Source organism: Pinus tabuliformis, chromosome 1_2 (genome assembly GCF_031772625.1).
Source record: "Pinus tabuliformis cultivar Carrire ecotype Pingquan chromosome 1_2, CPIR1, whole genome shotgun sequence".
Taxonomy (NCBI): Eukaryota; Viridiplantae; Streptophyta; class Pinopsida; order Pinales; family Pinaceae; genus Pinus; species Pinus tabuliformis.
In genome coordinates this window covers 238723092-239876524 of record NC_142298.1, presented here as the reverse complement: position 1 = coordinate 239876524, position 1153433 = coordinate 238723092, and the positions used below count along the sequence as shown (strand labels likewise).

The 1153433-nt window shown below is 39.2% G+C and overlaps 5 protein-coding genes, 1 long non-coding RNA gene and 3 pseudogenes across 17 annotated transcripts; 5 read left to right on the top strand and 4 right to left on the bottom strand.

The window, feature by feature from the left end:
- Positions 1–247102: 247102 nt before the first annotated feature.
- LOC149205269 (uncharacterized) lies at positions 247103–772479 on the bottom strand. 9 transcript variants are annotated; one of them, XM_089393433.1, is made up of 8 exons: positions 772162–772472; positions 716914–716973; positions 610262–610397; positions 573944–573982; positions 467509–467702; positions 248582–248659; positions 247833–247989; positions 247103–247363 (listed from the first exon to the last, which is right to left on the bottom strand). In XM_089393433.1, the coding sequence occupies exons 1-7, from the start codon at positions 772353–772355 to the stop codon at positions 247854–247856; spliced, it is 837 nt and encodes a 278-aa protein (XP_089249559.1). In that variant the 5' UTR covers positions 772356–772472; the 3' UTR covers positions 247103–247363; positions 247833–247853. The 9 variants fall into 9 exon arrangements, 8 of the variants coding, with proteins under 8 accessions (XP_089249559.1, XP_089249560.1, XP_089249564.1 ...); XM_089393434.1 differs by having other exon boundaries at positions 247888–247989; XR_016251865.1 differs by lacking the exon at positions 248582–248659 and adding an exon at positions 392883–392919 and having other exon boundaries at positions 247106–247363; positions 772162–772471.
- On the bottom strand, positions 578127–581946 carry LOC149205270 (uncharacterized). The gene is made up of 3 exons (XM_089395982.1): positions 581850–581946; positions 578672–578813; positions 578127–578567 (listed from the first exon to the last, which is right to left on the bottom strand). The coding sequence occupies exons 1-3, from the start codon at positions 581944–581946 to the stop codon at positions 578189–578191; spliced, it is 618 nt and encodes a 205-aa protein (XP_089252108.1). The 3' UTR covers positions 578127–578188.
- A 5419-nt stretch (positions 772480–777898) lies between the features above and the next one.
- LOC149205268 (heat shock factor protein HSF24 pseudogene) lies at positions 777899–782004 on the bottom strand (annotated as a pseudogene). The gene is made up of 2 exons (XR_016253026.1): positions 781795–782004; positions 777899–779040 (listed from the first exon to the last, which is right to left on the bottom strand). The product of XR_016253026.1 is annotated as a heat shock factor protein HSF24 pseudogene (transcript).
- A 524-nt stretch (positions 782005–782528) lies between these two features.
- LOC149205267 (uncharacterized) lies at positions 782529–784217 on the top strand. 2 transcript variants are annotated; one of them, XR_016251864.1, is made up of 3 exons: positions 782529–782878; positions 783749–783776; positions 783962–784217. It is a non-coding gene; the product is annotated as an uncharacterized LOC149205267 (long non-coding RNA). The 2 variants fall into 2 exon arrangements; XR_016251863.1 differs by having other exon boundaries at positions 783959–784217.
- Positions 784218–800184: 15967 nt separating this feature from the next.
- LOC149205266 (7-deoxyloganetin glucosyltransferase-like) lies at positions 800185–868798 on the top strand (annotated as a pseudogene). The gene is made up of 8 exons (XR_016253025.1): positions 800185–800365; positions 800780–800848; positions 801031–801189; positions 802869–803395; positions 803486–804220; positions 834852–834988; positions 867467–867590; positions 868210–868798. The product of XR_016253025.1 is annotated as a 7-deoxyloganetin glucosyltransferase-like (transcript).
- Positions 868799–873211: 4413 nt separating this feature from the next.
- On the top strand, positions 873212–876140 carry LOC149205265 (pentatricopeptide repeat-containing protein At2g13600 pseudogene; annotated as a pseudogene).
- A 1000-nt stretch (positions 876141–877140) lies between these two features.
- On the top strand, positions 877141–878579 carry LOC149205264 (TMV resistance protein N-like). The gene is made up of 3 exons (XM_089393431.1): positions 877141–877244; positions 877318–877511; positions 877606–878579. Exons 2-3 carry the CDS (start codon positions 877381–877383, stop codon positions 878123–878125), a joined length of 651 nt encoding a protein of 216 aa, XP_089249557.1. The 5' UTR covers positions 877141–877244; positions 877318–877380; the 3' UTR covers positions 878126–878579.
- Positions 878580–905902: 27323 nt separating this feature from the next.
- LOC149205263 (phloretin 2'-O-glucosyltransferase-like) lies at positions 905903–906265 on the bottom strand. Its single transcript, XM_089397359.1, has one exon. It carries the CDS (start codon positions 906263–906265, stop codon positions 905903–905905), a length of 363 nt encoding a protein of 120 aa, XP_089253485.1.
- Positions 906266–911981: 5716 nt separating this feature from the next.
- Positions 911982–912692, top strand: LOC149205262 (uncharacterized). The gene has a single exon (XM_089397358.1). It carries the CDS (start codon positions 911982–911984, stop codon positions 912690–912692), a length of 711 nt encoding a protein of 236 aa, XP_089253484.1.
- The last annotated feature ends 240741 nt before the right edge of the window (positions 912693–1153433 follow it).

Below are 1153433 nucleotides of genomic sequence, written 5' to 3'. Positions count from 1 at the left end.
TTCCTAAATCAACATGCAAACTGTCATAATGCACATGCACAATGCAAGTATTTCTTTTCTCTTTCTTAATGTTGGTGCGATACAAAAAGAAAGCTGTTGTATAACTTTGAATTCAATTTCAAGTGAAAGCAAACAAGCTTGTCCAAAATCAAAAGACACCTTAAGATTTACTTGTTTTGACACTAGAAATATATAAATTCAAACCATATGACGAAAGCAAAAGCTCAATCAGCTATGAACAGTAAACAAACTAACTCTTAAGATCAAAACGACACTTTATCACAGGTCTAGATCTAAGAGGCCACAGCAAGACTAGTTCACTTTCGTTATGGGAAACTGCAAATGATACAAGAAATACACAAAGAACAAACACAGTTTCTTTATACAACCGAGGCGGAATAGTGGCAAGGAAAGTTGGTTTCAGATAGGTACATTGACTGGTAACAGGCAGCAAAAACAAGAGTGAAAACAGGGCAATAAACAGGAGGGAAACCCAGTAGCACTAGGCAAAACTGGTTCAGCGCAGGTAGAACACTGACAGTTTGACCTTCAGTGCAGGTAGCCCCTTCGGGAACTGCGCTGAAATGTAGACTGCCTTCACAGTGTCTGCACTGAAGATTCAAACTTTCGTTTTTCTCAGTTTCCGGGTCACAGATTGCTAAAAAATTCACAGTTTTTGGCCAAATCAGAAGCTATCAGTCAAGTACACACTAAGGGATGAAAAGGAGGATGAAAAGCTATCACTAAGAGCTATTAAGAGTCCTTGTGAATCAGCTCTTCAAATCATAAACATGCCCAGAAACTGAGCTAGAGTAGCTGCCCTCTACTTTGCATTTGAAAGACCCAAATGCAGTTCGATTCGGTACTCCCTGTGTTTATGAAATGAATAGCAAAAAACGCAAACAACCAACAAGATACGATCCCCAGCGGAGTCGCCAATTTGTTGTTGGGAAAAGTATCCAATACGGAATGACCCTATCCCACTCTAAGGGTGATAGTACCTCAGCAACAATCAAAGCAAAGCTATTCGAGATTACTTCTTTATGAGATGTAAGAGAGAGGAGAAAGAGATCCACTAACCGTTGTCTTCCGCTAATGATTGATCCAATCTTCTCTCTTTGCTGCTTGCTCCCAGCTCCTTGCTCTTTCACTGGCCCAGCTACACCAAGATCCTGCAAAATGGCAAGAGAGGGAAACTACAAGAAGCATACATTCATAATTGATTCAAGGATTAGAATAAATCAAGTATACAAGCATAACAATACACCATTGAGATACATGCATATAGAAGAACCTCAAATGCTTTATTAATGGAAGAAGTAAAGTTCTGAGAGTGTTACAACCATAAGAGGCCCAATCCAACAACACCTCCCAGCAGAAAGAAATCTCCTCTTCACCTCCTTCAAGCAAATCACCCAATAGTTCTATACTCAAACCAACAGCACTTCCTTACAGTCACAAGATTCCAGCCCCCCTAGACCTCATGAGAGAGCTCTATATATAGGAGTTTTGGAGAAAGGATGAGTGAGCTTGAGACTGGCATGAAGCTGACTAGTGTCCTCTCCCACTTCAGTTATTCTTCAGTTCTTGAGTCCACTTGGAGGTTCTTGCTTCCACTTGGAGATCTAGACCCTCTTACTCATCAATAGGCGAATTCCCTGATCCAAGTGTCATTTTGGAAGCTTCCTGGGCATTGACACCTTGAAGAATGACTGTGCCACTTGGCCAATCTTGCCCAGCGCAGGTAGCCTTCATTGGAGTTGACATTCAGCGCAGGTACTGAGTGGAGCAGTTGACATTCAGCGCAGATGCTCAGTGGAGCAGCTGACATGATCCAGAATTAGCTTGTTTTTGAGTGTTTTCAGGTGGAGAACTGATTTTCAGTGATGTGGTTTGCTGACCTTGTTCCTCTAGGGGTAGGAACAACATGTTTAGGGACTTTGGATCCCTTAGATTATTGGCATTTCATGCTTCATGCTGTAAGGCACAAAAATGTCTATAACACTCTAGTATGCTTCTCTCCATGTTCCTTCTCAATTGTATTGAAATTCTTGTAAGGGACTACATTTCCTTTCTCACCTGCATCTTGAGGTCTTCCTTGCTTTGGTGGGCATTTTCTTTTAACTTTCTCATTTCCTTTCAAGTCAAGCTTAGGCTCAACTTTGCACTTCGAATTCTCATAACAATATTTCATAATTCAAATGGCCTCCTTCAACGATATGGGCTCATCAAAATCAATCCAATCTCTATATGCTATTGGTAGTCCACTGATGAATCTCCGAACCTTGGCCTTCTCCTCCTTGAGGTAAGGCACATATCTCAACAACTCCAAGAACCTTCTAGTATACTCAGCATTTATCATGGAACCCATTTTAAACTCATAAAACTCCTTAGCTTTTTCATCATAATATATTTCCGACAAATAATTCTTCTTGAAGAGCCTCTAAAACTCATTGCAACTCAAATCATCCTCCTGAATGCCTTTAAAATTCTTCACATCTTCCCACCAAATATATGCTTTACCTTTGAGACTAAAAGTGGTTATATTTTCTTTCATGTTCTCTGAATAATCACGCAATTTGAAGAACTTCCTCATATCAAGCAACCATGCCTCTGCATCCTGTGATCGCTTCATCTTTCCATCGAATGTAGGTGTCTTTTCTTTCTTAAACTCATTCGGAAAATATCCCTTGTCACTCCTTTGATAAGGATGATAATGATGACGATCATAATGCCTATTAGAACGAGAACTAGGATGGTTCCTGTGTCTATCACCCCACTTATCTTGAGTATCCAAGGACTTGCCATCTCTGATTGTGTCCTCTCCATCCAACCTGTACTCACCATGAGACCTATTGCTATATACCTCGTTAGTTTTTTCCTCTTGCTCATCGCTGATCCAAAGTGGTCCCTGTCGCTGCAATTCTGACAACTCTAGAGTATCACTGCATTTACCATTGCTTGTTTTTCCCATTCTTGCATGATTTTGTCATTGTATACCTTGCAACTGCTTATTTTTTCCTTTAAGCTTCTCAGTGTCTCTGCCAAATCAGAAGAGTTCCCAACACCATGCTACTCATCTGATCCATAGGCAGATTCTACGGAACTATAGTCTATCATCTTGCTAGTCATCCTTGATATTCTTCCTGCAAGGTATATCATGTAAGCTAAAACAAATCATAATGAACCAATGTACTTTAGCATAATTTGGGGAGGATACCTCATCTGCAAGATCAACCGATCATCGTAGTACATGTATAACATAATCATAACACCATATATACATATAATACATAAGCATATAAGAATATAACCATCATTCTAGCTAGATTCTAGCCATCAATGCATGACCATATCAACTACACATACCATGACCTCATGCATGACAAAAACAACCATATAAATGCACACTTGACCACATGTGAATAATAACATGCATAACAATGCATAATCAACCATACACTCATGACGACACACTCAACAAAAACACCATCAACTTCCCATGGCGATCTCACTGCAACCATAACCCATACCATACAAATACAACAAGCACATGGTATTACAACATAAGAAACACATATGCAACTGACATGAATGCATGTCCAATACACAACTGATCCAGTCTGAGGGGTGAACCATGCTTTGATACAAATCTATAACGCCCTCCTCCCACATATACCCAAGTTACCGATCAACTGGGTAAACATGTGACTAGAAGTTACTATGATATGATTCGATCTCTTAGGTCACCTTAAGGAAGTGGAATCGACAAAAATACCCATAAAAACCTTCCACATCAGCAACAAGACTCCCAGGAATCATCTCAACCACTTAGGTAACCATCCCTTGGGTCCTATTGAATTTTTTGACCAATAAACCCCTGGACGCTCCCTTGATATGGGCACGCATGCCTCTAGAAGGCTCTAGATGTTCCCACAACATGGGTATTGATCAGGTGCTACAAAAATAACTCAAATTTCAAAGTTTTTGGATTGGTGCAAAACCTGGATGATCGTGTAGTGCTCATCATCCTGAATTCGTCTCAACTTGAGTCGAGTGAAACAGAATCCATATGACTCCAAAAACGAGTTCTGTTCACTTTCCCAAACAAGTGAATTTAAAACAAAAGGACAGCCCATTCAACAGTCAGTACTCTTGATGTGGCGTTGACTGGGCAGGTGAGGTGGACATTGAATTTGTTAATGCGCTTCTTGGCTAATGAAATCATGACAAGTGTCACTTTGTTATTGGTCGGATTTTCATGGTTCTATTGGTTGGAATGATAGCAAACCATGGGCTGGCACGTGGCCCAGTCGGAGGCCGCCACGTGGCAGCTTGGGAGGCCACCAAAATTGTTGCTATAGTCTGGGCGGAGGCAGTGGGGGTCGAACCCGTGACCTCCCAACACACAACTGAGCCCATTTCCAACACACCACACGGATATGACTTAACCATATATATTGTGTAGTTGTTATAAAGTTCAATGCCATATAGTTTAGAGGTTGGGCGGACTTAACCGCCCCATGTGAACACCATTATCAAGCTGCCAACTTTTATTCCTAATCGCAAAGGGTTATCCAACAGCCTAAGGAAAAGGGGTCAGCATCTGGGGCTATCCCTTGGGAGGATGGCCCCCAATATGACCCTGTTTACCGCATTTTTAGGCCTTGGTGGCCAAATTAACTGTCTGACAAATCCGCTTGGATTTTGGTGGATTTGGTGGCCTGTTAGTGGAAAACAAGGCGAAAATGAGGGTTCGGTGCTAGAATTTGGGCAATTTGTGGAGCAAATAGTGGAGAAACTAGGAGAGATCATAGCTTCTCCAGTTTTCGACCAAATTGGGTGAAGAAAGAGGCTAGGTAGACATTTTTGGACATTCTGGACTCATTGGAGAAGGTTACAGAAGTATTTGAGCATTATAAACACATATTTTTACAAATTTGAGCATAATAGAGAGGCCCAAGCCATTGGAAGTTGGACTAAGGAGACGTAGCCTAGGAGAGGTGAAATCCTTCATCATGTTCCTATTGTGATGTGTTTTTGGTGATGTTCTATCCATTTATATGTTGTTGTTTAGTTTCTTATTCATGTTAAAATTTCTCATAAAATTAACATAAAAACCCATTTTCACTTGCAATAAACTTATGAATCCTTAAGCACATGAATAGCATTTTGTTTACAATCTGAGGAGGATCTTAGCACAACAAAACTAATATTCTTAATAATATCATTTTGGTATCAGAGCACTAGGTTTGATTTGTGCAAGAAGGATTTAACTATTTACAAGTTTATGTCATGCTTACAAGGTTAAAAATCCAAAGTGAAGAAGGGAAGCTGGTTGAAAGCCTTGAAGTTGGGTCAAGGGGAAGGAGGGTAAGGTTGCCACAATCTCCAACACCATTTCTTCCTCAAGTTGAAGATGAGGCTCCAATGAGTATGGCTCATGAAGGAGAACCCACAAACATGACAAAAGACGAAAAGGTATTTAAGAAGGCTTTCTTTGATATGACAAAGATGGTGAAGGTCCTCTATGAAGAGAGGAATACCAAGCTGCAGGGTGAAAGCCCCAAACCCCCCCAAAGGAGAAGTTTCTTCAATTGGAGGTAATGGAAATAGAGGTAAACCTCCACCCTCTCCACCATATTCTTCATCTTCTTCTTCACATGCATCTTCACCCTCTTCCACTAACACAACCCTTACTCATACTCATTAACATACCTCAAAAGGAACTGTTAAATCACCCTTACTAAAAATTTATTTTAAATTTGAATTGCTCATGTATAATGGTGAAGTGAAGGCAAAGAAGCTTGATAATTGGATTCGTCAGTTGGAGGTCTATTGCAGAATTCAAAACCTTCAAGAGGATGACATAAATATTTGGTTAGCTTCCTTGAGAATGGATGGTGCAACGCTAGTATGGTGGGAATCAAAGACACAAGAGGAGATAAAATAACATGGTAAGATCTCAATTTCTTGGTTTGATTTCATTTCTGCAATTAAAAGGAAATTCTACCCTCTAGCTTATATGTAGAAAACTATCATGAATTGGCAAAACTTTAGACAACTTAAAGGTCAAAATGTGCAAGATTACACCCGAGAATTCATAAAAAGGTCTCTAATGTTAGGTGTAGATTTGTAATCACAAAACACGTTGCTGAAGTACATAAGGGGTTTACACAGTTACCTAAGGCATACTATCTTAATGTTTAATCCCAATAATCTAGATGATGTGTGTGTGCAAGCTAGTCATCTTGAGGCAAGAGGGAAAAACACTGCAGAAGAGTGTAGTAAAAAGCCATTTAAGGTTAAAGGAAAAGAAAAGTGTTTCAAAGGCAAGGGAAAGAAAACTGATGTTATAGACATTTTTGTGCCTTACAGCATGAAGCATGAAATTTCCATAATCTAAGGGATCCAAAGTCCCTAAACATGTTGTTCCTACCCCTAGAGGAACAAGGCCGGCAAACCACAACACTTAATAAAAGTTCTCCACCTGAAAACACTCAAAAACAAGGCAATTCTGGATCATGTCAACTGCTCCACTGAGCATCTGCGCTGAATGTCAACTGCTCCACTGTCTACCTACATTGAATGTCAACTGCAAAGAAGGCTACCTGCGCTGGGCGAGTTTGGACATGTGGCACAGTCATTCCTCAAGGTGTCAATGCTCAGGAAGCTTCCAAAATGACACTTGGATCAGGGAATTCGATTGGTGATGAGTAAGAGGTTCTAGATCTCCAAGTGGAAGCAAGAACCTCCAAGTGGACTCAAGAACTGAAGAAGAACTGGAGTGGGAGAGGACACTAGTCACATCTCAGGCTGACTCATCCTCCCTCCAAACTCCTATATATGGATCTCTCTCCCATGAGATCCAGGGGCTGGAATCTTGTGAACGTAAAGAATTGTTGTTGGTTTGAGTTTAGAACTATTGGGTGATTTGCTTTGAAGGAGGTGAAGAGGAGATTTCTTTCTGCTGGGAAGGTGATGCTGGATTGGGCCTCTTATGGTTGTATCACTTCCTAAACCTTACTTCTTCCATTAATAAAGCATTTGAGGTTCTTCTATATGCATGTGTCTCAATGGTGTATTGTTATACTTGTGTATTTGATTTATCCTAATCCTTGAATCAATTATGAATGTATGCTTCTTGTAGTTTCCCTCTCTTGCCATTTTGCAGGATCTTGGTGTAGCTGGGCCAGTGAAAGAGCAAGGAGATGGGGGCAAACAGCAAGGAGAGAAGATTGGATCAACCATTAGCGAAAGACATCGGTTAGTGGATCTCTTTCTCCCCTCTTTTATATCTCATAAAGAAGTAATCTCAGATAGCTTTGCTTTGATTGTTGCTAAGGAACTATCACCCTTAGAGTGGGATAGGGTCATTCCGTATTGGATACTTTTCCCAACAACAAATTGGCGACTCCGCTGGAGATCGTATCTTGTTGGTTGTTTGTGTTTTTGCTATTCATTTCCTAAACACAGGGAGTACCGAATCGAACTGCATTTGGATCTTTCAAATGCAAAGTAGAGGGAAGCTACTCTAGCTCAGTTTCTGGGCATGTTTATGATTTGAAGCGTTGATACACAAGGACTCTGAATAGCTCTTAGTGATAGCTTTTCATCCTCCTTTGAATCATCCTTTAGTGTGTACTTGATTGGTAGCTTTGATTTGGCCAAAAACTGTTGATTTTTTAGCAATCTGTGACCCAAAACCCAAGAGAAACGAGAGTTTCTCTCTTCATTGCAGGGACTGTGAAGGCAGTCTGCATTTCAACGCAGGTCCCGAAGGGGCTACCTGCGCTGAATGTCAAACTGACAGTGTTCTACCTGCGCTGAACCAGTTAGGCCTTGTGCAACTGGGGTTCTCTGCTTTCTGTTGCCCTGTTTTCATCCATGTTTTTGCAGCCTGTTATCAGTCAATGTACCTATCTGAAACCACCTTTCTTTGCCACTATTCTACCTCGGTTGTATAAAGAAACTGTATTTTTTCTTTGTGTATTTCTTACATCATTTGCAGTTTCCCATAATGAAAGTGAACTAGTCTTGCTGTGGCCTCTTAGATCTAGACCTGTGATAAGTGTCGTTCTGATCTTAAGAGTTAGTTTGTTTGCTGTTCATAGCTGGTTGAGCTTTTGCTTTCATCATATGGTTTGAATTTATGTATTTCTAGTGTTGAAACAAGTAAATCTTAAGGTGTCTTTTGATTTTGGACAAAAGCTTGTTTGCTTTCACTTGAAATTGAATTCAAAGTTATACAACAACTTTCTTTTTGTAGTACACCAACATTAAGAAAGAGAAAAGAAATACCTGCATTGTGCATGTGCATTTTGACATCTTGCATGTTGATTTAGGAAAAAGTGCATTAGTGTGTGCTCTATGATCTGTGTGAAAAGATGATGTCTTTCTTTTCCCTCAATAGTTAAGATTTTCATAAGTTGAAAAGATTGAAAAAGCTTGCTTCTCATCTTTAGACTGCATTTAGGAGTTGTACCATACATCTCGTGGTGATCCATAAAGGCAAACTGCTAAACAAGATCAACCTAAAATAAATTGAATTTACATAACAACGCTTTGAAACATAACGCAAACACATAGAGGTCTAAGCTAGAGACGTGTTCCGGCGTCGTTAAACGTGATATCTTAGCGTTGAGTGGTTGGGTGATTCCTCCACGGTGAAGCGATAAGTATCAATACAGACTTGTGCTCCCACGTACCGTCGCGTATATATTGGGAGACCCCTATAGGAACAAAGCCTTTATCCATAGGAAGCCGTGTCGGCCGCCCTACTGATCGCAATGCAGTGAACACAGCATTCACGAAGATCGACCACCCGTACCGTAAAACGTATTCTGTGGTTTTGCGAAAAGTTTGGCACACCCTCTGCCTAGAACTCCAGAGTAGTTTCTTTTGGCCTTTTTCAAACTCTATAACTGAAAAAGTCCATCCGAGCATTTGTCACTTCGGGCTCATTAAAACATCGAAGGAGACTAGAGTCATCTTTAGCTTTTTCTCGACTCTTAAAAAGTGAAAAAGAAAGTTGTGTCTAAAGCGTCGTTATAAAATTTATTTTAAAACGGAACATAATCACCTCCTATTCCTGTGTTGATCTGTAGGTTGAGAACATGGAACGCACCAACCAAGGAATTCCCCATGATGGAAATCCTAGTCCTTTCTCCTCTTGGGCAGAAGTTGGTGCGCCCCACATGGCCACATTGTCGCTTCCAGGACTGACAATTGGCCTGCCAATATGGCTATTCTCAACCAATGTAGTTCAGAACACCATGGTTCCTGAACAGTCGAGTCAATAGTTAGATCAGTCTAGAGCTGCCCACCAGCCTTCTACTTCCTATAACTCTTCCTCCAATCCTTCATCTTCGCAAGGTAGAGCCGGCAAAAGCCAAGCTCCCATGGAGAAGAAGGAGAAGAAGAAGAGAGAGAAGAAGAAGAAGGAGCCTAAGGCGACTGGGGGCAAGCAAAAGACATCTGACAAAAATCCACACACAGCACAGACCGGGCCTAAATCGCCATGTGTCATATGTAGAGGAGACCACTTCCATAGAGATTGTCCCTGTATTCCCCGGATACTAAGGGACTGGTCCCCTCGTTTGCACAGTTCGGGAGCATCAACCTCTGATAGCCATGTTGAATGCTTACCGTCAACCAGCAAAAGTGAAGGTTCAAGACAAAGAGGGGGAGCAAGATCCCCTTGCAGACTATGTGAAGGCGATCACGCCATCCACCGTTGTCCCTTCTTAGACGAAGCAAAGAGAGTTTTGGAAGATCGTCCGGTTTCACCGTTGAGACTTCCTCCTGGATACAAAAAACTCGTGCCAAGTCCTTCGTTGGTTGAGAATACAGCTGGCCCGCTCAAGTGGTCAGCTGAAACGTCAGTCATTGAAAATGAACCTACTGAATCCAGACCGGACGAAAGTCCAAAGGTCGAAACGACAGTTGACCCAGTTCTCCCTTCAGAAGTTTCATCTTCAATTGACACCGTCACTGAAGATTCATCTTCAAATGACACCCTCACTGAAGAGAATAAGGATGACACCATCCAGATTCTTTTCATCAACACAGACTCTGACGAGCGTCAGGGCAATGCGCCCATTCCTTTATCGCAGGAAGGAACATCGTCAGGGTCATATCCGGCCGTGTATTCGGTCCCACCACCAAGCAACCTGGTTGTGTCCTTTGATTGGAACCAACTAGGCAGACCCCGGTTGCCAGCCAGTATACCATTCAGAATCATAGTCCAAATATACAGAATGGTAATGGCTGGCACTATCATTGATGAAGGGGCATCTGTGAGTATCCTTTCCTCTGTTGCATGGAAAGCACTGGGTTCCCTGGCGCTTTTGCCTGAGATAAGAAATCTCTCGGGTTTCGATAAAGGAACCAGTTGACCATTAGGGATCCTCCCCAATGTGCCCATTACAATTAAAGGGAAGGCCGTTCAAATGAACGTGATGGTCGTTCAAGGACCCTTGGATTATAACCTACTCCTTGGACGAGACTATATATATTGCATGGGAGCAATAGTCTCCTCACTCTTTAGAGTAATGTGTTTTCCACACGAAGGAAGAGTGGTCAAGCTCGTAGACCAACTTTCATTTCCGGGATCACGCATCGCAAATAGTCACATACCAACCCTAAATGGTCTATTCAATCAAGAAATGTCTCCACCCCCAGTCCTTCTTCCCGATGAATGCGAGTGATTCGGAAAGATGGGACTGGAACCCAGGGGGCATGCATCCTGGTCTGCTTTGGGCAAAGAAAACCTTGGGTATAAGGTAGGTTTCCGCGGGAGAATATGACTAGTCCGTACCCCGTCCGAAAGAAGGAAGAGGGGTTGTTCTGGAACAAGATTCTTTTGTCAAAGTTATGTGTTTGACAGAACAAGGTCATTCACCCTTGTCTATTTCGGTAGACATTGCCGAGGAAGTGTTTTGTTGAAAAAATAACAGGACAATCTTTGGGTAACCAGAAAGAGGTAAGCCTCCCTCAGTAACACAAATGTTTTGTCTTTGAGTAGTGTTCTTCTCTTGTCGCAAGTAGCTGCTCTCTTGTCGCAAGTAGCTGTTCTCTTGCGATCTTGCGAAAGATCTGTTGAAAGTGAGGCTGACGAGAAGACAAGTATCGTATAGACCCGTTAAAATTAACAAGAAGACAAGTATCGTTAAAATTGGACTAGCAAGACGACAAGTAGCTGTGAACACCCAAAGAAAAGCAGAGGTGAGAAGGAGGAGGGGCAACCTTGAAATTTTATTTTATACCTGGGGGCATGAAACCCTTTTGGAGTGCAAGCAAAGAGCGGTTATTTATCTGTTTTTTGGATTAGCCGTTTCCGAACTTGCATAAAGAAAGGAGCGGAGCAAAGCTTAGTGAGATGAAGCTCCATAAAAAATAGAATCTTGAGGGGACATTTCTTATCTTATGACTGGTATAACGAGCAGTTTTAGCTAGGTTCATGCTCTTTAAAAAATAAACGCACAATTGAGCAGTTTTAGCAAGAGTTCATGCTCGTTAAAAAATAAATGCACCTGCGAGCAAGCTTCCCCCCAGAGTTCAAGCTCATCCAGAAAAAATGAACCGGTAAATAACCATTTGAGACCGTAAATTCATCAGCCATAAAAGCCTTGGTCGTGTTTGCACCGTCACCTCCACTTTTCATTTGGCCGATCATTCACCTCCACTTGATTGTTTACCTATTTTGAGGAACAACTGCGAAGAGTGATTTCACCTAGCCATCCTTGTGACACTGCCGTGATTGGAAAATTCCAACCTGTACCTGGAATCTGCTGCTATCCCTGTTTATCACTCGTTCCTCAAAATATGAGTCTTCTTTGAGCTCTTTTCTTCTGACTCGTAAAATATGAAAAGTTTGCCGAGTTTTGGCCTTCCAGCTCGTTAAAATGACCGGAAGAGCTATCCCTCCTCTAGATTTTAATCTTTTTGGACCTGAGGGATTATTGCACAAAAAGATCGAGCGCTTGTCTAGTTCGGCTCGATAAAACTATCGAACATTCATCCCTTCTGTATTGTTTTATACTTTTTTGGACTTAAGGGATTAGATGACGAAAAAGGACCGTTGGAGTTAACTTTACGTACCTTTTCAGACTCTCTAAAAATGAAAAGGACCGAGTTGTCTTTGTCGCTAGACTCGTTAAAATGCATTAAATAGCGACAAACTTGTCTTTAGACGAGAACGAGTTTCCCTATCGCTAGGCTCGTTAAAATATAGCGATGGGCTTGCCCGAAGGGTAGGTTATAGAACAAGCATATGTTATCCTCCTCAAGCTTGACAAAAATAAAGAGGTACTGGTCAGAAATGACTGGGGAAAAATTGGGAGAACCTCAAAGCTTTAATGGTAGCAAGTCGCTCTTGAACATGAAACTTTTCCTCCGTACCACATCGGGTTGGGTTGTTTCATTCACCGGTCTCATCACCATGGTCTCGCCAAACCATACACATTTGGGTAATGCTACCGATCCATCGCATCAGTGTCGTTATATGTTCAAGAGATGTTGTTCAGAAAGAGTCAACCGTGTCCCATCCACTACCATACATCATCTTTCATCCTTTCATGACCGCCACCCTGAATCATATTTCACAGATCGTTTTCACCTTCATCACAATCATTAGCTCCGTTCCGTGTCACTGATGTGGGATTCATTAAGGCCCTCCTTTGACGGATCGCTTCTTGTCGACTTCAGCTCATTATCCAAGAAGTTGATCTAGGAACAACCCCCTCAGTACTTTGAAGCTTGCATGCCTCAATGGCAAGTTTCTCACTTCCGGTGACAGGTATACATCAATGACCTTCGACCGAAAGATTTTGCGTGGTGTTCGACGCCAAGTCCTTTATTCACACCACGTGGATTGTACTGTCGTACCTTGAAGGTCATCATCATTATCGGTGATTCCTCTCGCGCTTGTTAACAGTTTACATCACTGACTGGTAATCAAGCGATGTCTTTCCATGTTCGACTCCAAGAAATTCTCACATGGATCGACTTGTACTTAGAGTGAAGATCGGACGAGTTTGAAGACCCCGGATCTAGTTTCATCCATCCGGGCTGTGATATATATTCAAGAAATAAAGACATTGACATGTGCAACAGATGATCATCCTACTCAAAGGATGATAATTTCAACAGAGAATTATCAGTCTACCATCAGACGATTGTCTGTTCTATGTAAAGAAAAATGTATTTATAAAGCTGAGCATGGGAATGCCCGCCTCAGCTAGATCATGAAAGCAGTATGAAAAATAATGTATTGTATTGTATCTTATTACAGGTCACCTCTCAGCGATTGAATGAACTTCGGATCCTCCTGATAAAGCATTTCACCCGATAAACGACCTCATACTTTAGGGGGCAACTGTTATAGACATTTTTGTGCCTTACAGCATGAAGCATGAAATGTCCATAATCTAAGGGATCCAAAGTCCCTAAACATGTTGTTCCTACCCCTAGAGGAACAAGGCCAGCAAACCACAGCACTTAATAAAAGTTCTCCACCTGAAAACACTCAAAAACAAGGCAATTCTGGATCATGTCAACTGCTCCACTGAGCATATGCGCTGAATGTCAACTGCTCCACTGTCTACCTGCGTTGAATGTCAACTGCAAAGAAGGCTACCTACGCTGGGCGAGTTTGGACATGTGGCACAGTCATTCCTCAAGGTGTCAATGCCCAGGAAGCTTCCAAAATGACACTTGGATCAGGGAATTCGACTGGTGATGAGTAAGAGGTTCTAGATCTCCAAGTGGAAGCAAGAACCTCCAAGTGGACTCAAGAACTGAAGAAGAACTGGAGTGGGAGAGGACACTAGTCACATCTCAGGCTGACTCATCCTCCCTCCAAACTCCTATATATGGATCTCTCTCCCATGAGATCCAGGGGCTGGAATCTTGTGAATGTAAAGAATTGCTGTTGGTTTGAGTTTAGAACTATTGGGTGATTTGCTTTGAAGGAGGTGAAGAGGAGATTTCTTTCTGCTGGGAAGGTGATGCTGGATTGGGCCTCTTATGGTTGTATCACTTCCTGAACCTTACTTCTTCCATTAATAAAGCATTTGAGGTTCTTCTATATGCATGTGTCTCAATGGTGTATTGTTATACTTGTGTATTTGATTTATTCTAATCCTTGAATCAATTATGAATGTATGCTTCTTGTAGTTTCCCTCTCTTTCCATTTTGCAGGATCTTGGTGTAGCCGGGACAGTGAAAGAGCAAGGAGCTGGGGGCAAGCAGCAAGGAGAGAAGATTGGATCAACCATTAGCGAAAGACATCGGTTAGTGGATCTCTTTCTCCCCTCTTTTACATCTCATAAAGAAGTAATCTCAGATAGCTTTGCTTTGATTGTTGCTAAGGAACTATCACCCTTAGAGTGGGATAGGGTCATTCCGTATTGGATACTTTTCCCAACAACAACTGCATCTATCAAGAAGGAAGGAGAGAAATTAACATGCAAACATTGTTCCAAAGCGGGTCAGATGAAGCTCATTGTTGGGAGCTTCATTCCGAAATGAAACCAAAGAAATTCAACAACAAGGGAAAACAAAAGACAGCTAAAACCACTGAACAGGATTTGGGATTCGATTCGGGTGATGAAACTAAAATTACAGCCATGGGTATGAAAGGAAAATAATCCATTTCTAGCACTAGTACTTCAATTTCACACAATGAAACTCCAAATGAAAAGAAGAGGATATAACTTTATCACATAAGGGTGATCTCAAAACATAGCAAAATTGATACACTTTTCAACAGTGGCTCTCAAGCTAATCATATCTCTGAAAAAATTGTCAAAAGTTTAAACTTGGAAACCATTCCACATCATAAACCATATCCACTTGGATGGGTGTGTGACAATGCACAATTACAGGTTACTAGATAGTGTAAACTGAAATTCGCCATTACTACAAATTTCATAGATGAAGTGGAGCTTGATGTTGTTCCATTAAACATATGTGGTATAATTTTGGGTAGCCCATACCTCTACGACAGAAAATCTATCTTCCATCGACATGAAAACAAATACCATTTGTTCAAAGATGGAGTAGAATATATTGTGAGAGCTCATAGCAAGAAACTAAATCTTTCACTTGTTAATGCGGGGTAGATGAAAAGACTAGTGAATTCAAGCAAGAATTTTGTGCTTCTAATGACCAAACCCAATAATGATGTTGATAATGAAGCCTTTAAAGGTTGTGATTCAAAATTGAAATCTGAATTGGTTGATGTAGTTAACCAATATGATGAGATGTTTCAGGAACCAAAAGGATTTCCTCCCAAGAGAGGAATCCGACATGAGATACAATTGCAACAAGATTGTCCTCTTCCTAACATTGGCATGTACATGATGTGAGTGATGGAATGTACAGAAATTAAAAAGAAAATTAAAGAGTTGTTGGATAAAGGGATCATCAGGCCATCTTCTTTGTCATTTGGTTCACCTATTGTCTTGGTGCCAAAAAGGGATGGAACATGGTGCATGTGTGTGTCCTTCCGTGCATTGAATAAAATTACGGCAGATAACCATTACCCACTGCCTAGAATAGATGATTTACTTGATCAATTGACATATGCAAATTATTTTACTAAGTTTGACTTAAGGAGTGGCTACCATCAAATTAGAATTGTTGAAGGCAACATTTGGAAGACATCATTCAAAACAAAACAAGGTTTGTTTGAATGACTAGTTATGCCTTTTGGTTTATGTAATGCTCTTGCTACATTCACACGTGTGATGAATGATGTGTTAAGGCCATTTCTTGATGAGTTTGTTATGGTCTACTTAGATGACATCTTAATTTTCATTAAATCTCGTGATGAACATGTCATGCATGTGAGAAAATTACTTGATGTCTTAAAGAAAGAACAATTGTATGTTAAGATGTCAAAGTGTGAGTTTAGAAAATCTTCTTTAGTTTACTTGGATCATATTGTTGGAGGAGGTGAGTTGAAAATATATCCCTCCAAGGTTGATGTCATTTTGAATTGGCCAAGGCCCAAGACAGTTACTGAGGTAAGAAGTTTTTTGGGAGCAACCCAATATTGGAGGAAATTCATTGCTAAATTTTCTTCTATAATATCTCCTTTGCATGTATTGAAAAGTGTGAAAAAGGTTTTTCAGTGGGGAGGAAAACAACAAAAGGCCTTTGATGCATTGAAAGAAAATATCAGTTCAGCTACAGTACTTTCACTTCCATACTAGAGAAAAACATTTGATATTTAGACTGACGCTAGTGACTATGCCATGGGTGCAATCCTCATGCAACATGGTAAGCCTATATGTTTTCATTTAGAAACTTTCAATGGTGCAATGATTAAATATCCTACATATGACAAGGAATTGTATGCATTGGTGCAAAGTGTGGAAACGTGGAAACACTACTTGATGGGTAAGGAAACAATTATTCACACTGATCATCATCCATTGCAATACTTGCAATCTTAATCAAAGTTGCAGCAATCAAAGCACTTCCAAAGGATGGGTTTTCTTCAAAAATTCCACTTGGTAATTAGGTATAAGAAAGGTATCTACAATAAAGTCGTTGATATCCTTTCTAGGCCTATTTTTAGTGAAACTACTTTACTCACGGATAATTTTGTTTTGCATGAAAGTTATATTGGGCAGTATGCATTAGACAATGACTTTCAGGATGTTTATGCAAGCTTGAGTCAAGGTAACCAAGTAGAGGAATTGGATTATCATTTGCATGATAACTTGTTGTACCATTTTGGCAAGCTTTGCATTCCATAGGGAGAAAGAGTCAACATCATAAGAGAGGCACATACTTCTCTTATTGCTGGTCATTTCGGTGTAAGTAAGATGGCGGCACATCTACAAAGGTATTGTTATTGGCCTCGTATGCTTGAAATTGTGTCATGTTTTATAAAAGGATGTTAATTATGTGCAATCAGTAAGCCTAGCAATAGGAAGTTAGGATTGTATACACCACTTCTGGTTCCTTCATGACCATGGGAGACTGTTTCTATGGATTTTTTAGGAGGTCTTCCATTGTCAAAAAAGAGGTCATGATTATTTGTATGTAGTTATGGATAGGGCCAGAAAAATGTGTATTTTGATGCCATGTAAAAAAAAATATACAACTGAACGGACTGCTCAATTATTCTTCCAAAATGTATGGGTGCATTTTGGATTTCCCACATCCATTGTTAGTGATTGAGATTCTCACTTTGTTGGGAATTTTCGGTCAAGCTTATGGGGATTCATGGACACGAAATTGAAAAAGAGTGAAACTTTTCATCTGCAAACATATGGTCAAACAGAGGTGGTGAACATGACGGTGATACATCTTCTTCATGGGTATTGTAGCAAGCATCCTAAGTTATGGGATGAACATTTGCACTATTATTCAACATGCTTACAACTAGGCCAAGAACTCTTCAACTCAAACATCACCATTTGAGGCATGTTTGGGATACTTGCCGAAGTCTCCTTTGGATTTCATTTTTGGCAAAGATATTGTTATTGATGGTCATAGTGACATAGAAAAAGAAGGAAGGTTCATTGAACAAATCCAATTAGTACTCCAAAGAGTTCAAGAACAACTTGAAAAGAGCCAAGGCAAGTACAAAGCGAGACACGACAAGCATCGTGTAGATCACAAGTTCCAAATTGGCGATGAAGTTTGGCTTCACATTAGCAAAGAGAGTCTCCAAGGAGAAGGTAAAAGATAAAACCAATTAGATATGGTCCATTCGGAAAACATTGGTAACAATGCCTTCAGGTTGGATTTACCTTCATATATGAAAAGTTATGTTGTTGTTAATGTTGAGAACTTAACGTTGTATGAGCCTCCATTGATTGAATATCAAGGAGAAAATGTCCAAATTCCTTCCATAGAGGATTTTTCTCCTGAATACCTTGATGAACTACAACAAGACATTCTTGACATTAGAACAAGGTCTTCAAAATGAGGGAATGTGGATTACCTTCAAGTGGGGCTCAAGGGAACAAATCCTTCAAAGACCAAATGGATCGATATTGGAAAGGTGAGGGAATTGTACCCTCACCCGCTGAACAAATGAAAGTGATATTTTGGGGTCCAAAAGGCTTCCAGTGGGGAGGAATGATCAGGTGCTAAAAAAATAGCTCAAATTTCAAAGTTGTCAAATTGGTGTGGAACCTAGATGACCACGTACTCTTCGTCATCCTAAATTCATCACAAGTCATTTCACACGAAACGGACTCCGTATGACTCTAGAAACGAGTTCTTTTCACTTTCCCACCCAAGTGAATTTAGAAAAAAAGGACAGCCTAGTTAGCAGTCCGTACTGCTGACTTGGTAGTGAGGTGGACGTTCACTTGGTCAAAGCGCTTCTCGACTAATGAAATCATGACAATTGTCTCTTAGTTATTGGTCATATTTTCATGGTTCTTATTGGTTGGAATGATGGCCAACCACGGGCTAACACGTGGCCTAGATGGAGGCCACCACATGGTAGCCCGAGAGGCCACCAAAATTTTTGCTATAGTCTAGGCAGAGGCAACCGGGGTCGAACCTGTGACCTCCTAATACACAACAGATCCCATTTCCAATACACTACGCGGATATGACTTAACCATATATATTGCACGGTTGTTATAAAGTTCAACGCCGTATGGTTTGGAGGTTGGGCGGCCTTAACCACCCCATGTGAACACCATTCTCAAGCCGCCAACATTTATTCCTAACCACAAGGGGTTATCCAACCACTGGAGGAAAAGGAGCCAGCACAGGGGCTATCCCCTGGGCGCATGGACCCCCATATGGCCCTGTTTACTGCATTTTTAGGCCTCAGCGGCCAAATTAACTATCCAACAAATCAACCAAAATTTTGGTAGATTTGGTGGCCCATTAGCGAAAAATAGGGTGAAAATGAGGGTTCGATGTCGGATTTTGGGCAATTTGTGGAGCGAATAGTGTAGAAACTAGGAGAGGTCATAACTTCTCCAATTTTCGACCAAGTTGGGTGTAGAAAGAGGCTAGGTAGCCGTTTTTGGATGTTATAGACTCATTGGAGCATGTTACATAATAATTTGAGCATTGTAAACACATCTATTTATAAATTTGATCATAATAAAGAGGCTCAAGACATTGGAAGCTAGACCAAGGAGACATAGCCTAGGAGGGGTGAAATCCTTCATCATGAACCTATTGTGATGTGGTGTTGGTGATGTTTTGTATATTTATATGTTGTTGTTCAATTTCTTATTTATGTTAAAATTGCTCATAAAATTAACATAAAAACTCATTTTCACTTGCAATAAACTCATGAATCCTTAAGCACGTGAATATAATTTTGTTTATAATCCGAGGAGTGTTATAGACATTTTTGGGCACTGCAACCCCAAGCATAAAATGTCCATAAACCAAGGGCTCCTAAGTCCCTAAAATTTTGTTCCAACCCCTAAAGGAACGAGGTCAACTGATTACAACTTCTCCCAGAAGTTCTCCATGAAAAAACACTCAGAACTGGTCAAAACAGGATCATTTCACCAGCTCCATAGGCAAAGTGCGTTGCATCTCACCTAAGTACACTCAGTGGGTGCGTTGCATTTCAAAAATCCCTTCTATGGGGTGCGATGGGCGAGAAGAGACAAATGGCAGTGTCAATCCGCGAGGTGGAGAAGCATGGAATCTTCCAGAAACTTCTCCTGTGACACTTGCCATTCTAAATTCGACCAAGAATGAGTAAGAGATCATCAATCTCCAAGTGGAAGCAAGAACTATCAGAGGAAAGACACTAATCAAATCACAAGCTGACTCATCTCCCTTACAGATATCTATATATGGATCCCTCATCCCAAAGATCCAGAGGCTGGAATTTTGCATCTTGTAAGGAATTGTTGTTGGTTTCTTGAGGCAACATCATAGTTTTAGGTGATCTAAGCTTTGCATGAGGTGAAGAAGGGCTTACTTGCTGAGAGGATGATGCTGGGTCAGAACAACTGGTTGTAACTCTCTTGGCTCTTTCTTGATTATCAATAAAGCTATTCAAGTTTTCCTCCATACTCTTGTGTCATTTATGTTTCATGCATTTGTATGGTCAATTTACATCTGATCCTAGATTGTTTATGATAATAGATCCATGTTCTTGTATAGTGTTATGCTACTTTGATTCTACAGGTACTCTGTGAAGCTGGGTGTACAAGGAAGCAAGTAGCAAAGGACTATCAGAAGAGAGAGGAATCGAACTAGGAACCAAGCGCAAGACAGAGGTTGGTCTCCTTTATTCTTCTCTCATCTATATTTCATAAAGGAAAACGAAAGTAGCTTTACTTTGTTTGTTTCTAAGGTAGCTACCACACCTTAGTGGGATTAGCAGTTCTGCATAGACACTTTTCCCTGTAACAAAATGGCGACTCCGCTGGGGAGCGACTAGGTTGTTTGTCTATATACATTTGTTTACTTTATAAACTTACAGACGGAGCATGAGGTCGAGCCAGGTAGCCTTCGAACTGCATTTGCTCTGCAAATGCAAAGTAGATAAATGCCGCTTCATTCAATCTCCGGGTTTTGTTTATGAATTAAACAACTGATTTACAAACTCTCTAATGGCCCTTGTGGTGGCTCTAGTAACCTCCTTAGATCTACCCCTGTGATTGATTTGCTGATTACCACTTGCTCGGGCAAAATCCCTGAACTGAACTGCAAACTGTGACCCGGAACCCAAGCAAAGTCTCGTTTCTGGTCTAGCGCACTGTCTATTCTGTGAGTCTCAAATTCAGCGCACTTCCCGAGTGTAGTAGGTGCACTGCATTTCAAATTCACTGTGTTACTGGTGCGCTGATCAGACTAGGCATTGTTCCTAAATTTTGGTTTCTGTGTTCACTCTTTTCAGATCTATTCAAGAGTTTTGTTGCCTGTAGTCAGTACACCTCTGTTTGAAACCCCTTTCCTTGCTGTTATTCCGCCTCCATTGTGCAAAGAACTGTAAATGTTTTTGTGTATTTGTTGAGTCATTTTCAGTTCTCCTTTGCAAAAAAGTAACGTAATTGTACTGTCATTTCTTGATTTGAAAGTGTCGTTTTCAATGATAGAAGAGAGTCTGATTTCTCTTGATAGTTGATTACCCTGTTACTATTGTATTTGATCTGAATTAGTAGTTTTTCTAGTGTCGAAAGCAAGTTTTCATTTCCAAATCGCAAAGTGTCATCATTGTCTTCATTTTGATTTTGAAAAGAAACTTGTTAGTAATTGTCACTTTGAAAAGTAATTCAGATTTGCGCATTAGCTTTCTTTTTATCATCCACATATTAAGAAGGCTGAAAACAAATACATGCATGTGCATTTTCATTTAGACTGTTTGATTGGTTTGATTTAGGACAGTGCATATAGTGTGTGCTCTATGCTCTTTGCTGAAAGAATACTGTCTCTCTTTCCTTAGTAGCTAGGATTTTCATTGCACAAAGAAGATAAAACGACTGTTTATCATCTTAGATTGCATTTGAGGAATTGTATATCTACATCACGCGGTGAACCTGAAAGGAAAATTTCTTAAGCAAGATCAACTATAAAATAAATTTAATGAATCTAACAACACTTTGGAACCTAAGGCACAACATCTAGAAGTCTAGGCTAGAGACGTATTCTGGCATCGTAAAGCCTGGTAACTGTTGTTCTCACTGTTGGTTGGGTGATTCCTCCACTTTGAGACGATAAGTGCCAGTACATACTTGTGCTCCCACGTACCGTCGAGTATATTTTTGGAGACCACAATAGGCTTAATCCTTTATCCATAGGAAGCCGTGTCTACTGCCCTATCAATCGCAATGCACTGAACACAACATTCGGGAAGATTGACTGCCGTACCGTAAAAAGTATTCTGCAGTTTTGCTATTGGTTTGGTAATCCCTCTGCCTAGATCTCCAAAGTAGTCCCTTTCGTTCCTTTTCAGACTCCTTAACGGAAAAGGTCCATCTGAGCACTTGTCACTTCAGGCTCATTAAAAATCGAAGGCGACTAGAGTCATCTTTTGTTTTTTCTCGACTCTTAAAAATTAAAAAAACAAGTTTTGTCAAAGCGTCTAAGATTTATTTTAATCGGAATAACGTCACTGTTCCCTCGGTCTTGGAATTTAGTCTCCCTTCATCGCAAGTTCTTGTAGAATCGCTAGGAAATCTTTTGGATAGACCAGATATGTCTGAACAACCATCAACATCCAGGACTGTGTCATCCGATGCAGTAGTGGTAGAGACTCCTACTGCTACTCCAACAATGTTCGCCGGTATACCATCTGTCCCGGCAAGTTATCAACAACAAGTCGGAGTCCAATCAGGGACTGTTTCGACGACATGGTCAGTTCCTATTTCTTCATCCAGATTGTCATCTGGTATTTCTTATGTTGAAACTCAACTAATTGATCCAATGTGTCTTCAAAGGCCAATCTACCCTTTAAGTACTGGATTGCCACCATATGGAGGGCAGTATGCCTTTTCATTATTCCCTTCAGGAGGACAGCCATACGGGAGTTCACAACAAAATTCAGGTTATGCTGGAATTACGTCTAGCGGTTGGGTACCGATACTACCTCAACAACCAAGAGTTGTATATTCGATGCAACAATGTTTACCTATGTTGAATATACCAACTACGCCAGCTATTGTGACGGTGTCGCAAGTACAAGCGCTGCCTGTTGTATGCCAACCTCAGGTTTCTCAGGTTGTAATGCAACAGCCTCTTAATCCTGCGACTCAACCACAATCGCCGACTGGTGGAATGACACAGGTCCAAATGGGTACAATTACCCCACATCTTGGTCAAACAGTTAGTATCGGGCAACAACACATGGCTTCACAACCATGGCTGGTGCAATATCAACAACCGCAATTCCAACAAGTATACCAAGGATCTGAGCAACAAATCTTTGCAAATAGTGGGCAGCCGTATATTCAAAACAATCAAAATCAACCATTCTACAATGGTCATGCCCACCAACCTTACCAAAGTTACCAGCATCAAATGCATTATGCTAGCATGCAAAGACCAACTGCTCAGGCAATTCCATCTTATCCTGGGTATGCTTCACCTAACCTGAATCAACAGTTACCCTTTGTGGCAACTTTAGAGTTACCTGATTTAAATTGGTTAACAAACGATCCAATCGCTTACGCCCCTTGGTGGCCAGTGATTCCGCATAAACTTCCATCAAATATTCCTAAATTTAATGGAATCCGGGTGAAGATCCGTCGAATCATGTGATGACCTTTCATCTGTGGTGTTTATCAAACACCCTAAACGATGATTCGATTAGGCTTCGCCTTTTTCAGAGGACGTTAACTGGTCCGGTAGCAAAATGGTATATCGAATTGCCCAAAGCTTCGTTTGACAACTTCAGTACCATAGCCACAACCTTTCTAACCCATTTTTAGTTACCGATAAGGTACGAAATGGGAACGGAACTTCTTACCAATTTCAAACAAACAACGGACACTCACATATCTGATCATATACATGAGTGGCGACGTCATCGTAGAATGGTAAAAACGTATGTTCCTGATCAACTTTTAGCTGAATGGTTTATTAAGTCATTATCACCTTCCATTACGGAAGATGTAGCAAAAGGGGGAGTCGTCACCGAAGAGCAAGTCATTGCTCGTGCGCAATATTTAGACTTGATTTATACTTAGTCTGGCATGCTCTACGATAAAATACCTGACGCTCCCAGACCGGAATTTTTGGTCCCCCCTCCTCCTAAATCAAACAATGACTCTCATGCCGGCGATGGCGTGATAGGCGCAACAGACACGAAATTGACAAAGGCTACATCTAAAAAAGCCCGTAATATTTCCAGTCAAAATGCAAAAGAGGAACTTCTTGCCTCGGAAGTAAATGTCGTCTCGACAGATAAAGGCAAAGAAACCAAGCAACCAGGAGGCAAGAAGAAAAGCAAAGGGAAGAAGAAGAAACAGGAGGAATCATCACCTGAAAAATCTTCTACAAACCCTTCTGGAAATAGGAAACCAAATCGTCCATGCTTTATATGCGATGAGGATCATTGGACAGCAGATTGTCCACATAGAGCTGAGCTTAAAAAATTCTTCAAGAATTCAAAAACCTCGACAGTATTAACTGATCCGTTTCCAAATCCGGGAACAAATCTGGTTGACAGTGGAAATGCTTCCCCGTCTCAAGTGCTGATGTTGTCAGTTTCCAAACAGCAAAATGATGCTTTGATATCGACAAGGAACAAAGATTACAAGAATCCACCGTTGTCGAACAACAAGGATAAAGATCAACCTAGTAGTTCGACAACAACTTCGACAGAAGTTGCACTGCCCATCATTCCTGAGTTGACAATAAAACCGTCAAAGGGAGTAGTACACAAGTTGACATTTAATCCTCATGCTAGAGCGGCACAACATTATAATATAGTGGAAGATATGGACCAATCGCCATCCGCTATGTCGACACTTGAGGTACTGCAAAATTGCCCATCCCAAAAGCAGGCTTTATTATCGGCCATCGGTGGGATAGACCCAAAGGATTCCAATCTTGTATCCTTTAATCACAAAGGATATGACCCTAAGTTACCAGCTCAACTAGCTTTCCTTATTCAAGTGAAAGCCCTCAACAAAACTGTTCATCGAACAATTATTGATGAGGGGGCATCTACATGTATTATGTCGATGAGTTGCTGGAAAAATTTAGGCTCACCACCCTTGTCACGATCGTAAGCAATGTTAAAAGAATTTGATGGACGATCATACACTCCATATGGGATTTTAAGTAACTTGCAAGTTGAACTAGGGGGAAAAACAATATAAATTGATGTTGAAGTAATCGACAGAAACCTCGATTACAACATCCTACTGGGAAGGCCCTGGATATATGCCATGGCCGAAGTTGTGTCGACCTACTTCAGGAATATTGCATTTCCCTTTCAAGGAAGAATTACAATCGTTGACCAACAAACATTTCTCCCCAACAGTTCACAAGTTACGGGAAGCATTCCAATGATCCATGGAAGCAATCATTCGCTTCAAAATATCGGAGTAGGTCTCCTAAAAGACCCTGCCTTAATGGGTACTTTTTCCCTACCGCCTCCGAGTAATCTGGCGGAAGTGGCCATAGTGGAAACCTGCAATATGAAATATTCTATATCTAATGGATTCGGAAGATTCCTAAACATTTTATCAGCATGGATCATTTCCATTTTAGAAATATTGTAGCAATCAATTTTCTTGGCCTGGGGGGCAAACCCAAATCAATGCTCATCGAGTTTTTCGATAGATAGGTCTAAGGAATATGGTACCTCTTCAGATCCTTGGTCGCATGTACATTCTACAGACAAAGGAATCATTCAGTCAATGATATTAGGAGAGGCACCATGGGAAGATCACCACCATCGTTCCCATCTCCCGGATTACAACGAAGATTATTCCAATAACCTTAATCATCCTTCAGTTTTTGATTTTCTATCAAATACTGTAAATATAGTGGGTTATGAGGATAGTTCTTTTACTGTGTCAAACTCATTAAAAAATGAAACGACTCCCTTTCCAAATCGAGTCTTTGATTACGATCTCGTAAAATCAAAGTCGAGTCTTTCGAAGATCTCGAAGGTAAACCTTCATTCCAACCACCGAGATGAATGCAATGAAGCTTGGGGGGCATGCAAACTTATCACGAGCAGTGTTACCGCAAAGTTCAAGCTCATTAAAAAATAAACCTAGCCACGAGCAATGTTACGACAGGATTCAAGCTCGTTAAAAAATAAACATAAGCAATGAGAAAATGTTTCCCCCAGCGTTTAAGCTCAATAAAAAATGAACCAATTCCCGGTAAATAACCATCGTGAATGTAGTACTTCAGCCTTTAAAGCCTTGGTCGTGTTCCCATCATCACCTCCACTCTGTATCGGCTGATCATTCACCTCCATTTGATTGTTTACCCCTTTTGAGGAACAACTGCAAAGAGTGATCCCGCTAGCCATCCTTGTAACACTGCCGTGATTGGGAAATTCCAAGCCTTAGCTGGAATTAGCTGCTACCCAAATTTATCACTCGTTCCTCAAAGACGAGTCTCCTTTAAGCTCTTTTCAACTGACTCGTAAAATATGAAAAGATTGCTAAGCCATTGGCCTCTCCAGATCGTTAAAGGGACTAGAAGTGCCATCCCTCCTTTAGATTTTAATCTTTTTGGACTTGAGGGATTATTACACAAAAATATCGAGCGCTTGTTTTGTTCGGCTCGTTAAAAGTATTGAAAATTCATCCCTTCTGTATTGTTTTATACTTTTTCGGACTTAAGGGATTAGATGATGAAAAAGGATTTTTGGAGTTTCCTTTACGTCCCTTTTCAAACTCTGTAAAATTGAAAAGGATCGAGTTATCTTTATTGTTAAACGCGTTAAAACCTGATAGCGACAAACTTGTCCATAGCAGACAAGAACGAGTTTCACTATCGCTAGGCTCGTTAAAACATAGCGATGGGTTTGCCCGAAGGGAAAATTATAGAACAAGCATATGTTATCCTCCTCAAGCTTGACAAAAATAAAGAGGTATTGGTCAACAATGACTGGGGAAAAATTGGTAAGAAAACTTGAAGAAACTTTGTTGGTAGCAAGTCGCTCTTGAACATGACACTTTCACTCCGCATCCAAGTCGGGTTGGGTTGTTTCATTCAACGGTCACATCACACCATCCACATTTGGGGTTAATGCTACCAATCCATCATGTCAGTGTCGCCGATATGTTCAAGAGAAGTCACTCAGAGAATTCACCTATGTCTCGCCCGCTACAATACATTTATGCTCCATTCTTTCATGACCGCCACCCTGAACCTTATATCACCAGATCATTTTCACCTCCATTAAAATCATTTGCTCCATTCCATGTCATTGATGTGGGATTCATTAAGGCCCTCCTATGACGGATCACTTCTTGTCGACATTAGCTCATTATCCAAGAAGTCGATCTAGGAACACCCCTTTCAGTACTTTGAAGCTTGCATGCCTCAATAGCAAGTTTCTCACTTCCGGCGACAGGTTTACATCAATGACCTTCAACCGAAAGATTTTGCGTGGTGTTCGACGCCAAGTCCTTTATTCACACCACGTGAATTGTACTGTAGTACCTTGAGGATCATTATCATTATCGGTGATTCCTCTCGCACCTGTTAACAGCTTACATCATTGGCTGGTAATCAGGCGATGTCTTTCCATGTTCGACTCCAGAACATCTCTCACATGGATCGACTTGTACTTTGAGTGAAGATCGAATGAGATTGAAGACCCCGGATCTAGTTTCATCCATTCGGGCTGCGATATATATTCAGGAAAATAAACATCAAATGTACATCATTACTGCACAGATAATCATCCAGTCTATGGGATGATGGCTCTACCAGAATCATCAGTCTACACTTAGACGATTGTCTGTCTCATGTACATGAAAATGAATTTATAAAGCTGAGCATGGGAATGCCCGACTCAGCTAGATCATGAAAATATTATGAAGATAATTTATTGTATTGTATCTTATTACAGGTCTCCTTCCAGCTCAAAAGAACTTCAGATCCTCATGATAAAGCATTTCACCCGACATCAAAAAAGATTAATGACCTCATGCTTTAGGGGGCAACTGTTATAGGCATTTTTGGGCACTACAACCCCAAGCATAAAATGTCCATAAACCAAGGGCTCCTAAGTCCCTAAAAGTGTTTTTCTAACCCCTAAAGGAACAAGGTCAACTGATTACAGCTTCTCCCAGAAGTTCTCCATGAAAAAACACTCAGAACTGGTCAAAACAGGATCATTTCACCTACTCCATAGGCAAAGTGCGTTGCATCTCACCTAAGTACACTCAGTGGGTGCATTGCATTTCAAAAAGCCCTTCTATGGGGTGCGATGGGTGAGAAGAGACAAATGGCAGTGTCAATCCGTGAGGTGGAGAAGCATGGAATCTTCCAGAAACTTCTCCTGTGAGACTTGCCATTCTAAATTCGACCAAGAATGAGTAAGAGATCATCAATCTCCAAGTGGAAGCAAGAACTATCAGAGGGAAGACACTAATCAAATCACAAGCTAACTCATCCCCTTTACAGATATCTATATATGGATCCCTCATCCCAAAGATCCAGAGGCTGGAATTTTGCATCTTGTAAGGAATTGTTGTTGGTTTCTTGAGGCAACATCATAGTGTTGGGTGATCTAAGCTTTGCATGAGGTGAAGAAGGGCTTACTTGCTGAGAGGATGATGCTGGGTCAGAAAAACTAGTTGTAACTCTCTTGGCTCTTTCTTGATTATCAATAAAGCTATTCAAGTTTTCCTCCATACTCTTGTGTCATTTATGTTTCATGCATTTGTATGGTCAATTTACATCTGATCCTAGATTGTTTATGATAATAGATCCATGTTCTTGTATAGTGTTATGCTACTTTGATTCTACAGGTACTCTGTGAAGTTGGGTGTACAAGGAAGCAAGTAGCAAAGGACTATCAGAAGAGAGAGGAATCGAAGTAGGAACCAAGTGCAAGACAGAGGTTGGTCTCCTTTATTCTTCTCTCATCTATATTTCATAAAGGAAAATGAAAGTAGCTTTACTTTGTTTGTTTCTAAGGTAGCTACCACACCTTAGTGGGATTAGCAGTTCTGCATAGACACTTTTCCCTGTAACAAGGAGTACCTTAGCACAACAAAACGAATATTCTTAATCAAATTAGGTATGCATGCATTTAGGGAATTTTCTGCCAAGTTTTGTGCCTACGTCTCTGATATTTGAGCAGCTTTTTTTAGGTCCAGATCTTGGGTCACTACCCAGAACTCAATGACACTTTCAGAACTCATAAATTAGATGATCACAAGAATTACAAATAAAAAATGACTCCAAGACTAGGCCTAACTATCCCCAACCAAGACTAACATTTTGTCAAACACATGGAATCAATGAAATCTATATGAAATGAATACAAGGCAAAGCATAAATTACTCATAACTCATATGAGACTTGACAATAAGGATCACCACCCTCTTCCCTTAACTACTTTGACATCAAGTAGGTCTTGCATCCATTATCCTTTCATTTACAAGTAAATACATGAAATAACCATGAGAATAACCAGTCATATAACCATGCTTATAACCATTATTAAACCATGAAAATAACAATGAGATGACAGCGGTTAAAACCCCATATTAAAAAAGTACAAAAGCAACAGAACTTCACTTTCATTAAACATAGGTAAAGCTGACCAGGTTCCGAACTTCCATGTATCACACGACCGTATACATGGCTAAAATAAATCTTTCTTTTAGCTAGTCGCCCTCGTGCCATATTCCAAGCATAAATGTGGGATCTCATGGATAAACCAATCCAAAAACAACCAAGGGAACCCAAAGGTTAAACCACCTGCACCCTCACCAAACCGTGATCTCACCAAACCAACACCAAGATCAAAAAACCAAACTGAGCTTGGAATGCCTCCGGACTCCATCACCATCCTTGATGAATTTTTTGTCTCCTTGTATCTCACAATTTAATGCAATCCACACTGTATTACTACGCCCTAAATTGTGACATCATTATCTCAGGATTTATCGCAATCCACATCGTATCACTAGGCCCTAAACCGAGACTCCACCCTCAGGATTTACTATATATTCCACCAAAACCAATTAAGGGATTCCTAGGCCTTTGGGAATTTTCTTGAGACCACCTCCACCCCAGATTCTGAATCCATCCACCAATTCCAAAGCTCAAAATTGAGACAAAATGCTCATGACACCATGGCTATCCGTAAAAAGGCAAGGGAAGGCTTAAAACCACTATCATAACCCAACAAAACCATTCCACCAACAACAAGAGAACCATATACCAACATTCAAAGCCATTCGTGTCAAAAAAAGCTAGGAAATCACACATGTAATACGTTACTTGCAAGTAATCCTGCTAAAGCTGCTTGATCATGTTCTTCCTTGCTTGATCTTTGCTTTCCTTTTCCTTCCTTTGCTTGATTTTCCTTTCCTTGCTCCAAAGCTAGAGTGCTCCAAGAAAACCCTAAGTGTCTAAGAGTGAGAGAGAGAGAGAGAGATAATAATGAGAGAGCTCTAAAACTTAACTAACCAAAAGCCCGTGAACTAATCCTCACAAGCCTTTTTATCAATTAGGCCTATATTTTCTTCATTTTTCAATTATTTTCCTCCAATTTCCTCCTCACATGCAACTTGTGACCTTTCACCTCCCGTTTCTCATAGTTTCCTTTAGTTTCATAAATAAATGTGCCAAAAATACCTTTTTTCCTTTTTAATGCCTTAGCCATTGCCTTTTCCAATTTACCTTAACCATAAACACATCCAATGATTCCCATTAGGATATCTTTGCCCAACATTTAGCTTGGAATAAGTGTCCCTTAACCGTGGTCTTATTTTCCCTTTATTAACATTTATTACATGAACTTTTAACCAGGGTTTGTTACATTCACCCACCCATGTGTCACCCTCTCACCAAGGCTTTCATAAATTATTTACTTAAATTCTTAGTCAAAAAATAATTCTCACCCCAACATAACTCCCTATTTCCTCTCATGGATATATCTTTCCCCTTTTCTACTCCTTAATTTGTGTTCATTACTGAAGAAAACTGTTATGTATCATATTTGGTCCCCCAACTATAATCTAGTTTAACTCAAACTGACTCTTAGATGGAGATGCTTGTGTTGGCTCTTGCCACATGGTGGTTCTCTCATGAAACTGATTTATATAATTTAATCTATTATTTTTTAACTACATCCATCACCCCCTTTTTTTAGTGAGGTTAAACTATTCTAGGCTTAATGATTCTAATTAACTCTATGCCTTTTCCCCCCTTTTCTTATTAAAACCTTGCATATTTTGGAATCACTTCATATACACATTATCTACCTATGATTTTCCATAAAGGGGAAGGGTAGAGTTCTTAATTGGTCCAATATTTTATTTCTTCCTATTCTCCCTTTACCCAAAGGTTTACTCTTGATTTAGTTAACTAGGTTCTAAAATCTCACTCACTTCATTATGTGAATTTGTACTCATTACCTTATCTTAATTATATTTTAGTGGTTTCTTTTTATGATGTCAAGGGTGCCAATTTGGTTGTATGCTTCAAGAATTTCTCTTTGAAGTTCTAAAAGTTCCCCACAAATCAATTTCTTCTTGATGCCAAGTCAGTCATGCCCTTCAAGAACTTCCCTTGAAGTTCCAAGCGTGCCACGTCACTTGCCCTTTAGCCATCCAAGGGTGCCACGTCATTTTCCACATTAAGTGTCTACGAGGGGAAAAACCATGTGTGATGACAGATACCACTCTCCTCTCCTATTTTTCCCTCTATAGTGATATTAATGGTGTTGGGGATCAAGGAATCTTCCTTGATGTGCGCCCCCTAGTAAATTCCTCGTGAGCAACCCAATTTGGGGTCCGCCCTCATGACATCGTGATATTTAAAGCGAATGTATCTCAACACCTTTCATCTCAAGTCATGGCGGGAGTGTCCCACCCCTACCATGAAGTTTCATTTATCTGTACAACCCCATCACCCATGTGTGAGTCTTTTAGACAAGAAACTAACCTGTGCCTATAACGACTAACATGTCATTAGAATTGACAACAAAATTGTAAATTGAATTTCTATTTTTTTTTGAGATAATAGTATGCAATTCAAATCAAACCAGAGGTCATCAACTCATGACATGCAAGTGCATTTTGGTGGTCTCCTATCACTCTCAATAATCATCAGTAATATTTGTTCATAATATTAGTCATTGATATAATTGTGTATGCTAAATCATCACCATGACATAATCATCAACATCTACGTTAACTGTAAGCAATAACTAATGTAAACAATCAACATAATGAATCCATCACATGACTATACATAGTCATAAAACACATCCATCGCAACTATTATCGGCATAACATTAAACTAGAAAATAATTATTATCCATTCACTGATAGTAAAATTCAAATATATGGATCCTAGACCTAAGGTCCTCAAGGAATAATGTATGATCCCTAAGTATATATCAATTCTAATTTCATATGAGGGTTAGTAAGCTAGCATGAGGCACTACATACACCCCCTCTTAACAATGGACTTTGTCCCAAAGTCCTCAAAAAAGGAAAGGAAAATGGTGGTGTATCTCCTCAACATCTTTCCAAGTGGTCAAACTAGGGTTACAAATATCCCACTAGACCTTCACTTGGTCCACAAATTATAGTACAATTTGTAGAGTTCATTTTCCCAGTATGCCAACTGGCTCGACCATCACCATGCCATCATCTGAGACCTCTGAATGAATCAAGTCAGCAACATGTGAAGAATTTGAAATATAATGATGTAATACAGACATGAGGAACACATCATACATATGTGCTAATGATGTAGGTAAAGCAAGCCCACCAACACTTTCTTCTTTATAATCTCAAATGGTACCACAAATTGTGGATACAAATTTTCTCCGTTTATGGAGCTCTTTTGGGCCCTCACTCTCAAGAATACCTTATCTCCCATTTCATAACGTTGATCAACCCGATGAGCATTGACATAGATATCTTGTTGATCATGTGCTTCCTTTAAACTACTTCTTAATTATCCTCATTGGTTCTTCCATCTTGTTTTTCATTACCCCCTCCTCCATTGTATTTTTCCACACCTCCAACATTTGTAAAATAATGAACATCATCATGTTTATATTTGTAGTGAATGAAGACATGTTAAGGATTTCTTCATAATCATGGTAAAGACTATTTTAATTCATATTCATCATGGCTTCCATTAACCACTCATGTAGGGTCACTTGTATTGGAGATGCAACTTGCTCATTGATGCTTCCCATCACTCAACCACCTTCAATCATGTTCATTTCAACAATTTCATTTTGATTGGAATTTGTAAAATATAATGTGATTTGTGTGATGCAAGAAATTCCATATTTTCTTGAATTGCTCCATCATATTCTTAAGTAGCATTGCCATGTTCATAATGATCACCTGACAACTGATAGCATCCTTAATGTAGACTCAACATGTTTATCACTACTTTTGCATCTTTAACACTATGTATTTCCAAAACTCAACTACAAGCCATGATCATTGGTAAGAGCATCATAATTTACTAGCCAAATTCATTTATACCTTAATTCCACATTAATGTTTGAGGGTGTTAAATTCCTTTCAATAGATGTACTAGAAATTTCAACTATTACAAACCTTATTACCCCTCACCATTGGTTATTTGCCATCCAACTTATTTTCCCAAACCTACAATAATTTTTCAAGGCTCAAATGCACTCACTTCTAGGGGTTTCAACTTATGAGTAGTGTCTAAGAAATGGCATCAATATGCATGCCTATCACATTTTCCTCCATGGGTTTTAAACCTGTGTTGTTGTGATTGCCATAAAAATTAAGAAGTATATGTTTGTAGGATATACACATCCACGTAAGAGTGAAAAAAATAAAAATAAAAATGGTATGTCCAATTCATAAAAAAATATTTAGTTATCAATGCATTTGGATGTGCAGCCATGCACACTCCTTGTTCACAATTCTTGACATGGTTCTTCATATTTTTCTTTCCCTTAGCCTAGGCATTAATAAACTAATTTAGTTTGCTCAAAAAAATATAGCTATCCATTTTATGCTCTTAGGAAAGACTTTGGCACATTTTTTCTCATTCTCTTGGCATTTATGCATGTGCCATAATTCCTTGGAACAATTAAATAAAACTCGTCACAATTTCATATTGTTGGAATAATGTAGAAATGATATGTCCAGATAGAGTTGATGAGTTGTATTCTCGTAGTTAGTGTTGAGTATATCTGTCATGAGTTGTGTCTTTGTAGTTTGTGTTGTGAGTTGGTGATATGAATTATTTGGATCTAGATTGTCCTAGAAGTTGTCTATGTGTGCCTATATAATGTACTAGTTGTCCAAGCAGTTTGATCAATGAGATTTGATTTCATTCTTGTGCATCTCTCTAATTTTCTAATATGGTATCGGAGCCATAATAGTGAGGCTTTAGATATGAGAGCAAGAGGCGCAGGTTGTGAGATCGAGGGCAGTGAGATATTATTGTTAAGTCGTTGCTCTCTAATGTTTTTTGGCTGAGATTGTATACAGATTCTACGGGTTCAGTCCATTGTGGAAAGTTTGATCCGTTTGCTAAACCAGGGGCCACGTTAAGCATGTGAAGTTATTGGTAAACCTCTGCGTATGTAGCAGAAGGTGTGAGAAGAAGTTGGATCATTTATTCAACTCATATTCTCTCCACGATGGTAAGTGGTTGGTTTGATTATTATGTTTCCAAAACAATTTTCCAATCCATAAAGTGAATTTGTTTTTTTATGAAGAGTATAGTGTAGTAGATTAAAGGAGCTGTATGGGATTCGGTTTTTCATGGTGAAAACGAATTTACTAGATATAAGGAGTTAATTATTTTCTTTTGGGTGAAAGTTAAAAATTGGGTGTATTTGATTAAAAAAAGGGAAAATAAAGTTTTGGAAACGAGGTTTGGTACAAAAAGCAGAAATAAGAAGTAATTTTGGCTTTGTTTTTTTATTTGAAGCCAGATTAAGTCTTGTTTTATTTTAGATCATGTGCATTTGGATGTAGATCTGGATAATTTTGGGTTTGGAGCTAGTGGTTTGGGTGCATTTTGTTGATTTGGGACAAATTTTTTGTCATTGTGTCAATTTTTTTGGCTTAAACTTATTTGAATGAGTCCACAAGGCTTGATGGAGGAAATTATGCAAATTGGAAATTCAAGGTATTAACAGTTTTAGAGGGAAATAATTTGTGGCCCATAGTGAGGGGCGGATCCCAAACCCATTACTATTGCAACTATTCCAGATTGGGAAAAAAGGGAAACAAAAGCAAAGGTGTTGCTACAAATTCCAGTTAAGGACAACATAATTCCTCATATTAGGGATTGTAAAACATCCAAAGAAACATGGGATGTTCGCAAAAGCTTGTATGAAACATCTAATACTAACCGGATTTTGTTCTTGAAGACTGAACTTTGGTCAATTAAAATGGAGGCCAATGAAAGTATAAGAAATTTCATTTCCCGTGTCAAAGAGCTAAGTGATAATTTAGGAGACACTGGTGAAGAGGTGCCCAATACTGACTTGGTCGCTATCACATTGAATGGCTTAGTGCAAGATTATCAATTTTTTGTTTCAAGTCTTTTAGCTAGAGAGAAGCCTCCTACTTTTGATGAATTGACAGGTATTCTTCTACAAGAGGAAGAGAGGATGAAGAACTTCAATTTGGGATCAAACAATTTAGATTTGGCATTCGTATCCAAGGATAAGAAGCCATACAAAGGCAAGTCATGGGACAAAAGCAAAGTAGGAAATTTTCAAGCAAGGCAAAAAGGTATGGCACAATCTAGATTTCCAATTCATGATAAGAGAAATGATGATTGTTATTATTGTGGCAAACCTGGACATCATGCTAAAGATTGCTATAAAAGAAATTTGATTTCATTCTTGTGCATCTCTCTGATTTTATAATATGGTATAAAAGGTAATATAATGAGTCTAAACAAATAAACACAAGGCATAATGGGAATTTTGTGGACAAAGACACCTCAATCAATGATGGATTTAAAAATATCAAATTGTTTGTTTTTGATGCTGCATTGTTTATTGAGACTGATGATGTGAATGCTTGGTTCATTTATTCTGGTGCATGACTCCATATGTCTTGTAATAACAATTGGTTTGATGAATATCATGAGAACATTGATGGAACATGTGTTTATCTAGGAGATAACATATCCCTTCAAGTTCAAGGATATGGAATAACAGGTGTGATGTTACATAATGGAAAAGAGAGACAAATCCATGATGTGATGTATGTTCCTAGTATAAAAAAGAATTTAATTTCTATTTCTACTATTGTTGATCAAGATCTAAAGGTGGAATTTTTCAAATCACAGTGTGTTGTTAAAGATATCCATGATCACTACAAGGTTATCACCATAGGTACGAGAGTTGGAGGCTTGTATAAGCTAGATGTCACCAGGACAGGGCATCAAGCATTGGCATCTACAACAATGTCAATCGAAAATTTATGGCATCAAACTTATGGTCATTTAAATCACAATGATTTAATGTTACTTCAAAGAAAAACAATGGTTGAAGGTCTTCTTGTTATGAAGAATAATCACGTTGAATGTGAAGCATGTGCACTTGGCAAGCAACATAGAGAGGAATTTTTTGTACACGAAGTAAAAAGGAAAAGAGAAACACTTGAATTAATTCATACTGGTGTATTTGGACCTATGAAAACTAGATCTCTTGGAGGAGCATTTTACTTCCTTATTTTTGTTGAGGATAGATCTAGATACACTTGGGTATATTTCATAAGAAAGAAAAGTGATGTTTTTGAGTACTTTAAGGAATTCAAAAACATGGTGGAAAAACAAACTGGGAAATACATAAAAATTCTTAGATTTGATCAGGGGGGAGAATACAAATCAAGAGCTTTTAATCAATATTGAAAAATTCATGGGATTCTACAAAAATTTATAGTGCCTCATACACCTCAGCAAAATGGAGTTGCTGAGAGGAAAAAAGAACACTAGTGGAATGTGAACGAAGCATGCTTCAAGGTAAAAATATCTCTAATGGTTTTTGGTCTGAAGCCATTAATGCTACTGTTTATTTGAAAAATAGGAGTCCAACCAAAATTTTAGATCTGAAAACACCTTTTGAAGCATTTTATGGATATAAACCAAAAGTGAATCATTTAAAAGTTTTTGGATGCAAGGCATTTGCACATATTCCAAAAGATAAAAGAAGAAACTTGATGCAAACTCAATTAAGTGCACATTCATTGGTTGATGATCAAAGGCATACAAGTTGTTTGATCCTATTTCACATAGATTGCTTGCAAGTAGGGATGTGGTGTTTCATGAAAATGTAGATGAAGGTGATAAAATGAATAACACAGGTGTATGGCATGATATTGATGATTATGTCAAAATTGAAGCAAGTTTTGAACAAGAACAAGAACATATACAACAACATGTATAGGAACATGTACATGTTCAAGAGCAGGAAGAATCTAGTAGCCATGACACTCCAATAAGAGAACAAGAGACTCCATAAAGCAGAAAGAAGGATGAAAGTAGTAAAACTATAAGGAGATCATCATGTCAAATTCAACCACCTATAAGGTATAAATATTATGCATTAATGTCTCATGTAATGAATGTTGTAGAACCCTCAAGTTATGAAGAAGCTAAAGAATATAAAGAATGGAGAGATGCAATGAATGAAGAATATAGCTCCATAATGAAGAATAACACATGGGAATTAACAAAATTGCCTAAAGGTAAAGTTCCCATAGGATGTAAATGGTTTTTCAAACCAAATTTTAATGTTGATGGTGGTATTGATAAGTATAAAGCTAGATTGGTTGCAAAAGGCTATTCACAAGAAGAAGGCATTGGTTATGAAGATACTTTTTCACCTGTAGCTAAACTGAATACAATTAGAATCATGATTGCATTAGCTACAAAAAAAAATTGGAAAATGCATTAGTTAGAGGTCAAATATTCTTTCTTGAATGGTGAACTAAAATAAGAATTTTATTTGGTTCATCTTGAAGGGTTTGTAAAGTAGGGACATGAGCATCTTGTTTGCAGGTAAAGAAAGATTTGTATCGTTTAAAACAAGCACCAATATCTTGGTATGAAAATTGATTCATTCTTTTATGAAAAAGGTTTTGTGAGAAGAAAAAGTGATCCTAACTTGTACATCAAGAGAGATGAAGATGGGGACATTGCCTTGAAATCTTGGTATGTTGATGATATTATCATAACAAGTAGTGCACTCAGGTTGATTGAAGAAATTAAAATTCAATTGTCACATGTATTTGAAATGAAGGATCTTGGTGAATTGCATTATTGTTTGGGTCTTGAAATTTGGAGGGAATCTGGTAAGACAATCATCACACAAAGCAAATATGCAAAGAAAATCCTTGAAAGATTTTATATGTTTGAATGCAAACCAGTGTCTACTCCTTTGGAACAGAGTGCCAAGTTGTATAGTGATGATGGATCTAAAGAAGTGAATGGAAATTTGTATCGTCAATTGGTGGGAAGTTTGAACTACCTCACCACTACCAGGCCAGATATAACATATTTTGTGAGAATCCTTAGTCAATTTATGGCTAATCCTTGTGAAAGCCATTGGAAAGCAGCAAAGAAAGTCCTTTGATATTTGAAGGGAACACTTTATTTTGGTATTTTGTATACTAATGAATCTGATGTTGAGTTGGTAGGTTTTTCTGATTCATATTGGGCTAGAAATCCTGATGATATAAGATCAACCTATAGATATGCATTCAATTTAGGATCGAGGGTCGTATCATGGAGTAGCAAGAAACAACCAACTATTTCTTTGTCATCCACAGAAGTTGAATACAAAGACTTGACCAATGCAACTTGTGAAGCTATTTGGTTAAGGAGGATTCTTGAAGATGTTGGAGAAAAACAAAGAGGACCAACAAGCATCAAATGTGACAACCAGAGTTCTGTGAAGATGGCAATTAATCCAATTTATCATGCCAAAACAAAACATATTGAAGTCCAACATAATTTTGTAAGAGAAAAGATACAATTAAATGAGATTCATTTATTGTATTGTAATATAAGTGAGAATGTAGCTGACATTTTTACCAAGCCTCTTGGAAAGATGAACTTTAAAATATGTAGACAACAATTAGGCATTATTGAAAATCCATTTCTTCATTAAGGCGGGATGTTGGAATAATGTAGTAATGATATGCCGAGATAGAGTTGATGAGTTGTATTCTCGTAGTTAGTGTTGAGTCTATCTGTCATGAGTTGTGTCTTCGTAGTTTGTGTTGTGAGTTGGTGATCCAAATTATTTGGATCTAGATTGTCCTAGAAGTTGTCTATGTGTGCCTATATAATGTACTGGTTGTCCAAGCAGTTTGATCAATGAGATTTGATTTCATTCTTGTGCATCTCTCTAATTTTCTAATACATATATATCATATTAACCATATAATAATCTTTGTATTCCTTGGATAGAGTATAATAGAACTTGGTTAGAATTTATAGGGTATAAATCCATAGCTTGTCTCTATTTAGGATTTCCATTGCTCATAATGAAGCTCTTGGTATTTTTTCTTGAATCCTATTGATACCACATTATTTGTTTTGACCATAGGTGTCACTGGAGGTGGAGAGTCAACTTATGGGAATACATTCCTTGAAGACTTGACAAGGCCCATGTCATAATGCTAATGACTCAAACCCAATTCCATGTTTTGTTCAAAGCATACCACTTTATGAGTAGCTCGTGTATAAGCGGGAAAGTGATTATTGGCTTTATCATGAAAGGGATTTAACCTTTGGTTATTGATTCAAATGGCTACGTCAGGCATGGACACCTCTAAAGGGGACATTACTTTCCAAAGACCTTAACATCAACCACCTCTAATTCATTTTAGACAATGATGTCATGATTGGTATCATAAACAATAAATTCAAAGTTAAATTAGACACAGATAGTTGGGTATTCTCCCTTTTGACCATTTCAAGGAGGACCTCAGAATTCTCAAATTTGTACGTACATTAGATGTACTGTTAGTCCCCTTTGACCTACTTTTGTGGTCATTAATAAAATCCATATTATCTTATATTATCATGTAACATGCAACCTAAATGAAAATTCAAAAGATGCAACAATGAGACAAACAAACTTAAACATTGTGCATTGAATCATTCATTGATATAAAAGGAAGCTGAAGATATTTTATCCTCATGCATGCCACTTCTTTCTTAACCTCCAATTTTCTTTCGAGGAATTTCTTGGACCTAATTGAAGTATAGATAATTCAGGACCTCACAATCTAGTTTATGCACAATGCATATGCAGAGGACCTTGACAACCTCACAACTCAAATGTAGGTCTTAAGACTTAATAGTTAGCAATTATATAGCCAGTAGGAGGTCAACAAGAAAGAAAATGTCATCTTTAGGAATGAAGTTGATCAATGTTGTCTATAAATGGGGTAGAAAAGGTGATAAAGCACCTACATTAGCATGAATTGATTGATGAACCTAAAAGATGGACCTTCAAGATATTGACCCAAACTCTAACATGCAATATTTCTAGAATAATCCCAATTAAACAGGTTCTGAGAAACTGAGCAATAGCCAACCATGAAATATTCCATTGCTACGATGACTATGTTATGTAATAAGCTAGTCAAAAATAAAAAATCTCATGAAGGAATCTTGTTACACTACCACAAGCCCAACAAATGGACAAAGTTGGTGCCTTTTTGTCTCTAATATTTTCCTTATTTTTTTTAATTGATGTGGAGCTAATATGTGCTTCTTGGGTGGGAGGATTAGGAATACGCAGGCAATTAAGCGGATAGAGAAATTCACCAACTCTGCTTTTATTATTATTATAATGGCCAGTAGGTAAAGGTAAGACGCTATAATTTTCAAATTCAATATGAATTTGTTTCTGTTAAAAAAAAACTAATTCTGATTTTGAGGTTACAAATAGGTCCTTTCCTTTCCTTAAAAAAAACACTAGAAGTGTATTTCTTCACTCTTCAAAGTTTGCTTTCAATTAAGCGGTAACTCTAACAAAAGACTTAAAAAATGATCTGGACACCATACGAAAAAGCATCTAACATGAAAACTATCATGTTGTGACCATACTCAAAGGCTCAAAAAAAACCAACCATGAGATGACCATACTCAAAACAATCAACCATAAGATAACCCTACTTGAAACATTCTTAAGACAAACACATGCACGATATTCATTTCTCATAGCTTCTAATAATTCCTTATTGTAGTTGAACTAATAGTAGAAACTTGACAAAATCATGAAAGGAGAATCTAACTGTTAACCAAGGATGAGTCATGGTATTCAATGATCAATGGATATGACTCCTACCATTTTACTTGATTGGTAATTAGAATCAATACATCTAATATTTCCACAAGATTTCTCACCTATGACTACAAAATATTATCAATCTCCATGTTCTAAATAATTAAACTTTTCCCAAATTATTCTGGAACAAAATAAAGACACTGAAACAACTCTTGCACATTTCAACTTTTGCTCATATACATGCAAATTTCTCTTGCACATTTCAACTTTTAATCATATACATGCAAATTTCTCTATGTTTTGTATCCAGCAAAACAATATTTTGATTATATCAACCCTACATAATATACGACAAATCATGTTTGTTATTTTCTAAACTTCAATGCCTAAAAACATGAAACTGCAATGATATAACAGCCATGTGATCGTTACATATGTATACCAAACTTGAATCAATCAAAGCATTTAGAAATAAAACCATTTTTCAGATATATAGCAACCACTCAGGCTTCTCGAAGATGTATAATTTTATGAAGCTACCACCTTAATATTAAAATATTGTCATGGATAAGCAATTTGATGTGGAGGACTTCCTTGGCAATATTTTTTTACCTGCAACAAAGTTACACATGATGTAGAAAGAAGCTTCCCGTAAAACCCAAAAATGTGAAATTTTGACAGAATTAACCATAAAAATTTGAACAGTTAATTCCAATTCAAAAAGCTCTGTTCAACAGTTTATGGACTGATTTTGCAGTGTGAATATATTGGTACAGAGATAATAACAATGAAACCAATATATAAAAGAAAAATAATATGTATTTAGTAACATTATATTCAATATTATATATACACGACCATTAATGCAATGTCGTGTTTACCACAAACAAAGACCATATAGTTAATGAATCCCCTGATCCAGATAAATACAAGACCAACACAAATGTGACTAATATTTTCTTCATGCCACGTAGAAACAATATAATAATAACAACAGGCAGGTCGCCTATCAGGAGGGAAATTCATAACTCCGGTGGTAAGAAGACAAATTATAAGAGTTGAATTCGTAAACAATAAATTGATCAGAGTTGAATTTTAAAGAAGTTACGTATTTTACGAGATAATAGAAAACATATGCAGAGTAGGTATATTGAAATCCTATAATATGAATATGTACGTTAGCCCTCCATTCTCAGATTCATGAGAGATTTAAAGCATAGTTCGAATCCACAAAGCCTCTGCCTTTAACAACATGGCTAGGCCATAGGTAACTTTTCATCCTTTGCCTTGCAAATTATATTTGGTTGTACCCTTTTTTTTTTTTTTTACAACTCTTGAGGTAAAATTCAACAGTGATGTATATACATTCTCCGAAGTTTCCTCCGCAAAATCTTAGAGTTCATGGACTGAAAGCAAATAGTGAGTGCAAAATAAAGAGGATGTGGTTATACTGCTCTAATATAATTACTTTTCAAATGACCACAAGGTGTTGAGATAGAGGAACTAGAGATCTGAACATTCTCAGCTCCTACGAAGATGTTCTCCAAATATCTTTGCGAGTGGAAAACATTGGCATAGGAATAGGAGCTCAAACTAGATACGAAGGGAAGCTTCTTAGTTCTATGGATCATACCAATGGGATGATCACACTAAAAATGACCTGTATGTAGGATCGAACACATTCTCGATGAACATAGAACTTGAACAAACAATATAATTATCCTTTTTAATTTCTTATTGTACATATAATATCTGTCAATGTCTTTTGTTGTATATAAAAAATTGAATTTTGACCAGATCGTCAAAGGAAAGGCTAAAATGACTTTGTCCTTAACAAAATTTCAAAACCACTGGGTACTCTTTGAAAACATAAAACTAACGTGTCACCATTGACAATTAATTAAAAAGAATAGTTGAATAGTGAAGACATTCACTAGAAAACAAGAATCATCTATCTTGAAAGCTTCTACTATCCATGTTTTGATTAGCCATGCATTGGATGATGATCTAGTAGAGCAGCAACGAAAGGTTATTTGAGAATATTTTGTACTTTTGTGATTTGAAAGATATTGGTCTAGTCATTTTGATAAAGGGAGATTGGTTGGCAGATATTAATGAAGCTCAGAGGCAAGGTTACAAGCTGTTTGTGCTCACTTTGTCAAAGATAAGTTTGATCATACAAGGACTCATGCTACAACTAATCACTACTGGTAAACCCGTTGTCACACACTTATGGTTGGAGAACTTTGGCCAAGCAATATTTCTCCTCGGGGTTTTACATTCCCATGCACATGCATATGCCCCTTTCAAGCCTCAAAGATCTTACAGTTGTGCACCAACTGATCTTGCTGCTTGGTAAAGGCCAAGGTGTTGAAGATAATGGAGAATATCTTAGAATAGGTAGAGTTGGTTCACGTAACCTCATGATAGGAATTAGTTTCTATTTCTTAAGATGTTGTTCTAACTTCCCTAAAACCATGTTTTTTATTTAATGTGTAATGTGCATGAACAATGTAGAGAATTCTGCAGAGCCAGACTCTCCTAGTTCAGACTCTCTTTCGTAGAGCTGACCAGTGGGTTTTATTCTTTTAATACAAACATTACCATTTTTATCATGGTATCATAGCGTGAGGGTTGAGGAACTTGTACGCTGGCTGCTGGGTGGTTCTTTGAACCGAGATGATTGCAGTTGTAAGGCGGACAACTGCGACGATTCTGAAATCATCGTTGGTTTTGAGTGTACCTTTGCGATGACTGCAATGTAGCTGCTTCACACATATTTTCTAACTTTTTCATCACAACAAAGATGTGTACAGTTGCGACGACGTTGCAGAAACGACAGGAACTTCTGTGACGGTCGTGGAAGCCAATAACAAGGCTATGGCTGTGAGGGGAAGCCAATAACAAGGCTATGGCTGTGAGGGGAAGCCAAGAACAAGGCTGTAACTATCAGAGAAGCTGTGTGGGGAAGAAAGGAACAAGGCTGTAGCTGACAACAGAAGGTTGTTTGGAGGCTGAGAAGGAAGCCACAATGATCTGCGCGTGTGCTGTGAGATCAAACAACATTGAACAACAATGATCTGTCTCTGTCACAAATCTGGGGTAAATTTGACATCTTTTACCTGTTGAATTTTTTTTTTCTAAATCGCCAAGATGAATAACAATATATTTGAAGCATGCATGAACGAGCATAACAAGCTCGATGGTTCCAATTATGCAAATTGGAAGTTCAAGATGTAGACTCCGTTAGAAGCACAGAGTGCTTGGACAATTGTGAATGGGGATGAGCCGAGGCCCGCGACTGGATCAACATCGGTCCCAGATTGGGAGAAACAAGAAAGTAGAGCAAGGACAATGTTAAAGATGTCAGTAAAAGACTGAATTATATTGCACATCAGAGAAGGTAAGTTAGCTAATGAGATCTGGGGAATTCTGAAGGAATTGTACAAGATCAGGAATTCAAATTGTCTTTTGTTCCTCAAGAGTAAGATCCTATCCATGAATATGGAGGAGAATGAAACAATTGCTTCATTCGTAGCAAGGATCAAGGATCTGAAAACCAAATTATCAGACATTGGTCATACAGTTGACGATACAGATCTTGTAACCATTACAATGAATGGTGTCACTGATGATTACCAAATGTTCATCACTGGGATAAATGCCAGAGAGAAGATCCCGTATTTTGAAGAGTTGACAAGTATACTGATGCAAGAATAAGAAAGAAGATCGTCCTGGAAGCCCCAGAGTGTCGATCTTGCATTGATGGTGAAGAAGAACTTCTGTTATGAAACCAGCTCACAAAAAGATAGAAAAGAGAGATCCACGCCTTAGAATTCAGCCTCTTCGAGGGGGCAACCTCCTTTACATTACATAAATAAACAATTCTTGGATGATACAAATGAAAATACCTCCTTTCTATATATAGGAGTCTAAGTGGTCCCAATACAATCAAAGCCTACATAACAATAATATTGTAGGGCACAACAATAACAATAGTGGGCTTCTATGTGGCACAATAGTAACAATATGGGCACTACATGGGTACATCAATATAAATAAGGGGTATAACTACAATAGCAATGGGGTAATCACTAGTATTATAGGGACCCAACATGCCCCTCTCCTTCAAAAAAGTGTTGTCCTCAACGCTTGAGTAGTTCAGGATACTTCTGCATAAAATTCTCGTCCTCCCATGTGGAATCTTTAGCGGATAAGTTCTTCCACTTGATAAGGTACTCTGAAATTGATCGATTTCGTAGCTGTCGAGTTCTTGTTTCTATAACTGCTTCCGGTTCCAATATAATTTTTCCTTCTTCGTCAAGTTCTGGCAATATTGTTTGAACTGGGAGCTTGTCGCCTATAACCTTCTTTAAGCATGAAACATGGAAAACTGGGTGCAATCGAGAAGCTGCAGGAAGCTCCAATTTGTATGCCATAGTACCAATCTTTTGCAACACCTTGTACGGACCATAATACTTTGGTGATAATTTATTATCCTTCTTAGCTTGCTTGAGGGACATTTGCTTATATGGTTGTAGCCGTAGGAATACCCAATCACCTACATCAAAACTTCTTTCACTGCGATGCTGATCTGCCTATTGTTTCATTCTATTCTGTGCCAACACCAGGTTATCCTTTAAGAGTTGGAGGACTTGTTGTTGATGTTCGATGTGATGTTCCACTGCCTGAACCTTAGAATTTTCTCTTAAATATGATGTGATGGATGGTGGTTGATACCCATAAAGTGCCATAAATGGGGTCATTTTTGTTGCTGTATGAAAGGAAGTGTTATACCACCATTCAGCCAGAGGCAACCATTTGACCCATTGTGTCTGTTTATCAGATACAAAGCAACGAAGGTATCCTTCCAAACATTTGTTTACTATCTCAGTTTGCCCATCAGATTGAGGATGATAAGATGAGCTATGAGCTAACTGAGTACCAAGACAAGAAAATAATTCTGTCCAAAAATTTCCAGTGAAAATGGGATCTCTGTCACTTACAATAATCTTTGGGTTTCCATGTAGCTTTTGAATTGTTTCCATAAATGCAGTAGAAACTGTACTGGCTTTAAATGGATGTGATAATGCACAAAAGTGTGCATACTTGGTAAGTCTGTCAACTACCACCATGATGACACTCTTTCCCTCAGACTTGGGTAAACCTGTGATAAAATCCATTGATACCTCCTCCCAACGTTGGCTTGGAATGGGTAAAGGTTGTAATAGACCCGGTGTCTTAATTGTTTCAACTTTATTTTGCTGGCAAACCAAACATTCTGCCACAAACTTATGAATATCTGATTTAAGGCCATCCCAAAAAAATTCCTTCTTAACCCTGTGGTAAGTTTTTAAAAATCCTAAGTGCCCTCCTAAGGGAGAAGTGTGCAATTCCATAAGAATCTTTTGTTTTAGCTGGGAATTCTTACAGAGGTATAAGTGATCTTTGTACCATAACGAATCATTTTTCCAGCTAAATGTATCAGACGTACTGGAATCTTGTTGTAGCTTTCGAATAAGTGCCCACACTTCTTCGTCATTCTTCCATTCCTCCCTTGCTTCATTTATCCAATCTGGTTGGATGATAGAAATAGCGCACAACAATGCTTCCACATCCTCATCCTTCCTTGAGAGTGCATCTGCCACCACATTTTGCTTCCCCTTTTTGTAGATGATTTCAAAGTCATAACCCAACATCTTTGTGACCCACTTTTGTTGCTCTTCAGAGGATAATCTTTGTTCTAAAAAGTATTTAAGGCTATCATGATCTGTTTTTACCTTGAAGTGTCTTCCCATTAGGTAGGGTCGCCATTTCTTAAGTGCATGGAGTATTGCCAACATTTCCTTCTCATAAATAGCTTTTCTTAGAAACTTTCCCTTGATTGGACGACTTTCAAAGGCAATGGGTCTTTCATCTTGCATTAGAACAACACCAATTCCATTTCCTTAAGCATCACATTCCACAGTAAAGGTTTTTGTGAAGTCCGGTGTAGCTAAGACCGGTGCTTGGCACATTGCCTCTTTAAGATGTTCAAAGGCCTTTGTTGCTTCCGGAGTCCATGAAAATGCATCTTTCTTCAATAATGTCGTTAGAGGTGCTGCTATTCTCCCATAATTCTTAACAAACTTGCGATATTACCCTGTCAACCCAAGAAATCCGCACAAATGCTTTATGGATGTGGGGATTTTCCATTCCTTAATGGCTTTAATTTTTTTAGGGTCTACCTTAACTCCTTCATGAGATACAATATGACCCAAATATTCCACCTCCTGGACTCCAAAGAAACATTTGGATCTTTTGGCATATAATTGTTTCTCTTCCAATAGTTGTAGCACCCTGTAGACATGTTCAACATGATCCTTCCAAGACTTGCTGTAGATAAGTATATCATCAAAAAATACTAACACAAATTTTCTAAGGAATGGTTTGAAAATTGAATTCATCAAACCTTGAAATGTTGAAGGTGCATTGGTAAGGCCAAAAGTCATGACCAAAAATTCATAATGACCCTCATGAGTTCTAAATGCCGTTTTCGGAATGTCTTCAATCTTCATTCTAATTTGATGATATCCTGAACGAAGATCCAACTTGGTGAAGTAAATTGATCCATGCAATTCATCCAGTAATTCATCAATGACATGAATGGGGAACTTATCTTTAATAGTGAGCTTGTTGATCTCCCTATAATCTGGACACATGCGCCATGATCCATCCTTCTTGTGCACCAATACTACTGGAGCAGAGAAAGAACTTTTACTCGGTTGAATTATACCAGCCTCTAGCATTTCTGCAACCATACGTTCAATTTCACTTTTTTGGACATAGGGATATCTGTACAGCCTGATGTTTGGAGGAACACTTCCTGGAATCAGATGAATAGCATGATCATGATCACGCATAGGTGGGAGACCTTTGGGAGTCTCAAATACCTTGGAATGATTGTCCAGGACTTTTTGGAGATCTGGAGAAATAGATGATTCTAATGTGGAAACATCTAGCGAACATAATTGTGCAATTACACCCCTCTGCTCCTTTTTTAGAAGCTTTGTCATACCATTAGAGCTGATTATCTTTCCTGGTTTCCCTGCAATACCCCTTAATTCAACTTCCTTTCCTTCCACAGAAAATTTCATGAAAAGTTCTTGAAAATTAAAAGCTATTGTACCCAAGGATTGTAGCCATTGGACTCCTAGTACAACATCAGCACCTCCCATTGGAATGGAAAGCATTGGGCTAGTCAATACATATTCTCCCATGGATAGCTTGATATTATGGCACTTTCCAGAGCAATTTATTGTTCCTCCATTTGCAATCATCACTTGACACTCTGGTGCTGGATATAGGAAGCAATTCAATTCTTTTGCTACCCTACAATGAATAAAATTGTGGGTGCTTCCTGAATCAATCAACACTATCACCTTTTTCTTCTTGATTTGTCCTTCTATCTTGATGGTTTGAGGAGTGGTAATTCCCGCCAATGCATTACAAGATATGGTCGGATTTATTTGTTCTTCATATAGGCTTTGTTCCTGGAATATATCCTCTTCTTTTGACCTTTCTTGCTCCTTTTCTTCTTCCTCTTCACAATCTATGTAGAATAATTTCTTCTCAGCACACTTATGACCTTTTGTGTATTTGCTATCACAATTGTAACAAAGCCCTTTTGCTCTTTTTTCTTCCAATTGTTGCGGTGTCAACCTTGTAGGTTGTGGAAGACTATGGGCAACAACACTTCCATCTTTATAGTTGTGAATGGTATGCTTCCTATTTGCCATAATTTTGCTTTCCATTTTTCTTGCTAACCTGAATGCCTTCTCTAATGAATCAGGTTCCCAAAGGCGCACATCATGTTGGATATTATCCTTTAAAGACCCTATGAACACATCAATCCTATGCTCCTTTGGAATATCTTTTATCCTTATGTTCAATTTTTGGAACTCCTCAATGTGCTCCATTATTGAACCCTTTTGTTTGAGACTCATCAATTGGCTAAAAAAAGTGTTGCTTTTTGTATCCTCATAATGTGCTATCAATTCTTCCGTAAAAATTGCCCAAGTGATAAATTGTTTACGAGAACAAAGCCATTGATACCATACAAACTGATTTGGTTCCAAATATAAAGTTGCCATACGTACCTTTTGTGTGTTTTGCACATTATTGAGATCGAAGAATTGCTCCATCTGTAATATCCATGTGGCGGGATCCTTGCCATCAAACTTCCTCATATCGATTTTTGGAACATGATGAGTCTTCGATCCAACATTAGCATCTATGGTATCATGATTAACATTTCTTTTGTTCTCATCATGAGTTTCCTTTACTACCTTTTCACCATTAGTGACACTTTCTTGTAGCAACTTCTTCAATTCTTCCATATCTGTCTTCAAATCTATCTTCAAATCTGCCATGTCTCTCTTCAAATCTGTCTTCAAATCTATCTTCAAATCTGCCATGTCTCTCTTCAAATCTGTCTTTGAATCATCTATCTTAGCTTACATGCCCTTTATCTTAGATTCCACGCCACTTATCTTAGATTCTGTTAGCTTTTGTGAGCATGACATTTGTTGCACTTGTTCTTGTAATTTTGATATATCACGTAGCATTTCTTCTTCTTCTTCATGAGTCATGCTAGAGCTTTCAGGTTCCTTACTAGGTGTTTGCATTTTCTTTCCTCGGGGCATCAGTTACCGATAATAATTCTTTACTATGCCCTTTGAATTCCGTTAAACCAAGCTTACACAAAAAATTAAAAAAAAACTACACACCTTTTTTTTCACTTTATAGAAGCCTGATATTGAATCTGATGTGTCTCTGTAATTTCGAATCATCCAGTTCTGAAATTGCTACCTGCATTAGCCTTCTGCGTCCTCTTTCCAATGCCACAAGTCTGAGCCAAATTGGATTCTCCAAGGAAGAGTTATGTGAAATCTCCCACAGTGACTTGCTTTTAGACTGGTTCAGTAGAGCGAACTTGTACGACGTGCCACGAGCCACTGTTTCAACCTTTGAATCTAAAACACACATACAAGAAACTACAGTCTGTCCTCTTTCTGTACCTTTTTACGAAATTTCAATCCGATCCTCAGAGAGAGAGTTATGACGATTTTCCCCAGGTCACCTGTTTTGAATGTAATTCAGGAGTCTGCAAAAAGGCCAACTTCCTTAGATCATATCTCCGAAAATATCACGCGAAAAGCTCTGAAATTCGGACCCAAGGTTCAGCGCCAATTCTTCTCAAATGCGTTTTTTTTTTTACTTCTGAAACGTCACAGAAAAAAAGTTATAGCGAAAATGCCACGATGACCTGTTTGGAGCAGCGAAACCCTAGAATCCAAAGCTCTGATACCAAATGTTATGAAACCAGCTCACAAAAAGATAGAAAAGAGAGATCCACGCCTTATAATTCAGCCTCTTCGAGGGGGCAACCTCCTTTACATTACATAAATGAACAATTCTTGGATGATACAAATGAAAATACCTCCTTTCTATATATAGGAGTCTAAGTGGTCCCAATACAATCAAAGCCTACATAACAATAATATTGTAGGGCACAACAATAACAATAGTGGGCTTCTATGTGGCACAATAGTAACAATATGGGCACTACATGGGTACATCAATATAAATAAGGGGTATAACTACAATAGTAATGGGGTAATCACTAGTATTATAGGGACCCAACAACTTCTACAAAGGGAAAGGGAGTCCACAACAACAAAACAGATCAAGTTCACAGAAACGGTCAAATTAGACCCAAGGTATGCATCCGAATAAAAACTACTCTGAAACTAAATGCTTTTATTGCGGAAAATTGGGTCATATTGCCAGGGAATGTAGGAAAAAGAAATATCATGAAGAACAGCGGAATCCAAAAAGACATGCAAGTCATCTCGTGAATGGTGATCAGATGCAGAATTTCAGATTGTTTATGGCAGATCCTGATGAAAACGTTGATGTAGACATCTGGTATGTAGATTCAGGAGCGTCAACACACATGACATGGAATAAGCACTAGATTGAAGATTTTAAAGAAATCAACGAAGGCACACAGATTTACCTAGGTGATGACAGAAGTCATCAAATCAAAGGGTGTGGGAAAGTTTATGTCATTCTACCTGATGGTAATATCAAACAAATTTATAATGTGATGTATGTGCCTGACATAACAAAGAAATTGATTTCTCTATCTATGATTACAAATCAAGATTTGAAAGTTGAATTTTTAAAATCTAACTATTGCATTAAATATCTACTAGATGGCATGAAGACAATTGCTACAGGAATCCAAAAAAGAGGATTGTACAAGTTGGATGTGAGACCTGCACTGGTTCGAGCATTGATAACAGCAAGCCTGACTACAGAAGAGCTTTGGCATCAGAGATTCAGCCACATCAACTACAATGATTTGCTGTTATTACAAAATCTTCTTATGCTAAAGCAAGTTCATAATGATTGTGATGCCTGCACATTATGAAAAATGCATAGAGAAGAATTCTCTGTTCGAGTAGAAAAGAAACAAAGGGATATACTGGAATTAGTGCACACAGACCTTTGTGGACCAATGCAGACAAAATCATTAGGAGGTGAACCGTATTTTCTATTGTTCATTGATGACTGTACGAAGTTTTCTTGGGTGTATTTCTTAAGCAAGAAGAGTCATACATTCGAATACTTTAAGCAATTTAAAAATATGATTTAAATACAAACAGGGAAATAGATAAAAATTCTCCATTCTGTTCAAGGGGGAGAATAAAGGAAGGATGAGCTTGTCAGATATTGTAAAGATCATGGAATTTTGCAGCAGTTCACAGTACCCCATACTTCATAGCAGAATGGAGTAACAAAAACAAAGAACAAAACTATGGTGGAATGTGTTAGAAGTAAGCTGAAAGGTAAGAATCTTTCGAATTGTTTTTGGGCTGAAGCAGTGAACACTACAGTTTATTTGAAAAATAGGAGTCTTACAAAAAGTCTTGAGTCTAAAACTCCTTTTGAAGCATTATATGGATATAAGCCTGCAGTAAAACACTTAAGAATATTTGGATGTAAAGCATTTGCCCACATACCAAAGGAAGATAGAAGAAAATTAGATTCAAAAGCCATCAAATGTACTTTTATAGGGTATTGTTCGTCATATAAAGCATACAAATTATTTAATCCCTCTACTCACAAGATCTTTGTTAGTAGAGATGTTAAATTCCATGAGCAGGATAAGGAAGAACCTGATGAACACTATGATGGATGGGAAATTTCGTACTTTGAGGAAAAAGAAGTAGAGATCAATCATGGTCAACAGCAAACAAAGGCAGAGGATGAACAACAATAGCAACAACAGCAGCAACAACAACAGTAGCAGCAGAAGCAGGAAGAAAAAGTAAATGATGATCAAATAAGGTTTGAAACCACCACCCCACCACTCAGGAGATCAGGTAGGAAAGCTCAAATTCATGCAAGATATAGGGAAAATGATTTTATAACTATTATGATGAATGTGGTTGAACCGTCTAGCTATAAAGAAGCAAATGAAAGTGGTTGTCAGGCCAGGTAGTAACTCCATTAGGAAGAAATAATTTGACTGACTTATTCCATCAGGTAGGTCCTCATTATATACACGAGGGAGAGACTGTTTAGTTCGTCTCCTAATGACTGTTCATATTTCTTATTTATCTATTTACAATAATTCACCCAATCACAAGGATTAGGTGTCAACATTCCCCCCCTTAATCTGAAGGGATGTTGGTGAGTCCAAGCATCATTCTGAATCGTTCAAGCTTTTCCCTTCCAAGCGCTTTGGTGAAGATGTCTGCAATTTGCTCATTTGTGGAACAATGACGGAGATGGATTGTTTTGGCCTCAACATGATGTCGAATCAGATGATATTTAGTATTGATGTGCTTCGTTCGATCATGAAACTTTGGGTTCTTGGCGAAATTTATTACAGAGGTATTGTCAATCATGAGTGGAGTCGATTGTACTTGTTTTACCTGCAAATCCTCAAGAATTTTCCTGAGCCACACAATTTCTTTTGTTGCTTCAGCTGCTGCCACGTATTCTGCTTCTGTTGTGGAATCTGCTGGAACTGATTGTTTGCATGATCTCCAGGAGACAACTCCTGATCCAAGACTCATAGCATATCCTGAAGTAGATACCCCAGTTTCTTTGTCTCCATCGAAGTCTGAATCAGAGTATCCAATCAAGCTGAAGTCGTCCACCTGTGTATACTTAATTCCAAGGTCTCGAGTTCCCTTCAAGTACCTTAGAACCTTTTTTGCAGCAGACCAATGTCCCTCACAAGGCTTTTGCATAAACCTGGAGAGGATTCCAACAACAAACGAAATGTCTGGTCTGGTAGTAGTTAGGTAGTTGAGACTTCCTACAAGCTGTCTATACTTTGTTGCATCCTCAAATTCTTTTCCTTCAATAGATGTGAGCTTTAAGTTTTGTTCCATTGGAGTAGTAAGAGGATTGCACTCTGTCATGGCAAACCTGTTCAACAGATCTCCAATGTATTTCTTTTGAGAAAGAAATATGGACTTTGGATGTTGGGTTACTTCAATGCCAAGATAGTAATGAACATAGCCCAAATCAGTCATTTCAAAACTTTTCCCCAATTCCTTCTTTATGGATGCAATGTAGCTTTCATTGTTCCCTGTCATCAAAAGATCATCTACATATACCACAAGGTATACAACTGTTTTTCCAACTTTCTTGACAAATAAAGTTGCATCATCAAGATCAAAATGTTTGAAATTGAGTTTCAGAAGATGCTCAATTAGTTTTCATACCAGGCTCGCAGTGCTTGTTTGAGGCCATACAAGGACTTCACAAGTTTGCATACTTTATGTTCATGTCCTTTTACAACAAATCCTTCAAGTTGGGGCATAAAAACATTCTCTTTTAGATCTCCATTCAAGAAGGCAGGTTTTACATCCATTTGATGGACTTTCCAACCATTCTGAGCTGCTTGTGCAAAGAGTGTCCAGATGGTAGCCCATTTTGTTGTGGGGGCAAAAGTCTCCTCATAATTGACCCCTTCCTTCTGTGCAAAACCTTTTGCCACAAGCCTAGCTTTGTGCTTGTCAAGTGAGCCATCAGCTTTATACTTGTTCTTGTAGACCCACTTGCAGCCAATTGGTTTGGTTGCTAATGGAGGATCAAATAGCTTCCAAGTGCCGTTCTTTATGAGGGCATCATACTCCTTTTGCATTGCTTCTTTCCATTCATCATGAGAAGCAGCTTCTTTGAAGGAAGTTGGTTCAAAATCTGTAGACAAGTTCAATTCACAATCATAAGAAACATCCATATCAACAGGTGAATTAGAGTCATCTACATCACCTCCATTCTGCCGGTTTGAATTTCTGGTTCTTGCCTTTCCAACTTCATCAGGATGAAAACTTTCAAGTGTCTTTGTCAGCCACTTTGGGGGACCTTTCTGAGATGGTCCAGGCTGCCCCATTGATTGAGTTGGGACTGAATCAAGATTGAGTCTCCCAATTCTATCAATTACATCACTTAAAGCATCATCCGTTGTTGGAGTTTCATGCGGGGGAGAGTGTTCTTCAGAAGAAGATTCCACATGTTGATCTAGTATAGGAATCCCCCCTTCTGATGTGGAATCTGATTATCAAATTCTTGAAATGATTTTGCATTTGCGAATCTATCCAATTGATCAAGTTGCCGCTCAACAACATTGTCAGTTTTGGATGATTCAAGAAAAAATACATCTCTAGATACAAAAAACTTCTTATTTACTTCATCATAGAGGCGGTATGCTTTGGAGGTGTTTGAGTACCCCAGGAAGATACACTTACGACTTATATCACCAAGTTTGTTTCTATGTACCTTTGGTATCAAGGCATAACAGGTGGAACCAAAGACCCTGAGATGCTCTACCGAAGGAACATGTCCATACCACTTTTCATAAGGATTCTTGTTTCTTATAGCATTAGATGGACATCTATTCTTTATATATGCAACACATAGAACATCATCAGCCCAAAAAATTATCTTTACATTTTTGAAGAAAAGCATGGATCGTACCATATTTAAGATTGTTCTATTCATTCTTTCAGCTACACCATTCTATTGGGGATTATAAGGCACAGTTGTTCGATGTTTGATCCCATGTTGGCGAAGATAGTTTTAAAATTCATTTGATGTGTATTCTTTTCCATTATCAGTGCGAATAGACCCAATATGAGATTGTGCATCATTTTCAATCCATTTATGAAAATTCTTGAATGTTTGAAAAGCATCAGATTTGTTCTTCAATAAATAAACCCAACACATTCTGGTGTAGTCATCAATAAATGTCATGATATATTTATTTCCATTTGCACAAGGAACATGCATTGGACCACATAAATATGAATGAATGAGTTCAAGCTTCCTATGTTCTCTTGAATGTGAATCATGAAAAGACTGTTTGCTATGCTTTCCTAGAATGCAAGCATCACATTGCTTAAGTTTCCTAGGAATTGTAGGAAAACCAGCAACGCCATTTTTCTTCAATAAGCGGAGACTGTCATAGTTCAAATGTCCAAATCTAGCATGCCATAATAAACTTGATGGAAGTGTACCTTCTTCATGATGAGAATTGTATGAGAAATGTTGTGCATGAGTAGAGGTTCCTTGCAGTTTGAGAAGTCTTTCTTCTTCTATTCCCCTCATGACAAGTGAGTGGTTAGATGCTTTTCTTACCTCAAGCTTGCCATCAAACATATGAATGGAGTGACCTTGCTGGCGGATGTGGACCAAGGACAACAAGTTTCTTTTGAGCTGTGGGAGATATAGAACATGATCAAGTCGAAATTCTGGAAGACCAGGCATTTTAAGCCTGATTGTGCCAAGCCCTGATGGCTTGATTTTTGATTGATCTGCAAAGTATACTGCTCCATCAACATTGTCAGTGAAATCTTCAAAAAAATATTTTCTATGAGTCATGTGGCAGGTTTCTCCTGAATCAAGCAACCAATCATTTTTCCAAGAAGCAAGTGAAACATTAAATAAATCTTCAGTTACTTCAATGTTACATTGTGCCTCAACATAGTGAGCGGATTCAGGTGCTTTACCTTTTTTTGTATCATCAGTTTTACCTTTCTGTTGGTTTCTTTTCTACTCAATTTTGTCCCATGGTAGCTTGCATGTAGAGGCATCATGTGATCCATTTCTTTTGCTGCGTATGCAGTGCAAATCTGCCTTCTCTCCTTGAGAATGTCTTCCCCCCCTACCTCTGAAATATCTTCTTCTTCCTCTTCATCCACATCTTCCTCTTCATCCACATCTTCCTCTTGTAGAATCTTGAGCAGGATGCTTTTCTTTATGGGCAAGGCACGCAGTCTCTTCAGAAGATTCAGGGGTTGTCTTCTTTCCAAAAGCTTTCTCTCTTTCAGCAAACTTTTTCACAAGAGAGTCAAAGGTTATATCTTTGAGATTTCCATTTGCTTGCAATGACTCAAGATAATTGGAGTAAGTAGGATAAAGTGCCTTGAGAAAAGCAATAAGAGGAATATCCAATTCAACCTTAGTCGATTTGATATCATGCATTATAGACTTTACTTCAGATGCAAGAGCAAGAGGATCATTATTTTGCAGTTCAAGAGTGAAGAGTTTAATCATGAGTTGAACGACTTCAAGTGCAGAATGTGAGTCATAGAGTTCTTTCAACTTTTGTAAAGCTTCAAAGGCAGTTGAATATGACGAAATATGGCGACTCACCTCTTCATTTACAGATGCTGTGACTAAATCATAAGCTTTGTTGTTCTTGTTTTCCCAAATGATGAGCTCTTTGTCTGAGGTAGGTTGTACTGGGTCATTGTCTCCGTCTCCGACACACACTCCTTTCCACAACTCATTGAAAATGAGGGTGTGTTTTATCATCCGGGACCATTCAGGATAGTTCTCCTTTCTAGTGAGAACTATTCCCACCATGGATATGATTGAATGCATTTTGTAGCAAAAAAAGCTTCTGCTGCAAAACTTATACTCTTAATGGAAAAAAAAAATATAGTTCTGATGTGACAGGACATCAAACTCAAATTTCAATCCACATTCATCTGCATAATGTTAAAGTATAGAATATGGCAGTATACTAAGTCCAAAAAATATTCTCAACAGCATAAAGCACTACGTCCACCAAAAGGCTTTTGCATTATATACCATTTATACTGGTATAAATTTATCCTTGAGCATAACTGAAGTAGGTGTAGGTCGGAATCATACAACTTTGGAAAAAAATCCAACTGATCACAAAGAAAAAAAAGGTGTTCAAACGCCAACACCGAGGAGTCCACGATCCCTTCCAAAACACATCTCCACGCATGAAAAGAAGGTCACAACACATCTCCACGCATGAAAATAAGGTCACAGCACATCTCCACGCATGAAAAGAAGGTCACCACATCTCCATGCATATAAAGAAGGTCACAACACATCTCCATGCATCAACAGCACATCTCCACGCATGAAAAGAAGGTCACCACATCTCCACGCATCAACAGCACATCTCCACGCATGAAAAGAAGGTCACCACATCTCCGCGCATGAAAAGAAGGTCATAGCACATCTATCGATCAAAGTAGACAGAAATTGCCTTAAATGTAAGCCAGAGTATAGAGCAGGCGTGAAACTAAATATGATGAGGAGTTTCAAAGAAAACTCCACAGGGTTATCTCCTACGACAAGGAAGAAAAAAAGTGAAACAGACTTTGGGCAGCGCTGCTTTCAACGTATCAAGAGTTCAACAATGATGTCAGTGTTAATACACAGTCTTAATATGAAACCAACATTTAAAATGCTTACAACTTTGATACACAGCTTTTTTTCATTCAAATATTCTTTAAAACCGCGCAAATCTCATTCCAACACGACTCTCTGTAATGGAATCTTTAACAAAATAGAGTATGAGGCCAAAAACTGATAAATGGCCATCCACTAATACATAGTGTTCACAGGATTTTCTCCGATAGACCATGAGATCATGGCTGTGCAGAGACTTGACGTTCAGGTGAATGCATAGAACAGCTTGGACAGTGCTGGCAGTGTTAGGCAGAGAAACGTTTCATCGTTCAATTGAATATGGAAGACAGGGCGCAGGTGTGTATAAAAGGAATATGGCAGACAAGGCATAGATAAATGTAAGAAGGAGCAGCGCAGGTGTAAGAAAGCAGACAAGGGAGTTACAAGGGACAAGAGCTAAAAAGGAGCTAGCTCTGATACCATGTCAGGCCAGGCAGTAACTCCATTAGGCAGAAATAATTTGACTGACTTATTCCATCAGGTAGGTCCTCATTATATACATGAGGGAGAGACTATTCAGTTCGTCTCCCGATGACTGTTCATATTTCCTATTTATCTATTTACAATAATTCACCCAATCACAAGAATTAGGTGTCAACAATGGTGAATGGAAAATAGCCTTGGAACAGGAATATGATTCAATAATCAGAAATAACACTTGGGAATTGGTTGAACTCCCTAGAGGAAAACAGACCATAGGTTGCAAATGGTTATATAAACTGAAAATTAATGCAGATGGAACTATAGAAAAGCTGAAAGCTAGGTTGGTTGCAAAGGGGTACACACAAAAAGAAGGAATAGACTACGAGGAAACCTTCGCCCTTGTAGCTAAATTGAACACTATCATAATGTTAATTGCTTTAGCTACTAAGAAACATTGGATGATGCACCAACTAGATGTAAAGTCTACATTTTTGAATGGAGAACTAAAAGAAGAGGTTTATCTAGAGAAACCAGAAGGGTTTGTCCTGGTTTAGACTCTCGTAGAGTTGACCAGTGGGTTGTATTCTTTTAATACAAACATTGCCATTTTTATCACAAGGCACACCCCATTCACAACTCCCTTTGGAGTTGTGATGTGATTGTTGCCCTCTAAAATAATGCACTGATATCTAACACCATTCTTAAAAATGTTATTTTGAAGAGAAAATAATGCATTAGGATTCCACTTATAGTTATATATCAAATATTTTTTGCACTAGCGTTTAATAGGAAGAGAAAAACAAAATATCTATTTGAAAAAAATAAGTCCACCACTATTTAATTTATGTAATTCAGTTTGGCCATGTGAAGTTTCTGTGATAGGTTTCTAGAGGAAAACATACATACACCTTGTTGCATCAAACTATACAATATTCCTCTTTCTTCGTGTGTTGCACCCAACCACTATCACCAAAAAGAAGTTCTGAAGTGTTATCCCTTGTGCACGTTTAGCATTTCAATTTTGATGAGCTAGATGTTGCACACCAAGTAGTCTTGCAACAGTGACCCAAAGCTCATCACCAAGGGAATGCCAACTATCATCCTCAAGATTTGGTCGTTGAACTGAGTGTCCTTATTTAGTTAATGTTGAGTTCATTTATTAAGATAATGTACAACAAGAGATAGTTGATCCTTGTGCCTGAGAATTCACGGAGAAGTGTCCACTATAATTATCAATGATAATAATTATGGATTTGGTGGTGAAGTGTTTGGTGCTAGCTCAACTCACGACACCATGAGATGGTTGGAGATCATCCCTTAGCTGGAAAGATCCTTCAGGATTTTGTTTGCCATTACTTTGTGGGCACCAAAGATTGCGATGGATTCTAGGCCCAACTAATCAAATAATGAATTGAATTAAAAAATAATTTAGCATGGTTATTAACTAAAAAATATCATAGGATATTCCTTCTCATGGTAATCGAACCATCACACTTGTTGATGGAGTATATTGGATACTCATCCATAATGCGAGGAATCACAATGTCTATTAATGAGTAGATATACGGTTAGATGTTACTCTATATCATAGAATGATAATTAAGTTAGAAAAATTTAACTAGTGAAAATAATTAGGTTAAGAAAAATTTGTAAGTAGTAGCATAGATTCATGTTAAGTAAGGATCTAGCGAGGGATTAAATTTCTTCACATGCAGATTTTTTTAGAGTGTAAAATACAATGTCTTATTTTTCATTGTTAAATTATATTTTTGAATGCTAAATAGGGTTTTCATTGTTTAAATTGTATTTTTGAATGCTAAATAGAGTATATATAGAACCAATTAAACTTTTTAACTATAAAAACTTAATTTTTCATGATATAAACATTAATTTTTTTAAAATGATATATAATGTATACCCAATTGACATTAAATTGAATTTACATAACATATACATAGAGACATTTTATGAAATTAAAATGATTTTTTATTATTAACATATTTTTAAGTATGTGTCAATATAAATTTGTATTAAAATATTTTATCATTAACCAAATTATAAGATTAAACATCTTATTCACACATTTTTTGTTGTAGCTCTGATACCAATTGTTGTAGATCTGACCCAGAAATACTATAGATCTGATATGAAAATATAAGAGAATACAAATATACCCAGAAATAATATGAAATGATTCACTTTATTGATCAAAACCCTTATGGTAGGGCAACACCATACATTCACTCCTTAAGGAAGGAGAACACTCCACAAGCCATATGCCTGTTCATACAATAACACTTCTCTTCATATCCTCCATGTGGAGTCTCTAGCCTTTATATAGGCCTCATACATACAATACCATGCATCATTACCATGGTTCCCTCATACCATCAAACTAATATCATGGGCCCATTACATTATTATTAACTACTCGTGGTCCCTTACATGACATGGGTTAACCACCTTATTTATTACTATGGCCCATCCCATTATTACATTATTACCTTGGGTACCTCCCTTGGTACCCCATATTATCCCCCCTAGGTATATAACATTCCACCCCCCTAAGCATGTTTCGTCCCCGAAACATGGGAAGAACACAAATAATAAGATCTACTCAAAAGAGTAGTCCACTGGTACCATGCACATGCATCTAGCCATCCAAGAGAAAGGTGAACCCTCGATCTCGCTGGTGCCTCGCTCGCTTGAGATGGAAGTTGACTGTGGTAGTTCTTCTGTGTGGATGTGTAGTAGGTGGATCTTCGCTCCTCTCGATCTGTTATGCGGGAGTTGTTGTCCATGTGGCTAATTGGTTGCCATCTTGATGGTTGTCTTGCATGGTGATGTGGGTGATGATATGTTGAAGTTTTAACCCACGATGGATTTTTCTTTACTTCACCCTGTTGTGGTGCCCGTTGTGGTGTCTTCTTTTTCAATATGACTTCAACCATTGAGCCCTCCTCTGATGTATCATCACCTGTAACCTTTTCTTCTTCAACCTCTGTTTGTGTTTGATTGTTGATCATCAAAGGCTCATCATCTGATATGTCAGTCCCTGGAACATCTTCTGCTTCAGCCTCCATGTGCTCTACCTGTTTATAGATGGAAATATCCTGTAATGTAATTTTCTTCTTTTTATACCATAGCTTCAGGAATTTCTTCTGCACATTAATATTGATAGTACCCACTAATTCCATCCAATGGTATCCCAAAACAACATCCATGTTATCCATATCTGAAGCATAAAAATCACCATGAAACACATACTTATCCATAGAAAGCTTCAAATCCTTATAAATTTGAACATCCTTATCATCAACCTGTGTATTTTCAATTTGTTTTGCTGGGACTTGCAATTTTTTTGCCAAGTTGACATTTATGAGATTTTGCTTGCAACTCGGATTTATAGACACAATGATTTTCTCCTTCTGAATCAATCCATGAACCTATAATAAGGATATACCAGTAGGAAATAGACCCACATGTTTCGCCTTATCTTGTTTTCTAGCATGAGACCATCTGTCTAAAAGTAATTTTTCAAATTCTTCATCTGAGAGTTTGGTCAACTGTTTGTTATCAAGTGAGAAATCCCATTTTTGAGCCTCGCCTCTCATATTAGACAGCATTCGAAACTTCCAAAATATCCCATATGTGGACTTGTATCTTTGTATGCATTCTTCAATAGTAGGACCATCATCTTTTCCTGTAAAATATAGAGTTGCCATGAAGAAAAAATTCACTTACTTGGAGAAAATTTGCAATTGTCACAGTTTCGTCAATATTGCTCAGAATCTCTATTATAACCTATTTTTGGAAATGGAGCCACCATTCTGCATCTGCCCATGTGATAGAAATCCTGATTCATAAACTGGAATTACAGATCTGCGCTGCTACTTTCCCGTCGTCACCAAAAATTCTGCAAAAAAGAGCTGATTTTAAATCAGCGATATCTCCCTCATCCGGACTCTGATTCAACTGATTGTTTTTTTGAAATTGGGTATTTTTTCCCAAAGAATCTAGATCTGCAATTAGATTTTGTAGATCTTGTACCAGGACGTCTAGATCTGCGCCGCAAAATTGCTGCCCTGAAAATTGTCTGCAACCCCACTGATTTTTAGATCAGTGATATCTCCTTCATCCGGACTCCGATTCAACTGATTTTCTTTTTGAATTCGACTATTTTTGCACAAAGAATCCAGATATGTAATTATATTTTACAGATCTTGCACCAAAATGTACAGATATGACCTGCAAAGTCGCCGCCCCTGAAACCCTGCAAAAAAATAAAAAAAATCTCCACTTTTGTGCCCAAGAAAGTGCTCTGATACCAATTGTTGTAGCTCTGATACCAATTGTTGTAGATCTGACCCAAAAATACTATAGATCTGATATGAAAATATAAGAGAATACAAATATACCCTGAAATGATTCACTTTATTGATCAAAACCCTTATGGTAGGGCAACACCATACATTCACTCCTTAAGGAAGGAGAACACTCCACAAGCCATATGTCTGTTCATACAATAACACTTCTCTTCATATCCTCCATGTGGAGTCTCTAGTGTTTATATAGGCCTTATACATACAATACCATGCATCATCACCATGGTTCCCTCATACCATCAAACTAATACCATGGGCCCATTACATTATTATTAACTACTCGTGATCCCTTACATGACATGGGTTAACCACCTTATTTATTACTATGGCCCATCCCATTATTACATTATTACCTTGGGTACCTCCCTTGGTACCCCATGTAGATCTGATCCGGAAATACTATAGATCTGATATGAAAATCAAAGATAATGCAAATAAACCCAAGAATAAGATGAAATGATTCTTTATTGATCAAAACCCTTAAGGTAGGGCAACACCATACATTCACTCCTTAAGGAATGAGAGCACTCCACAAGCCATATGCCTATTCATACAATAATCCTTCTCTTCATATCCTCCATGTGGAGTCTCTAGCCTTTAAATAGGCCTCATACATACAATACCATGCATCATTACCATGGTTCCCTCATACCATCAAACTAATACCATGGGCCCATTACATTATTATTAACTACTCGTGGTCCCTTACATGACATGGGTTAACCACCTTATTTATTACTATTATTACATTATTACCTTGGGTACCTCCCTTGGTACCCCATATTATCCCCCCTAGGTATATAACATTTTTTTACTTCTACTTACTTTACAACATATTCATTTTTTTTCTTATAGTGAACATTCTTTTTCTATTTAGAACATAATTTTTAATTTTTATTTTAATCTTAAAAGAGAATGGAATTACGAACAAACTCGCCAAATAATTCTATTCATTTTGAGTGGACTCATATGACTGTTGAACTTAGTGATTGAATATAGTCAAGTTTATAGGTGTATCCATACTAATGCCCCATAATAATGTGTGATATCAATAAAATGGATGATTTGTAAAACTGAGAAAGTGACAGGTGCACTCATACTTCTCCACCACATGCCATTTCCAAAAAGCACATCTCTTTCGACCTCTCATTCATCTATGGGATGGAGAGATCCATTAGTCAATTGCAATGTATAATTCTCTATGCAGGGTTATCTTACATAATTTGCATTTGTTATAAAGATGGATTTGTCTCGAACATATGATTAAAGGTCCTTACTTTTTGAACCTATGATTTCTAAATGTAGGTTTTATCCTTCAAGATGATTATCTTGTTTGTGTAACCAGTGATTCATTTTTATCACAATGCATAGATTTTGTTGTGAAGGTGTTTGTTGTAATGATTGTTCCTTTCATTTTATACTTTTTGCCGATTACAAAGTAGAATGAGATCCCATAAATATAAATGAGTTTGGATTTGATGTTAACATCTTCAATCTATATTTAATGATTTATTCCTAAGGAAATCTAACCAGTTTCTCTGAAATCCAAAAGTAAGGATATGTGTTTAGATAGCTTCAATGAATTCATTTTTCTTAGAGGTTCTAGATTGGTAGTTCTATTGAATTGAAGTGTCATGATCAACATTTTGAATAATGTTATTTTACTAAACCCTTGTTAATTGAAAATTTTAGAAATTTTCTATTATAGATATATTTTATTGAGCGCAAAGACTGAAATAAGAAAATTAGATGTGATCTAATTGACAACTCATACCACAATCTCTTTTAAAATTAATTCTCCAGAGATTGCATATTTATGTTGCCTTTATGATATTTGGTCATTTCTTTTTAGACTAGTCCTTGCCAAGAATGGCTGGTCATGGATGTCCATGATTGGAGTATGTCCTTGGTATGATATAGATTTGGAGGACCTTGGCTAGGTTTTTATTAGTTTTTTTTAGTAATGATTTGAGCATCGAATTTTACTGTATGAATTTGGATGAGAAATTAGTAATGTAAATCTCATTGTTATTCATTGAAAAACTTGTATTGAGACTTGACTTCAATGTTTTAGAGTTGGATCTATTCAATGAGGCATAGAACAAAGTTTTATCATTTATAAAATGAGTGTCGTGGGATTTTCTAAAAAGGAACTCATTCAAGAGCTGCTCTACTTATGGTCAAAGGTTGGATGATGGTTGCACCCCTAATATTTGGACATAGAATATTGCAAGAATGAAGCTAAGAGGGTCCAAGGTTCCAATTTGTTGAAACTTGGCTCAGATACCAAGAGTGGGGACACTCCCTATGACGCTAATTTCCAATATCTTTATTAATAACTTTTTTTTTAAACAAACAAACATAGATAATTCCATCTAGTTATTAGATGTAGGAAATCATACTCACATTTTATTAATGAAATAAGACCAAGAAGTAAGTTTTTATAATACAAGTAAAGATACAATATAAATAAATTTTTCGAATCATTCATGAATAGTTCAAAATTACAACTCAACATCATATCTTTTACTTTTACATTATGATAACTATATAGAACAATAAACAAGTGATAAAGCTTTATGGAAACATGTGGTGTCATTCACCAAGGGTGGAGATTCAATCTCGAATATATTTCTTCTTGTGCTCCCTTGTTTTTGTCTGCATACACATGTGGAGGATGTTGTGTCCCGACCAAACATTGTTGACTCACTGGTTGACCTCCCAGCCTACTCCTTGGGTACTCTTCTTTCCCACGGAGCCCCAAGCTTCAATGGGGCTATAAGTAGAGGAATAACACTATCCAATGGAGGTGAGCTCTCCTAGCTCAAGATATCCCTCTCTAATGACCTCCACCTCCCCATACTCACTATAGGCTTCATAGTCACACAATTCAATTTTCTAATCTATCCAACAATAGGGAAAAAGGTACCTTCTCCCATAGCTTTCTCCTTCTTTTATAGGAGGCTTCATAAGTGACACTTGAAACTTCAAGAAAAAATAACTATTTTTATTAATTTAAAAGTTTTATTATTCACCCACCCATGTGTCACCCTCTCACCAAGGCTCTCCTGAATTATTTACTTAAATTCTTATTCGAAAATAATATTTTTCCTCACATGAACATGACTCCCTATTTCCTCTCATAGATGTCTCTTGATCCCCATTTTATACTCCTTAATTTGTGTCCATTACTGAAGTAAATTGCTAGGTCTTAGATTTGGTCCCCCAACTACAATCTAGTTGAACTCAAATCGACTCTTAGATGGAGATCCTTGTGTTGGCTCTTGCCACATGCATGTTTTCTTATGAAACAAATTTCTCTAATTTAATTTTTTCTTCTTTAATTACATTCACCACCCTCTTTTCATAATGAGGTTTAACTATTCTAAGCTTAATGTTTCTAATTAACTTTATGGAATTTTCCCCTATTTGCTTTAAAACCTTACATAATTTGGAGTTATTTTACATGCACATTGTCTACGTAATATTTTCTAGATGTGGGAAGGGTATTGTTCTTAATTGGTCCAACATTTTATTTCTTCCTATTCTCCTTTTACCCCAAGGTTTACTTTTTATTTAGATAGCTAGGTTCTAAAATATCACACACTTAATTATGTGAATTGATATGATTACCTTTTCTTAATTATATTTCAGTGGTTTCTTTTTTTTAATATCAAGGGTGCCAAGTCAGTTGTGCCCTTCAAGAACTTTCCTTTAAATTTCCAAGGGTGTCATGCAAATTAGTTTCTTCTTGATACCAAGTTGGTCGGTCCCTTCAAGAACTTCCCTTGAAGTTCCAAGTGTGTCACACCAATCGATTTCTTCTTGATGCCAAGGGTGCCAAGTCAGTCATGCTCTTCAAGAACTTCCCTTGAAGTTACAAGGTACCACATTGATTTTCCATCAGGCATCTAGTAATTGTTATGGCAAAAACTAGGTGCGACAACGAAGATCGCTATCCTCTCCTATGACACTGTCTATACTAAGACTAATGGTGTTGGGGATCAAGGAATATTCCTTGGTGCGTGCCCCTAGTAAAATCCTCGTGAGTGATAGAATCTAGGGTCCAACCCCATGAAATCATGATATTAAAATAAAATGTATCCCAACACCTTTCATCCCAAGTCATGGCAGAAGTGTTGGTGCGTGAAATTAGGGACATTGTCCACCCCTCCCATGAAGATCCATCTATATGTATAGCCCCATCAGCCATGTGTGAGTCGCTCGCCCAACCAAATAGCCTTTGCCTGAAACCACTCACATGTCATATGAATTGACAACAAAATTTTAAATTGAAATTTAATCTTTTTGAGACAATAGTATGCGATTCAAATTAAACCAGAGGTCGTCAACTCATCACATGCAAGTGCATATGAGTGGTCTCCTTGGCACACTCAATAATCGCTAGTAATAGTTGTTCATAATATTAGCCATTGAATAAATTGTGTATGCTAAATCATCACCATGACATAATCAAGAACATATTTGTTAAAGATGAGAAAGAACTAATGTAAATAGACAACATAATCAATCTATCACATGACTAGACATAGTCATAAAACAAGTCCATCACAACTATTATTATCATAACATCAAAATAGAAAAGAATTATTATCCATCCACTAATAGTAAAAGTCAAATTTTTGGATCCTCGACCTAAGGTCCCCAAGGAATAATCTATGATCCCTAGGGATATATCTAGGCTAATGCCATATCTAGGTCAATCAACTAGAGCAATGCACTACAAACTACATCTAGTTCTACTTCATCAATAAAATTAGCAGTGATGGAAAATCTAATTTTGCACAATTTTGTTACCTTTATATCTACATCCTTATTTATATATCCCAATGGATGTTGTCTTGGATGATCACGAACTTCCAATCTTAATTTGATGAGTGGCCCTGTTGCCATGATATTTTCCTATGATCTGAAGTCAAACAAAGCATTAATCTTTGTCTTCTTGACCTGTATCTTTACATGGAAGAATTTGTTCTTTTCATTATCTTCTTGTTGCTAAAGGTAACTCAGATTCAACTCCTTCTAAATTTATGCACTATTGAAAAACTAGACAAAATAACACTTTCTTTTAGCACTTTTTTCAAACACTTAGTAACCTCAGGTTTCTAATTTCAATAAAATCTCAACAGTGAAAATATTTAAATCAATATTTCAACAATACTTTTATAAGCATAAACATATGTAATTAAGGTCTTTTCAACAGAAAGAATACTAAATGTAGGAAACCATTAAAAATGCACAGTGATTTTAGGGACAAGCCTAGGGAAAAACCCTAATAGGGGAAAACACAGAGAAGATATTTCTTTTATTATGCTTCAAAAATATATAGAGAAAAAAAAATTCCATCGACAGATAATCATTGTTGAATTGAGGCTTCTATGATCCATATCAAGTTTATATGAGATTTTTCGGCATAAATCACATACTATTTCATTTGTTGACGCATTTCGAACCAACCAGTGTGGTTCATCGTTAGGACAAGTTATGAACCACACTGGTTGGTTCGAAACACATCGACAAATGAAATAGCATGTACGCCGAAAAATATCTCATAAACTAGATAATCATTGTGTTTATCGTCCACGGGGTCTTGGATAGATGGTGATCAGGTGCTCTGTTAAGACACTCCTTGATGTAAAGTCATTAGTTCAATTCCCTGCCCCGATCGGGATGATATATTCAACATGATGAAGATGTAGTCCTTCCAAGCTTAAAAAAAAAACCATTGTACTTATCTCTTGAAAGTTGTGCCACTTTTCCACCTTGACACTCATGCCTTGATGATATGAAATGGAGCAGATTAGTAATGATTTTCTAATTTCCCATTCAAAATATTAAAATGTACTTGAGGATTATACTCCAAAATAGCAAGTAAAAACATGAATTTTATGTGTGTTTACTTAAGTTAGTTTCATGAAGAAAACTTAAATCATGAAACCAAAATACTAAATGGAAGCATGCATCAAACAACAATACACCAACCATTGTTAAAGGAGTTCACCTCTCTTGGGCTACATCTCCTTGGATCAGCTCTAAAGGCATGAACCCTTCTCATTATGCTCAATATCTAGAAAAGAAGATTACATAAATTGCTCAAATGGAATGGCTAGTTTCTCCTTCAAAGAAACCACTTCTACAAAATTTCTCACTCCATACACATGTTAACCTACAGTCAAACATGTAAACCTTCAACAAGCACAGGCATCTTACACCAAGACCCCATACTCCAACTTCCAAGAGCATAAATAGTACTACAATCCACTTGAAGTAATTAAACAAGTCTCTTTATCCAAACACCTATAAAAAATAAGAAATAAAACTACAACACTGCTGTAATGGTTGCTGCAGAAAGCACATGGAGGCTAGAAGACCCCTGCAAGGTAATCTCCATCTTCATACTCCTCCATAAATTGAATCAATACTCTGGTTGACCATTGCACCCATAGGCTTAAATTTGCAAAAAGCCTATCCAGAAGTGCTTCTCTGATCCTGAAGCCTATTCCAATGAGTCCAGACTATCCAAAACTATCCATCTAGCCTCTTTTTGCATCCCATTTGGTCGAAAATTTCCTTAGTTATGACTTCTGTCAGTCTTTCCACAAATTTCTCCTCCAAATCTGGCTTACTTCCAGTTAAATTCATTATCTGGAGTTAAATCTGCCAGTTCCACCAAAATCGACATTCCCGCCAACTTTCAAGCCTATCTTGCAGTTAAGGTGGAGTGGTCACATACAAATTGGTCAGTCTGGCAGAAAAGGTGACGGTTCCGTAGCTCTATCGCAACTCGCAATCGGTGGGAAAACCCGTGGTCTTAAGGTATGTGAACAAAATGGGTGGTTTGTGAAATTGTGATATCATGGACCCGACGAGATATTAAATCGCAACCTATAGCGGCATCGCATCTGGGATATCCCATCGCATTTCGCATTGGTGGAGAACTTGTTGGGTGTGTAGCCTGATTATCTTCTTTATTCAAAGGTATCATCGCATTGGACCCCATTTCATAATGTGGCGGCAACACCGCCCATCTATGTGCGCCGTCGAGGGGTTCTAGGGGGGGGGGGGCGATGGCAGGGGATTGAGGGCAGCGCCCCCGAAGCTAAAAATATATGTAAAATTTACTTGTAAAATGTTGTAATTTTGTAGTCAATCTGGGCTGTTCATTAGGCAGAAATATGACGGTAGAAGTTATGTTTAATTTAGGGTTTTTTTCCCTAGAAGACAAACCCTCGCTATATACGAGAAAAATGTATTGCAGCTACGTAGATCTGTATTCTGAGCGAGAAAGAGAGAGGATATTGTGTGAGAGCAAAGATGGAATTACAATGGATCTGTTGTAGGTTGTATCTCTTCATTTTGATGGATAATGTAAAAGGAAGGACTAGTTGTTTCTCCGTGGACATAGCCCAAATTGGGTGAACTAAGTATATCTATGACTCTCTTGTTTTATGCATTTTCTATGTTTATATTTATGCAATGAATTATGTGTTCCATTCGTCTGTAATATATAATTTTCTAACAACTAGTATCAGAGCCGAAGGTCTATTTGGCTGATAAACTCGCAGGAGAGAAGGGTCCCTGGTTCAAGTGGGAGAAATGGCAGAAGATGGTAGGTTTAAGGTCAAAATATTTAATGGCCAAAACTACCAACTGTGGAAGATGTTGATGGAAGATTACTTGTATTAGAAAGATCTGTACCTACCACTGAGCGGAAAGACAAAGAAGCCGACGATTATGACAGACACAGAATGGGATATTCTCGACAGAAAGGCACTTGGAACAATACAATTGTTCTTAGCTACGTTGGTAGCCTTTAATATTTCAAAGGAAACAATAACAGAGGGGTTAATGTCAACATTGACCAAACTATATGAAAAACCCTCACCCTCAAATAAGGTATTTCTTATAAAGCGTTTATTTAATATGAAGATGTCAGAAGGTGGATATGTTGCTGACCATTTAAATGAATTTAATACAGTTACTAGTCAGTTAAGTTATGTATGGGTAACTTTTGATGATGAAGTTAGGGGTCTGTTATTTCTATGCTCATTGCCAGAAAGTTGGAATGGTTTAGTTATGGCCATTATTTACTCTATCTCTAGATCTAGTACTTTAAAGTTTGATGATGTTGTCAGTGCAGTCCTTAGTGAGGAAATGCGATGGAAAAGCTTTGGTGAGACATCAGGTAATGCTTTGACTGTAGAGACTAGGGGAAGAAAGATGGAAAGAGGAAAGAGCCCATGATATTGCAGTAAGTCAAGGAAAGGAAAATCCAAGTCCAAATCATGGATAGTGTGCTGGAAATGCGGGAAGAAAGGACACCTGAAGAAAGACTGCAAGTCTTGGAAGGGAAAAGAAGGAGACGCGCAACAAGAAAACAACCATGAAGGAAATGTGACAGGTGATGTGTTGCAAGATGCGTTGATTATTTCATTAGAAAATATTATTGATCCCTGGGTGGTAGATTCAGGGGCCTCATTCCATGCCACACCTAATAGGCAACATTTTCATGATTATGTTCAAGGAGATTTTGGACAAGTTCGATTGGGTGATGATAAATCTTGTAAAATCATTGGAATGGGTACATTTTCCATAAAACAGAAGAATGGAAATATATGGCTGTTGAAGGAGGTAAGGCATGTTCTAGATTTGAAGAAAATCTAGTTTCAACAGGGCAGTTGGGAGGTGAAGGTTGTGTAACTAGTTTTATAGATAAAATCTGGGAGGTCACTAAAGGATCCTTAGTAATACAAGAAAGAGAAAAGGTTGGTACATTGTATTTATTCAATGGTATCTCTAATTTTGTTAATGCTTTAACCTCTATAGGAGCATATACGACATTGTGGTATCATAAGCTCGGGTACATGAGGGAGAAGGGGATGCAAATTCTTCACTCAAGAAATTTGTTTCCAGGTTTGAGGCATGTTGATTTAGAATTCTGTGAGAATTGTGTTTATGGAAAACATAAGAGAGTCAGATTCCTTAGAGTTGGGAAAGAAAAGAAGAGCGAAAAATTAGAGCTTGTGCATACAAATGTATGGGGACCTTCTCAGGTATCATCTCTTGGTGGCTCTTGTTATTATGTTAATTTTATTGATGACGCAACCAAAAAAAACTGGATTTATTGTATCTGAGATAAATCTGATGTATTTGATACTTTCAAGAAATGGAAAGTTTTGGTTGAAAATGAGACAGGAAAAAGGTTGAAGTGTCTCAGATCAAACAATGGAGGTGAATATTGTAGCAAAGAGTTTGATAGGCACTGTTAAAAGAATGGAATTCACAGAGAGAAGATAGTTCTAGGAACACCACAAGAAAATGGTGTGTTAGAAAGGATGAAAAAGACAATCATGGAGCCTGCAAGGTGCATGAGATTGCATGCAGGATTGCCTTTACAATTTTGGGCAGATGTTGTAGATACTGTTGTTTATCTAATAAACAGAGGGCCTTCAAGTTCCTTGGATGGTGGTATTCCAGAGGAGGCATTGATAGGTAAAAAGGTAAACTACTCATTTTTAAATACTTTTGGTTGTGAAGCCTTTGTCCACATTAATAAAGAAAATATAACAAAGCTTGAGGAAAAATGAAAGAAATGTACCTTATTGGATATGGTGTTAATGATTTTGGTTATCACTTTTATGATTATGAAAAACACAAAATAATTAGGAGAAGAAATTACATATTCAATGAAAAGGTTTTGTACAGGGATCAAATGCAGGAAAAGAAACAGGAAAAATAAAACAAAGAATACACAATGCTTGATGATATCATAGAAAAAGCGAAGGTGCGTGAAAATGATAATGATCAACAACCAGAACAACAATAGCAACCACAACAGAAACAAGCACCTCAAACACCTAAAAGTGGTGTTAGAAGATCTACCAGGATAAGTAGACCCCCTGAACGATACTCTCCTTCATTATATTATGTATTGTTGACTGATTCTAGTGAACCAGAATGTTATGAAGAAGTAGTGTAGGTAGAAACCAGGAAGAAGTGGGAGCAAGCCATGAAAGAAGAGATGGAATCCTTAGTACATAACTGGACTTCGGACTTAGTCAGGTTGCCTGCAGGTAAAACAACATTGCAGAATAAATGGGTTTACAGGTTGAAGGAAGAAGATGGAGGTACAATAAGGTATAAATCTATACTTGTGGTGAATGGGTTTGCACAGAAAAATGGTATAGACTTTGATGAGATATTTTCTCCTTTTGTTAAAATGACTTCAATCAAAACTATTTTAATTCTAGTAGCAGCTGAAGATTTGCATCTTGAGCTTTTACATCTTTTCTCCATGGGGATTTGGAGGAGGAGATATATATGCAACAACCAAAAGGATATGAGGTAAAAGGAACGAAGAAACTAGTGTGTAGGTTGAAGAAGAGCTTGTATGGCTTAAAATAGGCTCCAAGGTAGTGGTATCTAAAATTTGATAGGTTTATGTCTGAACAAGGTTATACTAGATGTCACTCTGATCATTGTTTTTATCTCAAAAGGAAAAATGATGGCAGTTATATTATATTGTTATTATATGTAGATGACATGCTTGTTGCAAGTTCTAACATGCAGGAAATACATTGTTCTCAAAAGAAAATTGGCAAACTCATTTGCAATGAATAATTTGGGTGCTACAAAACAATCTTTGGTATGAGAATAACTAGAGACAAGAATAATCGCAAATTAGCATTGTCTCAGAGTGAGTACATACAAAAGGTCTTGAAAAGATTTAACATGCAGAATGAAAAACCAGTTAATATACCTTTGGCTATCCATTTCAAACCTAAGTAAGGAGATGTGTCCCAAGACTCAGAAAGATATGGCTTATATGTCTAAAGTTTCATATGCATCAGTAGTTGGAAGCTTAATTTATGCAATGGTTTGCCAAAGGCCTGATATTTCACATGCAATGGGAGTTGTAAGAAGGTACGTGAAAAATCCAGGAAAAGAACATTGGATGGAAGTGAAGTGGATTCTCAGGTATTTGAAAGGTACCACAAATCAAGCATTACGCTTTGGTGGTTCAAACATTGCTCTACAGGGATATGTTGATGCAGATATGGTGGGCGATAGAGATAATAGGAGGAGCACCACAAGGTATGTGTTTACTGTAGGTAGAACAATTGTCAGTTGGGTTTCAAAAGTGCAAAGTGTTGTTTCACTCTCAACAACGGAAGAAAAGTATGTTACTGGTATAGAGGCTAGTAAAGAAATGATTTGGTTACAAAGGTTTCTGGATGAATTGGGTAAGAAGCAGGAGTTGGGCAGGTTATACAGTGACACCCAGAGTGCCATACAACTTGCAAAGAAATATGCATTTCATTCCAAGACTAAACATATATAGCTCAAGTACCATTTCATACGGTCAGTATTGTAAGATGGACAGTTGAAGCTGGAAACGATACACACTAGCCAGAATCCTGCGGATATGTTAACAAAATTTGTAACTAGGGAGAAACTAACATTCTGCTCGGTTTCAATTGGTCTTCAAGTATGATGATGAAGATGAGAAACAGACAGGTCCAAAGTGGAGTCATTGTCCAGCAAATGAAGCAGCGGTGGAGTTGTTATAATAAGTCTCCAAGTGGGAGATCATTGGGTGTGGAGTGTGATTATCTTCTTTATTCAAAGGTATCGCTACATTGGACTCCATTTTGTAATGTGGCGGCAACTCTACCTATCTATGTGTGCCGCAAGGGGGGTCTAGGGTGGGGGGGGCGACGAGAGGAATCAGGGGCAGTGCCTTAGAAGCTACAAATAGATGTAAAATTGCCTTGTAAATGTTGTAATTTCGTAGGCAATCTGGGCTGTTCATTAGGCGGAAATCTAACGATAGAAGTTATGTTGAATTTAGGATTTTTTTTTTCCCTAGAAGGAAACCCTTCACTATATGATGGAATTGTATTTTGGCTATGTAGATTTGTATTCTGAGTGATAAAGAGAGAGGAGATTGTGTGAGAGCGAAGAGGGAATTACAACGGATCTATTGTAGGTTGTTTCTCTTCATTTTGTTATATAATATAAAAGGAAGGACTGGTTGTTTCTCCGTGGACGTAACCTAAATTGGGTAAACCACATATATTTGTGTTTCTCTTGTTTTATGTGTTTATATTTCTGCAATGAAATATGTGTTCCATTGCTCTGAAATATATAATTTTCTAACTGAACCAAGAGTAATATAATGCGGGACTTTTCTGTGATTGCGATATGGGATAAATCACATCGCAACTGTGCTTTTACCAGGGCCGATTCTTATCCACTTGCGATATGCGATTGTGATATTGCATCACAACCTCTCTGCACTGAGGCCGATTTGTAATGTTGGCCCTTTGCAGATCTGCGATTGCGATATATCGCATGGCAACTATTCTACTTTGGGGGCCAATTACCTTAAATCCTATGACATACGATTTGCGCGACCCAATGGAAACCTGCCACTTGGCGCTTCCCCATTTGTTGGGACCTTTTCCATGTCATCCAATCCTACCATGTGTCCAAGTCAAACCTAAACTTTGAATTGCTCTAATTTCTGCATGTGAGCTCAGATTTGAGTGTCATTTGCACCGTTGGATTTAGAAGGATGAGCTCTTTGATCTGAAGCTAATGTTATCAAGATTCTGACACTTTGATTTTTTTTGGGAAAATATTGAGTTCTTGATCACTCTTCCCCACTGAAGAAACTTTTAGTCTCCAAAAGTTTACTTTCAATTGTTCAGCATTTGAAGGTACAGTTCCTTCATTTTTCCAAACTCGATCCAATCGATGTTTGAAGTGCCCTGACATGTACTTGTCTTGGTTTTTTCTCAATATGAACTTAAAATCTAACTTGACCAAAGAATTCAGGTTTGATATTCTTCTCAGCTTGTCCATGTCACTACGGCCATCCATAACAACATCCTTCCCAAGAAGAATTCCAAGGTTCTCATCTACAAAATCCTTATCAAGGATAAGATCCTAAAAATACTTTGCCAAACTAAAACAAGCCTCACATAGTTAATACCTGTATAACTTGTGTGCTAAACACATTTGGAACATACTAAATGTGTTGCAACTACTCATACAACAGTTTTAAAATGCTTTCTCAAACTACAAATAGAAATGCATTTTACAAAATGGAATAAACTTGACTCCCAAATTTTCCATTCAAATTAACTATCAACAAGCCAAACTAGCATTGTAATGCTTAAATAAAACATTGTTGCATATATCTAATTTATTTATGAACATCACTTTTACAAGTTACCCAACTATGGGGATATGAAACTAGTGCAAAACAGAAATTAAAAAACTTCAACTGGACAAATAGTCTGCCCATTTCTTACCCAACCAGGTAAATGAACCCTCTATTTGAACCTTCTCTTCTTTTGAAGTTGCTTCAGGGATGGTCGCATCATGTGCCACTTTTTCTTTTGTCACTTCCTCTTCTGGTGCTTGCATTATTTGCTTGCCCTTACCAGTTTGAAGTTGTGGAAACATTTTCCAACACTTCTCGATCGAATGCCCATTGGTATTTCAACGAGTGTGAAATTTCTTTTGAGCTCCTCTCAGCTCATTTGCCTTTAACCTTGGATGAGATTTTCTTTTTTCGGTCTGAATTCCATTAGACATAAACATCTTCTTGATGGTTTATTTCATTTTATCGCACTTATCTACACAATGGTTAGATGAAATGAAAAAGGTGCATGGAAACATTTTCCTCAACATGTTATTCAAATCTTCACGTTGTTTTCCATTATGAACAACATTCAAATTAACATAACTATTATACCTTGCTTTGATGTCCTTTGGCTTACACTTCTTACGCGAGGAACTTGCGTGGAAAGAAGAACTTAGCTTCCCCTTTTCTTCAACATTTTCACCTTTCTTTGGAGACGTTTTACACTTCAAGTCCTCCTTACACTTGAGGAACCAAGTGGGAACCAATTCTGGATACAAATCCCAACATCTTACCTCCTCATGTCCTCTCTTACGGCAAAAGGAACACAATACCTATGAGCTGTCACTAGAAGACAATTCTTATTTTGCTACATAGCCTAAGCCTTCATATTTAGGCCTCTCCTTGGCTTCAATTGGATTTTTAATGCCTTGCTGGTTTAATCCAAGGTCTCCTCCCTTAAAACCCATCTTGGTCAAGATCTTGGATCCAATGCCTTTACTATGTTTTTCAAAGGCCACAAATGAATTTACGTCAACACTTTCGCATAACAAAGAACCATGTAAATTCTTACCATTTGCCACATCTTTTGATTGACATACGAAGATGTTTTCTAATTCCCTTTTAATTCTGGATGTGTCTTCTTAGACTCTTTGGCTCTCTTCTTGCAGCTCCTCAAAATTGGCTGTTGATAAAACCTCATCTTCCACATCATGTGGACAAAAGGTACAAACTTATCCATCTACCTTCACTGAGGAACTTTATACACTAGCATCTTGCATAAGAGTTGTATAAAAACATGAATATTATGGAGAAGGTGGTGGTTTATCACCATTATTGTTACCTTTTTACCTTGGAGAACATTCTCCTCTTGGAGGTTTAGAGATTTCACCTTGCAATTTGGTATTTCTCTCTTCATAGAGGACTTTCACCATTCCTGCCATGTCTAAGAAAGCCTTTCTAAAATCCTTCACATCCTCTGACATTCTTGTAGGCTCCTCCTTGGCACATGCTTTGCTTGAAGTTTCTACTGTAACTTGAGGTAAAACTTGGTGGTAGAAATTGTAACAATCTTGCTCTCCTTTCCAAAACATTCTCCTCAATGAGCTTCAAAACACACTCACTGGCAAACAATATTCAATTCCTCCTTGCACAAAGAAAACTTAAGCTCTGATACCAACCTGATCTGAAATGGAGGAGATTAGTAATTCTTTGCTAATTCCCATTCAGAATATAAAAATCTACCTGATGATTGTAATCCAAAATAGCAAGTAAAACCATGAATTTTATGTGTGTTTACTTAAGTTAATTTCATGAAGAAAACTTAAAACATGAAACCAAAACACTGAATGGAAGCATGCATCAAATAATAATACACCAATCATTGTTAATGGAGTTCAACCCTCCTGGGTTACATCTCCTTGGATCATCTCTAAAGGAATGACCCCTTCTCATTATGCTCAATATCTAGAAATGAAGAGTACATAAACTGCTCAAATGGAATGACTGTTGGAAATAATACTGAGAGGGGGGGGGGTTGAATCAGTATTATCAAATCAATAAAAAAATTTCATTTCCATACTTAGATACATATATGGTACTTCAATTAAGGGAACCCGCGTGTATACGCAACTGTGTCTAATGCAACTAGCGTATATCCAGAATACTTATGATTTAGTTAAATGTTGATCTTTAGTTAGTGCATCAGAACTTCATTAACCATATGTACAATAAGCAGGTGCAGTAAAACAGAACAGATCATCACACACAAGAAGAACACATGAACAACATGATATAAGGTGGAAACCTAATGTGGGTGAAAACCACCTGCTGCAAGTTGTCTCTTTCTTCTTTTAATAGGAAAATTCATTTTACAATAGTTCTATACTGGTGTAGTCTTATGCCAGTACGCAGGCTTCTACCTGCAGAGGGCTACAACCCTCTCTTGTTTTCCAGACTCTCCTGGATGGGAGCTACAACCCCCTTAGCTCTTGTACTAGCTGATCCATTTACTAGTACGTAGGTGCCTACCTACTGAATGCTCCAATCTTCACTCATTCTCTAGCTGCTACTGGAAGGGAGCTACCACCCCCTTTGCTCTTGTACTAGCTGATGTACTAGTACATAGGCACCGGCCTACAATCTCATTTCATCCTCCAGGGACCACATTTCATACATTTTCAGACTGGATACTCCTAAAGCATAACACTATAATCTGAAGGCCACGTTTCATCCAATTTTCATACTGGACCCATCAATATCATTGAAGCACAAAACAATCAATACTAGCATAATCAATTTCTGAATCACTGAAACACTGAAACCCTGTCAACAACATAGTCACCAGAACACAGAGCAGACAATAGTACTCTGCAATAACAATCAGACCCAACTGCAACTTCAAACATCATACTTCATAATGTATACGCTACTACGATGAAACAAACCTGTGTACATACGCGCTTTCGCCAAAGCTAACCCGCATACAGATCTACAAATATTTTCTCATAGCTGTGCAATTGTACCAGAAATCAGTCATACCCATAACATTTATAGAACATTACATGCGTCAGTATACAGATCTAGAATAAACAAGATCAAACTATATAGAGATGATTCATTCCAAGCCATTAGATCCTGATCTATCCTTGGATCTTGTTCTCCATCAACCGTTGAGATTCCTCCTTAGCTTAAATCAAGAAATGCATCATAAACCCATAACCTGCATACTGAATCTCATGCTTCATCAGATATTCAAGACTTTTTCCATGCCCTTGCCTAATCATCTTCTTATCCTTTTATAGTCTTAGGCCTTTCACAATACCATGGTCCAAAACCATAACAAATCAATACTAGGGACCCAATACCTGGGTTCAACACTTCGGACACAATACTAAGGACCAAAACCATAGGTCTAAATACCACGGACCCAAAAATAAGCTTTCCCACATGTACGCGCTTTTCCATGCATGAAAGTGCGTGCATACGCATACGCGACTTTTGATCGGCAATCTCGCGTGTATACGCGCCTTTGTATTAGTGAAGCTGCGTGTATAACCTGTGTGTATACCCTACTTGGTATATAGCGAACCTGCGTATATACGTGACTTGGTACATAGTGAACCTGCGTATAACCTGCTGTATACCCTACTTGGTATATAGTGAACCTGCGTATGTACTTTGAACTTGCATATATACTCTTCTTTCATCATTCTTTGTGGTCTGATCATCAAATCTTTGCTACTGATCTGTTGCAATATGATCTGTCATCTATGTGAGTTGCCATCAAGGACAACACTTGTATCATAATGCCAACAATCTCCCCCTTTGGACTTGATGGCAAAGCTAATTTTTCATTATGAGAACTGTCATCTGATTCCTTTGAGCTGTCTTGCTTCCCATGTATTCTGTCACATCTGATATCTCTTCTGTAGATTCATCTGGTTATATATATAAGTGAGTTGTTCTTCTATGAGTGGGTTTCCATCAAGTAAAACACATGCATCATAATGCCAACAATCTCCCCCTTTGGAATTGATGGCAACAACACCAAATCACTCTCCCCCTTTGACATCAAGGGCAAAGGGCGGACCAAGATATTATCTTTCCTTGATAAACATTCCGCTGTCCATACTCCCCCTGAGTACCTGCTGAAATCTCTGAATGAGCTCCCCCTTTGTATATACCAAGGTGTACCAATCTGACCATGCTCCCTCTAAGTACATGCTGAAGTCTCTGATCTGCTGAAGTGTGTCGTTCATGCTCCCCCTGACTGTAAGCAAGGTCTGCAAAAAGATGTTCTACAAGAAGAATATGACTCTATACATCATAAATGACCTTCCTATCACCAAGGACTCATGCATACATCCATCTCCCATCAAAGTGGGGATATACCAAAAGTTTACACATGATAATACAAGAGTATAACATCATTCATCCCAGGCATAGTGGGGAAATCAACACAGGCCGTTACATGACCTTGATAATAAAAGAAATACATGACATAGAGACCAAATATCAAGAGTATGATAGTCATTAACAACTATCATCAGCAGTATCCAGACCAGCAATCATGTTCTCCTTCTTCACCTGTTCCATCTGTGACAGATGGTCTCTGTTAGGCCCATATCAGACTCTTCTCCCACTGATTTCCTCCTAATCAACATATACGCGACTGTATCCACAGAAACAGGCATATATATGTGGATCCTCCTCATGAAACTCTCGTACAACCACTTCCAGATCAACAATCTGTAAATGTCCTATAACCAGGTATGTCTGCATATAGATATCAACTCATCCTTTTAAACATCATCATATTATATCATATGTGAAAAACACCATAGTCATCTCATCATCATCAAGATCTTCATGTATCATTACTTGGGAACATCTGCATCACTCAACATATGTAAGTCTCAACCTATCATCATATAGGTAAGAACTCATCATCATCATGTCTCCAATAATGCAACTCTGAGTAGCCATCCATGTATCAACACTATGTATCTCGAGCTCAAGATCATTTGTCAAGACTTCTTGATATCATCAACAACAACAATCCTTATCCACATGAGTGCCAAGAACTATAGGAATCCTGCATCATAACTGTATTATATGATCTTTATGCATATGACAACAGTAGCATATGAGTGGCCCATCACCAAGTACTTTGTACTTCTCCTTATCCTTATGAAGATCACCATGTAAGCACCATATATGCATCATCAAAGAATCAACCGAAAATTTATCTGAACATCAACTATGTAACCCCAAGAATCATATGAGACCATATCATAGCAAGATATATCATTTAGCCATATAAGCATCATCATCAAGGACATAATGCCAATAATGCATTATTCAAAACATAAACTCCCCCTGAACCTGTGCCATCTGTTTACTGTCAGATCCTTTTTCTGAGCCTGTCCCTTCTGCTTTTCTTCAAACTGACATATACACGATTGTGCAGTGTCTAACTCGCGTATATACGCGACTTCCCTTTATGAAACTTGTGTATGAGATTCAGGACACTGAAGTTTTACACTTTCAGCTCCCCCTGAGTCTGTTATGTCTGTGTTGTGCTGTGTCTGAGTACATTGTGCTGTGCCACATCTTTCTGACTGTACTTCCTTCTTCTTCCATATCTTTAAGCGTGATGATGTTTTCTCCTTTTGGTATGGTGCCCGTACTTTGTTCCTGCATTCCTTTGCTATATGTCCAAGCTTGTTACATGCATAACATCTTACCTGTTTCATATTCCTCCTGTAGCAATCAGCAGCTTTGTGACCAAACATATTGCAAGAAAAGCAATATCCATTAAAGTACCTAGAATGTGATGATCTTTCTGCATGACGGTCTTGAACTACCCTTCTTCTGCATCTGGTTGCAACATGTCCAAGATTATGACATACATAACATTCAACATTATTCATTAGAGGAGTAAAAGATTTTCTTTGAAGAATTTCTTTCCTTGGATGTTGATGGGGTTGACCTCTCATCTCCTTGTTGAGCATTTCAGATTTTGCATTAGATTCCATTGTCTTACTTTGTGAACTAGATTCTTCTTCAACAGATTCATGAAAACCAAGACCAGCTTTGATAGCAGGAGATCTTTGACTACTAAGAATACCATCCAAGATCTTAGTACTATCTTGAAATCGTAAGAGCTTATCTTTTTCTTCTAATTTTTATTTTACAATATTTACCTCAACCTGATGTTGCTCTTCCTTTTCAAGGTACTGCTTCTTCATGTTTTCTTCAACATTTCTTCCTTCTTCCAATTGATGTCTTAGATCAAGAACTTCATTTTCTTGTTTTTCATGAGCTTGGAGTAGTTCTTTATTCTGCTTCTTTGATTCTTCAAGATCTTCCTTTAGCGAGAGGATCGTAGCTTCAAGCCGTTCATAGTAACTGGATCTATCTCTGAGTTTCTTGATTGTTGTGCTTCTTTCATTTACTTCATTTCTTAATGATGTCACTTCATCCTGCAACTTTTGATATTTTTCCTTGAATAGCCTCCTTACCTTGTTACCTTCCTCTAGTTGAGCTTTTAGTTTGGTAGCTACTTCCTTGAAGGCACATTCCCTTTTGTTCAATAGATCTTGTTGATCTCTAATTTTGTCTGTTAGCCTTTTAAATTCTGCCTCTATTTGATATCTTTCTTGCTCGCCCATAAGAGCAAGTTCAGTTGTTTCGATATCGCTTTCATCATCTTCAAATGGATAAATAGATGTATCACCAGAGGATAACAAATTCATACCTGATAGATCTTCATCTTGAAGTGATTATGAATCTGAAGTGCTTCTTCCACATATTCCCCAATCGATGCTCCCACTATCATAGTCTTTCTGAGATGTCTTCTTCTTCTTAGATGCTTTCTTCTTAAGCTTCTTTCCCATTGTTCCATGGATCTCCTTCAAGCAATCAAGCTTCTACCAAAGGACCTGCTCTGATACCAATTGTTGGAAATAATACTGAGAGGGGGGGTGAATCAATATTATCAAATCAATAAAACTTTCTCATTTCCATACTTAGATACATATACGCTACTTCAATTAAGGGAACCCGTGTGTATACGCAACTGTGTCTAATGCAACTAGCGTATATCCAGAATACTTATGATTCAGTTAATCCATTAAATGTTGATCTTTAGTTAGTGCATCAGAGCTTCATTAACCATATGTATAGTAAGCAGGTGGAGTAAAACAGAACAGATCATCACACACAAGAAGCACACATGAACAACATGATATAAGGTGGAAACCCAATGTGGGTGAAAACCACCTGCTCCAAGTCGTCTCTATCTTCTTTTAATAAGAAACTTCATTTTACAATAGTTCTGTACTGGGGCAGTCTTATACCAGTACGCAGGCTTCTACCTGCAGAGGGCTACAACCCTCTCTCGTTTTCCAGACTCTCCTGGATGGGAGCTACAACCCCCTTAGCTCTTGTACTAGCTGATCCATTTACTAGTATGTAGGTGCCTGCCTACTGAATGCTCCAATATTCACTCGTTCTCTAGCTGCTACTAGAAGGGAGCTACCACCCCCTTTACTCTTGTACTAGTTGATGTACTAGTACATAGGCGCTGGCCTACAATCTCCTTTCATCCTCCAGGGACCACATTTCATACATTTTCAGACCGGATACTCCTAAAGCACAACACTATAATATGAAGGCCACGTTTCATCCAATTTTCATACTCGACCCATCAATATCATTGAAGCACAAAACAATCAATACTAGCATCATCAATTTCTGAATCACTGAAACACTGAAACCCTGTCAACAACATAGTCACCAGAACATAAAGCAGACAACAGAACTCTGCAATAACAATCAGACCCAACTGCAACTTCAAACATCATACTTCATAATGTATACGCTACTACGATGAAACAAACCCGCGTACATACACGCTTTCGCCAAAGCCAACCCACGTACAGATCTACAAATATTTTCTCATAGCTTTGCAGCTGTACCAGACATTAGTCATACCCATAACATTTATAGAACATTACATGCGTCAGTATACAGATCTAGAATAAACAAGATCAAACCATATAGAGATGATTCATTCCAAGCCATTAGATCCCGATCTATCCTTGGATCTTGTTCTCCATCAACCGTTGAGATTCCTCCTTAGCTTAGATCAAGCAATGCATCATAAACCCATAACCTGCATACTGAATCTCATGCTTCATCAGATATTCAAGACTTTTTCCATGCCCTTGCCTAATGATCTTCTTCTCCTTTTATAGTCTTAGGCCTTTCACAATACCACAATCCAAAACCATAACAAATGAATACTAGGGACCCAATACCTGTGTTCAACACTTCGGACGCAATACTAAGGACCAAAACCATAGGTATAACTACCACGGACCCAAAAATAAGCTTTCCCACATGTACGTGCTTTTCCATGCATGAAAGTGCGTGCATACACATACGCGACTTTTGATCGGCAATCCCGCGTGTATACGTGCCTTTGTATTAGTGAAGCTGGGTGTATAACCTACGTGTATACCCTACTTGGTATATAGCGAACCTACGTATATACGTGACTTGGTACATAGTGAACCTGCGTATAACCTGCTTGTATACCCTACTTGGTATATAGTGAACCTGCGTATGTACTCTGAACCTGCATATATACTCTTCTGTCATCATTCTTTGTGGTCTAATCATCAAATCTTTGCTACTGATCTGCTGCAATATGATCTGTCATCTGTGTGAGTTGCCATCAAGGACAACACGTGTATCATAATGCCAACAATCTCCCCTTTTGGACTTGATGGCAAAGCTAATTTATCATTCTGAGAACTGTCATTTGATTCCTTTGAGTTGTCCTGCTTCCCATGTATTCTGTCACATCTGATATCTCTTCTATAGATTCATCTGGTTATATATATAAGTGAGTTGTTCTTCTATGAGTGCGTTGCCATCAAGTACAACACATGCATCATAATGCCAACAATGACTAGTTTCTCCTTCAAAGAAAAAACTTCTATAAAAGTTCTCACTCCATACACATGTTAACCTACAGTCAAATATGTAAACCTTCAACAAACACATGCATATTACACCAAGACCCCATACTCCAACTTCCAAGAGCATAAACAGTACTACAATCCACTTGAAGTACTTAAACAAGTCTCTTTCTCCAAACACCTATAGAGAAAAGAAGAAATAAAACTACAACACTATTGTAATGGCTACTACAGAAAGCACATGGAGGTTGGAATACCCCTACAACGTCATCTCTATCTTCATACTCCTCCATAAATTGAATCAACACTCTGGTTGACCATGGCGCCCATAGGCTTCAATTTGCAAAAAGCCTATCCAGAATTGCTTCTTTGATCCCGAAACCTGCTCCAATGAGTCCATAATATCCAAAATGGTCATCTAGCCTCTTTTTTCATTCCATTTTCTCGAAAATTTCCTTATTTATGACTTTTGTCACTCTTTCCACAAATTTCTTCTCCAAATTTGGCTTATTTCCAGTTAAATTCATTATATGGAATTAAATCTGGAAGTTCCATCAAAATCGCCGGTCCCGCCAACTTTCAAGCCTATCTCACAGTTAAGGCCGAGTGGTCACATACAAAGTGGTCAGTCCAGTGGAAAAGGCAACAGTTCCACAATTCTGTCGCAACTTGCAATCGACGAAAAAACCCATGGTCTTAAGGTCTGTGAACAAAATAGGTGATTTGTGTGATTGTGATATTGCAGACCCAACAAGATATTAAATCGCAACCTATAGTGGCATCGCATCTGGGATATCCTATCGCATTTCGTGTCAACGGAAAACCGACAGTAATATAATGCATGACTTTTCTGCGATTATGATATGCGATAAATCATATCGCAACTGTGCTTTTACCGGGGCCGATTCTTATCCACTTGTGATATGTGATTGCGATATCACGTCGCAACCTCTTTGCACCGAGGTCGATTCTGTAACGCTGACCTTTCATTGATCTATGATTGTGATATATCGCATTGCAACTCTGACTGCTTCGGGAGCTGATTACCTTAACTCATCCAATATGCGATATGCAGGACCCATTGGAAACCTGCCATTTGGCACTTCCCCATTTTCTAGGACCTTTTCCATCTCATCCAATCATCCCACATGTCCAAGTCAAACCTGAACTTTGAATTTCTCTAACTTTTGCATGCGAGCTCGGATTTGAGTTTCGTTCACACCATTGGATTAAGAATGATAAGCTTAAAGTTAACCTTATCAAGATTCTGACACTTTGATTTTTTTTGGCAAATTTTGAGCTCCTAATCACTAGACAACTTGAATTCACTACTTATAATTTTGCAAACTATACAATCGAACAACAACAAATTTCATTAGTAAATGTGCCTAGAATTTTCAACATAGTACAACACGTCACCATAAAATTTTTCTCTAAAATAAATACATCTCAATCCTTCTTAATTTCTACGTGCACTTCTATTGTACAATTCTTTCAATCATCTCACTGTACAACTGCCTAGATACTCATGTTGTGTGGATGCATTTAATGCATTGTACGAACTATAACAAATGTTAGTTACTCTTCTTTGGGAGTTGCACACTCCTCTCACGATTTATTCAACACAATATCTCTCTTGTCTCACCTTATTTAAATACTCATTATTGAGTTTCACATTTAAATCTCTCACATGAATGATCTCTCTTCTTCTCTAAATGTCGTTTAATACTTTATTTCTCATTGACCTGACCCTAACCAATCTAACCAATTTTTTTTACTGTTGTGATTTGATTAGATCAAGGGCCCACATCTAAACTCTCATATTAAATACACTTTAATATTTACTAAATGCACTTTAAGGCACCCACTTAAATATACTTTATATTTATAAAGTACAAAATTCACTTTAAGAAAATAAAATCACTTTATATCAAAACGTACATCTAGAGAGATGACTTAATGTCCCACTCCCCCCATTATAAACATAAAATCATGGAGAAGGACCTATTGAGCTATCACTTTTAAACACTCCCTCTTAGAGAGGGAGGTCCTTCTAACATGTCCCCCACCAGGATCACTCTGAAAACCCACATACTATTTGTTGTAGAAGCTCCCTCTGACTTTGGAGATGGTCTTGCTACTTTTCCTCATCCTCGTCCTCAAATTGGATACCTCTGCTAGTCTCCTATTCTCCTAGGATATTCCTCTCTCCCACCTTGAGCATCCTCCTCTATCATCTCAAACCATGATGGTCTCCTGACTAAACTAAAAGTATACTCTCCTCTAGCTACCTCTGGCACTACCACTGATTATGAAATTCATTCATACTCACCATCCATAAGATGACCTTCCAAATTGTACATCCTACCCACATGGATGTCAATAATTTGTGTTGCATCCCTATTCTCTCACATTCGATAAATCACCACCTATTCATTACCAAATAGGGAAACATATCAATCATCCTCTAAAGTTTCCATGGAGAGAATATTTTCACATAACTGGTGCCCACAACACATGACCACCCTCTAGATATCCTCTAAACTCCAACTAGAAACTCACTTATACAATTCCCCTCACTGCATGTGTGGTTCTATCTCCATGTACAAAATGCATGTTTGAGTTGATACATGTTATATTCATGCACATAGCTCTAGTTCCTATCATGTGGTGCGATGCCCCACTATCCACAAACCAAACTATAGTGTTCTTGCACTCAGTGATACTACTACTCAAAATATGAGATACCAAGTGAAACTCCTCCTTGAACTTCTCCGCAAAGTCATTCACTACAACTGAAGTTGCCACCGTACTAGCTTGCCCCTTCTTCCCCTTGTTATTATTAGGGCGCTGACTAGCATAATTACTATACTGGTTATAAGCAAAGCACCAGACCTTGCTCTTGTCTCCTTAGAAGTGGATTCCCCACTCCCCTTCATCTTTCCTTTGGCTTTACCCTTCTCTATAAGGGATACATTCTCTCCATCTCCCTCATTCTGATGTCTACTATGTTGATTTTTCAAGTGCAATAGATATAAACACTAATTTATGAAATATCGATAATTACTTCTAATGATGTATATATTATTTTAGCTCTTCAAGTTTATCATTAAACAAGTATACTACATAAATTGAACCACAAATGCATAAGGATAGTAGAGATCAAATGCACAAAGAGAAAACAAGATTTACCCAGGAAAACCCACTTGGGGAAAAAGCCCAACCACCTTTTCGTTAGAGAAATTAATAAGTTCAACAAGAGATACACCTAATATTTCTATTCAATTATGAGGTCAAGATGACTAACAATGCTATGGTCAAATCTGGTTAAGCAACTCGCTTGTCAATTCAATATTCTACCCTTAAATTTTGACCCTCTCTTACTGCGTAATCTAAATTTCAGCCTCCTATAATATGCCAAGAAACTTGGCCCTGCTACCTAGAATTTTTGCCCTACTGCCCAAAAAACTACCCGAAAAGTGACATATGCGAAGTTAAGGAGAGAGAGAAATGCTAGAGATGAATCTATCATTTTTTTCCTACTTCGTCCTTGTTCTTATTCACTTGGATTCCCATAATATCTCTTGTCTTGTGGGAGGTCGAACGGTGCCTTGTAGAGGAGGTGGATTGTTCTATATATAGTGTTCTACCTATTTGAATGGTTATCTCTTCAATGTGGCCTACTTGACTTGACGGAGGGTTGACATGACAAGTTTGGAACCAAAAAATCAAAATTTAAAATTCGAAATTTTCTCTTTTGATACCGACATGAAGAACATGTCTTATATTAATTCATTTCAAGGGATCATCAATGACATGAAGAACACATCTTATAATTTCATTAAAATTTTCAAGGGTTGAATTATTAATTATCAAGACCAATCATAGCTACAAAAATTCAACACTCCCCCTTAGCTAGGGAGGTATTCATAATGGCTAGAGAGATGTTATTTTGTTGATGAATTTCTCTAAGAAAATGTTATAAGAAATCATCATCATTAGCCAATTACCATAATATGGTCAACAATTGTGACACATGGTAAACCAATAGCATCAACCAATTGCCATAATCTGGCCAAACAACTTTGACACATGGTAATTCAACAAGTTACCATATTTATGGTTGGTACATTTGACCTATGGTATATTCTCACCATAATCCTGGTAGGTATTCTTGACACATGGTACATCATTTAGCATACACTAGTCACCATAATTCCGGTCTATTTGACACATGGTATATAGAATAATATTGGTTCACCATCATTCCGGTCAATATATTTGACACATTATGAATCTCCAAAGGCCACACCCTATCTAAGTAATCCCGGGCATGATGCTAAATGAGCCTGACACTCCAAGACCATTCTTCCTAATTTGGGTCAGCATACTTGAAACAAGAAGAATGATTGTCCTCTATTGGACCATTATCCATAATTCATGTCAATATACTTGACACAAGGAGACTTTTCCATCAATGAAATCACTCCAAAATCTTGTCTAATTGGTAAGATTCTATTTCCACTATTCCATCAATGAAGGAATCCCACTCCTTAGTGAAGTATTTTAAGGCTATCTGCACCAACTCTGAGTCTGAGATCACTTCCCCTATAGTTTCCAACTCATCCTTTACTTGAGTCATTTTGGTAAGGTAGGAGGCTACACTCTCTCCTTTGGTCATCTTCACATTGTGTGGCTTGTCTTTGAGGTCCATCTTTCTATTTTCATTATTTGCTTCATATAAATTCTTTAGAGGATCCGACATCTCTTTAGTTGTTTCCTTCTCAACCAAATGAGGAATAAGGTGGTCTCTAACTACATCTAGAATGATCATTTGTGCTTTATCCTCATTCAATTCATGAATGTCAAATGGAATAAGATCATATGCAAGAAGAATAACAAAAATGTTGAAAATCCTCCATATTTTGTTTTCCCTAAGAATAACACCTATTATGACCTTCCATTGGAAATAGTTGGACACCCCATCTAACTAGTCCTCATATATGATGTTTGAATCCATTCTCTCTCAACCTTCCAACATACAACAAATTAAAATCTCCCCCCTCTACTATTGGAAATACTAAGAGGGTAGTGAACCAATTTTTCTTATCAATTAGTATTTTATCTTTCAGGGCATTAATTATCTTTAAAATTTCATCAACATAAACAGTAAACAACACCATTCAAAAATGCACAATAATTAGGATAGTAGACACAAATATTTTTAGGTGGAAAACCCCATCCAGGTCAAAATCCACTGAATGCTTCCTAATATTTGTCTTCAAAATAATTATATCAAGTTTTCAAATCCAACTGAAGGAGGCTCCAACCCCCTTATTTACATGATCCAACCTGTAGGAGGTTCCAACCCCCTGATTTACATGATCCAACCTGTAGGATTCTCCAACACCCTATTTACCAACTGCAACTGGGAGGACACTCCAATTCCCTATATCTTAGGCTCCAACTTGATGGATTCTCCAACACCCTTTGTACCAGTTGCAACTGGACAAACACTCCAATGCCTTATGAAGGTTACATATTCTAGCACCACATTACCACCCTGAACTTTTCTTAGGCTCGAAACTGAAGGTGACTCCAATCACCTTCCTTGCACCACCCTTCCAGCATGATCAGCTAGCAGACCATGTTTCACAATTTTGAAACTGGATCCCCCTACCCTCAATGTTAATATAAATAAATATTAATGAAATCTATACTGCTATGATCGTTATGTCTATCACCGTCAAGTCTTGGAAGCCTCACTGCTCTACTCTTCTCAAACCGACTACTACAGAATTGTACCTCAAACAATATTCACTTTCAAACCTACCTCTTCTTCCTCATTAGCTATACTACCAAACCCTAGCTTCCACATCAACGAACTACTATACAATATTGTTGTATTCACACTATCACTATTATTTCTATATAAAACCAAACTCTACCAATTGTCATTGTCAATAATCATCCACTTCCATGTAGGTATAATCCTATCACTATGCTACATTAGTCAAATACTATAATATTTATCAAGAAACTATCATGTATAAGGAACATTGTCAAATACCAAAAGACAATGTCAAACAAAAAGTGCACTCTAATGTAGATCAATGTCATGTCGCAATTATGTCAAGATTAGATCTTGAAGTGTATTTTCATGTCATAGAGTCACACTATCATAATGGTTCTATCAACAAGGTTACTTGTATTCCGTTAATAAGATCACTCTAGTCAAGTATCGCACTATGAGAGCTTAGTCACTATCTCACTATCTAGTTATAGATAAGGTTACTGAGATTGTCTTCAAATTGTTGTTATTGTCAACACAGTACAACAAATGTCATTGTCATCATCATCACCACATGTGTCACTATCAAGGATTAATGCTAAATGCCACTGTAATTTTTACTCTGGAAACCTTTTTATCTCGAGTTAAATGTTAATATCTTTGTCAATTTTCTAAAATGTGAATTACTATCAGACTTATTCATACAGTCCTAGGGTATCAACAAAGGATCACAAAAGGGTATTTTATGTTTAAATAAATATGGTCAAAGTTTTGGTCCTTCAATCTTTGAGTTTTATAGGTTTGTTTCTTAATTGTACCCAACAAAGAATGACCCTTATAACAAAGATGTCATAATGTTGAGATGGTGGTCATTCACAAGTTTCAGATCATCTCTTTGTAAATATATGTCAAAGGAGTGCATTAGATAGGTCTATAACTTTAGTCCAACAAGGGTTTTAATACATAAATTTAGAAGATTTTACCAGTTGTTGTCATTAAATTAACCCAACAACTTGTAATATCTTAGTTAATAAAATAGACTTCAACACTTGATTTATCCTTTAAAACCTTATCAAAGAGACCTCAGATGGATATGTCTTAAAAATGATAAAAAATATCACAGAATCCCTGATGGACCAACAAAATTAAGCTTTAAATCTAGGTGAAAATTTGCATGCCATATTTCCTTTTATGGCCAAAATATTGTTTAGAAATTCTGCGTGAAAGTTGTGTGAGTGAGATCTTCAGAGAGGCTCAAAACAGATATTCAAAATATGATCGATTGCTTCAGATGTGAGTTATTCAAGGGGTTGATTTACTTCATATTAGATCAAAAAATCTTGTGCTAAGAGTTAAGTACCAAAGGTTGTAATCCCATTCAATGCTCCATAAGATATAAAAAGCATACCAAAAAAAATGAATAAGCATGCTACAGGTCTGTCATTGGAAGTGGGTTGTGTTCTAAATTCCAGACGGGAATTTCTACTAGGTAAGCAAGCAAGTTAAAAATTTATAAAGTGTGTATCAAGGGAAATAATGGAGGGAGAATTTTTATAATCATATTTTTATGGAATGAGTTCATAGGTGAAATATTGAGGTAAGAAGAGCCTATGTCAACTATTGAAAAATATTTTTATGCATGTAAAATGAAGATACCTGTTCCAAAATTACATTTCAATACAAATCATGGAGTTTCCAATGTTATAAAGAAATATTTCCTCCTTGTGGATTAATTTTACAGAGGTGAAAATGAAATTTTACAGAGCATAAAAATCAATTTGTTTAGCTATGGATATAAGAAGGAAAATAATTATAAAGAGGAAAAATGTACGTGAAGAGAAAATTTGAGAAAATATTTTCATAATTTACCAAACATGGTTGGAGACATCGCTTTCAAAACCATGTGATCCAGGTGGATGTTGGTGGCCACCCACCTATCCCACTTGGACCCCCACAGCTGTCTCTTTCAATTTTTCAATTTTCGTAATTGTAGCACAATTTATTATTTTTAGGAGTTTTTTCGGGTCCTGAACTTCCGGAGCTGTTTTGAGGCCCTAAATGACATTTTTTTTGGGAAATCTAGGAGCAACATTGGTCCATGGACCAGATCAAAGTTGCCTTTTACAAAGTTGTAGTGCTCGGATAGATCTTCTAACGAGCTGTTGTACGCATCAAACGAAGATCAGGAGCCAAAGTTACGACCCTGGGAGGTTGATGTACCAACTTACCCAAAACGGGGCCCACAATTTGGCGTTTCATCTTCTAGGGTTAGGTTTTGGGATGTTAAGGGTTTTCTATTGTTTCTCAACAATAAATTGGCCTTCGAGCCTCATTATAAGATATTTTAGAGTCATGTAGCCGCCACATCTCTTCTCAGAGATAAGCTACCATCGCCCTAGCTGATTTATTTCCATTTCTATTTGTAAGCATATTTTAGTATTTTACATTAATGAAATGAAGCATTATTTCCACTGCATCTCTTTGTTTATGGTTATCTCTGTAATTTGTTGCGTTGCTGTTTAAATCCAGATTAGTGGTATAAGAGCGGTCTGCTTTTTCTCTGTTTTTCTTTGCATGTCCCCAACGAGGTCGGGATATAAGGAGTTAGGGCTTGAACTGGTCAAACCTTTACAAGACCAGCCTCGCAAATCCTGATGGCCTCCCATGGCAAATGAAAAGAAAGATGAGGGGGCAGGAGATCCTATCAAAATCTTGCTTGAAGAAGCCCTCAAGCGGCAAAGGAACGTGATGATGGACAACTTTGCACAAATCCTTCAGCGACTACCCAAAGGCGACGCACCGTCTTACAATAGCTACTCTGGAAATGCCACACCCTTTAAAGTACAAGTTAATTTTGAAATCCCCATCTTCGAGGGTCAAATAGATGCAGATGTTGTAGATAAATGGTTAAATCTTCTAGATGGGTATTTTTCTGTTCATGAGTTTTCCAGTCGAGAAAAGATTATTTTCGCTCTTCTCAAAGCATCCCCCATGTCAAGGACTGGTGGGAAACCTACTACGAGTAGAAGGATGAAAATACAGGCTCACTATTCTCAGCCGCACCCACTTGGGATTCATTCCGAGATTCCATCAAGGAGCAGTACTACCCTGTCAAAAGATATGAGGACAAATACATAAAGTGGACCACGCTACGACAGGGAAGGGACCAAGATGTGCTGGAGTTCACCAACATTTTTCATACCCTTCACACACAGCTGGGTATCAAAGATTCTGAGCTGCATCTGGTACTCAAATATTGCGACTGCCTACATAGATACATCCAGGAAGAGATGGAGTTCTTGAACGTCTCCTCGCTTGGCATGGCATACTGATACGCTGTCAAAATCGAGAAAAATTTTAAACAGAAGAAGCGAGACTTTGGATCTGCAAATCCGAAGACCAAAGGATAAAGCCAAGGTGGGGTGACCCAAGACAACCTATCGAAGCAGCAAGAAAAGAACAACATCACGAATTCAAAGAAGGACACAGGAAAGTTGTGTGAGTTCCACAAGAGCCCCACTCACAACACAAGTGAGTGTCGGACCAAGCAGTCACTGGTGGCTGAGTTGAAGGCTTCAGAATCAGATGCATGCTCCGACCCTCAGTCAGAACCCAACAAGGGGAATGGCAAAGGGAAGCAAAACACTGATGCAGAGCCCAACGTCATTTTTGCCACCGCCAAGATCCAAAAGAATGAGCACGAAGATCCAGAGGAGGGAGAACGTCTTTTCCACTTACAGATGTGGGGGAAGGGTTCGCCGCTGCAATTCATTGTCGATAGTGGCAGCCAAAAGAACCTCATTTTAGTAGAGGTCGTAAAGCGGTTGGGCCTACCGACTACACCACACTCGCATCCGTATAGTATCGGGTGGCTTCACGAAGGACGAGATCTCATAGTTCGCCAGCATTTTGGCCTTCCCTACAACATCAAGCCCTTCACAAACGAGGTATTGTGTGATCTTGCACCTTTGGATGTTTGTGATGTATTATTAAGACAACCATAATTGTGGAGGCGACATGTTGTGTATAAGTCAAGGCATTTCATTGTCATTATTAGTTAAGGTAATTCATTATACAGGATACCAAGGTAGCCCCACCTACCGCCACCTCTTTGATCTCTGCTAAGAAATGCAGCAAGATCGTCTCCCAGACTAGGAAATTCATTTTCTTTCTGGTTTTCTCCCAAAGTAAGGAGAAGATCATCGCCACATCATGACCCCCACGAAGGGTTCCTCCACGCAGCAGCAACAGTAGAGGGATACGGTCATGAAAGAACACAATAACAACTTCTCCTCACCCATAGAGGTACCACACAAGTTTCATATGGGCAACAGAGTTGGTTACATCTGCAGAAAGAATTCCTTACAGGAGCCCATCAGAAGCTCATACCACTCCAACATGTTCCTTATAACATTACAAAGGTTGTGGTAAACAATGCTTTGGAGCACAACATTCCTCCATTTCTTTGCTTGCACCAAGTGTTCAATGTGGAACGCCCTCAACCATGCTTCCCACCATTACTGGACACATAAGAGATTGTAGAACAACTCACCAGGGACCAAGTTCAGCAGATGGAGGAGCTCAATGCAATGGGGACCATTGCTTCCTAAGGGGGGAGGAATGATCCAGGTGGATGTTGGTGGCCACCCACCTATCCCACTTGGACCCCCATAATTGTCTCTTTCAGTTTTTCAGTTTCTGTAATTGTAGCACAATTTACTATTTTTAGCAATTTTTCGGGTCCTGAACTTCCTGAGCCGTTTTGAGGCACTAAACGACATTTTTTGGGAAATCTGGGAGCAACATGGGTTCGTGGACCGATGTTGCTCTTCCCAAAGTTGTAGTGCTCAGATAGCATAGAAAATTTTAAGGGCGAATGTTCGCCCTTTGGCAAAATTAAGGGGTTTTAAATTTTTAGTGGGAGAATATTTTGTATCATAGCACATTTTTACAAATCACCTCAAATAACCCACCTTATTTTAAGGGAGAGGGTAAAAAAGGTAAATTTAGCCCTTGAAACTAGGAGTTACAACCTTCCATTCGCCCATTTTCAAGAATAGGTTTTATTTAAGTGAATCCTATGGGCCAAATACCATATTTATAAAAGAGGTATGGTAAATTAATAAAAATATAAATAATTCAGAGGTATCGTAAATAAATAAAACATTTTTTATATTTACTCCGTAAGTCACCTTACATACATGCAAGGGTGTAAACAAATAAAAATATAAGTAAAGTGGAGGTATGGTAAATAAATAAAACATCTTTTTATACTTACTCAAAAGGTATGGTAAATAAATAAAAATATAAATAAACTAGACGTATGGTAAATAAATAAAACCTCTTTTTATATTTAGTCCATAACCCTCGTTCTATTTATGAAGGCTCAAGAAAGAGTTTTTATTTAAGTGAATCCTATGGGCCAAATACCATATTGTAAAAGAGGTATGGTAAATTAATAAAAATATAAATAAACGAGAGGTATGGTAAACAAATAAAACATTTTTTTATATGTACTCCATAAGTCACCTTATATTTACGAACACTCAAAAAATGTGTTATATTTAGGTGAAACCTATGGGCAAAATACTATGGGACAAATACCATGGACTAGATTGTTATTAATACCATGCAAAAAAACATTATTAACCCTAATATTAGTATTAATAAAAATAAAAATGGCACATGGTATTGACCCATGGTATTCACCAAAATGGCACATGGTATTGACCCATGGTAATACCATGGTATTCATGTGAGCATAGACTATTTAAAGGGGAAATTCTATCATCTTAGATCCATCTTAATTCTGGGTCTACCAAGTGCTCAGAGGGATAAATAGATTTCATCCCCATAAGAGTGGTAGATGTGGAGTTAAGATGGATATAGGTTGGTTTTTATGATAATGAAGATATTAAATAGACTTAGGAAATTATATTGTAAAAACATCTTAAGGTGAATGGTTAAAGCATAGACATTGGACAAGTATCTTTGTATACTTCTACTTTAAACTGAAACAAATCCAGGGCTAAAAGGAATGGATTGATTGCACTAGTCATCTTTCCAACATATGCTGGAGTAAACAAATTGTAATTTGGGTAATTTTTCTAACTGCAAACAGGAACATACTTGTGTATTGGCAAGGTGGTTACGAGGTCCCTAGAAGTGATGAATTTGAATTTTTCTTGGTTTTATATATAGTATTAGGTTTTTTCTCATGCTTTCTGTGAATGACACGGGTGAATTTTATCCTACACCCACTAGGTTATCGATATGTAATTTCCGTAATTTTGATTTCAAAAGATATTTTAAAGAAATGCAATGATTTCATTTGTGTATTCAATAAACACAATATTCTAATGGAATTCTGCATTTGTGGTTTACCTATATAGATTCCATGGAGAAGTGTTAGTGGTGTGACATCAATTGTCCTCAAGCAGAGGCTTTAGTTTTACTCTTTTTGGAAGAAAATACTTTCTTCCAACATTTTTGAGTTCTATGAAAAATTTGAAAGTCCTAATAGTATTCAATTATGGGTTCAAGAGAGACATAGTATTCAAATATGGGTTAAAGAGATCCACACTGAATGATCTATCGGCCTTATCTTCACTTAGTTTAAGACTATTCACTTGGAGAGCTTGCATGTGTCCCCACTTCAAGAGCATAGTAAAGTCATGTAGAACTTAGAGAAGTTATCTTTAAGCTTTTAGTGAAGAATGGAAAAATGTCTGGGTTCAATAACAACCAGTCGAGCATTAAGCTTCCAATAATGCTAGATTTTAACCTGGATCACTTTTGTGATTAGGAGGAGATGCCCCCTCGTATTTGTGACACATATTCAGTTGTGAATTGGACTATTACTAACTGTCATTTCCTTCGAAAGTTACCTGATGACTTGGGGAACCTCAACTCTTTAAGAATGTTAAGGAAGGAAAGAAAGTACATTATGCTAAGTTCTCTTATGCTTTTCAAGTTTTTCTTGGATATCTACAATGTTTTAGGTAGGAAAGTACATTCTGTTAATGAAAATTTGTCTTGATAGAAAGGCCCAATTTCAAATTCTAATGCTGTGAAAAAACATTGTATAACTATAATGTTTCTAAAAGGAAAGCATATTTTTTCAATTTAAGTATCATGATCCCAGATTGCAACTTGTTTTTCAGTAACCCATTAGGCTTTGTAGCTTTGAATAAATCCATGTCTTTTGATAAGATCCTCTTCCAAATTAGAACGCAGTTTCCTTTTGGCAATAACCACATACAATGTCTTGATTTTGTTATTGAGAAAATAGAGGTTGTGAAACAAGTCTGTGCCATACAAGGACTTGATTCATTGATTATGTATCAATTATGTCTCTTGATGTAACAATGTCTTGATTTTGTTGCTTGAAAATAGAGGTTACGCTTTACTATTTCACAGAATTTCTTACAATCTTTCCATAAGTATTGATTTGTAATCTCAATCACTAAGGGATGACAGTAATGACAAAGGTAATATTCCATGGTTTGAAGTTACCCTCTTACTAAATATTTAAATATATCACCACAATTTAACTGTTAGTTAAAGGAATTGTATTTGATTTGTAAACAATTCATTGCTTGATTTATAGATTTTGATTTTTTCCCTTTTTTATTTTTTTCTTAGATTTGGTATGAGATATCTTCCAATATTTGGGTTCCCTAGTTTCCCCACCATAGCTATGAGGTTCAAATGCTATCGTTAAATATTCTCAAAACGTTACAACTTTTCTAGTAAGTGTGCTTTGAAACATTGTTGTTGCTTTTCCATGGTGTTAATGCAAATGTAATGATGGAGTGATTGTTTTCTAGCTACTAAGGCCATATGCATTTTTATCTCTTATGTTGTCTTGAGATATTCAAATTCAGAATAAGAATTGAGGTCTCGTTTCCACTGTAGATTGCAGTCAGTTTCTTGAACATAATATATAGTAGATTATATTTTACTAATCAACTGTGGATGTGATACCTCGCAGGAAAGGAAATTCAAAGTGACTTTGATTTCACATTGATTTGTCAAAACATCCACACAGGAAAGGAGATTCAAAGTGACACTGATTTCACACTGATTTGTCAAAATGGAGGCAAGAGAAAAGGAAGCTTTGTATTCAACAATGCTCTTAATTTCATATGTACATGCACAGAAATATTAGTAGAAAATTTTGAAGGGTTGCCTAAGTAATATTTTCCATTCCACTACATTCTTTACAGCTTGTAAATAAATAACTCGGAACAATTCATTACACTACTTGTTATTCTTTATTAATTAGTGGTTAAGATTTTGATATTGAACTGGCTAAGATATTTCTTCCTTCTGTAAAATTGTGTGTTCTATAATGCTTCTTTTCCATTCACTATGTATAGCATATAAAGTGTGTCTAATGGAGTAGGAAGATTGGAAAGTCTTGTGATCCTTGAACTATGTTACAAGGTAGAAACCCAACGGGGCAGGATAGGTGCATCCCCATAAAGGGTCACAAATACCAAAGTTGGTATTGGCTAGTGCTGTGAGCTAGAAAGTTTCCTTTACCCTTGTATTAATAGTGAATCCGGAGATGATTCTAATATTATCTTTATAAGATTTATATTAGTTAAGATTGATGAATAAAATTCATGAGACATGAGCTAGGATGTCCTTGCAAGGTGGTTGTTGATTATTGGAAGCTATGATGGCCATTATGTCAGGCTAGGTGGTCGCACTCCCTTGATCGTGAGCATGATTGTGATCAAGATGGAAGAATTCATAGTCTAGATTGATTATTTAGCAGTGATAATTAGTGGGCTCATTCACAAAATCTTCTATTTCACTAATCCTTTTTATAGAGTTGTCAGATTCAATTTCCAAAGGTTTTAATTACACTATAGAGTTGAGTTTTGAGAGATTTGTAATTCACAGTGTTAAGTATAGCAACTATGACACTAGAATGAAGACAAGCATAGTAGATGTATCAGACTCTGTTATAAGCTTACCTGCATATTATAAGGGACTTGGTTGGCTTTTTTGTAATTTTATAAACAAGTTCCATTTCATGGAAATGTGAAAAAAAACAGTGATATTGCCACCATGTGGCTCTTGTCATATATGGTTTTATACTTTTTCAAAAAATTCTCTAAGAGTTCACAATGCTAAGATTTACTAGGACCTTACAAATTTTTATTATTTAGTGAAAGACTCACCAAGATCTTACAAGATTTTATAATTGAGTAAAATATTCGCCATGCCTGGTGAGAGATTCGCCAAAAAATTATATATACATATTATATTATTGATAAAATTGCCTTCCATTTTTCCTATATACCATGGAGATTCGCCCATTTATTATACATATAAATTTAGGGGGGGTTTTTAAAATTTTCCCTGTCGGATAGATCTTTCAAATGAGCTATTGTACGCGTCAAATGGAGATCTGGCGCCAAAGTTGTGACCACGGGAAGTTGATGTACCAACTTACCCAAAATGGGGCCCACAATTTGGCGTTTCATCTTCTAGGGTTAGGTTTTGGGATGTCAAGGGTTTTCCATTGTTTCTCAACAATAAATAGGCCTTCGAGCCTCATTGTAAGACAGTTCAGAGGCATGTAACCGCTACATCTCTTCTCAAAGATAAGCTACCATAGCCCTAGCTGGTTTATTTCCATTTCTGTTTGTAAGCATATTTCAATATTTTACATTAATGAAATGAAGCATTATTTCCACTGCATCTCTTTGTTTATGGTTATCTCTGTACTTTTTTGCTTTCCTGTTTAAATATGATCACCATGTGAAGCAAAAAAGAAGATGATTTCCAAAGAAAAATGAGAATTATTTATGAAGTTTCATTCATTCATAAGTGTACCAAAAGTGGCCAAAACTAAATATGAAATTAATGGATGGTTTTGGGTAAATGTTTGTAAATTTCATTTATGATATTCATAAACAAATAAATTCTACAATAGAGAAGTATTACATGACATGGTTTTCAAAACCATGGATGGGTTTACAGAGCAATATTTTAGGATTTGATTTATCAAATTCATGAGGAAAGGAACAATTTTACAGTTCAAAACAAGACGTGAATTTCAAATAATGAATGGTTGTAAGGGATAAAATCATTTGAGGAAATATTTTGAGTTTTCATTTATTAAATTCATGGAAAAATGGAAATATGATTTTATAGATTTTTGGGAAATATTTTTATCAAAATATATTATTCCCAAAAATTTAAGATTTATATTTTTGAAAACTAAAAAGTGACAAAAAAATCAATGATTTCCAAATAATTTTCAAAATTCTCAAAAATGATTAAGCACCTAAAGGATAATTAAGATAATTTAATTATCAAAGAATTTTATCAAAGGGCAGGGAATTAATCAATTCTATAGAAAGGGATCATTCAACAAGATTATGGGCATGTTAACTAAGTTTTAGGAAGCAGCGTCAACAACCTCTAGATTTTGAGGTAAAAGATCAACATGCAAAATATTAAGGTAGATTTGTGACAAAAAGTTAGCAACCAATTTCAAGAATAAAGGACATCAATCAACAATCAGTGAGATAATTTCCAGATTTGAGGGAACAAAATCAGCAGTCAAGCAATCATTTCCAAATTTACAAGGTAGAATCTTAAACAACTTCAGATTTCTTAGCAAAAGAATCATAAACGCAAGGATCAATCCCATATTTAAAGGCAAAAGACTTTCTGCCATTTCCAAATTTTCTCCAGAATATTGTATATTTAGTTTAATTGATAGGATTTGTTTACTATGGACTAGTGACAGTTTGAGGAAGATGTTTTTCTATGTATTGTTTCATTTTCATTGTAAAAAGGTTGTCATTTGATGTCAAAACCTTGTTATTTTCGTAAAGAAATTTATTACAGGAATTTTAATTGAAGTATTCTGGCTTTAGTTTCATGACATAAATTGTTTCTCATGTATGTCTTTCCCTGTTATTTCATAATATGTTTCTGCGTATGTTCAAGGTAACATAGGAGTTAGGGCAAGGCTAGGTTTGAGTATCACCCTCCCTGATAAAGCGCTGCAAAATTATTATCTACACTGAGATTAGCTAATTGAACAATATGTTTAAATTAGCTCCTATGCATCATTTAATTGTTGCCTTTTGTTATCTCTTGAATGTATATTTGTTTGGCTATAAAATTCTTCTAAATGCATCTACTATATTTGGTTGATTAAGAATTCAGTATGAATACTTAATTGTCTTATTTCTCTTATATTCCTCCACCAAAATCTTTAAGCTATGTTTTTTCTATCAGAACTAGACGTTGGCACTTTGATCAAGTTTCAGTGAGGGCTTTATTTCTAAGTAGATATTGGATACTCATCAACAACCACCTACAAAAAATAATAGATTTGGCCATTGTGCTTCAAATTTTGTTTTCCAGTGATACTGAACATTAAAAAAACTCGTAAAACTTGAGGGAGCCCCCTCTAGTTCGAGGGCCAACTTGAACCTAAAGTTTGGTTGAGTTTCTTTCTCGACATAGTTTTGTATCCAAGAACTTCCTTCGAGAAACAAGTACAACATTTGGTGATGTTTTCAAGGAGCGAAGTAATGAAGAGATCTATCCCCAGAGAATGATAATTGACTAGATCTATTCTTTCTCATGTAGCAAGGAGTAGACATTTTATATTGGTTGTAATTTATTCACCTTACGGATCCAGTTTGTTAATATGACGATTCAACTAGGTTACTGATTCCCCTGGTTTGAAATGTGAGTTGCATTCAACAACACATCTTTCATCCTCTTGATGGTGACCAAAAATTTCAAACATAAACAAAGGATGCAATCTTCATAATTCAGTTGTATGTATCAGTTTTCTATGGAATTTGAGTTTCACATTGTAAATATTTTTCAAGTTTTCATTAGCATACAAGGTAGTGTGCTAGTCAATCCAATCCTCACATGGTTTCATTGGAAGCATGACTACACATAATGGTGCAAATTTCCAGTTCAGTTAGGTAGAGGCCGTGTGGGATTGGATTAGTTATTTTCAGATTCGGTGTGTAGTAGGTCATTCAATTACAATGTGCATTTATTTTCAGTAGTTTATGTATTGATTTTATTTAGATCAGGAGTTGTTTCAATTTGGATTCCAGTTGTAGTATGTATTTTGGCTTGCTTGAAGTGAAATATGTTGCAAGAGATGGGAAGAAGAAAATGTGTTGACTATTTACTCCACTAACCCAATGGATTAAGCACAGATGTACTTACATTTACTTGTAGCAGATGATAATTTGATTTTAGTTGGTATTTTATAGGTTTCAGATTGTTGGTTACAGGTTTTTGTCGTAGGTTGCGGACAATTAATTTTGATAATGACTCCATGCCCAACGGATACAAAGCACAAGCCTACAAGTTCTTTGCATCCCACAGAACGAGGTAGTCCTTAGTTAGAACCTATGTTGTAACTTTTTCTGACACCTTTAAAAGTTACAATATTTTGTGAAATATTAAATCAATGGATTGTGAGGCCTTAGCCTATCTATCTTTTAACTTACCCCCCTCTGCAAATTTGTTTCACTCTTTCCACTTTTTATTGTTGTCTTCATCTCATGCATTACGGGACCCCCCTACCTAAACCATTTACCATCTACTACCCCCGTGCAAGACTATTTTAAAACCATTTTTTTACATTGATTCAAAACTATAAATGTCAAGTGGGAATTTCTACTCAGTATGAAAGCAAGTTTAAATGTTATAAAGTGTGTATGGAGGGAAATAATGGAGGGAGCATTTTTATAATCGTAATTTTTCTAGAATAAGCTCATAGGTGAAAGCTTGAGGTAAGAATAGGCTAGGTCAACTATTGAAAAATATTTTCGTGTAGGTAAAATGAAAATACACGTTTCGGAAGTACATTTCAATTCAAAGCATGGAGTTTCCAATGTTATATTGAAATATTTCGTCCCTATAGAATAGTTTTATAGAGGTGAAAATGGAATTTTACAGAGTAGACAACTCAACATTTTTAGCTATGGATATAAGGAAGAAAATAAGTATAAAGAGGAAAAATGTACGTGAAGAGAATATTCGGATAATTTTGTATCCATAATTTTTATAGAAGTAAAAAGCGGTAGATGTGAAGATATTTTCATAATTTACCAAACATGGTTGGAGACATGGTTTTCAAAACCATGGGAAACAAAACAAAATATGGTTGCCAGAGAAAAATGAGAATTATTTATGAAGTTTCATTCATTCATAAGTGTACCAAAAGTGTCCAAAACTAGATGTGAAAACAATGTATGGTTTTGGGTAAATGTTTGTAAATTTCATTTATGAAATTCATAAACAAATAAATGCTACAATGGAGAAGTATTACAGTATATGTTTTTTAAAACCATGAATGGGTTTACAAAGAAATATTTTAGGATTTACTTTATGAAATTCATGAGGAAAGGAACAATTTTTCAGTTCAAACCAAAACATGGATTTCAAACAATGAATGGTTTTATGGGATAAAATCATTTGAGGAAATATTTTGAGTTTTCATTTATGAAATTCATGGAAATATGATTTTATAGATTTTTTGGAAATAGTTTTATCAGAATATCTTATTCCCAAAAATTTAAGAATTATATTTTTGAAAATTAAAGAGTGACAAAAAAATCAATGATTTTCAAATCATTTTCAAATTTCTCGACAATGATTAAGCACCTAAAGGATACTTAAGATAATTTAATTATCAAAGTAATTTTATCAAAGGATGGGGGATTAATCAACTCTATAAAAAGGGATCAGTCAACCAGATTATGGGCATATTAACTGAGTTTTAGGGAGAAACTTCAACAACCTCCATATTATGAGATAAAATATCAACAAGTAGAAGATTAAGGCGGATTTGTGACAAAAAATGGGCAACCAGATTCAAGAATAAAGACAATCAATCAACAATCAGTGAGCCAATTTCCAAATTTGAGGGAACAAAATCAGTGGTCAGGAAATCATTTCCAAATTTACATGGTAGAATCTTAAACAACTCCAAATTTCTTAGTAGAAGAATAAAAAACAAAAGGATCAATCCCATATTTAAAGGAAAATTATTTTTTTCCATTTTCAGATTTTCTGTTGAATATTGTAATTTTAGTTTATTTGATAGGATTTGTTTCCTATAGACTAGTGACAAATTGAGGAAGATATTTTTCTATATATTGTTTCATTTTCATTGTAAAAAGGTTGGCTTTTGATGTCAAAACATTGTCATTTTTGTAAAGACTTTTATTATAGGAATTTTAATTGAACTATTGTGGCTTGAGTTTCATGATATAAATTGTTTCTCATGTATGTCTTTCCCTGTTATTTCATAATATTTTTCTGAATATGTTCAAGTTAAGATAGGAGTTTGGAAAATGCTAGGTTTGAGTATCAACCTCCCTGATAACTTGCTACAAAGTTATCATCTACACTAAGATTAGCTAATTGAATAGTCTGTTTAAATTAACTCCTCTGCATCATTTAATTGTTGTCTTTGTCATCTCTTGAATATATATTTGTTTGTCTGTAGAATTATTCTACACACATATATTATATTTGTTTGGCTGTAGAATTATTCTACACACATATATTATATTTGGTTGATTAAGAATTCAATATGAATACTTAATTGTCTGATTTACCTTCTATTCCTCCAGCAAACTCTTTAAGATACGTTTTTTCTGTCGGAACTAGATGTTAGCACTTTGATCAAGTTTTTGCAAGAGAGAGATTTATTTCTGAGTAGAGATTGGATACTCATCAGTAACCACCTACACCAAATAATATATTTGGCCATTGTGCTTCAAAGGCTTTGTCGAGTGATAATGAACAACATTAAAAAAAGCTTCGTAACACTTGAGGGAGCCCACTCTAGTTCGAGGGCCAACTTGAACCTAAAGTTTGGTCAAGTTGGTTTCTCGGTGCAATTTCATAGCCAAGAACTACCTTCAAGAAACAAGTACAACATTTGGTGTTGTTTCTGGGGAGTGAAGTAATGAAAATATCTATCCCCAGAGAATGATAATTGACTCGATTTATTCCTTACTCATGAACAAGGAGTAGGCATTTTATATTGGTTGCAATTTCTTCACCTGACGGCTTCACTTTGTTTATATGACAATTCCACTGGGTTACCGATTCCCCTGGTTCGAAATGTCAATTTCATTTCGCAGCATATCTTTCTTCTTCTTAATGATGACCATAAATTTCAAACATCAACAAAGGATGTAATATTCAGAATTCAGTTGTAAGTATCAGTTTCCTATGGAATTTGAGTTTCACATTGTAAATATTTTTCAAGTTTTCATTAGCATACAAGGTGGTCTGCTAGTCAATCCAATCCTCACATGGGTGCATTGGAAGCATGACTACACCTAACAGTGAAGATTTCCAGTTCAGTTAGGTAGAGGTTTTGTGGGATTGAATTAGTTATTTTCAAATTCGATGTGCAGTAGATCATTATGTTATGGTGTGCAATTTATAAATGAGTTTTTTTTTTTTTTTTTTTTTCAGTAGTTTATGGATTGATTCAATTTTGATCAAGAGTTGTTTCAGTTTGGATTCAAGTTGCAGTATGTAGTTTGGTTTATTTGAAGTGTAATGAGTTGGAGGAGATGGGAAGAAGAACATTTTTTGACTATCTTCTCCACTAGCCCAATGGATTAAGCACCGATGTACTTATTTTTACTTGCAGTAGTTGATAATTTGACTTTAGTTGGCAGTTTACAGGTTTCAGGCCACAGGTTGCAGATTTCAAATTGTTGGTTACAGGATTTTATAGCAGGTTGTAGACAATTAATTTTCATAATGACTCCATGCCCAAAGGATATAAGGTACAAGTCTACAGGTTCTATGCATCCCACAGGGAAAAGCAATCCCCAGTTTGAGCCTATGTTGTAACTTTTTCTGACACCTTTAAAATTTATAATTTTTTTTTAAAATTTGCCAAAATTTTCCACCTTCCTTCAATCTTTTCCTTGCCTTGGCAAATTCCTTCCTCTACATACAATTCCATCTAACCTTTTCCATTGCTAAGGATGAATTTTCTATGTGGTGTTTGTAAATGTTTCTGAATTTTTTTAATAGTTTTGATTTTAAATAAAATGTAATTATATATATATATATATATATATATATATATATATATATATATATATATATATTCTATAAAATTATTTATTTAAAATATTGAACTTATGTTAAAAATAATGAGTCAGCCCCAATATTTAAATACGAGAACCACATTTGTTACCGTGTATTACGGGGAGTCTAAAGTCAAAATACATAAGTAAAATTAATAAAAATGTTATTTTTGTTCATTCAAACCTTGTCCGCACCTCGCATTTCATACATTAAAGTGCCATTATATACATTACCTTGAGATGTGTGAAATATTAAATCAATGGATTGTGGGGCCCTAGCTTATTTGACTTTTAACTTACCCTCCACAAAGTTGTTTCACTCTTACCTTTTTTTACACTTGTCTCCATCTCATGCATTACGAAAACCTCCTACCTAAACCATTTACCATCTACTACTCTCCCCCCTCATGCAAGACCGTTATAAAAACCATTTTTTGCATTCATTCGAATTTATAAATGCCATATGGGAATTTATAATAAGCAAGCAAGCAAGTTTAAAAGTTATAAAGTGTGTATCAAGGGAAATAATGGAGGGAGCATTTTTATAATCATATTTTTCTGGAATGAGCTCATAGGTGAAAGCTTGAGGTAAGAAGAGGCTAGAGCAACTATTGAAAAAAAAATTGTGCATGTAAAATGAAGACACATGTTCCAAGTGTACATTTCAATACAAATCATGGAGTTTCCAATGTAATAAAGAAATATTTCCTCCCTATATAATTTTAAAGAGGTGAAAATGAAATTTTCCAGAGCACACAAATCAATTTTTTTAGCTATGGCTATAAGGAGGGAAATAATTATAAAGAGGAAAAATGTACGTGAATAGATAATTTGGATAATTTTTTATCCAAATTTTTATAGAAGTAAAAAAGGGGGAGATGAGAAGATATTTTTATAATTCACCGAACTTGGTTGGAGACATGGTTTTCAAAACCATGGGAAGCAAAACAGAAAATGGTTTCCAAAGAAAAATGAGAATTATTTATGAAGTTTCATTCATTCATAAGTGTACCAAAAGTGGCCAAAACTAAATATGAAAACAATGGATGGTTTTGGGTAAATGTTTGTAAATTTCATTTAAGAAATTCATAAACAAATAAATGCTACAATAGAGAAGTATTACATGATATGGTTTTCAAAACCATGGATGGGTTTACAGAGCAATATTTTAGGATTTGATTTATGAAATCGATGAGGAAAGGAATAATTTTACAGTTCAAAACAAGACATGGATTTCAGTCAATAAATAGTTTTACATGATAAAATCATTTGAGGAAATATTTTGAGTTTTCATTTATGAAATTCATGGAAATATGGAAATATGATTTTATAAATTTTTGACATATTTTTATCAAAATATCCTATTCCCAAAAATTTAAGATTTATATTTTTGAAAATTAAAGAGTGACAAAAAAATCAGTAATTTTCCAAATCATTTCCAAATTTCTCGATAATAATTAAGCACTTGAAATAATTAAGATATTTGAATTATCAAAGAATTATATCAAAGGATGAGGGATTAATCAATTCTATAAAAAGGGATCATTCAGCTAGATTATGGGCATATTGACTGAGTTTTAGGGAGCTGCTTCAACAACCTCCAGATTTTGAGGTAAAAGATCAACAGGCAGAAGATTAAGGAAAATTTTTGACAAAAAATGGGCAACCAGTTTCAAAAATAAAGGCAATCAATCAACAATCAGTGAGCCAATTTCCAAATTTGAGGGAATAAAATCAACAGTTAGGCAATAATTTCCAAATTTACAGGGAAAAATATTAGACAACTTCGTATTCCTTAGCACAAGAATCAGAAACAAAAGAATCAATGCCTGAATTAAGAGCAAAAGACTTTCTGCCATTTCGGTATTTTCTGCAGAATAATGTATTTTTAGTTTATTTTATAGGATTTGTTTTCTACAAACTAGTGACAGTTTACAAAAGATGATTTCCTATATCTTGTTTCATTTTCATTGTAAAAGGGTTGGCTTTTGATTCCAAAACCCTGCCATTTTTGTAAAGACTTTTATTGAAGGAATTTTAATTGAAGTATTTTGGCTTTAGTTTAATGACAAAAATTGTTTCTCATGTATGTCTTTCCTTGTTATTACATAATATGTTTCTGCATATGTTCAAGGCAACATAGGAGTTAGGGAAAGGCTAGGTTTGAGTATCAACCTCCCTGATAACCCACTGCAAACTTATCATCTACACTGAGAGTAGCTAATTGAATAGTTTGTTTAAATTAGCTCCTTTGCATCATTTAATTGTTTCCTTCTATCATTTCTTAAATATATATTTGTTTGGCTGTAGAATTCTTCCACACGCATCTACTATATTTAGTTGATTAAGAATTCAGTATGAATATTTAATTGTCTGATTTATCTTCTATTCCTCCACTAAACTCTTTAAGTTATGTTTTTCTTTCAAAACAAGACATAGGCACTTTAATCAATTTTCAACAAGAGATTGTTTTATTTTTTAGCAGAGATTGGATACTCATTAGCAATCACCTACAACAAATAATAGATTTTCCCATTGTGCTTAAAAGGTTGTTGTTTAGTGACAGTGAACAATGTTAAAAAAATCCTTGTAACACTTGAGGGAGCTCCCTCTTTTTTGAGGACTAGCTTCAACACAAAATTTGGTCGACTTGGTTTCTCAGCGCAGTTTCATAGCCAAGAACTGCCTTCAAGAAATAAGCACAAAATTTGGTGTTGTTTCTGGGGAGTGAAGTAACGAAGAGATATATCCCCAAAGAATGATAGTTGACTAGATCTATTCCTTTTTGGTGAAAAAGGAGTAGGCATTTTATATTTGTTACAAGTTCTTCACCTGTAGGCTCCACTTTGCTTATATGATGATTCCACTGGGTTACTGATTCCCCTGGTTCGTAATGTTAGTTGCATTCAACAAAATATCTTTCTTCTTCTTGATGATGACCAAAAATCAAACATCAACAAAGGATGCAATATTCAAAATTCAGTTGTAAGTATCAGTTTCCTATGGAATTTGAGTTCAACATTGTAAATATTTTTCAAGTTTTCATCAACATACAAGGTGGTTTGCTAGTCAATCCAATCCTCATATGGTTGAACTGGAAGCATGACTACAAGTAACAGTGCATATTTACTGTTCAGTTAGGTAGATGTTGTGTGGGATTGAATTAGTTATTTTAAGATTCAGTGTGCAGTTTATAAATTATTTTTATTTGCAGTGGTTTATGGATTGATTCAATTTAGATTAGGAGTTCTTACAATTTGGATTCCAGTTGTAGTATGTAGTTTGGTTTTCTTGAAGTGCAATAAGTTGTAGGAGATGGGAAGAAGAACATTTGTTGACTATTTACTCCACTATCCCATGGATTAAGCATAGATGTAATTACCTTTACATGCAACAATTGATAATTTAATTTTAGTTGGCATTTTACAGGTTTCAAATCACATATTGCAGATTTCAGATTGTTGGTTACAGGTTTTTATCACAGGTTGCTGACAATTAATTTTCATAATGACTCCATTCCCAACGGATACAAGGCACATGTATACAGGTTCTCTGCATCTCACAGGGGGAAGTAGTCCCCAGTTGGAGCCTTTGTTGTAACTTTTTCTAACACCTTTAAAATTTACATTTTTTTTTTTGAAAATTTGCCAAAATTTTCCAAATTCCTTCAATGTTATCCTTGCTTTGGAGAATGATTTCCTTTAAATACATTTCCATCTAACCTTTTCCATTGCTAAAGGATGAACTATCTTTATGGTTTTTATAAAAAAAAATCTGAGTTATTTTTAATAGTTTTGATTTTAAATAAAATAATTTTTTATAAATATATAATTATATTTTTTATAAAATTATTTATTTAAAATATTAAAATTAGGTTAAAAATAATGAGTCAGCCTCAATCTCTAAATATGAGAGCCACATTTATTACCATGTACTATGGGGGGCGAAAGTCAAAATCCATAAGTCAAATTAATAAAAATATTATTTTTGTCCATTCAAACCTTGTCCCCACCCCACATTTTACACATTGAAACACCATTATATACATTACCTCGAGATGTGTGAAATATTAAATCAATGGATTGTGCGGCCCTAGCCTATCTACCTTATAACCTAACCTGACCTCTACAAAGTTGTTTCACTGTTACAGCTTTTTACAATTGTCTACTCGAGATGTGTGAAATATTAAATTGATGGATTGCAGGGCCCTAGTCTATCTAACTTTTAACCTACCCCTGCTCCGAAAAGTTGTTTCACCATTACCTCTTTCTATAGCTGTCTCCATCTCATGCATTACGGGACCCCGTACCTAAACCATTTACCATCTACTACCCCACCTAAAGGCCGTTGTAAAACTATTTTTTACATTGATTCGAATTTATAAATGTCAAGATGGAATTTCTACTAGATATGCAAGCAAGTTTAAAAGTCATAAAATGTATATGGAGGACAATAATTGAGGGAGAATTTTTATAATCATATTTTTCTGGAATGAGCTCATAGGTGAAAGCTTGATGTAAGAATAGGTTAGGTCAACTATTGAAAAATATTTTCATGAGGTAAAATGAAGATAGACGTTCCAAAGGTATATTTCAATACAAATCATGGAGTTTCCAATGTTATAAAGAACTATTTCCTCCCCGTGGAATGATTTTATAGAGGTAAAAATGAAATTTTACAGAACAGGAAAATCAATGTTTTTAGCTATGGATATAAAGAGGAAAATGAAGTATATTTCAATACAAATCATGGAGTTTCCAATGTTATAAAAAATATTTCCTCTCCATGGAATAATTTTACAGAGGTGAAAATGAAATTTTACAAAGCAGACAAATCAATGTTTTTAGCTATGGATATAAGGAGGAAAATAATTATAAAGAGGAGAAATGTACGTGAAGATAAAATTTGGATAATTTCTTATCCAAAAATTTTATAGAAGTAAAAAAGTAGGAGATGAGAAGAATGAGAATTATTTATGAAGTTTTATTCATTCATTAGTGTACCAAAAGTGACCAAAACTAAATGTGAAAACAATGGATAGTTTTGAGTAAATATATGTAAATTTCATTTATGAAATTCATAAACAAATAAATGCTACAATGGATAAGTATTATAGGACATGGTTTTCAAAACCAAGGATGGGTTTATACAGAAATATTTTAGGATTTGATTTATGAAATTCATGAGGAAATGAACAATTTTACAATTCAAAACAAGACATGAATTTCAAACAATGAATGGTCTTATGGGATAAAATCATTTGAGGAAATATTTTGAGTTTTATTTTATGGAATTCATGGAAATATGGAAACATGATTTTATATATTTTTGGGAAATATTTTTATCAAAATATCTTATTTCCAAAAATCGAAGATTTATATATTTGAAAATTAAAGAGTGAAAAAAAATCAAAGGTTTCCAAATCATTTTCAAATTTCCCGACAATGATTAAGCACTTGAAGGATAATTAAGATAATTGAATTATCAAATAATTTTATCAAAGGACGAAGGATTAATAAATTCTATAAAAAGGGATCATTCAACCATATTATGGACATATTAACTGAGTTTTAAGGAGCAACTTCAACAACGTCCAGATTCAGAGGTAAAAGATCAACACGCAAAAGATTAAGGAAAATTTGTGACAAAAAATGGGCAACCAGTTTCAAGAATAAAGGCAATCAATCAGTAATCAGTGAACCAATTTCCAGATTTGAGGGAACAAAATCAACAGTTAGGAAATCATTTCCAAATTTGTACGACAGAATCTTAAACAACTTCAGGGTTCGTAGATGAAGAATCAGAAACAAAAGGTTCAATCCTATATTTAAAGGCAGAAGACTTTCTTCCATTTCCAAGTTTTCTGCAAAATATTGTATTTTTAATTTATTTGATAGGATTTGTTTCCTATAGACTAGTGATTGTTTGAGGAAGATATTTTACTGTATATTGTTTCATTTTCATTGTAAAAGGGTTGGAATTTGATGTCAAAACCCTCCCATTTTTGTAGACTTTTATTACATGAATTTTAATTAAAGTATTTTAGCTTTAGTTTCATGACGTAAATTGTTTCTCATGTATTCCTTTCCTATTATTTAATAATTTATTTCTGCATATGTTCAAGGTAACATAGGAGTTAGGGAAATGCTAGGTTTGAGTATCAACCTCGCTTCCATCCCGCTACAAAGTTATCATCTACAATGAGATAAGCTAATTATATAGTTTGTTTAAATTATCTCATTTGCATCATTTAGTTGTTTCCTTATGTCATCTCTTAAATGTATATTTGTTTGGTTGTAGAATTCTTCTACATGCTTTTACTATATTTGTTTGATTAAGTATTCAGTATAAATACTTAATTGTTTGATTTGTTTTCTGTTCCTCCACCAAACTTTTTAAGGTATGTTTTTCTATCGGAACTAGACGTTGTCACTTTGATCAAGTTTTAGCAAGAGATGGATTTATTTCTCAGCATAATATATCTGACCATTGTGCTTCAAAGTCTATTGTCCAATAATAGTGAATAGCATTAAAAAAATCCTCATAACACCTTAGGGATCCCCCTCTAGTTTGAGGGCCATCTTGAACCTAAAGTTTGGTCGAGTTGGTTTCTCGGCGCAGTTTCACAGCTAAGAAATGCCTTCAAGAAACAAGTAAAAAAGGATTTATGGCCCTCAAAATCCATAACTCATATTTGAACCTAATGAGACTTCGAAAATCATTTCCACAACAATGGGGATAAACACCCAGTTCGGATCTTAAAACAACTCCTTTTCCATTTGGGATAGTGGCTCTAACTGGTTCAATTAGGTCTAGTTACCTTCTCCCAATCATTATCAGCTTTAAATATATCTCTAATTGCTAATAGCTAGGGCCGTCAGATCAATTCTTCAAGCTGATCAGGCAAGAAGAATCATCCTTAATTTCTCTAGTGGAACAACCAAACCAATCTAAAGTTTTGCCTCAAAAGAGGACTTCTAGGATCATTCTTCTTGCCCGATCAGCTCGAAGAATTGATATGATGGCCCTAGCTATTATAAATTAGAGATATATTTAAAGCTGATGGCAGTTGGGAGAAGGTAATTGGACCTAATTGAACTAGTTGGAGCCACTATCCCAAACGTAAAAGGAGTTGTTTTAAGGTCCGGACCGGGTGGTTATCCCCAATGTTGTGGCAGTGATTTTCGAAGCCTCAACATTTTTGGCACTAGAAGGAGGGCATGCAAACTATGAATGGAAATTAAACCCAATCCAAAAACAAAAGGCCATTCCAAGAGTCATTCCCTTCCAAATATCCTTCAACTGCCAAATCCCCTCCAGAATCTCCTACTTTTAGATCAGGAGTTGTACAATCATCTCCCAAGTATCTGAGAATAATTCCTGAGGTAACCCTGCGTATTATACTCTAGAATCACCAAAAATTATAGCTTTGATAAAGAAATTGGAATACGTCTCCATTTTAGCATAAAATCCTTAATCATCCGAAGTTTCTAAAGGAAGTATAACCTCTATTTTTCACGGAACTAGTGTTTTGACTTAGTCCCAAAGTGGAAAACTTGGCATCTCACCATTTGAATTTCCACTTGAATCTCGCCGAACGAAAAATTCTACATCAGATTCCCAAACATCTACTAATGAGATTCCCTCATTCTCTCCTTCATCAACATCTCCATTTTTACCTTTTTCGTTTGCTTTCTCTCTACCGGTCACTTCATATATTTCCATTTCCTCTACACAAATGACTAATGATTCTTCAAGCAGTACTATCACAGCTACCAGTTCTTCTTTCATCACATCCACCTCCCCGATTGTTACAATGGTAGCTAGACCATTTTCCAATCCGAGAGTTGTTCGAATTCCAATACCACTTCATCCTCTACCAAAACATCTTGAAAGATGGCTTCCCAAATTCAATCCTGATGACGGGTTACCTGCTGAAGAGAACCTTCATAATTATATATTAGCCATCAATCTTAATGAGGTATATGAAGAAGGCATTGTTGTTAGATTATTTGCATACAGTCTTACAAGATCAGCAGGGTCTTGGTAATTTTCATTACTAGCCAATTCTATTACTAGTTGGGCTATTTTTGAAGAACAATTTTTTACTAAATTTGGCGATGATCGCTCAACCACATCTTTTATCAATGACCTTTCTATTTTAAAAACAAATTCAGGGGAAAATATAAAATATTTTAATTCCAGAATTAACAAATTGTTAAATAAAATCCCAACTACTTCTAGACCTGGCGTCGATGTACAAATTGAATAGTATATTTCGTCTCTTCCTTATAACATAGTAAATTTTGTAGATAGAGCTAATAAAAATACCTTGGTAGAAAACATGAAAGAAGTTGTGTATGTAGAGAAGGGGATAAATGCATTAGAAAAGAAAAAGGACCAGGAAGATAGAAAATAAAAAAGAATTACATTTAAGGATGAAGCTAAAAAGAAAGAACCTAAAGATCCCGTTGATCTTGAAGGCTTGCAACAAGTCCTTAAAACTTTGTCTAACGAGATGGTAGGGATCAAAAAACAAGTACTTGAATCTTCTTCCAAAAAAACCTTTTAGAACATTCAAAAGAAATCAGCCACCTAATCCACAACCTCCAAACACGATATCTAATGTAAAAATTAATGATGAAGATGAGGAGGAACCAAGATTTTCTCCTGATGAATCCCAAGATGAACAAATACTTGAGTTAAATGGAATGTTGGATTTTATTCTTCCTATTTCTTATAGTGAAAATGAATATGAAGCATTCCCTGTTAGCACAAGAAGTAAAGGTCCAGTGGATCCTACACAGCCAATTCAAGAAAAGAAACCTTCAACTTCCACTGTTAAAGATAAAGATGTTAAAAAATCCACTTCCACTATTAAAGATAAAGATGTTAAAAAATCCACTTCCACTTCCCCCTAAGTAATTTTTTCTTCATCCAATTCTTCATCTTCACCCAAAACCTTAGTAGTTTCAGATACTATTGAGTACAATATAGTTGAGGATATGAAGAAAATAAAATAAAACATTTCCCTTCATGAACTCACTAAACTCAAACTACAACATAAATTTTTACTAAAATAATTGAACGCAGTACCTGCTTCTCCTCTTCATGTTGTTGTGGTATCCAAAGATTCTAACGTAATGGGTAAACTTCCTGATCATTCATTATTTGATTCCTCTGATTCTATTCAGATAGGTGACAAGTCTAACTCACGTACCCCTCCTTTTCTTTTTACTTCTGAAATATTTAATAAAAATGTACATAATTGCTTAGTAGATTTAGGGGCTTCTTCGAATATCATGTCGTAATCAATTTGTTTAAAATTGAACATGTCACCCCAGAAAAATGTAGTTCACATTGTGCTACTCGATAGGAAAAAATTCAAAGTCATAGGAGACATGAATTCAGGTCTTATTAGATTATCTTTGAATCCTGAAGTTTGTCAAATAATTGATACTTTGTCACCGATATCCCATATTTCTATGGTTTAATTCTTAGTAGAGATTGGTCAGAAAAACTACATGGTTACCACTGGTTGGTCTCACTTATGGCTCCCATTTAATGGAAATCCGAATCAAATTATATTCAACCGAGAAAAAAACATGAAACATTCAATAACAGATTTCTAAGGTGAAAATGAGGCAGTAGCATTTAATAACAACATTCTTGGAAACTACTCTACTGAATCATTTTTTGAGAATTTTAAAGCACAAACGTCACCATTTTTTAGTAATTTTGTAACTTCTCAAATTGAAAACTTTTCATAGACAGAACTTTCCAAATGTGTAAATATGTTAGAAAAAAATTAGTTAGTTCTTTATTCTAGACATTGTATTTTGATGGGTCAAAATCAAGTGATAGTGTAGGAGCAAGTTGCACATTAATTAATCATGAAGGTATGAAGACAATGTTGACTTGTAGATTGGAATTTGAATGCACAAATAATATTGTAGAATATGAAGCATTAGTCCAAGGTATGTATAAAGCAATTAGCCTTGACGTTAAATACCTTGAAGTTTATGGAGATTCATAAATTGTAGTTAGACAAGTAAGAAACATGATGCATTGTATCTCTACACATTTTAAGCATTATCAGTCTTTGGTTCAGTTTCTCACTTCACATTTTTTAGCGTTTAACATTTTTTCTATTTCTAAGATTCAGAATGCCAGCGCTGACCTTCTTGCTAACGTTGCATAAAAATTGATCCCATCCAATGATTACATTCCTGATAGATTTTATGTAGAGTTAATCTTTAGGCCATCCATTCCCGATAATATCATTAATTCGTGTGTATTTAATGATGATGAAGAAATTTTAAGCTTCTTAACTTCTGAAAAATTATATGATGACCAAATAATTGATGAGGATGAACACGATGATAAATTAAAACAGAAAATTGATGATAATTCTATACCCAAATCGGTAGTTAAACTTGAGGATCTCTATGATTTAAAAGACATATTTAAAAGAGTTACTAACTCAAAACTATAGATTTAAAGTTTGAAATTTGAATTAATAAATCTTGCAATAGATCTTAAACCTTAGAACGTCAATTTAGGACTTGGTCTCTCGTCTGAAGAAATATTATCCTTCCTTCATTTGCTTAAAAAATATAAGGATGTATTTTCTTAGAGTTATCAAGATCTCAAAACATTTGACACTTCCATCATCAAACATACAATCCTGATGATATCAAACGATAAACCTGTCCAACAGAAATTAAGGAAAATTCAGCCGAACTTAGAAAATCAAATCAAAATGGAATTTAATAAACTCCTTAAGGCTAAAATCATTTTTCCTGTTAGGTGTTCAAGATGGGTTTCCAACTTGGTACATGTTAGGAAGAAAAACAATGATATTCGCATTTGTATAGATTTCAGGAATCTTAATAAACCCAGTCAAAAGGATAATTTCCCGCTACCCACTATGGAACAGATTTTACGATCAGTTGTTGGTTTCAAACTTGTGTCTTTCCTTGATGGTTTCTCAGGATACAATAAATCATGTTCCACCTAGATGATAGGTTAAAGACTACTTTCAAAACCAAATGGGTAACATATGCTTACCAAAAAATGCCATTCTGTTTAATAAACGTAGGGGCCACTTTCCAACGAGCCATGGATATAACATTCAAAGGTCTGTTAAATAAAATAGTTGTTTTTTATTTGGATGACATTAGTGTTTATTCAAACAACATAAATAGCCATTTACAAGACTTAAAACAAATTTTTGAACGTTGTAGAAAATATGGCATTTCATTAAATCCAAAAAAGTCTTCTTCTTCTTCTTCTTCTTTTTTTTTTTTTTTTTTTTTTCGCTCTTTGTGAAGGGAAACTTTTAGGATTCATTGTGTCAAAAAATAAAATTTACATTGACCTTGATAGGATGAAAGAAATTTCAGAAATTTCTCCACCATATAACAAAAAATGCATGCAATCATTTTTTGGACGGACCAATTTTGTCAAAAAGTTTGTCCCTGATTTCTTACAAATTATTTTGTCGTTACAACAAATGATTAAGAAAGACGCAGTTTTTAAATGGGGTCATCATAAAAAGAAAGCATTCGATTTAATAAAATAGGTAATTATTGATGCTCCTTTAAATACTTTGAATTTCTATGATCATTTCATCTTATATACCTTTGTTTCTTCAACATCTTATGTCGTTGTTTTGACACAAATTAATAATCAGAAAATTGAAGCACCCATATCTTTTTTCAGTTCAAATTTTCAGGGTGTTGAATTGAATTATTCAGAAGTAGAAAAACAAGCATTTGTTGTATATAAATTTGTAAAGCATTTTAGACCTTTTCTTTTAAAAACACACACAAAAGTAATAGTCCCATTTCCAGCAACGAGGTAATTACTAATGCAGAAAGAATTAGGAAAAAAGAGAGCAAATTGGGTAACAGCTCTGCAGGAGTACAAAATTGAAATAAAACTAGCCAAAATTGTCAGAGGGTAAGGTTTCTGCGAACTTCTTACAGGAATCCAACATACCATCTGAAGGGAACACAAGTAACAATGAACACATGTATGAGATAAGTGTAATTGATGTTGATTCCCAATACATTGATTTAATTTTTTATTTGAAAAATGGATATGCTCCTCCCGAACTCAATTATAAAAGAAAAATAGCTTTACGATTAAAAGCAAGTCATTATGGGATTGTTGATAACATGTTATTTAGGAAAAAATATGATTCCATACTCTTAAGATGCCTTGAAAAATCTGAAGCACAAACAGTTTTGCAGGAACTTCACAATGGACCAACATGTGGACACTTTGGAGGAGATACTATTGCACACAAAATCTTACATGTTGTATAATACTAGCCCACTCTCTTCAAAGATACCCACACATATGTGAGGAAATGAAAAACATACCAAACTACTTATGGAAAACAAAGGAAACCATCCTTGCCTCTATAGCCCGTCAACATTGAACAACCTTTCGACCAATGGGGACTAGATATCATAGGTGAGACCGTTCCTCATTATTCTAAACATCATAGATATATTCTGACTGCTACATATTACTTCACTAAGTGGGTGGAAGCAATTCCGCTAAATGTATCCAATTTTGAATATGTTATTGAATTTATTGATCAATTTATCATTGCAAGATTTGGTTTACCTTCTGCAATTATATTTGATAATGCATATTATTTTTTGGGTACCAGTATTATTGAATTTTCACTTAGGAGAGGTTTTAAACTCAAATATTCTGCTAATTACTATCCCGAGGGAAACAGTTTGGCAGAATCCACTAATAAAAATCTCCTTAGAATAATCAAAATAACTGTAGATCAAAATCAAAAAAATTGGCACAAAGCTTTAATATTTTCTCTATGGGCTAATAGGATAACTCGAAAGGCCTATATAGGCACTTTTCCATTTAACTTAGTCTATGAGAAGGAATCCATTATTCCATCATATTTAACTCTTCCTTCATTATCTCTAGTTCAATTTATTGAAGAAACACCTTCTTCTTCCTAGCAATTAAGAAATTCACAAATCCTAAAACTAGAAGAAGAAAGGGAAAATGCCAAATTCACACACACCAAACCAGGACAATGACTTTTTAGCATCAAAAAATAAAAGAAAAGAAAAATAAAATTTACCTATAAATTGTGCACTATTAAATGGATGGAACACTGGATTGTTGTTGGTTAAAAGGTAACCCTACTGAGGCTATGAACGCCTGCTTGAAATAGTGGCTCTACCTATGACAAACGAGTACAGTACAAACTAAGTCGTAAAATCCCCCTACTTTATTTTATAAATTGATTAATGATTGATACAATAAATATGAGTTTTTCATTCACAAAGGGTTTTTAAAAGAAATTGCAATTTAAAGAGTTTTATAGCCAGAGTAATTTTATTTATCTAAATGTTGCGAAAAGTAGTTTCCACTTCTTCGACTATTTTTATTGAATTTTTGGAAAATTTCATTTATTAGAGATAACTGATTCTTCTAGTGAATCACCAATTGTTGTACCATTCAACAACCTCCATTTTAATATATTATAAATTTCCTATAAAATTTATTATATTAAAATAGGAACCCTTTAGTTTTAGAAAATCAACATAAAAAAAATAAAAATGACAAATAAAAAAATATAAATATAAATATAAAATTGTTAATAAGAAACTGTAACCAAAGTTTAATACTTAGGATTTTTAATTAAAACACAAGTATTAAACCTTGATTATCCAAAAAACCAAATTTTAAATAGCCCCCGAGAAGAAAACTATACATAGGCTTCAAAAAGCCTTAAGTATTAAAAAATATGAATTATTTAATAAAAAACAAAAAACAAAATAATCGAAGTTTTAATTCCCAAAGGTTTATCTTCATAAACTCTGACTCATAAAAAAATTTGCATCACAAAAATTCTAAAGGAAAATACCCCTCCACTCATTCCCTTTACGATTGTGATATGATAATGGACCTGACGGCAAAGTTAATGCAATTCATAAAAAAACCCGCGTTTGTAACTATCGCAAGATCCAAAGGCTTAAAGCCAAACCCCGCTACACATTACTGATTGCGATTGCGATATAAGCACCAGACCCGAAAACATTATCCATTGCAATTCATAAATTCCCCGCGCCTGCGATTAGCATAAAAGTTTCAAATATTAAAGACTTGCCTCTTGGCGATAAAACCTAGACCCACTGGGAAAATACATGCCAATCCATAAAATCCTGTATCCGCAGGCTGTCACAAAAGTTCCAAAGTCCATACTCTGCTCGCTTTCCTGATTGCAATAAGGCCTAGACCCGACATGATTATACACTGTAATTCATGAAAATATTGTATCCGCGGCTATCACAATTTCCAAAAGCCCTGCCTCCTACCTCCTGCCTTAACTGAATTTCGATTGCGATTAAGCTCGAACCTGCAAAGATTATTCACTGCAATTCATTAAAATATCGCGCTCGCGTAATTGCAAAGTTCCAAAGAGTCAATACTTATGCCAAGCGCGATTTTGATATGATATTTCATGCCGATTGTGATATGAAGTCATCAATGATGTCATATCCAAGTCATCCTCCATGTCTGTTACCACTTCATCGCCACATCACCTACCATGTCATTTTCCATATCAATCACCATATCACATCATGAAATCATTCGTGATGTCATAGGGACGTCACCCCACCCATCGCAAATCGCAAGTCTTTCAGGACTTAAAACACATGTCATGTGTACCTCCACTCCGAGTGCCAATTGCAATATAACCAAATTTAAAGCTATCTACTAAAATGAACAACCCATATCTATTCGCTAAGATCAATGACAAATAATGGTTTCGGACCCCCTTGCGCTCAATTTTAAGTTTCTCACAAGGGGGGTCCAAACGGTGGTTTTCTCGCATAAGCCCTAACTCTACGTGTCACTCCTCCGTTCTTTAGGACTCCCTCTTTCACAAACCACTTAGCACTTCTGACCCCTCTGAAAAACCATTAGCCATCCACCTTTCCATGATTGCAATTGTGATTGCATTTGAAGTACTTTAGGTCTTAAAACGATTGCGATTGCGATTGTATTTGAAGTACTCTAGGTCTTAAAACGATTGCGATTATTCAAAGTTCTACCCATGGTCTATCTAAAAGTGATTGCAATTTTGCGATAAGACCGTAAAAATCTAACTTGTCTTACCACAAACCTCACTCCGCATTACTTTTAATGATGGTTGTGTTCGGAATTTATTACGACTCTACGCTTTTCTTAATTTCCTACAAAAGTGATTTGTTTCAAATAAAACTCACTTATCAGTCTCATTAATTTTTACTTATCAGTTCTTGTTTTCGTGTTCAGGTACATGATAGAAGAAGACAGTTGTGCTGCTAAGCGGCAGTTCATTTCAAACAGCCAAACAAACATCTAGGGAAACCAATGGAACAAACAATGCTGATGAAGACATAAAATCACATTTAGAACATTTCTACCAAAAACTGTTTTTCTTTAAGTGTATTGAAGGGATCTGTTTAAATTCCCTCAATGCTCTGCACAATAGATTCAGTTTCTTTCTAGTATTTAAGCTTACTTGTTGTATGAAATAAAGGTCCAGAATTTTATGAAGAAAGGTTTACGAAAGCTCGCACTATTATACTTTCACACTTTTCTCAATAGAACCACTGAAACATTATTTTAGGAATTTCATAAAGAATTTTGAAAAGTTACACTATTGTACTCCTGGAATCATCTTTGTGAGAAAGACTAAATTGATGCTATTTCTTTTATGAGTTTAGCAATGTGCATTTGGTATTTCTACTCTTCTCTACAATTCACGAATTCTTGAAGGCACTATTGTATAAAGGACTTAGAGTTTTAGGTTAGAGGAGAAAACTCAAATTTGAAGGATTATTGAAGATTTTTCTTTTGCACTCTGAATTATGTTTTGATAGGCAGAGTTCATACTATTACAACTCTAGTTTTGAAAGCAGAATTTCAAGCATTGTAAATGATCGTTGGAGACCAAAGCTAGAAAAATTCATTTAATAAAATGGAATTTTTAGTACTATTTTTCTAAATACTAGTTTCATTTTATAATAGTAGGAATGTGTCATTTTATTCATATTTTTGCACTATTGTTGGTATGAGTAATTTGTCTCAATCATATGTTATTATTTATCTCTGCTCTTATGTGTTGAATTTTGATTTCCGAGTACCTATTTACTTAGAAACTTGTTCCTTAAAATCGATTTAACAAATAATGGTATGTTGTGAACTATTTCCTCATATTCTTGTTTAATTATTCGAATTATTGATTTAACAATCAATATCATTTTGTGAACTACTTCCTAAATGTTATCGATTGATCATTTCAATTAAGAGGTCTCTGAATAGAATATGTTTTGGTATCCAGTTAATTGAACTATTTCGTTAGCTTGATAGTCATTATAAACCAAACATATTTAAATCCAAAATCATTTAAATATTTTGCTCTCGGTTGGGTTAGATCTATATCTTCCTAATTGAGATAGAACTAGGATTTAGTTCTTTTTTCTTGCATATTAGAATTAGTTTGCATTTAGATTAATTCTACATTTCTAAAGTCCTCTTTTGAAGAAAAGCTTTAGATTGGTTTGGTTGTTTTATAAAAAACAACTTAAGGATGATTTTTTTCACCTGATCAGCAAGGAGAATTGATCTGATAGCCCTAGCTATTAGAAATTAGAGATATATTTAAAGGCAGTTGGGAGAAGATAAGTGGACCTAATTAAACCAGGACCAGATGGTTATCCCCAATGTTGCGGTAGCGATTTTCGAAGCCTCAATAAATCCCCAATTAAATATTTGCAATGATTTGGTCTGTAATACTTGAGATTCAATAGAGCTTGCCCTCGTATGAGTACATAGGGTCTATGGTTAATGCTTCATTGATAAAATATTGAAGCAAAGGCTATATGGAAGAAACACTGAGACAATTAAGAGTTGGAACAGACCTGCACTAAGAGCACAAAATGAAGGAACAATGAAGCCCTTTCCCAAACAAAAGAAGCAAGCGATGAAGCCATAATCTCAAGGAAAAACAAATTCTCCTTCAATCTTGTGCCGCCAACGAGTTAGCCTTAGTCATCATAGATAATTTTCTTCAGATGTGAGTGTGAAATTTCTTGAGAAACTATAGAGAATAAAAATTTTGTTCCACGGTGCCAAGAAGTAGAGAACCAATATGATAATTCTGAAATATTTCAGAAATTAGTTCACATTATTTCTACATTTTAACGCTATTTGTGGCCTCTATATTTATAGACAGAATTTTCCATTTAACTTTTGAAACTAACTTATGTTGAGGGAAAATCAAATTAAATTTTAATATTGGCCTTTTCAAGCTGTTGGCACCCTATAATTTCATGCTAAATCATGATCTTGTTTGCACATTTCGTAGCACTCGTGGATTTAATTATTTGGTAGCGTTGGGCAGCTACTTGTCAATGCCAGTTTAATTAGTGAAAAAAGTGAAAATGATGGGGAAAATATATAAAATTGACGAATAAAATTGGTTTTATAAGCCAATTTTACATTCTCGAGCCTCCTATGACAAAGTTTTACAAGTTTTTATTAAAAGAAAATATTGACCTTGGGCCAATATCCACACCAAGGCCACAAACGCACGTGACGGAGATCCAACAAAGTCTGAAATCGAGCAATACCAAGGCACCACACGAGACCAAACATCGAGGATCCCATGCCAAGCAGATAACATAGAAGGGAGCTTCCATCAATGACGAATATGGCGACCCTATCATGAGTTCATTTTCATTTGCAGCTCTTAATTACTTGTCAAGTCTAGTTTTCCAGGCATTCAATCAATCGACAAAATTTCATCTCCAGAATATATTGCAGGAAATAAAATTTCCAGTTTCAAATACATTGAACTTAGCTTTTGAAGGAAAAAAAAAAAAAAAACATTGGAAAAAAATGAGGTGGCCGTCCAAAAACTTCATCGAAGAAACAATTCCGAATTTGCTTCAACAACTTCAAAACTCTTCTGATTCAAGACTGTTACCTTAAGTTTCTTATTTAATTTTGTTTCCCTAAAATTAATAACGGTTTGGAGATCATTTATGTTAATATTCAGAGGGTGATTGTGGAGATCAAGAAGGCTATCGGTGGTCCATGTGGATAATAACATCAGGTTTGTGTTCTTAGATTTGTTGTTGGCACAACTTCCACCATCTCTGACATCTTGGCCTCCACTCAAAAAAGTTATGAAGGAAAGTGCTACTATCTAAAACCATTATCTGTTAAAGATAGGTGAAGTTCTTGCCAGGGATTCTTAAAAAATAAGAGGTTCATTAACAAGTTGGATTGCAGCCTTTCACTCATCAAAGTCTCTAATAAATCAATTCTAATTTTTCAAGGATTACTATTTGGCAAATAGAGTGCAACAGATACTGAGGTCAACAGTTGATCTCCATCTATTATTTGAGATACTAATAAAACGAAAAAGCCATGCATTGAAGATGCTACAAGGGGATGGCGGTGATATAAGGTAAATTGTCCTTCATCTTGTGTGGATGTCATAAATGGCACTAGTGGGCATCTTGACATTGATCATTCCAGAACCAGAAAACTGATGTCAAAATTGGCCGTTATTGTTGAGTACGTTACTGTGGTGTGATCTGTGTCAAACTGCAGCTTCCTTTATTAGAAAAAAGAAATGATTTTCACATGGTTTTCTATGGTGTATGCTCAAGAAGATAAAGATCTATGGTTGCAGGATTTAGTAGACGAATTCTGTGATGGATTGAGGTTACTTAAAGTCAGCAAGGTTAACATTTCCTTTTTGGGTTCATATGAGATGGAGATTGAGAAAGTCTGTAGCAAATAAAGTTATAGCGCCTCTTTGTAGAAACATTGAAATCAACCTTTGTTTGTATATGTACTTTCTTCATCCGAAATTCAATCCTACAAAGATAGACTTGCGTTATTTATCCTCGCATTTACAGTTGAAACCGTGGAGAATCTCATCCAAGTATACCTATATAAAATATCTTGTTGAGATCTATTTGAATGCCTTCTAAAATCATGCAAACCATGGCTCTTCATTAATAGAGGACATATTTCGAATGAGACACCTACCCTCTTATGTGTCAGCCTCTCTCAAGCAGGTTATCTTCGTGCTATTCTAGGAGATTGAATTCGTAAATAAAGGCAGAAATTTGATATTCGAAGGAGGTAGAGAATCAACAATTCAAAACAATCAATTCCAAATTTGGTGCATAAGGTCAACAGGGTAGCAAATGATAGGTGGCAAAAAATCAATTTTCCATATTTTGAGGCAGCATTAGAACCCAAGTGGCAGATAGCAACCATAAGATCCTATTCCAAGGAGATTTCACTAGCAACCTCCAAGCAATTCGAAATATTGTGCAACCAGTGTCAATAATTGATTGTTATTGTTATGATTTTTATTGGATTCTATTGCCGGCAAATTAAAATACAGTTTAAAAATTTTGTATTTGTATATATTCAAGTTTGAAGGTGTAAGTGGGGGGTTGTTAGTGGATAAAAGGAAGATTTTTTCTTTCTTTCTTTGATTGTAAGTTGTGGAGTTCAAATAGAAGTAATCAATTCAGCAATACAGAGGCAGTTTGTTTTCAGGATTCTTGTGTCAAACAAATGGTGATGTTTCCCTTTTTGTAAATATGTTTTTATTTCAAGTTTCACATGGATGTTCCTTCTTGAATTGTTTACAAGAATATGATGAGTAGAATTTACTTGCAGTACTCTGTTATGGCTTGTGTTGTAGCAGCTACAACCATCCTCCAAAAGTTTTTCTTGGCTTCATTTTGGAGCCTCCTTACCAACCATCCTTAGCAACATGTCTTGCACTGCCCAGTTACATATGATTTCAGTTGAGTTTCTTTGGCTTATCATCTTGTTTTCGCTAACTTGTTTGCCTTTCACCCGCAAGCTGACATCCCATGAATTGGTCTTCAACTGGCTCTTGTGTTCACTTGGAAAATTGCATAGAATTGGAGAGAAACCATCCTTGCTCTCCAGAATTGCGCAGAAAATCAAGGCAACCAGCTGCTCTCCAAAATTGTGCAGAGCATGCAGGCTGCCTTCCCCTTTAAAATTGCGTAGAGCAACCCATCACTGGGCTTGATTTCAGAATTGCACAGTTTTGGATGGCAGCCTTGGCTTCAATCCAAAAATTGTGCAGAGTTTGACGAGCAGCCAAAGCCACTTAGCCCAGAAACTGCGCAGAAGTCACTGCAAGGCTTGTAGTTTGTTGCATGTGCTCACAAGCTGACTAGTTCACTCTAGGATAGAGCAATATTTCTTTGCATGCATGGGAAGCTTTTCCCGAAAAATCAAAAAAAGAAAAAAGAAAAAAACATCCATAGATTTTAGGTTTAGAAACCTCCCACCAAGTGTTACTTTTTCCTAGAATTGTGGCATGCACATCATAAGCATTGATCTTGTGAAAACTATTTATTCGACGCTCTAGAGACCATTCTTCACTTCGATCTTGGAGCTTTGGCATCCCCAGCACATCTAGGAACATTCAACACACTTATTGCATCTTTTTCCGGGTAAGACTATTTTTCATGTCTTTTGCTGCTTTTCTGTCGCTTTTTTTATTTCGTTTTGTGTGAGTCTTGTTTGTTTGGTTTCATTGAATGCTTGTTGTCGTTTTAATGCATCTTAACTTGTAGAAGCATTGTTTCAAGTTTTCCATTGCATCTCCTTGTTATCATATGCATGACACTCTTTCTACAATAACAGTCGTCATTGTGGCAACTCATTTCACACACTTAGTTGTTTTTCCTGTTTTATTGAATCTTTCACTCACTAATTTCATGCATGTTCATTCACTCTGTCTGGACTTAGCTTCGCACATGCATTCAATCCTCACTGTTTTCAGTCGCTCATTGGCACTTCTGAGCTACCTTGGCCCGGACCTTGCCTTACCCGGATTGCACTACGTATTTCTGGGATGGAAGGCCTTGCCTTGCTCCCAGAAATTGCATAGAGCTTGCCTCAAACTGACCTCCCAAGGTGTGCTCTGCGCAATTGTGAGAAGCAGTGCCTAAGTTAGCCCCCAAAATTGTGCAATGCAATTTTCCCAGGTTGCAGTCATGCTAACTAAAATTGCGCATCATGCAATTCTAGTCCTCAACAGGCCAAGCTGGATTGTGCTCCGTGTAGTTTTAGCAGTCAATCAACTCATCGATAGTCTGGACTATGCTCTGCACAGTTATCGAAGTCAGTGTCCTAGCCTCCCATTGAAAATTGCGCAAATCTTCCAGTCAGTCACCTAGGTGTGTTGCATGTTAGTCCTCAAGTTGCTTTTGGTTTTCAACTGACATTGTTCTTGCCATGAGTGTTTCTCTATCTCTAGGTATCACAGGTGTTCGACAATCTCCCAGAAATATAGGTACAATGGCTTCCAAGAGAGAAGGGTCAAAGGAAACCATTGAAAGCACAACTAAAGATGTGGTTGAGCAAGTTTCTATGAGCTTCCCCGTCTATGAAGACACTAAGTTATCATAGACAAGGAGATCAAGATCAAATGGAAGGATATCAATGACATATTTTCAGGCACCTTTGAGGAGAATCTGGAGGACCGCAGAGTCTATGCCAACATACATAAGTCTAGCTTGTACCAGGTTGCATGCAAGTATCCCGTGTTTCCATGCGCGGACATGATCCACTGGATTGTCTTTCATACTAATCTAGAGACAATGGTGTTGAGTAGTGCCAGTCGAACAGAACTTGCTACCTTTAGGGTAAATAACTTCCGGGAGGTGTATCACTTGCCATGGCCGGTGGTCACAATGGATACACCCTTCACTAGGCCAAGAAGTAATGCAAACTCAAGAGACATCTTGAAGAGCTGGGTGAAAGAGCCATCTAAGTTCAAGACAACACCCAACCAAGTTTACAAGACAAGGATATTGCGGAAGGCTTATCATCTCTTGGTCATCTTCGCATGTCGCTTATACAGCCAAGAGAGTATAGAAACATTCCCGTAGAGTTGGGTGATTGTATTGGATCAGCTGGCAAATGAAGGAAGACCTTTCAATTGGTCCGATAGGTTGGCTCTCCAACTAAAGGGACGAGTAACAAATGCTTGACATCTGCCCAAGGGTCAACAAGCAAAGCTCTTCATGTCCGCTTACATACTTGATGCAATCTATGCCTGTCAGCAGTTCCCTGGCTTAGGTTGGGCATAGACACCTTCATAAGCCTTTGTGCACACCTATTGTAGGTTGTTCTCCGAGTGCATCTTCTGTGGAGTTATAATACAACTATTAGGCCACTTTGTCACCGTGGTTTACATTATGATCTTTGAGCTGGATCCACCTTGTATGTCAAAGGTAGTGGTGGAGGAATTAGTTAACATAGAAGATTGGTATGCCTCACCCCTTGGAACCTTCATCTAGTTGTACAGTGCAGAGAAGGCTCTACATGTGTTACCCAAGTCTGCCATGGACAAGTTGTTCATGTAAGAGGTTTCATACCACATCTTGATAGGGTTATCAGCAAGATTGAATAGGAAGAAGAAGGCACATTGGCCTGCTCTTCCCTTGCGGATTGGGTTGTATGAGATCCAAAATCTCAAGCATGTTGAGGCTGAGACAGAGGAATTCAAGATATTCACCTTCGGCACCAGAAGTTTCAACCCATATGACCTGCATCACTTAATGGAAGACCACTATACAAGAGTGTATTATCCTTGGATCCACGGGGCATGTCATTGGCCTGAAAAAGACCCATGGAGATATTGCTATAACTTCTCAAGGCTCAATGAACTGGTAAGAATGGTTGTGGAGTGGTTAGCACCACAGAAGGCAATAGCATCTCAGAGAGTAGCAACATTAGCAACAACAAAGGGTAGCAGACCTACACTTGAAAAAGGAAAGAGGAAGGTTTCTGACAACGCAGAGTCGAAGAAAAGTTGCAACTTCAAAGAAGATCCACTAGTATTAAGAGTAGGTTTGGAAATTGAGGCAAAGAGGTGATAATGCAACAGAAGCATTGCACAAAGGCAGAGGGAGAAGCAGAAGTTGGAGGAGGCAGAAAAGGAGTTGTAGGAATTAAAGCAAAAAATAAGGTAAGAACAAGAGCTACACAGAAGAGAGAAGGAAACGTAGCAAGAATAGGAACAACAGGAGGTGAAACATGCACACATTGATGAAACTATGCCCATATAGGTTATTGATTCATCTGAACAGCTGGCAAATAACAAGCAGGGTGAGAAGTCGCAGGAGCAGGACTTTTGTCAAGAGATTGAACAAATGTTGGAACAGATGGACATGGATGTGGCTTAGCCAAATAAAGATCAGGACATTGACCTCATGCCTAAGAACCAAGAGGTCACTCCATCGTTTTCGCTAGATCTGGGAGCAGAGAAAGTCCCAAGCGATCATGGAGACACTGAAATGGTTGAGGACAATCTGGAAGCAAATGTGCACAACATATCTTTTGACGGGTCACAACACAGAGTTCTGTAGTCGCGTAGAGTGCCCACTCTGATTGTTCATGTATCTCCTGCGCAGTTTGAAGAATGAGTGATCATGTACGATGTGCGCAGACATCGAGATGCATTGGCCGATGCTACAAAGGCATATGCCAAAGCCACCAACTCAAGTGTTAGATTCTTGATAGTTGAGAATGAGCGCATGGTTAAGGAGCTACAAGCGGCCAAGCAGGGAGAAGAGCAAGCTACAACATCCGCCAGAGAAGAGTTGAAGAAAGCGATACTTGATGAAGTATCGTCTCTTGAGACAATCATGCGGAAGTTGTACTTCAAGTTCGTCACTGTGCATAAGTCAGTTGTCCATCTTAGTAGCAACATTGTGCTAGGAGAGCACGCATCTTGTCAAACATACACACTATTGTTAATCACATGCAGATATGGAAAATGAGGTACAAGGGAGCCCCATTTCACTTGCCAAAGATGATAAATCCAAAAGCATTGGAGTTGAAGGCACGCATCCAGAGTCAGATCTAGAATTATGAGGAACTCCCACAAATCATCACCAACTTACAGGTTTCACATGCACAAGTGTTTAAGATCATGGATGTCATTGTGCGCACACATGCGATCCCATCCATTGGCACACTCATTGAGGCAAAATAAGAGAACCAAGTCTGACTGGAGCTAGACATGTACTTTGATCAGTTGATATGCATAGCCACCAGTGCAGACTTGCAGATGAGCGTAGACGCTATAAACCAGTATGTCGCAGGTCTGACTGCACTCAAAACCATGATGTGCATGCTATCTAACAAGTTGGATAGAGGTGCCAAATTAGTGTACCCAGATGCAACGGAGGCAAGAGTTCGCTTTCAGAAGGTTTTCACCACAGAGTACGCAGACACCATAACAGAGTACCAAGCTTGGCATCAGTTCGCGACCATCGATTACCAAAAGGGTGTCGATGAATTAGTCTCAGGGAAAATTTTAGTGGCTAATATTCACAGGTGGGCTAATTTTCCATGCTTTTTCCAAAAAAAAGATTCGTCAATTTCCATTTTTTTTTAATTGATTCACCCAAATTTTATAATATAAAATTATTTTACTGTGAAAATCGCAAAATTTTTATATATGCTAATATAAAATCATTAGAAACCTAAATATTTTTACAAAAATATCATAAATTTTTTTTACAATTTACTTATTTGGGACTAATAATATTCGCCAAGGTTTCTAAACTTTAAGATAAAATTCCATCCTTAAAATTTTCCCTGATTAGTCTTCCCATAGTTGTCCAAGTCTCAGTGATGTCTTGTATGGCTTACTCAAGCCCATTATTGTCTCACATGGGTACATGTGCAGATTGTATTGTAAACATGTTTTAAAGTGAAAGACCAATAGTAGAATGTAAATAGTCATGTGTAAGTTGAAGAGTCATGAGGGTAGGCTAAGAGTCACAAAGGGGAATGACAAGGGTCACCCCACCCTTTGCTATATATAGAACCTCATAACTCATTTTACAAGCTTTTGGGATCCAATCTTCTGATAGGTATAACTTAGAGAAAGCTTGGAGTGTATTGTAATGAGCCTTGGATTCTCCATAGTGCAGAGCGAATACATCTCTTTGGAGGAGCAGGCGGCAGTGACTGTAACATTCCACTATCAGGGCTAGTGGTTGTCATGGTTGTATGTATGATTGGATCTTTCACTCTTTTAATATAACAGAGCCAACACATTTCATGCATATATTATTATTGTAGTACGACTATCCTGGTTACTCTAATGATGTATGTAATTGTAATTTATGCATGTGTGTATGGACTATTTCGTATGTGTTTGTATGAATCTTAGCAAAAAAAGCATGTTGTTGGTATAATCCATATCTTTGCATCATCTGCTATCCTGATTTCCATCTCATGATGTCTTTCATCCCGTGTGTCCCCTTTCAAGTTACATGTTATCACAAGCTTCGAAGGGGCGCACTCTTCTCCCCTTTTGTGTGTTAGAACCCTTCATGCACCTTCTTTGACTTGCTACAAGGTCACACCCTTGCTTCCAACAAGGAAATCTTACTTACCTCTACGTGCAACCGCAGTCAAGGCGATACCGTACTACCCACTTCTGGGGCTCCTACTTCAAGCGGTCTGAGGTCTAACCGAGACTTCTTACCGGGGAGATCCCCTGACATGTTGATGAGTCTAGCACTGTTAACAACTTGTTAAGCAATCTTAATGTTTTCTTTCTGAGATTTTAAGTATAAAATTCATCTGTGTATGCTCTATATTTAAATTGATCCTAAATCTAATTCATCTCATCCACATCATAATAGCTCTATGAGATCGTATAGTCTTCCTACCTCGCCCTGTTTCAAGCTTCTCTCTGTCTACTATGATTGATTATTGAACATCCTTATGACTCCATGCCCAATGGACTCTTCCTTCATTCTACAACCACAATTTTAAAAACAATTTCTTGACCTTCATACCTAGCCTAAAACCTTAGACTGTGATAGATTGAAATCCACATAGAGAGAGCCCTCTATGGGATTGGAAAGGCTAGTTTCTAATCCTGCAAGTTGTTTGTGGTTACCTCTACAATTTTCCTCCTCGGCCTAGGAAAAATACAAAGTGCTAACACAAGTCACAACATCTAACATGTCCTCTATATATCCATTCAACTTTTTGAAGCTGACATGGGTTTTAGATTATATTTAATAACTTTAATTTAATATATAAAATTTTTATTTAAATAATTGTTTCTATAATGTTTAATTTCATATATATAAACTTTGTGTTTTTAGTAAATGGCTTCAGATATTGTTGTAGCAGCTACAACCACCCTCCAAAATTTTTCCTTAGCTTCATTTTGGAGCCTGCCTACCAACCGTCCTCAACAGCATGTCTTGCATTGTCAAGCACACGAGCTTCAGTGGTCTTCTAGCAGCTTGCCAGCCTGTGCATGATAGCTTGCTTCACTCCCCTCATAAGCTTCTACTTCACACTTGGTCCAATTGCTAACTGAGAAGCTCCCTCAAGAAATTCTGAAATTTTGGAGGGGTACGAATCTTCCCTCCAAAAATTGCGCAAATCTGACTAGGAGCTTGTTGGGCTCAGAAACTGCACAATCCCGTCAGAAAACCTTCCCAGTGAAAACTACACAATCTAGCCTAGCAATGTTGCTTAGCCCAGAAATTGTGCAATTTTGGGTAGTAGTCAGCTGCTCCTCCCAGAAATTATGCAATCCCTCTGGACAGCCAACCTAGCTTCCTCCTAGAAACTACGTAAAATTCCTCCTCTGTCAAGCAGGTTGTTGCATGTGCCTTCAAGTTGACCAGTTCCACCTGGGACCGAGAAAACTTGACTTGCATGCATGAGTTACTTTTTCCCGAAATAGAAAAAAGTAACATGCAAAAGGCATCCCTGGGCCTGCAGCACTTGCCAGTTAAAATTGCGCATTACGCAATCCCAACACCCAGCAAACCAGTCTAGATTGCATATTTCGCAATTCCAGTAGCCAACCAACCTCCTAACAGCTCGAACTTCCTTTTGTGCACTTCCAACATTCAGTCTCCCGGCATCCCAGTGAAAATTACACAATCCTTTCTAGTGAGTCCCCAGGTATGTAGCATGTCATCCCTCAATTTTGCTTTGGTTTTAACTGACAAATTTCTTGCCATGCATATTGCCATGTCTCCAAATATAGCAGATGATCTTTTGTCTCTCAGCATTTTATGATGAATGGCCTCCAAGAGAGCAGGGTCAAAGGACACTGACATAAGCGCAATTGGAGAAAAAGTTGAGCGAGTGTCTACAAGTTTGCTGATTTATGAAGACACCAAGCTGATTGTAGACAAAGATATCAAACTGAAATGGCAAGAGGTCAATGATGCATTGTCAGGCACATTTGGGGAAGATCTCAAAGACCGCCAAGTCTATGCGAACATTCATAACTCTGTCTTGTACTGGATTGCATGTAGGTATCCTACATTCCCATGCGCGGACATGATACATTGGATCATCTCTCACACTAATCCTGGGGCGATGAAATTGAGTAGTGTTAGCAGGACAGAGATTGTTATCTTCAGAGCGCAGGATTATCAGCAGATGTACCATTTTTTGAAGCTAGAGATCACCATGGAGACACCTTTTAGCCTACCCAGCAGCAATGCCAACTCCAAGGATATCTTGAAGAACTTGGTAAAGGAGCCAGCCAAATTCAGGATGACACCCAACCAAATTTACAAGACGAAGATACTGTGGGAGGTGTATCAATACTTGGTCATCTTTGCATGTCGCTTGTATGGCTAATAAAGTATGGAGACCTTCCCATAGTGTTGGGTGATTACGTTGGACGAACTGTCTAGTGAAGGAAAAGCATGCAACTGGTCCGACATGTTGGGTCACAAGCTGAAGGAACAGGTTACAGGAGCTCGGCAGCCACCCAAAGGTCAGCAAGCAGAAATCTACATGTCCGCTTACATCTTGGATGCAATATATGCCCGTCTGCAATTCCCAGGCATGAAGTGGGCATGGACATCGGTGGAAACCTCTGTTAATACTTATTGTAAATCATTTTCTAAATGTAGCTTCAAAGGAGTTATCACACAGTTGTCAAATCATTTTGTCACCCCAATGTACAAGATGATATTTGAGAAGGATCCACCTTGCATGTCGAAGGCAACAATGGAGGCACTGATCAATATAGCGGATTGGTATGCCTCACTGTCCAGCACCTTCATACAAATGTACAACATAGAGAAGCTTCTGCATGTTTTGCCTAAGTTTTCCATGGACAAGCTCGTCATGCAATAAGTATCATACAACATCCTAGCAAGGATATCAGCTAGGCTGCACCTGAAGAAGAAGGCACCTTGGCCCACTCTTCTGTTTTGGATCAAGTTGTACGAGACATGAAACCTAAAGCATGTGAATGTCGAAACAGAGGATATCATGCAATATCCTTTCGACATCTGAAGCTTCAATCTGTATAAACCGTATTGTATTGTGAAATATCACTATGCGAGAGTACAATTTCAGTGGATCCACAAGGCATGTCATTGGGCAAAGGAAGACCCATGGAGATATTGTTACATATTCTCCAGGCCCAATGAACTGGTCGGCATCACTGTGGAATGGTTAGCGAGGCAACGTGAAGCAACATCTAGGAGAGCACCAGCGGCAATAGCAGCAGAGGTAAACAAATTGGTGCACAACAAAGGCAAGAGAAATATTTTCGATAACGCAGAGACAGAACAAAGCTACAAGTTCAGAGCGCACCCACTTGTATAGAAAGTAGTTTTAGAAATAGAGGCAAAGAGGAAACAACGTGACATGAGGAATGCGCAAAGGCAGAAAGAAAAACAGAGGATGAAGGAAATAGTGAAGGAGTTGCATGAGTTGAAGGAGAAACTCTGGAAGGAATAAGAATTGCACAAACAAAAGAAGGAAGTGCAACAAGAATAGGTACAACAGGGGGCGCAACACGTACAGACAGATGAAACTGTGACATACAGGTAGTAGACTCATCTGAACATGGCACCAAGCAAAAAAGGGTGAGCAGTCGGAGGAGAAGGAATTCGCTCAAGAGATTGAACAAGCACTTGAGTAGATGGATACGGATATGGAGCAACAAGATCTAGAGAAAGACATCGACCTCATACCTTACCACCAAGAGGTTGACCTACCAGCTTCACCAGATCTGGAAGTAGAGAAAGTCCCAAACAACCAAGGAGACACTGAGATCCTTGGAGACAATCCAGAAGAAGAGATGCACAACATATCATTCGACGAGGCACAACATAGAGTTGTGCAATCACATAGAATGTCTACTCCGGACAATCACACATCTCATGCACAGTTTGAGGAATGAGTGATCATGTTTGACATGCGTAATCATCCAGCAACATTTCCCGATGCTACTAGAGCATATGTCGGCCACTAGCTGGAGCGTTCGCTTCTTGATAGCTAAGAATGAGTGAATGGCTAAGGAGTTACAGATGACCAAGCAAGGAGGAGAATTGGTTACAACATCCGCACGAGCAGAGTTGGAGAAGGCGATACTAGATGAAATATTATCCCTTGAGATAGTCATGCGAGCATTGTATTCCAAGTTTGGACCATGCATAAGGTAGTTGTCCATCTCAACGGTTGGCAACAGCGATGTGCCAGGAGAGCACATATCTTTTCAAACTTGCATACTATTGTTGATTACATGCAAACATGGATAATGAGATACAAGGGAGCCCCGTTACACTTGCCCAAGATGTTGAAGCCTGGAGTAGTCAAGTTGAAGGCACGCATCCGGAGTCATATCCGAAACTATGGAGAACTCCCACAACTCATCACTAGTTTGTAGGCTTCCCATGCATGGGTATTCAGGAGTATGGATGTTGTTGTGCACACACATGTGATCCCATCTATCGAGACACTCATCTCTACAAAGACGAAGGCACAAATCCGACTAGATCTTGACTCGTACTTTGACGAGTTGATGCGCATAAGCACCAGCGTAGACTTGGTGATCAGTGCAGACACCATGCATCAGTATGTCGTTGGTCCAACGGTGCTTAAGACAATGATCCACATGTTATCAGAAGAGTTGGATAGAGGATCTAGAGTAGTGTACCCAAATGCTATAGAGGCAAGAGTTCGTTTCTAGAAAGATGTCACCATAGAGTACACAGACACCATCGCGAACTACTGAGCATGGCATCAGTTCTTTACTGTCGACCACCATGAGGATTTTGAAGAGCTGGTCTTCCCATAGTTGTCCAAGTCATAGTTATGTCTTACATGGATTTCCCAAGCCTATTTTGTCTCACATGGGTACATGTGCAGATTGTATGTAACGTCTTGTCAAGTTGAAATTCAAGTGTCGATAGTTGGATGTAACAGTCATAGATCAGTAGGTGAAGGGTCATGAGGGTAGATGAACAGTCACAAAGGGGAATGTCAAGGGCCACCCACCCTTTTCTATATATAGTCCCTCATAACTCATTGTAGAGGATTTTGGTCATCCAAGCTTCCGATAGGAGTATCTTAGAGAAAGCTTGGAGAGTATTGTAACGAGCCTTGACTTCTCCACTGTGCAGAACTAGTATATGTCTTTGGAGGAGAAGGCGACAGTGACTGTAACCTTCCACTTTCGGATCTATTGGTTGATCATGGTTGTATTGTATGATTGGAACTTTCACTTCTAAATATAACAGAGCCAGCACGTTTCATCTATATGTCCTATTGTATTTCGGTTATCTTGTTTACTCTAAATGATATATATATATATATATATATATATATATATATATATATATATATATATATTTGTTTGCTTACGCATGTGTGTACAGACTCTTTTTGTATATGTATGTATGAATATTAATGACATGTGTTGTTGGTTTAACCATCACTTTGGATCACTAGCTTACTTGCCTTCCAGTGTATGATGCATCTTTGTTCATGTGTTCCCTTCTTAACTTCGTGCTTTCATAGGTTTCCATGGGGCGCACTCACCTTACCCTCCATGTGTTATAACTGCTCATACACCTTCCTTAACTTGTTGCATATGTCACACCCTTGCTACCAACAGGGACATCTTACTTGCCTCTATGCGCAACCGCGGTCAAGGCGATACCGTACGACCCACTGTTGGGACTCCTACACCAAATGGTCTGAGGTCTAGTAATTGAGACTTCTTATCGGGGAGATCCCCTGACATGTTGGTGGGTCCAAAACCGTCAACAATTTTGGTGCTAGAAGGAGGGCCAGATGACAAGTTGTGTCCTCTCATCCTATTTTGAACCTTTGCACATATGTCATGGATTCTATTACACTCATCCCTCCACGGTGTCTTTCGCATGTTAAACCTCTCAACATGAGGAGGGAGTTTTTTAATTTCTTGTTTGAATTCACGTATGATGATGAAGGAAAAGTAGCCTAGCCTGAGTACTTAGAAGACTTCTATGCATTCCTTGATAATGCAAACGATTTCTATGCAGAAGAGGTGAGTCTGCTCTGCTATCATACACACTTCGTGAATCCCCACAACGGTGGTGCTGCAGTCTGCCTCTCGACAACATGCACTCACTTAAGCAGTTTTGTGATCTCATTGAATCTACTTTCCATCATTTTGATCCAGAACCTCTTGACAAAAAACTGTTACAACAACAGAAGGCCCCGCATGAATCACCTATGGAATTTTGGGAACGCTTTCATGTGTTTCAGTTTCAAGCTCCAAAAAGTCAAATTAGATTTCCATATCTTTGTGATAGATTTGAATATTGTCTTAACAAATCAGTCAATCCCATGAAGAAGTTCGAGCCCAAGCCTCGCTCAACATACTTCGGTGATGGAGCTACGCAATCACAGATGGACACAGTCACTATCACAAGCGACTATCTGCCGTCCCCTCATAAAACAACTCGACCACTGCAGAGTGATGTGGGAGAATAGGCACACACATCCATTCAACTGTCACATCCTCCCTACATCACTTCTCTCAATTTTTGCATAGGTGTGGTTGCAAAGCCCATGGATTGTCACATGACTTTTTTACCTCAACATCTGTCTTCGTGTTCTGTTGATCCTACAGATTGCACTGTCTTGTGTTCTTCTTTTTTGGACTCTACACTTGTTGTGAACGAGGATCAAGCTATCGAAGGAGTTGGTGTTGCACAACCAACCTGCGTTGTCATTCATGAAGAGTATGACTGGGAGCTTGAGCATCAATCCTCGACAAAGGATGACTCGCTTCCGTTTGAGCCTCCTCCATTCTTTCTTGACATCTTTGGTGATTCTACCATCCATGATTTCGCATGTGTATCTCCATCTACGGATGCACCCATTGTTGATAATTCGAAGAACACACTGGATGCCAGTCCATCATCTAACAACGGAGAGGATAAACTATTCATTGAAAATACGCTTGATTTTTCATTTGCTTTTTCTGGAAACAGAGAGGGTGAAATTTTCCGCTTCTCATCTACCCCTCTGTTTGATTCATCAGATCATGAGGATGCTAATGAAATCACTGATTTTCCTGGTCATAGCTATCATGATTTATTTACTCTCGTATTCGATCATGATGATGATTCTATCACAGATAATTTTTCCAAACCACCTGTTTATGATGATCTATCTATCGACAAAGTCGAAACCCCCTAGACTATCGAGGCACTTCATCCCGATCTGATGGCTATGTCAGGCCCTCACTGTCCTGAGGTTGGTTTCGCTTCTGATCAGGAAAGTGTTGAAACACCCAAGGCTCCTCATCACTCATATGTATGCATTGAAGATTAATCTCACACACAAATCGTGCTTCCTCCACTCGAACTACACGATCCCATCGATCATGCATTGGAGGAATCTTACATAGTAAGCACACATGCACGATGCAAGTTGTATTTGTTTCTCTCATTTGTTTGCATGTCACAGTCAAGAGAATGTGTATGCTGAACAACTGCACACAGTGTCGCACAACACCATGATAAGTCCACGGATTGCATGTCATGGACTTTCACTCACATATGTTCTATGGAAACATTTAAACGTGGAGCGTGTTTGTATTCATTGTTATATCTTTCATGTTTGTTGGTTCACATAGTTATGTTGTTCGCGAACCATGCCTTCACCAACATGGGTCGACCAATGCATCAATGGCTGCATTGGAAGTATCACTTCGCGTGATCAGGCCCATGCACCGTTAGCTTAGGAGTAGGAGCAGTGTTTGCTTTTGGTTTGTTTTCTTGCATGAATGTTTGCTTCTTATCTTGCATGTGTGTTTGCTTCTTACCTTGCATGTTTTTTTTCTTGCATGCCTGTTTTCTTACTCGCTTTGCTTTCGCATTTGCTTCTGCTTCCGTTGTTTTGTTGTTTGTTTGATTGTTTATGTTCATAGGTTAGTTTCGCGTGGGACCGTGCACAACTCTCGAAACAAGTTGGGTAAAGTACAAGAGGACTTGTGAAATTATCAATACCTGGTTATCTATTGTCTTGCCTCTGTATGAAGAACTTGTTATATTTAGTCCATGATATGCCAATGGAAAATACATATTGTTTGTGAACCTTGGTGAAAACACAATGCTTGCACGCTAACTAGTGTCACCTACTCTAGTCGGTTGTTTTGAGTTAATCCTTGTTAGCTCTGTCAAGTAGAGTAAGGTGAGGGGGAAAACCTTAACAAGCATGTCAGAGGTATATATAAACTACTTCTCTGAAGGAACAACCTCTTATGATCTCAATAAGTCGAGATCCCTCTTCCGCCTCTAAAATGAATAAGTGTTATGCACAGTTATGAAAATTAAAAATGAAAAAATTAAAAAGTGAAAATTTTCAAAAAAAATGAAAAATGAATAAGGCGAAAGAAGAGAAAAGATTCCTATGCAAAGATGTGATGCAAGTGACTCTTTCGGGGTATTTACCAGGCTCACTGGTAGCGAAGCGATGCTTGTGTTCTTGCGTGACTCCGTCAAGGTATTGTCCAGGCATGCTCGCAGTGGAGCAACACTAGAGATGAAACTACAACTCTGACGACTATACTACTTGTGCACCAATATACCCCTCATCCCCAATCAAAACAACTCTATTGACTTGGCTTGGAATGTGTGTCGATTGACCAAGAGCTTGGTAGATGCTACATCTTACAATCAAGCAAGTTCGGAAACCAAGATGAACAGAGAACTGGAGAATACTTCCAGAGGTGTTAGACTTGCTTTTCATGAACAAGGTCCATTCAGAGAGCTGGAGTTCTACCAGTGTGTTGCCAAGTGTTGTAGCAGCTACAACCACCCTCCAAAATTTTTCCTTAGCTTTGTTTTGGAGCCTCCCTACCAACCATCCTTAGCAGCATGTCTTGCATTGTCAAGTACATGAGCTTCAGTGGCTTTCTATTAGCTTGCTAGCCTGTGCATGATATCTTGCTTCACTCCCCTCACAGGCTGCTACTCCGGACTTGGTCTAGCTACTCACTGAGTAGCTCCCTCAAGAAATTGCGCAATTATGGAGGGGAACCAGCCTTCCATCCAGAAATTGCGCAAATCTGACTAGCAACTTGCTAGGCTTAGAAACTGCGCAATCCTGTCAGACAACCTTCCCAATGAAAACTGCACAATCTGGCCTGGCAGTGTTGCTCAGCCTAGAAATTGCGCAATTCTAGGCAGTAGTCAGCTGCTCCTCCCAAAAATTGTGCAATCCCTCTGGAAAACCAACCTAGCTTCCTTCCAGAAACTACACAAAATTTCCCCTCAGTCAAGTAGGCTCTTGCATGTGCCCTCAGGTTAACTGGTTCCACCTGGGACTGAGAAAACTAGACTTTCATGCATGGGCTGCTTTTTCCTGAAATATCAAAAGAAACATGCAAAAGGAATCCCTAGATTTTAGGGAGCTATTTTTAGCAGTTGGAGGTTACATGCAAAGATCATTTTAGAAACTTTCCTCCAAGTGTGGCTTTTTCCTAGATTTGTGGCATGCACGTCATGAGCCTCAAAATTATTTATTCAATGCTTCAGAGCTCATTCTTCACATCGATCTTGGATCTCTAACATCCCACAACACATCCAGGAGTCTTTAACACATCCAGCTTAGTTATTTCCGGGTAAGTTCTCTTAACTTGTCTTTTGCAGCATTTCCATCACTTTTTGTGGTTTGGCTTGTGTGAGTGTTGTCTTCATGATAATATTGTGCAATTCTGAGAGGGAAGGATTTGCTTTCCTCCCAGAAAATGCACAATTCTGGCCAATGATTGCCCTCTTGTCTTTCCTTGTGAAATTCTAAGAGGTAGTGGCTGCTGGCCTAGAAAATTGCGTAGTGCAGTCCCTGGGCCTGTAGCACTTGCCAGCTAAAATTACGCATTGTGCAATCCCGACACCCAAAAAGCTAGTCTGGATTGTGCATTATGCAATTCCAGCATCCAACCAGCCTCTCGATAGTCTGTACTTCCTTTTTCCTAGTTCCGGAAATCAGTCTCCTAGCCTCCACGTGAAAATTGCACAATCCTTGCCAGTCAGTCCCCAGGTATGTAGCATGTCATCCCTCAAGTTTTCTTTGGTTTTAACTAACAGATTTCTTGCCATGCATGTTGCCATGTCTCCAGATATAGCAGGTGCTTTTCCTTCTTTTATCAATTCAGGATCAATGGCCTCTAAGAGAGCAGGGTTAAAGGATACTGACGGAAGCGCAATTGGAGCAACAATTGAGCGAGTGTCTATAAGTTTGCCAATTAATGAAGACACCAAGTTGATTGTAGACAAAGACATAAAACTAAAATGGAAAGATTTCAATGATGTATTCTTAGGCACATTTGGGGAAGATCTTGAAGACCGCCAAGTCTATGCAAACATTCATAATTCCAGCTTGTACCAGATTGCATGTAGGTATCTCGCATTCCCATGTGCAGACATGATACATTGGATCATCTCTCACACTGATCTCGAGACGATGACATTGAGCAGTGCCAGTGGGACAGAGATTGATACCTTCAGGGCACAAAATTATCAACAGATGCACCATTTTTCGAAGCCAGTGATCACCATGGAGACACCTATCAGCCTACCCAACAGCAATGCCAAATCCAGGGATATCTTGAAGAACTGGGTAAATGAGCCAGCCAAATTTAGGATGACACCCAACTAGATTTACAAGATGAAGATACTATGGAAGGCATATCAATACTTGGTCATCTTTGCATGTCACTTGTATGGCCAAGAGAGCACGGAGACCTTCCCACAGAGTTGGGTGATCATGTTGGACCAACTGGCTAGTGAAGGCAAAGCATGCAACTGGTCCAACATGTTGGCTCACAGGATGAAGGAAGATGTCACACGAGCTGGGCAGCTGCCCAAAGGTCAGTAAGTAGAAATCTACATGTTCACTTACATCTTGGATGTAATTTGTGCCCATCAGCAGTTCCTTGGCATGAAGTGGGCATGGACATCGGTGGAAACCTCTGTCAATACTTATTGTAAACTATTTTGCGAATGCAGCTTCAGAGGAGTTATCACATAGCTATCAGATCATTTTGTCACCCTGGTGTATAAGATGATATTTGAGCAGGATCCACCTTGCATTTCGAAGGCAACAATGGAGGCACTGATCAATATAGTGGAATGATATGCCTCACTGTCTGGCACCTTCATAAAGATGTACAACACAGAGAAGCTTCTGCATGTTTTGCCAAAGTTTTCCATGGACAAGTCGTCATGCAAGAAGTATCATACCACATCTCGATAGGACTGTCATCTAGTCTGCAACGGAAGAAGAAGGCACCTTGGACCACTCTTCTATTACGGATCAGGTTGTACGAGATAAGAAACCTCAAGCATGCGGATGTTGAAACAGAGGAGATCAAAAAATATCCTTTCGATGTTTGAAGCTTCAATCCATATTACCCGCATTGTATGGGAAAGATCACTGTGCAAGAGTACAGTTTTAGTGGATCCATGGGGCATGTCATTGGGTGGAGGAAGACCCATGGAAATTGTTATAGCTTCTCTAGGCCCAATGAACCAGTTGGCATCGATGTGGAATGGTTAGCGAGGTAGCATGAAGTAGCATCCAGGAGAGAAGCAACAGAAGCAGCAGCAAAGGTAAAGATATCGGTGCGCGACAAAGTAAAGAGAAAGATTGTTGACAGTGCAGAGGCGGAATAAAGTTGTAAGTTCAGAGAAAAACCACTTGTATAGAAATCAGTTTTAGCAATAGAGGAAAAAATGCAATAACGCGACAGGAGGAACGCGCAAAGGCAGAGATAAAAATAGAGGATGGAGGAAATAGTGAAGGAGTTGCATGAGTTAAAGGAGAAAATCCAGAAGGAACAAGAGTTGCGCAGACAAGAGAAGGAAGCGTAGCAAGAACAAGTACAGCAGGAGGCGCAACATATACATATAGATGAAACTATGCCCGTACAGGTAGTAGACTCATCCGAACAGCTATCACTAAGCATACAGGGTGAGCAGTCGTAGGATCAAGACTTCACTCAAGATATTGAACAAGAACTTGAGCAGATGGATAAGGATATGGAGCAACAAGAGCTAGAGCAAGACATTGACCTCATGCCTTATCACCAAGAGGTCGACCTACCAAATTCACTGGATGTGGAAGTGCAGCAAGTCCCAAGCGACTAAGGAGACACTGAGATCCTTGGAGGCAATCTAGAAGAAGAGATTCACAACATATCATTCAACGAGTCGCAATATATATTTTTGTAATCGCGCAGAGTGTCTAATCCAGATGATCACACATATCCTACGCATTTTTAGGAACGAGTGATCATGTCTGACGTGCGCAAGCATCGAGCAGAATTGACCGATGCTACGAGAGCATATGCCAAAGCCACTAGCTCGAGTGTTCACTTCTTAGTAGCTGAAAATGTGTGAATGGCTAAGGAGTTATAGATGGCCAAGCAAGGAGGAGAACTAGTTACAGCATCCGCCCATGTAGAGTTGAAGAAGGTGGTGGGCTCCAGTATTGTAGCAATAATGCTACAACTCCTGGAGCTCTCTATCTCTAATTTTATCAACCTGGTAGTTCGTACAAACTTGGAAGCGACGGTGTTGTATGCACAAGTACTAGCTCTTGTCGCAGCTGTCACTTGGTCAGCTGGCACAAGTTCGCTAGGGCTCAAGCCAACTTCTATAGGCTCACAGAAGAAGCTTTATGAATGATGGACGAAAGCTAACTCAAAGGAGACTAGTCTATTTGCAAAAAGAAACTGAAAGCCAACAAAGCATGAAAACCCTAGTAAACCCTAATTTGACTAGCTAGACCCTAACTATGCAAAACTGTGAATGAAACTACTACCACTAATGCCATTACTTGTAGTGAGCTGAAATACATGCATCTAAGCTACTTGCATCTGGAAAGACATGTTTTTGTATTTTTTCATTAAGTGGTTGGATTTGTTGTGATGATGCTTTTGATTAGGGTTTGGTTGTGCAGGAGTGGTTGGAATGGAAGGAAAGCATGGGCAAGGTCAGGATGGCTAGGGGAGGTCCCAGAGGGTCTCCAGCATCAGTCCACAGAAGTCTACCACATTCGGATGCTCAGCAACCGAGTTTGCAGGCTTCTACAGGAAGTCTGCAGGGGATCCTACAGGAAACTCAGGGGTTTCTACAGGAAGTCTGTGCAATTCGACACGATGTTTGGCCGTGGAGGTTTTGGGAGATGGTAAAGTGTCGGAGTGGTGCGGGAGGATAGGTGAGATGGAGATGGAGCTGGTGATGGCTTAGGAGCAGAAAAATCAGATGGAGGAAGAGTGCATGCAGTGGTTTGATGGTTGGAAGGATGGGATCAACGAAAGTGTAAGTAAATGGAGCTAAGTGATTAATGGATGAGTTGGACAGAGGTTGAGTAGGTGGATTGAGGAGAGATCAAGAAGAAGAAGAAGGAAGTGGAATGATATGGAGCAGCGTAAATGAAACAAATGACTTATGCACCAAAACGAGAATTCACTAACCTATGATAACTGTGCCATGGAACCTATGAACAGCAATGGAAAACCAAGAAATGAAACTCGTGCATGGAAGTGAAATGTAGAAGTGTGGTTCAATATCAAGAGTGCATGGATGGATCTTCAACGAAAATGTCTATGTTGCAGCTTGCATGGAAGTGAGAAGAACTGCGTTTCTTTTTGGTGGTTGGTTATGGACTGCACCCCAATCCCTAACAGAGATGGAAGTGAGCCTTAACAACCTTTTTCTGGAGCTCCAATAGATTATATCTATCCTCTTCTAACCTAAGCAACTGGAAACAAATTCACCATAAACTAATCCTATCTAAGCTCATGAAAAAGACTAAATTAACAAACTGTAAATTCGAATTGCATGGTAAAGTAAAAAAACTCAAAGTGCTGGAACGAAATGCAACAACATTACAACACCGAGGAGATCTATTGATCTCAGGTTGGGCCCTAACCTGAGAGCTATAGCTCCCTTAGAAACTCAGAATGAGATCAAAATCTGCCTGCCTTTATTCATAAACGAAAGTCTGATGTCATGCCAAAACTGGCTTACAAAAGAAACAAACATCGAGCTGTAGCTCGTACTTCCAAATTACAAGAGCAATACAAAAGTTCAAAAAGCTCCTATCCAAGGCTACGGCCTCAGTATTTATGCAAAATGATCATCCAACAGGTGTCCTTGATTCGAGGAGCTCGACTGTCCAACTGAAGTTTAAACTGCTGATCCTGTAGGACAGTCATAACTGTTGTTCCTGTAGAACAGTTATAACTGTTGTTCCTGTAGAACAGTTGGCTGCCTCTAAGCTCGGTGGGGAGATGGATTGGAGCTCGGAGCTATGGTGGGAATCACGAGGAAGGTCCCCAAGACTGTGGACATCCTCTCCTAAAAACCAGCAGTGCCACCTCATTGTCTCCTTGTCTCCTTTTTCGTGATCTTTGCTCCCTTTTAATGCCAAAAACCTGAAATTATCATGTATTAGTCACGTAGATAGAATGCCTACCCTTCTTCCTACAAACAACATGAATAAACCAAGAAATGAATGCATAAGCAATAAAAAATGAATGGTTTGAGCAGAGCAAGTAGGCCAAATGAGCCCAAATTGTACCAAAAATTGGGGCTCATCATCACCCCCCAGCTAAACTATTTGCTCATCCTTGAGCAACTTAGTCCAAATCTTCATCCTTCATTGCTTTCACTGCTTCCCTTGTATCCCAAGGCTCTGTGGTGGTGTCTTCTCTGTGGATATGAAACCCTGCTTTCCTGTTCACCTCTTCCCATTGTTGACTGTCATCTTCCTCTGTATTGCCTTCAGTCAGTCCTAGCAGTAGTGGTGGGCTGAGTTTAAGGCCAATCCAGCTGGCCTGGAGGCTTTGCATGGATTTCTTGTAAAGTTCAACCCTTGCCAAAGCTTCCCTCATCCGAATGGGGGTATGGTACTCTCTGATTTTCAAGCTGTGTGCCAGGGTATTCCATCTGCGTGCACATGCTTGGGCAGCACTTTCTCCCAACAACCTTTCCATGTCTTCAAAGTGGGCTATGGCTTGGGCCTGTTGGTCCATAAATCTCAAGGAAGCTGTGGGATCTGTAGCCAACTGTTGGTGGGCTGAGATGAGTGCCACCGGGTCCTCTAGTTCTGGTCGAATGAACAGTGGTTCACTCACTTCTCGGTTCATGACCGATTTTGCTTCAGCTGCTCTCTGATCCTCATGGTTTAACCATGAGGCGAACGCCATCAATTGCATATCACCCAAGGCAACATTGGGATCCCAGGAGACTTCATTAGGCAAAGCCAAATTGTGGAGGTAAAACTCTGCTAATTTGGCTTTGTCCTCAGACGAACTAGTATTGCACAATTCAGAAAATTGTTGTGGGTTTTGGATATGTGAAATACCTCTTTGTGCCAAGGTGTTTATTTGGAACTGCAGCCATTGATCTTTTAAGAACAATCCATAGGATTTTGCAGGTGTTCTGCACTGAATTGCCTCCATGGCCCAACTGGCCATGCAGGCCAATTGTGCTTCCTTTTGTTGCAGCTGTTCTCTTAGGGCTTGCACTTCAATTTTTGTTTGTTGTTCTGCTTCCTGTAGAAGTGTCATTGGCCCTTCAAGGCTGGTGGTCAGCTCCTTTTTGCCTTGTTGTTCATTTGTGATGTCCTTGGAGGATGTTCCTGCCCCTGCCTTTAGTTCCTGTAGCTACAATCTCAGTTTCTGATTTTCTTCCTGTAGAAGCACACGTTGGCAATTAGCCACATGTTTAGCCATGGTGAATTCACTCCTGACCTCCCTGAGTTGCTCTTGTAAAGGGCCTATGTCCGCCACACCCTTTGATTTGGCGATCTGCATCCATGTGTGGAAACAGACTCTTTCTTTCTCTAGTTCAAAAAATAGAGGCACAGTAAATTTCTGCGATATGATTTTGCCCGCTTCTAAAAAGGCGTAGTATGAATTCAGATTAGGTGAAGGGCTAGGTTCTGGTATATGTTCTCTTTCTATCTCTTCAGGCGGTTCTACCTCACCCTCCCTTGGTGGTGATGAGGGTCCTTCCCCTTCCTTCTTTTCCGTTTCCTGTAGCCGGGCCAGAGTATCCTGTAGAACATTTTCAACTTCCTGTAGCCGCGTTTGTTCAGTCAACAAGTCTAACCTTTCTTGCCACATATTTTTCTTTGGACTCCCCTTCTCGTAGGTGACTGTGATCCTGGAGGGTGACTTTTCTTTGGGAGAAGCAAGTGTATCTTCGATGACGATCGGGCTGCTGGATTGGGCCTGTGGCTTGCCCGTCTTTATCCTAACACTTCTTCGAGCCTTAAAGTATAGAGGGGTCTCCCTCTTCCTCTTTCCTTTTGGCTTAGGTGGCGTGCTGAGGCCAGCTAATACAGCTGCTGCCTCCCATGCCAGAATATCCACCTTTCTCTCCTTGGGTTTCACCTTTTCGGGGCTTCCTGTAGAAGCCTGTTTCTGCAATTTCGGGCTTCCTGTAGAAGCCTTTGTCTCTGTTTTTGGGCTTCCTGTAGAAGCCTGTTTCCCAACGATTTTCGGGCTTCCTGTAGAAGCCTTGGTCTTTGCTTTTGGGCTTCCTGTAGAAGCCTGCTTCTCAATGATCTTCGGGCTTCCTGTAGAAGCCTTTGTTTTTGTTTTTGGGCTTCCTGTAGAAGCCTGTTTTTGCTTTCCTGTAGACACAGGTGTCTCCACCTCTGCTTGCTTGCCTGCCTGAGTTTTGCTTTTTGCTTTGGTTGCAGGTGTTGTTGAGGTACTTGGGCTGACGTGGACCACCTCAGCTTTGTCCATTCTGCTCTTCATCCTCTTTTCCCTTGCTGACAGGATAGGTGTGCCACCTTTTTCTTTGTCCTCCTTTTCCTCATGCTTCTTCCTTTGTTCTTTCTTCTGTACTGTTGTCGGGGTCTCTTGGCCTTCTTCCCTCTGTTCCTCGGCCACTGCTTCGTGTTCCTCACTGCTGGAGGAACCCGTTTCTTCGATCAACATTTTAATGTCCCCATCTTTTGTCAAATTCCGGAAGGATTCCCATGAGAGGGGAACCTTATATGAATGCAATGCATCCTCCACAAGAAGCTTGATCAACCCATGGTGGGCTATCTGATTTGGTATGCCCTCTTTCAGCTTTGTGGCACACTCCATTAGAGACTGCAGTAGGTAATAAGGGATGCTCAGTTTTTGTTCTACAGGAAGGTCAATTCGGTGCCTCAATTCAGTGAGTAGCCGAAAGTGATATGCATACACGATGCTGAAACGGCCTTCACAAGTAATATATTTCATGATTTGCAAACTGACTTCATTCCAAGGTGGCAACAGGCTCATTCTTCGCACCCCGTTTTTGTCCTCCGAGAATTCTTCCTCAGGTGGAAAGAATTCTTTCTTTGCCTGCTGGATCAGCTTTCTTTCTTCCTTATCCCACGGCAAACCCATAGGAAGTTCTGTGATCCGACTGATATGTTCTGGGGTGAGCTTGAGGCTTAGACCTCTGAAGTTCACTGTGGCCATTGTCTGGGATTTAGGCTTCAGAGCCTGCAAGAATTCTTCGGCCACTTCATCATCGTAGCCCTGCAGCTTATCACAAAAAGGCATCCATTGTGCTCTGGTGAAGAGCTCTACCACTGCCGGGTTTTCCCTTAGTTTAGTTGAATCAATGGGTTCCCGTCTTATAAACCCACCCGGCATGATGAACACGGTCGTTTTAATTAAAGGTGGCAAATGCAAAAGAGATTTGGTCTATTAAGATAAAGCATGCACATAATCCACAAAATTCAACACAGTCTACTTATACCGACATCCTGTAGAACGACAGCATAGGCACAGCAAACAACAATTCCACCAATATCTTTATGACCCGACTGTGGACGATGGTCTTGCCACTTTTACTAACCAGTTGCATGAAGAGTTCAGGGTTACCTCTTTAATTGGCCACCTTTTTTCGTGAGGCACCCACTTCCCTGTAGAAGACTGCGTTCCTGTAGACTGCGTTCCTGTAGAACTGCGCTCCTGTAGAACTGCGTTCCTGTAGAAGCAGTGCGCAATTCTCGGGGAGGACTGTAGTTGGCCCGCGCTCGAGGTGTGCTTTACCGGCGTTCTGGTAGCCAACAGCTCAGCGTATCAAAGTGCAGAGGAGATCAGAATAGCCACCCGAGTTTGAAGTGTTGGATGATAAATGCATGCGCATGATCTAGCCGATTAGATTTTGAATCGGCGCAATCCGTGGCGCGGGGGATGAGTTGTCCTCGCCGGACCGTTGGGCGACGTCATCCATCATCCGCCTGCGTATTCACTTGCTGCCGCATCTATTCCCACAGATTTGCCGCCGCCGTTTCCTGTTAAACTCATGCTCTGATGAGAGTGTTCTCACGTGCGTGCCGTTCATTCTCTTTGTCGTGGCCGCCACCCAAACATCCAATTACACTTTAACTAGCCGACGTGGCCAGTCGACTGGCCATACGGCCGCTCAACCATTCAATTTTACGCTTTGCAAACAATTTCAAAGTAAGATTCATGCGATTTGATGGAAGGAAGGGTTGAGACACTTACCTACGTGGCTGCACACGATTTTTCCAGTTCTTGGACGATGGTGAGTGGATCTACCTGCTGCATGCGACTTACACAGACCTGGAGGCTCGTGGTTACAGGCTGCCAATGATGGAGTGGATGCTTTGCTTGCATGCGCCCGTGTTGCATTTCAGATGGCGGTGCTGTGAATGGTATCCACTCGAGCAGGTTGAACTGTTACAGGGTTCCCGCGAGGTGTCTCGTAACAGTCCTTTCTCCTTGGGTGCATGCTGCACGACGGAGGTTCTGGCCGTTCAATCACGTTCCCGGAGCTCTTGATGCCTGCGGTATCAGATCCCAGCATTTGTTTAACTTTGAAAATGGCTTTTCCCGCGAGAACTCATCGATCTTCTTTGTTGGTGCAGGGAACTTGGTCGCATGTCGACAAGGATGGTGGAGCAAGGTGACAGCAAGGTGCAAGGGTGCCAACAGAGGCTTGCATGCATCCAACCCAATCCATAGTCGCTAAATATCCTTTTAAGATGAATTCTGGGCCGTCCAAAACTCCTACAGAAAGTTTCCTGTAGAACACAGAGCTTCCTGTAGAAAGTTCGGCCTTCCTGTAGAAAGTCTGTACTTTCCTGTAGAAAATCCGCGCCTTCCTGTAGAAAGACTGCATCTTCCTGTAGAAGATTCAAACCTTGATAAAATTGCACATACCTTGAAAAAACATGGGTACCCTTGGAGGAGGTGCTAGTGAGGTTCCTTGACAGCATGATAAGGACCCTTGGCTCTGAGTTGAAGGGCTTCCTCTCCTCCATAGAACATCTGCAACCTGCATGCAATTTTACCATATTTTGCTTATTGTTTTTTTTTCTTTTTTTTTTGAAAGATAACAGGGGCGCCTCAAAGAGGTTTTCACCCGTGCCATCTGCCCTGAGCGCCTCAGAGAGGTTTTCACTCAAGGATCTTTTTCAAACCTTTTCTCCTTTTTTTTTTTTTTTGAAAGACAATAGGGGCGCCTCAATGAGGTTTTCACCCCTACTACCTGCCTTGGGCGCCTCAGAGAGGTTTTAACCCAAGGATCTTTATTTTTTTTTCTTTTTTTTCTCTTTTTTCTCCTTTTTTTTTTTTTTTTTTTTTTTTTTTATTCTTCAGGGTATGCCAGAGGCAGAGGCAGAACCCTTCTCTATGACCAATACAGATTTCTCTATAGTTTTGATGAACTCTTGTCTTGAGAGAGGTCTCCTGTAGATCTTCAAACGATGCCCATTGACAAGCATGGGAATGGCTTCCTCATCAATGGTTCGAATGAGGACAGATCCATTGTCATGGCATTTCTCCACTGCATATGGTCCTAGCCATCTGGTTCTCAGCTTCCCCTTGAAATCTTTGTATCTGGAGTCACACAACAAAGCCCAATCTCCCGGCTGAAATTGCTTGTCATGGAGATGTTGGTCATGCCACACCTTTCTCTGAAGTTGAACCACTTCTGAGTGAATGAGGGCCTGCATTCGGTGCTCATCTAGGCCATTCAGCTGCAGTAGTCTTTCTTGTTGTGCATGGCTGAGATCTAGGTCCAGCTGAGCTGCCATCCTCAAAGTGTTGTATTCAAACTCAATGGACAGTAAAGCTCTCTTCCCATAGACCAGCTCATACGGTGTGAAGCCGGTGGTGGTCTTCCAAGTGGTGTTGTAAGCCCATGTGGCTTCAACCAAGCGATCTGCCTAGTCCTTTCTGCTGCTGCTCACCACTTTAGTCAAGATCCCTTCTAATGCTCTATTGGTGACTTCCACCTGCCCATTTGCTTGAGGGTGATAAGGGGTGGAAGTCCTATGCTTGATCTTGTGATGAGCTAGGAGATCTTCAACCAGGTTGGAGGTGAACTGGCTCCCTTGATCGGTGACCAGCTCTCTTGGATAGCCAAACTTATAGAAGATGTTCTCTCTTAGGAACTCGGCCACCTTTTCTTCTGTTGCTGCTTTGATTGCTTTAGTCTCTGCCCACTTTGTCAAATAGTCAGTACACACAATGATGTAAGTCCTTTGCCTCGAAGAGGGGTTGATTGGGCCCACAAAGTCCATGCCCCACTTCTCAAATGGCTCAAGAGTCACTTGAGGTTGGAGAGGCATCTCATCCCTTTGGGTCGGTTTCCCCATTCTTTGGCATTGGTCACACTGACTGACATATCTTCTGACATCTTGATGAAGTGTGGGCCAATAGTAGCCCGCCTGCAGGATCTTGAAGGCAGTTCTCTTTGCTGCAAAATGCCCTCCACAAGGCCCATCATGACAAGTGAGGAGGATATCAAAGACTTCCTCCTCCCTTACACAATGCCTTAAGATCTGATCGGGGCCAAGCTTGAACAGATTGCCCCCGATCCAAGTGAATGAGGCACTTTTTATGATGATTCTGCTCTTCTCTCTGGAAGATAGGTGTGGAGGGAACTGTGCTGAAACAAGATAGTTTGCTATATCAGCAAACCATGGAGAGAGTACTGAAATAGCAAACAGATGTTCATCAGGCATCTGGTCGTCCACTGTTCCATCCTCATCTGCAGACAAATCCAATCTAGATAAAAAGTCAGCAACTACATTTTCTCTACTTGGTTTGTCAACAATGGTCAAATCAAACTGCTGCAATAAAAGTAACCATCTAATAATACGAGCATTCACATCTGGTTTATTCATTAAATATCTAATATCAGCATGGTCAGTATGTACAAAGGTCTGGTAACCAGTAATATAATGTCGGAACTTGTTCAGTGCATGGACCACAGCCAAGAATTCTTTCTCGGTTACAGCGTAATTCAGCTCAGCTTTGGACAAGTTTTTGCTAACAAAGTAAATGGCATATGGAATTTTCTGCTCAACTTGTCCTAAAGCTGCACCTATGGCTTTGTTCGAGGCATCAGTGTGGATGTGGAAAGGTAGGGCCCAGTTTGGACCTCTCAGAATTGGGGCTGACACCAACTTGTCCTTTAATTCATTTAAAGCCCTCTGACAATCGTCAGTCCAATTAAACTCCACATCTTTTGCCAATAGGCCAAACAATGGCGAGGCTAGTTTGCTGAAATCTTTAATGAATCTCCGGTAGTATCCTGCTAATCCCAAGAAACTCCGGACATCCCTGACCTTTTGAGGAGGTGGAACCCTCTTGATGAGAGCAATTTTGTTAGGATCCACCTGCAATCCTTGGCAAGAAATGGTATGGCCTAGCACGGTCCCTTCAGTCATTAGGAATTCACATTTTTCAGGACTAAGGGACAAGTTCATCTCGGTGCATTTGGTTAGGACTTTTCCCAGGTTGGACAATGCTTCCTGGAAGTTGGCCCCATAAGGAGTAAAGTCATCCATATAGATTTCTACTGCATCATGGACCAGCTCCAAGAAGATGCTCAAGACAGCTCTCTGAAAGGTAGCAGGAGCATTGCACAACCCAAAGGGAAGGACTCGATAGGCAAAGGTAGCCCAAGGACAAGTGAAGGTGGTCTTATCTTGGTCTTCTGGGCTGATTTGGATTTGGTTGTACCCGCTAAACCCATCCAGGAAAGAGAAGAACTTCTTTCCTGCCAGTCCATCCAACACTTGATCTATGAAAGGTAGAGGGAAATGGTCCTTCTTGGTAGCTTTGTTCAGTTCTCGGTAGTCCAAACAGATTCTCCATTTCCCATTTTTCTTGGGAACCAACACTAGAGGGGACACCCATTCACTATCTGAGATGGGGTAAATGAATCCGGCATCCAACAGTTTTTGCAATTCTTCCTTGACAATGTCCTTAAGGGCTGGATTCATTCTCCTCTGAGGTTGCCTAACCGGTTTACAATCCTCTTTGATGTATATATGATGGGTACAGACCGAAGGATGGACTCCTTTCATTTCCTTATAGCTCCAAGCAAAAGCATCTAGGTGATTGGCCAACAGACTACACAGCTCCTTTTCATGGGAAGGAGATAGGGAGGAGCTGATCTTCAATGATTTCTCAGGGCCGAACTCCACATTCTTGACTCTGGGAGTAACAGGGTTGGTTGTACAAAGATCCACTAGGGTGCTAGCTTGGGCATCCTCCACCAATTTCTCCAAGGGTAGTGCACTAGAAGGTGGATTCTGGATCAAGGTCTCGATCAAGTCATCCTCGGTTGGGGGGTCTCTTCTAGTGGTATCTAAGGTGCACAGAGGTGCTGAGTACACCTCGTCTTCCTCTCCTTCTTCCAACCAGAGTGGTAAGTCATGCTCCAAGGAGGGTTGGGCAGGAGGGTATAGGACTAGCTGCTTGGACGTGAGACCATTTTTGATGGTCATGTTTCCTGCACGACAACTTATGTAAGCATCTGCAGTAGCTAACCAAGGCCTTCCCAAAATGAGAGGATATCCAGTAAGCTTGGCCTTTGGTTGCAGAACCAGGAAGTCTGCAGGGTATTCCCAAGAGTCAATAGAGACCAAGACATCCTCCACAATCCCTTCGGGAGTCACGGTGGAGCGATCTGCTAATTGCAGTACTGTCGAGGTCTTCCTCAAGGAACCCTGAAGATTAAGCTTAAGCATGGTATCCCTGGTCATCACATTAATGGCGGCCCCCAGATCAATCAAGGTGTGAGGTATAATGGTGCCATTGATGTGAACATCTACTACAGGACTTCCAGGATCTAGGTACTTTGGGCAGATGACTTGTCCTAACATAAGGTCAGACAGTTGTCCTATGACATTGATAGTTGAGGCATCTTTCTTCCGTCTTCCTGGGTGTTTGAAACACTTCTCCTTAACCAGCTTGTTGTATATTGGCACATCCTTGATGGCTTGGAGAAGTGGTATTTTTACACACAACTGCTTGATCTCACCCAGAAGCTCTTCCTCCTCTGGGTTGGGTTGTGTGGTGGCTGTTAGTCTCTCAGGAAAGGGTGGAATAGCCTTTGGTTCACTTTCCTGTTTATCTTCCTCATCCTCTGGGGGAGGAGGTTGGCGATCTGGTAGAGTCTTTCCAGATCGAAGATTGATCTCCTGGATCTCCACAGCATAGGTAGGGCATGAGGTTTCCCCAGTGTATACCTGCTGGGCCTGTCTATTGTTGGGGTTCGGGTTCGGTTGAGCAGGCATTTGAGGCTGCCTTGGAGGAGCAGGAGGTAATGGCTGAGGTTGAACTGGCGGTGGAGGCAAAATGGCAGGAGGAGTGTTGTATTGGGGCCTCCACCCCGGCTGAGGTGCATTCCATTGAGGCTGTGGCTGGGCATGTGAGTGATATGAATGAGAAGTAGGTTGAGTGGGGTACTGAGGTGGATAAGACCATGGAGGAGGCATGGACCATGAAGGATGAGCAGGGGGACCCCAGGAAGGCATAAGAGTCGATTGGTTGGGGCTGTAATAAGCTTGAGATGCCCCTTGCATCCCCTGCTGATAAGGTCTAGATCCCTGTGGCCTCCTTTGGTTGAGGTAATAGAGAGGCTCTGTGGGAGCTTCTGTCCCTTGGTACATGGCTTTAAACCCAGGTAAGGTTGGACACTGATTTGTGGGATGGTCCTCCTCACAAATGAAACACACTTCAACCGAATGCAATGGACATTCGTTAGGGTGCCTCCTTGTGCACCTAGGGCAGAAGACAGCCAAGGCTCTCTCAGCCTCTTCTTTCTTTTGCTGAATCCTGAATGTGTCAAGCTGCATGGCAATGGTTTGTCTCACCTCACTCTTAAGATCTTCTAATTGATTTGCAAGCTCATGTTTGGAGAAAGGGACACTAGTTGAGAGGTGGTTTCCTCTACCTCGTTTCCGAGCTGCCCTGGAGTGGTTTCTAAACACAGTCTTGATGTCCTCATAAGGCAGTTGGTAAATGTCCCCCCCAGCTAACATGTGAAGGGTATCTAAGAGGTCTTCAGGGACTCCTCGGAGCAGGATCAACTTGAGGGATTCAGGGTCAAGTGTGCACCTGGCCCGCTTATAGCTTAGTTGGAACCTCTCCTCATAATCCTCTAAGGACTCATCATTTCCCATGGACATCCGAAAGATTTCCCCCTTTGTTTCCATGGACCTACAGTAATCCCGGTACTTGGTGTTGAAAGCTTGCTGCATCTGAGCCCAAGTGGTGATACTATTCCCAGGTAAGCCCATGAACCAGCGTAGTGCTGCATCCTTAAGAGTGGAAGGGAAAAGTTTCAGCTTTTGCTCATCTTCAATATAGTCATAGGTTCTACAAAGGACAGCAAACTCAAACAGGAAGGTATCCGGATCTTCAGTGGTCAGCCCATGGAAGTGAGGTAAGGCGGAGGGGCTAATGTTCTTCATTTTCATCTCTCCATTGGTCTCTCGGATGGGGAAGGCACCTTCTATTCTCTCATCTTCTCTTCTATTGTCAGCCATAGCTTCAGATGGAGTGGTCTCTAACTCTTCTTCTACTATAGGGTCTTTGGATATCTCAGGATGTTCACCTATAGGTTCTTCTGGGTCACTGTCACCAAAGAAGAGAGAAGGGTGACTTAGTGATGTGGTGGGGGTGTTTGGTAGGAATTTGCCTGATCTATCTCGGTTCCTACGAGGCATGAAATGGAAAAGACTTTCTTTTTCTTTTGATTACTTTTGCTTGCTTTTCTTTTGGTACCTGCAAAACTGAGACAAATTGATCTACAACTAACTATGAAAGATGCAGAACTAAACTGAAAGCAGGAAAGAACTAATCTACTTTGCTCAAATGAAATTGCAAAAATGGAAATGCTAGTCTACGCTTGCAGAAAGGAAATGTTAATCTATGAAAGCAGGAAATGCTAATCTAGGAAAGCAGGAAATGCTAATCTATGAAAGCAGGAAATGTCTATGCTACTTTTGCAGAATGGAAATGAAGTAAACTACTTAGCAAAAGGCAAGAGTAAGGAAGTAGAAGAAAAGCAACAATTACTAATACTCTTACGCTTCCCCGGCAACGGCGCCAAAAAGATGGTGGGCTCCAGTATTGTAGCAATAATGCTACAACTCCTGGAGCTCCCTATCTCTAATCTTATCAACCCGGTAGTTCGTACAAACTTGGAAGCGACGGTGCTGTATGCACAAGTACTAGCTCTTGTCGCAGCTGTCACTTGGTCAGCTGGCACAAGTCCGCTAGGGCTCAAGCCAACTTCTATAGGCTCACAGAAGAAGCTTTATGAATGATGGACGAAAGCTAACTCAAAGGAGACTAGTCTATTTGCAAAAAGAAACTGAAAGCCAACAAAGCATGAAAACCCTAGTAAACCCTAATTTGACTAGCTAGACCCTAACTATGCAAAACTGTGAATGAAACTACTACCACTAATGCCATTACTTGTAGTGAGCTGAAATACATGCATCTAAGCTACTTGCATCTGGAAAGACATGTTTTTGTATTTTTTCATTAAGTGGTTGGATTTGTTGTGATGATGCTTTTGATTAGGGTTTGGTTGTGCAGGAGTGGTTGGAATGGAAGGAAAGCATGGGCAAGGTCAGGATGGCTAGGGGAGGTCCCAGAGGGTCTCCAACATCAGTCCACAGAAGTCTACCACGTTCGGATGCTCAGCAACCGAGTTTGCAGGCTTCTACAGGAAGTCTGCAGAGGATCCTACAAGAAACTCAGGGGTTTCTACAGGAAGTCTGTGCAATTCTACATGATGTTTGGCCGTGGAGGTTTTGGGAGATGGTGAAGTGTCGGAGTGGTGCGGGAGGATAGGTGAGATGGAGATGGAGCTGGTGATGGCTTAGGAGCAGAAAAATCAGATGGAGGAAGAGTGCATGCAGTGGTTTGATGGTTGGAAGGATGGGATCAACGAAAGTGTAAGTAAATGGAGCTAAGTGATTAATGGATGAGTTGGAGGGTAAATGAGTTGGACAGAGGCTGAGTAGGTGGATTGAGGAGAGATCAAGAAGAAGAAGAAGGAAGTGGAATGATATGGAGCAGCGTAAATGAAACAAATGACTTATGCACCAAAACGAGAATTCACTAACCTATGATAACTGTGCCATGGAACCTATGAACAGCAATGGAAAACCAAGAAATGAAACTCGTGCATGGAAGTGAAATGTAGAAGTGTGGTTCAATATCAAGAGTGCATGGATGGATCTTCAACGAAAATGTCTATGTTGCAGCTTGCATGGAAGTGAGAAGAACTGCGTTTCTTTTTGGTGGTTGGTTATGGACTGCACCCCAATCCCTAACAGAGATGGCAGTGAGCCTTAACAACCTTTTTCTGGAGCTCCAATAGATTATATCTATCCTCTTCTAACCTAAGCAACTGGAAACAAATTCACCATAAACTAATCCTATCTAAGATCATGAAAAAGACTAAATTAACAAACTGTAAATTCGAATTGCATGGTAAAGTAAAAAACTCAAAGTGCTGGAACGAAATGCAACAACATTACAACACCGAGGAGATCTATTACTCTCAGGTTGGGCCCTAACCTGAGAGCTATAGCTCCCTTAGAAACTCAGAATGAGATCAAAATCTGCCTGCCTTTATTCATAAACGAAAGTCTGATGTCATGCCAAAACTGGCTTACAAAAGGAACAAACACCGAGCTGTAGCTCGTACTTCCAAATTACAAGAGCAATACAAAAGTTCAAAAAGCTCCTATCCAAGGCTACGACCTTAGTATTTATGCAAAATGATCATCCAACAGGTGTCCTTGATTCGAGGAGCTCGGCTGTCCAACTGAAGTTTAAACCGCTGATCCTGTAGGACAGTCATAACTTTTGTTCCTGTAGAACAGTTATAACTGTTGTTCCTGTAGAACAGTTGGCTGCCTCTAAGCTCGGTGGGGAGATGGATTGGAGCTCGGAGCTATGGTGGGAATCATGAGGAAGGTCCCCAAGACTGTGGACATCCTCTCCTAAAAACCAGCAGTGCCACCTCATTGTCTCCTTGTCTCCTTTTTCGTGATCTTTGCTCCCTTTTAATGCCAAAAACCTGAAATTATCATGTATTAGTCACGTAGATAGAATGCCTACCCTTCTTCCTACAAACAACATGAATAAACCAAGAAATGAATGCATAAGCAATAAAAAATGAATGGTTTGAGCAGAGCAAGTAGGCCAAATGAGCCCAAATTGTACCAAAAATTGGGGCTCATCAGAAGGCGATACTAGATGAAGTATTGTCCCTTGAGACAGTCATGCGGGTGTTATATGCCAAGTTTGGTACCGTACATAAGGCATTTGTCCATCTCAACGGTTGGCAGCTGCGATGTGCTAGGAGAGCACGTAACTTATCAAACTTGCATACTATTGTTGATTACATTCAAACATGGACAATGAGATAAAAGGGAGCCCCATTACACTTTCCCAAGATGATGAAGCCCAGAGCGGTTGAGCTGAAGGCACGCATCTGGAGTCAGATCTGGAACTATGAAGAACTCCCACATCTCATCACTAGTTTGCAGGATTTCCATGTATGGGTATTCAGGAGTATGGATGTTGTTGTGTGTGCACATGTGATCCCATCTATCAGGACACTCACTAAGGCAAAGATAAAGGCATAAGTCCGACTGGAGCTTGACTCGTACTTTGACGAGTTCATGCGCATAGCCACCAGCACATACTTGGTGATCAGTTCAGACACCATGCATCAATATGTCGTTGGTCCAGCCATGCTTAAGACAATGATGCACATGTTATCAAATGAGTTGGATAGAGGAGACAGAGAAGTGTACCCATATGCTACAGAGGTAAGAGTTCGTTTCCATAAATATGTCATCATAGAGTACACTGACACCATCGTTGACTACCAATCTTGCCATTAGTTCGCTACTGTCAACCACCTTGGGGATGTCAAATAGCTAGTCTTCCCATAGTTGTCCGAGTCATAGTGATGTCTTGCATGACTTTCCCAAGCCTATTTTGTCTCACATGGGTACATGTGCGGATTGCATGTAACGTCTTGTCAAGTGGAAGTTCAAGTGTCAATAGTTGGATGTAACAGTCATAGAGTAGATGAATAGTCATGAGGGTAGATGAACAATCACAAAGGGGAATGTCAAGGGCCATCCCACCCTTTGCTATATATAGTCCCTCATAACTCATTATAGAGGCTTTTGGTTAGCCAAGCTTCCAATAGGATTATCTTAGAGAAAGCTTGGAGAGTATTGTAACAAGCCTTGGCTTCTCCACTGTGCAGAGCTAGTATATGTCTTTGGAGGAGCAGGCAACAGTGATTGTAACGTTTCACTGTTAGAACTAGTGGTTCATCATGGTTGTATTGTATGACTGGAGCTTTCACTTCTTAATATAACAGAGCCAACATGTTTCATGCATATATCATATTGTATTTCAGCTATCTTGTTTACTCTAAATGATATATGTATATGTTTGCTTATGCATGTTCGTATAGAATCTTTCTATATATGTATGTATGAATCTTACTGAAATGTGTTGCTGGTTTAACCGTCACTTTGGATTGCTAGCTTACTTACCTTCCAGTGTGTGATGCATCTTTTCTCGTGTGTTACCTTCTTAACTACGTGCTTTCACAGGTTTCCAAGGGGAGCACTCACCTCACCCTCCTTGTGTTAGAACTGCTCATGCACCTTCCTTTACTTACTGCACATGTCACACCTGTGTTACCAATAGGGACATCTTACTTGCCTCCGCATGCAATAGCAGTCAAGGCGATACTATACGACCCACTGTTGGGACTCCTACACCAAACGGTTTGATGTCTAGTTGGGACTTATTACTGCGAAGATCACGTGACATGTTGGTGGGTCCATCACCGTCAATATATATATATATAATTTTTTTAATTTTAATTATCCCTTCACCATTATAATAAAGTATTCAATTTTCCCTTTGACCTTTGACTTGACCAACCTTATCACCACCTCATGGGGTTTTGACCCATTGAATGAGGTCCTCAACTTCACACATGAATATCTCTCAAATTGGGAGATCTCTCAAGGCATGCCACATACCCCCAGAATTGGATTGACAAGGAGAATCCATTAATGATAATTTCCCAAGAAAACTCAGTGTTTTTATACTTCAAAAAACCCTAAACAAGTTCAACATGCGTCCTTAGTCCAAGGAATCCAAACCCTAAAAATAGAGTTTTCAACCATCCAACTGTGGAGCTTCCAACTTGATGTAATACATAAAAATTTAAGAGCATTCATTAATATTTTGACATTAATGAAAAGTGTTTAGTCAAAGTCAAACACCATGGTTTACATCAATGGAAACATCATTCAACAATCACCCCCTTGGTCATTGATGGAAACAAATGTACTCCTTCTACAAGTACAACTCTCCCTGACTTCATTTCTCAATCTTATTATCCTAATTTATCTCCCCCTTTGACATTAATGGCAAAGGGTGACTACCCCTGACAATCTACTTACTTCCTGTGGACCTGTAATCTACTTGTGCTCCCCCTGACGAGAAGCCTTCTTTTGTCTTCCTTCAAGATACCGCATCTGCTTCGAAATGCATTGATCAAATCTTATTAAAATAGCCTATATCCCCTCATCATGCCATGGTTCATACTGAATATTATTTTTGATATTCCATATCAATAAGTTTGTCATTACCTTCTGCACTCTGCACTACTCACCTCCTATTCATCAGATTCTCAATGTTGTTGACTCCTAGACCTTTTTAAAGAGATTATGATCATTGTGGACCTGTATTCCTTTAATTTTTCTTCTCCCCCTAAACCTACTATAATTTCTTTAACTTGACACATTTGATTTGAATCCTAAAGATTTTATTTCATCCATAATGTTGCATATCCATCAACTGTTAATGTGTCAATATATAGGTATTCAAAACGTGCAATTGTTGCTGCATAAAATCCCCCTCTTTAAAATTCATGGAGTCAACAAGTTGGATCTTTCAAAATAATGTATCTCCTAGCTCTTCGTCCAGATCATCCTGAACCATGTCATCATCTAATGTACTTGTCGATTTATCATGACTTTTTCCCCTTACGAATCCTGAAAGCATGACTATTGAAACTTTCCTACCTGCTTGATCTTGTACTTTTTTTCTTCTCCATACCTTCTTGTCCTTTGTGTTAAGTTTTTCATTCATGGTTGATTCCATCTTGTACCTACAATCTCGAGCTACATGCCCATAATTATGACATTTATAGAATTCAATGTTATGGTTGTCATTCATGGAACAATCCATCTTGTATATGCAATCCTGAGCTATGTGCCCATAATTATGACCTTTAGAACATTCAAAGTTGGGGTTGTTATTCATGGAAGAATCCATCTTGTATATACAATATCAAGCTATGTGCCCATAGTTATGGAATTTGTAGCACTCAATATTGGGCCTGAGTAATGGAGAAAATGACACATACTTCCTATTGTCAAAGTCATCATGAAACATGTCTCGTGACTCAACAAACCTACTTCTAGGGTTTTGATAATTCCCTTGATGATTGTATATGTCATTAGATTTAAAATTCGTAGCCATATGTCCAAAGTTAGTACATGAAAACAATAACCATTAAATAAATTAGTGTACCTAGATGAGTTATCTTGTCTGGATGATATTTTGTATTCATTATTATTCAGAGGTGGTACATTCCTTTGTTGATCCTTATTATTTATTGCTTCAACATTATTTCTTGGCGGCACAACATTTTTAATCTTCTTCGGTCTTTCATCTTGTTGAGTCTTTTCATCAATCTAACCTTGTAAATTCTTGGAGCTTATGCCTTTGTGACATGGAGATTTACCTGCTTCTTCTACCTTCATCTTTAATTGAGCCAATTATTTATATTTCCTCTCAATAACCTACAGGTGTTCTTTATTCCAATCCTTGAAGTTGTTGATTTCATTAAGAGTTGTGTCAAGTTCTTCTTTCTTTTGAGCAAGGTCTTTTTCAAACCATTAGGGGATTTTTGAGGTCTAAAATGGAACTCCTAAGAAAAATGTACAACCAAAATAAACTTAATAAGAACCAATATGATTCAAGATGATGATGTCAACCATGGGGGATGATTCACCATTTTTGGAGTAAAAAAGTAAAAAGATTAAAAAATAATAAAATAATAGAACTACTTTTTGAACTCATATTTTCAACTTATATCCCTAAGGTTTTACTCAAAATTCGAGCGAGAGTATTCGTTGGATGAATCATCAAATTTTGCATCCAATGAGTGTTTTCGCTCGAAATTTGAGTGAACCCATAGGGAGATAAGATGAAAATACGAGTTGAAAAAATAGTTTTTTTTTCTTTTTTCCTTCTAAGATTTGATGATGTAATCTAATCTTATTTTATTATTTCCACTATTATTTCGTAAATTCCTTAGGAGGTCCATTTTAGACCTCAAAATTCCCCTAATGCAACTTTTCAAGATTTGTCTTCTTCTTTTTGCTTCTTCTATTGTTGCTTTGGAAGAGTGATATTTTTTGCTTCATTGTTGAGGATGAGTATCAATTCCTTTTGCTTTTTATTTTCTTTCCTGAGCTTGTATATTTCTGCTGAATATGTATCTAATTCATTTTGATTATGATCAACTTCATATACGTAGCTTTGACCAAATTCCTTTAGTTGTCTTGTCATATCTTCCACTTTTCTTTCTACTTCCCGCACTTGGAGTTTGAAAAGAGAAACTTCTTCCTTGAGTGTGTGATTTTCCCTTTTTGTGTTCTTCCATTCTTTGTTACTTTAGTCAAGTTCTTTTCTAAGAGATTCTTCAACTTTTCTGGCTTCTTCCAACTTCTCTTTAAATATGATGATGTTTGATTCTTCATTCTTCTTATTGAGGCTTATGGTGTGATCTTTTTCTATTTTTAGTTCGGTTCCACAAGTTTGTGTTTTTCTCTTTCAAACTTGTGTTCCTTTATAACTCTAACAATTTCGTTTTGAAATTCAATATTGTTCATCTCTTCATCTTCTTCTTCAGAAGCTTCCTTCCTGTTATCATTTTATTTTTCAATGGTACTAGGATCTAAAATTATTTCAATACTTGGAACATCCTTTGAATATTTTGCGGCTTTCTTCTTTGATTTTCCCATCTTTGCACTTTGAGATTTTCTTTCCAGATGTTAAGTTGCTTCTGAAAGAACATGCTCTGAAACTATTTTTTGGAATACTAATAGGGGGGTTAATCATTATTTCTTATAAATTATTATTTTTAATCTTCTGAATCATTAACTATCTTTAACATTTCATCAACATAAACAATAAACAACACCATTCAACAATGCACAATAATCAAGACAGTATAAAAATACTTTTAGGTGGAAAACCCCTTCAGTTCAAAAACCACCGAGAGCTTATTAATATTTGTTTTTAAAATAATTACATCATATGTTTAGCTCCAACTGGAGAAGGCTGCAACACCTTGTTTATCAACTACAACTAGGAAGATGCTCCAATGCCCTAGATCTTAAGCTCTAACTTGATGGATGCTCCAACACCCTTTGTACCAGATGAAATACCCTACACAGGCTACAATTTTCCCTAGCACCACCTTGCCACCTTGAAGTGTCCTCAAGCTCCAACCTGAAGGTGACTCTAATCACCTATCTTGCACCACCCTACCACCTTGATCAGCCAACAAACCACATTTCACAATTTTCAAACTAGATACCCCTGCGCTCAAAATCAATATAAAGAAACTGTAATGAAAGTTATGCTACTCTATTTGGTATGTATATCAATGCCAAGTCTTGGCATCCTAACTACTCTATTGTGCTTAAACTGAAGACTACACAATTTTACCTCAAACGGTATTCATTTTCAAACCTTCCTCTGCTTAATTACAATTCCAAATCAAACCACTACACAATATGCACATAAAATTGAGAATCTACTTCTACATTAGTAGTACTACCAAATCCTAGCCATCACATCAACAAATTACTACACAATATTGTTGTATTCACACTGTCACTGTTTCTCACGTCTGTCACTCTATCAATTCTCATAGTTAAATAATCATCCACTTCCATGTAATTATATTACTATCACTGTGCTACATCAGTCAAGTGCTATAATATTTATCAAGAAACTATCATGTACAAGGAACACTATCAAGTACCAAAAGACACCGTCAAACACAAAGTGCACTCTCATGTAGATCACTTTCATGCAACAATTATGTCAAGATCAGAGCATGAAGTGTACTGTCATGATATAGTCACACTATCATAATGGTTCTACCAACAAGGTTACTTTTATTCTATTAATAAGGTAACTCTAGTCAAGTATCACACTGTGGGAGTTGAGTCACTATCTCACTGTCTAGTCATAGATAAGGTTACTAAAATTGTCTTCAAATTTTGATACTGTCAACATAGTACAACAAATGTCACTATGATTGTCATCACAACAAGTGTCACTATCAAGGATCAATGATAAATGGCATTGTAACTGTTAGTATGGAAACCTTTTTATCTCGAGTTAAATGTCAATGTCTTTGTCAAATTTATGAGTTGTGAATTATTGTTAGACTAATGCATGCAATCCCGGGGTATCAAAAAACATATTTTATGTTTAAATAAATATGGTCAAAGTTTTGGTCCTTCAATCTTTGAGTGTTATAGGTTTGTTGCTTAATTGTACCCAATAGAGAATGACCCTTACAACATAGATGTCATAATGCTGAGATGGTGGTCGTTCACAAGTTTTCGATAAGATCTTTGTAAATATACCTCAAAGGAGAGGCATGATATAGGTCTGAAACTTTAGTCCATCAAGGGTTTTAATACATAAATTTAGAATATTATATTGGTTGTTGTCATAAAATTAACCCAACAACTTGTAACATCTAAGTTGAATACAAATAGACTTCAACATTTGATTTATCTTTTAAAACCTTATTAAAGAGACCTCCGATGGATATGTCTTAAAAAATTATCAAAACTGATATCAAAGAATGCCTTATGGATAAACAAAATTAAGCTTTAGATCTAGGTGAAATTTTGCATGCCATATTCCCTTTTAGGGTCGAAATCTTGTTCAGAAATTCTCACTGAAAGTTGTGTGAGTAAGACCTTCAAAGAGGCTCAAAACATATCTTCAAAATATGATCGATTGATTCATATGTGAGTTACTCAAGGGATTGATTTACTTCAAATTAGATCGAAAAATCATGTGCCAAGAGTCAAGTATCAGAGGTTGTAATCACATTCAATGCTTTGCAAGATATGAAAAGGAGAGAAAAAGAAAATGAACAAGATGTTATGTGTATGTCATTGGAAGTGGGATGTATGGCCCTCAAAAGCCATAACTCATATTTAAACCCCAATTAATTCTTTTCAATGATTTGTTCTGTAATACTTGTGATTGAATAGAATTTTCCCTTGGATGAGTACATACGGCCTATGGTTAGGGCTTCATTGGAACACAAGGGTTGTTGTGGGAGCAAGGATGAGGTAATTGTGAGTTGGAGCGAACCTTCACAAGAGCACAAAATGAAGGAATAATGAATCCCTTTCACAAAAAAAAGAAATAAGAGATGAAGCCATAATCCCAAGGAAAAAAAAATTGTCCTTCAATCTCGGGCCACCAAAAAGTTAGCCTTAGTCATCGCAAATAATTTTCTTCATATGTGAGTGCAAAAACCCTTGAGAAACCAGAGCGAATAAAAATGTTGTTCCACGATGCTGAGAAATAGAGAACCAATATGATAATCCATGTTTGAAATATTTCAGCAAGTAATTCACATTATTTCTACAATTTAATCTTAATCACAGCCTCTATATATCCATTCAATTTTTTGAAGCCGACTTGGGTTTTAGATTATATTTAATAACTTTATTTGATATATAAACTTTATATTTAAATAATGTTTTCTTTAATGTTTAATCTATATATATATATATAATGTTTTAATTTTAATTTTAATTATCTTTTGATCATTATATTAGACTTATTCATTTTTCCCTTTGAAATTTGACTTGACCAAGGTGACAAAACCATATCACCACCTCATGGGGGTTTACCCATTGACTAGGGTATTCAACTTCAAACATGAATCTCTCTCAAAATAGGAGTCCTCTCAAGGCGTGCCACATACCACCAGAATTGGCTTGACAAGGAGAATCCATTAATGATAATTTCAAAGGCAAACTCGGTGGTTTGCTACTTCACAAAACCCTGAACACGTTTGGGGTATGTCCTTAGTCCAATGAACCCAAACCCTAGAACTAGGGTTTTCAACCATCCAACAATGGAGCTTCCAACTTGATGTAATCCAAACAAAGATAAGAGTGATAATTAATAGTTTGACACCAATGACAGGTGTTTAGTCAAAGTCAAAGCCCAGTGTTAACATCAATGACAACACGATTCAACATCTACACCCTTACTATCTCAATAAGAAATAATGTGTCCAGTGTCCTTTCAGAGAAACGACTTTGATACCATATTGAAAAATTGGAAAAAACTACTAACAATTTCTTTTACCACTTTTGTACATGTCATTAAGCACTTTGCAGTAGAAAGAATACTAACATTAGTCAACCATTAAAAATACACTGATTTTAGGGCAAGGCGCAGGGAAAAAACCCAACAAGGGAAAACCCAGAGAAGAGATTGTCTTTTATTATGCTTCAAAGATATATAGAGAACAACAAAATTATTCCAACAGATATTCATTATACTTATCTTTTGAAAGTTGTGCTACTTTCCCACCTTGAAACTTGTGCCCTGAAAACTTGAATTCTCTACTCAAAATTTTGCAAATTGTACAATCAAACAACAACAAATTTAATTGGTAAATGTGCCCATAGTTTTCAACACAATACAACACTTCACCATACAATTTTTCTTTGCAAAAAATACACCTCAATCCTCCTCTATTTCTATATCCACTTCTATTGTAGGATTCCTACAATCACTAGATTGTACAACTGCCTAGATACTCATGTTGTATGGATGCATTTAATTCTTTGTACAAAATATAATAAATGTTGTTTGTTTTCCTTTGGGATTTTCACCCTCCTCCCATGATTTCTTCAACGCAATCTCTCTCTACTCACATGTCATTAAAATACTCATTAATGAGTTTCACATGTGAATCTCTCACATGAATAATGTATCTTCTTATCTAAATGTCTTTTAATACTATATTTCTCATTAACCTAACCCTAACCAAACTAACCAACTTTTTCAACTACTATGTTTTGATTAGATCAAGGGCTCACATTTAAACTCTCATATTAAATACACTTTAATATTTATTAAATGCACTTTAAGTCACCCACTTAAATTCACTTTGAGTTTATAAAGTAAAAAAGTCACTTTAAGAATATAAACTCACTCTATATCAAAAACAACATCTAGAGAGACAACTTAATGCCCCCCCCCCGCCCATGATAGACACCAATTCATAAAAGACCTACTGAGCTACCACTTTTCAACAAGGACACATTATATTTTCATCCACACCCGAGATACTTTCAACCTCGTTTCTCAAATCAATGTCCATGAGACTCTACCTCTTTGATTTTTTTTAATTTTCTTTTCATGTTCATTGGGTTAAGCTCTGAATGCAACTTCCAATACTTCGCCTCTATATGACCATCAATGTTACAATAGTTGCAGTGGTTGTTAGGATATTTCCACTAGTGTGTTATGGCTATGTATTTTTACCTTTCCCTTTTTCCACTTATTCTTCCTCCTTAGAAGTGTCAGGGTGATCCTTTAGCTTCAACCCACTTGATTTCTCTTTCTTCTAGCATATGTTCTCCAAGTATGATGCCTGTATATAAGCCCCATCCACAAATGTAGGTTTAAATAGCATCACTTGCTTCCACAGATGATTGTGTAGATCCCCCAAATTCTTGAGGAGTACATTTGGGCTATTTGGGTAGATATCCAACATTATGGCCATCTTTCTAAATTATGTGGTGTACTTCTATACACTCTTCTCCTGCTTCTTCTTGAAGTAATGCTACTGAATCCACTAGTCCTCTACATACTCGATATGGTAAAATTGTGACTTTGTGAGGGTTTTGAAATTATCCCACGTAGTCATTGGAGTACCTCCCTCCAACCTCAAGTTCTCTGTGTGGATTTCCCATTAGGTTAGGGCATGGTAATCTAAATTCAGCTAAGAAAATGAATTCTTTTGTTCTTCCTCTATATGATGAACTCTAAAATAAAATTCTAATTGTTGCAACCAATTATTTAACTCCAAGGCATCAATATCTCCTTGATACATCTTGATGTCAACCTTCACTTCCATTTTGAATAGGCCCTGTGAATGGTTCAAAACACTCAAATTAAGTTGATCTTTTTCGGGTTGTTTTGTAGACTCCCACTTTGGTTCTTCTTGTTAAAATTGGAAACTATGGCCAAATTCCACCTTGGGATAGCTCATATGATGGAAATTATTATTGCATTTGATTTCTCTTTTCGAGAGGTCCAAGTTTGATATAAATATCATCTCATTCGAATAAGAAGAAGTGTGATTTTGAATTTATTCTCTCACATGTACAAATTGTTCAGGTCAGCCTGAGCTTAATGTAGGCTCAAGAATCCCAATATATGTGTCTCTTCATCCACAATAAAGTGTATAAATAGAAGAGACCTCACACCTCATTTGGACATCATTCACTCACACATTCTTCTCTCTCGTCATCAGATTGGTTCATACGACTTGGGCATCTTCTCTCTCTCTCACACGTGTGACTAGGAGGACATAATTTCTGGGCTAAAACATAATTGAATTTCAGACTATTTAACCAACATTGAATGAGGTTGTTTTGACCAAATTTGACTGCAGTTTTGGAGGCAGAATTTTGATTTCTCTAGGCCGCATTCTCTGGCACATAAATCGAGGTGTTTGTGACTTGTTGAGGTGAAAACTCGACAACCCCATTTTTGTGTTATTTATTTCAAATAATGGGGACCCTTTCTGTAAATTTTGGCTAAATCTCCTTTTAATGTTTTCTTTTGGTTAAGTGTCCTACCATTTTGCCAATTTTTTAGTTTCTTCAGATTCTTCTTTTGATTGCTATATTGTGTTCGTATTTTTACAAGATTTCCATCGGTTCTTGTTTCATCTCATTTGGATGCACGGTTTGCAAATGGTGCTCATCCAAAGTTTGATAATTTTTACCATGAAAAATTAGAAAATGTACAAAATGTAAATTATTATTATTCTAATATAAATGTTATTAATTTTAATTATGTTTATATAATTACAGAACCACCATGGCCAAGCCTCTTATTTATAATCAAAAACCAAAAATGTATATTAAAACATTTTTTATTTTCATCAAGACCCCGACCCCATACAATATCGGAATTCATTAAAATACTTCCCCAATTTTCCTTTTAAAAACTTTTGATACTCTGATATATAAAAGCCTCAATATAACATACCCCGTATAGTTCAAACTCCATATTAGAACCTCGGGGCCTTTGGATATCGAAAGCATTCGACAAAAACTTAAGATATAACATATTCCCTGATATCAAAATTCTTCGATATACATCATAACCCCAATAACATAATTCCCCAGCACATAAGGTTCATCGAAACCTCGCATATCGTAAATTCTTATGACAAAGATTATGATATTTAATCTTTGAATTGAGGCTTCTGTGATCCATAATATTTGAAAGAATAACTTCAACGTAAATCACATGTAGACATACATTTGTCGACGCGTTTCGAACCAACTAGTGTGGTTTATCGTCAGGACAAATTGAAGAAACAGATCCAGCTTAGCATGATAAATAGTCTGAGCAGAGTCTCCAACGGCTAAATTGACTAACGGCTAATTTTGACCTTAGACCCAAGTCAAATTCTTATTTATTAATTTAATGTTATTATTATAATTATTATTATAATTAATTTTCTTATGGAAATAAGTTAAATTAGGTAAAATGGTTGGTTTTAAAAAGGGAATCTATTTATTTATTTAAATTAAAATATATATATATATATATTAAAATCATAAGTTGACTAGCATTTTTATTCAATAATAATTCAATGGTTAGTTTATTTTTATGGAAGTTAGTTAAAATATAAAAATAAAATAAGGTTAAAGATGTAATTATTTATTTATTTAACTTATTTATTAACATATATATATATATATATATATATATATATTCTGTAATTAAAGTTATAATATTCGGTTATTAAGGTAAAAGTTAGGATTAATGGTTAGATTAAAAAGATAATTTATTTATTTATTTAAATTATTTAATAATTATTATTAAAATTATATATATATATATATATATATATATATAAAAGTTAATCATAGGTTGAGAAAGTAATTAAATAATTTATTTATTAATAATCAAATATATATATATATATAATTTAAAAAATAATTTAATAATATATTTATTAATAATAATAATAATAAATTAATTAATTAATTAAGTTAGAATAAATAATGTAAAGTTAGTTTAAAAATGTAATTCATTTAATTAATTATTGCTAATATTATATATATATATTATAATCTTAGGATGATTAAAAAATAAAAAAATTAAAAATTAAAAAAAAAAAAAAAAAACACCAAGGGGAAGAAAAAACGACTAAGAAGAGAGTGCCGGAATCCAGCACCTACTGATTTTCCAAACATCGTCTCTATTGAGATTGCTCGGCCTCTTCTCAAATAGCTTCCCTCAATTTACGATGGTGACACTGAGCGGCTTTGGAAATAACTTTGGCCTCCTCAATACACACCTGATGCTTGGTCTTTTCCACATGCTCTGCTAATGCAGAAGACTTGGATCTCCCATGTCTTAGGTCGGCTGCATGTTCGCAAATCCTTTGATGGATGGAGCGTCCTGTTTCCCCAATATAGGGGGTCCCACAAGAACAAGGGATCAAGTAGACACCCTTCATGTCCTTAGGGTTAACGGGATCTTTCACCGATCGGAGGGAATTGCGAATGGTGTTGAGGGGCCTAAAGGTTGAGGGAATATCATACCTTTTAAGGATCCGAGCAATCCTGTCCGTGGTTCCTTGAACATAGGGAAGGTGGACACCTGGACGACGCTCTTTTGGCTCTTTCTTAATTAATGCGTTTTTTGAGGCTCTCTGGAAAGCCTTCTGACCCAGGCGCCTGCTATATCCATTCTCCACAAAGACATTAAGGAGATGGGATCTCTCCTTATCAAAGCTCTCACAATCGGAGATCCTAATGACACAAGTAGCGAGGGTGTTAAGAACACCCAACTGTTGAGCAGGGAAATGATGGGAATCGGCATGAAGATACTGCTCAGTATGCGTTTTCTTACGGAACACAGAATGGGAGAGAAAGCCATCCTTATCCCGAGATAAAAGAATATCCAGGAAAGGGAGGCAACCATTGACCTCTTTTTTTCCATGGTGAACTTGATGGTCGAGGATCGGCTGTTGAGGTGATTAAAGAAACGATCCAGCTCCTCAGGGCCATGGGGCCAAATGACATTAGTGTCATCCACATACCTTTTCCAAAGCTTAGGAAGAAGACGAGCTGTGGACAAAGCTTTGGCTTCGAAATCTTCCATAAAAATATTTGCCACAATAGGGGAAATAGGGGAACCCATGGAAACACCACAAGTCTGCTCAAAGAATTCACCCTCGAAACAGAAGAACGTGGAAGTGAGACAGATCTCCACCAAATGCGTGGTGTCGAGATCTGTTAGGCGATAGATCACTTCCAAGGCCTCCTTTATAGGGATGCAAGCATAAAGGGAGACCACATCAAAGCTGACGAGAATGTCCTCAGGGCTAAGCTTAATATCCTTCAGCTCATTAATGAAGGAAGCAGAGTCTTTCACGAAGGACTCAGTGTGGCCAACCAAGGGCTTAAGCTTAAGGGCAAGGAACTTAGCTAGAAGATAGGTCGGACCGCCAATGGTGTTGACGATAGGCCTCAGAGGGACCCCTTCCTGGTGAATCTTCGGTAACCCATAGATCCTAGGAGTAATGGGATTACTTTCAATGAGCTTGTGGCATAGGGAACTCACTGAACTATTAGATTTAATGGCGAGAGCCACAGTCCTAGAAATCTTCTTCAGAGGGTTCTTGGGCAGTTTTTTATAATTGCCACTATTGCGGAGATGATCTAGCATCTTCCTCCGGTAATCATCCTTGTTAAGGATGACCGTAGCTCCTCCTTTGTCCGCCTTCAGAACCACAATATCTTCATTCCGATTCAAGGATTTTAGGGCGGAGGCTTCCTCGCTGCTGAGGTTCCTCCGAGGGGGCTTAGCCTTCCTAAGGACGACAACACAATCCTGTCTAATGGTGTCCTTGATATTATCCGGAAGATCTCTAATCCCGAATTCCACATCGCAAATAATGTCCTCCACCGGGATTTTTCTAGGGGCCAGGGCAAAGTTTAGACCTTTGCCTAAAACACTGAAAACCGAAGGGGAAAAGGAGAAGCTAGAAAGATTAACCACCTTAGAATTATGGGACATAACCTGGTCCAAATTCAAAACCTTATTATTCAGGTTACCACCAACGCAATTGCTAGAAGAATCTGTTCCAATGCGATATAAATTACATGAATTATCATTACCATTATTAGAAAAATTATTTACCGAAATAGAATTATTACCCTCGTTATTATCGATATTAATATTACTAAGGCCATTATTAGAATAAAAATTCTTATTATTAATAATAACATTATTTTTATTAATATTATTCTTATTATTAAGAAAATTACTTGAATTATATATATTATTTTCATTATTAATGTTAGAGTTATTAGTGTTAAAAATATTATTATTAATATTCTTACTACCATAATATAAATCCATATTATTATTACTCTTAGAACCGTTATTATACTTATTCGTATGCTCATTAAAGCTACCATAATATAAATCCTTATTATTATTAATCTTAGAACCGTTATTATACTTATTCGTATTCTCATTAAAGGCGTTATAATATAAATTCCTATTCTTATTAATACCACGCTTATATTTATTATTAAAGCTCGGAACGTTAACAACCATGATCGAATTATCATCCAAATTGTAAAATGGCGTACCTAAACCGTCGACCGCATAAGGTGCAGCCAATACACACCCCGCGGAAGCCTAAGGCGGACAATGCTCCAACTCCTGGGGGGAAGTCCTACCTCCTCCCTGGTCAGCGACTTCATCGACCTTCGAACAATTACGAAGCTGCTGAAACGGAGACACCTGGGCCGGTTTCTGCAGCGCAAGCGGGTAAGCAACATTGTTGTGTTCATGCTGCAACGGGGAACCAGAGGGAACCGAAAACCGCGGAGAAGATTTCCAGCCTGCCGTCAATGAAATCATACTTGCCGCAGGAAGAAGTTCCACCGAGCCCGATCGCAGGTTATGAGAACCGTCCGAATGATTAGCAGCCTCCAATGATGCTGGGACAGGCCCCCCCGTGCAAACTGAAGGAGAACAACCCGAGCTGAATGGAGCAGGTTGCCTCCAAGAAGGAGCAGGTCCAGTGGAGCGCTCCTCCGAGATCCCCTGCATAGGAACACCGGAAAACCCATCAGAAGACTCATGACTTGCCAGCGCCAAGGAGAAAGATCCATTCGAAGGAATGGAAGACACCCACGACCGGAGGGCCGAAATTTGAGAAGCAGAAATGCGTCTGAGGGACACATCATTCGACGATCCACATCCCGCAGATTTTTGAGCTAGAATCTGAAACTTTGCAGCTTGTTTTTGTCCCCTGATCTCCTCTAAACACAGCGATTTTAATGCAGAGCATGCATCTATCCTGGCCCACAGAGAGGGGGAGATCAAGTTCGAAAGTTCCAAGTGCAAACCCAGAAGACCCTGAGAGAAACGACAAAGTTCTCTTCTGACCCTATTGATTTCAGATCTCAAAAGCGCAAGACTGGCTTTTACGAACACCCCATGGTGGTAACCTGAATAATAAGGTTTTGAATTTGGACCAGGTTATGTCCCGCAATTCTAAGGTGGTTAATCTTTCTAGTTTCTCCTTTTCCCCTTCGGTTTTCAGTGTTTTAGGCAAAGGTCTAAACTTTGCCCTAGCCCCTAGAAAAATCCCGGTGGAGGACATTATTTGCGATGTGGAATTCGAGATTAGAGATCTTCTGGATAATATCAAGGACACCATTAGACAGGATTGTGCTGTCGTCCTTAGGAAGGCTAAGCCCCCTCGAAGGAACCTCAGCAGCGAGGAAGCCTCTGCCCTAAAATCCTTGAATCGGAATGAAGATATTGTGGTTCTGAAGGCAGACAAAGGAGGAGCTACAATCATCCTTAACAAGGATGATTACCGGAGGAAGATGCTAGATCATCTCCACAATAGTGGCAGTTATAAAAAACTGCCCAAGAACCCTCTGAAGAAGATTTCTAGGACTGTGGCTCTCGCCATTAAATCTAATAATTCAGTGAGTTCCCTGTGCCACAAACTCATTGAAAGTAATCCCATTACTCCTAGGATCTATGGGTTACCGAAGATTCACAAGGAAGGGGTCCCTCTGAGGCCTATCGTCAACACCATTGGCGGTCCGACCTATCTTCTAGCTAAGTTCCTTGCCCTTAAGCTTAAGCCCTTGGTTGGCTGCACTGAGTCCTTCGTGAAAGACTCTGCTTCCTTCATTAATGAGCTGAAGGATATTAAGCTTAGCCCTGAGGACATTCTCGCCAGCTTTGATGTGGTCTCCCTTTATACTTGCATCCCTATAACGGAGGCCTTGGAAGTGATCTATCGCCTAACAGATCCCGACACCGCGCATTTGGTGGAGATCTGTCTCACTTCCACGTTCTTCTGTTTCGAGGGTGAATTCTTTGAGCAGACTTGTGGTGTTGCCATGGGTTCCCCTCTTTCCCCTATTGTGGCAAATCTTTTTATGGAAGATTTCGAAGCCAAAGCTTTGTCCTCAGCTCGTCTTCTTCCTAAGCTTTGGAAAAGGTATGTGGATGACACTAATGTCATCTGGCCCCATTGCCCTGAGGAGCTGGATCGTTTCTTTAATCACCTCAACAGCCGATCCTCGACCATCAAGTTCAGCATGGAAAAAGAGGTCAATGGTTGCCTCCCTTTCCTAGATATTCTTTTATCTCGGGATAAGGATGGCTTTCTCTCCCATTCTGTGTTCTGTAAGAAAACGCATACTGAGCAGTATCTTCATGCCGATTCCCATCATTTCCCTGCTCAAAAGTTGGGTGTTCTTAACACCCTCACTACTCGTGCCCTTAGGATCTCTGATTGTGAGAGCTTTGATAAGGAGAGATCCCATCTCCTTAATGTCTTTGTGGAGAATGGATATAGCAGGCGCCTGGGTCAGAAGGCTTTCTAGAGAGCCTCAAAAAACGCATTAATTAAGAAAGAGCCAAAAGAGCGTTGTCCAGGTGTCCACCTTCCCTATGTTCAAGGAACCACGGACAGGATTGCTCGGATCCTTAAAAGGTATGATATTCCCTCAACCTTTAGGCCCCTCAACACCATTCACAATTCCCTCCGATCGGTGAAAGATCCCGTTAACCCTAAGGACATGAAGGGTGTCTACTTGATCCCTTGTTCTTGTGGGACCCCCTATATTGGGGAAACATGACGCTCCATCCATCAAAGGATCTGCGAGCATGCAGCGGACCTAAGACATGGGAGATCCAAGTCTTCTGCATTAGCAGAGCATGTGGAAAAGGCCAAGCATAAGGTGTGTATTGAGGAGGCCAAGGTTATTGCCAAAGTCGCTCAGTTTCACCATCGTAAATTGAGGGAAGCTATTGAGATTGAGAAGAGGCCGAGCAATCTCAATAGAGACGATGGTTGGAAAATCAGTAGGTGCTGGATTCCGGCACTCTCTTCTTAGTCGTTTTTTCTGCCCCCTCGTTTTTTTTTTTTTTTTTTAAGCATCCTAAGATTATAATATATATAATATTAGCAATAAATAATTAAATGAATTACCTTTTTAAACTAACCTTACATTATTTATTCTAACTTAATTTATTTATTAGTTAATTAATTAATTAATTTTATTTATTTATTTATTTATTATTATTATTAATAAATATATTATTAAATTATTTTTTAAATTATATATATTTGATTATTAATAAATAAATTATTTAATTACTTTCTCACCCTATGATTAACTCTTATATATATATATATATATATATAATTTTAATAATAATTATTAAATAATTTAAATAAATAAATAAATTATCTTTTTAATCTAACCATTAATCCTAACTTTTACCTTAATAACCGAATATTATAACTTTGATTACAGAATATATATATAATTGTTAATAAATAAGTTAAATAAATAAATAATTACATCCTTAACCTTATTTTATTTTTATATTTTAGCTAACTTCCATAAAAATAAACTAACCATTGAATTATTATTGAATAAAAATGCTAGTCAACTTATGATTTTAATTAATATATATATATATGCATGTATGTAGAATACCAATAATAATTATTTAATAATTTGAATAAATAAATAAATTATCAAACCAACCATTAAAATTATTAATCCAAACTTTTACCTTAGTAACCTAATATATATATATATTAATTTTAATTTAAATAAATAAATAAATTCCCTTTTTAAAACCAATCATTTTACCTAATTTAACTTATTTCCATAAGAAAAATAATAATAATTATAATTATAATAATAACATTAAATTAATAAATAAGAATTTGACCTGGGTCTAAGGTCAAAATTAGCCGTTAGTCAATTTAGCCGTTGGAGACTCTGCTCAGACTATTTATCATGCTAAGCTGGATTTGTTTCTTCAACTTGTCCTGACGATGAACCACACTAGTTGGTTCAAAACACGTCGACAAATGTATGTCGACATGTGATTTACGCCGAAGTTATTCTTTCAAATATTTAATTTTCCCGATACCCCATATATAACTTCTCTTGATGATCTACACGAAGCCTCCAATGTCCCCATGCCCCATTCATGTGGAATGCAATAGGTTTGAAACAAATCAAAGGGTTTTACAATAATAATAATAATAATAATAATAATATCCATTTTTACGGTCACAGCCATGCTAGACACCAAATTGGTGTATGAGACCCCTTGTTTGTGGGACAAGGGACCCACCTTCGCGCAGCGATTTGACTATTAAGTCTACGAAGGCATACATACTCTACCCTACTCTGCTTTTGAACCTGTGACCTCTTAAGAGGAAACACATGCTATTAACCATTAGGCCCACTCAAGCTGTAAAAATAGAAAACTTTTGTATATGATTTTATTATATTAGATAATTTATTTTTTATATTATAATATTTGTATATAATTTAATTAACTAATTTGTAATTAATAATTTCTAATTATAATTTAATATTTTAATTATTTTGCATATATTTTAATTGGATTAATGGTTGTAATTAATTAACAACTAATTAAAATTTATTAATTTAATTAGATATTTTGGTTTAGGAATGCATTTTTCTAGAAATTTTGGCAGTTTTGGTGATCCAACTTTGGAGAGGTATATATGGAGATTTACTCAACCAATTGAAACCCACAATATCTCGTTGGAAAGCTAAGATAGAGGAGAATAATATGGGATGGTAAATTTTAGAAATTTTCATTATTTAATGACCCAAAAATCCATCAGAAAACAAAGTGACAAATTTGCAACAAAAATTAGTTTTTTTTTTGTTTTTTGGGCAAATTTCAGTGGCTTTGGAAAACTGTTGTCACAAATTCATTTCCAACATTATTCAAAATCTAATCAGACCCAACAGAAGCAATCACGTCCTGAAATCTATTTGGATTTTAGTTTATTGTTTTATTTAACAATTTGTTGAGAATGAGTTTTGGTTTGCTATTTTGTTCATTTAATTAGTTTTAATTTCTGAATTTCAATTGGTTTTTCATAGTTTTTCATAGGAGAACAGTTGAAAAGATGAGGAAGATAAGATTTGGATCGAGGGAATTGCTCTAACAAGAGAGGAAAAAGAAATTGTCAATCAAATTTGTTGGAGCAAAATTTATTTCCAACATCTCTCTCATTTTAATTCTCTTTTGTAATTATAAATATGGCTTTTGTAGAATTGAGAAAGGGGGTTCCAAATCTGAAACTTGGGGAGGAAATTCTCTGCAAAGAGAAGGATTTTTGCACTACTTTGGAGAGAAATATTTTTGTAGAGAATTATCTAATTTGGATCAGTCTTATGGAGATTAAAAGAGATGACTTTCATGAAATTTTATGAGAATTTCATGCACTCAAAGGTTGTGATCAGATCTTTAATTCTTGTACACTATTATCAGAGATAGAGGTTGATTGGTGACCTACAATTAATAAAATTTGAGGCAATTCTTGATCCAGATAAGTATGTGTTTTTAAAGATTTGCATTATTTTAATATCATTTAATACATACTTGTTTTAATCATTTGAAAGCTATCTTTTAATAATGGAACTAATTGTTATCAAGTTTAATTATGAATTCGAATAGATAAACAGAACATACTTAACTATTTAGCAAATTCATGTAAAGTTTATCTTTGTTCTAGTAATGATTGTTCTATGAGAACTATTTCCTTAATGCAATCATATATTTTTAGTTCGAATTCATTTTATTTGAATTTGGATGTATGTGCACCATAGATCTAATGATTATTCATCAAATAGCTGAACGCGTATACTTGAGTGAACTAATAATAAATCTTGAAACTATTTCCTTGGCTTATTGACTTCAACTTTAATCCAAATTTAAAGTTGGTTCAAATCCCATTTTACCTTGCTCTTGGTTGAGAGGGGGACTAATGTTTCTTTCAATCAAGATAGATTTTGGATTCACTTTCATTTAATTAGAGTATATATGCCTTTATCTTTAATTATTGCATTCTAAAGTCCTCTTACATAGGGGCATATTTTAGAGTAGCTTAGTTGGGTCATTAATGCAGCTTAAAGATCACTTTCTTGCACGATCTCTGCAAGAGGGGAGATTTGATGTCTCTTCTCTTTTGGAAAGTAATAGATATACTGTAAGTCAGTAGAGAAAGAGAGAGGGTAAATGGGCCCAATTGAACCAGTCAAAATCTCCATTGCAAACAGAAAATGAGCTACTTTAAGTTCTCAATCGGTTGGTCTCCCTTAAAATGATGACATGGCCATTTTAGGTCATCAATTTTTTTTGTGTTAGAAGGAGCGCATGATGGCTTGTTGTCTTTTGGAGTCTTTGTATTTTAATATTTTATTTAATCATAATGGATCCTCCCAAAATTCTAATTTGGAGTTGGATTGTTGGACGTGCATCCTCCAATAATCCACTAGAAATAGTAAGACACTTGTCAAAGGTAAAATTTAATGGCAAGAATAATTCTTCTGCATTTGATGATGCCTTATAGTTTATTCAAAAAAATTCTAATTCTACGTTTCATGATATTGATGAAGGTATTTTATGCAAGATTTTTACTCTTACATTCTTAGGAAAAGCCAAAATATGGTGTCAATCTCTTCTAGTTGCCTCTATTCACAGTTGGGATTAATTTATCACAACGTTCCTTTATGAATTTGATGGTTATGATTATGAACAAGTATGTGATGAATTTGAATATTTACGAAGGTTTGAAAATGATTTTTTCATAGATTTTACTACTAGATTTTGATTAAATTGTTTAAGATTCAAAGTTGAAGATAAACCTTCAAATATTGAACTGATGGAATGGTTTGAATATGTTTTTTCCCTTCCTTGCATTCCTAATCCATATGAAATTATTACAAGCTTTGATGAATCTTCTTCAACCTTTATTAACATAATTGAGAATTCCAATATGGAGGTGCATACTAATCATGATGAAATTTCCTCTACCATGTATGATCAATTCCTTCACTTAGTACACACCTCTTATAGCATTAATAATGATTGCGATTTTCTCTCTCATGTTAATGAAACACAGTCAAGAAGCTTGGAAAAATTTGGTAATCAACCGCAAGAAGAAACTAGTAACAAAATTGAAGAACTAGCTACCACAAAATCAGAAAATTAGCCTGAAATTAATTCATAAAATCAGTCAATAAATCAACAAGCATAAGTATAAATCAAGGATTACAATAGTATGTAATATGTTGTATAAATTTCTGAATTTTATCATGATGATCAAATTCCAAATTCAAGGCAGTCAGGCAACATTATTCAAGAAAGCGTAAATAGGCAAATCAATGGTCATAAATCTAAAATTTTCAATGGAGAAATGTACAAGAGCCTGCAAACAGAGATATTTTTAGATTCATAATTTTTAACTTGCATTTCTCTCTTTATACTGAGATTTTTCTTGATAGTAATGTGTCTCCTCTTTGCATTAATATTGTTCCAGAAAATAGAGAGGTTGGTATTAATGAATTTTCAATTATTTTTTATCAGGATAGAGAATCATTCATTGATCATTCTTCCAACATTACTTAGCATGTGCTCAATATTCCTTTTTGTCTTGATATATCATATGGGAATGAAAAAAATCCTAGTGAATGCCATAAAGTTATTTATGATGATTACTCTGACATTGAGAATGTTGATCAATCTTCTTCGCAACAAATCCTCATGATGAAAGTCTAATCACATTCGAAATGAAGAACACTCTAACTCAGAAATTGTTCCAAACAGTTCTTATTTTCAAACAATGAATCATCTTCCTAATTTCAGCATTCAAGAATCCATTCCAATTTATGATTCTTATGACGATCAAGTTCTCAATCTTGTTCATAATCCAGAATGGTTCTCTCTCCCACAAGTTGTTGCCAATGATCTTTCCATTTCTACTATTTTGACAAGTGCTTGTGAGAATGCAATTACTTCAAATCAGTCCCAATTGTGTTGTAACATTAGTTGTAACAATAGTGTAATCTGCGATTTGATTTTATTGTTTTTCCTTCAATTATTTTGTTTGTTTTCAGATTTGTTTTCTATTAGCATTTTTCACTTTTTAGGTGTCATTTGCTAACATATTAAGAAATTAAGTTTTGAAAATTAGCAATCTGCATTGCTAGAATGTGAAGATGAATAAACAAATTCAAATCATGATCATCAAGAGTTGTTGATTTTCCAATTACATTTGATGATCATAGCTTATTAGCTTACTTTTCCTTCTAGTGTGCATCTTCAACATGAATCAAAACTTGTGAATGCATTGATTCAATATGATCAGCTATTTGACCTAATTGAAGATCTTCTAACATATGCACTAAGCCTCTATCCACACTTCACTCATCCATTTCAAAGTTGTTTGGAAGCTTCATTTTCACAAAACATTGTTGATAGTCTGTCAAATGACTTGTTTAATAGTTCTTCAATCTCTCTTTCATATAACCTCTTCCATTCTTTATCAAATGTTCATCCATATTTTATGATCCCATAGAGAATTGGTTAGAGGGAACTTTCCAAGAGAGAAATAAGTAAATCATTTGTAAATAAATTGTTTTATATAAATATGTTAGCAATAAATGTACATTCTACATTCAAATTTAGTTCTGTTAGTTTAATTATATTTGTATTTTTGTTACTGATCTTTGATCTGTACATACATGCAGGAAATGAAATGCTTGCATGGGTACATTAGAAGTATGACTATAGTTAGTCATGTTTCCTTTCCATTCAATTAGGATTAGGAATGGACTAGTTTAGATTCTTTTTCTGTTTGTGTTTATTTCATTATTGAATATTTTTAATAAACATATAATGAGCCCATGATGCTCCATTGCATATTCTCCATTCTCTGCAAAGAGTGTTCAAAAAGTAGTATTGCTCAAATTATGTTTATGCTACGCTTGCTTATTCTTCTTGGTGAATCTTCATCATATTGTTGAAATTTGTAAAGAAAATCTGGAATGGTGAAGTGCTAAAAGAATGTTTACAGTCAAACACTCTTAAGAAATTCAATTTTAAATTCACGAGCGATTCCTATATGATCACTTTTCACCACTCTTGTCCCTCAATATAAATATGAAGTGGATGCAAATTGAAAACTCATTACTTAGAATTTTAATAAGTAGGTGATTTTGAACATATGCAAATTTTGAGAAATGCATGGGAGAACTTGAAGATTCATGAGATAAACTTGTAGACAAAATTCTTCCAGGTATGCATTCATATGTTCATCTTCATTTGTTTCCAATTTCTCTTTTCATTAGTTTATCTCTTATTAATGTTTTACTTCTTTTTGTAGGTCTTCTTTAGCTTGATTTGGAGACTGGATTTTTTCAAGCAAATATAGCTAGCTTTAGAATAAAGCAACAAACCAAGTTTTTCTAAGTCATAAACATGTTCAGGGAAGTATTTTTCTTTTTATCAGAAATACTTTTGCTTTGTGCTCTAAAGGCTTCTCTACATATTTCTCTTTCTTTGTAAATTTAGCCATATGAGTCAAAAAACATATTATGCTTCTTGTTGATGCAGTTGAAATGAAATGTTTGGCTCCTTATTATTCAAATTTGTTATAAGCAAAGGAAAATTGTATAAAATCTTGGAACCAGTTGTAAAAAGTGGTCCTATCCAACTTTTCCCATTCCAAATGTTATATTTTCCAAGTTGAATTAAACCTTTGCATTGAACTCATCTTGTTTCCACTTTAGTCATATTTTCTTCTTCCGAGGTAATTCAAAGCCTCTATCAGGTAAATCTTAGAATATCGTTCCTCTTCTATTCATTCTTCCGATATTTTCATTTCTCTCTATTTTGAGCCTCTTAATTTATCAGATTAGTGAGATATCAAATTATATAATGTAAGAGCCCTATCCTAGGGTCTTCTAACAGATCTATTTCTGATGAATTTAAATGCAATAAGAGCCAATAGTTTACTTTCTTACAAGACTTTTAAACAAATAAAATTTTACCATTTACATTCTAATCCTTATAACTTATGGAGAACATTTCATTTTAATAAATTTACGTGAGTAATCTATAGAAGAATACATGTACTTGTGGCTAGTGGAGATGCCTTTGAGCTGTTGCTCCTGCTGAACACTCCTCTTGACTGACCCAACTGGATTTACCTCCCAGCCAACTAGGAAATAATTCCTAGCCCAAGAAACCTCCACAAGTTCTCTAGCCCTTCGAGCCCAAGTCCAACCAGGTGTAGTGTGTGTGTCCAAGATACATTGAGCCCATAACTCATCAAAATGAGTAGTATCCTTCTTTGAGTAGATACTAGTTTCAAAAATACTCCAATCATATGGTAGAGCATTTACTACAGAAATAGTCATTTCAGAATCGAAAACAACTTCCCCAAGCCCTTACAACTGGTCTCTTATTTGTGATATCTTCATAAGATAAGTCCCCATGTCTTCATCCTTTGAATTCCTTATTCTATATTTTTGATTCCTCAAGGAAATATTTTGACCTGATGCACTTATAGAGTATAGTTTTACCAACTTATCACACATAACCTTGGATGTCTTCAAATCAACAACAAAGGGAACAAGATGATCCCTAACGCATTCAACAATGATCATTTGTTCCCTCACTTATCCCTTCTTGTATTTTTCTAATTCTTGAGTCTTCTCTTTGTCTGGTACAATAACTTCACCAAGAACATATTCCATGACTTCATTTTCTGTGAGTGCTAAGTCAATCCTCTTCTTCCATGCTAGGAAGTTTTCTGATCCAATGAGCTTGTTTCTTTTGCTACAAAATGTAGCCATATGATCTATATATTGAGACATAGAAGACAATATGATACTTAATTTTAAACCAAGATTCCTCCCTCTTGATGATATCTCCAACTATCTTGATTCTTTCAAGACCTTCAAAGAGACTTCAAAGATGCCCTAGAATGATGACTTCTAGGATTCCTTCAACAATAGTGTCTTAAAACAACTTTAATGATAGGATGATGATCCAAAAATTATTTGATGCCTCCTTTTCTTTAAGATGATCAAATAGAGAATCTTCAACAAGAGATTTTCTTTCCTTCCTTCAATGAGACTTTGATCTTTCTTGAGATGATGAGATATTTGATGAAAATTTGATGTAGTGACCTTCCGTCTAGGTCAATAGGTCTTCTTCTTCTTTCCTTGTGTCCTTTTGCAAATGATTCCATTTAACAATAAATCCCTTTGTATGTCAACAAGATGATCTTCCAGTTACCTTCTCTTTGTTCACCTTAGCTCCGAAAACATGTTGGAGAATCTAGTAGGGAAACTATTAAAACAAATTCTCCTTTACCTTAATAATTGTTTGTGAACTTTAGTTATCTTATTGTGTTTCTTTAATAGATATTTTAATCAAACAATTATTAAGAACAAATACAATAAAGACAATGAACACAAGAAGTAGGCTCCAAGCCATGGTAAAACCCCTCCAAACCTAGAAATAGTCTCTTCTCTTCTTATAGAATCTACTTCAAATGAGAAAACCAAGAACCAAAACCTGAGACCAAGTCTTCCTTCAAGCACCAAGTCAACCCTTCAGGAATCTCTTCCAAGTAGGTCAAATATCAACTAAGTCAACAAGGGTCAATCCTTCTTCAACCTTCTTCCAATCTCAAATTCAGGCCCCAACTTCAAATATGCAATTTCAACTTGAAATCTTCAGCCCTGTAATATATGTAGAAACCCTAGCTTATTCTCATGTATGAGAGAATATAGTCCAAAAAAAATTTTTACTTTCTCTTCTTGACTTCATCTTGTGTCCTTGATCTTCGCTCTATCTTTCTTCTTTTCCTTGCTTTAGTTCAAACTTCTCACTTGAGAGATCGAATTGGTGAAAAAATAGGTTGAAGTTGCTTCTATATCTACACATTTGTGGAGGTCGAATAGCTACTTCTAGGCTCACTTGTCACTGGTAGGGTCGACTTGTGCTAGGAGGCTTATTTTGACTTTATAGACACAAATAAATTCTTTTACAAGGTACAACTTGCCCAATACTGTCTTATACAAATTATATTGACTCTTTTGACTCATGACAACAATTCTTATGACATGACAAACCCTAGACGCATGAAGAACATGCTTAACCTAGATGACCAATCAAAAGAAGCATGAAACCCATGCTTGAAAATAATAATTTTTCTTTCTTCTTTTTCTTGTTACATAAGGTATACATGATGACATGAGTACAATAACAATTATGAACACTGAAACTAGCTACATTTTCCAACATGACCAACGTTGATTTCTGAGCATTTTGGATAGTTTGACCATTGTTAACTTGCTACTATTTTGATAAGGTTTTTACTGGTATTTGGATTTGTACTTGGAATAAATTTCTAGACAAATTGTTGATTTGTAAACCTTGCTGAAAAATAATTTCTCCTAAGAAAATTTGTTTGCTTTTCTCCCAAGGTTGGGTTTCCCAGGGTAAAAATATTGTCTCTAGTATGCAAGGTTGTCTTTCTATGAACTTTATTGTTTATGTTGCATTTATTGTTGATATTTTCTAAAGTGTAATTGCTCAATGACATCAATGGCATAATAATATTGTGTGAGAATGATTAGGAAGTAATTATTAGATCAGAAAATTATTTTCTACTTTCCAAATAATATGGTATCAGAGAAGTGTTGAAAGAGCAGACATTGAAGTCAGCCTAAGAGACAAGTGTCCAACATAATGGTTTGTATATATCTCTTACCTAATGGTGCCAAGTATCAGAATGAAAGACAGATTGGATTGTGTTACAAATCTTCAGAAGGAAGTCATTCTAGAACTAGAGGGAATTGAGGAGAAAGCCTAAGTGTAAGAAAAACAAAGCCAAGGCTAAGAGAATCTTGGTAGATTCCATAAAGGACCTCTTGATTTCATATGTTGCTGCGTTGGAGAGGAAGTGTATGATGCTCAGGTTGAATGAGAACAAGTAGGAAGCTAACCTTGAGAAATCGTCTTTGTAGAGTCATAACGATTAGATCAAATTTCGTTCTCGTATCTTATGAGAGTCTCCCAAATCAGAGATGAGCTTGTTACAATGACTCTCAATGGATTCCTTTCCTCACAGGAGCCATTTATTTAAGGAATTTGTGCACGAGATAAATTTCCCAAGTTTGATAAGCTATGGAATTATTGTGCGTAAGAGGAGGCCAAATCGTTGTCCAAGAATAGCTTGCAGAGTCTGCATGATGAAGAAACTCAAGTCCTTGCAGCTCATGCAAGGAAAAGGAAGGGAAAGTCACATGCATTAACAACCAATGTTGACGATGATGATGATGAGCATCCACCATAGAATAAGTCAAAGGAATTTTTCCTTTAGGAACTACTACCAATAGTAGCAATGCTTCTAGAGAATTGTGACTCTTAGCACATGGTAGGTTTCCAAGTTTCTCTTACAGATATGTTAGAGAGGGAATTGACAATTACCTACAACCCTTATCAATTTCTTCCTTAATCAAGAGATAAGTACGTTTTATTTTTTTCCTCTTTATTATTATTATAATTTGTATTTTATTGGTCAACCTTAATCCAAATTTATGAAGGAACAAATTGAAATACAGATATAAATAGAAACATAGATACAACGAAAAAAAATATTCAATTCATTAATAACAAAGTACTGAAAATTAGTTACATGAAGAATGGAAATAAACTAGCTTAGGCGATGGTAGCTTATCTCTGAGAAGAGATGTGGTGGCTACATGCCTTATGAAATGCGTTACAATGAGGCTCGAAGACCTATTCATTATTGAAAAATAGTGAAAAACCCGAAACATCCAAAAACCTAACCCTAGGAGATGAAGCGCCAAAAGTCTGTAGGCCCCGTTGGGGTAAATTGGTACATCAATTTCCCGGGGCCGTAACTTTGCCATACAATCTTTGTTTGACACGTATGATACCTCATTAAAAGGATTTATCCAAGGACTATAACTTTTGGATATAAAACCCTATGATAACTACGAGTTTGGCCATGTTCCAAAGTAATGTCGTTTAGGGCCTCAAAATGGCTTTGAAAGTTCAAGACCTGAAAAGTGCCAAAAACAGTAAATTGTGCTACAATTAAGGAAACTAAAAGAAACAATGGTTGGGGTCCAAGTGGAATAGGCAGGTGACCACCAATATCCACTTGGATCAGTCCTCACCTCTTAGGAAGCAATGGTCCCCATTGCATTGAGTGCCTCCATGAGATGGGGAAACTTTTTTTAAACTTGGTACCTGGTGAGCCACTTGCCTTGGTGCAAGAGTTGGCCAACTTTGACAACTCGATACAGTTGGATATTCTACTGGAAAGTGATCTTGATATGCATATCCATGATCCGATCAGTTATGGCCTATTCCATGTAGTATGGGTTTAGCTATGTTGGTGTGAGTTGTTCTGCAATGTTTGATGTGTCCAGTAATGGTGGAAAGTATGGCCGAAGGTAGTCCACATTCAACACTAGTTGTAGGCCAAGGAATGGGGGAATGTTGAGCTCAAAATAATTGTCTCCCACAACCTTGGTAATGGTGTGAGGCCCATATCGGAGTGGTCTGAGCTTCCGATGGGCTCCGGTAAGGTGTTATTTTTGCAAATGCAACCAAACTTTGTCACCCACTTGAAACTTGTGTGACACACGATGTTGATCATGCCACTACTTGTACTTGGCAATGGACTTATCCAAGATGTCATGCACCTGCTGGCAAATGTGTTGAATGCCTTCAATAAATTGGCTTGCTTTATCATCCTCAAACTGTACATGTGTGGATTATGTCTATGTAGTCGCATGAGGCATGAAAACATTAATCAAACACAATGGTTGAAAACCCATACCCACTTGAAAAGGACTGTGGCGAGTCAAGCTATGGAGAGATATGTTATAACTGTGATGCACATAAATAAGGTTTTGACCCCAAGTTTGTGGATGCATGGGGTTTTACATAAGTAGTATGTGCACTATCATCATGTTGATTATCTCTGTCTGGCCATCGGTCTGGGGATGGAATGAAGTTGACTTGGTGAGCTTAGTGACCAATAATGTCCAGAGGCTCGAGCAGAATGTGCTCAATAATTTTCTATTCTGATTTGATATAATGGTATTTGGGATTCCAAAATGTACCCATACTCGTTCAAAAAAGAGTTTGGAAGTTTCCTATGCTATGAAACTCTTCTTGCAAGCCACCAATATCGCCATCTTAAAATGTTTTTCCATGACCACAAATACACAGTCATTGCCATGCTTGATAGAAGGGAGGCCTGACAGATAGTCCATGGAGATGGATTCCCAGGGCTAGTTGGGAGTAGGAAGAGGAGTGTACAGACCTTGCTTCTTGATGGTTGGCTTGGAGATGGCACAAGCAGTGTAGGATCTGATATATTTTCCAATGTCCTATCAGAGTTTTGGCCAATAAAAATACTTTTGTAGTACAACCATAGTTTTCTCCACACCAAAGTGTCATGTGACCCAACTGTAGTGTGCGTCCCAAATTAGATTGGCACGCTCACTTGAAGGAACAAAAAGGTGTCCCAAGTAACATAATAATGCATTTTGGAGGTGGAAATATAAAACTTGCTTGCCATCCACTAAAATTTGGTATGTGGTGGTGAACTTTGGATAATTTTGTGCAATTGTGGCCATCTAGAGGTCTTGTGGCCACAAGATTTGAGAACAATAGTTAGTGTTGCAACTAGGGGACGTCTGAGTCAATTTGCAATTTTATTGGTGTTTCCCTTATTGTATTTAATTTTCAAGTGGAATTGTTGTAGATATGTAGACCACTTATGATGTCGATCATTCTGCAACTTCCCTTGCATTTAGATAAACTTAAGAGGTCAGTAATATGTGTGGATGATTGTCTCCTTTCCCAGAATGTAATGTTTCCACTATCGACATGCTTGCACAATGGAATACATCTCTTTATCATAGATGAACAATTAGATAATGTGTTGATCTCTCCATGAGAATTTTGAATATTTGACAAGCATGCTTGGATTGATGGATCTCTCTGATTTGGTTAATAGGGAAAGATGAATACCTTAGGTTGTGTGCCCGTATGATGGTACTTGGGATGACATCTTAGCCTAATTGGGATTGATATCTCAGTTATAGTTTGGCCTTGATGATGTCTAGATTCCTTTATGGGAGGGTATCTTAGTTTTGATGATATGGAGCTTTGTTTTAGTATATCGACCTTGATGATACCTAGATCCCTGTAAGGATTGGTGTCTTGGCATGGAGGCCTAGATGGTATCTATATCCAATTGGATTGTTACTAGGGTTGTAGCTTGATGGTACCTATAGTGGCAAGTTGCCTTGATGACACCTTAGTCCCTCTTGGGTTGATACTTTGGCAATTAGCCTAAATGGTATCTAGATCCCTAGCATTGTGTATGCTAATACTCTTCTAAGAACATGTCAATTTGAGTTCATCATTGTACATGTTTGTATAATTATGAATACCTCCCTAATTAGGAGAGTATATTGAAATTGTAACTATGGTTGGTCTTCATAATATGTATTTATGGTAAAATTGAAAAAGAAGAAAAATAAAGTTATTTTTAAGCATGGGTTTCATGTTCCTTTTATTTGTTCTTTAGGTCAAAGCTTCTATTGAAGGCTTCTATGGATTTCTTGAGTCATAAGAGTCATTGCCATATGTATTTGACCCTTCTTGGGCTTTTATATCATGTAAAGAAAAATTATTTTGAATTAAAATAGTCATTTTACACCCCCTCACCAAGTCGACCCTGTCTTGATGAAGTCAACTCTGTTTGGGGCTATTCGACCCTATGGAAGCAATGTATATAGAAGGATAATTCGACCTATTTGGCATCAATTCATCCACAAGTTCGATTTGTAGTGAAGGAAGAAGAAAAAGGAGTGTGAAGTCAAGGACAAGAAGGAAAAATTAAAGGAAGAATAAAAATCGAAGTTTTTGGCATCTCTCTCTCACATGTGCGAGTTTTTTTAGGATTTTTGGGCAAGTTGCAGGGGTTGGAATTTCTGCATTTACTGCACGTCAAAATTTCTTATTTGCAGAGGTCAAAATTCCAGTTGGAGAAGATTTGAAGGTAAATGACCCTTGTTGACTTTAGCAAAATTTGTTTACTTGGAATAAGGGTTGACTTGGTGATTGGAGAAGGTCTTTGTATTGGTCATAAGGTCTTGGATTATATCACTTTGACTTGGTTCTATTAGAAGACGATTTTGATTGGGTTTTCCCCTAGGAGAGGGGATTTTCCTTGGATGAGTGCCTACATCTTTTGTCTCTTGTTCTTGTGATCTTTATGTATTTTTGATTTCGTAATTTCTTGATGAAAGATAACATAATAAATAAGTAAATAAGCCAACACATATCACAAGTAATTATCAAGAAAAGAGAAATCAATTTAATAAGAAACCCTAACAAAGTTGCCCTAAGGATTTCTCAACATAGGAATCATCCAAATTCCTCACAAATGCTCAAGTGAAGAATTTAATTTGTAGGAGATAGTGGGAGCTAAAGGAGAAGTGCTTCATCATTGCAACAACTAATTTTATTTGCAGGGAGGCCAACTTATTGCAATAATTTAATTTATTTATGGAGAGGTCAAGATATAGCAACAATGAAATTTATTTGTGGAGAGACCAAGTTATTGCAACAACTGAATTTATTTGTGGAGAGGGAAATTTATTGCAACAACAGAATTTGTTTATGGAGAAGCCAACTTTGCGACTTGTAACTGAATTTATTTTCGAAGAGGCCAAGTTATTGCAGCAACTGAATCTATTTGTGGAGAGGTCGAGTTATTGCAACAATTGAATTTATTTGTGGAGAGGCCGATTTATTGCAACAACTGAGTTTATTTGTGTAGAGACTTTGTTATTGCAGGAGTTTATTAAATTTGTGAAGGTCCATTTTCTTAGCCAGTGACCAAACTTTATATGGAGAGCCAAATTAGTTTTGCTAGCATTTCTAGTCTTTTCTTGAGGGCTGAATTATTCCAAGGTGGCCAAGTTCATCCAAAATAAGATGTATTGTTTCTTTGGAGGGTCAAATTTCTTAAGATGTAGAGTTCCTTTTGGGCCAAATTTAGGAGGAAACCAAATTAATTCTCATGGGGGCGCATTTTCTCTTGGGCAACATTAATTCCTTTTTATGAGCTATTTACTTCAGAAAAATTCTTCAAGCTCCATTTGCAAAAGTAATTCACAAGTTCCAAATTTTGTATCTGTTGACCACACTTTGTCAATAATCCAAGAAGCAAGGTGCAAGGTAGAAGAACAATTTTTTCAGAGATCATTATCATCATTCAACATTAGTTGTATCATTGTAAACCCAAATTTTGCTTTTATTATTGTAAATGATTCTAGTATGACTATGAAACCATGTAACAACACCTAGTAAGCATGTGTTTTTTGTCAAAGGATTTCATCTCAAGGAGATTTTTAACATCCCTGAATTAGGTGTGTTTGTAAACACAAATAATCGGTATAGTATTTCTCCTATATGAACCCCAAACATAGGGTGGAATTCGTTGACAAGGTCTTAGGTGAGTCCTAGTGTTTATCGAGTCTATGTATTTTTCATACTAGATCATATTGTGTCGTAGAATTAGGTATTGTCTTGAGGGTCTTTATCTAAATGTGTATTTCCCCTTCTAAGTATTTAATTAAATTGTAATATATTGATGTAAAAACATTTTAGTGCATGGTTACTCATAGTTAGACACCATGGCTAAGGTATTTGAAGGTGGAAAAACTAATTAATCCCCTCTTGAGTCTTTTAATTAATTTTTCTCGCAAAAATAAAAAGAAAATAATTAGTCAAAAACATAATTAAATTTGTGTCAAAAATAAAATTTGAGAGCAATTAAAATATTTCCAAGTGGAAAATCATCAAAACATCATGGGTCAAAATATAATTAATTTTTGGAGGTCCTCCAGCAAGGGAAAAATGGATGTTTTAATAAAAATTGCCCCCTTGGACCTTGGTGATTAAGGCAGTGTATTTTTTTATGACATTTGTCCAAAATGTTATTTTTTGGATTAATAAAAAAAGGGTTTAAGAGAAATTCAAATTTTCCCTCAAAAATAAAAATATTAATGGTGGAGATCAATTTATTTTCCAAGGAAGATCAATGGACAAGATTATTTTGATGAGGATCAAACTAACTAGCTGTTATTTCCACTTGGAGGGATTTTCTTCTCTCATTTTATAAATAAGGCAACTATCAAGCTCCTCATTTCATCTTTGGATGGTGTAAAAAATCATTTGATGTACTGAGCAAGACTCTGCTGGAAATTCTTTAGCACTTAATAAAAAATCTTTGGGGTTCAATTCAAGGTGTCTCTCATTTGTTGATTTGTAGTATGTGTTGGTTTTTTGTTTGATATGCTTTGAAGTATTATATTGCTCAAATCTTCCGGAGAAATCACATAGATAACAAAGGGTCAACTATTATTATTTCAAGTCCTGGTAGTAAGAACGTCTATTGGTAGATGTATCTTGCCTTAGGTGTTGGGCTAGATGAAACACAATGAACTTAGAAATATCTAACATGTATCTTTATATCTATAGGGGATTTGTGTGAATCGAGCCCCTCTCGATCTAATAATCTATCATTTGAAGTGAATTGAGCTATAGGTTTCACTAGCCCTTGGCTTCCAATTTCACACACTGTCAAGGGATAACACCCTTGTTTGGCTCCAAGTCCTTAATCTAACAAAAATTTTATACAAGAGGGCCTTGCAAAAATTTCAATATTCTCTCACTATTTTTAAATTATTTATTTGTGCTACAAAGTCTAATATACTAATAAAAACAAATTTCGTTTTGTAAATATTGTATATAATTGTAACTTAATTTTCCACTAACCCTTGTTTATTTTTGTAGTTTTGTAAATATTTTTTTTGGGTTTTGGGGTTTTATTTCAATTTTTGTATATATTGGGTTCTTGGATCTTCTCCATTTCATTTGTTCATGTGATAGCTAAAGGGTTTGAAGCAACAGTTAATTTATGGGTTATTCATTCAAGAGAAGGAGGTTGATCTAGGCCTTAAAGGGTAAGATCCAAGCTTCCCAACTCCCAATAAATTAATGCTCAACCAATAGAACGAAGGTGCTAACCTTTTGGAGTGATTTTCGAGTAAACTTTTGTGTTTCTAGGGGGCCAAGTTCATTTGCATGGGTGTCGTGGACATTTTAGGGCCATTTAGGACTAGCCAGAACCCCTAAGAATTTTTTCAACTGTCTGAAGCCCTTGTGAGGACTTAGAACCCTAGCAACAACCCTTTAGGACCTAGCCACAAACTTTGTAGCGTCTTCTAGGCAAGTTGCAGGCCTTAGTGGCCTTGTATTAGGCAGGCGCAGGCCTATTCCTCTTAGCTGCGACACCTAGAGGTGCTTTCCTCCTATTCACAATCCCTTTTGGGATTTTTTTAAGGTAGTCATAGGCCTTAGAGGGCTTCTAGCTCTAGGCCACAACCCTTTTTGGGCATTTTCTTAGTGTTTTAGTATTGCCTTAAGCCTTTGTGGGGTTTTGCAGTCTATTTTAGCACTAATATTTGTTTTGCAGGCATATGGTAATTGGTAATGGTTTCAAAAGTGGTTTATAGATTATATTGTCACTGATCCATTGAATTTTTGAGCTAACAAGTGGTTTTGTAGGCCTCATCCCTCATTGAAGGAGTTGAAGGGACTCTAGTGCACTTTGGGAAGTCAACTAGCCATCTAGTAAGGCCTTGGGGCTAAGGGTTTGTTCTCTAACCTCATATTTCCCTCATTGTTTGCATAATCAGATCTAAATCACTCTTATAACAGTGGAATTTGTTTCATATAATCATATCTAAATTGATTTAAAAGGACTTCACATAAGCCTAAGAATATTTCACATTTAACATATAATGCTAATTAACTCATGTGCTTGTCTTGTGCCTCTTCTACGTGATTTTGGAAATCTGATATCTCTGATTTAAGGTCTGATATAATTATAACAACAGTGAAATTTTTGAGTGTTGGTGCTAAATTTTTGGTCTAAACAGTCCTAATACACCTAAGAAGTCATCATTATAACTTAAAAACTCAATAAGCTTTGTTTGGCAAGGTAATTTAAGTGGTTTTGCTCTAAGTGGTTGGATTAATCATTGTAGGATTATAATTGTTATCTTGCTGGTCACTCTTTTACATCATTGGCATACATTTGCATATCAGTATGCTATAATAAAAATCAACCTCATCATGAAGAGAATCCAATTGCATATCTTGTTGTGAAGCTTGAATAATTTTTAGTACTCTAAAGTGCTCTTGATAAGTACTTTCTCAAAGTAGCACATGGTGTTTAATTTCTAATGTGATATAATTTTGTTCTGGCTTCTTATTGTGATCTTTTAAAGAACATTGTGATTGCTAATTGATAAAATAACTATATACATCTTTCAAGTATTTCTCATTGTCTCACTTGGTTTCTAATTTAAATCGAATTGGTTCTTCTTATTGTCATTATTTTAGAGCACTTGTATCATTAAAAATTGTGATTGGATAATAAATTGGGGTTTGCTTGTCTCATTGAATCATTGGATAAATTGGTTTTGAGGCACTTTAATTAGCAAATCAAGTGGTTCATTGACACTTTTTCTTTAGTGAGATTTTCTCTTGTAATTTCACTCTATGTACTTCGTTCATGCTTTTGTGTTAAACATTATAAGTACTTAAAGGTCATCTAACAATCTCACTTAAAGCTATCACTCATATATTGCATTTCATCATAAGATTAGTTTTAATAAATTTACCTCCAAACATAAGCTTGGTTGATAGAAATATAGGAACCCCCATCTCTTAGCTAGCAACGCTTGATCCTTGTACTAAGCAGTTCTCCTGTGGATATCACTTGAAGCAACAGAGGCATGTGGGTCTTCAGAACCTCACAGAAGGTATAGTTAATGAGGCCATAGCCTCCTTGTGGGCTTCTTTCTACAAACTTCTTGTGAGACTTACCTCAAGACGACTGGATTGAGGGTTATCACGTAGAATAAACATTTAATCGAAAATCAAGCAAGAGCTTGCATCTCACTTAGATTTAGGTGTTTCATCTCATATAGGATAGTTTCTCATCCTAATAACAATTGTTCATCTGATAACTTGGATTTTAATGCATATTGCACAAGTAATTTGACTCCTAAGGCATTGGTCTTTTATTAATAAATTCAATAAATTTAGTTAAGTGGTGCTAAAATATCTTAACTTGCCAATTATCATTAACCAAGTTGCTAGGCCATTCAGTTGTGTCTCCGATCATTTCATCCATAGGGACTACCCCCCTTAGCCTACCATAGGGAGACAACTTAAACTGAGAGGGCCGAGATCAGAGTGACAACACCTGCCCTAAGCATTGTCGCAAATCTGGGGTACAATTTGGGTGACAACATTTTCTAGTGCCATTGTCGGGGATAAGTTTATCTTGTTCCTGGTTCTTCGACATTTTCTCCAGGACCATCTTTGGTTCTTGTTTTTCATGTAACGTTTCAGTTTTTCATCTTTGACCCGACATCGCCACAACATTTTCTGGCATCGTAGCCAAGAATAGAGTTTTTTTTCCCTGGTTCTCGACATTCTCTTCACTTCATCATTATCATCTTCATCTTCTCCTTATCATCTTCTTCACCCGTTAATCAACAAATTTTCTGGTGCTTTGATATCATCTCTTCTTTTATCATCATCCGTTGATTTGACATCGTCACACCATTTTCTAGCACCAAGTTATAATATTTTTCATCTTTAGTCTCACTCATCTACACATTCCTAGCACCTAGACATTGGGTTCGTTTCTTGTTTGGGTGGCGACTCCGCTTATTAATCCTTTCAAAAGAGCGTATACTAGAAGGAATCCTAGTAGCTTGGTTAACCCCACTACTGATCTTGAAAAGGCTCTAATAGATCGGTTAAACAAATTACATACTAGTAAGCATTTAATCTTTCTCGAACATGAAGCCCTCCTTGGTATCCACTTGCCTTTCCTTGAATCTATCAAGCAAAACATCATGGATATGTTTTCTCCTTGCAACTTTTCCAACATTCAGGCCAACCTCATGAAATTCCAGAATTTGGTTTGGAAAAGATACCTATGTTTCAAGGGAATAATGCAATTAGAGTTGAAACCCATCTTAGGATATTCTCGACCTACCTGGAAAAATATACTAATAAAGTTGCATATAATCTAGAAGAAGACACAATGCAGTGGTTCTTGGACAAGCCTGATAATTCCTTTGACTCCCTTCAAGCCATCATAAATGAATTCAAAGATAAATATGGGGATAAGAAGGAAGGAAGACATTTTCTTAAGGCTATCAACAACATTAAGAAGAATGAAAATGAGAAAGTTGAGGAATTCAATAAAAGATTCAATAGCATTGTCAAGGAATGCATCAAGACTATAAGCCAACTGATAAATCTTTGTTAGAGTAGTATCTTGATGCATTTTTTGTTGATACTTCTTATGAATTAAGATGTTCTAAGCCAAAAAATTTAGTTGTTGCTCAAGCCTTAGCTGAGGAACTTGAAAATGATAAGAAAACATCTGAAAAATCCCAAATTCCTTGTTTCAAAAGAGGTCCGGTTAAAGCTAAGGGAAAAGAGGTCAAAGAAGTAGAGCATGACCCAGTGAAAGAATTAACTCAACTGATTAAGGAATGAAGATTGAGCATGCTAAATAAATTAATGCCATGCAACCTAGGCTAATTTAAATTGAAAGAAATCAAGCTAAAAATATGTAACCTAGAGATAATAATAACATTGGTAATAATAATGCATGGCCGAAAAGGAATCCTCCAAATGAGCAAAGACAACCAAATCCGTTGGAATCCACCAATGTTGTTGATCAACTCGTGCCCTTTTGTAGACCTTGTGAAGGTTTCCACGATGAAAGTTCATGTTCCATCGCTAGAAGGATCTTACGTGAAGGAACAAGTGAGCAAATAAACATAATTAGTTAGAATTCTCAAGAAGAAGATTGTTGTATGGAAATGATCCCTTCATCTTTCACCATTAACAATTTCAGTGATGAAAAAGATCCTATTACACAATTGTATGGTGAAATACCATCTCAAGAACAAATCTTAGAGATTTCCAAGAATAAAGGATATACTTATCAAAAGAAAGGTAAAGATAAAAATCAAAACAAATAATAGGTTGCAAATAAGACATATCAGTTAGGATTGAATATTGATTCGGTCACTTGGGTAAACAATGATAAAATTTCTATTCCAGTGTTAGAACTCCTAAAGATTCCGTCTCAAAGAGATGCATTTTCGAAGGCCTTAAACATGTCTCAACAGGACAAGATTGATGTGCATCATAAAGATGAACATATTAAGTTAAAAGATTTAAATTGCTATATGAAAAATGAGGATCATCAACCTTTCTTCTTTACCTTAGAAGTTAATGATCGCTTGCTTCATAGCTGTATGCTAGATTCTAGAGCCTTAACTAATGTCATGACTAAGAAGGTCATGGATCTATTGAATTTAAGGATCTCAAGGCCTTATTATAATATTTGTTCCATGGATTCAAAGAATATTGAAGTCCTGAGTGTAATTAAGGATTTGCAAGTAGCTTTGGCTAATTTCCCATACCACATAATCACAATGGATATTCTTATCATAAATGTGTCCGATGTATGGGGAATGCTTTTGTCAAGGAAGTTTGTAGCTAATCTTGGAGTATGTATTCTGTTAGATTTATCATATGCTACTATTCCTGTAGAAATAGGTGGTATGATTAGAGTATACAAGGAATTCGAAAGGAGGTATCATGTTGAAGACCTAAGGAGGCTAGACAATGAAGAGATTGAAGCACAAGGACATCCTACAGATTACAATGTAGTGGTAACTAAATTATTTTAGCTTGCCCAAGATCCTTCACCCCATCTTGCAAGTAAAGAAGGAAAAGGAACATATTTGATGAAAACATGTAGTATGACATTGAGAGCCTTCATCAACCAAAAAGAGTCAGGATTCAACTGGGAACATCAGACAAGTAGCCTATGGATCCGTTCGTGAGAAGATAGGTTCTCCAAAGTAGACTTCAAATATGGCTTATGATGCCATAAGACATCCTTTGTATTGTATCTCTAACCCTACTCTCTTAGATAGGATTTTATTTCTATCATTAGTTAGTTCCCATTTCATGCATTTATATTTTATGTCTTTATATTTCATATTTTAGAACACGATTTCTTTTCAACGGATGATCTATATATTTGATGATGTGCACATGATGATTTTGATTTTGAACGAATATCTATTTGATGTTACTTTTTTTTCTTAGATATAGGATTATGGATTCTCACATTCCTTTAGTGAAGCAACGTGTCCCCAAGTAGAGCCATATGTTGACCACACTTTGCCAACAATCCAAGAAGTAAAGTGTAAGGCAACAAAACAATTTTTTTCATAGATAATTATCATCATTCAACATCAGTGGTATCAATGTAAATCCAAATTCTTCTTTTATTATTGTAAATGATTCTAGTATGACTATGAAGCCATGTAACAACACCCAGGTAAGCCTATGATTTTTTTCAAAGGATTTCATCCTAGGGAGGATTTTAACCTCCCCAAATTACGTGCATTTGTAAAAACGGATAATTGACAGAGTTTTTCTCCTACATCAACCCCAATTCTAACATGGAATTCGTTGACAAGGTCGTAGGTGAGTCTTAGTGTTTATTGAGTCTATGTATTTTTCATATTAGATCATATTATGTTGCAGAATTGAGTATTGTCTTGAGGGTCTATGTTTAAATGTGTATTTCCCCTTATCAAGGTTGAATTAAATTGTAATATTTTGATATCAAAATATTTTAGTGCATGGTTACTCATAGTCAGACACCATGGATAAAGTATTTGAGGGTGGAAAAAATAATTAATCCCCTCTTGAGTCTTTTAATTATTTTTTCTAGCAAAAATAAAAAGAAAATAATTAGCCAGAAAATTGAATAAATTTGAGTAAAAAAAAGAATTTGAGAAAAATTAAATTCTCTCCAAGTGGAAAATCATCAAAAATTCGTGGGTCAAAAAAGAATTAATTTTTGGAGGCTCTCCACCAAAGAAAAAATATATTTTTTAAGAAAAAGTGACCCCTTGGACTTTGGTGGTTAAGTCAAAGTGAATTTTGTGAGGATATTAGTATAAAATATTAATTTTTGGAATAATAAAAAAGGGGTTTTAAGAGAAATTCGATTTTTTCCTCAAAAATAAAAAAATAACAATGGAGATCAAGTTATTTTCAAAGGAAGATCAATGGATGAGATTTTTTTGACGAGGATCAAGCCAACTAGCCATTATTTCCACTTGGAGGAGTTTTCTTCTCTCATTTTCTATATAAGGCAGCTATCAAGCTCCTTGTTTAACCTTTGGATGTTGTAAAAAATTATCTGATGTACTGAGCAGAGCTCTGCTAGAAATTCTTTTGCACTTAATAAAAAGTCTTTGGGGTTCAATTTAAGGTGTCTCTCATTTGTTGATCTACGATATGTGCTGGTTATTTATTTGATATGATTTGAAGTATTATATTATCGATTATTATTTCAATTGCTAGTAGTATGAACATCTATTGGTATAAGTATCTTACTTTAGGTGTTTGGCTAGAGGAAACACACTGAACCTAGCAAGATCTAATAGGTATCTCTAGATTTATATGGGATTTGTATGAATCGAACCCATCTTGATCTAATAATTTATCATTTGAAGTGCATTGAGCTATAGGTTGCATTAGCCCTCAAACTCCAAGTTCACAGATTATGAAGGGATCACACCCTTGTTTGGCTCCAAGTCTTAATCTAACGAAAATTTAATGCAGGAGGGCCTTATTTCAAAAAATTATTCTCTCACTATTTTTAAATTATTTACTTTTGCTACAAAGTTTAATACTCTAATTATTAAATTATTGTAAATAAATTATTGGCGTTTTATTTGAATTTTTGTATATATTGGGTTCTTAAGTCTTCTCCATTTCATTTGTGCAGGTAATAGTTCAAGTGTTTGAACCAACAATTAATTTATGCGTTATTTATTCAAGAGAAGGAGGCTGATTTAGGCCCTAGAGGGTAAGATCCAACCTTCCTAACACCCAGTGACTCAACCCTCAGCCAAAATAAGGAAGCTGCTAGCCTTTTGAAGCATTTTGGAGTGATTTTGCAGTAAAATTTTATGTTTTCACGTGGAGGGAGGGGTGGGGAGGGGGGAGGGGAGTTCATTTATAGAGGTGTCGTGGAAATTTTAGAGCCATTTAGGCCTAGCACAACCCCTAAGGGCTTTTTCCAGCTAGCTCCAACCCTTGTGAGGGCTCAGAACCCTAGCGACATGCCTTTAGGACCTAGGGCGGGGGAGGGGGAGTTCATTATAGGGGTGTCATGGACATTTTAGAGCCATTTAGGCCTAGCAAAACTAATAAGGGCTTTCTCCAGCTGGCCCCAGCCCTTATGAGGGCTTAGAACCCTAGCGACATGCATGTAGGACCTAGCCACATGCCTTAGGTCTACTACTGGGCAAGCAACATGCCTATTCCTACTAGAGACAACTCTTTTGGGATTTTTTTAAAGTAGCCACAAGCTTTACGGGGCTGCTTCTAGCCCTAGCCCGCAACCCTATTTGGGAATTTTTCTCAGTGTTTTAGTCTTATCTTCAGTCTTTGTGGGGTTTTATAGTCTATTTTGGCATTAATCTTTGTTTTGCATGCATATGGTAAGCTATTAAGGGTTTCAAAAGTGATTTGTAGATTATATTTCCACTGATCCATTGAATTTTTGAGCTAACATGTGGTTTTGTAGGCCTCATGTCTCATTGAAGGAGTTTTCAAGGGATCAAGTCTTCTCTAGCTTCATGAAACAACCTTAGAAACCCTAGCTTCGATCACAAAAGTGTCGATCCATCATTTGTTAAGGCTAATATTTGTGTTGCATGAGTTTAAAGGGACTCTAGTGCACTTTAGGAAGTCAACTAGCCATCTAGTAAGGCCTTAGGGCCAAGGGTTTGTTGTCTAACTTCATATTTCCCTCACTATTTGCATAATATAATCTAAATCACTCTTATAATAGTGGCATTTGTTTCATATAATCATATCTGAAGTGCTCTAAAAAGACTTCAGATAAGCCTAATAATATTGCACATTTAACATATAAGGCTAATCAACTTAGGTGCTTGTCTCGTGCCTCTTTTAAGTGATTTTGGAAATCTGATATCTCTAATGTAAGGTTTCATATAATTATATCAAAAATGAAATTTCTGAGTCTTTGTGCTAAAGTTTTGGTCTAAACAATCCTAATACACCTTAAAAGGCATCACTATAACTTAAAAACTCAATAAGCTTTGTTTGGTAAAGTGATTTAAGTGTTTTTGATCTAACTGGTTGGACTAATCATTGTGGAATTATAATTGTTGTCTAGTTGGCCACTCTTTCCATTTTTCATAATTGGAATAATTTTGCATCTCAAGATTTACATATAAGTATGCTCTACTAAAGTTCAACCTCATTGTGAAGAGAATCCAATTGCATATCTTGTTGTGAAGCTTGAATAATTGTTAATACTATAAAGTGCTCTTGATATTAGTACTTTGTCTACTTGCTTTAGTGATATAATTTTGTTCTTGCTTCTTATTGTGATCTTTTAAAGAACATTGTGATTGCTAATTGATAAAATCATTGTATACAACTTTCGAGAATTCCTCATTTTCTCACTTGGTTTATAATTTGCACATCAAATTGGTGCTTCTTATTGTCATTATTTTAGAGCACTTTTATTGTTAAAATTTGTGATTGGATAATCAATTGGGAGTTGCTTGTCTCATTGATTCATTGGATAAATTGGCTTTGAAGCACTTTAATTAGCAAGTCAAGTGGTTCATTGGCACTTTTGTTTTGGTGATATTTTCTCTTGTAATTTCACTCTAAGTACTTCATTCATGCTCTTTTGTTGAACATTATAAGCATTTAATCTCAGGTAATTAAATTTGAAGTACTTAAAGGTCATCTAACAATGCCACTTAAAGCTATCACTCATATCTTGCATTTCATCCTAGGACTAGTTTTAATAAATTTACCTCCATGCATAAGCTTATTTAATATAAATATATGACCCCCATTCTCTCTTGGCTTGCGACACTTAATCCTTGCACTAAAGTTAAAGCAGGTGACCTTGCAATTCTTTTGTGGATATTCCTTGTAGGAACAAAAGCACCTAGGTCATCAGAGCCTCAAGGGAGGTATCGTTAATGAGGCCACATCCTACTTCTTGTGGGCTTCTTTCTACAACCTTCTTGTGAGACTTGCTTCAAGATGGCTAGATTGAAGTTTATCACCTAGAATAGGCATTTACTATAAAATCAACCAAGAACTTGCATCTCACTTAGTTTTAGATGTTGCATCTCATATAGGATAAATTCTCATCCTAGCAACGATTGTTGTGATATTCATACTTAACAATTTTGCTAAGTAAATTACCATTCTTGCCAATTTTGAAGTTTTGCCATCTTAGACTTAGGAAAAGTGGGTTAGGAGGAACTTACTTGGAATTTTGGCTTAAGGAGACTCCAACATAGGAAAATGAGACAAATCAAATTCCTAGTGGAAGGTGGGGACCACCCCAAGAGGAATACACACCCCTTGGAGAAAAGCACACTTATGGAGAGAGAGGGAGAAGAAGGGGTCGATGGATGAGGCTCACATGGAGAGAGAGAGAGCTCAATGATAAATAGAAGGAGAAGGCATCATTTGTGGGCTTTTGATCATTTGAAAAACAAACTCTCTTGTACGCTTGAGTTGTTGAGTCAAGCCTATGAAGTGTTGTTTAGCATACGATTTTTCCAAGGGGAGATCTCAACTCCTTCTTCGGTGGACCTCAAGTGCCACCCTAGGGGAGCCTTTGCTACATTTGTAGAGATGTTGTAGAGGAATTCCACAGGGAGATTCAAGCTTCTTTGGAGCATGATGGGCACGAAAAGGGACCACGCACTCTTATGGCGAGAAAGCTTCAGGGCAGAGCTGGTTCTGGGAATTTAGGGGTAGATTGGGTGGCCATTCTTCAGGCTGAATTTCTTCTTCCTAGGCATGTGCAAAGGTGGCTTGACTGGGCCTACGTAATCACTTGTGAAGTGCATTGGTTGTGGAGGCTTGACCAGGAGTTTGAGGTTGAGTTTTTCTAGGGGACATAAGGAGAATTATTGTAGGGTATTCTCAGCTATTTTGGATTGTTTTGGCAGCAGATTCTTAGGTAGTGCAAATTACCTAGCTCAAGGAGGAACTCACGCTAATTGGGGTACTTTTGGAAGGTTGGAACTAGGCCCAACCCTTTTTGGGTCTTTGTGGGTTTCGTGAGGATAGTCCACGATTAATTTTACAGAATTTTCTGAGGGGTCAAACAATAGCCCCATTTCCATCCAGCGATAATAGATTACCTGGGCCAGCGTAGAGTTTGAAGAGGAAGTACTTTCCAGCATTCAGGAAACACATTTTCTCAGCTGGGGTTTGTCGAGCTTGCTTTAGCAAGCCCAGGTGCACATTATTCCATACATATATTGTACACTTCCCTTTGATAATAAAATGACTCGGCTTGGCGCAATTTTTAGCTAAATTTATGGGTGTCTAATGGCATGTGGTGTTTTTTGTTTTGATTATCACATTTAATTCCTAGTAGGAATATTATAGTGTTATTAGAGCATCAGTCTTGACTTAATCGTGGGGGGAATGTGAAAATTCCTTAAACCCGCGAATTCCTACTGCAACATCGATGGTATTTCTTCTACTTGTTAGATTTACATGAACAAGTTATTTGCAGTTTCCTATGGCAAACATCAAAATACATACACTACAGCCTACACCATTTAAATAATATGTCGAAACAAGAAACTTAACAATAGAGAAGGATACACACAAATGACATAATTGTTTTTGGAAAAACCTCCCCAGAAAAACCCAACGTGGGAAATTGGTGCAACAGATCTAAGGGTTTTTATTATTAAGCAGAAGTATTTCTGAATACAATCTCTAGATGCCCTTTCCAAAATCCAGTTATAGAGAAAATCACTTGGTAGAAGAAAATGGTGATATTAACTCACTCTACACTGCAAGTCCTGGCTGATCCGCCAGTTGAACCAACGAGTCCCTGACTACTTCTGCGCTGCCCCTGTTGGGCCTGCGTCAGCCTCTAAGGCCTTGTGTTAGCTCAATTGGGAAATGATTTTCTATGAGAAGCCTTTTCCAGCCCTCCTGGCTCAGAAATATTAGCCTCCTCAGCAAACTCGGAATTCTGCGCTGGAGGCCTCCGCGTTGCTCTGCATGGGGCCTGCGTGAGCCCTTCCTAGCTCTGCATCACCCTCTTTGATCTCTACGCTGCCTCCTCTATGTGTCTCTCTACCTCTCTGATGAGTATGCTTGGCTCCAGAGAAGATCCTTCATCCAAAACTCCTTTTGCCCCTGACTACGTGATCACTACAAATCACTGCGCTGCCTCTAGCTTCAACAATTTGATCTGATTGATCAACTCTCTGTGTGTCTTCCAAATGACCCTCAACCTTCCTTAAATAGACTTCTCGTTAACATTCAACGACCTAGATTAGAAGTTAATCAATGGCTAAGATAATTTCTGCTTGATCCTCATCTTCTTCTAGAAGTTACACCCACAATTAGATTAATGCCCATTAATTATTTTAATTTCCTAAGCTTAGACTTAGGGTCCCATTAAAAATAATTAGTTATTTTAATAAAAATGTCTCTGGGTGGAATTTCCCAAAACGCTTTCTGGGTTCTTTGGAATACATGTGCCCAAGCCTCCTTGCAAAATTTGAGACTTAGAGCACATCCAATGCTATTCGAAATCAACACTCTCTCTTAGCGAGGAATGTGCTCTAGTAATGCCTCCCACTGAAGCATCATGTTGACTTCATAACATCATCCTCTGTGCTATTGATGTTGTCCATCAACCATTATGTAAATGCTGCATCTATACTATTGCTGACCCTGCTATTGTCAACACTGCATCTGTACTACAACTCCCTCTGAATTTCTGCATCCGTGCTACTGCTGGCATTGCCACTGCCAACTGCCCTTGCATTGCAAACTGCTACCAATAATGGAAAAACAACCCAAATTATTGAACAAGTGGTCAACATAGATGCATCTCGATGCTGAATATTTGACTGCTTCTAGTCCCACGTTGTCCCTCTGAAGCCACTGCATTGTTGTTGTTGCTACTACACTCTGCCTCCCTGCACTGTTGCAACTCTGCTCTATGCTGCTCAGACTTAGTGTTCTAGGTTCTAGCCACTCCATCTATCGCTCCAACACTCCTCTGCACCATCTGACACTTCTTCCATCCCGTGACTACTAATCTAGGCTCCTGTAACAAGGTATTTATCCGAGAGGTGGACTCCTCACGGATCTTGCCCATCTGTTGCTCTTTCGAACTACAACTCTAAATCATCACACCTCCCTCCTGGAGGTATCTCGGTTGTCATGGTGAACTCCTCCTCTTCGATCTTCACAGGTGAAGCCTTCAGATCGTGCTTCTCATCTTTGTTCTTCTTTTTGAGAGGGCACTGTGTAGCATAGTGACCCATTTCACCACACCTGAAGCACTTCATATTCCAGACGTCCTTCTTTCGCCTCCGCTGCTCCTACTTCCCCTTCTATGCAAGGGCTTCATTCTCATCCTCCTCCTTGGGCTTTGATTGACTGTCGCTGCTTCCGTCAAGCTTGCACTTGACTAGATCTCTCCTCAGCTCTTCGTGCTTGAGAGTTTCCCACATACTATCCCAAGCCGACAAAGCTGCCCTGCCCAGGATCCTCTAGACAAACACTTTCCACTCTTCTGAGACTGAATTTAGGGCTAGTCTCACCATCTTGGAATCTTGACGTGTAGACCCCACAACTGATAACTCATCTTGGTTCTCCTGAAGCCTCCAGAGGAATGGATATAAATGCTCCCCCTTCTTCATCTGTGCAGATCTTAGTTTCTGCTCTAAGTACATCTTCCGCTACTCGAAAGACCCCTGATATAGCGTTGCCAACGCATCCCACATATCCTTAACAGTCCCTTTGCTAGTAACGTGACACACCACGTGATCCTTCACTCCATCGAGGATTATCCTCTTGGCCTTTGCCATTTCTGCCTTGTACTTCTTCAGCAGATCTAGATCTGTAAGCTCAGCCACCACGCTGTCGACATATGTCTTGAGGGAGTGCTCATCTAGAAGCAATGACAACCTTACCTTCTAGATGACATAGTTAGATGCTTCATCCAATCTATCTTGATCCCTCAAACCACTGGTTGCCATATCTGCCACAAAATCTGTCATACAACTCCTCTCTGCTCTTAATGTTGTTGCTCATCCAATAAATAAACAAAATTCTTAGCGGGAAGTCTACTAAGGACAAATTCTGTCACTATGCTTCTCTTCTCTCTTGTGACGTCTTTCTGCCCAGCAAAATGGTCTGTAAAAAAACTGCGTTACACCAGCTCTCCCTCACACTAAGGCTTCAAAGCTGCTCTCTCTGCCATGAAAAGATTTCGATTTGGAAGCCCTTCTCTCTATCGATTCACTTAGAGAGAGACTGCCTTGAAATTCAGCCCTCCGACTAGGACTGTGCAAACCCCTCTGGGGATTCGAACTGCTGCCTCCTATAGCTGTTTCAACCTCCTTTTCTGCTCAATGTTGGGTTATCTGGCACTATTATTCTTTCTTCACTCATGACTACTCTGATACCATGTGAAAATTCCTTAAACCTGGGAATTCCTACTACAACATTGATGATATTTCTTCTACTTGTTAGATTTACATGAACAAGTTATTTGTCATTTCCTACAGAAAACATCGAAATACATACACCGCAACCTACATCATTTAAATAATATGTCGAAACAAGAAACTGAACAATAGAGAATATACACATAAATGACACAGTAGTTTTTGGACAAAAGTCCCCGGAAAAACCCAATGTGGGAAAACCAGTGCAACAGATCTGAGGGTTTTTATTATTAAGCAGAAATATTTATGAACAGAATCTCTGGATGCCCTTCTGACAATCCAATTACAGAGAAAATCACTTGGCAAAAGAAACTGGCGAGATTAACTTAGTCTACACTGCAAGTCCCAACTACTTTTGCTTTGCCCCTGTTGGGCATGCATAAGCCTCTAAAGCCCTGCGTAAGCTCAACGTGGAATTGATTTGCCCTCAGAAGTTGTTTCCATCCCTCCCGACTTAGAAACGTAAGCCTCCTCATCAAACTCAGAGTTTTGCATTGGAGGCCTCTGCACTGCTGTGTGGGGGGCTTGCGTGAGTCATTCCTGGATTTGTGTCACCCTCTCTTCTCTCTGCACTACCTCCTCTGTGTGTCTCTCTGCCTCTGTTCTGAGTATTCTTTGCATAGGAGAAGATCCTCTAGCCAAAACTCCCTGTTACACAATATTTTATCACACCTCTCGCACTTCTGCGTAACATACTCCGAAGTGCCCAAAACATGACCATCATGCAGTGTACTGATTTAGATATGCAGCTCAGATCCTCCCTAAAACACTGATTGGAAAATGCCTTGAACTTCCCCTAAAGGAAATGGCTCTAAAACCCTAATTTTAGATTCATCGCTCTTATGATATTGAAAACCACGATGGTCACTAGTTGCACTATACTAGCCCCGCGATGCCATCACTATGTTTGCTTGTATACCCGCGATGCCATCACTATGTTTGCTTGTATACCCGCGATGATCCCTAAAAGGAAAATTTTCAAAAGAGGATGAGAAGCTTCGTGATCTAGAAGCTTCCAGAGAGACGAGCAAGAGGTTGTTCAGCGTGGATGAGGTTGAATTCTCTCAACTTGGCCTTTTGGTCTTATTTGTATGAGCTACCTCCTTGAGACGAGGGCCTACTCCTATCTTTGGAGAGATATTAACTCCCTTTCCCTGCCTATATATTCATCTTTTTCCATTCCCAAATGGTTGGTCTTTGGCTATTTGCACCCTTATGCTAAGATTGTGCCTATATGCTACTCATTTGGCTTGGAGAAGGAGTGCTTGGAGAGCCTAGCTTGGACTTGGACATTCATTCAAGGAGAGACTATTGACATCAAGGCTTGGTTGTATGATTCCTTCTTTATTCTATTAATATACAATTGCTGGTTCATTTTCCATAAATGTGTATACTTATGTATCATTTATCTTAACGCTCCTTGATTTGTTAAGTAGGTTACTTTTTATTATTCTATTTGTATTTGCATGCCTTGTTGTGTCTTGATCTCTTGCGCAGGTGTTTAAACACTTTGAGCAGCAGGATCGAGCCTGTGACACAAGTGATACAATCTCTTCAAAAAAGGAAGATGTGATAGCATCAGATTGAGGTAGGTCATCTTCTTCATCTCTCATTTCAATTGTAACTTAGGAAAGTGTCCAATAGATTGTCACATAGGCTGCTATTCCCACTCATTGGGCTAGAGGGATCATCCCTGTCCGCATAGAGGATTGCCTAGACAACAAAATGGCAACTCTGTTGGGGATGCTATAACCCTTTCCATCCAATCCTTCACCCTGGTTTTGTGATGAGTTTGACCAACCGTTAGTTTTCTCATTTGTTTGCTTCTATGTAACTATTTTCACTTTCTAGTGATTTCTTGAGGACACTCAGTTTTGTCTGGTCTTGAAGATTTTTTTTCCCTCATTTTTCTCACCCATCGCGAGTTTGGCCTTCACAATTGCGATGTCATTGATGGTTTTTAAATTACAGTTGCGATTATTACTCTTTCATCGCCATTTTGCCTATAACATGCATGATGATCCCGACACATAAGAGAACTGAAGGGTTTTCTTCTTGTTCTCAGTCTTTTTGCCCTCTGTTAGTGATTTTCCAGTGTCTATGGTGTGTTTGTCCTGATTATCATGCTTGATTGATTGCAATTGTCTCTTGATTTGGTTTATGTGTGTTTGAAGCTTCTTTTCTTTCTAGGGTTTTTAGGTCACCCTCCACTCATTGATTGGTCTGCTTCTCAGAGATCGATTACTCATGTTCAAGAGTCTTTTGCATCAGGACATCTTTTACAAAGTTGCTCTTGGTTCTTTGGAGTGAAATTGTTTTCATTAGTGTCCAATCATATTAATGCTTTGAAGATTGCTTTACTTCCATTGTCAAGCATAGATCACAAATTGTTTGCTTTGGTTGAACTAAAAGAACATGCTTGTTATCATTCTTATGTTTCGGAAAGTGAAAGTGTTTGTCATTTAAGTATTTTCGAGACATTTCTTGCATTCAAAATCATAAAGTGAAAGAGATTTTCATGTTCAGTGAGTTGTTTGCATTTCCCTTTACTTTTTTCATTCGTTTTCATTGATTGAATCAAAGAGAAAGGAAAATCATTATTGCATCTTAGTGAAAGGAAAGAGATTTTCATTTCTATAGGATTGCATGTTGGCATTACATTTGTTGGTAGAATAAACGATTAAATTTCATTTTTACTTTTTTCATTGGAAAGAATTGTGTTGATGCATTGCTTGGTTGTTTCTCTTCCTTTGTTAGCTTAGCCTTCATCGAATGAAAATGTTTCATTTTCATCATTTAGTTGCATTCTAGGAACAAGTGACATCGTTGAGCCATCAAAATTAAAACTTAATTCAAGATTAACTTAAAATTTACCTCAATTAACCTAAGGAGCATTTTTCACTTAACGAAAATATCTATAGGTCTAGGCTAGAGACGTGTTCTGGCGTCTTAAAACATAGCAGCTGTCGTTAACCTCCTACAGTGTATCCCGATGGTGAAATCCCATCCCAGTATGGAAGTATATAGAAGGTTCTCTAGTAATTTCGGGTATATCGGAGGCACTTCAGTATGAAAAGTATATAGGGATGCTCTCATCGAATGGTTCTACATTAGACAACGCTAACATAGACTTGTGCTCCCCGTACCATTGCGTATATATTCAGAGACCCCATTAGGTTGCTATCCTTTAGCCACAGGTAACCGAGTCATTCGCCTTGTAAATGTGATACACCAAACATAGCATTCTGGGATATTGGCCGCCGTACATTAAATCCTTGGCTTCAGCTAGGGTGTACATTGCGGTTCACAGATACTTGGTAAACTCTCTTGCCTAGTTTTTACCCATTTTGATTTATTTCTTGTCTTGTGTAAATAAAATTAACTACCAATGATAACATGTCGAACCCATGCAGTTGCTTCTTGGCCCAATATAGAGTAAATACTTGTAAATTTTAATTTTAGCCCTCAACGAATCATCTCTCCTTTTTCTTCTCTTGAGAGAAAGTCATCGTGGTTGAACCATTGAGTTCACCCCAAATTTCCCCTTTGTTGTCTGATACTGAAGGGTCTTCACAAGGAGTTCATCCAGAACTTCCTCAATCACTTGAAGCTCAAGGTTTTGAACTTGGGATTGTCCCAAGCATCGAACCCCTTGCTTCTTGTCCACCACCTTCGGATTCCTTGTCACCTCAAAAATCTAATCCAGAAACCCCTGAGAGTCCGTAGAGGTTTGTCTTATATCCACCGAATCTGTTATTTGATCTTGTTGTGATATCTCCTTAGTGGCCTTATAGTCCTTACGATCAACCTAGTGTTCCTTTGGAGTTATCTCCTCGTACATCTCGGTTTCCTCCTCACCAGTTGTTTCCACCCATGGATTCAGAAGGTGAAATCTGAACCTCTCCTCAAGGTCATCCAAAAGTTCTCGCTACTCACACTACTCATGTTGATGAAGAGCAAGGATATGACTTTCCTCCAAAAGGATTTCCTTTTACGGGAAGAGTCCCATCTCACACACTTCTTGAAACCAGTGGGCCTATGCTTCCACATGGTTATACAACCTTAGCTCAATTAGTTTCAAGAACTCCTAGATCTCCATATTTGTATCAAAATCCTAGTTGGTCATCAAATGCCATACCCACTATTAGTTCGTTCATCCCAAACGCGAACTCTCAAATTTATGTAAAAACTGTTGTTACATTAGTTGTGGTTTAGCCGACGATTCCATCGCAACTTGTACCGTTGTTTCAACCTTCCATTCCGGTACAGCTGACTGTTTCAGGTCATGCTTCCATAAGTTCCTCAGTCCCTCCGTCAAGTGGATATAATGTACCACTGCCTGGGGGGGAATCCAAATATTCTTCTTGTGTCAAGTGGAACCCATCACATGGTTGGAGTCAATCGACCTTATTCTAGTGGTATTTCTAACCTCGTTGGTCCATCCAGGGTGGGTAATATCCAATATCAATAACCTTACACAGTTCAGATTCCACTCCAACATGCTTATGTCCGATATGGTTTAGAAGCCTTGAAAAATCCATCTTATTTTCCACAAGAAGGACCCTATGTGCATCTTGGTCCATCTGCTATTCCTAGTGGATTTGGTCAAATCCCATTCAGAACTTACCAATACCCATAGGGTATGCTCCAAGGAACTGTCCAACAATCACTACAGCAGCTAGGGCAACCTTTGCAACAACAAGGGCAACCTTTGTAAGAGTATCAACAACCTTTGCAACAACAAACACAATTTGTTCAACATCCCACTCAACCCTTGTATCCATAAGGCCAACCTTTGCAACAACAAGGCCAACCTCTGCAGTAACAAGCTCAACTTGTATATCAACAAGATCAAACCTTGTAGACACAAGGTCAACCCTTGCAACAGTAGGGCCAATCTTTTCATATCCAAGGTCAACAGGTACAACAACCTTACAATCCATATGCCACATATAATGCTTATCAACGGCTTATGGTAGGTCAATATCAAACCTACCCTGAACAAAATCCACCTTATTGTCAAGGTACCCCTCAGTGGGGGTAAAATCAAGTCCCCTATGGTCAAAATCCTCTACCGTGGGGCATAATCCTTACCAGCAAGGTTGGAATTCGCAGTTGGGCTACCTCAAAGGCCTTACATGCCTTTTAATCCGCAATTTCCATTTTTAGCTACATTGGAACTGCCTGATGTCTCGAGGCTTACTAATGATCCCATTTTTCATTCGCCTTACTGGCCTCTAGTTCCTACTAAAATTCTGAGCGATTGCCCTAAGTTTGAAGGAAAATCTAAAGAGGACCCTCAAGCCCATGTGATGACATATCACTTATGGTGTTCTTCTAATTCTTATGTTGATGATTCTATTCATCTCCACCTCTTTCAAAGAACCTTAACAGGTGTTGTCGCAAAATGGTATATCGAGTTGCCTCGAGCTACCTATGCCGACTTTAACTCTTTGGCTATGGCCTTCCTCACCCACTTCCAATTGTCAGTTCAATATGACACTGACACTCGTTTTCTCACATCTCTTAAGCAAGACACTGCGACCCATATTTCTGATCATATCCATGAATGGAGACGTCGGTGTCGCCTCATCAAATTCGAAATTCCTGATGAGTTATTAACTTAATGGTTCATCAAATCATTCGTAAACAAAATTGCCGCAAATATAGCAATGGGTGGATGTGTCATCGAGGACCAAGCTATTGCCCGTGCTCAGTATTTAGACTTAGTCTATTCCCAATCTGGCACGTTATATGAGATGTTGCTTGATGCTCCAAGACCATCTTCGGATCCAGAATCTTCCAAGTCTCCTGATGCACCACTTGTTGATGGTATAATTGGATCAGTGTCTTAGACTTCCACCAAAGCTTCTGCAAAGCAGAAATCTGTTTCAGATATTGGTTCCAATCATCCTTAAAAAAATCCGTCCAATCCTGGTAAAACCTCCGAGGTCCATGCTGTCCAGTCTACTGCAACATATAAAGCCTTGAAAGGTAAGAAAAAGGGTAAAGGTAAAGCCAAATCTGATACCCTGAAATAGGATCCTCCCAAGTGATATGCTGATGATGCTTCCAAACGAAAGCCGAAATATCCTTGCTTCATTTGCGAGGAAGACCATTATACCAAGGATTGTCCCCGACGTCTTGAAGTTAGTCATTTATGGAAAGTGACTTAAGATGTTTTGAAAGAACCATTTCCATCTCAGTAGACTCAGTTGGTAGACCAACCACAATCCTTTGCCTCTTTTGGTTCTCAAGTTTTCATGATGCAAGGTGCCTATTTCTGTCGCTACTCGATCAAAAGACTATCAAACCCTTCAAAAGCAGACGGTGGAGAAAGAAGTCACTGATATACCTTCCACTTCCACTCCCCCCCAGTTCTAGTCCATTCCACATTGAGCGACCTAACAATGAATCCATGATTCGACCACCTCCCAAGGGTGTGCTCCAGAAATCATCCTATAATTCGAATGCTAGAGTTGCACAAAATTATAATATAATCGAAGACCTAGCTCAAGCGCCTCTAGTGATGTCTACTTTGGAAGTTCTCCAAACATGTCCAACGTTGTGGAAATCATTGTTTTCTGCTATAGGAGCCATTGATCTTGCTGATTCGAGTTTAATTACTTTCGATCTTGAAAACCATGTTCCTCATCTTCCTCATCAGATTGCTTTTCTGATTCAAGTTATTATAAAGGGAAAGACGATCCATCAGACTGTCATTGATGAAGGTGCTTCTACTTACATCATGTCTGTTTCGTGTTGGAAGGCCATTGGCTGTCCTCCCCTTAACCAATCCCCGAACACTTTGGAGGCCTTTGATGGCAGAGGCTCCCATCTGTATGGTATTCTCACAAATTTGCCTATCATGTTGGAAGGAAACACTGTTGAGCTAGAAGTGGAAGTTGTAGATGCAAGTCTCAATTACAACCTTCTTCTCGGGCGAAGTTGGACCCATGCTATGTTTTGTGTGGTTTCTTCTTTGTTCTAGGTGCTTTGTTTTCCTCATGAAGGAAAAATTGTCACCGTTGACCAATTGTCTTTTTTCTCTTCTGGTACATCGAACGACAATGTCCCATATGTGGGAAATATCGAAGTTCCATATGAGAGTGTGGGGGAAGGTCTTTTTAAAGATTCTGCTTTAATGGGTACTTTTTCTCTCCCACCTCCAAATATCACTTCGATCAATATGATCTCTGTTTCTATAGATCCTTGGATTATTCCTTCTCCAGATCAGATTGATTCGTTTGGTGATTCTATGCTGTTAATTACATTGGAACAAGCTTATTAAGAAATTGTCTTAGCTTCAATGGCTGCTTTAGAAACTCATGTTGTTTTCAGTATGAACCTGGATACTTATGCGCAATCTCCTTGGCTTGGTTCTTGGGATTCCCCGGATCCTTTGAACGAGACTTTCCCCACTGACGAAAGTATTGTTGAGGTTATGTCTCTTGAAGAAACTCCTTGGAACGATATTCATCATCGTTCTTCATTTCTTCCAAGCCTAATTGAGATTCCTTCATGTCTTGAAGCTTTCATTTCGCATAACCTAACGCATCCACTTCAAACAGCTGTTTTGGTGCATAAAGTCTTGTGTGAAGGTAATATGGGGAATACTACTGCCACCATGCCTCTCGACATTTCCATTAAACCTCGAATTGTCGAGAACATTCATATTGGGGTTTCTTGTTCTCCTGATGAGATCAAGTTTTACATCGAAATTTTCAAATAATTTCGCGATGTCTTCACTTGGTCATATGAGGAAATACCTGGTATTGATACAACTATTGTGGTGCATGAAATACCCACATACCTTGGTGTGAAGCCTATTCGTAAATGGTTTTGTCCCATGCATCCTCGGAAGGCTGTTGTTATTAAGGCAAAAGTTGAAAAGCTTTTAAAAGCTGGTTTCATCTATCTGATCCCATTGATAGATTGGGTGTCTAACCAAAAAGCAGGGTGCGATCCGAGTTTGTGTTGATTAACACGACATTAATCACGCATGCTTGAAAGACAACTATCCTACTCCGTTTATCGATCAAATCATCGACGAGTGTGCTGGGAGTGAGATTTTCTCTTTTATGGATGGCTTTTCTGGTTACAACTAGATCAACATCTCACGTGCTCATCAACACAAGATGACCTTTATCTGTCCAGGGGGGCCTTTTCCTATAAGAATCTTCCTTTTAGCTTGAAAAATGTCGGCGCTACCTTTTAGAGAGCAATGTCCTATGCATTTCATGATATTCGACACATTGTTCAACCTTATCTCGATGACTTATCGGCCCATTATGCTAAGCTTCATGACCATCTCGACCGCCTTCGATCCATCTTTTTACGATGTCGACACTATAACATCCGTCTTAATTCGCATAAGTGCGTTTTTTGCATAGAATATGGTCGGCTCTTGGGTTTTGTTGTGTCCCGCGAAGGTATCCAAATCGATAAAGTTGAGGCTATTGTAAAGTTACCCGCTCGTCCCTCACTGCTTCAATTGCAAAGTTTGTAAGGAAAGGCTAATTTTCTTCGTCGTTTCGTTCCTAACTACACTGAACTTGCCAAGGGTTTTACTCGCTTGCTTAAAAAGGGGATCCCATTCATTTGGGATGAAATTTCCCAACAATCCTTCAATGCCTTAAAGAACACGCTCATCAGTGCTCCTTTATTGCATCCCCCTGATTATCGACATGATTATTTCCTCTACTTGGCCGCAACTGACAATACCATTGCTATGGTATTGGTTCAGGATGATGACGATGGTAACGAACATGTGGTTTATTATTTAAGCTGAAATCTCGTTGACACTGAAACTTGATATGCTCATGTCGAGAAACTTGCCTTGGCAACAGTCCATGTTGTTCAAAGATTTTGTCATTATATTCTTCTACGGAAGACCACGGTGATTTCTGATTGCAACCCCATGACTTATATTTTGACTCGTCAATTACTTAGGGGAAAATAATCTAAATGGATTATTATCTTGCAAGAGTTTGTTTTGGAGTTTACTGTAGCCAAATCGAAGAAATCACTTGTTTTTCTGAATTGATTTCTGCCCTTCCTTCCGCAAACACTTCCACCGATTTTACTGAGCAGATTCCTGATGAAACTTTGTTTCTTATAAACACTCTTGACCCATTGTATAGAGATATTATTGTTTATCTTCAGAACCAAACCTTCTGATCCGAGTTGTCTCGATGTGACTGACACCGCATCTGGCATTAGTCTCAACCCTATCAGATTCTCGGTAATACATTATACCGAGTAGGTGTTGATTCTGTTCTTTACAAATGTCTAATGCTTGAAGAGGCTGAACGAGTCTTGAATGACTACCACTCTGGGGCATGTGGTGGTCACATGTCAGGCTACGCCACTGCTTAGAAAATCCTCCGCACTGGTTATTTCTGGCCTTCCATTTTTAAGGATTGTATTCTGGCCATTCAGAAGTGCCATGAATGTCAGATTTATAACCGCAAGCAGTGTGCCCTGCCAGCACCCTTACACCCAGTCGTTACCGTTGGCCCATTTGCTAAATGGGGCATAGATTTCATGACATGTAACCCTCGCTCGGCCGGGGGGCATGGCTATATCATTGTCGTCGTCGACTACTTCACTAAATGGGCCGAGGCGATGCCCACATATAATGCTAATGGTATTACCGCTGTTTAGTACCTCTTCAACCATGTCATAGCCCGTTTTGGCGTCCCTCAAACCATTGTAATTGACCATGGATCACATTTCGTCAGTACATGATGGCAGAGCTGACTGCTTAGTTGGGTTTTCGTCATGATAGCTCAACTCCTTACTATCCATAGGCCAATGGCCAAGTCGAAGCAATTAATAAAGTTCTAATTACTATGCTTCAATGAACCATTGGGAAGCACAAAAAGGATTGGGATCTAATGAGATTCTCAACTCTATGGGCTTATCGGACTTCGGCTAAGACAACCACTGGATTTACTCCATTCCAGCTGGTTTACAGTTTAGAGGCAACACTCCCGATTGAGTGTGAAATCCCTTCATTGAAATTCGCTGTTGAACTTCTTCCTAATACCTAGCTTGAAGAGGAGTGGTTACTCTACCTTGAGAGGCTTGATGAGACCCGTCGCATTGCAGCAATGGTCATCGAAGCCCTAAAGAAACGAGTAAAAGCTCATTTTGATCAAACCGTTTCTCCACACACTTTTTCGGAGGGCGACTTGGTCCTCCTTTATGATCAGGCCAACAATAAGTTGGGAGCTGGAAAGTACGAACCTATGTGGCATGGACCATATATTGTAAAACGTGTCTTGCAAAAAAGCACCTATGAGCTAGTTGATTACGAAGGAAATGCATTGTCACAGCCCCGCAACATGTTGTATTTGAAAAAGTATTATGTGTGAAATCCGTGTAATTACTTTTTGTACATTAGTGTGTGAATTCATTAGTGTGCAACTTTTGATTTTTGGTGTGATTGTTTATTTTACAGACATGTGTTTTCTGCTTACCTTGTGTTCCAGTCGATTTGCAGATGTCATCAAATCATTATTTGTAGGTTTGAACCCCGTACAGAAATTACCTACATACGAATTCTAAAACACAGAAAATAAACAATGCGAGAGCATAACACATAAAACACATATACACAGAGATTTCTCCCTAGATCCCAAAACCGGGACTACCAGCTTGATTTTTCATTATGTTCCTTTCAATGTTATAATACATATTTATACATGCCGAAGCATCCAATACCATGGACCGAAAACCATCGTGTCCAAAAAACATGTGCAAAAATCATGTACAAAACCATAGGTGGGTTCGCCCAACCACATAGGGTCCAAAACCAAAATTTTCCGGGGCACTGCCTCGGACCCTATAAAGTCGGGTTACGGGTACACCTCAAACCCCCTATGACGCCCCCCTATCCCCACCTGCTACACAATCGGTGCAACGAAGGGGGGTTTCGCCCCCCCTCTAACCCTCCGATTAACTACGTGGGCTAGTTGTGGAAAGAATATAACACAACCCAACATTCTCCCACTTGTTGTTTTCTTTCCACAGGGGGCCACAAGAGAGCTTAGTCATTTTTCCAGCCCTAAAACGCCCATTGTCTCTCTACACCAAGAGAAATTCTCAGAGCTCACAGATTTTGTCAATGCATCTGCAGTATTCTTCAAAGTGTCCACCTTTACCAGCAACACCTTTTTCTCTTCTATCATATCCCTCACAAAGTGACACTGAACATCAATGTGCTTTGTCTTTGAATGATATGTGGGGTTCTTTGCTAAGAAAATTGCACTTCGGCTGTCACAGTCTATCTTTATAGCTCCTTGTACTAACCCCATACTTGAACACAATCTCTGCAACCAAACTGCTTCCTTGCTTGCATGAGTGGCTGCCATGTATTCTGCCTCTGTAGTTGATAGTGGCACTACAGATTGTTTCTTACTCATCCAACTGACTACACCTCCAAATAGGTTAAGCACATACCCACTTGTAGATCTTCTTTGATCCAGATCTCCAACCCAGTTTGCATCGGCAATGCCACGAATATCCAACATTCTGTCCAATCCTGATCTTCTTTTGTTAAAATTGGCAACCAGGGCAAAACTTCATGTGGGTCATCTTATTCATGGCTGATAATATTTTTATTAGATTCCTCTCCTCGAGAGGTGTAGGATTGATATAAAGATCATCGATTCCGATAAGTATTCATGGAGATATGAATTTATTTTGATTATGGAATTATTATCAAGCCGACCTACAACTCATGTAGGCTCAGAAGCCCAACAGTCGCATCTATTCACCCACCAACGTTGTGTATAAATATAAGAGGACTTTTCCTCATTTGGACTCACTCATCTCAACACATCTCTCTCTCTCTACTGCGCAGAAATGAGTCTCTTCTCTACTACGCTGAAATGGGTCTCTCTCTCACACATGTGAAGCCAGAAGCTGTTGAATTTGAAGCTGCAACTGCAGAAGTAAAGATTGACTTGCGTGGCCTAGAAGATCTCCTCTTTGGAACTGCGCTGTAGGTTCATCTGAACCTCCTCTAAAAGCCACAACTTTTGGTGGTGGAATGAAGTCAATCCGATGAATGGTTTGCAAGATATCGACTGCCCTAGTTTGAAGCCAGAAACTACTAAAACTGAAGCTGCAACTGCAGAAGTAAAGATTGACTTGCGTGGCCTAGAAGATCTCCTCATCTGAACTGCGCTATAGGTTCATTTGAACCTCCTATGGAAGCCGAAACTTTTGGTGGTGGAATGAAGTCAATCCGACGGTCGGTTTGTGAGATATGGTCTGCCCTAGTTTGATAATGAAGCCGCTAATGCTGATGCTGCTGATCTAGGGTTTGCTACTGCTGATATGAATCAGATTTATTGTACTATTTCTCTCTGCTGAATTATTGAAGATAAAAGAAGATTTGATCAAAGGGTTTCCCCACACATTGTGGGGTTTGTCCCTGGCTAGCCGCCACATCTTGTGTCTCTTGTCTTGGCTTGTTTTCTGTCGATTGTTTAATGTTCTATCTGCACTTTACTTTATGTACATGTGATTGCTAATCGGTGGTATATAATAAGAAAAAGAAGTAAACTGTTATAAGCATAGAACATACCATAACTTAACATGGTATCAGAGCTGAGGTGAAGACAAAGCCTGAGCAAGAGCAAGAGCAATCATCGAAGAGAATATTGGCAAGGCTATCCTAAAAGAACTATGGGGTCCTCAACACTCTTTCCTGCTGAAGACAAGCTCCGTGAGAAAGCTGACTATCACGGATGGAAGATGTCTATCGATCTAACCCTTGAGAATCAAGGAGTGTTGGATCATGTGAGAGGCAATATTATTGAGCCTCCATCAAATGCATCCACTGCTGCCTGGAACAAATGAAAAAATGGAGAAGTCAAAACAATAGAAGATCATCCGGGACTCTATCGACAAGCACTTGGTGGCCTACATCTCTGAACTGGACACCTCCAAGGAAATCTACGATAGACTGGTGAGTTTATTTAAAGTTAATGATGCAAATCAAGTTTTGTTTCTTAGAAATAAGCTGAGGGAAATCAAGAAGGGTAAAGATGAAAGTATGCAAGCATACTTCTTAAGAATCACCGAGATCAAGAACGATTTCCTATCTATTGGGGAAACTATTACTGACAGAGAAATGGCACTCACAACTCTTGGAGGATTGCCATTTGAATGGTATGTGTTCAGGACTACTCTTTTAAACTATAATGTAATTCCTGGTTTCGAGGAATTAATGGCTAGATGCATTCAAGAAGAAACAAGGGAAGAAGTGCAAGAAATGCCCATGCCTAAAGGTCCTCCTGCTGCCTTTTCTTCTCATGCAAAGAAAAGAAATAATTCTGGGACTAAATCAAAAGGAAAGGCTGGACCTAAGGCTAGAAGAAAATGACGATGTTACATTTGCGATAAAGCAAGTCACTATGTATAAGATCATGAGCATCATGATGAATGAGATCATGGACATAAAGGGCAACATGAGATCATGGACATATAGGATAGCATGATGATGATGCACACTAGTTTGAGCAACATTATGATGGATAAAATCATGGACATGGACAGCATGATGATAATCATGATTAGAGAAGCATGGTACAATATGTAGTGGTGCAACTCGAAATCCCTTTGATGGCAATCAAAGGAATGACAAATTCAACAGCAAAGGTAAGAGGAGAGCTGGGAATCAAGGAAGAGGACAAGCATTCAAGAAGGCTAGAAATTCTAGGATGTATTAAATGCACCTGACCTCAAAAGGAACCTAGTGTCCATCTTGGGAATGGAAGACAGAGGCTACAAGGTAACCTTCAGCAATGGCAAGGTATGTATTTGGAAAAATAATGTTAAAGATGCCTTTACTCTTGGGTTTAGTGTTGATTCATTATATCAGATCGATGGAAGTCTGCTAGGTGTCATGTCTTGTGACACAACTCTTCAGTCCGAACTTTGGCATCGAAGGTTTGCCCACCTTCATTATAAAGCTCTACTCGATGTAAGACAAATGGTAACAGGGATGCCCGAATTCTGAGTAGAGAAAGAAGGTGTATGTCCAATATGTGCCGAAGGAAAGCTCAAAAGGGGACCATTCCCCTCAAGCCAAAGCAAGACCTCCGATATATTACAGTTGGTTCACTTAGGCATATCTGAGGCTGGCATTAAGAGGGAGACTACTACACCACGTACCACTGAGTAGGATGGTGTGGCGGGAAGGAGGAACCGCACGATTGTGGAAGCTGTCCGGGCCATGCCACATGATCAAAGACTTCTGAAGTTTCTATGGGCTGAAACTACAAGCACCACCGTATATGTATAAAATCGATGCCCTCATCAAGCATTGGGTTCCAAGACTCCTGAAGAAATGTTCACCGCCAGTCAAAGCGAAGTCGTGATTAGTCATGATGTCACCTTTGACGAAGATATGGCTCTCAGCAAGGTGAACAATTTTCTGACTTTGAGGAGCTCTCAAGAAGCCGACACCAAGGAACCGAAAGAAAAGGATGATGAATCAATGCCTGATGTAGAAGAACCCATGGATCCGATTGATCCTCATCCACATGAGCCTTCCTCTTCTAGGAAGAGGCCTTCATGGCTTAGGGGGATACTTGATGATGCTGAAGGACATGCTGCACCCTGAGGAACCTTCCATCAAAGTAAGAAACTTAACAGGTATCAGGGATACCTGACCATCATGAGCACGATCATACAAAATGAACCTTCATCATTCTCAGATGTCATCAAGCATTAACTATGGAAGGATGCTATGACCATAGAATATGAGTCTATTATGGAGAATGATGTCTCGGAAGTAGTTCCCAGACCCTGGACAAGACAATTGTTACTTCAAAATGGCTTTACAAGATAAAGCATGCAGCAAATGGAAGTATGGAAAAGTATAAGGTTCATTTTGTTGCTCGTGCTTTATCCCAGAAGGGAGGTATAGACTATGATATTTGCACCTGTTGCCAGATATACGACCATCTGCTTGATCATATCCCTTGTGGCTTCACAAGGGTGGAACCTACATCAGATGGATGTTAAGACCGCGTTCTTGCATGGTTCTATCAAAGAAGAGGTCTATGTGGAGCAACCTGAAGGATTTGAGATTTATGATTGAAAATCTCATGTATGCAGGTTGAAGAAGGCTCTCTATGGGCTGAAGCAAGCACCCCGAGCATGGTATGAGAGGATCGATAGCTACTTGATGAAGCTGGGATTCACTAGGAGTGAAGCTGCTCCTAACCTTTACTTTAATGTTGAAGATGACAAGCCTCTCATACTGGTGTTGTATGTGGATGACCTCCTTCTAACAAGTGCAAACCCTCTCATTCACAAATGTAAGAGGGAGATGGCTTCTGAATTTGAAATGAAGGACCAAGGACTTGAAGTGTGGCAGAAGCCAAGGGAAATTTTCCTATCTCAAGGAAAATATGTGGTAAATATATTGGAAAGATTCGGTATGATGGACTGCAAGCCTGTGACTACCTCGAGGATCTTAAATTTTAGAAGTTATATGGTAGTGATGTCGGACCAGACTTGGGAAATGCCTCTGAGTTTCAAAAACTCATTCGCATTGATGTTCTTGGTGAACCTCCGTCCGAACATATGTTTTGCAGTTAGCATTGTGAGCTCATATTTGGTTGAGCCTCACTGGATTGATGCCAAGAATCTTCTGAGATGTCTTCAGGACACAATCTCTTATGGATTAAGATACACTGCTGGAGATGTGAGACTACTTGGATATACTGATGTTGATTGGGCAGGCAGTGTGGTGGACCGTAAGAGCACTTCCGGGTACTGTTTCACCTTGGGATCTGCTTCGATATCCTGGATGAGCAGGAAGCAGAAGTCGGTGGCTTTGAGCACCGCCGAAGCAGGATATATTGTTGCTAGCATTACCTTGTGTGAGGCAGTCTGGTTGCGAAAGCTCTTCAGTGAGCTGTTTGGATTTACATTGGATACCACTGTGATTCTCTGTAACAACCAGAGGTGGGATTCGATTATTGAGGAATCCCGTATTCGTCAATTGCTCCAGCAGATAGACATCATCTGGGATATGGTAAGTCGATGAGCAAGGAAGCTCCATCACATTAAGATGATGTACAGGTTGATACACCTTGTCAAAGCCCCGAGGAAAGATCTAATCTGTGATTTTCCCAAACGACTTGGAGTCGGCAAGAAACCCTTGTACAAGGGTCCTGCATGTTGCATACATTGAGCTCTAGGAGCTCTGAGGGCTTGCGATTCCTACTGGAGCAACATATGACCACAGGGTGACTCACCCTCCCCTGGTGGTGCACACTGGAACAAGATGATTCGCTCTCTTGTGGGACAAGATGATTCGCTCTCTTGTGGAACAGGATGATTCGCTCTCCTGTGTAGCAGGATGATTAGTTCTCCTGTGAGGCCTGGATTGATGTGTTCTCCATGGCAGCCTGGATTGATGTGTTCTCCACGGCGATTGTAGCAAGATTGATGTGTTCTCCTATGAGGACAGGATTGATTAGTTCTCCTGTCGAGGCATCCTACCCATGCAGTCTGGGACTCATGGGAAGTACCTCTCATCTGATCAATGAGCAGGGAAATGAAGTTAGGGACCATAGTAGTATCGATGGACGCATCGTTGTATCTACCGTACTCCCTACGCTAGGATGACCTCCATTGATCTGGGATCAATGATACTGGTCTGGGACCAGTGGTAGGAGTTGTACCATACTATGACGCTGACTTCGGGTCGGTTGAGACTGGTCTGGGACCAGTGGTACACTCTCTGAGACTGCGATACTGGTCTGGGACTAGTGGTAGGAGTGGTACTTACTATGAAGCTGACTTCGGGTCGGCTGAGACTGGTCTGGGACCAGTGGTACGCACTCTGAGACTGACTTTGAGTCAATGGAGGATGATACTGGTCTAGGACCAGTGGAGTTGTACTCATTATGACGTTGACTTCGGGTTGGTTGAGACTGGTCTGGGACCAGTGGTACATACTCTGAGATTGACTTTGAGTCAGTATGATACATCCTCGATCATTTCTTCTTCTTCATAATCGGACAAAAGCAGAGCAAAACAGAACAATGCAAGAGCAGAGCAGAACAGAGCAAAATAGTACAGATCAGTGCAGGGTAGAAGAAGACAAAGCAGAATAGGCAGAATAGAGCAGAGCAGGGCAAGGGTCAGGCTATACAGGGCAGTGCATTTGATGGATGAATAGTAACGACCGATAGACATATTGCAGATGGAGTTCTCCATCGTTGAGAGGGAGTGTTAAAATTGGAAACCAGGGCAAAACTTCATGTGGGTCATCTTATTCATGGCTGATAATATTTTTATTAGATTCCTCTCGTTGAGAGGTGTATGATTGATATAAAGATCATCCAATTCCGATAAGTATTCATGGAGATATGAATTTATTTTGATTATGGAATTATTATCAAGCCGACCTACAACTCATGTAGGCTCAGAAGCCCAACAGTCGCATCTATTCACCCACCAATGTTGTGTATAAATATAAGAGGACTTTTCCTCATTTGAACTCACTCATCTCAACACATCTCTCTCTCTCTACTGCGCAGAAATGGGTCTCTTCTCTACTATGCTGAAATGGGTCTCTCTCTCACACATGTGAAGCCGGAAGCTTTTGAATTTGAAGCTGCAACTGCAGAAGTAAAGATTGACTTGCGTGGCCTAGAAGATCTCCTCTTTAGAACTGCGCTGTAGGTTCATCTGAACCTCCTCTGAAAGCCGCAAATTTTTGTGGTGGAATGAAGTCAATCCGATGAACGGTTTGCAAGATATCGACTGCCCTAGTTTGAAGCCGGAAACTGCTAAAACTGAAGCTGCAACTGCAGAAGTAAAGATTGACTTGTGTGGCCTAGAAGATCTCCTCATCTGAACTGCGTTGTAGGTTCATCTGAACCTCCTCTGGAAGCCGAAACTTTTGGTGGTGGAATGAAGTCAATCCGACGGTCGGTTTGTGAGATATGGTCTGCCCTAGTTTGATAATGAAGCCGCTAATGCTGATGCTGCTGATCTAGGGTTTGCTACTGCTAATATGAATCAGATTTATTGTACTATTTCTCTCTGCTGAATTATTGAAGATAAAAGAAGATTTGATCAAAGGGTTTCCCCACACATTGTGGGGTTTGTCCCTGGCTAACCACCACATCTTGTGTCTCTTGTCTTGGCTTGTTTTCTATCGATCGTTTAATGTTCTATCTGCACTTTACTTTATGTACATGTGATTGCTAATTGGTGGTATATAATAAGAAAAAGAAGTAAACTGTTATAAGCATAGAACATACCATAACTTAACATCCTTGGTAGCACAAACCATAATCACTAGTGCCACACAAATACCTGAAGACCCGCTTCACTGCTGTCTAGTGCTCCTTCCCTGGTTTTGACATAAACCTACTCAATACTCCTACTGCATGTGCAATGTCTAGTCTAGTACAGACCATTGCATACATCAAGCTACCGACTGCACTTGCATATGGAACATAGGACATGTCCTCTTCTTCTTCTTGTGTCTTGGGACATTGTTCAACAGATAACCTCGCACCTACAGGAATAAGAACCTTCACCGGTTTACTATCCTGCATGTTAAACCTTTGTAGTATTGTCTCGACATGCTTCCTCTGATTTAACCAGAGCTTCCTCTTTGCCCGATCTCTTTTAATTTCCATGCCCAAAATATAGTTTGCAGCACCAAGATTTTTCATGTCGAATTTGGAGGACAATTGGGTCTTCAAATTCTGGATAATTTCTTTGTCATTTCCAACCAACAACATATCATCCACATACAAGACTTGATAAATAACACGGTGACCAATTAATTTACAATACACACAGTGATTTGCTTTTCTTCTGGTGAAGCCAAGTCCCCGTATAAATGTATCAAATTTCTGATACCATATCCTTGGTGACTGTTTTAACCCATACAAACACTTCTTTAACTTGCATACCAATTCTTTCTTACCCTTCACCGCAAATCCTTCAGGTTGTTTCATGTATATTTTCTCTTCCAGATTCCCATGAAGAAATGTTGTTTTCACATCTATCTGTTCTACCTCAAAATCAAAAGCAACAACAATAGATAAAAGTAATCTAATAGAAGTTACCTTGGCAACAGGAGAAAAAATATCACCAAAATCAATTCCCGGCACCTGGGAATAACCTTTTGCTACCAACTGAGCTTTGTATTTCTCCACATTTCCTTCTGCATTTGTCTTCTTCTTGAACACCCATTTGCTGCCAATGGGTTTCCTTCCAGCTAGCAACTCCACCAGATCCCAAGCCTCATTTTTGTGCGAAGATGCCATTTCATCAACCATGGCCTCTTTCCAGACTTTTCCATCCTCTGAATCCACTGCTTCCGTCACAATTCTGGGATGATCATCAGTAACAGACAAAGCAAAATTTGAATAGAAAGCAGATGGACTATATATTTCTGGCTACCTTCTTTCTCGAACTGATCTTCTCATAGCCGGAGTTTGTGGCTCTTCATCTTTTGATTCCTCCTCTGATGTGGATTCTTATTCTTCCTCCTTCAGCTCAAACTATACCTTCTCAAGTTCCTTTGGTTGGAATTCATGTTTAATAACATCTTTCACCTCTCTGAACACCACATCTCCGCTGTACACAACCTTTCTTGTTACTAGGTTCCAAAGCTTATAGCCCTTTAAACCATCCTTATACCCAATAAAGATGCACTTTTCAGATTTACTATCCAACTTGGTTCTTTTCTCCTTTGGAACATATACATATGCATCACATCCAAATACCCTTAGATGTGAAAGAGAGGGTTTCTTACCAGTCCATACCTCTTGTGGAGTCTTATCCTCCAACGCTGATGAAGGTGACCTGTTGACCAGGTAACATGTAGTATCCACCACCTTTTCCTAGAATTCCTGTCCTAACCTGGCACCACTGAGCATGCTTCTTGCCCTTTCCATCAACGTCTTGTTCATTCTTTCTACAACTCCAATTCGCTGAGGTGTATATGGAGTAGTCTTCTGCCGTGATATACCACACTTCTTATAGAATTCTTCAAATTCCTTGTTGCAAAACTCTCCACCATTATCTGTCCTCAACACCTTTATCTTCTTCTCTGTCTGGTTTTCGACCAGAGCCTTAAATTCTTTAAACCTGTCAAAGACTTCAGATTTCTTCTTAAGGAAATATATCCATGTATTCCTTGAGAAGTTATCTATAAATGATACATAGTACATAGATTTACCCAGTGATGGAACCTTCATAGGTCCAAACACATCACTATACATAAGCTCTAATATTTGTTTCGCCCTCTTACCACCAGAGGGGAAACTCACCCGATTCTGCTTCCCATATACACAATTTTTACAGAAATCAAAATCCAGAGAGCTATTACTCATACCTTCTACCATAACTTTACCATGAAGTATTCGAAGGGCCTTCTCTCTAATATGTCAAAGCCTTTGATTCCACAACATGGTCTTCTCTCCAGAGACCACTAGATTTTCTGCTCCACTTTCAGGAACCATAGAACTATTGCACCCATCAATAACAATGCTACCTTGCAGCTTGTACAGAGTTCCAATCCGAACTCCCTGCATCAATACTAGTACTCCCCGAACCATTTTGCAGGTATCCTTCTCGAACACTGTTTTTACGCCTGCATCATCTAGCTTGCTTACAGAAATCAGATTTCTGGCTAATGCAGGAATATGTAGAACACCTGGAAGCATTCTAACCCTTCCACCTTGCAACTTCAACTTTACTTTTCCGCGACCAGTGATTCTAGCCTTCCTGTCATCCCCCAAGAAGACATCACAACCATCATATTTCTCATACTCGCAGAACCACTCTCTATGGGGAGTGAAGTGAAAGGATGCACCTAAGTCAATCAACCATGCCTCATGATCTACATGTGTACTTGAAGAAGCCAAGTACACATCCCCACCTTCATCTTAGGTGGTTTTTGCCTCTGTAGAAGGAGCCTCATTAGATTCCTTTCCTTTGTCAGGAGCTTTAGATTTACAGTCCCATTTAAAGTGGCATTCCTTTCCGCATTTCCAGCACACGACATTTACAGGTTTTCCTGGAGATTTAGATCTCTCTCTAGATTTAGATCTCCCACTCGATGACTTATTTTTGTTTCTGTTCTGGGACCGTCCTCGTACAGACAAGGCATCACCATTTGGGCTCTCCATATTTTTTCGTCTCATCTCCTCCGTCAGCAAGGCTGAAACTATTTCATCAAACTGCAAGGTAGTTGTGTTGCTACTTATTGCAATAACCAGACTATCCCACGAATTTGGTAGAGAATACAACAAATTGATGCACTTATCTTCATCTGAAATTTTAATATCAACAGAAGCCAATTGACTTACCACAACATTAAATGCATTCAGATGCTCTATCACCGAGTCTCCATCTTTCATCCTCAGGTTATACAGCTTTTTCCGCAGGATTAGTTTATTCACCAGAGACTTAGATTGGTACAAAGTCCCTAACTTGTCCCACAAAGCCTTCGCTGTAGCTTCCCCTGATACATTCAGTGATACTGAATCTGAGACACATAATCATATTGTGCTCTTTGCCTTCCAAGCCAACTTCTTCCATTCTTCATCGGACACTCCCGTTGGTTTAGTACTTGGATTTACCGCGATCCACTGATCTTTATCCACCAACAGATCCTCCATCTTGAGTTTTCACAACTCAAAACTTTGACCATTAAATTTCTCAATCTCTATCTTTCCACTGCTCGCCATCTTCTTTCACCACCAGAATCGATTTTGCAGATCTCCCATTGAAAAAGGTCTACCACCAGCCCGAGCAAAACCCCTCAGCAACAATGGCGTCCTCTTGAAGCCAAAACAGCTCTGATACCAAATGTAGGTTTGAACTCCATACAGAAATTACCTGCATACGAATTCTAAAACGCAGAAAATAAACAATGCGAGAGCATAACACATAAAAAACATATACACAAAGATTTTTCCCTGGATCCCAAAACCGGGATTACCAGCTTGATTTTTCATTATGTTCCTTTCAATGTTATAATACATATTTATACATGCTGAAACATCCAATACCATGGACCGAAAACCATCGCATCCAATACCATGGACCGAAAACCATCGCATCCAAAAAACATGTGTGAAAATCATGCACAAAACCATAGGTGGGTCCGCCCAACCTAACATAGGGTCCAAAACGAAAATAAAGTGGGTTACGGGTACACCTCAAATCCCCTGTGAGCCCCCCGCTACACAATCGACGCAACAAAGGGGGGCTCCGCCCCTCCTCTAACTCCTTGGTTAACTACGTGGGCTAGTCGTGGAAAGAATATAGCACAACCCAACATTATGTTGGTTTTGCTGATGGTGCTTGTTGTAGCACACATAATTTGTCTTCCGCAGCTTGGGCACTCTTTTCCCCTGATGGTGAGTTGGTTGATTTACAAGGTATTTTCCTGGGACGAACAACTAACAATATTGCTGAATACAGTGCAGTTATTGAACTATTGTCAGAAGCAGTTGCTCTTGGCATTAGAGATTTAGTTGTTAAGTTAGATTCACAACTCATTGTGTTACAATTGAATAATCATTACTCAGTAAGAAATCCACAAATTTTGTGTATGTATCTACGTGTTCGATTACTAGAAAGAAATTTTGATTTTATCACATATCAACCCATTCCACACAATTTGAATACATTAACAGATGCATTAGCATATTATGTTTTTGATAGACATTTGTGTAATTTAGAAAACTAATCATATCATCATGATACACGGACACATAAGTAGAAAATAAGACATATATATATATATATATATATATATATCGCATCTATCAGAGTGTTTAACATCAAAATCTCAAAAAATAAAGTGTTCCGAGACACATGGCTTTCAAAGCCTACAACATGTGCAAAAACAACTAGAAAAGCTAAGCGCCTGCATGATGCTCACGATAACACGAGACTGCCCTAATCACTCAGCCTAATAGCCGACGTAGTCTCGTAGATACCCCTATTATGTGCCTTTGATATCGCAATGGCACATCGTCTATAGTTGCGTATTCTAGAATCCCTCGAGTGATCACATCCAGATTACGTTCCATCTCTTCCATGGGGTCTACTCCTTCCTCATAGGGAGCATCTGCTACCTGCTGGGCTACTCGCCGTGCTATTGGCGAAATGCCAGGTGGCCTTTCCAGTCCAACATTTGTACATTTATCACAAGTTAAATCTCAGTTACATTTTCACAAAAAATTCATAAAAACTTGAAAAATCCAAAAACAATTTTTACCTGCATCAATCCACTGTTCACCCAGTGGCAGCAGTAGATCCGGGTCCCATCTGAAATTTGTGCCTGCATAGGCATAGTCGTCCACAACAATCAATTGGGGACATAGCCAAATGAAAAATTGCAGAGGGAAATGCATTTGTTGGCCCCCTCCTCCTCGAGGCATAAGTTCAATCCATCTGACTAGCCTCAGATCTTGTGGAGTAGGATCCGATACCTCTGTCCACTGATAACAAAACAGGGGCACGTGCTCCAGAAATAAAGTAACCAGAATCGAACCGAAGCCAAACTGTTTCAGGTTTCCCCACTTACCCTTAGTCAACTACCTCTTCATATTGGCCAATAACCCCGAACACCAATTGAATACTGTTGGAGTGAGGCTTTCTACTTCATACTGGAATTGGGATTTCAAATTCTCGTGTAAAGATTACGTCCCAGCCACGCGGGCTATGGTGAATAAGATCATTCTCAAGAGAAGATTGGTGACTATCACTATCTTCACCTTCCCACCCATTGTCATCTCGACACTCGGGCAATGTCTCACGACTAGAGTACTGGTGCTCTCACCTCCAGGACGAGACCCGAAGAGTTGAACCCTTTCTCCTCTTCTCAACAATCCAGTGATGAAGTAAATATCTGTCTCCTCCAATTCCAACTCCTGGTCCCTAATAATGAATATTTCCTGGAAAAATCCCATAGATTAATCAAGTAGTGCAGTAGCTCGTTTTGAGCTCTAAGTCTTGTAGTTCTAAAGAACTTCAACAACCCACAGTTCCTCAAAGTATTTACACATTCTGGATCTTGGGCTGCCTGATGGTATTCTGCCTCATGGCCTCTTTCCTTCCATTCAAGGACCATGTTGGCAACAAATCTCCTGCAAAACATCATCAAACATCAGTTAAATGCTTTTCCACGTATTAAAATTCAAAGATTTTTCCCAAAAAATTTTGCCCCGCGGTCATCGCGTCTGCTCTTATTAAACATGTGATGCCATTGCGAGGGCCTTTCGGCTCAGGGGAGACCATCGCGGATACGATGAGCAAACCCGCGATGATCACCCACACGATTTAAAATTAAAATCCCTTCTTGTGGCAAGGAAAAAATTGATGAAAATGCATTAAAATGTGACGAAATGCAAGAGAAAAGGCAGAGCTCTTACCTGTTGCTGATGGCTCGAGAAATGACGCCCTAGATCTCCCACACAATTCACCTGAAAATCGAGAAAAATGGGGTAAAAATGCACTCTCAAACTTACTCTAGTGAAATGGTAAAAGTATTTTGACTTGTAGTCTATTTATAAGTTTTAATTTCATTTTTGCCATTATTTTATTATTTTTTCTCAATATTAGTAATCAGTGGTTATCTTTGTGCACTTACAAGTAATTTTTGGTGGACACAGTGATTATTCTTGACTGATTCAACGAGTTTTTATTTTATCTATTTTTCGGACTCGTTAAAAACAAACAAAAAAGGAACCCCTCATGGAGTCATCTTTAAGCTCTTTTCTGACTCTCGAAACATGAAAAGATCACTGAGTACTTGTCTTTTCGAACTCATTAAATTAAATGAATTGACGTTATCTCAATATATGTTTACCCCTTTTTCGGGCTGAGATTGACTATTTACGAAAAAGGTACACTTTGGTCGACATGGTCAAGAGGTTCTCTTCAATATTGTTTTCTACCTTTTCGGGTTCGAGGGACAAAATACGAAAATGGACGTGATGGAGTTTTCTTTTTCGTCTCTTTTTCAAACTCTCTAAATATGAAAAAGATACCGAGTTCTTCTTTTGTCAAACTCATTAAAAATTTTACGACGAAAGACTCGTCACCATGATGAGATCAAGTTTCTCCTTCCTAGGGCTCGTAAAACTTACTAGGATGGATTCATTCGAAGAATGAAATTATATAACAAGCTTATGCTATCCCCTTCAAGCTTGTCATAAAAATAATTGGGGTACTCGCTAGAAATAGTGGGGAAAAATGAAAATGAAACCTCCTTTTATAGGCAGCAAGCCGCTCTTGAACATGACACTCTTTTGCTTCTCGTGTCGGGTTTGGGATATCCTCACTCAGTCACTTGTCCTCCTAGGTTTGGGATGTCCCCACTCAATCACTTGTCCTCCCGAGTTTGGGTAATCCATTTTTTCCTCTCATCTGACTATTCCACATTGTCATCATGATCTTTAGTCCTATGTTGAGTCAAATGCTGCCACACTCCGGAGTCGTGTCACCAATGTTCAAGAGAAGTCCTATCTACAGTCTATTACCTATACATTGTCTGACCCTTTGCTACAGTCTTGGATCCTATTCATTTCATTACGCTTTATTCCTCATTTTGTGTCGATGATGGGGGACTCGTCATGGCCCTCCTTCAACGGGTCACTTCCTGTCGACTTCAGCTCATTATCCAGGAAGATGACTTAGAGACTCCCTTTCAGTACCTTAGAGCTTGCATGCCTTAATGGCAAGTTGTTCGCATACGACAACAGGTTTTCATCTTTGGCCTTCAATTGGATGATTCCATGAGTGTTCGACTTCAACTTTTTTTCACATTCACAGATTATACTGTCGTACCTTGAGAGTCATTGTCATTACTGGTGGTTTCTCTCGTTCTTGTTAATGGTCCACATCATTGGCCAATACTCATGTGGTTTTCTAACATATTCGACTTCGACACATTCATTCGCATGTTAGAATTCATACTTCGATCGGTTTGGGATAGAGCGCAAGACCCTGAATCTTGTGTGATATGACTCACGTTGCATGGAGTTATGTATTATTCATGATTGTACACATGTTTATGCTATACATATTATTGTGACCATACCGTGGGACTTTACATTTATGATGATCCTTCTATATCGGGTGGTTGCATTCATACCTTGGATTTTAGATTTACAGATGATCCTTTTCATTTGGATGGTTGCGCCCATACCATGGATCCTTTCATATAGTCCTTATTATCCAGATCGCTGCGCCCATATCGTGGGTTCATGTTCGATATCAGATATGTATATGTATATGCATCCTTGATTTGTAGGGCTCCTGACAGTGTTTGTTCTCGTCCTTGCAAAATCTCGTAAATCATCTCAACCATCACTCCCTGTTTTGCCTTCATGCTTTAGGGGGCATCTGTTACACAATATTTTTTCACACCTCCCACACTTCCCTGTGACATACCCCGAAGTGCTGGAAACATGACCATCATGCAGTGTACTCATTCAGGTATGCAACTCAGATCCTCCCTAAGACATTGATTGGAAAATGGCTTGAGCTTCCCTTGAAGGAAATGGCTCCAAAACCCTAATTTTAAAATCATCGCTCTCATGATATTGAAAACTACAATGGTGGCTAGTTGCACTATACTAGCCCCACGATGCCATTGCTTTGTTTTCTTGTATACCCGCAATGATCCCTAAAAGGAAATTTTCCAAAAGAGGATGAAAAGCTTCATGATCTAGAAGCTTCCTGAGCGACGAGCTAGAGGTTGTTCGACGTGGATGAGGTTGAATTCTCTCAACTTGGCCTTCTGGTCTTATCCCTATGAGCTACCTCCTTGAGATGAGGGCCTAATCCTATCTTTGGATAGATCCTAACTTCCTTTCCCTGCCTATATATTCATGTTTTCCCATTCCCAAATGATTGGTCTTTGTCTATTTGCACTCTTATTCTAAGATTGTGCCTATATGCTACTCATTTGGCTTGGAGAAGGAGTGCGTGGAGAGCCTAGCTTGGACTAGGACATTCATTCAAGAAGAGCCTATTGACATTAAGGCTTGGTTGTATGCTTCCTCCTTTATTCTATTAATATACAACCTCTGGCTCATTTTCCATAAATGTGTATGCTTATGTATAATTTATCTTAACGCTCCTTGATCTATTAAGTAGGTTACTTTTTATTGTGTTATTTGTATTTTCATGCCTTGTTGTGTCTTGATCTCTGATGGAGGTGTTTAAATGTTGTGAGCAGCAGGACTGAGTCGTGACACAAGTGATCCATTCTCTTCAACAATGGAAGAAGTGATAGCATCAAAACGAGGTAGGCCATCTTCTTCATTTTTCATTTCAATTGCAACTTACGAAAGTGTCTAGTAGATTGTCATGTAGGTTGCTAGTCCCACTCATTGGGCTAGAGGGAACGTTTCTGTCCGCAGAGAGGATTGCCTATACAAAAAAATTCACATTCACGGATTGCACTATCGTACCTTGAGAGGCATTTTCATTACTGGTGGTTTCTCTCGTGCCTGTTAATTGTCCACATCATTGGCTGGTACTTAGGTGGTTTTCTAGCATGTCAATGTCGACACATTCATTCACATGTTAGAATTCATACTTCAATCGATTTGGGATGGAGCGCAAGACCTTGAGCCTTGTTTGATATGAATCAGGGTGCGTGGAGTTATGTATTATTCATGATTGTACACATATTTCTGCGATACGGATGGTTGTGACCATACTATGGGACTTTACATTTATGATGATCCTTCTATATCGAGTGGTTGCATCCATACCATGGATTTTAGATTTACAGATGATCCTTTTCATTTGGATGGCTGTGCTCATACCATGGATCCTTTCATATAGTCCTTATTATCCAGATGGTTGCGTCCATACTGTGGATTCATGTTCGATATCAGATATGTATATGTATATGCGTCCTTGATTTGTAGGTCTCCTAAGAGTGTTTGTTCTCGTCCTTGCAAAAGATCGTAAAATATCTCAACCATCACTCCTTGTTCTGCCTTCATGCTTTAGGGGGCATTTGTTACACAATATTTTGTCACAACTCTCGCACTTCCCGTGACATACCTCGAAGTGCCCAAAACATGACCATCATGTAGTGTACTCATTCAAATATGCAGCTCAGATCTTCCCTAAAACACTGATTGGAAAATTCCTTGAGCTTCCCCTTAAGGAAATGGCTCTAAAACCCTAATATTAGAATCATTGCTCTTATGATATTGAAAACTGTGATGGTCGCTAATTGCATTATATTAACCCCGCGATGCCATCGCTCTGTTTGCTTGTATACCCGGGATGATCCCTAAAAGGCAATTTTCCAAAAAAGGATGAGAAGCTTCGTGATCTAGAAGCTTCCAAAGCGACGAGATGGAGGTTGTTTAGCATGGATGAGGTTAAATTCTCTCAACTTGGCCTTTTGGTCTTATCCCTATGAGCTACCTCCTTGAGATAAGGGCCTACTCCTATCTTTGGAGAGATCCTAACTCCCTTTCCCTGCCTATATATTCATCTTTTCCCATTCCCAAATGGTCGGTCTTTGGCTATTTGCACCATTATGCTAAGATTGTGCCTATATGATACTCATTTGGCTTGGAGAAGGATTATTTGGAGAGCCTAGCTTGGACTTGGACATTCTTTCAAGGAGAGCCTATTGACATCAAGGCTTGGTTGTATGCTTCCTCCTTTATTCTATTAATATACAACTGCTAGTTCATTTTCCATAAATGTGTATACTTATGTATCATTTATCTTAACGCTCCTTGATCTATTAAGTAGGTTACTTTTGATTATGCTATTTGTATTTGCATGCCTTGTTGTGTATTGATCTCTTGTGCAGGTGTTTATACGCTGTGAGCAGCAAGATCGAGCTTGTGACACAAGTGATCCAAACTCTTCAACAAAGGAAGACGTGATAGCATTAGAACGAGGTAGTCCATCTTCTTTGTCTCTCATTTCAATTGCAACATAGAAAAGTGTGCAGAATATTGTCACGTAGGTTGCTAGTCCCACTCATTGGGCTAGAGGGATCGTCTCTGTCCGCAGAGAGGATTGCCTAGACAACACTCCCTCTGTCTCTCATTGCGTGAATCACTACAAATCACTGCGCTGCCTCTAGCTTTAACAATTTGATCCGGCTGATCAACTCTTTGCGTGTCTTCCAAATGACCCTCAAGCTTCCTTAAATAATCTTCTCGTTGACATTCAACGACCTAGATTAGAAAGTAATCAATGGCTAAGATCATTTTTGCTTGATCCTCGTCTTCTTCTAGAAGTTATACCTACAGTTAGATTAATACCCATTAATTAGTTTAATTTCCTAAGTTTAGACTCAGGGTCCAATTAAAAATAATTAATTATTTTAATAAAACCGTCTCCGAGTGGAATTTCCCAAAATGCTTTCTGGATTCCTTGGAATACATGTGTCCAAGCCTCTCTGCAAAATTTGAGACTTAGAGCACATCTGATGCTATAAGAAATCAACAATCTTCTATGACCATAGACGAGAAGTAGAACAATACCTACAAGAGGCATAGATATAAGAGTCAGGAGAGGGAATTGGAGATTACATTTGATACTGAGACCCTAGAACAGGAGGTAGTGGAAGCAAACATAAGGGAACCGACAAGCAAAGAGGAGGCAACGTTCAATAGTCTCTTGAAGGCTTTGAATGACTTGGAAAAGGGGTAGAAAGAAATGTTGGAGGAGCTTAAGCAACAAAACCGTGACAAGAGTGTCCAAAGGGATTTCGTGTTTGGGGAGACTTCAGGGGCTTCCCAACAGTATGATCACCATTCCCCTTTGACTCACCCACACTCTATCAGTGGGCCAACCAAAACCACATTGCCCATGTTTTTACCTTCAAGATTTGGTGAGCAGGCTGGGTAGGATGAGATGCCCATACGAGAATACTTCTGGGACTGGCAGTTGATGGCGGAGGAATTTCGTGCTGCACTCAGTTTGAGGGACTATTTCCAGGTCAAGCAGAATGATAAGGGCAAGGGCGCAGGAGGTTCAGGCACGCAAAACTCTGAGTTGCAGTGCACCATTAGGAGGATGTACCTCCCCACATTCATTGGTTCATCCAAGTGCACGACTAGGGCATGGGTGGAGAAGTTAGATATGTATTTTCAGCTTAACCAGATGAATGAGGTGGAGGCCATCAAAATGGCTACCTTGCACTTGGAGGGGGAGGCACACAATTAGTGGTTCCATGGGTTGACCACGCTAGGGCATGCTAGTGTGAGTTCCTATGAGGACTTCACATAGAGGGTTGTGGAGCGTTTTGATAGGAGGGATCCAAAGGCACATTTCCAATAGCTGATTCAACACAAGTAGACAGGAAACCCTGAGCATTACATCACAAAGCTCTTCAGGGTGTCAGTGATGGTGCCAAATTTGTTAGATGCCAGGAGGGTCTACACCTTTGTGGAGGGTTTGTTTGAGCGCTTGTGTGGGCTAGTGAGGGCAAGGAGGCCTGCTACTTTGCAGGAGGCCATGAACCACACAAGGGATTTACAGGACACAATTCCCAAGTCTAGGGCACCAGTTCCACCATGAGCGCCTTTCCCACAAAGGGGTTAGAGACTAGACCCCCCACCACAAAGAGACGTTTAGGGGCGTGGGTAGCTGGATGATGAGACCAGGAGAGACCTCCGTAGGAGGAAGTTGTCCTTCACTTGCCAAGAGCCATGGGAACTTGTGCATAGGTGTACCAAGGGCAAGGCCCAATATATAGAGGTTTTATGAACGTGAGCCAGAGGATGGTGTAGAGCAGGTGGATGATCTAGGAGGTGGTGAGTTGCAGACCATTGCAGGTAGTGGAGGAGGAGGAACACCACCCCCACTTAATGGAGACCTCCTCAAATCCATTGGAGGGGTCATCGGTTCACTGAGGGGAGTCCCTAAGTATCTCACATTGAGGATTAGGGGCATGGTGCAAGGACAACGTGTGGCAGTCTTGGTGGACAGTGGGACAACCCACAACTTTATTGATGCACAAATGGTGGAGTGGAGAGGCATACGAACTAAGAGCTTTGAGGGATTTTCAGTCCTGCTGCTAGCAAACAGGACTATGCAGTGCACCAGATATGTCCCTAGTTTGACATCGACTATGGGAATTACTCTATGACTGATCACTTCTTTGTGGTCGATGTTCCAGACACCAACATGGTCATGGGTGTCCTGTTACCCACTACCCATGGGTAGTATGCATAAGATAATTTTTTTCTCCTAGATGGTCCTCAGCCGATAACCAACAACGCCTTGCAACCACCAGATAGCTCAATGTGTCGTTGTCTCTGTCACCTGCGCTAGCCATGTGGTCCGTCGCCCATCTGTTACGATAGTATGTTTGAAGGTGGGCCTCTCAACCCCGAAGGTGTGGCTTTTCATTGGTGTAGTTGAATAATTTTCCTTACTTATCATAAACACTTTTGGGCATGGATTGGTGGGGGTATTTAGCGAAAAGAATGGATTAGGTCTGTACCCTTGTCTCCTTCGCCTGATTTGGTGGTTAGCCTTGTATCCTAGTTCTATGGATTTCCTTTACTTCCCATTAGCTTTAGGGTTGACCCTACATGGGAAATATCGATTTTGGTGGCTTGGTCACGCTTCCCGACACCATATACATCACTCCCTTCCACTCATTCTAGGCCCATTCATCATTTTTCCATTCGAGTCCACATGTGTCGACTGGGTCCACATAGGCTTAGCCTTCTCCTCCCCTTGTCCACACCTTGGGTCGGGCCTGGAATGATGCCCCAGAGGTTGATGCAGCTAAAAAGAAACGAAAAAGCATAATTTGGCCACTCTTAATAGGAAATGTGCCATAAAATGCAAAATATGGTTGGGACAAACAAATTTAGCACATGCGAAAAAGCTAAACATGAGCTCTACCCCTTAGCTATGGCCATCACTCTAGTTCCTATGGGCCCTAGATGAGCCCCCTCCACATTAAGTAACCCATGATTGTCCCAATCCCTGGTGGGCAATGAAATGCCCCACCTTAAAAGGGGGTACCTACTGCTATATCCTGCACATCATGCTCTCATCCCCTGAACCCTCGAGCAATTATGAAGAAAAACCAATCAAAGACAAAAGGCATATGAAGAAGGGTGGAAAAAAAAAGGCCAGGGTAACTCATGAACCACGATTTTCTCCCTCCTACACTCGTATACCTAGGTGTGGGTTTTCCTTATTATAACTACCCATGTACCATGACATGTGGCTTGGAGCATTCCCCTGACCCTGACTTCATTCCATCGCTATATCATTTACCACCTACCACCTAATGGATGTACCATGGACATGTCATCCCCTTTAAAGGTTGAAACCACCTAATAGGGTCCTTGATTAACCCCCTTATTGAGCTTGGAGACACTTGTACATGCCAAAGCCCACTATGGAAGCACATGCCACCATGAAGTGCCCCATTGATTCTATGACTTGTAAGCTCTTTTACTTTGTTATTCTAATGATTTGTTGTATTGGAGGGAAAGGGGACGCACTTTATCTTATGTAGGATTACAGATGAGTCTCCCTTTGGGGCTTGGTCTCCCTATACAGGGTCCTAACGCTTCAGAGGCACATTGGCACTTGTAAGGTGAGCGTTAAGAGCCATGGGCCTCCACCATAGCAGAGATTACTTTTTGGATCCCCATCACTACTCGTTGATTGCTCGTGTTCCACCTTTTAGATGAGGATGATGCACCTGGTTCACCATGCCCAACTAACCAACCAACTCCACACATGCACCATACACTTGGTAGATGTTCCACGGTCCAGATGAGGATGTGTCTCACTGTGTCATGTTCCCTTTTTCTGGTTTCCCTTATGGCATGGTCAGATGGATTTCCATGGTTGGAGGCAGCTAGGTCACAGGAGTAGATTTCCTCCATCAGCAGGCCCAGGAGCTTTTGGAGGGGCATTATGGGTTTTTGAGGAGTTTCTTTGGGATCTGATGGCATTTGCTTGGCATATTCCATCATCCGCACAATTTTCCTTTCGTTCCATTGCATTCTGACAACTTTAAAAAATTAGCATTATTATGGAGCCTAACTTAATTAATTATGCTCGAGGTGGCATTTCAGGAAGATTAATTGATGGAACACCTCAATGTAATAGCTTGTTGGAACCAGAATGAGAAAATTTGCAAGATGGGATGTTGAGAAGTGGTTTCCGGTGGTTAGAGAGAGTATGGTGGCCAATTTAACATTTTCCCACATTAAAACGATATTTTAATTGAGGGAAATGTGCTCAATGATTAAAATAATAATAAAATAGGAGCTTCTAGAGGGGTCCATTAGATCTATAAAAAGAGGAAGGGGAGGCCATTAGAGGACATCTTGGATTGTTGTTATTTTCTATTGATGAGGTTTGGAGAACTTAGTTCCCAACTTTTAAGTCCCAAGATGGAAACCCTCGGGTGTGCTAGTGGGTGTTGGACGACAGCCCAATACTCTTGAGGAGATTTCACTTAGAATTCTCACAGTGCTTCAGTGGAGTTTGGAGAGAGAAATTTAGCCATAGTCAGTTTGCAACAGTCTTCTCACCAAGCCATCTACATCATTGCCAAAGCCATTCATCAATTGGGCCAGAGATCTTTTTCTGGGTTTTGTTGCGCTTGCTTAGCAAGCTCGGGTTCCACTATTCCTTCATGTTATGTACTCTTTTAAGTGGATTAATAAAATGGCTCAGTGATTTTATCAACATCTATTAGTGTATTATTTGTTGTTTGTGTGTCTATTTACGTTTAATTTGTTGTTCAAGTTTATTTATGGTATCTACTGTTCAAATTCCCATTTGGGACATTACACATTGCAAAAGACAAAGGGATGACTTACGTCATCATCTTAGCCCTAACAGATGGTTTACAACCATTTTAGATCCACTTGGAGACCCATGAACATGTCCTTGTGCCCCTACACCAACTTGGGAGCACCATAGTGACTTGCTCGGAAAACAAGGGGCCAACCTCTTGTCCACTATGTTTGGAGTCCATTTTCTTACCATGGCACACTTTAGACTTCATTAGGCCTCCTCAAAGGCCCAATGACTCATTTTATTCATCATTCTTCCCTCTTGAGAGGCTTATTTTTTTATGTTATTGAGCTATCTTAGTGGGCTTGTCACCAAGGGATGTTATTATTGCACATTATTTTATTATTTGGAGCTTAATTAAGCCAATTAGGAAAATCGAATTCATTAGAGATGGTATAAATAGATGACATGTGATTCATTTCTCTCATCATCACTTGGATTTGGGTTTGATAACTACTTGGAGAATTTCACACTCCCTTTTGGGGATGTGTTTGGTTTCATGGATGAATTTTGATGTTTGGATATTATTCTCTTGATCTTGGAGCTTCATTCTTGTCATGATTTGGTGATTGGGTATACTCTTTGAACATGTAAGTGATCTCTTTTTCATGCTTATTCTTGTATTTATCAAATCAAATGAATGTTGTTGGGATTTCACTATCTAGGTATGAAATTTACTATTATTCTATGTGAAGTTGTGGAAATTTTGATCCTTTGAAGTGTCACATGTGTCATGTATGAATGAGTGAATGTTCCTGGAGGTTATTTTTGTTAAATATACCTTGATAAGTCATCAAACAGTGTATATTGAAGTATAAAGTCATTGGGTAGTTGCTCTCATGCCCTAATTGCCATGCGAAGTTGCCTAAAGGCCTCCTTGATTGGGTTAATTCTCTCCATATCACAAATTCACCTTGACTCCATCTCTCCCAAAGGCAAGGCACTAATCCATCCACTGGTGGTCACCTAAACGCTTATCTTTCTCGCCTCCTCTTTCTCTTTCTAGGCCTAACCTTAATAAGTCACCTAGGGCATCACATAAATTCCATTGTAGCCATCAAAACACCTCGATTTTTTATCCATAACTGTGTCAGGGTTTCCTCTAGAGGCCCTCCAAATTTGAAGCAATTTTGGTGGTGGGATCTCAAGATATAGCAAGCCTTAGCTCTAGGATTGTTTCTTGCCCTAGGTTTCCCTTGGCTAGTGTCCTCATTTGGATCATTGTATTCAATCCTCGAAAGAAAATTTGTCCTTTGATCCTATTTTCTTCCATAATTAGGTCAAGCCCCTCCTTGGTTGATCAACTCTATACCCTTGACCTAATTCGAGGTCGACTCAGTCTTGTGTGGTCCTGCAACTTTACAACTACAATTTCAAAAATATCACATAAAGGCCAATTCTCCATAAGGATTTTCCATCTAGGAACCCTCTCGACAATATATATTCTCAAACCCTAGTCTCAAGAGTCCTCTTAGCCCTTCCTAAAGAGCCCATCACCTTGCTTTTAAAGCAAGCAAGCTACCTAATTGAGGCTCTCTTGTGAATAAGCCTAAGGAATCACTCCTTATCTTCTTATTGATCCATTCATCTAGTGATTCTCCTTATATCAAGCCTCCTCCCATCGGTGAAAGTCCGTAAACAATAGGGAGCCTTAGTTGAGGTGACAGTGGGCTATCGCTCCATTGTTTCCCTCGCTCTATAGGATCCCCTCGTAGGACCCCTGCTTGTTTGAGTGCTTGTTTGAGCAGTAACATGTCCAATGGCTCTATTCCTTGGGATGAGTCACCACAAACTAGAAGAAATTGGAGATGGAGTTCATGCGGCTAGATGGGACGTTGCTGTTGTTGAGAGGGACGAATTTGTACCCACCACAGACGGTATCATCGCATTGGATGGAGGTTGATTTATGACATGGCGATATAGAGTGGGCAATGGAGCTAAGGATTACAGAGGCAGGGTCTCAGCCACGACTAGTACACCCAAACATCTAGGAGATTTTGGATAGGTACCCAACTAGTTTTGGAGACATTCCTCTCGGCAATCCACCTTATAAGGGATTTGAGCACATGATTGAGTTAAAGGCATGCATGCAGTGATCACCACTCCATATCGACATCCCAAGGCTTACTAGGATGACATTGGGCATGCCATACAATGGTTGTTGGCCTTGGGGCACATTAGACCTAGTTCGAGTCCCTTCGCTTCTTTAGTTGTGTTGATGAAGAAGAAGGATGGGACCCTCTGCATGTGTTTCAACTATCAATCCTTACACAAGAAGACGCTAGAGAAACGATACCTGATTCCGCAAATAGATGAGATGAACCAAAGAATCGAAGATTGATGTGGTTAGTATTCACCCTAAACCTATTGCCCACGAGATACTGTCAGAATTCGACCAATGCATGCATGATAAGGAGGCTGTCCACTCTGAAGCAGAAGGGAGTTGCGAAGCTCAAACCAAGTTTATATGGGCCTTACAAGGTGACTAGGCGAGTTAGAGAGGTGGCCTATGAGTTGGAGCTCCCACCTGGGAGCAAGGTGCACAATGTATTTCATGTCTCATGCCTAGAAAAGGCTTTGGGACAACATATGACAACAGTTACTGATTTACCCACTTTGGATGATGATGGGCATTTGGTGTTGGTATCAGAGGCTATTTTGGAGGTGAGAGAGGAGGTTAAAGAATAGAACAACTCGAGAGTTTCTGGTTAAGTGGAAGGACTTCCTAGAGGAGGATACCACTTAGGAAGGGGAACAAGTACTCTAGTACCCATCACTGCAGTTGGTTAAGGACAAGCAACATTTGGGCGGGGAGGACTGTGATATTCCTACGTAGCAATTTTGTTAAGTAAATTACCATTTTTGCCAATTTTGAAGTTTTTCCATCATAGACTTAGGAAAAGTGGGTTAGGAGGACCCCACTTGGCATTTTTGGCTTAAGGAGGCTCCAACATAGGAAAAGGAGGCAAATTGAATTCCTAGTGGAAGGTGGGGGCCACCCCACGAGGAATACACACCCCTTGGATAAAAGCGCACTTGTGGAGAGAGAGGGAGAAGAAGGGGTCAATGTATGGGGCCCACTTGGAGAGAGAGAGAGAGCTCAATGATAAACAAGACGAGAAAGCATCATTAGGGGGATTTTCATCATTTGACAAACAAAATCTGTTGTACACTTGAGCTGTTGATCCAAGTCTACAAAATGTTGTTCAACCCACGAGATTTCCGAGGGGAGATCTCAACTCCTTCAATGGACCTCGAGTGCCACCCCAAGGAAGCCTTTGTTAATTTGTAGAGTTGTTTCAGAGGAATTCCACAGGGAGATTCAAGCTACTTTGGAGCAGATTGAGTGCAGAAAGGGACCACATACTCTTGTGGTGAGAGCTTCAAGGAAAAGCTGGTTTCGGGAATTTAGGGGCACATTTCCTTGGTATTTAGTAACATTTTTGCAGTAGTTTGGTGGGCAGATTGGGTGGCCATTCCTCAAGTCGGATTTCTTCTTCCTAGGCATGCGCAGAGGTGGCTTGATTGGGCCTACCAAGTCACTTGACGAGTGCATTGGTTGTGGATGCTTGACTGAGAGTTTGAGGCTGAGTTTTGCTAGGGGACATGAGGAGAATTATTAGAGGGTAGTCTCAGCTATTTTGGAGGTCTTTGGTAGGAGATTCTCAAGTAGTGTGAATTCCCAGCTAGAGGAGGAACTCACACTAATTGGGGGTAATTTCAGAAGGTTGGAACTAGGCTCAACCCATTCTGGGTCTTTGTGGGTTTGGTGAGGAGAGCACATAGTTAACTTTTCATAATTTTCTAGGCACTCTAGAGGGGTTAAACAATAGTCCCTTCCCAGCCAACAATAACAGATTCCTTGTGTCAGCGCAGAGTTTGAAGAGGAAGTATTTTCCAGCATCTGGGCAACACATTTTCTCACCTGGGGTTCGTTGAGCTTGCTTTAGCAAGGCTAGGTGCACATATTCCATACATATATTGTACACTCCTCTTTGATAATAAACTGGCTCAACTTGGCCCAGTTTTTGGCTAAATTTATGGATGTCTAATTGCATGTGGACTTTTTGTGTTGCATGCGGTGTTTTTGTTTTGATTATCACTGTTAATTCCTAGCATGAATATTACAACTGCTCATCCAGTAATTTGGATTTTAATTCATATTGCACAAGTAATTTGACCCCTAAGGCACCAGTCTTTAGTTAATAAATCCAATACATTTAATCAAGTGGTGCTTAAATATCTTAACTTGCCAATTATTGTCAACCAAGTTGCTAGGCCATTTAGTTGTGTCCCCTGAACTCATCATCTCATCCATAGAGACTACCCCCCTTAACCTATTGTAGGGAGACAACTTAAACGGAGAGGGTCAGGATTAGAGTGACAACCCCTGCCTTGAGCGTTGTCACAAATCTGGGGTATAATTTGGATGACAATAGTATCAATGAAGCAATTGGAATGTACATTCATGCTCCAAACTTAAAAAATAAATTGGTTGAGTTATTGTTGGTAATATGTTGAGCAAGAGTTTTTTATTTGAATGCATGGAAAATGTTTGAATAAATGTCTTCTATCATAAAGGTTCTCGTCTTTGCATATAAAGTGTTTGTGAAAATCTATGAAAGAGAATTTGAAAATCATTACAAGATTATTGGTATATTTTGGTTAAGGGCATTACATAATTTAACAAGGTGTCCTAGTAGCAATAAAAAACACTTACTAACTTCATATATCCTTCCTCAATAACAAAACTAGAGGCATCTAAGTTTTACCAATAGAGGGAACTCAATTGCAATTTGATTGACCAATGCTTCTACACTCTTTTGCCTCATCAAAGTATTTGGTGCCATATCCAATAAATCATCTCTCAATAATTGGTAGCTCCTTGACCAATTGGAAAAAAACAACCATAGAGGGAAACCCTTTCACAATACCAAGAACTTTGTTGATCTTTACCCCACTACATTAATCTTCGTACTTAATCTTCCTTCACTGGTGCATGCAAGTGATTACTCTCTACCCTATCGAATAAGAGATAAACACACTTGCATTTTTCTTTTACTTATGTTATTATCTTATTAATTGTATGCTATTTTCGTTTGCATATAGTTGTGTGATATGATGACTCTTTCAATTATGAATCAGTGTTTTGATTTGTTAAGGTATAATTAATTGGGTGCAATCAATATTCGTTCAATTATAGTGGTATATGGAACAAGTTATAATTTTACCATTTTCATATTCTAGGTATAAGCATGTTCTAGTTTCCTTATTAAAAGATTAATTTCATACACTACAAATCTAAGACAATTGGTCTACAATCCTAAATCTGAAAGTGAAACGGGTAAAACAGTGACTCCACATCCTGGTGAAACTTAATAATAAAAGTTCTCTTCCACTCTATATGCTAAAGTACAACCTATTGTTTTCGTTAGCTCCATATACACAATGAAGCTTTAGAGCACCTTATATAATCTTGGAACTCACTGGTATACCCCCTTGAACTCTCCTTTTTAAGATGTCAAATATAGCATTTTGTTGTTACCTGTTGTAAACAAACCACGAAGGAATTAAATTTTACTTAACTGTGAGTATATCTCTAAATGAGCAGTGGCAGCGAACAATAGTTACCAATTCTTTTACATGTCTAGCATAACAAAATTCATTCATTGAGAAGAAGTGCAAATATAAAGAGCTCCTATGAAACAATAAAATAAGTCGTCAAGGCTGTATGGAAGCCTTCCATGTCACATTTATCATTATGACAAATTACTATATATAAGTTACTACCAGAACTTACTGGGCAAGTAAAAAATGATGCAAGTTCACTCTTATTTCAAGTATGAACATCTACATAACATATAACGATGAGAACATTGAGGATTAATAATCTAAGGAATGAAGTTAACAAATGCCATGATTCACATATACACAATGCAAAATGAGGTAGCAGAAAATTGTGTGAAAGAATTAACTTAATTAAAAAAATTAATAGAAATGGACAAAAAAATCACATTTGTGTCTTTCAGAAATTGTTATTGTGTTGGCCTGATGTTAGGTGCAAGGTACCAGTCATAAGGAAGACCCGAAGGATCTCCAAGAAGATCATTCCTATCATCTATTAGTTGTGTCTTCCTTACATATTTGCTCCAAGAATAATGTATTAAACACCTGCCAGAACCAACACACATGAATGCCAATTAGTTCATAGTATTACAGGTAAATAAGTTCTCTTTGGGCGCAAAATCTAACTTAAATTCCAAGTTTAAGTATACATGTCAACTTATCTAAAAAAACTGCTAGATGTTCACTTCTAAAATTTTGAGCAGGTATCACATTTCAATTCAGTGTGAATCTCTCTCTCTGCTTCTATATTATTTTAGCATGGATTCCACACTGCCTGGTTTAAGCAAAAAGGTTTTCCATTTGGTCACAAGGTTCAATGAAACTGCCAATGAGGGTAATCATTTGTTTGTTCTCAGAAGCACATTAAATGTGGTTAAAAAGCTTGTTAGAGCTTCTTTCTGCAGGCCCATTCACCCCTTTCACCGTCACTTGTGCATATAGTAAAATATAGTGTGAAAAATATATGTGTGCAACCAATGGAATCCACCAAAAAGGTTTTACAATTATTTTAGTAATTATTTTCTGCTCAAATATCCTCCTAATCTATTTTCTAAGCATTCAGTATTTCCATCTGAACACAGAAAAGCCTAAAGAAGGTACAAGAGTCAAGACAAAGGAAGACAGAAATTTGACTAACCATACAAAAACTGCAACCCCACAAAGGGAGACAAATAATGAAGCTGTTACTTTGGAATCACCTGAATACTTGATCCATCTGCAGAAAATAGAATTAGTAAGATTTATTTACTAACTATTGCCTCTGCATACACTTCAAAATCTAAAATAACAAATAAAAAAAAGCTGAATCGGGTTTGATTTTTCATAGAAGTATTTAGTTGAAAATAGTTTTCTCTGTCCTGTCACAAGCATGGTGATGACTTAAAATAAGCAGCACCAATCAACCACAAAATGAGATCTTGAATGTGCAGTGAAAACTGAATAATGCTGTACCTTTCCTCCAAATAATCCATTTAATGGTGTCAAGATAGCAATAGTTCATAGAGCTTCAAATCAAAATCTTAGTCCCAAGAGAAATAACTTTAGGAATGACAAAGGAAAAATTTGATCAGATTCCAGAAGCACAGGATTAAGAAAAATCAGTTTATATAAGATTTGTTTTCAAACCCCATAAAAACTGTACTTAGGTACCATGATCTTGAAACTAACCAAAAACTCCAGTAGACTAAGACAAGGTTTTTGAGAATCCCTTAGCAGTTATGAGGATTCATGATTGCACATAAATAGATGGTTTGGGATCATTATCAAAATATAGTATTCCTGCTGTAGCTTTTGCATTTTATCCCCTAGGTGACATTACCCTTTTTCCTGTATTGCCTCGAGGATGCTTTCTCTCTGGAAATATTCAAGAACACCAAGAGATTATAATGTCCTTGTAAAGTTTTCCATGCTGTATTTGTGCTACAGTGTAGATTTCAAGTCCATAGTTCTTAATTCTAACTATATACGTTAGAACTTTAGGGTTTGAACCTTCAAGCATTTTGGCCTCCATCCATCTATCTATATATACACACTTTACTAATTCAGAAGGCCAAATCAAGGCTTATGATGGTGCATTTAGAAAAACAACCATTTCCTCTTATAGAGGTGAGTAATAGTTGGACATGCATAACTCTTCTATTCCAAAAATAAAAATAAAAAGATAAGTACTTGAATAAAAATTTAATGTTGTATCGTTTCATTGTGAACCGTGAAGTGGGAATTGTGACTATGCCTAAGGTGTTGTGATATTGCCTAGGGCATTATGACATGCATTGGGAACCATGAATTTTCCTAGAGAGTTGTAATATACCAAGGAAAAAATTCAAGGAAAAATTTCCACAAATTTTGAACCATTTCTCTGACATTTTTCTACAAACGCTTGGCATGCAACATCTGGAAAATTCTTTTAACAAATAGTTCATAACTTCTGTCAAACATTTCATGAGCAAAATCAGATAAATGACTTCATCCAAAATTCTGAGGCAAAATCTGAACTTTATTGTGTGGGATTTCCAATGATTTCAAAGCTAGCTCAAGCAAAAACTTGGGACTTGCTCCAGCATATGTCAAACTTTCATGTCCCTTCTCAAATACATTTGTAATAGGGTGTTTCTACACACTTTTTGCACAATTTTGGCTAAGGAAGAGAACCCATCATTTTCGACTTAGGGACTTAGGAGGCAATTCGACTTTATTTAGTTGCTAGTGGAATGTGGGGGCCGCCCACATGGGAGTTCGAATTGGCCCATTCGAATAGCTTGGAGGGAAAGTCAAATAGGTGGATGGAGGGGCTCATATGAGTCTAGGGAGGCCCAAGGAGTTATAAGGAGGGGGCAAACTCCCATTTTGGATTCATTCTTACACCTTGCAATCAAAATTACTTGATTGTTCGCTCTGCTGTTTAGCTAAGTCAACCGACTGTTTAGCCACGAATCCCTCAAGCGGGAGATTCAGCCTCTACTTCATGGGACCATCCGTGCCCGCCCTAGAGAGGCAATTCCATAAGTATTTCAGGAGTTCCGGGAGTGTGTTACAACACTACCATTCAACCACAATAGGGAATGTGTATTTATGGCTAGCTAGAGAAATTGGAGGGGGAGTTTGGAGCTATCAGTGATCAAGCATTTGCCGGGAGAGTTAGAGGATTGGGAGAGCAGCAAAGGGCCAGAATTTCTTGTGAGTTTCAGAGTCAGCAGAGCCAACATCTTAGCAGTTCGAATTACTGGGCTTGGGAACAACGTAGAGGGCTAGTCCAACAATTTTGTGGAGCTAAGGAGCAGGTGCCATAGGCCGAAAGCCCATCCAGGAAGTTAGGGGATTGATAGCAGAGGTGAGCCTAGCACTTTGGGTCCATTTCTGGGAGGATTTATAGGCAGATTCCAGTAGACCGAGTTTTGCAGTTGCAGCTGAAGCTGGGCTCCAAGGGGGTTAAATTTCATAAATCTAAACCAGCTAAAATCCTTTCTGGGTTTTTTCTGGGTTTCAGGCAAGGATCACACTCCTAATTTTATAGAATTTTATGGGAAGATCTAAGGGGTCAAACAAGGGTCCCAACCGAGTCAGCAACTAGGGGAGCTAAGGGGAATTTGGGCCAAAATTCCGAGGTCAATATTTGGCCAATTCCTTCTTGGGGTTTTCTAAGTTTAGGCCAAGGAGCAAGGAGTTGAAATCTCATAATCGTCTGAGCACGAGAAGCAGTGATTCCAGTGCTTCGAAGTCAATAGAGAATACAGTTTTCTGGAGTAGCACAAGTCAGTTTGGTGTAGCAGTCGTAGCATCCTTCAGTTCAGCATTTTCTCACCTGGGTTTTGTCATGCTTGTCCATTGAGACTGTTGACCTCTACTGGTCAACTACCCATGCAGTACATCCCCCTTTTTTTGGCAAAAAGGGGCAGCACCTGATCAGCATGTCCGTGCCATCCTGCCATCATCAGCAACTTGATCTTTTTGATTGTAAACCCAGTCTGCATGTATTGATTGTAAATAATCTTAGCAGACATGAGTCATGTATGTAATTTGCCTAGGTGGACCTAACTTTTTGATGATAATCTACGTCCCGGAAGGTTTTTCGTCTCACCGATCCACGGATCGGCAGAGTTTTCCTTCAAACCTGACCCCAAAGCCGGGATTGATTTTGTCATTGGAATTTTAGGAGAATCCTAGTGTGTTGATCTGCTAGATTATAGTTGTGTCGCAGAACTGGGTGATTTGTGAGGGTCTATGTTAAAGGGGTTTTCTCCCTTAAGATGTAAATTGTAAAAGTCATGATGTAATGTGTCCTGAGGGTTGAAAATTGTTTTAAATCCCCTCATGAGTCCTAAGTCCTAGGTCCTAGGTGATGTTTCTGAAGGCTTAGTTCGATGATCCATTTTAAAATGAATTAAAAAATTAAAAAATGAATAAAAATAATAAAATAAGTAAAAATTAAAAAATGAAATAAATAAAAAATAATAAAAAAATTAAAAAAGTAAAGCAAAAACCCTAACTAATAAAATAATAATATTTTAAGTGAATAAATCGACGGATGAGATCAAGAGATGTCTTGATCCTCATCAACGGTCGAGATCATTTCTACATGGATCACTCGAACTAGCCGTTGGAGGCATTTCCTTTAAGTAGGGTGCTAGGGGTCATTTCAGCGGGATCTGACCGGTGAGTCTATATTGAAAAAGCTCTCTTGTAATCTGATTTTCTGGTTAATAAAGAAGACTTTGGGGTCCAAATCTGGCCGGTGTTACTCTCTGGAATTGCTGTGAGATGTTTATTTTTTTGCATATTTCAGTTTTCAGCTGTTAATAATAGCTTGTTTTCAGAGTATTGTGAGTACAGGTATCTTGCTCACTTGCTAGGGTTTGAATGTTGTAGGGTTTCTGGAATAATGGCAGGTATCTCCATTATAACCTGAGATCTAGCAGCATTCTCTCTCTCTTGCTGATGGTTGCTTGAGATGTGCAGGAAAACCTTTCTGAAGGAAATTGTGGGCGTTTGGGGAAGTTCTAGGCTGAACCAGCCGACTCCCACAGGCTTTTCTTTGCAGAGCCCAGCTGATTTTGCCCTGGGTCAATCATTTAAAGTTTATTTCATATTTTGCATGAGAGATTTTCTTGCTGTTCACAGCAGAATTCAAGTTTTTCTGATATTTCGAAAATATTACTGCTGTTATTGCTAAATCTGGCATTTCAGGGGCCACAATCTGTAAATTACTAGGCTGATCTAGGGTTTTAATTTTTGCTTTATGCAGTTTTTATTAGGGTTTAGGGTTTTTAGGTTTCATTTTATCACATGAAAATTTTCGAAATTATTTTTGGCAGATCTGTTTGATTACGATACTCAGTGCGGTCTCCAAAAGTGTTTGTCTCAGCCGGAACTCCTGTTGCAGATACCTGCTTAATTCTGGGGCAGTTTCACATTTTTGACTGCGTGTTTCCTTAAATCACTGATGCCGGAAGCCGTGTACTTGCAGATTTGTTTCAAGTTTCATTGAGTAAACCATCGTTTCTGTGTGATTAAAGGTAGCGAAGCTGTAAGTTAAGGAAGTGTGCAGCGGCCTTGGCTGACGGGAGCATATTCAAATCGAGGAAAGATAGCAAATACGCGTGGGGAAAAAAAGGCACAACTGGTAAGATCGCCCTTCAAAACGCATCGAGACTGCCACCATCACGTGAGCATTTGCGAGCCGGACCTGCGTGAGTACCTGCGAAGTGTTGACGGCAGTATCTTCAGTAGATGAATCCGCATACGAACCTGCAAAAAACACGCAAACCCTCAGATTGCAAGACCAAGCATCGAGTTCTCCTTGTCCACCATCGAAGATCTGCAAACAAATTTCTATCACGCACCTCAGGCCTTTCATATCCCTCTGCGTGATGTTAAAGTCTGGAAACGGCGTGTTTCAAAGCAGCGTCTGACATAACTGAGCAGCCGAAAAACCAGGTATCCGCCATCGTTCTATGCACAGATTTCGCTGAGGGATGTCGCGTGGTTCATCAAGATTTTAATGCTCAGCGTGAGTTTATTTCTTCAAGCACCTGCCCATCACGCGCCTCAGGTAATAAATATGTATCGTTTTTGACTTCTGCTCAGAGGTATCGTAATGCCCAGGTAAATCGATTTTATCTTATGGTCATGTATATCACTGCGTATTTGTTTTGTTTGATTTACGTTCATGTTAGCGTAGGGTTTTCAGGCATAGCTCATCGTTGGTCTCATTTATTTACTTTAGATATAATGTGTTAGTCGTAGATCTCTAGGGTTTAGTTGTAGATTTTTTTTTTATTAGATCTAAATTCATTTTTTTAGTTTAGTCTAGCGTATTACTTAGTCTTTTACATTTGGTATTTAAAAAAAAAATAAAAAATAATAATAAAATTTTCTTTTTTTAGTTGTTTTAGACTTTAGTTTAATTTTCATAATTGTTAGATTTTAGTTTAATTTAGATTAATTTTAATTCAATTTTTCTTTAGATTTATTTGGTAATTTTTTTTTTTAGATTTTATTTATAAAAAATAAAAAAATAAAAAAAAACATAAAAAATAAAAAATATAAAAAAGGATTTATAAATTTTTTTTTAGGCTTAGTTTAGTTTTTATGCAGTTAAGTTTTAGATTAATTTAGGATTTTTTGTTTAAAATTTTTGCCTGAAAATCATAAAAAATTTTGTGGGAAATTATTTTTGCCAGTCTCAGGAACTTTCACGTTATATGTTTTATGCTGAGATGCTAAATTTTCAAGTTTGAGACACGAAATATGATATCTGGTTAATAATTTACGATTCTCGTGGTGGTTTTAAGCATTCATCTTTTCGAAGTTTTCAATTGCTGGATATCGTTTTGGTCATGTGATTTAGCTGATGATAGATGGTTGCTGTTCATGGTCCATGTTTTTATATCATTTAACAAGTAATCGTCTTATCCGCAATCTCTTAAGGCACTGGTCTGCTCAATTAATTAAATCTTTTTAGTGCTTATCCTAATCGTGTCTCGTGTCTCCCAACCAACTGGTCGACAGTTGGCCTCATCATCTCACAGGGACTACCCCCCTTAGCCGCGGGAGACAGGCTTAAACGGAGGGATCGGGGATCAGAGTGACAGCCCCCGGTCCGAGCGTTGTCGTGTCAATCCGCGCGACAACATTTTTTGGCGCCGTTGCCGGGGACACTTTGTTCTCGGTGTTTCAAACGACAATCATTCATCTTCTCATCTTTCTCATCTCTCAGTTGAGCTGGCAGATTCAATATTTTGGCATCTTTTCATCACATATCAGCAGCGCCTCTTGGGTTTGTTTCCTGTTTGGGTGGCGACTCCACTTTCTCATTTTTTCCCAGACAAGAAGCTTTCCTCATATCTGCTTGTGGTTACCTTTTGGATCCTAGAATCAGATTCATTGTTCAAGTGGCGACTCCACTTCTCTCATCTCTTAATTCTCTTGAGCAGAAATCTCTTTCTATCATCCATTTGATCCCTTGTTGTTCATCATGGATTATTCATGTAAACCATGTCATTTTACTAATAGTCTCCATGATCTTCCGAAAGAGGCCATTTCTAAATTATTTAAGTTCTCGGGTGATGATCCGGTTGCTGTTAGACATCATTTAAACATGTTTACTTGTGTAATGACCATATATTGTAGACTTCCTCAATATAATCATGAAGATTTCAAGATGCGTCTATTTGTCCATTCTTTAGAGGGTGATGCCTTGAATTGGTTTAATAATTTTCCTAATGATTTTTTCACTTCTTTACAAGACATTCTCAATGCTTTTAAAGATAGATATGATAGTCCAAACAGCTTGCCTTCTGCCCCTAAAATTGTGCAACAGAAAGAAAGAGTTCAAGATCAGAATGTGTCATCAACCGGAACTATTGCAGATCAAGTTCATGATAGTGAAAAATTAGGGATAAATGACAATGAAAAGGAAGAGCAAAAGCAAATAATACAAGATTTAATGATGCTGGTGAAAAATATGGAGAGCAACCAAACTAATCTTATCAATGATGTTAAAACTTTACGCACCCATCTGGAAAAACGTAATAAGGAGATTGAGGACACGCAAAATCAGCATGTTAAGGAAATTGAGGCCATGAAAACTAAACATGAAACAGAAATTGGAAACATGCAAGCGAATCATGAAGAAGAAATAAATTCCATGCAGCATTGCTTGATGAACATAAAGGAAGAAAATGTTAAAGTAATAAAAGACATGGAAGAACATCATGCCAGACAAATTAGTGCTATAAAGGTTGAACACTCTAGACAGATAGATGCCATTAGAATACAGGTTCAAAAGTTTCAGCAATTGGAAAATGAAAGAAACCAGATAACATCAATAGATCAGGAGCCTTCTCATTTGTTGCAACAAGCTCCATCTTATTATGAGGAGGTTATTAGTTCAGTTGAAAGATGGTTGATTGAAGATGGACTTAAGAATGATAAAGATCAGATGCGGGCTAAAGAGAGACATATCACACATACTTCATCTGATAGTTTCGAGACAGAAAGTTCCAGCTCATCAGTAATTCATCCTGCCAGAAAGAAAAAGCGCAAGAGGAAGAAAATGAGAAGAAGATTTGACGCATCAGACGGCCGCGAGCTGCTTGATTTTCGGATAGGAAAAAGTCCTACCATATGCAAAATTGGACATGGCACATCCGACAAGCAGCCGACAGATTTGCCTGAAAGCAGGCAAATGCTCAGTATGCACTATATTGAACACATCTGATGCCGTGGGGCATTTTTTGTATTGTATTTCTAACTCTACTCCTCGTCTTTTCAGCGTTTCATTTCTGTTTTAGGATTAGATTTACTTTTCATGTTATTAGATAGTTAATAAATGAAGAGCTTTTATGTGCTTAATGTATATGCTGATTTTTTGGATGGACGCTACTTATTTTTGTGTTGTATGGATGCAGATTCTGGATTCTCACATTCCTGCAAGCAGCAACGTGTCCCCAAGTAGAGCCAGATGTTGACCTCTACTGGTCAACTACCCATGCAGTACATCCCCCCTTTTTTGGCAAAAAGGGGCAGCACCTGATCAGCATGTCCGTGCCATCCTGCCATCATCAGCAACTTGATCTTTTTGATTGTAAACCCAGTCTGCATGTATTGATTGTAAATAATCTTAGCAGACATGAGTCATGTATGTAATTTGCCTAGGTGGACCTAACTTTCTGATGATAATCTACGTCCCGGAAGGTTTTTCGTCTCACCGATCCACGGATCGACAAAGTTTTCCTTCAAACCTGACCCCAAAGCCGAGATTGATTTTGTCATTGGAATTTTAGGAGAATCCTAGTGTGTTGATCTGCTAGATTATAGTTGTGTCGCAGAACTGGGTGATTTGTGAGGGTCTATGTTAAAGGGGTTTTCTCCCTTAAGATGTAAATTGTAAAAGTCATGATGTAATGTGTCCTGAGGGTTGAAAAATGTTTTAAATCCCCTCATGAGTCCTAAGTCCTAGGTCCTAGGTGATGTTTCTGAAGGCTTAGTTCGATGATCCATTTTAAAATGAATTAAAAAATTAAAAAATGAATAAAAATAATAAAATAATAAAATAAGTAAAAATTAAAAAATGAAATAAATAAAAAATAATAAAAAAATTAAAAAAGTAAAGCAAAAACCCTAACTAATAAAATAATAATATTTTAAGTGAATAAATCGACGGATGAGATCAAGAGATGTCTTGATCCTCATCAACGGTCGAGATCATTTCTACATGGATCACTCGAACTAGCCGTTGGAGGCATTTCCTTTAAGTAGGGTGCTAGGGGTCATTTCAGCGGGATCTGACCGGTGAGTCTGTATTGAAAAAGCTCTCTTGTAATCTGATTTTCTGGTTAATAAAGAAGACTTTGGGGTCCAAATCTGGCCGGTGTTACTCTCTGGAATTGCTGTGAGACGTTTATTTTTCTGCATATTTCAGTTTTCAGCTGTTAATAATAGCTTGTTTTCAGAGTATTGTGAGTACAGGTATCTTGCTCACTTGCTAGGGTTTGAATGTTGTAGGGTTTCTGGAATAATGGCAGGTATCTCCATTATTACCTGAGATCTAGCAGCATTCTCTCTCTCTTGCTGATGGTTGCTTGAGATGTGCAGGAAAACCTTTCTGAAGGAAATTGTGGGCGTTTGGGGAAGTTCTAGGCTGAACCAGTCGACTCCCACAGGCTTTTCTTTGCAGAGCCCAGCTGATTTTGCCCTGGGTCAATCATTTAAAGTTTATTTCATATTTTGCATGAGAGATTTTCTTGCTGTTCACAGCAGAATTCAAGTTTTTTTTCTGATATTTCGAAAATATTACTGCTGTTATTGCTAAATCTGGCATTTCAGGGGCCACAATCTGTAAATTACTAGGCTGATCTGGGGTTTTAATTTTTGCTTTATGCAGTTTTTATTAGGGTTTAGGGTTTTTAGGTTTCATTTTATCACATGAAAATTTTCGAAATTATTTTTTGGCAGATCTGTTTGATTATGATACTCAGTGCGGTCTCCAAAAGTGTTTGTCTCAGCCAGAGCTCCTGTTGCAGATACCTGCTTAATTCTGGGGCAGTTTCACATTTTTGACTGCGTGTTTCCTTAAATCACTGATGCTCGAAGCCGTGTACTTGCAGATTTGTTTCAAGTTTCATTGAGTAAACCATCGTTTCTGTGTGATTAAAGGTAGCGAAGCTGTAAGTTAAGGAAGTGTGCAACGGCCTTGGCTGACGGGAGCATATTCAGATCGAGGAAAGATAGCAAATACGCGTGGAAAAAAAAAAAAAAGGCACAACTGGTAAGATCGCCCTTCAAAACGCATCGAGAATGCCACCATCACGTGAGCATTTGCGAGCCGGACCTGCGTGAGTACCTGCGAAGTGTTGACGGCAGTATCTTCAGTAGATGAATCCGCATACGAACCTACAAAAACACGCAAACCCTCAGATTGCAAGACCAAGCATCGAGTTCTCCTTGTCCACCATCGAAGATCTGCAAACAAATTTCTATCACGCACCTCAGGCCTTTCATATCCCTCTGCGTGATGTTAAAGTTTGGAAACGGCGTATTTCAAAGCAGCGTCTGACATAACTGAGCAGCGGAAAAACCAGGTATCCGCCATCGTTTTATGCACAGATTTCGTTGAGGGATGTCGCGTGGTTCATCAAGATTTTAATGCTCAGCGTGAGTTTATTTCTTCAAGCACCTGCCCATCACGCGCCTCAGGTAACAAATGTGTATCGTTTTTGACTTCTGCTCAGAGGTATCGTAGTGCCCAGGTAAATCGATTTTATCTTATGGTCATGTATATCACTGCGTATTTGTTTTGTTTGATTTACGTTCATGTTAGCGTAGGGTTTTCAGGCATAGCTCATCGTTGGTCTCATTTATTTACTTTAGATATAATGTGTTAGTCGTAGATCTCTAGGGTTTAGTTGTAGATTTTTTTTTATTAGATCTAAATTCATTTTTTTTTAGTTTAGTCTAGCGTATTACTTAGTCTTTTACATTTGGTATTTTGAAAAATATAAAAAATAATAATAAAATTTTCTTTTTTTAGTTTTTTTTAGACTTTAGTTTAATTTTCATAATTGTTAGATTTTAGTTTAATTTAGATTAATTTTAATTAAATTTTTCTTTAGATTTATTTGGTAATTTTTTTTTTAGATTTTATTTATAAAAAATTAAAAAAAAAACATAAAAAAATAAAAAATATAAAAAAGGATTTATAAATTTTTTTTTAGGCTTAGTTTAGTTTTTATGTAGTTAAGTTTTAGATTAATTTAGGATTTTTTGTTTAAAATTTTTGCCTGAAAATCATAAAAATTTTTGTGGGAAATTATTTTTACGAGTCTCAGGAACTTTCACGTTATATGTTTTATGCTGAGATGCTAAATTTTCAAGTTTGAACACGAAATATGATATCTGGTTAATAATTTACGATTCTCATGGTGGTTTTAAGCATTCATCTTTTCGAAGTTTTCAAATTGCTGGATATCGTTTTGGTCATGTGATTTAGCTGATGATAGATGGTTGCTGTTCATGGTCCATGTTTTTATATCATTTAACAAGTAATCGTCTTATCCGCAATCTCTTAAGGCACTGGTCTGCTCAATTAATTAAATCTTTTTAGTGCTTATCCTAATCGTGTCTCGTGTCTCCCAACCAACTAGTCGACAGTTGGCCTCATCATCTCACAGGGACTACCCCCCTTAGTCGCGGGAGACAGGCTTAAACGGAGGGATCGGGGATCAGAGTGACAGCCCCCGGTCCGAGCGTTGTCGTGTCAATCCGCGCGACAACAAAGACAAGCCCAAGTGCACCATTCTATTTTACTATTGTATTTTCTCCTGAAGAAGTAATAAAATGGCTCAACAGTTCTCTATTTCAATGTTTCCATGGGTGCTTAATGTTGAAGTTTCTAAGTCTAACAGTTAGAAACCCTCCATGTACTTTCTGATTTATTCCTTCCTACTTGTTCTGATTAATTAACAAGTTATTTACCATGTAAATACTGAAAATAAGCACAAGTACATGCTCAACACATTACAAATCATCAACTGAAGGAAACATAAATAGGCACACAAATGACACTATTATTTTTGGACTAATGTCCCTGGAAAAACCCAATGCGGGAAAACCGGTGCAACTATCTGAGGGTTTGATTTATTAAGTAGTTTTAGAATACAATCTGGGTGCCAAATACGGCTCACCCAATAGAGAAAAATCTCGGCAGTAGTAACTCTCCTTCGGAGACAGATGCTCCGGCTGAAACCCCAGATAAACACTCCGACAACTCCTCAGCTCCAATCTGCCCCACGAAAAACCCTAGTGTCAGCCTCTAGGAATTGTGTTAGCCTCTTCTGCCCTCTACATCAGATTTCCCGACAGTTCCTGGCAGTTCCAACTTCTGCCCTCTGCGTCAACTTTCCTGGTAGTTCCGGCAGTTACCGACAGTTCCGACAGTTCCCGACAGTCCCGGCTTCTTCTCTCTACGTCAGCTTTCCCAGCAATTCCCGGTAGTTCTGGTTTCTGGACTTTGCGTCATCTTTCCCGGCTATTCTGGCAGTTCCTAGCAATTTCGGCTTCTGCCCTCTACGTCAGCTTTCCAGGTAGTTCCGACTTCTGCCCTGTGTGTCAACTTTCCCGGCTACTGCGATGATCCTCCCAGCACTATCTCTGCCTCTCTACTTCTGTATTTAGTGTTCACTGCCCCTCAGCTGCAACTCCAGATCAATCTCTCAACTTTCTCAGCAAACCCAGCCCCAGAAAGTCGAAATCTTGATCTCTTGGTGTGTTCTCCAAGTGACCCTCAAGCCTCCTCTAATACTTTTCTCGTTGACAAATCAATGGCCGAAATTAATTCCCTAATCAACGTCTAAGATTAGATATGGCTTGATCCATGACTTTTGGACCATTCTAACACAATTTTATATTAATTCACATTAATATTTTAATTTCCCTAAGTTTAGACTTAGGGACTCAATTGAAAATATTAATTATTTTAATATCTCCCAAACTATTTAGAATCTACCCAAACCCTTTCTGGGTATTGGAGATCTCATGTGCCTTAGCCTCTCCACCAATTTTCGTGGCTAGAGCACATTCGATGCTACCCCAAATCAACACTCCCTCTTAGCGAAGACTATGCTCTAGCAATACTCCTCACCGAGTATCACCCTGATCATTCGGCATCTTTCCCTGATGTAAGGCATGTTGCCCATCATCTGTACTGCTGCATCTTGTACTGCCACCCATGGCTCTACCATTGCCACTGCCACTGCTGCATCTGTACGATAGCTTCCTCTGCATCTGTGCTGTTGCCCATGGCTCTCACACTGCCACTGCTGCGTTTGCGCTACATCCCCTCTCATCATGTTGCATCGTGCTACCCATAGCACCGCCACTGCTAATTGTTGCAATGCAACTTAGTTATTGAGAAGTAAGTAACTGATATCCCAACTCTGACATCTCTATCAGGCTAGAGACACTCCTGATGCTGAAGCTCCCTCTGTCGCTGACAAGTGCTCCCTCTCTGACCTCTACGCTGCTGCAACAACTCCCTGCATCTATCACTGTTGCACACCTCTTTGTGCCATCCTGCATCGGTGCAACAACTCCCTGCATCTATCACCGTTGCACACCTCTTTGTGCCATCCTGCATTGTTGCAACACTCCTGTGCCTCTCGCACTGTTGCAGCCTGCTAGCCTCGTGCTGTCCTAGGAATCCTGCATTGTAGCTCTCTCTGTCGCTTCATCCTCATTCGTCTCTACCGACATCCGCTAGTCCTGCTACTCCTCTTCGAGGCTCCCGTGGCCAGGTATAATCCAAGAGGTTGGGCACCTCGAGGATCCTGCGCCTCATCTTCTGTAGTCCTTTTGACTACAACTCGATGTCTCCCCACTTTCACTCACATGGTGTGTGTCCACTCATGGCACAGTCATCGTCTGTCTCCACTTCCTTCTCTGCCCTTGTTGGCACTGCCTTGGTCTCGGAAGCCTCTCCCTTGCTCTTCTTCCTCGGATACTGGGTCGCATAATGACCCAGTTCCCCACAGTGGAAGCATTAGACCTTGGAGAGGTCCTTCTTCTTCCGCTTTTCTTGCTTACCCTCAGATGCTAGGGTAGCATCCACCACCTCCTCCTTCTTGATTCTGATCCCCTTGCTGCTACTTCCCATCTTGGTCACCCTCCTGATCTCTTCTTGGCGAAGAGCCGCCCACATTTCCTCCCAATCTGGAAGGGTCGCCCTGCCCAGTATGCTTTGGACAAACACCTCCCAGTCTTTTGAGACTGCATTCAGGGCTGTTCTCACCATCAACTCTGGATCTAGTGTGGCCCCTATGGAAGTCAGCTGATCTCGGATCTCCTTCAATCGACTGAGGAAGGTGTCAATCTGTTCTCCCTTCTACATCTGGTATGACCACAACTGATTTTCTAGGAGCATCTTCCTCTACACAGAAGTATGCTGATACAACTTGGTCAGGGCCTCCCACATCTCCCGTGCCCTATTCTTCTCGACAATATGTGGTACTATATGATCATTGACCCCATCAAGAATGATACTCTTGGCCCTCACCATTGCTTCCTCATACCTGTCATTGTCCGCTGGGTCAACTGGGATCACTATCGTCTTCAAGGCGAAGTGCTTGACAGGATTTTTGTCAAGTATGGATAATATTCTGGCCTTCCAGACTACAAAGTTTGAGGCTTCGTCCAGGTTATCCTGGTCTTTTACTTCGTGTAGTGCCATTCCGCTGCTCTTCTACTTCCCTCCTAGAAGTTCTCAATGTGACTCCCTTTGAGCCTCGATTTCCCTCCTCCTTCTGTCGATGTCGAGATGCCCCCTACTCTAATCGTCTGTGTAATCGCACCACTGATCCAAATTTCTTGGCTAGAAACCCTCAGTAGCAACTCCCTCCTCCTTGGCCTTGCCCTGTTAGGTACTGTTCTGACAACAGTACCCCACCAGCTCCACTCTGCAACCTATCCACAGCCTCCTAAACCCCAACAACCTGAACGTGAGAGCTCCTACGCTCTGTGCAGTCCCAGCACCAGCAAACTAGCTCCCTAAGCTAACTGCATCAACCCTCATAGCCTTTGCGTGAGCCTTTCTTTGCCTCCCTCAACCTTTGCGCAGCCTCTTCTTGGCCCAAACTTGATGACGCAGGCATTGCGTCACCCCTTCCTTGCTGTTTCGCTGTTAGGAATAACTTCTGTCACTCGGGACAACTGCTTTCTGCTACTGATGCACCGCTCAGCTGATGTCCTCAGTTCTTCTGTGATCTATAACCACGCTCTAATACCATGATGAAGTTTCTAAGTCTAACAGTTAGAAACCCTCCATGTACTTTCTGATTTATTCCTTCCTACTTGTTCTGATTAATTAACAACTTATTTACCATGTAAATACTGAAAATAAACACAAGTACATGCTCAACACATTACAGATCATCAACTGAAGGAAACAGAAACAAGCACACAAATGACACCATTATTTTTGGACTAATGTCCCCGGAAAAACCCAGTGCGAGAAAACTGGTGCAACTATCTGAGGGTTTGATTTACTAAGCAGTTTCAGAATACAATCTAGGTGCCAAATCCAGCTCACGCAACAGAGAAAAATCTCGGCAGTAGTACCTCTCCTTCGGAGACACCCTGGATAAACACTCCTGCAACTCCTCAGCTCCAATTTTGCCCCACGAAAAACCCCAACATCAGCGTCTAGGGATTGCGTCAGCCTCTTCTGCCCTCTGCGTCAGCTTTCTCGGCAGTTCCCGGCAGTTCCGGCTTCTACCCTCTGCGTTATCTTTCCCGACAGTTCCGACTTCTGCCCTCTGCGTCAGCTTTCCCGGCAGTTCCAGCTTCTGCCCTTTGCATCAGCTTTCTCGGCAGTTCCAGCTGTTCTTGGCACTATCTCTGCCTCTCTTCTTCTGTATTCATTGCTCCTCAGCTGCAACTCCAAATCACTCTCTCAACTTTCTTAGCAAACCCAACCCTAGAAAGTCAAAATCTTGATCTCTTGGTGTGTTCTCCAAGTGACCCTCAAGCCTCCTCTTATACTTTTCTCGTTGACAAATCAACGGCTGAGATTAAGTCCCTAATCAACGGTTAAGATTAGATCTGGCTTGATCCGTGACTTTTGGACCATTCTAACACAATTTTATATTAATTCACATTAATATTTTAATTTCCCTAAGTTTAGACTCTATTAAAAATATTAATTATTTTAATATCTCCTGATCTTTTTAGAATCTGCCCAAACTCTTTCTGGGTATTGGAGATCTCATGTGCCTTAGCCTCTCCACCAATGTTCATGGCTAGAGCACATCCGATGCTACCCCAAATCAACACTTAATGTATATTTCATTTTTTTGATCGCTGGATTGTTTGCATGCTTTGTATATCACTTATATTCCTGTTTAGGAACATTACACAAACTTCTGAATTTTTTAATAAGTTCAGGGCAACTCGGCCTCATGGACATAAGTCTTCTATAGCACTGGGAAAGAGAATCTCTGCCTCCTCTAATCTGCTCCAATTCTGAAAGCCTGAAAGATGCCAACCAAAGGAGAATCGAAGCACCAGTAGAGTGTATTTGGCCTGCTCTCTTCTGCTAGTACATCAGCCTTCAAGACTGTAATTCGACCCTTGCTTGGGATCAAACAAATTCTGGAAAATTCGTGGCACTGGAAGTAACTTCAACTCTGAGATTAGATGTGGAAATATCAGCCCTCAAAACAGTGAATTTCAGCCCACTGATTATAATTAATTCGGCCTCAAGTTCAGCCCAAATACTGAAGGTAATCTTTGGCACAAAATTCTGGAAATGCATCAAATAAATCAGTCTTCACTTCTCTGGTAGAAACCCTGCTTCAGAGACAAATAATTGCTGGAGTTCGATCAGCTTGGGTGCAAATAGTATGAAATAAACCCTGATATGCTTGGCTGAGCGAGAAGTATTGGGGGTCCGATTTGGCCTCCATATTTTCTGAATGAATTCGGCCCTCTTGACATGGTAACAACCACTGGAAAATGCTCAATGAATAAGGCTGTGTGAACACCCCTGGAAAAAAAACTTGACCCCAACACAAATCGTTTTCTTGGGCACTGAAATAACATGGTCTTGTCAATAGATTGTCCAGAATTCAGCTCTCCTGGCAATAGATATTCAGTCTCTTCGGAGAAGAATAGATCATCCCTTGAAGGATAATGTAGCACTAAAACACTTCGACCTCTTGCAATGAGAAACCTTGCCTTCCTGCAATAACAAATTTACTCCACAATTCTGAAGTTTGCAACAAACTTAGATCTTTAGGAATAATTAATCCAACTAGGGTGGCAATAACGTCCACCGAAAAAGGAGAGACTAGCTAGGGTGGCAAGAGATCCACCGAAACTAGTGTGAGGATTTCACTTGAGCCCCTCAAGTCTGAAACTAGCTTGAGCTTCTCTACAATAGCAATGAGAAATGATGGGATAGAATTATTAGTAGATCAACCCACCCTCCTTTTATAACTTTTCATTGAATCTTCTCCAAGCTTCTAGATTCCCTTTTTAATATTATTTTATTGGTGAGGGGCACTTTCACTAAGTGGCCTTTTGCCGCCTTCTAATAAAATAATATTTGCCCCTTTTTATTAATTATAATTAGCCTTTTATATAATGTTAGCAAAAGTGGCAAAAGTACTTGGTAATTTCCCCTCTTGCTAGTCTAAGGAAGATAGTTAGGAAAGCAGGAAGGAAATTTCCGCACTCAAAATCGGGGACATTACAGTTCTCCCCACCAAAAATTGCTTGTCCTTAAGCAATTTCACTATATGCTGCTACTCCATAAGCTAGTTCAGCTAATGCTAGGGTCTCAAATGTGACAGTGAGTCACGCCAGACCTATGCACTTTCCTGTCATGAAGGAGACCCTTGATACTAGGATCCCAAGTTATCCAGCTCAATGTGAAACACCCCTCGCTCCCCACGCAATCCAAAAATGTATGGGTGCAAGAGACCTCCTAGATACTGTTGACAAACAGAGTAACTCAATATTTCCAAACTCCTGTCAACTCCTCAGAAAGTTGTCCCACCGAGAAATCGATCCTGGATACCTTAAGAGTGAACTCCTGAAGGTACAACTCAAGTCTCATAGAATAGGTCCCTTGTCCTTGCGAGTCAATCACGACATTCCCTTGCTGGTCTAAAGCCACCCATGTGAAGCACTATCCCATCTCAACATGTCCCTGGAAAGTGAAACGTCTACTGCCCAACGGAGGCCCAATCTAAGACCGAGATGTCCTTCCCTTATGGGAATCCACTTTCCCCAATCTGTGATGCAATTGTTCTGCCCTATAGCTCTAGGGTCCCATACTAATCTCAAAGTGATACCACCATGTGGATGTTGCATTAGTCTGGTCATAATTGCGACACTCTCGTGCTCCTATAGAGTCATCCATTCCGGTAATCCTCCGTCACAACACCAATAAGGGACAACTCTACAACGTTGAAGTCTATCCTGTCAGGGTTGACACAGGTATTTTCGGTCATAACGAAAGGCACGTAGGCTCATCCGTACGGTTGAAGCATCTCAACTGCACACAACTCTTCCTCCATGCGGTTGGGATCTAGGGTTTCAGTTTGATAGTTGACCGCAAATTAGGAAAGCTAACTCTTATCAATATTGTTGTTGGGATCATATTTTTGATATTGTTTGGTCGATATTGCTGGATATTTTTGTAAGGGCTCATTGCACTCTTTGCTGAACATTTTATGACAATTTAATAGAAGAAGAATTAGAAAAGGTTTTCTCCCTTGTGGGCTTTTTCCCTGGTATTTGACCAAATCTGGTGTCTCTTCTTGATGTGTTGATTGTCTCCTATTTGTCATTGCATTACTATTCTATCTTCAATTACTATTGGTTGATGAAAAGTATTTATTGCTATTGAAAGATTGCTAATTGAACAATTGAATTGGGTTAAAGTAAATGAAACAACATAAAGCAATGTAAAATTAACATGGTATCAAAGCTAAGGTGAAGGACAAACCTAAAGGAGACAAATAGTTGAAGCAATCATCTTTGAAAAGTTGAAGGAGGCTATCTAATCAAGTCAAGATGTCTTCCTCTTTCTTCAAGGAAAAGGAGAAGCTGCAGGACTCATCTAACTTTGCTACTTGGAGGATCAGATTGGAAATCGTAGCTGATGTAATGTCCCTAATTAAATTAATTATGCTAAGATGAATTTCTATTTTTGCAATGAGGTGTTGGGAAATATTTTGGAATGTAAACTTAGGAAAAGTGGGTGGAGGGAGTCCCCACTTAATTTTTGGAGAGATGGAGGCCACCAACATTAGAGAAAAGGAAATATTAAATTGGTAGTGGGATGTGGGGCCACCCAAAAAGGAGAATTCAAACTCTTTAGGAAAATCAAATTGCTAAGGGAAAGAAGTCGAAATATTGGATGGAGGGACCCACATGAGGAGGCAAGAAGAAATTATAAATAGGAGCATAGAAGCTATTGGGGTCTTTAGTTCATTCATCTATTTCCTTTGTTGCTCAAGCTGTTTGTTAGGTCACTAGTGCTTCTTAGCACAAAGTTCTCTAACGGGAGAATTCACCCTTCCTTCGGTGGACTTCGAGTGCCACCCTAGGAAGGCAAGCTATTGCTACTTTGGTGAGAGGGTAGTGGAGTATTGCAACACATTTCAGAATATCCCTTTAGCCAATTCGTACTCCAGGGAGGACGCAATAGAGAAATCATACTACTCATTTTAGTTAACTTCCGAGGGTATTTTGCCGGGAGAAAATCAGTGGAGTTGCTTGAGGGAGAGATCAGCCTTAGTGGAAAGTTTTGGAGCTGGAGGTTACTGCTATTGAGGGGAACAGATTTATCTTACTAGGGCCTGTGCAGGGGGTCGCTGGACAACGTTTTTGTGGAGCTAGGTTCAACCATCTTGTGCCGGGATTTGATATAAAACCTCTCCCCTACATCTGGAAAAATTTCATAGACCATTCCTGTTGCAGATTGAGGAGAAATAAGGAGATTCTACAACAGATAGAGCCACTGGGGACATAGTCTCTACTGAGGAGGGCGTAGCACCAATTTTGGGTAATTCATGGAGGTCAGAATTAGCCCAAAACATTTCTAGGTTTGACAGTCAGGGGTCAAGGAGTTAACTCCTAATTTTGCAGAATTTTTGGGGAAGTTTTGGTGCTCCAAACAAAAGAATTATCTGGCATCTAGTGGGAGGAGAGAGCTGAAATTTTGGGTCCAGGATGGTCGATAAAATTGGCCAAAACCCTTTCTAAGTTTTTGACAAGGATTTCAGAAATAAATTGGCAGCATTTTCTAGGCAGATTTGAGGGGTCAAATAGGGGTACCAACTTTGCCTCTCTGCTATGTATTCAACGCCCCTCACTATCGATCACTAATTCTATCTCTCTTAGTAAACCCCGCTCTAGAGAATAGAATGACTGATCACTCTAGTGTGTTCTCCAACTGACCCTCAAGCCTCCTCTTATACTTTTCTCATTGGTCCATCAACAACCGAGATTAAATCTCTAATCAATGGCTAAGATTAGATTTGGCTTGATCCATGACTTTTGGGACCTTCTAACCCAATTTTATATTAATACCCATTAATATTTTATTTTTCCTAAGTTTAGACTTAGGAACTCCATTAAAAATATTAATTATTTTAATATCTCCCAAACCGGTTAGAATCTACTCAAACCATTTCTGCGTCTTGGAGATCTCATGTGTTTTAGCCTCTCCACCAATTTTCATGGCTAGAGCACATCCGATGCTACCCCAATCAACAGGTGGTCGCCTCTTTGCCAGAGTCTCACCATCTCCCACACCACACTCCAACTCCACCTCATGCTCCTGATCACTATTTGAGTAGACCTCAATGTAGTGGGCTTTGCTAGCTGTGCACTAATGGCCTGGTGCCCAGGGCTCCCAACAAGTAAAGCACAACTTCCTCCTCCCGAGATCCCTTCGTGTCTCATCATCTAACTGCCCTCGCCCCTGGGTTGCTCGTGGTGGTGGTCTAGTATCAGTCCCGTTCTAAGGGTAGGGGGTACGTGCAGGAAAGGGTGCTCGTGACTTGGGGATGGCCCCCTGTAAATCTTTGGCACATGTAATTGCTTCCTGCAGCGTGGAGGGTCTGCGTAACTTCACTAGTCCACGCAGGGGCTTGAGTAGGCCCTTTATGAAGGTGTACACCCATCCGAGCATATGATAGGTCTGGCACCATCACTGAGACTCTCAAGGACTCCGATATATACTGCTCTGGGTTACCTGTTTGTCGAAGTTGGGTTAGCTCCCTGAAGTGAGCCTTTGGATCCCTCTGGTCAAAACACTCAACCACCCTCCTGGTGAAATCCTCATATAAAGTCACATTGGCATGCCCCAAGGTAGCCAAGCCATGAAACCACCAGTCGTGGGCTTCCCCTTCCAAGTGCAGCATGGCCATCTTGATGGCCTCCAACTTCAATCCAGTTGAGCTAGAAATAAGTGTCCATCTTCTCAACCCAGGCCCGAGCGGTGCACTTGGTAGTGCCATCATATGTGGGGAAGTACATCCTCCCTATAGTCCGCTGCAACTCATAGCTCTGCATGCCATGTCCTCCATAGCCCTTTCTCTTCTCATTCTGCTTGAGCTTGCAGAAATTTCTGAAAGAGAGTACTTCCTTGAAGTCCACTCCCATGGTCTACCATTCCTTGAAGTGCTCTCCCATCTGTGAAGGATCTTCGACCCCTATTGGTTCATTCTGTGCCAAAGGCACGAAAGAGGGCAGTGTAGCTCGAGTTGGCCCACTTGCTGATGGAGGTTGTGCCGCGGGTGAAGGATGATCGAATTGTTGAGAGGCCCCCTAAATCTCTGCAAATAGAAACCCCCTAGGAGTGCTTCTCTCCCGGTTCTACGATTTGATCTCCTCTAGCATTTCCTTTTGACCCTTTGCTAAATCATTCAAACCCTTCAAGAGGCTATCAAAGGCCATCTCTTCCTTGCTCTTGGGCTCTCCCATGTGTTCCACTACCCTCTCCTCCGTGTTTGGCGTGATTTCAAGCTCTCTTTCTCTGCTTCGGTACCTCTGTCTCCTGTACGTAATATTCTACCGGTCCTCTTCACTCATTGGAGAAACTCCCCATAGCGGAGCCAAGACCTGGGATCTGATACCATTGTAATGTTCCTAACTAGGAAATTTAGTGATACACAAAACAAATAGACAAACCAACATCCTGAAATGAAATACAATCAATAAACACCCATGAAAGCATTGGAAATAGAGAACATGTAAGCCATTTTATTAAATCTTTTTGGCACAAATACAATAGTGATGGAATGGTGCACCTGGGCTTGTCTCCAAGGACAAGCGTGACAAAACCCAGGTGAGCAAATGCTGATCCTAGAGTTGCCTAACTGCTGCTCCAGAGGTGATCTACGCTGCCCAGAAAACTACGCTGCCTGCTGGAAAAAATGTGCTGGAAACCCTGCTTCCTATGGTCAACGAATTTTGTAACTTCAGCTCTTGACTGTTCAACAAAAAACCACCAAAACCCAGGAAGGGTTTGGCCTAGTTCAGACCCCTGAAAATCGATCTCCAAGGGCCACGTTCTCCTCACGCTAGCAATCTCAGCGTGCCTGAATTTGGCTGGGAAAGCCCTCCTAATCTGCCCCAAATGTGAAAATTCTATCACTGCAACAACTGATTTATTTTTCCTACTTAACAACACAAGCATTAACACATTGACACAAATATTTTGGACAACAGTCCCCGAAAAAACCCAATGTGGGAAAACTGGTGCAACAAAGGAGGATTTTATTATTCAGCAATTCTTTAGTACAACAGGGTGCCAAACTGGCTTACCCACAGAGAGAAATAATTCTCCAACACTTCTCCCAATCCTAGCATCAGCCCCGCTGACCTCTGCATGGCTCTCAAACCCTTTGGTCAGCCCCTGCTTGACTGCGTCAACCCTGGGACTCTCTGCGTCACCCACACAGGCCTAGCTACTGACTGCGCAGTCTTCTACTGCCTCTCATGCCTCAGTGCTGATCTTTAGTGGCTGATCCCGCCTCTTTGCTCCGTACTTTCTGCCTCTTGAATACTCACCAGACCACTGGTTCAATTTCTCAGCTAACCCCGCTCCAGAAATTGAACTGACTGGTCTCCCTCAATGTGTTCTCCAAGTGACCCTCAAGCCTCCTCTTATACTTTTCTCGTTGACAAATCAACATTGAGAATAAGTCCCTAATCAACGGCTAAGATAAGATCTGACTTGATCCATGAATTTTGGACCATTCTAACACAGTTTTATATTAATTCACATTAATATTTTATTTTCCCTAAGTTTAGACTTAGGGACTTCATTAAAAATATTAATTATTTTAATATCTCCCAAACTATTTAGAATCACCCAAACCATTTCTGGGTATTGGAGATCTCATGTGCCTTAGCCTCTCCACCAATTTTCGTGGCTAGAGCATATCCGATGCTACCCCAAGTCAACACTCTCTCTTAGTAAGGACTGTGCTCTAGTAATACTCCTCATTGAGTATCACCCTGATAATCTAGCATCCGTCCCTGTGCTGATGCTAAGCCTCCCTACCCAACATCCTTTGCACTGCTGCATCCTGCACTGCTGCCCATGGCTCTGCTATTGCCGCTGCTGCATCTGTAAAACAACTCTCTCTGCATCTGTGTTGTTGCTCATCCTTTCTCCCAACACTGCATCCGCACTACAACTCCCTCTGCATCCTTGCTGTTATCACTCCCATTTTTGCTACTGAAACGGGTTCTTTACCATCCCCATCTTTTCCCTGAAGTAGTCAAACTTTGTCCTTCCAAGGGCCTTGGTGAGGATGTCCGCCACTTGTTTTCCTGTAGGAATGTAGTTCAACTGTACAGCTCCTCGTTGGACACAATCTCTGACAAAGTGACACCGGATATCAATATGCTTCAACCTATCATGAAACACTGGATTCTCAGAGAGCTTGATGCAACTCTGATTATCGCACATGATCCTGGTCGCCTCCATATTCCTTCTGAATAGGCTCACAAGCAGTTTTCTAAGCCATATGGCCTCACACGATGCTGTGCTTGCTGCCATATATTCTGCCTCAGATGAGCTTAGAGCCACAAAATTTTGTTTCCTACTATACCAGGAGGTCATTCTTGATCCAATGTTGAAACAGTACCTAGAGGTACATTTTCGATCCACTGAACTTCTTGCCCAATCTGCATCAGTAAATCCACTCAATCTGATATCCTTACTCTTGGTGTACAAGAGTCCATAATCGATTGTTCCCTGTAAATACCAGAGAACATGTTTGGCTACTGCCCAATGCGCCCTCTTTGGTTCTTGTTGAAGTTTCTAAGTTTACTCAGTTAGAAACCCTCCATGCACTTTATCTAATTTATTCCTACCTACTTGTTATTTTTCCTTAACAAGTTATTTGCAATGTAAATACTGAAAATAAACACTAATGCATTCTCAACACATTATAGATCAGCAACTAAAAGAAACAAGAACAAACACACCATATGACGCCATTATTTTTGGACTACTGTCCCCGGAAAAACCCAATGCGGGAAGACTGGTGCAGCTATCTGAGGGTTTTCTTATTAAGCAATATCAGAGTACAATCTGGGTGCCAAAACTGGCCTACCCAATAGAGAATTTTTTTAGCAGTATTGCCTCTCGGTTTCTGACAAATCTACTAGCTGAAACCTTGGATAATCCTTCCAGCAGCTACTCAGCACCAATTTGCCCCAAAAACCCCAGCATCTGCCCAATTTGGATTGCGTAAACCTCTCCTAGCCCAGCGCTGGCTTTCCGTTAGCCTATCTTGGCCTGCGTCAACTCTCTGAGCCTCTGCGTGAGCTACATTGGTCCCTCTGGTGCTCTGCGCAACACTTAGTTGCCTCTGCATGAACACTAGCTACTCCTACGTCTCTCTCTCTGGCTACTCTGCTGCTATCCCGACACTATCTCTACCTCTCTGTCTCTCTATACTCAATGCCCCTCGGTTGCTCTCCTGAACACTGATTCTATCTCTCTTAGCAAACCCCGCTCTAGAGAATAAAATGATTGATCACTCTGGTGTGTTCTCCAAGTGACCCTCAAGCCTCCTCTTATACTTCTCCTGTTGACATCTCAGTAGTCGAGATTAAGTCCCTAATCAACGGCTAAGATTAGATCTGGCTTGATCATTGTCTTTTGGACCACTCTAACACAGATTCATATTAATACACATTAATATTTTATTTTCCCTAAGTTTAGACTTAGGGACTCCATTAAAAATATTAATTATTTTAATATCTCCTGATTTGTTTAGAATCTGCCCAAACCCTTTCTGGGTATTGGAGATCTCATGTGCCCCAACCTCTCCACCAAATTTCGTGGCTAGAGCACATCCGATGCTACCCCAAATCAACACTTTCTCTTAGCGAGGACTGTGCTCTAGCAATACTCCTCACTGAGTATTACTTTGATCACCCGGCATCGGTACCTGTGCTGATGCTAGGCCTTCCTGCCCAACATCCTCTGCACTGCAGCATCCTGTACTAATTCAAAACAAACATCCCAAATACCAAATTAGTTGTAGAAGACATGAAAACATGCATATTTTTGCATAAATCAAGATACATATGGCATCCATGATTCCATTGTAATCACTAGCATGTACGTCAATGATTAATTATTCGAGCATCAATTATCTATACTCTAGCAATTACAAACATACATCAAATTTTTAAGCATATTATAAAACATAAAACATAGAGCATATTATGATTTGTCTAGCAAATAAGCAACTGTCAACATTTGTCATGTCCAAAATTCAAATAATAATGTTTACAAAATAGGTCACTTGGTCACCGCCAAGACAAAAAGGTTCAAATTCACAAGCCTACAAGTCTAATGATTAATCTATGACAAAAGTAGTAAATTGTGAATATATCTACTAATCTCTCCTCCTTCCACAACGAAGAGAATGTGGCGGCGACCCTCGACGTGGTGGCAATGAAGAAGATGGTGCCTGTGGAAGTTGTGGCACTGAAACTAATGAAGACGAATCCCCTACTGTTGGTGTTGAAACATGGAAACAAGGGACCAAATGAGGGTGGCATCTCAACTTGATCATCATCATCCTGGAATTGCTCAAAAAATTCATACAAAAAAGCCACTAGTTAACAAAAAAAATTAAAAACATGAATTAGAGAAATGCTTTATAAGCAAAATTCATACCACAATGGACATACCTGCATAAGAGCATCCTCTAATTGCTCTAATCGCAACACTCCATCCTCCAAATTGGGCTCCTCTAGATTCTTGTCCCAAATCTTAAGGTCTTTATTAGTCTTTGCATTATCACAATAATGGGACAACAATCTCAAGCTGTAACGAACATAAACCAAGCTCTCTGCCCGGTCTAAACTCAACTTGTTCCTTTTAACATTGTGGATGAAAGAATAAGAGCTCCAACACCTCTTTGCAAAAGAAGTGTTTACCACCTGTGATAGCACCCGCAATGCCAAAGTTTGTAGAAGTGGAGTAGCCCCTCCATGCATGTTCCACCACTCAAGAGAAGAAAAAGTCTCTCGATCTCTAATTGCATGCATGCTCCCAAATGGACCAGTGTTAAGTGTATAGTTGCTCAGCTGTCTCCGTACCATGGCAGCCTCCTCCTCATCAAGGAATAATTTACTTAATGCAATCATATATTTTTTGTGAACCTCTTGATCTTGGTGTGGTTTTCTCCTGCTTCCCCCCCAGGTGCTGGTGTTGAAAGCCATGATGGATGATAGTATTTAGGTGTCAAAACATGTGCTAATGCATGCAATGGAACATTTCGAATTTCCCATCGGTTTTCCACCTCTGCACGAATATAATTGTACAAGGTGATATCTCTAGGGTCAACAATGTCTTTAATCTTCCCCAACATGCTATCCATTTTCTCATACACCTCCCCAATTATTGGTTGATCTGAATCTCCAAACTTGATCATGTAATAAATTGATTTGGTGAATTGCAAAACAAGTTTAACCTGTGACCAAAAGTACATGTCAGGAATAGTGTCCTTGGCTGCATTAGCACCATCCCTATCAGTGTTAATTTCATCCCATGTTTCATCACACACCACATTAGTTAAAGCTTGTCTCACCTTCACTAGTCGCCTAAAGGTGAGGTAATAACTAGCAAATCTTGTCTTTGCAAGTTTAATCAACTACAACTTGGAGTAAGTGCCATAGAAGTAGTTTACCCTTGTATGCCCTGTGATGAATTTAGTGAGTTGCTTCCCTATCCTGCAAAGCTCATTAATCCACCCACATTCTTTATGCTTCACAATATCTTGCATCAAAAGGTTCAATGTGTGAACCCGGCACCCAAACCAAAAGATGTGTGGATGAGTACGCTCAATAAATTTTCCTACTGCCTTACAATTTGCTGCATTATCTGTGATCACTTGAACCACATTATTCGGACCAACATCTTTGATTGATTGCAATAGGAGATCTGCAATGTTTTGGGAAGATGCACTGATGGAGGAGGAGTCATGACATGTAATAAATACTGCACCACTAGCAGAAACACCAAGAACATTTATCAAATGTTGGTTTCTAATATTTGTCCACCCATCTGATACAATGGATACCCCACAATCTACCCACTCATTTGTAAAATGTGTCAAAGCTCTTTGAACCTTTGCTTTTTCTCTTTCTAATAACATTGTTCTAGCTTTCTCATAGTTGGGGGACTTGTATCCTTTTGGGGCTTCATTGATGGCCTTTACCATTTCATGCCAATAGGGAGAGCGAAGCACATTGAATGGTACACCGCAAGCACAAAGAAATCAGACTATCTTTCCATCCACATCATCCCTCCCAGCAACATTAAGGAAATCCCCTATTGTTCTTTTACCTCCAGAGCTTCCAGAAGTACCATGAGAAGATGAGCTACCAAATCTAGAGGTTGCACTTGATTCAGAATGAGTTTTTTGTTTGTTTCTTTTTTGTTGTGCAACCTCCTCTATTTGGATGTATTTTCTTCTTTGTTCAGTTGAAATGTTTGGGCAAATTTGTATCCCCACAACACCCTTTTTTTCATCACTGTCCATCACCCCACAAAGATGCCTCCTCACATGGGTATATGAACCACTAAATGGTTTTCCTCCATTACAACCATGAGGGTACAATAATTTGTAGCTTCCACCACCCTTTCCCCCTTCAAGTTTGGTCACATAGTTCCACAACGATGTTAATGCAGCTTTCCCCTCTAGTGTTTCAGTGTCCCCTTCAGGTTCAACTTCATCCCCTTCCTCCTCATCATACATTGGGTCACTCATATTGGGACCACTATCCTCTTGTGCTTCTTCCCTTCTATTCTTACTCCCCCTTGCCATCATTAAAACCAAAAGTGTAATGATACATAGAAGCTAAAAGAATGCCATCTTGGAATATGGATATAGGTGGTAGACAACCTGCAATTAAATGAGCAAGTAGAAAGAATGGGAAAGAGTAGGAGACGGATGAGAAAAATAAAAAAAAATGTAAAAAAAAATAAGGGAGTTTGGGGTTTGCACTTACCTCTTTAGCTCTTGTAGATGGAAGTCCTCCAAGCTCCTCCTCCTTCACTCCTCCAAGCTCTCCTCTCTTCTCCTCTCCTTTCCTCTCTTCTCTTCTCCAAGCTCTCATAAACTCAATCTGAGAAAATGAGAGATGAATGGGGGGTTAAATCCCTTCATTCCTCACCCTATCCCAAGGTGGACCCACCCTAACCTTTAAAAAATAACAAAAATAAAAATAAAATAAAAAATAGTGATTTCTTTATGCGCTCGGCGGAAACGGCAAAAGTTGTACGGAATCGTTCGCGATCCGTACGCTTCATACTCCGAAGCAGCACGCTTTGTACAGTCGAAGCACTGTACAAAGCGCGTTTCGGAAAAACCGAAACGCGTTTCAGTCACATGCTTCCAAAAATTCTAGGAAGCATGTTTATCAGCGTGAAACGAATTTCGTTTTTTCCAAAACGTGCTTCGGACGACACTTCCCCCACGCATTCGTACGAATCGCGTATCGGGGTTTTGATCTTGGGGGGGGGCGACGTTTTCTGCAACATTGGTTTTGACATCCATCTGATGGATCTCCCATCCCTTCTGGGTTGCAAGAGATATCACGGTGCTAATAGATGTATACCTGGCTACCGGGGCGAAGGTCTCCCCATAGTCAATCCCTTCCTTTTGAGCATACCCCTTAACCACAAACCTGGCCTTGTGTTTCTCAACACTTCCGTCTGCAGCGCATTTGATCTTGTAGATCCATCTTGAACCTACCACTGATATGTCTTGAGGTCTCGGCACCACCTCCCAGACATGGTTTACCATTATGGAATTGTATTCCTCTACCATCGCATCTAGCCAAACCTGATGTTGAGCTGCCTCCTTGAAATTGGCAAGCTCTCCACCCTGAGCTATTAATGCCTGATATCTATCTGGTTGTTCTTGTTCCCTCTTAATGTTTCTTGGCGCACCGATGAAGTCCTCTGCATCTCGCAGAATCTGACGAAGTTCCCTGCTAGTTCCTCCTCTTCCAGTAGGTGCTTCTGTTCGCTCCTCCTCATCCTGAGAATCTTCATGTCTTGAGGAATAATTCTTTACTTCTATTGGTTGAAGAGGATTAACCAACAGCGCCTCTTTCGACTGCTCCTCAAAAGGCATCTCGCGAGATCTACTGAAAGCCCTATCCTCCATGAACTTTACATTTTGTCGTACTACTACCTTGATGCTCCCTGGAAGATAGATTTTGTATGCCTTAGCGTTCTCGCTATATCCTACTAGATATCCCTTTTCCACAATCTGATCCAGCTTCTTCCTCTTTTTTTCAGGTATGAGGCAATATGCTAGACTCCCAAATATCTTGAAATGACTGGCTTCAAGTGTCTTCCCTATGAAGACTTTCTCTGGAGTAATCTTGTCCACTGCCCGATGGGGAGTCTTGTTCTGAACATAGACTGCTATGTTGCATGCTTCTGCCCACAGGAATTTTGGCATATCTTGAATCATGGCCCTAGCTTCTTCTATAATAGTTATGTTCTTTCTTTCTGCTACCCCATTCTGCTCTGGACTATATGGAGCTGTCCATTTTCTTTTGATGCCCTCCTTAGCACAAAAATCAGAGAAGTCCTTATCAACATATTCTCCACCATTATCTGAGCGCAAAACTTTTATTTTCTTCCCAGTCAGATTCTACACCAGAGCCTTGAACTCCTTGAATCGACAGGACAACCTCGTCCTTGGTTTTTAGAAAATAAATCCAAGTTTTGCTTGAGTGGTCATCAATGAAGGTTAGGAAATACTCAGCACCACTGAGAGCTTTGACGGACATAGGTCTGCAGATATTAGAGTGTATCAATCCTAGTACACTCTTGGCCCTGTGTTTTCTCCTAAGAAATGTTTCCTTGGCATACTTTCCTAGAGCACATTCCCTGCATACATCATCTCATTCCGTACTCAGATCACGAACTCATGTTACAGTGCTCCTGAGAATTCTCAGAGCTCCATGGTGCAAGTGACCCATTCTTCTGTGCCATAGTTCATTCAAGTCCTTGTCTCCATGACTGCTTATTAGTGCCATTGGTGATTCTAGTTGCAATCTATACAACTGATTACTTTGGATCCCGATATGCACTTTCTTTTTCCAGCTCAGGTGTTTGACGTATACCTTCTCCTTGATGAAGTAGACGACATAGCCCTTGCCTTGTAGTCGTGACACGGAAAGTAAGTTCATCCCAAATCTTGGTACATGCGTCACATTTGTAGCACGGAACCATTCTCCCGAGTCGGTTTGAAAAACTATGGTACCCTTCCCTACTGGAGTACACTTTGCCTTGTTCCCCATGGTGATCTGAATGTTCATTTTCTCTTCTCGATATTCTGAGAAACACTCCCTGATTCCTGTCATATGCGACGAAACTCCACTGTCTATATACCATACTTCTGATGATGCAACACTAGTCATACACGCCACTTCTTCTTCCATCCTGGAAGCCAACATAGAGAAATCGAAATCTCTTTCTTTGTGCAATCTTCTAAAAATCTGTGTGAGCCTAACGTGGATGCCTCTGCATCATGGTCTCGACCCATAACTGATTTTCCCTTTCTGTCTTTGATTACTCGCTCTGATACCATGTGAAAATTCTATTGCTGCAGCAACTGATTTATTTTTCCTACTTATTCCATAATAAGTTATTTATGAAATTACTTCAATAAACATTAAAATAAATACTACTGCAGATATCACACCGTAATACAGAAACAACACAAGCACTAACACATTGACACAGATATTTTAGACAATAGTCCTCGGAAAAACCCAATGTGGGAAAACTAGTGCAACAATGGAGGATTTTATTATTCAGCGATTCTTCAGTACAATAGGGTGCTAAACTGGCTTACCCATAGAGAGAAATAATTCTCCAACACTTCTCCCAATCCCGGCGTCATTCCGGCTAACCTCTGCGTGGCTCTCAAACCCTCTGCATCAGCCCTGGGCCTCTCTGCATCATCCACGCAGGCCCAACTAGTGACTGCGCAGTCTTCTGTTGCCTCTGCGTCTGCCTCTCCTGCCTCAGCGCTGATCTCCAGTGGCTGACCCTGCCTCTCTGCTCCGTACTTGCTGCCTCCTGACTGCTCACCAGACCACTAGTTCAATTTCTTAGCTAACCCCGCTCTAGAAATTGAACTGACTAATCTCCCTGTAATATCCCGTTTTAGGGATATCCCTTAAACCCAATCAATCTCTAACCAGATAACACATGTGATACAGTAGCCGAAAAGCTCAAGAGATAAAAATAACAGTGATGCAACATACAATAAGGAACATAAGCAGTACTCAAGAAATGCAGAGAGAGATGCTAAGCCATTTTATTATACTGAGTAATGGAAAGAGTACAGGAGGTGATCAGAAAGATAACACCTCGACTTGCACAAGGCAAGTGAAGAAATACATTCAGAATAGTAAGGAAATGGCCCCTCTCTGAACTGCGTCCAAGTTGTCGGAGAACTGTTGTGCTGCTGCTACTGCTGGAATCAAGTGAGGATTTGGGGCTATTCCCCTCCTCAAAAAATGTTGAAACTCTGGAATCAACCTCTGCTCAGTAAACCTAGAAAAGCCCAGAAAGCTTTTCTAAAATAGCTAACCCCCGAAAATCACCCCATTGAGGATCTGCGCAATCCCTCAAGGCTCTGCGCTGCCACTGAATAGAATCCTCCAAAACTCTGCGCTGCCACTGAATAGAATCCTCCAAAACTCTGCCTGAAACTCTGCCAAAATCCTCCAATATGCAAGGGCTAATCCCTTGCTCAATCTCCAAGCTCAAATCCTCCACACAAACCCAAGCCGGAACTCCTACCAGAAGAGACTGTGTCCTCTCTCAAGACTACGCAGTCATCAAAAGGCTCAGCTCCTCCTCAACTCCAAAGATCGATCCTCCTGCAAAAGACTGCTGAAAACTACCTTGCCCGAGCAGGAACTCGAAGTCCCCCGGGGCTAAGGATGAGATCTACGAACGTAGACACTCGATGCACTAAACAGTGCTGCAGACAAGCTAAATAGCCAGCGTGCTCTAAGTCGAAGTGACTAGCTCAAATGCTCATAATCGAATGCCAAAATGAGGAGGCGCCTCTCTCCTTTATAGCATTGGCCTCTCTCAAACCCTAAGGTCCACCTCCTCTAATGTAGCCTCTCTCTCTTGCCACGTGCTCCTCTGCATCTGCACAGTCCCTCCAAGTGTCTACGTGGGCCCCCTTCTCTACGTGGTCTTTTGGCCCCCTTGGCTCCCCTTTAAGTTACAACGTTGTGCTACTAGGGGGTGACTTTATTCTAAAAGTGAGTTATGTCCCCCTTTCCTCATCTTTTTATTTATAAGTAACTATAGAAGGCAAATTGAGCAAAATCGAATATTCCAATTAGCCATGGCTAATTAGGAATATTATACTCTCCCCCGGCAAAATGTTGCTTGTCTTCAAGCAACTGAAGTGATGGATGCTGCAAGATTTTCTCACTCTCCCAAGTGGCATCCTCATCCAGTAAATTCTTCCACCTCACCAAGAATTCCCGGACCGTCCTGCTCCACAGCTGCCTCTCCCTGGTATCAATAATAGCCTTTGGCTACAACACCAAATGCCTCTCATCATCCGTGGGTGGTAGCTCATCTGTCACTGTCACATACAGCCTCGATGCCTTCTTCAGGCATGATACATGAAAAATGTTATGAATCTTGTTGCCTTGGGGCAGCTCCAACTCATACGCAACCTGTCCAATCCTGCGCATCACCCTGTATGGCCCATAAAAGTGGGGCTTGAGCTTCTCAGCCCCCTTCTGCTTCAGTGACGATTGTCGGTATGGCTGTAATCGTAGGTAGACCAAGTCCCCTACCTCAAACTATCTCTCCAGCCGACCCCTGTCAGCATATAGCTTCTGTTGGTTCTGCGTTGTAGCCATATTATCCTTGAGAGCTCGGAGAATATCCTGACTCTCTTGGATCCAAATCTTGGCTCTCGGAGCCTTGCTAGCACCAAACATCACGTCAGCAAAAGATAAAGGATGATATCCATACAAAGCATAGAATGGTGACATACCAATGGACATGTGATGTGTAGTGTTGTAGCAGTACTCCCCCAGATGAGCCACTTCAGCCATGCTCGCTGTTGCCCACTGACATAGTTATGTAAGTAGCCCTCCAGCCATTTTTTAACTATCTCTGTCTGCCCGTCCGTCTGTTAGGATATTCCGACACATAGGATATAGTTAAGTTCAACTTGGTCTAGTGTAGAGTTAGGTATAGAGTTAGGTAAAGTGTGTTTCTTTACCGTTGTACATTTTGTAACTTACAATCCGACGGTCACGATATGTAGTGATCCGACGGTTCACTCTCTCCTCGGTATTACCGACACTTGATCCGTGGCTTGACACCCGATTGGTCCATGAGTTCTATTTAAAGCGCATGGAGGGTCATTGTTCGGGTAATCCGTGCATGAGAGAAGCTTATGTAAATTTTCATTCTTTGATTAATAAATTGCCTGTAGTAGCCACGTTGGCGCAGGCCGTGGACTGTTTCCCTCTTTGAGGGTTTTAACCACGTCAAAAATACTGGTGTATTGATCTGTGTTCTAGTTGTGAGCGGTGTCCTTTTGGTGTTCTTTCTGAGGAACTTACCCTGTAAATTCCTACATGGTATCAGAGCTATTTGAGGGTCGCGTCCGTTGGTGATCCAAATCTGAAGCCGGTAGAACTACATGCGGCTGTCGTTTCCTAGATCTGCTGTTTTTGACTGCTTTCGGGCCGAGAGGACAGCTCTGGTGCGTTCGGAGCATCTGTTCCAGTGAGGAACCCCTTTCGTTTCACGCGAAAAGGTTTCCGGTAGCCCTAGCTGCGTCATTTTTCAGATCGGGAGGTATACAGTGTTTTTGCAGTTTACTGTTACTTTCTCTCTGCTTATTTCGGTTTCAGTTTATTTAGCCCTTTTTTTTAACCGGATCTATACCTTTCATCTCTGCGTATGCTCTTTGCCCTGCGACTCTGTGCGATCTGGGCAAATCAGAAACAGAAAGGAAGGATTTTTCTCATGCGTATGCTCTTTTCCCTGCACCTTAGTGTGATCTCGGAAAATCAGAAACATTGAGAAAAATATATAGTTTTTCGGCTAAAGCTAACTTTGAGATTTTTTTTAAATATCTAGTTTTTTGGCTAAAGCTAACTTCGAGCCGCAAGGTTCGTTTTTCTTTGCATATTCGTGTTGGGTTTTGTGTTTTGTGTTTTGTAGGGAAAAAGAGCTTTCTCAAGGCAAGCACGCAAACCAAGGCCCCCCCCCTCTCTCTCTCTCTCTCTCTCTCTCTCAAATTTTTTGTATAGATCAATTGGTTCAAAGCTATTTTAAGAGAGTAGAGGTCTTGGGTTCAAGTCTCCATTTTGTGGGGGCGGATTTTTTCATTCCCGCACATTCGCGCACTTTGCCGGCAACTTCAACAATATTTTTTCAAAAAGCCATAACTTCTTCATCCGGAAGCCTTTTTCAGAGCCGTTTTTTTTAAAACAGCCTAATTTTTCGAGATCTATCCATTGGAACACTTACTTTCAGCATCTTCAACTTCAGTTTTTAAAAAAAATGGAAAGTCCATGCCAAGTCATTCTTGACAGCACTAACTACTTCCAATGGATAGCCTACATGGAAGATTTACTTAGAAGTAAAGGTCTCTACAGAATAGCCACAGACCAAGAGAAGAAACCAAAAGATGAAGACAAGGCTGCAAAATGGGAAAATAGACAAGATCAAGCACGTGGTTTGATAGGGATGTCTATTTCTCCTGATCTTAGATTCCATATTGCAGAACTTGAGACTCCTCATGAAGCATTGGAAAAACTCACTAAAGTTTTTGGGATTAAAAATGAAATTAGAGCCCATCAACTTGAAAATGAGTTGTTTACATTGGATCCTAATAATTTTTCTTGCATTGAAGATTTCTTGTCCAAATTCAAGACCCTTAGATATCTTTTGGAAGGTGTTAAGGTTAAAAAAGAAGATAGTAACCTTATTTATTCCATCCTTACTAAGTTGGGACCAGCCTACTCTGTATTTGTTTTCACCTTCCATTCTACAAGGGAAGCTTTCATTTGTCAAAGAAAAGATTACAAGGCCCCTTCCTTTGACTCTTTTTGTGATTCTTTAATAAGAGAACAAGAAAAACTCTTGCACCTTGGTCTTCTTAATCTTGGAAACTCTTCCACAAAAGCGTTAGCCGCCCAACAGCAACCAAATTCAAAGAATCCTAAGAAGTCATATCCTCAAAAGAATGGTCCTAAACCAACTCAGCCTCAAAATGAAAGATCATTTCAGCAAAATGATAGGACCAATAAAAACAAATGGAAGAAGACTGATAGACATTGTAACTTTTGTAATCGAGATGGCCACTTAGAATCTAAATGCTTTAAGAAGATGGAAGCCTTGGAAGCCGCAATGAAGAAACATAACATCCATGTGGAGCATTCTTCAACTTCAACTTCATCTTCAGGAATGGCACTTTCTGCATGTCGTTGTCAATCATCTTAGTCTGGTTATGCATTAAATGTATCTTCTTCTTCTCATTCTCATGAGTGGCTCATTGATTCTGGAGCCTCTTATCACATGGCCAAAAACCAAGCCATGTTTTCTTCTTTAAATGATTGTAACACCAAAAATATATATATTGGTGATGATAGATCTCTTAATGTTGTAGGGACTGGAACTGTTCATCTAGACAATGGTCAGTTTAATGATGTATTATGTGTTCCAACCTTATCCTGCAACCTTCTATCTGTATATCAGATAACTCATTCAGGTGAAGGTAAAATTGTTGAATTTTCACCTCATGATGTTGTAATCAAGGATCTAAAAGATCCTAAACAGATTCTAGCTACTGGTCTTGCTGATGATTCCACAAGGTTGTATAAGTTTCACAACTTTGGGTCATCAAATCTTCCCTTAATATTTGTTGCTCATAATGATGAAGTGAGCAAACTTTGGCATGAGCGATTTGGTCACTTAAACTATCGCTCCCTTCAGCATCTATGTAAAGAAAATATGGTGACAGGTCTTCCTATGGTATCTTGCAGAGATGGTGTTTGTTCCGGATGTGTACTCGGAAAACGTCATCGGGACAGTTTTGACAAATGTGCCTCTTGGCACGCCTCAGCGCCTTTACAGCTTGTGCACAGTGATTTATGTGGTCCACTTCCTGTTGCTTCATTCTCTGGCTGCAAGTATTTCTTAACTTTCATTGATGATTTCTCCAGACGCACTTAGGTATACTTCTTAAAACTCAAGAGCGAAGTATTTAACACTTTTTTGGCCTTCAAAGCCTTTGTTGAAAAACAATCTGGACATCAAATTCTTAAGCTAAGAACTGATAATGGTGGAGAATATGTTAAAAACACATTCATCAACTTTTGCACCGAAAATGGAATTCAAATGCAACATACTGTTCCATACACTCCACAACAAAATGGTGTAGCTGAAAGAAAAAATCGCACCTTAAAGGAAATGGCTAATTGTATGCTGCAATCTAAAGGACTCAGTCTTAGTTTTTGGGCCGAAGCAATTAATTGTGCAAATTATATAATCAATCGCACTCCTACTAAGGTTCTAGAGAATATCACTCCAGAAGAAGCTTGGAGTTCCATTAAACCAGATGTAAGTCACTTTCGTGTTTTTGGAAGTGAAGCATGGGCCCATATTCCAGATGAAAAGCATAAAGCTTTAGAACCTAAGAGTGAGAAATGTACTTTTGTTGGATATTCTGAAGATGTAAAAGGTTATAGACTTATTCCATTTAAGTCCAAAAATGTTATCATTAGAAGAGATGTAAAATTTGATGAAAATAGATCGGCCTGCGAGCCTAGTCCGGCGGATGTGCCACCTCTTCCTATCTCTTCTACTTTTGAAAACATTTCTTCTTCAGATGATGAAAGTGAGGATGATAATCCTCCCCCACCTTCTCAGGATCCTCAACTTCCAAGATGGGTCCGTGCTACTCGGGATGCAGCAGGTGATCTTGCCGGTGATCCTACAGATCAACGACGTACACGTTCTCAGTTTGAAAGAGCCTCTTCTTTACTGGCTCAAGCTCCAGTAAATCATGATCCTGACACTTTTGCAGAAGCTTCAGGCCATCCACATTGGGAAGCAGCTATGAATGAAGAATATCATTCATTGTTGGCAAATGATACATGTGATCTTGTTCCTCTACCAAAGGGACGCAAACTTGTTAGATGTAAATGGGTTTACAGAACCAAGTATGGACCAGATGGGAAAGTTGATAAACATAAAGCTCGTCTTGTTGCTAAGGGCTTTTCACAGGTTGAAGGCATTGACTACACTGAAACCTTCTCCCTTGTTGCCAAAATGAACTCTATCCGCCTTGTTCTTTCCCTTGCTGCCTCTTTAAAATGGGAAGTCCATCAGATGGATGTTAAATCTGCCTTCTTGCATGGGGACTTGCAGGAAGAAATCTATATGGAACAACCCATTGGCTTCATACAAACAGACTCCAGCCTTGTTTGTCGACTTAAGAAATCCCTTTATGGTCTCAAGCAAGCTCCTCGGGCTTGGTATGCCAAAATGGATAGCTTTCTTTTAGAATCTGGCTTTTCTAGGTGTTATTCTGACAATACTGTCTACACCAAGAAAGTGGGCAACTCTCTTATCATCCTTGTTCTTTATGTTGATGATCTTATTCTCATTGGTAGTGATCCCAACCTTATAAACCATGTGAAGTCCAGCCTTAAAAAGAAATTTGAAATGACAGACTTAGGACACTTACACTATTTTCTCGGTCTTCAAGTCTTGCAATCCAAGGAGGGTATTTTCCTTTCCCAGTCCAAGTATGCTTGTGATATTCTTCGTCATTTTCACATGGAAGACTGTAAGCCAGCCCCTTCTCCCTTTCAGTCTGGAGTCAAACTTTCAGTCTCTTGTACTTCTCCTGAAGTTGATGCTACCTTATACCGTCAACTTGTAGGAAAACTCTTGTATTTAACCCATACTCGTCCTGACCTTTCCTTTGCTGTTGGCCTTGTTGCTCGTTTTATGCAAAACCCCCGTGAAAGTCATTGGAAAGCAGCTAAAAGAATACTTCGTTATGTTCGAGGTACAGTACAGTTTGGGATTCATTACAGTGCCAAAGCAGCTCCTCTATTAGTTGGTTTCACTGATTCTGATTGGGCTGGTGACCCTGATGATCGGAAGTCTACTGCCGGTTATGTCTTCACTCTTGGTTCAGGACCTATTACATGGGCTTGTAAGAAACAGGTTGCCATTTCTCTTTCGTCAGCAAAAGCAGAGTATCGTGGTGCCGTGGAAGCTAGTAAGGAAGCCTTGTGGCTTCGTCAGATCCTATCAAAGTTTGGCTTTGAGCAGCAGCATCCAACCACACTTTGGTGTGATAATCAAAGTGCCATTCAGCTATGCAAAGATCCAGTCCAGCATCAGCGCAGCAAACACATTGAACTACACATGCACTTCATCAGAAAGCTCATTCATGACCATGTTCTTGAAGTGCAATATTGTTCAACAGATGATCAGGTTGCAGACATCTTCACAAAGGCTCTCACAGAGGCGAAGTTCACTAAACTTCGATATATGCTTGGAGTTCAGGAAGTTGTCACTAAGGGGGGATAGGCTCTAGTGCCTCCTTCCTTCTCCTATTGTGTCATATTTGTAAATCCTTCAATCCTATCCCAAGTTGTTCTTAAGGGGGGATGTTAGGATATTCCGACACATAGGATATAGTTAAGTTCAACTTGGTCTAGTGTAGAGTTAGGTATAGAGTTAGGTAAAGTGTGTTTCTTTACCGTTGTACATTTTGTAACTTACAATCCGACGGTCACGATATGTAGTGATCCGACGGTTCACTCTCTCCTCGGTATTACCGACACTTGATCCGTGGCTTGACACCCGATTGGTCCATGAGTTCTATTTAAAGCGCATGGAGGGTCATTGTTCGGGTAATCCGTGCATGAGAGAAGCTTATGTAAATTTTCATTCTTTGATTAATAAATTGCCTGTAGTAGCCACGTTGGCGCAGGCCGTGGACTGTTTCCCTCTTTGAGGGTTTTAACCACGTCAAAAATACTGGTGTATTGATCCGTGATCTGGTTGTGAGCGGTGTCCTTTTGGTGTTCTTTCTGAGGAACTTACCCTGTAAATTCCTACACCGTCTGTGGGTGATAACTGGTACTCGGTGTCAACTCCATCCCCACCAATCGGAAAAGCTCCTGCCAAAACCCTCCCATGAAACCGCTGTCCCTATCACTTGTGATGGTCTTAGGAAGACCATGTAGCCTGAAGACCTCTCTGAAGAATAGCTCGGCCACCTGCGTTGTTGTGTAGTGTGCGGATATGGCGAAAAAATGTGCGTACTTTGTCAGTCGATCAACGACGACAAAGATGCAATCCTTGCCCTATACCATGGGCAACCCTGTGATGAAGTCCATCGAAATACACTCCCATTTCCCCTCTGAATGGGAAGAGGCTACAATAATCCTGCGGGATGGCTCATCTCCCCGTTATTCCTCTGGCAAATATCGCACTCCTGGATATGCTGGAGTACGTCCTCCTTGAGGCCCTTCCATGAGAACCTCTCTCTAATGGCCCTGTAGGTTTTGGTAAACCCCTGATGGCCGACCAATGGTGAATCATGTGATGCCTGGAGTATCTTCTTCTTGAGCTGAGATCCCTCAGTTAAGAAGATCCGGTCCCTGTAGTAGATGATCTCATCGATCACCCTGTACCTGTCATCCGCTACCTGCCCATCCAGAACCTCACATGCAAATCTGTACTTGGAGTACTCTACTAAGAGTCGAGCCCTCCAGTCTGCGTCCAAGCTCATAAGAGACAACGTAGCTGGTCTACGTGAAAGGGCATCTACTACCACGTTGTTCTTACCCTTGACATACTCAATGTCAAAGTCATATGCTTGGATCTTACTGATCCACTTCTGCTGCCTCTCCTGTAGCTGTTTTCGCTCCAAAAAGAACCGGAGGCTATTGTGATATGTCCTCACCCTGAACTTGTTACCCACTAAATACTGCCGGAACTTGGCCAATGCATGCATAATGGCCAGCATCTCCTTGTCGTATATAGAATACAACCTCTCGTGCGGAAGGAGCTTCCAGCTCTCAAAGGCTATAGGGTGACCTCCCTGCATCAACACTGCGCCGATCCCCTCTCCCGATGCATCACACTCCAAAACAAAGAGCTGCGAAAAATCCGACAATGCAAGGACTGGGCAACTGCTCATAACCTCCTTAAGCCTGTCAAAGGTTCACTGCGCTGTATCTGACCAACTGAATGCCCCCTTCATTGTCAGATCTGTCAGGGTGCAGCAAGCTGTGAGAAACTCTTGACGAACTTCTGGTAGTAAGAACAAATGCCAATGAATCCTCGAAGTTCTGTCACGTTCCTTGGCTCCGGCCAATCTCTGATGGCCCTGATCTTCTCCTCGTGGACTCTCACTTTGTCCACCCCTATGATGTGTCCCAAGTACAATATCTCCATCAACCCAAACTCACACTTGGAGAGCTTGGCATAGAACTGCTGCTCCTCCAAGATGCACAACACTGTCTCAATGTGTTGGAGATGATCCTCCCAAGTCCTACTGTAAATGAGGATATCATCAAAGAACACCAACACAAACTTCCTTAAGTGACTACGGCAGATGTGATTCATGCAGGACTGGAATGTAGTTGGGGTGTTGGTTAGCCCGAAGGGCATCACCAAAAGCTCAAAGTGCCCATAGTGACACCTGAAGGCGGTCTTGGGAATGTCCTGCTCCCTCACGCGTATCTGATGGTACCCAGATCTCAAATCAATCTTTGAGAAGAACCATGCTCCTCTCAACTCATCCATCAACTCATCTATCCTGGGTATGGGGTACCTGTTCTTCAAGGTCTTCTTGTTCAGGGCCCTGTAGTCAATGCACATCCTCAATGTGCCGTCCTTCTTCTTCACCAGCACCACGGAAGAAGCAAAAGGACTCGTGCTCGGCCGAATGTGCCCAAGAGCCAGCAACTCCTGAATGGCCAACTCAATCTCATCCCGATAGGCCTTGGGATGCCTATAGGGTGTAGTGATCACTGCCAGTATGCCCTGCTCAAGCTCAATGGTATGCTCAAACCCCCGGTCCGGTGGCTGTCCCAGCAGAATCTCCCCAAACATTGTAGCATACTGGTCAAGGATGGACTGTATCTCTGGGTGCACTGCCTGCCCTGTAGTCCCTGCCTCTGATGCACGTAGCTCCACTACCCACTCTATGTCTCCCTTCCGGAAGACTGCCTCCATCCGATGAGTCGAAACAGTCTGAGGCGGATATGTGTGCTGTCCCTGTATCTTCTCATGCCTCCCTGTCTTCTCATCATCCCACTCCATCTCTAGGGTCTTCCAATCTGTTGTGACCTTCCCTAGAGTGATGAGCCACTGAAAACCAAGTATCATGTTGGTGTCCAGAATATCAACCACGAAAAAGTGGTCAGTCAGTTTGTAGGTGCCCATCGTCACTGATAACTCTAGTACATAATGAGCACACACCATGGTCTGATCTCCCGGAACCAAAACTAAAAATCCATCGAAGCTCTCTATTTGTATACCTCTTCGCTCAACCATTTGTGCATCAATGAAGTTGTGGGTTGCCCCACTGTCAACCAAAACTAATACTCGCTGGCCACGTACTGTCCCCCGTACGCGTAGTGTCAAATACTTGGGAACTCCTTGCAATGCTGCAAGGGCCCCTCTGGTAGGTGCAAACGCTGCACCACCTGTTGCTGCTGGTGGAGGTGGCAAAGAATCCTACGCGGCATGTCTATCTCCTGCCTCCACATCATACTCCTCATCCTCTTCCCCGCTGCCCTCGGAGAAGACCTCAATAAAATGTGCTTTGCCAGCAGCACATCTATGTCTCAGTGCCCACGACTCCTAACAAGTAAAGCACAACTGCTTCTTCTTTAGCTCCCTCCTGGCATCATCATCAATCTATGCTCGTCCTGGATTCCCCTTTGGAGGCGAAATCCTCACATCCTTCCCCTTAGGCTGGAAAGTCTGCCTCTGGGGGTAAGGTGTCCGGGTCCTAGGTAAGGCATCTTGTAAGTCTCGGGTCCTGCTAATAGCATCCTTAAGTGTGGCTGGTCTAGTGGATCTGACTAGACCCCGAAGTGGCTCTGCTAACCCCTCAACAAATATGTAGATCCTCTGTGCCGTGGATAGATCTGGCACCATCATTGAAACCCTCAAGAAGTCTGCAATGTAGGTCTCTGGGTTCTTGGTCTGTTTGAGCCTCGTCAGCTCAACAAAGTGTTGTTCTAGATCCCTCCGGTCAAACCTCTCCATCAATCTCCTGGTAAACTCGGCATATGTTGTCACTGTGGAGTGTCCGAGTGTAACCAACCCATGGAACCACCAGTCCTGGGCCTCACCATCCAAATGTAATATTGCCACCTTGATGGCCTCTATCTCCGACATCTAGTTAAGCTAGAAATAGATGTCCAGCTTTTCCACCCAAGACCTTGCCGAACTATTTGATGAGCCATCAAACATAGGCAAGTGGAATCTACTAGCTGTGCGGTGGGTGTCTCCATCATGATAATGCCGGTATCCTCTGTGATGGTCGCGGAGTCTACTATCTCGCTAGAGCTGAACAAAGTCTCTGAATGAGAGGGCATCCCTGAATTCCTACCCATAGTGCTGGTACTCTGCAAAATAATCGCCCATATGACCAGGCTTTGCCTCCTGCTGGGCTCTGGCCCCCATGTTTGCTCCTAAGAAAGTGGGCATGGTAGAACGTGTAGGGGCATGTGAGGCCATCTGTTGAGTAGTATCACGCTGAGTGGCACCTTGTTCTGGAAAATGGTGGGATGTAGCCGACCCCTCACCAACCTGGAAAACCCGTGGGTTCTCACGCTGTCTAGCCTCTACAGCCGTGAATCTCTGCCCCATCACCTCGATCTGCCTTGACAAATCCTGCACTGATTTGAAGAGCATGTCCGCAAATCTCTTCCCGTCCTCATTTTCCATCGGATCCTCCTGCTCTGCGTCCACCACAGGCTCCTCCTGTTCTGCGTTCACCACAGGCTCCTCCTGTTTTGTGTCCACCACTTGAACACAGTCTCCCTCTCCGTAGGTGTTCTCCAACCTATGCCCAATATCTCTGTATTTCCTACCTCTATAATAGATGTAGGGCTTCTCCCTCGGTGTCATAGACTGCTGGCTCCACAGGCTGAGCCAGATCTATGCTCTGATACCACTGTAATATCCCGTTTCAGGGATATCCCTCAAACCCAATCAATCTCTAACCAGATAATCAAACTCTAACCAGATAACACACATGTGATACAGTAGCCGGAAAGCTCAAGAAATAAAAATAACAGTGATGCAACATACAATACGGAACATAAGCAAATACTCAAGAAATGCAGAGAGAAATGCTAAGCCATTTTATTATATTGAGTAATGGAAAGAGTACAAGAGGTGATCAGAAAGATAGCACCTCGACTTGCACAAGGCAAGTGAAGAAATACACTCTGAATAGTAAGGAAATGGCCCCTCTCTAAACTGCGTCCAAGCTGCTGGAGAACCGTTGTGTTGCTGCTACTGCTGGAATCAAGTGAGGATTTGGGGTTGTTCCCCTCCTCAGAAAATGCTGAAACTCTGGAATCAACCTCTGCTCAATATATCTAGAAAAGCCCAGAAAGCTTTTCTAAAATAGATGACCCCCGAAAATCACCCCCTTGAGGATCTACACAATCCCTCAAGGCTCTGCACTGCCATTGAATAGCCTGAAACTCTGCCAAAATCCTCCAATATGCAAGGGCTGATCCCTTGCTCAATCTCCCAGCTCAAATCCTCCACACAAACCCAATCCGGAACTCCTACCAGAAGAGACTGTGTCCTCCTCTCTCAAGACTGCGCAGTCATCAAAAGGCTCAGCGCCTCCTCAACTCCAAAGATTGATCATCCTGCAAAAGACTGTTGAAAACTATCTTGCCCGAGCAGGCACTCGAAGTCCCCTGGGGCTAAGGGTGAGATCTCCGAACGGAGACACTTGATGCACTAAACAGTGCTGCAGACAGGCTAAACAGCCAGCGTGCTCTAAGTCGAAGTGACTAGCTCAAATGCTCATAATCGAATGCCAAAATGAGGAGGCTCCTCTCTCCTTTATAGCGTTGGCCTCTCTCAAACCCTAAGGCCCACCTCCTCCAACGTAGCCTCTCTCTCTTGCCACGTGCTCCTCTCCATCTGCGCAGTCCCTACAAGTGTCTACATGGGCCCCCTTCTCTACGTGGTCTTTTGGCCCACTTGGCTCCCCTTTAAGTTACAATGTTGTGCTACTAGGGGGTGACTTTATTCTAAAAGTGAGTTATGTCCTCCTTTCCTCACCATTTTATTTATAAGTAACTATAGAAGGCAAAATTGAGCAAAATCAAATATTCCAACTAGCCATGGCTAATTAGGAATATTACACTCCCTTAGTGTGTTCTCCAAGTGACCCTCAGGGCTCCTCTTATACTTTTCTCGTTGACAAATCAACGTTCGAGATTAAGTCCCTAATCAATGGCTAAGATAAGATCTGGCTTGTCCATAACTTTTGGACCATTCTAACACAGCTTTATATTAATTCACATTAATATTTTATTTTCCCTAAGCTTAGACTTAGAGACTTCATTAAAAATATTAATTATTTTAATATCTCCCAAACTATTTAGAATCTGCCCAAACCCTTTCTGGGTATTGGAGGTCTCATGTGCCTTAGCCTCTCCACCAATTTTCGTGGCTAGAGCACATTCGATGCTATCCTCTGTGGCTTTCCTCCCTTCTCTCATCTGATCCCAACTCTGTAGCTCTCTCCACCAACTCCCACGTGAGCCCTGGAATGGCCCTCTATGCAATCCACAAAAGTTGTAAGTCGAGCTACCCAAATGCAACAACCTCTTGCTCCAAAACTCCTCCCAAAGGCTGATCCTCTGCTGTACTCCAACTCTCCAAACTTCCCCGACAAGTGCTGCCCGGATGAACTCCCAATCCCCTCTGCATGTTTCCCTTTCTACGTGTTCCAGAAATACGCTCTGTTGGTTCGAAGGCTGAGTGGTATGGCCACAAATCTCCTCCGGTTCTCCTCAAGGTAGTGTGAAATGCCTTCCTAGGGTGGCACTCAAAGTCCCCGGAAGGAAAGGTTGAGTCTCTCGCCTAAGAAACTTGATGCTAAACAACCAGGTAACTCGGCTACGCAGCTTGAGCAACACAAGTAAATTCGATGTGCAAATGAATGCCTCAATTGGAAAGCTCTTCCTCCTTATATCTTCGTGGGCCTTCCTTTCCTCATGTGGGCCCCTCTCCAAGCCATTCGATTTCCCTCCAAGGCAATTCGAATTGCCCAAGTGCCCAAGTGCGTTTTCCCACGTGGGTGGTCCCCACCTTCCACTAGCAATCTAATTTAGCCTTCCCTTCTCCTAAGTTCCTAAGTAAAAAATGATTGGGTTCTTTTACTTATCAAAATTTATTCAAAATTGTGGAGAGACCAAAACCTGTTACAAATTTATTTGGGAAGGGACATGATAGCTTCCAGACACTAGGAATGCTGGAAGCCTAGACAGGCATTGGGATTCGGGAGGGACCACCTATCATTTCCCACATATACTGGTTGACTACAACCTGGATGATATAGTTGACCTAACACCTGAGCACGCACATTCGCTAGGGGAGTTTTGGTCATTACTAGTGGCCCACTAGTTTGTGGGCAGACTCCTTCGGTTGTCGTGGTATGACGGTTAAGCATGGGATCACAGGATGATCAACATACTATGGCAGGAGTTTTTTGGAGGAGGTGGCATTGGTAGGCCACCAGAAAGTGCCTTGTATGGAGTTGGGGATTCCTCACATTTGTGTGGGGCACGGAGGACACAAAGGAGCAGAGCAAGGGTGGCATCACTACTAGTACCTAGGGAGATTCACTTCTTGGGTCCCTTAGGGAGGATTTGGAGGGGAGATCCACTCATCGGAGAGTATGGTGATGCAATGATGGAGGTGATGATACCAGTCGGGTGCAAGCTGACGCGTATGGACACGACTTTAGGCTATCACATCCAGGGATGGGTAGGAGCATCTAGCGTGGAGATTTGGTTTGTAGATGGGCATGGAGATGCATGGGAGTGTGCCATAGTATGTTGGACTGCGTTGTGGAGTGGGAGTGTGTCACATCACATTGAGTACATGCGAGGAGTGACAGGTGCAGTGACACAGGATGGTATAGCTGGGGGTATCCAATGGTGTACAAGGATAGGTTGTGGTGTACAGTGGCATGTTGAGGAGTGCGGTGATACTAGGTGGTATGCAGTGGCAGATGATGCGACCCAGCGGGCGCTTGGAGCATTAACTCCAAGGAGACTTATGGACAGGGGTAGTAGGTGTACCATTGGATCCAACTCATTTAGGATCGATGAGGATATGGTTGAGGATCAGGTGATACCATGTTTAGCGGAGATAAGGCTTCAAGGGGGTTGTCAGGAGATCTGAGGTGGCTAGAGGGTCATCCATAGGGTTACTCTCACGGTTCCTTGCGGACACTCGATCATACCCTTGGGGGCCTACCCAACCATCATCCTCTAATGTTGCTTACATTTGCAAAGCGTTTTCGTTGTTCTTCCACAATGCTCTTTGTTCAGGCAGCAGGACATGGGAGGCCCACCCTAGGTAGTTGGGTGAGACCCTGCAGGTCATGGGCAGAGAGGAGACTCTCCAGTTGAGACATTTGATGGATGCACGAGTTGATGGATACAGGCTTAGGGATCAAGTGGCTAAACGTCGAGGTAGCATATGTTCCACCCTTAGGCTCACACGTGGGGAGGTGATTGCGAGGGAGCTGCATGATGCACTTTTGGTGAGACAGTATGAGGCGCTAAGGGAGCCTGAGGGACAACAGATGGTAGACTTCATCTACAGGAGGGTGCCCCGACTCTGGAGTCTGTGCTATGTCTAAGTGTATCCTCAGGAGTTGGGATAACGTATCTCACTGTATGGGCTGGCAGGAGCATGGTAGATTGGCATGCTTGGAACAGGTTCTTAGCACTTGGGGTCCACCTATGGGATACATACAAGGATCACTGGATGGGTTCTAGCAGGTAACAGTGCTAGGTAGCGGCAACCCATTGGGAGTGGGAGTATCAATATTGGAATATTTGGTGTCGTCATGAAATGTCTTCATTCTGTCTTGGTCCAGGATCTGCTTCATGTCTTTGTGATGGTTCTTCTATGTGCTTCTTCTCTATAAGTGCTGCTTTGTTTCTTCTCCTCAGTATCTTGTTTGAGCATCACTTTGTCATGCTGAGATGGTACACCTGCCAAAAAAGATCACTCATGACAAGGCAAAATCAGTGTTGAAATCATCTATTCTATCCCTACTTTGCTCATGAAAGAAGTTGCTTGTGATAGGCCTGTGAAAGGGCTGAGAAGGAATGGATTGATGAGGAGGGTGAAGTTGAGCTCAATAGTGGCTTAAGAAAGCACCATTGTTCACTAAAACTACGCCATGCGCTATGAAGAGGGGCTCTTCAAGGTCCAGCACAGTGGGCTAGTTCAAGGGACAGAGGTGAGGGCTTGATGATTAAGGCTACGACATGCACTAGGCCCAAGGGAGGATAGGAGGCCTCACTGAGCTCTAGGACTATGCCATGCACTGAGGAAGCAAGGCAGGACAACTCTTAGGTGTAGAGAGGGACCAGAGTCAACAGTGGGAGCAAGACTAAGCACTGTTACTATACCATGCGCTGGGCTTAAGGGAAGGCCTCTATGTCAACGTAGTTTAGCTCAACAATGATTGACTGTTCATTAGGAATGTGCTTTGCACCCTGTGATAGGGCAATTTGACTTGACAGTGACTCAGAGGAGGCCTCATTGTGCACTAAGACTACGCTATGTGCTGGGAAGGAGAAAGAGGCTTAAGGGAGGGCGTAGTTTTCTTTTGCAAGGCACTAGATGAGATCCTTGCTGTTAGAAGTGCCCCATGCACTATGCGAGACAAAGGTGATCAAACTCAATGCAGTGATCCAATATGAGCAACAAGGGTTATGTTACCATACTTGAAAGACTCTCAATGTGCAGTGATAGAAGATGGTCTTAAGAAGGACCTAGTGCACATGTGTGGGAGGAAGAGATCTAATCAATGAAGCTCATGAATAAGTTGTGCTCATCATTTGGTGAAGGATTAAAGATTCCATAACTTGCACTGGGCAGTAGGACCAAGAAGAGCTCCAAAATGGCTAAGTGTGGGACCAAAAGAGTAATAGAGGGAAATGCATCTAAACGAGACTCAAATATGGATCATCCACATGAATTCCCTTGACACAAGCCAGAAAAATGCACAAGACTCATGAACAACAATCACACCTTGAAACCACAACAAAACAACACATTTTTCTAAGTGCAACAGTTAGGACGACACATTGCGACACTTAGAAAGCAATTTGCGACAGAAGTGTCGACCATGACCAAAACGTGTGCTAAGTTGTAGGAATGTGTCTAGTGCATATTCTCATATTATATAGGACCATCTAATGCAGAAGAGTGCACTAGAACTACCTCTAGTGATGTGCAAAGGTGTGACACATACAGGAGTGAAAATAACTAAAAGCAATACCTGCGACAGTAAGGAAACATGAAAACGACACTTGCAAAAGCTAAAGAAATTGAAGGCGACACGTTCCAGAGCGAAGATAACATGAAAACATCACTTGTTAAAGTGAAATCAAGCGAAAATGATAGTCACGAACGTGAAACTGACACTTTTGAAAACAAAGGTGCGCAAAAGCGACAATTAAGAAAACTCACTGAAATATGAGTACAATTGCAACCGGAGTGAGGGAGACTATCAATGGAGAGTGTGCACTGACTATCGACATAAATTGTGCAATGTATTGTGCTTAAGCCTTAAATTCAAGAGTTGCGCAATACCTAGCTAAGCTTGCAAAAGAAAGATGTACTCATGCATTTATCAAGGACTAAGCATGTGTGAGAAAGTGACTTTGACAATTAGAATCTGAGAAGAAGACTTAAACATTTAGCAAAACATCAATCGATCATGAAGTGACCATAGTGTGATAGATCATAAATTCCTTAGTGGGCTCCAAAATTCAAGTGTAGGAAAAATTATGGAGGGTGTTGATCACAATGTCAACACTTGGCGACACATTGGTAGAACTGCAACTTCTCTCTTTAGGTCTTATCTTTTAGTGCAAGGTCTCAGTTTATCAGGAAGTATTGATTTGCCATATACATTGCCCCGACTTTGCCGCTTACCCCAGCTTAAGATATAGTTACCTCTTTTCCTTTCTCAGCTTCAAACACATTTACAAGGCTAGTCATACCTCAACTATTTTGACAGGGGAGAAGGCTAATAAATATACCGAGCTTTTGATAATCAGAGTTAAGCGCATTCCTTGGTGTTGCTCCGCTATGAGTGGGTCTGTTCAGTACCCCGACGGAGTCACCTCATGTAATCACAAGCATCGCTTTGCTACCAGCAAGCCTATTCAGTACACTGGTGAAGTTGCTTGCTTCACCTCTTTGAACAAGAAGCCTTTCTCTTCTTCACCCTTTATTCTGTTACTAATAGAATGTGCAAAGGCACTTATTTATTTTGAAGGTGGAAGGGGGAATCCTGTCTTATTTACTTTGAAAGAGAGGATGTTCCTAGTCTTAAGGGATTTGAATGATGACTGAAGTTAATATGCTCATTTTAATTTTTTCTCCACTCCCTTTTCTACTCGGTTGAGATGATAGGTCGAAACACCATTTAATACAAGGCTGAGTTAGAATAAAAATCCTAATAAGATACGAGCTTCATAGTTCAACCAAAGGCTTTCCGTCTAAAACAGTGCGAAACACGCATGTAAAAGAATATCGAATCAAATTGATTAGGAATGAGCAAACTGCTCAATGATAATACAGAGATATTTACAATAATAGAAACATCAGGTTTCTATGAAGAATATGGAAACAAACAGTTTCATCTAAGAAACTGCTAAAAGAATAAAAATAGCAACAGCTAAAAAGAATGAGCATTAAATACTAAATAGAAATATTCTAATACCCTCCCTTAATGCTCAATCTATTTACAACACCAATAGACCCTCGGAATTTTACAAATTTATCAGGACCAAGAGGCTTGGTGAAAATGTCGGCGGGCTGCTCCGTTGTGGGAACATATTGCAACTGAACTGAGCCGTCTTCAACCAGCTGGCGAATGTAGTGGCAATGAGTTTCCACATGCTTTGTTCGTTCATGAAAGACTGGATTCTTGGCAAGTTTGAGCACTCCCTGATTATCACAAAACAAAGAAGTAGGCCCTGTCTGGAAAACATGCATATCTGCAAGCATACGTCGAAGCCAAACTGCCTCACAGGATGCCTTAACTGCTCCCCGATACTCGGCTTCTGTTGAGGAGAGAGCCACTGCCTGTTGCTTCTTACTAGTCCAAGTAACAGCACCAGAGCCTAGACTAAACACATACCCAGCGGTAGATTTACGGTCATCAACCGAACCTGCCCAGTTAGAGTCAGTGTAGCCACTGAGAATAGGATTGGAACTGCGAGTATATAAGAGGCCATAATCAGAAGTACCACGTACATATCGTAGCACCCGCTTTGCTGCTATCCAATGATCAGCTTTAGGAGCTGACATGAAGCGGGAAATGTAGCTTACTGCAAAACTGATGTCAGGTCTGGTAGCAGTAAGATAGATGAGACTGCCCACTAATTGCCTGAATAAAGTTTCATCCACAAGGGGAGAGGGTGACTGTGCGGAAAGTTTGAGCCCTGGTTCCATAGGAGTCGTGGCCGGTTTGCAATCCTGCATTCTGAACCTTTCCACAAGATTTTTGGCATACTTGGACTGAGATAGAAAGATCTGATTTTCAGTCTGCCAAACTTCAACCCCCAGACAGTAATGAAGAAGCCCCAAGTCTGTCATCTCAAAAGTGCTGCATAGATCTTGTTTGATCCCATGGATCAAATGTGCAGAGCTGCCAGTAATGATAAGGTCATCGACATAGACAACCACAAACAAGATATCATCACCAGTATGCTTGATATACAGGTTTGCATCAGATGGGCTCCGCTGAAAACCCTGATCTGTCAGGTACTAATCAATTTTCATGTACCAAGCCCGAGGAGCTTGTTTCAATCCATAGATTGCTTTAGCTAACCGACACACTTTCTGTTCTTGACCAGCAACCTTGAATCCTGGAGGCTGCGTCATGTAGACTTCTTCTTGGAGATCACCATTTAGGAAAGCACTCTTTACATCCATCTGATGAACTTTCCAATTGAACTGAGCTGCTAGGGCAAGGACAAGCCTTATGGTACTCATCTTGGCTGTAGGAGCAAAAGTCTCCTCATAGTCGATGCCTTCCTTCTGTGAGAACCCTCGAGCCACAAGACGAGCTTTATACTTGTCTATGGTTCCATCAGCTTTGTATTTCACTTTATACACCCATTTGCAGCCTATGGGCTTTTTTTCGGCAGGAAGATCAGAAAGTGTCCAGGTGTGATTCTTCTGAAGACTCTGGAATTCGGCTTGCATAGCCTGTTCCCACTCAGATGTACCCTTAGCCTCTGAATAAGTTTGAGGCTCAAAAATACTGTGTAGGTTAGCCATAAGAGCAAAATTGACTGTAGACTGTTGTCTGTTCTTATGTCTAGAAGTTCTACCTTCAAGGAGCTCATCATCCCGGAGATCACCAATGGTTTTAGCCCACCATTTAGGTCGAAGAGTAGAAGAACCAATATCAGGAGGAGGTGGAGAAGACTCAAGAGCAATAGGGACAGCAAGGGGAGGGTTAGTTGTTGGAGGTAGCTCAGATAGAGTATTATCAAATACTGATGCTACATCATCCCTCCCATCAAGTGGACCGACCGGAAGAAGAACACTGTGAGGCTGATCCTCAGAATGCTGCTCAGCAGAAGAAGACTGAAAGAATCCTCTGTCTTCATCAAATACTACATCTCGACTGAAGCTAAGACGACCAGTGGCTATATCTATCAGCCTATAGGCCTTGTGATGATCACTGTAACCTGTCATCATGAGTTTCTGGCTTTTGGAATCCAACTTAGAGCGCTTAGCAGGTGGAATCCAAACATATGCAACTGAGCCAAATACTTTGAGGTGACTGATCTTAGGCTTACGACCAGACCAAACTTCTTCAGGAGTCTTCCCTTTAACAACCTGAGTAGGTGATCGGTTAAGAAGGTAAACAGCAGTAAATACTGCTTCAGCCCAGAATTTTTTTGGAACACTCCTGTGTTGTAACATGGAACGAGCCATTTCAACAACCGTACGGTTGCGACGCTCGACAACACTGTTCTGCTGGGGAGTGTAAGGTGTGGTTGATTGACATTTGATGCCATGAATATCACAGAAGTTGGCAAAAGCTGAGGAACAAAATTCCCCCCCATTGTCGGTCCTAAGGGTCATGATATTATAACCAGATTCTTTTTCAACTAAGGTTTTAAACTTCTGAAAGGTACTAAGAGCATCAGATTTATTTTTTAAAAAATACACCCACATCTTTCTACTGAAGTCATCTACAATAAGTAAAAAATATTTGCAAGCAGTGATAGAAGTTGTATTCATAGGACCACAAATATCAGCATGAAGTAACTGAAGTACCTTAGATGCGCGCCAAGATTCTCCATTTTTGAATGAAGACCGATGTTGCTTTCCTGCTTGACAGGCGCTGCATACCCCCAACTGTTGAGTCTGAATATCAGGTAATCCTGACACAAGTCCCTCCCGAGAGAGCTGAGAGAGATACTGCATATTTAGATGCCCATATCGCTGATGCCATAGAGTGCTGATGGGAGAGACACATGTTGCTAGAGCCACTTCTGGAGAGTCACCGGTGTCAAGTAGCCTGTATAGACCATGGTCCTCTAGGCCAACAGCAACTGTTAGACTGGTCTCCCTGTCAATGATGGAGCACTTGTGTGCACTGAACACAACATCAAGCTGAGGAGAATTCCTCATAATCTGGCTGACAGATAGCAGATTAATCTCCATACCAGGAACATAGTATACATTCAGAAATATGAGTGTGCGTCCACCAGACTGAATTTGAACTGTACCCCTGCCAGCTACAGTGTACTTTTCACCTCCGCCAAATACCACGGAATCACTGAAAGGTGAGAAGTCAATAAACCAGTCACGCCTGTGAGAGAAGTGACGTGATGCACCAGAATCAATGTACCATGCAGAGGAAGGAACATGTTCTGAAGACCTTTTAGCCATAAAGGCGTAAAAGGCAGAATCTGTCTGCTCAGAATGTTCTGCAACATTTGCTGTCTGATGTGGCCCTCCCTGTTTCTTCTGTTCAGAAGCAATCCTCTGTCGGCAATCTTTCTTCATGTGACCGAACCTGTGACAGTAATTACACTGCACACTTTTCTTCCTAGCAGGATCAAAACGCTGAAAAGAGCCTTTCTGCTGAAAAGACTGAGAGGACTGATATTTCGCAGCAAATGCATTTTCCGAGGGCACTGATGAAGCACCACTACCAACTGCTGTTTCCACCGATCCTGCTGTAGAAGTTTGGTACATAAATCGGGAAACTTCAGATCAACATTTGTGGTCGTAATGTTGAGTGTTTCTATGAAGTGTTCATAAGATTTCGGTAGACTTTTCAGAGTAATGACTACCATATCTTCTTCCTCCATGGTCCGACCAATGGCTTCGAGCTGATCTCGAATGTCTTTAATTTTGTTGAGATGTTCCTGTAAAGACATATGTTCATCCATCATGATGGAGAACAACTAATTTTTGAGAAAACATGCTCTGCTTTTGTCAGATGTCTCGTGCAGTTCTTTCAACTGTTGCCAGATTTCGGCAGCGGTCTTGCCAGAAGGAATCTGAGGTAACTGATCATCAGCGACAGAGAGCTTGAGAAGCATAACTGCTTCTCGATTTCGATCATCAAATTTATCTTGATCAGTACCAGCTGTACCGGGACGAGACTCTTTGCCCAAAATGAGTTGATCAAGACGCCTGTATTAAAAAATGGTCAGCATTCTTTGTTTCCAAATGTTATAGTTGCTGCCATTAAAGCGTTGATTTCCTTCTAACATTAGATTGGTGAGCGTGGCCATTTTCCCAAAGACAATACAGAAGTCTGACACACAAAAATGTAGCTGCCTGCTTAAAATTCCTCTTTCAGGATGACTGTACCAAACCTTAACAAATTCTGCTTTGAAAGAAATAGGCTTGCACAAAAAAAATAACTCAGATCTGTACCAGATCAAAACACCGGACCAAAACACCAAATCAAAACACCAGACAAGAGGTCATATGTATCTTTATAAGATTAAAGCTGATGTGAAGAGAGAAAAAAAAATACGTAGACTGAAGCTGTCCACGCTGTTCTGGTCCCACCGCTTTAATGAAAAATGCCGTCACTTAAAACTGATTTGAAAAAAAATACATAGACTGAATGCGTGATATATATATATGCTGTTATATATCCGTGATATATGTATCGATTATATATACGCTGTTATATATGCGTGATATAATCTGGACTGAACTGAAGAAAAAAAAAAAAAAAAAAAAAAAAAAAAAAAAAAAACGTCACTATAATCTGGAAAATGGCGTCTGTGGGAAGTAATACACGGGAGGTAATCCCTCCATCACCTGTCCGCTGCGGAGGGCGTCGAGAAACGAAGCTTCGAGATCGGAGAAAGCGTTGACGAGAATACCCGACGCCTTGGGGAGATTGGTGCCGCTGGAAAGTGCCTTCACGTGGTTCTATCGAATACGTGAGCGAAAATACGTGAGCAAACAAAAACGATTTAACTTTGATTTCCGCTACCGCTTCTGGTTTTGATTCAGGCTCTCGATCTGGTAGAGGAGACGGATGCCAAGTCAATAGATTGATATGCGTGCGATTCCAAGTATCGTGACAAAAGAAGATTGTGATGCCACGTTCCCGTGGTTAACGTCTCAGCTGAGGATTCACCGTGAAAACGAGGGTTGAACACTGATATGCTCAGTGGCTGAGGATTCACGGGCCACGAAATAAACAAGACTTCAAAACAGATAAACTGTTCAACCGACAAATCGACTGCTGCCCCCGGATTCGAAATGCCGGATTTTAATTTCAAGACAATTTCACGATTCCGAGCACCGCCACAAAGTTAATTCCTCATAAAATGATAATGCAGGAGAAGAATCCCTTTCTGTATCGAGATTGACGACTGTAAGCTTTTATCACAGTGAGCAAAGCCGAGGCTAAGACTCAGTGAAGGCTACCTGGCTTACAGAGGGCTCGACCTTAGAAAGGAATGAAGAGGATAGCTGATCAAGAAATCTACAGACCCTGAGAGCAGTTTCGAAATGAACTACTGAATTTTTCAAACTATGAAAAATTATTTCGAAAAAAAAAATCCCTGTGCTCTGATACCATAAAACAGTGCGAAACACGCATGTAAAAGAATATCGAATCAAATTGATTAGGAATGAGCAAACTGCTCAATGATAATACAGAGATATTTACAATAATAGAAACATCAGGTTTCTATATGGAAACAAACAGTTTCATCTAAGAAACTGCTAAAAGAATAAAAATAGCAACAGCTAAAAAGAATGAGCATTAAATACTAAATAGAAATATTCTAATACCGTCTGGAACGAATAGTATTTTCCACTCAGACATCATTGACTTTAAAGATAGATAAACACGAGATAGATGTAATGTCCCCAATTAATTAATATGGTTAAGAAGAAATTCCATTTTTACAATTTTGACCATCGAGAGATATTTTGGCATTAGAACTTAGGAAAGGTGGATTAGGAGGTCCCCACTTGGCCTTTTAGGAGAAGAAGGCTTCCAAACATTATAAAAGACAATAAATCAAAGTGCAAGTGGAATGTGGGGGCCACTCCAAAGGGAATTTGTACCCCTTAGGAGAGTTCGAACTTGTGGGGAGAAAGAGGAGAGGGAACTCGAATTGTGGGGGCCACATGAAAGAATAGAAGGGGCAACAAGAGAAATAGAGGTGGAGGGCCTCATTTTGCGGATCTTTTTGTTAATTTGATATCTAAACCATAGTTTTCTCAAGTTGTTTAACTAGGTCAACAGAGTGTTGTTTTAGCACACGAGATTTCCGGGGGAAAATCTCAACTCCTTCGGTGGACTTCGAGTGCCACCCTAGGGGAGCTTTACCACATTCGTGGAGTTTTTTCGAAGGGATTTCACAAAGAGATTCGAGATATTGAGGAGCAGGCTAGGCGTAGTAAGGGATCACGCTCTCGTGTGGGGAGTGAGCTTCATGACAATGTGGGTGTTGGGAATTTAGAGGCATATTCTCTTGGCACTTTGTAGTGATTTTGCAGTGGCTTGAAGGGTTGGTTGAGTGGATTACATACAGGTAAAAATTCGTCTTCCAAGGCCAGCGTTGAAGGGGTTTGGCTGGTCCTGCGTAGTCATCATTAGAGGAGTACGTTGATTGTGGAGGCTTGAACCAGAGTTGGGGCTGAAGATTTACCAGGGGCATAAGGATAATTCTTGGAGGTATTCTCAGCTAATTTTGGAGGCTTTGGCAGCGATTATTTAGGCAGAAAAAATTACCCAGCTGTAGAGGGTGCTCCTATTATTTGGGGTCAATTTTGGAAGGGTGGAATTAGGCCCAACCCTTTCTGGGTTTTTCTGGGTTTCTTGAGGAGAGCCCAAGGTTAGTTTCACTGAATTTTCTAAGCACTCTAGAGGGCTTAAACAGGTGTTTCTTCCCAGCTAGCAATTGTTGGTAATTTGCTCCATTTTGTGGGTTTTCTGGTTTAGACGATTGAGACCAATTCCTTTCTGGGTCCAGTGGGGAAAATTAAGAGGAGGCTACAACAACAATTTCAGGCCAATCCGGGCATTCCAACAAGGGACTCGAACGACTTTCAGATAGCAGCAGTGGCACAATTTTTGGGCCAGCGCAGAAGCTAAATTCTGGGCATAAGTGGAAGGTTGAGGAAAGGAGTCTGGGTGCTAGGTTGTGCTAGGAGTTTGAGGAGATCATCCAGGGAGTGGATTTCAACATTTTTGGGGGAATTAGAAGGCTGCTCCAACACATTTCCAAACAGGCTGTTTCTTCTAACCAATTTGAGGACATGGTATTTGGGGTCGATTTTTAGAGGTAAGAACTAGGCCAAACCCTTTCTATGTTTTGGTCGGTTTATTGAGAGGAGCTCGAGGCTAATTTTGTAGAATTTTCTGAACACCGGAGGTGGGACTTTCAGTAGCAACTTTGCAACAAACAACACAGTTCCACAAGGGTAGCACAGGGCATCATTGCAGCAACTATTTCTGCCATCTGGGCTTGACATATTATCACCTGGGATTGATCACACTTGCCATTAAGGCAAGCCCAGGTACAACTCTTTCACATTATTGTACTTTCCTCCCAAATTATAATAAAATGGCTTAGTTGATGGTTATTTCTATACTTTCTATGGGTGTGCACTAAATGTTTCAATTTCTTGGTGTTGTTTCTATTATTTGCTTTGTTTATCATTGTTTTTCCTAGTTTGGAACATTACAATAGAGTAGAGGATAACAAATAAGCCAAGCATTGTTTATCGTCACAGTTCCCCTTTCAAGTTTTGCCACATTGTCTTTTGAGCCAAAAGAAACATTTTTCATGCAAAGTCTTATTAAGGAAACATGCAAGAAAAGACATCAGAAACCATGAAATCAAGACCAAAAGAACAAAGCAAATATAGAATTGAACTAAAAGGAAAAATATAGAACGTAAACAAATGCAAAGTCTAGATGGAGAGCAAGTGCAGGATAAGTGAAAAAGAAACTAGAATGCAACTAGACCTATTCCTAACCTAACTGGCTAGAAGGTCAGGGCTAAGTGTAATGGAATATCCAATGTAGCCACCGTAGTTTTCGACCTGCAAACACAAAGATATGAGTAATTAAAAGCAATATAAAGCATTGTGCAAAAGAAAAGATAACTTGAAAAGCTTGCACAATGAACTGAAGGTATTGCTTATTAACAAAAAGATGTGCCATACCGACTCGTTTGAGTCAGTCTCGAACTTTACCTTGTTGATTGAAATGTCGATCATACAAACCTTGAAGCTTGCTTGTGAATGTACATTCATCTATGTTTTCAGTTTTTGCAAACATTAAGAATGACCGAAACTTATTATTAGCATAGGAACTTTCCAAGCAAGATTTCTCTAACCATTCGACAATTGGATCTTAATATTCAAAACACCCAAATTGAAGACCTTGAGATACATGAGAAAATAAATTTCCATTTAACACATTCCAATCACAAAGAGAATCTCTACTATTATGATCAGATTGGTCGATAAATAAATAATGTTCTCGATTCTTTATTGGTTCTTTTTGTATTGAATTATATGTAAGACCAACAATGTGAAATCTTAGGGAATTAAAAAAAATTGCTGACATTGTAAATCCAGGAAACAAATTAGACTACTGAGTTGACAAAAGATTGGAAATGTGTGCCAAATCAAACCCAATATTTGTATCAGCATGAGGGTTTTGGTCCACTGAATGATTCACGCATTAGCTAGCATTCAAGAAGAGAAATTGTGCCAGGAAGATGATCAACTTGTTAAGTTTAGGTATGTTCTATGCTAGAGCAATTTATTTAAATTTTCACAGTTAGCAATCACATCAGCATTACGATAAACTGCAGATAGAACATAAATATAGAACGCAGAAGACAAGCCAAGACAAGAGAACACAAGATGTGGCGCAAGCCAGGGACAAACCCCACAATGTGTGGGGAAACCCTTTGATCAAAGCTTATTTTATCTTCAAAGTTCAGCAGAGAAAGAGAGAGAGAGAGAGAGAGAGATATTACATTTACAACAGAAGTCAAGACTTTGACTTATCTGGATCTTAGCATAAATCATTTCCTATAATGATGAGATCAGTTGAAGACATTCTGCTTCAACTGAATCTCCTAGGTGACGACTTCACCTATCCATTTCATTCCTCAGCTGCACCTTACCGTGTAGCACCATCATGCTACATCATGTTCATGATCGTATCCATCCTCATGCTTGATGCTGCCCATGCTGCCCATGATCTCATCATGCTGCTCCTTGCTCATGCTGCCCTTTACATCATTATGCAGTCTTATTACATCATGCTCCTATACATATATATGATGATGATCTATAATTAATGTGATCCCTGTCACTGAGATCATTGATGTCACATCTCTTCTGCACCTTGTTGCACGAAGATCATTACCCTGAGATCACAGGAATACGAGATCATGATTCATGTCTAGTTTTATCAGGACCTCGACTATGATATTTGTTACTGCTCTTCATAACACATCAGGACTGCATTATGCTATATTTGAATACTGTGACAGCGAGTAAGACTCCCATCACAAGTATGCTGAGAATCAACGAAATCTTCTTTTATCTTCAGATTGTGTCTATTATGCCAAGATAGTCATTTATACATGCAAGACTGAGATAATCATTTTAACGTGATCTCTATTTGGCTGAGACAGTGTTAGTGGCTGTCGAGATAGCACGCTGTTCAAAGTGACGTTTATGTAGTGCAAGCTGCAAGGGTTTCCTCTTCACCAAAACCCTTATCATATATGTTTCATACGGAACCTGCACCTTGACATATGAGATCAGCATCATTCTTCCTGCAGTGTGGATCTGCTCCCATACATGCGAGGTCATGACTGCGGCTACCTCGGCCTCATATACCTTGGCTCTCTGCGTCTAGGTGTCTTCCTCACTGCGGCTCTTCTTCATGCTTGACTATGGCTGTCTCCATATCACAGCAGCTGCGGCTACTTAGGTTATAAGTGAGTTGCTTAGCGTATACTCAAACGTGGAATGGCAGAGAGGAGTGCGAGGTTCAGATGCATGAACAGGTCCTGATGACTTGACCCATTGACTGCGTTTACCTCTTTATAAGCATGCGGCTCCTCTTCCATACTGGATTGCGGTTATGATAGCAGCTTCTTCATTGACTGCGTGGGTATATTGTATGACTTCCCAACATATATATTTCTATGAATGTCCAACGTCAGCATATATATATAATGCCCAGCGTATCCACCTGCGTTGTGCATAAATATATTACTGTAGCGTATATACTCCAACGTTTATATTATAGCAGTGTATATTATATGACTACGTGACATTCATTCCCGTATGTGTATTATAACTGCATGGTATGATTGCGTTCCCATATGTGTGGTATTATATGACTGCGAGGTATGCCTTCTTTGACTGCAGCTAGGGTAAGGCTAGATCAGCCTTTAGAGAAACGTATTCTCCTTTAGATCTCTCTGTCCACAAAACCCAAACACGTGGAGAGAGATCACAAGAGATGTGTGCAAATGATATCAAATCCTCATCTATTTATACTAAAACGAGGATGATGAATAGACACGTCGGTTGGGCTTCTAGAGCCTACATAAGAGCTGGTCGGCTTGATAATAATTACATAAACAAAATAAATTCATATCTCCATAAATACTTATCAAAATCGGATGATCTTTGGATCAATCCTACACCTCTCGACGAGAGGGATCCAATAAAATTATCAGCTTCCATAAATAAGCCGACCCACATGGAGTTTGGCCCTAGTTTCCAATTTAACACTCCCTCTCAACTAGGGAGAACTCCATCCATTGATCCATAAGTCCGACTGTACTATCTCTGCCATCAGTGCCCTGCACTATTTTTCCCAACTCTACTCAGCTCTGCTGGCTCTGCTCTACCCTGCTCAGCTCTGTTGGCTTTGCTCTGCTCTGCTCAGCTCTACAGGCTCTGCTAGCTCTGCTCTGCTCAGTGCTGCTGGCTCTGCTAGCTCTGCTCTGCTGGCTCTGCTAGCTCTGCTCTGCTCAGCTCTGCTCAGCGCTGCTGGCTCTGCTCTGTTGGCTCTGCTCTGCTCAGCGCTACTGGCTCTGCTAGCTCTGCTGAACTATGAAGAAGAAGAGTTGATCGAGAATGTCTCATACCATTCTCCACTGACCCGAAGTCAGACTCAGAGTGTGTACCACTGGTCCCAGACCAGTCTTAACCGACCCAAAGTCAACGTCATAGTAGGTACCACTCCTACTACTGGTCCAAAACCAGTATTGCAGTCTCAAAGAGTGTACCACTGGTCCCAGACTAGTCTCAGCAGACCCGAAGTCAGCGTCATAGTATGTACCACTCTCGCTGGTCCTAGACCAGTACTGCACTGACACGAAGTCAGTCTCGGAGTATGTACCACTGGTCCCAGACCAGTCTCAGCCGACCCGAAGTCAGCGTCATAGTATGTACAACTCCTACCACTGGTCCCAGACCGATATCGCAGGCTCAGAGAGTGTACTACTGGTCCCAGACCAGTCTCAACCGACCCGTAGTCAGTGTCATAGTATGTACGACTCTCACTGGTCCCAGACCAGTCCTGCACTGACACGAAGTCAGTCTCGGAGTATGTACCACTGGTCCCAGACCAGTCTCAGCCGACCCGAAGTCAGCGTCATAGTATGTACAACTCCTACCACTGGTCCCAGACCAGTATCATTGATCCCAGATCAATGGAGGACATCCTAGCGTAGGGAGTACGGTAGATACAACGATGCGTCCATCAGTACTACTATGGTCCCTAACTTCATTTCCCTGCTCATTGATCAGATGAGAGGTACTTCCCATGAGTCCCAGACTGCATGGGTAGGATGCCTCGAGAGGAGAACTTAATCAATCCTGTCCTCACAAGAGAACACATCAATCCTGCTACAATCGCCATGGAGAACACATCAATCCAGGCCTCATAGGAGAACTAATCATCCTGCTACACAAGAGAGCGAATCATCTTGTCCCACAAGAGAGCGAATCATCTTGTTCCAGTGCGCACCACCAGGGGAGGGTGAGTCACCCTGTGGTCGTATGTTGCTCCAGTAGAACTGCAAGCCCCCCAGAGCTCCCAGAGCTCAATGTATGCAACATGTAGGACCCTTTTACAAAGGTCTCTTGATGACTCCAAGTCGTTCGGGAAAATCACAAATTTGATCTTTCCTTGGGGCTCTGTCCTATACATCATCTCAGTGCGATGGAGCCTCCTTGATCATCGACTTACCATATCCCAGATAAGGCAGTATTTGATGTTTATCTGCTGGAGCAATTGTCAAATATAGGATTCCTCAATAATCGAATCCCACCTCTGGTTGTCACAGAGAATCACAGTGGTATTCATCATGTGTACAAACAGCTCACTGAAGAGCTTCAGCAACCAGACTGCCTCATAGAAGGCCATACTATCAGCAATGTATTCTGCCTTGGTGGTGCTCAGAGTCACCTACTTCTGCTTCCTGCTCATCCAGGATATCGAGGCAGAGAAACAACATTGAGAAGTGCTCTAGTGATCCTCCACACTACTTGCCCACTCATCATTCGAATAATCATATGGTTTCATATTTTCGGCAGTGTATCTCAATCCATGACAGATTGTGCCCTGAAGATATCTCAGAAGATTCTTGGCACCAATCCAGTGAGGCTCAACCAAATATGAGCTCACCATGCTAACTGCAACACATATGTCCGGACGAAGGTTCTCCAAGAACATCAACACGAATGAGTTTATGAAACTCAGAGGCGTTTCCCAAATCTGGTCTGACATCATTACCACATAACTTCTGAAAGTTAAGATCCTCGAGGCAGTCACAAGCTTGCAACTTATCTTCCCACATTCAGAATCCAACTCCCTCTGTCTCCTATAAATGAGAGGGTCTGCACCTGTCAGACATAGGTGCCGGTACGAGAGGTTTATCATCCACAACCTTCGAGTAATGGTTTGGATCGGTTTCACTCCTAGTGAATCTCAGCTGCATTAGACAGCTATCAATCCTCTCATACTATGCCCGAGGTGTTTTTCTTCAAGCCATAGAGGGCTTTCTTCCACCTATATACATGAGATTCCTTGATCATGATTCTCAAACTCCTTGGGTTGTTCCAAACCTGTGAACCTGCTGCATGAGGGGAATGGTCCCCTTATAATATTTTCCTTCGGTACGTTTCAGACATGTACCTTCATGCTTCTTTTTGAATTCAGGCATCCTAGTCACCATCTGACTCACAGACCTCCGAAGCTGAGTCAATGGACGTGGTCCTCAGTGGACTTCCTGCAACTTGATACAACCCTGAACTCAAAAACATCTTTAAAAGATCTATTTTCAAGCACGTACCTTTCCATCGATAAGTGCCACCCTGTAACCTTTGACTTCCATTTGCGAGATGGACATCACGTTCGATTAGGTACATAAAAGAGATTTTGGGGTTCCTTGCTTTCGTGGAAGAGTTGACTATTTCCTTGATGACCTGCATTACCAGTCATTCTTTTGATCATTGAAGATGTCCCAGGAATAATTGTTATCTTCATCAAGAGATGTGTCTCTGCCATTCGGACACTCCTTCGCATAACGTCCGAACTTATTTCAAAAAGGCATCCGCCTTTCCTTCCACCCTTAGATCCGAACTTCCCAATGAAGTGATCTTAAGATGGACCATCAGAATCTTCCGCTATGCCATTCTGATAACATTCTCTGCTTTGACTTCACCCTAGGTGAATTATGAGGAATCCATTGATCCTTCTATCTTGTCCCAACTGTCTTCAGTGATTGCTCTTTCACTCTTGCTTGGGCATTGTCTTCACCTCAGCTCCGATACCATGTTAAGTTTAGGTATGTTCTATGCTAGAGCAATTTATTTAAATTTTCACAGTTAGCAATCACATCAACATTACGATAAACTGCAGATAGAACATAAATATAGAACGCAGAAGACAAGCCAAGACAAGAGAACACAAGATGTGGCGCAAGCCAGGGACAAACCCCACAATGTGTGGGGAAACCCTTTGATCAAATCTTCTTTTATCTTCAAAGTTCAGCAGAGAAAGAGAGAGAGAGAGAGAGAGAGAGAGAGAGAGATAATACATTTACAATAGAAGTCAACACTTTGACTTATCTGGATCTGAGCATAAATCATTTCCTATAATGATGAGATCAGTTGAAGACATTCTGCTTCAACTGAATCTCCTAGGTGACGACTTCACCTATCCATTTCGTTCCTCAACTGCACCTTACTGTGTAGCACCATCATGCTACATCATGTTCATGATCGTATCCATCCTCATGCTTCATGCTGCCCATGTTGCCCATGATCTCATCATGCTGCTCCTTGCTCATGCTGCCCTTTACATCATCATGATCATGCTGCCCTTTACATCATTATGCAGTCTTATTACATCATGCTCCTATACATATATATGATGATGATTAATGTGATCCCTGTCACTGAGATCATTGATGTCACATCTCTTCTGCACCTTGCTGCACGAAGATCATTACCCGAAGATCACAGGAATACGAGATCATGATTCATGTCTAGTTTTATCAGGACCTCGACTATGATATTTGTTACTGCTCTTCATAACACATCAGGACTGCATTATGCTATATTTGAATACTGTTACAACGAGAAAGACTCCCATCACAAGTATGCTGAGAATCAAAGAAATCTTCTTTTATCTTCAGATTGTGACTATTATGCCAAGATAGTCATTTATACATGCAAGACTGAGATAATCATTTTAACGTGATCTCTATTTGGCTGAGACAGTGTTAGTGGCTGTTGAGATAGCACGCTGTTCAAAGTGACATTTATGTAGTGCAAGCTGCAAGGGTTTCCTCTTCACCAAAACCCTTATCATATATGCTTCATACGGAACCTGCACCTTGACATATGAGATCAGCATCATTCTTCCTGCAGTGTGGATCTGCTCCCATATATGCGAGGTCATGACTGCGGCTACCTCGGCCTCATATACCTTGGCTCTCTGCGTCTAGGTGTCTTCCTCACTGCGGCTCTTCTTCATGCTTGACTATGGCTGTCTCCATATCATAGCAGCTGCGGCTACTTAGGTTATAAGTGAGTTGCTTAGTGTATACTCAAACGTGGAATGGCAGAGAGGAGTGCGAGGTTCAGATCCATGAATAGGTCCTGATGACTTGACCCATTGACTGCGTTTACCTCTTTATAAGCATGCCGCTCCTCTTCCATATTGGATTGCGGTTATGATAGCAGCTTCTTCATTGACTGCATGGGTATATTGTATGACTTCCCAGCATATATATTTCTATGAATGTCCAACGTCAACGTATATATATAATGCCTAGCGTATCCACCTGTGTTGTGCATAAATATATTACTGTAGCGTATATACTCCAACGTTTATATTATAGCAGTGTATATTATATGACTACGTGACATTCATTCCCGTATGTGAATTATAACTGCATGGTATGATTGTGTTCCCATATGTGTGGTATTATAGGACTGCGAGGTATGCCGTCTTTGACTGCAGCTAGGGTAAGGCTAGATCAGCCTTTAGAGAAACGTATTCTCCTTTAGATCTCCCTGTCCAAAAAACCCAAACACGTGGAGAGAGATCACAAGAGATGTGTTCAAATGATATCAAATCCTCATCTATTTATACTAAAACGAGGATGATGAATAGACACGTCGGTTGGGCTTCTAGAGCCTACATAAGAGCTGGTCGGCTTGATAATAATTACATAAACAAATAAATTCATATCTCCATAAATATTTATCAGAATCGGATGATCTTTGGATCAATCCTACACCTCTTGACGAGAGGGATCCAATAAAATTATCAGCTGCCATAAATAAGCCGACCCACATGGAGTTTGGCCCTAGTTGCCAATTTAACACAACTTCATGATATACACAAAAGGGATAAGAATATGATTGATCTCGGAAGCGTTTAACAAAGAGAAATCATCCAACCCAAAATGTCCTTTATCTTGATAATCAAAATGACGGGCTTTAAGGCTGTAAGAATCCGCGAAAGATGTGATCTCCAACCCTTGGTTTAATACAAGGGATTCACATGAAAAAAGACTATCCAAACAAGAATTATTTATCTTATCAGAAAGTCTATCTTGAGGATTAGGGACATTAACTTGGAAACATTGAAAATCCTTCAAGAATGAACTCACAACCAATGGATAGATGTTAAGAAAAGAACTCTAAGTGAAAATCTGGATCCAGCTTAGTTCGAAGATCTCAACAGGATTGCGAGAACTTGACATTACCATCAGCAGGGGCTGAAGTGCCTCGACCTCTTGACAGGGCCCTGAAATTTTTGACAGTGGATGGTCAAATTTGGATGGCTTGGAAAAATCAATAGGTAGACAAGCACTACTATAGTCAGATGTATCAATGAAAACATTGTTAGAACCACTGTTTTGATCAGATTTGAGATTAGGCATACCAGAGTCTTGATGGATAGAGCATTTAAATCCATTAATAAAAAAACTCCCTTGATTAGATAGAGTTGGAATATCTTCCTTCTGACTTATGAAAGATTTACAGTTGAACAGATCATGAATAATAAATTCAAACTTTTCATCCTCTCATTGTAGGATCAAACTATCCTATCCCTGATTGCAACCACGATCAACTAGATAAAGATCAGAAGTATTCAAAGGGGTTACTAGTATAATAGACTTACCAAGCATATCTGGATACAATGCATAGTGTGTTAATTTTTGCAACTAGGGTCAAATTCCACATTGGACAACTCAGATGATCAAGATAATATGTGCATTAAATTCCTCTTTTCGAGAAGACCAAAAAAGACCTAAAGATCACCTAATTCCACTAAACAGAAATTATGTTTTGAATTATTTTATTCATGCATGCATTATGCAATGGGTCGGCCCTAACCACATGAGTAATTGCTTGGGTCAATCTTAACCCCAAGTTAACCCTTAGGAAAACCTATAAAAGGAAGCGACCTCAAGTTCATTTGATCATATTATCATCATCTTTCTATTCTTCTATTTTGTTTTGCTCTCACAGGTTCATCGACAGAAGTACGCATTGGGTCTGAAATTACAGGCGAAAGTTTCGCTTTAGGTTAGGGTTTTCTGGATCTCGGTTGCTGGCACAAAACTGAAGTTTTTCGTCCTCAGGCACAGGCATAGAGTAGGACAGGGAGCGACTTTGGCTCTCTGGTCACTCAAAGATAGTTCAGTGAGAGAAACTCTAGGTTTAGAGGCAGATCAGAAGGATCCAGTCCCCAATCGCTCGCACTAGGTAGACCTGAGAGCGACCCTGTCGTCACAGTCGCTCACACAGCTCAGCCAGGGTGTGACTTTGGCTCTCTGGTCGCTCGCACAACTCGATAAGGGTGCGACTTTGGGTCTTTGTGGTTTGGTGCCAGAGTCACATGCATAAAGACCTCTTGAGTGCGACTTTGTAGTTACAATCGCTCACACACTGTATTCATGAGAACGACCAAGAAGTTTCAGTCGCTCGTAGACAGTGTAGATGAGAGCGACCTAGTTTAGATCTAAGGTTTTGACATCTTGACATCAGTTGGCTTCAGTGATATGGTAGATCTAGGTTTCTTCGCTGTTATATCAGATCTGTAGATTTGGTTCATTGTTATCCATTGCGAATCATATGAATTGAGCTCATTGTACTCTTTGCTGAAATCTTTTTATGACGATCCACTAAAGAAGACGATTTGAAAGGGTTTCCCCTAGTGGAGTTTTTTTCCCTAGTCTTGGAACAATCTGTTGTCTCTTATGGTTGTGTTGTTGTCTTCTCTATCATTGCATATATTGTTCTTTCTTCAGCTATGTTTATTATTGATTATACTGCTAACAAATTGGATGCATTGTTAATGAAAAGATAAATTGGGCTAAAGTAACTGATACAACATTGAACAATCAAAAATTTTAACATAGTGTGCTAGAGGCGAGGAAGGATGAAAAGACTCGGGAAGAGGAGCAGCAATCGTAGCTAAATCAGAATGAAGTTGTAAGAACAACGGATCAATATCATTGTCATCAGTATAATGGTGAAAGACAGGCATATCAATGTGACATTAAGATTGACTAGGATATACCAAAGATTCAAAAACTTGACCGCTTACTTCTTCAGACTTGGGATCTGAAGATGTATGGATTAGAGGAATTTCAAGATCATTTTGGATTGAACGAGTATCCCAACCCATAAATGGAGATTCTACACTATGAGAAATAGGTTCTGAATCGATACTTTGCAAATCCAAGTCTTCATAAGAAGGAAATATATCATTTGATGTACTTGGGCACTCATCACCATATGTATCAATGGGAACATGGACATCAAGGTGATGGTTGTCCAAGCTCTCAACTTGAATGCAGGATTCAAAATCTGTAATATCCTTAAAGGGAAAATTAACAGTAATTCTCAAATCAAAATAGACAACACATCACAAAAATCAAACAAACAATCAGACCATGAAAAATGCTCCATAACAACACTGCCTACTCATTTTATTATATGGGAAAGGAGTACAATCAAGGCGTTGGAATGTGTGCACCTGGGCTTGCTTTAAGCAAGCTAGCAAAGCCCACAATGATCCTTGAATCACCCTCCTCCTAGCCCTGTCAATTCGGCCCAACTACTGCACTGTAAAACCCAAAAAATGGTGTTGCCCAATCTATAGCTCAAAAAATTCTGTGAATTTAATCCTGGCCTCTACTCATAAAACCCATAATAACACACAAAGGGTTTGGCCCACGCTTGATCCAATAATTTCGGCCCCCTGAGCTTGACTAGCTCTCTAGCTGGGAAATTTGACCCTCTGAATGATCCACTACTAAAATGCCTCCAAAATACCTGCAATCCCTGTTAGAAGGCTTCCCAAGCCTTCCCACCAATTCTCCACCTCAAACTCCCTTATCTCCCCTCACTCCCGGAGTGCCTCTATTAATGACTGCACAGTCCCTGTGTTGTTGTGGCTCCCTCTGCTGCTACAATTCAAACTCCTGTTGCTGGTGTGTATAATGTTGAAGAGAACTCCTTCCTTGGGTTGGCACTCGAAGTCCACCGAAGCAAGGGCTCAGATTTCTGCTCGAAAACACCCAGTGTGCTGAACATCACATGCAGACTTGGCTCACTGCTCAAGCGTGCTCTTTGTCAAAGACAAATTCGAAAATGATGAATGAATGATCCAAAATGAGAGATCCTCCTTTTAGCAAATTTCCCCCAAGGCCGCCCATGTGGGTCCACATCGACTTCCACCCACCTTATTTGAGCCAATGAAGCGTATTCCCTTTATGGACCGAAAATGCCTTTGTGGTGGCCCCCATGTTCCACCAAACCCACAATTTTTCACTGAGTCTATAGTTGGAGTGCCTCTTAGGCCAAAATTCACACATGGGTCGCTTAGGCCCCCTTTTCCCTAAGCGAGATAGTGTGAGTGCCAAAATTGATCAAAATTTCGATATTCCTATAGTGAAACACTAAGCAGAAATATCACAGTCCTCCCTGCCAAAACATTGCTTGTGCTCAAGAAACTGCAAAGAAGGATGTTGTAGTATCTGTTCCCCCTCCCAGGTGGCATCCTCATTCGGTAGATTCCTCCATCGGATCAGAAATTCCCTAATGACCCTGTTACGCAGATGCCTCTCTCTGGAATCCAAAATGGCCTCTAGTTCTAGCACCGAATGGCCTTCATCGTCCATAGGGCGTAACTTTGTAGTAGTGGTGACCTGCTGACCTAGTACCTTCTTGAGGCAAGACACATGAAAAGCGTTGTGCACTCGGCTCCCTGGAGGTAGCTCCAACTCATATGCTACCTCCCTCACCTTCCAAGTAACACGATAAGGCCCATAGAAGCGGGGTTTGAGTTTTTTAGCCCCCTTCTACTTGAGCGTAGACCAGTGTTACTTGGGAGCGAGAGTGAAAGCGAGGAGCAGGAGCGAAAAAGGGAGCGGGAGCGACATTTTCAGAATCTCCCAGTTTGGGAGCGAATCCCGAAGCGTATATATATATATATATATATATATATATATATATATATATATATATATATATATATTATATTTTTTATATTTTGATACATATATGTCAACAAAAACATGTAGAATAATGAATTAGATATAAAAAACATAAAAAAACATAGATTGAACCATATAACAACAATCATCTAGAAGTTATAATCTTCATCAACCATGTCCACAAGTTAGTAACATAGTAACATACAACATATTGAGTCTCATGATTCATCAATCTTAAAGTTTCAAGCTTTCAAAATTCAATATATAACATTTATCATCATTGATCACCAAAGTTGTACTTGTAAGCTAAGTGTAACCATTACAACAAATAATATCTAACATGAAATGAAATGTAATAAAATGAAATGAAATGAAATGAAATGAAACAACTTTCAACTTTCATGAAGCATCATATTCATAATTCATTACTAATGAGTTATAATTGCCAACTTCAAACTTAAATTGTCATGTATTGTTTAAAAAAATATCATAATAAATATGAAAGAGTCAATAGTTATAAAAACTACTAGAAACTAGAAAAGAGAAGTAAATCTATTATCTATTTCTTATGCTTGGGCCTCTTGCCACCACGAGAAATGTCTAATTTTTTAGTCTTGTTGGAAAATCAAGGTCTTTGTCATTAATATCACCCTCTAAGCATTAATATCCAAAGGTATCTTTGTCATTACCTCTGTATCTGTATAGGGATCTTTGTCATTAATATCACCCTCTAAGCATTAACATAAGATAGAAAAAGCATAGCATGTCAAGTCAAGATTTTTTTTGAGTGATGCGTACATTTTTAGGAGGTCATGATAGAGGAGTTCGACAACCAATGTCACTAACATCAAGGTACATAGAGGGATTGGTGCTCTTGATTAAATATGAGTTCCATACCCTAATACATGACAAAATTCAATGGAAACATTGCAATCCCCCAATCCTGAAATCCTGAAAAACTGATAAGTCTGGTGGATTTTGAATGAAATCTAAAATTCTACTTTCTCCATATGAAATCCAATGAGGCCGGAACCACTCTCAAACATCCTGAGTCATTTCATGGTAATGTTAAAAATTTAAGTAAAAGGATGAAAATGAAGATTAAGGAGAATGTCACTTTTACTTTTACTTAATCTTCTCCTTAATCTTCATTTTCATCCTTTTACTTTAAGAATTTAACATTACCATGAATAGCATATCAATACTAGGGCCATAGACTTGATCATTACGCCGCCCCACTCAAAAATTATTTGTTTCTTTAAAAAAAAATTGCATTTCGAACATTACTACGAAAAAAAATTTGCAAAAAAGGCAAAACGCTCCCAAAAAGGCAGGGAGCTAAAATTTTTTTAGGGAGCGCGCTCCCGAAATCACTCCCTTTTTAGAAGCGATTTCGGGAGCGCGCTCCCGACCTGCTCCCGAGTCGCTCCCGCCCGGAGCGTAGATTAGGAGTGGGATTGAGAGGGGGGGGCGCTCTCCCGCAACACTAGCGTAGACTATCGGTACGGCTGGAGCCTCAAAAAGACCAAGTCCCCAACTTCGAATTGCCTCTCAACTCTGCCTTTGTCTGCATAAAGCTTCTGCTAATTCTGGGCCATTTGCAGATTGTCTTTTAAAGCCCTCAAGATGTCTTAGCTCTCCTATATCCAGTCCTTGGCCCTTGGGGCCCTGCTGTCCCCAAACATAACATCAACAAAAAACAATGCATCATAACCATATAGGGCTCGAAATGGTGACAAACTAATAGACATGTGATGGGTAGTGCTGTTGCAATATTCCCCCAAATGCAGCCATCATATCCATGCCTTCGTTGCCTTGTCACGTAGTTACGCAAGTAGCCCTCCAACCACTTGTTAACTATATCTGTTTGGTCATCCGTCTGTGGATGATAACTGGTGCTCGGGGTAAGTTCCATACCCACCAATCTGAATAACTCCTGCCAAAACCAAGAAATGAACCTATTGTCCCAGTCACTGACAATGGTCTTGGGGAGACCATGTAGCCGAAATACCTCCCTAAAAAATAATTCGGCCACCTATGAGGCCGAGTGCCGGGCTGGTGCTTGGGGTAAGTTCCATACCCACCAATCTGAATAACTCCTGCCAAAACCAAGAAATGAACCTATTGTCCCAGTCACTGACAATGGTCTTGGGGAGACCATGTAGCCGAAATACCTCCCTAAAAAATAATTCGGCCACCTATGAGGCCGAGTGCCGGGTTGGTGCTCGGGGTAAGTTCCATACCCACCAATCTGAATAACTCCTGCCAAAACCAAGAAATGAACCTATTGTCCCAGTCATTAACAATGGTCTTGGGGAGACCATGTAGCCGAAATACCTCCCTAAAAAATAATTCGGCCACCTATGAGGCTGAGTGCCGGGCTGGAATGGCAAAGAAATGGGCGTACTTTATCAAGCAATCCACTACCATGTGAAAATTTCAGAATCTCACCCGAAACAACTATTGCAACAACTGATTAAACTTCTCCTATCTGTTAATTGCTGAAACAAATTATTTACTGCTTCCTACAACAAATATCGAAGCTAATACAACTGTAGCCTTCACTTAATTAATTTTCCCAAAACAAGAACAAAACAATAGAGAAAGATACAAATAAGTGACACAATATTTTTTGGACAAATGTCCCTAGAAAAACCCAATGTGGGAAAATCGATGTAGCAACTTTGAGGGTTTTTATTTATTAAGCAATAGTTTCTGAATACAACTTTGGATGCCCTTCTGGCAATCCAGTTACAGGGAAATAAACTGGCAGAAAAAATTAGTGAGACCTCACTCTACTGGGCAAGTCTCGGCTGATCCAGCAGCTGAACCAACTATCCCCGGCTATCTCTACGTTGGCCCTGTGTCAGCCTCAGGGCTCTGCGTTAGCTCTGTGCTGGATCGATTTTCCCTCTCGTAGCTCTAACCTCAACCCTACCAGCTCAGAACGTCAAACCCCGGCAAATTTTCAGACTTCTGCTTGGGAAGACTGCGCTGCCTCTGTGTGAGCCCTTCTGGATCAATGTCAACCCCTCTTGGGTCCTGCGCTACCTCCTTCTGGTGTCTCTCTGCCTCTTCTTTTGCGTATCTTGGGTCCTAAGAAGATACTCCAACCCAACTATCCCTGCCCCTCACTGCAATAGCCCACTATCGAAAATTTCTCGGCAACTGCTATGCTTTAGAAAATAAAACTTTTGAACTCTTTGTGTCTTTACAAAGTGACCCTCAAGCCTCCTTAAATAATCTCCTCGTTGACATTCAATGGCCCAGATTAGAAGCTAATTAATGGCTAAGATCATTTCTCCTTGATTGTCGTCTTCTTCTAGATGTTACACCCACAATTTATATTAATATCCTTTAATTATTTTATTTTCCTAAGTTTAGACTTAGGGTCCCTTTAAAAATAATTAATTATTTTAATAAAGTTGTTTCTAAGTGGAATTCCCCAAAACACTTTCTAGGTTTGGAATACATTTTCCTAAGCCTCCCTGCAAAATTTGAGACTTAGAGTGTAGGGACCAGTAAATAGATGTACAGAAAACAATAATGAATTTTAAAGCATAAACCTGTAACATTTTCATTGGACCTGACAAAATCAATTAACGGGACTGTTGAGGTACCTACCTGAACTGCTGCATTTGAATATGCCTCCGGCTATGCTGCTACAGTTACCGAGAGACTGATTCCACCCAGCCACACTGAGCAGAGCTTGGCTGCTCAATCCAGTAAGCTTCTCAACAAAAGCTAACTATCCCCCGTGCCTAGAACCTCAAAACACTCAAGCTCTTCCAATGGCTGATTCCCTTGCCTTCCGAATTATTCCTCCTAGTTTTTCTCGTCCTCTGCTCAACCCATGACCTGCGGTTTATATCCTTTGGTTTGGCGGTGGCTGCCCTCCCACCTGCAGCCACTGCTCACCTTGCTAATGCCACGCCTTCGCCTACGTATCCCCTCTTGGTCTCGATTTAGGTCGTGAATGAAATACGTCTTTTTGAAACCATAAGATATTTATTAGTCTTTTAAGATGACCATTACATTGTATATTCACATATCATTAAACACTATAACGTTTATATATATTTTATCATATTACATTGTTTTATTTATATTTGTTCTAATATATAGTTTTAGTTATATTTGTTTTAATATAAAGTTTAGAACTTTATACTTGGATATTTTTTAATTAATTATTTATATTAATACTTAACCTTTATTTTATTAATTTATTAATATGATTTTTATCAATATTCTGGAGCATATAATATATATATATATATAGTCCTCTTTGATCTAACCATACATCACACAATATTGATGAATGAGTAGAACTTCTTTTCCCAGAAGGGTCATGGTATTTAGCACTTATAATCAATTTAATATAAAATACTAGTGCGGTGTATGCGACACATACATATGTAGCTATCATATGCATGTATGTATACCTGGTATTATGCTTGCGTTCTTTGTATTTTAACTTTCTGGAAGCATATGCTATCACTCCTCTATCCTACATCAACACTGCACCCAGCCCTTGCTTGGATGCATCAGTACATACCGTAAAATCTTTGTCCATATCTGGGACTCTTAGGATTGGTGCACTGGTGAGTAGTCTTTTGAGTTCAGAGAATGCTTTATTACATTCCTCGGTCCATTCATACTTAACACCTTTATGTTGAAGGGTTGTAATCGGCTTTGCGATTTTGGAGAATCTCTCCACAAATCTTTGGTAATAACCGGCTAAACCCATAAGCTTCGTATCTCATGTGCATTTTTCGGTATTGGCCATTCCATGATCGCTTTTACCTTCTCAGGATCTACTGAAATCCCTTCACCTGATATGATATGACCTAAATAATGAATCCTTTCCTGAAAGAATGAACACTTGGATAGTTTTCCATCCACTGACGTTCTCTAAGGCAGGACAGTACTATCCGTAAATGATCTTCATGCTCTTTCTTATTCTTGGAGTAGATGAGAATATCATCTAAAAAGACTTGCACAAATTGATCAAGATATTCACGGAAAACACTGTTCATAAGATTCATGAATACTGCTGGTGCATTTGTCAATCCAAATGGTACCACAGTAAATTCATAATGTCCAAAACGTGTCCGGAATGCAGTTTTAGAAATATCTTTTTCAGATATCCTTAGCTGATGATAGCCTGATTGAAGATCAATTTTTGAAAAGACGGCAACTCCTTTCATTTGATCGAAAAGATCATCGATTCGAGGCATAGGGTATTGATTCTTTACTGTAGCTCGATTCAAGTCTCGATAATCTATGCATAATCTTAAAGATCCATCTTTCTTCACAAAAATTACAGGAGCGCCCCAAGGTGATATACTGGGCCGAATATGCCCTATATCCAGTAGTTCCTTCAATTGAAATTGCAATTCTTGAAGTTCTAGAGCTGTCATTCTATAAGGCGTTTTAGAGATTGGTTGGGTACCTGGTTTTAATTCAATAGTGAGATCCAGCTCTCTTACTGGAGGTAATCCTGGTAGTTCTTTTGGAAATACATCCGGGAATTTAGTTAACACCGGATATTGTCCTAAGGATGGTCCTTTTTCTTCGCTTACTTCTTGAATTACATAAGCTTGACAACCTTTCCTTAAACAACGCTTCATTTTCATTGCTGATATGTAGCGTAAAGATACTTCCTCTTGATTCCTTGAATTTGGATTACTTCTCCTTCATCATTTATACCTAGAATTCTTTTCCCATAACAGTCTACCCAAGCTTGATGAGCTTCTAGCCAATCCATACCTATCATAAGATCATAAGTTCCCAAGGCTGTGACATAAGCTTTCAGTTTAGTTGTACAGACCCCTAGATCAATTTTGCATTGATCCACACTTAAGCCTACGGATTGGAGTTCTCTTGAGGCCATTTCCACCTGCTTGAAATCATTTTGTCTGCGTACTGCCAACCCACATTTGTTTAATGCATATGACGAAATGAAACTATCTGTGGCACCAGTGTCAAATAAGATTTTGAGTTTTATACCATTGATAATACTTGAAGATTCCACTACAGTGGATTGATGCGCTACTTGGTCGTTGTTGAATACTACATGAATTCTATGATTACCTCGATTGTTTGATATCGGTTCCTTTCCAGTCCTATGCAATATATTCGACGAAGCTTCTGGACAATCACGTTGGAAATGAGGTCCCCCACATCCCCAACAATTAAGCTGCGTTGATCCTCTTGAATCAGGACGTGAATTTCTAGAGAACGAGCTTCGTCCTCTCATGTTGATTCCTCTCGAATTTCTTCCTCTACTGGCAGTCCCTCGAGGTGTCCATGGACTGGTGTTTGATGATTCCGCGGCTATAGTGCTTATTGCCATGGGAGCTCTTGTTCCTATATTTCTTGGGGTAAACCTGTTACCGTAAGGTGGCCTCGAGCTACCTCCTCTAAAGAAGTTTCGGGGAGTCTTTCCTGGAAATCTTGATTGTAAAGGTCCTGCTGGCCCTATATCTTTTTTTGATTCCAAGGTGCTCTTTTGCATAACGACCACATTCAACCGCCTTAGTTACTGATGATGGTTTCCACATGCTTACCAAGGCTCTGATGCGAGGATTTAACCCAAATATGAAGCGTTCAGCTTGACGTTCATCAGAATCTAAGTAGTGAACGTATTTTACAAGCTCCATAAACCTTATCTCGTACTCTTCCACTATTTTATTTCTTTGAATTAATGTATGAAAGGCTTTGGCTTGCTGTTGTTGAAAGTATGGAGGTAAATACTTTGCGCGGAACCTTTCGTCAAATAGTTCCCAAGGGACATTATCCGATGTAAGGTGCAGCTGCTTTTCCAGATTTCCCCACCAAATCAAGGCACTTTCCTTTAATTGAAATACAACAATTTTTGTTTTTGCCAAAGAAGAATATTCTTTTAATCTAAAGCATCTGTTCATTCCTTCTAACCATGCTTCAGCGCGTTCACCTGCTCGACCTCCTGAGAATTCTGGGAGTCTAATTTTTTGAAGCTCCCTAGAAATGTCATCTTTTGATCTTTTGGACTCAAAATTCTTTGGTTCTGCTGAACTGGTAGCTAAAGGTTGAAATTCCTCTTTGGTTTTAGCCTTAGTTGATTCTTTTAATGTCTCTAATAAGGCTTCCAATGAGTTCATTATCACGGTCAACTCTGGCGTTGGGGCGATTGATGTTGATAATGGTCTTGGTGGTGACGATGGTGACAGTGGTGGCGATGGGGATGATGATGGCGACAGTGGCAGCATTAACGACGGTGATGCTGCCTGATCACGTCATCGTCGTTCATATGGCTTTACCATTGTAATGGTTCCTGTATACATAATAAAATTCTATAAAAATTTTGAGGTAGACAATCGAATTTAACATATAATTTTCTTTTGCAACTTCACATTCATAAACGGGTATAGTTTTGCTATTTATCTTGCTAGTACCGAGGTCAAGGAGGGTGGTCTCGCGATCTCCTTGTCCTAATCCAGGGTATTCTATCCTAATATGAATAATGCAGAAGTGTATGGTCCTTAGCTCCTAAGGTAGATCACCTAAAATTTATTACTAAATAACATTCACAAAATGAAAATGTTAAATGCCCCGTTACAATGAACATCGGCAACATACCCATCACACCTCAAACTAGCTATTATCTTTAAAGAAGGACATACATCAACCCATCCCCAGGTAAAGCATTCAGTAGGTAAGTTATCCCTCTCCTACTCTATTGTTATTGGTCAGTACCTTTTTATTTATATCATAAATAGAATTATTAACATTAAAATACTATAATATATTAATTTCTATATAGCTATCAATTAATATATTAATTATTATATTAATTAATTATAAATATTAATTATTTATAATTGTTAATATGATTTGGTTTAAATATATTAATTTAATTTATATAGAAATTGATATATTGCCCTAGTATTTCTTTAAGAATTAATTTATTATCCATATATTTTATAGAAATAGCCTTTTGAACATAATAATTAACATTTTAATACTATAATATAATAATTTCTATATAACTATTAATTAATATATTAATTATTATATTAATCAATTATAAATATGTATTATTTATAATTGTTAATATGAATTAGTTTAATATATTAAATTAATTTGTATAGAAATTAATATATTTTAGTTCAATCAATTAACTAATTTTAGTATGAGTTCTATTTCCTTTTAATCAATAGGTTATAAACCAAGATATTAACTCTTCAAAAATTTTAATAAAAATAAAAGTAATTTATTAAAATAAAAATAAAAATAAAATTAAATTATATTAAGATTCTAGCCGACAGTGTGTTGTTCCTTAAAATTTATCCTCATGAGTATTTATTCTGTCTAATTTGCTCTTCTTTTATCATCATTCTTAAATCCTGATGATGGATCCCATTTGGGATTTGAAACGTTGGTATAAAAATGTTCATACTGTGGATTCTCCGGTCACTGATTCAAAAGATACAAACCACAGATCTCTTAAATCCAAAAGGACATACATATTTATATTTTTGAATATATTACTTAGATATGGATTAAACCTATAATATCTATATAAATGAAGGATTGTTCTGGTTCCATATCAGTTTGACCTTTAGCAGGGAAATGTACCATAGACATGTCATGATTAAAACCTAGAAGAGATACAATTCAGCAGTCTACCATACCATAAATGTAGGTTGGGGTTCAAACTGAAGGGTAAATTCAGATCAATAGTCAAATTGTACATAAAATGTAGGTCAGTGGCCTACATATTGCAATTGATCAGGCAAGGTAGAAAAATGGTTCTTTTAATATTTCTACAGCCTGCAAGCCTTTGCCTTTTCATATGCTTTTGGAAATTTACAAAATAAGAAAAATAAACAACAATAAAAATTTGGTATATAAATTCAAAACTTTAGGTTGTGCATGGTTTGTCGATCAATTTGCTCATATTTTAGCATAAATTGAATACTATATTCCTTGCTGCGAGCAAGGAATAATAAAGATGTAATAAAGTTCAGTTAATGAATTGATATTAATTACGTCATAGGTTAGTGATTAGGTGTTGGAGAGGTTGCATAACTTAAACTCTCCCTCACTGAGAATTGACTATGTAAAGTATTCTCATACTTTATGTTTAATGAATTCTACTGAAACTTTCACTCTCCTGTGTGCACATTGTGAGTCTTGAATTGCGTATGGATGAATCTGAGACTCTGGAACCTGATAACAGTCCTATTTGCATAAGGTAATTTCAGATAACCACCAATCCCAATACCAAAGCAGAGCAAGGTCATATGACCAATGTACTTGAAGCAACCAGGTTACTGTAACAGAAAGGGATTTCATTATTTCCTTGGCTAATTCTGCTTCCTTACAGCAGAAGTGCAAATTTCAGCCATATTACATTCTACCAACATGTTTAAAGATTTTATGGACATGCCAATATCTCTTACTTTGTTAAATCGTAAGGTCATGTCACACTAAAGTAACTAAACGTCGGCATTAAAGGTTAAATTAGAGTGAAATGTACCAAATGAATAATTCTCAAGCTCAGACTTAATTACATTTTGTATTCAATTTGTGTCACTGATGAAACATCTCTCATAAATTCGGAATTATGCTATTAAACCAATATTTTACCTGCTCTGATTCATATATCTTTAGTACATATAAATATATACAAAAAAACATGCATTCCTGAAATTTTCTGGTTCTTATTTTCTAATAAATCAATTTTTACTCAGTTTGTGACGTCTTTTTATTTTTTTTTATTTTGCACAAGATATGAGAAGTATGATTTCAGTCTTCAACTAACGAAAAAAAAAAGAATTAAAAAAAATGATTCGTCGAGAGATGGATGTGCAAATGGGAAGAATCGTTGATCAATTTGATATAAATCGTTCCAAACTTTCTACACGCAAAAATTAAAACTTGAACAGATTTCTATCCTCCAGCAAGAATTGAAACTTACCAAGCAAAAACGCACTTGCAATTTATTCTCCGACAAGATTTCAAAATTAATAATATGAAAAGCATGCATAAATACATACCCACGGCGAATTCATGCGAAAATCTATAGACAGGACGCAGCTCTTCTGAGCGATACCGAACTTACGATCGATTCTCTTAAGCTGCTCCCTAAGTGACTCCGTCGCTTCATCAACCTTCTCTGAAACCCTAAACTGGCGATTCCACCTCTCGGCCGTCTTTCTTGTCTTGTAAGCCAGACTCCCCAAATACGAAAATGGGTTGAAATTTTAGACAAAGAGAAACCATGGGTTTTTCTGATGGTGGTATGCTCGGTGGCAACGGCATTGAATAATTCAAAATTTCAAACCAATCTCCGAGCTTGCCGACTAGTTTTGGGAGTCGAAGCATTTTCGTTGCAACTGGTATTTAAATTTATTAAGAACCATGCAAATCCCGCACTGGTGGTCTGCAAAACCCTCAGTACAAGATATTGTTCTGTACCAACAGTGATGCGGAAGCTTTTAAAAATGCCAAAGCGAAATGGATAAGGCAGCAACACAGTCATAAGGTACCTTGATATTGGCATTGACTCGTTTCTGTAAATGTGTGCTTTGGATTTTCTTTAAACCCTAGCAATTATTTAAACCCTAAATTGTAGCATGCTTGGCAACCCTCGAGAACCCACGATGGGGTTTTCTTTACTGTTATGATGAAGTGAAGCTTACACAGATCACAACGCAGGGCCTATGAGGTTGAAAGGGTTTGAACAACGCCTCTGATACCATATGTAGGGACCGATAAACAGATGTACAGAAAACAGTAATGAATTTTAAAGCATGAGCCTGTAACATTTTCATTGGACCTGGCAAAATCAATTAACGGGCCTGTTGAGGTACCTACCTGAACTACTGCAGTTGAAGATGCCTCCGGCTATGTTGCTACAGTTACCGAGAGACCGATTCCACCCAGCCAGACTGAGAAGAGCCTCGTTGCTCAATCCAGTAAGCTTCTCAACAGAAGCTAACTGTCCCCCATGCCGAGAACCTCAGAACGCTCAAGCTCTTCCAATGGCTGATTCCCTTGCCTTCCGAATTCTTCCTCCTGGTTTTTCTCGTCCCCTGCTCAACCCATGACCTGCGGTTTATATCCTCTGGTTTGGCGGTGGCCGCCCTCCCACCTGCAGCCACCGCTCACCCTGCTAATGCCACGCCTCCACCTACATATCCCCTCCGAGTCTCGATTCAGGTCATGAATGAAATACGCCTTTTTGAAACCATAAGATATTTATTAGTCTTTTAAGATGACCATTACATTGTATATTCACGTATCATTAAACATTATAACGTTTATATATATTTTATCATATTACATTGTTTTATTTATATTTGTTTTAATATAAAGTTTAGAACTTTATACTTGGATCTTTTTTAATTAATTATTTATATTAATACTTAACCTTTATTTTATTAATTTTTAATATGATTTTTATCAATATTCTGGAGCATATAATATATATATAGTCCTCTTTGATCTAACCATACATTACGCAATATTGATGAATGATTAGAACTTCTTTTCCCAGAAGGGTCATGGTATTTAGCACTTATAATCAATTTAGTATATAATACTAGTGCGGTGTATGCGACACATGCATATGTAGCTATCATATGCATGTACCGTATACCTGCTATTATGCTTGCATTCTTTGTATTTATAGATGGGTCGTTACATAGAGCACATTTGATGCTACCAGAAATCAATATAGCATATATACGCAGTCCTTGCCTGTACTGTGGGAAGCTCGGTGATGAAATCCATCGATATGCTTTCCCATTTTCTCTCAGGAATGGGAAGCAGCTATAGTAGACCAGCGAGGTGTGTTTGTTCTCCCTTGTTCTGCTGGCATGTGTCACACTCACGTATATGCCTCAAAACATCCTCCTTGAGGCCCTTCCATGCAAAGCGCTCCCTAATGGTTTGGTATGTCCTCGTAAACCCCTGGTGCCCTACTAGTGGTGAATCATGGGCAGCCTGCAGAATCTTCTCCCTCAATAGGGATTTGGGCACCAAGTAAATCCGGTCTCGATAGTAGATCACCTCGTTCATCACCTGATACTGGTCATCCATCACCAACCCATCAAGGATCTCGCATGCAAACTTGTCCTTGGAGTACTCAACGAGTAATTGCGCCCTCTAGTCTGGGGCAATGTTCATCAAGGACAAGGTGGCTGGTGTCCTAGACAACGCATTAGCAACTCCTGTAGCTGTTTCTGCTCCAAAAAGACCTTGAGGTTGTTGTGGTCGGTTTTGACCTTGAACCTGTTCCCCACCAAATACTGCCTGAACTTGGCCAACGCATGCATGATGGCCAGCATCTCTTTGTCCTAGATGTGTGAAAATTCCTAAATCTAATACATCAGAAACCCCTACTACAATTACTGGTTTACAATCTCTTGCTAGTTCTTTGCATTAACAAGTTATTTAATTGCATTAACATCGAAGTAAACACTATTGCAGCCTTCATAGATATACAGATCATGCACTGAAATAAACAGAAACAATAACACAAGGGAGATTGTTATTTTTGGACAATCGTCCCAGGAAAAACCCAATTCAAGAAAACTGTGCAGCATATAGAGGGTTTGTATTATTAAGAAGATTTCGTGAATACAACTACGGTGCCAGAAATGGCTTACCTAATAGAGAATATCCTCGCCAGTAGTATCTCTATCAGAGAACAGATATTCCGACAAATTAGCAACTGTATGATCAAACCCCACAACGACTCTGACTGTTCCCTATGCTGGACAACAAAAGTTGCACCAAACATTGCTCAGGAATTGCGTCACTCCTTCGGGAGTTGCGTCACCCTATCCTGGCTCAGAATTTGTTGATTTCCTCCCAGTCTGCCCCGCAAAATCTCCCCAGTGCTGCCTCTGAAGCCCTCTACGACTTCTACGTCAGCCTCTACGACTTTTGCGGCAGCTTCTACGACCCTCTGTGTCCTCTGCGTCAGCCCTTCTAGGGCCTGCTCTGTCTCTCCCGACACTTCACTACCTCTCTGCTATGTATTCTTCGCCCTCCTGCCAAACTGCCCCTCACTGCAACTAATCACTTGCTTGATTTCTTCAGCAAAACTTGCCCCAGAAAATCGAACTGATTGATCTCACTTGGTTTATCTCCAACTGACCCTCAAGCCTCCTCTTATACTTTTCCTATTGACAAATCAACGGCCGGGATTAAGTCCCTAATCAATGACTAAGATTAGAACTAGGTTGATCCTCGTCACTTAGAACTTTTTGACCCATAGTTTATTAACACACATTAATATTTTTATTTTCTTAAGTTTAGACTTAGGAGCCCATTAAAAATATTAATTATTTTAATAACTCCTCATCCGGGTGGAATTTTTCCAAACAATTTCTGGGTTTTGGAGATCTCATGTGCCTTAGCCTCTCCACCAATTTTCAAGGCTACAACACATCCGATGCTACCCAAAATCAACACTCCCTCTTAGCGAGGAATGTGCTCTAGCAATGCTTCACCATAGAAGCATCACATTGATCCTCTGCATCGGTCCTCTGTCCTGATGCTTGGCTTGCTGCCCCACATCCACTACATTGTTGCTTCTTGTACTGCTGCCCATGACACTACCATTGCCACTACTACATCTGTACTACAACTCCCTCTCAAAATGTTGCATTATGCTACCCATAGCACTGCCACTGCTACATCTGTACTACAACTCCCTCTCAAAATGATGCATCATGCTGCCCATAGCACTGCCACTGCTAAATGTTGCACTGCAACTCAGTTACCAAGAAGTAAGTAACTGACTTCACCCAAACACTAACATCCAGGTCAGTCTAGAAGCCTCGTGATGCTGAAGCTACCTCTGCTGCTATCTTGTGCTCCCTCTGTTGCCATTGCGTTGCTGCAACCTCTTCTGTGCCTCTTGCACTAGTGCAACCTACACTGCGCTGCTACAAACTTCTGCACTCTAGCATTGCCTTGCCGCTCCGTCACACCTTGCTCCACATGACACTTGTCATCGTGCTACTATCGTTAAGGGCTCCCGTAGCTGTATGCGACCCAAGAGTTTCGACACCTCAAGGATCCTGCCCCGTTTTGTAGTCCTCTAGACTACAGCGCCATGTCTCCTTACCTCTTCTCTAGAGGCGCATGAGCACTCATGACACAATCGTCATCAGTCTCAACATCCATCTCCGCCTTTGCTAGAGCAGCCTTTGAGTCAGAAGCTTCTCCCTTGCCTTTCTTCCTGGGGCACTTAGAGGTATAATGTCCCAGCTCTCCACAGTTGAAGCACCTGACCTTGGAGATATCTTTCTTCTTCCTCTTATGTAGCCCCTGTTGTCCTGCTAATGCGAGAGATGTATCCTCCTCCTCCTCCTTCTTGATTCAAACTCCCTTACCGCTACTCCCCACCTTGGTTAATATCCTGAGCTCTTCCTATCGAAGAGCTACACACATCTCCTCCCAACTGGGGAGAGTCGCTCTGCCCAAAATACTTTGGACAAATGTCTCCCACTCCTTGGAGACTGCATTCAGGGCAGGTCCTAACCATGAATTCTAGATCCGGTGTAGACCCCACAGAAGTAAGTTGGTCGTGAATTCCTTGCAACCTAAGAAGGAATGGATCTATCTCCTCTCCTTTCTGCATCTGATATGACCTCAACTGATTCTCCAATTACATATTTCGCTGCACGGAAGAGCCCTGGTATAAGGTGGTCAGCCTTTGCCACATTTCCCTTGTTGTGTTCTTCTCAGCAATATGTGGTTTTACATGATCCTTGACCCCCTCTAGAATCATGCATTTCGCCTTCGCCTTCTTTTGGGTCTCCTCATACTTCTCATTTACATTAGGGTCAACTGGGACAACTACTATTTTCAAGGCATAGTCGTTGATGCAATGTTTATCTAGGATTGCTAGGATCCTGGCCTTCCAGATGACAAAATTGGAAGCCCTGCCCAATCTGTCCTGATCCCTCAATCCGTTCACTTCCATCTCTGCTCCTCTTCTCTAGACTCCCTTTGAGTCCTGACTCCTAATTTCCCTCTCAGAAATCCTCCAGCCAACTGTCGAATCACTCCTCTCCAATCCTCCTTTGCCGCTGCAACCTGGATCTAAATTTCTTGGCTGAAATCTATCGAGGTAGTGCTTCCCTCTACCTTGGTTCAATCTCCTAAGACATTGTTCTGCACCGACATAAACATTGTCCCGCCAGCTCCACAAATCAAAATCTGCACATCTTCCTTAGCCCTGACAACTCGAAGAATTTGAGCTCTTCAGCCTCTGTGCAATCTCTGCGTGGGCTGAATCTGCTCCTCCCAGCCAACTGCATCAATCCTTCCTGGCTTAGAAGGATGACGTGGCTTTGTGTGAGCCTGTTTTGCCCTCCCTTGCCTCTACACTGGCCTTAATCGGTGACGCAGCTATTGCATCGGTTCCTCCCAGCTACTGAGTCTTCCTCTTCTGGCTTAGAATGTTGACGTAGGCACTGCGTGAGCCTCTGCGTCACACTCTCTGCACTGCGTCACTCCTCCTATTGCCTCTTCAACTCTGGAACAATGTTGTCTCTTGGGACACCTGCTTCCTTGCTACAAATTCTCAGATTTCTCAGTTGGTGTCTTCAATCGCCTATGATTTGCAATCCCTCTAATACCATGTGAAAATTCCTGAATCTAATACATCAAAAACCCCTACTGCAACTATTGGTTTACAATCTCCTACTTGTTCTTTACATTAACAAATTATTTAATTGCATAAACATCGAAGTAAACACTATTGTAGCCTTCACAAATATACAGATCATGCACTGAAATAAACAGAAACAATAACACAAGGGACACCGTTATTTTTGGACAATCGTCCCAAGAAAAACCCAATTCTGGAAAACTGGTGCAACATATAGAGGGTTTGCATTATTAAGCAGATTTCGTGAATACAACTAGGGTGCCAGAAATGGCTCACCCAACAGAGAATATCCTTGGCAATAGTACCTCTATTCGAAGGAAGATATTCCGACAAATCAGCAACCGGATGATCAAACCCCACAGCGACTCCGGTTGTTCCCTATGCTGGACAGCGAAAGTTGCACAAAACACTGCTCAGGAATTGCGTCACTCCTCCAGGAGCTGCATCACCCTATCCCGGCTCAGAATCTGCTGATCTGCAACCAATCTGCTCCACAGAATCTCCCCAGCATTGCCCCTAAAGCCCTCTACAACTTCTGTGTCAGCCTCTACAGCCCTCTGCGTCAGCCCTTCTAGGGCCTGCGCTGTTTCTCCCAGCACTTCACTACCTCTTTGCTATGTATTCTTCAGCCTCCTGCCGAACTGCCCCTCACTGCAACTGATCACTTGCTTGATTTCCTCAGCAAACCCCGCCCCAGAAAATTGAACTGATTGATCTAACTTGGTGTATCTCCAACTGATCCTCAAGCCTCCTCTTATGCTTTTCCTGTTGATGAATCAACGACCGAGATTAAGTCCCTAACCAACAGCTAAGATTAGAACTACCTTGATCCTCATCACATAGAACTTTCTCAACCATATTTTATTAACACATTAATATTTTTATTTTCCTAAGTTTAGACTTAGGAGCCCATTAAAAATATTAATTATTTAATAACTCCTCATCCGGGTGGAATTTCTTCAAATGATTTCTGGGTCTTGAAGAGCTCATGTGCCTTAGCCTCTCCACCAATTTTCAAGGCTATAACACATCCGATGCTACCCAAAATCAACAAGATGGTGTAGAGCAGCTCATGGGGCAGTAGCTTCCTGCTCTCAAACACTATGGGGTGCCCTCCCTGCATCAATACGGCCCCCACGCCCACTCCTGATGCATCACACTCCAACACGAAAGGCTGAGTGAAATCAGGGAGTGCCAACACTGGACAACTACTCATGACCTCCTTGAGGCAATCAAATTCCTCTTGCATTGTAGTGGTCCACTCGAAAGCCCCCTTCTTCATCAAATCTGTGAGGGGTGCAACCAACTATGAGAAACCCTTCACAAATTTCCTGTAATAGGTGCAAATGCCCACGAACCCCCTCAACTTGGTCACATTCCGGGGCTTTGGCCAATCCCAGATAGCTCTGATCTTCTCCTCATGCACTCTGACACCATCCTCCCCAATGATATGCCCAAGGTAGAGCATCTCAGTCAGCCCAAACTCGCACTTGGATAATTTGGCATAGAACTGTTGCTCCTCCAGGATGCGTAGTACTGTCTCAAGGTGTTGTAAATGCTCCTCCCATGTCCGACTATAGATTAGTATGTTGTCAAAGAACACCAGCATGAACTTCCTCAACTGCCCACGAAATACGTGGTTCATGCATGACTGGAATGTGGCAGGTGCATTGGTTAGCCCAAAGGGCATAACCAAGAACTCAAAGTGCCCATAGTGGCACCAGAATGTTGTCTTTGGGACATCTTGGTCCCTCACCCGGATTTGATGGTACCCCGACCTCAAATCAATCTTCGAGAAGAACTTCGCTCCCCTCAACTCGTCCATCAGCTCATCTATACGGGGAATAGGGTAGCGGTTCTTCAACGTTTTCTTGTTGAGAGCCCTGTAATCAATGCACATCCGTAAGGACCCGTCCTTCTTTTTCACCAGCACAACTAATGAAGCAAAAGGGCTAGAGCTGGGTCTAATGTGCCCTAGTGCCAATAGCTCATGGATGGCCCTCTCAATCTCATCCCGGTAAGCCTTGGGATGTCGATAAGGGGTGGTGATGACGACCTACACCCCTGGCTCCAACTCGATAGTGTGCTCAAATCCCCTGTTAGGAGGTTGTCCCAGTGGTATGTCCCCAAACACCACTGGATACCTGTCAAGAATATCCTGTATCTCCAGATGTGGTGGCTTGGGCTTCCCCCCAGCCTCTGAGATCCTCAACTCCACAGCCCACTCGATGTCTCCATGTCTCAAGTAAGCCTTCATGTTGTGGGCCAAGACAGTGTGGGGGGGTATAAGTGCATCCCCCGAAGCAACACGGTTTGCCATCTGGCCCTACGAACTCCATCTCAAGCTTCTGCCAATTTGTTGTGACTCTGCCTAGTGTATAGGGCCATTGGACTCCTAACACAACGTTGGTGTTCGACCGCAAAGAAATGATCTGTAATGGAGTAATTCCCCATGGTCACTGTCAAAACTGGCACATAGCGTGTGCACTGCATGGTCCTGTCCCCAAGCACAAGAACTGAGAATGATAATCCCTCAAACTCCTCAGTTGTGATGCCTCTCCTCTAAACTAGCTACGCATCAATGAAGTTGTGGGTAGCCCCATTGTCCACCAATACTGAGACACGCTGCCCCTGAGCAGTGCCTCGGATCCTCGTAGTAAGAAATTTGGGTACCCCTCGCAGTATTGCAAGTACCTCTCTAGTAGTGTGAAAGAAACTCCCCCTGCTAGTGGTGGTCCTCCTCCTCCTGGTGGTGCTGCATTGTCCTCTCCCCACATCTCAAAATAAGTCTCCGCCTTTGCATCACTATCAAAGAAGACCTCTATATAGTGAGCCTTGCCTGTTGCACACATGTGGCCTAGTGCCCATGGTTCCTGACAAGTGAAACACAACTTCTTTCGCCTAAGGTCTCTTCTGGTCTCATCATCAGGCTGTGCATGCCCCTGATTGGCCCTCGGTGTGGGGCCTTGTTGTCCTTCCCCTTCTGCTGGAATCACTGTCTAGGGGGAAATGGTGCCCTTGTCCTGGGTAGGGCATCTTGTAGGTCTTGGGCTCTCCCTACGACATCCTACAATGTCATGGGCCTGTTAGACCTCACCAACCCACGCAATGGCTCTGCTAGCCCATCGATAAACACCAAAAGCCCCCCCAAACCATGATAAGTCTGGGACCATCACTGACAAACGTAGAAACTCTGATATGTAGGTTTCTGCACTCCCAGTCTGCCTGAGCTTAGTCAGCTCCCCAAAATACTCCTTTGGATCCTTCTTCTGAAGCTGCTCCAACACCCTTTTGGTGAACTCATCATAGGCAGTCACTCTAGCATGGCCCAACGTGGTTAGTTCGTGGAACCACCAGTGGTGGGCTTCCCCTTCCAAGTGCAATGTGGCAATCTTGATTGCCTCATCCTTTGTCATTTGGGTCAGCTAGAAATAAACATCTACAGTCTCGACCGAGGCCTTAGCCAAGCTCTTGGAGGACCCATCGAAAGTTGGGAGAAATAGCCTCCTCGCCGTGCGTTGCAAGTATATCCCCTGCACATAACTTCATTCTGTCCCTTGCACTTGTTGTTTCCTTTCAGATGACATAAATCTTTGAAAGTAACGGCCCTCCCAAATTCAGACCCATAAGACTGATACTCTAGGAAGTAGTCTCCATAGGGTGCTTCCTCCTGCTTTGGTTGCTCTCCTGCTCCAAATCGTAGGAATGTGGGAATGGTGGATCTAGGGGGCGTGTTTTGGACCAATGGCATATTGGCATGGACAGATGCATGGTGGTGTGATGTGCCAGACCCTTCTCCATAGTGGAAATCCCCTTGGACTCTGTTGTCACACAGAGTGTCTAGGCACCGTGACAATGCTCAGAGTAAGGGCTGTCACTCTTAAATCCTTACTCCGTTTAGACTCTCTCCTAGACAAGTCAAGGGGGTAGTCCCTAAGTAAATGAATGAGAAAGCTTGTGGATCATTGTTAAAATTGGCAAATAGGGCCAAACTCCATGTGGGTCATATTATTTATGGCAGCTGATATTTTTATTGGATCCCTCTCATTGAGAGGTGTAGGATTGATCTAAAGATCATCCGATTTCGATAAGTATTTATGAAGTTATGAATTTATTTATGTTATGGACAAATTGTTAAGTCGGCCAGCAACTTATGTAGGCTCAGAAGCCCAATAGTCATGTCTATTCAACCTCTACGTTTTAGTATAAATAGAAGAGGACTTCAAGTCATTTCTACACACACTTGGATATCTTCCTCTCTCTACTTGTCTTTGGGTTTTAGTAGAAGGAGAGATCCTAAGGAAAAGCCAAAAAAGTCGGAACTGCCGGAAAAGCAGGAAAATCTGAAACTGCCGGAAAAGCCGGAATAGCAAAAAAAGCCATAAAAGTGGAACTGTCGGAAAAGCCGGAAACACCGGAAAAGCCAGAATAGCCAAAAAAGCCATAAAAGCTGGAACTGCCGGAAAAGCTGAAAACGCCGGAAAAGCCAAGAAAGCCAGAAAAGCCGGAACTGTCGAAACTGCCGAAAATGCTGGAAAAGTCAAAACTGCCGGAATTGTCGGAAAAGCCGGAAAAGCCGGCACTGTCGAAACTGCCGAAAAATCCGGAACTACTGGAAAAGCTGGAACTACCGAGAACTGCCGAAACAGCCAGAGCATCTGTCTCTGAAGGAAGGCAGCATGATGTACGAGATCATGGGTAGCATAATAAGTAGCATGATGATATGAGCATGGGTAGCATAATGATGCATGATGATATGAGTATGGGCAACATGATGTATGAGATCGTGGGCAGCATAATAAGCAGCATAATGATATGAGCATGGGCAACATAATGATGCATGATGATATGAGTATGGGCAGCATGATGTATGAGATCATGGGCAACATAATAAGCAGCATGATGATATGAGCATGGGAAGCATAATGATGCATGATGATATGAGCATGGGCAGCATAATGATGAATGAGATCATGAGCATGGGCAGCATAATGCTGAATGAGATCATGAGCATGGGCAACTTGATGATGAATAAGACCATGGAAGATGCAGCATGATGAGCAGCATGAAGATGAGAGCATCTCAGTCATCAAGGTTCAAAACATGTGACAATACAGCAAGGTGTCACACGGTAATGTGCAGCAAATAGACGAGATGCAGCACTATGATAGGTGAACGAGTCACCTTAGAGAATCAGTGGAAGCAATATGTTTTCAATTGATCTCATGTCCATATCAAAAGCCAAAGTGATTGACTTCCATTGTAAATGTAGTATCTCTCTCACTTTCTCTGCTGAACTTTGAAGAACATAAAAGAAGAATTGATCAAGCATTTCCCCACATTGTGGGGTTTGTCCCTGGCTAGTGCCACATCTTGTGTCCTCTTGTCTTGGCTTGTCTTCTGCGATTTATATTTATGTTCTATCTGCAGTTTACTTTATGTTGATGTGATTGCTAATGTGGAAAAGAAATTGAAATAAATTGCTCTAGCATAGAACATACCTAAAATTAACATGCTATCACAGCTGAGGTGAAGACAATGCCCAAGCAAGAGTGAAAGAGCAATCACCAAAGACAATAGGGACAAGACAAAAGGATCAATGAGCTCCACATCTCTCTTCTAAGTTCGCTAAGGGTGAAGTGGATGCAGAGAATATTATCAAAATGGCACAGCGGAAGATCACTTCATTGGGAAGTTCAGATCTAAAGGTGGAAGGAAAGGTAGATGCCTTGGTTGCAATAAGTTCGGCCATCATGCAAAGGAGTGTCTGAATAGCAGAGACACATCTCTTGATGAAGATAAAAATCATTCCAGGGACATCTTCAATGATCAGAGGAATGATAAGTAATGCAGGTCATCAAGGAAATGGTCGACTCTTCAAAGAAAGCAAGGAACCCCAGAATCTCTTTTATGTTCCTGATCGCAAGAAGAACCTGGTGTCCATCTCGGAAATGGAAGTTTAAGGTTTCAGGGTGGCACTCATCGATGGAAAGGTACATGTTTGAAAATAGATTTTTCAAAGATGTTTTATAGTTCAGGGTTGTATCAAGTCCACTGGGGACCATATCCATTGACTCAGCACCGGAGATCTGTGAGTCAAATGGTGACCAAGATGCCTGAATTCAAAAAGAGCATGATTGGTACATGTTTGAGATGTACCGAAGGAAAATCTTACAAGGGGACCATTCCCCTCATGTAGTAGGTCCACAGGTTTGGAACAACCCGTGGAGTTTGAGATTCATGAACGGGAATCTCATGTATACAGGTGGAAGAAAGCCCTTTATGGCTTGAAGCAAAAGACCCCGGGCGTAGTATGAGAGGATTGATAGCTGTTTGATGAAGTTGAGATTCACTAGGAGTGAAACCGATCCAAACCATTACCCGAAGGTTGCGGATGATAGACCTCTCATACTGGCACCTCATAAGGACGACCTATTTCTGACAGGTGCAGACCCTCTCATTTGCAGAAGTAAGAGGGAGTTGGATTCCGAATGTGGAATGATAAACTACGAGCCTGTGACTACCTCGAGGATATTAACTTTCAGAAGTTAAATGGTAGTGATGTCAGACCAGATTTGGGAAATGCCTCTGAGTTTCATAAATTCAATCACGTTGATGTTCTTGGTGAACTTCCGTCTAGACATATGTTTTGCAGTTAGCATGGTGAGCTCATATTTGGTTGAGCATCACTAGATTGGTGCCAAGAATCCTCTGAGATATCTTCGGGCCACAATCTCTCATGGATTGAGATACACTGCCAGAAATATGATAACTGCATGATTATTCAAATGCTGACTAGGCAGGTAGTGTAGAGGATCACTAGAGCACTTCTCAGTGCTGGTTCTCTTTGGATTTTGCTTCGATATCATGGATGAGCAGGGAGCAGAAATCGGTTGTTATAAGTACCGCAGACACCGGATACATAACTACGAGTATGACCTCGTATGAAGTTGCCTGGTTGTGGAAACTCTTTAGTGAGTACACATGACGAATACCACTGTGATTCTCTGTGACAACCAGAGGTGGGATTCAATTATTGAGGAATCCCGTATTCAATGATTGCTCCAACAGATAGACATCATATACTGTCTTATCTGGGATATGGTAAGTCGATGAGTAAGGAGGTCCATCGCATTGAGATGATGTACTGGTCGCTACACTTTGTCAGAACCCCGGGGAAAGATCAAATTTGTGATTTTCCCGAACGACTTGGAGTCGTCGCGAAACCCTTGTAAAAGGGTCCTGCATGTTGCATACATTGAGCTCTGGGAGCTCTGGGGGCTTGCGGTTCTTACTGGAGCAACATACGATCACAGGGTGATTCATCCTCCCCTGGTGGTGCTCACTGGGAGTCGGGACAGGATGATTCGCTTTCCTGTGGACAGGATGATTTGCTCTCCTGTGGACAAGATGATTCGCTCTCTTGTGGGACAAGATGATTCGCACTCTTGTGGGACAGGATGATTCGCTCTCCTGTGGACAAGATGATTCGCTCTCTTGTGGGACAAGATGATTCGCTCTCCTGTGCAGCAGGATGATTAATTCTCTTGTGAGGTCTGGATGATGTGTTCTCCATGACGATTGTGTAGCAGGATGATTAATTCTCTTGTGAGGTCTGGATGATGTGTTCTCCACGATGATTGTGTAGCAGGATGATTAATTCTCCTGTGAGGTCTGGATGATGTGTTCTCCATGACGATTGTGTAGCAGGATGATTAGTTCTCCTGTGAGGTCTAGATGATGTGTGCTCCATGACGATTGTGTAGCAGGATGATTAGTTCTCCTGTGAGACCTGGATGATGTGTTCTCTCCATGGCGATTGTGTAGCAGGATGATTAGTTCTCTTGTGAGGATAGGATTGATTAAGTTCTCCTGTCGAGGCATCCTACCCATGCAGTCTGGGACTCGTGGGAAGTATCTCTCATCTGATCAATGAGTAGGGAAATGAGGATAGGGACCATAGTAGTATCTACCGTACTCCCTATGCTAGGATAACCTTCATTGATCTGGGATCAATGATATTAGTTTGGGAACAGTGGTAGGAGTTGTACCCACTATGACACTGACTTCGGGTCGGTTGAGGAATGGTCTGGGACCAGTGGTACATACTCTGAGACTGACTTCGAGTCAGTAGGTTACTGGTCTGGGACCAATGGTAGGAGTTGTACCTACTATGACACTGACTTCGGGTTGGTTGAAGACTGGTCTGGGACCAGTGGTACACACTCTGAGACTGACTTTAGGTCAATGGAGAATGGTATGACACATTCTCGATCAATTCTTCTTCTTCTTTATGGTTCAACAGAACTATGTTGAGCAGAGCAGAGCCAGCAGAGTTGAGCAGAGTTGAGCAGAGAAAAGCAGAGCCAACGGAGTTGAGAAGAGTTGAGCAGAGCAGTGCAGGGCACTGATGGCAGAGATAGTACAGTTGGACATATGGATCAGTGGATGGAGTTCTCCCTAGTTGAGAGGGAGTGTTAAAATTGGCAACTAGGGCCAAACTCCATGTGGGTCATATTATTTATGGCAGCTGATATTTTTATTGGATCTCTCTCATTGAGAGGTGTAGGATTGATCTAAAGATCATCCAATTCAGATAAGTATTTATGAAGTTATGAATTTATTTATGTTATGGACAAATTGTTAAGTCGGCCAGCAACTTATGTAGGCTCAGAAGCCCAACAGTGATGTCTATTCAACCTTTATGTTTTAGTATAAATAAAAAAGGACTTCAAGTCATTTCTACACACACTTGGATCTCTTCCTCTCTCTACTTGTCTTTGGGTTTTAGTAGGAGGAGAGATCCTAAGGAAAAGCCGGAAAATCCGGAAAATCCGGAACTGCTGGAAAAGCCGGAAAAATCGGAACTGCTGGAAAAGTCGGAACTGCTTGAAAAGCCGGAAAAGCCGAAACTGCCGGAACTACCAGAAACACCGGAAAAACCGGAAATACCGAAAAAGTCGAAAACGCTAGAAAAGTCGAAAATGCCAAAACTGTCGAAACTGCCAGAAAAGCCAGAACTACCGGGAACTGTCGAAACAGCTGGAAGGTAGCATGATGTATGAGATCATGGGCAGCATAATAAGCAGCATGATGATATGAGCATGGGCAACATAATGATGCATGATGTATGAGATCATGGGCAACATAATAAGCAACATGATGATATGAGCATGGGCAGCATGATGTATGAGATCATGGGCAACATAATAAGCAGCATGATGATATGAGCATGGGTAGCATAATGATTCATGATGATATGAGCATGGGCAGCATAATGATGAATAAGATCATGAGCATGGGCAGCTTGATGATGAATAATACCATGGAAAATGCAGCATGATGAGCAACATGAAGATGAGAGCAGCTCAGTCACCAAGGTTCAACACATGTGACAATACAGCAAGGTGTCATATGATAATGTGTAGCAAATAGATGAGATGCAGCACTATGATAGGTGAACGAGTCACCTTAGAGAGTTAGTTGAAGCAATATGTCTTCAATTGATCTCATGCCGATATCAAAAGTCAAAGTGATTGACTTTTATATGTACTTTCTCTCTCACTTTCTCCGCTGAACTTTGAAGAACATAAAAGAAGAATTGATCAAGCGTTTCCCCACATTGTGGGGTTTGTCCCTGGCTAGCGCCACATCTTGTGTTCTCTTGTCTTGGCTTGTCTTCTGCGATTTATATTTATGTTCTATCTGCAGTTTACTTTATGCTGATGTGATTGCTAATGTGGAAAAGAAATTGAAATAAATTGCTCTAGCATAGAACATACCTAAAATTAACAATCACGGACTCTAGGAGATTTTAATGATGGACAACTTGATGAATCTAAACGATTAAATCAGATTGATAGATTAAACGTCAACGTAAACAAGACACGACCACAAGATAAAAAAATAATTATAGACCAGTGCCTTCGATATTTGTATTAAGCATCAATAAAACAAGTTACCCAGAATGATTTTCAATATGTGATGAAAAGTGACAATCATAAATAATCCATATAAATGTCGAACACTTTATCACGCAAGATATTCTAGATTTTAAATGATTTTCATTAACTGCCCAAGATCTAGAATTAATTAATTTTCTCTTATCGCCAATATAACTTAAAACATTTATCGCACTAGACTATAGAAGAATCATGAGAATTTAAGATTTAGCGTTTGACATCAGAAACATCGAGGAATTTAAAACTAGCATTTCAATTATTCATTGAAGAACGCTTTAATGTGAAAGATGAAAAATAAATCAAAGGGTTAATGAATCAAATTTTTAATGGGCCATAGGCCACATTAAAAATTCTAAAGGTTAAGCAAAAAAACCCCTTAATTTTGTTTATTCTCGATCACAAAATATTTTCAAAAATTTTTAATGTTTTAAAATTTTTCTAATTTTATATTTTTAAATGTTTTTGGATTTTTTAAACTTTTTAAATGTTTTTTAAGACTTTTATAATGAAAAAAAATGAAAAAAAATGAAATCAAAGAAAACAAAATCGATTTTTTAATTTTTATTTTAATTTTTAAAGGGTTTTTAAATGTTTTAAATTTTTTAGGATATTTAGATGGTTTTTAAATGAAAATCAAAAAGTTAAAAATAAAAGTCAGAACAACAAATAAAAAAAAAAATTGAATCTAACTAAAACCTAAACCATTAATAAACAAAAAAGAACCTAAGATTATCTAACCTAACCCAATGTACATGAAAGAAAATTGAATGTATATAAAACCCAATCTAACCCTAGCCCGCATACATACAATGAAATAAAAGAAAACGCATAATGAAAAGTCGATGCTTGGATTTGCTTGTTGTTTGTAGGTCCGAACGGCGGAAGGAGATGGAGCGAGCAGCTCATGTGCAGAGGCCGGATGGAGGCTACGCGCAGGCAAAGAGGAGAGGGCTGCGTGAAGGAGGCAATACGCAAGTTATAGCAATGGAATGGGCTCACGTGGACAAGGGCACACGCTGACAGGGATGCACAACAGCGAGGATAGGCAGCGGATGAATGGATGGGGCTGGAGAGGAAGGCATGGTTAAGCGATGCGATGGCAGGTTGACCGCTGAAGGGAGAGCTGCGTGAAGGAGGGTTTGAGGCAGATCACGCAGAGGGAGGAGGATGCAAGGGAAAGCCGGACCAAGGAAAAGAAATATGGATAGGAGAGGGCAGCTTGGATACGCAGCAAGGAGAATAGAGTTGACAGGGATAGAGCTCGAATGAGCTAGCTGTAAGGAGAGGATAAGGTTGCGGGATATATATGCGATGGGGCTCAAGCTTGCAGGTCCGCAGATTTATGCAGGGACGGTTGGTTTTAGAGCAGCGAATGGATATGGCAAAGGAATGGAGAAGTGATGAAGGGGCAGAGCTGCGACAGAGTGGGAGTGATAGCAGAATAAGGCAGCATATGGAGCAGCGTGGGGAGTTTGAAGATGAAGAAAGAAGAGCTGAGGTGAGGGTGCGGCAAAAGGACAAAGGCATCAAGGGTTTGGAGAAATGCACGCAGGAGGAAAGATTTGCAGGCACCCTCAGAGAGCTGGCGAAGTATGCTAGCAGTGATAATGTGTTGACAGGCAGCAGACAAAAAGGCTGTGACCCTAAAAAAGAATCGAAATTTCTTCTGCAAGATTGCGAAATAGAAACCCCAGGCAAAAGACAAAAAATGGTGCCCAATAAAACCCAGAAATTTCCAAATTTAAGATGTTATATCTCTGTTTAAAATTTCCCAGTGAAACCCCAGAGAAATCATCTAGATCTAATTTTTTTTTTTAATGGAATCCACTTGCTTCAGATTTGTTAATGAAACCTTCACGAAAATTTCCAGATTTGAATTTAAATCTAAACCCTTGGACTGCAAACTGTCTGAATAATATCCCTGAAAAATGATTTTAATGAACCCCAGAGATCCAGATCTTACCCTCCAGGGCCTAGATCTGGACTCTGCACAACTTTCAGCTTCAGATCTGCAACTAAATGACGACAAGAAACACCCAAACGAATATATGAGAAAAACCCTGAAAACCCAAGTTAGAAAACTGAAAATAATTATAGATCTATGTACATTAATGGCAGATCTATCAGATCTAGGGAGTGTGAGTCTGACTCCGCTCCCAGATTTGATGATCTGTGGCTCTCAACAGCCAAATCTAAAGATTTAGCACATAATTTTTTTTTTGTGAATTTTAGAGGAGGTACTAAGCTCAAAACCCTTCATGCATCACCCATAAAAAGAATATCTTATGATAAGTCCGAGATCAAATTTAAATTGGGCTCTTCAGAAAACACAGATCGGGAGTTGGCTGGTTTAGCCGAAAACTTCCCCAAACGCCCGATGATCTAATAATCAAGGATTTTCCTGCAAAACTCAATTCAGCCGTCAACATAGAGCGAGAAAACGATAATAAAATTCAAATTTAATAGACATAACTGCTATTATATTCAAAAGTTAAAGTATCATTCAAACCCCAGTGACTGAGCAAGATACCTATAGTCAAATCGCTCTTCAGAAGCTATTATTAATGGCAAAAAAGAAATTACACATGAAAATAATACATCTTTCAACATTTCCATGAAGAGTAACACCAACGAAATTTAACCCCAAAGTTTTTTTTTATTGCTCAATAAAAGATTACAAGAGAGCTTTTCGCTTAGTACACGATCAAAAGATTGGATGAATCTCACTGACAAAGTGACCTATTTAAAGATAAATCCTCCAACGGCTAGTTCGAGTGATCCTTGTCAAAGCAATCTCGACCGTTGATGAGGATCAAAATTTCTTTTAATCTCATCCGTCAAAATTTTAAATATGGAGGAAATTTCGAATTTTTCAATTAAATGCATTTTAATAAATTCAAAAATTAAAATTTTGCATTAATTTCCTCAAAATTTTGACTTCGACTTAACCCCAAGGACCCAAGCCATAAAATTTAGCAAAATAATCAATTAGCCTTAGTCCCTAGACCTGTTAAGATTTAATTTTTTAAAGGACCCATGAATTTTGCCTCTAGAAAATTTAAATTTATCTAGGACCTCTGAGGGGATAAATTATTTTTCTAACCCTCAAGACACTTTACATCATGCTTTTTTACATTTTTTACATCTCAAGGGGGAAAACCCATTTGAAAAAGACCCTCACAGACTACCCATTTCTGTGACACAAATATAATCCAGCAGACTAAGAACCTTGTGATAAAATAACCTAACCAAATAGTTAGGATTATTCCCGAATCACTTTTACACAGACTCGATCTATAATACTAGGACTTGCCTAAGATCCTGGTGACAAAATTTGTTCTGGCTTTGGGGTAAGACTGAAGGAAAATTCTGCCGACCATCCGAGAATGGATTGGTGAGACAAAAAACCTCTCGGAATGTAGATCGTTACCAGAAAAATAGGTTTACCTAAGCAATTACATACATGACATAGATCTGCTGAGATTATTTACATCACATATATGCAGAATGGGTTTACATTATAACATGATAATTATGCCGATGATGATAGCTGGACGACACGGACACATCCATCAAGCGCTATCTCTTTTGTGAAAAAGGGGGTGTACTGTTATGGGTCGTTGACATGTAGTGGTCAACAGACTCCTTTGCCCTTGTTGCCATTGCTATTTCACTGCCCCATCCCTTCAATGTTTCGAGACAAATCCCGCACTGCCTTCAGTAGGAGTTGGGAAAACCCCTTCTCCTCATCCCTATTGTCTCCCTTGTTATCCCCTATGTTGGGTTCCTCTACCTTTGGTTCTATCACCACGGGATCAGGGGTGATCTCTAGCTGTCATTCTTTTCTCCTGTATCTCTGTCTTCAGTATGTCACGTTCTGCCTGTCCTTCGATGTCATAAACTGCGCTGCTCCCACAGGCTGTGCCAAGTCTATAGCTTTGATACCATTATAATATCCCTAAAGGGAAAATTAATAGTAATTCTCAAAGAAAAATAGAGAACACATCACAAAAATCAAACAGACAATACACCATGAAAAATACTCCACAACAACGTTGTCTACCCATTTTATTAAATGGGAAAGGAGTACAATCAAGGTGCTAGAATGTGTGCACCTAGGCTTGCTTTAAGCAAGCTAGCAAAGCCCACAATGTGTTTATTTGGGGTAGCATCGGATGTGTTCTAGCCATGAAAATTGGTGGAAAGGCTAAAGCACATGAGATCTCAAAGTCCTAGAAATAGTTTGGGTAAATCTTGCCCAGTGAAGGAGATATTAGAATAATTAATATTTTTAATGGGTTCCTAAGTCTAAACTTAGGAAAATAAAAATATTAATGGGTATTAATATAAAACTGGGTCAGAAGGTTCTAAATGACATGGATCAAGCCAAATCTAACCTTAGTCGTTGATTAGAGATTTAATCTCCGTCGTTGAAGACTCAACAGAAAAAGTATAAGAGGAGGCTTGAGGATTAGTTGGAGATACACCAGAGTGATCAGACAGTTCGATTTTCTAGAGCGGGGTTTGCTAAGAGAAATCGAACCAGTGATCAAAGCTGCAGCGAGGGGCAGTGAGTGCAAGGCAGAGAGGCAGAGATAGTGTCGGAAGACCAGCGCAGAGGCATAGAGGCAGACGTAGAGCCAGCAGGTACCACGCAGAGGCTAGCAGTGATTGCGCAGAGGCAAGAAGGGCCTGCGTGAGTGACACAGAGGCTGCAGAAGTGACGCAGAGGGCCAGAGAGGCTTCTAGGTAGGAATAAATCAGTAAAGTACATGAAGGGTTTCTAACATGTCAGAGTTAGAAATTCAACCAACAGGAAGCAGCAGTGCAGTGGATGTGGGGTAGCAGACTAAGCATCAACACAGAGGACCGATGTGGAGGATCAGTGTGATGCTTCTATGGTGAATCATTGCTAGGGCACATTCCTCGCTAAGGGGGAGTGTTGATTTTGGGTAGCATTAGATGTTCTCTAGCCATGAAATTGGTGGAGAGGCTAAGGCACATGAGATCTCCAAGACCTAGAAATCGTTTGGAGAAATTCCATGTTAAAATTGGCAACTAGGGCAAAACTTCATGTGGGTCATCTTATTCATGGCTAATAATATTTTTATTAGATTCCTCTCGTCGAGAGGTGTAGGATTGATATAAAGATCATCCAATTCCGATAAGTATTCATGGAGATATGAATTTATTTTGATTATGGAATTATTATCAAGCCGACCTACAACTCATGTAGGCTCAGAAGCCCAACAGTCGCATCTATTCACGCACCAACGTTGTGTATAAATATAAGAGGACTTTTCCTCATTTGGACTCACTCATCTCATCACATCTCTCTCTCTCTATTGCGCAGATATGAGTCTCTTCTCTACTGCGCTGAAATGGGTCTCTCTCTCTCACACATGTGAAGCCGGAAACTGCTGAAACTGAAGCTGCAACTGCAGAAGTAAAGATTGACTTGCGTGGCCTAGAAGATCTCCTCTTTGGAACTGCGTTGTAGGTTCATCTGAACCTCCTTTGAAAGCCGCAACTTTTGGTGGTGGAATGAAGTCAATCCAACGAACGGTTTGCAAGATATCGACTGCCCTAGTTTGAAGCCGGAAACTGCTGAAACTGAAGCTGCAACTGCAGAAGTAAAGATTGACTTGCGTGGCCTAGAAGATCTCCTCATCTGAACTGCGTTGTAGGTTCATCTAAACCTCCTCTCGAAACCGAAACTTTTGGTGGTGGAATGAAGTCAATCCGACTGTCGGTTTGTGAGATATGGTCTGCCCTAGTTTGATAATGAAGCCGCTAATGCTGATGCTACTGATCTAGGGTTTGCTACTGCTGACATGAATCAGATTTATTGTACTATTTCTCTCTGCTGAATTATTGAAGATAAAAGAAGATTTGATCAAAGGGTTTCCCTACACATTGTGGGGTTTGTCCCTGGCTAGCCGCCACATCTTGTGTCTCTTGTCTTGGCTTGTTTTCTGTCGATCGTTTAATGTTCTATCTACACTTTATGTACATGTGATTGCTAATCGGTGGAATATAATAAGAAAAAGAAGTAAACTGTTATAAGCATAGAACATACCATAATTTAACATGGTATCGGAGCTGAGGTGAAGACAAAGCCCGAGCAAGAGCAAAAGCAATGATTGAAGAGAAGATTGGCAAGGCTATCCTAAAAGAACTATGGGGTCCTCAACACTCTTTCTTGCCGAAGACAAGCTCCGTGGGAAAGCTGACTATCACGGATGGAAGATGTCTATCGATCTAACACTTGAAGATCAAGAAGTGCTGGACCATGTAAGAGGCAATATTGTTGAGCCTTCATCAAATGCATCTGCTGCTACCTGGAACAAATGGAAAAATGGAGAAGTCAAAACAAAGAAGATCATCCGGGACTCTATCGACAAGCGCTTGGTGGCCTACATCTCTGATCTAGACACCTCCAAGGAAATCTACGACAGACTGGTGAATTTATTTAAAGTGAATGATGCAAATCAAGTTTTGTTTCTTAGAAATAAGTTGAGGGAAATCAAGAAGGGTAAAGATGAAAGTATGCAAGCATACTTCTTAAGAATCACCGAGATCAAGAACGATCTCCTATCTATTGGGGAAACCATTACTGACAGAGAAATGGCACTCACAACTCTTGGAGGATTACCATCTGAATGGTATGTGTTCAGGACTACTCTTCTGAACAATAATGTAATTCCTAGTTTCGAGGAATTAATGGCTAGATGCATTCAAGAAGAATCAAGGGTAGAAGAGCAGGAAATTCCCTTGCCTAAAGGTCCTCCTGCTGCTCTTTCTTCTCATGATAAGAAAAGAAATAATTCTGGGTCTAAATCAAAAAGAAAGGCTGGATTTAAGGGTGGAAGAAAAGGACGATGTTTCATTTGCAATAAAGCAGGTCACTATGCAAGGGAATGCCCTGATAGGAAGGACTCTCACCGTGACGATGATCAAAATCCCTCTCATGGTAATGGAAGGAATGGAAAATTCAACAGCAAAGGCAAAAGGAATGCGGGAAATCAAGGAAGAGGGCAAGCATTCAAGAAGGCTAGAAATTCTAGGATGTATTAAATGCACCTGACCTCAAAAGGAACCTAGTGTCCATCTTGACAATGGAAGCCAGAGGCTACAAGGTAACCTTCAGCAATGGCAAGGTATGTAGATGGAAAAATAATGTTAAAGATGCCTTTACTCTTGGGTTTAGTGTTGATTCATTATATCAGGTCGATGGAAGTCCGCTAGGTGTCATGTCTTGTGACACAACTCTTTAGTCCGAACTTTGGCATCGGAGGTTTGCCCACCTTCATTACAAAGCTCTACCCGATGTAAGACAGATGGTAACAGGTATGCCTGAATTCCAAGTAGAGAAAGAAGGTGTATGTTCGGGATGTGCCAAAGGAAAGCTCAAAAGGGGACCATTCCCCTCAAGCCAAAGCAAGACCTCCGATATATTACAATTGGTTTACTCACGCATACCTGAGGTTGGCATTAAGAGGGAGACTACTACACCACATACTCCTGAGCAGAATGGTGTGGTGGGAAGGAAGAACCACACAATTATGGAAGCTGTCCGGGCCATGCTACATGATTAAAGACTTCCGAAGTTCTATGGGCTGAAGCTGCAAACACTGCCGTATGTGTACAAAATCGATGCCCTCATTAAGCATTGGGTTCCAAGACTCCTGAAGAAAAATTCACCGGTAAAAAACCTGATGTTTCTCATTTTAAAATTTTTGGAAGCCCTGTATACTTTCATGTGCCGAAAGAGAAAAGAAATAAATTGGGTGCATCTGAAAAGAATGGAATTTTCGTGGGCTATGGTGAAAATACTAAAGGCTATAGAATCTATGTAGCCGGTCAAAGGGAAGTCGTAATTAGTCATGATGTCACCTTTGACGAAGATATGGCTCTCAGCAAGGTGAACAATCTTCCGACTTTGAGGAGCTCTCAAGAAGCCGACACCAGGGAACCGAAAGAAAAGGATGATGAATCAATGCCTGATGTAGAAGAACCCATGGATCCAATTGATCCTCATCCACATGAGCCTTCCTCTTCTAGGAAGAGGCCTTCATGGCTTAGGGGGATACTTGATGATGCTGAAGGACATGCTACACCCTGAGGAACCTTCCATCAAAGTAAGAAACTTAACAGGTATCAGGGATACCTGACCATCATGAGCACGATCATACAAAATGAACCTTCATCATTCTCAGATGTCATCAAGCATTAACTATGGAAGGATGCTATGACCATAGAATATGAGTCTTTTATGGAGAATGATGTCTGGTAAGTAGTTCCCGGACCCTGGACAAGACAATTGTTACTTCAAAATGGCTTTACAAGATAAAGCATGCAGCAAATGGAAGTATGGAAAAGTATAAGGTTCATTTTGTTGCTCGTGGTTTATCCCAGAAGGGAGGTATAGACTATGATATTTGCACCTGTTGCCAGATATACGACCATCCACTTGATCATAGCCCTTGTGGCTTCACAAGGATGGAACCTACATCAGATGGATGTTAAGACCACGTTCTTGCATGGTTTTATCAAAGAAGAGGTCTATGTGGAGCAACTTGAAGGATTTGAGATTTATGATTGAAAATCTCATGTATGCAGGTCGAAGAAGGCTCTCTATGGGCTGAAGCAAGCACCCCGAGCATGGTATGAGAGGACCGATAGCTACTTGATGACACTGGGATTCACTAGGAGTGAAGTTGATCCTAACCTTTACTTTAAGGTTGAAGATGACAAGCCTCTAATACTGGTGTTGTATGTGGATGACCTCTTTCTAACAGGTGCAAACCCTCTCATTCACAAATGTAAAAGGGAGATGGCTTCTGAATTTGAAATGAAGGACCAAGGACTTGAAGTGTGGCAGAAGCCAAGGGAAATTTTCCTATCTCAAGGAAAATATGTGGTAAATATATTGGAAAGATTCGGTATGATGGACTGCAAGCCTGTGACTACCTCGAGGATCTTAACTTTTAGAAGTTATATGGTAGTGATGTCGGACCAAACTTGGGAAATGCTTATGGGTTTCAAAATCTCATTCGCATTGATGTTCTTGGTGAACCTCCGTCCGAACATATGTTTTGCAGTTAGCATTGTGAGCTCATATTTGGTTGAGCCTCACTGGATTGATGCCAGGAATCTTCTGAGATGTCTTCAGGACACAATCTCTCATGGATTAAGATACACTGCCAGAGATGTGAGACTACTTGGATATATTGATGTTGATTGGGCAGGCAGTGTGGTGGACCGTAAGAGCACTTCCGGGTACTGTTTCACCTTGGGATCTGCTTCGATATCCTGGATGAGCACGAAGCAGGATATATTGTTGCTAGCATAACCTCGTGTGAGGCAGTCTGGTTGCGAAAGCTCTTCAGTGAGCTGTTTGGATTTACATTGGATACCACTGTGATTCTCTGTAACAACCAAAGGTGGGATTCGATTATTGAGGAATCCCATATTCATCAATTGCTCCAGCAGATAGACATCATCTGGTATATGGTAAGTTGATGAGCAAGGAAACTCGATCACATTAAGATGATGTACAGGTTGATACACCTTGTCAAAGCCCCGAGGAAAGATTTAATCTATGATTTTCCCAAACGACTTGGAGTCGGCAAGAAACCCTTGTACAAGGGTCCTGCATGTTGCATACATTGAGCTCTGGGAGCTCTGAGGGCTTGCGGTTCCTACTGGAGCAACATATGACCATAGGGTGACTCACCCTCCCCTGGTGGTGCACACTGGAACAAGATGATTCGCTCTCTTGTGGGACAAGATGATTCGCTCTCGTGGAATAGGATGATTCGCTCTCCTGTGTAGCAGGATGATTAGTTCTCCTGTGAGGCCTGGATTGATGTGTTCTCCATGGCAGCGTGGATTGATGTGTTCTCCACGGCGATTGTAGCAGGATTGATGTGTTCTCCTGTGAGGCCTGGATTGATGTGTTCTCCATGGCAATTGTAGCAGGATTGATGTGTTCTCCTGTGAGGATAGGATTGATTAGTTCTCCTGTCGCGGCATCCTACCCATGCAGTCTGGGACTCATGGGAAGTACCTCTCATCTGATCAATGAGCAGGGAAATGAAGTTAGGGACCATAGTAGTACCGATGGACGCATCGTTGTAACTACCGTACTCCCTACGCTAGGATGACCTCCACTGATCTGGGATCAATGATACTGGTCTGGGACCAGTGGTAGGAGTTGTACCATACTATGACGCTGACTTCGGGTCGGTTGAGACTGGTCTGGGATCAGTGGTACATACTCTGAGACTGACTTTGAGTCAGTGGAGGATGATATTGGTCTGGGACCATTGGAGTTGTACTCATTATGACGCTGACTTTGGGTTGGCTGAGACTGGTCTGGGACCAGTGGTACATACTCTGAGACTGACTTTGAGTCAATATGATACATCCTTGATCATTTATTATTCTTCATAATTCGGACAAAAGCAGAGTAGAACAGAACAATGTAAGAGCAGAGCAGAACAGAACAAAACAGTTCAGATCAGTGCAGGGCAGAACAAGTCAAAGCAGAACAGGCAAAATAGAGCAGAGCAGGGCAAGGGTCAGGCTGTACAAGGCAGTGCATTTGATGGATGAATAGTAACGACCGATAGACAGATTGCAGATGAAGTTCTCCATGGTTGAGAGGGAGTGTTAAAATTGGCAACCAGGGCAAAACTTCATGTGGGTCATCTTATTCATGGCTAATAATATTTTTATTAGATTCCTCTCGTCGAGAGGTGTAGGATTGATATAAAGATCATCCAATTCCGATAAGTATTCATGGAGATATGAATTTATTTTGATTATGGAATTATTATCAAGCCGACCTACAACTCATGTAGGCTTAGAAGCCCAACAGTCGCATCTATTCACCCACCAACGTTTTGTATAAATATAAGACGACTTTTCCTCATTTGGACTCACTCATCTCATCACATCTCTCTCTCTACTGCACAGATATGAGTCTCTTCTCTACTGCGCTGAAATGGGTCTCTCTCTCTCACACATGTGAAGCCGGAAACTGCTGAAACTGAAGCTGCAACTGCAGAAGTAAAGATGGACTTGCGTGGCCTAGAAGATCTCCTCTTTGGAACTGCGCTGTAGGTTCATCTGAACCTCCTTTGAAAGCCGCAACTTTTGGTGGTGGAATGAAGTCAATCTGACGAACGGTTTGCAAGATATCGACTGCCCTAGTTTGAAGCCGGAAACTGCTGAAACTGAAGCTGCAAGTGCAGAAGTAAAGATTGACTTGCGTGGCCTAGAAGATCTCATCTGAACTGCGCTGTAGGTTCATCTGAACCTCCTCTTGAAGCCGAAACTTTTGGTGGTGGAATGAAGTCAATCCGACTGTCGGTTTGTGAGATATGGTCTGCCCTAGTTTGATAATGAAGCCGCTAATGCTGATGCTACTGATCTAGGGTTTGCTACTGCTGATATGAATCAGATTTATTGTACTATTTCTCTCTGCTGAATTATTGAAGATAAAAGAAGATTTGATCAAAGGGTTTCCCCACACATTGTGGGGTTTGTCCCTGGCTAGCCGCCACATCTTGTGTCTCTTGTCTTGGCTTGTTTTCTGTCGATCGTTTAATGTTCTATCTGCACTTTACTTTATGTACATGTGATTGCTAATCGGTGGAATATAATAAGAAAAAGAAGTAAACTGTTATAAGCATAGAACATACCATAATTTAACATTCCACCCAGATGAAGAGTTATTAAAATAATTAATATTTTTAATGGATTCCTACGTCTAAACTTGGGAAAATAAAAATATTATTGTGTAATAATAAAATATGGGTGAGAAAGTTCTAAGTGACAAGGATCAAGCCAATTCTAATCTTAGTCATTGATTAGGGACTTAATCTCGGCTGTTGAAGACTCAACAGGAAAAGTATAAGAGGAGGCTTGAGGGTCAGTTGGAGATACACCAAGTGATCAAAGAATTCGATTTTCTGGGGCAAGGTTTGCTGAGGAAATCGAGTTAGTGATCATAATTGCAGTGAGGGGCAGTTCAGCAAGGCATTTACATCTGAGGCTAAAGAATACATAGCAGAGAGGCATCACAGTGCTGGGAGAGACAGTGCAGGCCCTAGAAGGGCTGACATAAAGGTCGTAACGCTGACATAGAGGATGCAGATGACACAAAGGGCTGACGCAGTGAGACGCAAAAGCCATAGAGGTTGACGTTGGGCCTCAAAGGCAGCGCTGGGAGATTTTGTGGGGTAGATTGGGAGTCGATCAATAGATTCTGAGCCGGGGGAGGGTGACGCGGCTCCTGGAGGAGTGACGCAATTCCAGAGCAGTGCTTAGAGCAACTTTCGTTGTCCAGCACAAGGAACAGCCGGAGTCACTGTGGGCTTTGATCATCCGATTGCTAATTTGCCGGAATATCTGTCTCCGGATAGAGGTACTACTACCAAGGATATTCTCTATTGGGTGAGCCATTTCTAGCACCCTAGTTGTATTCACGAAATCTACTTAACAATACAAACCCTCTATATGCTACACTAGTTTTCCCGAATTGGGTTTTTACGGGGACGAATGTCAAAAAATAACGGTGTCCCTTGTGTTATTGTCTCAGTTTATTTTAGTGCATGATTTGTATATTTGTGAAGGCTGCAATAGTGTTTAGTTCGATGTTTATGCAATTAAATAACTTGTTAATGTAAAGAACAAATAGGAGATTGTAAGCCAGTAATTGCAGTAGGGGTTTCTGATGTGTTAGATTCAAAAATTGTCACAACAAGACACATGGACACACATGACATTGTGATGACACTAGTACAAGTCACAACTTGACAATGATGACATGGAGTTTCATGATGATGTGGTAATGCCAAGTTGGTCTCTTTGTTGCTATGTCTTTGACTTCTTCATGATAAATCTAATTTGTTCTTCATTTTCAACCTCCAAAGGGTCATGGATCAATGTTGGAATCTTCTTAATCATCATGAAATGTCTTTATTCTATCTTGATCCAGGATCTACTTCATGTCTTCATGATGGTTCTTCAATGTGCTTCTTTGTTTCTTCTCCTCTGTATCTTCTTTGAGCATCACCTTGTCATGCTGAGATGGTACACTTGCTAATGAAGATCACACATGACAAGGCAAAATCAGTGTTGACATCACCTATTCTATCCCTACTTTTCTCATGAAAGAAGCTGCTTCTGATAGGCCTGTGAAAGGACTGAGAAGGAAGGGCTTGATGAGGAGGGCACAATTGAGCTCAACAATGGCTTAGGAAAGCCCCACTGTTCACTAAAACTGCGCCATGTGCTATGAAGAGTGGCTCTTTAGGGTCCAGTGTAGTGGGAAAGTTCAAGGAACAAAGGTGATGGGATTGATGACTAAGACCGTGCCATGCAGTATGCTCAAGGGAGGAGAGGATAGTGACAACGCAATTTGACTTGATAATGACCGAGAGGAGGCCTCACTGAGCTCTAGAACTGCACCATGCGCTGAGGGAGCAAGGAAGGACAAGTCTTGGGCACAGAGAGGGACCACTGTCAACAGTGGGAGCAAGACTAAGCATTGCTATTGCGCCATGCATTGGGCTTAAGGGCAGGCCTCTATGTCAGCGTAGTTTAACTCAACAATGGTTGACTAACTGTTCATTAGGAATGCGCTCTGCGTCCTATTCTAGCACAGTTTGACTTGACAGTCACTGAGAGGAGGCCTCATTGTGCACTAAGACTACACTATGCACTAGGAAGGAGAAAGAGGCTTAAGGGAGGGCGCAATTTTTTTAACAGTGACTGATTGTTTACTAAAAGTGCACTCTGCGCCCTAGGCTAGTGCAATTTTCTTCATCAGTGAATAATTGTTCACTAAAAGTGTGCCCTGCGCTTAGGAAGGCTCACGAGAAGAGGGAATTGCACATTTAGCTACGGCAAGCAGCAGAAGATAAGCCACCTTGCCCAGGAAGAGTTCTAACTGCATTGTGGAGGGAGGAGGGCCTTTAAATGGTGCAATTTTCTTTTGCAAGGGGTTGGATGAGATCCTTGTTGTTAGTTAGAAGTGCCCCATGCGCTATCCAAGGCAAAGATGATCAAAACTCAGTGCAATGAACTAGTGTGAGCAACAAGGGTTACGTGACCATACTTGAAAGAATCTCAATGTGCAATGATAGAAGATGGTCTTAAGAAGGACCTAGTGCACAGGTGTGGGAGGAAGATATTTGATCAACAAGGCTCATGAATAAGTTGTGCTCATCACCTTGTGAACGATTAAAGCTTTCATAACTTGCAATGGGCAGTGGGACCAATAAGAGCTCCAAAATGGCTAAGTGTGGGAATAGTAGAGTAAGAGAGGGAAATGCATCTGAACGAGACTCAAACATGGATCACACACATGAATGCCACTAACATAAGCCAGAAAAATGCATAGGACTTATGAACAACAATCACAACTTGAAACGACAGCAAACCAACACTTCTAAGTGCGATAGTTAAGACGACAAATTGCGACAGAAGTGTCAATCGTGATCAAAAAGTGTGCTAAGTTGTAGAATGTTTCTAGCACATATTCTCATGTTATAGAGGACCATCTAATGTAGAAGAGTGCGCTAGAAATACCTCTAGTGATGTGCAAAGGTGCGAAACATGTAAAAGTGAAAATAATTAAAGGAGACACCTGCCACAGTAAGAAAACGTGAAAATGACACTTGCAGAATCTAAAGAAACTGAAAGTGACACACGCCAAAGCGAAGATAACATGAAAAGGTCACTTGTTAAAGTGAAAGCAAGCGAAAATGATAGTCGCAAATGTAAATGTGACACTTTTGAAAACAAAGGTAAGCAAAAGCGACAATTGGGAAAACTCACTAAAATAGGAGAACAATTGCAACCAGAGGGAGGGAGACTGTCAATGGAGAGTGCGCACTGACTGTCGACATAAGTTGCGCAATGTATTGTTCTTGAGCCTTAATTTCAAGAGTTGCGCAATACCTATCTAAGCTTGCAGAAGAAAGATACGCTCATGCATTTATCAAGGACAAAGCATGTGTAGGCAAGTGACTTTAACAATTAGAACCTGAGAAGAAGACTTAAACATTTAGCAAAACATCAATCAACCATGAAGTGACCAAAGCACGATAGATCATAAAATCCTCAGTAGGCTCTAAAATTCAAGTGTAGGCAAAATTTTGGAGGGTGTTGATCACAGCACCAACACTCCCCTTCTCATTTGTCATGTGATGTATTGTGTCTTCAAGAAACATCAAATCACTCAACCCACTAGCTGGAAGAATTACCAACTGTGATACAACTGTAATGCTCTTCGGCAATTGTTAACATAAATGTGTATCGTTTTCTTGCTTTCCTCCATATTGGGGATTTTTGGTGATTTGTTTTGTTTGTGATTCTATTGGAATTTTTGTGTGCATGCAAATTCTACTTCCAAATGCAACAAAACAAATTAAAGAACATATAAACAAGACCCAATTGAAATTTTAATTCAAAGAATAGAATGACTGTACATGCTTAGCATAATCCTTAGCCGATTGAATATTGTAACTTGAAGCTGCCAACCAAATCTATAATCTACATGACTTCTTAGGCAATACTCAACCCTTATTAATTTATTAAGATACCCAACTGCTTGCACAGGCTCAATAATTGTCTATTGTTCCTTGTTGGCCACACTCAGCTACTTGGAATGACGGACCCTGACTGCCCAATGGCACTACACAGTGGCCGTTGTATCCCATTTAATGACCAAAGGCAACATTTACGAGTTGTTCCGACCCATCCCCCCTTGAATCTAGCCCCCAAGCACCCGATACTCCTTCGTTATGACTGTCACGACCCTTCCAAGGCCCAAATGACCCACGATATGCATGTATTATCTCCTTGTGCTCAACGCAAGTGCTACCAGCTCCGAGTTGTGGCTGTTATTTGCTGATCCAAGCCATGATCTGCTCACAACAACCCATCTATCTTCTTTCTCAGTAGATGTAGCCTTCTCTTGCACTTTGGCAACCACGAACCAACCAATATAACCCTACTACCTTCTCCTCAACAAACATGGCCTCCCTCTACACGCTTACAGCCCTAACAACTCGATCCCCCCTTATGAACTCATACGGCCACACGCAACAAGTTAGCCCTCCTCTGGTGCACTCAAGCAACCACAAGCAATAGCCTGATTTCTCCCAGCCATGTAGTAAACTCATAGGGGGTAGAAGAGGCCTCTCCACGAGCAATTAACCACTGTCAAAAGTTAAAACGTATAACGATCTACCAAATTTCAATCTAGACCTGTGTGATGGAAAAGGGGCATCCCTGGCAAGAAAAATCGATCCCACTGAACTCTGACAATGTGGATCTCCTTCACAGTTAAAACTGATATGAGATCCGAGTGATCTCGTCTCTCACCGACTAGGGTGAGTGATCATCCACCGAAACCATTGTTCTTCCAAGGGATTTCATCCAAGGGAGAGAGGGAGTGCTAGGCTCAACTATTCGATCTCGTAAGAGGATAGTTCACAATGATGAGAAGGAAATCTATTTCCTCCCTTTTAATTTCCTTTTCTTCGATTTCCCCCCTTTTTCTCCAATTTGAATTTCTTTCCCTCTTTTTAATTCTTAATTGCTTTCTAAGCATTTCCACCACTTTTATTATTGTCACTTTATAATGCCATTTTATAAAGTTATCTTGACCCCATTTATTAATTTCTCCATTGCAACTTTCACCCACGGGAGTCGAAAATGGGCTAGAGAGTCATCCCTCTATCGATCATTTCAAAAGGGTCATTACATATGATTAACACTGGATGGTTCAAACTTCAAAATGCGTTGATTAATTATCTCTAATGTGATTTCTCCGAAAAGATTTTGTAATATCCCTAAGGAAAATTTACAGTAATAAACAAAGCGTGCATAGACAAAAACACACATAAAGTTTACTCAAACATCAGAACACCAAATAGAGCCAAAAACTACGTTGTTGAACCATTATATTAATAAAGAATGAAGTTACAATGGGTGCTTGGAAAGTATGCACCTGGGCTTGCCCAAGGCAAGCTACAGCTAAGCCCAAGTGATGAATATGAAGTCCCCCAAGTGTATTAGTTGATCTTCCTTTCGCTTTGTGCTGAAATGCTTAGCAAATAAGTTGTTGGTTGTGTAGAATAGTTTCTAGGGCCTCCTCTGGTGCTCAATAAATTCCGAGAAATTAACCCCGGGCTCTCCACCAAATACCCAGAATAGCCCACGAAGGAATTTTTCGATTATTGACTTTGAAAATTTCAGCCCAATTTCCCTCACTAGCAATGCTGTTGGGAAATACGACCCAACTAACAATCCTACTGCTAAAAGCCCCCAAAATGGTTGCAATCACCAACAAAACTCCTCACCAGACTCCTCCTCAAGTTTTAGCCCCAAACTCCCTTCTCTCCTCAACCCCCAGGTGTGACTCCTCCAAGGACTATGCAGTGCCTACGCTGTTGTTGCTGCAACCTCCCTCAAAATTGCACTTCGATGCTCTTGGATCGAATTGGAATGGATGAGACTCCCTCCTTGGGTTGGCACTTCAAGTCCACTGAAGCAAGGATTGAGATTTCTGCTCGGAAACACTCTTGTGCTAAACAACACTTGTAGACTTGGCTTCAGCTCAAGCGTGCTAGTCTAAGACAATTCTCAAATAATCATGAATGACCAAAATGAGTTCCTCTTCTTCTTTTTGTCAAAGGGCCTCCAAAATGCCCATGTGGACCCAACTCGACTTTTCCCAACCATACTCGCTCCAATGAGCGTGTGTTTCCCTTGTGGGCCGCATTTCTCTATGGGTGCCCCCCACGTACCACTAGTGGCTCGATTTTTCCTCCTCTATCCTCTACTGTTTGGGCTTCACTTTACTCCAAAATACATGTGGGGCCTCTAAACCCACATTCCCTAAGTGCAAGTGCGAATTTATCCAAAATTGGGCAAAATTGATATTTCCACTTAGCAATAAGTGGGAATATCATAGATTTCCTAACAGATTGCCCATACTATCAAGCAAAGTAAGGAATTTCACTAAGTTGGTTGTCAAAAAATCCATACAAATCAAATTATAGGGGGAAAACATCCTTAGCATTGTCTATGTGGCCTATACTTCAATCTCTTCCCTGATGGCACCATACAGTTCTTGGCAGCTTATATTTATGATCAATTCCATGCCCATATGGCCAATTTCTCCTTAGCAACTTGTATGGCTCAATTTCCAACACCTTACAATCACATGTATGGCTGAAAATTTTCTTTGGCAACCCTATGATGTGATATTCCCACATAGCAATATTGCTAAGGGAAATATTGATCTTACCCAATTTTGTCTTATTTCATGTTTGCACTTAGGAGATGTGGGTTCAGAGGTCCCACATGAATTTTGGGATTAAGTGGGGGCCCAAACATTAGGAAGGAAGGGAAATATTTTGGCTCTAGTGGAGCGTGGGGGCCACCACAAGGAGAATTATGGCCCACATGTGGAAGACACTCTCATTGGAGAGAAGTTGGTGTGGAAAGTCGAGCTGGGCCCACATGGGCATCTTGTAGGCTCTTTGATAAATAGAGCAAGAGGCATTCATTTTGATCATTCATTCATCTATTCAGAAATTGTGTCTTTGACATAGCATGCTTGAGCTGAAGCCAAGTTTGCAGGGTTGTTTAGCACACGAGTGTCTTTGAGCGGAGATCTCAACCCTTGCTTTGGTGGACTTCGAGTGCTACCCAAAGGAGGGAGTCCTACCTATACCAGTTCGTACTAGCAGCAGGAAGTGCGATTTTGTGGAGAGAATTGGCAGCAACAATACAATTAAAACTAGCAACTAGGGCCAAACTCCATGTGGGTCATCTTATTTATGGCAGCTGATATTTTTCTTGGATTCCTCTCATCGAGAGGTGTAGGATTGATCTAAAGATCATCCGATTCCGACATGTATTCATGAAGATATGAATTTATTTGAGTTATAGGACAATTCGTCAAGGTCGGCCAGCAACCAAATTGCCCCCACTTGTGCTCCGCGTTTTAGTATAAATAGAGGTGCCTTGAAGGTCATTAAGCACTCACCTCTTGTGATATCTTCTCTCCACTATTTTGGGTTTGAGTGGAAGGGAAGAGATCCTAAGAGACTACACAGCTATGGAGAGGATGCCCTAGCCTAAACACAGTCATGGAGATGATGCCCCTAAACGTAGTCATGGAGATGATGCTCTAAACGCAGACATGGAGATGATGCCTTAAACGCAGTCATGGAAATGAAGGTAGAATGCCCTAGCCGCAACAAGAAGAGGAATTGAAGATAGCGTGGTAAGGTCACTTCAGGACAACGTGGAGAGCCTAGATTAGAGGTCGAGTTGCTGTGGGAGTGCAGATTAGTTTGAGGGCTGTTTGAGGGTGCAAACAGGCCCGAGAACAGGGCTGTCTCAAGGATCAAAGAGCTAGAGGTTAGGCCGAGTTGAGGAGGCTCCTCGCAGGCCTATCTTGAAGGCATTTCAAGAGCACCGAGATGCTGGAGTAAAGGCAGCTAGGGCACTTCTGTTGAGCCGCAGAAGAGAGGCTACTACTGCATGGGAAAAGAGGCTGCGTGGAGCCTTTTAGGAGCTGTGTGTAGGGTTGTTGCTTCAGCTAGGAGGCCGAGTATCTTCAGGAGCCTAATCAAGTTTGTTTGGACAACAATCGAGGTAAGGAGAACTGGTTTTGGGGTGAGTTGTAGATGACAGCTGAACTGTGATAGGCCACAGGCCTAATCACCTCAGAACAAGGGCAACGTGGATAGGTTTGGGGCAGATTTGTGCCTAGAACAACAGCACGGTTGAAGAGAAGTCTCCCTTGCCTAGGCCGCAGATTATAAGGGTTGTTTGATGAATCTGTTAGGGTTGTTGCAGCAAACGTAATGCCCTAATCAGTCACTATAATCTAATACGTTGTTCGAAGACATTGGCATTGCTATGTGCTAGGCCTCAGGCCATAGCACCATAGCTAGCCACCTTAGTGTCTTATGATGAATGTTCTAAGTAGACAACATTGTATATGACAGCAGTATGCATAGTGCAACACACTGCACAAAGCAGCATGATGTAAAGGTGCAGCATGATGATAAGGTGACACAGTATGATGTGACAACATGGTAATGAGGTCCAGCATGATGATTGGGTGCAACACAGTGAGGAGTAGCATGGTGATGGAGTCACCTTGGATCAGTGGAAGTAGTATGCCTTCTACTAAGCGCAGATCAACTACCTCATATGCTATATTCTTAGGGAAGATCTCTGCTCTTATTTAGATAAGTCAAAAGGTTGACTTCTGATGTACATGTACTATCTCTCTCTCTATTGAACTATTGAAGAACATATAAGAAGAATTGATCAAGGGTTTCCCCACATTGGGGTTTGTTCCTGACTAGCGCCACATCTTGTGTCCTCTTGTCTTGGCTTGTCTTCTATGATTTATGTTTATGTTCTATCTACATTTTACTATCATGCTAAATGTGATTGCTAATCTGGAATTGATATTGAGCTAATATGGAAAATTGAAGTAAACTTGCTATCAACATAGAACATACCTAAAATTAACATGGTATTGGAGCTAAGGTGAAGACAAAGCCAAAGCAAGAGTGAAAGAGCAATCATTGGAGACAGTTGGAAAGGACAAAAGACTCAATGGATTCCTCATCCCTCTTCATATTCACCAAGGGTGAAGTCGAAGCAGAGAATTTTATTCGAGTGTCATAGCGGAAGCTTCTAGTGGCCTACCTAAAGATCACTTCAATGGGAAGTCCGGATCTGAGGGTGGAAGGAAAGGTAGATGCCTTGCTTGCAATAAGTTCGGCCATTATGCGAAGGAGTGTCCGAATGGTAAGGACATATCACTTGATGATGATAACCATCATTCCAGGGAAATCTTCAATGATCGGAGGAATGACAAGTAATGCAAGTCATCAAGGAAATGGCTGACTCTTCAAAGAAAGCAAGGAACTCCAGGTATGAAGAATCAAATTTTGTTTCTGATAAGCTAAAAGAGTGTTACCCTATATTGGCCCTCTCCACTACTTCTCCTCTAGACTCTTTGGGAATCTAGCCTATTGATAGTAGTGCTTCAAGGCACTTCATCAGATAGAAGGAAGCTCTCTCTAATTTGGTAGAGATGGAAACAATCGTGGGGATTACACTTGGAGTCTATGCCAACTATCCCGGAAAGGGTGTAGGGAATGTTACCCCTCAATTGAATGAGGGTAACACGATTCATTTACAGAAAGTTCTTTATGTACCTAATCTCAAGAAGAACCTGGTGTTCATTCCGGCAATGGAAGTCAAAGGTTTCAAGGTAGCATTCATCAATGGAAAGCACCGAAGGTCTGCTTATTATGGGGCTCTACTAGATGTGATTCAAACGGTGATAGGGATGCCTGAATTCAATAAGAGCATAAAGGTACACGTCCGAGATGTACCGAAAGAAAATCTTACAAGGAGACCATTCCCGTCATGTAGCAAGTCCACAGGTTCAAAACAACCCAAGGGGTTTGAGATTCATGATCAGGAATCTCATGTACGCAGATTGAAGAAAGCTCTCTATGATTTAGAGCTAACATCCCAGACTTCATATGAGAGGATTGATAGCTGTCTAATGAAGCTGAGATTCACTAGGAGTGAAGTCGATCCAAACCATTGCGAAGGTTGTGGATGACAAACCTCTCATACTGGCACCTTATGAGGACGACCTCTTTCTGATAGGTGCAGACCCTCTCATTTGCAAAAGTAAGAGGGAGTTGGATTCCCGATTTGGAATGGCGAACTGCAAGCTCATGACTACCTCGATGAAGCCTAACTTTAAGAAGTTATGCGGTAGTGATGCCAGACCTGATTTGGGGAATGCCTCTAAGATTCATAAACTCATACTAGCATTGATGTTCTTGGTGAACTCCCATCTGGATATATGTTTTGCAGTTAGCATGTTGAGCTCATATATGTTTGAGCCTCATTGATTGGTACCAAGAATAATTTGAGATATCTTCATGGCACAATCTCTCATGGATTGAGATATACTGCCGAAAATGTGAAGCTGCATGATTATTCTGATGCTGATTAGGCAAGCAGTGTGGAGGATCGCAAGAGCACTTATGGGTGCGTGTTCTCTTTGGGTTCTGCTCCGATATCCTGGATGAGCAGGAAGCAGAAGTCGGTTTCTTTGAGCATCGCTGAGACAGAATACATAGCTATGAGTATGAGCTCGTGTAAAGTTGCCTGGTTGAGGATGCTCTTCAGTGTGCTGTATGGACACATGCTAGATACCACCGTGATCTTCTGTGACAACCAGAGGGGGATTCGTCGTTGAGGAATCCCATATTCTATGATCGCTCCAAGCATATAGACATCAGGAACCACTTTACTTGGGATATGGTACATCGATGAGCAAGAAGGCTCCATTGCATTGGGACAGATGTGCAGGTCGCCGACATTCTGTCGAAGCCCTTGGGAAAGGTCAAATTTGTGACTTTTCGAGAATGACTAAGAGTTGTGGAGAGACTCTCTCCTAAGGGTCCTATATGATATGGACATTGAGCTGTAGGAGCTCCACAGGCTTGGGGGTACTTCTTGGAGCGATGAGTAACCATAGGGTGAGTGGTTCAAGCCTTCCCCTAGTGGTTTGCTTTGTAAGCAGGATGAGTGGTTCAACCTTCCCCTAGTGATTTGTTGTGTACAGGGTGAGTGGTTCAACCTTCCCCTAGGATACTCCTTGCGACATGTAGGTAGGATGAGTGGTTCATCCTTCTCCTGTTGAGACATCCAACCCATGCAATCTGGGACTCATGGGAAGTACCTCTCATATGGCCAATTGAGCAGGGAAATGAGGATAGGGACCATAGTAGTACTGATGGACACATCGTGTTACTACCACACTCCCTATGCTAGGATGATATTGATCTGGGATCAATGAAACTGACTTCGGGTCAGTATGAGTGGTTTGAGACACTCTCTTTTGGAACTGACTTCAATTCAGTAAGAGTGATATAACTCACTCTCTTTTGGAACCGACTTCGGGTCAGTAAGAGTGATATAACTCACTCTCTTTGGAGCTGATTTTGGATTAGTAAGAGTGGTATGAGACACTCTCTTCATATGGGACTGACTTTGGGTCAGTAGAGAATGGTATGAGACATTCTCGATCAATTCTTCTTCTTCATGGTTCAGCAGAGCAGAGAAAAGTAGTGCAGGGCACTGATGGCAGAGATAGTACAATCTGGCAGATGGATCAGCAGATGGAGTTCTCCCTAGTTGAGAGAGAGTGTTAAAATTGGAAACTAAAGCCAAACTCCATGTGGGTCATCTTATTTATGGTAGATGATATTTTTCTTGGATTCCTCTCATCGAGAGGTGTAGGATTGATCTAAATATCATCTGATTCCGACATTTATTCATGAAGATATGAATTTATTTTTGTTATAGGACAATTCGTCAAGGTCGACTAGCAACCAAATTGCCCCCACTTGTGCTCCACGTTTTGGTATAAATAGAGATGCCTTGAAATTCATTTAGCACTCACCCCTTGTGATATCTTCTCTCCATTGTTTTTGGTTTTAGTGGAAGGGAAGAGATCCTAAGAGACTACGCAGCTATGGAGAGGATGCCCTAGCCAAAATGCAGTCATGGAGATGATGCCCCTAAACGCAATCATGGAGATGATGGAAAAATACCCTAGTCATAGCAAGAAGAGGAATTGAAGACAACATGGTAAGGTCACTTCAGGACAGCGTGGAGAGCCTAGATTAGAGGTCGAGTTGTTGTGGGAGTGTGGATTAGTTTGAGGGTTGTTTGAGGGTGCAAACAGGCCTGAGAACAGGGTTGTCTCAAGGATCAAAGAGCTGGAGGTTAGGCCGAGTTGAGGAGGCTCCTCGCAGGCCTATCTTGAAGGCATTTCAAGAGCACCGAGGCGCTGGAGTAAAGGCAACTAGGGCACTTCTGTTGAGCCGCAGAAGAGAGGCTACTACTGCATGGGGAAAGAGGCTGCGTGGAGCCTTTTAGGAGCTTTGTGTAGGGTTGTTGCTTCATCTAGGAGGCCAAGTATCTTCAGGAGCCTAATCAAGTTTGTTTGGACAGTAATCGAGGTAAGGAGAACTAGTTTTGGAGTGAGCTGTAGATGAAAACTGAACTGTGATAGGCCGCAGGCCTAATCACCTCAAAACAATGGAAGTGTGGATAGGTTTGGAGCAGATTTGTGCCCAGAACAACAACACGGTTCAAGAGAAGTCTCCCTTGCCTAGGCCGCATATTGTAAGGGTTGTTTGATGAATCTATTAGGGTTTTTGCAGCGAACGTAATGCCCTAATCAGTCACTGTAATCAAATACGTTGTTCGCCTCAGGCCATAGCACCATAGCTAGCCACCTTGGTGTCTTATGATGAATGTTGTAAGTAGACAGCATTGTATATGACATCAGTATGCATAGTGCAGCACACAACATAGAGCAGCATGACGTAAAGGTGCAACGTGATGATAAGGTGCAGCTTGATGATGCAGCACAGGGAGGTGCCGCATGATGATAAGGTGCAGCAGTATGATGTGTGCAGCATAGTAATGAGGTTCAGCATGATGATTGGGTGCAACACAGTGAGGAGCAGAATGGTGATGGAGTCACCTTGGATCAGTGGAAGCAGTATGCCTTCTACTCAACTCAAATCAGCTACCTCATATGTTATCTTCTTAGAGAAGATCTCTGCTCTTATTTAGATAAGTCAAAAGGTTGACTTCTGATGTACATGTACTATCTCTCTCTCTCTCTGTTGAACTATTGAAGAACATATAAGAAGAATTGATCAAGAGTTTCCCTACATTGGGGTTTGTCCCTAGCTAGCCCCACATCTTGTGTCCTCTTCTCTTGGCTTGTCTTCTACGATTTATGTTTATGTTCTATCTGCATTTTACTATCATGTTAAATGTGATTGCTAACCTGGAACTAATATAGAGCTAATATGGAAAATTGAAGTAAATTTGCTATCATCATAAAACATACCTAAAATTAACAAATACAGGGACTGCGCAGCTCTTGGAGGTTGTGGAGTGAAGGGAGTTAGGGGCTGAAACTTGAGGTGGAGTCTAGGGAAGTGTTGTGGGGGCTTTTCCAGCATTTTGGCGGAGCAGCAAATGCAACATTTGCTACAGGCTACATCGTCTACTTGTGGAGGAGGGCCAAGCATTTTGGGGTCAATTTTGGAGCGTCACAACTAGGACAAACCCTTTTTGGGATTTTCTGAGTTTATTGAGGAGAGGCCAAGATTAATTTGGCGGAATTTTCCAGGCAGATTTGAGGGGTCAAATAGGGGCCCCAACAAAGCTAGCATCTAGAGGAGCTAGGGGAAAATTGGGCCAAACTTCCAAGGTCAACATTTGGCCAATTCCTTCGTGGGTTTTTGTGGGTTATTGGTGGATAGCCCATGGTTAATTTCCCGGAATTTTCTGAGCACCCAAGGAGGCCCTAGCAGCAGTTCTTTACAATCAACAACATATTTTATAGGTAGTTTCAACATAGAGCTAGGAGAGAGTAGCAACAGATTTGAGATGGATTTCTTATTGTTCATTTGGGCTTAGCTAGCTTGCCTTGAGCAAGCCCAAGTGCACTCTTTCCAGCACCTCATTGTACCCTCTTATCTATTAATGAAATGGCTCAGATCAGTGTAGTTCATGGAGATTTCTGGTTGTTAAATATGCTGTAAATTTTTGTATGTGTTTCCGCTACATTTCCATTGTTTAACATTGTATATTTGCATTAGGAATGTTATAGTGGTATCAAAGCATGATTTTGGCCAAGTGTGGGTCTAAATCACACAAATGCTCAAGTGTTATTGTGGACTAGAATTCCAGAGGCTAAAGCACTAGTCCCATATTATTCTCCAGATTGAACTTATGCCCAAAAATGTCTCAGTAGGAGAAATTCAAAAATGTTACTAGGAGCATCGAGAGACTAGCGGTGCTTCTCGAAGAGTGGTTGTCAGCAAGGGAAGCAAGAAGAAACAGTTGTTGCTGACCCACAGATGAAGGAAATAAGATGAGCATGATTGTTGAACGAAATGCTAGTAGCAATACTAGAGACAAAGATGGGAGGCGGAGGTAGTGATGTGATGAGAGAGAACACACCCCTGGAGGGGGGAGTTCATCTAGATATGTTCCAGCTAGTTGAACATGAGGCTAATGGAACCCAGGAGGAGCACAAGGATACACCTACTGTGACGTAGGAGTCACCCCTGTTGGAGTTTCCTTTGGTAGCCCCAGTAGACAGATTGGAGGAGGCAGTTGAGCACACATCCATTGATGAGGAATCCCAGTCTATGACAGATCCTCAGAACAACAACCACCTACAGCTAACTGATGAGCATGCCTTGCATGTTGGGTTGTCCATGGAGGAGTAGTTGAAGGCTCGTGTCGTGCCCATGATGGAGGAGGATGTGCAGCCATCCTTTGGGCTAGCCATTGATGAGGGGCAACATAGAGACCACACGTTGGGATTCCAGCACAGTTCACTTCAGTGGCGTACTGACAGGATCTACAACGTTATCAACCCACCCCTACGCATTGGATTAAAAGAGGTAGAGTTGTCTAGACATACCAAAGGGGATGACTAGGTTAGCAACACTATTGGGTCACCTTTGTCCTTTGGAGAGAGGGAGATGAAGCTACCTAGTCAGATCCCATGTGTTGACCTGGATAGTGGGATGATACGACCGGAGTTGCACAAGATGCAACATACGCATGTCGGGGTTGTTCTATGTGCAGGAGTTCATGCATTCAATCCCTCTCTTGGGACTGGATGGTGAGAGATCCTGAGTTGGTACTCGGTGGAGTGGACTAGACTCATGGAGATGGTCATAGTCTGGAGTAAAGCTCAGTGGGAGCTCTTAGACACCGAGGGAACTGGAGGCCCAGGATGGCATTGGGATCTAGCTGGAGCCCCTATTCGATATTAGACATGCAGGATGGCTATGGCATTAATGAGGTAGTCGACCCAGTAGCTGAGCACATACACTCCCTAAGGGAATTCCAATTGGCATTAATGGGCAGGCATTTGTGAGCAGGCTCCATGGATTGTATTGGCATGTTGTTTGCGCATGGGGTCGCAAGATGATTAGCATTCTCTGGCAGGAGCTAGTGGGAGGAGGTGACATGGGTAGGCCACAGGACCAGGCATTGTATGGAGACCATGTTCTCCCATTGGGGTATTGGGAACAAGAGTCATCGAGGATCAGCAGAAAAGAGATATCCCCTCTAGCAGGTGTGGAGTTAGGTCGCACAGGATTACCAAGGCAAATGAGGAGGTGTAGATCACTTCATGGCAGGTGTACTAGCACCATGGTGGTTGCATGGGCACATATGGGATTCCCTATGGTACATGGGGGCATGACATTGAGCATTGGTATCTAGGGGTGCATGGAGTTGTGCCACGAAGTTCAGTGCTATTCAAAGGAGTGTAGGTGTACGTACTTGTGTGCAACTAAGCAAGATGATGCACAACAGGTTGTCAAAGTGTTGCCACCAGAGAGATATCCTGATGAGGGCATCAGGCACACCATTGGGTTTGGCACACTCAGATTTGGAGAGCGAGTTGATCACAGGGCCGACCGTGAACTTCCATTTATCACTCTCCAGCATTGCACACTAACACAAGGGACTTGGATATCATCTCTTGATGCTCTCATCACAAGCAACAGGACCCATGAGGTTCATCTGAGACAGTTGGATGGGACACAATGCATTGGGAGAGAGGCTTTCCAGTTGTGGCATATGGTCAGGACGTGAGTTGGTGGATGCAGGCTCGGGGGTAGTCCGATCTCCTGTAGAGGTAGCACTTGCACCACCCTTGAGCCCACACTCAAGGTGATACATGATCCCCTTTTGGTGAGACATTCTGAGGTGTCTTTGGAGCATCTACAGCGGTTGGTGGACATTGTTTATAGGCGGATGTTTAGACTTCAAGCAGCATCAGGGAGCACTTTTAGGAGGTAGGACGACAAATCCCGCAGTGAAAACTTCTGAATCTAACACATCAAAACTCCCTACTGCATTATCTGGTTTATTATCTCCTACTTGTTCTTTCAATTAACAAGCTATTTATCTATATAAATATTGAAATAAACACAAACACAACCTTCACACATATACAGATCAACAATTGAAATAACTGAGACAACACAAGTGACATCGTTATTTTTGGACAATCGTCCCCGGAAAAATTGGTGCAACAGATATGAGGGTTTTATTATTATGCAGTTTTCTGAATACAACTAGGGTGCTAGACATGGCTCACTTTTCAAAGATTTTCCTTGGCAAAAGTACCTTGCTCCGAAGACAAATATTTTGGCTGATCAATAACCGGATGGAGGGTGCTTGGTCGAGATGCGTTGGGACTCCGCAAATGTTTTGCCATCAGGTCCCAGGAGAGGTGGATACAACTTGACCATGAGCCTTGAGGGGCAAACTTTCATGATCAGAGTTGTGCAACGCCAACATAGTGGCACCCTTTTTAGACTAGCGTGGGATCTGGGCATCATAGGACTTGGCAGTATAGCTACCCTTGGGGATGAGCTGATTTCTACAGGGGAATATCATTCAAATCTTCCATTGGGCTTTGGTGACTCGCAGATGGCATAGGGGACTTCATTAGCATGGCAGGGGGGCCAGTAGGATGATATCAAAAGCTCACGTGTGCGAGACGCTACCTCTGCAGGGATTGGGTGGTATCTTCGAGAGTATACTCCTAGAGTGCATGGGATGGCCTATGTTGTAGGACAGTTTCACGAAGAGTTGGGCATAGTGCCACATAATCATGATCCCCTACTCCTTGATGGTATACAAGGGACTTCTAATACTGACATTGGGCAGGATAGTGAGCAGAGCGAGGGGAGCTTCAGGTGGGACATTATGGCTTGGGATCCTGGTATTGAGGGATTCTTTCATGTCAGGATAGTCCAGAGGCCAGGGACGAGTCAGTGGCGCCTCTGGGACCTTGGCACATTCTTGCAGTGACAATGGGGGGAAACAACTAGGGAGAGCATTGTTCGGCAGTTGCTTGAGGACAAGGAACATTTTGGCAGGGAGGACTGTGATATTCCCACTTAGCAATATTGCTGAGTGAAATATTGATCTTACCCAATTTTGTCTTATTTCATGTTTGCATTTAGTGTTGAAATTTCTGAATCTAATACATCAGAAATCCCTACTGCATTATTTGGTTTATTTCACCTACTTGTTTATTCCTTAACAAGTTATTTATTCATATAAATACTGAAAATAAACACAAATGCAGCCTTAACTCATATAGAGACCAGCAACTGAAATACTAGACAACACACAAGGGACACAATTATTTTTGGACAATCGTCCCCGGAAAAACCCAATGCGAGAAAACTGGTGCAACAGTTCTGAGGGTTTTATTATTATGTAGATTTCTCGAGTACAACTAGGGTGCCAAATTGGCTCGCCCAACAGAGATTTTTACACAACAGTAATACCTCTTCTCGGAGACAGATTTTTAGCAAGTCTGCCCCACGAAAATCCTTCTGGCGCTTCTCCAAGGCTCTGCGTCAGCCCTGCTAGCCTCAGCATAGCTCTAGAACCCTCTGTGTCAACCTTCTGTCTCTCTGCGACAGCTCTCTGGCCTTCTGCGTCACACACGCAGGCCCTTCAGCCTCTGCGCAGTCTCTAGCTGCCTCTGCATGGCTCTTGTTGCCTCTGCGTAGCCTCCTCAATCACTGCTCTAACCCTCTGGCACTCTACCTCTCTGTTATGTACTCACTGCCCCTCGCTGCAACTCAGATCACTTGTTCGAATTTTCTCAACAAACCCCGCTCCAGAAAATCAAACTGACTGATCAATCTTGGTGTATCTCCAACTGATCCTCAAGCCTCCTCTTATACTTTGTCTGTTGAGTTTTCAACGGCCGAGATTAAGTCCCTAATTAACGGCTAAGATTAGATTTGGCTTGATTGATCCAGATTTAAACAGGAACGCAACAAATTACAGAGATAACCATATACACAAAGATGCAGCGGAAATAATACTTCATTTCATTAATGGAAAATACTGACATATGCTTACAAACAGAAATGGCAATAAACTAGCTAGGGCGATGGTAGCTTATCTCTGAGAAGAGATGTGATGGCTACATGCCTCTGAACTGTTCTGAACTGTATTACAATGAGGCTCGAAGGCCTATTTATTGTTGAGAAACAATGGAAAACCCTTCACATACCGAAACCTAACCCTAGAAGATGAAACGCCAAATTGTGGGCCCCGTTTGGGTAAATTGGTACATCAATTTCCCGGGGTCGTAACTTTGGCATACGATCTCCGTTTGACGCGTACGATAGCTCGTTAGAAAGATCTATCCGAGTACTACCACTTTGGGAGGCAACATAGGGCTCGATCGCCCCAGAATTCCAAAAAAACGTCGTTTAGGGCCTCAAAACGGCTCCGGAAGTTCAGGACCCGAAAAACTGCTAAAAATAGTAAACTGTGCTACAATTAAGGAAACTGAAAATGCTGAGAAAGACCATGGTGGGGGTCCAGGTGGACCTGCCAGGTGGCCACCAATATCCACCTGGATCATTCCTCCCCCCTTAGGAAGCAATGGTCCCCATTGCGTTGAGCTCCTCCATGAGATGAGGAAACCTCTGCTGAACTTGTTCCCTGGTGAGCCACTTGCCCTGCTGAAGGAGTTGGCCTGCTTTGACAACTCGATACAGTTGGATATGCTGTTGGCGAGTGTTCTTGATCTGTGTGTCCATGATCCGATCAGTTGCAGCTTGTTCCATGCAATCTGGATTTAATTCTGTGGGTTTGAGCTGTTCTGCAATGTCGGATGTGTCTAGCAATGGTGGAAAGTATGGCCGAAGGCGGTCCACATTGAACACTGGGTGCAGGCCAAGGAATGGGGGAATGCTGAGCTCAAATGCATTGTCTCCCATAGCCTTAGTAATGGTGTAAGGACCATATCGAAGTGGTCTCAATTTCTGATAGGCTCCAGTAAGGCGTTCCTTTTGCAAATGCAACCAGACTTTGTCGCCCACCTGAAACTTGTGTGGCACCCGGTGTTGATCATGTCGCTGCTTGTACTTGGCATTTGATTTCTCAAGAATGTCATGGACCTGCTGGCGAATATGTTGGATGCGCTCAATGAAGCTGGTGGCCTTATCTGTTTCGGACTGGACATGAGTTGAATTCATGTGAGTAGCTGCAAGTGGCATGGCCACATCAATGGGGCATAGTGGCTGGAATCCTAAACCCACCTGAAAAGGGCTATGGCCAGTGGAGCTGTGAAGAGCTCGGTTGTAGCTGTGCTGAACATAGGGGAGGCTCTCGTCCCATGTGCGTGGATGCTTTGAGTTATACATGCGCAGAATGTGCACAATCATCCTGTTGACAACCTCTGTCTGGCCATCAGTTTGAGGATGGAAGGCTGTGGACTTCGTGAGTTTGGTGTCCAGCATTGACCAGAGACTGGACCAAAATGTGCTGAGAAACCGACTGTCCCGATCTGAGATGATAGACTGTGGGATCCCAAAGTGCACCCACACTCGTTCAAAGAAGAGTTTAGCAGTGGCTTCTGCTGTGATATTCTTCTTGCAGGCCATCATAATGGCCATCTTTGAGAACCTGTCGACGACCACAAAAACACAGTCATTTCCATGCTTAGTGGAAGGAAGGCCTGACATGTAATCCATGGAGATGGATTCCCAAGGTCGACTAGGGGTAGGCAACGGGGTATAGAGGCCTTGCTTCTTAATGGTCGGTTTGGCAATGGCACAGGCAGTACATGATCGGATGTACTTCCCAACATCCTGTCGAAGATTCGGCCAATAGAAATAGTTTTGCAGTACTGCCACTGTTTTCTCGACCCCGAAATGCCCAGCAGCCCGACTGTAGTGTGCTTCCCAAATCATCTTGGCACGCTCGCTTGAAGGAACACAAAGGTGACCGAGGTGGCATAATAGGGCATCCTGGAGGTGAAAATCTGCAACCTGCCGACCCTCCAAGAGTGTCTGGTATGTGTGGCCGAATTCTGGGTCGCTTTTGTAGAGAAGTGGCCAATCAGAAGTCTCGTGCCCGCAAGAGTTGAGCACGGTGGTTAGCGCCATGATCGGTGGTCGACTGAGGCAATCTGCAACATTATTGGTGCTGCCCTTTTTATACTTGATATTCAAGTGAAACTGTTGCAGGTATGTAGACCACTTCTGATGGCGATCATTCTGCAATTTCCCTTGGGTCTGTATGAATTGCAGAGGTCGGTGGTCTGTGTGGATGACCGTTTCCTTCCCCAAAATGTAATGCTTCCATTGTCGGCAGGCCTGTACAATGGAATACATCTCTTTATCATAAGTGGGGTACTTCCGGACTGTGTCTGAAAGTGTTTCACTGTGATATGCCACTGGATGTCCATGTTGAGTAAGGACTGCCCCAATAGCATAGTCAGAGGCATCTGTCTCGACCTCAAATGGTTGTTGTAAATCTGGTAACGCGAGCACTGGTGCCGTGCAGAGGCGATCCTTCAACTCCCTGAATGCCTTCTGTTGAGATTCAGACCAAAAGAATTTTGCTTTCGCCCCGCCCTTGGTGACTTGACTCAAGGGCCAAGAAATATGAGAAAATCCCAACACAAACCTGCGGTAGAAGTTGGCAAGACCTAGAAAGCTGCGGAGCTCTGTTAGAGTGGTTGGAGAGGGCCAATCCCGAATGACTTGGACCTTGGCTGGATCGACATGCACCCCCTGTTCATCAATGATGTATCCCAGATACTGGACCTCGGTCATGCCAAAAGTGCATTTCTCCAAATTGGCACATAGCTTGTGTTGCCGCAGTGTTTGGAGAACCTGTCGGATGTGGTGGAGGTGCTCTTCCCAACTCTGGCTGAAGATCAGAATGTCATCCAAGTATACTACTACAAAGGAGTTGGTGAATGGCCGCAAGATGTCATCCATTAGCCTCATAAAGGTTGCAGGAGCATTCGTCAATCCGAAAGGCATGACCAACCATTCGAAGAGGCCCTCCTTGGATTTGAAGGCAGTCTTCCACACATCTGAGGGTTCAATTGGTACCTGGTGATATCCTGACTTCAGATCGATCTTGCTGAAATATTTCGCCCCCTTTAGTTGGTCTAGGAGGTCATCAATCCGCGGGATCGGGTACCTATTACGGACAGTGATCTTGTTTAGCGCCCGATAGTCAATACAGAGTCTCCACGTCCCATCCTTCTTCTGTACCAACACTATCGGGCTCCCACAGGGCGAAGAACTCGGACGGATGTGACCTTTCTGTAGGAGCTCCTGAATCTGCCTCTTGATTTCATTGTTCTCCAGAACGGAGCGCCGATAAATTGGTCCATTGGGTAGCGGCGCACCTGGGGTCAGATCAATGGAGTGCTTGACTTGACAGTGCAGAGGAACCCCTGCCGGGGAGGTGAAGATGTCTTTGTACTCCTCCACAATCTTGTCCATTTGTAGCTGCCGTGCAGAGGGACCTCGTTTGGAGGCCGCGGCCACTGTCTTCTTCTTCCCTTGAGGGCGTATCATCAGGAAAACAAATTTCCTGGTTTTGGAAATGATCTTACTGCATTGTTTTGCAGTAATCAAAGAGATGGCGGCAGGTGGTGGTACCTCTGGTATCCTGAACAACTTATTTCCCAATGTAATAATAACAGCACGGGGCCTTGATTCATACACAGCATGTCGCTTCCACAAGTATGGTTGTCCTAGTAATACATCACAAACTTCAAGGGGAGCAATGTCACACAATACCTCATCCGTGAAGGGCTTGATGTTGTATGGAAGGCGACACTGCTGGCTCACGCGAAGATCTCGCCCTTGGTAAAGCCACCCAATGGTGTATGGTTGTGGATGTGCTGTGGTCGGTAAGCCCAACCGCTTCACGACCTCTGCCGAAATGAGGTTCTTTTGACTCCCGCTATCAACAATGAACTGTATCGGGGAGCCCTTGACCCACATCTGGGAGTGGAAGAGACGCTCCTCCTCCTCTGGATCTTCGGGTTCATTTTTCTGGATCTTTGCGGTAGCAACAGTGGCGCTGGGATCCGCATCAATGATCTGCTTCCCTTTTTCATACCCCTTATCGGGTTCTGACTCAGAGTCGGAACATGCATCTGATTCTGAAACCTTTAGCTCAGCCACCAGTGACTGTTTGGCCCGACACTCACTTGTGTTGTGAGTGGAGCTCTTATGGAACTCGCACCATTTTCCAGTGTCCTTTCTCGGCTTCGCGGCGTTGCTCTTTGCTTGCAGCTTCAGCTGGTTGTCTTGGGCTGTCCCGCCTTGGCTTTGTCCTTTGTTCTGTGGTTTAGGGGCACCTTTCCCCTGCTTTGGATTCGCAGATCCAAAGTCTCGCTTCTTTTGTTTAAACTTCTGCTCGACTTTGACGGCATACCGGTATGCTGCGCCGAGCGAGGGGATGTTTAGGAACTGTATTTCTTCCTGGATGTACTTGTGCAGGCAGCCACGGTATTTGAGTATCAAATGTTGCTCCGAATCCTTGATACCCAACTTTGTGCGAAGGGTATGGAAAAGATTGGTGAACTCCGGCACATCTTGGTCCCTTCCCTGCCGCAGCGTGGTCCACTTGATGTATTCATCCTCATAGCTTCCGACAGGGTAGTACTGCTCCTTGATGGCATCCCGGAACGAATCCCAGGTGGGTGCGGCTGAAAATAGTGAGCCAGTACTTTCATCCTTCTGCTCGCAGTAGGTTTCCCACCAGTCCTTGACGTGGGGGGCTGCTTTGAGAAGAGCAAAAACAATCTTTTCCCGACTCGAAAATTCATGAACAGAAAAATAACCCTCTAGCAGATTTAACCATTTATCTACGGCATCGGCGTCTATCTGACCCTCGAATATGGGGATTTCAAAATTAACTTGTACCTTAAAGGGTGTGGCGTTTCCAGAGGAGCTGCTGGAAGCCGATGCGCCGCTTCTGGGTAGTCGCTGAAGGATCTGCGCAAAGCTGTCCATCATCGCGTTCCGTTGTCGCTCGAGCGCTTCTTCGAGCAAGATTTTGATGGGATCTCCTGCCCCCTCGTCTTTCTTCTCGTCCGCCATGGGAGGCCGTCGGGATTTGCGAGGCTGGTCTTGCAAAGGTTCAACCAGTTCAAGCCCTAACTCCTTATATCCCGACCTTGTTGGGGACATGCAAAGAAAAACAGAGAAAAAGCAGACCGCTCTGATACCACTGATCCAGATTTAAACAGGAACGCAACAAATTACAGAGATAACCATATACACAAAGATGCAGCGGAAATAATACTTCATTTCATTAATGGAAAATACTGACATATGCTTACAAACAGAAATGGCAATAAACTAGCTAGGGCGATGGTAGCTTATCTCTGAGAAGAGATGTGATGGCTACATGCCTCTGAACTGTTCTGAACTGTATTACAATGAGGCTCGAAGGCCTATTTATTGTTGAGAAACAATGGAAAACCCTTCACATACCGAAACCTAACCCTAGAAGATGAAACGCCAAATTGTGGGCCCCGTTTGGGTAAATTGGTACATCAATTTCCCGGGGTCGTAACTTTGGCATACGATCTCCGTTTGACGCGTACGATAGCTCGTTAGAAAGATCTATCCGAGTACTACCACTTTGGGAGGCAACATTAGGGCTCGGTCGCCCCAGAATTCCAAAAAAACGTCGTTTAGGGCCTCAAAACGGCTCCGGAAGTTCAGGACCCGAAAAACTGCTAAAAATAGTAAACTGTGCTACAATTAAGGAAACTGAAAATGCTGAGAAAGACAATGGTGGGGGTCCAGGTGGACCTGGCAGGTGGCCACCAATATCCACCTGGATCATTCCTCCCCCCTTAGGAAGCAATGGTCCCCATTGCGTTGAGCTCCTCCATGAGATGAGGAAACCTCTGCTGAACTTGTTCCCTGGTGAGCCACTTGCCCTGCTGAAGGAGTTGGCCTGCTTTGACAACTCGATACAGTTGGATATGCTGTTGGCGAGTGTTCTTGATCTGTGTGTCCATGATCCGATCAGTTGCAGCTTGTTCCATGCAATCTGGATTTAATTCTGTGGGTTTGAGCTGTTCTGCAATGTCGGATGTGTCTAGCAATGGTGGAAAGTATGGCCGAAGGCGGTCCACATTGAACACTGGGTGCAGGCCAAGGAATGGGGGAATGCTGAGCTCAAATGCATTGTCTCCCATAGCCTTAGTAATGGTGTAAGGACCATATCGAAGTGGTCTCAATTTCCGATAGGCTCCAGTAAGGCGTTCCTTTTGCAAATGCAACCAGACTTTGTCGCCCACCTGAAACTTGTGTGGCACCCGGTGTTGATCATGTCGCTGCTTGTACTTGGCATTTGATTTCTCAAGAATGTCATGGACCTGCTGGCGAATATGTTGGATGCGCTCAATGAAGCTGGTGGCCTTATCTGTTTCGGACTGGACATGAGCTGAATTCATGTGAGTAGCTGCAAGTGGCATGGCCACATCAATGGGGCATAGTGGCTGGAATCCTAAACCCACCTGAAAAGGGCTATGGCCAGTGGAGCTGTGAAGAGCTCGGTTGTAGCTGTGCTGAACATAGGGGAGGCTCTCGTCCCATGTGCGTGGATGCTTTGAGTTATACATGCGCAGAATGTGCACAATCATCCTGTTGACAACCTCTGTCTGGCCATCAGTTTGAGGATGGAAGGCTGTGGACTTCGTGAGTTTGGTGTCCAGCATTGACCAGAGACTGGACCAAAATGTGCTGAGAAACCGACTGTCCCGATCTGAGATGATAGACTGTGGGATCCCAAAGTGCACCCACACTCGTTCAAAGAAGAGTTTAGCAGTGGCTTCTGCTGTGATATTCTTCTTGCAGGCCATCATAATGGCCATCTTTGAGAACCTGTCGACGACCACAAAAACACAGTCATTTCCATGCTTAGTGGAAGGAAGGCCTGACATGTAATCCATGGAGATGGATTCCCAAGGTCGACTAGGGGTAGGCAACGGGGTATAGAGGCCTTGCTTCTTAATGGTCGGTTTGGCAATGGCACAGGCAGTACATGATCGGATGTACTTCCCAACATCCTGTCGAAGATTCGGCCAATAGAAATAGTTTTGCAGTACTGCCACTGTTTTCTCGACCCCGAAATGCCCAGCAGCCCGACTGTAGTGTGCTTCCCAAATCATCTTGGCACGCTCGCTTGAAGGAACACAAAGGTGACCGAGGTGGCATAATAGGGCATCCTGGAGGTGAAAATCTGCAACCTGCCGACCCTCCAAGAGTGTCTGGTATGTGTGGCCGAATTCTGGGTCGCTTTTGTAGAGAAGTGGCCAATCAGAAGTCTCGTGCCCGCAAGAGTTGAGCACGGTGGTTAGCGCCATGATCGGTGGTCGACTGAGGCAATCTGCAACATTATTGGTGCTGCCCTTTTTATACTTGATATTCAAGTGAAACTGTTGCAGGTATGTAGACCACTTCTGATGGCGATCATTCTGCAATTTCCCTTGGGTCTGTATGAATTGCAGAGGTCGGTGGTCTGTGTGGATGACCGTTTCCTTCCCCAAAATGTAATGCTTCCATTGTCGGCAGGCCTGTACAATGGAATACATCTCTTTATCATAAGTGGGGTACTTCCGGACTGTGTCTGAAAGTGTTTCACTGTGATATGCCACTGGATGTCCATGTTGAGTAAGGACTGCCCCAATAGCATAGTCAGAGGCATCTGTCTCGACCTCAAATGGTTGTTGTAAATCTGGTAACGCGAGCACTGGTGCCGTGCAGAGGCGATCCTTCAACTCCCTGAATGCCTTCTGTTGAGATTCAGACCAAAAGAATTTTGCTTTCGCCCCGCCCTTGGTGACTTGACTCAAGGGCCAAGAAATATGAGAAAATCCCAACACAAACCTGCGGTAGAAGTTGGCAAGACCTAGAAAGCTGCGGAGCTCTGTTAGAGTGGTTGGAGAGGGCCAATCCCGAATGACTTGGACCTTGGCTGGATCGACATGCACCCCCTGTTCATCAATGATGTATCCCAGATACTGGACCTCGGTCATGCCAAAAGTGCATTTCTCCAAATTGGCACATAGCTTGTGTTGCCGCAGTGTTTGGAGAACCTGTCGGATGTGGTGGAGGTGCTCTTCCCAACTCTGGCTGAAGATCAGAATGTCATCCAAGTATACTACTACAAAGGAGTTGGTGAATGGCCGCAAGATGTCATCCATTAGCCTCATAAAGGTTGCAGGAGCATTCGTCAATCCGAAAGGCATGACCAACCATTCGAAGAGGCCCTCCTTGGATTTGAAGGCAGTCTTCCACACATCTGAGGGTTCAATTGGTACCTGGTGATATCCTGACTTCAGATCGATCTTGCTGAAATATTTCGCCCCCTTTAGTTGGTCTAGGAGGTCATCAATCCGCGGGATCGGGTACCTATTACGGACAGTGATCTTGTTCAGCGCCCGATAGTCAATACAGAGTCTCCACGTCCCATCCTTCTTCTGTACCAACACTATCGGGCTCCCACAGGGCGAAGAACTCGGACGGATGTGACCTTTCTGTAGGAGCTCCTGAATCTGCCTCTTGATTTCATTGTTCTCCAGAACGGAGCGCCGATAAATTGGTCCATTGGGTAGCGGCGCACCTGGGGTCAGATCAATGGAGTGCTTGACTTGACAGTGCAGAGGAACCCCTGCCGGGGAGGTGAAGATGTCTTTGTACTCCTCCACAATCTTGTCCATTTGTAGCTGCCGTGCAGAGGGACCTCGTTTGGAGGCCGCGGCCACTGTCTTCTTCTTCCCTTGAGGGCGTATCATCAGGAAAACAAATTTCCTGGTTTTGGAAATGATCTTACTGCATTGTTTTGCAGTAATCAAAGAGATGGCGGCAGGTGGTGGTACCTCTGGTATCCTGAACAACTTATTTCCCAATGTAATAATAACAGCACGGGGCCTTGATTCATACACAGCATGTCGCTTCCACAAGTATGGTTGTCCTAGTAATACATCACAAACTTCAAGGGGAGCAATGTCACACAATACCTCATCCGTGAAGGGCTTGATGTTGTATGGAAGGCGACACTGCTGGCTCACGCGAAGATCTCGCCCTTGGTAAAGCCACCCAATGGTGTATGGTTGTGGATGTGCTGTGGTCGGTAAGCCCAACCGCTTCACGACCTCTGCCGAAATGAGGTTCTTTTGACTCCCGCTATCAACAATGAACTGTATCGGGGAGCCCTTGACCCACATCTGGGAGTGGAAGAGACGCTCCTCCTCCTCTGGATCTTCGGGTTCATTTTTCTGGATCTTTGCGGTAGCAACAGTGGCGCTGGGATCCGCATCAATGATCTGCTTCCCTTTTTCATACCCCTTATCGGGTTCTGACTCAGAGTCGGAACATGCATCTGATTCTGAAACCTTTAGCTCAGCCACCAGTGACTGTTTGGCCCGACACTCACTTGTGTTGTGAGTGGAGCTCTTATGGAACTCGCACCATTTTCCAGTGTCCTTTCTCGGCTTCGCGGCGTTGCTCTTTGCTTGCAGCTTCAGCTGGTTGTCTTGGGCTGTCCCGCCTTGGCTTTGTCCTTTGTTCTGTGGTTTAGGGGCACCTTTCCCCTGCTTTGGATTCGCAGATCCAAAGTCTCGCTTCTTTTGTTTAAACTTCTGCTCGACTTTGACGGCATACCGGTATGCTGCGCCGAGCGAGGGGATGTTTAGGAACTGTATTTCTTCCTGGATGTACTTGTGCAGGCAGCCACGGTATTTGAGTATCAAATGTTGCTCCGAATCCTTGATACCCAACTTTGTGCGAAGGGTATGGAAAAGATTGGTGAACTCCGGCACATCTTGGTCCCTTCCCTGCCGCAGCGTGGTCCACTTTATGTATTCATCCTCATAGCTTCCGACAGGGTAGTACTGCTCCTTGATGGCATCCCGGAACGAATCCCAGGTGGGTGCGGCTGAAAATAGTGAGCCAGTACTTTCATCCTTCTGCTCGCAGTAGGTTTCCCACCAGTCCTTGACGTGGGGGGCTGCTTTGAGAAGAGCAAAAACAATCTTTTCCCGACTCGAAAATTCATGAACAGAAAAATAACCCTCTAGCAGATTTAACCATTTATCTACGGCATCGGCGTCTATCTGACCCTCGAATATGGGGATTTCAAAATTAACTTGTACCTTAAAGGGTGTGGCGTTTCCAGAGGAGCTGCTGGAAGCCGATGCGCCGCTTCTGGGTAGCCGCTGAAGGATCTGCGCAAAGCTGTCCATCATCGCGTTCCGTTGTCGCTCGAGCGCTTCTTCGAGCAAGATTTTGATGGGATCTCCTGCCCCCTCGTCTTTCTTCTCGTCCGCCATGGGAGGCCGTCGGGATTTGCGAGGCTGGTCTTGCAAAGGTTCAACCAGTTCAAGCCCTAACTCCTTATATCCCGACCTTGTTGGGGACATGCAAAGAAAAACAGAGAAAAAGCAGACCGCTCTGATACCACTGATCCAGATTTAAACAGGAACGCAACAAATTACAGAGATAACCATATACACAAAGATGCAGCGGAAATAATACTTCATTTCATTAATGGAAAATACTGACATATGCTTACAAACAGAAATGGCAATAAACTAGCTAGGGCGATGGTAGCTTATCTCTGAGAAGAGATGTGATGGCTACATGCCTCTGAACTGTTCTGAACTGTATTACAATGAGGCTCGAAGGCCTATTTATTGTTGAGAAACAATGGAAAACCCTTCACATACCGAAACCTAACCCTAGAAGATGAAACGCCAAATTGTGGGCCCCGTTTGGGTAAATTGGTACATCAATTTCCCGGGGTCGTAACTTTGGCATACGATCTCCGTTTGACGCGTACGATAGCTCGTTAGAAAGATCTATCCGAGTACTACCACTTTGGGAGGCAACATTAGGGCTCGGTCGCCCCAGAATTCCAAAAAAACGTCGTTTAGGGCCTCAAAACGGCTCCGGAAGTTCAGGACCCGAAAAACTGCTAAAAATAGTAAACTGTGCTACAATTAAGGAAACTGAAAATGCTGAGAAAGACCATGGTGGGGGTCCAGGTGGACCTGGCAGGTGGCCACCAATATCCACCTGGATCATTCCTCCCCCCTTAGGAAGCAATGGTCCCCATTGCGTTGAGCTCCTCCATGAGATGAGGAAACCTCTGCTGAACTTGTTCCCTGGTGAGCCACTTGCCCTGCTGAAGGAGTTGGCCTGCTTTGACAACTCGATACAGTTGGATATGCTGTTGGCGAGTGTTCTTGATCTGTGTGTCCATGATCCGATCAGTTGCAGCTTGTTCCATGCAATCTGGATTTAATTCTGTGGGTTTGAGCTGTTCTGCAATGTCGGATGTGTCTAGCAATGGTGGAAAGTATGGCCGAAGGCGGTCCACATTGAACACTGGGTGCAGGCCAAGGAATGGGGGAATGCTGAGCTCAAATGCATTGTCTCCCATAGCCTTAGTAATGGTGTAAGGACCATATCGAAGTGGTCTCAATTTCTGATAGGCTCCAGTAAGGCGTTCCTTTTGCAAATGCAACCAGACTTTGTCGCCCACCTGAAACTTGTGTGGCACCCGGTGTTGATCATGTCGCTGCTTGTACTTGGCATTTGATTTCTCAAGAATGTCATGGACCTGCTGGCGAATATGTTGGATGCGCTCAATGAAGCTGGTGGCCTTATCTGTTTCGGACTGGACATGAGTTGAATTCATGTGAGTAGCTGCAAGTGGCATGGCCACATCAATGGGGCATAGTGGCTGGAATCCTAAACCCACCTGAAAAGGGCTATGGCCAGTGGAGCTGTGAAGAGCTCGGTTGTAGCTGTGCTGAACATAGGGGAGGCTCTCGTCCCATGTGCGTGGATGCTTTGAGTTATACATGCGCAGAATGTGCACAATCATCTTGTTGACAACCTCTGTCTGGCCATCAGTTTGAGGATGGAAGGCTGTGGACTTCGTGAGTTTGGTGTCCAGCATTGACCAGAGACTGGACCAAAATGTGCTGAGAAACCGACTGTCCCGATCTGAGATGATAGACTGTGGGATCCCAAAGTGCACCCACACTCGTTCAAAGAAGAGTTTAGCAGTGGCTTCTGCTGTGATATTCTTCTTGCAGGCCATCATAATGGCCATCTTTGAGAACCTGTCGACGACCACAAAAACACAGTCATTTCCATGCTTAGTGGAAGGAAGGCCTGACATGTAATCCATGGAGATGGATTCCCAAGGTCGACTAGGGGTAGGCAACGGGGTATAGAGGCCTTGCTTCTTAATGGTCGGTTTGGCAATGGCACAGGCAGTACATGATCGGATGTACTTCCCAACATCCTGTCGAAGATTCGGCCAATAGAAATAGTTTTGCAGTACTGCCACTGTTTTCTCGACCCCGAAATGCCCAGCAGCCCGACTGTAGTGTGCTTCCCAAATCATCTTGGCACGCTCGCTTGAAGGAACACAAAGGTGACCGAGGTGGCATAATAGGGCATCCTGGAGGTGAAAATCTGCAACCTGCCGACCCTCCAAGAGTGTCTGGTATGTGTGGCCGAATTCTGGGTCGCTTTTGTAGAGAAGTGGCCAATCAGAAGTCTCGTGCCCGCAAGAGTTGAGCACGGTGGTTAGCGCCATGATCGGTGGTCGACTGAGGCAATCTGCAACATTATTGGTGCTGCCCTTTTTATACTTGATATTCAAGTGAAACTGTTGCAGGTATGTAGACCACTTCTGATGGCGATCATTCTGCAATTTCCCTTGGGTCTGTATGAATTGCAGAGGTCGGTGGTCTGTGTGGATGACCGTTTCCTTCCCCAAAATGTAATGCTTCCATTGTCGGCAGGCCTGTACAATGGAATACATCTCTTTATCATAAGTGGGGTACTTCCGGACTGTGTCTGAAAGTGTTTCACTGTGATATGCCACTGGATGTCCATGTTGAGTAAGGACTGCCCCAATAGCATAGTCAGAGGCATCTGTCTCGACCTCAAATGGTTGTTGTAAATCTGGTAACGCGAGCACTGGTGCCGTGCAGAGGCGATCCTTCAACTCCCTGAATGCCTTCTGTTGAGATTCAGACCAAAAGAATTTTGCTTTCGCCCCGCCCTTGGTGACTTGACTCAAGGGCCAAGAAATATGAGAAAATCCCAACACAAACCTGCGGTAGAAGTTGGCAAGACCTAGAAAGCTGCGGAGCTCTGTTAGAGTGGTTGGAGAGGGCCAATCCCGAATGACTTGGACCTTGGCTGGATCGACATGCACCCCCTGTTCATCAATGATGTATCCCAGATACTGGACCTCGGTCATGCCAAAAGTGCATTTCTCCAAATTGGCACATAGCTTGTGTTGCCGCAGTGTTTGGAGAACCTGTCGGATGTGGTGGAGGTGCTCTTCCCAACTCTGGCTGAAGATCAGAATGTCATCCAAGTATACTACTACAAAGGAGTTGGTGAATGGCCGCAAGATGTCATCCATTAGCCTCATAAAGGTTGCAGGAGCATTCGTCAATCCGAAAGGCATGACCAACCATTCGAAGAGGCCCTCCTTGGATTTGAAGGCAGTCTTCCACACATCTGAGGGTTCAATTGGTACCTGGTGATATCCTGACTTCAGATCGATCTTGCTGAAATATTTCGCCCCCTTTAGTTGGTCTAGGAGGTCATCAATCCGCGGGATCGGGTACCTATTACTGACAGTGATCTTGTTTAGCGCCCGATAGTCAATACAGAGTCTCCACGTCCCATCCTTCTTCTGTACCAACACTATCGGGCTCCCACAGGGCGAAGAACTCGGACGGATGTGACCTTTCTGTAGGAGCTCCTGAATCTGCCTCTTGATTTCATTGTTCTCCAGAACGGAGCGCCGATAAATTGGTCCATTGGGTAGCGGCGCACCTGGGGTCAGATCAATGGAGTGCTTGACTTGACAGTGCAGAGGAACCCCTGCCGGGGAGGTGAAGATGTCTTTGTACTCCTCCACAATCTTGTCCATTTGTAGCTGCCGTGCAGAGGGACCTCATTTGGAGGCCGCGGCCACTGTCTTCTTCTTCCCTTGAGGGCGTATCATCAGGAAAACAAATTTCCTGGTTTTGGAAATGATCTTACTGCATTGTTTTGCAGTAATCAAAGAAATGGCGGCAGGTGGTGGTACCTCTGGTATCCTGAACAACTTATTTCCCAATGTAATAATAACAGCACGGGGCCTTGATTCATACACAGCATGTCGCTTCCACAAGTATGGTTGTCCTAGTAATACATCACAAACTTCAAGGGGAGCAATGTCACACAATACCTCATCCGTGAAGGGCTTGATGTTGTATGGAAGGCGACACTGCTGGCTCACGCGAAGATCTCGCCCTTGGTAAAGCCACCCAATGGTGTATGGTTGTGGATGTGCTGTGGTCGGTAAGCCCAACCGCTTCACGACCTCTGCCGAAATGAGGTTCTTTTGACTCCCGCTATCAACAATGAACTGTATCGGGGAGCCCTTGACCCACATCTGGGAGTGGAAGAGACGCTCCTCCTCTGGATCTTCGGGTTCATTTTTCTGGATCTTTGCGGTAGCAACAGTGGCGCTGGGATCCGCATCAATGATCTGCTTCCCTTTTTCATACCCCTTATCGGGTTCTGACTCAGAGTCGGAACATGCATCTGATTCTGAAACCTTTAGCTCAGCCACCAGTGACTGTTTGGCCCGACACTCACTTGTGTTGTGAGTGGAGCTCTTATGGAACTCGCACCATTTTCCAGTGTCCTTTCTCGGCTTCGCGGCGTTGCTCTTTGCTTGCAGCTTCAGCTAGTTGTCTTGGGCTGTCCCGCCTTGGCTTTGTCCTTTGTTCTGTGGTTTAGGGGCACCTTTCCCCTGCTTTGGATTCGCAGATCCAAAGTCTCGCTTCTTTTGTTTAAACTTCTGCTCGACTTTGACGGCATACCGGTATGCTGCGCCAAGCGAGGGGATGTTTAGGAACTGTATTTCTTCCTGGATGTACTTGTGCAGGCAGCCACGGTATTTGAGTATCAAATGTTGCTCCGAATCCTTGATACCCAACTTTGTGCGAAGGGTATGGAAAAGATTGGTGAACTCCGGCACATCTTGGTCCCTTCCCTACCGCAGCGTGGTCCACTTGATGTATTCATCCTCATAGCTTCCGACAGGGTAGTACTGCTCCTTGATGGCATCCCGGAACGAATCCCAGGTGGGTGCGGCTGAAAATAGTGAGCCAGTACTTTCATCCTTCTGCTCGCAGTAGGTTTCCCACCAGTCCTTGACGTGGGGGGCTGCTTTGAGAAGAGCAAAAACAATCTTTTCCCGACTCGAAAATTCATGAACAGAAAAATAACCCTCTAGCAGATTTAACCATTTATCTACGGCATCGGCGTCTATCTGACCCTCGAATATGGGGATTTCAAAATTAACTTGTACCTTAAAGGGTGTGGCGTTTCCAGAGGAGCTGCTGGAAGCCGATGCGCCGCTTCTGGGTAGTCGCTGAAGGATCTGCGCAAAGCTGTCCATCATCGCGTTCCGTTGTCGCTCGAGCGCTTCTTCGAGCAAGATTTTGATGGGATCTCCTGCCCCCTCGTCTTTCTTCTCGTCCGCCATGGGAGGCCGTCGGGATTTGCGAGGCTGGTCTTGCAAAGGTTCAACCAGTTCAAGCCCTAACTCCTTATATCCCGACCTTGTTGGGGACATGCAAAGAAAAACAGAGAAAAAGCAGACCGCTCTGATACCACTGATCCAGATTTAAACAGGAACGCAACAAATTACAGAGATAACCATATACACAAAGATGCAGCGGAAATAATACTTCATTTCATTAATGGAAAATACTGACATATGCTTACAAACAGAAATGGCAATAAACTAGCTAGGGCGATGGTAGCTTATCTCTGAGAAGAGATGTGATGGCTACATGCCTCTGAACTGTTCTGAACTGTATTACAATGAGGCTCGAAGGCCTATTTATTGTTGAGAAACAATGGAAAACCCTTCACATACCGAAACCTAACCCTAGAAGATGAAACGCCAAATTGTGGGCCCCGTTTGGGTAAATTGGTACATCAATTTCCCGGGGTCGTAACTTTGGCATACGATCTCCGTTTGACGCGTACGATAGCTCGTTAGAAAGATCTATCCGAGTACTACCACTTTGGGAGGCAACATTAGGGCTCGGTCGCCCCAGAATTCCAAAAAAACGTCGTTTAGGGCCTCAAAACGGCTCCGGAAGTTCAGGACCCGAAAAACTGCTAAAAATAGTAAACTGTGCTACAATTAAGGAAACTGAAAATGCTGAGAAAGACCATGGTGGGGGTCCAGGTGGACCTGCCAGGTGGCCACCAATATCCACCTGGATCATTGATCCATGTCATTTAGAACATTCTCACCCAGTTTTATATTAATACCCATTAATATTTTAATTTTCCTAAGTTTAGACTTAGGAACTCCATTAAAAATATTAATGATTTTAATATCTCTCTAATCGGGTGGAATTTCCCCAAACCATTTCTGGGTCTTGGAGATCTCATGTGCTTTAGCCTCTCCACCAATTTTCATGGTTAGATCACATCTGATGCTACCACAGATCAACATTTAGGAGATGTGGGTTCAAAGGTCCCACATGAATTTTGGGATTAAGTGGGGGCCCAAATATTAGGAAGGAAGGGAAATATTGCAGCTGTAGTGGAGCGTGTGGACCACTCCATGGAGAATTACAACCCACATGGAGAATTATGGCCCACATGTGGAAGACACTCTCATTGGAGCGAAGTTGATGCGGAAAGTTGAGCTGGACCCACATGGGCATCTTGGAGGCTCTTTGATAAATAGAGCAAGAGGCAATCATTTTGGTCATTCATTCATCTATTCAGAAATTGTGTCTTTGACATAGCATGCTTGAGCTAAAGCCAAGTCTGCAGTGTTGTTTAGCACATGAGTGTCTCTGAGCGGAAATTTCAACCCTTGCTTCGATGGACTTCGCATGCCAACCCAAGGAGGGATTCCTACCTATACCAATTCATACCAGCAGCAGGGAGCGTGAGTTTGTGGAGAGAATTGGCATCAACAATATAGGGATTGTGCAGCTCTTGGAGGAGGCACGCTTGGAGGTTTTATGGAGTGAAGGGAGTTAGGGGTTGAAACTTGAGTTGGAGTCCGAAAAAGTATTATGGGGTCTTTTCCAACATTTTGGCAGAGCAGCAAACGCAACATTTGCTACAGGTTACATCTTCTGCTTGTGGAGGAGGGCCAAGCATTTGGGGGTCAATTTTGGAGCATCAAAACTAGGACAAACCCTTTCTGGGTTTTTCTGGGTTTATTGAGGAGAGGCCAAGATTAATTTGGCAGAATTTTCTGGGCAGATTTGAGGGGTCAAACAAGGGCCCCAACTCAGCCAACAGTTAGAGGAGCTAGGGGAAAATTGGGTCGAAATTCCAAGGTCAACATTTGGCCAATTCCTTCGTGGGTTTTTGTGGGTTATTGGTGGAGAGCCCGGGGTTAATTTCCTGGAATTTTTTGAGCACCCGAGGAGGCCCTAGCAGCAGTTCTTTGCAGCCAACAACATATTTTCTAAGTACTTTCAGCGTAGAGATAGGAGAGAGCAAAAACAAATTTGAGAGGGATTTCCTATTGTTCATTTGGGCTTAGTTAGCCTGCCTTGAGCAAGCCCAGGTGCACTCTTTTCAACACCTCATTGTACCCTCTTATTTATTAATAAAATGGCTCAGATCAACACAGTTCATGGAGATTTCTGGTTGTTAAATGTGCTATAAATTTTTGTATGTGTTTCTACTACATTTGCTTTGTTTAACATTGTATATTTCCATTAAGAATATTACATATGACCAAATCCATATAGCTTTTCATGAAGAAAAACTCCCTTTTCTTTCTTTCTAGAACCACAATATGTAAGGTTCCTATTAAACTATATTTGATTTTGCTTCAATCATAAATTAAATTGATACCTATTTTTGATGAAACCCTTTTGGCTCTTCAAAGTGCTACATTAGTGATCCCCTGATTTAGCACTATTGATAGTAGTTCCTAGGTCTTCATGCTCTCATAGATTATGACTCTAACAAAGCTCTAATACCATATCATAATAAAGAGAAATTGAACACAAAAACTACCAAGATAAACATGAGAAAGTTCTCCATATTGCTTTGCATAAATTGAAAAGGGAAAACCTTCTTATAAAGAGTCACATACTAGTTGAGTAAATACATTTTATGAATGAGGGATAAACCAAAAGACACAATAACGTGAAATAAAGGATTGAATTGTAATATAAGCTAAAGTCGACATGACTTTATTAATGCCCATGTCTAATGTCCAATTAACCATAATTATAAGCTAACATTTACTTTTAACACCCATGTGGCATGCACCAACATCTTTATTTATGAAGACTTTCTTCCACATGTAGCTATAAACTTCTACATGTAATGATGAGGCAAAAATTGCAATTTCTTTAGATATAATATAACATGTGGATAAATAATCACAAATACATCATATTGCAAACTGGCCTGTATCCCTTTTTAAATGCTCACAAGGAATCTTGTGAGGACCTTGAAAAATCATAATGTATCTATCACCGACTTCTCTTTTAATTCCTAGGCAATATTTACTAACATAATTTGTATAAAGTAATAAAAAACATCATGAAATTGTGCTTTCCAATGCTTTTAAGTATTGAAACATTGGTCCATAAGATATTCTGAATGTAAGAATATTGACTACAGGTACAGCAATCTAACCAACTGAATCTATCTCTCAACATGGTATGATGAAAGTTGGTATAAATTTAAATGCATGAAAATATAGAGTGTAAGAAAAGAGGTTACAGTGCCACGAGTATAAAGTCTTACCCTATCACAGTCAAACTTAAAAGGAAGAGAGAAACCCCTGTTGAAGATCATAACAATTCCCTTTATCAATACTAATCATCTTGAAAAAGAAAATTATATCACTGAGATATACTAATCATATTAGTTAAAGAAAATTATATACTACACATGAACATGTAAGGATTTTATAGAAAAAGTAAACTGCTTGTAAGAAGCAAATTTGTATATAATTGGAAGCAATCACAAGTAGTATTTAAGAAAAAACCATATTATATATATATATATATATATATATATATATATATATATATCGCCAAGTTCAACTAATATGATCTCTTCAAATGTCCTAGTAAAATCATGTCATTAAAACTTTTCATCATTTATTTAAAAAAAGGGTTCAAAATTCTCTCTTTATATAGAAAAACGAAAAGTTTGAATCACAAATGAAATTTAAAAGAAAGTATAAATAGGGTTTTTAGGAAACACAAACAAAATCAGAACCTTCAAGGCTGAAAAATCTGGTCCTAACAAAAGTTGAACAAATTCTAAAACCACTTTTGGTCAATTTAGAGGAACTGAGGACTAAATCAGGCATGTTTTATGATAGAAAATCAAAATCAGGAAAAGTTTAACCTTGTCAGCCAATTTTAATATTCATCAATATATGCTGGACATCCAACTAACAAGGGGATCTGGCTGCTGTTGAAAGACAGGCTAGTTGGTTTTTGCTGTGTACATCAATTGATCGATGTGTGCTTTGGGATTGACTTGCTTCATCATTAGCAGACATTGGTTGAATTATAATACAAGGGGACCAAGGACATTATTGGGGATTGAAGGTCAATTACTCATTTGAATGTTTCCTACAAAATTCTTGCCATGGCTATAGCTCTCAGTGTTGGAAGAATTTGTCATTGATGCCAAAGGGTAAATGGGCCAGCATTTGTTCAGTGATTTGCATGCACAAATTAGTTAATTTGGATGCAAGGACCCTCCAGATTGGTAGCCTTTGTCATGCCATTTTGTTTGATAGGTGGCATGCTCTGTGGGTCCTCTGCCTTGGAGAGATATTGATTTTTGAAGTTTGATGCCCAAAGAATGGGTTTAGCACCAGCCCCTTTGCCCCTAAAAAGAAGGTCAAAATTATAATTTAAATAGGCCTAAATTGATGGGTTCAAATCTGCCTTGAAAGAAAGCATTTTGAAGAACAAAGAATTCATTTTTAAAGTAATCTAAGCCCCCTTCTTAATAGGTCGGCCTGATATGGGCAGGTTGGCTCCAGTATAGATGTGACCTTTCAAAAGAAATTTTTATTTGGTTCAGGTTGGACCCAAAAATAGGCATCCCTCCAACACTATTTACAGCCCAACCGTGAAGCACAAAAGCCATCAATAACTCAGATCATTATTCTATCACAGAATTCATGGAGTTGTCTGAGGCCTTGTGCTTATTGAAGATTTGAAGAAGGAAGGTTGAAGTTTCTAAAAGACTGTGAAGTTTGTTCTGAGTTTTATTGGGATTACTGCTTTATTGTTTTATCAAGGCTTTTCACTGGGGCAGAGGCACATTTTGAAGCCTGTCTGTGGCATTTTTGGCACAATACTTGAGGCCTAATTTGGCCCTGATTTAAGGCTCTTCTGTGGACAGTTGCAGGCCTGAATTTTGGCCTCCCTGTGACTGTGACAGGCCCGAATTTCCGCCTATTCTGTGACAGGTCCAAATCTCTGTGACAGTAGACTCTGAATAATCCGAACCTCTGTTTAGGGCAAGTTTTTGAGGCCCAGTTCAGGCTTCCTGAGGCCCATTTTCGGACCTGTAGCTGAGGCAGATTCAGACCTAGTCTCTGAGGTGAATTCAACCTTGGTTAGGCTAGGACCTAAAGCTGTTTTTCAAATGTCATTCTGAGACCATTTTTGAGTTTATTCAAGCAGCCTTGAAAGGAATTTCAAGGGAGGACAAACCGATTCTGGAGTAGAGCCTCAGCACTATTGTAGATTGTTACTTGGACCCTTTCTGTGACAACTCAATGTCAAATTTGTAACTATGGTCGGTCTTCATAATGCACTTGTGGTCACTTGATGTAATTATATTTATCATTGTAAAGTATATTTATAAATAGTTGAGTCAAAGTAAAATTTATTTTGAGTCAAAGTCCCATTGCAAATTTTAAAAGATTTAAATTTGAATTTTTGAAATGTAATTTTTGGCTCCAAAAGTGACAAGTTGGCTTCCCTCCAAGTCAAGTCAGCCTTGGCCAAGAGACACATCCATTCACCGTAGACAGACTACTATATAAAGGCACCTCGAGCTCCTCATTGGGAAAATTCGCATTCCTCACTCAAGAGTCAAGACAGCTTTTGGGCAAGCAAAGGAGGTCAAGATGGATGAAGAAGGACAAAGAAAGAAGTTTGTGCTTCTCTCTCCTCTCCCATAAACTTGCACATGTGGATAGAAGTCTCTCTCTGTGATTCACATATTTCTGGGGCAGCAACTTCAAGAGAGCCAAAATTTTCTGGGTTACTGGGCAACTTCAGGGAGCCGAAATTCTGGGCTACTGTACAGTTGTTGGGAGGCCGAAATTTCTGAATCATTTACGTAAAACAAAGTGGAGGATCAATTTGGGTGACTTGACTTGGAAGAGAAGACCAGGTTTAACCATAGATGTAGGTGTGTATCTTATTGAACAAAAATAATTTCTCTATTGAAAAGATTGTTGGGTTTTTCCTTGTAGCGAGTTTTCCCAAGGTAAATCTTGTCTCTCTTTGTGCATTGTGATCTCTACTGTTCTATTGTTGAATTTTTTAAGTATAATTATTGAATGATATATTGAAATAAGATAAAAGAAGATCTTATTGCTAACCCTAATTGCACTAGAAAAATCAACATGGTATCAGAGCTTTGGGGACCAAAGAAAGGAATATTGAGATCACTTTTGCAGAAACCATAGAAAGAGCATTCTACTGAATTCCTTGCATATTGGCATCTATGGCTTCCAAAATGAAATTCGAAAACAAGTTAGAGGGAGCATCAAACTTCAGGGCTTGGAAAGTCGGGTTAAGAAGTCATAAGAAGTCAAGAAAGGGATCTTCTTCCTCTAAGAAGACGAAAGACTTATCACAGATACTATGATATGGTTTTCAAGAATATGGAGTCTGGACATTTCAAGAGAGATTGTCCTAATATGACTAAAAAGAAAAGAAAAGGGAAACAACATGCTTCCGCAACAAAAGTTGAAGAAGAGGAAAAGCCAAAGAAGCCCAAAGGTGAAAAGATCTCTTCTACTACTCTGCTTTGATAGGTTCCTTCGCAGATGATGATGATATGTGGCTGGTAGATAATGGAGCATCAAGACACATGACTATAGAACGTAGGAATCTTTCAAGCATGATAGAAAGGAAGCTATCTCAACAGTTGAACTGGGAGACAACAACAACTATGCAATCAGAGGAATTGGGAAGGCATCCATAGAGCTGGAATCTGGTAACAACGTTCATCTCTACAATGTCCTTTATGTAGTAGGTTTGAAAATGAATCTTGTCTATGTTTACCGTTTAGAAGATAAAGGAGATATGATTTCTTTTATGGATGGGAAAGTAATTGTTTGGTCAAAGGGCTCTAGTATAGATGATCCTAGAGTTATTGGGATTCGTGATGGTAGACTATATATACTTGTAAGTCAACCAGATCAAGCATTAGTACATGAAGAAAAATATCCAAGTGAGCTATGGCACCGAAGGTATGGACATCTTCATTTTAGAGCATTGCCTAAATTAAGTGAAATAGTGTAAGGAGTTCCTGAACTATAGGTAAAGAATGATGGTGTATGCAAAGGTTGTGCTCTTGGGAAGAACATTAAGAAACCATTTCCAACCAGTGATAACAAATCTAAGGAAGCATTGAACCTGATTCATTTTGACGTATGTGGTTTGATCCCTATTGAAGATTCCAGGTCAACTACCCCATAGTAGTAAACCCCTTTTTTCGCAAAAGGGATCTATCATGTTCAATTGTTCTCATCATCCAGATTCATCATTATCAGCTATATGTACACTGGAGTTTTGTAAACCCAATCTACATTTTGTAATGTAAATGATCCTAGTAAGACAAATGTATCTAACAACCTAGGTAAAATTATTTTTCTGATGATGATTTCTATCCTAGGAGGTTTTTAGTCTCACTAATTCATGTGTGTTTCTAAACACGGATGATCGACAGAGTTTTTCCCTTGAGCCTCACCCGAAATCTAGGGTGGATTTTGTCATCAGGATCTTAAATGAGTGTTAGTGTTATTTATTGAGTCTCTATAAAAGTGATTTGGGAATAATTCTAACTATTTGGTTAGATTATTTTATTACAAGTAACTTAGTCTACTAGATCATATTTTGTGTCGCAAAAATGGGTAAATGTTGAGGGTTGATAACAAACGAATGTTCCCCCTTCATGGGTTAGAAATGTAATATTTCATGTAAATAATATTTTAGCTATAGTGCTAAAGTATTAGAGGGTTGACAAAATTAATAATCCCCTCATGAGTCAATTAATTAAATTTCCTGGCTAAAATAAATTAAAATGCTAAAGCCAGAAATTTAATCAATTTAGGTCCTAGGAAAAATTAAATTCTCTAACATTTAAAATTCGTGGGTTTAAAAGTTTTAAATTTTTGGAGTTCCCTGACCAAGGGAATATTGAAAATTTCAGGATATTTTGGACCCTTGGGCCATAGTAGTTAATTCAAAGTCAATTTTTTGAGGCAATTAACTCAAAATAATCATTTTTGAGTTAATTAAAAGGAAATTAAAAGTGAAATTCGAATTTTCTCAAAAAGTAACTTTATTTTGACAATGATGATTAAAAGATCATTGATTTTCATCAACAATTGAGATCAGTGTTGATAATATCGGCGATATATCGCCGATATTCGAAAATATCGCGATATTTTCACCTACCACTCTCTAAAGTAATCCCCCATCTAGGGAGTGTCTTCCTCCCTCACTGGTTCGATTTGTGCCATTGGCACAAAAGAGGGTAGTGTAGCCCTAGTTGGCAAGGGCGTTGTGCTGCTGGTGAGGGGTGATAGAAAGGCTAAGAAGCCCCGAAAGTTTCTCCACACAAAAACCCTCTAGGTGTGGCCCTGTCTCTGTTCTTTGATTTGATTTCCTCTAGCATGTCTTTTTGCCCCTTGGCCAAGTCACTCAAGGCCCTCAAGAGGCTATCGAAATCCATCTCCTCCCTGCTCTTGGGCTCTACCATTTCCTCCTCTCCGGCCACTGCTTTCCCTCTTTCCTCCGTATCTGGCGTAATTTCTAACTCCCTTTCTCTGCTCCTGTACCTCTGCCTCTGGTAAGTGATGTTCTCCCGATCTTCTCCTCTCATAGGAAACAAACCCCACAACTGAGCCAAAAACTAGGCTGTGATACCACTGTAATGTTCCTAAGAAGGAATATGGGTGATATTTTAAACAAATAAACAATGCAACAGCATAAAATAAAAAACATGCATTATACATCCATAAAACACTGTAAATCTAGAATTGTTGAGCCATATATTATAAAATCAGAGAGCATAGGTACAATATAAATGAGATGGTGCACCTGGGCTTGTCTCAAGGACAAGATGGACCTAACCCAGGTGATGGAATAGTTGAGCTGAAGGCTGCCCAGTTGCTGCACCACTCTACACTACGCTGTCCCAGTAAAACTATTGTCTCGCTAAACTTCGACCTGCTGATTTGTGCCCAAAAACTGCCTAGAAAATTATATATTTTCAACCTTAAACTCCTTGGACAAAACCCAGAAAAACCCATAAGGGAATTTCTCTAGTTTTGACTTTGGATTTTTCAACCTCCTTGGAGCCTCTCCCCAGCCGCTCCACGATTTTTCTGGGCACTGATATTACCCTGCAGCGTTTTATTAAACTTCTGCGATTTATAGCTGAAGTTCTCTGTCATTTTCGTCCCCTGGCCAGCATAAGTCTCCACGTTACTGTATCTATGCGTCCTCTGTCTGCCATCAAGCATCTGGGAGTCAAATCGTATAGCTGGTTTCATCGTGGGCTCCAATCCAAAACACTCCAGATTCTCTGGTAAAGACGCGGGAGGTTTCACGTTTCATCAATCTGCAGGTGATCTCAAATTGATTGTATATCTGGGCATCAAATTGTATGCAAAGCCTGCGGATCTGGTTTCAGATGAATCCCAAACGATTGCAATCAGTCCGCCGTCAAAATTTCTGGCATCAATTCAACGTGGGCTTCATCAATATGCATTTCTGACTCACGCCAAGGAGGTTTCACGTTTCATCATCACAGCTAGCCATTGATGGTTTGCAGACTCTGTATTCACCCTCGGCCCAAGTAAGAGTCTCTCATAAAATTGATTGCCGTCTGTTATCGTAGAAGTTTCATCGTGCTCCAATCCTCGCTGGCAGCAGGGTTCCTCGTCTGCGTTTGCCCAGGTAAACGTATGTATCCGCAGGCAAATCGTTTTCATTAGTCATACAGCATTTTTATAGTTTGCCTAGGATTTTTTAATTTTCATGAGGTTACGTTAGATTAGGGTTCCGATTTATATCATTTTAGTTTCGTTTCATTAGTTTTAGATCTAATAATTTTTTATCATTTGAAAATAAAATAAAAATGCGATTGGACTTTTAATGTAGATTTTTTAATATTCGTATGGTGTGTTTTATATAGATTTTAATTAACGTTCAAACTTAGCTTTTGTTAGACTTTACCCTTATTAGATTTTATTTCTTTTTAATATAGTTACGTATTTCATTTCCTTTTTTTAGATTTTAATTCTTTTCTTTTAGGTTTAGTTTCGTTTTTGTTAAATTTAAATTTATAAAAAATCAAAAGTAAAAAAATAAAAATAAAAAGAGATTTTATTTAGTTTTTTTTAGATTTATGTTTTTGTATAATATTTTAGGGTTTTAGTTTAGATTTAGTTTTAAAATTTCGTTTTTTTTTAAATCTTGAAAAATATAAAAAAAAAATTTCGAAAATCAATTTTGCCAGATCCAGTCATTTTCGGGATTTATCATCTTGCATGCTGAGATCTAAAATTTTCAAGTCGAGATGCGAATATGATATCTAGTTAACAATTCATGATTCTCGTGGTAGTTTAAGGCTTTCATCTTTTCAAAATTTTCAGTTGCTGGATATCGTTTTGGTCATTTTAAGAGCATTGTGATTTAGCTGATGACAAATGATTGCTGTTGACGATTTACGTTTCTATATCATCTAACAAGTAATCATCTTAACTATAATCTCTTAAGGCACTGGTCTGCTAAAATTAAATCTTTTTAGTGCTTATCTTAAATCGTATCTCGTGTCTCCCAACCAACTGGTTGACAGTTGGTCTCATCATCTCGCAGGGACTTCCCCCCTTAGCCGCGGGAGACAGGCTTAAACGGAGGGATCGGGGATCAGAGTGACAGCCCCCGGTCTGAGCGTTGTCGTGCCAATCTGCGCGACAACATTTTTTGGCGCCGTTGCCGGGGAACTTTGTTTTCTCGGCGTTTCAAACGACAATCATTCATCTTCTCATCTTTCTCATCTCTTAGTTGAGCTGGCAGATTCAATATTTTGGCATCTTTTCATCACATATCAGCAGCGCCTCTTGGGTTTGTTTCCTGTTTGGGTGGCGACTCCACTTTCTCATTTTTCCCAGACAAGAAGCTTTCCTCATATCTGCTTGTGGTTACTTTTTGGATCCTAGAATCAGATTCATTGTTCAAGTGGCAACTCCACTTCTCTCATCTCTTAATTCTCTTGAGCAGAAATCTCTTTCTATCATCCATTTGATCCCTTGTTGTTCATCATGGATTATTCATGTAAACCATGTCATTTTACTAATAATCTCCATGATCTTCCGAAAGAGGCCATTTCTAAATTATTTAAGTTCTCGGGTGATGATCCAGTCGCTGTTAGACATCATTTAAACATGTTTACTTGTGTAATGACCATATATTGTAGACTTCCTCAATATAATCATGAAGATTTCAAGATGCGTCTATTTGTCCATTCTTTAGAGGGTGATGCCTTGAATTGGTTTAATAACTTTCCTAATGATTTTTTCACTTCTTTACAAGACATTCTCAATGCTTTTAAAGATAGATATGATAGTCCAAACAGCTTGCCTTCTGCCCCTAAAATTGTGCAACAGAAAGAAAGAGTTCAAGATCAGAATGTGTCATCAACCGGAACTATTGCAGATCAAGTTCATAATAGTAAAAAATCAGGGATAGGTGACAATGAAAAGGAAGAGCAAAAGCAAATAATACAGGATTTAATGATGCTGGTGAAAAATATGGAAAGCAACCAAACTAATCTTATCAATGATGTTAAAACTTTACGCACCCATCTTGAAAAACGTAATAAGGAGATTGAGGACACGCAAAATCAGCATGCTAAGGAAATTGAGGCCATGAAAACTAAACATGAAACAGAAATTGAAAACATGTAAGCGAATCATGAAGAAGAAATAAATTCCATGCAGCATTGCTTGATGAACATAAAGGAAGAAAATGTTAAAGTAATAAAAGACATGGAAGAACATCATGCCAGACAAATTAGTGCTATAAGGGTTGAACACTTTAGACAGATGGATGCCATTAGAATACAGGTTCAAAAGTTTCAGCAATTGGAAAATGAAAGAAACCAGATAACATCAATAGATCAGGAGCCTTCTCATTTGTTGCAACAAGCTCCATCTTATTATGAGGAGGTTATTAGTTCAGTTGAAAGATGGTTGATTGAAGATGGACTTAAGAATGCTAAAGATCAGATGCGGGCTAAAGAGAGACATATCACGCATACTTCATCTGATAGTTTCGAGACAGAAAGTTCCAGCTCATCAGTAATTCATCCTGCCAGAAAGAAAAAGCGCAAGAGGAAGAAAATGAGAAGAAGATTTGACGCATCAGACGGCCGCGAGCTGCTTGATTTTCGGATAGGAAAAAGTCCTACCATATGCAAAATTGGACATGGCACATCCGACAAGCAGCCGACAGATTTGCCTGAAAGCAGGCAAATGCTCAGTGTACACTATATTGAACACATCTGATGCCGTGGGGCATTTTTTGTATTGTATTTCTAACTCTACTCCTCGTCTTTTCAGCGTTTCATTTCTGTTTTAGCATTAGATTTACTTTTCATGTTATTAGATAGTTAATAAATGAAGAGCTTTTATGTGCTTAATGTATATGCTGATTTTTTGGATGGACGCTACTTATTTTTTGTGTTGTATGGATGCAGATTCTGGATTCTCACATTCCTGCAAGCAGCAACGTGTCCCCAAGTAGAGCCAGATGTTGACCTCTACTGGTCAACTACCCATGCAGTACATCCCCCTTCTCTTGGCAAAAAGGGGCAGCACCTGATCAGCATGTCCGTGCCATCCTGCCATCATCAGCAGCTTGATCTTTTTGATTGTAAACCTAGTATGCATGTATTGATTGTAAATAATCTTAGCAGACATGAGTCATGTATGTAATTTGCCTAGGTGGACCTAACTTTCTGATGATAATCTACGTCCCGGAAGGTTTTTCGTCTCACCGATCCACGGATCGGCAGAGTTTTCCTTCAAACCTGACCCCAAAGCCGGGATTGATTTTGTCATTAGAACTTTAGGAGAATCCTAGTGTGTTGATCTGCTAGATTATAGTTGTGTCGCAGAACTGGGTGATTTGTGAGGGTCTGTATTAAGTGAGTTTGTCCCCTTAAGATGTAAATTTGTAAAAGTCATCATGAAATGTGTCTTGAGGGTTGAAAATGTTTTAAATCCCCTCATGAGTCCTAAGTCCTAGGTCCTAGGTGATGTTTCCGAAGGCTTAGTTCGGTGATCCATAATAAAATGAATTAAAAAATTAAAAAAATGAATAAAAATAATAAAATAATAATAAAAAATTAAAAATTGAGCAAAAAACCCTAACTAATAAAATAATAATTTTTTAAGTGAATGCATTTTTTAATAATAAATCGACGGATGAGATCAAGAGATGTCTTGATCCTCATCAACGGTCGAGATCATTTCAGCATGGATCACTCGAACTAGCCGTTGGAGACATTTCCTTTAAGTAGGGTGCTAGGGGTCATTTTCAGATCATCTGATCTGTGAGTCTGTACTGAAAAAGCTCTCTTGTAATCTGATTTTCTGGTTAATAAAAAGACTTTGGGGTTCAAAACTCGCTGGTGTTACTCTCTGGAATTGCTGTGAGATGTTTATTTTTCTGCATATTTCAGTTTTCAGCCGTTAATAATAGCTTGTTTTCAGAGTATTGTGAGTACAGGTATCTTGCTTACTTGCTAGGGTTTGAATGTTGTAGGGTTTCTGGAAATAATGGCAGGTATCTCCATTATTTCCTGAGATCTAGCAGCATTCTCTCTCTCTTTGTTGATGGTTGCTTGAGATGTGCAGGAAAACCTTTCTGAAGGAAATTGTGGGCGTTTGGGGAAGTTCTAGGCTGAACCAGCCGACTCCCACAGGCTTTTCTTTGCAGAGCCCAGCTGATTTTGGCCCTGGGTTAATCATTTAAAATTTATTTCCTGTTTTGCATGAGAGATTTTCTTTCTGTTCACAGCAGAATTCAAATTTTCTAATATTTCGAAAGTATTACTGCTGTTATTGCTAAATCTGGCATTTCAGGGGCCACAAATCTGTAAATTTATTAGCTGTCTTAGGGTTTCAATTTTTATGATCTGGGGTTAAAAATTTCTGCTTTTCACAAGTTTTTCATTAGGGTTTTTTTTTTGTTGTTTTCTTGTATTTACAGGTATAGGGTTTTGATAATTTTCTCAGGGTTTCTAGGGCGAGAGAAACTGAGAATTTTTTTTTTTTTGAGCTCCTCATTTGTCGAAAACTGATATATCTGAAAGCTTCGTGCAGGACCACGATTTTTCTGGGCACTGATATTACCCTGCAGCGTTTTATTAAACTTCTGCGATTTACAGCTGAAGTTCTCTGTCATTTTCGTCCCCTGGCCAGCATAAGTCTCCACGTTACTGTATCTATGCGTCCTCTGTCTGCCATCAAGCATCTGGGAGTCAAATCGTATAGCTGGTTTCATCGTGGGCTCCAATCCAAAACACTCCAGATTCTCTGGTAAAGACGCAGGAGGTTTCACGTTTCATCAATCTGCAGGTGATCTCAAATCGATTGTATATATGGGCATCAAATTGTATGCAAAGCCTACGGATCTGGTTTCAGATGAATCCCAAACGATTGCAATCAGTCCGCCGTCAAAATTTCTGGCATCAATTCAACGTGGGCTTCATCAATATGCATTTCTGACTCACGCCAAGGAGGTTTCACGTTTCATCATCACAGCTAGCCATTGATGGTTTGCAGACTCGGTATTCACCCTCGGCCCAGGTAAGAGTCTCTCATAAAATTGATTGCCGTCTGTTATCGTAGAAGTTTCATCGTGCTCCAATCCTCGCCGGCAGCAGGGTTCCTCGTCTGCGTTTGCCCAGGTAAACGTATGTATCCGCAGGCAAATCGTTTTCATTAGTCATACAGCATTTTTATAGTTTGCCTAGGATTTTTTAATTTTCATGAGGTTACGTTAGATTAGGGTTCCGATTTATATCATTTTAGTTTCGTTTCATTAGTTTTAGATCTAATAATTTTCGATCATTTGAAAATAAAATAAAAATGCGATTGGACTTTTAATGTAGATTTTTTAATATTCGTATGGTGTGTTTTATATAGATTTTAATTAACGTTCAAACTTAGCTTTTGTTAGACTTTACCCTTATTAGATTTTATTTCTTTTTAATATAGTTACGTATTTCATTTCCTTTTTTTAGATTTTAATTCTTTTCTTTTAGGTTTAGTTTCGTTTTTGTTAAATTTAAATTTATAAAAAATCAAAAGTAAAAAAATAAAAATAAAAAGAGATTTTATTTAGTTTTTTTTAGATTTATGTTTTTGTATAATATTTTAGGGTTTTAGTTTAGATTTAGTTTTAAAATTTCGTTTTTTTTTTTAAATCTTGAAAAATATAAAAAAAAAAATTTCGAAAATCAGTTTTGCCAGATCCAGTCATTTTCGGGATTTATCATCTTGCATGCTGAGATCTAAAATTTTCAAGTCGAGATGCGAATATGATATCTAGTTAACAATTCATGATTCTCGTGGTAGTTTAAGGCTTTCATCTTTTCAAAATTTTCAGTTGCTGGATATCGTTTTGGTCATTTTAAGAGCATTGTGATTTAGCTGATGACAAATGATTGCTGTTGACGATTTACGTTTCTATATCATCTAACAAGTAATCATCTTAACTATAATCTCTTAAGGCACTGGTCTGCTAAAATTAAATCTTTTTAGTGCTTATCTTAAATCGTATCTCGTGTCTCCCAACCAACTGGTTGACAGTTGGTCTCATCATCTCGCAGGGACTTCCCCCCTTAGCCGCGGGAGACAGGCTTAAACGGAGGGATCGGGGATCAGAGTGACAGCCCCCGGTCTGAGCGTTGTCGTGCCAATCTGCGCGACAACATTTTTTGGCGCCGTTGCCGGGGAACTTTGTTTTCTCGGCGTTTCAAACGACAATCATTCATCTTCTCATCTTTCTCATCTCTTAGTTGAGCTGGCAGATTCAATATTTTGGCATCTTTTCATCACATATCAGCAGCGCCTCTTGGGTTTGTTTCCTGTTTGGGTGGCGACTCCACTTTCTCATTTTTCCCAGACAAGAAGCTTTCCTCATATCTGCTTGTGGTTACTTTTTGGATCCTAGAATCAGATTCATTGTTCAAGTGGCAACTCCACTTCTCTCATCTCTTAATTCTCTTGAGCAGAAATCTCTTTCTATCATCCATTTGATCCCTTGTTGTTCATCATGGATTATTCATGTAAACCATGTCATTTTACTAATAATCTCCATGATCTTCCGAAAGAGGCCATTTCTAAATTATTTAAGTTCTCGGGTGATGATCCAGTCGCTGTTAGACATCATTTAAACATGTTTACTTGTGTAATGACCATATATTGTAGACTTCCTCAATATAATCATGAAGATTTCAAGATGCGTCTATTTGTCCATTCTTTAGAGGGTGATGCCTTGAATTGGTTTAATAACTTTCCTAATGATTTTTTCACTTCTTTACAAGACATTCTCAATGCTTTTAAAGATAGATATGATAGTCCAAACAGCTTGCCTTCTGCCCCTAAAATTGTGCAACAGAAAGAAAGAGTTCAAGATCAGAATGTGTCATCAACCGGAACTATTGCAGATCAAGTTCATAATAGTAAAAAATCAGGGATAGGTGACAATGAAAAGGAAGAGCAAAAGCAAATAATACAGGATTTAATGATGCTGGTGAAAAATATGGAAAGCAACCAAACTAATCTTATCAATGATGTTAAAACTTTACGCACCCATCTTGAAAAACGTAATAAGGAGATTGAGGACACGCAAAATCAGCATGCTAAGGAAATTGAGGCCATGAAAACTAAACATGAAACAGAAATTGAAAATATGTAAGCGAATCATGAAGAAGAAATAAATTCCATGCAGCATTGCTTGATGAACATAAAGGAAGAAAATGTTAAAGTAATAAAAGACATGGAAGAACATCATGCCAGACAAATTAGTGCTATAAGGGTTGAACACTTTAGACAGATGGATGCCATTAGAATACAGGTTCAAAAGTTTCAGCAATTGGAAAATGAAAGAAACCAGATAACATCAATAGATCAGGAGCCTTCTCATTTGTTGCAACAAGCTCCATCTTATTATGAGGAGGTTATTAGTTCAGTTGAAAGATGGTTGATTGAAGATGGACTTAAGAATGCTAAAGATCAGATGCGGGCTAAAGAGAGACATATCACGCATACTTCATCTGATAGTTTCGAGACAGAAAGTTCCAGCTCATCAGTAATTCATCCTGCCAGAAAGAAAAAGCGCAAGAGGAAGAAAATGAGAAGAAGATTTGACGCATCAGACGGCCGCGAGCTGCTTGATTTTCGGATAGGAAAAAGTCCTACCATATGCAAAATTGGACATGGCACATCCGACAAGCAGCCGACAGATTTGCCTAAAAGCAGGCAAATGCTCAGTGTACACTATATTGAACACATCTGATGCCGTGGGGCATTTTTTGTATTGTATTTCTAACTCTACTCCTCGTCTTTTCAGCGTTTCATTTCTGTTTTAGCATTAGATTTACTTTTCATGTTATTAGATAGTTAATAAATGAAGAGCTTTTATGTGCTTAATGTATATGCTGATTTTTTGGATGGACGCTACTTATTTTTTGTGTTGTATGGATGCAGATTCTGGATTCTCACATTCCTGCAAGCAGCAACGTGTCCCCAAGTAGAGCCAGATGTTGACCTCTACTGGTCAACTACCCATGCAGTACATCCCCCTTCTCTTGGCAAAAAGGGGCAGCACCTGATCAGCATGTCCGTGCCATCCTGCCATCATCAGCAGCTTGATCTTTTTGATTGTAAACCTAGTCTGCATGTATTGATTGTAAATAATCTTAGCAGACATGAGTCATGTATGTAATTTGCCTAGGTGGACCTAACTTTCTGATGATAATCTACGTCCCGGAAGGTTTTTCGTCTCACCGATCCACGGATCGGCAGAGTTTTCCTTCAAACCTGACCCCAAAGCCGGGATTGATTTTGTCATTAGAACTTTAGGAGAATCCTAGTGTGTTGATCTGCTAGATTATAGTTGTGTCGCAGAACTGGGTGATTTGTGAGGGTCTGTATTAAGTGAGTTTGTCCCCTTAAGATGTAAATTTGTAAAAGTCATCATGAAATGTGTCTTGAGGGTTGAAAATGTTTTAAATCCCCTCATGAGTCCTAAGTCCTAGGTCCTAGGTGATGTTTCCGAAGGCTTAGTTCGGTGATCCATAATAAAATGAATTAAAAAATTAAAAAAATGAATAAAAATAATAAAATAATAATAAAAAATTAAAAATTGAGCAAAAAACCCTAACTAATAAAATAATAATTTTTTAAGTGAATGCATTTTTTAATAATAAATCGACGGATGAGATCAAGAGATGTCTTGATCCTCATCAACGGTCGAGATCATTTCAGCATGGATCACTCGAACTAGCCGTTGGAGACATTTCCTTTAAGTAGGGTGCTAGGGGTCATTTTCAGATCATCTGATCTGTGAGTCTGTACTGAAAAAGCTCTCTTGTAATCTGATTTTCTGGTTAATAAAAAGACTTTGGGGTTCAAAACTCGCTGGTGTTACTCTCTGGAATTGCTGTGAGATGTTTATTTTTCTGCATATTTCAGTTTTCAGCCGTTAATAATAGCTTGTTTTCAGAGTATTGTGAGTACAGGTATCTTGCTCACTTGCTAGGGTTTGAATGTTGTAGGGTTTCTGGAAATAATGGCAGGTATCTCCATTATTTCCTGAGATCTAGCAGCATTCTCTCTCTCTTTGCTGATGGTTGCTTGAGATGTGCAGGAAAACCTTTCTGAAGGAAATTGTGGGCGTTTGGGGAAGTTCTAGGCTGAACCAGCCGACTCCCACAGGCTTTTCTTTGCAGAGCCCAGCTGATTTTGGCCCTGGGTTAATCATTTAAAATTTATTTCCTGTTTTGCATGAGAGATTTTCTTTCTGTTCACAGCAGAATTCAAGTTTTCTAATATTTCGAAAGTATTACTGCTGTTATTGCTAAATCTGGCATTTCAGGGGCCACAAATCTGTAAATTTATTAGCTGTCTTAGAGTTTCAATTTTTTGATCTAGGGTTTTAAATTTCTGCTTTTCACAAGTTTTTCATTAGGGTTTTTTTTTTGTTGTTTTCTTGTATTTACAGGTATAGGGTTTTGATAATTTTCTCAGGGTTTCTAGGGCGAGAGAAACTGAGAATTTTTTTTTTTTTGAGCTCCTCATTTGTCGAAAACTGATATATCTGAAAGCTTCGTGCAGGACCACGATTTTTCTGGGCACTGATATTACCCTGCAGCGTTTTATTAAACTTCTGCGATTTACAGCTGAAGTTCTCTGTCATTTTCGTCCCCTGGCCAGCATAAGTCTCCACGTTACTGTATCTATGCGTCCTCTGTCTGCCATCAAGCATCTGGGAGTCAAATCGTATAGCTGGTTTCATCGTGGGCTCCAATCCAAAACACTCCAGATTCTCTGGTAAAGACGCAGGAGGTTTCACGTTTCATCAATCTGCAGGTGATCTCAAATCGATTGTATATATGGGCATCAAATTGTATGCAAAGCCTGCGGATCTGGTTTCAGATGAATCCCAAACGATTGCAATCAGTCCGCCGTCAAAATTTCTGGCATCAATTCAACGTGGGCTTCATCAATATGCATTTCTGACTCACGCCAAGGAGGTTTCACGTTTCATCATCACAGCTAGCCATTGATGGTTTGCAGACTCGGTATTCACCCTCGGCCCAGGTAAGAGTCTCTCATAAAATTGATTGCCGTCTGTTATCGTAGAAGTTTCATCGTGCTCCAATCCTCGCCGGCAGCAGGGTTCCTCGTCTGCGTTTGCCCAGGTAAACGTATGTATCCGCAGGCAAATCGTTTTCATTAGTCATACAGCATTTTTATAGTTTGCCTAGGATTTTTTAATTTTCATGAGGTTACGTTAGATTAGGGTTCCGATTTATATCATTTTAGTTTCGTTTCATTAGTTTTAGATCTAATAATTTTCGATCATTTGAAAATAAAATAAAAATGCGATTGGACTTTTAATGTAGATTTTTTAATATTCGTATGGTGTGTTTTATATAGATTTTAATTAACGTTCAAACTTAGCTTTTGTTAGACTTTACCCTTATTAGATTTTATTTCTTTTTAATATAGTTACGTATTTCATTTCCTTTTTTTAGATTTTAATTCTTTTCTTTTAGGTTTAGTTTCGTTTTTGTTAAATTTAAATTTATAAAAAATCAAAAGTAAAAAAATAAAAATAAAAAGAGATTTTATTTAGTTTTTTTTAGATTTATGTTTTTGTATAATATTTTAGGGTTTTAGTTTAGATTTAGTTTTAAAATTTCGTTTTTTTTTTTAAATCTTGAAAAATATAAAAAAAAAAATTTCGAAAATCAGTTTTGCCAGATCCAGTCATTTTCGGGATTTATCATCTTGCATGCTGAGATCTAAAATTTTCAAGTCGAGATGCGAATATGATATCTAGTTAACAATTCATGATTCTCGTGGTAGTTTAAGGCTTTCATCTTTTCAAAATTTTCAGTTGCTGGATATCGTTTTGGTCATTTTAAGAGCCTTGTGATTTAGCTGATGACAAATGATTGCTGTTGACGATTTACGTTTCTATATCATCTAACAAGTAATCATCTTAACTATAATCTCTTAAGGCACTGGTCTGCTAAAATTAAATCTTTTTAGTGCTTATCTTAAATCGTATCTCGTGTCTCCCAACCAACTGGTTGACAGTTGGTCTCATCATCTCGCAGGGACTTCCCCCCTTAGCCGCGGGAGACAGGCTTAAACGGAGGGATCGGGGATCAGAGTGACAGCCCCCGATCTGAGCGTTGTCGTGCCAATCTGCGCGACAACATTTTTTGGCGCCGTTGCCGGGGAACTTTGTTTTCTCGGCGTTTCAAACGACAATCATTCATCTTCTCATCTTTCTCATCTCTTAGTTGAGCTGGCAGATTCAATATTTTGGCATCTTTTCATCACATATCAGCAGCGCCTCTTGGGTTTGTTTCCTGTTTGGGTGGCGACTCCACTTTCTCATTTTTCCCAGACAAGAAGCTTTCCTCATATCTGCTTGTGGTTACTTTTTGGATCCTAGAATCAGATTCATTGTTCAAGTGGCAACTCCACTTCTCTCATCTCTTAATTCTCTTGAGCAGAAATCTCTTTCTATCATCCATTTGATCCCTTGTTGTTCATCATGGATTATTCATGTAAACCATGTCATTTTACTAATAATCTCCATGATCTTCCGAAAGAGGCCATTTCTAAATTATTTAAGTTCTCGGGTGATGATCCAGTCGCTGTTAGACATCATTTAAACATGTTTACTTGTGTAATGACCATATATTGTAGACTTCCTCAATATAATCATGAAGATTTCAAGATGCGTCTATTTGTCCATTCTTTAGAGGGTGATGCCTTGAATTGGTTTAATAACTTTCCTAATGATTTTTTCACTTCTTTACAAGACATTCTCAATGCTTTTAAAGATAGATATGATAGTCCAAACAGCTTGCCTTCTGCCCCTAAAATTGTGCAACAGAAAGAAAGAGTTCAAGATCAGAATGTGTCATCAACCGGAACTATTGCAGATCAAGTTCATAATAGTAAAAAATCAGGGATAGGTGACAATGAAAAGGAAGAGCAAAAGCAAATAATACAGGATTTAATGATGCTGGTGAAAAATATGGAAAGCAACCAAACTAATCTTATCAATGATGTTAAAACTTTACGCACCCATCTTGAAAAACGTAATAAGGAGATTGAGGACACGCAAAATCAGCATGCTAAGGAAATTGAGGCCATGAAAACTAAACATGAAACAGAAATTGAAAATATGTAAGCGAATCATGAAGAAGAAATAAATTCCATGCAGCATTGCTTGATGAACATAAAGGAAGAAAATGTTAAAGTAATAAAAGACATGGAAGAACATCATGCCAGACAAATTAGTGCTATAAGGGTTGAACACTTTAGACAGATGGATGCCATTAGAATACAGGTTCAAAAGTTTCAGCAATTGGAAAATGAAAGAAACCAGATAACATCAATAGATCAGGAGCCTTCTCATTTGTTGCAACAAGCTCCATCTTATTATGAGGAGGTTATTAGTTCAGTTGAAAGATGGTTGATTGAAGATGGACTTAAGAATGCTAAAGATCAGATGCGGGCTAAAGAGAGACATATCACGCATACTTCATCTGATAGTTTCGAGACAGAAAGTTCCAGCTCATCAGTAATTCATCCTGCCAGAAAGAAAAAGCGCAAGAGGAAGAAAATGAGAAGAAGATTTGACGCATCAGACGGCCGCGAGCTGCTTGATTTTCGGATAGGAAAAAGTCCTACCATATGCAAAATTGGACATGGCACATCCGACAAGCAGCCGACAGATTTGCCTGAAAGCAGGCAAATGCTCAGTGTACACTATATTGAACACATCTGATGCCGTGGGGCATTTTTTGTATTGTATTTCTAACTCTACTCCTCGTCTTTTCAGCGTTTCATTTCTGTTTTAGCATTAGATTTACTTTTCATGTTATTAGATAGTTAATAAATGAAGAGCTTTTATGTGCTTAATGTATATGCTGATTTTTTGGATGGACGCTACTTATTTTTTGTGTTGTATGGATGCAGATTCTGGATTCTCACATTCCTGCAAGCAGCAACGTGTCCCCAAGTAGAGCCAGATGTTGACCTCTACTGGTCAACTACCCATGCAGTACATCCCCCTTCTCTTGGCAAAAAGGGGCAGCACCTGATCAGCATGTCCGTGCCATCCTGCCATCATCAGCAGCTTGATCTTTTTGATTGTAAACCTAGTCTGCATGTATTGATTGTAAATAATCTTAGCAGACATGAGTCATGTATGTAATTTGCCTAGGTGGACCTAACTTTCTGATGATAATCTACGTCCCGGAAGGTTTTTCGTCTCACCGATCCACGGATCGGCAGAGTTTTCCTTCAAACCTGACCCCAAAGCCGGGATTGATTTTGTCATTAGAACTTTAGGAGAATCCTAGTGTGTTGATCTGCTAGATTATAGTTGTGTCGCAGAACTGGGTGATTTGTGAGGGTCTGTATTAAGTGAGTTTGTCCCCTTAAGATGTAAATTTGTAAAAGTCATCATGAAATGTGTCTTGAGGGTTGAAAATGTTTTAAATCCCCTCATGAGTCCTAAGTCCTAGGTCCTAGGTGATGTTTCCGAAGGCTTAGTTCGGTGATCCATAATAAAATGAATTAAAAAATTAAAAAAATGAATAAAAATAATAAAATAATAATAAAAAATTAAAAATTGAGCAAAAAACCCTAACTAATAAAATAATAATTTTTTAAGTGAATGCATTTTTTAATAATAAATCGACGGATGAGATCAAGAGATGTCTTGATCCTCATCAACGGTCGAGATCATTTCAGCATGGATCACTCGAACTAGCCGTTGGAGACATTTCCTTTAAGTAGGGTGCTAGGGGTCATTTTCAGATCATCTGATCTGTGAGTCTGTACTGAAAAAGCTCTCTTGTAATCTGATTTTCTGGTTAATAAAAAGACTTTGGGGTTCAAAACTCGCTGGTGTTACTCTCTGGAATTGCTGTGAGATGTTTATTTTTCTGCATATTTCAGTTTTCAGCCGTTAATAATAGCTTGTTTTCAGAGTATTGTGAGTACAGGTATCTTGCTTACTTGTTAGGGTTTGAATGTTGTAGGGTTTCTGGAAATAATGGCAGGTATCTCCATTATTTCCTGAGATCTAGCAGCAGTCTCTCTCTCTTTGCTGATGGTTGCTTGAGATGTGCAGGAAAACCTTTCTGAAGGAAATTGTGGGCGTTTGGGGAAGTTCTAGGCTGAACCAGCCGACTCCCACAGGCTTTTCTTTGCAGAGCCCAGCTGATTTTGGCCCTGGGTTAATCATTTAAAATTTATTTCCTGTTTTGCATGAGAGATTTTCTTTCTGTTCACAGCAGAATTCAAATTTTCTAATATTTCGAAAGTATTACTGCTGTTATTGCTAAATCTGGCATTTCAGGGGCCACAAATCTGTAAATTTATTAGCTGTCTTAGGGTTTCAATTTTTATGATCTGGGGTTAAAAATTTCTGCTTTTCACAAGTTTTTCATTAGGGTTTTTTTTTTGTTGTTTTCTTGTATTTACAGGTATAGGGTTTTGATAATTTTCTCAGGGTTTCTAGGGCGAGAGAAACTGAGAATTTTTTTTTTTTTGAGCTCCTCATTTGTCGAAAACTGATATATCTGAAAGCTTCGTGCAGGACCACGATTTTTCTAGGCACTGATATTACCCTGCAGCGTTTTATTAAACTTCTGCGATTTACAGCTGAAGTTCTCTGTCATTTTCGTCCCCTGGCCAGCATAAGTCTCCACGTTACTGTATCTATGCGTCCTCTGTCTGCCATCAAGCATCTGGGAGTCAAATCGTATAGCTGGTTTCATCGTGGGCTCCAATCCAAAACACTCCAGATTCTCTGGTAAAGACGCAGGAGGTTTCACGTTTCATCAATCTGCAGGTGATCTCAAATCGATTGTATATATGGGCATCAAATTGTATGCAAAGCCTGCGGATCTGGTTTCAGATGAATCCCAAACGATTGCAATCAGTCCGCCGTCAAAATTTCTGGCATCAATTCAACGTGGGCTTCATCAATATGCATTTCTGACTCACGCCAAGGAGGTTTCACGTTTCATCATCACAGCTAGCCATTGATGGTTTGCAGACTCGGTATTCACCCTCGGCCCAGGTAAGAGTCTCTCATAAAATTGATTGCCGTCTGTTATCGTAGAAGTTTCATCGTGCTCCAATCCTCGCCGGCAGCAGGGTTCCTCGTCTGCGTTTGCCCAGGTAAACGTATGTATCCGCAGGCAAATCGTTTTCATTAGTCATACAGCATTTTTATAGTTTGCCTAGGATTTTTTAATTTTCATGAGGTTACGTTAGATTAGGGTTCCGATTTATATCATTTTAGTTTCGTTTCATTAGTTTTAGATCTAATAATTTTCGATCATTTGAAAATAAAATAAAAATGCGATTGGACTTTTAATGTAGATTTTTTAATATTCGTATGGTGTGTTTTATATAGATTTTAATTAACGTTCAAACTTAGCTTTTGTTAGACTTTACCCTTATTAGATTTTATTTCTTTTTAATATAGTTACGTATTTCATTTCCTTTTTTTAGATTTTAATTCTTTTCTTTTAGGTTTAGTTTCGTTTTTGTTAAATTTAAATTTATAAAAAATCAAAAGTAAAAAAATAAAAATAAAAAGAGATTTTATTTAGTTTTTTTTAGATTTATGTTTTTGTATAATATTTTAGGGTTTTAGTTTAGATTTAGTTTTAAAATTTCGTTTTTTTTTTTAAATCTTGAAAAATATAAAAAAAAAAATTTCGAAAATCAGTTTTGCCAGATCCAGTCATTTTCGGGATTTATCATCTTGCATGCTGAGATCTAAAATTTTCAAGTCGAGATGCGAATATGATATCTAGTTAACAATTCATGATTCTCGTGGTAGTTTAAGGCTTTCATCTTTTCAAAATTTTCAGTTGCTGGATATCGTTTTGGTCATTTTAAGAGCCTTGTGATTTAGCTGATGACAAATGATTGCTGTTGACGATTTACGTTTCTATATCATCTAACAAGTAATCATCTTAACTATAATCTCTTAAGGCACTGGTCTGCTAAAATTAAATCTTTTTAGTGCTTATCTTAAATCGTATCTCGTGTCTCCCAACCAACTGGTTGACAGTTGGTCTCATCATCTCGCAGGGACTTCCCCCTTAGCCGCGGGAGACAGGCTTAAACGGAGGGATCGGGGATCAGAGTGACAGCCCCCGGTCTGAGCGTTGTCGTGCCAATCTGCGCGACAACATTTTTTGGCGCCGTTGCCGGGGAACTTTGTTTTCTCGGCGTTTCAAACGACAATCATTCATCTTCTCATCTTTCTCATCTCTTAGTTGAGCTGGCAGATTCAATATTTTGGCATCTTTTCATCACATATCAGCAGCGCCTCTTGGGTTTGTTTCCTGTTTGGGTGGCGACTCCACTTTCTCATTTTTCCCAGACAAGAAGCTTTCCTCATATCTGCTTGTGGTTACTTTTTGGATCCTAGAATCAGATTCATTGTTCAAGTGGCAACTCCACTTCTCTCATCTCTTAATTCTCTTGAGCAGAAATCTCTTTCTATCATCCATTTGATCCCTTGTTGTTCATCATGGATTATTCATGTAAACCATGTCATTTTACTAATAATCTCCATGATCTTCCGAAAGAGGCCATTTCTAAATTATTTAAGTTCTCGGGTGATGATCCAGTCGCTGTTAGACATCATTTAAACATGTTTACTTGTGTAATGACCATATATTGTAGACTTCCTCAATATAATCATGAAGATTTCAAGATGCGTCTATTTGTCCATTCTTTAGAGGGTGATGCCTTGAATTGGTTTAATAACTTTCCTAATGATTTTTTCACTTCTTTACAAGACATTCTCAATGCTTTTAAAGATAGATATGATAGTCCAAATAGCTTGCCTTCTGCCCCTAAAATTGTGCAACAGAAAGAAAGAGTTCAAGATCAGAATGTGTCATCAACCGGAACTATTGCAGATCAAGTTCATAATAGTAAAAAATCAGGGATAGGTGACAATGAAAAGGAAGAGCAAAAGCAAATAATACAGGATTTAATGATGCTGGTGAAAAATATGGAAAGCAACCAAACTAATCTTATCAATGATGTTAAAACTTTACGCACCCATCTTGAAAAACGTAATAAGGAGATTGAGGACACGCAAAATCAGCATGCTAAGGAAATTGAGGCCATGAAAACTAAACATGAAACAGAAATTGAAAATATGTAAGCGAATCATGAAGAAGAAATAAATTCCATGCAGCATTGCTTGATGAACATAAAGGAAGAAAATGTTAAAGTAATAAAAGACATGGAAGAACATCATGCCAGACAAATTAGTGCTATAAGGGTTGAACACTTTAGACAGATGGATGCCATTAGAATACAGGTTCAAAAGTTTCAGCAATTGGAAAATGAAAGAAACCAGATAACATCAATAGATCAGGAGCCTTCTCATTTGTTGCAACAAGCTCCATCTTATTATGAGGAGGTTATTAGTTCAGTTGAAAGATGGTTGATTGAAGATGGACTTAAGAATGCTAAAGATCAGATGCGGGCTAAAGAGAGACATATCACGCATACTTCATCTGATAGTTTCGAGACAGAAAGTTCCAGCTCATCAGTAATTCATCCTGCCAGAAAGAAAAAGCGCAAGAGGAAGAAAATGAGAAGAAGATTTGACGCATCAGACGGCCGCGAGCTGCTTGATTTTCGGATAGGAAAAAGTCCTACCATATGCAAAATTGGACATGGCACATCCGACAAGCAGCCGACAGATTTGCCTGAAAGCAGGCAAATGCTCAGTGTACACTATATTGAACACATCTGATGCCGTGGGGCATTTTTTGTATTGTATTTCTAACTCTACTCCTCGTCTTTTCAGCGTTTCATTTCTGTTTTAGCATTAGATTTACTTTTCATGTTATTAGATAGTTAATAAATGAAGAGCTTTTATGTGCTTAATGTATATGCTGATTTTTTGGATGGACGCTACTTATTTTTTGTGTTGTATGGATGCAGATTCTGGATTCTCACATTCCTGCAAGCAGCAACGTGTCCCCAAGTAGAGCCAGATGTTGACCTCTACTGGTCAACTACCCATGCAGTACATCCCCCTTCTCTTGGCAAAAAGGGGCAGCACCTGATCAGCATGTCCGTGCCATCCTGCCATCATCAGCAGCTTGATCTTTTTGATTGTAAACCTAGTCTGCATGTATTGATTGTAAATAATCTTAGCAGACATGAGTCATGTATGTAATTTGCCTAGGTGGACCTAACTTTCTGATGATAATCTACGTCCCGGAAGGTTTTTCGTCTCACCGATCCACGGATCGGCAGAGTTTTCCTTCAAACCTGACCCCAAAGCCGGGATTGATTTTGTCATTAGAACTTTAGGAGAATCCTAGTGTGTTGATCTGCTAGATTATAGTTGTGTCGCAGAACTGGGTGATTTGTGAGGGTCTGTATTAAGTGAGTTTGTCCCCTTAAGATGTAAATTTGTAAAAGTCATCATGAAATGTGTCTTGAGGGTTGAAAATGTTTTAAATCCCCTCATGAGTCCTAAGTCCTAGGTCCTAGGTGATGTTTCCGAAGGCTTAGTTCGGTGATCCATAATAAAATGAATTAAAAAATTAAAAAAATGAATAAAAATAATAAAATAATAATAAAAATTAAAAATTGAGCAAAAAACCCTAACTAATAAAATAATAATTTTTTAAGTGAATGCATTTTTTAATAATAAATCGACGGATGAGATCAAGAGATGTCTTGATCCTCATCAACGGTCGAGATCATTTCAGCATGGATCACTCAAACTAGTCGTTGGAGACATTTCCTTTAAGTAGGGTGCTAGGGGTCATTTTCAGATCATCTGATCTGTGAGTCTGTACTGAAAAAGCTCTCTTGTAATCTGATTTTCTGGTTAATAAAAAGACTTTGGGGTTCAAAACTCGCTGGTGTTACTCTCTGGAATTGCTGTGAGATGTTTATTTTTCTGCATATTTCAGTTTTCAGCCGTTAATAATAGCTTGTTTTCAGAGTATTGTGAGTACAGGTATCTTGCTTACTTGTTAGGGTTTGAATGTTGTAGGGTTTCTGGAAATAATGGCAGGTATCTCCATTATTTCCTGAGATCTAGCAGCAGTCTCTCTCTCTTTGCTGATGGTTGCTGACTCCACTTTCTCATTTTTCCCAGACAAGAAGCTTTCCTCATATCTGCTTGTGGTTACTTTTTGGATCCTAGAATCAGATTCATTGTTCAAGTGGCAACTCCACTTCTCTCATCTCTTAATTCTCTTGAGCAGAAATCTCTTTCTATCATCCATTTGATCCCTTGTTGTTCATCATGGATTATTCATGTAAACCATGTCATTTTACTAATAATCTCCATGATCTTCCGAAAGAGGCCATTTCTAAATTATTTAAGTTCTCGGGTGATGATCCAGTCGCTGTTAGACATCATTTAAACATGTTTACTTGTGTAATGACCATATATTGTAGACTTCCTCAATATAATCATGAAGATTTCAAGATGCGTCTATTTGTCCATTCTTTAGAGGGTGATGCCTTGAATTGGTTTAATAACTTTCCTAATGATTTTTTCACTTCTTTACAAGACATTCTCAATGCTTTTAAAGATAGATATGATAGTCCAAATAGCTTGCCTTCTGCCCCTAAAATTGTGCAACAGAAAGAAAGAGTTCAAGATCAGAATGTGTCATCAACCGGAACTATTGCAGATCAAGTTCATAATAGTAAAAAATCAGGGATAGGTGACAATGAAAAGGAAGAGCAAAAGCAAATAATACAGGATTTAATGATGCTGGTGAAAAATATGGAAAGCAACCAAACTAATCTTATCAATGATGTTAAAACTTTACGCACCCATCTTGAAAAACGTAATAAGGAGATTGAGGACACGCAAAATCAGCATGCTAAGGAAATTGAGGCCATGAAAACTAAACATGAAACAGAAATTGAAAATATGTAAGCGAATCATGAAGAAGAAATAAATTCCATGCAGCATTGCTTGATGAACATAAAGGAAGAAAATGTTAAAGTAATAAAAGACATGGAAGAACATCATGCCAGACAAATTAGTGCTATAAGGGTTGAACACTTTAGACAGATGGATGCCATTAGAATACAGGTTCAAAAGTTTCAGCAATTGGAAAATGAAAGAAACCAGATAACATCAATAGATCAGGAGCCTTCTCATTTGTTGCAACAAGCTCCATCTTATTATGAGGAGGTTATTAGTTCAGTTGAAAGATGGTTGATTGAAGATGGACTTAAGAATGCTAAAGATCAGATGCGGGCTAAAGAGAGACATATCACGCATACTTCATCTGATAGTTTCGAGACAGAAAGTTCCAGCTCATCAGTAATTCATCCTGCCAGAAAGAAAAAGCGCAAGAGGAAGAAAATGAGAAGAAGATTTGACGCATCAGACGGCCGCGAGCTGCTTGATTTTCGGATAGGAAAAAGTCCTACCATATGCAAAATTGGACATGGCACATCCGACAAGCAGCCGACAGATTTGCCTGAAAGCAGGCAAATGCTCAGTGTACACTATATTGAACACATCTGATGCCGTGGGGCATTTTTTGTATTGTATTTCTAACTCTACTCCTCGTCTTTTCAGCGTTTCATTTCTGTTTTAGCATTAGATTTACTTTTCATGTTATTAGATAGTTAATAAATGAAGAGCTTTTATGTGCTTAATGTATATGCTGATTTTTTGGATGGACGCTACTTATTTTTTGTGTTGTATGGATGCAGATTCTGGATTCTCACATTCCTGCAAGCAGCAACGTGTCCCCAAGTAGAGCCAGATGTTGACCTCTACTGGTCAACTACCCATGCAGTACATCCCCCTTCTCTTGGCAAAAAGGGGCAGCACCTGATCAGCATGTCCGTGCCATCCTGCCATCATCAGCAGCTTGATCTTTTTGATTGTAAACCTAGTCTGCATGTATTGATTGTAAATAATCTTAGCAGACATGAGTCATGTATGTAATTTGCCTAGGTGGACCTAACTTTCTGATGATAATCTACGTCCCGGAAGGTTTTTCGTCTCACCGATCCACGGATCGGCAGAGTTTTCCTTCAAACCTGACCCCAAAGCCGGGATTGATTTTGTCATTAGAACTTTAGGAGAATCCTAGTGTGTTGATCTGCTAGATTATAGTTGTGTCGCAGAACTGGGTGATTTGTGAGGGTCTGTATTAAGTGAGTTTGTCCCCTTAAGATGTAAATTTGTAAAAGTCATCATGAAATGTGTCTTGAGGGTTGAAAATGTTTTAAATCCCCTCATGAGTCCTAAGTCCTAGGTCCTAGGTGATGTTTCCGAAGGCTTAGTTCGGTGATCCATAATAAAATGAATTAAAAAATTAAAAAAATGAATAAAAATAATAAAATAATAATAAAAAATTAAAAATTGAGCAAAAAACCCTAACTAATAAAATAATAATTTTTTTTAGTGAATGCATTTTTTAATAATAAATCGACGGATGAGATCAAGAGATGTCTTGATCCTCATCAACGGTCGAGATCATTTCAGCATGGATCACTCAAACTAGTCGTTGGAGACATTTCCTTTAAGTAGGGTGCTAGGGGTCATTTTCAGATCATCTGATCTGTGAGTCTGTACTGAAAAAGCTCTCTTGTAATCTGATTTTCTGGTTAATAAAAAGACTTTGGGGTTCAAAACTCGCTGGTGTTACTCTCTGGAATTGCTGTGAGATGTTTATTTTTCTGCATATTTCAGTTTTCAGCCGTTAATAATAGCTTGTTTTCAGAGTATTGTGAGTACAGGTATCTTGCTTACTTGTTAGGGTTTGAATGTTGTAGGGTTTCTGGAAATAATGGCAGGTATCTCCATTATTTCCTGAGATCTAGCAGCAGTCTCTCTCTCTTTGCTGATGGTTGCTTGAGATGTGCAGGAAAACCTTTCTGAAGGAAATTGTGGGCGTTTGGGGAAGTTCTAGGCTGAACCAGCCGACTCCCACAGGCTTTTCTTTGCAGAGCCCAGCTGATTTTGGCCCTGGGTTAATCATTTAAAATTTATTTCCTATTTTGCATGAGAGATTTTCTTTCTGTTCACAGCAGAATTCAAATTTTCTAATATTTCGAAAGTATTACTGCTGTTATTGCTAAATCTGGCATTTCAGGGGCCACAAATCTGTAAATTTATTAGCTGTCTTAGGGTTTCAATTTTTATGATCTGGGGTTAAAAATTTCTGCTTTTCACAAGTTTTTCATTAGGGTTTTTTTTTTGTTGTTTTCTTGTATTTACAGGTATAGGGTTTTGATAATTTTCTCAGGGTTTCTAGGGCGAGAGAAACTGAGAATTTATTTTTTTTTGAGCTCCTCATTTGTCGAAAACTGATATATCTGAAAGCTTCGTGCAGGACCACGATTTTTCTGGGCACTGATATTACCCTGCAGCGTTTTATTAAACTTCTACGATTTACAGCTGAAGTTCTCTGTCATTTTTCGTCCCCTGGCCAGCATAAGTCTCCACGTTACTGTATCTATGCGTCCTCTGTCTGCCATCAAGCATCTGGGAGTCAAATCGTATAGCTGGTTTCATCGTGGGCTCCAATCCAAAACACTCCAGATTCTCTGGTAAAGACGCAGGAGGTTTCACGTTTCATCAATCTGCAGGTGATCTCAAATCGATTGTATATATGGGCATCAAATTGTATGCAAAGCCTGCGGATCTGGTTTCAGATGAATCCCAAACGATTGCAATCAGTCCGCCGTCAAAATTTCCGGCATCAATTCAACGTGGGCTTCATCAATATGCATTTCTGACTCACACCAAGGAGGTTTCACGTTTCATCATCACAGCTAGCCATTGATGGTTTGCAGACTCGGTATTCACCCTCGGCCCAGGTAAGAGTCTCTCATAAAATTGATTGCCGTCTGTTATCGTAGAAGTTATAATTTTCATCGTGCTCCAATCCTCGCCGGCAGCAGGGTTCCTCGTCTGCGTTTGCCCAGGTAAACGTATGTATCCGCAGGCAAATCGTTTTCATTAGTCATACAGCATTTTTTATAGTTTGCGTAGGATTTTTTAATGTTCATGAGGTTACGTTAGATTAGGGTTCCGATTTATATCATTTTAGTTTCGTTTCATTAGTTTTAGATTTAATAATTTTTGATCATATGAAAATAAAAAATGCGATTGGCCTTTTAATGTAGATTTTTAATATTCGTATGGTGTGTTTTATATAGATTTTAATTAATGTTCAAACTTAGCTTTTGTTAGACTTTACCCTTATTAGATTTTATTTCTTTTTAATATAGTTACGTATTTCATTTCCTTTTTTTAGATTTTAATTCTTTTCTTTTAGGTTTAGTTTCGTTTTTGTTAAATTTAAATTTATAAAAAATCAAAAGTAAAAAAATAAAAATAAAAAGAGATTTTATTTAGTTTTTTTTAGATTTATGTTTTTGTATAATATTTTAGGGTTTTAGTTTAGATTTAGTTTTAAAATTTCGTTTTTTTTTAAATCTTGAAAAATATAAAAAAAAAAATTTCGAAAATCAGTTTTGCCAGATCCAGTCATTTTCGGGATTTATCATCTTGCATGTTGAGATCTAAAATTTTCAAGTCGAGATGCGAATACGATATCTAGTTAACAATTCATGATTCTCGTGGTGGTTTAAGGCTTTCATCTTTTCAAAATTTTCAGTTGCTGGATATCGTTTTGGTCATTTTAAGAGCATTGTGATTTAGCTGATGACAAATGATTGCTGTTGACGATTTACGTTTCTATATCATCTAACAAGTAATCATCTTAACTATAATCTCTTAAGGCACTGGTCTGCTAAAATTAAATCTTTTTAGTGCTTATCTTAAATCGTATCTCGTGTCTCCCAACCAACTGGTTGACAGTTGGTCTCATCATCTCGCAGGGACTTCCCCTCTTAGCCGCGGGAGACAGGCTTAAACGGAGGGATCGGGGATCAGAGTGACAGCCCCCGGTCTGAGCGTTGTCGTGCCAATCTGCGCGACAACACTGCCCAAACAGAAGTATCCTCTCCTTATCGAACTCCTTATCATAGCTACTTGCTCATGTGTTGCTCTCTTGGATGAACAAATGATCAAACATCACCTCTTATTTATACTAAACAAGAGGGCTCCAACGAATTTTTCTAAGGTGGTTTGAAAACTCATCATGTGGCTTGTCCAACTTAAGCCTACGCGAAACTCAACTCACAAGCCCACCTTCTAACTTCAAAAATTAATATCTCTTCAACAACAACTAGGAATTGGATGATTCTCGATGTGTTGGATTCATCTTGTCATCTACTAGCATCCTCATCCATCACATGTCACAATCTCATCATAGTTTTGGCCCAAACATGGATGGGTGCAAAACCCCAGGCTTGGGTTTCAAGCCCACAAGGCCACTTGTGGAGCTCCTTTCTCCAAAACCTCGATCCTCAAGGCTTGGAGTACCTCCCAAGCTACCAAAATCAACAATATTACCCAAGTATCAAGTCAACCCTCATATTTGTCTTCAAGGCTGTCCTTAAATCTGTCCATGAAATACCACATGCTACTGCAATGAAGTGCCACAGGAAATCACAAAACTGCAGGAGAATATAGCCTCAAGAGATTGCATACACAGAGAAATGTAGCTTCAGGAACTCGCATTTCCACATAAGTATAACGCCTCAGAAAGTACCAAATTTCCTCGGGAACAACATATGAATTGCCCCATAAATGGTGCACGATCTGCGTCGGAAATGATGAACGAACTACCTAAGATATGGTGTGCAATCTGCCTCATAAATGATGAATGAATTACCTCAAAACTTGACCCTTTACAAAGATATCATTCTACAGATAGCTTGCAATTTTTCCTCCAAAGAAGTGCTATGAGTGAGTGCCAAATGGTGGAGCAATAATGCCAATATATAGTGGTTTCCATGTCCAAAAAGATGCCTCTAAAGGCTAAGCCAACCTGTAATCTGGAGGGGCAACATGGGAGTTGGGATTTGACCAAAAGACATAAAATTTAATTTTTCTTTTCTTATAAATGTCCAAATAGGACATGACAAAAATAATTTTCCTTAACTCAAATAAAATTCTTTATTTGACTCTAGCATGAAGAACATGCTTAAATGAATACATCAATGACAAATTATACATTATGAAGACCAACCATAGTTACAATTTCAACACTCCCTCTTAACTAGGGAGGTATTCATAATGACTCTCATGTAGAAATTGCAAGAAATTTGCTACTGCTAATGAAATTGAACTAAAATCAAGTGGCAAAAATTTCTTCTACTATTTTGCAGAAAGGAAAACACACGATAGAAACACATGCCATAACATGCAACCATCAAAACACAAGGAACACGATGATTTATAGGGGAACCCAACTGGGAAAAACCCCTTCCCTGCTTTGCATTAATCGAGGTGAGATTATGGATCGATAACAATGTCTTGCTTCAATCTCGAAGCACCCCCTGCACTGCAATTCTGATCTCTTGCTCGCTGACTTGCTCTAACCAACACTCAGCCAATTCATGCCTCAACCTTCCTCCCATTTCCTTGTGCAATCCTCAAGGAATTAAGCTCCTAAAAAATAGGGAAATTCTCTATTTCCTTGCGCAAATCCAAGGGGAATTGATCACCTGCTCAATGCAAAAGCATTGTACACTTAATAGTATACAATTATAAATCCATTGATGCCTTTTTCTTCCACTCAAATAGGCAATTCGAATTCCATGCATGACTAGGTCTATTTTTAGTAAATTGATTAGTTAACTGAGAGATCAGTGAGTTAACAACTATTATAACTACTCGACTGAACTCCTACTAACTCCACTAATGACTAGAGCTCAATTAATTGAGTTTAACTAACAATAACTCGACTAGATTACTAGAACTTAGCAATCAACCAATGCACAACTCTACTTTTAACCTACAAACTCAAATTTACTAACTTAACGAGTAGACAAGACCATGTCACTCTAGCTAACTGCAATCCAAGTCATCATGTTGATGTGGAAAATCAAATTTTCTCCAGTTGACTAATGCACAAGTCAAATGAAGCCTTTTCTTGCTACAATTCCAAAACTCTCTCTTAGCAAGAAAAGGGTTTTGCACAACCCCAATCCTACTCATGTAGGAATGTAGTGTAGCACAACTCCCTCTCACTGTTGTTGTTTCTACTACAACAGCTCCACCTGAGAAGCATCCAAGATACCAAATCAATTGTCTCTGAGTTACAACTGTCTCCTGAGTCTCTGACTGCTACTAGCCTGCAACTGTCGCTCAAGATCTGACTGCATCAACTAATATTGATCCTTCTACTACTGAATACTGTGGGCCCATTTAGGAAGGGCAATGATCCATGAGAAGAGTATACTGCAATTATTGTTGCCCTCCTATGGACCTTGCCAAATGTTTGCAACTATGAATTAAGGCTTTACATCACCCCACCTCACTCCTAGAGGTAAGGTTGCATAAGTGGTGAAATCTACATCTAGCTTGTAGAGATTTTTCACCCTAACTCCAATCTGTTTCACTTGTCCAGTAGCAACATGCTTCAGAAAAGATTTCCCCTTACTAAACATCACATCATATCCACGGTCTTCAAGTACAGCTACAGAAACTAGAGTTTTCTTCAAACTAGGCCACATACATCACATCCTTGGTGAAGATGGGAGCCCAACTCCCTCTTAAAGGTGATAGCGCCAATCCCTTTGGTGCTATACCTTCCATCACCTACAAGCTTTATGTGTAATTGTAAGTCCTTCTCCTCTAGGCTGCTGAAGAACTCCTTACTTCCTGTCATAATATATGAGGCACTAGAATCTAGGTACCACTCGCTCCCTCTTACTGTGCTTTCCATGCAAGCAATGAGGGTGAAATCCAACTCCGATTGTGATGCAAAAGCATCTCCTCCTGTTGTTGTTGCAAGCTCCTTACTAGATTTTTTGTGCAAACATTTGGTTGCATAGTGGCCATATTCATGGCAATGAATGCATTTAATTTTACTGAGGTCTTTCTTCTTGCCATGGTTCTGACTGGATTCTGCCTCGCCTTGAGACTTCATGCGTTTGGCCTTCTTTCCTTTGCCAACTAAAGCACAATCTTCTTCCTCATCTGCAATGGATGTTACACCATCTCTAGTGTTTCTTTAGATCTCCTCTTGCACCAAATCAGACCAAAGTCTCTCAGCTTGTCTCTTCCATTAATTGAATCTTGATAGTTGTGCCATGATTTCAGAAGGCCAAGGACTGCTAAGCTCAGAAGTTCAGATGATGACACATTTTCTCCTACTCCTCCAAGTTCATCTCGATAGGTATTGACGAATGGTTTCATTTTTCTGCATTCGAATGCTCTTAAGTTTATCTCTCAATGCTAATTTCCTAGCATCACTGCAGCTCTGTAATAGATCTATGAGAGTTTTCCATATTGCAAAAGGAGTCTCCTTTCCATGCAAATTCGAAACCACATGATCTCTAACACCCTCTATAATAATCCTCCTGGCTTTTGTTGTGTATTTCTTCCACTGAGAAAGTGCTTTTGCATCTGATGTTGCTGATTGTGGAATATAAGTTTGTAAGTATTCCAGTACTCCATTGTCATCCAGCACAACTTCCATTTTGTCTTTCCAAGCACAAGTATTTGAGGTGCCCTCTAATGCATACTCAAGCCTCAATCCATTGAAAGATAGTTTTCCTGCACCTAAGAGAATCTACACCGAAAACTCTACAAATCGAAATTTCTTTGAGAGTAGATTTGGAACAAGCCTTCTATGTTGTCTTTCGATGCTCTGATACCATGTAGAAATTGCAAGAAATTTTCTACTGCTAATGAAATCGAATTGAAATCAAGAGACAAAAATTTATTCTACTATTCTACGAAAAGGAAACACACACGATAAAAACACATGCAATAACATGCAACCATCAAAACACAAGGAACACAATTATTTTACAAGGGAATCCAACTGGGAAAAACCCCTCCTTTGCTTTGCATTAATTCAGATGAAAATATGGATCAATTACAATGTCTTGCTTCAATCTCGAAGCACCTCCTCCACTGCAATTCTGATCTCCTACTCACTGACTTGCTCTAACCTTAGCCAATTCAAACCTCAACCTTCCTCCTATTTCCTTGTACAATCCTGGAGGAATTAAGATCCTAAAAAATAAGAGAATTCCCTATTTCCTTGAGCAAATCCAAGGGAAATTAATCACCTACTCAGTGCAAAAGCACTATACACTCAACAGTATACAATTATAAATACATTGATGTCTTTTTCCTCCACTCAACTAGGAAATTCAAATTCCATGCATGATTGGGTCTATTTTTAGTAAATTTATTAGTTAACTGAGACATCAGTGAGTAGAAAAACTGTTATAACTACTCAACAAAACTCCTACTGACTTCACTAATGACTAGAACTCAGTTAACTAAGTTTAACTAACAATACCTCCACTAGATTGCTAGATCTTAGCAATCAACCCATGCACAACACTATTTCTAGCCTACAAACTCGAATTTACCAACTTAACTAGTAGAAAAGGCCATGTCACTCTAGCTAACTGCAATCCAAGTCATCCTGTTCATGTGGAAAATCGAATTTTCTCCATTTGACTAAGGCACAAGTCAAATGAAGCCTTTTCTTGCTACAATTCCAACACATCAGGATATTCTCAAGTTGAAATATTATTATAAGAAAGGATCCAGATTGATAAGCATCATTACAAACATCATCATGACCAACATTGTCAAATTACCAAAGCCTTGACAAGTAAGCTCTATCTCTTCACTAGATCAGAGCACAATGCTAGGAGGCATTCAATAGGACACCACACAACTGCCTCTTTGAGCCACATACTCCACCTAGGTTCACAAGAGTATGTCCTCCATAAGACCATTTCCTACTTGTCACCAATGTTTTAAAACTCCGACTCCGACTTGGTATCGACTTGGTTGGCTCAATTTCAATGACTCGGTCGTTGTAAAAAATACATCAAATATTTATTTTTTTTTATCAAAAAACATGATTTTAAAGATTTTCATTCATGTTTCCAAACACACAACATTAGAAAATAGATGGAAGACAACATACGATCAAAGTAGGCTCATGAATATATCCATTATATCAAAATGGCACCCAGTGCACTGTCCAATACATACATGATCATGAATCATGATATAGAGATCAAAACAAAAACACATAACCAAGGAGGCTAGAAATGGCCTCTACAACAAAAGTAAACTGTGACCAGTACTATTGGCTAGTAGTTACTACCAGAGGAGCCAAGATCATATGGATCAATCTTTGGATCATCATCAAAGTCAGACAGGGGGCCCATGGCTCCTCCTCATCATCGTCTCCAACCGCAATTGTAGAAGTGGTAGCACTAGCAGGCTGTGCAGCAGATGCAAGCTGAGATAGATAAGATATGCGCTTCTGTTGTGGCTGAGCAGAGGAAGCGCCTGCAGCTGGAGGACTTGCTGGCTATGAGGCTGAGGCTGGTACAAGTGGATCAGGATCTGCATTCAACTGAACATTATGTTCGAGTGATGCTATCATCTATAATTCAAAATCCATATCCTCATCAGAAGCAAACTTTGTTGGATGACTCTCCACTACCCAATCTGATGTTGGATCAATGTCTTCCAACACAATGGGATCTAAATCAGGTCTTTTGTTCAACAATTGGTTGCATCTAAGCCTGAGGTTGTATTGGACATAGACTAGATAATTTAACCGTTTTTTATCCAAACGATTTCTCTTCTTTGTGTGAATCTTCTCAAAGATGGACCAATTGCGCTCACACCCAGTAGCACTGCAAGTTTGACTCAAAATACGAATTGCAAACTTCTGCAATTCAGGACAATGGCTACCAAAAACTTCCCACCATTGTGCTGCAAAAAACATAGGAGTGTAATGAGTTAGCTCAACAAAATTACAAATTATATCCAACTTTCAAATTATAAACGATTTAACAAAAAAACTATTAAGAATTTGAAAATTGAAATTTTTGTTTACCTGGCTCATTTGCTTCTCTTGCAATCTTTGCTAGGTTCTTCCCAAAGGCACCCGAGGCATTGGTGAAGGTCGTGACCTGTCGGTGTATCTCCAGCTGATCAGACTCCAATGGGATCATGCGATCAATGCAATCAATCAGTCCATCTCTAACCTCCTGTCTCAAAGCTCTTGTCTCCTTAGCTTTATAATGATACCGTGGGTTCAAAAAATACCCAGCTGCATGTATAGGCCAATGGAGTTGATTGTTCCATCTTTCATCAATGATTGACCAAATGGTCCCATACTTAGCCACTTTATCCTTGTATGCCCTCTTTATTGGCTCCTTTACTTGATCCATAGCTTCATAAATGAAGCCCATAGCCAATCTTTCCCCATCCACCAACTGCAACACCTTAACCAGTGGCTCAGCAAGCTTCACAATCTTTGTTGCCTTTCTCCAAAATATTTCTTCATTAACTTTCCTTTTGAATTCTTTGCCTTCCAGTTTGTGAGACCACTGGCTTAGTGTTAAGTTTAGGTATGTTCTATGCTAGAGCAATTTATTTCAATTTCTTTTCCAGATTAGCAATCACATCAGCATAAAGTAAACTGCAGATAAATCATAAATATAAATCGCAAAAGACAAGCCAAGACAAGAGGACAGAAGATGTGGCACCAGCCAGGGACAAACCCCAATGTGGGGAAACCCTTGATCAATTCTTCTTTTATGTTCTTCAAAGTTCAGCAGAGAAAGTGAGAGATATAGTACATTTACAATAGAAGTCAATATTTTGACTTTTGATATCGCATGAGATCAGTTGAAGACATATTGCTTCAATTGATTCTCTAAGGTGACTCCTTCACCTATTAGAGTTGCATTTCGTCCATTTGTAGCACTTTACCGTGTAGCACCAAGTTGTAATATCACAGTGTTGGACCTTAATGACTGAGCTGCTCTCTACTCTCATCATCATGCTGCCCATGCCCATCATGATCTGAGACTGATCATCCTTATCATTCTCCTTATGGTGAGACTGTAACCATCATAAACATTACTGCTTATGATCCTTGTCATTGTGACTTCTTTCAGAGGCTGCACTGTTTCTTGTAGTTCTGCCCCTCAACAACAATGTCAACATGCCCAGAACAGATCTCAAGTAAATCACGTTGTTACCTACAACAATGTGGCATAAGGACATTATCATCTTGTTGTTCCTCCAGCTAGCTCACAGCTGCACAATGATTGCTTCATTAAGATATTGCAATATATTGTGTTGAAGCTGCTACAGGTATATCATAGATATGTGAAGGCCGAGGGTATTCTATTCATGGTGACTGCATCCTCATGCCGAGAATCTTGATCTACTCACATGTTGCTTGCTGCCAGATCACACACTCCTGATCTACGCTGCCAGATCCACTCTACACGGTTTGATCTACGTAGCCTGATCTATGCTGCCAGATCCCATGCTATGGCTTCATCGTTTCCAGATCTATGTTGCCAGATCCACTCTACACGGTTACGTAGCCTGATCTATGTTGCCAGATTCCATGCTACAACTTCATCGTTTCCAGATCTACGTTGCCAGGATCCACTCTACATGGTTACGTAGCCTGATCTATGCTGCCAGATTCGAGAACATCATAGGATTGTCTCAAACGATTGTTGCGTTCTTCATGAGGCCATGACTGCACCTAAAACCATGGTGCAGTCAATACCCTACTGCAGATTTTGACCTTGACTGCGACTCCATTACTTTTCTGCGTGTAGAATTACAGCGGCTAGGGCATCATGGCAGTATGGCAAGATCTCCCTTTACTGCGGCTAGGAACTGCGTCTATGTCTCTATTTATAGCGGATAAGTGTCTCTCCATTTATTGCAGATAGATACCTTCATGACCTGCATATATGCCTCCATTTACAGCGGATAAGGTGTCTCCATTTTCCTGCGTATATGTCTCCATGACTGCATTGGATTAGGTCATCATCTGTAGCTAGGCTAGCGTATTCTTTAGTGTCTCTCCTTCTCCAAAAATCCAAGACATGGAGAGGAAGAGATCACATCAAGAATGTATGTCCAAATGACTTCAAGTCCTCACCTATTTATACTAAAAATGTAGATGATGAATAGACACATCTATTGGGCCTCTGAGCCAACTCAAGTTGCTGGCTGACTTGACAATTTGTTTTATAACATAAATAAATTCATAACTTCATAAATACTTATCGGAATCGGATGATCTTTAGATCAATCCTACACCTCTCGATGAGAGGGATCCAATAAAAATATCGGTTGCCATAAATAAGATGACCCACATGGAGTTTGGCCCTAGTTGCCAATTTTAACACTCCCTCTCAATTAGGGAGAACTCCATCCGTTGATCCATATGTCCGATTGTACTATCTCTGCCATCAGTGCCCAGCATTGCTCTGCTCAGCTCTGCTAGCTCTGCTCAGCTCTGTTGGCTCTGCTCAGCTCTGCTGGCTCTGCTCTGCTCTGCTCAGCTCTGCTGGCGCTGCTCTGCTCTGGTCAGCTCTGCTTAGCTCTGCTCAGCTCTGTTGGCTCTGCTCTGCTCTGCTTAGCTCTGTTGAACCATGAAGAAGAAGAACTGATCGAGAATGTGTCATACCATTCTCCACTGACTCGAAGTCAGTCTCAGAGTGTGTACCATTGGTCCCAGACCAGTCCTCAACCGACCCGAAGTTAGTGTCATAGTAGGTACAACTCCTACCACTGGTCCCAGACCAGTACTCTACTGACTCGAAGTTAGTCTCAGAGTATGTACCACTGGTCCCAGACTAGTCCTCTACTGACTCGAAGTCAGTGTCATAGTGGGTACAACTCCTACCACTGGTCCCAGACCAGTATCATTGATCTCAGATCAATGAAGATCATCCTAGCATAAGGAGTACGGTAGATATAGCGATGTGTCCATCGGTACTACTATGGTCCCTATCCTCATTTCCCTGCTCATTGATCAGATGAGAGGTACTTCCCATGAGTCCCAGACTGCATGGGTAGGATGCCTCGATAGGAGAACTAATCATCCTGTCCACAGGAGAGCGAATCATCCTGTCTAGTGGATGCCACAGAGAACTAATCATCCTGGCCCACAGGAGAGCAAATCATCTTGTTCCACAATCGCCATGGAGAACACATCATCCAGGCCTCACAGGAGAACTAATCATCCTGCTACACAATCGTCATGGCGAACACATCATCCAGACCCAATAGGAGAACTAATCATCCTGCTACACAATCGTCGTGGAGAACATATCATCCAGACCTCACAGGAGAACTAATCGTCCTGCTACATAGTCGCCATGGGGTGTCACAAGGAAAGTTTTGATTCTTTTACCCTGTACACGTACACCACCAAGGGATGGTGAGTCACCCTGTGGTCATATGTCGCTCCAAGAAGTACCCCGTGCCCCCTGAAGCTCCCAAATCTTAGTACATCATACTTGGTCTCTGAAATACAACAAGTCGTTCTCGGAAAGACAGGAATTTGACCTTTCCTAGGGGCTTTGTCAACATGTCGGCGACCTATTCATCTGTACCGATATGTTGGAGCCTTATAGCTCCCCGCTACACCATATCTCAAATATAGTGGTACTTGATATCGATATGCTTGGAGCGATCATGAAATACGAGATTCTCTGATAAATGAATCCCACTCTAGTTATCACACAGGATCACAGTGGTATCCAATGTAAATCCAAACAGCTCACTGAAGAGCTTTCGTAACTAGACTGCCTCACAGGTGGCCATGCTAGCAGCAATATACTTTGCCTCGGCGGTGCTCAGAGCCACCGACTTTTGCTTCCTGCTCATCCAGGATATTGAAGCAGATCCCAAGGAGAACTAGCACTGAGAAGTGCTCTAGTGATCCTCCACACTGCCTGCCCACTCAACATTCGAATAATCATGTGGTTTCATATTTCAACAGTGTATCTCAATCCATGAGAGATTGTGCCCTGAAGATATCTCAGAAGATTCTAGGCACCAATCCAGTGAAGCTCAACCAAATATGAGCTCACCATGCTAACTGTAAAACATGACTGGACGGAGGTTCATCAAGAACATTAGCGCGAATGAGTTTATGAAACTCAGAGGCATTTCCCAAATCTGGTCCGACATCACTACCATATAACTTCTAAAAGTTAAGATCCTCGAGGTAGTCACAGGCTTGCAATTTATCTTTCCACATTCGAAATCCAACTCCCTCTATCTTCTACAAATGAAAGGGTCTGCCCCTGTCAAACATAGGTGCCGGTATGAGAGGTCTATCATCCACAACCTTCGGGTAATGGTTTGGATCGGTTTCACTCCTAGGGAATCTTAGCTTCATCTGACAGCTATCAATCCTCTCATACTATGCCTGGGGTGTTTTGCTTCAAGCCATAGAGGGCTTTCTTCGACCTACATATGTGAGATTCCTGATCATCAATCTCAAAATCCTCGAGTTGTTTCAAGCCTATGGACCTGCTTTTCATCGATGAGTGCCACCTCGTAACCTTGGACTTCCATTGTTGAAATGTACACCAGCTTCTTCTTGTGATCGGGTACATAAAAGAGATTTTGTAAATGAATTGAGTTACCCCCATTCAGTTGAGGGATAACCTTCCCAACATCCTTTCCAGGATAGGTGGCATTGGCTCCAAGTATAATCCCACAATTGTTTCCATCTCTACCAAATTAGAGAGTGTACCCATCTATCCGATGGAGTGCCTTGAAGCACTACAATCAATAAGCCAGATTCCCAAATAATCTGAAGGAGAGGGCCAATACAACATAACAATTCTTTATCTTATCAAAAACAATATTTGATTCTTCATAACTAGGGTTCCTTGCTTTCTTTGAAGAGTCGGTTGTGTCCTTGATGTCCTGCATTACTTATCATTCCTCTGATCATTGAAGATTTCCCTGGAACGATTATTATCTTCATCAAGAGATGTGTCTCTACCATTCGGACACTCCTTCGCATAATGGTCGAACTTATTGCAACCAAGGCATCCGCCTTTCCTTCCACCCTTAGATTTGAACTTTCCAATGAAGTGATCTTTAGGTAGGCCATCAGAAACTTCCGCTGCGCCATTCTGATAATATTCTCTGCTTTGACTTCACCCTTGGTGAATTAGAAAAGGGATGAGGAACTCATTGATCCTTTTGTCCTGTCCCAACTGCCTTCAGTGATTGCTCTTTCACTCTTTCTTAGGCATTGTCTTCACCTCAACTCTGATACCATGTTAAGTTTAGGTATGTTCTATGCTAGAGCAATTTATTTCAATTTTTTTTCCAGATTAGCAATCACATCAGCACAAAGTAAACTACAGATAGAACATAAATATAAATCACAGAAGACAAGCCAAGACAAGAGGACACAAGATGTGACGCTAGCCAGGGACAAACCCCAATGTGGGGAAACCCTTGATCAATTATTCTTTTATGTTCTTCAAAGTTCAGCAGAGAAAGTGAGAGAGATAGTACATTTACAATAGAAGTCAATATTTTGACTTTTGATATCGCATGAGATCAGTTGAAGACATATTGCTTCAACTAATTCTCTAAGGTGACTCCTTCACCTATCAGAGTGTTGCATTTCATCCATTTGTATCACTTTACCGTGTAGCACCAAGTTGTACTATCACAGTGCTGGACCTTGATGACTGAGCTGCTCTCTGCTTTCATCATCATGCTGCCCATGCCCATCATGATCTGAGACTGATCATCCTTATAATTCTCCTTATGGTGAGACTGTAACCATCATAAACATTACTGTTTATGATCCTTGTCATTGCGACTTCTTTCAGAGGCTGCACTGTTTCTTGTAGTTTTGCCCCTCAATAACAATGTCAACATGCCCAGAACAGATCTCAAGTAAATCACGTTGTTACCTACAACAATGTGGCATAAGGACATTATCATCTTGTTGTTCCTCCAGCTAGCTCACAGCTGCACAATGATTGCTTCATTAAGATATTGCAATATATTGTGTTGAAGCTGCTACAAGTATATCATAGATATGTGAAGGCCAAGGGTATTCTATTCATGGTGACTGCGTCCTCATGCCGAGAATCCTGATCTACTCCCATGCTGCTTGCTGCCAGATTCACTCTGCTAGATCCACTCTACACGGTTTGATCTATGTAGCCTGATCTACGCTGACAAATTCCATGCTACGACGTCATTGTTTCCAGATCTACGCTGCCAAGATCCGCTCTACACGGTTACGTAGCCTGATCTACGCTGTCGAATTCGAGAACATCACAGGATTGTCTCAAACAATTGTTGCGTTCTTCATGAGGCCATGACTGCACCTAAAACCATGGTGCAGTCAATACCCTACTGCGTATTTTGACCTTGACTACGACTCCATTACTTTTCTGCATGTAGAATTACAGCGGCTAGGGCATCATGGTAGTATGGCAAGATATCCTTCTACTGCGGCTAGGAACTACGTCTATGTCTCTATTTACAGTGGATAAGTGTCTCCATTTACTGCGGATAGATACCTTCATGACCTGCGTATATGTCTCCATTTACAGCAGATAAGGTGTCTCCATTTGCCTGCGTATATGTCTCCATGACTGCGTTGGATTAGGTCATCATCTGCAGCTACGCCAGCGTATTCTTTAGTGTCTCTCCTTCTCCAAAAATCCAAGACATGGAGAGGAGGAGATCACATCAAGAATGTATATCCAAATTACTTCAAGTCCTCACCTATTTATACTAAAAAGGTAGATGATGAATAGACACATCTATTGGGCTTCTGAGCCTACTCAAGTTGCTGGCCGACTTGACAGTTTGTTTTATAACATAAATAAATTCATAACTTCATAAATACTTATCGGAATCAGATGATCTTTAGATCAATCCTACACCTCTCGATGAGAGGGATCCAATAAAAATATCAGCTGCCATAAATAAGATGACACACATGGATTTTGGTCCTAGTTGCCAATTTTAACACTTAGATTGCATTCTTCACTGGAAAACATCTTTTGCAAGTTTTTATGTTGTGAAAGCATAGATTGCAATGTCAAGAAATGAGTAGCAAATCTAGTGATGGCAAGCCTAACAATATCCTACCCCCAGTGTGTTTCTGCATGAGGCTCAAATCCATGAATGGTTGTAGATAAATTTTGTTATGCTTTTGGCATGATCTACAGTGTTTTTGACCCAATCTAATTTTCCAATATCCTCAAGCATGAGGCCTATGCAATGTGCAGCACATGGGGTCCAAAATATGGTCTTGTGTTTTTCCTCTAACAGTTTACCAGCAAGAACATAGTTAGAGGCAGTATATGTGATGACTTGAACAACATTAGCCACCCCCACCTCCTCAACAACCTGATCCAATAGCTGAAACAACAATTGCCCATCTTTTACCTTATCAGATGCATCAACTGATTTTAGAAACATGGTTCCCTATGGGCAAAAGATAAGAAAGTTTATGATGGTACGGTTTCTTTGATCAGTCCATCCATCTGACATGATGGTACATCCTGTTCTTGCCCATGAGTCCTTGAAATCTTTCAAATAGTCATTAATGGATAAAATTTCTTTCTGCAAATGATACCCCCTTAGCTCATGCATAGTAGGGCCTTTGAAGCCTTTTCCAGCAGCATGTATGGCATCAAACATAGGCTCATAATATGGTGAACGAGAAGCATTGAAGGGGATATCAACATCATACCACCATCTAGCTATGTAATCACAAGCAGTCTCCCTCAATTCTTTCTTCCAATGGTCATCTAAAGTGGGTTGCATTTGACTTCTACTAGCTTGAGGACCATGTGCATTTGATGGAGAGGAGGGAGTGAAATAACTTTTGATATTCATATCACCCTTTTTCACTCTACCCTTTCCCTTTTCTTGAATAGAGTCAAAAGAGGGAGGAACATATCGGAAGGGGTTGGATACATCAGTACAAGGGATAGAGGAAGAACCCTCAAAATCAAAATGGGGGTTGGTAGCCATCATTTTTTGTATATTCCTCTTCCTCCCAATTTCAGCCTCTAACTCTTTTTTCCTAGCCTTATCTTCTTTAAACTTTTCAAAGCTGGCTAACAATTCCTTCCTAATATCCCCAATTTTTGGTGAGGTACATGGAGTAATTTGGCCTCTAATCTCCACCAAGTGTTGTTTCAGCCTATTAATGCCCCCAGGACCTTCCTTAATTTTCCTATGGCAAAATTTGCAATGCATTTGATTTTCAACCATTTCAACATATGCCCAAGCAGCATCTTTCACTCTAGGTGCCATTTTCTGACTTGGAAATGAAAGCAAACAATCTCAAAATGAAAAAAAAAAGACATTGATTCAATGTTCATTTCTTTCACAAAAAACACTCTTTAGGATTTCTAGATTTGCACATAAAATTTAATAAGCAAAAACAGATTTGTACAAGTGAAAAAAATACCTCCAGACACAAACTGCCTCCTCAAGCTTGCTCCAAAAAGCCAACTCCTCAATGCTGTTCCAAATGGCTGCCCAAGAAGCTCCTCACTCCAGCTACAATGCTTGCCCAAGACTCCTCACTGCTGCTCCAAAAACAAACTCAACAACTCCTCACAAACTCTCACTGAAATTCTCACTCAAATGCATGAGATGGCTGTGAGAGAATGAGAGGGGTTGAGTGGGTTAAATAGGGTTTGGGAGAGGGGAATGGACCCCAAAGAACAACAAAACCAAAACTAAAGTGCTTTGGAGTCCCCCACACTCAGTAATTAATAAATTTTTTTTAAAAAAACGTTGTTTTTTATGTGTCTGGGCCACTGTACGTAACCCAGCCGGGTTGATACAGACTCGGTCGAGCCGGCCGGGTTAATACCAAGCCGAACCGAATACTTAGCTGGGTTGATATTTTGAGGCATGGCTCGGACCAACTCGGCCGAGTTGGTTCCGAGCCAGCCGTTTTTTAAAACATTGCTTGTCACAAGGAAATGTCTATCCACTGGACCATTTCCTACTTTCACAAGGAAATATCTATCCACCGGACCATTCTTAAAGTAGGTCTATGTACTTGACTTAGGGTGTTAGTCCTAATTGGTCACAATACCTGAAACATGAATGCAAGTCCTTGATGCTTATCCAATCTACCATTCTCCCTATCTTGGTCCATGTACTTGACTTAGGGTTTTAGTCCTAGTCACAGTACATGACAAAGGGAGAAAATAGGTGTCCATCCTCACTCCCTCTCAACCTAGAAGGAGTTATCCACATGCCCAAATGTTGGAATTTCTAAGCCTATTTGTTAGAAATCCTTCCTGTACTTTCTGATTTATTTCTTCCTACTTGTTCTGTTAATTAACAAGTTATTTACCATGTAAATACTGAAAATACATATAAGTACAGTCTCAACACATACAAATCATCAACTGAAGGAAAAGCAAGCACACAAGTGACACCGTTATTTTTGGACTAATGTCCCCGGAAAAACCCAATATGGGAAAACCGATGCAGCTATCTGAGGGTTTAATTATTAAGTAGTTTCAGAATACAATCTTGGTCCCAGAAATGGCTCACCCGACCGAGAATTACCTTAGCAGTAGCACCTCTCAGTCGGAGACAGATATCAACCCCAATTTGCCCCATGAAATCTCTAGTGTCAGCCTCTCTGGCCTAGCGTTAGCCCAACTAGCCTAGCGTCAACCTCTAGAGCCTCTGCATCTCCCAGACTGGCTCTTTCTAGCACTGCGTAGCTCCTGGATGCCTTTGTGTAGCCTCTAGCTGCCTCTGCATGGCCTCTCACTGGCTCTGCGTCAACCCTCTCCCGGCTTTTGCATTGATGCTCCTGGTACACTCTCTGCCTCTCTACTTTTGTATTCACTGCCCCTCAGCTGCAACTCAAATCACTCCTTCAATTTCTTCAGCAAGCCCTGCTCCAAAAAATCGAATTCTTGATCAACTTGGTGTGTTCTCCAAGTGACCCTCAAGCCTCCTTTTATACTTTTCTTATTGACATTTCAACAGCCGAGATTAAGTCCCTAATCAACGACTAAGATTAGATATGGCTTCATCCATGACTTTTGGACCATTCTAACTCAGTTTTATATTAATTCACATTAATATTTTATTTTCCCTAAGTTTAGACTTAGGGACTCGATTAAAAATATTAATTATTTTAAGATCTCCCAAACTGGTTAGATTCTGCCCAAACCATTTCTGGGTATTGGAGATCTCATGTGCTTTAGCCTCTCCACCAACTTTTGTGGCTAGAGCACATCTGATGCTACCCCAAATCAACACCAAACTTGTTTGTGAAGTAATCATGCTTCCTTGCATCAGCTACCTATTCATCTGTGGAGATCTATTGTAGCTTCTTGACTCCCATCTACACCATAGCTCAAATCATAATGTGCTTCGACCTTCCACTAAAAACAATGTTCTCTGACAATCTTCATACTGCTTTGATCATTACAAAGTATTATGGTCGAATCCAGCACACCATAACACTGATTCATAGTTGACTGCACATACTGTCATATCTTCTGCCTTTGTAGTGCTCAGTGCAACAAGATCCGTCTTTATTGTCTTCCAAGAAGCCATACAAGATCCTAAGTAGAAACAATCACTAGTAGTACCTTTTCTCATCATCATCACTACTAGCCCAATCAATGTACCCTTGAATTAAATGTATCAAGGAATTAGTCAGCTATCGGTATAATGATGTATCAACAATATCAGGACTCCCCAACTTTTGCTAATAGAGGTTGCTAGAGGTCTACAATCAAACTTCTGGAGGATCTTGATCATATGCTTCCCTTGACCAAGGAAAGTCTCATCATTTTTCTCCCAAATCTCAAGTCCGAAGTAGTAATGTAACAATCCAAGATCCTTTATGTCAAATTCTGCTTCCAGCTCCCTCTAAAGGAAACATCTTTTCCTCTGACACAAGAATTTTTCTATCGTTAGAAACAAATCATTTAATCAATCCCAAAGTACAAGGTTTTCTTCAATCATGAGGCTCCTTATTCATGCTCTTCGGAAATTTGGGGTAACTTTTCCAACTGAGGCAATCATCTTGTCATAATCCTTGAACTCTTACTGGGAAAGCCTTCTTGCTTCCATGTTGCTATCTGTTGCATGCTTGACTTCTCTTAGACACAAACAATCAAGACATATACTTTTAATTGCTCGCTCACTCTAAACTTGGCTCTTCTTTTAGTCCACATCGGACTAAAAGAACCGTCCCCCCCCAAAGAATCAAGAGGCGGAACTGTGTCCCGTACGGATCTGCCACGATCCACGGTTCCGCCATTTTTTGGCGATTCATGGAAAAATAGATCCGCGGGGGCATGATCCACGTTTCGGCTGCCCGATCCGCGGATCCCAGAAGGAATTGGTTGCGAATCCATGGAGATTCGAGTGTGTATCCGTCGCGGATCACGAGCGGATCCGAGAGAAAGTGGACGGTTCATACAGTTCCGCAAGTCCTTTTTTGTTTTTTTTGTTTCAATTTCAAATTGTTAGGTGAAGAACTATGCTTTCTAAATACTCCCAAGGTGCCCCTTAATGCTCCCTAGATGCTTCCTAGATGCTCCCTAATGATATGTTAAATTCTTAAAGTAAAGGGATGAAAATGAAAGATAAAGGAGAATGTCTTCATCCTTTTACTTAAACTTTTAACATTACCATGAAATGACTCTGGATGTTTGAGAGTGGTTCCAACCTCATCAGAGTTCATATGGAGAAAATAGAATTTCATATCCCATTCAAAATTCAGCAAACTTAACAGTTTTCAAGGTCAATGGGATTGTGGCATTTCATTGGATTATATCATGTATGAGGGCATGTGATTGCCATTTAATCAAGAGCACCGAGCCCTATATGTACCCTAGTGTTGGTGTTGTTGATTGTTGAACTTCTTTGTCATGGAGTTAGCAAAAATGTACCCTTCACTCAAGTCAAAATCATTGATCAAGCATGTTAAGCTTTCTCTACCATAATATAAGGCTTGGATTAGGTTGTTTGATCAAAATTGGGCAATGTTGACTAATATCCCTAGAGAATCAAAGTAGAGGCAAAGGCTAGACAAGAGAAGAGGAATCTAGATTCTAGATGGTTGATGCATCTAGATGGTTGATGTTGGAATAATTAATCATTGATGTACAATGGATGCCATATCTATCTTGATTTATGTAAAAATATGCATGTTTTCATGTCTTCTACAACTAATTTGGTATTTTTGATGTTTTTTTAATATAAATGCAAAAAAATATAAAAATATTATATATATATATATATATATATAATAGACACTTCTGAGACGCTTCGCTTCCTAGATTTTTGGGAAATGACGCTTCCGCGTCCCCGCTTCGTGCAACATTGCTTTGAACCTTAGACTCAAACTAGATCATAAAGCCACATAACTCGGATGCTTTGGATGCCATGTAGATTTATTCCAGAGATTAAATTTTTACTTTGGCATGTTTAATTTGTTCAGTCTAGATTACCTTCTACAAATTCGGATTTTCATTACAGAGACTCAGATCTATTTTAGGAAGGATGAGGCTAGGATATAATACCTTCAACTCGGGTACCATAGAAATGTAATTTGGATTGTTCATAAATGCAATAGGTTGAAACTTGATTACTATCTACAGAGGCTCATATATCAATTCAAATCCCTGATCTCAGTGAGGAGTTTGATGCAACAAATACGCAAAATGAAAGTGCCAAGTCATTTCTCAAGACAAGCCACATAATCTTGAATTACCAAGAAATATCGCACAGTTACAGAGATGATGAACTGCGGAGCTTCATATTACATAACTCGGATCAATTGCAGACTTTAATTGAGCTCAGACTTCTGGTCATACCTCAAAGGATAAGGCTCGTATTTCTTCTCCACAGTTTAGACTTTGGACCCCTTCCACAGTCCTCAAGTGTATGCCATAGATCTTGAACTAAGCTAAGAATAGTGATCAACACTTTGAACCAGACTTGGATCCTAATCTTGCCACATAGGCAACTCGACCCTATCATCATGTACTCAGATTCTAACCTCAGACTTCAAATTGTTCTTCAATCTATAGCTCTGATACCAAGTTGAAATTCGTTTGCAAGCTAGAATTTCTGATCATGATAATTACTAGTGACTGATATATATATTTTCCTTTTAGCATTCACTTCAATTAGTTATGTCATCAAGAAATTATACATTCAATTATGCGTGTATAAAGAAAATGTACAAAGAGACACCAAAATTTTAGGTCAGTGACAAGGGAAAAACCCACAAAGGGGAAAACCCAACAATCCTTTCCTTATAGAATCATTGTCAACAAGAGAAATCCAAGTCATGACCAACCTGACCAATAGACATATTACCCAAGTGCCAAGTCAGCCCTCCTCATTTGTTTTCAAGACTATCCTTCAATCTGTGCATAAAATGCCACATGCTACTGAAATGAAGTGCCTCGGGAACTCGCAAAACTGCGGGAGAATATAGCCTCAAGAGTTTGCATAACTACAGAGAAATGTAGCTTCAAGAACTCGCATTTCCACAAAAGTATAATACCTCAGACAGTACCAAGCTTCCTTGGGAACAACATATGAATTGCCTCATAAATGGTGTATGATCTGCCTCAGAAATGATGAACAAACGGCCTCAGAAATGGTGTGCGAACTGCCTCAAAAATTATGAGCGAATTGCATTAGATCTTCACATTTCACAAAGATATAGTGCCATAGATAGCTCGCCATTTTTCCTCTAAACAAGTGCTATGAGTGAATGCCAAAAGGTGGAGTAATAATGCCAATATATAGTGGTTTCCCTGTCCAAAAAGGTGCCTCTAAAGGCTGAGCTGACTTGTCATCTGGAGGGTTGATTTGGCGATTGGGATTTGACCAAAAGACACATAAAATTTAAGTTTTCTTTTCTTTTAAATGTCCAAATATGACATAACAAATAATTTTCCCATTAACTCAAATAAAATTATTTTTTTTACTCTAGCATGAAGAACATGGTTAAATAGATACATCAATGACAAATTATACATTATGAAGACCAACCATAGTTACAATTTCAGCATTCCCATCCAAAGCAGAGAGTTGGGCTACTTGATGACCCCACATGATGCTTGACACTCCAAGGTACCCCCATATGCTAAAAGGATGAGACCGTGATGCTTTGTATTGGAGATATTGATGATGTACCCAGTGGACCTAGGATGTCCCCGAGTTGGTCTTGACACTATTTGATGGGCGTTACTTGTTATGGAACTTGGATGATGATAGTTAGCCTTATGATGACAGGGGAGCACTTGCGCATCACTTTTTAGCCCCAACACTTGAGTAGGAGAGTGCTACGTTACCCATCTTTCCCTTTAGTGTTGATTTCTGATAGCATTGGATGTGCTCTAAGTCTCAAATTTTGCAGGGAGGCTTGGGCACATGTATTCCAAATAACCCAGAAAGCGTTTTGGGAAATTCCACCGTGAGACAGCGTTATTAAAATAATTAACTATTTTTAATAGGGCCATGGCCCCTAAGTCTAAACTTATGAAATTAAAATAATTAATGGGTATTAATATAATTGTGGGTGTAACTTCTAGGAGAAGACGAAGATCAAGCAAAAATGATCTTAGCCATTGATTAGCTTCTAATATGGGCCGTTAAATGTCAACAAGAAGATTATTAAAGGAGGCTTGAGGGTCATTTGGAAGACACATAGAGTAAGTTCAAAAGTTCGATTTTTTGAAGCAGAGCAACTACCGGGAGAATTTCGATAGTGGGCTTTTGCAGTGAGGGGTGGGGATAATTTGGTTGGAGAATCCTTTCCTAAGCCAAGGATACACAACAAAGAGGCAAAGAGTCACCAGCAGTCCTCCAAGCACGAGTCTGAAAATTTGTTGGGGTTTGACATTTTGAGCCGAGAGGGTTGACGTCGGAGCTTCGAGAGATCAAATTGATCCAGCGCTGAGGTGACGCAGTGCCTTTGAGGTTGACCCAGGGCCCACGCAGGGGCAGCGCAGAAGTAACTGGGGAACTCGCAGTTCAGTTGTCGAATCAACCGGGACTTGCTGGGAAGAGTGAGGTAATCTCACAAATTTTTTTTGCTAGTAATATTTCTCTGTAATTGGATTGCCAAGAGGGCATCCAGAAGTTGTATTAAAAAAACTACCACATAATAATAAAAACCCTCAGATCTGTTGCACCAGTTTTCCCGCATTGGGTTTTTCCGGGGACATTTGTCTAAAAACAACTGTCATTTGTGTGTATCATTCTCTATTGTTCAATTGCTTGTTTCGACATATAATTTAATTGGTGTAGGGTGCAGTGTATGTATTTCGATGGTTGTTGTAGGAAACTGCAAATAACTTGTTCATGTAAATCTAACAAATAGAAGAAATATCATCAGTGTTGCAGTAGGAATTCCCAGGTTTGAGGAATTTTCACATGGTATAAGCGCTAGTGCAGGTGAAGCAAGAAGAACAGTGCTAGAGAACCCAGCACTGAGCAGAAAAGGAGGTCGAAAAAGCTGCAAGAGGCAGCAATTTGAATCCCCAAAGGGCTTTGCGCAATCCCAGCCGAAGGGCTGAATTTCGAGGCAACCTCTTTCTGAGTGAGTCAACATAGAGAAGGGCTTCCAGATCGAAATCTTGCCAAGGTAGAGGGAGCAGTGGTGAATCCTCATCATGAGGAAGTGCTGGTGGGATGTAGGTTTTCTGCAGGTCGTCTTGTTGGGCAGAAAGACGTCAAAAGAGAAGAGAAGAACCATGAGGGAACCTTTCCTCGGTAGACTTTCCGCCAAGAAGTCCGTTTTTCTTATTGGCTGAGCAACAGCAGTAAGAAGCAGAGAGGAGCAGTTCGACAATTTTTCGTGGCAAAGATGGCAACCAGCAGATTTGAGAGATCAGGACAGGGTGGATGGGGCATCCAACTACATCATCTGGAAGGCGAGAATGTCATTCCTTCTAGATGAGCATGCTCTCAAGACATATGTCGACAATGTGGTGGTTGTGCCTACAGATCAGGATTCGCTGAAGAAGTACAAGGCGAAAATGGATAAGGCAAAGAGAATGATCCTCGACGAAGTGAAGGATCATGTAGCCTATCACATCGCTAGCAAAGGAAATACTAAGGAGATGTGGGATGTGTTGTCTATGCTGTATCAGGGATCTTCCAAGCAGCGGAAGATGTACTTAGAGTAGAAACTAAGATCTGCACAGATGCAGAAGGGGGAGCTCGTAGATCCGTTTCTCATGAAGCTTCAAGGGACCCGAAATGAGTTATCAGTTGTGGGGTCTACACCTCAAGATTCCGAGTTGGATAGACTCGCCCTTAATTTTGTCTTAGATGAGCGGCAAGTCTTTGTCCAAAGTATCCTTGGCAGGGTGACTTTGTCGAATTGGGATGAGATGTGGGCAACTCTCAAGCAAGATGAGCTGAGGAGAGACTTGGTCAAGTGTAAGCTTGACGGAAGCAGTAGCAGTGGGTCGAAGCCTAAGGAGGAGGATGAGAATGTAACCCTTGCATCGAACGGGCAACAGGAGCAGCGAAAGTGGAAGAAGGATGTCTCGAAGATAAAGTGCTTTAGATGTGGTGAGATGGGTCACTACGCAAAACAGTGTCCTCTCAGGAAGAAGGACAAAGATGAGAAACATGATCCGAAGGTTACAACCACGAAGATTGAGGAGGAAGAGTTCACCATGACAGCCGAGATACCTCCAGGAGGGAGGTGGGCTGATTTAGAGTTGTAGTTCGAAAGAGCTACAGATGGGCCAGATCCTTGAGGAACCCATCTCTTGGATCAATTCCTTACTACGGGAACCCAGATCAGGAGTAGCAGGATGGACTAGTGTCGGATGGTGTTGAGGAGTGTCGGAGAGACAGTTGTAGACTTGTAGTGGCTAGGACCGCCAAAGACTCAACAACGCATAGCAAAGTTGGCAGCAACGCAGATGGTGCAAAGCAGAGGTCAGCAGCAGCACAGAAGATTCAAAGGGTCAGCGCAGAGACTAGAAGCAGTCAGGCTCCAACGTTCACATGGTATCATACTGAACACAGTTAGTTCAGTAATTTGGGATGTTTTTCCGTTGTTGATACAGTAGCAGCCAATGTTATCAAAATTGAACCGGTCATCGAACCAGAAAACCTTGTAGACTGGGAATCGGTCGGAACTGGTCGGAACTATAAAAAAAAAAAAAAAAATTGGTTTACCCAAAACACATAAAATATTCATATTTTAAAGAAAAAACAGATATATAAATGTACATGCATATGAATCCAAACCATTTATACACAAATATGCAAAAGTTCTCATTTATATAGCAAGTAATAGTGCATATAACCAAAATAGCACTTAGTGCAAAACATCGTTGAACCAAAAATGTTACAAACATCAAGAAGTAGGCTCTAAAAGGCCTTTATAGTCCAAAATAACATGCTAGATCATAGTATTATACTACATCCTACAATGCTACAAGCTACAACTATAGCAAATCAATGATCAAATCATCAATCATCATCAGAATCATCTTCCTCCTCCTCCTCCTCCTCATCCTCCTCATCCTCATCTAAAGAATGAGTAGCATCCAAGTCTGCAATGGGATTATGGCTTGATTCCCCTGGCCCTAAAGTTGCTACTGGTGCTTCTGATATATCTGCCTCTGCATCCTGTGGAGGTGGGTCCAAGTCCAACCAAGAAAGGTCTTCATTGTCAAATGTTGTTGGTTGACTCTCCACAACCCATTCTGATGTTGGATCAAAGTCACCCAAGACAATGTTGCTTGTTTCAGGGGTTTTATTCAGCAATTGGTTGCGCCTCAACCTAAGGTTGTACTAAACAAAAACCATGTCATTCAACCGCTTTTGCTCCAAACGGTTCCTCTTCTTAGTGTGTATACACTCAAACACACTCCAATTCTGCTCACACCTTGAAGCACTACATGTCTGACTCAAAATTCTAATTGCAAATTTTTGCAATTGAGGGCATTCACTACCAAATTGTTGCCACCAATAGGCTGCAAAAAGTGGAAGGAAAAAAAGTATTAGAAAATGAATTTGAAAGTTGAAACCAAATGACTAAATTATTAATATAAGAATTTGCAAATTTTAATGGGGGACTCTTTTCTCTATTTCTTATAGCCATAGCAATTCCAAAGATACCAAGACTCTCACTAAAATTCAAGAGCTTGTTATGAATTTGATCTTGAGTCTTGGAATATGGGACCATGCGCTCAATGCATTTATACAATCCCCCTAAAACCTCCCCATCAACCTCAAAATTTGTAGTGTAATGGTACCTTCAAAATTCAGAAAACAAAAACATATTCATCAAGTCAACAAAACTAAAAGCTAAAAGCAAAAGTTAAAACTTATAACTTATAAGCAATGAGAATTGAAATCCAAAATTACATACCTTGGATTTAAGTAGTAGCCGGTTGGATGTAAAGGTCTATGGAGTTGTTTGTTCCATCTTTCATCAATGATTCTCCATAGAGGAATGTACTTTTGTCTTTTATCCCCATATGCTGTCTTTATTTGTTCCTTGGCCTGATCCATGGCCTCATAAACAAAACCCATAGCAGATTTATCACTATCCACCATCTGCAAAACTTTGACAAGAGGCTCACTAAATAGCACAATCTCCGCTGCCTTTGACCAAAATCTTTTGTCAAACACTTGGTCAACAATCTCTTTCCCTTCTGCCTTTTTGCTCCACTAAGATGAATTTCATTCATCACATGAAAACATCTTCCTCAAGTTTGTTTTTTGTTCAACAAGGGATTGCAACAAAAGGAAGTTGGTTGCAAATTGTGTGATGGTTGATCGAACAAGCTCTTTACCCCCTGTGTACTTTCTCATAAGGTTCAAAACCCGTGATTGGTTGTAGATGTACCTAGTTATGGATTTTGCATCTTCCACACACTTCTTCACCCACTCAATTTTGCCAATAACTTCAAGCATGAGGTCCAAATAATGGGTTGCACATGGAGAACAAATGGTGGGGGTGTTTTTCCTCCAATATCTTTCCCGCTGCAACATAGTTAGAGGCATTATATATGATAACTTGTACAGCATTTTCAGCCCCTACTTCCATAACTACTTCATCCAAAAGACGAAATAGCAATTGTGCATCCTTCACCTAACCAGATGCATCAACAGATTTGAGAAACATAGTACCTTTTGGACAAGAAATTAAGAAATTTAGTATGGTGCGAGATCTACCATGAATCCATCCATCAGACATAATTGTGCATCCTGTTTTGGTCCATGATTGATTGAAGCTATAGCATCAATCATGGGTTGATAATATACAGAATTAATAGCATTAAAAGCTATGTCTGCATCATACCACCATCTAGCAATGCATTCATATCCAGCCTTCTTCTCTATTTTCTTCCATTTAGTATTTAGGGTTGGTTGAGAACCAGGGGTGGTGTGAGGTACAAAGAAGGATTCAATCCCTTTACGGGTTGTTATCCTCTTCAAGTTTAAACCACTTGAACTACCCTCTCCAACTTTAGAAGGGAAACTAGAGGATTCTTCAAAACTGGGCACATATGCTTCAAAATCAGGGTCACTAAACATGGCATCATCCTTTTGACTTTTGGCTATATCTTTTTTAAGTCTTTTGTTTTTCCCCTTCTCTTCATTGTAGGATTCAATTAAACTTTGCATCTCTGCTTTGAGATCATCAGAAACATTTTCACAAGGTTTTACTTGCCCTCTCCAATGTGTTAGGTGTTCTTTGATTATATGGATCCCCCCACCCTTAACTCTTTTTCCACAATAGTTGCATACTTTTACATCTTGTTCATTTAAATGACAGTGAACCTAAGCTGGATCATTCTTGTTTTGGGGGACCATGGGGAAGAATAAAAAAAACTGCATAGAAAACCCCATGATTTTTAGAATTTTATGACATTTTTTTAGAGAAAAATAAAAGAGTAGAAACAATGAAATACCTGGAGAAGATCTGTAAATTTTGAGAAGAGAAGAAGCTCCAACCGAGCTGAAAATAAATTCTTCAATCAACTCCAAAATCTCCTTTAGAAATTTGTCAACAAAATCTCTCAACCTTGCAAATTACAATAATTTTTTAGAAAAAATAGAAGAAATCTGAAATTCTAAATTCTACATAAAAAACACTGGAGTTTTAAAATTTTAAGAGAAGAAAAAATAATTTTTTGAAGAAAAATAGAACATTAATGGTTGAAAAAAATAACTTGTATTTCCCTCTTTATTTGCTAAAGAAAATCAGCTCCAAACTCCTCCAAAATCAGCTCTAGAGCAGCCCCTACAAATATGCATAAAAACACTGGGTTTTTAATTTTTATGAGAAAAAAATAGTTGATTTTTAGAGAAAAACAGAAGAAAGAAAAGGGTAGAAATTTCCTTCATTTACCCTCTAGATATTTTGGAGAAAATCATCTCCAATATCAGATATGTAATAGCCCCAACAAAACAAAAAAAAATTCTTCCACCAGCTGCAAAAACCCAAAAATCTCTGGGAAAAAAATAAAACTTTAAAGTAGCTCAAAAATCTTCCAACCCAACAGCTCTCCAAGACTCCAATCAGCTCTTCAAATCTGCGAAAAATATCCATGAGAACAACCCTGCAAAAAACTCTCCAAATTCTCCTCACTGAGCTTAGCTCAAGAAATGGAAGAGACTCGAATGAATAGTTTGAGTAGAATAGAGGGGGGCGGGGGTGTTTAAATAGCTTTTGGGGGGGGCTAGATTAGGTTTAGAAATTAGGAAAACTATTAACAAAAAAAAAAAAAAAATTCTACTACCTAATCGCGTGGCAATGGGACCCGTGGGCTGGCGGAACCGGTCCGGACCGGTTCAGTATCGAACCGATCATTTCTGGTTCGAAGGGTCAGTTCAGACCGTTTTGCCTCCAAACCAGTCGGTTTTTTCGAAACTGGTTCGATTCCAATAACACTGGTAACAACAACAGTTTGCAGTGTAGGGGCAATTGGCAGTGACAGTTCCAGTAACAACACGGATGCAGAAATCCAAAGGGAGTTGTAGTACGGATGCAGCGTTGATAGTGGCAGGGTCAGCAGCAGTACGATGCAGCGTTTGCGCAGTGGTTGGTGGGCAGCATGTCAGACATCAACAGCGCAGAGGGAGATGTTACAGAACAAAGTGATGCTTCAGCAGGTTGTATTGCTACAGCACATTCCTTGCTAATAGGGAGTGTTGATTTATGGTAGCATCAGATGCGCTCCATGATTAAAATAATAATAAAATAGGAGGTTCTAGAGGGGTCCATCAGAATATTTAATTGAAATAAAAATAGGGAAAAGTGCTCCATGATTAAAATAATAATAAAATAGGAGGTTCTAGAGGGGTCCATCAGATTTATAAAAGAGGAGGAGGAGGCCATTAGGGGACATCATGGATTTGATATTTCTTCTTGTATGAGAGGTTGAGAATCCGGTTCTCTACTTCATTGGCAGCTCCAGGATAGAAACCCTCAAGTGTGCTAGTGGGTGTTGGACAAAAACCCAGCACTCTTGAGGAGATTTCACTCAAGAATCTCACAGTGCTTCATTGGAGTTTAGAGACGGCAGTTTTTTCATAGCAAGTTTGCTACAGTCTTCTCAGCGGGCCATCTACATCATAGCCAGAGTCATTCATCAATGGGTCAGAGATCTTTTTCTATGTTTTGCTTCACTTGCTTGGCAAGCTCTGGTTCCACTATTCCTTCATGTCGATGTACTCTTTTCAGTGGATTAATAAAATGACTCAGTGATTTTATCGGCATCTATTTGTGTATCAATTTGCTGGTTGTGTGTCTATTTACGATTATTTTTTTGTTCGAGTTCATTCCCGGTATTTACTATTAAAATTTCCATTAGGGATATTACATCGGACTATGCGAGAGGGGACTCTCAATAGACCACGACAAAAGAAATTAAAAAAATTTCGTGCCAAGAGCCAGAGGAAGCAGTAGATAATTATTAAAATTGGCAACTAGGGCCAAACTCCATTTGGGTCATCTTATTTATGGTAGCTGATATTTTTCTTGGATTCCTCTCGTCGAGAGGTGTAAAATTGATCCAAAGATCATCTAATTCCGACATGTATTCATGGAGATATGAATTTATTTGTGTTATGGGACAATTCATCTATGTCGGCCAACAACCAAATTGGCCCCACTTGTGCTCAACGTTTTAGTATAAAAAGAGGTTGCTTGCTAGTCATTTGCACACACTCTTCTTGTGATCTCTTCCTATCCACTTGTCTTTGGGTTTTGGTGGGAGGAGAGATCCTAAGAGATACATTGCCCTAAGAAGAGCTTCCCTAGATGCTGCCATGGGGAAGAAGGATCTACGCGGCTCCTGGAAGATGATGCCCTAGCTCTACGCATGCCCTTGATCTAGGACACAGTCATGTGGAGAAGACATGCCATGGACCTAGGACGCAATCATGTTGAAGTTGCCCTAAACACAGTCAAGATGAAGCCCTAAACGCAGTCAAGGTGAAGCCCTAAACGCAAACCTAAATGCAGTCATGGTGGAGACCTTAATGCTGCACATGCTGCCTTATCTAGGCTCTTAAAGAGATCCCTAATACACTAGTCTAATATGTCATGTTGGTGCCCTAGACACAATCCATGGAGGGAACTTATTCGCAGTTAAGGAGGGTCGTTTAGGATTGTTGTTAGAGGTTGTTTAGGAGGGCTGTTAGAGGTTGTTTAGGAGGGTTGTTAGAAGTAGTTAAGGAAGACTGTTAGAGGACTTGGTTGCTGTCCTAGAGAAGCTCTCTGCTACCTGAATATGTAAATAGTTTGCAGCATATTGGATGTTGTATGTGCAACATAATGATATATATTACAGCAAGCATAGATGAGTGTTTGTTGGGTGCAACATATTGTTAGAGACAGCATGTTTGGTTGCAACAATGATTAGTGCAACATGATGATAGTGGTGCAGCATATAGGTGACAGCAAGGATGGGTGCAGCGTGGTGAAATATGGTGCAGCACAATGGTATGATGGGCATGTAGATATAGCAGCAGCACGATGCATTGCAACAGCTTGTAATGATGAGTACAACATGATGATGTGGTACTGATCAGTAATGGGAAGCAGCATAGAGATGAAGAGCAGCTCAGTGATTGGGTGCAGCACAATGACCGGTGCAGCGTGATGATGAGGTGCAGCACAGTGATGGGTGTTGCATGGTGATGGAGTCACCTTAGAGGATCAGTTGAAGCAGTATGCCTGAGTTCAGATCAGCTACCTCATGTGCCATCTTCTTAGAGAAGATCTCTTCTCTTATTTAGATAAGTCAAAATGTTGACTTCTGATGTATATGTACTATCTCTCTCTCTGCTGAACTATTGTAGAACATATAAGAAGAATTGATCAAGGGTTTCCCCACATTGGGGTTTGTCCCTGGCTGGCGCCACATCTTGTGTCCTCTTATCTTGGCTTGTTTTCTACGATTTATGTTTATGTTCTATCTGCATTTTACTATCATGCTAAATGTGGTTGCTAATCTAGAATTGATATTGAGCTAATATGAAAATTGAAGTAAATTTGCTATCAGCATAGAACATACCTAAAATTAACATGGTATCAGAGTCGAGGCGAAGACAAAGCCCAAGAAAGAGTGAAAGAGCAATCACAGAAGACAGTTGGAAAGGACAAAAGGCTCAATGGGTTCCTCATCCCACTTCAAATTCACCAAAGGTGAAGTCAAAGCAGTGAACATTATCTGAGTGGCGCAGTGGAAGCATCTAATGGCCTACCTAAAGATCACTTCAATGGGAAGACCAGGTCTAAGGGTGGAAGGAAAGGCAGATGCCTTGCTTGCAATAAGTTTGGCCATTATGTGAGGGAGTGTCCGAATAGAAGGGACACATCACTTGATGATGATAACAATCATTCCAAGGGCATCTTCAATGATCGAAGGAATGACAGGTACCACGGCAAAGGAAAAAGGAATGTAGGTCATCAAGGAAATGACCGACTCTTCAAAGAAAGCAAGGAACTCCAGGTATGAAGAATCAAATGTTGTTTCTGATAAGCTAAAGGAGAATTATCTTATATTGGCCCTCTCCACTACTTCTCCTCCAGACTCTTTGGGAATCTGGCTTATTAATTGTAGCGCTTCAAGGCACTTCATTGGATAGAAGGAAGCTATCTCTAATTTGGTAGAGATGGAAACAATCGTGGGGATTATACTTGGAGTCAATGCCACCTATCCCGAAAAGGGTGTAGGGAATGTTACCCCTCAATTGAATGAGGGCAACACGATTCATTTACAAGAAGTTCTTTATGTACCTAATCTCAAGAAGAACCTGCTATCCATTTCAGCAATGGAAGTCAAAGGTTTCAAGGTGGCATTCATCGATGGAAAGGTATGTGTTTGTGGATGATAGACCTCTCATACTGGCACCTTATGAGGACGACCTCTTTCTGACAGGTGCAGACCCTCTCATTTGCAAAAGTAAGAGGGAGTTGGATTCTGGATTTGGAATGGTGAATTGCAAGCCCGTGACTACCTCGATGAAGCCTAACTTTAAGAAATTATGCGGTAGTGATGCCGGACCTGATTTGGGAAATGCCTCTGAGTTTCATTAACCCATACTAGCATTGATGTTCTTGGTGAACTCTCGTCCGGATTTATGTTTTGAAGTTAGCAAGTTGAGCTCATATATGGTTGAGCCTCACTAGATTGGTGCCAAGAACCATTTGAGATATCTTCAGGGCAGAATCTATCATGGATTGAGATACACTGCTGGAAATGTGAAGCTGCGTGATTATTCTGATGCTGATTACGCAGGCAGTGTGGAGGATGGCAAGAGCACTTCTAGATGTTGGCTCTCTTTGGGTTCTACTTCAATATCCTGAATAAGTAGGAAGCAAAAGTCGGTTGCTTTGAGCACCGATGAGGCTGGATACATAGCTGTGAGTATGGCCTCCTGTGAAGCTGTCAAGTTGTGGAAGCTCTTCAGTGCGCTGTTTGGACACGTGTTGGATACCATTGTGATCTTCTTGACAACCAGAGGGGGATTCGATTGTTGAGGAATCCTGTGTTCTATGATCACTCCAAGCATATAAACATCACTTTATCTGGGACATGGTACATCAAGGAGCAAGAAGGCTCCATCGCATTGGGACTGATGTGCAGGTCACCGATATTATATCGAAGACCCTGGGAAAGGTCAAATTCTTGACTTCTGAGAACGACTAGGAGTCGTGGAGAGACTCTCTCCTAAGGGTCTTGTATGATATGGACATTGAGCTCTGGGAGCTCTAGGGGGCTTGTGGGTACATCTTGGAGTGATGAGCAAACCATAGGGTGAGTGGTTCAGCCTTCCCCTAGTGGTCTGCTATGTAGGCAGGATGAGTGGTTCATCCTTCTCCTGCCGAGACACAGTCATAGGGTGAGTGGTTCAGCCTTCCCCTAGTGATTTGTTGTGTACAGGGTGAGTGGTTCAACCTTCCCCTGGGATACCCCTGGCGACATGTAAGCAGGATGAGTGGTTCATCCTTCTCCTGCTGAGACATCCTACCCATGCAGTCTGGAACACATGGGAAGTACCTCTCATCTGGCCAACCAGTAGGAAAATGAGGATAGGGACCATAGTAGTAACGATGGATGCATCGTGTTACTACCGTACTCCCTATGCTAGGATGATATTGATCTAGGATCAATTGGAACTGACTTCAGGTCAGTAAGATTGATATAACTCACTCTCTTTTGGAACTGATTTCGGATCAGTAAGAGTGGTATGATAAACTCTCTTTATTTGGAACTGATTTCGGATCAGTAAGAGTGGTATGACACACTCGCTTCATTGGGACTGACTTCGAGTCAATAAGAGTGGTATGAGACACTCTCTTTTATATGGGACTGACTTTGGGTCAGTAGAGGATGGTATGATACTTTTCAATCGCTTCTTCTTCTTCTTCTTAGTTCAGCAAAGCGGAGCAGTGCAGGGCACTGATGGCAGAGATAGTACAGTTTGGTAGATGGATCAGCAGATGGAGTTCTCCCTAGTTGAGAGGGAGTGTTAAAATTGGCAACTAGGGCCAAACTCCATGTGGGTCATCTTATTTATGGCAGCTGATATTTGTCTTGGATTCCTCTCGTCGAGAGGTGTAGGAATGATCTAAAGATCATCTAATTCCTACATGTATTCATGGAGATATGAATTTATTTGTGTTATGAGACAATTCGTCAAGGTCGGCCAGCGATCAAATTGCCCCCACTTGTGCTCAACATTTTAGTATAAAAAGAGGTGGTTTGCTAGTCATTTGCACACACTCTTCTTGTGATCTCTTCCTCTCCACTTGTCTTTGGGTTTTGGTGGGAGGAGAGATCCTAAGAGATACGCTGCCCTAAGAAGAGTTGCCTTAGATGCTACCATGGGGAAGAAGGATCTACACAGCTCCTAGAAGATGATGCCCTAGATCTAGGATGCAGTCATGTGAAGAAGACATGCCATGGATCTAGGATGCAGTCATGTTGACGTAGCCCTAAATGCAGTCAAGGTTAAGCCCTAAACGCAGTCAAGATGAAGCCCTAAATGCAGTCAAGGTGAAGCCCTAAATGCAAACCTAAATGCAGTCATGGTGGAGACCTTAATGCTGCACATGCTGCCTTATCTAGGCCCTTAAAGAGATCCCTAATACGCTGGTCTTATGTGTCATGTTGGTGCCCTAGACGCAGTCCATGGAGGGAACTTATTCGCAGTTAAGGAGGGTTGTTTAGGAGTGTTGTTAGAGGCTGTTTAGGAGGGTTGTTAGAAGCACTGTTTTAAAAACCAGCCGTTTCGATTCCGATTCGGCCAAGTTGCTTCGAGTCATAGCCCAACCGGGTCAACTCGACCTTTGAACCAGACCGGCCAACCTGGTTGTTACCAAGCCGGCCGAGTTGGCTAACGACTCGGCCGGCGCGGTAACAACCCGCCCGACTCGATAACAGCGGCTGGTCAAGTCACTTCAGCAGCATTTTTTTTTAAATTTCATTTTTGGGGACTCCCTGGGCTTCCCTGTCTGACTCATGGGTTTCCCTGTCTGACTCTGATCCCTAGTATTGATATGCTATTCATGGTAATGTTAAATTGTTAAAGTAAAAGTGACATTCTCCTTAATCTCCATTTTCATCCTTTTACTTAAATTTTTAACATTACCATGAAATGACTCAGGATGTTTGAGAGTGGTTCCGGCCTCATTGAATTTCATATGGAGAAAGTAGAATTTTAGATTTCATTCAAAATCCAGCAGACTTATCAGTTTTGCAGGATTTCAGGATTAGGGGATTGCAATGTTTCCATTGAATTTTGTCATGTATTAGGGTATGGAACTCGTATTTAATTAAGAGCACCAATCCCTCTATGTACCTTGATGTTAGTGACGTTGGTTGTCGAACTCCTCCGGGATTCGCTTCCAAACTGGGAGCTTCTGAAAATGTCGCTCCCTCTCCCGTTTTCGCTCCCGCTCCCAAGTAACACTGAACCAGATAATGTTGGAAACTCTAGCAGTAGCCAGTAGTACTCGTCACAGACTTTTGTTGTAGAGGCCATTTCTAGCCTCCTTGGTTATGTGTTTTTGTTTTGATCTCTATATCATCTTCGTGTATGTATTGGACAGTGCACTGGGTGCCATTTTGTTATAATGGATATATTCATGAGCTTACTTTGATCATATGTTGTCTTCTATCTATATTCTAATGCTGTGTTTGGAAACATGAATGAAAATCTTTAAAATTATGTGTTTTTATAAAAAATAAATATTTAATGTATTTTTTACAGCGATCGAGTCATTGAAATCGAGTCGGCCGAGTCGATACCGAGTCGGAGTCGGAGTTGGAGTCGACCCTCGGCGAAGTCAGAGTCGGAGTCGACCCTCGACCGAGTCAGAGTCGGAATCGGAGTTTTAAAACATTGGTTAGAAGTAGTCAAGGAAGACTGTTAGAGGACTTGGTTGATGTCCTAGAGAAGCTCTCCGTTGCCTGAATATGTAAATAGTTTGCATCATATTGGATGTTGTATGTGCAGCATAATGATATATATTACAGCAGGCATGGATGAGTGTTTGTTGGGTGCAGCATGGTGTTAGAGAGAGCATGTTTGGTTGCAACAATGATTAGTGCAGCATGATGATAGTGGTGCAGCATATAGGTGACAACAAGGATGGGTGCAACGTGGTGCAGTATGGTGTAGCACAATGGTATGATGGGCATGTAGATATAGCAGAAACACGATGCACTGCAGCAGCTTGTTGATGATGAGTACAACATGATGATGTGGTATTGCTTAGTAATGGGAAGCAGCATAGAGATGAAGAGCAGCTCAATGATTGGGTGCAGCACAGTGACAGGTGCAGCATGATAATGAGGTGCAGCACAGTGACGGGTGTTGCATGGTGATGGAGTCACCTTGGAGGATCAATTGACGCAGTATGCCTTCACCTGAGTTCAGATCAGCTACCTCATGTGCCATCTTCTTAGAGAAGATCTCTACTCTTATTTAGATAAGTCAAAATGTTGACTTCTGATGTATATGTACTATCTCTCTCTCTGTTGAACTATTGAAGAACATATAAGAAGAATTGATCAAGGGTTTCCCCACATTGGGGTTTGTCCCTGGCTAGCGCCACATCTTGTGTCCTCTTGTCTTGGCTTGTCTTTTGTGATTTATGTTTATGTTCTATCTGCATTTTACTATCATGCTAAATGTGATTGCTAATCTGGAATTGATATTGAGCTAATATGAAAATTGAAGTAAATTTGCTATCAACATAGAACATACCTAAAATTAACAATAATAGACTTGTCTTTTCTAGTTTCTAATAGTTTTTATAATTGTTCACTCTTTCATATTTAATATGATATTTTTTGTAAACAACATATGAAAATCAAATTTGAACTTTGAACTTTGAAGTTGGCAATTATAACTCGTTGGTAATGAATTGTGAATATGATGCTTCGTGAAAGTTGAAAGCTGAAACATTTCATTTCATGTTTGATATTCTTTGTTATAGTTTGGTAATGGTAATGGTTACAAGTACAACTTTAGTGATGACAAATGTTATATATTGAATTTTGAAAGCTTGAAACTTTAAGATTGATGGATCATGAGACTCGATATGTTGTAAAATGTAACTTGTGGACATGCGGTTGATGAAGATTATAACTTCTAGATGATTGATGCTATATGGTTTAATCAATGCTTTTATGTTTTTTATATCTAATTCATCATTGCATGCTTTTTTTGACATATATGTATCAAAATATATAAAAGATATATTATTTAAAAATTCACTCCTGACCCAAGAGCTTTTGAAAATGTTGCTCCCCTCTCCTGCTTTCGCTCGCAAGCTGTGTAATGTTCCCAATTTTTGTGAGTGCAAAATTCACTGAGTTTTGTCATTTTTTGGTGATATTAAATAAAAAGGAGAAAATATTATTTTGTAGTAGAAAAGTGGAAATTATTATTTTAATGAAGAATGGTGGCAAAGCAATATTTTATTAGTGGAAGGTGGGGACCACCAAGGGAGAGGACTAGCAATTATAAATAGAGCTTGGAGGCCTCCATTTGGTATCTTTGACATTTGCAAACAAACACTCATCTGTACACTTTGTTGTTTAGCAAGTCTATTGGTTGTTTAGCCACAAGTCTCTCAAGCGGGAGATTCAACCTCTACTTCGAGGGACCATCCATGCCTGCCCTAGGGAGGTTGTTCTACAGGAGTTTTCAAGAGTTCTGGGGCAGCAACACACATCAGTAACCAGCGTAGAGAGGGGAGTGCATATTTTTGGGTAGCCAAGAATCACGCAAAGGGAATTTGAGACCAGCAGGGATCTCATTGCTTGTCGGGAGGTTAGGGAGCTGAGGTAGCAGCATTGGGTAGGCATTTTCACTGGAGCTTTCAGCTAGCTAAGCTAGCATACTAGAAATTCACATTTTTGGGCAGAGGGACTGCGCAGAGGCCACTCAGCAGAATTTCGTAGGGTTTGGGAGCAGTTGATCCATGCCAAGAGTTCATTCGGGAAGTTAGGAGTTGGATAGCAGGGGTGAACCTAGCATTTTGGATGAGTTTGCAAAGGGATTTGCAGGAAGTTTCTAGCAAGTTGAATTTGGCAGCCATAGCTAGGGTGAGGCTCCAAGGGGGTTGAAAAACAGAAGTCAAAACCAGCCAAATTCCCTTCTTGTTTTTTCTAGGTTTTGGCCAAGGAGTCCGGGGTTAAAAGCATATAAATTTTTGGGTGGTTTTAGTGCACTTTCCAGCCATTCGAAATTCAGCAGGGCAGCAGTTTTCTAGGTAGCGTAGTGCAAATTGGTACAATAGCTGGGCAGCCTTCAGCTCAGCCATTTTCCTACCTGGGTTTGGTCCTCCTTGTCCATTGAGACAAGCCCAAGTGCACCATTCCACTATCTATGGTATTTGGCTTACAGAAATATAATAAAATAGCTCAGAAGTTCTTTATTTGCAATTTTTCTATGGGTGCTCAATGAATATTTTGTTTTTGTACTTTGCTGCATAGAATATTTGCTGTTGTCACTTGTATTTCCTACTTAGGATCATTACAGTGGTATCAGAGCATGATCTTGGCCAGTTGTGGAGTAGCCAGCAAGATCATGGAAGATTTGGGCATGTATGCACTGTGATGGGTGAACTATAGGCAAACCCATGGCTCCAGGGAGAGTGAGTATCATTGAGGGAAAAATGACCCTCGCCCACTTTGATGGTTCAGCTAGGAGTTCTATCAGAAAATGGGTACAAGAATTGGACACATATTTCTGGCTAAACACCATGAGGTAGGCAGACGCTATTAGACATGCCACTTTGCACTTGGATGGAGATGATATGGAATGGTGATACCGAGCGCTGATCCTTTTGGGTCATGTACGTATCACATTTCACACAGAGGCTCGTGGAGAGATTTGACTGAAAGGACACCAGACCCCCTCAAAGGGAGTGGATAGGATGAGGAAAGTTAGAGGATGAGACCAGGAGGCATTTCTACTGGTGGAGACGGACTTTAGATGTCAGAAGCTCAAGGAGGAGATTGAACAGGAGGACACGTAGGATAGTGAGGGGCACATCGATATATCCAGTGTGACACAGGAGTCACCATTGTAGGAGGCCTCTTTGGTAGCTTCAGCTGGCACCTCGGTTGAGGGAGTAGAGCATACACTCGGAGGACCATCTATTGATGAGATGCCCAATTTCTAGATGATGGCCGCCCACAGCAGGTTGATGAGGTTCCTGGAGGCATACTTGTCATTAAGGAGGTACCAGAAGAGACGGAGGGGTCCAGAGCGGTGACCGAGTTTACAGAGGATAGTTTCCCTCCACAGTTTCATCAGTTTTGGGCTAGCCTTCTAGCTTTGAGAAAGAAGGCTACAACAGTGCGAGAGGCCATTCTACAGCAAAACGAGTTGGAGGGCATGAGAGCGGTTTGTGCTGAGTCAATGGCCAAACTGACTCGAGTTGGGGAATGGTTGGGTTCCCTAATGGTTCAGTTAGAGTGCACACTGGAGCGATGGGGAAACCCCTACTCAGGCATTACAGGTCGGTAGCACTAGCAGGTTAACACTACACATTGGAGAGGGAGAGGTAGAGTCACCTCGACATATTTTATGTGTTGGCCAGGATGGTGAGATGAGGCGACATGAGTTGCGTAGGGTGCATCCCTAGCAGGATGGAGGGTTAGTTCCATGTACGGGAGTTTATGCTCTTGATCCTTCCCTTGGGGTTGGATGGCGAGAGATATTGAGTTGGTATTTGATGGAGTTGGCTAGGAGGTTAGATGCATCCATGGCCACAACTCAGCGGAGGCTGTGGATTACCAGAGGGGATCGAGGGCCAGACTGTTGTTGGGATCCAGGTGGGATTCTCCATCACATCGTCAAGTCGATAGGTCGTGGTAGCAGCTACGTGATGGACTCGGTGGTTGGGTTCACACACCTTCTCATATCCCTTTCAGATTTCTTGACAACACTAGTGATAGGATGGATTGGCAGAGGAGCAAGCAGATTTCATGAGTTGTCATGGCATATTGATTGTGCATGGAGTCACAGGCTAATTAGCCTACTCTGGCAGGAGCTGGTAGGAGGAGGTGGCATCGGCAGACCAACGGACAAGGCATTACATGGAGACGGTGCTCTCTCATTGATATATTGGACAATGGAGCTACTGAGGATAGACACAATAGTGTCATTCCCATTGGCATGTGAGGAGTCATACCACTCAGATCTTTCAGGGAAGATGGGGAGATGTAGCCCACATCATGGAGGGATTACTAGCAGAGTGGTGGATGTTTTGGCACATGCAGGATGGCATATGATACCGGGTGGTACGACAATACCCAGGGGTGCACAAGGATATGTCGCAGAGTCCAGTCTTATGCAGAGGGATGCGACCTTATGCATACATACCCAATTTTAGAACCTAGCATCCAACGTTGTATAGAGGTATGTAGTGATGGGCAATGGCTTGCATAGGAGCATGGAGATGCATGATTGCTTGATGTAGCATGTTGGTTTGCATTGAGCGACTCACATCGCATCAAGTACACGTGGGGAGAGCCAGATACAGTGACACAGGCAAGATACGAGATGGTACAAGATGGTACAGCAATAGCATGAGGTATCCAGTGGTGTATAGCGATAGGATGCAGGGTACAGTGCCAGGTTGAGGACTACAGGGATACTCGGTGGGATGCAGGTGCACATGGTGTTGAACAACGAGGTCTTGGAGGTTTGCCTCCAAGTAGACTTATGGACAGAGACACCTGGCATACATTTGGGTGCACTTCACCCAGGATCGATGGGAATGCAAATGGCCAATACTCGATGGCATCCATGGGGACTCACATGCCTGTACCTCTTATTCATCACTTACAGGTACAGACGATTTGGCTATTGTCCTTTGACACTCTGGGCACAAGCAGTTGGGGACAGGGAGCTCACCCGAGATATTGGGATGACTCTCAACGCACTAGGGGAGAGACTTCTCAGTGGCGGCATTGGGTTGGTGCACGAGTTGACAACCACAGGTTGGGGGATGAGGTGATCATCTGCAGGGGTGGAATATTGTTCATCAGTGAGCCTACACTTGGGGAGCAGGTCACGAGGGAGACGTGTCACTATTTCCACAAGGCATGTCAAGATCATGCATGAGCAAAGGATACCGTGTACGATTGAGGCAACTTTCCAATATGTGTCCAACCTCCAGACATTGTATTGGCACATTATTGAGAAGGCGGATGGCAGACTCAGTGGTGATGGTTGGCAGGAGCGGGATGGGTCTGCGTACACTGAGTCGATTGCGAGTATCAGATACCCATCTATTGATTGCTGTCAGGGGGTAGTTATTTGGCACATGTGGCTTCCAATAGTCATTAGTACTACGCAGTGTCAAGCACAGGGCAGTTTAGCATGCATCAAATTAGTTCATGATATATGGGGCCTATATGTCGGTTTCATGTAGGGATTAGGGACAAGGAACAGACAGATTCTAGCAATTGTTAGAGCTATGCCGCAACAGGTCTGACTATGGAATCCAGGGACTGAGTTGATTGATAGGACACCCCATTATATGATGAGTAGGTTCATGGGAGAGAGTGATCTAGTTCACCTTGGGTGTGACACATGGGAGATTGTTGAAACATCCATTGTATGGCGAGGTAGATTTATCTTCATAACCCCAGTATCTGTTTATGATTTATGCTTTCAACATGAGAGTGGAGCATCGATGTCACGCCCCCAGCTTGGTTCCACCAACAGAGGCGTCATGTGGCACTGACAAGACTTCCATATAGAATTATTTTCATATTCCGGACTACGCCTTTCATTCTTATTATTCATGTTTTCTTTCATTATTAGTTATGTGCGGAAATACATAACAAATAGTGCAGCAATAAAAAACAAGAGACCAAAACAACAATTCTCAATGTAAATCTGTAATTTTATAATATTTTTACAACGGGAGGTTGCCCCTACCCCGGCGCAGCACTCTACCCGAACGTACTACCCGGTCGCTACAACCTACCCTAGTGGTAGTGCGTTATTCCCTGCACGAACCTACAGCATGTATTACCTTGCTCGCCGTGTGGGTGCATACCTGTGTCGTCCGCTACCGCGCTACCCGCTTTATGTGAAAATTCCTACACTCGAAGGAACCCCTACTGCAGCAAACCTAAATCTACTTCACGTACTCGATTTTTTAATATACATTAACCAAGTTATTCTTTTGAATTCAGTTAGTCCCGGATCTCCTTCAACCAACTGAGGAAGTGATCTATCTACAACCCCTTCGGAATCTGGTATGACCGCAGCTGATTCTCAAGTAACATCTTCCTCTGCACAAAAGTATGCTGGTACAATGTCTTCAAGGTGTCCCACATTTCCTTTGTCGTCTCCTTCTCAACAATATGTTGGACCACATGATCCTTGACCCCATCAAGGATGATGCATTTTGCCTTGGCCATTGCCTCCTCGTACTTCTCATTAGTTGTCGAGTCAACTAGGATAGTCATTGTTCTCAAGGCAAAGCCCTTGATGCAATGTCTATCTAGAATGGACAAGATCCTCGCCTTCCAGACCACAAAGTTGGACGCTCCATCCAGCCTTTCCTGATCTCTGAGCCCATTCATGGCCATCTCTCTGCTCTTCTGTCGACTCCTCTGAGTCTCTCTAGTTCCCTCCAAAAGTTCTATCTTTGACTCCTGTTGAGTTTCTCTACTTCTCGCTTGGAAGTTCTCTGCTAGACTCCCTCTGAGTCCCAACTTCCCTCCTGGAAATCCTCCTGCCAAACGTCAAGTTGCACCTCTCCGATCTTCTGTGCCCCTGCAACACTGATCCAAATTTCTTAGCTAGAAATCTGCCTCGATAGCAACTTCCTCGACCTTGGTTTTGCCCTGTTAGGTACTATTATGCCCACAGTACCCCACCAACTTCGCTCCCGCAAACTGCCCACAGCTCCTATGCACCAGCCACTAAAGGACTGAGCCTCTAGTCTCTGTGCAATCCCGGCATTGGCAAAACAACTCCCTCAACCAACTATGTCAGCCCTTCTGGTCTCTACGTGGCTCTGCGTGAGTCTCTTTCTGCCCTCCTCAGCCTCTGTGTTGGCCTCTCTTTGGCCCGGACTGATGACACAGTCCCTCTGCGTCAACCCTTCTTCTGTCGCTTTTGTAAGGATCAACTTCTGTCACTCGAGACAGTTGATTCTGCTACAAATGATCTGCTTAGTTGATGCCTTCAGCTCTCCTGTGATCTGCAACCACGCTCTGATACCAAGTTGAAATTTTTGTCTACCCGTTAGAAATTTAATCTGTATTCTTTTGGTTTATTTCTTCTACTTGTTAAATTCGAACAAGTTATTTAAAACATATAAATAACGAAATAAACACAATACATTCTCAACATCTACAAATCATCAACGTAAAGAAAAAAAACACACAAGTGACACCGTTATTTTTAGACAAATGTCCCCGGAAAAACCCAATGCGGAAAAACTGGTACAGCTATTCTGAGGGTTTATTATTATGTAGTATTTCCTTGAGTACAATTGGGTGCCAAACTGTCTCACCCGACAGAGAAAAACAACTAGCAGCAATACCTCTCTATTCGGAAACAGGTATTCAGAAAACCTGTCCCACGAAACCCTCTCCAACAACGTTGAAGCACTGCGCTGGCCCTTCTAGCCTCTACGTCAGCCCCAAACCCCTCTACGTCAGCCCTCTAAGGCACTGTGCAGCCTCTGGGACCCTCTACGTCACTCCAGCTGCTCTCTGCGTGGATGACGTAGTCCCTCTGGCCTCTATGTTGTCTCTGTTGGGCTCTGCGTGACCTGCTCTGGCTGCTACTTCTCGCTTTTTGCCTTTGTTCTAGTCTCTTAGCACTGTCTCTGCCTCTCTGTCCAGTACTCACTGCCCCTCACTGCTGATCACTGATTCGACTTTGCCTAACAACCCCACTCTAGCAAATCGAATGACTGATCACTCTGGTGTGTCCTCCAACTGACCCTCAAACCTCTTCTTATACTTTTCCCATTGGTCCTTCAACAGCCAAGATTAAATCTCTAATCAACAACTAACATTAGATTTGGCTTGATCCACAACTTTTGGAACCTTCAAACCCAGTTTTATATTAACACCCATTAATATTTTATTTTTCCTATGTTTAGACTTAGGAACTCCATTAAAATATTAATTATTTTAATATCTCCCAAACCGGGTACAATCTGTCCAAACCATTTCTAGGTCTTGGAGATCTCATGTGCTTTAGCCTCTCCACCAATTTTCATGGCTAGAGCACATCCCTTGCCACCCCAAATCAACAGCTTGGACGATTCTTCCATGAATCTCCAAGTCAAGAAACCCCAAATTGTGCAGCCATCACTTCTTTTGTCCAAGAACCCAGCTTGCATACATCTTTGGTCTTTGTTGCATTCTGTTGCACTGGCTCTGATACCATATGTCACGCCCCCAGCTTGGTTCCACCAACCAGGGCGTCGTGCGACAATAGCAAGACTTCCATACGTCGAATTTTTTTCATCTTCCGAACTACGCCTTTCATTCTTATCATTCATGTTTTCTTTCATTATTAGTTGTGTGGAAATACATAACAAACATTCCAGCAATACTGAAAAAGAGACAAAAACAGCAATTCTCAATGTAAATCTGTAATTTTACAATATTTTTACAAGGGGAGGCTGCCCCTACCCGAGCGCAGCACTCTACCCAAACGTACTACTCGCCCATTACAGCCTACCCGGGTGACAGCGTGCTATTCCCTGCACGAACCTACAACACATATTACCTTATCCGTCAGGCGGGCACATACCCATCTCGTCCATTGTTGCGCTATCTGAATCTCTACCCTTCGCCACCCGCAGTCACATTCCTATCCGCGGTTCTTGCCCTACAACTAACCAGCTGTGTATGCAACCTGCGGTTCTGTTGTTATGTTGAACTGTGGATGCCTCTCCATCGAACTCCTCCATCGCATATATATATATATATATATATATATATATATATATATATATATATATATATATCTAGATAGATATGCGACTTTCCACGTTCCTTTCGAACGGTCGTGTCCTTTGGTGAGTCGGCCCCAAGCCGACCTATCCGTTATTAACACGCTCCTCTCTATTTTGTGCACGGGTCGACCTCTCGGTTGCCCGTCGTGCCTCTACACGACCTTCGCTCAGTGATTTGCCACTTGACCCGTCAATGTTGTGTCGCTCCACTCTTGTCTGCCCACGCCCCGGTGTGCACCCTCAGTCATGCGTTCCATCCAATGCGTTTAACCGAACATGTGTTTCACCTTTAACCACTCTGTTGCCCATCGTGTCTCCTTTAACCAAACTTCCATCGGGTGCGCTTTCCATCCGCATGCCTTTAACCGAACGTTTGTCGGGCACGCTCTCCATCTGCATGCCTTTAACCGAACATGAGTCGGGCGGACACACTAAGTCCGCATGCTCGTCACACATCACGAGCACACTCGTACCCGCAACTCACCTAAGTGTCATGTGCGCCCGACTCGCCCAAGGGCAGTGATGCCGACTCGGGGTCCTAACAACCATTGTCGAGTTCCATACACTGCAAAAGGAGGAAACTACGAGAGTTTGAGTTGAGGGGGCAAGATTCATGTGTTAGAAAATGGTGCTGCGATAATGTCAACTCACAAATAAACAAGTATACGTGTATGTTGATTATCCAATGCTTAACTTTAATGTTATGACATGTGACCAAACTTAATACGTAATAAGGTAAAGGTTAGGTTAGGTGGTTAAACAACTGTAAGCTTGAAGGAATTCTATAAACATGTAAAAGTGAGATATTAATTATGTATGAGAGAGATGTATCTGTGCAGGATCAATAATAAGATGGGATATTTTATTTTATTTCCATCTCTATGTCTCTTTTTTATGTGCATGCATTCTTAAAAACTAACATTCTATCTTCATTAATTCCATATGTAGATAATGATTTTACACCAAAAGCTCTACGTGTAGTCTGAAACCAGCTATGAAGAGTCCTTACCCATAGATTAATACAGATAAGTTTAATTGACAATTCTGCAGAGCAAATTTATTTTGGTAGCAGAGAATAGATTTTTTTACAAATTTGAAATTATTCCAGTCCATATGCATCTCAGTAACACAACCTACCACACTTACAAAACCTGATGGGATAGTTTGTGCATAAAATTAACATACCTTGATGGGCATTCAAAAATCAAACTAGATATGAAGTCTGAATTTCCTAGCCAGAGAGGATTGAACTTTAAGGCAGAAAGGCATTACTATGTATGTAAGTTACTGGGAGTTGCTCTATAAGAATTAGGATGATTGAATACAAATATTTCTTAACCTGCATTCCCAAAAGGTTTCCATCGTCCTCCTGGGACATGGAGGGCGATCTCCTTCCTCAAAATTCTTGCAAAATTCATAACATTGGAATATAAACTCCTCTTCAGCCTGTTCACTGACATAAGTCTTCCCAATCTTAAGAATGCATCCAAGTATTAATGTACATGTTACCATTGATATTGTCATCAACCCCTCCTGCAAAAGAAAAGGATAGTTGAATGAAATATTAGTTCACTGTCATTACTAAGTTTAAACACAAAAATATTACAATGCTCCAACAACCAAGAGTTTACAAGATTTAAGAACATTAACTTAATCAGCTAAAAGAGAAGTCCAAACACTGTATAGAGAAATTTCTCTAAAGAATTATAAGGGTAAAAAAAACAGCAAGGGCTTCCTTTCCAGAGCTTCAACAACCCATATGTGAATAAAATATTTTTTCTTAATATTCCCGAGACTTTTAGTGACACCAAAATAAGTATGCATAAGACTAGCTGCACAAGAATGCTGAAACAAAAGTAAGCAAAAAGAAGAAAAGCAAATTCTATACATACTGGAACAGAAACTTGGTCACTCTAGTTCACAATAATCCACAAATGAAATCATAAGATAAATGAAGCCCAAGGGAAAGTTGGTCAAAAGGGCTTGGATAAAGTGCAGGACACAATAGAACATCAACTACTGCTAGAATGAAAAGCCTACAAAAACATTTGTCTGAATCCCACTGAAAAGTCAATGTGAAGAGAAATTATCCTAGTGGCATTCATCAAATGAGCAACATGTACAAAAAAAAAAGATAGATTGAACATGTATTCAAACAGAGGTGCATATGTTAGTTTTAAAACTTGGACTCAAACTTTGACTCAGCCACCTATCAACTTGAGCTTCGACTCAGATTCAATGAACCGGTTTTCAAAGGAATACATAAAATAACTAAATTTTAAAGAAAAAAATATCTTTGAGAATCCAGAACACATGCAAATTTTGTTCATCTATATACCATGTAATGCCGAAGGGTTAATATCTCAAAATGGCGCCCAGTGCAATAACTATCAGCAACAAAATACATAATCAATGAGGCTCCAAATGGCCTCTGGAGTCCCCAAAAACCATTCTACAAGCTACTAACCTACTACAAATCATTGATCAACATGATCAGTCATCAAATTCATCATCACTACTAAAAATGGGATCATCAACAAGACCTAAAAAACATCAACTGTCTGAGTGTTTTCAAACTCCTCAAGGACGTCTGCAACCTCAGTAGTGTTAGTAGTAGTAGTAGTAGGCCAAGAAGAAGCATGATTTGGCCAAGTTGCATGACTAGTGCTTGCATGTGCCATGCTTGGTGTTTTGCTTTCTTCAGCTCCTAGTCTAACTACTAGATTTGCATTGGAGTCAACCCCCTTGCAACTCCATGGCATCAATATAAAAAGAAGCATCAAACTCTCTTGGCTAAGACTCCTCTACCCATTTTGAAGCTGGATCAATATCATCCAACACAATGGGATATATATCAGATCTTTAGTTATGAAATTTGTGGCATTTTAATCAAATGTTGTACTACATGAAGACGAGACCATTTAACCATTTGTGTTTGAAACATTTTCTCTTCATGTGAATCCCCTCAAAAACATACCGATTGCACTCACACCAAAAAGCACTACAAATTTGGCTAAGGACTCTAACAGCAAACTTTTGCAATTGAGGACACTGGTTGCCAAATGAATCCCACCAATGTGCTGTAAAAACATAGACTAAAGTTAGTTCAACAAATTAGATTGTGGGGTTTGGCAAAAAAATCAACTTTTTATCGTTTAAATTTTAAACAATTGAACATTAAAAAACTTAGGAATTTCTTACCTAGTTGGTCCACATCTCTTGTAATCTTCACTAGGTTTGTGCCAAAGGTACTGTTAAAATTGGCAACTAGGGCCAAACTCCATGTGGGTCATCTTATTCATGGCTGATAATATTTTTATTAGATTCCTCTCGTCGAGAGGTGTAGGATTGATCTAAAGATCATCCAATTCCGATAAGTATTTATGGAGATATGAATTTATTTTGATTATGGAATAATTATCAAGCCGACCAGCAACTCATGTAGGCTCAGAAGCCCAACAGATGCATCTATTCATCATCAACATTTGTGTATAAATACAGGAGGTCTTTTCCTCATTTGCACACTCACATCTCATCACATCTCTCTCTCTCTCTCCTGCACAGAAAAGAGGCTCTTCTCCTACTGCATAGAAAGGGACTCTTCTCTCACACATGTGGAAGGAAGATGCAGAATTTAGGGCTGCAACTGCAGATCGGAAGTTTGACCAGCATTGACCATCTTTCTCTCTCTCAAAACTGCGTTGTAGGTGGAACTGACTCTCCTCAGAAGGCCGCATATTTTGGTGAAGGAATCAAGCCGATCCGATGGTCGGTTTGCAAGATATTGTCTGCCCTAGTTGAAGGCTGATCTAGGGTTCGCTGTTGCTAATGTAAATCAGATTTATGTACTATTTCTCTCTGCTGAATTATTGAAGATAAAAGAAGATTTGATCAAAGGGTTTCCCCATATTGGGGTTTGTCCCTGGCTAGCCGCCACATCTTGTGTCTCTTGTCTTGGTTTGTTTTTCTGTTAATCGTTTAATGTTCTATCTGCACTTTACTTACTGTACATGTGATTGCTAATCTATGGATAATAATAATAAAAAGAAGTAAACGGCTCTAAGCATAGAACATACCACAAATTAACAGTACCTATGGTCCTAGTGAAAACGTTGATTTGTTGATGTATTTCAAATTGCTTGAACTCATCCTAGATCATGCACTCCAAGCAATCATACAACCCATATTTGACCTTCCCAAACCAATCTTCACCTATGCGAACTTTGTAATGATACCTTGGGTTCAAGAAATACTCAGTTACATGTATAGATCAATGTAGTTGACTATTCCATTTGTTATCAATGATCTCCCAAATAGGCCTAGAGTCCTAGACTTACCTACTTTATCTTTGCAGGCAGCATATATATGCTCCTTTGCTTGATCCATAGCCTCATAAATGTAACCCAAGGCTATTTTTTCCCCATCCACCATTTGCAACACCTTTACAAGAGGCTCTATAATTTTCACCATCTTTGATGTTTTCTTCCCAAAGAGTGTTGCCAAAAAAATTATTTTTTGGTGTCTTTTCCATCTTGTCTATGAAGCCACTGAGATACATTACAATTCTTAGTTAATTGTCTTCTAGATCCATCACATGATTGAAATAATTGTCGACGTGTTTCAAACCATCTAATGTGGTTCATCATCAAGACGAAATAGATGACGAGATTCTGATTTGACAAGGATATAGAAAGAGTTAGGTTGAATGCAAGGTAAAAAGACAAACAAAAAAGAAATTAGCCATTAAAAAATAATAGATATTAACAGCGAAAAAATAATTAAAAAATATTCCAAATAATTCTAAAAAGTCAAATAATTATAATAAGTCAAATTGATAAAAATGAATAGTAATAAATAAGTATTATAATAAGGAGATTCAATGTGTAACTAGGTTCGGTCTTCATAATGTCTATTGTAATCATGATTTTATGTATTTGATGAAAAGAGAAAAAAAAATTATTATTTTCATTCTTGATGCATGGGTTTCATGCTCAAGATAAATTTATTTGTAGGTCAAGCACCCATTGAGTGCTTCTAGGTTTGTCATAGAATTATGAAGTCAAAAGAGTCATTTTCATACATGTAAGACCCCTTTGTGCATCTTATATGATGTAAAAGAAATTTATTTGAGTCATAAAAGACCCTCCAAGACCTTGTCAACAAGCTAGAACAAGGAGGCCTACATGAAAGATTAAGTCGGCCTCATGGAGGCAATTCGTACCATTGGAAAGCCTATATATAGGAAGGAACTCGACCTCATTTGGACACAAGACAAGTGTTGTTGCTCAGATTGTACAGGCACGCTGCGACAACGACTCAGTTCAAGGGTTGTCACTCTAATCCCCAGCCTCTTCGTTCTAGTTGTCTCCCAACAGCAGACTATGGGGGGTAGTCCCTATGGAATGAAGGACAAGTTGGCAACCAACAAGTCCAGGAGACACGATTGAATGACCTAGCCATTTGGCTGATTCTAGCAAGTTATGAGATTAGATTGAATTATTAATGAGACTAATGCATTATGGAGTCAACTTACTTGTTTTATATCAATTATGGACCAAATGATCAGATGAACAACCACTGCTTGAATGTTTAGCTATACTATATGCTATGCAAATCCTATGACTTAGTTGTGATGCAAGAATCTTGATTTCCTTTAATTAGATATCTATTCTAGGTGTATCCTTCCTCTTAACTATTTTGAAGCTAGTCTCTAGAGTAAGTTGTGAGAAAGAGTGTTATGAATATAAATTATATAAAATTAAATAAATATAAATAATTGTAAATACTAAATAATCAAGTAATGATTATGTTAAGTAGTCATTAGTTAAGTGAAAAGGACATGCCCAATCATGAAAGGACACCTGCCTAAGTATATAAGCAGCGCCTCATTGTAACATTCAACATCCTTGTACATATTATAAATATAATAAACTATTATTACAAATACTTTTGTGTATTTTAACATCTAAAGTCAACAAGCTACAGTTTTGTTGCTAAAGTGGTATCAAAGCCATGCGAGACTTTGAACTGTCGATTTGGGTAGCATCAGATGTGCTCTAGCCACGAAAATTGGTGGAGAGGTTAAAGCACATGAGATCTCCAATACCCAGAAATGGTTTGGGCAGATTCTAAACAGTTTGGGAGATATTAAAATAATTAATATTTTTAATGGAATCTCTAAGTCTAAACTTAGGGAAAATAAAATATTAATGTAAATTAATATAAAACTGTGTTAGAAAGGTCCAAAAGTCATGGATCAAGCCAGAGTTAATCTTAGCCATTGATTAGGGATTTAATCTCAACCGTTGATTTGTCAACGAGAAAAGTATAAGAGGAGGCTTGAGGGTCAGTTGGAGAATACACTGAAGGGGACCAATCAGTTCAATTTCTGGAGTGGGGTTAGCGGAGAAATTTGAACTAGTGGTCTGGTGAGCAGTCAAGAGGCAGCAATTACAGAACAGAGAGAAGGGATCAACCATTGGAGAGCAGTGTTGAGGCAGGAGAAGTAGACACAGGGCATTTCAGGCAAACGCAGAGGCAGCAGGAGACTGCACAGTCACTAGAGGGCATGCGTGGGTGATGCAGAGAGGCCCAGGGCTAACACAGAGTCTCTAGGAGCCAAGTTGACGCTGGGACTAGGAGAAGTGCTGGAGAATTTTTGTCTCTGTGGGTAAGCCAGTTTGGCAACCTGTTGTACTGAAGAATTGTTGAATAATAAAATCCTCCCTTGCTACTGTGGGGTAGCATCGGATGTGCTCTAGCAACGAAATTTGGTGGAGAGGTTGGGGCACATGAGATCTCCAATACCCAGAAACAGTTTTGGCAGATTCTAAACAGATCAGGAGATATTAAAATAATTAATATTTTTAAGGAGTCCCTAAGTCTAAACTTAGGGAAAATAAAATATTAATATGTATTAATATGATTCTGTGTTAGAATGGTCCAAAAGACATGGATCAAGCTAGATCTAATCTTAGCCGTTGATTAAGGACTTAATCTCGGCCGTTGAGATGTCAAAAGGAAAAGTATAAGACGAGGCTTGAGGGTCACTTGGAGAGCACACCAGATGATCAGCCATTCTATTCTCTAGAGCGGGGTTTGCTAAGAGAGATAGAATCAGTGATCAGGAGAGAAGTTGAGGGGCATTAAGTACAGAGAAACAGAGAAGGCAGAGATTGTGTCGGGAGCGCAGCGCAGCAGCCAAGGAGGGTGACACAGAGACAGCAAGGCTCACGCAGGGCCACACAGAGGCAGCCAAGTGATGTGCAGAGCACCAGAGGGGCCAGCGCAGCTGACGCAGACACTCCCAGAACTAACGCAGGGCCTCCTGGGGCTGACGCAGGGCCAGCGTGAGACAGAAAGGGGCTGACGCAGTCTAAATTGAGCAGACGTTGGGGTTGCAGGAGCAGTTTTGTGCTGAAGAGCTGCCGGAAGGATTTTACGAGGTTTCAGCCAGGAGATTTCTCTCAAACTGTGAGGTATCGCTGCTAAGGAAATTCTTTTTTGGGTAGGCCAGTTTCGACACCCAGATTGTACTCTAATATTACTTAATCAGAAAACCCTCAGATCGCTACACCGGTTTTCCCACATTGGGTTTTTCCGGGGCACTGGTCCAAAAATAATGGTGTCATGTGGTGTGTTTGTTCTTGTTTCTTTTAGTTGCTGATCTATAATATGTTGATCATGCAATGGTGTTTATTTTCAGTATTTACTTTGTAAATAACTTGTTAAAGAAAAATAACAAGTAGGTAGGAATAAATCAGAAAAAGTGCATGAAGGGTTTCTAAACTAAGTAAACTTAGAAACTTCAACATGGTATCAGAGGGTGATTGCAGATCACAGGAGGACTAAAAGACATCAGCCGAGCGGAGCAATAGTAGCAGAAAACAGTTGTCCTGAGGTGACAGAAGTTGTTTCTAGCAGCGCAAAAGCCAAGAAGTGTGACGCAGAGCCAGCCAGAGCCACGCAGAAGAAGCCGGGAGCTGCGCAGAGCCTCAGAGAGGCTAGCGTTGCTGACGTAGAGGGCCAGAGGGCTGACACAGGGTTGACGCAGACCCATCCGAGGTGACGCAGAGCTAGCATGAGGTAGAGGGCCTGGCGCAGTTCACAGAGAGGCAATTGTTGGAGTCTAGAAGGTTGTAGAAATATTGCAGAGTGGAGCCGGTGAGGTACTGCAGTCAGAACAGTACCTGACAGAGCAGGGCCAGAGGAGTTGTTACTGAGGGTTTCTAGCCAAGGAACCTGGATCAGCAGTGTAGTTGCACAAGATGATCAGAGTAGAGGACATCTCGACAAGCGGCAGAAGGATTTCCAGGAGGGAAATCAGGACTCAGAGGGAGTCCAGAAGAGAACTTCCAGACACTGCTAAGTTGCACGAAACGGGGAAACGGGGAAGCGAAACGAAACGCGGAAGCGAAACGAAACGCGACCTCCCCAAATTTTGGAAACGGGGAAACGCGAATATATATAATATATATATATATATATTAAAAACATTTAAAAATTATTAATATATATATGTGCAATCACAAAGCATTAATGATACATTTACTTAAACATTTTAACATTAAGATTAAATTTACATCACAATGATCACATTTACTCATGAGTCATCACATAATGAAAATAAAAATATAGGAACTGGAAAATCCAAAATCAGCCTTTATTTATATTAGTATATGAGGCTGCAAGTACAATAAAGACTATAAGGCTGCAAGAACTATAGAGACAAGTCACAAAAGACTAATCCTCATCAATAGAAGCAGCAGAATGCTCAACAGTGGATGGTGGTGCTGAAGAAGATGATGCACCAATTCCACTTCCAGAATCCTCCTCAATATTCAGGGCAGCAAGAGAGAGATCCAAATCAGGATTTTCTGCATCCACATCCCATTCTTTAGAAGGACCACTGTTGTATTCTGGACCCCTACGAGATGCAAGGCGAAGGTTGGAGTGCACATAAACAAGATCCTCTGCTTTCTGTGAGCCCAACCTATTGCGCTTCACAGAGTGAATAAAACCATAAGTGCTCCAATTCCTTTCTGCTGATGAAGAGCTTGCCACTTGTGAAAGAATACGAATGGCAAGGCTTTGCAAATGTACACCATTTGCTCCATGACAAATCCACCACCTAACTGGATTCATGGTGCTTCTCTCCTCCAAAGCTGATATATCTGCATAATCATCTATTCCTGCAGCAAAACTGGCAAATTCCTCCTTTACCTCCCTATGTAGATGAGAAGGAAACATTCTCATTAGTGCTTTTTTCACCCCAGTAGCCACCTCTCTATCCTTATGGGGTGCCTTCCTCTTCCCATTGCTTTTAGCAATAAGCTCCTCATCATAAAATTTGGGGTTCAAAGCATGTGCTAAAGTGTGCAATGGTGTATTGAAATTGTTCCCCCTGTCAACAATGATTTTCTTGATCAAACCAGCAAAATGATCATCAACAAACAGAAGTTGTGGAGACTCCTGCGAAATGATTTCCATAGTTTTCTCAACCATGGAATCCATGCCATCATATACCTCTCCCAAGAAAGGTTGGTCAGTGTCAGCACTCCGGAGAAGCTCAAATGCAGGGGTTGTGAACTTTAGCAAGAAATCTACCTTGCTCCACCAATCCTCATCAAGGCACAATCTACGCACCATAGATCCCCGCTCTGAATCTGCTTGTCTCCACTCAATCCAAAGTTGACTCACCACCATAGAAACTAATGCATGCTTAACCTCAACAAGGCGGCGCAACATCACGAAGTTTGAGGCATATCTTGTCTCAGCAACTTTTAACAACTCCAATTTGGAGTACTCTCGAAATATGGCCTGAGACTGGTGGTGGTTGGTGATGAATTTGATAATCTCCCTTGCTTCCCCTATGACTTCCTTTATCCAGGAAACTTTGTTGTCGATCTCCTTTAAGATCAGATTCAGATTATGGACAATGCATGGTGTCCAAAAGATGTGGTCATACCTCCCCTCAATAATTAAACCTGCAGCTTTGCAAACTGGTGCATTATCCGTGATAACTTGCACCACCCTGTTAGCCCCTATTTGTTCAATAGCTTTTATAATAACATCAGCAATGAACTGTGCATCTTTCACCTCTCCTGAGCAGTCTTCTGCCTTGATAAACATTGCTCCTTTGGGGGAAGTGGCAATGATATTTATCAATGGTCTGCGCCTCATATCTGTCCAACCATCTGAGACTATGGTAACCCCAGAGCTACTCCAGGAAGAACGAATTGGAGCTAAAACGTCCTCCACAAGTTCCTTCTCATTTTTGAGAAGCTGGGTTCTGACTTTCTCATAGTTGGGCCCCTTGTACCCTTGAGGAGCTTTGTTAACTGCCCTTATCATATCTTGCCAGTAAGGAGAGCGAACAACATTGAATGGGATACCACATGCATAAATGCACCTGGCCACTCTGGAATCAGCTTCTTCTCTTGCTTGCACATTCACCAATCTAGCAATTCTGCTATCCTGAACTGATTGGGATGCCCCTGAGCCTCTGGTATGTTTGGGTGCTGCTTGTTCATGTTCTTGAGTGTGACCAGCTCTCCTCTTTCTTGCTTCAACTACAATCCTTGGCTCAATGTTAGATGTAGCCTGAGTATGCTCATCATGCCTTCTCTTAGTACCATCCGCCTCATCTTGCTCTCTTTGATATGCCCTCCTTACCAACGGATCTGATGTTTTTGTGCAACCCAGAATCCCCTGTCCTCCTCCATGCAACAGATGCGCCTTCACTCTTGGGTAGGAGCCCTTGTACGTATTATTGCAAAGAGTGCATCGCCATTCCCATGAGCCACCACCTCCACATTTTTGAAGCTTCGTCACATGCCTCCAAAGAGGATAATATTTAGCCCTTGGGTTGGCCCTAGGGTTTGAAGTTGCAGCTTCACTTTGGCTGGAAGCCATTGCTGCAAAAATAAATTAAAAAAACAAATCTGTAAATAATAAAAACGTTTTTCATATTTTTGGCTGTATAAACCCTAGAAAAATTAAAGAAATAGTAAGAAAAAAACTAAGAAATGAATGTGGCTTACCCAAATTAATTATCTGTGGCTGAATCTACCCTAAAATGCCAAAAAAGAGGAGAAATATGGCTGTAGCTGAGCCAAATCTGCTGCAAAAATAAATTTAAAAAACAAATCTATAAATAAAAAACGTTTTTCAGCAATTTAGCTGCATAAACCCTAGAAAAATTGAAGAAATAGTAAGAAAAAACTAACAAAATGAATGTGGCTTACCCAAATTAATTTTCTGTGCTTGAAACTACCCGGAAATGCCAGAAAAGAGAAGAGAAATATGGTTGTCGCTGAGCCAAATCTGCTGCTACAGAAATCTCCTGCTGAAATCTCCTTCTCTTGCTGCTGAAATCTCTTTCTCCCGCTGCTGAAATCTACTTTGCTCACTGCTCAAAACACCAGCTACTGAAACAACTGCCAATCTCCAAGAGAAACTCCTGGCTGAATAGTGTGATGAGAGAATGAGAGGCACTGCTCTTTTATAACTTTAGAAATGGTTTCTAGAACAGCTTAGAAACCCTAAAAAAATTTAAAAACTAATTAGAAAAAAAAAAAATTTAAAAACAAGTAATTTTTTTGGGGAAACGGGGCCCGTACGGCCTGGAAACGCGTTTCCGGCCGTACAGGCACGTTTCCATTTCGGGAAACGTGCCCGTACGACCGGAAACGCGTTTCCAGGCCGTACGGTACGCGGAAACGCGTTTCCATTTCGTTTCCGTACGGAAACGGACCCTGTACCTGCGTTTCCTGCAACTTAGCCAGACAGGAAGTAGAGACTTAGAGGAGTAGAACAGAGAACTTCCAGGAGGGAAGTAGAGGAGCATCATGGCACTACACGGGGTAAGAGACCAGGATAGGCTAGACAGAGCATCGAATTTCACAGTCTGGAAGGCCAGAATCTTATCAGTGTTTGACAGGAATCATGTCAAGAACTTCGCCTTGAAGGTTATAGCTGTCCCAGTCGACCCCAATGAAAATGAAAGGTACGAAGAGGCAATGGCGAGAGCCAAGTGCATTATCCTTGATGGGGTCAAGGATCATGTGGTACCACATATAGCTGAGAAGGAAACTGCAGTTGAGATGTGGGAGGCTCTTAAGAACCTTTACCAGCATACTTCCATGCAGAGAAGAATCCTGCTCGAGAACCAGATGAGGTCGTATCAGATGAAGAAGAGTCAATCGATTGACACCTTCCTCGGAGGATTGAATGAGATCCGAGACTAGTTGACTACTATAGGAGAGACACTGGATCAGGAGCTTATGGTGAGGACAACCCTGAATGTTGTCTCAAAATATTGGGAAGTGTTTGTCCAGAGTATCCTGGGCAAAGGGACTCTCCTACCTTGGGACGAGATGTGGGAAGCTCTTCGCCAGGAAGAGATCAGACAGCAGTAGAAGACAGGTAGCAGTAGAAAAGGGATCAAGGTCAAGCAGAAGGAGGAGGATGTGGCCTTGGCATCTAAGGGAAAGCAGGAGAAGTGGAAGAAGAAAGATCTCTCCAAGATCAAGTGCTTCCACTGTGGGGAGATGGGTCATTATGCAGCCCAGTGCCCAAGGAAGAAGAATAAGGGAGAGTATTCCTAGACTAAGGCAGCGCCAGCACGGGTAGAGAAGGAAGTTTTGACAGACGATGACTATGCCATGAGTGCACACGCACCACTTGAGAAAAAGTGGGGAGACATCGAGTTGTAGTCAGGAGGACTACAGGCGATGAGGGGCAGGATCCTTGAGGTACCCAGCCTCTTGGATTAGACCTTGCTATGGGAGCCCCAACGAGGAATAGCAAGACTGGCTGGGTGGGTAGAGATTGATGCGAATGGAGCGGTAGAGAGAGCTACAGTGCAGGAGTCCCAAGACAGCACAGAGCTAGCAGGTTGCAGCAGTGCAAGAGGCATAGGAGTGTTGCACCAGTGTAGGAAGGCACAGTGAGGTGTGCAACGATGCGAGATGCAGGAAGTTGTTGCAGCAGCGCAGAGGTCAGAGAGAGTGAGCACTTGTCAATGGAAGAGGGAGCATGCACTGGTGTTTATTTTCAGTATTTACTTTGTAAATAACTTGTTAAAGAAAAATAACAAGTAGGTAGGAATAAATCAGAAAAAGTGCATGAAGGGTTTCTAAACTAAGTAAACTTAGAAACTTCAACAGCTACACCAGTTTTCCCACATTGGGTTTTTCCGGGGACTATTGTCCAAAATATCTGTGTCAATGTGTTGATTCTTGTACATTTGTTTGTTTCTCTATTACGGTGTGATATCTGCTGCAGAATTTATTTTAATGTTTATTGAAGGAATTGCATAAATAACTTATTGAAGAATAAGTAGGAAAAATAAATCAAATGTTGCAGTGATAGAATTTTCACATGGTATCAGAGCGAGTAATCAAAGACAGGAAGGGAAAATCAGTTATGGGTCGAGACCACGATGCAGAGGCATCCACGTCAGGGGACTCGCACAGATTTTTAGAAGATTGCACAAGAGAAAGAGACTTCGATTTCTCTATGTTGGCTTCCAGGCTAGAAGAAGAAGTGGCGTGTATGACTAGTTCTACATCATCAGAAGTGTGGTATATAGACAATGGAGCCTTGTGGCATATGACAGGAATAAGGGAATGTTTCTCAGAATATCGAGAAGAGAAGATGAACTTTTACATCACCATGGGGAACAAGGCAAAGTGTACTCCAATAGGGAAGGGTACCATAGTTTTTCAAACAGAATCAGGAGAACGGTTTTGTACTACAAATGTGTTGCATGCACCAAGATTAAGGATAAACTTACTTTCCGTGTCGCAACTTCAAGGAAAGGGCTATGACGTCTACTTCATCAAGGAGAAGGTATACGTCAAACACCCGAGCTGGAAAAAAAAGGTGCAGATCGGGATCAAAAGTAACAGTTTGTATCGGTTACAACTAGAATCACCAATGGTTCTAACAGGCAGTCATGGAGAAAAGGACTTGAATGAACTATGGCACAGAAGAATGGGTTATTTGCACCATGGAGCTCTGAGAATTCTCAGGAGCACTGTAACAGGAGTTCCAGATCTGAGTACGAAACGAGATGATGTATGCAAAGGATGCGCTCTAGGAAAGTATGCCAAGGCAGCATCTCCTAGGAGCAAACACAGGGCCAAGAGTGTACTAGGATTGATACACGCAGATATCTGCGGACCTATGTCTGTCAAAGCTCTCAGTGATGCTGAGTATTTCCTTAACTTCATTGATGACCACTCAAGGAAAACTTGGATTTATTTTCTCAAAACCAAGGACGAGGTTTTTTATCGATTCAAAGAGTTCAAGCCTCTGTTGGAGAATCTGACTGGGAAGAAAATAGAAGTTTTACGCTCAGATAATGGTGGAGAGTATGTCGATAAGGACTTCGCTGACTTTTGCACTAAGGAGGGCATCAGAAGAGAGTGGACAGCTCCCTACAATCCGGAGTCGAATAGAGTAGCAGAAATAAAGAACAAGACTATTGTAGAAGCAGTTAGGGCCATGATGTATGATCAGGATATGCCGAAATTCTTGTGGGCGGAAGCATGAAACACAGCAATCTATGTTCTAAACAAAACTCCTCATCGGGCATTGAGCAAAATTACTCCAGAAAAAGTTTTCACAGGGAAGACACCTGAAGTCAATCATTTCAGGATATTTGGGAGTTTAGCATATTGCCGCATACCAGAGGAAAAGAGGAAGAAGCTAGATCAAACTGCGGAAAAGGGATATCTAGTGGGATATAGCAAATGCTAAGGCATATAGAATCTACCTTCCAGGGAGCAGGAAAGTAGTAGTTCGACAAGATGTAAAGTTCATGGAGGACAGGCCTTTTAGAAAATCTCGTGAGATGCCTTCCAAGGAGCAGTCAAAAGAGGAGCCGTTGGTTAAGCCTCTTCAACCAATAGAAGTAAAAAATTCTTCCTCGGGTCAGGAAGATTCTCGAGATGAGGAGGAGGAGCTAACAGAAGCACTTAATGGCAGAGGAAGAACTAGAAGGGAACTTCGTCAAATTCTGCGAGATGCAGAGGACTTCATTGGTGTGCCAAGAAACAATAAGAGGGAGCGAAAACAACGAGATAGATATCAGGCATTAGTAGCTCAGGATGGGGAGCCTGCCAGTTTCAAGGAGGCAACTCAACATGAAGTTTGGCTAGACACAATGGTAGAGGAGTACAACTCCACAATTGTGAACGATGTCTGAGAGCTAGTGCCAAGGCCTCAAGACAGATCAGTGGTAGGTTCGAGATGGATCTACAAGATCAAATACGCTGCACACGGCAGTGTTGAGAAATACAAGGTCAGTTTTGTGGCTAAGGGATATGCTCAAAAGGAAGGAATTGACTACGAGGAGACCTTCACCCTGGTAGCCAGGTATACGTCTACTAGGACCGTGATATCTCTTGCAGCTCAGATGGGATGGGAGATTCATCAGATGGATATCAAAATGACTTTTTGAACGGAGTAATAGAAGAAGACGTATACATTGAACAACTAGAGGGCTTTGAGGCACATGAGAAGAAGTCTCATGTATGCAAGTTGAAGAAAGCCTTGTATGGGCTGAAACAAGCACCTAGAGCATGGTATGGTCGAATCGATGGCTACTTGCAAAAGATGGGATTTGTCAAGAGTGACGCAGATCCAAATCTCTACTATCTGGTTGTAGAGAATGAGCCACTAATCTTAGTATTGTATGTGGATGGTCTCTTTTTGACAGGATCATCCAGGCTCATCAAGGACTGCAAGAAGAATCTAGCCATAGAATTCGATATGAAGGATTTGGGACGAATGCATTATTTCCTAGGTTGGAAGTTTGGCAGCAAAAGGGAGAGAACTTCCTTGGGCAAGGGAGATATGCTACAGAAATCCTGAAGAGATTCAAGATGGAGGACTATAGACCCATGGCTACTCCAATGATCACCAACTAGAAGAAGATTGATGCATCAGAAGACAAGGATGTTGATCCCACCTTATACAGGCAAATCATAGGGTCCCTGATGTATCTGGTCAATACCAAGCCAGACATTTGCTACGTTGTAAACACCAGCAATCATTTCATGGTGGAACCGAAGAGGGCGCACTGGGTAGCAGCCAAGCATGTTCTCAGGTATTTACAGGGAACAGTCGATTATGGACTCTTGTACACCAAGAGTAAGAATATCAGATTGAGTGGATTTACTGATGCAGATTGGGCAGGAAGTTCAGTGGATCGAAAAAGTACCTCTGGGTACTATTTCAACATTGGATCAGGAATGTCCTCTTGGTGCAGTAGGAAATAGAAGTCCGTGGCTCTGAGCTCATCTTAGGCAGAATATATGGCAAAAAGCACAGCTTCGTGTGAGGCCATATGGCTTAGAAAACTTCTTGTGAACCTATTCAGAAGGAATATGGAGGCGACCAGGATCATGTGCGATAATCAAAGTTGCATCAAGCTCTCTGAGAATCCAGTGTTTCATGATAGGTCGAAGCATATTGATATTCGGTGTCACTTTGTCAGGGACTGTATCCAACGAGGAGCTGTACAGTTGAGCTACACTCCTATAGGAAAACAGGTGGCAGACATCCTCACCAAGGCCCTTGGAAGGACAAAGTTTGACTACTTCAGGGAAAAGATGGGGATGGTAAAGAACCCGTTTTAGTAGCAGAAATGGGAGTGATAATAGCACGGATGCAGAGGGAGTTGCAGTGTGGATGCAGTTTTGGGAGAAAGGACCAGCAACAACACAGATGCAGAGGGAGTTGTAGTGTTGATGCAGTGTTGGGAGAAAGGACCAGCACCAGCAGTGGTAGTAGCAGAGCCATGGGCAGCGGTACAGGATGTAGCAGTGGAGAGGATGTGGAGCAGGGAGGCTTAGCATCAGCACAGGGACTGATGTCGGATGATCGGGGTGATACTCAGTGAGGAGTATTACTAGAGCACAGTCCTCGCTAAGAGGGAGTGTTGATTTGGGGTAGCATCGAATGTGATCTAGCCATGAAAATTGGTAGAGAGGCTAAAGCACATGAAATATCCAATACCCAGAAATGGTTTGGGCAGATTCTAAACAGTTTGGGAGATATTAAAATAATTAATATTTTTAATGGAGTCCCTAAGTCTAAACTTAGGAAAAATAAAATATTAATGTGAATTAATATAAAACTATGTTAGAAAGGTCCAAAAGTCATGGATCAAGCCAGAGTTAATCTTAGTCGTTGATTAAGGACTTAATCTCAACCGTTGATTTGTCAACGAAAAAAGTATAAAAGGAGGCTTGAGGGTCACTTGGAGAATACACTGAGGGAGACCAGTCAGTTCAATTTCTAGAGCAGGGTTAGCTGAGAAATTTGAACTGGTAGTCTAGTGAGTAGTGAGGAGGCAGCAAGTACGGAACAGAGAGAAGGGATCAGCCATTGGAGACCAGCGTTGAGGCAGGAGAGGCAGACACAAGGCATTTTAGGCAGACGCAGACGCAGCAGGAGATTGCGCAGTCACTAAAGGGCCTGCGTGGGTGATGCAGAGAGGCCCAGGGCTAACGCAGAGTGTCTGGGAGCCACGCAGAGGTCAGCGAAGCTAACGCTGGGACTAGGAGAAGTGCTAGAGAATTTTTCTCGCTGTGGGTAATCCAATTTGGCACCTTGTTGTACTGAAGAGTTGTTGAATAATAAAATCCTCCCTTGTTGCACCAGTTTCCCCACATTGGGTTTTTTCCGGGGACTATTGTCCAAAATATCTGTGTCAATGTGTTGATTCTTGTACATGTGTTTGTTTCTGTATTACGGTGTGATATCTGCAACAGAATTTATTTTAATGTTTATTGAAGGAATTTCATAAAAAACTTATTGAAGACTAAGTAGGATAAGTAAATCAGATGTTGCAGCGATAGAATTTTCACATGAACGTTACCGCCGCACAATATAACCATGCGAGTCCTTGAACGCTATCCGCTGCACAATATACCATTACGTTTACGTCCTAAATTCATTGAGTAGTTTAGTAAAATTCAAGAAAAACTTTAGCAATGGGAAAAATCATATACAGACGTTACAGCACATCTAAAGGGAATCGATAATAAGGAAGATGATAGCGATGGTGAAACGAAACAAGGTGAAACAAGAGAAGAAGATTATGATCAAGATGATGATTCCGATGAAGTAGATATAGATCAAGATGATGATCCAAATGAAGATGATCTAGATGAGGACTATTTGAGAAACAAGAAGATGAACAATATCATAACAATGAGGAATCTGAAGCAGAGATGATAGAGTACTCAGTAGCAGAATTCGTAGAACCAAGGCAACACCTATTGGTTGCTTGTGGAGGAAATGGACTTTATACAACATTTGTCCATGGCACTAATGGTGGGCAAGAATTTGATCCGCGAGCCCAAGGGGAGTTGACTAATGGAAGACTGTCACTCGAACAGAGGATAGCTGGAGAGGACATGGCTACATCTTCTGACTCTGGCAATAAAATGGATGATGGGCAATACATAAACGCAGCTTTCACAAGGGAAGAAGAGGTTGATGAAGTTACCTTGTTGGAAGAAGAGGAGCTTGCTAGCGCAGAGGGTAATGACACAACCAGAGAGATTGAGTTTTTGAAGTCGGAGAGCAAGTTGCCAATTGAAGAGTTGCTTGCTAGATATAAGTAGATGGAATGCTCAGATGAAGAAAATGTTGATGAAATAGAGGATGCAGAGGGAACCTTTGAGGCAAGAAAAGATCTGTCAAACGCAATCCCTGTTGAGAAACTGAAAGATGGTGCCAAAAGAATTGGAACATACTTAGAATATGATTCTTCAATTGCAGAAGAAAATAATGGGGATGCAGTTTTGAAGGTGGAGATTTCTCCACCAAAAACAAATGAGTTACAGAAAACCACTGAAGAAGAAAAAAATAGTGAAGTTAGAATTGTTGATGCAACATTTGCTGCGTGTTTAGCACAACCAACAAGAAATACATTCTCTATGACCAAAGATTGCACAAAGTTGTCATTCCTTCTGAAATACTCGTTTAGTGAGTATTAACAAATTGTTTTAGATTGGCTAGTCACTATGTATGAGAAACGACTTAATGGAATCCTAACAGATGAAATGGGCCTTGGTAAGACAATTATGACGATAGCACTTTTGGCACATCTGGCATGTAAGAAAGGAATTTGGGGACCACATCTTATAGTGGTTCTGACAAGTGTTATGCTTAATTGGAAATCAGAATTTATGAAGTGGTGCCCTGCTTTCAAAGTACTTACTTACTTTGGCAGTGCTAAAGAGCGTAAGATAAAACAACAAGGTTGGGCAAAGCCCAATTCTTTCCATGTCTACATTACAACATATAGACTCGTGATCAAATACGACGACTTTTATCCATAGAAGTTTATAGCTAGATTCCAAAAAGCGGGAGATTCTTGTATATGCGAATTAGTTTATTTGGAAACAATGGAAGAAGAAAATCAAAACATGGATACAAATCCCCGTAACAAATATCTGAGAGAACTGGTTCTCGATGTTATGAGAATTATGGAAGCGGAAGCTAAGATCACGATGGAAGATGATATGATTATGGAGAGTGATATCCAAGGTGTAATTGAGAAGAGACCAAGCTTGGACAATTCCAGCAACTACTTGCAGCAAATATGCTTCGGTGAAACTATCTGTAAACATCATGCTATCAAGCTGAAGCCATGCCATACTTTCACAAGCCTCTGGCATGCAACGAAGATATATCAGATGATTACACCAAATAGGGAGCCTTAGACCATCAGCTCGATTACAGTATCGGATAAATTGATGTTTGTGATGGGAACATATGCATCAATTGTGGTAACCAGCCGCGAGAACCCTAAAAAAATATATGAAATCAGGCCCAAATTTAACAATCGTGTGATTTTTTGCAGTCTCATATATGCCCCGTATCAAGACTTGTTTATATATCTAAAAAAGTTTTTTGAGAAAATTGAGTCCAGGCCTTCAGTCACCTTTTATCGCGTCATGATTGAATCGATCTTAAGCGGAAATCCAACGCAAGGGATCATATGTATCTTCAAGGATCGTCTCCCCGTGGAGACACAAATCAATCTTAGACTTTGGCGGCTAGCGAATACGAATGAGATGAATGAAGTATTCTTCCAGCTGCTCTACAAAGTGCAATAGTGGGTACAACAATTCAAATCCCTGCATCTCTTTGTTTGTGCAATCCCCTGTCACAGTTTCCACAATCACTTGTCAATTTACGCCCTCTACCCCCGCCGCATTGCCCAGGGATTCCGTTGTGCCTGCCCCGACAGGTTCTGCAGATTATCCTGATGTTTCAACAGTCGTCGTTCCAACAAAGACCGACTGAAATCTGTTAAAAGAATAGTGCATCCCTTGCCGTTAAGTAACGTGCCCCAGTCGAGAGGTCACAGGTTCTGGTGTCGATTCAGACGTGGATCGATGCGTTAATTGGTGCTTTGATACATTGGTTCAATACACAAGAGCATTCATGGTTGGTATATACATACATATATATATATATAGATATTACGACTGTATACACTGTAAACGCACATCCTGAATTATCAGAGGAAGATCGTCTTGCTGTCTGCAAAGTCTTAGGCTGTCAAAACTATCTTAAGAAATCTGCGTTCATGTTGTTCAGAGTGAGATGATGCCCCTTCGATTGATAGTGCAAGCCATGTTCATGCAACAATTACAAACGCACCGATCTATTAGGTCCAATTCTAAAAGCAATCAAACTACAAGGAATGATAACATTGATTCACCATCTTGTCTTAATGAACTATCAACCCTTTCATCCCATTTTCTGTCAAGTGATATTAGATGCAAAGTTATTGGAGACAAAGATGGGTAGTCATTAGGACTTATTCTGAAAAGAGATGCAGCTTTTCATCAAGCTGCTTATCGGAAGGCGGACTATGAAGCTACAAGTTTCAGAATGAAAAAGTTAGAGGAAGAACTCATTGCAATTAAAGAAAACCTTGACAAAAGCAGAGAGGAATCTGGCAAAACCATGCATATTTTTTCCAGGGGAAAAATCAGAGAGCTTCAGAGTAGTTAGCAATAATAACCCAGTTGATATTGGATGCACCAGAAGGATTGGAAATACATTTAATGGTGGTACACACTAGCTTTCTCAAAGGAAAAATCATGGAAATTTTGCTAAGAAATTACTAAAATCTTTACAGCGATTTGGTTTCCGAAAAGCACAAACTGATCAAAATAATGCCGCAGAAGACATTGATCCATGTCCACAGACTGAAGCTCCAAATGTGGAGGTTCCTCAAAGAAATCATTTTCACCGTCGGAATTATTCACTTTCTTGAAGTTCATTTGTAGACAAAGAACAGAACATAGGCTTAAATCATGGGGAACTGCTATTGGTTGGTATTGTATTTGAATACCTTGAAAAAACAACTTTGAAGTTTTAACTCGTCTATGCAAATATCAAGTTCTTTTACCTAGATGGCACTGTGCTGGAAATTATATCATTAATTGATATAACTGCCCTTTGTTTCTAGATTACTTGATTAATAATGGTAATGTTCGAATTCTTCAAAACTAAAAAAAAAAAAACTAGTTCCAAGGCAGTGTTACCAGGGAATCGAATTATATAAACTGAGCTACCAGTGACGTCGAGTTACAAGACGCAAGATGAAGAAAATTGTCTAGAATATAGCTTTGAGGACAAAGTTTTTGAAGGAAGGGACAATATTACGAATATAAATTATATAAAATTAAATAAATGTAAATACTAAATAATCTAGTAATGATTATGTTAAGTAGTCATTAGTTAAGTGAAAAGGCATGTCTAAAAGACATGCCCAGTCATGAAAGGACACTTGCCTAGGTATATAAGCAAGGCCTCATTGTAATATTCGACATCCTTGTACATTTTATATATATAATAAATTATTATTACAAATACCTTTGTGTATTTCAACATTTAAAGTCAACAAGCTACAGTTTTGTTGCTTCAAAGAGGCCAAGGGGAATCAAGAAGAAGCTTGATTAACGATACCTCCCCTTAGATACTAGCCACCCAGTGCCTCTAGCGCTACAAAGACTATGGCTCTGACCACTACAAGACCATTGTGTTAACCACTAAAAAGGTGCTAGGCTCCTCAAGCTAGATGAGAAAGGTAGTCCCTATCTTTCTATCAACCAAGCTTATGCTTGGAGGTGAATTATCAATGCAAGACTAGCTTAGGATCGTAATGCAAAATTATTGAGTGTTTTCTTAAGTTAAGATTTGTTTATGCTAAATACTTTTGTAATGTTCCAAACTTAAATAAATAATTATATGAAAAACAAAATCGATTTGTGACACAGGAAATAAAAACGATCAGCATATGCTTATTAAAACTCCAGAAGTGAAAACCAGCTGAGCCATTTTATTAATGAAATGGAGCAAGTACAATAATATGGAGAAATGCACCTGGGCTTTCCTTAAGGGCAAGCTTGACAGGACCCAGGTGATAAAACAATAATCTCGAAGCTAGAAATGACTGCTCCCCTAATGCTCTGCGTTGTCCCTAAAAGCTACATTGCTAGCTAGAAAGGAACTGCAAGAAACCCCATCTCTAATGCTCAAAAAATGTTACAACTATATATCTAGGATCCTTGTCAAAAACCCAGAAAAACCCAGAAAGGGTTTGGGTTGAATCCAACCTCTAAAATTCGGCCTACAATGCACCCTATGCAATCCCCAGCTATTCTGCAATGTCTGCTCGAAAGACACAGCTCAAAACCCCACCTCCAATGCTCAAAAAATTATGAAACTTTATATGTGGGATCCTTGTCGAAAACCCAGAAATGGTTTGGCCGAATTTTGAACTTTCAAAATCGACCTCCAATATGCCCCATGCCCTCCAAGCTGCTCCAGAAAACGACCTGCAATAAACCCCAACAAAATCCTCCTCCAATCTCATGAAAATGCAATAATCACTTCTCCAAATATTTCCCTTAAGCTCCATGGTAAAGTTCAACCTCAAAGACTAATACTCTACCCTTGTTAATTTTAGGTATGTTCTATGCTTAGAGCAATTTATTTCAATTTTCACAGTTAGCTCAATATCTTTTCCAGATTAGCAATCACATCAGCATAATAGTAAATTGCGAATAGAACATAAACATAAATCGCAGAAGACAAGCCAAGACAAGAGGACACAAGATATCGCGCTAGCTAGGGACAAATCCCAATGTGGGGAAACCCTTGATCAATTCTTCTTATATGTTCTTCAATAGTCAGGGGAGAGAGAGAGAGAGTACATATACAACAGAAGTCAATACTTTGACTTATCTAAATAAGAGCATAGATCATCTCTAAGAGGATGATACATGAGGTAGCTGAACTCAGTTGAAGACTACTGTATACACTATGTTGCAGTGTACAACATGCTATGCATTGTTGCTCCTATGTGCACTATGCTGCATTGTACAACATGTTATGCATTGTTGCTCCTATGTGCACGATGTTGCACTATACAACATGTTACTCATTACTGCTCCCATGGATGTACCAATGTTGCACCATGTACGATTGTTGTCCCATGTACCATTTTTGCACCATGTACCATTGTTGTTATGGCTGTGTTCTGGTTAGGGCATCACTGTGGCCCATGTTAGCCCTAAAATATACCCACACAGTCCCTTAAACAACTGTGGCTTCCTCCACAAGTATCCTCTGCCTCCACACTGTTGATCTGAGTACTTTGCTACCCTCAAACAATCCTACGTATGCCCTGATTTGGGGTGTTAAGGCCTACGGCCTACCCAACCCTTTCCAATGCTCACGGCCTGCTCAAAACAAAGATACATGCCCATAAAATGTGCCCCAACAAACCTGCGCTCTTACCTCTTCATACTCAGCCTGCGTGTAGGTGAAAACCTCTAAACATCTCCCTTTTTTGTTGCGGCTAAGTAGCCTTTGTTGACTGCCATTAGGGCATCCTTTAGACAGCGAGTTAGAGAGCCTCTTTACTGCGGTTAGGGTCACCCTTGGGATAGCGTATTACATGAGGGTTGTCTTCCTTCATAGTGTAGAGGATTAGGGCATCTCTTCTTCACAACATGACTGCGTCCTCGATCTAGGTCATGCGTAGAGCTGTCATGAGCTAGGGCTCTGTTAGGACTGCGTCTAGACTTCATGCTTAGGCTCCTTTCCTCCTGCATCTAGGGCTTCCTCTTAGACTTCTCTTCCACTAAAACCCAAAACAAGTGGAGAGAAATCAAGAGTGAAGTGTGTGTTCAAATGATTATCAAGTCACCTCCTTTTATGATCCATCTGCTAGACTATACTATCTCTGCCATCAATGCCCTACACTGCTCTGCTGGACCATGAAGAAGAAGAATTGATCGAGAATGTCTCATACCATTCTCTACTGACCCGAAGTCAGTCCCATTTGAAAACAATGTGTCATACCACTCATACTGATCCCAGATCAGTTCTGAAAGAGAGTGAGTTATATCACTCTTACTGACCCGAAGTCAATTTCATTGATCCCAAATCGATATCACGAGAGAGTGTCTCAAACCACTCATACTAACCCGAAGTCAATTTCATTGATCCTAGATCAATACCAAAAGATGGTGTCTCAAACCACTCATACTGATCCCAAATCAGTTCCAAGAGAGAGTGAGCTATATCACTCTTACTGACCCAAAGTCAGTTCCAATTGATCCCAGATCAATGTTGGTCATCCTAGCATAGGGAGTATGGTAGATACACGATGCGTCCATCAGTACTACTATGGTCCCTAGCCCCATTTCCCTACTCATTGACCAAATGAGAGGTACTTCCCATGAGTCCCAAACTGCATGAGTAGGATGCCTCGGAAGGAGAACCACTCATCCTGCCCACAAGTTGCCATGGGGTATCACAGGAGAAGGCTGAACCATTCACCCTGTACACAATGCACCACTAGGAGAGGGTGAGTCTCCCTATGGTCGCTTGTTGCTCCAAGAAGTACCACAAGCCCCCATGGAGCTCCCAAAGCTCAATGCATGCATCATACAGGACCCTCATAAGAGGGTCTCTCAACGACTCCAAGTCGTTTTGGAAAGTCACAAATTTGACCTTTCCCTGGGGCTTCAACAGAATTTCTGCGACCTGCACATCAGTCCCAATGCGATGGAGCCTTCTTGCTCATCGATGTACCATATCCCAGATAGAGTGGTACCTGATGTCTATATGCTTGGAGCGATCATAACACACGGGATTCCTCAACAGTCGAATTCCCCTCTAGTTGTCACGGAAGATCACGATGGTATCCATCATGTGTCAAACAACTCACTGAAGAGCTTCCCAACCAAGCAGCTTCACACGAGGTCATACTTGTAGCTATGTATTCAATCTCAGCGGTGCTCAAAGCAACCGTCTTCTACTTCTTGCCCATCTAGGATATCGAAGCAAAACCCAAAGAGAACCAGCACTCAGAAGTGCTCTTGCAATCCTCCACACTGCCTACCCAGTCAGCATTCGAATAATCATGCAACTTCACATTTTTGGCAATGTATCTCAATCCATGAGAGATTGTGCCCTGCAGATATCTCATAAGATTCTTGGCACCAACCTAGTGAGGCTCAACCATATATGAGCTCAACATGCTAACTACAAAACATATATCCAGACGAGAGTTCACCAAGAACATCAATGCTAGAATGAGTTTATGGCATTTCCCAAATCAGGTCAGGCATCCTTACCACATAACTTCTGAAAGTTAAGACCCATTGAGGTAGTCATGGGCTTGCAGTTCACCATTCCAAATCCGAAATCCAAATCCCTCTTACTTTTGCAAATGAAAGGGTCTGCACCTGTCAGAAAGAGGTCGTCCTTAGAAGGTGCCAGTATGAGAGGTCTATCATCCACAACCTTCAAGCAATGGTTTGGATCGGCTTCACTCCAATTGTATCTCAGCTTCATCAGATAGCTATCAATCCTCTCATATTAAGCCCGGGGTGTTTTGCTTCAAGCCATAGAGGGCTTTCTTCCACCTACATACATGAGATTCCCAATCATGAATCTCAAACCCCTTGGGTTGTTCCATACCTGTGGACCTACTACATGACGGGAATAGTCCCCTTGTAAGATTTTCTTTCAGTACATCTCGGACATGTACCTTCATGCTCTTCTTGAATTCAGGCATCCTTGTCACCTGTTGACCTCTACTGGTCAACTACCCATACAATACCCCCCCTTTTTCTTTGCAAGAAAGGGGCAGCACCTGATCAGCGTGTCCGTGCCATCCAGCAGTCATCAGCAGCTTGATCATTTCAATTGTAAACCCAGTCTGCATGTATGAATTGTAAATAATCTAAGCAGATCAGAGTCATGTATAGGTGGACCTAACTTTCTATGATAATCTATGTCCCGGAAGGTTTTTTGTCTCACCGATCCATGGATCGGCAGAGTTTTCCTTCAAACCTGACCCCAAAGCCGGGATGCATTTTGTCATTAGAACTTTAGGAGAATCCTAGTGTGTTAATCTGCTAGATTATAGTTGTGTCGCAGAACTGGGTGATTGATGAGGGTCTGTGTTAAGCGGGGTTGTCCCCTTGAGATGTAAGTTGTAAAAGTCATGATGTAATGTGTCTTGAGGGTCGAAAAATGTTTTAAATCCCCTCGTGAGTCCTAAGTCCTAGGTCCTAGGTGATGTTTCCAAAGGTTTAGTTCGATGATCCATTTAAAAAAAAAATGAAATAAAATAATAAAATAATAAAAAAAATTAAAAAAATTAAAAAAATGAAATAAATAAAAAATAATAAATAATAAAAAAAATAAAAATAATAAAACCCTAACTAATAAAATAATAATATTTTAGGTGAATAAATCGACGGATGAGATCAAGAGATGTCTTGATCCTCATCAACGGTCGAGATCATTTCTACATGGATCAATCGAACTAGCCGTTGGATCATTTTCTTTAAATAGGGTGCTAGGAGTCTTTTTCAGATCATTCGATCTGTGAGTCAGATACTGAAGAAGCTCTCTTGTAAATCTGTTTCTGGTCAATAAAGGAAGACTTTGGGGTCCATATCTTGCTGGTGTTACTCTCTTGGAATGCTGTGAGATCATTTCATTTTCTGCATATGTTATTTTCAGCCATTAATAATAGCTTTTCGTAGAGTATTGTGAGCACAGGTATCTTGTTCACTTGCTGGGGTTTGGGTGCTGTTAGGGTTTCTGAAGTAATGGCAGGTATCTCCATTACTGTTTGAGATCTAGCAGCATTTTTGCCCTCTTTGTTGACGGTTGTTTTGAGCTGTGCAGAAAACATTTTCTGAAGGAAATTTGTGGGCGATCGGGGAAGTTCTCGGCTGAACCAGCCAACTCCCACAAGCGTTTTCTGCTGAGCCCAGTGGATTTGATCCTGGGTCTATCATTCGGTTTTATTTTTCTGATCTGCATGAGAGATTTTCTGAAGTCTTTCATAGTGACAATCTGAAATTTCTATTCTTTAGATATTTTCCGTGCTTATTGCCAGACCTGGCTATTAAGGGGCCAAATTTGTACATTAATCAGCTGTTTTAGGGTTTAAATTTCTTATGATCTAGGGTTTCAATTTTAGTTTTGCTTAGATCAGGTTTTCTTAGGGTTTTGAATTTGTTTTTATGTACATACTATTTTTGGGGTGATTTCAGGTGGCAGAAGCAAACACTAAATATCGATCTGAGGGCACATGACACAGTTTCGCTGCTCCCCCCTATTCCATCACTAGCTGCATCGCTTTGCAATCAGTTGGCGAGACACAGTCGTTGCACAGAAATCAGATCCAAGGGTCATGCGTATTCCCAAATTGGCTTCAACAACCGAATCCACATAAATCCGAAAACAACAGAGATTTAACGCTGGGCAATTTATTCACTATCCGCAAGAGATCGATCTCAAGCCACCGCACCAGATCGATTCAATAGATCTGCTCAGTGCTCATATTTCTCCATCGAAAACAAAAAATGCGTTTCCTCACCACTATCTGCGGATCAGTGGCATTGTACACGTGAAATATCGACACTGTCGACCTGTGTAAATCTGCTGATCTCACTGCCGTCTCAACATTCCACGCAGGCCAGTTGATCTTTATAACGCGAGCGGCTTCGACCTGTGCATAAAAGGGAAAAGATCTCTTGCAAAACACACTGTAAGTAAATACGTTTTATCATTACAAACGCAGCCATTGGGATGAACCCACACTTTGGCCATCGACCGGAAGATACCCACGCATTTTCTTTCAAAGTCACCGTCGTTTGATTCGCTGGAAGCTGCAATTGTTATCATCCGGGCATCGAAAAATCAATCACCGCAGATCATCACGTCAAACCAGCAAGATAATATTTTCAAGAGCCTGCATATCTGTCTTCCAGGTAATTTGGTAATCGATTTCAAATTTGTGCCGCTGTCTTGGTCGTGGGTTTCTGCTCTATGCGCAGTGGAATTTTCCTTTGGTTTCGAAAAAACCCACTTCGATTCATGCGTAAGTCACCTCGGCCCGATTAAGATTCAGATAAGCGTTTTTTTTCACTTACGTAGGTTATAGCATAGTTTAGGGTAAGTTTTATAGAGTTTCGATTTGATTTTCATTTAGATTTTAGAATTGTATTTTAAATAAAATATAAAATAAAATAAAAAAGGGTTAAGCGTAGGTTAGCAATAGTTTAGAGTTAGTTTTGTTTGTTTTCATTTTAGATTTTCTTTTTGTCTATATTTAAAATAATTTTTTAATGTTTAGTTCTTAGATTTAAATTTAGTCAGATTTTGGTTTATATTTTTTATTTTAAATTTAATGTTTTATCATGCATTTTAAAAAAAATAAAAAATAAAAAATAAAATAAAATAAAATTAAAAAAAAAAAAAAAATTAGTTTAGTTTTAGATTTATTTCTTTAGATTTGCTTTTTATTTTTTAGATTTTGTTTTAAAAAATAAAAAAAAAAAAAAAAAAAAATTATTTTGATTAGCTTTTAAATTTAGATATTTGATTTTTTAGGTTATGTTAGATTTTAGTTTTAGATTTTTATAATATAAAAAAAATAAATAAATAAATAAAAATAAAAAATAAATATATATATATTGTGGAAAGTTCTCTTCGTCAGATCCAGTCATTTTCGGGATTTATCATCTTTCATGCTGAGATCTAAAATTTTCAAGCCGAGATGCGAAATATGATATCTGGTTAATAATTTACGATTCTCGTGGTGATTTTAAGCATTCATCTTTTCGAGGTTTTCAATTGCTGGATATCGTTTTGGTCATGTGATTTAGCTGATGATAAATGGTTGCTGTTCATGGTCCATGTTTCTATATCATTTAAAAAGTAATCGTTTCTACATCAGTCTCTTAAGGCACTGGTCTGCTCAATTAATTAAATCTTTCAAGTGCTTTTATATCGTATCTCGTGTCTCCCAACCAACTGTTAGGCAGTTGGTCTTCATTATCTCACAGGGTCTACCCCCCTTAGCCGCGGGAGACAGGCTTAAACGGAGAGACCGGGGATCAGAGTGACAGCCCCCGGTCTGAGCGTTGTCGTGCTAATCTGCGCGACAACATTTTTTGGCGCCGTTGCCGGGGATAGAGTTTTTCTGTCCTTGGTGTTTCAACGACTTTTCATCATTCATCGTTCATCTTTTTATCATTCATTTGAGCCGGCAACGCCAACATTTTTTGGCACCGTTGCCGGGGACGGAGTTTTTCTGTTCCTGGATTTTCATCGACATTCATCTTCTCATCTTCTCATCTCTCATTTGAGCTGGCAGATTCAATATTTTGGCATCTTTTCATCCCATATCAGCAGCATCTCTTGGGTTTGTTTCTTGTTTGGGTGGCGACTCCATTTTCTTATTTTTCCCAGACAAGAAGCCTACCGCATATCTGTTTGTTGATTGCTTCTCGGATCTTAGAATCAGATTTATTGTTCAAGTGGCGACTCCACTTCTTTCATCTTTTGATTTTCTTGAGCAAAGATCTAGTTCTATCATCCCTTATTGTTCATCATGGATTATTCATGTAAACCATGTCGTTTTACTCATCGTCTCCATGATTTTCCGGAGGAGGCCCTTCCTGAATTACCTATTTTTTCAGATGGTGATCCAATCGCTGCTAAAAGGCATATTGACTTGTTTATTCGCATCATGATCATATATTGCAGATCCCCTCAGTTTAATCATGACGATATCAAAATGCGTCTATTTGTCCTTTCTTTAGAAGATGATGCTTTGAATTGGTTTAACAGTTTTCCTAAGGAATCTTTCACTTCTTTGGTTGATATTATCAATGCTTTTGAAGATAGATATGGTTATCCAAACAGCTTGCCTTCTACCTCTAAAATTGTGAAACAGAATGAAAGTAATTTGATAGGAGGTCCAGCTGAAAGATCCCAGGATGATTCTTCATGTCAGAATATGTCATCCACCGAAAATATTGCACATCAAGTTCATGGTAGTGAAAAATCAGGGACAAATGACAATGAAAGGGAAGAGCAAAAGAAAATTTTATTAGATCTAATGATGCTGGTAAGAAATATGGAAAACAATCAAACTAATTATGTCAATGATGTGAAAACTTTATGCACTCACCTGGAGAAACGTATTAGGGAGATTGAGGTCACGCAAAATCATCATGCTAAAGAAATTGAGGCCATGAAGATTAATCATGACACAGAAATTAGAATCATGCAAAGCAGGTTGTCAGTCTTAGAGGAAAATATGGTGACCATGAAAGCTGATCATGATAAGGAAATTGACTCTATGCAAAACAAGTTATTAACTATGGATGAGGAAATAACTATCATGACGTTCAATCATAATAATCAAGTGGCTGACATGCAAGCAAATCATAAAGAAGAAATAAATTTTATGCAGCATTGCTTGATGGACATAAAGGAAAAGAATGTTAAAGTAATAAAAGACATGCAAGAACACCATGCCAGACAAATCAGTGCTACAAAGGTTGAACACTCTAGTCAGATGGATGCCATTAAAATACAAGTTCAAAGGTTTCAGCAACTGGCAGAGGATAAGAGAAACCAACAAACATCAATAGATCAGGAGTCTTCTCATTTGCTGCAACAAGATTCATCTTATTATTGGGAGGTTGTTGATTCGATTGAAAGATGGTTGATTGAGGGTGATCCAGACAGACTTAAGAATGATAAAGATCAGATGCAAGATGAAGAAAGACATAGCACGCATCTCTTACATACTTCATCTGATAGCTTTGAAACAGAAAGTACCAGGTCATCAGTAATTCAACCAGCCAGAAAGAAGAAGCGCAAGAGAAAGAAGATAAGACGAAGATTTGATACATCAGACGGCCGTGAGCAGCTTGATTTTCGGATAGGAAAAAGTCCTACCATATGCAAAATTGGACATGGCACATCCGACAAGCAGCCCACAGATTTGCCTGAAAGCAGGCAAATGCTCAGTATGCACTATATTGAACACATCTGATGCCGTAGGGCATCCTTTGTATCGTATTTCTAACCCTACTCCTTGTTTTTTCCGCATTTTTGTTTCTGCTTTAGATAGTCAATAAATGAAGAGCTTTTATCTTTCCTGTGCTTAATGTTATACGATGATTTTTGGATGGACGCTACTTATTTTTGTGTTGTATGGTTGCAGATTCTGGATTCTCACATTCCTGCAAGCAGCAACGTGTCCCCAAGTAGAGCCAGATGTTGACCTCTACTGGTCAACTACCCATACAATACCCCCCCTTTTTCTTTGCAAGAAAGGGGCAGCACCTGATCAGCGTGTCCGTGCCATCCAGCAGTCATCAGCAGCTTGATCATTTCAATTGTAAACCCAGTCTGCATGTATGAATTGTAAATAATCTAAGCAGATCAGAGTCATGTATAGGTGGACCTAACTTTCTATGATAATCTATGTCCCGGAAGGTTTTTTGTCTCACCGATCCATGGATCGGCAGAGTTTTCTTTCAAACCTGACCCCAAAGCCGGGATGCATTTTGTCATTAGAACTTTAGGAGAATCCTAGTGTGTTAATCTGCTAGATTATAGTTGTGTCGCAGAACTGGGTGATTGATGAGGGTCTGTGTTAAGCGGGCTTGTCCCCTTGAGATGTAAGTTGTAAAAGTCATGATGTAATGTGCCTTGAGGGTCGAAAAATGTTTTAAATCCCCTCGTGAGTCCTAAGTCCTAGGTCCTAGGTGATGTTTCCAAAGGTTTAGTTCGATGATCCATTTAAAAAAAAAAATGAAATAAAATAATAAAATAATAAAAAAATTAAAAAAATAAAATAAATAAAAAATAATAAAAATAATAAAACCCTAACTAATAAAATAATAATATTTTAGGTGAATAAATCGACGGATGAGATTAAGAGATGTCTTGATCCTCATCAACGGTCGAGATCATTTCTACATGGATCAATCGAACTAGCCGTTGGATCATTTTCTTTAAATAGGGTGCTAGGAGTCTTTTTCAGATCATTCGATCTGTGAGTCAGATACTGAAGAAGCTCTCTTGTAAATCTGTTTCTGGTCAATAAAGGAAGACTTTGGGGTCCATATCTTGCTGGTGTTACTCTCTTGGAATGCTGTGAGATCATTTCATTTTCTGCATATGTTATTTTCAGCCATTAATAATAGCTTTTCGTAGAGTATTGTGAGCACAGGTATCTTGTTCACTTGCTGGGGTTTGGGTGCTGTTAGGGTTTCTGAAGTAATGGCAGGTATCTCCATTACTGTTTGAGATCTAGCAGCATTTTTGCCCTCTTTGTTGACGGTTGTTTTGAGCTGTGCAGAAAACATTTTCTGAAGGAAATTTGTGGGCGATCGGGGAAGTTCTCGGCTGAACCAGCCAACTCCCACAAGCGTTTTCTGCTGAGCCCAGTGGATTTGATCCTGGGTCTATCATTCGGTTTTATTTTTCTGATCTGCATGAGAGATTTTCTGAAGTCTTTCATAGTGACAATCTGAAATTTCTATTCTTTAGATATTTTCCGTGCTTATTGCCAGACCTGGCTATTAAGGGGGCAAATTTGTACATTAATCAGCTGTTTTAGGGTTTAAATTTCTTATGATCTAGGGTTTCAATTTTAGTTTTGCTTAGATCAGGTTTTCTTAGGGTTTTGAATTTGTTTTTATGTACATACTATTTTTGGGGTGATTTCAGGTGGCAGAAGCAAACACCAAATATCGATCTGAGGGCACATGACACAGTTTCGCTGCTCCCTCCTATTCCATCACTAGCTGCATCGTTTTGCAATCAGTTGGCGAGACACAGTCGTTGCACAGAAATCAGATCCAAGGGTCATGCGTATTCCCAAACTGGCTTCAACAACCGAATCAACGTAAATCCGAAAGCAACAGAGATTTAACGCTGGGCAATTTATTCACTATCCGCAAGAGATCGATCTCAAGCCACCGCACCAGATCGATTCAATAGATCTGCTCAGCGCTCAGATTTCTCCATCGAAAACAAAAAATGCGTTTCCTCACCATTATCTGCGGATCAGTGGCATTGTACGCGTGAAATATCGACACTGTCGACCTGTGTAAATCTGCTGATCTCACTGCCGTCTCAACATTCCACGCAGGCCAGTTGATCTTTATAACGCGAGCGGCTTCGACCTGTGCATAAAAGGGAAAAGATCTCTTGCAAAACACACTGTAAGTAAATACGTTTTATCATTACAAACGCAGCCATTGGGATGAACCCGCACTTTGGCCATCGACCGGAAGATACCCACGCATTTTCTTTCAAAGTCACCGTCGTTTGATTCGCTGGAAGCTGCAATTGTTATCATCCGGGCATCGAAAAATCAATCACCGCAGATCATCACGTCAAACCAGCAAGATAATATTTTCAAGAGCCTGCGTATCTGTCTTCCAGGTAATTTGGTAATCGATTTCAAATTTGTGCCGCTGTCTTGGTCGTGGGTTTCTGCTCTATGCGCAGTGGAATTTTCCTTTGGTTTCGAAAAAACCCACTTCGATTCATGCGTAAGTCACCTCGGCCCGATTAAGATTCAGATAAGCGTTTTTTTTCACTTACGTAGGTTATAGCATAGTTTAGGGTAAGTTTTATAGAGTTTCGATTTGATTTTCATTTAGATTTTAGAATTGTATTTTAAATAAAATATAAAATAAAATAAAAAAGTGTTAAGCGTAGGTTAGCAATAGTTTAGAGTTAGTTTTGTTTGTTTTCATTTTAGATTTTCTTTTTGTCTATATTTAAAATAATTTTTTAATGTTTAGTTCTTAGATTTAAATTTAGTCAGATTTTGGTTTATATTTTTTATTTTAAATTTAATGTTTTATCATGCATTTTAAAAAAAATATAAAATATAAAATAAAATAAAATTAAATTAAAAAAAAAAAAAAAAATAGTTTAGTTTTAGATTTATTTCTTTAGATTTGCTTTTTATTTTTTAGATTTTGTTTAATAAAAAAATTAAAAAAAAAAAATATATATATATATATATATATATATATATATATTTTGATTAGCTTTTAAATTTAGATATTTGATTTTTTAGGTTATGTTAGATTTTAGTTTTAGATTTTTCTTTTTTTTAGATTTTTATAATATAAAAAAAAAAAAAAAAATAAAAATAAAAAATAAATATATATATATTGTGGAAAGTTCTCTTCGTCAGATCCAGTCATTTTTGGGATTTATCATCTTTCATGCTGAGATCTAAAATTTTCAAGCCGAGATGCGAAATATGATATCTGGTTAATAATTTACGATTCTCGTGGTGATTTTAAGCATTCATCTTTTCGAGGTTTTCAATTGCTGGATATCGTTTTGGTCATGTGATTTCGCTGATGATAAATGGTTGCTGTTCATGGTCCATGTTTCTATATCATTTAAAAGGTAATCGTTTCTACATCAGTCTCTTAAGGCACTGGTCTGCTCAATTAATTAAATCTTTCAAGTGCTTTTATATCGTATCTCGTGTCTCCCAACCAACTGTTAGGCAGTTGGTCTTCATTATCTCACAGGGTCTACGCCCCTTAGCCGCGGGAGACAGGCTTAAACGGAGAGAACGGGGATCAGAGTGACAGCCCCCGGTCTGAGCATTGTTGTGCTAATCTGCGCGACAACAGTCACCATTTGACTCACATCGGGTAGGGCCCCATAATAAGCAGACCTCCGGTGCTATAGATGAGATGTGTCAACTGACATGGTCCCCAATGGACTTCTGGCAACTTGATACAAATTGCAAATCTTGAACTCAAGGATAAAAGCATCTTTGAAAGTTCTATTTTTTTTAAACGCGTACCTTTCCATCGATGAATACCACCTTGAAACCTTTGACTTCCATTGCCAAAATGGACACTAGGTTCTTCTTGTGATCATGTACATAAAACAGATTCTTGTAAATGAATCAAGTTACCCTCATTCAATTGAGGGGTAACATTCCCTACACCCTTTCCGGGATAGGTGGCATTGACTCCATGTATAATTCCACGATTGTTTCCATCTCTACCAATTTAGAGAGAGCAACCCTCTATCCGATAAAGTGCCTTTAAGCACTACAATCAATAAGCCAAATTCCCAAAGAGTCTGGAGGAGAGGGACAATATAAGATAATGCTTCTTTATCTTATCGGAAACAACATTTGATTCTTCATACCTGGGGTTCCTTGCTTTCTTTGAAGAGTAGGCTATTTCCTTGATGACCTGCATTACTTGTCATTCCTTCAATCATTGAAGATGCCCCTGGAATGATTGTTATCATCATCAAGTAATGTGTCCCTACTATTCGGACACTCCTTCACATAATGGTCGAACTTATTACAAGCAAGGCATCTGCCTTTCCTTCCACCCTTAGATCCGGACTTCCCATTGAAGTGATCTTTAGGTAGGCCATCAGAAGCTTCCGCTGCACCATTCTAATAATATTCTCTGCTTCGACTTTACCCTTGGTGAATTTGAGGAGGGATGAGGAATCCATTGAGCCTTTTGTCATTTCCCAACTGTCTTCGGTGATTGCTCTTTCACTCTTGCTTGGGCTTTGTCTTCACCTCACCTCTGATACCATGTTAGTTTTAGATATGTTCTATGCTTAGAGCAATTTATTTCAATTTTCACAGTTAGCTCAATATCTTTTCCAGATCAGCAATCACATCAGCATAATAGTAAATTGTAGATAGAACATAAACATAAATCGCAGAAGACAAGCCAAGACAAGAGGACACAAGATGTAGCGCTAGCCAGGGACAAACCCCAATGTGGGGAAACCCTTGATCAATTCTTCTTATATGTTCTTCAATAGTTCAGCAGAGAGGGAGAGAGAGTACATATACAACAGAAGTCAATACTTTGACTTATCTAAATAAGAGCATAGATCATCTCTAAGAGGATGATACATGAGGTAGCTGAACTTAGTTGAGGACTTGTTGCTTCAACTGATTCTCCAAGGTGACTCCATCACCATGCTACACCTATAATTGTGTTGCAGCTCATCATCATGCTGCACTTCACTATGTTGCACCATGCTGCACCCATCATCACTGTGTTGCATCTCATCATGCTTCACCAATCATGACTATACCCATCACTATATTGTTGCATTATGCTAAGCTGTTCATTGCACTATGCTACACCCAAATGCATGCTACAATATCTCATCATCCTGTTGTTGTAATACCTCATCATCTTGGTGCTGTAATACATTCTTGCTCTGCTATATGTCCATCATTACCATGCTGCCCCATCGTTGCACCAATGTCCAGCAACACTGATCTACACCATGCTGCACTATCACTGCTTACTGTGTGCACTATGTTGCACTGTACATCATGCTATGCATTGCTGCTCCTATGTGCACTACACTGCACTGTACAACATGTTATGCATTGCTGCTCCTATGTGCACTATGTTGCACTGTACAACATGTACTCATTGTTGCTCCCATGGCTGTACCAATGTTGCACCATGTACCATTGTTGTCCCATGTACCATTGTTGCACCATGTACCTATGTTGTTATGGCTGTGTTCTGGTTAGGGCATCACTGTGGCCCATGTTAGCCCAAAAATATACCCACACAGTCCCTTAAACAGTTGCGGCTTCCTCCACAAGTCTCCTCCGCCTCCACATTGCTGATCTGAGTACATTACTACCCTCAAACAGACCTACACATGCCCTGATTTGGGGTGTTGAGGCCTGCGGCCTACCCAACCCTTTCCAATGTTCATGTCCTGCTCAAAAGAAAGATACATGTCCATAAACCTTACACCAACAGACCTGCGGTCTTACCTCTTCATACTCAACCTGCATGTAGGTGAAAACCTCTAAGCAGCTCCCTTCTTAACTATGGCTAAGTAGCCTCTGTTGACTGCGGTAGGGCATCCTTTAGACAGCGAGTTAGGGAGCCTCTTTACCATAGTTAGGGTCATCCTTGGGACAGCGTATTAGATGAGGTTGTCTTCCTTGATAGCATAGAGGATTACAGCATCTTCACAACATGACTGCGTCCGAGATCTAGGTCATGCATAGAGCTATCATGAGCTAGGGCTCTGTTAGGACTGCGTTTAGACTCCATGCTTAGGCTCCTTTCCTCCTGCATCTGGGGCTTCCTCCTCTTAGACTTCTCTTCCACTAAAACCCAAAACAAGTGCAGAGAAATCAAGAGTGAAGTGTGCGTTGAAATGACTATCAAGTCACCTCCTTTTATACTAAAATGTTGAGCATACGTGGGGGTTATTTGGTTGCTGGCCGACCTTGACGAATTGTCCCATAATACAAATAAATTCATATCTCCATGAATACTTATCGGAATCGGATGATCTTTAAATCAATCTTACACCTCTCGATGAGAGGGATCCAAGAAAAATATCAGCTACCATAAATAAGATGACCCACATGGAGTTTGGCCCTAGTTGCCAATTTTAACAACCCTCCACGTGAACACCCAATGTTGCCTCTGCGCTGGTCCAGAAAGTGCGAAAATCACCTTGCAAAGTAGCACACTCCTCCAACTCCAAAACTTCTCCCAAATGCCAACAATCCTTCTATGCCTCCTCTCCGAAAAATCCTTCACCCAAACTCCTTTGCAAGAAGCCACAAGTAAACTCGACCTCTTGTTTACTGCATCCTCCAATGATACGCACCACCTGGAGATGGATGCAATCGTTGGGAATCGCACTGAGATCATCCTCCTGGAGAAATGAAAGAAATCCTTCCTAGGGTGGCACTCGAAGTCCCCCGAAGAAAGGGTGAGCTCTTCGCCTGAAGAACTCGTGCTGAATAGCAAGTGACTTGGCTAAGCAGCTCAAGCGACCAAAGAGAAATCAATATTACCAAAAAGATGATTGAAATGAGGAGTGTTGTCTTCCTTATATAGATTTTGTGGAGCACTTTCCCCTCCAATTTTACCTCCATTGTGGGCCCTCACTTAACCACCTCCATGCAAACCAAACTAGGGACTGCATATTTTCTAGTCTGGGTGGTCCCCATGTGTAATTTAATCACAACAAAATAACTTATCCTAAGTCTAATCTCCTAATAAAAATTGAATGGGCCCTACTATCTTCAAAATTGGCCCCAAAAATGCAATAATTAGTCTTGTTCCAAATTAATTTAGGAAGGGACATGATAACTTTGGTTACGATTAATCTTAAGTTATGACAATAAGTACTTAGCAATGGAAAAAGAGACAATTTCAAGCACAAGAGTATGTGCCAATTTAACGAGTGCCTACAAGGTACAAGATATATCCATGATACAATTGCTTAAGTGTAAATGACGAGATAATCGCAAGATAAATGCTCTTAAAGGAAAAATTTACCAATATGCCAAAGATCCACAATATGAAGCACTTATTAACTTAAGACAATTAGCCAATGATGATTACTCAAAAGAGATAATGCTCTTACAAAATTAGAAGCTTTCCAAACGATTTCAATTAGATTCACCACTCCTTAAGTTAAGAATATTTAGATCTTAGATGCCAATGATGTTAAACACTTAAGAGATGGACAATTTAATGCTCTCACAATTAGAACAAGTTACTTCAAATGCCAATTAGACTAATAGAGACAATTAGATTTAAAAGGGCAATTGATGTAACACAAGATACTCAACCATGTATCAAGATATTAATGTCAATTGCTTTTAGAGAGTGAGCTTATGTGCACAATTAGGATTATGGAACTTCACAAGACAACAAACATTAGCACTTTAAACAATGAAACAAAGCTTTTCCACAATGAACTATTAGAGCACAAACAATAGAAGCCTTATGTTACTTATGTTCTAATGATATCAAGTGACATTTGATGAGCAATTAGGACAGCAGTAAGCTAATTTATGACAGCAGTGAGTAACCTTTAGCTTAGAGCACTGTTAGATCCAAAGTATGAGATGCATATGTATGCCAAATGTGAGCAATAGAAACACAAATGTCAAACCAACTTTTCCAACACAAGATCTTGAAATCAGTTAGCCTTTTTATGATGCAATTGCCACTGTTATATCAGAACTTATGATGCAGAGATAACAGAGATAACAGTCATCAAAACTTGTAGATCTATGCCAAATGGTTAATGCCCAACTCATGCAATTCTTTGTCAATTTGTTTAGATGACTTATAGATGAGTTATATGTTACTTATATGAATTTTTAACCACTGTTAGGAAGTTTTCAGATAGCTGTAGCAAAACAGTGAGAGTAAGAGGGTTTAGAGATCAAACCCTTAGGCCTTGAGGCCTTGAAGGAACTAGCCAACTTGCCCAAATTTTCTGCAACAGCTATGACACCTGAAAACACAAAATTTTACCCAATTTTTCTGCAAAACACACCACGGAGATGAAAGAGGACAAGATAGGGCTAGGAAGAGGGTTAGAAAAGAGGGCAGCAAGGCCTATTAGACCTGTGGCTAGGGCTTAAGGCCCACTTAGTGTTGATTTGGGTTAGCATCAAATGTGCTCTAGCCATGAAGTGGAGAGGCTAAAGCACATGAGGTCTCCAAGACCAAGAAATGGTTTGGGCAGATTCTACCCGGTTAAGGAGATATTAAAATAATTAATATTTTTAATGGAGTTCCTAAGTCTAAACTTAAGAAAAATAAAATATTAATGGGTATTAATATAAAACTGGGTTAGAAGGTTCTAAACTAAGTTGCACGAAACGGGGAAACGGGGAAGCGAAACGAAACGCGACCTCCCCAAATTTTGGAAACGGGGAAACGCGAATATATATATATATATATATATATATATATATATATATATATATATATATATATTAAAAACATTTAAAAATTATTAATATATATATGTGCAATCATAAAGCATTAATGATACACCATTTGCTCCATGACAAATCCACCACCTAACTGGATTCATGGTGCTTCTCTCCTCCAAAGCTGATATATCTGCATAATCATCTATTCCTACAGCAAAACTGGCAAATTCCTCCTTTACCTCCCTATGTAGATGAGAAGGAAACATTCTCATTAGTGCTTTTTTCACCCCAGTAGCCACCTCTCTATCCTTATGGGGTGCCTTCCTCTTCCCATTGCTTTTAGCAATAAGCTCCTCATCATAAAATTTGGGGTTCAAAGCATGTGCTAAAGTGTGCAATGGTGTATTGAAATTGTTCCACCTGTCAACAATGATTTTCTTGATCAAACCAGCAAAATGATCATCAACAAACAGAAGTTGTGGAGACTCCTGCGAAATGATTTCCATAGTTTTCTCAACCATGGAATCCATGCCATCATATACCTCTCCCAAGAAAGGTTGGTCAGTGTCAGCACTCCGGAGAAGCTCAAATGCAGGGGTTGTGAACTTTAGCAAGAAATCTACCTTGCTCCACCAATCCTCATCAAGGCACAATCTACGCACCATAGATCCCCGCTCTGAATCTGCTTGTCTCCACTCAATCCAAAGTTGACTCACCACCATAGAAACTAATGCATGCTTAACCTCAACAAGGCGGCGCAACATCACGAAGTTTGAGGCATATCTTGTCTCAGCAACTTTTAACAACTCCAATTTGGAGTACTCTCGAAATATGGCCTGAGACTGGTGGTGGTTGGTGATGAATTTGATAATCTCCCTTGCTTCCCCTGTGACTTCCTTTATCCAGGAAACTTTGTTGTCGATCTCCTCTAAGATCAGATTCAGATTATGGACAATGCATGGTGTCCAAAAGATGTGGTCATACCTCCCCTCAATAATTAAACCTGCAGCTTTGCAAACTGGTGCATTATCCGTGATAACTTGCACCACCCTGTTAGCCCCTATTTGTTCAATAGCTTTTATAATAACATCAGCAATGAACTGTGCATCTTTCACCTCTCCTGAGCAGTCTTCTGCCTTGATAAACATTGCTCCTTTGGGGGAAGTGGCAATGATATTTATCAATGGTCTGCGCCTCATATCTGTCCAACCATCTGAGACTATGGTAACCCCAGAGCTACTCCAGGAAGAACGAATTGGAGCTAAAACATCCTCCACAAGTTCCTTCTCATTTTTGAGAAGCTGGGTTCTGACTTTCTCATAGTTGGGCCCCTTGTACCCTTGAGGAGCTTTGTTAACTGCCCTTATCATATCTTGCCAGTAAGGAGAGCGAACAACATTGAATGGGATACCACATGCATAAATGCACCTGGCCACTCTGGAATCAGCTTCTTCTCTTGCTTGCACATTCACCAATCTAGCAATTCTGCTATCCTGAACTGATTGGGATGCCCCTGAGCCTCTGGTATGTTTGGGTGCTGCTTGTTCATGTTCTTGAGTGTGACCAGCTCTCCTCTTTCTTGCTTCAACTACAATCCTTGGCTCAATGTTAGATGTAGCCTGAGTATGCTCATCATGCCTTCTCTTAGTACCATCCGCCTCATCTTGCTCTCTTTGATATGCCCTCCTTACCAACGGATCTGATGTTTTTGTGCAACCCAGAATCCCCTGTCCTCCTCCATGCAACAGATGCGCCTTCACTCTTGGGTAGGAGCCCTTGTACGTATTATTGCAAAGAGTGCATCGCCATTCCCATGAGCCACCACCTCCACATTTTTGAAGCTTCGTCACATGCCTCCAAAGAGGATAATATTCAGCCCTTGGGTTGGCCCTAGGGTTTGAAGTTGCAGCTTCACTTTGGCTGGAAGCCATTGCTGCAAAAATAAATTAAAAAAACAAATCTGTAAATAATAAAAACGTTTTTCATATTTTTGGTTGTATAAACCCTAGAAAAATTAAAGAAATAGTAAGAAAAAAACTAAGAAATGAATGTGGCTTACCCAAATTAATTATCTGTGGCTGAATCTACCCTAAAATGCCAGAAAAGAGGAGAAATATGGCTGTAGCTGAGCCAAATCTGCTGCAAAAATAAATTTAAAAAACAAATCTATAAATAAAAAACGTTTTTCAGCAATTTAGCTGCATAAACCCTAGAAAAATTGAAGAAATAGTAAGAAAAAACTAACAAAATGAATGTGGCTTACCCAAATTAATTTTCTGTGCTTGAAACTACCCGGAAATGCCAGAAAAGAGAAGAGAAATATGGCTGTAGCTGAGCCAAATCTGCTGCTACAGAAATCTCCTGCTGAAATCTCCTTCTCTTGCTGCTGAAATCTCTTTCTCCCGCTGCTGAAATGTACTTTGCTCACTGCTCAAAACACCAGCTACTGAAACAACTACCAATCTCCAAGAGAAACTCCTTGTTGAATAGTGTGATGAGAGAATGAGAGGCACTGCTCTTTTATAACTTTAGAAATGGTTTCTAGAACAGCTTAGAAACCCTAAAAAAATTTAAAAACTAATTAGAAAAAAAAAAAAATTAAAAAACAAGTAATTTTTTTGGGGAAACGGGGCCCGTACGGCCTGGAAACGCGTTTCCGGCCGTACGGGCACGTTTCCATTTCGGGAAACGTGCCCGTACGGCCGGAAACGCGTTTCCAGGCCGTACGGTACGCGGAAACGCGTTTCCGTTTCGTTTCCGTACGGAAACGGACCCTGTACCTGCGTTTCCTGCAACTTAGGTTCTAAATGACATAGATCAAGCCAAATCTAATCTTAGCCATTGATTAAAGATGTAATCTCGGTCATTGAAGGACCAACAGGAAAAGTATAAGAAGAGGCTTGAGGGTCAGTTGGAGAATACACCAGAGTGATCAGCCATTCGATTTTCTAGAGTGGGGTTTGTTAAGAAAAGTTGAATCAGTGATCAGTTTGCAACGAGGGGCAATGAGTACTGGACAAAGAGGCAAAGATAGTGCCAAGAGACCAGCGCAGAAGCAGAGAGAGGCAGACGTTGAGCCCGAGGGAGCCACGCAGAGCTAGAAGAGACTGCGCAAAGGCCAAAAGGGCCTGCATCATCCACGCAGAGGGAACCAAGAGTGATGCAGAGGGCCATAGAGGCTGTTCAGTGCCTCAGAGGGCTGATGCAAAGGGTTTTGGGCTAATGTTGAGCTTCAGAGGTTGCTGGAGAAGGTTTCGTGGGGCAGATTTTCTCCCGAATAAAGAGGTATTACTGTCAGATTATTTTCTCTATTAGGTGAGCCGGTTTGGCACTCAGTTGTACTTAGATAGATTGCATAATAAAATAACCTTCAGAAGTGTTGCATCGGTTTTCCCAAGTTGGGTTTTTCCAAGAACAAGTTGTCCAAAAATAACAGTGTCACTTGTGTGTTTTCTATTTCTTTCAACTGTTGATCTGTAGATGGTTGAGACTGTATTGTGTTTATTTTGATATTTATATGTTTAAATAACTTGTTCGTAATTAACAAGTAGGAAAAATAAACCAGAGAATACAAATAAAATTTCTAACGGGTAATACTTAGAAATTTCACAAGTTAGGCCTGCAGTGAAGGCAAGGAGGCCAATGGAGGCCAAAATAAGCCTCCTAGAGAGAGGCCTTCTAGGCCTGCTGATGGGGAGGAAACCCCACAAAGGGTTGTCGTCAAGGAAGAAATCCCTTGATTGGGCCTGCATCAAAGGGTTAGAGGGTTGGCTAAGGGAAGACGGAGCAGGGAAAGTGTAATGTTCCAAACTAGGAAAAATAGTGCGATGCAAAGCAAACAATAAAAACAACACCATGAAATTAAATCAGGCCATCAGATCACAAAATTGGCAACCAAACTAGATTGTTTATTCATTTTATTAAATGGGAAGAAGTGTACAACAAGGTGTTGGAATGTGTACACCTAGGCTTGCTCTAAGCAAATTAGCAAAATCCCAAAATGAACAATGGAACACCCTCCTCAAGTCTGTTGGTAATTCGGCCCAAGAGTTGCATTGTTACTGCCCAGAAAGGTGTTGCTTCCTGGAATGATCTATTGTTAGAGCCTTCCCTATTGCTCAGAAAATTCTGGGAAATTAATCCCAGCCTCTATGCAAGAAACCCAGAATAGCCCACAAAGGAATTGGCCAAATGTTGACCTCAGAATTTTGGCCTGAAATCCCCTTAACTCCTCTAGTTGCTGGCTGAGTTGGGACCCCTATTTGACCCCTCAAATCTACCCAGAAAATTTTATTGAATTAAGAGTGTGATCCTTGCCGAAAACCCAGAAAAACCCAGAAAGGGTTTCACTTGGTTCCAACCTTCAAAAATTGACCCTTGACAACTTGGCCCTCCTCCAATTTCGAATCATGTTGCTGTGATTGATCCTGTCAATCTCTGCTCTACCAACTCCAACAATCCTCCTCCAATGGCCCTCCAAATGATCTCCTGGCACTCCAGCTCCAAACTCCCCCGGATGGTGCTGCCCCAAAGAGTCTCACTCCAATGACTACGCAATCATGGAGGAGATGATGCAGTCTTGCATGTGATGAAATGAGAGTTGCGTGTAGGATGGCCCTCTTGTCTATAGTTGCCCTCTATACTCCTAAAAATGATGAAAGGATGCTCCTGTGTCCCCATCTTCTCGGAGTGGCTCATGCTGTGACTGCGCAATCCCACGTTGTTGTAAATGCCCCTGCTACTAGTACTCGACTTACAGTTGTTGTAACTCGTCTCCCTGCTGCTACTATGAACTGAGCTGAAGAAGAACTCCCTCCTAGGGCTGGCACTCGAAGTCCACCGAAGCAAGGGTTGAGATCTCCGCTCGAAGACACTCGTGTGCTAAACAGCAAAGTAACCCAGCCATAGTTTTTAAAACCGGAACCGGTGACCGGACCGGTCCACCTAATGAACCGGTTTACCGACCGGAACCGGTCTAACCGGGACTGGTTTGGTCTAAACGAACCGGTTTTAGAAAAATACATTAAATAATTATTTTTTAATGAAAAAAACTATTTTTAAGATTTAAAACCATGATTCCAAGCCAATAGAGACAAAATATGCAAAGATTGCTCATTGATATACCATGTAAAGCCTTAAAGGTGAATATATCAAAATGGCAACGAGTGCAATACATATCATCGACAAAATACATAAGCAATGAGGCTCTAAATGGCCACTAGAGTGCAAAAATAAAGCCTACAAACTATGGGGCCAGTGGCCTACTACAAGACTTCAGTCTAGACTCTACATATATGATAATAGTAATACTATAATAGTGATCAACATTATCACTTGAAGTTGAAACTTCTCATGAGTCTCAGTCATCATGATCAAACTCAGTTGGTTGAGTCTCGACTCCCAAACTGTGTAGCCACAAACTTCTCTATTGGTTCAGTGACTTGAGTCTCAAACTTCTGAAGGTATTCTGCCCTAATATGCCCTATTATTTCATTTGGTGCTCCACATGGCTTTACATGGCCTCCTATCCCAGCCAAGTGTTGCTTGAACCTGTTAATACCCCCTCCTTGAATGGATTTTTGGCAATATTTGCAGATCATTTTGCCATCAATCATATCACAATGAGCCCATGCAGTATCTTCAGCTTTTGGAGGCATGATGACTCCCTGGATGGTAGATCATAGAAGTGAGAAGTTTATAACACAAAAAAAAAATTCATGGACAGCAGACTCAAATGAGGAATTATCAAGTGCAAATCCTTACCTGGAAATGCAAACTAGCTCCCTTAGCCTCCTCTTGAAGATGGCAACTCCACTGACAGCTACACACTATCTCCAAAATAGCGCCAACTCCAACTCCAAGATGACTACTTCAGCAAAAACTCCACACTCTCCAAGCTCACAAACAAACTCACAAACACTCCAAATCAGTTGTGTGAGACAAATGAGAGTGAGAGGGGTCTCTTATAGCAAGTGTGAGGGTGCTTTTGGAGGGAAAATACCTTTCCCTCACCCCCAAAACCCCTAAACCACAAAACCACAGTGCTTTTTGTCATAATTCGGTGGGCTGTCCATAAACCGGCCGGTTTAGGACGGAACCGGCCGGTTTGCTACAAACCGGCCGGTTCCGCCCTAAACCGGCCGGTTTTGACCGGTTAGGGCCAGATTTCGGTCACATGAGGCATCTAACCCGGTTTTTAGGCCGGTTCGGACCGGCCATGCCTCTAACCGGCCGGTTAGACCGGTTACCGGTTTTTGTGGCCGGTTTTTAAAACTATGAACCCAGCTAAGCAACTCGAGCAACTAAGATTGAGTCCAATATGTCAAAAGATAAAATGTTGAAATGAGGAGAGTTGCCTTCCTTATATAGATTTCGTGGAGCACTTTTCCCTCCATTTTCCCTCCATCGTGGGTCCCTCACTTAACCATCAATTTCCCCTCTATGCGAATCGAACTAGGGAATGCGTATTCTCCTAGTGTGGGTGGCCCCCACGTACAAATTAACCACATTGAAATGACTTCTACTCAGTATAGCCTCCTAATAAAATCGAATAGGCCCCATCACCTCCAAAATCGACCCCAAAATGTAGAAATTAATCCTGTTCCAAAATAATTTAGAAAGGGACATTACAGTCCTCCCCTCCCAAATGTTGCTTGTCCCCAAGCAACTTCAGTGTTGGATGCTCAAGTTTGAGCTCGTCGTCCCAAGTAGCATCCTCATCCGGCAAGCTCCTCCAATGCACTAAAAATCACTTGTCCTCAAGCAATGCCTGAGCAAGCATCCTCTCTAACTGCTGCTCTACACTGTCACTGCAAAATGTGGCAGGGTCCCAAATGTGCCACTGGATCGTGCCTGACCTCTGCACTGTCCTGATATGAAAGAATCCTTCAATACCAGGATCCCAGGCCATCTTGTCCAACATGAAGCTCCCCTCGCTCCACTGATTATCCTGCCCAGTGCAAGTACCAAAATTCCCCTGCTCCATCAATGACTCGCTAAAGCCCAATGGAAGATTTGTATGATCTCCCCTTGTAGTAGCCAGCCCATCCGTAAAGGTTATTGAGTTGTGAAGAGTTGTGATGCCCCAGTTCCCTGCTAGTCCCAGAGTGGAGCCACCATGGTGACGTTGCGCTACTCTGACTATGACATACTCCCCATTGTGCATAGACAGTATCCTCCCCTCCTAAGGCCTAGTGGCGAAAATTCTGTGAGAGTCAAGCTCATCCTACTCGGGCATCTCCATGTTGCCAATATCTACCCCTCCCCTGCCAATCTCAACTCTGAGCCATAACAAGACAAGTCTGCCTCACCATGCAGTGGAGGTTTCAGTGATGCCCCATGTGTCAAACCCAATGTGAATTGGCTCATCCTCTGCCATGACCCTACTCATCACAAAGTGCAGTGATCTACTCGCCAACTGGATCCCTGGATTCCCCAAACATATGAGAAGCTCATAACTCCCACTCCTCACAAGATGTCGTTGCGTAACATCATTACCAGCTAGAACCCATTTGGCCCTCATCTCCGATCCCTGTATGTATTCCCTGGGTGGACCCCAAGTATAAGGAGTAGGTCTCACGCCTGTGAACCTGCCCTGCGCCTGCCAAACCACGCAGTTAAATCCGCTATCCCAACTCCTGATGATACACCTTGACATTGCTCGGAGTCTGGGTACCCTCCGGTAGACAAAGTCTACCATCCACCATCCCTTAAGTGTGAGCGCAGGGGTGGAATATATGCTACCTTAGCTATCAACCACGCCATCCCTAAGCCTATATTCGACAGCTTGTGCACCTACCAAGGGTATCAACTGAAGAGTCTCCTCTCGGCTCATGGCACACGGTGTCTCATCCCACTGTCTAGGGTGAGCCTCCCATACCCTGCTGCCTGAATGGAGGGTGTCAAGAGAAAACAACCAAACACTTTGTGACTGTAAGCAACATTGGAGGATGATGGGCGGGCATGTCCCAAACGGTATGATCATAATTCTACCGGAATTCCCAAGAGTGATCCTACAGACGACACTCTCTCTGCCTCGAATCTACTGATAACTCCCTCAAAGCCCTGTCTTCGCTAAGCATGGTGTTCCCAAATGCTCAACAATGTCCTCATCGATCGTAGGTGAGCTGCATCCAATGGTACACCTAATGCCCATGTCCATATGCCTCCTTGGAGGCAACGCTCCAAGACCTCGTTGCGCCGCACCATGCGTCACTGCATACCACCAAGCAATACCGCATCCTTCGACATGCCACTATATGCCACAACCTGTCCCTGTACACCACTGGATACCCCCAACTACGGCTATGCCATCCTATACCGTCCTGTGTCCCGCCTGTGTCACTGCACCGGTCACTCCCCGCATGTACTCAATGCGATGTGAGGCACTCCCCCATGTGTCTCCATGCCCATCTACAGACCAATGCTCCACGCTAGATGCTCCTACCCATCCCCGAATGAGATGGCCTAAAGTTGTGTCCCTATGCGTCGGCCCACACCTGACCGATATCATCACCTCCATCGTCGCATCATCATACCCTCTGGTGAATGGATCTTCACTCCAAATCCTCCCTGAGGGATCCAAGAAGTGAATCTCCCTATGTGTCAATAGTGATGCTACCCCTGCATTTCTCCTCTGCATCCTCTGTGCCCCACACAAAAGTGAAGAATCCCCAACTCCATACAAGGCACCATCTAGTGGCCTGCCAATGCCACCTCCTCCGACAAACTCCTGCCAGAGTGTGCTAATCACCACATGATCCTGTGTATAAATGTCGTTGTACCAAGTCAACCCACGAAGCCTGTCCATAAACTGGTTGGCCACTTGTGCTGAACGAAACTCTCCTAGCGGAGGTGCACACTTGACTGCTAGGTCAACTATACCCTTTGGGTCATAGTCAACCAGTATACCTAGGAAATGATAGGTGGTCCCTCCCGGATCCCAATGCCAGTCGGGGCTTCCAGCATCCCCAATGCCTAGAAACTCTCGCTGAGCTCCACCTGGGTCCAATACCATCTCCATAGCCCACTCCACTGGGTACCAACTCAAAATCCCTTGCCACCCAACCCCAAGAGAGTGATTGAATGCATAAACTCCCACAAATAGAACAACCCCAGCATGCGAGTTCGGCACCCTATGCAACTCAGGTCGTCTCATCTCGCTATCATGGTAAATACATAAAATCTAACTAGGTAGCTCTGTCTCTCTCTGTCCAATGGGCCAAGGTAACTTAATAGTATTGCTAGCCCCGTCTATGTATGCCCGAAGAGGGTTGCTTTCACGCTCCAACTGTTGATTGTTGGGTAGCATTAGATGTGCTCTAGCTCCAAAATTTTCTAGAGGGGCTAAAACACATGAGATCTCCAAGACCCGGAAACCGTTTGGTGAAATTCCACCCGAATTGTATTTTATTAAAATAATTAATATTTTTAATGGGGTTCCTAAGTCTGAACTTAGGATAATTAAAATATTAATGGTTATTAATGAAAATATGGGTGAGAAGCTTCTAAGAGACGAGGATCAAGTCTAATTTAATCTTAGTTGTTGATTAGAGATTAGATTATGGTCATTAATTTCTCAACAGGAAAAGTATAAAAGGAGGCTTGGGGTCAGTTAGAGAACACACACAGAGATAGCAACACTTGAGCTAATTCGAAATTCTGGGCATGATTTGCTAAGAATTTCGGAGTGAGCTTCTAGTGCAGAGAGGGGCAGTTTGGTAGAGGGACTTCCGTCCAAGGCCGAGAATACATAGCAGAGAGGCAGTGCAGCACCACGGAGAGACAACGCAACTTTAGAAAGAGTGACACAGAGGCTAGAGGAGCTGACGCAGTCACTTAGAGGCAGCGCTGGGGTTTCTAGGAGGCAAATCACGCAGCAATTCAACAGATTGATTTCTGAGCCAGGAAGGCTCACTAGGAGGGTGACGCAGTGCCTAGAGGAGGTGATGTAGCTCCTAGAGGAGGTGACACAGTTCCAGCACAAAGCTGGGTGCAGCCATCGCTGCACAACACTTTGGACAGCACAGTCACCTGTGCGGTTTGTTCATCCAGTTGCTGCATTCGCCAAAATATTTGTCTCCGGATAGAGGTACTTCTTCCGAGTTTATTCTTTGTTGGGTGAGCTGGATTTGGCACCCTAGTTGTATTCAAAAATCTGCATAATAATAAAACACACATATCTGTTGCACCGCTTTTCACGCATTGGGCTTTTCCGAGGATGTTTATTCCAAAAATAAGTGTGTCCTTTGTGTGATTGTCTCATTTATTTTTCAGTACTTGATATGTAGAGTGGTGTAGGCTGTAGTGTATTTGCATTAATATTTTCTGAATATTTCTGAAAATAACTTGTTAAAATGAAGAACACAAGTAGGTAATGCAAATCAGTTTACTGCAGTAGGAATTATGGTTTCTTAGATTCAGAAACTTTCACATGGTATCAGAGGAATTGCAAATCAAGGAGGACTGAAGCCATCAGCGAAAGGAGAGAGGAAAAATATGTGCATGAAGACAGTTGTACCAAGAGACACTGCAATTTCTGGCCGAGAGAGCAGAGGAGAGGTGACACAGTCACCACGGTGTTAGTTTTTGATAGCATCATGAGTTCTAAAGGACCCATAAACCGTTTGGTGAAATTCCACCCGAATTGTATTTTATTAAAATAATTAATATTTTTTAATGGGTGAGAATGATTTAGAAGGCAGATCAACTCATGTTTTAATATTAGCCATTGATTAGAGACTTAATCTCGACCGTTAAAGACTCAACAGGTAAAATATAAAATGGAGGCTTGGGGTTCATTTGGAAACACACATGGAGAGAATGAATTGATCAAGAATTCGATTCCTAGGGCAAGGTTTGCTAAGGATTTCGAATTAAGTGATCATTTTGTAGCAGAGGGGCAGTGAGAATCCAGGAGAAGGACTTTCCAGAGAATACAGATAGAGAGGGTAGAAGTCGGGAACTACCGAAATAGCCGGGAAAGCTGACGCAGAGGGCAAAAGGCAGAACAGTCGGGAATAGCTGGAACTACTGGAACAACCAGGAACGCTGACGCAGAGGGTAGAAGCTGGAACTATCACGGACAACCGAAACTTTCGGGACCTGGCGGAATAGTCGAGGAAGCTGACACAAAGGGCAAAAGTCGAAACTGTCGGGAACAGCCAGAACTGCCGGGAACTGCCAAAACAACCGAGAACGCTGACGCCGAGGGCAAAAGCTTGAACTGCCGAGAATAGCCGGAACTGTCGGGAACTATCGGAACAGTCGGGAACGCTGACGCAGAGGGCAGAAGAGGTGACACAGAAATAGCCAGGAAAGCTGACGCAAAGGGCGGAAGAGGTGATGCAGAAATAGCCGGGGTTAGCCAGTGTTGTGCCGAATCGGCCGGAATTCTACCGGGTGAAGTGAGGTAAAACTCACTCAGATTTTCCGCCAGTGTTTTCTCTGTAAAGGATTGCTAGATGAGCATCCTAGATTTGTATTTAGATATTTCTCCTCCATAATAATAAAACCCTCGGAGCTGCTGCACCGGTTTTCCCGCATTGGGTTTTTCTGGGGACTATTGTGTACAAAAAGAAGTGTCCTATGTATCTTGTTCTTTCCTCTGTTTTCTGTTTCATGATATCAAATATTTAATTAGTGTAGGCTATAGAAGTAATTTTCTTCTGTATTCAGAAGAATAACTTGATGAATGTAATTTAAAAAAAATCAAGTAGGTGAAGTAAATTCAGATTTGCTATAGTAGGGGTTCCTTGGACTAGGAATTGTTGATTTGGGGTAGCATCGGATGTGCTCTAGCCACGAAAATTGGTGGAGAGCCTAAGGCACATAAGATCTCCAATACACAGAAAGAGTTTGGGCAAATTCTAAACAGTTTGGGAGATATTAAAATAATTAATATTTTTAATGAAGTCCCTAAGTCTAAACTTAAGGAAAATAAAATATTAATGTGAATTAATATAAAATTGCATTAGAATGGTTCAAAAGTCATGGATCAAGCCAGATCTAATCTTAGCCATTGATTAGGGACTTAATCTCGTCCGTTGATTTGTCAACAAGAAAAGTATAAGAGGAGGCTTGAGGGTCACTTGGAGAACACACCGAGTTGATCAAGATTTCGACTTTTTGGGGCTGGGTTTGCTGAGGAAGTCGAGAGAGTGATCAGAGTTGCAGCTGAGGGGCAGTGAATACAAAAGCAGAGAGGCAGAGATAGCACCAGGAGGATCAGCGCAGTAGCCGAGAGTGAGGGACGAAGCCAGGGGTTCACGCAAAGCTAGCCAGGGCTCACGCAGAGGCAGCCAAGAGCTGCGCAGTGTCTCAAAGGGCCAGTGTGGGTGATGCAGAGGGCCCTAGGGCTAACGCAGTGCCTCCAGAGGCTAACGCAAGCCAAGCCAGAGTGACGCTGGGCAAGCCAGAGTGACGCTGGGCAAAGCTGGGCCAAAAAGGGCTGACGCTGTCCCTAGAGGCTGACGTTGTCCCTAGAGGCTAACACTGGGGTTTCGTGAGGCAGATTGGAGCTGTGAAGCTGTCAGAGTGATTATCCATGGTTTCAGCCGAAATATCTACTTCCAAGTAGAGAGGTACTACTGCCGAGATTATTCTCTGTTGGGTGAGCTGATTTTGGCACCCAGATTGTATTCAGAAACTGCATAATAAGAAAACCCTCAGATCGTTGCACGGTTTTCCTGCATTGGGTTTTCCCAGGGACATTAGTCCAAAAACAATGGTGTCACTTGTGTGCTTGTTTCTGTTTCCTTCAGTTGATAATCTGTAATGTGTTGAGCATGTACTTGTATTTATTTCTAGTATTTACATGGTAAATAACTTGTTAATTAACAGAATAAGTAGGTAGGAAGAAATCAGTAAAGTACATGAAGGGTTTCTAACAGTTAGACTTAGAAATTCCAACATGGTATCAGAGCGTGGTTGCAGATCACAGGAAAACTGAGGACATCAGTGGAGCAGAGCAGCAACAGCTGAAAACAGTTGTCCTGAGTGACAGAAGTTGTTCCTAGCAGAGTAGCAACAAGGAAGGGGGGACGCAGTGCCTGCGTCATCAAGATTGAGCCAAGAAGAGGCTGCGCAGAGGCCGAGGGAGGCAAAGACAGGGTCACGCAGAGCCACGCAAAGGCCAGGAGGGCTGACGTAGTTGGTTGAGGAAGCTGATTTGCTAGTGCCGGGATTGCGCAGAGCCTATGAGCTCTAACCTTTAGTTTGTTGGGGTTTAGGAGGTTGTGGGTAAGTTTCAGAGTGGCATTGGTGGGGTACTGTAGTCAAACCAGTACCTAACAGGGCAAGGCCAAGGAGGAGGGAGTTGCTACTGAGGGTTTCTAGCCGAGAAATCCGGATCAGTGGTGCAGCGGCACAAATGATCAGAGTGGGGGTATCTCGACATCGGCAGAAGGGTTTCCAGGAAGGAAATCAAGGCTCAGAAGGAGTCACACCGAGAACTTCCAGGAGGGAAGTAGAGGAGCAGCGAAATGGCACTACACAGAGTAAGAGACCAGGACAGACTAGACAGAGCCTCAAACTTCGTAGCCTGGAAGGCCAGAATCTTATCCATCCTTGACAGAAATCGTGTCAAGCACTTCGCCTTGAAGACAATAGTGGTCCCAGTTGACCCGGCTGATAACGACAGGTACGAGGATGCAATGGCGAGGGCTAAGAGTATCATCCTTGACAGGGTCAAGGATCATATAGTACCACATATTGCCAAGAAGAACACGGCACAGGAGATGTGGGAGGCCTTGACCAAGTTGTATCAGCATACTTCCGTGCAAAGGAAGATGCCACTAGAAAATCAGCTGTGATCATACCAGATGCAAAAGGGAGAACAAATCGACCCATTCCTCGGTCGATTGAAGGAGACTCGGAATTAGCTGACTTCCATAGGGGCAACGTCGAATCCAGAATTGATGGTGAGAACAGCCCTGAACGCAGTCTTAGAAGACTGGGAGGTGTTTGTCCAGAGCATACTGGGCAGGGCAACCCTTCCAGATTGGGAGGAAATGAGGGTTGCTCTTCGCCAAGAAGAGATCAAAAGGCTGAGCAAGGCGGGAAGCAGCGGCAAAGGGATCAGAATCAAGGAGGAGGAGGAGGAGGAGGATGTTGCCTTAGGATCTGAGGGAAAGCAGGAGAAACGGAAGAAGAAGGACATCTCCAAGGTCAAATGCTTCCACTGTGGGGAGTTGGGTCATTATGCGACCCAGTGTCCAAGGAAGAAGAGTAAGGGAGAGGCCTCTGAAACAAAGGCAGTGCCAACAAGGGTAGAGAAGGAAGTGGAGACAAACGATGACTATGCCATGAGTGCACACACACCACTTGAGCGGAAGTGGGGAGACATCGAGTTGTAGTCAGGCGGACTACAGGCGATAAGGTACAAGATCCTCAAGGTACCTAGCCTCTTGGATTATACTTTGCTACGGGAGCCCCAAAGATAAGTAGCAGTACTGACGATGTGAGTAGACACGGATGCGAATGGAGCGACAACGCAAGCTATAGTGCAGGATTCCCAGGACAGCGTGAGGCTAGCAGGCTGCAACAGTGCGAGAGGCACAGGAATGTTGCACCAGTGCAGGATGGCACAGAGAGGTGTCCAATGGTGCGAGACGCATGGAGTTGTTCCAGCAGCTAAGAGGTCAGAGAGGGAGCACTTGTCAGTGACAGAGGGAGCTTCAGCATCAGGAGTGTTTCTAGCCTGACGGAGATGTCAGAGTTGGGAGATCAGTTACTTACTTCTTAGTAACTGAGTTGCAGTGCAACAGTTAGCAGTGGTAGTGCTATGGGCAGCACGATGCAGCATGATGATAGGGGTTGCAGTGCAGATGCAACAGTGGCAATGGCAGGGCCACGGGTAGCAACACAGATGCAAAGGGAGTTGCAGTACGAATGCAGCAGTGGCAGTGGCAGGGCCATGGGTAGCAGTACAGGATGCAACAGTGCAGATGATGGGCAGCAGGCCTAGCATCAGCACAGGGACCGATGCCAGATGATCAGGGTGATACTCAGTAAGGAGTATTATTAGAGCACAATCTTCGCTAAGAGGGAGTGTTGATTTGGGGTAGCATCGGATGTGCTCTAGCCACGAAAATTGGTGGAGAGGCTAAGGCAAATAAGATATCCAATACCCAGAAAGAGTTTGGGCAGATTCTAAACAATTTGGGAGATATTAAAATAATTAATATTTTTTATATTTTTAATGGAGTCCCTAAGTCTAAACTTAGGGAAAATAAAATATTAATGTGAATTAATATAAAACTGTGTTAGAATGGTCCAAAAGCCATGGATCAAGCCAGATCTAATCTTAGCCATTGATTAGGGACTTAATCTCGGTCGTTGATTTGTCAACGAGAAAAGTATAAATGGAGGCTTGAGGATCACTTGGAGAACACACCGAATTGATCAAGATTTCGACATTTTGGGGCTGGGTTTGCTGAGGAAGTCGAGAGAGTGACCAGAGTTGTAGCTGAGGGGCAGTGAATACAGAAGCAGAGAGGCAAAGATAGCACCAGGAGGATCAGCACAGTAGCTGAGAGTGAGGGACGCAAAACCAGCCAGGGGTTCACGCAAAGCAAGCCAGGGCTCACGCAGAGGCAGCCAGGAGCTACGTAGTGCCTCAGAGGGCCAGCGTTGATGACGCAAAGGGCCAAAGGGCTGACGCAGTGCTGCCAGAGGCTGACGCAGTGCTGCCAGAGGCTGACGCAGGCCAAGCCAGAGTGACGTTGGGCAAACGCTGGGCCAGAAAGCGCTGAAGTTGTCCCTAGAGGCTGACGTTGGGGTTTCGTGGGGCAGATTGGAGCTGTGAAGCTTTTGGAGTGATTATCCAGGGTTTCAATCAGAATATCTGCTTCCGAGTAGAGAGGTACTACTGCCGAGATTATTCTCTATTGGGTGAGCCGGTTTTGGCACCCAGATTGTATTCAGAAACTGCATAATAATAAAACCCTCAGATAGTTGCACTGGTTTTCCTGCATTGGGTTTTTCTGGGGACATTAGTCCAAAAACAACGGTGTCACTTGTGTGCTTGTTTTTGTTTCCTTCATTTAATGATCTGTAATGTGTTGAGCATGTACTTCTATTTATTTCCAATATTTACATGGTAAATAACTTGTTAATTAACAGAACAAGTAGGTAGGCTCACGCAGAGCTTGCGTCACCCTGATTGGGTGACGTTGTTGCTGCAGAGGGAAACGCAGAGACTGTTGAGTCTCGTTTTCCGGTTGTCGTGGCTAGAGGTGTAGTGCATATTTCATCTGGAGTTGCTAATGGGGTGCTGATTTTGTTGGTGTTGATTCTGTTGGCGCGGAAGAGTACCTAGTGGGCCAGAAGCAAAGTAGAGGGAATCAGTTCCTCAGAAGATTTCTTGCGAAGAAATCTAGACCCAGTGCTGAGCAGCAGCAAAGAGAGATCAGAAAGGGGTGGTTCGACAGTGGTTGGAAGAAGGATTTCCGTGAAGGAAATTGAAATTCAGTGGGATCTTGTTCCTTAGAGGATTTCTAGCGCCAAAGAAATCTAGATCTAAGTTTTGTTGGGGCAGCAGCGAAAGAGGGAGAAGAGAACCAATTCGACATTCATTTGAGCAGATATGGTCGTTAACGGATTGAGGGATCAGGACAGGTTGGATGGAGCATCCAACTTCGTCATTTGGAAGGCCAGGATCTTAGCAGTTTTGGAAAAAAATTGCATCAAGGATTATGCCTTAAGGACGGTTGATGTTCCGGTTGATGTTGATCCTCTAAAGAAGTATGAGGAGGCTCAGGCAAAAGCAAAGTGCATGATCTTGGACGGCGTCAAGGAACATGTGATCCCACATATTGCTGAGAAAGACACAGCAAGGGAAATGTGATAGGGCTTGACCACATTGTACAAGGGAACTTTTGTTCAGCGGAAGATGTTGCTTGAGAATCAATTGAGACAGTTTCAGATGTAGAAGGGAGAAGAAATCGATCCCTTCCTTCTCAAGTTGCAAAGGATCTATCACCAGCTAACTTCCATAGGGTCTACACCAGATCCTGAATTTATGGTCAGGACTGCCCTGAATGCTGTCACAGTAGACTGAAAAACCTTTGTCCAAAGCATCTTGGGCAGGGCTTCTCTTCCCAGTTGGGAGGAGATGTGGGCAGCTCTTCGACAGGAAGAGATCAAACAATTGACCAAGGCAGGAAGTAGCAGCAAAGGGGTCAGAATCAAGGAGGAGGAAGAGGAGGATGTGGCTCTCGCATCAACGGGATAGCAAGGGCAGCAAAAACGAATGAAGGACATATCCAAAGTCGGATGCTTCACATGTGGAGAAATGGGTTATTTCGCCACACAGTGCCCTCGGAAGAAGCGCAAAGAAGAGAAGTTTGACTCAAAGAGGACAATGATGATTACCCCATGAGTGCTAATGCACCTCTAGAGAAGAGGTGGGGCGATATTGAGTTGTAGTCGGGAGGAAGATCCTTGAGGTGCCCAAACTCTTGGATCACATATAGCTACGAGAGCCCTTAATGACAGTAGCAGAATGATGGGAGTCGGTGCGAGGAATGATGGAGCAACAGTGCAAAGCTAGAGTGCCAAAGTCTGAAGCAGCACAGTGGAGTGTTACAGTAGTGCAGAAGGCACAAAACATATACAACAGGAGCGCAATAGCATCAGAGGGTCAACACAGATTAGCAGCAAAGGTAGCTTGAGCATCAAGGGGCATTTAGACTAACCAGCATGTCAGCTTTTGGGTGGCTTTTAAGTTTCTTATTTCTCAGCAACTGAGTTGCAGTGCAACAGTTAGCAGTGGCAGTGCTATGGGTAGCATGATGCGGCATATAGAGAGGGAGCTACAATACAGATGCAGCACTGACAGTGGGAGTGTCGTGGGCAACAGTACAGATTGCACCAGTGCAGTGAATGAAGGACAGCAGGCCGAGCATCAACAATGTAGTGGACCGATGTCGTGGATCAGTGTGATACTTCTCCTGAGAGGTATTGCTAGAGCACATTCCTCGCTAAGAGGGAGCGTTGATTTTTGGGTAGCATCAGATGTGCTCTAGCTCCAAAATTTTGTGGAGGGGCTAAAACACATGAGATCTCCAAGACCTAGAAAGCATTTCGTGAAATTCCACCCAAATTGTATTTTATTAAAATAATTAATATTTTAATGGGGTTCCTAAGTCTGAACTTAAGAAAATTAAAATATTAATGAGTATTAATGAAAAAACGGTGAGAAGCTTCTAAAAGACGAGGATCAACTCTAATTTAATCTTAGTTGTTGATTAGAGATTAGATCACGGTCATTGATTTCTCAACAAGAAAAGTATAAAAGGAAGCTTGGGGTCAATTGAAGAACATACACACATAGAGCAGCACTTGAACTAATTCGAAATTATGGGGCGTGGTTTGCTGAGAATTTCGGAATGAGCTTCTAGTGCAGAGAGGGGCAGTTCGGCAGAGGGACTTCCGTCCAAGTCCAAGAATACATAGCAGAGAGGCAGTGCAGCACCAGGGAGAGACAACGCAACTCCAAAAAGGGTGACACAGAGGCTAGAGGAGCTAACGCAGTCACTTAGAGACAGCACTGGGGTTTCTGTGAGGCAAATCGGGCAACAGTTCAGCTGATTGATTTCTTAGCAGAAGGCTCATTGGGAGGGTGACACAGTTCTAGCGCAGAGCTGGGAGCAGCCATTGTTGCACAGCACTAGGGGTTGCGCAGTCACCTGTGGGGTTTGTTCATCCAGTCGCTGGATTCGCCAAAATATCTGTCTCCAGATAGAGGTACTTATGTTGGGTTTATTCTCTGTTGGGTGAGCCGGATTTGGCACCTTAGTTGTATTCAGATATCTGCATAATAATAAATCCCTCATATCTGTTGCACCAGTTTTCCCGTATTGGGTTTTTCCGGGGACGTTTAGTCCAAAAATAAGTGTCCTTTGTGTGATTGTCTCATTTATTTTTCAGTACTTCATCTATATAATGGTGTAGGCTGCAGTGTGTTTGCATTAATATTTTCTGAATATTTCTTAAAATAACTTGTTAAAATGAAGAACACAAGAAGGTAATGCAAATCAGTTTACTGCGATAGGATTTTTGGTTTGTTAGATTCAAAAATTTTCACACCAACGTGCACTCTAGCTGCACCAATAGGGAATCCAACCGCTCTCCAATGTGAATCAATTTGGCCATGGACTTGGCACAAACCGCTCTCATGCCTTGCAACTCCTCGTTTTGCTACAGAATAGCCTCACGCACTAATGCAACCTTCTTTTTTAATGCTAGAAGGCTGGCCTAAAACTGGTGGAACTGTCGTGGGCATCTATCGCCTGTAAACTCAGTCGCAGCTCCAGATACCTCAGCAACTGTTGGCATCTCGTCCATGGGTGGCTCCTCCTCAACAGATGGCTCTATGTGTGTAGGCTCTATCTTCTCCACCAAGGTGTCAACTGGGGCTATCAAAGAGGTCTCTAATAAAGGCGACCCTTGTGCCACACCGGGTATATCAATGTGCTCGTCACCATCCTGTGGGCTCCCAACATCATGCTCAACCTCCTCCTCAGGCTCTAGATATCTAAAGCCAGGTCTCCACCTGCAAAAATGCCCCCTGGTCTCACCCTCTAACTATCTTTTTCCTGCCTACTCCTTTTCAGGAGATCCGGTGCCCTGATCTAGTCAACTTTCCCCACATGATGTAGATGGCTGCGCCCCCAAGGCCTTCTCACCTCTAACATCTCTGTTGTAAGGGTGAGGATGGGTTTGGTCTGTCACCCTCCTCAACTGGGCCAACCGCTAATCGTCCCAATGAATTCTACCCCAGAAATTTTGCATACTGGATTTCCCTTGAGCCATGGGTTTGTCTCTGGTTTCACCCGTAACTGTGTACTCATACGCAAAGCTTCCATGATCTCCTGGCTAGTTTCCCACAGCTAGGCCAAGATCATGCTCTGATACCACTATAATGTTCCAAACTAGGAAAAATAATATTATTCAAAGCAAACAATAAAAATAACACCATGAAATTAAATCAGGCCATCAGACCATAACATTGGCAACCAAACTGGATTGTCTACTCATTTTATTAAATGGGAAGAGGTGTACAACAAGGTGTTGGAATGTGTGCACCTGGGCTTGCTCTAGGCAAGCTAGAAAAAGCCCAAAATGAATAATGGAACACCCTCCTCAAGTCTGTTGGTAATCCAGCCCAAGAGTTGCGTTGTTACTGCTTAGAAAGGTGTTGTTGCATGGAATGATCTGTTGACCCACGAAGGAATTGGCCAAATGTTGACCATGAAATTTTGGCTCAAATTCCCCTTAGCTCCTCTAGCTGCTAGCTGAGTTGGGACCCCTCTTTGACCCCTCATATCTACCCAGAAAATTCTATAAGATTAGGAGTGTGATCCTTGCCCAAAACCCAGAAAAACCCAAAAAGGGTTTCCCTTGGTTCCAACCTTCAAAAAATTGACCCTTCACGAATCACAGCTTGACCCTCCAATTTCGAATTATGTTGCTGTGATTGATCCTGTCAATTTCTTCTCTCCCAACTCCATCAATCCTCCTCCAATGGCCCTCCAAATGATATCCCAGTGACCCAGCTCCAAACTCCCTCGGATGGTGCTGCCCCAAAGAGTCTCACTCTGATGACTACGCAGTCATGGAGGAGATGACGCAGTCCTGCATGCGATGAAATGAGAGTTGCGCGTAGGATGGCTCTCTTGTCTGTAGTTGCCCTCTATACTCCTAAAAATGATGAAAGGATGCTCCTGTCTCCCCAACTTCAGGAGTGCCTCATGTTGTGACTGTGCAATCCCCGCACTGATGTAAATCCCCCTGCTGTCGGTACTCGACTTACAGTTGCTATAACTCGTCTCCCTATTGCTGCTACGAACTGAGATGAAGAAGAACTCCCTCCTACGGCTAGCACTCGAAGTCAACCGAAGAAAGTGTTGAGATCTCGACCCAGAGACACTTGTTTGCTAAACAGCAAAGTAACCCGGCTAAGCAGCTCGAGCAACTAAGATTGAGTTCAATATGTCAAAAGATAAGATGTTGAAATTAGGAGAGTTGCCTTCCTTATATAGATTTTGTGGAGCACTTTTCCCTCCATCGTGGATCCCTCACTTAACCATCGATTTCCCCTCCATGCAAATTGAACCAGGGAATGTGTATTCTCCTAGTGTGGGTGGCCCCCACGTACAAATTAACCACATCGAAATAACTTCTACTGAGTCTAACCTCGTAATGAAATCGAATGGGCCCCATCACCTCCAAAATTGGCCCCATAATGTAGAAATTAATCCTGTTCCAAAATAATTTAGGAAGGGACATTACAGAAAGGCCAGCAGAAGGGAGAGAGGAGGAGGTCGAGGATAAAAGAAGGGCCAAGTAGGCCTGCGGCAAAGATAGGAGAGAGGCCAAGAGGCTTTTAGGGCCTATGTCCAAGGGTCAAACAAGGACGTCATGGCCCTTTTATCGTTGTGGATAGGCTAAACAAGGCAACGGCTAGGGTAGAAGGTGGACGTTGGGCCTTGAGGCTCTAAAAAAAATTTGAAACCCTCACAAAAATTTATTATTTGCTTCAGATCTTCAACAATCACCCAAATCACTGCAAAATTCCTTAATGTTGGCTCTACAAAAAATTTGGAGACTAGATCTTACCCTCAAGGGCCTAGATCTAGCTCAAACCCAGCAAATCTTCTTGAAATAGCTTGGATCTCACCTGCACAAATGAAAACAAAAATACCCAAAACCCCAATATACACAAAAAAAATAAAATAAACCCCAAATAGTTGCAAAACAAAGGTTAGAAAAAAAGATTCTACAAAAATTATTTTACAAAAAATAATTTACAAGATATATACAAATATATAAGGCTTAAAAGATTTTTGGAAGAATAATTTTTATAACAATGGCAATGGCTTGATGTATTTTGAAAGATAGATATTGCCCACAATCTTAGTGAAGTAAGAAAATCACATAAATTTCCTGAAGCCCAAACAAGGTCAGCGTTTGCCCACAATCTGTGAACTTCGAGCCTAAGGGTCGGGGAACATGCAAACTCTATATATTTTCTTCAAGAAAACTTGTTAGACGTATGGCAAATCAGATCACCTAAGATAGACCCTGTTACCGCTCAAACTAGCAGAGGACCTAAAGGGGATTTGTAAAGGGTCAAATGATAGACCAACGACAACTAATGGAGACTTAGCCCAATGTCACCTCAGCTAAGGCTCCCTATTGTTTACGGACTTTCACTGATGGGAGGAGACCCGTTATATATGGAGTCACAAATGAAGGATAACTCAACAAATGGATATAAAGTGACCCAAACAATCTTTTTCCAGAAGAAGGTCAAGAATGGAGCTTGGTTTCTTTTTACGCAAGGTACAATGTCTTCTAGGAGAAGGATGTGGGGGTTTGAGGGTTTCGTTTAGGAAATATGACTCGTGAAAGAGATTTTCCAATCTCTAAAATCCTTATTTAAATTGGTATCCTAGATGGTTCTTGAAGAATTGTCTTTTCAAACAAGTGGGACCACACGGGACCAAGCAAAACCAGCCTAGGTTAAGAGGCAAGAATTTAGCAACCAATGATGTTCTTAACCCAAACAAGGAGGGATAAAGGTTCAAAGCAAGAATTTCCACTTAAAGGTATCAAAGTGACCCTATGAGGCACTAACCTTGGGGATACCAGGGAAAATTTTGATCTCGCAGCTAGGGCTTGGATTATCTCACAACTCCACTGTCGGAATGGCTTCAAAATTGGAGGATTCCTTGAGGACACACCAGCGCAAGAGAGGCTAGGAGATCAAACTTTTTGGAGGGCTACTTTGTCGGGAAAATGATGCCCTAGGTGACCCAACTTGGCTAGACCTAGAAGAAGGTGAAAAAGAGTTGATTTTTGAGTGACCACCTCTTGGTAGATCAGTGCCTTAGTCTTGGGAGAATGGAGTCTACAATAAATATGAATGAGGGGATTGTTTCTTAGTCAAGGAAGCCTTAAGACTACCTCGCTTACCTTCTAGGGCAAAGGGAAGCAACCTTACAGCTTTATACTTCGACTTGCAAAAGGTGATGGATTATCAAGATGAATTTGTTGATAGAATTATCCCTAGGAAATTTCATTCAAAATTACATGGCCCATACATTGAGAGATGCTATATAGAGACAAAATTTCACAATTTAAGCAGTAAATGCATGCAACAATTAGCCCTAAAAATAGCGAAATTCCCAATCCAATGTATATGACAAAGTAAAATAAGAATAGCATTAAAAGCATGTACTTACATGTAATAGAACATATCCAACCATCCACAATTTGATAATAGAGAAGCTCCAAGATATGGTAAACCAAATCCAAACATCAAAATTCATCCATAAAGCTCCAATTCATCCTCCAAGAAGTGCGAAATTCTCAAGAGAGAGAAGAGATCTAATCCAAAGTAATGATCCAAAGTGATGATGAGCAAATGAACTCATCTCACTTGTATTTATACACTAGTGAAGAGTTCGTATTAGTCTCTTAAGCCTACATAAGCCCCAAAAATAAAATAATGTGCTAATAACCTAACTTTTGGTGACAAGCCCACCAAACTAGCTCACAAATGAAATAATAAACCTCTTAAGAGGTCAAATGATAAATAATACATGTCGCAGGGTCCTCCAAGAGGCGTCACGAGGTCCATAGGTTCCATAATGAAGAATAGGACCCTCGAAAGTGATGGACAAGGGGTTGGCCCCTTGTTCTCCAAACAATGAACCTATATTGCTCCCAGTGGGTGTAGGGGCACAATAATAACTTCATGGGTCTCCAAATGAGTTGAGGATGCATGTAGATCATCTGTAAGGGCTCTGATGGTGGTGTAGGTGATGCCACATCATCCTACAAGTCCTAGGTCAGCGACAAAGTGCATGGTACATCTGTGGGGCTGGCTATGCAAAGGTGAACTAGGTGCATCTTCCTCATCCAATAGGTGAATCTCAAGCAATCTCTGAACATCCTCAGGGATCCATGGAGTATTGTCTACTGTTGTGGAGACCCACGGTTCTCAACACACACCCTACATGCGCCAATGTAGCCCTCTGGAGGGTTAGGACCCCGTATAGGGAGACCAAACACAAGATGAAGACCATCTACAATTCTGCATAAGATCCAATGCGTCCCCTAGCCTTCTAGTACAACAAGTCATTAGAGTGTGAAAATTCCTCAACGGGAACCCCTACTGTAGCAATTGATGATATTACTCCTATTTGTTAAATTCCTTTAAACAAATTACTTGCAATTTCCTATGGCAATATCGTAATGCATACACTGCAGCCTTCACTTAATTAAATTATAAGAAGAAACAAGATACTAAGCAAGAAGGAAAATACAACACAATAGACACCGTTATTTTTGGACAAATGTCCCCAGAAAAACCCAATGCGAGAAACCCAATGCAGTAGTTCTGAGGGTTTACTATTATTAAGCAGTAGCAAATTCTGAATACAACTTTGGATGCCCTCCCGGCTATCCAATTACAGAGAAATGCAACTGGTAGAGAAAAATTGTGAGATTACCTCACACTGTCACTGGATATCTTGGCTGATTCAACCCCAGAATGATTGCCCCCGGCTTTTCTGGCTGCTGCTGCATCAGCCCAGCGTCAAGCTCTCTAGGGACAATGCCAATCCTTTGGCTAGTCGATTTTTTGCCTAAGAGATTTGATTTCTGCCACCCGGTCTCACACCCTGGCTCCCGGCCTCTAAAATTTGAATTCACTCTGCAAATTTTAGACTCCCTCTTCGCTTCAGCGCTGCCTCTGCGTGGCCATGCGTCAACCCCTCTAGCTCAGCGCTGCCATTGCTGGACTACTCTTTGCCTCTATCTATTGATGATTCTCCGGCTGAGAAAATCACTCTCTTCAGATCAGTGTTACTTGGGAGCGGGTGCGAAAATGGGTGTGGGAGCAACATTTTCAAAAGCTCCCGGTTTGGGAGTGAATCCCGGAGCGTTTTTTATATAATATATATTTTTTGTATTTTTGTATTTTGATACATATATGTCAACAAAAACATGTAGAATGATGAATTAGATATAAAAAAACATAGATTGAACCATATAACAACAATCATCTAGAAGTTATAATCTTCATCAACCACGTCCACAAGTTAGTAACATAGTAACATACAACATATTGAGTCTTATGATTCATCAATCTTAAAGTTTCAAGCTTTCAAAATTCAATATATAACATTTATCATCATTGATCACCAAAGTTGTACTTGTAAGCTAAGTGTAACCATTACAACAAATAATATCTAACATGAAATGAAATGTTATAAAATGAAATGAAACAACTTTCAACTTTCATGAAGCATTATATTCATAATTCATTACTAATGAGTTATAATTGCTAACTTCAAACTTAAATTGTCATATATTGTTTAAAAAAATATCATAATAAATATGAAAAAGTCAATAGTTATAAAAACTACTAGAAACTAGAAAAGACAAGTAAATCTATTATCTATTGCTTATGCTTGGTCCTCTTGCCACCACGAGAAATGTCTAATTTTTTAGTCTTGTTGGAAAATCAAGATCTTTGTCATTAATATCACCCTTTAAGCATTAATATCCAGAGGTATCTTTGTCATTACCTCTGTATCTGTATAGGGATCTTTGTCATTAATATCACCCTCTAAGCACTAACATAAGATAGAAAAAGCATAGCATGTCAAGTCAAGATTTTGTTTGAATGATGCGTGCATTTTTAGGAGGGTCATGATAGAGGAGTTCGACAACCAATGTCACTAATATCAAGGTACATAGAGGGATTGGTGCTCTTGATTAAATACGAGTTCCATACCCTAATACATGACAAAATTCAATGGAAACATTGCAATCTTGAAACCCTAAAAAAATAACAAGTCTGTTGGATTTTGAATGAAATCTAAAATTCTATTTTCTCCATATGAAATCCAATGAGGTCGGAACCACTCTGAAACATCCTGAGTCATTTCATGGTAATGTTAAAAATTTAAGTAAAAGGATGAAAATGAAGATTAAGGAGAATGTCACTTTTACTTTAAGAATTTAACATTACCATGAATCGCATATCAATACTAGAGCCATAGACCTGGTCATTAAGCTTCTCCACTCAAAACTTATTTTTTCTTTGAAAAAAATTGCATTTGGAACATCATTGCAAAAAAGTGAAAACGCTCCCGAAAAGGCAAGGAGCGTTTTTTTTTTTAGGGAGCACGCTCCCAACCCACTCCCGAGTCACTCCCGCCCGGAGCGCAGATTGGGAGCGTGATCGGGGGGGGAGGCGCTCCCCCGCAACACTGCTTTGGATGCTATCCCTGCCCCTCTATTGCAAGAAATCTCCTCAATCGAATTTCCTCCTGAGAACTTCTCAGTTCATAAATTCGATCTCTTGATCTCTCTCGGTGTGTTTTCCAAATGACCCTCAAACCCCTTCTTATATCTTTCTGTTGGACAACCAACAGCCTAGATTAACTCATAATCAAAGGCTCAGATCATTTTGGCTTGATCTCCATCTTCTTCTAGAAGTTACACCCACAATTAGATTAATACCCATTAATATTTTAATTTTCCTAAGTTTAGACTTAGCAACTCCATTAAAATCGTTTCTGGGTGGAATTTCCCAAAATGCTTTTTGGGTTCTTTGGAATATATGTGCCCAAACCTCCTTGCAAAACTTGAAGTCTAAAGCACATCTGATGCTACCCCAAATCAACATAGAGATATCGAGTAAATGAGCTTACCAACTGTTGAAGTTTCCAAGTTTACTTAGTTTAGAAACCCTTCATGCACTTTTTCTGATTTATTCCTACCTACTTGTTATTTTTCTTTAACAAGTTATTTACAAAGTAAATACTGAAAATAAACACCGGTGCATGCTCAACATATTACAGATCAGCAAATAAAAGAAACAAGAACAAACACACCACATGACACCATTATATTTGGACCAATGTCCCTGTAAAAACCCAATGCGGGAAAACCGATGTAGCTATTTGAGGGTTTTCTTATTAAGCAATATCAGAGTATAATCTGGGTGCCGAAACTGGCCTACCCAACAAAGAATTTCCCTAGCAGCTATACCGCACAGTTTGAGAGAAATCTCCTGGCTGAAACCCCAGAAAATCCTTCCAGCAATTCCTCAGCACAAAACTGCTCTGCAACCCCAGCGTCTACCGAATCTGGACTGCCTCAACCTCTCCTAGCCCAGTGTTGGCCCTGCGTCAGCCTTCCTTGGCCTGCGACAGCCCTAGGAGGCCCTGCATCAGCTCTAGGAGCCTCTGTGTCAGCCACGCCAACCCCTCTAGTGCTCTGCGCAACATTTGGTTGCCTCTGCGTGGTCCTACGTGAGCCCTTGCTGACTCTGCATCACTCTCCTTGGCTATTGCGCTGCTCTCCCGGCACACTCTCTGCCTTCTATGTTTCTCTGTACTCAATGACCCTCAACTGCTCTCCCGATCACTGATTCTATCTCTCTTAGTAAACCCCGCTCTAGAGAATAGAATGAATGATCACTCTGGTGTATTTTCCAAGTGACCCTCAAGCCTCCTCTTATACTTTTCTTGTTGACATCTCAACGGTCGAGATTAAGTCACAAATCAATGGCTAAGATTAGATCTAGCTTGATCCATGTCTTTTGAACCATTCTAACATAGATTCATATTAAACACATTAACATTTTATTTTCCCTAAGTTTAGACTTAGGGACTCCATTAAAAATATTAATTATTTTAATATCTCTTGATCTATTTAGAATCTGCCCAAACCCTTTCTAGTATTGGAGACCTTATGTGCGTCAACCTCTCCACCAAATTTCGTGGCTAGAGCATATCCGATGCTACCCAAATCAACACTCCCTCTTAGCGAGGACTATGCTCTAGCAATACTCCTCACTGAGTATTACTCTGATCATCCGGCATCGGTACCTGTGCTGATGCTAAGCCTTCCTGCCCACCATCATCTGCACTATACATCCTGTACTGCTGCCCATGGTTCTACCACTGCCACTATTGCATCTGTACAACAGCTCCCTCTGCATCCGTGCTGTTGTTGGTCCTTCCTTCCAGCACTGCATCCGTGCTGCTGCTGGTCCTTCCTTCCAGCACTGCATCTGCACTGCACCTCCTCTCATCATGTTGCATCGTGCTGCCCACTGCTGCACTGTAACTCAGTTACTTAGAAGTAAGTAACTGATCTCCCAACTGACCTCCGTGTTGGGCTAGAAAAACCCTCTGATGCTAAAGCTCCCTCTACTGTTGACAAGTGCTCCCTCTCTGACCTCTACGCTATTGTAACAACTCCATGCATCACACCGTTGCACACCTCTCTGTGCCTTCCTGCACTGGTGCAACACTCCTGTGCCTCTTGCACTGTTGCAGCCTGCTAGCTCTGCGCTGTCTCGGGACTCCTGCACTGTAGCTCTCTATGTCGCTCCATCCACATCCGTCTCTACCCACTCATCCAATCCTGCTACTCCTCGTCGAGGCTCCCGTAGCAAGGTCTAATCCAAGAGGATGGGTATCTCAAGGATCCTACCCATTATCGCCTATAGTTCGCCTGACTACAGCTCGATGTCTCCCCACTTCCGTTCAAGTGGCGCATGTGCACTCATGGCACAATCATCGTCTGTCAAAACTTCCTTCTCTGACCATGCTAGCGTTGCCTTAGTCTCGGAAGACTCTCCCTTACTCTTCTTCCTTGGGTACTGGGTCGCAGAATGACCCATCTCCCCACAGTGGAAGCACTTGAACTTGGAGAGATCTTTCTTCTTCCACTTCTCCTACTTTCCCTTAGATGCTAGGGCCACATCCTCCTCCTCCTGCTTGACTTTGATCCCTTTGCTGCTGCTACCTGTCTTCGACTGCTGTCTGATCTCTCCCTGGCGAAGAGCTGCCAACATCTCGTCCCAAGGTGGGAGAGTCCCTCTACCCAGGATACTCTGGACAAACACTTCCCAATCTTCTGAGACAGCATTCAGGGTTGTCCTCACCATAAGCTCCTAATCTAGTGTCGCTCCTATAGCAGTCAACTGGTCTCGGATCTCATTCAGTCCTCCAAGGAAGGTGTCAATCGATTGACCCTTCTTCATCTGATACGACCTCATCTGGTTCTCGAGCAGCATTTTTCTCTGCACAGAAGTATGCTGGTACAGGTCCTTGAGAGCCTCCCACATCTCAACTGTCGTTTCCTTCTTGGCTATATGTGGTACCACATGATCCTTGACCTCATCAAGGATAATGCACTTGGCCCTCGCCATCGCCTCTTCGTACTTGTCGTTATCATTGGGGTCAACTGGGATAGCTATAACCTTCAAGGCGAAGTTCATGACACGATTCCTGTCAAGCACTGATAAGATTCCGGCCTTCCAAACTGCGAAGTTTGATGCTCCGTCCAGTCTATCCTGGTCTCTTACCCCGTGTAGTGCCATGACACTCCTCTACTTCCCTCCTGGAAGTTCTCTGTTCGACTCCTCTAAGTCCTGATTTCCCTCCTGGAAATCCTTCTGTCGCTTGTCAAGATGCCCCCTACTCTGATCATCTTGTGCAACTGCACTGCTGATCCAGGTTCCTCAGCTAGAAACCCTCGGTAACAACTCCTCTAGCCCTGTTCTGCCAGGTACTGTTTTGACTACAGTACCTCACCAGCTCCACTCTACAATATTTCTGCAGCCTTCTAAACTCCAACAAATGCCTCTCTATGAACTGCATCAGCCCCTCTCTGCCTCATGCTGGCTCTGCGTCACCCCAGATGGGTCTGCGTCAGCCCTAGGATGCCCTGCGTTAGCCCTCTGGCCCTCTGCATCAGCAACGCTGGCCTCTTTGAGGCTCTGCGCAGCTCCCGGCGTCTTTTGCGTGGCTCTGACTGGCTTTGCGTCACACTTCTTGGCTTCTGCGCTGCTAGAAACAGCTTCTGTCACCTCGGGATAGCTGTTTTCTACTGCTATTGCTCCGCTCGGCTAATGTCTTTTAGTCCTCTTGTGATCTGCAATCACACTCTGATACCATGTTGAAGTTTCTAAGTTTACTTAATTTAGAAACCCTTCATGCACTTTTTCTGATTTATTCCTACCTACTTGTTATTTTTCTTTAGCAAGTTATTTAGAAAGTAAATATTGAAAATAAACATCAGTGCATGCTCAACATATTACAGATCAGCAACTAAAAGAAACAAGAACAAACACTCCACATGACACCATTATTTTTGGACCAATGTCCCTAGAAAAACCCAATGTGAGAAAACTGGTGCAACTATCTGAGAGTTTTCTTATTAAGGAATATCAGAGTACAATCTGGGTGCCGAAACTAGCCTACCCAACAGAGAATTTCCTTAGCAGATATACCTCACAGTTCGAGAGAAATCTCCCGGCTGAAATCTCGAAAAATCCTTCTGGAAGTTCCTCAGCACAAAACTGCTCTGCAACCCCAGCGTGTGCCCAAACTGGACTACGTCAGCCTCTCCTAGCCCAACGTTGGCCCTACGTCAGCCTTCCTTGGCCTGCGTCAACCCCAGGGGGCCCTGCGTCAACTCTGGGAGCCTCTGTGTCTGCCACGCTGGCCCCTTTGGTGCTTTGCGCAGCACTTAGCTACCTCTGCGTGGTCCTGCATGAGCCCTTGCTGGCTCTGCGTCACTCTCCTTGGCTGCTGCACTGCTCTCCCGGCACACTCTCTGCCTTCTATGTTTCTCTCTACTCAATGCCCCTCAGCTGCTCTCCCGATCACTGATTCTATCTCTCTTAGCAAACCCCGCTCTAGAGAATAGAATGAATGATCACTCTGGTGTATTATCCAAGTGACCCTCAAGCCTCCTCTTATACTTTTCTTGTTGACATCTCAACGGCCGAGATTATGTCCCTAATCAATGGCTAAGATTAGATATGGCTTGATGCATGTCTTTTGGACCATTCTAACACAGATTCATATTAAACACATTAATATTTTATTTTCCCTAAGTTTAAACTTAGGGACTCCATTTAAAATATTAATTATTTTAATATCTGCTGATCTGTTTAGAATTTGCCCAAACCCTTTCTGAGTATTGGAGATTTTATGCGCCCCAACCTCTCTATCAAATTTCGTGGCTAGAGCACATCTGATGCTACCCCAAATCAACACCAACCATGGACCACAAGTGGTGACTTCATAATGTCCTGCCCTTCCATAATGGGCTTTGAGATGTGCTAATGTCTCCCAAACTCCAAATCGGGTAAACCAAGTACCCTATTAGGTGGTTTCTACTTTTAAAAGGGATAACATGTTCAAGGTATATCCTTTAAAAGGTGGTGGTATGTGATAGAGAGGTGAATGAAGTAGGGGATGAGAAGGGGCAACCCTGGGCCACAAGTTGGGGTACAAGGGTAGCTAATAAAAGGGAAGCCCACAATTGGGTTTATAATGTATAGGAGGGAGCAAGCGTGGTACATGAGGTGCCCCGGCCTTGATTTTCCACCCTTCTTTATATGCCTTTCGCCTTTTTATCATTTTTTCTTTGATTAATTGCTCGAGGCTGAAAGGGTGAGAGCATGATGTGTGAGATATAGCAGTGAATTCCCTTTTTTAAGGTAGGGAGGTTCATTGCCCACCAGGGCTTGGGACAATCATGGGTTCCTATATGATGAATGAGGCTCATCGAATCTATAGGAACCAAGGTGATGGCCATGATGATGGGGTAGGCGTGTTTGTCACGGCTATCTTTTGCATTTTGTGGTACATTTTCCTATTGAATGTGGCCAATTATGCCTTTATCTTTCTTTTTTAGTTGCATCAACCTCTGAGTCATCATTCCAGGCCTAACCCAAGGTGTGGGCAATGGAAAGAGGAAAGCTAACCCTATGTGGGCCTAGTCAAGGAATGTGCACCCAAGTGGGAGAATTGATGAATGGGGTAGTAATGAGTGGAAAGGGGGTAATATATGCAGATAAGGGAGTAGGACCACACAACAAAAATCAAGATTTCCCATGAAATACCATCCCTAAAGCCAAATGGTCACTAAAAGAGATCACACGGGACTAGAATCCAAGGTTAATATTCAAAAGGAGTCTAGGAGACAACAATACACACTTAACCCATTCTTTACGCCAAATCCCCCCATTAATCCATACCCAGAAGTGTCCATGATAAGCAAACTACAATACTCAATTACCAAATGACAAGGCATACCTTTAGGTTTGGCAGGCCCCCCTTCAAACATACAGTCATGGCAGATGGGCAAGGGACCACATTGTTGGCTCAAGTGGCAGAGAAATGGCACAAGGAGCTAGTTGGTGGCTGCAAGGGGTTGTTAGTTGCCGGCAGAGAACCATCTTGGAGAAAAAAAAATCTCCTAGGAATATCACCCACAAAATGGTGGGTAACAAACTCAAGATCTACCAATAGAATGTTCTTATCACCATCTAATGAATAAACAAGTTTATAAAATTTTAAGCAAAATATAGGAAAGCACATACACGGGACATAGCACAGATCAATGAGACAAAAACAACATGAACTGAACCCCAAAGTATTTTATTATAAATTTCAAATGTTCCCAACATAACAATGTTTTCAGACTAGCGTTCACAAAATTACATCAGCCAAAGATGATGAATAGAAGCAAAATGTCTTCTATTTATAGAGAAATCGCTCCAAGTGGGAAACAACGGCTAGTTGGCTTAATATCCATCAAAGTAATCTCCACCGTTGATAAATATTTGATCATCTTTTAATCTCTGTCGTCGACAATAATTATTTTTAAGGAATTTTCGAATTTTTCATAAAAACCATTTTTTATTAATCAAAAATAATTATTTGGATTAATTTCCTCAAACATTTGACTTTGAGTTAACCACCAAGGTCCAAGGGCTCAATTTTTCTTAAAATATTCATTTTTTCCTTGGTGGGGGACCTCCAAAAAATTTCTTTTTGACCCACGAATTTTTTTGCCATTTTCCACTTGGAGAAATTAATTTATCTAATTTCAATTTTTTGACTTAAAATTAATTAATTTTCTAGCTTAGGATTTAATTTTATTTTTTGCAAGAAAAATTAATTAATTGACACTTTAGGGGATTAATTATTTTTCCACCCTCAAATACTTTAGCCATGGTGTCTGATTGTGAGGGACATGTTGTCACCGGATTATATAGGCACCGCTACAACTTCTCAGGGTAGGGGTTGTCACTCTGATCCTTGCCCACTCTGTTCTAGTTGTCTCCCAATAGCAGGCTATGGGGGGTAGTCTTAGGACACCTATAAGGAATGTGGGGCTCATGTGGGGCACTGCTAGGCATAATGTACCAAACATATCATCACCATCCCAAAAGTGGATCGCTAGTAATCCTTGAGCATCCATGAAGATCTGTCGAGTGTTGTCTGTTGTTGTGGAGGCCAATGGCTCTCTATGCACACCCTACATGTGCCAATGTGGACCTCTGGGAGTTAGGATGCCATATAGGGAAACCAAACCCAAATGGAAACCACCTGTAATCCTGCATAAAATCCAATGCGTCCCCTAGGCTTCCAGTACAACCAGTCATTAAAACAATCGGGTAAAAAGCTTACAAATCATGGATAACAATGTGGGCACTTCATAATGGCATGCCCTTCTGTAGTGGGCTTTGGTATGTGCTAGTGTCTCCTAGCTCCAAAGGGGGTTAGCAAGTACCTTATTAGGTGGTTTCATCCCTTAAAGGGGATAGTATGTCCAAGGCACATCCCTCTAATGGGGGTGGCAAGTGACAAATAAGTGGAATGGAATAGGGAATGAGAGGAGCAATCATGGGCCACATAATGGGGCATAGGGGTAGCTAGATAAGGGGAAGCCCACACCTGGGTATGTAATGTATAGGAGAGAGCAGTCATGGTACACGATGTGCCACAGCCTTGATTTTTCCACCCTTCTTCATATACCTTTTACCTTTTATGAATTTTCTTTAATTAACTGCTCGGGGTTCAAAGGACAAGAGCATGATGTGTAAGATATAGCAGTGATTACCCCCTTTTAGGTAAGGCGGTTCATTGCCCTCTAGGGGTTGGCACAATCATGGGTTCCTAAATGATAGAGGAGGCTCATCTACGGCCTATGGAACCAGGGCGATGGCCATGGATTGGGGTAGAGCTCATGTAATGGATTTTGCCCACGTTCTAATTATTTGTCTCGGCCATCTTTTGCATTTTATGGTACAAACGCCTATTAAACGCAACCACTTATGCTTTTCACTTTTTCTTTTAATTGCTTCAACCTCCGAGGCATCCTTCTAGGTCTGACCCAAGATGAGGGCAAGGGGATAGGGATGCTAGCCTTGTGTGGACCCAGAATGGGAATGTGGACCTAGGATGGGAGAAAAGATGAATGGGGGTATAGTGAGTGGAAAGGGATTAATGTGCGTGGGTAAAGGAGCGGGACCACGCACCCAAAGTCGGGGTTTCCCAAGTAGTACCACCCTTGAACTGAATGGTCAATAAAGGAGATCCCACGGGACTAAGATCCAAGGGTAACAACCAAAAGAGATCAATCCATACTCATAAGTATCCATGATAAGTAAACCCAATACTCAATTACCAAATGACAAGTCATACCTTTAGATTCGAGAGGCCCACCTTCAAACATACGATCAATGCAGGTGGGTGAGGGACCACATGGCTGGCTCAAGTGACAGAGAAATGGCACAACGAGCTAGTAGGAGGCATCAAGGGGTCGTTGGTTATCGGCTGAGGCTCATCATGGAGAAAAATTTCTCCTGAGGATATCACCCACAAAATAGTGGGTAACATCTGGCTCCAATTGGGATGTGATCTATCGAAGAAGTGGATGAGGCTGCTTGAACAGGAGGTCACGAGAACTCCAGCAATCTCTTGGTCACCATAGACCTGTTATCTACACATGTCAAAGATCAAAGCCATAGGGCAGCATGTTTTTCACGGTGCCTGATGATCACCCATGCTTAATGTTAGCTCATAAACCATATATATATATATATATATATATATATATATATGCAATTTAATCTATCATGAGAAATATCATATGCTCTTAGTTTTAATGCCAAAAAAATCATTATGCAATGCATCCTACCCTAACATGCATATAGGACAAAGTCAAGTGCCTTCAGGAAAGTACTCCTTTAGGAGTTGCCCATTTACGGGAATGGGAACCAACTCACCTTCCTTAGTTTCCAAGTGATACGAGTCTATCCCTACGGTGTCAATTATCTTGAAGGCCCCTATCCATAGATTATCCCACTTTTTATGCCTACATGGCTTCTCCCTTCTTTTATCCCACAAGAGTACAAGGTCCTGGGGTTTAAATGTTCTAGTTTGTGTGTGTTTGTCAAATGCAATTTTCATCTTGTCATGGCCACAGGAAATTTGATCAAGGGCTTTCCTCCTGTTTTCATCGCTTTCAATGATTTTCTCAATACGGGATTGTATAGCATTTTGTTGTCCGGGGAAGGCTTTCAGGCATTCAAGGACAGGTGGTTGGAGCTGCATAGGTAGCTTGGCCTCAGATCCATACACCAACTGAAAGGGGTTGAAGCTAGTGGAAGCCTTTATTGTGGTTCTATCAGCCCATAGGGCATATTTGATCTTGCTATCCCAATCCCTCTTGTGATTGTCCATATTTCTCTTGATGATCTTGATGAGGTTCTTGTTGCTTGATTCAACCTGACCATTACCATGGGGGTAATAGTTAGAGGAGTGAGACAATATTATACCATACTTGTTACAAAGGGATGTGAGGGCCATAGAATCGAAATCTTTGGCGTTGTTAGTGAAACCTTGGCAGGAACCCCAAAGTTGGTAATGATTTTGTCCTCAAGCAAATCCATTACTTGGTCAGTTGTTGCTTTGGTAGGTATGGCCTCCACCCATTTGGTGAAGTAGTCGGTTGCTGTGAGGATCCACTTATGGCCATGACTCGAATTTTCCTTGAACTCACCCATGAAGTCCAGACCCCATTGCCGAAAGGGGGGGTCCACCACCACATTTTCCAAGGCCATGGTAGCCTGTTGTGCAGACAATCCCTTCTGCAAACAAAAGCGATTTCTCTAGTCCTATAAGAGGATCTAGCAACAAACTAAACAAACACGTGCAACAAAGAAGGAGTGACGCAGAGGGACTGCGTCATCAGTTCGAGCTAGAGAGAGGGCCAGTGCAAAAGCAGTGAGAGGCAGAAGAGGCTCACAAAGAGCCATGTCATCTTGCTCAACCAGGTAGGAGTGACTCAGTTGGCCAGAGGAGCGATTCATCCTTGTCGAGATTGCGCAGAGCTAAGTGACTCAGTTTCTTCAGCTGCTATGGCTTAGGAGCTGTGGGAAAATTGTGGATTATGAAGTTGGTGAGGTGTTGTTGTTGTCGAAGCAGAACAGTACCTAACGAGACAGAACCAAGGTAGAGGGAGTCACTACCTAGGCGGATTTATAGCTAAGAAATCTAGATCAGTGTTGCAGGAGCAAAGGGGAGCAACTCGACTATTGGCAGAAGTATTTCCAGGAGGGAAATCGAGACTCAGAGAGAGTCTAGAAGAAAACTTCCAGGAGGGAAGTAGAGACTCAGAGGGAGTCGAAGAGAAGAGCGGAGATGGCAATGAACGGACTGAGGGATCAGGACAGGTTGGATGGGGCATCCAACTTTGTCATCTGGAAGGCCAGGATCCTGTTTGTTCTGGATAGACATCACATCAAGGCCTTCGCCTTGAGAACCATGGCTATCCCAGTCGACCCAGCTGATAACGAAAGGTATGAGGATGCAATGGCCAAGGCAAAGTGCATAATCCTTGATGGGGTCAAGGATCATGTAGTTCAGCATATTGCCGAGAAGAATACGGCAAAGGAGATGTGGGATACCTTGACGACATTGTATCAAGGCACTTCCGTGCAGAGGAGGATGCTACTGGAGAATCAGCTACAGTCGTATTAGATGCAGAAGGGGGAGCAGATAGATCTATTCCTCAGCAAGTTGCAAGAGATTCGGGACCAACTTACTTCCATAGGGGCCACGCCAGACCAAGAGTTAATGGTAAGGACCACCCTGTACGTAGTCTCTGAGGAGTGGGAGACATTCGTCCAAAACGTTTTGGGCAGAGCAAATCGTCCAGGTTGGGAAGAGATGTGGGCAGCTCTTCGCCACGAAGAGATCAACGATTGACCAAGACGGGAAGTAGCAACAAAGGTGGTCGAATCAAGAAAGAAGAGGAAGAGAATGCACTCTAGCATCTGCAAGACAGCAAGGGAAGAGGAAGAAGAAGGACATTTCCAAGATAAAGTGTTGCCATTGTGGGGCACTGGGTCATTATGCAGCACAGTCTCCCAGGAAGAAGAATAGGGCAGAGACTTCTGACTCCAAGGCAACTCTGGCTAAGGCAAAGAAAGAAGTCGAGACAGATGACGACTGTGCCATGAGTGCTTATGCACCTCTAGAGAAGAGGTGGGGTGACATCGAGCTGTAGTTAGGAGGACTATAGGAGATGTGGGGCAAGATCCTTGAGGTAACCAAATTCTTGGATCATATCCGGCTACAGGAGCCCCGAATGATAGTAGCAGGATGACGGATGTCGGTAGAAGCAAGAAGTGGATGGAGCGGCAAAACAATGCTAGAGTGCAGGGATCTATAGCAGGGCAATGAGGGTTGCAGCAATGCGAGAGGCACAGAGGTGGTTGCAACAGTGCAGAAAGGCACAGGGGTGTTTGCAGCAGTGCGAGGCATAGAGTTGTTGCAGCAATGCAAAGGTAGCAGAGGGAGCACAGGATAGCAGCAGAGGGAGCTTCAGCATCAGGAGGGCTTCTAACCTGACAAGGATGTCAGTAGTAGGGTAGATCAGTTACTTCTCAATAACTGAGTTGCAGTGCAGCAGTGGCAGTGGTAGTGCTATAGGCAGCACAATGCAGCATGATGAGAGAGAGCTGCAGTGCAAATGCAGTGTTGGGAGGAAGGACCAGCAGCAGCACGGATGCAAAGGGAGCTGTAGTACAGATGTAGCAGTGGCAGTGGCAGAGCCATGGGAAGCAGTACAGGAGGCAGCAGTGCAGAGGATGTTGGGCAGCAGGCCAAGCATCAGCACAGGTACCGGTGTCGGATGATCAGGGTGATGTTCAGTGGTGGAGCATTACTAGAGCACATTCCTCTCTAAGAGGGAGTGTTGATTTGGGGTAGCATCGAAAGTGCTCTAGCCATGAAAAATGGTGGAGAGGCTAAAGCACATGAGATCTCCAAGACCCAAAAATGGTTTGGAGAAATTCCACCCGATTAGAGAGATATTAAAATAATTAATATTTTTAATGGGTTCCTAAGTCTAAACTTAGGAAAATAAAAATATTAATGGCTATTAATATAAAGCTGAGTGAGAATGTTCTAAAAGACATGGACCAAGCCAAATCTAATCTTATTCGTTGAATAGAGATTTAATCTCGGTCATTGAAGACTCAACAGAAAAAGTATAAGAGGAGGCTTGAGGGTCAGTTGGAGATACACCAAGATTGATCAGCGAGTTCAATTTTCAGGAGTGGGGTTTACTGAGAGAAATCGAACTAGTGATCAGAGTTGCAGCGAGGGGCAGTGAGTGCATAGCAAAGAGAAAAAGATGGTGCCGAAGGATCAACGCTGAGTCAGAGGAGGCTACGCAGAGCCATGCAAAGGGCCAGGGGGATTGCACAGAGGCTACTAGGGCCTACGTGAGTGACATAGAGGACCAAAGAGCCTGCGCTGAGCATCAGAAGGCTGATGCAGAGGGTTACAGGCTGACGCAGAGGCTAGGAGAGCTGACGTAGAGCCTTAGAGAGGCGTTTGAGAGTTTTTCGTGGAGCAGACTTGCCGAATATCTGTTTCCAAAGAGAGGTATTACTACCAGATTGATTTCTCTATTGGATGAACCAGTTTGGCACCTAATTGTACTCAAGAAAGTTGCTTAATAATAAAACCATCAGAACTGTTGCACCGGTTTTCCCAAGTTGGGTTTTTCTGGGGAGGATTGTCCAAAAATAACGGTGTCCCTTGTGTGTTTCTCTGTTATTTTCAGTTGATGATCTGTAGATGGTTGAGACTACATTTGTGTTTATTTTCAGTATTTACATGGTTAAATAACTTTTGAAAGAATAAAACAAGTAGGTGAAATAAACCAGATAGTGCAAGAAGAATTTCTAACGGGTTAGACTGAGAAATTCCAACAGGGATCCACTTGTTAACACATGACAAGGATCGCAAACATCCAAGGCTCATCACTACTTAGGGGGATCCACTTGTCAACACATGAAATGATCTCGCACATCCAAGTCATATCTCTGCTGAGGGGGATCCAGTTGCCAACACATGACAAGGATGTCGCACATCCAAGGCTCATCATTGCTTTGGGGGATCCACTTGTCAACACACGACAAGGAACTCGCACATCCAAGACATTTATCTGCTTGGGGGGATCCACTTGTCAAAACATGACAACGATCTCGCACATCCAAGGCTCATAACTGCTTGGGGGGATCCACTTGTCAACACATGACAAGGATCTCGCACATCCAAGGCTCATTACCCATGACCACCCTCTTTGGGAAGGGTCACATCCGTCAGTCCAAGTTGTTCTCTGAAAACCAAGAACTTTCCTTTCGGAAAAGGCTTGGTAAGAATGTCGGTAATCTAGTCATCGGTCGCTATATGATGGAGTCTTGTTGCTCCTCTCTGCACCATATCCTGGATATAGTGATATTTGATCTCAATATGCTTGGAATTGCAATGAAACGTGGGATTTTCTACAATTCTAATCCCAATCTTATTGTCGCAATAAATCACTGTTGTGTCCAGAACATGCTCAAACAACCCGCCAAAGAGCTTCCTCAACGATATTGCCTCGCAGCTATGTTGATTTCTGGTAGCATCGGAAGTGCTCTAATCCTCAAAATTTGTAGGGAGGCGAGGACACATGTATTCCATAATACCCAGAAATTGTTTTGGGAAATTCCACTTGGAGACAGTGTTATTAAAATAATTAATTATTTTTAATGTCTACCTAACTCTAAACTTAGGAAATTAAAATAATTAAAGGGTATTAATCAAATTGAGGGTGAAACTTCTAGAAGAAGAAGGAGATCAAGTCCAAATGATCTGAGCCATTGATTAGAATCTAATATGGGTCGTTGATTACTCAACTGGAGGATTATAAAGACTTCGATGGGCATTTGGAAAACAAATTGGAGAGAGATCAAGAGATCGAATTTTTCATCAAGGGCAGCACAGCAGTTGCTAGAGAAGAGATCGAAGTGATTTCTTGCCATGAGGGGGCGGGGATAGTTTCTGGAGGAAGATATCCTGATCTGGGAATACATCGCAGAGGAGGCAAAGAGAGATCCAGAAGAGGCAGCACAGAGGCCACATTGGGCAACATAGGGCCACGCTGAGGCAACGTAGAGCTTGAGAGGGAACCGAATTTGCTGGAGAAGTCGAGTTTTAGAGCCAAAAGCCGGGGTGTTAGACTAGGAAGGCAGAAAGTCGAAGTTCCAGAGGCAAATCGATCAGTTGTAGGAGAGACGCAGTTCCTAGAAGTTGTGATGCAGAGCAGCGCAGAAACTACGTAGAGGCAGCTAGGGGCTTGCCATTCAGTGGTTGGATCAGTACTGGATCGCTAGTGATAGTGTGAGGTATATCTTACTCATCTCTCTGTCAGTCAGATTCTATGTATTGGATAGACAATAAGGCATCCAAAGATTGTATTCAGAAAACTACTACTTAATAATAAATAAAAAGTTAAAAACCCTCAGTTGCTGCACTGGTTTTCCCGCATTGGGTTTTTCTGGGTACATTTGTCCAAAAATAACGGTGTCATGTATTGTGTATTTCTTTCTTGCTCAGGTTCTTGTTTTCTCATTTAATTGGTGAAGGTTGCATTGTATTGGTTTCTATATTTACTATAGAACACAGTAAATAATTTGTTCAGTTATTTGACAAATAGAAGAAACTTAATCAGTCGCGGCAATAGAAATTTGAGTCTTCCACCATTGCATCTTTCCACACTTAAGTCTTCACAACTTCTTCAAAAGTGCATGGTTCAACTTGAATAATGTTGCTCATGGCTATAACATATCCTTGGAACCAACATGGTTTCTTGCTTTCTCTGAAGGTTCCTCTGGGAGAAGCATCTTTATCAGCATCTTGAAAAGTGTCACAAAGCCATAAAGGTCTACTTCTAACACATGGAGAAGGATCCAAGGAGTCCATCAGATCCATGGGTTCATCAAGATTAGTTTTAGGCTCGGGATCATCTTGTGCATTCAAGGCATCTTCCTATCTTTCAACATTATCAGGAAGAGGAGTGTCTATGGTTTTTCAAAGAGTTGCATCTTCATCAAATGTTATAGCTTTGCTAAACTCTATAGTTCTTTTACCAAGCACATATATTCTGTAAGCTTTAGGATTTTCACAATAACCAACAATCATACCTTTCTTACCTGAAGCTTCTAGCTTGGTACTCCTTTCCTTTGGCACATGAAAGTAGACAGGGCAATCAAAGATCCTTACGTGCCCATTTTGTTCTATGTTATATGGTATGGTGGTCACTTTTCTTGATTCCAGCTTCCTTGTAGTAGTCTTGATCTCTTGTCCACTTCATGTCCACTCAAGTCATGGGATGGCTCAACATCTTCCTCAATCTTGTGTAATGTTCCAAACTAGGAAAATTAATGCTATGCAAAGCAAACAATAAAAACAACACCATAAAATTGAAACATTCAGTGCACACCCATAAAAGGTCCAAGAATAACCAACTATTGAGCCATTTTATTATAATCTGGGAGAGAAGTACAATAATGTGGAAGTGGTGCACCTGGGACTACCTCAATGGCAAGCATGATCAAGCTTGTGTGGTAATATGTCAAGCCCGTATCGCACAAATAACTATTGCAAGGATGCCCTGCGCTACCCTTGTGAAACTATGTTTTCTACTGCAAAGATGATGCTTGAAACCCCACCTACAATGCTCAGAAAATTATGGGAAATTAACCCCGACCTCTCCACCAAATACCCAAAATAACCCACGAAGGAATTGGCCAAATGTTGAACTCGGAATTTTGACCCAAATTCCCCTTAGCTCCTCTAGCTGCTCGCTGAGTTGGGTCCCCTGTTTGATCCCTTAGATCTGCCCAGAAAATTCTATAAAATATAGAGTGTGATCCTTGCCCAAAACCCAGAAAACCCAGAAATGGTTTCCCTTGGTTCCAACCTTCAAAAGTTGACCCTTCACAGCTTGGCCCTCCTCCAATTTCGAATTTTATTGCTGTGACTAATCCTGTCATTCTCTGCTCGCCCAACTCCAGCAATCCTCCTCAAATGGCCCTCCAAATGATCTCCCAGCCTCCTAGCTCCAAACTCCCTTGGATGGTGTGCCCCAAAGAATCTCACTCCAATGACTGCGCAGTTATGGAGGAGATGACGCAGTCGTGCGTGTGATGAAATGAGAGTTGCGTGTAGGATGGCCCTCTTGTCTGTAGATGCCTTCTATACTCCTGAAAATGATGAAGGATGCTCTTGTCTCCCCAACTTCCCGAAGTGCCTCACACTGTGACTGCGCAATCCCTGAGCTGTTGTTACTTCCCCTGCTGTTGGTACTCGACTTACAATTGTTGTAACTCATCTCCCTGTTGCTACTGCAAATTGAGATGAAGAAGAACTCCCTTCTAGGGTTGACACTGGAAGTCCACCGAAGCAAGGGTTGAGATCTTCACTCGGAGACACTCCTATGCTAAACAACACATTAACCCGGCTAAGCAGCTCAAGCAACTAAGATTGAGTTCAATAGGTGAAAAGATAAGATGATGAAATGAGGAGAGTTGCCCTCCTTATATAGATTTCGTGGAGCAATTTTCCCTCCATTTTCCCTCCATCGTGGATCCCTAACTTAACCATCAATTTCTCCTCCATGCAAATCGAACTAGGGAATGCATATTCTCCTAGTGTGGGTGGTCCCCACGTACAAATTAACCACATCGAAATAACTTATACTAAGTCTAGCCTCCTAATAAAATCAAATGGGCCCCATCACCTCCAAAATCGGCCCCAAAATGTAGAAATTAATCCTGTTCCAAAATAATTTAGGAAGGGACATTACAGTCCTCCCCTCCCAAATGTTGCTTGTCCCCAAGCAACTTCAGCGTTGGATGCTCAAGTATGCGTTTGCTCTCCCAAGTAGCATCCTCATCCGACAAGCTCCTTCAATGCACCAAAAATCGCTTGTCCTCAAGCAATGCCTAAGCAAGCATTCTCTCTAAATGATGCTCCCCACTATCACTGCAAAATGTGCCAGGGTCCCAGATGTGCCACTGGATCATGCCTAACCTCTGCACTCTCCTGATATGAAAGAATCACTCAATACCAGTATCCCAATCCATCTTGTCCCACTTGAAGCTCCCCTTGCTCCACTCACTATCCTGTCCGGTATAAATACCAGAAGTCCCCCACGCCATCAGTGACTCGCTAAAGCCCAAAGAAGACCTAAGTGACCTCCCCCTGTTGCAGCTAGCTGACCCCTAACGGTCGCTAAGTTGTCTAGTACTATGATGTTTGGGTCACATGCTAGCCATAGAAGGGTGCCACCATGTTGTCGCTGCACCACTCCGGCTCTAGCTGACTGCCCACCGTGCGTACACGGTATCCTCCTCTCCTGGAACTTGACGATGGAACACTGTTAGAGGCAACACACATCCTGCCTCGACATCTCCATAACACCAAAGTCTACCCATCTAAATCTAACTCCGAACCGGTGCAGCCACGAAGAAAGCCTGCCTCGCCATCCGATGAAGGCCACTGTGTACCCCCATGTGCCAATCCCAGCGTGAACTAGACCACTCTCTGCCATGAATCTACCATCACGAGATAGAGTGATCTATCAATCAACTGAATCCATGCATACCCTAGTTGGACCTACTGCAACATAGCTCTGACAACTACAAGAATCCATCCATGCCTCATCTCTAGTCCTTCCATGTGATCAATATATAGGCACCATATATCGTGGGCTAATCTAATGCATGCTAATCTGCCCTGTCCCTACCACTGTGTAGTACCGATGATCACTGGAAGCCACGTGTGCCAAATAGCTAGCCCCTGAATGCAACCAAAAGATAGGTATCTGATACTCGTAATCGACTCAAGGTATGTGGATCCATCCTGCTCCTGCCAACCATCGCAACTGGTTCAACTACCCGCCCCCTGGAGAATGTATCGATACAATGTCAGAAACCCGAATACATACTGGACAATTGTCTCAGCCATACACGGTATCCTCTACTCATGCATGGTTCAGACATGCCCTGTGGAAAGAGTGACACATGTCTCCCCTATGACCAACTCCCCATGCATGGGATCAGCGATGAATGATATGCCATCCATGTCGGTGATCACCTCATCCCTCGACCTGTGGCTGTCAATTCGCGCACCGACTTGATGCCCCCGCTAAGAAGTCTCCCCTCTATCACACCAAATGTCATCCAAATATCTTGGGTGAGCTCCCCGTCCCCTGTTGCTCGTGCCTAGAGTGTCAAAGGACAATAACCAGATCGCCCGTTCCTGTAAGTGATGTAGAAGAGGGTCAGGCATGTGAGTTCCTGCAGATACCATCAAGTATCGCTCATCTATGTCCCCATCGATCCTGGGTGAACTACACCCAAACGTATGCCCAGTATCTCCGTCCATGGGTGTCCCTGGAGGCAACACTCCAAGACCTTGTTGTGCAGCACCATATGCCTTTGCATACCACCGATCATCCCAATGCTCCTAGACATGCCATTGCACACTGCGGCCTACCCCTGTACACTATTGGATAACCTCAACCTCGGTTATGCCATCCTATCCTGGCATGTGTCCCTCCTGAGTCACTATACATGTCACTCCCTGCATGTACTCAATGCGATGTGAGGCACTCCCACTCCACAGTGCAATCCAACATACTACGACACACCCCCATGCGTCTCCATGTGCATATGCAGACCACTGCTCCACGCTAGATGCTCCTACCCATCCTTGAATGAGATGGCCTAAAGTTGTGTCCATATGCGTCGGCCTGAATCCAACTTGTATCATCACCTCCACTATCACATCACCATGCTCCTCAACGAAGGGTCCTCCTCTCCAAGTTCTCCCTAAGGGCCCTGTTGTCGCACAGATTGACACGACAACGCTCAGACCGGGGGCTGTCACTCTGATCCCCGATCTCTCCGTTTAACCCTGTCTCCCGCAGCTAAGGGGGGTAGACCCTATGAGGTGATGGAGACCAACTTTCGCCCAATTGGGTTGGGAGACACGAAGAAACGAGCACTAAATTGATTTAGTTAAGTTAAAAGACCAGTGCCTTGTGGGTTTTATGTTTAAACAATTATTTGCTAGATGTTGCAGAGATGTATTTATCATGTACAACAATCATTTATCATCAAATAACTTGAACGATACAAAATATCCAGCAATTAAGAATTTCGAAAAGATAAATGCTTTAAACAACGACGCAATTATGAACATCAACCAGATATCATATTCCTGCAGCTAATCTTCATTCATGAGCAGACTTGCATAAATTGATAAATATTCATTCCACATCAAAAATTTGAGTCTCAGCTGGCAAAAATATTCCACAATATTTTTTTATGCTTTTATGATTTTTTTGTTTTTCTTTTTTTTATTTAATAAAATCTAAGAAAGTTATAGCTATCTAAACTAAACCTAAAGCTTAAAAATTAGTAAAATTAAACTATCAAAGATTAAGTTTCTAACCCTAAACAAAACTTTTAAAATCTAAAAAATTAAGTTATTCTAATACCAAAAGCTAACTAAAAAAAATCTCAAACCTGAAACATATATATATATATATATACATGAAAATATAACCTAAGTCAAAATGAAATTTGAATACAAATAAAAAATCCTAAAACTAATGCATATCGAAATTTCTATTTGAATAAAGTCAAAACAAAAAAAAGAAAGGGACTTACGTTTAAAAAAAAAAACTAAATCTACGCTTACCTATTTACGTTGAAACCAGGACAGTGCAATAGCATAAATAAAAGAAACGATTTCAACTTGCGCTTTTAGCATGAATCGGGATTTTACCTGGCGTCCACGAGAGAAGAACGGTTCATGTGAAATTTAACTGCGCTCATACTCTCACCTGATGCCCACACGCAGGTTTGCAGGTGTTTTCAATGGATAGAAGACAGCAAATGCCGACAGCGTGGGAGACAGCCACCTGAAACCCGCACCCACAGTCACGAGAACCCTCTTATAGCAGGCTCGTGGCACCCTTGACCGCTTGGATTGCTGGAGACTTGCAGGCGGAGGAGGCCTCGATGGAAGACAGCCAAAACTTGTAAAAGATTGTTGGACGGATATATGTAGCAGAGTTTAAAAAAAATTCAACGCACCAAATCACCCATGCCTGCGATTTACTGTTTTATATGCTTGTTAGCTCGACGGCAGTAGAAGAGCCCAAAAAAAAAAGAATGTGACTGCGCGGCGGTGTGTGAAAAACTTCTTTGATATCTCCTTTCGGGCCAGGTTTGCAGATAGGTGGAGTTCTTCAGCAGCTTGATGGTGGAATGCTTGACGGCAGCAAAGGTCAACAAAGATGCGTTTTAGAGAGGAAGGAAGAGATCGGCGGTTTTGGCAGCCACTGTAAAATGACACCTCAACGGTTTTGGCAGCCAGGAGTTTTAAAATTTTGAATCAACTGCTCCAGATTTTCTGAATGAAACCCTGAAATATTTCTCAACAAAAAAAAATGCACCTGTAACCTGCAATGAAAAATCCCCAAAAATGATATGTGCATAAAAAAAAACTGAAAACCCTAAACCCAGCAAAAAAAATTTACAGTATTTACAAACTGAAAGCTCTTAAGAAGCCAAATTTATCAATAATCACAGTAATATTATCAGAATTTAATTTTAATGTAAAACGCTTCAGAAAACCCTGCATGCATTCATAAAAAAAATATTTCGAATGATAAGCCCGGGATCAAGAACTGGTTGGGCTCTTTCAAAAAACGCAACCCCGGAGTTGGTTGGTTCAGCCGAGAACTTCTACTAACGCCCGGTAATCTGAGAAAAAAAAAAAAAAAATTCCTGCACAGCGTAAAATCAACCATCAAAATAGAAGGAGAAAACAATAGTGAAACCCCGATCAAATGGAGATACCTGCCACTATATTTCAGAATCTAAACTATCATTCAAACCCCAAAGATCAGACAAGATACCTGTGCCTAGATCAATCTTCATTAAGCTATCATTAATGGCTGAAAATAAAATTATGCAAAAAAATAGAACAATCTTACATCATTTTCAGAATAGTAACACCAGCAAGATTTTTAACCCCAAAGTCTTCTTTATTGCGCAAAAAATGACTACAAGAGAGCTTTCTTTAGCACCAAACTCTTAGATCCAATCTGATCTCAAATGACCCGTAGCACCCTATTTAAAATAAAAATTCCCAACAGCTAGTTCGAGTGATCCATGTCAAAATGATCTCGACTGTCGATGAGGATCAAGATATCTCTTAATCTCATCCGTCGAATTTTTAATGCATTAAAAATTGAAACTCTGCATTTACTTACTCAAAATATTATTATTTTTTTTTTAAGTTTTTTACTTTATTTTATTATTTTTTTATTATTATTTTTTTTTTAATTTATTTATTATTTTTTTTTTTTTTTTCAATTTTTTAATTTTTTTAATTAATTTTTTAAATGGATCCTCGAACTTACCCTTTGGAAAAAACACCTAGGACCTAGGACTTAGGACTTATGAGGGGATTAAAAACATTTTCTAACCCTCAAGACACTTTACAACTTTACATTTCAAGGGGGAGAACCCATTTGACATAGACCCTCATAAACCACCCAGTTCTGCGACACAACTATAATCTAGCAGATTAACACACTAGGATTCTTCTAAGATTCTAATGACAAAATCCATTCCGGCTTTGGAGTTAGGCTGAAGGAAAACTCTGCCGATCATAGATCGGTGAGACAAAAAACCTTCCGGAACGTAGATTATCACTAGAAAATTAGGTCCACCTAGGCAATTTACATACATGACTCAACTCTGCTAAGATTATTTACAATTAAATATGCGGACTGGGTTTACAACATAAATTGATCAAGCTGTCGATGAATGTCGAATAGCACGGGCATGTCGATCAAACGCTATCCCTTTTTTGCGAAGAAAAGGGGGTGTACTGCTGGGAAGTTGACACGTAGTGGTCAACATCTGGCTCCACTTGGGGACACGTTGTTGCACTGTAGGAATGTGAGAATCCAGAATCTGCACCCATGCAACACACAACAAAACATAAGTAGCGTCCATCCAAAAAATCATCATATAACGTTAAGCACAGAAAAAATATAAGCTCTTCATTTATTAACTATCTAGTAACATTAAAAATAAATCTTAATCCTAAAACAAAAATGCTGAAAAAACAAGGAGTAAGGTCAGAAATACAGGGGATGCCCCATGGCATCAGATGTGTTCAATATAGTGTATACTGAGCATTTGCCTGCTTTCAGGCAAATCTGTCGGCTGCTTTTCGGATGTGCCATGTCCAATTCTACATATGGTAGGACTTTTTCCTATCCGAAAATCAAGCTGCTCACGGCCGTCTGATGCATAAAATCTTCTTCTCATTCTCTTTCTTTTGCACTTTTTCTTCCTGGCAGGCTGCATCACTGATGACATGGAACTTTCTACTTCAAAGTTATCAGATGAAGTATGTAAGATATGCGTGACATGTCTTTCTTTATCCTGCATCTGATCTTTATCATTTTTAATTCTATCTGGATCACCTTCAATTAACCACCTTTCAATCGAACCAATGACCTCCTCATAGTAAGATGGAGCTTGTTGCAGCGGATGAGAAGGCTCTTGATCTATTGATTTTTCCTGGTTTCCTTCATCTTCCGACTGCTTTTGAAATTTCTGAAACTATATTTTAATGGCGTCTATCTGACTAGAGTGTTCAACCCTTATAGCGCTTATTTCCCTGGCATGGTCTTCTTCCATGGTCATCAAGCAATGCTGCATAGAGTTTATCTCTTTCTTATGATATGCTTGCATGGTCGTCATATTTTCCTCTAAGCCTGACATCTTGCTTTGCATAAAACTAATTTCTGTGTCATGATTAATCTTCATGGCTTCAATTTCCTTACTATGTTGATTTTGCATGATCTCCATCTCCCTATTATGCTTTTCCAGGTGAGTGCATAAATTTCTCACATCATTGGCGTAATTAGTTTGATTTATCTCCATATTTCTTACCAGAAGCAATAGATCTTGTATAATTTGCTTATGATCTTCCTTTTCATTGTCAACACTACTATGATCTGCAATGGTACAAGTGGATGGCACATTCTGATATGAAGAATTGTCTTGGACAGCTGGACCTTTTACAAGATTACTTTCATTTTGTTGCACAATTTTAGGGGCACAAGGCGAGCTATCTGGATCACCATATCTATCTTTAAAAGAATCGACAATGTCTTGCAAAGAAATGAAGGAATCTTCAGGACAACTATTAAACCAGTTCAAAGCATCACCCTTTAAAGAGTGGACAAACAGACGCATCTTGACATCTTCATGATTATATTGAGGAAGTCTACAATATATGATCATTACGCAAGTAAACTTGTTTAAATGCTATCTAACAGCGACCGAATCACCACCCGAGAACTTAAATAATTTAGAAATGGCCTCTTTCGGAAAATCATGGAGATTATCAGTAAAATGACATGGTTTAAATGAATAATCCATGATGCATAATAAGGGATCAAAAGGATGATAGAAAGAGATTTCTGCTCAAGAAAATTAAGAGATGAAAGAAGTGGAGTCGCCACTTGAACAATGAATCTAATTCTAAGATCCAAAAAATCAACCAACAAGCAGATATGAAAGCGGCTTCTTGTCTGGGAAATGAAAAGAAATGGAGTCGCCACCCAAACAAGAAATGAATTGAAGATAAGGCGATAAAAGATCCAAATGATAACCAAAAATGTTGAATCTGCCAGCTCAAATGAGAGATGAGAAAGATGAAAGAATGATGAGAAATGAGAAGATGGATGTCGTTGAAACGCCAGGAGCAGAAAAACTCTGTCCCCGGCAACAGCGCCAAAAATGTTGTCGCATAGATTGACATGACAACGCTCAGACCGGGGGCTGTCACTCTGATCCCCGATCTCTCCATTTAAGCCTGTCTCCTGCGGCTAAGGGGGGTAGACCCTGTGAGGTGATGGAGACCAACTGTCGACCAGTTGGGTTGGGAGACACGAAGAAACGAGCACTAAATTGATTTAGTTAAGTTAAAAGACTAGTGCCTTGTGGGTTTTATGTTTAAACAATTAGTTGCTAGATGTTGCAGAGATGTATTTATCATGTACAACAATCATTTATCATCAAATAACTTGAACGATACAAAATATCCAGCAATTAAGAATTTCGAAAAGATAAATGCTTTAAACAACCACGCAATTATGAACATCAACCAGATATCATATTCATGCAGCTAATCTTCATTCATGAGCAGACTCGCATAAATTGATAAATATTCATTCCACATCAAAAATTTGAGCCTCGGCTGGCAAAAATATTCCACAATATTTTTTTATGCTTTTATGATTTCTTTTGGTTTTTTTTTTTTATTTAATAAAATCTAAGAAAGTTATAGCTATCTAAACTAAACCTAAAGCTTAAAAATTAATAAAATTAAACCATCAAAGATTAAATTTCTAACCCTAAACAAAACTTTTAAAATCTAAAAAGTAAGTTATTCTAATACCAAAAGCTAACTAAAAAAAAATGTCAAACCTGAAACATATATATATATATATATATATATACATGAAAATATAACCTAAGTCAAAATGAAATTTTAATACAAATCAAAAATCCTAAAACTAATGCATATCGAAATTTCTATTTGAATAAAGTCAAAACAAAAAATAGAAAGGGACTTGCGTTTAAAAAAAAAAAAACTAAATCTACGCTTACCTATTTACGTTGAAACCAGGACAGTGCAATAGCATAAATAAAAGAAAACGATTTCAACTTGCGCTTTTAGCATGAATCGGGATTTTACCTGGCGTCCACGGGAGAAGAACGGTTCATGTGAAATTTAACTGCGCTCATACTCTCACCTGATGCCCACATGCAGGTTTGTAGGTGTTTTCAATGGATAGAAGACAGCAAACGCCGACAGCGTGGGAGAGAGCCACCTGAAACCCGCACCCGTAGTCACGAGAACCCTCTTACAACAGGCTCGTGGCACCCTTGACCGCTTGGATTGCTGGAGACTTGCAGGCGGAGGAGGCCTCGATGGAAGACAGCCAAAACTTGTGAAAGATTGTTGGACGGATATACGTAGCAAAGTTTTAAAAAAAATCAACGGACCAAATCACCCACGCCTGCGATTTACTGTTTTATATGCTTGTTAGCCCGACAGCGGTAGGAGAGCCCAAAAAAAAATGAATGTGACTGCGCGGCGATGTGTGAAAAACTTCTTTGATATCTCCTTTCGGGCCAGGTTTGCAGATAGGTGGAGTTCTTCAGCAGCTTGATGGTGGAATGCTTGACGGCAGCAAAGGTCAACAAAGATGCGTTTTAGAGAGGAAGGAAGAGATCAGCGGTTTTGGCAGCCACTGTAAAATGACACCTCGACGGTTTTGGCAGCCAGGAGTTTTAAAATTTTGAATCAACTGCTCCAGATTTTCTGAAAGAAACCCTGAAATATTTCTCAACAAAAAAAAAATGCACCTGTAACCTGCAATGAAAAATCCCCAAAAATGATATGTGCATAAAACAAAACTGAAAACCCTAAACCCAGCAAAAAAAATTTACAGTATTTACAAACTGAAAGCTCTTAAGAAGCCAGATTTATCAATAATCACAGTAATATTATCAGAATTTAATTTTAATGTAAAACGCTTCAGAAAACCTTGCATGCATTCATAAAAAAAATATTTCGAATGATAGGCCCGGGATCAAGAACTGGCTGGGCTCTTTCAGAAAACACAACCAGGGAGTTGGCTGGTTCAGCCGAGAACTTCCCCTAACGCCCGGTAATCTGAAAAAAAAAAAAAAAAAAAAAAAGATTTCCTGCACAGCTTAAAATCAACCATCAACATAGAAGGAGAAAACAATAGTGACCCGATCAAATGGAGATACCTGCCACTATATTTCAGAATCTAAACTATCATTCAAACCCCAAAGATCAGACAAGATACCTGTGCCTAGATCAATCTTCATTATCTATCATTAATGGCTGAAAATAAAATTATGCAGAAAAATAGAACAATCTTACAGCATTTTCAGAATAGTAACACCAGCAAGATTTTTAACCCCAAAGTCTTCTTTATTGCGCAAAAAATGACTACAAGAGAGCTTTCTTTAGCACCAGACTCTTAGATCCAATCTGATCTCAAATGACCCCTAGCACCCTATTTAAAGTAAAAATTCCCAACAGCTAGTTCGAGTGATCCATGTCAAAATGATCTCGACCGTCGATGAGGATCAAGATATCTCTTAATCTCATCCGTCGAATTTTTAATGCATTAAAAATTGAAACTCTGCATTTACTTACTCAAAATATTATTATTTATTATTTTTTTAAGTTTTTTACTTTATTTTATTATTTTTATTTTATTTATTATTTTTATTTTTTATTTATTTTTTATTTTTTATTTTTTTTATTTTTTTATTATTATTTTTTTATTTTTCAATTTTTTAATTTTTTTAATTAACTTTTTAAATGGATCCTCGAACTTACCCTTTGGAAAAAAGACCTAGGACCTAGGACTTAGGACTTATGAGGGAATTAAAAACATTTTCTAACCCTCAAGACACTTTACAACTTTACATTTCAAGGGGGAGAACCCATTTGACATAGACCCTCATAAACCACCCAGTTCTGCGACACAACTATAATCTAGCAGACTAACACACTAGGATTCTTCTAAGATTCTAATAACAAAATTCATTCCGGCTTTGGGGTTAGGCTGAAGGAAAACTCTGCCGATCATAGATCGGTGAGACAAAAAACCTTCTGAAACGTAGATTAACACTAGAAAATTAGGTCCACCTAGGCAATTTACATACATGACTCAACTCTGCTAAGATTATTTACAATTAAATATGCGGACTGGGTTTACAACATAAATTGATCAAGCTGTCGATGACTGTCGAATGGCACGGGCATGTTGATCAAGCGCTATCTCTTTTTTGCGAAGAAAAGGGGGTGTACTGCTCGGATGTTGACACGTAGTGGTCAACATCTGGCTCCACTTGGGGACACGTTGTTGCACTGTAGGAATGTGAGAATCCAGAATCTGCACCCATGCAACACACAACAAAACATAAGTAGCATCCACCCAAAAAATCATCAGATAGCGTTAAGCACAAGAAAAATATAAGCTCTTCATTTATTAACTATCTAGTAACATGAAAAATAAATCTTAATCCTAAAACAAAAATGCTGAAAAAACAAGGAGTAAGGTCAGAAATACAGGGGATGCCCCATGGCATCAGATGTGTTCAATATAGTGTATACTGAGCATTTGCCTGCTTTCAGGCAAATCTGTCGGCTGCTTTTCGGATGTGCCATGTCCAATTCTACATATGGTAGGACTTTTTCCTATCCGAAAATCAAGCTGCTCGCGGCCGTCTGATGCATCAAATCTTCTTCTCATTCTCTTTCTTTTGCACTTTTTCTTCCTGGCAAGCTGCATCACTGATGACATGTAACTTTTTGCTCCAAAGTTATCAGATGAAGTATGTAAGATATGTGTGACATGTCTTTCTTTATCCTGCATCTAATCTTTATCATTTTTAATTCTATCTGGATCACCTTCAGTTAACCACCTTTCAATCGAACCAATGACCTCCTCATAGAAAGATGGAGCTTGTTGCAGCGGATGAGAAGGCTCTTGATCTATTGAATTTTCCTGGTTTCCTTCGTCTTCCGACTGCTTTTGAAATTTCTGAAACTGTATTTTAATGGCGTCTATCTGACTAGAGTGTTCAACCCTTATAGCACTGATTTCCCTGGCATGGTCTTCTTCCATGGTCATCAAGCAATGCTGCATAGAGTTTATCTCTTTCTTATGATTTGCTTGCATGGTCGTCATATTTTCCTCTAAGCCTGACATCTTGCTTTGCATAAAACTAATTTCTGTGTCATGATTAATCTGCATGGCTTCAATTTCCTTACTATGTTGATTTTGCATGATCTCCATCTCCCTATTACGCTTTTCCAGGTGAGTGCATAAAGTTCTCACATCATTGGCGTAATTAGTTTGATTTATCTCCATATTTCTTACCAGAAGCAATAGATCTTGTATTATTTGCTTATGATCTTCCTTTTCATTGTCAACACTACTATGATCTGCAATGGTACAAGTGGATGGCACATTCTGATATGAAGAATTGTCTTGGACAGCTGGACCTTTTACAAGATTACTTTCATTTTGTTGCACAATTTTAGGGGCACAAGGCGAGCTATCTGGATCACCATATCTATCTTTAAAAACATCGACAATGTCTTGCAAAGAAATGAAGGAATCTTCAGGACAGCTATTAAACCAGTTCAAAGCATCACCCTTTAAAGAGTGGACAAATAGACGCATCTTGACATCTTCGTGATTATATTGAGGAAGTCTACAATATATGATCATTACACAAGTAAACCTGTTTAAATGCTGTCTAACAGCGACCGAATCACCACCCGAGAACTTAAATAATTTAGAAATGGCCTCTTTCGGAAAATCATGGAGATTATCAGTAAAATGACATGGTTTAAATGAATAATCCATGATGCATAATAAGGGATCAAAAAGATGATAGAAAGAGATTTCTGCTCAAGAAAATTAAGAGATGAAAGAAGTGGAGTCGCCACTTGAACAATGAATCTAATTCTAAGATCCAAAAAATCAACCAACAAGCAGATATGAGAGAGGCTTCTTGTCTGGGAAATGAAAAGAAATGGAGTCGCCACCCAAACAAGAAACGAACTGAAGATAAGGCGATAAAAGATCCAAATGATAACCAAAAATGTTGAATCTGCCAGCTCAAATGAGAGATGAGAAAGATGAAAGAATGATGAGAAATGAGAAGATGGATGTCGTTGAAATGCCAGGAGCAAAAAAACTCTGTCCCCGACAACGGCGCCAAAAAATGTTGTCGCACAGATTGACACGACAACGCTCAGATCGGGGGCTGTCACTCTGATCCCCGATCTCTCCGTTTAAGCCTGTCTCTCGCGGCTAAGGGGGTAGACCCTGTGAGGTGATGGAGACCAACTGTCGACCATTTGGGTTGGGAGACACGAAGAAACGAGCACTAAATTGATTTAGTTAAGTTAAAAGACCAGTGCCTTGTGGGTTTTATGTTTAAACAATTATTTGCTAGATGTTGCAGAGATGTATTTATCATGTACAGCAATCATTTATCATCAAATAACTTGAACGATACAAAATATCCAACAATTAAGAATTTCGAAAAGATAAATGCTTTAAACAACCACGCAATTATGAACATCAACCAGATATCATATTCATGCAGCTAATCTTCATTCATGAGCAGACTCGCATAAATTGATAAATATTCATTCCACATCAAAAATTTGAGTCTTAGCTGGCAAAAATATTCCACAATATTTTTTTATTTAATAAAATCTAAGAAAGTTATAGCTATCTAAACTAAACCTAAAGCTTAAAATTTAATAAAATTAAACTATCAAAGATTAAATTTCTAACCCTAAACAAAACTTTTAAAATCTAAAAAATTAAGTTATTCTAATACCAAAAGCTAACTAAAAAAAATCTCAAACCTGAAACATATATATATATATATACATGAAAATATAACCTAAGTCAAAATGAAATTTTAATACAAATCAAAAATCCTAAAACTAATGCATATCGAAATTTCTATTTGAATAAAGTCAAAACAAAAAATAGAAAGGGACTTACGTTTAAAAAAAAAAACTAAATCTACGCTTACCTATTTACGTTGAAACCAGGACAGTGCAATAGCATAAATAAAAGAAAACGATTTCAACTTGCGCTTTTAGCATGAATCGGGATTTTACCTGGCGTCCACGGGAGAAGAACGGTTCATGTGAAATTTAACTGCGCTCATACTCTCACCTGATGCCCACATGCAGGTTTGTAGGTGTTTTCAATGGATAGAAGACAGCAAACGCCGAGAGCGTGGGAGAGAGCCACCTGAAACCCGCACCCACAGTCACGAGAACCCTCTTACAGCAGGCTCGTGGCACCCTTGACCGCTTGGATTGCTGGAGACTTGCAGGCGGAGGAGGCCTTGATGGAAGACAGCCAAAACTTGTGAAAGATTGCTGGACGGATATACGTAGCAGAGTTTAAAAAAAAATCAACGCACCAAATCACCCACGCCTGCGATTTACTGTTTAATATGCTTGTTAGCCCGACGGCGGTAGGAGAGCCCAAAAAAAAAGAATGTGACTGCACGGCGGTGTGTGAAAAACTTCTTTGATATCTCCTTTCGGGCCAGGTTTGCAGATAGGTGGAGTTCTTCAGCAGCTTGATGGTGGAATGCTTGACGACAGCAAAGGTCAACAAAGATGCGTTTTAGAGAGGAAGGAAGAGATCGGCGGTTTTGGCAGCCACTGTAAAATGACACCTCGACGGTTTTGGCAGTCAGGAGTTTTAAAATTTTGAATCAACTGCTCCAGATTTTCTTAATGAAACCCTGAAATATTTCTCAACGAAAAAAAAATGCACCTGTAACCTGCAATGAAAAATCCCCAAAAATGATATGTGCATGAAACAAAACTGAAAACCCTAAACCCAGCAAAAAAAATTTACATTATTTACAAACTGAAAGCTCTTAAGAAGCCAGATTTATCAATAATCACAGTGATATTATCAGAATTTAATTTTAATGTAAAACGCTTTAGAAAACCCTGCATGCATTCATGAAAAAAATATTTCGAATGATAAGCTCGGGATCAAGAACTGGTTGGGCTCTTTCATAAAACACAACCCGGGAGTTGGCTGGTTCAACCGAGAACTTCCCCTAACGCCCGGTAGTCTGGAAAAAAAAAAGATTTCCTGCACAGCTTAAAATCAACCATCAACATAGAAGGAGAAAAGAATAGTGAAACCCCGATCAAATGGAGATACCTGCCACTATATTTCAGAATCTAAACTATCATTCAAACCCCAAAGATCAGACAAGATACCAGTGCCTAGATCAATCTTCATTAAGCTATCATTAATGGCTGAAAATAAAATTATGCAGAAAAATAGAACAATCTTACAGCATTTTCAGAATAGTAACACCAGCAAGATTTTTAACCCCAAAGTCTTCTTTATTGCACAAAAAATGACTACAAGAGAGCTTTCTTTAGCACCAGACTCTTAGATCCAATCTGATCTCAAATGACCCCTAGCACCCTATTTAAAGTAAAAATTCCCAACAGCTAGTTCGAGTGATCCATGTCAAAATGATCTCGACCGTCGATGAGGATCAAGATATCTCTTAATCTCATTCGTCGAATTTTTAATGCATTAAAAATTGAAACTCTGCATTTACTTACTCAAAATATTATTATTTATTATTTTTTTAAGTTTTTTACTTTATTTTATTATTTTATTATTTTTATTTATTATTTTTATTTTATTTTTTATTTTTATTTTTTATTTATTTATTATTTTTTTTTATTTTTCAATTTTTTAATTTTTTTAATTAATTTTTTAAATGGATCCTCGAACTTACCCTTTGGAAAAGACACCTAGGACCTAGGACTTAGGACTTAGGACTTATGAGGGGATTAAAAACATTTTCTAACCCTCAAGACACTTTACAACTTTACATTTCAAGGGGGAGAACCCATTTGACATAGACCCTCATAAACCACCCAGTTCTGCGACACAACTATAATCTAGCAGATTAACACACTAGGATTCTTCTAAGATTCTAATGACAAAATCCATTCCAGCTTTGGGGTTAGGCTGAAGGAAAACTTTGCCGATCATAGATCGGTGAGACAAAAAACCTTCCGGAACGTAGATTATCACTAGAAAATTAGGTCCACCTAGGCAATTTACATACATGACTCAACTCTGCTAAGATTATTTACAATTAAATATGCGGACTGGGTTTACAACATAAATTGATCAAGCTGTCGATGACTGTCGAATGGCACGAGCATGTCGATCAAGCGCTATCCCTTTTTTGCGAAGAAAAGGGGGTGTACTGCTGGGATGTTGACACGTAGTGGTCAACAGGACCCAAGAAATGAGTCTCCCTAGGTGTCAGCAATGATGCCACCACTGCTCTGCTCCTCCGTGTCCCACACAAATGCGAAGAATTCCCAACTCTATACAAGGCACCGTTTGGTGGCCTGCCAATGTTGCCTCCTCCGACAAACTCCTACCAGAGTATGTTGATCACCCAGCGATCCTATGTACAAACACCATACCAAGACAACCAAAAGAGTTTGTCCATAAACTAGTTCGCCACTGATGTTGTCTAGGACTCCCCTAGCGAATGTGCACGCTCAACTGCTAGGTCAACTATACCATCCAGGTTGTAGTCAACTGGCATACTTACGAAATGATAGGTAGTCCCACCGGGAACCTGATGCCAGTCTTTGCTGTTGGTATCCCTAGTGCCGGGAAGCTCCTACTAAGCTACACCCAGGTCCACCAACATCTTCATAGCCCACTCCACAAGCTACCAACTCAGAATCTCTTGCCATCCAACCCTAAAAGAGGGATCGAATGCACAAACTCATCCACATAGAGCAACCCCAGCATGTGGGTGTTGCACCCTGTGCAACTCTGGTCATCTCATCTCACTACCCTGGTCAACACATGAAATATGACTAGGTCGCTCTATCTCTCTGTCCAATGGGTAAGGTAACCTCACAGTGTTGCCAGACCCATCTATGTATGCTCAACGAGGGCTGCTCTCACAGCCCAACGTGCATTCTAGCTGCACCAATAGGGAATCCAACCGCTCCCCAACGCAAATCAATTTGGCTGTGGACTCGGCACAAACCGTTATCATGCCTTCCAGCGCCTCGTTCTGTTGCAGAATAGCCTCTCGTATTGATACGACCTTCCTTTTTAATGCTAGGAGGTCGGCCTGAAACTGATGGAACTGCTGTGGGCATCTACCACCTGTAAACTTGGTCACAACTCCAGATACCTCAGCAACTATCGACATCTCATCCATGGGTGGCACCCCCTCAACAGATGGCTCTATATGTGTAGGCTCTACCGTCTCCATCAAGGTGTCAACTGGGGCTATCAAAGAGGTCTCTAATAAAGGTGACTCCTGCGCCACACTAGGTATATCGATGTGCTCCTCACCATCCTGTGGGCTCTCAACATCATGCTCAACCTCCTCCTCGGGCTCCTGATATTTAAAGCCAGGTCTCCACCAGTAAAAGCGCCCCCTGGTCTCACCCTCTAACTGTCTTTGTCTTGCCTGCTCCCTTTCAGGAGATCTAGTGTCCTGATCTAGTCGACTTTCCCCACATGATGTAGATTATTGCACCCGCACGGTCTGCACACCTCTAACGTCTCTGTTGTAAGGGTGAGGATGGGTTTGGTCTGTCACCCTCCTCAATTGGGCCAACCTCTCATCGACCCAATGAATTCTACCCCAGCATTTTTGCATATTGGATTTCCCTTGAGCCATGGGTTTGTCTGATTCTAATATTTCCCACAGGCTAAGCCAAGATTATAGCTCCAATACCACTGTAATGTTCCAAACTAGGAAAAATAGTGCTATGCAAAGGAAACAATAAAAACAACACCATAAAACTGAAACATTCAGTGCACACCCATAAAAAGTCTAGGAATAACTAACTGCTGAGCCATTTTATTATAATCTGGGAGAGAAGTATAATAATGTGGAAGTGGTGCACCTGGGCTTGCCTCAATGGCAAGCGTGATTGAGCCCAGGTGATAATATGTCAAGCCTAGATGGCACAAATAACTGTGACGAAGATGCCCTGCGCTGCCCTTGTGAAACTATGTTGTCTGCTGCAATGATGATGCTGGAAACCCCACCTCCGGTGCTCAAAAAATTGCGGAAAATTAACCCTGGCCTCTCCACCAAATACCCAGAATAACCCAGGAAGAAATTGGTCAGATGTTGACCTCGGAATTTTGGCCCAAATTCCCCTTAGCTCCTATAGTTGCTCATTGAGTTGGGACCCCTGTTTGACCCCTTAGATCTGCCCAGAAAATTCTATAAAGTTAGGAGTACGATCCTCGCCCAAAACCCAACAAAACCCAGAAAGGGTTTCCCTTGGTTCCAACCTTCAAAAATTGACCCTTCACAGTTTGGGCCTCCTCCAATTTCGAATTCTATTTCTATGACTGATCCTGTCAATCTCTGCTCGCCCAACTCCAACAATCCTCCTCAAAGGGCCTTCCAAATGATCCCCCAACCTCCCAGCTCGAAACTCCCCTTAGATGGCACTGCCCCAAAGAGTCTCACTCCAATGACTATTGATTGCATAGTTATGGAGGAGATGACGCAGTCCCACATGTGATGAAATGAGAGTTGCTTGTAGGATGACCCTCTTGTCTGTAGATGCCCTCTATACTCCTGAAAATGATGAAGGATGCTCCTGTCTCCCCAACTTCCCGAAGTGCCTCATGCTGTGACTGCGCAATCCTTGCGCTATTGTTACTCCCCCTGCTGCTGGTACTTGACTTACAGTTGTTGTAACTCGTCTCCCTGTTGCTGCTACGAACTGAGATGAAGAAAAACTCCCTTCTAGGGCTAGCACTCGAAGTCCACCGAAGCAAGGGTTGAGATCTCCGCTCGAAGACACTCGTGCTAAACAACACAGTAACCCGGCTAAGCAGCGTGAGCAACTAAGATTGAGTTCAAAATGTCAAAAGATAAGATGATGAAATGAGTAGAGTTTCCTTCCTTATATAGATTTCATGGAGCACTTTTCCCTCCATCATGGGTCCCTCACTTAACCATCGATTTCCCCTCCATGTAAATCGAACTAGGGAATGTGTATTTTCCTAGTGTGGGTGGTCCCCACGTACAAATTAACCACATCAAAATAACTTATACTAAGTCTAGCCTCCTAATAAAATCAAATGGGCCCCATCACCTCCAAAATCGGCCCCCAAAATGTAGAAATTAATCCTGTTCCAAAATAATTTAGGAAGGGACATTACATCTTGAGACAAAGGATTGGTTCTCACATCCAGCAGATTTACCTGTTGATCCCAAAAAAAGAGCAAGAGAAATAGTAGCAAAGTAAATAAACATAATGAAACTATACCTAGTGATGAGGCAGGTCTTTTTTTTCTTTTCTAAATGTGAGAGAGGCTCCTTCATTATCCTTGCACCAACTTCCTCTTGGAGTTTACTTTTCTTGCACTATTTTGCACCTTAATGATCTTCAAGATCTGTTTTTCTTGATTACATTCTTATCAAGGAGTTAGAAAAAGAATCATTCAAATACTCATGCAGGAAGAATAACCAATGATCTATAAAGATAAATCTAAACAAGAGCAGTGACACAAAGAAACAAAATAAGACTTGAAAATACTTTTTTTTTCTAAATGGGGATTGAAGGAAGTTGTTAGCTCCCTCTTGATCCGACCTCTATAAGTTACCATTGTCCATAAGTCATATGTCACTGGCAGAAAAAAAAATGCATCTTCTTGAACACTTGGCAAACTCCATCATGATCCACTCTAATATCAGGTATTTCGGAAACCATCTTTCTCACATGAGGTAATGCTTTATAGTTACGATGAGTGAACTTTTGGTGCCATACTTTATATTGATGATTACATATCATGAATCAATGCATAGATAGGTCTTTCATTGATTTTATAAATATCTTCAAATCTTGATCCCAGAGTGAAGGCATGTAATAATAATTATACATATTGACTTCATTGTCTGCAATGATATAGGTATTAATCCATCCTTGATTGTTGCAAAAAAGGTTAGTTTAGAAAACTATTATTTCATCTTTTGCAAAAGTCATGATTCTTACCTACAACCACTATTGTTAGTGAACTCTAATATCAAAATTACCAAAACCCATAAGATTATAACATTTCTCATATAATGTGAGAGAGTCAAAATCTCCCTATCTTTAGCATTCAATTTCTATCAATTATTCTTTTACAACCTTCTATGCATTATACTTCTTTTCAAGGCACCACTTCCTTACACATGCATAAACAAAAGTAAAACTACTATTTACTTTTGCATGCATCAACAAGTACCAAAACCACAACTATTAAACACATGCAACACCTTAATTATTATCTACAAAATTACCATTATATCTTGGGTTCCTTGAAATTGTAATATCCCATTTCAGGGATATTCCCCAAAACCCCAGTAAACTCCAACCAAATACATACAAGTGATATAGTAACCGGGAAGCTCAAAGTGATATAAATAACAGTAATGCAACATACAATAATGTAAACACGGAATACAAGCAGATACTCAAGAAATGCAAAGAGAAACGCTAAGCCATTTTATTATACTGAGTAATGTGAAGAGTACAGGAGGTGATCAGGAAGATAGCACCTCAACTTGCACACGGCAAGTGAAGAGATACACTCAGAATAGTAAAGGAATGGCCTCTCTCTAAACTGCGTCCAAGCTGCCGGAGAACTGTTGTGCTGCTACTATTGCTGGAACCACATGAGGATTTGGGGTTGTTCCCCTCCTCAGAAAATGCTGAAACTCTGGAATCTGCCTCTGCTCAATAAACCCAAAAAAGCCCAGAAAGCTTTTCTCAAATGGCTGACCCCCGAAAATCGCCCCCTTGGGGATCTGCGTTGTCCCTCCAGACTCTACGCTGCCACTGAATAGAACCCTCCAAAACTCTGCCCAGAACTCTGCCAAAATCCTCCAATAAGCAAGGGCTGATCCCTTGCTCAATCTCCCAGCTCAAATCCTCCGCAAAACCCCAATCCGGAACTCCCACCAAAAGGAACTGCATCCCTTTCTCTCAAGACTGCACAGTCCTCAATAGCTCAGCTCCTCCTCAACGCCAAAGATCAATCCTACTACAATAGACAGCTGAAAACTACCTTGCCCGAGCAGGCACTTGAAGTCCCCCAGGGCTAAGAGTGAGATCTCCGAACAGAGACACTCGATGCACTAAACAATGTTGCAAACAGGTTAAACAGCCAACGTGCTCTAAGTCGAAGTGACTAGCTCAAATGCACATAATCGAATGACAAAATGAGGAGGCTCCTCTCTCCTTTATAGCGTTGGCCTCTCTCAATCCCAAGGCTCACCTCCTCCAACATAGCCTTTCTCTTGCCATGTGTTCCTCTCCATCTACACAGTCCCTCCAAGTGTCTACGTGGTCCTTTGGCCCCCTTGGCTCCCCCTTTAAGTTACAATGTTGTGCTACTAGGGAGTGACTTTATTCCAAAAGTGAGTTATGTCCCCCTTTTCCTCACCTTTTTATTTATAAATAACTATAGAAGGCAAAATTGAACAAAATCAAATATTCCAATTAGCCATGGCTAATTAGGAATATTACAGAAATCTTGGAAGAACAGTAGGAGTAAAATTCAGTAGTAAAATTTAAGCAATAAGATTTCAACAGTGAAATTTCAATAATAAATTTCAGCAGCAAATAGCAAGAGATATTTCAGCAGAATGAGAGTTGCAAATGGAGCAGACAACAAGATATATTTCAGCAGAAAGAGAGCTAGAAATGGAGCGGACAGCAAGATATATTACAGCAGAGGGAGAGATGGAAATGGAGCGGACAACAAGAGATATTCCAGCAAAAAGAGCGTTGGAAATGGAGCAAACAACACAAGATATTTCACTAGAAAAATGATTAAAACAACACTTGTTTTCTTGATCTTGTCTTCACCAAAGCTCTGATACCATGTTGAAATTCCGATGTTCTATGTTGTAACAAACACTTATTACAAAGCTTTTTTTATGCTGCAATATTAGATAAGCAATTGTAGATAGAACATAAATAAAATGCACAATAGAAGACAGCCAAGAACAAAATGAGACAAAGAATTTAGATCCAATGACTGGGGCAAAACCCACAAGGAGAAAACCCAACCAAATTCTTCTTTTATAAGAAATCAATTGTTCAGCAGAGATACATTGTACAATGAGAGATCAAGAGAATGAATAAGTTCACACAAATCTGAACAAGTTGTAGCATGGAAATCACTAGAATCAACCTTCCCTTCAACAGAATCAACACTGAAGCATTGAATCAACCTTGGTTCACTAAGTTCTGCTCTTACTTTCCAAGTCTCTCTCTCACAATCTTCTTCAACTCTCTCCAACTCTCTCTCAAGTTTGAATTAATCTTTCACAATGCACAAGTAGTAAGGGGAGAAAGAATGAGGCACATATATATAGAAGGAGCAATGGATACATGCCATAAAAGAGAAGTAACCTGCATGCGAAGAGGAGTGTAACTCATGCCCATTTAGGAAATGTAACTCATGCCATTAAAGAAGTACACATGGCTGTGTAACTTATGCTTTTAAGACCCCCGGATGCGGGTGATTAGGGAGATGGGACGGGAGTCGGGGGCTGGACGCATGCCGCCCCTCAGCCATCACGTGGCACCCCGAGCGAGCAGCTGGAAAGGACAAGGAAGGTTTAAGGCGAGGGGACCTGGGACAGTTAATGCCCGGAGAGTGTATTCGACCCAGCGTAAGGCAGGAGTAATGGCGGATGGGATCCCGAGCAGGGTAGGTGAGGACGCTGAGAATAAAGCAGGGATTGAGCAGGGAATGTTGGTCATTATGCAGTTGGCTGGCCTCTTTGTCGTTGTTGCGATCCCTTCTCAGACGGAAGGGTCCATCACGAGGTTGGCTCAGGTTGCTGATAGTCTGGTTCATCTGGTAATTTGCTGGAATTCTCATCCCACAATGGTGAGACCTCGACAGCGTATGCTCAGCCGTCGAGGCTCATCCAGAGGAGGGGGCTCGCGCAGACCTGAAAGGGACAGTGCTGGTCATTGTTGCCACTGCAACCTTGCCAGCTCCATTGGAGCCACCTCCCTTCACTCCGGCCAATTCATGGATACAGGGGCTTCAGGCTCGGCCACCTTGCCAGCTTTTGGTTCCACCATCTTCAATTTCACCAACTCACCGAATAACCCAAGAATCAACGCGCATGTTTCCATTCTGTTTATCGAGAATCCTCCAGATGATGACGACCCCATGGATGTTCAGGGGCAAAGCACGCAAGACAACCCAGGGGAAGCAGAGCAGGCTCCGACAGCTGAGATGGAGCAGGAAGCAAAGGTCCCGGCTACAGACCCGAAAAAAGCCAAGCATACCCAGAATGCTCCAAGGGTGGAAATTGGGGAAGAGGCAGCGACCTCTCCAACTGAAGCTGAGCGGGAATACTATGTGTGGTGCCCAATTGTGGAAGAGCAACCGGACGAACCGGACGAATGACGGCGCCAGAGCTCAAGCTTCGCCAAGTTGCTCAAGGTTCAGTTATCGTTTTCTGTTTTGTTATGTGTTCAGTTGGCGTTTTCTGGTTTGTTATAGCTGTTATGTATTTTGTGCTACTGTTGTGGGCAAGAGCCGTCCCCCTTGCGCGGGAGGGATTGGTAGGCACCCTTTTTGTCTAATGCCCCTGCGCGGGCCTACGTCCATGGTCAACCTTGGTATTTCAGTTTACTGCCCCTGCGCGGGCTTACAGTGTTGGACTATGTCTTGGTTTCTGTCAGTCTCAGTCTTGGTCTCTGTCTGGTGCCCCTGCGAGGGCAAAAGCATACTGGTTTCACCTGATGTAATTTTGAACTCTGTACATATTTAATAGATTAGTCTTTCTACCGAGAAAAAAAAAAGCTTATGCTTTTAAGAGATAGTGTGACATATGCATTAAAGAGTGCGTAAGAGGAATCTTTTATGACATGCTTTTATTGAGTGTAAGAGCGTGTAAGAGAATATTTTATGACGAGCTTTAATGAGTGTAAGAGAGTGTAAACGCATTAATGAGAGTGTAAGAGGAATATGTCATGCCAATAATGAGTGTAAGAGAACATTCTTGAGAGTCATGATTGAGTGACATGAATTTTTTTTAATAATAATATAATAGTATCATAAGAATAATAATAAAAATAATATTCATGATTAAGTCGAAATTGAACTATTAGGATTGACTGATGATCAAAAGGGATTTTCCATCAACAATACTTGATTACCAATTAAAACAAGGTAATTTACTATTTTTGGAATGTCATACTTGAGACTTTCTATTTTTAGACTTTCTATCTTTTAGAATTTCTATTTTTAGAAATTCATCCCTAAGATGCCAAATTTTCAACAACTTACGGAAATCGATTAATTAAAGGGAATTAAATGAGAAAAGTGAGAATGCTCTAGAAACTCACAGGAATTGAGTTTAAGATGATCTTAGCCGTTGATGGGGATGTAATTATGTTTGTTGGTTCACCAACGAGAGATTATAAGAGTAGGATTATGGGGATGGAGATTCAACATCGAGTCAGTGGGTGATCTAGGCAGATCGAATTTCCCAAAGAGCAGAGATTAAATCAGGAAGAGAATTTGAGCCAGAGATCAATTGCAGAGGCAGAGGAGTGGTAGCAGAGTGATCTGGTGGAGTTTTCCAGTGCCGCAAGATTCAGCTGAGAGAGGCCAAGTTATTCCACAGGAAGATGTGCAAGGGCTTGCCTAGAGCCTCAAAGAGGCAGTTCGATTTGGCTGAAGGTAAGGTCAATTCAAGTGCCAAAGGGCAAGAAAATTTTCTAGAGGGTTGGAGAATCGCTTCCAGAGGTAGCAACAGGTAGGAAGTCTTGATCAGACGCAGATCTGGGGAGTGCGTGTGAGGCATTGTGCAGCATCTATGCAGAGACCTACACGGGGATCTTGGATAGTCAGTTCAAGTGGCCATATTTTTTCCGAATTGCTTGTGGAGAAGGGAACAATTCCCTCAATAATTTTGCTAGTGATTAGACATGAGAAGATTACCAGTTTCGCATCCAGAGTTGTACTCAGTGTTTTTGTTGCTGAAGAATAATAATAAAACCCTGATCTTTTGCACCAGTTTTTCCGGGGACATTTATCCAAATATAACAGTGTCAACTTTATTGTCTATATGCTCTATTTTCTCAATTCCAGTTTTTGTTTCTGCGGCATATTTAATTTTGGTGAAAATTGCAATTGTGATTTTATTCATTGTTTGTCGTAGCAAAGAAATTGCACTTAATAATAATCAGTTAGAAAAATAATTTTCAGTTGCTGCAATACATTAAAAATTTCACGTAGTGTAAGTGCCTAAGAGATTTCCCCTATAATAAATAACATGGGAGAAGAAAAAGGATTCTTAACGATCAGAAAGTATGCATTGAATTGAAACAACAAAATTGGACAAATTATCAGAAAAAAACATTAAAAATGAATCCAAATAAGTACATCATAAAGTATAAAATTACCAATGCTCTTCACTAGATTAGTACTAAAAGTTAATCTCCAAGCCTAGCTCTCTTCTTTCCTCTCTTAAAATAACTATAGAGAATTTTAAAGCATTTCTTCACTTGAGGTCCCATAATATCAAGATTAGAAATTTTGAATTGTAACAATTTATAAATTATAAAGATCTCAAAACAAAACAAGTTGAAAATGAAATTTCTAGCATGGAACTTACAACAAGAGCGGTTAGAATGCCATATAAGCCAACCAAAACCTGTCATATAAATGAAACAAAAGCAACAACATGTTATTATATTTGACATAAAATAATAATTTTGAATACAATCCAATCTCATCAATATTGAAAACAGTAGCACAGACAAAATCCAAAATGGTTGTGTGTGTGTAGAGAATAATATATACTAATATGTAGTCTGTCATTGAAAACTACCCAAATGTTGCAAGCAACAATAAGGTCCAATAAGCTGGTGGTAGTTAACCATCTTTAACTATATCATAAAACAAGCTACTAAAACGTCATCTTGCAACAATAACTAATTCTCAAAGACCAAACTGTATGAGGAAACATACATTTCTATATGTGATAAAGTAGATGATAGAAAGTGAGTAAAATATACAATATCTACAACTGCTTATAGTCTTATGCTTGTTAAGGGATGAAATCAAGATAAATAGTTGTGACTCTTTATTTATAAAAGGATAATTAATTAGGTATATGGCAAGCCCTTGACCTTAAAATGCTGTGTCCTCAAAGCACAGGGAGAGAAGAATCTTTATTTCTAAATGCCTCATTTTCCCATGAACCGTCACCAAGTAGTAAATTCATCCACATGCTGACTTATTTTGTTACCTGCTTGGATTACAAAGATTTTGTACATGCTGATAAAAAAGGTTTCAAGCTCAAAGATGGGTTTACCTTCTTCATCAAGGATTCGTAACTATGTTTTTATTGGACAATGATTTCTCAATTTATTTAAAGCAAGATAGGTGGAATAAATCATGAACTCGAATTTTGTCAAGAATGTTTATATGCAGCTCTGTTTAATTTTCCCTGGATCTGGTAAGCTCTATAAAATGTATGTGCTAGTTTGTTGTCTCCTTTCATAAGGGATAGTTGTTAATAAAGTTGAAGGTGTACAAAGACCTAATTTCTTTCTTGAAACTCTAGTTTAAATTAATGATGATCAACGTATTGTTTAATTCAATTTTTTAGCATAGCTCAGCTATCATTTAATATATGTAGAATTTAGTGCCCTAGTTTGCATGCCCAAAACAGTAATGTGTGTGTATATGATGAATGGCCAAAATCCAAATGATGTAATAGGTAAAAATGCACATTTAATGATAATAAAAATATATATAACAGGCTGCAGAAGGATAAGGACAAAAGCATGGCAGGGCTAAGAAAGGAAAAAAGAGCACTTTCCATGAAGATACGTGGTTTCTTACTCACATGCAATTTTACCTATTCCTTTTCCAGCCATGCAGGGGGAGAGAGAGATAGAGAGTTCAAACATTTTTGGAGAAGACGTCAAAGGTTTTTGGGGGAACTTGAATCAACAAAGTCTGAAATATCAGGAGGCTTGGAGTAATATGGGTTCAAGTGACCAATTTATTCAAACTACCATTCCTGTTCGAATCACAATGCTTTTGGATTTACAGACCAGTGACGAAATTCGAATTATCAAATTTGGGGGAGCTCAAATTGCCATCTTCTTGGCGAAATTTGAGAGAGTTACTCTTTGAGCTAAAACAACCATAGAACTACTATAATCAGGTTATGGAGAGCAGCAACAATGAATTGTTAGAAAATTGTGACTGTATGTAACGATAATCGTTGTCATTGAGGAATCTCACAACTATTGATAATCCCTGGAATCCCAACAGTGAGATTCCCTGGATAGCATGGGTTGGAGCCCTGGATGGAAAGGGGATAACATGAGGGACTACTGAGCAAAAAAGGGGATCCTATTCTTTAGATTGTGCAGACTAATGGGGTGTTACAAATATAAATTATATAAAATAAAATGAATATAAATGAATATAAATAATAAATAATCAAAATAATGATTATTTTAAATAGTCATTAGTTAAGTGAAAAGGCATGTCTAAAAGACATGCCCAATCATGAAAAGACACCTGCCTAGGTATATAAGTAGGGCCTCATTGTAACATTCAACATCCTTGTACATTTCATATATAAATAAAACATTGTTTACAAATACATTTGTGTATTTTACATTTAAAGTCAACAAGCTCCAGTTTTGTTGCTTCAATGGTATCAGAGCCATGCAAACCTTTGGACGTTATCCACTGCACAATATGTCATTAAGTTTACATCCTGAATTCATTGAGCAGTTAAGTGAAATTCGAGAAGCATTTCAGCAATTAAAAAAATCATGTGCAGAATTTACAGCATGTCTAAAGGAAGAATACATTGACATGAAAGGAACTAACATTAAAGAATGTTCGAACCAAGGAAATGTTGTTGAACATGTTCCTCAAGGTGACATAGATAAGACTGTTGAAGAAGATGACAAAACTGATGTTGCAAGCCAGGAAATCGTGGGTTCTGATCTAGTTAAGTCAAATTCCAATACAGTTGATTTGCAGCAGACAAGGGAGGATGAAGAACAAAATTACAAGGATCTTAATGAACCTGGGATTGATCAAGAGACTCCTGAAACTAACAGCAATGCAGATACCAAATCTTGTGAACTTGATGATGCCCCTAAGGAAGTTAGAGCATGTGAAACTAATTCTATCGAAGATGGGCACATTGCATTCCTATTGAATTCACTTCATCTAGCAGCAGATAGGACTAATAGTGCTGTTGGCAAACTAGAACAAGGACAGATTAGTGTTGATTTGTCTGGAATTACCACCTCAATTGACAGTAACATTACGAATTCAGGTTTAAAATTGGAGCTGGCTAGTGTGGAATTGGGTGTATATGATGCATCAAAGAAACATGAGCATTGAGGATTATGAATTTTCAAAGAATCCAAAAGAGCTTACTGCACTTTTTGAGCACATATCTTGCTCTGAAGAATTTAAGAAAGACTATGAAGATTAGAAGGCAAGAGCTGTAGAGAAAAGTATTAAGGATCTATAGATATACCAGCATCAAAATTGGAGTTAATGTGCAGTTCAATAAGAGTTCTTGCATTGGAGAACTTGATAAAAGTACAGGAAAAATGTAATGAAACATTTTAAAAGTTGGTTTTTCTACAAGTTGCAGTTCCCCATCTTCCCTTTGATGTGTCCGAGTCAAAGGAGTTGAAATATTTGAAGTATGAACCAAGGGATTTGAATTTCCATGAGATTCCCTCGAGTGTTAGCTGCATGGATTTTAATGGCCGAAGGTCAAGTTCTCATGCCTTTGAAATCTCTTCCGGTCATCTTCAGCATCTCGGGAATTCGCGGATACTTAGATTGATCCTCTTTGTAGCGTTAAAAAAATTTCCTGAAGATGATCTAGTAAGTGGTTTGCAAGAACTCACACTTTCATATTACAGATCTGTAGAGGAATTACCAGCGTCAATTTCAAAGCTTCAATCTTTAAGAGTAATCAGAATGCAGTACTGTTAGAGTATAATGCAATTGCTTGAAGATTTTGGATCATTGAGTTCTTCGCAAAAATTCAATTTTCAAGGTTGCAAGAATCTGAAAGTACTTCCTAGTAATTTTGAGAAACTTACGACATTGATATTGGATCTATCCTATTGCGAAAGGCTAGATCTCCCTCGTGGCTTAGGAAACTTAACAACACTTGCTGAATTAGATTTGAAGGGATGCAACGAAATAAGAACTATTTGAGAAAGCATTGGACAGCTAAAGTCGTTGGCCTTGTCAGTTTATATGTCAGGTTGTTCCAGTTTAAAAGAACTACCTAATGGGTTCTGCAACCTCTCCTTTATCAAAGATCTTTCATTGGCCAGGTGTAGCAATTTAGAGAAGCTTCTTGACCAGTGTGGAAAAAGTCGAAGTCGGGATTAATTCGGAAAGGGTCCAAAAGTTGAAAAACTCGGCAAAGTCGGGAGTTTTTCGAAAAAGTCGGCAAAAAGTCGGCAAAATTAAAAAAACACAAAATTATTCATTTTTTTTTTATTTTTTTTAACATCTAGAGTATCCACAACATCAAATAAATGCATTTCCACATAAACATGTAAAGAAAGCTAATATATAATATGTATATGAAGTCTAGTGCTACATCACATATCAAAATAGTGAATCCACTCCTGAATTTTGAGTCTTGTCTGAGTCTCAACTCTCAAGAGTCAAAATATCAACAAAAAATATAATAAATGTACATCATGAGTCATCTAAAAGTCATCAAGTAATCACTAATCAGTCACTGAGATCCTCTTACCCTTTTACGGGAATAGGGAATGGCTTTGCCTTTTCCTCTAGAGGAAGAAGACCCTGTCCCTGGGGATACAAAAGGAAATGGACTCAATCATCCTCTAGAAGCTAATGGAAGAGGTGGCCTCTGTGCTACGCTGCCGCTGTTGCTGCCCACCCTAGATGGTGTCACCTCCTCCTCAGCATCCTCATCCAGCTCTGCTACTGCCTCCTGAACCTGATGTTGCTCCGCCTCCTCCTCCTCTATCTCTGGCTCTCCCTCCTCTGCAACTGCTACATCCTCTAGATCCACACCTAACCAATCCGGGATCGTGTCCAAGATTGGCCTCTCAGTCTCGACTCTCCATGCAGCGGTGGTATCAATATTGTCCAATGAGATGGCTTCCACATCAGTAGGTTTCTGAAGCTGTCTCACCCACAATCGAAGATTGTAGTAGACGTATACCATGTCATTGAGGCGTCGGGATTCCAATCTGTATTAGGGTCATAGATTGTAAATTAGTACTTAGAAAATTTAAATATTAAAATTAATCAAACGAATTCAAAAAATTTAATTTGAAATCTTTTTAGTTTTTACCTGTTGCGCTTTTTGGAGTGTATTTTGTCAAATACACTCCAGTTGCGCTCACACCCAGAGGAACTGCATGTTTGGCTGAGCACTCGAATGGCAAGCTTTTGGAGATGGGGTACTCTGGCACCATAGCTTGTACACCAAGCATCTACAAGTTAAAAGAAAAATGATAAAGTTAGAAACATAGAAAAAAACATTAAAAATTCTAAACTTGAAAGTTTGAAACAAACTAAAGCTTACCTGGCATTTTGGTCGTCCTATTCTTAATAGCCATGTTAAAACCAAATGTGCCACCTCCCATCCTATAGACCTCCATTTCTTTAGAAATCTCCTCACGTTCTTGCTCAGATGACACCATCCTCTCGACACAAGTGAAGAATCCATCCATCACCTCGGCATCAAATCTGAAACCACAAGCATAAGAAAATGCAGGGTTGAGGTAGACACCTGCAGCATGAATGGGGCGATGGAGGGTATTGTTCCATCGTTGATCAATCACTCTCCATATGACCTGTTGTTTCTCTAACCCCTCGTCTCCCTTATCTGCATAATAAGCACGGATGGCTTCTTTGGCCCTATCCATGGCCTCATACAAGTAGCCCATTGCGGGATTCTCTCCATCAACCAACCGAAGAACCTTTACCAAAGGTTCTGAAATGGCACACACCTCCTCTACTCCTGCCCAAAAGCTCTGATCATATGAAACTAGTCTGCATATGCCCTCTCCCTCTGGTTTGCGGCTAATAGATAAAGAACGCCAATCCGCTGAGAGAAACATGCTCTTCACCTCCCAGATAGAATTCAACAGAGACTGAAGAGATGAAAGTAGTGGCAAATCGTGTAATGGCAGGCCGTACCAACTCTTTGTTGTTGGTGAATTTTCTCATCAAGCTAAGCACAGACGCATGATTATAAATAAATTTTGTTATGCTCTTGGCTGATTCAACAATATCCCTCACAGTAGGAATTTTACCTATATCCTCCAACATCAAGTCAATGCAATGAGCAGCACAAGGTGTCCAAAACAAGTTAGGATACCTCTCCATAAGCATCTTGCCAGCGGCAACAGAATTTGCAGCGTTGTCCGTTATGACTTGGACAACGTTGCTTGGGCCTACTTCCTGAATGAAGAGGTCCAACAACTCACATGATAAACGTGCATCTTTAATGTGGTCAGATGCATCAACAGATTTCATAAACATTGTCCCCTTGGGACAACTAACCAAGAAGTTAAGAAGGGTTCTACCCTTCTGGTCAGTCCAACCATCTGACATGACTGTGCATCCAGTGTGCTCCCATGATGCCCTAAACTCTGCCAATCTAGCAGTGCACTCAGTCTTTTCATCTTGAAGGAGAGGCCCTCTCAATTCTGCAAAGGTGGGGGCTTTGTACCCCGGGCCAACGACAGCAACAGCATCAAACATAGGCTGGTAGAATGGGTTTGTCTTGGCAATGTTGAAAGGAACATCACTCCATAGAAGACACCTACTGACCAACTTGTCAGCTTCTGCCTTTTCCTTTTTTTTCATTGATGATCTGATCCCAGGTTGTGAACCAGTTGTTGTTCTAGGAACAAAAAAAGATGAGATAGAAGGATGAGTACCCATGGGTGAGGAAGGTGATGCTGCTGTAGAAGCACTGCCACTCTCAATTCCCACCACTCTTGAGCCCCCTACAAGTTGTTTTGTTATTGCTGCCCTGGTCTCTTTTCCCTCCTCTTTATCCATCAATGATTGAATGGCCCATCGGATGATTTCTGGAGTTGTGTTTTTGCAAAGTTCAACATTTTGCCCCGGAATTTGCCCCAAATGGAATTTTAATCTGTTGATGCCTCCTGACATATGCTTGCCACACAACTTGCAAGTCAAATACATTCTATTGACCCCCCCAGTTTCGGGTGTAGCATCAGGCTCACCAAACTCCCACATAGAATCCAAAATCCTCGGCATTTTGTTTTAAACTTTGAGCTGGAATTTAAAGTTTAAACCTGGGCACAATAAAAATTGAAACAAATTCAAATCAGCAAAATATAATTAGTAATTTCAATTTGTATTGCACTCAGAATTTTCAATTTAGAAACAAATTAATAAATTTAAAATTTAAATTACAAATTTACAGTGATTTTAAATTTTAAATTTTAATTTTAATTTTTTTAATTTTAATGTTAACACTGGCTGAATGACCTTAAGTGATAACAGGACTCCTAAATATTAGTACCTTGATATGGTAAGTGACGTTGTTTGACATGGCAATAACCTTGACCTTGTTTGATTTGGCAATAATTTTGTTCTGTTACCTGTATGGCAATGATATATAATATATATATTATAAACTATTAAACAGTGACATAAGACAGAAATTCCTATGCTCATGTGAACGATATGTAATGACAAAATGCTCTCACGAGTTACGAGTCACAACTGTGGTATATATCAGTGAAACTTAAGTTACTTAACAGTGAAGTTTGAACACTGGTGACTGAACAGTTATATAATATACACTGTACAGTGTACACATTGCACGCAGCACAATACAATTACATATACGCTGTTAATGGGCCATGGCTTTCCGCTGCCCGCAGGGCCGCAATGCTCATTGCGCATAGCCATATATATTATATGTAATAATTTAATAAATATGAAATATATATTATATATTAATCATAATATACGTCAATTTTAAGTTTTAAGTTTTAACATATAACAGCGTATGGTGAATGGTCTACCGTCTGAGGCTCTGAGCAGTGAACGCTGCATACCTTAACCTTGAGGGCCGAGGCTTGCGGGCTCCTGTTGGCAACGTTGCAACTGGAAAATGCACACCGAAAACCTATAGGTTGAAACCCTCGGGCCTCGATTCTCCACAGCGCGGATCCGGAACAAGCAAAAAGACAGTGAAAAATTAAATGAATGATTTCCGGCTTTTTATGCCCGTGGCGAAAATTTTTATAACGCAGACGATTTTTTCAATCGACTCCCGAAAAAATCGGGATTAATTCGATTTTATCGCGATTTTTTCGTTTTTCAAAAAATCGTCAAAAAGTCGGCCGATATAATCGTTTCGGCCAAAAAATCGCATTTTTAGGAATTAATCCCGATTTTTTCGGGACTTTTTCCACACTGTTCTTGACAGATTTGGGGAATTAGTAAATTTAAGAAGGCTGGGTTTAAGGGAGTGCAAAAACCTTGAAGATTTGTGTAACGACTTCCACTGCCTCGACTCGTTGGAAATTCTAGACTTGGGTTGGTGCCTCCCTGAATGTTTTCACTGTCTTGCCTCATTGCGAGTATTACATCTAGTTGACTGCCCCTTGTTGGACGGGAAAGAGATGAACAAGGTGGTGAAGATAAAAACATTACAAGTGGTTGACATCCAGGAAAGCAAAATGTTGGTGAAGAGATGGGGAGAAATTCAAAGAGAAGGCAATCCATTATGGTCTTTTACAGTGTTGACAGGATAGGAATTGTCCAAGGACCGGAAGGCGACTCTAGAAAAGAAGTTGTTATCAGAAATCGACAGCCTTCTCAGTAATGGAGAAGGAGAGCCATTCCATCTATTAGACCATCTTTGTGCAGACTCCCTCTTTCTTGTCATCTTTGATTGCCATGACGATTTTGATTATGATTTCCCATGGCCTTTATTTGAAGAAACGATAGATGAAATACAAACAAAATTTGAAATAATTTATATGGGCAACCATTTTAATGAGTTGCCATGGAAAGTCAAGGGTAAAATTGTGGGCCATAAGGAGCGGGACTTCCGCACTACTAATGTGTTCCCGAAACTGTACTCTATGTCAGATGTTGCAGATCAAGAGCGGCAAGGAGTAGATGTTGCAGATCAAGATGGAAACGCTTATTGTGAGATCAGAATGAAGATAGCAGGAGATGAGAAGGGTGTTGATTATCGTTGTGGAGAAGTCCCATCATTATATTGTCATACAGAAGTCTATGTTTGACCTTACTGACATCCCCCATCTGGACCACTATGGAGAAGCAAAGCCTGAAATCTCTAGCCATGGCAATAGATAGCTCAGATACCCAGACTGTGGCAACCACGGAGAAGTGGAAAAAGGCTTTTGACAAGGTTTTTGGGGCCATAGTTGATATTCAAATCACTGTCACTCGGACTTTTGATACAGAAGTTGTAGGAAGTGGCAATGCCACCGGCTTCATCGTAGATAAAAGACACGGCATTATTCTCACCAACAGGCATGTCATCCAGCCTGGCCCTATTGTTGCCCAAGCTACGTTCCTCAATGGCGAGGATATTCTAGTCTATCCTCTTTATCGTGATCCTGTTCATGATTTTGGGTTTTTCCGTTTTGATCTAGCAACACTTCAGTTTAATAAATGTGAGGAAATCCCTCTTGCACCCAAAGTCGTCGTTGTTGGATTGGAGATTCGGGTGGTGGGAAATGATAGTTGTGAGAAGCTTTCAGTGATACTGGGGACCATGGACCAATTGGATATAAGTGCCCCTGCCTGTCAAAATGATGGATACAATGACTTCAATACCTTTTATATGCAAGCGATTTCAAGGATAAGCGGAGGGTCGAGTGGCTCACCCATAATTGATTGTGATGGTAAAGCAGTTGGACTAAATATAGTTGGTGGATGAAATGATGACCACACAAGTGAAAGTTGTGCCGTACTCTTTCTTCCACTAGATCGAGTGGCAAGGGCATTGACAATTATATAGAACTGCAAGGATAGTAGGGCAGACCATATTCCTCGAGGAGCGCTTCATATGACCCTTGTTCACATAGGACCACGACTGATTTCGCTTGACCTGATAGAAGAAATGGAAGTGAGTTACATGAGTTCGAAGAGGGATCGAGATGAGCTGGGAATATTGGTGAGAGCGAGAACAATAAGAGGTGAGCAACTGCAATTGACAGAGTGGGGGAGGGAAACTCGAAGACGACTAGGACTCAAAACGTCTGCCATAGTCGACTACCTCCAATTTATCATTGAAAGTTTCATGAGGTTCGTTGTCAAGATGTGGAGATTTAGTGGAATTAATCTTATGAGTGAATGTACAGCAAAGGACACAACCGTACGGACGTGTACGATGAACCTTGGGGAAACAAAAATATGTATATATAAATACATCAAAACCAAATAACTTTTATAATTGACGTAACTTTATAAATCTATGATTAAGTAACTTTATTAAAATTAAAAAGTTATTTATAATAAAAAAAATTATAAAGTGATTTCAATTAATTAAATATAAATTAATATATAATAATTAATTAAATTATATATTAAAAAAGTAAAAAAAAGGAATAAACCCAAAATTCCAAGGGAGTATCATTGACGAATTATACATGTCCCGATGATTGACAAATTATACATGTCCCGATGATTGACAAATTATACATGTCAAGATGACAAACACAAGGTGAAGGAAATTGTTAGTATTAAAGCTTTGAAGGCAAAGCTTTTTGAAGAAAGGGGCAATGTTACGAATATAAATTATATAAAATAAAATGAATATAAATAAATATAAATAACAAATAACCAAAATAGTGATTATTTTAAATAGTCATTAGTTAAGTGAAAAGGCATGTCTAAAAGACATGCCCAATCATGAAATGACACCTGCCTAGGTATATAAGCAGGGTCTCATTATAACATTCAACATCCTTGTACATTTCATATATAAAAAAATACTATTTACAAATGCATTTGTGTATTTTCCATTTAAAGTCAACAAGCTACAGTTTTCTTGCTTCATAGGGAAAGATGGTGGTGGATTTGGATTGTTGTAGGTGTTAATATTGATTGCGAACCTAGAAATTGGGTTGTGAGAAAATAATTAGATCCAGGCATAGGTACCTGGTAGATTCATAGCCTCAGCTCAGGAGTGGCCTCTATTGCAGAGAGAATTGTGCAGTAGGGAGCCCATAGTTGGTTGGAACATTCTTCTTCTACAGCCACTTGATGAACAATCTTGAGACATATAAGTGTTCATGAATGTACCTGTGAATTGTGTTGAATTAATGTTGTTTATTTCATGGATCTCATTACTTTCTAGTTTGTTCATTATTTGTTGCATGTGTAAGCCAGCAAATATAATTTATGGTACCATTGTGACTGAATGATTAATTATTCTTGCGTCAATTTGCATTGACATGCTTGAATGGGTTAAATAATTAATAGCGAGACAATGAAGAAAGGTATCAAAGAAACAAATTTGGAGTGAAATTGGTGGTTTCAAGAAGTACCCAGTATCCTTAAAGTGCACATAGGGTATCCAATACATTAGAATATGGTATTAAAGCTAATGACCATAGCACTGGCGTTGTATGGGCCAGAAGCCAACCTGTATATGAATAAATTGCAGTTTGCTTGCGAAGTGTTTGACCAAAAACCTTAAGCAAAATACTTGCGGAAGTATTCTTGAAGATGGAAATTGTTGGAATGATGGCTCAAATTCCAAAACTAGATTCTTGTTAGAGCACACAAATGCACAATTGTCTAATTTCAAAATTGTAGAGTTATGATCCATGCCAAATTGAATAGAAATGTAGTTGGCAGCATCTAAGTTTGGCTAAATGTCAAGAGGAGAAATGTTAATTTTAGGTATGTTCTATGCTTAGAGCAATTTATTTCAATTTTCACAATTAGCTCAATATCTTTTCCAGATTTGCAATCACATCAGCATAAGTAAATTGCAGATGGAACATAAACATAAATTGCAGAAGACAAGTGTTAATTTTAGGTATGTTTTATGCTAGAGCAATTTATTTCAATTTCTTTTCCACATTAGGAATCACAACAGCATAAAGTAAACTGCAGATAGAACATAAATATAAGTCGCAGAAGAGAAGCCAAGACAAGAGGACACAAGATGTGGCGCTAGCCAGGACAAACCCCACAATGTGGGGAAACCCTTGATCAATTCTTCTTTTATGTTCTTCAAAGTTCAGCAGAGAAAGTGAGAGAGATAGTAAGTTTACAATAGAAGTCAATCACTTTGACTTTTGATATCGGCATGAGATCAGTTGAAGACATATTGCTTCAACTAATTCTCGAAGGTGACTCGTTCACGTATCATAGTGTTGCATCTCATCTATTTGTTGCACATTACTGTGTGACACCTTGTTGTACTGTCACATGTGTTGAACCTTGATGACTGCGCTGCTCTCATCTTCATGCTGCTCATCATGGTGCATCTTCCATGGCCTTATTCATCATCAAGCTGCCCATGCTCATGATCTCATTCATCATTATGTTGCCCATGCTCATACCATCATGCATCATTATGTTGCCCGTGCTCATATCATCATGCTGCTTATTATGTTGCCCATGATCTCATACATCATGTTGCCTTCCTTTAGAGACAGATGCTCCGACTGTTTCGGCAGTTCCCGATAGTTCCGGCTTTTCCGACAGTTCCGGCTTTTCCGACAGTTCCGGCATTTCCAGCTTTTCCGGCTTTTCCAGCTTTTTTGGCTTTTCCGGTATTTCTGGCTTTTTCGGCATTTCCGGCTTTTCCGGTAGTTCCATATTTTCCGGCTTTTCGGCAGTTCCATCTTTTCCGGCTTTTTTGGCTTTTCCTTAGGATCTCTCCTCCTACTAAAACCCAAAGACAAGTAGAGAGAGGAAGAGATCCAAGTGTGTGTAGAAATGACTTGAAGTCCTCTTCTATTTATACTAAAATGTAGAGGTTAAATAGACATGATTGTTGGGCTTCTGAGCCTACATAAGTTGCTGGCCGACTTAACAATTTGTCCATAACATAAATAAATTCATAACTTCATAAATACTTATCGGAATCGGATGATGTTTAGATCAATCCTACACCTCTCAATGAGAAGGATCCAATAAAAATATCAGCTACCATAAATAATATGACCCACATGGAGTTTGGCCCTAGTTGCCAATTTAACACTCCCTTGCAACTAGGGAGAACTCCATCTGCTGATCCATATGTCCAACTATACTATCTCTGCCATCAGTGCCCTGCACTTCTCTGTTCAGCTCTGCTCAGCTCTACTAGCTTTGCTCGGCTCTATTGGCTCTGCTCTGCTCTGCTCTCCTCAGCTCTGTTGTCTCTGATCTACTTTGATGGCTCTGCTCAGCTCTATTGGCTCTGCTGGCTCTGCTCTACTTTGCTCAGCTCTGCTGGCTCTGCTCTACTCTGCTCAGCTCTGCTGGCTCTACTCTACTCTGCTCAGCTCTGCTGGCTCTGTTGGCTCTACTCTGCTCAGCGCTATCGGCTCTGCTGGCTCTACTTTGCTCTGCTCAGCTCTACTCAACTTAGCTCTGTTGAACCATGAAGAAGAAGAATTGATCGAGAATGTGTCATACCATTCTCCACTGACCCGAAGTCAGTCTTAGAGTGTGCACCACTGGTCCCAGACCAGTCCTCAACCGACCCGAAGTTAGTGTCATAGTAGGTACAACTCCTACCACTGGTCCCAGACCAGTACTCTACTGACTCAAAGTCAATCTCAGAGTATGTAACACTGGTCCTAGACCAGTCCTCAACTGACCCGAAGTCAGTGTCATAGTGGGTAAAACTTCTACCACTGGTCCCAGACCAGTATCACTGATCCCAGATCAATGAAGGACATCCTAGCATAGGGAGTACGGTAGATACAGCAATGCGTCCATCGGTACTACTATGGTCCCTATCCTCATTGCCCTGCTCATTGATCAGATGAGAGGTACTTCCCATGAGTCCCGGACTGCATGGGTAGGATGCCTCAACAGGAGAACTTAATCAATCCTGTCCTCACAAGAGAACTAATCATCCTGCTACACAATCGCCATGATGAACACATCATCCAGGCCTCACAAGAGAACTAATCATCTTATTACACAATCGTCATGGAGAACACATCATCGAGACCTCACAAGAGAACTAATCATCCTGCTACACAATCGTCATGGAGAACACATCATCCAGACCTCACAGGAGAATTAATCATCCTGCTACACAATCGTCATGGCGAACACATCATCCAAACCTCACAGGAGAACTAATCATCCTGCTACACAGGAGAGCGAATCATCCTGTCCCACAAGAGAACGAATCATCTTGTCCCACAAGAGAGCGAATCATCTTGTTCACAGGAGAGCGAATCATCCTGTCCCACAAGAGAGCGAATCATCTTGTCCCACAAGAGAGCGAATCATCTTGTTCACAGGAGAGCGAATCATCCTGTCCACAGGAGAGCGAATCATCTTGTCCCAGTGCGCACCACCAGGGGAGAGTGAGTCACCTTGTGGGCGTATGTTGCTCCAGTAAGAACCGCAAGCCTCCAAAGCTCCTAGAGCTCAATGTATGCAACATGCAGGACCCTTTTACAAGGGTCTCTCGACAACTCCAAGTCGTTCGGGAAAATCACAAATTTCATCTTTCCCCAGGGCTCTGACAAAGTGTACGACTTGTACATCATCTTAGTGCGATGGAGCCTCCTTGCTCATCGACTTACCATATCCCAGATAAGATAGTATCTGATGTTTATCTGCTGGAGCAATCATTGAATACGGGATTCCTCAATAATCGAATCCCACCTCTGGTTGTCACAGAGAATCACAGTGGTATTCATCATGTGGACTCACAGAAGAGTTTCCAGTTCCACAACCAGGCAACTTCATACGAGGTCATACTCATAGTTATGTATCTGGTCTCGACGATACTTATGACAACCGATTTCTGCTTCCTGCACATCCATGATATCGAAGCAGAATCTAAAGAGAACTAGCATTGAGAAGTGCTCTAGTGATCCTCCACACTACCTACCCAGTCAACATTCGAATAATCATGCAGTTTTCATATTTCCGACAGTGTATCTCAATCCATAAGAGATTGTGCCTCGAAGATATATCAGAGCATTCTTGGCACCAATCCAGTGAGGCTCAACCAAATATGAGCTCACCATGCAAATTGCAATAACATATGTCCGAACGAAAGTTCACCAAGAACATCAACGTGATTGAGTTTATGAAACTCGAAGGCATTTCCCAAACCTGGTCCGACATCACTACTCGAGGTAGTCACAAGCTTGCAGTTTATCATTCCACATTCGGAATCCAACTCCCTCTTACTTCTGCAAATGAGAGGGTCTGCACCTGTCAGAAATAGGTCGTCCTTATGAGGTGCCAGTATGCGAGGTCTATCATCCACAACCTTCGAGTAATGGTTTGGATCAGTTTCACTCCTAGTGAACCTCAGCTTCATCAAACAGCTATCAATCCTCTCATACTACGCCCGGGGTGTTTTGCTTCAAGCCATAGAGGGCTTTCTTCCACCTATATACATGAGATTCCCGTTCATCAATCCCAAACTCCACGAGGTTTTCCAAACCTGTGGACCTGCTACATGAGGGGAATGGTCCCCTTGTAAGATTTTCCTTCGGTACATCTCAGACATGTACCTTCATGCTCTTTTTGAATTTAGGCATCCCGGTCACCATCTGACTCACAGACCTCCGGTGCTGAGTCAATGGACATGGTCCCCAATGGACTTGATACAACCCTGAACTCTAAAACATCTTTGAAAAATCTATTTTCAAACACGTACCTTTCCATCGATGAGTGCCACTCTAAAACCTTAAACTTCCATTTCCGAGATGGACAATAGGTTCTTCTTGCGATCAGGTACATAAAAGAGATTCTGGGGTTCCTTGCTTTCTTTGAAGAGTCGACCATTTCCTTGATGACCTGCATTACTTATCATTCCTCTGATCATTGAAGATGTCCCTGGAATGATTGTTATCTTCATCAAGAGATGTGTCTCTGCTATTCGGACACTCCTTTGCATGATGGCCGAACTTATTGCAACCAAGGCATCTGCCTTTCCTTCCACCCTTAGATCTGAACTTCCCAATGAAGTGATCTTCCGCTGTGCCATTCTGATAATATTCTCTGCTTCCACTTCACCCTTAGCGAACTTAGAAGAGAGATGTGGAACTCATTGATCCTTTTGTCTTGTCCCTATTGTCTTTGGTGATTGCTCTTTCACTCTTGCTTGGGCATTGTCTTCACCTCAGCTTTGATACCATGTTAATTTTAGGTATGTTCTATGCTAGAGAAATTTATTTCAATTTCTTTTCCACATTAGCAATCACATCAGCATAAAGTAAATTGCAGATAGAACATAAATATAAATCGCAGAAGACAAGCCAAGACAAGAGGACACAAGATGTGGCACTAGCCAGGGACAAACCCCACAATGTGGGGAAACCCTTGATCAATTCTTCTTTTATGTTCTTCAAAGTTTAGCAGAGAAAGTGAGAGAGATAGTACATTTACAATAGAAGTCAATCACTTTGACTTTTGATATCGGCATGAGATCAGTTGAAGACATATTGCTTCAACTGATTCTCTAAGGTGACTCGTTCACCTATCATAGTGTTGCATCTCGTCTATTTTTTGCACATTACCGTGTGACACCTTGCTGTACTGTCACATGTGTTGAACCTTGATGACTGAGCTGCTCTCATCTTCATGCTACTCATCATGCTGCATCTTCCATGGTCTTATTCATCATCAAGCTACCCATGCTCATGATCTCATTCATCATTATGCTGCCCATGCTCATATCATCATGCATCATTATGCTGCCCATGCTCATATCATCATGTTTCTTATTATGCTGCCCATGATCTCATACATCATGTTGCCTTCCTTCGAAGACAGATGCTCCGGCTGTTTCGACAGTTCCCGGTAGCTCCGGCTTTTCCGGTTGTTCCGACTTTTCCGTCTTTTCCGGTAGTTCCGACAATTTCGACTTTTCCAGCAATTCTGACTTTTCCGGCTTTTTTGGCAGTTCTGGTTTTCCCGGCAATTCTAGCTTTTACGGCAGTTCCGGCTTTTCCTTAGGATCTCTCCTCCTACTAAAACCCAAAGACAAGTAGAGAGAGGAAGAGATCCTAGTGCGTGTAGAAATGACTTGAAGTCCTCTTCTATTTATACTAAAACGTAGGGGTTGAATAGACATGACTATTGGGCTTCTGAGCCTACATAAGTTGCTGGCCAACTTAACAATTTGTCCATAACATAAATAAATTCATAACTTCATAAATACTTATTGGAATCGGATGATGTTTAGATCAATCCTACACCTCCCAATGAAAGGGATCCAATAAAAATATCAGCTGCCATAAATAATATGACCCACATGGAGTTTGGCCCTAGTTGCCAATTTTAACAACAAGCCAAGACAAGAGGACACAAGATGTGGCGCTAGCCAGGGACAAACCCCAATGTGGGGAAACCCTTGATCAATTCGTCTTATATGTTCTTCAATAGTTCAATAGAGAGAGAGAGAGATAGTACATTTACAACAGAAGACAACACTTTGACTTATAATAGCATAGGTCATCTCTAAGAAGATGATACATGAGGTAGTTGAACTTAGTTGAAGACATCCTACGTCAACTGATTCTCCAAGGTGACTCCATCACCTATCATAGTGCTGCAACTCGTCATCGTGTTGCACCTCACTGTGCTGCATCGTGCTGCACCCATCATCACTATGTTGGACCTCATTACCATGTTGCACACATCAACTACTGCACCTTATGCTGCACCTTTTGGTACTGCAACATCTTGATGTACCTTATCATCTTGTTGCACTTACCAATGCTGCCTCACCCTATACCTCAGTGTGCCCACCATGTTGCATCTCATTGTATCACAACATGCTACACTTCACATTGTCATGATGCCCATCATTGCATTGTAGCATTTCACATCATGCTACCCCTTATCACAATGTTGTCACAGCTCATACTGTTGCACCATGATTGCTTGTTGTCCCATGCAGGCACCATGTCCTTAATGTCCCATCTACCATGCTCCACCATGATTGCATTTGTTTCCCCTTGTTGCTGCTATCCCGTTGCGCCATCATTGCACCATGCCATTATACTATTAGCACTGTTGTCCCACTGTTAGTGACATTGCTATTCCATGTTTGCCATACTACTGTCATACTATTCCATGTATTATGGGCAGCCTTTATCATCAACATTCTTCACACTTTGGCATGATTCTCTAACCCTGTTTGTTAGTGCACATTGCTATTGTCCCATCATTGTTGCTATCCCATCACGCTGTTGTCCCATTGTTGTTGCTGTCCCATTGTGCTGTTGCCCCATTGTTGCTGCTGTGACTACACCCAACACACAACAAGACTATCCCTCTAGTGGTCAGCCTTGAAGAGGCTCCTCCCATGCCATGTTATCCTCAACACAGCCATGGAATAACTCCAACAGCTTGCTATGGCCTACGGCCTAGCATGCTGCAGCTTTCAGCCTCCTCAACATACCCAAACAGCCACTCAAATTCCACCGTTTAGCTTCCCTCTACTCAGCCTAGTAGCCTAGCTTCTCGGCCCTAGACTTGGCCCTCCATCCATCAATTCGATCACTTGAAGTGGCCTACGGCTAGGGCATCATGGACCTGCAGCTAAGGCATCATACGACTGCGGCTAGGTATGCTTCAAGGCTGCGGCTAGGACAGCTTGTTTAGCGTCCTCCACAGCTGCGTTAATACTCCTTCCATGATTGGGTTAAAGGTAAGGACATCTCCTTTAGGTCAGTGTATAGGTCCCTTTCATAACTCTGGTTTGATCTCCTATTAGGGCAACGTAGAGAAGTAGTGATCTTCTCTCCAAGACTGCGGCTAAGGTAACCTCCTTTCCTCCTACGTTTAGGGCTTCTTCTCTAGATTTCTCTTGCCACTAAAACCCAGAACAAGTGGAGAGGAATCAAGAGTGAAGTGTGTGTGAAATGACTCTCAAGTCACCTCCTTTTATACTAAAACGTTGAGCATACATGGGGGTTATTTGGTTGTTGGCTGACCTTGACGATTTGTCCAATAACACAAATAAATTCATATCTCCATGAATACTTATCGGAATCGGATGATCTTTAGATCAATCCTACACCTCTCGATGAGAGGAGTCCAAGAAAAATATCAGCTGTCATAAATAAGATAACCCACATGGAGTTTGGCCCTAGTTGCCAATTTTAACACTCCCTCTCAACTACGGAGAACTCCATCCGCTGATTCATCTGCCAGACTATATTATCTCTGCCATCAATTCCCTACACTGCTCTAATTTGTTGAACCATGAAGAAGAAGAATTGATCAAGAATGTCTCATACCATTCTCTATTGACTTCAAGTCAGTTCCATATGAAGACAGTGTGTCATACCACTCTTACTGATCCTAGATCAATTCCAAAAGACAGTGAGTTATGTCACTCTTACTGACCCGAAGTCAATTTCATTGATCCTAGATCAATATCACAAGAGAGTGTCTCAAACCACTCATACTGATCCCAGATCAATGGAGGTCATCCTAGCATAGGCAGTACAGTAGATACAACAATGCGTCCATCGATAGTACTACTATGGTCCCTAACCCCATTTCCCTACTCATTGGCCAGATGAGAGGAACTTTCCATGAGTCCCAGAGTACATGGGTAGGATGCCTCGACAGGAGAACAACTCATCTTGTCCATAATTCGCCATGAGGTATCACAGGGGAAGGCTTAACCATTCACCCTGTACACAGCGCACCATTAGGGGAGGGTGAGTCGCCCTATGGTCGCTTGTTGCTCCAAAAAGTACCCCAAGCCCCCCGAAGTTCCCAGAGCTCAATGCATGCATCATGCAGGACCCTCATAGGAGGGTCTCTCAACAACTCCAAGTCATTCGGGAAAGTCACAAATTTGACCTTTCCCTGAGGCTTCGACAGAATGTCTGCGACCTGTACATCAGTCTCAATGTGATGGAGCCTTCTCGCTCATCGATGTACCATATCCTAGATAAGGTAGTATCTGATGTCTATATGTTGGAGCAATCATAGAATACGGGATTCCTCAACAATCGAATCCCCCCTTGGTTAACACAAAATATCACGGTGGTATCCATCATGTGTACAAACAGCCATTGAAGAGCTTCCACAACTAGGAAGCTTCACACGAGATCATACTCATAGGTATGTAGTCAGTCTCAGCGGTGCTTAAAGCAACTGTCTTCTGCTTCTTGCTCATCCAAGATATCGAAGAAGAACCCAAACAGAACCAGCACTCAGAAGTGCTCTTGTGATCCTTCACACTGCCTACAAAGTCAACATTTGAATAATCATGCAGCTTCACATTTTCGGCATTGTGTCTTAATCCATGAGAGATTGTGCCCTGAAGATATCTTAGAAGATGTTGGGCACTAATCTAGTGAGGCTCAACCATATATGAGCTCAAAATGCTAACTGCAAAGCATATATCCAGACGGGAGTTCACCAAGAACATCAATGCTAGAATGAGTTTATGAAACTCGGAGGCATTTCCCAACTCAGGTCCGGTATCCCTACCACATAACTTCTGAAAGTTAAGCTCCATTGAGGTAGTCATGGGCTTGTAGTTCACCATTCCAAATCCGGAATCCAACTCCCTCTTACTTTTGCAAATGAGAGGGTTTGCACTTGTCAGAAAGAGGTCGTCCTCAGAAGGTGCCGGTATGAGAGGTCTATCATCCACAACCTTCAAGCAATGGTTTGGATCGGCTTCACTCCTAGTGAATCTCAGCTTCATCAGACAGCTATCAATCCTCTCATATAAACCCGGTAGTTTTGCTTCAAGCCATAGAGGGCTTTCTTCCACCTGCATACATGAGATTCCTAATCATGAATCTCAAACCCCTCGGGTTGTTCCAAACCTGTGGACCTGCTACATGAGGGGAATGGTCCCCTTGTAAGATTTTCCTTCAGTACATCTCAGACATGTACCTTCATGCTCTTTTTGAATTCAGGCATCCTTGTCACGATCTGACTCACATCGGGTAGGGCCCCATAAAATAGACCTCCGGTCCTATAGATGAGTGTGTCAACTGACATGGTCCCCAATGGACTTGCTGCAACTTGATACAAATTTCCAACCCTGAACCCATAAGTAAAAGCATCTTTGAAAAATTCATTTTTAAACACGTACCTTTCCATCGATGAATGCCACCCTGAAACCTTTGACTTCCATTGTCAAAATGGACACCAGGTTCTTCTTACGATCACGTACATAAATATATTCTCGTAAATGAATCGAGTTACCCTCATTCAATTGAGGGGTAACATTCCCTACACCCTTTCCAGGACAGATGGCGTCGACTCCAAGTATAATCCCACGATTGTTTCCATCTCTACCAAATTAGAGAGAGCACCCTTCTATCCAATGAAGTGCCTTGAAGCACTACAATCAATAAGCCAGATTCCCAAAGAGTCTGAAGTAGAGGGCCAATACAAGATAACGCTTCTTTATCATATCAGAAATAACATTTGATTCTTCATACCTGGTGTTCCTTGCTTTCTTGAAGAGTCGGTCCTTTCCTTGATGACTTGCATTACCTGTCATTCCTATGATCATTGAAGATGTCCCTGGAATGATTGTTATCATCATCAAGTGATGTGTCCCTACCATTCAGACACTCCTTAGCATAATGGCCGAACTTATTACAAACAAGGAATCTACCTTTCCTTCCACCCTTAGATCCAGACTTCCCATGGAAGTTATCTTTAGGTAGGTCATCAGAAGCTTCCGCTGCGCCATTATGATAATATTCTCTGCTTCAAATTCACCCTTGGTGAATTTGAAGAGGGATGAGGAATCCATTGAGCCTTTTGTTCTTTCCCAACTATCTTCGGTGATTGCTCTTTCACTCTTGCTTGGGCTTTGTCTGCACCTCATCTCTGATACCATGTTAATTTTAGGTATGTTCTATGTTTAGGGCAATTTATTTCAATTTTCACAGTTAGCTCAATACCTTTTCCAGATTAGCAATCACATCAGCATAAGTAAATTGCAGATAGAACATAAACATAAATCGCAGAAGATAAGCCAAGACAAGAGGACACAAGATGTGGCGCTAGCCATGGACAAACCCCAATGTGGGGAAACCCTTGATCAATTCTTCTTATATGTTCTTCAATAGTTCAGCAAAGAGAGAGAGAGAGATAGTACATTTACAACAAAAGTCAACACTTTGACTTATAATAGCATAGATCATCTCTAAGAAGATGATACATGAGGTAGTTGAACTCAGTTAAAGACATGTCGCTTCAACTAATTCTCCAAGGTGACTCCATCATCACTATGCTGGACCTCATTACCATGCTGCACACATCATACTACTGCACCTTATGTTGCACCTTCCAGTACCGCAACATCCTATTGTACCTTATCATCTTGCTGCACTTACCAGTGCTACCTCATCTTGTGCCTCACTGTGCCCATCATGTTGCATCTCATTGTATCACAACATGCTACACTTCACGTTGTCATGATGCCCATCATTGTGTTGTAGCATTTCACATCATGCTGCCCCTTATCACAATGTTGTCACAGCTCATAATGTTGCACCATGATTACTTGTTGTCCCATGCAGGCACCATGTCCTTGTCCCATCTACCATGCTCCACCATGATTGCATTTGCTGCACCTTGTTGTTTTGTCCCGGTGTGCCACCATTGCACCATGCAATTATACTACTAGCACCGTTGTCCCACTGTAAGTGACATTGCTATTCCATGTTTGCCATATTGTTGTCATACTATTCCATGTATTCTGGGCAGCCTTTATCATCAACAGTCTTCACACTTTGGCATGCTGCTCCAACCCTGTTTGTTAGTGCACATTGTTGTTGTCCCATCATTGTTGCTATCCCATCATGTTGTTGTCCCATTGTTGTTGTTGTCCCATTGTGCTGTTGTCCCATTGTTGCTGTTGTGACTGCACCCAACACACAGCAAGACTAGCCCTCTAGCAGCCAGCCTTGAAGAGGCTCCTCCCATGCCATGTTATCCTCAACGCAGCCATGGAATAACTCCAACAACTTGCTATGGCCTGCGGCCTAGCTTGTTGTAGCTTTCAGCCTCCTCAACGTGCCCAAACAGTGACTCAAATTCTAGTGTTTAGCTTCCCTCTACTCGACCTAGTAGCCTGCCCTCTCAGCCCTAGACTTGGCCCTCCATCCATCAATTTGGTCACTTGAAGTGGCTTGCGGCTAGGGCGTCATGGACCTACAGCTGGGGCATCATATGACTGCGGCTAGGGCAGCTTGTTTAGCATCCTCCATAGCTGTGTTAATACTCCTTCCATGACTGTGTTAAAGGTAAGGACATCTCCTTTAGGTCAGCGTATAGGTCCCTTTCATAACTGTGGTTTGATCTCCTATTAGGGTAGCGTAGAGAAGCAGTGATCTTCTCTCTAGGACTGCGGCTAGGGCAGCTAGATTAGCCTCCTTTCCTCCTGCGTTTAGGGCTTCCTCTCTAGATTTCTCTTGCCACTAAAACCCAGAACAAGTGGAGAGAAATCAAGAGTGAAGTGTGTGGAAATGACTCTCAAGTCACCTCCTTTTATACTAAAACGTTGAGCATACATGGGGCTTATTTGGTTGCTAGCCGACCTTGACGATTTGTCCAATAACACAAATAAATTCATATCTCCATCAATACTTATGAGAATCGAATGATCTTTAGATCAATCCTACACCTCTCGATGAGAGGAGTCCAAGAAAAATATCAAGTGTCATAAATAAGATGACACACATGGAGTTTGGCCCTAGTTGCCAATTTTAAAAAGAAACAATTGTATATAGCCATAACATCTAGCTTATAGGCCCAAATTGGGTATGGGTGTAGTCATTGTTGTTGAAAATATGGTAGCCATGGTCAGTATTTTGAATTTTGATTTTTTCCCTCCAAAAATACAAAGACCAAATTAATAAAGCCTATTGTACTACAAAGAAGAAAAATACTACTACTAAGAATAAAAGGTTTCTTAGAGATCAAGGATGAACATTGTTCGATTGATGATGTAAAGAAATCAGGGTTTGAAAGTCTGAATGTCTGACCAGACCCTTGAAGTGTTTTGGGTTTGCAAAACTCTGGTAAGGGTTTGATGAAGAAAGCTCTAGGGTTTGTGAGACCCTAGGATTGCCAATGTTGGAAATGATGAAGTTGAAAATGAATTTTAGGATGAATGATGAAGATAAGTGTTAGGGTTTGTAAACCTTATTCTAAACTTGAAAGATCATTAGGGTTTGGAATCAAAACCCTAGCCAAACAATTGTTAACCCTATCTAGATAAAAAGGGTTGGAGAAGAAATCCATTGGGCCTATGGATTGATCACTTCTATTTAAAAGAAGAAACCCTAGTTTCTAGAAGATTTAATATCTTGATGATGAAGTTGATTTGCAAGTTGGATGCATGAAGGCTAAAGATTTAGAGGGAGATGACATGCTCTCAAAAGATAACTATCTTGTATTTCTTTATTTTTAAATCATTACTAATGATATGGACTCCTTGATGATGTAGACTTCTTGTTGATGATATGGACTCCTTGATGATGTGGACTATTTAATGATGATTTGGACTCCTTGATGATGATGTGGACAAGGTCAACTCCTTGATGATGAGAACAAGGTTAACTCCTTGATGATGTGGTCGAGGTTGACTGGATCTAAGAAAGTTCAGATCAAGAAGGTGTTGACACACTCTCTAGAGATAAGTATTTTCTTGATTCTTTCTATTTTTGTTTCATTATAATTCTCTTGTCTTTGTATACCTAGTTTGGTTGTATTTGTTCTTCCATGGCCTCCTAGTGAGGATTGTAGGAACGTAATGAAGACTAACAAGGTGTGGCAATCATTGAAAATGGATGGAAGAACAATGTGACAAGACTTGTGATTGGATGAACTCTATCCTTAGAGGGATCAGACAAGATCAACCTAATTGAAGCATGTTTTGATCAAAGATGAAAAGAAGTCAACTATGACTTCCAATATGAAGATGATTAGAGTGATGTTGATCTAAATCTGCTGAAGATGAGCCTATAACTTTTTTGTTGTGTTTCTGACAAGGGTTGAGGACCTCTTCAGTGCAAGAGGGAGCTAATTGAATATTTGTAAGATTGAAAGCGTGGCACAAGCTTGGTGAAGTCTTCGATGAAGTTGTGGGTGTTATGCTCTTGACCTGCGAGAAATTCCAGAATACCAAATATGCGAAGAATACAACCCAGGACATAGAATAAAATGAGAAAAACAACAAATATTTTATTATGTAGAGGGGGCAACCTCTAGCAGAGCAAAGCTTGATTACAAAATAAGACTTGATGATCTTTCCCTTCTAACTACGAATATTTATAGCTAAATGACCTTCAACAACCTAACGACTAGTGGTCCTTTGCATAACATGGGTTAACCACTTTATTTATTAATTATGGCCCGTTTGCAACTAACTGTGGTCCCTTTCTTAAATGCAGGTCAACCACTTACAATTATTAATATAGGCTTTATTGACTCTTTAACTAACTATGACTATGACTCGACCCTATTGGGTTTATTACATAAATAAAGGGGTTAGGGTTGGACCCTAACATGCCCTCCCCCATCAAAAGCAGCCTTGTCCTCAAGGTTGAAGCTGCAGAAACTGCTGAATAATAGTGGTTGGTTCCCAAGTCGCATCTTTTGGAGAGGTGTCTTTCCACTTGACGAGGACTTCCTTGATCGTGCGGCCGCGCAAATGTCTTTCACGAGTATCGAGGACTTGTTCTGGTTGGAGCCAGAGTGAACCTTCCTCATCCAATTCGGGTAGACTGGTTTGAATTCTGCAATTGTTCACTGCCACTTTCTTGAGGCATGATACATGGAAGACTCGATGGATTTTTGAAGTTGGTGGCAAGGCCAGCTTGTAGGCTACTGCTCCAATGCGTTGAAGTATTTGATAAAGTCCGTAGAATTTTGGAGCTAATTTCTAGCAACCCTTTTCTTTGAGCGATGTTTGCTTATATGGTTGCAGCCGCAGGAATAACTGATCCCCTTCTTGAAATGTGTGCTCTGAATGATGCTGGTCTGCCAATTGCTTCATTTGATTCTAAGCTTGATGGAGATTATCTTTGAGACGAGCTAGCATGGCGACACGGTTCTGTAGGAGTTGATCAACTGCTTGCACCTTAGAGCATCCAGGGATATAAGAAATAAGTAAAGGTGGGAGTCGGCCATACACTGCTTCATATGGAGTCATCTTGGTGGCTTCATGATAATTAGTATTATACCACCATTCAGCTAAAGGTAGCCATTGTACCCATTGATGTTGCTTTTCTGAAGTGAAGCATCGTAGGTATGTCTCCAAACATTTGTTGACTGCTTCAGTTTGACCATCATTTTGGGGATGATAGGCAGTACTTTGTTGGAGTTGGGTGCCTTGTAGCTCGAAAAGTTTCCAAAATTTGATGGTGAAAGTCGGGTCACGATCAGACACAATGGAAGTTGGCATGCCATGCAGTTTGAAGATCTAGTCCATGAAAGCTTGAGCCACCAAACTGGGGGTAAATGGGTGGGGTAGAGCACAAAAATGAGCATATTTAGAGAGTTTGTCCACAACCACCATGATGACGGATTTGTTGCCCGACTTTGGGAGACCAGTAATGAAATCCATAGAAACATTTGTCCAGACGGAGGCAGGGATTGGCAATGGTTGTAAGGTTCCTAGTAACTTGATTGTTTCTCCTTTGTGGCGTTGACACACATCACATTCAGCTACAAAAGTAAGAATGTCATTTTTCATGCCCATCCAAAAGAAAGAACGACGAGTGCAAGCATAAGTCTTTTGAAAGCCTACATGCCCTGCAGTGGGAGATGAGTGCAACTCTGCCAAAATGCGAGTTTTGAGGGTGGATGTCGGCGATATAACTACTCGATCCTTGTAGCGAAGAATCTCATCCTTCCAAGAGTAGCTGACTGAGGAATTAGGATCTGCTCTCAAGTTATTAATAAGTTGGGAGAGAGAGGGGTGTGAAAACCATTCCTTGCGGGCTTCTTCAATCCAATCTGGTATGGGAAGAGAGATTGATAGCAGGGTGCTTTCATCCTCAAATTGCCGTAATAAAGCATTCGCTACTACATTGTCATGCCTTTTCTTGTAAATTATCTCATAATCACATCCCAACATTTTGGCCAACCATTTATTTTGTTGTGGTGAGGATAGACGTTGCTCCAAAAAATATTTGAGGCTTTGATGGTCTGTGCGGATTTGGAAATGTTGCCCCAATAAGTATGGTCGCCATGTATCTACTGCATGTAAGATGGCCATCATCTCTTTCTCATAGGCAGATTGTCCCAGATGTTTCCCACTTAGTTGTTGGCTGGGGAAAGCCAACGGTCGACCTTCCTGCATTAAGACATCACCAATACCAGTACATGAAGCATCACATTCAATCACAAAAGATTTGATGAATTTGGGTAGTGCCAATACTGGAGTGGAACACATGGCTTGTTTGAGAGCCACAAACGCCTATTGTGCCACATCAATCCAGAGGAATGAATTTTTTTTGAGAAGGTTAATGAGGGGTCTAGCAATGCGACCATAATTGCGGACAAATTTGCAAGAGTTGCCAGTGAGACCCAAGAATCCCCTCAAACTCTTCAAGGTTTTTGGTTGGAGCCAATCTTGCATTGCCTATATATTTTTGGGATCAACCCTCACACCTTCACGACCCACAATGTGTCCCAAATACTCGACTTCTTCCATGCCAAAAGAGCACTTGGACAATTTGACAAATAATTTGTGATTCCGAAGCAGTTGCAAGATCAGGTCTACATGATGAAGATGTTTTTCCCAGGTTAGGCTATAGATGAGAATGTCATCAAAGAAAACGAGGACAAATTTTCAGAGATATGGTTTCAGCAGGTGATTCATGAGGCTTTGAAAAGTAGATGGAGCATTACAAAGACCAAATGGCATGACCAAGAATTCATAATGGCCTTCATGAGTTCAGAAAGCAGTCTTGGGAATGTCTACTTCTTTCATGCATATTTGGTGATAGCCAAAGCGAAGATCTAGCTTGGTAAAGAATTGAGCACCATGTAGTTCATCAAGCAGATCATCAACAACCGGAATAGGGAATTTGTCTTTGACAGTGAGCTTGTTGAGGGCCCGAAAGTCCAGACACATGCGCCATTCCCCATCTTTCTTTAGCACCATGACCACTGGTGATGAATAAGGACTGATGCTAGGACGAATAACACCTGCTTCAAGGAGTTCCTTGATGATTTTTTCAATTTCATTCTTTTGGGTGAAAGGATATCGATATGGGCGCACATTAGGCGGTTGGGCCCCTAGGACCAAAGGGATGCTATGATCATGTTCCCCTCTAGAGGGTGGAAGCTCTTTAGGTTTGTAAAATACCTATTGCATCTTAGGATGAATATGAAGAGTAGTGGAATCTATGGCTTGGATGGCATTAAACTGGGCGATGACTCCATGATGGCCCATTTTCAGCAACTTTTCCATTCAATGTGAGCTGATGATAGAAGGAGCACCTGCCTGGAGTCCACGGAGTGTATGAATGTGGTCATTCTGCTTAAAGCTCATATATAACTCCTGGAAATCCATTGTGATTGGCCCTAGTGTGCGAAGCCATTCAGCACCCAAGACAATGTCACAAGCACCCATGTTAATCGCAAACATGTCAATCTTTAGGTGGTAGTCTCCCATATGAAATTTAATATTTTCGCAGCGGCCTTCACATTTCATTGTCCCCCCATCAGCAATAAGGACCTGGAAATTAGAGACTGCCCTTACAAAACAATGAACAGCTTTGGCGACTCACTTATGGATAAAGTTATGAGTGTTGCCACTATCAATCAATACTACTATAGGGCGATGTTTAAGAAAGCCTCTGATTTTGAGAGTTTGGGGCACAGAAATGCCCGCCAAAGCATGTAGCGAGATAACTGGTTCATCTGGCGTAGCTGTGAGATCATTGTCCTGTTGGGTTTCCTCAACTTCGTCCTCTAGCCCCCCAAGGGGTGGGGCTTCCTCAAATGAGTTGTGATCAGTAACATCGATTTGAAAGAATTTTGGTTCCTTGCAATTATGCCCCGGGGAGTATTTGTCATCACGGTAGTAGCACAATCCTTGTTTTCTTCTTTCAGCCTTTTTTGCTGGAGACACCTTTTGAACCTTAAGTGTTTGGGTAGGACCCTGAGCCTAGGTGGGACGCCCTCTAGCTACGAAATTTGGACGAGTAGCCTGGGCAGCTAAAGCAAGTTCCACTTCGACAGCCTTTGTGCAAGCGTCTATCCATGTAGGTGGGTGGTGCATCCGAACATGTGCTTGGGTGGCTTCTTTGAGACCACTGATGAAACACTCCAAGTAGAATTCATCTCCTAGACCTTCTGTTCGGATGGCCAATGTCTCAAAGGCTGCAATGTAGTCTTTTACTGTGCCTGTCTGTCGAAGCTTAGTAAGACGGCCCAAAAAATTAGATTCTCTGTCAAAGCGGTCACAAAGGGCTTTTGAGAACACGTGCCAAGTTATGTTCCTGGGATAACATTTCACATGCCACTGCCACCATTTCCATCTCTCTTGGTCCAAGTAAAGGGCTCCCACATGTAGTTTAGTTTGATCATCGCGGATATCATTCAGAATGAAATATTGTTCCATTTGTGCTACCCATACTGTCGGATTAGAGCCATCAAATTTATACATGTCCAGCTTGGGTGGCCAAGGGTGGGAATGTTGGTGATTTCCATGGAAGTGAATATGATGGCTAGATTCTCCTTCGAGGTGTTCATCAATACTATGTGCCTCTTGATGATACCCCGTCATGCTCTTGTTGAATTGTTCAAGCGATTTTGAAATGTTGTCTAGTTGTTCCTTGAACAAATCCAACCTTGTTTCAAGGCGCTCGATCTTCTCATTGGCCATGACTTGAGCTCTGGTTTCTACCATACACAGATCTCGGTCACTTGAAGTCACTCCGAAAAAAATTGGGACCACCCGAAAAATGAGGCTAACCAGTGAATGGTACCACTACGATCAGCTCGTCATCCTGAATCTTATGGGCTAAGTCTCTTGTGAGTTTTCTGGAATTTGGCCACTGCAGATCAATACTGCAGTGGCCAAATTCAAGAAAACTTGATCCTGGCCAATGTCCTACAAAAATCGGGCCCCGACTATAGCAGCAACAAGCCTCACTGCACAGAGTCAGATCTACCTGCAAAACCCCAACTGTTGAATGTGAGTTGTACTACAGCGATAGAACCCCAACTGGTGGATCTGATTGGTTCAGTTGTGACAGAACCGCAATTGATAGATCTGAATTGTACTGCGGCAGTAGAACCCCAACTGGTGGATCTGATCTAGCAGATAAGATAATGGGTGATCTTCAGAGAGCCGAGGGAACTGTGGTCACAAAGGAGTGTCAAGTGCTACAGATTGCAATATACATAAGGTTCCAACAATAGCACTCAGCCCAATCTTTCAGGGCACTAAGGAGGATCAACTGTACCCTTAGTCGTACTACCCGACTACCCTATCGTACATGCGAGTAATCTCCCCAAGTGTTGTTCTCAGTGTACTGTAGCAGCACGATGGTCGACGACTTTTCTAAGGCAAGGTTTCAGGTGATCCTAGGGGGCTTCCGTATACCCAAAGGGTATGTGGAAGTGCAGTCCATGAATGGTTCTGTCTAATGCGCTACTACTCAAAGGGGTACCCACAGGGGTTACAAGGGAGTCCAACAAGCGTGACCACCTTTTGTATTTCTTGCATGCATGCCTCCCCAAATCCGTAGGTTTATGCGCTCAATGACAAATCCTGTGGTTTAAAGACATCGAAACATGTCTGTAGCCCAAAAAAAAAAATCTGCAAAAAATGGAGGTACAACCGGCCCTAGAAAGTGCTCTGATATCACTTGTTATGCTCTTGACCTATGAGAAATTCCAGAATACCAAATATGCGAAGAATACAACCCAGAACACATAATGAAATGACGAAAAAAGCAAGTATTTTATTATTCAGAGATAAATGCAATGTTCACTTGCCTCTTCGAGGGGGCAACCTCCAGAAGAGCAGAGCTCAATTACAAAATAAGACTCAATGATATTTCCCTTCTAACTACGAATATTTATAGCTAAATGACCCTCAATAACCTAACGACTAGTGGTCCTTTGCATAACATCGGTTAACCACTTTATTTATTGATTATGGCCTGTTTGCAACTAAGTGTGGTCCCTTTCTTAAATGTGGGTCAACCACTTACAATTATTAATACGGGCTTTATTGACTCTTTAACTAACTATGACTATGACTCGACCCAATTGGGTGTATTACATAAATAAAGGGGTTAGGGTTGGACCCTAACAGTGGCATAATGGACTGTGAATCCATGGACATCTCTACATGATGAAAAATTTGAAGAAGCTACGAGACTTTGTTGCCAACTTGTTTGATTCTTTGATTGGCTCGTTGAACCCCCTGATGCATGAAATCACTGACTCTATTTGGACTGGTCACTAGATGTATTAAAACAAAGACAAAGCACTTTTGGGGTTGTGTTGGTCTGAATGACACAAACGTTTATGTTACATTAAGCACAATTGAATATGGAAATGTAGTTGATTTATGAAGCATGTTGGCTTCGAAGATTGTTTGTTGATCTGTTTGAGCTTCCGCTAGATTCAACCAAGGTTGATGATGTTTGCCTCTGTGAGAAGTCACTTATTGTCTATTGGATTCGACTCTAGTTGTCGATGTTTGCTTATTGCACCCACAAGTGTCAAGTCAGCTCCCCCCTTTGATCAAGTCAACTAGGCCCCTTGGAAGCACCCATTCAACCCCCACTTGACGACTATATATAGGAGACACTTTCTCGTCTTTTGGGCACTCATTTTTTCTCAATAGATCTTTGTTCTAGCAAAGGAAGAAGAGGGTTTGGAGGCCAAATCTCTGAGGAACACTTGGCACTTGTGGGACGACACTTTACTGGTCAAATCTTTCATGATACTCTATTTTGAGTGATGTACATGATGAACTGTGTGAAAATTCCTACACTTCCTAGCAGTTCCAGCAGTTCCCGGTAGTTTCGGCTATTCCAGCAATTCTGGATTCTGCATGATAGGCAGTTTTTCTGCGTCAGCTCTCCTGGCTACTGCGCTACCTCTCTGCAAGCTCTCTCTGCCTCTTTGTTCTGTATTTTCCGAAATGTCCTCCTGGATTTGCTCTGCCCCTCAACTACAATATCTCCCCAATCGATTTTCCTCCTGAGAACTTCTCACCTCAAAAAATCAATTTCTTCAATTTCTCCGTGTCTTTTCAAATGGACCCCAGCGTCCATTTAATACTTTCTTGTTGAGTCTTCAACAGCCAAGATTAAGTCTCTAATCAACGGCTAGATTAAAACATCACTTGATCCGCCTTCTAGATCGTTCTCACCCATATTTTGATTAATACCCATTAATATTTTAATTTCCCTAAGTTTAGACTTAGGAACTCCATTAAAAATATTAAATATTTTAATAAAATACAATTCGGGTGGAATTTCACCAAACGGTTTCTGGGTTCTTTAGAACTCGTGTGCCTTAGCCTCTCCACCAATTTTCAAGGCTAGAGCACTTTCGATGCTACCAAAAACTAACAAACGGAATATTCTCTCATAAGAAAAGATTTCTAGGTTTTCCCCCTTGTGGGGTTTTGCCCTAGCCTCAAGCCTAATTTCTATGTCTCTTGTCTCATTGTTGCACTATTATCTTTACTACTCCCTTTTTTATGTTATTATGGTTGAATTTTCTTTTGTATAACTGCTTAATGATTTTGGATAATGTGTATGTAGTAAACGGTAACTAATCATATAAAGTAGTTATCTATTGAAGAAAATGTTTCTAGTTTATGTACACTAAATCAACATTATGGTTTTCGATGTTTGATTCTATGAGAAGCCACTTATTATCTATGGATTCGACTATGGTTTTTGAGGTTTTCTTTTGTGAGAAGCCACTTGGTGTCTGTTGGATTTGACTATGGTTGTTGATATTTTCTTCTATGAGAAGCTATGGCTAAAGCTGGATGTTGTTGTCTACTGGAATGATCAATCGAGAACTGAAATCCACCATGGCTACTCTTATGATGTTGAGCAGATTGTTGATGTTTTTGAACGGCCAAGAACTCCTCTTGGAGAGGTAGCATTGATTATATAGCATCATGAATCTTCCTTAGGTTCTGATTGTGAAACCAGTGGATTGGTCGGGAAGATTTTCACTCCCTTAGGATGTGGACCGAAAGACCATAGAGTCTAGTCAAGGAGATTGGTTATGAGGCATAGGTAGGGCCAACTTACACTTGGAGGTATTTTTGACTTTCTAGACACAAAAATAAATTACTTTTCATGTTATAACTTGCCTAATAGGGTCTTATACAAATGATATAGACTCTCTTGACTCATGACAAAATTCTTATGACAAACCCTAGAAACATGAAGAACATGCTCAACCTAGATGACCAATCAAAAGAAGCATGAAACTCATGCTTGAAAATAATATTTTTCTTTCTTTTACTGGTTACATAAAATATACATAACGACATGAGTACAATGACAAATATGAAGACCGAAACTAGTTACATTTTCCAACAGTGGGAAGCAGCTTAGGGTGATCATTATATGGTATACAAGAAAGAAGAGTCTCAGGAAGAAATATCCAGAAGATAAACCGAAAACTGATACTGCCAAAGAAAATTCATCAAAGGAGACAAAAGTCAATTAGGAAAAATCACATGCCAGTGAAGATTCTCTTGACTCAGCGATGTTAGAAAATCAGGAGACTTATGTAATATAGATGACTTTTCTTAACTTGATAATTACTTGTGATATATGTTGGTCTTTTATTACTTTTTTAGTTCTTGTTCAAGACCACAACAAAACAAAGTACACAAAATATAGGCTTCAAGCCAAGGAAAAACCCCTCCAAGGGGAAAACCCAAAAAGAATGCTTCTCTTCTTATAGAATCTTCTTACAATGAAACTTCCAAGACCCAAAGACCAAAGCCCAAGATCCTCCCAAGCACCAAGTCATCCCCCCAGCAAGGTCTTCTTCAAGGCAGCTTCCAAACTTCGACCTACTGCAACTTCGTCCCATATTTTCGGCCCTGCAACTGCACCTTAGAATTTCAACCTTGCAATTTCGGCCTTCTACAACTGGCAACAACAAAACCCTAACTTTGCACGTGTGGAGAGAGAGAGATGATCCCAAGACACTTCAACTTCTTTTCTTTATCCTTTCCAACTCTTTTTCTCCTTCGCTATTGCAGATCAAACTTGTGTTGGATGTGTGTGTCCCAAATGAGGTCAAGCTCCTTGTATTTATAGCCTTCTTGAGGGGTCGAATAGCCCAACCTTAGGTTGACTTGGTCTTGGAGGAATACGTGATTTTTTCTTGACAAAATGAATATTTTCCTTTGTTACAATGAGGTCCAAATGGGACTATAATACATGACATAATTTCTTCTTTGACCAAGAATGATCTAGTAAGACCTAGAAGCACGAAGAACATGCTTTTGACCTAGAATTGAGCATGAAACCCATGCTTTACATAAAATAAAATTTTATTTTCTTTCTTTTTCTTTCTTTATACAAAGTATACAATGTCATGATTACAAATAGGTCATAATGAAGACTGAACCTAGTTACAATTTCCAACAAGCGAAACTGGAAACGCAGCAAACCCTTGTGGAAAACGAATCCCCTCCAAAAACCACAAGGAATAATGTTGGAAAGGAAACTTCTTGGCAGATCGGGCAGATGAGGAAGACTTCAAGAACAAAAACGTGCACTTGCCGAAAATTCCTTATCGAAAGCTACAAAAAACACAGGTTGGGCTCAAGTTGGGAAGAAAGGAAAATGTATTTCTCTAAGAAAAACAAGAATTCAAACTAAATCAAAACAAAAATAGTGAATAATGGAATGTAAATGTGTTTGGATATTGGGGGTTATTTTGGAAAAAATTTAGTTAGAAAGGGAATTGTGTCATGGGGAACTCACTTGAGAGTTTGGATTCAGCCTCCATGCTCAATTTCAAACCTGCAAGAAAGATTGGAATATGTAACAGTTTTGGCATTGTAATCCAAAACTTTCTAATAATATAAATCTCAACCCGTTTCATTTAAAAAGAAAAAATGTTATGATATCACAAATAAGGGCCTAGTATATATAGATAGGAGAGAGTGCCCTTTCATTAATAGTGATGTATTTTTAGTTGGAGCATGTCCCTTCATTAATTATAAATTATTATTTAATTATGAGTTGTTATTATTTATATCATTTTATATTTATGTTCATAACATCCTCTTATAGATGAATCATGACATCATATCAATGTTGAGAAACCAAGATTCTTATAGACAATGATGATTTCTCTTAACTTGGTAATTACTTGTGAATGTTTGTTGCCTTCTTATAAATATTATGTTCTCTTCATCAAGCAATTACCAAAAACATAAAGATCACAAAGACAAAGAACACCAGAAATTAGGCTCCAAGCCAGGGCAAAACCCCACAAGAGGAAAAACCCAAAAAAATCTTCTTATAGAATAATATCAAAGTGAGACATCCAAGACCCAAGACCATGACCAAGACTGCCACAAAGACCCCAAGTCATCCCTCCAAGTCACCTCCAACAATGTCAAAGTCAACACTGGTCAAATCTCTGAAATTTTCAGTAAAACCACAAAATTTTCGGACCTGCAATAGATGGTCGAATTTCAGCCCTGTAGCACCTCCAAAAATCACAGAACCTTCACACGTGTGAGCAGAATTAGGGCAAAAATGTTCGATCTCTCTCCTTTGACTTTCACTGATTTTCTTCTTTCTTTTGTGCAGAAATCGACAAGCTGAATGAGTGAAAGAGGTCGAACTGCCTTGTATTTATAGTTGTCTAGAAGGTCGAATATCTACCTCTTTAGGCCGACTTGTCCACGGAGGGTCAAATTGGTCATGTGGATGACAATTTGACTTTTTGACTCAAATAAAATATTTTTTTCTTTTTCTTACAAGAAGTCCAAATGGGAATTTGACTCAATTATATTTCTTTGACTCATAAAAAATTCTCTTTGGACTCAATTGACCCTACAAGCATGAAGAACATGCTTTGACTGGAAATAAAATAATAATAATGAATGTAATAAATGAATATAATAAGTACATCAATGATACATTTGTATTACATTATGAAGACCAGCAGTAGTTAGATTTTCAACACATGTTGCAGGCTATTTTATTTCAGACAAATGAATTGGTAGACAATTTAGGATGAACTAGAAAAAATCCTAGAGAAGCCAAATTCTGAGAGATTTCTCGGTACCTGATTCTTTAAAATGAACATTGGCTCATCTTATACATTTGAAAAGGGACCAAACACCCAATTCTACTTGTTTGGTACAACTATACTCATCTTTATGTACTTACTATGATTTTGTATTTTGGTAACTTGCATAATCGATAAGATTGGATATGTCCCATGCATGCCTCTTACATTATGATTATTCTAAACATTCCCCTACACACCGGTCCAAATGACAGCTTTTTCATCCACCAGCATCTCTCTCTCTCTCTCTCTCTCTCTCCACTGAGATGTACTTTGTTCCATCCCATAAGCCAGTTGAACTCATGGATATTTTAACAAAATTATGTTCTAGTTTATTCACTTGATATATGCATGTATGTATATGCGTGCATGCACATTTTCTTTGACGAATGAGAAACCATCTATTGTTGAAAATACCTGGAGAATATATTATACGAACCAGTGAATTTTTCTCCTGGACATTAAATTGAGTCAATGTAACAATTGCAAATCCAGCAAAAATTGCTGCCAAGTTTGAGATAGCCCTTAGCTGTTCAGATTTCTCTTCTACATCCCTTCTGTTCCTCTCTACAAACCTGAAAACCACAGTTCCACTAGCCTTAAGTTAGAAATCTAAAGTAGATTCGAATTTTAATATCACCATGCAAGTGAGTATACTACAAAATGTATAATTCTCCTGGTTATAGTCAGTCATTCAGTGTCAGAATAATAAATGGGTTTTTTTCCTATACAGAGTTAATATAAAAAGATATTATAGAAAAAAAAATGTTCATAGGAAAATAAAGAGCATACAGAAGATGATCCTCACGAGAAATGACTGGAGAGGATCACAAATGATATATTCTATAGACTGAAACAGTGAAATGTTAAACGGAAGGAGATGATCAAGAATGATATATTCTATAGCTGAAACAGTGAAATGTTAAAAGGAAGATAAACATAGTCTGCAGCACAAGATGCAACTTCAAGGGAATGGAAATACATTTTTAGAGAAAAGCATTAGGACATATTCCCATGATGAGAACAAACTTCAGCAGGTTGTAAGCTTGCCACAGGTGCAATCGAAATGAATGTTAAGCTATCTAAGACTACCTACATGCATTGATAAACCAAATGGAAAAACAAGCAAATTAGGCTAATGTGTGAATTTTGGTGAAATTTACTATTTAAGACAGTGCACTTGTGAACAAATAACAGTGTAGTACTATTGAGAGTATTCATGCATACTATGTGTGAAGCTGAACCTGAGCATTATCATTCTCAACATAACAAGATGAACCATGATATCATATCTTGATCATATGAAGGGCAAAGAAATTAAAAAAGAGTGAATAAATCATAGCATGGCTTCCACGAGATTTGGAGATCAGGGCCACAAGTCAAATGTGATATGAGGTATTCCACCATGTTACCTCCCCAACTCGCACTTAATAATAAAACTCCTGTTGTCGCACAGATTGTCACGACAATGCTCAGACCAGGAGTTGTCACCCTGATCCCCGATCTCTCCATTTAAGCCTGTCTCCCGCGGCTAAGGGGGGTAGACCCTATAGGAAAATGGATGACCAACTGTGAATCAGTTGGTTTGGGAGTCACGAAAGGAAACCAACACTAAATAGATTTTATTGAATTAATAGACTAGTGCCTTGTGGATTTAATGTTTAAACGATTAATTATCAGATGCTGCAGAAATATAAACCATGTAGAGCAATCATTTATCATCAAATAACTCAAACAAAAATTAATTTTTATCAAATGCGAGAGAATGCTTAAATGATACTCCAGCAACTGAAATTTCAAAAGATAAAGTGCTTTGAACAATCACATAAAATGTAACCAGCGATCACATTCATGCAGAACATTGAATCATATTAAACACTAATTCCCACGTCAAATTTTTAGCCTCAGCATATAAGATGAAACCTAAAAATTCCTGACCCAAGACTGAAATTGGCAAAAAATTTCCAAAATATTTTTTATGAGTCAAACAACTAACTAAATCTAAAATCCAAATTCTAACCCTAAAAAAGAAAACTTTTTATGCCTTTCATATTTTTTGAAAAAAAATTAAATTTAAAATGAAATAAAACCTAATTTAAAACAAAAATTGATTTTGATATTTTTATAAAGATTTCAAATTAAAAAAAATAAAAATAAAACTAAACTGAAATCTAAATCTAAAATAAAAAAAATAAAAGTGTAACTAAAACCTAACGAAAACTTTATGAATTTTTTTTTTATTAATAAAAATAAAACTTAAACTATAGAATTAAAATCCGGAACCCTTTTTTAGGATTTTAAATTTTAAAATGAAACAAAACTGGAGCCTAATCTAAAATTATATAAAGATCGAATTAAAACTAAGTCTAAAGTAAAAATCTATTAAAAAATAAAAAAGAGCCCCTTTTTTTTATTATATATATTTTTCATTCAAAAGAAAATAAACTAAACTAAACGATATCTAACCTAGACTAAGTGAGATCATCATTCAAAGAAATATGTACAGAACCGATTTATATGAAATACTAACACGTGAATATGTATGAAATCAAATGCGAATGAAAACCTACGCATATATCCCTTCGAATATTATGTTTACCTCACACGAAAAAAAATTTGAAATTGGAGTTTCGTTTGCTACTGCACCTGGAAATATTCGATGGCAAACGACGGAAGACTCACGTGGACAGCTAGCAGGAACAATCTTGACAGCACGTGAAGTTTTCAGGCTGACGGGATTGCTTGTAGGTTTACGGCTCGACGGACAGATGCATGCTGGTGGAATGAATGAAGTATGGCGGAGAGCTTTGCGTATGGTGTATTGCTGCAGGTTTAATGTGTAATGTGTGCAGGTGCATGGAGCTGAAGGGCGTATGGCTTGGAGGCTGCGTTTCAAGAGCTGCAGATGCTGCTTGTAGATGCGAGAATGGCGTGAGAGGTAGCAAGAGAAAACAGCAACAGCAATGGCAGAGCGAGAATGTGACTGCACGGTTGGAGAAAAGGACCCAAAAAAAAAGCGAGGAATGGCAGCAGAAATGAGGACCAAGGAAATGGCAGCGTTTGATTTGCAGCAGCAAACAGGCAGTTCGCCAATCGGCAAGGGGTTTACCCAGGTCACAAACGTTCTCGAGAAAATTCCTCCTCAAATACAATCGAAACCCTTCAGATCTGAAAACAACCGATATTTGAAACCCTTGTACAGCAAAATAGAGACCCTGCAAAAACTAATTTTCCACCAGATTTTATCTCAGACCTGCAACCTGCAAATGGAAAACAAAAACCCGGAAGATATATGCAAAGATTAAAAGTGAAACCCTACAAACCGATCCAAAATTTGCAAAATTATAGCTCTAGAACAGCCAAATCTGTCAGTTATCATCAATAATATTTTTAGAACTTCAGATTATGAAATGCCTTAGAAACTTCTCATGCAAATCAGAAAACAAACTTAAATAATAAACCCAGGATCAAAACTAGCTGGGCTCTGCAAAAACATGCTTGCGGGAGTTGGCTGGTTCAGCCGAGAACTTCCCCAAACGCCCACTAATCTTCTTCAATAAGGGTTTCCTGCAAAGCTCACTCTAACCATCAATAAAGAGAAAAAAAACAATACTAGATCTCAAAAGCAATGGAGATACCTGCCATTACTTCAGAAAATCTAATACCATTCAAACCTTAGCAAGTGAACAAGATACTTGTGCTCAACAATACTCTTCAATAAGTTGTTACTAATGGCTAAAAATTAAAATATGCAGAAAATAAGATAGCTCACAGCACTTCCAGAGAGTAACACTAGCAAGATTTTAACCCCAAAGTCTTTCTTTATTAGCACCAGAAAAAGTTTACAAGAGAGCTTCTTCAGCACAATACTCACAGATCGAATGATCTCAAAAGACCCCTAGCACCCTATTTAAAGGAAAAATTCCCAACAACTAGTTTGAGTCATCCACGTCAAAATGATCTCGACCGTCAATGAGGATCAAGATACCTCTTAATCTCATCCGTCGAATTTTTAATGCATTAAAAAATTGAAATTCTGCATTTATTTACTCAAAATATTATTATTTTATTATTTTTAGGTTTTTTTTACTTTATTTTTTTATTTTTCATTTTTATTTTTCAGTTATATTTATTTATTTATTTAATGTTTTTAAATGGATCCTCGAACTTAGCCTTTGGAAAAATCACCTAAGACCTAGGACTTAGGACTTATGAGGGGATTAAAACATTTCCTAACCCTCAAGACACTTTACATCATGACTTTTACAACTTTACATCTCAAGGGGGAAAACCCATTTGACACAGACCCTCATAAACCACCCAGTTCTGCGACACAACTATAATCTAGCAGATTAACACACTAGGATTCTCCTAAGATTCTAACGACAAAATCCATTCCAACTTTGGGGTTAGGCTGAAGGAAAACTCTGCCGATCATGGATCGGTGAGACGAAAAACCTTCTGGAACATAGATTATCACTAGAAAGTTAGGTCCACCTAGGCAATTTACATACATGACTCATATCTGCTAAGATTATTTACAATTTACACATGCAGACTGGGTTTACAACATAATATGATGAAGTCTACGATGACTGTCGAATGGCACGGACATGTCGATCAAGCGCTACCCTTTTTGCAAAGAAAAGGGGGTGTACTGCTATGGGTAGTTAACACGTAGTGGTCAACATCTGGCTCTACTTGGGGACACGTTGCTGCACTGTAGGAATGTGAGAATCCAGAATCTGCATCCACGCAACACACAACAGAAATAAGTAGCGTCCATTCAAACATTATCATATAACATCTAAGCACATAAAAGATAGAAGCTTTTTCATTTATTAACAAGGAAAGTAAATCTAATCCTAAATCAGAAATAAAATGTTGAAATGACGAGGAGTAGGGATAGAAATACAATACAAAGGATGCCCCATGGCATCAGATATCATCTTTGAAGAACAGCTTGAGCATTTGGCCATTCGTTGGTATATCAAGTGGTTCGTCATCCAATCTTCTCAAGTGGAATGAGTTTGGTCCAGCTATATCTCGAATGATGTAAGGCCCCAGCCACAAACTGTCAAACTTCTTATGTTTTCCTGGTTTCTCATTCTTGCGGTCCCAAAGCAATACCATATCTCCCACCTGCAAAGATCTAGATCAAGAGAATTTATCAAAGCTTTTCTTAATGTTAGATTGATGTTTACATATAGCATCAAAAGCTGTCCTACGAGTTTCATCTAACTCCACAATCTGATCTATTCTATTCTGAACAACATCTTTATTAGTAGAAAAATTTTGGAGGAGCTGATAAGCTGGCAATTTGAGATGCACAAGTAAAGTTACATCCAAGCCATAAACTAATTCAAAGGGAGATTTACCAGTAGCTTTCTTCTTAGTGATTCTATCTGCCCATAAAGCATACTTGATTTTGTTGTCCCATGATCTCTTATTATCTCCTACTATCTTCTTAATAATGGTTATGAGATTCTTGTTACTTGATTCAGCCAGAACATTACCCTGAGGATAGTAATTTGACGAATGAGATAATACAATGCCATACTTGAAACAAAAAGATGAAAAGTCCAAGGAACTAAAAGCTTTGGCATTGTCAGTAGTGATCTTAGCGGGGACACCAAATCTAGTAATGATGTTACTTTCAAGTTTCAATGAAATCCATAATAACCTTTTCAGAGGCATTCTTAGCAGGAATGGCTTCAACCCATTTAGTGAAATAATCCGTAGCAGTCAAAATCCATGAGTAGCCATTGCTAGAATTTTCATGGAACTTCCCTATGAAGTCCAGACCCCAATGCTGAAAAGGTGCCTCTACAATGACAGGTTGTAGGGGCAAGGCAGCAAGCTTCTGTTTCCCAGTGAATAGTTGACAGGCTTGACAAGCTCTAACAAACTTGTGCACATCAGAAAAGATTGAAGGCCAATAATAGCCAGCTCTCAGGATTTTGTGGGCGGTAGTTCTAGCAGCATAATGACCACCACAAAATCCTGAATGAAACTAAGAGATTAATTTCCTGGACTCAACGTCATCAACACACCTAAGCACTATGCCCTCAGGATTTCTCCACCCAAGGCCATCCTTCACAAGGCAATACTTAGTGGCTTTCAGTCTAAGAGCCCTTCTCTTATGAGCAACTAAATGGTTAGGACATGCAAGATTCGTCAAGTAATAAACTATGTCCTTGTACCACTCATGCTCTCCTAATATTTGCAACTCCGGCGAAGATAGATCGCTAAGACAAAACAAACCAAGAGTCTTTTCGTTACCTTCAGCCAACTTCTGAGCCAAACCTTGGCCTTTGACTAGCTTGGTGGGTCTGATTTCTAAATCATATTCCTGTATTTTAGTAACCCACCTAGCACGAGTTCCTAAGCAGTCGGTTTGAGTTAATATATCTTTAACAACAGAATGTGGGATGAAAGCAATGATTTTAGAATAACCCACATAAGTTTTGAAGTGCTTAAGAGACTTGACCAAGGCATAAGCCTGCTTTTCCATGGTATTGTACTTCAATTCGGAATTTTGAAGTGCTCTGCTCATGAAAGTGATAGGCTGCTCATGACCATCTTTATTCTTTTGTAGCAGGACACCAGCAATGGTATCTTCGGAAGCGAAAGAAAAAATCATGAAATCCTTGGAATAATCGGGATTAACTAAGACAGGAGCTCTTGCAATAGCGCATTTGATTTCTTGAAAAGCCTTTTTGCTGTCTTCTTGCCAAACAAATTTTGCATCTTTCTTTAGAAGACTTTGAATAGGCTTAGCTATTTCTGCGTAATTTGGAATAAACCTTCTAATAAAATTTATCTTTCCAAGGAAAGACTGAAGGGATTTAAGATTATGAGGGAGAGGAATCTTTTGGATTGCTTCAATTCTTTCCGGATCAATCTTGATTCCTTCCTTAGAAATGATTTGGCCAAGTAATTTCCCTTCCATTACTCCAAAAACAGACTTAGCTGGATTCAAAGAAATCCTGTATTCTCTGCATCTATCGAAAACCTACCTAAGATGATTTACATGACTGATACTATCTTTAGAAAAAACAGTAAGATCATCTTGATAAATTTCAATAAATTGCCCGATTAACCCTTTGAAGGCATAATCCATAGCCCTTTGGAATGTAGCCCCAGCGTTTGTTAATCCAAACGGCATTCTGATGTATTCAAAAGTACCCCATGGTGTGGTGAATGTGGTTTTATGACGATCTTCCTTTTTAACCCATACCTGATTGTACCCAGAAAAACCATCTAGCAACGACATCATTCCAGAACCGGTTACTCTTTGCAACAAAGTTTCCATGTTTGGCAGAGGGTAATTATCTTTTTTGCATGCTAGATTAAGGTTTCGAAAATCGACACACAGCCTTATCGTACCATTCTTTTTCCTAACAATCACCAGATTTGAACACCATGTTGAATGCCTTGTTTGAGCGATAATTCCTGCTGCAAGCATTTTCGCAAGCTCTTTCTGAACCAAGGGGGCTAGTTTAGGATTAATTTGCCTAAGTTTCTGGCGAAAGGGTTTAGCATTTTCATCTTTTAAGGGGATAGTATGTTCCATGACATCTTCCCTATAGCCCTTTAATTCATCGTAAGAAAAAGCTAAAGCATCTCGATATTCGCGAAGTAAATCAGTTAACTTTTTTCTTTCCTCCACACTAGTACCTCTACCAATTTTAACCATTTTCGGGTTTTCAGAAATACCAATGTTTATCTCGAGATATTCGCCTGGGTCCATCTTATTTTCTTCTCTCAACTTCATGGCATCATGCCGATCAAAATGTTGCTCTAAGGCAACCACATTCCTAGGAGTAGGATTTATGATATGCTCATGATTTAAAGATCCATCCTCCTCAGAAACTATCCGGAAATCCTCAAACTCATCCAAACTATTAAGAAAACAAATGACTTGCTTTTCATCATTGAAGACCTGCCAATGCTCTGAGTTATCTGGAACAGATGGTCTAAATATTACTTCCATTTTGATCTTATCATTAATTAGCTCATCAGATAACTGGAAAGTAGTAGCAGCTACGGCAAGTTCATCTGCCAAACTATTTTGTTCTCTTGGGATAGCTTTGAGGTCAAGAGCATCAAAGTGCTCCATAGTATCCCACACAACATTTCGATAATTCCTTAATCTTTGATTTCTGCATGTGAATTTATTTTTAAGCTGCATGATAACTAAATCAGAATCCCCCTTAATGCTAAGCAATTTAACCTTCAAAGATTTTGCCAACTCAAGCCCCAACAATATAGCCTCATATTCAGCGACATTGTTGGTTGCTTCAAATTCTAATCGATAGGCAAACTTGAAAATGTGACCAAGGGGAGATTTAAGCACTATTCCAGCACCTTTACCATGCCTAGACGATGCACCATCGAAGTACATATACCAAACTTTACCCTTGAGATCCTTAATCTTATCATCGGGAGGAATTATAAAATTAGACATGATGGCATAGTTCCCAATGTCAGATTGCTCTTTGATTATTTCGTTGTGAGGTCTCTTAGGATCTTCAACATGAAATTTTCTTTCGGGCTCTCTATTTAGTCTTACAAAACCATCACCCCTAGGAAATGGAATCATAGCATATGACCAATTCATTTGTATACTTCCTCCTAGATCAGAGGCCCACTTTCTGGATAACAGCATACCCCAGGCATCAGGCACATCCACAACAACAATATCCATGACAACCATGATGTCTGGGTAAACTGATAGATGAACTTGCAAATCTTTGATTAAACCATGCACTTCGATTTTCTTAGAATCCATGGCGCATATGTTATAGTAGGGTCTAGAAACTCTTAAGTTAAGTTGTTCCATGACCCTTTTAGTCATTACACAAGCTGATGTACTAGAATCCAACATGCAATTATTCAATTTATATCCATTAACTAACAAGGTGATAAAGAAAGGCTAGTGATCTTTGTTATCAGCATCTAAGCTTTGCAAATATATGGGAGCATCATGATAGTCAACTTCCCGAGTCTTCTGTTGAGAAGTATTTACTTGAGGACCTTGAATAGCTTTTAGTAACTTGTCTCTTTGGGAAGGGATTTTAGCAATCTCGGAGACAGGAACCCAGATTTTTGCATTGTTAAACCAACTTCCCAAATCGACATCTAATCCAGAGTTTACACCAGGGTTAAAAGTTCGAGGGGGAATTTGATTCCCGCTTTGATCTTTATCCCTTCTCTGATAGGTCAAACCCTTATCTCTAGCAATTTCCAAGATTTGCTCGGGAGAGGGTTTTTCACCATATAACCTAGCCAAAATGTCATCTTCATTTTCAAGGTTATTTATACTAAAAGCTGATGAAGGATTCATAACGTCACGACTCTTTTCCTTGACCTCTATCCAATCATCCATAGACAAAGGGAACTTGCTACCTACCACATTTATTTGATCACCTGTCCCAAACATCCCGTTATCTAAAATTCTTCTAACGATGGGACAAGTGGCCTCTTCATGAAGAGCATCACAAACCCGACAGTAAGGAGCATTATCCACCAAATTAGTTAGCAGATTAGGAGGTCTCTGCTCACTAGATTGACCCTTCCTTTTCCAATTGTTATTTCTATTATTATTATTTCGAAGTTGAAAATTCTGCGTTTGCGCTCTTTCCATTTGGATCAACCTATTCTGCAAAGTGGTTATCTCCTTATTATGATTAATTTCCATGGTTTCAATCTTTTGAAGCAATTTGAGAACAAGTTCGTTTTCAGGTTCTTGAACTGCTTTTCCTTTAGGTTCCTTTAGTTTTGTAGCAGCTCTATCGAAACCTGGTATCTCAGATTTCCCAGATGCGGCCTTGTCCTTGTACAGAACCGATTTATATGAAATATTAACACGTGAATATGTATGAAATCAAATGCTAATGAAAACCTACGCATATATCCCTTCGCATATTATGTTTACCTCACACGAAAAAAATTTGAAATCGGAGTTTCGTTTGCCGCTGCACCTGGAAATATTCGATGGCAAACGGCGGAAGACTCACATGGGCAGCTAGCAGGAACAAGCTTGACGGCGCGTGAAGTTTTCAGGCTGACGGGATTGCTTGCAGGTTGACGGCTCGATGGACAGATGCACGCTGGTGGAATGAATGAAGTATGGCGGAGAGCTTTGTGTATGGTGTATTGCTGCAGGTTTAATGTGTAATGTGTGCAGGTGCGTGGAGCTGAAGGGCGTATGGCTTGGAGGCTGTGTTTCAAGAGCTGCAAATACTGCTTGTAGATGCAGGAATGGCGTGAGAGGTAGCAAGAGAAAACAGCAACAGCAATGGAAGAGCAAGAATGTGACTGCACGGGTGGAGAAAAGGACCCAAAAAAAAAAGCGAGGAATGGCTGCAGAAATGAGGACCAAGGAAATGACAGTGTTTTATTTGCAGCAACGAATAGGCAGTTGGCCAATCGGCAAGGGGTTTACCCAGGTCACAAACGTTCTCGAGAAAATTCCTCCTCGAATACAATCAAAACCCTTCAGATCTGAAAACAACCGATATTTGAAACCCTTGTACAGCAAAATAGAGACCCTGCAAAAACTAATTTTCCACCAGATTTTATCTCAGACCTGCAACCTGCAAATGGAAAACAAAAACCCGGAAGATATATGCAAAGATTAAAAGTGAAACCCTACAAACCGGTCCAAAATTTGCAAAATTATAGCTCTAGAACAGCCAAATCTGTCAGTTATCATCAATAATATTTTTAGAACTTCAGATTATGAAATGCCTTAGAAACTTCTCATGCAAATCAGAAAACAAACTTAAATAATAAACCCAAGATCAAAACTAGCTGGGCTCTGCAAGAAAATGCTTGCGGGAGTTGGCTAGTTCAGCCGAGAACTTCCCAAAACGCCCACTGATCTTCTTCAATAAGGGTTTCCTGCACAGCTCACTCTAACCATCAATAAAGAGAGAAAAAACAATACTAGATCTCAAAAGCAGTGGAGATACCTGCCATTACTTCAGAAAATCTAATACCATTCAAACCCTAGCAAGTGAACAAGATACTTGTGCTCAACAATACTCTTCAATAAGCTGTTACTAATGGCTAAAAATTAAAATATGCAGAAAATAAGATAGCTCACAGCACTTCCAGAGAGTAACACCAGCAATATTTTAACCCCAAAGTCTTTCTTTATTAACACCAGAAAAAGTTTACAAGAAAGCTTCTTCAGCACAAGACTCACAGATCGAATGATCTCAAATGACCCCTAGCACCCTATTTAAAGGAAAAATTCCCAACAGCTAGTTCGAGTGATCCACGTCAAAATGATCTCGACCGTCGATGGGGATCAAGATATCTCTTAATCTCATCCGTCGAATTTTTAATGCATTAAAAAATTGAAATTCTGCATTTATTTACTCAAAATATTATTATTTTATTATTTTTAGGTTTTTTTACTTTATTTTATTATTTTTAATTTTTATTTTTCAGTTATATTTATTTATTTATTTAATGTTTTTAAATGGATCCTCGAACTTAGCCTTTGGAAAAATCACCTAGGACTTAGGACTTATGAGGGGATTAAAACATTTCCTAACCCTCAAGACACTTTACATCATGACTTTTACAACTTTACATCTCAAGGGGGAAAACCCATTTGACATAGACCCTCATAAACCATCCAGTTCTGCGACACAACTATAATCTAGCAGATTAACACACTAGGATTCTCCTAAGATTCTAATGACAAAATCCATTCCGGCTTTGGGGTTAGGCTGAAGGAAAACTCTGCCAATCATGGATCGGTGAGACGAAAAACCTTCCGGAACGTAGATTATCACTAGAAAGTTAGGTCCACCTAGGAAATTTACATACATGACTCATATCTGCTAAGATTATTTACAATTTACACATGGAGACTGGGTTTACAACATAATATGATGAAGTCGACGATGATTGTCGAATGGCACGGACATGTCGATCAAGCGCTACCCTTTTTGCAAAGAAAAGGGGGTGTACTGCTATGGATAGTTGACACGTAGTTGTCAACAATTCCTAAAGCAAAAGGTGCAACCCAAAGGGGAACTATCAGGACAGTCATCACTATCACCTACGCAACCTATCCTCTCTCTTTAGGTTGTCTCTTCTTGTAATGTTAAAAACTAGGAATTAACAATAAAAATCAAGAATGTGAACTAAGCTACAACAAATTAACAGGGACCATGCAACAAGTACAGCAACCACAAGCTGAAAGGTACACATAGCCATCAAAATGCCATAGAAAATACTCCAAACAGCTGAGCCATTTTATTAATAATGATAAACCAAAATATATAAGTAGGTAAGAACAAGGGAACCTGAGCTTGCTATGCAAGCTATGCAAACTCCAGGTGGTACAACTCTGATCTGGAGGAAATACTAGACCAAACTAGTGACACGCACTACTCAGAAATTTACTACTGCTACTACTAGAATGACACTAAATATTCTGCTCTGAAGAATGCCCGGATCATCCTGAAATTGTAGCAATTGATTCCCCTCCAAAAACCAAGAAATACCCAGAAAGGGTTTGGCCCAACTCCAAGCTAAAACTGAACCCACAAAGTGATGTTGATTTCTTAGTTAACCAGCAATACACCTTGCTATAAGAATGGGGATTTCAGGCCTGAAGATTGCTTGGAAAATTCTATAAAATTAGTGAGAAACGCCTCTCAATAAACCCACAAAAGCCCATAATGGGTTTGGGCTGAATCCACCGACCCTCGGTGACCCCCAACAAGTGAAAATTGCCCAATCTCGCCAGAAAACGCCCCACGGTCTTGATATTACTGAATTATGCCCCAAATCTACCACAGGAAATTTCTCCCAGCTCCAACTAATTCTCCACTGAGAAATACCTCCTATCTCCAGCCCTTATCTCTCCACAAATTCTTCTCCCTTCTTCCCTTGCATAGGCTAAGCCAGAAACCCCTGCGCAATGTTTAGAGTGAGAGAAATGGCTCCTCAAAATCCCTGCCTCATAGCCCAACAAATTCACTACAAAATCTCTAACAATGTGTGGGAAAAGCTCCTGCAAATCCTCCAGAACTCTAGCAATCTATAGCTTATCTCAATTGGGGTGCTTCGAACAAATTTTGCGCCCAAGGAAAATACGCACCAGCTAGAATTATTTACAATGTAGCTCCTTTAGAAGTCTTGAGATAAACTTCTCTCTACTCTCCCAGGGTGACACTCGGACTCAAACGAAGGTAGAGGTGGAATTCCCGCTTGGGAATCCCTCGTGCTAAATGTGAAATTTTTAGCTTCTATTGCAGCAATTGGAGATTATTCTTCTAACTATAAATTAATTAACAATTTATTTGACCACATAATTAACGAATAATTATCTACTGCAATTTTCACCAAATTAAATTTTGCGGAATATAAACTAGAAACTGAGAAATATGCTAACACACACACATAAAAATTTACACAAATATTTTTGGACAAGTGTCCCCGGAAAAACGCAACTTGGGAAAAACAATACAGCAGCTGAGGGTTTTTATTTAATATGCAACAAAGAGAAATTCTTAGTACAATCTGGATGCAACAAACTGGCAATCCTGCAGAGAAAATATTGGCAAAAATATCTAGTGGGAAATTACCCTCACTCTGAGCAATCCCAACACTTGACTGCCACTAAAAAGCAAGCCATCCAACTGGGCCTACGCAGGCTCTACGTCAACCTGAAGATGCCTGCGACATGTGCTATCTGAATCGACTGTTAATCAAGTCGTCCAACCTGCAACTCTCTGGGAAAAAGCTTCTCCGGCACTCTGGAATTTCTGCTTGGCCTCATGAACTTAAAATGTCTTCCTTCCTCAGCAAATTGAATTGCTCAATGAAGCTTCAGAGCTGCCTCTACGTAGCTTCCTGGAGAAATTTTGACCTCTCTGCAAATGCACTCACCGGATCTAGAAATTTTCCTTCGGCCTCACTGTCTTTGCCCCTCACTGTTTCTGCTTCCTTCTTTGGCTTTCCGACAACTGTCGCTACTCTCTACAATCGAACTGCCAAGGAAATCAAACTCCACAAGTGTGTTCTCCATCTACCCATCGACGACTTCTTATAATTCTTTGTTGGACCTCCAACAACCAAGATTAAACTTAATCAAGGGCCCAGATTAATTCTTAGTCGATCCATGTGAGTTTCTAGATGATTTAGACCTTATCTCAATTAAATCCTGATTAATTAGCCACTTTTCCTAAGTTTAGACTTAGGAAATATTTACAAGTAGGCTAATAATCTAATTAAGACACTTTTAGGTGGAATTTCCAGAAACAATTTATGGGTTATGGATAACCCCTGTGGTTTAGCCTCTCCACAAAGTTTCGAGACTAGAACACCTCTGATGCTACAAAAACTAACACTCCCTTTTAGCGAGGAATTTTTTCTCTCTAGTATTGCACGCTGCCAAAACACCTTGTCTATGTACCACCCTCTGTCATGCGACTGATGTCTGGCCACTATGACTGCCTACCACTGCACAACTCTGATGTTGCATTTGTGCTGCTGTTGACACTACTATACTACTACGAACTCTGCATCTGCACTGCAACTCTCTCTCATCTATTGTTGCTGCAACAGCAACAACTGCAACTGAGAAGCATCCAAAATACTAAATCAACTGTGTTCAGTATGATGCATCTGCCTCTCGAGTCTTCATTTCTACTTGGTCATGCACTGTCTACTGAAGAATCTACATCGTTGTTGACTCTGTTACTGAGTCACTTGCTCTGCTTACCAACTCAGCACTATGCTCCTCAACACCTGACTACTACTATTCTGCAACTATCACTCTAGAATCTGAATGGATCAACTGACGTTGACCATCCTACTACTAAATATTGTGGGCCCCAGTAGTAAGGTAATGATCCATGAGGAGGACTCCTCACTAGAACCTGCCCATGTCTGTGCTGCTCTAGGACTACAACTCCATGTCGCCCCACCTCACTCCTGGACGTATAGCCGCAAACACGCAAAATATTCCTTCAATATGGAGGATAGCCTATCTATCTCAGCAACTGTTTCCACCTAGTCCTGCTTCTCCAGATTGTCCTTCTTCCTAAGAGGACACTGTGTATTGCACTGGCCAAACTCGTCACACTTGAAGCACTTGACCTTAGATAGGTCCTTCTTCTTCTTCTTTTCCCTTGCCTTGAGTTGGACTCTTAAATGCTAGGGCCACATTTTCTTCTTCCTTCTCACCCTTCACACCCTTACTGTTGTTGTCGCTGATGGTACTCTATACTAGAGCCCACCTCAACTCCTCTTGTTGCAGATCAGCGCACATCCTGTCCCACTTTGGCAATTTGTCTCTGCCCATGATACTTTGGACAAATACCTGGCAATCATCTGAGACACCATTCAGTGTCAATCGTACAAGCTCAGTGTGTTGGGGTGCCTCCCCAACAGTTGCTAGCTAATCGTGGTCTTCCTGAATCCTGGTGAGGAAGCCATCTATGCTCTTGCCCTTCTGCATCCTTATGCTCCTCAGCTTCCGCTGGAGAAATATCTTCCGCTACTCGAAATAACTCTGAAATAGCTCGGCTAGAGCATCCCACATCTCCTTGGTTGTCCCTTTCTCTGCCACATGTGAGACTAGATGATCTCGGATTCCATCCAAAATCATTCTTTCTGCCTTCACCATTTCCCTCCTGTACTCCTTGATTTGATCGACATCCTAAGGTACTGCTACCACATTCTCAACATAGGCTTTCAAGCCATGTTCATCTAGAAGGAATGGCATCCTAGCCTTCCAGATGACATAGTTGGGGGCTCCCTCCAACCTATCTTGATCTTTAAGCCCAACAGTGGCCATCTCGAATCTAATCTAGACGCTCCCTCTTCCTTTACTTAGTTGTTGCTCTGTTGTTCGCACTCCCCCTTGGAATGTGTATTTCTGCTAGTTGTCATTGCCTCCTGCAACTGGGAAAATCAGATTTCTTGGCTAGAAACCCTCTGAGAGAAATCTCCCTCTGTGTGTGCAATTTCTCTTCCTCTTTTGCTCGAATCTGCTCAATGATTCTGTTGCGCTGCTTTCCAGAAATACTTCCCGGCTCTACCTCTGCCTGCTAGAGTCTTGCTCTGAGCAAATTGAAATCTTCCTGCCTGCCGCAACTGGAAGTCAAATTTTTACTTTGCCACTCACACTGCCCAACTAGGGTATGCACAATCCCTGGAAAATTTATGTTGTTGCTCCCTCTAAACAGAGAATTTCTCCCTCTTTGTCTCTGAGCTACTGATCTGATCCTCGCTTTGATACCATGTGAAATTTTTAACTTCTATTGCAGCAACTAGAAATTATTCTTCTAATTGTAAGTTAATTAAGAGTTTATTTGCCCACACAAATAACGAATAATTCTCTACCGCAATTTTCACCAAATTAAATTTTGCGGAAGATAAACTGGAAACTAAGAAATATGGTAATGCACACATAAAAATTTACACAGTTATTTTTGGACAAATGTCCCCGATAAAATACCAACTTGGGAAAATCAGTGTAGCAGCTGCCGGTTTTTATTATTATGCAACAGCGACAAACTCTGAGTACAATTTGGATGCCGAAAATTGACAATCCAACAGAGGCAACACTGGAAAAAATACCTAGAGGGAAATTACCCTTACTTTGAGCAATCGTAGCACTTGACTGCCACTAAAAAGCAAGTCACCCAACTAGGTTTGCGCAGGCTCTACGTCAACCTGAAGCTATCTACCACATGTGTTGCCCACATCGACTACTAATCAAGTCGTCATGCCTGTTTTTGTCTAGGAAAATGCCTTTCCAACTATTATGAAACCAGCTCACAAAAAGATAGAAAAGATAGATCAACTCCTTAGAATTCAACCACTTCGAGGGGGCAACCTCCTTTACATTACAAAAATGAACAATTCTTGGATGATACAAATGACTAAACTTCCCTTCTATATATAGGAGTCCAAGGGGTCACAATATAATCAAGCCAACATAACAATAATAACATAAGGGCACAACAATAACAATAGTGGGTTTCTATGGGGCACAACAATAACAATATAGGGACAATAGGGGCACAATAATAACAATAATAGCTACAATGACAATAGTAATGGGGGAATCACTAGTATTATAGGGACCTAACATGCCCCTCTCCTTCTGAAAAGCATTGTCCTCAATGCTTGAGTAGTTCTGGATGCTTCTGTATAAAATTCTCATCCTCCCATGTGGAATCTTCAGCGGATAAGTTCTTCCACTTGATGAGATACTCTGAAATTGATCGATTTCGTAGCTGTCGAGTTCTTGTTTCTGTGACTGCTTCCGGTTCCAATATGATTTTTCCTTCCTCGTCAAGTTCTGGCAATATTGTTTGAACTAGGAGCTTGTCACCTATAACCTTCTTTAAACATGAAACATGGAAAACTGGGTGCACTCGGGAAGTTGCAGGAAGCTCCAATTTGTATGTCATAGTACCAATCTTTTGCAACAACTTGTATAGACCATAATACTTTGGTGATAAATTATTATCCTTCTTAGCTTGCTTGAGGGACATTTGTTTATATGGTTGTAGCCGTAGGAATACCCAGTCACCTACATCAAAATTTCTTTCGCTGCGATGTTGATCTGCCTGTTGTTTCATTCTATTCTGCGCCAACATGAGGTTATCCTTTAAGAGTTGGAGAACTTGTTGTTGATGCTCGATGTGATGTTCCATTGCTTGAACCTCAAAATTTTCTCTTAAATATGATGATGGTGGATGATATCAATAAAGTGCCATAAATGGGGTCATTTTCGCTGCAGTATGGAAGGAAGTGTTATACCACCATTCAGTGAAAGGCAACCATTTGACCCATTGTGTCTATTTATCAGATACAAAGCAACGAAGATATCCTTCCAAACATTTGTTTACTATCTCAGTTTGCCCATCAGATTGAGGATGATAAGATGAGCTATGAGCTAACTAAGTACCGAGACAAGAAAATAATTTTGTCCAAAAATTTCCAGTGAAAATGGAATCTTTGTCGCTTACAATAATCTTTGGGTTTCCATGTAGCTTTTAAATTGTTTCCATAAATGCAGTAGAAACTGTACTGGCTTTAAATAGATGCGATAATGCACAAAAGCGTGCATACTTGGTAAGTTTGTCAACTACCACCATGATGACACTCTTTCCTTCAGACTTGGGTAAATCTGTGATAAAATCCATTGAAACCTCCTCCCAACGTTGGCTTGGAATGGATAAAGGTTGTAATAGACCCAGGGTCTTAATTGTTTCAACTTTATTTTGTTGGCAAACAACACATTCTGCCACAAACTTTTGAATATCCAATTTAAGGCCATCCCAAAAAAATTCCTTCTTAACCCTGTGGTAAGTTTTTAAAAATCCTAAGTGCCTTCCTAAGGGAGAAGTGTGCAATTCCATAAGAATCTTTTGTTTGAGTTGGAAATTCTTATATAGGTATAAGCGATCTTTGTACCATAACGAATCATTTTTCCAGCTAAATGTATCAGATGTATTCGGATCTTGTTGTAGCTTTTGAATGAGTGCCCACACTTTTTTGTCACTCTTCCATTCATCCCTTGCTTCATTTATCCAATTTGGTTGGATAATAGAAATGGCGCACAACAATGCTTCCACATCCTCATCCTTTCTTGAGAGTGCATCTGCCACAACATTTTGCTTCCCTTTTTTGTAAATGATTTCAAAGTCATAACCCAACATCTTTGTGACCCATTTTTGTTGCTCTTCAGAGGATAATCTTTGTTCTAAAAAGTATTTAAGACTATCATGATCCGTTTTTACCTTGAAGTGTCTTCCCATTAGGTAGGGTCTCCATTTCTTAAGTGCACGTAGTATTGCCAATATTTCCTTCTCATAAATAGCTTTGTCTAAATATTTTCCTTTGATTGGACGACTTTCGAAAGCAGTGGGTCTTTTATCTTGCATTAAAACAGCGCCAATTCCATTTCCTGAAGCATCACATTCCACAATAAAGGTTTTTGTAAAATTCGGCGTAGCTAAGACCAGTGCTTGACACATTGCCTCTTTAAGATGTTCGAAGGCCTTTGTTGCTTCTGGAGTCCATGAAAATGCATCTTTCTTCAATAATGTTGTTAGAGGTGTTGCTATTCTCCCATAATTCTTAACAAAATTGCGATAATACCCTGTCAACCTTAGAAATCCTCGCAAATGCTTTATGGATGTGGGGATTTTCCATTCCTTAATGGCTTTAATTTTGCTAGGGTCTACCTTAACACCTTCATAAGATACAATATGACCCAGATATTCCACCTCTTGTACTCCAAAGAAACATTTGGAGCTTTTTGCATATAATTCCTCCAATAGTTTGAGCACCCTGTCAACATGTTGAACATGATCCTTCCAAGACTTGTTGTAGATTAGTATATCATCAAAAAATACTAACACAAATTTTCTAAGGAATGGTTTTGAAAATGGAATTCATCAAACCTTGAAATGTAGAAAGTGCATTGGTAAGGCCAAAAGGCATGACCAAAAATTCATAATGACCCTCATGAGTTCTAAATGTTGTTTCTGGAATGTCTTCAGTCTTCATTTTGATTTGATGATACCCTGAACGAAGATCCAACTTGGTGAAGTAAATTGATCCATGTAATTCATCTAATAATTCATCAACGACAGGAATGGGAAATTTATCTTTAATAATGAGCATGTTGAGCTCCCTATAATCCGGACACATGCGCCATGATCCATTCTTCTTATGTACCAATACTACTGGAACAGAGAAAGAACTTTGACTAGGTTGAATTATACCAGCCTCTAGCATTTCTGCAACCATACGTTCAATTTCACTCTTTTGGGCATAGGGAATCTATATGGCCTGATGTTTGCAGGAACACTTCCTGGAATCAAATGAATAGCATGATCATGATCGCGAATAGGTGGGAGACCTTTGGGAGTCTCAAATACCTTGGAATGATTGTCCAAGGCATTTTGGAGATCTGGAGAAATAGATGATTTCCATGTGGGAACCTCTAGCAAACATAATTGTGCAATTACGCCTCGTTGTTCCTTCTTTAGAAGCTTTGTCATACCGTTAGAGCTGATTATATTTCCCAGTTTCCCTGCAATACCCCTTAATTCAACTTCCTTTCCTTCCACATAAAATTTCATGAAAATTACTTGAAAATTAAAAGCTATTGTACCTAAGGATTGTAGCTATTATACCCAAGGATTGTAGCCATTGGACTCCTAGTACAACATCAACACTACCCATTGGAATGGAAAGCATTGGGCTATTCAATACATATTCTCCCATGGATAGCTTGATATTATGGCACTTTTCAGAGCAATTTAAGGTTCCGCCACTTGCAACCATCACTTGACACTCTGGTGCTAGATATAAGAAGCAATTCAATTCCTTGGCTATCTTACAATGACTAAAATTATGGGTACTTCTCGAATCAATCAACACTATTACCCTTTTCTTCTTGACATGTCCTTCTATCTTGATAGTTTAAGGAGTGGTAATTCCAGCCAATGCATTACAAGATATGGTCGGATTCATTTCTTCTTTATCTAGGGTTTGTTCCTGGAGTATATCCTCTTCTTTTGACATTTCTTATTCCTTTTCTTCCTCATTTTCACAATCTATGTAGAGTAATTTCTTCTTAGCACACTTCTGACCTTTAGTGTACTTGCTATCACAACTGTAACAAAACCCTTTTGCTTTTTTTTTTCTTCCAATTGTTCTGGTGTCAACCTTGTAGGTTGTGGAAGGCTAGGGGCAACAACACTTCCATCTTTATAATTGTGAGTGATAGGCTTCCTGGTTGCCATAATTTTGTTTTCCATCTTTCTTGCTAACCTGAATGCCTTCTCCAATGAATCAAGTTCCCAAAGGCGAACTTCATGTTGGATATTATCCTTTAAAGTCCATATGAACACATCAATCCTATGCTCCTCTAGAATATCTTTTACCCTTATGTTCAATTTTTGGAAGTCCTCAATGTGCTCCATCATTGAAACCTTTTGTTTGAGATTTACCAATTGGCTAAAAAAGGTGTTTCTTTTTGAATCCTCATAATGTGCTATCATTTCTTCCGTAAAAATTGCCCAAGTGACAATTTGTTTACGAGAGCAAAGTCATCGATACCATACACACTGATTTGGTTCCAAATATAAAGTTGCAATACATACCTTTTGTGTGTTTTGCACATTATGGAAATCGAAAAATTGCTCCATCTGTAGTATCTATGTTCCGGGATCCTTGCCATCAAACTTCCTCATATCGATTTTTAGAATATGGTCGGTCTTCAATCCAACACTAGAGTCTATGAAATCATGATTAACATTTCTTTTGTTCTCATCATGAGTTTCCTTTACTACCCTTTCACCATTAGTAACCATTTCTTGTAGCAACTTATTCAAATTTATATTCAATTCTTCCATCTTAGCGTCCATGCCATTCATCTTAGCTTCCATGCCATCCATCTTAATTTGCATGCCATTCATATTAGCTTCCATGCCATTCATCTCGGCTTCAGTTACTTTTTGTGAGAGTGAAATTTGTTGTACTTGGTCTTGTAATTTTGATATATCATGTTGCATTTCTTCCTCTTCTTCACGAATCATGCTAGAGCTTTCAGGTTGCTTACTAGGTGTTTCCATTTTCTTTCTTTGAGGCATCAATTAATATTAATAATTCTTCACTATTCCCTTTGAATTCCTTCAAACTAATTTTTCAAACCAATCTTATGCAAAATTTAAAAAAAACTACACACCTCCTTTTCACTTTGTAAGAGCTCCATATTGAATCCGTTGTATCTCTGTAACTGCGGATCTCAAATATCTGAAATCAAGTCCAAGCAGTATCTCTTTGAGTCCTCTTTCTAACCCCATAATTCTGGTCAAGATTGGATTCTCCAAGGAAGAGTTATGCCAAATCTCCCATGGTGACCTGATTATAGACTAGTTCAGTAGAACAAACTTGTACGAAGTGCCACATGTCACTGTTTCAACCTTAGTTTCTGAAACTGATATACAGAAAACTACAGGTCGCCCTCTTTCGGAAACTTCTTACGAAATTTCAATCTGATGCTCAGAACAAAAGTTATGACAATTTTCCCCAGGTCACCTGTTTGGAATGTAATTTAGGAGTCTGCAAAAACCCTAACTTCCTCAGATCATATCTCCGCAAATATAGCGAGACAAGCTCTGAAATTCAGACCCGAAGTTTAGAACAATTTCGGCTCAAATGGTTTTTTTTTTAGCTTCTAAAACGTCACAGAAAAAAGTTATAGCGAAAATACCACGATGACCTGTTTAGAGCAGTGAAGCCCTAGAATCCAAGCTCTGATACCAAATGTTATGAAACCAACTCACAAAAAGATAGATCAACGCCTTAGAATTCAGCCTCTTCGAGGGGGCAACCTCCTTTACAATGTACATTACACAAATGAACAATTCTTGGATGATACAAATGACTAAACCTCCCTTCTATATATAGGAGTCTAAGGGGTCACAATATAATCAAGCTGACATAACAGTAATAACATAAGGGCACAACAATAACAATAGTGGGTTTCTATGGGGCACACTAATAACAATAAGGGGACAATAGGGGCACAATAATAACAATAAGGGCTACAATGACAATAGTAATGGGGGAATCACTAGTATTATAGGGACCTAACACCAACACTCTGGAATCTTTGCCTGGCCTCAAGAACTGAAAACGTCTTCCTTTCTCAAAAAATCGAACTGCCCAATGAAGCTTTTGTGCTACCTCTACGCAGCTTCCTAGAGAAATTTCCGCCTCTCTGCAAATGCACTCACCGAATCTGGATATCTTCCTCCGGCCTCACCGTTTCTGCTTCCTTCTCTAGCTTTCCGGCAACTGTTGCTGCTCTCTAGAAATCAAACTGCCAAGGAAATCGAACTCCACAAGTGTGTTCTTCATCTACCCATTGACTTCTTATAATTCTCTATTGGACCTCCAACGTCCAAGATTAAAACTTAATCAAGGGCCCAGATTAATTCCCTGTTGATCCATGTGAGTTTCTAGATGATTCACACCTTATCTCAATTAATTCTGATTAATTAGCCACTTTTTCTAAGTTTAGACTTAGGAAATATTTATAAATAGGCTAATAATCTAATTGAGCCACTTCTAGGGGAATTTCTAAAAACGATTTTTGGGTTATTGAGAACTCCTATGTTTTAGTTCTCTATTGGACATCCAACGGCCAAGATTAAAACTTAATCAAGGGCCCAGATTAATTCCCTATCGATCCATGTGAGTTTCTAGATGATTCACACCTTATCTCAATTAGTTCTGATTAATTAGCCACTTTTCCTAAGTTTAGACTTAGGAAATATTTATAAATAGGCTAATAATCTAATTGAGTCACTTCTAGATGGAATTTCCAAAAACGATTTCTAGGTTATGGAGAACTCCTATGTTTTATCCTCTCCACAAAGTTTTGAGTCTAGAACGCTTTTGATGCTACAGAAACCAACACTAAACAGCATCGGTTGACTCGGCTAAACAACTCAAGAAAACTTGTGTTTAGAAGTTGAATTGTCAAAAGATATAAACAAAGGCATCTTCTCCTTATTTATAATTGTTGGCCTACTCCTCTCCCTTAGTGGCCCCCACTCTTTCTCTCTCCTAATTCGCACCCCCTCCTCTTTTCTCTCTCCTCCAAGAGTGTGTGTTCCCTCCTTGGGCTAAATTTCTCTCCCTTGTGGGCCCCACATTCCACTAGAGCTACAATTTCCCTTTTTCCTCCTAAGTCCCAATGCCAGAATTCCTATTCTTCCAAAAATTCTCTCTAATGCGGAAAATCAAAATTGGAGATATTACAATCCTCTCCGCCAAAAATTTCTTGTCCTCAAGCAATGCCTGAACAAGAGCCCCATATGACTGTTGATCGCCACTATCACCACCAGTAATACCAGGGTCGCAAATGTGCCACTGAGTCATCCCCGATCTGTGCACTGTCTGGTCATGAAGGAATCCCTCGATACCCGGATCCCAAACTATCTTGATCATTGTGAAGCACCCCTTGCTCTGCTCACTGTCTGGTCATGAAGGAATCCCTCGATACCCGAATCCCAAGCTATCTTGATCACTGTGAAGCACCCCTTGCTCCGCTCACTGTCAAGATAGGTATAGGCACCAAAATCCCTCTACATACTATCAATAAGTAGAGCATCATGATGATTTACATCCCATGAAGTTGCCCTACTAAGTAGTCCACCTCTTGCACTCCAAGATTAATCTCCTGAAGATACAACCCAATTCCTATGGGGATGAAGTCTTTTCTGCATGGGCTTCCCCTGATATCCTCCTACTAACCAACTTGCCATGTTGATGAAGTTCCCCATGCCATTAGCGAGTCACAAAAGTGCAATGGAAGATCGGAATGATCTCCCCTTGTGGTAGCCCGCTCATTCCTAAAGGTCGTTGAGTTATCCAGTCCCATGCTAGTCTCAGAAGGGTGCCACCATGCTTTCGTTGCACCACTCTATCTTTAACAAGCTGCCCATCGTGGGCACACTGTATCCTCCTCCCTTGAAACAATGTGGCGAAATATCGAAGAAGACCAAGCTCATCCTGCTCAAGTATCTATATGATGTCAATATCTACCCATCCGTTGTTAATCCAAATTCTAAGCTACAACTAGACACCCCTGCCTCACCAAACAATTGAGGCCTCAGTGATCCGCCATGTGTCAACCCCTATGTGAGCTAGATCACCCTCAGCTATGGTCCTGCTCCTCACAAAATGGAGTGATCTGTTGGCCAACTGAATCCCTGGATTCCATAACCAGATCTGTTGCAGCATAGTCTTGACGACTATTGAAATCCACATGCCCCACATATCTTCTCCCTGCATGTAATCGATATATAGACTCCACACAACATGAATCAATCTAGCGCATGCAAAACTGCAATGCATCTGCCATGCCACAGTGGGATCTATTATCCTGTGTCCTGAAAACGCACCCTGATATTGCCTGGACACTAAACATCCACCCAAACGAAAGGTCAACTACCTACTGTATATGTTCCCATGACACCTTTGAGTGCCTCACCCAAAATGTGTCATGCATCCCCTTAAGTGTGAACTCAAGGGTGGAACATATGCTACCTCTGCAGCAAGCCATGCACTCCCCAAACTTGTACCTATCAGGTTGTGCCCTAACCCAATGCCATTGCTGAGGAGTCTCTCCCCTTGTGCGCTAAGTCCCATCCAAATATCTCAGGTGAGCTCCCTACCCCCTACTGCTCATGCCCAGAGTGTCAAAGGACAACAACCAAATCATTTGTGCCTGCAAGCGATGTAGAAGAGGAACAAGCGTGTGAGTCCCCATGGATACCATCAAGTGTCGCTCATCTGCGCCCTCGTCGATCCTGGGTGAACTACACCCAAATGTATGCCTAGTGTCCCCGTCCATCAGTCTCCTGGGAGGCAACGCTCCAAGAGCTTGTTGTGCCACACCAGATGCCACTGCATACCACCAAGTATCCCTGTGCTCCTTGGCATGCCACTGTACACTATGGCCTATCCCTGTGTGTTGACCACTACTGGTCAACTACCCATGCAGTACACCCCCCTTTTCTTTGCAAAAAGGGGCAGCACCTGATCAGCGTTTCCGTACCATCCTGCAGTCATCAGCAGCTTGATCATTTTGATTGTAAACCCAGTCTGCATGTATGAATTGTAAATAATCTTAGCAGACATGAGTCGTGTATGTGTATTGCTTAGGTGGACCTAACTTTCTAGTGGTAATCTACGTCCCGGAAGGTTTTTCGTCTCACCGATCCATGGATCGGCAGAGTTTTCCTTCAAACCTGACCCCAAAGCCGGGATGGATTTTGTCATTAGAACTTTAGGAGAATCCTAGTGTGTTGATCTGCTAGATTATAGTTGTGTCGCAGAACTGGGTGTTTTGTGAGGGTCTGTATTAAGTGGGTTTGTCCCCTTGAGATGTAAATTGTAAAAAGTCATCATGAAATGTGTCTTGAGGGTTGAAAATGTTTTAAATCCCCTCGTGAGTCCTAAGTCCTAGGTCCTAGGTGATGTTTCCAAAGGTTTAGTTCGATGATCCATTTAAAAAATGAAATAAAATAATAAAATAAATAAAAATTAAGAAATTTAAAAATTTAATAAAATAATAAATAATAAAAAATTTTAAAATTTTAAAAATGAAATAAATAAAAAATAATAAAAAATTCAAAAATTTAAAAAATTTAAAAAATGAAAAATAATAAAAAATTTAAAATTTAAAAAAAATAAAATAAAATAATATTTTAAGTGAATAAATCGACGGATGAGATCAAGAGATGTCTTGATCCTCATCAACGGTCGAGATCATTTCTACATGGATCATTCGAACTAGCCGTTGGGATCATTTCCTTTATATAGGGTCTTAGGTGGTCATTTCAGAGTCATTCGATCTGTGAGTCTAAGACTGAGGAAGCTCTCTTGTAAATCTGTTTCTGGTTAATAAAAGAAGACTTTGGGGTCCATATCTTGCTGGTGTTACTCTCTTGGAATGCTGTGAGATTGTTTCATTTTCTGCATATGTTATTTTCAGTCGTTAATAATAGCTTTTTGTAGAGTATTGTGAGCACAGGTATCTTGTTCACTTGCTGGGGTTTGAGTGCTGTTAGGGTTTCTGAAGTAATGGCAGGTATCTCCATTACTTTCTGAGATCTAGCAGCATTTTTGCCCTCTTTACTGATGGTTGTTCTGAGCTGTGCAAGAAAACATTTTCTGAAGGAATTTTGTGGGCGTTCGGGGAAGTTCTCGGCTGAACCAGCCAACTCCCGCAAGCATTTTTTTTGTTGAGCCTAGTTGGATTTGATCCTGGGTCTATCATTCAGTTTTATTTTTCTGATCTGCATGAGAGATTTTCTGAAGTTTTTCACAGTGACAATCTGAAATTTTCTGTTCTTTAAATATTTTTTGTGGTTATTGATGAATCTGGCTGCTAAGGGGCCAAATTTGTAAATTAATCAGCTGTCTTAGGGTTTCGGAATTTTCTGATCTGGGGTTTCAATTTTAGTTTTGCTTAGGTCAGGTTTATTTAGGGTTTTGATTTTGGTTTTTTTTACAAATTTTTGGGTTTCATTTCAGATTTCAGTGACCATTACAATTGTGAGCATTCTGCATTGGGTTGTAATCTTTCTGACAGGCACGCTCAAATTCTACAAATTTATCCTGGCTGTCACCTAGCTGAGCCAGCTTGCAGCGAATGGTTATTGTGGTAACAGCGTTCAACATTTTTACCAACTTTTTCGCTGCCATTACATTCAGCGATCTGTCGGCTCTCAGTCCACAGTCATCCGCCAGTTGAAAAGGAAATCTCAGATCCGTCAAGTATCAGCTCTCAACGTGTATCTACCCACGCGCAGAAATGATGGCTTTGAACAAGACAGCGTAAGCGTGATTTTGGTGGAATGGCCAAACAACCAACGATTCACTCTTAGCGTTCAGTACGCCTCACGCATTTCGGATTTGAGGCTGAAGGGTATGTGCTGGGCATCGTTTCACTGTGTCCAGCGAGTTACCAGTGTGCAATTCTTGCAAAACGTTCGAAATTATCTGCCATGCTCACCACCGGCTCAGCGTTTTTTGGGTTTTACGATAATTGTACCCGCAAATAAAAAGAAATTTCATCAACGCTGCAGCAGCACGTCATTTCGTCCAGCGTAAGAGGGTGACCGTGCGTCTCTACAAGTGGTCATCAGGTGCGGTTAATCTTCAGTGGCCAGGTTCGTATTTTTTATAAAGAAGACCGTGGCCCCTTGTCGTTGTCGAGACCCTGCAAACAGCAAGAGAAATGTGAGATGTTCGCCCCTGCGTTTTCCGCCGTCTGGTAACGAGATGTCCAGGAGAAAAACAAATCGAATTTCCATCGCAGGCCATCACGCAGGTGAAGTAATTTATGGGTTAGTCTTCATTCAAGAGCACGCAGTATTCTCGAAACGGTATGCGGACAGGTAAGTATAACATCGGTTCACGTTTTTTCCCTTCGCCCTCTTCACATGTCTGCGCATTTCGATTTATTTTTCAGCACAAGCGTAGGGTTACGTCTTCCATAGCTCACCCCTTTTTTATTTACGATTTCTGTTTAGTTTCAAACTTAGTTTATTTATTTTCAAACAAAAATCCGATTTCTTTGTTTTGAATTGTTTAGCGTAGGTCCTTTTGGGGCTTTATAAAAATTAAAATCGCATTTTCATTTATTTTTTTTTTAGGTGTTATAGTTTTCCTTTATTAGTTTTGGGGTTTCTCATGTGTATAAATGGATAGGTTAGCGTAGATTTTAATTTGATTTTAATTTATATTTAGTTTAGGTTTTGTTTTATTTAGATTTTAATTTAGTTTTTTTTAGATTTTGCTTTTAAATATGAAAAATAAAAAAAGAATGAAAAAGGATTTATTTATGGAAAATTGTTTAGGCTTAGTTTTATTTTTTTAATATAATTTATTTTTAGAATAGATTTTAAATTTTAAATTTCTAGATTTTTTAATTTTCATTTTTATAATATTAAAAAATAAAAAAAAAATTGAAAAAAAGATTTAAAAAATTTGAAAAAATATTGAAGTTTCGTGGAAAATTATTTTTTCCAGATTCAGTTGTTTTTCAATTATTATCTTTCATGCTGAGATCTAAAATTTTCAAGTCGAGACACGAAATTGATATCTGGTTAATAATTTACGATTCTCGTGGTGGTTTTAAGCATTTATCTATTCGAAGTTTTCAGTTGCTGGATATCGTTTTGGTCATGTGATTTAGCTGATGACAAATGATTGCTGGTCACGGTTTATTTTTCTATATCATTTAACAAGTAATCATTTTAATAACAATCTCTTAAGGCACTGGTCTGCTAACTAATCAAATCATTTTAGTGCTTATCTTAATCGTGTCTCGTGTCTCCCAACCAACTGGTCGGCAGTTGGTCTCATCATCTCACAGGGACTACCCCCCTTAGCCGCGGAAAACAGGCTTAAACGGAGGGATCGGGGATCAGAGTGACAGCCCCCGGTCTGAGCGTTGTCGTGCCAATCCGCGCGACAACATTTTTTGGCGCCGTTGCCGAGGATAGAGTTTTTTTGTCCTTGGTGTTTCAACATCTTTTCATCATTCATCGTTCATCTGTCTATCATTCGTTTGAGCCGGCAACGCCAACATTTTTTGGCGCCGTTGTCGGGGACATTTTATTCTCGGCATTTCAACGACAATCTTCCTTCTCATTGTTATCTTTTCATCTGGCCCGGCAACGCCAACATTTTTTGGCGCCGTTGCCGGGGACAGAGTTTTTCTGTTCCTGGAGTTTCATCTTCTCATCTTTCTCATCTCTCAGTTGAGCTGGCAGATTCAATATTTTTGGCATCTTTTCATCCCATATCAGCAGCATCTCTTGGGGTTGTTTCTTGTTTGGGTGGCGACTCCATTTTCTCATTTTTCCCAGACAAGAAGCCTTCCTCATATCTGCTTGTGATTCTTTTTTGGATCTTAGAATCAGATTCATTGTTCAAGTGGCGACTCCACTTCTTTCATCTCTTGATTTTCTTGAGCAGAGATCTAGTTCTATCATTCATCTAATCCCTTATCATTCATCATGGATTATTCATTTAAGCCATGTCGTTTTACTGAACGTCTCCATGATTTTCCGGAAGATGCCATTCCTAAGTTACCTATTTTCTCGGGTGGTGATCCAATCGCTGTTAGAAGGCATCTAGTCTTGTTTACTCGCATCATGATCATATACTGTAGATCCCCTCAGTTTAATCATGAAGATATCAAAATGCGCCTATTTGTCCTTTCTTTAGAAGATGATGCTTTGAATTGGTTTAACAATTTTCCAAAGGAATCTTTCACTTCTTTAGAAGACATTGTCGATGCTTTTAAAAATAGATATGGTTATCCAAACAGCTTGCCTTCTGCCTCTAAAATTGTGCAACAGAATGAAAGTAATTTGATAAGCGGTCCAGCTGAAAGATCCCAAGACGATTCATCATGTCAGAATGTGTCATCCACCGGAAATATTGCAGATCAAGTTCATGATAGTGAAAAATCAGGGACAAATGACAATGAAAGGAAAGAGCAAAAACAAATTTTACGAGATCTAATGATGCTGGTGAGAAATATGGAAACCAATCAAACTAATTATGTCAATGATGTGAAAACTTTATGCACCCACCTGGAAAAACGTAATAGGGAGATTGAGGTCACGCAAAATCAGCATGCTAAAGAAATTGAGGCCATGAAAACTAAATATGAAACAGAAATTGGAAACATGCATAGCAAGATGTCAGTCTTAGAGGAAAATATGGTGACCATGAAAGCTGATCATGATAGGTAAATTGACTCTATGCAAAACAAGTTACTAACTATGGAAGAGGAAATGACTATCATGACGTTCAATCATAATAATCAGTTGGTTGACATGCAAGCGAATCACAAAGAAGAAATAAATTCCATACAGCATTGCTTGATGAACATAAAGGAAGAAAATGTTAAAGTAATAAAAGATACGCAAGAACACCATGTCAGACAAATCAATGCTATAAAGGTTGAACACTCTAGACAGATGGATGCCATTAGAATACAGGTTCAAAGTTTTCAGCAATTGGAAGATGAAAGAAACCAGGGAACATCAACAGATCAGGAGCCTTCTCATTTGTTGCAACAAGCTCCATCTTATTATGAGGAGGTTATTGATTCAATTGAAAGATGGTTAATTGAAGGTGATCCGGACAGACTTAAGAATGATAAAGATCAGATGCAGGATAAAGAAAGACATATCACGCATACTTCATCTGATAGTTTTGAAACAGAAAGTTCCAGGTCATCAGTAATTGAACCTGCCAGAAAGAAAAAGCGTAAGAGAAAGAAAAAGAGAAGAAGATTTGACGCATCAGACGGCCGTGAGCAGCTTGATTTTCGGATAGGAAAAAGTCCTACCTTATGCAGAATTGGACATGGTACATCCGACAAGCAGCCGACAGATTTGCCTGAAAGCAGGCAAATGCTCAGTATGCACTATATTGAGCACATCTGATGTCGTAGGGCATCCTTTGTATCGTATTTCTAACCCTACTCCTTGTTCTTTCCGCATTTTCGTTTCTGCTTTAGATAGTTAATAAATGAAGAGCTTTTATCTTTATTGTGCTTAATGTATATGATGATTTTGGAATGGACGCTACTTATTTTTATGTGTGTGTTGTATGGGTGCAGATTCTGGATTCTCACATTCCTACAGTGCAGCAACGTGTCCCCAAGTAGAGCCAGATGTTGACCACTACTGGTCAACTACCCATGCAGTACACCCCCCTTTTCTTTGCAAAAAGGGGCAGCACCTGATCAGCATTTCCGTACCATCCTGCAGTCATCAGCAGCTTGATCATTTTGATTGTAAACCCAGTCTGCATGTATGAATTGTAAATAATCTTAGCAGACATGAGTCGTGTATGTGTATTGCCTAGGTGGACCTAACTTTCTAGTGGTAATCTACGTCCCGGAAGGTTTTTCGTCTCACCGATCCATGGATCGGCAGAGTTTTCCTTCAAACCTGACCCCAAAGCCGGGATGGATTTTGTCATTAGAACTTTAGGAGAATCCTAGTGTGTTGATCTGCTAGATTATAGTTGTGTCGCAGAACTGGGTGTTTTGTGAGGGTCTGTATTAAGTGGGTTTGTCTCCTTGAGATGTAAATTGTAAAAAGTCATCATGAAATGTGTCTTGAGGGTTGAAAATGTTTTAAATCCCCTCGTGAGTCCCAAGTCCTAGGTCCTAGGTGATGTTTCCAAAGGTTTAGTTCGATGATCCATTTAAAAAATGAAATAAAATAATAAAATAAATAAAAATTAAGAAATTTTAAAATTTAATAAAATAATAAATAATAAAAAATTTTAAAATGAAATAAATAAAAAATTCAAAAAATTTAAAAATGTAAAATATAAAAAATAAAAAATAATAAAAAATTTAAAAAAAATAAAATAAAATAATATTTTAAGTGAATAAATCGACGGATGAGATCAAGAGATGTCTTGATCCTCATCAACGGTCGAGATCATTTCTACATGGATCATTCGAACTAGCCGTTGGGATCATTTCCTTTATATAGGGTCTTAGGTGGTCATTTCAGAGTCATTCGATCTGTGAGTCTAAGACTGAGGAAGCTCTCTTGTAAATCTGTTTCTGGTTAATAAAAGAAGACTTTGGGGTCCATATCTTGCTGGTGTTACTCTCTTGGAATGCTGTGAGATTGTTTCATTTTCTGCATATGTTATTTTCAGCCGTTAATAATAGCTTTTTGTAGAGTATTGTGAGCACAGGTATCTTGTTCACTTGCTGGGGTTTGAGTGCTGTTAGGGTTTCTGAAGTAATGGCAGGTATCTCCATTACTTTCTGAGATCTAGCAGCATTTTTGCCCTCTTTACTGATGGTTGTTCTGAGCTGTGCAGAAAACATTTTCTGAAGGAATTTTGTGGGCGTTCGGGGAAGTTCTCGGCTGAACCAGCCAACTCCCGCAAGCATTTTTTTTGTTGAGCCCAGTTGGATTTGATCCTGGGTCTATCATTCAGTTTTATTTTTCTGATCTGCATGAGAGATTTTCTGAAGTTTTTCACAGTGACAATCTGAAATTTTCTGTTCTTTAAATATTTTCTGTGCTTATTGATGAATCTGGCTGCTAAGGGGCCAAATTTGTAAATTAATCAGCTGTCTTAGGGTTTCGGAATTTTCTGATCTGGGGTTTCAATTTTAGTTTTGCTTAGGTCAGGTTTATTTAGGGTTTTGATTTTGGTTTTTTTTACAAATTTTTGGGTTTCATTTCAGATTTCAGTGACCATTACAATTGTGAGCATTCTGCATTGGGTTGTAATCTTTCTGACAGGCACGCTCAAATTCTGCAAATTTATCCTGGCTGTCACCTAGCTGAGCCAGCTTGCAGCGAATGGTTATTGTGGTAACAGCGTTCAACATTTTTACCAACTTTTTCGCTGCCATTACATTCAGCGATCCGCCGGCTCTCAGTCCACAGTCATTCGCCAGTTGAAAAGGAAATCTCAGATCCGTCAAGTATCAGCTCTCAACGTGTATCTACCCACGCGCAGAAATGATGGCTTTGAACGAGACAGCGTAAGTGTGATTTTGGTGGAATGGCCAAACAACCAACGATTCACTCTTAGCGTTCAGTACGCCTCACGCATTTCGGATTTGAGGCTGAAGGGTACGTGCTGGGCATCGTTTCACTGTGTCCAGCGAGTTACCAGTGTGCAATTCTTGCAAAACGTTCGAAATTATCTGCCATGCTCACCACCGGCTCAGCGTTTTTTGGGTTTTACGATAACTGTACCCGCAAATAAAAAGAAATTTCATCAACGTCGCAGCAGCACGTCATTTCGTCCAGCGTAAGAGGGTGACCGTGCGTCTCTACAAGTGGTCATCAGGTGCGGTTAATCTTTAGTGGCCAGGTTCGTATTTTTTATAAAGAAGACCGTGGCCCCTTGTCGTTGTCGAGACCTTGCAAACAGCAAGAGAAATGTGAGATGTTTGCCCCTGCGTTTTCCGCCGTCTGGTAACGAGATGTCCAGGAGAAAAACAAATCGAATTTCCATCGCAGGCCATCACGCAGGTGAAGTAATTTATGGGTTAGTCTTCATTCAAGAGCACGCAGTATTCTCGAAACGGTATGCGGACAGGTAAGTATAACATTGGTTCACGTTTTTTCCCTTCGCCCTCTTCACATGTCTGCGCATTTCGATTTATTTTTCAGCACAAGCGTAGGGTTACGTCTTCCATAGCTCACCCCTTTTTTATTTACGATTTCTGTTTAGTTTCAAACTTAGTTTATTTATTTTCAAACAAAAATCCGATTTCTTTGTTTTGAATTGTTTAGCGTAGGTCCTTTTGGGGCTTTATAAAAATTAAAATTGAATTTTCATTTTTTTTTTTTAGGTGTTATAGTTTTCCTTTATTAGTTTTGGGGTTTCTCATGTGTATACATGGATAGGTTAGCGTAGATTTTAATTTGATTTTAATTTATATTTAGTTTAGGTTTTGTTTTTTTTAGATTTTGCTTTTAAATATGAAAAATAAAAAAAGAATGAAAAAGGATTTATTTATGGAAAATTGTTTAGGCTTAGTTTTATTTTTTTAATATAATTTACTTTTAGAATAGATTTTAAATTTTAAATTTTTAGATTTTTTAATTTTCATTTTTATAATATTAAAAAATAAAAAAAATTGAAAAAAGATTTAAAAAATTTGAAAAAATATTAAAGTTTCGTGGAAAATTATTTTTTCCAGATTCAGTTGTTTTTCAATTATTATCTTTCATGCTGAGATCTAAAATTTTCAAGTCGAGACACGAAATTGATATCTGGTTAATAATTTACGATTCTCGTGGTGGTTTTAAGCATTTATCTTTTCGAAGTTTTCAGTTGCTGGATATCGTTTTGGTCATGTGATTTAGCTGATGACAAATGATTGCTGGTCACGGTTTATTTTTCTATATCATTTAACAAGTAATCATTTTAATAACAATCTCTTAAGGCACTGGTCTGCTAACTAATCAAATCATTTTAGTGCTTATCTTAATCGTGTCTCGTGTCTCCCAACCAACTGGTCGGCAGTTGGTCTCATCATCTCACAGGGACTACCCCCCTTAGCCGCGGGAGACAGGCTTAAACGGAGGGATCGGGGATCAGAGTGACAGCCCCCGGTCTGAGCGTTGTCGTGCCAATCCGCGCGACAACATTTTTTGGCGCCGTTGTCGGGGATAGAGTTTTTCTGTCCTTGGTGTTTCAACATCTTTTCATCATTCATCGTTCATCTGTCTATCATTCGTTTGAGCCGGCAACTCCAACATTTTTTGGCGCCGTTGCCGGGGACATTTTTTTCTCGGCATTTCAACGACAATCTTCCTTCTCATTGTTATCTTTTCGTCTGGCCCGGCAACGCCAACATTTTTTGGCGCCGTTGCCGGGGACAGAGTTTTTCTGTTCCTGGAGTTTCATCTTCTCATCTTTCTCATCTCTTAGTTGAGCTGGCAGATTCAATATTTTTGGCATCTTTTCATCCCATATCAGCAGCATCTCTTGGGGTTGTTTCTTGTTTGGGTGGCGACTCCATTTTCTCATTTTTCCCAGACAAGAAGCCTTCCTCATATCTGCTTGTGATTCCTTTTTGGATCTTAGAATCAGATTCATTGTTCAAGTGGCGACTCCACTTCTTTCATCTCTTGATTTTCTTGAGCAGAGATCTAGTTCTATCATTCATCTAATCCCTTATCATTCATCATGGATTATTCATTTAAGCCATGTCGTTTTACTGAACGTCTCCATGATTTTCCGGAAGATGCCATTCCTAAGTTACCTATTTTCTCGGGTGGTGATCCAATCGCTGTTAGAAGGCATCTAGTCTTGTTTACTCGCATCATGATCATATACTGTAGATCCCCTCAGTTTAATCATGAAGATATCAAAATGCGCCTATTTGTCCTTTCTTTAGAAGATGATGCTTTGAATTGGTTTAACAATTTTCCAAAGGAATCTTTCACTTCTTTAGAAGACATTCTCGATGCTTTTAAAAATAGATATGGTTGTCCAAACAGCTTGCCTTCTGCCTCTAAAATTGTGCAACAGAATGAAAGTAATTTGATAAGCGGTCCAGCTGAAAGATCCCAAGACGATTCATCATGTCAGAATGTGTCATCCACCGGAAATATTGCAGATCAAGTTCATGATAGTGAAAAATCAGGGACAAATGACAATGAAAGGAAAGAGCAAAAACAAATTTTACGAGATCTAATGATGCTGGTGAGAAATATGGAAACCAATCAAACTAATTATGTCAATGATGTGAAAACTTTATGCACCCACCTGGAAAAACGTAATAGGGAGATTGAGGTCACGCAAAATCAGCATGCTAAAGAAATTGAGGCCATGAAAACTAAATATGAAACAGAAATTGGAAACATGCATAGCAAGATGTCAGTCTTAGAGGAAAATATGGTGACCATGAAAGCTGATCATGATAGGGAAATTGACTCTATGCAAAACAAGTTACTAACTATGGAAGAGGAAATGACTATCATGACGTTCAATCATAATAATCAGTTGGTTGACATGCAAGCGAATCACAAAGAAGAAATAAATTCCATACAGCATTGCTTGATGAACATAAAGGAAGAAAATGTTAAAGTAATAAAAGATACGCAAGAACACCATGTCAGACAAATCAATGCTATAAAGGTTGAACACTCTAGACAGATGGATGCCATTAGAATACAGGTTCAAAGGTTTCAGCAATTGGAAGATGAAAGAAACCAGGGAACATCAACAGATCAGGAGCCTTCTCATTTGTTGCAACAAGCTCCATCTTATTATGAGGAGGTTATTGATTCGATTGAAAGATGGTTAATTGAAGGTGATCCGGACAGGCTTAAGAATGATAAAGATCAGATGCAGGATAAAGAAAGACATATCACGCATACTTCATCTGATAGTTTTGAAACAGAAAGTTCCAGGTCATCAGTAATTGAACCTGCCATAAAGAAAAAGCGTAAGAGAAAGAAAAAGAGAAGAAGAAGATTTGACGCATTAGACGGCCGTGAGCAGCTTGATTTTCGGATAGGAAAAAGTCCTACCTTATGCAGAATTGGACATGGTACATCCGACAAGCAGCCGACAGATTTGCCTGAAAGCAGACAAATGCTCAGTATGCACTATATTGAGCACATCTGATGCCGTAGGGCATCCTTTGTATCGTATTTCTAACCCTACTCCTTGTTTTTTCCGCATTTTCGTTTCTGCTTTAGATAGTTAATAAATGAAGAGCTTTTATCTTTATTGTGCTTAATGTATATGATGATTTTGGAATGGACGCTACTTATTTTTATCTGTGTGTTGTATGGGTGCAGATTCTGGATTCTCACATTCCTACAGTGCAGCAACGTGTCCCCAAGTAGAGCCAGATGTTGACCACTACTGGTCAACTACCCATGCAGTACACCCCCCTTTTCTTTGCAAAAAGGGGCAGCACCTGATCAGCGTTTCCGTACCATCCTGCAGTCATCAGCAGCTTGATCATTTTGATTGTAAACCCAGTCTGCATGTACGAATTGTAAATAATCTTAGCAGACATGAGTCGTGTATGTGTATTGCCTAGGTGGACCTAACTTTCTAGTGGTAATCTACGTCCCGGAAGGTTTTTCGTCTCACCGATCCATGGATCGGCAGAGTTTTCCTTCAAACCTGACCCCAAAGCTGGGATGGATTTTGTCATTAGAACTTTAGGAGAATCCTAGTGTGTTGATCTGCTAGATTATAGTTGTGTAGCAGAACTGGGTGTTTTGTGAGGGTCTGTATTAAGTGGGTTTGTCCCCTTGAGATGTAAATTGTAAAAAGTCATCATGAAATGTGTCTTGAGGGTTGAAAATGTTTTAAATCCCCTCGTGAGTCCTAAGTCCTAGGTCCTAGGTGATGTTTCCAAAGGTTTAGTTCGATGATCCATTTAAAAAATGAAATAAAATAATAAAATAAATAAAAATTTAATAAAATAATAAATAATAAAAAATTTAAAAAAATTTAAAATTTTAAAAATGAAATAAATAAAAAATAATAAAAAATTCAAAAAATTTAAAAATGTAAAAAATGAAAAATAAAAAATAATAAAAAATTTAAAAATTTAAAAAAAATAAAATAAAATAATATTTTAAGTGAATAAATCGACGGATGAGATCAAGAGATGTCTTGATCCTCATCAACGGTCGAGATCATTTCTACATGGATCATTCGAACTAGCCGTTGGGATCATTTCCTTTATATAGGATCTTAGGTGGTCATTTCAGAGTCATTCGATCTGTGAGTCTAAGACTGAGGAAGCTCTCTTGTAAATCTGTTTCTGGTTAATAAAAGAAGACTTTGGGGTCCATATCTTGCTGGTGTTACTCTCTTGGAATGCTGTGAGATTGTTTCATTTTCTGCATATGTTATTTTCAGCCGTTAATAATAGCTTTTTGTAGAGTATTGTGAGCACAGGTATCTTGTTCACTTGCTGGGGTTTGAGTGCTGTTAGGGTTTCTGAAGTAATGGCAGGTATCTCCATTACTTTCTGAGATCTAGCAGCATTTTTGCCCTCTTTACTGATGGTTGTTCTGAGCTGTGCAGAAAACATTTTCTGAAGGAATTTTGTGGGCATTCGGGGAAGTTCTCGGCTGAACCAGCCAACTCCCGCAAGCATTGTTTTTGTTGAGCCCAGTTGGATTTGATCCTGGGTCTATCATTCAGTTTTATTTTTCTGATCTGCATGAGAGATTTTCTGAAGTTTTTCACAGTGACAATCTGAAATTTTCTGTTCTTTAAATATTTTCTGTGCTTATTGATGAATCTGGCTGCTAAGGGGCCAAATTTGTAAATTAATCAGCTGTCTTAGGGTTTCGGAATTTTCTGATCTGGGGTTTCAATTTTAGTTTTGCTTAGGTCAGGTTTATTTAGGGTTTTGATTTTGGTCTTTTTTACAAATTTTTGGGTTTCATTTCAGATTTCAGTGACCATTACAATTGTGAGCATTCTGCATTGGGTTGTAATCTTTCTGACAGGCACGCTCAAATTCTGCAAATTTATCCTGGCTGTCACCTAGCTGAGCCAGCTTGCAGCGAATGGTTATTGTGGTAACAGCGTTCAACATTTTTACCAACTTTTTCACTGCCATTACATTCAGCGATCCGCCGGCTCTCAGTCCACAGTCATCCGCCAGTTGAAAAGGAAATCTCAGATCCGTCAAGTATCAGCTCTCAACGTGTATCTACCCACGCGCAGAAATGATGGCTTTGAACGAGATAGCGTAAGCGTGATTTTGGTGGAATGGCCAAACAACCAACGATTCACTCTTAGCGTTCAGTACGCCTCACGCATTTTGGATTTGAGGCTGAAGGGTACGTGCTGGGCATCGTTTCACTGTGTCCAGCGAGTTACCAGTGTGCAATTCTTGCAAAACGTTCGAAATTATCTGCCATGCTCACCACCGGCTCAGCGTTTTTTGGGTTTTACGATAACTGTACCCGCAAATAAAAAGAAATTTCATCAACGCCGCAGCAGCACGTCATTTCGTCCAGCGTAAGAGGGTGACCGTGCGTCTCTACAAGTGGTCATCAGGTGCGGTTAATCTTCAGTGGCCAGGTTCGTATTTTTTATAAAGAAGACCGTGGCCCCTTGTCGTTGTCGAGACCCTGCAAACAGCAAGAGAAATGTGAGATGTTCGCCCCTGCGTTTTCCGCCGTCTGGTAACGAGATGTCCAGGAGAAAAACAAATCGAATTTCCATCGTAGGCCATCACGCAGGTGAAGTAATTTATGGGTTAGTCTTCATTCAAGAGCACGCAGTATTCTCGAAACGGTATGCGGACAGGTAAGTATAACATCGGTTCACGTTTTTTCCCTTCGCCCTCTTCACATGTCTGCGCATTTCGATTTATTTTTCAGCACAAGCGTAGGGTTACGTCTTCCATAGCTCACCCCTTTTTTATTTACGATTTCTGTTTAGTTTCAAACTTAGTTTATTTATTTTCAAACAAAAATCCGATTTCTTTGTTTTGAATTGTTTAGCGTAGGTCCTTTTGGGGCTTTATAAAAATTAAAATCGAATTTTCATTTTTTTTTTTAGGTGTTATAGTTTTCCTTTATTAGTTTTGGGGTTTCTCATGTGTATAAATGGATAGGTTAGCGTAGATTTTAATTTGATTTTAATTTATATTTAGTTTAGGTTTTGTTTTATTTAGATTTTAATTTAGTTTTTTTTAGATTTTGCTTTTAAATATGAAAAATAAAAAAAGAATGAAAAAGGATTTATTTATGGAAAATTGTTTAGGCTTAGTTTTATTTTTTTAATATAATTTAGTTTTAGAATAGATTTTAAATTTTAAATTTTTAGATTTTTTAATTTTCATTTTTATAATATTAAAAAATAAAAAAAATTGAAAAAATATTTAAAAAATTTGAAAAAATATTAAAGTTTCGTGGAAAATTATTTTTTCCAGATTCAGTTGTTTTTCAATTATTATCTTTCATGCTGAGATCTAAAATTTTCAAGTCGAGACACGAAATTGATATCTGGTTAATAATTTACGATTCTCGTGGTGGTTTTAAGCATTTATCTTTTCGAAGTTTTCAGTTGTTGGATATCGTTTTGGTCATGTGATTTAGCTGATGACAAATGATTGTTGGTCACAGTTTATTTTTCTATATCATTTAACAAGTAATCATTTTAATAACAATCTCTTAAGGCACTGGTCTGCTAACTAATCAAATCATTTTAGTGCTTATCTTAATCGTGTCTCGTGTCTCCCAACCAACTGGTCGGCAGTTGGTCTCATCATCTCACAGGGACTACCCCCCTTAGCCGCGGGAGACAAGCTTAAACGGAGGGATCAGGGATCAGAGTGACAGCCCCCGGTCTGAGCGTTGTCGTGCCAATCCGCGCGACAACACCTGTGCACCACTGGATACCCCCTACTACTGTTGTACCATCTTGAATTGTCTTGTATCTTGTCTATGTCACTATACCTGACACTCCCCGCGTGTACTCAATGCGATGTGAGTCGCTTCTCCTACCCTACAGCACAATCCAACACACTACGGCACACCACCATGCATCTCCATGCCCACCTGCAAACCATTGTTCATGTTCTTATATACCACTGGATGCCATGGCCTAAAGCTAAGACAGTACGCGTTGGTCTACAACCTACCGGCATCACCACCTCCACTATCACATCACCATACCCTCTGATGCATGGATTCTCCCTCCAAATCCTCCCTGAGGCACCCGAGAGGTGAATCTCCTTATTTACCAGTAGCAATGCCACTAGTGCTCCGCTTCTCTGTGTTCCTTGTGCACCACATAAATGTGGATAATCCCCAACCCCATACAAGACATTGGCTGGTGGCCTGCCAATGCCACCTCCGACGACAATCTCCTGCCAAATTGTGCAGATCATCCTACGACCCCATGCACAACCAACGTACCTAGATGACCCTTGGAGTCCCCTCACAAACTGACTGGCCACTAGTGCTAATTGAAACTCCCCTAGCGAATGTGTTCGCTCAACCATTGGGTCAACTATGTCACCGATGTCGTAGTCAATCTGCGTATCTAGTATATGGTAGGTAGTCCAACCTGGGTCCCAATTCCAACCTAGTCCTCGAGTATCCCCGATGCTTGAATGCCCCTGTTGACCCTCACTCCAAAATATGATCAACTCCATATGTCTATCCCATTCCACCAGGTACCAACCCAGAATCTCTCACCATACAACCCCAAGGGAAGGATCGAAAGAGCAAACTCCCATATGTGAGGCTAGGCCCCTATCCTGCGAAAGTTGCCCCCTGCACAGCTCATGTCATCTCATCTCACTAATCTGGTCATCACATAAAATATGTCCAGGTGACGTGGCCTCTCTCTCACCAACGTTCAGAGGCAACCTACCAGTGTTAGAAGCCCCATCTATGTATGTTTGAAGAGGGTTGCTCTGATGCTCCAATTTGCACTCTAGCTGTACCATTAGGGAATCCATCCATTCCCCAACGTAAGTTTGGTCGCTGACTTGGCAAAAACTACTCTCATGCCCTCCAGCTCCTCGTTCTGCTGCAGAATGGCCTCTCGCACTGTCGTGGCCTTCCTTTTCAATGCTAGAAGGTCGGCATGGAACTGAAGAAACTGTTGTAGGCGGCCATCATCTAATACCACTGTATCTCCTAGCAACTCATCAATGATGGATACCTCGATGTCTCCTGGCACCTCATCAATGGTGGATATGTCCCCTGGCACCTCACCAATCTATTGTGGGTTGTTATCACCTAAAAACTCAGACATGGCCCCACACACCTCATCAATGGATATCTCAACAACGAATGACACATCCTCAATGGTGGACACCTTTATGTCTCCTGGAACCCTCCTCAACGGTGGACCTATGGGTGTATGCTCTACTCTCTCCCCCAAGGTGTCAATCGGAGCTATCAAAGGAATCTCCAATAAGGGTGACTCTTGCATCACACTGGGTATATCTATGTGCTCCTCACAACCCTGCGTGCCCTCAGCCTCATGCTCAACCTCCTCCTCAGGCTCCTGATATCTAAAGCTAGGTCTCCACCAGCAAAAGCGCCTCCTGGTCTCACCCTCTAATTGTCCTTGTCCTACCTGCTCCTTTTGAGGAGATCTAGTGCCCTGATTCTGTCGAATTTCCCCACATGGTGTAGATGGTTGCACCCCCACGGTTTGCGCACCTCTAGTGTCTTTGTTGTAAGGATGAGAATGGATTTGGTCTGACACCTTCCTCAACTTGGCCAACCTCTCATCGTTCCAGCAAATCCCACCCAAAAATTCCTGCATATTCAATCTTCCTTGAGCCATGGGTTTGTCTATGGCTTCACCTGTCATTGTGCATACATGCCCAAATCTTCCATGATCTTGCTAGCTACCCCACAGCTGGCCAAGATCATGCTTTGATACCACTATAATGTTCTAAACTAGGAATTAATAGTGAAAATTAAGAACATGAGCTAAGCTACAACATATTAAAAGGGACCATGCAACAAGTACAACAACCACAAGCTGAAAGGCACACATAATGTGATATTCTCACTTAGCAATTATTGCTAAGTGAGAATATATTTTTTGTACCATTTTGACAATTTTGGGCTCTAACTTAGGAGAAGTGGGTTGGAGGGCACCACTTCCAAATTTTGATTGATAGAAGCACTCACATTATGGAAAAAGGCAAAAATCGAACTCTTAGTGGAATGTGGGGCCCACCAAGAAGAAAATACGTTCCACCTAGGCAATTTGAGCTACTTGGGGAGGAAGGGAGTTCGATGATGGGACCCACATGAGGAGGAGGCATCCAAGTTTAAATAGCAGGGGCTCACTTTAGTTTGGGGCTTTTTGACAAATTGACAATTTCTTGCACTTAGCACGCTTGAGCTGCTTAGCCAAGTCTTCATCTAAGATTCTAGAGCGAGATTCTCACACCTTGCTTCGGTGGACTACGAGTGCCATCCCAAAGAGGATAATTGATTGTCCCTTGTGAGCCTTTCCAGCATCAGTTCCGGCATTTCACAAAATTTCGTGGCAGCTTCCAAGACGCAGTAGGGAGGTACGAATTGCTAGTTGGGGCCAGCGAAATTCAAGAGTTTGTCTAAGGTTATTGGGGAAGATTTGCAGTGCTATTTGCCAAATATTTCGGGAGGAATAACGTAAACCTTAAAGGGAGTCCTTGTTGTAGCATTGTGGCATTTTGGTGACTGCGTGGGCCTGCGCAAAGGGAAAATTTTGGGCACACGTGGGAGATGGAGAGGGAGCTTGAGGAGCTGGGCTAAGCAGAGGATTTGAGGAAGTCATTTGGAGAAGTAAAGACTAGCATTTTGGGAGTGTGATTGGAGGGTTGTTACAATGAATCTACAGAAACGCCGTATTTTTCAGCCAGTGAGGAAGGTGGGGTATTTGGGGGTCATTTTCGGAGGTCATAACAAGACCACGCCCTTTCTGGTTTTGGTGGGTTTGTTGAGAGGAGCCTGGGGCTAATTTTGCAGAATTTTCTGAGCACAGGAGGAGGGTCTTTTAGCAGATTCTTTCCAGCAACCAGAACAGTTCTCCATGGCCGCGCAGGGCATATTTGGGGCAACGCATTCCCACATCTAGGCACTGTATTTTCTGACCTGGGGCTTCTCTAGTTTGCCATTGTGGCAAGCCCAAATGCACTCTTCCATACCCATGGTACCATTCCTCTATATATTAAATAAAATGGCTCAGTTGGGTTTGGATGGTGTTTTTGAAGATTTTCTGAGTGTCTACTTATAATTCTGAATTTTGCATGTTTATATCAGTTTTTTCTTTGTTTATCACTGTATTTTCCTAAGTAGGAATATTACAGTGGTATCAGAGCTCAAATCTTGGCTCAGTCGTGGGATTTATTTTCCATGACCTTGGAAGACAGGCAGAACGTGACTTACCGAAGGCAGAGATACCGAAGTAGGTAAAGAGAGTTGGAGATCACTCCTGACACGAAGGCACCAGAACAGGCAATGCAGGAGGTAAATATGGGGAGCCAAGGAGTAAAGATGAGGCAGCGTTTGACAGTCTCTTAAAGGTCCTAAACGATTTGGCCAAAGGGAAGAAGGAGATGTTGGAAGAAATCAAGCAGCAAAATGGGGACAAAGGCTTGCATAGGGAGTTTCTATTTGGGGAATTTTTAGGGGCTTCCCACCAGTATGACCACCATTCACCAGTGACTCAACCACAAGCTTTCAGTGGGCCAACCAGGACTACTCTGCCCACGTTTTTACCCACAACACCTGGTGAGCAGGGTGGGCAAGATGAGATGCCCATGGGAGATTATTTCAGGGAATGGCAATCTATGGGTGATGAATTTCGATTTGCCCTCTCTTTCAAGGATTATTGCTAGCACAAGCAGAACGAAAAGGGCAGAGGAACAGGGGGTTCCAGCACACAGAGCACGGCGTTACAGCGCACAATCGGAAGGATGTACGTTCCCACATTCGATGGGTCTTCTAAGTGTACGGCTAGGGCTTGGGTGGAGAAGCTGGACACATATTTCCAGCTCAGCCGGATGACGGAGGTAGAGGCCATCAAGATGGTTACTTTACACTTGGAGGGTGAAGCCCATGATTGGTGGTTCCATGGGATGACTACACTTGGGCATGCAAGCGTAACTTCTTATGAGGACTTCACACAGAGGGTGATAGAGCACTTTGATCGGAAGGACCAAGAGGCCCACTATAGAGAGCTCACGTAGCTCAAACAAACTGACAACCCCGAGTAGTACATTTCGTAGTTTTTGAGGGTATCAGTGATGGTGTCGGATTTGTCAGAAGCCAAGAGGGCTTACACTTTTGTTGAGCGGTTGTTTGAACCTTTACACGGGTTACTGAGATCTCGCAGACCAGTCACACTGCTAGAGGTCGTGACTTGCACACAGGATTTGCAGGATGCAATCACGAAGACCAGAGCACTGATCCCACCACGAGCTTGTTTCCCTCCTAAGGGCCATAACACCAAGGCTACACCACGGAGAGCTAACCAGGGGCGTGAGCAGCTGGATGAGGGAACTAGGAGAGACCTTAAACGAAGGAAGCTATGCTTCACCTGTCAGGAACATTGGGCACCAAGTCACAGATGCACAGTGGGCAAGGCCCATTACATTGAGGTCTTTTCTGACAGTGACCAGGAGGATGATGTGGGGTTGGAGGTAGATGGGGGCGAGGATGACACACAGGCAGCAAGGGGACCACCTCCACCACCACCACCTAGGGGAGCACTTTTCGCACTTGTTGGAGTGCTTGCCTCATTGTGTGGGGTTCCCAAATTTTTTACCTTGAGGATCAAAGGCACAATGCAGGGGCAACATGTCTCAGATTTGATAGAAAGTGGGGCCACCCACAATTTCATTGATGCTCAGATGGTTCAGAGTCGTGGTATCACTACCGAGGAGTTTGAGGGGTTTTTCGTTCTTGTGCCAGGGGATAGGACCATGTAGTGTACCCGATATGTCTCCACTTTGACGGTGACAATGGGGAACTACTCAGTGACCGACCACTTCTTTGTGGTGGATGTACCGTACACCAATGTGGTGATGGGCGTTTAGTGGCTCTATTCTCTTGGGCGAGTGACCACTGATTGGCGGAAGTTAGAGATGGAGTTCATGGGACCAGATGGGAAGATGGTGGTACTAAGGGGCAAGCACTCATACCCACCACAGACAGTCTCAGCGCAACGGATGGAGGCCAATTTGAGACATGGGGACTTCGAGTGGGCAGTAGAGTTGGGATTTCAGAGGCTGGGGCTCAGCCTAAGCCACCCCATCCATACATTCAGGCCATCTTGGACAAGAACCCAGCAGTGTTTGGAGACATCCCACCAAGACGACCACCTGACAGGAAATTTGAGTACACCATTGAGCTGGAGCGGAGGGTGCAAGCGGTCATTACAACCCCTTACAGACATCCCAAGGCCTACTAGGATGAGATTGAGAGGGCCATCCAAGAGTTGTTGGCATTGGGGCATATCAGGCCTAGTTCTAGTCCTTTTGCTTCATCAGTTGTCCTGGTGAAGAAGAAAGATGGCACGCTGAGGATGTGCATTGATTACCGGGCCCTCAATAAGAAGACTCTGAAGAAACGGTACCCTATTCCCCAGATCGACGAGTTGATGCATGAGCTTAGAGGAGCTATGTTCTTCTCTAAGATAGACCTGTGTTCGGGGTACCACTAGATCAGGGTGCGTGAGCAGGACATCCCCAAGATAGCTTTTCGCTGCCACTATGGGCATTTCGAGTTTTTGGTGATGCCCTTTGGGCTAACCAACACATCGGCCACATTCCAGTCCTGCATGAACCACGTATTTCGTGGGCAGTTGAGGCGTTATGTCCTTGTTTTCTTCGATGACATACTGATCTATAGCAGGACATGGGAGGAGCACTTGCAGCATCTAGAGGAGGTGCTCAAGATCTTGGAGGGACAGCAGTTCTATGCGAAGTTGTCCAAGTGTGAGTTTGGGCTCACAGAGATGCTCTATCTAGGGCACATTATTGGAGAAGATGGGGTGAGGGTGCACTAGGAGAAGATCAAGGCCATTTTGGCTTGGCCCACACCCAGGAGCGTTACAAAACTAGGGGGGTTTGGGGCATTTACACCTACTATAGGAAGTTCGTCAAGGTGTTTACACAGTTGGCAGCACCCCTCACGAATTTGACCAAGAGAGGTGCATTCAAGTGGATAGATGGGGTGCAAGAGGCTTTTGAGCACCTCAAACAAGTGATGAGCAGTTGTCCAGTGTTAGCACTTCCAGATTTCACACAGCCCTTTATGCTTCAGTGTGATGCATAAAGGGAGGGCGTAGGAGCAGTCCTGATGCAAGGGGGGCACCTGATAGCTTTTGGGAGTCAGAAGCTACTCCCCCATGAGAGGTTGTACTCAATTTACGAAAAAGAGATGCTAGCGATCATGCATGCATTGGCCAAGTTTAGACAATACCTGGTGGGCAACTAATTTCGGGTCAAGACAAATCACAACAGCATCAAATTCTTTCTGGAGCAAGAACAGCTGCAAGAGGGGCAGCAAAAGTGGGTGAGCAAAATCCAGGTGTGTGACTTTGGAATTGAGTATGTCAAGGGCCGACAGAACGTGGGTAGTTGATGCACTGTCTAGGAGGTCGACTACTATCTCACTTATGAGCCTTGCACCAGATTGGAGGGCACAGTTGCTAGTGGAGTATTCCAAGGACCGACATGCATGCGAGGTTCTTGATGGTACAGCTACAAATGACCGATACAGGGTGATGAACGAGGTGATCTACTATAAGAACCGGATTTTTTTGTACCATTTTGACAATTTTGGGCTCTAACTTAGGAGAAGTGGGTTGGAGGGCACCACTTCCAAATTTTGATTGATAGAAGCACTCACATTATGGAAAAAGGCAAAAATCGAACTCTTAGTGGAACGTGGGGGCCACCAAGAAGAAAATATGTTCCACCTAGGAAATTTGAGCTACTTGGGGAGGAAGGGAGTTCGATGATGGGACCCACATGAGGAGGAGGCATCCAAGCTTAAATAGCAAGGGCTCACTTCAGTTTGGGGCTTTTTGACAAATTGACAATTTCTTGCACTTAGCATGCTTGAGCTGCTTAGCCAAGTCTGCATCTAAGATTCTCGAGCGAGATTCTCACACCTTGCTTCGGTGGACTACGAGTGCCATCCCAAAGAGGATAATTGATTGTCCCTTGTGAGCCTTTCCAACATCAATTCAGGAATTTCATGGTAATTTCGTGGTAGCTTCCAGGACGTAGTAGGGAGGTACGAATTGCTAGTTGGGGCCAGCGAAGTTCAAGAGTTTGTCTGAGGTTATTGGGAAGGATTTGCAGTGCTATTTGCCGGAGATTTCGGGGAGGAATAATGTAAACCTTAGAGGGAGTCCTTGTTGTAGCATTGTGGCAATTTGGTGACTGCGTGGACTTGCGTAAGGGGCAAATTCTGGGCACACAAGGGAGTTGGAGAGGGAGCTTGAGGAGTTGGGTTGCGCAGAGGATTTGAGGAAGTCATCTGGAGAGGTAAAGACCAGTATTTTGGGAATGTGATTGGAGGGTTGTTACAATGAATCTCCAGAAAGGCCGTATTTTCCAGCTAGTGAGGAAGGTGGGGTATTTGGGGGTCATTTTCGGAGGTCATAACGAGACCAAACCCTTTCTGGGTTTTGGTGGGTTTGTTGAGAGGAGCCCGGGGCTAATTTTGCAGAATTTTCTGAGCACCAAAGGAGGGTCTTTCAGCAGATTCTTTCCAGCAACCAGAACAATTCTCCATGGCAACGCAGGGCATATTTGGGGCAGCACATTCCCATATCTGGGCACTGTATTTTCTAACCTAGGGCTTGTCTAGCTTGCAATTGTGGCAAGCCTAGGAACACTCTTCCATATCCATTGTACCATTAATCCATATATTAAATAAAATGGCTCAGTTGGATGGTGTTTTTGGAGATTTTTTTGGGTGTCTACTTATATTTCTAAATTTTGTGCGTTTATATCAATTTTTGCTTTATTTATCAATGTATTTTCCTAAGTAGGAATATTACACATAACCATCAAAATGCCATACAAAATACTCCAAACAGCTGAGCCATTTTATTAATAATGATAAACCAGAGTACATAAGTAGGTAAGAACAAGGGAACCTGGGCTTGTTATGCAAGCTATGCAAACCCCGGGTCGTACAACTCTGATCCAGAAGAAATACTGGCCCAAGCTAGTGTTCTGCACTACTCAGAAATTTACAACTGATGCTGCTAAAATGGGATTGAATATTCTTCTCTAAAGAATGCCTGGATCAAACTAAAATTGTAGCCATAGACTCCCCTCCAAAAACCCAGAAATACCCAGAAAGGGTTTGGCCCAACTCCAAGCCAATAGTAAACCCACAAAGTGATGTCAATTTCTCAGCGAACAGCAATACGCCCTACTATAAGAATGAGAATTTCAGGCCCAAAGATCGCCTGGAAAATTCTGTAAAATTAGTTGGAAACTCCTCTCAATAAATCTACAAAAAATCATAAAGGGTGTAATGGCCCACCTACAAATTACAAACAAAATGTGAATATTAGCATACATACGAGGCATCCATATGATAGCTACATATGCATGGGCCCGCATGTATTGCCCTAGTATACATACTAGCTAATACTGGAAAATGGTTAATGAATTGATTATCGAAATTAATTCCTATCTCATCGAAATATAACAAATATATTGAGTGGGGCCTTGATATGTATACCACTCTTATATGGTTTCCCTAAAGTTAAACATGAAATAACCTTTCATAGATTTATGGTTGTTTATATGCCAGCCATGTTAATCCGTCAACTTGCAATCATGAATCATGGTAGCAGCTTATGTTAACCTTCTTCAAAGAATTTGCAAGTATTGTAGCCACTTATTCTTAGAGATACAAATCAGCTTGTACCAGACGTTGTTTTCAATTATATCGGACTTACTTTCAAGCAAAATAGCATTGGGATTCATAGGGAGACGTAGCTTACTTCCTAAGCTAACTCATGGATGCACATGTATGGATGAAACACACCACATGAAGGTGATTTTACTGATCTTTTTAAGATGAAGTATCTACTTGTGGGAGGTTGCTTGGTTAGAAAGCAAGGTGTTAGGAAGTTGTTTGTTTTGTAATCAAGGCATGTGGAGGGCTGCTTGGACATCAAACAAAATGTATTTGGCCATGCAATGGATCAGTGTAGTACTTCTGATGAGAAGTGTTACTAAAGCACATTCCTCACTAAGAGGGAGTGTTGATTTTGGGTAGCATCGGATCTTCTCTAGATCCAAAATTTTGTGGAGGGGCTAGAACACATGAGACTTCCAAGACCCAAAAATAGTTTGGAGAAATTCCACCCGGATGAGGAGTTGTTAAAATAATTAATATTTTTAATGGGTTCCTAAGTCTAAACTTAGGAAAATAAAATATTAATGGATATTAAAAGGAATATGGGTGAGAAACTTCTAAGTGACGAGGATCAAGTTTGTTTTAATCTTAGTCGTTGATTCATCAACAGGAAAAGTATAAGAGCAGGCTTGAGGGTGAGTTGGAGATACACTTGAGAGATCAGTCAATTCAATTTTTTTGGGGCGTTGTGTGCTGAGAAAATCGAACAAGTGATCTGTTGCAGTGACAGGGGTAGTAGCAGAGAGTTGGATCGGAAGGGAGTTCCGAGACAACAAGTACCAGGCAGAGAGGCAGCAGTAGCATCAGAGAGGCAGCACAGTGTAAAAATTCTCACTGTAGATTACACTGATTATGCAATGTACTAAAGCAAAATACTTAATCTACTTCTACAATCAAACTTGCGGAAGCTTAATCGATTTTGAGCAAGATCAAAAAGAACACATATAACAGAGAAGAAGATTCAATCACACATGAAACACAGAAGAATACTCTGGGAAAGCTTCCAGCTAAAAACCCCACTGTCTGTATTATCATACAAGTGGAAATATCTCAGGATTACAAAAAGTTTTAGCTCACAAGCTATCCAGCTCTCAGTACAATCCCTCATTGCTTCTCATAGACATAATAGACAACACAAATGCCTTCCTTCAGTCCTTCAAGCCTCCTATTTCCTTGCGCAGTTTCTCCTAGGTCCTCCAGCTACCACCTGTGTGATTCTCACCTCACACACTGCTCTGACCTCTGTAGTAACTGCGCAATCCTGAAGGAATGAATTCCTTTTGCATGCAAGAGATTTTCTTATAGGAAATTATTGCAACTGATAGTAAATTGTCCCTTCCTTTAATCTCAACTAGGTCTCTGTCTGAACTGACATGCATGAGTTATTTATGAGAGAATATTCAGTTATCTGGAGAACACTAGTTGCATGTATGCATGCATTAACTGACTGAACTCACAATTAGTGCCACAAACTGTTTGGAACTAATTTAACTGGACTTAATTCAGTTAACTGAGCTAACTAATTACAACTCAAATACAACTCATCCTTATCTCCTTAATTAAGGGATAACTTCCTCAATCAAAGGGATCACTGTTGCATGTCTTCACAAAGACTTCATGTTTGATTTTCACCAACTAATTAACTTAAGATGAATTAATTAATTATGTTTCAAACAGCTAGTGAGACTAAATTCGAATTTTAATTCTCAATTTTGATTCAAGGACAAATCAAAATTGGAATATATCCCGAAATGATATTTATAGCAATGTTATTTTTAGCATTTCTATTTTTTTGTTATTTTCAACACAGAGGCCTATGCAGCCCAGGAAGGGGCTCACACAGCACTGACGCAGGCCAAAAGGGTTCTTGCAATGGCAGTGCGATATAATCATCGGGAGTTCGAGAATTTGCTGGGAGTTGAAGCTATTGAGAGCAAATCGATCCAGCAGAGAAGTGACGTAGTCTCCCAGAGGCAATACGCTGGCCCACGCAGATCAGATTGTGCTGGGATTTTCGCAGTGCTTGCCGGAGTTAGCCACTCAGTGGATCAGTTGTGACTTGGAGAATAAGGTAAACCCTCGCATGTATTTCTTGCTGCCAAGATTTCTTTGTAAGGTTAGCCAGTGTGAGAGGCAACCTGTTGTACTCAGATTCTGCTTGCTTAATAATACAAACCCTCTATATGTTGCACAGGTTTTTCCGCATTGGATTTTTTCGGGGACGTTTTTCCAAAAATAACGGTGTCCCTTGTGTATTTGTCTCGTTCTATTTTCAGTTCATGATCTGTATGTATGTGTAGTCTGCAATAATGTTTTCATCATTGTTTAAATAATTAAATAACTTGTTGAATGTAAAAACAAGTAGGAGATGATAAACTAGTGATTGTAGTAGGATTTCAGGTGTGTACATTCATAAATTTTCACATGGTATCAGAGCATTGCAGATCATAGGAGACTGAAGACACCAGCAGAGAGATCAAGAGAATTTGCTATAGAGAAGCAGTTGCCCCGAGTGACAGCGCCATTTCAGAGGCAAAGGAGCAGATGAAGGTGTGACGCAGAGGCTCACGCAGTGCCTGCATCAGCATTTCGAGCTTGCAAAGGATGACGCAGAACCCAAGTGGAGCTCACGCGGTGACTGCGTCAGCTCTCTGGCCAGCGCACAGCTTGAGAGGCTCGAATCAGTCAGTTGTCGGGGCTAGAGGAGCAGAGCTAATTCAATTTGAAGGAGCTGGTGGGATTTTGTTGTTGTTGGTGCAAAACAGTGTCTGTGGAGACAGAGCCAAGGTAGAGGGAGTCACTGCCTTGACAGATTTCTAGCCAAAGAAATGTAGATCCAGGTTGCAGCAACAAAGGAGGATTGGAAAGGAATGATTCGACATTTGGCTGGAGGATTTCCGTGAAGGAAATCAAGACTCAGAGGGAGTCTAGAGGAGCTTGTTCCTTAAAGGATTTCTAGCGCCGAAGAAATCCAGATCCGAGTCTTGCTAGATTAACAGCAGGAGAGGGAGAAGAGAACCAGTCCTATATTTTTTTAGCAGAGATGGCAGTGAATGGACTGAGGAATCAGGACAGATTGGATGGAGCATCCAATTTTGTCATTTAGATTGCCAGGATCTTGAAAATCCTAGACAAACATCGCATCAAGGACTATGCCTTGAAAGTAGTTGTTGTTCCGGTTGACGTTGACCTGTTAAAGAAGTACGAGGAGGCTCGGGCGAAGGCCAAGTGCATGATCCTAGAAGCGGGTCAAGGATCATGTAGTACCACACATTGTTGAGAAGGAAACAACAAGGGAGATATGGGAGGCACTAACCACCTTGTACTAGGGCACTTCTGCCTAACAGAAGATGCTACTAGAAAATCAATTGAGACAGTATCAGATGCAAAAGGGAGAAGAGATCGATCCCTTCCTCCTCATGTTGCAAGGGATTCGCGACCAGTTGACTTCTGTGGGGTCTACACTAGATCCTGAGTTCATGGTCAAGACTGCCCTGAATGCAGTCACCGAGGACTAGGAGACATTTGTCCAAAGTATCTTGGGCAGAGCGACTCTCCCCATGTAATGTCCCATTTCCGGGATATCCCTCAAACCCAAGCAAACTCCAACCAAACACGTCCAAATGATATAGTGACCGGAAAACTGAAAGTGATAAAAATAACAGTGGTGCAACATATAATAATGTAAACATGAAATATAAGCAGATACTCAAGAAATGCAGATAAAAATGCTAAGCCATTTTATTACACTAAGTAATTGAATGAGTACAGGAGGTAATCAGAAAGATGGGACCTCGACTTGCACGAGGCAAGTGAAGAAATACACTCAGAATAGCAAAGGAGTGACCTCTCTATGAACTGCGTCCAAGCTGCTGGAGAACTGTCGTGCTACTGATACTACTGGAAAGCAAATGAGGATTTGGGGTTGTTCCCTTCCTCAGAAAATGTTGAAACTCTGGAATCAAACTCTACTCAAGAAACCCAGAAAAAACCAAAAAGCTTTTCTAAAATAGCCGACCCCCGAAAATCACCCCTTTGGGGATCTACGTTGTCCCTCAAGGCTGTGCACTGCCACTGAATAGAATCCACCAAAACTCAGCCCGAAACTCTACCAAAATCCTCCAATATGCAAGAGCTGATCCCTTGCTCAATCTCCCAGCTCAAATCCACCTCAAAACCCCAATCCGGAACTCCCACCAAAAGGAATTGCATCCCTCTCTCCCAACACTGCGCAGCCCTCAAATGCACAGCTCTTCCTCAATGCCAAGGATCAATCCTCTGCAAAAAACTGTTGAAAACTACCTTGCCCGAGCAAGCACACGAAGTCCCCCGGGGCTAAGGGTGAGATCTCCGAACGGAGACACTCGATGCACTAAACAATGTTGGAGACAGGCTAAACAGCCAGTGTGCTCTAAGTCGAAGTGACTAGCTCAAATGCACATAATCAAATGACAAAATGAGGAGGCTCCTCTCTCCTTTATAGCGTTGGCCTCTCTCAATCCCAAGGCCCACCTCCTCCAACGTAGCCCCTCTCTTGCCACGTGTTCCTTTCCATCTGCGTAGTCCCTCCAAGTGTCTACGTGGGCCCCATCTCTGCGTGGTCCTTGGCCCCCTTGGCTCCCCTTTAAGTCACAACGTTGTGCTACTAGGGAGTGACCTTATTCTAAAGGTGAGTTATGTCCCCCTTTTCCTCACCTTTTTATTTATAAATAACTATAGAAGGCAAAATTGAGCAAAATCAAATATTCCAATTAGCCATGGCTAATTAGAAATATTATAGTCTCCCCCAGCAAAATGTTGTTTGTCCTCAAGCAACTGAAGTGATGGATGCTGCAAAATTTTCGCACTCTCCCAAGTGGCATCCTCATCCGGTAAATTTTTCCACCTCACCAAGAATTCCCGGACCATTCTACTCCGCAGTTACCTCTCCCTGGTATCAATAATAGCCTCTAGCTGCAACACCAAATGCCCCTCATCATCCGTGCGTGGTAGCTCATCTGTCACTGTCACATGCTGCCCCAATGCCTTTTTCAGGCATGATACATGAAAGACATTATGAATCTTGCTGCCTTCGGGCAGCTCTAACTCATACGCACCCTGTCCAATCCTGCGTATCACCCTGTATGGCCCATAAAAGCGGGGCTTGAGCTTCTCAGCCCCCTTCTGCTTCAGTGACGATTGTTAGTATGGTTGTAACTGTAGGTAGACCAATTCCCCTACCTCACACTGTCTCTCCACCCGACCCCTGTCGGCATACAGCTTCTGCTGGTTCTGTGCTATAGCCATATTATCCTTGAGAGCTCAGAGAATATCCTGACTCTCTTGGATCCAAATCTTGGCTCTCGGAGCTTTGCTAGCACCAAAAATCGCGTCAGCAAAAGATAAGGGATGATATCCATACAAAGCATAGAATGGTGACATACCAATGGACATGTGATGTGTAGTGTTGTAGCAGTACTCCCCCAGATGCAACGACTTCAGCGATGCTCGCTGCTACCCACTGACATAGTTACGCAAGTAACCCTCCAACCACTTGTTAACTATCTCTGTCTGCCCATCCGTCAGTGGGTGATAACTGGTACTCGGTGTCAACTCCGTCCCCACCAACCGGAAAAGCTCTTGCCAAAATCCGCCCATGAAACGACTGTCCCTGTCACTGGTGATGGTCTTGGGAAGACCATGTAACCTGAAGATCTCTCTGAAGAACAGCTCGGCCACCTATGTTGCTGTGTAGTGTGCGGATATGGTGAAAAAGTGTGATTACTTCGTCAGTCGATCAACGACGATAAAGATGCAATCCTTGCCCTGTACCATGGGCAACCCTGTGATGAAGTCCATCGAAATACACTCCCATTTCCCCTCCGGAATGGGAAGAGGTTGCAATAATCCTGTGGGATGGCTCATCTCCCCCTTGTTCCTCTGGCAAACGTCGCACTCTCAGACATGCTGGAATACGTACTTGAGGCCCTTCCATGAGAACCTCTCTCTAATGGCCCTGTAGGTTTTGGTAAACCCCTGATTGCCTACCAATGGTGAATCATGTGACGCCTGAAGTATCTTCTTCTTGATCTGAGATCTCTCAGTCAAGAAGATCCGTCCCTGTAGTAGATGATCTCATCGACCACCCTGTACCTGTCATCCGCCACCTGCCCATCCAGAATCTCACATGCAAATCTGTCCTTGGAGTACTCTACTAAGAGTCGAGCCCTCCAGTCTGTGTCCAAGATCATAAGAGACAACGTGGCTGGTCTATGTGAAAGGGCATCTGCTACCACGTTGTTCTTACCCTTGACATACTCAATGTCAAAATCATACGCTTGGATCTTACTGATCCACTTCTGCTGCCTCTCCTATAGCTGCTTTTGCTCCAAAAAGAACCTGAGGCTGTTGTGATCAGTCCTCACCCTGAACCTGTTACCCACTAAATACTATTGGTACTTGGCCAATGCATGCATGATGGCTAGCATCTCCTTGTCGTATACAAAATACAACCTCTCATGCAGGAGGAGCTTCCGGCTCTCAAAGGCTATAGGGTGACCTCCCTACATCAACACTGCGTCGATCCCCTCTCCCGATGCATCACACTCCAAAACAAATGGCTGCGTAAAATCTGGCAATGCAAGCACTGGGCAGTTGCTCATAACCTCCTTGAGCCTGTCAAAGGCTCGCTGCGCTGTATCCGACCAACTGAATGCCCCCTTCCTCGTCAGATCTGTCAGGGGTGCAGCAAGCTGTGAGAAACTCTTGACAAACTTCCGGTAGTAAGTACAAATGCCAATGAATCCTCGAAGTCTTGTCACGTTTCTCGGCTTCAGCCAATCTCTGATGGCCCTGATCTTCTCCTCGTGGACCCTCACTCCGTCCACCCCTATGATGTGTCCCGAGTATAACATCTCCGTCAACCCAAACTCACACTTGGAGAGCTTAGCATAGAACTGATGCTCCTCCAAGATGCGCAATACTATCTCAATGTGTTGGAGATGCTCCTCCCAAGTCCTGCTGTAAACAAGGATATCATCAAAGAACACCAACACAAACTTCCTTAAGTGACTGCAGAAGATGTGATTCATGCAAGACTGGAATGTAGCTGGGGCGTTGGTTAGCCCAAAAGGCATCACCAAAAACTCAAAGTGCCCATAGTGACACCTGAAGGCGGTCTTGGGAATGTCTTGTTCCCTCACGCGTATCTGATGGTACGCAGATCTCAAATCAATCTTTGAGAAGAACTGTGCTCCCCTCAACTCATCCATCAACTCATCGATCCTGGGTATGGGGTACCTGATCTTCAGTGTCTTCTTGTTCAGGGCCCTGTAGTCAATGCACATCCTCAATGTGTTGTCCTTCTTCTTCACCAACACCACGGAAGAAGCAAAAGGACTCGTGCTCGGCCGAATGTGCCCAAGAGCTAGCAACTCCTGAATGGCCCGCTCAATCTCATCCCAATAGGCCTTGGGATGCCTATAGGGGGTAGTAATCACTGCCTGTGTACCCTGCTCAAGCTCAATGGTGTGCTCAAACCCCCGGTCCGGTGGCTGTCCTGGCGGAATCTCCCCAAATACTATGGCATACTGGTCAAAGATGGGTTGTATCTCAGGGTGCACTGTCTGCCCTGTAGTCCCTGCCTCTGATGCACGCAGCTCCACTGCCCACTCTATGTCTCCCTTCCGGAAGACTGCCTCCTACCGATGAGCCGAAACAGTCTAAGTCGGATATGTGTGTTGTCCCCGTATCTTCTCATGCCTCCCTGTCTTCTCATCATCCCACTCTATCTCTAGGGCCTTCCAATCTGTCGTGACCTTCCCTAGAGTGATAAGCCATTGAACACCCACTACTACATTGGTGTCCGGAATATTGACCACGAAAAAGTGGTCAGTCAGTGTGTAGGTGCCCATCGTCACTAGTAACTCTGGGACATAACGAGCACACACCATGCTCTGATCTCCTGGGACCAAAACTGAAAATCCATCGAAGCTCTCTGTCTGTATACCTCTCCGCTCAACCATCTGTGCATCGATGAAGTTGTGGGTTGCCCCACTGTCAACCAAAACTGATACTCGCTGGCCACGTACTGTCCCTCGTACGCGCAGCGTCAAATACTTGGGAACTCCTCGCAACGCTGCAAGGGCTCCTCCGGTAGGTGCAAAAGCTGCACCACCTGCTGCTGCTGGTGGAGGCGGCGAGGGACCCTACACGGCATGACTATCTCCTGCCTCCACATCATCCTCCTCATCCTCTTCCCCGCTGCTCTCGGAGAAGACCTCAATAAAGTGTGCTTTGCCAGCAACACATCTATGTCTTGGTGCCCATGGCTCCTGACAGGTAAAGCACAACCGCTTCTTCTTCAACTCCCTCCTAGCGTCATCATCAATCTGTGCTCGTCCTGGATTCCTTTTCGAAGGCGGAATCCTCACGTCTTTCCCCTTAGGCTGGAAAGCCTGTCTCTGGGGGTAACGTGTCCGGGTCCTAGGTAAGGCATCCTGTAAATCCCAGGTCCTGCTGATAGCATCCTGGAGTGTGACTGGTCAAGTGGTCCTGACTAGACCCTGAAGTGGCTCTGCTAACCCCTCAACAAACATGTAAATCCTCCATGCCGTGGATAGATCTGGCACCATCACTAAAAGCATCAAGAAGTCTGCAATGTAGGTCTCTGGGCTCCCTGTCTGCTTGAGCCTCGTCAGCTCAACAAAGTGTTGTTCCGGATCCCTCTGGTCAAACCTCTCCATCAATCTCCTGGTAAACTCAGCATATGTCATCACTATGGAATGTCCAAGTGTAACCATCCCATGGAACCACCAATCCTGGGCCTCACCATCCAAATGTAATGTCGCCACCTTGATGGCCTCTGCCTCCGATATCTGGTTAAGCTGGAAATAGATGTCCAGCTTCTCCACCCAAGACCTTGCCAAACTGTTTGATGAACCATCAAACATAGGCAAGTGGAATCTACTAGCTGTGCAGTGGGTGTCTCCATCGTGATAATGTCGGTGTCCTCTGTGATGGTCGCGGGCTCTACTATCCCGCTGGAGCTGAACAAAGTCTCTGAATGAGAGAGCGTCCCTGAACTCTTGCCCATAGGCCTGGTACTCTGCAAAATAATCACCCATATGGCCGGGCTTTGCCTCCTGCTGGGCTCCGGCCCCCGTGTCTGCTCCTAGGAAAGTGGGCATGGTAGAGCGTGTAGGGGCATGTGAGGTCATCTGCGGAGTAATATCATGCTGAGTGGCACCCTACTCTGGAAAATGGTGGGATGTACCCGATCCCTCACCAATCTAGAAAACCCGTGGGTTCTCACGCTGTCTAGCCTCCACTGTCGTGAATCTCTGCCCCATCACCTCGATCTCCCTCGACAGATTCTGCACTGATTTGAGGAGCATGTCCGCAAATCTCTTCCCGTCCTCATCTACCATCAGATGCTCTTGCTTTGCGTCCACCACAGGTTCCTCCTGTCCTGCATTCACCACAGGCTCCTCTTATTCTGTGTCGACCACCGGAACACAGTCTCCCTCTCTATAAGTGTTCTCCAACCTACCCCCAGTGTCTCTGTATCTCCTACCTCTGTAACAGATGTAGGGCTTTTCCCCTGATGTCATAGATTGCCAGCTCCACAGGCTGAGCCAGATCTATGCTCTGATACCACTGTAATGTCCCGTTTCTGGGATATCCCTCAACCCAAGAAAAATCCAACCAAACACGTCCAAATGATATAGTGACCGGGAAACTCAAAGTGATAAAAATAACAGTGGTGCAACATATAATAATGTAAACATGAAATATAAGCAGATACTCAAGAAATGCAGAGAGAAATGCTAAGCCATTTTATTATACTAAGTAATGGAATGAGTACAGGAGGTGATCAAAAAGATGGCACCTCGACTTGCACGAGGCAAGTGAAGAAATACACTCAGAATAGCAAAGGAATGGCCTCTCTCTGAACTGCGTCCAAGCTGCTGGAGAACTGTCGTGCTACTGCTACTACTAGAAATAAAATGAGGATTTGGGATTGTTCCCCTCCTCAGAAAATGCTGAAACTCTGGAATCAGACTCTACTCAAGAAACCTAGAAAAACCCAGAAAGCTTTTCTGAAATAGCCGGCCCCCGAAAATCACCCCCTTGGGGATCTACGCTGTCCCTCAAGGCTCTGTGCTGCCACTGAATAGAATCCACCAAAACTCAGCTCGAAACTCTGCCAAAATCCTCCAATATGCAAGAGTTGATCCCTTGCTCAATCTCCCAGCTCAAATCCACCTCAAAACCCCAATCTGGAACTCCCACCAAAAGGAACTGCGTCCCTCTCCCAAGACTACGCAGTCCTCAAATGCACAGCTCTTCCTCAACGCCAAGGATCAATCCTCTTGCAAAAGACTGTTGAAAACTACCTTGCCCAAGCAGGCACTCGAAGTCCCCCGGGGCTAAGGGTGAGATCTCCGAACGGAGACACTCGATGCACTAAACAGTGCTGCAGATAGGCTAAACAGCGAGCGTGCTCTAAGTCGAAGTGACTAGCTCATATGCACATAATCAAATGACAAAATGAGGAAGCTCCTCTCTCCTTCATAGCGTTGGCCTCTCTCAATCCTAAGGCCCACCTCCTCCAACGTAGCCCCTCTTTTGCCACGTGTTCCTTTCCATCTGCGCAGTCCCTCCAAGTGTCTGCATGGGCCCCATCTCTGCATGGTCCTTGGCCCCCTTGGCTCCCCTATAAGTCACAACGTTGTGCTACTAGGGAGTGATTTTATTCTAAAGGTGAGTTATGTCCCCCTTTTCCTCACCTTTTTATTTATAAATAACCCTAGAAGGCAAAATTGAGCAAAATCGAATATTCCAATTAGCCATGGTTAATTAGGAATATTACACCCCAATTGGGAGGAGATGTGAACAGCTCTTCGACAAGAAGAGATCAAGAGGTTGACCAAGGAAGGGAGTAGTGGCAAAGGACCCTGGGTCAAGGAGGGGGAAGAGGATGCAGCTCTCGCATCATCGGGACAACAAGGGCAGCAAAAGAGAAAAAAGAAGGATATTTCCAAGGTCAGATGCTTCAAGTGTGGGGAACTTGGACATTTCACCACTCAGTGCCCCCGGAAGAAGGGCAAGGAAGAGGCTTCTGACTCGAAGGCTACTCCAGTGAAAGCTGACAAGGAAGGCAAGGATGACGATCGTGCCATGAGTGCTCATGCGCCTCCGGAGAAGAGGTGGGGCAACATGGAGTTGTAATCAAGAGGACTACATGAAGGGCAAGATCCTTGAGGTGCCCAAACTCTTGGATCACATAAGGCTATGGGCAACATGATGCAGCATATTGAGAGGGAGTTGTAGTACAGATGTAGCAGTGGCAGTGGTAGAGTCATGGGCAAGAGTACAGGAAGCAGCAGTGGAGTGGATGAAAGGCATCAAACCAAGCATCAACAGCATAGAGGAACGATGCAGTGGATCAGTTTAGTACGTCTGATGAGAAGTGTTACTAGAGCACATTCCTCGCTAAGAGGGAGCATTGATTTTGGGTAGCAACGGATCTACTCTAGCGCCAAAATTTTGTGGAGGGGCTAAAACACATGAGATCTCCAAGACCCAAAAATCGTTTGGAGAAATTCCACCAGGATGAGGAGTTATTAAAATAATTAATATTTTTAATAGGTTCCTAAGTCTAAACTTAGGAAAATAAAAATATTAATGTGTATTAATAAGAATATGGGTGAGAAACTTCTATGTGACGAGGATCAACTCTGTTTTAATCTTAGCCGTTGATTAGAGACTTAATCTCGGTCGTCGATTCATCAACAGGAAAAGTATAAGAGGAGGCTTGAGGATCAGTTGGAGATACACTTGAGAGATCAGTCAGTTTGATTTTTCTGGGGCATGGTTTGCTGAGAAAATCAAACAAGTGATCTGTTGCAATGAGGGGCAGTAGCAAAGAGTTGGATCAGAAGGGAGTTCCGAGACAATGAGTACCAGGCAGAGAGGCAGCAATAGCATCAAAGAGGCACCACAAAGGCCTACGAGCCCAGGAAGGGGCTGACGCATGCCAAGAGGGTTCTTGCAGTGGCAATGCAAGATTATCGTCGGGAGTTTGAGAGTTTGCTGGGAGTTCGATGTTCTGAGCTGGGAGGGCTGAAGTTGAAGCTCTTGAGAGCAAATCGATCCAGCAAAGAAGTGACGCAGTCTCCCAGAGGCAAGAAGTTGGCCGACACAGAGCAAATTGTGTTGGGATTTTCGCAGCGCTTGTCAGAGTCAACCACTCAGTGGATCAGTTATGACTTGGAGAATGAGGTAAACCTTCGTATGTATTTCTTGCTGTTGAGATTTCTCTGTAAGGTTAGATGGTGTGAGAGGCAACATGTTGTACTCAGATTATGCTTGCTTAATAATACAAACCCTCTATATGCTGCACCGATTTTCCCGCATTGGGTTTTTCCGGGGATGTTTGTCCAAAAGTAACGATGTCCCTTGTGTATTTGTCTCGTTCTATTTTCAGTTCATGATCTGTATGTATGTGTAGTTTGCAGAAGTGTTTTCATCGTTGTTTAAATAATTAAATAACTTGTTGAATGTAAAAACAAGTAGGAGATGATAAACCAGTGATTGAAGTAGGATTTCTAATGTATAGATTCAGAAATTTTCACATATTGAAGATGGCTTGTTTGCATATGCTAGGATCAGTTTACCCCATGATTTGACATTGTCGTTAACAGAGAACAACAATCTTAGCCATTGGAGGTTGGCACAAGTTCCTTGCATTCTGACGACATGTCAGCGTTGTTTTTTAGGGTTTTCTTTTGAAATCTTACAACCGTTTTACCAATTAGAATTGCACCTAGCATGCTGGTTTTGTATAATATTTGTAGGAAAAGAATATGGCCATGCTTTAAGATCCCAATAGCCCTATTTAGAAGACTGATTTTGTTTTGGGGGTTTCTTACTCAGCAAGAAAGTTTTGTTTGGAATCCAATAATTGAAGATGCTTTGATGAAAGACGGAGAATGGTTTGTTGATTGATTAGTAGGTCATTTCAGATTAGTAAGGTAGTGTGTTGTTGATGGAGGAGTTTATTGTTGTTTATATAACAAAAATAAGCAATCTACAAAAAAAAATAATAACAAAAAAAAAATTGAGCTAAGCTTATTCTCTTACATAGGGATTTTTAGCATCAGCTCAAAGTTGCCTAAATCCGGGGATTATTATTGTTTATGTAACATATCTAAGGAATTAAAAAGGAAAAAAACGAAATCGGCTTAACATATATTACTCAAGAGACTTGAATGCCAAGTAAAGACAATGGAGTAAATTCTTAAATGAGTATGACTTTGGAATTTCATACATTAAAGGAAAAGAGAATGTAGTGGCAGATGCTTTAAGTAGAGTACCACAGATATTTTCCCTCATACCTATCAAGGTAGACTTGAAGAAGCAAGTACTAAAACATCTCTTGAGAGATAGTTGGTATTTAAAAATGAGATCCGGCCTTGATAGTAAAAAGGAAAAAGAACCTAAGTTTGAGGGATATGAACTAGAAGATGATGGAATATTCGGATTCCAAGGAAGGATGTACATTCCTGATAATGGGGATCTCTGAGACACCATTCTTAAGGAAGCCCACAGAATGTTGGATTGTGCACATCCTGGTGTAAAGAAAATATATGTCGATAAAAAGAAACTCTTCTTTTGGGCAGGCATGAAACGTGATATTGTCCAATTCGTTGCAAAATGTCTCGAATGCCAACAAGTGAAGGTTGACCATTGTCATCCAACAGGTCTCCTGCAACCTTCTTAAGGAAGTCCACAGAATGTTGTATTGTGCACATCCTGGTGTAAAGAAAATGTATGTCGATAAAAAGAAACTCTTCTTTTGGGCAGGCATGAAACGTGATATTGTCCAATTCGTTGCAAAATGTCTCGAATGCCAACAAGTGAAGGTTGACCATTGTCATCCAACAAGTCTCCTGCAACCTCATGATATTCCTATGACCAAATGGGAGATAATTTCTATGGCTTTTATCGTCGGACTACCTCTTACTCCACAAAGCAATAATGCCATTCTAGTTGTGAGGGAAAAATTAACGAAAAGCGTCATTTCCTTCTCCCTTAAGGGCTCATTATCAGTGTGAAAAAAGTCAGGATTAAATCCCAAAAACCCGATTTTTTCATCAAAACGATTAAATCGGCCGACTTTTTGCAGACTTTTTCACTGCCGAAAAGAATCGCGATTTAATCGAATTAATCTCGATTTTATAAGGAGTCGACCGAAAAAGTCGGCCATCTCTCCTAGGATGCGGATAAGAGTCCAAAAAGGGCGAAAAAAACATATTTGGTTGTTGTTTTTGCTCCCATTCGTCCCTGTGGAGAGAGTAGTTGTTTGCCATTGCCCAAGAAGAGGAGATTTGCTAGTTTTGTGGTGGGGATTTGGAGATTTGTCCACTGCTCAACGTGAGAGATTCAAAGTGCCGAATTGTTGCTCCCAGGTATGTATTTTAATTTCTCTCTTAGTCTTTGTTGCAGAAATGGCTTCTTAAATCTTTCTATAATTCTATTAGTTTGTTATATCTTATTTTTGCCTAGAATTTTGAATCAAAACATTGTTTAGAATCTAGATTGAAGCAAAACTTCAACTTTCAAGAATCAAATGACAAAAATTCAAACCCTTGTTTACTGAATCTTAGTGTGTTCAAGTGAGTTAGAAGAGGCATTAAAATCTAAAATCAACAATTGCATTTGTGTTTGCTTCTTATGTGATAGGAAATTTTTTATTTTTTTCAAAAAACAATTGTGCCCAGGTTCAAATTCAAGTTCAAAATTTAAAACAAAATGCCAAGGCTTTTGGACGCTATGTGGGAATATGGTGAACTTGATACTATACCCGAATCTGGGGGGGTCAATAGAATGTATTTGACTTGCAAGTTGTGTGGCAAGCATATGTCAGAGGTATCAATAGATTAAAATTCCATTTGGGGCAAATTCTGAGGAAAAAGGTAGACCTTTGCCCAAATCCATCTCCAGAAATCATCCAACAGGCCATTCAATCATTGATGGATAAAGAGGAGGGCAAAGGCACCAGGCCAGCACTAAAAATCCAACTTGTAGGGGCCTCAAGAGTGGGGGGAAGTGAGAGTGCTTCTTCAACATCACCTTCCACACCCATATGTCCCAACCCCTCAGCTTTCTCATATTTTTTTGTTCCTAGAACCACACCTAGTGCACAACCTGGCATCAAATCGGCACTTAAAAAAAAAAAAAAAAAAGGCAGAAGCTGACAGGTTGGTCAGTAAGTGTCTTCTATGGAGTGATGTTCCTTTCAACATTGCCAAGACAAACCCATTCTACCAACCTATGTTTGATGGTGTTGTTGTCATTGGCCCGAGGTACAAAGCCCCCACCTTTGCAGAATTGAGAGGGCCTCTTCTTCAAGATGAAAAGACCGATTGCACTTCTAGATTGGAGGAGTTTACGGCATCATGGGAACACACTGGATGCACAGTCATGTCAGATGGTTGGACTGAGCAGAAGGGTATGACCCTTCTTAACTTCTTGGTTAGTTATCCCAAGAGGACAATGTTTATGAAATCTTTTGATGCATCTGCACACATTAAAGATGCACATTTATTCTGTGAGTTGTTGGACATCTTCATTCAAGAAGTAAGCCCAAGCAATGTTGTCTAAGTCATAACGAGCAACGCTACAAATTATGTTGCCGCTGGCAAGTTGCTTATGGAGAGGTATCCTAACTTGTTTTGGACACCTTGTGTCGCACATTGTATTGACTTGATGTTGGAGGATATAGGTAAGATTCCTATTGTGAGGGATATTGTTGAATCATCCAGGAGCTAAACAAAATTTATATATAATCATGCATCTATGCTTAGCTTGATGAGACGATTCACCAACAACAAAGAGTTAGTGCGTCCTACCATTACACGATTTGCCACTACTTTCATATCTCTTCAGTCTCTGTTGAATTCTATGTGGGATGTGAAGAGCATGTTTCTTTCACCGGATTGGCACGCATTATCTATTAGCCACAAACCAGAGGGAGAGGGCATATGCAGACTAGTTTCATATGATTAGAGCTTTTGGGCAGGAGTAGAGGAGGTGTGTGCCATTTCAGAACCTTTGGTAAGGGTTCTTCGGTTGATTGATGGAAACAAGCCCACAATGGGCTACTTGTATGAGGCCATGGATAGGGCCAAAGAAGCCATTCGTGCTTATTATGAAGATAAGGGAGACAAGGGGTTAGAGAAACAACAGGTCATATGGAGAGTGATTGATGAGCAATGGAACAATACCCTCCATCGCCCCATTCATGTTGCAGGTATCTACCTCAACCCCACATTTGCTTACGCCTGTGGTTTCAGATTTGATGTCGAGGTGATGGATGGATTCTTCACTTGTGTTGAGAGGATGGTGGCATTTGAGCAAGAACGTGAAGATATTTCTAAAGAAATGGAGGTATATAGGATGGGAGGTGGCACATTTGGTTTTACCATGGCTATTAAGAATAGGACGACCAAAATGCCAGGTAAGCTTTAGTTTGTTTCAAACTTTCAAGTTTAGAATTTCAATGTTTTTTTTATATTTTTCATTTTTCTTTTAACTTGTAGATGCTTGGTGGACAAGCTATGGTGGCAGAGTACCCCATCTCTAAAATCTTGCCATTCGAGTGCTCAGCAAAACATGCAGTTCCTCTGTGTGTGAGCGCAACTGGAGTGTATTTGACAAAATACACAGCAAAAATCGCAACAGGTAAAAAAAATTCAAATTAAATCTTTTGAATTCATTTGATTATTTTTAATATTTAAATTTTCTAAGTACTAATTTACAATCTATGACCCTAATACAGATTGGAGTCCCAATGCCTCAATGATATGGTCTACGTCTACTACAATCTTTGATTATGGTGAGACAACTTCAGAAACCTCCTGATGTGGAAGCCATCTCATTAGACAATATCTAAGTCACCTGACACGGGGATTCGGGATTCGTAGGATACGGGGATTCGAGTGTCGGATTCGGACACGTTGACCCCCCGGAACAGGACACGTAAGATTCGTTATATATTATCTTATATATATATATATATATAGATATATATATATATCTGTGTTGCACGGGTACCCACACCCGGGGGTGGGGTTCTCGAACCCGTCCCGGGTTCCTGCACCCAAGTACCGGATTCGGGTACGGGTTCTTCCCAGACGAACCCAGAAGAACCGGGTTCTTCAAAAAAAAAATTGGGTTCTTTTCCTTTAACTGGTTCTTGGGTTCTTGGGTTCTTTGGGTGCTTGGGTTCTTGGGTTCTTCGGGTTCTTCGGGTTGGGTTCTTTGGGTTCTTTGGGTTCTTCATAAAAAAAATTATATTAAAAATTTAATTTTCAAATAATTCTTTTTTATTGAAAGTTAAAAAATAACTTATAACAATGGTAAAACTTATAACAAAACCTTAAAAACCCTAAATCAATTCTTGTAAATCAATTTGGAATGAAAAATTCTTCCACAGTCCTTACCATCAAAACCTGTGTTGCACGGGTACCCGCACCCGGTTTTTTAAGTTTTTTACAAGTCTTCTTTTTTAAGAATTCTTGTAAATCAATTTGGAATGAAACATTCATTCCTGAGCCAAATAACCATCAAATTATAAACTGTAAATGCACACATACAGGTTCAGACATTTTCAGTCAAATAGAAAGTAGGATTGAGACCAGCCATAAGCTGTAATCAGCTGATGCTGTTAAATGGCGAAGGGCTATTTTGGACAATGGCAAAATTAAGTATCAAAATCTGCGAATTTCTCACAGCATTCTGATAACATCATGTTAAGATTAAAACTAGGAAAATATGCCTAAATAATATATGGTCTCTACAGACTTGTACACCAAGTAATCTCTAAAAACTGCGAAGATGTTTTATGTTTAGATAATTAATATTCAGGCAGAGCTTCGCACTCAAAGACAAACTATCCCTCAAGCCATCAGATGGCTGCTGTGCATTTTATTGGGAAACAAAGACTGATAAGCGTGTTTTGTGGAAGGGTAAGGCTGCCATTGTTTTTGGGATTGCTTTACCACAGAGCACACCATGCATGGGGTAGGTGGATGATTAGACATCAAGAAAATTCTAGACCACTATCAGGTTGAGAAGAATCTCCTATGAAAAAATTGTGTTTTTATATGGGAGAGACTAAACATTCAAAGCAAAGTTACAAGCTCAAGCTCCAGCCAGAATGAGCAATTTCAATAAGGAGAGAAGCTGTCTTGAAATTAGAGCAGGAGGCAAAAATGCTAACACTCCTTGGCTGTGTAGGAGGAAGGGTCTATACGACCACAGCCTGATCCATTGATAGGCATCCTTGCAAATGAACCTAAGCTGCATAGTTATTTTAAAACCTGTGTGTGACAAAATCTGTCCCAAGTTTCACCAAAATAGCTGAGTCTAGCATTTATCCAGTATGTATTTTGAATTTTCAATTTTAGTAGTAGCCTTGAGCTCTCTCACATAGTTGTCACAGTGTCATGGTTATACGGAAAAGATTGAAAAGAACAGTTTTTGGTGATAAATTTTGAAATTTCAATGTCAATGTTGAATGTTCAATGATGTGCATGTTTAAATGATTATCATTAAAGTTTTCTAGTTTAAAGTTGAAAAAAAATACAAATTCAAATTTCATATATATTATTAATTATAAATTTATAATTTATAAAATATAATTATTAAATTTTAATATTATTATATTACCCGACAAACCCATGCACCCTATTTCCAAAAATGCCGTCCCCATCCCCGCACCTGTCCCCGCACCCACGTTTCCTGGCAACATATATATATATATATATATATATATATATATATATATATATATATATATATATATTAAAAATTAGATATTTCTTACACAAATTCTAATTAATAATACAAATTCATTGATTTCAAACATAGATCTTCATCTATAGCATGCATAGTACATACAAAATTCAAATACATGTCAGTGGTCACATAAATCATGATTCATAAATGAAAGACAACTTACAACTACAAGATAGTAAGATAAAGACACTGACTGTTGTAGTTTTCTCAAGTCATCAAATCAAAATGTGTTACATAGGTAGTGTTGGTGCAATGCCAATGGCAAATAGAAATAGAAAATATAAAACAACTACAGGTATGCAAGCCTCAAGGCAATAGGTAGTCATCAATCCTCAGAGTCATCATCAGAATTAGCATCAATGTCCTCATCATCATGGTCACCACTGCTCTCCTCTGCATCCTCCTCCTCCCCTATATCCATAGTCGCCTCTACATCTACCGATGTGGAGGATGACCCCTCTAAAATATCACCGTCATCAAATCTAACAGGCTCTAGCACTGGATTATTGAGATCCATGTTGGCCAATGCCAACTCAACACTGTTGTCCAAACCCATATCATCAGGAAAGACATCCCACATCTTTGTCTTTCCCCTCAACCACTCTTCCCTCTGCCTGTAAATAAAACAAAGGTTGGTGTGCACATACACCATTGTCTCTGCCCTGAACGGCTCAAGCCTGCTCTTCTTCACACTATAGAAATTCCCATATGTGCTCCAATTCCTCTCGCAACAAGAGAATGAAGTCACCTGAGAGAGGAGCCTCATGGCTAACTGCTGAAGGGGAGGGCTTGTTGCTCCTTGATTTGCCCACCAAGAATATGGCTTCTTAGCCCCCCTGTCTCTAATCACATCATATCCTGCAAATCGACCAGTGCCAGTGGAAAACTCTGCAAAGGCATCCTCCACCTCATCAAGCAATTCTCTATCCTGAAAAACCCGCCTGAATGCCTCTTTCCTCCCCTGTGAGATTTCACCATCCATGTGAGGAGGGAATCTGCGGGAAGGTCCACCATTCAGCCACTCATGGTTGTAGTATTTTGGGTTCAATGAGTGAGCCAAACAATGTAAAGGTGTACAATTCTTGTCCCATCTGCTGACAAGAATATCCTATATAGTATCATAGAAGGCCTCTGGTGATGTCTCATACTCGGGGCACTCACTCTGTAGAACAATGCTCCTCACAGACTCAATCATGGAAACCCATCCCTCATAAACCTCTCCTAGGATGGGTTTGTCTGTATCTGCAAATCGAAGCAAAAAAATGATAGGGTCCATGATCTGAATAATTAGATCTACCCTCTCCCACCAAGCATCATCTAGCATTGTGTCCTTCACTCTTTTAGAGGCTACTTGATCTATCTTTCTCCAAAAAGACCAAAACTCACAAATAACCATGGACCCAAGAGCGGTCTTGACCTCCCTCAACCTCTTAAACATCATGAATGAAGAAGCAAACCATGTATCAGCAATCTTCAACAATGATAGATTGGTGTACTCCTTGTAGATAGTGAAGGCATTTGTATGATTTTGCACAAGGTTACAGATATGTCGTGCATCCTCAATAATGTTACCAATCCAAAGCACATCAGAAGCAATGGATTTCAGTGCTAAGTTCAATGAATGGACAATGCAAGGTGTCTAAAACACTTGTGGATATTTAGCTTCCACAATCATGCCAGTAGCCTTGCAAACAGGCGCATTATCTGTAATGATTTGCACACAAGAATTAACACCTACATCTTCAATAACTTAATAAATAACTCACCAATAAATTGTGCATCCTTGTATTCTCCAAGTGTATCCATTACTTTCAAGAAAACTAGACCATTCAAGGAAGACACCATGAAGTTGATGATTGGGTGTCGTGCTGAATCTGTCCATCCATCAAAAACAATGCTAACCCCAGATGTTGGCCATGATGCTACAATAGGCTCAAGCATTTTTTGCCCCTCTTTTTTTGCCTTCATCAACAATGTGGTTCTAAGCTTCTGTCAACCGGGAGGCACATACCATGATGGAGACCCGTGAGTTAGAGCTCAACACATCTCAATAAGTAGAGGTGAGCATGCAACATTAAATGATATGGAGTTTTGATAGAAAAAGAAGGCAATGGTGAGATCAAACTCTTCCTGTTTCTCTTTTTGAAAAATCTTGTCCATTGGACCAAGTGTAATTGCTCTTCTTTTTGCACCTTGTCCCCCAATAGAACTCTCAAATGGAAATTTGGTGGTGCCTTTCTTCAAAAATGGAAGGGGGTCTTCATTCTTGGTTTTTCTTGGCTTTGCAACCACATTTTCCATACCAACAATGGACTCCTTTTCCATTTCTTTCCTCTTTTGTAAAGGAACAGTGTTACAAGCTCCAATTCCACAACCTGGTAAAGCCAACAAATGGCCTTTCACACGGTAATATGTACCTTTGAAAGAAATGTGACAAAAGCTGCATCTCCATTGCACATTGCCTCCTCCCTTCCCCTTGGTGCTTTGTCCCATTCTCTCTTGTGACATATTTCCACAAGGGATATTTCTCAATGTTGTCTTTAGGTCCTCCTCTTCCCTCAACATTACTTGCAGTAGACTCTGAGGATAGTGGGGGAGGAGGGGCATCTCCAATGGAAACATTCTTCCCCTTCCTTTGCCCCTTAACTGTTGCCTTTGATTGAGCCATGAATACTGTAAAAAAAATAAACAAAACATGCACAAATTTGTAAAAAAAAATCATATACAAACCGCTGTAATAGAAATGCAAAAAAATAGAGTTGAAATGCACTTACCTGGTGCTTGAATCTCCTTGCCGAACGCTCTACACCCTTAACTCCTTGCTCCAAACACTTAGCTCCTTGCCCACAGCTCAAAGTATGCAAAATTGAAAGAGAAATATCGTGAAAAACATAAAGAACAACGCCTTTTTTAAGTGCACGGGTTTCATTTTAGGGGATTCGAATCCTAGAATCGGGACACGATGTGTCCGTACGGGATTCGTACGGACACGTCGTGTCCCCTTCTGGGATTTGAATCCCTAGCGAATCGTATTCAATTCACAGGATTCAGACACATGGGAGGTTTCTAACGAATCCAATTACTTAGGACAATATTGATACCACTGTTGCATGGAGGGTCGAGACTAAGAGGCCGACCATGGACTCGATCCCGGATTGGTTAGATGTGGATCCAGAGGAGGTAGCAGTTGCAGGGGAGGGAGAGCCAGAGGTAGAGGAGGAGAAGCAGCATCAGGGTCAGGAGGCAGAGTTAGATGAGGATGATGAGGAGGAGGTGACACCATCTAGGATGGGCAGTAGTAGCATAGGACAGAGGCCACCTCTTTCATCGGCTTCTAGAGGACGACTGACTCCATTTGTATTTCCAGGGGTTGGGCCTTCTTCCTCTAGAGGAAAAGGCAAAGCCATTCCCTATTCCTGTAAAAGGGGCAAAGGATCTCAGTGACTGATTACTTTATGACATGTAGATGACTCATGATATACATTTATTATATTTTTTGTTGATATTTTGACTTTTGAGAGTTGAGACTCAAACAAGACTCAAGATTCAGGAGTTGATTCACTATTTTGATATGTGATGTAGCACTAGACTTCATATACATATTATATATTAGCTTTCTTTACATGTTTATGGGAAAATGCATTTATTTGATGTTGTGGATACTCTAGATGCTAAAAAAAATAAAAGATAAAATGATTATTTTTGTGTTTTTTTAATTTTGCCAACTTTTTGCCGACTTTTTCAAAAAAGTCCGGACTTTAACGAGTTTTTCAACTTTTGGACCCTTGCGGATTTAATCATGACTTCAACTTTTTCCACATTGCTCATTATACCTCACAAAAATTTCCTTCTCCCCTAAGGCCTCCAACTTTTCCCTCTTCTCCATTGTTACATGGACATATACTGGCCAACCAAAGATGTGAAATTTGCCTAACTCTGGCTTCACTCATGTGAACACATCCTCAGGAGTCTTGTCCCCCAATATTCTGTAAGAACTACTATTCTACACATAAATTGGCATATTACATGCCTCCACCCAAAGGGACATGGGCAAATCTTGGTCATGAATTATTGCCTTGGCAACTCCAACTATGGCTCGATTCTTCCTCTCAGCCATCCCATTTTGTTGTGGGTTGTGAGAGACTGTCAACTCCCTCTTGATCCCTACCTCCTTGTAGAAATTCTTTAAGTCCTTGGAGATGCACTTCCCCCCAATTATGTGACCTCAAGAACTTGATCCTCCTATCTGTCTTGTTCTCCAGTTGTGCCTTGAACTCTCAGAACTAATTGAAAACTTCATCCTTGGTCTTCATGAAGAAAATCCAAGTTTTCTTACAGTCGTCATCAATGAATGTGAGACAATACTATGCTCCCTATATTGATGTCACTAACATTGGTCCACATATATCTGAATGGATGAGATCCAAGATCCCCTTGGACTGCTTGGAAAAGCTGCCTTGCAATTCTTGTCAAGTGCACACCCTCTACATACACCCTATTGCCCAATGCTAAAATCTGGGAGACCAATGAAAATCTCCATTGGGATCGACAACACCCTGTAGTGCAAGTGCCCCATCCTCTTATGCCATACCTTGCACAAGTTGTCACTGTCATGTTACCAATGCCTAAAGAGGTTTTCGCTTCAACTTGTACAAGTTGCTCTCTCTAACCCTATCAAGCTAGATTCTCTCAGTCTGACAAGAACCTGTCCATCCCAAAAATAGACTAGATAATCCTTGCCCTCCATCACAGATACTAAAAGCAAGTTTTTCTTCAGTCCTAATACATATAACATGTCCTTTACTTCCAATGGACCTCTGGACTCGACTTAGAACTTAATGGTTCCAACACCCTTCACTGCATACTTGGCATCATTACCAAGCTCGACATGTAGATCTGAGTCATTCTTCGTCAAACTACTAAGTATCCCTCGTGCCTCCATCATATGGCATGATGCACCACTATCCAAGTACCAATCACCCCTTCTGGTGCTAGTTGATAGACAAGAGACAAAAGGGAAGTCCTTATTGAACTTTGATGTAAACTCATCAACCTCTCCTAACGTTGTTGTTTGTTGTGACTTCCCCTTCCCTTCTTCCTCTCCGAACATAGTAATGCATAGTGCCCATTCTTGTGGCAACTAAAGCAATTGACCTTGCTCAAGTCCTACTTCTTTCTTAATTGTAAACTCTCACAAGAATCCTTTCCTTTGCCCTTCCATGCCTAACTAGAAAGGGCCAAGTTCTCAACATCACCGCTCTATTGGCCTCTTAATAGAGATTCCTCACAAATCTCCTGTTGGACAAAATCATCCCATAGCTTATCCCAATCAGGGAGATGCTTTCATGCAATGATGCCCTTCATGAAAGGAGTGTTAATTGAAGTTAGAGAGCAAAGGGTTCTACTAAATTTAGAATTGCGCTAAATTTGGCAATGGAACCCACAAGTGAAGCTAAGGCGCAGTTATACTTTCACCTAATTTTGCTTAGGAAATTTCTAATTTTCCTATAGTCAAAAATAGTAAATCGATCTCAGTGGTTCAACTTGAGTTAATAGGCTAGTTCGACTTCAGTTGTTGGGTCAGTTCGAGTTTATAAGAAGGGAAGGGCACAAACTTGGCTATCATCATTATGAATTAGTGACTTGTGCTTTTTAACTCAGCAAGAAGAGATTCTGGTTTAGTGTGCTAGGGAAAAGAGAAAGAGACTGAATAGCCTCAGCAATTTCTTCAGCAGCGTGCTCACATACCAAGGCCAAGTCATCCTGCCCAATAGGGCCAAATAGCCTATACGAGTCCATATAGTTGCATATGCAGATGTTGAGTTGGTTATAGAGACACAAAACAGTGTGTTAAGGGACAAATAATTGAAGGGGAACTTTTCCCAACATTTGCAATCAATTTTTTGAGATTTTTGCTTAGCAGAATAATAATAAAACACACAAGTTGGCAGGTTTTCCCCAGTTGGAGTTTCCTGGGTAGATTCTCGTGTATTATTTAATGTGTGCTTGTGTCTTCGTGATTCTATTTTCCGTTGCTATTATTTGTTGTGAAAATTTCTAAACTGAAATTCTATTACTGCAGCAACTGATTTATTTCAGCTACTTATTATTCTCAATAAGTTATTTACGAAATTCCTTCAGCAAATATTAAAATAAATTCTACTGCAGTTATCACACAATTACCCAAAGAAAAAATACATGCACAAGAATCAATCACATCGACGGTTATTTTTGGACAATTGTCCCGGAAAAACCCAATGCGGGAAAACCGGTGCAGCAAATGAGGGCTTTATTAATCTTCAGCAGCAATTGCTTTTTACAAGGAATGATTTTACAGAGAAACTAAAGAAAACACCTGAGACTTTCCCTCTGAGACCATCTAACACTTTGGAGACCCTGCATCCCTCTGCGTCAGCCTGCGTAGGCTCTGCGTCTCTCTTTATGCGTTGTCTTCTACTACCCCTGCATCACCTCCTCCTCGATCACTGCTTACTGCTAAATCCCCCCTCTTCCTCCACCCTGCAACTCCCTCTGAAATCGATCTCCTCTTCCTTGAAAATCAAATTTCCTTGAGATATTGAGTATCTGTCGATGTATCTCCAAATGACCCTCAAGTCTTCTCTTATACTTTTCCTGTTGATGAATCGACAACCGAGATTAAGTCCCTAAACAACAGCTAAGATTAAAACAGACTTGATCCTCGTCTATTAGAAGCTTCTCATCCTTATCTTCATTAATACCCATTAATATTTTTATTTTCCCAAGTTTAGACTTAGGAACCCATTAGAAATATTATTTATTTTAATAACTCCTCATCTGGATGGAATTTCCCAAAACGATTTCTGGGTCTTGGAGATCTCATGTGCCTTAGCCTCTCTTCCAAATTTCAAGGCTATAGCACATCCGATGCTACCAAAAATCAACACTCCCTCTTAGCGAGGAATGTGTTCTAGTAATGTTTCACTATAGAAATATCACACTGATCTTCCGCATTGGTACCTGTGTTGATGCTTGGCTTGCTGCCTCACATCCCCTGCACTGTTGCATCTTGTATTGTTGCCCATGACACTGCCACTGCCATTGTTGCTCCTATACTACAGCTCCCTCTCAACCTACTACATCATGCTACCCATAGCACTGCCACTGCTAATTGTTGCACTACAACTTCTGATACTTATCCATTATTGAAATGGATTCTTTACCATCCCCATCTTCTCCCTGAAATGAACAAACTTTGTTCTCCCTAGAGCCTTGGTGAGGATGTCTGCCACCTGTTCTCCTGTAGGAGTGTACCTCAACTGTATTGCCCCTTGTTGGACACAGTCTCTGACAAAGTGACACCCGATATCAATGTCTTTCGACCAATCATGAAATACTGGATTCTCAGAGAGCTTGATGCAACTCTGATGATCACACATGATCCTAGTCACTTCCATCCTTCTCCTAAATAGATTCACGATCAATTTCCTAAGCCATATGGCTTCGCACAAAGTTGTGCTAGTTGCCATATATTCTACTTCAGCTGAGCTCAAAGCCATGGATTTATGTTTCCTACTGCACCAAGAGGTCATTCCTGATCCAATGTTGAAACAGTACCCAGTTGTACTTTTCCGATCTACTGAACTTCAAACCCAATCTGCATCAGTGAACCCACTAAGCCTGATGTCATTGTCTCTGGTGTACAATAGTCCATGCTCGACTGTCCCTTGTATATACCTGAGAAAATGTTTGGCTGCTACCCAGTGCGACCTCTTAGGTTCTACCATGAACTTGTTGATCAATGGTTGTCACTGATGTCAACCCAAGCAGCACCAAGGGCTACTTAGTTCTTGCATGGGCATTTTGACTTGACAACTTACTCTATTCTGAGTCAAGGATGTTCTAGATGGATTCTACTTAAACATGTTTCCATTGATATCTGGCACGCCAAGTAATTCTTCAGGGTTTGAGAGATATTCATGTTTGAAGTTAGTAACCCTAGTTAGTGGGCTAAACCCTATGGGGTTGTGGTATGGCACTCATAATTGGTTGTGCTAATTGAATAGTCAATAATTAATAATAAAAAAATTTGCTCCTAAAATCCTCCAACGTTCACTTGTTGAGGACCCTCTCAACGCAAGACATGCATATAAATAATGACCCTCATATCCTCCTCTAGTAGGGATTGTGTGGCTTGAAACAGGTCATCGTGGCATATTCGCTATAACTTTTTTCTACGAAGCTTCAGAAGCTGAAATTAAAACCCATTTGAGCCAAAACATTGATGAACCTCGTGACCAAATTTCAAATCTTGGTTTGCTATATTTTCAGAGATATGATCTGAGGAAGTTAGGATTTTTGCAGGCTCCCGAATTCCTTGTCAAACAGGTGACGTTGGAAAAATCGTCATAACTTTATCTCTAAGCAATGGATTCAAATTTCGTAAATAGTCACAGAAGGAGGACGGACTATAGTTTGTTGAGTAGCATTTTCAAGGCCAAAGGTCGCAACAGTGACACGTGTCACTTTGTACAAGTTCTCTCTACTGAACCAATCTATAATTAGGTCATAGTGAGATATTGGGCATAACGCTTCCTTGAAGAATCCAATCTTGATCATACTTGTGGGGTTAGAAAGAGGACTCAAAGAGCTACCACAGAACGAAGTTTCAAACCCTGGAGATCCTAAATTACATAGATACAATAGATTCAATATCAAGCTCCTAGAAGGCAAGAAAAAGCATGCATTCAAGGATGACTGCAGTAAGGACCACACATCAACAGTCAAGGGTAAGCCTCCTACAGCAAGGTATGTATGATTAGTGTTTACATTTGAATTTTGAGTATCATCTCTGGCATATGTTTTGCCGGACAACATAAGTATATATAGTGTCTCGGTTATATCTCTATGTCTCTATATGTCAAAATTAGTTTTTTGGATGTCCTATTCTTGATACTACACATTTTATGCTACATATTCTCGATGCTACACCAAGTTTGTTAAATCTATATGATGTTGTAAGTTCATGTTAATTGTCTTGTCATAGTTGATAGAATGGTCTATGTTGTTGTACTTAGAACTTGGTCCATAACAAGTCTAGGGTCTGTCATCAGTTTTTATTGTATATATCTTTAGCTCGGTTTTGGATATAGTCTTGCATAGAGTCCAGGCCTATGTCAAGTGTGGGAGTCTTTGTCTACTGCTGCAACAAGTCAACAACAAAAGTGACAAGCACACTTCAAGTACGCATTGTAATTTTAATTTGTATTTATTCATTATTATGCACTTACATGTATTTTGTAGGCAGAGGTAAGTTGAAGGGTATTTTGTTTTGTTTTGGGATTGGTTTCGTCAGGGAAATTATGCATGCAAGTAGAAGAAGATTCAAGTACAACTTCAAGCAAGAATTTAAGAGCACAAGTATCGAATCAAAGGAAGCATTGCAGCAGGACATCCTTTGAAGACATGACAACCATCTGTATATTATGAAGAAGTGTCAAGGCCAAGAGTCATCATTGTAAAGTTGTAAAAGAGTCATTTGTAAAAGTGTCATCATTGGAAGAGTCATTATTGTAAAAGAGTCAATCTGCCTAGAGTCGAAAAGGCATTATTGGGAGGTATAGGAGTCTCTACTGGGATGATGTCATGGTTGGGTTGTAGGTCATAGTGTGATTGGGTGTTCGGTCAAAATCATTGTTCCCAAGACATCCTTTTCCAACAGAGACAATAGGGCCAAGAGTATCTTGGAGATGGTACATTTGGATGTATGGGGGCCATTTTCTGTGAAAAATCAGTTACCCGATTCCTACTGCAACAACTGATGTTAATTCTTCTAATTGTTAATTTGATTAAACAATTTACTTCTTGTGTGCTACGGCAGATATTGGATTAAATACATTGCAGCCTACACCAAAATAAAACTATGGAAACTAAATACTGCACAGGAGAGAAATAAACATCACACACATCTACACAGTTATTTTTGGACAAATGTCCCCGGAAAAACCCAATGTGGGAAAATTGGCGCAGCAGCTAAGGGTTTGTATTATTACGCAGTAGTTTTCTGAATAAATTTTTTGGATGCCTTGTTGGCTATCCAGTATAAAGAATATCGCTGACAGAAGATTAGTGAGAGATACCTCACACTATCACTAACGATCCCGACTGATCCAGCCACAGAATGGCTTATCCCTTGTTGCCTCTGTGTTGCCTCTGCGCAGTCACTACATAGGCCCAACATCACAGCTTCTAGGGACAGCGTCACCCCTTCTGTTGATCGATTTGCCTCTGAGACTTCGATTATGTCCTCCCGGTCTCACACCTCAACTTCCGACTTCAGAAATCGATCTCTCCAGCAAAAATACGGATCTCCTCCAGGCTCCGCGCTGCCTCTGCGTCAACCTACATGCCCAGCATAGCCTCTGTGTTGCCTCTCCTGGATATCTCTCTGCCTCCTCTGTTGAGTATTCTTGGATCAGGAGAAATCTCCAACCGGAACTATCCCTGCCCCTCACTGCAATAAATCACTTCGAACTTCTCTTCGACAACTGTTGCGCTGCTCTCTTCAGAAATTCGATCTATGATCTCTCACTCAACGTGCTTTCCAAATGCCCATCAAGCCTCTTCTTATAATCCTTCTGTTGAAAACCAACAGCACAGATTAGATTCTAATCAATGGCTTAGATCATTTTGGCTTGATCCTCGTCTTCTTCTAGAAGTTTCACCCACAATTAGATTAATACCCTTTAATTATTTTAATTCCCTAAGTTTAGACTTAGGCACCCATTAAAAATAATTAATTATTTTAATAAAATTGTCTCTGGGTGGAATTTCCCAAAACAATTTATCAGTATTGTGGAATACATGTGTCCTAACCTTCCTACAAATTTTGAGCCTAGGAGCACATCCGATGCTACTAGAAATCAACACTCCCTCTTAGTGAGGAATGTGCTCTAGTAATGCAACCTGATGAAGCATCACTCTGATTCCATGACATCTCCCTCTCTGTTGCTGATGTCTGACACCACTGTCCATCAACTACTACACAAATGTTGCGTTTGTACTACTACTGTTGCTGACACTGCCACTGCCAACACTGCATTTGTACTACAACTCCCTCTCAAATTTTGCATCCATGTTGCTATTGGCACTGCCACTACCAACACTGCAACCTTCTCCAACTGTTGTTGCTACTTCATCAACAACGAAAAAACATCCAAAATTACTGAATAGGGGTTCAGCATGAAGCATCTGTTGTTGGATTTCTAACTATTGCTAATCTTCTACGTTGCAACTTACTCTGCTTTGTGCCAACTACACTGCTGCCAACTCTAGCTCTGCGTTGTTCAGTCTTTGGTGCTCCTAGCCACTGCAACTATCACTCCAGCACTCCTCTGCACCAACTGACATTGGTCCATCCTACTACTTCTGATCTGGGCTCCATAGCAAGGCATTGATCCAAGAGGTGGACTCCTCAAGGATCCTGCCCATCTGCAGTTCTTTAGAACTACAGTTCTATATCACCCCACCTCTAGGAAATCATGGAAAACTCCTCCTCTTTGATATGTGCGGATGCAGCCATTGGATCATGCTTCTCGTCCTTGTCCTTCTTCTTGAGAGGACATTGTGTAGCGTAGTGACCATGTTCGCCACACCAGAAGCACTTGATCTTCGAAACATCTTTCTTCTTCTTGTGTTGCTCTTGCTGCCCTTAGATGTGAGGGTTGCATTCTCATCCTCCTCCTTTGGCTTCGTGCCACTACTGCTGCTACTGTTATCAAGTTTGCACTTGACTAAGTCTCTTCTCATCTCTTCCTACTAAAGAGCAGCCCACATCGCTTCCCAATCTGGCAATCTCTCTATGCCCAGGATACTCTGGACAAATACTTATCATTCTTCTGAGACTGAGTTCAGGGCCAGCCTCACCATCTCGGTAGACTAAGGTGTTGACCCCACAGCTGCCAACGAGTCTCGGATCTCTTGAAGCTTCGTAAGGAACGGATCAATGTGTTCCCCCTTTGCATCTACGTGGATCTCATCTTCTGCTCCAAGTACATCTTCCGTTGCTCGGAAGATCCTTCGTATAGCATGGCCAATGCTTCCCACATCTACCGAGCAGTATCCTTGCCGGCAATGTGACACACTACATGATCCCTCACTCCGTCAAGGATCAACCTCTTGGCCTTCGCCATCTCAGCCTTGTACTTCTTGAGTGGATCTGGATCCGTGGGTACAGCTACCACACTGTCGACATAGGTTTTGAGATCGTGCTCATCCAAAAGGCATGAGATCCTTGCCTTCCAGATCACATAGTTGGATGCTCCCTCCAACCGATCTGATCTCGCAATCCATTCGCTGCCATTTTTGCCAATGAACTGTCGAACTACCTCCTCTCTCCTCTGCACAGTTCTAGGCTAGCCTATGCACTCCCTGCTGGAGTTAGTAGATCAACTCCTCTCTGCTGCTGCTTAGCGCTTGAGAAATCAAACTTTTCGGTTGGAAGTCCTCTGAGGAAGAATTCCCTCAACAATGTCTCTCTCTCTCCCACTGACAATATTCTGCCAGCAACTGCTGCAAAATATCTGTGTCCCAACTGAAGATCTGCTCTGCAAGGAAAAATATGCGGCTCCCCTCTGCCTCTAGAAAGCTTCGATCTAGAGATCAAATTTCTCTGTCGACTCACTCAGAGAAATCGATTTCCCTCCAAAACTTCGACCTTTTGGCCCAAGGACTGCACTGCCTCAGGAGTTTCGAATTGTTGCCTCTGCAGTAATTTCCAACTCCTCTTCCTTTCTTCTTTTGAGCTCTTCTGCTCACAATATGTGCTTCGATACCATGTGAAAAATTGGTTACCTGATTCCTACTGCAACAACTAATGTTAATTCTTCTGATTGTTAATTTGATTAAACAATTTATTGTTGTGTGCTACGGCAAATATCGAATTAAATACACTGCAGCCTACACCAAAATAAAACTGCGAAAACTAAATATCATACAGGAGACAAATAAATATCACACACATCTACATAGTTATTTTTGGACAAATGTCCCCGTAAAAACCCAGTGTGGAAAAACCGGTGCAGCAGCTAAGGGTTTGTATTATTAAGCAGTAGTTTTCTGAATACAATCTCTGGATGTCTTGTTGGCTATCCAGTACAAAGAATATGACTGACAAAAGATTAGTGAGAGATACCTCACACTATCACTGGTGATCCCCACTGATCCAACCACAGAATGGTTTATCCCTTGTTGCCTCTGCATAGGCCCAGCGTCACAGCTTCTAGGGACAGCATCACCCCTTCTGTTGATCGATTTTCCTCTGGGACTTCGATTATATCCTCCCAGTCTCACACCATGGCTTTCGGCTTCAAAAATCAATCTCTCCAGCAAAAATACAGATCTCCTCAAGGCTCTGCGCTGCATCAGTCTACGCTGCCCAACATAGCCTCTGAGTTGCCTCTCCTGGATCTCTCTCTGCCTCCTCTGTTGAGTATTCTTGGATCAGGAGAAATCTCCAACCAGAACTATCCCTGCCCCTCACTACAAGAAATCACTTCGAACTTCTCTCCAGCAACTGCTGCACTGCTCTCTTCAGAAATGCGATCTCTGATCTCTCACTCAATGTGCTTTCCAAATGCCCATAATCCTTTTGTTGAGAACCAACAGCCCAGATTAGATTCTAATCAATGGCTCAGATCATTTTGGCTTAATCCTCGTCTTCTTCTAGAAGTTTCACCCACAGTTAGATTAATACCCTTTAATTATTTTAATTCCCTAAGTTTAGACTTAGGCACCCATCAAAAATAAATAATTATTTTAATAAAATTGTCTCCGGGTGGAATTTCCCAAAATGATTTATGGGTATTGTGGAATACATGTGTCGTAGCCTCCCTGCGAATTTTGAGGCTTGGAGCACTCTAATGCTACTAGAAATCAACATTTTCCTCTCCATCCCTGATGGGATACAGAAATTATGTCACCTTTATTGATGCCCACTCAAGAAAGACATGGATCTCCATCATGAAGAAGAAAGGTATGTTCTTCTCGAAGTTCGTGGAGTTCATCCTTGGTTAAGAACTAAACTAGTAGGAGGACCAAGGCACTAAGGGAAGACAATGGTGGGGAGTACATCTCCAATGCTTTTAGGAACTTGTGTGCCAAGAATGGTGTTAGATTTTGTAGCATCGGATGTGTTCTAGCCACGAAATTTTGTGGAGAGACTAAAACACATGAGATCTCCAAAACCCATAATCGTTTCTGGAAATTCCACCTAGAAATGGCTCAATTAAATTAATTAGCCATCATTTAATTTTTTCAAAGTCTAACTCAATGTTACTTGGGAGCGGGAGCGAAAGCGGGGAGCGGGAGCGACATTTTCAGAAGCTCCCAGTTTGGGAGCGAATCCCGGAGCGTTTTTTATATAATATATATATTTTTTATATTTTGATACATATATGTCAACAAAAACATGTAGAATAATGAATTAGATATAAAAAAACAAAAAAACATAGAATGAACCATATAACAACAATCATCTAGAAGTTATAATCTTCATCAACCACGTCCACAAGTTAGTAACATAGTAACATACAACATATTGAGTCTCATGATTCATCAATCTTAAAGTTTCAAGCTTTCAAAATTCAATATATAACATTTATCATCATTGATCACCAAAGTTGTACTTGTAAGCTAAGTGTGACCATTACAACAAATAATATCTAACATGAAATGAAATGTTATAAAATGAAATGAAATTAAACAACTTTCAACTTTCATGAAGCATCATATTCATAATTCATTACTAATGAGTTATAATTGCCAACTTCAAACTTAAATTGTCATATATTGTTTAAAAAAATATCATAATAAATATGAAAGAGTCAATAGCTATAAAAGCTACTAAAAACTAGAAAAGAGAAGTAAATCTATTATCTATTTCTTATGCTTGGGCCTCTTGCCACCACGAGAAATGTCTAATTTTTTAGTCTTGTTGGAAAATCAGGATCTTTGTCATTAATATCACCCTCTAAGCATTAATATCCAGAGGTATCTTTGTCATTACCTCTGTATCTGTATAGGGATCTTTGTCATTAATATCACCCTCTAAGCATTAACATAAGATAGAAAAAGCATAGCATGTCAAGTCAAGATTTTGTTTGAGTGATGCGTACATTTTTAGGAGGGTCATGATAGAGGAGTTCGACAACCAATGTCACTAACATCAAGATACATAGAGGGATTGGTGCTCTTGATTAAATACGAGTTCCATACCTTAATACATGACAAAATTCAATGGAAACATTGCAATCCCCCAATCCTGAAATCCTGAAAAACTGTTAAGTCTGCTGGATTTTGAATGAAATCTAAAATTCTACTTTCTCCATATGAAATCCAATGGGGCCGAAACCACTCTCAAACATCCTAAGTCATTTCATGGTAATGTTAAAAATTTAAGTAAAAAGATGAAAATGAAGATTAAGGAAAATGTCACTTTTACTTTAAGAATTTAACATTACCATGAAAATCATATCAATACTAGGGCCTAGACTTGATCATTAAGCTACCCCACTCAAAAATTATTTGTTTCTTTCAAAAAAAAATTCATTTTGAACATTACTACAAAAAAAAAAATTGCAAAAAACGCAAAACGCTCCCGAAAACGCTCTCGAAAAGGCAAGGAGCGAAAAAAAATTTAGGGAGCACGCTCCCGAAATCGCTCCCTTTTCGGGAGCGATTTCGGGAGCACGCTCCGGACCCGCTCCCGAGTCACTCCCGCGCGGAGCGCGGATTGGGAGCGGGATCGAGGGGGGGGGAGCACTCCCCCGCAACATAGGGACTCTAACTTAGGGAAAGGGGTTAATTAATAGTAATTAATTGAGAAAGGTGTGAATTCTCTAGAGCCTCACATGGATCGACTCTGATATGATCTTGCCCCTTGATTAAGGTTTAATCTTGGTCGTTGGTGCTCCAACAGAGGATTATAAGAAGAAGTCGATGGGCACTTGGAGAATGCACATTTGGGAGAGCACTTGAAAGTGTGACCAGTTGCAGATACTCAGTGATCTAGACAAATTGATCCTCTAGTGCAGGTCAGTAGTAGTGAGCACATCAGAGATCGAGTAGCAAAGTGTCAGAGGGGCAGAGACAGTGATCCAAACGAAGATTTTTAGAACCGAAGAGGCAAAAGGCGAGTGACTGCAGTTTTCCACGTATCGGCTCGCCCATATCAGCCTCAAGGGTCGTGCGGATTTTTCTGACGTCATAGATTTGGGTTGTTGAATAAAGTGTAACTAGGTTCGGTCTTCATGACATTATAACAACGTTTTTATGTAAAAATATATGTTTATTTCTATTCCTAGCATCATGGGTTTCATGAGCAAGAAGTGTCATTCATAGGTCAAAGACTTCTTCTTGATGTCTTTAGGATTTGTCATCATTAAAGAGCTCTTCTTGAGCCTATGTGTACTGTATACAAGTCTATAGAAAGGTCAAGTGGCCCTCCAAGGCCAACACAATCCTCCAAGTCAAGCGCAAGAAGTCTGCAAACAAAACGATGAAGAAAAGCAGCTATGCCGACCTTAAAATATATATTAATGACAAGTCAGCTCAAATAATAGACACATCCTTTCACTGTGACATGTTGGCTTATTTAGGGAGATAGAACCACTATATATACCCCATTAGGGTCTACGCAAAAGAGTAAGAACAGAATCTTGGACAAGTCTTTGAAATCTCGGATGGGTGTAGGGCAGAATCTCGCATATCTCTTTGTTGTCTCGGCCTAGTTACAGGGTCACAGTAATAGTCTCGACATTCATGAGGAAGGATCTCGGTGAAGTATAGATCATAGACACAGTCATCACTGTAATCATGATTCTAATGAAGATAAAGATCTCGGTTATAATCCTAGTGAAGATAAGGTCATGATGCAGATCTCGGGGCATTGATGAAGACATGTAATCAAAGTCATGACGAAGACAAGGTAGAGACCTCATTGACATGGTGATAACCTCAGTAAGGGTGCAGTTATGATTTCGGTGAAGGCACAACTATGGTGAGACAGTCATGATCTCGGTGAGTCTAGGAGCAAACCTCATGGAGATCTCATTGGTATGGTGAAGACCTTGGTGAAAGTGCAGCAATGATGTTGCAGCAATGAAGATCTTGAAAGTGCAGTAGTGATGGCCTCAATGATGCAACAATGATGATGATCTTAGCAGTGACAAACAAGAGGATTGGTGTCTTGGTCTTAGAGTGGCATAATAGGTCAAGGGTCATGGTCTTGGTATTTGTCAATTCGAATCCCTATAAGAAGAATTTTGTGCAGGTTTTCCTCTCCAAGAGGGAGAGGTTTTGGCCCTGGCAGAAAACCAACATCGTGTGTTCTTGTCTCTTTGTCTTTGGTAGCTATTTGATGAACTAAGAAGACACACTCTAATAATAATAACAAGTGAAGATTGTGCTAAGAAGTAAAGTTAAATACATCACAAATAGTTATCATGAAAGAAAAATCTCATTAACTACATTAGCCCTAGATTCTTCAACATGGTATCAAAGCTAAGGTGTTGAAGTCAAAGGAAGGGTAGCAAAAGTGACATACAAGGATCAGTCTTTTGCAGTGGTATTGATGGCCTCAATGATGCAGCAATGATGATGATCTCAGTAGTGACAAACAAGAGGATTGGTGTCTTGGTCTTGGAGTGGCATAATAGGTCAAGGGTAATGGTCTTGGTATTCGTCAATAGGAATCTCGATAATAAGAATTTTGTGCGGGTTTTCCTCTCCAAGAGGGAGAGGTTTTGGCTCTGGCAGAAAACCAACATCGTGTGTTCTTGTCTCTTTGTCTTTGGTAGCTATTTGATGAACTAAGAAGACACTCTAGTAATAATAACAAGTGAAGATTGTGCTAAGAAGATCTCGATAGTGCAGTAAGTTTTGGCCCTGGCAGAAAGCCAACATCGTGTGTTCTTGTCTCTTTGTCTTTGGTAGCTATTTGATGAACTAAGAAGACACACTCTAATAATAATAACAAGTGAAGATTGTGCTAAGAAGTAAAGTTAAATACATCACAAATAGTTATCATGAAAGAAGAATCTCATCAACTACATTAGCCCTAGATTCTTCAACATGGTATCAGAGCTAAGGTGTTGAAGTCAAAGGAAGGGCAGCAAAAGAGATATACAAGGATCAGTTTTTTGTAGTGGCATTGATGGCCTCAACGATGCAGCAACGATGATGATCTCAACAGTGACAAACAAGAGGATTGGTGTCTCAGTCTTGGAGTGGCATAATAGTTCAAGGGTCATGGTCTTGGTATTCGTCAATTGGAATCTCTATAAGAAGAATTTTGTGCGGGTTTTCCTCTCCAAGAGGGAGAGGTTTTGGCCCTGGCAGAAAGCCAACATCATGTGTTCTTGTCTCTTTGTCTTTGATAGCTATTTGATGAACTAAGAAGACACACTCTAATAATAATAACAAGTGAAAATTGTGCAATGAAGATCTCGATAGTACAGTAGTGATGGCCTCAATGATGCAGCAATGATGATGACCTCAACAGTGACAAACAAGAGGATTGGTGTCTTGGTCTTGGAGTGGCATAATAGGTCAAGGGTCATGGTCTTGGTATGTTAAGTTTAGGTATGTTCTATGCTTAGAGCAGTTTATTTCTTTTTATTATTATTATCCACAGATTAGCAATCACATGTACAGTAAGTAAAGTGCAAATAGAACATTAAACGATCGACAGAAAAAAAGCCAAGACAAGGGACACAAGATGTGGCAGTTAGCCAGGGACAAACCCCAATATGGGGAACCCTTTGATCAAATCTTCCTTTATCTTCAATAATTCAGCAAAGAGAAATAGTACATAAATCTGATTTACATCAGCAGCAGCAAACCCTAGATTAGCCCTAAACTAGGGCAGACAATATCTTGCAAACTGACCATCGGATCGACTTGATTCCTTCACCAAAAAATGTGGCCTTCTGAGGAGAGTCAGTTCCACCTATAGCGCAGTTCTGAGAGAGAGTCTGATGGTCAACGCTAGTCAAACTTCTGATCTGCAGTTGCAGCCCTAATTTCTACATCCTTCCTTCCACACATGTGAGAGAAGAGTCCCTTTTTGTGCAGTAGGAGAAGAGCCTCTTTTCTGCGCAAGAGAGAGAGAGAGATGTGGTGAGATGAGAGTGTGCAAATGAAGAAAAGACCTCCTGTATTTATACACAAATGTTGATGATGAATAGATGCGTCTGTTGGGCTTCTAAGCCTACATGAGTTGCTGGTTGGCTTGATAATTATTCCATAATCAAAATAAATTCATATCTCCATAAATATTTATCAGAATCGAATGATCTTTAGATCAATCCTACACCTCTCGACGAGAGGAATCTAATAAAAATATTATCAGCCATGAATAAGATGACCCACGTGGAGTTTGGCCCTAGTTGCCAATTTTAACACTCCCTCTCAACTAGGGAGAACTCCATCTGCAATTCGTCTGTCAGTCGCTAGTATTCATCCATCAAATGCAGTGCCCTGTACAGCTTGACCCCTGCTCTACTCTGCTCTATTCTGCCTGCTCTGCTCTGTTCTGTTCTGCCCTGTTCTAATTTGCTCTGCTTTGTCCGAATTATGAAGAAGAAATGATCGAGGATGTATCATACCATCCTCCACTAACTCAAAGTCAGTCTCAGAGTGTGTACCACTGGTCCCAAACCAGTCCTCAACCGACCCGAAGTCAGTGTCATAGTGGGTACAACTCCTACCACTGGTCCCAGACCAGTACCATTGATCCCAGATCAATGAAGGTCATCCTAGCATAGGGAGTATGGTAAATACAGCAATGCGTCCATCGGTACTACTATGGTCCCTATCCTCATTTCCCTGCTCATTGATAAGATGAGAGGTACTTCCCATGAGTCCCAGACTGCATGGGTAGGATGCCTCGACAGGAGAACTAATCAATCATGTCCACAGGAGAGCGAATCATCCTATCCCACAAGAGAGCGAATCATCTTGTCCACAATCGCCATGGAGAACACATCATCCAGGCCTCACAGGAGAACTAATCGTCATGGAGAACACATCATCCAGACCTCACAGGAGAACTAATCATCCTGCTACACAATCGTCATGGAGAACACATCATCTAGACCTCACAGGAGAAATAATCATCCTACTACACAATCGTCATGGAGAACCTGCTACCCAATCGTCATGGAGAACACATCATCCAAACCTCACAAGAGAACTAATCATCCTGCTACATAGTCGCCACGGGGTATCACAGGGAAAGTTTTGATTCTTTTACACTGTACAGGTACACCACCAGGGGATGGTGAGTCACCCTGTGGTCATATGTCGCTCCAAGAAGTACCCCGCGCCCCCCCGGAGCTCCCAGAGCTCAATACATCATACAGGACCCTCATCAAAGGGTCTTTGAATGACACCAAGTCATTCTCGGAAAGTCAGGAATTTGACCTTCCCTAGGGGCTTTGTCAGAATGTCGGCAACCTGTTCATCTGTACCGATATGTTGGAGCCTTATTGCTCCCCGCTACACCATATCTCGAATATAGTGGTACCTGATATTGATATGCTTGGAGCGATCATGAAATACGAGATTCTCTGACAAACGAATCCCACTCTGGTTGTCACATAGGATCATGGTGGTATCCAATGTAAATCCAAACAGCTCACTAAAGAGCTTTCGCAACCAGACTGTCTCACAAGAGGCCATGCTAGCAGCAATATACTTTGCTTCGGTGGTGCTCAAAGCCACCGACTTCTGCTTCATGCTCATCCAGGATATCGAAGCAGATCCCAAGGAGAAACAGCACCAGGAAGTGCTCTTACGTTCCACCACATTGCCAACGCAACCAGCATCAGTGTATCCAAGTAGTCTCACATCTCCGGCAGTGTATCTTAACCCATAAGTAATTGTGCCACGAAGATATCTTAACAAATTCTTGGCACCAATCCAATGTATGTGGTGAGGTTCAACCATATGTTGACTCAACGTGTTGACTGCCAAGCATATATCTGGATGGGAGTTCACTAAGAACATTAATGCTCCGACGAGTTGATGATACTCGGTGGCATTTCGTAAAACAGGTCCAGCAGCACTACCACTTAACTTCTTAAAGTCAAGCTCCATCGGGGTAGTAACAGGCTTGCAGTCCACCATACCGAATCTTTCCAATATCTTCACCACATATTTTCCATGAGATAGAAAATTTTCCCTTGGCTTCTGCCAGACTTCAAGTCTTAAGAAATAGTGCATCAATCCTAGGTCCTTCATTTCAAATTCAGAAGCCAACTCCCTCTTACATTTGTGAATGAGAGGGTCTGCACCTGTTAGAAAGAGGTCATCCACATACAGCACCAGTATGAGAGGCTTGTCATCTTCAACCTTAAGGTAAAGGTTAGGATCGGCTTCACTCCTAGTGAATCCCGGCTTCGTCAAGTAGCTATCGATCCTCTCATACCATGTTCGGGGTGCTTGCTTCAGCCCATAGAGAGCCTTCTTCAACCTGCATACATGAGATTTTCGATCATAAATCTCAAATCCTTCGGGTTGCTCCACGTAGACCTCTTCTTTGATCGAACCATGCAAGAACGCAGTCTTGACATCCATCTGATGTAGGTTCCATCCTTGTGAAGCCGCAAGGGCTATGATCGAGCGGATGGTGGTATATCTGGCAACAGGTGCAAATATCTCGTCATAGTCTATACCTTCCTTCTGGGAGAAGCCACGAGCGACAAAACGAGCCTTATACTTTTCCGTACTTCCATCTGCTGCATGCTTTATCTTGTAAAGCCATTTAGAAGTGACAATTGTCTTGTCCTAGGGTCTGAGAACTACTTCCCAGACATCATTCTTCATAATAGACTCATATTCTTCGGTCATAGCATCCTTCCATACTTGATGCTTGACAGCATCTGAGAATGATAAAGGTTCATTTTGTATGATTGTGCTCATGATGGTCAGGTATCCCTGATACCTGTTAGGTTTCTTACTTTCACGGAAGGTTCCTCGAGGTGCAGTGTGTCCTTCAGCAACATCGAGTAGCCCCCTAAGCCAAGAGGGCCTCTTCCTAGAAGAGGAAGGTTCAAGTGGATCAATAGGATCCATGGGTTTATCCACATCAGGCATTGTTTCATCATCTTTTTCTTTTGGTTCCCTAGTGTCAGCAACTCGAGAGCTCCTTAAAGTAGGAAGATTGTTCACCTTGTTGAGAGCCATATCTTCGTCAAAGGTGACATCATGACTAATCACGACTTCCCTTTGACCGGCTACATAGATTCTATAGCCCTTAGTATTTTCACCATAGCCCACGAAGATTCCTTTCTTTCCAAATGCACCCAATTTATTCCTTTTTTCTTTCGGCAAATGAAAATATACAGGGCTTCCAAAAATTCTAAAATGAAATATGTCAAGTTTCTTACCAGTGAACATTTCTTCAGGAGTCTTGGAACCCAATGCTTGATGAGGGCATCGGTTTGTACATATACAGCGGTGTTTGCAACTTCGGCCCATAGAAACTTCGGAAGTCTTTGATCATGGAGCATGGCACGGACAACTTCCACAATCGTACGGTTCTTCCTTTCCGCCACACCATTCTGTTCAGGACTATATGGTGTAGTAGTCTCCCTCTTAATGCCAGCCTCTTTACAAAAGTCATGGAACTTGTTAGATTCATATTCAGACCCATTATCAGTCCAGAAGATCTTGATCTTCTTTTCGGTTTGATTCTCGATCAAGGCTTTGAAGTGTCGAAACCAAGAGAACACTTCATCCTTCTTTTTCAAGAAGTATATCCAAGTCTTTTGAGAATAGTCATCTGTAAAAGTAACGTAATATAAATATCCTCCCAAGGAGTTCACAGGCATCATACCAGATATGTCTGAGTGAACCAACTGTAATATATCGGAGGTCTTGCTTTGGCTTGACGGGAATGGTCCCCTTTTGAGCTTTCCTTCGGCACATCCCGGACATACACCTTCTTTCTCTACTCGAAATTCGGGCATCCCTGTCACAATTTGTCTTACATCAGGTAAAGCTTTATAATGAAGGTGGGCAAACCTCCGATGCCAAAGTTCGGACTGAAGAGATGTGTCACAAGACATGATACCTAGCAGACTTCCACCGACCTGATATAATGAATCAACTTGAAACCCAAGAATAAAGGCATCTTTAACATTGTTTTTCCATACACGTACCTTGCCATTGCTGAAGGTCACCTTGTAGCCTTTGTCTTCCATTACCGAGATGGACACCAGGTTCTTTTTGAGGTCAGGTACATATAATACATCCTGTAAGTGAATCGTATTACCTTGATTCAATTTAATAGAGACATTGCCTACACATTTCACGGGATATTTCATATTATCTCCAAGGACAATTTCCAAGTTAGTTTCTTTCTCTATCAGATTCTAGAGAACTTCTTTGTAACCAGTGAAGTGCCTTGAGGCACCACTATCAATAAGCCAAATTCCCAGCAAGTCCAAAGGAGCAAAGGTAGATAGAGCAGCTGGTAGATAATATTCATCCTGCTTATTGTCAACAGTGTTAGATTCATCCCTGGAATTTCTAGCCTTCTTGAATGGTTGTCCTCTTCCTTGATTTCCAGAACTCCTTTTACCTTTGCTATTGGATTTGCCATTCATATGATTGTCATGAGAGGGATTCTGATCATCGTCCCAGTGTGAGTCCCTTCTATCAGGGGATTCTCTTGCATATTGACCTGCTTTATCGCAAATGTAACATCGTCCTTTTCTTCCACCCTTAGGTCCAGCCTTTCTTTTTGAATTAGACCTGGAATTATTTCTTTTCTTAGCATGAGAAGAAAAGGCAGCAGGAGGACCTTTAGGCATGGGCATTTCTTGCTCTTCTATCCTTGTTTCTTCTTGAATGCATCTTGCCATTAATTCCTCGAATCCAAGAATTATGTTATTGTTGAGAAGAGTAGTCCTGAACACGTACTATTCAGATGGTAATCCTCCAAGATTCATGAGTGCCATTTCCCTATCAGTAATAATCTCCTCAATGGATAGGAGATCATTCTTGATCTCGGTGATTCTTAAGAAGTATGCTTGCATACTCTCATCTTTGCCCTTCTTAATTTCCTTCAGCTTATTTCTAAGAAACAAGACTTGATTTCCATCATTAACTTTAAATAAACTCACCAGTCTATCGTAAATTTCCTTGGAGGTGTTCAGGTCAGAGATGTAGGCCACCAAGCACTTGTCGATGGAGTCCCGGATGATCTTATTTGTTTTGACTTCACCGGTTTTCCATTTGTTCCTGGCAGCAGCAGGTGCATTTGATGGAGGCTCAACAATATTGCCTCTCACATGGTCCAACACTCCTTGATCTTCTAAGGTTAGATCGAGAGACATCTTCCATCCGTGATAGTCAGACTTCTCACGGAGCTTGTCTTCGGCAGGGAAGAGTGTTGAGGACCCCATAGTTCTTTTAAGGTAGCCTTGCCAATCTTCTCTTCGGTGATTGCTCTTGCTCTTGCTCGGGATTTGTCTTCACCTCAGCTCTGATACCATGTTAAGTTTAGGTATGTTTTGTGCTTAGAGCATTTTACTTCTTTTTATTATTATTATCCACAGATTAGCAATCACATGTACAGTAAGTAAAGTGCAGATAGAACATTAAACAATTGACAAAAAACAAGCCAAGACAAGAGACACAAGATGTGGCGGCTAGCCAGGGAGAAACCCCAATATGGGGAAACCCTTTGATCAAATCTTCCTTTATCTTCAATAATTCAGCAGAGAGAAATAGTACATAAATCTGATTTACATCAGCAGCAGCAAACCCTAGATCAGCCCTAAACTAGAGCAGACAATATCTTACAAACTGACTGTTGGATCGGCTTGATTCCTTCACCAAAAAATGCGGCCTTCTGAGGAGAGTCAGTGCCACCTACAGCGCAGTTCTGAGAGAGTCTGATGGTCAATGCTGGTCAAACTTCCGATCTGCAGTTGCAGCCCTAATTTCAGTGTCCTTCCTTCCACACGTGTGAGAGAAGAGTCCCTTTCTGCGCAGTAAGAGAAGAGCCTCTTTTCTACGCAGGAGAGCGAGAGATGTGATAATATGAGAGTGTGCAAATGAGGAAAATACCTCCTGTATTTATACACAAATGTTGATGATGAATAGATGCGTCTGTTGAGCTTCTGAGCCTACATGAGTTGTTGGTCGGCTTGATAATTATTCCATAATCAAAATAAATTCATATCTCCATAAATACTTATTAGAATCGGATGATCTTTAGATCAATCCTACACCTCTCGACGAGAGGGATCTAATAAAAATATTATCATCCATGAATAAGATGACCCACATGGAGTTTGGCCCTAGTTGCCAATTTTAACATGGTATTCATCAATTGGAATCTCTATAAGAAGAATTTTGTGCGGTTTTTCCTCTCCAAGAGGGAGAGGTTTGGCCCTGGCAGAAAGCCAAAACTGTGTGTTCTTGTCTCTGTCTTTGGTAGCTATTTGACGAACTATGAAGACACACTCTAATAATAATAACAAGTGAAGATTTTGCTGAGAAGTAGAGTTAAATACATCACAAATAGTTATCATGAAAGAAGAATGTCATTAACTACATTAGCCCTAGATTCTTCAACATGGTATCAGAGCTAAGGTGTTGAAGTCAAAGGAAGGGAAGCAAAAGAGACATACAAGGATCAGTCTTGGAGTGGCATTGATGAAGACATGTAATCAAAGTCATGACGAAGTCAAGGTAGAGACCTCGTTAACATGGTGATAACCTCAGTAAGAGTGCAGTTATGATTTCGGTGAAGGCATAGCTATGGTGAGACAATCATGATCTCGATGAGTCTAGGAGCAGACCTCATGGATATCTCAGTGGTATGGTGAAGACCTCGGTGAAAGTGCAGCAATTAAGGTCTCGATAGTGTAGTAGTGATGGCCTCAATGATGTAGCAATGATGATGATCTCAGCAATGACAAACAAGAGGATTGGTGTCTTGGTCTTGGAGTGGCATAATAGGTCAAGGGTCATGGTCTTGGTATTTGTCAATTCGAATCTCTATAAGAAGAATTTTGTGCGGGTTTTCCTCTCCAAGAGGGAGAGGTTTTGGCCCTGGAAGAAAGCAAACACCGTGTGTTCTTGTCTCTTTGTATTTGGTAGCTATTTGATGAACTAAGAAGACACTCTAATAATAATAACAAGTGAAGATTATACTAAGAAGGAAAGTTAAATACATCACAAATAGTTATCATGAAAGAAGAATCCCATTAACTACATTAGCCCTAGATTCTTCAACATGGTATCAAAGCTAAGGTGTTGAAGTCAAAGGAAGGGTAGCAAAAGAGACATACAAGGATCAGTGGGAGTTGGAGAAGAATGCTTTTCTAGAATTCTAGGAAGTTGTTGCTTTCATTTCAGTTGGGGCTAAAGATTAAAGAATTTATTAGAAAAGCGTTCGATGGTTTTTGACCCAGAGGGGGTTTTCCACCTAAAATTCTTGTCTACTATGTTCTTTTATTTACTGTTATTACTGCATAAACATTAATAATAATTGAAGATTAACTAATGCATTGAAAAGATTTAAAAGTGTTAATTGCTAAGGAATATTGATTCACCCCGCCCCCCCTCTCAGTATTTCCAACACAACCTCCTTCTTTGTTGCTTCCAGAGGACTTCGACAAGGGTGTCCATTGTCACCTTTGCTCTACATAATAATGGTCGAAACCTTAAGCAGAAATCTTAAGGTTGCAAGGTTGGATGGTTCTCTTCTAAGCCTAAGCATTGCTAGAAATGTTTGGGAAATCAACCACACCCAGTTTGCAAATGACACTCTCCTTCTTGGGGGATCCTTCTTAGTTATTGCCTCAAGATTCAAGAAGATCTTGGATTGCTACCTTCTTCTATCTGGAGGTTAGATCAATAAAAAGAAAGGTCAATTGATTGGTTGGAACTGCTCTTGGACTATTTTGACTAAGATTTCTAGATTGTTGGGGTTCCCGGTTGATATCGATAGAAACTCCTTTTCCTATCTTTGGATTCCAATATCCTTTAAGCAAGGGTCTGGGAAAGACTGGGATTCTTTCGTGCAAAAAATCAAAAAAAGGATTCAATCTTGGGGAGCAAGATGGCTAAATCTAGCAGGGAGGGTTATTATGATAAAATCGGTTCTCTCCTCCCTTCCAATGTATTTGGGGTCAGGTTTGTTAGCTCCAAAGAACATAATTCATAGATTAAGTAGTCTAATCCAAAAATTCCTCTGGCAGGGATTGGCAATAAAAGACCCCAAATTCATGAATCTAACTCTTGGTGCCAAATTGGTTTGGAGGTTACTCTTGGATTCAAATGAATGATGGAAAAAGGTCGTTACAAGGAAATACTCCCATAAAAATCGTCTCCTCAGACCTGAAGGTGAATTTTGGGAAGGGAAAGGTACCAAAATTTGGAAGTTTTGCAAAACTGTGGCCCCGCTTTTGATGAATCAGCTAGGTTGGCAACTAGGTAATGGAAATCGTATTCATTTGTGGAAAGATTGCTCTCCCCTCTATGATTTGTTAACTGATGACCAAGGGTTTCTGGATCTTGCAAACTAGATGATGGAACAAGGTTTCACTCATCTAGCTGACATCTCCAGCTGTGATGATCAAGGACATTGGAACAGTTGGAAAACATTGAATCTTCCCAGGCATTTGTTGCATCATTGGCATTCAATGTTAGGCCATCTGAAAGGGTTTGTGCCTATTGCTACAAGCAAATTGGATAAACGAATTTGGCTTGGAAGAAAATTTAAAAATTATACAGTCAAAGAGGGATATGTTGTGCTCATTAAGAAACTTCACTCTCCATCTCCAGCGCAAATATGGGAAAAGATTTGGAACAAGGATGGTCTCCCAAAGGTCAACATCTTATGTTGGGAGTTGGTCCATGAGAAAATTCTGATAGCTGAGAACCTTAGGAAAAGAAACATCCTTGGGCCTTCTCATTACATGCTTTGTGGCAAGGCGGAGGAATCCATCAAGCATCTCTTTTGCTTTTGCCCCTTCTCAGTGGATACTTGGAAATTTTCTCTCTTGCCTATTTTTCAGCTATTTGCTATTCCTAATGAATGGAATGTGATGTTTAATCTATGGCGATCTCAATATCCTTTTCCTAAGAAATCTAGCTCCCTCTTTATGCGAATTTGGATGGCAGTTCCAAAATTCCTTTGTTGGTCGATTTGGCTCTACCAAAATCAAGTGTTCTTCCAAGATAAATGGCGCTCTCCAGAATTTGTTGTCATCAAAGGAATGCAGCTTCTATTTGAGGTGATATCCTCTTGAGGATATGATGAAGAGGAAATAAAGGATCTATCTACAGACGAAAAAGATTGGCTCAAAATTTCTAAAAACTCAAAGTCTACCTCCAATCAAAAAAAGAAGAATAAAGTCCCTTCATTCTGTATTAGATTGTCCAGGGAAAATTTTGAAGAATGGAAAAGGAATATAGGGAAAGTTCAGCTCCTTTTCAAAGGTGCTACGAAAAGGTAACCCTGGGGAGGTTGGAGCGGGAGGGATGATATTTAACCTCGAAAAAAAATATGAAACAAAGTATGCATGGGGACTTGGGAAAGCCTCGAATAACCAAGCCGAAGCTCTCTCTCTTTGGCAAGGTCTGAAGATAAGCATCTCCAAAGGCATAAAAAAATTGATTATTGTTGGCGACTCTTTGGTGGTGATACAAAATTGCATAAGGATTTCAAGAAACGACCAACCTTTTGACAACAACTCTTCTCCATTCATAACAAGGATTATTTTTTATTAAAAAAACTTGATAATTTCACATTTTAGGGAATAATCGAATGGCGGACCATCAAGCAAATTTAGGTCCGAATTTGCCCCAAGGGGAATTGCATTCAGATCTCGAGGTATCAAATTGCCACGTCCCTTAATGAGAGGATTAAATAAAATTACAGTGGAGTACAAGTGGATTATCGAGATACGAGCGTTTCGAGGTATGACTCCTTAATTATCAACTCAGGGTTGGTTACGGGAATGGTGGTAGTTGTCAAGTGATGCAGCGCATTTAATAACAGGTGGGTGCAGTAGTGTTTAGCAACCATGAAACGAGACAAGTGGTATTTACCAAGCCGATTATTAAATGGTGCTTTATGTGAGTTTATTTCCAAGACTTTGGCATATCATCTCGCTTGCAGGGTGACGGTGCTTTGACTGGAAGAGTGTGCCATGACAGGTTTGCAGGTTGGGAGCTCATTTAATTGTGAAGCGATGGAATCTCATCGCAACCGAACCTCTTGATTATAAATAAGAGATGGGCAATGCAAATTAGGAGCAGAATAGTCTTGGTGCATGCAAGAATAGCGAAGAAAATGTCATCAGCAAACTCAGGCAGCGGAAATAAAGTTGAGAACTCCAAGCGTAGCAGGAACGTAATGCAGTTGATCGATAATTCAACCAAGTTGGTAGTAAAAGAGATTCAAGACCAGATAACAGTGTTGTTGGCGCATATGAATGGGTTTGGAAAAGATATGGAACTTCTACAGAAGGCTATGGAAACGTTGAATGTAGGCATGATAAATCTGAGGTATTCGGTGGAGAATATTGAAGTCAAGGTCAAAACGGCAACGGTGGGAGTGTTGAAGGAGGTGTTCAACCTGCGCGATGCACTTAGACCAATGGTGGCGAGAGTTGGGGATGTGCAGTGAATAGCGGTCAGGAGCATGATGCTGAGGAAACTGTGAATCTGAGTTAGTTGATGGAAGTTGCTCAAGATTCCAAGGAGCATGTTGGTCGCGGGTAGTCTGCCTCTGAATATTTATGTTATGTCGAACAGTTAAGCTTTGCGGAGTATTTTGGAGAATATATAGTATATGTAATGTAATATTAGGCAATAGAAATAAGGAAGATAGCAATCTTTCTCACTAAGAAATCTCCTGCAAATATCTGAGACTTCTCTTCTTAAAAATGTAAGGGACCCAGCCCGTTTCCAAATTTTGCTATAAAAATTGCTACCCGTTTCTTAAAAAAATAATATATATATATATATATAATGCCCTAGCCAACTTGGCCAAGCGTTCCACACTATTTCGCTGCTCCATGCCACATAATGCCACATCATATGTTGAATCACCCAAAAGGTCCAAGGTGTTGTCACATAAGCTTAGTCAAACACTTTAAAAACTTGGTCCAATCTTAGATCTCTAATGACCTTACGGATAAAATTTTCTAAGACATGGATTTTGTTCCTCTAAGCAAAATAGATGACTTTGGATGCAATGCAAGTCCAAAATGATGCAACGTTCTAGCTATTTTGCCCCTCAAAAGTTGTGCACCCTTGTTGACTGCCTTTGACCAACCATAGCTTGAAAATTCCTCATCCAAATGGAAAAATTCCACATGGCATTGCATCCTCTCACTAAACTCTCCAATCTGGGACCATGTTCCTCATCCAAATGGAAAAATTCCACATGGCATTGCATCCTCTCACTAAACTCCCCAATCTGGGACCATGTTAATTTTGACCTCTAGGACCGCTTTGCATTGAAAAGTGTGAACTACATTTGGAAGTGTGAAAATTTCGTTGACTGTGAGATTGCTATATCTAAGAAATATTTGAAGGATATGACACCAAAGCCAAGGCTACCTACAGACTCTATACACTCAGAACCATGTGAAAAGACATAAGTGTAATCGACATAGGTTAGATTGGCCACTACATTGGTGATCACCCCTACAAAAGGAAGACTTCTCAAAAATCATGAGTCCACATATAAGCTCACCTAAGGACCTCCAATTCTATACAAGACGAAAGGAACCCGAAGTGAACTCAAAGGAACTAACTATAGTCCGACCATAACAAGACTGACTCAACATGACATAGGGTCTGGGATGCCTACAAGGCCTTGTTGTCGCACAGATTGTCTCGGCAGCGCGTCAACGCTCAGACCCGGGGCTGTCACCCCGATCCCCGATCCCTCCGTTTAAGCTGTCTCCCAAGGCTAAGGGGGGTAGACCCTATGGGACAAAGAAAGACCAACTGTGGACCAGTTGGGTGGGAAACACAGCAAGGCAATTTAGCACTTGATTGATTTAAAAAATGATGTACTGGTGCCTTATGGAGGTAATGATTAAATGATTATTTATTAAATGTTGCAGAAATATGAACCTTGTAAAACAATCATTTATCATCAAATAACCCAAGCAAAGATGAATTTTGCCAAATGCGAGATAATTAATAAATGCACAAAGCCTTAACAATGATCCAGCAATTAAATTTCTAAAGATTAAATGCTTTAAACAACCATAAAATTTAAATGCTAACCAGATTCAAATAGTTAATCTCCAGATATAAACATTTAAGCACATTTAACTATACCACAATAGAAAAAAGACTTTAAAAGGAGTTTCCAATTTTTAATTAGTCTTTTTTCATAAATTTTTAATCTTTTAAATAATTTTTTATATTTTTTTATATTTTTATATTTTTTATAATAAAACAAAACTAAACTAAACTAAGCAAAGAAACTAAAGTCTAAATAAATAAAACTTAAATCTAAATAAAAATCTAAACTATAAAACAAAATAAAAAGCCTAAGGATTACTTTTTTATGTTTTTGGGAACTTTTTATTTTTTATATTTTTTTATCAAACTTAAATAAGTCTAAAATGAAACTAAAACCTTTTATGATTTTTTATTTTTATTATTTTTTATAGTTCTAAATTTAAAATTTAAATAAAACAAAACTGAAAAGAAATAGAAGTAAAACTTAAGAAAAAGTAAATAAAAAAAAGTCTAACTTTGAAAATCAAAATTTTTATTTATTTTTATATGTTTACATACTTCATAAAAAAAAAAGGAAAACATACATTAACTAAAATACTTTATTCTAAACTTAAGATCAAAGTCCAAAAGAAATAAACTAAAACTAATACCTAATCTTTAAAAAATGAAAATCGATTTTTTTTTTTTTTCAAACTTTTATATATTCACACATAAAAAATAATACGCTAACCTGAACTCATACGACTTACCCAAAATCGATTTTTTTGATACTTCTTCTCTTGCTTTTCGGGCTTAGCTAGCTTCTCTGGCAGCTTCTCAGACAGAAGGTAGCAGATCCGGAAAAAATAGTAGGAACTGGTGGATCTAGGTAAAGTGGCGGAATAACAATCGGATCAGGTTCCATCTGCTCGAGACGGGAAGCACCCCAGCCCGCGGGTACGTATTGAGAGGCCACCCGTTCAGACTCCTCTATATCATTTCGCAACGCCCACTTGAATTAGTCAATTTCCCATCTCGATGGACCAGGTTCATTCACATTCTAACTCACTATCACCCAAAGACGCCAGATTTGTTTGTTTTTTTTTTTTGCAGATGTGCAGGTTTGTGTGAGAGATGGACGGCGGGCAAGGGAAACGACTACCAAGAAATGGATTTGAAGGAGTTCGAGCGGATTTGAGGGGCTGCGTGGAGGAATAAGGGCGATAATGGGCAGCATTAAGAGGCAGCAGAAATGAAGCTGCCTAAGGAACCAGCACGCAGATGCATGGAGAGCTGAAGTGATGGTAGCGTGAAGGGTGAAGGGAAATCACTGAAGGAAAACGCGTAGGGACGGATTTGCAGCGGATGGGCAGCAGAGACAAGTTTGCAGGTTAGCGTTGATGGAGGCAGCGTACAAGTGAAACGGATTAGCTGATGAACGTAGTGGATGCAGAGAAAAATGCGTGGAATAGCAAAGAAGAATGGGATAGCAAAGGTTGCGGATTGATGGAAAATCGAGTGCAGGAATAACTGCGTGAGGAGGGAGATGTTTCAACTGCATGAAGGGGTTTTCTGGTAGAGCAATGATGTGAGGACGCAGAAACGTTTCCAGATTTTGGATAAGCGTAGAAGCTTGCGCGCGGAGGAAGGGAACTTGCAGGTGGAGCGTGGAATGAAGCAGCTCGATGGAAAAGGAAACGCTTTTGCAGTTTGGAGCACACAGAAAACAGAGGTTTGAAACCGAATGGAGCAACTGAAAGCGGATATGACTGTGTGGAGTTGCCAGATTGCTGAGAAGAGGGTTTGGCAGCAATCTTTAAAAGAAAAAATTCGAAAAATTTTCCTAAAAAAAATGAAACCGTGGGCAGCAGAACTGTACACCTGTAAAAACTGAAATGGCTCTGAGGCCAGATCTTACCCTCCAGGGCCTAGATCTGGCTTCAAGATTGAAGCTCACCTTCAGATCTGCAACCTGTAACCTGCAACCTGAAAACAATGAAAACAAACAGCCAGAACCTGAAAATGCAAAAAATAAATAAAACCCTAAAAACCCTAAGAACCAGCTAAATAATTACAGTATTTACAAACTGAAGGCTCTAGATAGCCAGATTTATCGTTATGCCACAGAAATATTTTCAGAATTTTAAACTTAATGTGAGGTGCTTCAGAAAACCCTTCATGCATCTAAAAAAAAATATATTAATGATAAGCCCGGGGTCAAAAACTGGCTGGGCTCTTTCAGAAAACGCAATCCGGAAGTTCGTTGGTTCAGCCGAGAACTTCCTCGAACGCCCGGTAATCTAAAAAAAGGGATTTCCTGCACAGCGTAAAATCAACCATTAACATAGAGGGAGAAAACAACAGTGAAATTTAGATCAAATGGAGATACCTGCCATTATATTCAGAAATTAAACTATCATTCAAACCCCAGAGATCAAATAAGATACCTGTGCCTAAATCAATCTTCATCAAGCTATTATCAATGGCTGAAAATAAAATTATGCAGAAAAATAAAACATCTTACAGCGTTTCTAGAAGAGTAACACCAGCAAGATTTTCAACCCCAAAGTCTTTCTTTATTGTACAAAAAATGACTACAAGAGAGCTTTCTTTAGCACACGACTCTCAAATCCAATGATCTCAAATGACCCCTGACACCCTATTTAAAGGAAAATTTCCCAACGACTAGTTCGAGTGATCCATGTCAAAATGATCTCGACCATCGATGAGGACCAAAATCTCTTTTAATCTCATCCGTCGAAATTTTAAATGCATTTTAATATATTAAAAAATTAAAATCTTGCATTTATTTCCTCAAAATTTGACTTATTATTATTTTATTATTTTATTTTATTTTTTAAATTTTTATTTTTTTATTTATTTTTTATTTTTGGATCCTCGAACTTAGCCTTTGGAAAAATCACCTAGGACCTATGACTTAGGACTTATGAGGGGATTAAAACATTTTCTAACCCTCAAGACATTTTACATCATGACTTTTACAATTTTACATCTCAAGGGGGAAAGCCCATTTGACATAGACCCTCATAGACCACCCAGTTCTGCGAAACAGATATAATCTAGCAGATCAAGCAATTTGTAATAACTTAACCAAATAGTTAGAATTATTTCCAAATTACTTTTACATAGACTCGAAGCACAGTAGGATTCCCCTAAGATTCTAATGACAAAATCCATTTCGGCTTTGGGGTTAGGCTGAAGGAAAACTCTGTCGATCATGGATCGGTGAGAAAAAAACATTCCGAAACGTAGATTATCACTAGAAAATTAGGTTTGCCTAGGCAATTTACATACATGACTCAAATCTGCTAAGATTATTTACAATTTACACATGCAGACTGGGTTTACAACATAACATGATCAGGTCGATGATGACTGTCGAATGGCACGGACATGTCGATTCAGCGCTATCCCTTTTGCGAAAAAAGGGGGTGTACTACTATGGGTAGTTGACACATAGCGGTCAACAGGCCTCACATTGTAATATTCCTAACCCAGAATATCCCTCAAACCCCAGCAAAAACTCCAACCAAATATGTGCAAATGATATAATAACCCAAAAGTGATAAAATGACAGTGGAATAGCATATAATAATGTAAACCAGAAATATAAGCAGATACACAAGAAATGCATCGAGAAATGCTAAGTCATTTTATTACACTGAGCAATATAATGAGTACAAGAGATGATTAGACAGATGGCACCTCGACTTGCACCAGGCAAGCAAAGAAATACTCTCAGAATGACAAGAATGGCCTCTTTGCGTGGATGTTGTTGCTGCAGCTAGGAAACAAATGATGATTTGGGTCTGCTCCCCTCGGAAAAAGTTGAAACTCTGGATTCAGGTTCTACTCAAGAAACCCAGAAAAACCCAAAAAGCTTTCCTGGAATGGCCGACCCCCGAAAAACACCCTCTTGGGGTTCTGCGCAGTTCCTCAATGCCCTGCGCTGCCATTGAAGAAAACCCCTCTAAACACTGCCTGAAACCCTGCCAAAATCCTCCAATGAGACAAGAGTTGGACCCCTGCTCAATCTCCCAGCATAAATCCACCTGCAAAACCCCAATCTAGCACTACAACCAAAAAGAACTGCGTCCCTCTCCAAGTACTGCGCAGCCGTCCGAAATGCTGATGAAATTGCTGCTGAAATGTTGATAAGACTACTGCTGAAACACCGATGGAAATACCTTGCCCGAGCAGGCACTCGAAGTCCCCCGGGGCTAAGGGTGAGATCTCCGAACAGAGACACTCAATGCACTAAACAGTGCTGCAAACCAACTAAACAACCAACGTGCTCAGAAGTCGAAACGACTAGCTCAAAATGCACATAACTGAATGATCCAAATGAGGGGGTTCCTCTCTCTTTTATAACCCTTGCCTCTCTCAATCCCAAGGCTCACCTCTTACTGTGTGATTCCCCCCTGCCACGTGTTCTTTCCCTCCTGCGCAGTCCCTCCATGTGTCTACATGGGCTCCATTTATGCGTCCCCCTTTGGCCCCCTTGGCTCCCCTTTAAATCACAATGTTGTGCTACCTAGGAAGTGACTTTTATTCTAAAAGTGAGTTATGTCCCCCTTCCTCACTTTTATTTACAAAATAACTATAGAAAGCAAAAATTTGGACAAAATCGAATATTCCAATTTTGGCTAATTAGAAATATTACACACATGGTTGTTACATGACTTTGATTTGTGACTTTGGGCTTACAATATTTCTTAAGAATGTTGCAACGAATATATATATATATATATATATATATATATATATACCCCTATTGAAAGAGAGGTAATAGGAGGTTGTTGAGAAGATTTTCTAGGAGATAGAGCTCAAACCTGTATAAGGGTTTGCTCTCTCTATTCATTGGTATGTTGGATTTGGAGAGAAATCTCATATGAGCTTAGTTGAATATCTATTGGGAGACTTTGGAGGAATAATGAAAATGCTTTGAGGATGGCGATGTCTTGTGTTGATGATAGTAGCATCAAACAGATACTTCCACACAAGTCTAAGTGTCTAGACATGTGGAAGTCATCCAAAGGACTCTTCACCTTGGAAATTACTTTAATTAAAGGAGTTATGAATGTAATTTCCTTTTATAAGAAAAACTGAGTTAATCTAATGAGATGCAAAGGTTGTTTGTGTTAGTGAATTAGATGAATCTCAAGTAATGTTGATATCTAATCTCGATCATTACTCACTTTGGAGATTACAGTTGTAGATTTGGTAAATAACTCAAACTTATGAAAGGAAGGCTAACCTAAGAGAGAAGACATTAGTGAGCACAAAACACAGTGAGATCTTTCTGGTTGGGTGGAGAAGCACTTCCATCCAAGTGTGCAGGGTTCGAGAAAGAGTGCAAAAGGCAGCAAGGAAGAGGAATCCAAGTCAACCAACAAAATCAAAGGAGACATTTTGAGGGTTTGATCAGCTAGATAATTTCCAATTTTTCTTGTTTGTATTTTTCCGCATAGGCCTATCCTCATTGAATTTTCCCTAGGTAACTCCATTGCCCATTTAGATCAAGGCGCAACTCTAGGTTGTGGTGATCAAACCTTCTACTGTTATTAATTTCACTCTCTTCTCTCTTAAATTCTAGATATCTAGGGTTAGGTTTAGGGTTTCTTTGAAATATTGCTAAATAGTAATTTCATTTGATGTGTTATTTCCCTCTAAGTAGGAATTGCATTAAAAAAAATGTTAAAAAGTAAAATTTAGCATTTATTGCATGTTAAAACCCTATTTCTAAGGTTGGCATTATCATTATATTGTTGTTTTATGCATGTTCCATCCATAAAACTCAATTGCAAACCCTAAACCTTGCAAATCTAATTGATATTCATGATCCTTGTTGATTTATCATTGTAACACTATTTCTTCTGGTGGTTATATAACATTATATGATTATTGCATGCCCTATCATTGAAAATCAATCTAACCCCAACTTATAACAGCCCTCTAATTTCCTTAAGTGGTCTAGGGACGAAGTGCTTGTACTTTGGTAAATACTATCTTAGCCCTCCAGGGTCTGCCAGTACCCTATCTCAATCATTAGACCTCATCCATCACCTTGAACCCTTCTTATTGAAAATTTGTTAGGTGATATTTGTAAGGAAGCCTCTCTTGTGATTTAAATACCACTAAATAGCTAAATAAAGGTTGTTGAGGTGACAGTGGTAGCCGATCTCTTGTTACCCCAAGGTCTAGACCTAAATAGTGAAACTTTGCACTAGCCCTGCTAAATTTTACAATAATGAGGACCACCATGCTCAACAATCCTCAAGCCAAGAAAATCCCTATAAGTTAACCTTGAAAACACAATTGTCACACGCGTATATGAGAGGTAACAATATCAAACTCTCTAGGAACCCAGTGTTTCATGACAAGTCCAAACACGTAGAGATTAGGTATCACTTAATGTGAGACGGGATTCAAAAGGGAGCAATAAAGCTTCAATGTGTTTCTATAGATCAGCAGGTAGCTGATATTCTGACCAAACCCTTTAGCAAAAGGGAATTTGAAGCATTCAAAGACAAACTTGGATTGGTGCAAAATTCATTTGTCATTAAGGGGGAGTCTTGAGAAATGCAGCTCAGATAGGAACTTCTTGAACATGTTTCAATGTAAATGTGCAGAAAGTGATTCGGGACATTTTGAAAATAAGAACTTGGGAAAAGTGGGTAATTAACTCTATTTTTTCATTCACTTAGGGAAAAGTCTAATAAAATGTATTTAATACATTAATGACTAAGACTTAATCCAGACCATACATCTCATCTCATATTAGGCTTTTTCAATAAAGATAAATAAGACAAGATAGAAGCAATAAATCATAGCTGAGGAAATCTAGAAAAGTAGGAGAGGAGCCAAAGTTCAAGAAGAATGAGGTCATATAGCAAAACCATACAGCAGTCATACAACACAAGTCATACAGCAAGTCCGTACAGCAGGTCATATAGGTTGTACAACTGCTTTGTTTTTTTCCTCGTTTCATATACCTTTTAAGCGGGGCGTACAAATCTATATCACATGATTTTGTAGATGGTACAGCTGTTGGTTTAGCAGGCCACAGAGACCACCTTGTAAGCTTTGATCTAAGGAATGAGATGTTGATTTGAAGGAGAAATCATCTATGTATGTGTATTTAATTCATGCTTCCACTATTTACTTTTCCAGCTATTATGTAATTGATCCTGTGTTCAGAAATTAAATTTCAGCAATTAAATAAATTCAGTTTGATTTGTTTATTTTGAGATCATAAGGATAATAGTCATCTAGGCTTGGTGATTTTAAGAATAGTGTCAGTATGAAAGTAGATTTGCCTTAATTGAGCCAAAGCACATCATCTTTGGTTTACTTGGCTAACGTGTGCAAAGACTTGTTCTCTTGTCTACACATGTCCTAATATGAATGGAAGGATACATGCGAAACATAAAATAGCTACAAAAATATCAATAAAACAAACCTTAGCCATAGGCAACGAGCATTATCCAAGTTTCGTTGTACCATATCTTCCTCCCGCCATCTGTGAAGTACACATCATATAAAGTTTAAAACAAATTTCGTGTAATATTCTTCAAAAGCTTTCTTGTAACAAAATTAAATCAACAAATGTAGTTTGTCATTAAAATAAACAAATCAAGCACATCTCCTCCTACAAAAGAGCTTACATTGCAATTGTCTATTGCCATATATATCTTGTTGACAACTGAAGTGGCACCTGATGATTATATGAAGACTCCATGCCCAAGGATGTACCAAAGGACACTTGTACCATCAGATATCATCAGTCAACAGAGTTTTTTAACTCTACTTCTATTTCTCATCATCTATTCTTATACCCAGATTCCACACCTTGCGGGGAATTGTAATAAGTGATACTAGTAATGATGAGTTTTGAGTCTGTAACAAGCCTAGGATGTTGGGACTCGATCAGCAAACGAATACACCTTGATGTGTTTTTTTAATCTGGTTAATTATCCCTTCTTTTTTAGAGGCGGATAATTTTCTGGATTTTTTGACTCACTTTTTACCCCAAAGTCGAGGTGACAATTTGAAGGTTGAGCCCCTAACACATATTAGTGTCTAGAGTCTATGTATATTACCATACTAGATCACACAAAAAATTCCGAGGAATTTGGTTAAGTCTAGGTAGTCATTTTTTAATTTTTTAGATTTCCTGCAGGTCAAAAAATTGGAAATCAAATTGTATTTGAATTGTAATAAGTGTAGTCTAGAGAAGTTCTATGGGGTATGAGTAATAAAAATTACACTTCTCACTCTCAACTTTATACTATGACACACACTTTAAGGGGTTAATAATGTGTTTTGGACCCTCAAAACTCACATCTCCTAAGTTTAGTGGAAATTGAGACATTTAATTAGGTTATAATTAAATAAAATAGAGAGAAATAAATAATTCCATGTAACAGAATGATGTGGAAATGACTTGAAAATTATCGTAAGTCAAAGAGTTGAGTCAACGGACATGTGGAAAATGACTGAGCATACTGCATCATAAATACACCATTATATTTGGCAAAATCGAATTTCCCAGAGATAAAGCAGCAGTTGCACATGTGGAAAATCGAATTTATTAGAGGAACTCATATACTAAAGGAATATTCTATGGAATATTTAGATTGAGGATTTCGTGGGGCCTTCTCTCACAGTTAGCTCGAGTGCTTCTACACTTAGCAATTCACATGGAGAATCATAAGTTTCACATGGAGTAGATCACGCAGTTCCTAGGGATCTGCACAGAGCATCCTTGCGATCATCATCTGAGGTGGCAACACTTGGTTCGAGTTTGATTTGGTTTGACGGGAGTTATCTCATTCCTTTGGTTCACTCATGGATATGTTTACTATGCCATATAAAGAAATTAATTTTCCTTGGGTGCCACATGAGGAATTTGATTTGCCTTGGTGTCCAAGTTCAGTTTTCACATGCATTCTTCGTTAGGATTTGCTCCCAACTCTCTACATAATGAGGCTATGGGCTCTCATATTGTATCATTAATAAGAGCTATTGTGCTTGAGGAGACGTTGCAGAATTGTATTCACCACTTGCAATATAATACAACAGTCTTTGGGGTAAATTGTGATGGTGTTCTTCTCCTTACATATGTGGTAAATTCTTGACTTGTTGTTATGCTTCTACTTATTTCTTCATGGCATTATTTCTTTCATGCTTGTTTCAAGTTATGTTAGCATGCAACTATCTCATGTTAGCATAAGAATTACTTATTTGCTTTAGGAAAAAAAAATTCTGGTGGATGTTAGATGTATCTCTTGGAACTCTTTCCACTGCACTTATTTAATTTCATGTGGATTTAATGATTTGTGGTGAAATTTTGTAGAGAAATGTTAGGTCCCTATACTACTAGTGTAACCCCTTATTGTTATTAGTACAACCCCTTTATTATATTATTGTGCCCATGTAGTCCCCATATTGTTATTATTGTGCCCCATAGAAGCCCACTATTGTTATTATTGTGCCCTTACATTATTATTGTTATGTCATCATTGATTATATTATGACCCCTTAGACTCCTATATATAGAAAGGAGATCTTGTCATTTGTATCATCCAAGAATTGTTCATTTGTGTAATGTAAAGGAGGTTGCCCTCTCGAAGAGGCTTATTCCTAAAGCGTTTATCTATCTTTTCTATCTTTTTGTGAGCTGGTTTCATAACATTTGGTATCAGAGCTTTGGATTCTAGGGTTTCGCTGCTCCAAACAGGTCATCGTGGCATTTTTGCTATAACTTTTTTCTGCGACATTTCAAAAGCTAAAAAAAAACCCATTTGAGCCGAAATCGTTCTGAACTTCGGGTCTAAATTTCAGAGCTTGTCTCGCTATATTTTCGGAGATATGATTTGAGGAAGTTAGGGTTTTTGCAAACTCCCGAATTACATTCCAAACAGGTGACCTGGGGAAAATCGTCATAACTTTTGTTCTGAGCATTAGATTGAAATTTCATAAGAAGTTTCAAAAAGAGGACGGCCTGTAGTTTTCTGTATATCAGTTTCAGGTACTAAAGTCAAAATAGTGACTCGTGGAACTTCGTGCAATTTCGCTCTACTGAACTAGTCTATAATCAGGGCACCATGGGAGATTTGACATAACTCTTCCTTGGAGAATCCAATTTTTATCAAACTTGCGGGGTTAGAAAGAAGAATCAAAGGGCTACTGCAGGACGCGATTTCAGATATTCGAAATCTGCAGTTACAGAGATACAACAGAATCAATATCGAGCTCTTACAAAGTGAAAAAAAGGTGTGTAGTTCTTTTTAAATTTTGCATAAGATTGGCTTGAAAAATTAGTTTGAAGGAATTCAAAGGGAATAGTGAAGAAATATTAGCATTAATTGATGCCCCAAAGAAAGAAAATGGAAACACCTAATAAGCAACCTAAAAGCTCTAGCATGACTCGTGAAGAAGAAGAAGAAACGCAACATGATATATCAAAATTACAAACCAAGTACAACAAATTTCACTCTCACAAAAGGTAACTGAAGCCAAGATGAATGGCGTGGAAGCTAATATGCATGGCGTGCAAGTTAAGATGGATGAAGTGGAAGCTAAGATGGATGGCATGGAAGCTAAAATGAAAGGCATGGACGCTAAGATGGAAGAATTGACGATAAATTTGAATAAGTTGCTACAAGAAATGGTTACTAATGGTGAAAGGGTAGTAAAGGAAACTCGTGATAAGAACAAAAGAAATGTGAATCATGATTTCATAGACTCTAATATTGGATTGAAGACCCACCATGTTCCAAAAATCGATATGAGGAAGTCTGATGGCAAGGATCCCAGAACATGGATACTACAGATGGAACAATTTTTTGATCTCCATAATGTGCAAAACACACAAAAGGTACGTGTTGTCGCACGGATTGTCACGACAACGCTCAGACCGAGGGCTGTCACCCTGATCCCCGATCTCTGCGTTTAAGCCTATCTCCTGCGGCTAAAGGGGGTAGACCATATGGGATAATGAATGACCAACTGGGGACCAGTTGCGTTGGGAGACACGAGGGGAAACAAGCACTATATTGATTTTATTTAGTTAATAGACCAGTGCCTTATGGAGTTAATGACTACATGATTATTTGTCAAATGCTGCAGAAATATGAACTCATTAACAATCGTTTACCATCAATCAACTCAAATAAAGTTTAATTTTTTACCAAATGCGAGATAATCGATAAACGGTCAATGGCTTAACAATATTCCAACGATTAAAATTTCGAAAGACTGAATGCTTTAAATAACCACTTGATTTTAAATGCTAACCAGGGATCACATTCATGTAGCTAATCTTCACTGAACATTTAAACATGTTTAACCACATAAATGATAATGAAAAATTTAGCCTTAGCAGAAATGATATATCGCAAACATGACAAATCCTTAAGCCAACACTGAATCTGGCAAAAATATTTCCAAAAATAGTTTTATATTTTCAAATAAAATAAGACTAAGCTAACTAAAGATGAAACTTTAAATCTAAAGAAAATTCTAAACTATAGGACAAAATAAAAAGTCTAAAAATTACTTCTTTTTTTTATGCTTGTGAAATTATTATTTTTTTTATTTTTTTTCTGTGTAAAATAAATCTAAAATCTAAATAAAACCTAAATCTAATCTAAACCAACTTACATCAAAATATGGATGCTAAATAGAACTAAGTAAAACAAAAAGAAAAATTCCAAATCTTTTTTTTTTTTTGGTTAAATTGATTTTTGATTACTTTAAAATAAAAACAAAACTAAACCTTTTTTTTTAAAGGAAAAATAACTGTTTATCAAAACTAAAATCTAACTAAAGGAAAAATGAATAAAAACCAAACTTAGGCTAATAATATATACATGCACTGACGTTATAAGTTAAATAACAAATAAATAAATAAAATCTAATTCTAACCCTAAATCCTGAGCATACGATGTTTAAATAAAATCTAAAATCACAACCTCAACTCCTAACGTAAGCCAACAACCGTTCATTAAAAAAAATCGAAAGCGTATGATTGCAGGGTCGAATGTTCGACGGCAAGAGGAAATAGGACGACGGCAAAGATCAATGATGGTAGATCATGTGATGAGGGAAATTGCGTTTGGAGAGGAAGGAAGAGATCGGCAGCTTGGACGAGTTTAGAAAGGAGCAGGGTGAGACGGAAAGTGGCAGCGTGGGGCTGGACGGGGCAGCGATGGAGATGTGAGAAGCTGCGTGATTTAAATGTGTTTTGCAAGTGAGAACCCAACGAGCTGAGCTTGGAATCAACGCAGAGATGGCAACGTCTTGAGTCTTTTGCTTGCTGCATCAACATAATAAGGAACCCAACGCTTGCTTGTTGTTTGCAGGTGACAGCGTTCTATTATATGCATGTGACGGCAACAGCGTGAAGAGCAAATATGGCTGCGTTCAGGGCAAGGTTGAATACGCAGGGATTTTCAGGTGATGTATAAGGCTAAGGACACAGATAGCTACAGAGGGGAGGGAGCAGCGTGTAGATGAATGGAGCTGTGGCAGAAAAGAAATGCGAGGAGGATGGCAACGATGTGAGCTGGAGCTGGATTTGGCAACAACGATACACAAGTGTGCAAATCAGGAGCTCGTATGGCAGCTGGTGAATCTGATGGCAGTGTGAATGAATCGCAGGCTTGGTAGTGGCTAAGGAAAAAAACTGAGATGAAAGCAGGGAGAGGGGTTGTGGCGATTTGATTGCAGAAGCTGAGAGAGCAGCAATGTATGGAGAGACTGAAACATAGCTTTGCCTCAAAAATTCCAGAATGTCCCTGTAACACAGTTAAATCTGTAACATGACAAAACCCTGAGCAATAGCAAGGTGCTGATCAAACCCTCAGAAGTCTTCAGAAAACCCTACAACCTGCAATGGCAAAAAACAAAAAACCTAGAAATAATATGTGCAGAAGACAAAACTGAAACCCTAAATCAGCTAAACAATTACAACATTTACAAATTTCGACTCTTAAGCAGCCAGATTTGTCAATAATTACAGTAATATTATCAGAATATCATATTTACTATGAGATACTTTCAGAAATCTCTCATGCAACTCAAAAAATAAACTTTAAATATCAGACCCAGAATCGAAACTGGCTAGGCTCAGCAAGAAAATGCTTTGCGGGAGTTGGTTGGTTCAGCCGAGAACTTCCCCAAACGCCCACTGATTTCTTCAATAAGTGTTTCCTGCACAGCTCACTTCAACCATCAATAAAGAGGGAAAAAACAGTACTAGATTCCAGATGCAATGGAGATACCTACCATTATTTCAGAAATCCTAATACCATTCAAACCCTAGTAAGTGAACAAGAAACCTGTGTTCAACAATACTCTACATCAAACTATTACTAATGGTTGAAAATAAAATTATGCAGAAAATAAAACAGCTCACAGCACTCCAGGAGAGTAACACCAGCAAGATTTCAACCCCAAAGTCTTTCTTTATTTGCACCAGAAAAAGTTTACAAGAGAGCTTTCTTCAGCACAAGACTCACAGATTGAATGATCTCAAATGACCCCTAGCACCCTATTTAAAGGAAAAATTCCCAACGGCTAGTTCGAGTGATCCATGTCAAAATGATCTCGACCGTCGAGGATCAAAACATCTTTTAATCTCATCCGTCGAATTTTTAATGCATTCAAAAATTGAAATTCTGCATTTATTTGCTCAAAAACTTGACTTATTATTATTTTATTATTATTTTTTTAAGTTTTTATTCTATATATATATATATATATATTTATTTTTTTTTAGTTATTTTTAATTTTTTAATTTTTTTAATTTTGTTTTTTATTATTTATATCTTTTATTTTTTATTATTTTTTATTTTTGGATCTTCGAACTTAGCCTTTGGAAAAATCACCTAGGACCTAAGACTTAGGACTTAGGACTTAGAACCTATGAGGGGATTAAAACATTTCCCAACTCTCAAGACACTTTACATCATGACTTTTACAATTTTACATCTCAAGGGGAAAACCCATTTGACATAGACCCTCATAAACCACCCAGTTCTGCGACCAAATATAATCTAGCAAATTAACACACTAGGATTCCTCTAAGATTCTAATGACAAAATTCATTCCAGCTTTGGGGTTAGGCTGAAAGAAAACTCTGCTGATCATGGATCGGTGAGACAAAAAACCTTCCGGAACATAGATTATCACTAGAAAATTAGGTCCACCTAGGCAATTTACATACATGACTCAGCTCTGCTAAGATTATTTACAATTTACACATGCAGACTGGGTTTACAACATAATATGATCAAGACGACGATGATTGTCCAATGGCACGGACACATCAATCAAGCACTATCCCTTTTGCGAAGAAAAGGCGGTGTACTGCTATGGGAAGTTGACAAGCAGTGGTCAACATCTGGCTCTACTTGGGGACACATTGTTGCACTGCAGGAATGTGAGAATCCAGAATCTATATCCACGCAATACACGACAGAAATAAATAGCGTCCATTCAAAAATCATCATATAACATTTAAACACATGAAAGATAGAAGCTCTTCATTTATTAACAAGGAAAGTAAATCTAATCCTAAAACAGAAATAAAATGTTGAAATAACAAGGAGTAGGGTTAGAAATACAATACAAAGGATGCCCTATGGCATCAAATATCATCTTTGAAGAACAGCTTGAGCATTTGGCCATTCGCAGGTAGATCAAGTGGTTCGCCATCCAATCTGCTCAAGTGGAATGAGTTTGGTCCAACGATATCTCGAACGATGTACGGTCCCAGCCATAAACTGTCGAACTTATTATGTTTTCCTGGTTTCTCATTCTTGCGATCCCAAAGAAGTACCATATCTCCCACCTGCAAAGATCTAGATCGAGAGAAATTATCAAAGCTTTTCTTAATGTTAGATTGATTTTTACATATAGCATCAAAAGTTGTCCTACGAGCTTCATCTAACTCCACAATCTGATCTATTCTATTCTGAACAACATCTTTATTAGTAGAAAAATGTTGAAGGAGCTGATAAGCTAGCAATTTGAGGTGCACAGGTAAGGTTACATCCAAGCCATAAACTAATTCAAAGGGAGATTTACTAGTAGCATTCTTCTTAGTGATTCTATCTGCCCATAAAGCATACTTGATTTTGCTATCCCATGATCTCTTATTATCTCATACTATCTTCTTGATAATGGTTATGAGATTCTTGTTACTTGCTTCGGCCAGACCATTACCCTGAGGATAGTAATTTGACGAATGAGATAAGACAATGCCATACTTGAAACAAAAAGATGAAAACTTTGAGGAACTAAAAGCTTTGGCATTGTCAGTAGTGATCTTAGCAGGGACACCAAATCTAGTAATGATATTATTTTCAATGAAATCCATAATAACCTTTTCAGTGGCATTCTTAGCAGGAATGGCTTCAACCAATTTAGTGAAATAATCCGTAGCAGTGAAAATCCATGAGTAGCCATTGCTAGAATTTTCATGGAACTTCCCTATGAAGTCCAGACCCCAATGCTGAAAAGGTGCCTCTACAATGACAGGTTGTAGGGGCAGGGCAGCAAGCTTCTGTTTCCTAGTGAATAGTTGACAGGCTTGACAAGTTCTAACAAACTTATGCATATCAGAAAAAAATTGAAGGCCAATAATAACCAGCTCTTAGGATTTTGTGGGCAGTAGTTCTAGCAGCATAATGACCACCACAAAACCCTGAATAAAACTCAGAGATTAATTTCTTGGACTCAATTTCATCAACACACCTAAGTACTATGCCCTCAGGATTTCTCCACCCAAGGCCATCCTTCATAAGGCAGTACTTAGTGGCTTTTAGTCTAAGAGCCCTTCTCATATGAGCAGCTAAATGGTTAGGACATGTAAGATTCATCAAGTAATAAACTATGTCCGTGTACCACTCATGTTCTCCTAATCTTTGCAACTCCGGCGAAGATAGATCGCTAATACAAAACAAACCAAGAGTCTTTTCGTTACTTTCAGTCAACATTTGAGCCAAACCTTGGCCTTTGACTAGCTTGGTGGGTCTGATCTCTAAATCATATTCTTGTATTTTAGTAACCCACCTAGCACGAGTCCCTAAGCAATCAGTTTGAGTTAATATATCTTTAACAACAGAATGTGGGACGAAAGCAATGATTTTAGAATAACCCACATAAGTTTTGAAGTGCTTAAGAACTTGACCAGGGCATAAGCTTGCTTTTCCATGGTATTGTACTTCAATTCGGAACTTTGAAGCGCTCTATTCATGAAAGCAATAAGCTGCTTGTGACCATCTTTATTCTTTTGTAACAGGACACCAACAATGATATCTTCGGAAGCGAAAGAAAAAATCATGAAATCCTTGGAATAATCGGGACTAAGACAGGAGCTCTTGCAATAGCGCATTTGATTTCTTGAAAAGCCTTTTTGCCGTCTTCTTGCCAAACAAATTTTGCATCTTTCTTTAGAAGACTTTGAATAGGCTTAGCTATTTCTGCGTAATTTGGAATAAACCTTCTAAGAAAATTTTTCTTTCCAAGGAAAGACTGAAGGGATTTAAGATTATGAGGAAGAGGAATCCTTTGGATTGCTTCAATTTTTTCAGGATCAATCTTGATTCCATCCTTAGAAATGATATGGCCAAGTAATTTCCCTTCTGTTACTCCAAAAACAGACTTAGCTGGATTCAAAGAAATCCCGTATTCTCTACATCTGTCGAAAACCTGCCTAAGATGATTTACATGACTGATACCATCTTTAGAAAAAACAATAAGATAATCTTGGTAAATCTCAATAAATTTCTCGATTAACCCCTCGAAGGCATAATCCATAGCCCTTTGGAATGTAGCCCCAGCATTGGTTAATCCAAACGGCATTCTGATGTATGCAAAGGTACCCCATGGCGTGGTGAATGTGGTTTTATGACGATCTTCCTTTTTAACCCATACTTGATTGTACCCAAAAAAACCATCTAGCAACGACATCATTCCAGAACCGGTTACTCTTTGCAACAAAGTCTCCATGTTTGGCAAAGGGTAATTATCTTTCTTGCATGCTAGATTAAGGTTTCGAAAATCGACACAAAGCCTTATCATACCATTCTTTTTCCTAACAATCACCAGATTTGAACACCATGTCGAATGCCTTGTCTGAGCGATAATTCCTGCTGCAAGCATTTTCGCAAGCTCTTTCTGAACCAAAGGGGCTAATTTAGGATTAATTTGCCTAAGTTTCTGGCAAAAGGGTTTAGCGTTTTCATCTTTTAAGGGGATAATATGTTCAATGACATATTCCCTATAGCCCTTTAATTCATCATAAGAAAAAGCTAAAACATATCGATATTCGCGAAGTAAATTAGTTAACTTTTTTCTTTCGTCCACACTAGTACCTGTTGACCATTACCGGTCAATTGCCCATAGCAGTACATCCCCCTTTTTATTGCAAAAGGGGTAGCGCTTGATCGACATGCCCGTGCCATTCTACAGTCATCGACAGCTTGATTAATTTATGTTGTAAACCCAGTCTGCATGTATAAATTGTAAATAATCTTAGCAGATATGAGTCATGTCTGTAAATTGCCTAGGTGGACCTAATTTTCTAAGCGATAATCTACGTCCTGGAAGGTTTTTTGTCTCACCGATCCATGATCGGCAGAGTTTTCCTTCAGCCTAACCCCAAAGCCGGGATGGATTTTGTCACTAGAATCTTAGGAGAATCCTAGTGTGTTAATCTGCTAGATTATAGTTGTGTCGCAGAACTGGGTGGTTTGTGAGGGTCTATGTCAGATGGGTTTTCCCCCTCTTGGGATGTAAAGTTGTAAAAGTCATGATGTAAAGTGTCTTGAGGGTTAAGAAATGTTTTAATCCCCTCATAAGTCTTAAGTCCTAGGTCCTAGGTAATTTTCCCAAAAGCTAAGTTCAAGGATCCATTTAAAAAATAAATTAAAAAATTAAAAAATAATAATAATAATAATAATAAAATATAATAAAGTAAAAAACCTAAAAATAATAAAATAATAATATTTTGAGTAAATAAATGCAGAATTTCAATTTTTTTAATACATTAAAAATTCAACGGATGAGATCAAGAGATATCTTGATCCTCATCAACGGTCGAGATCATTTTGACATGGATCACTTGAACTAGCTGTTGGGATTTTTTCCTTTAAATAAGGTGCTAGGGGTCATTTGAGATCATTCGATCTTGGAGTCTTGTGCTGAAGAAGCTCTCTTGTAATCTGTTTCTAGTTAACTAAAGAAGACTTTGGGGTTCAAATCTTGCTAGTGTTACTCTCTGGAAATGCTGTGAGCCGTTTTATTTTCTGCATATTTTATTTTTCAGCCATTAATAATAGCTTATTATAGAGTATTGTGAGCACAGGTATCTTGTTCACTTGCTAGGGTTTGAATGGTATTAGGGTTTCTTAAGTAATAGCAGGTATCTCCATTGCTTTTTGAGATCTAGTATTATTTTCTCTCTTTACTGATGGTTGAAGTGAGCTGTGCAGAAAACCCTTATTGAAGAAGATTAGCGGGTGTTTGGGGAAGTTCTCGGCTGAACCAGCCAACTCCCGCAAGCTTTTCCTTACAGAGCCCAGCCAGTTTTTACCCTGGGTTAATCATTTAGTTTACTTTTCTAAATTTGCATGAGAGATTTTCTGAAGTTCTTCATAGTAAAATCTGAAACTTTCGATAATATTTCTGCTGTTATTGCTAAACCTGGCTATTAAAAGAGTCAAACGCTGTAATTTTGTTTAGCCGATCTGGGGTTTCAAATTTTGTTTTATGCATATATTATCTTACAGAGCCCAGCCTGTTTTTACCCTGGGTTAATCATTTAGTTTACTTTTTCTAAATTTGCATGAGAGATTTTCTAAAGTTCTTCATAGTAAAATCTGAAACTTTCGATAATATTTCTGCTGTTATTGCTAAATCTGGCTATTAAAAGAGTCAAACGCTGTAATTTTGTTTAGCCGATCTGTGGTTTCAAATTTTGTTTTATGCATATATTATCTTCCGGGCTTTTTGTTTCCAGGTTACAGGTGCATTTTTTCAGGAAACAGCTTCTGGGTTGTTCCCTCTTCATCATCCTGCTGCCATCTTTTCAAAGCTGCTTCAGATCAGCGCTTTCTTTCTCATCAGCAAATGCAGCACTTCCATTGGCGACCTTCAGAAATCTATTTCTGCTTCAAACGCTCACGGCAGCCCCATTCACTTGCACGTTCCCTGCTCATCCCCATATACTCCTTCACCCGCGCCAATTTTCCTCACGTTATCCCTTTTTCTTCACTGTTTCAATCAACCTATACGCATAGCTTCACTACTCCCATATCCTTTCTGCCTGCAAAGCCTTCCTCATCAACGCATTACCCTCCAACCTCTTAACGCGTTTTCATTTAAATTCGTCGTCTCCAATCCTCGCTGCATCTGCCCGTCGAGCCACCGTTCACTTGAAGAACTCCACGTACTGGCGAACCTGGCCCGAAAGGAGATATCAAAAAAGGCGTGGGTGATTTGATGCGTCGAAGTTTTGTTTTAAACTCTGCTACGTATACCTGTCCATCCACCATTGAAATCTCCTGACAGTCTCAAATTGCTGCGTTGAATAGCAAAACCGAAATAATACGCCAAGAATCGATCCGTTGTGTCCATCGTAAAACACAGCCTCACGCAATCCTCAGCGTTCTCAACGTCTGCAAATTTGTGTAATGATTCTTTGGGTGCGTGTATGCGTGAAGAGCCAGCAGTAAGCCTCTGCCTTCGTTTTTTTTTTTTTTTCGGACAGGGATCCCCAGAATGGTCGCTGCCAGTTTCTGATGTCAGGTATTGAAGCGTATATGGAAATCATATTTCTCCTTAGGTAAGGTTTTTGTTTCTCTTTTTTTATTTCCTTTAGTCTTTAGATCAGCTCGTATTTCATTTGTTTAAAAAAAAAATTTTAAAAAAAAAATAAAAGGTCTTCAAAATAAAAAAAAGAATCGTTTGTGTTAATTTAAGTTTTGCCCCCTTTTTTTTAGTTTAGACGTAGTGGTTTAGTTTTTAGTTTAATTTTAATATTAGAATAGACCTTTTTTTTCAATATTTTTGTTTTAGTTTAAAATTATTTTTTTTTTTTTTTACTTTTAGCTTAGTTTAATAATTTAAGCTTTAGTTTTTATTTTAAATAGTATCAACTTTTTTTAAATTTTATTAATTAAAAAATCATAAAAAATATAAAATAGAAAATTTGAAAAAAGATTTCCTTCTTTTGGTTTAATTCATTTTCTAGATTTAAAGTTTTATTTAAAAAAAAAAAAAAAAAAAAAAATTGTGGAAAATTTTTGCCAGATTCAGTTTTTTTTGTCTCGGGAACTTATCACGTTCTATTTTCTCCTGCTAAGATTCAATTTTCGATATTTATCATTTTATGCGAGTCTGCACATGAATGATCATCTTGAAGACTAGCTGCATGAATATGATATCTGGTTAATGATTCATAATTGCGTGGTTGTTTAAAGCATTTATCTTTTTCGAAATTTTTTAATTGTCGGATATCGTTATTGAGCTTTAATCATTATAAGAAATTTGTGGTTTTATTGGATATCTTGCATCGTTCAAGTTATTTGATGATAAATGATTGTTATACATGGTTTACATCTCTGCAACATCTAGTAAAAAATCGTTTAAACAAACATCAAACCCACAAGGCACTGGTCTTTTAACTTAACAAAATCAATTTAGTGCTCGTGTCTCCCAAACCAATTGGTCGACAGTTGGTCTTCATCACCTCATAGGGTCCACCCCCCTTAGCCGCGGGAGATAGGCTTAAACGGAGAGATCGGGGATCAGAGTGACAGCCCCCGGTCTGAGCGTTGTCGTGACAATCTGTGCGACAACATTTTTTGGCGCCGTTGCCGGGGATAGAGTTTTTCTGTCCTTGGTTCTTTCATCTCAAGCTTTTTCGTGTTTTACTTCTTGTTCAGGTGGCGACTCCACTTCATATATTATCTTCAAGAGTGTACACTAGAAGACATCCAAGCAGTCTGTGCAATCCTACTCCTGATCCTGAAAAGGTCCTCAGGGTACGATTACACAAACTCGCTTCTCGTACACTTCTTGTAAACCTTGGACAAGAAGCCCTCTCTGATATTCATTTGCTATTTAAAGGTCAAGTTAGGCACAACATCATGGATATGTATGCCCCTTGTGATTTTTCTAACATTCCAGGATATCCCAACGATATTCCATCTATTGGGATCGATAAATTGCCTAATTTTCAAGGAAATAATGCGATTAGTGCTAACTCTCATTTGCGAGATTTTAGCATATGGATGGCTAAGTACGCAAGATTTGCTGATTTTGATCATGAGGATGTCAGGATGACTCTTTTCATCTTAACTCTAGGAGGCGATGCTTATGATTAGTTTGCAGAAAAACCTCGGAATTCATTTAACTCCTTACAGTCTATCATTAATGCATTTAAAGAAAAATATGGAGATAAGAGAGAAGGAAGACACCTCGTAAAAGCTCTTAGCCTAATAAAAAAGAGAGATGATGAAACTGTTGAAGAATTTAATAAAAGGTTTAATGGTATTGTTAGAGAATTACCTCAAGACTATAAACCTACAGATAAAACTCTCCAAGATTTTTACATTGATGCCTTTAGTCCTAAGCCATCTTATGAATTAAAGCGTGCTAAACTTAATGATTATAGAGATTGCCAAGCCTTAGCTATAGAGCTTGAAAAGGACAAGGCCGCATCTAGGAAGTCTGAGATCCCAGGTTTCGATAGGGCTGCTACGAAACTAAAGGAACCTAAAGGAAAAGCAGTCCAAGAACCTGAAAGTGAGCTTGTTCTCAAATTGCTTCAAAAAATTGAAACTATGGAAATTAATCATAATAAGGAGATAACCACTTTGCAGAATAGGTTGATTCAAATGGAAAGATCGCAAACGCAGAATTTTCAACCTCGAAACAATAATAATAGAAATAACAATTGGCAAAGGAAGGGTCAATCTAGTGAGCAGAGACCTCCTAATCCGCTAACTAATTTGGTTGATAATGCTCCTCCTTACTGTCGGGTTTGTGATGCTCTTCATGAAGAGGCCACTTGTCCCATTGTTAGAAGAATTTTAGATAATGGAATGTTTGGAACGGGTGATCAAATAAATGTAGTAGGCAGCAAGTTTCCTTTGTCTATGGATGATTGGATAGAGGTCAAGGAAAGGAGTCGTGATGTTGTAAATCCTTCATCAGCTTTTAGTGTAAATAACCTTGAAAATGAAGATGATATTTTGGCTAGGTTATATGGTTAAAAACCTCTCCCGAGCAAATCTTGGAAATTGCTAGAGATAAGGGTTTGACCTATCAGAGAAGGGATAAAGATCAAAGCAGAAATCAAATTCCCCTTCGAACTATTAACCCTGGTGTAAACTTTGGAATAGATGTCGATTTGGGAAGTTGGTATAACAATGCAAAAATCTGGGTTCCTGTCTCTGAGATTGCTAAAATCCCTTTCCAAAGAGAGAAGTTACTAAAAGCGATTCAAGGTCCTCAAGTCAATACTTCTCAACAGAAGACTCGGGAAGTTGACTATCATGATGCTCCCATATATATGCAAAGCTTAGATGCTGATAACAAAGATCACCATCCTTTCTTTATCACCTTATTAGTTAATGGGTATAAATTGAATAATTGCATGTTGGATTCTGGTGCATCCGCTTGTGTAATGACTAAAAGGGTCATGGAACAGCTTAACTTAAGAGTTTCTAGACCCTATTATAACATATGCACCATGGATTCTAAGAAAATCGAAGTACATGGTTTAATCAAAGATTTGCAAGTTCACCTTTCAGTTTACCCAGACATCATGGTTGTCATGGATATTGTTGTTGTGGATGTGCCTGATGCCTGGGGTATGCTGTTATCTAGAAAGTGGGCCTCTGATCTAGGAGGAAGTATTCAAATGAATTGGTCATATGCCATGATTCCTTCTCCTAGGGGTGCTGGTTTCATAAGACTAAATAGAGAGCCCGAAAGAAAATTTCATGTTGAAAATCCTAAGAGACCTCACAACGAAATAATCAAAGAGCAATCTGACATTGGGAACTATGCCATCATGTCTAATTTTATAATTCCTCCCGATGATAAGATTAGGGGTCTCAAGGATAAAGTTTGGTATATGTACTTCGATGGTGCATCATCTAGGGCTGGTAAAGGTGCGAGAATAGTGCTTAAATCCCCCCTTGGTCACATTTTCAAGTTTGCCTATCGATTAGAATTTGAGGCAACCAACAATGTCGTTGAATATGAGGCTATATTGTTGGGGCTTGAGTTGGCCAAGTCCTTGAAGGTTAAATTGCTTAGCATTAAAGGGGATTCTGATTTGGTTATCATGCAGCTTAAAAATAAATTCACATGCAGAAATCAAAGATTAAGAAACTATAGAAATGCTGTGTGGGATACTATGGAGCATTTTGATGCCCTTGACCTCGAAGCAATTCCAAGAGAGCAGAATAGTTTGGCAGATGAACTTGTCGTAGCTGCTACTACTTTCCAGTTATCTGATGTGCTAATTAACGACAAGATCAAAATGGAAGTAATATTCAGACCATCTGTTCCAGATAACTCAGAGCATTGGCAGGTCTTCAATGATGAAAAGCAAGTCATTCGTTTTCTTAATAGTTTGGATGAGTTTGAGGATTTCCGGATAGTTTCTGAGGAGGATGGATCTTTAAATCATGAGCATATCATAAATCCTACTCCTAGGAATGTGGTTGCCTTAGAGCAACATTTTGATCGGCATGATGCCACGAAGCTGAGAGAAGAAAATAAGATGGACCCAGGCGAATATCTCGAGATAAACATTGGTACTTCTGAAAACCCAAAGATCGTTAAAATCGGGAGAGGTACTAGTGTGGAGGAAAGAAAAAGGTTAATTGATTTACTTCGCGAATATCGAGATATTTTAGCCTTTTCTTATGACGAATTAAAGGGCTATAGGGAAGATGTCATAGAACATACTATCCCCTTAAAGGATGAAAATGCTAAACCCTTTCGTCAGAAACTTAGGCAAATTAATCCTAAATTAGCCCCCTTGGTTCAAAAAGAACTTGCGAAAATGCTTGCAGCAGGGATTATCGCCCAAACAAGGCATTCAACATGGTGTTCGAATCTGGTGATTGTTAGGAAAAAGAATGGTACGATAAGGCTGTGTGTCAATTTTCGAAACCTAAATCTAGCAAGCAAGAAAGATAATTACCCTTTGCCAAACATGGAGACTTTATTGCAAAGAGTAACCGGTTCTGGAATGATGTCGCTGCTAGATGGTTTTTATGGGTACAATTAGGTATGGGTTAAGAAGGAAGATCGTCACAAAACCACATTCACCACACCATGGGGTAACTTCGAATACATCAGGATGCCTTTTGGATTAAAAAACGTTGGGGCTACATTCCAAAGGGCTATGGATTATGCCTTCAAAGGGTTAATCGGGAAATTTATTGAAATTTACCAAGATGATCTTACTGTTTTCTCTAAAGATGGTATTAGTCATGTAAATCATCTTAGGCAGGTTTTCGATAGATGTAGAGAATACGGGATTTCTTTGAATCCTGCTAAGTCTGTCTTTGGGGTAATAGAAGGGAAATTACTCGGCCATATCATTTCTAAGGAAGGAATCAAAATTGATCCTAAAAGGATTGAAGCAATCCAAAAGATTCCTCTCCCTCATAATCTTAAATCCCTTCAGTGTTTCCTCGGAAAGATAAATTTTATTAGAAGGTTTATTCCAAATTACGCAGAAATAGCTAAGCCTATTCAAAATCTTCTAAAGAAAGATGCGAAATTTGTTTGGCAAGAAGATGGCAAAAAGGCTTTCCAAGAAATCAAATGTGCTATCGCAAGAGCTCCTGTCTTAGTTAGTCCCGATTATTCCAAGGATTTCATGATTTTTTCTTTCGCTTCCGAAGATACCATTGTTGGTGTCCTGCTTCAAAAGAATAAAGATGGTCACGAGCAACCTATTGCTTTCATGAGTAGAGCACTTCAAAATTCCGAATTGAAGTACAATACCATGGAAAAGCAGGCTTATGCCCTAGTCAAGTCTCTTAAGCACTTTAAAACTTATGTGGGTTATTCTAAAATCATTGCTTTCGTCCCACATTTTGCTGTCAAGGATATATTAACTCAAACTGATTGCTTAGGGACTCGTGCTAGGTGGGTTACTAAAATACAGGAATATGATTTAGAGATCAGACCCACCAAGCTGGTCAAATGCCAAGGTTTAGCTCAGATGTTAACTGAAAGTAATGAAAAGACTCTTGGTTTGTTCAGTCTTAGCGATCTATCTTCGCCGGAGTTGCAAAGATTAGGAGAGCATGAGTGGTACAAGGACATAGTTTATTACTTGATGAATCTTGCATGTCCTAACCATTTAGTCGCTCATAAGAGAAGGGCTCTTAGACTAAAAGCCACTAAGTATTGCCTTATGAAGGATGGCCTTGGATGGAGAAATCCTGAGGGCATAGTGCTTAGGTGTGTTGACGACGTTGAGTCCAAGAAATTAATCTCTGAGTTTCATTCAGGATTTTGTGGTGGTCATTATGCTGCTAGAATTACCGCCCACAAAATCCTGAGAGCTGGCTATTATTGGCCTTCAATCTTTTCTGATGTGCACAAGTTTGTTAGAGCCTATCAAGCCTGTCAACTATTCACTGGGAAACAGAAGCTTGCTGTCCTGCCTCTACAACCTGTCATTGTAGAGGCACCTTTTCAGCATTGGGGTCTGGACTTCATAGGGAAGTTCCATGAAAATTCTAGCAATGGCTACTCATGGATTTTCACTGCTACGGATTATTTTACTAAATGGGTTGAAGCCATTCCTGCTAAGAATGCCACTGAAAAGGTTATTATGGATTTCATTGAAAATAACATCATTACTAGATTTGGTGTCCCCGCTAAGATCACTACTGACAATGCCAAAGCTTTTAGTTCTTTAGAGTTTTCATCTTTTTGTTTTAAGTATGGCATTGTCTTATCTCATTCGTCAAATTACTATCCTCAGGGTAATGGTCTAGCTGAATCAAGTAACAAGAATCTCATAACCATTATCAAGAAGATAGTAGGAGATAATAAAAGATCATGGGACAGCGAAATCAAGTATGTTTTATGGGCAGATAGAATCACTAAGAAGAAAGCTACTAGTAAATCTCCCTTTGAATTAGTTTATGGCTTGGATGTAACTTTACCTGTGCACCTCAAATTGCCAGCTTATCAACTCCTCCAGAATTTTTCTACTAATAAAGATGTTGTTCAGAATAGAATAGATCAGATTGTGGAGTTAGATGAAGCTCGTAGGACAGCTTTTGATGCCATATGTAAAAATCAATCTAACATTAAAAAAAGCTTTGATAAATTTTCTCGATCTAGATCTTTGCAAGTGGGAGATATGGTATTGCTTTGGGACCGCAAGAACGAGAAACCAGGAAAACATAAGAAGTTTGACAGTTTGTGGCTGGGACCTTACATCATTCGAGATATAGCTGGACCAAACTCATTCCACTTGAGCAGACTGGATGGCGAACCACTTGATCTACCAGCGAATGGCCAAATGCTCAAGTTGTTCTTCAAAGATGATATCTGATGCCATAGGGCATCCTTTGTATTGTATTTCTATCCCTACTCCTTGTCATTTCAGCATTTCATTTCTGTTTTAGATTAGATTTACTTTTCATAGTTAAAGAGCTTCTATCTTTTACGTGCTTAAATGTTATATGATGATTTTTTTGAATGGACGCTACTTATTTCTGTTGTGTGTTGCGTGGATGCAGATTCTGGATTCTCACATTCCTACAGTGCAGCAACGTGTCCCCAAGTAGAGCCAGATGTTGACCATTACCAGTCAACTGCCCATACCAGTACATCCCCCTTTTCTTTGCAAAAGGGGTAGCGCTTGATCGACATGCCCGTGCCATTCTACAGTCATCGACAGCTTGATTAATTTATGTTGTAAACCCAGTCTGCATGTATAAATTGTAAATAATCTTAGCAGATATGAGTCATGTCTGTAAATTGCCTAGGTGGACCTAATTTTCTAAGCGATAATCTACGTCCCGGAAGGTTTTTCGTCTCACCGATCCATGATCGGCAGAGTTTTCCTTCAACCTAACCCCAAAGCCGGGATGGATTTTGTCACTAGAATCTTAGGAGAATCCTAGTGTGTTAATCTGCTAGATTATAGTTGTGTCGCAGAACTGGGTGGTTTGTGAGGGTCTATGTCAGATGGGTTTTCCCCCCCTTGGGATGTAAAGTTGTAAAAGTCATGATGTAAAGTGTCTTGAGGGTTAAAAAATGTTTTAATCCCCTCATAAGTCCTAAGTCCTAGGTCCTAGGTAATTTTCCCAAAAGCTAAGTTCAAGGATCCATTTAAAAAATAAATTAAAAAATAAAAAAAAATAATAATAATAATAAAATATAATAAAGTAAAAAACCTAAAAATAATAAAATAATAATATTTTGAGTAAATAAATGCAGAATTTCAATTTTTTAATACATTAAAAATTCGACGGATGAGATCAAGAGATATCTTGATCCTCATCAACGGTCGAGATCATTTTGACATGGATCACTTGAACTAGCTGTTGGGATTTTTTCTTTTAAATAGGGTGCTAGGGGTCATTTGAGATCATTCGATCTTGGAGTCTTGTGCTGAAGAAGCTCTCTTGTAATCTGTTTCTAGTTAATAAAAGAAGACTTTGGGGTTCAAATCTTGCTGGTGTTACTCTCTGGAAATGCTGTGAGCCGTTTTATTTTCTGCATATTTTATTTTTCAGCGATTAATAATAGTTTATTATAGAGTATTGTGAGCACAGGTATCTTGTTCACTTGCTAGGGTTTGAATGGTATTAGGGTTTCTTAAGTAATGGCAGGTATCTCCATTGCTTTTTGAGATCTAGTGTTATTTTCTCTCTCTTTACTGATGGTTGAAGTGAGCTATGCAGAAAACCCTTATTGAAGAAGATTAGCGGGTGTTTGGGGAAGTTCTCAGCTGAACCAGCCAACTCCCGCAAGCTTTTCCTTGCAGAGCCCAGCCAGTTTTTACCCTGGGTTAATCATTTAGTTTACTTTTCTAAATTTGCATGAGAGATTTTCTGAAGTTCTTCATAGTAAAATCTGAAACTTTCGATAATATTTCTGCTGTTATTGCTAAATCTGGCTATTAAAAGAGTCAAACGCTGTAATTTTGTTTAGCCGATCTGGGGTTTCAAATTTTGTTTTATGCATATATTATCTTCCGGGTTTTTTGTTTCCAGGTTACAGGTGCATTTTTTTCAGGAAATAGCTTCTGGGTTGTTCCCTCTTCATCATCCTGCTGCCATCTTTTCAAAGCTGCTTCAGATCAGCCCTTTCTTTCTCATCAGCAAACACAGCACTTCGATTGGCGACCTTCAGAAATCTATTTCTGCTTCAAACGCTCACGGCAGCCCCATTCACTTGCTCATTCCCTGCTCATCACCATATACTCCTTCAGCCGCGCCAATTTTCCTCATATTATCCATTTTTCTTCACTGTTTCAATCAAACTATATGCACAACTTCACTGCTCCCATATCCTTTCTGCCTGCATAGCCTTCCTCATCAACGCATTACCCTCCAACCTCTTCACGCGTTTTCATTTAAATTCGTCGTCTCCAATCCTCGCTGCATCTGCCCGTCGAGCCATCGTTCACTTGAAGAACTCCACGTACTGGCGAACCTGGCCCGAAAGGAGATATCAAAAAAGGCATGGGTGATTTGATGCGTCGAAGTTTTGTTTTAAACTCTGCTACGTATACCTGTCCATCCACCATTGAAATCTCCTGCCAGTCTCAAATGGCTGCGTTGAATAGCAAAACCGAAATAATATGCCAAGAATTGATCCGCTGTGTCCATCGTAAAAAACAGTCTCACGCAATCCTCAGCGTTCTCAACGTCTGCAAATTTGTGTAATGATTCTTTGGGTACGTGTATGCGTGAAGAGCCAGAAGTAAGCCTCTGCCTTCGTTTTTTTTTTTTTCTTTCGGACAGGGATCCCCAGAATGGTCGCTGCCAGTTTCTGATGTCAGGTATTGAAGCGTATATGGAAATCGTATTTCTCCTTAGGTAAGGTTTTCGTTTCTCTTTTTTTATTTCCTTTAGTCTTTAGATCAGCTCGTATTTCATTTGTTTAAAAAAAAAAAAAGAAATAAAAGGTCTTCAAAATAAAAAAAAAAGAATCGTTTGTGTTAATTTAAGTTTCGCCCCCTTTTTTTTAGTTTAGACGTAGTGGTTTAGTTTTTAGTTTAATTTTAATATTAGAATAGACCTTTTTGATTTCAATAGTTTTTTTTTAGTTTAAAATTTTAATTTTTTTTTAATTTTAGCTTAGTTTAATAATTTAAGCTTTAGTTTTTATTTTAAATAGTATCAACTTTTTTTAAATTTTATTAATTAAAAAATCATAAAAAATATAAAATAGAAAATTTGAAAAAAGATTTCCTTCTTTTGGTTTAATTCATTTTTTAGATTTAAAGTTTTATTTTATATATATATATATATATATATATATATATTGTGGAAAATTTTTGCCAGATTCAGTTTTTTGTCTCGGGAACTTATCACGTTCTATTTTCTCCTGCTGAGATTCAAATTTTCGATATTTATCATTTTATGCGAGTCTGCACATGAATGATCATCTTGAAGACTAGCTGCATGAATATGATATCTGGTTAATGATTCATATTTGTGTGGTTGTTTAAAGCATTTATCTTTTTCGAAATTTTTTAATTGCTGGATATCGTTATTGAGCTTTAATCATTATAAGAAATTTGTGGTTTTATTGGATATCTTGCATCATTCAAGTTATTTGATGATAAATGATTGTTATACATGGTTTACATCTCTGCAACATCTAGTAAACAATCATTTAAACAAACATCAAACCCACAAGGCACTGGTCTTTTAACTTAACAAAATCAATTTAGTGCTCGTGTCTCCCAAACCAACTGGTCGACAGTGGGTCTTCATCACCTCACAGGGTCTACCCCCCTTAGCCGCGGGAGATAGGCTTAAACGAAGAGATCAGGGATCAGAGTGACAGCCCCCGGTCTGAGCGTTGTCATGACAATCTGTGCGACAACAGTACCTTTACCAATTTTAACAATCTTTGGGTTCTCAGAAGTACCAATGTTTATCTCAAGATATTCACCTGGGTCCATCTTATTTTCTTCTCTCAACTTCGTGGCATCATGCCGATCAAAATGCTGCTCTAAGGCAACCACATTCCTAGGAGTAGGATTTATGATATGCTCATAATTTAAAGATCCATCCTCCTCAGAATCTATCCGGAAATCCTCAAACTCATCCAAACTATTAAGAAAACAAATGACTTGCTTTTCATCATTAAAGACTTGCCAATGCTCTGAGTTATCTAGAACAGATGGTCTAAATATTACTTCCATTTTGATCTTATCCTTAATTAGCTCATCAGATAATTGGAAAGTAGTAGCAGCTACGGCAAGTTCATCTGCCAAACTATTTTGCTCTCTTGGGATAGCTTTGAGGTCAAGGGCATCAAAGTGCTCCATAGTATCCCACACAGCATTTCGATAATTCCTTAATCTTTGGTTTTTACATGTGAATTTATTTTTAAGCTGCATGATAATTAAATCAGAATCCCCCTTAATGCTAAGCAACTTAATCTTCAAAGATTTTGCCAATTCAAGACCCAACAATACAGCCTCATATTCAGCGACATTGTTGGTTGCTTCAAACTCTAATCGATAGGGAAACTTGAAAATGTGATCAAGGGGAGATTTAAGCAGTATTCTAGCACCTTTACCATGCCTAGACGATGCACCATCAAAGTACATGTACCAAACTCTATCATTGAGATCCTTAATCTTATCATCGGGAGGATTTATGAAATTAGACATGATGGCATAGTTCCCAATGTCAGATTGCTCTTTGATTATCTCGTTGTGAGGTCTCTTAGGATCTTCGACATGGAATTTTCTTTCGGGCTCTCTATTAAGTCTTACAAAACCATCACCCCTAGGAGAAGGAATCATAGCATATGACCAATTCATTCGAATACTTCCTCCTAGATCAGAGGCCCACTTTCTGGATAAAAGCATACCCCAGGCATCAAGCACATCAACAACAACAATATCCATAACAATCATGATGTCTGGGTAAACTGATAAATGAACCTGTAAATCTTTGATCAAACCATGCACTTCAATTTTCTTAGAATCCATGGCACATATTTTATAGTAGGGTCTAGAAACTCTTAATTTAAGTTGTTCCATGACCCTTTTAGTCATTACACAAGCTGATGCACCAGAATCCAACATGCAATTATTCAATTTATATCCATTAACTAACAAGGTGATAAAGAAAGGTTGGTGATATTTGTTATCTACATCTAAGCTTTGCAAATATATGGGAGCATCGTGATAGTCAACTTCCCAAGTCTTCTGTTGAGAAGTATTTACTTGAGGACCTTGGATAGCTTTTAGTAACTTATCTCTTTGGGAAGGGATTTTAGCAATCTCGAAGACAGGAACCCAGATTTTCGCATTGTTGAACCAGCTTCCCAAATCGACATCTAATCTAGAGTTTAAACTAGGTTTAAAAGTTCGAGGGGGATTTTGATTCCCGCTCTGATCTTTATCCCTTCTCTAATAGGTCAAACCCTTATCTCTAGCAATTTCCATGATTTGCTCAGGAGAGGGTTTTTCACCATATAACCTAGCCAAAATGTCATCTTCATTTTCAAGGTTATTTATACTAAAAGCTGATGAAGGATTCATAACATCACGACTATTTTCCTTGACCTCTATCCAATCATCCATAGACAAAGGAAACTTGCTACCTACTACATTTATTTGATCACCTGTCCCAAACATTCCATTATCCAAGATTCTTCTAACAATGGGGCAAGTGGCTTCTTCATGAAGAGCATCACAAACCCGACAGTAAGGAGGAGCATTATCAACCAAATTAGTTAATGGATTAGGAGGTCTCTACTCGCTAGACTGACCCTTCTTTTGCCAATTTTTATTTCTGTTATTATTATTTCGAGGTTGGAAATTTTGCGTTTGTGCTCTTTCCATTTGGATCAACCTATTCTGCAAAGTGACTATCTCCTTATTAGAAAAATACCCTGGAATGTTAGAAAAATTGCAAGGGGCATACATATCCATGATGTCGTGCCCAACTCGACTAGTAAAAAGCAAATGGATATCAGAGAGGGCTTCTTGTCCGAGGTTAACAAGAAGTGTACGAGAAGAGAGTTTGTGTAATCGTACCCTGAGGGCCCTTTCAAACTCAGGAGCAGGATTGCACAGACTGCTTGGATGTCTTCTAGTATACACTCTTGTAGATAATATAGGAGGTGGAGTCGCCACCCGGACAAGAAGTGAAACACGGAAAAGCTCGAAAGGAAAGGACCAACAACAGAAAAACTCTGTCCCCGGCAACAGCGCCAAAAAATGTTGTCGCACAGATTGTCACGACAACGCTCAGATCGGGGGCTGTCACCCTGATCCCCGATCTCTCCGTTTAAGCCTGTCTCCCGCGGCTAAGGGGGGTAGACCCTTATTTCGAGGTTGGAAATTTTTCGTTTGTGCTCTTTCCATTTGGATCAACCTATTATGCAAAGTGGCTATCTCCTTATTATGATTAATTTCCATGGTTTCAATCTTTTGGAGCAATTTGAGAACAAGTTCACTTTCAGGCTCTTGAACTGCTTTCCCTTTAGGTTCTTTTAGTTTTGGAGCAGCCCTATCGAAACTTAGGATCTCAGACTTCCCAGATGCTACCTTGTCCTTTTCAAGCTCTATAGCTAAGGTCTGGCAATCTCTATAATCATTAAGTCTAGCACGCCTTAATTCATAAGATGGCTCAGGACTAAAGGCATCAATGTAAAAATCTCGAAGAGATTTTTCGGTAGGTTTATAGTCTTGAGGTAATTCTCTAACAATACCATTAAACCTTTTATTAAATTCTTCAACAGTTTCATTCTCTCTCTTTTTTATTATGCTGATAGCTTTTACAAGGTGTCTTCCCTCTCTCTTATCTCCATACTTTTCTTTAAAGGCATCAATGATTGACTGTAAGGAATCAAATGAATTCTGAGGCTTTTCAGTAAACCATTCATGAGCATCGCCCCCCAAGGTTAAAATAAAAAGAGTCATTCTAACATCCTCATGATCGAAATCAGGAGACCTTGCGTACTTGGCCATCCATATACTAAAATCTCTCAGATGCGAATTTGCACTAATCGCATTATCTCCCTGAAAGCTAGGCAACTTATCTATCCCAAGTGATGGAAGAGCATTGGGATACCCTGGAATGTTAGAAAAATTGCAAGGGGCATACATATCCATGATGTCGTGCCCAACTGGACTAGTAAAAAGCAAATGGATATCAGAGAGGGCTTCTTGTCCGAGGTTAACAAGAAGTGTATGAGAAGAGAATTTGTGTAATCGTACCCTAGGGGCCCTTTCAGGATCAAGAGCAGGATTGCACAGACTGCTTGGATGTCTTCTAGTATACACTCTTGTAGATAATATAGGAGGTGGAGTCGCCACCCGAACAGGAAGTGAAACACGGAAAAGCTCGAAAGGAAAGGACCAAGGATAGAAAAACTCTGTCCCCGGCAACGGCGCCAAAAAATGTTGTCGCACAAATTGTCACAACAACGCTCAGACCAGGCGCTGTCACCCTGATCCCTGATCTCTCCGTTTAAGCCTGTCTCCCAGGGGGGTAGACCCTATGGGATAATGAATGACTAACTAGGGACTAGTTGGGTTTGGAGACACGAGGGGAAACAAGCACTAAATTGATTTTATTTAGTTAATAGACCAGTGCCTTATGGAGTTAATGACTAAACAATTATTTGTCAAATGCTGCAGAAATATGAACCCATTAACAATCGTTTACCATCAATCAACTCAAATAAAGTTTAACTTTTTACCAAATGTGAGATAATCGATAAATGCTCAATGGCTTAACAATATTCCAGCAATTAAAATTTCGAAAGATTGAATGCTTTAAATAACCACGTGATTTTAAATGCTAACCAGAGATCCAACTCATGTAGCTAATCTTCAACTGAACATTTAAACATGTTTAACCACATAAATGATAATGAAAAATTTAGCCTGAGCAGAAATGATATATCGCAAACATGACAAATCCTTAAGCCAAGACTGAATCTGGCAAAAATATTTTTATATTTTCAAATAAAATAAGACTAAGCTAACTAAAGATGAAACTTCAAATCTAAAGAAAATTCTAAACTATAGGACAAAATAAAAAGTCTAAAAATTACTCTCTTTTTTTTTATGTGTAAAATTAAATCTAAAATCTAAACAAAACCTAAATCCAATCTAAACCAACTTACATCAAAATATGGATGCTAAATAGTACAAAGTAAAACAAAAAGAAAAATTCCAAATCTTTTTTTTTTTTAAATTGATTTTTTGATTTACTTTAAAATAAAAACAAAACTAAACCCTTTTTTTTTTAAAAAAGGAAAAATGAATCAAAACCAAACTTAGGCTAATAATATATACATGCACTGACGTTATAAGTTAAATAACAAAAAGAAAAAACTAATTCTAACCCTAAATCCTGAGCATACGACGCTTAAATAAAATCTAAAATCACAAGATGTGAGAAGCTGCGTGATTTAAATATGTTTTGCAAGTGAGAACCCAACGAGCTAAGCTTGGAATCAATGCAGAGATGGCAGCATCTTGAGTTTTTTGCTTGCTGCATCAACACAATAAGAAACCCAACGCTTGCTTGTTGTTTGTAGGTGACGGCGTTCTATTATATGCATGTCACAGCAGCAGCGTGAAGAGCAAATATGGCTACGTTCAGGACAAGGCTGAATACACAGGATTTTCAGGTGATGTATAATGTTGAGGACGCAAATTGCTACAGAGGGGAGGGAGTAGCGTGTAGATGAATGGAGCCGCAGCAGAAAAGAAATGCGAGGAGGATGGTAGCGATGTGAGCTGGCGCTGGATTTGGCAATGATGATACACAGGTGTGCAGATCAGGAGCTCGTATGGCAGCTGGTGAATCTGATGGCAGCGTGAATGAATCACAGGCTTGGTAGTGGCTGAGGAAAAAAATTGAGATGAAAGCAGGGAGAGGGGTTGCGGCGATTTCATTGCAGAAGTTGAAAGAGCAGCAATATATGGAGAGACTGAAACGCAGCTTTGCCTCAAAAATTCCAGAATGTCCCTGTAACACAGTTAAATCTATAACATGACAAAACCCTGAGCAATAGCAGGGAGCTGATCAAACCCTCAGAAGTCTTCAAAAAACCCTGCAACCCGCAATGGCAAAAAAATTACAGCATTTACAAATTTTGACTCTTAAGCAGCGATATTTGTCAATAATTACAGTAATATTATCAGAATATCAGATTTACTATGAGATACTTTCAGAAATCTCTCATGCAACTCAAAAAATAAACTTTAAATATCAGACCCAGAATCGAAACTGGCTGGGCTCAGTAATAAAATGTTTTGCGGGAGTTGGTTGGTTCAGCGGAGAACTTCCCCAAACGCCCACTGATTTCTTCAATCAGGGTTTCCTGCACAGCTCACTTCAACCATCAATAAAGAGGGAAAAAACAATACTAGATTCCAGATGCAATGGAGATACCTGCCATTATTTTAGAAATCCTAATACCATCCAAACCCTAGTAAGTGAACAAGATACCTGTGTTCAACAATACTCTACATCAAGCTATTACTAATGGCTGAAAATAAAATTATGCATAAAATAAAACAGCTCACAGCACTCCAGGAGAGTAACACCAGCAAGATTTCAACCCCAAAGTCTTTCTTTATTTGCACCAAAAAATGTTTACAAGAGAGTTTTCTTCAGCACAAGACTCACAGATCGAATGATCTCAAATGACCCCTAGCACCCTATTTAAAGGAAAAATTCCCAACGGCTAGTTCGAGTGATCCATGTCAAAATGATCTCGACCGTCGATGAGGATCAAAACATCTTTTAATCTCATTCGTCGAATTTTTAATGCATTAAAAAATTGAAATTCTGCATTTATTTACTCAAAAAATTGACTTATTATTATTTTATTATTATTTTTTTAAGTTTTTATTCGATATATATATATATATTTAAATTTTATTTTTTTTATTATTTTTTAGTTATTTTTAATTTTTTAATTCTTTTAATTTTGTTTTTTATTATTTATATCTTTTAATTTTTTATTATTTTTTATTTTTGGATCCTCGAACTTAGCCTTTGGAAAAATCACCTAGGACCTAGGACTTAAAACTTAGGACCTATGAGGGGATTAAAACATTTCCTAACCATCAAGACACTTTACATCATGAGTTTTACAATTTTACATCTCAAGGGGGAAAACCCATTTGACATAGACCCTCATAAACCACCCAGTTCTGCGACCAAATATAATCTAGCAGATTAACACACTAGGATTCCTCTAAGATTCTAATGACAAAATTCATTCCGGCTTTGAAGTTAGGCTGAAGGAAAACTCTGCCAATCATGGATCGGTGAGACGAAAAACCTTCCGGAACGTAGATTATCACTAGAAAATTAGGTCCACCTAGGCAATTTACATACATGACTCAGCTCTGCTAAGATTATTTACAATTTACACATGCAGACTGAGTTTACAACATAATATGATCAAGACGACGATGACTGTCGAATGGCACGGACACATCAATCAAGCACTAACCCTTTTGCGAAGAAAAGAGGGTGTACTGCTATGGGAAGTTGACACGCAGTGGTCAACAGTACGTATTGCAACTCTATATTTGGAACCAAATCAGTTTGTATGGTATCGATGGCTTTGCTCTCGTAAACAAATTGTCACTTGGGCAATTTTTACGGAAGAAATGATAGCACATTATGAGGATACAAAAAGCAACACCTTTTTTAGCCAATTGATAAATCTCAAACAAAAGGATTCAATAATGGAGCACATTGAGGACTTCCAAAAATTGAACATAAGGGTAAAAAATATTCCAGAGGAGCATAGGATTGATGTGTTCATAGGGACTTTAAAGGATAATATCCAACATGAGGTTCGCCTTTGGGAACCTGATTCATTGGAAAAGGCATTCAGGTTAGGAAGAAAAATGGAAAGCAAAATCATGGCAACCAGAAAGCCTACCACTCACAACTATAAAGATGGAAGTGTTGTTGCCCCTAGCCTTCCACAACCTACAAAGTTGACAACACAACAATTGGAAGAAAAAAGAGCAAAAGGGTTTTGTTACAGTGGTGATAGGAAATACACTAAAGGTCATAAGTGTGCTAAAAAAGAAATTATTCTACATAGATTGTGAAGAGTAGGAAGAAAAAGAACAAGAAATGTCAAAAGAATAGGATATACTCCAGGAACAAACACTAGATAAAGAAGAAATGAATCTGCCCATATCTTGTAATGCATTGGCTAGAATTACCACTCCTCAAACTATCAAGATAGAAGGACATATCAAGAAGAAAAAGATAATAGTGTTGATTTATTTGGGAAGTACCCATAATTTTATTCATTGTAAGATAGCCAAGGAATTGAATTGCTTCCTATATCCAACACCAGAGTGTCAAGTGATGGTTGCAAGTGGAGGAACCATAAATTGCTCTGGAAAGTGCTATAATATCAAGCTATCCATGGGAGAATATGTATTGAATAGCCCAATGCTTTCCATTCCAATGGGTGGTGCTGATGTTGTACTAAGAGTCCAATGGATACAATCCTTGGGTACAATAGCTTTTAATTTTCAAGAACTTTGCATGAAATTTTGTGCGGAAGGAAAAAAAATTTGAATTAAGGGGTATTGTAGGGAAACCGGGAAAGATAATCAGCTCTAACAGTATGACAAAGCTTCTAAAGAAGGAACAACGAGGCATAATTGAACAATTATGTTCGCTAGAGGTTCCCACATCGAAATCATCTATTTCTCCAGATCTCCAAAAAGTCTTGGACAATCATTCCAAGGTATTTGAGACTCCCAAAGGCATCCCACCTATTCATGATCATGATCATGCTATTCTTTTGATTCCAGGAAATGTTCCTCCAAACATCAGGTCGTACAGATAACCCTATGCCCAAAAGAGTGAAATTGAACGTATGGTTGCAGAAATGCTAGAGGCTGGTATAATTCAACCTAGTCAAAGTTCTTTCTCTGCTCCAGTAGTATTGGTGCACAAAAAGGATGGATCATGGCACATGCGTCCAGATTATATGGAGCTCAACAAGCTCACTATTAAAGATAAATTTCCCATTCCTGTCATTGAAGAATTATCGGATGAATTGCATGGATCAATTTACTTCACCAAGTTGGATCTTCGTTCAAGATATCACCAAATCAAAATGAAGACTGAAGACATTCCGAAAACAGCATTTAGAACTCATGAGGGTCATTATGAATTTTTGGTCATGCCTTTTGGCCTTACCAATGCACCTTCTACATTTCAAGATTTGATGAATTCCATTTTCAAACCCTTCCTTAGAAAATTTGTGTTAGTATTTTTTTGATGATATACTAATCTACAGCAAGTCTTGGAAGGATCATGTTCAACATGTTGACAGGGTGCTCAAACTATTGGAAGAGAAACAATTATATGCAAAAAGCTCCAAATGTTTCTTTGGAGAAAAAGAGGTGGAATATCTAGGTCATGTTGTATCTCATGAAGGTGTTAAGGTAGACCCTAGCAAAATTAAAGCCATCAAGGAATGGAAAATCCCCACATCCATAAAGCATCTGCGAGGATTTCTCGGGTTGATAGAGTATTATTGCAAGTTTGTTAAGAATTATGGGAGAATAGCAACACCTCTAACAACATTATTGAAGAAAGATGCATTTTCATGGACTCCAGGAGCAACAAAGGCCTTCGAACATCTTAAAGAGGCAATGTGCCAAGCACCGGTCTTAGCTACGCCGGACTTCACAAAAACCTTTATTGTGGAATGTGATGCTTCAGGAAATGGAATTGGTGTTGTTTTAATGCAAGATGAAAGGCCCATTGCTTTCGAAAGTCGTCCAATCAAATGAAAGTATTTACACAAAGCTATTTATGAGAAGTAAATGATGGCAATACTACATGCACTTAAAAAATGGCGACCCTACCTAATGGGAAGACACTTCAAGGTAAAAACGGATCATGGTAGCTTTAAATACTTTTTAGAACAAAGATTATCCTCTGAAGAGCAACAAAAATGGGTCACAAAGATGTTGGGTTATGACTTTGAAATCATCTACAAAAAAGGGAAGCAAAATGTTGTGGCAGATGCACTCTCAAGAAAGGATGAAGATGTGGAAGCAATGTTGTGCGCCATTTCCATTATCCAACCACATTGGATAAATGAAGCAAGGGATAAATGGAAGAAGGGCGAATAAATGTGGCCATTCATTCAAAAGTTGCAGAAGATCCCAGTTCAAACAATATTGCTAGAACTTGACTTGGAAAGAAAATCATATTGGAGCCTGGAGCAGTCACAGAAAAAAGAACCCGACAGCTACGAAATCGATCAATTTCAGAATATCTCATCAAGTGGAAGAACTTAACCGCTGAAAATTCCACATGGGAGGACAAGAATTTTCTACAGAAGCATCAAGAACTACTCAAGCGTTGAGGACAACACTTTTTTAAGGAGAGGGGCATGTTAGGTCCCTATACTACTAGTGTAACCCCTTATTGTTATTAGTACAACCCCCTTATTATATTGTTGTGCCCATAGTCCCCATAATGTTATTATTGTGCCCCATAGAAGCCCACTATTGTTATTATTGTGCCCTTACATTATTATTGTTATGTCGTCTCTGATTATATTATGACCCCTTAGACTCCTATATACAGAAAAAAGGTCTTGTCATTTGTATCATCCAAGAATTGTTCATTTGTGTAATGTAAAGGAGTTTGCCCCCTCGAAGAGGCTTATTTCTTAGGCGTTTATCTATCTTTTCTATCTTTTTGTGAGCTGGTTTCATAACAAGAAATCATTCTTTGGTCGAACTTTTCAAGCATGTGGGGAAATTCTTGGAGGAATCAACCCATTTTTGAAAATATTCAAGGAGAACCCGCATGTGTTGAACTCCAAAGTCTCATCTATATCTTATTTGTGTCTTGTAGGGATTTTTTCAAGTTTCTTAAAGCTCTTATTTCTTGCATCAAAATATCAAACTTAAAATAATTTTATTTTTCACATATTGCACTTCATTTATCAATATCTACCTATTTCAAAGAGCTAAGTCATGGCTAGTCAAAGAAGAGAGCTTGTTCATACTCTTTGGTCTAGCCACTTGTAAATTATTTTGTAACATATTTTGTAGTTTTCCTGCGCTAATATTTTTTATGTTGTTGTAGCTATTTCTAACATGTTCTCTTGTGGCTACTTGTGGGATTCGTCATCAAAAAACTACTAACAAGTTTGCATGCAGGACCTTGGGGCCCGAATTTAATGACTACTCCCACCTGTAGGCCAAGTTCTTCTTATACAAGGCCATATTCTTCTTGAGGGAGGCCGAGTTCTTTTGGCCATCTCTTTCTCTCTCTTGGTCATGGCCATAAAGAAGGCTTATCCTCTCTTCACCTTCTTCAAAATCTGAGTTTTGTTGAGCCTATTTGGGCCTCAAATTGCAGAAATTTGCAGCTTGGAAAGGTGTTAAAATTGGCAACTAGGGCCAAACTCCATATGGGTCATCTTATTTATGGCATCTGATATTTTTCTAGGATCCCTCTCATCAAAAAGTGTAGGATTGATCTAAAGATCATCTGATTCCGATAAATATTTATGAAGATATGAATTTATTTTGATTATGGACAAATTGTCAAGTCGGCCAGCAACTTATGTAGGCTCAGAAGCCCAACAGACATGTCCATTCAACCTCTACGTTTTAGTATAAATAGAAGAGAACTTGAATTCATTTGTCACACTCATATATACTCTTCATGTGATCTCCTCCTCTCCACGTCTTTGGGTTTTGGTGAAGGAGAGACACTGAGAGTATACGCTGGCCTATGAAAAGATGATGCCCTAGATCTAAACGCAGCTATGGAAGAAGCCCTAGAAGCTGTCATGGAGAAGTCTAATACGCAGCAAGAAGATGACTCGCGCAATCAAGGATAAAGATCTCATAACGCAGTCCAAGAAGAAGCCTACGCTGGTATGGTAGAAGTCTTATGCGGTCATGGAGGACAACTCTCTAAGAAAGGTTCTATGTTGTCCTAAGTATGACCTTCCTACACAAGCCTAAATGATGCCCTAACACAGCTCTAACAATCTGTTCCAGGACGCAATTTAAAGAGGGTTCTTATGTGCCCTGACTACTGTAAATACAAGCCCTAGCCGCAGGCCTATTGGGAGGATTATAGCCTCAACCTAGCCGCTGATAATGGAAAGACTTGGCCGCAGTTCTAAGAGTTCCTTAGCAGTCAAAGAGAGCCACCATATGCTGCCTAAAAGGTTTCTCATCCACTGTCCAAATACACAGTCTAATCCGCAATTCAAACAGGCATCTATCTGCCCTAGCCGCAGTGAAAAATGAAGGTTACAGCCATCGAAATAAAGGGTCTCTAGCAGCTGTCATTTGTGCTACAAACTGCTGTCCAAGTAGGGCCTATACTGCCCTAGTCTCAGTCCTCATCTTGGCTGAAATTAGGGAGGACCTACTGCCTGAAGAAGCTCCTCCTAAACGCTATCAAGGAAAGGCCTTAGAGCCACTGCTATGTGCAACCCTTATTCCGCAGCAAGAAGACCTTATACGCAGCTCTAAGAGACCGGTTACAGTCATCGTAATGCCACATTGCTGTAGGTGACAACGTGGCCTATTTAAGGACCATTTGGGCAAGTTAATGTTATTCTTGAGGGGCAGTAGAATCTGCAATAAGGAGGAACTAGAGGTTGTTGTTTTAGGACTATTTGGATCCCTAAGCTACAACCAAGAAGTGCCCCAACCAGTCATCATGACAGCATCAAAGACAGTGTCATAGAAGTGTGGAGACAGTGTAGTGATGAGGTTGTTCATGAGGACAGTTTAAGGTGACCTATCTAATAAGCAGTGACAGCTAGAGCAGCAACATGATGTGTGCAACATGATGATTAAGAGCAGCAAGTTGTGTACAGCGTACAACTCAGCAGTGAAGCAGCATGGTGCAACTCAGGAACATGGTATGATGTTACAATATGGTGCAGCATATGGACGAGATGCAGCACAATGACAAGTGGAGGAGTCACCTTGGAGAATCAGTTGAAGTAGCATGTCTTCAACTGATATCATATAGAGATGATCTATTCTCTTATCTAGAAATTCAAAGTGTTGACTTATGTTGTAAATGTACTTTCTCTCTCTCTCTCTGCTGAACTATTGAAGAACATATAAAAAGAATTGATCAAGGGTTTCCCCACATTGGGGTTTGTCCCTGGCTAGCGCCACATCTTGTGTTCTCTTGTCTTGGCTTGTCTTCTGCGATTTATGTTTATGTTCTATCTGCAGTTTTTGCTAATCTGGAAATGATATTGAACTAAATGTGAAAATTGAAATAAATTGCTTTAAGCATAGAACATACCTAAAATTAACAAAAAGTCAATGGTTTGAAGCCAAATTGTTAAAGCTTTCCTTGGATTTTAAAGAAGACTTCATTGTCTTTTCCTTCTTGTAACAACTAATAAAATTTATGATTTTGGGAGTGTGGGTTTTACCCATTGGTATCCCTATCTCTCCACCTTTTGAAGAGGCTTGGTGGTTCGATTTTGTTGGTTTATTCATTTTGCATGCATATCATCTAATAGAGGGATTAACACAACATGCATCACACTCATTTTGCATGCACTTTAATTCAACTTACTACATGTTTTAAATCCGTTACAAGTTCAAATGTTTTGCATGCAAGCACTTTTTACTTGATCTTATTTTTCTTGAACATAGTTCCAAGTTTACTTATGCTTCACCATTAAACACATCTTACATGCATCAAGTATTTGGACAAATTTTCTCCATAAAGTAACATTCTATTTCATGTCAAGCAAGTACATTTCAAGTTGGACTTGATTTTCATTGTTTGGTAAATTTACTCACATGCCCCAAGGATCACTAAAACTTACCTCCAACTTAAGTTGGTTGAATAGATATTTAAGGTTTCTCTACCTTTATTGACTCTTCATTATGAGATCCAAATCTTTGGGCGAAGATAAAGTTTGAAGATTAGAGTTCAATTGTAACTTTGTTTTAGCGTTATTTAATAAAATAAACCAAGAGCACCATTTCATCACATTTATTTTACTTGCAAAGTTCTTAAATTTCTTGCTATCTTGATGGTTAAAAGTTTCACATGCAAATCTTATGTCAAGAAGCACTTTGGATGCAAGCAATGTAGTCCCTTAATTTTGCAACAAGTTTAATTTTCTTGTACTTGGAAATTGGCTTACCTTTGTAACTAAATTGCACATTGTCATGAATGGTTGATTTCACTTTTAAGTACTATTAATTTGGGTTGCAAACTTAATTGCATGTTGTCATCTTGGTCTAACATTTGAAGTATTTTCTATCATCTCATTCTCGCAAGTAGAAATCTAATTGTTTTCTTTTGAGCAAGATAGTTTCCATGCTTTGATTTTTAAACTTGTTCATCTTAAAAGCATTTATAATATCTTGTGCTAACAGTTATTGTTTCACTTTTCAGATTACTTTGGATTTCCATTTGAAAGCATTTCACTTCATTTCATGCAAATACAATTTAATTTCTTTAGAGCAATTTATTTAAAGGCACTGGTTGAATGCTCATGTATTGATGGTTGTCATTATTTTTTGATGTCATATTGCTCATATCACATTTGCTTATTAATTTCTAAGAGTAATCCATAACACTATAACACTCTCCTAGAAACTCACATCTTTAACTTAGTTTTCCTTTAGGGACCACCCCCCTTAGCTAACCTAGGAGATAGCTTAAACGGAAAGAGTCGGGATTCATGTGACAGCCCCTTCTCTAAGTTCCATGCCACCAACCACACCTTGTGAGGTTGAAGGCTTTTTTCATTAACTTGTAGGTAGGTGTAGGCGGTAGGTGTAACATATCCATAAAACATGTGAAAAGAAAACTGATGACCAAGAAAAGCCTATTGTGTTCGCAGCAGCATTAGGAATCCTATATAAGAGAAGAGCCAAACTACGATGGCAGAATATGTCTAGTAAACATGTTCCTTAGTTCAAAGTCATGACACATAGCTAACAAACAATGTGTTGGCATCAAAAAAGAGAGAGGGATCAAATGGAACCACAAACCCACCCTAAATCAGCATGGACCATAAACACAATATTAAGAGAAGAGAAGATGAACCCATGAACAAGAGGAACTCAAGATATTGTGCCCATAGGCTAAAGAAACAATCATTATGAAACAAAATGATGAGATGATACGAATGGGAACCTAAGTTGTGTATTTATGAACAACTCAAGGGAGGTGTCCCTTCAAGAAGGGAGGCATCCCTTCAAAAGGGGCTATGAAACCAAAAACACAAAAGCACACACCTCAAAAGGGTGACTAGGCTAATCTAGTCAAATATATAAAAATCAATAAAGATACCCTATAGACATACACGACCACGTGTGATTATCACCATCATTCCAACACTGCCCCTTAATTTTAACATAGTGATTGTTGCCTCAAAATCTAGCAATCAACAAATGGACCCCACCAATTAACATCACTAGAGGTCAATCCTTCAAGATATCGATGGTCAACATATATCGGTGAACACCTTAAATAGAATCTCAATATGGTATCAGTCTAGTCTATTGTCCCCAAAGGGTTGATGTACTAATATATCAGTAGTCAATGATATTGGGGGATCACATTAATAAAACCCAATATGATACCGGTCTAGTAGACGAATGTTACCTATTGGCAATCGTTTTGTCGCAACTATCCCATTCGTTGACGGTTATGTCACCAAGGTATCAACGATCGCCGAAAAACAAAATACAAAGAAAACTGTTACAAAACACCAAGCCGAGGGTGGAACCTAGTAGTGGTGGAACCTTGACACTAGATGCCTGTACTTTTGTAGAACGGTAGCAACTACCAGCAAGATTCTCATTAGAATTCTCCATTAGTGAACGAAAACCCACAGTAACTCAGGAATTTGTGTGAATTTTACGTGTTCTCGAAGAACTCCTTGATATCAAGAACTTCGCATTGGAACCTAGATACAAAAAATAATTGAATTGTATGGAAGCAACGCTACCAGAGAGCTTTGAGCCAGGGTTGGAACCTCGTTTGGAAATATGACTGGTTAACAAATGCCAAACAAATGATCATTCCAAGAGATACACAAAAGCTCGATAATTTAACAAGTATTATGACATCAATATGCACCAAAATCGCTCAATTAATCACTAAGAAAGTATACAACTCTGATATTTATTCATTAATTGAAACAAAGGGTGGACGATTACAAAATTGGCAATGGTTTTGCACTATCTCCTCTTGGTCTCTTCGAACCTCTCCACACATTCACACCACTCTCATCTCCCATGTTACAAAACTCGCTCATATACAATATGATGGTTTGGATATGATCCACTAAAGGTGGATCGAATCAATTCATTTATGGAAAATATCAAATCTAAACCTAAAATCTCTAACTCCCTCAACAAATCACATGAAATAGCAAATTACATGTCAATTGGGAAATAAATCCCCCATTTCTCTAACAATCCCTATTAGATTAGCTATAACATTTTTCTTTGGAAAACAAACCATGTCAATGGAGAAATAAATCCCTCATTTCTTTAACAATCCCTATCAGATTAGCTATTACATTTTACTTTGGAAAACAAACCCCTTCATTCTAGAACTAATCCCATCTTCATAAATTTAATTAAGGGAACCCACTCCCATTAGTAAATTTGGTAAGACATTCTAGAGGTCTCATTGACTTTGAAGAAATGCTCTTGCATCAATGTATGGCCAAACCTAAGGGTGAACATCCTATGCATGGAGAAAGGAATACTACAGCAACGATGTGACCTATATGACCTGCTATACTTACTAGTCACGTCAACGATCTACTCCTCTTCTGCTCTTTGAATGCACTTTGCCTTCGTCCAACAGTTTTGTTGTTTTCTCATGTGTGTAATCAACCTCTCCTATCCTGTCCTATTTATGCTTTGAGAGAAGATAACCAATCTCCTAAATCCTAGCAAATTAATCTCCTCAATCTCAGCTGCCACCTATACCAGTCATGAGATGTATAGGTAGGATTAAATCCTAATCTATGTCACTAATGTTCTAGAACTTCTAGAACATTTCATTTAGAATTCCTTAGATTAATTGACTTCAAAACATAAGAGTTCCACTTTTCATTTATTTTTAAAGTGAGATTATAAAATAGGATTAGTGATCGCCTTTCCAACGTGATCACCAAAGAAATGTCTTAAATCACTTGCTACACATTTACACAAAATCTATGCAAGAAGTTCCTGCTCAAACTACATTTCTCAACACATTAGAAGGATCGGTGATGGTAAGGTGACATCAAAGAAGGCATGAGACAAAAAGGCTAGAAAAGCACAATCAAGGGCGTGAGGCAACAATACTAGCATGGGGCTAGCAAAGGCGCATGAGGCAACAAGAGTAATAAAGTATTGTCGAAGGCAAGAGGTGACAATGCTAGTATCTGCTAGCATTGAAATGGCAAGGGAGAGGAAAAATAACAAAGGAGATTGTGCTACAGCAAAACTAGCAAGGGTAGGAGGTGAAATAAAGGAGATGTTGAGGAATTGGAAGTGACTCCATAGCACAAGATGCACCCACCAAGGCCAACATCTCAAGGGAGATACCAAAAGGAGCAGTGGCTAGTTCCAATTATGGATGAGTAATCTCAAATTGGGCCCTACTCAAGACAATGACCTAGAAGGAGAAATCATTGACAAAATGGCCAAGGAAAAAGGTAGCCAAGAAGAGAAAAGAAAAGACAAGGAAGAGAGGCAAGCTTTGCCCCATGCATCCAAGGGACAAGAACAAGGAGAGAGGCAGAGAGAGCAAGAGCACAAAATGCCAAGAGATGAGCAACACATAAAAAAGGGTGGGAAGAAAGCAAGGAGAGGGGGGGCTTCCCTGTACAACTTACGGCAAGCATGAGGGAGGAAGAGAAAGGGGTTAGACGACCCGGAGAAAGCCATCAGATGGCCAAGGCACAAGCTGGAGATGCCTTGAGAAAGAGGATGGGAATGCCAATTCCTCAACGGGGATAAAAAAATGAAGTTGTCATTGCCCATCAGGAGGCCTCTAGCTTGTAATAGATGGGCATAAAATTATTTTCCATGCAAAATTTAAAATAAAAAATTACCGGTCAAATCTCAAATAAAATAAAATAAAATATAAAAAAAATTTAGTTGCAAAGTAAGGAAACTTTTCATATTATGTTCTACTCGTCATTATTTTTATGCAATTTTTCTGTAGTAAAAAGAGAAAATTTATCATTTTACCCCTATATCATGGCAGTCAAAAGAAGGAATGTTACCATTTTTACACAATAAAATCCCATTATCACTGAGCTCATGTCTATGTCACTATTATTGCATACATGTATTTTTCATTTATTTACTCAAAAAAATGAGTTTAATTCAATTTGCATGCATTTTTAGGTTTACATTGTTTCTTCTTATAAGCTACAACCTACAACTAAGCCACTTAATGTGACAGAAGTTTGAAGACACTTTGATGATTACAGTTACTGTGGCAGAAGTTTGAAGACACTTTGATGATTACAGTTGCTGTCATAGAAGTTTGAAGACACATTGAAGATTGTCAGTTTCATTGAGTAGACATTGACAATTGCTTCAAGTGGAAGATTGAAGATTAAATTTGCATGAACAATACAACTCAAACTCAAAAACAACAGGTAAGAAAAAGCTCATCTAATCTCTCCATTTCTTTATTGTAGATGCACATATATATATTCTTGTAGAAGTCCATGCATTTGATTTAACCCTTCAGATTCTGCTTCTTATACTCTGTTATTCTTAATTATAGTGTTATTCCTATCTTGTGGATTTAGATTGGACAGTTTGAATATAATTGGAGATTTTTGGATGTACATACTAAAGTGATTATTACTAATTTATTAGCCATTGGGGAGGGAACAATAACGTACAAATATAGTTTGTGGTAAATGATAACATAGATCAATAATACCCTCTATGCCATTGGATAATAATGACTGATTATATTTTACAATTATAAATTATCCTTCTATGCCATTGGATAATAATGACTGATTATATTTTACATTTATAATTATTGTGAATTAAGTTGACTGCACATAAAGAGCTCAAGCAGACTATTATCTCCCATGTTTTGTTTGGCAATATGAAATGGGTGTCAATAAACCAAACCTTGAAAGAAAATGATCAATTTGTTTGGTATGCTGTAATGTTCCTTCATGCAAACAGGGATGAAATGCTTTTGTAACAGTTAATAAATATTTGACCTTTTCACATCATCAATCATATGGAAAGGACATGTTTCTTTTTTTTAATTGCATATTGAGTGGGTATAGTATTTTACTCCTTCTGTATCACTGTAATGATTAGTGAAGAGTTGAATTTTTTACCATTGATGGGCTGTGAGGTAATCATTTGAAATTTTTTAGTTATTTTTCATTTTCGTATGAAAAAAATAGTATATTTTTAATTTGTCAATACAAAAGAGTAAAAACTATATAAACCTTTCAAATTGAAATATAAACCTTATCTTCAAATTTGATCCCTGCTCCTCAGGAAGGCTACTTAATCTTTTGAAATTCTTTGAAGTAATAAAAAGGTGACTATGGATCCATTTCAATTTTTAGTATTGTTTCCTTAGCTTGTGATGTTTCAGATTTCTGTACAGAAATTCAGTTTCCAATTTCAGTTCATAAAACTCATGTTTTCAGTTTTAGTTTAAATTCTCAGCTTAGGTTTCTGGTACAGGTTTATTTTTCAGTTATAACAACAAAATTTCCAACCGGTTTATCAGCAGTTATGAGCCTAGGTTCATAACAGCCCAAGGAGGCAGGGGCCTGTTTCTTGAAGCACTTCCCAAAAAAACAAATCCCAGTTTGCCAATTGCATAGCCCGAGATCTATTTGTAGAAAATCCATGAAATTCTGATCCGCTAATATGAGTGATCTGAAATATAATTTCTTCTCAAATAAACACAGAATTTCTCTACTAGATGCAGCGAAATAGGAACAGAAATAAAAACACAATCACACAATTCAAAAACACAATAGTCTAGACTCTAGGGAACCTAACTGGGAAAATCCTCTGCTTGTTATTGAGAATTATTATTGAAGAAGAATGAGCAATGGATCTTTTATAATACAATAAAGTTTCATTAGAGGACAACCATGTTCTCTCTGCTTACACTAAGTTGAAACACCCTTGCTTGTACCTTGATCCGTGCCTCCTAACCCAAGGAATTCATCCTTCTTCAAACTCCCACAAGCCTCTCCTAGGCTCGTTCTCCTTCTCTCACAAGCTCCATCCACAAACTTGTGCTTCCTATTGCTTGGTCTCACCAACTCGTGCTCACCAAAACAATGATCAACAATGTGCCTTCACTCCTCCTTTTATAGCAATTCATATGGCTAAGATTAGCAAGTTCTATATTAGGTAACTCGAATTGGTGGTTCACAAATTAACAAAGACATAGCTAGTGTTAACTCGTCCTTCCTAAAATTTAGGAGGCCAACTCAAACTCTTCGTCCTATTCCCAATATAACTCACACTAGAGGACAAATAACTCGGCCTTCTATCTTAACACATTGGTTAACTGCTTCATAGCTCGTCTTGGACTCCTATCTTTTAGGAGCTCGAGCATGCCAAAGAAGGAACTCGCTATGGTTCCTTTGATTAAGGCATAAATCCAAGAACCTTTCTCGCTACTATTTTCAACACTCCCTCTTAGCAAGGAAGGTGTTTTTGAAAGAACCTTGTCTACTTGGATCTATCTTCAGCACTACCATGTTCTCTGTTGTTGCAGTTGTTGCCTCTGAACTAGAAGGCTTCCCTGCCCTCTTCTACGGAACTTGCTTTGAAGACCTGTTCTTTCCCACCATACTTTGTGAGTCCACCACTTTATTCATAAGTGCCATGTACCCTGTGTACTTGGATATCTACTTCTTGATGCTGGGAGACTCAACTCTCTTTTAATCTCCCTTAACCAAATCCTCTGCCCATTTGGCTCGAACTCTCTATTAGTTTTTGTAGCATCGAAGGTGATCTAGTCTCGAAACTTTCTGGAGAGGCTAAAACACAAGAGTTCTCGATAACCCATAAATCATTTCTGAAAATTCTACCTAGAAGTGTTTCAATTAGATTATTAGCCTATTTTTTAATTATTTCCTAAGTCTAAACTTACGAAAAGTGGCTAATCAATAAGAATTAATTGAGATAAGGAGTGAATCATCTAGAAACTTACACAAAACGACTCCGATATGATCTTAGCCCTTGATTAAGTTTTAATATTGGTCGTTGGAGTCCCAACAGAAAATTATAAGAAGAAGTCGATGGGTGGATGGAGAACACGCACTTGTGGAGTTCAATTTCCTTGGAGAGATTGATTTTCCAGAGGCAGTAGCTGGAAGAGTTCGAGTCAGGGAAGGAAGCAGAGATAGAGCAAGGTAGGGACAATGATCCAGAGGAAGTTTTCCAGATCTGGAGAGGCAGCAACAAGAAGCCGAGTTATTCACAATGAGGTTGCGCAGAGGATTGCGCAGGCATCTTTAGAGGGCAATTTGATTTGGTTGTGGTAAAATCGATTCAACTTCTAGAGGCCTAGAAAGTCTTCTAGAAGGCTGGAGAATCATTACCCACAATAGAAATAGGCAGAAAAACTTGATCAAAGGCAATTATGGGCTAGACGTCAAAGGGCTTGTGCAAGCACTGCGCACAAGGTCTAGGAGGACGGTTTTCGGAAGCAGAGTTGTGTCGAGATTGCTTGTGGAGGAAGGGAGATTCCCTTAGATAATTTCGGCCAGATTTTCTTGCTGTGGATTGTTAGTATTCGACATCTAGATTGTACTCAGCTAAATTCGTTGTTGCTTAATAATAAAAACCCTCAGTTGTTGACCAGTTTTCCCAAGTTGGGTTTTTCTGGGGTCATTTGTCCAAAAATCAATGTGTCAATTTTATGTGTGTGTGTGCTAGAATATTTCTCAGCTTCTAGCGCTATTATTTTCCGCAGCTTTATTTGTGAAGGTACAGTCTGATTTATTCGATATTTGTCATAGCAAATAAATTGTTAAATTAATTAACAATTAAAAGAATTAATTCCAGTTGTTGCAATAAGATTTCAGTAGATGAAACTTTCACATGGTTTTAGAGTGTGATTGATCAGAAAAGGAAGCTTAGAAGTGGAAAAAGAAAATTCCATTGTTCAGAGAGAGCAACGGGCCGAAATTTTCTAGTGATGCATAATGCCTAGCTAGGCAGTTAGAATTGTTGGGCAAGGGTTCGATTTTCAGTTATAGGGTGGCAGAAAATTCGATTTTCCCAGAATAGTGATTCTAGCAGGCAGAGGGAGCAATAACAACTTAGATTTTCACTGAGAAGATTCCTCCGGTGGACCCAGCCCACACCCAACCTCCACTGCCATGTATGAACCGAGGGTGGCGGGGCTTGAACCCGCCCAGCTGGTGTGACCGGCCCGCCTCCTGGGCACCCTCACACGCAACCCATTTAATACAACGCGCCATAACGGCTCAACCAAACCGCGCCCCATTTGAAACATGTAACGGTTACCCATAAATATCCGCCATGTTTAATACAACAAACTTTCTTGTTTTATCTGCCCGGGAATGTTATATAGACCCATTTTCTTCAGTGCGGGGAAAAAAGGTTGGGCACGGAAATCGACATGACTTTTCTTTAATTAATTTTTGCAGGTGGAACCATGATCCTGGAGAAACACAGATAGAACCATGATTGAGCCAAATTCTCAAGAGGGCGAAATTTTTCCAGTGTCCAAATTGGACAAATTTTATGTCGGTCTTACACTTCTCAGCGACACAAACATGATGGCGCAATCAAGATTTTGATCTGAGCAGCAGATCTTCAGATGACCCGAAGGAAGGAATCTTTGAGGAATCTAGGGGGAATCTAAAAGATTCCTGTAGCCCTAGATTTCCACTTTCTCAAAATTCAGAAATTGGGCAGTCGATTTTACACTATTTGACGCCACAAATCTAATGGTGCATTCAGATTTTCCATTTGATCATTTCATTTTTTGGCCACTTTTCAAAGTGGAGTGCAAGTGTCAACATTCGATGTGCGAGCAGTCCTTTCCATGAGATCCGACGTCGCGAAATTGATGGGACGGCCAACGCCAGCATTTTGACATCCTTTTCTTCAGATGGCCCCAAGATGTGAGGTATATGCAGTGTGTTCATGTACTTCCTTTTGCTATGAGATGCATTGTGTTGCATAGATCCCTATTTGATGTTTGATGTGGGATCTTGTTTTCTTACTTGTTTCATGATTCCTACTTGATGTGACGTGGAATCATCTATAAGATGTACTTCTTGTCATGTTGTTATTGAGATCCCTTTGTCGTCATGTTGACGGGATACTCATGTTGTAGTCATGTATGTCTGAATTGAGATCCCTTTGATGCCATGATTGGCGGGATGCTCATTACTGTCATACTGATAGGAGTCCTTTTTTGAATGAGAGTTCCTGCAATGGAACATCTCTTGGAGCCACTCCTGCGTGAGGGCATATTCCTTGTATGATAGAGAAAACATATGCATGTACATCATCACTCTTTCCAGCACTTAATGCAGCAGCCTACACCATCTTGAAACCGGGCCCAGAGACGTAGTCCCTTCTGGACGAACTCGGTTATCAACGTCTTGTGTTTTATGTTGTTGATGATTGTCATGTTCATTTTTCTTTACAGCATGCATATCTGTTCCTTTATGCTATTTTAAATGCAATTCTAACAACATCACGAAAGTAAAAGATCTTGGTTAAATCCGGGAGTTGAGTCAACTCGAATCAAGTTTGGTATCAAAACGGTCTTTGCATGGATGTGAATTGCAAGCGTGAACAATGGAACGTGCATCGATAGAAGATGAAAAAGCGGTGTACGAGACCATGCTCAAAATTTCCCAAAGGGTGGAAATAATGTATGAAGCTCTACAAAAAGAGACAGAGGAAAAGGAGTGATTGCAACATCAGTTGCAAGCCACGGAAGAGGCCCTGGAAGAACTAAAGCACAACAACCAGAATTTTCAAACAGAGAACGCTGAATTGAAGATGCTTCTACATGAAGAGAAAGAGGAAAAACAGAGTTTGCTACAACAGCGGCAAGCTAAGGAACGAGGCCTTGGAAAAGCTGCAATGTGACCCATGTGAGGTAAAAGGTAGTTCTCCGAATTCATGTATGTTTCCTGATGATGATTTCGCTGTTTTTGAAAATCATACCATAGGAATTGGCTCCAAATTGTTGAAGAGAATTGCGTATGAAGGAAAAGGCTTGGGCATTAATGGCCAAGGCATTGTCAACCCCATCAAAGTAGAAGAATTACCCAGTCAGGCAGGACTTGGGTGTTAGGAAGGAAGTTGGGGAATGCGCCAAGGCAGACAGTGAACCACCAACAACAGATGATGAGCAATCCTCATCAATTCTTTCCAACTCGACAAGGAAGGTAAAAGAGGCTTCTTTCCTTTCAGTTTTGTCTTCACATAGTATGATTTATGTTGGAGATGTGGAGATACCAATTGCAGGGACAAACATGAGGCTCCTTACTAGGACGAGGCACGAGGAGGAAAAATAACTTGTTGTTAATAACCAAGGCATAACTCAACCATTGGAGGTTAAGCAGAGAACTCAATTTGGAGGCTTGGGATACACCGAAGGAGAATGCTCGAAGGTGTGAGATTCTTCCGAGACATCGTCGAAATCATCGAGGAAAGAGAATGATGGGAACACATGCCCATCATCCCATCGCAATGTCCATTGCAGGGAAAGAGCTAAGGCAAGCTTTCATTGCCATACTTACACCAAAGACAACAAGGAAAGGTATAACTAGTCTCGATATTCAAATGTTCACTTCAATTATAATCATGTCGTTAATGATGGACATAGATCATGGAATCGAAAGACATGTACCTTTTGTGGATTACATAACCATACATTTTCTAAGTGTTGGAAAAGAATAGTAGCACACAAAAGGAAGAGGCATGAACGACCCTCTCAACAGCAGGTAAAGAAACATGTTAAGCATATCTGGAGGAAGAAGATGTATTGCAGTCATTGCAACAGAGGTGGCCATCAAAGAGCCACTTGTTGGAGGCTCCATCCGAAGCAGCGCCTTAAAGACAAAACGTCGGTGCATGAACCTGGTGAAACAATTGTTCGACAACCAAAACCACCACAGGGGAATGACCCATTCACATCGATAAGTGAAAAATGGTTTCTAGATATGTTAGCTTGTCATGGTCGTGCTTTTGTAAATCATTTGTTGCATTTTAAAATGTAACAGAGATGATGTTTTCCATCACCTGTTAAGCAACAATGATGTCTGGTCTTGTTTTTAGTTGCATGATAAACTGTGAAAGTTTTGTCGTGTTTCCATCACTTGTTAAAGCAAAAATAGTATTTGGCCTTATTTTTGTAAATCATGTCTTGTAGTGATGATGTGTTTTCCTCACTTGTTGAAGCAACAATGATATGTTGGCCTTGTTGTCGTAGCTGGGGTATTCTTTCCATTTTGATGTAAAATTGACCACCGAGTATGTGTTATAAACTCGTGGCAAGTATGGGATGTTTGGGTCATTAGTTGGTCATGAGAATTAAGAATGTAATTTGCAGAAATTGTACTACAGGTTTGCAGAGGTTGAAGGTGTCAGCTCATCGCTTAAGGCTCCGAAGAACAAATGTGAAGGAGATGGAAGCAAGACCCTTCAGGGTGCTTGTGATGCAGACAAGGTACAGAGAAGTTGTAGATTATTTTTCATGCTTTTGGAGGACCAAAAGCTCCTCAGTGGGGAGGATTGATCTAGGCGGCTCCAGACACATGCAGAAGTCCAAGAGGACTTAGAAAGGGTCAAAAATCAAAGTGTTTGGATTGTACTCGAACTAGGTTCATGTTAAATATCTCATCGTCATGATCGAGGTGGTGTGAACGGTTCGTCAAACCAAGTCCATATGCGAAAGTTAGGAGCAGTGAATGTTCAAGGTTGACTTGGGTGACTGGGCGGGCTTAAGTAGGCAGCAATTTGGACAAAATCCGGCCACCGAATACCAACAAACCTAGGCAAGATTCCGGGCAAATTTGTGGCCTACTTAAATTGACTCCTTCGGTCAATTTTCCAAATTTTCAAAATGCCTAACTGTTATATAAAAACAAATATATATATATATATATATATATATATATATATTTTTGGGGTGGCGGGCCACCCCCCCAACAACCAACTATATTACATAAAATGTATTATTAATGGGCCGGCGACCATGACCCCGCCGGACCCTCCAACCACCGAACTACATTAAACATATGTATTAAGGGTTGTGGGCCAGCCACCTCTAATGGACCCGACCCACACCCAACCTTCGTTTCCATGTATGAACCAAGGGTGGCGGGGCTTGAACCCGCCCGGCTGGTGTGGCCAGCCTGCCTCCCTGGCACCCTCACACACAACCGATTTAATACAACACGCCATAACGGCTCAACCAAACCGCGCCCCATTTGAAACATGTAACGGTTACCCATAAATGCACACCATGTTTAATACAACAAACTTTCATGTTTTATCAGCCCGAGAATGTTATATACACCCATTTTCTTCAGTGAAGGGTAAAAAGGCTGGGCACGGAAATCGAGATGACTTTTTTTAATTAATCTTTGCAGGTGGAACCATGATCCTGGAGAAACACAGGCAGAACCACGATTGAGCCAAATTCTCAGGAGAGCAAAATTTTGCCAGTGTCCAAATCAGACAAATTTTATGTCGATCTTACACCTCTCAACGACACGAACCTAATGGCGTAGTCAGAATTTTGATCTGAGAAATAGATCTTCAGATGACCCAAAGGAGGGAATCTTTGAGGAATGTAAGGGGAATCTAAAAGATTCCTGTAGCCCCAGATTTCCACTTTCTCAAAATTCAGAAATTGGACAGTCGATTTTACACTATTCGACACCACAAATTTGATGGTGCATTCATATTTTCCATTTGATCATTTCATTTTTCGGCCACTTTTCATAGTGGAGTGCAGGTGTCAGCATTCGATGTGCGAGCAGTCCTTTCCATGAGATCCGATGCCACGAAATTGATGGGACAACCAGCTTCAGCAGTTTGACATCCCTTTCTTCAGATGGCCCCAGGATGTGAGGTATATGCAGTGTGTTCATGTACTTCTTTTTGCTATGAGATGCATTGTGTTGCATAGATCCCTGTTTGATGTTTGATGTGGGATTTTGTTTTCTTACTTGTTTCATGATTCCTACTTGATGTGACGCGGAATCATCTATGAGATGTACTTCTTGTCATGTTGTTATTGAGATCCCTTTATCGTCATGTTGACGGGATACTCATGTTGTAGTCATGTATGTCTGAATTGAGATCCCTTTGATGCCATGATTGGCAGGATGCTCATTATTGTCATATATGAAATTATGTCATACTAATAGGAGTCCTTTTTTGAATGAGAGTTCCTGCAGCGGAACATCTCTTGGAGCCACTCCTGCGTGAGGGCATATTCCTTGTATGATAAAGAAAACACATGCATGTACATCATCACTCTTTCCAACACTTAATGCAGTGGCCTACACCATCTTGACACCGAGCCCAGAGACATAGTCCCTTCTAGACGAACTTTGTTATCAACGTCTTGTGTTTATGTTGCTGATGATTGTCATGTTCCTTCTTCTTTACAGCATGCATATCTGTTCCTTTATGCTATTTCAAATGCAATTCTAACAACATCACGAAAGTAAAAGATCTTGGTTAAATCCGGGAGTTGAGTCAACTCGGATCAGACAAGCAGGGGAAAAAGGACTAGGCAACAGCGTCCGCAAAGATTGACAAGTTGTCCTCCAAGCTGAAGGAAGGCTTCGCGACATTTGCAACTATACCTCCAGAAGTGAGGTGGGGCGATATGGAGTTATAGTCCCAAATTGGCGCAGATTTGGGCAGGGTCCAGTGAGGTGTCCTCCTCATGGATCATTACCTTGCTATGGGAGGGCACAATATTCAGTAGCAAGATGGATCAGTGTCAGTGATGCAGTCAGATTCCAAAGTGATAGTTGTTGACTAGTTGTAGTTAGGAGTTGAGGAGCGCAGTGCAGTGTTGACAGAGTACAAAGTGGCAAAGTGCAAAGTCAACAGCAACACAAACTCTTCAGTGGACAGTGCAGTAGCTAGTAGCAGTCAAGACTAAGGAGACAAATGCATCATATTGAACACAGTTGATTTAGTATTTAGGATGCTTCTCAATTGCAGCAGCAATAGATGAGAGGGAGTTGCAGTACAGATGTAGAGTTGGTAGTAGTACAATAGTGTCAGCAGCAGCACGGATACAGCATCAGAGTTACGTAGTGGTTGGTGGGCAGTGGCAGGTAATCGCAGTGACTAGACATCAACAGCGTGACAGAAGGTGGTACAAAGACAGAGTGTTGTGGCAGAATGTGCAGCACTAGAGAACACACCTTCCTCACTAAGAGGGATTGTTAGTTTTTGTAACATCGAAGGTGTTCTAGTCTCGAAACTTTGTGGAGAGGCTAAAACACAAGAGTTCTCCATAACCCATAAATCGTTTTTGGAAATTCCACCTAGAAGTGTCTCAATTAGATTATTAGCCGATTTTTTAATTATTTCCTAAGTCTAAACTTATGAAAAGTGGCTAATTAATCATAATTAATTGAGATAAGGTGTGAATCATCAAGAAACTCACACGGATCGACTCTGATATGATCTTTGCCCTTGATTAAGTTTTAATCTTCGTCATTGGGGTCCCAACAGAAGATTATAAGAAGAAATCGATGGGTAGATGGAGAACACACACTTGTGGAGTTCGACTTCCTTGAAGAGTTAGATTTTCCAGAGGCAGTAGCTGGAAGAGTTCGAGCCAGAGAAGGAAATAGAGACAAAGAGCAACAGGGACAGTGATCCGGAGGAAGTTTTCCCGATCTGGAGAGGTAGCAACAAGAGGTCAAGTTATTCCCAATGAGGCTGCGTAGAGGACTGCGCACACAGCGTCAAAGGGAAATTTGATTTGGTTGTGGGAAAAATCAATTCAACTTCCAGAGGTCTGGACATTCTTCCAAAAGGCCTAAGAATCATTTCCCGCAGTAGAGACAAGCAAAACAACTTGATCAGAGGCAGTTCCGAGCAAGACGTCAAAGGGTCTGCGCAAGCACTAAGCAGAGGGTCCAGGAGGACGGTTTTTTGAAGCAGAGTTGTGTCGAGATTGTTTGTGGAGGAAGGAAAATTCCCTTAGATAATTTAATTCTCTTGCTGTGGATTGTCAGTATTCGGCATCCAGATTGTACTCAGATAAATTCACTGTTGCTTGATGATAAAAACCCTCAGCTGCTACATTGGCTTTCCCAAGTTGGGTTTTTGCAGGAACATTTGTCCAAAAACAAGTGTGTCAATTTTGTGTGTGTGCTAGAATATTTCTCAGTTTCTAGCGCTATTATTTTCCGCAATTTTATTTGTGAAGGTTGCAGTGTGATTTATTCGATAGTTGTCGTAGCAAATAAATTGTTAAATTAATTAACAATTAAAAGAATTAATTCCAGATGCTGCAATAGGATTTCAGTAGATGAAATTTTCACTCCCCCTATACTGGAAGTCACTGACTGAGTGGCTACCTCCACTCTCCCTAGGCTATGGTCCTCATCATCATCATCACCATCATCTTGCTAGTCAGCTCAACTACCAACTAGCTTAGACCCAAACTAAGATATTGGTTGAGGCTCCATCTTGAGAGCTTTATCCTGCTCTTGCTCAACCACCACTTCTCTACTTTGTGCACTACCTACCTTGTTGCTCAAAGCTACACCTGTCTCTACCTGCAACTTGTAGAGATTCTTCACGCTCATACCCATCTGCTTCTTACATCCAGAAGCTAAGTGTTGGAGGTAAGCCTTACCTCTACTAAAGATGACATCATAACCCTTGTCCTCAAGGGTAGCAACCGAAACAAGATTCTGCCTCAATCCTGGAACATATAGAACATCTTTGATATGAAGATGATTACCTAAATCGCTTTGAAAGTTGACAGCGCCAACTCCTCTAGTTGCATACCGACCATCATCTCCTAGCTCAATTTGAAACTGCATGTCCTTTTCCTTCAAGTGGCTGAAACTCTTCTTGTTCCCATTCATGTGGAAGGAAGCTCCTGAATCAATATACCATATATTGTTATCTTTTGAGCTTGCCATGCAAGCAATCAATGAGAAATATTTCTAGAACTAGGCAGAAGCAGCAACATGATCCTTACTATACTCCTCCTTCCGATTAGGACACTTAGAAGCATAGTGCCCAAACTCATGGCAGTGGAAGCACTTGATCTTTCTTAGATCCTTCTTCTTGCCCTTCTCACTGGACCTGACCTCTCCTTGGCCCTTCTTGCCCTTAGCCTTGCTACTCTTACCTGCCAGGGCACAGTTCTCCTCGTCCTCTATCATGATTCATAACTAATCTCCCTTCTTTGGTTTCTCTTCAGAACTCTTCCTGTATGCAATCAGTCCAAAACCTTTTCCAATTTGGGAAGTTCTATCTTCCACTAACAGCGTCCTAGAACCTTTTCCACGGCTTGTGAAGCCCAAGTAAGGCAAAACTCACAAGATCATGATCAAATACAACCACACCCACCCCACCTAGTTCATCTTGTACCTAAGTGAACCTTGACAAATATGGGATGATGGGCTCATCCTTGCTCATCCGGATACTCCTTAACTTCTCCTTAAGAACAAGCTTCCTGGTATCACTGGTACTCTGATACAACTTCAAAATTGTATCGTACATCTCAAACATTGTCTTCTTTTCATGGATATGAGGTATTATATGATCTTTGACCCCTTCTAGAATGATCCTCCTTTCCTTGATATCATTCTTATTATGTTGGGCCAATTGTTGGGGCTCTTGAGGTGGCACTCTCGCCTGCTTGATGTACTCTCCCACCTCATTATCTTCTAGCACTATCATGATCCTCCCATTCCATGGAACAAAGTTCGATGCTCCCTCTAAACAATGATATGCTCTCAACCCTTCGTAAGCTATCCTGGCTCCCCTAAGATCTCTCTAAAACATGCCCACTAACAGCATGTAATCCTTCACAAAAGACTGTACTTAGGGCTTGGAGGTTGCCCACTTCACTGCTCCTTTAGTCCTTCAAAGTTTGCAAACTCTTAGGCTTCAATATTTCTGCCACTGCTAGCACTCTTGTAGTCCTTCACAAGGCCTGCTCTCTGGCCACAATTAGACACCTACTAATTGCCCTCCACCTATACTTAAGATGCCACCAAAAGTGTCCCACCTAAACAATATCCACTTAGCAAAACATCAACATGAAGGAACAAAACATACCCTTGAGGAACGACTTGATCCTGTCCTCAAGTACTCCATTGTTTTGTAGCATACATCTGAAGTCTTATTTGACTTGGATAAGACTTCCTGTACAATTGTACGCTACCCCTTCTTGCCTAAAAAAAATTTCCCATACCTCCCTTAAGTCTCCCTTTTTCTTCGTTGTAATTTTTGGTATCTCGGCCTCCTCAAATAGCTTCAGAACATGTATTAGATGCCTCTATCCAATACTTCGGCCTTGCTCCAAATCACAAAGAAAATATTTCAGCTCAAACACAGAGATCACTCCTCAACCTCATGCCTAGAATAGTCATTAAACTCAACCAGCTCTCTGCCTAGCCTTGGTCCTCCAAACACAGATTCGTCCTTCTCTATGACATGTTGCTCTTGAAAGTGTTATCTTTATTTTGATCCATGCTCTGATACCATGTAGAAAATCCATGAAATTCTGATCTGCTAATATGAGCAATCTGAAATATAATTTCTTCTCAAATAAATACAGAATTTCTCTACTAGACGCAGCGGAATAGGAACAAAAATAAAAGCACAATCACACAATTCAACAACACAGAATTATCTAGGGAACCCAACCGGGAAAACCCTTTACTTGTTATTGACAATTATTATTGAAGAAGAATGAGCAATGGATCTTTTACAATACAATAAAATTTCATTAGAGAACAACCATGTTTTCCTTGCTTACACTAACTGAAAACACCCGTGCTTGTACTTTGATCCCTGCCTCCTAACCCAAGGAATTCATCCTTCTTCAAACTCCCACAAGCCTCTCCTAGGCTCGTTCTCCTTCTCTCACAAGCTCCATGCACAAACTCGTGCTTCTTATTGCTTGCTCTCACCAAAACAATGATCATCAATGTGCCTTCGCTCCTCCTTTTAAAGCAATTTGTATGGCTAAGATTAGCAAGTTCTATATTAGGTAAGTCGAACTTGTGGTTCACAAGTTAACAAAGATTCATTGTTAGTGTTAAATCGTCCTTCCTAAAATTTAGGAGGCCAACTCAAACTCTTCGTCCTGTTCCCAATAAAACTCACACTAGAGTTCAAATAAGTTGGCCTTCTATCTTAACACATTGGTTAATTGCTTCATAACTCGCCATAGATTCCTATTTTTAAGGAGATCGAGCATGCCAAAGAAGAAACTCGGTTTTGGTTCCTCTGATTAAGGCACAAATCAAGGAACCTTTTCGCTACTATTTTCAACACCATTGTCACTCAACTACTGGGGAGAAACCACCAAAACCAAGCTTGTTGCCAACAGAATCAAAAACTCTAAATCCTTTGACTTCTAAATCCTTTGACTTTTGTTGTTGTTACTATTTATTCTGCTATAATGTGTTGGAAATTCGATAAACCAACGCTCCCTGTGTGTTTTGCAACATGGATTAACCACATCTCATGGATCCTTATCTTTGGCGATGTGAACATTTACTAACACCAGCAGGTTTTGGTCTAACGACAGTCGTGATTCCCAATAAGTGGTATTGGAGTGTAGGTGACGAGTTTGTTATACACCCAGCTCATGCTGGGGAGATTGTTGGGCATTGGATAAACCAGCACTCCCTGTGTGTTTTGCAACATGGAGCAACCACCTCTCATGATCCTTATCTGGCAATGTGATCGTTGACTAACACCTGTGAATCTTGGTCTAACTGCAACCATGATTCCCAACACAATGTACTGTTTAAAAGACTAATATAATACTCTATTGTCCTTTAAAAAAAAATAAAAATTACACCACCTAGTAGTGCCAACTTGCCAAGAAATAAGTAAAAATAGAAATTCAAAAGGAGAATTTCCCAAGATGAAGACAAGGAGAAGTCATCCGTTAGACTGAAAATCCCGTCCAAGCCGAGAATTGATTGGAGCAACTTCAATTAAGGACTGTTACGGTAAACGCTCAAATACTAAAATATGCTTGTCCTAACTGACGAGGTGTTTCGACCTGCTTGTCTTCTTTTTTCCTTTCGGAGTCGTGGTAACGGGGACAGGATTGGGGTGATATACAGAAAGATGATGGTTGACTCGAAGGAAAAGGCTGATTGCTTTGGGCAAACAAATGGTACGAATCATATGCACCTGTATTTCAAATTTCGGAGATGGCGTTCGGAGTGCCATCGAAGCCTCTGCCAATTCATCCATAGAAGGTCTTGTTGGCGCCATTGTTCCTCCTCGGTATGCCACTCTTTTTCCTCCTCCCGCCACACATTATTCATGCTGCTGTCGAATGCCGTCAGCACTGCCCGTGCAACATCCCCAAATGTACTTGCCATCTTCCTTCAAAACATATACGCTCATTCTCTACTTTTCTTCTCTTCTCTGTTGTTGTTCGTCTGTCTCTGACTGTTTGAACATATGTGTGCATTTAACTAGGGTTGATCTCCACATATGTTTCCATTTAATTTATGTACTTATGGTAACAACCATCTTTACCGAAACATATAATTTATGTACTTATGGTAACAACCATCTTTACCGGGGCGCTATGTATCAAGAGGCATCCAATTAGATTGTAAAGTAAATCATTTTAAAGTGTAAATAGTAAAGTCCTAATTACATTTTAAAATCCATTTAGACATTTAAAGATGAATTTTAAAACGAAAAAAGAACCAAGATCTCACATATCTTTGTATCTTTTACGTGAGACCTCTTTAATGACAAATGACTGACTCTACATAAAATATAGATGTAGTTAAATGAGGAATTGACATGTGTTGTGTACTTCACCTTTCTCAATTTTCAAGGTAACCCAGGCTAAGCGTGTCACAAGAAACTTGAGTGTAACCAATATGCATTTCTCGTCACGCTTATTTATACATGTGTAACCATGATAACTAAATCTTCAACTCATTAGTCATCTCACATGCCAACACTTTTCCACGTGGCCGCACCTCAGCTTCTAGAACAACTAGAGATCCAACACACAACCGCGACAACAACTTATCTATCTATGTCCATAGAAGCACACATCTTAGAAGATAAACATGCCTAACAAATTAGTTGTGCAGAGTTGACTAAGTCAATATGGATTCTATATCAATGATCAACTTAGACTAAAGAAGTAGTAGATTCATTTAGATGCAAAACAATTTGGAATGAAAATCAAATTTGGAAAGCCACGGCAGAATAATTAGAGTGATTATGGTCATTTTAGTGTTAATCAAGGCAAGTATCAAAATCTAATAAATTTGGAGCTTAAGATTGTATTTTTTTATATTATGTTCTAAAATGCGATGCTGAGGTTTTGTAGTTTGTGCAACAACTCATTATTATTATATGAAAAAAATTATAAAATAATGGGATTTATTTAAAATTTTCTATGTATTCTTAATTTATTCATTCAAGTTTTATTTTAACACGATTGTGAAGATTTAATTTTATTTTGAATATGTTTGTTAAAATTTTATTTAATCTTGTATGATTGCTTTTTTAAGGTTGGTAAAGTTTTTATAATTCATTTTAATGGCTTTGTTTTATTAATTTTTTTGTACATAGTGTTGTCATTGGTGACAACAAGATATCATTGATATAAAAGGGGATGTACGAGATGACAACAATATCATTCATGATGCCTAAGGAAGTAGCGGGACTCATTATGAAGCAATATGATAGCTAGATCTCTTATAGGTTCTCATCTAGCGAAATTGAAGGTGTTTGAATTTATTTAAGTTTTTGGTTCAGTTATAATGTCCAAATGATCCTATAAACTACATGGTTACGTAGGCATTATTGATACCTTTCCAACAGTATATCCTGCTTTGAAAAACTCCTCTCAGATGAGAAGTTATGACTATTTGAGAATCAACAATAGTTGAAGGCTCAAATTATAACACAAAACCCAAATTATTGATGTGTTAAATAGAGTGCACCATTCAAATGCATCTATGGTTCATTGACTAGGTCAACGGCAGATCTCAGTGAAACTAACATGATTATTAATTGTGTTAAAAATTGTGTACCTTTTCATTGATCAGACAACTCAGGATTAGTTTGACTAAAGTGGATGATGGATGTCGACAAGAGATGCACGACACTTAATGCCTCTTGCTGACCTAACAAAATCATGATATGTGGCAAGCATCATATCGCACAAATGGACCAGTTACTCCGCGACACTTGGCACAGTCTCATTGGTCGAATATGGTGACATAGGCAACATGACATCCTTCTACCCAAACACATGGAAATCAATCAAAGGGTTTGATGTGGCAGCAAATACATTGTGGCATGACACGTGGCACAATCAGAGGCCACCATGTGGCAAGCTTATTTGGCACATTATGACTGGTGAAAGGGCCAAAAAAGGGTGACATGTGGCACCCTCATGGCTGCCAGGTGGCCTGACGATGTCATCAAGCAAACAGCTAGTAACCCCCAAGACAATGTCACATGGGGTTGTCACGTGGTTAGATTGGGCCAAGTTTATGAACCTCAACAAGGCATGGTCACATGGAAATGTTAATTATGGTCATATGGATTAGGTTGGTTATTTATAAAACCATTTTTAAATCCATAAAAGTCACATTACATGCCAATTGTATTGAACCTTGGGCCACAAGCATGAGTATAAATATGCCCTTTGATCAGTGGCAAGGGACAACAAAAAAACCAACGAAATACATTTTGATTTGGTCGAACATAGCCTTTATATGTAATCTCATATGTCGAACATTGATCTTATTATCTCTGCAATTTTGGTAATGGTTATGGTTCATTGGTTCACAATTTCATGGTTATGGTTCACATTATGGCTCTTTTCTTTGACTTTATTAGTCTAAAACTGCATGTTGATTACCTTGAGAGCATGGTCGAGGCGCGACATTGAACTATTTTGATCCAGGTGGATGTTGGTGGCCACCCACCTGTCCAACTTGGACCCCCACAACTGTCTCTTTCTGTTTTTCAGGTTCGAATCCTTAATTGTAGCATAGTTTACTATTTTTAGCAGTTTTTCGGGTCCCGAACTTTCTGAGCCATTTTGAGGCCCTAAAATGACATTTTTTTGGGAAAATCGGGAGAAACATAAGTCATGGACCGATGTTGCTCTTCCCAAAGTTGTAGTCCTCAGATAGATCTTTCTAACGAGCTATTGTGCGCATCAAACGAGATCATATGCCAAAGTTACGACCTTAGGAAGTTGATGTACCAATTTACCCAAACAGGGCCCACAGTTTGGTGTTTCATCTTCTAGGGTTAGGTTTTTGGATATTTAGGGTTTTCCATTGTTTCTCAACAATAAATCGGCCTTCGAGCCTCATTGTAACAGAGTTAAGAGGCATGTAGCTGCCACATCTCTTCTCAAAGATAAGCTACCATCGCCCTAGATGGTTTATTTCCATTTTTGTTTGTAAGCATATTTCAGTGTTTTACATTAATGAAAATAAGTATTATTTTCATTGCATATCTGTCTTTATGGTTATCTCTATAATTTGTTGCGTTCATGTTTAAATACGGATCATATATTGAACGATGATGATTGGTTTCCTTAAGTCACGTGGATTGGCCATGTAAGAAATGGAAAGAGAGCTCTTCGCATAACCAAAAAACAACCAAGACATGGAGTCGAAGCCTCTCACCAAACTTAGTGAAGTATCCCATGGTCGAGGTGTAACAACAAAGACGTGGATGGTCGTTGATTGCTGAAGATCTACATAGACTTACCATGAGCTTTGAAACAAATCACATGTGAACAGGTTACAAGATTGAAGTCTGCTTCATACTACATTGAAGTCAGGCTAATCAAATTATATGTGATTCAATTGGATGCCATTACAAGCAGCATTAGACAATGCGACAGGTAGTGGGTTGATTTAATATTGACGAGGTCTCGATTTTGACCTTTGTCACTTGACAGGATTGGTTTGTAATTTTTATTTTTATATATGTATGTCATTTTGTCATGTCATTAGCAACCATTCGATTGGCATTTTGTAGCATTGTTGCTAAGGTATGTTGATTTTGTAGAAGTGCGCTCAAAAAATGAAAATCGTAGAACAATTAATTTAACATATAGCTTTGGATGGTTTTTATGGGTTTCTAAGGTCAATATTCGTCCAACTTTAGTTCCAGTAGAAGCATGGTGATCATGGCTTAGTTGTTGATTCTTTTGAAGGTTTGGAAAGCCTGGCTTACATATATTTTATGTTCAAAAGCTCCTTTCATATCTTTTGAGAGTTTGTGAGCAAATTGCAGTGGTTTTGGAAATAAAGCTAGAACTGGTTCCAAGAAGGAGATTGAGTAACTAGATTGATGGATGAGTTGGAGTAGAGTATGGATAGAAGCATGATCGTCAATGATAGAGATTGATATGACTATATTTGTAGTGGTAATAGTATTTGCAGGCTGCGACAGTAATTGTTGTAGTGGCAGTGTTTGCAAGTTGCAGTGGTAGTGATAACAGTGATGGTGTGGGCAGGTTGAGATAACAGTGAGAACATGTATAGGTTTTGATGGTGGTAGTAGTTATTACAAGTTGTTATTATTTTTCTTTATAAACAAATAATTATTTATGATGATGGTGGATATGGTTTGAAAATGATGTGAGATAGAGGTTCAGAAGGAGTTGCAGAAGGAGGTGGGTGCCTTCACTAAGGTTGGAGCCCACTCATCACTGAGGTTGGAGCCTCAATCAAGTTGGAGCCTAAAGAAGGTTGGAGTATGCTCATCATCAAGGTTGGTGCCTCAATTAGGTTATCTCCTACAGTAAGCAATTGCTTGCATTCTTTTGAGGTTAGTGCCACAATCAAGTTGTAGCGTACCATAAGTGGAAACTTGCATATCTTGGGTGTGGTTTCGTCTAGCAAGTTGTAGCCTACAAATCTATGTAATGAATTGAAGATAAAGAGAAGAATATTTGTGTTTTTCTCTTGTATTTTTTTCCACGTAAAAGCTTGTGCCTCTTATGATGTGATGCTTCTTGATATGTTATTGATATGATGTTAGCTTTATGATGTATTGCTCTAGTTGATGATATGATGTTTATGGTTATGATTCATCATTGTGTGATTGTTTGATAATGAAAAATTATGAAATGGTAAAACTGATCTCACACTGATTCACCCCCCCTCTAAGTGTGACCTTTTGAATATGTTTCTTAAGATTTTTAGGCCGATAGGCCTTCCTTTGAAAGGGACTTTCGTCGTCCATTTGTTCCTCATGCTGACACGTGGCATCAGATTTCGAATGGCACAACCGGGAGTTTTGCAGTCTCGTGCTGACACGTGGCGTCAGAATAGAGCGGGACAGTTCTGCGAGGGAGTGGCGTCGTGTATTCATGGATATTCATGTTCTGCGAGGGAGTGGCGGCGTCGTGTTAACTTCGTGCAGTTATCTTTCGCAGCTTATGCATTCTTAAGCTCCAGTAGTAACTGTTTAGTAACTGTTCTGCGGTTTCCTTCTTGCATAAAACTCAAACTACCGGCAGCGATCAATGTCACAGAGTATACCACTGTTCAAACTGACAGAGGAGCCTGGTTTAACAATCTCACGAACAGGTCTCGGAGCTGGAAATCGTTAGCCGGAGCTGTTGTTTAGAAAACGTCAACACAACATCATTTCACGAACAGGTCTCGGAGCTGGAAATCGTTAGCCGGAGCTGTTGTTTAGAAAACGTCAACACAACATCATTTCTTCCAGGTGAGGTCATCGTCTCTCAATCTAGAATTCTGCTTTTGTGATTCAAGCTCTGGTAAGACGAACCTCAATTTTATATCTCCAAATCCCATGTCAGACTTTGCCATGTATACCACATAAAATGAAATGATGTTTCACATCTATAGTTTAATTTCACCACAATTTGTGCCATGTATACCACATAAAATGAAATGATGTTTCACATCTATAGTTTAATTTCACCACAATTTGTTTCATGAGGTGATTCAGAATTCAAAAAATTTACAGCTGTTACAAGAAGCGCAATGCTCTCATAAGAAGCATTCATGTCCTGGAATTCTTGACAAAAATTGGCCAGAAACATATATATATATATATATATATATATATATATATATAAGATCAACATAGATTGACCGTTTAACATATAGTAAAGATCACCATATAAATATAAAACGAAAGGTTTAAGTCCTTACAGCAGGCATTTTACCGGAGATGTAATTTTCTTCAGCTGCAACCATTTTGGCTACAGGAAAAACAGAGAGCGTAGTTCAAAACAAAGAAAAAACCTCCCTTGTGGGAGTGAAATCAGTTGGCACACCTTCCAATTTTGCGAATCATCGGTTCAGGTTGCCCATTATCGTTAGATCCTGGAAGGGGTCTTTTGCTAGGAAGCAGAGGTACGCCAAACAGCTTGGGGTTTCCTTTCTCGTCATCATCTTCTATCTTTACAGAAATGTAACTTTTCCTACCTACTTCTCTACATGCACCATCTACAAAAGGTGGCCTCTTTGAGGCCATGCTTTCTTTTGCCGAGCTTGAAACAAAAGGGTCGTCATTTGCCACAGAAACTCCCGAGCTCAAGGAGCTACCAGGAAAATCTCTTGAAATCTCCTCTCCTCCATATTGTTCCAAATAATCTTTTAACCGTGCCAACATTGACAACCCTTCAGAAGGACCAACATTTTGGGACAGAAAATTTGCAACATGATCTGCTGATGTGATATTTACATGCCTGGATAAGAAGAGCAAAAGTTGGCTGTGGAGCTTCTTCATTTGTGTCAGCTCAGATACCAATAACAGATTTTCCTTTTTCAGTTTCTCATTTTCTTCAATTGCATTCTTATGGCTAAGAGCATCCACCCCCGTGGAAGAATTAGGAGAGGAGGTGGAAGACCACGTTTGCTCATCACCAGAGTTAGATGGTGAAATAGATCTGTTCTCAGGTGGTGGAGGAGGTTGTATTAGACCTTTTCTTCTGTGTATTTCAGAAAGTAGCTGCTTTTCCCCCTTGTGAAAAAACTCATTTGAGAACTCCCATCTGTCTGGTACAATCTTCCGAAAGCCCTGTATGACGGAACATAGTGTTACTGTAAGTTTCCACAATAATACTTTTGTAATTGCTGATATTCAACAAATAAATATATGTGATATACACCACAAAAGCATGCCATTTGAAACCTGCTTTTAAAACACATTCATAACAAAAATTTCATTAAAACTACAGGTTCATCTATTAACAACAGCTACAGGAACAGACAACAGAATTTATATGAATGTGTGTAATGTTTAAAAAATAGAACAAGGTTAGTCTATTAACAACAGCTACATGAATAGACAACAGATTTTATATGAATGTGTAATGTTCAAAAAAAAACAAAAACAAGCTGTAGCTTTAACATGGCCACAAATTAACTAAAACGAGAACAGTTGTGCTAACATATCAATATCGCAAAGAACAACATCTTGATTATATTACATCAAAGCTAACAACAATGTTTCAAAATATCTTGATTCAGCATGGTTGGGACAAAATTGGAATGGCTCTGTAAAATATTGATAGAAAGTGGAACTAGATCAGAAAATTTGGAAAAATTAGGTCAGAAAAATGGAGGACATTATCTGCTTCTTGGAATTTTTTCCACACTAGTTAACAAGAATTGCAATATTTTCAAGTATTAATTGAATTCTGAACCAAAAACTACAAAAACTTGTTATGTAGGGGATGTCAAGCAAAAAATGTTGTTTATTGTGGTATTCGTTAATTTATATACCTATTATATTAAAAATTATATAATCTTTTGCAAAATAACATTTAGATCATAGTAATCAGTTTCCAAAAGTTCAGTAGGTTTCAAAAAGTTTGGGATTTCAAATAAAATTTGTAGGCTTGAAGAAAGGTGCAGAAATATGTAACCTACAAAATCATACTTCTAAATGATAGACCACGAGGAGCTTGACTAACAGATTCAGAGTGGGTAGTGATATTCCCTTCAGCAGGGTTCAATTCCCTCCCAAGTGTATGGAATGTTTCACCCCATGAAATAGTGGCGTTGTCACAGAGACATTAAATAGGGCCAGATATGGCATTTGTCATACGGTGCAGCAATGCATCCCACCTTTTGACAGGTATTGGCACCTGAGTGTAAGGAAGCATCCTGTGATACTCTTTCATACTTCTAATGATACGTATTACCCAGAAATTAAAATTATCAACAGTGTAGTACATAAATATACAGAAAAGTAGTAACTTGAAATATGCAAAAGTCTCAACAATAACAAATTCAGAGTATCCATAGTTCAAAGAAATAGCTGAGAGTTAAAATGGAAATTTAAACATCTACAAAATCATTGGAGGCATAAGTTAGAACCTTGGGCACGAAACATCTCTGATGGATCATAGGTTTGTTGTTTGGTCTGGGGTTGTATGTTACAGTAGATTGAGACTCTTGACCAATATTATGCATCTTATTTCAAGCAAAGAATGCCTGTCTGATTACAATATGTGTTTTAAGGCTCCAAGTCGGGGATTGCACGTTAGAATGGACTGAGACTCTTAACCAGCATTATGTATGTTTGGCATGTATTAAGGGTTCAATTCAGAGTTGAGATTGTATAAGCCATTTACAGAGGAGGGTAGGTTCAAATAAATTTAGGACTGATCCACGTTACTTTCCCACAACATTCTTCTGCAGCACTTTGTGAAGTTAAAAACACAAAACTTTAACTAAAATCTATAGCGTTTGACTGTTTCTTTTACGATCTTGTGACTTAACTGATAAGAAGGTCGGAAGCAGCCCTTATTTTGATTAATCAAATTAAGGTTCGGCGTTTCGTTGCCACCAATGGATAAAAAGCAATACACTACAGGCGACAATTTCGTAATGTCTTATTGCGAATGTAGATATACATCCTTGGAAAATAATGATAATGAAATCAATCCAAAAACCAAAATAATAAAGTTAATATGTAGCATTACATAACGGAACTATTTAGACATGAGGGAAAAAACAAATATCCCTGTTAAAAATTGTCTACTATCTTTTATATTAATATATACTCTAAACAGGTATGAGCCATAGAAAAGACAACTCTTGTTATAATATCTGAATGGCTAATCCCTGTTAAGGGTTGTCTTATGTCTCATCTATACACAACTCGTTAAGGCGATTAGCCACAAGTATATTCTATAGACAAGGCAACTCTCTTATATAGGAAAGAGCTCTGGTTATAATATCTTAGTAGCTACTCTATGTTAAGAGTTGTCTTGTGGCAGGCGCACACATATATAACTCTTTACAGGCAGGGACTAGCCAAGCATATTATATGTATTCTGCAAAAATAAGAATATATAAAGAGTAGCTATTAAGAGCTCTGTAAAAACATTATCGAAACTCAACAAACCAAAAACCATTACAGAGTTCTTAAGCGAAATAAACTTATGTGTCTTCATAAATCCTAAAGATAGATAAGCGAGTAGGATAGGGTTTTAAGAAGACGGACAGAAAAAGAAAAAGAAAAAGCGATGGCAGACAAAATAGTTGCTGAAATCAACAAAAATTTATCGAAAGAAACCCTTTGGCAAATACCTCAGAATCCTTCGCGGATGCTTAAAACTTCGAAAAAGAAAGGTGTAACAAATTGCACAAATCGAAATACATTTCATATTTAGCTTGCTCTGTCAAAATGATACTCTTAACATGAATAAACTATTTAAATGCAAAATACTTACATATGTATTTAGTTGGTGAACAAAACTTGAGAAATTGTTGTGCTTGATACTCTTAACATGAATAAACTATTTAAATGCAAAATACTTACATATGTATTTAGTTGGCGAACAAAACTTGAGAAATTGTTGTGCTTGAAGTAATTCGGCAATAAATCTCTGGCGAATTCTGCAGGCTGCCAAACAATAAACGTTGTACCCGCTTCATTCCATGAAATTATATCATCCGTGTTCGAATCATCCACCAGCTGATATGTCTTAATTATATCATCCGTGTTCGAATCATCCACCAGTTTTCGGAATTAAGAATTTAATTAACAAACTTTGGCAGCAGAATAGCTCTGCAGTTGTCCTGCCTCAGGAGTGTCTGAAGTGTGAGCACTATGTGGCAACAACTACTTATTTCAGTTGCATCTTCCTGTGCGTTGGAACATTGTTGGTAGAAGCAAAAATGCTAGCAGCAACCAGCTCTGAAGACCTAAATGCCTGTATCAATTAAAATCCAATAAATGATATAGTGTAGCAGATTTCTTCTAGGAGCTTCTTGGTATTCAAGCAAACAAAGTATATCATTATCATTGTTATTAAAATCCATCTTGTATTCAAAGCCATGCTCATCTTCTTGGGTCTGGATGTTGTTGTTTGGATGGATCAATCATCAAACAGTGTAATTGACAACTATGGAGATGTGGGCCTTGATAATAAAACTGTTTTAAAAGAATGGTATCTCATTCTCATCTTCTTGCTAACCTTCATTCAAATATTTATTTTAGCTGTCTTTTGCATTTTCCTGTGCGTTAGGAATAACTCCTCCTCCAATAACAATCACACCAACAACCCCTACTACCCCAATCACAACCCCTACCACCCCAACAGTTACCCCTTACACCCCTCCCTCAACACCTACCACAACAACACCGACAACCAGCTCAAGCCAAAGTTGGTGTGTAGCAAAGCCTGGTACCCCTGATTCAAGCTTGCAGGTTGCTCTGGACTATGCTTGCGGGCTTGGAGGTGCAGACTGTACAACAATTCAACAAATTGGCACGTGCTATAACCCAGATACTATTTTTTTTCATGCTTGCTATGCTTTTGACAGCTACTACAAGAAGAATGGCATGGCCCCTGGTACTTGTGACTTTGCTGGCAATGCAATTGTGACTACTCAAGATCCAAGTAAGCTATATGCCCTTATGCGAAGTTTGTTTTTTGCCCCCTGTTTTTCTTTTCATTGAATTTCTCAGTTTATATGGATTCCTATGGTCCTGTGGTGACGATAAACGTTTTATCCACTTTTACATAGTTTGTTGTCTGCTTGTTTTGTTTCACTGCGTCAACTTCTTGGATACCTTCCGCTGAGTCTCATCTTTACATTGTGTTAGATGATAGTTGAGTTGCATGCTTATGATTCATCTACCCACTTCCATGCCTGGTTGAGCTCATCTGAATGCAAAGACATCCTCCGCTGATATACATTTTCCCATTGTAGGTTCCACCATGATAAGTAAGTGACATGATTATAGACCCATTTCCTGCCTGTTGTCTGTCTTAAAACTGCATGCAACCTTCAAATGTAAACACTCGTTATGGATAACTTGTATTGTTCAGGATATTTCCTTTTGGTTTAATGATGGAACTGTGTGATGTATTAACAGAGAGTTATATTTGTAGGCAATCTGCTCTTCTGCATACAACATAACTTTCATTTATGCCTGGATATATTGCATATTATTTTTTTCTTTATTGATTTTGTTATGAGAAGCTAAGGGTATGCATACTAAGTTTCCTTTATACCCACTCTGTCTTCTGCAAATTTTACTGTTCCAGTTTATATGAATATAAAAGACGTTTTTGTTTTTTGTGCACCGTTTTGGTTCTGCTAGATTCAAGATATTTGACTGTGATTAATATGCTTGACATTATACATTTTCGAAAATCTTCCCTTCATGGGTTAACATGATATACAAATTGAGGCTTGAAATTGTGTGAGACTGGAGAATGCATTGCACTCATGCAAATCTTCCTTTATGGATTTTGTGATGACAGGTACTGGGACATGCACATTTCCACAAAGGTATATACTAAGGAACCGCATTCCTCCTCCTATCTTTTGTTCATTTTTCTGTTCTACAATAAGTACTTTTTCAAGTTTTCATACAGAATTGAGAATCAAGATTTACTGGATTTTTGATATATTTTATGTTATATCTCAGCTTATAGTTTTGTAGCATTCTGATTTTTCCAAATTACTTGCAGCAGTAGCAGTTCATCACTTCTTAATACAAGCATACCTGCATCTGGTGGCTTGGGTGGTACTAGTATTCCACCAACATCGGGCAATAATGGTGATGCAACATCCATATTCTTCTGTGTTCCTGTTTTCTTTGCTTTGTTTTCTTTGATTGTATCTATGATGGTCGGAAAACAGCTTTAGATGATATCGATCTCTATTGGGTGAATCGAGGAGAAACATCAAGATGTTTTAGTTGGAATAGCTAGTGTAGACAGAGAGCTAGAGGATGTACAGGAAAAAATCTCCGGAGTTCGATCCCATTTGTCCCAACATTTTTTTTGATGTAATGGGGGGAACGCTAGGAGAGACTTTGAAAATGGGTACACCAGTGTAGTTCAGGTAATTCTTTCACTTTGTAGGAAAGAGAGGTTAAATATAGTTGGTATGCAGGTTTCACTGGGACAAATTGGTTCCACATTTTTTAGTTCACTATCAAGTAAAAGCTTTACAAGAGCAAACAATTGTCCATTTTCTGCAGCATCCTGATTTCATGCTATACTCCTTAGTTTTCGGAATTAAGAATTTAATTAACAAACTTTGGCAGCATAATAGCTCTGCAATTGTCCTGCCTCAGGAGTGTCTGAGGTGTGAGCACTATGTGGCAACAACTACTTATTTCAGTTGCATCTTCCTGTGTGTTGGAACATTGTTGGTAGAAGCAAAAATGCTAGCAGCAGCTAGTTCTGAAGACCTAAATGCCTGTATCAATTAAAATCCAATAAATGATATAGTGTAGCAGATTTCTTCTAGGAGCTTCTTGGTACTCAAGCAAACAAAGTATATCATTATCACTGTTATTAAAATCCATCTTGTATTCAAAGCCATGCTCATCTTCTGGGGTCTGGATGTTGTTGTTTGGATGGATCAATCATCAAACAGTGTAATTGACAACTATGGAGATGTGGGCCTTGATAATAAAACTGTTTTAAAAGAATGGTATCTCATTCTCATCTTCTTGCTAACCTTCATTCAAATATTTATTTTAGCTGTCTTTTGCATTTTCCTGTGCGTTATCGGTGGGGATGTATTTTTCACCGGAACCAACAGCTATATCTAAATACCCAATTGCCTGGTCATATGTTGTTAACACAACATAATGGTAATAGTGCAGTAGTTTTTTCTTAATAGATATTGGCATTTAAGCAAAGAGTGTGGACTGGACACCATTTAGAAGCAGGCATGCATGCAATGGAGTATTAATATGTAAATTGTGTGTGCAGGCGAGTGCCATTAAATTTCTGTTATGAACTCGTTGCAGTGGGAGATATTTTTATAAGAAAAATTGCAGCCTTGTCGGACAGTTCTTGCTTTATTGTTTCATTGCTTATACATGGATATTCAGCTCATACAAAAGGTTGTATCGATCTGGTTGGTATTGAGAGTACTTGGTCTCAGGTTGTATCGATCTGGTTGGTTTTCAGAGTACTGGGTCTCAGGCCTTTTGCAGTTTGGTTTGCCTTTCATAATTTTTATGATGTAGAACTTTCATTCTGTATCAAGTAGAACTATCACTCTGCAAGTACAGTTTTACTATTAGCTTTGTAAATATTTTTCCTTAGCAATAGCTTATGGCTTGGACAAGAAGGGTGGAGAGGAAAATATTGTTGTTTTTTATCTTGGCGGTGGCACGTTTGATGTCAGTGTTCTAACTATTGACAACAGAGCTTTTGAGGTTTTGGCTACAAACGGTGATACCCATCTTGGAGGTACTCTGTCTGAACTCTGTCTGGCAGTTTTACATTATGAATTTGAATACGTGAACAGTTTTACATTATGAATTTGAATACGTGCATGGTGGCTATGATTGACTTTTTTGGTTGGCTTTCGAGCTTTGAACTTACCAGGATGTACACTAATATGCAGGTGAGGACTTTGACCAAAGGATAATGGAATATTTCATCAAATTGATCAAGAAAAAGCACGGACAGGATATTAGTAAGGATAGCAGAAATGAAATAAGACATTCAATGTGTTCCTTGTAATATAGATATAAACAAAACATCTAAAGAAAAGTAATTGCACAATGATCCAGTCCAAGAAAACAAGGTTTTCCACAAACCAATTAACTCTTTTAGAAAAATTCAAAAATCCCAATTAAATAATCCTATCGGCCTCTCTTTGTACCTTTTGGGACAATTGCTAGTCTTTAATCTTGTATGATAGTTTTTTAAAGGTTTGTATAAGTTTTCATAATTAATTTTAATGGCTTTATTTTATTAATTTAACGTAATTTAATTTCTGGATTAATTCATGCAAAATGCTCAAATTCATAAGGAAAAATATTTTCAACTTGTACCCAAACTTGCTTGGAAACTTGTTGAATTAAATGTTATGTATGCCAAATACATTCGGATAAAAGTAATATGGATCTAAAATAAACTTTAACAATTATCATTATAATTATTTGCATATTGAATGTTAACACCATGTATCCAAATCTAGGACAAACATTAACAATTACCATCAAGTCATCCAAATATCGAATGTCAATGCCATGTATCTCCAGAAGAAAGTTAGTGTAACATCATTCGAACCTAGAGGATACCTGGATACTAGATATTATTTGAAACTCCTTCCTTGTTTTTTTTATCGTTTCCTCTTTTAATATGTCGTTTGTTGATAAGATGAATTTTTGAGGTTTCATTTTATTAGACAATTATGCTAAAATGGTTGTTGATGTGGATTAGTGGCTTCTCTTTTCACTTCAAGATTTTATATCCAAATTAGGAACCAATTTAACCTTTATCATTCTTATTCTCTTCAGAGGGATATCAAATAACTCAATTTCAATAGGCATACATCCAAATCCAAGAAGCTTTTTATTGTAAACAATCTAAACATCATGGATGCCAAATAACTTAGCTGCAAGTATCATGTATTCATATCTAAGACCCAACTTATGATACCTCATTTGAATGTCTTGGATATTGAATATCATGTAGCATCAATTAAATATGGATCTAAAAGGACTTCTCTTGTGCATTGTTGATACATCTCGGATAATTCAAATTTTATATATATGTTTTGCAAGTGATTTGTATGTAGATATCCAGGACATGTGGTATGGTATGTCATTTAGATCATCTGGATATTTTGATACTGAATATCAAGACATTTATAATATTTTTGAATGCTTGCATCTATCAAATGTCACTCCTATGTTATGTGAGCTTCAAACCAATTATGACAAATATATGCTACAACTATCCTATGTATCAAGGTTGAGGTGTGGATGATGACATGGATTTCAAAAGCAAGGGATTTTCATATACACACTAGATATATGGTCAAAGTCAAAATTACACTAGTTACTCTACCAACTCCCTCGTTGTTGGCAAATTTTTTCCAACCATCAATAATAATTGGTTCTAGAAGGAGGGCCATTGATTTTAAATGGGGGGAAAGGCATTATGTCTACCTAACCCATCAAAATTGTCCCATAAACCTTAAAGAGTGTCATTAACTAAACCTTTTGAAGAAATTCCATAGTCTTCATAACCTTCTAGATAAGTCATATTAGAACCTTTTATACATTTTCCTAATCCGCAAGAACTTGAAAACCACTTATGCATTTTCCACCGATGCAAGAATCATCTCGTTATAACTTCTCAACATGAACTTATTAACACAAGTGCAACTTTAGAATCATGGTTTTTCAATTCTGCATTAGCTGGGTCATAGCTATCAAGAATTCTTACTACAACACAATTAATCTCTTGTTGAATTCATTATTCCACAAAAAGGTAGGCTTCCAAGAAAAGAAAGATTAGGTGGACCTCCTAAGTTTTTAGAAGTTGAATAAGGTGCTCATTTATCATAAATTTTAAAAGTTAAAGCTAATCTGAGTGAACTTATCCTAGAATTGTTTGGCGATGCAAGAAAACTACCATCTCCAAGTAAGATCCCGTGAGATTCTTTATGAGGTTTTCCCATGCAACCATAGAAAGGAAATCCACATCACATTCCTAGAGTTTCACCACCACCTAGTCCAAGAAACAACGCAAATCAACTAAGGAAACTATGCCTTACACCCGAAGTAGTGACTTTAACATAACCACTGCACAATCTTTTAAAACATCATTAGAAGTTTCTACCCAAATATGATCCAGATATCAAAGAAACTCTAGGTGATAATGTCAATAAGTTTGTGTTAGCTGTAAATTTAAGGAGTGTTCAACATGAAAATGTTGTGTGTAGATTTTAACTCTTACATTTGAAGGAATGAATTCAAAATTGTTTTTCTTAAAAATTTTGGTGAAGATAAAACACCAACTACTTGAGTTTTAAAATTATCCAAAATTAAAATGAACCCCAAAGAAAATATTAAGGATTTCAATCAAAAGTTTTTAACTTTATTATATAAAATTATTGAAGACTTAAAATCAACAACCAACAATTGTTAGAATTTTATATTTATGCTTTACCATCATCAATTGTTATATTTTTAAAAAGTGCAAGAACAAATGGTCTAGTTGACACTTTTGAAGAAACTCTAATAGTGGAAAAGGAAACACTTAACATTGCTAGTAAGTCTATAGTAGAAGAAAAAAAATGGTTTCTTAGTGCAAAGAAAAACACCACAACAACTAAGATTATTGATGGTAAAAAATATGTAGTAGATATGGATAGTTTACAAAGATTCATTAAAAATCTTTCCAATGATATAATATATCTAAAAAAGAGCTCATGAAAATATACTTCTTATATCAAACCTTGAAGACCTCCTTTCAAAAGGAATACTCCACTGCCTCCATTTCAAAACCCTTTTGCTAAAGTAATTCACCTTAAGAAATTTGCTTAAGATCATTTTTGTAGAGTTGATAATGCTAATCATTTAGAAATAAATTTCCTAGAATTTGTAAATATGTCTAAAGTTTTCTTTGAGATGGATGGAGAAGAAGCAAATCATGCTAACAATAAAGAAGAGAAAGATGAAGAAAATAGTTATCCATAAATTAATTCTACTAGGGACATCTCTAGGGGTGTAATGGATAAAGACAAGGATGATATTGAAGAAATTTGCATCACTCAAACAAGAAATAAAGACCCTGCATCAAAATAAGGGTCTCCTTTAACTTTATATCCTACGGAGAAAACTCCTTCTAGTAATAAAACAAGTTAATATGTAGGAAGATCTAGTATAGTTTTTAGTAAAATAGAATATAATTTGGTTGAAGGCATGAAGAAGGCCAAATCAAACATTTCATTATATGAATTATCCAGGGTAGCACTATAGAAGAATAAATTTCTCTAGGATCTAGGGAATAATAATTATGAAAATAGTTCACGTATTGGAGGTAAGGATAAGAGAAAAATAACCCTCAATTATTCACAACAAAGTAAATCAATTGTAAATGCAACACAGGGAGGAGAAAAATCTAGTTCATACACACCACCATTTTTACCTACATTTGAAATTATAATATAAATATACATAATTGTCTAGTGGATTTAGGGCCACATTTGATTGTTATGTCATATTCAATTTGCAGAAAAATAAATGTTGAGCCCAACAAAACCACTACACAAATTGTTGCAATTGGATGTTCAAATGTCAAAGCATTGGGGGGATTGAAAGATGTGTTGATTAGAATTTCTTCTAATCCAAAGGTTCATCTAATAATAGATACTATAATTGTTGACATTCCTGAATCATGTTTGTTGATTAGTAGAGACTAGTATAGATAACTTAATGTTTATTTATCAAAGGACTGATCACGCTTATCGCTGCTATATAATGGCCAACCAAATAAACTTAAAGTAGAATGAGAAAGGCATATCAAACATTCTACAACCGACTTAAATGGTACTATTGAGCTAGTCTAGTTTTGGCATTCAACACCTAGTAATTAATGTTTTGATCAACTTTTTGGCAATTTTATTATTGAACCATTACCCTTTGCAAATACGTGTGAACAATATGGGGTTCCATGCACTACTTAGTTTGTTGTTAATATTTGTTTAAATTTGGACATTAGATATACAAATATAGTCCCAGGTAGTTTAAGTTTAGATGTAAAATAAAGATTTATTAGTTTTATTTTTTGATGGCTCTAAATCAAGTGAGGGTGCAGATGCTAGATGCGTCCTTAAAGACTCACATGGAAACAAACAAATAATAGGTTGCAGGATGGAGACTCTATCTACAAATAATGTAGCTAAGTATAAGGCATTGATTCAAGATCTCAAAAAATTATTGATTTAAATGTGAAGTAGCTAAAAGTCATCAATTATTCTAAAATTGTTTTTAAACTAGCAAAAAACTTAATACATTACATTTCAAATCATCTTAAGAATTATCAAATGGAGGTATGAAATTTAATTTAGCCTATGAACTATTGTTGTTGTCAGAGTCTAAAAGTCATTGTCTGACATCCTTGCAAGTCTTTCATAAAGGGTCCATAAAGATAAAACAAAACTTGAAGAGAGTCTGAGTCAAGGAGAAGGTCACAGGGTCATCTGCTCATATAAAGTCTTTTAGGGTTTGAAAGGTTATGTATCATTGGTCACTGGTCAGAATCATGAACAAACAATAAAATCTTGGGTCATTTTTAAGGTTTTGTTGAGTTTGTTGTTGAGTATGGTTCATTAGCCCATTCCACCGTCTATAATTGGAATTTCCCCCTTCATATAACCTTATTATACATTTTTCATTCCTATATCCTTTCCATATATTCTATTACCTAAAATTCCTTCCATACACCACCCCACTACATACACATTTATATTTAATATCATATCCATATACACACTCCCTCCTAATTCCACTTCTCATCATTACCACCTATATTCATAAACTCACCTCTCATCATTATCATTATTGATATGACACCCTCACAACTCATGACTACCATTTTCCTTACATGACCATAATTACCCTCTTCAGTTCATACTCATGATCAAAACAAAGCAAAAAGGTGCACTTCCAAAATCTCTCATACCACCCTCATTTCTCTCTCCAATTTTCAATTAGCGCTCTTCACTAAGGGAGATTGATAATCACACAGCTCAGGGCCAAAAGTATCTTGGCAGAGGTTCGAAGGCAAGTTTTTCAAGTGGGAGAAGGTTGTTGTGCACTTGCTGCACAAAATTCCAAGTCACACAGTCGTTGTGCAACTGTTGTGCAAACTAGGATCAGTCAGTTTGGAAGCCTGCAAGAGAGGAAAGGAGAAATTAAAGGATTCTGAATCAACACACCATCATATCAAGCACATGCATCTGCTCATTATTTTTCAAAACCATCAGCAACCATGCCAAGCAGGGAGGTCTGCTAGACTCTGCTACGCAGTTTCCTCTGAAATTGACTATTTTGGTCATTGTTTTCAAAATAGGTTTATGACCAAATGGAGCCGAATTTAGAAAAAACTGAAGTTTTTTTTCTCAAGAATGGGTCAAAGAACAATAAACTCTTCTATTTTCTGCACAGGTATCATATATCGATAGTTTCGAATGCATCTCTAAGGCCTATTTTTCAAACTCTGTATTCCCCTATTTTAGACATGGTTTTTCAAAGCAGTGTCTAAGGAGATGGAGAATAATTTGAAGAAAATGAGAGATTTTTATCTCTAGGACAAGTTCATATACAATAAACTCCTTTCGTTTTTACACAGGTTCTACCATTTGGGAGCTAGAGGTGTTTCTTCGAGGCCTATTTTCACAGTTTTGTTGGAAAAATTGTAAAATTTTTGGAATTCGGTTTGAGATTGTGGAAATTCATGGATATTTTGAGGCTTCCATTTATGAGAAGGTGGGTGGATGAGTGTGTTGCTGAGTTAAGAGCTGGGTCCTCATCGAGTCATCAGACAGGTGTTTTCGATTGTATGGAAAGTCATGCCAACATGGCATGCTACCCAACTACTACGTTGCGCAGATCTGAAGACTTAATGTTGTTTCCTCTTTTTATATCAAAAAGTATAGTTGGATTTTTAGGATTACTATTGTGAATTTGGATAGTTTTTATGATAGGATAATGTGATAAGATCTTACAAAGTTTTTTTTGTTTTTTCTATTAAAGAAAAAGACTGTAGAATATGTTAAAGTTTCTTCTTTTGTGTTTGACTCGATCCACTTCATGGATCACAGATGCATTGCATCTAGACATGGTATTTTTGAATGTTCTATGGCTATTTAATTCCAAAGGTTTGAAGAAAGAAAGGGTTGGAAAGTATTGCGAACTGGATTTTTAGAGACTTGTGTATTGTGATCTTGTTTCTCATGAATAAATGTGCTTATTTCTCAGTTGTTCCAGTGAACATTTGCAGAGATACTTGCGGTATTGTGTTTCATATTTGTTTCCTTCTTGTGTAATAGTTATATTATTCAATTTCTTCTACAATCCTTTAGTTTATGGGTATAATGATTCAGTTTTGTTAGAATTCATTCTCATTTACTCTAATTAAGCTGCATCAAATGTTTCAGTTGCAAATGAAATATGTTATACCCTTATTCTCTGTTTTTTCTTCTTAATACTTAGTCTCAAATATGCAACATCAGAGCCTCATCTGTTTTGTCACAAGTGAATGAGTATTGTTTATGTTTATCTCCCACCATACTACAATTTGTTTCCTTTATCCGAAGTATGTGCCAGACAAGCCTTCGTGTGTGTAAGTGGATGTTATATGCATAAGCATCATAAGCTAGTAGTTTTTTTTATCACAGATATTCATATTCCAGTAACTTTCATTTATTTCCAACAAACGTTTTAAAATCCCTTTAGATCTGGTCTCTGTGTGCCTTCTACTTTCAAAATCTTCAGTTTTCTTAAGAGAGGGATCCCCCTCCAACTAGAAAAGACTAGTTTCTAGCTAGAAGAGGTTTGTGGTTACCTTTGTGGCCCCTTCCTCGGTGTGGAGGGATTCATAGAGTGCTAATAGAATGTTCTTAATGATGGCCAAATCCTTGAATTTCTCAAACAAGAGGGTACTTTTTAAATGCCTATCATTGATGAACATCAACATGATCTATACATAAATGAATTGACTCTAGAAGCATAACCAAAGGTAGAGAGTGTGATACCAAAATATGTGGTTCTGTTGGAAAAAAATTATGATATTCAAGACAAGTTTAAGGGAGTAAAAAATTGTCAAAACAGTAGTTCATCCATGCAATACGAGGCGATTAATCTTGCTATTGATCAAAATATGTATATTATAGATTTTGAGACTTTATGCACACCTACAAATAGGGGCATTCATTTTCCTATTCAAAGAATATAAAGATATATTCACCTAGTTGTATTTTGATTTGAAAACTTTTGACATGAAATTTATCCAACATGTCATTCCACTTTAAAAGGATGCAAAACTTGTCCAACAAAAGCTAAGGAAAGTACATCCAATAATGGAACAATATATTAGAAAAGAACTATATAAATTGTTGGAAGCCAAGGTAATTTTTCCCAATTCAAAACCCTCAATGGGTGTTAAATATGGTACCCATTAGGAAGAAGAACGGTAAAATTAGGATTTGCATTGATTTTTGTAATCATAACAAAACCTCTGAATAAGACAATTATCCCATTAGACCTATGCAACATATTCCACAATGCGTCTCAATCTAAAAAATGTTATCTTTGTAGGACATTTTTTTTGTTATAATGAGAGTCTTGTTTCACATGCTAATCAATTAAAATCTACATTCAAGATTAAATGGGGCACATATGATTATAAAAAATGCCATTTGGTTTAATTATTTGTAGGTGCAACATTTCAAAGGGAAATGGGCATTGCTTTTAGAGGTTTGGTAAATAAATCTGTAGATGTATATCTAGATAGCATAACTGTTTTCTCAAAGAACAGAAAAGTTCATCTTCACCATCTCAACAAATATTTGATCATTACAGAAGGTGTGGAATCTCACTCAATCTAAATAAAACTATTTTTGCAATAAATGAAGGTAAGGTTTTGCGTTTTATTCTATCAAATTTTGATATTATGATCAAACCCTAAATAACTAAAACCATTTATCAAATTTGTTTCCCACAAATAAAAAAATCCATGCAATAATTTATAGGTAATATTAATTTTGTTAGAAGGTTTATCCCAAGTTTTGCAAATGTAGTCAAACCACTTCAAGACATGATTAAAAAGAATGCTTTGTTGAAATGGATTGATAAGGAGGAGGCATCTTTTAATTATATTAAACATGGTATACTACAAGCTCTTGCATCGATGAGTTCTAATTTTAGTAAAGAGTTTCTTTTATATACTTTTGCTACTCATAATTTGTTGTAATCTTATCTTAGAAAAAATTAGAGGGTAACAAGGTGCCCATTTTATTTATCAGTTTGGGGTTGTACGGTGCCAAATTAAGCTATCTCGAGGTAGACAAACAAATTTATTGTCTTCAAGGCAACGAAATATTTAGATCATCTATTTTTATATCTCACACCAAAGTTATTATTCCACATCCCTTTGTCTGTCATTTACTAGTATAGAAGAAATGGGGAGATAGAAGGGTGAATTTGATGACTACACTAAAAGAGTACTATCTTGAAATCAAATATGCAAATATTATTCAAGGATAAGGACTTTGTAAGTGAGTAGTTGAATCTGAAAGCTTATAGATAAATGAAGAGTCAAGTTGGGAAGACGAGGTGAAAGTACGTATTAAAGAAATTTACTATGTGCCCATTTCAAGTAATTCTTGTTACAATTATTTAAAGTTATTTGACTCATGGTACTAGTCCACAATATCTAGATCCAAAGAAGAAAAGAGCTTAAGACTAAAAATCTACTCAATATCAATTGATCAATAGAGTGTTGCTCAAAAAAAAAAGTGTTGTTGTTTTGTTAAAATGTCTAGAGAAGGCAAATATTGAAAAAATATTTGGTTGAACTGCAAAATGGACCAACAAGAGAACACTTTGGAGGTGACACTACTGTTAGCAAAGTTCTATATGTTGATTATTATTGGTCAACATTTTTTAAAGATGCTCACACTTTTCAAGAAAGTGTAAAATATGTTAGACATCTATAGGATGAAAAAGGAAGCCTGCATTTTTATTATAGTCAGTTACAATAGGTAGTCCATTTGAACAATGGGGACTTGAAATTGTTGGAGAAATCATTCCAAAATCATACCAATAACACACATATATCCTCACTATCGTAGATTATTTCACAAGATGGGTAGAGGCTATCCCTTCGCAAATTGTAAATGAAAATTATTATCTCTTTCCTTGAGTAAAATATCATTACCCAGTTTGGAATTCCTATTTCACTTGTTTTTTACAATGCTTCTTATTTTTCTTAATTGAAATTAACTAAATTTGATGTAGAAAAAAGGAATCAAAATAAAATACTCTACAAATTGTTACCCACATGGTAATGATTTGGTAGAGTTAACAAATAAAAATCCAATTCAAATAATTAAGAAGATTGTTGATGAGAATCATTAAAAACTTCCACAAAGCTCTTCAAAATGCTTAATCGGTAGATAGAGTTACCCTAAAGCCATATTAGGAAATTCACATTTCTTTCTTGTTTATGGTAAGGAAACTATCCTACCTCATAACAATTTTTTTCCCTCTTTGTAGCTAACTCAATCAACCAAATAGTACTCATGGCCAACAATGCAAAAAACAATTAAAAATCTTGTAAAGCTAAAAGAAAAACGAGAAAAAAAATAATTGGAAGTTTCATTGCAAGTCATTAAAAAAATGGTTTCATAAAAATTTAGTTGATAACAAAGACTTTAATTTCCTCGATGGGGGTGATTCCAGTTGAAATCTTTAAGAAAAGCCTTGGATGTGATAGGGATTTATGACACCCTTCAACCTCGTGTGTCACTAAATCTGCAACTCATTTATGACCCTCGTTGATGAAGGCACCGCTTGTAATGCATTATGGATGACATTAATCTTGTTGATGTTAGATAAACCAAAGATATCCATGATAGGGATTTCTCCTAGTGCAAGGTTTTGATTTCTATTGTATTTCATCTCCTCTCCTCCATGATGTTCTCCCATCCCACCATGACTTTTAGTTGGCACTCTCCTTCTCATGCACCTTTACATGGCCTCTTCCCCCTAGCTTTTTTGCCACCTTTGATATCTTGTCAAGCAGGGAGGGTTTTACTTTAACTTCCTCTAATTCTACCATATCTCACACGACAATTTCTCCTTTTTCTTGGCCTTTCATTTTATCTGTCCCTTTGTTCTGAGTTTTCTAATCTTACTAAGCATTATCCTTACTCTAGCTTCCATAACCAAACAATGAGCCCATTGTCATCAAGGAGGGGGCGGACATGGAAATTTAGGTGATTCTTGAGCCAAACTTTGGATTGAATCTTCAACATGTCATTATCAACTCATAACCTAATTGAAATTCAATCAAAAAGTAATTCATCTGGAGAGGAGGCGTGACAACAACATCAGATCATATTAGATTCAAAGGTTTTGGATGGTGCGGAAGTGTATATCCTGGACACTGAAAACACTAGAGGGTTCTAAAATAATTACCTCTACCAAATTGACCTTTACTGACACATTAAACTTCTTCTTGGGAAGGTCCTTATTAATAGAAGAGAAGCATAGGACAACCTCAAGAACAACTTGGGGAATTGAAGATGCTATTGATGGATGTGGAGGATCACCTGACATGTCAGGAGATGGGTTCACCTCCAAAATCTACAATGCAACCCTATAGCAATAACCCATCAATTTGGACATGTCCCTATCTTTATGATTCCCAAGTTTCTCTTTAGTATTGTCATATTTATGCTACTTAGAACTTTGTTTCTCCTACTAGTATTAGCAACAAATGACTCTCCCATTTGTGGGATTAACTTTCTTAATTTTGGTAAAACCCTATTTAATTTGTAATGGCATATACACATGTTTTCTTATATTTTTATGTTTCTAATTTTTGGTTTCTCCCTCTATGGGAAACATCACTAGCTAGATTTTCCGCATGCTGGGCTTGGCTTTCCTCTGTTGATTTTTGGACTATGGATCAACAACTCTCCTATCTCTAGTATGCTTTCCCTTGTGGCAGGTGAGACAATCAATATCTCTAGTGAATTGAAAAATTTAGACTTATCTGTAGAATCTTTGAGCTTACAAAAAAAAAACAAGAAATTTAATGTTAGAGATTTATTTCTAAAATGGAACAAATCCCATGACATGAAAGACAAGCATATGATATTTTAGCACCTCTGGCTTCACCCATTTCAAATCTCTAAAAAGGTTGGTCCTTCAACATACATTTTGAAATTACTAATAGAGGAGTTAGAAGGCCTCCCCATGAATGACCAAATCTTAAAGATAATTTTTACATATTGATTTTATTTTTATATTTTAATTAACTTTTGTACATACCGCAATTGTTCGATCATTTATTTGAGTTCCTTTGAAATATTTGATTTTTTTTTGGATTTGTTGCTAATTAATGTAATTTTTAAACTATCTGTACATATTTCACTGTTTATAAGTTGTTTCTAATTAATGTTTATTTTTTCGACTATTTGTATAAAGTTAACAAAAATACTTTAGCCATAAATCATTAGCAATGATTTATCGAAATTATTATTATTACAATTTGAAGCTTCAATTAAAATTTTGTTTCACAACAATAAATTTTTATATTTTATCAATTCTCACTTCCTAAAATTTTGATTCCACAAAAAAATTATTCATGTTTTAAGCAGTGTCTTTCGGTAGAAATCATATAAGAGAAATTTTTGGCCGACGCGTTTCGAACCAACAATTGTGGTTCATCATCAGGACCAGATGAAGAGGCAGACCATGGTAGAGGCTTAAATAGAGAGCAATGTAGAGACATAATTTCAAGTAACGGCTATATTTGAACAATAATATTAATATATTAATTTATTAATATATTAAAAACAAATATTTTTTCAGTAACGGCTATATTAAACGGTTAGTTTTTGAAAAAATATTTAAATAATGATATTATTTTATTAATTTATTAAAAATATTAATAGGTAACGACTATATTAAACGACTAGTTTTTGAAAAATAATATTTAAATTAATTTATTAAAACCAAATATTACTAGTTTTCGAAAAATAATATTTAAATAATGATATTAGTTTATTAATTTATTAAAAATATTAATATGTAATGGCTATATGTCTTTACATTGCTCTCTATTTAAGCCTTTACCATGGCTTGCCTCTTCATTTGGTCCTGATGATGAACCACACTTGTTGGTTCGTAACGCATCGGCCAAAAATTTCTCTTATGTGATTTCTACAGAAAGACTTTGCTTAATTCATTATGGATCACAGAAGGTTGAATACAAAAATTATTCATGTATTGACTCTTACAAGAGCTTTATTTATTTTAAACAGTAAAAGAAATATAAAAAAGGGCCAAAAGTGAAAATGAGTCTATAAACCAAGTTTATACCTCAAGCTATTTACTAATCAAAGTAACTCATGTGTCACTCACTTCCTATCTCCAATTTTTATATTCAAAAAATGGTGAGAAAAATAAATTATTTAAATAAGGAGGAAGCTAAAAGTAATCAAGTAGTGTGGGAAGTACAAGCAAACTTGTTGGGGGTATAGATGGTTGGTCATCGCAGGGCCATACTTGTATAATAGTAAGGAAACTTCGTTGAAGCTATGGATACTCATTGGAAACAAAGCAATGCCAAGTCACAATGAGATGAGGCAGACACGAATGTAAACATTGATGAGTAGAAAAACTTTGGCCTTTTGACTTATTTCACAACTAGTTAAAGCAAAGTTCAATATTGAATTAATATCACTATGTGAGGACAATATTGAGCTATGAGTATTTGAAATTTCAAGCTTATTTTTTATGAGTATTGGATATAACATATTCCTATAATTTTTTCAAAAAAATGAAATATAAAACCAATTTTTCATATTTCCGATAAAATATTATCTCATATTATCAATAGCAGAGATAATTGGCTCTCTCTGTATGTCACCAACTATAACTTGTACAACAATGCTCCATGATGATATATATTTTTTTGTAAAATGATGGAGATTTTTTAAAGATTTTCTTTATTTTTTGAATTTATTCATCAAAGTCTAATTGAGGGAAAATTTTAAGGATGGAAGTTTATCTTAAAATTTAGAAACCTTGATGATTCTTAGTAGTCTATAATATCCAAACTGTAAAATATTTGGTGATATTTTTGTAAAAATATTTATATTTCCAATGATTTTATTTCTGTCTATATAAAATTTTGGCGATTATTAAGGTAAAATAATTTGGGCGAATCATTTTTAGAAAAAAATAGAAATTGACTAATCTTTCTTTTAAAAAAAGCATGAAAATTAAACCACTTACCAATATTAACCCCTAAAATTTTCAATCTAATTTCAACATAATTATACATATTTAATTTATTTTAAATTTGTTTATAAAAATTTCATTTAATCTTCTATAATTTATTTTTTTTAATTTTCCTAATTCGTTTTAATGAATTTGTTTTATTAATTTAATTCAATTTGATTTTTTAGATTTATTCATGCAAAATGCCTAAATTTATAAGGGAAAAACTTTCCAATTTGTATCCAAACCTGATTGGCAACTTGTTGAATTAAATATTTTGTATGCTCGATAAAAGTAACTTGGACCCGTAACAAATTTTAATAATTACCATTATAATTATCTGGATACGAAAATGTCAACACCACCTATCTAGATCTAGGACAAACCTTAAAAATTACAATCAAATCATTCAGATATCGAATGCCAATACCATGTATTCAAATTTGGAAGAAACTCAATGTAACACCATTCGAATTATTAGTCCCTGCCATCTGGCATTCGGCAGGGACTATTGTAATCGATCGGGGGCAGATAGCATTAGTTTCCCCAAATAAACACTGTGTTATATGCTGGTTATTACAAAGTTTTCAAACGCTGGATTAATGAGCTGTGCCGGATAACCAAAGTTTCATTTCTAACTTAACTTTTGCCATCTTATTTGGCCTCTTCCCGAGGCGGAAGAGGCCCGACCATAGCTTAAAAACCAATTTAAGCCTCCTGCATTCTGGCTAACCGTTAACGGGTTTGAACTAATGCTGGCATTAAATCTGTGGCATTTCATGTTCTTATTGCATTTGAGCTGCATTTGAGCTATCTGAGGAGGCTGAACGTGTCACTCTGCATGGAGAACAGATGCTGTCGGCAAAGGCGTTATAGTAAGCATAAGAGGCAGAGCCAATTCCAGGCGTAGTTCAGTAGTGGCTTCATCAGCACCGCCATCTCGCTTGCGTACTGAAAGAGAAAGCACACAGGGGCTGTTGCGGCTGTCGGGAAGATCATTAATAGTTCCTTCGCGTCTCAGCTGTGCCAGCCTCTTTGACCTACGCAGGCTCTGGGGTTTTACCTGAAATGAAAAAAGAACGACATCAAAGCTCAGGTATTCGAGAAGCAATCTTTGTCCGTCTTTATTTTTATTGTGTGACAATTTTTTCAGATAGAAATAGTGTTGCAATCTTAGCTTACTATAAGCAAGTTCTTGAATATGAAATGTTATAAAAACACTCACCAAATGCAGGAACAAACATATAAACAACATCAGAATTGATAGATAACGCATGTAGAGTTAACATAGAAATAGACAAATTTATATAAAGTTTTGGAATATGAAATGTTATAAAAACACTGACCAAATGCACGAACAAACATAACCAAAATCAAAATTAATAGGTGATGCATGTAGAATTAGCATAGAAATAGACAAATTTGTATCATTTTTCTCGTCAAGATAATTTACCTTAAGCAATTTCGATTGTTATAGCTAATACCAAGTGCCTTTCTCTTCTTACCCAAGCAATTCTGACTGGTCCAGCAAATACGAGGTGTCGATATGTATCTCTTTGCAAGCGAACCTGGTGTATAGGTGAGTCTTGTTTTTTGATATAAATTTTCCTATCAAGCTAATTTACTAGCGTGCACAGCAATAAAAGCCGAAAAAATTAAAAATTATGATTGTTAAACTATTGTCTGAAAATACTGTTGTTGCTAAACTATTCCATATAAACCCAGGATTACTCACTATATCTTTCCTTTTTTTGCAAACAGGCTGGAGGTTGGAGTGCGATTTATATGGAACTCTCTGTGCCAACCTCTCTGACCTACGCGGGCTCTGGCGCTTTAGCTGAATTGAAAAAAAAAGAAACAAAATGAGTCGTGACTAAAACAATAATATCAGAATGACAAAACAATCATGAAGTATTTGTGGTACCATGGCTCTCTTCCTGTTTAATGATTTGCAGGTTGCCGTGGAGAAAATATGTATCGCTTAATAGATTAAGTTTTCTTATCTGCATACTGAATGGAATGTACAGGTTTCCACAATTATTGCATTAATTTCAAGTATTTCTATTATACCAACAGAACATAGAATATACACAGAGGACTACAAGAACATTTTAAAGCTCAGAGGGTAATATTTCATCAGACCTTTCCATAACTTGTGAACAAGAACAACGCAATTTCCAACCGGACATTTTCCTATTCTTCATCTCAAGAAATTTTGGGCAACTTGCCTTTACTTCGCAGAGGAAAGGCCATTGAAATACTGTTGCTGGTGTTCTACGCTTGCTTTGCCATTGCTGGTGCCTTTGCTAGCCTAGACATTTTTACTAACCATCAGAATATTCCAATCGACCCTCACACAACGGGCACTTTCCAAGGGCTCCAAAAAGCATGCCATCGGCACTGGTATTACATTAAAGAGAATCTGTAAGTATAAATTTGGAATATCCTGGTGCTAAGACAACCCGCGGTCGAATTCTATGATCCGAATGGGTCTTGAACCCTGAAATCATGAATGCCAACCTGATGGATGATCCGAATGGGTCTTGAACCCTGAAATCTTGAATGCCAGCCTGATGGATGATCCGAATGGGTCCTGTTCGAAGAGAATATACCTTTCTAATAATGACATTGCTGAGCTTTGCTAATAAACTGTCTGCTTCTAAGATCGCCCTCCTGGATTGATTGGTTTGCTGGTGCAGGAGACCCCGAGTATGCTTTGAGAGATGATAGCTTAGAATATCTGGTCTCATTGAATCCTAAGACCTGGTCTCAGTCTGCCATAGAAAAAATCTGGAGCTCGTCCAAAAAGCTTGGTCGGTGCGAAACCCACTAGAAATTATAGATAGAAAATATAATGGAAGTCTGTCAAAATGGGCTATAGAAAATATAATTCGTAACGTTATGAATGACATCTGTCAAAATGCATGCGCACACACTAGGACAGATTGCCAACTTATGACATTTTGTCATCCCCAAGCGCCTATGTCTTTATTTGAAATAATTCATTGAAATCTTTGAATAAAATAGCTTTTCACTCTGACCACAAGTTTTTGGATTATCTTATTAATTTGTTTTTTATTCTCATTTTTAAACATTACTTAACTTAATTAATCAAATACATTTGATACCACTTTAAAACGTAAAAAATAATTATAAGCTTTTAAGTGTAACGCATATTTCTAAGCGAGGAATTTGGGATCGGAAGATCGGAAGGCGGGGGCACAAAGTGTCTCTATCTTCTTCTTCTTATTTAAACTAAGCTATGAATTTTAACCTTAAGCTACAGTATCATCAGTTTCGTCCTGCCCATTGGATTCGTGGTCTGTTACGGACAGGCTGTCGGCTTTTTATGTCGTTAAAAGACAAACCACTATCTATATAGTCAACGAAACTTTAGAAGTTTTCAAATTGGAAAACGTTAAAAGAAAGATGGTCGGCATAGTTTTCTTGTTCGGCAAGTTATACGATCATTACCAGGCAGATCCAGCAGAGCAAATCTCACGTGATCCGCAATTTCAGATTTTGTGTGTGTATATATCAGTATCACCCTCATCAAGTTGGGCTTACCACTGTTTTTTTGTTGTTGTTGCTTTACACAGCTTCTCTGCCATTAGCATGGCGCTTGTCAATGGACGTCCTCATGCTCTTATGTTTCCTTTCCCCGCTCAGGGTCATATTCAGGCCATGATGCAACTTGCCAAAGTCTTGTATGCTCGAGGATTTTATATTACTTTTGTAAATACTGAATACATACAACAGCGCCTTCTCAGATCTGGATCAGTCGATTCTGTTAAACCTCGGCCCGACTTTAGATTCGAGACTATTCCGGATGGCCTGCCTGCGGAGCATGTCCGAACCTCCAAATTACCCGAGCTATGTCGGTCGTTGACTGATAACGTCCCTCTGTATTTCGACAAGCTGATTGACGAAATGAAGCATTTGCAAACACAGGGTGTTGTTCCTCCTCTCACCTGTATTGTTTCCGACGGATTGCTTTCTTTCCCGCAGAAGACCGCCAGGAAGCTTGGAATTCCCAGAGTGGCCTTCTGGACGCACAGTGCTTGTGGTTTCTCCACTTATTTCTTCATGCCTCTTCTCGTAGACAATGGTTATATTCCTCTCAAAGGTATATATATTTATATATTGACTAACCCTACCCGAGTCAGTAGATTAACACAGAACTAACTTTGAATTATGGCATTGCTTGCTGCTGCAGATGAGAAATGTTTGACAAATGGATACAAGGAAGAAGTAATCAGCTGCATTCCTGGAATGCCTCCGTTGCGTGTCAAAGATCTGCCCAGTTCTCTACTACTTACAGAGAATTCTAATTATTATTACATATTTGAATTTAACAAAATTCAAGCACAGGCCACTCTAGAAGCCGACTTGGTAAAATACTTAATACATTTGATGAGCTTGATGGTCCTATACTCGATGCACTACGGAACAGACTTCCTGCCTTGTATACTATAGGTCCTCTTGTTCTACAGGCACAATGTGGAGATGATACAATATCTGATGTCTCTGCAAGCATGTGGACTGAAGAAACTGGCTGCGTCAAATGGCTGGACAGTCAGGAGCCTTACTCTGTTATTTATGTTTGCTTTGGAAGCGTCTCTGTTATGTCGGAGGAGGAAGTCTTAGAATTCGCGTGGGGGTTGGAGGCAAGCAGGCAGCCCTTCCTGTGGGCTATTCGTCCTGATCTGATTCGTGGTCAGACCGCTGCGCTGCCTTGTGATTTTTTGGAGAAGGTGAAGTACAGAAGCTTCTTCGTGAGGTGGGCGCCTCAGATGAAAGTGCTTTCACATCCTTCGGTCGGAGGATTTCTGACCCACAGCGGATGGAATTCTACGTTGGAGAGCATATGTGCGGGCGTGCCCGGACTTGTTACGACTTCGGGCAAGCATCCATCTCTTGAAGGAAGCGGAACAAAGACACGACTGCTCTAGCATTCTGCCTAATAGGGCGGATACCTCTCATCATGGTTCTTCAAGCTTTTATTCAAGGACAGGCTCCAGAACCAAGCGCAAGTGGTCGATCATGATGCTGGGCAAGGGGTTACAGGCTCAACTTCACGCAGGGACTCGCTGCGTCGCAGCTCCCCTTGTTATATCTAGTGTTCGTGTATTTGGTAGGTTCCAATGGTGTTACATTGATGGTTTGCGGACAATATGAACTTTTGAGGTTTAATTTTAATGATCCGTTAAGCTGGCATGGATGTCGATGTGGATTAGTGGCTTGTCTTTTCAGTTCGGCATTTCATATTTGGATCTTGAACCCATATCATTTTTATTATTAGTTCGTACGCCGACCAAAAATTAAATGAAATTTAACAAAGTTAACATTATAGTATTTTGTTTTATTTTTGTTAATTTAATTTATTTAACATAGTATTTTGTTATATTTTTTATTAGGGTTAATTTAATTAATTAATTTATTATTTTTAATGGTTAAGAATAATGGTGTTTTATTATGTAATTATGGTATTTTTTATTAATGGTTAAAAAATTCAATGAAAATAGTATGAGTAGATCTATTTTGAAATTCCACAAATACATCAAATTTAATCATTCTATATTTTAATCTAGTCTCCATTCAATCATCCAAAATTTCTCTTGATTTGTTGTTGGTTACAATCTCCACATGTGTATGATCTTTTACTTGTTCAATTTTCATATTAGTCATTCGATGGCATCAATGTTTCTCTGGTTTGATCACAAAGCTTACGCATCGACGTGTGTATGGTGAATGTGTGGTTTTCTAATGGGGGCACAATTATCAGAGTCAGCATGGGTCCCAAAACTCTGTTGGAGGCTTCTCTCTCCATGATAAATACGAGAATGGTAGTAGTATGAGTTTGATGTTGCAGATTGTTTCACGAAGATGGAAGCTCTCACATCATAAAACTATTTTGATGGGACTTTAGACCAAAACACTTTGATAAGTATTTTGGGCATATTTTTTTTTTAAAGGTTTGATTAGTTTTATTTTTGGTCAGTTTTTGCCTAATTATACTAATAAGCATGTTTATTTTGGAATAAAGTTTTTAATTAATTTAATTATCAATAAGTGTTAGATGGATGGTACAGATTTAATTTCATCAAATATTTTAGAATATTTTCTAAATAGTATACACAAATGAAATATTATGATTTATTTCCAAAGTTATGATATCTTTTAATTAAATTGATTAATTTAAATAAAATTCATATCATATTAAATGAGTTATGGTTTTTTGGGCATGTATTATTGATATGTCATGGTATTGGCCCATGACATTGTAAGAAAGCTTATTTATAGACTAAGAATCCCCATGATAAAGTAGGGGTAGTCTCCATAAATAAGAATCTTATTCAAAATGTATATATGTTTAACTTTTAACTAGCTCAAAGAAGAAGAAGAGTCACTGTGGTAGCATGCAAGCAGCCCTAGCCAACAGTTGCAGCACCCAGCATGCGGCAATACACAACCCCTCAGTGCCCTTCTGTTGTTGAGGCCCGATCTATAGGACACGAAAGGAGAGCCTGGCTACACAGCAGCAACATGCAACACTAGCCAGTATTTGCAGCCCCCAGCGCACAGCATTTCGTAGCTACCTTCAGCGGCCTTCTGCTGCTGAGGTTCGATCTACATGGATTCTTTAAAGGACAAAGAGCCTCATCCAGATCACCAACAAGAAAATGAAGTAACAACAAAAGCCTTTGCCTCCCTCATTTCTGCAATGGGTCCGACAAAGAACTAACCATCAGTCACAAAGTTTGTCAAAAGATTGGAAGATATACCTAAAATATCACTCTGTAATATCCCTTTTAGGAATATTCCTCAAACCCCAACAAAACTCCAATCAAGTACGTACGAATAATATAATAACTGAGAAGCTCAAAATGATAAAAATAACAGTTGTGCAACATATAATAATGTAAACATGAAATATAAGCAGATATTCAAGAAATGCAGCGAGAAATGCTGAGTCATTTTATTATACTGAGCAATAGAATGAGTATAGGAGGTGATCAGAAAGATGGCACCTCGAACTGCACAAGGCAAGTGAAGAAATACACTCAGAATAGCAAAGGAATGGCCTCTCTCTGAACTGCGCCAAGCTGCTGGAAAATTGTCATGTTGTTGCTGTTGTTGGAAATTAAATGAAGATTTGGGGTTGTTCCCTTGCTCAGAAAAAGCTGAAACTCTGGAATCGGACTCTACTCAAGAAACCCAGAAAAACCCAGAAAGCTTTTCTGAAATGGCCGACCCCCGAAAATTGCCCCCTTAAGGACCCACGCAATCCCTCAAGGCTCTGCGCTGCCACTGAAATAAACCCACCAAAACTCTGCCTGAAACTTAGCCAAAATCCTCCAATATGCAATGGTTGATCCCCTGCTCAATCTCCCAGCACAAATCCCCCTGCAAAACCTTAGTCCAGAACTCCTGCCAGAAAGAACTACGTCATCCCTCTCAAGACTGCGCAACCATCCAAGATTCTCAATTCTCCTACCCAAACGATGATAAAAACTACTACAAAAATACTGATGGAAACACCTTGCCCTAGTAGGCACTCAAAGTCCCCCGGGGCTAAGGGTGAGATCTCCGAACGGAGACACTCAATGCACTAAACAGTGCTACAGACTAGCTAAACAGCCAGCGTGCTCTAAGTCGAAGTGAATAGCTCAAATGCACATAATCGAATGCCAAAATGAGGAGGCTCCTCTCTCCTTTATAGCATTTTCCTCTCTCCATCCCAAGGCTCACCTCCTCCAACGTAATCTCCTCTTGCCACGTGCTCCTTTTCCCATCTGCGCAGTTCCTCCAAGTGTCTGCGTGGGCCCCATCTCTGCGTGGTCCTTTGGCCGCCTTGGCTCCCCTTCAAGTCACAACGTTGTGCTACTAGGAAGTGGATTTTATTCTAAAAGCGAGTTATGTCCTCTTTTCCTCACTTTTTTATTTACAAATAACTATAGAAGGAAAAATTGAGCAAAATCGAATATTCCAATTAGCCATAGCTAATTAGGAATATTACAGTCTCCCCCGGAAAAATGTTGCTTGTCCTCAAGAAATTGAAGTGATGGATGCTGCAAGATTTTCTCACTCTCCCAAGTGGCATCCTCATCTGGTAAATTCTTCCACCTCACCAAGAATTCCCGGACCGTTTTGCTCCGCAGCTGCCTCTCCCTGGTATCAATAATAGTCTCTGGCTGCAACGCAAAATGCCCCTCATCATCTGTGGGTGGTAGCTCATCTATCATTGTCACACGCTACCCCAATGCCTTTTTCAAGCATGATACATGAAAGATGTTATGAATCTTGCTGCCTTGGGGTAGCTCCAACTCATACGCAACCTGTCCAATCCTGTGTATCACCCTGTATGGCCCATAAAATCGGGGCTTGAGCTTCTCAGCCACCTTCTACTTTAGTGACGACTGTCGGTATGGCTGTAATATGGAGGTAGACCAAGTCCCCTACCTCAAACTGTCTCTCCACTCGACCCCTGTCAACATACAACTTCTCCTGGTTCTGCGTTGTAGCCATGTTATCCTGACTCTCTTGGATCCAATATTGGCTCTCGGAGCCTTGCTAGCATGAAACATCACGTCAGCAAAAGATAAAGGATGATATCCATACAAAGCATAGAATGGTGACATACCGATGGACATGTGATGTGTAGTGTTGTAGCAGTACTCCCCCAGATGCAACCACTTCAACCATGCTTGTGTTATAGACATTTTTGTGCCTTACAGCTATAAGCATGAAATGTCCATAATTCAAGGGATCCAAAGTCCCTAAAGATGTTGTTACAGCTCCTAAAGGAACAAGGTCAACCAATGACAGCTTCTCCCAGAAGTTCTCCACCAAAAACCACTCAGAAATAGTCAATTCAGGATCAATTCAGAGGCTCCACTAGCTGCCTGCGTTGAAATGCAGAGAATACACTGGCTAGGTGCACTGCAACGCAGGTGGAAGCACTACCAGGGTGCGCTGAGTGGGAAATGACAAATGGCAAGCTCATTCAACGAGGTGGAAAGACCCTGGAAGCTTCCAGAATCTTCTCCAATGACACTTGCCTCAATGAATTCGACTAGTGATGAGTAAGAGGCTCTCAACCTCCAAGTGGAAGCAAGAACTGACAGAGAGAAGCCACAAGTCAAAACATAAGCTGACTCATCCTCTTTGCTTACATCTATATATGGATATCTCACCCAGAGGTTCAGGAGGCTGGAATTTTGTACTTTGCAGAGAATTGCTGTTGGTTTGAGATTGAGATTAGTACATTGGGTGATTTATGCTTTGTTGGAGGAGAGGAAGGGATTCCTTTGCTGGGAGGTAGATGCTGGATCGGAACTCACTTGGTTGTATCTCCTCTTGGACTTTATTATTCCATCAATATTCTATTTGAGTTTCTCCTACATGCTGTGTACCAATGATGTTTTGTTATGCTTACATGTTTAGCTTAATCTGATCTTGAGCTTTTTATGAATGTATATCTATATCTTTGTGTAGTTTCTCTCTCTTGTGATCTTGCAGGAATTCGGTGAAGCTAGGCCGGTGAAGGAGCAAGAAGCTGGGAGCTACTGAAGAGAGGAGTGATTTGGATCGACAAACTAGCGGAAGACACAGGTTAGTTAGATCCTTCTTCTTCATTTACATTTCATAAAGAAGAATACTCAATTAGTTTACCTTGTTTGTTGCTAAGGAACTATCACACCTTAGAGTGGGATAGGGGCATTCTGAATTGGATACTTTTCCCAACAACAAATTGGCGACTCCGCTGGGGAGAGTATCTTGTTAGTTTATTTGTGTTTCTATTGTTGTTCTTCTCATAAACTCAGGAGTGCCGAATCGAAATGCATTTGCCATTTTCAAATGCAAAGTAGAGATCTGCCACTCTAGTCCACTCACTGGGCCTGTTTTTATGATCTGAACAAACTGATCCACAAGTGCTCTAATAGCCCTTTGTGATAGATCTTAGTCCTCCTTTAAATCATCCTCCTAATTGTACCTAATTGATAGCTTTTATCCGACCAAAAACTGCAGATTAAACTGCAAACCGTGACCCAGACCCAGAAACAACTCTCGTTTCTACTTCAGCGCAGACTCTGTGAAGAGGTTCTGCATTTCAACGCAGGTCCCGTGAAGGCTACCTGCGTTGAAGTTCAGTTTCTCTGTGCTGAGGGTGCGTTGATCAGCCCTTGCCTTGTGCAGCTGTGGTTCCCTGCTTCCTTTTGCTCAATTTTATCTCTGTTTTTTGCAGCCTGTTATCAGTCAGTGTACCTATCTAAAACCCCTTTTCTTTGCCTCAATTCCGCCTCAGTTGTATAAAGAAACTGTATTTGTTCTTTGTGTATTTGTTACATCATTTGCAGTTTCCCATTACAAAAGTAAACTAGTCATACTGTCGCCCTTAGATCTAGACCTGTCGTAAGTGTCGTTTTGATCTTAGGAGTGAGTTTGTTTGCTGTTCACAGTTGATTGAGCTTTTACTTTTTTCGTTTGGTTTGAATTTATGCATTTCTAGTGTCGAAACAAGTAAATCATAAAGTGTCGTAATCGTCTTTTTGATTTTGAAAAAGGAACTTGTTTATGTTTTCACTCGAAATCGAATTCAAATTTGTACAACAGCTTTCTTTTTAGGCATCAATATTAAGAAAGCGAAAACAAATACATGCATATGTGCATTTGCATTTTGATAGTTTGCATGCTTTGATTTAGGAAAAGTGCGTTTACAGTGTGCACTATGCTCTTTGAGAAAAGATTGTGTCTTTCTTTTCCCCTTGTAGCTAGGATTTTCATTGTTGAAAAGATATAAAAACTTGCTTATCATCTTTAGACTGCATTTAGGAATTGTATCATACATCTCGTGGTGATCCGAAAAGGCAAACTTCTAAGAAAGATCAACCTAAAATAAATTGAATGAACTTAACAATGCTTTGTAACTTAACGCACAACATAGAGGTCTAGGCTAGAGACGTGTTCCGGCGTCGTAAAACCTGGTGACTGTCGATCTCGTTGATGGTTGGGTGATTCCTCCTGAGAGACGATAGCGCCAGTACGGATTGTGCTCCCACGTACCGTCGAGTATATATTGGGAGACCCCTATAGGAATAAAGCCTTTATCCTTAGGAAGACGTGTCGGCCGCCCTACTGATCGCAATGCACTGAACACAGCATTCGGGAAGATTGACCGCCCGTACCTTAAAAAGTATTCTGCGGTTTTGCGAAAAGTTTGGCACACCCTCTACCTAGAACTCCAGAGCAGTTCCTTTTGGCCTTTTTCAGACTCTATAACGGAAAAATTCCATCCGAGCATTTGTCACTTCGGGCTCGTTAAAACATCAAAGGAGACTAGAGTCATCTTTAGCTTTTTCTCGACTCTTTAAAATTGAAAAAGCAAGTTGTGTCTAAAGTGTCTAAAAATTCATTTAATTCGGAAACACACTTTCCCCTTTTTGTATTTTGGTTGATCGAGTAATCCTCAATCGTGGAAGAAAGTCAATTGAAACCCCGTCGTTCGCGGAGGCTTACGAGTCAACCGTCTTTGTCTCCGGAATCGAAAACAGTACGGACAAAGCGAACTCGTTTAACCGGTTCGAAATCTCCTATCAAAGTTAGAACAAGTGTTCCAACAACATCCGAGATTCCGGTTACTCCAAACATTTCTGGAAACCCTGCCCCAACAGAAGAAGTTCAACAACCACAGAGGGACAGTGATACTGATCCTAGTCTGAGAGCAAACACTTGTGTTACTGAACCAGTTCCATCTGTAACCGGTTCAGAGAGTCTTGTTCCTCAAACATCTGTCACTGTTGATTCAACCCCTTCTTCGGCACCAGAAATATTTTACGGACCTGACGGTCTTCCCCTTCCACCTGGTTTGATTGCAATAGAGGAAATTGTAGAAGATCCGCAAGCAAGTACTCCAACACATTTTGGATTCGGGGTCACTCTATTTCCTTCGACATCAGAAGTTAGTCTACCACCAGTGGAAGTTCCTGTAGAATCGCTAGGTAATATTTTGGATAGACTCAAAATGTCTGAACAACCGTCAACATCTAGGACTGTGTCGAATGACACAGCGACAGCAGAACTCCCTGCTGTCACTCCGACAATGTTTGCCGGCTTACCATCTGTCCCGACTAGCTCACAACCGCTAGAAGGAGTCCACCCAGGAACTATTTCGACAGTATGGTCCGTTCCTGTTTGTTCCTCCGGAATAATATCCGGCAACTTTTATGTTGAGACTCGCCAAATTGATCCATTTGGAGGTCAATTTGGGCAATCCAGTCCCCAAGGGCAGACAATCCCCTTGAGTTCCGGATTGCCACCGTATGGGGGGCAGTATGCCCTTTCATTACCCCCTCCGGGAGGATATCCATACGGGAGTTCACAACAGTATTCAGGTTATACTGGAGTTACTTCAAGTGGTTGGGTACCTATACTACCCCAACAACCAAGGGTTGTGTATTCTATGCAACAATGTGTACCTATGTCAAACATCCCGACTACACCAGCTATTGTGACCGTGTCGCAAGTTCAAACGTTGCCTGTTGTATGTCAACCTCAGATTTCTCAGGTTGTAATGCAACAGCCCCTTGACCCTGTGACTCAACCACAATCGCCTACTGGTGGGGCGACACAGGTCCAAACAGGTACAATTACCCCACACCTTGGTCCAACGGTTAGTATAGCGCAACAGAACATGGCTTCACAACCGTGGCTAGTGCAATATCAACAACCACAATTCCAACAAGTATACCAAGGTTCTGAGCAGCAGATCTTTGCGAACAGTGGACAACCGTACATTCAAAACGGTCAAAATCAAACACTTTACGGTGGTCATGTCCACCAACCGTATCAGTCATACCAGCATCAATTACATTATGCTGGTATGCAAAGGCCCACTGCTCAGGCAATTCCATTGTATCCTGGGTATGCTTCACCTAATCTGAATCAACAGTTACCATTCGTGGCAACTTTAGAGTTACCCGATTTACACCGGTTAATAAACGATCCAATTGCTTACGCCCCTTGGTGGCCAGCGATTCCTCACAAACTTCCTTCAAATATTCCTAAATTTAATGGAAATCCAGGTGAGGACCCATCGAATCACGTGATGACATTTCATCTATGGTGTTCATCAAACACCCTAAACGATGATTCGATAAGGCTTCGCCTTTTTCAGAGGACGTTAACGGGTCCAGCGGCAAAATGGTATATTGAATTGCCTAGAGCTTCGTTCGACAATTTCAGCACCTTAGCCACGACTTTCTTAACCCATTTTCAATTACCGATAAGGTATGAAACGGGAACGGAAAGCTTAACCAACTTCAAACAGACAACGGCCACTCACATATCTGATCATATACATGAGTGGCGATGTCGTCGTAGGATGGTAAAAACGTACGTTCCCGATCAGCTATTAGCTGAATGGTTTATCAAGTCGTTACTTCCTGCCATAACGGAAGATGTGGCGAAGGGGGGAGTCGTAACGGAAGAGCAAGTTATCGCTCGTGCGCAATATCTAGACTTGGTCTATACTCAGTCTGGCACGCTCTACGACAAAATACCTGACGCCCCTAGACCGGAATTCTCAATTCCTCCTCCTCCTAAATCAAGCAATGACTCTCATGCCGGTGATGGCGTGATTGGCACGAAAAACGTGAAATCAACAAAGGCCAACTCCAAGAAGGCCCATAAGATTTCAGATCAAAATGCAAAAGACGAAATTCTTGCTTCGGAAGTAAATGTCGTATCAGCAGATAAGGGCAAAGAAACCAAACAACCAGGAAGCAAGAAGAAGCAAAACAAAGGGAAGAAGAAGAAACAGGGTGAGTCATCTCCTAAAAAAACTTCTTCAATCCCTCCTAGAAATAGGAAACCACCCTCAACGGGATGTCACATATGTGATGAGGATCATTGGACCTCACAATGTCCATACAAAGCTGAGCTTAAAAGATTCTTTAAGAGTTCGCAAACCTCAGCCGTGTTAACTGATCCGTTTCCAAATCCAGGAACAAATCTGGTTGAAAGTGGAAATGCTTCCCTGGCGCAAGTGCTAATGTTGTCGATTTCGAAGCAGCAAAATGATGCTTTGATTTCGACAAGGAACAAAGATTACGGGAATCCGCAGCTGTCGAACGGCAAGGAAAAAGATCAACCAAGCAGTTCGACAACAACTTCGACAGGAGTTGTACCACCCATCATTCCTGAATTAACAATAAAACCGCCAAAGGGAGTAGTACACAAGTCGACATTTAATCCTCGCGCCAGAGCAGCGCAACATTATAACATAGTGGAAGATTTGGCCTAATCGCCATCCGCTATGTCGACTCTTGAAGTACTACAAAATTGCCCATCCCAAAGGCAGGCTTTGTTATCAGCCATTGGTGGGGTTGATCCTAAGGATTCAAATCTTGTATCCTTTGACCACAAAGGATACGATCCTCAGTTACCAGCTCAACTAGCTTTCCTTATCCAAGTGAAAGCCCTCAACAAAACTGTTCATCGAACAATTATTGATGAGGGGGCATCTACATGTATTATGTCGATGAGTTGCTGGAAAACTTTAGGATCTCCAACCTTGTCGCGATCCTCGACAACATTAAAAGCATTCGACGGAAGGACATATACCCCATATGGTATCCTAAATAACTTGAAGGTTGAACTAGGGGGGAAAATAGTAGAAATAGATGTTGAAGTCATCGATGGGAATCTTGATTACAACATCCTACTAGGAAGACCGTGGATCTATGCCATGACAGCTGTTGTGTCGACCTATTTTAGAAAGATTTCATTCCCCTTTCAAGGGGGGATTACGATCATCGACCAACAAAACTTCCTCCCTAATGGTTCACAAGTTACAGGAAGCATTCCCATGATCCATGGAAGCCCCCATTCGCTTCAGAATATCGGAGTAGGCCTACTAAAAGATCCTATACTAATGGGAACTTTCGCTCTTCCACCTCCGATCGACTTGGCGGAAGTAGCGTCGATAGGTACCTGCAATATGATATCTTCCACGAAGATCTCAGAAGACGATATCGACATGGATCATGCAATGGTTTTGCCCCCAAGCCCAATAGAAATATTGTAGCAATCAATGTTTCTGGCATGGGAGGCGAACCCAAATCAACACTCATCAAGCGTTTGGGTAGATAGGTCTAGGGAATATGGTACCCCTTTAGATCCTTGGTCGAGAGTGCATGGAACCGACGAAGGAATCCTACAATCAATGTTGATTGAAGGGGCCCCATGGAATGATCACCACCATCGTTCCCTTCTTCCTGATTATGAAGAAGATACTCAAGATGACCTTTATCACCCTACAGTTTTTGAATTCCTATCAAATACTGTAAATACGGTGGATTCCGAGCGAAACTTATCCAATATTGAAGAGACTATAGCCATAAATATCTCAACTAAAACAAATGTTGTAGAGAATATTTATGTCGGCAAAGGTTGTTCTCCTTCAGAACTGGAAATATATAACACTCTTTTTCGCGAGTTCAGAGATGTCTTTGCTTGGTCATATGATGAAATGCCCGGCATTGACTCGAGTATAGTTGAACACGAAATTAAGATGTATCCAGATGTCAAACCGGTACGACAACGACTCAGGCAGGTGCACCCCAAGAAAGTCGCTGCCATTAAGGCAGAAGTTGAAAAACTTCTCCATGCTGGTTTCATCTACCCGGTTCCTCTAACCGATTGGGTATCGAATATTGTCCCTGTTATGAAGAAACAAGGGACAATTAGAGTGTGTGTCGATTATAGGGATGTAAATCAAGCCTGTCCGAAAGACAACTACCCTACACCCTTCATCGACCAGATAATTGATGAATGCGCCGGATGTGAAATCTTTTCATTCATGGATGGATTTTCCAGGTATAATCAAATAAATATCCGCCCACAGGACCAGTCAAAGACTGCATTCATTTGTCCGTGGGGCACATTCGCATATCGAAAATTACCCTTTGGTTTAAAGAACGCAGGGGCGACGTTTCAGAGGGCAATGAATTATGCCTTCCATGACATCAAGAACATCGTTCAACCATACCTCGACGACCTTCCGGCTCATTCGCGAAAGCGGACTGATCATCCGCAGCATTTAAGAGCGATATTTCTACGTTGCCGACACTACAAGATACGACTCAATCCACACAAATGTATATTTTGCGTCAGTTCTAGTCGTTTACTTGGCTTTGTAGTCTCAAAGGATGGGATTCATCTCGACCCTTGCAAGGTCCAGGCAATCATCAATTTGCCTCCACCTTCAAATTTGCTTCAGATTTAGAAACTCCAAGGGAAAGCAAACTTTCTGAGGAGGTTCATTCCAAATTACGCCGAACTTGCCAAAGGTTATACACGTCTTCTGAAAAAGGAGGTACCCTTCGTCTGGGATCAAGTTGTGCAAGCTTCCTTTGATGCTTTAAAGGATTCCTTAATAAAAGCATCATTAATGTACACACTCGATTATCAAAGAGACTTTAACATGTATCTGGCTGCAGCAGATACGACCATCGCAATGGTTTTAGTTCAAGAAGTCGATGGAATTGAACACCCTATATATTATTTAAGTATAAACTTAAATGATACAGAAAGTAAATATTCTTATGTTGAAAAACTAACGCTTGCAGCTGTTCAAGCGATACAAAGGTTTCGACACTATGTCCTCTTTCGGAAAACTACCATTTTGTCTGATTGCAACCCCATGACTTATATATTGTCGCGACAGTTGCTGGGGGGAAAATATTCAAAATTGATAGCAATCCTTCTAGAGTTTGATCTGGAATTTGTAAAATCCAAATCAAAGAAAGCTCTAGTTTTCGCAGAATTATTGTGCGATCTCCCATCGTCGTCCAACGATGAAACATCCGAAGAATCAATCGTGGACTAGAACTTGTTTTTGATATCCACAAGCAATGAGTGGTATGGAGATATAATAATTTATCTCCAAACCCAAAAGTTTAGGCCTAACACCTCTCACTCAGAATAGAAACGTATACGATACCAAGCAAAAGACTACATGAACGTCGGTGATACGCTTTACCGTCGTGGTATCGATACAGTTCTGAAAAGGTGCCTCACCCATGAGGAGGCCGAAAAAGCCCTGAATGAGTGTCATTAAGGCGCGTGTGGGGGGCATCAATCTGGATATGCTACAACACAAAAAATCTTACGAGCATGATACTTCTGGCCAACCATGTTCAAAGATTGCATAACCGCAGTCAGAAGTTGCCATGCTTGTCAAATTTTTGATAGCAAAACCAGAAGACCACCCGCACCTTTACAGCCAATAGTTGCTGTTGGGCCTTTCGCCAAATGGGGCATTGATTTCATGACATGTAACCCCACCTCGACCGGGGGGCATGGGTATATTATAGTCGCCGTTGACTATTTTACCAAATGAGCCGAGGCGATGCCTACATTAGATAACACTGGTGAAACAGCTGCCCTTTTCTTTTTCAATCATGTAGTCGCCAGATTCGGCGTACCACAGGATATAGTTACGGATCATGGACCGCATTTTCGCAATCACATGATGGTTGAATTAGCTGCCAAGCTAGGGCTATCTCACGACAGCTCTACCCCGTATTATCCGCAAGCCAATGGACAAGTTGAAGCGATCAACAAAGTCCTGAAGCGTATGTTGCAAAGGATGATCGGAGTTCACAAAAGAAGGTGGCACCTAATCCTGTACTCAGCCTTGTGGGCTTACCGAACATCGGTAAGGAATGCGACCGGGTTCACACCTTTCCAACTGGTATATGGCCTGGAAGCAGTCTTACCAGTCCAGTGTGAAATCTCGTCTCTTAAACTCGCAATTGATCTCCTCCCCGGAACTTCAGAAGAAGAGGCCCGTTTCTTGGAATTAATCCAATTGGATGAAACCCGTCGTGATGCCGCTTTGGCTGACGAAGCCCATAAGAAACGAGTCAAGGCGCAATTCGACAAAAATGTCAAACCCCGTGTCTTCTCAGAAGGTGACTTGGTCTTGCTTTACGACCAAGAATCCGATAAATTGGGAGCAGGTAAATTTAATTCTTTATGGATGGGCCCCTATATTGTTAAACGAGTGTTAGCGAAAGGAGCCTACGAGTTAATGGATTATGATGGAATTCCACTGGCGCAACCCCGTAATGGGTTGTACCTCAAGCGTTACTATGCTTAAATAGTAACCAGTATGCTTTTGTTGTATTTTGTTTTCGCTGAAGTGTTTGTTTTGGTCGAGTAATGCACCTTTTTACATTTATTGCAGATGTCAAACCTTTTGGAGACATGTGTTGGATATGCCGACGGAGCGAGTCGTAGTTCACGGAACCTGTCCTCCACAGCCTGGGCCATTTTTGATCCAAGCGGCGAGTTAGTAAGTTTCAGAGGTGTATGTATTGGGCAATCAACGAATAACATCGCTGAGTATAGCGCGTTGATAGAACTGCTCTCTGATGCCATCACCCATGGTATACGCCGACTAATCGTCAGGCTAGACTCACAACTCGTAATACTACAACTCAATGGTATATATTCCGTCCAAAATCCAGCCATTTATCGCATGTTCCTAAGGGTTAAAATTTTGGAAAGACAATTTGATTTAATTCAATACCAACATATTTCCAGAAACTTAAACACATTAACCGACTCATTAGTAAACTATGTGTTAGATAGACATTTGCGACATTTATAAAAGAAACACATCATCAATGTTGTACATGTGGATCACATAACTCAACAAGAATAAAACCCCGAAAATCAAAATATATATATATATAAGTTGTTTATGGTTTACATATAATGTTCTGTAACCAAGACAAAATCGGTCACATGACCCAAAAACTCAAAATTCTAGGGGGCACCCTAGTCTAGTGATGCTCATGATAGCACGTCACGGCCTGTGCGATCATGCGTAAGAGACGAGTCCATCGTCTAGGCACACCAGTAGTATGCCGCTGCAACTGTAGAGGTAACTCGTCGATCCTCACGTCTGGAATGCCGAGAGTAAGGCTCTCAACCTGCTCCTGCACAGCTGTGAGGGTCTCGGCCACATCAAGGTCACGAAGAATAACCCTCCCGGCAGCCTCTCCTGCTGGGGCAGCGGCTGGCGCTCTCGGGCGAACTGCTGGACGAACAGGACCAACATCTGCATGCACACGTGAGTTTGATTAAAGTCTTGATAGAATAAAGCACAAGGACATTATGAATAAAAACAGTAAACAGTGATATGGTCGAAAATTTTACCAATAGCGCCCCACTGCTCGCCATCCGGCAATACCAAATCCGGATCACCCCGGAAGTCCATGCCAACATATGGATACTCGGAATAGACCATCTCCTGACGCTCAAACCACCTGAAGAAGGTATCAGAGAAAGAAATCTGAGATTGACCAGCATGCCTAGACATGTGATCAACCCATCTCTGCATGCGTGGTTCAGTAGGGGAAGGCAAGTCGAGTGCAATGTATTGTGGCTGCATTAGTGGTATCTTCTTCAAAGCGAAGGAGGTCAAAATAGAACCAAACCCAAAGTTCTTCAACTTCCCATCCTTCACCTTGGTCAACTGACTTTTCATCTGAAGAAGTACTGCATCACACCAGTTGAATACTTTCGGTTGGAGGCACTCCAAGGCATGCTGCACATAGGATCTGTTGGCCACATGAAGAGACGCACTACTGGCCATCCTACCAATAGTGTACAGGATAGACCTAAGGGACCAGTCAGAAACCTCACGGATAATGATTTTTCCGTCTTTACTCGGCTGAGATCCTTCCCTGCAATACTGTCGGACATAATCTCTCACAGAGTCACTCCCTCGGGCCGAACCTGACAAAGAGATGGGGGCACCCCGCCTCGACAAGCCGGTCAAGAAGTAAATGTCTACTGCGGTCAAGGAGATAGATTTGCCCCTAATCTGGAATACTTGGTTGATAGGATCCCAAGCATCGAGCAAATATTGCAGTAGGCTGATCTGCTATCTCATGCTAGAGATGCGGAAGAACTTCAGCAGGCCACAGTTCCGCAGCGCATTCACCGTAACCGGATCATGTAGGGCAATCATGTCCTCTTCTTCATGTTCTCGTTCTCGCCATGTAAGGGTCATTTTGCTCCAATATCTCTGAAAAACAAACATGAGAGGAGTTAGATCCTGGATTTGATGAGAAACTGGCAAAAATTTTCATCAAAAACTGTGCAACAAAACCCTTTTCTGCGCCCAGCGCACCTGCCCAGTGTTCCACCTGCGTTGAAGGTCAGACTGCCTTCATGCTGCTTGACATTCAGCGCAGGTTTCGAGTGCACAAGGTGCGCTGATGGCAGAGCGACCCCATCAAACCCCAGGGGCTCAGAAAAACAGGAAATCAAGCACAGAATGCAGAAAGGAAACCATGAAATGAAAGAGCTCAGGTTTAGCTCCTACCTGGTCCAGACGGCGCCGAGAATCGTCCACAGAATCTCCAGAAATCAGCTGATGAAAATCAAGAGGAAAAGGCACCTCCAAAGCTCCAACAAACCAAGTTCAAATGAAATGGTAAAATGAGAGGTAAAAACACCTTTTAATAGCTTTTTATGTAGTTCAAAGTGAAATATTAGTATTTTAATCTCATTTTCAAACAAATGTTATGCATTTCTAACTAGTTTGATGCAGCAATTGAGGGTACAGTACTATCTTTGAAAAGGGCAAAGCTATTTATGGTAAAAATCAAAACTAGACCATGTTATCGAGCAGTTTTAGCACATAGTTCATGCTCGTTAAAAAATAAACATAAGATCGAGCAGTTTTAGCACATAGTTCATGCTCGTTAAAAAATAAACATAAGACCGAGCAGTGTTTTCCGCGTTTAAGCTCGTTAAAAAATGAACTACCCTCCGGTAAATAACCACCGTGAATGTAACATTATCAGCCATTAAAGCCTTGGTCGTGTTTGCACCGTCACCTCCACTTTTCCATTGGCCGATCATTCACCTCCATATTGATTGTTTACCCATTTTGAGGAACAGCTGCGAAGAGTGATTTCACTAGCCATCCTTGTGACACTGCCGTGATTGGAAAATTCCAACCCTTACCTGGAATCAGCTGCTAACCCGTTTTATCACTCGTTCCTCAAAAGACGAGTCTCCTTTAAGCTCTTTTCATCTGACTTGTAAAATATGAAAAGATTGCCGAGTTTTGGCCTTCCAGCTCGTTAAAGCGACCGGAAGTGCTATCCCTCCTCTAGATTTTAATCTTTTTGGACCTGAGGGATTATTGCACAAAAAGATTGAGCGCTTGTTTTGTTCGGCTCGTTAAAACTATAGAAAACTCATCCCTTCTGTATTGTTTTATACTTTTTCGGACTTAAGGGATTAGATGACGAAAATGGACTTTTGGAGTTGACTTTACGTACCTTTTCAGACTCTCTAAAAATGAAAAGGACCGAGTTATCTTTGTCGTTAAACTCGTTAAAAAACATTAATAGCGACAAACTTGTCTTTAGACGAGAACGAGTTTCACTATCGCTAGGCTCGTTAAAACATAGCGATGGGTTTGCCCGAAGGGAAAATTATAGAACAAGCATATGTTATCCTCCTCAAGCTTGACAAAAATAAAGAGGTACTGGTCAACAATGAGTGGGGAAAAATTGGGAAGAAACTCAAAAAACTTTATTGGTAGCAAGTCGCTCTTGAACATGACACTTCCACTCCATGCCTGAGTCGGGTTGGGTTGTTTCATTCACCGGTCACATCGCCATGGTCTCGCCATACCATCCATCTTTGGGGTAAATGCTACCAATCCATCACATAAGTGTCACTGATATGTTCAAGAGAAGTCATCCAGAGAAGTCAACCGTGTCCCGTCCACTACCATACATTGTCTTTCATTCTTTTCATGACCGCCACCCTGAACCATATATCATCAGATCGTTTTCACCTCCATCAAAATCATTTGCTCTGTTCCGTGTCACTGATGTGGGATACATTAAGGCCCTCCTTTGACGGATCGCTTCTTGTCGACATCAGCTCATTATCCAAGAAGTTGATCTAGGGACACCCCCTTCAATACTTTGAAGCTTGCATGCCTCAATGGCAAGTTTCTCACTTCTGGCGACAGGTATACATCAATGACCTTTGACCGAAAGATTTTGCGTGGTGTTCGACGCCAAGTCCTTTATTCACACCACATGAATTGTACTGCAGTACCTTGAGGGTCATTATCATTATCGGTGATTCCTCTCGCGCTTGTTAACGGTTTACCTCATTGACTGGTAATCAAGCGATGTCTTTCCATGTTCGACTTCAGAACATTTCTCACATGGATCGACTTGTACTTAGAGTGAAGATCGAACGAGTTTGAAGACCCCGGATCTAGCTTCATCCATCCGGGCTGCGATATAAAAATAAAGACATTGACATGTACAGCATTGCAGCACAGACAATCATCCTACCAAAGGATGATGATTTCAGCAGGATCATCAGTCTATCATCAGACAATTGTCTGTCCTATGTACATAAAAATGAATTTATAAAGCTGAGCATGGGAATGCCCGCCTCAGCTAGATCATGAAAACAGTATGAAAAATAATGTATTGTATTGTATCTTATTACAGGTCTCCTCCCAGCATTGAATGAACTTCGGACCCTCCTAATAAAGCATTTCACCCGTTAAACGACCTCATACTTTAGGGGGCAACTGTTATAGACATTTTTGTGCCTTACAGCTATAAGCATGAAATGTCCATAATTCAAGGGATCCAAAGTCCCTAAAGATGTTGTTACAGCTCCTAAAGGAACAAGGTCAACCAATGACAGCTTCTCCCAGAAGTTCTCCACCAAAAACCACTCAGAAATAGTCAATTCAGGATCAATTCAGAGGCTCCACTAGCTGCCTGCGTTGAAATGCAGAGACTACACTGGCTAGGTGCACTGCAACGTAGGTGGAAGCACTACCAGGGTGCGCTGAGCGGGAAATGACAAATGGCAAGCTCATTCAACGAGGTGGAAAGACCCTGGAAGCTTCCAGAATCTTCTCCAATGAAACTTGCCTCAATGAATTCGACTAGTGATGAGTAAGAGGCTCTCAACCTCCAAGTGGAAGCAAGAACTGACAGAGAGAAGCCACAAGTCAAAACATAAGCTGACTCATCCTCTCTGCTTACATCTATATATGGATCTCTCACCCAGAGGTTCAGGAGGCTGGAATTTTGTACTTTGCAGAGAATTGTTGTTGGTTTGAGATTGAGATTAGTACATTGGGTGATTTGTGCTTTGTTGGAGGAGAGGAAGGGATTCCTTTGCTAGGAGGTAGATGCTGGATCGGAACTCACTTGGTTGTATCTCCTCTTGGACTTTATTATTCCATCAATATTCTATTTGAGTTTCTCCTACATGCTGTGTACCAATGATGTTTTGTTATGCTTACATGTTTAGCTTAATCTGATCTTGAGCTTTTTATGAATGTATATCTATATCTTTGTGTAGTTTCTCTCTCTTGTGATCTTGCAGGAATTCGGTGAAGCTAGGCCGGTGAAGGAGCAAGAAGCTGGGAGCTACTGAAGAGAGGAGTGATTTGGATCGACAAACTAGCAGAAGACACAGGTTAGTTAGATCCTTCTTCTTCATTTACATTTCATAAAGAAGAATACTCAATTAGTTTACCTTGTTTGTTGCTAAGGCACTATCACACCTTAGAGTGGGATAGGGGCATTCCGAATTGGATACTTTTCCCAACAACAGCTTGCTGCTGCCGACTGACATAGTTACGCAAGTAGCCCTCCAGCCACTTGTTAACTATCTCTGGTTGCTCGTCCGTCTGTGGGTGATAACTGGTACTCGGTGTCAGCGCCGTCCCCACCATCCGAAAAAGCTCCTACCAAAACCCGCCCATGAAATGACTGTCTCTGTCACTGATGATGGTCTTAGGAAGACCATGTAGCCTGAAGACTCTCTGAAGAACATCTCGGCCACCTGTGCTGCTGTGTAATGTGCGGATATGGCAAAAAAATGTGCATACTTTGCCAATCAATCAACGATGACAAAGATACAATCCTTGCCCTGTACCATGGGCAACCCTGTGATGAGGTCCATCGAAATACACTCCCATTTCCCCTCTGGAATGGGAAGAGGCTGCAATAAACCTGTGGGATGGCTCATCTCCCCCTTATTCCTCTGGCAAACATCACACTCTCAGATATGCTGGAGTACGTCCTCCTTGAGGCCCTTCCATGAGAACCTCTCTCTAATGGCCCCGTAGGTTTTGGTAAACCCCTGATGGCTGACCAATGGTGAATCATATGAAGCCAGAAGTATCTTCTTCTTGATCTGAGATCCCTCAGTCAAGAAGATCCTATCCCTGTAGTAGGTGATCTCATCGACCACCCTGTACCTGTCATCTGCCACCTGCCCATCCAGAATCTCACATGCAAACTTTTCCTTGGAGTACTCTACTAAGAGTCGAGTCCTCCAGTCTGTGTCCAAGCTCATAAGAGACAACGTGGCTGGTCTACGTGAAAGGGCATATGCTACCATGTTGTTATTACCCTTGACATACTCAATATTAAAGTCATATGCTTGGATCTTACTGATCCACGTCTGTTGCCTCTCCTGTAGTTGCTTCTGCTCCAAAAAGAACCTGATGCTGTTGTGATCAGTCCTCACCTTGAACCTGTTACCCACTAAATACTGCCGGAACTTGGCCAATGCATGCATGATGGCCAACATCTCCTTGTCGTATATAGAATACAACCTCTCGTGCAGAAGGATCTTCCAGCTCTCATAGGCTATAGGATGACTTCCCTGCATCAATACCATGTCGATTCCCTCTCCCGGTACATCACACTCCAAAACAAATGGCTGCGTGAAATCTGGCAATGCAAGCACTGGGCAGCTGCTCATAACCTCCTTGAGCCTGTCAAAGGCTCACTGCACTGTATCTGTCCAGCGGAATGCCCCCTTCCTCGTCAGATCTGTCAGGGGTGCAACAAGCTGTGAGAAACTATTGACGAACTTCTGGTAGTAAGTACAAATGCCAATGAATCCCCTAAGTTGTGTCACATTCCTCAGCTTCGGCCAATCTCTGATGGCCCTAATCTTCTCCTCGTGGACCCTCACTCCATCCACCCCTATGATGTGTCCCAAGTATAACATCTCTGTCAACCCAAACTCGCACTTGGGGAGCTTGGCATAGAATTGCTGCTCCTGCAAGATGCGCAACATTGTCTCAATGTGCTGGAGATGCTCCTCCAAAGTCCTGTTGTAAATGAGGATATCATCAAAGAATACCAACACAAACTTCCTCAAGTGACTGCGGAAGATGTGATTCATGCAGGACTGAAATGTAGCCGGGGCGTTGGTTAGCCAAAAGGGCATCACCAAGAACTCAAAGTGCCCATAGTGACACCTGAAGGTGGTCTTGGGAATGTCCTACTCCCTCACGTGAATTTGATGGTACCTAGATCTCAAATCAATCTTTGAGAAGAACCGTGCTCCTCTCAACTCATCCATCAATTCCTCGATCCTGGGTATGGGGTACATGTTCTTCAGTGTCTTCTTGTTCAGGGCCCTGTAATCAATGCACATCCTCAATGTGACGTCCTTCTTCTTCACTAACACCACGGAAGAAGCAAAAGGACTTGTGCTCGGCCGAATGTGCCCAAGAGCCAGCAACTCCTGAATGGCCTACTCAATCTCATCCTGATAGGCCTTGGGATGCCTATAGGGGGTAGTAATCATAGCCTGTATGCCCTGCTCAAGTTCAATGGTGTGCTCAAACCCCGGTTCAGTGGTTGTCCCGGCAGAATCTCCCCAAACACTATGGCATACCAGTCAAGGATGGACTGTATCTCTAGATGTACCATCTGCCCTGTAGTCACTGCCTCTGATGCACGTAGCTCCACTGCCCACTCTATGTCTCCCTTTTGGAAGACTGCCTCCATCCGATGAGCCGAAACAGTCTGAGGCGGATATGTGTGTTGTCCCCGTATCTTCTCATGCCTCCCTATCTTCTCATTATCCCACTCCATCTCTAGGGTCTTCCAATCTGTCGTGACCTTCCCTAGAGTGATAAGCCACCGAACACCCAGTATCATGTTGGTGTTCGGAATATTGACCATGAAAAAGTGGTCAGTCAGTGTATAGGTGCCCATCGTCACTGACAGCTCTGGAACATAACGAGCACACATCATGGTCTGATCTCCTGGGACCAAAACTGAAAACCCATCGAATCTCTCTGTCTGTATACCTCTCTGCTCAACCATCTGTGCATCGATGAATTTGTGGGTTGCCCCATTATCAACCAAAACTGATACTCGCTGGCCACGTACTGTCCCCCATACGCGCAGCGTCAAATACTTGGGAACTCCTCGCAATGCTGCAAGGGCTCCTCCGGTAGGTGCAAAAGCTGCACCACCTGTTGTTGTTGGTGGAGGCGGCAGGGGACCCTGCATGGCATGACTACCTCCTGCCTCCATGTCATCCTCCTCATCATCCTCCCTGCTGCTCTCGAAGAAGACCTCAATAAAATGTGCTTTGCCAGCAGCACATCTATGTCCTGGTGCCCACAACTCCTGACAGGTAAAGCAAAACCGCTTCTTCTTCAACTCCCTCTTGGCATCATCATCAATTTGTGCTCGTCCTCGATTCCCCTTGGGAGGCGGAATCCTCACATCCTTCCCCTTAGACTAGAAAGTCTGTCTCTGGGGGTAGGGTGTCCGGGTCCTGGGTAAGACATCCTGTAAATCCCGGGTCCTCCTGATAGCATCCTGGAGTGTGGCTGGTCTAGTGGATCGGACTAAACCCCAAAGTGGCTCTTCTAACCCCTCAACGTACATGTAGACCCTCTGTGTCATGGATAGATCGGACACCATCACTGAAACCCTCAAGAAGTATGCAATGTAGGTCTTTGGGCTCCCGGTCTGTTTGAGCCTTGTCAGCTTAACAAAGTGCTGCTCTAGATCCCTCCGGTCAAACCTCTCTATCAATCTCTTGGTGAACTTGGCATAGGTCGTCACTGTGGAGTGTCTGAGTGTAACCATCCCATGGAACCACCAATCATGGGCCTCACCATCCAAATGTAATGTTGCCACCTTGATGGCCTCTGTCTCCGACATCTGGTTAAGCTGGAAGTAAATGTCCAGCTTCTCCACCCAAGACTTTGCCAAACTGTTTGATGAACCATCAAACGTAGGCAAGTGGAATCTACTAGCTGCACGGTGGGTGTCACCATCATGATAATGCCGGTATCCTCTGTGATGGTCGCGGGGTCTACTATCCCGCTGGAGCTGAACAAAATCTTTGAATGAGAGAGCCTCCCTGAACTCCTGCCCATAGGCCTGGTACTCTGCAAAATAATCTCCCATATGATCGGGCTCTGCCTCCTACTGGGCTTTGGCTCCCATGTCTGCTCCTAAGAAAGTGGGCATGGTAGAGCGTGTAGGGGTATGTGAGGCCACCTACTGAGTAGTATCACGTTGCTCTGGCAAATGGTGGGATGCACCCGATCCCTCACCAATATGGAAAACCCGTGGGCTCTCACGTTGTCTAGCCTCTACTGCCGTGAATCTCTGCCCCATCACCTCAATCTGCCTCGACAGATCCTGCACTGATTTGAGGAGCATATCCGCAAATCTCTTCCCGTCCTCGTCTGCCATCAGATCCTCCTACTCTGCGCCCACCACAAGCTCCTCCTGTTCTACGTCCACCACAGGAACACAATCTCCCTCCCTGTAGGTGTTCTGCAACCTACGTCCAGTGTCTTTGTATCTCCTACCTCTGTAACAGATGTAGGGCTTTTCCCCCTGTGTCATAGATTGCTAGCTCCGCAAGTTGAGCAAGATCTATGCTCTGATACCACTATAATATCCCTTTTTGGAATATTCCTCAAACCCCAGCAAAACTCCAATCGAGTACGTACAAATAATATAATAACCGGGAAGCTCAAAATGATAAAAATAACAGTGGTGCAACATATAATAATGTAAACATGAAATATAAGCAGATACTCAAGAAATGAAGCGAGAAATGCTAAGCCATTTTATTATACTGAGTAATAGAATGAGTACAGGAGGTGATCAAAAAGATGGCACCTCGACTTGCACAAGGCAAGTGAAGAAATACACTCAGAATAGCAAAGGAATGGCCTCTCTCTGAACTGCGTCCAAGCTGCTGGAAAACTGTCGTGTTGTTGCTGCTGCTGGAAATCAAATGAGGATTTGGGGCTATTCCCCTCCTCAAAAAAAGCTGAAACTCTGGAATCAGACTCTACTCAAGAAACCCAGAAAAACACAGAAAGTTTTTCTGAAATGGCCGACCCCCAAAAATCGCCCCCTTGAGGACTCGTGCAATCCCTCAAGGCTCTGCGCTGCCACTGAAATAAACCCACCAAAACTCCGCCTAAAACTCAGCCAAAACCCTCCAATATGCAAGGGTTGATCCCTTGCTCAATCTCCCAGCACAAATCCCCCTGCAAAACCTTAATCTAGAACTCCTGCTTTGGGTCAGATTTCCGCACCTCCCCCTCCACTGCTGGGGAGATGATTCAATTAAAGCCATAGGAAATGTAGTCGGGAAATACATTGACAGATGTGAGCCAAAATAAAACATGCATGCATGCGCCAAAATCTGTGTAGAAGTGGATCTAGGGAGAGGACTTCCAGAAGCTATTAGAATCAAAGTGGACTAGTGGACGCACATACGACAGCTGGACTATGAAAAAATCCCCTTCAAATGCAAGGTACGTCACGAATATGGTCATTTCGCAAATAGATGTACAAAAAAAAAACACAATGAAAGTCAAAAGATTGAGGATCCAGAAAAAAAAAAAAAAAAAATGGGAACAGGTCAAAAGAAAGAAGACAACTAATAAACAACCAATCCACTCTTCTTCGCAGCCCACGACATCCTCTAAAGTCCATCCAATCTCGCCACAAGCAGACAATGCCAGCCTTAATCCTTTTGAGCTAGTGGACCCTTTAGCCCCCTCATCCCCTGGACCAAAATCCAGATCCAGAACCAGAACCCCACATTCTCCCAACCCCCCTCAATCCCCTCAATCCCCTCGAGTCTTAATCACCCACCTCTCTCCCCCTCCTCTTATAAGATAATAAATCATTCACTTTTTGCGGATGACACATTGCTGCTGGGAGGAGCATCAACAATATAGCAAGTAGATTCAAAAAAATACTTGATGAATTCCTACAGGTATTAGGTGGGCTATTAAATAATACAAAATGCAGGATATATGGGTGAAATAACCCTCCCAGAATCATGCAAAGGATTCACAAATCATGGAAATCCCAGTACAAGAAAAATGGAATCACTTATTTTACTTGGGACAACCAATATCAAAAGAGAGCATGAAGGAAGAAATATGGACAAAACATATTGAAAAAATGCAAAACAAAATAAAGAGTTGGGGTATGATGTGGCTGGAAGGGTCATTCTAATCAAAGCACTCCTTGTTGCATTACCGATCTATCAATATGCAATAATCATGGCACCAGCAAGTGCTCACAAATAGGTGGAATTAATTTTAAGAAGCTTTTTATGGCAGGGGGGAAGAAAGAAAACAAAAAGTTTAGCCTGGTCAGGGGGAACAAGTAGTGCTACCATATGAACAAGGAGGCCTATCCATTCGGTTACCTGGGCTCATGTATGCAGCCCTGGGAATGAAAATAGTATGGAGACTCATCACAGGTAAAGAGAGATGGTGGAAAAAAACCCTCATCTATAAATACATGGATGGTTCTAGGAAAAGACTGCTTAATGGAAATATCCCAATAAGACAATGCACTCAAGTATGGAAGCTAGTTAAAAAAATAATTCCTCTAATGAGTAGCCACATCTCTAAAATCCCAGGTAATGGAAAAACAATATCGATTTGGGAGGGCAGAATCGTGGGAAAAGACCCACTGCAGAATAACCCAGAAATTGAAGGCATCCAAGAATGGATGAAAGGAAAAGGCCTTAATACTTTACACTCAATATCTTTGTGGAATCAAAAGGAATGGCAGGAATGGAAAATCCCAACAATCCTTGCAAACCTGGAAGGACAATGGAACAAAATCAGGCAACATCTAAAAGGGGCAGCACCAATCCACTATGATGAGGAAGACAATTACCTTTAGGATCCAAGTAATCGGTAATACACAGTCAACACTGGATATAAAATCCTCCAAGAACAAACAAGTCAACAAGACTGGGACTCTTGGAAAATAGCATGGAAATCTGAAAGTTTGCCTAAGATAAAAATTTTCATTTGGACCCTTTTAAAAGGGAAGATCCTGACCAGTGAAAATTAAAAAAAAAATTCTTTCAGGGGCCCTCACGATGTCCATTATGCTAGCAGGCTAAAGAAAACATCCATCACTTATTCCAAGAATGCAGTTTTTCAAAAGAGTGTTGGCAGCAGCTCATAAGCCCCCTGGATATAAATATAAACTTTGAAAAACCATTGTCAGAATTTCTTCGAACTTTAGAGAAAGCCTACCCATACGCAATAAAGAAGAAATCCACAATTCAAAGAATATGGAAGTGCATTCCAACAGTTCTATGTTGGCAAATATGGTTGACTCGAAATAAGTGCATCTTCAAAAATCAAAATCCAAGAATCAGAAAGACCTAATAAAAAAACGTTGGGATTGACTTCTAAAATCCCCAATGTCAAAGGAATTGCACCAATGGACTACAGTATAATTATGGCTCAACAAAGCCATAATTAACAATAATGGACAAAAAGGACAAGGAAAAGTAAACTCAGGAAAAATTTGGAAATTAAGAATGAGCGAAGAGGAACTCGAAAACTGGAAAAAACTTCAGAACAGACATTGTCTACATTTCGATGGAGCCTCTAAGAATAATCTGGGAAAGGCAGGAGTAGAGGGAATAATTCTCAATCCAGATGCGAAAAAAAATTGTCACCTATGAAGCATACAGCTTGTTGATGGGAACAAGAATGATTAAAAAAGAGGAATTCAAAATCCTATAATTATAGGAGATTCAGCCATAATAATTGAGGCAATGGCTCGAAACAAAAATCCAAGTAATGAGTTTATGAGCAGAATTTTCAAAAGAGCTAGGAGAAACTTAGAAGGCTCTGGCAATGTAACCTTCAAACATGTATTGAGAATGCATAATTAGCAGGCGGATCACTATGCAAACCAAGCAGTGGAAAAAAATGAAGGTAGTGTCCGTGAGAATCACGATGAATACTACAATTTTGTCCCATAATATCCAACAAAAATGATAAGAATGAAGCTCTTCAAAAACAAGGAACAAAGCATCCTGATTAAAGAAACAAAGCAAATATCGACAATCAGAACTCATCAATGGACACAAAACAACAAGGGAAGTCAGAAAATCACGGAAAGACAGAGGAAACATCATGAAATTACAGATTTTGGCATGAGAAAAGACAGGGAATGCGATCTTGTTCACAAGCATCACACGACAATTTATCATTTCAATGGAGAAATTCGCATGAGTAGAGCCAAGAAGGATGCTCACTCTGGCTATAAGAACAATGGTAAGCTGATAATTCAAAATAAGCAAATATGTGCATACAAAGATCATCTCCCTTGTTAAGCGCACAGTTAACTCGCCCTCTCTAAGCCCCACTTTGCGTTCTATCTCAGCCTCCGGTAATCACTTCCAGAGCTCAGTGTTCCCACGCTCTCTGCCCTCCGCCTCACTCCACCCCATCACCTAGCAAATTCCCATAGCAACACGACAATCTTGCATCTCTGGTCTTTGTTTTTTACTAGCCCCTCCATATATTCTAGCCCTCACTCAGTCCCATAAAGACCTTGGCATCATCCTTCATTGTTCCACTCAAAAAGCATAGGACAAAGGTCAACAAATAAGGGAAGCGCAGGACAAAAGGATTGTGGTTAGCAGCAGCAACAGAATTACTCCAGGCAATACAAGATCCAAGAAGAACAACAACACAAGAGAAAGAACAAATCAAATGGAATTCAACCCTATCGAAAAGGTAGCAAGGAATGATGCATGCCCAGCATGCAAAGGGAACAATTTCATGATCCACCGACAGCAAGAGTCACTCAAGGATCCTAGAAGCGAAATGAGAATGGAACACAACTTCCAGAGTAGAAACATGGCAGTGCAAAAACAGGAGATAATGGCACTGGAAACCAAATGTAAGCATCTAGAAGAAGCAGTGGCATATTACAAAAAAAACACTATGAGCAGTGAAGGAGAGAACTCGGTCAACAACAACAAAACGAACCAAGCAGCCCAGGAATACTCAGTCTACAAGCCATAAAAAATTCCAGAGAATATATGATATGTAAATTTACTTTCTTAGTAGGTCAGTTTGTCAGACAGTACTCAAGAATAGTTAAAAGAATTTCTAAAGTTTTGAAGTCAAGCACAGGAGATGAGACTGCTCTCCTATCTCACTACTTTGTCTTTTATCTTAATATAGTCGAATGTAATAGAAGCTTGCTCCACTATAGCTTTTGGTAATATATCAACTAATCGATCTTGTTAAAAAAAAAAAAAAAAAAAAAAAAAAAAAAAAAAAAAAAACTAGCTCAAAGAAGAAAATTAATATAGCCAAGATTAGAACGAACTCTCATGAGCTCCATAGTGAAATGGGTTTGGAAAGGATTTGCCATCTCTGTGAGAATATGAACATCGAGGATGAAAATCACTTCCTCTTAGAGTGCCCCACTTACAACCACAATAGGTATCAGTTTCATAATCTTTGTTGCAATACTGACCTTCCTAGCCTTTTATGATGTCAAAATTATAGTGAGCTCGGGAGGTTTCTCTCCAAGCTTTTTGACCATAGGAATAAAATCTTAAATTAAACTAAATAATTCGTTTCTTTAGGTCCGATAGACCAAAGTTTGGTCTCAGTGGACGTTAACCATCATCATCATCATCACAAATATATATATATATATATATATATATATATATATATATATATATATATATATATATATATATATATATATATATATATATATAATAAAAGTAATAGTAATTTAAAATAAAGCTATAATTTAGTTAATTTTATGATTTTTAAAATTTTAATAATGTGAAATGTATTATGAAGTGTTTCGATGTTTACCATGGATTGATGTTTATTGACATTTACAAACCATTTAATTTATATGAATGAATTAGTCATTAATTCAAATATTATATTTTGATGATACTTCAACTTTTCCCAAAATTAATAATTTATGAAAAAAATCCCCACATTAAACGAGATACACTATTCAAACTACTTGTCATCATCTGGTGTGCCTGATAGAGTCCATATGAAAAAAAGTTACAATTTAGTTAATTTCATGATTTTTTTTAAATTTTAACAATTCGAGATGTATTATGAATTGTTTTGATGTTTATCATGAATTAACGCTTATTGAAATTTACCAATCATTTAGTTTATATAACTATGTTAGTCATTAATTCAATTCAAATATTATATTTTGATGATATTTCAACTTTTCTCAAATAATTAATGAAAAAAATCCCCACAATAAAACAAACACACCACTCAAATTACTTGTGACCATCTCATATCCCTCATAAGTCATATGAAATAAAGGAAACTCAATTAGTTTGTTTTTTTTATTTTTTCCTTTCCCTTTTATTTAATTTTCTTAATAATCTTTTAATAGATTTTCATTGTTAAATATTTAACTTGTTTGTGAGTGATTATATGGATGATTATGTGAGATTCAAGAGTATAAATAGAGTTTCCCGACTTAACCTCGAACCTCCTCAAACCATGATTCTCCTTATTACCTTGTCATAGGTAGTAGTAACGCAATCGATTTTGCGTTGAATTTCAATCAGTTTTGTTGCTGACCAAAAATTAAACGAAATTCAACAATGTTAACATTATAGTATTTTGTTTATTGCTAATTTAATTTATTTATTTTCATTTCTATTGGTTGAGAGCAATTGGGACTTGCCATTAAGTGATACTCTCTTATTGTTGATAGCAGAATTTTTTTGACCATCAATAGGAGGAACTGTGTGGAGTTTGAGGTACAAGTCGCTAATAGAGTGGTGTTAAAGGTTGATGTGTAGACATTAGTACCCCATCAATGTATATGTGTCATTCTAGTTAGTAGAGAGGACATATTAGCATGGATGTTTCTTTTTACAGAAACGGGTAGTGGATATATTAGATACTTGGCCTTAACGCCAAAGAGCGGATTACAAAAGGTGAGTCTAAATCCAGAAGTGTCGCACAACCTTGCAAGGTCGTGGCATTTATACTTAGCTCACATCTCTTTTTAGCTGCTACTATGCGGTCAATTTCAGAGATTTTTCCAATATTGTGGATACATACAAACTGATTTAATAGTAGGCAATAAAACATGACAACTTTCTAAATTAAGGAATTGATTCCCATATTTCCTGTCTGCCTCTGAGCGGGGCTCCAACCGTAAGAAGGGCTACTTTGTTAGCTTCAATGTCCGCCTCTTTATTATTGACTCTCAACACGTGGTAGAAATTCAAATTCTGGAATGAGTCTCCAAGGTCTATAATTCTGTGGATCAACCTTGCAAGCCTTAGGTCTGTTGGCTTAGAATGAGTCACCATAGTGTTAATGATAACCTGAGAGTCCCCAGTAACATTAGCCTCCTTGATGTTCAGCACTTTCAAAATCTTGAGACCTTGGAAAAGAGCCAAAGCCTAAGCTTGAATGCTAGAAGCGATGCCCAAACCCCAAGCAAAACTGTGGATCCTAAAGCCATATGGATTCAATACGACTCCTCCAGTGCCAGCTCTTCCAGGATTTCCCTTTGCAGCCCCATCAAAAAATAGAAACTGTCTCTAGTGGTTTGCAATCCATCCCTGGAACTCTTTTGTTGTAGCCCTTATTTTCCATTCTTTTGGGAGGGAGATACTCTTTGTATTTTTTTGGAATTGAAGATCGAGAGAAGAGCCCTAATTTATATCTTGTTGGCTGAGACTTAAATCATCTTTATGGCCTCTCAGACACTCTTTTAACTGAAATTTTGTTTTAACTACCACAAGCTTGGCATCCTGTTTGCAGTTTCTGAAGATCCTTTTATTTCGCTCAAGCCAAACCTGCCAACAGATTATTTTAGGGAGAGTGGACCAAGCAGCTCTGATAATTTTGTTTTTTGGAGGAGGGCCAGGATACCTTTACAACCATTTATCAAAAAAAATTAGGAATGAAGGAGGGCAAAGTGAAGCTAGAACTAAAAGTTTCCAGCAACTCGGTCCAGATCTGTAATGTGAAGGTACATTCAAGCATCAGATGTGAAACACTTTCCTGGTTTACCTTACAAAGACTGCACCTTGAAGGGTCGTGGAAGCCTCGCTTCTGAAGATTATCATCTGTCAAGATTTTGGAGTGGCATAGCAGCCAGTTGAAGAAATCGATTTTTGGCAAGGAGGGATAATGCCATATCCCTTTCCACGGCTCTGGATTCGTGGCCACATGAGGGCGCTCACACAGCTTGGCGTATCCTTGAGCAACGGTGTATCCACCAGCCTGCACACCCCAACCTCTTGAGTCCCGTTTTCGAATCAGCGTTGGAGCCAATCCGTGGAGCTTGGAGAGCAAGACCTCGTGCTCCATAGCTAAATCTGGGGGCATTTCAATATTCCAGCCAGCCCATCGTGAATCCTACCAGACGGAAATGTCCCACAGGGAACGCAAACCAGCCTCCTTCATCCATCTACGCAATGCTTGAAGTGAGCGGCAGTCTCCCAGCGGCTCGTGGTTCATTATTCTGTGTGTCCAAAGGTTGATCCTTTTTCCATTACCGGGAATCTAGTAGGCATGAGCATTAATAAGAGGACAAGCTCTGATACGGAGCTTCAAGAAGGGCGTATTTGGATGCGTCAGGGGGTGAACTAGATAGCGGGAGTGTTGGCCGTTGAAGTATTTTTTCCAAAGAGCTAATTACGCCCAACTAGGGTTAGGTGCAATAATTCTCCAGATAAGCTTAGCTCCCATGGCAATATTATGATAACCAAGATTTTTGAAATTCAAGCCTCCTTCCAACAGCGGTTTGGAGATGGATTCCCAATTGACTAGCAGAATCTTTTTCTCATTCTGTTTGCCCCCTTTCCAAAAAAAATTTCGAATGATCTCATCCATTTTTCTGATAATGCCAGTGGGAGCAAGAAGGACAGAAAACTGAAATAAGGGAAGATTGTTAAGGACTGATTTGATAAGAACAAACTTACCAGCAATGTTAAGCCAGGAAAAGCCCCAGGCAAGCAATTTGTTCTTAAATTTCTCCAATTGAGGGATCCAATCTCTGTTGTAGGCTCTTTTGAGAAATACAGGGAGGCCTAAGTACTTGAAGGAAGTCCAATTTGAGGAGGCAGCGAAACCAAAGGTTCTAGAAATGGAGTTGAGCAAGCTAGAAGTGGTGTTCCAGCAATAGATATGGCATTTTCCATTGTTTAGACTGCTTCCCGAAACCATACAAAACTCGTCTAGAAATCCTTTAAATCTGGAGGCAATAAGTACAGAAGCAACTCCCAATAACAAGGTGTCATCTGCAAAGAGGGCATGATTTATGTTTTTAACACCTCTTGCTATGCAAAGCCCAGTGATTTCCTGATCCATCATTTTTTTTATCTAAATAAAAACTGAGAATAGAGGCTTGAAGAACAAAAAGAAGGGGTGAGAGAGGGCACCCCTGCCTGAGCCCTCTAGTGGCTTTGAAAAAATCAGCAGCTCTGCCATTTACTAATGGAGCAATCCAAGGCTCCGAAATGCAAGCCCAAATCCAATTTATAAATTTCTCACCAAATCCAAGCTTTTGTAAGACTTTCAGCAAAAAACTATGCCTAACTCTATCGAATGCATTTGCTAAATCAAGTTTGACAACCATACCTTTTTCATTACGACTTAGGCTTGAGTGGATTGCCTCTTGGACCAGAATGAAATTGTCCACTATCTGTCTACCTTGAATGAATCCTCCTTGACTTTCCGGTATGATTTTGGGGAGGATGAGCTTCAGTCTATTAGCGATGATTTTGGTAATCAGTTTGTAACCAATATTACAGAGCGAAATCGGGTGGAACCTGTTGAAGGAGTTGGCTCCTTTATCTTTGGGGATGAGAGCAAGAAAAGTAGAGTTCGTGCTGCCTCCGATTTTCTGGCAGACTTGGGACTTAAGAACCATTTTGTAAAGATCTTTTTCCACAATCGACCAACAAGTTTGGAGGAATCTGGCTGAGAATCCATCCGGCCTAGGGGCTTTGTCTGGGTCCATAGCAAAGAGGGCATCCTTGACTTCATTCTTGGTGACTTTAGCTTCAAGAAGATGATTCATTTCAACAGTAATCAAGGAGGGGACCACGTCCATCATATCAGAGTTTTGATCCAGATTTATATCTTCACTATACAGGCTTTTAAAGTGAAGGGAGGCTGCTTTTTTGATGCTTGCATTATCCTTGTAAATGGTAGTGCCATCTTTGATTTCGGAAATGGGAGCTTGTTTGTGAAAGAAGGAAGATTTCCCGTCTCCTACTTCAAGCCAAAGATTATGAGACTTAAGTCTCTAGTACTCTTCCTCAGCTAGACAAGCCTTGTTATAGTTTTGCTGGAGATGGGCTCTTTATCTAGGATCTCTTTTGTTATGTTGGTTGTTTCAGCTTGGCGATGATGAATTTCCAGAGTGCGTTGGAAATTTTTCCTTTCAATGGCTGGATTGGGCAGAGATTTAGCCCAACTTTTCAAAGCCCTTTTCACCCTTCTGAGTTTCTCCTCCCAGACGAAAAAGGGGGAGCCTTTGACCGTGCCAGCAACTAAAGAATTGTTCTCTCACGTACCATCTTACCGGTCATTCCAAGGGGGTTGGAGAGGGCTAGCTGCATAATCATTGAACCCTAGTCAATAAAACCTTCAGAGTTTCTAGAGTTGCTAATTGAAGGTAGGGGCCCTTGACTAGTTGCATGAATTCTGATTCCTTAGCCCAGAGCGAGCTAAATCTGAAGGGAATTGGTCCAAGATCAAGCTGAAACACCAGTTCCAGCTTGATGGGTTTATGATCAGAAGTACTGCATGGGAGAATGTGAACTCTAGCCTCTAATCCAAGCAGAAGAAAAGAGATTTGAAGAAAGAATCTGTCCAACCTGGCAGCAATGTGGCCAGGACCAATTCTTTTATTAGTCCAAGTGTACTTACCAGAGATTGGCTTGATGTCTAGCAGGTCCCAGTCCTGCATAAGGTCCTCTGCCCATTCCCTTGCCGGATCTCGAACTATGCTGCCTCCTCTTTTGTCTGCTGATAAGAGAGTGAGGTTTAGATCTCCTGCAATGATAATATTCTCAAGATTGATGAGGTCTGCTTGGCTTCTTATGGATTCCCAGCAGGCCTTTTTTGCCCCAGCGTTCACAGGAACATACACATTGAAGAGACTAATAATCTCTTTTGAGTCTAAATGCTACAATTTTAAGAACAACCAGTGAGTGTTGAGGGTCTCAGAAATGATTGAGAATTTGTTAGCGTTCCAGAGAGTGCCCAACCCACAGGAAGCCCCTCAGGTTGAGATTGCTTTCGCCTCACATTTGTTCCAGAGTTTCTTACTTGCCTGAAGGAATACAAAATCTTCCAGTTTGGTCTCCTGGATGAGGAGTATGTCAGGAGCTTCTGTTCTTATTAAACTTCTGATGGCTTCTTCTTTGGTTCTTCTCCCCATACCTCTACAGTTCCAGGAGACAATCTTCATCATTTGTATTTCTGGTTGGCTCCCTTGGAGCCTTGGGGCTGGTTTCTCACCATCTTTGGTTTTGATGCTAATAGCTTCTCAAGGGTTGGTTGGCTGCCTTGGAGCTTATCTTTGAAAGTTTCCTGCTCTCTTTTTTCCTGATCTGTTTTGCGGCCTCTTGTGGATCTCCTTATCGAAGCTTGGGATTCTCCTATTTCACCTTCTTCCTCCGAGCCATCAGATTCTTGCTCAACTTCCTCGACTTCGACAGTGTTTCCTTTGGAACTCTCAGCAAGACTTACCCCCTTAGGAGAAGAGGGTGAACCTTTAGCGGGGGGGTTGATTTTTGATTGTCTGCTTCCTGTGTTTCCTCTATTTGCGAGCTTAGAGGGGCGAATTTATTTTCTTGGTCCATTCTGGGAGGGGGTTGCTGAGGAGGGGCCTGCTGGGGACCTCTTCCGTTTGGACCAACCTGCTTTTGGGTTTTCCTAGCGCGCTTGACCTGGTTCCAGCCTTCTTCTTTACCCTTATCTAGTTCAGCATTGGATGGATATCCTCTAGCGAAGTGACCATAGACATGGCATTTTCAACATTTGAAAGGCAACTGCTCATAATCTAGCTTCTGCAAGTGAGTCCAACTTCCTACTTTGATATTGATGGCTTCCAGAAGACCCACCTCTAGATCTACTTCTACGCAGATTCGAGCACAATCATATTGATCTTTGTTGTTTGCCTGATCTATGAATTTCCGGAGGGCGTTGCTGATGTGCTTCAACGAGTCCCAGTTCCAACAATGCACTAGGAGGTTTGGGAGTCTGACCCACACCAGGATAGCTGTGGGAAACTTGACTACAAGGTCGAAATCCGGTGTCCATGTGTTGAGATAAAGGCCCTGGGGGCCCATGAAATAGGGGCCATTCTAGAAGATCAGATCCTTGTCATCCTTTGAGGTGAATTCGAAGAGGAAAAACCCTCTTCCTAAGAAGTAAGAAGTGACGCTATTCTTGATCAGAGGAGCCCAATTCCTATTGACCTAGTTCTCGGTGGACTTAGGAGAGGGCCATAGATCGGTGAACTGGCCAACGAGGGCCCACTCAGCCAAGGAGAGGGCGACTTGAATGGGGGTCTCTGGTGGCAGGGAGCTTTTAGGAATGTCTTCGAGCCTCTTGACAAACATGGCTGCTTCACTCTTATTCTTCTGTGGCAAGCTGGCTAAGAGCTGAGAGAAGTCTTCGACAGATGAATGCGAAGGGGGGGGAGAGGGCCTGCCTGGGGCGAGCCCGGGACCTGCATTGGGGTGAACCTGGCTTACTAGCCCCTCCTAGCAGCAAACAAACCACACAAAATTGCAGGCTCTCAAAAGGAGAAGCTTAGGAATGACGCAGCAGGGCAGGGGGGCCAAAGCCGCGAGCCGCAAGGCAGAGGGATCTAGGGCGCAGAGGCGTCGAAGCACAGGCAGAAGGCTAGGGCTTCATGGCAGCACTCCAGGTCTCAAATCGCATTACCTCCCTCTTAGCATGGATGTTACATCCACCATGACACATAAATAGGAGGTAATGTGTGTGTATGTGTGTGTGCAAATGAGTCTAAAGAGAGTGAAAAAATTAAATATAAGTGGCAAATTCAAAGAGCCATAATTCAAAACATAGAACTCCAAATTAAGCATGCTTGTAACCACTGGAAATCCAATCCATAAGATAACGTGTTAGAATGTTGAACTGCTCAAAATATGCATCTAAGTGTCTCATAAAGTCGCAAGAATAGAGCTTATGGGTTTGATTGGACATTATAACTATAAATATGCATAATTTCCAAAGTAGGAAAAACTTCAAGAAAATGGGTATTGTGGTATAAGAGTGCACCAAAGGAGAAATTGACTAAGGATGATTGTATGAACATCACAAAAGATGCTTGCACAATGGATTAGAAGTACGATTGGATGGATAAAAGTACAGTAATATGGGGCACATATTAGATAGTAGGTTAGAATAATTGGACCAATTATGGCCAAGTATTAATTGGAATTAAAGAAGCACTCTTGATATGCAACAATATTTAAGCTAAGTTGATTATAGCTTAGTAATGGTTGAGTTCCTTCCAAATTCAATTCTAGGTTAATTAAAAAGAAATAAAATATTAAGTGTCTTTGATGGTGCCTTAGCTAGAATGCATGTAATACATTGACTTGAATCATCATGTGTACGTTAGTATACATAAAAGAGAAATGTGTCATCTTGGTTAGTATGATTGGTCGTTATGTACAACTGAATAACAAAGTGTTGTAAACTTAACTAAACTGAGAGGGGGGGTGAATCAATTTAGTTTATTCATGGACATTAGATTCTTATTTATTTTCAATGATTGATTGAACTATTAAATAAGCAACATACACCTTATGAACAACATATTTAATATATAACCAACATTTATTAAGTAAACCACAATACAACAACTTTCATGATAACATAAAATCAACACACATAAATATCACATGTGGGCACCAGATATAAGTGGAAACTCACAAAGGGAGAAAATCACAAATTTCCTATTGTTGTGATACAAAGGCAAGCTCCAACTCCCTTATTACATCTAATTTTTTGTAGGCTCCAACCTACTGGAGGTTGTTACCTCAATTCTTCCACAAGCTTCAATTTTCAAGGAAGCTCCAACCCCCACAAACTTTTTGTAGGCTACAAGCCACAGGAGAATCCTACCTCAACAAGCTCCAACCTAATCTTTATTAAGTTGCAACTTGAAAGGAGACCACAATCCCCTGATACATAAAGAAAACAATGTGTTGGTTTACCGTGTCTATATCTCTGCATGCCTTTGTATTTGTTTATGCTTCTTTTTCTCCTAGAATCTGCTTCACATCTGCTCTATATGTTCTAGGCAACTAACAAATCAATCAACTCTTACATTCCTAATCTCTCTAATCATTCAGCCCTCCAACCTCACACAATTTTATAGATGGACTTTGATGGTTGTTAGTATTCCACACATTCAAATATGAAATAAAAAAACACATATGTTTACATTCCAAGGGTGTCTCTTCAATTCGAAAATAGTTTCAACTCTTGAATATTAAAATACATAAAATGAATTTCACCATATCCAAATGGCATGCATTCGTATTCTTCATGTTAATAAAATATATTTCAACATATTCAAATAACATGCATTACTATAAGCTTTTACACAATGTACAAATCAACCTTCAAATGTACAACATAACATTTTCCATTGCCTTTGCCTTTGCTTCATACCTTTGCCTTTGACTTGTACTTTTTCGTTGCATCACAACAATTTCCTCAACATAGCAATCTATGCAACATTATACAAGTAGTTCAACATATGTATCACAACACTACAACATATTTATACGTAAGTAACCTCAACTTCTTTGTAACCTTAGCAGCGTTTGCAACATAAAAATATATGCATCATAGCTCCTTCATGCCTTTCGCTTGCATTTCATCAACTCAAGATGACATATCAAAGGCAGCAACACAAACATCAAGTCATCAACGCAAATATACGTAAATGCAATAACATCTTCACCAACTATGCCATAACACTGCATACCTTTGTTCTATCTTGTTGATCATACCTCCTTACACTTCTGTCAAGCATCACAAGCATAACAAGCTGAACACAAGCTCAACTCCTTCACTAACAACACCTAAAATGCACAATCAACCTTACAACACAATGTTTAAGAGAACATCACATATGCAAGTAAAACATTCACTCTCCAATTCCATATCTCTGTTCTCTTGTTGTTGCTTCTTTGTGTTCCTTTGCCATCACCTTCATCTCTTGTTGCTCCTGTTGTCATCAAGCATAACAAGCATACCTTGTTGCTCTTGTTGTTCCTTTGACATCAATGACAATAATGCCAACAATCTCCCCCTTTGGCATTGATGGCAACACTTCCCCTTTTTTTTCCCGAAGAATAATATCTTCTCATCTTTGCTTACCCACACCCCCCCCCCACCCCTTGAAATCAATGACAAGTGGGTTTTGAGGACAATGAAATTTAGTACGCACACTCTAGTTTTTCATTGCAACAACTTTATGAACAATCTCCATAATATCGTTTCTTATCAATAATACCTATTTTTGGTGAAATCGGATAACCTCCTCCATGTCATTACATGCATACGCAAGAGTGAAGTTGAGTAATAAGATAAACCAACATCCTAAACTCAACTAAGAGACTAGAAGTGAATATTGTTTTCATTCAAAATAAAAAAATGCATGTTGTGAGGAAATGAATACACCATGATATTAGTGTGGAATTCTCTATATATTTTAGTTCCTTGGCCCAACAAAAATGCATAAGATTCAAATGTTGTTCCTTGATGACATAGGATCCCCCTTTGAGTTGCCAATCACGATACATACATAATGATTATGTGGAGAATAGAAATATCTTTTCAAGTGCACCTCCAACCATAGTATCAAGTAAATAAGGATTGATTTCAATAATTTTCTTCATAGGTTGTGATGAAATGTATCCTCCCATGTTGGTATGATTTTGTAATATCCCTAAGGGAAAATTAACAATAAATATGCAAAGCAAAATAGACAAACACACCATGAAATCAAAACAAACAATTAGACTACGAATTTGCATCCAAAACTGCACTTTGTACTCATTTTAAGAAAAGAGGTGTACAACAAGGTGCTGGAATGAGTGCGCCTAGGCTTGCTCTAGGCAAGCTAGAAAAAGCCCAAAATGATCAATGAATCACCCTCCTCCAATCCGCTGCAAATTCGGCCCAAGTGTTGCGCTATAAATTCCAGAAATGGTGTTGCTACCTGAAATGATCTGTTGCTAGAGCCCTCTCTGTTGCTCATAAAATTCCGGGAAATTAATCAGGGCCTCTACTCAAGAAACCCAAAATAACCCACGAAGGGTTTTACCAAAGATTGACCCCGAAAATTCAACTCTCTTGGGCTTGACTGACTCTCCTACTGGGAAAATCGACCCACCTAAAGATTATGTTGTTGAATGCTCCAAAAATGGCTGCAAACCCCGTTAGAAGGCTCCCCGGGGCTTTCCTCCAAGTTTTCTCGACAAACTCCCCTCACTCCTCCACTTCCCGAAGTGCCTTAGCTAAGACTGTGCAGTCCCTGTGCTAATGTGGCTTTCCCTGTTGCTATTACTTGACTCACTGCTGCTGGTATGAATCGGGATGAAGTAGAACCCCTTCCTTGGGCTGGCACTCGAAGTCCACCAAAGCAAGGGATGGGATTTCCACTCGGAAACACCCGATGTGTTGAACAACACATGCATACTTGGCTCACTGCTCAATCATGCTATGTTAAAAGAAAAAAACAGAAAATGATAGATGATGAGCAAAATGAGAACCCCTCCTTCCTTTTGTCGATTTTCCTCCAAGGTTTCCCATGTGAGCCCACATTGAATTTCCCTCACCAATTTCGCTCCAATGAGAGCATACTCTCCATGTGGGCCAAAATTCCCTTGTGGTGGCCCCCCACACTCCACCAAAGTCACAGTCTTTCCATCAAACTCTTATGTTGGGGTGCTTCTCAAGCCAAAAATCGAATATGGGTCCCCTAAGACTACTTCTCCTAAGTGAAATAATGTAATACGCCAAAATTGAGCAAAAATTGATATTGACTTAGTGAAACACTAAGTAGGAATATCATAGATTCCTTCCTTGAATATAAAATCCAATGTTGTCATCCCTTTTTTGTTGGCTTCACCACTTTCATTTTTGCCTTTTGAAAGCCATCAAATCTGCATCGTTAGGAATCTTGAATGATGGACTTGGAGAGAAGACATCATAAAGATCACCATTTGACAGATGATTGAGAGTTGCAGGCTCAAGGCGACTCAAGTCAAGCTTCATCTTGCAACTCAGAATGAGAACTAGAGCATGTAAAACAAATGCATTTTATTGCATTGTTTGAAGGCCACTAGTTGAAGTAAGTCAAATGTTTTAGAGCCTGAATTAAGTTGAATGTATAAGTTGCTAACTGAATGTACACATACGAATATATAAAGCCTCCACCAAGGCCAAAAGTGAAGTGTTGTTTGCTCACCATATTTTCTTATGTACTGGAATTTATTACAAGTATTAGCTAAATATGCCATGTTGTCCTAACCCTCCCTAGGAAGTAGAAAAAGGTGCATTCAATATACCACTATATTTTGTAGTACTATTTTTAACATGGTCATTCTACCTCCCATAGTCAACCATCTATGTTTCGATTAGTCTAGCTTCTTGTGGAACCTCTCTACTAACCAATCCCAATCTTTGTTGCAGTATTTATTAGGCTTCAGGTTGAAACCCAGGTATATAATACATTCATCAATATCTCTGATACCAACCCCAAAGAGTTAACTGATGTCCTTAATCTTTGTGCTTGCAATGCCATTATGTATGAGAATATATTTAAGTCCATTCATACATAGTTTTGCTGCCTCTCTAAAATATTAATGATGTTATGTATAATTATCCATTTAGAAATGATAGCCTGTCCTCTGAATAGGAGGTCATCTAAGAACATCAAGTGAGTGATGTCAATCTGCCTAGATACTCTAACTCCAGAAATTATACCCTGAACTCTAGCATCCAACACTTTTCTGCTCAGGCTAGCAATAACCATGAGGAACAACATTGGAGATAGAGCACAACCCTACCTCAAATTCCTATGCGCTGAGAAGAAAAGGGAAAGAAGTCCATCTATGATGACAACAAAATTTGTGGTCTTGATGCAAGCCATAATCCAACAAATATTAGATGTGGACATACCTACTTTGATCAATATCAGTTTAAGAAATTCCCACCCAATGCAGTCATATGCATTGGTCAAATCCACCTTCAGAAAGCAAGACTTAAGATTCCTAGTTTTTATGGAGTGCATAATCTGATGAGTAATACCAATTGCATCTTGAATTTGTCTACCCTTAATAAACCCAAAGTGTTCCTTAGTAATATGCTTAGTCAAAATCGTTTCCATCCTCTGAGCTATCAGTTTAGAGATCAATTTATACACAATGTTGCAGAGGGATATTAGCCTGAAATCTGCAAAATATTGGAGATTGCAGCTTCCAGGAGATATGGAATCATCAGATCAGGGAAATGTATAAAAGTTTCTACCCCCCAACCATCCAGTCTAGGGCTCTTGTCCCTAGCACTATTGTGCATACTCTCAATCAACTTCTCTTTAGTGATGGGACAACCCAAAATATTGTTATCCTCCACCGAAAACATCTCCAGAATGTGAGAAATAAATGCAGATTGAGAGAGTAAGTCATGGTCTTCGTCCATATAATGGATCTTGAAATGTGATATAGCCACATGTTCCAGAGAAGATTGAGAGGATAGGATATTATCTGCAACATCCTAGATGGTCCTGATGGAATTAATGTTCTTTCTGATGTTGAACTGTCAGTGAAAATATTTCGTGTTCTTATCCCCTGATTGTACCCATAATGCCCGAATTTTCATACAAATGTCAGCGTCCTGATTCAACATAATCGAATTCCTAATGCCTTCCAGCTCAATAATATTGTCCCTATATGTATCTGAGAAATATAGTGGATTGGAAGGGTCATTCAGCAATCTGATAGAATGATCAATGTCCAAAAGAGTTTTTATCTCATCTCTTTTCTTATCCAAAATCCACGTTCGAGCTTCCCTTTATAACAGTGAAAGCTTAGTGGATATGGCAGACAAACAGTCCGTAGGGTCAGGAGACAATGGCCTTTTCCATACCGAGTTTACCATATTTTCGAAATCCTTCATCTACAACTATATTGGGTTAAATTTAAATGGGTATGATCTCCTCAAGTGCTCCTCGCGCCAAGATAGAATAATAGGCATATGATCAGAGATGGTGGCGGGGAGAATCGGTGATTCCAAGTTAGATACATGGTGAAGCAGAGATTGGCTCACCAAAAATCTGTTAATCCTTTTAGATATGCCCTCCCCTCCAGTGTGCCCATTCCACCAAGTGGGGCCTAAAGGATCCGGTGCAATGTCAACCAGTGCGTGAGCCTTCATCATGTCTACGAAATATGCATTAATACATCCATCCGTTCCTTGATGCCCATATCTTCGACTGCCCCAATGAAAAGTTTATATCCCCAGTGATAATGAGCGAACTCAACCCTAATAGCGTAGATTTAACCATCTGGTCCCATTAGAGTCTTCGTCTAATATAAGGTGCATAAGAATTGATAATCCTTGTTCTTCGGTTCAACCCCAACTTATATCCGGACAATATGATACTTGCACACGAATTGTATGCCCTCAGTTCATATCCACATCACCCCCAAACCCCCCAAGAGTCCATTGGTATTAGATTCACATACTAGTCATTGAGGACAAACAAAGAGCATTGTTTCCCATGCTTTATCACGCTCTGTCATGGTTTCTTGAAAAAGTATCATAGATGGGTTATATGACCAAACAAAAACCTGTAGAGAGCAAATTTTATGGGGCGCTCCCAATCCCCAGACATTCAGGGAGATAATGGTCATGGTAGAACCCTATGGTCAGGTGTATCCTCTCTAAGGACCCGAGTACCATGGACATAAGAAATAGAAATCCACCCAATAATGAAAGTGGTATCAATGCTAAATGGATCACCTCTAGAATCCAGGTCTAAGGAAGGGGATAACGCGATGCTATTACACAGTCACTTTTTTTAATCACAAAGCCCTCTTCTTACAGTATGTGACATTCTGTCAAGAGGGCAATCCAAATGCGGGCTTAGGATACTGGAAAAAAGATTGCTTGATGGTCAATGGTTCAAGGGACTCAACAAAGTCGATTAGGGCTTCCAGCTCTCTGTCGGGTGAGAGAATAGATGAAGATGGATTATTATCGGGAGGAAAGGATGAGGATGTGTGCTCGCCCGCTTGCCCATGAGGTGCATGTGAAGGAGAGAAATTCACAGGGTGTTCAAGAGGATAAGGGGTGGTCCCAAGGCGATCACATGGGACCATTTTATCTGAAGAAAATAATTGTTCAGTTGGAATCAAAGCGGGTGGTTGAGGGGCCTTCCTTGTCAACGAGGACGGAACAATGGGTTCCGAGAAAATGGGCTTTAAGAAAATTTGACCTGAGGAAGTACAATTATTTGAAAGGGGAGTAGAAAAAACATGGCAATTAACAACAAAGTCATTATAGAGGGCTGGAATACCTGGAGATGAGCTGAAATTGGAAGCCAAGTCAGCACGCTAGCCATTGACGAGTCCCAAATTTGAGCCCTATGTTGTAAAACCATTGCCCAAATCCTCCCTTTGAATCAAAACCCTTTTAGGGATACCCCTTGACCCTCGCATGTCGTGATCCTAATTTATCAGTCCTGAGCAGGTTGCAATGAGGTGGTTCGTCTCATGACAATGTAAGCACCTATATGGCACCCCCTAATAATCAATAACAAAAGTAAATGAGATATTGCTTCATCTAATCTCTAGCTTAGCTATCAATCCTCTACCCAATTCCACCTCCACCAACACCCACGCCATCCTCTTATCAAGTTGGCCAAAATATCCCTCATCCCAGTAGTAAAAACTCCCAATCCTATTTGCAATCTTAGTGACCACATTGACATTCCACAGCTCCAGAGGGAGCCTCGACAACTTTTCCCAAATAAAATTCCTTCTAGGCGCCTCTACAAAAGGGTCAAAACTCGCCTTCCACTGCTACATGATCGGAAATCCTCGACCCTTCACCCACGGTTCCTTCAAAATTCGATCGACATCCTCGGAATTCAAGAAATGAAATACAACCCATCCGTTAAAAAGGATGTTAACTTTGGGACGATATTTCAACAACGGAAACCATCGTTCTTCTGCCCATAATTTCAACTGTTCACCCGACATGTGAAGGTGGTACCACCTCCCCACCAGCGCCTTGTGCCTTAGATGTTTGATGCTCTCCTAATAAGCCCCTACACCCAACACCAATGGTGGTTCCCCCCTCATTGCATGTAATGGATGCTTCTTTAGCTTCGATGAGTGTTTTTTCCATGTGAATTTGTTATCTGTCAAATGACATCCATCTAGAACCGGTAGTACATGGGCTATAGTATTTGGACTCTGATGAAGACTCGACATCGCCGCCCGCTCTGCTTGGATAGTAGCCCCAATCAAAGCCTCGGGGGATGGAGACATATGGTCCTGCATGTCCTCCATGTGGCCAGACGACACACCAAAACAGCCTCAAGTCAGTGTGGTCTTGCCTATGATTGTTGCGTGGCTACAAGGAGAAACCTAGGTGCATACAAACCAGCCACCCGTCTGTCGGACAAAGTGACAATGAGGAAAGTATACCGGAAAAGGAAATTATAAGCGTCGATCGTTTAGATCGCCAGTCCACGGAGGCAAAATGAAGTAGAAAAAGCTAACTAGGATCACCCTAATACCAAGAGAGTTGGGTGTGAAAGTACAGACGGGATAATAAAAAGGTTGATAAATCCGCCTAGGGATACATTGTGCCAATACGTCCAGATCCACAAAAATCCGAAAGTAAATGCAAAATCTGGGCTTAATGTTGCAGTACCGCTAATGAATACCCAAAACTACGAGCCTACTCCAAAAAGGGATAGCCTGTACCCCTCCATGGCAGAAACTCGTCCAACCCTGGAACATCACCATCGCCACCGAGCCCAAACCAGACCCTACACCGCACAGTAAGAGGCCACGGTGAAAAAATATAAGGTTCATGACACAATCAATGACCTCACCTCCATCCTCAACAAACCCATGTATGCGCCACATGATCCATTTGCAACTGCCTAAGTAAAACAAATTCAGTGGCAAGTGCCAAAATAATCCACAGAGATCCAGTGGCGCTGCAAGATGTAACCCAAACACATAGTCGAGCTTCTGAATAACAATCTCCAACACAGTGATAAAAACCTCCTAACAACACCTGATGCCAATACCAATATAAGCCCTCCCTCTGCACGCCCTGTATACTATCTCTACCTACCCAAAAACGCTATACCAATATAAGCCCTCCCTCTGCGCGCCCTGTATACTATCTCTACCTACCCAAACACGCTCTATCAAACCCTCTTAGTTGCTACTACCCGATTGTACGAACATCATAAACCCAAACCTCAAAATTCAGAAGCCGAGTGAAAAATAATAGTTATGGCAAAATTCAAAAAATATATTAGAAACGCTACCAACTACACTTCCTTCTTCGTGTCACATCTTTGAATGACTATGCTTCCTCTCTCATTGTCACATCTTCGTATTTGGCATCTTGGTGCGAAGAGAATATAAGCGAGCATTTGTTGGCATCATGTTATGTGGCCAACCCTCCCAGTCTTCGTTTCAAACATTATACCCAAGTATTCCGGAAAGAGCTAACCAGCCATCCCCAGGGTATTTAATGCCCGGGGATATGCACGCAGCTTAGCCTGATAACACGCAAAAGCCAAAATATTAGTTAATGCCGAAACTTGGCTTTCGCGTGTTATCGCGTTAACCGGCGTGCATATCCCTGGGCATTAAATACCCTGGGGATGGCTGGTTAGCTCTTTCCCACGTATTCCAAGCATTGGACGTGCAGTTGCAACCTTGAGCGTTTGAATGTGCCTTAAAGGTGTACGTACGTAAGGGTTGTTTGAAGAAATATGTTATGAATGAATAGGTGAGTTCTCACCAACGTAGAACCCGTCTGCCTATTGCTACCGTAAAACTCCAATGACAAAATTATTTGAGAATTCAAACTTCCAACATTGAAAAGGTTGAATCCATGTGTTAACAAATGATTTCCTCTAACCAAAAGGGGGTGTGATGATTCTCTGTAATAGATATAATTCCAGCAAATTATGACCATGTAGTAATCAACGCACCATAATATATATAACGCTACCCATTTCCAATAATGGATAATGCGAGAGATGGTAACAAGGTGTATGTGTATTGTTATGAGTAATAAGGTTCGCATATATAAATAATATAATATAACAAAATCGCATAGCTAATGTTTCTGTCTTTTAGTTTGATTTAGTTACTTATTTAATTTTTAATTTTTATTATTGTGATCTAACTAGCAATTGTCCCAAAAGGTACAAAGAGAGGCCGATAGGATTATTAAATTGGAATTGTATTATATATAATATTATATTAATATTAAGGTTTAATCCTATTCATATTACCAAGAATAATTTAAGAGAGTCATAAACTAAGCAATATGGGGATTAACAAAATTAATTAATTAATTAATCTATAAATAAATAAAAATAATTTTTTAGGAAGAAAGTGCAGGAATCTAGCATCTGTTGATACTCCAGCCGTCATCTCTATTTAAATTAACAAGTCTATTTTTCAATTTCTAAGGCCTCTCTAAATTTACGATAATGAAAATGGTCAATCCTCGCAATGACCTTAGCCTCTTCAATGGAGATGTGATGATTGGTTTTTTCTGCATGCTCTACCAAAGCAGAGGAGCGAGACCTTCCATGCCTGATGTCGGCAGCATGTTCACAAATCCTTTGGTTAATGGATCGACCGGTCTCACCAATAATGTCGGCAGCATGTTCACAAATCCTTTGGTTAATGGATCGACCGGTCTCACCAATATAAGGAGCTCGACAAGAATAGGGAATGCTATAAACACCCTTCTAATCCTTGGGGTTAATCGGGTCCTTAACAAAATGAAGAGAACTTCATATAGTGTTAAGAGGTCTAAAAGAAGAATGAATCTTATGCTTCCTCAAGATCCTAGTGATTTTATCCGTGGTCCCTAGAATAAAGGGAAGATGAACACTGGAAGACCAATCCTTGGGGTCAATCTTACTCTTAGGACCCTTTTCAGCATTTTGAAAAGCCTTAAGACCTTGAGACCTACTATAACCATTCTTATTAAAAACTTCCAGGAGGTCAGTTTTCTCATCTTCAAGGTGATTTTCGTCATAAACTTGCAACGCTCGCCGAAGTAGCTAAGGTGTTGAGAACGCCTATCATGGACTTAAATTGAATTTAGTTATTTTAGAGATGTTACAATGTTTAACATTTTGACTTAGTCAAATTAAAATTAAAATATAAAATATAAAATTTTCCAACCCATGGTTTTTCCTTATTATATTTTTAATCTATGGTTTTTTCCCATGGTATTTTTCTCTAATGTGAGTTATTTAAAGGTTAATATTTAAACTAATCTAAATTCATTTTAACTCTACATCTACCAAATGCCAAAAAAAATCAAATCTCTTTTCACATTTAAAAAATCAATACCTCAAAAAAAAGTCCCTCTTAACACATAATAAACTTACAACTAAAAATAAATCTAAACTAATTTTTAAATTTAAAATTTAAAATTTATATTTCAATTAAATTATAAAAATAAATTAATAATACATTGCATTTAAAAAATAAAAATAAAAATAAAAATCCTCAAAAATCTTTGCTTTTCTGAGCTTTTTTCTTTCGATATTTGATTTTTATGATTTTTCCGTGCTTTCTTGATTTTTTTTGCATAGAATCTTTTTTGAGCTTTTGTGCTTTCTTGACTTTCCGTGCTTTCTTGATTTTCCATTGTTTTGTTTTCTGGTTCAGATCAACGGTTGAAAGTGTTTCATCTGATCTGGTTCAGATCAACGGTTGAAAGTGTTTCATCTGATCTAACGGATCAGAGTAAAAGTGTTGACGAAAAGTTGATGCATAGGAAAGGCCTATCGGCCTAACTAATTAATTTTAGTTGAATGTTATTAGTCAAAATATTGGTTAAATTATTGTTGTTGTCACGTTTTTTCTTTTCCAAGATGTTATATAATAATCTTTCTTTTTCTTTTAATGTATCATCTACCTAACCAGTTGGTTCAAGAATTTTTATGCTTTTCACGGGTGACATTGAGAAATTATATCTATAATGTGAGCTTTTTCTCTTATCACAATTTTATGTGAGTTTTTTCTCTTTTTACAACTATTGTAAGGTGGTGTTCATGTATTTTTGCCAATACTTCTCCTAGAAAAATGTGTTTTTTAATATAGGAAAAGAAAAACACTTCTACACATAAAATAGACAGGACACATTATTCAAAGAAAAAAAATGATAAAGCAATTTGGGCCCAAATATCTCTACTTAGATGAGATCATTATCAAATACCATAAAAAGTAATTTTTGGAAAAAGAGTGACCAATGCAAGTTTCCAAGATAAATGAAAATTAAGAAATATTTTAATAGAGACTAGCCTAGAAGAGAAATCTTCTACACACCAATGAATTAGACACTTTGGTAATTAGTAAAAAAAATAACAAACTAAATAATTCAAGAAGTTGAAATGATTTTGTAACTCCTCCCTCAATAGTCATTAATTCCCACCATTATTCCACAATAATACTAAATTAATCTTCCAAATGTACTACATGGCGTGTTTTCTTTGTGAGATGATGTATATATTAGAACTTTCATGTTTTTATTATTAACCAATAAGATGTAAAAAAAATAGAATTAAAATATATATATATATATATATATATATATATATATATAATGTTAACTTTATAAATGTACATTCAATTTTTAGTTTAAAAAAAGCAGCCATTTATAGAACACATTATACCTCCTACCTACCTGTAGGATAATAAAGGTGGACAATATGAAAGTGGATGTAATGAACTTTTATACTTAATAGTGTGAACTATAAGTAGGTTAAATAGTGTGATATGGTGATGAGTCAATTTGCATTTGCAAAGAGCAGTTCTCATCAGTGATATCACAATTTAATTATGATAATTTTTTGGACTTTGTTTATATATATATATTAATAATTAAAAAATACATATTATAATTGTTTATGAGGTGAAAATGTATCTTATTATTTTAATTTTTTCCATAGTTAATTTTTATTAAAATCGTGTTAAAAAATATCATTAACTTCCAATTTTTTTGAAAAATAATACAATTTGAGCTACAGCGTTATTCAAAATTATAATTAATATAAATTTAAAATATCATTAACTTTCATTTTTTGAAAATTATAATTAATATAAATTTAAAATATCATTAACTTTCATTTTTTGAAAAATAATATAATTTGAGCTGAGTCTTATTCAAAATTATAATTAATATAAATTTAAAAAATTAATACAATTTGGAACAAAATTATATTAAAAAATATTGAAAATAAATGTTGGAAGTTAGAACATTTGTTTTAAATTTTGAATATAAAATTTACTTTTCAATAATAGCCAAAGTACAAAAACTCTTGTCGGCTGCCTTGCCACATTCTTACCAAGCCGTAGTGGTCCCTCTGCCACCATACCTACTTCCACTTCCAATTGTGCACTTGTGGTTTGGCATGTATATAAATAGGAATAGTGAGCCTGCGTAAAATTGTACGAGATGATTGATTGCTTGGTAGACAAATGTTTATTCCTAGGAGTATTCACTGTTGTGGGTACTGGTAAAACAGTCAGTATAAAATTATTATGAAAATAGACTAAACAAGGGAGGCTGCGATGCAGCGAGTCCCTGCACCAAGCCGGTGCTCATTCCTTTCGTAATCGTTCCTTTCGTGATGCGAGTAGCAGTAGTATCGGGCCGGTATCCCTGTACCAAGCCGGTGCTCATTCCTTTCGTGATGCGAGTAGCAGTAGTATCGGGCAGTATACTTAGTAAAGTTATAGCAGGTCTCCCGACGGCTTTCAGGGAATCAGGGGGGTGAAAGCGGTAATGGGTGCTTTCAGTTAATGGTCGGTCGAATGCCTAATAATACCCTCCCTCTATTACTTCCTGGCACGTCCTTAATGAGTGAGGTGGGCAGCAGGTCATTCTTTGTATTCTGGGGATTCTACAACTTGCATAGATTCCGGGGACTGCACTTGCAGATTTCATAGCTGTTGGCTCTCTCATTGTTGGTTCAAATAGTGGTTGCTCCTGAGCTCCCTGCAGCGGAATCGAGCTGAAGCTGCGGTTTCAATTCTATCCACATCCCGAAGGTGCAACGATACTACATACCCTGGCAGACAGTGCCACAAGGTTGAAAGCTCTTAGTTGAAGCTAAGACAGGAGAAACAAATGCGAAACAAATTAACAATACAGCTCTGTTACTGAAAAGCTAAAGCGCTGAACTTAGTTGAAGCTAAGACAGGAGAAACAAATGCGAAACAAATTAACAATACAGCTCTGTTACTGAAAAGCTAAAGCGCTGAAATTGGAACGCTGCAAAACTGAACTCTAAAATCAGTAGTCTGCACCCTCACTGCACTGGTTTCTTCACCAAGAAGGCAGTACCTTTATAATTCCTGAGCTGAGCAACGACCACGCAGAAAAGCCAAACCACTGACCGAGATCCCAAAACAATAATATAGCATGACAGGAAGATAAATAAGCATTTGAGGGCAAACAATAAATCCCATGCTATTGGGTATTGAATGCCCTCTCAGAGACAGTATTTAATGCACTCCAAGAGATTGACGGGACAGCCCTGGTCGATTCCTCTGCCTCCGCTTCCGCATTGATCGCCACCGCCACCACCATTCCATAAGAACGCATGCGGAGGCATGCCTAACACAAGACGCGAGCTCCACCGATGTTAAATACTGTATACGAAATGAAGACATCAGGTGGAATCAGTATTGTACGCATTAATACCATTTATTTATATTCAAATTCGAAATTTGAACTTTGAACTTGTAAACCCGCCCCGCCCGCCCAGCCCCGCCCCGCCCAAATTCAAAATTTGAACTTATAAACCAGTAGCGACGACAAACGTGGGTCAGAGGCATTCAGGCCTTTCTGGAACCTTCAATGAACCTTCAAGTCACCCCCGGTTTCCCTTTTCTATAAGGGGGAGGAGGAGGGGCGAAAGGCTCTGTAGCTTTATCTTTTACAGAAATGGGCGTTGCACAGGTTGTGATTCTCCTTCTGGTTGTGTTTTTGGGATGTTCCTTTTGCCACTGCATTCGGTCTCACTGTCCTCAAGATCTTCTCAACGTCAAAGCCTTGACTTCAATTGAGTCGATTTACAGCGGGTTTGCAATTTTTGTATTGCTTTTCTGTTTCAGTATTGTTTCTCTGTTATGTTTCAGTACAGGTTGTGATTCTCCTTCTGGTTGTGTTTTTGGGATGTTCCTTTTGCCACTGCATTCGGTCTCACTGTCTTCAAGATCCTCTCAACGTCGAAGCCGCTCAAGATGACTTCAATTGAGTCGATTTACAGCGGGTTTGCAATTTTTGTATTGCTTTTCTGTTTCAGTATTGGTTCTCTGTTATTGGGCCCAATACAGTATTGATCTAAGAGCTTAACATTATTGGGTTTCTTCTTACTATAAAGTTCTTTATATGTCGTGAAAGTGCCTGAGATCGAACCTCTGTCGACATGACCGAGTTGTGACCTGTAGGAACCTTATTTGTTAGTTAGAGGCTGCCTTCTTTCCTAGCTAGGTCTCAATACTTTTAAATAAATAAGGTTCAAACTCGATTTGTGCTCAGAGGCTTCCGTGGAGTATTAAATTGACAAGTTATGGTCCCATGAATATTCTATTTTGCAGAGAAAATGTCATGAAATCAATTACCAAGGAAATTTCTTCGTGAGACATTTCACATTCATACAATCTAATCGAATCAGCTTCGTTTGCTAGTTCGGTTACTCTTTGGTGGGAAGGAACAAACATAACCATGACTGAAACTCATGTGATTATAGGGGTAGGCTTCGGTGGGAAGCAACAGACATAACCGTATCATCGACGGAGAGAGTTATAATTTTGTAACTTTAATTTTAACATACCAACAAGTCAAAGTGCAGAGATTCTCTTGGTGTTCAATAATGCATATTTACATTGGAATTGTAATATGTAAATAAAGAACATAGATTTTTGAATGCAACTGTGACTCATAGTGTAGAGCCTTATAGAGAAAACTAAGTTATCAAGACTGAAACATCTCACTTTTGTCAAGAAAATTTTACACTAAAACAAATTCCCAATTTCAAAATATACAAATTAAAATAAAAGACATCTATTAATAATTAAAATAATTGATTATATTTTTTATTTTTAGGATTTTTTTCTTCTACAAATATATTAATGGTTAGGAATTTTAAATTAATTTTTGTTTATTAAAATTTATATGGGATATTCAATTTTAATGGTTAGGAATTTTAAATTAATTTATGTTTACTAAAATTTGTATGGGATATTCCATTTTAATGGTCAGGAATTTTAATTTAATTTATGTTTACTAAAATTTATATGGGATATTCAATTTTAATGGTTAGGAATTTTAAAATAATTTATGTTTACTAAAATTCATATAGGATATTCAATTTTAATGGTTAGGAATTTTAAATTAATTTATGTTCCCTAAAATTTATATAGGATATTCAATTTTAAGAAAGTAAGAAATTAGTTAGAATTTTTTATTTTTTATTATTTTTATATTCAATAGAAATCAGATTTTTTTTTAGATTACTAGAATGTCATTCATCAAAACCTCAACACTGTCCATAGTATGACAAATATTTTGAAAATTAGATGGAATGTGAGTTTAAGATAGACAATCTAAGAGAGTGATTTTCATCTTCAACCATCTTAGGATCACACAGGTGGCATTCATCCCATGGTGTTTGCGGAATTGACCAATGCCCACTTTCACTATAAAGCTCATGAGAATTAGATCTAATCTTTGCAACATTGATTTTCTTAACACTTATCCACACAAAGAAATTTTTTTTTTCAAGATTGGGGTTGATCACTTCCTTATAATATCTTAGTTTCCTTTTTTCGCTCTAGCTCTTTACCTCCTTACATTTTCTCTTTAAATTTGGAACTAATAATATTTTTAATCTACAAGATGATCTCTTTTATTCACCGATGGTCTAGCCATGACTGTGCCTTATGCCACCCTCGCTTTATTCAAAGTTGGGTGTTTTGGTTAGAGTTAGAAGCATTTTTATGAAACCCCTTGGCATCCATGTTGTATAACTTCTTCTTCTTCTACATAACATATCTATTCATAACCATGCTTTCAGTGTGGGGAAGACTTGCTTCAATCATGAGGATATAGTAGGGAGTATTTCGTTAAATATTGAGGTGGTAGGCTATACATTGTTTTATGATTTGTTGAATCTTCCCCCACGATTCTCTGGATAAGTTGTGATCCAAACCTCCATCCACATAAAAAAATAGGAGTGACAAGAGTCTTAAAGAGGAGCCTCCTTTTATCCCAAATCCAAAGGCTTGTCATCTTACAACTGTCTTCAACCCAATAGTAAGCTTTCCAACATCCATTTTTCCTTTTCTCAATGTTATAATTCCAGTTGAGCTAATGATGGATGTCAATTCCCAGATATTTGTATGAAGGAGTTGTTGTCATAAATTAAATCATCATAAGTGATCTTTTCAAAACTTTATATTATTTATTCTATGAAGGAATTAAAAAAATACATTTTACAACTAATAGTAAAGATTTTATAAATCTAACCCAGATGCAGGTGACAACCATGATAGTTATGACGATTAGATGGTCTGGCGGCGAGGGGACTGGACACGTGGCTGCTTGCGTTCCCTCCCATGCCAGCCTGCAACAAATTCACGGTGGCCTGCAAATTGCATTAAATGGGTACTCTGGCCGAGAACTACCCATTATTCGCACAGCTATGGATGCCCCAAAATTTATTCATGCTCCCAACCCCCCCACCCCCCTACCATATGCCCTCCTCAAGCAGTGCAACCCTATTCTCGAACTGTTACTGGAAGCTGATGCTAGTTGCTCAGTTGTGTAGACCTTGGTAACAGGAATCATTTCTCCCAAACAAGGCTCTGCAATTTGACTCCAGCTTAGAACTCCCTCTCTCATCCTCTGCCCAACCATTCAGCCAATTTCTCCATTGATAGCTCTGCTTCGAACATTTCCATGGCTCGCATCTATCACCAAATGCATAGCAGAAGAGGAGGTAGCCGTGGTGGTGGCGTCCGCACTCCTACAACGCCTAGCCCAGACTCTGCTTCCCCCTTAGATAGGAAAAGCCTCTCAGGATGTTATGTGCTATCATATCTAGTTATGTGTGCTATTATCTTTTGAAATGTCTGGGAACAAATCTTTCTTTCAAGCATGGATCTACAAGTTCTCCATGGTGGGTAGTTGGTCCCAAACTTGGTCTCACCAACATTATGGCTCTATAAATTATGTGTATCATTTTTGCTAACATGAAATTCTTGACTTGCTTACAAAAAATAAGAAATCTATAAAAAGATATTAACAATAAATTTAAATGAGTATCAATTTAAACAATAAACAACTAAATAAATAAAGCAAATTTATTTTTAATATTTATGGTTTTTTCTAAGGAATATTCTCAACCTATCTTGCAAGAATATATCTAGCAAGAAAAATTACCCTTTAAAATATATTTATCTATACTTTACAAGGAAAATGTAAAATCTTCTAGACAATTTTTTCAAGAAAAACATTATGAGTACAATAAGAGATTATTATTGTGTCTAGATAGGATAAGATTCTCCACTTCCACAATGTAAAATTATAATTAACAAAATACTTCAATTTACCATACAGTAAAACCTAAAGTAACTAGATTCTAAACCTTAACACCAACTTGAATTCAATATTTTTACTTTAATTTAACCATATTTAAACTAACCAACAAATATTAACTACTCTATAACGCTTTTATAATGGTATTAAAAAATACATGAAAATTTGAATCAACATTTTTATTATTAATTTACATATTAATGAATACGTTATTAATATTTTACTAATTAAAAAAATGTTATACATATATAATTTTCAATTATATTTGTTATTTTATTAGGATAATATTTTACGTTAATAGTTTATTCACCGTATTGAATAAAAATATATAATATAATATATTCCTATAAATATTTTTATAAAATGTTTCATATTAAGGATTATTTAAAGAAAAAATGGGTTAGGAATTAGTTTTCCTCTCAACTTGAATACAAGAGTGAAATTGTTAATAACATGCCAAGAACTTGTTATATATTTATTTAAATTAGGAATATTATATAGATTTTTTTTTATAAATTTTTATGTATTATTTTATAAAATTTAAATTTATTTGAAAAATATAACAATTATTTCAGCTCACCACTTAAACTAAACTGAATATATATATATACTAATTATTTTTATTCATAGTAATGTTTATGATAATGGTGATGAAGGACATTTACTATAATCAATATGCTCTATTAAAAATTAGCAAGGTAAGAGATTAATTGAGATTTTTTAACATTTTTTCCTATGTTGGAAAAGAAGTGACAAAAGTAGATCACCATAGTGAGTCAAGATGGTTGGCAATATGACATATATTTCGAAATTTAGAATGGATGTGAATAAAAGTTTTACCATCCAAGATAAAATTCTTTCATCCTCAACCCTCTTAATATATCATAGGTGATAGACTCCTTCATCTGGTCGCATTTTGGGAATTGACTGATGACCAGTTCATTGTGAAGCTCATGAGAATTAGTTCTTGTCTTAAAAATTTTAATTTTCTTATTGATACTACTAAAGAAAGATAGATAATTTTGGTTTTAAAAATTGGGATTGATCACCTCCTTATAAAATCATAGTTTCATTTTTCCTTCTAACTCTTGGTAGCTACACAACTTATCCTTAAATTTGGAAGTAATAATTTTTTAAATATTATCCTTATTCTTCAACATGATCTCCTCCTTTATCCCCCAATGGTTGAGACAATATTAGACGCACTTAAGCCTAAAGTGAGTGTTTTGATTAGGGTTAGAAGCAATTTTGGGAAACCTAGTGACGTTCATATTAAATAACTTCTTCTTCTACATGAGATACTTAATAATATTTATTCTTTCAATAAAACAAATGATAACTTTAACTAAAAAAACAATATAAAAAATATTTCCTTAAAACTTTAAGTTATAAAAAAATTAAAATTACAAAAATTATATATCAAAAATTAAAATTTTATATAATAAAGAAAAAATATATATATATATGCACCTAGTCTAAATCTAATAAATTATATAAATTCTAGTTAAATATTTAGTAAATATAGTATTAAATTACTTCAGCTTCTTGATTATTAAAATATAGATTAATATTTTATTTAATATTAATTTATTATAACATGAATAAATATGTAACTTCAAAATTAATTTTAATATTGAAAGTAAATATATAATAATAATTCTTTACATTAGTCTGTCATTTATAGATAATTATTACGTTTTTCCATTTTATTAATACATAATTATTATGTTTTGGTTAATTTACTTTATAATATTCAATTAGTATTAATTTAATTAATAATGAATTTAACAATTATTTACCATTAATTTCAATAAACTATTTTAATACTATATTTAAATTTATTTTTAATCGTAAATGTAATTTTTATTAAATATTTTTTAAAATTTCTATATTTAATAATTATTATAAAAGCACAAAATTGTCAACTATTATTATTAATTAAGAATTCTAAATCGTGAGATTCACCATCACTTTACCATAAAGACTTTCAACATAAAAATAGCCTTTGTTATAATATCATGACTTACCTACTAATACGGCATACCCAAAATCCTATAACTCAAGTTCATATGACTTTTTTTTAATTATAATAATTATTATAATATATATAATTTTAACCATTTATTTTGTTTCGTAAATTAATGATAATAGCAATTAATATTGAATTTAACAATTATTTACCGTTACTTACAATAAACTATTTTAATACTATAATTAAATTTATTTTTGATTGTAAATGCTATTTCTATTAAATATTTTTTTAAATTTATATATTTAATAATTATTATAAAAGCAAAAAAATTTCAATATAAAAATCCAATTTAAGGTAAATATATATATATATATTTTTTTCAACCTTTCCTTACTTTGTTTTTGTCGTACTTTAAACTTACCAAAAATATAAATATTTACGTGATTATTTATTATTATAAGTTGTTTTCGCATCGACTACTTAAATGTGTTCTTTATTTTTATTTTCTCTTTTATTTAAAATAATTAAATATATCATAAAATTAAAAGATATAATAAAAAATAAGTTTTTTTTGTTTGAGAAATATATATCTCAGATTATTGTTTATTGATTAATATTGTATATTTATATTTATATATATGAATTATAATTATAGTTATATAATTGTATTATTGTAATTTTTAAAAATATTATAATTAGTATAGTTATATGAATTAAATAATTAGTAAATGTTTTATAATTCCCAAAATATTTTTTTTATTGTTAAAATTAGAAAAATCATAAAAATTGTGATCAATTTTATTAGCCATTACCAATTTTTATTTACAACATAAATTATAACTATTTCAAATTACTATTATTATTAATTAAGAATTCCTAATCGTGAGATTCACCATCATTTCACCATAAGGACGCTTAACATGAAAATAGTCTTTGTTATAATATCATGGCTTACTTACTAATATGGCATACCCAAAATCCCATAACTCAAGTTCATATGACTTTTTTTTAAATTTTGATTGTTAAATTAAAATTTTGAAAGCCCTTCAATAGACATGCCTATGGGCTTAATTATATTAACAAAATTACATGAGGATGATACTACAAAGGTGTTTACATTATCCTTCTTGGATCAAAAAGTCAAGAGACCAAAATATATATGTACCTAGGAATGTATTCCTTTTTTTTATGGCTAAGGGGAATTAAATAACACCCTTTATACAATCATAATTTAAATAATATAAACATCGTTATTCAAACAAAATTCATAAACAAACTTCATAAACCAACATTTGTTTCCTAAAACACCCTAAAAATGTATAGGTTATCACCAAGAAGGAGTGTTTCATAAATGTTTCCTAGACATATTTTTAAAACTGAGGATCATGAAGATAAAAGGAAACATGCCCCCTTTCTGATTATGTGATGTCCCTAATTCCTTCTTGCAATTCAAGGCTATCCATGGGTAACATATCAACTTTCTTGTTATTTTTCTTATAGACATGAGAAAAAGCGATGTAAGTAATGTAAGATCGCAATATTTTGATGTGTTAATAGAGGGGTTGTAACAAAAAATTTATATGATCGGCATCTCCATTCACCCATTGAGTCACAAGGAGAAAATTATGTAGGACATGAACATAAGTGACTCATCTCTCAATAGCAAGTAGTAGTTGCAATTTTAGTGTTATAATTTTAGTCTTGTTGTTTGACAATTAAGGTAAGGGTATGATTTTGAGAAAGGAAAATCACTTCCCTTACTACTCTATGGGTAAAGGAAAATTACTCTCCTTACTTCCCTGTGTGTTTACCTCCCTAAGATGCTCTATGAAAAAGGGCCTAAGGGCTTTAAGTCTAGATGAGATGTTTTTTTGGATGCATCCATGGGATAATGCATTAATATTTTGAACCGACCTAATTATGGACTACATTTTCTCTTCAAAAACATTTATTCATAAATATCATGTGCTATGTATCCCAAAGAAACATCTCACAATAACTTTAATTAGAAAATTATTAGAACTGGATCTAGGTATCAATAATCATGTTTGAATTCTGAGCACACTGAGGGACTTGTCAGAATTGACGAAATTTGCTAATCATATTCAAGAATTGGGTTACACATTTAAAGGGAAGACTATCTCCCTACATTCAAATATTTTTGGTCTTCTTGCAATCTAGACTCCCCATGATTTGTTGAGGGGAAAGGTTTTAAAAGTTTTTATTGTCCTTATGCCAATTCCTTAAGGTCTTTTTTATTGAGTCTCCTTGTAATTCATTTCAACCTTGTAATTCCTTCAATTTCGATCAACCCAGTTTTTAAAGGGACAAAAAAGGGTGTGATGTATGCTTGTTTCAATATATTATTCACGTAAGCTACATTTTCTAGGGCCCTCAAAGTTTCTCTTTTGAATATGTTAGGTTTCTATTTTTAAGCAAAAGCCACATAAATATTTTAGCTTTAATAGGGCATCCATAATTCTAAAGTTCTTTCCATCACTAACATGAGGACTCGTCAAATATTTCAAAGGCGATAGAGTTATAACCGAGTCTACATTCATATCCACACAAGGTATTTGTGAACTAGAGGAGATCATCCTCTTCTTCATTGATGAAACATTATAATTGTTAGGACATTGTGTAGGAGTTCTAGGTCACTGCATATTCCACACTAAGGTCCAGGTTTCTCCAAGTTAAGAATAATTATTGTATAGAGTTCAACTCTTTCCTTATTACAATTTGGCAAAGAGTATAAAACCCTTTATACTTTCTATTGATCTTTAATTCCAACCCAAGTGTAGAGACTAAGCTAAACATTCTATCCTTTCCCAAATGTCTTATATTTTTTTCTTTATGATACTTATTATAGATTTATATTTTTTTTTTTTTCTAAGTAAAGCTATTCTATTAATATGAAACAAAAATATAATTACAATGAGGCTCAAGCCTCAACAGTACTGAACATCCGTTATCAGAAAGAACCTAACTGCCCCATCGATGGGGAAACCAATCCATTAAGGAAAAAAGAACCCACACATGGGTTATCAATTTTAAACCAAAAAGCTTCAATCATGGTAGAAGATGACCAAGAAAGTTCAAACATAATAAAAAATTTTCAAAAAATAACCAAGCAGCAGAATAAACACCCAGCTCGTAGGAGGCGACACCTGGCTGCCAAGTGTCACTTCTATAAGTCGTCTGGGGCTGGCTCCTCCTCGATGTGACATGCGTATTGGTACCAGTCATCCTCCTCTGTTGACATGCCAGTGAGAAGTCCATGAGCAGGAGGAAGGCCAGCGGAGCTGCCAGCAGCTACATGCAGGTGGAACGTGACTCCCATTCGACTTCCTAGAGTCTGTGTGTGTTCAATTCTACCTTCTGCAGCATGTTGACTGCCACCCATCTCCTTGCCAAGTAGGGTGGTAACCCCCTCTTCCAGCGGTTGCTTACCAAGGTCGCGAACGCTCCTAAGCTAGTGGGCCGATTCAGGGTGTTGCGAAACCGAAATTGAGTTGAGTGAGGAGCAGGTTTAGGGGGGAGGGGAAAGGAGGCTGTATGGATGGCAGCGTTTCTCTGACTAGCCCCCTGGAGCAGAGCGTGTCCTCGACCACTGCGGGTATTAGGGTACCTACCCAGGAAGGTGCGAGAAGGATTATGGATGTTAGGGGAAGGGGAGGGGGAAGCAGAGTCTGGGCTAGGCGTTGTAGGAGTGCGGACGCCACCACCACAGCTACCTCCTCTTCTGCTATGCATTTGGTGATAGATGCGAGCCATGGAAATGTTCGAAGCAGCGCTATCAATGGAGAAATTGGCTGAATGGTTGGGCAGAGGATGAGAGAGGGAGTTCTAAGCTGGAGTCAAATTGCAGAGCCTTGTTTGGGAGAAATGATTCCTGTTACCAAGGTCTACACAACTGAGCAACTAGCATCAGCTTCCAGTAACAGTTCAAGAACAGGGTTGCACTGCTTGAGGAGGGCATATGGCAGGGGGGGGGGTTGGGAGCATGAATAAATTTTGGGGCATCCATAGCTGTGCAAATAATGGGTAGTTCTCGGCCAGAGTACCCATTTAATGCAATTTGCAGACCGCCGTGAATTTGTTGCAGGCTGGCATGGGAGGGAACGCAAGCGGCCATGTGTCCAGTCCCCTTGCCGCCAGACCATCTAATCATCATAACTATCATGGTTGTCACCTCCATCTGGGTTAGATTTATAAAATCTTTACTATTAGTTGTAAAATGTATTTTTTTAATTCCTTCATAGAATAAATAATATAAAGTTTTGAAAAGATCACTTATGATGATTTAATTTATGACAACAACTCCTTCATACAAATATCTGGGAATTGACATCCATCATTAGCTCAACTGGAATTATAACATTGAGAAAAGGAAAAATGGATGTTGGAAAGCTTACTATTGGGTTGAAGACAGTTGTAAGATGACAAGCCTTTGGATTTGGGATAAAGGGAGGCTCCTCTTTAAGACTCTTGTCACTCCTATTTTTTTATGTGGATGGAGGTTTGGATCACAACTTATCCAGAGAATCGTGGGGGAAGATTCAACAAATCATAAAACAATGTATAGCCTACCACCTCAATATTTAACGAAATACTCCCTACTATATCCTCATGATTGAAGCAAGTCTTCCCCACATTGAAAGCATGGTTATGAATAGATATGTTATGTAGAAGAAGAAGAAGTTATACAACATGGATGCCAAGGGGTTTCATAAAAATGCTTCTAACTCTAACCAAAACACCCAACTTTGACTAAAGCGAGGGTGGCATAAGGCACAGTCATGGCTAGACCATCGGTGAATAAAAGAGATCATCTTGTAGATTAAAAATATTATTAGTTCCAAATTTAAAGAGAAAATGTAAGGAGGTAAAGAGCTAGAGCGAAAAAAGGAAACTAAGATATTATAAGGAAGTGATCAACCCCAATCTTGAAAACAAAAATTTCTTTGTGTGGATAAGTGTTAAGAAAATCAATGTTGCAAAGATTAGATCTAATTCTCATGAGCTTTATAGTGAAAGTGGGCATTGGTCAATTCCGCAAACACCATGGGATGAATGCCACCTGTGTGATCCTAAGATGGTTGAAGATGAAAATCACTCTCTTAGATTGTCTATCTTAAACTCACATTCCATCTAATTTTCAAACTATTTGTCATACTATGGACAGTGTTGAGGTTTTGATGAATGACATTCTAGTAATCTAAAAAAAAATCTGATTTCTATTGAATATAAAAATAATAAAAAATAAAAAATTCTAACTAATTTCTTACTTTCTTAAAATTGAATATCCTATATAAATTTTAGGGAACATAAATTAATTTAAAATTCCTAACCATTAAAATTGAATATCCTATATGAATTTTAGTAAACATAAATTATTTTAAAATTCCTAACCATTAAAATTGAATATCCCATATAAATTTTAGTAAACATAAATTAAATTAAAATTCCTGACCATTAAAATGGAATATCCCATACAAATTTTAGTAAACATAAATTAATTTAAAATTCCTAACCATTAAAATTGAATATCCCATATAAATTTTAATAAACAAAAATTAATTTAAAATTCCTAACCATTAATATATTTGTAGAGGAAAAAAATCTTAAAAATAAAAAATATAATCAATTATTTTAATTATTAATAGATGTCTTTTATTTTAATTTGTATATTTTGAAATTGCGAATTTGTTTTAGTGTAAAATTTTCTTGACAAAAGTGAGATGTTTCAGTCTTGATAACCTAGTTTTCTCTATAAGGCTCTACACTATGAGTCACAGTTGCATTCAAAAATCTATGTTCTTTATTTACATATTACAATTCCAATGTAAATATGCATTATTGAACACCAAGAGAATCTCTACACTTTGACTTGTTGGTATGTTAAAATTAAAGTTACAAAATTATAACTCTCTCCGTCGATGATACGGTTATGTCTGTTGCTTCCCACCGAAGCCTACCCCTATAATCACATGAGTTTCAGTCATGGTTATGTTTGTTCCTTCCCACCAAAGAGTAACCGAACTAGCAAACGAAGCTGATTCGATTAGATTGTATGAATGTGAAATGTCTCACGAAGAAATTTCCTTGGTAATTGATTTCATGACATTTTCTCTGCAAAATAGAATATTCATGGGACCATAACTTGTCAATTTAATACTCCACGGAAGCCTCTGAGCACAAATCGAGTTTGAACCTTATTTATTTAAAAGTATTGAGACCTAGCTAGGAAAGAAGGCAGCCTCTAACTAACAAATAAGGTTCCTACAGGTCACAACTCGGTCATGTCGACAGAGGTTCGATCTCAGGCACTTTCACGACATATAAAGAACTTTATATTAAGAAGAAACCCAATAATGTTAAGCTCTTAGATCAATACTGTATTGGGCCCAATAACAGAGAACCAATACTGAAACAGAAAAGCAATACAAAAATTGCAAACCCGCTGTAAATCGACTCAATTGAAGTCATCTTGAGAGGCTTCGACGTTGAGAGGATCTTGAGGACAGTGAGACCGAATGCAGTGGCAAAATGAACATCCCAAAAACACAACCAGAAGGAGAATCACAACCTGTACTGAAACATAACAGAGAACCAATACTGAAACAGAAAAGCAATACAAAAATTGCAAACCCGCTGTAAATCGACTCAATTGAAGTCATCTTGAGAGGCTTCGACGTTGAGAAGATCTTGAGGACAGTGAGACCGAATGCAGTGGCAAAAGGAACATCCCAAAAACACAACCAGAAGGAGAATCACAACCTGTGCAACGCCCATTTCTGTAAAAGATAAAGCTACAGAGCCTTTCGCCCCTCCTCCTCCCCCTTATAGAAAAGGGAAACGGGGGGTGCCTTGAAGGTTCATTGAAGGTTCCAGAAAGGCCTGAATGCCTCTGACCCACGTTTGTCGTCGCTACTGGTTTATAAGTTCAAATTTTGAATTTGGGCGGGGCGGAGCGGGTTTACAAGTTCAAAGTTCAAATTTCGAATTTGAATTTGAATATAAATAAATGGTATTAATGCGTACAATACTGACTCCACCTGATGTCTTCATTTCGTATACAGTATTTAACATCGATGGAGCTCGCGTCTTGTGTTACGCATGCCTCCGCATGCGTTCCTATGGAGTGGTGGTGGCGGTGGCGATCAAGGCGGAAGCGGAGGCGGAGGAATCGACCAGGGCTGTCCCGTCAATCTCTTGGAGTGCATTAAATACTGTCTCTTAGAGGGCATTCAATACCCAATAGCATGGGATTTATTGTTTGCCGCATTTGAGTAGAAAGTTGTTTGCCCGCTTTCAGAGGGTTCAGAGGTGGTCCTAGCCCAATCAGGTGCCGATGTATGAGTCCTTTCCGTCCTCCTCGGTCTCGCCGGTACATTTAAACGGCAACAAATAAAACCCATGCTATTGGGTCATAAATGCGGTTTAAGAGTGCTATGATGGGACCTCAAGTCGGCCAGCAATCGCCTAGCATCTTCACCATACATATTCACCATACATGCATGGCATGTAACGGGACGGCAGCGCTCTGGCCGGGAAATGACTCCAGCCTCCACCAGAAAATACTGACGTGACCACTGGATATTTCAGCAACGTCGAGGAAGGGACAGGCCCATTTATTTTTTGGCAAGTGTACAGCTCCAGAGATTTCTTCGCAGATATGCCTTCAATGCTATCTCTGTGCCCAAAAATTCAAATGCTTCTTCCACGCCAAGAATTTCACAACAGACCGGTGGGTGCCCAAAAATTCAAATGCTTCTTCCGTGACAAGAATTTCACAACAGAATGGTGGGTTAGGACAATCTTGAAATGAACTCATGGCGCATCCTGCTACAGGGGGCTTTATGTCGCACTGCGGATGGAACGCCGTGCTGGAGACGACGACGATGGGGGTTCCCATGATTGCATGGCCGCTGTATGCAGAGCAGCACTTCAACTCAAAGTTTGTGGTGGACGAGATCCAGATCGCATTGGAGGCACCGCAGAGAATCGACCAGAATTGGCTGGTCACAAGAGAGGACGTGGAAAGAATTGTGAAAATGTTAATGATGGAAGAAACGGGGCAGGAATTGAGAGAGAGAGTCGGAGAACTGAAGGCGGCTGTCAGAGCAGCGGTGGCCGAGGGCGGATCCTCCACAAAGAATCTAAACCTGTTCGTCTCCGAAATCATGTCTCTGTAGACCTAACATCATCATTAAATCTGTAATCTCTGTAGGCATCACACCATCATTAAATGTGTAATCTCTGTATGCAATTTGAATATGTCACGCCTCTGAAAATATAATTAAGAGAGTTGCTTATTTTATATAATTAAGAGAGTTGCTTATTTTAGTAAAACTTCGACAGTATTGCCCTCCTTCAACCTGTATTTCAGTTATTGTGATTGTGTTAAATTAGAATTAATATATCAATTTTATGGATGCACACTTTAAGAGTTTCGAGTTTAAAAGAGAGTCTCTTCTCATAACAGATTCCGCTGTTTATATGAAAATGAATGCCGAAGTCGTCTTTTTTACTCTTATGGAAATGTTGCTCATAATTTGAAGGGATTTTTGTTAAATAAAAATGGTTAAATTTCATAATTTTAAGTGCTTTAAAAGTTGTTGTTGGTGCTGAATTTATTTTCATCATATGATGATTCAAATATTGTTTTTATAAGATTTTTAAATTTTTTTACTAGGATTCAGAGCATTTTTGACTTTCTTCCTATTTATCTAAATTTTTGATGTTGTTGAATCTATTTTAAACACCACCTTTGTAAAAAATTTAAAAATATTTTTACAGAACTCAAATCACTTTTAACCTTCCCAGCAATTCTTCAACCGCAACAGACTACTCCAGAATAAATCTAGGCTAGAGTTCTATATGCCCTCTGGATATAAATTGTGCTTTGGAATGGAACCCCAATTTTAAATTTACTGTATTGTATTGCCCGCCAGGTATAACGCTCAAGGCCTGAATGGTGAGTTTCATTTGCAATGAAAGCTTAACAATTTAATTTTTGCTAACTATTGTATAATTAGTTTACTCATGTATATTAATAGGCGTCAGTTAAACATTATTGTTGAAATTTTTTAAAAATTTGTTTATTATAATTTATCTAGTTTTTTATACAAATTTAAATTTAAGTAGGAATAAAAATGTAAATATTTAAATTTATTAAATATAGTGTTCATTAAAATTTAGGCAAATTTTTATACAAAATATAGATGGGATGATTGATATTATTATTTTTTCACTAATTTAAAATTAGATTGTGAGAATAAAAAGAGATGATAGATAAATGTAGATAAATATTCGTCCAAGAGTTACTTTAGACATTTTTTATATTTAGGTAAATATTGTGCACCATATTTTATGCAATTATTTTTACAAATTTAGGTAGAAGTAAAAATTAAATATGCAAATTAAAGTTTAGTGTCCACCAAAATTTATGGAAATCTTTGCACAAAATTTAGGTAATAAGATCAAACTAGCCAATGATTTGTGCAATAATGTATAGTCACTATTTATGTAAATTCAAATATTTTGCAAATCATACTCAACCATTCTCCAAAAGTTCTCAAGTATCTTGAGAAACAATGTGTAAGTACAAGGAGTTATGAGAGAAATTATCACTAATGAATAATATGTAAAAGTATATAAAACCCCAATATTACACTAGCTTTTCAACATGTAACATAAATGTTATATTGATATTGCAATATTATTATTTTTTATTTATAATATAATTTATTTTAAATTGTATTTATAATTAGCTTATGAGGTGTTGAGTAGATGGTGAGAGGGTCTTCTGTTAAGACATTTAGTGGCGTAAAAGACACTAATTCTAAACTTGTGGGTAAAAATCCAACCATGCTAAGGGTTGGTGTGGCCCAAGCTAAGCCACAGGTTAGGAGTGTATATATATATATATATATATATATATGACTTTTTTGGATATGTTGTATTTATAAACTGCTTATTCACCCATGGTCTTGTAACATGGTATTGAATCATAGTTATCGTAACAAAGTCTATTTACAAATTATAGATTCTTTTTTGTATTGAAGCTTCTAAATATTTTGATTTGAAAAGACAAAATTCAAGTTCAAATGTTTTGAATCTCATGATAAATCGGGCATCACTAGTCATAGTTACTTCCTTTCTCATGATTGCACAAACTTGAAAAAGCTTGTGAAAAATCCTCATTATTTCAATTAATTCTAACCTAATGAAAATTGTTTTCTAGTATTTTGGTATTTGAGAGTTTGTCTACTTCATGTTTGATCTATTTCTCGAAAGAAACATTGAAATCTATGATTTAGAAGAACATGTAGAAGGTTGTCCCTTCATTGGGCACCATATGAGGAGATTTCCTTATCAATGACTAAGAGAGCGAGGTGATGAGTGTCCTTGAGTAGCAAAGTATTTTTTGGGAGAAACATTTTAATTTGAAATGCCTCAATATATGCCATATATATAATACTAACTATTGAAATATCTCTTTACATAATTGAGATGATAGAAATATGAAGGATATTGACGATAGTTTTGTGCATATACACAATTGAGATTGGATTTATGGTTGTCCCATGCCCATCAATGATAAGAATACATAGAATTGTGTTACATTTGTCTCCATGTTTCATGACAAGAGAAACACTAAGACTAGTAATTTCCCTGGAAGGTGCAAAGGAATGTTAATTAAAACAACACATAGAAAGTGAAAGGAACATATTTCCATTCTCCTTTAAACAACAGTTCCATGTCAGTATGGATGGTGTATTGAAAAAAAAGAAAGTATGAACTCATAGCCACATGCACAATGTTGTAACTCAAAATTTTACTCTCATTTCTTTTCCGAAAAAGAGTTCAACACCTTCTAATGACAAAATAATCATTTAAAGGTATGGTTACAAGGGTCCCTATGTTGGTAGTATATGTTGTCAATGATGTCAAGTTATGCAATTCATAGACATCAATATTAGGGGGAATCGAACCAAGATCAAGAAGTAGCTAAGGGTCTAACACAATGTGGCAGATGAATGTGATCAATACGCAATAAAGGGGCCTAGTATAAGTTGAAGGGATAATCTAGTATATTTCCTAGAAGACTTAGGGAAGTATATAAATTGGCGAAAAATATTATAACTAAAATAAATGACTTTGTCATGAGATCTTGTTTCCTTAATCTTGGCCCCTAATCCATGATTAATGATTATTAAACCAAGATTAGTGAGTATGGGACATGATTAGTAGTGCTTGAGTATACTGGGTACAAGAGCACCAGAAACTTGAGTGTAGTTTATATATGAAAGTTGAGTTCAGGATTCGACATGATGTGGCAATGAGACATGAAAAAAATGAGTTGGAAGAAGGACCATGTCGCAATGCACGATTGGTCCATGGTGTATTGACTTGACAAACCCAAAGGTCTTGGGATTCGTACCAAGATCCCGTCTGATGAGGTTTTCCTGTGTATTTCTTTTTTGGCCAAAATGGCTGAAAATGAAGGTTTTGTGCCAAAATAGTGCATATCCAAAGGTCAACCCTTGTGGGGTCCGTATTGGGCTACTTGAGTACTGAGATGTCAAAATGAACATGGAATAGTACAATATGGTAAGTCTTGGATGGGGAAGTTTTTGTCAAGTTTTAGATTTGGAAATTTTGATGCGAAAATGCCGTCAATTGAAAAGTACTAGGGTATCTGCATGAGAAACAAGTGAAGCAATTTGGTATGACATGATCCAATGTGATAGGGAAACAACCAATAGTTGCATCTGGGTACCTTGTCAGTGTCTTTGCAAGGTGGAAAGACGATAAACCATCCCCACCTTTTCGCTCGGATAGCACCCCATCCAAGATCCTTAAAATAATCGTTCAAAATATATTACTAGTTTATTATTATTATTATTTTGTTGGCTGACCCATAAGGGGTTCGAATCTAGAGTCTCATGGAATATAATATTTGATTATCAAAGCAAACCCAAATTAAGCTAGCCCATGGGCTTAATTTGTATTAATTTTTATATTTGGCATGTAACTTACATTTAAATTCAACTCACATTATAATATTATTTAAAGTAATATAAATATATATTTAATTATATTATTATAAATAATTGTAATAAAGAATTGCATTAAATTTTAATATATTTAAGGTAATTAATTAAATTAGATAATTATAATAAGATATGGTAAACAATTTTTTTTATCATAAATTACATTTTAATAATATAATAATAAATTTATAATTTTAAGGCATTTTTTTATAAGATATTAATTTTGGGTAGACAACAAAAATTTAAAAATTTGAACATTAAAAAAAAATGATAATAAAAATACTTAAATCATATTTTATTTTTACCATAGAAATATCATCAAAAACTCCTCAACAACTGAAATCTTACACCTTAATAGCTATAAACAAAATTTCCGAAAATAGTATTAAGATTCAAAATCCTACCAAACTTTCTATGACACTATATTTTAATCATCATCATTCTTCAACAATCTCGTTACAACACTTGTTTTTTATATCTTGAGAATTAACGTCTTAACTTGTTTGATTTTGATTTTCAATTTTATATGTTGACAATTGACTCCTTACTCGTTTATTGTTTTTGGACCTTGCCTTTAACTAGTTTCTTGATTTTTACGCCGTAAGGCGTTCCCATCTGAAATGGACTCCCCCAGCTGCCCCCGCAGCTGCCCCCGTGTCTTATTGTTCACCCTTAGATGGATGGTGTTAGACGATTGAACGAATTTCGATTGTTGATCGAAAACTAAAATAAAACTGCAATAAAAAAACGGGGAGAAAATGGGCAGGTAAAGCGGTTCGGTATGACTCTGAGTCCCTTCATTGTGCGGGTTCGCATGGCATTTGCTAGGTATCGATTACCAGTTCGCGGAAGAGAATCTCAGACCTGCTCCTGAAATACATTGGAACAAACGCGTACTCGTTGCAATGGTCCCTGCTGCCTTGCGGCAGGTAATGGGGGACTAATAAAATAGCCATGGCAATGGCAGCGAGAAACGATCATAAGAAGAAAAATGGTGTTGTCAGTGAAACCAGTTCTCGAAATTTCCAACAGATGCAAAGCTACAACAGATACTCTGAAAACGAAAGAAGGGAATGATGGGTTGGTAAAAAGTTTGTGTAAACAGGGTCGGTTGAGGGAATCACTGCGCATTTTGCAGGACATGGTTGAGAATGGGATTTGGCCATACTCCTCTACTTACGATTCTCTGTTGCAGGGATGCCTGAATGCTAAATCTCTTCCAGATGCCAAACTAGTCCATGCCCACATGGTTCAAACGCAATTTGAATGCCAGGATATCTCGCTAGGAAATAAACTGGTTAGTATATACGTTAAGTTAGCGAGCCTCATAGAGGCTCGCAGGGTTTTTGATGAAATGCCTCTGAAAAATGTGGTCTCGTGGACCGCCATGATTGCAGCTTATGCCCGGCACGAGCATGCTCAGGAGGCCTTGGGATATTTTCATGAAATGCAAGATATGGGTTTACAGCCCAATCATTTTACCTTTTCCAGCATTCTCCCGGCGTGTACTGATTTGGAAGTCCTGAGGGAAGTTCATGGTGAAATTCGTAAGGGTGGATTCGAAACGAATGTGTTTGTGGGAAATGGACTTGTGGATATGTATGCCAAACATGGGTTTATTGAGTTTGCACGCGAATTGTTTGACAAAATGCCTCAACGAGATGTTGTCTCATGGAATGCTATGGTTGCAGGCTATGTACAGAATGGACTGGTCGGGGATGCCCTGAAGTTGTTTCAAGAGATGCCCAAACGAGATGTCATTTCATGGAATACAATGATTGCAGGGTATGCGCAGTGTGGGGATGTGGAAAACGCGGTGGAGCTGTTTGAGAAAATGCCTGGACATAATTTGGTTTCATGGAATACTATGATTGCAGGGTATGTGCAGAATGGATATGTATGTGCAGAATGGATATGTTAAAGAGGCCTTCGAGCTCTTTCAGATCATGCCTGAAAGAAATGTGATCTCGTGGAATGCAGTGATTTCTGGATTTGCACAGAATGGGCAAGTTGAAGAGGCTCTAAACTTGTTTAAGACAATGCCTGAATCTAATGTTGTCTCGTGGAATGCAATGATTGGAGGATATTCACAGAATGGGCAAGCTGAAAACGCCCTGAAACTTTTTGGACGGATGCAAATGGTAAATATAAAACCGAATACAGAAACCTTTTGTCATTGTCTTACCTGCATGTTCAGCTTTGGCAGCTCTGGAACGAGGCAGTGAAGCCCATGAAGTAGTAATTAGAAGTGGGTTTCATTCTGATGTGCTTGTGGGAAATACCCTTGTAGGCATGTATGCAAAATGTGGGAGCACAGAAGATGCACGCAAGGTGTTTAACAGAATGCGCCAACAAGACACTGCTTCCTGGTCTGCAATGATTGTAGGGTATGCAATAAATGGATGTGCCAAGGAGTCCCTGGAACTCTTTGAACAAATGCAATTCACTGGCATAAAGCCTGACCGTGTTACTTTTGTGGGTGTTTTGTCTGCTTGCTGCCATGCAGGGTTAGTGGACGAGGGAAGGCAATACTTTGATGTCATGACTCGATTTTATCACATTACTCCTGCAATGGAGCACTATGGCTGTATGATAGACCTTCTTGGCCGGGCAGGGTGCTTGGATGAGGCAAACGACCTTATTAACAAAATGCCATTTAAACCGGATGCTGACATGTGGGGTTCGTTTCTCAGTGCCTGCAGAACGCATAACAATATAGACCTCGGAGAAAAGGCAGCACAACACCTTATTGAGCTGAATCCCCAAAATCCAGCACCGTATGTACTGTTGTCAAACATCTATGCAGCAGCTGGTAGGTGGGATGACATTGGCAGTGTGCGGAACAGGATGAAAGAAAGGAAGGTGAAAAAGAAACCCGGTTGCAGTTGGATTGTTATTAACAAACAGGTCCATGCTTTCCTCGTAGGGGGATAGACTACTCCCACAAAGAGAAACAATTTATGCGAAGTTGAAACTTTGTCTGATCAGATGAATGCTGTGGCATATACAGCCAACGTGGGAATTCTACCAAATGGTTTTGAGGACTAAAAGGATGACGTTCGTTTCCACCATACCCAACATGGGATTTCTACCAAATGGTTTTGAGTAAAAGGATCACGATCTTTCCCACCATAGCAAAATCTGGTCATCGCATTTGGACTCTGGACTTTATAACATGTTCAGTTCTCCTAAGACAGTCGTACATGTACAGAAGAACCTTTTTAAGTTCTAGTCATTGTCACTCTGCTATGAAGTCCATGCCCAAGCTTCTTATGCAGGAGATTGTCGTGAGGGATGCTCATTGTTTCTATTGTTTCAACAAGAAACTGTGTTCTTGTAGAGATAGTTGTGGATGTCTCGAGCATTGAGTGAATGAACCCTGAGTTAGTGAAAAAAGAAAAACCCAGTAAAACAAGCCATAAGCATTGGTTTGCATAATGACCAAGCTTATGCATGTTGGCAAATCTTGCACTGGTGAAGATGGGCAGTGTTCCACTGTGGATTACGACTTGCCTACTAATCAAGCTTATTTACGTAATCAATTATGATTGGTAGCCATGGAATAGCCGTTAAATTTTGGTTGCATGATGACCAAGCTTATATATGTTGGCAATCTTGCATTGGTGATGATGAGCAGTGTTCCTCTGCGGATTATGACTTTCCTACCAATCAAGCTTATCTATATTCTCTATCATGGATGTGTAGCCAAGGAATAGGTGTTATATTTTCTATTTAATATATGTAGCATTTCAATGTCCAGAACATATTTTCACTTTACCATTGTGTTATCAGAGTTATGAAGCACGGTTAAATTGACAGGAAGATACGTACTCATAGGTTGGGAGAACCAGAGAACCATTCTTTTAAGATATTTATGTAACATGGATAAATAAACAGGTAACTATATATTTAGAGAGCTCTATGAGCAAATTTTGGGGATGGCAAACTAAAATTCACCAACATGGAAGTACCATTGCAGTAGTAAAACATGCAATTGGATAATGACAAGAAGCCAAAGATGGTGATGTTTGTAGCAAAGACAAAGGGCGCTATTACATGTAGGGATTTGGAGATTTGGATTCAAAGCCAACTTCCAAATTAATAAAGCTTTTGGTATAGGGAATTTTTTATAATGTACTTATATTTCGGATCTGTTATGTATGTGGGTGTAAATAAACAGTTTTTGATTGTATTTGAAGATAGAATAAATCCGTAATTGTATAAATGTATTGATAGATAAATAATTGATAGAATGATGAATACTACAATGAGGGCGCTCGTTATAAATATCTAAGTCGGGTGTTCTTCCACTAATATCTAAGTCGGGTGTTCTTCCACTAATGGACATATTTTTTTAATAAGACATTTTTCATCTAAGTAATTAACTATTTATTATGTTTACGCCGTAAGGCGTTCCCATCTGAAATGGACTCCCCCAGCGGCCCCCGTGTCTTATTGTTCACCCTTAGATGGATGGTGTTAGACGATTGAACGAATTTCGATCGTTGATCGAAAACTAAAATAAAACTGAAATAAAAAAACGGGGAGAAAAGGGGCAGGTAAAGCGGTTCGGTATGACTCGAGTCCCTTCATTGTGCGGGTTCGCATGGCATTTGCTAGGTATCTTCATTGTGCGGGTTCGCATGGCATTTGCTAGGTATCGATTACCAGTACGCGGAAGAGAATCTCAAAGCTAAGAGCGAGCTGCTCCTGAAATCGAACCCTGTTCGCAAGAATTCCCAAAGATCCATATGACCGAGCCATTGCTCGTTTCTGGGCTGCCTTTGTAGACGATAAGGTAATTTAGTTCATTCTTACTGTTATTCCAATCTTTTATAATGTTAATCCTTGTGATCTACGGATCAGGAGAGATGACAGGCAACATGGACTATTGGGTCAAATCTTGAGATTTATTGGTTGCGCGGCGGGCAACAATGGAGTCTATGGTAAAGCCTTGCGAGGTCATGAAAAGAAAAGGAGATACCCACAACAAAGAATTGCAGATTGGAAAAAAGCATTGCTTGAGGTTTCACACTTGCGGTTTGGAGCTAAAGGCATATTATGGGTAAGAACTTTTAGTCTCTGTGTCCCTAATAGTTTGATTGTACTGATAAACGAAGTTTTTCGCACTCACGTTTGGTTTTACTGTGAATAACCAGCGACGAAGGCAAACTCCTGGAGAACGTAGTTCAATTGGTGGAAGAAAAAATTAGAAAGCCTCAACTGTTTGTAGCTGAATATCCAACTGGTTTGGACGAAAAGCTACAAGATTTTGAGAAAACAGTGATGCTGCAGCAGCGACCCAGCGTGGAGACCAAGGTTGTGGGGATTGTGGGTTCTGGTGGTGTAGGGAAGACAACCTTGGCATTAGAGTTCTTTAACCGCAACAGGTCAGCCTACCGTGGATCTTGTTTTTTGGAAGATGTGAGAGCCGAAACTTCTTTAATTTCTGTGCAAAATAAACTCCTCCAAGGCTTGACTTCAGGGGATCTGGCAGTTAGTAACATTGTTGAAGGTAAATCAGAGCTTTCTCATCGTCTCTTGGGTTATAAAGCCCTCATAATTTTGGATGATATCAATGATTCCAGGCAGTTAAAAGCATTATTTTCACCTCTTAAAGATATTCTTAGTTCCGATAGCTTAATCCTACTTACATCTCGCAATAGGGATTTTCTTTAAACCAACGGAGTCTCGTTGATTTACAAGCTGTCAGGCCTCGACAGAGAACAGTCACAAAGGCTTTTCTGCATGCATGCCTTTCAGGAGCCTAAACCCCGTGCGGGATTTGAAGAAGTGGTTGCAAAGTTTTTGGATGCGTGTGATGGATTGCCATTGTCTCTCAGAGTGCTAGGGTCTCATCTTTATAAACAATATTTAGAGTATTGGGAAGCCCAATTGCTGAAATTATCGGGTTTAGTACTTCCCCCCGAAATACAAAACAGTCTTAGGATTAGTTACGACAGTCTCGACACCCAGGAAAGAGAGATATTCTTAGATATTGCCTGTTTCTTCATAGAAGAAGATAAAGATCTGGCCATAAGCATATGGGACAGATCTGGTTGGGGAGGAAAGCTGAATCTGCAGAACCTAGAGTACAAGTGTATTCTGGAGATCGACTGTCAAAACCGTATAAAAATGCACAATCACCTCAGAGACTTGGGCAGAGATTTCGCTGATAGAGAACTTCCGAGATGTCATCGTCGTCTTTGGCGCTCCACTGACGGCCTTTTTCGTAATGCGGTTATACAACCAAATGTACGTGTTTGAATCAAAATGTTAGTTCTGAAAATTTTACAAGTTATATATTGTTAATACTGTTTGGATTTACGAGTAAGTCCATATGGTTTTCTAACAGTTTTCAGATAATAATTCAGGTGCGCGGGATAAACAGGGTTCAAGGAATACCTGACCAGTCGTTCCACAACTCTTTGCAGCCTTATGTTGATATGAGCACGTTGCACCTATTGAGGGCCGAAGGTAATTGTTTGAGAAGCATATCCGAGTTTCTGAAACAAGCGGATCAGGTTCTATGGCTTTGCTGGAGTAAGTGTCCAGACACTTCCCTGCCTTCTTGTCTTCGAATTCGGAATTTGAGAGCTTTACAAATGACGGTGGCGAATTGGAAACATGGTGCCATAGTGAAAGTGTGGTAAAGAATGCTTCTTTTTTTCCCCTTTTTGGTTGTTGTCCAGAATACTCAAAATTTACGGTTGCTAATTTTGTAGATGTATTATTAAATTAAATTGAAAAAGGTTCAAAGATAAGAGAGAAAAAATGTAGCCCCAGGGGCATTTCAATTCGTTAATAAGTTTGTTGAAACAACACAGATTCAGATTCAAATCCCCTATAGTGAGTCGTTTAGGGCTTGAACCCAAGAAGCAACAGGCTGCTTTTTGGCTTGAACCCAAGAAGCAACAGGCTGCTAGTACAAAAAGAAAGAAAGAAACAGATAAAAAAAATGTATATGCATCTGAAAATTTTTTGCTTGCCAACAAGTTTTTAATGTATCTCTCCGATACTGTAGCTGTCATTCCGCTGTTCAATGTGCGTTGATTAGGAATGTAATAGAAACCATAATGAAAAGGAAGCTTTGGTATAGAATGTAATAGAAACCAAATGAAATGCAATTAATTTTTTGGAAAGATCCTTTATACCTAGTATAAAGTGTTGCATAAAATACAAAATTTGTAAAAAGTGTTGCATAAAATACAAAACTTGTAAAGAGTAATTTTATACGGGACCTTGCTGCATTTTGGAAAACAATCCGGAATGTGAATGGTTCTGGGCTTCAAATTCTGTTGTTGGTTCAATATTATGAGTTATCTCGGAACCAATTTTTTTAAATAAAAAACGCCATTTTTTTTAAATAAAAAACGCTTCTGTATTAATAAAAATAAAAAAAAACAGATAGTAAATATAACATATTTCTTGATTACAGGTGGCTTCCACAGCATTCATTACCTCGAAAAAAAAAGTGAGGTCTCGGCTTGCTTGACATCGCATTGGGTGGTTTGTCAGTGATTGTCAGTGATTATCAAAGGCTACCGATAGCGTTTTAATAGATCCAGAGAAAATGCCATTGCTGAGCGCATGGATTGATCGATTCTATAAATCCGATGGACTGAAAGAAGTAATCCCTGATTTTGCCAAGCTGCCGGAATTTATGTCCACTAGGAGAGCCAGTATGATCACCGCCTACAGCTAAATAGGGCAAACTTAGCACAGACAGAGGTTGTTTGTTAAAGTACATTAAATTTAGGTAGTCGAGTCAAGTTAAATTTAGAAAGTAGCCAGATCCAGCCAATCTGGCAGAATGTATATCCATTAGTAGAGCGAATCTTTTGGGTATGATATCACCACCTACTGCAAATTAGGGCGAACTATGCCGGCCTTATAAATGGAGGACAAGCAGAGAGATTTTATTTAAGATGAGTTTATCACCTACGTCAAGAAGTAAGATCACCCAGTAAGTTATTATAATTAAATCCAAATAGTGAAGGGAATAGTGATAATAATCAGAATAGTGGAAGTAGTCAATCAAGATCTAGGATGCCAAACAAATCAATCAAAAGTTTCATAGTGTGGAACTACGTAGAGAATGGTAATGGACGTTGATCCTTCTATGCGAATTACGTTCTTTCACTGTGTTGGATCGGAGGATCCCAAACAACATATTTTTGTATGTGAAGAAGTTTGGAATGTTAAATAGGTACTAGATGAATAGAAAAAGGTGGCACAATTGTATACCACTATTAGACCACATGTTAACATGGTACATGAAATTAAAGAACATTGTGCCAGGAGGGAGAGGTAGAGGATTATGGGAGATCAAGAAAGCAAAGGAGTTTCGAAAAAAAACCAAAGTCTAGTGTATCACATAGGTCAAGGAGATTGAGCAGTACGTTAGTGAGTCAATATGGGATTAAAACCATACATTCAAAGAATTATTAGAATTATTATCATTTCCAATTCCTAGTGTGTTGCATAGAGAATCATTCATTGTAATTTCATTTCCCAATATACATGTTTTGTGGAGAACCTACATTAACTTAGTACATTGGAACTTAATTATTTAGATCCTCCTGGTGGCAATCTAATTATCATATGTACCATTTCCATGGATAAATCATGTGATTGATGTGATGTTATTAATTCTAAATGTAACTAAAGTGAATTGTAATGCACTCATGTGTATTTAAGTCAAGATTGAGTATATGAAAAATAATCATGTGATTGATGTGATGTTATTAATTCTAAATGTAACTAAAGTGAACTGTAATGCACTCATGTGTATTTAAGTCAAGATTGAGTATATGAAAAATTTAAGGGTCATGTATTAAATACTAATAAAAGAATTTGTTGTGGAAAAATGGCATTGCCACAGTAATATAAATCATAGCAAAGATCTTCATTCATATATATATAGATATAACAAGTATGTACTATAGAGATTTATTTATCTCAATGATAACTTGAGATTCTCCTGTATGTAAATGAAAAATTAATAGATCAATTTAATCTTAATTTTGAGAGAATTGATTATTTTTAATAATGAAATATTTTTTGATTATTTTTAATAATGAAATATTTTTTGATTATTTTTAATAATGATTTTTTTTTTTTTATTATTTTTAATAATGAATTTTTTTTTAATTATTTTTAATAATGAAATATTTTTTTATGATATTATTTTTATAATGAAATATATTTTTTATGATATTATTTTAAATTAAAATTTAAATCAAATTTATATTTTCATAATATATATTTTTATGCATAAGAGGTTGAAATAAAATATTTTAATTAAAATAGAAATAAAATATTTTTTTATTACTATTTTTTTATTAATATTTATAGATATTCTATTTAAATTTCATATTAACATTAAAATAATTATACATGTTTAATTATTTTATTATTTATATAGAATTATGAAGGAATTATATATTTCTTTTATATTAGGTTATAAAAAAATATATTTCAATACAATAAATAGTTAAAAGAATTAATTAATCTACTTCTCTCTTATCAAATAATGTAAAGTTAGTTAAAAGAATTAATTAATCATTTTCAATAAAATATCTACTTTCCACTTCCTCTGGGTACGTTACTTGGAAATTATCTATTCGAAACTCTGGGTGAAAGAGAAGAGCTTTTTAGCTCTGCACAGATGGTTTATTGGTTTTAATCCGCTTCGTTGCACGCCCCAAAACAATTACATTTGGCCAAAATTGCCTGGCCTGCCTCTTGAACTGTGGACCAAAGAATCTATGGAAAAAATAGGAAATGCTATTGGGCGATTCGTATACGTCGATCCTAGGTGTATTGGGGCAAAAGACAAGCAGGTGGCCTAGATTCTCATAGAAAAGGAATTCAAAGGGGGTTTTCCAGAGTCTATTGATTTAACTTGGGAGCTGTCCAAAATTCAACAACGATTAGATTATTGGGGCGTCCCATTTAGGTGTTCATATTGTCACAAAACTAGACACCTTTTTCGTAATTGTCCTCGTTGCCCCAATGGTAAACAGAAGAAAAAGTTCCATGCTGTAAATATTCCTGTTTCGACATATGAAAGAGAAAATTCGGCATATGAATGGCCTAACACCATGGAGGTCTATCGGGCTCCAGTCAGAACTAATGACGTCCTATCCTCGCCGAAAGGCCGTTCCCTAGATTGATCTGCCAGTCTTCCGCAATCTCGATCTGTATTTGTGAACCATACAAATCGTAATTCTAACTATTTTTCTGATCGACCCCGTTCTTCCACTGTTTCTAAAACTCCCTCGCTGTCCTTTTTTGACCTATCGGCCAGAGTAACGGGCTTCTCCAATATTTCGCCACCTCATGCATTGGAACCAAACCCTGAGATTCCCCTCCCTCCTGCATCTTCTAAGCCTCCATGTATTGATCCTGCGTCTGCCCATATTCAATACATATCTTCATCACCCCAATCCCCTTCCTCTCACATTCCACCCATCCAAAGATTCCCGTCTTCCCCCTCACTTGGTCGCTCTTTTGATATAAATAATAAATCTCCATATATAGCTCACTCCCCTAAACCTCCATCCCTTGGACATGTACCTGACCATAAAGGTAAGGCTCCATATATCCCTATTTCCCCTCCACTATCCCCTCGAACCTCTCCCCGTAATTCTTTTGATCAGGATATTGACCTCCTTAAAAAAGCGTCTTTAAAATTTCAGCCATTAACTGTCCATCGACCCAATCGTTCCCCCTTGCCCAATATTAGCCCTAATTCAGCTAGAAACATAACTGTCCGCCGCAAAGAGAAGCGTGGTAGTAGACACTTTCGGGGTAGGAAGGGAAGACAGGACTCGTCAACCCGAGATCTTTCCTTAATTGAAATTCCTATTACAGAAATTGCAGCTGAAGATATTCCTCTTAAAAGGCCTCTTAGAGCACGTCGGCCTAATGATTTTCCCAAATGATCGACATTCTATCAATGAACATTCGGGGCCTTGGAGCTGACCCCAAATTTCTGGCCCTAAAAAACTTTTTGTCTCTTCAAAATCTAAAATGCTTCTTATACAGGGAACCATGCACGATAGCTCACAAACCATTTCTTACTTCAGGCGGATGTTACCAACATGGCATATGGTCGCTTCAAATGCTGTGGGCATGTCTGGAGGACTAGCTGTATTATGGGACCCTAAATGGATTACGACTGCTGCTTTTCAATGTTTCACTGGCATTCTTGTGCTGGCCCATTTCTGTGGATCTTCAGACCCCGTTCACATATTGAATATTTATGCTCCATATAAAAACCAGTACCCTTTCTGGAATTATCTTCTTTCTTCTGAACTACTTGAAATTGACTCTTTGATAATTGGTGGAGATTTTAATTGCACCTTTTGTAATGACGAAATATGGGGCAATGGAAAGAAATATGATCCGATGGGGAGATTCATTCGGGAATCTATTATACAAAATAATTTTATTGATATCTTGCCTATTGGTCAGGGACCAACTTGGGACAATGGGCGATCCAACAATTCCTTCCTGGCGAAAAGATTAGACAAATTTATCTACCATGAAAGACTGACAGAAAGATATGGGCCTCCTACCATGAACATCATACCATCTTTCATATCTGATGACCGCCCCATTTCTTTTCAATGGAAATATGCTGGACGCAGATTTGGATATCCTTTCAAGTTCAATTGTGCATGGCTTGCTGTTGGTCAATTCAGCAAATTTATAAATGATACATGGAAGCTATCTCCCATGCAGGAAAATGACTCTTCTCGGCAATTCCTTGATCGCCTGCAATTTCTTCAAAAGGAGGTTAAAAAATGGCAAAAAGAGAAATCGGCCTCCAATAAAAAGGAGCTGAAGGACATATGTAGGAAACTGGAGTACTTATCTACACTTTTTAAAAATCCCTCCATGACATCCACCATCAGAAAACATATATGGGATTTAGAAAAAAGAAAACAAAAGATATTAGAAGAAGAGGCCTCTTGGAGGCTCAAAAGTCGAGCATTATGGCTCAGAGAGGAAGATAAAAACACCAAGTTTTTTCACAGGTTTGCAAATAAGAGAAGGGATACAAACGCTATTTGGGAGATCAAGGATGAGGAAGGAAATTCTCACTCCTCACAGGAGGCTATTTCTAGAGAAGCTGTGAAATTTTACAAAAGGGCTTACAGTGAGGATTCTGTCTGTGATATTGAGGATATTCTATGGGGAATAGACCCATACCCCACTATGTTTGATGAAAGTCTAAGCAAAGCTCTATTTGGTGAAGTTTCAAAAGAAGAATTATTGGCAACAATGAAATCATTCCAGAAAGACAAGTGCCTTGGGCCAGATGGGTGGACCACCGATTTCTTCATCCACTTCTTTAAATTATTCAAGACAGATATCCTAAAGATGGTCGAGGAAATGAGAACACAGGGTTTCATAAGCCAAAAAATCTCCTCAACATATATCGCTCTAATTCCAAAGAAAAAGTTCTCCTCCACATTTTCAGATTATCGTCCAATCTCATTGTGCAACGTATTATACAAGGTCATATCAAAGATTATAGCTATTCAAATTAGAAACACTCTATCTCTACATCTATCTCCAGAGCAACACGGGTTTCTTAAAGACAGAAATATCTTAGAAGCAGTGGCTCTCACTCAAGAATTATTACACTCAATGCATAGCAGGAAAATAGAAGTTGCTCTTTTAAAATCGACCTTAAAAAGGCATATGACTGTGTGAACTGGGGCTTTATTCGATGCCTACTAGCTAGGATTGGCCTAGATGTCAGGTGCATCAAATGGATCATGGCCTATGTGGTGGTAGTAAATTATGCAGTCCTAATTAACGGTGTCCCAACTCCTTTCTTCAAAGCGGCCAGGGGCTTACGTCAGGGTTGCTCCCTATCTCCACTCCTTTTCATTCTAGTTATGGAATCTCTGAGCCTACACATAAAGAAAGCGATCCAACAAGAGATATACAAGCCTCTCCCCATTTGCAGGGATATATTCATGTCGCATAATCTTTTTGTTGATGATATCCTTCCGTCAGCCATACTGTGCAAATCAACATGGATATGTATCTATGAAATCTTTGGGAGATTTCAAAAAGCCACCGACATGTATATCGACGATTTAAAATCTTCATTCTATGTCGCTGATGTGAATGGAGGTATAATCACATTTCTAACAGATCTTTTCAACATTAAAGCATTTCCTATCCTGAAGGGCTTCAAACATCTGGGATTCAATTTGAAACCTGTGGGTTACAGATTGGCCGACTGGTCATGTAATCCAAATCAGTTCTATAAGAAAATATCTACATGGGAATACAGGTGCTTATTAATTGGAGGTCGCGCCATTCTCACACAATCCCTGCTGCTACAAATCATGGTTTATTGGGCACACCTTTTCTATATCCCTTCATCTACTATTAACAGTTTAAACAGAATGATAGCTAATTTCATATGGGGAGGACAGAAGGAGAAGATAAAATATCACCTCAGCAAGCTTTCGAAGTTGACACGGCCAAAAAATATGGGAGGTTGGGGCATATTGGATTTACACTCCTTTAGAAGAGCCCTTCTATGTAAATCAATGTGGAAAGTGATTATGGATGAATCCAACTGGAGCAAAACCATTAGAGCTAAGTACATGGATGAGCAAGACATGACATATTGGTATAGACAGCGCTCCACTAGATCCACCAACGGCTCATATATATGGAGAGGTTTTAAAAGATTGGAGTCGTTCTTTAGAAAAAATTTGATTTGGAAATTCCAATCCGGATCCAATATTATCATTGGATTTGATGAATTCGCAGGTATGGGAGAAAAGATCCGTATCTCCTCTCAACTTTTGAGAAATTTACACAGCAGGGGATATTTCTTTTGGGCCAGTGCAATAAAAAAATGGGATGGTGTTATTCCAATCTGGAAAACTGCTACAGAAATGCAATTACCCGGTGCTCTGGAATCCCAATGGAATGCTATCACTATTTCATTGCAATCGCGTGGATTGTATCGCTCGTCAGATAGGGATTGCCTCGTTTGGAAAGGTCTCAGTGGTGCATCGGCTGTATATGCAAAGCATATATATCTCCAAATTTTATTATCAGAGTCCGATACATATCATAATATTTTCCCCCCAGCGTTTTGGAAATTTGGATGCCCTTTAAAAATCATTATTTTTTCTTGGCTGGTTTTTCATGACAGGAATCTCACTTGGGAGAATCTCCAGAAGCGCAAATGGTGTGGGCCTGCCATATGCCCCCTTTGTAGATCAAATTCTGAAAATAATTTGCATATTTTCCTGCAATGTCCTCAATCCCAGTTGATTTGGTAGAACTTAACTACTGACTTTGGTTTCGTCATCGTCAATGCTCCTTCTATCTATGAGGCTTCCAAAGCACGGAGCAACATGTACTGCAAGTGGAGGCCCATTTCTTTGTTAACAATCTGGGCCATATGGAAATGGCAAAATCGAATGATTTTCGATTCCAAAAGGGAACCGTTTTATAAATTTTTCGAATCTATCCTTTGTTTATATGAAGCGCTAGCTTAGCCATGACATCCCAAAGTCAGACAAGGAAGGAATCAACAGCCCAACGATGCCTATGGATATCCCTGTGCTTTTTTAAAATACACATAACTAATACTTTCAACTGTAACTCATTATCATCCACCCTTTCTTTCAACAACGTCCATTCACATGTCGCTATTCTTCCACAACCTACTATTATTTACAAAATATCCATTTTCAGAATACACATAACTAGCTATTGCAATTGTAACCCATTATCATCCACCATTGCTTTCAACAATGTCCATTCACATGTCCCTATTCTTCCCCACTCTATGCCTTACGGCGTTTCCTTTGCAACATAAGATGCAAATGCTAGTTTATTTTATTTATTCAGTTTATTTTCTTTTAGGAAGAGTGTTCTCCTAATCGATGCAGGTACAGCCACATTTTCTTGCGAACTCAGGTATCTGTCGCGACTAAGTATTTTTAAGATTCGAATCTGTTGTGTGTCATGAAATATATATATATATATATATATATATATATAAAGAAAGATTACATATTTTAATAGAATTTTGTTTTGTATTAATAGTGATTTACTAGAGTGATTATTCACATATTTATATTAGTAAATTTGAGTAAATGAGTGATAGTGATATGTTTATATTAGGAAATGAGTAAATGTAATTATTATATATTTAATGTTAATTTTTAAAAATGAGTGATTATTGACATATTTATATTAGTAAATGTGATTAATATATATTTAATGTTATTTTTTTTCTTTTAAATTAATGGTTTTATTATAACTATTTTTTTATAAATTTTGTATTCATGTAATGTTTTTATTATATAATGTTATATAATAATTTAGAAAGTGATTTCATAATTGTATTAGGTAAATGTAAAAAGATAAACATATATTTATACGATTTTATTTATTATTTGATAATTTACTTCCTAATTTAATAATTGTACTAGGTAAATGTGAATATGTAAATATATATTTAGAGATGAAAGTTAATTAATATTTGAAATTCTATCTATTAATGTAAAGGAGACAACAACAATATGTTAATATCTTTCACTTATCACCATAAAATAAAGATTTGGATTAAAAGAGAAATTAATCTATCAATGTTCAATAGGAGGATGTCTATCTACGTAGTTATAACATCATAACAATAAGTTGAAAATTAGAGACAACACTATCAAAGTTTCATGTACCATGTGTAAACAACAACTTAGGATGAATATATTCAAAAGCTGATTGCTCGGGTCAAAAGGAAATACGATGAAATTATTTTGTCACATAAATATTTCTCTTATTACATAATGGTTGGTAAATACAGATATGCATCAAAAACACCTATGTCATGACACATTTTACATTGCTAAGATAAAAAATTCATAACGTTAACTAAATTTTACCTTTATCTTAAATTATAAATATTATTATTATTAAAAACAATTAATGTATAAGTTAAATGTACATATATTTAAGAAAATGTGTAACATGATTCTTAATCATAGGAGTTCTTAATTTGTAAATAGACTTTGTTACGATAACTATGATTCAATACCATGTTACAAGACCATGGGTGAATAAGCAGTTTATAAATACAACATATCCAAAAAGGTCATATATATATATATATATATATATATATATATATATATATATATATACACACACTCCTAACCTAAAATCTAAAATGCTTCTTATACAGGGAACCATGCACGATAGCTCACAAACCATTTCTTACTTCAGGCGGATGTTACCAACATGGCATATGGTCGCTTCAAATGCTGTGGGCATGTCTGGAGGACTAGCTGTATTATGGGACCCTAAATGGATTACGACTGCTGCTTTTCAATGTTTCACTGGCATTCTTGTGCTGGCCCATTTCTGTGGATCTTCAGACCCCGTTCACATATTGAATATTTATGCTCCATATAAAAACCAGTACCCTTTCTGGAATTATCTTTTTTCTTCTGAACTACTTGAAATTGACTCTTTGATAATTGGTGGAGATTTTAATTGCACCTTTTGTAATGACGAAATATGGGGCAATGGAAAGAAATATGATCCGATGGGGAGATTCATTCGGGAATCTATTATACAAAATAATTTTATTGATATCTTGCCTATTGGTCAGGGACCAACTTGGGACAATGGGCGATCCAACAATTCCTTCCTGGCGAAAAGATTAGACAAATTTATCTACCATGAAAGACTGACAGAAAGATATGGGCCTCCTACCATGAACATCATACCATCTTTCATATCTGATGACCGCCCCATTTCTTTTCAATGGAAATATGCTGGACGCAGATTTGGATATCCTTTCAAGTTCAATTGTGCATGGCTTGCTGTTGGTCAATTCAACAAATTTATAAATGATACATGGAAGCTATCTCCCATGCAGGAAAATGACTCTTCCCGGCAATTCCTTGATCGCCTGCAATTTCTTCAAAAGGAGGTTAAAAAATGGCAAAAAGAGAAATCGGCCTCCAATAAAAAGGAGCTGAAGGACATATGTAGGAAACTGGAGTACTTATCTACACTTTTTAAAAATCCCTCCATGACATCCACCATCAGAAAACATATATGGGATTTAGAAAAAAGAAAACAAAAGATATTAGAAGAAGAGGCCTCTTGGAGGCTCAAAAGTCGAGCATTATGGCTCAGAGAGGAAGATAAAAACACCAAGTTTTTTCACAGGTTTGCAAATAAGAGAAGGGATACAAACGCTATTTGGGAGATCAAGGATGAGGAAGGAAATTCTCACTCCTCACAGGAGGCTATTTCTAGAGAAGCTGTGAAATTTTACAAAAGGGCTTACAGTGAGGATTCTGTCTGTGATATTGAGGATATTCTATGGGGAATAGACCCATACCCCACTATGTTTGATGAAAGTCTAAGCAAAGCTCTATTTGGTGAAGTTTCAAAAGAAGAATTATTGGCAACAATGAAATCATTCCAGAAAGACAAGTGCCTTGGGCCAGATGGGTGGACCACCGATTTCTTCATCCACTTCTTTAAATTATTCAAGACAGATATCCTAAAGATGGTCGAGGAAATGAGAACACAGGGTTTCATAAGCCAAAAAATCTCCTCAACATATATCGCTCTAATTCCAAAGAAAAAGTTCTCCTCCACATTTTCAGATTATCGTCCAATCTCATTGTGCAACGTATTATACAAGGTCATATCAAAGATTATAGCTATTCAAATTAGAAACACTCTATCTCTACATCTATCTCCAGAGCAACACGGGTTTCTTAAAGACAGAAATATCTTAGAAGCAGTGGCTCTCACTCAAGAATTATTACACTCAATGCATAGCAGGAAAATAGAAGTTGCTCTTTTAAAATCGACCTTAAAAAGGCATATGACTGTGTGAACTGGGGCTTTATTCGATGCCTACTAGCTAGGATTGGCCTAGATGTCAGGTGCATCAAATGGATCATGGCCTATGTGGTGGTAGTAAATTATGCAGTCCTAATTAACGGTGTCCCAACTCCTTTCTTCAAAGCGGCCAGGGGCTTACGTCAGGGTTGCTCCCTATCTCCACTCCTTTTCATTCTAGTTATGGAATCTCTGAGCCTACACATAAAGAAAGCGATCCAACAAGAGATATACAAGCCTCTCCCCATTTGCAGGGATATATTCATGTCGCATAATCTTTTTGTTGATGATATCCTTCCGTCAGCCATACTGTGCAAATCAACATGGATATGTATCTATGAAATCTTTGGGAGATTTCAAAAAGCCACCGACATGTATATCGACGATTTAAAATCTTCATTCTATGTCGCTGATGTGAATGGAGGTATAATCACATTTCTAACAGATCTTTTCAACATTAAAGCATTTCCTATCCTGAAGGGCTTCAAACATCTGGGATTCAATTTGAAACCTGTGGGTTACAGATTGGCCGACTGGTCATGTAATCCAAATCAGTTCTATAAGAAAATATCTACATGGGAATACAGGTGCTTATTAATTGGAGGTCGCGCCATTCTCACACAATCCCTGCTGCTACAAATCATGGTTTATTGGGCACACCTTTTCTATATCCCTTCATCTACTATTAACAGTTTAAACAGAATGATAGCTAATTTCATATGGGGAGGACAGAAGGAGAAGATAAAATATCACCTCAGCAAGCTTTCGAAGTTGACACGGCCAAAAAATATGGGAGGTTGGGGCATATTGGATTTACACTCCTTTAGAAGAGCCCTTCTATGTAAATCAATGTGGAAAGTGATTATGGATGAATCCAACTGGAGCAAAACCATTAGAGCTAAGTACATGGATGAGCAAGACATGACATATTGGTATAGACAGCGCTCCACTAGATCCACCAACGGCTCATATATATGGAGAGGTTTTAAAAGATTGGAGTCGTTCTTTAGAAAAAATTTGATTTGGAAATTCCAATCCGGATCCAATATTATCATTGGATTTGATGAATTCGCAGGTATGGGAGAAAAGATCCGTATCTCCTCTCAACTTTTGAGAAATTTACACAGCAGGGGATATTTCTTTTGGGCCAGTGCAATAAAAAAATGGGATGGTGTTATTCCAATCTGGAAAACTGCTACAGAAATGCAATTACCCGGTGCTCTGGAATCCCAATGGAATGCTATCACTATTTCATTGCAATCGCGTGGATTGTATCGCTCGTCAGATAGGGATTGCCTCGTTTGGAAAGGTCTCAGTGGTGCATCGGCTGTATATGCAAAGCATATATATCTCCAAATTTTATTATCAGAGTCCGATACATATCATAATATTTTCCCCCAGCGTTTTGGAAATTTGGATGCCCTTTAAAAATCATTATTTTTTCTTGGCTGGTTTTTCATGACAGGAATCTCACTTGGGAGAATCTCCAGAAGCGCAAATGGTGTGGGCCTGCCATATGCCCCCTTTGTAGATCAAATTCTGAAAATAATTTGCATATTTTCCTACAATGTCCTCAATCCCAGTTGATTTGGTAGAACTTAACTACTGACTTTGGTTTCGTCATCGTCAATGCTCCTTCTATCTATGAGGCTTCCAAAGCACGGAGCAACATGTACTGCAAGTGGAGGCCCATTTCTTTGTTAACAATCTGGGCCATATGGAAATGGCAAAATCGAATGATTTTCGATTCCAAAAGGGAACCGTTTTATAAATTTTTCGAATCTATCCTTTGTTTATATGAAGCGCTAGCTTAGCCATGACATCCCAAAGTCAGACAAGGAAGGAATCAACAGCCCAACGATGCCTATGGATATCCCTGTGCTTTTTTAAAATACACATAACTAATACTTTCAACTGTAACTCATTATCATCCACCCTTTCTTTCAACAACGTCCATTCACATGTCGCTATTCTTCCACAACCTACTATTATTTACAAAATATCCATTTTCAGAATACACATAACTAGCTATTGCAATTGTAACCCATTATCATCCACCATTGCTTTCAACAATGTCCATTCACATGTCCCTATTCTTCCCCACTCTATGCCTTACGGCGTTTCCTTTGCAACATAAGATGCAAATGCTAGTTTATTTTATTTATTCAGTTTATTTTCTTTTAGGAAGAGTGTTCTCCTAATCGATGCAGGTACAGCCACATTTTCTTGCGAACTCAGGTATCTGTCGCGACTAAGTATTTTTAAGATTCGAATCTGTTGTGTGTCATGAAATATATATATATATATATATATATATATATAAAGAAAGATTACATATTTTAATAGAATTTTGTTTTGTATTAATAGTGATTTACTAGAGTGATTATTCACATATTTATATTAGTAAATTTGAGTAAATGAGTGATAGTGATATGTTTATATTAGGAAATGAGTAAATGTAATTATTATATATTTAATGTTAATTTTTAAAAATGAGTGATTATTGACATATTTATATTAGTAAATGTGATTAATATATATTTAATGTTATTTTTTTTTTTTAAATTAATGGTTTTATTATAACTATTTTTTTATAAATTTTGTATTCATGTAATGTTTTTATTATATAATGTTATATAATAATTTAGAAAGTGATTTCATAATTGTATTAGGTAAATGTAAAAAGATAAACATATATTTATACGATTTTATTTATTATTTGATAATTTACTTCCTAATTTAATAATTGTACTAGGTAAATGTGAATATGTAAATATATATTTAGAGATGAAAGTTAATTAATATTTGAAATTCTATCTATTAATGTAAAGGAGACAACAACAATATGTTAATATCTTTCACTTATCACCATAAAATAAAGATTTGGATTAAAAGAGAAATTAATCTATCAATGTTCAATAGGAGGATGTCTATCTACGTAGTTATAACATCATAACAATAAGTTGAAAATTAGAGACAACACTATCAAAGTTTCATGTACCATGTGTAAACAACAACTTAGGATGAATATATTCAAAAGCTGATTGCTCGGGTCAAAAGGAAATACGATGAAATTATTTTGTCACATAAATATTTCTCTTATTACATAATGGTTGGTAAATACAGATATGCATCAAAAACACCTATGTCATGACACATTTTACATTGCTAAGATAAAAAATTCATAACGTTAACTAAATTTTACCTTTATCTTAAATTATAAATATTATTATTATTAAAAACAATTAATGTATAAGTTAAATGTACATATATTTAAGAAAATGTGTAACATGATTCTTAATCATAGGAGTTCTTAATTTGTAAATAGACTTTGTTACGATAACTATGATTCAATACCATGTTACAAGACCATGGGTGAATAAGCAGTTTATAAATACAACATATCCAAAAAGGTCATATATATATATATATATATATATATATATATATATATATACACACACTCCTAACCTAAAATCTAAAATGCTTCTTATACAGGGAACCATGCACGATAGCTCACAAACCATTTCTTACTTCAGGCGGATGTTACCAACATGGCATATGGTCGCTTCAAATGCTGTGGGCATGTCTGGAGGACTAGCTGTATTATGGGACCCTAAATGGATTACGACTGCTGCTTTTCAATGTTTCACTGGCATTCTTGTGCTGGCCCATTTCTGTGGATCTTCAGACCCCGTTCACATATTGAATATTTATGCTCCATATAAAAACCAGTACCCTTTCTGGAATTATCTTTTTTCTTCTGAACTACTTGAAATTGACTCTTTGATAATTGGTGGAGATTTTAATTGCACCTTTTGTAATGACGAAATATGGGGCAATGGAAAGAAATATGATCCGATGGGGAGATTCATTCGGGAATCTATTATACAAAATAATTTTATTGATATCTTGCCTATTGGTCAGGGACCAACTTGGGACAATGGGCGATCCAACAATTCCTTCCTGGCGAAAAGATTAGACAAATTTATCTACCATGAAAGACTGACAGAAAGATATGGGCCTCCTACCATGAACATCATACCATCTTTCATATCTGATGACCGCCCCATTTCTTTTCAATGGAAATATGCTGGACGCAGATTTGGATATCCTTTCAAGTTCAATTGTGCATGGCTTGCTGTTGGTCAATTCAGCAAATTTATAAATGATACATGGAAGCTATCTCCCATGCAGGAAAATGACTCTTCCCGGCAATTCCTTGATCGCCTGCAATTTCTTCAAAAGGAGGTTAAAAAATGGCAAAAAGAGAAATCGGCCTCCAATAAAAAGGAGCTGAAGGACATATGTAGGAAACTGGAGTACTTATCTACACTTTTTAAAAATCCCTCCATGACATCCACCATCAGAAAACATATATGGGATTTAGAAAAAAGAAAACAAAAGATATTAGAAGAAGAGGCCTCTTGGAGGCTCAAAAGTCGAGCATTATGGCTCAGAGAGGAAGATAAAAACACCAAGTTTTTTCACAGGTTTGCAAATAAGAGAAGGGATACAAACGCTATTTGGGAGATCAAGGATGAGGAAGGAAATTCTCACTCCTCACAGGAGGCTATTTCTAGAGAAGCTGTGAAATTTTACAAAAGGGCTTACAGTGAGGATTCTGTCTGTGATATTGAGGATATTCTATGGGGAATAGACCCATACCCCACTATGTTTGATGAAAGTCTAAGCAAAGCTCTATTTGGTGAAGTTTCAAAAGAAGAATTATTGGCAACAATGAAATCATTCCAGAAAGACAAGTGCCTTGGGCCAGATGGGTGGACCACCGATTTCTTCATCCACTTCTTTAAATTATTCAAGACAGATATCCTAAAGATGGTCGAGGAAATGAGAACACAGGGTTTCATAAGCCAAAAAATCTCCTCAACATATATCGCTCTAATTCCAAAGAAAAAGTTCTCCTCCACATTTTCAGATTATCGTCCAATCTCATTGTGCAACGTATTATACAAGGTCATATCAAAGATTATAGCTATTCAAATTAGAAACACTCTATCTCTACATCTATCTCCAGAGCAACACGGGTTTCTTAAAGACAGAAATATCTTAGAAGCAGTGGCTCTCACTCAAGAATTATTACACTCAATGCATAGCAGGAAAATAGAAGTTGCTCTTTTAAAATCGACCTTAAAAAGGCATATGACTGTGTGAACTGGGGCTTTATTCGATGCCTACTAGCTAGGATTGGCCTAGATGTTAGGTGCATCAAATGGATCATGGCCTATGTGGTGGTAGTAAATTATGCAGTCCTAATTAACGGTGTCCCAACTCCTTTCTTCAAAGCGGCCAGGGGCTTACGTCAGGGTTGCTCCCTATCTCCACTCCTTTTCATTCTAGTTATGGAATCTCTGAGCCTACACATAAAGAAAGCGATCCAACAAGAGATATACAAGCCTCTCCCCATTTGCAGGGATATATTCATGTCGCATAATCTTTTTGTTGATGATATCCTTCCGTCAGCCATACTGTGCAAATCAACATGGATATGTATCTATGAAATCTTTGGGAGATTTCAAAAAGCCACCGACATGTATATCGACGATTTAAAATCTTCATTCTATGTCGCTGATGTGAATGGAGGTATAATCACATTTCTAACAGATCTTTTCAACATTAAAGCATTTCCTATCCTGAAGGGCTTCAAACATCTGGGATTCAATTTGAAACCTGTGGGTTACAGATTGGCCGACTGGTCATGTATTCCAAATCGGTTCTATAAGAAAATATCTACATGGGAATACAGGTGCTTATTAATTGGAGGTCGCGCCATTCTCACACAATCCCTGCTGCTACAAATCATGGTTTATTGGGCACACCTTTTCTATATCCCTTCATCTACTATTAACAGTTTAAACAGAATGATAGCTAATTTCATATGGGGAGGACAGAAGGAGAAGATAAAATATCACCTCAGCAAGCTTTCGAAGTTGACACGGCCAAAAAATATGGGAGGTTGGGGCATATTGGATTTACACTCCTTTAGAAGAGCCCTTCTATGTAAATCAATGTGGAAAGTGATTATGGATGAATCCAACTGGAGCAAAACCATTAGAGCTAAGTACATGGATGAGCAAGACATGACATATTGGTATAGACAGCGCTCCACTAGATCCACCAACGGCTCATATATATGGAGAGGTTTTAAAAGATTGGAGTCGTTCTTTAGAAAAAATTTGATTTGGAAATTCCAATCCGGATCCAATATTATCATTGGATTTGATGAATTCGCAGGTATGGGAGAAAAGATCCGTATCTCCTCTCAACTTTTGAGAAATTTACACAGCAGGGGATATTTCTTTTGGGCCAGTGCAATAAAAAAATGGGATGGTGTTATTCCAATCTGGAAAACTGCTACAGAAATGCAATTACCCGGTGCTCTGGAATCCCAATGGAATGCTATCACTATTTCATTGCAATCGCGTGGATTGTATCGCTCGTCAGATAGGGATTGCCTCGTTTGGAAAGGTCTCAGTGGTGCATCGGCTGTATATGCAAAGCATATATATCTCCAAATTTTATTATCAGAGTCCGATACATATCATAATATTTTCCCCCCAGCGTTTTGGAAATTTGGATGCCCTTTAAAAATCATTATTTTTTCTTGGCTGGTTTTTCATGACAGGAATCTCACTTGGGAGAATCTCCAGAAGCGCAAATGGTGTGGGCCTGCCATATGCCCCCTTTGTAGATCAAATTCTGAAAATAATTTGCATATTTTCCTACAATGTCCTCAATCCCAGTTGATTTGGTAGAACTTAACTACTGACTTTGGTTTCGTCATCGTCAATGCTCCTTCTATCTATGAGGCTTCCAAAGCACGGAGCAACATGTACTGCAAGTGGAGGCCCATTTCTTTGTTAACAATCTGGGCCATATGGAAATGGCAAAATCGAATGATTTTCGATTCCAAAAGGGAACCGTTTTATAAATTTTTCGAATCTATCCTTTGTTTATATGAAGCGCTAGCTTAGCCATGACATCCCAAAGTCAGACAAGGAAGGAATCAACAGCCCAACGATGCCTATGGATATCCCTGTGCTTTTTTAAAATACACATAACTAATACTTTCAACTGTAACTCATTATCATCCACCCTTTCTTTCAACAACGTCCATTCACATGTCGCTATTCTTCCACAACCTACTATTATTTACAAAATATCCATTTTCAGAATACACATAACTAGCTATTGCAATTGTAACCCATTATCATCCACCATTGCTTTCAACAATGTCCATTCACATGTCCCTATTCTTCCCCACTCTATGCCTTACGGCGTTTCCTTTGCAACATAAGATGCAAATGCTAGTTTATTTTATTTATTCAGTTTATTTTCTTTTAGGAAGAGTGTTCTCCTAATCGATGCAGGTACAGCCACATTTTCTTGCGAACTCAGGTATCTGTCGCGACTAAGTATTTTTAAGATTCGAATCTGTTGTGTGTCATGAAATATATATATATATATATATATATATATATATATATATATATAAAGAAAGATTACATATTTTAATAGAATTTTGTTTTGTATTAATAGTGATTTACTAGAGTGATTATTCACATATTTATATTAGTAAATTTGAGTAAATGAGTGATAGTGATATGTTTATATTAGGAAATGAGTAAATGTAATTATTATATATTTAATGTTAATTTTTAAAAATGAGTGATTATTGACATATTTATATTAGTAAATGTGATTAATATATATTTAATGTTATTTTTTTTCTTTTAAATTAATGGTTTTATTATAACTATTTTTTTATAAATTTTGTATTCATGTAATGTTTTTATTATATAATGTTATATAATAATTTAGAAAGTGATTTCATAATTGTATTAGGTAAATGTAAAAAGATAAACATATATTTATACGATTTTATTTATTATTTGATAATTTACTTCCTAATTTAATAATTGTACTAGGTAAATGTGAATATGTAAATATATATTTAGAGATGAAAGTTAATTAATATTTGAAATTCTATCTATTAATGTAAAGGAGACAACAACAATATGTTAATATCTTTCACTTATCACCATAAAATAAAGATTTGGATTAAAAGAGAAATTAATCTATCAATGTTCAATAGGAGGATGTCTATCTACGTAGTTATAACATCATAACAATAAGTTGAAAATTAGAGACAACACTATCAAAGTTTCATGTACCATGTGTAAACAACAACTTAGGATGAATATATTCAAAAGCTGATTGCTCGGGTCAAAAGGAAATACGATGAAATTATTTTGTCACATAAATATTTCTCTTATTACATAATGGTTGGTAAATACAGATATGCATCAAAAACACCTATGTCATGACACATTTTACATTGCTAAGATAAAAAATTCATAACGTTAACTAAATTTTACCTTTATCTTAAATTATAAATATTATTATTATTAAAAACAATTAATGTATAAGTTAAATGTACATATATTTAAGAAAATGTGTAACATGATTCTTAATCATAGGAGTTCTTAATTTGTAAATAGACTTTGTTACGATAACTATGATTCAATACCATGTTACAAGACCATGGGTGAATAAGCAGTTTATAAATACAACATATCCAAAAAGGTCATATATATATATATATATATATATATACACACACTCCTAACCTAAAATCTAAAATGCTTCTTATACAGGGAACCATGCACGATAGCTCACAAACCATTTCTTACTTCAGGCGGATGTTACCAACATGGCATATGGTCGCTTCAAATGCTGTGGGCATGTCTGGAGGACTAGCTGTATTATGGGACCCTAAATGGATTACGACTGCTGCTTTTCAATGTTTCACTGGCATTCTTGTGCTGGCCCATTTCTGTGGATCTTCAGACCCCGTTCACATATTGAATATTTATGCTCCATATAAAAACCAATACCCTTTCTGGAATTATCTTTTTTCTTCTGAACTACTTGAAATTGACTCTTTGATAATTGGTGGAGATTTTAATTGCACCTTTTGTAATGACGAAATATGGGGCAATGGAAAGAAATATGATCCGATGGGGAGATTCATTCGGGAATCTATTATACAAAATAATTTTATTGATATCTTGCCTATTGGTCAGGGACCAACTTGGGACAATGGGCGATCCAACAATTCCTTCCTGGCGAAAAGATTAGACAAATTTATCTACCATGAAAGACTGACAGAAAGATATGGGCCTCCTACCATGAACATCATACCATCTTTCATATCTGATGACCGCCCCATTTCTTTTCAATGGAAATATGCTGGACGCAGATTTGGATATCCTTTCAAGTTCAATTGTGCATGGCTTGCTGTTGGTCAATTCAGCAAATTTATAAATGATACATGGAAGCTATCTCCCATGCAGGAAAATGACTCTTCCCGGCAATTCCTTGATCGCCTGCAATTTCTTCAAAAGGAGGTTAAAAAATGGCAAAAAGAGAAATCGGCCTCCAATAAAAAGGAGCTGAAGGACATATGTAGGAAACTGGAGTACTTATCTACACTTTTTAAAAATCCCTCCATGACATCCACCATCAGAAAACATATATGGGATTTAGAAAAAAGAAAACAAAAGATATTAGAAGAAGAGGCCTCTTGGAGGCTCAAAAGTCGAGCATTATGGCTCAGAGAGGAAGATAAAAACACCAAGTTTTTTCACAGGTTTGCAAATAAGAGAAGGGATACAAACGCTATTTGGGAGATCAAGGATGAGGAAGGAAATTCTCACTCCTCACAGGAGGCTATTTCTAGAGAAGCTGTGAAATTTTACAAAAGGGCTTACAGTGAGGATTCTGTCTGTGATATTGAGGATATTCTATGGGGAATAGACCCATACCCCACTATGTTTGATGAAAGTCTAAGCAAAGCTCTATTTGGTGAAGTTTCAAAAGAAGAATTATTGGCAACAATGAAATCATTCCAGAAAGACAAGTGCCTTGGGCCAGATGGGTGGACCACCGATTTCTTCATCCACTTCTTTAAATTATTCAAGACAGATATCCTAAAGATGGTCGAGGAAATGAGAACACAGGGTTTCATAAGCCAAAAAATCTCCTCAACATATATCGCTCTAATTCCAAAGAAAAAGTTCTCCTCCACATTTTCAGATTATCGTCCAATCTCATTGTGCAACGTATTATACAAGGTCATATCAAAGATTATAGCTATTCAAATTAGAAACACTCTATCTCTACATCTATCTCCAGAGCAACACGGGTTTCTTAAAGACAGAAATATCTTAGAAGCAGTGGCTCTCACTCAAGAATTATTACACTCAATGCATAGCAGGAAAATAGAAGTTGCTCTTTTAAAATCGACCTTAAAAAGGCATATGACTGTGTGAACTGGGGCTTTATTCGATGCCTACTAGCTAGGATTGGCCTAGATGTTAGGTGCATCAAATGGATCATGGCCTATGTGGTGGTAGTAAATTATGCAGTCCTAATTAACGGTGTCCCAACTCCTTTCTTCAAAGCGGCCAGGGGCTTACGTCAGGGTTGCTCCCTATCTCCACTCCTTTTCATTCTAGTTATGGAATCTCTGAGCCTACACATAAAGAAAGCGATCCAACAAGAGATATACAAGCCTCTCCCCATTTGCAGGGATATATTCATGTCGCATAATCTTTTTGTTGATGATATCCTTCCGTCAGCCATACTGTGCAAATCAACATGGATATGTATCTATGAAATCTTTGGGAGATTTCAAAAAGCCACCGACATGTATATCGACGATTTAAAATCTTCATTCTATGTCGCTGATGTGAATGGAGGTATAATCACATTTCTAACAGATCTTTTCAACATTAAAGCATTTCCTATCCTGAAGGGCTTCAAACATCTGGGATTCAATTTGAAACCTGTGGGTTACAGATTGGCCGACTGGTCATGTATTCCAAATCGGTTCTATAAGAAAATATCTACATGGGAATACAGGTGCTTATTAATTGGAGGTCGCGCCATTCTCACACAATCCCTGCTGCTACAAATCATGGTTTATTGGGCACACCTTTTCTATATCCCTTCATCTACTATTAACAGTTTAAACAGAATGATAGCTAATTTCATATGGGGAGGACAGAAGGAGAAGATAAAATATCACCTCAGCAAGCTTTCGAAGTTGACACGGCCAAAAAATATGGGAGGTTGGGGCATATTGGATTTACACTCCTTTAGAAGAGCCCTTCTATGTAAATCAATGTGGAAAGTGATTATGGATGAATCCAACTGGAGCAAAACCATTAGAGCTAAGTACATGGATGAGCAAGACATGACATATTGGTATAGACAGCGCTCCACTAGATCCACCAACGGCTCATATATATGGAGAGGTTTTAAAAGATTGGAGTCGTTCTTTAGAAAAAATTTGATTTGGAAATTCCAATCCGGATCCAATATTATCATTGGATTTGATGAATTCGCAGGTATGGGAGAAAAGATCCGTATCTCCTCTCAACTTTTGAGAAATTTACACAGCAGGGGATATTTCTTTTGGGCCAGTGCAATAAAAAAATGGGATGGTGTTATTCCAATCTGGAAAACTGCTACAGAAATGCAATTACCCGGTGCTCTGGAATCCCAATGGAATGCTATCACTATTTCATTGCAATCGCGTGGATTGTATCGCTCGTCAGATAGGGATTGCCTCGTTTGGAAAGGTCTCAGTGGTGCATCGGCTGTATATGCAAAGCATATATATCTCCAAATTTTATTATTAGAGTCCGATACATATCATAATATTTTCCCCCCAGCGTTTTGGAAATTTGGATGCCCTTTAAAAATCATTATTTTTTCTTGGCTGGTTTTTCATGACAGGAATCTCACTTGGGAGAATCTCCAGAAGCGCAAATGGTGTGGGCCTGCCATATGCCCCCTTTGTAGATCAAATTCTGAAAATAATTTGCATATTTTCCTACAATGTCCTCAATCCCAGTTGATTTGGTAGAACTTAACTACTGACTTTGGTTTCGTCATCGTCAATGCTCCTTCTATCTATGAGGCTTCCAAAGCACGGAGCAACATGTACTGCAAGTGGAGGCCCATTTCTTTGTTAACAATCTGGGCCATATGGAAATGGCAAAATCGAATGATTTTCGATTCCAAAAGGGAACCGTTTTATAAATTTTTCGAATCTATCCTTTGTTTATATGAAGCGCTAGCTTAGCCATGACATCCCAAAGTCAGACAAGGAAGGAATCAACAGCCCAACGATGCCTATGGATATCCCTGTGCTTTTTTAAAATACACATAACTAATACTTTCAACTGTAACTCATTATCATCCACCCTTTCTTTCAACAACGTCCATTCACATGTCGCTATTCTTCCACAACCTACTATTATTTACAAAATATCCATTTTCAGAATACACATAACTAGCTATTGCAATTGTAACCCATTATCATCCACCATTGCTTTCAACAATGTCCATTCACATGTCCCTATTCTTCCCCACTCTATGCCTTACGGCGTTTCCTTTGCAACATAAGATGCAAATGCTAGTTTATTTTATTTATTCAGTTTATTTTCTTTTAGGAAGAGTGTTCTCCTAATCGATGCAGGTACAGCCACATTTTCTTGCGAACTCAGGTATCTGTCGCGACTAAGTATTTTTAAGATTCGAATCTGTTGTGTGTCATGAAATATATATATATATATATATATATATATATATATATATATATAAAGAAAGATTACATATTTTAATAGAATTTTGTTTTGTATTAATAGTGATTTACTAGAGTGATTATTCACATATTTATATTAGTAAATTTGAGTAAATGAGTGATAGTGATATGTTTATATTAGGAAATGAGTAAATGTAATTATTATATATTTAATGTTAATTTTTAAAAATGAGTGATTATTGACATATTTATATTAGTAAATGTGATTAATATATATTTAATGTTATTTTTTTTCTTTTAAATTAATGGTTTTATTATAACTATTTTTTTATAAATTTTTTATTCATGTAATGTTTTTATTATATAATGTTATATAATAATTTAGAAAGTGATTTCATAATTGTATTAGGTAAATGTAAAAAGATAAACATATATTTATACGATTTTATTTATTATTTGATAATTTACTTCCTAATTTAATAATTGTACTAGGTAAATGTGAATATGTAAATATATATTTAGAGATGAAAGTTAATTAATATTTGAAATTCTATCTATTAATGTAAAGGAGACAACAACAATATGTTAATATCTTTCACTTATCACCATAAAATAAAGATTTGGATTAAAAGAGAAATTAATCTATCAATGTTCAATAGGAGGATGTCTATCTACGTAGTTATAACATCATAACAATAAGTTGAAAATTAGAGACAACACTATCAAAGTTTCATGTACCATGTGTAAACAACAACTTAGGATGAATATATTCAAAAGCTGATTGCTCGGGTCAAAAGGAAATACGATGAAATCATTTTGTCACATAAATATTTCTCTTATTACATAATGGTTGGTAAATACAGATATGCATCAAAAACACCTATGTCATGACACATTTTACATTGCTAAGATAAAAAATTCATAACGTTAACTAAATTTTACCTTTATCTTAAATTATAAATATTATTATTATTAAAAACAATTAATGTATAAGTTAAATGTACATATATTTAAGAAAATGTGTAACATGATTCTTAATCATAGGAGTTCTTAATTTGTAAATAGACTTTGTTACGATAACTATGATTCAATACCATGTTACAAGACCATGGGTGAATAAGCAGTTTATAAATACAACATATCCAAAAAGGTCATATATATCTATATATATATATATATATATATATACACACACTCCTAACCTGTGGCTTAGCTTGGGCCACACCAACCCTTAGCATGGTTGGATTTTTACCCACAAGTTTAGAATTAGTGTCTTTTACGCCACTAAATGTCTTAACAGAAGGCCCTCTCACCATCTACTCAACACCTCATAAGCTAATTATAAATACAATTTAAAATAAATTATATTATAAATAAAAAATAATAATATTGCAATATCAATATAACATTTATGTTACATGTTGAAAAGCTAGTGTAATATTGGGGTTTTATATACTTTTACATATTATTCATTAGTGATAATTTCTCTCATAACTCCTTGTACTTACACATTGTTTCTCAAGATACTTGAGAACTTTTGGAGAATGGTTGAGTATGATTTGCAAAATATTTGAATTTACATAAATAGTGACTATACATTATTGCACAAATCATTGGCTAGTTTGATCTTATTACCTAAATTTTGTGCAAAGATTACCTAAACTTTAATTTGCATATTTAATTTTTACTTCTACCTAAATTTGTAAAAATAATTGCATAAAATATGGTGCACAATATTTACCTAAATATAAAAAATGTCTAAAGTAACTCTTGGACGAATATTTATCTACATTTATCTATCATCTCTTTTTATTCTCACAATCTAATTTTAAATTAGTGAAAAAATAATAATATCAATCATCCCATCTATATTTTGTATAAAAATTTGCCTAAATTTTAATGAACACTATATTTAATAAATTTAAATATTTACATTTTTATTCCTACTTAAATTTAAATTTGTATAAAAAACTAGATAAATTATAATAAACAAATTTTTAAAAAATTTCAACAATAATGTTTAACTGACGCCTATTAATATACATGAGTAAACTAATTATACAATAGTTAGCAAAAATTAAATTGTTAAGCTTTCATTGCAAATGAAACTCACCATTCAGGCCTTGAGCGTTATACCTGGCGGGCAATACAATACAGTGAATTTAAAATTGGGGTTCCATTCCAAAGCACAATTTATATCCAGAGGGCATATAGAACTCTAGCCTAGATTTATTCTGGAGTAGTCTGTTGCGGTTGAAGAATTGCTGGGAAGGTTAAAAGTGATTTGAATTCTGTAAAAATATTTTTAAAATTTTTACAAAGGTGGTGTTTAAAATAGATTCAACAACATCAAAAATTTAGATAAATAGGAAGAAAGTCAAAAATGTTCTGAATCCTAGTAAAAAATTTTAAAAATCTTATAAAAACAATATTTGAATCATCATATGATGAAAATAAATTCAGCACCAACAACAACTTTTAAAGCACTTAAAATTATGAAATTTAACCATTTTTATTTAACAAAAATCCCTTCAAATTATGAGCAACATTTCCATAAGAGTAAAAAAGACGACTTCGGCATTCATTTTCATATAAACAGCGGAATCTGTTATGAGAAGAGACTCTCTCTTTTAAACTCGAAACTCTTAAAGTGTGCATCCATAAAATTGATATATTAATTCTAATTTAACACAATCACAATAACTGAAATACAGGTTGAAGGAGGGCAATACTGTCGAAGTTTTACTAAAATAAGCAACTCTCTTAATTATATAAAATAAGCAACTCTCTTAATTATATTTTCAGAGGCGTGACATATTCAAATTGCATACAGAGATTACACATTTAATGATGGTGTGATGCCTACAGAGATTACAGATTTAATGATGATGTTAGGTCTACAGAGACATGATTTCGGAGACGAACAGGTTTAGATTCTTTGTGGAGGATCCGCCCTCGGCCACCGCTGCTCTGACAGCCGCCTTCAGTTCTCCGACTCTCTCTCTCAATTCCTGCCCCGTTTCTTCCATCATTAACATTTTCACAATTCTTTCCACGTCCTCTCTTGTGACCAGCCAATTCTGGTCGATTCTCTGCGGTGCCTCCAGTGCGATCTGGATCTCGTCCACCACAAACTTTGAGTTGAAGTGCTGCTCTGCATACAGCGGCCATGCAATCATGGGAACCCCCATCGTCGTCGTCTCCAGCACGGCGTTCCATCCGCAGTGCGAGATAAAGCCCCCTGTAGCAGGATGCGCCATGAGTTCATTTCAAGATTGTCCTAACCCACCATTCTGTTGTGAAATTCTTGGCACGGAAGAAGCATTTGAATTTTTGGGCACCCACCGGTCTGTTGTGAAATTCTTGGCGCGGAAGAAGCATTTGAATTTTTGGGCACGGAGATAGCATTGAAGGCATATCTGCGAAGAAATCTCTGGAGCTGTACACTTGCCAAAAAATAAATGGGCCTGTCCCTTCCTCGACGTTGCTGAAATATCCAGTGGTCACGTCAGTATTTTCTGGTGGAGGCTGGAGTCATTTCCCGGCCAGAGCGCTGCCGTCCCGTTACATGCCATGCATGTATGGTGAAGATGCTAGGCGATTGCTGGCCGACTTGAGGTCCCATCATAGCACTCTTAAACCGCATTTATGACCCAATAGCATGGGTTTTATTTGTTGCCCATTTAAACTTATAAACCATATCTCGAAGCTATAATCATGGGTACCAACATATATGCATCAAGAACCAGTTGACTTGTACCGCATTTGCAAAACTTTTGGTTGAAACTCGTGCACATTCAAATGCATGGAAATGCACAACAGGGTGTTAGTTATAGGATGACGCAACGGTGCAAAAATTATGTTGAGCAAAGATTATGTAATATGCGTTTATGCTAAATTAAAAAAATCACACTACCAGACCTTCGTACAGCGTACATGAGATTAGTGAAATTGAAGGAGCGTTACACGTATATATTTGTTTGAGGTTTGAATTCAATAAATTTTGTTTTATCCCTTGATAATTTTGTTTTTTTGCATCATCGTTCTCATGGAATTAGCTTGAATTGGTTCTCACATTGGTATTCTATGTTTCGTTTGAACTTATGTTCCATTCACCTTTGTTTTATTTGTGAAATTGTTTACGATACTTATTCGAATGCTTTCCTTTCATATGTTTACTCGTCATGGTCATAGTTCATGGTGTTCCCCTTCATATCAAGACACATTTTGTAATTGTGCTATTATGTCCGTTCATAAATGTAAGTCTGAAAATCATAAACTAATTAGTTTAACCACTATGTTAACCACTAAACGTAACACAACTTAAATATGTTAACCACTATGAAACGTAACATGATAACTTAAATATATTTGTAATCTGCCATTACAAGTTGTTTTACACGTTTTCTTTAAGGTAATGCCAGGTGGATTTAAAGCAATACCAAACCAAGATAATTCGAAGAAGGAATTCATTGAAATAAGGAGTTAAAAGAATAAAATTTTCCGAAGAAGACCGGGTGAATATGCTCAAACAGAGCATGGTCGACTTTGGTCTCTGGAGAATAAGCCGAGAATATGAATGGAGAATAAGCCGAGAATAAGCGTTTTCTGGACCATGCTCTGTTTGAGCATGCCTTAAAGTGGCTTAATGCATGTCTGACAGGTGGCGAAGCGGACGATGGAAGTTGCCACACCGATTTTAAGCTTATTCCAAAGCTCGACCACCTAACGATTTAGCCACCACGCGCTTTGAAAATATTATAAATTTAAATTCATGGTTTCCAGAGCTCTGTTACTACTTCCAATAACAATCATCATCGTTATGCCCATCGTTGTCATAACAATTATTCACCAAGATGGGGGTTTCTGTGGTTCAAACTAAACCTTGCAGATTTCCACTACCAGCCGCAGATTGTCATGAGTATTGCATTTTCGTTTTATACAGAGTTGGTTTCATATCCTGTTGCTAATCTCAGTTTTTCTGTTTGCAGGGGAAAGGAAAGAAGTTGCGGTTCCGGAGGTTTTCACCTAGGCAACCCTCTCACGAGTTAGAGCTGGACGCTTTTCTTCCGGGTAAGCATTCTATGTGAACGAAAGGTTTTGAGCCGAGGCACATGGAGGATTCCTGCAGTTTTCTGGGAATTTTGCTCTAGTTTTAGGAGATACAGCTCTTTGCTTAATATTGTTGTTTAAAATCACAGGGTAGGCTTGGATGGTGCTAGGTAGGGTTTACTGGTTTTAGGCTGAGGGCTCCCAGTGGTCCTGTGTAAACCTCAGCTTTTTTGTTTTGTTTCCTTCAGGCGGGCAGAGCTTCTTGAAGGGAAACGCAACTTGCAGATGACGAGCCACGACGAACTAAACTTGAGCCAGAGTTACAATGAGCGCATTAGGCCACTGCTCGATGCTGTCGACACACTACGCAATCTTGGAGTAGTGAAAGAGGGTATCCGGCTCCCTACTATTGTTGTTATTGGGGATCAGTCCTCCGGGAAGTCAAGCGTGTTGGAATCTCTTGCAGGGATAAGCCTCCCAACGGGGCAAGGGATTTGTACGAGACTCCCGCTTATTATGAGATTACAAAGCTGCAAGCCGGAGGAATGTGAGATTGTGATTGAATACAATGGAAAAAAGAGGAAAATTTTAGAAGTAGAGATTAAACAAACGCTGGATACAGTAACGGAAGAGATTGCAGGAAGCCACAAGGGTATAAGTGATACTCCAGGAACAGCAATTGAAGAAACCGACTCTGTCTGCACGCAATCTAAATAATGGCACCAGGTAACTAGTCTAAGAACATTACCTTTATGTCACCACGAATTTTCAGGCAGCATGGAATTTATCTGCTCAAGTTGCAGAGTTCACTTTGGCGCTTCTGGAAGCGGTGTACGAGGCGGCCGAGGCGCTACTCAGATTGGCTTAACAGTTCGGAACAATTCATCAACAGACACACGGTTGAATTAATGCTAGGAAGGGAATAATGCCAGTCGGGGGAGGGGTGCATCGGCTTTGCATCTGGTTAATCCACTGGTTCTTCAACGGCTTCAACGACTGAAACTAGTGGGGGTTTTGCGCAGAGAGTGTTGATATTGGGGATCCGACTCTGGTGAGCGGGTAGGCGGTGGTTCATGACACCTCCCGCCATGCACGGACACCTGCACAACACCTGTTAAGATCACCTGCACAACACCTGTTCAGATCAAACCGTATCAAACCTTAGCATATGCCTGTTTGCAGATAATACGAATTGACATATGAATTGACGAACTAATGTTAGCATTAATATCAGACTGCTGACGGTCAGGCAGAATGAACTAGGCCTAAATAGCAATTTAGGCTATGCTCGGGCCTCTTCCGCCTCGGGAAGAGGCCAAATAAGATGGCAAAGGTTCAGGGCGGAATAGAACTTTGGCTATGTGCCCACATCACCGAACAATACATTTCCAAACTTTGGACTAATGACCGAATAACCCTCGCCAGCGACTACAAACTAATGCTATATCGCACCCGAACGATTACTATAGTCCCTGCCGAATGCTAGATGGCAGGGACTAATAAGACCACTCAGCCCACCAATGCCTTAAGAGTTTTTCCACGACCATTGTGGTGTGGTTGTGCATGCACATAAAATTAGTATTTAAAAGATCGTCCTAGGTCAGGTATTCCTGTACTTAGATGCCATGATTATAAAATAATAACCAACCAATTTCAGGCAAGGAAAGAGAAGAAAATTAAAATTAAAAATAATTAAAAAAATAAATATATATATATTTTTAACAGAATAAACCTTGTAGAGTGTCGTTTAATTTTTGGTCTAACAACGAATAATTAAAAGTCAAAGTGTTTAAATAAAATTATCCAAAAATAAAATAATTAAAAGTCAAAGTGTTTAAATAAAATTATCCAAAAATAAAATAGAATGTAAATCTATAAGAAAGAACATTTAAATTAGTGATAAAAAAATAAATCAAAGCATTTTAAATAACTAAAATAAATTAGTGATAAAAAAATAAATCAAAGAGAATATTTTTTTTAATACTACCTAAGCACTCATCGGGATTTGAACTGGTAATCTATAGTAAACAATACCATAACAGTGCACCCATTCACTGTCAATCCAAAGCCCCATAGACAAAGAAAATAAATTATTAATATGCATAAAATTATTATAATTCATAAATAATTTTAAAAAGCTATTAAAATAATATTATTAAACCAATAAATATAATATATAAAAATATATTGTATATAACACTTTATATATAAAAATATATTGTATATAAGAAATTAGCTAAAAACTATTCTCCTTAAAAAAATTATACCTTACCCTTTATTTTAATTTTAAAATAAAATAAATTAATGTTTTTATAATTAAAAATTATATTAATGAAAAATAAAATCGTTTTTTCACTGCAAATGGTTATATATATTCTCCACGTATGTGGAAATAATAACTGAAATATTTTTCCACAATCATTATAACATTCCAATTCCCGAAAAAAAATTACATAATGGATATATTTATTAATTAAAATAAGGTGAGGGAATAATCATGGATTTATAAGCAATGACTTTATTAATTAAAATAATGCAAGGCAATAATAATTGATTTTATTTTCTATAACGGATGATTTTAATAATTAAAATAATTCGTGCGAATAAAAATTGATTTGTGAAATTCCAAGCCCAGATCGTCGGCATATCTTTCAGTTTACAATTTAGCTCTTTTGCACAGAACACGAGACCGTATTGCTGTATTGAATGTTATGATTATATAATAAGACCCAACGAATTTCAGAATTTCAGTCAATGAAAGGAAAGGAAAGAAAATTAAAATTAAAAATAATTTAAAAAAGAAATATTTTTCTGTATAAAGTAAGTTTTGTAAAGTACAATTTAATTTTTTTGGTTCAACCACAAATAATTAAAGGCAAAGTGTTTATGGAACATGATATACTTGCCAACAGCGAGATAATAATAAGATATCGTATGAGGGAGTTTTGGCGATCGATGGAGGTCCTTTGAATGGAACATCAATGGACATCGGCTGAATAGGATGGCTGAAGGGTACGGGGTACTGCAGCCGTCAGCCACCTGACCTGCAGCTACCCCGTCAGCACCTCGGAACCCGAACCACCTTTCTCCCTTTTACCTCAGCACTTGTTATGGACTGGGGTTTTTACTTTGTTTAGGTTAATCGTTTGGGGAGGGTTTCGCTCTCAGGTCGCTCTCACCCTCCTCTCCCCCGACGGTTTTCTCCAATTACCTTCTACAAGCACTGGACACTGCTCCCCGGGGTTTTCGTTTCGACTGTTACCGTTTCCATTGCCGTCGGTGCCAGTTTTCCATCAGCCAGCTAGTTCGAGGCGCTTAACCACTTCCTAGTGCAGTTGTCAGCATGTATATTGACGCTGTGGATTATTCGGAGGATCCACTGGAGGAAGGCTCCATCTGGCACTCCACGTATGCAGCTTTTGAAGGTATGTTACACTACAACGAAGGTCTTTCTGGTAATTTTGCAGATTTTCCTCAGTCCTCTGGTCCTGTTCACACCGCCTCAGTGCTGCCGAAAGAACCCTCATCCTAGCCGCCTTTCTCCGTGCCATCCCCGACTACCTTGGGTTTTCTCTCTGACTGTATTATCCCTTCCCCTGATATCGCGGGTCCATCATCTGTGCCGCCGGGCCTCTCATTTGTACCACTGTCAGAAGCCCCATCTGATGCCCCCCCGCCTGTCGACCCCATCTCGTCCTCCACTCGTACTATACCCTCGGGTTGTTTCTCCTCTGTTCCCCCTCTTACTGAGGCCATTCCCATTTTTCCCTCTAACACCCCTCCTTCGAAGTTCCAGAAGTAGCGAGGGTTTCTGCAAACCCTAGCATCCCGCCATCCCGTCCCCTAAAGAAACAAAGGTGTTTTAAGTCTCGGGTTGCAGACGTCATCCTTCGGCTTGAAGAGGATATCCAGTGGGGGGATACGATGGATTATGCTGACAGAGTTCTGGTAGGAAGAATCAGAGGAAGAAGCTATTCAGCTGCCCGGTTGAAGACATGGGCTACGGAAATTTGGGGTCAGCACCTGGTGGACATCCCCTTTGTCCAAACCTTCGTACGAGGATGGTTCGCGTTACGCTTTGCTAGGGCTGACCACACAAGTTGGGTCCTCTCATCTTTTTGGCACTTTGAACATGCTCCAGTGCTCCTTAAGTGCTGGACGCCTCTTTTCGACCCCGAGACTGAGCAAATTGGAGTCGGCCCTGTCTGGATTAGGCTTCCTGGCTTGCCTCTGCAATATTGGTCTGAGGAAATTTTCCGAAAGATTGGGAATTCCCTGGGCACATACATGGAGTACGATAAATCCTATCAGACCACGGGCATGATGGCATATGCAAGAATTCTTGTTCATTTGGACACCAGAGGAGGTCTACAGGAATATATCACTATACAATGGAGATCCTTCTCGCGCAAACAACTGCTTGACTATGAAGGCATCCCCTACCGCTACAGAAGGTGTCATCAGGTGGGTCATCTTTATAGGGCATGTCCCCTCGTAAAGAAACACAAACAGGACTCTCAAGATCTGGAACAGGCTCCACCTGCAGAACAACCTCCTCCTCCTGCAGCTGAGACCCAGACGGCGGAACAGATCAAGACTTCGGATACGGTTGAAGTGCCTCCTGCACCAGCATAGAAGAGGCAAGGCAAAACTACCATATGGCCTCCCTCCCCTCCTCTGACGCGCTCCAGGGCTGCCAAGGGTGATGTCTTCTCATCGGGTATGTCTCTTTTTTCTAATGTCTCTGCATCTCATCATTCTGCATCTTTTTCATCTCTCTCTTCTCATTTGCACCATCAGTCGTTGGTCTCCCCTCCCCCTCTCCCCTCTACCCCTTTCCCAGCCTCCAGGATTCCCCCCTTTCCTCCTCTGGCAGGACAATCCTATATGTCTTGCTCCCTCCCAGTGCCTCTTCCTATTTTCACCTCCTGCTTCCTCTCCACTATCCTGATCCCCTCACATCCACCTCCCTCCCCCTTGGTTAATTCTGCCCCGCGATACTCAACCCGATCCAAAACCAAAGAGAGAGAGCGGGATGCAGTCGGCCTAGATGTGGACTTCCCCTGGTTACCCCCAAACCATCGAAGGGCAGACCCTCCAACCTCAACAAAGCGATCTTTCAAGCTGGAGAAGAGGTTGTCCAGGGAAAACAAAAGACCATCGAAAGGGTTCTTAGAGCAAAGGACACCCTCCCCCCTCCCCCTCCATGAAGCTTTTATCTTTCAATTGTCGAGGGTTGGCTAGCCCTGAGAAAAAATTAGCCCTGAAAAGACTTTTTCTGACTGAGATGGTCGATGTGATATTCTTACAAGAAACCCTATGTATGACTAACTTGATCATACCCTTACTGCAATCATGGATGTCAGGCTGGAACTTCCATGCTCTGGATGCCTCTGGGCGATCTCGGGGGGTCGCAATTGGTTTTTGGAACAGGACAATTGATCTAAGGAACATCTAGGGTGGAGGAGGTTTCATAGGAGCTGACATCTTTTCCAAGGATTTGGAGGCTGAAATCAGGGTTGTAAATGTCTATGGCCCCTGCCAGAACAGGGAGACATTTTGGAGAAGGCTATTCAGCAACTCTCTCTTACAGGCAGACAATATTATCCTCGGAGGGGATCTAAACTTCTCCTTGGGCTTCATGGAATCTTGGGGCCATATGGCTCAGATAGATCCGCTATCTGATGTTTTTGTGCATATGCTAGAGGATCACCACTGGATCGACATCCCATCTGCCAAAATCCAGCACACTTGGAAAAACAACCATACAGGAAACCAAAGTCTGGCTAGGAGATTGGACCGCTTCCTTATTAAGGAAGCCTTTCACGCCCAACATTCTCGTTCCAGGCAATGGGTGGGCACTGGTGGAATCTCAGACCATCGTCCTATATATCTGGAGCTAGATGATAGCTCACACAAGATCAAAGCTCCATTCAAATTCAATTCAACTTGGCTCAGGGACCCCTCCTACATCAAGCTGATCACTGACTTCTGGCAATCCCACCCGATCTCAGAGGAGGAAGACCCTGCCAGAGGCTTTGTCCACAATCTTAAGGAACTAAAGGGCATCTCCAGAGAGTGGGCGCACAAGAAGAGGGAACAGGATGACATTAACTTAAGACAAGCGGAACATGCCATCTCAACTATTGAAGAAAATTCTGAAGGCACTTTCACCTCACTGGAGCAAAAAGAGCACAACACTCTCCTCATCAAACAAAGATCCCAAATTCTTAAAGACATAGAGGAAAGCTGGCGACTCAGGCGCAGAGCGACTTGGCTACAGGAAGGAGACGAAAACACAAAGTTTTACCATAAGTTTGCAAATGGACGAAAGACTATTAACACTATTTGGGAACTCCAGAATGATCAAGGACAAGTGGTTAAAACATCCAGAGAGTTGGCATCCTTAGCCAGCTCACATTACAAAGGCATTTATTCGGCCCCTGAAGAAGCCAACATTCTGGAGATCATGCGTATAGCAGAACTCTTTCCTCGGTTTGTAGAGTTGGAGGAAGCGGAGGAGCTTTCCAAGGAGGTAACTATGGGGGAACTCGAAGCCACCATCAAGGGTTTCCAAAAAGACAAGAGCCCAGGCCCTGATGGATGGACCATAGAATTCTACCTCGCTTTCTTTGACATTCTGGGGCATGACCTACTTAAGGTGGTGGAGGACTGCCGAATCTCTGGGAGGATGTCTCCGGCAATCAAGTCTACGTTCATTGCACTCATTCCCAAGTCTGATAAGCCCTCATCCTTTAATGACTTCTGCCCCATCTCACTGTGCAACTGCCTTTACAAAATAATGGCCAAAATCATTGCAAATAGGCTCAAGCCCATCCTCTCGGCACATATCTCCCCAGAGAAATTTGTGTTCCTACAACATCGCCAAATTCATGAAGCCATTGGAACTGCACAAGAACTACTTCACTCAGTGCACTTAAGGAACCTGAAAGGTATGATCCTAAAAGTGGATTTATCTAAGGCTTTTGATAGGGCAAATTGGCTATACATTCGATTGCTGCTTACTCATTTGGGTTTTCCTTTTACATATATCAAATGGATCATGAGCTGTATTACCAATGTCTCATACAACGTTCTTCTAAATGGTGCCCCTACTCTGTTCTTCTCAGCTGAGAGGGGACTAAGGTAGGGATGCTCTCTCTCTCCCCTGCTCTTCCTCCTCATCATGGATGGCCTAAGCAGAATTGTAAGTGTTGAACACAGAAGGGGCAGAATAATGGGAATTAAGATCACAACAATTGTTCCTTAACCCACTTGCTGTTTGTGGACGATGTCCTCATTTTCTTGAATGGAAGTATTGGAGACACAACTACCCTACAACATGTTTTTGGTCTCTTTCAAAAGGCAACAGGTATGGTCATCAATGTTCACAAGTCCACTTTGACAACAGCTAGCTGCTTCCAGACTGAAGTGCAATTTGCTTTACGCCGGTTCCCATTTACTCTCCACTCTCTAGAGGATGGGCTGAAATATCTAGGCTTCAGGTTGAAGCCCCAGGGCTACAAAATAGCAGATTGGACCTGGCTCATCTCAAAGGTTGAAAAACGTTTGAACATATGGTACCATAGATACCTCTCTCGAGCAGGCAGGCTTATCCTCATTAAAGCAGTTCTGGAAGCGACCCCTGTGTACTGGATGACATTGGCATGGATCCCTAGGGGAATTCTTGCTAGGTTACAAAATATTTGCAGCAGATTTCTATGGAAAGGTAACAAACAAGGAAGTCTCTTTGCTTGGGTAAAATGGGATACTATTGCAAGACCCAAGAAATGGGGGGGTTGGGGCATTAAAAAGCTGGACATCTTCACCAAAGCACTGGTTGCAAAACTGGGTTGGCAGCTAATTACATCCCAAAGTCTCTGGACAAAGGTTGCCTATGCTAAGTATATCTCCCCTACAAATTTGATGGATTGGATCCGGCTGGACCATCAGAACAACAACAACATCTCCATCATATGGAAGGCGGTGTTAAACTCTATCCCCCTCATTCGAGAAGGTCTAACATGGAGGATTCATGAGGGTAATGCAGTTCGTATCGGTGTTGATCCCTAGATTGGTTGCGGAAATGCTCACAGGCTTCCAGCTGAAGTGATTGGTCTTTTAGCTGATCAAGGCTATACTCATCTCAGTCATATTGCCGACCCTATAAACACTTCTCTCTTTCTGCAGTCCTGGAAATTGACCCTAGACATTCATCTTCTGGCACAATGGCATCAGGCTTGGCATGATTTTACAGAGGCTCTTACTCAATCACATATTCAGATATCAGAAGGAAGGATGAAATTGTGTGGGCTCATGCAAAAAATGGAAGATAGTTGCATAAAGATGGGTATCTGAAGCTCATGGACTTTGCAAAACCAGAGCATATAGAGCCTTGGTGGAAAGCTCTCTGGAAACTAAAAGCGGCCCCCAGAACGTGTTTACTCATGTGGTCCATTCTCTTCAACAAAATCCCGACAGGTCTAAATCTGATGAAGCGATCCTTCCATGGACCCTTTTGGTGTCACCTATGCAGAAGCAACGAGGAAAGTACTGAGCACCTTTTCCTGGACTGCCCTATCATCACAGATCAATGGAACATCATCCTTGCTCATTACCCCTCACTTCAAGGCTGGCGAGGGAGAACCTTACATGAGGCTTGGAATAATTGGATCAGTGGACACAGGGGAAAGGACGAGAATTTGCCATTACTGATGTGCTGGGCCTTCTAGACAGCTAGGAATCGAGCCATTTTTGACCTCAGGGATCCCCATTGGCTTTCTAATAGAACCAGAGTTATAACAGATTTTAATCTATTACCTGAGGAAGAATCTCACCCTCCCTCAAGGGACATTCAACTTGAGCATATTGATAAAACAATCCCTTGGGCCTATTTTGATGGATCAGCCCAAGCAGAGGGATGTGCGGTGGGGGGGGGGCATTCTTTTTCCTGAGTGAATCCCACTACTACAAAATCCAAATGAATCTGGGAAGAGGCACAAACAACTATGCTGAGCTAGCCACCACCAAACACCTCCTCCACTTTGCTCTGAAAAAACATTACACTCATCTCCAGCTGTTTGGGGATTCCAAACTAATTTGCAATTGGTTAAATAGAACATCTCATTGCTCTGCATTCTCATTGAGGCACATTTTGGCTGAGGCTCACAGACTTATATCATCCTTTGATAATTTTTTCTGTCATCACATTTTCAGGGAGCGCAACACAGGGGTAGACTTCCTATCAAAGGAGGCAGCGCACCGGCAGGAAGAGGACTGGTTAATTCAGGAAGAAATTGATGGAACCTTCCATCAGTATTATCACAGACCATTCATAGATCTTCATATGCCACAGGGGATATAAGCACTCTATTTATATTTTTGTCTTTTCTAGTATTATGTATGTTGTTTTAATTTCTGAACATATGGTCCTACAAGAACTCTTTCCATAGAGATAGTTTTGACAGTTTATAGCTATAACTGATAAGTGACAGTTCAATTTTGAGATTTTCAAATGTACTCCCTGCGTGGAGAATCCAGCTTTTTTGTTTTGTTAAACAGATGGTGGGGCCAACCAACCTCAATATGCATATGCTACGGCATCTACAGAATGTAATTTCTCATCATTAATAGAAATTATGACTTTTTCCAAAGGAAAAAAATAATAAGACATTGTATGTTCCGGTCGTATGTTCTCGAACAAAGACATCATATGTTCCCGAACTTTCTTGACAATTTATACTGCATCATATATTATAAATCAATGCCTTATAACACCATATATTATAGAACACCATGTTATACATTAACGTCATATATATACAACACCATATATTAACTTCAACACAATACACCATATATTGATGTAATATACCCACATTCATATACCAACAATAATGATACCATAACACACTATAATATGTCAATATATTGCTGACTTAATAAAAAAATATCGTCTGAAACACATTATGTAACTGCTATGTAACACAATACATTAATAATGTCATCAAATAACATTGTAACATTGTCAAATAACAATGTAATATGTACTCTATTAATGTTGTCATAACATGATGTCATATGCATTCTATTAATGTTTTCATAACACTATATATTAACACACCATAATATTTGTAACTTTGCCAATAACATTATAATGTCTCTAATAACATTTATGCCATATTCATTATATTGTATGACTTCACATGTCATTTTGCATTGACTTCACGATTTTGCATTGTGTAATAATCACCTCTGGTAACATTAATATTCACACCGAGTTCACCAAGTAGTGTAACATTTATTGCACCATAATTATCATTTCTATTAGTGTAGTATGTAGTAACACATATATAGAATGATTCCAGTCCATGGCATGCAATAATGCTCCATCCTAGTCATTTTCTGTCATCTTTTTCAACGACTATCATTTTTGTCTTCTATATAATGCTATAGATGCATTTTCTCAGGTCCATAGATAACACTTAGAAAGAGATCAGTGGGTGCCAGAGGAACTTATTATGAAAATCTCTCTTATTGTGTGTAAGTATCCAAAACAATTAGAATATTACATCCATTGTGAGATCAGTTTGCTCATAACATTGTCTTCATATTTGTTTGTGTAGAAATTTGCTAGGAATATTTTATCGGCCTGTCTCTCCTTTGCTTTTTCATTTCCCATTCTTTGTTTCTCTTGCCTTGCGAGTAGGTGATGGCAAGTCTACTACAACTGACTGTATTTCAGCCCTGAAATCATGTCACTCAAGCCTTCTACTCTCTTATGGTCGATACTTTAGCTCCAGTTGTTACTATTGATAAAGCCTCTTTAACTCTCTTTCCCTTTTTAGTTCTCATCCAACATAAAGAGTGTCTCTTGCTCAACCACACAATTTCTCTTATATATACATTAAATGAAATGCATAATATACTCTTTCTTTAGTGGTATCTTCTACTTGAGATTTTGATCATGATTGAGGCCTAGGCCCAATTTCTCTTACTCAAAGATTTAGGTTTGAAGTTGCATAAGGAAATTCTTAGATTGATTATCCCTTTCAAAATACTTTTGGTGTTGCTCTCCTCGTGATATATTTCACGATTTATGACTGTTGCTCCTCTAATACTAACATTAACATATTCTTCTTTTTCTTCACGAGTAACTCCCCTTGAGGTCGTGATGACTTCATTTTGTTATTGAAGTCCCATGTTGGTACTTTTTCTTCCTCTTCCACACTGTAGTAGGTTTCCTTTTGTTGTTTGCATTTATTTCATTGTTTGGTATGCTTGGAGTTGCTTCCATCTTCGGTCTAGAGCTCTTTAGGGTATATGGCAGCTTGCAATCTTTAGCTTTGTGGCCAAGCTTATCACACACATAACGTACTGTGTGGCCAATAAATGGGGAACATGGTGTATTTCTTCTTGTATTCACATTTTTCTTTGCTTACAATTTGCATTCAATAGATTTATGTCCAAATTAATTGCAAAAATAACAATAATCATATAAATTATTTGTGTACCTGGTGGATGATTGTCTTCTCTATGAGGGAACCTTCATGTTCGTTGTATCTTATGCTGATTAATCTTGGTTTGCTTGTTCTTACAATATGCTGCTACATATCCAAGTTCATGAAAAGAAAAACATTTGATATCTTAAAAGGGAGCAAAAAATCTCCCTTGGGATCTTCCAACTTTGCTTAATTCATCTTTAGGAGAAAATGGCCTTTCTGCAAAGAGCATTTTCTTCGACTCATTCTTTTCATTTTGATTCTATTGTTTACCTTTATTTGTTTCCTTGTTAATCACACTTCTTGTCCCTTCTACCAAATGTATTTTCAGGGCTATTTTTCCTCTTTAACGGTTGATTTTTCTGACAATCTCCTCTTCTAGCTGTTTATTTGTTATTTTATTCTAACTCACTTCTAGCTAAATTAGTATAAGCCTCTGAACTTTCACATTATTCTTCTTTCTCCTTCAATCATTTTCTCATTATATCTTCTATTATTCTTGCTTCTTCAATATATGTCCTTAGGCTAACGATTTCCTTCTTGAACTCATGTTCTCTTTCATCACATATTTGCAACAATTTCTTATGGTTTATGCTCTCATTAGCAAGTTTTTCTATTTCGGCCAAGGCTGAGTCAAGCTTGATTTGTTCTTTAGCTAACTTTTCTTCATGACCATTAGGTACATTCATACTTGCAGAATAGGTCTCATTTGATTGGATGGTTTCCTTTTGACACGATTTTTTCTTCTTATTCTTTTTCTTCTCCTTTTCTGCACTGCTGTTACTAGTATCTCCTTCATAGATGAGTTACAATCTATTCAAATTCTTTTGCATATTTTAAATATATTATTGTATCAAGATACTTATTATGAAGATTGTTATACATTGTACATTTTATCTTAGCATTCCATTGTTATTCTTGAGTAGAGGGAGAATCGTGTTTACTGTATCCATCACATACAAGCTTCCATATCCAAGTCCATAAGCTATAAGTTCTGCTTTTACCTGATCTCTCCATTCATTAAAGTTTTCCACACTTAGCACGCGTATACTATGATAATCCATATTTAACTAGGTCTACCTTCCAGTTGTTAGACTGTCACAGAAGGAACCCACTTTGATACAAATTGTTGGAAACTTAAATAAACTTAGAGGGGGGTGCATTAGTTTAGTACATTCATTGACATTAAATTATGATTTTTTTGCAATGATTAATTGAACTATTAAATAAGCATCATACACCTTATGTACACCAAATTTAATATATAACTAGCATTTAATAAGTAAACCACAATATAACAACTTTCATGACAACATAAAATCAACACACATAAACATCACATGTGGACACCAGATATAAGTGGAAACCCATAAAGGGAGAAAACCATGAATTTTATGCTAAGACAAAATGTGCAATGTATAACAATCTTATGAATTAAGGAATTTAGACTTCTGTGATCCATAACATTGTTAAGATAGTCTTTGGCAAAATCACATAACCAATCTTTTGTCGACGCGTTTCGAACCAACCAGTGTGGTTCATCGTTAGGACAAGTTGAAGAACCAATCCGGTTTAGCTAGATTAAATAGAGTGTGCAGAGACTCCAACAGCTATAATGCTAACGGCTAATTTGACCTAATGAACCTGGTCAAACTACTAAAATAGTTAATTAATATTTCTGGAAATAGTTAAAATAGGTAAATAAAGGAATTCAATTGTTAAAAAATAAATAGATATATTATTAATGTTATTTCAAATAGTATAATATTAATATTTTAATTATAATGGTCCTTATATAATATATATTAAATGATTTATTATTATTCAATTATTATTTAAATACAATCTTATGAATTTTTATCATAAAATGTATAATAATGTATAACAATGTACATTTTGTATAAAATTCATAAAATGTGCAATGTATAACAATTTTATGAAGTTTATGATAATATTTTCCATTTCCTTTGTATTTTCTCTATACGTTTGCCTTTTCCTTGCATCACAACAATTTATTCAATATAACAATATTTGGAACATTATACAAGCAGTTCAAAGTATGTATCACAGCACTACAACACATGTATATGCAAGAAACCTCAACTTCTCGGCAACCTTAGCAACCTTTGCAACATAACAATATATGCATCACAACTCCTTCATGCCTTTCCCTTGCATTGCATCAACTCAACATGATACATCAAACCCATCAACACAAACATCAAGCCATAAGCACAAATACACCTTAATGCAACAACTTTTTCATTCAACTAGGCCATACCACTACATGCCTCTATTCTATCTTGTTGATCATACCTCATCACACTTATGTCATGCATAACAAGGATAAAAAGATCAACACAAGCTCAACTCCTTCACTAACAACACCTATAATGTACAATCAACCTTAAAATGCAATGTACAAATCAACATCACATATGCATGCATCAATATCACATATGCAAGCAAAACATTCACTCTCCAATGCCATATACTTGTTCTCTTTATGCTACTACTTTGTTGTTTCTTTTCCATCACCTTCATCTCTTGTTGCTCTTGTTGTCATCAAGCATACCAAGGATACCAAGCATACCTTGTTTCTCTTACTGTTTCTTTGCCATCAATGACAACAATTCCAACACAAAGAAAGGTATAAAGAGTCTATAAATTACCAATATATAAAAATATCATTATTATGCATAAGAAGGATACAATTCCTTAACCTTTGGAGAATACTGTAGCTTTAAGGATATGATTCCAATAGTAAATACGAAGTGTTGGAATAAAATGAAGATGATCAAACCTCATGGGGAGGTGTTGAGGATGGAAGCCACTTTGGGGGAATTAAACTTCCCAAGGGGAATCCAGGCTCGACCAAGCCTCATAGAACCCTTGTGATAAACATCGCACTCTGGGTGATAGGTACTTATTCTATCTGATATAGGGGTTTTCCCTAGCCTATGCACAACCTAGACACAAAAAGGAAAAAGAAAAAAAGACGAAGATGATATATGATGAGTGCGCTCTCAATGTACAAGGGCATAAGAAGGTGTTGATACTTGGAATTGACCATCCCAACATTGGGGAGATCACCCAATAAAAGTCCCAATTACACATTTATCCATTTATGATGGTGATTCCGACCAATATGTGGGTTTAGTTGTCACCTAAAGTATTACTCCTCGTAACAAGACTTTTTGATATGATTTCCTAAATCTAAATGCAACCTAAGCTAATATAAAAATCAAAACAAGGACTATCCTATTGGTAATCTAGAACTAACTCCCTAACTTATCTCAATCACGAAAGAGAAAAGATCAATATCAACCAAGAGCAAGGGGGATGGACCGGAATTGAATCTAAGATTAAAATGAACCAACACATCACATAAATAGTTCATATGGATCATAGTAATCATGACACATGTGCATATGTGGTTATTGTTGAGCCTCAAACCTGCACCTTCCTATACACCCTCTCAGCCTTCTTTTTCCACTTACTTCATCCACCAAGATGTTAAATCATTGCATTATAGTCTAAAAAGAGCTTCTGACATGGTTTTATAACTATGCTTATGACTGTTGTTTGGTTTAGATTTTTGTTCAGGCAGCTGCGGAAACTTGTCAGTTTCCGCATCCAGCACAGGTTTCCACAGCCATTTTGTTAAAGGCTATGATACAGGTGTCCTATGAAGAAACGAGTCACATGGGCAAGCTACAGGTGACGTGTACATGGAACGTGTCCCTTCAGATCAGCCAAATCATCCATAAAAGGTCACGGTCAACAAGGGTCAAAGGCAAAGCCAACCAAGGAATTTAGCGGTGGCACGTCTCTGTTTTGAGCACGTGAAAGTTTACGTGGCACAGTCCTCAGCTCACGGAGATATCGACACACCTGGAGATCAACCCCGTAACCTGAATCCAACAGCTACCACTCCGAAGATTTAATGGACATAATGACCATTACGCTAGATCTCGGGCTGAGGAGATCTACGTGTCTCTGGCAACGCAGTTAACAGCATAGGATTTAGGAGTTAGTTACAACACTCTTTCATTATAAATAATGCGTTGATAAATGCTGTGTAGAAGCTTTGGAGATGTAATTTTTGAACTGTTGTTATTATCACCCCACTGCACTCTGTTTTACGTATTCTATTGTTGCTTTAATACATGAGAAGACTACTTTCTTGAGCTCATTTTTGTGACTGTTCGTTGACTGGCTGAGGTGGCAGAGGGACCCTGTGCACTAAAGCCCTGTATAGTTCTCATTTGATTTTATTATGTTTCTGCTTTCATAATTATTAGCTTGTATATAACATGTTGTTTTGATGTTTTTAATTCACTGCTGTTTACATTTTCATTTATGTTTTCTTATAGCTGTCAGCTGATCAATGCTTTTTACAGGTTTTCTTAGGCAACCCTGGCAAATTTTCATCTTTTTGATAACTACTGACATATGAGATCATCTTCCTTCCTGCTAATTTTCATTTTCTGAAGTTTAAATCCAGCACTGTCATTTTTCAAATTGTGTTTTGCTTATTTATTTTTCTGCTACTTAGACATCATACTACTCATTTGTTTATGGTTTCTTTCTATAGTCAAGTGACTCTATTAGTAAGGAATCAAAATATTACTTATTGTAGTGTGATTTAATTATCATATTGCCTAACTTGTTCATGATTGCTTCCCATGAGGTAGATTGAGCTGAAGGGTAAAGGATCAGAAGAGTTGAAGTAGTGTGATTAGTTTCCTTTATGCAATTTAATTTCTCGTGATTTAGTTATCATATTGCTTAACTTGTTCATGATTGCTTCCCATGAGGTAGATTGAGTTGAAGGGTAAAGGATCAGAAGAGTTGAATTAGTGTGATTAGTTTCCTTTATGCAATTTAATTTCTCGTGATTTAGTTATCATATTGCTTAACTTGTTCATGATTGCTTCCCATGAGGTAGATTGAGATGAAGGGTAAAGGATCAGAAGAGTTGAAGTAGTGTGATTAGTTTCCTTTATGCAATTTAATTTCTTGCAATTTAGATATCATATTGCTTAACTTGTTCATGATTGCTTCCCATAAGGTAGATTGAGCTGAAGGGTAAAGGATCAGAAGAGTTGAAGTAGTGTGAATTAGTTGCTTACTTTCAGTCTTTGAGTTGCTTTAAGTTCAATTTTTACTTTCTTTTCATACAGTAGTAAGGATACCGGGCCATTGTCATTAGTTCACTTTTTGATACATTTACTTCCTCTTAAGAATTGATTTCATTACAGTTGTTTTAGAGCTTTCTTTTTGAACACTTTTAAGTTGGAAAATCATTGTACAAATCACCATTACCATCCATACTTAACTTTCATTTTCGCCATCATACACTAGGGAATCCATAAAAGATAAATCCAAAAACAAACTAAAAAAAAACTCAAAAATGACAAAGGACTAAGAAAATGGTTATCTTGTACATATAGTACACTTCACTTCATCAGTTTATGAATCCCGAATTGACATTTTAAATAGCAATTTAGAACACACTAAATTGACCAAACATTTTGGTGCCATTGCCGGGGAAGTGAAATTAGGTAGCCAATTTCTTTAAAAAAAAAAAAACAAGAAAATTTCAAGGAAGGTAAAAATTGATAATTTCTCAAAGTATGCTCTCCTCTTGCACCTAGTGTGATCTGGAGGATCAGAAAAGAGAAAGTTATTGGTTTAATAGTTTCTTGAGTATGCTCTCTTCTTGCACCTAGAGTGACCTGGAATATCAGAAAGAGAATTATTAGCCCGACTTGAAGAAAAATAAAAAAATGACATGCATAGAGCAAGAGATTCTAGGGGAAGGTTTTTAGCTAGAGCCAAGAGTTCGATTTTCACAACTCCTTCTACCTCAAGGAATAGACAAGAGACACCTCCATCATCTCCAACCTACACTCCTAGCCCTAGGATTCCTGGAATTCCAGAGGCAGTAGTTGAGTTAGGAGACTCTTCCTCACCATCCATCGAATCTGAATTAGGAAAAGATCCTTTCTTTTCTTCTACAGGGAGACACATTGTAATTGAAGAAGTAGAATCATCTGAGGAAGAAGAGGGAGAAATTCCTCCTCGTTCGCCATTAGTAGAGGAACCAGAGGACTCTGAAATCTCTGAGAAAACTACCATGACAGAAGATGGAGTTAACGGATTTGGTAGAGGTAGAGGTAGAGGAGGGGGAGGAGGAAATAATGGAGGAGGTAGAGGTAACAATGGGGGAAATAGGGATGGAGATAACTCATTTGGATTTCCTATAGTCGATGAGGATTCTCGAGAAATAATGAAAAATATTTCACCATCTGTCCTCCCAAACTTTCATGGGTTAAGAAATGAAGATCCTGAAACATTTCTATTTGAGTTTGAGGTCGTGTGTCGAACCTATGATTATCTGGAAGACTCTTAAAAACTCAAACTGTTTCCTTCAACATTGAAAGGAGCTGCTTTGAAATGGTTCATGGGATTACTCACTCAATCCATTAGGACTTGGAATGATATGAAACAAACATTTCTGGATAGATACATGGATTATTGTATGCCTACCAACCACAAGGATGAAGTATTTAAAATGGTACAAAGAGAAGATGAAAACTTGGAGGATTTACTTGAAAGATTCCAATACAATCTGAAAAGAGAAAAAATAGTAACTTAGATGAGGAGCCCTTCTATTAAAATCCATTAGAGATGAATGGATAGATATTTTGAACATGATGGGAAAAGGAGACATATCTCAACTTCCACTTCATGATATAGCAGAACTGTGTGTCCATCTTTCAAGAAGAAAATCTAAAACTGGAAAAGGGCCTAGAGATCCTTCTCTCATCAGAGCAAACAAATCTGCAACTGGATCAGTAAGTAGGGCTGAGATTGGAAATATGCTTGATGAATTCAAAATAGATATCTTAGGGAGTCTTAGTGAGCAAGTAGACACTCTTAAGATCCACAATAAGCAGAAAGCAGAAGCTGAAGCTTTAGCCATTTTTTGCCCAAAATGTAGAAAAAAACATGCTCTCAGGGAATGTCCCTTGGATGCAAAAGTTGTAGAAACATGTTCGATTTGTTCAGAGAATCATGAGACCAAGGATTGTCCTTCAATTCCTGGGCTCAAAGCTGTCTTTCAAGAAGATCCAAATAAATACAATTGAGTCTCTCTGTTTTGTTGCAAGGAGACCTTGGTAGGGGCAACAAAACCAAGGGTTTAATAACTCTATGAACTTTCAAACCCCACCAAATTGGAATCCTTGGCAACAACCTTGGTCCCAACCTCAAAATCCTTTTCAATCATGGGTACAAGGTATGCAAAATCCTTATGGGAGATTTGCTCAATTTTATCAATATCCTCCATATTTTCAAAATCAACAAGCTCCACAACTTCCAAATCAAAATCCACAACTATCATTGCCATTTCAACAACAACAACCCTCTCAACAGAACCCAAATTCTCAACTCTTGTTCCATTCCAACAGAAGTCAAATCAACTTCCTTCTCAGCCATTGCCAAACCCCAACAATAAAAACCCTCAAAATGCTTACATGGTAGAAGGACAACAATTTCCTGCCTATATGATTGTTCCTCTCAATGATGTACAACTCAGATCTGGTAGAGTTCTAGATAAACCTTCTATAGATGCCCAAAATCAAAGCATTTCTGAGGAAGAATCTCTTGAAGCCAATAAGTGTTCTGAAGCATCTCTTCAAAACACAACCACTCGGAAAGAAAAAGAAAAAGAACTAACCCCCACAACTCCTATAGTTGAGCAACCTGCATCTTCATCTACACCTCCTTTTCCTGAAAGATTACAAATTGACAAAGGGGTGGAAAAACAAATCTTGTTGCTTGACTATGATTTTCTAGATGAATTGAAGAATGTATGTATCAAGATTCCCTTTTTACAAGCCATTAGAGAGATTCCTATTCTAGCAAAAACAATAAAGGAGTTGAGTCTTAAAAGACCAGGAAGGAAACCTAGAGATACAAGAAGAATCCACCTGGTAGTAAAATTTGCAGACACCATGATGGGAAAAATTACTATGCAGAAGTATGTAGATCCCGGTAGTCCAATTGTCAAAACACATATCAATGGGGTAGAAATTCCAAATACTTTGATTGATTTAGGGGCTGCTATCAACATTATGAGTAGACAGACTATGGAACAACTGAAACTTCCTAATCTTCTCTTTACACCTACTTTACTGCAACTTGCAGATCGATCAATTATTAAACCAGATGGTGTATTAGAAGACATTTCAGTCTCCTTAGACTCTTGGGAATATCCAATAGATTTTATGATTTTAACCCCCAAGAGTAATTTAGGAGGACACCCTTTCATCTTAGGAAGACCTTGGCTAGCCACAACCGATGCTTTCATCAGTTGTAGGTTTGGGGATATGTATATTTCTGATGGTAATTCGACAAAGAAATTCAATCTGTATCCTCCAGCAAAAGCAATTACAGAAATAGGAGATAATGAGTGGATTGATGATGAAGATACTATACAACCTGTCTTTACCATTTCTGAAGTTAGTGAAGATAGTCAAATTTTGAACACATTAGAAAACTTTGAAACATCTTCAGAATATGACCATACACAATTTCAGTTAGATTCTGACATTGAGTATTTATCATCTAGACAAATGTTTCTTTTCTCTATGGAAGAATTTGGTAGTTTCGCCATTGAGATCTTTCCAGGAAAAACATTGAATATCAACAAAAATTTGGAAAGATCACAACAGGAAGAACTAACCAAAATCTTGCAAAAACATTCTACTGCATTTGCCATGGGAGTATACCGATATGAAAGGTATTGACCCTAAGACTTGCATTCATCACATCTACATTGAGGAAAACAGTAGACCAATAAGACAACCTCAGAGAAGGATGAATCCAAACCTTAGGGAGATAGTGAAATAAGAGCTCCAAAAGTTACTTAATGTAAACTTCATTTATCCAATTTCAGATAGCCGACGGGTTTCTCCTTTGGTTATAGTACCTAAAAAGAATGGTAAATGGAGGGTATGCATTGATTACAGGGAATTGAACAAAGCAACTTTGAAGGATCACTGCCCTTTACCCTTTATCAATAAGGTATTAGATACTTTAGCAGACAAAAAGTATTTTTCATTTTTGGATGGTTTTAGTGGTTACAATCAGATTCAGGTAGCACCTGAAGATCAGGACAAGACCACATTTACTTGTCCATGGGGAACTTTTGCTTACCGAGTACTTCCTTTTGGATTATGTAATGCACCCGCAACATTTCAAAGGGCAGTACTAGGAATCTTTTCCGATCTAATCCATGACTGTGTAGAGGTTTATATGGATGATTTTACAGTTTATGGTAATTCATTTGAAGAGGCATTCGAGAATTTGGAAAAAGTCCTTATAAGATGTAAAGAAACAAACCTATCATTAAGTCATGAAAAATGCTTTATGATGTTTACTGAAGGGATTGTTTTAGGACATCATATTTCAGGAGATGGGATTAAAGTTGATAGATCAAAAGTTGAAGTCATCTCCAAGTTGCCTATTCCAAATTGTCAAAAAGATGTTAGAAGTTTTCTTGGATTTATTGGATACTATAGAATATTTATTGAAAACTTCACAAAAATATCATCTCCACTCTTCAAATTACTTACAAAAGACTGTGAATTCAAATGGGATCCTGATTGTCAATCTGCATTTGAAACTTTGAAAACAAGAATATCTGAAGCACCCATTTTGAGAAGGCCGAATTGGAAACTTCCTTTCCATATTTCCACAGATGCTTCAGATACAGCTCTAGGAGCTGTGTTGGGACAAAAGGATTTAGTTCCTTATGCCATTTACTACACCGGTAAAAATTTGACTCCCACTGAGTTAAACTATACTGTGACTGAGAAAGAGTTCTTAGCTGTTGTTCATGCAATCAATAAGTTTAGACACTATATAACTGGCTATGAAACTTTTGTCCATACTAATCATTCTACAATTAGATATCTCATGAATAAACCTGTTACTAACGGCAGAGTTACAAGATGGCTCTTACTTTTACAAGAATTCAATATTACTGTGTTGGATAGACCAGGGAAACAAAATACAGTAGCTGATTTCTTGTCTAGAATCCAAAATACTAACGAAGATTCTCTTGTAGAGGATAAGTTTCCAGATGAATATTTGTTTGCAGTAACTGCTAAGACTCCTTGGTATGCAGATATTGCTAACTATTTGGCTACAGGGAAGCTACCTCCACATTTATTTCCTAATGAAAAGAGAAGAATTATTCAGGAGAGTTCGAATTATTCATGGATTTCTAATGAATTGTTTAAAACAGGGCTAGATTGTGTGATCAGAAGATGTGTTCGGGAAGATGAAATGCCTGACATCCTCAAGGCATGTCATGATGAACCATGTGGTGGACACTTTGCTGTCAAAAGGACGGCCTATAAAATCCTTTCTTTAGGATATTATTGGCCTTCCCTTTTCAAAGATGCAAAACAATATGTCAAAAGGTGTGACAGCTGCCAAAAAGTTGGGAGACCGACTCTTTCAAATGAAATGCCATTACAACCATAGGTACTCATCAAACCCTTTGAAAAATGGGCTTTAGATTTCATTGGACCCATTAATCCACCATCTAGACAAAAGAAGTATATATTGGTATGCACTGATTATGTCACTAAATGGGTAGAAGCCAAAGCATTGCCTTCTGCCACTGAAAATTCAGTTGTTCAATTTCTTTTTGAGGATATTTTTACTCGTTTTGGTGTCCCAAGAGAAATTGTGACAGATCAGGGAAGTCAATTTACATCTAACTTGATGGAGAAGCTGATGGAAGAATACAAAATCAAGCACATAAAATCTACTCCTTACCATCCACAAGCAAATGGCCAAGTGGAATCTACAAACAAAGTTCTTGAGAACATCATCACCAAAACTGTTCATCTACACAGAAGAGATTGGGCAGAAAGGCTTTCTGAAGCCTTATGGGCCTACAAAACTACATGGAGGAACACAACAAGACATTCTCCCTATGAACTTGTTTATGGGAAAGAAGTCCTGCTCCCCATTGAGTTTCAAGTCAAGACTTTCAAGATGGCAATCCAGTTGGGGATGAATCTATCAGAAGCCCAAAAGCACAGAATGGAGCAGCTGAATGAGCTAGATGAGATCAGATAAGAAGCAATTTTAAGGACTGATCTATTTCAATATCAAAGAGCTAAGTGGCATGACAGATACATCAAAGAGAGAAAGTTTCAAGAGGGAGACTGGGCGTTACTGTTTGGTTTCAAGTTTAAAGACTTCAAAGGAAAATTTCAGACTCATTGGCTTGGGCCATATGAGATTGACAAAGTCTTTAACAATGGAGCGGTAAGAATCAAGACCATTGATGAATTTCGAACTCCTCTCATTGTGAATGGCCACCGATTGAAAATTTATCATAAGCCACTCTCAAAAGAGGAATTTGTCAAAATGTTCCAAGAGAATTTTGCAATAAGGCTGGTGGAGAAGAATCCTCCCCCCCCACCAGCCTAGCCTTTTATTCTTTCAGTTAAAAAAAAAAAATTGTATAAGCCTGAAAACCAATCATAAATTGGTAGTCTTATACAGAAAATATGGAGTGAAAATCAAGGAAACTTGACACTCTATATTTTATAAAAAAAAAAAAATCCCCTCTCCTTCTCTTTCCATCTTCACTCCATCCCATTTGACATTTCACTTCATCTCCATCTCATTCTCATTTCCATTTCACTTCACTCCACTTCATTTTCATTTCATTCCACTCATTCCGTTTCATTTCATCAATAAAAGTCCCTTTCAGGACTATTTTCATTCAGTTAGTTCTTCTCTAACTATCTTTGTTCAGTTAAGTGGGTGCTGTCTCAGTTTCCGTAGCTGGAAGCCGTTTCCGCAGCCAGAAGCAGTTTCCGCAGCCAGAAACGATTTCCGCAGCCAACATCACTCTGTTTTCAAATTTACAGTCAACTGTTAGTGCAATAATCATGAAATGCAGGTGTAATTGAGCTAAAGACATGGGGCATCTCCAAGACATCAAGAAAGAGCAATTGGTTAGAAGCCTTGAGCAAGAAATGACAAAGTTTCCAAAGGTATGAGCAATTTTTTTTATCAAATAACAATTAAAGTCATGATTACGCATAGTTATCAAACCATAAAAAGTTCTACTATGTGCAATGATTTGATACGATAGCTCCATTACCACTCCTATTCCACGATATCACTCCACACACCTTGCATTCATTTCTCCAACGGTCTCATGATTATTTCGAGTTTAAACTCAAGACTGACTGCACTTTCATTTATTACCCGTACTCTTGAGACGTGACCTATTTTGTTACGGTTCTTCTTAGCCGTATTTTCCGCAGTCGTCCATTGAGATGTGTAAAAATTTCATACACAGTCATCTGATTCAAAAGAATCTCGATGTTACTCCATTCGTTTACCACTCCATTAATACCATACTCCTCGCATGCATCCGCATTTTATTTTATGAACTTGTTTACTGCTGCTCACCCTTTGTTCCTCCGATAATTCAGGTATTTCCATTCCCTGTTCTCCATTTTCGATTGCAGCCACTACAGTTTATTCTAAACCCCGACTACAGCCACTACAGTTATCCTAAACCCCGATTGCAACCACTACAGTTTATTATAAAACCCGAGTGCAGCCACTACAGTCTATCCTAAACCCTATAACCAAACCATTTTTTTTTCTCTGAATCCTCACACGCAGAAGAGCTCTCAGTTAAAATTCAAAACAGAGGATGGGAAAATTACTGAGAGCAGAGCTAGAAGGACCGAAATACTTGGAAGGTTATCCTCAAACTAAAGAATTGCTGAAGAAAGCCAGATGGCTACGATTTATCCAAAAGTTTAAAGGCCATAACAAGGAGGTGACCAAAGCTTTTGCACGGTCTTTTGATGGTCAAACAGTGGAGATTGGAGACTTGAAGTTCACGATGACTGAGGCCACAGTAGCAGCTGCCACAGGCCTACCTCAGGAAGGAGAGAGGTGGTTTAAAAATAGAAGTGTGGACGATCAGATATGGAGAATCATGCTACAAAACCAAGGTATGGATACCACCGTGTTTACAAGAGGCATCCCTGTTCATGCACTAAAAGAGGAATGGTCTAGTCTGCTATTAGTTATCCAAAAATTTATCACGTGTGAAGGACGTTTTGGTTCTATGTATATGTATCATGCTAGACTGATGATGAATTTCTTGGAGGGTCACACTCTTAATTTGCCTCATTTTCTGCTGTTAAGTTTGAAAAAGATGAGTATTATAGTTCAAAAACACATAGGCAACATTGAACCTCATCTATACCATCATGGATTCATAAAAATTCTTATTGAGGACCAGCTGAAGAAAACTAAAGATACTTGGGAGCAATTCTTGATAAGAAACTACTTCCAAGAGCCATCTGAGGCCTCTGGAAGTAGTCCACCAAAGATTCCAAGGAAAAGTAGGAGGAGAGAAAGGAACACTACAGTCCAAGACTCCCCTACTATAGAAAGTCAAGAAACTGACCAAAAAGAAGAAGAAGATAAAGCTAAAGGCAAGAAACAGAAGAAAGAAAAAGGAAAAAGAACCATCCAAGAAGTCTATCCATCCCCTGAGCAATCCATAGAGGAGGATTATCAACCACTGTCAGAAAGATTAGTACATCTTTAGGCTGCTACTATAGCAAAGAAAAAGCAAAAAGGAAAACAGAGTACACAAGAAAAGAGTACTAGTCCATACTTAAGAAGGAGCACTAGGCTAAGAGGAAAGGGGAGTAAAACCCAAGAAAAAACAGCCTCACTTTATCGATTTAGGTGAAGAGACACTTGAGAAATCTCCAGCTCAGCCAAGCATTGAATCAATTCCTCCAGATGATGAAAGCCCTTTTCGGCCAGAAATAGAGAACAGTCCTCCTCCTCCACCAGATTTTGAGCTTAGTACGAGAAAGACACCTGAGGTAGATCCCAATCAGCAAGAAGTATATAACTACCTGGAATCCTTAGAACAATCAGCTGCAGGTCCGAGTACCACTCTGCCACTAGATGCACAAGTTCAGTCCTTGAAACATGAGGTATTTGAATTAGAAGTCCTAAATAGGCATATCAAGCAGGAAAATGAAGCACTCAAAGAGCAGAGCAAGGTAGATAAGATTATCCATGATAACACTATGCTCCATTTAGGAATGTGGCAAAAGAAAAACAATAAACTGAAGAAAAAGTGCAAAAAGTTAAGCAGAGCATTGATTAATCTCAAGTTCAAATGTCTAGTCAGGAAACCCAGGATGATGTTAGCACCAAAGAAGAAGAAAAGAGGGCTAGATGTCCTAGCAGAAGCCTTAGAACATATGGATTAGAGGGAAATGACTAAATTTTGGTTGCATGAGGACGTGCAACACCTTCACAGTGGGGGTATGTTGAGCCTCAAACCTACACCTTCCTATACACCCTCTCAGCCTTCTTTTTCCACTTACTTCATCCACCAAGCTGTTAAATCATTGCATTATAGTCTAAAAAGAGATTTTGACATGGTTTTATAACTATGCTTATGACTGTTGTTTGGTTTATATTTTTGTTCAGGCAGCTGCGGAAACTTGTCAGTTTCCGCAGCCATCACAGGTTTCCGCAGGCATTTTGTTAAAGGCTATGCTACAGGTGTCCTATGAAGAAACGAGCCACATGGGCAAGCTACAGGTGACGTGTACATGGAACGTGTCCCTTCAGATCATCCAAATCATCCATAAAAGATCACGGTTAACAAGGGTCAAAGGAAAAGCCAACCAAGGAATTTAGCGGTGGCACGTCTCTGTTTTGATCACGTGAAAGTTTACGTGGCACAGTCCTAAGCTCATGGAGATATTGGCACACCTGGAGATCAACCCCGTAACCTGAATCCAGCAGCTACCACTCCGAAGATTTAATGGACATAATGACCATTACGCTAGATCTCGGGCTGAGGAGATCTACGTGTCTCTAACAACGCAGTTAACAGCATAGGATTTAGGAGTTAGTTACAACACTCTTTCATTATAAATAACGCGTTGATAAACGCTGTGTAGAAGCTTTGGAGATGTAATTTTTGAACTGTTGTTATTATCACCCCACTGCACTTTGTTTTACGTATTCTATTGTTGCTTTAATACATGAGAAGACTAATTTCTTGAGCTCGTTTTTGTGACTGTTCATTGACTGGCTGAGGTGGCAGAGGGCCCCTGTGCACTAAAGCCCTGTATAGTTCTCATTTGATTTTATTATGTTTCTGCTTTCATAATTATTAGCTTGTATATGACATGCTGTTTTGATGTTTTTAATTCACTGCTGTTTACATTTTCATTTATGTTTTCTTATAACTGTCAGCTGATCAGTGCTTTTCTACAGGTTTTCTTAGGCAGCCCGGGCAAATTTTCATCTTTTTGATAACTACTGACATATGAGATCATCTTGTCCTTCCTGCTAATTTTCATTTTCTGAAGTTTAAATCCAGCACTGTCATTTTTCAAATTGTGTTTTGCTTATTTATTTTTCTGCTACTTAGACATCATACTACTCATTTGTTTATGGTTTCTTTCTATAGTCAAGTGACTCTATTAGTAAGGAATCAGAATATTACTTATTGTAGTGTGATTTAGTTATCATATTGCTTAACTTGTTCATGATTGCTTCCCATGAGGTAGATTGAGCTGAAGGGTAAAGGATCAGAAGAGTTGAAGTAGTGTGATTAGTTTCCTTTATGCAATTTAATTTCTCGTGATTTAGTTATCATATTGCTTAACTTGTTCATGATTGCTTCCCATGAGGTAGATTGAGCTGAAGGGTAAAGGATCAGAAGAGTTGAAGTAGTGTGATTAGTTTCCTTTATGCAATTTAATTTCTCGTGATTTAGTTATTATATTGCTTAACTTGTTCATGATTGCTTCCCATGAGGTAGATTGAGCTGAAGGGTAAAGGATCAGAAGAGTTGAAGTAGTGTGATTAGTTTCCTTTATGAAATTTAATTTCTTGCAATTTAGATATCATATTGCTTAACTTGTTCATGATTGCTTCCCATAAGGTAGATTGAGCTGAAGGGTAAAGGATTAGAAGAGTTGAAGTAGTGTGAATTAGTTGCTTACTTTCAGTCTTTGAGTTGCTTTAAGTTCAATTTTTACTTTCTTTTCATACAACAGTAAGGATACTGGGCCATTGTCATTAGTTCACTGTTTGATACATTTACTTCCTCTTAAGAATTGATTTCATTACAGTTGTTTTAGAGCTTTCTTTTTGAACACTTTTAAGTTGGAAAATCACTATAGAAATCACCATTACCATCCATACTTAACTTTCATTTTCGCCATCACACACTAGGGAATCCATAAAAGATAAATCCAAAAACAAATTAAAAAAAAACTCAAAAACGACAAAAGACTAAGAAAATGGTTATCTTGTACATATAGTACACTTCACTTCGTTAGTTTACGAATCTCGGATTGACATTTTATAAAGCAATTTATAACACATTAAATTGACCAAACAATTATTTGAATAAGCAGTTACCAAAGCCTCACGCACACATAATTATATTCAAATATCACTAAATGAATTCAGGATTAAGATGAACTATTGCATCATAGAAATAATTCATATCATACAACAATAATTGGAGGAAAAATAAGCATGTAATTTAAATGCATAAATAGTTATTAGAAATCACATACAAGTCTACCTGAATTCAATATTCAACTTTGATATAAGTTTGATCAACCATGAAAAGATAGATTTTCATTAGTTTTAAATAAGCATGAAATTGTATGAAATTATTATCAATGCAAAATATGGAACATATGTTTATCTAGGATAGAGAATAAATCAAAACTTAATAGATTTTTAAAGGCCTTCTGCTAATCTTTTATTTCAGACGACAATGCATAAAAATAAAATATGACTTCAAGCTTCAGGGTACAAATGGTTCTAAGGATCCACTATGACAACATAAGCATCTCAAATCCAAATCGTTACCTTTTGATCTGACCCTCTAGGTTTCGAGATTCTTTTTGAGAATTCAACTCTACAATAGTGCAAAGCCTCCTTCCTTTTTCTAGAAATCAGAGCCAACCACCCCCCAGCATTGCCAAGTCCCCTTTAAATAATATTACAAATTAATTAAAAAAGGGCATATTTAATTACAATTTGAACAAATAATTGGAAAATGGAACTAAATATCAATTGTGCAATTTTCCATGACCTAGAGGATTGAATTTGAAAGCCTACAATTCTAATCTTGAATCCTGAGCGACCACCTGTATAACTGTATGCAACCAAAAGAAATAAATTAGAAACATTAATAATCTAAAATTTGCAAACAAATCATATTCATAACCAACCACTTAAAAATATTCTCTTCGGTTTTATCAATCTAATGAATTGATTCTTTCCAAATTTGGATTTCTAGAACTCGAGTTTCATGCTAAATTCGTGGTCCCTTTCCCTTAGATTTTATAGGAATTCAATTCACAAATTTTTACCAAATTAACATTCCCAAAATATTCTCCTCCTTTCTAGTTTTCCAACAAGCTATCCTTCGCCTAATTTGGTGTTATGGAATTCAATATATGGCCTTAGGAAGTTGATATTCAGACATTGTTGATCAAATTTGTGGTTTAATTGTGGCCTTTGATATATATATATATATATATATATATATATATATATATAATACCACATGCATGGTAAAGGAAAAGCTTAGAGGGTTTATATATATATATTTTGTGTGTTTAGATGGTTTGTGTGAAAACAAATAACAAGCTATAGGTTGAGGAGCCCATGTTTAAATGTTTTTACCCTACGCAAAAAGTTACATAATAAAAAATATATATGATAAATTTGATAGGAATTGTCTAACCATTAAATTGAAGTTTTTGGCTGGAATCTAGCAATTTTTTTTTGGGTCAAAACTTGAACTTTGTTGTTTAAAATAAGTTTTCGACTACATATATGGATCCAACACCCCGAAAACCCCCTAGGGCACTCCGATTCTGGTGAGTTCACAACTTAAATTTATGATTCCAACAAATCCTTACTAGATTCTAGGTAAATTAGATTGGAAAACCCCCTAGGGCACTCCGATTCTGGTGAGTTCACAACTTAAATTTATGATTCCAACAAATCCTTACTAGATTCTAGGTAAATTAGATTGGAAAATGTGCGAGAAAGACTTCCAAAATGTATAACATATAGACTATGACATTTGAATATAAGATAAATTTGAATTTTGAGTCATGAGAGGTGTGAGTCCCGATCTTGAAATCAAACCAAATAAATAAGTTAGTGAAATAAAAAATTAAACAAGTCTAATATGTATCGTTGCTGCATAATACCTACCTTTTAAGCAAAATGTAATTGACAACCAAGTTATTGATGGCATAAGTTATACATATACTTAAGAAATTAATATTTAAAACATTTTTTAAAATTTTATTAACTCCAAATCTATAGAGCAATGAATGGATTTTTACCATATTTTGAAATTCTTTTGCAACTAGTAGACATATGGTGAAAATTGATGTAATAAGGAATTCCTTTACAACAAAATGCCATGTGGATAGCTGCCCACCATTTTTTATGCAAATATTTTCTTAAATTATGGTGGACAAACATAGACATGGCATTCTCGCATAAAAAATGGTGGGCAACTATCCATGTGGCATTCTCACATAAAAAATGGTGGGCAACTATTCATGTAGAATTCCCACATAAAAAATGGTGGGCAACTATCCATGTGGCATTCTCACATAAAAAATGGTGGGGAGCTATCCACATCGCATTCTATTGTCCAAAATTATGACACTCGACAAATATAATCTTTTTTTGATTTTTGATTTTTTAATATGATTTTTATATTTCATAATTCAATTTAAAACCACATAAAAATAGTCATCAAATAATTAGAAAAAACAATTTGCATTTAAAAAAAATTAAAAACTGTTTTTTAATTTTCAAAATATTCAATTTAATATTTATTTTTTTAAAAAAATTGATAAATTTCATATAATCTGTTTAAAAAAATTCAAAACTAATTGAAATTCAAAGTTTTTTTACCAAAATAAAAACAATATAACTTGCCTTTGGCAAGTATAATAAACCAAATAAAAATAGAACGGTTTCGAACCTTCCTCAACTCCTCGAACTCCAAACTAAGTGAAATAAAATAAATAAAAACTTTTGAACCTTCCCTAACTCCTCGAACGAGTTTAAATGCTCGACCATGAAAAAACCTCACGGTCTCTGATCAAGTGAACAATATTTAAATAAAAATAAGATAAAATAAATATAAAATAATTTTGATCCTAAACCCTGACCCTTGGACGAATTTGGAAATCGACACATGAAAAAATCCAGCGGACCCAGGGCCAAGGTTTTAGTGAACTCAAAATTATGGCCATTGGATTTCCAAAAACATGAAGTTATAACCACTAGATCCTAGAAAAAACATAATAATTTTAAATATAATATAAATGATATAAATATAAATTGATAAAAATAAACTATGAAAAATGAATATACATAAATAAAAGTATCCATATTAGCTGCCATGTCAACATACTTTGTATGATTATGTGCCGCGTGGACTATGAGAACACATCATCTGCTTAGTCACATGCCTAATCAACACGCCACATCATTAAATCACGATAAAATGCAAAACTTCACAGGGCCATAACTTTTCATCCTCAACTCAAATGAGGAAAATTTAATATCACTTGAAAGCTCTTGAAGAGCAGAAGATGACGAAAATGTTGAAAGTAGAGAATTATGAAACACAAGAATCATTTAAAATAGGATACCAAATGAAAACCAAGGTGATATTTTCAAAATTTATACGAGGGCCTTATTTTTATAGAAAAATTAAGCGATTTGTTGAGGTTTCAACAAAAGGATACAAATCATTAACATTTGGAGGATGTTGTAGTCTTGAGGAAATGATTCCAATAGTAAATATGAAGTGTTGGAATAAAATGAAAATGAATAATGTAGTGTGCGTTCTGTACAAGGTAATAAATCAGAGAAAAACATAACAATTGTAGTTACTTCCAAATTGTAAGTATAGAGAATGCACATGAAAATATAAGTGTATTTATGCTTGGTATTAGTTGCAAGAAGAATTAACTTTGAAATGAGGCCATATGAAGGTAGAGTGATATACTCTTAGTAGAATGGTGAGTTGAAAATTGAAAACAACGAATTTAATATTAGGCCAAGATTGGTTGTGAAAATGATGTAGCGAATTAAACTCACATTACTACTATCATATGGACATGAGGAAAGGCCAAGTTGGGATTGGACTGAATTGTTTAAAAAATCAAAGAAACAATGCACTGGATAGAAAATTGGAAGGTCAATTGAAAACAATAACCAAAAAATATTCTTTTCCATGGTTAAATGGGACATGAAGGTTTCCCAACATTGCAAAGGAAGCCACAAAATGATAAAGTAAGCTAGAAGGTGCTAAGAACATTATTCTAGAAACAATTAGAACAGAAGGCCAACAAGTAGATTTGATAAAGGGGATTTCACCTTATTCAGTCTGAGAATAAAATTTAAGCCTATAGAATTAAATCAATTATTACATGGAATTCCATGTTATGTAGAGTAGTTGGAATAGGGAACCCTTAATCTTCCCATGTTGTTTAATTACATTTTTGAAGAATGAGAAGGCAATTATCTTTAGGCATGGGAATGTTGAGAATGCGAGATACCAAAATATCTAAAATGAACACGCATTAGTAATTGAGAAATATTATGTGGCAAAGTGCATATATGTATGCATGAAGATATAGGATGCTACCTAAGGATTAAGATTAGTAGTTTGTTATGTATTCCAAGGGTAGGTCAAAGTGATTAATTGAGATCAATGATGTGTTATGAAGAAAATGCCTTGAAAATGATAAAAATTCAATGAATAACTCTTGATCACTCTGCACTGCTGCGCGTTCGCTCGGCCCTGCTCCTCGAGATCCGCACCCTATGGATCTGAATCCTGCGGCCTCGTCCGCTCCTGCATCCTTCGGAATTTGCGAGTGGGTCCGCTGAGGGGCCTATCTTCTGACTGCGGCTGGCCAGGGATTGCCCGCCGAAAACCCTAGCTTCCAGCTACGGTCGCCTAGGGTTTGAGCTGGATCTCCATGGAGGAGCCGGATCCCCCCTGGGACCTTCCTCCCCTTCTCCATCCTCTACTGTTGAGGCCTTTAGATCCTTGTTGGCCTCACTCCCAAAGAAGAAATCTGTGGAAGCCGCCAAGTTCGTGAAAAGGCTTGAAGACATCCTAAAGATTGCTCTTCCTCCTGAAGGTCCGATCCAAGTAGCTCTTTCTCTGGCAGATCGCGCTCTGGTGGGTCAGTTTACAGGTCTCTGGCCCTCACCGAAATCAACAGAGAACTGGGTCTCTAGAAACTGGGCTCTGCTGATCAAGAGCAAGGTAACATCTTACTTCCTCAGAAGAGGATACTTCCTATTTGAATTCTCAGAAAAAGAGGACAAGGATCTTATTTTCAGAAATGGCCCCTACTTCATGGGGCCCCAAGGGCTGTACCTGAACAAATGGACGCCATATTTTGACTCGGCGGTGGATGTACCTTCAGCAGTCCCAGTATGGGTAAGACTCCCCAATCTCTCGATTCATTGTTGGAACTGGATTTCCTGAAACACATTGGAAACACCCTTGGGAAATTCATAGATAGGGCCAACAACAGGGACCAGTATGACTGCGCCATAATTTGTGTGGAGGTGGATCTGGAGGTCGGTCTACCAGAGGCCATCAAAATAAGGGTGGGTCCATGGACGTATGTTCAAAAACTGGACTATGAACAGCTGTCGTTCAAATGCCGGAAGTGTCAAGTCTACGACCATTTCGCTAGAGATTGCCCGTCCAAAGGGGTTGAAGAAAAGGGAAGGAGGAAGGATGGAATCAGGTAAAGAGATCCAAAAATTCCTTCAGGAAGACCGCAAATGCTAATATCAGAGCCCCCCAAATGGGCCCTGCTTAGCAGCCGCCCATGGAGAGTCAAGGGAACAGATTCGAGATCCTTGGATCCGAAACCATAATTACCCAGGAGACAGAAACCCCAAAATAAGTCTCTCCGCTTAAATCTAAAAGTGAACCAGAGAGATCCAAAGGAAAGATGTCAGAGGATGAGGAGGAAACCCAAGAGTCCGAGGAATCAGAGGAAGAAGGGGAAATAGGGGAATCGCAGTCTACCCCCAGAATATCTACAAGAGGCCGAATGTCAACAAAAGAAAAAAGGGAGCAAGAAACATACAAAGACAAGCTCCAGGGTAGCCAGCCTACACTAGAGAAACTCCTAGCAAAAACCCCGAAGACGAAGAAGATTCAAACCCAGAGCTCCAAAGGAGCTCACCACAACAAAAGCAAATAATGAAGTTAGTCTCCTGGAAATTCAGGGGAATGGGCTCCAAAACCAAGGAATAAGCGATGAGAAGTCTGATAAGGTTGGAAGCCTCGGATATCCTCCTCATCCAGGAGACCAAAATGGAGGATTCAACCTTCCTCCAAGCAAGTAGAAAGTTTTGGAAAAAAGACGGAGCGCATGCAACCTCTGCCCAGGGAGCATCAAGAGGACTTGGGTCACTCTGGAATCCTAATAAGTTCTCCCTTATCTCTAAGTCCCTGAATACTCATTGGATTTTGTTAAAATTGCAGCATTTAGAATCTAAAGAAATTATTAGTTTGGTCAATGTATATGCTCCTAATAATGCAGGTGAAAAGAAGCTATGCTGGGATTCCATCAAAAACTTGGCAGATCTGGAAGATTTGGAGAACATTATCATCGCAAGAGATTTCAATCTCACCCTCCTTTCATCAGAAAATACAGGAGGCAGTATTGTCAGGGACCCGATAAGAGAAATAGTAGAGGATCTCATGCAGGATTGGCAACTGATAGATATTAAGCCAACTACCGGCAAGTACACGTGGTCAAACAAGAGGGTTGGCCCAGGACACATAGCTGCAAGACTGGACCGTTTCTTGGTGCAAAGTTCCTTCCTGCTCCTTGGATTAGAATCTAAATCGCACATCCTTCACAACATTACATTAGACCACAAGCCTATCAACTTGGAATTGTTGACCACTAAAGATCTTGGGCCTATTCCATTCAGGTTCAGTTCTCTCTGGATCAAGGAGGCGGACTTCATGGATAAGGTCAGAGACTGCTGGAAAGACCCAGTCAAGGGTTCTTCCTTCTTTGTGTGGGAGGAAAAACTTAGAAGAGTGAAAGCCATGCTAAATAATTGGGCCAAGACCTTGCCCAACCCAGCTGCGGAAAGGAAAGAATCTCAATTAGAACTTGAAAGCCAACATCTTCATCTTGAAACAGTTGAAATTTCAAAAGAAGATCTGGAAAAGGAGGCCAAGCTTTAGCAAAACTTCCATAAGACATGCCTGGCTGAAGAGGACTACTGGAGGCTCAAATCTAGAAGTCTTTGGCTCAAAGTTGGAGACAAGAATTCCTCCTTTTTCCACAAACAAGCTCAAGCTAGGAAAGGACGGAACTCCGTCATTGAAATAAAAGAAGAAAACAGGGTTCTAAAGGACTTTGCAAGCATAAAAAAGGCAGCCTCAGAACATTTTGAGAAGCTGTACAGGGAAGATATAGGAGAAGACCAAAATGATAGCCTACTAGATGCTGTCCCTAAGCTCATCACCCCCAAAATGAACCAGGTTCTAGAAAGTAAAATCACGCTCAAGGAAACCAAGGAGGCACTCTTCGCCATGGACCCGGATAAAGCCCCAGGACCGAACGATTTCACTGATATTCTTACAAACCTGTTGGCAGATAATTGAGAAGTAATTCTTCAAAATGATTCAGAAATCCCAGGACTGTCAGAAGATTGGAGGCTGCACAAATTCGGCATTTCTCGCCCTCATCCCTAAGGAAAAAGGGGCAAACTCCTTCAACAGATTTCGCCCAATTTCACTATGTAACATTGGGTACAAAGTGATCACCAAAGTGATAGCAAACAGGTTGAAAAGATTCCTCCCCAAAATCATCCCGGACAACCAAGGGGGATTCATCAAAGGCAGGCAGCTGGTGGACAACTTCGTGCTGGTGCAAGAGGCAATTCATTCCAGCCAACACCGAAAGGAAAAAGGTATGGTTATCAAACTAGATCTAGCTAATGCCTTTGATCGTGTTAGACATAGATTTTTGTTTGATGTAATGTATAAAATGGGATTCGGGCAAGGCTTTATAAAGTGGATAAAAGCTTGTATATCGGAACCTTGGATTGCTCCTCTAGTGAATGGAAGGGCCGCTGATTTTTTCAAAGCTTCTAGAGGACTGAGGCAGGGGTGCCCTCTTTCACCCCTCCTCTTCGTCATTCAGGCTTCTGTTCTTAGTTTCTATTTGAATAAAAAGCAGCAAGAACATGCTATTACCGGGCTGTGCATTGCAAGAGGGGTGAAACGCATCAATCATGCCCTTTTTGCTGATGACACCCTTCTACTGGGAGCTGCAACACCACAATCAGCTATCAACTTCAAAGCAGTTTTGGACAACTTCTGTAAGATCTCAGGTAGTGAATTAAATAAGGGGAAATGTCAAATATATTGCTGGAATATCCCTGCTACCACTTCAAATTCCATAGCTAGATGTCTGGGATTTGCAGCCTCCATTATTTGGTCCTCTTTCAAATATCTTGGGTTGCCAATCTTCAATAAGAGGGCGTCAAGCAAAGACAGGTCTCCTCTTTTAGACAAATTCAAAGCAAAGATACAAGCCTGGGGATCCTCTTGGCTCAACATCGCTGGCAAAGCAGTACTCATCAAGGCAGTTCTCAGCAGTATTCCGATCTTCAAATTCGCTGTCCTCCTGGCACCTGTGGGAATTATCAAAAAGATGGAAGAATTAATCAGGCATTTTTTCTGGAAAGGTAACAAGCAAAATGATAAGAGATTCTCGCTAATCAGTTGGGAAATAGTCACAAAACCAACTCTGAAGGGGGACTGAGTCTTATAGACCTGAAGGCTCAAAATCTAGCTATGGGAGCCAAACTAATTTGGAAAATAATTGCCCCTAAACCAAACTGGGCTCAGATCACATTATGGAGAAAATACTTTAGAGGATCGAGGCTCAGGTGTTTAGATCAGCCAAAAAACTCGTTCAGAACACACTTCAGCAGCTTCATTAACAGAATCGCGCCGATGATAAAAAACCACGCGCATTGGATCCCTGGAAATGGCAAGCGAATACAGTTATGGAATGACAGAATACTGGATCGCCCTCCTCTGGAAGAATCCGGAAATTTTGCAGCGCTAAGAATCTGGCTTGCTGCAGCAAACGTCCACACTCTGTGGGACATCTCGTTGTGGACAGAGGATTCCTGGGCGGGTTGGAAACAATTATCGGTGCCCAGTGACCTGCAAACTGAATGGACAACGTTCAGATCCCATCTACATGGGCTGGCCCCTATCCACGCAAGCAGGAAGGACGCGAGAGGCTGGGGGAAAAATCGTTCAGGTTACACAGTCAAGCAGGGATACTCTAAGTATCTAGAGCGCCCCCACGTACCTCCCAATCCTGCTCCTTGGGCAGGCATATGGAACTTCCCATCTATTCCAAAAATAGACCACTTTTGCTAGATTCTCTGCCACCAAAAAATCCTCACTGAGGACAGACTCCAAAAAAGAGGATTCAATGGACCGTCCAGATGCATTCTCTGCAAGGCAAATTCTGAAACCGCCCTCCATATTATGATTGAATGCAATTACACAATCTCTGTCTGGCAGGAGCTGCTGGATCCTTGGAATTTCGATCTCAATTTTCCCACTTTTGTTCAAGAGCTGTTCGCAGGCTGGATGGCTAGATATCCAGGTATTCAACCAAAAAACAAAACGATCAGATCAGCGTGGAGTGCATTGCCAAAATTCACTAGTTGGCAGGTTTGGTTAGAAAGGAACAGGAGGATATTCTGTAACAAAGCCCAGGATCACAGAATAGTAGCCAACTCGGTGAAATGCCAATTAAACGAGTGGCTGGAAGGCACAGGTGACGATTCAAATCTTAGTCATCAAGACAGAAAACTGGGTTCTACCCTTAATCTTAGCTTCCATAAGCCAAGAATCTCACCCCCAGCTCTTGAAGACTGGCAAATTAGTAAAAATGAGATTGACTTTCAGGTTTGGTTGTCCAAGTAATCAATTCCCTCCCTATTTTTGATGGAGCAGCTAAAGGGAACCCAGGGAAGGCCGGGGCTGGAGGACACATTATTATGCTAGACAACACTTCTCATAATTTTGCCTGGGGTCTAGGCCACACATCTAGCATGCAAGCCGAGGCGCTGGCCCTCTTTCAAGGTGTAATCTTCCTCAAGGAGTTGGGAATACGGGAAGAAAATATTTTTGGAGACTCCCAAGTAATCATAAGAGCAGTGGCGACTAACTCCAACCCAACAGATCTGCACCTAGCAAGGTTATTTACAAGAATCAAAAGCATTTCAAAGTCTCTACACTTGACATATTTTCATGTACTGAGAACAAATAATAAAGCAACAGACACCCAAGCAAACATTGCAGTCCACTTAGACGCTGGAACTATTCTAAAAAATAAGGAAACTCTGTGGGCACCTATACCGTAAAAAGCCATGTTTTACTGCTATCTTTTAAATCAGTTTGTCTGTATCTTTCAGCTAGGACAATTAGCAACAAAAGAGCACTTTGATAATTGTAAAAAGAGGAAGTGGATAAGAGCAAAAGCCAATTCCCTCCTAGTAGAAAGGCATGCTGGAAATTGCACCTCATTTTGTAACCGATTGTGTGGTCATTTTCCAAGCAGATAATGAAATCCTATAACCGTTCTTGTAAAAAAAAAAAACACAATCCACTTTGAGGGGGGAACCTTCTTTTATAATGATACAACTCACAAGACAACGTGAGATGATTCCATGGGGGTTTCACTCAATAAACCTCTAGCATTGCACGTGCGCTCGTGACATACTAAATTATACCCTTAATTTGACTATATATTGGAAAATACCTCTAAAAGTCACTTTATTTAACCCCCTACCAATACAAACCCAATACACCTTCCAAATTTAAAAAGCCCCTATTTTCACTAGATATTGTAGGTATCCATCTTTTCATTAACATTTTTTATACCCATTTATATCTATATCCCTTTATCTCCATTAACAATGGTAAGCAGATTTTTCACCTAGAAAGAATAACCTAAATACTAGGTAGTTGAAAATTTGAAAGTTTCCATAAAAAAGAGGCAGATATAAGTTGGTTGATTTACAAATACATAATGTGGAAATTTTGAATGGAAAATGCATATATTTTAACTCTCAATTGTATCTATCTTCTATTAAACATTGAAAAGTATATACTACAACGGTTCACAACAAAACCTTGATAACCAACGCAATGGCATACCTTTCATCTCGCTTATACAATAGGAAGAGGAGAGAAAGTGCAATGAATATGGACACATGCAAAATCCTATTTGGTTGGACTTTGTCAAATCATAGTCCTAATATGATCACCTAGTGCACCATAATTTCATGGTAAGAGTGTTAAGTAAGTGTGTCTCCATCAAAATATGAACTGGAGCATGCAATCATGCATCCCTTCCTTGAGATTTGTGTTCTCTACCTAAGATGGGAATTTCTCATACATAAGTATTCTAGTTGACTAAGGATTTGCACCCTCTTAGTAAAAATAGATCATGCATGCTAAACATAACAAAAGAAAAAATCTAATAATAGAAAAACTCTATCCAAAACTGAAATTGTTAATTTGAAACCAAATGTAAACTGGAATTAACTGAAGGTGTGACATGTGTGCCCTTAGCATGCATGCACCCTCTTCCAAATGATAGTCTATTTCACTCTCTCCTGTGGAATGCATGTGCCCTCTACCAAGCAATAGTCGGTATCATTGTATCCTTCACTTTCATTCAACTTGTTCATCATTAATGTAAGGAAAGGGTGAAGGTGACATATTTGTTGTCTTCTCTACTGCCTCATCATTGGGATGATCACTAGCTGAGAAACAAGTAAATAATATTTACACACACATTAGACATAGATCATAGAAGTATTAGTAATGTGACACATGTCTATTTTGGAGCAAGGCTGCCTAGGAGTGAGAGCGGGAAGTGGGAGAGTGGGAAGTGGGAGTGGAAGCAAGAGCGAGCAGTGATAGTTTCAAAAGCTCCCAGGTTGGGAACGATTCTGGGAGTGAATTTTATATAATATATATTTCTATATATATTGATACATATATTTCAACAAAAGCATGTAGAATGATGAATTTGTGATAAAAAACATAAATATGTATTAAACCATATAACATCATTCATCTAATAGTTATATCATTCATCAACCATCCATAAATTACAAGTTCTCATTTATATAGCGTGTAAGGGTGCACATAACCAAAATAAAGTTGAGTGCAATCCGTCTCTGAACCGAAAATAAATCAACAAATATGATCTGGATGGCCTCTAGCATTCAAATAAATCACGCTACACAAATACCTACATATCATCAAAATCATTGCCTATCTTGGGATATTTGTCATTAATATCAATCTCTAAGCATTAACATAAGATATAAAAAAATAATTAATTCATCACTTTGAGAATAACACTAATAAAAGAATCTCCAATTTATTAAATCAAATATTGACCTAATCCAAATATTGTAACTTCACCTAATTGTCAAATAACCCTAGCCGACTATATCATTTATCTTTTTTATTAATCACTTCCACAAGCTACACATATACATAAGTTCACCTATATGATAATTCATTAATCTCCTCTTAAACTTTTAACGTATCCCTTGAGGGTGGACTCACTTGAAAGTCCAAAACGTTGGGTTAAAAACTCTTTAAATAGGTTATTCCTCTCTTATTGAAAAAATTCTCCCCACCTGTATGGATTCATTATTCAAAAACGTAGAATTTCAAATCAAAATTTTGTTTGAGTGACGAGTACTTTTTTAGTAGGGTCATTGTTACACAATATTTTGTCACACCTCCCACACTTCCCTGTGACATACCCCAAAGTGCTTGAAACATGACCATCATGCAGCAGATATGCAACTCATATCCTCCCTAAAACACCGATGAAAAAATGCCTTGAGCTCCTCGTGAAGGAAAGGGCTCTAAAACCATAATTTTAGCATAATCGCTCCCCTGACACTAGGAACCCGTGCTGGTTGCTAGTTGCACTATACTAGCCTTACGATGCTAGCGCTCTTTTGGCTTGTATACCTGCAATGATCCCTAAAAGGCAATTTTACCAAAGAGGACAAGAAGCTTCGTGATCTAGAGGCTTCCAGAATGATGAGCTGGAGGTTGTTCGATGTGGATGAGGTTGAGTTCTCTCAACTTGGCCTTTTGGTCTTATCCCTGTGAGATACATCCTTGAGATGAGGGCCTTCTCCTATCTTTGGAGAGATCCTAACTCCTTTTCCCTGCCTATATATTCATCCTCTCACATTCCCAATTGGTTGGTCTTTGGCTATTTGTACCCTTATGCTGAGATTGTGTCTACATGCTACTCATTTGGCTTGGAGAAGGAGTGCTTGGAGATCTTGAGCTTGGACTTGGACATTCACTCAAGGAAAGCTTATTGACATCAATGCTTGGTTGTATGATTCCTCCTTTATTCTATTAATATATACAACTTCTTGTTCACTTTCCATAAATGTGTGTGTTAATGCATCATTTATCTTAATGCTCCTTGATCTATTAAGTAGGTTACATTCGATTATGTTATTTGTACTTGTATGCTTTGTTCTTTATTTGATCTCTTATGCAGGGATTCAAATGATGTGAGCAGTAGAACTGAGCCTGAGGCACAAGTGATTCGAGGTCTTCAACAGAGGAGGACGTTATAGCATCAGAACGAGGTAGGCCATCTTCCTCTTCTCTCATTTCGATTGTAATTTAGGAAAGTGTCTTGTAGATTGTCACATCGGTTGCTAGTCCCACTCATTGGGCTAGAGGGATCGACTTTGTTCACAGAGAGGATTTTCCTAGACAACAAAATGGGGACTCCACTGGTCATGCTATAACCCTTTCCATCCATTCCTTCAATCTGATCCTTTGATTAGTTTGACCAACCGTCAATTTCTCGGCTTGTATGCATTAGTTTGGGTTTATATAGTTAATGGTTGCTACCTTAGAGTGTTAAGTTTGGAGTGATTTTTAAAATATTTTTTTTGTTTTTTCCCATATTCCTCGCTTAGTGCGAGTTTTACTAGTGACACTCGTGCTGGCAGTGCTTGTTTTTACCTATAATATCACGCTGAAAAAAATTTCTTCACTGTTTACCTGCGCTGAAAATCATCATTGTTTTTGCTATATAAATTAGTGATGATGACCTCGACCATGCGGGTTTTGCTATTAAAAGTAGTGCTGATCCTTGAATGTGAGAATTTTTAAGGTTTCTGCCTTAGAATCCAGTGTGTGTTGGCCCTTGAGGTATTTTCCCATCATGTATGCATGGATTTGTCAGTGTTTTTGATTGATTGCCTTGATTAACATGCAAAATTTGTCTCATTGGCTTTAAAGTGAAATCTGACTAAGTTCTAGGGTTTCTAGTCAATTGGTCATCGCTTGCTGCTTGTTGGTGTCATTGAGATGTTGGTTTTGCTGATTGATTGAGTGTTTTTTTTCTTTTGTGGAAATCATTGACAACATCGTTTTGAATTTGGTTTAGCTTTTCTTTCGAAATTTACTTTTCGTGAAAATGAATTAGACTAGTTGCATTGAAAAGTTATTTTTTGAGATTCATCATTGAAAATAGATCACATTTTTTAGTGATTGAAAGCTAAAAACTGTATTAGATGCATAAAATCATTCAAAATGAAAAGAAAAGCATAATTCATATAAGTGCATCTTAGTAAAGTCAAAATCATTTTTCTTTCAAAAAGTTGCATTTAGCATAGCGAAAAGTGAAAATCTTTTTTACTTTTGGCATTGCATTTGGAAGACAAAAGTGAAAGTTAGTGGAAGGCATTTTGCATGATGCGTTTTGTTTGATGCATTATTGATTGAAATTTCTTCCCTTGATTAGTCTAGCTTTCATTGAAAAGAAACATTTTCCTTTTCTCATATGGTTACATCTTAGGTGTTCAAATGAAAACGTTTCGAGCCTTAAAACCAAATCTTAATTGAAGATAAACTTAAAATTTACCTCAATTAACATAAGGAGCATTTGGAACTTAACACAAATATCTAGAGGTCTAGGCTAGAGACCTATTCCGATGTCTTTAAACATAGCAGCTATCATTAACTTCCTACATTGTATCCCAGGGGTGAAATCTCATTCCATTACAAAAGTATATCAAATGTTCTCCAATACTTTCAGGTATATCAGAGGCACTTCATGTTAGCCTCTCTCACAAAACAATAATAAATCCAAAAATAAATTAAATATTACAAGTTAGGAATTTGTGCCTAACTCTTGGGTTGTTCCTCTAAGATAGGAGTTAGTTTAGGTAACTCCTATATTGGTGTGTGTCTGGTGAGAAATTATCTCAACCAAAGGTGTCTAAGATAGCACGCACTATCTTGAGACACTGTCTCTCATCTATTTATTTGTAACACTACATTCTTTTAATGAGAGAGAATTTCTGAGGAAGCATGAGGCTTTAGTCTTTTCCGCCAATATTTTGTGTCTGGTTTTTATGTGTGTTTTCTGTAATATGTTTGAGTTAATTTCATTTTCCAATATGTGGTATCAGAGCTTGGGATGTGATATCTAAAGGTGTGAGGCTGCGATTGGAAGAGAGCTGGAATAATTCGCTATGAGAAGGTGTTGAGCCAAATACCGTGGATCATTTGCTAATTTGTATTGATAAAAATACATTATCCAATTGAGATATGCACAGGTAGAGAAGGAGAAGTTGTTGGTTTGACAACGAACTTGGTCAAACAGTTTTGTAACCAATTTAGTTTTAGTTATGTAACGGGTAACGGTAGTTGTTCACCTAATAAATCGAATGTCATGTAATGGAAAATTCATTCGAGAATAAAACAGATATACATTTCAGTTTCTATTTTTCTTGGTCCTCTCTCTCATTTTGTTCTTGTGTTCTTTCTTTCTCTGCTCTTAAGACTAAGAAGTGGTATCAGAGCCTGGACAAAACCCCTGTTGTGCGAACCTGAATTCCTGTGGACCGTAGACGGCGTGTGTTCCTGCAGAATTGCTTGAAGAATCTCTTGGACGGCGTGATTGATTGGAACTTGTGGAGTGGACGGCGTGTTCTTGCAGAAAGTCCAAAGAGTGTTCTTGCAGAAAGTCCAAGACCTGCGTGAGGGCTTGTTTTTTTTGCTGCTGTGAGTGAGGCTGTCTGAGGCTGCGTTGCAGGCGTTTTTTTTTGCTGCTGTGCGTGAAGGAAGAGCCTGTCCAGTCCAGTGAGCTTGTTTTTTGCTGCTGTGCGTGAGGCTGTCTGCGTGAGGGACGTCAGTCCAGTGACTGCGTGAGGGAAATTGCAGGCGGTTTTTTTTTGCTGTTGTGTGTGAAGGAAGAGCTTGTCCAGTCCAGTGACCGCGTGAGGGAAATTGCAGGCGCTGCAGAGGATTTGTGACAGCGTGAAAACCAGGTATTTTTTTAAATTTTTTGAAATCAAATCGAGTTGTGGTTTTTTTTTCCAAATACTGTAGAACAGCAGAAGGGCTTGCAGAAATTAAAAAAAAAGATAGCAGGCAGCAAAATTTGTTCATAATTTTTTTTTTTCAGAAATTAAAAAAAAAAGATAGCAGGCAGCAAAGTTTGTTCAGAAATTTATTTATTTTTTTGACAGTAGAGAAAGAAAAGGTGGTTGTTTTTTTTTTCACATATTGTAGAACAACAGAAGGGTTTGAATTTTTTTTTAAAAAACAGCAGAGGTTGCAAAGGATTGTTGTTTTTTTTTAACTATTGGAAGAACAGCAGATTGAAAAGGTTGTTTGCACGAATGTTGTGAAACTAGAAAAACAAAAGGGTTTGCAAGAAATCAAAGGATTTGAAACCTGACTTTCTGTTTTTGAATTGGGAAAGTTTGTTGTTTTTTTTAAAGACTGAAACCCTAGGAAGGAGGAAAAATGGCCAAGATGTCGAATGCAAGATTCGAGGTGGAGAAATTCACCGAAAAGAGCAATTTTGCTCTTTGGAAACTGAAGGTCAAGGATCTGCTTGTGCAACAAGGGTTGCACAAGGCATTGGATGGAGTTACTAAGAAACCCACAACCATGACTACTACAGAGTGGGAGGACTTGGATGCCCGTGCTCTCAGTACCATCCGGCTATGTCTAGCGGATGAAGTTCTCTTCAACATCGTTGAAGAGACCACGGCGTCAGGTTTGTGGGGAAAACTTGAAACCCTTTATATGACAAAATCATTAACTAACAGAATTTATCTGAAACAACAATTATACAGTCTTCGAATGAAAGAAGGTTCAAGCGTTGCAGAACATTTGAATGTCTTTAATACACTAATTTGTCAATTAACAGATATGGAAGTAAAAATACAGGAAGAAGATAAAGCCATAACCTTGTTGTGTTCTCTGCCTGAATCATGGGATCACTTCGTAACCTCGATCAGCTTTAGCTCTGCTGATTCTTTGAAGTTTGAATCAGTCGTGGGAGCTCTTCTGTCTGAAGAGGTACGAAGGAAATCCAGCACTGATACAACTGCATCAGAAGCCATGGTTGCTAGAGGACGCTCAAAGGAAAGAGGAGACAAACCAAGGGGAACTTCCAGGTCGAAATCGAAGGGCAAAAAGTGTAAGGCAAAATGTTGGAGCTGCGGTAAAGTTGGACACTTGAGGAAGGACTGTTGGAAACGGAAGGAATCCGAAAACCTGAAGAACGAAGCGAATCAGGCTGATTCAGGTATTGTAGACGAAGTTTTATCTGCTGAAGATTTGTGTACGATAGATGAAACTTCACCTGAATGTAATGTCTCTCATAGTTTTGATAGCTGGCTGTTAGACTCTGGTGCTTCGCATCATATGTGCCCACATAGAAACTGGTTTACTTCGTATGAAAATGTAAACGGTAGTTCTGTATTTATGGGTAACAATATGTCATGTCAGACTGTTGGGATGGGAGATATCAGGATTAAGATGTATGATAACACAGTTAGGACATTAACTAGTGTTAGACATGTGCCTGATTTGAAGAAAAATTTAATCTCTTTGGGAGTGTTGGATTCAGATGGGTATAAGTTTACAGGTTAGAATGGCGTTTTGAAAGTCTTCAAAGGTGCCCTTGTGGTTATGAAGGCAGAGAAGGTCGGGAATCTTTACAGGTTAAAAGGAAGTACTCAGGTCGGTGAAGCAGCGGTTGCGTCAAAAAAGGAAGAAGCAGGTACTCGTCTGTGGCATCAGCGTTTGGGTCATATGAGCGAGAAAGGTCTTCATATACTGATGAAACGTAAATCTCTTCCCGGTCTGAAATCCTTGAATTTAGATTTCTGTAAACATTGTGTGTATGGGAAACAGTGTAAACAGAGATTTAAAGTTGGCAATCATAATAGTAAAGATGTTTTAGACTACATTCATTCTGATGTGTGGGGGCCTTCCCCTGTTATGTCATATGGAGGTGCTTTGTATTTTGTAACGTTCATTGATGATTATTCTCGTAAAGTTTGGGTCTATCTGCTAAAAAGGAAAGCTGATGTATTCAATGTGTTTAAACAATTTAAAGTAATGGTAGAGAAAAGAACAGGCAAATCTATTAAATGTCTAAGAACTGACAATGGTGGTGAGTTCAATTCTGTTGAATTTGAACAATACTGTAAGGATGAGGGCATTGTTAGACACAAAACTGCTGTTTATACTCCTCAGCAAAATGGTGTTGCTGAGCGTATGAATCGGACTCTTATGGAAAGAGCCAGAAGCATGATCAACAATGCTAACTTGCAAAAGGAGTTGTGGGCGGAAGCAGTATCTACTGCTTGTTATTTAGTTAACAGATCACCCTCAGTAGCAATTGATTGTAAAATTCCTGAAGAAGTCTGGACAGGTCAGTCTTGTGACTATTCTCATTTGAGGATATTTGGCTGTGATGCTTATTCTCTGATTCCGAAAAATCAGCGTTCAAAGTTAGATCCAAAGTTGAAATGTTATGTCTTTGTTGGGTATGACTATGCAGTGAAAGGATATAGGTTGTGGGATCCTACATTGCGGAAGATAGTTATTAGTAGAGATGTAACATTTGATGAATCATCTTTGTTAAAATCAAATGTTGAAAGAATTGAACAGGAACAGGTATCGCCGAGTCAACGAGTTCAGTTGGAGGCTAGATCTTTCGATGACATTCGAAAGGAAGGAGAGACTTCTGGAGACAAAGGTGTTGAAGACACAAAGGAAGCCGTTGAAGCTTCTGAACCAGAGCAAGTTTCTGAACCAGTTCAGCAACCAGTAGCTCTGAGAAGGTCTACAAGGGCGAAGAAAACTCCCAAAAGGTATGAAGATTCTGCTGCTTCATCTTTTGCTTTGGTTACTGAAGATGGGGAACCGTCTTGTTATCAGGAAGCGATAGATGATACAGATAGCGAGAAATGGAAAAAGGCTATGGAAGAAGAAATGGACTCCCTAGCCAAGAACAATACCTGGGATCTTGTAGAGCTTCCTGAAGGGAGAAGTGTTGTTGGGTGTAAATGGGTCTTCAAGCTGAAACGAAAAGTTGATGGTAGTATCGAGAGGTATAAGGCGAGACTGGTAGCAAAAGGGTATTCTCAGGTTGAAGGTATAGACTTTCATGAGATTTTTTCTCCAGTTGTAAAACTTGTTTCTATACGTACTGTGTTGGCACTAACTGCGTTGCTTAATCTTGAGTTAGAACAGTTAGATGTTAAAACAACTTTTCTACATGGTGATTTGAACGAAGAGATATATATGGAACAACCAGAAGGTTTTGTACGAGGTCGCAGCAGAAGATTAGTTTGCAAGCTCAGGAAATCATTGTATGGTCTGAGGTAGTCTCCCAGACAATGGTACAAGAAGTTTGATTCCTTCATGGTGAGCCAGAACTTTATAAGAAGTGAGTATGATCATTGTGTGTACTTCAAAAGTTTCAATGGCATATTCATTATCTTAGCTTCGTATGTTGACGATATGCTTATTGCAAGCAAAAGCATGGAAGAGATCAATAGGTTAAAGGCTCAACTTTCTAGGGCGTTTGATATGAAGGATCTTGGAGCAGCAAAACATATCTTGGGCATGGAGATACACAGAGACAGGAAAAATGGTAAGCTTTGGTTATCACAGCAGAAGTATGTGGAGAAGGTACTTGAAAAGTTCTCTATGAATAATGTGAAACCTGTTAATGTTCCTTTAGCTTCCCATTTTAAGCTTTCTTCGATTTTGAGTCCTAGAGATGATGAAGAAAAGAAGTATATGTCTCATGTACCATATGCAAATGCAGTAGGCAACTTAATGTATGCGATGGTATCTACAAGACCTGACATTTCACATGCAGTTGGAGTTGTCAGCAGATTCATGGCAAATCCAGGTAAAGAACATTGGCAAGCAGTGAAATGGGTGCTTCGATATCTAAGAGGCACAAGAGATCATTGCATCGTCTTTGGTGGTAGTGAAGGATCAGTCTGCGGATATGTAGATGCTGATTATGCAGGTGATTTGGACAAAAGAAGATCTACTACAGGTTACGTCTTTACTCTTGCAGGTGGAGCAATTAGTTGGATGTCAAAGCTTCAAGACACAGTTGCATTGTCCACTACCGAAGCTGAATATATAGCTGCTTCAGATGCCAGTAAAGAAGCAATCTGGTTAAAGGGTTTGCTCGATGAAATCGGAAGGACGCAGGAGAAAGTGAGTGTACTTTGTGACAGTCAAAGTGCTATTCACTTGGCCACAAATCCTGCCTATCACAGCAGAACCAAGCACATTGATGTGAGATATCATTTTCTGAGACATGTGATCGATGGTGGAAAAGTAGCTCTTAAAAAGGTCCACACACGAGAAAATTGTGCAGACATATTCACAAAGCCAGTTACAGTAGAGAAGTTGCGGTGGTGTTTAGCTTCTCTTGGCTTGTAGGAAAGATGATGAATGGGAAAGTTGTTGTCAAGGTGGAGTTTGTTGGTTTGACAACGAACTTGGTCAAACAGTTTTGTAACCAATTTAGTTTTAGTTATGTAACGGGTAACGGTAGTTGTTCACCTAATAAATCGAATGTCATGTAATGGAAAATTCATTCGAGAATAAAACAGATATACATTTCAGTTTCTATTTTTCTTGGTCCTCTCTCTCATTTTGTTCTTGTGTTCTTTCTTTCTCTGCTCTTAAGACTAAGAGAAGTAACGCTGGAGTTGTGGTGATGGACCTGTTAATTAATTGCATTCAATGTATACATTCGCTCAACAGTGGAATGGTCTGGTAAGTGTTGATTATGAGCATGAATATTGTGGTCGTAGGTTTATTATCCACAGCATGTATGATTTTCCTACACACTTGGTATATTAGCATTCTATTTCACATTCTACCATGCTAGAACGCATCAGTTCGGCCTGTGAAAAGATTTTGCACAATTGTATAGATGGTGGAATCAATAAACCAAATAATGGTAACACCAAAACGATTTAGCAACTAAGGCCAGTGAAAGATCTACTAACGGGGGCAGGCTAATCATTCGTCCAGGTAAGCGGCTTCCCTCTCTTGAAATGATATGGAAGGCAATTGGTCGTGGTTATTTTGTCGAAGGATGGTTCAATGAATACCAAGTTCTGTGGTGGAGACTCAGAGTAGTTGCTACAGTGATATGGAATTGATGAGTAAACTATGTTTTTTTATGTTCTGAATGAGGTTGTTGTTCGGAAATGAAGAAGTCTCTGCCTGCTTTTCTCATTTCAGCCCATTGTTGTGTGTAAACAGTCACGGATATGTATTTTTCAACTCTTGGAGCAAAATATTCTTAAAAATTTGGTCACGTCGATATTGATATGTGGGCCTAAACTACGTTCAAAGTGGAATATCTAGAAATTAAAGAGCCTTGCTTGTGTCGGTCCTTTCAGCTTCTAGTGTGAAGATCTAGACTGGTGAGAGACAGGAAATTGTGATGCAAGCTTAGATTATTTTCCTGTAGCTTCATGAATCATCAAGTGGAATCTTTCCGATAATGGCTTTGTATTATAACAATCATGATATTTATTTGGAAATACTTGTGTCATATGGTTCTTTCCCGTGTTTAGAACCTTTCCCTCAGTCAATTGGGATCATAATCCTCTCTCCTAGTGTTTCCAAGACAAAGTAGAGAATGATGCTCACTGTGATATGAGGAGAACAAATGATTAAGGTTAGAACTCATTTAAAAGATCTGAAAAAGACTACTATGGAGACATTTAGACCAAATTTCATAACAAATAATTGAGAAAATCCTTTGACCAAGTTTGATGACAGATCCATCCATTAAAGAATAGTTGGCCCATTGTAAAATTAGTGGCAAATTTGTAATATTAGAAATAGAGAAGAACATTTGCGATGGAAGAACTGAAAAGGGAAAGGAAACATTAATTCCTGTCAAATTGCATTTGATTTCTTCAATTTCCACAACGGTCATTGGCACATTTGGTGTAACTAGTGTTGGATTGAAAAGTCATTGTGTTGGATTGAACATTTGCATTGTAGGATGTAGACATTACTCTGACCAATGGAGGACCCTTTCTGTGTTGGAGCGGCGTGCATCAGAGAAAGCAATTTCGACAAACTTATTTTCATACGTCAAGAGTTGAGCTCCGTTTTGAGGCTCACATGCCAGACTTTCTATCGTCAATGCAGCTTTTCGGCATACTTCTGATAAAGGAAGAGGTGATTAAAATTTCCTTTAGAAGGCTTCCTATTGCCCAACGTTCATTAGCAAGACCCAATTGGCAGTCCATATTGACCTCTGCAAGACTGTAAAGGGCGGCTACAGCTGCTGCCTGCGCATCTGCCCCGAAAAACTCTCATTCCGTTGGTTTTTTCGTAGAGAGAATCTTATGTGAGTGTGTCCATCTATAGCTTCACGAAATTTTGAATTACCTGCAAAAATATCTAACTGCAAACTCTCATCCCGTTGGTGATTTCAAAGATCTCATCGAACTCTCATATCTTCCGAATCCTATCTGTCCTTGACACTTGTGTGATTCTTCTTCTTTATATAGTACAACTTGGCCTGAGTCTCTAGCCCAAATGTTGTCCAAGCTATTGCAGAGCTTAGAAATACTATCAGAGTCCAACCAGTAGGCCAAAATCGTAAATTCTGGGGGCATATAGCACGTATATGATTTAGGCAGAACACATGTCAATGCAATAGGAAGAAGGTACTGAACATTGAAGAGAGTGATTATGGGATTTTAATAAAGTTAAGAACTGATGTAAACCAAGCTTCACCAAAGATTGTGTAGCTATTGCCTTTGCAATGAAATTGTAGGACTATTTAATTTTCCTACCTCATAATGTGCGGGTTTTGACATTTGCGTGAATGGCAATTGTGTGGAGTTGGGTGAATGGAAACAACTCTTTTTGAAGATTCAATTTTTTTTAGAATTGTAGAGAATGTATGTTTGATGGAGATCAGACTTTGAATCCGAAAGATGATCGCACATGATTACCATGGAACTATGTTTTTGAGATTGGAGATGACTTTATGAAATGGATATAAATGTAAGTGTCCAAAACTTTTGTAATTTGGAGCAATAAGTGATTTTGTGGAGTGATAAGGATTGATTTTTCTTTCTCTGTAAGTTTGAAGTGATCGGTTTTTCAAAAGAAAGCTCATTGTTGTAGGAGGTTGAGTCAGTTTTTGAACGCATTTGCTTCCAAAATTTGCGAGCGTCAGATTCTCATTGTTTGAGAAAGCTTCAGTGGCAATGTTGTAAAAGATGAAAGATTGATGACCTTAATACTTAATAAAGACATATTATTTGTGGTGTTGATGTGTCCTAGATCCGCCCGAAATTGAATAAGGGGATCTTAGGTACACCATTTGTATGTTTGTGATGGCGGGTATTTCTATTGCTTCATGTTTTTGCTTATGATTTGTGTCTAGTTTTGACACGTAAATGATCTCATTTCATGCACACATAAAATACAATGCCAACAAGCACAACACCTGTAACAAAATAGCTGCAAGGAAGGATAATTAAGCTCAACACATGCATTTGCGTCACTACAACAAATAATCAAAGTTTTCAACATCGGAATTCTACCTCAACAAACAAATTCACTCAATACAATCAAGTTCATGAATCTGCAAACTCCAACATTTCAAAGCAAAGTCTACATCACTACAATCAAGTTAATGAATCTGTAAAGTTCAACATTTCAGAGCACAGTCTACATCAACATTATTGAACTTGTAATCAAACTCAAACTACATTGAATTGTAAGGGTGCATTCTAGGTTGAAATTGACACCCATGTTTTTGATTTGATCAAAAGTCAAGCGCGTCAATTCTCTTCAACTTAGTCAAATTAAGACAAGCGAATTCCTTGTTTTATGTGTGTCATTAAAATCATTTGTAAGATTTTTTGGGTCCATTTTCGACAGAGTTCGACACCCTTCCTTTAAAGCACAATCAAGTGAATGTACGAATTTTAACTCTAAAGCAAACAAGCAACAAGTTCACATCTCCTGCAAGCGAGCGTGAGTATTCATTCAAGCAATTTGCGTCAAAACAGTGCAAAGTTCAAACCTTCAAGCGAGCCAGAGTGAAGTTCATTGCAGCAACCATCAAAGCAACCAAACAAGTTCAACTCCACACCAATCAAGCAAGTTGAGATCGAAATCAAGCGAGCGTGGCTATTCCTTCAAGTGAGCGTGAAGTCATCAAGTAAGGCAAGTGAGCATTCACACAAACACGATCGTCATCAAGCGAGCGTGAATTCCAGAAATTAAACAAGAAAGTTCTACAACTCTAGCAAGTGTTCCTAGCAAGTGCAATAAGTAACAAATCAAGCGAGCATGCCATTCAAGTCCCATAGCAAGCGAGCCTGTCATGCAAGTAACAAAATCAAGTGAAACAGTTCAGAACACGACATCTACGACAAGAGAGCCTGATTTCAAGTGAGCAAGTTCAGATGGTGCAACATATTCAGTTTTCAAACATTCTTCACAGTTTGATCATCTCCAGTGATGAAGACATGGTGCACATCAACAAATAAAATCTTGCTAATCTTTCACGACATCTACGACAAACACATGAAACCATTGAGTTTCTTCGACTCGAGTCGCAACTTCAAAGGAATGAATTGTAAGAAAAGAGTGATACTTTCAAGTCTTTGAACCATCAAGATGATAAGTCATTCATACCAACAGCTTCAAGTGTCGAAGTTGTTCCAGTTCAAATTTCTTCCAAACCCATCATCAAGCCCTAGGAAGAAATTCAAAATAACAAGAATCGATGAGGCCTAGGATATGTCATTGATGACACCAACTTACATATCCCAGATTATTCCAAGCCAATTAAGTTTGTCAGTGTAGGATTTCTTGCACAACTCACCTCAGCCGGTTCTGAGATAGTTGCAAATAAACAGAATTGCACGCAACCTGAAGTTGAAGTCCAACCGAAATGTTCTCATTGTAAAAGAACCGGTCATATGGAAGATCCGTGTTTTGATCTCCATCCTTGTCACCATTGTGGCAAGCCCAATCATTTCTCAGAAAACTGTCGCAACCAACAAAAATCAGCTAGATTAAAGATACATTATGAATGGATCGATCCTTGGGAATGGTCATCCACAGTCAAAAGATTGTGTCAGTTCTACAACCAACTACAATCACACATAGTGCAGCCAACAGTGAACCGATGATGGTACTCTCATGCAAATAAACGAGGGAGTACAATAGTGAAACTATCCTACAACTGAAGGGGGGGAGTTTAGATATATTTTGGAGAAGATTGGCTCTCCTTTCAGCTAACAAAGGGGGAAATGTCAATGAAATTGACAAGTCGTTGTCAGATTGAAAGTCTCGACAACATCAGCGAAGCAGCCAGTGGGCATCTTCATCAGCCAGTGGGCATTTTTCTTCAGCAGTGAGCATCAAAAAATTCGCCAATGGGTGATCGACAACAAAAGTAGTAGTGAGCAGCTTTCATCATAGCAAAAGAAAAATTGAGTTGTTTTTCGACATCATCAGCCAGTGGGCGATTGTCATCAGCAAATACGCCAGTGGGCGTTCATCAAATTGTGTTAGTGGACATTGGATGTTGTTTTCAAGCAAAGGATAGTTGGATCCTTTTGTGGCTTGGCACATGATGGAGTTGTCAAGTGTCATTCAGAGATGAATCAGTCATGCAGCTGACTCAGTCTCTTCATATTGCAGTTTCTTCAGCATCCAGATTTGGTGGTTTTTTCAGGCAACGTTTTTGAGGATCAACATGAGAACTTGGAAGATGGTTCCTCATTCTTATTTTGGATTTATCATTGAAGGGGGGAATGTTAGCCTCTCTCACAAAGCAATAATAAATCCAAAAATAAATTAAATATTACAAGTTAGGAATTTGCGCCTAACCTTGGGTTGTTCCTCTAAGATAGGAGCTAGTTTAGGTAACTCCTACATTGGTGTGTGTTTGGTGAGAAATTATCTCAACCTGTTGAGAATGCAACAAGATGATGGAGCTTAGTGGAAAGGAGTCGCCTTCACTAAGTGGGCCCGCAGGAAAGTTATGGCGCAAAGTCTATTTTTAGACATATGGATCATGTCTATGAGTTGCAGGATGCTATTTATGGATGATTGGTCATGTTGGGAAAAATAGATGGACTTCTATTTTTGGATCACAGCAGGAGTGATCAGAGTCTATTTTTAGACTGCTAGTCAAAAATAGAAAAGTCAAATATTATTGTCTCATAATAATATTTAGACTATAAACTTTATCTTATCCTCTTGGAGCACTTCAGTTTTAGCTACAGATGTGGCACATGCAGCTGTCAGAAGGAAATACACTTTTCTTATGAGTCAGTTGAGCTATTGCATGCATGACATCAGTTAGAACTCATGCATGTGAGTTCTGTGGAGTTGGATGTGGAGTTGATGGAGTTGTGTTCAGTTTGACTTTGTTAAACTAGTTGTAATTAGTCTAACTACAAATAGATTAGTGATGAGTTATGTGAATTAATTATTAACTCATAATGCAACTGAAGAATACATCAGTTAACTCAGTGCATGTACAGTTCAGTGGAGACAGGTGTTAGAGGTTGAGATTGCTATCAGTTGTGACTATAGTTGTGCATGAGGTCTTGCACAAGCAATGTATTGAGTATGCCCATGAGAATTGCCCAGTAGAATAGCCTGTGCTCACGTGATTTCCAGTGTGAGTGATTCTCAGCAGGTATTGTGCAATAGAGGCAGGCAAAGCAGCGGAGAAGATTTGAACTTGTGACTTGTTCGGATCTGAGCTAGTTTTGTGTGTAACAGGTGGAGATAGTGCCGGATACTTGAGAGGAGTATTGTACTATGTAATGTTACATGTTCTCAATCATTAATATACAAATAGTGTGGGGTTTTCAGCTGTAAGCTTTCCCCGGGTTACATACTGTGTTAATGTGTGCATGCGATTGATGTTTCATTGTTTTTGATGCTGCTAAATTGATGATAAACGTAGAGGAGGTTATGTATTATGCATGTATTCTGCAATAGTGTATAATCGGGATAATCTATGTTGAATATGTGTTTATTATTCAAAATTTCTACATGGTATCGGAGTTGTTGATCATCAGATCTACTATTCAGAAAGTGTTTACATCTTATTTCTTCAGGCAGAGTCTGTAATTGGGTCAGGTAGCCTCTGGATTCATCCTTCCTTTGGAAGGTGAGATATCCGGTAAAAGCCCATAAAGTCAATCTCTGTACGAGAAATACTTTGTCTCACAAATCTTAGATCAGAGGCGGTTGAGTTTGGAGCTAGTGGAATTCGAATTTGCAGCAGTGTTTTCTTGGTGTCAACGTTGCAATGTCTTTCAACGGATTGCGATTAGAGTATGCTCTTGAGGGCAGCTCGAACTATATTGCATGGAAGGACAGGACGGAGGCGGTGTTGGATGATAATTGGCTGAAGGAGTTCATAGAGGCTGAGGTCCCAAAGCCTACTGATGCTGCCGTAGCTAAGGTTTGGCACAAGAAGACAACAAAGTGTCGAAGGATTCCGTTGGAGGGCGTGAAGGATCACATTGTGTCCAGCCTGCATGGTAAGGCTTCTCCATATTTGATGTGGAAAGCGTTAATAGATCTATTCCAAAGCAAGAGCAATCAGAGGAAGCTGGCGCTCAAAGATAAACTCAGAAACATCAAATGTGAGAAGGGTGACAGTATGCCCAAGTACCTCACGAAATTCACTCAGTGCAGAGATGAGCTGGGAAGTGTGGGGGTGACTGTCAATGATGAGGACTTGGTGAGCTTTTCTCTCCTTGGTCTTCCGAAGAGTTGGCACTCCTATCAGGATTCTGTCAATGGTTGGGAGGAATTGCCAGGATGGGAGAGACTTTGGTCAGATCTTGTGCAGGAGGAGATCAGGCAGAATACCAGGTACGGATCTTCATCAAAGGGAACTGATGAAGAAAATTGCGCTTTGGCTGCCAAAGCAAAGAAGGGGAAGAGCAAGAAAGCTTCTTAGTCTGGTGCGAAAGGCAAGAAGTAGGACATGTCGAAGGTGAAGTGTTTTCACTTTCACCAGCACGGACACTATGCCACTAATTGTCCACAGAAGAAGAAGAACAAGCAAGCTACTGGATCTGCAGCAGGAGAGGCTCTAGCCTCACAGTTTGAGCTTGATTTTTTATTGATCGCATGCTTGGTTTCAAGTGTGATGGGATCGGTGTGGTTCTTGGACAGTGGTGCATCTTTTCACATGACAGGAGATCGAGATTTGTTTTCTGATCTGGAAGACAAAGATCTTGGAGTGCACATCGAGATGGGCGATGATGGTAGATACAGTGCGACCGGTATCGATACCATTTCCTTTGAGAGGGAGTCTGGTAAACCCTTCGTATTGAAGGAAGTGATGCATGTTCCAGGATTGAAGAAGAATCTTATCTCTGTGGCGATGTTAGAAGACAAGGGATATGATGTTGTTTTCAGCGAGGGAAAGGCTTTCCTGCGCAGCAAGACAACTGGAGAAACCCGGAAGATAGGGGTTCGAGTGAGGAACCTTTATCAGTTGCATGTAGATGGATGCGCAACAATGGCATGCAAGGCAGAAGGATTGGTGAGCCGGGATGATGGCGAGCTGTGGCACAGGAGATTGGGTCACCTTCACCATGGAGCCTTGAAGATACTGCAGCAGATCACTACAGGGCTTCCTAAAGGCACTCTTGCGCAGTCAGATCAGTGCAAGGGGTGTACTTTGGGAAAGTTTGTGAAAGCCACCTTTCACGAGAAGGATAGTTGCGCCACGATGATCCTTGAGAGAATTCACACAGACGTGTGTGGACCTTTCTCAGTAGCTTCGACAACAAAACACATGTATTATGTGATTTTTGTTGATGATTTCTCTCGTAAGTGCTGGATCTTCTTCATGCAGAAGAAGAGCGAGACATACTCAAAGTTATGTGAGTTCAAAGCACTGGTCGAGAAGGAGTCGGGGAAGAAGGTGAAGGCTCTTAGGAGCGATAATTGTGGTGAATACATCTCTGGCGAGTTCAAGGATTTCTGCAGTGCAGAAGGGATTCGAAGAGAGCTCATAGCTCCCCATAACCCACAACAGAACGGGGTTGCTGAGCGAAAGAACAGAACGATCGTGGGTGCTGCACGGGCAATGTTGCATGATCAGAGCCTACCCCTTCACTTGTGGGAGGAAGCATGCAATACAACAGTATATGTGCAGAACCATTGTCCTGATAGGATACTTGGCATGAGTACACCTGAGGAGGCTTATTCTGGTAAGAAGCCTGATCTTTCTCATTTGAGGATTTTTGGTGCTAAGGTTTACATGCATGTGACGAAGGATGCCAGGAAGAATTTGGAGCCGACCGCAGAGGTTGGGATATTTGTGGGGTACATTGATACGCCCCACAACTATCGTGTGTATTTTCCAGACAGTGGTAAGACTGTTGTGCGATGGGATATAAAATTTCAGGAGGAGAAAGCCATGAAGTGTTCGCTTGAGAGGGAGCCACACTTGCATGTAGATGAGGAGCTATTAGTTCCTAAAGATGAGCTTCAGGACGTGGATCAGCCATAGGACGAGGTTCATGGAGTGGAAGAGACCACTCATGCAGCGCCAACCATCAGAGGGTGAAAGTGCTTGACAGAAGCTGAGCGACTGGCTCAATATGCAGAGAAAGTTGTAGGACCACCTATAGCCCAACGCAGGCAGAGAAAGTCACCTGATCAGTAGACTGGATACATGGCTCTTATGAGCAAATGTGTTGTGACTGAGCCATCCTCTTTCGAGGAAGTTGTGGAGGATCCCGCATGGGTAGACGCCATGGTGGAAGAGTATGATTCAATTGTCAGAAACAGTGCATGGGAGATTGTTCCTAGACCGGAAGGGAAATCAGTGGTGGGTTCGAGATGGATCTACAAAGTTAAGTAGGCAACTGATGGGAGTGTGGAGAAGTATAAGGCAAGATTTGTTGCCCGAGGCTTTTCACAGATAGAGGGGATCGATTATGAGGAGACCTTTGCACATGTCACAAGGTATTCTTCCATACAGATGATTCTTGCTCTCTCAGCGCAGATGGGGTGGCACATTCATCAGATGAATGTGAAGACTGTGTTCCTCAACAGAGTCATTGAGGAGGAGGTGTACATTGAGTAGCCCGAAGATTTTGATATCTTCAGCAGCGAGTCGCATGTGTGTAGGCTCAAGAGAGCGCTGTATGGGTTGAAACAAGCACCACATACACACGGATAGCCAGTTATTTCACCGGACTTGGATTCTCCAAGAGTGAGGTGGATCCTAACCTATACCAGATTGTGGTGGAGGGTAAGTTGCTTATCATTGTACTTTATGTAGATGATTTGATTCTAACGGGTGATGAGCTGTTGATACTTTCATGCAAGTATGATCTTGCTAAGGAGTTTGAGATGAAGGACTTGGGCCTCCTTCATTATTTCGTGAGATTGGAAATTTGGCAGCACAGTGATGGACTATTTGTTTCTCAGGGTAAGTATGCTCGGGAGACATTAGAGAAGTTCAACATGCATGGCTGCAAGCCTGTTGATACTCCTCTTCCTGGAGGTTGGAGGAAGGAGGATGCCACTTCGGCAGAAGAAGTGGATGCCACAGTTTATCGACAGTTGGTGGGGTCGCTTATGTATCTGGTCAATACACGACCTGATATATGTTATGCTGTTAACCAACTTTCACAAGCTATGGTTAAGCCTACCAAGCTCTTCTGGAAGGCGGGCAAGCATGTATTGTGTTATTTGAGAGGCACATCAGGATATGGTTTGTGGTACAAATAGGAGGATTAGGTGAAGCTATGTGGCTTCATAGATGCAGATTGGGCAAGGAGCCCAACGGACAGAAAGAGCACATCAGGAGGGGTCTTCAGTATCAGGTCGACAATAGTTTCTTGGTACAGCAGGAAGCAGAGATCCGTGGCACTCAGTTCAGCAGAGGTCGAGTATATGGCAGCCAGTTTGGCTGCATGCGAGGCTATATGGATGAGGAAGATCCTGGTCGGTTTATTCGGTTCTCACTTGGATCCTACTGTGATTTACTGTGATAACCAGAGTTGCATTAAACTCTCAGCTAATCCTGTATTTCATGATAGATCTAAGCATATTGACATTAGGTACCATCATATCAAAGATTGTGTGCAACAGAGAATCATGTTACTTTCATACATTCCAACGCAGGATCAGGATGGTGATATCTTGACGAAGGCGCTCACCAGGAGCAAATTTGGATACCACTGAGGCAGGATAGGGGTTGCTGATAATCCATATCTTGTTGAGAGGGAGTGTTGAGAATGAAACAAGATGATGGAGCTTAGTGGAAAGGAGTCGCCTTCACTAAGTGGGCCCGCAGGAAAATTATGGCGCAAAGTATATTTTTAGACATATGGATCATGTCTATGAGTTGCAGGATGCTGTTTATGGATGATTGGTCATGTTGGGAAAAATAGATGGACTTCTATTTTTGGATCACAACAGGAGTGATCAGAGTCTATTTTTAGACTGCTATTCAAAAATAGAAAAGTCAAATATTATTGTCTCATAATAATATTTAGACTATAAACTTTATCTTATCCTCTTGGAGCACTTCAGTTTGAGATACAGATGTGGCACATGCAACTGTGAGAAGGAAATATGATTTTCTTATGAGTCAATTGAGCTATTGGATGCATGACATCAATTAGAACTCATGCATGTGAGTTCTGTGGGGTTGGATGTGGAGTTGATGGAGTTGTGTTCGGTTTGACTTTGTTAAACTAGTTGTAATTAGTCTAACTGCAAATAGACTAGTTATGAGTTATGTGAATTAATTATTAACTCATAATGCAACTGAAGAATACATCAGTTAACTTAGTGCATGTACAGTTCAGTGGAGACAGGTGTTAGAGGTTGAGATTGCTATCAGTTGTGAGGTCTTGCACAAGCAATGTATTGAGTATGCCCATGAGAATTGCCTAGTATATGCCCAGTAGAATAGCCTGTGCTCACGTGATTTCCAGTGTGAGTGATTCTCAGCAGGTATTGTGCGATAGAGGCAGGCAAAGTAGTGGAGAAGTTTTGAACTTGTGACTTGTTCGGATCTGAGCTAGTTTTGTGTGTAACAGGTGGAGATAGTGCTGGATACTTGAGAGGAGTATTGTAATATGTAATGTTACATGTTATCAATCATTAATATACAGATAGTGTGGGGTTTTCAGCTGTAAGCTTTCCCCGGGTTACATAATGTGTTAATGTGTGCATGCGATTGATGTTTCATTGTTTTTGATGCTGCTAAATTGATGATCAATGTAGAGGAGGTTATGTATTATGCATGTATCGCAATAATGTATAATCGGGATAATCTCTGTTGAATATGTGTTTATTATTCAAAATTTCTACACAACCAAAGGTGTCTAAGATAACACGCACTATCTTGAGACACTGTCTATCATCTATTTATTTGTAACACTACATTCCTTTAATGAGAGATAATACTTGAGGAAGCATGAGGCTTTAGTCTTTTCCGCCAATATTTTGTGTCTGGTTTTTATGTGTGTTTTCTGTAATCTATTTGAGTTAATTTCATTTTTCAATACTTCAATATGGAAAGTATATGGGAATGCTCTCAGCGAATGATTATGCATTAGACAATGCTAACATGGACTTGTGCTCCCTGTACCATCGAGTATATAATGGGATACCCCGCTAGGTTTCTATCCTTTAGCCATAGGTAAACGAGTCAACCACCTTGTAAACATGATACACTGAACACAACGTTCAGGGAGATTGGCCACCGTATGTTAAGTCCTTGGTTTTGGCTAAGGTGTATATAGCCGTTCACGGGTACTTGGTAAACCCTCTTGCCTTGATTACGCCTTTTTGATTTATTTTTGTTAAAGTTCTAAAATCAATTAATTGACCATAGAAACACATCCTTCTTGTGGAAATACTCCTTAGTAGATCATAGGTTGATACCAATGACAACATTTCCCGGGTCTACCAACCAAGGAAATCCACCTGACAGGAATCCTATTCCTTTTCCTTCGTTTGGAAATGTTGGTGCTCCCTATATTGCAGCGTTGTCCCTTCCTTGATTCACCATTGGTTTGCCAATTTGGTTATTTTCGGCCTTGGTGATTCTGAGTGTCCAAACTGCTTTTCAACCAAGTTCTCCTCCACCTAAAAAACATCAACCTCATATTGATCCTAAATTTGACCCCTCACCTTCTTCGCCTATTTCTTCACCTTGTTCTTCCTCTTCGCCTAGTGAAAGTTTGGATTCTAGTAACCATGAAGCTAAGAAGAAGAAGAAGAAAAATAAGAAAGGGGGAAACTGAACAACCATATCTACAGATGGAATTGATGTAGAAAAATCTTCCAATCAACCCCCGAAAGTAAAATTCCCTTGCATGTTATGTAAGGGTGACCACCTTCTTCAAAGTTTTCCTAGAATTCCCAAAGTCTTAGAAGTGTGGACCACATGTTCACATCGTCCTTTGTCATCAGCCTCTGGAGTTCATGCTAGTGACAAAACTTCAACTAGTAATGATAAGCTCCATGGGAACAAGGGAAAAGTCAAATTTCCCTATCGGTTGTGTGAAGGTAATCATCCCATTCACATTTGTCCTCTTGTGGATGAAGCTTCCAAAGAGTTGGAAAACCCTACTTCTTCCCAGCCTCGTCTTCCATCTGGTTATCGAAAGCTTTCCCCTGATCTTCCACTAGTTGATCCAGTGATTGATCAAAAGTCATCTTTGGTCAACCCCGCTCTCTTTGAAATTGAGTCTCGTGAGTCACTTCTTGACCAACCATTGGTTGAGAAAACCATAGAATTGGTTCCATCTTTAGTTAACTGTAGCTTTCTAGTAGAGAGTGAACCTCGTACTGCTTAGGTTCTTCTGGTTTCTTCAGTTTCGAATGAATTGGAGGGAAATCATCCCATTCTCAAGGTGCATGAGAAAAATTATCCTGTTCTCATAGAGAAAGAGAGTAGCTCTCTTGTTCCTATGACACCCCCTCCAAGTAGTTTGGTCACTTATTTTTATTGGAGTAGATTAGAAGGATATTGTCTTTTGTCTTATTTGCCTTTCTAGATTACAGTACATGCTTACCATATGGTCATACCTAGCATAGTCATAGTGAGGGTGCAACTCTTAGCATCCTATCCTCAACTGCTTGGAAAGCTTTAGATTCTCCTAAGCTCCAGTCAACCGTTAGGAATCCTTCCTAAGTTACCTATTACTTTGGGAGGAAAGACTATATATATATATATGCGATGGTTGTCCAAGTCCATTTAGATTTTAATGTACTCCTTGGTCATGACTATGTTTACGTCATGGGAGCTCTTGTTTCCTCCCTCTTTCGAGTGATGTGTTTCCCGCATGAAGGAAGCATTATGATCATTGATCAACTTACATTCATTGGTCCTGAATCAATTACCCATCAACCAATCCCTAAATGGTTCTTATGTGCAAGCAGTATCACCCTCGCCACAGGTTAATTACGTGGCCATCTGTTCCATGCCCACATTTATTGATGATCTAGTAGGTGATGTAGTAAATCATGTACTAGGGGAATTGGAGCCTGATTTTTCATTTGGATCCTTGGACATGTATCCCTTCCAAAATTTTGTTCTCCCATCTAATGAGAACCTCTTGGAAGCCATGGCCTCTTTTGGTCCGTGATCATGAGAGTGGATCAAATTTCTTTTACTTGTGTCAAGCTCGTTAAAAAATGAAACAAATCTCCTTCCAATTCGAGTCTTTGATTAGATCTCGTAAAATCCCAGTCGAGTCTTTTCAGTAAACCTTCATTCCATCCCCCTGTTAGTAACTAGTAGTCTACTTAGGTGAATGCAATGGAGCTTGGTGGGCATGTACCTTGAATTGAGTCATTATGCTGGGGGGCATGCAAAATTTTTTGAGCATAGTTTATCTTTGTTTCAAGCTTGTGTAAAAATGAAACCAAATCTAAGCATAGTTTATCTTTGTTTCAAGCTTGTGTAAAAATGAAACCAAATCCAAGAATAGTTTCTTCCCATGTTTCAAGCTTGTGAAAAAATGAAACCATCTTCAAGTATACTCAAGCATAGTTTCTCATGTTTCAAGCTTGTGTAAAAATGAAACCATTCCCACTTTACATCTCGTGATTTCCATTTTTATCAGCCTATTTTTGCCATATGAGCCTTGGTTTTTTTCATTCCATCATCACCATCTCTTTGGCCAATCATACACTTTCACTTGGTTGTTTTACCCTTGCCTGAGGAACATCTACGATGAGTGGTCTTATTAGCCAGCCTCTTCGCCCTTACATGTTTTGAGTAGTTCCATCATGATCAGAACAAGTTGCTATCCTTTTATACCACTCGTTTCTCCAGGAGGAGTCATCTTTGAGCTCTTTTCTGACTCTCAAAAAATGAAAATATTTCCGAATACTTGTCATTTCGAACTCGTTAAATTAAATGAATTGACGTCATCTCAGTATACGTTTACCCCTTTTTCAGGTTGGGATTGACTATTTATGAAAAAGGTACACCTTGGTCGATATGGTCAAGAGGTTCTCTCGAATAGTGTTTTCTACCTTTTCGGGTTCGAGGGACAAATTACGAAAAGGGACATGATGGAGTTTTCTTTTTCGTCTTTTTTCTGAACTCCCTAAATATGAAAAAGGTATTGAGTTATTCTTCCATAAGAATGGTTAAAATTTTTAAGACGAAAGACTCGTCACCATGATGAGACCGAGTTTCTGCTTCCTAGGACTCGTAAAACGTACTAGGATGGATTCATTCGAAGAATGAATTTATATGAAAATATTATGCTATCCCCTTCAAGCTTGTGATAAAATATAATTGGGGTACTCGCTAGAAATACTGGGGAAAGATGAAAGTGACACATCCTTTGTATAGGAAACATGTCGCGCTTGAACATGACACTCTTCTACTTCTCGTGTCAGGTTTAGGATATCCTCATTTAGTCACTTGTCCTCCTGGGTTTGGGTGTTCCATTTTGCCTCTCATCTGACTATTCCATTTCATCATGACCCTTGGTCTTATGTTGAGTCAAATGCTGCCACACTCCGGAGTCGTGTAGCTGATGTTCAAGAGGATTCCTATCTATAGTTCATTACCTATACATTGTCTGACCCTTTGCTACAATCTTGATTCCTATTCATTTCATTCCACTTTATTCCTCGTCTTGTGTTGATGATGGAAGAATCATCACTTCCCTCCTTTGATGAGTCACTTCCTATCGACTTCAGCTCATTATCCAGAAGATGACTTAGAGACTCCCTTTAAGTATCTTAGATCTTGCATGCCTTAATGGCAAGTTCTTCACATTCGATGATAGGTTTTCATCATTGGCCTTTGATCAGATGATTCCACGAGTGTTCGAATTCAACTTCATTTCGACATTCACGGATTGTACTGTTGTACCTTGAGAACCATTGTCATTACTGGTGGTTTCTCTTGTGCCTGTTAATGGTCCACGTCATTGGTTGGTAATCAGGTGGTTTTCTAGCATGTTCAACTTCGACACATTCATTTGCATGTTAGAATTCGTACTTCGATCAGGTTGGGATGGAGCGCAAGACCCCAAGTCTTGTCTAATATGACTCAGTCTGCATGGAGTTATGTATTATTCATGATTGTACACATGTTTCTACTATACGGATGGCTGTGACCATACCATGGGACTTTAAATTTATGATGATCCTTCTATATCAAATGGTTGTGCCCATACCATGGATCCTTTCACATAGTTCTTACTATTTGGATGGTTGTGTCTATGCTGCGGATTCATGTTTTGATATCAGATATGTATATGTATATGCGTCCTTGATTTGCAGGTCTCCTGACAGTGTTTGTTCTCGTCCTTGCAAAATCTCGTAAAGCATATCAACCATCACTCCCTATTCTGCCTTCATGCTTTCGGGGGCATCTGTTACATAGTGTTTGGTCACACCTCCGGCACTTCCCTGTGACATACCCTGAAGTGCCCAAAACATGACCATCATGCAATGTCTCATCCAGATATTCATCTCAAATCCTCCCTAAAATGCTAATGGAAAAATGCCTTGAGCTCCCCCTGAAGGAAAGGGATCTAAAACCCTAATTTTATCATCATCTCTCCCATGACACTGGGAACCCGTGCTGGTCGCTAGTTGCACTATACTAGCCTCGCGATGCCAGCACGCTTTTGGCTTGTATACCCGCGATGATCCCTAAAAGGAAATTTTCCCAAAGAGGACAAGAAGCTTCGTGATCTAGAGGCTTCTCGAATGACAACATGGAGGTTGTTCGGTGTGGATGAGGTCGAGTTATTTCAACTTGGCCTTTTGGTATTATCCCTATGAGTTACCTCCTTGAGATGAGGGCCTTCTCCTATATTTGGAGAGACCTAACTCCCTTTCCTTGCCTATATATTCATCCTCTCCCATTCCCAAATGGTTGGTCTTTTTCTATTTTCACCCTTACGCTGAGATTGTGCCTATATGCTACTCATTTGGCTTGGAGAGCTTGAGCTTGGACTTGGAAATTCACTCAAGGAGAGCTTATTGACATCAAGGCTTGGTTGTATGATTCCTCCTTTATTCTATTAATATATGCAATTATTGGCTCAATTTCCATAAATGTGTGTGTTAATTCATCATTTATCTTAATGCTCCTTGATCTATTAAGTAAGTTACATTCGATTATGCTATTTGTACTTGTATGCTTTGTTGTGTCTTTGATCTCTTGTGCAGGCATTCAAACACTGTGAGCAGTAGGACTAAGCCTAAGGCACAAGTGATTCAAGGTCTTCAACAAAGGAGGACATTATAGCATCAGAACAAGGTAGGCCATCTTCGTCTTCTCTCATTTTGAATTTAATTTAGGAAAGTGTCTTGTAGATTGTCACATAGGTTGCTAGTCCCACTCATTGGGCTAGAGGGATCCTCTCTGTCCGCAAAGAGGATTTACCTAGACAACAGTCGTGATAGAGGAGTTTGAAAACTAATTTCACTAACATCAAGGTACATAGAGAGCTTGGGTAATTTGATTAAATACGAGTTCCATACCCTAGTACATGACACAATCCAATGGAAACATTGCAATCCCCCCAACCTTGAAATCCTGAAAAACTAATAAGTCTGTTGGATTTTGAATGAGATCTAAATTCCACTTTATCCATATGAAATTTAATGAGGTCGAAACCACTCTCAATCATCCCGAGCCATTTCATGGTAATGTTAAAAAATTAAGTAAAAGGAAAAGGATGAAAATGAAAGATAAAGGATAATGTCACTTTTACTTTAAGAATTTAATATTAACATGAATTGCATGTCAACACTAGGGCCATAGGTTTGAAAATTAGGCTAGTATGGACGTAATATTACCATAGGTTTTTCTTTATCATTCCCACTCTCGATACTCCCACAATACTCCTGAACCTCTATTTCTCTAACCCACTTGTTTTTTGCCTCTGCGTGGAAAATGTATTGTATAAACAATACCTTATAATACATATTGGTGGAATTATATGTATTCTAATTCCAACATTTAACTATCAATCCAGGGTCATAAGACTTAGATATGTAAGCACAAGAAATGCAGGACTAGAGCGTATTCTAGCCTATGCTAACAATTAACACTAGAAATAACTTATCACTAAGGATTATCACTTGTCACTAGACTATGGGACTCTATTGTTTATCAGGTTTTGAACCACAATATTTCATTAACAATGTTCATGTGGTTGTATATATGTAGCTTATTAAGTCTTGATACTTCAGTGGTTTTAATCTTATAGTGATGAAAACCCATTAAACACACTACAAAAAAGTAACTTGCATAAAAGTAGATGCCAACAACTATAAGCAAAATCAAAGAAATATAATACTAATATTATGTGAAATAAAAATCTAATGAAAATTGAAAGAAACATCAAATAAAATATTCAATCAAATGAAATTCACTTCTTAAACCTAAAGGGAAGTACTAAACACTAAATTGAGAGCATGGAAGTGAATAGATCTAAGTTTTATCTAACATAAATTCATTGCAAAATAAAACTAAATTGTTAGATGTAAAACTGATCTACAAAACACATGAAGCATAACAACACTTATACATTGAGGGGCCATTCCCAAGAGGTTAGTGCTGCTAAGAAAATATCAGATCAAGCTAAGAAGATGTACCACAATTCAACAACCATCAATTCTTTATTCACATCAAAAAATCTCTGTTACCAATCAGCTCTCTAAATCTCTCCAAAAACTAATCATTGATGTCCTCTAGTACAATAATGAACAATCTTCTCTTGATATCTGTCATTTGAGAAATTATTTATACATAAAATTCATTGGGGAAAGATAAGATCCAATCCCCTTGACTCAGAAAGTGAATTTACAATTTTAGAGGAAAATCTTATAATTCTGGTTTTTTTGCAATTTTATACAAATTAGTGTTAAAGAACTAACAATATCTTCTCGACCATGATGTATTTTGGAAAGTTTTTTCTATGGAGTCTAATTTGCTATAATATGAACAAAAATCTCTCTTTTAATTTCCTGATTTGGTTCCATGGCTTCGAAAATCACGCCCAAAGATGATTGTTTGAATCTTTTTCCAATCTGGGTTTTGTAGATATTTTATACAAAACCGCGTCGGAGAACCAACTATAACTTTTAAACCAAATTGAATTTTTTGAAACGGTTTTATATCCAAATAAATTTCTATGTTTTATAGAAACCCATTTTCTAGATTATTGTGATTCTCCACCATTTACACATAAATCGAGGCAAAACATGGTAGTTCCAAAACATTCACCTATTTTTGGTTGTAACTTAAATAATGTTCTAGGATCCCATGTGTGAGATGGGTATATTCTAAGGCTTGTATCAGCATATTAGGTCCATGTGACACATAATTTACCATGCTAGATAAAATAAAAACATATTTTATATTTTTGAATTATTTTCCTTCCATTTGTGCAAGTGCAGAATTGAGTACCGGACTACTGAACTGATACAGAGATAGAAATTTTCATAGTTGAACATGCTATTGGACTCATAACCACATTAGTAAACCGTCATTGATAAAACTATATTAAACACTTATTTAAGCATTAAAATTACAAGAAATCATTAATAATTAACCACAAGGTAAATGGAATGCATTTAGGGAAAATTGGTAATATGATAGTTACGAAATATGTTGTAAGGGTATGATTTGGGGCCCAACATCCCCCCATGCCTAAGACTTTGCATGTCCTCATGCAAACAAAATATGGACTAGAAAGGTATGATGGATGATATAAAGTGACAAATGAAGATAATGGCTAAATAAATATGGACTTGAAACTAGCATATGCATTAATGGATTTGGAAATGGTGGTTAAGGAAGATGAATAAATAGGAAGTGGTTAATCATCAAGATTCCTTAAATTTTAATGAGCTAAAGAGCCTTTAAACAGGTTTTACCTCAAGTATATCTTTCGAACTTTGATTTGTACTGCAGGTTGCAATGGAAGTTGTATGAAGCGGAATATGAGGCAGAGTAAAGCTGAGATTCTGGAATGATCTAGAATAGCTGGAATTGATGAGTTCCAATATGATACATTGAAGGAAGATAAGATGTTTAAAAGGCCCCAACAACCATTCCCTCATGCAACAAAGCGAGGTACTGAAGAAGTGAGGAGGGTTGCTGAGATGGATCTAGTATAAAGGAACCTGAAAAAAAAAAAAAACAATGGAACTAATGAGATGAATACTGAACAAAAATAAATCATCTCAAATTTATTAAAATGATGTAAAACTAACACTAATCATAAAATAAATTCCAAATCACTCATTACATATGATTTCATCAATATTTAGGAGTCTTATGCTCAAGAAACCTTTTATAAATTTAAGGGGATCTCCTTATTTGTAGGTAAGAGGCTTTTTATGATCACAACAAATGATGAACCAATGAAAAATTAGTTATTAATAATCAAATCCAAAAGTCTTATAGTTATCCAAGTATTACTGATAAGCTTTGAAGTTGAATTTTATTAATTCTCTGTGACCATAGGTTCCACGTATAAGATAATAAAATCTTAGATATAATATGAAAAACCAATGATAGAGGACTCAAGGTTACCTTAAATCATTCTTTAATAGAAAATTTATGGAATTCATTTTTACCCTTGACTTCATCCACACATGCTTCTTTTATTGTAACACTAGAATGTAACCATCATACGTGTAGACAAAAGCCTTGGTTTGGTTTATACTTCTTTAGGCAGAATGCCCCATTGCCCGTGAGTGTCCATAGCCCTGATGGGTTTTCCTAGTGGTATCACAAGTTAGTACCCGCTGCCAGTAGACGTCCATAGCCTTGACGGGCTAACGTCTTAAACCTATTTTACACTGAAGGCTCTAGTCCCATGCTTCCTACCATTTTAGGTTTAGATTATGGATATTGCTTTTGCAATTGGTAGATGGGGGAGCAGATTTAGAAAGCCTCTTAAAGGCATAGGATGATACCTTTCAGAGTGACATAGATTACCTGCATAATGTATTAGATGCATAGGGTACTTATAGGTGCTCAAAGGACATAGCATGTATGAGTCATCTTAATGTTATATGGATGAGGTTGCCAAAGAATAACGAAAAGACACCTAAATTCCGACCAATCATAGTTTCCATGTATGCTTTCGCCTTTAAAGTAGTGTTCCACTAAGCAGAGACTTCAATAACTCTTTTGCAAGTCTTAATAGAGATGCTTCAAATATCATGCTTTAGTGTTATGGTTATAGTATTCAAGTTTCTTTTTCATCAGTATCATTGTATGGACCTCTTAACTTTGTTTTAATCCCCTTAGTATGTTTTGGTAACTATATTTTCAACAACTCTTTTGTATTGATAATTAGAAATCTATATGAATAAGAGAAACAAAATTCCAAAAAAAGAAAAATTATATCAACTATGAATAGTTTGGAATTATCATTTAACTCAACTTTTATGAAAATGATTGTTTATTCAATCATCTTCATGAAATATATGTCTTAATGATAAAGCATGAATACAAAATTTTTAACAACTTAAGGAAAAAAATAAAGATATCATCAAATACTCCCCTAAGTGTTGATGACAATGTCTTTTCTGCTTTTGAAAATATTCTTCCAGTATTTAAGCATCCCAAATGAACAATATCCTTGAATCCTATTTTTTCTTGCAAAATAACAAATTGGTACCGGAATTCTCGATACTGGTTAGATAAAATATGGTACTAAACAATTGGTATGCAATACTAGTCAATGTTACAATGCAATAATTCCTAACTTCACATAAGATTCCAAACATAATGGTCATAGCTTACTTTATTGAAAAGAAAAACTAGAAAAAAATCTAACTATCATAAAGAAATAATAAGTGGGAAAGAAAAGTAATAGTTGAACCATGCTTCTATTTGAAATAAGACTGAGTGATAATCTTCATTAAAACAATATGAAGCTGAAAGAGACCCCAACAAAAATATGCAATATGAACATAGATCTCCCATTTTCAACTAATTTCTTTTTAACTATTAACATCTCCACTTATACAAAACAAATGGGAAATATGTTGCAGTATATTTTAGAACTAAACTAACTATTATATGTTGCCATGTACATAACCAATGTACGTAACAAGTATAGTATTTCCAATGTAACCATGTACGTAACAAGTATAAAAATGCATTTATACTCAAGTTTAGAATATAATATTCAATGCATACCTAAGTATGAAGAACTAGTTGTTTTGATGATGATGTCAAGAAGTAAGGAAGAATGAAGGAGTAGTATGGTCTTATAGTTTCTTGAAACCAACTTTCAATAAAATAAAAATTCTCATGGTTTACCTCTTTATTTCGCTCATTTGGCATATCCCCCTTTATCGTGCCATGTAAATCTTCTAGCATTAAGTGATTATCCTCTTGTGTGCTTAGAGGATCTATAGATAGGCATGTAAAAAATTATTCAATCTCAGGTTCTAATGCTTGCTTTCCATCAGTTGCAGTCCATGATTCTTTAGTTTCCTCAAAAAGTTTGCAAGAGTAAAGATCTTCATGTGGATGTGATTCATGGAGTTGTTGTTCTTCTATCAATTTTAGGAAGGCAGATAATTTCTTGGCTGTTGTCAAGGTTTGTTCTTCCTGAGAAGAAGAGATGCCAACTGCTGTTAGGATTTGAGAGAGTTCTTCCAAACTCTTTATCATTCCTGAATATTTCTTTGTTGGTTGCTAATCCCTATCATACACATGGACTAGTGTATGGAATTATTATTAAAAATTCTAAAGAAATAAGAAGGAAAAACAAAGGAAAGCAAACCAATCATGTACTCGAAGCGCCACCGTGCTACTAGGACCTTGTTGTCACCAAGTTATTTGTTCACAGAAGTTAAGCTTCTCTTATTTCCATGAATCAATCTAAAGAAAAACACAATTGCAAAGAAAAATAAAGAAAAATAAGGCTTTATATCCTACCTTTAATTCTATGCATATGAAAAAGAAACTAGAAAATCAATCAGAGACAACCAGACTTTGGAGTGACCCAAAACCAAAGAGGATGCATGACTCTTCACTCATGTCTTACCATCTTCTCCGCCCTCTAGTTTCCCTACAACTAAGATCAAACAGAGAACTTGTGAAAGCAAATATGCTCTAATCCCTTTAACATCTCCCCGACAACGACACCAAAAATGTTGGTGGAATTATATGTATTCTAATTCCAACATTTAATTATCAATCCGGGGTTGTAAGACTTAGAGATGCAAGCATAAGAAATGCAAGACTAGAGCCTATTCTAGCCTATGCTAACAATTAACACTAGAAATAACTAATCACTAAGTATTATCACTTGTCACTGGACTATGGGACTCTAATGCTTATCAAGTTTTGAACCACAATATTTCATTAACAATGTTCATGTGGTTGTATATATGTAGCTTATTAGGTCTTGAGACTTCAATGGTTTTAATCCTATAGTGATGAAAACCCATTAAACACATTGCAGAAAAGTAAATTGCATAAAAGTAAATTCCGACAACTATAAACAAAAGCAAACAAATATAATACTAATACTATGTGAAATAAAAATCTAATGAAAATTGAAAGAAAAATCAAATAAAATATGAAATCAAATGGAAGTCACTTCTTAAACCTAAAGGGAAATACTAAACACTAAATTGAGAGAATGAAAGTGAATAGATTTAAGTTTTATCTAACATAAATTCATTTCAAAATAAAACTAAATTGTTACATGTAAAACTGATCTACAAAACACACAAAGCATAACAACGCTTACCCACAATGAGGGGCCCTTCCCAAGAGGTTAGTGCTGCTAATAGAGTCTCAGATCAAGCTAAGAAGATGTACCACAATTCAACAACCATCAATTCTTTATTCACATCAAAAATCTCTGCTACAAATCAACTCTCTAAATCTCTCCAAAAACTAATCATTGATCTCCTCTATTACAATAATGACCAAAATCCTCTTGATCTCTGTCATTTGAGACCTTATTTATACATTAAATTTATTGGGCAAAGATAATATCGAATCCCCTTAACTTAGAAAATGAATTTACAATTTTAGAGGAAAATCTCATAATTCTAGTTTTTTGCAATTTTATACAAATTAATGTTAAAGAACTAACCATATCTTCTCTACAATGATGTATTTTCGAAATATGTTTATATTGAGTCTAATTTTCTATACTATGAACACAAACCTCTCTTAGAATTTCTTGATTCGCTTCCATGGCCTCCGAAATCATGCCCAAAGATGATTGTTTGAATCTTTTTCCAATCTGGGTTTTGTAGAAATTTTATACAAAACTCCTTCGAAGAACCGGCTATAACATTTAAACCGTATTGAATGTTTAGAAAAGATTTGAGATACAAATAAATTGCTATGTTTTATAGAAACCCATTTACTAGATTCTTGTGATTCGTCACAATTTGCACATAAATCGAGGCAAAACATGGCAGTTCCAAAACTGTCACCTATTTTTGGTTGTAACTTAAATCATGTGCTAGTATCCCATGTGTGAGCTGGGTATATTCCAAGGCTTGTATCAACATATTAGGTCCATGTGGCACCTAATTTACCATGCTAGAGAAAATAAAAACATATTTTATAATTTTGAATTATTTTCCCTCCATTTGTGCAAGTGCAGAATTAAGTACCAGACTGCTGAACTGATACAGAGATAGAAATTTTCATAGTTGAACATGCTCCTTGGCCACATAACCACATTAGTAAACCGTCATTGATAAAACTATATTAAAAACTCATTTAATCATTAAAAATACAAGAAGTCATTAGTAATTAACCACAAGGTAAAATTAATGCATATGGAAAATTGGTAATATGATAGTTACGAAATATGTTGTAAGGGTATGAATACGGCTAGTAAATTAAAGGTTTGGATATCCAATATGATAACATATCTGGGGCCCAAATATATACAACATATAGAAACGTTTTACCCCCCCATTATATGCTCAATACATTATTTCACTTTTTCCTCATTTTTTATGCCCCAATATGAAAGCACATGATATGGTATTGCTTTGTCAATGAAGCCCCGTGGCTATTGTTGGGTCTTGAAAATTTCATTCATTTTCATTACACTTTCACTATTATGTCCATTATATCACCTCCATTTCACCTCCATTTCACCTCCATTTCAGTACTATGTCACTACATTCATCCCACTTTCATTATCATTGGGCCACATTTATGTTTTTCCAAACTTTATTAATTCTTAGTCTTTTTAAGTGAATTTGTGGTTAACTAGCATTTGCACCACATGTTGCAAAGGAAACGCCGTAAGACAATGGCATAAGAAACACTAGCATAGAAGAAAGAAGTCAAAATTTTATGCAATTTTGTTTATTTATTGGTGTTTCTTTTTAATCACATGTTATGTTTTAGGGTCAAAGTGAAGGATTTATGAAAATGCTCTTCATTAAGATTTTGGAACCTTTATAAGTAAATGATTTAAATCAAATATTTCATAACAAAGTAATCTCATATCACCTTAATTCACAATGCAATGGATAATAGTTTTAAATTTCTCCCCACTTATGAAATTCTCCATTCTAATTGTTGTTTGACCATGATGATATTTGCATCATAATCCTTTTCGTGAGAATATCATTTAGGAAGTTAATGATAAGTGGCACAATTAGTTCCTCACAATTGTGAAATCCCCATTCTAATTTTTATTTGACCATGATGATATTGGCATCATAATCCTTGTTCGTGAAAATATCATTTAAGAAGTCAATGATAAGTGGCACAATTGGTTCCTCAAACAAAACACTAAAATAAGAAGACATCATTGTTTGATTGAACTTTGAAGATAAACATTATTAATAACTTGTCATTAACTTTCCAAATGAGTAGAAACATCTTTGAACAAAACACTAATCATTCTTATAAAATTTCTTCAAATCTTAAACCTTATATTTTAGATTCAATAAAGTCTATCCTTAAAGTAAATATGATCACCCTAAAACTTTCTCCAATTAAGTATATTGTATCCTAGCATTGTTAAAAAACAACTTTATTTAATGTTATCAAAATGTTATTCAAAATCTATCCAAATTCTTGACAAAATCTATCAATACTAAAGCAACATTGTAATCAAAATTCTTCGCCTAATACATTTCCTCTTAACTAGGAATCAGAGTTCCTAAAAAAATAATCTCATAAACACAAAGCCACTTTGACAAAAAAAATCACCGAGGGTTACACACTTGAAATTTGTAAACATTAACTAATCCATCATATGGCTTGGGAATATATCTATTAAAACCTCTAGTCAAAACACCACCAAATATAGCATCTTCCTAGAATTTCAATATATTCTCTTTGATAGAATATTAAAATTTTATAAGATGACATGAAGCAACGTAATAGCTACGCAATTCACAGTAATTTATGAGCTGGCTTCAGAACAAATTTATAAGAATTGTAATAGGGGTTGCATTGAGTATAGTGTTGCTAACAATTTGCATAATGTAGTGTTGTTAGGTGGTATGCCAATGATGACACATCATGTGATCATATCACACTGACATAGACGATATTTCAAGCTTAGTTATTTAAGGTTGTGTGTAGAATATTTCAAGAGAAGCTATGCATGACAAGTTATACATGCCCTTACATAATTCACCCAAAAGATACAAAATTTATCTGAGAGGTTGATTTATCTTGGGCAATGTGATTGTTATATGACAAGGCATGCATTGGGCTTAAGATTGTAAAATATCTCATAACCTTTTCCAATATGCTATAAATCAAGGCCTTGGAACACTAGCATAGGGAATAATAAACATGTGTGGAAGCCAGGACATTCATATAAATTTGACGTCTAACTACCGAGAACATATGCTTCATAATCTATTTTGTCACATTTTGTTCCTTTCATTGAAATAGAACTTGCCACAACTCTTTTGTTGGGGCCTAAAAAGAAAGGGATACCTAGAAATTTAAAGATATACCTAAATTGAATCTACAACCAACTTACATTAATTAATTTAGAATCTCATTAGCATTGTTTATATGACATAGTTTTGGTCCATGGAATCTTCAGACCATAGGGATATATGAAAGATATCTAGGAATTTCATCACATTTTTAAACACTCGGTGTCCTTTTTCTTGTGAGGAAGTCTCCTTTTTCTTGTGAGGAAGGGGGATCATCTGCAAAGTGACCATGACTTAGGTCTTCGACGTTTGACCCAAGAAACAGATATTTGTTCACCTCACCTAGTGAACTTCCCAATCTAACAAGTATCCAAGAGCCTTTCTCGAGAAAGGTCGAGACCCAGAAAATTTGAACAAAACAACCTAATTTTAAATAAAATAGTTCATTAGGTAAGAATAATCTTGGGCCCTAAAAATATATCTCTTGTGACATAATGTGGAGCTTCAACATATGAAACAAAACACTAAAACAATAATAAGACAACATTGTTTGATTGAACTTTGAAGATAAACATTATCAATAACTTGTCATTAACTTCCAAATGAGTAGAAACATATTTGAACAAAACACTAATCATTCTTATAAACTTTATTGAAATCTTAAATCTTATAATGTAGATTCAATAAGGTCTATTGTTAAAGTAAATATGATCACCCTAAGATTTTCTCCAATTAATTATGTTGTATCCTAGAATTGTTAAAAAGAACCATTTATTTAATCTTATCAAAATGTTATTCAAATTTATCAAAATTCTTGACCAAATCTATCAATACTAAAGAAACATTGTAATCAAAATTCTTCACCTAATACATGTCCTCTTAACTAGGAATCAGAGTTCCTAAAAGAATAATCTCATAAAAACAAAGCCACTTTGACAAAAAATAATCACCGAGGGTTACACACTTGAAATTTGTAAGAAACATTAACTAATCCATCAAATATAGTCTCTTCATAAAATTCTAGTAGACCATTTATAATTAGAACAAAATTTGTTTGATAAACCCCCTAAGTTTCCTGTACGATGCTAGAAGTGGACACTTCTGTAGATATAACCAGAATTCTCATTCGGAAGAGCAGTTAAGAATATGTAGGATCCTGTAGCAGTTAAGAATATGGCTTGGAATGAAATGGATGATAGGTAGTAGTGTTGGTATGGATAAAAGGTAGATGGTAATTTATGAATATGGTGAATGGAGATTTAGGGAGTGAATGTAAATCCACCTTTTCCATTTCACCTACCATCCTTTCTTGACATCCAGGTTTAGGTTCCAAAATATCCACCTTAAAGTTTTCTGCAGAGGCTACAGTGGAAATGTTTGGCAATGTGACCGTTAACTCCCCCACATAAAGAATGTCTGGACTGCTTCTAAATATTTTCCTTGAATCTGCCTTTGGCATTTTACCTACCACCATCGCATGACATCCAAATTCAGGTTCAAAATTTTCTAAAGAGGCTTCAGAAGAAGCATTTGGCAACACAGATTGTATTGTCATTAATTCTTGCTTGTAAATAATGTCTAGAATGGCCAGTAATTTATTCGATGTCATCTCCAAACTTGCGTTTTCTGCTTCAACAGACTTGCTTGCTTGTATTTGAGATTCAAGCTTAGAAGTAGCCCTCTTATGATGTGCCCTTTTTCTCTTGATTGCATCACTATTCATGTTTATAGCTTCATTTCATTGTTTAGGAATCTTCCTTGGTTGTATTTGTTATTCAAACTTTGAAATAGCCCTCTTACGGTGTGCCCTTTCTCTCTTGATTGCATCACTTTTCATGTTTATAGCTTCATCTGATTGCTCAGGAATCTTTGTTTCTACTCTCCATGTTTGTGCGTTGTACTTTGGGGTCGCATTCCTTTCCCTTGCAAATTGATCATTGCAGATGGTTTCATCATTTGTAGGCATCTTGATGTAGTTAAACGAAGTTCTTGAATTTAGCTTTGTGATTTCAACTGGTGTCCTTGATTTCTTTTCAGATTCAAGTTCCAAAATATCCTCATTAAAGGTAAGGCAAGGTATGGGTTCACACCAAGACATGGAAGGATATAAGAACATAGATTTTCATTATGGGATATACCTTACCCTTACCTTACCCGGACCTGACCGTCCACAATGGGGAAGCAATATGGATGAATGCTCCTAACCAACCTGTTAAGTGCAGGAAATTGCCTTTCTTTGAAAACAACATTTCCCTGCTAACTTGCTCCCTCTTCGAGAGAAAGATAGTCAAACAAGGTCTTCAAATGAAAAGGCTATCATTTGGAAGAATTTGAATATGTGAAAGTGCTAAGACATCCATTAGGATAGTTTTTCTAGCACCACTAACTCCCATCAAGGCTCTAAGTGCCCCTGGTCTAAAGGATCCACTTACATTGGAAAGGAGTTGTAGCCTCTCTTGACCCAACCCTTCACTTTTCATGTCCTGTTACGAAACTAAACATTATTTCCAGATATTCCAATGAAGAGAACCCAGGTATGTCAAACTACTCGCAGATTACCAATTCAATTGAACGATTTATAGATACACATATCGGTGGCATGTTAACACAATAGTTTATGTTCTCAAAAGCCATCGACAATGGCCTGAAAGGAAGGATCATTCCTTTCTTCTATTGTGTCGAGACATGAGTGACACTAAATTCTCTACTAGGTGTAGAATTGTCTTCAGAGGTTAGATTATCTCTCCTCTCTAACAAGTAAACATGACTGAAAAATGATTAAATCTATGAAAGAATAGTGCCTGTTTTTATCATATACTTTCAAAGATTTGGATGTGAATAGGTTATATACTTTTATAGATTTCAATCTTTATAGTTCAATCTTTTCATATTTTCTTTCAAGAAAAACCAAAAACAATGCTTTTGAGCCTAATTCAAGATCATCACAAAGGTTTCTAATGTATCTCACTCAGTTGTCTGAGAGAATGTGTTACAAAGAAGTTATGTAGTCATTCAAGTTTATCACTTCTTTGTCTATTGAAGGAACGACCTAATTGCATTTCACTCTGACAAATTCCTCAATGTGGCATATTGTATTGTAACATCCCCATTCATACCTTACCCTTACATATTGATGAACACTCCTAAACAACCTGTTCGGTACAGGAAATTGCCTTTCTCTGAAACCAAAATTGCCCTGCTAACCTGCTCGCTTTTCCAGAGAAAGAGAATCAAACAAGGTATTGAAATGAAAAGGCTATCATTGGGAAGAATGTGAATCTGCAGAAGTGCCAGAAATCAAAATGTTTGAATCAGTTGACCAAATTGACAATGAGTAAATTGTTTTTTTTGTAGTACAGATCTAAGCTCATGCGATCAAATAAAAAATGTGAATGCAAATACCATATAATGCTTTGATATATTACCCATATAATGCTTTGATTTCTCAATATGCTAAGTCACTTTGTTGACTCTAATATGTAATAGACAATAAAATAATCAATGATAGAGAAAATAAAATGTCAAAGTGAGGCGGGACCAGTTTTGCAAATAAGTCTGCTATGCCTGTCAAGAGAGTGTCCAGCCTCTTTGTTCCAAGGTCCCAAACAGTAGGGCAACGACTGTAGTGAAGAAAAATCGCACAACATTATAGTGTAGATTCCTCCAATATGACCAATGTTGCTTCCAAAGGCATGCCACGCACTGAACCTTGAAGGACCATGCATACTGTGCTGGAAAACTCAGATCCTACGAGCCAGGAGCAGGGGTGCTTAGCTCTTGAATAAGGGCTTGATTCCATCTCAAAACAGAACAACATAATTGTCAAATAGGGCTTTAAAAAAATTACAGTTTCTTGGGAGAAATTATTGCTTCCAAAGGCATGCCACGCACTGAACCTTGAAGGACCGTGCATATTGTGTTGGAAAACTCAGATTCTACGATCCAAGAGCAGGGGTGTTTATCTCTTGAATAAGGTCTTGAAAACAGAACAACATAACTGTCAAATAGGGCTTTAAAAAAATTTACAGTTTCTTGGGAGAAATTATGTAACTAAAGATAGGGTAGCAAAATTAGAGATGCAAAATAAAAAAAGCTCAAAGTTCTCAAACAAACTCCTACAATTATGTTAGACATACTCATAGAGTGCTGATTTTCTGTAGATCTCAGCAAAGTCTACACCAAGTTTTTCCTCAACAGCTATGGAACTCACTTCCGGTGCCCATGTCGCTGGATTGTATCCTTCGCTAATCTGTGGTATTTCTAGAACGGCCTGGCCAAACAACCAAGAATCGGAAAAAATTGAAGGAAATAAGTTTTATGATTACAAAAAGAGCTGTAGTTTAGCAAACCAATAAAACTGAAAATTTAGCAATTATTCCCTGACTTGTTCGAGCCCTTTGCAACCCTTCATTTGTTGTTAAGCCAAGCAAAGAAACATAGAGTAGGCCTTTTGTCATTGATTTCCCTTGGAGATTCCCCACTTCTATTGATTTTTTCATGTGCAATCATCTTCAAGCATTTAAATTAAGTCCCTAAATCCACCTTTTCCATTCCACCTACCATCGTTTCTTGACATCCAGGTTTAGGCTCCAAAATATCCACCTTAATTTTTTTTGTAGAGGATACAATGGAAATGTTTGGCAATGTGACTGTTAACTCCCCCACGTAAAGAATGTCTGGACTGCTTCTAAATATTGTCCTTGAATCTGACTTTGTCATTTTACCTACCACCATCGCATGACTTCCAAATTCAGGTTCAAAATTTTCTAGTGAGGCTTATGATTTCATCATTTGTAGGCATCTTGATGTAGTTAAACGAAGTTTTTGAATTTAGCTTTGTGATTTCAATTGGTGTCCTTGATTTCCTTTCAGATTCAAGTTCCAAAATATCCTCATTAAAGGTAAGGCAAGGTATGGGTTCACACCAAGACATGGAAGGATATAAGAACCTATATTTTCATTATGGGATATACCTTACCCTTACCTTACCCTCACCTGACCTTCCACAACGGGGAAGCAATATTGATGAACGATCCTAACCAAACTGTTCAGTATAGGAAATTGCCTTTCTTTGAAACCAACATTTCCCTGCTAACTTGCTCCCTCTTCGAGAGAAAGAGAGTCAAACAAGGTCTTCAAATGAAAAAGCTATCATTTGGAAGAATTTGAATCTGCGAAAGTGCTAAGACATCCATTAGGGTAGTTTTTCCAGCACCACTAACTCCCATCAAGGCTCTAAGTACCCCTGGTCTAAAGGATCCACTTACATTGGAAAGGAGATGTAGCCTGTCTTGACCCAACCCTTCACTTTTCATCTCCTGTTACATAACTAAACATTATTTCCAGATATTCCATTGAAGAGAACCCAGGTATGTCAAACTACTCGCAAATTACCAATTCAATTGAACGATTTATAGATACACATATCGGTGGCATGTTAACATAATAGTTTATGTTCTCAAAAGCCAGCGACAATGGCCTGAAAGGAAGGATCATTCCTTTCTTCTATTGTTTCGAGACATGAGTGACACTGAATTCTCTAGCAGGTGTAGAATTGTCTTCAGAGGTTAGATTATCTCTCCTCTCTAACAAGTAAACATGACTGAAAAAATTATTAAATCTATGAAAGAATAGTGCCTATTTTTATCATATATTTTCAAAGATTTGGATGTGGATAGGTTATGTACTTTTATAGATTGCAATCTTTATAGTTCAATCTTTTCATCTTTTCTTTCAAGAAAAAACAAAAATAGGCTTTTGAGCCTAATTCAAGATCAACACAAAGGTTTTCTAATGTCTCTCACTCAGTTGTCTGAGAGAATGTGTTACAGAGAAGTTATGTAGTTCATTCAAGTTTCTCACTTCGTTGTCTATTGAAGCAACGACCTAATTGCATTTCACTCTGACAAATTCCTCAATGCGGCATATTGTATTGTAACCTCCCCATTCATACCTTACCCTTACATATTGATGAACACTTTTAAACAACCTGTTCGGTACAGGAAATTGCCTTTCTTTGAAACCAAAATTTCCCTGCTAGCCTGCTCGCTCTTCTAGAGAAAGAGAGTCAAACAAGGTATTCAAATGAAAAGGCTATCGTTTGGAAGAACGTGAATTTGCAGAAGTGCCAGAAATCGAAATGTTTGAATCAGTTGACCAAATTGACAATGGGTAAATTGTTTTTTTTGTAGTACAGATCTAAGCTCACGCGATCAAATAAAAAATGTGAATGCAAATACCATATAATGCTTTGATATATTACCCATATAATGCTTTGTTTTCTCAATATGCTAAGTCACTCTATTGACTCAAATATGTAATAGACAATAAACTAATCAATGATAGAGAAAATAAAATGTCAAAGTGAGGCAGGACCAGTTTTGCAAATAAGTTTGCTATGCCTGTCAAGAGAGTGTCCGACCTCTTTGTTCCAAGGTCCCAAAAGATGGTCCCAAACAGTAGGGCAACGACTGTAGTGAAGAAAAATCGCACAACATTATAGTGTGGATTCCTCCAATATGACCAATGTTTCTGCCAAAAGCATGCCACACACTGAACCTTGAAGGATGGTGCATACTGTGTTGGAAAACTCAGATCCTGCGAGCCAGGAGCAGGGGTGCTTAGCTCTTGAATAAGGGCTTGATTCCATCTCAAAACAGAACAACATAGTTTTCAAATAGGGCTTTAAAAAATTACAGTTTCTTGGGAGAAATTATTGCTTCCAAAGGCATGCCACGCACTGAACCTTGAAGGACTGTGCATATTGTGTTGGAAAACTTAGATTCTACGAGCCAAGAGCAGGGGTGCTTAGCTCTTGAATAAGGGCTTGATTCCATCTGAAAACAGAACAACATAACTGTCAAATAGGGATTTAAAAAAATTATAGTTTCTTGGGAAAAATAATGTAACTAAATATAGGGTAACAAAATTAGAGATACACAATAAAAAAATCTCAAAGTTCTGAAACAAATTCCTACAATTATGTTAGACATACTCATAGAGTGCTAATTTTCTGTAGATCTCAGCAAACTCTACACCAAGTTTTTCCTCAACAACTATGGAACTCACTTCCGATGGCCATGTCGCTAGATTGTATCCTTCGCTAATCTGTGGTATTTTTGGAACGACCTAGCCAAACAACCAAGAATCAGACAAAATTGAAGGAAATAAGTTTTATGATTATAAAAAGAGCTGTAGTTTAGCAAACTAATAAAATTGAAAATTTAGCAATTAGTTATATAGTTCATTCAAGTTTCTCACTTCGTTGTGAAGGAACGACCTAATTGCATTTCACTGACAAATTCCTCAATGTGGCATATTGCATTGTAACCTCCCCATTCATACCTTACCCTTACATATTGATGAACACTCCTAAACAACTTGTTCGGTATAGGAAATTGCCTTTCTTTGAAACCAAAATTGCCCTGCTAACCTGCTCGCTCTTCCAGAGAAAGAGAGTCAAACAAGGTCTTCAAATGAAAAGGCTATCATTTGGAAGAATGTGAATCTGCAGAAGTTCTAGAAATCGAAATGTTTGAATCAGTTGACCAAATTGACAATGGGTAAATTGTTTTTTTTGTAGTACAGATCTAAGCTCACGCAATCAAATAAAAAATGTGAATGCAAATACCATATAATGCTTTGATATATTACCCATATAATGCTTTGATTTCTCAATATTCTAAGTCACTATGTTGACTCAAATATGTAATAGACAATAAACTAATCAATGATAGAGAAAATAAAATGTCAAAGTGAGGTGGGACTAGTTTTGCAAATAAGTATGCTATGCCTGTCAAGAGAGTGTCCAACCTCTTTGTTCCAAGGTCCCAAAAGATGGTCCCAAACAATAGGGCAATGACTATAGTGAAGAAAAATCGCACAAAATTATAGTGTGGATTCCTCCAATATGACCAATGTTGCTTCCAAAGGCATGCCACACACTTAACCTTGAAGGATGGTGCATACTGTGTTGGAAAACTCAGATCCTGCGAGCTAGGAGCAGGGGTGCTTAGCTCTTCAATAAGGGCTTGATTCCATCTCAAAACAGAACAACATAATTGTCAAATAGGGCTTTAAAAAAATTACAGTTTCTTGGGAGAAATTATTGCTTCCAAAGGCATGCCACGCATTGAACCTTGAAGGACAGTGCATATTGTGTTGGAAAACTCAGATTCTACGAGCCAAGAGCAGGGGTGCATGACTTCTGTCACAAACACCTGCACTTATTGTAACATAAAAAATATGTGAGTAAAAGCTGCTTGCAGAGTATCATTAATAAGAAATATATTTAGTCTGAAGAACTGCATGCAAGGCAGAGAAATTTAGAACAACCATTCTAGTTTTCTCGTCAACCTCGCAAGGAAGATGGAGCCATGCAAAATACACGAGTGATTCAAAGGCTGACATTTGGAGAGCGGATATCATTTTATTCACAATACCCTAAGATGCGAGCAAATGTTTCTCGCTTCTTGGGGAATCTAGAGATCATTGTCGGCCTACGTATGCTTGAAGCCCTAGCGGAACCAAGAAACCTCCATGAGTTGTGGAACGGTGATCCTCCTCAGAGAGGGTTAGGGTCTAGCAGACGGATAACCAGACGCCGAACTTCAGAGGAAAACTAGGGCATGCATTTAAAATTCTCATACATCACTGTCAGATTCAAATCCTGGAATGGCAGGTAGACCACCAGGAGCCTGAACAGTGTGCCTCCGCACGACCAAATGTCGGCCATGGCTCCGTTGGTGACTTTCATATCACCATTTTCGCCTAATAACAGGTTCTATAGCTTCAAATCTTGGTGAAACACGCCCATGCTCCCACTGTGGAAGAAATCGACCGCGGAAAATACTTTCTTGCTTCCTCTTACTTCAGTATCCCCTTTTCGACAACCAAATTGAAGAGCTCGTTGTTGGAGGTATGCGAATCGAATACTAGGTTCCAACGAATTCGTAACTATTTTCTATTCATTGAACGGTTTAGCTTTTCTCAATCGTCTAACATATCATCTAATGGTGCAAAGTAATGACACGTAGGCGAAGAGAAAAGTTTATTTCATAGGGAACACCTTATGGCATAAAAATTAGAAAATAATGTGCATATGCTTATACCTAATGAGTGGGTTGAGATTGTTGACATGTGTAGGTCAAAAGGAGACTTCTAGAAGACCCTTATGTGGCACTCTAAGGCCAAATTCGAATTTGAGTGGAAAGAATCATGGGATCATGAGGATATGTGTCACATCTCCTAATTGTCTTGAAACTCTAAGAAGATATGTGTCTTATCAGTTCCTATTTTGATTAGGACTATAGAGGTAGAGGGAGAGATTCATGGACTCTCATTAATGAGATGGCTTCTCATTTTTTTGTATAAATAGGAGATCTTTCTCCTTCATTTGTTAGCTTAGAGTTCAAAGCTTAGCTTGTGAGTCTTAGCTTAGCTTGGAATTTGTAGTTCTTCCTTGATGGCTTTTGAAAGCTTTGGAGAGCTTTTTTGTACTTTGTAATTTTGAAGAATTTGAATAAAGCTTTGATGTTCTCAACATGGAAGGAGATGTGAAGTAGATGTCATGGAGCATATTAGAATGTAAGGTAGAGTAGATTTCATTTTGTAAGTTTGCTTTGATTTCATTATGTCATTTGATTGCTTTCATGTTTGATAGATTAGATTTTCCATTCATGCAATTTTAATTCATGTAAGTGTGTTCAACCGGTTGATTGTAGATTAGTTTTGCTTTACATGTTTTTGCATCAAATAGTGACATGAGATTTGCCTCTCTGCTGATTTTGTTTTTTTTTTTAGCTTTTCAATTTCAGTTATGCTTTGATTTCAGCTTTATTCATTTGCTTTGTCAGTTAGTTTAGATATCAAATTCCTCATATCATTGACGATTATCTCTGAAAGCCATAGCTTAGACTACCTGGCGAGGAATCAAACTATGAATGATGTGATTTGATTTTAGTTTTACTTTTCTGCAATTAGATATCAACTTGCTCATATCATTGACGATTATCTCCGAAAGCCATAACTTAGACTACCTGGCGAGGAATCGAACTATGAATGATGCGATTTGATTTTAGTTTTACTTTCCTGCAATTAGATACCAACTTGCTCATATCATTGACTATTATCTCTGAAAGCCATAGCTTAGACTACCTAGTGAGGAATCGAACAATGAATGATGTGATTTGATTTTACTTTTATTAGTTTGCAGTTTTTGATTTGTTTGAGTGCAATAGCTTAACTTTTATTTCCGTATTTAGACAAGCAACAAAGACAGTGATTTCATGATCAGTATTTCATCTTTTGTTTGATTTAAGTAGCTGCATATTTACACTTTTGTTCAAATACTGATTTGATCAATAGCATGTTTTGAGATCTTTTGAAGTGCTAAGTTTTGGAAGTTACGATTGGGGACATAAACCTTGTCTTGAAATCTCTACCATACTTGACCTTTAAAAGTATTCTTAAGACCTTAGAATAAGATTTCCATTTGCATTAGACACTTTAGGAAACCAACAAAAACAAAACCCCAAAACAAAATAAAATCTATAAAACAACGAAGTAAGAAAAAGGTTAACTAAGCACATATGGTGCACCACACTTCATCAGTTTACGATACCTGGATTGAGAATTTATGTAGAGAAATTTAAGACATTAAATTGACTAGACATTTTGGCGCCATTGCGGGGGATGTCTAATTAGGAGACCTTATTTCTTACATCTAATTTTTTTTTTTAATAATTCTTGAGTATGCTCTCCTCCTGCACTTTGTGTGATCTGGAGGATCAGAAAAAGGATTGTTATGTAAAAAAAATTAATAATTCTTGAGTATGCTTAATTAGGAGACCTTATTTCTTACATCTATTTTTTATTTTATTTTTTAATAATTCTTGAGTATGTTCTCCTCCTGCACTTTGTGTGATCTGGAGGATCAGAAAAAGGATTATTATGTAAAAAAAATTAATAATTCTTGAGTATGCTCTCCTCCTGCACTTTGTGTGATCTAGAGGATCAGAAAAAGAATTGTTATGTTAAAAATAAAAAAAAAATAACAAAAAAAAAGAAAAAAAGAAAAAAAGAAAAAAAGAGGAGACAAAACAAACTTCATCATTTCAATTGATTCAAAAAAATAAATGAAACCCAACTGCTTTGATAGGTTCAACTGTCCAAGATTGACTGGTTATGGTTTGTAGTGGTCCTTAAAACACTGTATCCTGTTTTAATAAGGTTTTGCATCTTAGCTGCGGAATGTAGCCTGATTCCCCAGCTAATTGTGAATTCCGCAACTCATTTCAAGGTTTAGCAGTTTACAGGCAGCCAATGAAGAAACTGACCACATGGGCATCTCTGGAATTGTCCCAACATGGATCCTATCCTAGTCACCCAACCCAGATTAATAAAAAAAATCAGCTTAAGACCTCAGTCAAAGTCCTGTTTTTAGCATGTTTTACTTGAAGTCTTTGCTGCCTGAAATTGAAAATCATTAATCGTTCTTATAAAATTTCACAATTTCAGAGAAAAAAAAAGAAAATAATCTATGGCTATCTTCAATCCTAGCTTCCACTATGGCTTCAATAGAAATCTACATTCCTGTTTGAGCTTTGGCCTTAAAATGAACCTGCAAAAGCAAAAAAGCAAAAAAGCAAAAAAAAAACCTGCAATAGCCTCCTCTAATTGTTTCCCTGACTCTTGTAATCAACAGTAGCAGGTCAATGTTAGTGAAAATCTTAAACACTCATCTATATTCCATCCATTGCTGGAGTATCATCAGCATTGTTATAGCTGCTATTTCTCATCTCAAACATTTCTTCTATTCCTCTGTCTTGCTGGAACATCCCAACTGAGACCATAACTATATGGAGATGTCTGCCAACATTTCCAAGGAAATCAGTAACTTTTCAATGAGATGCAAGCCATACAATATCAGGGACCATAATATAGGAGTATATTGTGATGATATCAATTGAGCATAGGTTCATTACAAAGCACGCAACCCTCCTCTATCTTTGGTTGAGACAAGCTTAAACCTTCCTAGGCGCACAACACTAAGTAAAACAGGCCAATCCAGATTGCTTATAATAGACAATAATGAGAAACGGGTTGGGTTACTTACAAGGGGGAATGCGATTAAAACTGCACTACAAATCAAACATGATGTTTAGCACAAGGCTACAAGGATTTGATTATATGGAGATCTTAAAACATGGATTTAGAATGCATATCTCCTTACTGTATAGGTGAATAGCAAGCCTCAAAGAGCCATTACACAACAAATGAAACCTAGAAGGCCGAATGCAACAAATTCATAAAATGCAGAACAGTAAAAACATTAACTCAGAAAAACGTAAACAGAGAAAAATTTCAAACTTCAAATGCAAGATTTCGCCAAACGGAGACGAATTTGAGAAAAATAAGACATGGGTTTTTTCGGCAGTAGGGTCATTTAGATAATATAGAAACGGTTTTAAGAATTTCGTGGTGGTTTGAGAGAATTTCTTGGTTCTATGAAGCCTCTTTTTGCCTGCCGCGTGAAAAAAAATGGAATTTCAATTAATGAACTGACAGTTGATTAAATTCGGCTGCTTTCGATTTGAAATCAATGGCATACTGATAATTAACTATACATCTCCTGCCTTTTTCCACCCGTCTAACACTTGCTCTGCCACTTCCCGATTAATAGCAATTCTAATTGGATACGGCTCTTTGCTGATAGACGTAACACCTGTTAACAACAGTTCTAATTGGATACGGCTCTTTGATAATAGACATAACACATGTTAACAACAATCTTAATTGGATACGCAACCAACCAATCAACGTGGCATGGAGCTTCTTAGCATTCGATGCAGAGGCCATTCAAAAACTCACTCACATTCTGTTCATGTATATTTCGTGTGAGTTAAACACAAAATTGCGACTAATTACATTGGTTGCCTGAAACTACCAAAGAGGAGTGTCGTGCTTGCTAGGGTCTTCGTGTTGCCAAAGTTCTGAGAATCCCTTCATCCCTGAATGTCCCTTTTGTTTGCGAATGTATCCATGGTGAGCTGCAGAGGGTTACTCGTTATCACATTATGTCTTGCAGCACTGGAAGTGTTTTTTACTGAACCTGCCCACTGTATCAGCACCATATTTGAACGCCAAGTGGGACGTAGCAGTAATTGGGCAGGGAATTACACGGAATTGAAGATCAGTTCATCTCATAAACTAAAGGGGATTCTTGCGAACTCTAGCAATCCCCGTGTCATCACAATATCTAAGAATGAAGGTCAAGGAGATTTCACTACGGTCCAGGCTGTTGTCAATGCAGTTCCAATGAATAATATGCACCCTGTTACCATTAATGTCAAACCTGGCATTTAGAAGGAGAAGGTGAAATTTTATTATCAAGCATGACCTTAGTATCCGTGATTATTTATCGAACTTTATCTGCTATTTGTATGGGAAGCCTGGGGCTTATTGTGTAGTAACACTGGCATTTTCAGTTAGAGAAGGGATCAATATCATTTTGGTTAGTTTTGTTTCAACTGAAAATCTTCGTTTTAAAGATGAATCACTTACTTTTAAGGTTGAAGAAACTCCACGGGAAAGTGCGGAAGAGATAAAAAGCTATGCACGACACACATATTCAAATATGTGTAAAACTAATGGATGGCTGTCTTTTAGCTGCGGAATGCAGCCTGATTCCGCAGCTAACTGGCAATTCTGCAACGATTTTATTACTTCTATAGGTTATAGGTGTCAAGAGACGAAATGAGCCACATGGGTAGCTAGGAAAATTTCATTACATGGATGGTGTCCTATTCATTTGATCCAAGTCGATGAAAAAGACCCTGGTTAAAGGGAAGTCAAGTTGTGTGTTATCACTAAGTCGCCACACTAAGTCGCTGCATGTCAAGATTTTTTTTTTTTTGAATCTGTTAGTGTCGGTCTTGAGCCCTCCATCGGTGATCAAAAGCTCTTTGCATGTGCATAGGTAGGTGTCTCATCAGTATCAGTTTTGCATCCCGTTAGGCATGCCATAAAACTGATGGAGGAGCTGGTCCTTGTTCCCTTCTTGGCTTTGCTGGATCAGGTCATATCATTTAATGAGCTTGTTTTACACTTGTTTTATTTTTGTCTTGAAGTCCCAAGTCTTAGGTCTAGGGTTTTGGTCAAAAATCACTGCAAGGTCATGAGTCAGAGGTCTAATAGTCCCCAACAAGCCGGAAGGAGGTATGTTAATATGTTCCATTGATATTTTTCATCAGGTACAACTCATTTATACCTTGGATTTAAAAACCCTGTTTTTAAACCCAAGGTCATGTGAAATTTGCAAAAAATAAGGAAAATTTTCAAAATTCTTCAAAATGCCGGCAATAACCCTGGTCTCCTCGCCAGAGTCCATCAGATGGTCAACCTGCAAAAAGAACGGAGTTAAAGCACTCAAAAGATCAAATTCAGGACAAAGTGAACTCAAAACAGTTTTAAAAGTGAATGTCAAAACAAAAACATTAGAAAGTGGGTTTGGTAAGTTAATTTTTTCAAATTGGGCCTATCAAGAGTAAATTTCCCTCTAAACAGCCTCATTATGCATTTGAGAGCTTGCAAAAACGAGTGAGAGGTCAAAAGAGGCGATTTGCAGAAAGTTGGAGTCATTCTCAGGGGCACGACCACTCAGGCTCAGTGTGCGACCAGTTGGGTGGGGCGCGACCACTCAGCGACCCCTCTGCAGTGTATTTTTCTAAAGGGCGCGACCACTCAGGCAGGGCGCGACCACTCAGAGCAGGGGCGCGACCACTCAAGCTGTCTTCTACAGAACCACTCCAAATCGACTAAATCGCCCTCTTGCTTGCTCAACTGATCGAGGTAGGGTCTTCTAGTGCGTTTGAATGCTTGAAACATGAAATGATGGGCTTGCATATATATGTTTATCACCAAGAAATGTAAGGAGAAATGGATTTGGGTGATTGCTTGTTCATGAAGGCATTATGCTAGGGTTGATGTTTTTTCAAGGCTTTAAATCCCTATTTATTCCCTCCTTGTTTCCTATTAAATTCACAAATGTCATAATATGTTTATATCTTATCTCATTTGCAATAAAAACTAAATCTCTCATCCCAAAATTCCTAAAACCCTATCCCTCCCCCAAATCCCTTTACAAAACCCTAATGCCCTTTCATGTATTCTACCCAAACCCTAATACCCTCCACACGGCAAGGAAAATAAATGAACAACAGCAAGGATAAAAAATGTTATGTAAAAAGAGAAAAGAGCAATAATATGGCAAAATGACCAAATACAAAAAAAAAAAAAAAAGATGTTGCTTTGCATAGTCATTGGAAAATAGAAGACACACTGTTGTTGCATATCCATAGCAAAAACAAGAAAAATGCAGCTGTGTATATGTATAAAATGGACATATTGCTGTAAATATTGTTTGCAAAAGAATATTGTTGTGTCTCCCCAAAACCAACCCCTGTTTTCCTCTCTACCCCTTCCCTAAAATCCTGTTCAATTAAGATCCCTTTTCCCTTATGACAAGATGTAAAAGAAGCCTTGTTCCCCTATGTACATAAAATCCTTTGAAAAACACTGTTTACCTTATGATGTACATTGAAAAAACAAAAAACTCAAAGGAGCAAGCTATCTATGCTGTCCTATACTCCTATTGCAAATGCATGTCCTTTCCCTTGATGACTATCATACGTATTTTCCCTAATAAAGTATTTCTTTGCAAATGATTTCCTAATGATGGAAGATGAGATGATATGTTTGACATTTTGTGAATTATCCCTTAAAAATCCCTGTTTTTACATATTTTCCCATTCCTTATTAAAAATCCCTCCCCTAACATTTCCCTTATGATTTTTTTTCCCCTTGAAAACAGCATACTTCTCAGCATTTTTGCAGGCAAGGGCAGCAGTTTACTCTATCTATTTGCTTCACTTTGCTCAAAAGCACCATGTCAACCACTGAAACCTATGAGCAAGGTGATGACCGGTCTTCTTCCACAGAGATCGAGATATAGCAGAGGCCTCGTAAGGGTGGCAAAGGTGGTCATCATAGGAGAGAGGAACCCACCTCTTTGGCAGAATTGCAGGCCTGTCCTATGGCAGTGAATTGTTTCCGTTATATGTCATGTTTTCAGTTCTGTGAGAGGCTTGCCCAGATTCAGCACCACAGGGAGTTGGCCCGCTTATTTGTTTTGCACCTTCATGATGGGCAGGTCACTCTTGCTGGGGTGAATTTTGTACTATCTCCAGAGGTGATTTCAGAGGCTACCGGGATACCAAATGTGGGTGAGGTGTGGCCCAAGCGCAAAATGCTGGATTATGTTTATTTTGAGCCATATGTCAGGCCAGCATTCATGAGTCACTTGTCAGGGGTCTTTCCCTTCAGATTCCTCCGGGGGGAGTATGCTCCGATCATGCGGCTTATCATGCATTACTTCACATGCGAGGGAAGATTTTCACAGGTCTTCTCTTGTCACATTCGCCTGTTGATGCACTTTACCCGAGTGAGGATGATGAACATCCCGGTTTTCTTCTTCCAGGACATTCAGAGGATGGTGTCCGTGTTTTAGAGGCAGTCCCCAACTCAGCAGCATAGGAGTTTGCACCATCATGGTCTCATCCAGCTCATTGCTTCCCATCAATTGAGTCAGCAGGGCATTCCATGGGCAGACTTCATTTCTCATGAGTTCTTTACAGTGCCACCACAGCCACAACCAGAGCCAGAGGCCATTCATGAGGAGGGAGGTCCATCTCACCAGCCCGAGATCATTGTTTCGAGACAGGTTGCTTCCTCACCTCAGGTCACCTACCAGAGAGGTCACAGGACCTTGTTTGCAGCAGCTCGACGAGTGCTTTCTCCACATCAGGTGGAAGGGGCCTCACATTCTTCATCAGCAGAGGCAGTACGGGAGGGCAAGCAGCCCATGGTTGAGGACGAGAGAGTTGGCGATACACATCATGATTTCATTGACCTTGATGCTCGCTCCCCCACTTCAGATTTGCATGAGATCATCCGACAGAGAGAGGTGGAAAACCGCTTGTTACAACAGAAGCTCGACATGGCCCAATGGACAATAAACTATCTTGAGCAGCGCAACAAGCAACTTGAGGATGAGAAAGAGTTGGATGAGCTGTGGAGGATTCGAAGTGACCGAGTCATCAACCGTAGGAGGCCCGGTGACTTGCTGCCCAAGGAGAGGGAATCCATGCTTATCCGTGTGAATGCACACTTGGAGAGACTGTTGGAGAAAGCCAACCAAGACAAGAGGCTACTACGGAACATGAAAAATCATTATTGGGCGAGAATGCATGTTTGCAAAGCAAAGATGAAGATACTCCAAAGGAAGTTGTCCGAGGTCCGCAGGAGGAAGAAGAAGACCAACCCGCTCCGTATCTTGGCTGAGGCCTCTCTCACTCACCATGATACTCATTAGCCTCCTCCTAGCAGCAAACCCAAGAAATTTTGAGAATTTTGAGACATTTTTGGCATTTTTGAGAATTTTACAGGTTTTGGCCATTTGAGTGGTCTCACCCCGCGCGCGACCAGTCATGGGGAAAGCTGAGAACGGGGAAAACTCTACATTTTTGGAATTGTCATGCAAAAATACACTTGCTTATGGATGGGTTTCAGATTTTATGAAGATTTGGGCTTCCAAAAGCTCAAAATACATGCAAATTTTGACTTTCTGCCCCTTTTTTGAGTTGCAGAAAGCTGCCTTGGGAGATATGACTTTTGAAGGGTCAAATAAACTCCAAATTCAGAAATTCCAGTGGGGTTGGAAAGTAGACTCACAGACCTTTCCAATGAGCTATCTTGCACCTGATTTGGACACTGGAAAGGCCCTCAAACAGAGCTATCAATGTGCGCGACCAGTGAAAGTGAGGGGCGCGACCACTCAGGGAAATTTCACTGTTTTGACCAGTTCGGCCAGCAAAACACTGTTTTTACTTTGGTTGACTTTTGAGGCATGTAAATGATGGATTTTTGTGTAATTTTCATAGCACTTGGATACATTTACTCTCCTTTGACACTTCTAGAAGTTTCTTTGATGTAAATAGTGAATATTTAATGCATGGATAGATTACCTAAGTTTTAGAGGCAAGTTGTTTTGACTGCCTATTATCTAGTGCTCAGTTTAGAATTAGTTGAAACAGCTCCTAGGAAGCTGAGCTCGACCCCTAGAGGTGGGGAAAGGAGTTAGATCATCTATATTATGCCTTCTCTTGCTCATTTTCATGGTTGGACTCTTGAGGGAGAAGCTCCTATTGTATATTTTACTTGTATCTCTGCTATTTGAGGAAAAGGAGGACCAGGGTTTTTGCAGACATCATTGGGATTCTTGTGGACTCTTGTGTTGATGGTGTGTTCTCTTATTGTAATTGTAATTGTGTTTATGTGCTCCATCTCTTTCTTTACTGCAGCTTATTAAACAAATGAAGTGATAAAGTTTGAATTCATGCTTGCCATGCTCAGCTTTCAAATTTGTTTAATGTTTATGTTTTCCACTGTCTAGAGAGGATTCAAAGTCATTGTTTGCCCTCTTTAGCTTCTCTTTTTTCTTCCTTGATCATCCATCTCAGCTAAAGGCATCAACACAAACTCCTACCTTGCCCCAAAGACCCACCTGCAAAACCTGAGCTCAATCCCCGCACCCTGAATTGCACTCCCTCCAATTGCCACCAAAAACCCTAAAAACTTTAGATCAACCTTCCTAATCAGTTTACTAGCCTAATATCAGTGTTAACTTGTTGGTCATCTCACCCCATTGAAAATTTGCCGAGATAGACCGGAGAGAGCCTTCTCATACCCCGTAGGGCTAGCTACGAGGTGAAATGGTTTGATGTTGCCTTGAAGGTTTACCTTCCTCAGCCTAGGGTGAAATCTCAAGCGCTAACAGAATCAATGTAATGAATAAGTTATTTGCTCACTTTTATGAAGGTATTGATTAATTTTGGACTGATGATGAAAGATGAACGACTAACTTTTTATTCAAGATTTTTAGCTACAGAAACCGTCAACATTCCGCAGCTAAAGTCCAATTCCGCAGCTGAAAAACCTCATTGTTCAAATCAGCCTAACTTTCTCATACAAAATCAGATTTTGATTATTCAAGTATCGTTGGAAAGATCTCAACAATATCTGCACAATGAGAAATTCATCATTAGAATTTGAAATGGCAAATAATGAAATAAATTGCTGAAAAGAAGCAACATTCAACTTGGGGCACCAATTCCAAAGCATGTATAAATTATTTTGATTTTTCCTTTAAGAACTTGTTTCATTAATACAAATTCTTAGTTTTGTGTGTAAATATAATAACTAGAGAGATTGACCATCTCTCTCCTTTGATAATCTTACATTCCATTGCAGAAGAAGTATTAGTTTTTTTTTTTTTTTTTTTTTTTTTTTTAGGTTCCGGGAGGAAGGATAAATGACTATAAGAGAATGGTGTCTATCTAAGAGACCAATTTGTTTCATAAGAGGATGATCAACAACAAAGAGGAAATATACTGATGCAAAATCAGATCCAAACACTTGAAAAAACTTTTAGATACTATTGTCTCCATCACATCCATACTTCATAATAAACCATTCACCTCATTTCACTCCATATTTTCCATTTACATTCACATACACTTTCGATTTCTTTTTCTTCGTTCATAACCCATAAATAAAAACAAGAGGCTCATTCACATGCTTATTTCCCATTGTCATTTCTTCTCTCCATTGCCATCTTCCATTTTCATCTTCCCTTTCCTGTCATTTTCATTCTGCAAATAAGCCCTGCTTCAATGCAAATTATTGAGTCCATAGTCCTTTGAGTCTAAGTTTCTTGAAAAAACACCTTGAGGCTTGCATGCCTTAATGGCAAGTTCTCATGCTAACAAACAATGGGAATACATTAATATCCCTTGTTTGTTAGATCTTCTAGGTGACTCGACATCGACAAATTCATTCGTACCTAGCAATATGTGTTTGGGCATCTTGACTCTCATTGTCATAAATGGTGAGAGTTCTTGTGTTGACTAGTGGCATCCATTAATGGTCACTAAGTCAACAATTTCCTGCTATGTTCAACATCAGAACATTTTTTTTCACATAGTAGGAATTGTGCCAATGAGTTTTGAAGACATGAAGACTATTATTTTCAGCGTTTTGGAGTAGAAGCAATAAAAAGTCATCTTAACTCTTTATCCATGACTCCTCTTGTTCAGCCACTTGAAGAAGAATATGATTAGAATTTTGCAGCCACCACACATACAACTCATCCATTCCAAAGGGTAAGTTAAGGTACATCATTTTCTAACTTTTGACCATAGAATTCCATAAAAAGCTAGAATGATAATTGTTGGAAAAACATTTCTCTTTCTCATTTCATAAAATTGTCAATACCATCAGTTGGGGGGGATACATTCATCTTCATATCTTGCCATGTCCATATCATACTCAGGAGCCCACGTACTTCCAACATATATTAACTATTACATTTTTATTATGAGCATACAATGGCTTTTCAAAAAAGTGCTTAAAGAATAAATTGGATACAAACAAAATCATGGTTGTCACACAAGAACCAACCATCATGCAATACAATAAAGATATACTTTGCAAAAAAAATCAAAATATCATTATGCAAAGTTCAAAGATCAAAATAGAATGCAACAAAAAATAAAATAAAAATAAAAATATAAAAAAAATTGGTTGTAACACAAGAACCAACCATGTTGCAATTCAAGTAAAACACTTTGCAGAAATATGAAGTTATCAAATGATATCATGCAAAGTTAAGCCAAATCTCAAGGATCAAAAGAGTTAATGTAATATATATTGCATGAGGACATGCAATAACTTCAGTTGGGGGGTGTGTTGGATCTTGAAAATGTCATTCATTTTCATTACACTTTCACTATTATGTCCATTATATCACCCCCATTTCACCTCCATTTCACTACTATGTCACTACATTCATCCCACTTTCATTATCATTGGGCCACATTTATGTTTTTCCAAACTTTATTAATTCTTAGCCTTTTTAAGTGAATTTGTGGTTACAAATTAGGAAATAATGTGCATATGCTTATACCTAACAAGTGGGTTGAGATTGTTGACATGTGTAGGTCAAAAGGAGACTTCTAAAAGACCCTTATGTGGCACTCTAAGGCCAAATTCGAATTTGAGTGGAAAGAATCATAGGATCATGAGGATATGTGTCACATCTCCTAATTGTATTGAAACTTTAAGAAGACATGTGTCTTATCAGTTCCTATTTTGATTAGGACTCTAGAGGTAGAGGGAGAGATTCATGGACTCTCATTAATGAGATGGCTTCTCATCTTTTTGTATAAATAGGAGATCTTTCTCCTTCATTTGTTAGCTTAGAGTTCAGAGCTTAGCTTGCGAGTCTTAGCTTAGCTTGGAATTTGTAGTTCTTCCTTGATGGCTTTTGAAAGCTTTGGAGAGCTTTGTTGTCCTTTGTAATTTTGAAGAATTTGAATAAAGCTTTGATGTTCTCAACATGGAAGGAGATGTGAAGTAGATGTCATGGAGCATATTAGAATGTAAGGTAGAGTAGATTTCATTTTGTAATTTTGCTTAGATTTCATTATGTCATTTGATTGCTTTCAAGTTTGGTAGATTAGATTTTCCATTCATGCAATTTTAATTCATGTAAGTGTGTTCAACCGGTTGATTGTAGATTAGTTTTTCTTTACATGTTTTTGCATCAAATAGTGACACGAGATTTGCCTCTCTGCTGACTTTGTTTTTTTTAGCTTTTCAATTTCAGTTATGCTTTGATTTCAGTTTTATTCATTTGCTTTGTCAGTTAGTTTAGATATCACATTCCTCATATCATTGACGATTATCTCCGAAAGCCATAGCTTAAAATACCTGGCGAGGAATCGAACTATGAATGATGTGATTTGATTTTAGTTTTACTTTTCTACAATTAGATATCAACTTGCTCATATCATTGAAGATTATCTCCGAAAGCCATAGCTTAGACTACCTGGCGAGGAATCGAACTATGAATGATGTGATTTTATTTTTGTTTTACTTTCCTGCAATTAGATATAAACTTGCTCATATCATTGAAGATTATCTACAAAAGCCATATCTTAGACTACCTGGCGAGGAATCAAACTATGAATGATGTGATTTGATTTTACTTTTATTAGTTTGCAGTTTTTGATTTGTTTGAGTGCAATAGCTTAACGTTTATTTCCGTATTTAGACAAGCAACAAAGACAATGATTTCATGATCAATATTTCATCTTTTGTTTGATTTAAGTAGCTGCATATTTACACTTTGGTTCAAGTGCTGATTTGATCAATAACATGTTTTGAGATCTTTTGAAGTGCTAAGTTTTGGAAGTTACGATTAGGGACATAAACCTTGTCTTGAAATATCTACCCATACTTGACCTTTAAAAGTATTCTTAAGACCTTAGAATATGATTTCCATTTGCATTAGACACTTTAGGAAACCAACAAAAACAAAACCCCAACACAAAATAAAACCTATAAAATAACGAAGTAAGAAAAAGGTTAACTAAGCACATATAGTGCACCACACTTCATCAGTTTACGATACCCGTATTGATAATTATGTATAGAAATTTAAGACGTTAAATTGACTAGACATATTCTAAAGGAAGTTATCCCTATAATTTTTCTCTCTCTCACTGTATATATATAGGTACAATTACAATTAAATGGTCTAGTCAACCACATCAATATAACAATAGAAATATAACTCACTAGATAGGGATTTACATGGGGCTTTGTTTAGGGATTAACTTGTCCCTCCCCTTCAAACAAGTGTTATCCTCAACACTTGATTGATTGCAAGTATTTTTACACGAATAGTTTATCTTATTACGTCACCTCTTCCAATAATAGGTTCTTCCACTTGATGAGGCGCTTAGTAATTTTTCGATTTCATAGCTACTCAATCCTTGTTTTAAGGATTGTTTCCAGTCCTAATAACATTTTCTATTCTTCATTAATCTTTGGTAAAATAGTTGGGATTGAAATGTTTTCATCATTACCTTCTTTAAGCAAGAAACATGAAAGATTGGATGTACATGTGAAGATGGAGGAAACCTGAATTTCTAAGCCATACTTCAAACTCTGTAACACGTTACAAGGGCCTTAATACTTGGTGCTAATTTATTGTCCTTCTTTTGTTACTTGAGGGACATCTGTTTATATGGTTGTAGATTCAAAAATATCTAAGCCCCCACTTAAAATTTCATTTCATTGCAATGGTTTGAGAACCTATTTTTGGTGCCCTATCTGATCCTCCATTGCTTGAACCTTTGCAGTCCCTTCCAAGGGTGATGCGATGGATGGAGGATGATATTCATAAAGTGCCATAATGGGGAAATTTTTAATAAACTATGGTAGGATGAGTTATACCACCATTATGTTAAGGGAAACCACTTGACCCATTGTGTATGTTTGTAAAATGAAAAAAGAAGAAAGATATCCTTCTAAACATTTATTCTCAATCTTAGTGTTAAGTCATAAAGTGGAATAAATGGTTTAACAGTTATTTTGTCAAACTCAGGTAGGTAAACTACGAGGCGAAACACATTATGTGTAAGCTGGCTACTTAGTCATTTCCTATGTAGAAACAAAGAACAAATCAATTACAAGTAAATCTCAAAGTTGATTCTTTCTTACAATGGTTTTCATTTTTCTAAATTCATTTTCTGACCTTGTTGGAACAAGATTGTAGATTCTGACATACGCATTACAATTTCTCATCAAATGCTCTTTTTGAAATAGTAATTGTTTGGTCAAAGTTGATTTAAGAATGTAATGGAAAAGAATTATAAGTGGAATCAGTGTTCTAAGTTTATATTCAAATTCACTCAAATACAATAATAGCCATTTTTAATTCAAATTGCAAACTTCTCTAATTTATCACTTTGATTACTAATTCAGGGACACAAAGTTTAAGCAATTATGATGATTTAAATTTAAAACATAGTAAATAATTACCAAAGAAGAAAATATAACTATATTATATTCCTTAGCTACGTTATGTTATCAAGCTAGACTCCTATAGGAAAAACAAAGCATGTATTATAGGAATTTCGAAAACCTACACGAAAATTATAGGAAATTCATGTATTTAGAGGAAAACATAGTTTGCATATTTTCTCAGATATATAAGAAAAACAATTAACATAAATCACTCAAAATATGATAAACTTGGTAAATACATGACAAAAGATATACAACACATACTAGAGGACCCTCTTGATGTATGTTGCTAATGAAACACTCAGAAACTACATAAAACTATCCACCATATCAGAAAACTCCTTCTTGTATTAATAAAAATTACAAACTTAAAACATAATAACAACTTTTTTCAGAGATAATAAATTTAATATACATCACTAACCTATATCTTCTTTATGCATTGAATTTTATGTAGAAATATCAAACTTGAACGAACTTTCCCAAAGCATTTCAAGCGAAGATAAATTCATGACAAAGGAAAAATGATGATCTTTACATGGTATCCTCAATACTTCATGAGTCCTATGCTAACTTCCAAGTACAGTTGACTGAATTCCAATTGATGGAGAGGATTCAAGCAATTTCCAAAATGACCTGCAAAATATATTGAGTGAATATGTTGCAATGAACAACCTTTGACTCATGGGTTGCAAGCAACTATGAGAAGGTCAGATAGATATTCCTCCATTAGATGAACATCTCAATCATGCTCCATATGTTTGAATTGCATTAGGTGACGTGGACCTCCACAAAACTTGAATGGATTACATGAATCTACATTTGTTAATTTCCAGTAATTATGAGAATTCCTGTAATTTAATGAATATTAATGAATTAAAAAGAAAATATATTTTCCATAAAAGACTATTATCTTCAATTTACCCTTTTACGCCATTTCCTTCATCAAATTGGAAAAAGAGAAAGATTTAAGGTTCAAATGGAGGGTAAAAAGGTCAAAATTGTGGTGGACAAGGTTACCAAAATTTATTCCCAACTTCTCCCCTAGACTTGTGTTCTTACATGACGTCATGCAAGGAAAATTGAAGCTATTACTGCCTCACAAAACCTCATGCAGGTCAAAATTGTAAACTTCTTGTCTTATACAACTCCTACAACCTGAATAAGGAGGTTCAAATTTGAATTTGAAGGAGATCTATTTTTTCAACTTTGCTTTTAAGCCTTTGATCCTCAACATTAATCACTTGTTTATTTTAATGGTGTTTATATATTATATATATATATATATATATATATATATATATATATATATATATATATATATATATATATATATATATATATATAAGTGACCTGCACTTCTCCTTATTTTTGTGGTATCGATCCTTCAATCTCTCGTTTTCTGCCTTCACCACTTCACTTACCAATTCTACTTCTTGCAAATTCTTGTTTCAAATTTTTGGCATTTTTCTTCATTTCGGTCAACAAGGCATTGATTTGTTGATCTTTGGGGTCGATTTCTTCTTATGTATGTTGGGTTTCTTTCTATGGTGATTGTTCTTCAAAAACTTCCTGTTGGAGGAGCTATTTGACTTGACTGACTATTCAGATAGAAAATGGGTTAGTCAGCCTTTTTCGACTAGCCTCATTCAAGTTGGCAGTCTACATTGTAATGTAATATTAACTAATGGAAATTTAAGAAACATAATCAGTGAAACAATTAGACCTGCGTAACTATTCCACTAGCCTATATATATGCATATGTATAGAAATGTAATGATTGTCCTTTGATACATAATAAAGAATATATCTATGTTCAACTTGGATATCTCTCCATTACTGTGTTCTCGTATCTTTATATGCTTATTGTATAATTGCTTGTTGTATGTCTACTAGTAACCATGTTCGCTATTCGCTAGATTACAACATTGGTTTTGTTTCCCGTAGTCAGAACTTGAGTCATATATGATACAAGCATAAATGTTAACCTTAGACGAGATACAATTAATATGGGAAGCAAATATTAATAATTATTTGAAGAACTACACATGAGGGAATCATTTGTCGCTTGCAGAATCCATGAGTAATTTCTTCATAGAAGCACATGAGCACTTTATAGAAGGTTCTCCAATAGAGATCAAAAATTTTGTCGACAACTTCGCCATGATAAAAACTCAAAATGAAACAGCTTCACGAATAAATATGACGTTATCAAACAATGATCGAACGAACCTACATGAGTGGTTCAAATCAATTCTAAAATACTACAGCAAAGAAAAATCCATAAAATACTGGACCTCTGTAGAACATATAAAAACTAGATTTTGCGACAATTTGCACAATGGTTTCTTCTGTACAATTCTAACCTTATGACACAAATTTCTTCTTGACAAAGGGGCAGGCCACATTGTCGAGTGCCGATCACCATTAAGGCTTCCAACCAATACCGACTGGAGGAAAGATTAAGCGAAGTGGCAGAAATTTCTTGATAAATGCTGCAAAAATACGAAAGAAGCATGGGATTTGTTTTTAAGTAAATAAGTATGACTGACGCGTATCCCCTTGTGAATCGACACTAGTCGGGTTGACATGGGGGGGGGTAACGAATTGACACTAGTCGGGTTGACATGGGGGGGGGGTAACGAATTGACACTAGTCGGGTTGACATGGGGGGGGGGTAACGAATTGACACTAGTCGGGTTGACATGGGGGGGGGTGGTAATGAATCATGAGAAATAAAGAAAGACGATGAAAACAAAAGATAAATTGGAGAAGTACTCATAACCAAAAAAACAATGGAAGGAAGGAAGTCATCTATCAGGAAACAACAACAAGAAAATAATAAACCAAGTATTGACCGACAATATAAACAATTGATTGACATACAACAATTAGCGAGGGAGAAAATAAAACAAATTCAAGAGAAAATTAGAGATCAAGAATACTAGGGGAAAATAATGAAGAATCGGGAGTGTGAGAGCGAAGATGCACGGGGTCTCCTTAGATGAGTTGAGAGGCGTAGCATTGCCCGCATCGACGTAGAATGAAGGTATACTGATAACCCAAGAGAACAAGTAGACACTATGGAAGTTGACGACTATGGTCCAACAACAAGAAGCACTCCAAGTTTATCTATGTTGGGTCCCATTGTTAGAGAATATATGGAGTCATGAAATTATTCTGAAATACCTGCAGTCTGGTGGACCATAGAACTATAAAGAAACCTTCAAGAAAACGAAAATGTTAACCAAGATCAATCAACTAATAATGATGGATTAGAACAAGTACTTCTCCAAATGACTAATCTCATGATTGTACCCCCCTTGCCGCAACTCGTATCCATTGAAGGAACTAAAAGTTTGGAAATGGCTGACAAAGAGTCACGACCGCAAGTAAGTCATTTCACATAATATATAGGTAGGGCTTGTCAAACTAACGAGATACTATACCAAAACATTATCGATAGTGAAAAAGAAGATACACACGATGATGAGGAAACTAACCAAAATGACCAATCTCATTTGACACGCAACATGGGTCGGAATCAAATACCCATCTATGAGGGGGATGAAGACCTAAAAAGACATTGGTTTGTCTGTGAATTTTTTTGGACTGCGAATGAAATTAACAATGAAGATAAGCAAAGGGATTAGTTTGCTGCAACTCTTAGAAAATGCACTCTAACATGGTTCATGAACCTATCTGGAAAGAAAAATAAAACAAAATATGAGATCAAGACTAGCTTCCTAACATTTATCAAGGCAGAAGACGTCAAACATTTAGTAGCACAGAAACTAAAGGAAATCAAGAATATGCCAAATGAATATGTTTAAGAATACAATAAACGGTTCAAAGAATTATTAATCCAAATCTCGTATGTTATCCTCCACAATATGTTAGGCCGCTATACTATTAGTGTAACCCCTTATTGTTATTAGTACAACCCCCTTTTTATATTGTTGTACCCATGTAGTCCCCATAGATGCCCACTATTGTTATTATTGTGCCCTTACATTATTATTGTTTTGTCGGCTCTGATTTTATTATGACCCCTTAGACTCCTATATATAGAAAGGAGGTCTTTTCATTTGTATCATCCAAGAATTTTTCATTTATGTAATGTAAAGGAGGTTGCCCCCTCAAAGAGGCTTATTTCTAAGGCATTGATCTATATTTTCTATCTTTTTGTGAGCTGGTTTCATAACAAAATATCCCAAGGTTGAGAAGGGCAATCGAAGGAGGTAACCTCAAACCACTTGCGGTTCAGCAGCTAGCCCTGCTAAACCAGAGAGGGATCTCTTTATGAATTAAAAGACAATGATGACTGGAATGGGAAAATATTTTAGGCTAGGTATACTAGGCTCAGGTAGGTTTTGGAAAATTTAGGGTTTTGTTGCTGGATAAGAGAGAAAAACTAGGTAGCTAAGTCAACAGGATCAAAGGGTTACAACAACAAAGATATAAAGGAGCAAGGTAGAAATACGTATGTGATGGATCTTAGGGTTTGTTGATGTAGTGTAGTGTTATAAGAAGCAAAAGGTCTTAATGAGAATGAAACATGAATTCATTAAGCAAGAAAGAAAGTAACACATAATGATATTTCCATCAAAACAAAGATTTATGCAAAGAATTCTGTTTATAAACTGTAAGGAAAACCATTGAAGAATTGATGAATGGAAAGGGAAGATGAATATATTTCATATAAAGTTATAACATAGAAAAAACAACATCACAAACTTAGTGCACATGAATTCCTAGATAATAGCTGCAAACTGTATCCTTTGATTTCCAGAAAATGTCCAAGTACAAGTTACAATATTTCTCTCCTCTGATGTCCAACTTGTTCTATGAGTGAGAAAATGATACATAGATAAAAAAGCAAAATCTCCCCACTCTTAGGGATTGAATCCATGACTTTTGGAGTTTTTCCCCAAAGGTCTCAACCAAAACCCTAATGACTATGGAGGTTAACAAACTCTCCCTCAATTTGAGAAATTGATTCATTTGACCCAAAACAAGTGAAATTTGCATGTATATACCTAATTTGACATTCATCTAGCATAATTACACCTAAATTACATCATTACATGCTCAATTACATCATTTACATAGGTAAAAATTCAAACTAGGTCAAACTGATGAAGAAAATCAACCTCCTGGAAAAAGCGCAATGTGGCTGAGGAAAAGCGTAGCGTGAGATTGTAGGCCACTTTTGGAGGCCTTCCTGAACTCCAAATTGAGCTCATGATATCTTATTGGAAATCTCTCTATGTCTAGTTATCCATAGATCCCTCAAGAACTGAAAATGATGAAGTATAGCTCCTCAAAAGTGACTTCTCCGAAGACTAGTCAAAAAGCGTAGTGTGACCTCCAAAAACAGGGTAGAAAGGTGTCTTTTAGGTGGTTTTTGGCCATTTTCACCCTGTAACAGTTGATGACTTGGGCTTCCAAGTGTCCAAATTTTATGTAGGGGTCAAAATCTATCCAACCATGTAGAGTTTTTTCCATTTGGATCTCTCCAGAAAAAGTGCAGCGTGGCTAATTTTATGCTTTTGACGGGGTGACTTTGCCAAAAATTGCCAAATTTGACCAAAAAATTACAAATGACCAAAATGTTCACCAAAACTTCTCAACATTTGTGTATAAGGTCCTAATATGCTGTACTACACTATCATATATGCATAAACCAACAAATAATTCTCACCCTTCTCCTTTGGACTGATTAAGGTTTTGCTTAACCTTGCTTTCATTTGTTTGACCTTTTCTCTCAAAATCAAGTTCCTTGTGTAATAATGGTAAGCCATGTGTTTTTATAGCCTCTTGTCCCTATTTTACCTTTTGATAAGCTTCTCCAAATGATCATTGACTTTGCCTATCCAATATTCCTTGTCTTCATTGATTTCCTTATCAATAAGCTCATTCATCGTGATTTGCTTTCTATGTTGTTGAAGAACATTTTTTATCTTGCCACTTTCTCTTGATGTTCAACTAGGTCCTCTCCCTCTATCACTAATTTACCTTTAATCTCCTTTTGCAATTTCATAATGTGCTTCTCTTGAAGAATTCTATCAACTTTCAGCTACATGTTTTCCTGTTGTAGGCATGCTATCAAAGCATTTGCCTCTGTCAATTTGTCCTGCAGCCTTCTGAGTTCATTATCCTTGTCCACCATAGGTTGCTCAACTATCCTAGGCTCCTCATTAGCCTGCAAAGTAGTCTCATCAACATCAATATGAAAAGAGTCATCTTCTTGGAAAAGTGTCTCATGATGCAATGGTGATCCTTGTTGTGTTGGTGTAGAAGGCTTGGCCCCTTCCACAATCTATGGAGCAAACACAAGCCTGTTCCCTCTTTGATAATTTTTGACCACTTTATCCCCACCTTTATTCTTCTTCACTGTAGACCTACTAGATGAGCCAATTTCTGTTTGAGTAGGGGGTGCTGATGCTGAAATAAGTCTGGTAGGTTGGTTGGAAGAATTCAAAAAGACCTTTGCTTCAATGAATGTCTCCTTGGAAATGTTTAGCTACTTAAGATGATGAAGTAAAATAATATTGATGAGGGAGTGATGAAAGAGGATGTTTTGCTGTAACTCACTCTTTCTACGCTACACTTTGTATGTCATCTTGTCTAGGCTTCTATACAGGTAGTAGGGTATGTTGAGCAGTTTCACCCTAGTAAAATGCATACGTAGTCTGATGTGATAGCTGTAGAGCCTAAATAATCTCCCCTCACAAGTGAAATAATTCACGATGATCTTCATCAAAGGTGCAAACCTGTCAAGGAGCTAGCCAAAAGGAAACATTTTCTTAATGATATCTTTGTATTGAGCCTTGAGGTAGGGTTGATAAAATTGAACATCCAATTATTGGGTATTAAACCATTTTTCACCCATGTTAGGTATCCATGTGGCTTCTACTATGATGTCATTTGAGATGGTAAAGGTTACCCCTGCAATAGTGACTTGACCTTTCTTGAGGTTGGTGACAAACAATTTGGTCAATTCAGGATGATATTACACTTTTTGGATCAACTCACAAAATTCAGAACACCCAACATGCTGAAAACACTTGATGACAAGTGGTGATGACATGAAATCCTAAGAATTTGATGGTTCATATCTTGACACTTTCCCACCCTCATTATAAGTTTTCTTCTCCTCCTCCATAGTAGTCTGTGATAACAAACCCCAGGGGAAAAACAGGGGAAGGGAAAAAAAGAATGGGATGATGGGGTTAGGGAGTAGGAATAGGCGTGATAAAATTTTATGTGATAGGGAGGGGTGTAAGGTAGCTTAAGGAAGTGAAATGAAGGGAAAAATGAAGGTTTATGGGGTTAGGGAATTTAAATACAGCTCGAATTGAGAAAACTGCTAAAAGCATAACGAGTAGGGGTAGGTTTAGGGATAGGTCTTCGGGAATGAAATGATAGGGTTTAGGGTTTTAGGGATGTATTTAGGTGTGTAGGAGGTAAGGGAATTTCAGGAGAGGGATTCTTAGGGTTTACAAATTGAAAAAGATAGTCTTCAAGAAAAGCATAGCATAGGAGCAAATGATAAGTTTCCACACCATAAGACTTGATAAATTGAGTGAAAGATAGTGTGAGAGGCTTAAACTTACTTGTTTGACCCTTGTGAAAGATTGTGCTAAGCTTGGAGACCTTCTGCAACCACTTAGAAACTCTTTACCACAAAGTGTAGCACCACTGCAAAAAGCGCAACGTCTGAAGGAAAAGCGCAATGAAAGAAGAAAAAGCGCAACGATTGAAGGAAAAGCGCAGTGACTGGGGGAAAAACCTGATTTTTTGAAAATGTATGGCCCTAAACTTGTGAGGAAATGATGGATGATGGATGATAGCTCCCTTGAAAATGTGATGAATGAGAGGAATGAGAGAAAAATGGTCTTTTATAGCTTTGAGAAGTGACTTGCTTTGATTATAGTGGGGTGGCCCACCATATACTTTTCTTGTTGTTGATTTGAAAATCATGTACTTGTGAACCTTTTGAATGCAGATCTAGAGAATTTGAACTTATTACATCATATTTTGAAATAAGTTACGCTTTGAAACAAAACCTTTGAGCAAATTCCCTATTACTACTCCTTCATTTTCGGGATTTACGAATGAAATGACAGATTCTGATGACTCTAACCCTAATGACCTAATGGAGACACTGAGATGAATGAAGACCATGGTGACATAACTAAGATGATGATAATGATTTGTTTAATGATGGCGCATCCAACAGAGTGATGGCAGTGACCGGAACATGAAAATTGTGAAGGAGCAGCAATAGACCTAGACACACTAGTCAGGGACCAAATTTTATTTTGAAAACCCATTGAAATGATAAAAATTTGACTCGAGACCCTAAAAAAACCTTTAAGAGCATATTTGATCACTGGTGACATGCAGAAATGAATAACACTAACATTGGCTCTAGCTGGGGATGTCATCTCCTTGGAGGTGTCAAGAAGACCGTAGACTAGGTCGCCTCATTCATTAGGAGTGGAGTCAAAATGCAAAGATTAAACTCAAACTGAAAATTGGCTGACTTTAACAAAACTCTAAAACTGACTGAACTTACTTATGGAAGAAGACCATTGAGATCTTAGGGCCTTCACCTCGAGCTTGAAATCCTGATGATAACTGCCCACCTGCTGAAGATATATATATACAGTCATGTGTAATGATCCATCCAGTGTAACTAATCCAACAAATGGCTTCTTGCTTGAGTCCCGCTCACACTTTCCTTGAGCAGGCAAAAAAAACAAAAGATGGGCCACTCCAAGTGTTCACTGAACATGCGTTCATGATCCATAAATATAATAAAACTCATCTTCCTTAATGACTGAAACAACTTGATAAAAGGGTCCTGAAACTCGTGAATTAATACCTTTTCTTTATGATCAACAACGAGACAAGAATATTCTTCCTTTTTAGACATTGGTTGTTTCATAAAATTAAGTTTTTCATTCTTAAGCGAAACAGATGTAGACTGCAAATTTTTGGATGAACTTTGTAACAAGACTCTTGTTCAACAAGACAATGTAGCCAACTGTCTGATCAAATTCGTGCCATATTTGTTTTGAAGCTCATATTTAACTAATGGAGAAGGACTTTGACTACAGATACCATCCACAACATCAACGATTGGATGAAGGATAACTTGAGAGGACTGTTGCAACTTATCATACATTGGTTCTAATGAGACTACATGATTTTCTATAAGCTTGTCATTCTTTGCTTCAGAGATATTATCAATTTTTTTCTTCAAAAACTGAAATAAATAAAAAATTAATGGTACAAAATTATCATGCATCATTTCATAATATGTTTTAGATTTTGAACTTTCATCTGTGATTTGAAACTCAGTGTAACTTAGTGGATGTGATCCTAGAGCGAAAGAAGCTTCCATATCACAAGTGACCTCCTCAACTGATTCATGAGAAGGCTGCCCATTTATGCTGTTGATAACTCACTTATATGCTTGCTTATAGTTTTCTCTTATTTTTTCAAGTGAGGAGAAACACAAGGGCAAGGAGGCCTAATCAAGAATTTCACTGTCTTATTCGTACTCAATATCACAACTGCAGGACTGCTGATTTCTAATCTTAGGAAATTTTTCTATCAGTAATTGAAATAAAGTAAAACATAAAGGCAAAGAACTTTCACCTAATTTGAAAATTTATGGATTCTCTTCATTGCTGTCATGATTGATATGCATAGGCTGAGTGCTATATTTGAGTTATTGTAACTGAACTTCCTCCTCCCAAAAACATGTCATTGATTGCGTTGTAGAGGCAGCCTCTATTTCAACAACATAATCATCATAATACTGATCATACTTCGGTATCTCATCATTATAAGGAATGAAATCAAACATACACATTAGATCAATAGATTGATCCTCCACAGATTGATCTACAAATCCATCTTCATGGCTGTTCATAAATGAATACATAAAACAATCACTTTCCGATCTATGTTAACTGGAGTGAGTAGGATAATGGGTAGGGTCAACAACCTCTTCTTCTTCTGCAATAAGTGGGACATGGTGTTTTTGAACAGCAAGTTCATCTCTCATGATGATATTTTGAATCATTTATTCCATTGTTCTTACCAAAATGTCGAGCTTCACTTCTGAAGATGCCATGCACTCCTTCTCTATGTTCTCCCTCGCTTCTTCTTTCAACTTTGACCTTTTAACGAGAAGATTAGCTTCCAAAACTATTGCATTGTCCTACATTTCTTCGAGTGTGGTAGGATCCCTTTCTCTCAATTGAAATTCCACTTTTGGGTCAAAGGCATTTGGGTAGTCTAAGAGAGCTAAACCGGGAGGTGGTTTTATATCAGCAAGCATTAAATGGTATACTTGATTGAACCTTGTTGAAAAGTGTTGCACTATTTCCATTGGTTGTCTTTCCAAATGATTATATTCTTCTAAAATTAGAAAAGGATTCCTCCTGATTACCCATTTATAAAGGAATAATTTCACAAACTGATGGAAATCGAAAATGCTTGCAGCCAGAAATTTCTTGAACCATTTCTTAGCTTCACCTTGCAAAGATAAAGCAAAAATCCTGATACTGACATCATCTTCTTCAACCTCAAAAAGGTTGAGAAAATTTTCAAAATTCTGAATGTGTTTTTTAGCAGCGATGTTACCATATTCTCCATCAAACCTGGGAAGATATCTGTAATAATTTTAAGGGAATAATGGAGTATAGGAGGTAAGATGAGTGGCTTGTATCTATTTGGAATTTTATAAGGTGTAGGAGTATGTAGATAAGTTATAGGATTAGTCTTGATCTCTTGAGGCTCCTCAAGCTAAAGATGGTCATTATAAGATTCAGAAGAAGGGTCTTGACCAAGATCAAAGGCGTACAGAGAATTTTTACTCACAATATTCAATGAAAAGGAATCAAATGTGGGCCTGGGATATTTTCTCAAATACAATATATGCTAGAAAACCTTCTTGACATTCTCAGGAAAAGAGAAGAAATAATTTACAATAAAGAACATGAAGTCTTGGATGAAATTCCAACTTGAATACCTGATCTTCCCATATTGTCCTTTCATTTTTCTATTGGTAAGGTTCATCCTCCAGTGGCGTCTTTGAATTAAATTTGAAACTGATTTGGAGTCCCCAAGTGAATAATTTCAGCCTTCATATGTGTTTGACTGCTTTCCACCATCAACAATTATATCTGATCCTTGTCGTTCTTTCCTAGGGAAGATATGATCTCTCGTTTCCTCGGCAACAACACCAAAATTTTATCCTCCACAATATCCCAAGGCTGAGAAGGGAAATCGAAGGAGGTAACCTCAAACCACTTGCGGTTTAATAGCTAGCCCTACTAAACTAGAGAGGGATCTCTCTATGAATTCACAACCAATGATGTTTGGGAAAGGATTTTAGGCTAGGTATACTAGGCTCAGGTATGTTTTGGAAAATTTAGGGTTTTGGTGCTGGATAAGGGAGAAAAACCAGGTAGCTAAGTCAACAGGATCAAAGGGTTACACCAACAAAGATAAAAAGGAGCAAGGTAGCAATACTTATGTGATGGATCTTAGGGTTTTTCGGTGTAGTGTAGTGTTTAGAAGAAGCAAAAGGTCTTAATCAACATGAAACATGGATTCATTAAGCAAGAAAGAAACTAACTCATAATGATATTTCCATCAAAACAGAGCATTATGCAAAGAATTTTGTTTATAAATTTTAAATAAAACCATTGAAGAATTGATGAATGGAAATGGAAGATGAATATCTTTCATATAAAGTTATAACAAAGAAAAAAAATCACAAACTTAGTGCACATGATTTCATAGATAATAACTGCAAATTGTATCCTTTGATTTCCAAAAAATGTCCAAGTACAAGCTACAATAGTTCTCTCCTCAGATGTCCAACCTGTTCTATGACTAAGAAAATGATATATAAAGAAAAAACAACATCTCCCCACTCTCAGGGGTCGAATCCCTGACTTGTGGAGCTGTACCCCAAAGGTCTCAACCAAAACCCTAATGACTAGGGAGGTTAACAAACTCTCCCTCAATTTGAGAAACTGATTCATTTGACCCAAAACAAGTGAAGTTTGCATTTATCTACCTAATTTTATATTCATATAGAATAATTACACCTCAATTACATCATTACGTGCTCAATTACATCATTTACATAGGTAAAAAGTTATACTAGGTCAAACTGATGAAGAAAATTAGCCTCCTGGAAAAAGCGTAGCGTGACTGAGGAAAAGCACACTGTGAGATTGCAGACCACTTTTGGAGGCCTTCCTGAACTCCAAATTGAGCTCATGATATATCATTGGAAATATCTGTATGTCTAGTTATCCATAGTGCCCTATATCACTTAAGATGATGAAGTATGGCTCTTCAAAAGTGACTTCCCCCAAGGTTGGTCAAAAAGCGTACCATGGCCTCCAAAAATAGGGCAAAAAGTTGTTTTTGTCCATTTACCCCCTGTAAAAGTCAATGAATTAGGCTTCCAGGTGTCCAAAGTTGATGTAGGGGTTAAAATATATCCAACCATGTTTTTTTTTTTCCATTTGTAGCTCTCCAGAAAAAACGAAGCATGGCCCATGCTACACTTTTGGCAGGGCGACTATGCCAAAAATTGCCAAATTTGACCAAAAATTTACAAATGACCAAAATGTTCACCAAAACTTCTAAAAATTTGTGTATAAGGTCCTAATATGCTTTACTACACTATCATAGATGCATCAACTAGAAAATCAAGCTTACCCTTCTCCTTTTGACTGATTAAGGTTTTGCTTAGCCTTGCTTTCATTTGTTTGACCTTTGCTCTCAAAATCAAGTTCCTTGTGTAATAATGGGAAGCCATGTGTTTTTTTAGCCTCTTGTCTCTATTTTCCCTCTTGAGAAGCTTATCCAAATGATAATCAACTTTTCCTAGCCAATATTTCTTGTCTTCATTGAATTCCCTGTCAATAAGCTCATTCACCGTGATTTGCTTTCTTTGTTGCTGAAGTGCCTTTTTAAGGCCTCTTGTATTTAGTTTTTATCTTGCCACTTTCTCTTGATGTTCAACTAGGTCCTCTACCTCTATCACTAATTTACCTTTAATCTCCTTTTGCAATTTCATAATGTGCTTCTCTTGAAGCATTCTATCAACTTTCAGCTACATGTTTTCCTGTTGTAGGCATGCTATCAAAGCATTTGCCTATGTCAATTTGTCCTGCAACCTTTTGAGTTCATTCTCCTTGTCCACCATAGGTTGCTCAACTATCCTAGGCTCCTCATTAGCCTTCAAAGTAGTCTCATCAACATCAATATGAAAAGAGTCATCATCTTGGAAAAGTGTCTCATGATGCAAAGGTGATCCTTGTTGTGTTGATGTAGAAGGCTTGGCCCCTTCCACAATCTATGGAGCAAACACAAGCCTGTTCCCTCTTTGATAAGTTTTGACCACTTTATCCCCACCTTTCTTCTTCTTCATTGTAGACCTACTAGATGAGCCAATTTTTGTTTGAGTAGGGGGTGCTGATGATGAAATAGGTCTAGTAGGTTGGTTGGAAGAAGGCAAAAAGACCTTTGCTTCAATGAATGTCTCCCAGGAAATGTTTAGCTACTTAAGATGATGAAGTAAAATAATATTGATGAGGGAGTGATGAAAGAGGATGTTTTGCTGTAACTCACTCTTTCTACGCTACACTTTGTATGTCATCTTGTCTAGGCTTCTATACAGGTAGTAGGGTATGTTGAGTAGTTTCACCCTAGTAAAATGCATAAGCATTCTGATGTGATAGCTATAGATCCTAAAAAATCTCCCCTCACAAGTGAAATAATTCACGATGATCTTCATCAAAGGTGCAAACCTGTCAAGGAGCTGGCCAAAAGGAAATATTTTCTTAAGGATATCTTTGTATGGAGCCTTGAGGTAGGGTTGATAAAATTGAACATCCAATTATTGGGTATTAAACCATTTTTCACTCATGTTAGGTATCCCTGTGGCTGCTACTATGATGTCATTTGAGATGGTAAAGGTTACCCCTGCAATAGTGACTTGACCTTTCTTGAGGTTGGTGACAAACAATTTGGTCAATTCAGGATGATATTACACTTTTTGGATCAACTCAAAAAATTCAGAACACCTAACATGCTGAAAACACTTGATGACAAGTGGTGATGACATGAAATCCTAAGAATTTGATGGTTCATATCTTGACACTTTCCCACCCTCATTATAAGTTTTCTTCTCCTCCTCCATAGTAGTTTTTGATAACAAACCCCAGGGGAAAAACAGGGGAAGGGAAAAAAAGAATGGGATGATGGGGTTAGGGAGTAGGAATAGGAGTGATACAATTTTATGTGATAGGGAGGGGTGTAAGGTAACTTCGGGAAGTGAAATGAAGGGAAAAATGAAGGTGTATGGGGCTAGGGAATTTAAATACAACCCGAATTGAGAAAACTGCTAAAAGTGCAACGAGTAGGGGTAGGTTTTGGGGATAGGTCTTAGGGAATGAAAATGACAGGGTTTAGGTTTTTAGAGATGTATTTAGGTGTGTAGGAGGTTAGGGTATAAAAGGAGAGGGATTATTAGGGTTTACAAATTCAAAAAGACAGTCTTCAAGAAAAACATAGTGTAGGAGCAAATGATAAGGTTCCACACCTAAAGACTTGATAAACTGAGTGAAAGATAGTTTGAGAGGCTTAAACTTACTTGTTTGACCCTTGTGAAAGCTTATGTTTAGATTGGATACCTTCTGAAACCACTTAGAAACTCTTTGCCATAAAGCGTAGCACCACTGTAAAAAGTGTATCCTCTGAAGGAAAAGAGCAGCATGTAGTTTAGAAAAGAGCAGCAAAAGAAGAAAAATCACATCAACTGAAGGAAAAGCACAACGACTGGGGTTAAAAACTGATTTTTAAAAAATGTATGGCACTAAAATTGCGAGGAAATGATTGATTATGGATGAGAGCTCCCTTTACAATGTGATGAATGAGAGGAATGAGAGAAAAATGGTTTTTTATAGCTTTGAGAAGTGAGTTTCTTTGATTATAGTGGGGTGGCCCACCATATACTTTTCTTGTTGTTGTTTTGAAGATCATGTACGTGCGAACCTTTTGAATGCATATTTAGAGCATTTTAACTTATTACATCATATTTTGAAATAAATTACACTTTGAAACGAAACCTTTGAGAAAATTCCCTATTCTTACTCCTTCATTTGCCAGATTTATGAATGAAATGACAGATTCTGATGACTCTAACCCTAATGACCTAATGGAGACACTGAGCTGAATGAAGACCATGGTGACATAACTAATATGATGATAATGTTTTATTTAATGATGGCGCATCCAATTGAGTGATGGTAGTGTCCGGAACATGAAAATTGTGAAGGAGCATCAATAGACCTAGACTCACTAGCTAGTGGCCAAATTTTATTTTGAAAACCTATTGAAATGATACAAATTTGACTCAAGACCCTAACAAAATCTTGTAAGGGAATATTTGATCACTAGTGACATGAATAAATTACTGACACTAACACCGTATACTATCAACTAGAATTTTCTAGTACAATGGTATGTCGCAGGCCTACTATAGAAAATACGCGGGCCACTATGAATGCATGAAGTCACAACATGCGAGGAAGCCCTTAGATTAGTACAACAAATGGAACAAGACGACGAATGTCAATCCATTATCAGCCCAGCCAAAAATAATATTGAATATAAACTAGAAAAATTACAAAATTATTTAATGCAACTATCACTTCGGAAGAATAAATTATGGTGTACCAATTATCATACGGAAGGTCACACGAAAGACAACTTTAAGTTTTTATATTATTTTGATCAAGATGTTAGAAGAATACAAGCTAAATTATATTGTGATATTTTTCAAACTGCTTCTAGTCATACTACTAAACAATGTCATTATAACTTACAAAATTCCAAACCCAAGTGGCGTGCAATCTGCGAAGACAATGTACATTCCACCTAGGAATTCCCATTGAATGGGAAAGCTAAAGCTAAAAACCACGTTTTCTACCATACTCAACTATTGACGAAATCCAAAAATCATCTCCATATAATTGAAGAGGACGAGGTTGTGGAGGCTATGGAGGACACCGAGGTGGATATAATGGCAGAAGCCACGGTTGTGGCCGAGGATGAGGAATATTTTATTGTTATACCTATTGGAAAGAGGGACATATTTCGACTGAATGCCCCTTAAAAGATAAGAACGAGTTACGTTTCTGTAATATGTGTGGTCCTGGTGACCACTGATTAGAATACTATCCTAAAATCATAGAAAAATTTCTAAACAAAAGATCTGTCAATTTACTACAAACTATTCCAAAGCATGAGATTTTGAATACTAAAAATATTCATGAAGTCATTAAATATGGCATAGGAAATAATACGACTAACGAAGACCATCGAGTAATTCGGCTAAAAATAATATGATGAAATACCCTGACATGCAAGATCATAATGATTCAATGAAACAAGTTGGAAAATTATTTATGAAAGAAAATGAAGGAAAATGTTTGTCTAGAGACCTACTCTTGGAGGAATTCCTGGAACTTTTAAAATAGGAACACTCTTGTTGCCCGTCTTTTCGACTTGTTAAACATGTTAAAGAACTATAATGGAAACAAATAAAGAGAGAGGAATGTTAGACAACTTTCGTAAGGGAATCAGATAAAAGATCATGATTCATAGGTGGACATAGAAATAAACGGGTTCATGGTCAAGCAAGTTGTTGTTGATTTCAAATCACAACTAAATATTCTCCCTAGGGAGACCTAGATTAATATGGGATGACCAAACCTGCATAGAAAATATAACTATCCTAAGTTGGTCGGCCAAAGATTTATCGAGCCAATTGGCACATTACGACAAGTTCAGACATCTATAATGGGCATTCCAACGACAATCAAATTCGAAGTCATCGAACTAGTTGATGGAATACTTGCATATCCAACATTATTCAGTCGACCATGGGGATGAAGAATGAAAGCGTTAATATCAATAGAAAAATACATAATAAAATTAAAAGGAAACAATAAAAGGATTATCATTCCCCTTAGATCCTCGAGAAGGTAAACCGTGGGTAGAGCATTGGATGAAGAAGTTGAAATAAGAAAACTCTATTAGGTATTACATGATGGACATGATAATGTCGAGCCAAATGCTTCTAGTGAAATTCTAATTCGGTTTCCTCTCTCGATCGGACAAAATTCAAATGCTGAACTATATGAATGGTAGATCAAAAACTACGAATCAAAAGAAAAAGAGTGCTGGACAATCCAGGCCATCCCGATGTTAGAGATTCGACCATGATGTTCTATTAAAGAAGTGCTAATTATATGAGAAAAATATTTTCGAGAGATTCCATCCGTATTCCCGACAAATATAACGAGTGACTCTAGTAAAAATATATGTTTTAAAGAAAGAGCCTCTCCTTCCAATCACATAAAGCAAGTAATGAAAAGTATTGGTGTAAAAAAGTGAATGCAAAGCTTAGTTCAAACTTTTACTGGTCAAGCAACAAGATGGTGGGACACCCATTTGTCCTGACTCTAGAAATGGACGACCATGAAAACGTAATTTATTGAAAGGTTTGGAGGGAAAAAGTTGTTAGTGCAAGCAAATATACCCACTTTTACTATTGATCAAGATTCCATTGAACATATTAAAAAGTGTGAATCAGAATGGCGAAGAATTGATTATAAAGATGAACATGTTTGGACACATATGTTCCCAAATATTTCAAATGATTTACCAAATAAATGGTATAAATTAGAGGAAGTAAGGGGTCAATCACTCCAATGGAAAGAACTAAAATAAAAATTGATTAAAGATTTTGAATTCAAACCAGAGGAGGCAGATTTGAAAGACACAATTCAAAAAATTAAACAATTCATCAAAGAGGGACCAAATTATCATCATACTTTACTTAATCATTAAGTAATTTGTAACTACGTAACCCACACCTGAGAGAAAAATCTAGCTAGACGCTTAGAAATAGAAGAAACACCTATTGAGGGTCTGATCTTTTTCTTGAATAAGAATCATCTTGAAAATCATAAGAAAATCTATTTAGTATACAAAATCGCTAAGCAGGATATAGAAAAAATAGATAAGTTAGTGTTTCCACTAGCCTACCAAGAAGTAAAAGTCGTGGAACAAGCACTTGATGAATCAAAAGCACACGAATGGATGGATGTAGAAATCAAAATACGCGAAGTAGACATATCAACTAATGACTGACCAAAAATTTCTTGACTTGGTGATTATTGGTCGGAGAAACAAATCACGGAATTTGTAGACCTACTCAAAGAGTATCAAGACGTATTTGATCGAGACTATAAAGATTAAAAGGGTTGGTCAAGGAAATGGGAGAAATGAAGATCAACGTTATTACTATAGCTAAGCTAATAAAGAAAAGACCATAAAAGTTAGCACATAAATACAAAACCATATTACAAAAAGAAATAGAAGGGATTCTTGTAGCAGGTACTATATACCCCATTGAAACATTAGAATGGGAAAGTCTTGTGGTCATTCAACCAAAAAAGCATGATCCAATGAGACTACGCATTGTGTTGATTACCGAGAGTTGAATAAATTAACAGTTATGGATCCATTCCTAACTCCCTTTGCCGAAGAGATTATTAACGAAGTCACAGGACATGAATTTTATTCCTTTACAGATGGATGCTCAAGATATAATCAAGTACCCATAGCAGAAGAGGGTCAAGAAAAAACAACTTTTGTTATTGAGTTTGGTTCTTTTTCATACAAATTGATGTTATTCGGATTAAAATACGCACTTGTAGTATTTTCAAGAATTATTGTTAAAGAATTTCAGGAATACATCTATAAAACCATGGTTGTATACTTTGATGACTAGGCAATATACACATTATTAAAGGATCATATTTAATGGCTAAGAATAATGCTAGAAATATGCAGACAAATACAACTATCTCTGAATATTAAAAAATGTATTTTCGCAATGCCAATCAGAATATTATTGGGACACATTGTTTGAAAGGACAATACTAAAATCAATATGGCAAAAATAAAGGTGATTTTAGATCTAAAACATCCAATAAATCAAAAGAAAATTAAAATATTATTAGGACACATAGGATGTTATAGAAAATTTATTAGGAATTATTTTGACATGACATTCCCAATTGACGAACTTTTAAAGAAATATGTTCCATTTATATGGTTTGACAACTACGAAAAATCATTCCAATTATTAAAAAAGAAAATGGTCAAGGTTCCAATCCTTAAATTTCCATACTAGTCCGTGATTGTCGATAACAGGTGCAAAAATGTGATATATGTCAAAGAATGGGTCGACCCTTACCAATGAATCAAATTCCGGTACATTCCATAGTTCCATCACTACCATTTGAAATATGGGTTATCAATTTTGTCTTTCCATTCCATAAAAGAGATAAAAGGACAGGTGCAAAATACATCATAACTAATATGTAACAAAATGGGTGGAAGCAATACCTATAGCATCATGTACTAAAGAAGTAGTATTTATATTCATATAGGAAAATTTGAATGACACGTTTTGGCTGCCTCCTGGTCCTTATCAGTGATAGGGGCACACATTTCATTAATGGTACAATTGAAGCACTCACAAGGAACTTTATGATAGAACAAAAAAATACCACAACATATCACCCCCAAGTAAATGGTATAGTCAAATCATTCAACAAAACTTTGCATAAAGGACTACTGAAAATTTGAAATATAGACAAAAATGACCGGGACAATAAAATTCTGGCAGTCTTATGGTCATACAACATACAAACAATCGACAAGACCGACACCATTTAAGCTTGTCTATGGACAGGAAGTAGTTGTGCCACTTCATTGCTCAACAAATGCATAATTTGTGTAAACTATACGAAAGTATAACACAAAGTTACAAGCACAATGCGTCACACGAATACACTAATTAGAGGAAGATTGAATGTTTGCATTGTATCATCATCAAATCAACAAAGATCAGCAAAAAGCACGGCATGAACGAAATATTCAAGATAAACACTTCCAAGACATGAACTTAGCCTTATTGTACGATAGTCGGTTCAAAGGCAAACCAAAGAAACTTGAAGTCGCATGGCTTGGTCCATTTTTTATTGAAGACATCTGACCATCCAAAGCAATCCAACTAAAGACACTATAGGGTCACCTCTTCAAGTCTCTTGTTAATGTTGTCTATTTAAAATATATATTCCATAATGATAATTACTATAGGTTATCTATAATCCTTTTCATAGAAAAGATAATCGAATAACAAGTAAAATATTAATTTCTTAATAGTAAAAAAATAAATAATAAATATATATATATATATATATATATATAGATATGAAATTAAAAATTAATTAGATAAACAAAAAGTAGTTATAAAAATAACCGACATAACGGTTGGCACATTAATAAAAACCAATTGCAGGAATACATTTGAAGGCAAAACCGAGCATCGTTATGGAGCGGGAAGATGACTTACAGAACCTTCTTAGAGAAAAACAAGGCTCCGAGCAATGACAATACAGAGATGATCAAGGAAAAAAAATACAAAGGGAGAAGTTGCCTTAGAAAACAACATTCAATAGAACCTCAATGTAGAGTATGTTTCCATAAAGAAATAGGGACAGAGGAAAACAACATTTATTTACCAGAAAGCAGTTCGTAAATTCCAGTCGCACAGAGTTATCTCATGTGACTCTAAGAGAGCTCTGCGAAAAAAACAAAAAGAGGGACCTACAAACCACAACAATCAAGTACTGCCACTTGCTCCTAACACATCGCATGCTTCACACATTCCACCACCATAAAAAATTACCAAAAGTCATTTCAATATAATCCTAATTTATGGCCCAGTTCGCGTGAAAGGTGGTGAACCAATGGCATGCATGAAAGAAATGATGATAAGAAAATCCATTGAAAGATGAAGAGACATTCCAAACGAAAAAAATTAATCGACAATGATGGTGCATTCAGTGCCACATCTATAAAAATCAAGGAGTGGTTGAGTTTGTTAAATATATTACTTGAAATTCCCATTGATATCCCCTGTGACCTTGAGGACATTCCAGATATACCCAACCCTGTAATTTTGGATCCAGAGCTCTTAGATTTCTTCCGCACAGAGAAATTCCTAAACTACTTCTCCATGACAAAGATAAAATCCAGAATAGATGAAGAATAAATTACGGTAGAGCCCCAGACCAAAGCTCGTTTTGACCTTTCTGGTAAAATGGAGCTTGATATATGCTTGCAAAATACGAGGCAAGCTAAAGTTGATGAGTTTGCGTGGGAAAATAACTTTGAAGCCTACCTCAAGTGGGACAAAACGGGAGACTAGTGGAATGATCGCATAGACCACTTAGAGAATGCCAAAATTCGTGGCATCCTCAACACCCCTCAAGTTTTATATATTCAGGGAATGAAAGAGGAAGCATCCAAGTACCTTTTCAGTAGGTACCACAATGTCAAACTTTCGCTAGACTAGTCGCACTCTATTTATGGCACTACCATACACTTGATAAACAGACTCCCTTACAAAGGAATCAAGGTGTTGACCACTACAGATGTAAATTATGAAGCTCGTTGGAGGCGCGTCACGAAATAATTATCATGGCTTAGCCATTGGCCAAGTCCAAGACCCCTTAGCCATATGGGTATGCAAAATTGTTTCTCTATGTCTCACCATGGCAGGTCGAGCCTCGGATGTCAAGCTTACTAAGGAATTTAGACTTCTGTGATCCATAACATTGTTAAGATAGTCTTCGGCAAAATCACATAACCAATCTTTTGTCGACGCGTTTCGAACCAACCAGTGTGGTTCATCGTCAGGACAAGTTGAAGAACTAATCCGGCTTAGCTCGAATAAATAGAGTGTGCAGAGACTCCAACAGCTAAAATGCTAACGGCTAATTTGACCTAATGAACCTGGTCAAACAACTCAAATATTTAATTAATATTTCTAGATATTAATGTGATTTTGCCGAATACTATCTTAACAATGTCAAGCTTACTATTCTTGAAATTGGAGGGTCTGTTTAGTGTAAACCTATTCAGTGTAACCCCTTGTTCTTCTTGAAATTGTTAATCTTGTTCAATATGAACCTATTGCATTGCTTCCTAATTGAGTCTCTAATATTTGGTCTTAACTTTCTTAGGTGGTTCTTTTGGCTTGATTAGGCTAGAAGTCTCTCCATAGGATTCTCTTAATAATTGAGCCATTCTCCTTATTAACTTGCTACAAGATATCAATGCAACCTTAAAGCTACTTTTCCTCTTTTTACCCAAATAAGTTAAGCCAAAACTTTCTATAGAAGGTGGTGATCCTTTTTCCTTTTGAAATTCTTGTTCTCCCTACTCTTACAACTTATTTTCTTCAAGTTGTTGTTGGATTTGAGGGCCTTTCTCATATTCCGCATTCTCTTGCACTTTAGGAGTAGGGTTTACTGGTGCTTTAAGGTCATTTTCATCAACATGTTATTCCTCATTCTCAAGGATTTCCTCATTAGGGTTTTTAACCCTAGCCTCTTCAACCTTAAACTGATTCCTATGTAAAAACTCATTCCAGGTTTATTTTAACTTAATTAATCTAAAACACGTAATTTCACTAATCCATGATGATACAATTGTCTTTCCTTGTTTGCACAATACTTTTGGACCATAGTTTCCATCTTCAACAATCTTTTTTAGAGGAAAATTGGAAAATTGACTTTTCTAGCACCATCCTTAAGATGCTTAAGTTATAGATTTGAGGCTTCTACGATTTGTATTTTGTGTAGTGATGTATTCCAGAGTCATCACATTCATGTTTATTGTATCGACGCTTCGAACCAGCCTCTGTGGTTCATCATCAGGATCAGATGTGTGAAAAAGTCAAAGATTGATGGGGCAATAGGTAGAGGAGAGGGTTCGAATGGTAATGTATGGAGCCAACATGCTTGATAATGTTAAGAAATAAATTTAGTTTAATTAATTAAATATTATTATTAAGTTTTTATTTTTGTTTCTATTAAATGTTTATCTTTTTATTGATGATTATTAGTTTATTTGATATTTGTATGCTTATTAGTTTATTAATTAATACTAGATTGGGTTAACTAAGGTTTAAATGAAATTATTTGAATTTAATCTTAATAAAAGTTTTAGGGATTGAAAGAGTACAAGGATTCTTGATTAATGCTATTTATTCAAGTATTATAATGTAACATTATAATATTATAATTTTCAAATATTATAATGTTATTTGTCCATTAACTAAAAGTTTTTGTATTAATTAGTTTTGTTGACATTAATTAATACTAGATTGGGTTAACTAAGGTTTTAAATAAAATTATTTGAATTTTATCTTAATAAAAGTTTTAGGGATTGAAAGAGTACAAGGATGGGTTCTTGATTAATTTTATTTATTCAAATATTATAATGTTCTTTATTCAAATATTATAATGTTATTTGTCCATTAACTAAAAGTTTTTGCATTAATTAGTTTTGTTGACATTAAGATTATTAATGTTAAATTTACTTTGTATTAACATTAATGTTTTAAATGTTGCAAGATTTTTATTTTATAATTAAAACATGTAATTTAATAATGAAACTAATTTGGTCTTCTATATATTACTAATTGAATGTTTATTAATTTTCTCTTTATTAATTAATAATTATTAAGATATATTGCTAATGATGTTCCTAAGTTTTGATGCTAAATTAATATTATATATCGAAGTTTTTCGGTTTTTAATTAATACTAGACTGGGTTAACTAAAGTTTGAATAAAATTATTTGAATTTAATCTTAATAAAGTTTTGTAGGGATTGAAAGAGTACAAGGATGGGTTCTTAATTAATGTTATTTATTCAAATATTATTTTAATGATTTTAGGGATAGGTGAACCATAAGGAGGACCATGAGATAATGGGGCTGAGAGCATCTAGGAGATGGTAGAATCCCGAGTTAGCGTAGGAATCCAACCATGCTTAAGTTGTTGGAAACTAGATCAATACTGAGAGGGGGGGGGGGGGGGGGGGTTGAATCAATAGTGATGGAATTTATATCAATTTTAAATCTTTTTACCACAATATCAAATAGTCATGCAAATTCACAACATTAGCTAAACTGAATATGAAAGCAATAATAAACTCAAAGTATAATAACCATGAGAAAAATCAACACAAGCATGCACAAACAAGAACACAAGTATTTCTAGAGGAAACCATTTTGGGAGAAAACTACCCTGCTGCTGTTGCGTTTCTCTATTATTATATTAATATGTTGAACAATTTTTACATGGATTAGCTTACAACCATAAACCGAAAGACTTGGCTTCCCTCACAGTATGCTGCCACCTATCCGTTAGGAAATCTATTTCTGTCACAGATCTGCGAAAATCTATTCGTTGGAAGCCCCAACAACCAACGATTATCACCCAAATCCCATTGGACTATCCAAATCGTATTGCATGGAGAAATATATTCCTTCTACTGAACCTGCATAAGCACTATGTATTTTGAAGCCTCCATGCCTTCACTTCCTCCATGCGAACCACGTTTCATAAATGTTTCAAACTAGATTCTCAATTTGCACAACATGAGAAACCCAACAACACCATCGTTTTGCACATAAAATATGAATCAAAAAATTTTCTTGGAGGAGGGAAATTATTCTCTTCTTATCACACCAAAACTTTGCTCTCTAATACACCAAAAGTTGCTATTTCTCTACCACCTACAACACAGAAACTTTGAATTTACTTCTCAATTCTATATTTGGTTTCTGCATACAACACTGTGATAAAGCATTGCAAAACTATGTGATCAACTACTATAATCTCTACTCACTTTCAATTCCCCTCACAATGGCATGCTCTCACACTCAATGAAACCAATCAAATGAACTCAAACCATTGTTCTATTTATCATTTTTCTGTGATGGTTAACTCCATAAATTCTATAGGTTATGGAGCACTCAACAATTCTTTTCATACTTTTTAATTTGCTAGGATCCATCTCCTTGACTTGATCAAGCCACTCTTCTCCACTAGATAATATATATTTTCAAGTTTAACAAATTTCTAGAAGCTCCCATACCTTTTCCGACCATATAATGAATTTTTTTTATCAAGAACATTGCCACAATACCAAAATTAGCTGAGATGTGTGGGGAATCTAGAGAAATTCTAGCTAAAATATCAACCACCTGCATAAAATTGATGGATCTTGACTAAAAATGCATGGGTATACCTTCTTCCATGCAGTTGGAACCCTTCAATTACATGCACAAGCTTAGCTCCATGTGGTTGGGGTAGAGGATGGTAGAAAACCAATGAAATTGCCTCAGATCCTACGCAAACTTCTTCTAGAGATTGAAAAGCCTCAATAGGACCTCTAGAGGCCATTGGCACCTCTGCAACACTTCACCAAGTCACTGCCACATCACCATCATCATCATAAGTCAAATTAGGTTGACTTGGATGCCAACCAACAAATATACTAAAACCTGGCCATCAACCTACTACACAACAACTCTGCCATAAGTATACAACTCTAGAACCTGTTAGATGTCCTCCAACACCTGTACAACCAAATCAAGCATCCTATGACACTTGTAGATCCTCTTCAAGTCCTATATATCATATCATCCACATGTGCACCTAATCCAGGACATGGAGACCTAATCAACAAGGCTCCTTGACTCTAACTCACAAGCAACACCTGTATATAGCAACATGATCAATCAACATGATAAAGGAGGCCATTGTGAAAATTCCTCAAACCAGAATCCCCACTACAACAACTAATGATATATATCCTACTTGTTAGATTTACATGAACAAGTTATTTTCAATTTCCTACGACAGACATTGAAATACATACACTGCATCCTACACCATTTAAATAATATGCCCAAAAAAGAAACTAAACAAGAGAAACATACAACACAAATGATATAGTTGTTTTTGGACAAATGTCCTCGGAAAAAACCCAATGCGGGAAAACTGATGTAACATATTTGAGGGTTTATATTATTAAGTGTAAATTATTTTTGAATACAATCTCTGGATGCCTTACTCACAATCCAGTACAAAGAATATCACTCGGCATAAGAAATTAGTGAGATTACCTCACTCTACACTGCAAGTCTCGACTGATCTGGGAGCTGAACCAATGAGTCCCCCGAAAAATTTTGCGCTGCGCGTTTGTGGGCTTGCGTCAACCTCTAAGGCACTGTGCCACCTCTGCTATGAATCAATTTTCTCTCTGGAGATGATTCCAGACCTATCGACTCAAAATATCCATCTCTCCAGAAAATTCAGAGTTCTGCGTGGAAGGCTTCTACGTTGCTCTGCATGGGCCCTATGTGAGCCCTTCCTGGCTCTGTGTTACCCTCTCTGGCCTCTGCGCTGCCTCTTTTGTGTGTCTCTCTGCCTCTTTGCTGAGTATTCTTGGCTCTAAAGAAGATCCTCTAGCCAAAACTCTCTCTACCCTTTTCTACGTGATCACTACAAATCATTGCGTTGCCTCTAGCTTCAACAATTCGATTTGACTGATCATCTCTCTGTGTGTCTTCCAAATGACCCTCAAGCCTCCTTAAATAATCTTCTCATTGACATTCAACAGCCTAGATTAGAAGCTAATCAATGACTAAGATCATTTATGCTTGATCTTCGTCTTCTTCCAGAAGTTACATCCACAGTTAGATTAATACCCATTAATTATTTTAATTTCCTAAGTTTAGACTTAGGGTCTCATTAAAAATAATTAATTATTTTAATAAAACTGTCTCTGGGTGGCATTTCCAAAAAATATTTCTGGGTTCTTTGGAATACACGTGCCCAATCCTCTCTACAAAATCTTAGACTTAGAGCACATCCGTTGCTACCAAAAATCAACACTCCCTCTTAGCGAGGAATGTGCCTCCCACTAAAGCATCACCTTGACTTCATAACATTGTTCTCTACACTGCTGATGTCTGACATTCTGTCCACCAACTACTGCGCTGCTGAAATTGTACTACTGCTAACACTATTACTGTCAAAACTGCATTCGTACTACAAATCCCTCTGAATTTGTACATTCGTGTTGCTATTGGCACTGGCACTGCCAATTGCCCCTGCACTACAAACTGCTGCTAGTACTTCATCAACAACGAAAAAACATCCCAAATTACTGAACAAGTTTTGAACATAGATGCATCTCAATGATGAAGATATGATTACTGTTAGTCCCACGCTATCCCTCTAAAGCCACTGTGCTGCTGCTACTATTGCATTGTTCCTCCTTGCACTGCTACAACTCTTCACTATGCTGCTCAAACTTGGCATTCTAGCCACTGCATCTGTCACTCCAAACTCCTCTGCACCATATGACACTTAGTCCATCCTTCTACTACTGGTTTGGGCTCCCATAGAAAGGAATTGATCCTTGAGGTGGGCTCCTCAAGGATCCTACCCATTTATAGCTCTTTCGAACTACAACTCCAAATCAGCCCACCTCCCTCCTGGAGGTATCTCGACTGACGTGTCAAAATCCTCCTCCTCGATCTTCACGGGCGCAACCTTTATACCATGCTTCTCATTTGAGAGGACCCTATGTTGCGTAGTGGCTCATTTCACCACACCTGAAGCATTTGATCTTTGAGACATCCTTCTTCCCCCTCCGCTGCTCCTGCTACCCCTTGGATGCAAGGGATGCATTGTTTTCATCCTCCTTGGGCTTCGACCAACTATTACTACTTCCGTTAAGCTTACACTTGACCAAGTCTCTCCTCAGCTCCTCTTGCTTAAGAGCTGCCCACATCTCATCCCAATTTTGCAAAGTCACATTGCCCAGGATACTCTGGAAAAAGACTTGCCACTCCTATGAGACTGAATTTAGGGCCAGTCTAACCAAATCAGACCCTTGAGGTGTAGACCCCACAGCTACTAACTCATCCCAGGTCTTCTGAAGCTTTGTGAGGAACAAATGTATGCACTCCCCCTTCTGCATCTGTGCAGATCTCAGTTTCTGCTCTAAGTACATCTTTTGCTACTTAGAAGATCCTTAATACAATGTCGCTAAGACATCCCACATCTCCTTAGCAGTCCCTCTATCAATGACATGAAAAACCATGTGATCCTTTATGCCATCTAGGATCATCCTCTTGGCCTTCACCATTTCATTTCGATACTTCTTAAGCAGATCTAGATATGCATGCACAAACACCATGTTGTCAACATACGACTTGAGAGAATGCTCATGTAGAAGGAATGACATCCTTGCCTTCCAGATGACATAGTTCGATGCCCCATCCAACCTATCTTGATCTCTCAGCTCACTGGTTTCCATCTCTGCCACGAAAATGTTGAATTGCTCCTCTCTGCTTCTTACTGCTGCTGCAATAAGAAAATAGACTTCTTGGCGGGAAGTCTAGTGAGGAAAAATTCCCTCACTGTGCTTCTCCTCTCTCTTCTGACGTCTTTCAGCCTAGCAATCTGCCTACTGAAAAAAATGTGTTCCACCAGCTCTTCCTCACACTGAGACTCAGCGCTTCTCTCTCTGCCACAATAAGATTTTGATTTGGAAGCCCTTCCTCTCTGTCGACTCACTCAAAGGGATACTACCTCGCAAATTCAGCCCTCTTGGCTTGGACAAATCAATCCCTGGGGATTCGAACTACTGCCTCCTACATCTATTTTTATCTCCTTTTTTGCTCAATGATGGGTTCTCTAGCTCTGTTCTTCTTGTCTCACCTACACTCCTTTGATACCATGTGAACATTCCTCAAACCGAAATCCCCACTGCAACAACTGATGACATTTATCCTACTTGTTAGATTTACATGAATAAGTTATTTATCATTTCCTACGACAAACATCGAAATACATACACTGCAGCCTACACCATTTAAATAATATTCCAAAACAAGAAACTGAACAAGAGAAAGATACAACAAAAATGACACAATTTTTTTTGGAAAAATGTCCTCGAAAAAAACCCAATGTGGGAAAACCAGTGCAACAGATCTGAGGGTTTTTATTATCATGCAGAAGTTATTACTGAACATAATCTTTGGATGCCTTGTTGGCAATCTAGTATTGATAATATCACTTAGCATAAGAAATTAGTGAGATTACCTCACTCGACATTGCAAGTCCAGACTGATACGACAATTGAACCAATGAGTTCCCCAACTACTTCTGCACTGCCCCTTCGCGGGCCTGCATCAACCTCTAAGGCACTGTCTCACCTCTGCTTGAGTCGATTTTCTCTCTAGAGCTGATTCCAACCCTCCCATCCAAGAATATCCATCTCTCTAGCTAATTCAGACTTTTGTGTAGAAGGCTTCTGCATTGCTCTGCGTGGGCCCTACGTGAGTGCTTCCTGGCTCTACGTCACCCTCTTCGTCTCAACAATGCCTCCTCTGTGTGTCTCTCTACCTCTCTGTTGAGTATTCTTGGTTCCGGAGAAGATCCTCTAGCCAAAACTCTCTCTGCCCCTCTCTGCGTGATAACTAGAAATCATTGCACTACCTCTAGCTTTAGCAATTCGTTCTAATTGATGAACTCTCTATGTGTCTTCCAAATGACCCTCAAGCCTCCTTAAATAGTCTTTTCATTGAGATTCAATGACCTAGATTAGAAGATAATTAATGGCTAATATCATTTCTGCTTGATCCTCGTCTTCTTCTAGAAGTTACACCCAGAGTTAAATTAATACCCATTAATTATTTTAATTTCCTAAGTTTAGACTTAGGGTCTCATTAAAAATAAATAATTATTTTAATAAAACCATCTTCGGGCAGAATTTCCCAAAACGCTTTCTAGGTTCTATGGAATACATGTGCCCAAGCCTCCCTGCAAAACTTGAGACTTAGAGCACATTTGATGCCACCAGAAATCAACATCACATCTCTAATACAACTTTATTAAACACGCAATGCCTCTACACAATTGATCATCAAGGCAAGTGCAAGACACCACCATCCAACTCAACAACAACAACATGATCATGAGGTCCATGATATCCTCTACCCACACTCTTTATGCAACACCTGCAAATCACTACTCCATCCTCACATCTCCATGCTAGTAGACATGCCAAAACCAATGCAGTACATCGTCCATGTAGAAACCACCTGCAACCAAACATGCATGTGCTAACCAACTCTCCTGCAACCCATGCTACCAGGCGAGCATCAATTCTAACCAAAAACACATCTACAAGACTGCAACACACATCAATTCCAACAAAAGTATGCTCCAACTTCTTTAAAGATTCTTGGACAATAGTATCCTAGCTGGATAATTTTATAAGTTATCCTCTTATTTTAAAATTTTCCACCACATGGCTCTTCGTGACATGCTTTCAGTATATCTAGCATCTCATTGTCTCTAACACATATGCAGATAATAATGTCTACTAAAATATAGGAAATATCTGTTAATTTGTGGTAGCATCCGATGTGATCTAGCCACAAAATTTGGTGGAGAGGTTGGGGCACATGAGATATCCAATACCCAGAAAGGGTTTGGGTATATTCTAAATAGATCAGGAGATATTAAAATAATTAATATTTTTAATGGAGTCCCTAAGTCTAAACTTAGGGAAAATAAAATATTAATGTGTATTAATATGAATCTGTGTTAGAATGGTCCAAAAGACATGGATCAAGCTAGATCTAATCTTAACCGTTGATTAAGGACTTAATCTCGGCCGTTGAGATGTCAACAGGAAAAGTATAAGAGGAGGCTTGAGTGTCGCTTGGAGAACACACCATATGATTAGTCATTCTATTCTCTAGAGCGGGGTTTGCTAAGAGAGATGGAATCAGTGATAGGGAAAGAAACTAAGGGGTATTGAGTACAGAGAAACAAAGAAGGCAGAGATTGTGCCGGAAGAGTAGTGCAGCAGCCAAGGAGGGTGATGTAGAGCCAAGAAGGACTCATGCAGGGCCACACAGAGGCATCCAAGTGCTGCACAGAGCACCAGAGAGGCCAATGCGTTTGATGTAGAGGCCCAAAAAGCTAAGGTAGGGCCTCCTCGGGCTAACGCAGGGCCAATGTGAGATAGAGAGGGGCTGACATAGTCCAGATTGGGCAGACGTTGGGGTTTCCAGAGTAGTTTTGTGCTGAGGAGCTGCAAGAAGGATTTTCCGGGGTTTCAACCATGATATTTCTCTCAAACCGTGAGGTATAGCTGCTAAGGAAATTCTCTGTTGGGTAGGCCAGTTTCAACACGTAGATTGTACTCTGATATTGCTTAATAATAAAACCCTCAGATAGTTGCACCGATTTTCCCGCATTGGGTTTTTCCGGGGACATTGGTCCAAAAATAATGGTGTCATGTGGTGTGTTTGTTCTGGTTTCTTTTAGTTGTTGTTTTGTAATATTTTGAGAATGCACTGGTTTTTATTTTTAGAATTTACTTGGTAAATAACTTGTTAAAGAAAAATAACAAGTAGGTAGGAATAAATCAGAAAAAGTGCGGGTTTCTAAACTAAGTAAACTTAGAAACTTCAATATGGTATCAGATTGAGGTTGCAGATCACAGGAGGACTAAAAGACATCAACTGAGCGGAGCAACAATAGCAAAAAACAACTGTCCTGAGGTGACATAAGCTGTTTCTAGCAGCGTAGAAGCTAAGAAGTGTGACACAAAGCCAACCAGAGCAACGCAGAAGAAGATGGGAGCTGCGCAGAGCCTCAAAGAGGCCGACATTGCTGATGTAGAGCGCCAGAGGGTTGACGCAGAGCCAATGTGAGGCAGAGAGGGGCTGATGCAGTTCACAGAGAGGCAGTTGATGGAATCTAGAAGCTTGCATAAATATTGCAGAGTGGATCTGGTGAGGTACTATAGTCAGAACAATACCTAACAGAGCAGGGCCAGAGGAGTTGTTACTGAGGGTTTCTAGTCGAGGAGCCTGGATCATCAGTGTAGTTGCACAAGGCAATCATAGTAGGGGGAATCTTGACAAGTGGTAGAAGGATTTCTAGGAGGGAAATTAGGACTCATAGGGAGTCCAGAAGAGAACTTCCATATAGGAAGTAGAGACTCAGAGGAGTTGAACAGAGAAATTATAGGAGGGAAGGAGAGGAGCGTCATGGCACTACACGGGGTAAGAGACTAGGATAGACTGGACGAAGCATCGAACTTCGCAGTCTAGAAGGCCAAAATCTTATTAGTGCTTAACAAGAATCGTGTCAAGAACTTTGCCTTGAAGGTTATATCTATCCCAGTCAACCCCAATGATAATGACAAGTACAAAGAGGTGACGGTGAGGGCCAAGTGCATTATCCTTAACGGGGTCAAGGATCATGTGGTACCACATATAACTGAGAAGGAAATGATAGTTGACATGTGGGAGGCTCTCAAGAACCTGTACTAGCATACTTCTGCGTAGAGAAGAATACTACTTGAGAATTAGTTGAGGTCATATCAGATGAAGAAGGGAGAACCAATTGACATCTTCCTCGGAGGACTGAATGAGGAGCCCCCTGTTTTGGACCATCTTTACTTGATTTTATATCAAAATTTCTTATATGAAAGTCGGAGGTTGGTGCTGAAGCTTGTCTTTGAAGCGAAATATTATTTTGTTCAGCAGGCATACGCTTTTGGTGAACCTCCCTGAGTTTCTCTATCTCTTGGAGCGATCAGCGGAAAACCCTCTATTTTCCATAATGCTTCCTATGGTTCCTCCGGTGCTTAGCATTTGGATGTGGATTAAGATATTTCTCTTTAATTACATTACACAGTTGCCTTCAATCAAATCTCACTTCACATGTAACCATTCATCATATCAAGACCATGCCAAATCCCATGCACTATGCACAATATAATTGCATGAACTGTTTCGTATTACATATTCTTAGACCTCAACTCACAATGTTGACGTTAGCAATTTCATGTTGTAGGAGAAAAGTGAAACAGTTCTTTGTTGACAACGGACTTGTTAGACAAACACAATTTTAACTCAATCTCATTCACATGTGGTTCATATTTATATAGTTGTTACAATAGTGAAAATGTATCCTTATGATGATGATGACATGCATAGGCATTATGATGTTATGTCAAGGTATATTGACATATTCATTTACTACGTGATGATAGGTATTTTTTTTTTTACTCATGATGGATATGATATGCATAACGTGGCATAGGAATTATGATGCTGTAATATGAGGTTTATTGACATGTGGTTCATTTGTTATGTGAAGTCATGATATGTCTATGATGCAAATATGTTGATGTTCTAACTTATGATGGTATTTCATGAGGTGAAGCATGTGATAGTTGCGTACAAATTTATGACATGCATGAGCATGCAGTTCGTTATTATTCATAATGTTGTGGTTAACAATGATGAATGTTACATGATGACATGCAAGACTTTGCATGTGGATTATTTTCTAGGATATTATGATGGTATAGCTGATGCATTGGTTTCATGTTGAGGTGTGATGATTAACAGGAATCCACAAATGGGCCAAGAGGGCCGGTTTATTTGATGATCTCTTGCGAGCCCATACGCACGAGGGAGAATAAGTAACACCATATGGGCTGGGGAAAAACTCAATCAACACTACATATGCCAGTGGTTCCTTTGTCTTGTATAGCTCTTGATGGATAGCTATTGAAGGGCTATGGCACCATCTTGAGGAGGCCAAGTGCCTGATGTTATAGGCTAGGTGTCTGTTATTAGATTGGGTGCCAAAGTTTGGTGGGGGTGTAAGGACTTCGATGCCTGGGGTTGTGCGCCTTAGTAGTTGTGGAGGGAGTGGGCCAACCTTGCGAGATGCCCAGAGTCATTGAGTACCGTACCAGATGCTTGCCTTGTGGCAGATGAGGTCTGAGTCGGGCGCGAGCCTTGGGGCCAGCCTTGGACTAGGATATAGACCGGGTAGGCTTATGCCTAGTTCTGAAAGTGGGAAAAAGGATATAGATTCCTTGGGATTTCCCGGGTGTTGTGAAACTTTCGATGCCTCCTGGTTATACTAGTTCAGCAGAGGGTGTTGGCAACATGAAGTAATAAATAACAAAATAAAATGTTAAATAATTCAACTTAACTTCGGGACGAAGTTCCTTAAAGTGGGAGAGTATGTAATGTCCCTTAATAATAAATAATAAATACTAAAAAAATAATAAATAATAAATAATAATAATAATAATAATAAATAATATTAAAAAATAAATAATAAACAATGAATAAAAAAATAATAAAAATAAAAATAGTAATAAATAATAAATAACCATACTAAAGCTCTAAATAAATATAAATAGAATTAAAACAAGAAAATAGTAAAAAAATAAGTAAAGCTATCAAAAAGAAATAAAACAAGAAAGCAATAAAGTTGCATGTAGACACATGGAGTGTGTGCATGTGGTTCCCCTTCCAATGTTTGTTCTATTTATTAGATGGTGAGGAAGATGGGAGGCATTCCATCATTCCAAGGTTCTATCATTCATTCTCTTGGGAGAATAGTGTTATAATACAAAGGATTCCCTGGCACTAGTACGTTGATTGAGGGCTTGGGGGTGGCCAGTTGTAGCAAGATTTTGCGCCATTGAGCCTACGGTTGGGTGGAGAGTCGTCCCCAAAGCCTTGTTGCAGTTAGCAGACTTCTACTGAAATTAGAAGTAAGTGTCTCTACTCATGGTTTTGAACTTTGATGTTAATTAGTTGATAATTGCATGTTGATTATAAATTACTTGATTAATCTAATTAATTACATGTTTATTTTGGGTTGTTACATAATAAACATGTAATTAATTAGATTAATCAAGTAATTTATAATCAACATGCAATTATCAACTAATTAACATCAAAGTTCAAAACTATGAGTAGAGACACTTACCTCTGATTTTAGTAGAAGTCTGCTAACTGCAACAAGGTTTTGGGGATGACTCTCCACCCAACCGTAGGCTCAATGGTGCAAAATCTTGCTACAACTGGGCACCCCCAAGCCCTCAATCAACGTACTACTTCCAAGGAATCCTTTGTCTTAGAACACTATTCTCCCAAGAGAATGAATAATAGAATCTTGGAATGATGGAATGCCTCCCATCCTCCTCACCATCTAATAAATAGAGCAAACATTGGAAGGGGAACCACATGCACACACTCCATGTGTCTACATGCAACTTTATTGCTTTCTTGTTTTATTATTTATTACAATTTTTATTTTTATTATTTTTTTATTCATGGTTTATTATTTATTTTTTTAATATTATTTATTATTTATTATTTTTATTACTAAGGGATTTATTATTTATTATTATTATTATTTATTATTTATTATTTTTTTATTATTTATTATTTATTATTAAGGGACATTACAGGAGCGTCATGGCACTACATGGGGTAAGAGACCAGGATAGACTGGACGAAGCATCGAACTTCATAGTCTGGAAGGTCAGAAGCTTATCAGTGCTTGACAAGAATCGTGTCAAGAACTTCGCCTTGAAGGTTATAACTATCCTAGTCGACCCCAATGATAATGACAAGTACGAAGAGGCGATGGCGAGGGCCAAGTTCATTATCCTTGAAGGGGTGAAGGATCATGTGGTACCACATATAACTGAGAAGGAAATGGTAGTTGAGGTGTGGGAGGTTCTCAAGAACCAGTACCAGCATACTTCTCTGTAGAGAAGAATACTACTTGAGAATCAGTTGAGGTCGTATCAAATGAAGAAGGGAGAACCGATTGACATCTTCCTCAGAGGACTGAATGAGATCTTAGATTAGTTGACTGCTATAGAGGCGACACCAGATCAGGAGCTGATGGTGAGGACAACCCTGAATTTTGTCTCAGAAGAATGGGAAGTATTTGTCCAGAGTATACTGGGGAGAGGGACACTTCCACCTTGGGACGAGATGTGGGCAGTGCTTTGCCAGGAAGAGATTAGATGGCAGTCAAAGATGGGTAGCAGAAACAAGGGGATCAAAGTCAAGTAGGAGGAGGAAGATGTGGCCCTAGCATTTGAGGGAAAGTAGGAGAAGCGAAAGAAGAAAGATCTCTCCAAGATCAAGTGCTTCCAATGTGGGGAGATGGGTCATTCTGCGACCCAGTGCCCAAGGAAGAAGAGAAAGGGAGAGTCTTCCAAGACTAAGGCAGCACCAGCACGAGAAAAGAAGGAAGTTTTGACAAACTATGATTGTGCCATGAGTGCACATGCGCCACTTGAGCGGAAGTGGGGAGACATCGAGTTGTAGTCAGGCGGACTATAGCTGATGAGGGGCAGGATCCTTGAGGTACCCAGACTCTTGGATTAGGCCTAGCTACGGGAGTCCTGATAAGGAGTAGTAGGACTGGCTGAGTGGGTAGAGACGGATGCAGATGGAGCAGCAGAGAGAGCTACAGTGCACCCGAGACAGCATAGAGCTAGCAGGTTGCACAAGTGTGAGAGGAACAGGAGTGTTGCACCATTGCAGGAAGGCACAGAGAGGTGTGCAACAATGCGAGATACAGGGAGTTGTTGCAGCAATGCAGAGGTTAGAGAGAGGGAGCACTAATTATTCATGTGTTGATGCTAGTGGATGATAATTGTTTGGTGAAACCTCTATGCAAAGAAACAACAAATTTTCTTGGTTTAGTTGGGTGGTTGTAGCACTTCACCACTAAGTTGTGTCATAGTATAAACAAACATGGAAGTTGTGTAATGAAGTTGTGGTGAGGAGAATTGATTTGCTAATTCAATGGCATTGGATGTGATTGCCACCACTTAATTTTTGAGCTTCTGGTGCATCTTAAAAGATACAGATGATCTTTTTATTTTTTGGATTGAGCCTAGATCAAGTTGTGCAAAAACAATTGCAAGTGGTCAATCAAATCAATTGCTATAGGCATATTGGTAACTTGGTCTATATACAAACTTTTCCTTTGTGCAAGATGGAAATTTTAGGAGGGTCCACCATTTGTGGTGGATGGATTGACATTATGTCGTGTATACAACACATTTTTTATTTGAGTGGAGTTATTTTAGAATGCTCACTTATGCATTGTAATTTTTATTAGATGAGTGGTAGTCTTTGAAAATGCTCACTTATACACTATAATTAATCCATAAGGCATTTCCCTTAGGTAAATCATATTTATTGATTTTACTTGTGAACCTGGCCTAGTTGTTTAAATATGTTATATGACCATCGATGCACAAGAAGTTGTTGAGTTTTATTTTATACCTTTTAAAGAAGTGGATGGTCTGATTTTGACTTTTCACATCATCCTAGTTGTGTACATCATATTCGATGACCATTGGAATACTTTTAATCATCCACATGCATAGCCATTTACCTTATACAAGATATGGTTGATTTTGACTTGTTACATTGTCTTGTCCAATCATATCCTTTCGAGGGAATTTGGAATACTTTGAACCAATCCATGTGCACTTCTATTATAATGAATTTGGAGTTTTTGTTAATAAATGAGCCAATGGTAGTTGGATCACTACTCAATTTGGTCATCAAAGCACTTTGAACTGAGCATTAAAGCACTAGAAACCAATTGTAACCACAAATATATTCTTGCAAATAAGTAGTATTCTAACGAGTTCTTAAAAAAAAGAACATATCAATTAGGAAGAAATCACTCTCTCATAGGGTAATAGCATTAACAAGAAACTATCATCATCTCATGGAGATTCAAAATTTGGTGTGACACACTATGTTGCATGAAAGTCAATTTTATGTGTGACACACTATAGAGGAGAAAAATTCACATTACATCCAAGACCCAAAGAACAAGACCTCATCCAAGCACCAATTAAACCCTCAAACATGTCAAAGTTCACAGAGTAAAATCTACTCCAAGTCAAATTTTCATCCCTCTATCTCAGATCTAAAATTCGGATTTGCAATCCTCATCCTTGCAACTTGCATAGAAACCCTAGATACTTTGCATGTATGAGAAAACAAGTCAAAAAATTCATGTCTTCTTCTTCCATGAGTTTCTCTTCTTTCCTTGGCCTTCACTCTTCTTCCCTTATTGTCTTGTATAGAGACCTAACTTGTTTTTATATATCAAATGAGGATGAAGTCTCCTCCATATATAGTCATCCAGGAGAGTGAAAAGGTGCCCCAACAGGGCCGACTTATCATGGAAGGTGTTGTATCTGTTTCTTGAAGGCAATGTTTGGCTGCAAAACTACACTGAGAAACCAACACGACCAAATTTTAGGTTCAAGCTAGCCCTTGAACCATAGGGGTCTCCCTCAAGTGTTATGAGGCCTTTTTTAATGTTGTTCACTATCCCTGAACAACAACCTTTAAAGCACAATGACAAGATTTATTATTTTTTGTAGGTAGTTGTTGATGAATATCCAATCTCTGCTCATAAATAAATCCCTCTCTTGCAGAAACTTGATCAAAGTGCCAACATCTAGCTTTTATAGAATAACATACTTTAGAGAGTTTGGTAGATGAATAAACGATGAATCAGATAATTATGTATCCATATTGAATACTTAGTCAACTAAATATGATAGATACGTGTAGAAGAATTCTACATCCAAACATATATACATTCAAGAGGTGACAAAAGGCAACACTTAAATGATGTATAGGAGCTAATTTAAATGGTTTGTTCAATTAGCTCAATGTAGATGATAACTTTGCAATGGGCTATCAGGGAGGTTGATACTCAAACCTAGCCTTCCCCTAAGTCCTATATTACCTTGAACATATACATAAATAGATTATGGAATAATAGGAAAATACATACATGAAAAATAATTTCTGTCATGAAACTAAAGCCATAATACTTTAATTAAATTCACATAATAAAAGTATTTACAAAAATGGAAAGGTTATGGATTCAAAATCCAACCCCTTTACAATTAAATTGAAATAATATATAAGAAAACATCTTCCTCAAACTTTCACTATTCTATAGGAAACAAACCTTATCAAATAAACTAAAAATACAATATGCTGCAGAAAAATATGGAAATGGCAGAAAGTCTCCTGCTTTTAAATTTGGGAGTGATATTTTAGTTTCTGATTCTTCTGCTAAGAAATCTGAAGTTGTTTAAGATTCTACCCTGGAAATATAAGGTTGTTTCATTGACTGCTAGTTAGCTGTCTTTATCCTTGGGAGTAACTGCTCAAGTGTTGCCTCAAAATTTGCTTTTAAATCCAAAACTGATTTACCGATGCTAGTCCTCTGCTTTGAAATTTGGAGTGGCTGAATGTATTGTCAAAAAATCTATTATCTACCCTTCAAACTTGGTTAACTCTGCCACCTGTATCAACTAGTTGTCCCTTTGACTGCTATTTCTAAGTCTAAAATCTGAAAATAATCTCATGTTTGCTTATGTTTTTCCACCTAGTTGATGAAGGATTTTTTTTGCATTTTGGAGGTAAACCAAACTATATGTTTACCTTTTTGTCCACAATATTTGTCTTCATTATCTTTTAAGTGCTTAACCATTTTTGTAAAATATTTGGGAGGAAAATATTTTGATAAAATATTTCCCAAATATTTTTAAAACCTGTAAACTCATATTTCTCTATTTTCATGCATTTCATAAATGAAATCTTAAAATATTTCCTCAAATGAGTTTATTTCGTAAAACCATCTGTTGTTTGAAACCCATGTCTTGTTTTGAAATTCATGTCTTGTTTTTCCCTGAATTTATGTATTTATGAATAAATAAATTTCATAGGCATATTTCATAAAACCATCGACTAATTTCCTTTCCATTTTTGAAACTATGTCTTGTTTTGCCATGATTAGTAAAATATATTTTAGTTTCCCTTTTGACTTTTGTAAAATATTCGGATAAGAATTTATCCAAATTTTATGTTCACGCGCATTTCCCTCTTTATGATTTCTTTCCTCCTTAAATTCGCAACATAAAACAATATTTCTCTGCTCTGTAAAAATTTATTTTTACCTCTGTAAAATTATCCCATAAGGAAGAAACATTCTTTCTAGCATTGGAAAGTCCATCCTCATTTTACCTCATTTTACCGAGTTTCCTCTTAGCTCCTATCTTTCACGCATAAGCTCATTTAAGAAAAATACCACTGTAAAAATGCTCCCTCCATTATTTTCCCTCTATACATACTATAATATGGAAATTTGTTTTCATACCCCGTAGACCTTCCCATTGACATCTATAAATTTAAATCAATGTAAAAAATAGTTTTACAATGGTGGGGGGATAGTTGGTAAATTGTTTTGGAGGGGGTTCTGCAATCGACAAGAGGGTGACAACTATAAAGAATAGTAAAAGTGAAACAACTTTGTGGGGGATAGTTGGTCAATTGTTTTGGATGGGGGTCCGCAATTGACAAGAGGGTGACAATTGTAAAAAATAGTAAAAGTGAAACAAATTTGTTGTTGGGGAGGGGGGTAGTTTAAAAGTCAAATAGGTAGTCCTCCTGCAAACCATTGATTTAATCATTTCACACATCTCAAAAAATTTAGATTATGGTGATTTAATGTGTGAAGTGTGGGGTGGGGACATAGGTTTAATTTAACTTGTGAGTCGTTATTATTGGTTGGAATATATAACATGGTAACGAATGTGGTTCTCATACTTTAGAGATTGGGCTGAATCAATATTTTTAAATTAAGATTAATATTTTAAATAAATAATTTGATAAAATATATAGATATATTTTATAAAATTACATTTCATTTAAAATAAAAACTATTAAAAATAACTCAAAGACATTTATAAAAACCTCAAAGACAATTCATCCTTTAGCAATGGAAAGGGTTAGATTGAATGATTTTTAAAGTAAGGTATTTGTCAAGGCAAGGATAATATTGAAGGAAGGTGGAAAAGTTTAAAGAAAAATTGTAACTTTTAAGTGTGACAAAAACTTACAACAATAGGGCCAATTTGATCTTGAATGAAAAAATAACTTTACAAGACTCAAAAAAAAAATATTTTTCTTTTGTTATAAAGAGTCCAAATGAGACTTTAATATATGATAAATATTCTTATTAACTCAAAAATCCTTAGAAGCATGAAGAACATCCTTAACTTATACTTGAGCATGAAACCCATGCTTGAACAAATACAATTATTTTTCTTCTTTTAGCTTTTGATACAGGTACAAAGATAACTATGAAGACCGAACCTAGTTACTTTTCCAACACCCATAACACCTCATTTTCGCCAGTCTGTAATTGTAATTATGACGTAGTGTCATTGTAAATCATGGCATAGATATTTTTATGATTTTTGAATTGTGATAGAGAAATTTTAAATGATGTAAAGGTATTTTTTTAATTAATGAGAATTTGTTTGTGGATTAACTAAAGGGTGGAGCATTGGTACTAGCCATAATACCACAAGCAAGAATCAAGTATGGGGTTCCGAAATCACATTGCATGTTAAATAAAAAACCATAGCCAAAAACCCATCCTACTAAAATGACAGAAAATTAGATTTGAAATTATTTCCCTCTTTCTCCACCTCCCCAAAATTAATTATTGAGAAGATATAGGTAGTTGGAAAACCAACCACCCACAATTACAAAGGTATGGAGAGATAGATTAGACCCATGAAATCTTGAGTTCCTATATTTGACCCATGAAATCTCTTGACACAGGTAAGAAAATCACAATTTCCCTTGTCCAAAGAAGGGGGATGCACATGGGGGTTGAGGTAGTCATTCACCTTAGTGTGGGAGAGTGATAAAGGTCCTAGAAGTGCATATGAATATTTTTTAAAGAACTAAGAGCACCCATAAGTGAAAAATGAACTGAATCTCAAGTGTTGGTATTTACAAACACATAACACTTCCTAGGTAACTAACAATCACACCTAATGGTGCAAAATATCAATGGGATCCATTCATGAGTGTTTGTGCATGATACATTTTAAATTTGACTACAAATTTGAGGTAAGAAAACCTAAACCCAAACTAGGAAAAAGGGGTCTAAAAATTTGATGATGCGTGGGTTGAGTGGTAGGCACTACAAGGGGAGGCCACTAAGGGAATACCTAGGTAGTCAAATGACTCCCTTATGTGGTTACAACCAACTAGGAAAACATCTAGACAATTCATGGAAGTCTTAGCTTATTAGGTAGAGGGTTTTTCCCATGGTTTTCTTGTGAAAAAGAGTGGCTTTCAAAATCAATAATTTTCTTGAGAATATGAGTTTTTCCTTAGTGGTATCATTACTTGGCTAGGGGGTGACTATTTGTAAACCAACACAAAGCACAACTAATCCTAGGTTCGGTGGAAAAGAGCACACCCTTCTTGAGTTGCAAAAAATTCATTTCAAATAAGTATTTGCATCTGTTTTTAATTTGATGTTTCTTTAGTTGTAAATGTATATGATATATTTGTCTATTTTGATGTTGCAAGATAAGCTATACCTTGAGTATGACTATGCCTTGATGAATTTGTACTTAGCTGATTGAACTGGCTAAGGGATTATGGTGTTAAAGATGTTACTTAGAGGATAAAATTTGGCTTTGATGATAATACTCACAAGTGACATAATGAGATTTTATAAGAATACTAAGTATATCATATTCATAGAACATTTGAGGATATGATGTAACATATTCAATAGTGTACTCATTTCCTTTGCAACTATAAGCTTGGGGAGGTAAAATTAGGCTCTCGAGCATGTGGGAGTATAGTATTACTTTTTAGATTCACCATTATATGGTCACAACCTAGTACCTATCTTATGGAATTCATCATATTCTATCACATTAGTATATGAGGACATGTTGAGGGCATAACCTCTTGGTTTTCCAAATTATTAACCCATTAAAGATCTTATTATGTTTCTAAAGGCATATACCTCTTTCCTTGAAATCAGATTGGTATGTTCCAAGGATATTAATGGGCCTTTAGTAGCTTGAGATATTATCTTGCATGCATAAGGATACATAAATTTAGAACATTGAGAACAATAAACTTTATATGGCCCTCATCTACCATAACGCATTCGTGGAGAACTTGGCCCTTAATTATTATGAAGCATCATTTGTGTGCATTTTAGTTATGGTTTGCTAAGCCAGGTGACGAAATTAGTGAAAGTGGAAATCTTGAAAATCCCTCAAATTGATCCTAAGGATAATGCATAACCCCTCTTCTCTGATGTTGAAATTCAAGATTCATTTTTCTAGTCTTGTACCTCAAATATCTATAGGATTTTAGAGCCTTGTTTTAAATCTTGGAGCCTTGAGGGAATATTTTAATTCTTGAAAATGACTGGTGGAGAAAAAGTTAGAGGAACTTTGAATGCTTTCCTTATGGCCTCAATATAAGCATGTACAGGCTTGAAATTGTGGTGAGAATTGAAACTATGAAAGTCTTCAATTAAGTCTCGTAGAACATTGGCATTGAAGAAATTGCATGATGTCACTCCTTCAGGTCCATGGAAGAATCTAGTTGCTTGTGTAGCGAAGTAATAGGCCTACATTAGGGATTTCCTATTATAACTATTTTAAATATGTATTCTATGTAATGAAAGGAGTGAAAGGGTGAGTATGGCATAGTTGTAATATGAGAATAATTGCTAACCTTTCAATTTGGAAATGAAAATGGATTTTGCATAGTAATGGTAGGTCTATTATTCTACTCATGAATGGTATAGAAGACTGAGTATTGTTTCTAAAAACTTGGAAAAGGTCATCCTCACTACATGAATTGATTATAATCAATATCCTAGCTATCACGATTCTATTGTGTAAGTATACAGTTTTATAAACTCGAGTTACCTCTAGTGCGATTGAAGCTAGTTTACAATCTATTTCTTATCGATCAATGAGTAGGTGTTAGCAATATTATTTGTTCTCTTAATTATACCCATTGCAATACTTATAGTTATAAGTATTTATATTCAAGCATCTAGAGGCCTTTTGCTTCATTGAAACCCAATACATGTACTTAGGCCTTATCTCTAGATGAGGGTGAGTATGGGTTCTTAGGATTTAAGATTTGTGGTTTGGTTTAGGGACAAAGCTAGATTATTATGAAGCATCATTTGTGTGCATTTAGTTATGGTTTTCTAAGCCAGGTGACGAAATTGGTGAAAGTGGAACTCTTGAAAATCCCTCAAATTGATCCTAAGGATAATGCATAACCCGTCTTCTCTGATGTTGAAATTCAAGCTTCATTTTTCTAGTCTTGTACCTCCAATATCTATAGGATTTTGGAGCCTTGTTTTAAATCTTGGAGCCTTGAGGGAATATTTTAATTCTTGAAAAATGACTGGTGGAGAAAAAGTTAGAGGAACTTTGAATGCTTTCCTTATGGCCTCAATATAAGCATGTACAGGCTTGAAATTGTGGTGAGAATTGAAACTATGAAAGTCTTCAATTAAGTCTCGTAGAACGTTGGCATTGAAGAAATTGCATGATGTCACTCCGTCAGGTCCATGGAAGAATCTAGTTGCTTGTGTAGCGAAGTTATAGGCCTACATTAGGGATTTCCTATTATAACTATTTTAAATATGTATTCTAAGTAATGGAAGGAGTGAAAGGGTGAGTATGGCATAGTTGTACAATGAGAATAATTGCTAACCTTTCAATTTGGAAATGAAAATGCATTTTGCATAGTAATGGTAGGTCTATTCTTCTACTCACGAATGGTATAGAAGACTGAGTATTGTTTCTAAAAACTTGGAAAAGGTCATCCTCACTACATGAATTGATTATAATCAATATCCTAGCTATCATGATTCTATTGTGTAAGTATACAGTTTTATAAACTCGAGTTACCTCTAGTGTGATTGAAGCTAGTTTACAATCTATTTCTTATCGATCTATGAGTAGGTGTTAGCAATATTATTTGTTCTCTTAATTATACCCATTGCAATACTTATAGTTATAAGTATTTATATTCAAGCATCTGGAGGCCTTTTTCTTCATTGAAACCCAATACATGTACTTAGGCCTTATCTCTAGATGAGGGTGAGTATGGGTTCTTAGGATTTAAGATTTGTGGTTTGGTTTAGGGACAAAGCTAGGATTTGATAACCATCCAACATGATGTTATTTTATTTTTAAATTTTCATTGATATTCCACTAAAACATTTATTCACTAGAAATTTGATAACATTATTTAAATATTTATTGTTAAATTTTCCTTAGATTCTAGATTCTTTAGTTAGCTGATTTTCTACTTAATCAATTAATTAGTTGAAATGCAAAAAAATAGGAATTAGAAAGAAGTACCCTAACCATAAAAAATAGACACAAATATTTTCCCTAGGAAACCCTTACAAGAGAAAACCCAACTAAAAGGTGAGGTTTCTTTGCTCTCTTTTCTCTAGTATGGAAAATTTGCAAGTACAAAGGAAGAGGTATTATGTATGGAGTTACCTAACTACCGTGGAATGTACGTATGCTACAAAACATTGATCCCATATTTTATTCTCTTTAACATCCCACTCACAGTTTCTCTACTCAACTATGGAACAAAATATAGAAGCAAAGAGTGAAACCCCTACTCCTCCTAATGGCTTGGTATATAACATAGCCTAATAGCCAACTAGGGATAATGCTTAACTCCCTCAATCCTCAATTAAAGTTACACACTTGAACCTTCTAGAAAATTATTCATTTTTCATGTTATTCTAGCCGCATAAGCATGAGTAAGGATAGTTAACATGGCATCCACTCATACCGTGATACTCAAACATGGTAAGTAAAACTGTCGGAGGCATAACTTTTGCATATGAAATTCAATTAGCATGATTCTTCCATCATTTTAAATGAATCCTAATGTAGTATAACATCCTGGGGTCCTGTGCCAAAGTACAAAATTTTGACCCCAAAAACGTCATTTAATGAAACAAAATGGCTTTAAAAGCTTTAAATCCCAATTCTCCATACCGGTACTCACTAGTAAAAATGAACTTGAAAGTTGATTCCTCCAAATTTTCCACTGTGAAAGCATCAGGATAGATAAAAAATAATACAATTATAGAACCTAGATCATTATTTATGGCAAGAGGACCAATTAACTAGGGTAGAAAGAGAAGGGGATGCTTAAGCCCTAGCTCTGAGCCAACTTAATCATGGCTCTCTTGATTGCACTCAAGAAAAGAGGTGTAACCTCTATATCTATGTTTGAAAAACCAACTCTAAGGAAAAGCATGGGCTACCATACTTAGAAAAAATTTAGTGGCAAGGAAGTATGTGTTGCAGGAAGAGGATTATCCTTCTCTAGCATGACATCACATGCAAATGATAATTCTCCACGGAATGGCATCGTGAGATTCGAACTGTCGAGAAATAAATATCAATTCAAACCAATGATACATCACCTAGACATCATATTTTACTGGTGATAAATATTTTCTCAACTATGTCATGTATCGTTGAAACATTTTGATTGCAAGTGAAATGACTCAGAACAATTGTGTATTTCTTTAGAAGTAACACTCTATAGCAATGACCAGACTTTTTTCCTATGTCGGATATGAAGTGAGGTCTCTTGTGATATATGATTTGAAAAGTATTTTTCCATGCAACAAACATAGAAATATCATTATCAAATAATCACCTTGGAGTGATAGCCATCTCCCCTCTATGATTTTGATAAGTAAGCTTTCAATTTCTCAAAGGTACGAGAACAACAAAAACATTGGCAACCCCAACTCCCTGAGGTTGGTAAGGTGGTTGAGTTTGCTTCACTACCAAAAACTAAACCACACACATCAAGGGGCACTACATCTAACTACACTTCATCAATAAAATATACACTTATAGATCATTTGATCTTACAATATTTCATGACATTGACCTTTGCATTCCTTTTTACCCATCCCAATAGTTATGTGTGATCATGATTATGAATTTGCAACATAAGTTTTGTAACCAAATTGGTTTTTGTGAGGTCAACCTATGAACTAGAATCGAATAGAGCATATACCTTGGCATTTTTTACTTGGATCTTAATATGATAGAGTCTTGTCATCACCTGTGCTTCCTTGGGATGAAGGCTACTCAAATTCACTTCCTTTTTCACTAAAGTGAAAACAGCCTCCTCATCCACTTACAATTTTCTCTCTACTACGTCGCTTCAATCCATTGCTAATAGGTTCTTCTTCTCAACATCCTTGCTATTATTCTGTAGATTCATCTCTAAATGTAGCTTCCACACTTATCTTTAGTGTGATCATCAAAATGGTTGTAGTCTATAACCTTTCACTAATGTGTAGTAGCTTTGATTTTCTTGTCTTTTCCTTTACACTTCTTCTTCCCCTCCTCAGAAGAATCTTTGTGGTATTTTTTATTAGAATCACTTGGTTTTCCTTTCTTATGGCCTAAGATCTCTAGGTATTTTTCCTGCAGATACGCCTCATCAATGACCCTTGGTTTGAAGAGCAACATTTTCTTTTTCAAATCAGTATGTAGACCCCCAAAATAATTTAGGAGTATGCCTAGATTCCTGGGAGACATACACAACATGATTTCCATTTCACTAAAATAAACATGTATTTTTGCACACTCTTACCTTGCCTTTGCATGAAGTTATTCCAATAGATCCATCGATTCTCTAAAAAATCCAATAGGGTAAAACTAAGCCTTATAATGGTTTTAAACACTCCCCCTGGCACTTAGTTACTAGTGGCTTTCTCCAAACCTGAGTATCTTTACATGAATTTCCCACTATGTTGTTGCATGGAACCTTAGTTTCAATTGGGAAAATGAAAGTTCTTTTCTTCATCTATATTATATACACAAATACACTTATAACTATTGCAACCAATTATTAAACTCAACAACATTTATTTCACCTTGGTATGGCTTCATGCCCCACTTTCATTTCCATTTTAAACTATGGTTGCAAAGGAGTGATGGCCCTAGAACTTGGTTGCTATTTCTCATGCTAATTTTTTACTCTTTTTTAAGGTCTTCACTATCTCTTAGTATCACATTTGATCCAAATTCCAAGTTAGAACCACTACCCTTCTCCAAAAGGTTTAAACTTATTTCTTAGAGAGGCCATTAGGAGGGCCATGTTGTGAGAGATATTGGCAACTTTATCATTCGAGTCTCACAAATCTCTTTTTTTTTGCATCATGAAGGTTTTTATGGTCGGCCTCGTCCACCATGTATAGGGTTTTGTGATTCCTTTATCAAGCCAAATCCTAGATCATGCAACTTCCTACAAATACCCAAAACAAATTTACTTTAATACTCATATGATTTGTAAATTATCACATACATTACACTATAATAGTGCATCACAAAAATTTTTGTATTATGTTGAAATCTTTTATATGCATGTTTCTTTCCTTAGATCTCAAATTTATTATCACTAAATTATTGTTGAAATTTATGAAAATTATTGAAATAAGAAAATGAAAGAACAATAAAATGAACACACCATTCATGTGAATGAACAAAAGATGTATTTTTGGAAACCTGATATGATAGAAAACATGACTAGAAGGTAATGCATATGTTCTCCTCCCTTTTCTTCAATTATGAAAATTCAAATATAAAGAAAGAACACTCAATATGGATTTTGCTTTGACACTGCAACCTAAATGGTTGTTATATAATCTTCTTAATCTTATGTTATACTCTCAAATCCCACCCTTGGATGCTCAAATCAACTATGGAACAAGCATAATGCTAAAGGAATGGAGTTTGTCTCTTCTTAGCAACCCCATATTTAACATAGCTTATTAGCCATCTAGGGTTAGGGTATTTTCATGCCTCAACCCTCAATAAATGTTAGGCTATGAAATTTCTAGAATATTCTTGAGAGTCTACATGTGGCTAAATCCACGTCTATGAATTATGAGGCAAATGTGGTATCCACTAAGTACCATGGTGGTCAATAGTGTAGGTCAACTTTTGGGAGCTATAACATCTACATAAAAAATTTGATTGAGGTGATTTTCATACCATCAGAAAGGTCTCAATGTACAGAATAGTGTTGAAGGTTTATGAGCTATGTTACTAGAGTTTGGACCTATTGTAGAAACTACAACCACCCTCCACAATTTTTCCCTCGCTTCATTTTGGAGCCTCCCTCCTTAAATCTTAGCAGCTTGTCTTGCATTGCACAGGTACTTGTGTTTTCATTTGCATTTTTCTTTCACTTTAAAACTTATGTTCACTTACTTTCTTTGATGTCTAACCACAGGATGACCCCCCCGTGACTTGGTTGCATTCGGTTCTTGCACTTCCTTGGAAAACTACGCAATCCTAGAGGGAAGCTAGTGTAATACACCCCCCCTTAGGTCTACCCAAAGTAACCATGCCAGCTAGGGTAAACATGAGGAGAGATGCTACTACAATCACATTCGACCTCCTATGTCACCTTAAGGAAGTGGAATCAACTAAACATCACATACAATCATCCAACGCCATCAACAAAACCCTCAAGAGACAAGTTAGCCAATCAGACAGCCTAGCCCTGGGTCCCACTGCTATTCTGCAACTCTTAGGCCATAGTTTCTCTCATGCTATGGGAAAGGGAGTGACCAAAAACCCAAATTCTCTCTCACAGGCATGCCTAGCAGCGACTATGGACCAGAATTGCTAGTTCTGTGCTAGTGACTCTGGGATTTAAGTCACTTTTCTAGCCCAGAATCTTGGCCTCTGCCCATAACTTGTTTTAACTTATATAATTCATTAAAAACATGATAACAATGATGATAAATCAAAAATGACCCTCGAGGCTAGGCCTGAGCATCCCCAACCAGGGCTGACATTCTATCAAACACTTGGTATCAATGCAACCTACAGGTCTAGGATACAAGACAAAGATAAATGCTGAAAACTTATGAAACATAACCAGAAGGATCACCTCCTTCTCCATTGAACTAATACATCATCAATTATGTCTTGCATCTATCCATTTAACACTTACAAGTAAATATATGAGATAACCATGAAAAAACTAGTCATTCAACCATGCTTATAACCAATATAAAACCATATAAATATCAGAGATATGACAACCATTAAATCCACATATAAATCTGTGAAAAAGTAAGAGAACTTAACTTTTATTAATCATAGGAAAATCTGAGCAAGTTCGAGACTTCCACGTACCACTTGGCCGTAGACATGGTTGAACCAAATCTCTCTTTCATCCATTCATCCCCATGCCATATTCCAAGCATGAATGTGGGATCTCATAGAACAACCAATCCAAGAACAACTAAGGGAATCCAGAGGTTAAACCACCTCCACCCTCATTAAACTGTGATCACACCAAAACTGGTGCTCCAAACACAACCGAACTGTAGTTGGAATGCCATTCGGAATCCATCACTAACCTTGAGGAAATTTACCTCTCCTTATTTCTCATGCTTTACCGCAATCCAAACCGGATCACTAGGCCCTAAATTGAGACCAATATCTCAGTCTTTACCGTAATCCAAACCCAAATCACTGGGCCCTAAACCAAGACTTCTTCCTCAGGCTTTACTGTGTATCCCACCAAAAATTATCAAGGGATTCCTAGGCCTTTGGGAATATAACTTGAGACCACCTCTGCCTCGGATTCCGAAATCCATCTGAAAAATCAAAGCTCAAAAACTGAAATAAACATCCTAACACCATGGCATCCGGAAAAGGCAAGGCCAGGTTGAAAACCACTGTCATAACTCGAAAAAACCATGCCAACGACAGCAAGAGAACCATACACCAATATTCAATGCCGTTCATGTCCAAACCAGGTAGGAAATCACACATGCAAAAGGTTACCTACAAGTATTCTTACTAAAGTTGCTTGAACCTATTCTTCCTTCCTTGATCCTTACTTTCCTTCCTTTCCCTTTTCTTGTTTTTCCTTTCCTTGCTCCAAACTAGAGTTCTCCAACAAAACTCTAAGTGACCAAGAGTGAGTGAGAGAGAGCTCCAAAATTGAACTGACAAAATCTTAACACTGAGCAAGCTTGATAGTCAGCAACCTACCAACTAGTCCTCATAAGCCTTTTTATGAATGGGGCCTATATTTTCTTCATTTTCCATTATTTTCCTTCATTTTCCTCCTTACATGCAATATGTGACCTTTCACCTTACTTTTCTCCTAATTTCCTTTACTTTCATAAACAAATGTGCCAAAAATTCCTTTTTACCTTTTTAATACCTTTGCCTTTGCCAATTTCCTTAGCCAAGAACATGCATCCAGTGATGCCCACTAGGATATATTTTCCCAACATTCAACTTGGAATACATGTCCTTTACCCTTGGTCTTATTTTTCCTTTATTAACTTTTATTACAAGAAATTTTCACCAGGGTTGTTACAAAAACCTCCGCCTTGGGGAACATCGTCCTCAGTGTTAAACCACTACAAGACCTCAACAAAACCGCTGAAAAAACAAAGATACTACCCATGAAGATTTATAACTTAGCTCTTTGCAGTATTTACAATGAAAGACCTGCTCAAAAGAAAAACATCATGACAACATGGCAACATACTGCATACTAGAGCTTTATAACATAGCTCATTATGGTATTTACAATAACCACATATACACATATGCACATTGCTAAACTAGAAAATAAAAGGATACGATGTCTGTATCAATTAGTAAGGGAATCCAGCGGATCACACCTCCACCCTCAAAGTAGTGCCAAGATTTTCCTCCTTCCTAAGAAGTCCAGAATCCACTGTCATAGTCAAAACTGCATCTAATATTGAGTGCTACAATCTTGTGCCACTTGTCCTCTGAGTGAATAGTTACTGACTCATTGTTCCATGGTGCACTCCCAATGTGCATATGCTTCCATCTGCTAATGCTAATTACCAAAAAAATATATCCACGACCTTCCCTTCTCTGCTACACAGTCCCTCAAGAAATTTGGTCACCCCCTTCTGTGCAGTAACTCACCTTCCAAGTTCCCCACAATCCCCTACCCCGAGTGATCCATCCCTTGGAAAGGATTCCTAGGATCAAAAGATACGAAACCAAGGCATATACCTTCCTGAAAACCATCATAATGGTCATAACATGCCCATGGAAATCAATGGACATTATTGGATACCAGTGTCCCACAATGGCCCTGCTCTTGAAGTACTCTAATAGCATACTGTTGCATGTTCTAATTTCTTTTACCGCTACTGCCAATTCTTGTGGTCGATTTTAACCACCCAAATGGGTATGTTCATGCATTCCTGTCCCAAGCACATAATTTCCATTAGATTCAAAATAAATTGGAATAAATTCACATCATACCTCATTGGTAGCTCGTCAATAAGGTACACTTGCAATCTTATTTGCTTCCTATCACAACAAGTCAAACTAATTGTTTGATCAAAACATCATGTCTAAACATATCACATATGGTCAGCTCAAAACCAAACCACCATAGATCAACATCATACATCATGTGTAACCATCATAAGTAACCATCATAAACTAGAATCATATATCAGATATAATCATCATATACCATAGTCATAAATCACATGCATAATAAAGTTGGAATAAAATGTTGATACTTATCCTTTAATTAATCCTTAGCTTCTACCTTTTTCTTTATTTTGTATGCTCTCAAGATCAGTTTCCACACTAGACAAACACCTAATGCCTTCTCCTCAACCATGTGCACATACATAGTGTGCATCACACACATACAACTACACACATCATACATCACCATGCAATACATGTATCTACACCAGTACCATATGTACCACATGTACACAATACCAAATGTACAATGCAACCACTTGCACAATGTGTACACAACATCACATCTACATGGCACCACCTGCACAACGTGTACACAATGCCACATGTACATTGCACCACCTGTACAATGTGTATACAATGCCACATGTACATAGTAACACATGCACGACATGTACACGACACCAGATGTACACAACATCACATGCACAGCATGTACACAACACCACCTGCACACAACACCACTTGTACAACATGTACAAAACACCACATGCACACAACACCACTTGTACAACATGTACATAACACCATACATACATAGCACCACATGTAAAACATGCACACAACACCACATGTACATAACATCATATGTACACAACACTTCATATCCAAAATGCACAGAGCACCATATGCATACAACGCCACATATACATCCTTCACACAATACAACATGTAGATAGCACCGCATATCCAACATCTACATGCACATAACACCATCTATACCCGGCATTGCATATGAAATTTCACACAACACTATTTGTACCATCCTGTACATAACATTTCATAAAAAACATGTACACATGTTATGTATACACAACACTGCATGAACACAATGTCATAGATACAATCATGTACAACATATACAACAATAGTACCACACATCCAAAACTGCACTATCTTTACCAAGCAAGCTTGCTTCCAGTGGCTTAACCATGCTTATCCTAGCATGTCGTAAACCGCACTGCTTCATTTCACTGATGTAACTCTCAACGTTACCTGTCATAACATAGGCATAATATAAGCATATAATATCAATTCATAACCACATGATACTGACCTTGTATATTTGTCAGGGCTACTCTTCCCACCTGATTCCTCATAAACAAACAATATTTTCATGCCGCTCACCTGCATAAGCAATCATTCCTCCACAAGAATAATCCCTGACAACCCTATCAGATAGTAACGTAGATACATGGATACATACATACATATATAAAAGCTAGCATAAAAAAATCATGATCCTGTCAGACAACGACATACATACATACATACATACATGTATACATATATAAGCATCATCATAATCATGATCATAACATAATTACTAGATATCATAGGGATAAGGTTAAGAGAACTTCCTTATTTATGTACAACATGCACAACATTAAGAACAACGGTTCCCAACATAACCAAGGCATACAACACCTCATATCCATTTACCTTACCTTTTCTGGTTACCCTTTTCATGTTTGTACTGCCACCGTCCATTTACCACAATGGACCCAACCAGTACAATCAACTATCATAGTCTTACCTTCCGCTACGCTTACTCATGCACACAGTTTCATTTAAGTCTTCATTACCTGTCGGGTACCACATGGGTCTCTCTGATCTCCATGAACTTTCCTCTTTCCCAACCAATTCCCAAGACTTAAAACATAAAAGGCAATACCAAGAAACAACCAAGAAGAAAACCATGAAAACCAATAACAACATGACACTGCAATAAAGTGGCATAACTATGCACCAGACACACGCAAAATCGTGAGTCAAGCATACCAATCGCAAAAGACCAAAAGCACAAGCCTAACCATAGACACAACGACTCAATCCCCATGGTTCCCAAGGAAAGATCAACAAGAGCCTTCTTCAAAATTTATGGCACTCTCTCTTGTCATGAAAATCCCTACATCATACTGCCATAACCACATAATGTCATTGCATAAATAAACATAACAATACACTAGTTACCTTACCTTGTTGTGCCAAGTATGCTGCCTTGCAACTGAACACATCCACACCGTCTCTCAAGGTACTCCAATCCCCTTGATATATCCACCTCTAACTAGAGACTAGCTAATACACCTGTCAAGTACATGTTCATTAATCTAGCACACATCCACATAATTTCAAGCAAAACCAAGGTTAAGAAGACTTCCTGCATGCAAAGCAATCATTCATTTGGAATTAGGGTTTCCAAACCTAGCAAAAGGAATTCTTGTCCAACTCCTTACTTTTACCTTTTTACATTGCTGCAATCAAGGCTTATTAGTACTGTCACATCACCCAACTGTTAGTTACATAAACACATCAAGAGTTACCTTGTCAGGCTAATACCTAATATGTTACCTTGCAACTACTCACACATGTTAACCACATGTTCCAAATATCAAGACAATCATATCTATCAATTTGAAATCAACTTTTACAAAAAATCATGTCATAATTCATAGTCAACTCATAATCATTAGACATAATGCTACAACTATCACCTACTATACTCAAGTACATATCAATTGTCTCAACATATACGTGTTAGTACAATAATCTTAAAACAAGATCATTGGAATTCATACTCATATTATGAAATTCATCAAACATTCAACCAACTTGCAAACATACCATGTTAAATAAATCAACTAGAAGACATAATCAAACCATCAAGCACCAAATATATGACATAAGCGAGTTCATACCTTAATGTATCTTAGGGGAGGCTATCTTGTTTGCACAATCAATCTAGATTAGTATGATATAGCTTCACAACATATCAACTCAAACATAAGTAAGATCACGCTATCCATTACAATCACTAAATAACATGTTCACATCCTAACTCATAAACAATTATCATTTATGCATAGAAATCACATATGTATGATCAGTCTAGATTAGTACGACACCATATCAAAAATATTTCGGCTCATACCTGAATATCAAAACCATAACCATCTACATAGGCCAAACCAGGTTAACACAATACATATAACATCAAGGTCTTCAATGCAATGAACATAACCATCATGCATATGGACCATCCAAATCACAACATCAATATCTTAATGAAATAACCCTAATAATCAAGTTACTAGCATATAACAACCATAAGCTATATATCATGCTCATCAATAGAATATAACCTAATCATCATGTTATCTAATGTAAAACAACAATACCAATGTATACAAATACATGTTACTGTCATTCTCGACTATCCGACACATGTGCATATAACTACACTAATCAACTAACATATGTTATGAATGTAACCATAACATCAAAAGACATGTACATAAACCTAATGCATATAACAATCCTTGACTTACATACCTACATTCCAAACATACAATACATGTATGACATTCTTCTTTTACCCCAAAGTCCAATGCTGCAACCTCATTATGATGATCTACATCTCCTGTTCTATCTTAGCCAACACATTAGCTTCATAACATACCAATATCACCCTTATGAACTAAATTTCATACCATGACTTCACAAGGCATGTTTGACCTACTATTGATGCATAACTATAACCAAGACCATACATGCATAACAACTGCATATAGACATATAACACATGAGTACCAAACCATATTCACATCATTTTAGCTAGAGTCCAATAGTTAATGCATGACCATATCAACGACACAAACCATGACCTCATGCATGACGCCAACCACTACTCCATTGTACACATTTCCACATGAAACCATCAACATGCATAAGAAATGCCTAGTCAACCAAACATACACATGAACACATGTAGTCGAGCATAAGCGATCAATTCTTGTAACGAACATACAAGACTGATGCATGTAATCAAACATACAAGAATGCAACCTAACATACAAGGATGTAATCAATATGCATATAATCATGTAACCAATCATACACTCCTGATGATGCATTCCATAAAATCAACATCAAGTTCCTCATGACAGCCTTACTACAACCACGAACAATCATTATGCAATGCAACAAGCACATGGAATGCAAGTGTAAGAGACACACATGGAACTGATATGCATGCATGACCAACACATTCACCCATATCTGTAGCACCATATGACCTAAAGAGAGAGAAACCATGCTCTGATACCACTCTTAACACCCCCTCGCAGATCTACCCAAAGTAACCATGCCAACCAAGGTAAACACGAGGAGAGATGCTACTACAATCAAATTCAGCCTCCTATATCACCTTAAGGAAGTGGAATTGATGAAACATCATGTACAATCATCAAACATCATCAAAAAAACCCTCAAGAGACAAGTCAACCACTTAGACAACCTATCCCTGGGTCCCACTGCTATTCTTTAGCTCTTAGGCCATAGTCACTCTCATGCTATGGGCAAGGGAGCGACCATAAAGCCAAAGTAACTCTCACAGGCTTGCCTACCAGCGACTGTGGACCAAAATTGCTAGTTTTGTGCCAACGACCCTGTGATTTAAGCCACTTTTCTAGCCTAGAATCCTGGCCTCTGCCGAGAATTTGTTGTCACTTCCAGAATTCATTAAAAACACGATAACAATGTAGATTAATAAAAAATCAACCTTAGGAATCGGCTTGAGCATCCCCAACTGGGACTGACATTCTGGCAAACACTTAGCATCAATGCAACCTACATGTCTAGGATATAAGACAAAGCATAAATGATTGAACCAACTTATGAAACATAACCAGAAGGATCACCTCCTTCTCCATTGAACTACTACATCATCAATTAGGTCTTGCATCCATCCATTTAATAGTTACAAGTAAATATATGAAATAACCATGACATAAACTAGTCATTCAACCATGCTTATAACCAGCATAAAACCATATAAATATCATAGATATGATAGCCATTAAATCCACATATAAATCAGTGTAAAAGTAAGAGAACTCAACTTTTATTAATCATAGGTGAATCCAACCAGGTTCGAGACTTCCACGTACCACCAGACCATAGACATGGTTGAACCAAATATCTCTTTTAGACAACCACCCCCATGCCATATTCCAAGCATGAATGTGGGATCTCATAGAACAGCCAATCCAAGAACAACCAAGGGAATCCAGAGGTTAAACCACCTCCATCCTCATCAAACCGTGATCACACCAAAACTGGTGCTCCGATCACAACTGAACCGAAGTTAGAATGCCATCCAAAATCCATCACTATCCTTGAGGAGTTTCCCGTCTCCTTTTCTCTCAGGCCTTACCACAATCCAAACCGGATCACTAGGCCCTAAACTGAGACCAGTCACTTAGGGTTTATTGTAATCCAAACCCAAATCACTACGCCCTAAACATAGACTTCTTCCTCGGGCTTTACCATGTATCCCACCAAAACCAGTGAAGGGATTCCTAGGCCTTTTGGAATAAAACTTGTGACCACCTCGTTCCCAGATTCTAAAATCCATCTGAAAAATCAAAGCTCAAAAACCAAAATAAACATCCCAACACCATGGCATCCAAAAAAGGCAAGGCTATGATGAAAACCACTATCATAACCCAGCAAAACCATGCCAACGACAACAAGAGAACCATACACCAATATGAAAAGCCATGCATGTCCAAACCAATTAGGAAATCACACATGAAAAAGGTTACTTGCAAGTATTCTTATTGAATCTGCTTGATCCTTCTCTTCCTTCCTTGATCCTTGCCTTCCTTCCTTTCCCTTTTCTTGCTTTTCCTTTCCTTTCTCCAAACTAGAATGCTCCAACAAAACTCTAAGTGACCAAGAGTGAGAGAGAGATTATAATGAAAGAGCTCCAAACATGAACTAAATTTTTTTTAACGCTGAGCAAGCCTAACACTGAGAAACCTGCCAACTGATCCTCAAAAGCATTTTTATGAATGAGGCCTCTATTTTCTTCATTTTCCATCATTTTCCTTCAATTTCCTCCTCACATGCAACGTATGACCTTTCACCTTACTTTTCTCCTCATTTCCTTTATTTTCATAAATAAATGTACCAAAAATGCCTTTTTTCCTTTTCAATTCCTTTACCTTTTCCTTTGCCAATTTCCATAGTCAAAAACACACATCTAGTGATGACCATTAGGATATCTTTGCCCAACATTAAGTTTGGAATATGTGTCCCTTACCCGTGGTCTTATTTCTCCTTTATTAAATTTTATTACATGAAATTTTCACCAGGGTTGTTACAACCAACCTTTCTCCCAGAAATTGCACAAAGCAACCTAGTAGTGAGCCTTCATCTCAATCATTGCGTAGATCAACCCAGTAGTGAGCTTCGCTCTAGAATTGCGTAGACCCAACAGACCCAGCTGACAACTCATTTTCAACTGGGAAACTACACTGAGAAGTACAGGCCAGCAAGTGAGCCTTGAGCTTCAGAATTGCATAGAGCCAGCGGACATCTTGCCTTCAACTGGGAAATTGCAAAGATCTTGAGAGGTAGTCCAAGAGCCACTAAGTCCAGAAATTGTGCAAAACCATACTATGATAAAAAATTGTCAGTGCATGAACCAAAGAGTTGCTCTGTCCTCCATAGAACTCCACAATCCTTCTGGGCATTTCATGGTAGTGTTCCTGAAAAGAAAGAATCTAAGAGGAAAATCATCCCTGGGAAGTAGGGAATCTATTATTAGTCTCCTGAAGGTGACACATTTACATCTTTAGAAGTTTCTGCTAAGTGTCGTTGCTCTCCTTGATCTCAAGCATACGTGTCATGAACTCCATTTGATCAAATCTATGTAATGGATGCCTCTAAAGCTCGCTTATGCATTCGATCATCAAGATCTAGCTTCCCTAGGAGATCAAGGAGCCTTCTAAGTATTGTCATCGCTTTTCGGGGTGAGTTTTGTTTTATTTCCTTTTGTTGCCTTTTTTGTGGCTTTTGTTTGTTTAGCTTGTGAGAGTGTTGTTTCGCTCATTTTGTTGAATGAACGCTGACATTTTAACTTTATTTAACTTGTAGAAGTATTGTTTCAAGTTATACATTGCCTTCCTCAAGCGTCACCTGAGTTTTCCCATTTTTGCAGAAATAGTCACTGATGTTGCGACTCCCTTCACATGCTTCATGTTCCTTCAGTTTAATCCATTTTTGCGCTTGTTTTACATGCATAAATCTACACTTAGTCATATCTGCACTCATCCTTACATAATCCTTCAGATCTTCTTGTTTGCACACTCCCCATGGATAGATCTGTGCCCCCCCCCGCCCGAATCTCACATTCACTTGCATGCACTGTGCAATCAGACAGCTCAAGGCCTTTGTCTTGGCTTCTGGAATTGCGCAGAGGTTGTCCGGGGCCGGCTTCAACTATGCAATGTGCAGTTCTAGGAGCCAATATACCATCTTGGTCATTGAGAGTGTGCAATTCACAATCTCTCTCAGGCCCTCTCCCAGAATGAAATGTGCATTGCACAGTTCAAGTCAGCAGGTTTCCACACTGACTGCCAAGACTGCATAGTGTGTAGTTCCCATAGTCAGTCAGTCACCCCTTGTCAGTTAAGACTGCACATTTCCTCTCACCAGCTGCCTTGGTTGTTGCTTGATTATGCTATAAAGTTAGATTTGTAAGAGCTAATGTTTGCTTTCCATGACTGTCCGTTCTATCCCAAGGTACCACACTCGTGAAGCACTTCTCTCAAGTAATAATTGTACCATGGAACCAAAGAGAGCTTCTTCAAGAGAGACCACTAAGAGAAATACTAGGGAAGAAGTCAAGAAAGTGTCAGTTTACTTGCCAATATATGCATATGCCCAACTGTTTACAAAAAATGAACCAACACTAACATGGCAGCAAAACCAACAACATTGGTGGAAGGCAGCAAGTCAATACAGGATTAGGGAAAGAGGAAATCACTGACATAACATAGGGAGGACAATGATGCAAAGCAAAAGTGCATTTAGTCTTCATGCAACTAGCTTTGACAATAGAAGTAAAAGGAAACATAGGACAAGACAACAGAGCAATGGGAGACAAAAGAGAAAAGCTTGCGGGTAGCAGAACTGAGATCGCAACAAGTAGAACAAGAGTCTAAGGAAGAACAGGAGTTGAGAAGGAAAAACAAGAAGAAGAACAAAGGAAAGGCGCAATGAGAGAGAAACAACACTAACATAGGTTGATGAGCTAGAATATCTAGTAGCTGAAGAAGTTCCCTCACCAAAGCTAATCACAAGAACCAAGTCTGATTGGAGGTCTACAGATACATGGAACATTGGATGCGTAATGCCACAAGTGATGACTTAAAGCTGAGCGAAATCGACATGTGGAAGCACATTGGTGGCCTGACCACACTCAAGACAATGTTGTGCATGCTTTAGGATGAGACAAACATAGGTTCCAAGACCACATGCCTGGATGCCATGGAGGCAAGGGTTAGCTTTCAACAAGACAACACTAAGTAGTTTGGGGACATCACAACACAATACAAAGCTTGGCATCAATACATGACCGAGAAGCATCAAGTGGATGTTGTCGAGTTGGTCTTTCGCCAAACCACAGAGTCATAGTGTTTTGTCTTGTTATGCTGACTCAAGCCTATTTTGTCCCACATGGGTATATGTGGAAATTGTATATTATTGTAAATATGTTGTAAGTGAAATTCAAGTGTCATTATTTGAATGTGAACAATCACTATGTAATGTAAAGAGTCATGAGGGTAGACGACGAGTCACAAAAGGGAATTTCAAGGGTCACCCCACCCTTTGCTAATAGAACCTCATAAATCATAGAAGAGGATTTTGGGAGCCAAGATTTTGGCTAGGAATTGCTTAGAGAAGGCTTGGAGAGTATTGTGACGAGCCTTGGTTTCTCCGCAGTGAAGAGCAAGTACATCTCTTTGGAGGAGCATGTGGTGTTGAATGTAATGTTCCACTATTAGGGCTAGTGGTTGCCAATGGTGTATGTATGGATGGAAATTTCACTTAATATATATAACAGAGCCAACAAGTTTTCATGCATATGTTTTTATTGTAGTTCGACTATTCTGGTTACTTTAGCAATGTATGTTATTTAACTTACGCATTTGTGTATGAACTATTTTGTATGAAATTGTATGAATCTTGTCACAAACACATTGTTGGTTTAACCCGTCACTTTGGATTGTGGAATATTTTGGGACTCCTACTCCAAATGGTATGAGGTCTAGTTTGGACTTCTTATTGAGGAGATCCCCTATAATGTTGGTGGGTCTAGCACCATCAACATTTTTGGCACTAGAAGGAGGGCCAGATGACAAGGTGAGTCCTCAAAGTCTGTTTTTAATCTCTGCACATCCTTCATGACTTACATTACAGTTAATCCTCCAACATGTGTATCTCATGGACGTGATTTTGAAGTGTTGGAGGATCTCCTTAATGAATTATCACGTTTCACATATGATGGTGAAGGTGGAGAAAATTTGCTTAATCTCGAAGTTTCCTTCATGGGCTTATGTGAAAGGAATGAAGTCCTCGAGGACAACATTGCCTGCTCTCTATTCGCATTCATGCTTAGAGGGCATGCACTGCAATGGTGTGTCACATTGCTCGCAACCTCCATTCACTCTTATGATCATATGATCAGAGAGTTTGCCCATGCTTTCTATCATTGTGATCATAAAACACTAGATAAAAAAATTCTGTAATTATGGAAAACACCTGATGAATCCCTTTTGCAATTTTGGAATCACTTCTATAATCTCGCTTTTCAAATCCTAGAAGATGAAATTGATTGGAAATTTCTCAATGAAAGATTTCAGTATCTTCTTCACATATCTGAAAATCCTCATGTGTTAGAATCATTCGAACCCCTCCCAGCATACCTCGGTGTTAGAGTTTCCAAACCCAAGATGGACAAGGTTGTTGTCACAAGTGACCCTCCGTCTGCTTCTCATCAAACAACTCTAGCTCTGTAGTGCGAGGTGGGAGAAGTTGCGAACCCATATGTTGAACTGTCACATCCTCCCACCCCACCTGCTCTGGATATCTGTGCAAATTTGGCTTGCAAGCCTGTTGGTTGTCACGTGAACTTGTTCTCTCAACCTCCATCCTCTCGTTCTGTTGATCCTCTAGATTGTACTTTGTTGTGTTCTCCCATTCCGAAATCCACATTCATTGTTCATGAGGATCAAGTTGTCGACGAAGTTGGTGTTGAGCAACCAACCTGCACTGTCGTTTATGATGAGTATGTGTTGGAATCTGAAGAAGAAACTACAGTGAAGGATGACTTCCTTTCATCCGCACCTCATCCGTTGTTTCCTGACATCTTTTTTGATTTTTCCATTTCTGATTTGTCTTGTGAAAATTCATCCCTGGATGTTTTTACTTCCGATCATTCACAAAACACACCAGATGTCGGTTTGTCATTTGATTGTGGAGTTGACACATATTTCTTTATGAATCTACCCAATATTTCAATCTGTATGATTCATCAGATCATGAGGATGCCAATGAACATCTCGAATTTTCTGATCATGGATGTTGTGATCTCTTTACTCCTTCATTTGATCACGACATTGATTCACTTTCTATTGATCTTTCTAAGCTACTGGTATTTGACGATACACTTGATGATGAAGTGGAAACCCCTCAAGATGTCAAGGCACTTCAGCCTGAGCTGATGGTTATGTTAGGTCCTCGTTGTCTTGAGGTCAATTTTGCTTCCGATCAGAAATCTGTTGAAACTCCCCATGCTCCTCATCACTCTCCTGTTTTCATTGAAGATCGGTCTGATCTACAGATTTTACATCCTCCACCATAATCACATGATCCCATCGCTCATGCACTAGAGGAATCATACACAACGAGCACTCTTTCTATGAAAAAGTTGTCTCCCTTTTTCATGTTTTCTCATTTGTCACGATCAAAAGAGTGTACATGCTTATTGTCTGTGCACAGTGTGCTGTCACACCATGATACGTCCACATAGTTTCTTTCATGTGATTTATTTTCTGTGGACGCATTCAAACTTTGAGTGTGTTGGTTTTCATTTTTTTTTATCTTTCTTGCATGTTGTTTTTTTTGAACATCTTTCTTGACAACCATGCCTTCACTTACATGGGCCACCCAATGTGCCAGTGGCTGCATTGGAAATATCACTTCACATGAGTAGGCCCATGCACTGTTTAGTTTAGGACTAGGAGTATTGTTTGCTTTCTTGTTTTCTTTGCTTTCATTTCATCTTTGCTTATTGGTCTTGCTTTTGTTTTACTTTTGTTCCTTGCTTGCTTATTTGTTTGTTTTTTCAGCCGTAGGTTTAGCTTCCCATGAAACCGTGTTTGGCCTCTTGAGACAAGCAGGGTGACGTACAAGAGGACTTGTACATCTATCAACACTTGGTTATCTGTTATCCCCTCCCTTTATGAAGATATTGTATACTTTTAGTCAATGATACCCTGATGGAAAATACATTATGTTCAGAGTGAATCTTGGTGAAAACACAACACTTACACTTTTAACTAATACCACCTAATCTAATTGGTTTTTATATTTTTAGTTAACCCTTGTCAACTCAGTCAATAAGAGTAAGGTGAGGGGGAAAACCTTAACAAGTATGTCAGAGGTATATATAACATACTTCTCTGAAGGGACAACCTCTTCTGCTCTCAATAAGTCGGGATCCCTCTTCTGCCTCATGGAATAAATAAGTGCCTATGCACGGTTATTTGAAAAAATGAAAAAATGAAAAATGAAAAATAAAATAAAAGAAGGAAAAAGAAGATAAAGGCTTCCTCCGTAGAGAGGTGAAGCAAGTAACTATGCCGGGGTATTGTCCAGGCTCCCTCGCAGTAGAGCGATGCTTGTGTTTTCAAAGTGACTCGGTCGGGGTACTGTCCATGCCTACTGGCAGCGAAGTAACACTAGAGATGAAACTTAAACTCTGATAGTCTACATTACTTGTTCATCAATATACCCCTCATCCCCAATCGAAACAAATTAGTTGACCAGGCTTGGTATGTGTGTTGACTGATGAAGAGAATGGAAGGGAATATAACTTTAACTCAAGATAGTGAGGAATCCTTGATGATCAATGAATCAAACAATACTTCCGGAGGAATTAGAATCACTTTATACAAGACAAGGTCCATATAGAGAGCTGGAGTTCTACCAGTGTGTCGCCAATGTTGTAGTGGCTATAGCCACCCTCCAATCCTTCGCTTCGTTTTGGAGCCTCCCTCCTTAAATCTTAGCATCTTGTCTTGCACTTCTCAGGTACTTGTGGTTTCATTTGCATTTACCTTTCACTTACTTGCTTTTCTGTTTAACCACAAGATGACCCCCCCATGACTTGGCTGCATCCGGTTCTTGCATTGCCTTGGAAAAATGCGCAATCCTAGAGGGCAACAAGCCTTACTCTTAGGAATTACGCAGAGCATCCCAAAAGTGAGCCTTTCTCTTAAGAATTATGTAGATCAACCCAACAATGAGCTTCATCTCCAAAATTTCGCAGACCTAGCTGACAGCTTGTCTTCAGCTGGGAAACTGCGTTGAGCAGTTCAGGCCAGCAAGTGAGCCTTCAGTTCCAGAATTGCGCAGAGCCAACTGACAACTTTCCTACAACTGGGAAATTGTGTAGAGCCTAAGAGGCATTCCAAGATCCACTTAGCCCATAAATTACGCATAACCATACTGTGCTTAGAAAATCTCAGTGCATGAACTAGATAGTTGCTCGGTCCTCCACAGCGTTGTGAAATATTTCCAAGAAGTGCATGGCAGTGTTCCAATAAAGAAAGAAGCTAAGACGAAAAGCATCCCTAGGAAGTAGGGAATCTATTATTGATCCGAATTAGATCCATGGAAATTATCAGAGTTCTATGACTGTATCAAATCATGATAGACTTCAAGAAATCGTATAGCTATCAGGAAATAACCTCTGTATAATGGTAATTTGCAGCCAGCACGGAGAAATGAGGAGCTTCGGTCAAAGCGCGTTGAACGTTGGCCCATGGGGACTTTGCATGATGAAAAATGGAAAATAGTAAGTCCGGATCAGAAAACAGAGGCCGTTTCTAATGCGCGATTGCATCGCTGGTAAAAACCCCTCAAGAAGGAAAATCCCCGAGGGCACGGTCACAAGGAAAGCTTGAAAAACTGTGGGAAAAGAGCTAAAGCGACAGGCGGGTCCCATGCTCCAAAACCGACAGAATGTCGGAGGCATTTCGGGCGGTAAGTAGGTTTGTCCGACGACCCAATGATTCCATATGTTGAATGATGCGTGTCCAGTGGATGAGAGAGAAAAACCGCTCTCATCGTGGGTTAACGTTTGAGCAAGTCAACTGCACGATATGAGCGATAACTGTAGGATTTGGAGGCCCTAGATCTAACGGCGGAGATTGCACCTGATAGGAGACTGGATCTGGAGGGAGAAATAAGCCATGGCACATAAAAGTTTGGAGTCCGATTTGACCGCTGACCTGGCGGATGAATCATTTCATAAAGTAACCAAAATACTGAACCGTTTGAGGAAGAGCTGGCACTCAATTCGTGAGAGGACAAGTGGCCACCTCCCTGTGAGACGTTACACAGTGGTGATGACGCAGAGGCAGGGAATTCCAAGCAAACAAAGGAAGGCGAACTAAAGGGACAGAAGAGGAAGCGAACAATCAAGAGACAGCTTGGCTTTAAGCCACACACAGATAGAGAACAGAGAGAAGAAGGAGACATAAGATAGAGGAGATAGAACAGAGAGTGAAGCAAGAAGCAAAGAACAAAGAGTCGAGTTGATCTGCAGAGTTAAGGCAGCATCGAGCAGACATAACTAGGCTTGAGAGGTTCAAGCAATCCCTATGAGGATATCTGTTGGGAACTAAGTACCGAATTGGACTCATCCCATTAAGACCATTTGAGGTCAAGACTTGGTAAGGGGGAGTCTGTGTACTCTAGTGGCCTGGGGAATCCAAGTACGACCCTTCTAAGCATCATCTGTTCCAGGAGGCTCAAATTGAGCTCCTCATTGTAAAAACTATGCTTAAAGACACAATAAGAAAAGGCCACCATTGAAAGCTGGACCGGAGACGTAGCCCAGGAGGATTGGTTGAAATCCTTATTAAATTGTTTTGTTTTTGCATTTGCTTGCTGTGTTTCTCTTACTGTTTTCTAGTGTCTGTGTATTTTTCAATCTTATCGATCCGTTTCCTAAGATAACATAGACACACACCAACACATGAGTCTGTAATACCTTCATTAATTAATTAATTGAGATCACTCACAAGTGATTTTCAGATCAATTATTAGCGCCCAAAAGTGACAAATTTCCATATTTAGAAGTTTCTGCTAAGTGTCGTTGTTGTCCTTGATCTTAAGCATATGCGTCATGAACCCCATTTGCTAAAATCTATGTAATGGATGCCTCTAGATCTCACTTATGCATTCGATCATCAAGCTCTAACTTCCCTAGGAGATCAAGGAGCCTTCAGGGCATTGTCATAGCTTTTCAGGGTGATTTTTTCTTTTATTTCATTTTATATTGTAGAAGTATTGTTGCAAGTTATACATTTCCTTCCTTAAGCGTCGCATGAGTTTTCCCATTTTTCACCAACAATCGTCGATGCAGTGACTCCCTTCGCACACTTCATGTTCCTTGAGTTTGATCCATTGCTGCACTTGTTTTACATGCATACATATACACTTAGTCTGATTTGCACTCATCCTTAAATCATCCTTCAGGTCTTCCTGTTTGCACACTCCCCATGGACATATCTAGGATCCCCCTGCTCGGATCTCACATTCACTTGCATGCACTGCGTAATCTAACATCTCAAGGCCTCTGCTTTGGATTCTGGAATTGTGAAGAGGTTGTCATAGGCTAGCTCCAACTGTGCACTACACATTTCTAGGAGCCAATCTCTTAGCTTGGTCACTGATACTATGCAATGTGCAGTCTCTCCCAGGCCCTGTCCCAGACTCAATTGTGCATTGCGTAGTTACAATCAACAAGCTTCCACACTGACTGTTAGGACTGGGCAGTGTGCAGTTCCCATAGTCAGTTGGTCATCCCTTGTCAGTCAATACTATGAAATTCCTCTCACCAGATGCCCTGGCTACTTCTTGATCATGCTGTAAAGTTAGATTTTTAGGAGCTAATGTTTTCTTTCCATGAGTGTTTTTTCAGTCCCACAGGTACCACACTTGTGAAGCACTTCTCTCCAATAGTCATTGTACCATTACACCAAAGAGAGCTACTTCAAGAGCGACCATTGAGAGAAATACCGGGGAAGCAGTTGGGTAAGTACCAATTTACTTGCCAATATATGCAGATGCCAAAATGTTTACAGAAAACGAGCCAACAATAACATGGCAGCAAAATCAACAGCAGTGGCATAAGGCAACAAGCCAGTACAGGATTAGGGAAAGATGAAATTATTGACATAACATAGGGAGGACAAAGATGCAGAGCGAAAGAAAATTCAGTCTTCATGCAACTAGCTTTGATAATAGAAGCAAAAGGAAGCACATGACACAAAAAACAGAGTAGAGGAAGATAGAAGAGAAGAGCTTGCAGGTAGCAGAGCTAAGATTGCAACAAGCATAACAAGAGTTGAAGGAAGAATAAGAGCTGAGAAGAAAAAACAAGAAGAACAAAAAAGGTAAGGCGCAATGATAGAGAAACAATGCTAATACAAGTTGATGAGATGGAACATCCAACAACTGAGGAAGAGAGTGAACAGAGGCAGGTTCCCTCACCAAAGCTAAGAACAAGAACCAAGTCAGACTGGAGGTCGATAGATACATGGAATAGTTGATGCGCAATTTTGCCAATGATGACTTGCACCTGAGTGTAGGCAATATGCATAAGCACATTGGTGGTCTGGCCACACTTAGGACAATGTTGTGCATGCTTTAGGACGAGACATACACGTGTTCCAATACCACATGCCTGTATGCCATGGAGGCATGAGTCATTAGTGGAATGTGAACAGTCACTATGTAATGTAAAGAGTCATGAGGGTAGAGGAAGAGTCACAAAGGAGAATGTCAAGGGTCACCCCACCCTTTGTTATAAATATAACCTCATAACTCATAGAAAATGCTTTTGGGAGCGAAGATTTTAGCTAGGTATTGCTTAGAGAAGACCTGGAGAGTATTGTGACGAGCCTTGGATTCTCCACAATGTAGAGCAAGTACATCTCTTTGGAGGAGCACACGGTGTTGACTATAATGTTCCACTATTGGGGACAGTGGCTGCCAATGGTGTATGTATGGATGTAAATTTCACTTAATATATATAATAGAGCCAACACATTTTCATGCATATGTTGTCATTGTAGTTTGACTATTTTGGTTACTTTAGCAATGTATGTTATTTAACTTACGCATTTTTGTATGAACTATTTTGTATGCAATTGCATGAATCTTGTTGCAGATGTGTTGTTGGTTTAACCTGTCACTTTGGGTTGTGGACTATTCCGCTTTCCAGGTTCTGATGTCATTCATCTTGTGTGTTCCTTTCAGGCTGTGTACTATTAGAGGCTTCTAAGGGACACACTTATTTTCCCCTCTGCATGATAGAACCCCCCATGCATCTCACTTGACTCACTACAAGGTCACACACTTGCTTCCGAAAAAGATATCACACTTACCTGTGTGCGTTATCGCAGTTAAGGCATTGCTTTACTACCCATTGCTGGGACTCCTACTCCAAAGGGTCTAAGGTCTAGTCGGGGCTTCTTGCCGGGGAGATCCACTGACATGTCAGTGGGTCCAACACCATCAACAGGACCCAAAAAAGTGCCATTTTATTCCTTAAAATGGTTGTAGAATATCTTGGACCCAAAATCTCCAAACTAGGACTTTCCACTAATATGGGGCCTATAAGATAATTCCTCCAATTTTTCTAGCTAGAAAGTACCGAGATAGATGAAAATTATATAATGACTTGTTTGAGTTTATTGTTGGGGTACCCAAGTCATATGGATTTTTCATACCACTTTTTTGTTTATGTGTCATAGATTTGGTATAATGGTACCATAGTTTTTATTATCCAAGGCAACTATTTATTACATGATGTGGATTACTACTCATGGTATCCTAAGGAAACTTGTAGTATAGTTAGCATTAAAATATTAATTATATTTTGGAGTTCAACTAAATTTGACTCTATAAACAATAGGTCCAAAATAGGTTAGGGTAACCAAGGCCCAATTTAGGGCATCCTAACTGCTCATGGGTCCATTTAGGGGGTTTGCACCTCCAATTAGACCCATGAAGTTAGGGAATTCCCTAAAGGGTCAAAGTGAGTCAAATAGGTGACCAAGGAATAGATACCAATGAGAGAGGAAGATTAAGGAAAATCACCTAATTAGTAGACATTCCATTGATGTCTCATGTCTAAAATAAGGTGATAAAGACTCCAAAAGGTGATCCATCACATTAGATTAGTCATTGAGAGGTATCATAACATCAATGGTTGGATCAAACATGAGCATGACACAGGGGTGGACCACGCACGAAACCTCGTAGTGGGTAGGCATATGTGAGCACCCAAGTATGAATTTCATATGCTACACTCCCCCCCCCCCCCCCTGTAAAATATGTTATTCAAAAGATGGGAATAGTAGTAGGTTACAAGAGATGAGAGAAATAAGGAAGTGCATGGGATAATTTTAAGGGTTTTTTAAGTGTAATCCAATGCCTCAATGTCAAGAGAGAATACTCCATTGATTAGCTCTATGTATTAGACAATATGTTTAGAGGCTAATATGCCTTGACCATTAGTGCAAGGAGGGGATACAAAAGATACCCAGGAATTAGTATATGGAAACAAGAAAACATAACTACTATATATGAATGATGATAACCAAACCATAAGAATGTAAATGAAATTAAGTCCAACTATCATGTAAGTGATATAATAGAAAAACTATGAGATCAAGGATAAGTAAGTCTTGACAATACATTAATGAAATAATAATTATAACATGTAATAAAGCATGAGTGAATATAATAAAAATAGTAGTATCTTGATTACAAAACCATTAGTGTGTAGTAGGGATAAAGAGTGACACCTACATTTTGCATGTTAGAGACAGCTGATGGTGCATATATATGTTGGAATATAGAGGGTACCTACATCATAGAGGTTAGAGTTTTCCTTAAATAGAATAGGGATAATGACACTAAATTTTAGAAAAAAATAAGTGATAAATGAAAATGGAAGGGTGGGAACAATGATTTTGACATGATTCCAACAAAGATAAAATAAGGAAGATGATAATAATGGCATGATGTTGGCAAAGACATACACTGAATAATAACCATTATGAGTAAGAGAGGTGACACACACTAATTTGAACTCATGATAAGCATGAATATGACATATGATTACTTTGAGTTAGTTTGAGCATGGGAGGTCACATAAACAAATGAGGAGATAATGTGATCATATGAAGTGACATACACTAAACAATAGTCATTGTGAACATGAAGGCGACATACAATAAATTGGAGTTAGTACAAGCATGAGTGCTAATGATACATCAATTAGGGTTGACAAGAGCATAGGAGGTGAAATTTTCTAACAATGGTTTAATGCAAACATAGAGGACATAAGTGTTAATGGTATACCAATGGATGTAAGCTAAGGAAAGGAGGAGATGTTGTCACCATATCTATAGGCCATAATGTGGCCAACTAAGGAGGGAATATTAGGGGAAAGACCAAGGGAGCGATAGTTGATCCTAACTAGGCAAGTTTTATCATGGATAAGGTTGTACCCAAAATAATAACTTAGATTGAATCAAACCATTAATAATGCAACTGAAACAAAGGAAAGATGGAAGTGAAGGGGAGAGGTAAGGATTGTATCAATTATCCAAGGGACAAGGACAACTAGAGAATCTAAAGGGTATGATAAAAGATGAGCAGAAGGCAAGAGGAAGACTAAGTAAGACTTAGTGCAATTGAGGTACGAGTTAGCTAGAGATGATAACATGGCTATTCAAAAGTTATCAAATATAATCTTAGAAAATTAATGGAAAATTGAGAAAGTGGGTGAATGGGAATTATGAGGCCAATAAAAAAATATTTTTCCATGTGTAAATTAAAATAGTCATGGAGTGAATGATAAGAAAGGTTCACTCGATCATAACACTAGAATATAGAATTGCAGTGCCATTAAAAAAATTACATTTTCAATATTTTTCCAACACACATTGAGATTTATGAAGTTAATTTGCATCGAATCAATAATGTCAAAAACATTAAATATATATATATATATATATTTAAATACTGCATCATTCTTATGTTTATTCGCATTGAAAATTTATAATTTTTTCCACAACACATAACTAGCATCATGTTTACATTATCTTGCATCAAAATGACATATTATTTATAAATATATGATGTCAAATTATCATCATATTAATATCACATTATTATATTCGATAAACAAAATCTACACGATATGAAATTATTGTTCTATTTACATACAATTCTAACATCATTCTTTCAAAGAGTTTCAATTTATCTTTCACCATAGTATAATTTATAGAATCATAAGGTCATTGGGAAGGGAATGATAAAATTTGATGTGAAGAACCATAAGAAAACCATGAAGAGAAGTGACAAACATATATTTATTTATTTGGAAAAACATACATTCTCCTTCAAACCATTATTTGAATTAATTTTGACTAATTCTATGACTATTACTCCCATGTCAAACTCACAAGCTAAGCTATGACGTAAGTGGCAATTAAAATATGTTACATATAATGTCCCAAATTACACATTAGAATTCCATTTAAATCATTTGAACAAAAAGTGTGTAATTATTAATTTATTTCACAAAGATTATTATTAGATTTGTTTCTAATGAAATAACTTGAACATGACATTTTTAAGATTTCTTTCATTCATAGGGATGGACAAAGTTGTGAAGATTGATATTATAATAAATGTTATGAGAATTATATTTGATGTGTATAAGTTAGGAAGATTGATATTATAATAAATGTTATGAGAATTATATTTGAAGTAGTGTTTATCTCTACATTATTTATTTCACAGATTTTAAAATGATTTTTGTGTAATTATAAATGCAATGGTATGGTGTTAGAGTAGTTATAATGTAATGATATCTTATAAAAAAAATTGTTATAAAATTTAAAAAATAACAATAAAATAGAAAATAATTTATCTAATATTTGAAAAAAGATTTTTTTAAAATAAAAAAAATAAAAAAATAAAATAGAAAATAATTTATCTAATATATTATTATTATTATTATTATATATATTTTTTGAAAACCAACTTTGCATCAACTCTATGGACCTTAAAATTTTATTACGGTCATTTGTAATATATTCTTTTATACATAATTTGACTTTGGTCATTTGTTCATACATTACTTAATTGTATTAATAAATAAAATTAACTAATATTACACTCTTTTATTATGTTAATTTTGTTTGATCTTGGTACCCACGGGTATATCTATAAATTTTCTAATTATGCACTAAATAGATAGAATTTTTAAATTTTGTAAATGTGTTCATTAATTATATTAATGATTAAATCAATTAATATTATTTTTTACACTAATGAATAGTTTTGATATTAATTTTTCTCCCGGATGCAACAAAATACTTTGGAAATTATTATAATGAGTTTCAAAGTGCGGGTTCTTCAAAAAAGAACCAGATAAAAATTCCAAAATATTTCTCTAAGAAACTACTATTAGCATACATTCAACCGACCGAACAACAACTAAAAGCCTTGCAATTTTGTCTAGACAACAAAATGAATTTACAAATCACAATCACAACTTAGAAGAGGGATCAATAAACATCTTATCACGCTTACTACTAGAGGTCCTACTAGCAATGCCACATTAGCAACATATGGCTTCAATTTCATCCTCATATCGAATCATTGCAACTCCTCAACCAGAAATAAGACAATGTTATATTGGCATTGCAGTTTCCCCTAGATATATGAGATCTATGCATTATTATTGACTAGGATATGCAAACATTTAGGGCAGGTACTGATGCAACTAGAATTGTTAGAGGTGTCCAAATTGTGCTTCATGAGGGACTGATCAATGGAGTGGTGGAAATGAACCAAATGAACTGAGAATATGATAGGCCCATAATTGACACTCAAAGGATGAGAAGGAGCCAAGAGGATGAACATCAAAAGAGAGCCCATAAGTGGAGACTAGGCAGGAGGAGAACTAGGGTATTTAGGGTTCAAAATTGTTGACAAACAGAGGTAAAGAAGGGATGAGATCCACCAGAAAATGCAGAATATGACCAAGTACGAAAAATATCTTGAAATCACTTCAAAACATATATAGGTATACCTTCTGAGAGACGCCAAGCCAAGTGTTGAGAGGAGACTCCCATACAATCGACACCATAGACCAGAACCTCTAACACCCAAAAGATGATGATCTGGAAGAGCACAAACCAATAGAGAGGCCTCGTAGACTTTATAAATATTAACCACCCCATCTTGGAGTAGCCCAGTGTAGCCAACACATTTTCACGATAAGTTAGAGAAGTATTTAGAGCTTCAATCCAAGTTAGGGGCTAATAATTCACCACTCCACTCTGGAGAAAGGGGGAATTCGGTATCGCAAATGAGATGACGTGAGAATAAAGTTCTGAATCTAGATTTGCAATTGAAGACTATGATTAGAACAAAGGACAAGAGATGTCTTCCTTTCCCTAGTTCAACCTTATGACTAGTTCCTTCCTGAGCTCAACAAACCTCTTCACACCAAGGAGAAATGACCCAAACTTTGTTATGGTCTTATCTTCTAGGGGCTTACATACTCATTTCATTTCCACCCTTCATGGTTATAATCACATGTCTCACAAGATCATATGAAACAATGATCATGTTGACAGTGATTTTCATTAAAATCCACCATCTTCGAGCCTTTAAGATATTAGGAATGAGGGAAAATATTTGCCTAGAGTACAATCTAGAGAGGGGAGTTTCCACATGCAAGGGTTGAAAGGAACAGTGGTGTTCGTGGTCTACATTCCCTTTGTTATCCAGTTCAACCATGGAAACAAGTGCGTCAATAAATATCACATTCATATAACTGGAAAGATTTTGAGAGACAGAGGTCTTATGGAACATTAGAGAGCATAATTGAATCAATTCACTCTCATAGTCATACCCATAGGCACTGTTGGAATGATGAATAGAAACATAAGGGGGATACTTCATGAAAGAACTTCCATTCTAATAAACCATTAATGATGAGCTGACCTGCCTCTAAAAGACAAGCCTAATTTGCATGTGAATTAGATTCTTTGTTTTGACTCCTCAAGGTGTGGTAGTGATCTAAATGTTGGGAAAACTTGTTAATGTTATGCAAACTCCCTCATCAGTATTAAAAAAAATGTGTTTAGGATCATCTAAATTAACCAAAATGTGAGAAATTATGTGTCAAGTATTGGGTGAGATTGCCAAACCTACCTTTGCATCTCTGGAATTTCTCTTCGCTAAAAGCCATTGGAAATGCAATTGGGAAATTTTACTGCAAGTGCCGAGAAATAGAGGAATATGCCAGAACCACCTATGCACACATCTATGTGGAAATGGAATTCAGCGTCAGATTGCCAACTGAAATACACTTAACAAGTAAAGACTATGTGTGGAACCAGAAACTCGATCATGAAAGTGTCCTCTTCAGATGTCGATCCTGCTTTGAGACATGCCACCTAGCCAAAAATTTCCCAAAGGCCTCCCAAAAATATTATGTTAGCAAAAATCACCATAGATCTACATGGTGGGAAGGAGCACAAAAAGAACACTACACTTTCATCAAAGAAGAATACTCTCGAGAAAACTCTGAATCACAAGAAATCGGGCAAGAAAGAAACAACTCTCAAGACAAGTATGGGGAAAGCCCCGCCCAACAACAAAAGAGTGAACTCGACAACCCCTCAAGCATCAAAAGTTATGAGGGTTCGAATACCGCACAAAATAAATCTTCATTTAACAACAAAGCAGATCTCCTAGACCAAACTTCTTCTTCAACTATCTTCAAAAGGACGAACACAATAGAGTGCGAAGCTAAGACACCAATGTCCCAAGAACCAGAAGAGATGAAGGAGATGCAAGATAAAGAAAGTTGGAAGACTGCAGAGAAAAAAAAGAAAGCTACAACACCAATGTCACCAAGAAAGACGAGGAGCCAGACAATTAGAAACTAAGAAAGAAAATTATAGGTCCGATAGACCAATTTGGTCTCAGTGGACGTTAACCACCAGCATCATTATCATTGAGTGTCTTTTATGAGAAATTTATGAGGCTAATTAGTTGTTTAAAACACGTATACATCAAGTAAGAAGCAAAACAAAACAACTCATAACACAAAGTTGATAAAGGAGTTCACCCCTCCTGGGCTACATCTCCTTGGACTTGCTTCAATGGCTAGGCCCTCTTTGGATTAATGGTCAATTCATTGATGACATGCACCTGTAGTGCTCCAATGGATTTGAAACCTACTCCATTGGATTCAGAAGACCCCAAAACCCTAAAAATGACTATCCAAGCTGCAATTGGACTTCAGCTGATCTAGGCTTAACCTCCTTTCCTTGTGGCCCTAGACTTCCTTAAACTTCAACGTAGAAAAATCACATACAAAAGTTCCTTTCTGCCTATGCAACCTGTTCCATTGTGTTCAGAGCATCCAAATCAGCTAGGAATGACTCTTTTTGAGCCAAAATTGGTCGAATACTCAAGAAGTTATGGTCTCTTAAGTTTTCCCTAGGAAAACTCCACCAAATTTGGAGAAACTCTAGTTAACCCCACCAAATTTGGTGCAATGTCGGATTTGTCGGACCTGCAAAACTGCTGCCAAATTAATCCACAGTTAATTAGTGGATAGGCATGGGTTAATTAATGCTAATCCCACTTAGTGCGTTAATTAGCACATTTAGCATTTAGCGATGGCTCCTAGTTTGCAATGTTGGTCACATGTAGAGGGGGATGGCCCTCTCTTTCCCCAACTACCATGTACTATGTCTTTAATTACAAGATGCGCCCCATGTTTGTTAAGTTACATGGTAGTGGCATAGTGATAACTCTTGGTGCTTGTGTGGGCTAGGTCGTGGGTTCGACTTCACCGACTTGCCAATAACATTTTTCATTGTGCGCCGATTCTACTAGGCCTTTGGGGAGGGACACGTGGTGGCCTCTAGGCTTGCCACATGTACTATTCTCATTAGTCCTTCCTTGTCCAATAAAAAAATTCCAACTCATCTTACTTGCTGTTGACCCAAAATTTTTACCTGCACAGTCACCTACCACGTCAGCAGTATGGTTTGCTGACTGGGTAGTGACTGTACTTTTTTTTTGCAAAATTCCTTTGTTTGGCAAAGCACACAAAAGTCCTTATATTTTTCATACGAACTCCATTTTGAGTGAAACAAGTTGCATTGGGATCATATCACTGAGATGGATGCGACTATTCAGGTTTTGAGTGATTTTGAGCACTTTTATTTTTGAGCAAAATTTTGCCCCTAATCCAAATTCTGGTCACTCCTTCCCATTGAAAGGCTTTTGGACCCACAAAAGCTGGTTATCTGATGAGATTTGAATACTCTTCTCCTTCCCAAGTTCTATCAATTGATTCTACTTGGAAAATCTCCATGACAACCACTTGGGTTCACTGACATGCCTCGCCTTGCAAATGGCTTGGCACTTCAACCAATGTTCTCCTTTTGCTGCTGATCCAATCCAATGCTTGCTAGTTGCTTGCTGATTAAACACCCTGTTATACCAAAGTGATCCCTCGGTGCTTGGAAAGATGACTGATGGCCTTCCCACTGAGAATCATGTTCCTCCTTTGCAACACATGCATTCGATGCAAGCTTCTACTTGGAAACCACTTTTCCAATTTAGGCCCATCTGAGTGAACTACAACAATGAGTTCCAATATCAGTAATAAAAAGAAAAGAGATGACCATTATTTTACCTCCATGGTTCCAAATTCCACATTTGGAAGAATGCATTCGCCATCTCTTTCGCTTCTTGGTGTCAACATATCAAATGGTCTACAATGGCTGCAAATGTTTTTTGGCATTTTTGTCCACCTTAGCTTCTTGATTCTATCATCCTCCAGTATGAACATGCTTCTCATTTCATGATTTGAGAATGAAGGCTAATCATGAGCCTCTTTCTAAAGCATGGAACTTCCAAAATCCCGCGACATCTTGTCACAAGAAACACCATTAACCTTGAAAAACACTCATGCAAGAATATAACTTGACGACCTCTTTCTTTTGCTTCTTCAAAGCAACAAATGTCACATCATGTGAACATTGACATGTACCCTTAAATATTGGTATATAAACCATCGAATAAACACAAGTCAAAAAAATATGCTTCTTCAAACAACTAAATTTCAAGTCAAGCAAAAGCATGTACAACAACTTGACGATTTACAACAAGAATTCCACATTCTCATGAAACAATTCGTCACATTTCCCTTCCATATTTGGAGACAAAATCAACTCTTCCAAGTCGATATAACATACATGTAACAATAAATCGACCACGCAAGCTGACACTCATGCATGTGAAAATGATCAACATTCTCAAGTTGACAACATACATCTTAACAAAGCAATCAACCAACATAAGTCAATCACTCATGCATGCTCAAGCACAATGAAAGACACAAACTCTCATGCATGTGTAACAAATCTCAACTCTCTCACAAGTAAAATCACAAGTACAAGAATCCCATTGGTATGTACGGGTACTTAAGAAGCCGAAATGACCAACTTTGTTGCAATAAAGTGAGTTAACATACTCCACTTTCGGACACCTTCCTTGCATAAATCTGCAAGTTCAAGAATGCAACATGCAAATTGCCATCTTTGCTGCATCTAAGTGAGTCAACATAACTCTACTTTTCCAACATATTGATTCATGCAATATGCAACATAATTTCAGGAGAAAATAAATGCATCCAAATAACAAGGAAATGCATCAATAAGGCAATATTTGCATCAATTATCAAAATAAATACAAGGCCTTAATTGGTTAACAAATCTAACCATCTCTTTACAAACCATTTCAATGGCGCTTCTTTTAGCTGCACTTCATCATGTGTATCATCCTGGACCACATCAATTATGGAATCCTCCTTTCCATTCTTGCAAAAATCTCTCTCCACCTACTTCAAATGTTGTGGATGACTTGTTGGATGCAAAGTCCAACACTTGTCTACAAGATGACCCTGCTTATGGCAATGAGTGAAAAATAATTGCATCTTCTTTTCAACATGGTTTCCATTATGCAATGTACTTTTGGGTTTATGTCTCTTTTGTTTTGAAAGTTTCTAGTGTATGGCTATCCTCCTCCAACACCTTGAAATACTATGGTTATTCAAACCACAAAAGGAACATGTAAATTTTCTCCAAATCTTTTGTGAAGATTTACCATATTTATCATAATTAAAAGAAACTTGATTAAAGGTAGATTTATACCTTGCACATTCACCTTTATCTCCTTCTTGAAGAGGTGAATTTGATGAGGTAGTGGCTCTCTTTTGAATACCAATTTTTTTTTCAATGACCTTAGAGCTTTCAAAATCCCCTTCTTTTCCATTTCCACTAGTTGCATGCTTATGAGCATCTTCTTGCAAAGTGGGTATAAAAATTTTGCATTCCTCATGAACAAAAACTTCACAAGCTTGAGGTAATGAAAATGTAATGAAATTCCCTCTTGGAACACCTTCATGTGCCTCCTTGGCTTTGGAGCATTCTCCATCATGTTGTCCATAACCAATACCCAAATACCTAGGCCTTTCGTCAACAACAATTGGCTCAACTATGCCTTGTGCATGTTTGTCTAACGAGTTACCTTCATAACCCATCTTCATCAATAATTTGGATCCTATTCCTCTAGTGTGCCTTTAAAAAGCACCAAAACATTCATTTTGAGGGGAAATTGAAGATAAACTTGAACTGCATACCTCATTTTCATGCACATACTTGGCTAGGGTTTCCTTGGCATCATGGAGTTGAATCTCCATCTCATGCATATTTTCAAGAAGCTCTTGCTTCTCCTCCTTCATGGACATCAACCCCTCTTGAGTTATAGTGTTCTCCTTCCTATCTTCATTCATCTCTTGCACCATATCTCTCATGATGATAAGCTCTTGCAACATCTCTAAATCAAAGAGTCTTACTAAGGAAGATGGATTAGAAACATCACTTGTTGAAGCTACCATCACAATTGTAATGCATCAAAAAGCTTCACAAAACTTCAAAAAGTTTCTCAACAAAGAATCATATCAGACCATCTCCCTTCTTTAGCTTACACACATAAACTTGCACATAGTTAAATTATCCTTGCACAAATACAAAACCAATAACTAATTTCTAGCTAACCTTGGCAAACCATCTTAGGGTTAAAATGAGCTCACAGTGCTCTGATACCAACTTGATCTGAATGTTGGGCAAACTTGTTAATGCTATGCAATCTCCCTCATCAGTATTCAAAAAAAGTGTTCAGGATCGTCTCAAATGAACCAAAATGTGAGGAATTATGTGTCAAGTATTGAGTGTCTTTTATGAGAAATTTATGAGGTTAAGTAGCTGTTTAAAACAAATATACAACAAGTAAATTGCAAAGAAGTAAAACACAACAACTCACAACACAAAGTTGGTAAAGGATTTCACCCCTCCTGGGCTACATTTCCTTGAAGTTGCTTCAATGGCTAGGCCCTCTTTGGATTAATGGTCAGTTATCTGAATACATGCACCTATAGTGCTACAATGGCTTTGAAACCTACTCCATTTGATTCATAAGACCCAAAAATCGCAAAAATGACTATCTAAGCTCTGCAATTGGACTTCAACTGATCTAGGCTTGACCTCCTCTCCTGGTGGCCCTAGGCTTCCTTAAACTTCAACACAGAAAATCACGTACAAAAGTGCCTTTCTACCTCTGCAACCTATTCCATTGTGTTCAAAATTGGTCAAATACTGAAGAAGTTATGGTCTCTTCATTTTTCCCTAGGAAAACTCCACCAAATCTGGAGAAACTCCAGTTAACCTCGCAAAATTTGGCGCAATGCCAAATTTGTCGAACTTGCCAAACTGCGGCCAACTTAATCTGTAGTTAAGTAGTGGATAAGCATGGGTTAATTAGTGTTAATCCAACTTAGCACATTAATTAGCATGGTTAGCATTTAGTGTTGGCCCCTAGTTTGCAATGTTGGTCACATGCGGAGGGGGTTGGCCCATGGGGCTGGCCCTCTCTTTCCCCAAGTGCCACTTACCATGTCTTTAATTACAAGACACACCCCATGTTTGTTAAATAACATGGTGGTGGGATAGTGGTAACGCTTTGTGCTTGTGTGGGCTAGGTTGCGGGTTCAACTCTGTTGACTTGCCAATAACATTTTGTCATTGTGTACCGATTCTGCTAGGCCTTTGGGGAGGGACACATGATGGCCTCCAGGCTTGCCACATGTCCACTTTTCATTGGTCCTTCCTCGTCCAATAAAAAAACGTCAACTCGTCAAACTATAAACTAGTAAAAAAGAACCACTTGGTGCAATCTCATTGGTTGTTGACCCAAATTTTTTTCCTACATAGCCACCTGCCATGTTAGTAGTTGACTGGGCAGCGACTGTACTTTTTTTTGCAAAATTCCTTAGTTTGGCAAAGTGGACATAAGTCCTTATCTTTCTCATATGAACTCTGTTTTAAGTGAAACAAGTTTCATTTGGATCATATCGCTGAGATGGACGTGGTCGTTTAGGTTTTGAGTGATTCTAAGCACTTTGATTTTTGAGCAAATTTTTTCTCCTAATCCAGATTCTGATCAGGTAGTAATACTTATGAGGGAAAAAGTCCATGATACTTAGAATTCTTTGGAAGAGAAGAATTAGATGATTATTTTTAGGAAGAGATCCCCTTTTTAGATGTTGGATGGTGAGAAGGGGGTCTCCTAAAATTACTAACCTGGAGAGATTCCTTTCTTTAGCCAATTGGAGCCCAAGCAAGAGCCCATACATTTGAGATAGATTATTTTTCCTCTTGTTGAGCCACCATAAGTACTTGACCTCTTGGTTTTCCTTAGGATTTAAAAGAATCCCTCCCCCTCCTACCACCCCTAATTAAATAAAATAATATATACTCTTCTATCATTTTAATTTTGTTTGATCTTTTCACACGCACAAAAATATTTACTTCCTAATTATGCATTAAGTAAATAGGTAAAAATTATATCAAATTTGTGAATCTCTTGTACTTATACCATTTGAAGGATCTCCTTGCAAAATTTAGACAATTTAATTTGTAATTGTCGAAATGTGTAGCCTAGGAGGTACTCCTACAACCCCTGGGGTACTGGGTTTGTGAGGTGTTAACCCACAAAAATGAAGCTTTGTGGGAAATGTACCTAAGTGGTGGGCCTCGTAACCAAAGTTGTGGGTGAAAGACCAGGTGGAAAATTATTTTTTTAGTCATTGGATGCATGACATGTTATCCAGGTGGATCACTAATGGCCCAAAAAACAAAGTACTGTGAAAACATCGTGAGATCAAAGAGCTCGTTACCAAGATTCCAACAACAAAAACGACACCTCAATCTGAGTTCGTATGACCAACCTATCACATTTTGAAGTTGGCGGGACAAGTAGGAAAAAAGGGGCCCACAGTGTGCCCTGTTGGACCAACGACTTGCATGGAATCCAAATAAGTGACCTACCAGCCAATCACACTTGTCACTGGATCATTGGTTCCTTGGGCCCTATTACCACTCAAACTAGCAGGGGTCCTAAAAGGGGATCCTTGAAGGGCTACTACCAGGTTAAGGGAAACAATGGAGCAATAGCCCGCTGCCACCTTAGCCCAGGCTCCATACTCTTTATGGACTTCACCGATGGGAGGAGACCCATTATGATAAGGATCACAATATGGATGGATCAATCATAGGGTGAGGGGTGATCCTAGAAACCTATTCACAAGAGAGGCTCAAACATATGGCTTGCTTGCTTTAGAGTGCAAGTTTGAAAGGCTCTCAAGGAAGTGCTTAAGGATAATTTTAGGGTTTAGGTCCAAGGTATGTATCTTATAATGGAGGTTCCTAAGCCCTAAAATTCCTATAAAGACTTGGATTCCAAGTGATCTTTGAAGGCTTGTCCTTAATGGTATATGGGACCACACGGGACCAAGTGGACCCGGGGTTAGGTCAAGAGGGTAGGGTTTAGCAACCAATGATATGATTGACCTATTCTAAAGGGAGAAAGGGACCAAATAAATAATTTTTGTGCAAGGTAATATGAGGGTTACAATGAGGTTCATAGACTAAGGAAACCAAGGGTAAGATTAAATGTCGAGGCTATAGGTTTTAACCCCGTATAGAAATTACGTGCATACGAATTCTAAAACACAGAAAATAAACAATGCGAGAGCATAACACATAAAACACATATACATAGAGATTTTCCTTAGATCCCAAGACCGGGACTAACAACTTGATTTTTCATTATATTCCTTACAATGTTACAATACATATTTATACATGCCAAAGCATCCAATACCATGGACTGAAAACGATCACGTCCAAAACCAAAACATGCACAAAACCATAGGTAGGTCTGCCCAACCTAATATAGGGTCCAAAACCAAAATTTTCCGGGAGAGTGGGGTTACCTGCACCCCTCACACCCCCTGTGACTCCCTGTGCTACGCAATCGACGCAATGAAAGGGGGGCTCCACCCCCCTTCTAATCCCCCAGTTAACTATGTGGGCTAGTCTTGGAAAGAATATAACACAACCCAACATTATCCCAGTTGTTGTTTTCTTTCCACACGGGGCCACAAGAGAGCTTAGTCATTTATCCAGCCCTGCAATGCCCATTGTTTCTCCACACCAAGAGAACTTCTTAGAGCTCAAAAATTTTGTCAATGCATCTGCAGTATTCTTCAAAGTGTCCACCTTTACCAGCAACACCTTTTTGTCTTCTATCATATCCCTCACAAAGTGATACTGAGCATCAATGTGCTTTGTCTTTGAATGATATGCAGGGTTCTTTGCCAAGAAAATTGCACTTTGGCTGTCATAGTCTATCCTTATAGCTCCCTGTACTAACCCCATACTTGAACACAATCTCTGCAACCAAACTGCTTCCTTGCTTGCATGAGTGGCTGCCATGTATCTTGCCTTTGTAGTTGATAGTGCCACTACAGATTGTTTCTTACTCATCCAACTGACTGCACATCCAAATAGGTTAAACACATACCCACTTGTAGATCTTCTCTGATCCAGATATCCAGCCCAGTAGGCATCAACAAAGCCACGAATATCCAACACTTTGTCCAATCCTGGTCTTCCTTGGTAGCACAAACCATAATCACTAGTGCCATGCAAATACCGGAAAACCCGCTTCACTGCTATCCAGTGATCCTTCCCTGGTTTTGACATAAATCTGCTCAATACTCCTACTGCATGTGCAATGTCTTGTCTAGTACAGACCATTGCATACATTAGGCTACCGACTACACTTGCATATGGAACACGGGACAAGTCCTCTTCCTCTTCTTGTGTCTTGGGACACTGTTCAGAAGATAACTTTACACCTACAGGAATAGGAACCTTCACTGGTTTACTATCCTACATATTAAACCTCTGCAATATTGTCTCGACATACTTCCTCTAGTTTAACCAGAGCTTCCTCTTTGTCCGATCTCTTTTTAATTTCCATGCCCAAAATATAGTTTGAAGCACCAAGATCTTTCATGTTGAATTTGGAGGACAAATGGCCCTTCAAATCCTAGATAATTTCTTTGTCATTTCTAACCGGCAACATATCATCCACATACAAGACCAGATAAATAACATGGTCACCAATTAATTTAAAATATACACAGTGATTTTCTTTACTTCTGGTGAAGCCAAGTCCCCGTATAAATGTATCAAATTTCTGATACCACATCCTTGGTGACTGTTTTAACCCATACAGAGACTTCTTTAACTTACATACCAGTTATTTCTTACCCTTCATCGCAAAGCCTTCAAGTTGTTTCATGTAGATCTCCTCTTCCAGATCCCCGTGAAGAAATGCTATATTCACATCCATTTGTTCTACCTCAAAATCAAAAGCAACAACAATAGATAAAAGTAAGCTAATAGAAGTTACCTTGGCAACAGGAGAAAAAATATCACCAAAATCAATTCCCGCACCTGGGAATAACCTTTTGATACTAACTGAGCTTTGTATTTCTCCACCTTTCCTTCTGAATTTTTCTTCTTCTTGAACACCCATTTGCTGCCAATGGGTTTCCTTCCAGCTGGCAACTCCACCAGATCCCAAGCCTCATTTTTGTGTAAAGATGCCATTTCATCAACCATGGCCTCTTTCCAGAGTTTTCCATCCTTTAAATCTACTGCTTGCTTCACAGTTTTGGGATCATCATCTGTAATAGATAAAGAAAATTTTGAACAGAAAGTAGATGGACTATACCTTTCTGTCTTCCTTCTTTCTCGAATTGACCTTCTCACACCGGGAGTTTGTGGCTCTTCATCTTCTGATTCCTCCTCTGCTGTAGAGTCTGATTCTTCCTCCTTTAGCTCAAACTCTATCTTCTCAGGTTCCTTTTGGTTGGACTTCATGTTTAATAACATCTTTTACCTCTCTGAACGCCACATCTCGGTTATACATAACCTTCCTTGTTAATAGGTTCCAAAGCTTATAACCCTTTAAACCATCCTTGTACCCAATAAATATGCACTTTTTAGATTTGTTATCCAACTTGGTTCGTTTCTCCTTTGGAACATGTACATATGCATCACATCCAAATACCCTCAGATGTGAAAGAGAGGGTTTCTTACCAGTCAATACCTCTTGTGGAGTCTTATCCTCCAATGCTGATGAATGTGATCTCTTGACTAGGTAACATGCTGTCTCCACCGCCTCTGCCTAGAATTCCTGTCCTAACTCGACACCACTGAGCATGCTTCTTGCCCTTTCCATCAACATCTTGTTCATTCTTTCTGCAACTCCATTTTGCTGAGGTGTATATGGATTAGTCTTTTGCTGTGCTATACCACACTTCTTAAAAAATTATTCAAATTCCTTACTGCAAAACTCTCCACCGTTATCTGTCCTCAGCACCTTTATCTTCTTCTCTGTCTGGTTTTCCACCAGAGCCTTAAATTCTTTAAACTTGTCAAAGACTTCAGATATCTTCTTAAGGAAATATATCCATGTATTCCTTGAGAAGTCATCTGTAAATGATACATAGTACATAGACTTACCCAGTGATGGAGCCTTCACAGGTCCAAACACATCACTGTGAACAAGCTCTAATATTTGTTTCGACCTCTTACCACTAGAGGGGAAACTCACCCGATTCTACTTCCCATATACACAATTTTCACAAAATTCAAAATCCAGAGAGCTATTACTCAAACCTTTTACCATACCTTTAACATGAAGTATTCGAAGGCCCTTCTCTCCAATATGTCCAAGTCTTTGATGCCACAACATGGTCTTCTCTCCAGAGACCAATATATTTTCTGCTCCACTTTCAATAACCACAGAACTATTGCACCCATCAACAAGAGTGCTACCTTGTAGCTTTTACAGTGTTCCAATCAAAACTCCATGCATCATTACCAGTGCTCCCCAAACCATCTTGCAGGTATCCTTCTCGAACACTATTTTTACACCTGCATCATCCAGCTTGCTTATAGAAATCAGATTTCTGGCCAATGCAGGAATATGTAGAACACACGAAAGTGTTCTAACCCTTCCACCTTGCAACTTCAACTTTACTTATCCGCGACCAATGATTCTAGCCTTCCTATCATCCCCTAAGAAGACATCACCACCATTGTATTTCTCATACTCGCAGAACCACTCTCTATGGGGAATGAAGTGAAAGGATGCACCTGAGTTAATCAACCATGCCTCATGATCTACATGTGTACTTGAAGAAGCCAAGTGCACATCCCCACCTTTATTTGAGTTGGTTTATAGTCCCTTTTGTAGAGCCCTTCCTTTCCGCATTTCTAGCACACCACCTTTACAGGTTTTCCTGGAGATTTAGATCTCCCACTCAATGACTTATTTTTGTTTCTGTTCTGGGACCATCCTCGTACAGACAAGGCATTACCATTCTCACTCTCCATATTTTTCTGTCTCATCTCCTTCGTCAGCAAGGATGAGACTATTTCATTACATTGCAAGGCAGTTGCATTGCTACCTATTGTAATAACCAGACTATCCCATGAATATGATAGAGAACACAAAAAACTAATGCACTTATCTTCATCTGAAATTTTGATATCAACAGATGATAACTGACTTACCACAATATTAAATGCATTCAGATGCTCTGTCACCAAGTCTCCATCTTTTATCCTCAAGTTATACAACTTTTTCCATAGGAATAGTTTATTCACTAGAGACTTAGATTGGTACAAACTCCCTAACTTGTCCCACAAAGCCTTCGCCGTAGCTTACCCTGATAGATTCAGCAACACTGAATCCGAGACACACAATCGTATTGTGCTCTTTTCCTTCCAATCCAACTTCTTCCATTCTTCATCAGACACTCCAGTTGGTTTAGTACCTGATCTACCGCAATCCACTGATCTTTATCCACCAACAGATCCTCCATCTTGAGTTTCCACAACTCAAAACTCTGACCATTAAATTTCTCGATCTCTATCTTTCCACTACTCGCCATCTTCTTTCACTACCAGAATTGATCCCATAGATCTTCCACTGAACAGGGTCTACCACAAGCCCGAGTGAAACCCCTCAGCAATGAAGGGATCCCCTTGAAGCCAAAACAACTCTGATACCAAATGTAGGTTTTAACCCTATACAGAAATTACCTGCATACAAATTCTAAAACACAGAAAATAAACAATGCGAGAGCATAACACATAAAACACATATACATAGGGATTTTCCCCTGGATCCCAAAACCGGGACTACTAACTTGATTTTTCATTATATTCCTTTCAATGTTACAATACATATTTATAAATGCCGAAGCATCCAATATCGTGGACCGAAAACCATTGCGTCCAAAACCATGGACTGAAAACCATCGCATCCAAAACCATGTGCGAAAAACATGCACAAAACCATAGGTAGGTCCACCCAACCTAATATAGGGTCCAAAACCAAAAGAGTGGGGTTACCTGCACCCCTAAAACCCCCTGTGACTCCCCTCACTATGCAATCGGCGCAACGAAGGAGAGCCTCCGCCCCCCTTCTAACCCCCCGGTTAACTATGTGGGCTAGTCATGGAAAGAATATAACACAACCCAATAGAGGCTAGGGCTTAGAATATATCAAAATCCCACTGTCATAATTTCTTCAAAATTGGAGGGCACTTAGGAGAGATGCTAACGAAGAGGATGCCAAGAGATCAAATTTTTTGAGTAGGTGGTTTGCGAGATAAATGATGCGCTAGGAGACCTAATGGGATAGGCCTAGAAAAGAAGATGGAGAAGAAATAAGGTTTAAGGTGATCACCTTATGGTGGACCAATCCCTAATCATTTGGGGAGATTGGAGTCAAGTAGAATCATGACTATGGACTTTTGGATTTTCTAGGTCAAGGAGGCCTTAGAGACAACTTCACTTAGCATCAGGGCAACAACAAAAGAAGCTTTAAAGGCTTTATACTTCGTTTTGCAAAATAGATGGCTTATCAAGATGAATTCAAGTAATGAAACATCCCTAGGAACATTCATTCATTATACATGGCCCATACATGAAGCATTCACTATCTAGAAACAAAATTTCCACAACTTCGCATAAATAGATGCAACAAATTAGCCCTAGTATAGCGAAATCCCAACAACAACGTATGCGAAAAATTCAAAAGAAATAATAGCATTAATTATTACTTACAATTATAACAATATATTCAACCATAAAAAATTTTCCATTCAAGAAGCTCCAAGACATCATAAAATAATCCAAACATCAAAATTCATTCCATGCTTCGAAAATTCATCCTCTAAGAAGGATAGCAAAAATATCTAAAGATATACAAATCCCAAATCCAAGTTATGATGCTAAAATGAATTCACATCACTTGTATTTATACACTTCTAATGAGTTTGATTTAGCTAATTAGGCGTACATTATCCCCTAGAATAACATAATGTGAAAAATAACTAACTTTTGGTGACAAGCCCACCAAACTAGCTCATACATAAAAGAATAAACCTCTGAAGAGGTCGAATGATCTATAGTACATGTCATTGGGCCTTCTAAGAGGCTTGATAATTTCCATAGGTGCCATAATGAGAAACAGAACTCCCAAAAGTAGTGGACAAGGGGTTTCCCCCTTGTTCTCCAAATAATAAACTTGTGGTGCTCCCAATGGGTGTGGGGGAACACAAGTGTCCTCATGGGTCTCCAAATAATCGAAGATTACTCTAGACCATATGCAAGGGCTTAGATGATGGTGTAAGTGATGCCACATCATCATGCAGGTCCTGCATCATCTTCCAAGTGCATGATACAACTGTGGGTTGGTTGGGCATGTTGAACTAGGTGCATCTTCCTCATCCGATAGATGAAACTCGAGAAATATCTGAAAATAGTTGGGGATCCATGTAATGTTTTCTAATGCTATGGATGCCCATGGATCTCTAAACACACCCTACATGTGCCAATCTATCCCTCTAGAGAGTTAGGAACCTGCATAAGGAGACCTAACCCAAAATGGAGACCATTTACAATCCTGCATAAGATCCAATGCGTTTGCTTTCCTTCCACTACAAAAAGTCATTTAAAGAAACCAAGTTAAAGAGATTAAAAACCATGGATAACAGGTGGACACTTCATAATGGAATGCCCTTCCATAGTGGGCTTTGGCATGTGATAATGCCTCCAAGCTCCAAGGGGGTTAAGAAAATGCCATATTAGGTGGTTTCTACTTTTAAAGGGGATTATATGCCCAAGGTACATCCTTAAAATGGTGGTGGCATGTGATAAAGCGATGGAGTAGAGTAGGGGATGGAGGGGGGAAATCCTGGGTCACATGCCAAGGTACAAGGGTACCTAATAAAGGGGGATCCCACACTTGGGTATATAATGTATAGGAGGGAGAAATTGTGATACATGAGTTACCCCGACCTTGATTTTTCCACCCTTATTCATGATGCCTTTTATTATTTTTCTTTCATTAGGTACTTGGGTCTCAAGGAGTAAGAGCATGACATATAAAGTATAGCAATGGATACCCTGTTTGAGGTGGGATGATTCATTTCCCACTAGGGGTTGGGAAAATCATGGGTTTCTGAATGATAAAATAGGCTCATCTAGGGCCTATAGGAACCAGGGTGATGGCCACGAGAATGAGGTAGAGCTCATGCATTGGTTTTTTCCCATGTGCTCAATGTGTTTGTCCCAACCATATTTTTCATTTTGCGGTACATTTTCTCATTAAATGTGGCCAATTATGCTTTTACTTTTATTTTCAACTGCATCAATCTCCGGGGCATTGTTCCAAGCCTAACCCAAGGTGTGGGTAAGGGTAAGGGGAGGCTAACCCTATATGGACCTAGTGGAGGAATGTAGACCCGGGAGGGAGAAATAATGAATGGGGTTATAATGAGCAGAGGGGGAGTGATGTATGTGGATGAGGTATCGGAACCATGCAACCAAAATCAGAGTTTCCTATGAAATGCCATCCCGAGAACCCAAAGGTCAGTAAAAGAGATCACATGGGACTAGGGTATAAGGGTAACATCCAAAAGATGCCTAGGGGACAAGAGCACAAACCTATACCACTCTTTTTGCAGAATCCCACAATTAATTCAAGCCCCAAATTCTCCATGATAAGTAAACTACAATAATCAATTACCAAATGGCAAGACATACCTTTAGGTTGGGAGGCCCACCTTCAAGCATACGATCATGAAATATGGGTGAGGGACCATATGGATGGCTCAGGTGGTGGAGAAGTGGCACAATGAGCTAGTTGGTGGCTGTGAGGGGCTGCTGCCTTCTCGCTGAGGACCATATTGGAGAATTTTTTTCCTAGGGATATCACCCAAAAAATGGTGGGTAACATTTGGCTCCAACTGGGACGTGATCTATCAAACAATGGGTGAATCTACTTGAATGGGAGGCCACGAGAACACCAACAATCTCTTGGTACACTGTAAACCTGTTACCTACATATACAATAGATGAAAAACATGGGGCATGATGCTTTCACATCATCTCATGATTGCACATGCTTGGATTAGACCCATAAAATTGACTCATGAATATAAAATTTCATATGTAATTTTAAATCTAAATGTAGTTAATTTATCATGAGAAATATCATATGATATTAGTTCTAATGCGAAAATAAGTATGTAATGCATCCTAATTTAACATGCATATATTACAATGTCAAGTATCAAGGAAAGGGGTGATACGACATAACTTAACCAACTGTGGCCAAAGTGCACTGTTGAGTTGAGAAATATAGTAATATTACTTGCCAACTTTCCCATGGATGTTGACAGGCATCAAGTCTTTATCAACTAAGACCAAGTCCCCAACCTTGTATTATTTCTTAGGCTTCCACTTTTTTCATGTTTTGTGGTTTGGTCATTTGAGGATGCATACTTCCTGTGAAGGGAGAATGGGAGAAGGATTTTCGACCTCGTGTGTTTGATAGTAGGGGATTGGTCTAGGATTGATCACATGAGAGAGGTAAATAATCTCTCTATAGAGGATAAAAGGGGTTCCATCGGATTGCAAGATAGTAGCATATTCCAAGTCCATTTGAACATGACCACCAATAGTGGCTACCTAATTCCTAGACAAGAGAATTCCCCATACATTAGGAATATATGACGAAAACATCCATGAGAAGGGATATATCAGGGTTACTAGCAAAAAATACCTTAAGATCCTTTATGAGGCCTTCCACCTATATAGGCTTAGAAATAAAACCACATACCTTCTTATATGGTTGAGTGATGCTGAGATGTAGTTGCATCATAACCTTAAAAGGAATGATGTTGGCAGAGGCCCCAGAATCAAGCCTACAATTATGTAACAAGAGGTCATTGATAACCAAAGTGAAAATAAATTGTTCATGCTTGGGGTTACGATCAGGAATATGAATTTTTTGTAAGTCTTCAGGTAATTCTTCCTCTTTGAAACTTAGGGACTTCTTAATTTTTTGCTGTTTCTCAGAAATTTTTACAATTTCTTTCAAAGGAGCATGAATATTTATTTTCCCTATGGAAGTCTCCAAGTCAATGTTAAGTGTTAAGTCCAACTTGTTTTCCCTTCTTCTTTTTAATGTTATCCTTCTTTGAAGGATTATTTTTAGGGTAAACCTTTTCTTGGGGATCTATTTTAGAAATATTTTTAAAGGGGACATCCTTTGGATGGGCTTGCTTGGGAGCCAATTCATCTTTGTTGTTTTCCTTAGAGGTTGTAGTGTCCTAATTATTATATTTTCATGAATATTTCACCCCTTTGAATCTCCCACTATTGTTAGCATTACTAGAATATGATCCTCCTTTTCTTCTTGGATTGTAACCTCACTAATGGTAGGATGAGTATATGAGCCTCCCAACAAAATGTTTAAGACATCAAATTCTACAAGGCTGGCTTGTCATCTTCCTTTTCATCATCACTCTCACTTTTCTCGTCTTCGGACGATGAATCCCGCTCTATGGAATTGGTTGGAGCCTAAGTATTTGGGATTTGAGATGAGCTCAATTTCTATTCATAATTTTTCGTATTAGGAAAATTTTTACCTCTTGGAATGTAACTAGAATTTTGGGCCTTCTCTAATGCGGTGATTTTATTCATAACTACCCTATCCCATGAGTGGAATTCTTCACTAAGATTTTCCATCTTTTTAAGGATGGCCATAAGAGTTTCTTCATCTTGATCTTTGGTCTTTTCCTTCCTGATCTAAACTTTGGCTTTAGGAATGTCATTGGCATCCATTCTTGAAAAACGAAAGTTATCTTAGACCTCAATTGCTATTTTTTTCACTTTAGCCAACATGGAAGGTTTCTTGTCTCTCAATGTATAGGTGAGGCGGCCCCCAACAACTTTTATGAATTTGTCAAGGATGTTAGCATCAAAGGGCTTCAAGTGATCAGGTATATCTTCGACTACCCTATCAAAATTTTGAATGAATTTCCCAGAAGTCTTCCCTCCCCCTATTTATTTGATATAATTTTTCGATGTTAAAGGTTCCTTGGGCATTACATGACCATATTTTCATGAATAGGTCTTCAAAATCATCAGAATCTTCGATGCATGTTGGGGGAAGACTAAGGTACCATTCTCTTGCTTGTCCTTCAATTGATAGAGAAAAAAACATCATGAGCCTGTCTTCATCAAAGATCATTCTAGGGGACATGTGTTAATAGAATTCTTCAACAAAGTCACGGGACTCATGGTAGCATCCCCCTTGAATTTTGGTAACCATCAGTTATAATTTTCAGGTAATGGTTTAGGATCATCACTCAACTTCAAAGGGGAAAAGTGAATAATCAAATGTATTTCACTTTTGGTCATCTTAGGATATTCAGTGGTAGAACTAGTTGCCATCTTTAACGTAGGATCATTAACCTCCTCAAATTTAGGGAGAAGAGTGGTCCCAACAGATGATGGGGCTCTTTCCTTCTTTTTTGTAGCAACCTATTTATAGGAGGAATGTCGTCACTTTCAATTAAACTAGGGGTTTTAAGAATAAGTGGAGCCACAAGAGGAATACTCACTTTTTGTTAATGAATCAATTCCTCAATGGTTCACTAGGGAGGCATAAATGCTTCCTCCCTAGCAACGCCGCCAAAAATGATATGAATTTAAACAAGAATGTAAAAAATTACAAATATAACCATACACACAGAGATGCAGTGGAAATAAAACTTCATTTCATTAATATCAAATAACTGAAATATGCTTACATACAGAATGGAAATAAACTAGCTAGAGCGATGGTATCTTATATTTGAGAAGAGATGTGGTGGCTACATGCCTTTGAACTATGTTACAATGAGGCTTGAAGGCCTATTTATTATTGAGAAATAATGGAAAACCCTAAACATCCAAAAACCTAACCCTAGGAGATGAAACACCAAACCATGGGCCCCGTTGGGGTAAGTTGGTACATCAACTTCCCAGGATCATAACTTTGGCATACGATCTCCGTTTCACGCACACGATACCTCATTAGAAATATATATCTAAGGAATAAAACCCCTAATAAAGAATATAGAGTTGAAAACTCATATTCACAGTTGGTGGTTTTCCCAAAAAACGTCGTTTAGGGCCTCAAAATGGCTTCGAAAGTTCAAGACCCGAAAAACTGCCAAAAATAGTAAATTGTGGTACAATTAAGGAAACTGAAAAAAAATTAAAGAAAAAATGGTGGGGATCCAACTGGAATAGGCGTGTGTCCACGAATATCCACCTAGATCATTCATCCCCCCTTAGGAAGAAATGGTCCCCGTTGCATTGAGTTCCTCCATGAGATGAGGAAACTTTTACTGAACTTGGTCCCTAGTGAGCCACTTGCCTTGGTGAAGGAGTTGGCTTGCTTTGACAACTCGATATAGTGGGATCCTTTTCTTTTGGGTGTTCTTGATCTGTGTGTCCATGATCTGATTAGTTGTGGCTTGTTCCATGCAGTTTGGGTTTAACTCTGTTTGTGTGAGTTGTTCTCCATTGTTGGATGTGTCCAACAATGGTGGAAAGTTGGGCCGAAGGTGGTCCACATTGAACATTAGGTGAAAACCAAGGAATGGTGGAATAGTGAGCTTAAAGGAATTATCCCTTAGTACCTTGGTGATAGTGTGTGGCCCATATCGGAGCGGGCGAAGCTTGCGGTGGGGCCCAGTGAGGCGCTCCTTCTGCAAATGTAGCCAAACTTTGTCGCACACCTGGAACTTGTGTGGCACCTGATGTTGATCATGTCGTTGCTTGTACATAGAATTGGTTCTGTCAAATATGTCATGGACCTGTTGGTGGATGTGATGAGTGTGCTTAATGAATTTGTTTGCCTTGTCAGCTTCGGATTGGACATGAGCCGAATATGATTGAGTAGCTGTAAATGGTGTGGCCACATCAATGGGACATAGTGGTTGGAATCCCAAGCCCACCTGAAAAGGGTTGTGGCCAATTGAGTTGTGGAGAGATCAATTATATCTGTGCTAGACATAGGAGAGTCTCTCATCCCATATTCGTGGATGCTTTTAGTTGTACATGCACAAAAGGTGTATGATCATCCTGTTGACAACCTCTCTTTAGCCATTAGTTTGGGGATGGAAAGTTGTGGACTTAGTGAGCTTGGTGTCTAGCATCGACCAGAGACTAGACTAAAATGTACTGAGGAACCTATTGTCCTCATTTGAGATGATAGAATGTGGGATCCAAAAGTGTACCCACACTCATTCAAAGAAGAGTTTAGTAGTGGCTTCTACTGTGATATTCTTCTTGTAGGCCGCCATAATGGCCATATTTGAGAATTTGTCGATGACCAGAAAAACACAGTCATTTCCATGCTTAGTTGAAGGAAGGCTTGAAATATAATCCATGGAGATGGATCCCAAGGTCAACTAGGGGTAGGCAGCAGGGTATAGAGGCCTTGCTTCTTGATGGTCAGTTTGGAAATGACGTAGGTAGTGTATGATCTGATGTACTTCCCGACATTTTGTCAAAGATTCGGCCAATAGAAATACTTCTGAAGTATTGCCATTGTATTTTCGACCCCGAAATTCCCAATGACCCGACTGTAGTGTGCTTCCCAAATCATCTTGGAACACTTGCTTGAAGGAACACAAAGGTGTCCCAGGTGGCATAGTATTTCATCGTGGAGGTGAAGATATGGAACTTGCTAACCCTCCAAGGGTGTTTGGTATGTGTGGCTGAATTCTAGGTCACTTTACTAGAGAAGTGGCCAATCAAAAGTCTCATTCCTAGAAGAGTTGAGCATGGTCGTTAACGCCATGATCGGGGGTCGCTGAGGTAGTTTGCAACTTTTTTGGCGCTGCCCTTCTTGTACTTGATATTCAAATGGAACTGTTTCAAGTATGTGGACCACTTTTGATGGCGATCATTCTGCAATTTCCCTTGCATCTGTATGAATTGCAGGGGTTGGTGATATATGTGGATGACTATTTCCTTCCCCAAAATGTAATGCTTCCATTGTCGACAGGCCTGCACAACAGAATACATCTCTTTGTCATAAGTGGGATACTTCTGGACTGTGTTTGAAAGTGTATCACTGTGATATGCCTCTAGATGCCCCTATTGAGTAAGGACTACCCCAATAGCATAGTCAGAGGCATCTGTCTCGATGCCAAATGGTTGTTGCAAGTCTAGTAATGTGAGCATGGGTGTAGATAAGAGGTGATGTTTCAACTATGTGAACGCCTTTTGTTGAGATTCAGACCAAAATAATTGTTATTTTGTTCCTCCCTTGGTGAATTGACTTAAGGGCCAAGTGATATGAGAGAACCCCAACATGAAATTGCAGTAGAAATTAGCAAGACCTAGAAAGATGCGAAGCTATGTTAGAGTGGTTGGGGATGTCCAATTCTGAATGAATTGGATATTGGATGGATCCACATGCACCCCCTATTCATCAATAATGTATCCCAGAAACTGAAGTTGGGTCATGCCAAAAGTGCATTTCTCCAAATGGGTACATAGCTTGTGTTGCCATAGTGTTTGAAGAGCTTGTTGGATATGGTGGAGGTGCTCTTCCCAACTCTGTTTGAAGATCAGGATGTCATCCAAGTGTGCCACTACAAATGAGCTGGTTAATGGCCGTAAGATGTCATCCATCAGCCTCATGAAGGTTGTAGGAGAATTCATCAAGCCTAAAGGCATAATCAACCATTCGAAAAGGTGCTCCTTGGATTTGAAGCTAGTCTTCCACACATCGGAGGATTCGACTGGTACCTGGTGATATCCAGATTTTTTTATGTAAAAAATTAGTTAGTTATAGATTATTAGGCAAAGGGCATGATCAAAGATCATGCCCGTTCACCAAGAGGCACCTAAGGCGGCATATAGCCAAGGCCTTTGACAAAATGTAATCATCATATATTCAATTATTAATAAATATTTTATCATGGTTGTCAATAGCTAAAATTGTGTGCTTCATCTAGTATCAGAGTGAGTTCGCTCCTCAGGATCTATTGATCTGCTACCATCGGTTTCCTTCTGCTGCTACTGTTTCCTTACTCTCTACCGCGTCAACCTTCCTCATCGTATTCACATTCTATGCCCTCATATTCTACTTCCGCAACGCTGCCCATACAATCTGTGCTGCTGTCGTCTTACTTGTTAACAAACTCAGCGACATTCGACGTTTTTCCATGACCTTTGCTTCTCCATCCTTCGCTGATGTGGTCCACCACCGAACCCATCGGCCCTTGTGATTCCCAACCAACTGGTGTTTTCCCTCTGCCGCAATCCCCAACGCAACTGTCGTTTACGCTAGTCGAGACAGAGTCAACCACAAACGCGACGGTTCATTGGGTTGTAATCATTCGTAATAATATATAGTTTATTTATATATATACATACCCATGAAGATTAATATATCATAACATATATTATGTACGATATAATTTATTTATATATATAAATAGTATATATTTTAAAACTATATATTAAAAAAAAACTATATGTTATATAATTAAATTAAATTAATTTAATTATTTAACAAAAATTTATTTAAGCTGGCGAACAAATATACACCCCCACAAAATCACTCAATGTCATCGATGTCAATGATTGATTTCAGTAAAAAATTGATTGACTTGGAGAATAGGATTACTAGCCACTCCGATGATTTCAACAAAAAATTAGTCGATCTCGAGATTAAATTTAGCGGGCATTTCGACGATATCAAGAAGATTCAGGATACAACAAATCGAATAGAACTACAACTTGGGCAGAACCAGATCCAATCTGAAATGAATCATAATTAGACATTAGCATTGTTGAAAAACTTGTGTGGAAGGACGAAGGTTACACCCGAACAACTATTCCAAGATGATGGAGGTAATCAAGAGCACAATTCATCAAATTCTCACGAAAAAGAAGAATCTCCAAAAAATCAGCCACACTCCATCAAGGAAATAGTAACATGACTTTTTCAAATAAGAAACTCTAGGATACATTCACTAATCAACACCCTATTTTCGCTCCATCGTTAGCAACATATCAACAAAAGGCAAAAGTCGAGATGCCTAAATTCGATGGGAACAAAAAATGCAGTGTTTCGTGGTTGAATAAAGCAAAAGAATAATTCGAGATTTATGACATCAACAATGATGACGAAAATATTAGGCACGCTTCCATGAAAATGGAAGGAGAGGCATATAATTGGTATATGTGGTGGAAGAAGACGACAATCGCCATCAGTTGGAGAAAATTTAAAGATGCATTCTTTAAAAGATTTCAAGGTGTAAGGGAAGAAGACTTCTTTTCAACACTCATCAAATTACGACAAAAAGGAAGTGTGGATGAGTACACTCGAGAATGGGAGACCTTAGTAACACGAGTACCTGGGTTATTAGAATCTCATCTAATTCAATCATACATCTCTGGACTTAAAACTCATCTACAAGTAGAACTTGAGCTTCATGACATTACGTCAATAGAAGTAGCAAGACGAAAATAAAAAACTGCTGAAAAGAAATTTGAACAGATATTGTGGTCAAAACCAGAAAAAGTATATTCGAGACGAAGAATGCCCTAATCTGTGGATTCAAATAATACAATATATATTCCACCACATTGTCGTGAAGGTGAAAAATAAAATGTGGAAATAAAAAGGACAAAGGAAGGCAAATGCAAACATTGTGGCGAGAAGTGGAACCCTAAATGTAGGTGTGCTAAAGGAAAATAATCAAAGAACCTATATAACTATGAAGCAACTAATGATTCAAATAGTGAGGATTCTAACATAGAAGAAAGAGAAGATTCCCCAGAATTCTCTCCAGAATTAGATGATGGAAGTATTCCGCGAGTGTCGTTATCATCTATGAGAGGTATATCACAACCTCAGACTCTAAAATTGAAAGGACATATAAAGAAGAACAACGTAGTGGTTCTCACTGACTCTGGTAGCACCCACAAATTTTTGGATGCATCTGTGGCAAAGAGACTCAACATTTTCTCATTTTCATTACCAAACATGAAGGTGATGGTAGCTGACGGTAAGAAGATTGAAAAGATAGGGAAATTCCATAAGGTCAAATTGCAGATTCAAGACATTAATTTAGAATCTACGGTCTTCATTGTACCATTAGGTGGTTTAGATGTGGTCTTAGGTATCCAATGGCTATGAACTCTAGGCATTTATGCTACCAACCATTAAGTACAGTTCATAAGATTTAACTAGGGAGGGCAAAGGTGCAAATTACATGGATTCCAAGCACCAGAGAATCAAATCGTATCATCATCTCCGATGATGAAGATGATTTGAAAAGGAGCACCCACTTACGTAGTACAATGTCACTAATTGGAAATTTTATCTGCAAATATGATCAGTGAAGAGTCACCAGAGGTACAAGATCTAATTCAAAAGCATGAAAAGGTATTTCAAGACTTGTCTATGAAAATGCCTCCTAACAGAGAAATTTAGCATAGAATAAAAGTCAAAGTAGGGTCAGACCCTGTCAACATCAAGTCGTATCGATATCCACATCACCAAAATATGGAAATTAAGATATTAATCCAAGACCTTTTAAGTGTGGGATCATCTCGAAAAGTAAAAGTCTGTATGCTGCTCCAGTGGTATTGGTAAGGAAGAAGGATGGTTCAATCAAGCTATGCATTGACTATAGAGGATTAAACAAAATAATGATTAAAAACAAATTCCCAATCCCCTTTATCGATGAAATGTTGGATGAGTTACATGGCGCAAAATACTTTTCAAAATTCGACTTAAGGTTAGGGTATTACCAAATCAGAATCAGGTTGGAAGACATACCAAAACTGACATTCCAAACACATGAAGGTCACTATGAATTTAAAGTAATGTTGTTTGGGTTAACCAATGCACCAGTAACATTCCAAGCCACTATGAACGAATTATTTCATCCATATCTTAGGAAGTTTGTATTAGTATTATTTGACGATATTTTAATTTATAGTAAAACTTGGAAGGATCACTTACAACATCTGGATAAAGTTCTTACACTACTAAAAGAGCATCAGAGTTACACCAAAAAATTCAAATGCACCTTTGGAAATAAAGAAGTAGAATACCTCAGACACATTATATCTAGGAAGGCGTAAAAGTGGACCCTAATAAAATCAAATCTATAAAGGAAGGGACCAAACCGGTTAATGTATCCAAGCTAAGAGGGTTCTTAGGATTGACTGGATATTACCGAAGATTTATTAAAAACTATGCACATATAACTACACCTCTGACATACCAGAAGAATTCATTTCAATGGGATGAGGAAGTAGGAAGGTGTTTTGAAGAACTGGAGGAAGCTATGTCTAACGCCTTGGTATTGGCAACTCCAGATTTCTCTAAACCATTTATAATCGAGTGTGATGCTTCCAGATTCGGTATAAGTGTAGTGTTAGTGCAAGAAGGGCATCCAATAGCTTTTGAAAGCAGGAAGCTCAATAAAAGAGAACGTCTCAAGTACACATACAACAAGGAAATTCTCTCTATTTTGCACACATTGGCTAAGTGGAGATTGTTATGCCCCTATACCAATAGGTGTCATATATAATGATTGACATGGTTTAGCTTTGTAATATGTTCATACCTTTACTTATTGCAAGGTTTTCCATATTTGTAAAAAATCAAAAAATTTAAAAAAATGTAAAGAGGGTATACCCTAAAAGAAAAATAAAAGGGTGAAAAGAATAAAAAGAGTTCAAAAAAATGAAAGAAAATGAACCCCACGAAAAGAAAGACCAAGAAAGTGTGCAAGTATAAATGCCACTAATTTTTACTTTTGTATAATAAAAATTTTGTGCAGCTTGTCACTTATACCACAATTCATGAATAGTCAAAAAGTTTAAGCTTGACTAATTCATATTTCAATTTCATGTTGTAGAAATAGAGAATAAAGATCTGACCAAATAGTTTAATCTTGGCAGATAAGTAGATAGGTAGAGTGAATAAAAGGAGCTCAACAGTTTAATCTGAGCCCTTGGATGTAATAAGTGTAGACTTAGATAGACATCAATATGTAAAAGAAAAGAAAGTTTGAAAGAGTTTTCCAGTCTAAGTGCACCCTAATAAAGAAGTGAAAATGCTAGGTTAAAGTAGGTAGGGTAAGTAGATGATGGTTACATAATAAATGTGTGGTGAATAATGAGTTTAAATGTGTAGATCTTTTACTTTCATCACAAGGCATAGGCGTGTATCACATGGAAGCACATCAAGCAAGAAAAGTAAAAAATAATTAACTTCGCTACTCATTTCCCCTAAATTTTCACTAATTTCCCCTAAGTACCAAGGTATCTATCAAGTTAGAGGGGCTCAGAGCATTTCTTTGACTTTTGGAGGGACCGGACCCTCGGCCCAATAATTTATAATACCTTAAGCACTTAAGCCCCTTCACCAATAATCACACCCCTTCATAAGTTATTCATTTCCCTAATAAATCTTTTCCTAAGTAAAATCCTATTTTACTTAGGGAAAATAAAACACTTTCCATATAAACCCTCATGTTCACTTAGCCTAAGTTTTAAATATATATATGAAAATGTTTTAAACTTAGTGTGCATTTCACAAAGTCATATTAACCACTAATTCATGTTATTATATAATTCCCCTATATAAAAGTTACCCACTCCCATATTATTATAAATATGCAAATTCCCCAAATTTTTATATATCTCGCCCCTCGATTAAATATAACCATAATACAATCAATAAACAGGATTAATTAACTAATCCATAGTTAATTAAGAGCCCGACCCCCGCCATGCTAATAAAAGGATTAATTAATCCTCACGATTAATTAATAACTTCAACCAATCACGTTGCTCCCGATGTAATTAAAAGCATTCAATTATAATTGGCCTGCCCTCTGTTAACCTTCCACCACTTCACCTCCCCGACAGCTGTCCGATCGAATCCCGCAGATCCGACGGTTGTTGCGCATATTGCATGGGCCTTCGCAGTCGACCTTTAGCGTGCTATGGCAAGTGATTTTCCCAAATACCACCTCCCCTCCACTAGCGATGTGATGAAAACCGCTTACCACCTCCCGTTACCAACAAAACATCAAATCATTTTCCCACTGACGCCATCTGTCCAAATCTCGAACCCGCCAAAAGTTTTGACTTTGCATAAAAAACAAAATTAATCAGTTTTTCATCTTATTCTGCGAACGCATGCATGCAACCTGAACATTGAAGTCGACCAGCTCGTACATCCAACTATCAGCCACCCTCAAACTTGCAGTTAGACGTTGCTTCAAGTCCGCCATTCACACCTAGTGAACCTGCATTCCATTGTTCGTCAATAAAAATAGGTATTTACCAGTTTCCGTCCAGAAACCCCGTGAATACTTTCTTTCCTCTGTAATTAAATTCGAAAAACCCAAATTTCATTATAATTCAGTTGTTGAATTTGGAATTCAAGACTCTCGAGACCCTCTTTTTTCACCAAGTCCACTTAAAAACCCCAGTTTCTATATGAATCCACAAGAACCAGAGTGGAAACCCTCATAGACCTCAATGTAGCACCTATCATAAACTCTCACCGTGATTTGGATTATCTGCCCCTAGCAGATAAAGATTTTCAAATAAAAGACCTGGATACCAATAAACACCACTTGAAAGTATTTTTCCAATGCCAGGACAATTACATGAATGGCTATGATACCATAGGACTTTGGGAATCAAATCTCCCAATGTACTTTCTCCCCTCTGTGTGCATTTTCCTTGACATTATCCATCAGTGTCACGCCAATTATGATCCCAACCTCAGAGCAGTAATGTCCCCCAATCGAACTGTCCTCTTCACAATTACTACAGAATCAATCAATGAGATGCTTCAGTTTCAGCTCAGTCAAGACCTCATACCATTTCCCTTGGAGATTTGCTAGAGAAATCATCTAAATTGTCCCAGTCCGAACTCAGTCGCCTTTGCTAGACTTTTATGGATAAGCAACATCAACCCCAAAATCCCCCTCCCTATCTGTACGTTTTCTTCACACAGACAGGCAAAACTATAGTTGATATGATAGCTGCAGTCATGGGTTTCAATACTAGTGAGTATGTGGATGAATTGACCCTAGTTTTATGTCCATTTTTACCCCTGGTCGACCTCCTGCTGTCAAGTATAACTATGCTACATTCATTGCTGAGAAAATCCATGACCAGTTCATGAGGCTGGAAAATGTAAAAGTGTTCAAGTATTCCACATTCATATATCACCTTATCCTTTACTATAAGTCTGACAAGTTCCCATTCTCTGTAAATAAACTTGATACAAAGGGTAATCCCAGATTAGTCATTTTTTGGATTTCTATCTTCCACCGTTCATTTGCTTGTCCTTATTCATACAATGAATTCATTGACCAATTTGTCCACCCAGTGACCACCACGATGATAGGAAATCCTCCTCCTAGGATTAGTGATGAAATCAAAAGAATCCTTCAGTAATCCAGGCAGTACAAAATAGGTGACTGGTACTTGTACCAGCATCACACAGAGATCAGAATATATGGTTGTGAACTTCCTCCATTCAAACTACCAAAATATGTTCCTATGAGGTTGTTTGCATTGGAATATTATAGGCAAATGATAAACTCTGATCAAATTCACTTCACCAGGGCCAAGAAGAAAGAATAGTTGAGAATTAAAGATCACTTAGGCCCATTTGTCTGCAACAATAGAGAAGCAGGCAAAGAAGCGAAAGAAATCCTAGAACACATGAAATTAAATAAAATTTTTGGTTGGAGATATGATCCTCAAAGTTTCATTTGTGATAGGAGAATGAAACATAAGTTATCACCATATTTTCATCACAGGATCCTTGAAATAGAGCAATATGCAAATATGGATGAATGGAGTGAAGGAACTCTAGTTGAGATGGATAGTGATCAGGTCAATGTAGATAATGTGATGAAAGACCTAGAAAAGAGACTTGACCTGGACTCTTGTGAACAGGTACCAGTTGGGACTGCTTAGAAGCTAACACCAGGAACTAGTGCCTCTACATCAGAGACCTCTCAAAGGCACTCCCAGGAAACTAGTGCACCCCTTGCAAAACCACCATAGGGAAAATAACAGGGAACCAATACTACAACATCAAGACAATCAGACATGTCAAAGGAGCCTGAAATCTCTGAAGAACAGGCTCCACCATAGTCCCATCTAGCTTAAGTTAATATGGGAGACCCCCTAGTTTTGCAGACTCCTCTGAATGAGGAAAAAAGCTTAAAAAGAGACAGGGAAGTAGCTACCCCTGCCAGTGGTCCTTCAGACCATCCTGGTGCTAAGAAGCACAGGCTAAATCCACATTCAGAGGAATAATTTTTGAAGAAACAATAAGGAGTTTGAGGAAAGAAGGTGGAGACAGTCTACATACATCCCCAATAGGTGGGACACCTTCTAGTTCACAAAGGCAAGAACTTGAACAACAACACAATACTAAAGTTTCATCTTTCAGGTCTTCATTTGACAAGACCTTAGACATCAAAATTTAAGGAGATAAAGGCCAAAAATGAACAGCTAAAGGCCCAAGCCTACACGTAATACTTAAAGATGGCCCCTACTAATGAAACCAGGTTGATGTCAGCTTATGACATCAAAGAAGGCAAAATGCAGATGAGCTTACTAAAGCCTATATGTTGTGGGGAAAAATGCCTATGCAGGACGATCCTATCCACCTAAGGTGTGACAGTGCCTTAGCAACAAACAGAGACAGCTATTCTAGTATTCTTCCTTTATGAATTAAGAATGAAGAGAGATAGATGGACTAACCTGTGTCTTCCGTTTGTCCCTCGATCCGGTCTCTCTTCTCTTGGAGAGTTCCCAGCTACTTGCTTTCTCGCTCGCCCAGCTTCAAGATGTTTCTGCAAGATCACAAGAAGAGAACGCTACACAAGACATGGATTCATATTCATAACTAGTTCAGGATTAGAAATAAACTAAACATACTAATGCAATCATACATCAAAGATACATCAGTATATAGGAGAAACCAAGATAGCTTTATTGATGAATAACAAGGTTCAGGAAGAGATACAACCCAGAGGGCTCCAATCCAGCATCTCCTTCCCAGCAAATGGAATTCCTATCTTCACCCCCTTCAAAGCATTAAGCACCCAATGATTCCAATCACAAACCAACATCAATTCTTTGCAATAACAAAATTCCCCCCCAGATCTCATGGAGGAGAGATCCATATATAGATGTTTGGAGAGAGGATGAGTCAGCTTGAAATCTGACTAGTGTCCTCTCCCTCTGTCAGTTCTTGATTCCACTTGGAGGTTCTTGCTTCCACTTGTAGATTGGGAACCTCTTACTCATCACTAGTCGAATTCACTGAGGCAAGTGTCATTGAGGAAGATTCTGGAAGCTTCCTGGGTCTTGACACCTCTTGGAATGAACTTGCCATTTGTCAAATCTCGCTCAGCGCACCCTGGTAGTGCTTCTACCTGCATTGCAGTGCAGGTAGCCAGTGTTGGCTTTGACATTCAGCGCAGACAGCTAGTGGAGCCACTGAATTGATCCTGAATTGACTTGTTTTTGAGCAGTTTCTGGTGGAGAACTTCTGTCGATTGCTGTGGTTTGTTAGCCTTGTTCCTCTAGGGGTAGGAACAACATGTTTAGGGACTTTGGATCCCTTAGATTATGGACATTTCATGCTTATATCTGTAAGGCACAAAAATGTCTATAACAGTTGCCCCCTAAAGTATGAGGTCGTTTATCGGGTGAAATGCTTTATCAGGAGGATCCGAAGTTCATCCAATGCTGGGAGGAGACCTGTAATAAGATACAATACAATACATTATTTTTCATACTGCTTTCATGATCTAGCTGAGGTGGGCATTCCCATGCTCAGCTTTATAAATTCATTTTTCTGTACATAGAACAGACAATCGTCTGGTGGTAGACTGATAATTTTGATGAAATTATCATCCTTTGAGTAGGATGATTATCTGCATGTACATGTCAATGTCTTTATCTTTCCTGAATATATATCGCAGCCCTGATGGATGAAACTAGATCTGGGGTCTTCAAACTCGTTTGATCTTCACTCTAAGTACAAGTCGATCCATGTGAGAAATGTTTGAAGTCGAACATGGAAAGACATCGCTTGATTACCAGTCAATGAGGTAAACCGTTAACAAGCGCGAGAGGAATCACCAATAATGATAATGACCCTCAAGGTATTGCAGTACAATTCACGTGGTGTGAATAAAGGACTTGGCGCCGAACACCACGCAAAATCTTTCGGTCGAAGGTCATTGATGTATACCTGTCGCCGGAAGTGAGAAACTTGCCATTGAGGCATGCAAGCTTCAAAGTACTGAAGGGGTTGTTCCTAGATCAACTTCTTGGATAATGAGCTGATGTCGACAAGAAGCGATCCGTCAAAGGAGGGCCTTAATGAATCCCACATCAATGACACGGAACGGAGCTAATGATTTTGATGGAGGTGAAAACGATCTGTGATATATGATTCAGGGTGGCGGTCATGAAAGGATGAAGGATAATGTACGGCAGTGGATGGGACGCAGTTGACTTTTCTGAACGACTTCTCTTGAACATATGGCGACACTGATGCGATGGATCGGTAGCATTACCCCAAATATGGATGGTATGGCGAGACCATGGTGATGTGACCGGTGAATGAAACAACCCAACCCGATTGTGGTACGGAGGAAAAGTGTCATGTTCAAGAGCGACTTGCTACCATCAAAGTTTTCTCGAGTTTCTCCCAATTTTTCCCCAGTCATTGCTGACCAGTACCTCTTTATTTTTGTCAAGCTTGAGGAGGATAACATATGCTTGTTCTATAACCTGCCCTTCGGGCAAGCCCATCGCTATGTTTTAACGAACCTAGCGATAGTGAAACTCGTTCTCGTCTAAAGACAAGTTTGTCGCTATTTAATGATTTTAACGAGTCTAACGACAAGGATAACTCGGTCCTTTTCATTTTTAGAGAGTCTGAAAAGATACATAAAGTTAACTCCAAAAGTCCTTTTTCGTCATCTAATCCCTTAGGTCCGAAAAAGTATAAAACAATACAGAAGGGATGAGTTTTCGATAGTTTTAACGAGCCGAATAAAACAAGCGCTCGATATTTTTGCAATAATCCCTTAGGTCCAAAAAGATTAAAATCTAGAGGAGGGATAGCACTTCTTGTCCCTTTAATGAGCTGGAAGGCCAAGGACTCGGCAATCTTTTCATATTTTACGAGTCAGATGAAAAGAGCTTAAAGAAGACTCGTCTTTTGAGGAACGAGTGATGGAACAGGTTAGCAGCTAATTCCAGGTACAGGTTGGAATTTTCCAATCACAGGAGCGTCACAAGGATGGCTAGTGAAATCACTCTTCGCAGCTGTTCCTCAAAATGGGTAAACAAACATATGGAGGTGAACGATCGGCCAATGGAAAAGTGGAGGTGACGGTGCAAACACGACCAAGGCTTTAATGGCTGATGATATTACATTCACTGTGGTTATTTACCGGGATAGTTCATTTTTTAACGAGCTTAAACGCGGGTGGAAACGTTTGCTCGATCTTATGTTTATTTTTTAACGAGCATGAACTATGCGCTAAAACTGCTCGGATCTTGCGTTTATTTTTTAACGAGCATGAACTGTGTGCTAAAATTGCTCGATAAGTTTGCATGCCCCCAACATAATAACACAAATCGAGGTGCATGCCCCCCAAGCTTCATTGCATTCAACTTGGTGGTTGGAATGAAGGTTTACCTTTGAGATTTGGAAAGGAGATTGTTTCATTTTTTAATGAGGTTGACACAGTAAAAGAACTATCCTCATGACTCCTTGTTTCATTTTTTAACGAGGTTGACACGATATTAGAACCGTCCTCGGAGCCCACTGTATTTACAGTATTTCTATTAGGGCGATGATCCACGCTGACAAAATGTTTAGGAATATTTCAAATCCATTAGATATAGAAGATTTCATATTGTAGGTTTCCACTGTGGCCACTTCCGCCAGATTACTTGCAGGTGGTAGGGCAAAAGTACCCATTAAGGCAGGGTCTTTTAGGAGACCTACTCCAATAGTTTGAAGCGAATGATTGCTTCCATGGATCATTGGAATGCTTCCCGTAACTTGCGAACTGTCGGGGAGGAAAGTTTGTTGGTCAACGACTGTAATTCCTCCTTGAAAGGGAAATGCAATCTTCCTGAAGTAGGTCGACACAACTGCGGCCATGGCATATATCCAGGGCCTTCCCAGTAGGATGTTGTAATCGAGGTTTCCATTAATTACTTCAACATCAATTCCTACTGTTTTGCCCCCTAGTTCAACTTGCAAGTTATTTAAAATCCCGTATGGAGTGTATGATCGTCCATCAAATGCTTTTAACGTCGTTGACGATCTCGACAAGGGTGGTGAGCCTAAATTCTTCCAGCAACTCATCGACATAATACACGTAGATGCCCCCTCATCAATAATTGTTCGATGAACAGTTTTGTTGAGGGCTTTCACTTGAATAAGGAAAGCTAGTTGAGCTGGTAACTGAGGGTCATATCCTTTATGATCAAAGGCCACAAGATTGGAGTCCATTGGGTCAATTTCACCTATTGCTGATAATAAAGCTTGCTCTTGGGAGAGGCAATTTTGCGGTACCTCAAGCGTCGACATAGCGGACGGCGATTGGGCCAGGTCCTCTATTATATTATAATTCTATGTTATTTTTGCACGAGGATTAAATGTCGACTTGTACACTACTCCCTTTGGCGACTTTATCATTTGTTCAGGAATGGTGGGTGGCACAACTTTGGTCAAAGTTGTTGTCGAACTACTAGGTTGTTCATTAGCCTTGTTATTCGACACCTGTGGATTCCGGTAATCTTTATTCCTTGCCAAAGCATCATTTTGCTGCTTTGAGATAGACAACATAAGCACTTGGGATCAGGAAGCATTTTGACTAGCAACCAGTTTGGTTCCCGGGTTTGGAAACGGATCAGTCAATACTGCTGAGGTTTTTGAACTCTTAAAGAGTTTCTTAACTTCAGGTATATGTGGACAATCTCTTGTCCAATGATCCTCATCGCATATATGACACCCCGCAGGGGGTTTCCTTTTTCTCCCTTTCTTTTTATTCTTGCCCCCTGGTTGCTTCAGTTGTTTGCCCTTGTCGATCGACGCGGCATTTACTTCCGAGGCAAGAAGTTCCTCATTTGCATTTTGACTAGAAATCTTACGGGCCTTTTTAGATGTAGCCTTTGTCGATTTCGTCTCTGTTGTGCCAATCACGCCATTGCCGGCATGAGAGTCATTGTTTGATTTAGGAGGAGGAGGAATTGAGAATTCCGGTCTAGGGGCGTCAGGTATTTTGTCGTAGAGCATGCCAGATTGAGTATAGACCAAGTCCAGATATTGCGCACGAGCGATAACTTGCTCTTCCGTTACGACTCCCCCCTTTGCCACATCTTCCGTGATGGTAGGAAGTAATGACTTGATAAACCATTCAGCTAATAGCTGATCGGGGACGTACGTTTTTACCATCCTATGACGACGTCGCCACTCATGTATATGATCACATATGTGGGTGGCCGTCGTCTGTTTGAAGTTGGTAAGGAGTTCTGTTCCCGTTTCATACCTTATCGGTAATTGAAAATGGGTTAAAAAGGTTGTGGCTAAGGTACTGAAGTTGTCGAACGAAGCTCTAGGCAATTCAATGTACCATTTTGCCGCTGGACCCGTTAGCGTCCTCTGAAAGAGGCGAAGTCTTATCGAATCATCATTCAGGGTGTTTGATGAACACCATAGATGGAATGTCATCACATGATTCGACGGATCTTCACCCAGATTTCCATTAAATTTAGGAATATCTTACGGAAGTTTATGCGGAATCGCTGGCCACCAAGGGGCATAAGTAATTGGATCATTCGTCAGCCGGTTTAGATATGGTAATTCTAGAGTTGCTACAAAGGGCAACTATTGATTCAGGTTAGGCGAAGCATACCCAGGATAATATGGGATCGCCTGAGCAATGGGTCTTTGCAAACCAGCATAATGCTGGCAACTTTGACAAGGTTGATGGGCATAACCATTATAGTATGGTTGCCCATTACTTACAAAGGCTTGTTGCTCAGGTCCTTGATATGATTGTTGGAATGGGGGTTGTTGAGTTTGAACCAGCTCTGGTTGTTGAACCATTTGCTGTTGACCAATACTGGATGATTGACCAAGACGAGGAGTCACAGTACTTGTTTGATCCCGAGTCGCTCCAGATAAGGAGACACTAACCTGAGGTTGTGATTGAGTCGTTGAGACAAGAGGCTGTTTTATTGCAACCTGAGGCTGTTGGGGTTGACATACAACAGGTAGCACTTGTACTTGCGACGCAGTAACCCTAACAGGTATAGTGGGAATATTCGACACAGGGTGGACTGGTTGCATTGAATATACAACCCTTGGTTGCTGAGGCAGTATTGGTATCCAACCGCTGGATGTAATTCCAGTTTGACCTGAATTTTGTTGTAAAATCCCATATGGTTGTTCTCCGGGAGGGAACAATGAAAAGGCATACTGCCCTCCATATGGTGGCAATCTAGTACTTAAAGGGCAGATTGGACTTTGAAGACACATTGGATCAATTTGTTGAGTTTCAACATAAGAAATACCGGATGATAATCTGGATGAAGAAATAGGAACTAACCATGTCGTCGAAGCAGTCCCTGATGGGACTCCGGCTTGTTGTTGATAACTTGCTGGGATAGATGGTATACCATCGAACATCGTTGGGGTAGCAGCAGGAGGCTCTGCCGATGCTGTGTCGGATGACACAGTCCTGGATGTCGACGGTTGTTCAGACATATCTGGTCTATCCAAAAGATTTTCTAGCGATTCTACAAGAACTTACGATGAAAAGGGACTAACTTCGAAGATCAACGAGGGAATGGTGATGATTATTTCGTTTAAAATAAATTTTTAACTACGCTTTAGACACAACTTGCTTTTTCAATTTTAAAGAGTCGAGAAAAAGCTAAAGATGACTCTAGTCTCCTTCGATGTTTTAACGAGCCCGAAGTGACAAATGCTCGGATGGAATTTTTCCGTTATAGAGTCTGAAAAAGGCCAAAAGGAACTGCTCTGGAGTTCTAGGTAGAGGGTGTGCCAAACTTTTCGCAAAACCGCAGAATACGTTTTAGGGTACGGGCGGTCGATCTTCCTGAATGCTGTGTTCAGTGCATTGCGATCAGTAGGGCGGCCGACACGGCTTCCTAAGGATAAAGGTTTTATGCCTATAGGGGTCTCCCAATATATACGCGACGGTACGTGGGAGCACAATCCGTACTAGCGCTATCGTCCCTCAGGAGGAATCACCCACCATCAACGAGATCGACAGTCACCAGGCTTTACGACGCCGGAACACATCTCTAGCCTAGACCTCTATGTTGTGCGTTATGTTGCAAAGCGTTGTTAAGTTCATTCAATTTATTTTAGGTTTATCTTTTTAGAAGTTTGCCTTTTGAGGTTCACCACGAGATGTATGATACAATTCCTAAATGCAGTCTAAAGATGATAAGCAAGCTTTATATCTTTTCAACTTATGAAAATCCTAGCTACAAAGGGAAAAGAAAGACACCATCTTTTCTCAAAGAGCAATCAGCACACTCTTAATGCACTTTCCCTAAATCAAACATGCAAACTATCAAGATGCAAATGCACAATGTAGGTTTTGTTTTCCGCTTTCTTAGTATTGATGCCTACAAAGAAAGCTTTTTGTACAACTTTGAATTTGCTTTTAAATGACAAATACAAACAAGTTTACTTTTTCGAAATCAGAGAGGGTAGAAGAGATTACAACACTTAACGATTTTCGAAATGAATACTTCTTTCGACACTTAAAAGAGACAAACTCAAACCAAAAGCAAAAGTAAATGTATAATCAACTGTAAACAGCCAATGAACTCTCTCCTAAGATCACAATCAGCAGATCTGAATCAAGGGCTACAGGATGACTATTTCACTCTTGCAAAGGAAAACTGTAAATGACGCCAAAAACACATAAAAACACTCACAGTCTTTTTGTACAAAAGGAGGCGGAATTTAAGCAGAGAAAAGGAGTTATCAGACTGGTACCTATGCTGGTTACAGGCTGCAAAAATGAGAGATCAAAACAAGGCAAAACAGAGCAGAGAACCCTAGCTGCACAAGGCCAAACTGGATCAGCGCAACCTCAACACAGGGGTTTTGACATTCAGCGCAGGTAGCCTTCACGGGACCTGCGTTGAAATGCAGAACCTCTTCACAGGGGTCGCGCTGAAGGAGAAACTCTCGTTTCTCACTGGGTTCTGGGTCACAGATTGCTATTTAATCCACTGTTTCAGGCCAAATAAAAGCAACAAGCAAGGTACAATCAAAGGGATGCTTTGAGGGAGTACTAAGATCTATCACAAAGGATCATCAAATCATTTGTGAGTCCATTGTTCAGATCATAGACAAGTCCAGTGATTGGACCAAAGCAGCAACTGTCTACTTTGCATCTGAGAATAGCAGATGCAGTTCGATTGTTGCTGTTGAGTCTATGAAACAAACAATGATGGAAACACAAATAAAATGACTAAACAGATCTCCCCAGCGGAGTAGCCAATTTGTTGTGGGGAAAAATGCCTATGCAGGACAATCCTATCCACCTAAGGTGTGACAGTGCCTTAGCAACAAACAGAGACAGCTATTCTAGTATTCTTCCTTTATGAATTAAGAATGAAGAGAGATAGATGGACTAACCGGTGTCTTCCGTTTGTCCCTCGATCCGGTCTCTCTTCTCTTGGAGAGTTCCCAGCTACTTGCTTTCTCACTCGCCTAGCTTCAAGAGGTTTCTACAAGATCACAAGAAGAGAACGCTACACAAGACATGGATTCATATTCATAACTAGTTCAGGATTAGAAATAAACTAAACATACTAATGCAATCATACATCAAAGATACATCAGTATATAGGAGAAACCAAGATAGCTTTATTGATGAATAACAAGGTTCAGGAAGAGATACAACCCAGAGGGCTCCAATCCAGCATCTCCTTCCCAACAAATGGAATTCCTATCTTCACCCCCTTCAAAGCATTAAGCACCCAATGATTCCAATCACAAACCAACAACAATTCTTTGCAATAACAAAATTCCCCCCCAGATCTCATGGAGGAGAGATCCATATATAGATGTTTGGAGAGAGGATGAGTCAGCTTGAGATCTGACTAGTGTCCTCTCCCTCTGTCAGTTCTTGATTCCACTTGGAGGTTCTTGCTTCCACTTGTAGATTGGGAACCTCTTACTCATCACTAGTCGAATTCACTGAGGCAAGTGTCATTGAGGAAGATTCTGGAAGCTTCCTGGGTCTTGAAACCTCTTGGAATGAACTTGCCATTTGTCAACTCTCGCTCAGTGCACCCTGGTAGTGCTTCTACCTACGTTGCAGTGCAGGTAGCCAGTGTTGGCTTTGACATTCAGCGCAGACAGCTAGTGGAGTCACTGAATTGATCCTGAATTGACTTGTTTTTGAGCAGTTTCTGGTGGAGAACTTCTGTGAATTTCTGTGGTTTGTTAGCCTTGTTCCTCTAGGGGTAGGAACAACATGTTTAGGGACTTTGGATCCCTTAGATTATGGACATTTCATGCTTATAGCTGTAAGGCACAAAAATGTCTATAACACTATAGTACAACAACCCAAATCACTTGCAGACTACCTCAAAACTGATTTTGAGGTCTTGGCCAAATATATTCACCCCATAGATCAAATAGAATTGCATAATAAAATAGGGGAAATGGTTTATTCCACATTGAAAAGCAAGGCCATGATGGCACACAGATTGGGGAATTCACTGAACAACACCACTGCTCAATTGCAACTAGAAAGAGCCTCCTCACAGGCAAAGGACAACAAAATAAAATCATTGGAGGATTTGATTATTGGATTGGGCCATAACCCAAAGGATGTCAAAGCTACAAAGGCCTTAATAAAGAAAAAGAATGAAGATATAGTTGCCCTCATAAAGCAGTTGAAATTGCCACCACTTATGCATCCACAGACTGCTGAAGTAATTGAAAAGAAGAATGAAGAAGATCTTAAGGACTTGGTCGTCAAGCTAAATGAGAAATTAAAGGAGACAGAGTAGGAATTAGAAAAAAAACTACAAAGCAGGCAGAGTGAGTCAACCTCTCAGCCTCAAAATGTAGTACCAGTGGTTTCTACAATAGTCCCTTCTACATTGGCAACTGCTCTAGCACCAAATGTCCCTTTGGCAACAGCTGAAACTATTGGAGTAACAGGTATAGGTACAGGTACAACACAGGTAGGAACCTCAAGTCAGAGCACTGAAGAATTGATCAAGTCCATGGAGGAAATGAAACTCCAAGTTTCTGAATTGCAAAAGGTAAAGGAGAAATTCATTACCTTGGAACAAAAGTATGATGTGTCAAAATTTAATTTTGCTGAAGAAGTGAGGAAAAGAAAAGGCTTGACTCAATAGGTCAAAACACTAGAAAAAGATCTTACATTTGAAAATCCTTTAACAGATATCAGGAAAATATTATGGACCAACATCACTTAATCAATAAATAATGTTTGGTCATCAATTCAAATCATTTTTGAACAGATTGACTTAGTCAAAGTTTCTCTTCAAGAGATTGAAAAAACTAAGGAAGAGCTAGGAGGGAAGTCTGAAGAAGCTATCATGTTAATAAAATTTCTAAACAGTAGAAACAGGCATCAATTGGAACAACTAAACATTGAGGATAGGACTGGAACCATCCTTGAAATAAAGAAAGTATTGACAAAAAGGTCTCTAATGAAAAACCTGGAACGAAAATGTTAGAATATGCAGGAAGACATAGATGAATTTATGGAAAAATTTGGCATGTTACAGAGTAAATGACTTCCAAGTCCTCTAGTCATCAATGATAAGTTAATGAGGCAGGATTATTATGTCAACAAGTTACATGAATATGCAAATAGCCAAGCTAGTTCCTCTACCAGTTCATCTGCACCTAAGGCATTACCCACAGGAAGAGTTCTCTATGATAGTCTGGAGAACCTTTTTTATGTTGAGCATGAATTAAAACACTTGTTTCTAGTACAACCAAATTTTGTAAAATACACAGAAGTTGATGAAATCTTCAGGAAGCTAACAAGGACCAGGATACCAAGGGATGATTGGTGGACCGATATGACAGACATCTTATGATTTACCTTGGTAAAAAGTAAATTGAAGTATTTACCATAGTCAATTTTGGTAAAAGAAGGTGAATGATGGTAAAGTAGGTAAAGAGTATCAGTCACAGGTAAAAGAGTATCAGTGAAAAGATAAAAACAATCAGCCAGCACATGATTACGAGCAAGATAGCAAGATGCACAATCATAGGGCCTGCCTCTAGCTCCTTCAACAAAAATAGGAACAACAACCTAGCAGTTCACATTAAGTTTCTACTTTCGAGACCATATGTCTTTACATTCATGTAAAATATATTTAGTTTTCCTAGAATATATCTCTCTCAGTTAGGAGATATTTTATTGTAAATTTTGTATAAGTAATTCCTCATTCGAAGTATTGTGGGTGGATTCTTAGACATTTCTGTAGACTCTTTATTTTGGAATAGAAGTGCTGTTGAACAACTATTGTATGGCTGGCTAGACAAAGTAATAAAGCAAAGGAATTTTACAGGATACCTGTGTCAAACGAGAAACAAATAAGTATTCTATATCTTATGTTTTTATAGTTTTCTGGTTTAAATATTTCACATGTGTTTCATATCTAAATGATAAACAAAAAAGTATATTTCAGAAAGAGATTTACTGCATTCTGTCTTTAAAATCATTTATATTCTTAATGTTTTCTTCCAAGCTATCATAGGTAGGGAATTCTTAATTGCTCCCTGCTTCTTAGTTTATCATTGTGGCCATTTAACAAAGAATTCTTAATTTCTTTTTGTTAATGATCACCCACTTTCCCTCATCTTGAACTTTTTTGAAGGATTCTTAATTGCCCTTCCTCCCTTTCAAGACCATTTCACCCTTTCAAGTTATCATTTGTATCTTGTTTAGCTATCTTGCCCTGTGAAGCCCTCCTTTGTTGAATCAAATTGATCCAGTTAAGCCATCCTCAGTTGACTCCATAGCCCAATGGTCTGAAATACCTTGTTCTATCCATCTGCTCTTGAATTCCACCACCAAACAAAATCAAAACCCCCTAAGCTTTCATAACTAGCATAATATCCTATAAACAAAGCTAAATCACAAAGATAGAGCCCTATCTGAGTACAGATTGGCTAGATTCTGTATTTAAAAGTTGGTTTGTGGTTACGTCGGACCCCTTTCCTTCTTTTGACAATTCAAGGAAAATCTGAGTGATAACATAGTGGTGACTCCACTGGGGAAGACAATTCCTTAGTTAAAATAAATCTTTAAGAAAGTTTAAAACCTAAATCTAAAAGCATATTAAAGAAATCATAGAAGTTGTTTGTTTGATATTAGTTAAGGAAACCAAAAACAAAACCCAAAAATCTGGCTTCAGAAAGGACTTGTTACACTAGAGCTAATCCTGATACCAATCCACCATAAGTGTTTGAGAACCCAATCTGATCCCCAGAATTCTTAGGAGACAAGAAAGTTCTGTTAGTCCTCGACCCACCTTCAGATCCTCATTCTGTCCTGTTAGGTGGATTTACCTCGAAGACCAACCCTTTGACGAATACTTTGAAACCTATTTGTTTAGGACTTGATCTGATTCTGAATTAATTGACCTAGTCCAAGAGCCAAAGTTCATCCGAGAATTAGAGCTCCAAGCAGCTAATTTGTCAATTGATGGATATTTGCAGAGCTCACCACAATCTGACCTTACCACTGAAGGAACCCCTAATCCCTCGTAATCACTACTGTTTCTGCAAGCTCATCATCATTTCCTCATACATCTCAACCTTAAACCACTCCACATCAGACCATCAGCCCTAGCTCTCCATTCACAACTCAAACAACCACTGTTATTCCAACCCCAACTTTTGTTTCACCATTACCTACAACAATGGAAAACAGAGGTACTACCAACAAACTTAGGTGCCATGCCCTAGGATTACCAAAGTAATATCACTACTTTTGATGGCACTGGTACCTATACAGCCCAACAACACACGAAGAATATGACTGATTATTTTGAAATTTATGAAATAGATACTGACGATGTGCAAATGAGAATATTCGTTCAGAGTTTATCTGGGGAAGTTAGAACCTAGTTCAGAGGTTTAGCAGTAAATAGTATAGACAACCTAACAACTCTCTATCAACAATTCTTGAACAGGTGGGAGAAAAAGAAAGACCCTCTTCAAATTCTATATGAATATGAAAATCTAAAGAGAGGAACAAAAGAGACTGTACAGGATTACTGCACTAGATTCAACAGTGTCTATAAGGCCATCCCTCAAAATCTTAGACCCCCACCTGGTTTAGCCTTAATCAAATTCCTAGATGGATTTGATTCTGATATGGCTTTCCAGCTGAGAGAACGAGCCCCTCCTAGTTTGGAAGATATGGAAAGCATTACAATCAGTGTTGAAGCCAACCTAATATCTAAAAGAGCCAAGGCTAGGAGTGAAAGGAGGATACCATTAAAGGAAGAAAGTTCACCCTTTGAACAAAAGCTAGATGCCATAATTAAAGGAATGGATAGACTAGGAGACAGAGTGGAAAAAATTGAAAGGAAAGCTCCTTGGGATGGTTAGCAAACCAACACAGGGAGAAATCCTAATTTCAGGAAAAATCAAAACCCGAACATTGGAAAGAATGGTCCTGACCAAAACATTAGACCCCCTTTCTAGGAGAACTATGCAGAAACTTCCAACTCTGAAGATCTAGAAGAACATACTCAAATTAATCTGATGGGGTTTTCTAATGCATGAGAAGTTTCTTGACCCAAGAGGATAAAGAGGCCCACATACTTAAATAGTTTCAAACTCAATCACGGGAATCATTCGACTTTAGTGAAGGATATGACACAAACATCTTTGAGGTGCATAAACAATACAACCTAAGAAGTAGGAGAATTGATGTCCTTGAAGCAAACAAACAAAAGGTTCCAAATCAGCCCCAAAAAGGTAAGACAGTAACCACACCTGTACATATTCTTTCTAGATCAAACACTAATCCTTCTAACCCCATAATTGAAGATGTCTCTGATAATAAACCAACAATAAACAGCCCTCCACTTCCCTTCCTTCCAAGGGAACTGTGGAAGAACCTCCAGAAGTTGATTTATGAGAATCAACAAATCATGATTTCACTCCTTAAAAGGAGAAAAACATAGAAAACACAGAAAACACAGAAAACACAGAAAACAAAGAGAATACTGCTGGTTGAAATCCAAAAGCCCAAATAGAAAAACCCTTTAATCTGGAAACTGAAGTAGGTAAGCTGAAAATTGCTGTCCCATTATCTGAATTAGCTAAACATGATGCCTACCGAAATAAAATCAATAGATCACTGAAAATTACTGGAACTGAAGACTTAATTAATCTTTTTGATGACCAACCCGAATTAATCTTTGGCCCAGAAGTGAATGGAAAACCATTGGAAGGGGAAATTCCTCCCTTCTATGTGAGCTTAAACATACATGATAAGATTCTTCACAATGCCATGTTTGACTCTGGGGCATCTGATAATCTCATGCCCAAGACTGTAATGGAAAAGCTAGACCTAGACATCACTAGACCATACAAAGATTTGTTTTCTTTTGATTCTAGTCACGTAAAATGTTTAGGATTGATAAAAGACTTGTGTGTTTCATTGGTTCAATACCCTGCAAAAACAATTTTAATGGATATAGTTGTAGCAGATATACCACCCAAATATGGAATGTTATTATCCAAATCCTGGGGTGCTAAACTTCAGGGATCTCTTCAATTGGATATGTCATATGCTACTATGTCGGTTTTTGGACAGCCAAAGAAACTATACAGAGAAACATTGATGAAATATGTAGTAAGTAGTCAGGAAAGACCCCAAAATTTCCCCATCTACTCAGTACACTATGATATGGATTCGTTCATTCTTTACAATGCAGAAACCAGTCTTTCCAATACTTTATTAGTTTCAGCAGCAGAACCAAAAGAAATTAAAAAAGAAAATTCAAGTGTTCATATTCAGGAAATATCAGATAACAAAGAAAAATTAGATGAGAACGAAAAAAAAGAGCCCACTGTTAAACAAGCTCCTACTACCCCAAACACCAATTATGAGCATGAAATCCTTTGGCATTTAGAATTTGATGGCTCAGTCAATAAACTAGGGGCAGGAGCAGGATTTTGGGTGTACAATTTAGAAAATGATAACGCTGAAGGCCATGCATACATATTAAATTTTAAGTGCACCAATAACATAGCAGAATATGAGGCTTTCTTGTTGGGTCTTAAACTTGTCAAGAGATTAGGAGCAATTAGGGTGTCCATCATATGAGATTCAGACTTAATAATCAAACAGATTAAAGGAACTTACTCAACTAGGGATCCTAGACTAGGATATTATAGAGGAACAATCATAGAAATTATCAATACTTTTTTGAAAACTCAACTTGCAACGATTCCTAGAAAACACAACATGCAAGGCCACAACCTGGCTATGTTTGCCAACACCTGCAAATTACCTTTTCAACCTAATCATCAGTACACTGCTGAGATTAGGCACAGACCAGCCATCCCTGATAATTTGAAGAACTGGCAAGTTTTTGATAGTGATGAGCAGATCAATAACTTTTTAACTTTAGATGAAGAGTTTTTTAAGAGTAACGTAGATGTTGATACACTTATTAGTTCTAATCAAATAGATGAGGTAGAAAACAACATTTCAGAGGAAAGTTTAATAAATATGCTTCATCCCACAAAATTCACACAAAAATAAATTTGAGACCTGAAACAAATAGACCTAGATGAGATAATTGAAGAAGAAACAGAAGTTATCAACCTAAAGGACAATCATCTGCCCAAAGGATTGACTCCTCTAGAAGATCTATTTGATTCCAATGACATTTCAAAGAAACCTAAAATGGAACCATTAGAAGCAGATATTGAAGAATACAACTTAGGTACACAGAACAATCCAAAAATGATAAAATTGTCAAAATCTTTACCTCCTGATCAGAAGCTAAAGTATGTTGAACTTATGAGGGAATTCCAGGATGTCTTTGCCTGGAGTTATGAAGATTTGAAGTCCTATGACACCTCTATTATTCAGCACACTATACCTTTGAAAGAAAATCAAAAGCCCTTTAAACAAAAAATTAGAAGAATTAACCCTGTGCTATTACCATTGATTGAGAAAGAAATCAAACGCATGTATGAAGCAGGGATTATTGCCCCTATTAGATTTTCAGAGTGGGTGTCTAACTTGGTACCTACTAGGAAGAAAACTGGGGAAATAAGGCTATGTGTTGATCTGAGGAATGTGAATAAGGTCTCGCTTAAAGATAACTATCCTTTACCCAAAATGGATCATATTTTGCAAAGGGTAGTGGGTTCTTCTAGAATTTCACATTTAGATGGGTTTTTAGGATATAACCAAATCTTGGTTCATCGTGATGACCAAGAGAAAAATGATTTTACAATACCATGGGGCACTTTTATGTACATCAAAATTCCATTTGGACTAAAAAACGCAGGAGCAACCTTCCAAATGGCAATGGACATTGCCTTTGCCAAAGAAATTCATGATTTTCTTGTTATATATCTGGATGATCTAACTATTTTTTCTAAATTAGATCAACAACACTTGGACCATCTCAGGCAAGTCTTTTTAAAATGCAAAAAATATGGTTATTATTTGAATCCAAATAAGTCCTTGTTCAGTCTAGAGGAGGGTAAGCTGTTAGGTCACATCATTTCCAAAGATGGCATTCGAATTGACCCTTCCAGGATCGAAGCTATTCTATAGATACCTCATCCAAGAAGTATTAAAGAACTTCAAGCTTTCCTAGGGAAGATATATTTTTTAAGTGTTATCACTCAGGTTGTCCTTCTGGTCGGCATCAAAAGGATACAGCCGAGGTAACCACAGACCAATCTTTGGATTACAATGTCTAGCCCACCTGCAATCAGAGAGGGCTCTCTCTTTCGGATTTAGCTTTGTTGATAATGTTTTTCGGCTAGTTATTGAGTTCAAGGGGTTTTGTTTTGTTTTTGGTGGGAAGGATGATGCTTTCAAGTAAAGAGGTAGGGATAGCATGAGAGTTCTAGAACCATTGGGCGTGGAGTCAAGGAGTAGGACTGTTGGTGCGTTTTCTTGGTCACAGGAAGGAATATGGAGCAAGCTAGCTGCGTATGAAACAATCATTCAAGGTAAAAGAGATGGATTAGAGGCTAAGGAATGATGGGCAATTAAGAATCTCTTATTCAGATTAGCAGTAAGAAAACAAATGAGCCCTATCTAGGAGCAATTAAGAATTCCTAGATAACAGTCATTCATATATGAAAATAGGTCAAACATGAGCCATAACAGAATTCATATTTATGCCTAATTCAATAGGAAAACATTAAGAAGCCACAGAAACTGAGCATAGAGTGCAACCAAGAAAATTCTAAGCCAATCCTTTGTTCTGTGAAGTGAGCATATGTGAAATTGACATAACAGAGGTAAGGAAAACTTATTGGTTCATATAGCAGCACAAGAATTCCGCATTCAATTCTTCAAACCATTAGACACAGAGCAGACAGTCATTCCTCCAAAGCTTTTTAGCAATCCTTGATTAAGTAAAACATCTCATATATCCAATGCGAGTCTCTAATGAGGATTATCAACCAACCAACCCTTTAAACAATACAGAGGGTCGGTATATATAGGGAAAATTATCCAAAAACTAATCTATTACAGCCGACCTAAACAGGTCTGAAAGAAAATGATTACTTTAACCTAATCTTATCCAGAAATAAATGCATGAAAATATCTTTGGTCTGCGCTGAGGGCAGCTGTATCAAAACTGAGTTAACGTCTGTCCTGGGTAGCCTGGTGCAGTCCTCCTATAATAACTGTGATTTGTCCTTTATCTCCACCTCTAACTTGGTTTTGCTGCTGTTTTGTTGGCATTAATGTGCACTAATCCCGACCAGATAGGATTTTAAATGGCCTTAATTGCTTTGCTGACTTTGATGAAGTTTTTTAATTTTCACCTGATTTGATGTTGCTGAACTGATACTCTCTGCCGCTTCTTGATACTCTTTGGCGCTGATCCTGGAGTCTTTAAAATATTCTGAATGGTTTAGACTGTCCCATCGATCCTTCATGGTAGCTGCTCGGCCCTCTGTTGCTTTAAAAAGTGTATTTCCCCCTTTCTGAATGCTTCGTGAAGAAAAATGGGTCATTCTGCGCCTTTTGGGCTTGCTGGGGGTTGCGCAATGAGGGGCTTTCCATTTTGGCCCATTTCCCATAGCCATGCGCAATTAGCGCTAGGCGCTAATCGTGCATGAAAAACTGCCTCAGAATCTGAATTCGGGCTTCCTAAGCACGATTTTCGCCTTTCACGCCTTTTTGGGTGATGACGTCAGCATGACGTCAGCGGGTGGGACCCAGTATGATGGGTGACGTGGCGGGATGACGTCAGCAGTACGGCGGTTGACGTGGCGGTACATGGTGGCAGTGACGTGGCGGGAGGCCAACGCAGGCAGATGACGCAGTAGGATGATGTCACTGGGCGGAGGACGTGGCGTTGACGTCACCCAGCGGAGGGTGGTTTGGCGGTTTCGGGTGCACCGCCTTTGCGCTGGAGTGGTTTGGGAGGAGGGGGCTCTGCCACACCCGGGAGGGCGACGCGTGGCGGGAGTACGGCAGGAAAACCGCCGAACTCCCGGACGCTAAACATCGGCGGCTTCAGAGATGAAAAAGCCCGCCCGCCGTCGATCTCGGGCACGGGCGATCGGACGGTTGGTGGGACGGGTAAGGCAGTGGAGGGATAAGGGACAGGGCCCACACGCCTTTTGATTAATTTATTATGTGACAGGGGGGTTTAAAACATTAGGGAAGTGGGTTATGGGGTTAAAAACGAGCGGGGGTTAAATGTTTATGAGCAAAACCTTAGGATAAGGGCGGAAAAGTGGGTTTTATACATGGTTTGCGCACCGGGGGTAAAGTTCAATGTTTATTCAAACATTTTAACACTAAACTTTAAACAATCAGCGAGAGGGGGTGAGAATGATGAAATGTTTATGGGTAAAGGGGAAAGAAAAGGTTATTAACTTAACCAGATGTCAAGTTAATCCTAGGGTTTGAATGTGGAAGGCTAATGTCAAGCTCCTGGTGAACTCAACATTTCCCAAACTTGATATTATATGGCTATAGTGTCAGGGAGGGGGTATTTGATATTTTTGGGATTTTATATATTTTGCATAATAGGGGATAAGGGAATAGACTAGGGAGTTAGATAATAGAGTTTTAGGAGTTAATATGAAAATGACCAGAAAGCGCTAAGTATGGGACCTTAGGCTATTTTGGGGAAAAAGTGACTCATAGAGTGAAACAACAGTATTCCTAAGCCAAGAGGACCTTCACTTAGGCAAATATAATGGAAAATGACGAAACTAAGAGGAATCAAGCAGATCTTGACCTCTTTAGGGAAGTTAGTAAGTGATTCGGGAAAGAAGAAGAAGGGGAAGTTAGTAGTGTCCAGTTTGAGCTCCTCCAAATGGAAAACTGCCTCCTTCTTGTGATCTGAATAAATATGACACTTGACAACAAAAAATGGATCACAAGTCATGATTCTGCAACTACACAACTACCTACCCAGCCTACCTTCCTAACATTTTTTCTTCTTTTTGGTAGGTGCACTTAGACTTGCAGACCCAACTTCACAATTTTTCTTTTGACTGCCCTCCTATCTAAATCTACAATTATTTCTGCCAAGGGCCCAGATTAAGCAGTTGGGCTCCTTTGATTCTCTACCTATCTATAAATCTGCCAAAATTAAGCTGTTTGGACAGATATCATTCTCTATATTCTAAAACAGGAAATTGAAACCTAGGGAAGCCAAGATTAAGCTGTTTGGACTTCCCTTAACAGAACATTCTTCAAAAATGGTTAAGTCATCAAAATTAGAATACAGTAGTGGCATTTGGACTAGCATACTTTCATGGCCTCTTCTTTGGCCTTTTTCTGCAAATATGGAGCCTTACAGCATGAAAGATGACATATTTGGCATGTAGAACTGTCAATGATGAAAGATGAACACCTGTTGCAACAGGAGGCTAACAGTGGCTCCACTTGGGGATGGATTTTCCTTGTGAAAAGCCAAGAACAGCAGGTCAGACTACCTTGATCTTCTATTGTTGGGGTGGATTGAAAAACTTCTTTATTCTAGCTATTATAGTGTGAAACTTTGAAATATGAACAACTCCCTCCTCAACTGAATTACTGTAAACTGCATAGCATCGCCTGCTTTCTTCTGCGTGCTTGATGTTCTGTACAGTATTGCTTGAGCATTGTGCCTTTCAAAAACAGAGGTCAAAATTGATGTGTTTCCTTTAGCTGTGGTCTAGAAATAGTTGCTGATGTGGAATTTAAAAAATGCTCCTCTCTTATTGATACTGTTTGACTGAAGACTGCAAGCTGCCCACTGTTTGCTTTCACCATAAATTTCTGTGATATGACAGTGCTACTATTGCTGTTTTAATGAGTTTAATGTAGAGACAGAGCTTTAAAGAATGGAATATTGGCAATTGGCTGTGTCTTCACAAACATTACTGCTGCTCCTTTAACACTCAGATTTCTTACACAAAAACTAAAAACAGAGCGCTGATATATACAAATATCAATGTACAAAGAGATATGTATAGAACTGGATTGTATCCCTTTAAAAGGGATCATGGTAATGTTTCAGCATTCAGCCATTTACAGGGCCTTCTTCAGCTGTGCTGCCCTTTACAAATTTGAGAAAATATGTGTTATTTCCCTGAACAACAGAAATAACGAATGGCCCTTTCCATAAAAAAAATCAAATTTTGCATGTTTTCCCTTGTCTTCGCTTCGTGAATCCCACCTTAGAACTTTGTCACCAATATAGAAATCCTCAGCTTTAGCTCTCTTATCAAACATCCTTTTGAGCTTTTCTTGCAAAATCTGAGCTCTGTCATAAACTTGCTCTCTGGTTTGCTGAAGATGAATGGTTTGGTTTATTCTTCGTTGAATGTCGTTTGGTTCTGCCTGAATCTCCTGTAACAGTCTGATAGTAGGGATGCCCAAAGGTGAAGGAAACCTGGCTTCCATGCCATATACTAGCTCATAAGGGCTCATCCCAATGGATTTCTTTGTTGAAAGCCTGTCTGCCCATAGGGAATTTGTGAGCTTTCTATGCCAGTTCTTCTTGTTTCCTTCTAGCACTTTCTTTATGATATTAATCAGGCTCTTATTAGATGACTCAACCAGGCCATTACCTTGGGGGTAATAAGCTGTGGAATGCCCCAAGGTGATGTGAAATTTGTGGCAAAAATTGATCATTTTTTTGGATTTAAAAGCAGCCGCGTTATCAGTAATGATCTTCTCAGGGCAGCCAAATCTAGAAAGGATGTTGCTCTCAAGGAATTGGATAATGATGGTGTCATTGGCTTGTCTGCATGGGATGGCCTCAACCCACTTGGTGAAATAGTCGGTGGCTGTTAAAATCCATTTGTGCTGGCCTGAGGAAGAGGGATGGATTTCTCCAATGAAGTCAAGAGCCCATTGTTGAAAAGGCTTTTCAGTTGAGATGGGTTTAAGGGGTAGGGGCAACAGATTTCTTTTGCCTTCAAAGGTTTGGCATTTGTGACATGACATGGCAAACTTCTTTACATCTGAAAAAGAGAGGGCCAATAGAAACCAGCCCTTAGAATTTTATCAGCAGTGGATTTCCAATATAGATGCCCTCCACAGTCACCTGCATGGAACTCTTTCATGACATTGTTAGTTTCATTCATGATTAAACAATTAAGCAATATACCTTCATGATTTTTCCAAAATAATGCACCATCTATGACACAAAACTTTGAAGCCTTCATTCTTAAAAATCTTTTCTTAGTTCTGGACAATCCTGGGGGAGCAAACAGGTTTAACAAAACAAAGCATATATTAGCATACCATGGGGATTGCAAAAAGGTTTCACTGATCTGTGGAGTCGCCAACTCCTGTTCATTGTCCAATTGGTTAATGTCTAAGGCTTGAAAGTTTGCTTCGGACATCAGTTTGGCTAAACCTTGTCCCTTTATGAGCTTGGTTGGTTTTATTTCTATGTCATACTTAAGGATGTTTGCAATCCATTTGCCTCTTTTGCCCTCTAATCCCTCTTGGGTTAATATGTCTTTTATGACAACATTTGGGACATAGGCAATTACATGTGAATATAAAATGTACACTCAGAAATCCTTGATTGCTTTGACCAGGGCATAGGCCTGCTTCTCCATGATTGGGTATTTCAAAGGGGCATCTCTTAAGGCTCGGCTGAAAAATGCAATTGGCTTTTCAGCTCCCTGATCATCCTTTTGCAGAAGAACAACAACTATGGTGTGATCAGATGCAAAAGAAAATATGGTAAAGTCCCTATCAAATTGTGGACTTGTAAGGATAGGGGCTTGGGTTAAGGTAGATTTTATGCCCTCAAAGGCTTGTTTGGTTTCAAGAGTCCATCTTACCTTGGCATCCTTTTTTAACATGTTGCTTAAGAGTCTTATTAGCTCAGCTAGATTTGGAATAAATCTCCTTAGGAAATTGATCTTTCCCAAGAATGCTTGCAACTCTTTTATGTTTCTTGGGTATAGGATATGGAGAATGGCTTGGATTCTTTCAGGATCAATTCTAATCCCATCCTTTGATATGATATGGCTAAGGAGTTTGCCTTTTTCAAGGCTAAAGAGGGATTTTTTGGGGTTCAAGGAAATGCCATATTTCCTGCATGTCATGAATATTTGTCTTAAATGTTTCAGGTGCTCTTGATCAGATTTTGAGAAAGGGGTTAGATCATCAAGGTAGACAACTAGGAAATCATGTATTTCTTTGGCAAATGCAATATCAATTGCCCTTTGAAAGGTAGCACCGGCGTTTTTAAGTCCGAATGGCATCTTCACATACTTAAATGTTCCCCACGGTATGGTAAAGGCTGTCTTGTCTTGGTCATCCGGGTGAACCAGTATTTGATTGAAACCTGAAAAGCCATCTAGCAAAGAAATTCTAGATGACCCACTACTCTCTGCAGAATATGATCCATTTTGGGCAATGGGTAGTGGTATTTTAGGGAGACTTGGTTTAAATTTCTTAGGTCTACGCATAGCCTAATATCTCCTGTCTTTTTTCTTGTAGGAAAAAGATTGGATACCCATTCAGAAAATCTGATGGTGCTATGATACCTGCTTCAAACATTCTTTTCACTTCCTTTTCAATCAAAGGGAGAAGCATGGGATTGATTCTCCTCAGTTTTTGTTTGAAGGGCTTTTGGTTTGGTTTTAAGGGAATGGTGTGTTGGATTACTGAGGTGTCATAGGATTTCAAGTCCTCATAACTCCAAGCAAATACATCTTGGAATTCTTTGAATAAATCAATATATTTGGGCTTTTGATCAGATGGCAGATTTTTGGATAATTTGATCATTTTGGGATTCTCTGCTGTCCCAGTGTTGTGTTCTTCTATAGTAGCGTTCATGGGTTGCATTTTTGGTTTCTTGGGAACATCATTAGCATCAAACATGTCTTCCAACGGAGTGAGGCCAGCAGGGAGTAAGTTGTCTTTCAGATCAATGATCTCGGCCTCTGTTTCGGCTATTTCCTCCAAATGCATCAGTTTCAGTTCTTCTATATTTTTTTTTATCAAAAACAGTTGGGTTCAACATTCGTTTGGCCATTATCGGCGTTACAGCCTGCTGATTTTCATTGGTTTGCTGTTGTTCATCTGTCATAGCATCCATGTCAATGTTAATATTTGAAAACTCATGCTCAATGGTGAGGAAATTGTTAATCTGGGCATCATTCTCGAACACTTGCCAATCTTTAACATTATTTGGGACAGTGGGCCTATGTTTTATTTCAGCAGTGAAATGATTATTTGGTTCAAAGGGAAGCTTGCATGTACTAGCAAAAGTGGCCAGGCTGTGTGCATGAATGTTATGCTCTCTTGAAATCTTGGCAAGCTTGGGTTTAGTGAATGTGTTGAGTATACTAGTGGCACAGTCCTATAGGCCCTCATTCTATTGTTATTGGTAACAAAATTACCTTTCATATGTTGTATGATTAAATCAGAGTCACCTAAAATGGATACTTTTACAGCTCCTAGAGCTTTGAGCAGTTTAAGGCCTAAGAGGAGAGCCTCATACTCTGCCATGTTATTAGTGCATTTGAAGTTTAGTCTGTAGGCATGGCCTTCTGCATGGTTGTTATGTGTATTGTGAATCCAGACACCTGCCCCTACTCCTAACTTGTTGACAGAGCCATCAAAATCTAAATACCATACGATTTCTTGCTTGTGGTTAGTGTCAAGAGTTTCAGTCATTCTCGCAGCGGACATATTTGAATTTTCTGTTTGGGGAGGTTCTTCTTGTAAGCTGGTTGCCTTGATTGTTTTGACAGTTGTATCAGTATGGGCAACCGGTTCTTCATTGATGTGTGTGTTCATTCCTAAAGCCAACGGCTTGTCATCAATTGGAGGACTTATGTCATCATTAAATAAAATAAAAGAATCCATGTCAGAATGGATTGAGTAAATGGGAAAATTTTCAAGATTGCTCCAACTAGTTACCACATATTTCATCAGTGTTTCTCTATACAGTCTCTTTGGTTGCCCAAAGACAGATATAGTGGCATAAGAGAGATCTAATTGGAGGGATCCTTGGAGTTTTTCTTCCCAAGATCTTGACAGTAACATGCCATACTTTGGTGGAATGTCAACAACCACCACATCCATGAGGATTGTCTTGTTAGGAAATTGGACTAAGGAGACACACAGGTCTTTGATGAGGCCTAAAAACTTGACTTGACTTGAGTCAAAGGAGAATAGATCTTTGTAGGGCCTTGTAACATCAAGGTTCAACTTTTCCATTACGGCTTTGGGCATAAGGTTGTGTGAGGCACCTGAGTAAAAAATGGCATTGTGCAGGGCTTTGTCATGTATATGTAAACTGACATAAAAGGGCAACATAGATCCATATGTTGATTTTCCATTAACTTTTGGACCAAACAACAACTCAGATTGATCATCAAGAACATTCACATCATCCTTTACCTCCGGCATTTGAAGTGACCTTTGAATTTGTTGCCTATACACATCATGTTTGGCCAGTTCGGATAAGGGGATGGATATCTTCAATTTACCTATTTCTGCCTCTGAGTCAAATGATTTTTCAGATTGGGTTTTAGTAATGTGAGAAGCAGGTTTCCCTTTTTCCATTGGAGTATCAGCAACTTGGTCTTGTTTATCAGTGTTATGGGAAGTGTTTGATTGTGCTTTTTCTATTTTAGGAGGGCTTTTTGGAATGCTGTTCACATTTTCTTTCGAGGAGGAAGGTGGCCGAGGCTAGTCAATAGAAGGCTGCATTTGTGTTATTTCCTCTATAGTCACTTGATGCGGGTTTGGGATAGGTATATTAGCTGGTTCTGTTATGACAGCCTTGCCTCTAGTCTTGTTGGGCTATTTGCCATCCTTTGGTTTTTTAGGTTCAGGAATGTCAATGGTCCTAGTTCTCAGCTTATATTGTTTGTGGACCTCATACACAGCAGTATCATAGCCCTGTTTAAAATCAAAATACTCACCAGACTTAGTCTGAAATTGATTAAAGTCATGCCCATCTTGGTCTTGTTGAGTTAGGAAAATCTGTTGCTCAGCCCTCGAATCCACCAGGTTCATGTGAGTGTCCTCTGGGGGTTCACTAGATGTAGATGCTTCTGCATAATTTTCATGAAAAGGTGGTCTTATATCATGGTCTGGACTAGACCTACCAGCATTTGTGTTCTGAGTTTTCCTGAAATTTGGGTTCCTTATTGTATTGGACTGTTGTCCTTCCCATGATGATTTCCTCTCAACACTTTCTACTCTGTCTCCCAGCCTTTGCATGCCATTGATAATAGCATCAAGTTTCTGATCTAAGGCTGTGGATTATTCTTTGAAAGTGGTTCTTCTCTCCATTCTAGCTCTATTTCTTTTGGCAATCAGGTTGGCCTCTACGCTAACAGCAACATTTTGCATGTCTACAAGGGTTTGAGGGGCTCTTTCTTTTAACTGGTAGGCCATATCTGGATCGAATCCATCAAGGAATTTATACAAGGCAAGGTCAGGTGGAGGTCTCAGGTTCTGTGGTATTGCATTATAGACATTATTGAATCTAGCACAATAATCTAGGACAGGCTCTTGAGGGCCTCTTTTTATTGTATCGTACTCAGCAAGTATGTGCAAGGGGTCTTTCTTTTTCTCCCATTTGTTGGTAAAGGATTGGTAAAGCTCATCCGGAGTAGTTATGGAATTTGCAGCAAGTGATCTGAACCAAGTTCTTACATCACCTGTTCAACTTTGAACAAAAATTTCATTCTCACACTATCATCATCTATTTCGTAGTTCTCAAAGTAGTCTTGCATTTTCTTTGTATGCTAAAGGGTTGTGCAAGTGCCAGTTCCATCAAAATATGTGATTTTAGTTTGATAATCCTGAGGCATAGCCCCAGGGTTTGCAGGTAATTGCAGGGGTGCATATCTATTGGCCATGTTTACAGGGACGACCGGAACAACAGGGATAAGTGGAACAACTGGGACAATTGGAACAACAGTAGTGGTAATGGGAGTATGTGTAGTGAATGGAGGTGTGGAAGGAGTGCTTTGGGATGTAGATGATGAACAAGGGGAAGTAGGGGTTGAACGAAATAAGACTTTGACAGGGGTTGGAACGCTGCTTGGGCGAACTGCTTGAGGACTATTATCAGCAAAATCTTCTCTTTGTTTTTCTTCCTAAGGATTTTTGGGATTAAGTTAGGATTTTCAAAAGCAGTTGGTGGATTTGGGTCTGGATTTGACCTAGTATAACGAGAATTCTTTTTGGGAGCCAGATTCTGAATTTGTTTTGGTATTTTCTGCGATTTTTTTAGAATTGGCAAGGAACTGATTAAATTTCGGGGACAGCTATCTGTAGTTTAAAACTAGCATGAAGATTGATTGAAGCAGCATTTATTTACTCCTGTAACTACAAAGCAAGAATAGTTTCAAAGGCTTCTTGGCCGACATTCAAACTTCATCTGTAGTTTTAAGGAACAGACAACATTGATTTTTGTTCTTCCAGAGTTTTCCAACTTGATTTGTGAAAATAACTGAGGATGTCCCCAGCGGATTCACCATTATGTTATCACTCAGGTTGTCCTTATGGTCGGCATCAAAAGGATACGGCCGAGGTAACCACAGACCAATCTTTGGACTGCAGGGTCTAGCCCACCTGCAATCAGAGAGGGCTCTCTCTTTCGGATTTAGCTTTTTTGATAATGTTTTTAGGCTAGTTATTGAGTTCAAGGGGATTTGTTTTGTTTTTGGTGGGAAGGATGATGCTTTCAAGTAAAGAGGTAGGGACAACATGAGAGTTCTATAACCATTGGGCATGGAGTCAAGGAGTAGGACTGCTGGTGCGTTTTCTTGGTCACAGGAAGGAATATGGAGCAAGCTAGCTGCGTATGAAACAATCATTCAAGGTAAAAGAGATGGATTAGAGGCTAAGGAATGAGGGGCAATTAAGAATCTCTCATTCAGATTAGCTGAACTCATTCATAATTTCTAACTTAGTTGAACTCATTAGATTACTGAATAACATGCTAAAAAAGGATTCAAGTATCAAATGGAAAGTAGAGGCCAAGCAAGCATTTGAAGAAATTAAAATGGCCTTAACCAGAACACCGATCCTCACTAGTCCACAATTTGATAGATACTTCATCATTTTTTATTTTGCATCAGAACTCACCATAGTTGTAGTTTTATTACAAAAGGATGATCAAGGATGTGAAAAACCTATAGCATTTTTTAGTAAAGCACTCAGAGATGCATCATTAAAATACAAAATAATGGAGAAACAAGCTTTTGCACTGGTAAAAGCCATTAAATACTTCAGAGTCTACATATTATACTCTCATGTGATAGCTTATGTTCCTAGTGCAGTTGTCAAAGACATCCTAACTTAGGATGGAATTGATGGCAAAAGAGGTAAATGGATTGCTACGATCTTAGAGTACGATATAGAGATAAAACCTACCAAACTAATAAAAGGTCAGGGATTGGCCAAACTTAAGGCAAAAACTAATTGTCAAGCCCTGGACATAAATGAACTGGATAACGAACAGGAGATGGCGACTCCACAAATCAGCGAGGCCTTTTCATACTCACCTTGGTATGCTGATGTAATTTATGTTTTAAAAAACCTACAGGCTCCTCTAGGGTTATCCAGAACCAAGAATAGGTTTTTAAAAATGAAAGCTTCAAAGTTTTGTATCTTAGATAATACTCTTTTTTGGAAAAATCATGAAGGGATTTTGTTAAATTGTTTATTAAAAGATGAAGCTGACAAGGCTCTCTGAGAATTTCATGCAGGAAACTGTGGTGGACATATCTTTTGGAAGTCAACTGCAGATAAAATCATAAGGGCTGGATTCTATTGGCCATCCTTGTTTGCAGATGTGAAGAAATTTGTAACTTCTTGCCATAAATGTCAAATCTTTGAAGGTAAAAGAAAGTTGTTACCTTTACCCTTAAAACCCATTTCCACCGAGAAACCTTTTCAACAATGGGGTCTTGACTTCATTGGAGAAATCCATCCACCCTCTTCAGGCCAACACAAATGGATACTCACTGCCACTGACTATTTTACTAAATGGATAGAGGCCATCCCCTCCAGACAAGCCAATGACACTATGATCATAGGTTTCCTAGAGACCAATATATTGTCCAGGTTTGGTTGCCCCACTAAAATCATTACTGATAATGCTGCAGCTTTCAAGTCAAAGAAAATGATTAGTTTTTGTAACAAGTATCACATTACATTGGGCCATTCCACAGCCTACTACCCTCAAGGGAATTGATTGGTCGAATCTTCCAACAAGAGTCTGATGAATATCATCAAAAAACTGTTGGAAGAAAACAAGAAAACTTGGAACAAAAAACTGATAAATGCTTTGTGGGCAAATAAGCTTACAACCAAAAAATCCATTGGAACCAGTCCTTATGAGTTAGTATATGGCATGGAGGCTGTATTTCCTTCATCACTAGGGGTTCCTGTCATGAAAATAATCCAAGAAGTTCAAGTGGAACCTAATGATATTCAAAGAAGGATAAACCAGACTATCAATTTGTAGCAGACCAGGGAGGAGGGGTACCAAAGATCCCAAGTGTTTCAGGAGAAGCTTAAGAAGATATTTGACAGAAGAACCAAGGCAGAAGATTTCTACCTTGCAGATAAAGTGTTAAGATGGGATTCCAAAAAAGAGGATAAGGGGAAACATGGGAAGTTTGACTTCCTATGGAAAGGACCATACATCATCTAAGAATGCATATTTTCTTAAAGAGTTAGATGGTACAAAAGCAGAAGAAGGACCAGTCAATGGTCAGATGTTAAAGCATTACTTTGATCCTACTTACCAATGTTACCATGTTCTTCAGAGTACATATTATATCCTTTGTAATGTCATAGTTTTGATTGGACAGTAATATTTTGAAGTTGAAGCCCAAAAAGAAGGCCCTAAGCTTTAGAAGTATCACTGTCATGCATACAATAAAGCAAAAAGAAAAAGAAGATTGCAGAGCACAGTCAAAGTCATTAAGAGGCCACTGATCTACTGTTCTTGACTTTCCACCAGGAAAAGGCATCCCCAAGTGGAGCCACTGTTATGCCCCTATACCAATAGGTGTCATATATCATGATTGACTTGGTTTAGCTTTGTAATATGTTCATACCTTTACTTATTGCAAAGGTTTTCCATATTTGTAAAAAACAAAAAAATTTAAAAAAAATGTAAAGAGGGTATACCCTAAAAGAAAAATCAAAGGGTGAAAAGAATAAAAAGAGGTCAAAAAAATGAAAGAAAATGAACCCCACCAAAAGAAAGACCAAGAAAGTGTGCAAGTCTAAATGCCACTACTTTTTAATTTTGTATAATAGAAATTTTGTGCAGCTTGTCACTTATGCCACAATTCATGAATAGTCAAAAAGTTTAAGCTTGACTAGTTCATATTTCAATTTCATGTTGTAGAAATAGAGAGTAAAGATCTGACCAAACAGTTTAATCTTGGCAGATAAGTACATAGGTAGAGTGAATAAAAGGAGCTCAACAATTTAATCTGAGCCCTTGGATGTAATAAGTGTAGAATTAGATAGACATCAATATGTAAAAGAAAAGAAAGTTTGAAAGGGTTTGCCAATCTAAGTGCACCCTAATAAAGAAGTGAAAATGCTAGGTTAAAGTAGGTAGGGTAAGTAGATGATGGTTGCAGAATAAATGTGTGGTGAATGGTGAGTTTAAATGTGTAAATCTTTTACTTTCATCACAAGGAATAGGCATGTATCACAAGGAAGGCACACCAAGAAAGCAAAGTAAAAAATAATTAACTTCCCTACTCATTTCCCCTAAATTTTCACTAATTTCCCCTAAGTACCGAGGTATCTATCAAGTTAGAGGGGCTCAGAGCATTTCTATGACTTTTGGATGCATTGGACCCTCGGCCCAATAATTTATAATACCTTAAGCACTTAAGCCCCTTCACCAATAATCACACCCCTTCATAAGTTATTCATTTCCCTAATAAATCTTTTCTTAAGTAAAATCCTATTTTAATTAGGGAAAATAAAACACTTTCCGTATAAACCCTCATGTTCACTTAGCCTAAGTTTTAAATATATATATGAAAATGTTTTAAACTTAGCACATTTCACAAAGTCATATTAACCACTAATTCATGTTATTATATAATTCCCCTATATAAAAGTTATCCACTCCCATATTATTATAAATATGAAAATTCCATAAATTTTTATATATCCCGCCCCTCGGTTAAATATAACCATAATACAATCAATAAACGGGATTAATTAACTAATCCGTAGTTAGTTAAGAGCCCGACCCTCGTCATGCTAATAAAAGGATTAATTAATCCTCACGATTAATTAATAACTTCAACCAATCACGTCACTCCTGATGTAATTAAAAGCATTTAATTATATTGTGCTTGCCCTCCATTAACCTTCTGCCACTTCACCTCCCCGATAGCTGTCCGATCGAATACCACAGATTCGACGGTTGTTGCGCATATCGCACGAGCCTTCACAGTCGACCTTTAGCATGCGATGGCGAGTGGTTTTGTAAATAATACCTGTGCTACGTGTAAAAAATTGTATGGAATCATGCGGTCTCGACCAAATACCACCTCCCCTCCACTAGCGGTGCGATGAAAATCGCTTACCACCTCCCGCTACCGACAAAACATCAAATCATTTTCCCACCGACACCATCTGTCCAAATCCCAAACCCGCTAAAAGTTTTGAATTTGCATAAAAAAACAAAGTTAATCAGTTTTTTGTCCTATTCTGTGAACGCATGCATGCAACTTGAATGTTGAAGTCGACCAGCTCATACACCCAACCTTCAGCCACCCTCAAACTTGCAGTTCAGTGCCGCTCCAAGTCCGCCATTTGAACCTAGTGAACCTGCATTCCATTGGCCGTCACTAAAAAGAGGTATTTACCAGTTTTCGTACAGAAACCCTATGAATACTTGCTTTCCTCTATATTTAAATTCGAAAAACTTAAACTTCATTATAATTCAGTTGCTGAATTTGGAATCCAAGACTCTCCGGACCCTCTGTTTTCACCAATTCCACTTAAAAACCCCAGTTTCCTATCTGAATCCACAAGAACCAGAATGGAAACCCCAGTAGCCTTAAATGTAGCACCTATCACTACCCCTCACCGTGATTTGGATTATTTTCCCTTAGCAGATAAATATTTTCAAACAAAAGACCTGGATATCGATAAAGACCGCTTGAAAGTATTTTGCCAATGTCGGGACAATTACATGAATGGCTATGATACCATAGGACTTTGGGAATCAAATCTCCCAATGTACTTTCTCCCCTCTGTGCACATTTTCCCTGAAATTATCCATCAGTGTCACACCAATTATGATCCCAACCTCAGAGCAGTAATGTCCCCCAATCAAACTGTCCTCTTCACAATTAATATAGACTCAATCAATGAGATGCTTCAGTTTCAGCCCAGTCAAGACCTCACCCCCATTTCCCTTGGAGATTTTCCAGAGAAATCATCTAAATTGTCCCAGTCTGAATTCAGTCGCCTTTGCCAGACTTTTATGGATAAGCAGCATCAACCCCAAAATCGCCCTCCCTATCTATCAGTTTTCTTCACACAGACAGGCAAAGCTATAGTTGATATGATAGCTGCAGTCACGGGTTTCAATAATAGTGAGTATGTGGATGAATTGACCCTAGTTTTAATGTCCATTTTTACCCCTGGTAAACCTCCTGCTGTCAAGAATAACTATGCTGCATTCATTGCTGAGAAAATCCATGACCAGTTCATGAGGCTGGAAAATGTAAAAGTGTTCAAGTATTCCACATTCATATATCACCTTATCCTTTACTATTAGTCTGACAAGTTCCCATTCTCTGTAAATAAACTTGATACAAAGGGTAATCCTAGATCAGTCATGTTTGGACTTCTATCTTCCACCATTCATTTGCTTGTCCTTATTCATACAATTAATTCATTGAACATTTTGTCCACCCAGTGACCACCATGCTGACATGAAATCCTTCTCCTAGGATTAGTGATGAAATCAAAAGAATCCTTCAGCTATCCAAGCAGTACAAAATAGGTGACTGGTACTTGTTCTAGAATCACACAGAGATCAGAATATATGGTTGTGAACTTCCTCCATTCAAACTACCAAAATATGTTCCTATGATGTTGTTTGCATTGGAATATTATAGGCAAATGATAAACTCTGATTAGATTCACTTCACCAGGGCCAAAAAGAAAGCACAATTGAGAATTAAAGATCACTTAGGCCCATTTTTCTGCAACAATAAAGAAGTAGGCAAAGAAGCAGAAGAAATCCTAGAACACATGAAATTAAATAAAAGTTTTGGTTGGAGATATGATCCTCAAAGTTTCATTTGTGATAGGAGAATTAAACATAAGTTATCACCATATTTTCATCACAGAATCCCTGAAATAGAGCAATATGAAAATATGGATGAATGGAGGGAAGGAACTCTAGTTAAGATGGATAGTGATCAGGTCAATGTAGATAATGTGATGAAAGACCTAGAAAAGAGACTTAACCTGGACTCTTGTGAACAGGTACCAGTTGGGACTGCTCAGAAGCCAACACCAGGAACTAATGCCTCTCAAGCAGAGACCTCTCAAAGGCATTCCCAGGAAACTAGTGCACCCCTTGCAGAACCACCATAGGGAAAAGAACAGGGAACCAGTACTCCAGCATCAAGACAATCAGACATGTCAAAGTAGCCTGAAATCTCTGAAGAACAGGCTCCACCACAGTCCCATCCAACTTAGGTTAATATGGGAGACCTCCTAGTTTTGCAGACTCCTCTGAATGAGGGAAAAAGCTTAAAAAGACACAGGGAAGTAGCTACCCCTGCCAGTGGTCCTTCAGACCAGCCTGGTGCTAAGAGGCACAGGCTAAATCCACATTCAGAGGAAGAATTTTTTGAAGAAACAACATGGAGTTTGAGGAACGAAGGTGGAGAAAGTCTACATACATCCCCAATAGGTGGGACACCTTCTAGTTCACAAAGGCAAGAACTTGAACGACAACAGAGTACTGAAGTTTCATCTTTCAGGTCTTCATATGACAAGACCTTAGACATCAAAGGAAAATTTAAGGAGATAAAGGCCAAAAATGAATAGCTGAAGGCCCAAGCCTACACGCAATACTTAAAGATGGTCCCTACTAATCAAACCAGGTTGATGTTAGCTTATGACATCAAAGAAGGCAAAATGCAGATGAGCTTTCTAAAGCCTACAGTACAGCAGCCCAAATCACTTGCAAACTACCTCAAAACTGATTTTGAGGTCTTGGCCAAAGATATTCACCCCATAGATCAAATAGAATTGCATAAGCAAACAATGGAAATGGTTTTTTCCACATTGACAAGCAAGGCCATGATGGCACACAGATTGGAGAATTCACTGAACAACACCACTGCTCAATTGCAGCTAGAAAGAGCCTCCTCACAAGCAAAGGACAACAGAATCAAATCATTGGAGGATTTTATTATTGGATTGGGCCATAACCCAAAGGATGTCAAAGTTGCAAAGGCCCTAATAAAGAAAAAGAATGAAGATATAGCTGCCCTGAGAAAGAAGTTGAAATTGCCACCATTTATGCATCCACAGACCGCTGAAGTAATTGAAAAGAAGAATGAAGAAGAGCTTATGGACTTGGTCCTCAAGCTAAATGAGCAATTAAAGGAGACAAAGCAGGAATTAGAAAAAACACTACAAAGCAGGCAGAGTGAGTCAACCTCTCAGCCTCAAAATGTAGTACCAGTGGTTTCTATTGCAGTCCCTTCTACATTGGCAACTGCTCTAGCACCAAATGTCCCTTTGGCAACAACTGAAGCTATTGCAGTAACAGGTACAGGTATAGGCACAACACAGGTAGGAACCTCAAGTCAGAGCATTGAAGAATTGATGAAGTCCATGGAGAAAATGAAACTCCAAGTTCTGAATTGCAAAAGGTAAAGGAGAAATTCATTACCTTGGAACAAAAGTATGATGTGTCAAAATTTAATTTTGCTGAAGAAGTGAGGAAAACAAAGGCTTGAATCAATAGGTCAAAACACTAGAAAAAGATATTACATTTGAAAAGCCTTTAACAAATATTAGGAAAATATTACGGACCAACATCACTCAATCAATCAATGATGTTTGGTCATCAATTCAAATAATTTTTGAACAGATTGACTTAGTCAAAGTTGCTCTTCAAGAGACTGAAAAAACTAAGGAAGAGCTAGGAGGGAAGCCTGAAGAAGCTATCAGGTTAATAAACTTTCTAAACAAAATAAACAAGCATCAATTGGAACATCTAAACATTGAGGATAGGACTGGAACCATCCTTGAAATAAAGAAAGTATTGACAAAAAGGACTCTAATGCAAAACCTGGAACGAAAATGTCAGAATATGCAGGAAGACATAGATAAATTTATTGAAAAATTTGGCATCTTATAGAGGAAAGGACTTCCAAGTCCTTTAGTCATCAATGATAAGTTAATGAGGCGGGATGATTATGTCAACAAGTTACATCAATATGCAAACAACCAGGTCAGTTCCTCTACCAATTCATCTGCACCCAAGGCATTACCCATAGGAAGAGTTCTCTATGATAGTCTGGAGAACCTTTTTTTATGTTGAGCATGAATTAAAACACTTGTTTCCAGTATAGCCAAATTTTGTAAAATACATAGAAGCTAATGAAATCTTCAGGAAGCTAACAAGGACCAGGATACCAAGGGATGATTGGTGGACCGATATGATAGACATCTTATGACTTACCTTGGTAAAAAGTAAATTGAAGTATTTACCATAGTCAATTTTGGTAAAAGAAGGTGAATGATGGCAAAACAGGTAAAGAGTATCAGTCACAGGTAAAAGAGTATCAGTGAAAATATAAAAACAATCAGCCAGCACAGGATTACGAGCAAGATAGCAAGATGCACAATCATAGGGCCTGCCTCTAGCTCCTTCAACAAAAACAGGAACAACAACCTAGCAATTCACATTAAGTTTCTACTTTTGAGACCATCTGTCTCTACATTCATGTAAAATATATTTAGTTTTCCAAGAATATATCTCTCTCAGTTAGGAGATATTTATTGTAAATTTTGTATAAGTACTTCCTCATTCGAAGTATTGTGGGTGGATTCTTAGACATTTCTGTAGACTCTTTATTTTGGAATAGAATTGCTGTTGAACAACTATTGTATGGCTGGCTGGACAAAGTAATAAAGCAAAGGACTTTTACAGGATACCTGTGTCAAATGAGAAACAAATAAGAATTGTATATCTTATGTTTTTATAGTTTTCTGGTTAAATATTTCACGTGTTTCATATCTGAATAATAAACAAAAAAGTATATTTCAGAAAGATCTTTATTGCATTCTGTCTTTAAAATCGTTTATATTATTAATGTTTTCTTACAAGCTATCATAGGTAAGGAATTTTTAATTACTCCCTGCTTCTTAGTTTATCATTGTGGCCATTTAACAAAGAATTCTTAATTGCTTTTTGTTAATGATCACCCACTTTCCCTCATCTTGAACTTTGTTGAAGGATTTTTAATCGCCCTTCATCCTTTCAAGACCATTTCCCCCTTTCAAGTTATCATTTGTATCTTGTTTAGCTATCTTGCCCTATGAAGCCCTCCTTTGTTGAATCAACCTGATCCAGTTAAGCCATCCTTAGTTGACTCCATAGCCCAATGGCCTGAAATACCTTGTTCTATCCATCTGCTCCTAAATTCCACCACCAAACAAAATCAAAACCCCCTAAGCTTTCATAACTAACCTAATATCCTATAAACAAAGCTAAATCACAAAGAGAGAGCCCTCTCTGAGTACAGATTGGCTAGATTATGTATTTAAAAGTTGGTTTGTGGTTACCTCGGACCCCTTTCCTTCTTTTGACAACTTCAAGGAAAATCTGAGTGATAACAGAGATAATATCTTTTGGGAAGTAAGTTCTCCATTTAAACAGACCATAACAGTCGCCAACACCTCCTTCAACAAAAAACACTTTTCGAAGAACAACAAAATGGATTGCAAAAAATTCTGCCTTTGACATGGAAATACTACATAAAAGGGGAAAAGACAATGTAGTAACAGATGCCCTATCTAGGAAAGACGAAGAACCAACACTACTTGAAGTCTTGGTTGTTGTGCCTGAATGGCTTAATGAGATTCTAAATGAGTACGCCAAGGATCCAGAAATAACTGCAATATTCAATAACCTCCCAAACAATTCTAAATTTGAATGGAAGAATGATATTCTATGGTACAAAGGAAGAATCTATTTGAATGCAAACTCTAAGTTTAAATCCAAGATACTCAAGGAGTCACATGATTCACCATCACCTGGACATGTAGGATTCCTTAAAACTTACTACAATGCATGTCAATCATTCTTTTGTAAAGGGATGAGTCACGATATTCAAAAGTATGTAGCAAAATGTGACACATGTCAAAGAAATAAAAGTGAAAATGTTATGACACCTGGATTACTTCACCCCTTAAACATTCCAAATTAGAAATGGGAAGAAATATCGATGGACTTTATTGAGGGATTACCCGTATCTAAAGGCAAGGAAAATATTTTCATAGTGGTTGAAAGACTCACCAAATATGCTCACTTTATGGAAATAAAGAAATCAGACTTATCTAAACAAATTGCTGAAATATTTTGCATATATATATATATATATATATATATATATATATATATATATATATATATAAATTACACGGTTTTCTGAAAATCATTATGAGTGATAGAGATGCCAAATTCAAGGGTAATTTCTGGAAGGAATTGTTCAACCACATAGGAACCTACCTAAATATGAGTTTTTCTTATCACGCTCAAACAGACGGACAAACAGAGGTTGTCAATAAATTTTTGGAGGCCTACCTACGTTGCTACGCTACAAAAAGACAAAATAAGTGGGCTCAATGGTTGCATCTCGCTGACTGGTGGTATAATTCTACTTATCACATGTCAGCAAAAATGACACCATTCCAAGATTTGCATGGATATGAACCCCCAAAATGGAAGGATCTAGCTACCGTCTAGACAAATCTACTTGTTGTTAAAAACCAACTAGAAGAAACTCAAAAAATCATCCAAACGCTAAAAGAAAACTTGAATAATGCAAGGAACCGTATGAAGCAACAAGAAGACCAAAATAAAACTTGAAGTCAGAGAATGGGTATTTGTCACGCTCTAGCCATATGAAAAATTGTCCTTGAAACAAAAAGGAAAAAATAAATTGGCACCAAAGTTCTATGGATCATATCATATCAATAAAAAGATCATCCAAGTTGCATATAGTTTAAACCTTCCAAAGAAAAGTTGTGTTTACAACTTCTTCCATGTTTCCCACCTTAAAAGGGCATTGGGCGACCATCAATCAGTGCAAACAATGCTTCCATCTCTAGATGATGAAGGAAGGGTCATTCTAGAACCAGAAGGTATCTTATCTACTAGAGAAAGGAAGCTTCGATCTTGTACAATCAAGGAATACTTGATCAAGTGGAAGGACTTACCAAAAGAAGAAGCTTCTTGGGAGACTGAAGCATTTCATCAGAAACATCCATCATTACGTATGCTTTGAGGACAAAGCATTATTTTGAGAGGAAGGAAATGTTATGTAAAAAATTAGTTAGTTATAGTTTATTAGGCAAAGGGCATGATCAAAGATCATGCCCATTCACCAAGAGGCACCTAAGGAAGTATATAGCTAGGGCCTCTCACAAAATGTAATCATCATATATTCAATTATTAATAAAATATTTTATCATGAATGTTAATAGCTAAAATTGTGTGCTTCAGATTTCAAGTTGATCTTGCTGAAATTTTTTTCCCCCTTGAGTTGGTCCAGAAGGTCATCAATCTGTGGTATCGGGTACCTATTCCATCCAATGATCTTGTTTAGCACTAGATAGTCAATATAGAGTCTCCATGTCCCATACTTATTCTGTACCAACATGATTAGGCTCCCACAAGGCAATGAACTTGGTTGGATGTGAAATTTCCGTAGCAACTCCTGAATCTGCCTCTTGATTTTGTCATTCTCCAGAACAGAGCACCGATAGATTGGTCCATTAGGTAAAGACACACCTGGGGTCAGATCAATGGAGTGCTTGACCTGACATTGTAGAGGCACCCCTGCGGGGGAGGTGAAGATGTCCTCGTACTTCTCCACGACCTTTTCCATCTGTTGTTGTTGTGCCGAGGGGCCTTATGTAGAGGTTGTGGCCACTGTCTTCTTCTTTCCCTGAGGGCGTATCATCAGGAAAAAAATTTCACGGTTTTTTAAATGAGCTTACTGCATTGTTTTGCAGTAACCAAAGAGATGGTAGTAGGTGGTTCTACCTCTAGTATCATGTACAACTGATTTCCCAAGGTAAAAATAACAGTGTGAGGCCTCCACTCATACACAACATGTTGCTTCCACAAGTATGGTTGGCCTAATAACACATCACAAACATCAAGAGAAGAAACGAAACATAATACCTCATATTTCAAGGGCTTGATGCTGTATGTAAGGCAACATTGGTGGTTGATGTGGAGATCCCGTCCTTGGTGAAGCCACCTGATAGTGTATGGTTTTGAATGTGTTTTGGTTGGTAAGCCCAACCGTTTCATGACCTCTGCTAAAATAAGGTTGTTTTGGCTCTCGCTATAGATAATGAACTATAGCGAGGAACCCTTTACCAACATCTGGGAGTGGAAGAGGTGCTCCTCCTCCTCTGGATCATTGGGTTCCTCCTTCTGGATCTTCATGGGGACAACGGTGGCATTGGGCTTCACATCGATAATCTACTTTCCTTTGCAATTCCTCTTGTCAGGTTCTAACTCAGAGTAAGAACATGCATCTGATTCAGAAGCCTTCATCTCAACCACTAGTGACTGCTTGGCCCGATAATCACTTATGCTGTGAGTGGAGCTATAATGGAACTCACACACTTTCCTGTGTCCTTCTTCAGCTTCACGGTGTTGTTCTTTACTTGCGTATTTGGTGGGTTGTCTTGGGCTGCCTCAGCTTGGCTTTTTCTTTTGTTCTATGGTTTGGGGTCACATTTCCCTTGCTTCGAATATGCAGATCCAAAGTCTCGTTTTTTTTGTTTAAGCTTCTCCTCGATCTTGATAGTGTATCAGTACTCTGTGTCGAGTGAGGAGATGTCTAGGAACTCCATCTCATTGTGGATGTACTTTTGTAGCCAGTTGCGATACTTGAGTACCAAATATTTCTCAGGATCCTTGATACCCAAATTCATGCAAAGGGTATGAAAAACATTGGTAAACTCTGGCACATCTTGGTCCCTTCCTTGCTATAGTATGGTCCACTTTATGTATTTATCCTCATAGCTCCTAACAAGATAGTACTACTCCTTGATGGCATCCTAGAATGAATTCCAAGTGGGTGCGGTTGAAAACAGTGAGGGCGTACTTTCATCCTTCTACTCACAGTAGGTTTGTCACCAATTCTTGACGTGGGGGGTGACTTTGAGAAGAGAAAAGGTAATGTTTTCCTGGCTGGAGAAATCATGAACAAGAAAATATACTTTTGGCATATTTAACCATTTATCTATGGCATTTGCATCTATTTTTCCCTCAAATATGGGAATGTCAAAGTTTACTTGTACCTTAAAATGAGTGGTGCCTCCAGAGTGGCTGTTGTATGTGGATGCGCCGCCTGTGGGAAACTGTTGAAGGATCTGGGCAAAGCTATCCATCATCGCGTTCCTTTGTTTCTTGAGGACCTCCTTGAGCAATATTTTGATAGGATATCCTGCTCCCTCGTCTTTCTTTTCTTCCCCCATGGGCATCCGTCAGGGTTTGTGAGGTTGATCTTGAAAAGGTTCAACCAAATCGAGCCCTAACTCCTTATACGCTAACCACATTGGGGACATGAAAAGAAGGATCGAGAAAGAGAAGAACGCTCTGATACCACTGATCTGAATTTAAATAGGACCAAAGAAATTATAGATATAACCATACACACAAATATGCAGCGGAAATAAAACTTTATTTCATTAATATCAAAGAATTGAAATATGCTTACATACAGAATGGAAATAAACTAGCTCGGGCGGTGGTAGCTTATCTTTGAGAAGTGATGTGGTAGCTACATGCCTATGAAATATGTTACAATGAGGCTTGAAGGCCTATTTATTATTGAAAAACAATGGAAAACCTTAAAATCCAAAAACCTAACCCTAGGAGATGAAATGCCAAATTATGAGCCTCGTTGGGGTAAGTAGGTACATCAACTTCCCGGGGTCGTAACTTTGGCATACAATCTCTGTTTGACACACACGATACCTCATTAGAAATATATATCTAAGGACTACAACCACTAGCACTGAATATCGAGTTCAAAACCCATATTTTCCACTTATGGTTTTCCTACAAAATGTGGTTTAGGGCCTCAAAACGGCTCTAGAAGTTGAGGACCCGAAAAACTGCAAAAATAGTAAACTGAGCTACAATTAAGGAAACTAAAAGAAACAATGGTAGGGGTCCTAGTGGAATAGGTAGGTGGCCACCAATATCCACCTTTATCAAGAAATGTTACCTCTCAAACTAGCAGGGGTCCTAAAAGGGGATCCTTGAAGGGATACTAGTAAGTTAAGGGAAATAATGGAGCAATAGCCCACTATCACCTTAGCTAAGGCTCCATTCTCTTTACGGAATTTTACCTATGGGAGGAGACTCGTTATGATAAGGATCACGAAATGGATGGATCAATTATAAGGTGAGGGGTGATCCCAAAAATCTATTCACAAGAGGGGCTCAAATATATGGCTTGCTTGCCTTAGAGTGCAAGTTTGAAAGGCTCTCAAGAAAGGGCTTAAAGAGAATTTCAAGGTTTAGGTTCAAGGTATGTATCTTATAATGACGGTTCTTAATCCCTAAAATTCCTTTGAAGACTTGGATTCCAAGTGATCTTTGAAGGATTGTCCTTAATGTATATGGGACCACACAGGACCAAGTGGACCCGGGGTTGGGTCAAGGGGGTAGGGTTTAGAAACCAATGATATGCTTGACCTATTCCGAAGGGAGAAAGTGACCAAAGAAAGAAATTTTGTGAAAGGAAATATGAGGGTCCCAATGATGCTTCTAGAATAAGGAAACCAAGGGTAAGATTCAATTTGGAGGTTAGGGCTTGAGATATCTCAAAATCACATTGTCAAAATTTATTCAAAATTGGAGGACACCTAGGAGACACACCAGCGCAGAGGATGCCAAGAGATCAAATCTTTTGAGTGGATGGTTTGTGAGATAAATGATTCCCTAGGAGACCTAATGGGCTAGGTGCAAAAAAGAAGAGGGAGGAGAATAAATAAGGCTTAACGTGATAACCTTATGGTGGAACAATGCCTAATCCTTTGGGGATATTGGAGTTAGGTAGAATCATGACTGCGGACTTTTGAATTTTCTAGGTCAAGGAGGCCTCAAAGACAACTTCGGTTAGCATCAGGGAAATAACAGAAACAAATTTAAAGTTTTTATACTTCGTTTTGCAAAATATATGGCTTATCAAGATTAATTTTAGTAATGAAACACCCTAGGAACATTCA

What these genes read in the sequence shown, in the direction of transcription:
- LOC149205270 (XM_089395982.1), bottom strand. Translation starts at nt 581,946, where the DNA reads ATGAGGCAAGACAGTGAAAACATTCAGGGAGGCACCAACCCAAGTCTA. An exon ending in TCGTTACACAAATCTTCAAG is followed by an intron (nt 578,814 to 581,849) that starts GTTTTTGCACTC and finishes TTTAACTTGTAG; the next exon opens with ATGCTTGGTGTACAAGCTAT. An exon ending in CACTCCAAAAAGCGCAACAG is followed by an intron (nt 578,568 to 578,671) that starts GTAAAAACTAAA and finishes ACCCTAATACAG; the next exon opens with ATTGGAATCCCGACGCCTCA.
- LOC149205269 (XM_089393433.1), bottom strand. Translation starts at nt 772,355, where the DNA reads ATGGCAAGTACATTTGGGGATGTTGCACGGGCAGTGCTGACGGCATTC. An exon ending in CTCCGAAATTTGAAATACAG is followed by an intron (nt 716,974 to 772,161) that starts GTGCATATGATT and finishes TGTACTTCACAG; the next exon opens with ATGGCGGGAGGAAGATATGG. An exon ending in GCTCGTTGCCTATGGCTAAG is followed by an intron (nt 610,398 to 716,913) that starts GTTTGTTTTATT and finishes TGTGGTTTTCAG; the next exon opens with GTTTGTAGAGAGGAACAGAA.
- LOC149205264 (XM_089393431.1), top strand. Translation starts at nt 877,381, where the DNA reads ATGGAGTCTATGGTAAAGCCTTGCGAGGTCATGAAAAGAAAAGGAGAT. An exon ending in GAGCTAAAGGCATATTATGG is followed by an intron (nt 877,512 to 877,605) that starts GTAAGAACTTTT and finishes GTGAATAACCAG; the next exon opens with CGACGAAGGCAAACTCCTGG.
- LOC149205263 (XM_089397359.1), bottom strand. Translation starts at nt 906,265, where the DNA reads ATGGCGCATCCTGCTACAGGGGGCTTTATCTCGCACTGCGGATGGAAC.
- LOC149205262 (XM_089397358.1), top strand. Translation starts at nt 911,982, where the DNA reads ATGGATTATGCTGACAGAGTTCTGGTAGGAAGAATCAGAGGAAGAAGC.